The following is a 1153433-nucleotide window of genomic DNA, read 5'->3' on the forward strand; positions in this document are numbered from 1 at the left end:
GATTTTAATGCAGTCTGAAATACACTCAGAGACATTATCTGGTATAGTGTGAAAATTCTCTAAACCTTTTCTATAACATATCAGTTCCTGCCTGAGAGGCGACTTGGATCCACTTCAATTTGCCTACCAGAGGAGTAAGTCCACAGCAGATGCCACCTCATTGGCTCTTCACTCAATCCTGGAACATCTGGATAGCAAAGATACAAACATCAGGATGCTCTCTATCGACTACAGCACAGTATTCAACACTATCATCCCCTCAAAGCTAATCAATAAGTTCCAAGACCTCGGCCTCAATACCTCCTTGTGCAATTGGATCCCGGATTTCGTTACTTGTAAACATCAGTCAGTTCAGATTGACAACAACATCTCCTCCACAATTTCCATCAGAACAGGTGCACCACAGGGCCGTGTGCTTAGCGCCCTATTCTGCTCACTTCGCACTTATAACTGTCTGGTTAAGCACAGCTCCAATGCCATATTCAAGTTTGCTGATGGCACCACTGTTGTGGGAGGAACCAAAGGTGATGATGAATCAAACATGAGGAAATCTGCAGACGCTGGAAATTCAAGCAACACACATCAAAGTTGCTGGTGAATGCAGCAGGCCAGGCAACATCTCTAGGAAGAGGTACAGTTGACATTTCGGGCCGACACCCTTCGTCAGGACTAACTGAAAGAAGAGCTACTAAGAGATTTGAAAGTGGGAGGGGGAGGGGGAGATCCAAAATGATAGGAGAAGACAGGAGGGGGAGGGATGGAGCCAAGAGCTGGACAGTTGATTGGCAAACGGGATATGAGAGGATCATGGGACAGGAGGCCCAGGGAGAAAGAAAAGGGGGAGGGGGGAAAGAAACAGAGGATGGGCAAGGGGTATAGTGAGGGAGCCAGAGGGAGAGAAAGGAGAGAGAGAGAAAAAAAACGTGTGTATATAAATAAATAACGGATGTGGTACGAGGGGGAGGTGGGGCATTAGCGGAAGTTAGAGAAGTCAATGTTCATGCTATCAGATTGGAGGCTACCCAGACAGAATATAAGGTGTTGCTCCTCCAACCTGAGTGTGGCTTCATCTTTACAGTAGAGGAAGCCGTGGATAGACATATCAGAATGGTAATGGGACATGGAATTAAAATGTGTGGCCACTGGAAGATCCTGCTTTCTCTGGTGGACAGAGCGTAGGTGTTCAGCGAAACGATCTCCCAGTCTGCGTTGGGTCTCGCCAATATATAGAAGGCCACATCGGGAGCACCGGACACAGTATATCACACCAGCCGACTCACAGGTGAAGTGTCGCCTCACCTGGAAGGACTGTCTAGGGCCCTGAATGGTGGTGAGGGAGGAAGTGTAAGGGCATGTGCAACACGTGTTCTGCTTACAGGGATAAGTGCCAGGAGGGAGATCGGTGGGGAGGACGAATGGACAAGGGAGTTGCGTAGGGAGCGATCCCTGTGGAAAGCAGAGGGGGGGAGAGAGGGAAAGATGTGCTTAGTGGTGAGATCCCATTGGAGGTAGCAGAAGTTACGGAGAACTATATGTTGGACCCGGACGCTGGTGGGGTGGTAGGTGAGTTCAAGAGGAACCCTATTCCTAGTGGGGTTACGGGAGGATGGAGTGAGAGCAGATGTGCGTAAAACGGGGGAGATGCGTTTGAGAGCAGAGTTGATGGTGGAGGAAGGGAAGCCCCTTTCTTTAAAAAAGGAGGACATCTCCTTCGTCCTGGAATGAAAAGCCTCATCCTGAGAGCAGATGCGGCCGAGACAGAGGAATTGCGAGAAGGGGATCGCATTTTTGCAAGAGACAGGATGAGAAGAGGAATAGTCTAGATAGCTGTGAGAGCCAGTAGGTTTATAGTAGAGATCAGTAGATAAGCTGTCTCCAGAGATAGAGACAGAAAGATGTAGACAGGGGAGGGAGTTGTCGGAAATGGACCAGGTAAACTTGAGGGCAGGGTGAAAGTTGGAGGCAAAGTTAATGAAGTCAACGAGTTCAGCATGCGTACAGGAAGCAGCGCCAATGCAGCCGTCGATGTAGCGAAGGAAAAGTGGGGAACAGATACCAGAATAGGTTTGGAACATAGATTGTTTCACAAAGCCAACAGAAAGGCAGGCATAGCTAGGACCCATACAGGTGCCCATGGCTACACCTTTAGTTTGGAGGAAGTGGGAGGAGCCAAAGGAGAAATTATTAAGAGTAAGGACCAATTCCGCTAGACAGAGCAGAGTGGTGGTAGAGGGGAACTGGTTAGGTCTGGAATCCAAAAAGAAGCGGAGAGCTTTGAGACCTTCCTGATGGGGGATGGAAGTATATAGGGACTGGACATCCATGGTGAAAATAAAGCGGTGGGGGCCAGGGAACTTCAAATCATTGAAAAGTTTCACAGCGTGAGAAGTGTCACGAACATAGGTAGGAAGGGATTGAACAAGGGGGGATAAAACAGTGTCGAGGTATGCAGAAATGAGTTCGGTGGGGCAGGAGCAAGCTGAGACAATAGATCTACCAGGACAGGCAGGTTTGTGGATCTTGGGTAGGAGGTAGAAACGGGAAGTGCGAGGTGTGGGAACTATAAGGTTGGTAGCAGTGGATGGGAGATCCCCTGAGCGGATAAAGTCGGTGATGGTGTGGAAGACAATGGCCTGGTGCTCCTTAGTGGGGTCACGATTGAGGGGTAAGTACGAGGAGGTATCCGTGAGTTGTCGCTGTGCCTCGGCAAGGTAGAGGTCAGTACGCCAGACTACAACAGCACCCCCCTTATCGGCGGGTTTTATAGTAAGGTTAGGATTAGTGCGGAGGGAGTGGAGAGCACAGCGTTCGGAAGGAGTGAGGTTGGAATGGGAACAAGGTGCGGTAAAGTCGAGATGGTTGATGTCCCGTCGGCAGTTAGCAATGAATCAGCATACAGGAGGGAGATTGAAAATTTGGCTGAGTGGTGTCAACCTCTCACTCAATGTCAGCAAGACAAAGGAACTGATCATAGACTTCAACAGAGGGAAATCAGAGGTCCATCAGCCAACACTCATCGGAGGATCAGAGATGGAGAGGGTCAGCAACTTTAAATTCTTGGGTGAAACTACTTCCGAGGAACTGTCCTGGATCCAACACATAAGTGCAATTGCAAAGAAAGCACGGCAGCATCTCTTCTTCCTTAGGAGTCTGTGGAGATTCGGCTAGACATCTAAAACTTTGACAAACTTCTACAGATGTTTAGTTGAGAGTATATTGACTGGCTGTATCACAGCCTGGTATGGAAACACCGATGACTTTGAATGGAAAATTCTACAAAAGGTAGAGGATTTGACACAGTACATCACAGGTAAAGCCCTCCCAACCACTGAGCACATCTACATGGAACACTGTCATAGGAAAGCAGCATCCATTATCAGAGATCCCCACCACCCAGGCCATACTCTCCTCTCACTGCTGCCATCAGGTAGAAAGTACAAGAGCCCCGGGACACACACCATCAGGTTCAAGAACAGTTACTACCACACAACCATCAGGGATAAAAAGGGAATAACTATACTCGCTTGCCCCAACACTGAAATGTTCCCACAACCAATGATCTCACTTTAAGGACTCATCTCATTATCTCACATTCTCATTATTTATTGCTATTTGCAAAGTTTACTGTCTTCTGCGCCCTGATTGAACTTTCATTGACCTTGTTACATTTACTATTCTATAAATTTGCTGAGTATGCTCACAATAAAATGAATCTCAGGATTATATATGGTGACATATATGTACTTTGATAATAAAATTTACTTTGAAGGTTGAGATTTACTTTGAACATATTGTTATTGTGACTGTTGTACAATAACTGACACAGGACTGATGGGTTTATGTGTTGGAAATTCCATCCCTACGAATGTCTCTCTCACTTCCATACCACTGTATTTTCCCTCATAATAATGTTTATATATGCTGAATGTATCTACATCCATTCATGGACACATTCACCAGTGAAAGTGGATAGCAAACTTATGTTTTCATATTGGTAACAGCAATGACCACAAAGTTTGCTTAAAAATGTGAAGTGCAAATCATTGAATAGGCAGATGCAAATTTTTTTTCTTGAGGACTAGTGAAACAGCCCTTTAAATTGGTGGAGAGGGTTAAAAAGCCAGTGAGTTGTAATCTGGGGGTGGTATACAACAACTCATTTTTGATTCACAGGAACTCAGCGAGCTGAAACTCTCCCGTGCAGCTGCTCGGTAGCCTTCCTCTCCTTTCTGGTAACTACAACCAGAGCTGTAAGTGCTCTTCCAACTGAGAGGCTCTGGTAATCCCAACTCTTTGTTTCTCCATGCTGCTTTCAAACTGCAAAAACAAATCAAATTGTTACTGATGAAAAATACATGAAGTAGTAGCAAAAGATACCAAATTCCTCATGTCTGCATGAAACTGTTTCAATGAAAATACAAAAGAACATTATTCCCAAGTTCTGGTTAATGCTCAATATTCAGTAGATGTTTACAGAGTACAATACTCAACTTGCTACCCTGCTGCAAATATTAAGTAGTGTAAAAAATTTGGTGGAGCCCTTTAGCTGCCTTTTCTGATAAATCGCTCTTTCCTGTAACCATAGTTTCATACAGCATAGAAACAACAGGTCATTTTGGCCCACCTACTCCAAAGTTCCTGATGCCTATGTTAATACCATTTGCAAATTTAGGCCTGTATTCCTCAGTACGTTTCCTATCTAATAGACCTGTCCGAGTGCTTTTGAATGTACTAGTATCTGCCTCCACTAGCACTTCATTACAAATATTGCAAAACTTACCCCTCAGATCTCCTTTTAATTTCTCCTCATTTACCTTTAACGTGAGTTCTCCAGTTTTAGGTTCCGCTGCCCTGGAAAAAGAAATTCTGTCTATCTATCTTACTGTCCCTTATAACTTTGTAAAATTTCTCTAAGGACATCCCTCAGCCCCGATGTTCCAGTGAGAATAAAACCAGCTTAACCAATCTCTCTTTATAACTCCAGTTCTCTTTTCCAGGCAGCTTCCTGGTACATTCCTTTTACACATTCTTTGTTGCTATCACATCTTCCCTGTAGTGTGTCAGCCAGATCTGTACATGGTAAGAATAACTGTACCTAACTGGGAATGCTCTGTCAGAAATTAATACCCTCAGTAATGATGGAAGGAGGCAGAATGGAACGCTGATAATTCAGAAAGTTTGAATCTTGAATTTCTAGTATGCATGTTGGTCTTGCTAAAATTACTGGGCTCATTAGTTTCCCAGTTGGTTAAGGTGTAAACGTCCTTCTACAGCTTCCAAATTGGACATAAAGAGCACATACAAAAATGAGAGGAAATTAGCAAGTCAGGCAGCACTCCCTTCTGTTTTACTTACCCCTCCACTTTTTCCCTCATTCCTGTTATCCCCTTACCCCTTCTATCCCTTCTCCTGCCCTTATGATCAGCTCACCATTTCCTTCTGGTTCCCCACCTCCTTCCCTTTATGCCACAGTCCTCTGTTTTCTCCTATCAGGTTCCTTCTTCTTCACCACCCACCCATCTACCTCTTAGTTTTTTGTGTCATCCCCTTTCATAAGACCATAAGACATAGGAGCAGAATTAGGCCATCTGACCTATCAGGTCTGCTCCGCCATTCAATCATGGCTCCTCCTCAACCCCAGTTCCCGGCCTTCTTCCCGTAACCTTTGATGCTGTGTCTAATCAAGAACCTATTAATCTCTGCCTTAAATGCACCCAACAACCTGGCCTCCACACTGCATGAGGCAACAAATTCCACAAATTCACCACCCTTTGGCTAAAGAAATTTCTCCACATCTCTGTTTTGAAAGGGCGTCCCTCTATCCTGAGGCTGTGCCCTCTTGTCCTGGACTCTCCCACCATAGGAAACATCCTTTCCACATCTACTCTGTCTAGGCCTTTCAATATTCAAAATGTTTCAATGAGATCCCCCCCTCATCTTTCTGAACTCCAGCGAGTACAGACCCAGAGCCATCGAACGTTCCTCGTATGATAACCCTTTTATTCCAGGAATCATCCTTGTGAACTCCTCTGGACCCTCTCCAATGCCAGCACATCTTTTCTAAGATGAGGTTCACAATACTCAAGGTGAGGCCTCACCAGTGCCTTATAAAGCCTCAGCCTCAGAGGGGAGGAGAAGATGGCGGCGCGACGCAGCGCGTGTGGCCGCTCCAGAATGATATCGGTATTTGTTAAGTAGGTACCGTGCACAATTCTGATTTGATGGAGACAGACGTGAGAAGCACAGAGGAACATCTGGAGAAACTTCTGAAATGCCTGCTTCGGTGCCGCTGCTACTGTGCGGTTGAGAATCTCCAGAGGGGAAGGCCCCAAATCTTCGGCTTTGCCTATTGCTTGGTGGCCGGGGCCGGGGTCGAAGCGCTCGGCAGAGATGGTGCTCGCTGCTCGGTGTCGGAGGGCTGGTCGGAGGCTCAAATTTTTCGGACGGACTCAAGAGTCGGCTGTGGTTGGGTGCTTCTAGGATGCTGCATCGGCAAGTTTGCGGCACTGGAGGTTCATGGCAGGGAGCGTTTTTCTTCCTTCTACCGTCTGCGTGAGATGATGGGACTTTCGAGAGACTTTGAGACTTTTTTTTACCGTGTCCATGGTCTGTTCTTTATCAAATTACGGTATTGCTTTGCACTATTGTAACTGTATGTTATAATTATGTGGTTTTTGTCAGTTTTTCAGTCTTGGTTTCTCTTGTGTTTCTGTGATATCATACTGGAGGAATATTGTATCATTTCTTAATGCATGCATTACTAAATGACAATAAAAGAGGACTGCGTGTCCTCATAATCTAATCTAATCTAATCACATCTTTGCTCTGTATTCAGCATTTGGGTTTACTTTTTGTGGTGAAAGCATAGGGTTATTTCAAGATTCACATTTCATTTGGGGCCCAACAAAATCCCTTGTATCACAGTCATATGAGATTTTTTTGTATATTCTGTATGGCTTAATTTAGCTACAGGAACTTCAAAACACCATCACCCACCATACAAGGGGTGATTGATAAGTTCGTGGCCTAAGGTAGAAGGAGATGAGTTATACAGCTCTTGTTACATGCACGTGCAGTTCAACTCTGAGTGAAAATGCAGAAAGTTTGAAGTTAATAACTCATCTCCTTCTACCTTAGGCCACAAACTTATCAATCACCCCTGCTGTGGGCCACTTCTGGAGGTCCAAGACGCTGACTTCTACAAAGAAGGGCTCCGTATGCTCCATGATCGCTGGACTAAGTGTGTAAATGTAGGAAAAATAAATGTGCTAGGTTTTCTAAAATCGACTCCTTCTACCTTAGGCCATGAACTTATCAATCACCCCTCGTAAAACAGAAGAATTATATAAGTACCAAACTTCTTTAAAATAGAAACAATTAACATATCAGCTAAAGGTAATATATTATTATTAATAGGACAGGTTGGAGCGCATTCGGACATGTTTCACGTTATCTCTTACTATAGTAGTTTGGGCTCATTGGTGCAAGATTATTGTTGAAGGCGATTTTTCTTAAGACAATGGTTGGTCTTAAATTTCTTCAATATATCTTCACAGAGGCATAGGAAAGTGTAATTAAACTCCTTTATTCTGTGGTGTGAAGCATATTCCAAGTCAAAACTTGGAGTATTGAGTTCTGTTGCAGAAAAAATGTACTTCTTGGTTCAAGAAGCCAAGGAAAAAGGGAAGTTCACGGGACGTTTTCACACATGAAGATATCTGGAAATGCCATTGAAGTGAATATTGTAAATGAGGTCATGTATTTCTAGACAAAGAACAGACTGCAGGATATCATCGGGATATTAGATATGGTTAAAATGATCCGTCAGGTGCAGGTCTCTAAACAGAACCCTGGATTTTCTGTAAAGTTCCTATATAAATTTAACACTTTTGGGTTTTTACGTCATTTCATTTGATGGTCCTGTCAGAAATTATAGACACATGAATGCAATCTCATACATAACACTATAAACTTGGATTGTTTTGGGTCGGTTGTACGATGACCAAGAGCATGCAATGAACACTATAAGTCATTTTAGTAAAGAATAAGGATAATATTCCTGAGGATTCGTATGTCTTTCAGATGATACATTGGACTGGATCAAGCTCGCTGCCACTGTGCTAGACTCACAGCCACATTAACCCCTAGTAGTTCCCAATGACCTGGAGTCTTGGCTCCATGGCTCTCCTGTAGGAGGAGCAGACAGCAAGCAGTGATCAGGTTGGGTCACTGGAACACGAGTTGGTGGCAGTGAGATCTGCGGTCTGGAGCCGCCTGGGGTCATTGGAGTCGGAGATACTCTTTGTTTTATCCATCCCTTCTCCACTTTTACGGCTACTGAGAATTAACTTGCTTCCTCTCTTTCCAAGGTTCTAACAAATGGGCCTGGACCTGAATTGTTAAATATGTTCCATTTTTCACAAAGGCTGCCTGCCCTGCTGAGTGTGTTCAGATCTTCTGCATCTGCAGTTTAAAAAAAATTCACATTACTGAACACCAGCCACCCTCCCAACCCAGTGGGGAGTCTGGGGGCAGAACAAGGATTCAAATGTTGTTGCAGATGCACTTCCAATGCACTTCCAATGCATTCCTGTTCCAATGCACTTCCCTCAAACAGCACCACAAAAACTACTCAGCTTTCATTTCTGCTTTTGTGTCTGTTATTTTGTTATTAAAAGTTCATTTGTAGTTACAGCTATTAAACAACTCAGTGAGCTGGATCAATTCTTGTTTTGCGAATAAAGTAAGAAAAAATTCTTAGGAAACAGGAAAGTACAGGAAGGATTTCAAATTAAAAAACGTGCCAGCACTTTTATTCCAAATTTTGCAACCTAATTAAATGAGAGTGAATGACAAAGACACTAGGTAATTACCATGTAGTTGGGAAAAGGCTGAAATTTACTTTGGAATTAAGCTGCCGCAGCACATTTGCCTGGCTCTCACAGCTTGAAATAGTGTTTATGCAGCACAAATTTACTCAGTTTAAAAAAAACATTCTTCTGCAAAAAGGACTTCCTACTCAATCATTCTCCTGCATATCTGGAAAGGATAAACACAAAGTGCTAAACCGCATGTAGCCCCTGCTCAGCTGTTTCATTTTTTAAGCCATGTCTTATTTGTTACATTGGTTTCATTTCCTAAAATAATTATTACTGCTTTTAACAAATATATTATATTAGACAACGGGTTGACCCGTTGAGGCACCCTTTGAGAGAAGGGTAGTGCAGTCTGATGTGACCAGAATGAACATTAAATTTTCCTAAATGCTATTAGTACCACTTTGTTTTGGAAACTGAAGTAGAAAACCTCAGTTTATTAAAGAACGACACGTAGCAAAGCAAATATAGCAGTTCCTCATTTAATGAAGGACACTTTTGATGGCATCATTTCTGGTTTATCTGCCACCCTTGTGGCTCTCGTTGTCATTCTGGAGACATGCAGCCCTTTCATCCCTCATCTCTTCATCTCTTCTGCTGTTTGTTGTTTGTCTCTGATCCTGGAGGCGTGCATGCCTCTCCGCCTCTGTCTCTTTTCTCTCATCTTTTTTTTGTCCTGACTCTTTAATCTTGGAGTCGTGCGGCCCTGACCTCATCTGGTTCTTGTCCTCTCCCTCTCTTTGCTGCTCCCCAACGACGTTTAGCGTCATCTCTTGACCATAATGTCCCCCTTCCCTTTCCACACGGCATAATTAGGCTGACCATTTTTTTTACCCTAATGCTGGATAGAAGATATGAAGCAGTAACACCAAAGGATGCTGATTATTCTTGATGATGTGGTTGGCGCTCTCCTAAATGGACGTGATAGAGTCACCGCTGTCCTTTGACTGCAGCAAAGGGTTTTACGGGTGTCTCCAAGTACATCATTACAATAAGATTTAATTATCTCTTATTGATGGGTGGCAGTTAGATCTGTCCCAATCCTGCACATGCTGATGGTAATTAGCAGAATGTGATCCCTTGAAAGAGAGCTGCCTTGCCCTTTTGTTCTGGTAGGTGTCGCTGCTGAGGCTGGCCGTGCGCATGAGTTAGGCTGTCGCGTCCCAATTTCCATGATGGCGGATCGGCTCTCGGGTTAAAAGGGAGCCTGTTGATTTTTACGAATGAGCAATTTTATACGAATATATAACCCTGAACTTTGCCTGCATTCTGTAAGTTAGTGCATTTTAATTCGATTTAGCCAAAAGAAGTGCCGCTGTAATGCACCGTTTGCACTAATTGGAGATCACAAACAGACAAATAGACAGACAGAGCATGGGAGTTTTAGTAGTATATAGATAGACTGTGTTGGCTTACCCAAAATACTGTGGATGTATTGGCTTGTTGTCCATTGGCAACGAACATTTTAATTCTTCTGGGGCCAAAACCATTCCACTATCAGTCTGATAATCCTAAGAAAGACAGGAGCAAATTAATAGAACCTATTTTTAATTTTGTTATCATATCTATAAACCACTTAGCAATTTGGAATATGATTTAATTTGTGCATTGATGACAATAGCTCATATTCAAGCTTTATGTTTTTGTATAAACGTAGAATTATAAGTGTGGTGCATTGTGTTCTTTGTCCTTCTGATCAATGTCCCTATGTTATTTCAACAGTTACTTAAGATGTTATCAAGTAAAACATTATTCATGCATCTACTCAAAGGCAAACTGTGAGACGTACATAATGAATATGTACACAGCTTGTATACTGTACCTTATATAATGTAATTAATTAACTTATTAATATTAGAAGGATCATTTTAATTATCTAGAATGATCCAATGCTTTCCCATCTATGTATTAATTTTCAAAATTATTTACAGTATGATTTTTTTCCATCAGTTAGCAAAAAATTGTTCTTTAACTGTTGATCATCTTCTATGGGGAGTTTCCTGATATGAATTTTGAAATTACTTTCTATAGTTTGAACTTTATAGCTGTAGCTACTCTTTTGCTTTATTCTGTGATAGCAATTCAACTTAATCTTTATACCATTTAGTATCTTTCTCAGATGGCTTCTTTAAGGGCTGGAAAGTCCATTCTTTGCAATGTTTCCTCACTTTGCTAAGTTTGACACCAGGGATCAGTCTCATGGCTCTTGTCTGTACAGTTTTTGATGGTTAGATGTTTCCTTGGCTTCTTGGCAACCCAAACCAGGTAGAGTGTTCAAATATGGTCTGACCAGAACATTGCACAATTTCAACACAGCTTTTTTCTGATTTTAGACATCTCAAGATCATTTGGCCACTTATCCAAACCATCAATTCTTAAATTTGGGTTTTAGAAACTAAATGGGTTTCCATGGTGCTACAGAGAGAAGTTGCATCTGCTAGAGTTTGCTGAATCTTTATTAAAATCAGACTATTGTTAAAAGAGAAGAGAAAGATTGAGCAGAAAAGGAAGAGATTACTAGAAACTTAAAAGGATAATGTCTTACTCACTTCTTTGAATGATTAAGTTTTGGGATATGGGTAGTTCAGGTATTTTTCTGGACTTCAGTTTTGAAAAACCCATTGACCTGATGTCATACACAGTCCATTTATGGTAACATTTGGTAGGATTGGTGGATGGATTTGGTTTGGATAAGAAAGTAGTTAGTGCAGATTTATAGGAGTATTATGAAATAAGAGGGTCTTGTCTTAGAGCCAGCACTATACATGATCTGGAAGAGGATGCAAAAGATTGTGCATTGGTTTACAAGTAATGCAGATGTTCGGACTATAGAGAAACAAAAGAATGTAGGCAAGTGTAAGTGGAGTGCCGGTGTGGGTCTGCAACTATCAGTTCACATCTCATATAGCTAGATGTAAACATCTAGAAGCTGAGTGGGCTAAGCCAGCGTGCGGGATGACTTTGAAGGTATATGTACAATCTCTCACTGCTGAAGTTGGAGGCTCCCATCTGCTTCAAAAGGAGATAATCATACCAGTGCCCAAGCAGAGCAAGGTGAGCTGCCTCAATGACGAATCATCAGGTGGCACGCATATTTACTATGATGAAGTACTTTGGGAGGCTGGACATCAACTTCTGCTAAGCAAGAACCTGGACCTGCTGCAATTTGCCTATCGCCACAATAGGGCTGCAGTGGATGCAATCTCACTGCTCTCTCCTTGGCCTTAGATCTTGTAGACAACAGTAATACCTACATCAGGCTGATGATTATTGACTGCAGCTCAGTGTTCAACACAATCATACCCTCAGTTCTCATCAATAAGCTCCAGTACCGGGGTCTCTGTACCACCCTCTGCAACCAGATTGTTGATTTCCTCACCGGGAAATCACAGTCTGTGCAGATCTGAAACTCCTCGCTGACAATCAACAATGGCACAGCTCAATACATGCTGAGCCCACAGCTCTACTCTCTTTACACGTACTATTGTGTGGCTAGGCACAGCTCAAACAGCATCTGTAAATTTTCTGACAACACATTTTGTCGGCAGAATTTCATATGGTGACAAGGGGGCGTACAGGAGAGAGATAGATCAGCTGGTTGAGTGGTGTTACAGCAACAACCTTAAATTCAACTTTGGTAAGACCAAGGAAATGATTATGGACCAGGAAAGGAAGTCCAAACTGAGGGATCAGAAGTGGAAAGGGTGAACAGTTTCATGTTCCTGGGTTTCAGTATCTCTGAGGATCTATCCTGGGCCCCACATATTGATGCATTTACAAAGAAGGCACAACATCAGTGATATTTCATTAGTAGTTTTTGGAGAACAGGTATGTCACCAAAGACACACACAGATTTCTACAGATGTATTGTGGAGAGCATTCTAACTGGTTGCATCACCATCTGGTATGGAGAGGCCACTGCACAGGATCAGAAAAAGCTGCAGAAAGTTGTGAACTCTGCCAGCTCCATCGTGGGCACGAGCCTCCCCAGCATCCAGGACACCTTCAAAAACCAATGCCTCAAAAAGATGGCCCCATCACCCAGGAATATGCTCTCTCCTTATTGCTACCAACAAGAAGGAGGTACAGGAGCCTAAAGATTTCAGGAACAGCATCTTTTCCTCTGCCATCATATTTCTGAATGCACCAGGAAAACTTCCTGAATATTGTTTTTACTCTCTTTCTGCACTACTTATCTATAAACTTTTTATTTAATAGATTTTATTATTATGTTGTGTAATGTACAGCTGATGCAGAACAATACATTTCACAACAAATAGCTGGGACGACTGCTTAAACAAATTGACAGCTAAAATATATTGTAAAGATGATGAAATACAAACTCTAAAAAAACATACATATGGTCATTGTTTCCAACCTTGATTTGAAATCATTTTGAATGCTAGTGTAAATTTTCAAATAAGATTAAAATTGCTATTATGCTTTAGTAGAGCTGGTTTCAAAAGAGGTACTCGGATAGAGAGGATAATAAAACTGATGTATCAAAGAAGGAAGAAAGAAGCTATAACCAGAGTGAGATAACCATATGAAGTAGGATAACACTGCGTAATGAAGTTTGTTATTTGTGGCAGCAATACAGTGCAAGACAAAAAAATTACTATAAATTCCAAGAAACAACAAAATAAATAAATAATGCAAAAGAGGAATAGTGAGGCAGTGTTCATGAGATGCTCAGAAATGAATGGTTTCTGACAATATAGTAATTCAATAAAAGGACTCCAAATAACAACTATTTAAATAAAACAGTGATGTAAGATTAGGTGATGTTGTTTTGTAGCTGCATGATGTGAGAGCCAGTGGAACCATTATTCTTCCTGGTGACAACATCTGTATCAAGTGTTGGCTGCTCAAAGAACTCAGGCTCAAAGTTGATGACCTGGAAACCCTGATTATGCAATTTACCAGGACTGTGGTTCCAGCATGATTTAGGTGGAGCCCATCCCATTAGAACAGCTCCCCTTTCCCCCAATAAAGGTGCCATCATTCCATGAATTCAAACTCTCTTCTCCCTCTCTAATTTTATTGATCTCATGCTTATTTGCACATGGCTCAGGTAGCAATCCAATCCTTTTTGGTTCTGCTTTTTAGTTTAATCCCTAGTTTCCTAATCTAATCCAAATTTCCTCAGCATGGAACAAAACATCTGGATCTTGCCCTTCCCTTTCCAAATTCCTTTGCAGATTAGAGATCAGATTCAGATTCAAATTCAAATGCAGATTTATCTATTTATCACCGATAAATTGAAACATACAGAGAAATGTGTCATTTGTGCTAACAACAAACACAGCCTAAGGATGTCACCACACATTCATCGGGGTTGGGGGAATCTCATTGAAACCTACTGAATATTGAAAGGCCTGGAAAGAGTGAACATTGGAAAAGATGTTTCCAGTAGTGGGAGACATCTCAGAGAGTACAATCTCAAAGTGAAAGGATGTCCTTTTAGAATAAAGATGAGGATGAATTAATTTAGTTAGAGGAATTCATTGCTCCAGAGGTCAAGTCTTTGGGTATACTTAAAGTGGAGTTTGACACACTCTTGAAGAGTAAAGGTGTCAAAGGTTACAGGGAGAAGGCAGGAGAATGGCTCTGACAGGGAAAAACAAATCAGCCATGATTGAATGGCAGAGCAGAATCATGGGCCAAATGGGCTTATGCTGTTCCTATGCCTTGTGATCTCATGGTCAATTAATCTTCTAGCACTCTAATTTACCTGCTGCCAAAGATTCTTTAAGGAACCACTGGCTATTAGTTGTTAGCACTTCCTTACGCACACATTAAATTGAAAGTCTGGAACAGTATGAAAATCATACACCCAACTTTTTACTCACACTGGACTCACTACTGTGCACCAATGCGCTTTGCATTGGCCATCAATATTATTTTGGGTAAAGATGCCAATTATCAGTGATCGCATTCATTGGTTCATTGGCACTGTAGAAAAAGGTAAGTGCTTGAATTATTTTACTATATTTTAAGGCTTGTAATATTTTAATATGTTTTTAATTGATGTTATCTTTTCAGAAAATTTAGTTTTTAAATTTTAACTTTTATAAAATGTCTTTGACAATGACATATAGACGTGTTGAAAGGTCTTTGTTAGCAGTGATGAGTCAAAGGCCATTAAGTAATGCAGAGATGGGCTTCAGCTGTTTCAGGCCCACTTGTCACTTGGGGCTTGCTCCACCTCACACAACCTTCCTGTGTACATTCTGTCTTCCACTTCTGGAAAAAGTAAGCACAGGTGAGGAAGGGCTTATTTTTCTGGAGGTGGAGGACAGAATTATTAACTATGCACATTTAAAAGATCCATTAAGAATTTACCAGAGAACTATACAGCATCACCATGAAGGAAAATATTTAATATTAGATGTTGCAGTCATGATTAATATTTTCAAAGCTTTATACCTGAATATCGTCCTTGTTACAATTTGTCTACATCCATCTTTATTCTTATTTTTTTCTTGAAACAATATTATTCAGACTATTAATTGGGTTGCAGGAGGTTAGTGAGCTAAATTAAAAGTTCATGACTTGCAGTAGTTTTCCTCCCATTCCCCTTCCTTTCTTTGCTTTTCCACTGTGCAGATCCTTTGATTACCATTTCTATCACTGACCTGCTGTCCCGGATCATTGTTATGTCTGATTCAGTTCCTTGTCTTTGCCGTTTTACATGTTTCAATTCTTTGTACCTTGTTTTGAAAATTTTGACTGCAGACTCCATTTGGTGCAGTTTTGATTAACAGATTAAATTTAGCGAGGCAAACTTCACCTTTTTATTATGAATTTGTTTGGTTTTATAGGTCATATTTTGTTCTATTTATTTTTTCTTTATCATGAAGCACAAGGTGTTCAAAATTCGTAGGAAAAAGGGAAATTTTTAATATCCTCAAAATGTTCCGAGGGAAGCTAGAAGTGATTTTATAGAGTTTGTCATAACACAGCAGATAACATCTATCCATTGTAATATGGGGAAGGATGCTTGCAAAACTATATTGTAAGTCTTACATATTGAAACAGAGCCAAGGCTATTGAACAATACACAAGTCATAAGAAAACTTACATCTGTTAATGTTGTAAGCTCATGTGGTAGCTCTTCGAATGTCTCCAAATCCTGTGGTTGTTTGTTCAGACAAGTGTTAATATATCTGCAGTAATAAAAATATATCGCACATTCAAATGGGGTTGCACGTCAGTTTTTCAGTTAAAAAAAATTTTAGTGCTGAGCTGTTTATAGTTCTCATAAGATTTCAGTTTCAACAAGAATTTCAAAAATACAGGATTGTTTTCCTCTCTCCCTACATTGTCCCAGAATTCAAGCAGATTTTTTTTTCATTCAAACCTCTTGGGACCTCTTCTGGGGTAGGTGGGACCTGTAAAAAAGGGATGGATTGCACTTGAATCTGAGGTGGACCAACATTCTTGTGGGCAGGTTTACTAGAGCTGCTGGGAGTGGTTTAAACTAGTATGACAGAGCTGTGGATGAGACAGCAGGTTTACAAGTAGATGACGGATGTAATATGAATGTAAGGAAGGACGAGCCAATGATTGGGCTCAAATGTAAACAGTGCGGAGAGTTAAATTGTACCACAGATGGAAAATTTAACAAGTGCAAACAATGCAGGACTGATAGGGCTGCATTTAAATGCACGTAGTATTCAGAAAAAGGTGGATGAATTCGTGGCGCAGTTAGAGGTTGGTCGGTATGACGCTGTGGGCATTACTGAGTCGTGGCTGAAAGATGGTCATTAGTTGGGAGTTTAATATCAAAGGATATACTTTGTATTGAAAGGACAAGCAGGAAGGCATAGGCAGTGGCGTGGCTCTGTTTGTAGGAGATGGAATTACATCTTTAGAAAGAGGCGACATAGGGTCAGAGAATGTCGAATCTTTGTGGGTGAAGTTAAGAAACTGCAAGGGTAAAACACATTATGCAAATCGTATATAGGCCTTCAATTAGTAGCCAAGAGGTGGGGTTGAGATTGCAAAGGAAGCTGGAAAGGGCATGTAATAAGGGTAACAACACAAATGTAATGGGGGATTTCAATATGCAAGGGGATTGGGGAAATCAGGTTGGTGTCGGATCGCAAGAGAGGGAATTTGTTGAATGCTGTGGGATGGCTTTTTAGAGCAGCTTGTGCTTAAGCCTACTCAAGGAAAGGCTATTTTAGATTGGGTGTTGTGTAATAATCCAGATTTTATTAGAGAGATTAAGGTAAAGGAACACTTAGGAGGCACTGATCATAATATGATTGAGTTCATACTACAATTTGAGAGGGAGAAGCATAACTCACAAGTAGACGGCAGAGCAGAGATGGCAGAAGTTTCTGGGAATAGTTCACAAGGCACAGGATAGATATGTCCCACAGAAGAAGTTGTTCTCAGATGGCAGGGGTAGGCATCCCTAGTTGGCAAGGGAAGTTAAGGACCACATAAAAGCCAAGAAAAGGGCATATAATGTAGCAAAAGTGATTGGGAAGTTGGATGATTGGGAAGCTTTTAAAATCCCACAAAAGGCAACTAGAAAAAGCTATAAGAAGGGAAAAGATGAACTATGAGGGCAAACTAGCCAATACTATAAAGCAGGATACCAAACATTTTTTTCAGTTATATAAAGAGTGAAAAGGAGGTGAGAGTTGATACTGGACCACTGGAAAATTATGCCGGTGAGGTAGTACTGGGGGACAAAGAAATGGGTACTTTGCATCTGTCTTCAGAAGTGAGCCAGAGGTCTGTGAGTGTCAGGGAGCAGGAGTGAGTGCCATTGCTATTACAAAGAAAAAAGTGCCAGGCAAACTCAAAAGTCTTAAGGTGGATAAGTCACCTGGACCAGATGGACTACATCCCAGAGTCTCGAGAGAGGTTGCTGAAGAGATAATGGATGCATTGGTCATGATCTTTCAGGAATCACTTGATTTTGGCATGGTCCCAGAGGACTGGAAGATTGAAAATGTCACTCCACTCCTTAAGAAGGGAGGATAGCAAAATAAAGGAAATTATAGGCCAGTTAGCCTAATCTCAGTGGTTGGGAAAGTGTTGGAGTCTGTTATTAAGGATGAGGTTTTGGGGTACTTGGAGACCAATGATAAAATAAGTCAAAGTCAGCATGGTTTTTGTAAAGGGAAATTGTGCCTGATAAATCTGTTAGAGTTCTTTGGGGAAGTAACAAGCAGGGTAGACAAAGGAGAGCAGTGGATGTCATTTACTTGGATTGTCAGAAAGCATTTGATAAGATGCCACACGTGAGGCAGCTTAACAAGATAAAATCCCATGGCATTACAGGAAAAGATACTGGCGTGGATAGAGGAATGTCTGACAGACAGGAGGCAGCAAGTAGGAATAAAGAAGGCTTTTTTCTGGTTGCCTGCCAGTGACTAGTGGTGTTCCTTAGGGGTTAGCATCAGTTTGTTAATGATTTAGATAATGGAATTGATGGATTTGTGGCAAAATTTGCAGATGATACAAAGATAGGTGGAGGGGTAGGTAGTGCTTAGGAAGCAATGCGATTGCAGAAGGACAGTCGAATTGGAAGAATGGACAGAAAAGTGGCAGATGGAGTACAGTGTTGTGAAATGTATGATAATGCATTTTCATAAAAGGAACAAAAGTGCAGGCTATTAACTAAATGGGAAGAAAATTCAAACATCAGAAGTGGAAGGGGCCCTAGGAGTCATCATGCAAGACTCCCAAAAGGTTAATTTACAGGTGGAGTCTGTGGTAAAGAAGGCAAATGCAATGCTGTCATTCATTTCAAGGGACGAAAATCTTAAACAACAAGGAGATAATGCTGAGGTTTTATAGGACACTGGTCTGGCTGCACCCAGAGTACTGTCAAAAGGTTTGGGCCCAATATCTCAGAATGGGTGTGTACCAAAGGTGGTGCATGAGGATGATTCCAGGAATGAAGGGGTTAATATGAGGAGCTTTTAGCAGCTTTGGTCTTGTACTCACTGGAATTTAGAAGAATGATGGGGGATCTCATCGAAACCTACCAAATGTTGAAAGGTCTAAATAGGGCGGATGTGAGAGGGTATTTCCTATGGTGGAGTTATCGAGAACTAGAGGGTAGAGGCTCAAAATTGAGGGGCGATCTTTCAGAACAGAGGCAAGGAGGAATTCTTTTAGCCAGAGAGTAGTGAATCCATGGAATGCTCTGGCACAGACAGCTGTGGAGGCCAAGCCCGTGGGTATATTTAAAGCGAAAATTGATAGTTTCCAGACTGGTCAGGACATTAAAGGTTATAGCAAGAAGGCAGGTGTATGGGGTTGAGTGGGATCTGGAATCAACCATGATGGAATGGTGGAGCAGACTTGATGGGCTGAATGGCCTAATTCTGCTCCTATGTCTGATGATCTTATGGTCTAAAATGGTGGGCTCATCTACTGTAAACACGAGGAATTCTGCAGATGCTGGAAATTCAAGCAACACACATCAAAGTTGCTGGTGAACGCAGCAGGCCAGGCAGCATCTCTAGGAAGCGGTACAGTCGATGTTTCGGGCCAAGACCCTTCGTCAGGACTAACTGAAGGAAGAGCTAGTAAGAGATTTGAAAGTGGGAGGGGGAGGGGGAGATCCAAGATGATAGGAGAAGACAGGAGGAGGAGGGATGGAGCCAAGAGCTGGACAGGTGATTGGCAAAAGGGATATGAGAGGATCATGGGACAGGAGGCCCAGGGAGAAGGAAAAGGGGGAGGGGTGGAAAAAACCCAGAGGATGGGCAAGGGGTATAGTCAGAGGGACAGAGGGAGAAAAAGGAGAGCGAGAGAAAGAATGTGTGTAAATAAATAAATAACTGATGGGGTACGAGGGGGAGGTGGGGCATTAACAGAAGTTAGAGAAGTCAATATTCATGCCATCAGGTTGGAGGCTACCCATATGGAATATAAGGTGTTGTTCCTCCAACCTGAGTGTGGCTTCATCTTTAGAGTAGAGGAGGCCGTGGATTGACATATCAGAATAGGAATGGGACGTGGAATTAAAATGTGTGGCCACTGGGAGATCCTGCTACTGATCATCTACTGAGTCAATTTGGGAGGAACTGATGAATATGAAAGGGATTTCCATGTTCATTAGATTATATTATGGACTCCTAATTGTCAGCAAGATTTAGAAGAGAAAAATGATAGAGATATAGAGATATATGGTGAATCAAGTTGGTTGAGACAATCTTGAGGAGGACTTCAGGAATGCATCCATGATGATTTTCTTAAACAGCACATCACAGAACCTACAAGGGAACGTGCTATCGTAGATCTGGTCCTGTGCAAAGAGACAGGTAAAAATTGTGATCTTGTAGCTAGAGATCCTCTTGGAAAGAGTGGTCAGAGTATGACTGAATTTCTCATACAAATGGAGGGTGCAATAGTTCAATCTGAAACCAGTGTATTATTCCTAAACAATGGAGACTACAATGGGATAAGGGAGGATCTGGCCAATGTAGACTGGTAACACAGACTATATGGCAGGACAGTTGAGGAACAGTGGAAGACTTTCAAAGAGATTTTTCATGGAGCTCAACAAAAGTATATTCCAGTTAGAAGAAAGGACAGTAAGTGTGGGGACAGCCAGCCTTGTATAACTAAGGAAATAAAAGAAGGCATCAAACTAAAAGCTTGTGCATATAAAGTAGCCAAGAGTAGTAGGAAACTGGAAGACTGGGAAAACTTTAAAAAGCAACGAAGTACCACTAAGTGAGCAATAAAGAAAGGGAAGATAGATTATGAAAATAAACTAGCACAAAATACAAAAACAGATAGTAAAAGCTTTTATAATTACATAAAGTGGAAAAGGGTGGCTAAAGTGAAAGTAGGTCCCTTAGAGGACAAGAAGGGGAAATTGAAATTGGGTAATGAGGAAATGGCTGAGGCTTTGAATGACTATTTTGAGTCGGTCTTCATGGTGGTGGACGCATCTAATATGCCAAAGAAAAATGTTATGGATGCAATGGGAGATGAGGACCTCGATGCAATAGCTATCACTGAAGTGGTAGTGCTGAGCAAACTTGTGGGCTTGAAGCCAGATAAGTCTTCTGGTCCTGATGGAATGCATCCCAGGGTACTGGAAGAAATGGCAGAGGTTATAGTTGAGGCTTTGGTGATAACTTATCAAAATTCTCTGGACTCTGGGCAGGTCCGAGTGGCTTGGAAGACAGTGAATGTCATGCCACAGTTCAAAAAAGGATGAAGGCAAAAGGCAGTTAACTATAGGCCAGTTAGTAGTTGGGAAAATGCTTGAAGATATCATGAAAGAAGAAATAGCAGGACATCTGGAAAGAAATGGATCCATCAGGCAGATACTGCATGGATTCAGCGAAGGCAGGTCCTGTTTGACAAACTTACTGAGGTTCTTTGAGGATATAATGAGTGCAGTGGATAGAGCAGAACAGATGGACGTTATGTACTTGGATTTCCAGAAGGTATTCGATAAGGTACTGCACAGAACACTTATCCATAAGATAAGGATGCGTACAGTTGGGGGTGATGTATTAGCATGAATAGGGGATTGGTTAGCCATTAGAAAGCAGAGAGCTGTGATACATGGGTGTTTTTCCGGTTGGCAATCAGTGATGAGTGGTGTGCCGTAGTGGTCGGTGCTGGGCCGGCAACTGTTCACCATATACATTAATGATCTGGAAGAGGGGACCGAGTGTAGTGTATCTAAATTTGCTGATGGTACAAAATTCAGCGGAAAAGTAAATTGTGCAGAAGATACAGATAGTCTGCAGAGATATAGATAGGTTAAGTGAGTGGGAAAGAGTCTGGCAGATGGAGTACAACATTGGTAAATGTGAGGTCATCCACTTTGGAGGGAAAAATGGAAGAGCAGGTTATTATTTAAATGGTAAAAAATTGCAGCATGCTGCTGTGTAGAAGGACTTGGGAGTGTTTGTGCTTGAATCACAAAAGGTTGGTTTGCAGGTCCAGCAGGCTATCAAGAAGGCAAATGGAATGTTGGCCTTCATTGCTAAAGGGATTGAATTTAAGAGCAGGGAGGTTTTGCTACAACTGTATAGGGTACTGGTGAGACTGTACCTGGAGTACTGCGTGCAGTTCTGGTCTTCTTATTTGAGGAAGGATATACTGGCTTTGGAGGCGGGGCAGAGGCGATTCACCAGGTCGATTCCAGAGATGAGGGGATTAGACTATAAGGAGAGATTGAGTCACCTGGAACTGTACCCGCCAGAATTCGGAAGAATGAGAGGAGATCTTATAGAAACATATAAAATTATGAAAGGAAGAGATAAGATAGAGGCAGAAAAGTTGCTTCCATTGGTAAGTGAGACTAGAACTACGGGACATAGCTTCAAGATTCGGGAGTAGTTTTAGGATGGAGATGAGGAGGAACTGCTTTTCCCGGGAGGTTGGTGAATCTGTGGAATTCTCTGCCCAATGAAACAGTGGAGGCTACCTTGGAAAATATATTTAAGATAAGGTTGGATAGATTTTTGCAGAGTAGAGGAATTAAGGGTTATGTGGAAAAGGCAGATAGGTGGAGATGAATCCATGGCCAGATCAGTCATGATCTTATTGAATGGCAGAGCAGGACCGACAGGCCAGGTGGCCTACTCCTGCTCCTATTTCTTATGTTCTTTTGTTCCTAGGTACTTGTAACAATTACAGGAAATATAAAGTTGTGATAGTAGGTGAGTTTGACTTTCCACACATTGACTGGGACTCCCTTACTTTAAAAGGACTCAGGGGATAGAATTTGTCAAATGTGTAAAGGACAATTTCCTTAATTAATATGTACCAACTAGAGAGAGCATGACACTGGATCTCCTCTTTGGGAACGAGACAGGGCAGGTGAGAGAAGTGAGTGTAGGGGAGCACTTTCAACCTGGTGATCATAATTCTATTAGTTTCAAGATAATTATGGAGAAGGATAGGATTGGTCCTTGAGTTGAGATTCTAATTTGGAGAAAAGCCAATTCTGATGGCATCAGAAGGGATCTGGCAAGGCAAATGTGGATTGGGATAGGCTATTTTCTGGCAAAAAAAAAATGCTTGGTAAGTGGGGGGTCTTTAAAAGTGAAATATTGAAAACACAGAATCTTTATGTTTCTGACAGAATAAAAGGCAAGGCTAACAGGTTTAGGGAACCTTAATTACTGATAGATTAATGAGGCTCTGGCAAAGAAAAAGGGCAGGGGGCGCATATCAGGTAAAGGCAGCAAAGTGCAAATGAAGAACCTAAAGAATATAAGAACTGCAAGAGAACACTTGAGAGGAAATCAAGAGGGCTAAAAGATGTCATGAGGTTGCTCTGACAGACAAGTGGAAAGGAATCCTAAGAGCAAAAAGACAGCAAGGGATAAACTTGGTTCTCTTGAAGATTGGTGTGGTAATCTATGCATGGAGCAGAAAGAGATGTTGGAGATCTTATAATTAATTTTTTGGCACATGTATTTACTCGGGAGACAGACGCAGTGTCTATAGAACTAAACCAAAAGAGTAGTGAGGTTATTGACTGTATCTGGATTATGGAAGAAGGGGTGCTTGCTGACTTGAGGAAAATTATGGTGGATAAGTCCTCAGAGACTGACAAGGCATCTCCTAGGATCTTGTGGGGGGCTATTAGAGAAATTGCAGGTAGGCTGGCAGATATATAAAATATCCTTACCCACAGGTGAGGTGCCAGAGGAGTGACTAATGATGTCATGACCTTGATCTATTGTTTAAGAAATAAAAACAAGACAGGAAATTATAGGCTGTTGATACCGACATCAGTCATGAGTAAGTTATTCGAAGGTATTCTAAAGAATTACAGGAAAAATACGTGCATGGTAGCAGGTATTACAGGAAGGAAACTAGAATGGATAGAAGATTGGTTGACTGGCAGGGGACATAGAGGTGGAATAAAGGAGACTTTTTCTGGTTGCCTGCCAGTGAAATGAACTAGTGATGTTCCACTGGTATTAGGGCCTCTTCTTCTTACGTCATACAGTATGTCAATCATTTGGATAATCAAAATGATAGCTTTGTGGCCAAGTTTGCTGACAATATAAAGATAGGTGGAGGGACAGATAGTGTGAGGAAGCAGGAGTCAGTAGAAGGACATATAGTTCAGGAGAATGGGCAAAGAGACTGGAAAGGGCAAGATACTTAACAGCATTGATGAACAGAGGGATCTTGGGGTCCAAATTCATAGCTCCAATTGAGTTCAAAACCGGGAAATTATATTGCAGCTTTATAAAACACTAGTTAGGCCACATCTGGAAGTGTTGCATATAGTTCTAGTCACCCCATTATAGGAAGGTTGAGGCTTTGGAGAGGGTGCAGGAGAAGTTTACCAAGAATTTGCCTGGATTAGAGGGCAAGGGCTTATAATGAGAGGCTGGACAAACTTGGCCCGTTTTCTCGAGTGGTAGAGACTGAGGAGAGATCTGATAGAGGTTTATTAGATTATGAAAGGCTTGGATAGAGAAGACAGACAGTATCTTTTTCCCATGATTGAAAGGCCTGGTACCAGAGGGTATGCATTTAAGGTGAGGTGGGTAATTTCAAAAGAGATGTGAGGAGCAACTTCTTACACAGAGAGTGGTAGGTGCCTGAAATGTGCTCCCTGGGGTGCTGGTAGAGGCAGAAACTTTAGGGAATTGGGAATTTTAAGAGATGTTTAGATAGGCACATAAAAGTAAGGAAAGTGGAAAGACATGGACATTGTGTAGGCAGAAGATATTCATTTAGTTGGCTACTTGATTACTAATTTAATTGGTTCTGCACAATATTGTGGGCCAAAGGGCCTGTTTCTGTGCTGATGTTCAGATGGAATACAGTGTAGGGAAGTGTATGGTTATGCACTTTCTTTGAAAGAATAAAGGTGTAGACTATTTTCTAAAAAGGGAGAAAATTCAGAAATCAGAGGTGTAAAGGGACGTGGGAGTCCTCATGCAGGATTCCCTAAAGGTTAACTGGCAGGATGAGTCGGTGGTAAGGAAAGCCAATGCAATGTCAGCGTTCTTTTTGATGAGACTAGCATATGAAAGCAAGGTTTTATAAGGCATTGGTAAGACCACACTTGCAGTATTTTGAGTTGTTTTGGGAGGACCAATCAGGGTAAGACAAGGAACAGTTTGGCACTGAGATATGTGGAAGAACAAAGGGACCTGGGAACATGGATTGTTATTTCCTTGAAAGTAACATCACAGGTAGGGATGGTTTAGGCACATTAGCCTTCATAAGTCAGAGCATTTAGTACAGGGGTTGTGAAGCTATGTTTAAGTTGTATTAGACCTAGGTGGGGCCAAATTTGACAGAGTGATCAGCAGCACTGGGGCTCCACAGGGGACTGTCTTGTCTCCCTTTCTCTTCACCATTTACACCTCAGACTTCAACTACTGCACAGAGTCTTGTCATCTTCAGAAGTTTTCTGATGACTCTGCCATAGCTGGATGCATCAGCAAGGGAGATGAGGTTGAGTACAGGGCTACGGTAGGAAACTTTGTCACATGGTGTGAGCAGAATTATCTGCAGCTTAATGTGAAAAAGACTAAGGAGCTGGTAGCAGACCTGAGGAGAGCTAAGGTACCGGTGACCCCTGTTTCCATCCAGGGGGTCAGTGTGGACATGGTGGAGGATTACAAATACCTGGGGATACGAATTGACAATAAACTGGACTGGTCAAAGAACACTGAGGCTGTCTACAAGAAGGGTCAGAGCCGTCTCTATTTCCTGAGGAGACTGAGGTCCTTTAACATCTGCCGGACGATGCTGAGGATGTTCTATGAGTCTGTGGTGGCCAGTGCTATCATGTTTGCTGTTGTGTGCTGGGGCAGCAGGCTGAGGGTAGCAGACACCTACAGAATCAACAAACTCATTCATAAGGCCAGTGATGTTGTGGGGATGGATCTGGACTCTCTCACGGTGGTGTCTGAAAAGAGGATGTTGTCTAAGTTACATGCCATCTTGGTCAATGCCTCCCATCCACTACATAATGTAGTGGTTGGGCACAGGAGTACATTCAGCCAGAGACTCATTCCACTGAGATGCAGCACAGAACGTCATAGGAAGTCATTCCTGCCTGTGGCCATCAAACTTTACAACTCCTCCCTTGGAGGGTCAGACACCCTGAGCCAATAGGCTGGTCCTGGACTTATTTCATAATTTACTGGCATAATTTACATATTACTATTTAACTATTTATGGTTCTATTACTATTTATTATTTATGGTGCAACTGTAACAAAAATCAATGTCCCGCCGGGATCATAAAGTATGACTATGACTAATTTGGAGTCTTGTGTCTCCTACCTACAGGAAAGTTGGTCTATAAGCTTGAAAGAGAACAGAGAAAATGTTTATGAATGTTGCCAGGACTGTAGGACCTGAGCTGCATGGAAAGGTTGAATAGGTTAGGAAGTTATTCCCTCGATCGTAGGAGGATGAGGGCAGAGTTGATGGAGGTATACAAAATTACAAGGGGTATAGATAGGGTGAATGCTTACAAGCTCTTTCCCCCTCAGGTTGAATGAGACTAGAACTAGAGGGCATTGGTTTAGGGTGAAAGGTGACATATTTAACAAGAATATGGGTAGAAACTTCTTCATTCAGAGTGTGGTGTGAGTGTGGAGTGAGCTGTCAGCACACATGGTAAATGTGGGTTTGACTGTAACATTTAAGAGAAATTTTGACTCGATAACTTTCAATGGATGAATCCAGGACCTTGCCAACACTTTTTTCTGGTAACTAAGATGCACAAAGAGATAATGTTTCCTTTCAATACTATTTCTTCAACCTTGCTTTCCATCAGCAACACAACTGACGACTCAAGAAGTTTGCAGATGTTCCCAGTAGGTTCTTCTTGTCTTGTGCATATATTCAATATTTTAAGTGAAAAAAATAATAGTACAGATTCAAAGCAGCTGCTTATTCCATTTACAATGTGCATATTTCTTATCAGTTAATATTTTATATTTGCTGTAATCAATTATAGGTACAAAAATTTGTTAATCTTATTTTTGCCTCAATCAAAAGAATTTAGAGTGGAGTTAACTTATCATAGTTTGTCTGATTTTAAAAAAGTCCTGAAATTAAATTGATCTCGGACAAGAGCAGAAAATAGAAGAGAGAAAATCAGCAAGAGTTTTATACTGATATCTGCCTTATTTATAAACAGATGTGGGAGACGTTGCAAGATTATAGACATAATAAAACTGAGTAGAAAATAAACTCAAATCCTGGATACTGGTTGTCTTAGTGAATTATCTCAGTTTAATTCATTGTCTATCCCTTGTTTCAGCATTTTCAGTAAAGACTTTAATTTTCTTGATAAAATGGTAATATATCTTACCCTGTATTTTTATAATTAAATTTTGAATTCTCCATTTCTTCTCCCAAGCAAGAGTCTGGCAATGTTGGCACTGAAAAATTAAAGCTATTTGATACGAGCATGCCTCTCAGGGGGATGTAGTCCTTTCCATCCTGCCAATCACAACATGTTTTGTTATAAATATTAAAAATAATGATGATGTTAACTAATGTTTATGATGTTTATGAGGATGTTAACTAATAGCAGTAAAAGCAAAAAGCTGTAGATGCTGGAAATCTGAAGTGAAAATCTGGAAATACTTAGCAGTCAGCCAGCGTTCTTCTTAACTTTTTAGTACCTGCTGAACATTTGCTTGTAATAAATCTCCAAGTCTCTCCACAAGCTTTGTGAATGTAGGCCGCTGTTTGGGTTCATTATGCCAGCAGTCGAGTAATATTTGATAGCTGGAATGAATACCCAATGAATACTTAGCTTCTTTGAGTTTTAAATATACAATTGTTTCATTAGGTTAATTTTACATTTAGTCAATGTAAAATATAATTTTAAGTAACACTTATAAACATCACATTAAAATCAAATTAGTTTTATACAATCTATTTCTTTCAGGTTTCTCAGAGAGGGAGTTGATATTAAGTTGGTTATAGTCTTAACTGAAATCCACAATGTTGGTTGTAAAACATATGGCAAACCACAAGAAAATAGATAGAAACAGGAGTCACCCAGTTAGCCTCTATAAAGCTTGTCTAAACTTCAAATAAATCATAGCTACTTAGCCACTTCAGATTCACATTCTTTAGTGCCCCAGTCCAACAAAAATCCAGGCTCAAATGTAGCAGAGGACAAGATACATGAAGCACAAATTTAAATGTGAGACAGGCAAGAAATATGTTGCAATGTTCAAGCTGAAACATGCCACATTCCAGCAGTTGTTCACGTAGAAGTCCAAATGAAAATAGAAGCCTGCAGAAGAAGACTGAACATTTGATAGATGGGCCTTTGAAACAATTTTAATAGTCCTTGCCTGATTTCCACCTAGCAGGCCAGAATAATATCATCACTGTCAACGAATTAAGGCAGCATATTCCACAGACCCTGAAACGTTTATCTTGTCCCATTCCTAAATGTATTATACTGAATCTATACCTCTCAAAAACAGCCTGTCTTGCACCCGTTATATTCTTTCATTATTAAAAGTATGCCTAGAAAAGTAGTCCATAGAGACCATACGACTGTAGGAAAGAATTCAGCCATTCGGCCCATCAAGGCTGATTTATTTTTCTTCGTATTTCTGCCTTCTCCCCTTAACTTTCGACACCATTACTAATCAAGAATCTACCAACTTCTGCTTTAAATATACCTAATGACTGCCTCCGTAGCTCTCTGTGACAATGAATTCCATAGATTCACCATCCCCTGGCTAAAGAAATTCCTCCTCATCTCTGTCCTAAAGAGATATCCTTCTACTCTGAGGATGCACCCACTGGTCCTAGAGCCTCCCACTATTGGAAACATCCTCTCCGTGTCCACTCTGTCAGTAGGGTTCAATGAGATCCCCCTTCATTCTTCTAAATTCTAGTGAGTACAGGCCCAGAGCTATCAAACACTCCTCTGTTTTCATGAAAAAGGCTGTAATTATTGTAATCACAGAGGTAACGCAGACTGCTCTTACCTTGTTTCAGACACTTTTTTAGAATGGTACTAACAACCTTTTTCCATATTCACTGCTGAGGAAATCCATTACATCAAGTGAGTTATAAGATGACCTGGTGTTTTTTTTGCACTCTCTCACACACATAAATGCTTACAATATGTATACTGTAAATTAATTTCTACTTTTTAAGTATAAATATGAAATGTGTTAGTTTAATTCATTTTAAAATCTAATTAGTCACTTATTTTGGATCAATTTCAGAGAGGGTCAAGGTTTTATTTTAAACAAAGGTTATACTTTATAGCTTCCAGCATAATAGAAGGCAAAGTATGTGGGCCTTGAATATTTTTAAGCTAGCAATTATTTGTTGCTTACATTTCTGGGGTTGAATAGTCAGGAGCTCGCATCCTTGTGCCCTCTTTTAATCTTCGACAAAATTCCTCATCGATTTGGACTCCTGGGTATGGTGATGCACCTGAATCAGGTATGTAAATAAGACCATGTTTTAAGAGTAACTGCAAGGATAGAAATTGCAGATGATAACAAAACTATGTCAATAACAATCTAACTATAACAAATCTGCGTCAGAGTCAGATCTGACAAAACCTATAAACTGATATTGGCAAGTTAGTGGATGAAGAGGTAGAAGTATTAACAAACATTCATCTTATCATTATTTCCCATTAGGAAAATGTTCAGATTTAAGTACAACAATCACTGCTTTAAAACTGATGGATTCAACAAAAGTAAATGTCAAGAAATAACCCTTTTTCTGCATTAATACACATATATAGAAACCAGTATTATTCTGAACTAACATATTACTGGCTATTTATAAACCCCAGAGAAGCTGACAAGAAGCTTGAGAAACAGGTAATTGAGATACGAGTATAAAGTCAAAGATGATTGATATTGGTTTATTATTATCACATGTATCATGATACAATGAAACGCTCGTCTTGCATACTGTTTGCAACAGTAGCTGCTTGAGTGATGTAACTTCAGCCCACTCAGTCTGTGCTGGCCATAAAGTATCCATTCACACTAATCCTACATTAGTTCTAACCTTATGCTGGCCACATTACCATCAATTCTTCAGATTCTGTGACTCATCCATTCACAATGGGCAGTTTACAGGACCAATTCACCTACCAACCTACACACCTTCTGGATGGAGGAGGAAACTAGAGCACCCGGTGCATGTGGGTGGGACATGAATTCTTCACATGTTAAACTAGAGCCATGTCCAAGACTCACCCAGTCCTACTCCAGTATACAGAGGTGTGTAGTGCTTAGTCAGTTACTTTTGAAAGGAATACCCAGAGATTTTTGCCCTCATACCCTCTCTCCACTTCCTTTTGAATCTCTTTAAGCAGCTCATGATGTCATTTGTCTGGCTCTGGATGATTCTGAAGAACAGTACTATGAATGCTATACACATGACTGCTGTATATTATGCAGTAAAATACCAAACACTGGCAGGCAGCTAGTGTATTATAGCCTGGTAATGTAGGAGCAAGCATTTGATCCTTTTCACAATTATACACTAATGATTAATGGACAATAAAATAAAGAAGAGTGGGACAAATGAAGGCCCTAAGATGTCCATAGGAATGACTGAATAAACTAGGCTTTGAGAAATAGTTAGAAACAAGATGGAATATCACAATAATTATAGTTGGTCCCAGGACACACAGACCAAGATAAATTACTATTTGTTCTGCGTCTGAAAGTTCCATAAATATCTTGATAACTTCCACCAGCATATTCCCTTCCTTCACTGAATGGTGCTGATCATCCATGATCCAAGTCAAACAGCCAACTCAAATGACAGGCCTGGTTAATATCAGCTCCATTCTCAGTTTATATGGAGAAGAACAGAGGCACAGGCAGCACACCATTCCCCTCCTATCCAGAAGCTAACCTATCTAAGAACTTGAACATAGAGTCATAAAGTCGTAGATCACCACAACACAAAAACAGGCCCTTTAGCCCATCTAGTCCATGCTGAACTATTATTCTGCCTAGTCCCATCAATCAAAAGACCTCCAAAGACCTCCATTCCCCTTATCCAAACTTCTCTTAAATAGTGAAATCAAACTCACATCCACCACTTCCACTGGCAGCTCATTCCACATACTCACCACCCTCTGAGTGAAGAAATTCCCCTCATGTTCCCCTTAAACATTTCAACGTTCACCCTTAACCCATGACCTCTAGTTTTAGTCTCTCCTAACCTCAGAGGAAAAAGCCTGCTTGCATTTACCCTACCTACTCTCCTCATAATTTTGTACACCACTATAAAATACTCCCTCATTCTCCTATGCTCCAGGGAATAAAGTCCTAACCTGTTCATCCTTTTCTCTATAACCCAGGTCCTCAAGTCTCAGCAACATCCTTGTCAATTTTCTCTGTACTCTTTCAATCTTGTTGATAACTTTAAATGCACACAATACTTCAGAATAAGGCCTCAGCAATGTCTTACACAACTCCTGTACTTAATACCTTGATTTACTGCTCGAAATTCTCTTTAGAACCTATCTACATGTGATGCCACTTTCAAGGAAGTATGGATATATAATCTTCGATCCCTCCATTCTACTGCACTCAGTGCCCTCCCATTCACTTCAAGTTCCACCCTGATTTGTCCTGCAACATCTCACACTTATCTGCATTCACTTCATTTGCTTTTCTTCAGCCCATTTTTTCAGCTGGTCCAGATCCTTCTGTAAGTATCGCTAGCATTCCTCACTGTCCCCTACACCCCCAGTCTTGGTGTGCTCCACAAATTTGCTAATTTAGTTTACCACAACAAAAGACCCCACACCAATCCCTGCAGCACACCACTAGCTGCAGACCTGCAGTCAGTGAGGCAACCATCTACTAACACTCTCTGGCTTCTACCTCAAGAACAAAGTTGAATCCAATTTACTATCTCATCCTGAATGTCAAGTGACTGAACCTTCTAACCTACCTCCCATTTTCTTGTCAAAGGTCTTCCTAAATTCCATGTAGGCAACATCCATTGCCTTTCATTCATCAACTTTCCTAGTAACTTCCTTGAAAAACTCTTTAAGATTGGTAGACATGGCCTACCACACACAAAGCCATGCTGACAATCTCTTCCAATAACATTACCTACTACTGATGTCAGGCTCACCAGCCTTTAGTTTCCCAATTTATTTCCCATTAGAGCCTTTGTTTGAAGAACAGAACAACATTAGCTATCTCCATTACTCCAGCACCTCACTTATGGCTAAGGAGCTTTAAGTACCTCTGCTGGCTCCTGCAATAACTGCACTAGCCTCACATCAGGTCCAAGGGAACACCTTGTCAGGCCCTGGGGATTTACCCACTCTAATTTGCCTCAAGAAAGCAAGCATAAACTATTTTAGAACATTTATTTTAGATGTATAAAGCCGACATAAGAAGCTAGCTGCAAAAAAAGGAGATGGATTGGAACTATGCTGAACCATGTGGCAGAGTCAGCTTGAATTAATACATTATGGCCTAGTAAATTTTATTTGGTTCTAAGCACTCTTCACTTACACTCAATTGCTCTTAGATAATGTGTTATTTCTCAGCCAGTCTCATGATGACTCATGGCTTGTATTCACAAAATATTCTTAAGTTGAGGGATGAAATTTGCAGGTTATTAATCATTTTAAAGTGATGGGATTAGTTTGAAAGCTCCAGAGACCCATATTCCATACTGACCTCAGGAAATTACCTTGTAGATTTTGCTCATTCTCTCCATAGCTACATAGGTTTCTTTTGGGTGCTCCTCCCAAAGATACATTAATAGTTTATATGGTAAATATAAGCTGCCCCCCTCAAAGAAATCACAAGGGAAATTGAAGGCTTATATGAAACTGAATACACTGCAGAGTTGGAGGGGATAAGGAAAGAGGTATGGTTCTAATGAGGTTTTTCCTTTGAGTTCTAATGGAGTCAGAACTAAATGGCCTCATTGTGCATTGTTAGAAGGTAAGAAATGAAGGGTCTATTTCTATGCTTTATTTTTCTTGACTCAATGACTATCCCAGTGAAGACTGGCAGAGCTGCATAGAATGCAGCTTATGTCAGATCTCTTCACAGAGCTCACTTCACTGCTGATCACAATTGAGGAAGCCCAGAAAGCTCAGACCATTGTGGGGCTGAAAGGATATGGTTAGGGTGAGATTGAGAAGCAAGAAAGAGAATTTCAGAATCAGAAGACTGCTAAACTGTGAGTCAATTTGGTTGAGCAAGTGAAGCTGCATGTGTCATTGTGCAGAATCATTTTAAGATAAGAACTATTCATATTTCATATACCAAACCAAATGTCAGAGTCATAGAGACAAGAAATACAAATACAGGCCCTTCAGTCCAACTTCATGTTGACTGTGCTGCCCAGCAAGCTAAACCCATCTGCCTACATTTGACCTATCATCCTCTAAACCTCTTTTATCCATGGACTTCCCTAAATGGCTTTTAAATGGCAGTTCATTCCAAACATTCACCATCCCTTTTGTGAAGAAGCTCTCTCCAATGTCCACTTTAAGTCTCTTGCTTCTGAAGTTAAACCTATGTTCTCTTGTTTTTAGTACACTCTTCCTTGGAAAAAGACTACGTGCTTTCACCCTCTCTATGCTTCTCGTGAACATATATATATATATATACACACACACACATCTCTATCAGTTCTCCCATCAATATCCGATATTCAAAGGAATAGTCTATGCATCTTGCAGCTTCCTAGGCCCTTAAGTCTTGGCAACATCCTGGTAAATCTTTTCTAGTTTAATAGCATTTTTCCAATAATAGGTGAACAAAACTGTACAGAATTCTCCAGGTGTAGCCTCATCAACATCTTACACAATTGCAAGATAACTTCCCAACTCTTATACTCAGTGCTCTGACAAACAAAGGCCAGCATGCTAAACCCTTCTTTATCATCCTATCTATTTGTGATGCCACTTTCAGTTAACTATGTACTTACATTTATAGGATTCCCCTGCAATGATACAACGCAAGGCCTTACTATTCACTGTACATGTTCTACCCTGGTTTGATCTTCCAAAATGAAATACATTTATCTGGATAGAAAGCCAATTGCCAATCCTAAGCCCACATACCAGCTGAACAAAATATTCCTGTTATTTTTCATAACTTTCTGCACTATCTACAACACCAACTATTTTAGTATGATCTCACACTTACTAACCAAGCCATGTACATTCACAACGAAAATGTTTATATAAATTACAAACAACAAAGGTTCCAGAACCAACCCCTGTATCGCACCATTTGACACAGGCCTCCAGTCTGATAAACAACCCTTGACCATTACCCAGTGCTTCCTACCACTGAACCAATTATGAATTCAGTCTGCTATTTCCCTCTGGATCCTATGTGCTCTAATCTTCCAGACTAGCCCGCCATGAGAGACAATAAGGTCCATATAAACAACATCTTCTGTCCTACCTTCATCTATTCTTTTGGTTACCTCCTCAAAGAATTCCAAAAGATTTGTCAGACCTGACTTCCCACACACAAAGCCATGCTGACAGTCCTGAATCAGACCCTGTTTCTCCAAATGTTGGTAGGTCCTGTTCCTCAGAATCCCCTTCCATCAATTTACCCACCACCAATGTCAGACACTCGAGGATATAGTTTATTGGCTTGTTTTTGTTAATTTGCTATAAATAATTTTGTAGGACATTTAGTATAAATTGGCATTAAAATCAACATGACATTATGAGCAAAATGGTCTATTCAGCACTGTACTGTCTCTATTCAATGTTCTAACGGTACCACATTAGCCACTCTGTACAAATGTTTGTACATGTCTGTATGAATATTCAAATTCATGTTTTTATTAATATTGTGTACAATTTATGCATGCCAACTGTAGCCATAAAGAATCCTTTATCTGAGTATAATACATAGATGTAGATATTATGACATACCTAAGGAAAATATTTCCCACAATAAAACTCCGTAAGACCAGACATCACTTTGAGTATTGTAAACTTTGTCAAATATAGATTCAGGGGCCATCCATTTGAGAGGGAGCCTTGCCTGCAAATATTGATGATCAAGATTATTGACATGACTAGCTCCTTAAGCAAGTAATCCTTAAATTTTACTTGTCAAGTTATTTGCATCTTTTCAAATAATCCTTTCAAATGAACTTACGTCTCCCTTTCGTACATAATCGGGATCTTTATAAATATCTCGTGCAAGTCCAAAGTCACAGATCTTTACTACATTGTTCTCAGATAAAAGGATGTTTCTTGCTGCCAGGTCTCGATGGATGCACTGCAATAAAAGAGTTGCATTCTCAAAACCCATTTCCTCAATCATTGCCATGAGTTTCCTGATATCATTATTTATAAGGAAACTTACTTAGTAAAACCTCTTTGCCGAATGATACAAAATATATATTTTAACATTTTTCCTGGGGAAGTAGACAGAGGTAAGTAGGATGTCTGCTTGAGTTCCTCAGAACTTGCGTAACAAATGTATTTGTTTTCTGATATCACAATTTGAAAGTAAGTCATTAAATGTAATAATTGTTCATTGCAGTTCTGGATGGGAGGAAGAGCTGGGCGTCACAAATCCAGCCACATACTGTGCCTCTACAAATGCTTCAGCATAGCTTACGTGAACATTTCAACTTGGCAACAGATAACAGGTAAGAAAACATTCCTCTGTGATTTTTCCATGACATTTTCACAGTGCTACAGAACAAAGCATAAGATCCTCTGTATGTTATGCAAAGCAAAGGACAGAGGAAGATGTGCCAAATAATGAATGGGGAATAACACTCATTCCATTGACTATTGGCTCCCTGCCATAACTCTACCAATTACACTAGTTTAACCAAAATAACAGTTCAGATTTGTTCCAAACTATTTGTGATAATAGATTATATACAGTATTATATGTAACAATTCTAATACTTCAAAGGAGATGGTTACAAATGCTAGATATGTCAGAATTCTCATGTTTGAACTGGAATTTTTATTGAACTATTTACAGTTTTCTAATTTGAAATGTGATTCAATTTAAAATGTTGCTTAAATTTTGGGATGTTTAACAAAACATATAGAGATAATTAATATACAATAGACTGCTGCTGATGTTGATACTCATAAGCATGTAGTCTATAAACATAGTAACATAAGATAAAGGAGGTGTAGATCATTCACTCCCTTATACCTATCCAATTATTCAATAAGATCGTGACTGACCTTTCACTCATCTCTATCATAAAACACTGCTCTCAGATCCCTCTTTTCCCAGAATTTACAAACCTTCTACATAGTCACAACTTAATGGATAATTTCAAAGAATCGCAAATCTTTTTCTTCATTTCAGTTTTAACCAGCTGACTTTTATTCTCATTGTCTAGATTCCCCAGGCAGGTAAACATCCATCCACCATTTATGCTATCAATGCCCTTCGGAGCTTTGTATCATTTAATGTTCATTAAAGTTAAAAGTTCAAATTTAGTTTATTATCAAAGTACATAAATGTTACCAAATATTATCCTGAGATGCATTTCTCGCTGTCATTCACACCAGAATGATGAAATACAATAGAATCTATGAAAAACTACACACAAAGACTGACAAGCAACCAATGCGCAAAAGAAAGCAAACTGCAAATACAATTAAAACAAACAATAATAATAATTATTATTATTAAATAATACTGAGAACATGAGTGGCAGAGTCCCTGAAGGTGCAGCTCATGAGTTGTGTTCAAATGCATTTTCATCAGTGGCTCTTGAAATTCATATACATAGTTTTTAACTAACTGATTAATCATGTAAACCATATATGTTTTGGTAAATAATAGCAGATCTTTCAGCATTTTTACCTTACTTCTTGATCAGGGTGTAGTAAATGGATTTGCTCATTCTGGTGGTTAAATGAGTTCCTGAATTGCCAGCACTTTGCTAACACAACTTCGTAGTGTTGAAATTATATCACCTTTCTCTCTGTACTAAACACTTGGTGAATATAATGCTAATGCCACTCTATTCCAGCAAAATAATCTGCAAATTTTGCCAAAAATACATTGAATACAGTTCATTCTTTCGCACAACCTAAAAGGACGTTGGAACCTCTGTGCAGATTTCACAGCTACTGCTTCGTTGCCAAGATGAATGCTGGGAACCAAGATAGCATGTAAAACAATTTCTCTGTGGTAACCATAGCATAACAACAGAAATGATTGCCATGACGATGAGAGAAGACATAGGGAAGGTCACATGATGTCCTCCAGCCTGCTCATGGCTTACTCTCCACTTCCTCCAATATGATGAACTGGCCTGATTAACTCTTGTATAAAGAAACAATATACAAAATGCTGGAGGAACCCAGCAGGCCAGGCAGCATCCATGGAAAGGAGTAAACAGTCAACATACCGGGCCGAGACCCTTCATCAGGACTGGAAAAAAAGATAAGAAGTTAGAGGAAGAAGAGTGGGGAGGGGTGGAAGAAGTACAAGGTGGCAGGCGATAGGTGAAACTGGAAGATGGGAGAGAGTAAAGTATAAAGCTGGGAAGCTGATAGGTGAAAGAGATAAAGGACTGCAGAAGGGAGAATCTGATAGGAGAGGGTAGAAAGGGAAGGAGGAGGAGCACCAGAGGGAGGTAATGGGCAGGTAAGGAGATGAACTGAGAGAGGGTAAAGGGAATGTGAACAGTGAAAGGGGGTGGGCCAATTACCAGAGTCTGAGAAATCAATGTTCATGCCATCATGTTGGAGGCTACCCAGATGGGATATAATGTGTTGCTCCTCCAATCCGAATGCGGCCTCATTGCAGCAGTAGAGGAGGTCCTGGACTGACATGTTGAAATGGGAGTAGGAAATAGAATTGAAGTTGGTGGCAACCAGGAGATCCTGCTTTTTCTGGCAGACAGAGCATAGGTATTCAGTGAAGCAGTCGCCCAATTTATATAGAGTCTTATCAATGTACAGGAACCACACCAGGAGCACCGAATACAGTGATGGCCCCAACAGACTCACAAGTGAAGTGTTGCCTCAGCTGGAAGTTCTGTTTGGGGCCCTGAATGTAGTGACCCCTCACCCTCCTCTGGTTTCACTTATCATCTACCACCTTGTACATCTACCTCCCCTTCTCCCCACTTTCTTGCTCTAACTTCTCCTTTTTTTCCAGTCTTGATGAAGAGTCTCAGCCCAAAACATCGACTGTGTACTTTTGTCCATGGTTACTCCTGGCCAGCTGAGTTCCTCCAGTGTATGTGTTACATAGATTTCCAGCATCTTGTATAATGAGATGTCCAACAGCAGTGAGCAAACTACCTCCTGATCCATGATTAGTGCCTGTAAGTCATACTATTGTTTAATAAGAGCTGAAAACAGCAAAGAGAATGTCAATGACCCAGAGCTTCATAATTTTTATTTCGGTTACATTCAAACCTTTCTTGATGCTAAGAATTCCATGCCTCGAGCCACCTGAAAACTGTAACTGATCAGGTCCTCCATAGTAATTGGTTGCTTGTGTAAGTCATCACCATCTATCAATTATTCGAAAAGAAAGGAAATAATTGTTAATTTTGAATTGCTATTGTTGTTATCAGTTCAGTAATAAAGTTATCACTGCCTAGAGAACCATAAGATATAATTCTGTAATTTTAATGCAAATTATCTCTATATTCTTCAATCCCAGTGCAGCTTGAAAAGAAACAATCACATTCACGAATCCCAAAGAAACAGCTCATTCTAGATTCAATGCAGAACATCTCTGAGTTTGATCTTCCCTGAGCCTCATGAGCAACTCTAAACTGCATTCACTCAAGCTATCTGAGGCACAAACAGAAAACTAAAAGCTCTCCAGTGTGTAACCTGGCTCACATGGAGCAAACCTTGAAAGGATATAACAATTTAATGCCCAATCCACAAATATGAAAGAAATATCTGAGTGATACTTCTGTTATTTGCAATGCAATTGCATGACTTAACCGTCTAAACATACAATTATTTTTGTAGCACTATTTCCACATTGGTTATCAAAAGAAGATCTCTATGTATTAAGGTAATTCTTTAATAAGAAATCCCTACCAATTCCATTATATCCATTTATGCCTTGTATCAACAAAAAAGATTGAATATCAATAAAGGTTTCAGCCAAAGAATATTATTTGATGCACTTTCACCATGGATGCTACCTGACCTGCTGTGTATTTACATTGCCTCCATTCATTGTTTCAGACATCAAACAGGTGCAATATTTTATTTTATGCCAAAAATAATGTTCTTTGGACTAATCTAGCAGGAACCATGGGATCAGTATTGCCACAATCAACTCAAACATACTTTTGCTGTATCCTCCTAAACCTACTCAACATAATGATCCCAAATAACAAGCAATTACATCCTTCCTAGCCATTCATTATAGTTCACAATTGGCATTGTTTCTTATGATAGTCCATTCTCCCCCACATTCCTAGAGGTCATTAATCTTTCCTTTTTCCATAAAATCATTTTCCAGCAATCCTTCCTCAAATCTGCTGCATCACTGCTACATTTCTGTACTAAGTAACATGTAAATCGGTGTCCAAAACTGTTTTTTTTTCCATTTGTTATGCAACCATTTGCCTTCAACAAGTGAAATTACAAACCAGGAAATTATTCTGATTAAAAACACATCATGCACAAAAATTTAGTAGTGAGGTATAGGATAATATAAACTACTTGATTATGAAACTTCAAAGGTGAAAAATTACTATCTTGCAATGAATGAGTCATTCCAAATGAGTCCTTTCCTACAAGCTTTAATTTGCCTTCTCTTTCCATAGTCAAATTTGATTGCAACATTCCAATTTTCTTCTTTATTCTACACAAGCCACAAAATAATGTGATTTTACCAATTGCTCTTTGATACCTTACCGAAGTGATTACTTGTATGCAAAATATCAAAGATATTTCCAATACAAAATAAAAACAAAAAGTGCTGGAAGCATTTTGGAGATTAGACAACACCTGCAGAGAAAGTGGAACAACCAACTCGTTGAGATAGCTCCAGGTGGAACCACAAGTATGTTAGCAATGAACAAGAGTAGAGTCCGGGAAAAGTGGTGCAAGTAATTTACGGAAGAGAAAGGAAAAAGACCTACTCCTGGGGTAAGTGACAAAATCAGCAATAATGCAAAGCAAAAAGAGCTGACAGTGGAGCAAACATGGTTGAAGGGTTCAAAGGTTCGTTTATTATCAAAGTATGTATGCTGTATACAACTCTGAGATTTGTCTTTTCCATATATCCATGAAACAAAGAAAACCATGAAAGTCAGTTTAAAGAGAAAAAGTAAACCCACCCCACACAAAAAAGAACAGCAATAAGATTATCAACCCCCCCAACCCCCTCACCCACACAAAACACAGCAAGAACATCAGCCTCCAAATCCTCCTTCCCTGCACAGAAAAACTAACAAAAGCAACAAGAACATTGACCCCCTCCCCAAGCCCCCTCCCCCAACAAAAAACACAACAAGAACATCAACCCATAAACTCCGCTTTTGATGGAAATCAAGAATGGAAGTAGCAGATGTGTCATTACCATAATACTTTTTTAAAATGTTGGATTACTAACATCCTGATTGGTCTAAGAGAAAATGAGCAATTAAGATTTAATTACATTCATTGTTAAATTTAAAGGATGTAAAATGCCTGGCTCAAAGGTTAAGTTGAGCTTTTTTGGAACTTTGTATGCAGCAAATGAAATGAAAATTAAATAATAAATGATTGAATGGTAAAACGTCCATGAAAGATCCTTAGCAATGAGCGTCATACTTGAACTAATTAGACCAGAGCTATTCGCTGGCTAGCACACATAAGAAAACAAGTAGCTAACTGCAATGTTTGGCAAACAAAACTTTGTATTTCATTACATGAATCTTTGTGATACCTAATATCACTTAAATTTGAACACTCATTAGCTTTGTGGAATCTCTTGAAACAAAGTATACTTAAAGTATTAATTATTGTGTTTGTTTTGGTGGACTCCATTGATTTTCACCAATTGGAGTGCTGAGCAAGGTTGAAGTCCACAAGGATGGCATGTGTTCGGTGCCTTCTGCATGTGTCTGAGCGGTCTTCCTCTCCCTATCACTAACTGCTGTCGGATGAAAGTTCTTGAGATCGACATTGCAAGGATTGACCGGAGAGTATGAGGACTAGTTGTGGGGGACTTTGGGTTCATGTTGCATGTTTTCCTTGATTCTGGTAACTTTTCTTTTGCTGTTTTTGAGTGGTTTGATCAGGGCAATTGGTGTGGTCTGAGACACTTCAGCAAAGAATGCCTTCCCCTATGGTCTGCCATGGGCTAGAGGCACAACGCTGAACTGAACTAAACTGAATACAACTGGACTCCTGGTTTGAGGTTTGATATTTTGTGTGTTGTTCGCTTGCTTTTTGCCATTAGCACAATTTGCTCTTTTTAGACGTACTGGGTGTTTGATGTTTTCTTCATTGGGTTCCATAATATTTCTTTGTTTCATGGCTGCTTGCAGGAGGACAAATCTCAGAGTTGTTTTCTGTATACATACTTTGATAATAAGTCTACTTTGAATCCAAATGAGGAGCGGAAAGCTCTATCATCCATTCCTGATCTTTTCTCAGCATTGTCTCACTAATAAGCTGTTGGCTCTGTCGGAGGCTACAGTAACATTTCAGACCATTAGTTAATCACTGGTCAAAACATGGTAATAGTAAATCTGTAACATCTGCTAATATATGCTTTTTAATCCTGCCATGTTTGCTAACTCTGCTACACCCTTTCACCTCCCACAGAACAGTGGCAAAATAATGAAGTGAGGTTTCCTCCCTGCATTTCTGGAAAACTACATGCTGATAAGAACATTTTTTTCTACACATGGTACACATGTATTTTTTTTTCCTTTCCAAACTTGAAAGGTGTGTCTCCTCTTATTAAGAATATCCCACGGATGTTTATTAGATAGATAATCAGCAAGGACATCAAAGATACACATTCTGATGTAAAAATAACTTTGAAGGCTGTAAATCAGGAAGAAATCAGGAAGGAATCAGGTCTTACCCTCCTCTTCCTCTTCAACCTCACTTAGAGTTTTATCTTCATCAAACCCTGAGCTGCTGGAGCTCTCAGAGCTTGTGACACTAGCCAGCCTTCTCTTTTTCCCCTCCATGGGGATCTTTTCTTGAATTTGATTTGCCTGTAGTGTGGTTTCCTAGATGCACAATAGAGGACAAGAGCTTTAAAAATCGGTTGATATATTGAAAAATTAATAGCAAAGGTGCATCTAACACCAGTTAAAACCTGCAGCACCATTGATATCAACACAGTTCTATATTGTACAGCTAGTTCACGAAGAATTAAATGGGTTTCTACTGCATTTATGTTTTGTAAAAAGACAGAAATCATTTGCTGACATGAACATCTTAAATATTAATTTTTCTTCACCCTTTTTTCCCCACACACCACCAGCTCCCACCCTTATCACTCACTCTCCTCTGATATGGCAAGTAATGAAGCAGGCAGAGCATGCAGTCAGATAGGAGAATAACTCCTACAGAAATGTCATTGATCAACTGGAAAGAGGGTAGGAGGAAACAGATCATTTTTAAGTTTGGAGGCTGTGATAATTAAAGTAGCTGCATGGACAGAGCTGGATCTCTAGCCATTCACAGTCTGTATAACTGATTTTCCATGTTGGCTGAAAACACAGATCTGAGTGGGGATGTGTTAATGGAGGAGGATGTACAAAGACTTTAGGGTGCTGCTGAATGGGAGCGACATAGCAGAGAGAACATAATGCAAAATATGAGGAGTGATCTACACTGGTAGAAATAAAATAAAAAGGCAAAGTTTTTTTTGTTGATAGTGTGAAAGCTATTGGAATCCAGATCCAATACCTGTTCTTGCTCATGAATCACAGCTAAAGTAGGCAATTAGAAGGGCAAACTGATGTGATTTTTAAATTTCTTGACTTAAATTGATGTGAAGCCAGAGGAGTCTCGGATCTCCTTTGGCTACCAAACACAAACAACATCTGTAACCAACAATGATAGCGTTCTCCAGCAATGATAGGAGTTCTTCAAACTATCTCCCTGACAACTACCCCCATCCTCACAAAAGAACACTCTAAACAAGATGGTATTTCTGTCAAGGTCTAACAAGATAATCACATTCTGTGCCATCTTATCTAATGTGCAGATATTTATGAGACAACATTTTTTTTTGTAAGCTCCCATGCCTATTTTGTTCAGTGCAGGCAATATTTATGTCTATTTGATGCTTGAAAACAGCTTCACTGGATTTTGAGGCCTATTCTTCAAAACAGTAGAATGCAGATCCTTGCATGTAACTTGCAACATAATGAATTCCTACTTCTAATTGCAAATAAGGCAGAGTCTGAAAAGGGGACAGATCTTAGTACGTTAGTTTTGAATATTTAATCGTATCACTCAGTTGAGTCTTGCTTTAAGAAGAAAGAAAGGGCATAATATGTAGAATTTTCCAACTGTGAGTGAAAATACTCCATAGGTTGTAAACCCAGGAAGTTTTTTAAAAAATAAATGGTTATGTCTGTTCACCTTGTGCAACATGAAGTTATTCCTCTTGGTCTGAAGATAGTTGGAGAGGTTTCCATATTTGCAGTATTCAACAATCACCATCAAAGGACCTGTATATAGAAAAGTAATACACAATCTGGATCAAATACTCTGGGATAAGACGTGGACTAATTACCTAAATGTATATTTCCATCAAGAACACTGTCTGTCACTTCTGCACATCAGGAAATCAATAATGTGCTCCTAATGATTTTGACTTATGCAGAAACTGGTTATGGAGCATCTCAGATTGCATTGCCAAAGTTGAATTGCAGCTTAAGATTTAAAAAATGTTTCTCCATAAGACAGCACTTTTGAAACTTCCAATTCATCTGGTGTCTGATGGTGTTGTTCCCACCAAATGAAATTTCTGAGAATTGGTACCAATGTATAACACTTCCTCCCTGTGCTCTGCTCTCAATATCTTCAGCTGCATGTTTTTTACAATCAGAATGCAAGAATTCTAGTCTCCAGCACTAAATCTCAGCATCTGATACATGTACGACAAGGTTCTAAGTCTGCAAGTGAGAGCACTGTATGTTATGATGTACGTGTGGTAAATAAATTAATCTGACGTGAATCTGAACAATTTGCTTTGGAGTGGTGTTGCATTTTTTTTTGCAGGGAGGGACAGATTGACAATCCAAAGCACATTTGAGTCCTTTATGAGTTAAACAGTGGAGGTTCAACCTCCTGTGATTTCCCTGAAGTTACACTGGGAAATCTACCTGCTGAGCAAGCACCAGGTTAGATTGATTGCATATGTTTCATTCCAGAGGAACAGCTCCAGGGAAGATTGTTGAGTGACAGATAATTTCATTTGTTTTGAAATTAATTGGGTTAACTTCTAAGAATCTAATTGCTTTCAGTACGTTGTGGAGTTTTATGTGTTTTATATTGTAAAACATTCAAATATGATTATTTCTGATAGCCCTTAGTGGTTTCTGAATATTTATGAATATTGGAGACAAACGAATTTTTTGGCAGTTTTGACAGATGGTAAACTTAGTGTCATAATTTAGTCAGCCAGCAAGGTATTTCTGGCAACACACACAAAATGCTGTTGGAACTCAGCAGGCCAGGTAGCATCTATGGAAAAGAGGATGAAGGGTCTCGGCCCAAAACATCGACTGTTTACTCTTTTCCACTGATGTTGCCTGACCTGCTGAGTTCCTCCAGCACTTTGTGTGTGTTGTTTTGGATTTCCAGCATTTGCAGATTTTTTCATCTTTAAGGTATTCCTGGCAGTAGGTGTTGCTGTTTTTCAAGGATGATCATGTGATATACAGTAGCAAGAACCGGCTTACTATCAAATAGCTTTAGAGTTGTTATTGTATGCCCTCCATGCCTTTGAATACTATGATGGTATCTAAATATTGTGGATGATTGCAGCAATTACTAACAATAACCCTAATCATTGTTTCCATACATCCTTTCATTTTCTTCATCTAATTATCCTCATACTCTTACTAGAAAGGATTTTTCGGGTCATTGACCTGATAGAAATTGTTCATGTGAAAGGTCATCACATTAAATGTTAACTCTTCATCTTTCCACAGACATTTCCTGGCCTTATGAATATCTAGCATTTTCTGTTTTTATTTCTGGTTTCCCGCATCTGAGTTTTCCTTGCTTTTTTTAGATCTTCACAATCACATAGTTATTTTAAGTCATAAGTAACCTAATTTTTTAGAACAAATGTATTGCTTTGTGCTATTAAATCCCATTATACTGGCATGGGAGTCGTAAGGTTACAAACCTCCATGGCTGGTGCATGCTCCCAACAAATTCACCACATTTAGGTGATTTCCGATATGAATCAAGATCTTTAGTTCGGACATTAGAGCCTTATGTTCACTGGCTGTGGCCCCCTCTAAAAAGAAATTATTATTAAACAACTTAGAATAGTAATCTGAAATTACTTAATTTTCAATATCTATTTAATGAAAACATAGACAAGCAAAGGCTTTATTATTGTACACAAGCACATTAAATACAAATACAAAATATGTACAGAAGGATTTAGAATAATTCCATAATGTTCCAGTTGTTTATTGACAGAACTAACATTTATTATTTTACAGACTCGCTTATCTGTTCTATTCCCTTTTACTACAGCATGCATAATTCAACAGGGTTTCAACAATTTCTTTTACTATGACTGTTGTGGAAGATGGACAGGATCCCCAAGAAAACCTTGGGGAACCAAATGAAAACTTCCTGGACATCTTGTAAGTATACAAAGTCAGTGTACCCCAAAGGGATAAGTGGTGGTTAGGGAGAGGAGAGAAGTGAAGCAAAGGCACTTGAAAACTGGAAGTTCCTACATTTGAAATGGGCATGGCCCTGTGGTGTCTAATATGCCATGTGCATAACAACATACTACCATTGACAGTACTGATGTAACTCCCTAAAAAGTGTTTTTTTTTTCATAAATAAGGAGAGATGTTTTGTTAAGCATCACTGCTGCCACACCATCCACCACACTCTTCTGGTGGATACCTGGATGTCTCACAGAGACAGGCATACTCAATGAGTGCCGATTGGTTGTCGTCTGCATCCATAAAGTCTGTAGTAATTAGGTGATAAGACAAACCCAGCAGGATCAATGCTAAAGTCATCATTTTTTTTGTCAATTCAACCATGGGAATTTTGGGGCTAAAATACTGGACAACAAAATTTCTGCTTTTTAATTTTAAAATCTACCCAATAGTGGCCTGATGGTATTTATATGAGACAATAGGTCAGTACAGTGGCATTACTTTTAGAGGTGCTGCCTTACATCTCTAGCAGCCCACATTCTGGCACTGTCTGTGTGGAGTTTGCATGCTGCCCCGGTGATTGTGTGAATTTCTTCCAGGTACTCCTGCTTTCTGCCATTCCCCAAAGACACACATGATGGTAGGTTAATTGATTGCTGTAAATTGTCCTTCGTGCACAGGTGGGTAGTAGAATCTCAGTGTGGAAGTTGAAAGGAATGAGAGAAGAATCAACAAAAAGGCTTAGTGTAAATGGTTGTTTGATGGTCAGCAGAGACGCGGTATGCCAAAGGCCTATTTCTGTACTGTATGGTTCTATGATTCTATGACTATGAATGTCAAGGATATATTATAAAATCAGCTGGGATCATAAACTGTGGCACTCACTATGACAGTTTTGAAATATTAAAGACAAAATACCTTTCAGCATTTTAATAGCAACTGTTTTACATGTGGCTGATTTATTGATTCCAAAAGCAGAAGCTTCCACTACCTTCCCAAAAGCCCCACGGCCAAGTATTTTACCTACAGATCAAGAAAAGCAGTGTAGTTAATAACAAGATTATTTCCATTCTCTTTAAAATCCACAATGAAATAACCATTGTTGGACATATACATCACAGTAATTCAAATGAACTTAATTTTTATCAAGTTTCATCCAGTACTGTCACAGCGATATGGAAATGTAAGTAATGAAATATTGTTTTCAACAGAACACAGTATGTACCTTGAACATCATTACAAAAACAAATGGAATTTAAATATCATGGTATACACTGTTAAATATTTGTGGTATTTTGTTTTTAACCCTAAGTTCCATTGGCAAAAAGCCAAATTAAAAGCCAGTTTTATAAAGACTGGTGAGTTTGGAACTTGATGTGTGTACAGAAAAGTTCAAAATTTAAATTGACGTAGCTGGAGGTTTCATTTTGTTTTGGCCAGAGACTGAGTTCATTTCCAACCTACGAGTAACAAATGTTTAATAAAAAGAAAATCATTATAGATGACTACTGCAGTTGAGTTAATAATTATCATACAAGGAAATCAGTAAGTCTCATTTGAAGAGTGCCATTTTATTGTTTCTGGAACAAATCTCCTTTTCCAGCCCTTTCAGAAAAATCAGATGGACGACAGAGTTGTAAATTATCTTTGAATTCACATGACGTCTACTTCAAAAAACTTTGGGACATCTTCAGAGGCAAAGTTTGCTCTACGAATAGAGGTGGATTTCTGGTCATGAAGAAGTGATTACTTGGCATCAAGAGCACCAGATCAGTGCTCTTGGTGCCAATAAAACAGAATGAAGCTGGAGCAAACATTGCTTCCACAATCCAGTTTGCTTCTCTGAAGGATTTTATTTAAATGCTTTTGTGGCTCGTAAATTCATAAATTGCAGAGAGCAATTTATCAGTCTCAAACAATAAACGGCGTTGGAATTCTCTGTTCTAATATTAGTTTAACTTGTATTTTGAGCTTTGTGTCTAAAACAGCATCAGAAACTAAGTGAAGCATTTGTTTGAGAAAAATAGCTCAAAATACAGTCAATTCCACATAAACAGATATCTGATCACATTTAGAGCATTGGCTGATTGGTAGGAGGCAACGGATGGGAATAAAAGGATCCTTTTCTGGTTGGCTGCCAGTGACTAGTGGTGTTCCACAGGAGTCGGTGTTGGGACCACTTCTATTTATGCTGTATATAAATGATTTAGATGATGGAATAGATGGCTTTGTTGCCAAGTTTGCAGGTGATATGAAGATTGGTGGAGGGGCAGGTAGTGTTGAGAAAACAGGTGGGATGTAGAAGGACTTAGACAGATTAGGAGAATGGACAAGAAAGTGGCAAATGAAATAAAATGTTGGTAATAAAATGTTCTCATTTTTCTATTTTCTACTTATGATAGATAATTTAATTTTTTAATAATTACTAAATTAACTATTTTTAATATTTTTAATATTTAATATTTGTAATCCAGGGAGTGTGAAGCACAGAATCAAGTATCGCTGTGATGATTGTATATTCTAGTACCAATTGTTTGGCAACAATAAAGTATAAAGTAAGTAAAATGTTGGAAAGTGCATGGTCATGCACTTTGGTAGTAGAAATAAATGTACGGCCTGTTTTCTAAACAGGGAGAAAATCCAAAAATCTGAGATGCAAAGGGACTTGGGAGTCCTTGTGCAGAACACCCTAAAGGTTAACTTGCAGGTTGAGTTGGTGATGAGGAAAGCCATTTAGCATTCATTTCAAGAGGTCTAGAATACTAGAGCAAGGATGTGATGCTGAGGCACTGGTGAGGCCTCACTTTGAGTATTGTGAACAGTTTTGGACCCCACACCTAAGAAAAGATGTGTTAGCATTGGAGACGGTCCAGAGGAGGTTCACAAGGATGATTCCAGGAATGGAAGGGTTATCATATGAGGAATATTTGATGGCTTTGGGTCTGTACTCGCTGGAATTCAGAAGGATGAGGGGGGATCTCATTGAAACCTTTCGTATGTTGAAAAACATTGACAGAGTAGATGTGGAAAGGACGATTCCATGGTGGGAGAGTCTAGGACAGGAGGGCACAACCTCAGGATACAGGGGCACCCTTTCAAAACAGAGTTATGGAAAAATTCCTATAGCCAAAGGGTGGTGAATCTGTGGAATTTGTTGCCACATGTAGCTGTGGAGGCCAGGTTGTTGGGAGTATTTAAGGCAGAGTTTGATAGGTTCTTGATTGGACATAGCATTGCATCAAAGCTTACAAGGAGAAGGCCAGGATCTAGGGTTGAGGAGGAGGAAAAAAAAAAGGATCAGTCATGATTGAATGACGAAGCAGACTGGATAGGCCAGATGGCCTAATTCTGCTCCTATGTCTTATGGTCTTATGTTATGCCAACAGATCAGAACAGTCCCAGCCTCAGTCAATATTTTTACTGAGTTAAGACACCATCCAAAGCAGCCACCACCGATCCACAAAGGCCGAAATCAGTTAGGACATAGAACATAGAACAGTACAGCACAGAAATAGGCCCTTCAGCCCACAAGGTTGTGCCAAACCAATTAAATGGCTAAACAAAGTAATCTTTTCTGCCTACACAATTTCCGCATTCTTCCATTTCCCTCGTATTCATATGCCTATCTAAATGTCTCTTAAAAATCCCTAATGTATTTGCCTCTACCACAACACCAGGCAGGTCATTCCATGCACCCACCACTCTCTGCGTAAAAATCTTGTCTCTCATATCACCTCTGAAATGACCCCCTCTCATCTTAAATACATGCCCTCTGGTATGAGATAGACATTTCAACCTTGGGAAAAGATACTGTCTGTCCACTCTATCTGTGCCTCTCATGTTGTTATGAACCTCCTCCAGATCTCCCCTCAGCCTCCACCGTTCCAGAGAAAACTGGATTTCTCACTCCCGTTCTTTATTCAAGAAACACCGTGACTATGGCAACACTCCATCCAGTGGTCTATGCACCATAAGATCTAACCGTCCAAGAAAGATGTGGAGCCAATTTCTTTTCGGATGCAGACAGACATCAAAATCTGCCCGTCCTCTCCAATTCAGCACCTAGATTAGCACCGATCACGAATGAGTATGCATGTCTCAGATGCTATTTTTGAACCAGTTAACCACCATCAGCATCCAAATTGTCGATTATCAAACTGAGTTTTGCAGGTGCATAATTTGCATCACACTAAGGCCTATTCTGCCCAGTGGAGTAAACTGAAAAGTAAAATTGGAAAGAAAACTTGATATTTGGACTTCAGGTACAGATAATCCAAGAATGTGGTTTTCGTGGTTTATCCTGTACCTATGTAGATTACTTAGTGTGAATGTAGAGAGGGATTTTGCTATTATTATTTAAGATTTATTAAGAAAAAATGTTGTCAGTTGAGAATTATGAAGGTCTAGTTTGTGTAACCATGTACTCCAAAGCAAGCAAAATGAGCAAGTTTGTGCTCATACCTAGCTTCAGTCTGTCTCGAGGAAATTCCCATTTATTGTCATCATAGGGGAGACATTGCTCATCGAGTGTCACTTCATCAGGATCCATTATGATTGACAGGTAGTCAGTTTTTATTTCTGCAGATCTAGGCTGGAAAACCAAAGCATGAGAAAACAGTTATAAGGCCATCCACATTTGTCTGCGAGTCTTGTATAGTCTTTGTGCCAGCACACATCATCTTAATGGTTAGCAGTTGGAAAGAAAAACATTGTATCATTAAGCATTTCAGCTGAAGTAACCTTCAAGGTTCAATAGCCTGCAACAAAACTGCCAGTGTGATCCAGTCAAAATTAAATGGGCATCTTTCATGGGACTAATTAATGCTAATTTATGTACCATGTCAGACTGTCCTGATTAAACAGCAGGCATGGATAAAACAATCATTCAGTGTTAAGCTTTATTTAACAAGAACAATTATTTGTTTAGAAAGTGAAAGGATATTCAGCAACAAATTAATCAGAAATCTGTAAAGAATTCTATTTAAGCAATTCTTAATGCAAAGCAGTGTTCACAACTATTTTACATAATTTTTAAAAAATAATTTGAATAAAAAGTACTTTATAAAAACTGTTAACAAGAGAATATTCCAAAACTTTCCTCTTTAAAAATATATGAACCTTTCTTCTGATTTCCATTCATATTGCTAAATATAAAAACAGGTGAATTTTCATGGGAGTTGCCCCAGTCTCTGTTTAATTTTGACTCCCATACATCATATTATTAGTGCTTCCTTTTCGGATGGCATCCATTTCCATTTCCTCTGAAGGGAGCTTAAAACTCATCCTAAACATGAGGGATTCTACAGATACTGGAAATCTTGAGCAAGATCACAGTATTGTTTCTTTGTGTGGGTTGCTCAAAACCCATCTTGCCTTTCACATGAGCATTGTTCCCAGAGCCTTAGAATAAATTGTAGTTTTGCACCAATGTATCCACCTCTTGGGTCCTTTAATTTAACTTTTATCCTATCCGTAATACTGAATTTTGCTCTCTCAATATCACAAGTGACATCACATATGACTGTGAAGCTGGTCCTCGATGTTCTGAATTTTTAAACTCCTTTATTATTTTCAAACAATTATTTTTAATGCATGTACCTGTTCATATACGGTTTTTAACATTGTAATTGTACCTGCCTCTACCACTTACTACAGCAGTTCATTCCGTATACCCACCACCCTCTATGTGTAAAATCTGCCCTCAGATCTCCCTTAAATCATTCCACTTTTACCTTAAGCCTACACCCTCTTGTTTTAGACTCACCTTATCCAGGGAAAATTGCTATGACAGGTGACCCTATCTATGATCCTCAACTTCTATAAGGTCATCCCCTCAACCTTCTTCACTCTAGGGAAAACAGTTTCAATCTTTCCAGTTTCTCATTATATCTTAAGCTTTCCAGTTCAGTGGTGTCCTTATGAATCTTTTCTGCCATCCTTGTAGGTTAATCACATCTTTCTTATTGTGAGGTAACCAAAACTACACACAATACTCCAATTGTAATCTAACTAATGTTTTATACAAATGCAATACAGCATGTCAACTCTTGGTACTTAACACCACGGTTGATGAAGGCGAATATGCCACATGCCTTTTTCACCACCCTTTCAGTAAACCATATTTATATCCCTAGGTCTCTCTGTTCTGCTGTTCACTGTGAATATATCTCTCGTTGAAATTTAGCAATTTCAAGTACACCTTCATTATTATTCACCTACTCCCCAATCTGACCTAACACAATCACCTATTTCATCTGCACTACACCAAAACCAGTTACTTTCCTAGGTACAGCAGGAGCTCATTTATTCTTCAGAAATGTTCCATCGTTAATGAGGCCTTTCTTGACCACTTTCAAGAGGGTCATTCTCCCATAATTTCATTATTTGTCTCTGTTGCCCTTCTTAAACCAAGGAGCAAATTGGCTATCCTCCAGTCTTGATGGGCCTCACCTTTGTGGCTAAAGAGAATACAGAGATCTCTGTCGATGCTTCCACAATCTCCTTCCTTGCCTCCCTGAATATCCTGGGATAGATTCCATCAGGTAATGGGGACTTCTGTACCTTATTATTTTTTCAAGACACCTAATGCCTCTTTTTTCTTAATAACAAAGTCTTCTTGATCTCACCATCGTCTATGTCCTAGTTCTTGATGAATACAATACCAAACTACTCATTTAAGACCTCAACCACATCCTCTGGCTCCACACATAAATTCTATCCTTGGTCCTTGAGTGGACCTACTTTTTCCCAGACTTGCCCCTAATATACATATGTATAACAAGCCTTGGGCCTCTCCTTAATCCTGTTTGCCAAGGACATTTCGTAGCACCTTTTAGCCCACATAATCCCCTGTTTAAGTTATTTCCTGCCTCCTTTATATTCCTCAATGATATTCTGATTTCAACTTCTTACAACTAGCATATACTTCCTTGTTCTTTTTGACAAAACTTACAAATATCTCATTATCCGGTTCTTGGACCTTGCCATCCTTACCTATCATCCTCACGGGAATATGCTTTTCCTGAATCTTGACCAAATGGCCTTTAATAAATTCCCACTGGATGTGGATTTATCTCCAAACAGCCACTTTAAGCTATTTTCTCCAGTTCCTGCCTTCCCCCAATTCAGCGCTTTCACCTGAGGACCAATCTTATCCAAAACTACGTGAGAACTTACAGAAATCTAATCGCTGTTCCCAGAATGGTCTCCCACTGAAACTTCCACCACCTGACCAGGATCATTCTCCAATACAAGCTCTATTACAGCTTACTTCCAGCTGTGTTGACTTCAGCTTCAGAAAGGAAATATAGACAAAGGTACACACTTATCTGATGCCATGGAGTAACATCTCTGGAGATGTTTACTTTTCTATTGTCATCATGCTGCCAGTCACAAAGGGAAGGTGCTACTCCCATAGAGGAAACAGGTCATAAACCACTTTTTTGAGCTATTGGAAGCTAGACATAGTCCATCCATATATTTTTATGGCTATCTGCTGGCTTATGCACTCTAACACCAAATGATGGGCCAAATTTTGTGCCATAAACTTCTATGATTCCATGAGGATTTTGTCCATTCTCCTGCCTTCTCCCTGTAGCCTTTGACACCCATCCTAATTATTAAGCTGTTAACTGCAGCTTTAAATATACACAAATACTTCACCTCCACGGCCTCTATAGCAATAAATTCCACAGATTCACCACTTTCTGGCTAAAGAACTTCCTCATTTCTGTTCTAAAGGGACATCCTTCTTTTCTGATGCTGTGCCATCAGGTGCTAAATACACACACTAGAGGAAATATCCTCTTCACATCCACTCTGTCTATGCCTTTCAACATTCAGTAGATTTCAATGAGACCACCTTCCCTCATTCTACTAAACACCAGAGCCATCGAACTATCCTCTTCATAAAAAATAAAATTAAAAATCTGGTCTCATTATCATGTCACTGCAATATTTAACGTGATTAATTTCAAAGCACTAAAGCCACTCCCACAGACCCATGTGCAAGACAACAAGCAGCCGTTTGGCTTACCTATTAATTTGCTGATGGATATATATGTTAAGACCATAAGACATAGGAGCAGAATTAGGCCATTCAGCCCATCAAGTCTACTCCACCATTCCATCATGGCTGATCCTGGATCCCACTCAACCCCATACACCTGCCTTCTCACCATATCCTTTGATGTCTTAATCAATCAAGAAACTATCAACTTCCACCTTAAATATAACCATCGACTTGGCCTCCACCACAGTCTGTGGCAGAACATTCCACAGATTCACTACTCTCTAGCTAAAAAAGTTCCTCCTTACCTCTGTTCTAAAAGATCGCCCCTCAGTTTCCAGGCTGTGCCCTCTAGTTCTGGATACCCCCACCATAGGAAACATCCTCTCCACATCCACTCTATCTAGTCCTTTCAACGTTTGGTAGGTTTCAATGAAATCTCCTCGCATTTATCTAAATTCTAGTGAGTACCAGCCCAAAGCTGCCAAATGCTCCTCATATGTTAACCCCTTTATTCCCAGAATCATCATTGTGAACCTCCTCTGGATTCTCTCCAACGACAACACATCCTTTCTGAGATATGGGCCCAAAACTGTTAACGATACTCCAAGTGCAGCCTAGCTAGTATCTTATAAAGCCTCAGCATTATTTCCTTGCTTTTATATTCTACTCCTCTTAAATAAATGCCAGCATTACATTTGCCTTCTTTATCACAGACTCAACCTGTCAATTAATCTTCTGGGATTGCATGAGAATCCTAAGTCCCTCTGCACCTCTGATGTTTGAACCTTCTCCCCATTTATATAATAGTCTGCACTATTGTTCCCTTTACCAAAATGCATTATCATATATTTCCCAACACTGTATTCCATCTGCCACTCTTTTGCCCATTCTTCCAATTTGTCTAAGCCCTGCTGCAATCGCATTGCTTCCTCAGCATTACCGACCCCTTTCACCTATCTTCATATCATCCACAAACTTTGCCACAAAGCCATCAACTCCATTATCCAAATCAATGATAAACAATGTGAAAAGTAGCGGTCCCAATACTGACTCCTGAGGATCACCATTAGTCACTGGCAGCCAACCAGAAAAGGCCCTCTTTATTCGCACTCACTGCCTCCTGCCTGTCAGCCATTCCTCTATTTATGCCAGTATCTTTCCTGTAATGCCAATGGAATTTATCTTTTTCACCTGATAACATTCAGGAAATTTGCTAATATGCATACAAAAGCCCTGCCTGTGCTGTGATGCAGCTCAAAGATGTAAACCGTACCAGATGTATTTAAAAACAACAACAAAATCATCTGGCTTTTGAAACAGGAGGTCAAGCATCATAAATGGTCATATAAATCTTGTCCAAGAAAACAACTGGGCCATACCTTTTTGAGTTTACGAATGAAGAGAGTCAGGAGGAGCCAGAAAAGTGCAGCAGCCACACAGGTACACGTCAAGGTTATCAACTCCATGTTTGAATTCTCTGTTGTCCCTAGAATCATGCAATAAAGATTGGAGAAAACAGAAACCACTTTCTTCTGAAGCCTTGGAAAGCATAAATGTGATATTCTCTTTTGTAAAATGTTAAAAGCAATATCAATGGAGAATCAATCTATGACAAGCTCAAAATGTATATAGAGTATTCTGATTGGGAACATGATTTCTTGTGCAACAGGTGGAGCACCATATATGACAGGTCGCCATGCTGGATGAAAAGAGAAATTCCAAGTTTGTTTACAATCCATTGAGTAATTCATTGTCAATATCTCGCAGCCAAAAACCTTAGCCAGCAACTTTTTTTCAAGCATGACTCTTGTAATATCTTCTATCAACAAAATTGAAGCTCATCCATTAAATAGCAGAGTATTTTGCCAGTTATGACAAGATAACGATGAAGATTTTGAATGCTTGCTTCTTCACACTGGAGGTCATTGGCTGTCAAAAGACTGCTGCTTAAACGTTCCTTTGATCTTTTTGACACTGTGGTTGAATTATTGCTCAAAATCAACAAGAACTTGGGAAAAATGAGTGAATTTCTACATGGAGATGTGGCATACCTAGCTGATCTGTATGACAAAATGAGTATTCTAAATATGAAACTGTAGGCTGAGCATTTCAATTTAATCCAGGCAAAAAGTGCTGTGTCCATTTTTATTAGAAAATTGGAAATATATAAGTAAAACTTTGGGAGGAGAATGTTCTCACAGTTTCCCTGCATGGAAAGTATGGCACTCTCTTTCACAGACAGTGATTTGCAAGAGTACTGCTTAGACTTGCAGTCTCTGATAAGGATTTTCAGAATCGATTCAAGGATTTGACCAATCTGGAAATTCTGAACTGGATAAATTATCAAAATTCAGAATGATGAAGAAGCAGAAATGCTTTTCAAAACTGTCGGCTTTTGTGATACATGGCGACACTGTCATACGAAGTTTCCTGGTCTTGACAGAAGAGCCAAACAGCTCTTCGTTGTATTTCCATCCTGCTACCTTGTTGAAAGAGGCTTCAGTGCAGTGAACCACACACTCACAAAAAACAGAAACCACTTGGGCATTGTTACACATGGGGACTTAAGGCTTTTGCTGTCACAACTTGAACCAGATATTTCAACTCTTGCTAAAAACCATCATGATATCAAAGCTGCTTATAGTGCAAAGGTACTGTGTAAACTAGATTTAAAGACAAATAAAAATTTAAAGCAGAATCACTTTTCTCATGTTAGCATATGGTGGACATGTTTTTACACTACTGGGGGCGCTGGAAAGTATATTGTGCCCAGGAGGGGCTTTGGCAAGTATGAAGATGCTTTAGAGGGCATTGACAAGTATAACAGTGCTTTAGAGGGGCATTGAGCTAAAAAAAAAGTTGCAAAACAATGGTGTAGCACTTGTTCCACTTGCAAGGATAAGTGCCAGAAGGGAGATCAGTGGGAGGGACAAGTGGACAAGGGAGTCGCATAGGGAGTGATCTGTGGGGAAAGTAGAAAGTGGAAGGGATGGAAAAATGTGTTTGGTGGTGGGACCCTGTTGGAGATGGTGGAAGTTACACAGAACTATATGCTGGAGGCTTGTGGGTTGGTATGTGAGGACAAGAGGAACCCTATCCTGGTAGGGTGGTGGGAGGATGGGGTGAAATGGAAGAGATGCAGGAGAGGGCATCATTGATGGTGGAGGGAGGGTTGCCTCTACCTTTGAAGAAGGAGCACATCCAGAGGGCAGATGCGAGACAGAGGAATTGAGAGAAGGTGATGGCATTTTTACAACTAACAAGGTAGGAAGAGGTATAGTCCATGTAGCTATGAGAATCAGTGGGTTTATAAAAGATACCAGTAAATAAGCTGCTCCAGCGATAGAGACACAGAGATCAAGAAAGGGGAGGGAGGTGTCGGAAAAATACCAGGTTTAGATTTATTTTCCAGAATTAGCCTTTGTATGAGAAATGATATTAAGTGCAGAGTGAACTTTGCCACTTCCATGTGGTGAAGATCCTTAAGCAGAAATTTGTAACAATCAAACACTAAAAAGACTTTCTATATCAATGTCCAGTTAAAAGCACTGTTGCATAGAAATTAAGGTGAAATAATCCATTCAGTCTGTGTTGGTGTCAATGTTCAATTTGAATCTTCAAAAAAAAATTGAGTAATTGAATAAATCAAAAAACAATTAAATTAACGCAACATACATCAAAGTTGCTGGTGAACGCAGCAGGCCAAGCAGCATCTATAGGAAGAGGCGCAGTCGACGTTTCAGGCCGAGACCCTTCGTCAGAAAAATTAAATTTCAACCTTTTCCAGTAACCAATAGCAGAATAATTCAATCTTAAACTCCTCTTGGGCTTCCACCCAGGTACAGGCATTGATTCTAACCAACGTTTCAATGACAAACTCTGCCATCTTCATCAGGGATGATGCCGAGGCATGTCTAGTCTGGTGGTCTATATACCCCCATCGTCTATCTCTCATGATTGGTTAGTCCTCAACCAATCTGTTTTCCTCAGTCCCACCTTCTTTACAATTGAATTCCAGTTTTGAACAATTCCAGTTCCTGACAATTCAGTGTTTTGCTCACTGTGGTTTAAACCATTCAGGCTTGGAGATGCCAGAAACAGCCGGGAGTGACAATTAAACAATTTCACTACTTCAACAGGTTAGAAACTACGCAGAATTTTAAGGTATTGACAATCATATTGAATGTTGCAATGAAAATGAAGATTTGGGGTATGCAATGTCAAAAGCATTGTATCAAAACACCTAGGTGGGGGATGGAATATGAAGACAAGGAAAGTGATGAGGATGACACGACTGAACCTGAGCTAGTGACTACATAGGGTGCCAGGAAATTTATTGTTGGAATACAACATTACTTAGTCTGTTATAGCCGTGGGTGGTAGTGGGAATAAGCTTTCACTACCTATTAAATGCTCCCATTGGCATGCGTCTCAAACAGCCTCTGATATCCAAGCGCAGTTCCTGGCATTCAAGTGTGGCTTAGCTACTAAGCCTGATGGACCTGTTTCTGCTGCTAGAAGAAGGAGCAAAGCCTGGTTACTGGCTCCTTAAAGCCAGTCACTTTGGGCAGATGGGTGTATCATCCATAGTTGGCAGCTCATCTTGGAGAAGGAAAACTGATCTTAATAGCTTTCTGTTCATGTCATACTGCCCTGGCTTGCGTATCATGTAGACAGCTGGGACATAACATCCATGGCTGACCCCTAACCAACAGAGGGCCTTACTTTCATGCCATAAGGCAAGGAAGGCAAACAAGAGAAAATCTGCAGATGCTGGAAATCCAAGCAACACACACAAAATGCTGGAGGAACTCAGCAGGCCAACTCAGCAGCAGGTCTGCCGATTTCCTCCAGCATTTTATGTGTGTTGCAAGGAAGGCAGTCCATTATCTACACTCGGTGTCTGTGCTGTTTTTGTTTATTTACAGTCAATCAAAAGAACACGCCAGCATACGCCAGATGTATTCCTCTGTCGATAACCATGATGAACGAATACGCAGTTTTATAGTACAGTACTGTGGTAATATTGGTAGTGTTCTCAATTGATTTGTATTTTGTTTAAATAAATAATTTGTAACTCAGTTAAACAATAGTTTGTCTTTTTTATACCTTGAATTTCAAGAAAATTTTCAAGAAACCAGATAATTGGAGCAGCCAAAATGTACTTGATCCAATTTGTTCCAATTAACTGGAATCCACTGTATTTCCATGACTAGTAACAAAATTTAAAATTAAGAATCCTAACTTTCAATTACTTCTTTGTGCATCATAAAATGATTTTAATATCCTTCTTCAATTTTCTGTAAGTTACCTCGAACAGTGATGTAAGCTGAAGTCTGTACAAAGCCTTTCCTGTTTGACGCTTGGCATTGATATAGACCTTCATCCTCTTCTTTGACTCTTTCAATAATTAATATTCTACTTCCTTGTCCCAGATTAATACCTTTGTACAAAATATGTGAGAAGGAATTAGAACTATGCATTCCACACACATCCTTATCTTGTTTATAGTCAGATCCCATTTACTACAGCAATAAGTTGAACACCCAGACAACAAACGAATATTACGACACCTTGCATGATACAGATACACTGTGATAAAAGCCTAATCTTCACTGGGAAAATAGACGACTTCCTGTTTAGTCTATACTTAACAAAATCGGGCAAATTATACTGAAATTAAATATAGCACTAGATTCAATTTGTTTTACTCATATATTGGTGAAAATTAAATTTATAGTCTATCAAATTTTAGGCTGCTCTTTTTATTGAGGTTGCAGGTCAATATAATTAAAACAAAAACTTGTTTATTATACTTATGTAAAAGAACATTATAATAGAAAGCCATTAAAATAGTTTCAATAAAATATCAGAAGTTATGGCTCATTCAGAGAAGGTTTGAATTTCTGGACCTATTCAAAATATTTAAATATGTTAGTTAAAATATTTTTTCCAATCCACTCCTCTCTCTTGATTCTCAACCCAATTCTTTCAAATGCAAGAATAAGATATGTAAAAAACTTCAGCTGGTCAACGGAAATTTTGGAAATCAGAGGTGACCCAGTAACCAATTTCCTCTCACTTGTGGGAAAATATCAAATGTTTACTTAATGCCTTCCCCTGATGGCAGAGCTGACACCAGGAGCTGCAGTATGGGAACCAAAGGGAGAAGTTCTCTTCCTAAAGTGTTTTGCATTTTTGTATACGAATGATTCTTCTATTATTCTAACTTAATTAGAAATAAAATCATAAAGTAATCTCCATAGTATGTGGAAATAAAATTATCATTGTAAAATTACACAATACGGTCTACATCTCTATGTTGCTAAATGTTAGTAATGTCTCAGAAAGCTAGTTTTTCTACATACGTAGACCTCTTTAAGTTCAGCACAACATCATGGGCCAAAGGATCTGTTTCTGGGCTTACTGTTCTATGTTCTATAGCAACAAATACCAAGTTTGCTACTTAAATAATAGAGCCGTAAGATAATCTTCAGAGTAATGTTCAGATAAATTCACTTTAACAGATCAAAGTAATTGCACAAAACATTGAGACTCTATTGACCAGGTGTAATTTTAAGCTCATTTTATGGATAAGTTCATTTCTTGTCAAAGTCGCACCTGATTCCATGTGTAACCTCTGATGGTTTTTGTACCACGTGATATGTGGCATCGGCCTTCCCTCTGCCCGACATTCCAATGTAATTGAACTACTGATGTTCACATCCTGGTTACTTAAGTTTTGAAGCAAGTACGGGGCTTGCGGAGCTGAAATCAAAGAAATTCTAATCTCAGAATCAAAATTACAAATTAGAGATCATCATATAATACAGTATACAGTAGTTTTTCTACAAAATTATAACATACATGTCATAGTAATACAAGGAAAGTAGGATATTGTGTCTTGCATCCTGACTTCTTTGGGCTACGTGTGATAAAATGCAACACTTGGAATTAAAATAAGAGCAGACAAGTCTTTCAATTATAAACTCAGGAGATTCTGCAGATGCTGGAAATCCAGAAAAACACGGAGAAACTCAGCAGGTCAGGCAGTATCTATGGAGAGAAATATAAAGCTGACATTTCGGGCCAAGACCCTTCATCAGGACTGAGAAGTGGTTTCAGCTTGAGAAGTCTTTCGATTAGACACATAAGTAATAAATGTTCACCATATAAATTTAATGAGAAAGAGTAGATGAAATTTTATAGTTTCTGAACTAAAAAAACTGTTCTTTGGCACAATAGTCTATGTACAATTTTTTACTTTGAATGAGTACGCAAGGAAGAGCAAGAACCAATGTTTTTAAATAAATAAATTTTATCAAGCAACAGAATGCAATGACAATAATCAGAATATGTGTTTACTTAGGCAAGGTACCAGAGGCTGATATCCCCTGTAGAAATATGCTGAGAGCTAACATAACTAAATAAGAAGAAAAATAAGGCACAGAAGTTTCATCTTTCTATTACTATCATTTGCAGTATTTGTAATGCAGCATTTGGACCCATTTACTTGGAAGCATTTACCCTAAAATAGTCACACTGGGAACACAACTAAAAAATGTCCTATTCTTAGTTGAGAAACTCCCATAATTACTATCCACTGGTTTCTCCTTAAATGAACAGATTCCCTGTGAACCTGGTATCCAGCAGGGGTGGAAGTGCCATTGTTTACTTTTCTACCCTCAACAAAAGCAATTCCCATGTGAAAGATAAGTTCAGTTTCAGGGCATTGTGCCACTTTTTCAAAGAGGAAGTCCGCTCAGGAGTTCACAAGCACGAGAAACCATTTGGATTTCGTCAGTTCAGTTCCACAAATGAGTAGCTATATTTTACGGGATGTGCTTTACTACGTGCCTTGAAGGCTTTCATTCACAACACTGCTCAAATCATGGAAAGTTTGTTTTTCTTCTCCACATTTTAAACATTGTGGTTCAGATATGGCCAATGAAAGAGATAAGTGAGACGTGATTTCTTGCATGTAATAATAAAAAATCATGCAGAACTGAACATGGGCCAACTAATTGCCAATCTGTTAATTAATCTCCCCTCCTTTAATTGATGCAAAATAGAATAACATACTAATCATCTTGTCGTGAAGCCAGCTGGCATAGTGCTACTCCACACACACATATGAAACAGCTATTCAAATCCTTTTCTGCTGAAGACTGCAGGCATTGTTTCATTAATAAAACAAACACACACTGACCAATGCTTGAATCATTTTTCAGAAGACATCCTTAACAGCGGATGCAATGCCTGCATTCGTTAGCAAAATAACAAAAATTCACAGGAGGAAACAAATGCAGACAATGCAGAAACCAAGAGTTGTAGATGGGGGAATCTATTTAGCAGCAAGTAAATTTGAAAGAGTAAGTTGTTCTAAATTAGTTCTTAATATCTAACATCATCTGCATGAAACGCTCTTCAAGCAATGTTTCACTGTGTGCTGGGTTGCTGACTTGGAGAAGCAAAGGGGGAACCGGACTACACTTCGTTCCATCGCCTTGATAATGGAGGAACCATTAATGCTTCATATAAAGTACTCCACACTGATGCTCTCAGTGATGCCATCTAATAACACACCCCTCTACAAATGAATCTTGCTTTTTTGGCAACCATAGCATCAGAACAAGAAAATAAGGGGAATTCCAAGGTCAAACAACTTTGAAGGAAATATGTAGCGATGCATCCTGCAGCATTATGTCCCAGGCTTCACAAAAAGCTTGCATTATATTTGGAGACTCTGTTTTACTAAAAAGACAAGCTGGAACCTCATACAAAAACCCAATCCACACACTGACACCCACTAAATCATTTTATTAGAGTGAGGGATCATAAAACTCAGAACTTGAGGCTGAACAATCATGACTGAGATAAGAAAAAGCCTCTTTATCCAACAGGTTTTGAATCCCTGGAATTCTCCATTTAAAAGGACTGTGGAGGTTCTGTTGTTTCATTTTCAAAATGATAAGCAATTGTTTTTAAATATTCAAGGAATTAAGGGGCATTTTTGCAGGAAAGTGGTGCTGAGATAAAATATCACCCATTTTCTTATTGACTACTGGAAAAAGTGCTCAAGCCTGAATGTCCACTGGAAAAGTGCTCAGGGCTGAATGTCCACTGGAAAAATTACTCAGAGCTGAATGTCCACTGGAAAAAGTACTCAGAGCTGAATGTCCACTGGAAAAAGTACTCTGGGCTGAATGTCCACTGGAAAAAGTACTCAGAGCTGAATGTCCACTGGAAAAAGTACTCAAGCCTGAATGTCCACTGGAAAAGTGCTCAGGGCTGAATGTCCACTGGAAAAAGTACTCAGAGCTGAAAGTCCACTGGAAAAAGTGCTCAAGCCTGAATGTCCACTGGAAAAGTGCTCAGGGCTGAATGTCCACTGGAAAAGTGCTCAGGGCTGAATGTCCACTGGAAAAAATACTCGGGGCTGAGTGTCCTATTCATATTTTTGTTCGTCTTGTTCCTATCATACATTTGCTGGTTCAAAAATAATAACAGACTTACCATTTATGTATCACATGGATGGAAATCATGAATTTAAAACTTCTGTTAGGATCACCAAGCAAACAAATAAATCCTAAATCAGTATACCATATGTGATCTTTCTTAATCATAAAACAAAGGCATTAGTACCACCTTCATGGTACTCATTTCATTTATAATAAGCAAGTTCTCCAATTTTTAAAAAAATTAAACTTTTGTATTAAGGTACAGCTATTGTCCAATTAACATACTGTCTTTTGTATTTTGATAACCATTTCCAGTCATTGCTAGGCAAAATCTTTGCTAAGGCCATTATTCAGTTAGAGCCTTCATGAATTTGACACTGTTCTCAGTTACATTAGGTACATTCCAAATTATCTGAACCATGAGGTGTGCATATATAACTTAATGTACTGACTCTTTTACCATTTCCATGATGCAATAGATTTGTGGATAACTGAAGACAGGCCATTTGCAGCAATAGTATTGTGCAGTAAGTAATCCACTGAAGTGTAGTCATAGGTTCAGACTTAGAACTAAATTGTGTTGTACAAAAATACAAGAAAGTTTCCAGAATATTCTTGCATAATGTTTAAGTTTTTTGGGTTCAAGAATCATTTTCAGTAAAAAACATGGAAAAGGCATGCAACCAATGCTTATAATCACTCTATAACTGTATTTAACTTCTGATATAGTTTATATCCCACTTACAGTAAAGGCATTACATAATCTAATACTCACCTCTAATATAAATCTCCTGCTTCTGAGTTGCCTCCTCCTGAGTGATAATGTTTCTGGCTGTGCATTCATAAGTTCCGGACTGATTCTGAGACACATTTTTAATGGTAAAGTTCAGAGCAATTGAATACTCCTTGGTGGTAATGTCACTTATACTGCCGATATTATATGTGGTCTGATTGTCCTTACTCAGAAGACGGCAAGCAATGTTTGAATATAGAAACTTATTGGCTCGGCAGTAAAATGTGAGGTCATCACCTTCGGTTGGTAGCATGTTATGTCCTATGCCAATCTCAAATCCAAATTGGTTGTGTACATCTAATAAGACAATAAAAGTATGATCATTTATATTTTCAATTTCAACGTGACTGAAAGCAATTCAAAGTCATAAGGCCGTTGCCTTGCTAACTAATGGATTAATTCATCTTGTAGTGCACCAGCGAATTATAGCAATCAGAAGATCCCTGAAGATCCTCAGTTTGACCTTAACTAACAAATATCAGTCAATGTAGCAACTGGACTAATGACAAATGGCCTTAGTGCCCTGAGCAATCAGTGTCTTTCATTTAATTGGTAACATAAGAACATTAGAAATAGGAGCAGGAGTAGGTCATCTGGCCTGTTCAGCCTGTTTCACCATTCATTAAGATCATGACTGATCTGGATTCAGCTCCACCTACCTGTATTTGCCCCATAATCCTTAATACCCTGTTATGAAAAAGTCTATTTAACTCAGGGGTTCCCAGCCTGACCCCTTGCATAATGGTACTGGTCTGTGGCATAAAAAAGGTTGGGAACTCTTGATCTAACTGCATCTTAAATATATTTAATCAGGTAGCCTCCAGTGCTACATATGATATTATTACAAAGTACACAGATGTCAGGTGTGTAAATCAAGGGAAAGAGGCAGAGATGGGAACAAGTTGAGCTGTTTCCCTTTCTATAATATTCTAATGATCTTTACATAAACTCATGCAAAAGCATTGAGAATCAGATTCCAGTTTATTATCATTAATATACAATATCTCGGTGAAATCTCTTGTTTTGTGGCAACAGGACAGTATCAGATATAAAATTGTCTCTTTGGCAGATATCACAGGATTTAATTCAGCATTGAAAGACCAAAAAATTGATAAAGAAAGTGAAAATTAAACACAAGAGTGGGCTAGCAAGAAACAAAGACAGACTAAAAGATTCATTTAGATGTGGAAAAAAAAGACAAAAATTAACAAGGATCCCTCACAGGCTAAGAAGGAAATATCACATCAGAGCTTAAGGAAATGACAGAGAAATCACAAATATTTTAGGCTTGTCTTCCCAGAAGAAGGCACAAAATGCTTTCAGAAATAGTGCAGAAGTTAGCAGTAGTGTAAAAAAAATGTCTTGGAGAAATTATTGAAGAATTTTAAAGATGAGCTTTATTAATCGAATGTCCATCAAAACATTGCAACACACAACAACATGTGCTGTTTTGCATCAATGGTCAACACATTCCAAGGATGTGTTGGGGGCAGTCTGCACGTGTCGCATGCTTCCATCACTAACGTAGCATGCCCACAACTTACTAACCTGTACGTCTTTGGAAACAGGGGCACCTGGATGAAACCCATGCAGTCGCAGGGAGAACACACAAACTCCTTAGAGACAGTGGTGGGAATTGAACCCCATTCGCTAGTGCTGTAAAGTGTTATGCTAACCACTACTCTGCTGTGCCACTTATTTGGACCAAATGCTGATAAACAGTATATTAGATTCTACTGTAAGAAGGTTTGAGTATGTGTGAAGATGTCTGATTAAAATTGTAAAAGGTCGTGCAGAGTGTGTGCCTGGAATGCTGTGTACAGATCTGGCATCCATACCTGAAAAAGAATAAACTTGTAATGGAGAGAAGCAAGAAAGATTTACCAAATTGGCTTCCAGAGTAGGGAGTTTGTCCTGTCAGAAGGGATTAATGAGAATGGATGTATACCCTCTTGAGTTTAGAAGGATGAGTAACATTTCAGACTCGACGGATATGATGCAGGGTTGGTATTTCTTTGCTTGGGGTGTTCAAAATAAGGGATCGATCTTGAGACACAAAAATAGTGTATCAACTAGAAAATAGTTAATCTTTGGATTCTTTTATTTAAAGTATGTTGTGAAGCTCAGTTGCTGATAGAGTTCACCAAAATCGTGAATGTTAAGGAAATTAAGAGATGAGTGTTTAGTGCAAGAAAGTGATACTGAGGTAAAAGATCTGCCATGATTTTCAGAATGGTAGAACAGTTAGAAGATATCAAAATGGCAATTCTGTTTTTCTTTGTCTTTGTCCATGTATAGAATTATATCACAAGAAATAAAGAACATTCAGGAAGTTAGAGTAAATGAGGGTTAGGAGAGGTGGTGCTGGTTGTAGTTGAGGAGTGGAGAGTGGGTAGAGTCTGTCTGTTTTTCATTTCACATCAATCACAGGATCCTGTAATAAGAATTCATTGAAAAAAAGTGTTCTTGATTGAAGATCTGATCATTAAATTCTACGTGTCTATGTATGCATGTTTGTTCATGTGCATTCATGTGTGTGTGCTTGTGTGTGTGTGTGCGTGCGTGTGAGTACGTGTGTATTTGTGTGTACACGCATGTATGTCTGGAGTGGAGAAAGAGAGATGAAGCAGGTTGTTGATACATGCTAGAGTAATATAATACAGCTACAACTGAGTCTTGATTTTTTTTTACTGGTTTCCCAAGAAATGCTATGACTGGATCAGAATTGTGCTTACTTGGGAGTTTTGTAACCAGTAGCCAAAAATGACTAACATTTGAGCAACTGCTGCCATTTAATTGCTTAAACAGCAATTCATCTTAAACAGAAAATATATAACGTAATCAAATGAATTTGTGCAGAAATGATCAATTAACTGAAACTTGCAATATATTCTTTGCAGAATATGGCTGTATTATAACTCTAACTATATAAAACTTAATCATTTTTTGTAAAAATTGGGAGTTTGTATTGGTACAATCTGTTTAGGAGTGAAAGGATTTAAGGTCAAGTGCAAAGTCTTCTAATTCTGAACCAAAAATGCTTTTATTGGGGTTAGTTGCAATTTGGAATAGCTATATAAACAGGAGTTGCACAATGTACACATCATTCTAGTAGCAGACATGATAGGAGTTCAAGCACACGGTTACTCATTTCCTATAGGTGTTCACTCCAATACATTTTCACAAGCTGCCCATCCATCAGCATATAATGAAAAATTGCAAGAACTGGATAGATTTTTAGACGATGTCAACTTATCATGAAATGATGATGCTACTGAAGGCACGTATGTACATAAAAAGTACAGGTATGTACTTAAGTAATGAGAATCAAGTTGAGTCAAACAAAGTACTCTGGACCAAATTATCTGGATTTTTAATCATGATCAGTATATATAGGCTACAATCCAAACTATTTTCAGGATAATCAGAAATGCAATTTAAACCTCTCAGAAGATAATCCTAAATTAATCAGTTTGCTCAAAATTTTGAATAAAGCTGATATAAATGGCACATCTACTATTCACTCAGTGTAGGATATCAAAAACAATTTGATGAAAAGCACATCCCTTACTACTTTTACACTCTTCCCCCAAACTAACCAATGCACTTTGAAATAATTTAAAGGGGATTTATTTACTTAAGTGATTTGAAACTTCCTCTGAAAATAGCTCACAGGTTTCCTGATGGAAGATATTGTTTATCTTTGCTGAGCACCATCAGGAATCTGAAAACAAAATGCATTTAGTGACACTGGGAAATCTCAGAGATAAGGCAGTCCTGTTCCTGTCTCACCCATAGTCATTACTAACACACCCATGGTCATGCTGTATGCCAGCAGAGACAGAGGATTGTAAACCAGAAAATACAAATTTCTTCTTGTGTGCAACTCTCACTTTGAAACTGAATGATCAACAGCAGACATTGAGGACATAGTTGCAGGATTTGGAATCTTTCCTATATCTCAGCCAATATGTATTGTTTTTTTTTCAAATGCCCTGCAAATTGTAGGTCACACCCGACTACAAGCTTCAAAGCACTGTAAAGGAGAGATACATGCAACCCACATGTTTTTTTCTGATATTTTTCTCCTCCCTTCCCAAAAGTCCTGACTTTTTTTTTGAGTTATGATGCTTTAGACATCAAGAGGTCTTTACAACTAGACCATTCTCCTGGAATCTGAACGGTGGATTGGGTGGGGTGAACTTCCACTTCTCTGATCTTGGCACATACTGGAACACATATTGGGAAATTGCATAAGCCAAGCTTATGATTTTCCACCCATAAATTTTAATGAAGGAAAACTGACATGCATCATTTCCTGCTATTTGCTTCCACCACGAGCCAGAAGCGGAAAATTCTACCTGTATGTCCTCATGCTACAACTGAGTTTGCAGCTGAACTTGAATCAACCCTCAAACCCTGCTCAGAGGAAATCCAGGGAGAATGATCAAAAGCAACAATGAACTTTTACTGATTTTTTTACTACACTGTCCGAAATACAAACATGTAAGGAAAATAAGAACTGAACTAGATCACAATATTGCTTAAACCTAATCTACTATTCAGTAGGATCAAGATTTGATCTCTGCTTCAAGTCTATATCTAGCCAATCTTCAAATGCCCCGTTTTCAAAAATCTATCAATTAATCGATTAATACTCTCAACCACTAAGCATCTTATAAAAGAAAATTCCAACCTATCTTCCAAGTAAAACAAAATTCTCCTCATCACAGTGCTAACTGGCTGATTCTTACCCTGAGGTGATACACCCTTATCCAGAACCACTTCTGGAGTAACACCAACTAATTAGGATATGAAAGTCCTCTGCTCCATAAGGCCTCGTCAAATGGGAAAAGGCTCTAAGGAACAAGTTGCTGTAACAGGTAATTATGAATTTTAAAAAGTGGCATGCAAATCCCCTCAGACAGTTTTGCATACATGCTCCAAATCTTCCAGTCAGAAGTAGCTTTACATCATCTATTCCCTCAATCTACATCTGAATTTTGTACATTTCAATAACATTACTTATTTGTTTTAATTTCTAGTGGGTTAAAAAAATCTTAGCCTACTTAATAGAGAGAAGACCACTCAGCCTTATAAATTCAATCTTAGATAAATCTTTGCTACCCTATTTCCAAGGCACTTAATCCAAACTAGATGAAGAGTCTCAGCCTGAAACTTTGAAACAACCTTCAGCAGACGCTGCCTGAGCCGTCAAATTCCTCCGGCAATTTGTTTTGTGCTCCAGGTTCTAGCCACTGCAGTCTGTTGTGTCTGCACTTATATCCTTCCTCGCTTAGAAAAAACAAACCTCTACTAGGAATTTTTATGTGGTTTTCAAGTCCACTGCAATAAACGAAAATAAAGAAACTAAGATGGAGATCTGAAATAGAAACAGAAAACGCTGGAGACACTCAGAAATTCATGTGGCAACTGTGGAGACAAAAACAGATTTTACTTTTTGGGTTGATGACCTTATATCAGATCTTGGAAAAGTGAGGTAAAGAATAAGGTTCAACATATTGTTTACCCTCCTAACTGCTTGTATTTCCTGCACATTATCATAAACAGATTCTTCTGCACACCAACACTTACTTGCTTCACACCATTTCAAAATATCACATTTCTAATCCTCTTACCAAAAATAGAAATCATACTTTAGATGTGCTCCAGCTGACACTTCCTTGCTCATTAATTTAAATGTCATTTGAAGGGAATCTTGTTCACCAGAGAATAATGAGTACACTATTGGAGATGGTGGAGATAGAATCATGACAGCATTTAAGAGCTGTCTAAACAAGCACTTGAATCATCAGGACACAGAAGACTACTGGCCAAGTGCTGGAAGTAGGAAGTATACGATGGATGACCACTGGTCAGCATGGGCATAGTTGAATGGTTTGTTCGTTAAAACAAAAGGCATAATTTTCTTCGGCTTATTGGAGCAAATATGACTATTTTCTACTTGATAGACTAACATTTCTGATTACTGAAACCACCATTTACTCTCTATATATATATACTGATGAAAGTGAGAGAACAAAATATTATTCTAAAATCACACTGAAAAGATCTAACATACAGAGTGTTTGTGCCTGTTAATACATTTTAACTACATTGTCTGAGTGATCTAAGTATTATTAGTGATTCATGAGTCACTTCTTAACCATATTATCCATATTTTTGTTATTCTACTACTAAGTACCCATGGCATTTCTCCTAACCTGTGATACCAAGATGTACTTAACAAGGATGTCATTTATTACTCTATTCAAAAGCTCGCTGGAACAGGAACAACAGAACTATACCTGCAGTGGCTATTAGTTAATTTATTTGTAATTAGAGATTGAAACTCAATGGTTGTGAAAAGGAAAATTTAAAGTATCTCAGCTTAACTGCCCGTAAACATACTTTTTCTTTTAATTTATGATAATCATAATCATGTTCTCTACTATTCATTGTATATAGGGATGTGCAAAGGATTGTACATTGGAAACCACAGGTCAAATTCCAGCTTTCCTTTACCAGGTCTCTACAAATTTATCTCTTGTAGTATTTTCAAACATCCAGAAATAAATGCTTCCCATATAAAATTATACATTCATCTCTGACCCCCAAACTGATCTCCAGGCTAAGAAAAGATTTTTGTTTATTCCAGGAGTCTCACCCAAACAGAGGCATTCTGCCAAAGTCCAGACTAGGTTCACCAGAAAATTTTGGTTGTATGTAAACAGAGCCAGTTAGCACACACAGAAACTGGCAATGCAGAGAAGGACTTGCTTGGTCAGCATATTGAGACATCAGAAGATCAGAGCTTTGGCAACCCTCTGTCCAGAAAACAGGCCCTGACAGCTTACACTGGAATTTGTTTTGGGACTAGTTTCAAGTCTTAACTCAGTCTTCTGTTAGAGGAAGAAAAACCTCACAGTGTGGAGTCCAGTCCAACGTCACTCCAGCATATCCTCTGGCCAGATCAATCAAGCACCAGTTAATAAAAATTGAGTAAGTATTATCTTCATAAAGAAGGAAAGTGCATATGGAGCAGATTAATTTTAAGAGAACAGCAAATAATATTAAGAAGATAACTAATGGGTGACCTTATTTAAATTCAATTTAGTAACACTTTTTCATGAATCCTTTCACCCTGCTGACTGTCACCCAGTTACCTGTCTATCACTGCCTCAGCCTCCCGAATGATCTGGAGTTCATCCAGCTCCTTAACACAGAGGGTTTGACAATGCACTTTTTGTTGTTAAGACCCCAGACAAGTCGGGAAGCAAAAAAGTTGAGCATGGTGGGCCTAATGTTCTGTGTTGCATATATTTCAATGTTAAGAAGTATTGTAGGAAAAGGCAGATGAGCGCAGGTCATCGATCAACACATAGAATTATGATATTGTAGCCATTAATAAGACATGGTTGCAGGAAGGGCAGGAATTTGACTTGAAATTTGATAGGGAGAAAGTCTGACATAGCAGTATTTCAGTGGAGGAAAGGAAATTACAGTGGCATGAGAGGAGTAGGCCAAAGTAAATTGGAAGGAGAGGCTGGCAGGAGTGACAACAGAGCAGCAATGGCGTGGGTTTCTGGGGAAAATGAGGAAGGTGCAGAACAGATGTATTCCAAACATAAAGAAATGCTCAAATGGCAAAATAGTACAACCATGACTGGCAAAGGAAGTCAAAGCTAATGTAAAATCAAAAGAAAGGGCATATAACAAAGCAAAAATTAGTGGGAAGACAGAGGATTAGGAAGCTTTTAAAACCTTACAGAGAGCAACTAAAAGAATCATTAGGAGGGAAAAGATGAAATATGAAAGCAAGCCAGCAAACAGTATCAAAATGAATAGTAAAAGCTTTTTCAAGTATGTAAAAGATAAAAGAGAGCTGAAACTGGATATAAGACCACTAGAAAAGGAGGCTGAAGAAATAATAATGGGGGACAAAGAAATGGCAGGCAAACTAGGTGAGTATTTTGCATCAGTCTTCACTTTGGAAGACGCTAGCAGTGTGCCAGATGTTGAAGGGTGTGAGGGAAGAGAAGTGAGTGCAGTCACTATTGTAAGGGAGAAAGTGCTCAAAAAGCTGAAAGACCTAAGGGTACATAAGTCACTCAGACCAGATGAACTGCACCCTAGGGTTCTGAAAGAGTCAACAATAGAAATTGTGGAGGAAGGCAGCAGAAAGGAAATTATAGATCAGTTAGCCTGACTTCAGTGGTTGGGAAGATGTTGGAGTCAATTGTTAAGGATGAGATTATGGAGTGTGATGCTGAGGCTTTATCAGGAACTGGTGAGGATTCACCTTGAGTATTGTGAACAGTTTTGGGCTCCTCATCAAAGAAAAGATTTGCTGGCATTGGAGAGGGTTCAGAGGAGGTTCACAAGAATGATTCCAGGAATGAAAGGGTTATCATATGAGAACGTTTGATAGCTCTGGGTCTGTACTAGCCAGAATTCAGAAGGATGAGGGAGAACTTCATTGAAACCTTTTGAATGTTGAAAGGCCTAGACAGAGGAGATGTGGAAAGGATGTTTCCCATGATGGGGGAGTCTGGGACAAGAGGGCACAGCCTCCGGATAGAGAGGTGTCCATTTAAAACATAGCTGTGAAGAAATTTCTTTAGCCAGAGGGTGGCGAATTTGTAGAATTTATTACCACAGGCAGCTATGGAGGCGAGGTAACTGGGTGTATTTAAAGCAGAGTTTGACAGGTTCTTGATTGGACACCACATCAGAGGTTATGGGGAGAAGTCTGAGGAGTGGGGCTGAGGAGGGGAAGAAAGGATCAGCCAAGATTGAATAACGGAGCAGACTCGATGGGCCAAATGGCCTAATTCTGCTCCTGTTTTATGGTCTTATGGACTGGCAGCTCAATATTTCAGGATTCCACTGTTCTGGATGTGATAGAGCAGGGGAATGAAAGGGGAGAGGTGATGTTACTAGTCAGGAAATATCTCACAGCAGTTCTCAGTCAGGACAGACTGGAGAACTTGTCTACTGATGCTTCATGGGTGGAACTGAGGAATAGGAAATGTATGACCCTGTTAATGGGCCTATATTATAGACCACCCAATGGTCTGTGGGATTTAGGGGAACAAACTTGTAGAGAGATCACAGACTGTTGCAAGAGACATAAAGTTTTGATAGTAGGTGATTTTTTTACTTTCTACATATTGACTGGGATTCCCATACTGTAAAGGTACTAGATGGGATAGAATTTGTCAAATATGTTCAGTAAAGTTTCTTTAACCAGTACGTAGAAGTTCCAATGAGAGAGTGTGGGATACTTGATCTCATATTGGAGAATGAGACAGAGCAGTTGACAGAAGTTTGTGTAGAGAAACACTTTGCATCTAGTTATTATAATGCCACTTGTTTCAAGGCAATTCTGGAAAAGGATAGTTCTGGTCCTCGGGTAGAGATTCTAAGTTGGAGAAAGGTCAATTTTGATAGTATCGGAAAGGATCTGGCAAGTGTGGATTGGGACAGTCTGTTTTCTGTCAAAGATGTACTTGCTAAGTGCCTGTAAGAATAAAAATGTAAGGATAACAGCTTTAGAGTACCTTGGTTTTTGAGAGATATTGATGCCCTGGTTAAGAAAAAAAGGGGATGCACAGCAGGTATAAGCAGGTAGGAACAAATGAGGTACTTGAGGAATATAAGAAATGCAGCAGAATACTTAAGAAAGAAATCGGGAGGACTAAAATAAGGCATGAGGTTGCTCTAGCAGATAAGGTGAAGGAGAATCTTAAGGGCTTCTTTAAGGAGAATGTTAAGAGCAAAAGAATTGCAAGGGACAAAATTGGTCCTCTTAAAGATCAGAATGGTAACCTGTGTGTGGAGCTAAAGGAGATGGGGAAATCTTAAATGTATTATTTGCATTGTATTTTATTTACTTAGGAGACGGACACAGAATCTACTGAAGTGAGACAAAGCAGCAGTGAGGTCATGGAGATGAGGCAGTGTTGCTGTTTTGTGACAAATCAGGGTGGACAAATCCCTAGGGCCTGACAAGGTATTCCCTTGGACCCTGTGGGAGACAAGTGCAGAAACTGCACTGGCCATAGCAGAGATATTTAAATAATCTTAGGGACAGGTGAGATACCGGAGGATTGGACGATAGCTAATGTTGTTTTTCTGTTTCAGAAAGGCTCTAAAAATAAACCAGGAAATTGTAGGCTGATGAGCTTAACATCAGTAGTGGGGAAGATTCTGGAAGGTATTTTAAGGGTATAAGTGGATATTATAAGTGGATATAGTATGAATATTTGGATAGACAGAGACTGATTAGGGTTAGTAAGCACGGTTTTCTGCTTGATAGGTCACGTTTAACCAATCTTATAGAGTTTTTTGAGGATATTACCAGGAAAGATGATGAAGGCAAGACAGTGGATGTTGTCTACATGGACTTCAGTAAGGCATTTGACAAGATCCCGCATGGGAGGTTGGTCAAGAAGGTTCAGCCACTTGGATTCAAGATGAGGTAGTAAATTGGACTGGACATTAGTTTTGTGAGAGAAGCCAGTCAGTGGTGGTAAATGGTTGCCTCTCTAGAGACTGGAGACCTGTGACTAGCAGAGTGCTGTAGGGATCGGTGCTGGGTCTGTTGTTGCTTGTCATCTATGTCAACAATCTGGATGATAATGTGGTTAATTGGGTCAGCAAATTTGCAAATTACACCAAGATTGGGAGTTAGTGGACAGCGAGGAAGACCATTAAAGCTTGCAGCAGGATTGGGACCAGCTGGAAAAATGGGCTGAAAAATGGCAGATGGAATTTAATGCAGACAAGGGTGAGGTGTTGCACTTTGGGAGGACTAACCAGGGTAGGTCTCACACAGTGACCGGTAGGGTACTGAGGATAGCAGTAGAACAAAGGGATCTGGGAATACAGGTCCATAATTCTTTGAAAGTGGCATCACAGCTAGAATGAGTTATTAAAAAAACTTCTGTAAATTTGCCTTCATAGATCAAAGTATTGAGTACAGGAGTTAGGATGTTATGCTGAAGTTGTATAAGATGTTGTTGAGGCCTAATTTGGAGTATTGTGTGTTGTTTTGGTCACCTACCTACAGGAAAGATGTAAATAAGATTGAAAGAGTACAGAGAAAATCTATAAGGATGTTGCCGGTACTGAAAGACCTGAGTTGTAAGGAAAGATTAATTAGGTCAGAATTTTATTCCCTAGAACATAGAAGATTGAGCGGAGATTTGATAGAGGTATACAAAATTATGGGGTGTATGGATCGGGTAAATGCAGACTGGCTTTTTCCGCTGAGGTTGTGTGAGACTACTATGAGAGGTCATGGGTTTAGGGTGAAAGGAGAAATGTTTAAGGGGAACATGAGGGGAAGCTTCTTCACTCAGACAGTGGTTAGGGTGTGATATGATCCTTCAGCGCAAGCAATGGATGTGATAATGATTTCCGCATTCAAAAGAAGCTCGGATAGGTGCATGAATGAGAGGGGAATGTAGGGCTATTTTCCAGATGCAGGTCAATGGGACTGGGCATCTTAAATGGTTCAGCATGGACTGGATAGGCCAAAGGGCCTGGTTCTGTGCTGTAGTTTTCTATGACTCTACAATTATGTTAAATTCTAATAAAATCCTGTCAATATACAGCAAAAAGTAAATGCTTTGTGAGCTTAGATTAGATTAGATTAGATTCAACTTTATTGTTATTGTGCCGAGTACAGATACAAAGCCAATGAAATGCAGTTAGCATCTGACCAGAAATGCAAAGAATAGTATTATTTACAAAATAACTGCGATTAAAAAGTAAGTGCTACAGCACACAAATATAAAAGTACTGAGACAGTACAATATGGGTGCAATACTGCTTAGTGCTGTGATGTGAGGTTCAGCAGGGTCACATCCTCAGGGAAGAAGCTCTTCCTGTGCCTGCTGGTGTGGAGAGGAGGAATAATTTCTGAATATTTTGAAAAATAAGGAGAAATAATGCTTGAAGTAAAAAACAGTTATAGATTGCAATCCCATTTCCTTCTTGTGGCTATATGCAATAGCTATAACTTGAAACAAACCATCATATTTACTATTTTCATTGAAAAGTGAATAATTATTTTCATCAATGAGCATTGGTAAGAATTGTACATGAGTTAGATGCAAGATCTGTCTTGCAGTCTGGGCAGCAAAATTGGTAAGTACCCAATTTCTTTGTTGTTCTCTTTGCCAACTAAATTCCTAAACAAGTTCAAAGACAGATTTTCATCTGAATTTGACAGTCATACACAATGCATCCTCTGATGCCAAACCAAATACATTCTCTCCTGCAAATTCACATGTAACTTTGCTTGTACTGTAACCTTCCTTTCTTTCCAACCAGGCTCTACCTATGTCAGTACAAGTAGCAGAGGATTCAGATATTCTGTCTTTTCTTCCCCATATACCATCACCTCCATATCCATGTTTATAAACATTTATAAACCTATATTTTTGACCATTTTTGTCTACAACTTTTGTTCAGTTCTCATTACTTCATCCCTTCCATTAAATTCCCAAGAGATGGTAACTCTATGAAGTCTTTAAATATTATTTAAATGCAAGCAATGCGAGTTTCAAGCTTATCAAATATACGGTTCATATTGCTGTTTGAATTTCTTACCTGAAATATAAAAATGAATACTTTTTTCATCTTTACCAACTTTGTTAGAAGCCAAGCAATGATAAATTCCTGAAATGTTAGATTCGGCTACTACCAGAACGCTGACAGTCTAAAAGAAAACAAAATGGAAAAAAGAACAATAATGAATATCCTATTCATTTTCTCATCAAATGGAACATTTCCTTTTGCAGTGTAACAGGTACAATTATTCAATGGTCCGAGTTACTCACTGACATATAATTGTGAAATTGTTACATTTCAGTTCTTTGAAAATACTTTATTCCAAAACAATGATATTGGTAGAATAACAGGAAAACTCTCCCGATGGGGCTGTTTAACATCTTTATAGTTCTGTTCCTGGCTTTGAATATGAAGACATATTTTGTTTGGTGGTATACCCAGCTGAAGTAAAGACTGATTTTCATAGAGTTAGTTTCAGTTAAGAAGCAATTGTGATTTTTAGCAATGGTCCAAATTCTTATTATTCTGTAACTCTTGACCATTTATGACAACTCCAGATAGTTTCAAAGAATGCTTATCTAAAGCATCCTACAAGTGACTTGATACTGTCTCATCTAATGATACTCATAATGGAACCTCTATAGTCACATTTGAACAACTTAATAGGTACCCTGAAAATCATGGCAAATTTGCAGCATAAATAAGCCATCAAATGACTTTAATAAAAAAATGTTCTTGAAATGAAATAACTAATGATTATAAACTTGAGAACATCTGCAGGTACTGGAAGTCCAAAGCAAAACACACAAAATGCTGGAGGAAATCAGCAGGTCAGGCAGCATCTTTGAGAAAGAGTGAACAGTTGATGTTTCGAGCCAAGACTCTTCTTCCGAATGATTATAAGCTGATCTTTGTTGTTTCAGTATAAACTGTTAATTTCAAAGTATCCTCTTGGACCTTGTTTTGTGTCTTTTTTAAAACATCATTAGCTGTTCCAGGCACTCCCCCTCCCCATTACTCACCCCCCACTCCCCACCACAAATTCTCCTGCTTCACAATTATCAATCAATCACAGAACAATTTTGTTGTCAGCTTTATCATAATGTTAAAGATTGTTGAAAACTGGCTATCTTCCCCTGCTTCTATCATCAAAATGAAGAAAGTACAGAAAGAAAGAAAGTACTAATTGAATGAGTATTAAAATCTCAAGCTGCCCCTAGCACCTTACAGACAATGTACTTTTGGAATATGATCCCTGTAAAATTCTGGTCATTCATTTGTCTGCAGCAAGATTCCATCATAAACAATGAAATAGGTGCTCTGATTCTCTTTTATAGGTGTTGTTTGTGGGGTGCCTGCAGACTTAGACATCAAAAGAACTTCCTTACTCTTCTAATAATTGTATGGGATCTGTTGATCAGTCTAAATGGGTTTTTGGGACTTTGATTTAAAGTCACATGGTACTTCAACAGCATCGCACTCCCCCATTGCAGTGACCCTGCTAGATGATTCTCTCAAAGTTTTAGGAGTTAGCATTGTAGCCATGACTTTCATATTCTGAGACGAAAGTACTAAACTGAACCAGGCTTGACATAAGATGATTCAATGCCAATTGAGCTAGGATTTCACATATTTATGGTATGACAGAGTTTAAATGAAATTAAAGAATCATAGCTTCCCTCCTCCATCCTACTGCCTCCACAATAGGTTCCATTTCTTTCCCATAATACTAAGAATAAACTAATGTTATAGAGCCCTTAATCCAGAAAACCAGAATAATAATGCAGAGAAACATTGCAAAATATCTGGAAACTTTCTGGAATGTGATTATGAAGTTAGATTACATTACAATGCCATTTAGGTAAAGACATCTACCATCCTTAGTCAATTTAGTTCGTCCACAATTCCATGCCCAAACAAATAATGTTGGAAACATAGAAGGTTAGCAGGTTACCAACATTTTTTCAGAACAATGAGGGATAGGCATCTCAAGAATGAATTTAAAAATATTAATTTATTAAGAACTATGGCACTATCCAGAATGTTGGCTGTTGCCTACCTCTGCATGAAATAAGTATCAGATAATCAAGTGAGGGCATGTGTATGATGACAGAGGCTAGATAATAATTACTTATGTCTCCTCTTACAACGTTTCCAGGAAAAAGCTCCTGAAAGTCCTATCATCTATTATGGATCAGTCTGAGTGACAGAAAGACCTGGACCTTGAACCAGAAGGTGTTCAATCACAATTTACAATGACAACCAGATTGGGAGTTCTGGTAATTAAGTGATCCACAACTTTAAAAAGCTTTAAATGCACAATACTGTAAGTATTTCTAACAAAATGGCATGAACTTTGAGATGTAGGGCAAGGAAACCTTATCTCTCCGGAAAACAGTGATAGAGCTTGTTTAATTCGAGTGTAATTATTTAATGGCATTAGCTTTGCTATGTTATAATTACTTTGTTCGGCTTTGCTCATTTATAAAGTTGTTTGGGCTGAGATGTTGCACAACATTATGGTCATCATTCTAGTTTAATCAGAGTTTATTTGTATTCATTTCCTCCGTCTTCATTCAACTCCATATATAACAATTTTAAATGTTAAGGGTCATATTAAGGAGATCATTAATTACATTACGACCATTATATTGTCTATTCTGGTAAAACCTTTGACCTACCATTCCTTGTTTCCAGGGACTTGGCTTCATCATGTGTTTACAGGTTTGAATTTAAAACTGTTCATAGACAGTGTACAGAATTGAACTACTCAAAACATATTGTTTGTGAAATCCATATTTCAGTTACTTCAAAAAAAATCTGCTATGTACAAAGAGGTATCCAAAAAGAAAGCAACATTCATTTTGCTTTGGAATTATGTCATTTACCATAATTTATGGATTGATAACATGATGAAAATAAATTCACATTATTTTTCATTACTCAGTATTACTCAACAAGTTTTTTTTATTTGCAGTGGAAGTTTGATTTTACATTTTCAAGAAATTTCAGTTTAAGATATAAGGTAGAGCCTGCTAATTCCAAAGGACATGAGATATCCAGGACATTCTATAATAAGATACTCTGAGATTCTGGAACAATCTATTTAATTCTCTAGATAGTGTAACTCAGTCATCCTTAACGTTCAGAAAAAATGCTTACTTCACTGCCTAATTTGGTAAATTAAACCCACTTTTGCCTTTGTTCCTCATAACAAATTCATATCTATTCCCCTCCCAGAAAACTGAAGCTGATTAACTGTTGTTAGTGCATTTGGCCAATGCAGTATTCCTGACAATGTAAATATTAGATTTCTAAGATTGTTTATTTCTATATCTGTTGCATTTAAGTTCACAGCTTCCATCATGTGTTTGATCACATAAAGTCAGATCTTTGAATACTTGTTGAGGAAATTAACCACTTTGCTATTGTACCCAAGATGCTAAACCAATAGGGAATTCACCATTTCTAGCCAACAACCTGTACATAAACAACATGCATTCAATTACTGTTTATACTTTGCTATTTACACCAATGTCCTTTATTAACCATTTGATTGGAACATTAAATCATTTATTAACAGTATGTTTGATTGCTAATTGGCATTTAAAATTTTATGACAGCAAGTACTGACCCAAACACAACTACTGGTATATATTGGATTAATCTGAACAACAGTCCACTGAATAGTTTGAGAATTATATTAAAAGAGTAACTATTTATACACTGACTTCACTTTTGATGTAGTTTACACCCAATTAAGTACTTTTGAAGGTACTTGTAATATAGAAAATGCAGAAAATAATTTGTAGACGTTAGATTACCTAAACTTGAATAGAAATATGACCTGCAGTTTCTAATACAACTGATCAAGTCCCTGGCTGAGGTGAAAATTTCACTACAAATAAGATATACAAATCAATGTTTACACAATCTCCAGAAAAAGCTTGGATCACCAAATCTTTTTCTCTAGATTAAACTAGATTTTCACTTTCGCTGAAGACTACCTGGATGCAGAAAGTAAGTGAGGTGGAACAATTAATACTAAGGTAGCACAATCACTTAGCTATTGTCTTCACAAGCAAATTTGGAACAACATGCCTTTTAAATGCTGTCAATTAACTAAATATGTAAGTATGTATTTTCATGTTTTGTATTATATTCACGCACCCACTGAAAAAGGATTTAGATTTATATCTACATATCTAATGTCAGTGGAAATTTTAGTAGTTTTCAAATCAAGAGCCAAGTGGGCAGAAGTTAAGGAGGAGACTAATATTTATCTTCTGAAAAACAGACTCTGACTTTATTATCCACTAATTAATAAATTTTAAGCCCAACAAATTTATAAACATTTGTAAGTCAGATTATTTATCATGCTAAAGGTAAGATTGTCTATGTATATTGGTATCAGGAAATTAAAGGCCAGATAGCATGACTTCAGTGGTTGCCAAGATGTTAAGAGCCCATAATTAAGGATGAGGTTTCACAGTAACTGAAGGCACACTGTAAAACAGGCTGAAGTCATCATGGTTTTCGGAAGTAGAAATCTTTCCTGACAAATCCATTAGAATGCTTTGAAAAAATAATAGTAGGATAGGAAAAGGAGATTCAGGGGATGTTGTTTATTTAGCTTTTTGAAAGACCTTTGACAAAGCACATGAGGCTGCTTAACAAGGTAAGACCCCATGGCATGGACAGAAGATTGGCTGACTGGCAGGAGGCAAAGAGTGAGAATAAAGTGGGTCTTTTCTGGTTGGCTACCAGTGACTAATGGTGTTCTGCAGGGGTTGGAATTTGTCCACGACTTTTCACATTATAGGTTAATGATCCAGATGACAAAATTGATGGCTTTGCAGTCATACCTTTGGATTGCTGGAGGAAGCAGGGAGTCTGCAGAAGGACTTAAACAGATTAGGAGAATGGGCAAAGAAATGGCAGCTGGAATACAGTGTAGAAAAGTGAATTGCACTTTGGTAGAAGGAATAAAGGTGTAGAATATTTTCTAAATAGAAAGCAAGTTCAGAAATTTGATGTGCAAAAGGACTTGGGAGTCCCTGCGCAGGATTTCCTAAGTTTTATCTTGTGGGTTGAGTCAGTAGCATGGAAGGCAAATGTAACATTAGCAATCATTTCAAGAGCACTAGAAATAAAAGCAAGGATATAATGCTGAGGCTTTATAAGGCATTGCTCAGACCATACATGGAGTACTGTGAGCAGTTTTGGGGCCCATATCTGAGAAAGGATGCACTGACATTGAAGATGGTCCAGAGGGGGTTCACAAGAACAATCCCAGCAATGAAAGGGTTAACTCTAGTGGCTCTGGGCCTGTACTCACTGGAGTTTAGAAGACTGCAGGGGAGATCTCATTGAAACCTACTGCATATTTAAAGGCTTGATAAAGTGAACGTGGAGAGGATGTTTCCAATAGTGGGAGAGTCTAGGTGCAAAAACCACAGTCTCAGAATAGAAGGGTTTGCCTTCATGACAGAGATGTGAAGGAACTTCTTTAGTCAGAGGGTGATGAGTCTGTGGAATTCACAGCCATAGACAACTGTGGAGGTCAAGTCATTGGGTGTATTTAAAGTGGAGTTGATAGGTACTTGATTAGTAAGGACATCAAAGGTTACAAGGAAAAGGCAGGAAAATCGACCATGAATGATTAGCAGAGCATACTCAATCTGCCAGAAGACCTAATTCTGCTCCTATGATTATGGTCTTATGATCTTATGATTCTGATTTGGCTTAAATACGATGCTTCTGTTAGGCATCTAGCCATGTTAAGGAAGAAAAGAAATGGACAAAGAATACCACAGAAAAAAACTTAAGACAGTTAAATACATCTAACCAAATAAAACATGTTACATTTTCAAAGTATTTAAAACAATATTCATTAGAAAGAATACGTACATAATTGTAAATGCATTTAATTGTTTAAATACCTTATTTTTCCCTTCCAGTAGTTCTACTCTTTCGTTAATGCCGTGTATCTTATTTCCAATAATGTTGATGTTACTGCCAAGTCTATCCATAGAAACAATGCTGCCTTTGGTCTCTGCATATGCTTCACATCTGGAAACATCATGTAAGAGTCATTACAGAATGATAAACTGCATACAAGGCTTTTCCTATCTAAAAAATTAATGCGACAGATTCTAAAATGGAAGTTTATTAAGAAACCACTCTGGTGATGGTACTGAGCAAATAACAAAATCCAGACGTTTCTCGATATTATCAGATTATTTTTGAAAAGTTTGGTTTAAAAAATTGCATTATATGCCCTCTGGAAAGCTTTGTTAAAGATTTAAGATGAAGATTCAAAATAGTTTATGGACAATCTTCAGTACACATGTGTAAAGGAGAACAAAATGATTATTACTCCAGATCCAATGCTGCATAAAAGGACACAAAACGTAAGTAACACAATAAAAAAGAAAAGAGATGTATAAATATAAAAACAATCCTATAAAACTCTATGTACTGTTAATATACATTGACTGATTGCGTGTATATTAAGTGACCCTGGGTGATGTGTATGTAGTGGAGGTGAGGGGTGATGGGGTGGGTTAATGGGTGAAGGTGTTGCTCAGCCTGGGGAAGCAACTGTTTCTGAGTCTATCAGGCCTGGTATGGAAGCTACGTAGTCTCTTCCCCGATGGGGCTGGGACAAGCAGTCCATAAGCAGGGTGAGTGGAATCCTTCATGATATTGCTGGCCTTTATCCAGCACTCTTCTGTACACATGATGTTAACTTTGCAATATTCCTCAAAGCCAAGTTAAAAAGAGTTCTAAATTGAATTAAAATATTATAGTCTCTTCTTCAATAGGCAAGGCTTCACTCCTCATTCAAGTGAACACCTCCTCCACCTGACATATCAAAGTGCTTGTCTTGACCAAATACATCTTCATCAACTATATTTCGAGTCTCATTGTTTTGTTCTTGTGTTCTGCTATGTGAGGTGCTACAACCAATGACCTGACTGCTCAAGTGAAGTCTTTTTGAGTTTGCACTACCATATTTTGTATATTAAGTAGGTTCAGTAGAATAGCTTTTGAAGAGGAGCCATGGGCCACCTCACATCTGGACAAAATGTATTAATGAATCCCATAGTTCCATGTGAAAGACGATACGACACGGGCCTGTTAGGCAGACTTCTGCTTTAATTATGAGGGAGAATCAGAATCAGGTTTATTATCACCAGCACATGACATGAAATCTGTTAACTTAGCAGCAGCAGTTCAATGCAATACATAATATAGAAGAGAAAAATAATAATAATACTAAATAAATCAATTACAGTATACGTATATTGTATCGTCAGAAGCCCTCAGTAGAATGGTTATTTCAATTCAATGTGATCTACAATCAAACCAACTCATTATTATGAGGGTTCAGCTCTAATTACTTTGTCACACAGGAAGAGGAAGTGGAAAATGACATGGAAAAGTAAGGTCGGGTTAAACTTAGATAATCCTTTCTGTCCATGCTGACCTTGAACAGCTCCTACGACTGTGCTACCAGTAAAGATGATCTTAATTTCCCATTCAGCAACAACTCTATCCTCATTGCATCCCCTCTGGCAATGTTCTCTTTTCCATAATGCAAAAAAAAAGAAAATATTTCAAAGCAAATTTACAAATCAAAGCATGAGAATCATGGAATCATCACTTAATGACTGTTTACCATCATGCTAACACTCCTGTACAGAGTTAATTCCGAAGAACATAGAACATAGAACATAGAATAGTACAGCACAGTACAGGCCCTTCAGCCCACAATGTTGTGCCGACCCTCAAACCCTGCCTCCCATATAAGCCCCCACCTTAGATTCCTCTATATACCTGTCTAGTAGTCTCTTAAACTTCACTAGTGTATCTGCCTCCACCACTGACTCAGGCAGTGCATTCCACGCACCAACCACTCTCTGAGTAAAAAACCTTCCTCTAATATCCCCCTTTAACTTCCCACCCCTTACCTTAAAGCCATGTCCTCTTGTATTGAGCAGTGGTGCCCTGGGGAAGAGGCGCTGGCTATCCACTCTATCTATTCCTCTTATTATCTTGTACACCTCTATCATGTCCCCTCTCATCCTCCTTCTCTCCAAAGAGTAAAGCCCTAGCTCCCTTAATCTCTGATCATAATGCATACTTTCTAAATCAGGCAGCATCCTGGTAAATCTCCTCTGTACCCTTTCCAATGCTTCCACATCCTTCCTATAGTGAGGTGACCAGAAATGGACACAATACTCCAAGTGTGGCCTAACCAGAGTTTTATAGAGCTGCATCATTACATCGCGACTCTTAAACTCTATCCCTCGACTTATGAAAGCTAACACCCCATAAGCTTTCTTAACTACCCTATCCACCTGTGAGGCAACTTTCAGGGATCTGTGGACATGTACCCCGAGATCCCTCTGCTCCTCCACACTACCAAGTATCCTGCCATTTACTTTGTACTCTGCCTTGGAGTTTGTCCTTCCAAAGTGTACCACCTCACACTTCTCCAGGTTGAACTCCATCTGCCACTTCTCAGCCCACTTCTGCATCCTACCAATGTCTCTCTACAATCTTTGACAATCCTCTACATTATCTACAACACCACCAACCTTTGTGTCGTCTGCAAACTTGCCATCCCACCCTTCTACCCCCACGTCCAGGTCGTTAATAAAAATCACGAGAAATAGAGGTCCCAGAACAGATCCTTGTGGGACACCACTAGTCACAATCCTCCAATATGAATGTACTCCCTCCACCACCACCCTCTGCCTTCTGCAGGCAAGCCAATTCTGAATCCACCTGGCAAAACTTCCCTGGATCCCATGCCTTCTAACTTTCTGAATAAGCCTACCATATGGAACCCTGTCAAATGCCTTACTAAAATCCATACAGATCACATCCACTGCACTACCCTCATCTATATGCCTGGTCACCTCCTCAAAGAACTCTATCAGGCTTGTTAGACACGACCTGCCCTTCACAAAGCCATGCTGACTGTCCCTGATCAGACCATGATTCTCTAAATGCCTATAGATCCTATCTCTAAGAATCTTTTCCAACAGCTTTCCCACCACAGACATAAGGCTCACTGGTCTATAATTACCCAGACTATCCCTACTACCTTTTTTGAACAAGGGAACAACATTCGCCTCCCTCCAATCCTCCGGTACTATTCCTGTGGACAATGAGGACATAAAGATCCTAGCCAGAGCCTCAGCAATCTCTTCTCTCGCCTCATGGAACAGCCTGGGGAATATTCCGTCAGGCCCCGGGGACTTATCTGTCCTAATGTATTTTAACAACTCCAACACCTCCTCTCCCTTAATATCAACGTGCTCCAGAACATCAACCTCACTCATATTGTCCTCACCATCATCAAGTTCCCTCTCATTGGTGAATACCGAAGAGAAGTATTCATTGAGGACCTCGCTCACTTTCACAGCCTCCAGGCACATCTTCCCACCTTTATCTCTAATCAGTCCTACCTTCACTCCTGTCATCCTTTTTTTCTTCACATAATTGAAGAATGCCTTGGGGTTTTCCTTTACCCTACTTGCCAAGGCCTTCTCATGCCCCCTTCTTAAGCTCCTTTCTTGCTTCCCTATATTCCTCAATAGACCCACCTGATCCTTGCTTCCTAAACCTCATGTATGCTGCCTTGTTCCACCTGACTAGATTTTCCACCTCACTTGTCACCCATGGTTCCTTCACCCTACCATTCTTTATCTTCCTCACCGGGACAAATTTATCCCTTACATCCCACAAGAGATCTCTAAACATCGACCACATGTCCATAGTACATTTCCCTGCAAAAACATCATCCCAATTCACACCCGCAAGTTCTAGCCTTATAGCCTCATAATTTGCCTTTCCCCAATTAAAAATTTTCCTGTCCTCTTTGATTCTGTCCTTTTCCATGATAATTATAAAGGCCAGATGCTCACCCACTGAGAGATCTGTGACCTGACCCGGTTCATTACCTAGTACTAGATCTAGTATGGCATTCCCCCTGGTCGGCCTGTCCACATACTGTGACAGGAATCCATCCTGGACACACTTAACAAATTCTGCCCCATCTAAGCCCTTGGAACTAATCAGGTGCCAATCAATATTAGGGAAGTTAAAGTCACCCATGATGACCACCCTTTTATTTTTGCACCTTTCCAATATCTGCCTCCCAATCTGCTCCTCTGTATCTCTGCTGCCACCAGGAAGCAGCAATGGTGGAAGGCTATGGAGGCTGCAGCTTGCTTTGTAGCTAGTGAGTGGCCCTAGAAGCAATGGATCCTGAAGACCCACCATCTTCTTGACCTAACCAGCAATATGCTAGCCTGACTGGCTGATTAGCAAAAACAATGCTGTTGAGGAATGGCTTAGAAATTCTGTCAGATCTATCACTCTTCCACAGAATCCTACCACTCTTCTTCCATGCTAACTTCTGATTAAGAGCAGTGTCAAAGTCTGTGACTAGGAGTTAGGATCAGTGTTATTTTCACTTTCCCTCTGTCCTTATTACATCTCTTGTGTATGTGGAAAGGGTAAAGTGTAGACTACAATTGTGGTGAGGGGTGTAGTGCAAAGTAAGAGCTGAAATCTTGTGCCATCTGCTGGTAAATTTGAATCAATCATGGGATGAGAGGGAAGTGAGAGACAAAGTGGAGCATTAGGTATGTGGGTTCCATCACCTTGTAATTTTTGGGTCTGTTGCTGGTGACATTTTCAGTCATTTCCATTGTGGTGGTTGGTATAGCCATGGGGGTGCCCCTCTGCACTGATTTGTCCTACAAGAGAGGATGAGTGCACAAGTGAATGTGTTTGGATAATGTGCCTAAGTGATTAGTAGTGTGTTCAGTCACTGAGATATCATTGGGAAACTTAGACCGATGAAGGTGTGATGAGCCTACAAATGATAGAGATTGCCGGTTGTGAAAATACTATTCTGTATGTAGTGCCAATGGTCTAGTTATGGGATGTGGCATTTAAAGATGTATTCACTGATCTTGGATACAAATGTGAGATTCCTGAACAAACTGATATGCTGTATGACTGAGGCCTGATTCCCAGTGTGAACCTTCACAGTAATCTCCTTTGCTTTACATGTACAGGGGGTCTGCTGGCTTCTTGCTTCTCCTTGAAGAAATCTGCCATCCTGTGCATCATATTTTAAGGCATTATAGAAAAGACAGCAATTAGTTTTGATATTCAGGATTTCTTAGATATTTGAATAGTGGTAAATGCAAATTTGCTCTTAAATAAAAAGGAAAGAGTTCACAGAGAACTGAAGGGCCAGTTAGCCCAAAATGAGCTGTAGGTAAAATGATATAATCTCATATTAGATAAGTAGTATCCAGAAAATCCTCTGATACAGCAGTGTTAGCACAAACTATTGGGAGTGAAGCTATGTTGGCCACATCTAACATAGTGAATAAATGGCAGTAGTGCATATAACTTGATAATATATGTGTTTGTGTGTGCATGCCTGTGTTTTTATTCCTATACTATATATGTTTAAAAAGTTTGCAAGAAAAGCTCTTTAGGCTTACTCTCTCCATTTCCTAGATACGGGCTGGGAAGCAAATAGGGAGAGCTGTTGATAAGAATTTCTTATTTCTATTACAGAATTGAGTTTACTGCCTTACCTCACCATGCTGAGGTGCAATCCAGAAAAAGACCAAGTGTGAATGGCCAGCAGAAACTACCTCAGGGTGATAGCACATTATTCTCACCAATGGCACACAAGAAAGTGGACGGAGGCAACTATTCCAAACCCTGGTACTGCATACAATAGATTAAGTCGAAGAGCACATCAATCACAAACTATCAACAATAGGAAACATCAAGGTAACAAACACTGGCAAGACACATAAATTACATCTGAAGAAAGAAAATTTGGCTGCACTCAAGTTGTCCAGGGAGTATTCTTGTTATAATGTTGGACACAGTATCATCAGGAAACAGAAGCACAGAATTTTGAAAAAAAGGTTTAAGGACATGGCAAAGAGGCAGGGAGTACAAGTTATGCAAAGGGTGGATGGATATCTACGTGGCAGTCTACTCAAGGAGAGCCAGCTGATTGATATGTTAGTTTCCTGTAAGTCATTTCCCACTAAATGCACAATGCCCTCCTTAAGCAGGTGTTTTATGCTGACTTCTCATTCTGCTGGATTCTCTGCAGTAAGAAACAATTTGATGATAATATGTAGCATTTGGGCAAACATGCAATTTTGATGTTCCTTGGCATATTAAGGTATCACAATATTTCATCTCATGATTTTTATGGCCTATTTCATGAAGACATTTGTAAACGCTAATTCCGTTTTATATCTTTATTTCTCTTCTTCTGATTCTCTTTTATTTATATTTATTCCTGCCCTCCTCAGATTTCACCCAACACCTACCAACTGCTCATGTCTCTGTAATTTTCCTTTATTCTCAGTTCTATAATTTTTTTTGCCTCCATCACCAAATTTCCCACCCTTACTTTCTGATTTCTTCAATGAGGGTTTTGAGCAATGCAGACTCACACTCCAGAAATGTCTCACATTTACATTCTTGCCTATATCTTCAAATGACTCCATAGTTTCCACTTCCTGTGGTCTTATTATCTCCCTACATGGACTTTGCATCCCTTATTCTGACCTATTGCACATTACTATGCTATCAGCCGCTCCCTCCTGTTCACTCTCTATTCCCTAATTTCCATTTCCCTAACATGGTGGTTGTGCCTTCAGTGATCCAAAGCTCTTGAATTTCCTCCCAAAATCTTTCTGCCCTTTTCCCTTGCTATCTTTTATTTTCTTTACCATGGTCACTTTTGACCAGGCTTTACTTCAAAAGGCCTAAATTCATCTTACTATTTTTTTCTCATTATTATACACCATGAGATGTTTTCTTTAAAATAAATTGTTATCTCTGTAAATCAAATAATGGTAACACTATTGATTATAGGTTAACCTCAATCTCCCTTTGCTCCTTTTTATAGCTTGAAGTGAAATAATAAGACCAAAAGGAACATGAGAAAGTCTAATCTTTTTAATAGATTCATTGAGCAGATGACTGTTGGCACTGCATTTCAAATCTATGTCTCTTCCAGTTCATAAAGTAAAAAAATCAAATTGCTGGATGAGCCCATCAACGATTTCATGTGCTTCATGTCTGCGAGCTCTCGGCACTTTTCCCACTTAGATGATGAATGAGACTGAGGCTTTGGGCCTACTCCGGGAATTTGAATCTAAGGACTCGATTTGGTTCGGAATGCTGTTGCTCACTCCCGTTATTTGCATGATTTGTGCTTTTTCCTTTTTCTTTGTGCATTGGGTGTTGGTCTTTTTTTTAATTGATTCTTTCAGATTTCTTGCTTTGTGGCTGCCTGTAAGCAGGCAAACCTCATGATTGTGTAATTTATACGTACTTGGATAATAAATGTACTTTGAATGTTTGAATCCTTCTGTTGCCCCTTCTCCAGCCTTCCTTCCATGGTCCTCGATCCCTCCCATCTGGTTCCTTCTTCTTCAGCCCTTCATTTCTTCCACCTATCATCTCCTAACTTCTTACTTTTCCCCTCGCCTGGTTTCACCTATTACCTGTCAACTTGTTGTCCCACACTCCCGTTTCCAGTCCTGTTGAAGGTATCAGCCTAAAACATTGACTATTTATTCGCCTCCATGGATGCTGCCTGACTTGCTGAGTTCCTCCAGCACTTACTGTGTGTTTACCTGAAATGTCAACTATCCCTTTGCCTCCACAAATACTGCCTGACCCATTAAGCGCCTTCATCAGTTTGTATTTTTTTTGCTCCAGATTATAGCACCTGCACTGCCTTGTGTCTCCAGTTTGTGAGCTTGTCATCCTCATATCCACAGTACAGGAATCCCAGAAGAAACTGTACTAGATACCAAAAGAAAGATCAGTACCTAAGGATTCGGTTGTAGACAATAGTTAGTTACTTTCCCATAACAAAACGGTAATCTTTTAATCAAAAGAATCATCTTTTCCATAATGAAATATGCCGATGTCTATTTACGGATCAGGTTGAGTCATTCCAGAAACTCAGCTAAGAACTCCTCGGTGTGAGTCAGCCTTATACCATCAATGAAATTGCCACATCAGGGAAGCATGGGGGTAACATTATTCATCCACTTGTATAGAGTGCTGGCCAAACCACATCTAGAGATCTGGAGTGCTGTGTATGGGATAATCTTCTTATTTAAGGATTTTAATATGTTTGAAGCAAATCACAGTTTTACTAGTTTCAGACCAGGGTTGATTTATGAGGAGAGATTTGACAAACTGGGCTTGTTTTAGAAGAATGAGTGAGAGGTGACTTAAACTAACTATACAATATAAGAATCAAAATCCAGTTTATTATCAATGACAGAGTGGATCCAGAGAAGATGTTTCCACTTGTGGGAGGATCTATCAGAGGGTGTGGTGGGGGGGTTACAGTTGGAAAATAAGGAGTCATCCATTTCTGGTAAGGATAGGATATTCCTTATCTTAAAGACTCAGGAACTTTTGGAATGCTCTTCCTTAAATGGCAGTGGAAGCAGAGTCCTGAATATTTTTAATACAAATTTGGATTGATTCTTGATAAACCAGGAAGTAAGAGGTTACCGGGAGTGAGCAGGAATGCCAAGTTCAGCTGATAAGTAGGTAGGGTGTCATCAAATTGAATGCTGGAGTAGGTCAGAACTGCTGTGTGACTTATTTCTACAAATTTCAATGTTTGTGATGGTTTTATGCAACAGCCATGTAAGAGTTTGACAGACCTGGATGTTATTCTCAAAATAGCCAGCGTAGGCTACACTTGTGGCTAGATGGTTATTTCAGCACAGTGCCAGACTTGATCACTAGACAGATAAGTGAATCACTTATATTTACCCTTCAAGAACCCATTGACACATTGCACCAAGCCATCAGCCATCTACTGGCTTGTGGTCTCCAACTCATTTCCTCTTCTTAAGATTTGCCATTCTGCCCCCCAATGACAACTTCCAAGTCACCTCCACTAAAGATCCTCATTTTCTAATTCCCTCCTCTATCCCCAACTATAATCTATCCCTCTTCCCCAAACAACCCTTCCCTTAACTTTCTATCTTCAATCCAGTCCCATGACAATTAACACACATGAAAATTGCTGGTGAACACAGCAGGCCAGGCAGCATCTATAGGAAGAGGTACAGTCGACGTTTCGGGCCAAGACCCTTCGTCAGGACTAACTGAAAGAAGAGACAGTAAGAGATTTGAAAGTGGGAGGGGAGGGGGAGGTCCGAAATGATAGGAGAAGACAGGAGGGGGAGGGACCGAGCTAAGAGCTGGAAAGTTGATTGGCAAAAGGGATATGAGAGGATCAGAGGACAGGAGGCCTAGGGAGAAAGAAATGGGGAAGGGAGCTCAGAAGATGGGCAAGGAGTTATAGTGAAAGGGACAGAGGGAGAAAAAAAAGAGAGAAAAATAATAAATAAATAAGGGATGGGGTACAAAGGGGAGGTGGGGCATTAACAGACGTTAGAGAAGTCAATGTTCATGCCATCAGGTTGGAGGCTACCTAGACGGAATATAAGGTGTTGTTCCTCTAACCTGAATGTGGCTTCATCTTGACAGTAGAGGAGGCCTGGATAGACATATCAGATTGGGAATGGGGCGTGGAATTAAAATGTGTGGCCACTGGGAGATCCTGCTTACTCTGGTGGACAGACCGTAGGTGTTCAATGAAACGGTCTCCCAGCCTGCATTGGGTCTCGCCAATATATAGGAGGCCACATCGGGAGCACTGGATGCAGTATTTCACCCCAGCCGACTTACAGGTGAAGTGTCGCCTCACCTGGAAGGACTGTCTGGGGCCCTGAATGGTGGTGAGGGAGGAAGTGTGAGGGTATGTGTAGCACTTGTTCCACTTACAAGGATAAGTGCCAGGAGTGAGATCAGTGGGAAGGGATGGGGGGGACAAATGGACAAGGGAGTTGCATAGGGAGTGATTCCTGCGGAAAGCAGAGAGAGAGGGGGAGAGAGAAAGATGTGCATAGTGGTGGGATCCCGTTGGAGGTGGCGGAAGTTACGGAGAATTATATGTTAGACCTGGGAGCTGGTGGGGTGGTAGGTGAGGACAAAGGGAACCCTATTCCTAGTGGGGTGGCAGGAGGATGGGGTGAGAGCAGATGTGCGTGAAATGGGAGAGATACATTTGAGAGAAGAGTTGATGGTGGAGGAAGGGAAGCCCCTTTCTTTAAAAAAGGAGGACGTCTCCTTCATCGTGGAATGAAAAGCCTCATCCTGAGAGCAGATGCTGCCGAGACAGAGGAATTGCGAGAAGGGGATGGCATTTTTGCAAGAAACAGGGTGAGAAGAGGAATAGTCCAGGTAGCTGTGAGCATCAGTAGGCTTATAGTAGACATCAGTAGATAAGCTGTCTCCGGAGATAGAGGCAGAAAGATCAAGAAAGGGGAGGGAGGTGTCGGAAATGGACAAGGTAAACTTGAGGGCAGGGTGAAAGTTGGAGGCAAAGTTAATGAAGTCAACAACCTCAGTGTGTGTGCAGGAAGCAGCGCCAATGCAGTCATCGTTGTAGCGAAGGAAAAGTGGGGGACAGATACCAGTATAGGCTTGGAACGTGGATTGTTCCACAAAGCCAACAAAAAGGCAGGCATAACTGGGACCCATATGGGTGCCCTTGGTTCAAGCTCTATAACATCTGGTCTTTTATCCATCCTGCAACAAAATGTTCCTGATCAATTCCCCACCCTCTGCCCCTCTCCAAACAACTGGGTGTCCATCCCTCCCACACTAATTTGTCCCTGTTCCATCCCCTATAAGCAATTCCTGATCCATCCTGCACAGCTGGTCCCTAAGCTATTCCTCCCAACTTTCAGTCACAAATGCGCACAAACATTAACATAATCAAATTATGTTAAAAGTTTAGCAAGAATATTATTTAAGTTCACAATTAATTTTCAATATCGTAATTGTATTCTGACACAATATAAATTTTTCTAACATTGATAAAAATAATTAAATTATAAACCTTTCAGATGATTTCTCAAGAAGTATGGAAAAGTGTGCAGGTTTGGATGACATATACTGGTGACCGGTCACTGCCCTCACCCAAACCTACAACCTTCTTTCTCTGATTATCTCAATTTGGCTCAATTTGGGTCAAAAGTTGTGCAGCTCTTGCTACTTGTGCCCAGGCCTTGGGATACACCAACATTTTTAGGGAAAGAATGGTTGCCGAGTATTTGAGTCCTTCTGTCACTTACAAAATCATTGCTTTCCTTGTGCAGTCACTTCATGAGAAATCAAATGAAAGGTTCATAATTTAAGTATTTTTATCAATGTTGGAAAAAATGGATATTGAACAGAATGCAGTCATGAAACTGAAAGTTAATTGTGAAATTACACTAATATTTCTACTAAACTTTTAACATAATTTATTTCACTGCCAGCTTCTCATGGCATTGTTAACGGGCATGGCTGTTGTAGCAACTTAAACCTTGAAAAAATATTTGTCACAATTGTGGTTGTGATGGAATGTTTAGGATTGATTGAGTCTCAAGCATTAATCAGGCACTTAAGGGAAGTGCATTGCACCACATTCGAAGAGTGAGAGACAATTGTGCTGCTGGGAATGGTCTTGCTTGGGGGAGGAAACTAAAACAACAAGAGGAAAGCCGCATATACTGTGATTTTGCACAGGAAGCTTGTAGCACCTTCTGCTAAAGTAAGATAAGAAAACTCCCATGGTTCATGCAGGAGAAGGCCATTGCTATCTGCCTGCCAATGTGTTTAATAACTGCCTTGTGGCATTGGAACTCGCACAAAAGCTGTTAATTCAAAAAATTCTAAATTAGGATATGAGTCACAATCTCTGAACAGTAAAGAGTCGATCCGAATTCAAAATTAATCCTGTGGAGTATTTATTCTCCTTCTACTGTCTTCCGATTTGATTCAGATTAAGTATGTTTCAATATTTTATCAGAAGTCAGTGATTCCTGTTATACTAATGACTGCAACTTGCCTTCAATATGTCCTGAAATAAAAACAGTAGAGATTTGAATTCCAATAAGGGCTCGTACAAGAATGTTTCGATCACACTTCTGTTTAAAAGCCCAGGTGTCACTCAATTTGCTCCAATGATAGACAATGACTTCAGTTGCAGAAAGTGTATGGTTTATTTATAAATACAGTACAATAACAGGCACTTACAGCCCAACAAGCCCAAACTGCCCAATTAACCTTTCAACCAGTACGTCTATGGAATGCAAGAGGAAACCAGAGCACCCAGAGGAAACCCACACGGTCAGAGGCAGAACATACAAACTCTCTAGAGACACTGGAGGAACTGAACTCAAGTTGCTGGCACTGCAATAGTGCTACGCTAACTGCTACACTGCCATTTTTGTGGTAGATAGTAGCAGACTTGCAATTACAGGGAACTTTGGTCAAATACTAAGTGGACTGACTAAAAGAGACCAGTGAAAAGACTGAAATAAATTCATTGATGGGATTCATTAGAGTTTGTCTCCCAAACAACAAATGATCAATATGTGCAGACAGAATGTTCTCCAATGGAGTGGGGATTTTGTTGGAGGGAATCCAGCATTTTGTTCATTGAGCCCAATCAGAAATTAATCCTTAAAGGAGTAAGTTAGTAGTATTGAGGGTTGGGGGTGAGGGGATAGTTGTTGGGATTAAAATTTTGAAGACTATCCTTGTGAGAGAGGTAAATGAAAAATCTGGAAGTAGTTATTCCGTTCCTGGTTCCTACAAACACCAGAAGGCACAGTAGTAAATCCGATTAACTTGTCAGAGTCTACTGTCATCATATCAGCAGTGTTTAGCATAAGTGTTACTGTTATTATTAGGATCCTACACTGTCAAAGGAACAAAGTGAGAATATTTGTGTGCTTCTCCATCCGTTTCAGGATTGACTTCATTTCAACTATAGTTCTAAAATGTAGGACTTTGGCATAACCTCACTCACACCTCTACTTCCACAAGAGGCGAAGGAAATATAGGATGTCCCTATTGACCCTTATCAATTTTTATCAATGCACCATAGAAACCATCCAATCTGGTTGCATAACTGTTCTGCCTAAGACCGCAAGAAATTCATTCCATATACCTGTCACCCTCTGTGTGGAAAAGCTCTCGGATCTCCGTTAAATTTCTTCCCTCTCACTTTAAACATATGACCTCTAGACTCTAAGTATCTACCCCTTTTCTGCACTTAATATTTTATAAACCGTCACAGCTTCCTAAATTCCAGTGAGAATAAACTCAGCCTCTCCAATCTCTCCTTTCCAGGCAGCATCTTTTGCACTCTTTGTCATGTTACCACGGCTGTACACAGTATTCCAAGTGCAGTTTGACCTTCATTTTATACAGCAGTTTCTAGTTTCAGCCTGTCATCTAAAGGTCTCAGATTTTAAGTACGTCATGTGATGTCTTATAAATAAATCCCATATCCCTTTGGATATGTATGCTTAATATATGCATTGAGATATTACTAATTTTGATGAAGATGTTGAAATACATTTTTGAACATTCTCGTGATTGTCACATGGTATGTTTTAGACGAGGTACAGCAATAGAACTGATTGGAAAATAATTTGTCAAAAACCTCTGTATGCACAGGTAAATAGGTACAGTAGAGTAAACCACAATGGCAAGTATCAGCAAGGTTGACCTGTTACTGGACTATAGCGCACTGTACTATGAAGGTAAGCTAAATTTAGCAGTGACATGATTGAATATGGGTGTGATAGAAAAGACTTAAAAGGAACGTGAAGAGCAAATGTTTCATTCAGAGGAAGGAGGGTTTATAACAAGCCACCAAAGTAATAGAGCAGGTACAATTAAAATGTTTAAAAGACATTTAAGCATTCACGGATTGGAAAAGTTTAGAAAGAATTGTTCAAATTCAAGAAAAATTGGGACTAGCTCAAGTAGACAACTTGTTCTGCCTGGATCAGTCAGGCTATTGGGCCTGTTTCCATGCTGTATAACTCCTATGACTCTTATGACTATGGAGTCTAGGCATACGAGTGAGACGAGTTCCGTTATTATAACTAGAATGGCCATTGTGCAGTTCTGTCTGTTTATAATGGTCAAGTATAACAAAGCTTGAGAATTAAATCACATTTCAAAAGTTTGCAAAATTAACAGTAAAAGTAGTTTTGGCGGCAATTGGGATGAAGGATTTTGAAGTTCATATAGTGAGGAATAGATATTTATGGTTTTTGCAACAAACAGAAACTATTGACTTTCAAATAAAGATGTTGGTTAGCAAACATGCAAATTAATACTGTTGCAGATTGTTTGATGACGAGTTACACTTCTTTTTGTAAATTCAACCAAATACCATTATGAAAAGCAATAATCATGCTGGAAAACTACTCTGAATAAGGTTTAACAGACCTAAAGTTAAACAGACAGCAAGTAAAAGCACCAGACATTGTAATGAACAACAACAGGTCAACTTTAATGGGAAAGGACTGGCTGAAATTGTATCGGTATTTACATATATTCCAAAGTCATACATTTAAAAAATTGTTGAAAATGTATGACCATCTGCTCATAGACGACCCCTCTGGAATAACACAGTACAATGAGCGAAGATGAAGATCATAGCACACAAGGAGCAACATATTCAAAGGACTTAACTAATACATAGATTAAATGGAATCAAATCATTATCAAAGATTTTCCAAGCCATGATGAATAAAATCTTGCAAGCTGTAGATTATTGCTCATGTAACCAAGACTATCTGAGAAAGAAAATCTTTCAGTTTTGGAGGAATTGTTCAGGAGATAAAAGGAGCACAATATGAAGTTGAAGTGAAACATACTGCCTTTTTTCAATGATCAGTACCTCATTTCAAATGTACTTCATTTGAAAGTTGATGCTAATGGCTTACAAAGTGAAGGAAAATGTAGAAACTAACACCAATACGTCAAAGCCTAAAAATATCACATAATATTAAGGTTGTTCCTAGCAATGGTCCAATATTAAACTCAATTCCTTCCAGATTTTGGCAGGTACCCATGCCATTGCAACACATGGTGAAAAAAGATGTGAAGTGGATGTAGGACAATGTCAAGAACCACCGAGCAAAAAAAAAGACAAGTACATGAAATTTGATCCATTCACATATTTTGCTTGATCTTTCCTAACAGAGAAGGGCATTCCTTGGAGAATAGATTTACATGCAGGATAAAACTTCCAAATCTTGTGATGTCTTGTAAATAAACCCCATATCCCTTTGCATATACATGCTTAATACATACATTAAGATATTACGAATTGTTGATGAAGATGTTGAAATAAATTTTTGAACATTATTCATGATTGTCACATGGTATGTTTTAGATGAGGTTTCAAGTTTCTGCTAGTTAAGGGATTACCCATCTGCTCAAAAGGACCCAGCTTTATATAAACATTATTGGCAAGTGTTGTGTCTTACAGCCGTTGCTGTATCTAGTGCTTTCAGCTGTTGTTTGAAACTATGAAAGGAATTGAATTGGCCAAAGTCTTCCTTGCATTTGAAGCTCATTAAGGGTGGAAAGAATGTAATTGCTGTTCGATACATCCTGACTTATTCAAGTAGCAATGTACATTTGCAAAAAAAAATTCATACATTAGTATTTTTCCAAACTGAAAATTAGGCAGAAATTGTCTTCCTCTATTTTTAGTGCTGCAGAGAGTAGAACTGGTACCTTAGAGGCACCAAGAATAATTTTCTGAAACATCAGCTGACCATGAGAAATATTCATTGAATCAGACTTTGAAAAATACCAATTTGAAGAAAGCCATTAAATAATCAAGAACTATGCCCAAATAATTGTTGAATGACCCTGTTTACTAAAAACCTGCTTGGTATCACCAAATCCAAGAGGTTTACAGGTCAATGAACAATTTTATTAATCTAGCTATATTCAATTCCAGGTTACTAGGACTGTATGTTAGTCAGTTCCACCTCATTCCCCATCCCACATAAAGTGAAAAAGCATCTGTTTATGTAGTCATATGTAATGATGTAAATCATCAGTCTCATTCTGTCATCATGTTCACAAACTTCAATACAATAAAGTTCACCATCAGACATGCAATAGCTAATTTTAATGGTATAGAGGCAGCTACCTCTGTTAAAACTAAAAATACTGAAATTAACAATACACATTGGCATGGAGTGGATTACAAGACACTTTATTAAATTAAGTAATTAAAAAGCATATAAAGTGTAAAACAGCAGAAAGCAAAAAACTTTTTATCATTGAACATTAGACTGTAAAATCATTATTAAAAACCATGGGGAGAATAAGCATATTAAGAAGGGAGAAGTTTGTGGAATTAATTTTCCTTAAATATGCCTTAACCTGCCTACAAAGTCTACACATAGAGCATTTTTGTAGCTTTGAAAATAGGTACGCCATATTTGCAGAAGGGTACTTCTGAGATTTTTGAGTCATAAATGGATATGGATGAAATACCAATTCTCACAAAGATTGTTGAAAAAACTAGTAATTTGAATGTTTCTATAAATCAATCATACATACTCTGTCACAATCATTTAACCATTGCCTTTTGCTTTACCTATGGTCTCATTAGGGACAACACAAAAACCTCTCATGAATACGTCAATAACACTTTTTTCTATTGTATACCTGTAGTCTGTGTGAACTCAATGATACTGTGTAAAATTTGTATTTAAGTACACAGGCAGAAAAAGGAATCCTGCAAATTGAATTTTACTGTTTATATCTGTACATAGTCTAATCAAACAAGTAATAACAAACAAAAACTAGGATATGTTGCATCAGTGATAAAGCATGAAGTCAAAGTAAACAGACAAAATGAAAATTTAAAAATTATAGATGTTTAACCATGATTAACTTTACATAAAGGAGATTCACATTAATCTTTGGTCCTTTTAAATATTTGCCTCCTGAAAATACCACAAGTGCAAACAGAAAGTGCTTACCATAGGCTGCAGCTTCTTAGAGCGAAGCTTTGTCTGTTAGAAATTCCAATCAAACACACTTCTTTCCAATAATCTTTTTGTATTGATATGTATCAGGCAATAGACTAAAGTATGAGTAAGTGGGGAAGGGATTTAAAGAAAGGAGAACCAGCCTCTAAAAAGTTTTAAATATAATTTGTACATGATCTTTAAAAGGTATTCAATGGAAGTTTCTGATTAAAATGATATTTTCTAGAGGAGATAATGTGAATTTCTTTTCTGATAATTTAAAATTGTGAGAAAGCCTATTTAGATAAACAAAAATATCTAGCCCTTTTTAACACCAACCGCCCTGAGGATTTTATAATAGCTAAAACTGTTTCATTTATTTTTGTGTTTGGCATATATGCATTTATAAAAATATTATTTTGGCACAATTTGTGGCTACCTACATTCATAAGGCATAAGAAATTACAATAATGAAATATATATTAAACACTGACTTTTTAATTAAATAAATGTAAGTAAACCCATAACCTGCACTTAACTCATATTGTTAATAAAACTTTACATTGTAAATAAATGTTAAAAAAACAAATTTACTTACTGTGCTTTTGAACTATTTTGGGCACAAGGTTGCCATACCCATAGAATTCTAGGAATGGGGATGCCATAGGCAGTGCATGACAGAGTCTGTTTGCTGCCCAGAGGATAGAGATCATGGTTCTGAGTGGGCAGTGCCTTTTCACATATATGTGGTTTTACTGTAAAAACAAATTAATTAGAAAACCAAAAGCCAAAAATGCCATAAAATCTAAATTATGCACTTTGATAAATTATATACTAAGGCCTTATTCACATGCTCAGAGCCTAAGGGAAGACAGTACCATTGCCGCAGTTTAGTATATCCATGTTCCAACCTGTTTGTCTCATTATAATTGATCTTTGAGAAAAATGGATCTTTTTATTCTGCGAAGATATCTACTATAATCTCTATAAAAGAATGCTGCCCTACAAAAAGTCTTTGAACAATCCTCAGCATAGATGTTACAGCATTAAAACAAAAGACTGAATGAACAACAAACAACAGTTCTTTGAAAAGTCCATCAGTTGTGTGTGAATCTTCAGTTTTTAAACGTTCCTCCTCCTTTTAGAGTTCTCTGCATGTGATCATATTGTTAGCAAATTCAAGGATCGTAGATACAGAGCAAACATAAGGCGTATCAGATCTGCGTTCAGGCTTGTGTCAGAGTGGTTATTGGATTTATTTCTGCCCTTCTGCGGTACCCACTTCAGCAAATGTATGCACCTTCCTTGTTTTTATTTCAAAATACAACTTCACAGTTTTAGCAGTGTTACAAGTGGCAGATTGGCTGCTATGTTGCACATGCTAGCACAGTGGTTTGCATTTAGATGTCCTTGCTGAACTTTAATGTGCTTTCACGGTTGCCTTTCCAATTTTGTTTGACCTTTTTCCTCGAGGAATGACGGGCTTCATCATAGACCTTCTTTGTTCTTTCTGGGCAGGATTTATTATCTACTGTACGTCTTCTCCTGTACTCGTTGATAATGAGCTTCACAGATGATCTTGGTATTCCAGTCTTTCTGGATATTTCATGGATGGACTTTTGACACAAGTGATATTCAATAATGACACTTTTTTGAAATTCTGAGAGCTGCTTCAGTTTTTCCATTTTGGGTAAAGTTGAGACACCTAGGATAGCAAGAATGTGTTTTTTTATAGTGTCCACAGTTGTTCTAGAGCATTCCCTAACACTGGATCTTAACTGTACAGGGATTGTCCAAATATATTTTGTAGGGCAGTATATAGTTTTACAATTAAACCATGCAATAATATATTACAAAATTAACATGCAAAACAATTAATTAATGTTAATACAATTTGGAATATTCTAGAGAGATTTATGAACTGCTCACAACCCTGTCTCCCCAAGGATTCTAAGTAGATTATAATCCTGTTGCTATATTGTACTTTGCTTCACCCACATTCAATTTAATTCAGTGAAATTTGTCAACATTAGATTTGTGTCACTCATAGTATGCTCCTGTACAAATGTCACTATATTGTTGATGCAATTTACTCAACACAGCATCACTCTCTAATTTTTCCAAAAGAACATGTTTTTCTATTAATTTTTCCTACATTCCACTTTTAAGAGAAGCTGTTTATCATCAGCGATTCAAGCACTCATAATAACAGCCTATTTTGAAAGGAGATATGTTCCACACCATGCCTCATTAGGATTATTTTAAAGGGCTTTAAAGTCAATAATATGTTTTCAAATATGTAGTCACTCAAGATCTTTAGATTCAAAACTTTGAGGGTTTAATTTAAACTGGTTCTCAGATTCTTACTAACAATTTCACAATAAGGAGTAAAATTATCATTTGGCTTGAGTAATTTATCTATTATATGCAGTAAATTTAAAGAATGCAAGCAATATCCAAGACTAAATTTCTGTTTCAAAACTGTCAAAAATTAGGCTGCATATTGTCTAAACCAAGATTTTTATGTCAATGAGCCTGTGTGGGGAAATTAAATTGCAAAAAAGGCATAAGAAGCTGCAAGGGGATATAGATAAATCTGTGGGTGAAGTTCAAGCAAATCGAATATCATGTGGCTAAATGTCAAATAAAGCATAATATCAAGATGGTGAGAGATGTACTCTAAGAAGCAGAGGCATCTAAGTGACCTAATGAGGATGAAGCAACTGTAATGACAAGGGAAGTCAAAGACAGCAAAAAAGCAAAAAAAAGAGGGCAAACAATATAGCAAAATTAGTGGGAAGCTAGAGGATTGGGAGGTTTTTAAAAACCAACAGAAGACAGCTAAAATAGCAATAAGGGGAGAAAATATGAAAGTATTAAGGCAAGCTAGCAATAATATGTTTTTTTCAGCATACAAAGAGTAAATAGAGGCAAGATTGGATATTGGACCTCTAGAAAATGATGCTGGAGATGGGCAACAAGAAGTGGTGGAAAAACTGAATACATTTTGCAGTAGTCTTCATGTGGAAGACACTAACAACGTGCTAGAAATTCAAGAAAGCCAAGGGGTAAAAGTGAGCAAAGTTACTATAACTACGGAGGTGGTGTTTGGAAAGCTGAAAAATCTGAAGGTGGGTGTCACCTGGACTGGTTGTACTGTACCCCAGGGTTCTGAAGGAGGTAGCAGAAGAGATTGCAGAGACATTGGTAGGGATTTTGCAAGAATCACTAGAATCAGGAATGGTTTCAGAGAAATGGAAAATAGCAAATGTCACTCCACTCTTTAAGTAGTGAAGGAGACAAATGATGGGAAATTATAGGCTAGTTAGTCTGACTTCCGTGGTGGGAGAAATTTTAGAGTCCATTATTAAGAGCACAAAATAGACTGAAATCAGCCAGATTTCCTTAAAGAGAGATTTGTTGGAATTATTTAAGTAAGTAACAGACAGGATGGACAATTAGGCAGAGAATGCTGTTTACTTCAGTTTTCAGAAGGCCTTTGACACTATGCCACACAAGAGACTGCTAAAAAGATGTGAGCCTAAAATTGGCTGACTGGCAGAAAGCAAAGAGTGGGAATAAAGGGAGCCTTTACTTGTTGGCTGCCAGTGACTATGTTGTTCCACAGGGTTTGGTGTCGGATCTACTACTTTTCACATTATATTAATAATCTGGATGATGGCTCTGTATTCAAATTTGCATATGATACAGAGATAGGTGGAGGGGCAGGTGGTGTTGAGAAAGCAGGGTATCTGTAGAAGGACATGGACAGATTGGAAGAATGGGCAAAGAAGTGGCAGATGGAATACGGTGTAGATAAGTGTATAGTCGTATACTTCGGTAGAAGGAGTAAAAGTGAAGACCATTTTCTAAATGCGGAGAGAATTCAGAAATTAGAGTTGAATTGGTGGTACGGAAGTCAAATGCAATGTTAGCATTCATTTCAAGAGAACTAGGATATAAAAACAAAGATGTAATGCTGGGGTTTATAAGGAATTGGTCAGATCACATTTCGAGTATTGGAACTAATTTAGCACCCCTATCCAAGGAAGGATGTGCAGACTTTAGAAAATTCCAGAGGAAATTTAAAAGAATGATCCCAGAGATTTAAGGGCTAATGCTTGAGGAGTATTTGGTGAGTCTGGGCATACACCCGCTGTAGTTTAGAAGGAGTGGATGGATGGGAGGTTCTCATTAAAACTACCAAATATGGAAACGCCTGGATAGAGTGGACATGGAGAGGATGTTTCTATTAGAGTACTATTTGGAATGAGTGGATTGTCATTTGAGGAAGTGTCAGACAAGCTAGGTTTGTACTGTATCTGCTGGCGTTTAGAAGAATAGGGATTTTATTTGATTGTAGTACAAGATCTTAAGAGCTCGTGACAGAGTGGGTGTGGAGATGGTATCTGCTGTTATGACAGAATTTTGAATTAATGATGACTTTAGAAATAAGAGGCTGTCCATCTAAGACAGGGATGAAGTGATTGTTTTTCCCCACAGAATTGCTGGTCTCTGGAACTTCCTTCCTCAAAAAATGAAAGCAGAATCTGAATCTTTGTAAAGCTGAGGCTGGAGGAGATAGATCCTTGATCAGCAAGAAGAGTTGAGAAATTATTGTGAGTAGTTGGGAGTGCAGAACTGAGGTTATAGTCAGATCAGCCATGATATTATTAAATGGCAGAGCAAATTTATAGGCTATGTGGCCTCCCGCTCATTCAGCTCCTAGTTTGTACACTATCCAAGTATCCTTCAACTTGTGATGAAATATTCCTCAACTATAACTTTGTTCACAAACACCTCTTACTTTCCTAGTCTATGTTAATGAAATTGCAAGTTTTGTGTGATTCAACACCTCACACAGAGCCTCCCTTAATCCAAAACTGCTGAGAGGATCAAGCACATAGTTTGTCAGATCCTGACTTTCCACCAGGCTTCTGGGTTACACAATCACTGTGTCACCATGTACACATTTGCAATTACCTAAGATGTTTAGTGTCATTTCTTCTGGAAATTGAATTCATTTTGGAATTAGCTATGAATGCTACTGGACCCAATGAATAGGAAGGAAAAGGGCTACTTGGTGACTTGTTGGAGAGATGGGATTATTTACCTAGATTAATTTTTGTCATGAGATTTCTAGAATGACAGTCAGCCAAATGAATATTCACAAAAGTGTCTGGATTGCCTAGGTGGTATATTCTTAATATACAATACTGAAGTTGAAAATTGATCATTATGATAACTAGCATATTGCTTGTTCACTACTTAAGTTCCTCTAACATATTAAGAACATTCAATCACAGGTCTTGAGATTAAAACTGGCAGGAAGATGTAACTTGGTGTATAGTCCAAAAGTTTATATTCACCATATATAGTTAGAATTCAATGTGTTTTCAACCTGAAATTTAACTTAGTTTCCATTTCCCAAGATGTTGCCTGATTTGCTGAGTGTTTCCAGGCCTTCTTATTTTCATTTCAGATTCCTAACATCTGCAGTTTTCTGATTCTCATTTACTTGACAATAGTTCTCTTTGGAGGACTATGGTTCTGCATGCTTCAAATATCGAACTGACCAAAGAAAAGGACATATGAGGAACAGTGAAGGAATCTGCATAACATTCAGAAACACAAGAGACTGCAGATGCTGGAATCTGGAGCATAAAACAAACTGCTGGAAGAACTCAGTGGGTCAAACAGCATTTATGGAGACAGAAGGATGGTTAACATTTCAGGTCAAGACCCTGTGCAATTTCTAAGTCATTCTAATTAGTCTCTAGTTACTTTGCCTGGTAATTCTTTGTCCAGTTACATTTTTGTTAAGATTCCTGCAGGAATCTTTTTTTCATATTATGATAATTAAACAGTAGCAGCAAATGTTATGACGGGAGAGAGACCAGGAGTCTGGATTATTTTTTGTGTATCTGTTATATATTCAGATTTCAAAAGTCTATCAGTATTTTATATAAAATGTGTGTGTGCCTTTATTAAGACAACACCAAAATGTTTAATTGCATTAGAATGCCTTTACAGCCAATTTAGTTTTATTCTGTATTTGAAGGAAACACGAATTTAAGTATCACTAATAAGGCAAAATTAAGTATAAAGAGGCAGAATACAATGGATTCTAGAATCCTGAACATTATACTAGTTTAATGACAGCCAGTCCATATTGAACCAACTAGTGTTGTTTTCCAACTGCTGAAAAAGATTGATACTAGCTCTCAAAGGCAGCTGATAACCAAAGATAAATATTAGGTAACTATGGTGTGAGCAGTCTGCTAAGATACCCATTAAATTTCAAGAGAAATGTGCAATGAAATGACCCTAATGAATTGAACCACTTCAAAGGGGCATTCATTGAGATGTGCATGTGAAAAACGAAAGGACTTTTTCAGAATAGCTATAAATTCTTTGCCATCTTTCTATAACTGACCAGACTAGAAGCGTTTGATTCCAATGAAGGATGATGAGGACTCAGAAAAACAAGGCATCCAAATCCACAAAGTCAGATCTAGTTCTGTTTTATATTTAATTTGAGTACTTCTGGTTAAATAATTACTGTACATTCCCAACGTGGGAAATGAAAAAGGAATAAGTAATTCCTCCAACCTTATTGCAGTTTCACTAACTTGTTGGACTTACAATGAATAACCACAGTTCTTAATGTATTCATTTCACTCTCTGACTTCACTTTGGGCCAGAAATTACCTGCGGTGACAATCCACTCAAGCTCACTAATGATCTGTATGGCAAATAACTTTGCCACCTAAAATAAACAGAGACTGTCCTCCCTGGCTTGGCCCAATGTTGAACACACTATGGATATTGACTTGTTTTGAATCTCCCTGATATTTGGAAACATTCAGAAGCTACCATTAAAACTATCATTGAAATTCATGATAGTTCATTGAAACTATCTTTTTGGACTGTAAGCCTGCTCCATCACTTCAATGCTCAAAAATATCGCTAAAAATTTTAAACAATTAATTCAAAATACATAAGTTACCAAATACATTTATTTGTCCCTCCTAACCCATTCCCCTTCATTGAAATAAGCGGAGCAGGTTCATCCTAAATGCTGGGGAAATTTAACTTACATTCAACTTTTGGATTCTGTTTGGAGCCAGTGTCAGTGTGAAATTTGGCCAAATCTTAATGAAGAGTACTGCTTAAACTCCATTAGTTTGGCATACTCTAAAATTCAGTGGCACCAGACTGACAAATTATGTGGACTTCTGAATATTATTTCAACTAACGTTGCAACACACTTTAAATTCTCTATTTCTTTTAAGGATGTTACACGAAATAAATTTTCCAAACTCGGCAAGTTAAGATGGAAACCATGGCCCCAGTGTGTTAAAGGGAGCACAGGAACTATACACCCCACCCCCCCATGTGTCAAGGGGAAAGGTTGAATCAGCACCCAAACAAAAGAATTGCCAAACAATTCACTGTGGCCAGAAAGTTCAGCACTTATTGCAAAGTTGATAGCATTCACAAGAAAAAATGCAGTAGTTCTGCACAGAACTACTAATATTGCCTAGCAAGTTCTTTGCCATTTAGTTTCTATGAACTTTCTCAACATCCTAACTTATACTTATCAATCTCCAACAACTGTGGTACACTTATACTTCCCTGTATTGTGCAATACAGACATTAACAAATATTGAATAAAAGGCAGTGGATCGTTTATCTCATTTGAACTCACTGGGTCCAGTAAATGTGATTGTATAGAGGGGCACTAGGTACTTAGAATGACTATAAAGCAGCCCAGCATTTCTTTTTCATAGATTTAGATTTGGAGAGGAAAAAAGTGGGTGTGTTTCTTGTAAAAGTGCAGCCCTCCTCAAACTGTTTCCACTATATATTGTGTCCTTATGATAGATCCCTGTGTTGAAAATATCAATTAGTTCTTAGGTACCTAGTACATTTGATTGATTATCTGTTTAACCATGTTATATTTTATTTTCTGATAAATTATTGGCACCACCTGCCTTGAGAGACAGTTGGCATTAAATATTACTGACTTAAATGTTGAGTAAGGTCTATGTTTGCAGAGCTCTATGAAGGTGCCATAGGTATAATGTATGTGCTAACATTTCCAACTATAGGAATGGTTTCCACTTAAAGAAATGTATTAGAATTCCATTTAAGTTTTCAGGCTAATAAAAGGGCCCTGTTGCCATTTTAAGAATGTTGTTTAGTGAATGAAACACCAATATATGTCCTGATCTAAACTGTTGCTTTCATTGTCTGATACAGACTACAGTGATATTTCAGCCTTCAGCAGAACAATGGTCTGACTGCATCACAAGAAGAAAAAGTGTAATATTTAATACATTCAAAAAAGATCCTTTTTCCTCTGGAATGTCTAGTACCTAAGGCTACTTTGGGTAGTTTACCTGATTCATAAATTTGCAGACAAGATTTACTCACCATTTACATTGAGAAAGAATGTGAGGTTTTTGGAAAGCTTCCATTGTTTAAGTTCCAGTATAATACTATAAAAACCAACATCCTCTTCTGAAACATCCCTTATAGTCAGTTTATAGCCAGTGATGTTATATCGGACTGATCTTTCAGTAATAGGCTGCCCATTCTTTAACCTGGAGAAAACAATGATTACACTGTACATTACACAACAGCCAGGTAATTACATTACATAATCGTGTGACTGTATCTAGAAAAGTTTACTGTTGAGTGAAGTTCAAAATTCAATTTGTACACAATAACAGAATTTAAATTTCATTAAGACATTTGTATTTAATACCTTCACAATCTACACTACCATCCAGTTTATATGAACAAAACTTGGATATATTAAGATTAATCCCTGTTCCAATGACATTATAGACTATGAATAGCTTGCTTGCCACAACACTCCGTGAAGTACCCACTAATCGCAACCTCCCAAGCTGATAAGTCTTATTTGTTTATTTATTTACTTAGAGATGCAGCAACGAACAGGCCCTTCAGCAACATTCTTCACTATACACAACTCTGCTATTTTCCTATTTAGATTTGTATCATCAGCAAAGCTTAATTTGTTATACTCTGTTTTTTCAAATAAAGCATGAATATAAATTTTAAATATGATATACTATACTACCATACCTGCTGCCCAACTAACAATTATTAAACGACATTGGCTGCTCAAAATGAATTCCTAATCTTTTTTTATCTTTTCCCAAATTTTCTTCCACTGCTTCACTTTCCTAGCTGCTTAAACCTCAGATCACCATCTTCTATGCCATTGCTACACCTTCAAAATTTTTCATTTGAAATAGACCCTTAAAAGTAACAGGGTAATTCCAGATTAGGAAAATTACTCAGTCTTTTCTTAAATTATTTAGTGTGTCAGAAAATTATTTTATATATTAACAACTCTTTATGTGAAGAATTTGTTCTTTACATCATTCATTTTCGTTACATTAGGTACCATTTTCTCGTATGAACTTCCAATTACTAGTGTCACTTCTTCAGCTTCAACTCAAACATAGATCATCAGTTGTTACTCAGAACCATCTGTCTTACTCACATGTCCTGACTTAATGGGGAAGTTACGTAAAGACAAATATCTATCTTTAAGCAATACTTGCAATATTTCCTACAGTCATGTTTTTGATCTGAGTTATAGTTTCACTCTTACCATAAAACATTTGGAGGTGGAAAAGCTTTGACTTTTATTGGGAAACGGTAGACTGCCTGACCAGCAAGCACTTCAGCAACGCATGATTTCCGGCATCTGGCATTGATAAATGGTTTTTCTGTTCAGGATAGATTAAAAAAACAAGAAAACTGGTTTTAATGATTAAAAATAGTTACTTTATGGACAGTTTACTTGAAATTCGTAATATACAATGATAATTTTCCCATCTTCACATGCTGTAAAATGCAAATACCAGAGGTAGATAACAAATTCCTGATGTAACTTGAAACAAAAGCATGCAAAAGAATTGATGATTATATAAATTATCAGTACAACACATATCTATAAAGCCTCAAGGTACACCTAAAATCTGTTCTGTTTTTAATTTATCAATTCTATAAAACTGCTTTCTTAAAAAGTGTGGTATATAATCAATGACAGACACCTACAGTAGCTACTATGGATTCCAAGGTTGCTTTTAAACCAAAACATTGGAACAAGTAAATCAGGTGGAGCAAAGTAAATATACTGAAATACTCCATAATATGATCCATGTGTGATATCACAACAATTATATTAAACCAAAGCTTCACTGTGGTTTTCAAGAACCCAGAACTGCTTTAAAAGCATAGTTGAACTAACAAGTGCTATTTTGAAAGTAACGCTTCTTGTCCAGGTAACATTACCAAGTTTTCCTGTTACACAAAAAAAGAGGTGGGTGCATTCTCTGATGAACTGTCTGCCCTAATTAACTGGCCAACATTTATTCTCAACCAGTAGTAAATAAAATAAATTAAACAATCATATTTTCTAACACTATTGTGTGACGTACAGTATGCAAATTGGCCACAGTATTTTTCTACAAAAACAGAAGTAATTCTACTTTAAGCCAGAAGTAATACATTGGTTGAAAAGTATTGTGATTGTATCCTGAGGACACAAATAGCATTGTACAGTTGTTTAAGATCAGTATTATTTATCATATGTACATTGAAAAATTAAGTGAATGCATCGTTTGTGTTAACAACCGGCACAGTCCGAGGGGCAGCCTGCAAGTGTCACTATGCTTCTGGCACCAGTGTAGAATGCCAACAACTTACTAACCTGAATGTCTTTGAATTGTGGGAGGAAACTGAAGCACCCAGAGGAAACACATGCAGTCACAGGGAGAATGTACAAACTCTTTACAGTCAGCAATGGGAATTGGACATCAATCGTTGACTGCTATGCTACCATGCCGTCCTGTACTTTAATCCTCCATCCCTTTCTGAGTAACCTGTGTGTGGCCTTCTCTACTTTTATAATGAAGTCCAATACATGCTTAAGGAACAGCAACTTCCATCATTGCATAGTGCTGTCTTCCAGGCTCGATATCAAAATTTTAAAATTCTACATCTTGCTTTCTCTGTCCGAATTGATTATTTTTGCTGTGATTTTGACTCAGTTTCCCCTTTCCATTTGCACATCCTGACTTGCTAATTGAAACATGCCATATTTTTTGCCTATTTCGTTAACACCCATCCAGAAATCAACGCTAGCCACAAGCCATCATAGATAGTCACTTTGTTCTATCCACCCTCCCGTTATTTATCACTTATTTTTATTTAGAGATACAGCATGGTAACAGGTCCTTCGGGGACAATGAACCTGTGCTGCCCAATTACATCTGTGAACATTAACCTACTAGCCTATACATCTTTGGAATGTGGGGAGAAACCAGAGCACTTGGAGGAAACCCACACAGTCATGGGGAGAACATACAAACTCCTCACTGGCAGGGTGGGAATTGAACCCCGGTCACTGGTGCTGTAAAGCAATGCACTAACCCTTACGCTACCATAATTTGACTGCAACTTAAAACTTTTTGCTTTCATTGTTCTGACAGAAAGACTTCATCCTGAAATGTTAACTCTGTTTCTTTTATCATCTATGTTGCATGACCTGCTGAGAATTTATGTTTGCCTTATATAAATCTATTAACTTTGAAGATAAACTGATAAATGAGATACATTAGTGCTTTGCTGAAAATGGTTCTTTTATATTTCATTACTTAGAGCAGATTTTACAGATTCATACTTGATGGAAGCAGATCTCTCTAATTCCTGGGCACAAGGTATATTTTATCCAGTCACCTTGATTCCTCATTTTATTTTCCTTGTTTAATTACGTTAAAAATTGTTCTATAATATTAGGAGAAAAGAAGATCTATTATAATGGAAAAATATTGAAAGACCAGAGCAAATTTAGTCAGGATAAAATGCAGAATTCATCTGATACAAAAATATACATTGCATACAAAATAACCTCCATACTGAAGTTACATATTTTTTCAGATAAATTCTGCCAATGTTCAAGTGTAAATGCTGGCATTAAGTTCTCAGACCTGCCTGATCCTTTCAGGTCAGTATGCTATATGGAGTGGAAGAATAAACAATAAGGATTTCTAGGACTTGGGTGTAAATGTATATTTTGATTTTGGGAATATTGTTATTTCTTACCATAAACATGGACGGTCGCTTTTCTTTTTTTTATGGTTTCTCCACTCCTTACTTGGCATATATAGTTCCCTTTGTCTGATGTGACCACTTTGTCAATAACAAGGATGCTGTAGAATGTATTTATCATACGATCTGTCTGGTCAATTCTTTTTGTTATAGAATTGTTTCTATTTCCCTGAAAAAAACAATTAGAAATAATTAGCTTTGCCTATAACAAGCTGCGACTTCAGCCAGTAGAGGATTATTGTTTAAGTTTTGTTACAATAACATCAATTACATAAATGAACAAAATGTAGAAATCCAGTTCTGCTAGTTGATGCAAATTAGACATTAGGTTCTTGATAATGACATATTATCATAATTAAACACAAACGTACCCATAAGCAATTGGGTAGATTGTGTACTGGTAGCAGTGGGACATAAAGAAGCTGGCTGAGGAACTCAGTGGGTTGAGCAGTATCCGAGGGGAGGAGAGGAATTGTCACCATTTTGGGTCGAGACCCTGCATAAGGACTGAGAGTGGAAAGGGAACGTAGCCTGTATATAGAGGAGAGGGGGAAGAGTGAAACAGTAGATTCACAAAGATGTCCCTGCAACAAGGCAGAAATGGGTCAAAACAGGTGGGATCTGAGAGGGAGCCAGGCACAGGGACCTTTGGGGAGAGAGATAGAGGGGTGGGGATGGGGACCAGCTATACTGGGTATGGATGAATGACCAGGTCATCGTGAAGGAAGGAGTTAGGTGCAAGAATCAGGCTGTCAGTGGGAAAGCTCAAAAGATAAACAGCCCTGGGAGGGAAAAACAAGTACTTGAAAGTGGACTGATTCCCCATGATCAATTCCCTATCAGCAGTAGTGAGGTCCTCCCCCTTCCTCCTTCTCTGCAACTAAACTTTTCCTAGTTCTAATAAACAGTGATCAACCTGAAATACCAATGTTGTTTCTCTTTTCACAGATGCTATCTTATCTGCTAAATAATTCCGGGTAATCCTGTTTTCATTTATACTCTATTTTAATTGCAGATCAGGTATAAATCAGAATAACTAATACATCAATATTTTGTTTCACAACCTTCCTTGTAATTTAAATAATTTCTTTTATTTCTAAATTTGGTTAATATTTTGTTCCAGTATTGGTTTTACTTCTTTAAATAAAATCTATTTCATTTTGTACTTATTTTTTCTTTGCAAGTGAAAAGCAATTTGTCACACTTTGCAGGTATAACACGCATAACAACCTTTTCCTGTGTTGCAATTCATTATGTTCTTCTCATTAATTTCAACAGGAAGGGAGAGGGGAAATATGAATTTCAGATTAGGTTGCTTCTGTAATGATTCATACACAACTATGTTCCAAAAATAAAAACAATGTTAGAAAATTGTTACTCGTATCACGTTTTCAAAGCAGTAAATCAGACAAGTTGTTTGTGTGATCATAACATAACTTTTTACTTCAGAAACATGGTGAAAATAAATCTTCCCTTTTCATTATGTTAAAGTATTCCTCTGATATTCCTTAGAAACAATTTTATTATAAATTACACGAAAAATTGTATGCATTCTGGGGAGTGCCTTTAACTGACCGTATTTTACATAAATATGCAAAAAGACTTGTAGATTTACCTATCAAGCATTACAAAATCACAGCATGATAAAATTCAAAGAAGTGGCTAAAATTCTACAGCAAATAGTGAGCCATAAAAACAATTTCAAAAGTCTTCTTTTTCTTTTTTTACGATTTTAGCACCATTGGAAAAAGTAGTATTTATTGCCCCTACTGCCCAATAACAAGGCAGTAGTAAATAAGTTTCTTAAACCACTGTAGTCTTTCTAGGGCTGGCACTCCATGTTTCTGTAGGGTAAGAAGTTCAAGGTCTTAAACCCAAGAACAACTTAGGAAGGGCAAAATACTTCCAAATCAAAATGGCTTGGACCTAGAGTGAAACCTGTAGCTATTGGTGTTTCCATACCAGCTGCTTTTTTTTGTTGGTGGTAGAGGTCATGGGTTTGGGAGATCTTGTGACAAAAGGTTGAAGGAGCAGCAAAATGTATTTTGTAGATAGTACACAAAGCACTGTGTGTAGGTTGTGGTGAGAATTAATGTTCAAGATTGTGGATGAGCACCACAATGGATTACTTTGTCTTAGGTGGTGTTAAGTTTCTTGAGCTGTACTCGTCAAGCAAGCCTAAACATTTCCTTTTGAGGATGATGCAGGATGTTACAGGACGGTAAGTGGTTGGCGGGGGAGGGGCGGGGTGGATGGCAGAGGTTGTAGCTGTGGTGAACAAATTCACTTAAAAATTGCATTAAATTGCATTGAAATTATTTTCGATGCTTTTTCTTATAGCATGCGTTATCAGAGTTACATTCCTAGCTTAATAGGTGAACAGAATATGATAAAGTGTTTAGTTTAAACGTTCTTATTATTTTGTATTAATTCAGCAATAGAACCATAGAATCTGATAGTTTTATATGGAATTTCAGTTTGGAGGGATATCATAATGTAAAATGTGTCATTAAAGGCTGCAATTTTTTTGTCACTTTCCAGACTCTCTGCCAATCTATTTGTTCATAGATTTGAACTTGTAGTGTAATGTATACCAGCATTTCTTGGTAACTCTGAAGGGCAAGAGAAAGAGGCCCATAAGTAAAAGCTGAGTTATCAAATAAACTTTGTTTTTAATGGCTTTGAAGTATGTATCCTGCTTTAAGACACCTACTTTACCAGGGAAATCCCAGGAAATCTCAACTCTTGCATTCAGTTCTGTGGTCACTGTGCACTTTATAGCAAATGATCTTCCACTCAGCATTTTCACTGGACTGGTCACGTTCAGCTCTACACTTCTGATGCTGCTGACTAAATTTTAAACATCAAAATAAAATTAATACTCTAGAAAACCCAGACATTTCAATACCATTTCATATTTATCTAAAATGCTGTATAAACAGATTTTCTTTCCTGGAATAAAATATGAATTAGCCAAATAATGTATAATAAAGTATATTTGCACATGAGCTATGATATGCAATAGCTTTAATTATTTAAAAGAAAGATATAAAACAGAACATAGAGCAGTACAGCACAAGAACAGACCTTTCAGCCCATTATATTGCGCCAAATTGTAAGTACCTGCAAAAAAAATTAATCTCAGGCTAGTATTTGGTGACATATATTTACTTAGACAATAAATTAACTTAGAAATATGATCTTTGAAACTAATTAAATTAGTATCAAATGCCTAGCTAAACTAATCCCTTCTGCCTACAGAATGTCCATATCCATCCATTTCCTTCACATTCATATGCCTATCACAGAGTCTTTCGAGCACCTCTATTATACTTGCCTCAACTACCACCCCAGGCAGTGCATTCTGTATGTGCACCTCTGTCTGTATAAAACGCTTGCCCCACACATCTCCTCGAAACTATGCCCTCTCAACTTAAAGACATGCCCTTTAGCATTAAACATTCCCATCCTGGGATAAAGATGCTGACTGTCTACTCTATCTATGCCTTTCCATAAATTTATAAACCTCTGTCAGATCTCCTCTCAGTCTCTGCTGCTCCCGAAACAACTACTCAGGTTTTTCCAACTGCTCCATATAGCAAGTGCCTTCTAATCTGGGCAGCATCCTGGTAAACCTCTTCTGCACCCACTTCAAAGTCTTGACATCACCAAAGCTGAATGCAGTACTCAAGAAGCAGTGTAGGTAGAGCTTTATCAAGCGGCAACATAACATCACAACCCTTGAACTACATTTCTCAACTAGCAAAGGCAAGTTATGCCATATGTCTTCTTTACCACCTTATCAGCCTGTGCAGCCACATTCAGGAAGCTATAGACATCAATACTGTTAGGGGTTTTACCATTAACTGTGTACTTTATATTTGATTCCCCAAAGATCGGCAGCACTTTTTTGTCCATTGCTGTTTATGCTTTCTCTTCTGTTGCTTTTATATCTGTTTTCTGATCTAAAGAACATGCAGTTTATTGAACCATATAGATGGAACAACTCTGTGTATAATGTAGAATAACTATGTTTCCTTCGTACTGGGATGCTCAATCTAGTATGCCCAACTAATCACTACATTCATAAAACTAATTTTTACATAATATTTTACATTTTGAGTGGAGTAGTTTCTTCAGTCAAGTTAATTCACTCAATTCGGCCAGGAATTATCAATCTGCATTGGGCCCGCAATTTATTGCATTTGATGACAGCGCTCAAGTGGAAGTGCTCTGCATGGACCTCAAAGATGTCTGCTACTAATATCCAGTGATTTCTTTGCATGATCTTTCACTTTTTTGGCAGTAAAAATAGCATTCAGTCATCACATGAAAGGAGTTGGTAAGTCCTGCGACAGTGATCTCATCCAACTGGCTAAATAGCCAATCAAACTGGGGCATTCTCAGAATCAACAAAATCAGGAAGGAAAAATAGGACAGCTTTAGATGTATTTTTCAGTATGGAGGACTAAAGCAGACAGTTTAGAAGGTAAGAACTGAAATATCAAATGAACCTTAAAAAATATTTATTTTAAGATAAATCAAAGTTCATAAATCAAAGTAATGAGTACAGGAGATGGGATGTTACGTTGACGTTGTACAAGATGTTGGTGAGGTCAAATCTGGAGTACTATGTGCAATTCTGGTCACCTATCTACAGGAAAGATATCAATAAAATTAAAAAAGTACAAAGAAAATTTACAAGAATGTTGGGAATTGAGGACTTGAGTTATAGGCAAAAGTTTAATAGGTTGGGATTTTTTTCCTTGGTGTAGTAAAATGAGGGAATCTTTTAAAGGTATATACAATTTTGAAGGTTATAGATAGAGTAAATGCAAGCAGGCTTTTCCCACTGAAGTTTGGAGCGACTATAACTAGAGGTCAAAGGATAAGGGTGAAAGGTGAAATACTTCAGGGGAACCCAAGAAGGATTCTTTTCCACTCAGGGGTAGGTATGAGTGTGAAATAAACTGCTGGCATAAGTAGTGGATGCGGATTCAATTGCAACATTTATTAGAAGTTTGGGGAAGTATGTGGATGGGAGGGTATAGAGGGCTATGGCTCGGGTAAGGTTCAACGGGACGAGGCAGAATAACAGTTTAGCATGGACTGTTTAGCATGGAATAACAGTTTAGCATAGATGGGCCAAAGGGGCTGCTTTAGATCTGTAGTATTTTGTGATGCTAAGATTCAATGTTATTAGTTAAAGGGATTAAAATCCATAATAATTGTTTGTTTTTACTAGGAAATTTGCTAAGCAACAACAATGAAAATGCAAATAAATATAATATAACTAAGTGTAACATTTTCAGGGTACTTCAAATTAAATAGTTCATAAGCAGGTGATATTTTCATCAATGCACTGTTTACACTTGATTCCAAGAAAGAAGTTTACAGAACAGTGCAAATGATGGAGTAGTATTGAATCACTGACAGCAGCTTCAGGATTTCTGGATCGTGCAATATGCGTATAGAAATCTCAAAGTCGTTGCCTAATTCAGACTCCAATATTGGCAAATACTGATAGTTTTGTAGCTGCAAATTCGTGCTTATAATATTTGAACCAATATATACCAAAGACTATATGGTCAAGAAAATAAAAACATGGACTGGCTATTCAGAAATTGCTCTTTTAGGGAGCCATTCTAGTAATGAAAGTAGGTTAAGAGGTAACAAACAACTAACAACTATGAAGATGTTACTGCAAAGAGATAAATTTTCTGATGCAGAGAGATAATTATTTGTGACTCAATCATTAGGTTCTTTCTTTCTTTTTAAATCTTTTTATTGAATTAGTACACAAAAGGTAAACCATATAGGCGCCGATACACGGTTGCAATATAAATTTACAAGAGATATTAATACAAAAAAAATTAGTACAAACAGTGCAGTTTAAATATAAAATAACCAGGTAATAAAATAGTATACTAATTTTCAAACATGTCAATGAGGAAAAAAAAAACCCCAAAAAATCCACCGTGCAACTAAACTAAAAAGCAAAGCAAAGCAATGGGTTAACTAGGTATCAAGTAGAGTTAAAACAACTTAAAACAATCACGTCCTCAAACCCGACCTCCATCAAAAACAGTTAAAAAGCAAGAAGGGAATGTAGATATGGCCAGAGAAAGAAAAAAAAAGTTACATTAAATGAAAATGTTGAATAAAAGATCTCCAAGTCTGATCAAATTTAACTGAAGAATCATAAAGATTACTTCTGATTTTCTCCAAATTTAAGCATAGTATCATCTGGGAAAACCAAAAGAATGTAGTTGGAGCATTAATCTCCTTCCAAATGTTGTAAAATACATCTTTTCGCCATTAAAGTAAGAAATGCAATCAATCTACGGGCTGAAGGGGAAAGATTTACTGGAAATTTTAGGTAATCCAAAGATAGCAGTAATAGGATGGGAAGAAATATCTATGTTCAATACCTTTGAAATAATATTAAAAATATCTTTCCAAAAAGTTTCCAGAGTAGGACAGGCCCAAAACATATGAGTTAAGGAAGCTATCTCCCCATGACATCTGTCACACAAAGGGTTAATATGAGAATAAAAAACTAGCTAATTCATCTTTAGACATGTGTGCTCTATGGACAACTTTAAATTGAATTAGGGAGTGTTTAGAACAGATAGAGGAAGTATTAACTAGTTGTAAAATATGCGCCCAGTCATCCACCGGAATAGTAAGACCCAATTCCTTTTCCCAATCTGACCTAATCTTATCAAATGAAGCTTCCCTAAGTTTCATAATAGTATTATAAATAATAGCCGTTACACCTTTCTGACATGGATTAAGGTTAATTATAGTGTCTAAAATATATGTAGAAGATAGCGTCGGAAAGGAAGAAAGTATAGTACTTAGGAAATTTCTAACTTGGAGATATCTAAAAAAATGTATTCTTGGTAAGTTATATTTATTAGATAATTGCTCAAAAGACATAAGGGAACCATCTAAAAATGAATCCAAAAACCGTGAAATACCATTAGTCTTCCAAATTTGAAAGGCACGGTCAGTGGAAGTGGGAGGGAAGAATATGTTACCTAAAATAGGAATTGCAAGCCCAAATTTATTGAGATCGAAAAATTTTTGGAATTGAAACCAAATACGTAAGGTATATTTAACTATCGGGTTACAAACCAGTTTACAGCGTTACAAATCAAAAGGAAGAGAAGAACCTAAAATGGAGCCAAGTGCATAACATTGAGCAGATTGTAATTCCAATACTACCCATTTAGGAATGGATAGTGTACCTTGATCAAGTAACCATAATTTCATATGTCGAATATTAATTGCCCAATAATAGAATCTAAAGTTAGGTAATGCAAAACCTCCATCTCTCTTAGCTTTCTGTAGATGTATTTTACCCAATCTCGGGTTTTTATTTTGCCAAATAAATGAAGAAATTTTAGAGTCAACTTTATCAAAAAAGGATTTGGGAACAAAAATCGGTAGTGCCTGAAATACATATAAGAATTTTGGAAGAATAAACATCTTAACAGCATTAATACGACCAATCAAAGTTAAATAAAATGGAGACTATTTAAATGAAAGTTGAGTAATGTGATCGATTAAAGGTAGGAAATTAGTCTTAAATAAATCTTTATGTTTTCAGGTAACTTTAATCCCAAGATATGAAAAATGATTATTAACCAATTTAAACAGAAGATTCTGATATAAGGGAACTTGCTTATTAATCGGAAAAAGTTCACTCTTACCGAGATTTAACTTATAACCTGAAAAAAGACTAAATGGTGCTAATAAAGCTAAAGTGGCAGGAATAGATTTTTGAGGATTAGAAATATATAAAAGTAAATCATCAGCATAAAGTGATACTTTGTGGGACTTTAAACCCCGAGTTATCCCAATAATATTTAGAGATTCTCGGATAGCAATTGCAAGAGGTTCTAATGCAATATCAAATAATAAAGGACTAAGAGGACAACCTTGTCTGGTAACTCGGAAAAGAGGAAAAAAAGGTGAGCTTAAAGAGTTAGTACGAACCGAGGCCATAGGAGAATGATATAACAATTTGGTCCAGGATATGAATTTCGGGCTGAAATTGAACATTTCAAGCACCTTAAATAAGTAAGGCCATTCGACTCTGTCGAAGGCTTTTTCAGCGTCTAAGGAAATGACACATTCAGGATCATTTTGCGAGGGGGTATAAACAATGTTTAACAGTGTACGAATATTATAAAAAGAGTAACGACCTTTAATAAAACCCGTTCGGTCTTCGGAAATAATATAAGGAAGTGCTTTTTCTAATCTGTTTGCTAATAATTTAGAAAAAATTTTAGAATCAACATTTAATAAGGATATCGGTCTATAAGATGCACATTGAGTAGGAACTTTATCCTTCTTTAATATTAAAGAGATCGAAGCTCTATAGAAAGATTCAGGAAGTTTATCAAGTTTTAATGAGGCCTCCAGAACCCTGAATAACCAAGGAATTAATGAAGATGCAAAATATTTATAAAATTCCACAGTAAACCCATCAGGACCAGGGGCTTTCCCAAATCATCAGGTTATGAAAATAAAATTTAACAAGTATGAAAGCACAATATGATGAAAATGATACACACCATTTACTACAATAGTAAATAAGTGTTGCTACAAACCTCTCCTATGTGTTAAGTAGTATGAATAAAATGTCTTTCCATTCACAGTGGTTTCACATGATAGCAGGCCAATAAACTTGTAAGTGGGTCTGGGAATAACAAAGCCTTGTTTACTATCCCACATGACTTCCTTTCCATCAATGGTAAAGGGTAAAGAATTCTGAAAACACAGGCAGAAGTTATATCAATACAGCGGTTTATTTAAAGGTGGGAATAAATTATTCTAGCTATTTTTAGTTTTAAAATGTGGATTAAAATACTGCTCATTGTTTTGAAATTTAAAGCAAATGCTGCATCAAACTATTAGTACATTTATTCAAATTTACCACCATAGTTTACTATTCCATTTATTCACACTCTGAAAAAAGTGAGTCACCATTCAGAGGTTCCAAATATGTCAAAGATTATCTGAAGAGGTCTTTTCTTTAACCCTTCTTCCGTCACCATGCCTTCAAATTTATTCTTCCAAATATAAAATTAAACCAATGTGACCATGTCATATTGACATTAGAGCATACATCTGAAGTTTGATTCAACAATTTAAAAATATATACAGTTTTTAATCTATCTTTCTGACTTACAAAATGTACTTCAAGTAGTCAAAGTGTTTGAAACTTTCATAGAACATAGAACAGTATGGCACAGTAAAGGCCATTTGGCCCACAATGTTGTGCCAACCTTCTAACTTACTCCCAGATCAATCTTACCCTTCCTTCCCACATAGCCTTCCATTTTTTTCTTACATTTATGTACCTATCTAAGAGCCTCTTACATCTTCTTAATGTGCCTGTTTCTATCATCACCGTTCATGGTGCATTCCATGCAAGTACCACTCTGTGTATAAAAATCTATCTCTACCAACCTCCCTCCCCCATACTTCCCTCTAATCGCCTTAAAAATATATTCTCTCGTATTAGCCATTGTCACTCTGGGAAAAAGGTGCTGGCCGTCCATGCATATTGAGTGATCAAAACTTGGATACCATCAACCAGACCAATGCGAGTTGGTAACGCTAGCACTTTGTGAATTTATCATTTACTTTATTTTCATCAGGAATTTGCTTTACTTTAATAATGTTAAAAGTTCTGATGTATTTGAATATGAATCAAAGGACATTAAAGGCAAACCTAAAATTTTATAATTAATTTTATTGACTTTTTTCTAGCACTTCATGGAAAAAAAATGGTGTTTCATTCAACATTTCTGATCTATACAAAGAACACACAATACAAAGACAATTTATTGTAAAATTAACTAGTCTGAGTCATAGAATGATGCAGACAGTCAAAAAACACAGAAACAGGCCTTGCTACCCATCTATGGTAACTAATTTTGCCCATCAACACTAAATCCCATTTGCCAGCATTCAGACTGTATTCCTTCTACCTTGTCTACTTAAGGGTCTATTTAAACATCTTTTGAAAGATCAATGGAGAGGTGCATGGTCAGAAACACACTGGGGCTTTCACTGAACACATTTACTTTTGGCTAATAAGCAGATGAATTATCTGCACATACTGACAAACCTCATATTATAGTTTCAGTTGTAACTGATCATGCATTCAGCATTTCATCTCATAATAAAACCAATACATCTGTACTGAATACATCTAACCTACCTCCATTCAAAACCAATACATCTGTACTGAATACATCTAACCTACCTCCATTCAAATACATACTTAAAGGCTTTCTGATCATAGGGTTGGAGTTCTAGAGATATCATGTATGGAAAGATATCAACAATATGAAAAATATGCATCTCACTAAAGTGAAATGGATACACAGTAAAAAAAAACTACCAATTCCAGACATGGAATTGAGTTCCTTAACTTCTGCATTAACTTCCTCCTGGTCGTAAATTAGAATTGTATACAGCAGTACAACTAGAGTACTATGCACAGTTCTGAACCACTTACCATAAGAAAGGGTACAATAGGATTGGAAATAGTCCAAAAAAATTCACCATCTATTTCATGGAATAAGAAGATTGGCATCTCAACAGAGACTTAACAGACTGAGTCTTATTCTTTCGAGTTTAGAAGAATGAGGGGTGATCTATTGAAATACTATATATACTATAAATACTATAGTAAATACTATATAGAGCAGGACAAGGGACAGGCTTGAAACAAGGTGGCCTATTCCTGTTCCTATTTTCTTATCCTGTGAAAGAAAGTAGTAGAGATACTCTTGTTGGTCAGATCAATATTTGTGATTTCTGCTTTTATTACAAATATTCTGTATGTTTAGCATCTCGTTCTGCACATACTAAAAGAGGGCACATACTAAAAGAGGTATTACTAAACAAAATGTGAAAGTGTAGGACTACATGACAATAGATTAAGTGAAGGTTACCTCATTTTGTTAATGCCAAAACTGTTACAACCTGCTTCAGGCTGAGTGGTAAGTGATATTTTAGAACACATTTACATAAAAAGAATTTTGTGCAGATAATACCAAAGCATTTGTTTGAATATCGCTTGATGCTACTCTGCATACAATTATTGGATATAATTTGAATCTATGGAAGACAACAAAGTGTGAGAATAAACATTTTAGTGACCCAATCTAATCTGAATCACATAATGCAAAAACTTTGCATAATTTTGAAAGAATTTCTAGCCCTCACTTGTTCAAATTCTAATGGCTGAGCTGGAACTGGCTTTAAAAATTAGCTATTGCGAAGTTACACAGTATTATACCCTCTTGGCAGAAGTCATTTACATTTGAGTGAGTTCTTCTCATAGGAAGAGAGTAGCAAACAAATACAAGGATAAAAATAAAGCCAGCCATTTAGAGTAAACATTAAGTGCTTTGATGCAAAAGGAAAAAAATTACAAAACAAATGCAAAAACTTCTCTCATGTTTTCTCAGTAAGATGTTGTACAAGGGTGGGTCAGAAGGATGCCTCAAAGGATGTAGTAAACATGACATGGGCCTATCTCACAAATTTCCTGTCAACACAGGATACAGACCTTCTGTCTCTGTTCTCTGCTGCCAGCTTTGCTGCTGTATAGAAATTTCTGCTTGTGGGTTATATTGCTTTTTGAGAACTATTTTCTCCATATATGGAATTATATATTAAGAGTTTGTTTAATGCCTCTAGGACTGAATATTGAATCATGAAACATCTTGTTTTTGCTATATGTGAATGACTTTCTACCATTTAGTCATTTACTTTTCTCATTATATAGGGATCTGCTCTGAAACAGCAGTAGTATATTTAAAATCTCCTTACTATATGCAAAACCTTTTCACATATTTCTGGAACAAAATAAGATTTTTTTAAAATTCAATCTCCCGGTCAATGGTTCTGACTTCTTCCTGTTCTTTAAAATGTTTCTCTGTGCTTTCCTTGGTTTTGTTGAATAGTGGCAGATGGTATGATTAAACTGAGGAACAGTACTGACATGTCCGTGGCTAGAGTCTTGCTTAAGATGTAATATTTCATATCAAATCCCATAGTTTTCCTTTGAAAATCCTGACTGACAACATTATATACCGTTAATCCCTGATTGTAACTCTCTCTGCATAAAAATTATTTTCCTCACTTTGCCAGAAGTTCATTTCTGTGCTTCCTTGTCCATGTCATCAGGTTCAGAAATAGTGATTACTCCTCAACCATCAGGTTCTTGAATCAAAAGGGATAACTTCACTCAATTTCACTCACCCCATTACTGAACTGTTCCCACAACCTATGGACTCACTTTCAAAGACTCCTCATCTCATGTTCTTGATACTTATTGTTTATTTACTATTATTATTTTTTGTATTTGCATAGTTTATTTTCACATCAGTTGTTTGCCCATCCTGTTGGTTGCAGACTTTCATCAATTCAATTGTGTTTCTTATATTTTCTGTGAATGCCTACAAGAAAACGGATCTCAGAGTTGTATATGGTGACATATATGTACTTTGATAATAAATTGACTTAGAACTTTGATTCATCCATTATTTGGAACAATATTTCTTTATTTAACCTATCTAAATCAATCACCTTGGTACACTTACCAAATCTTCTAATCTTCTTTACTTCAGGAAGAGTAACTGCAGTTTAATATCTTAGGAATCCTAGTAAATCATATACTTTACTGATTACTCTCTCAACAATTAGTATCTTCTTCACTATTTGGATACCTGTTTCATATTTGGTAAAACACAGCAGGCCATTCAGCCCTTCAAGTCATTGTCAGTTCTCAGAAAAATTTAATTTCATTTTCTGAAGTTCTTTTCTCTCAAATGCCCATGAACTCACTTCTGATTCTCCTACCACTACTTACACTCAAGATAAAATATGGTAACCAATTAATCTACCAATGAGCAAACTTCAGAGTTGCTAAAGGTGTGAAGGAGCAACACTACCTACTGTACCACTGTCCTATCCACTTATCACCTTTCTAAGACTGGTGTCATCCAAAAATTTGATGATTTTATCCTGCACATTCTGTCGTTAAAATATTATGCAAATGCAGTGACCTCAGCACTGACTCCGAGGGAACTTATTACCTGCTACCCTCCAGAATGAAAAAGTGCTTACCACTCGCAACTTTCTGTTCACAAGGCAACTTGTTGCACTGCTACTTATAGCTCTTTCATTCCATGTGCTTCCATTTTGTTATCCCATTTTTTTGTGTGAGACTTTATCAAATGACTTCTGAAAATCAACATCTACCACATGTCTTTCATCAATCTTCTGTTACCTCATTAAAGGTATCAATGAAGTTTGTTAAGTCTGAGTAGCTTTAATCAACTCTGGTTTCTCCAGAACAGTGGTTCCTACACTCCTTTTTTGAACAAGGATGTTACATTTACCATTTTTCATTTTCTGGCATTTACCCTGTATCTAGGTAGGAATGGAAGACTGGGAGATTAAGACATCTACATTCCTTGTACACTTGCTCGTCACCAGAACATGTATTTATTTCTATATGTTTTTGAAAGAGAATGAGAATGCATGTTCAAAGTGGTAAAACCTCAATTTTCTAAACAAAATTTAATAAGCATTTTGAATACTGCATATGCTTGAATTGAACAGGATTTGGTAGAGCAGCATAACTGCTGAATAAAGCTTAATCAAGAAGAAACAAAAAGTGTGAAGTTTTCTTCCATTTTCAGAACTACTGCCTATATATTTGCATACAGCCACACATATATTGCGATTACAAGCAGTTTAATCAATCTGATGAATAAGCAATCATCTTTAGCACGAACTATCATGAATGGAAAGATCTCTTAGTAGAGTTTTGAAGCACTGTATGATAATACGTATTAACAATATTCAGTTGTTATCACATCCTACCTACCATTTTCAAAGTGACAGAGAAATGTGGGCTTGTCATCCTACATGGAATAAGTAGACTTTCTCCTTCCGTGAAGTACACAACTTTCGGAACTTCTGTGTATTGCTCCACAAATGGACTACGTTTGTCTAGAAAAGAATCAACGTTTATGTTCAGTTGAAACGTACCAAAGAATTTGATTTCTTTTGTGGCACAGACAGATGTCAACTTAGAGTTCACATAAAGCTATCTACCTCAATAAAAGAAATTCACCAGAATCTGCTACATAACCAGTCATAAACAATGCAGACATTTGATTCCAATTTTTCAGCAAAAAAGGTTACTGTCTTTAAAACAGTAAATTTTAAAAAACATAAACCATCAAGCATATAAAAAGACTCAAGGTATTTTCCTCATCTGTACCAGGTAGTGTGAGAATTCACAAAACTTTATACTTGCCTGGTTATGATTCTGCTATTACATATCCATGTCCATTATTAGTGCTGCATTTCCAAATGAGATAAATGCCAGGAACATAACAGAATGTGGTGTGATATCATATATGCAAACTGCAGTTCTAAATGCCTTTTCTTTTTAAATGTAAAGTCTGTCAACTCGAGCTTACCAGTAACAGGGTTTAATTTGAATCTCATCAAATTGAGAAGGTGAATACTATGCTAAGGTATTCAGATAAGCAGTCTAAATGTACCATTTATAACGTCTGACTTTTTAGGGATGTTGTTAATTAAAGTGAGTGAAGAGTGTCATCTTGCATTATATTGTTGAATCTAAACTGCTACAAGAAAAAATTAAAATTATGCATGCATGCTTAGAATACAACTGAGAAGGTGCTCGGGAAGCTTAATGGCCTGAGGTTGGATAAATCTCCTCGACTTGATGGAATACACCCTCGGGTTCTGAAGGAAGTAGCTGGAGAGATTGCAGAGGCATTAACGATGATCTTTCAAGAATCAATAGATTCTGGCATTGTACCGGATGACTGGAAAATTGCAAATCTTACTCCACTATTTAAGAGGGGTGGGAGGCAGCAGAAACTATAGACCTGTTAGCCTGACATCAGTGGTTTGGAAGTTGGAATCAATTGTTAGGGATGAAATTATGGAGTACTTGGAGGCACATAACAAGATAGGCCAAAGCCAGTATGATTTCCTGATAGGAAAATCCTGCCTGACAAACCTACTGCAATTCTTTGAGGAAATTACAAATAGGGTAGACAAAGCAGATGCAGTAGATGTGGTGTACTTGGATTTTCAGAAGGTCTTTGACAAGGTGCCATACATGAGGCTGCTTAGCAAGATAAGAGCCCATGGAATTACAGGGAAGTTACTAACATAGGTGGAGCATCGACTGGTCGGCAGAAAACAGAGAGTGGGAATAAAGGGATCCTATTCTGGCTGACTGCCGTTACCAGTGGAGTTCCACAGGAGTCGGTGTTGGGACCGCTGCTTTTACGATGCATGTCAATGATTTGGACTACAGTATTAATAGATTTGTGGCTAAGTTTGCCAATGATACAAAGATTGGTGGAGGAGTGGGTAGTGTTGAGGAAACAGAGAGCCTGCAGAGAGACTTAGATAGTTTAGGGGAATGGGCAAAGAAGTGGCAAATGAAAAGTATGGTCTCCATACCTGAGGAAGGATATACTGGCTTTGGAGGCAGTGCAGAGGAGGTTCACCAGATTGATTCCAGGGATGAAGGGGTTAAACTATGAGGAGAGATTGAGTCACCTGGGACTATACTCTCTGAAGTTCAGAAGAATGAAAGGGGATCTTATAGAAACATACAAAATTTTGAAAGGTATAGATAAGATAGAAGTAGGAAAGTTGTTTCCATTAGTAGGTGAGACTAGAACTAGGGGACATTGCCTCAAGATTCAGGGGAGAGATTTAGGATGGAGATGAGGAGAAACTGTTTTTCCCAGAGAGTGGTGAATCTGTGGAATTCTCTGCCCAGGGAAGCAGTTGAGGCTTCCTCACTAAATATATTTAAGAAACAGTTAGATAGGTTTTTACATAGTAAGGGAATTAAAGGTTATGGGGAAAAGGCAGGTAGATGGAGCTGAGTTTATGGACAGATCAGCCATGATCTTATTGAATGACGGGGCAGGCTCGATGGGCCAGATAGCTTACTCCTGCTCCTATTTCTTATGTTTATGTTTCTTATGTTTATGAAATACAATGTTGGGAAGTGTATGGTCATGCACTTTGGTGGAAGAAATAAACAGGCAGACTATTATTTAGATGGGGAGAGAATTCAAAATGCAGAGATACAAAGGGACTTGGGAATCTTTGTGCAAGATAACCTAAAGGTTAAACTCCAGGTTGAGTCGGTTGTGAAGAAGGAGAATGCTATGTTAGCATTCTTTTCTAGAGGTATAGAATATAAGAGAAGGGATGTGATGTTGAGATTCTAAAAGGCACTCGTGAGACCACACTTGGAGTATTGTGTGCAGTTTTGGGCTCCTTATTTTAGAAAGGATATACTGACATTGGAGAGGGTTCAGAGAAGATTCACAAGAATGATTCCAGGAATGAAGGGGTTACCATATGAGGAACGTCTGGCAGCTCTTGGGCTGTATTCCCTGGAGTTCAGGAGAATAAGGGGGATCTCAGAGGAACATTCCAAATGTTAAAAGGCCTGAACAGATTAGGGGATTCTAGGACAAGGCGGCACGACTTCGATTGAAGGACCTCCTTTTAGAACTGAGATGCGGAGAAATTACTTTAGTCAGAGGGTGATAAATCTGTGAAATTTGTTGCCGTGAGCAGCTGTGGAGGCCAAGTCATTGGGTGTATTCAGGGCAGAGATAGATAGGTTCTTGATTAGCCAGGGCATCAAAGGGTATGGGATGAAAGCGGGGAGTGGGGATGACTGGAAGAATTGGATCAGCCCATGATTGAATGGCAGAGCATACTCAATGGGCCGAATAGCTTACTTCTGCTTTTATGTCTTATGGTCTTATGGTCTAATAATGACCAGACCTTAGCTTACGACCACAAATTTATTACAAGTTGTCTTTATACTGTTTTATTTAGTAGTTTCACACACAATTATGAATTCATATAAAAATATATTTTATTACTGCAAAAATGCAGTTTAATTGAATCATGTCTAAATATGTAATTATTAACCCAACTTCAAACTCTTTGTCCCACAATAAAGGAAATTTAAACCAAGGAAAGGTAATACCGTTCAAAGTTACATTGGAGCCCAACCTTTTACTCTCAGTGGATTTAATAACATACCAACTGAATATTCCCAACTTTGTCTTACAGATTTATTCCCTAGCTGTATCAGCGTATTTTAAGTAAAGCGATTCTATTGTCTGATTCCACACAAAGTAAAATACCAGAAGGAAAAAAATACCCCGAGGACCACTTAATCAGATGAAAGCTTGGATTTGTTTTCTTTACGTTGAAGGAAAATTGCGTTCTTAAGTTTTAAAAAAGTGTTATTTTGTTACATAACACACACCCTTAAAGTCATTACCAGGGAGCAAAAGTAATTACTCCCCGGTGAACTATTCAAAATTGGCACAAAATGATTGAAGATTATTACTGTGTGGCTTCCTGAGACTCACCATCTCATTGTGGAGATCATGCAAAGTGTTAGGAAGAGGTGCTGGGCATTTCTACATGCAGACATACTGTCACCAGCTATTGAAGCCAAAACTATACCTTTGGGACTGGCCCTTTAACCTCATCACAATCACTGCCGAGAAGTGACAGACAGACATGGCAACGGGCATGGTTAGGGTATTGTAATTCTGCATTGAGCTGATGATTTTTGAAATTAAAGATATTAAATTGAATAGAAACTATCCAGAGTTAAAAAAATAGTATGGAGACAAAATAATTTACAACAGGAAGTAATTTGTCCTTTTTTAATTTGAGCTAGCTTTCAGATAATATTGTTATGACTATATCCCTAATTTGCAAAGTATTGTTTTGGATCCAGTATTTCAAACAGTGGGTTTTTGATCTGCTATTTCAGAGCAGTAGATGTATTGCAATTGGCCTCAATGACCCAAGTAAAACAATGGATAAGAAAAATCTCACCTATGTTTGAAATTAAATCAAGATTGATAATATATTACAATCAACATAATCTGTCTGGGAAATTGTCTCAATCCAGATAACAATTACTTGTATTTAGAACCAATAATAAATTATATTTACATTGCAATATAAGTCACGACACAGGAGAATGTTATGAGAAGAGTTCAGATGAGCCAAAGGAGATACTAAGTCTGAAACAAGAGACTGCAGATGCTGGAATCTTAAGTAACAAACAAGTAGTTACAGGAACTCCATGGATCGGGCAGTATCTGTGGAGGAAAATGGACGTCTAGATTTCAGGTATTCAACTGATGAAGGGTCTCAACCCGAAACATCTACTGAAAACTTCCCTCTATAGATGCTGCCTGGCCCACTGATTTCCTCCAGCTACTTGTTTAAGATATTAAGGCAAGTGCCTGAAAACTTGATTAAAGCTGCAAGTTTTGAGGATAGGCTTGAAGTTGGAGAGACAGTAGGAGAGGTGGAGAAGTTTCATAATGTAATCCAAAGATTTATGGTTGAACTCATATCTAAAAATATATGAATCTGGAAAAGCACAAGGAATGCAGAAAACAATACATTGTATGGGAGAAGAAATTGCAAAAATAAAGAGGGACTAAGTAATGGAAGGATTTGAACAAAGGAATGAGAAATTGATGTAAGAGTCTGCAGATGCTTAAATCTGGAGCTAAAACAAACTGATGGAGAAACTCGAAGCAACATCTGTGGGGAAAGAAATTGTCAACATTTTGGGTCAAGGCCTTTCATTAGGACTTAAGAATGGAAAGGAAAGAAAGCCAACATAGAGAGGAGAGGGAGAAGGGGCAGGAGGTGAAAAGTAGATTGAAAAAAGTGAATGGATAACAGGCAGATGGAGGCAGGTGGGGGAGAGGAGGAGGAGAGAATGAAAATATTGATGCTGCTGGAGAGTGATAAGTGGGGGCACAACAGCTACCAGTGATAATGTGATAAGTATGGAAGGTAACAATTGGAACTATTAAGGAACAGATGAAGGCAGATTGAACCAGATGAGAGAAGATGCCTCAGAGGGTTACATGTGAGCATCAAAAGCTAAGAGACAATATAGGTCAGTATGATTAGGTGTGATAAGGTGAATCAAAAAGTAATCAGACAATAGAGTTCTGAAGGAGTTCATGTTTATTGAAAGTGGAAATATAAGAAATGGTCACAGATCACTGGATTTATTGAATCAAAGTTGTGAATGAGAGTTTCAGTACCCACTGAGTTGAAGGCAGGTGTAAAGGAGAGAAGCGCTGAATGAATACAATTATAATACAATTATGATACAATTCAAGATTATTTTTCTTAAAAGTTTCTGCTGTCAAATAAAGTCTATTGTAAGTTGTAAAATTCTGCAAAAGGATTTGTAATATTTTTAAAAATATATCGTAATTGATATGAACAGCATGATGCACTTAATACGCAACACACCTGCAATTAGCTACAAAATTATTTATTTTCATATTAGTAGATTTGTTGATTTCATAGCAAGAGTTTTCAATCAAAGCAGTGTTCGGGAAAGCAACTAAGAAACTAAGAAAACCTTAAGGAAGATTCATAGATGGTTCAGATCTGAACTCAATATTACAAAGAAGAAAATTAGTTAACTATGTTGATAATTAGAATATGTTATTTTTCCAATTTTGTGGAGGGAATATCCAGAACTGCTGAAATATCAACAAAAAAATGGTGGTAATTTATAGAGCATGTTATTCTTATTGCCTCACTCGGCAACTGTCTAATGAAAAAATAAATTATTTATAAAATTATGTGGCAAACAAGAAAAGTGATTTTTAACAGCACAAGTACATATACACATGTAGAACAAAGTTAACTTTTCACATTAAACCTGAGAAAAAGGCAAAATAGTGGCCCTCATGGAGCTAATTTGGGAAATTGACTAAAGACAATGTCCTGCCACAGGAAACAATACAGAACCATTCTGCTTCTGATTCTTTTGCAATCTGTTTCCTAAGTACCGAGTCACACTGAAAACACTGGGGGATTTTTTTTTAAGTTTAAGGTAACATTCAGTATACTAATGTTTGACAAACTCAGGCATGTTGGGCTACTTTGTAACATACAGCAATTAGGTGCCAGACAAGAGACTCATTAGAAGTACTCAGCATTTTTTTCAAATTTCATTCATTCACAGTATGAACTATCAATAGCAGACTTTTGTATTTGTTGTCCAACTGGTTTTGCCCTCCTACTTTATAAATGTTAGGTCACCTTCTTTAATGCAACAATCTAACAGTGCTGATTTTAACAGAGGCTAATCCAGGTTAAAGCACCACACTTGAATGACCCCTTCCAATAGCCTAAACATTCATTCCCTCCACCACTGGTGTCCAGAGTCTGCAATGCATGCTATCGAGTCCAACAGTATTACCAAATTCACAATCTCTACCATCAAAGGACAGTAGGCACATGAGAACACCACCACCTGCAGATTCCCCAACACAATGGCACATCAGAATTATGTTCACCAGAAGGATTGCAGCAATTCAAAATAGTGGTTCACCACTGCCTTTTCAAGGTTATTAAGACAAAAGGCTATAAATGCTGGCTTTGCCAGCCACACCCAGATTCTGTAAATGAGTTAAACATAGAGAGAAACAATGAAAAGTTACAATACACTGAATGTTTAAATAAAGGTAGTAGCATGGGCAGAATGATGAGTGGAAACTAACAAACAAGCATGAACAAGGTTACGTTCAAACCAGAAAAGAGTTGTGCAATTGGATCTTTGATTTCCTCACTTGCATACCCCAGTCAATTCAGATTGGCAAAATCTTCACAATCTCCATCAGCACAAGTGCACCACAGGGCTGTGTGCTTAGCCCCTGCTCTACTCCCTTTACACTTATGACTGTGTGGCTAAGCAAAACTCCAATGCCAAATTTAAAGTTGTTGATGATACCACTGTCATTGGAAAAAATCAAAGGTGATGACAAATCAGCATATAAGAGGGAGACTGAAAATCCAGCTGAGTGGTGCCACAACAACAAGCTCTTACTCAAAGTCAGCAAGACCAAGGAGATGATTATTGATCCCAGGAGGAGGAAACAAGAAGTCAATGAGCCAGTCCTCATCGGGGGATCAAAGGTATAGAGGGTCAACAACATTAAATTTCTCAGGGGACCTGTTCTGGACTCACCATGTAAGTGCAGCTACAAAGAAAGCATAGCAGCACCCTTAGGAGTTTGAGAAGATTCAGCATGACACCTAAAACTTTGACTAACTTCTACAGATGTTCTTGCTGAAGGGTCTCGGCCTGAAATGTCAACTGTACTCTTTCCCAAAGATGCTCCAGCATTTTGTATGTGTTGCTTGGATTTCCAGCATCTGCAGATTGTTTTTTTGCTATAGATGTGTGGTGTTGAGCATATTGACTTGCTGTATCATGGCCTGATATGGAAACCCCAATGCCTTTGAACAGAAAATCTTACAAAAAGCAGCGGATACTGCAATATCTATCATGGGTAAAGACCTCCTCACCATTGAGTACATCTACATGGAGCACTGTCACAGGAAAGCAGCATCCATCATGAAGAACTCCCACCACCCAGGTCATGCTCTCTTCTTGCTGCTGCCATCAAGAAAAAGGTACAGAAGCCCCAGGACTCACATCACCATGTTCCAGAACAGTTATTACCCCTCAATCATCAGGCTCCTGAACCAAAGGGAATAACTTCACTCAACTTCACTTGCCCTATCACTGAACCGTTCCCACAACCTATGGACTTACTTTCAGGGACTCTTCATCTCGTGTTCTCAATATTTATTGTTTATTTGTTACTATTACTACTATTTCTTTTCCCTTTTGTATTTGAAGTTTGTTGTCCACCTTGTTGGCGGGGTCTTTCATTGATTCTATTATGGCTATTGGATTTACTGAGTAATCCTGCAAGAAAATGAATGTCAGGGTTGTATATGCTTTGATAATAAACTTACTTTGAACTTTGAGTTAAAAAGTTGATTACCCACTGTTTAAGAAACAGTGCTGGAACCACCACATATACTTAATTTGTCAATGGGTTCTAATAACAGTTATAAATTAGGAGGCTTAGCAAACAGCGGAATATGAATCCATGACTGAAAAGGTAATGAGGGACAAAGAGGTTGCAAGTCATGAAACCGTGACATCAATTGACAGAAAAGCAAGGTACTGTTGGGATTCCTTTATGATCCAAAAAGAAGCCCAAGAGAACAAACGCTACCAATGCCAGCAACAGAAAATTTTTGAGAATAGCAACCTGAGTATAATGCTTAAGTTAATGATTAAGAAATATTGAAAGTACAAAGATCAAGGTGCTGGAGACAATTACAAGAAGTGATTATGAAGGACTGAATATAAGCAAGAAATGTAAAATGAGGAAAAATATTACATGAAGGCATAAAATAGAAGCAAATTAACATGGCAATACAATGTAAATTAACATGACAATAACAACTATGGAGAAAATTGTGAATATTGAGCCTCTTACAATGCAGCAAAGAAGGACTTAATAGAATCTTTAAAATTGTGAATAAGGCTAACTGAAGAGTAGTTACCAATTCAAAATTGTCACTAAAGTGAACACAAAAATTAATATGTCCATGTAAAAGAATGCAACATATTTGATATTGTTGTTGCAGAAGGTGTTTATGGAATAGACTACTGCAGGGTTCAAGGAGAAGTGGAGGGGGTGGGGGGGGGGGAGAGAGAGAGAGAGAGAGAGAGAGAGAGAGAGAGAGAGAGAGAGAGAGAGATTTATATTTTGTTTTTACAGCTTCTCCAATTGCTGACATTAACATGTAGTCCCAGCAGCCTTTGGCACAATAAACTTCAATGGTAGCAAACCATAATTATATTGAATATTAATAAAAAGTCTGTTTCCCACTTCCTAATGTGTACTTAATCGTTATTTTGTTAATATTTCTAACAACATCAATAAATAATTCAATGAAAAAAAATCCTGTACTTCACAGAAACAAAAATTATGTTTGTAAATTAATAACTAATGTTTGCCTTACCCTTTACAAATATATAGAGAGCAGTCTTTATGTGTTGAGTATTTGAAGATGAGGTATTACAATAGTAGTAGCCTGTGTCTTTAGGCTGAGTGTTGCTCAAAGTCAGGTTACTACAATACGGTTTCTTGAGGTCCTCACTTTTAAAGTTAATTATACTTATTCTTTCAGTTGCATTCATTACATAGTCTGGCCAGGACCACAATATAGGTGATGATCCCCTACGAAATAAAAAAAGGAAACGTTACACTGTTCAGTTTTCCATTTGAAACAAAAACCAGGCTGCTTTATCTTCTATGATATAATTGAAACTTCAGTCTTCCTATTTTATAGGACTGTATATGTAATCACAAAATCAAGCCGAAGCTTAAATACAGCAAAACTATTAATATAGAGATTTTAGATCAAGATTGGAAATTTGCAATAGAATATAGATAGTACAGCATCTATAAATAGAAACATCAATTGGCTAAATTGGCTAATCAGTTTGAACTCCACCCCTGTCCCTATCACCATGTTCAATCTGCAGTCAATTAGAACTGGGATTGAATTAAAGACCTCCTGATACTTCTTCCAGTCAAAGATGCAATCACAGCAGACAAACTGAACATGGCAGTTTTGGAGGTCAATTCATCACCCAGTGAAATTCAAAGCCGGGATCTTCTGACAACGTTTTGTCATCGCATTAAGTAAGACATTTTGATTTTCTATTTAACACCTAGCTTAAGGCAATCTTTTGAAAAATATATTTAAAATGTCTTCCATGTATAAATAGTATTACAAAATTACCTGCATGTCAGATGTAGCGTCTGATTGACTTTAATGACTTGTTGCTTAGCTCTTAGGCTATGGTGCTTAGCTCTTAGGCTAAGTTCAGGGCTAAGGAGATCAGGTGATCCTGCAAAACAAAAGATAAGACTGCATTTTACACCTCAGTTTCCAAACTAAAGTTTTTTAATTCCATCTCTGAGTGTCTAGTTCCTGATTAGTCTAAAACAGTAGAACCCAACCTCTGGGCTGCAGACCGATACCGGGCCACGAAGCATGCAGGGGCACCTAATTAATTAGCTTGTTTATTGCCATTTTTTCTTAAAAATGTGCTGGGTGCGTTCCAGCTACTGCTGCACCCCTGCATGCTTTGCGGCCCGGAGGTTGGGGACCACTGGTCTAAAACAATTATAACTATGGATATTTTAAATATAGAACTGAATGTGGAGCTGATGTACACTCTCAAGAAAGGTTGTGAGGACAATTTACTAGTTTCAGAAAAAACAGTAAATGGATGGTGATTTTTAAATTAGTTTCACAATTGCGGCAATATGGAAACAATGCCAGCAACTTGAAATATCAGGGTTCTCTGAGAGTTATAGTGGGTAAATATGAAAACAATGAATGTTTGCAATTCACAATAGATTCATTCAGGAAGTCTTATTATACTGAATTTCCTTAAGCCTAAAATGACTACTAAAAGCTACAAATATAAATTCAATAGAGGGTTGCCCCCGTATCCTTTTCAATTTAATATGTTTATTATGTATAACAAAATGAAAGCTTAATTTATTGTTTGATACATTCAAGGTCTTTAGTCAGACAAATTGTCTTTTTTTTTGCATTACTTTGCCCTTGAACTAACAGACTCAAGAATCATCTTGATGTATAATTAACCTAGGTACAGGTGCAATAGTCAAAAGATAAAGCTCCTGTTATAATTTATTCAGGTTTCATTACAATTTAAAGCTGATTCGAATAAAACAAATCTGTTTGTTTGTATGTATGTACATAGCACTGTTTGTTATTAACACACTTCGAAGTTCACAAGTATTCAAGAATCTTATTTGTAAAAGACATAATGTATTTCAATCAGTAGTTGAAAAATGATCTACAGCACCAATAACTGAAAAAATCTACACTACTAATAATAAATTAACATTATTTATCACTTATCAGTATAAAACTAATCATTATCCAGGTATTAGGAAGCCAAAATAAACTCAGCAACTACATAACAGAGAATTCAACCTTGATGATATGGGAACATTTTAGAAACAATAATCAAGAGTGTGGAGTGTTACTTGTTGAGAGGAAGTGTGGGAAGGGGTCATATAAACTGTAAAGCACTGTTCTATCAGCTATAGAAAAAGTTTGCTTATATATGCATAATTTATAGAACATGGCAGGCAATGGTTAAAAGTACAGGCTTTATAATTCTATGCCTTATACTTTGAGACATGGAGCAGAAAAGCAAGGCGATCTTGATAGTACTTTGTAAATCTCTGGCTGAGTCACAATTGTAGTACTGTGCCCTATGCTAGGGAAGCTGACAATCAATTTCAGGGATGAGTTGTGTAAGGAGACTGGCAAAATTGGAGTTGATATTCTGGTAACACAATAGGTTGCGGAGGGATCTGATTGAATTATTTAAAATCCTGAGTAGTAAACTAAAGAGAAATGTCCCACTGGGGAAAGGGCTAAGAACTGGGGGATAAAGAAGGATGGTCTTTGGGAAAGAAACCAAAAGCAACACAGGATTTTTTTTGGCTCAGTGAGTAGTTAGCATCAAGTGCCAAACATCCTCCTTCTATACCATTCTAAGACACTGCCTTGAGTAACTCCTACAGTAATATACTACAAGTGAGATGATTGGCTTTCATCTCTCTTTGTACCAAGTTGGAATTAAACTTTCTCCTCTGAACCCCACTGATTTCAATGAGAATCACTTCACAATCCCATCCAGTTTAATGCTGTTTTAGTCCATTCTTCATCTACATTATATGTTATGAATAACTGAGGTCAAAACATCAATTCCTGCAGTATCCTTCAGTTACCACCAGCCACCCATAAAAAACGTTTATCCTTACTCTCCATTTCCAGTCAGTACCAATATACTAGACCCAACATCATACATTTGCATTTTTATCCACAAAGCATTCTGAAAATCCAATTATCCTATGTCCCCTGTCTTTTCTACCAGTTACATCCTCACAAAAATCCAATAGTTATGTCTTGCAAAAATCTGTGTTGGTTTTATTTAATCCCAGGTGCTCAGATCTCCTTTTTACATGATAGTGTAAAGCATTTCTCCGTTGCTGATGTAGGAGACATGCATTTGTTCTCTATCTGCATTGTTTTGATTTTGGTTTGATTTGAGTTGGCTGCTACACTAATTATTCTGTTGCTTCCCAATTATCTCTCCCTGCTTCTCAAATGGCTGGCATGCCACCCACTTAATCTTCTCATAATCTTTAGAATACCAGGACATATAACTACTGCAACCATCCTCCAGTTCACTAGGATGCAAACTGACACTTGGGTGTTTATTAGCTCTCAGTGCCATTAATATCCCCAGTGCTATTTCTCAACTAATACTAATGTCTTTGAATTTTGTGCCTTCCTTAGATTTTTGGTACCCTAGTATTTCATGAAAATAACTTGAGTCCTCATCTGTCAAGACAGAATCAAACATGGCATTTTGCAGCTTTTACTTTCCTTAGTTCTCTCTCTTACTGCCTTCATTAACCTGCCTCCAAGATTATTCCATCTGTAGTTTATCCACATGGCAACCCTAATGGGTATTTGCTTTGTTCTGTCCATTCATCCTTAACTTTCTCTGCAATTTAATTAGTTTTCATTCTATCCTATCTCTGGCATAGGGTGTGGTACCTGAAATGTTAATTCTGTTTTTATCTTTTCACAGATGCTGCCTAACCTGATGAATGTCTCCAGATTTTTTGGTCCCCCAATCTGTGGCTTGCATTCACATTCTCCCCACCCCAGCATACACCATCTCATTCAGAAGTATATCATTATCATGATCTCCAGATTAAAAATTAAATTAACCTAGATATCTTTGGTATTTTAATTATATATGCATGTTATTACAAGTTAACTGAAACAGTATTATGCACTTCATAAGAATGTGAATATTCTTGGCAATCGATGAACATAATTGTATAAAGAAAGAGTTGACATGGCTATAAACTATATTTTCTTCTGAAACTTGAAGTTCAATTATTAGATTATAAAATCACCTTAAGCAAAAATAAAAAAAAATAATGTTTCCAATTTAATGTTTCCAACTATATAAAGTGAACTATGTTTTGTTCATAAAATAATCATATTAAAAGACTAATGAATTCAATGGATGTGCTTTATAAGTACTGCATTCAAGCACAAAGAAAACATTTTTGTACATTGAACTGTATGATTATACTTGAAATTATATATAGGCTATCATCGGTCCTTGTAAGGAAAGTCCTAAAATAGCAAATTCTCAGTGTCAAACATGTCTAACCTCCAGGTTCTGGACATTCCATTTATAATTTCTAGAGAACAATCCATACAAAAATAGATTAACCTACTTCATTCAACTATAACACAAAATCGCTGTTATCTGTTTGCTCTTGCTTCCCCCTGCAGCCTCCATTTCTAAACTGAAGCATTTTTTCTGTACCACAGATAACAAAAGTATCAAAGCTATATGGTTGCAGAAATACATTTGCTAAAATATCCAATAAAGTTATTTGGGTGAAATTCACCATCATGTGTCGTAATCTGATAGAATGCATTAGCTGACTTGAACCCACATGATACTCGCAACGTCGGAATTATTCAGTACAGAAACAGGCCCTTTGGCCCAAATCCACACTGATAATCACATGTTTACTTAATTGAATGCCATTTTATTCATGATACATTGAAAGGTTTCATAAGAGCATTCTATATACTTTATAAATTGACCACTAGTTGTACTATTGAATCAACAACTCTTCCTCAAACCAGCTTCATTTGTCTGTGAAGAAATTCATCCCAACGTTTATCCTTAACTTGCCTTTCGTTGGAAGGCAATGGAAAACTAAAAAGGTTGCAAGATTTTAAATAATGAACAATTTATAAGTGTGAATAATGGAAGACTATTATCATGTATTTGCTTAGTTAATAAAGAAATGTCATTGATTTAAAAAGTTATTGACATCAAGGACAGAAATATTTTCACCATACAGAAAATTTTAAGCATATGAAATGTATTGATAGAAAGAATAGTTGTAAAAGATAAATAATGAAATCAAAGAAAGGCACAAGAATGTTGGAAAGGAAGAAAGGCAATTTAATAATTTTTGGATTGCATTAGTAACCCAAAATTTGCAAATATTTAATGAGCCATGAAAATTAAAAATAGAAACTGCAGATGTTGGAGATCTGAACAAATCCAGAAAATGATGGAAACATTCAACAAATCAAGCAGCACTTGTGGAAAAAGAAAGCATTAACATTCCAGGGAAAAGGCCTTTTGTCAGAATTGGGAAAGAAAAATTTACCTGACCTCATTTTGAAGTTTTAAACCAAACATACAAAAGTAAGCTAGCCAATAATATTAAAGAGGATACCAAAAGTTTCTTCAGATACAATAAAATGTAAAACAGAGGCTAGAGTGGATATCAGACAGGTGGAAAATGATGCTGCAGAGGTAGTAATGGGGAACAATTAAATAGCAGACGTTAAGTGTCAGGGGGCATGAAGTGAATGAAGTTACCATATCTAGAGAGAAGGTTCTTGGGAAACTGAAAAATCTAAAGGTAATTAAGTCACCTATGACTTAATGGCAGATGGTGTACAACCCAGAGTTCTGAAATAGGTGGCTGAAGAGATTGTAAAGGCATTAGTAATGATCTTTCAAGAATAAAAGGATTCTGGCATGGTTCTGGAAGACTGCTAATGTCACTCCACTCTTCAAAATGGGATAAAGGAAGAAGAAAGGAAACTATAGACCAATTAATCTGGCCTCAGTGGTTGGGAAGATGTTGGAGACGATTATCAAGGATGAGATCTCAGGGTACTTGGAGACACATGATAAAATAAGTCATAGTCAGCATTCATTTTTTAATGCATGCATTTCTAAATGACAATAAACGAGGACTGAGTGTCCTCATAATCTAATCTAATCAATGGTGTCCTCAAGGGAAAATCTTGCCTGATAAATCTGTTGGAATTCTTTGAAGAATTAACAAGCAGAATAGACAAAGGAATTGGTTGATGTTGTGTACCTTTATTTCAGAATGCCTTTGACAAGGTACCACACATGAAGATACCTACCAAGTTAAGAACCCATGGTATTAGAGGAAAGATTCTAGCATGGATAAAGCAGTGCCTGATTGGCAGGAGCCAAAGAGTGGGAATAAAGTGAGTCTTTTCTGCCTGGCTGCCGGTGACTAGAGTTGGTCCACAGGAGTCTGTGTTAGGACCGATTCTTTTTACGTTATATGTCAATGATTTGAATGATGGAATTGATGGCTTTGTTGCAAAGTTTGTGGACTACACAAAGATAGGTGGAGGTAGATTCGAGGAAATAGAGAGACTACAGAGGGACTTAGACAGATTAGGAGAATGGGCAAAGTAATGGCAGATGGAATAGAGTGTCAGGATTTGTATGTTTATGCACTTTGATAGAAGGAATGAAAGAGCTGACTTTTTTCTAAATGGAGAGAAAATTCAAAAATCTGAGGAGCAAAGGGACTTGGGAGTCCTTGTGCACAATTCCCTAAGGATTAATTTGCAGGTTGAGTCTGTGGTGAGGAAGGCAAATGTGATGTTAGCATTCATTTCAAGAGGACTGGAATATAAAAGAAAGGATGTAATGCTGAGCTTTTATAAGGAACTGGTGAGACCGCACTTAAGTATTGTGAGCAGGTTTGAGCCCCTCATCTTAGAAAGGATGTGTTGAAACCGGTGAGGGTTCAAAGGCGCTTCACAAAAATGATTCCAGGATTAAATGGCTTGTCATTTGGAAAGTGTCTGATTGCTCTAGGCCTGTATTCACGAGAATTCAGAAGAATAAGGGGTGACCTCATTGAAACCTATCAAATGGTGAAAGGCCTGGATAGAGTAGATATGGAGAGGATGTTTCCTATGGTGGGAGAGTCTAAGACTACAGGACCCAGCCTCAAAATAAAAATTTTGTCCATTTAGAATGGAGATGAGGAGGAATTTCTTTAGGCAGTGAGCGGTGAATCTGTGCAATTCTTTGCTACAGGCAGCTGTGGAGGCCAAGTTTTTATGTATATTTAAGGAAGAGGTTGATAGATCTTGACTGACCAGGACATGAAGGGATACAGGGAGAAGGCAGGAGATTGGGGCTAAGCGGAAAATTGGATCAGCCATGATGAAATGGTGGATCAGACTCAATGGGCCAAATGGCCTAATTCTGCTCCTATATTTTATGGTCTTATGACCTACACTTTTAAAAGTTATACTGTATGCTAACTATTTTAATAGAAACTATTAAAAATAGATAATTGCATGGTTTTATTTCTCATTATACCTGTAGCAATCAATGTGAAATTATAGAAACATCCCTTTATGAACTAAGAAAATTACAACTGAGCAGCTTCTTTTCAACAATCTGTTATTTAAAATGCCCCCTAAATATGATGCTTCTCAACTGATAAGTGCTAGCAACCAGCAGTTGAAAGCTTCCTAGGTTGATGGATGGATCTTCTGTCTTCAATGAATCCAACATTCCTTCAGAAAGTTGCCCCAGCAACAGTGGCCCCACTCATCAAATAATTAGTTGCTCCATAGTTTGTTCCAGCTGATAAAATGATCATTCATTACCTGATCATTTCAATTTCCTCCAACTAAAGATGCTCCAATTTGTGTTTAAAGAACATTAACATAGCATTAATCAGAAACTGCAGTTGTTCGAAAAAAGATATATGATACCTATTTTTGGTAGTAGAAATAATGGAAAGAAAAGTTACAGATGGTGTTAATCAGTTTCAATACATAGAAATTATTTGGCAATACATTTCATTAAAACTTTGCTAGTATGATATTCTTTTAGTATATTATTACTAATCATTTCTCCCAATAGGTAAAGTATCCACTGCAATCTGGAGAGTGCTGTTATAACCCGATATCTAACAATCTGAGGATTGTAACATTTATAGTTAGGTTAGCTATGTTTATATTGTACAATATGTCACGAAGAATATATTTTCTATCTTACAGAAGCTAGCTCAAAATCATTATCGTGAGACAAAGCTATCAGTAAACAAAGAAACAAAGTCATTTTATTTCTTTAACATAGAAACAACCAAAATGTGCTTTAACATAAATTTATCTATTCTCATAGCCTTTGAACGTAAAATCAGTAAAAGATGGGATTATTTAAATGAGGAGTCTTCAGCCTTAAAAAAACACATTTTTTTTCACAAAAGCTGGCTGATTTGCTGAGTATTTCTTGCATTTTATTATTAATGGCTTACCTTTCATGTACAATCACTAGTATTATGTAGGGAAACAAATTGTTTATCTCTTGTTATACCTACAGTAAATATTACTTCAAAAAAAACAAGTGTTTCAACAAATCATATACCCATTATAGAATATGTGGGACAAACACACAATGTAGAAAATGTTCTGAAAATACAGTACCCATTGCACAGGTAAAATCTAATCATATAACATACTCCAAATTTAAATATTACTAATACAACTATAGTAAGGGTTTAGTACATGGTCAAAATAATAAATAAACTTGCTGAATAACTGCCTTCTTTCAAGCACTCCTATCTCCAGCATTTTCTAAAGGGTTAAAACTTAATCCCTTTATTTTGACACATATTTGTTAAAGGGTCACTGCCTGAAAATACATTGCAATTTATCAACTTGTCTGTCCAAGTAACCATTAGGAGCCTACTCTGTGGTGATCTACACGAGATTGAGATTACTTATTTGTAATTCCAACATGAAGAAATCGGAGGAGAACACAGAAATGCAAGACCCACGTAAAATAAATTCCAATATTACTTACCTTGTTCAATAATCTATATGGATGTATGAACCCTTCAATTCTCAAGAAAACTTTTCAACCTATGCTCAAGCATTACAAGAGTCTTCTGTAAATTAAAATGGTGGGAAATACTAATGCAGGAATTTACAAGTTAGTTGTCCCCACAAACAATTCTAAGTTTGCGATATGAATTATGTATAGAAGTGCATTTCTGTATTTCAGACAGTTAGTTTTACTAAGTAAAACAGTACCTGAACAACAAAAACAATTATTGTCACTAATGCTCATGAACAGTTTAGGTTTATCCCTGTCACTTCCAGTCATAATCAATATAATTGACAAAAGTAAATTACAGGTTTTGATTAGACTGAATCTGTAAATTTGAGGAAAAGTTATAGTGACAGATACTAAATTGAAGTGAACGTAAGTAAACTGAATTAGAAGTTAGTCAAATGCACATCCGACAGTAGTTCAAAAACTGAATAGTTCTAAGAATCTGAACAGGTAAATTCCTAATTTTGCAATACGATTTTGTTGTTTGAATTTATATTGTAGTGCGTTTTAGACAACATAGCTATAAAGGTTTCTTTCAGTTGAAGATGATTGAATATATCCAGATTAGTTTTCATTTAGAAATTAATCAATTTGTGGAATATATTACTGTTGGTTTTCCTATCATTATGGGAATTGATTGTAATTAAACAATAATGAAATTAAATAATATTAATTACAGAAATTGCTGTGAAGCCTGAACATACTTTTCTTAAACACTGACTTACTTATAATATGCATCAGTAATTTTATATAGGCAAACATATTCTAATTCAATGACCTTTGTGTGAAACTAATATTAAGTCAATTGATTTATTTTAAATCAGATTACATTTATTTTAATAGAATATAAATGCAATTCACTTTAACAGATCATGATGTGTTCAGAACCCTGACTGCTGAAACCTAAATAGCTATCAGCTTGTAACAAGGTTATCAATCATGCAGCACTGGTTTTGTCCAGTGGCCATTCTGCATATTTTTCAAGCCTCATTAGCCATTAACTCATGCATTGTTACTTATATTGTCAAATATAAATTCTGCTGTAACCATAAAGGTGAAAAGCAGAACAAATATGTTTTTCTATCTTAATTATGCATAAATCTGAAGTTCATAGGTAAGTATTCATTATCAGCTGTGGTAACAAAAAGCTGGAAGCTTTTGGAAGGATTACCACTGCTCCCTCTTTCTCTGAATATCCCTGTAACTTAGCTGGAAGCTGGGCAATAGAGTAAAATAAATCCTTCTGAACTCCAGAGGTGGTGTAAAGGATAGTTCTAAGGTCTAAGACCAGAACAATCAGCAGTGAAAAGCAATGACATACTTTGGCACAATAGAAAGCCCTTTCATGATAATGTTCAGTGACCTCTAATTTAGAATAAATGTTTATAGATCCCAACAAAACGTTGCATTCCTATATCCTACAAAGAAAAAAAACTATTATATTCTTGCAGTCACACAGCTTTAATGTTGCTTCCTACAGTAAGATGCTGAAAGGAAGATAAACTCTGGATAATGATTGAGAATTTCAATTTTAAATTGGCTTATTTATTGTTTGAGTCAAGTTGTTTTGTCTGGATTCAGTTGGTTATTCCAATGGTAATGAGAAGGAAGAAAAGTGCATTTATTTTCTGTTGTGAATTCACTGATTAGTCACTCATTAAGTTACCAAATTTCAATTTGGACTAACAAACAATACTTGTGCTACTTCATAAAGATCACTTTAGATCCACGTTTTCTGGTTTCCAAAGAAAACTTTCTTGTTTTGTTAAGATTCATTAATACACTGAATGCTGACATGCTATCCTATCAAAGGTGACTCAGAAATTAACCAACGTGTTATGGCTAAGTAGTCCAGACTCTCTGAAATGCTGTAAATTAGTAAGTAATGAAGAGCGCAAACACGAGGAACTCTGCAGATGCTGGAAATTCAAGCAACACACACAAAATGCTGGTGGAATGCAGCAGGCCAGACAGCATCCATAGGAAGGAGCACAGTCAATGTTTCAGGCAGAGACCCCTTGTCAGTCCTGTAATGAAGAGCTCTTATCAAAGCCAGGATTCCAAATGACTTGAGAATAAAAATATCAAACTATTTCACTATTTCCACAGGGAAGGTCTCAATACATTTTTTTAAAAAACTTCTGATCAGTAGGATAAGTCTATACCAAAGTAAAACTGTTACATAAAAGACATCTAGTTTAACCTTATAAAAATGCTGGAGGAACTCAGCAGGCCAGGTAGCATCTATGGAAAGGAGTACAGTCGACATTTTGGGCCCAGATCCTTCAGCAGGAAGGTCCCGAAACGTCTGTTGTACTCTTTTCCGTAGATGCTGCCTGACCAGTTGAGTTCCTCCGGCATTTTGTGTGTGTTGGTTGGATTTCCAGCATCTGCGGATTTTCTCTTGTTTGTGATTAATTAACGTGCAATATTTTGCTGTATGGTTATACGAAACAACGATTTGTTTTAAATGTACAGTGTATAGTATCCAATTAGACTTCACTTCTAGGTGCACTTACTAAACGACTTCGCATTTTTGCCGGGATAGTTACGGAGCCTCTAAAATAATCATCTGCGGAATAGTTCAGAGCACAAAAAGATTTAGTTTACATTTCAGATGCAAATCTGAAATTGTTGAATATCTTTCGATACCATACTACTAGAAGTCATTCTGGCGCTTTCGTCTCTTTGATGTGGAAGATAACACCTCCAACCGAAGAAAACAGACGCACTATGAAATTGGCTTAAATTTCTACCGTCAATGTTGGAGAATGAATGTTCTATATATAGAGAATTACACAATTAGTTTGAATAATTCCTGACCTTTGGAATTTGAGCTTGAGCAAAGAAATTGTGCCTTGTTCTGTACTAACATATTACGCGCATGCTTCCTTGAAATTATCACCAATACAAAGTTCCATTTATTTAGTTTTTTTTGTTTGAGTTAAATAATTTAGCTCAGCTCTGTTTTATAAACTAAACAAAAACTAAAAGTGGATTTAATCGATTTGTTCATTTAGTATCCCAGTCCAGGGCTGGAAAGGATCAGTCGGATGGATGGTAGTCATGGTACGGCGTTCAACTCTGCCGATTCTATAACCTATTGCATTTTATTTGCTTACGAATGCAAAACTTCACATTTTATTGGTGAATGTTTATAAATGATGAAATGTTGTTTTAGTACTAAATTACTATTGAAATTTGCGCAAATCATATTATATGTGTCATTACTAGACGATATTTAAATCGCAACAGCAATCATTTAAGACCGAAGTGGGGAAAAAAATGAGGCAATTTGTATTTTTGAAGCCATTCATTTACTGCTTTAATGCACCGATTCTCTCTCAGAGCACCTGAATTGGGGCCGAACCCGGGACTGGCATAAAATGAACTGCAAAACACACACACGCACACACTCAAAAAAATGCTGGTGAACGCAGCAGGCCAGGCAGCATCTATAGGAAGAGAGACAGCCGACGTTTCGGGCCGGAACCCTCCCTCTCCCTTAACACTGCCGTGAGTTATCATTGTGTGTGTTAAACTGTTTGAGATCCTGCCTTTGTAGTGTGTATAAATTAGCCGACTATCCACCCCACTCCCAGAACTGCAAAAACTGTTTGGTATTTCTCCGACGGATCACCTGCCCTTACCCCTGTCTGCGAATCTCATTTATTAACAAGCTAAAAGCTACACAAGGGTCGCATTATTATATCGTTTAGTAGCTTAGTTACGTTACAGAAAAAAAGAGAACGAGAAACTGTTCACGAGGTCAAAAAGCGTTCAGGAATATTTCAACTTTTCCTGGTTTGATATCAAATTTCCGGTAGTGGACATGTTTTGTCTTCGTTGTTAGACACGTTGGAAAGCAGAAACTTCTGTTTGTTAAATTTTAAACATAAATGCAATTACTTTTATAAAATTTACTATAGATGGATTATTAATAAAACTGGCATAAATTATAAAATTGCTAGAATAGATACCGCCCATTCTTTCACTAATGCATAGGAATTACACCTACTATTGGACCAAATGAGTAAAAGGGTCAGGGGCGTGAACTTCATATACAGCTCGGAGCTCAAAGTCTACTGAGGACGTATAATCGTCGCCCTCTTGTATGCCGGACATCTCCAATCACTGGAGAGATACTACCAATAAGGTCTCTAGCACTTACGTCTACCGTAATGAAGTGCTTTATTACAGTTAGTAATGGATGGAATTAATTGCTACTGGACCCGCTCCAGTTCGCAAAAGGTCCGCAGAGACACAATCTCATTGGCTCTCCACTCTGCTTTGGAGCACCTAGTCAACAAAATCACAGGCGCACCTCAAGGATACGCGTTTCGCCCACTGCTTTATTCTCTACATCTACACTGATGACTGTGTGGGTAAGCACAACTCAAAGTCATTTATAAATATGCAGGTGACACAGGTAGCAAAGAGGAGAGGTACAGGAGTGAGGTAGATGGGCTGGTTGAGTAATGTCGCAACAACAACATCGCAGTCAATGCCAGTAACACGTAAAGAATTGATTGTGGGCTTCAGGATAGGAAAGTCAGGAAAACACCCACCAGTCTTCATTGAGGGTCAGCGATGAAAAGGATTTTTATAGCATTAAGTTCCTGGGTGTCAACATCTCGGAGGATCTGTTCTCGGCCCAACAAATCCGATTTCTAAATGGCGCATGAACTCATGAACACTACCTCGTTATTCTTTTTTGTACTCTTTATTTACTTTATAGCTTATAGTAATTTTATGTTTTTGCACTGTTGCTGCCACAAAACAACAAATTTCAGGTAATTTAAACAGTGATAATAAACCGAATTCTGACAGGATAAGACAGCCAGCTCAGGTGGGCAGATTACGTTCTTCGCATGCCTGATGCTCGACTCTTGAAACATACTCCATTCAGACCCGTTAGGCAAAAACAAAACGAGGTGCCAAAGCGAAAGATTTAAAGTTATTCCGAATGGTGACAATCTCTGACCTATGACTGCTTTAAGTGGAAAAAAAATTCAAGTGTTATCGAGAAAGTCGAGACCGTTGAGCGGGAACGCAGCATAAATACCCGAGGGTCTCAGTCCGAAACGTCGACTGCTTGTTCATTTCCATAGATGCTGCCTGACCTGCTGAGTTCCTCCAGCATTTGGTGTGTCTTGCTTTGGATTTCCAGCATCTGCAGGATTTCTCGTGTTTATAAATGCCTGAGGGAGTGTACTACCACTCATTTTACCCTGTCAAGCAGCTCAGGTCAGACCCGAGGCAATGCGCGGGTCGCTCATTAGCCTCATCAGCGAGTTGAGAATCCATCGTTACAATAGAAACCCCGTAAAAAGAAAAGTAGCCCATGGTGTTCCTAAAACGATAGAAGTATCTATTTAACGCAGGATTACGCAGGGAAAAAAACAACTAGAAGGAAATCTGAATGCATCTGAATCTTTGAGATCGCAATGCACACCACTGCTTTCAAGTTCCGGGCTAGAAATCAGAGTTAACGCTGAGAAGTGATAAATCAGTAGATTTGAAGGAGCTTCGATATATCTACGTCAGTTCCGAAAACAGCAACTATACAGATACCACGGAATGCACCCCATATTTCACATCCTTTCGTTCCGAAATCTTGAAAAGTACCGGCTTCCAAAATACTACACTCTGAAATTACTTTCAAAATACCGTAATACATACTGTTCACTTAATGAAGTTCCATAGCAACTACTAACGTGAAAAAAATAACTAAACAGCGTGTAAACGGGGGCGGGGGGTGGAATTTCTCTAGTTTCGTATTTCTACACCCAAAAAGGCGGCATTTTTCAAGAATTCAGAACAGAGTGTATGAGGTGTACTTTGCCACTGTGATCATTACGTAATTATACTCTGTTACTTTTAAATGATTCTTAATAGTTAATTAACTACTGCATTAAGAAATATCTCCACCCACCCTCTAAACGCCTCCAACATCTTACTGGCTACTTTTAAAGCACTTGGAGCGTGTTGCAGCATCAAGTCACTGCCGCTGGTCAGCTGATTGATGTATTACTAGAACTATTATTTTTAAGATTAAGAGTTCCAGTCCCTGCAGTTTCAATAACAATATACATTTGCAATAAATTAGCAATGTATTAAAACAGTTAATATCCGGAACATTAATTAGTGATACATATTCCACTTTCTAGAATTTTAGGTTTTTTCCCTTTCTCTTAGATATTGCATATCCCGTGATTACTAAAAGATGAAAGTATTACTTACGCGTTGTAACTATATTTCCAATTTGACTATAAAGTACAATCGATATTAAAACATAAGAAATCTTGAGGTGAAATAAGTGCATTGCAGCGCAATTTCCAAGCTGAAGGTTTCCTTGAATGAAGATTGCTTTCTCCAAAAGCTATTTATCGGTCCTCTATGTCAGCGCGTTGAAGTTCTGACGTGAAATAGCCACGGTATGATATGTTTTAGATGCCCAGTGCGAACGTCCCAGGACTATTCTAAAACTCTGCTTCGCAGTTAGTTGACTCTGTCTTATCTGAACAATATACAGAAACAACTACATATGAATAGCAAAGCTAAAGAAGTAAAAGGTATCCAAAGCGAAAATTTAAGATCGCCGATGCTCTGGAAATACTACTCCTGATCAGCTTCGTGTGTTTATATACCCTTCCTCCACGCTCGCTGCGGAAACGTTCCACCCTAGTGACGTTGCGGCATTCTTACAGAGCGGGTCGCTTTGCATACTGCTATTTTACATATTCTTCTCTGCATATCGATTCCCGATTAGACAGAGACATAACAAACTGTGCACAGCTTTAATATATCCGAAGGACTTGAAGATATTAATTGATTACAAGGCAGTTTTATTCACAGCCACCACTGCAGCAAGATACAGTGGTAAAATGTTATCTTAAGATAAATTAAAATACTGTATAATCATTTGAGAAATACTGCCGAAATAGGTTTGTTTTTCTTGGTTGCACTTCCACAAAGTGAAGGCGAAATAACTGCAATAAGATCTAAAAACTTTTATACCCTAAGGAAGTATTAAATATATTAAAATATAACATGGAGTACCTCGTTATAGTAGGAGTATACGCTAATCCGTTATGGATCGCAATGGACATGCTGTCTTGCGTGTTTCCTCGTGTTTTGATTTTTTTACTCTAAGTTTTCCATTCTCACGGTTGGCAGGAAGGAAACCACCTTATTTGCGTGTTGATTAACATTTAAACATAAGAGAAATGGGATGGGAGGTGTTTGAGGAAGTTACTGAGAATACCGGAGATCGAAACCAAGTCATCAAACGGTGAAACAGATTTGCTGTCTATTCTGGCCAAGTAAATGGCGCATTTCATATCCATAATTAGCCTTCCCGCTTTTTAGTGCTCTTGTTATGCAAGGTACAATAGAAAATATACTTTTAAATAAGTGCCTAAACAGAAAGACGGACCAGTGTTATTTTTGAGATGCTGTTTATTGTGCGCTATTGAAATGATGCGCGCCCAAACCTTCATCGGAAATTGAAGGTTCCCTGTTTTTGGCGTGGCAGCAGGGATGGGGTTGTTAGTCAATACTAGGCATGTTAGCAGAATTCGAGCCATTGTCCAAACTGGGGTTAAGAGATCCAATTGACCCAGCTTTTGATCGGAAGTTCTGGTATTTCTATTACCACTCGAAGTTTAACCTGTTATATAAATTATCTTGTAATCTGAAAGATCATTATATATTTTGAAGCAGTGGAAAAGAAAATTTTAAAAAGTCAGATTCTGAAAACCTTAAATATAAGATAGTAAACGTTGGAAACACTTAGCAGGTGAAATAGTTTACCATTCTACACAGTAGCTAGTGGCCTCACACCAATGGAGGGTAGTCAGACGAAAATTTCATAATAGATTGAGCTTTTTGTTTGCATTAATGAATGTGGAATCAAAGACCATTTTTTAAAATTGAGTACTTTTGTGATCATAGTTCTGGTTAATTCAAAATAATTTGCTGAAATTAAAGCAGTAATATGGTGATTTCATCTGCTAGACTGCTTAACAGTTTCTTCCCTCCAGCTGTGATACTAATGCCATCACCAAGGTCATGTTACCAGCACAGCCAGCTGTTTACTGTTTACCTGTGCTGCACTTTTTTAGGTTTATGTGCTGTGTAGGATGCATGGTGAGTGGGTGCACTGTGGTCCAGAGGTATGTTGTTTCATTTGGTTATATATATGAACAGTCAGATGACAATAAACTTGAACTTCAAATGAAAAAAAACATGTTCAAAATCCCTGTTAAAGAGAAAGTCACAAGAATTTTCCTCAATAATTTCCTCCCAGGTGCTGAAGAACTCCTCCCACAATTGTAGTATATTTTTATTCATCATCTTTATTCTACAGGGGATTTTGTTACCTTGACTGTATGACAAATCCATAAAAAATGCAGGGAGCAACACCAGCCTATGGCCTATAGCAATCTCTGAAAGCCTTTCACGTCATTAACAAAGAGGGGTTAAAGAGGATCCTTCTCAAATTTGGCAGTCCTCAGTAATTACTACTCGCATACATTATATACAATGATGTGTAAGCTGCAATTTTGATCAATCCATCCACCTAAGTTCCATTGCACCAACTCTGTTCTCAAATTCCCTCATTGCACTTCTGTACCCCATCTCCAAAAAACTTTCCACTTGAGTGGAGTTAACCTACAAGGTAGTTAAGAAACTTCAATCCTCATCGCCTCCACTCCAGATCCAAGATCACTCAAGCATAGTTGTTAAATTATAGTACACTAACAATGCTTGGATGCATGCACATTTCGAAATCAGAAGTTCCATTCTTATCGCCTCTACCAAATGCATAATACCATACCATGACAATCAAGAATTACAGTGAGATCTTGGAAAGTAAACTGGATCACTTTTCAGTGAAGTCATACATTGGTATTGATATTCACTGTCACCTCGTGTGTCAAGACAGCCTTCAGTGACTGAGGAAAAGGGTGTTGAAAGGCCAACTAAAACAATTTTTTAGTACAGGGAGTGCACCCTACAATGTTGTATGCTTCGGAGACAAGGGAAAACTTAAGCAGGCAACCCAAAACATTAGCAAGGTATCATCATGACTGTCTGCAAAATCCTCCAAATCCTTTGGTAAGATTGGTGTCCCCTCCAAAGCCAACATCCCCATCAGGGACTCAGCTAGTTTGAGTACTAGGGTCACATCAACAACATGCACTCTACTCTGAGCTCCACCACAGGCAATGGTTTAGAGGGCACAGAGAATGTTTTAGAACATCCTTAAAGTCTTCTTGAAAAATAGGACCATAAGACCATAAAATGTAGTGTCCTCTCAACTTACGGGAATACCTGGTTTCTGGCCATTCAAATCAGGGAGACACAGAACACCTTAGCTCTCAGAAATCACACAGAGGTCATCCCAAAGCAACAGATAGTATATAAACTATTTTACCTATTATTTCCCTCGTTCATCAAGCATCACTTAGCCCACCTGTGTTCGACCCTTGAGCCATCTCAGCACCTCCAGCACTGAATGGAAGCAAGTCATTCTCAACCCTGTAGAAATATAAAGTATAACAAGTTGCTAAATTGTTCCTATTGACTGCAATTATGTGCTTCCTAATACTAAATGTAAGAAAATTAGAACATTACTCCAGGATAAACCTTTATTCCATAAAGTTCCAATGACTGAACTTGAACATCTTTTTATAATTCCATTTTTCCATCATCTTCACTACTAGATATGCAGATGTATAGTTGTACAGCATGCAATTGGATTGGATTGCAACTTGAATTAAACACGATCTCAGGAATAATTTCAGTGTCAGAATTACTGGATAAAGGGTGAATGGCAACTGCAAATGTAATGTGCAACTCGAATGAAGTGAGAAACCTGGAAATATGTTCAGTGGGACAATTCAGTAGAGGAAATGAGACACTGTTCAGTGACTCAAACAAACTTACCTGAGTGTAGCAACAGCAGAAGCAAGATTATATTGTAGAGAACACAAGTAACAAACAGTGACATCGGTAGTCAACAGGAAGTCTATTGATTGGTATCACAGCTGTTTTTTTTTCCTGCCTGTTGGATTTTTTGATCTTATTTTAGTAAAGAGATGCATGGCAGGACTCCTTAAACCTAATGAATGAATATCCTATGTCTTGTGCAATATCCAGGATATTTCCCACTTCCTGAGCAATCTATACAGGAAAGACCATCAAATAGAAGAGCTCAAGATGCGGATTTGACCAAAGGGATTGGATTGAAAATTGGATCAGTGGGAAAAAGGAAAAGGTGATTATCAATGTGAGTTTGTGACTAGCTGTAGTTCTGCAGGAAAATCTCAAGTAGATAACATGAAAACAGTGGTCCTGAACAGCACCAGGTCCATTGCCTTTCATGTTATATACTTGAAATTTGATTTTAAGGAAAGTGGCAATGATTTGAAGTACACTGATGACACAAGTTTGGCTAGATTGTTAATGCTACAGGGAAGTTTCAATGGACTGGGTTTAATGGAGGCAATGGATATTAATCTGGTGAACCAACAGTTAATGCTTTTGGGGACAGAATTTAATTAAACTCACCAACGTAAAGGGATAAGGATAGCATCCTGAGAAATTCATCACCAATTTTTTGCAAATATTTATACATTAACTGTATACCAATATACACGCTAGTTTTACCCAATTTTTTCTTGACCAGTGTTCCCCGTAACCACTTCAAAGGGCAGAAAAGAACTCCACATATCCTATACATAAATATATAAAATAGTACGTTTAACCCTTATTAATGGTTGTTCCAATAATAACCATACAACAGAAAATGCAATGGATTGTACATGAGTGACTCTCTTTTAATAGCTCTATGTATCTGAATAATTTATTGCCCCTCCAAGATGCGGTTAAAACCTAAACCTTTGACAAAGCTTTTGATCATTTTCTTTGGCATGGTGTCAATTTTTGCCTCATTACTTCTTAGGCTTTTACCATGTAGAAGTACCATGCAAATGCATGTAACAGAACATTTGCACAGAGTCAGAAATAGTAAGAACAAGTCCCACTATTCTATCCTTTCACCATAGATCTGAAACATTTTTCCTTACAAGTACTTGTTATATTTATTTGAAGTCATAGAATGAATGTGTCCTCCTATGCACTATCTAAATCTAGGATCTAACCACTTGTTGCAAAATAATTTATCTTTAAATTATTTTAATAGGTTGCTGCAAATAAGCTTTTAATTGCATCTGTATATTCAAGTACTTGTGCATATGACAATTTGAATTTGATTTTAAACCTCTGTGTCCCCTGATTCTTAACACATATGCTAAAAGAAGTTTCTCTCCAACAGAATCAGGTTTAATATCACCAGCATATGCCATGAAATTTATTAACTTTGTGGCAGCAGTACAGTGCAATACATGACAAATATAGAAAAAAACTGAATTACAGTAAATATATATGTATATTAAATAGTTAAATTAAAATAAGTAGTGCAAAAACATAAATTTTAAAAAAGTAGTGAGATAATTCAATGTTCATTTAGAAATCGGATGCTGGGTGTGCACCTTCAGGCTTCTGTACCTCTTTCCCGATGGTAACAATGAGAAGAGGGCATGTCCTGCGAGGTGGGGCTCCTTGCTGATGGAAACCGCTTTTCTGAGGCACCGCTCCTTAAAGCTGTCTTGGATACTACGGAGGCTAGTACCCATGATGGAGCTGACTAATTTTACATCTCTGCAGCTTACTTTGTTCCTGCGCAGTAGTCTCCCCCCCGCCACCTCCCCTGCCCCCCATACCACCTAAGTTAGTGGGTGGAGGTGTTGATCAGCCTTGCTCCTTAGGAAAAGTAACTACTTTTGAGTCTGGTGATCCTGGCGTGGATGCCATGTAGTTGAAAGACAATTATTCACTACTATAAACAACAGGAATTCTGCAGATGCTGGAAATTCAAGCAACACACATCAAAGTTGCTGGTGAACGCAGCAGGCCAGGCAGCATCTATTGGAAGAGGTACAGTCGATGTTTCAGGCCGAGACCCTTCGTCAGGACTGCTGACCAAGGGTCTCGGCCTGAAACGTCGACTGTACCTCTTCCTAGAGATGCTGCCTGGCCTGCTGCGTTCACCAGCAACTTTGATGTGTGTTGCTTGATTCACTACTATGCTATGTTAACTGTTTGTTCACCATTTTTTAATCAATGCTTCTGAAGTCCCTTTTATTATGTGAGCTCCAGTCCTCTGACAAGCCCATTATCCAGTGCTTTATCAAATGCCCTTTGAAAGGCTTCATACATAATGTCAATTGCATTGTTCTCACCAACATTCAGTTACTCATCAAACCACATCAGCCTATTTAAATACGTCACAATTTGCTTGTCTTCTCTAATGAACCCATTCTTCTTCAACACGCACAAAATGCTGAGAAACTCGGCAGGCCTGGCAGCATCTATGGAAAAAAGTACAGTGGACATTTCAGGCCAAAAACCTTCAGCAGGACTGGAGAAAAAAAAGCTGAGTAGATTTAAAAGGTGAGGGGAGGGGACAGAGAACCACCAGGTGATAGGTGAAACCTGGAGGGGGAGGGTTGAAGTAAAGAGCTGGGAGGTTGATTGGTGAAAGTGACATAAGGCCTGGAAGAAAGAAAAAGGGGGAAGGAGCACTAGAGGGAGATGATGGGTGGGCAAGGAGATGGGGTGAGAGTGGGAAAAGGGGATGGGAAATGGAGAATGGGGAGGGGGTTGGGGGACATTACCGAAAGTTTGAGAAATCGATGTTCATGCCATCAGGTTGGAGGCTACCCAAGCGGAATATAAGCTGTTATTCCTCCAACCTAAGTGTGGCCTCATCAGTGTGGTAGAGGAGGCCATGGATGGACATATTGGAATGGGAAGAGGAATTAAAATGGGTGGCCATTCTTCTTCAATTGACTGCCATCACTAATTTATTTCTCAAAATTTCCACATCACAGAGGTTAAACTAACTGGTTGTTACTGTAAACCCTTACAGCCTTTTTTGAATAGAGTATAACATCTGTTTTGATCCATTCTTCAAGTATACTTCAGCAGATACTTGGAAAATTATGGCTAACACCCTCGTATTTCCACCCTTTTTTCCATCAACAATATAGGATCTAGAGTAGATAATTTATCCCCTTGAAGTACAGTTATTTTTGAGTAACAGTTCAAAATGAACCATTTTTGAACCAGAATTGGAACCTGAGAAATGGAAGTGGTCCACCATTCCATAAGAATATTGGTGAACTGATCTTGGCATCAACTCTATTTATTTCCATGTCCAATCCCTATATTTCTCAATTTAGAATCCCAAAGCCTTTCTATTACAATCTAAAATATATTTAATGGGATGGAGAATTTCAAAATATTTCATCCTTCTGAAAAAAGAAATTCATTTCAACTCACCTTCAATTGCTATTCCTTTATTCTGAAACGATGTCCCATGTATCTATATTACCCATAAATTTTGATAGCACCTCAGCACCTAGTCTGTCAATTCTCCATAAAACCTTGCACATTTCAATAATCTTTTTTTCTAAATTACAGTAAACAGAGGCTCAATCTGCTTAATTTTTCCTCATCTCTCAATCAAAACAAAAATTGCTGGAAGTACTCAGTAGGTCAGGCAGCATCTGTGGAATGAAAAAGAGTTAATGATTGAGGACTCAGGTCCTTTCACAATGAAGGGACCCATTTGGGAACTGAAAGATTAACTGCTTGTTTTTCACAGATGTTGCCTGACCTGCTGAGTGCTTTCAAGATCTTTTGCTTTACTTCATCTGCAGTTTTTCCCTTCCCCAGAATGAAGTTGTTGAATATACCTCCCTTAAATAAACTAACCAAAAGTGTACACAGTATCTTAGCACAAACAAGAGAAAACCTGCAGATGCTCAGATGCAGGAAGTCCAAGTAACACACAAAATGCTGGAGGAACTCAGCAAGCCAGGCAGCATCTATGGAAAAGAGTACAGTCGACGCTCAAGCCAAGAAACTCAGCAGGAGTGGAAAAAAAAAGATGAGGAATGAGAGTTGGGGGGGGGGGAGGAAGAAACAAACACAAAAGGTAATAGGTGAAACCGGGAGGGGGGAAGTAAAGAGTTGGGTAATTGATTGGTGAAAGTTGTACAGTACTGGAGAAGGGGGAATCTAATAGGAGAGGACAGACAGGCCATGGAAGAAAGAAAAAAGGGGGAAGGAGCACCAGTGGGATGTGATTGTCAGGTAAGGAGTCGAGGTGAAAGGGGGAAAAGGGGATGGGGGATAGAGAGGGGGGCATTACCAGAAGTATCTCGGGTTTGGTCTTCTCCATGTACCCGTTTTTATTTACTAAAACTCTTAACATACTTTTTTAAAAAATATTCTAACTTGTCTTTCCTGGAAAGAAGAGATGAAGTAAAAGCCATCGCGCCAATCAACCTGCAACTCGACTGCAGGACCGACCGACCGTCCGCCGGCGAGCTGAGCCGGAAGTCGCTCGAGCCGCCGTCACGAGGCCGGACGTTGTCGGCGAGGGTGAAGCGGAGCCGCGGCGCGGGACGGGAAGGACGTGTTCGAAATGGTGAGGCCGAAACTTGGGGGAAATTGACCAAAGTCAGGTCGGATCGGACTGTGCAGTATGGCACAGGGGTGGGCGTGGGAAATTATCCGCCGCTGGCGGAAGAGACGGCGCCTAGTGTACGTGGGCTACATGTTGCTTTTCATTCTGATTAGTCACCGAGCCGGATGCAGGCTCTGGGCCTGGGCCTTATCTCGGCGCCGTGTTCCGGTATCCCGGGAACCAACGCTCAGCAGGCACCGACTCCCACAGAGACAAGGTGTTCGTGACCCATTGAAACAGCCCAGAGTTCCCCGCCAAGGCCAGGAGGGATTTCTGTGACAGTCTTGATTCAGTTTAGCATTTCTTGAATCATTGGAGCACCTCTGAAAGCAAAAAGTATCAATCAAACGTTCAGCTATGTTATATAGTGACAGGCACATTAAAGTGAATAGCCTCATATTTGGCAAACAACAGGAATTCTGCAGATGCTGGAAATTCAAGCAACACACATCAAAGTTGCTGGTGAACGCAGCAGGCCAGGCAGCATCTATAGGAAGAGGCGCAGTCGACGTTTCAGGCCGAGATCCTTCGTCAGGACTCATATTTGGTCTATTTTACTCCGTTATATCTCCACTCTTATGGCATTTCTGCGCTTTTAGAGGGGGTGTGTGAGATGGCCCATATTCCCCTTGCATTTATAGGAACCATTGCTCATGAAAGAAAAGGTACTTTCAAGCAGCGCTCATCAGGACTTGCGGAAGGCCATGCGATTCTGCATTCAAATCTACTTTTGAAATATGGGCATTTGATATTTGATTCAAGGAAAGAAACATTGAGTCACGAGGAATTAAATAGATGCTGCTGAGTTCCTCGAGTATTTGTGTGCGTGTGTGTGTGTGTGTGTGTGTGTGTTTTACGTTGTTGGTCTGTTCAGATGTTTTTGGAGGAATAAGTTATTCAAGATTGTTTAATGTCATTTCCAGTACAGAAGTATAAAGGAGAATGAAATAATTGTTACTCCAGATCTGTGCAGCACAAAAAAAACAAGATAAAGAACACAATAATAAAAACTAAATACTTAAGAAAACTTGTATACATAAATTTATTCTATACTAGACTACGGGGTGACCCATTGGGGCACCCTTTGAGAGAAGGGTAGTGCAGTCTGATGTGACCAGACTGAACATTAAATTTTCCTGAATGCTATTGCTATCATTTTGCTTTGGAAACTGAAGTAAAAAACCTCAGTTTATTAAAGAAGACATGTAGCAAAGCAAATATAGCTCCTCCTCAAAATTGATGGCATCATTTCTGATTTATCTGCCACCCTCGTGCCTCTTGTTGTCATTCTGGAGATGTGCTGTCCTTTCATCCCCCGTCTCTTCATCTCTTCTGCTGTTTGTTCTTTGTCTCTAATCCTGGATACATGAATTTCTCAGCTCCTTTGTCTCTTCCTCTCTCCTCCTTCTGTGCCTGTTTTTGTCATTCTGGAGATGTGCAACCCTTTCATCCTTTGCTTCTTCATCTCTTCTGCTGTTTGTTGTTTGTCTCTGATCCTGGGGACGTGCATGCCTCTCCTCCTCTGTCTCTTCTCATCTTTTTTTTGTCTTGACTCTTTGATGCTGGAGTCGTGCGGCCCTGGCCTCATCCGATTCTTGTTCTCTCCTTCGCCTTGCTGCTTCCCAATGACGTTTGGCGCCATCTCTTGACCTTAATGTCCCCCTTCCCTTTCCACGCGGCATAATAAGGCTGACCTTTTTTTTACCTTAATGCTGGATAGAAGATGTGAAGCACTAACACCAAAGGATGCTGATTATTCTTGATGATGTTGTTGGCGCTCTCCTAAATGGACGTGATATAGTCATCGCTGTCCTTTGACTGCAGCAAAGTGTTTATGAGTGTCTCAAAGTACGTCATTACAATAAGATTGAATTATCTCTTATTGATAGATGGCAGTTAGATCTGTCCCAATCCTGCACATGCTGGTGGTGATTAGCAGAATGTGACCCCTCGAAATAGAGCTGCCCTGCCCTTTTGCTCTGGTAGGTGTTGCTGCTGAGGCTGGCCGTGCGCATGCGTCAGGCTGTCATGTCCCGATTTCCATGATGGCGGATCGGCTCTCGGGTTAAAAGGGAGCCTGTTGATTTTTGGCAAAGGAGCAATTTTATATGAATATATAACCCTGAACTTTGCCTGCATTCTGTAAGTTAGCACATTTTAATTCGATTTAGCCAAAAAAAGTGCCACTGTAATGCACCGTTTGCACTAATTGGAGGTCACAAACAGACTGAGCATGAGAGTTTTAGTAGTGTATAGATACATAAAGTGACACTAGGTACAGGAGTGTCTATACGTGAGGTTACTGACAGGAAATGATAAAATCGTGGTGTGTTAGTGGGTGAAGGTGTTGATCAGCCTTACTGCTTGAGGAAAGTAGCTTTTTGAGTATGGTAGTCATGGCATGGATGCCTGTTCCTGATGAGAGTGGGACAAACAGCCCACGAGCAGGATGGATGGGATCACTTGCCTCTGCTATCCCCCATATACTTGCCCTCAATCACATTAAAATTATGTCCCTGGCATTAACCATTTCTGTCCTGGATAAAGTCTCTGGCTGACAGATAAAGAAGCTGACAGCGATGCAGGTGGATGCTTCCCTGGTATCATGGATTCTTGATTACCTGACTGGCAGACCACAGTACGTGTGCTTGCAACACTGTGTGTCCGACAGAGTGATCAGCAGCACTGGGGCTCCACAGGGGACTGTCTTGTCTTCCTTTCTCTTCACTATTTACACCTCGGACTTCAACTACTGCACAGAGTCTTGTCATCTTTAGAAGTTTTCGGATGACTCTGCCATAGTTGGATGCATCAGCAAGGGAGATGAGATTGAGTACAGGGCTACGGTAGGAAACATTGTCACATGGTGTGAGCAGAATTATCTGCAGCTTAATGTGAAAAAGACTAAGGAGCTGGTGGTAGACCTGAGGAGAGCTAAGGTACCGGTGACCCCTGTTTCCATCCAGGGGGTCAGTGTGGACATGGCGGAGGGTTACAAATACCTGGGGATACAAATTGACAATAAACTGGACTGGTCTAAGAACACTGAGGCTGTCTACAAGAAGGGTCAGAGCCGTCTCTATTTCCTGAGGAGACTGAGGTCCTTTAACATCTGCCGGACGATGCTGAGGATATTCTATGAGTCTGTGGTGGCCAGTGCTATCATGTTTGCTGTTGTGTGCTGGGGCAGCAGGCTGAGAGTAGCAGATACCAACAGAATCAACAAACTTATTTGTAAGGCCAGTGATGTTGGGATGGAACTGGACTCTCTCACGGTGGTGTCTGAAAAGAGGATGCTGTCTAAGTTGCATGCCATCTTGGTCAATGTCTCCCATCCACTACATAATGCACTGGTTGGGCACAGGAGTACATTCAGCCAGAGGCTTATTCCTCCGAGATGCAGCACAGAGCGTCATAGGAAGTCATTCCTGCCTTTGGCCATCAAACTTCACAACTCCTCCCTTGGAGGGTCAGACACCGTGTGCCGATAGGCTGGTCCTGGACTTATTTCATAATTTACTGGCATAATTTACATATTACTATTTAACTATTTATGGTTCTCTTACTATTTATTATTTATGGTGCAACTGTAACGAAAACCAATTTCCCCCGCGATCAATAAAGTATGACTATGACTATCCACTCGATCTATGCCTCCTATCATCTTGTTCACCTCCATCAAGTCACCTCACTCCTTTGCTCCAAAGAAAAAAGCCCTGGCTTGCTCAACCTATCCTAATAGACAAGCTCTTTAATCCAGACAGCACGCTGGTAAATTTCCTCTGCATCCTCTCATTCTACTTCCTTGCCATAACGAGGTGACCGGAACTGAATGCACTACTCCAAGCATGGTCTAACTATGGTTTTAGAGAGCTGCAACATTACCTCGCAGCTCTTGAGCCCCGACTAATGAAGGCTAACACATTATCTGCCTTCCTTCTTAACAACCCTATCAACTTGCGTGGCAACTTTGAGTGATCTAATGATGTGGACCTCAAGATCTGTCTGTTCCTCCACTCTGCGGAGAATCCTGCCATTAATCTTGTGTTCTGCTTTCAAATTTGATCTTCCAAAGTGAATCACTTCACACTTTCCCATGTTGAACTCCATCTGCTAATTCTCAATTCAGTTCTGCATCCCATCGCTGTGCCATTATAACATATGACCTACACCATCTACAACTCCACAACCTTCATGTCATCTGCATCCTTCGTGTCATCCAACCTTCTATCTAAACTCCACCAATCTTGGTGTCATCTTATCCTACATTTGTCACACTTTATTCTCCCTACACTTCAATTAATTTCCCCAAGATTTTTTACTCACCTACACATGAGGGGCAATTTACAGTTGCCAGTTATCCTGCCAACCTACACATATTTGGGATATTAGGCGAAACAGGAGTCATTAGAAACCCATTCAGTCAAATGGTGCCAATCACAAACGAGAAAATCTGCAGATGCTGGAAATCTGAGCAACACACACAAAGTGGTGGAGGAATTCAGCAGGCCAGGCAGCAATTTGTGTGTGTTGTTCAGTTAAAGTGTGACCATGCAAACTTCACATATTTTCTCTTGATGTTAGGATTAAAGCAGCGTTGCCCCAGCTATTGGGGAGTGGCATTAGTAGCTGGCCACTGATTTAAAATGATATAAATCTGCTAATAACTAGTTTTAAGTTATTGACGTTATGATACTATCTCCAGTGTTATTTATAAGAAGCTAAGATCTCCAGCTAGGTGTTAGTGTACTAGAATGATGGAAGTTGATGGCACAGCAGTTACTTTTACTTTTTATACAGAGCCTTGCTCATACAGAATGTTAGCTAGAATTTCATTTAACACCCAAGCACTCGAAATGTTTGTAGGGTCTCTGGGTATAAAAGCTCCCCCTTAAATCCACTCTAAATCTTTTACTCCTTTCCCTAAATCTATATCCTTTAGCTTTAGTCACTGCTGACAAGGGAAAATCTTACAGAATATCCTACCTATGTCCCTAATTTATATACGTCAGTGATGTTCACTGTTAAGCTCCTCTGCTCCAGGAAAACAGACCTCTAGTCTCCCCTCATGAGTAAAACACTCCATTCAGGCAACATCCTGGTGAATCTCCTTTGCCCCCACTGTCACATCTTTCTTACAGCAAGGTGACCAGAACAATGCACGGTATTACAGTATTCCACCAGAGGCCTAATCAGTGTTTTATAAAGTTGGAATATGAACTCCCCCCCCCCCTGCCCCGTATTAACTCCAGATTGCCCCTGTGAATTGAGCACTGTTGCTGCAAGATGTAGTGCTTAGACAGATGTTCCAAGATGCCGTTCGTGCATTGGTTTCCCTACAGTAGAGATGGTCACATTATGAACACTGATTACAGTACAGTAGTTTGGAAGAAAGGTAAGCAAAGAAGGTGATCATTCAGCAGAGTGTTGTAGGAACACTCAATCCTCTCAGTATTTAGATTGAGGAACTTTGTGCTAATGTACAATGCTGAATGTTGGAAAGTCAGCATGACAAAATAAGGAATGAGAACATCTGCAGATGCTGGAAATCCAAGCAACACATACAAAATGCTGGTGGAACTCAGCAGGCCAGGCAGCATCTATGGAAAAGAGTATAGTCGACATTTTGCACAGAGACCCTTAAGCAGGACTCAAAAAATTAAGGGTTGAGTCTGATGGTGAAGTAGAGTAAAATGCAAGGAAAGCGTGAGGAAATTGAGGTAATGTGGGTGACAAATATGTTATCAAATATAAATGCTTGGGGAGCACTGAGGATAATTGTAGAAGCTTGAGAAATGAGGCCATAGCAGATGGTTTTTCAGGCCATATTTGACATATAAGAAACCAATCAGGTAATCATGGTTTCATTTAAATCAAAGTTCAAAGTACATAGACATTACGATATACAGTACTACCTTGAAATTAATTTTCTTGTAGACATTTACAAGAAAAAAAGAAATAACATTTTACAAAAATCTATACATAAACTGACAAAGGTCGACAAACAACCAATGTGCAAAAGAAGACAAACCACAAATAAAAATACCAAGAGCATACATAAAGAGTCCTTGAAAGTGAGTCACTAGGTTGTAGAATCAGTTCAGAATAGTGGTGAATGAAGTTATCCTGTTCAGGAACTTGACGGTTTTAGGGTAATACATAGCTAACATGAGGGGGAACTTCTTTACTCAGAGAGTGGTAGCTGTGTGGAATGAGCTTCCAGCAGAAATGGTTGAGGCTGGTTCGATGTTGTTGTTTAAAGTTAAATTGGATAGATATATGGACAGGAAAGGAATGGAGGGTTATGGGCTGAGTGCAGGTCGGTGGGACTCGGAGAGAGTAAGAGTTCGGCACGGACTAGAAGGGCCGCGATGGCCTGTTTCAGTGCTGTAATTGTTATATGGTTATATAGCTGTTCCTGAATCTGGTAGGGTGGACCTTAGGCTTATGCCCAGTGGTAGTAGCGATGAGAAGGCATGGCCTGGATGGTACGGGTGTTTGATGGGTGCTGCTTTCTTGCGACAGTGCTCTGTAAATATACTCAATGGTGGGGAGGGCTTTGCCTGTGCGTACAGGACTGTACCACCACTTTTCATAGCGTTTTCCATTACTGAGCTTTGCTGTTTCCATACTAGGCTGTGATGCAAGCAATTTAGGATGCTTTCCACTGTGCATCTATAGAAGTTTGTATAAGTTTTTGGTGACATGCAGGATGTATAGCTACGCAAACTTCTGAAAATGTAGAGACACCATTATGCCTTGTTTGTGATAACACATGGGCCCGTGCCAGGACAGATCCTCTGATACGTTAATGCTGCCAAGGAATTTAAAGTTACTGACCCTCTCCACCTCCGTTTCTCAAATGAGGGTTGGTCCATCGACCTTCCTCCTGAAGTAGATAATCAACTGTTTGGATTTGCTGACGTTGAGTTTAGATGGGCGATAATTAAAGTGTACTGGTGGAGATGAAGTTGAGGGAATATATGGTGAACAAGATGAGATCATAGAACAACAGGGGGATTAGATAGACAATTATGTATCGAATTAAGACTAAAGAGGGAAGATAATAATGGGAACATTTGTTAGAGGTTCAAACTTAGGAGAGAATTAATATTGCATTTGAAGAAAGAAGGCAGCCATTATCTTTGAACTCGTGGAATAGTAAATTCGACAGGCAAGAGCAGGATTGAATCATGCTTTATGTAATCAAACTAAGTTTAGAAGGTTCTGGTTAATCCAATTGTCTATCATATACATTCATATTTTCATCCTTTGGATTTAAGTCAGTGAATAGGGACAGAATTGAGGCTGGTCAGAATGACAGTTAATGATTTTAATGGTGGCCAGAACATCACAGGTGATTTAAAGAATCTCTAGCTTCAGAATTGTTGTGGAAAGTGGATAGTAAAGTCTGGACATTTTAAAATTTGGGGAGGAAGGAACTATGACAGTGAAATCAGAAGATAGCATTGATTTGTTAAGAACATAACGTAACGTGGGCTCGGTTGTATGCCACTCAGCCCTGCAAGTCCGCCCTGCATTGCATATGATTGAAGCTGATCTGCCCTAAGCCTCAACTTCAGTCCTGTACCTGTTCCTAGAGCCCACAGTGCCTTAAATTTTCAAAAAAAAATTCTACTTTCTCTTCAAGTACTCAATGATTTAGCTTCCAGGACAGAGAATGCCAGAATTTCACAAACCTCCATAATTTCTGGAACTTTTTCTCTAGAGAAGTATTGCTGCCATCTAGAACCAAATGCAATAGCACAGGTGCAGTAATCAATCATGTATCTGTTAAAACTAACATAACCCGATTTGACACTAAAGTGCGGCATTCCTGTTTATTATTGTTGCCTGATCTACTGTGGAATTAATATCACCTTTGAAATTCTATATGTTGGAAGATGAATAACTGGAATTTAGCTTGCACTGTGGTAATTAGTGTTAATGTTGCTTTGTGCATTTGGGGCATCAGGCACCATTTTTCATGTATTTCTACCTCAAGGTACAAATATATCATATGTAAGTGAATGATCTAGGGTCTACTTTTCAGACAGTTGTCGTATTGTTCATTACAGAATACCAGAGGCCTTAAATCCCAACTGAAGGACAGTGTTCCTATTGGAGAATTTGGCCTTCATGCAGGACCCTATGGCGTGCATGATACCATGCGTGGAGGGTATGTATTGTATACCTTGTATGTTTGCTGAATGGTACGTGCTGAAGTTGTTCAAAATTATGGAGCCACATATTTTTAAGAGCTAAGTAAATTGGGAAAAATATCCTATTCATCAGCTGTCTGGGCTGGGTTTGTGCAAGCTCTCACCATGTTGACTTTGATTATGTGATCCAAGGGCAGTCTGCTCAATATGCAGCGTTCATAGGTATTTGATTTAGTTTGTGAAATATCTCTAAAGAAATGTTTAAACTGGTGAAGATATTGGTTTCTGTACCTGAGAATCAGAATCAGGTTTAATATCACTGGCATATGTCGTGAAATTTGTTGTTATGTGGCAACAATACAGAATAAAAACTGTAAATTACTGTAAGAAGTGTGTGTGTGTGTATCTTTTTCTTTAAAGTTAAATTAGTGCAAAAAGAAAAAAAAGTAGCGAGAAAGTGGGTTTAATGTCCACTCATAAATCTGATGAGAGGGGCGAAGTAGCTATTCCTGAATCATTGAGTGTGTGCCTTTAGGCTCAAGTGCTGTGTTATTTTAGTCATCTTCATTTATACAGCTTTGATCTTGTGCGTTGGCATACAATATTTTCAACAACGGAATCAGATTTTGAAGGAGTATTTTGTATTTGACTTTGAGAGCAACTGAGAATTGATTGATGTGATACTTAACAAAGTGTATTGCCTGTTACTTAAATGTTGCAACCAATCTTTTTGGAATGGGGGTGGGAGGGAGGTTATTGCCTATTCCTAGTGGCATCAAGCTTTAGAAACCATTGTAGTGCATGTTGTCTTGATGCTGTTAGACATAATGCTCCAAGATTTTAATGCATTAGAAATGAAGAAGTGATCCTACGTTGGTCCAGTTGTTAAAGGAGGCAATGAATAAGTGTTAGTCGAGTGAATTGTTTTGTCCTGGTGACACTAAGTACCTTAAGAGTATTGCAGCTGCACACGTTCAAGCAATCATTCACATCTGACATCCCATAAGTGTGGCTACCCTTGCCAGCCCACGAACTTTGAAAGGAGGAAGCAAGCTATGGATGAAAACTGTATTGACCATGAGATCTGAATGTTCTGGATGGTGAAGTGGTAGCAATGTTAATGGTTCTCATTATCACATTGTTGACTAACAGCTTCCCGATAGGTTAGTTTTGGGAGGAAGTGAAGAAAATGAGACACCTCATATTTAAGTTGGGCATTTTTCATATTGTGTATGTCAATACTGTAGACAGAGCTATTGTTACAGATGTAGTAAATTCTGAAGCACATCTTTGGTATCACAGCCAAGATCCAAGATTTTGAGTACACAACAGTAAAGAAGAACAAAATAATTGTTACTCTGGATCTGATGTATCACAAAAAAAATCAGGCAAAGAACACAATAATAAAAAAACACAATAAATAAAATGCATAAGATGGCTTATATACATTGAATATATGTCCATAAATTGATGCTAGGCACAGGAGTGTCTGTACATCAAGTGACAGGAAATGATAAAATACTCGTGGTAGGGTGGTTGGAAAGCGGCAAAATCATCGGACAAAGTCAGCATGAATTTGTGAAAGGAAAATCATGTCTGACGAATCTCATAGAATTTTTTGAGGATGTAACTAGTAGAGTGGATAGGTGGGACCCGTACAAGAGAGACGGGTTACACTTGAACTACAGGGGGACTAATATCCTTTCAGGGAGGTTTGTTAATGCTATTGGGGAGGCTTTAAACTGGATTTGCAGGGGGATGGGAACCAGAGTGCCAGAGCTGACAGTGTGGCTGGGGTGAAAATAAATGATGCTAAAAGTTCAAGCAAATCCGCTAATAGAAAGGTTGTGAGTGGTGGTAAAAATCTTCTGAGGTGTATATATTTCAATGCTAGGAGTATTGTGGGGAAGGTGGATGAGTTGAGGGCGTGGATTGACACGCGGAGTTATGACGTTATAGCAATTAGTGAAACTTGGCTACAGGAGGGGCACGACTGGCAGCTTAATATTCCAGGGTTCCGATGTTTCAGATGTGATCGAGGCAGAGGAATGAAAGGTGGGGGAGTAACATTGCTTGTTAGGGAAAATATTACAGCAGTGCTCAGGCAGGACAGATTAGAGGGCTTGTCTACTGAGTCCTTATGGGTGGAGCTGAGAAACAGGAAAGGTATGGCCACATCAGTGGGATTGTATTACAGACCACCCAATAGTCAACGAGACTTGGAAGAGCAAATCTGCAGAGAGATAGCAGGCAACTGCAGGAAACATAAAGTTGTGGTGGTGGGGGATTTTAATTTTCCATATATTGATTGGGTCTCCCATACTGTTAGGGGTCTAGATGGTTTAGAGTTTGTAAAATGTGTTCAGGAAAGTTTTCTAAATCAGTATATAGAGGGACCAACTTGAGGGGATGCAATATTGGATCTCCTGTTAGGAAACGAGTTAGGACAAGTGACAGAAGTCTGTGTAGGGGAGCACTTTGGTTCCAGTGATCATAACACCATTAGTTTCAACTTGATCATGGGCAAGGATAGATCTGGTCCAAGGGTTGAGGTTCTTAACTGGAAGAAGGCCAAATTTGAAGAAATGAGAAAGGATCTAAAAAGCGTGGATTGGGACAGGTTGTTCTCTGGCAAGGATGTGATCGGTAGGTGGGAAGCCTTCAAAGGAGAAATTTTGAGAGTGCAGAATTTGTATGTTCCTGTCAGGATTAAAGGCAAAGTGAATAGGAATAAGGAACCTTGGTTCTCAAGGGATATTGCAACTCTGATAAAGAAGAAGAGGGAGTTGTATGAAATGTATAGGAAACAGGAGGTAAATCAGGTGCTTGAGGAGTATAAGAAGTGCAAGAAAATACTTAAAGAAATCAGGAGGGCTAAAAGAAGACACGAGGTTGCCTTGGCAGTCAAAGTGAAGGATAATCCAAAGAGCTTTTACAAGTATATTAAGAGCAAAAGGATTGTAAGGGATAAAATTGGTCCTCTTGAAGATCAGAGTGGTCGGCTTTGTGCGGAACCAAAGGAAATGGGGGAGATCTTAAATAGGTTTTGTGCGTCTGTATTTACTAAGGAAGCTGGCATGAAATCTATGGAATTGAGGGAATCAAGTAGTGAGACCATGGAAACTGTACAGATCGAAAAGGAGGAGGTCCTTGCTGTCTTGAGGAAAATTAAAGTGGATAAATCCCCGGGACCTGACAGGGTGTTCCCTCAGACCTTGAAGGAGACTAGTGTTAAAATTGCAGGGGCCCTGGCAGAAATATTTAAAATGTCGCTGTCTACATGTGAGGTGCCGGAGGATTGGAGAGTGGCTCATGTTGTTCCGTTGTTGAAAAAAGTATCGAAAAGTAATCCGGGAAATTATAGGCCAGTAAGTTTAACGTCGGTAGTAGGTAAGTTATTGGAGGGAGTACTAAGAGACAGAATCTACAAGCATTTGGATAGACAGGGACTTATTAGGGAGAGTCAGCATGGCTTTGTGCGTGGTAGGTCATGTTTGACCAATCTAATGGAGTTTTTCGAGGAGGTTACCAGGAAAGTGGATGAAGAGAAGGCAGTGGATATTGTCTACATGGACTTCAGTAAGGCCTTTGACAAGGTCCCGCATGGGAGGTTAGTTAGGAAAATTCAGTCGCTAGGTATACATGGAGAGGTGGTAAATTGGATTAGACATTGGCTCAATGGAAGAAGCCAAAGAGTGGTGGTAGAGAATTGCTTCTCCGAGTGGAGGCCTGTGACTAGTGGTGTGCCACAGGGATCGGTGCTGGGTCCATTGTTATTTGTCATCTATATCAATGATCTGGATGATAATGTAGTAAATTGGATCAGCAAATTTGCTGATGATACAAAGATTGGAGGTGTAGTAGACAGTGAGGAAGGTTTTCAGAGCCTGCAGAGGGACTTGGACCAGCTGGAAAAATGGGCTGAAAAATGGCAGATGGAGTTTAATACAGACAAGTGTGAGGTATTGCATGTTGGAAGGACAAACCAACGTAGAACATACAGGGTTAATGGTAAGGCACTGAGGAGTGCAGTGGAACAGAGGGATCTGGGAATACAGATACAAAATTCCCTAAAAGTGGCATCACAGGTAGATGGGGTCATAAAGAGAGCTTTTGGTACATTGGCCTTTATTAATCAAAGTATTGAGTATAAGAGCTGGTATGTTATGATGAGGTTGTATAAGGCATTGGTGAGGCCGAATCTGGAGTATTGTGTTCAGTTTTGGTCACCAAATTACAGGAAGGATATAAATAAGCTTGAAAGAGTGCAGAGAAGGTTTACAAGGATGTTGCCGGGACTTGAGAAACTCAGTTACAGAGAAAGATTGAATAGGTTAGGACTTTATTCCCTGGAGCGTAGAAGAATGAGGGGAGATTTGATAGAGGTATATAAAATTATGATGGGTATTGATAGAGTGAATGCAAGCAGGCTTTTTCCACTGAGGCAAGGGGAGAAAAAAACCAGAGGACATGGGTTAAGGGTGAGGGGGGGAAAGTTTAAAGGGAACATTGGAGGGGCTTCTTCATGCAGAGAGTGGTGGGAGTATGGAATGAGCTGCCAGACGAGGTGGTAAATGCGGGTTTGTTTTTAACATTTAAGAATAAATTGGACAGATACATGGATGGGAGGTGTATGGAGGGATATGGTCCGTGTGCAGGTCAGTGGGACTAGGCAGAAAATGGTTCAGCACAGCCAAGAAGGGCCAAAAGGCCTGTTTCTGTGCTGTAGTTTCTATGGTTTCTATGGGAGAACCAGTGGATGTGGTATATTTGGATTTTCAAAAGGCTTTTGACAAGGTTCCACACAGGAGATTAGTGTGCAACTTAAAGCACACGGTATCGGGGGTAAGGTATTGATGTGGATAAAGAATTGGTTGGCAGACAGGAAGCAAAGAGTGGGAATAAACGGGACCTTTTCAGAATGGCAGGCAGTGACTAGTGGGGTACCGCAAGGCTCAGTGCTGGGACCCCAGTTGTTTACAATATATATTAATGACTTAGATGAGGGAATTAAATGCAGCGCCTCCAAGTTTGCGGATGACACGGAGCTGGGCGGCAGTGTTAGCTGTGAGGAGGATGCTCAGAGGATGCAGGGTGACTTGGATAGGTTAGGTGAGTGGGCAAATTCATGGCAGATGCAATTTAATGTGGATAAATGTGAGGTTATCCACTTTCGTGGCAAAAACAGGAAAACAGATTATTATCTGAATGGTGGTCGATTAGGAAAAGGGGAGGTGCAACTAGACCTGGGTGTCATTATACACCAGACATTGAAAGTGGGCATGCAGGTACAGCAGGTGGTGAAAAAGGCGAATGGTATGCTGGCATTCATAGCAAGAGGATTCGAGTACAGGAGCAGGGAGGTACTACTGCAGTTGTACATGGCCTTGGTGAGACCACACCTGGAGTATTGTGTGCAGTTTTGGTCCCCTAATCTGAGGAAAGACATTCTTACCATAGAAGGTACAAAAAAGGTTCACCAGATTGATTCCCGGGATGGCAGGACTTTCATATGATGAAAGACTGGATTGGCTAGGCTTATACTCGTTGGAATTTAGAAGATTGAGGGGGGATCTTATTGAAACGTATAAAATCCTAAATGGATTGGACAGGCTAGATGCAGGAAGATTGTTCCCGATGTTGAGGAAGTCCAGAACGAGGGGTCATAGTTTGAGGATAAAGGGGAAGCCTTTTAGGACCGAGATTAGGAAAAACTTCTTCACACAGAGAGTGGTGAATCTGTGGAATTCTCTGCCACAGGAAACAGTTGAGGCCAGTTCATTGGCTGTATTTAAGAGGGAGTTAGATATGACCGTTATGGCTAAAGGGATCAGGGGGTATGGAGAGAAGGCAGGTACAGGGTTCTGAGTTGGATGATCAGCCATGATCATACTGAATGGCAGTGCAGGCTCGAAGGGCCGAATGGCCTACTCCTGCACCTATTTTCTATGTTTCTATGTTAGTGGGTGGAGGTGTTGATCAGCCTTAATGCTTGAGGAAAGTATCTTTTTGTGTCTGGTGGATCAGGCAGAGATGCTATGTAGCCGCCTCTGATGAGAATGGGACAAACAGTCCATGAGCAGGGTGGGTGCATCCTTCAAGAGGTTATTGGTCCTTATCTAGACACTTTTTATATATGTCCTTGATGGTGGGTAGGCTGGTGCTGGAGATGCGTTGGACAATTTGACTACCTGTTATAAAGCCTTCCGGTTCACTACACTGCAGTTTCTGTACCATGCAATGATGCAGTATGTTGGGATGCTCTCTACTGCGCATCTGTCGAAGGTTATGAGTACTGATGTGCATAATCCAGCTCTCTTCAGTGCCCTTAGAAAGCTTCCTTGATGGTGGTGTGGGACCATTAGAGGTTGTGCGAGATATGCACTCCCAGGGTTTGAAACTGCTCAGTTTCCACTTCCGGGGTGTGAGTAGTGCTAGTTCTCCTGAAGTTGATAACATCTCCTTTGTCTTGTTGACATTGAGGAAAAAGTTATTTGTCTGTAATCAAGTCTCATGCTCTAACATCTCCTCTCTGTAGGCCATCTTGTCACTGGTGATGAACTCCACCACTCATTAGTTTCATCACTTTGTCGTCTTGCATGCCTTTAACATCTGTGAAGTCACTGACTCCCACAGCTACTTCAAATATACTTTCTCCTCCTCTGCTTCCTATAAGGATGCCATCACTTTTTTTTTCAATTTCTCAGTCCGTTCTCAAGATGCAGCCTTCCACTTTAGAGCTTCAGTAATGTGCTCCTTTTTCCTTTGCCGTAGTTGATGAAGCCCTCATACACATTGCCTCATATGCCAAGATGTTGTTTGATGTCGACTTTAACTCAGCGTTTAACGTGTTCATCCCTCAGAGGCTGGTGGGTAAACTGCCTTCCTTGAGTTTCAGCACCCCACTCTGTAACTTGATCTTGGATTTATTGACAGAAGACTCCAGTCGGTCTGAGTCTGAGCAGCATCTCAACCTCCATCATGCCGAGCACTGGTGCCCCAGGGCTGTGCGCTCAGTCCACTGCTGACTCACAACTGCACTGCCAGATGCAGCTCAAACCACATCATCAATTTCGCTGATGATACAATAGTGGTTGGCCTCATCAGCAACAATGATGTATCAATATACAGAGGGACCATGATAAGACCTTAAGATACAGGAGCAGAATTAGGCCTTTTGGCCCATTGAGTCTTCTCTGTCTTTTCATCATGGCTGATCCAATTTGCCTCTCAGTCCCAATCTCCTGTCTTCTCCCCATATCCGTTTATCTCCTGACCACTTAAGAATCTATCAATCTTCTCCCTTAAATATGCATAAAGACTTGGCCTCCACAGCTGCCTGTGTCAAAGAATTCCACAGATTCACCACTCTCTGGCTAAAGAAATTCCTCCTCATCTCTGTTCTAGAAGGATGCCTTTCTATTTTGAGGCTCTGTCCTCTATTTTTGGACACTCCCACCTTAGGAAACAGCCTCTCCACTTCCACTTGTTGTCAAGGCTTTTCACCATTCGATAGGTTTCAATTAGGTCAACTCGCATTTTTCTATATCCCAGTACATACAGGCCCAGAGCCATCAAATGTTCTTCATATGACAAGTTGTTTAATCTTGGAATCATTTTTGTGAACCTCCTTTGAACCCTCTCTAGGTGCAGCACATCCTTTCTCTTTCAATATTTTTATTAGTTTCTGCAAAGAAGAATACAGGGTACAAAAAGATATATGTCAAAAGAAAAAATAAAATAGGACCAAATACATTGTATTAAAAATATAGTTACAATCACAAAACCCTGTATTCATAAAAAATTAATTAAATCGTAATATTGAAATATAATAATTTTGTTATACAGTAAAGAAAATCTAAACCCACTATCAATCCTTTCTACGGTAAGGGACCTAAACCTGCAAGTGAGGCCTCACTGCCTTAAAGCCTGAGCATTACATCCTTGCTTTGATACTGTAGTCCTCCTGAAATGAATGCTAACATTGGAGTTGCCTTCCTCACTATAGACTCAACTTGCAAATTAGCCTTTAGAGAATCTTGCTCAAGGACTTTCAAATCCCTTTGCACCTCAGATTTTTGTATTTTCTCTCCATTTAGAAAATAGTCAACTTTCATTTCTTCTGCCAAATTGCATGACCATACACTTCCCGACACTCTATTCCATCTGCCACTTCTTTGCCCATTCTGCTAATCTAAGTGCTTCTATAGCCTCACTATTTCCTCAAAATTACCTGCCGCTCCACTTACCTTTGTACCTTCTGCAAATTTTGCAACAAAGCCATCAATTCTGTCATCTACATCATTGACATATAACATAAAAAGAATCAGTCCCAACCCAGAATTCTGTGGAACACCAGTAGTCACTGGTAGCCAAGCAGAAAAGGCTCCCTTTATTCCCACTCTTTACCTCTTGCCAATCACCCACTGCTTTATCCATGCTGGAATCTTTCCTGTAATACCATGGGCTCGTAGCTTGTTAAGCAGCCTCATGTGTGGCACCTTGTCAAAGGCCTTCTAAAAATCCAAAAACACAACGTTAACTGATTCTCCTTTGTCTATCCTGCTTGTTATTTTTTTCAAAGAATTCCAACAGATTTGTCAGACAAGATTTTCCCTTGAGAAGCCATGCTGACTATGGTCTATTTTATCATGAGCCTCCAAATTCCTCAAAACCACATCCTTTAACAATCAACTCCAACATCTTCCCAACCACGAGGTCAGACTAACTGGCTATAATTTCCTTTCTTCTGCCTCTCTCCCTTCTTGAAGAGTAGAATGACATTTGCAGTTTTTCAGTCTTTTGGAATCGTGTCAGAATCCTTTTCTTCTTGAAAGATCTTTACTAATGCCTCTACAGTCTCTTCAGCCACCTTTTTCAGAACCCTTGGCATACACGATCTGGTCTAGGTGACTTAGCTACCTTCAGACCTTTCATTTTCCTAAGAACCTTCTCCCTAGTTATGGTAACTTCACACACTTCATGACCCCTGATCCCTGACACCTGGAACTTCCACCATACTGCTAGTGTCTTCCACAGTGGAGACTGATGCAAAATATTTATTCAGTTTGTCCACCATTTCCTTGTCCCCTGTTACTGCCTCTCCAGCATCATTTTCCAATGGGTCATTTATTTACTCTTGCCTCTCTTTTACACTTTGTGTATGAAGAAACTTTTGGTACACTTTAATATTAGTGGCTAGCTTACTTTTGTATTCCATCTTTACCTTCGTAATGACTTTTTTATTTGCCTTCTTTTGGTATTTGAAAGCTTTGCACTCCTCTAACTTCCCTCTAATTTTTGTTCTATTATATGTGTCCTATTTAGCTTTTATGTTGGCTCTTAGCCATGGTTGTGTCATCTTTCGAATATTTCTTCCTCTTTGGGATGTAAATATCCTGCGCCTTCCAAATTGCTTCCAGAAATTCCAGCCATTGCTGCTCTGCCATCATCTGTCCTAATGTTCTTTTCCAAAATCAATTCTGGCTGAATCCTCTCTCATGCCTCTGTAATTTCCTTTACTCCGCTATAATACTGATATATTTGACTTTAGCTTCTCCTTCTCAAGTTTCAGGGTGAACTTGATCATATTATTACTTGCCCCCAAGGGTGCTTTTACTTAAGCTTTTTGATCAATTCCAGTTCATTACACAACACCCGATCTAGAATAGCTGATTCCCTAGTGGGCTTAACCATGAGTTGCTCTAAAAAGCTGTCTTGTAGACAATCTAAAAATTCCCCCTCTTGGTATCCTGCACCAACCTGATTTTCCCAATCTACCTGCATATTGAAATCCCCCATGACTTTTGTAACATTGCCCTTTTGGCATGCATTTTTTATCTCCAGTTGTAACTTGCAGATCACATCCTCACTACTATTTGTGGGTCTGTATATAACTTCCATCAGGGTCTTTTTACCCTTGCAGATCCTTAGCTCTATCCACAACGATTCAACATCTTCCTCTGTCGCTTATTTCTAATGATTTAGTTTCATTTTTTCAAAACAGTGCCATGCCACCTCCTCTGCCTTCTGGCCTATCTCTCAATACAATGTGTATCATTGGACATTAAGCTCCCAGTTATAATCTTCTTTCAGCAATGATTCAGTGGTGCCTACACATCAAACTTGCCAATCTGTATCTGCTACAAATTCATCGACCTTATTCCGTATATTGCACGCATTCAAATATAATACCTTCAGTCCTGTATTTACCTTTTTCGATTTTTGTCTGTCTTTTACATTGCAACTCACCCTGCTGACTGCAATTTTGCCCTATCATCAACCTCTTCTCGCTAGGAGTATCACTACACATTGCCTATTTGTGAACCAACTATCTCACGCCTATTTGTGAACCAACTATCTCATCTTCAGCACTATCACTTTGGTTCCTATCCCCCTGCCAAATTAGTTTAAACCCATCTGAACAACTGTAACCAACCTGCCTGCAAGAATATTAGACCTCTTCAGGTTCAGGCGTAATCTGTCCCTTTTGTACAGGTCACAGCTACCCCAGAAGAGATCGCAGTGATCCATAAATATGGCCCCCTGTTTCAGAGGAGGTAAAGAGGCTTGTCAAGTGATGCAAGAACAACAACCTGAGTTTCAACATGGATAATGCAAACGTGGACTTCTGAAGGCACAGGTCGTGCACCCTCCATTGCACATCAATGTCTCTGCAGTGGAGAGAGTGAAGAGCTCAGAATTCTTCGGTGTGCACATTATAGATGATCTAACCCAGACCCACAACATCTCCTTGTTAGTCAAGAAGACACAGCAGCATGTGTACTTTCTGAGGAGATTGCGGCGTGCAAGGTTCCCCGCCTCCATTTTGACAACTTTTAACAGGAGCACCATTGAGAGTCTCCTGTTGGGCTGCATCATTGTGTGGCATGGAATCTGCAAGGTACTGGATCGCAAGACATACAGAGGGCAGTAACTACTGCCGAGAGTATCTTTGGGATCTCCCTCCCCCCTATTTGTGACATTTACTGGGAGTGTTACAGATGAGGGGGGTCAAAGCATTTTTGAGGATTCCTACCACCCATCCCACAATGTCTGATCTACTGCTATCAGGAAACAGGTACAAAAGCACCAGGACTAAGATTGCCAGATTGGATAACAGCTTTTTCCCTCAGACTGTGAAACTAATGAATCTCCTGCCACCACCAAGGTCCTGCCAATCAGATAACAAGCTGATTACCTGTGCTGCACTTTACTACATAGATTTTGAATTCATTTTATTAACTTACCTTATAATAGTTTGGTTTATGTGCTGTGTGTGATACACGTTGCATGGGTACACTGTGGTCCGGAGGAATGTTGTTTCATTTGGTTGTACAAGCAGATGACAATACGGTGGCATGCAAAAGTTTGGGCACCCCTGGTAAAAGTTTCTGTTACTGCGAATAGTTAAGTGAGTAGAAGATGAACTGATCTCTAAAAGTCATAAAGTTAAAGATGAAACATTCTTTTCAACATTTTCAGCAAGATTAGTGTATTATTTTTGTTTTGTACAGTTTTGGAGTAGAAAAAAAGGAAAGGAGCACCAGACAAAAGTTTGGGCACTCCAAGAGATTTGAGCTCTCAGATAATTTTTACCAAGGTCTCAGACCTTAATTAGCTTGCTCGGGCTTTGGCTTGTTCACAGTCATTGTTAGGAAAGGCCAGGTGATGCAAATTTAAAAGCTTCATAAATACCTTGACTCCTCAAACCTCGTCCCAACAATCAGCAGCCATGGGCTCCTCTAAGCAGCTGCCTATCACTCTGAAAATTAAAATAAATGATGCCCACAAAGCAGGAGAAGGCTATAAGAAGATAGGAAAGCGTCTTCAGGTAGCCGCTTCCTCAGTTCGTAATGTAATTAAGAAATGGCAGTTAACAGGAACGGTGGAGGTCAAGTTGAGGTTGGAAGACCAAGAAAACTTTCCAAGAGAACTACTCAAACAACAGGAATTCTGCAGATGCTGGAAATTCAAGCAACACACATCAAAGTTGCTGGTGAACGCAGCAGGCCAGGCAGCATCTCTAGGAAGAGGTACAGTCGACGTTTCAGGCCGAGACCCCTTCAAGGCTTGTGTTGCAGCCAGTGGCACGGGGAACATTTACTGGTAGAGGGAAGAATGAATTCAATTAAATACCAGCAAATTCTGGAAGCAAACATCACACCATCTGTAAAAAAAGGCTGAAGATGAAATGAGGATGGCTTCTACCACAGGATAATGATCCTAAACACAGCCCAAAATCCATAATGGACTACCTCAAGAGGCGTAAGCTGAAGGTTTTGCCATGACCCTCACAGTCCCCCAACCTAAACATCATTGAAAATCTGTGGATAGACCTCAAAAGAGCAGTGCATGCAAGACAGCCCAAGAATCTCACAGAACTAGAAGCCTTTTGCAAGGAAGAATGGGCGAAAATCCCCCAAACAAGAATTGAAAGACTCTTAGCTGGTTACAGAAAGCGTTTACAAGCTGTGATACTTGCCAAAGGGGGTGTTACTAAGTACTGACCATGCAGGGTGCCCAGAGTTTTGCTTCAGGCCCTTTTCCTTTTTTGTTATTTTGAAATTGTAAAAAGGGGAAATAAAAAAGTAATCTAGCTTAAAATATTAAAGAAATGTGTCATCTTTAACTTTATGCCTTTTGGAAATCAGGTCATCTTTTACTCGCTTAGCTATTTAGAGTAACAGAAATTTTGACCGGGGTGCCCAAACTTTTGCATGCCACTGTATGTACAGTCAGATAACAATAAAATCAAATTTAAATTGAATTATCCATATTATCTTCACTTTCTACACATTTACTCTGACACCTTCATTCCATTAAGCTGAACAGCAGTAGAGTTCCCCTAGTCCTCTTCCATCCCATCAGCCTCAGCATCCAATACATCATCTTTTACCATTTCCACCAACTCCAACACAATACTACCACCAGTAATATCTTCCCCTCTCTCCCCTACTCCTTTTTGCAGGAACAGTTCTCTTTGTGTCCCTGGTCTGTGCATCTTTCCTTAGCTGTAACAGTCAGGGTAACAACTGTTCCTTCACCTTCCTCTTCACCACTATTCAGAGACCTACCATGCAAGTGAGGCAGAAGTTCACCTGTACTTCCAGTTGTCTACTACATTTAGTGCCTGCACTGTGGCATCCACTGCATTGAAGAAACGAAACATAGGCTGAGCAACTGTTTTGCAGAGCACCAATGCTCTGTCTACAACATCCAGCTTGAGATTCTGATTGTTTTTTAACTTTCCTTCCTGCTCCCATAGTGACCTAGCTGTCATCGGCTATCTTCATTGCTACTGAGAGGCCAAATGCAGTTTGGAAGTACAATGTCTTATATTCCAGTTGGGTGGTTTACAAATTAACAGTATGAATATTGAATGTTCCATTTCAAGTAACCCACAGCTCCCACTGCTCTCCTACAACACACTCGCCCCTCCACTTAGTTTTCTTTTCTCTATATTCATCCCTTTCATCCCCTTTCCAACTGGTTCCATTATCCCCTTCCAATCTCATTCTATTTATCAGCTTCTATCCCATTCTCGTACATAGTCTTTCCTGTTTCCCCTCAATTCTGATGCAGAGACTTGACCCAAAATAGCAGCTTATATCTTTTGCTTTCACAAATGCTGTTTGACCTGCTGAGATCTTCCAGAGTTCTGTTTTTTTTAAACTAGATTCCAGCATCTGCAGGGGTTTTATTTTTGTGTTCAAACAGGTGATATGTACTGTTCTTTATACCAGCATTACTAATTACTGCATCTCTGCTTCGGATGCAAGATTCAAAAACTTTCATTTGGAGCAATTTATAGCTGTTACTTTAGATACAACATTAGTAAAATATTAGTTGTATTTCCCCCATTTTTTGGTAATATTTTGTATACTTCTCAGTTAGAAAAAACTATTTGTGTACTGAATACACTACATTAATTGATAAGGAGCTTATAAAGTCATGTATGGTTTTGTACTCCATATTTTGCTGATCTTCGTGTTTCAGCCAAATGCATTATAAATTTTCTTTAAAGAAACGTGCTTCATTTTCTACAGAACAGGAAGTAGCTTGTGTTTTTTAATGTGAAATCACTATGTTATTTTAAGAAGCATAATATTTCAGTACCTTGAATTTCCTGGTCATGGAGCCAAAAATATCAATTCTGCGGAAAATAAACAATACAAGTTATTTTGGAAATTTTAATCAGCCGTTCCTGTTGAGGCCAATGTCTACCAGTGTCTTCCTATGTTACCTGGTGATGGGTTAGAAATGAAATAGGTGTATAAGAATCGCTGGTTTTAAACTTTTGGCATAGCTTAATTGGTTCTCTAATAAGTTTGTTCTTATAAGTTATGAGATAAAGGAATAGATATGGACTATTCATTGTTTTGGCTGATCTGTCCAAATTCAGAGCTTAAGATAATGAAAGGAACATTTATCCAAATTGTTCTTATCATTTACTCTCAATGTTCCTCCCCACCGCCAAGTCTCACTGCATTTCTTTTATGGCCAGCATTTTGTTGTATGACTGCAGTGGACACAGTATCCAGCTGCATTAGGGATAGAAACTGGGTTGCAGGGCTACAAGACAGTGTGTCCTGCACGCTGCTACACTGTGCCATCAAATCCAGTACACTCATACTGCAACTGAGAATTCTGCTCCTGAACTATCAGGGCAGCACAGTGGCATAGCAGGTAGTGTTAATCTCTTAGCTCCAGCATGCTAGATTTTGACCTCTGCTGTTACATATATAGAGTTTGCACTTTCTCTCCGCGACTGTGTGCTTTCTCGGATGCACTTGTTTCCTCTGATATCCCAAGGATGTGCTGATTGGCAGATTAATGAACTACTTTGGATTGCCCCTAGTGTAAGTTGGTGGTAGGAAAGTCAGGGGAGGGTTGGTGGGCATTGCTTTGAGAACCAGCTGAGCCTCATTTGGCTGAATTATTTTACTCTGTGTAATGACTTTTTTAAATGAAGGGTCTATATAACTTTTAATAAGAGTTTGAATTCCTTACAGTTTAATTGATCAAAGAAGCCATTAATATTTTATTAACTGGGGAGCTATACAAAGGATATACAGTTAGAAGAAAAAGTTTGTGAACGCTTTGCAATTACCTTGTTTTCTGCATTAGTTACTCGTAAGATGTGGTCTGATCCTCATATATCACAATAACAGACAAACACAATCTGTCTGAATTAATAATGCCCAAACAATTGTACAACTTCTCGTCATTACTGAGTACACCATTTAAACAATCACAAACCAGGTTGAAAAAAAGTATGTAAACCTCTGGGGTAATGCCTTTTACAAAAGCTATTTGGAGTCAGGTGTCCCAGTCAATGAGATGTGGGTTGTAGAGGTGCCCTGCCTTATAAAAAAGACACAGTCAAGTTACTGCCAGAGTCTGCTCTTCTCAAGAAAGATCTGTTTATCTGCACCATGCCTCGATCAAAACAACTTTCAAGGGACCTTAGAAGAATGTAGAGATGCATGAAACTGGAAAAGACTACAAAAACAGTTATAAGGACCTGAAGGACCAGTCCACAGTAGGAGAAATTGTCTACAAATGGAAAAATTCAGTACTGTTGCTACTGTCCCTGGAAGCTGGCGTCCTGCAAAGATCACACTAAGAGCACAACATGCAATGCTGAAGAAGATGAAAAAGACCTAAAGCGTAACAGCAAATCCTGGACGCAATGGTGGAGGAATTCAGCAGGCCAAGCAGCATCTATGGAAAAAAGAACAGTCGATGTTGCGTTTTGGAAAATGGATCAGCCATGATAAAATGGCATAGCAGACTTAATGGGCCAAATGGCCTAATTCTGCCCCTATATCTTATGGTCTTATTTATAGTTTGGATAATCAGGAATTTGTCTCAATAAGGTACTAAAGAATATTTTGAATGTTCTGCAGAACTTTCAGATAAATATAGAATAGAATTCTATTGATTGGATGGTTTGAGGTAGAAACAGGGGATTCTTGTATACTTCAGTGTCAGTCGCTGTTTGGTTTTACCATTCAAAGCTAAACTTGTATTTATAATTCATTATTCATTATTCATTCTTCTTGAAGCCTGTCTAGGTGTGTAGTTTGGCTGGCAATCTTTGGTTTCCTGAAGATTGGAGACTGGGGCAAATCTACTGTTTTTTTTTAAAATAGCGTCATATATACCTTATGAAAGGTATTCCTAACGCAGTAGTGTTGAGTTATGAAATGTGTTCAAGGAGGGTAAGTAAGTAAATTGTTCTGGATTAGAAACAGGAAAACAAATACTGGCAACACTCAGCAGAGCAGGTAGCACCAGTGGAACAGTCATTGCTCATGGATAGGGGCCCTTTGTTGGGACTGGGAAAGAAAACAAGTTTGTAAGCACCGGAGGATATAAATAAGGCAGGTGGAATATCTTGGTAGGGAGATATCAAGGATATTGTGATGGATCAATTTATCTGGTTGGTAATTCAAGGAGAACTGTTACTGGAGAAAGAAAACAAAAGACTAAATAAAATCTGAGAAATGCAGGTCAGAGTCATAGAAAGTGCCCGATAGATAAGACGATGTAATTGGAAAGAGGAAAAATTGATTTTGTGTGGGAGATGGACATGTATAGCAGAACTTTTTGGATTTTGATACAAATAGAGTGAGTTTTGACGAAGGGTCTCAGCTCAAAACGTCGACTGTACCTCTTCCTAGAGATGCTGCCTGGCCTGCTGCGTTCACCAGCAATTTTGATGTGTGTTGCTTGAGTTTTTTATTGTATGTTTTGTCATAGTTCAACTTTTAAAGAATTCTTAATACACCCAAATAGTGTTGTTTTGTTTAAAAGTCACAATGAAGCGAGAAGGCTAATCTCCTCCAAGAGGACAACAACCTTGCTGTGCCTCAATGACCCAGAGGTTTGTAAAGTGTATAGACACATCTATCATTTCAAATTAGAGGAATTCAGATAGTGAGGTACCTTGGTTATCTATAATTGGGATCTGTTTTTCCATTTATATAAATAACTTGGACATAAGTGTGCCACTGAAGGGATGATGTTGAGATTTTTGATTAAGATGCCAGGTATAGTTGACTAAGGAGAAGTGGAGGACAGATGAAGATTTGTACAATTCTTCTTCTTTTGCCCGTTACGCAGTTGGCATTCAGGGCAGCAGTGAAGATCCCTTGGCTGTGGTGGCATTCACGGCTTCCTTCATTGTGTCAGTAACTTTCCCTCGGTGTACCGTCAGTCATGCAAGTCCTGGGTAGAGACTCGGGAATACTGTCACACAGAGATGTGGAAGGATTCTTCATTGCTGTTCCTGTAACTGTTTTGTTTGCCTAGTCAGGGTTGTAAACCCTGACCCGAACTCCTGAATCTGGAGGATTGGTGAACCACTCTTAGTTTGGCTTTTTCCCTCTGAAGCATAAAGCCCTGACTCCATCCAATATAACTCTCCGGGTCATTGAGGCACAACAAGGTTGTCGTCCTCTTGGAGGAGATTAGTATTATAATAGAGGTGAAAAGTATACTTTCTAAGGAGAAAAATGAATATACCTTGGGACAATTGAAATAAATGTCTTAAAGAGAGTGGGTAAAAAAGCATGAGGGCAAGGAAAAATGTGAACTTTTAAAATGGTTTACACCTTGTTAGTCTCTTTTAAACAAATTACATGTCTTCCTGTCTTTAAAGATTCTCCAGTGTGAAGTCGGAGCTTTTGCCAAGTCATCCCCTGGAAGTTTCAGAAAGCAATGTAAGCCTGGAATTTTGAAACTGAGATATACATTATTTTATGTTTTGTTTGCCACTCTTGATTATGTTATGTTTAGGGTACTTGATTTGGATTTGGGGGGGAGGATTTTTATTACCCGGTCATGTTGATAAGCATGTAGAAGTGCAACTCCTAATGAATGGACAAATAATAGAATAAGAAGAAACACAAGCAATGACTTCTCACTCATTGCTTAGGTCCAAAAAAATTGAATCTTAAGGAATCATAAGACCATAAGATATAGGAGCAGAATCAGGCGATTTGACCCATTGAGTCTGCTCCACCATTTCGTCATGGCCGATACAAATTTCCCCTCAGCCCCAATCTCCTGCCTTCTCCCCACATCCCTTCCTGCCCTTACCAATCAAGAATCTATCAACCTCTGCTTTAAATATACACAAAAACTTGGCTTCCACAGCTGCCTGTAACAAAGAATTCTACAGATTCACCATTCCGACTAAAGAAATTCCTCCTCACCTCCGTTCTAAAAAGACTTCACTCTATTCTGAGGCTGTAGCCTCTGGTCTTAAACTCTCCCACCATAGGAGCATGCTCTTCTCATCCATTCTATCAAGGTCTTTCACCATTCGATAGGTTTCAGTGAGGTCACCTCTCAGTCTTCTGAATTCTAGTGAATACAGACCCAGAGTCATTGAACACTCTTCACATGACAAGCTGTTTAATCCTGGACTCATTTTCGTGAACCTCCTTTGAACCCTTTCCAGTTTCAGTAGATTCTTTCTCAGATAAGGGGGCAAATATGCTCTCAACACTCTTAAGTGAGGCCAGACCAGTGCTTTATAAAGTCTCAACATTACACCCTTGCTTTTATATTCTAGTCCCCTTGTAATGAATACTAACATTGCATTTGCCTTCCTCACCACAGACTCAACCTGCAAATTAACCTTTATGGAATCCTGCACAAGGACTCCCAAGTCCCTTAGCACCTCAGATTTTTGTATTTTCTCTCCATTTAGAAAATAGTCAACTTTTCATTTCTTGTACCAAGTGCATGACCGTACACTTCCTAACACTGTATTCCATCTGCCATTTCTTTGCCCATTCTCCTAACCTAAGTCCTTCTGTAACCTCTCTACTTCCTCAAAACTACCTTCTACTCTACCTATCTGCATATTGTCTGCGAACTTTGCAACAAAGCCATCAATTCTATCATCCAAATAACTGACATATAATGTAAAAAGAATTGGTCCCGACACAGTCCCATGTGGAACACCAGTAGTCACCGGCAGCCAACCTGCAAATCAGCCACTGTTTTATCCATGCTAGAATCCTTGGCCTCGTAGCTTGTTAAGCGCTTGTGTGGCACCTGGTCAAGGACTTCTGAAAATCCAGATACACAACATCAACTGATACTCTTTTGTCTATCCTGTTTGTTATTTCTTCAAAGAATTCCAACAGATTTGTCATGCAAGATTTTCCCTTGAGGAAACCATGCTGACTATGGCCTATTTTATTATATACCTCCAAGTACCCTGAGACCTCATTGACTCCAACATCTTCTCAACTACTGAGGTTAGACTAACTGGCCTATAATTTCCTTTCTTCTGCTTGTCTCCCTTCTTGAAGAGTGGAGTGACATTTACAATTTTCCAGTCTTTGGGAACCATTCCAGAATCTAGTGATTTTTGAAAGATCATGACTAACGCCTTCACAATCTCCTTAGCCACCTCTTTCAGAACTCTGGGGACTTATCTACCTTCAAACCTTTCAAATTCCCAAGAACCTTTTCTCTAGTAATGGTAACTTCATACACTTCATGACCCCGATATGCACTCTTGTCTCTTTTTTTTACACTTTATGTGTCTGAAGAAACTTTTGGCATCCTCTTTAACATTACTTAATGGCTAGCTTGCTTTCATATTCCATCTTTACCTTAATGACTTTTTTTTAGTTGCCTTCTGTTGGTTTTTAAAAGCTTCCCAATTCTTAAAAATTCCAATTTTTAGCCACAGTTATGTCGTCTTTTCTTTAGAATACTTCTTCCTCTTTAGGATGTGTATATCCTGTGCCTTCTGAATTGCTATCATAAATTCCAGACATTGCTGCCCTGATGCCATCCCTACCAGTGTTCTTTTTCAGTCAGTTCTGGCCAACTTCTCCTCTCACATGCCTCTTTAATTCCCTTTACTCACTGTAATACTGATACATCTGACTTTAGCTTCTCCTTCTCATATTTCAGGGTGAATTCGATATTATGTGCACATTCAAATATAACACCTTCAGTCCCGTATTCACCCTTTTCAATTTTGTCTGCCTTTGCCTTTTACGTTGCAACTCATCCTGTTGACTATAATTTTACCCTAGCAACTGCCTCTCTTCACTACACATTGGCTCTGTTTATAAACCAGATCCCTCATCTTCAGCACTATCATCCATCTTTCCTATGATACTTCTTGCATCGAAATATATGCAACTCAGGACACTAGTCGCACCATGCTCAATGCTTTGATTCCTAACTTTGTCTGAGATCTTCCCAACATCTGCCTCCACAACCTCTCCATTAACTGTTCTGGCACTTTGGTTCCCAACCCCCTGCAACTCTAGTTTAAACCCTACTGTGCAGCATTAACAAATCTTCCCACTAGAATATTAGTCCCTCTCCATTTCAGGTGCAAACTGTCCCTTCTGTACAGGACCCACCTTCCCTGGAAGAGAGCCCAATGATCCAAAAATCTTGCTCTCCCTCCTACACCAACTTCTTAGCCATGTATTAAACTGTATAATCTTCCTCATTCTTGTCTCACCAATACATGGCACAGGTAGCAATCCTGAGAACATAACGCTGGAGGTCCTGCCCTTTAACTTGGCACCTAAATAACTCCCTGAACTCCCTATACAGAACCTCATCACTCCTCCTACGCAGGTCATGGTACTCACGTGGGTCATGATTTCTGGCTGTTCCCACTTAAGAATGCTGAGGACTCAGTCTGAGATATCCCGGACCCTGGCATCTGGGAGGAATAAGGAATCATACTTCCTTATTAAATAACCAAGGCTCACTAATGCAAAATAGGCATTTTGTTCTGGTACCTCTAGATTTTTACATTGTTACATTTTTAAAAATTGATAAATAGATTTCAGGTGTTATACAATCTTATAAAATACAGGTATTTGAACTAGATACTTCAACAACCACGTTTGCTGCAAATAGGGAGGAAATTATTATGAATCAGTTAATTTCATTTTACATCAGTATTCAAGAAATTAATATTTTCTGTATTCAGTTTCAGCTCAATCAAAATAAAATGAATTTTGCTATGTTGAGAAATATTCAAGGATTATATGCACCACTAAAGTTACAAATGGAATACAAAGCAGTAAAGCAGGTATGCCAATATGTGTTTGTTAGTTTAAGTAATGAATCTACTTTTTTTTTGTTTATGTAAATTCAAAGGAAGTGTGGCTAATGTACACTTTCTGAAAGGTTCTGTATTGAATGTATTTTATATTGAACATTTGCGAACTCAGCTGTAGTTTTGAGTATACAAGGTTGCATATAGATATTGAGATCATCTGCCAAGGATTTTTACAATTAGCATTTCTCTGCAAATTGCACTTGTAAGATAAGAGATTTAACCAATTACATATTGTAATTATTTTTTGATAAAAGAGAAAAGATTTTCTCCCAATGTATATCTGGCCAATACACTCCCTGCAATTAATAGTTACAAAATTTTTAAATGATTTGCTATGTTTACTAAGCATTCCTACTTCAAGGCCATTGTAAGTGATGTGGTAAGGTTTTTATTATTTTGTCATTTATGAGATATGGGCATCACCGGCTAAGCTAGCATTTATTGCCCATCCCTAGTTGCCCTTGAGAAGGTGGTGATGAGCTGCCTTCTTGAACTGCTGCAGTCCCTGAGGTGTAGGTACACCCACACTGCTGTTAGGGAGGGAATTCCATGATTTTGACCCAGCGACAGTTAAGGAACAGCGATATGTTTCCAAGTCAGGATGCTGAGTGACTTGGAGGGGGATTTCCGAGTGGTGGTGTTCCCAGGTATCTGCTGTTCTTGTCCTTCTAGATGGTAGTGGTTGTGGGTCTGGAAGGTGCTGCCTTAGGAACTTTGGTGTGTTGTTGCAGTGCATCTTGTAGATGGTACACACTGCTGCAACTGTTTGTCAACGATGGAGGGATTAGATGCTTGTGGAAGGGTACCAATCAAGTGGGCTGCCTTGTACTGGATGGTGTCAAGCCTCTTGAGTGTTGATGGAGCTGCATCCATCCAGGTGTGTGGCGAGTATTCCATTATACTCTTGACCTGAGCTTTGTAGATGGTGGACAGGCTCTGGGGAGTCAGGAGGTGTGTTAAATGCCGCAGGATTCCTAGCCATGATGTTTATATGGCTAGACCAGTTCAGTTTCCTGTCAGTGGTAACCCCCAGGATGTTGATAGTAGGGGATTCAGTGATGGTGATGCCATTGAATGTCAAGGGATAATGGTTAGAGCCTGTCTTGTTGGAAATTGTTAGAGATGATCATTGCTGGCACTTGCGTGGCTGGAATGTTACTTGTCTAGGCCCTGCTGCATTTGGGTGTGAACTGCTTCACTATCTGAGGAATCACGAATGATGCAGAACATTGTGCAGTCATCTGTGAACATCCCCACTTCTGACTTTATGACGGAAGGAAGGTCATTGATGAAGCAGCTGAAGATGGTTGGTCCTAGGACACTTCCCTGAGGAACTCCTTCAGTGATGCCCTGAGGATGAGTTGACTGACCTCCAACCACCACAACCATCTTTCTTTGTATCAGGTATGATTCCAACCAGTGGAGGGTTTTCCCCCTAATTCCCATTGAGTCCATTTTAGCTAGGGCATCTTTGCCATACTCGGTCATGTCTTTTCTGGTATTTAGATGAATTCCAACTTTTAGTATTATTCTCGATAATCTAATCTATTAGAATGTTTACAAAAATACTATTGCTATATTTTAAATTAGGTACAGCGCTTACCATTCCTCATGAGTTCCAACATTGCACTCGATACACTTCAAGGAAATGATGAATGCATTGGATTTGAAGACATATTGAATGGTAATAATTTTATTGTTCTTGATTTTGATCATTTTAACAGAATAACTGAATTCAAAACTTTGCTTCATGTAAAACCTGAAACCAGTGCTCAGATTTAAGGCTAATTCTTGTGTTTAAATTTCTTGTTTTACTTTTAAGGTAAAATATAGCATTTGATGTAAGTCTGTTTAGATCATGACAGAAAAGTAAATTAGATATCTGAATTTTAATATTTTAGTAAATTGTTCTGGTAAAATGTCCGTAACAATTTTAAGATTCTGTGAAAACTTGCCACTTAATTTTCTTTTCTTTATAGATCCAGCACAAAGTGAAATAATGGGAGAACCACATCTAATGATGGAGTACAAACTTGGCTTGCTGTAATTAATGGAAATTTTTAAGGATTTTAAAGAGACACGTGTTGCTTCCTGTTGCTCTGTAAAGGTTGTTCTGAATGTAACCAGAACATCCAAAATATTGACACTTCAACAACTAGCCCAGAATGTATAATTTAAAACTTTCTCATAGAATTCAAGTTTGTAAGAAGGAACAAATGATAAATTAATGCCTAAAAGAATTCATCTACCGGAAGTCCAAGTCGTATGTCTGTATTAGCTGTTAAGAATGCTTTAAGTCTCAATTGCACATATGTAACAAAATTATAGCAGTATGTTAAGTTGTACTCTATTTAATGCTATTTATAGCATCACTAAAATATGACAAGTGTACATTTACTATCATATCACACTATCTGACTTGTCATTTAACAGCAATTAGGGTTGCAGCAACATTATTAACTCTTACATTTCTTTGTGTATCAAATCAAATGTTGGGGTATTTTAGAATGGGCAGCTGGGGCAAGTATTCATTGAACAGCTATAAGTTTTAACATTTAGTATCCAAACATATTTGAACCATTATTGTTCAAGAAAATACGTTACGATTTCTCGGTCATATTGAAGGAATACTGTCTCTTTAAAACAGACACGTACTATATAGTGGAAGTTATTGATTATCATTATATTCAATATTTATCATCCAGTTCTTGCAGATTAAAAAAGCATATCAGGGGGCTCTGTAATCCACTATATTTTCAGTATACAAAATACATACACCTTGAAATTATCAAAGAGCAAGATCTTTAACATCAGCGACGAACTTGAAGAGAAATGTCAGGCTTAGCACATCACAAGAAATAAACTGATGACTTAAAGTTTATTTCACCAATAATGGAAATTATTAGGTTTGCAAACTTGTAACTTTGAACAGAAATGTAGTTGATTCTGTATTTTTTTTTAATTCCATATAATAAATTAATATTTCAGTTTTATTATTGCTTGCTTATCCTATTTGATAGTTAATATTTACAGGAATTGTGGTATGAATAGGGCTTGATATTTTCCAGTTTTGTTTGGTTCAACTTGGTCTGGGAGTTAATGGTTTTAATTAGCATTCTGAAAAATTTGGGTGGCTTTGCTTATTTAAAAAAAACTCAAGAATCAGGTCACAAACCCTACAAGCGACAACAGTGACAATTATGGTCTAGTTTTAAATATGTTCTTAATTCTTCAAAAATGGCAAATGGCAGGTTTAAGCAATTAGTTTCTGCCTATACTGTTCTTATTTAACACTTCCACATCAATAAAGCATATTATGAACAAGTGGTCAGTAGTCTGGACAAACATCTTGAAAGTCAGATGTTGGTAGGTTAATTAGCCACTGTGAATAGCTTAGTTGAAGATGAACGGTTGCATTTGGAGAGAATTGATGGGAATATTGGGAGAATAACTGGAATTAGTATGAATGGGTATTATTTGATTATCAGCATGATTTATTTCAATGGACTAAACCTTCTGTGTTGACTCTGTGGTATGCCAAAAGCTAAAAGAATGAAAAGATAAACTTTTCATGGTTGACATTAATTGCCAGAATGGAGTTTTTAATTAAAAGAAAAAATAATTATTTATGAGTCTGGCCTATGGGATATTTTTCAGTTTTTCTTTGATCACTTAAAACTGGAAAAGTCAACTCACGAGTATATTTTGTAGATAGAAGCTGGATTGTGTATGGGTTAAACTTTTTATTATAAATTTGCTGAAAATAAAAAAAAACTTTAAATTGCAAATGTAAAGAGATCCTTCTTTTAAAATGCTTCTCTGGAATTAAATGCCAGTAATAAGCAGCTGTGGCAATTTGTCATGCAATTATTTTGCTTTCAGAATTCAAAATGAAGAGTGTGTTCAAAGACTTAAGAATCCATTGTTGGTCAGTTACAGCAGGGCATTAGATAATGCACAGATTAAGTAGTATGGTATATTGCTTTTATAGAATATAAGGTTTAAATTTTGTTATGTAGAGGAAAGAGGTGGCATGTTTGTATTCTAAAAGTGTAGTCGGTGATTGGTTGATAAGCATGAATGTCTTTAAATTAAGGACTGCAAAGGTATAATTTTTACAACTGTTTTAAATTTATATGGTGGGACAGGTTGTGTCTGATCTATGGTAAGTGGAAGATGAGACTATCTTGAGCAAGTGCATCTTCAGGTGATGCTGAACTACAATCTCACCAGATTGAAGTTATTTATCTGGAGTATGATTTAAAGTCACTGCAGTTTGTAAGGGTTGAGTAAAAACTTACTGACAGTTTTATTCTAGAAATATAAGTACACCCCACAAGAAAATCCTAGACGAAAGTGGCAAGTGGAAATTTACGAGAGGTTATTGGTTCTCCCCAATAGTTATGATTTCGCTGCTTAGGAAGGCAAGAAGAAAGACTGCAGAGTGAACAGTCACAATGCAGAGCCAAGTCACTGTTCCTTAAAAGGATGTGGAAGTCAGGGAGTGTGCAAAATAGAATTGTGATTGTGATTAGATTAGATTAAATTATGAGGACACTCAGTCCTCGTTTATTGTCATTTAGAAATGCATGCATTAAAAAATGATACTATGTTCCTCCAGAACGATACAACAGAAACACAGGACAAACCAAGACTAACTGACAAAACCACATAATTATAACATATAGTTACAACAGTGCAAAGCAATACCATAATTTGATAAAGAGCAGACCATGGGCACGGTAAAGAAAAGTTTCAAGTCCCGATAGCCCCATCATCTCACGCAGACGGAAGCACTGCAAACTTGCCAATGCGTTAGAGCACCCGACCGCAGCCAACTCTGAGTCCGTCCGAAAACTTCGGGCCTCGGACACTGAGTACCATCTCTGACGAGTGCTTCAACCCCACCCCAGCCACCAAGCAACAAGCAAAGCCGAGGACTCGGGGCCTTCCCCTCTGGAGATTCTGGATCTGATGTAATAATGAGATGCAGTATGTAGTGCCGTCTTTAAGCAAAAACAGGAATCTCTCTGTCTCTGTTGCTAATCAGTGCTGGGAAAGGAATTACTTACAGTAGCTGAAGATGAACTTGGAATGTGTGAAATTAAATGCAAATGTCATTGTCTATGTTGGAGTAAAAGACACAGATAGTAACAGGAATCCTCCTGGAATTATATCAGAAAATAGGTTCTAAAAACACAGGACCTTGATGATGAATCCTGGATTATGACCTGAATCCTGTGTAAATTAGTAAATAGGTAGAGCAAGATGATTGAAATGTGGAGGAAGAGTGATTACATTTCATGGAACAGTAGCATCAGTTTTGGACAGGATGAAGCTGTTTCTGGACTAGGATACCTCCTGTGTCTTTTTTAACCTATTAAAAAGGGGTGTGGTCTAAAATATGTGGGCAGTCTAAGTACAATCAGAACAGGAAATGGAATAGGAAACAATTAAGGAAGAGAGGATATTGATAAAATAAAATTGTAGGGTTAAAAAGGTAGTTGGTCATAGAGTGAAGAGACATTCTATGCAAAATGAGTTAAACTGTCCATGAACACCATGTCCATAAGAATTTGAACAAATTGGACAACAGATCTTGACCCTTTGAAGTATCAGTGCTGAGATATGACACTCCTGTAGCATTGTCACGATGTTGGTATTATCGTGAAAGTTACTGGAGCAAGTGGATTAATGCACAACCAGCTTATTACTGATTCACTGAAACCAAGGCCAATTTGAAATAGTCACAGGTGCTCATCAATCTATGGACCATCAGTGGACTCCAGAAGACTTGTGACATTTTCTAAGTATGTGATTGGATCACGATGGGTGATTGGTGATGTTCACTTGTAGGACCTTGAAGTTTTCCACCCTCTTGACCTCAGTACCTTTGATGTAAATAGGAGTTTGTGCACCACACCTCTTCCTGAAGTTAATGACCAGCTCTTGTTTTGCTGACATTAGGAGAAAGGTTGTTCTAATGACACCATGTCACTTGGCTCTGTATCTTCTTTCTGTATTCGGATTCTTCATCATTTGAGATTCGGCCCATTGAGATGGTCTTATCTACAAACTCGTAGATGGAGTTTGAGCAGAATCTGGCCATGCAGCCGTGAGTATATAGGAAGCAAAGTAGGGGATTCAGAAAGCAGCCTCATGGGACACCAGTGTTCAGTAGTCATGGTGGTGTTGCTGCCTATCCTTACTAATTATGGTCTGTTGGGCAGGAAATCAAGGATCCAGTTAAAGAGGGAGGTATTTCCCAGTGTAGGAAATCAGGGATGAGTTTGCTTGGAAATATAGTATTGAGAGTGGAGTATTATTCAATAAATAATCGTCTAATATAGGTGTTTTTACTGTCCAGATGTGCTAGAGATGAGGTTAGGGAGATGGTGTCTGCCATAGACCTGTATTGGCAGTATGCGAATTGCATTGGGTCAAGGTTGTTTGGGAGGCTGGAGCTGACATATTTGTCTATTTCAGCTTGTGTTTTAGTCATGAATAATGAATCAACCCTTCACTGTTTCTCTGTGGTTGTTGGGATCATCCTCAATCACACTGACCTTGCTCACAGTGTTTAAGAATTTTTAACTGGACTAAACAGTACTTTCAGAGGAAGAGCAATAAGTGATCCCCAGTTCTCTTTGGTCTAAGTACAAGAAAATCCCCCCTCAAATGTCAAAAGCATACATTTTTAATTGCATAATTTCTCAGTGATAGCTGTACACATTTGCCTTTATATCTAACTTGCTAAATGATTTTAGGTACAAACTGAACAGTTTATATTCTGCAGTGCCATCCTCTGGTTATGATCAGTACATCAATTATTGTTAATACTCTGTACTAACTTGCTGTTTGTGAAAGCAAAATAAATCCAATAAAATTGAGTAAAAAAAAAGCTGAAACTACGCAAAGGGAACAAATGTTTACAATTAGAAATATTTGGCTTGAGTTGGCAGATTGTTTTGGAGGGATAATTGAATAAATAAGGAACTAACCTTAACAAGTGAATGGAGAACTGGAACACAACTTCATTTTCCAACCAGAGAAGCTTTTGTTGTTTTATCTTTTCTAATCCTTAGACTTTCATAAGATGCCAGCCAGAATTATTTATGATTTAAAGATCACCTCCTAAATTTGAGACATGGGCCAATTCAGAGCAATCTTCCATAGTTAAGAATAACCCTCCCAACCCAGGAATCAGTCTTCAGGTCCAACATTTGCATATAGAAATTTGATCGTGTAGCTTTATCTCTGCATTACATATTTGTAAGGGAACATATCCCTGAGGGATAATTAATGCAATAATTAATGCTACCTGGTTGTTAGCATCACTTAATGCGTAGACAAGCAGGATTGGTGTGGATCCAAGTGCTTGCTGCCTTGGTTGCCACATTGCAGGGTTGGAAAGTGCTGCAGATATTTGCTCCCTCAACCAAGCTACCAAGCCTATGCTTATGAAAGATCTTGGCATAGTGACTAAGGAGTAATCATTTCTACTTGTGTAGGAGTCTACATTAATTGGACACACACTGTATAGGGTGGAATCTGGAATGATACAGCACTGAAGAAGGCCACATGTCCATCATATCTCTACTGATTCTTTGAAAAAGCTATGCAGCTATGTCCCTCTACCTGACTGTCCTGCAAATTCTACATTCTGACTTTTCTCCATTTTGAAAATCACCAAGAAATTTCCTTACATTATACTTTTAGGTAGTATATTTCATATTACAACGATTGGCTGTGCCAAAAAAATTCCTTGCATCCTTTGTTTTATTCTAATCATCTTAATACTTCGTACTTTGGTTAGTGATCCTTCTGTCCCCTTGGAACATTTACTCCATTTTCAGAATTATGATTTTTGAATCTTTTTCAAATCACTGCAGCTTCTTGTGCTCTTGGAACTATCCCAGCTTTTAAGTTCTATCTAATGTTCTTTATTATGGCAAATCACTTTTGTATCCTCTCTAAGGCCCGGGTATTCTTTGAAAATGAGTTGTCAGAATGGAATAAAAATTAAGCTAATCAATAAATGTGTAAATTTGCTGTTGTTATTATCTGTATCTCTATTAACACAAACTTTACAAATTCTTTACACAATATGTGTTAAGAATATGGAAGCCATTGATGAAAAGTTTGGAGCAAATAAGGTTAGGATCGGATGACCATCAGATGGGCAGGAGGCTCATGAGGTACAGAAATCAGTTTATATGGCTTTAGGTAGAATGGTCTACAGTGGCATGCAAAACTTTGGGCACCCCGGTCAAAATTTCTGTTACTGTGAATAGTTAAGCGAGTAGAAGATAAACTGATCTCCAAAAGTCATACAGTTAAAGATGAAACATTCTTTTCAACATTTTAAGCAAAATTAGTGTATTATTTTTGTTTTGTACAATTTTAGAGTGCGAAAAAGGAAAGGAGCACCATGCAAAGGGGCACCCCAAGAAATTTGAGCTCTCAGATTTTTACCAAGGTCTCAGACCTTAATTAGTTTGTTAGGGCTATGGCTTGTTCAGTTTCAAAATAACAAAAAAGGAAAAGGGCCCGAAGCGAAAGTTTGGGCACCCTGCATAGCAGTACTTAGTAACACCCACTTTGGCAAGTATCACAGCTTGCAAAAGCTTTTTGTAGCCAGCTAAGATTCCCTCAATTCTTGTTTGGGGGATTTTCGCCCATTCTTCCTTGCAAAAGGCTTCTTGTTCTGTGAGATTCTTGGGCCATCTTGCATGCACTGCTCTTTTGAGGTCTATCCACAGATTCTCGATGATGCTTAGGTCAGGGGACTGTGAGGGCCATGGCAAAACCTTCAGCTTGCGGCTCTTGAGGTAGTCCATTGTGCCAAAAAGTTCTATCCAAAAGGTTCAAAGGAACATCTAAACAAGCCTGATGCATTTTGGAAACAAGTCCTGTGGACTGATGAAATTAAAATAGAACTTTTTGGCCACAATGAGCAAAGGTATGTTTGGAGAAAAAAAGGGTGCAGAATTTCATGAAAAGAACTCCTTTCCAACTGTTAAGCACAGGGGTGGATCGATCATGCTTTGGGCTTGTGTTGCAGCCAGTGGCACGGGGAACATTTACTGGTAGAGGGAAGAATGAATTCAATTAAATACTGGCAGATTCTGGAAGCAAACATCACACTGTCTGTAAAAAAAAGCCAAGGATGAAAAGAGGATAGCGTCTACAACAGGATAAGGAACCTAAACACACCTCAAAATCCACAATGGACTACCTCAAGAGGTGCAAGCTGAAGGTTTTGCCATGGCCCTCACAGTCCCCTGACATAAACATCATCGAAAATCTGTGGATAGACCTCAAAAGGGCAGTGCATGCAAGACGGCCCAAGAATCTCACAGAACTAGAAGCCTTTTTGCAAGGAAGAATGGGCGAAAATCCCCCAATCAAGAATTACGGGAATCTTAGCTGGCTACAAAAAGCGTTTACAAGCTGTGATACTTGCCAAAGGGGGTGTTACTAAGTACTGACCATGCAGGGTGCCCAAACTTTTGCTTCAGGCCCCTTTCCTTTTATGTTATTTTGAAACTGTAAAAGATGGAAATGAAAAAGTTTTCTTGCTTAAAATATTAAAGAAATGTGTCATCTTTAACGTTATGCCTTTTGGAAATCAGTTCATCTTTTACTCGCTTAGCTATTCACAGTAACAGAAATTTTGACCACAGGTGCTCAAACTTTTGCATGCCACTGTATGTTTGAAGAAAAAAGGGTGCAGAATTTCTTGAAAAGAACACCTTTCCAACTGTTAAGCATGGGGGTGGATTGATCATGCTTTGGGCTTGTGTTGCAGCCAGTGGCATAGGGAACATTTCACTGGTAGAGGGAAGAATTAATTCAATTAAATACCAGCAAATTCTGGAAACAAACATCACACCGTCTGTAAAAAAAAGCTGTAGATGAAAAGAGGATGGCTTCTACAACAGGATAATGATCCGAAACACACCTCAAAATCCACAATGGACTACCTCAAGAGGTGCAATTTGCCATGGCCCTCACAGTCTACCGACCTAAACATCATTGAAAATCTGTGGATAGACCTCAAAAGAGCAGTGCATACAAGACGGTCCAAGAATCTCACAGAACTAGAAGCCTTTTGCAAGGGAGAATAGGTGATAATCCCCCAAACAATAATTGAAAGACTTAGCTGGCTACAGAAAGCGTTTGCAAGCTGTGATACTTGCTAAAGGGGGTGTTAGTAAGTACTGACCATGCAGGGTGCCCAAACTTTTGCTTCGGGCCCTTTTCCTTTTTTGTTATTTTGAACTGTAAAAGACGGAAATAAAAAAGTAATCTTGCTTAAAATATTAAAGAAATGTGTCATCTTTAACGTTATGCCTTTTGGAAATCAGTTCATCATTTAGTTGCTTAGCTATTCACAGGAACAGAAATTTTGACCAGGGGTGCCCAAACTTTTGCATGCCACTGTACGTCTGCATTTTTACATTTCCTATGATTCTGTTTTCTTATTCAGGTACAATTTTGAGCTGTGAGATATAGGGTGTTATAGGTATAGTAATTGGATCCTACAGCTACAACATTTTATCGATCAAAATTGTTTATACAAATAGGAACCTTAACTATGTTATCAGACAATACTATCATGGATGTAGCACAGCTGAATTGATACCATACTTATTAATTCAACGCATGCATTTGTTTTGCCATGTTTCAAGATTTGTTCCTCATCCACAAACACAAGGTAACTACTCTAGGCCAAATAAGAATAATCACTACACTTTAGACAAAAGTACTCAATCCACTTATTGAATAAACAAAGTGGATTTAAGTTAAGAAACAGCCACAAGCACCCATCGAGTGTGATAAAATTGTGGCTGTAGTGAACAGCAGAATCTTAAATATCGTTCCTTCAAAAAGTATACCCAGTTTCTTGGTTTTAAATTATATTTTGGTCCTGTGACCTCAACAAGAAAGCTTATCTAAAGAATAATATTATAAAGCAACAGGTAAGGTCATACTCAAAATGCTTTATCGAGTTTGATAAACACAAATAATCATGATTAGGGAATTTTGTCTGCAATACGATTTTAATGCTGCCAGAATAATTGGCTGTATCCAAATTGGTAACTGTCGAAGAGAAATCCCCAGAGACAGAGACATTATTTATGCAATGTGTGTGGCACTGTTGGTACTTCTTTAAAAAAAATCCGTATACCTCCCTCGAGTGTAGGAGATTGAGGGAAGATTTAATGGAGGTATACAAAATTGTGAGGGGGTAGAGGTGGGGTAAATGCAAACAGGCTTTTTCCACTGAGGTTGGTTGAAGCTAGAACTGGAGGCTATAGGTCAAAGGTGAAAGGTGGCACATTTAAGGGGATCCTGAGGGGGAATTTCTTCACTCGGAGGGTGGTGTGAGTGTGGAATGAGGTATCAACAGAAGTGGATTTGGTTTCGATTGAAATATAAGAGAAATTTGGTTAAGTACAATGATGGGAGGGATATGGAGAGCTCTGGTCTAGGTAAGGATCATGAGGACGAAACAGAATTACAGTTCGGCATTCACTAGATGGGCAGTAGGACCTGTTTCTGTGTTGTAGTTCTCTGACTAATTAATTTCAGGCACAGAAGCAACAGTTCAAAGCTACTTTCTGCAACATGTTAAAATAACATACCAGCCTCTGCTAATTGAATAATCCAACATCAATTAGCATAACTTTTATCATCCCGAAATAAGGGAATTAAATTAGCTAAATTATTCAGGATACAGCATAAGAAAAATAAAACACATATTCTGAATTACATTTGCTTAGTGGTGAAATGAGATTCCATAGGATGCTTTTAAAATTATGCCGTTTATATGACAATTCAAAGGGAATTGCTTTTAAGTGTCACTGATCACTAGTACATGCATTCAAATTAAAAATGTTTTATGGTTTGATAAGTATAGTTTATTATTATAATCATGATTTCGTTGCTGTAACATCCATTTTAGAAATAGCAATTTGAAGGAATTTCAAATTTGAGCAACAAGTTTTAGTGTACTGCTGATAAATACTGTATTTTAATTTGTAAACTACTTAAAATGAGCAAAACTGAAACCAATTTACTCAAACTTGATAAAAATTTGTAATCAAGCAAATTTTGTGGAAATAACATTGTTTTTTAAAACAGTATTGCATTTTTGTAAAATGTCTCCTACAACTATCAAAATAAAAATAATCAAAGGTGTTGAAACATATTAGAACAACAGCACTGCTATAGACAAAGACAGGAGCAGAAACTTAACCCAAACTCAAACTCTTAACTTGTTTAAAAGAGATGAGTTTTACATATATCCAGTCAAAATGACTTAACTAGTGATATGTAGACAACCAGGTGATCAGTAAAACATGGATTTAACACCTGATGACATCGTACGCATTTCTGACACTTTGCAACTTCATTGCAAAGTTGTTGTGGTGAGTTAAATCCACAAAAATATCATACATTAAATTAAAAAAATTGGGAGATGTTGGTTCACGCATATACTTTACCCCAGCTTTCAATTATTCTGTTTTTGTAGCACAAGTTGGGGAAGGACTTCATCTATAATAAAGGAATATAGACAAAATTTACAATATGGTGCTGCAGGATCTTATATAATTCAGCTGACTATAATTGAGATCTCAAACAAGAGAAAATCTGCAGATGCTGGAAATCCAAGCAACACACACAAAATGCTGGTGGAACTCAGCAGGCCAGGCTGCATCTGTAGAAAAAAGTACAGTTGACGTTTTGGCCCAAAACCCTTCGGTAGGATTGGGGGAAAAAGCTGAGGAGAAGCCCACCTTTAAATCTACTCAGCATTTTTCCCCAGTCCTGCCGAAGGGTTTCGGCCCGAAATGTCAACTGTACTTCTCTAAATAGATGCTGTCCAGCATTTGCGTGTGTTGCTAAAACTAAGATCTATCTGCTCAGTGAGTGACCCAATGCTGCAATATCAACCTAGTTTGTGCCTGCAGTCTTGAAATTGGAAATGAATCTGCAACTGTGGAATTAAGTCAAAGAATGGTTATACTTGAGGTTTTTTAGATTACTAATTTTGTGCCAATCTTCATTACAGTAATCATTAATACTCAGAACTTATTTCAGATTATTATTGTATTATGACCAATCTTTAATTCAACAATAGTTTTTCCCCTATTTCCTTTGCTATTCAGGTTAGTTTTGGTCAATTGAAATTGATCCAGTGTCTATACACTTTTGGGTGACTGCTGCAGGTTTCCACTAGAGCCTTTGGTTTTGGGGCATCTACCACTGCTTGAATTTTCTCAGCACACTTGTGCAAGTCTTGTGCATCAATGGTGTGTGAGCACAGTAAGTGGAGCTTGATTTAAAGAATTCACACTTGATGTATTGTGCTCTGAACCCATAACCTTCTAATTTTTTTTAAATAACACACAAAATGCTGGTGGAACGCAGCAGGCCAGGCAGCATCTACAGGAAGAGGTACAGTTAACTTTTCGGGCCGCGACTTTTTAAAACTGTCTTGAGATTTTAGAGATGCTTCTTCTCATTCTCAGTGGCAATAATAATGTCATCCAGGTAACACTGAGTGCCTGGGCAGCTTTGCAGAACCTAGTCCACAGCTTTCTGCTAGAGTGCAGGTACAGATGGTACTCCTAATAAGCCTATTATAGTGATAAAGCCCTTTGTGAGTGTTTATGGTGAGAAAAACTTAAGACACTTCCTCCATCTCCAAGTGTAGGGAGGCCTCAGCTAAGTCCACTTTGCTAAAGTGTTTTCCTTGAGAAATGTTTGCAAAGATATCCTGTATTCTGGACCGAAGATATTGATCTATTTTTAGGACTGGGTTGATGGTGACCTTAAAATCCCCACAGTCTCTGATAGACCCATTCTTCTTGGCTACTGGGACCACTGGTGTTGCACATGTGCTCCACTCAATCTTGGATAGAATTTCTTCAGCCTCTATGCCATCTATTTCACTGGCTATTTTAACAGGGATGGTATAAGTAATTGGATAGACTTTGTAAAAGTTGGGTGAGCATTTTCATTTAACACTATTTTATCATTGATATGTTTGAGTTTTCCATTGCTATCCTTGAACACTGCTGTGGAAACATCAAGTACCATTCTTAATTCATTTTCAGTTGACTCTGTTGCAGAAGATCTGGCATGCAAGTGGTGGGTGGATCTCCTGTCAAGTTGTAGTTGCCTCAACCAAAAAACTACCTCATCATTATCAGATTTTTCATCAAAGCCATGCAGATTAGAGCCCTTTCTGAAACTACTTGACTTATCTTTTTCTCTTCACTGCGCAGTGCATTTCTTGTCTGCCCAGCATGCTATGTGTATGTATCCTACTTGGTTGCATTTTCTGCGAGTTTTGCCTTTAAACCTGCATTGGTCCTGCCACAATGGTAACACAATTTGTTCGGCAAGACAGGTTTCTATTTAGACATTATAATTTTGTTCATGGTCACCTTCATACCTGACTGCAACTCAATTGTGTCTCTGGCTGTTGTTTCCATTAATACAGGAATTTCAACTGCTCTTTTAAATGTGAGTTGTACTTCAGTTAGGAGCCATTTTTGAATGCTTTCTTGTAAGATTCCACAAACTAAATGATCTTTCCGTGCAGTAGTAAGTCCATCACTGAACTAGCAATACTCAGGCAATTTCTTCAGTTCAGCCATGCAAGATGAAATTGACTCCCCTTCTTCATGATTCCACTCATGAAGTCTAAAGCATTCTTCAATCTACAATGGTTTTGGTTCTAAACGTTCCTTCATTACTTTCACAATATCGGCAAAGCTCATTTTGGCTGGTCTGGTTGGAGCAGATAAACTTCTAAGCAAACTGTATGCTCTTCCACCTATTGCATGCAGCAAAACAGGCACTCGTTTCTCATTAGCTATTTCATTTGCTTTAAAATACTGCTCAGTTCACTTAGTACACATCAGGCAGTTAAGCATTGTGCAAACACATCTATCTTTCCAATGTAGCCCGCCATTTCTGCTTTTTTCCAAACTTAGTTTCACCTAGCTTTTCTGTTTCTGAACCAGTGAATTTTGTCTGTTTTCTGCCTTATTTAAAAACTCGGTGTCTTTCTCCCCTTTCTGAAGAAAAATACATGCTGCGCTATTTGTTTTAAATTTGAATGCCATGTTGTGCTTCAACAGGTAGGTAGTTAGCTCAGGTTTGTTTTAATATTTACTTGTCACCATTGTTACATTTTTATAATTCTGAAAACTAATTGAAAGATAAAACACAGGACTGGGAATAAACGTGTCTACTTTGCTTTTACTTTATTGAGGTGTGCACATATGTGGTGGCATAATGACATATGCCATTCATGCACTTTTACATATAATCCATAATGAATTCAGTAATCAATAAAGAATGATTAATCAAACAATGTATTTACAATATTACTGAAATATTAAATACACAAAATGTAGTTCTGGATTAAGTTACCCCTTAATCTTCATTATTTGGCAGATGTCTTATTTCAAGAAATAGCTCAGGGCTGATAAAGATCAAATACCCACACTCAGCACTAATTGTCTGCATGACAATTACATCTCATAATGAGAACCTAATGCCAAACATTTATACAGAGCCATTTTTAATTCTTCTATAAATTAGAAGTTTTTGCTTCCAAGCTAAACAATTCCATTTTATGCAGAGAATCTAGGAAGTTTATTATTTCAAAACAAGTTGGTTGGTTAATCTTTAGTGTATCTTCCATCTTTCAGAGGATAGTTTTAGGCAAGATATCATATTTTTAAAAACAGGTAGACATCCAGAATTGTAATGATACTCTAAAAGTGGCAAATCATCATATGGTAATTTTGTAATTTACATGAAAGAGTACACTTGAACTAACTGCAATCTTCTTCTGTAATCAGTGGAGTACACTCTTCCTCTTGAGGTTTCCACCAGAACAAGACACTTAAGGAATATACAGAAAATTAGATGATTTCACAATCATACATCAGAAATGTGGTAGGTTACACATGAGAAATACAATTGAGGTTACACATTCTGCTTGTAAAATTCATTTCTACCATTTTCAATGAAACAGATCGTGTAGAAGTGAATCAATATGGGCAGCCTCTATTTCACTTTACATTTAGCACATGCAACCAAGGACAAGGAGATGATGATAGACTGGGAAGCCATCCATAGCAGAGATGAAGCAGCAGAGGGAGCAAGAGAACACAGAGATGTTTTAATGAACATGTCTCAGTGTAGAACAAGATTTAATGACTTTGTATGCATGTTCAAGTTTGGTGAAAACAGCAATAATCCTAATTCATTTGGTTTAGCTGATTACCCAATTTATCAATGGATGGCATGAAAATGTAACCCAAGATCCAGGGGCAACAGTCAAAATATACTCTCCAAAAGAGAACTGAAGATTACAACTTGTAAACATTCCAAGAATGGCTAGGAAGTTTCCATACCATGCAAGCAATACCAATACCAATATATGGTTAGCGGATTTATCACTACAAGCAACCACTGGGGAGAATTTTACTAGGATTAGACCTGTTGGATGTATTTTTTTAAATATAGTATTTGCACCCATGGATCTTTAAAAAAGGCTAAAATACACTTCATTTCACGAAGAACTCCACTTTTTCCTGAGCCAAAGCTAAAATCTATTTCGCTACTGGTTTGCTAACTCCAGCGCTGCTAACTTGATTCCTGTGATTACTATCTCAACTGCTCCGCAGTAATTTTCTGCCCATACCCCACCACTATCTAGACCTCCTTCAAGCTAATGTTTCTGACTGTGTATGCTTCTCAGTCCCTTTAGAAGAACTTTCCAATCTGCACTGTTCCTTTGAGCATTCAGTAAAGAAAATAAACTGCAGATGTTGGAAATCTGGAGTAAAAGCAGAAAATGTCAATGGAGTTCACTGCTTTCAGATCTTGGTTTTCATTGCCTCTAGCACACACTTCTTAACTTGTATGCATTTCTCCTAGACCTCTGGAGCAGTTAGTACTGGTCCATGGTTAAGTTTCTGTATCATTGCATCACCCCCAGTCTTCCCAGTAGCCATACATTTTCTATTGTAAACATAGAGGAAGGAATTTATCATGGAATCAGTTGACATAAAACGTGAATGCCATTTCTAATTGGGAACTTTCCACTAAAAGCAGGTTGGTATTTCTTTAAAATAATTAATAAAAGAGTAGGAGGGCAACAGAGATTTTATTAATGCTGAAAATTATAATAACGTGATGTGCACTACCTAAATGTCTGATAGAGGAAATTTCAATTGTAATTTGGGTGACTAGGGAGAAAATCTGCAGAAAGTGGAAAGCAGCAAGGAGCAAAGGTTGGGACTAATGGGTCACTCCTCATACGCCCCGCCCCCACCAAAATGACATGACGCTGACACAGTATTCCCTTGTCCTTCTCATATGTTATCTCCTTGCCCACCCATCGCCTCCCTCTGGTGCTCCTCCACCCCCCCCCCCATTTTTTCTTTCTTCCATGGCCTTCTGTCTAATTCACCAATCAACTTCCCAGCTCTTTGCTTCATCCCTCTCCCCCCTCCAAGTTTTACCTATCGCCTGGCATTTCTCTCTCCTCTCCCCCCATCTTTCAAGTCTACTCAGCTTGTTTTTCTCCAGTCCTGCTGAAGGGTTTCAGCCCAAACCATCGACTCTACTTTTTTTCCCCATAGGTGCTGCCTGGCCTGCTGAGTTCCTCCAGCATTTTGTGTGTGTTGCTCAGATTTCCAGCATCTGCAGATTTTCACTTGTTTGTGATTGCCTACCAGTATTGTGTGCAGGTCAAAGAATCTTAAAATATACCATAACTTACCACAAAGTTCCAATGGGAATGATGCATAAGCAAGCTGCCAGCAAAAAGCTAAACCCAGCAAACTGCTTAACAGTGGCAGCATAAACATTATTGAAAATTGTGCTGGAAATGGTACCACTTAGATTTTCAAGGCAAGCAACCAAGGCAAAAAGAGCACCTACAAAAAGAACAAAGAAGATCGAAATAAATTCATCCACAAAGCTCCAATTTCTTAAACATAACTTTCTTCAATATTTTTACATTAAAATATCAAAGGAGATAATAGGAAATATAAAAAGGTAGACACAAAACTAAAGTCCAAATGGCCTACTTCTGCACTACAAAGTCAAGAAAGTGAGAAAGTTACCAACAAGCAATGTGCTTTTAAGCTAATAATAGCTACAAACATAAACTTGGAATAGATGCAAAATTGAAGGACTAGTAGAAGGACCAACTTAGAACATACACTCAGTAGCCACTTTATTAGCTATACCTGCTTGTTAATGCAAATTTCTAATCAGCCAATTATATGGCAGCAACTCAATGCACAAAAGCATAGTCAAGAAGTTCAGTTGTTTAGACCAAACATCAGAATGGGGAAGAAGCGTGACTTAAGTGACTTCGACCGTGGAATGATTGTTGGTGCCAGACAGGGTAGTTTGAGTATTTCAGAAACTGCTGATCTCCTGGGATTTTCACACACAACAGTCTCCAGAGTTTTTAAGAGAATGATGCAAAGACCAAAAATAAACATCCAGTGAATGGCAGTTCTGTAGGTGAAAGTACCTTGTTAATAAGACACATCAGTGGGGCATAGCCAGACTGACTCAAGCTGACAGGAGGGTGGTGGTAGCTTAAGTAACCATGGGTTACACAGTGCTGGGTATCTCTGAACATCTCTGGATGCATAGCATGTCAAACCTTGAAGCGGATAGGCTACAGCAGCAGAAGACCATGAACAAGGACTCAGTGGCCACTTTATTAGGTACTGAAGGTACCGAGTATAGAACAGTGCAGCACTGTACAGACCTTCAGCCCACAATGTTTGCACACATTGAATACACTCCAAGATAAATCTAACCCTACCCACCTATATAGCCCTCTGTTTTTCTTTCACCCATGTGTCTATCTAAGATTCTCTTAAATGCCCCAAATTTATCAGCCTCTTCCGTGTGTTCCATGCACTTATCACTCTCTGTAAAAAAAAAACTGATGTTCCCCCTATACTTTCCCCAATCACCTAAAAACTATGCCCTCTCATAATACCCAATGCCACCCTAGGAATAAGGTGCTGGCTGTCCACTCTATATATTCCACTTATCATCTTGTACACCCCTATCAAGTCCCTCCCATCCTCCTGCACTCTAAAGAGAAAAAAACCTTTTCTCATAAAACCTGCTTTCTAATCCAGACATTATCCCCTTCTGCAACCTCTCTAAAGCTTCCACATTTTTCCTATAATGAGGTGAGGCAACCAGAACTAAACACAATACTCCAAGCATGGTCTAACCAGTTTTATAGAACTACATTATCTCATGGCCCTTGAACTCAATCCCCCATGTAATGAAGGCCAACACACTGTACACCTTCATCACCAACCTATAAAATTTACACAGCAACTTTAAGGGATCTGTGGATGTGGACCCAACGCTCTATTCCTCCACATTGCTAAGAATCCTGCCGTTAGACCTTGATTTGACTTGAGAACTTTGATATGAAATGTATCACTTTACTGGATCAAATTCCACCTGCCACTTCTCAGCCCAGCTCTACACCCTATGAATGTCCCATTGTAACCTACTACAATTGCTACACTCTCCACACCACAAGCCTCATGCCATCTCAAAACTTAATGCCGTACCCTTCTACTTCCTCATCCAAATCACTTATAAAAATCACAGAGCAGGGTGTCCCAGAATAGATCACTAGTCACTGACCTCCACGCAGAACACGCACCATCTACTACCACTCTCTGCCTTCTGAGGGGAAGCTAATTCTGAATCCACACAGCCAAATTTCCACGGATCCCATGTCTCGTGACTTTCTGAATAAGCCTACCATGGGGAAACTTGTCGAACACCTTACTAAAATTCATATAAACCCCAACGACTGCTCTACCTTCATCAATTTTGTTTTGTCACTTCCTCGAAGAATTCAATCAGGTTTATGAGGCATGACCTGCTCCTCACAAAGCCATGTTGACCATCTGTAAGCAAACTTCTCCAAATGCTCTTAACTCTCCAACAGTTTGCCCACCACTGATTTAAAATTTACTAGTCTATAATTCTCAGGATTATCCCCATTACCTTTCTTGAACAAAGGAATAACATTTGCCACCTTCTAATCTTCTTGTAGTATTCCTGTGGCCATTGAAGATGCAAAGATAGTCGCCAAACATGCAAGTTCAAGGCTGAAGGAACCTCTTTCATTGCTTCCCATAGTGACCTGGAGTATATTCCACCTGGTCCTGGAAACGTTCTATCTTAATGTTTTTCAAAAGTCGCAGCACATCTTCTTTATTGATGTTGACACATTTCAGCACATTAGTCTTTTCTGCTCAGAACTCACATTCCTAAAGGTTACTCTCACTGGTGAATACTTTAGCAAAGTTTTCATTAACGACCTCCTCTAAATCCTCTGACTCCAGGCACAAGTCTACTCTTTTATCCATGATTGGTCCTACCCTCACTCTAGTCATCCTCCTGTTCATGTACATGCAAAATGCCTTAAGATTTTCCTTTATCCTACTCATCAAGGCACTCTCATATGTCTCCCAAGTCCTTTCTTAAGCTCCTTCTTGGATCCTTGCTTCCTAAACCTTAAGTATGCTTCCTTCTGCCTCTTGACTAGATATTCCACATCTTTAGTCAACCATGGTTCCTACATCCTACCATCCTTTTCCTGTCTTAATGGGACAAATTTGTTCAAAATCCCAAGCAAGCACTCCCTAAACAACCTCCACATTTTCATTGTTCATTTCCCCCAGTATATCTGTTCACAATTTACACTTCCAAGTTCCTGCCTAATACCATTGTAATTAGCCCTCCTCTAATTAAATGTCTTCCCATACATCTGTCCAAGACTAGGTTAAAGATCAGGGAATTGTGGTCACTGTTTTCAAAATGCTCACCTATTGAGATATCTGCCGCCTGACCAGGTTCTTTGCTTAGTACTAGATCCACTATGGCCTCTCCTCATATTGCATCAGGAATTCTTCCTGGGCACACCTAACAAATTCCGTCCCATCTACATCTTTAGCAAAGTCACCCTTGACAACAACCCTGTTAATTTTATACCTTTTCAAAATTTGCCTCCCAATCTGCTCCCAACTTCCTGAATGGAAAAGGTGACCCAAATACTAGAATTAAATAGAATTTACAAGGATAGCCAATGCAGAAAAATACTTTAAAATTCACTTACCTTGATCACTGGGTAATACTGACTTTGACAGCATTGATCGTAGGACAGGGTATGGCATAAAAGCAAACAGAGAAACCAATCTCACTATATTAAAAAAAGCAAAATTAATCAAACATTAATAGAGAACGGTCAGCTTACATTTGTTGTGGAGGTTCAACTTTCACTTCTCTTTAATAATATACATCTGCTGTGATATCATTAAAGTGAATTACAAAGATTAATTTAAAGGGGAGTCAAAAAAATTGTATGTGCCTCACACATTAATAATAGAGTAACTATTCAATTCAGCCTATCTTGTTTCTCAATTTTTCTGCCAAAATGTTTCACTTGTTTTTTTGCATTAAATTTCACCTCCAATCTGTAATGTTATCTATATCTTCTTACAATCAAATGTTATCCATTTGGTGTCACATGATACACACAATAGCACACTGATAGGTATGACTTGGTTATATAAGAAGTAAAGCACTCACCTGCACGGACCCCTGATAAACAAAATCGAGTAGTTTTCATCCAGAGATGAAAGACGGGTTATTAAGTCAATTTCTCACCAACACTGCCAATAATTTCAAATCTCAGCTCGCCTGCTCCCCCAACCCCGTCCTTGCACACACCCTCTCCTTTCCACAACTTTCCCACATCCACCACCACTCTGATCACCCAGTATTTTTCCCTCCCCCACATAATACATCACACATTCGCCTCCCATTGGGTCCCTTAAACCCTCCCCCCACTGTATCCGTCACTCCAACATCACTTCCTTATTTGGTTCCATTCTTCAACTTCCTTTCTTATCAGATTCCATAATCTGCAGTCGCTTGTTATCTCCCCTTTTCTCCTCCTAGTCTCTGTAGCTAACACTATCCATTCCCTCTCTCACGTGTCTCTATCTGGCAATCAGCCCTCCTCACCCAAAGTTACTTACTGGTTGTTATCCTCTTTATACTGGCCACCTCCTCACTATTCGTTCAGTCCAGACTTTCTCCCCTGAAAATGTTGACTCTCCATTTCCTTCCACAGATGCTGCCTGACTTGCTCAGTTCCTCCTCGAGCTTGATTTTACTTGTCTATTTCCCTTGGCTTTAGTTCTAACAACCACCTTTGGAAAACTTTGTCAAATGCCTTCTGAAAATCTATGACACGATTATGACATTCCCTTCAGTAACCTGGGTTACAGTGGCATGCAAAAGTTTGGGCACCCCTGATCAAAATTTCTGTTACTGTTACCTCAGCTGGGGCTCAAACTCACGACCTTCAGGTTGCTAGTCCAATGTCTTAACCACTTGGCCACATGCCCACACTGAATTTAAACTATAATACAATGCTTACAGAAGATTTGAAATTATCCTAAAAATACCCCAGCTTGTTTTTTAGAACTGGGTAAAACAGTATCAAAACAAAGTGAAAAATTTTCAATTTTTAGAAAATGGAAGTCATCCTGTAAACTTTAATAATAGCATATTGATATCAGTGTAGATCAGATGAATCTGGAAATACTCCAAAAATTACTGAACTTGGGGAAATTTTTATATGCTTGTCACCCATTTTCCATTGGAAAGTGAATAAATGATAGACAAGGCTGGTGGGGTGTTGGTTCACTTGTTCACCCATTTGAGTAAACTTCGAGGTAGATGAGATATGGTTCATGAAAATCAAAAAGAAACAGCAGATGCTGAAAATCTGATAAAAATAAAAATGCTGGCAAAATTCAGCAGGTCAGGCAGAATCTGTAGAAAGAGAACCTGTACAAAAGTAAGTGTGAGGGTGACGCAAAGTGAGTGGAATGGATTAGGTGTTAAATTAAGGGAAAGACCTATAGGATTGTGATCTCATGGTTGCTACTAGTGTCACGTGCTAAGGAGGCCAGAAATAGGAGGATATTGCAGTTTAAAACATGGTTATGGAGGTGGTGCAGGAAAGGAGGGCTTCATATTTTTGGATCATTGGTTTCTCTTCCAGGGAAGGTAGGACCTGTACAGGGTGGACAGCTTGCACCTGAACACTAGGGAGACTAATATCATTGCAGGAAAGTTTGCCAATGCTGCACAGGAGGGGTGTTGGTGTTAAATTAGATTTGTAGGGGGATGGAACCAGAGCAGATAATGGATTGGTCATAGGGAGAAGTGTTGTTAAGCCTACATTCAAAGTCAGGAATCAAAAGGTTGAGTGTGGCGGGACATATTCTGAGGCATGTATACTTCAATGTAAGAAGCATTGCAGGAAAGGGAGATGAGTTTACGGCATGCATCAGCACATGGAATTATGATATCGTAGTCATTGGTGAAACTTGGTTGCAGGAGGGGCAGGACTGGCACCTCAATATACGAGTTCCATTGTTTTAGATATAATAGAACGGCAGGAATTAAAGGGAGAAGAGATAGCATTATGAGTCAGGGAAAATATCAGGGTAGTGCTCTGACAGGACAGACTGGAGAGCCTGTATACCGAGGCTATATGGATGTAACTGAGGAATAAAAGGGAATAGACCACCTAAAGTCAGCAGGACTTTAGAGGAGCAAATTTGTAGAGAGATCACAGACCGTTGCAAGGAAAATAAGATTGTGATAGTAGGTGATTTTGACTTTCCACATATTGACTGGCACTCCCACACTGTAAAATGGCTGGATGGGAAAGTGTTTGTCAAATGTATTCAGGAAAGTTTCCTTTATCATTTCCAACTAGAGAGAGTGTGATACTAGATCTTCTATTAGGGAATGAGAGAGGGTAAGTGACAGAAGTTTCTATAAGGAATCACTTAGTTTATAGGTAACACAATGCCATTAGTTTCAAAGTAAATATGTAAAAAGATTGGTGTGGTCTGCCAGCCGAGATACTAAATTGGAGAAAGGACTACTTTTATGATATCAGAAAGGATCTGGCAAATGTGAATTGGGATAATTAGGGAAAAGAATAGCTCTGGTCCTCAGGTTGTGATTCACAATTGAAGAAAGGCCTACTTTGATGGTATCAGAAAGGATCTGGCAAGTGTGGATTAGAAAAGGTTGTTTTCTGGAAAGGTACGTCTGGCAGGTGGGAAGCATTCAAAGGTGAAATTTTGACAGAGCAGAGTTAGTATTTTTCTGTCAGAATAAAGGGGAAGGACAACAGGTTTATAGAACCTTGAATTCAAGCCATATTATGGCTTGGTTAAGAAGAAAAAGAAAGAGGAGGTACCTAGCAGGTATAGGCAGTAAGGATCATATAAGATACTTAAGGATTATAACAAATGCAAGAGCACACTTGAGAAGGAAATTAGGAGAAAGAAGGCATGAGGTTGCCCTAGCAAAAAAGGTGAAGGAGAATCCCAAGGTTTTACAGATTAAGAGCAAAAGGATTGCAAGGGACAAAATTGGTCCACTTGAAGATCGGAGTGGCCATCTATGCATGGAGCTGAGAGAGTTGGGGGAGATCTTAAATGGAATTTTTGCATCTGTATTTACTCGGGAGATGGATACAGAGTCTATAGAAGGGAGGCAAACCAGCAGCAAGGTCATGGACTGCATACAGATTACAGAGGAGGAGGTGTTGTCTATCTTGAGGCAAATTAGGGTGAATAAATCCCCAGAGCCTGACAAGGTGTTCCCTCAGACTTTGTGGAGGCTGGTGTAAAAATTAGCAGATGTATTCAAAATGTCCTTAGCATCAGCTGAGGTGCTGAAGGATTGAAGGTTAGCTAAAGTCGTTCCATTGTTTAAGAAAGGCTCTTAAAATAAGATGGGAAATTATAGGCCGGTGAACCTGACATTAGTGGTGGGTAAGTTATTGGAAGATGTTCTAAGAGACTGGATATACTGTATAAGTATTTGGATAGATAAGGACTGAGTAGGAATAGTCAACATCGCTTTGTGCATGGTAGGTTGTATCTAACAAATCCTTTTAAAGTTTTTAAGAGGAAGTTGCCAGGAAAGTTGATGAAAGCAAGGCAGTGAATGTTGTTTACATGGACTTCAGCAATGTCCCACATGGGAGGTTGGTCAAGAAGGTTCAGTTGTTTGACATTCAGGATGAGGTAGTAAATTGGATTAGTGATTGACTTCACAGAAGAAGCCAGAGAATGGTATTGGATGGTTACCTCCCTGACTGGAGACCTGTGACAGGTGGTGTACTATGGGGATTGGTTCTGGGTCTATTGTTGTTTGTCATCTAGATCTATGATCTGGATGATAATAGGGTAAACTGGATCAGCAAATTGTGGATGACAATGAGGAAGGCCATCAAAGTTTGCAGTGGGATCTGGACCAGGTGGAAAATTGGTCTGAAAAAAGGCAGGTTGAATTTAATGCAAACAAGTGTGAGGTGTTGCATTTCAGGAGGACAAATTAGGACTTACATGGTGAGCGGCAGCACACTGAGGAATGCAATAGAATAGACAGATCTGGGAATACAGATCCTTTAATTCCTTGAAGGTGGCATCACAAGGAGATAGAGTAGTAAAGAGAGCTTTTGCCTCACTCTCCTTCAAATATCAAAGTATTGAGTTTAGGAGTTGGGATGTTATGTTGAAGTTGTACAAGACATTGGTGAGGTTTAATCTAGAGTACTGTGTGCATTTCTGGTCTCCTACCTACAGGAAAGATACAAGATTGAAAGAGTGCAGAGAAATTTTACAAGGATATTTGCAGGACTTGAGTTATAGGAAACTGAAAAGTTAGTGTTCTGAAACATTAACTCCATTTGCAGCCTGCAAGTGTTGCCACGCTTCTGGCACTAACATTACATACCCACAACTCACAAACCCTAACCGTATGTCACTGGAATATGGGAGGAAACCAGAGAACCCGAAGGAAACTCACGTAGTCACATGGAGAACATACAAATGCCTTACAGACAGTGGTGGGAAGTGAGCTCTAATCTTACAGCTATGCTTCCATTCCACCCTGTGCTGCCCGATCTGTTACGTGTTTCTAGCATTTTCTGCTTTTACTTAAATAGGAATTCAACATTCAAATTCAAAATGAAAAGTAGGTGTTTTATACTCGAATGGGATTTTTGGCTGGAAGGAATTTTATCACATAGAAATAATCACATCCTATGTCCTTTTCTTAATTATGTTCAGTCACTTGTTCCATGGCAAATGTAGTAGCCAACCATACATACAAGGAATTCTGCAGATGCTGGAAATTCAAGCAACACACATCAAAATTGCTGGTGAACACAGCAGGCCAGGCAGCATCTCTAGGAAGAGGTACAGTCGACGTTTCGGGCCGAGACCCTTCGTCAGGACTAACTGAAGGAAGAGCTAGTAAGAGATTTGAAAGTGGGAGGGGGAGGGGGAGGGATGGAGCCAAGAGCTGGACAGGTGATTGGCAAAAGGGATATGAGAGGATCATGGGACAGGAGGCCTAGGGAGAAGGAAAAGGGGGAGGGCGAGAAAAAAACCCAGAGGATGGGCAAGGGGTATAGTCAGAGGGACAAAGGGAGAAAAAGGAGAGAGAGAGAGAGAGAGAGAAAGAATGTGTGTATATAAATAAATAACAGATGGGGTACGAGGGGGAGGTTAGAGAAGTCAATGTTCATGTCATCAGGTTGGAGGGTACCCAGACGGAATATAAGCCAACTGTACATGGCCAGTTTCTACAAAAGTTCAATAGTCACTGTCTGTTGACTAACTGGGATACCAAGAGAATTCCCTGTTCTCTTTAAAAAAATATGAAGAAATAGTTTATTTTTATCTCAACAGATGCAAGGAGACCTCAGTTTCTATTCTCACATAAAAGACAATACCTCCAAAAAATGTAGAACTCTCATGGTATAACACTGAAATTATGAAATCTAGGTGGAGGCAGGAAAGATCTCCCAATTTTACAACACTGAGATGAAAATGCTGTGAACCAAGCAAACCCAACAGATACTGCTTAGGGCAACAGAATAACTGCTTTTGCAATTAAATATTGTACCATCTACAGTAGCTAAGTTATTATTCCAATTTTGGTACATTTGTGCTTCATTTTCTCAAGCTAAAATTAGAAACACTTTGAATCAGGAAATGCAACATTTGGTTTTACCATCAAATTTTAATTAATTCATTGCAAACTGCATCATTGCAAAATGTTTAATGGAAACTATTTTCCCTAATTCAATTTTCCTTGCCCTTTATTTTCAAACACCTAATATGTTGTTTCAATCACCTAAGAAAAACTAAGCTTGGTTAAAACTAATCAGGCATTTTCCCTAATGTAATCAGTGGATCAAAATAACAATTTATCATCTGAAAACTTAAGATTTTCAGCTTAGGTGTTGAAAATTTCAATGAGATCTGTATGTATTTTCTGCACAATGAGTGAAGGCAGCTGCATTTTGCCAATCTACTGATGAATCTGCATGACTAACATCCTTCTAATGGTTTTATTCCAGTTGTGCCTTAGGTACTGAAATTTTTTTTAAAATTGCAGATGCTGGAAGTCTTCAATAAAAAGTATGGTGGAAACACTCAACAGATCAAGCATCATCTGTGGACAGGCAAACAGTTACAGTTTCTGGTTGAAGACCCCTATGCCTTAGACAATGTGTACAGCATTCCATTCTGGAATATAATAATGTTATTTATAAAAACTTGCTTCCTAGTTATGCTACCAATGCTAAACTTTGATGGAGTAAAATCGGTATTTGACAAAAATACAACATAGAAATGAAGTAAATCCATATGCCACTTAAAAGTTCATTTTTGCTGATTTGTTTATGACAAGTATTTAGTACCAAAAACACATCATGTGTATCTTTTTATTCCCTCTATACATCTTACAAATCATTTCATTATTATTTTATCCTAACGTGTACTAATCACAGTTCTCTCCAATGTTATATGTTGGCAAAGCAGAGCTGATGGGCCCAATAGCCTAATTATGCTCCTATGTTTTATGGTCTTAGCATCTCCATGAATTTTCCTGACCTATGTTCATCTGCAACAGCCCTGTTGCTCCTTCTCCTCACAGGTTACTCAGTATCAATTTTTCCCTTTCAATTATAATGTGAAATTTGGTGTCTCATCCACCCCATCAACTTGGCATCACTAGTATTTCTATGTTTGAACTGCATAGCCTTGGAGAATTTAATTAAACAAAACTTGGGTTGTCTTCTCACTGTTCATTAGTGATGTTGTGGAAACTGCATTTGATAGTAAAAGAACAGATCTTTACAAAAGAATATCAAGAGAGTAATTTTTCCACCAAGTGCACATTATATATAAAGTCAGTGGCCACTTGACAGGAAGGTGACAGCAGCTCAAGTAACCACTATTACAACAGTGGTGTACAAAACAGCATCTAAATGCACAACAGTCGAACCTGCAAGTGGATAGGCTACAGCAGCAGAAAACCACACCAGGTTCCACTCCTGTTCCTAATAGATTGGCCTCTGAGTGTGTATATGTGTGTTCCATGGCAAAATTTGGAAGTTGCATAGTACGTTGGTTCATTTTTACCCAAGTGAAAGGCAGCAGCTGTCAGTTATCTTTAGGTTTCCTGGTGATTTACACGGGGTGATTGATAAGTTTGTGGCCTAAGGTAGAAGGAGTCAATTTTAGAAAACCTAGCACATTTATTTTTCCTACATTTACACACTTAGTCCAGCGGTCATTGAGCATATGGATCCCTTCTTTGTAGAGGTCGGCATCTTGGACCTCCAGCAAGTGGTCCACAGCAGGGGTGATTGAGAAGTTTGTGGCCTAAGATAGAAGGAGATTAAGTTATTAACTTCAAGCTTTCTGCATAATCACTCAAAGAGTTGAACTGCACGTGCATGTAACTTATCAATCACCCCTGCTGTGGACCACTTTCTGGAGGTCTAAGGTGCCGACTTCTACAAAGAAGGGTTCCGTATGCTCCATGACCGCTGGACTAAGTGTGTAAATGTAGGAAGGGACTATGTTGAAAAATAAATGTGCTAGGTTTTCTAAAATTGACCCCTTCTACCTAAGGCCATGAACTTATCAATCACCCCTTGTACTTAAATTTCAGTGTTCTGTTTAATTAAAAAATTAACTTGTGGTTTTCATTAGCTCTAAAAATCGTTTTGGTTTGTATTAAATGCTGTAACACTTACACAATTAATTTGCAATTTATAAGTTCTGGAGTTGCAACTGCAGTTATACGAGCACAGGCTATTTTAGAAATTGTACAGTCAAAACAATAGGAATCCTATGAAGGAACTAGGGGGCAGCTTAAATACAGTTTTGAAAAGTAACCCTTTTAATGTTTTATTCTTATGTAAATTCTTTGTAGCCACCATATTTAATTCCATAAATAATAAAAAAATGTTTAACATACCCAAAAACATGAGCAGAGTAGTTGTGGCAAAGGAAGCCAAGATCATTCCTCCAACAAAGGAAAATATTCCAATAGAGACTATAAAGATATCCCGAAGATGATAGGAGAATATCGTCACTCCACAAAAACTCAGCAAGAAGATGCCTAGGTCAGTTGCAGAACCAGCTCCAATCAGGATTTCATTCCAACAAAGAGGTACATTTAATTCATAGAGAGTATAAAGTCCTAAAGCGCCAAATTCAGCAAGAGCAAAAGTTGAAAGAGCAAGAAGCAACAGACCAATATGGATACGTTTTCTAAAATCAGAACTGGTAAAAATAATTAAGATTCTAGATAATATTTCTTTGAATTTGTCACAGAATGATATCTGGTTTTGCTCATTTCTTGACATCTGAGTATGTTCTTCAAAGAAAAAAATAATATAAATAATATTGGCCAGATTAATCAAGGCAACAGTCAGGAATGGCCAAATAAAGCCTGCTGCCTTCAAAAAGTATCCAGATGACAGTGCCCCTATGCCACCCATTACTCCTAAAACCATATCAAGCAATGCCATGCGCATATTCTTCTGCTTATTTGAAGAAACATCTGCCACGTAAGCAAATGCTGCAGCAAATAAAGCTGGGAAACCACCAAAACAGGAAGCAAGAATTGCTGATGGAAAAAGGACATAAATAGACCAAGAAAAATAGGCCATTGCTAAATCAGCTAGGCTGTTAATCAGAGCACCAATTGAAGGGAGGAGGACAAATAGTTTGCGTCCATAGTGATCGCTGAATCCACCCAATATCAAGGTAACTATTAGGCCAGGAAAAAACACACTTAAATTCAGATACATAAAATAGCGAGAAGATTTTTCCTGGACCACCTAGAAAAAAAACACAAAGAATCAAAATAGGCACAATGCAAACTGTTTCGCAAAAAAAAAGCATTTCAATTAAATTGAGAAACTATGTCTGTTCACTATCTATGGCATTAAGTTATAATTTCAAAAATAGTACCATGAAATAGCCAATATAACAGCATCTGTGCATTCTCTTTCATATCTGCAATTCAGTTTCCAATGTCAATGGAACCAAACATAGTGAGCAGAGTATAATGTGCCACTACTACCATACAGTGCTACCAACCAGGGACAAATTTCTAGGCAGAGACTTCCTTCTTTTGGTCACGAACTGAAACGAAGTTACTAGAAAGAAATCAATGTTTCCACCATTGCAGACATCTGTCTCATTATCTAGCCTATATCAAATTCACACTTAAAGAAAGATTCCACTGACATATAATTTTGCCCTTATTATATAATAAACTGAAAATAAGTCTTCTGTTGGGTTCAGTTTAATTTTACTTAATGTAATTTTGGACTGGAAGTACATAGTTTATCCTAATGTTATATGTCAGACAGAGTGATATGGAATTCGCATTGACAACACATATATTTGGCAAGTATAGAAATAAAAGTAACTTAGTGGTTCCTAAGCTTTTTTGAGTTACTACCCCCTTGGCTCCCAGACCATTCTCTCTTTCTAGCCATTATATAGAACTATAAAGAACCTTGACTTACAATGCACAGTGAAAGAAAATAGGAACTGCAGGTTTAAGGAAATGACAAATATAATGGATTCCTGTTAATTGGTCCATCAGCTAATCAGGACAGCGGTTATTCGGGACAATTCTTAAAGAACAAGAAACCATAGAAAGGGTGCAGAGGAGATTTACAAGGATGTTGCCTGGATTGGGGAGCATGCCTCATGAGAATAGGTTGAGTGAACTCGGCCCTTTCTCCTTGGAGCGACAGAGGATGAGAGGTGACCTGATAGAGGTGTATAAGATGATGAGAGGCATTGATCATGTGGATAGTCAGAGGCTTTTTCCCAGGGCTGAATTGGCTAGCACGAGAAGACACAGTTTTAAGGTTCTTGGAAGTAGGTACAGGGGAGATGTCAGGGCTAAGTTGTTGTTGTTGATGTTTTTTTTTACGGAGGGTGGTGAGTGTGTAGAATGGGCTGCCGGTGATGGTGGTGGAGGCTGATATGATAGGGTCTTTTAAGAGACTCCTGGATAAGTACATGGAGCTTAGAAAAATAGAGGGCTATGGGTAACCCTAGGCAATTTCTAAGGTAAGGACATGTTTGGCATAGCTTTGAGGGACGAAGGGCCTGTATTGTGCTGTAGGTTTTCTATGTTTCTAACAAAAACTAATAGAGAAAATTGTCAGGATTCCATTCATTTATTTGGGACATTACGTTGCTTAATTGGGGCGGAAGACTGTTGCTGAAGGGTTTCTAGCTAGCATTAGACGTATGCATCTGTGTGGCTGTTAGACACTGCACCATGCTTAGAGCAAACAGGTTTTATGTAGTGTCAGTTGTGCATCCTTTTATTCAAAAAGCAGTGGTTTTTGCCCTTCTCTCCGCTATATTTCCACTAAGGCTATAACATCCCAGTCCCCACAGCCGATCTACGCTCTGAGTTCACCTACCTTATCTGTTAAGCTTCATAATTTGAATAAATGCAGTATAACTAGGTATTCCTTTCACTCCATTTCCTGTGCCCCTGGCTTTCCTGGTCTCACCGGCTACTGCTTTATCCCACGACTTGATCCTACTCAGAATCCCACCCCACTGCCAATCTAGTTTAAACCTCTCGTATAGCGCTGCCAACTTTTCCTGCTGGGGTATTGCTCCCTCTCTGGTTTCAGTGCAGCTTGACCCTCTCATACCGGTTGCCTCTGCCCCAGAAGAAATTCCAATGATCTGAGAATCTGTGTGACCGGTTCCCACACCATTCTGCAGCCATGCACCTTCATTTGTAAATTATCCATTTTCTATTCTAAAATGGCTCACTTAGTCTTAAACAAATTCAAGTGCAGGAAATTGTTTAACAAAAATAATCACAAGTTAATGTCATATTTGTAATCATAGCTAACTGTGATATTATTACAGGATGTGATTTACAATTCCACTTCACTTGCAACTTGATAGAATAATATTTGTACACACTGACCTGTTGTTTCGGGTTGATACTGTCATTTTGGTAGCAGTTTGATCTATTTCCATTCTCAATGTAGCTACTGTTGGTTTCATTCTCCCATATATTACGATAAATATACTGCTGAATTATGATAGCACCTGCCATATTGGCCAAAATATAAAGAGCAACAATGGGTTCCACTGTGGCAAGCTTTTTCATTGTTCTTGGAGAAACAGGCACCTGCAGACAAGACCAAAACACAAAGAAAATGCTTGTTAACAAAAATCTGGAGAAGGAAAAGTAAAACACAAGGGAATCTGTATGGCAATGTGCACTTAAATCATTACATAAAGCTGATTATAATGCAAGCAAATTGCATAATAAAATAACAGTTTTCTTTTGCAAAATAGAGCTACAGTGCAATGCTGAATTCAGAACAATTATCCATTATATTTTATTACGCCTAATTAATATGTTTCATAAGAAAATGGAAGTTGGTGATTTTGGAAAGTAAGAGAATATGGCAAACAAACAGAAAGCTGATTATTTTATGATTTTAAAAAAAAACCAACATGAGAATATTATAAACTGGGGAACTGTTCTTTGAGTCGCAAGTCTTTTCAGAAGATTATAGAAAGAAGGAGATCTGCAACATAATATGGAGTTGTAAGGAATATAGATTTATATTACTTTTTGGTGGATTGCGGAAGTCAAACCAGAATGAAACACAGATTGTGCAGGTGCAGAGGATATAGGAAAATCTCAGATACTACACACAGCCACATATAGTATTACGTAAATTTGGTGACAATTAGTACTTTACATTCTACTGATTCACAAATTAAAATATAATTAATCATAAAGGGCCGAGATGGCCTGTTTCCATGCTGTAATTGTTATATGGTTATTCATTCCATCACATCCTAATTCTCTAGCTTCTCCGTGGATTGTCACCTTGTCATGGTGGAGGAGCTTGAGCGGTCCTGAGATCCCGAGAGCGATGCTGTCTGGAGCTCTGCTCCTGGTAGGGTCACCCATGGTGGTAAGGTCAAGGGTGAGGTCTCTGACAATCCAACCAAGACCTCAATGGTGGAACAGGCGAACGAAGTTACTTCGAACTCAACAGCTGTGAAGGCGGATGAAGGCTGCAATAAATCCACCAGCTCCAATCGTCATGGTTTCCATGCCATTGAAATCAGATAGTTGATTTTTGAAGAATCGTGTGCTTCTTGGAGTGCAACATCAAGTACACGTTAAACAAATACACATACAGGCCTCTTCGCTCTGTGGGCCACTTCTTCAGAACAAAGACCATCATCCTCGACCTCAAGGGATAGCCACGACGACGACGACGAATTCTCTAGGTTCCATTAACCAGGTTTGCTTCATTCTAATCTGTTGCTGCTTCACTTTCCTCAAATGACCATCCAAGCCATAGCTCTTGTAAAATAGAACAAAATAAACTATAGGTGCTGCCTGCTGCAATTTCACTATAAATACTCATACTCACAGAATTCCTGTTCTTCAGCGAGTCACAACACTACTGGAATCCCCTTACAATACCCAGTTCCTTAAGTATTCTTCTGACTAAATATACAACTTTTACCTCTGCTTTCTATTATCACTTTTTGCAAATTGCTCATTATATATCTCAAATATCAGTTGCCCAAATCATTCCCACATATTAAATTCTACTTTGCTTACTTTCCGATCACAGCGCAGATTTCTGTAGAAGTTACACCTTCTGGTGGCTCCATTTGTATTGAATCAGATTTTTAAACAGAGGCTAATATATTGATTTATTTACTTTCTCTTGAGCATTTATTACAGTAATAAATGGTGTTCCTTTAGAATCCAGAGACAGTTACACTCGATACTTTCCTATCTCTCAAACTTCACCACAAAGAAAATTCACTTCCTTCAGACACAGACTGCAGGTAGTAATAATTGTTCTGCAATTGCATGTTCTACTTCCTCTTACAGTAAAACAGTTTTTGTTCTAATAGACAAAAATAATATTTTTCTTCAACAAAAGGAGATATATTTATTCCTAATGTATAACAAATTGAAAAATATCAGAGGATAAAAATAATCTTGAAGCCATTCAGCGTAGTCGAAATTAAAACCCTTTAAAATCCTAGCATTATTTCCAATGCCAGGTAATACTTAACTAAGAAAATAAGAACACAGGATATAGAAGAAGTGAGTCACTTGGTCCCATGCACCATCATTCAGAAGGACAAAATTGATCTTTTGCCAGTTTGCTGCAGGAACCCCCTTGATATTATTTCATATCCCAAATTCTATTAATCTGTTTTAAGCACACTCAGCTACTAAACCTCCACAGCTTTTGGAAGAGAATTCTAAAGACTCACCAGGTTCCAATAAAGAAATTCTAAGCTTTTAGTTAAATATAGTAAGTTTAATATTTCTAACAAGCTTTTTTTTTAAAATTTCAAAGCAATCATTCTTCTTACAATTCTAGTGTTTCTAATATCCTAAAATAAATGCAGACCTTTACTTTTCTTAATGATAAATTAGTTGCTTTCACCCCTTATTTCACTAGATTTGCAAGGAATAGAAGTTTGGTAAAGTGGCTCCATCATGGGAAATACATGCAACACAGTTACATTCTCAATACAGTGGGGAGATTAGAACCCTGAAGTAGAAACACTAATTCACTCATAATGGTCAACTAACAGAAGACCAAAACATTCACCTCCTTTCCTTTTATTTAAGCACTGAAATTACAGAACTAAAAATTAATAACTTCTGTGGAGGCCATAAATTGGAATTAGTTTATTATTGTCACAAGGTACAGTGAAAAAAGCTTGACTGGCTTACTGTTTGTACAGTTCAGATCATTACACAGCGCATTGAGGTGGAATAAGGTAAAACAATAACAATGCAGAATAAAGTGTAAGAGTGTGAATAAAGCGTAGCACAGGTAAACAATAAGGTGAAAGATCATAATGAGATAGGATGTGAAATTAAGAGTCCAATTTATCATACTATTTAATACCCTTAGAACTTCAAGGTAGAAGCTGTTCTTGACCCTGCTTGTAAACATTTCAGACTTCTGTATCTTCTGCAAGATGGGAGACAGAGAAAAGAGAAAAGAGAATGTCTAGGCTAGGTAGTTCTTTGGTTATGCTGGCTGCTTTAATAATGAAATGAAAATTAAAGACAGAGGCCATAGAAGGGAGGCTGGTTTTTGAGATGGGCTGAGCTGTGTTTATAACCTGCTGCAGTCATGTACAGTCACACGCAGAGCAGTTGCCATACCAAACTGCAATGCATCTAGATTGGACGGTTTCTTTAGTGCATCAATAAAAATTGGCAAGTGCTGATGGGGGCATGCCAAATTTCATTAGCCTTCTGATGAAGTAGAGTTGATGGTGAGTTTTTGGCTATGCTGTCTAAGTGGTTGAACCAATGCACACTACTGGTAACGTTCACTCCTAGGAACTTGAAGCTCTCAACCTTCCCAACCTTTATACCATTGACGTAGACAGGAGCACGTGCACTATCTCCCTTCCTGAATTCGAAGACTTGCTCTTTTATTTCCCTCCTCCCTCACTACCACTCAAGGCCACAGACAGTCCTTCGAGGTTAGGCGACACTTCACCTGTGAGTCTGTTAGGGGTCATCTACTCTGTCCAGTGTGGCCTCCTGTACATCGGTGAGACCTATTTAGATTGGGAGACTGCTTTGCCAATCACCTATGCTCCCTCTGCCAGAAAAAATGGGATCTCCCAGTGGCCACCCATTTTAATTCCACTTCCCATTTCGATATGTCAATCCATGGCCTCCTCTACAGTTGCAATGAGCCACACTCAGGTTGGAGGACCACCACCATCTGGGTAGCCCCCAACCTGATGGTATGAACATTGATTTATCGAACTTTCCCTCACCCCCTCACCATTCCACATCTGCTTTGCCCTCTCTCATCTTACCTCCTTGCCTACCTTCCCTCTGGTGCTCCTCCCCCTTTTCTTTCTTCCATGGCCTTCTGTCCTCTCTTATGAGATTCCCCTTCTCCAGTGCTGTATCTCTTTCACCAACTTCCCAGATCTTCACTTCACCCCTCCCAGTTTCATCTATCACCTTGTGTTTCTCCCTCGCCCCAGCTTTTAAAACTATTCTTCATCTTTTTTTTTCTCCAGTCCTGATGAAGGGTCTCAGCCTAAAATGTCAACTCTGCTCTTTTCCATAGATGCTGCCCGGCCTGCTGAGTTCCTCCAGTATTTTGTGGGTGTAGCTCTTTTATTTTGATGACACTGAGGGAAAAGTTATGGTCATAAGACCATGTTACTAAGCTCTTTATCTCTATCCTGTGCTATGACTCATCGATGTTTGGGGGTATCATTTGTAAACTTGTAGATAGAGCCAGAGCAGAACCTGGCCACCCAGTCATGAGTGTACAGGGAGCAGAGAATAGGGCTGACAGTGCAACCTTGTGGAGCCCCAGTGTTCAGGATAATTGTGGGAGAGGTTCAAGGTCAAGTTTATTGTCATACAACCACACACATGTGTACAGCTAACCAAAATAATGTTTCCCAGGGACTCAGGTGCAAAACACTGTGGTGTGTCACATACAGCACATAAAATATTAACAGATAATAAACATATATTCTGTAAATGTCCATATACAACATATAGTTAAATATACAACAATATAATGCGACTGGCACTGTCATAAGTACTGCGTTGTGGGTGGTAGCAGAGTGTTCTGAAGTCTCACAGCCTAGCTGAAGAAGCTGTTACCCAGCCTAACATATATTGCTGCCGATCTTTACTAATTACAGTCTGTGGTCAGGAAGTCAGAGATCCAGTTGCAGGAGGAGGCAATGACTCCCAGAGTTTGGCATTTGGTAATGAGTTTGCTTGGAATTATAATGCTGAAGCCGGAGCTGTAGTCACGTTCACACTAGACCAGATAATTTTGAAATCGCCGGTTTCAAGTAAAAACGACAGGCGTCCACACTAGGTGTTTTTCAAAATATCTCTGTCCACATTAAAACGGATACGGGCAAATCTACTCCTACTGGGTATGCGCAGACACAACTACAGAAAACAAGCAAAGAGGAAATGGTATAATATTTATGTTTCCGTGGCAGCGTTGTGCTATTTCCATTGGTCAAAAACTAGAGTACTAACAACAACAGCGAAAGAAAGTTTTCAACAATGTCTTTGAGGAATACAAAGAAAACCTCCACTGGAAAAAGCAGACTGGACTTCTGTGTTTGGACAGGCAATGAAGTCAAGCTGTTTCTGCGAGTTACAAACGACTACAAAGTCAGCAAAGCAGTGGAGAACATGGAGAAGCTTAACTCCAAACAAGCTATTAATGTAGACAATAAAGTAAACAACACACGCATGAAGCCGTCCTCTACCCAAGATCAACTAGAGCAGCATTCCCCAGGTACCGGGCTGCAAAGCATGTGCTACTGGGCTGCGAGGAAACGATATGATTTGGCGATATGAAATGATACGAGTCAGCTGCACCTTTCCTCATTCCCTGTCATGCCCACTGTTGAACTTTAACGCACGCGAGGTCATCAGTGACCCAAGATGTGCAAAGGAATGGGTCCGTGACCCATTTGTGAATGTTTCCGGTGAATCTTCCATGTCAGCGCGAGAAAAAGATCAACTCCTTGAGCTTGCAAATGACGATGGGCTGAAAAGTATGTTTGACATAACATGTCTGCCGGCATTCTAGATCAAAGTCAAGGCTGAATATCCTGAGATAGCCACGAAAGCACTGAAAACGTTACTTCCATTTCTAACATCATATCACCGCGAAGCGGAGTTTTCTGCAATGAATGCAACGAAAACTAAATTGCGGAATAGACTGGACACAAGGAACCCCCTTCGAGTATCGCTGTGATGATGTGATTAAAATGTGATGATGCTATTGACTTATAAGTGACTTATAATTCAGTGGTCCCCAAACTCCGGGCTGCGAAGAATGCAGCAGTACAGCGGTGGCCGGAACGCACCCAGCACATCTTTAAGAAAAAAAGCCGAAATAAACAAGCTAATTGATTAGGTGCCGCCTGGCACGTAAATGTCGTCCCAAATCAGAGGCGATTGCCGATTGCGTCGCCTCTGATCTGAGCCAACATTTATGTGCCGGGCAGCACCTAATCAATTAGCTTGTTTATTTCTGCTTTTTTCTTAAAGATGTGCTGGGTGCGTTCCGGCCACCGCTGTACCACTACATTCTTCACGGCAATGTATTGGTCCGCAGCCCGGAGGTTTGGGGACCACTGTTATAATTGACTTATCACTATGTTCAGGCGAAGAAAATATGCGCTGTGTGTTTAATATTAAATTCATTAGATAAACCCCTTTAGGAATGAAATTGAGTGTATTAGCCACTTATAAGTGACTTATCACCTATATTCCGGTCGTGATTAACACCCCCACCTCCCCTCCCCACCAAGTTGGCCGGTCCGCAAGAATACTGTCAATATCAAACCGGTTCGCGGTGCAAAACAGGTTGGGGACCCCTGAACGAGACAGCGGAATCTTCTGCCGCCAGACCTGCACAGTATTTCTGACATTAATATTTTTAAAGATAGACTCAATCAAATCAATTTAGGGGATATAGTCAAAAAAAACTCACTTTACAATTTATCTCTCACGCCATTCACACCGACTGCATGTTATAACAGCTGTCCGGCAGTGCTTGCGCAGTACCAAGCTGAAGCAGAAAAAGCATTGTTGTTGTGGTGTTGTCACGACTGCGTTTTTAAATATCTCCGTTTACCCCATCCACATTACAATGCGCAACAATTGTTTTCAAATTTACACACTCTGAAGAGTGTTATAGAAAAGCTCCATTTTCGGGGGATGAAAACGCCATTTCAATGTGGACGGAGGGTCAAAACGAAGAGAAAAAGCTTCGTTTTCAAAATTATCTAGCATACTGTGGACGTAGCCTTACTCTGCTGTAGGTGCCCAGATGCTCCAGAGATGAGTGTAAGGCCTGGAAGATGGTGTCTGCTGTACACCTGTTCTGACAGCAGGCAAAATGCAGTGTGTGTGGTTGTCAGGAAGGCTAGAGTTAATACAGGCCATGGCCAACTCTCCAAGTAGTTAATGATGACAGACGTCAAAGCCGATATGTGATAGTCAGGCAGTTCTCTACCCCTTATCACTTACTGCTCTTACGAAAGACCTCTAGCTGATCACTCAGCAACTTTCGTCCAACCACTTTGTTTACACATGTAAACTAGCATCCAGGAAGAAATTCTGGCATTGAAATTTAATATCCATTGTTAGACTGCAATTAAATTACCTCCAGACAACCTTCAAAAACAGAAACAAAGCTGTTTGTCTATGAAAATCCCACCGCCCTAATCCTTGGAAATACATTTCTCTGCTTAAAACTCCCTCTTGATTGATTTTAGCTGACCAGCTGTTTATTTCCTGTATTTTGAGTAGTCATCAATTGACACCTTTGTGCAATGGATTCCTATTATTTGAACAGATAGGTGCAGTAATCATAAGTCCTTCAAAATGTTCTATGTTCTAAAATCACAATTAAATTGTTATGCTTTCAAAGTAAGAAATTACACATCCACCAGAAGTGTCTGATTCAGCTTTTCTATATACTGGAAAACCTTACTTAACAACTAATGATATTTTACTTATGGCCTTTATTTATACAGGATACCAAAAGAACCAAAGAAGTAAAAAGGTTGAAGCTAAGTATTGTAAATTATGTTTAATTCCCACAGGCCACAAGGAAGGATTTCTAGTTAAGAGCTGTTATGCACTATTTTCTCTTATTTGATTTTTTCATATTATTCCAAGCTAATTTGATGGTGTTATTGCTCTTTCCACCTACTTTGTATAGTCTTCCAAAATTCAAATACAGTCAAGTTAAAAAGTAGAGTTCTTTTCCAGAAGTATGAAAGGCTACGTAAACTAAATGATACAATTTGAAAAGGATACAGAAACTGTTTATACTTTGTTGGGAGTGATGTTGAATTTAGCATGATAAATTGGGAATATTGTTAACAAGGCACAAAGAAAGCTATTAAACATCCCTAAAGCATTAGTTAGGGCTGGAGTCTTAAAGGAGAATCAGCATAATATCAATTCCATGGAGTGACTGAAGAAGTTAAACTTATTGCTCTTAGAAGAGAGAATATTAATGAAGTTTTTGATTGAAATGATAACTTGTAACGTTTTAGTCAAGGAAATGTGGAGAAACAGTTTCCCTCTGAGGAAATGTTTCCCCATATTTACTTGACTTAAACTTTCATAGAACTTCACAAGCTATAAGCAACTGAAAACCAGGATGACACAAGCCAAATAGCGTTTATATAATAGACTATGGTAATATATAATGCACCCCTTTTGTGTCTGAACCAGATTCGATCGAAACACCAAAAAGGAAATGATCAATATTACAACAGGCAAAGTACAATATAATGGGACTCATCACCGTAGCTCATTCCTCTGATGACCACTTCCGTGGTAACAAAATGATAAGATTTTTAGTATAAACACACCAGTAAACACTTGAAATACTTTTAAAATCTGTTTAAAATTAACCGTAGACGCCAACAATTGCAACAAAATATTCAAAGCAGCTAGATCACACAAATAGCTCAAGGGAATTGGATAGCTTGTCCTTTTATCAGAATTTAAATGCATCTGCATTTTATTATCAGACTAAATAAAGCGTCACGACCTCTTCATGTTTACCTCCAGACAACTGTGACTGGCTACTTCAATGGCGATCTTCGAAAGACATACGCCACGCCAAAATTTCACTCTCCTTTCGCATTACACGGGCGACAGCCACCACCAAAGGCTCCCCTGAGCAGATAAACTTCCCGGAGCTGCAGCAACTGGAAGCGGCTCACCGAAGGTCCCCGGTATCCATTAGAACATCAACCTGACATTTCCCCACCACCACCGTCGCGCCTACAAGTCACCGCCCACCGAGCCGCGATTGGGTGGCTTGCACGTCAATCCAGTGGAGAGCGAGAAATTCAGTGGACTGGGCGTGTAATCGGGTTCGGCTTCAAAGACACGCCATAGTAACGAGTTAAAGGCGTATAGAATAGGACGAATAAACAGGAATAGAATAGTCAAAGATGGGAGGGTGAAGTGTAAGTTTGTGTGTGTGTGAGAGATTGGGTGAAGGGATTTAGAATGTATGTCTAGTGCACATTCTGGAGCGGAGGGTGGCGGTAATGCACCATTAAGCTGGATGCCAACCGCCGTAAAACAAGATGAGGGAGGGAGAGAGAGAGAGAGATAGAGAGAGATAGATAGATAGATAGATAGATAGATAGTGTTAAAGGCGTTACTGACCAATGCCCCGGTTTAAACTTGCGGCGAGTGGTGCATGGGGCTGTGAGGGCCGTCTTTACATTGAGACGGAAGTTGATCGTTAGTATTGGCGATCGTTGAATGCTGACCTTGCGTCCACGATCACCCCGAAATCCCCTTTCCTACGTTGTAAAGATTACCGAACATTTATTTGGAGTTTGATTTCTAATCATAACTCCAATTAAATATTACACAGCCGAGCCCGCTAACTTTAGTCTATCTTTCTTCCAGAAACGCAATTGCGTTCCAGAAATTCCAATGTACGAAAGTGGTTGTGGCAGCAGAATCACGTTACCATTTAGGCCGTGGAAGTGGGCCCACTACTACAAATTCTCGCTAATAAAAGGGGGTGCCGCCCTCTTGATGGATGGGTGCATGGGAGGGAAGAAGAGAAGGCTCATGTCTATCATGGAACTGGCTGAGTCTACAACCTTCTGAACACATAATCCCCGGTATTGGCCCCTCTCTGCCAGACAATGATGCAACCTGCCAGAATGCTCCCCATGTAGAAATTTGCTAGAAACTTTGGGGATTCCTAATCCCCAAAGATTACCTGGTGCGATTTCTTCATGATTGCATCAATATGTTGGGCCCAGGATAGATCTTCTGAGATGTTGATGCTTAGGAGCATGAAACTGCTCACCTTTTCAACCACAGACCTCTCAATGAGGATTGGTGTGTGTTCTGACCAGCCTTTTTTCAGTTTCCCATTTCTTTATTCCTTAATATAAATTATGATGTTTCAGTCAGAAAGGGATTTACATTAATTTTAGCTGATATTTTCCTATTTACAAATCTATTGAAGTTCTTACAGTCTGCTTTTGTGTTTCTCGTTAGTCCCCTTTTGTATTCTGCTTTTCCCAATCCTCAGTATTGCAGCTTTTGTTAGCTAGCATTTCAATTTATCTAATACTATTTTTATTTTCTATTGAAGACCATTGGATTTTTTTTAGTTTGTCTTAAAGGGATATACAGAAGCTGAATTATCAAAAAAATTCAAATTTATTACTTTAAAATCCTTGGAACGTTGACAGTTATTCAGAATGACAATCAGTTTCTACAAAATTAGGTTTTCATGGCAAGGGAGCTTGTTCAGTGGGAAATAGACTAACCTCTCGCACTTCATTTATTGGTGCATAATATTTTCAATGTCCCATGTAGTGCAAATAGTGGGACAAAATAGAGCACTTAACAATTGACTGTTTTATTTTCACTCACAACACGCTGGAGGAACTCAGCAGGTCAGGCAGCATCTGTGTTTTATTTTATTTGCCCGGGTGAAAGCTGTAGCCGTGGGGCACAGAAACAGCTGTGAGTAAATTCTAAACTTCCACATTTTAGTATGCACGTATGCAGCACTGAACATGCTGTGAGGTTTCTTCCATTTTTAGTCACAATGCAAATGTAATTGGTGGAAGCGTACAGAATTCACAACCTCTGACATTGGGTTGGGGTTCATTTTAAGAGGCTGGTCTGACGTGATGACGCAATTACATGAAGGACTTTTAGTGCACTATTTGTTCTATAAATGAGTTGCTATGGCTTTTCTGAAACACAAAAGGCCATTTTATTTGTGAAAACCTGCACTGGTGACCCCAATGAGCTAGGATGATTCCAGAGTTATTCAACACGCCGGCCAGCACAGTTGCTTTGGGAGGAAGATGTGGTTCCTTGGTTTCTACAAGCCAAGCCCAGTAGGCGCTGCCAAAAACTTCACTGTCAACACCAAATATTTCTATGTGGTAGCGTCGCTCAGCATCTCCACAGCTGCAAGAGTGGCAAGTCTACTTGAACACCCACCTAATATGACAATTACCGATCTCTGAAAACTCACCTTTCTCTATTCTCTACATACTCTATTCTTGGTTGGTGCAACTGTAACGAAACCCAATTTCCCTAGGGATCAATAAAGTCTGACTATGACTATTTACAGACTTCTGCACCATCGGTGTCTGATCGCACCTCAGTGATGCTAAGTTCTCGGAGGTAATGGATCACATGCTGTCTCTCCTGGGAAATCACCATCCTTGCCTTATCTTTAAAGAACTCTTCCTGCAGAAAAAGCCTGATCAAGTTTGCATAGCCCTTGCTAATGCACCCATGAAGGACTATAGGGAAAAACAGGAGCAAATCTGCAGCACTGGAAATCCAAACAACACACACAAAATGCTGGAGGAACTCAGCAGGCCAGGCAGCATCTATGGAAATGAATAAACAGTCGATGTTTCGGGCCAAACCCTTCAGCAAGATGGGAAAGGAAGGGGGGAGATGCCAGAATAAAAAGGGAGGGGGATGGGAAGGAGCATAGTTAGAAAGTGATAGGTGAAGCCAAGCGGCTAAGAAATAGGGGAGGAGAGTGGAACTTTGGTGAAAGGGAAGGAAGAGGGGCAGTCTGGGTTATCAGTCATTGACGTTCTCGGCTATTGCATCTCCACAGAAGGTGCAAAATCCCTCCCATGAAAGTAGCTGCTATTACAGATTTCTTACTGCCTCACACAACTAAAAAAACTACAAGAGTTTTAAGATATGGTGAATTTCTTTCACCGCTTCATTCCACAAGCTGTTGGACATACGCTTCCCCTGTGTAGTGCACTTAAAGGCAATACCCCTAATCACATGCTTGACTGGGCAGCAGACATGACCAGAGCGTTTGATGACACCAAACAAGTTCTTTCCAACGTGACACTACTGCCGCATCTGCTCCCCACTGCACCTATAGCCATTACTACTGATGCTTCAGGGTATGCGGAGGTGTTGTGCATGGCCAGTTGGTTGAAAGCCTGCGGCTAGCGCTCTTCTTCAGCTGTCAACTCCAATGCCCCGTAAGGAAGTACACCACGTTTGACTGAAGGCTTCTTGGTCTCCGTCTGGCTGTCTGCCACTTTCATTTTTTCCTAGAGGGTCGCCATTTCATAGCATTTATTGACCACAAACCCCTCAAGCATGCAAAGGCCAAAATATCAGACCCTTTGTCTGCAAGGCAGCAACACCAATCGTCCTGTATATTGGAGTTCACAACTGATATACAACATGTGAAGGGAAAAATAATGCCATGGCTGATTGCTCTCAGGGCCAGCCATTGAGGCCATAGACATAGGGGTTGACTATGCTGGCATGGCAGCCAAGCAAGCTACTTATCCAGAGGTCCAGGCTTGTGACTGGCTGACAGTAAGTTTGGGGAAGCTGGAGTTCTCTCTTGTGCTATGTCTCAACCAGCCTCCTTTGCCCCATAGTGCTTGCAAACAGGAGTTGGATTGTTTTTGACCCCATACATGGCCTCTGGCATTCAGGCTGGAAGGCCTCACTGAAACTAGTTGCAGTAAAGTCTATGTGGTTTGGCCTTAGAAAAGACATGCGTGATTGGACATAACCAGTATGGAGTACCAGCAGGGAAAAATTAAGTGTCATGTCCAGAAGCCATTGACGACCCTGAGCAATGGCTTGACCATGTCAACGTGGACCTTGTTGGTCCTCTTGCCCCCCTCCCGCCATTTCACGCACCTCCTTACTATGGTGGACCGTACAACCAGGTGGCCCGAAGTCATCCCTCTAGCTTAAGCGATGGCCATAGATGTGACTCAGGTGTTCATCAGCTCCTGGTTTGGCACCTCATCTGGTATTTCCACTGACCGCAGTCCCCAATTCATATCAGACCACTAGGCTGCAATGACCATGAACCTCTGCGTTAGGCTACACTACAGCACACTGTATCACTCACGGTCCAATGGCCTATGTGAGTGCTTTCACCACTCCTTACTAGCTGCTCTGAGGGCTTGCCTGATGGATAAGTATTGGTATGTCTCCCATGGGTCCTGCTGCGGCTCAGAACAGCTCCAAGAGAGGACCTGCAGTCACCCGCGTCTGAATTGGTAATGGGGCAGCTGTTACGAGTGTCAAGTATTTTGATTCCTGACACCACAACCGCTTGGTCAGTCACTCAGCAGCGTTCCACCCTACTCCCTACATTCAATTCCTTTGCACCTATTCCCAAATCCCATCATAGCATACAGCACTCTTGGGTTCCTGTTGACCTCCATTCCTCCTGGTTTGTTTTCATCTGCCATGATGCACACCAACACCTCCTTAGGCCCCCTTACGACGGCCTGTTCTGTGTTTTGGAATGGAGGGAAAAGACATTTATCATAGATGAGAGGGGTAAACCTGAATATACTTCAGTACATCGCTTTAAACTGGCCCAAGATTTGGAGGATTCTGCTAGTATACCCCTACCATCTCAACATTACCATGAGCATGTCAACACACTTCTGTACGAGCCAGAGGCCTCTGCTGTTCCTCCACCAATGGAACATAGGACCGGAGCCAGGCGGCTTGTCTGAGCTCCGAACAGGCTCACAATGCCAGTTTTAGTGAATTCTGGGGGTAGGGCCTGTGTAGGATAACGTAATTGATGGAAACATACATAATTTACAACCACCGACACTGGGTTGCGGTTCACTTTAAGAGGCAGGTCTGATGTGATGTGTGCCTTGTGTTCAGCTTTTGGTGTTCAATACATGAGTTGTTACAGCTTTCTGGAAACATAAAATGCCTACTCTGCTTTCTACGGGAATGGTACAGGAGGATTGGAGGGAGGCGAATGTTGTCCCCTTGTTCAAAAAAGGTAGTAGGGATAGTCCGGGTAATTATAGACCAGTGAGCCTTACATCTGTGGTGGGAAAGCTGTTGGAAAAGATTCTTAGAGATAGGATCTATGGGCATTTAGAGAATCATGGTCTGATCAGGGACAGTCAGCATGGCTTTGTGAAGGGAAGATTGTGTCTAACAAGCCTGATAGAGTTCTTTGAAGAGGTGACCAGGCATATAGATGAGGGTAGTGCAGTGGATGTGATCTATATGGATTTTAGTAAGGCATTTCACAAGGTTCCACATGGTAGGCTTATTCAGAAAGTCAGAAGGCATGGGATCCAGGGAAGTTTGGCCAGGTGGATTCTGAATTGGCTTACCTGCAGAAGGCAGAGGGTCGTGGTGGAGGGAGTACATTCGGATTGGAGGGTTGTGGCTAGTGGTGTCCCACAAGGATCTGTTCTGGGACCTCTACTTTTCATGATTTTTATTAACAACCTGGATGTGGGGGTAGATGGGTGGGCTGGCAAGTTTGCAGACGACACAAAGGTTGGTGGTGTTGTAGATAGTTTAGAGGATTATTGAAGATTGTAGAGAGACATTGATAGGATGCAGGATTGGGCTGAGAAGTGGCAGATGGAGTTCAACCCGGAGAAGTGTGAGCTGGTACACTTTGGAAGGACAAACTCCAAGGCAGAGTACAAAGTAAATGGCAGGATACTTGGTAGCGTGGAGGAGCAGAGGGATCTGGGGGTACCACAGATCCTTGAAAGTTGCCTCAGAGGTAGATAGGGTAGTTAAGAAAGCTTATGGGATGTTAGCTTTCATAAGTCGAGGGATGGAATTTAAGAGTCACGAGGTAATGATGCAGCTCTATAAAGCTCTAGTTAGGCCACACTTGGAGTACTGTGTCCAGTTCTGGTCGCCTCACTATAGGAAGGATGTGGAAGCGTTGGAAAGGGTACAGAGGAGATTTACCAGGATACTGTCTGGTTTAGAGAGTATGCACTATGATCAGAGATTAAGGGAGCTAGGGCTTTACTCTTTGGAGAGAAGGAGGATGAGAGGAGATAAGATAGAGGCATACAAGATATTAAGAGGAATAGATAGAGTGGATAGCCAGCACCTCTTCCCCAGGGCACCACTGCTTAATACAAGGGGACATGGCTTTAAGGTAAGGGGTGGGAAGTTCAAGGGGGATATTAGAGGAAGGTTTTTTACTCAGAGAGTGGTTGGTGTGTGGAATACACTGCCTGAGTCAGTGGTGGAGGCAGATACACTAGTGAAATTTAAGAGACTACTAGACAGGTATATGGAGGAATTTAAGGTGGGGGTTTATATGGGAGGCAGGGTTTGAGGGTTGGCACAACATTGTGGGCCGAAGGGCCAGTACTGTGCTGTACTATTCTATGTTCTGTGTTCTATGTTCTATGCTTTATTTGTGAAAACATACGTTATCAGTTTCACAATAATTACAAATGAACTAATCTTAGATAGTCCTTCATGACTATGGATGACACTTCCTCTCCTGTTTTTTTTTTGAGTTTGAGATGCCCAGTCTGGGCAATAGAATATAGAACATACAGCAGTACAGCACAGTAGGGGTTCTGCAGCCGTGATGTTGTGCAGACCAGCATAAACCTATTCTATGATCAATTGAATTCCTTCCTTCCTACACAGTCCGTAATCCTCCATTTGTCTTACATTCAGGTGGCTGTCAGAGAGCCCCTTAAACATCATTATTGTGTCAGCCTCTACCACCAACCCCATGCAAACAAAACAGCTGGTTATTGACCTCAGAGCGTGGGCAGCACACAAGCTTCTGTTCACATCAATGGATCAATGGTGCTGTAGTTGAGAGGGTTGAGAGCTTCATGTTCCTAGGAGTGAACATCACCAGTCGCCCTGGGCATAAAAGTACACCAGCACCCCTACTTCCGCAGGAGGTTAAAGAAATTTGGCATGTTCCCCACACTGATTTCTATAGATGCCCACTTTCTGAAGTCAATGATCAGCTTTTTTGTCTCGCTGATCTTAAGGGAAAGATTGTTGTTATAACTCTGTTAGTTAATGAGATCCATGAATAAACTAAGACGTCTTATTATAAATGGTTCTCTTTTGTAAATGCCCTCTTGTTGGCTGCAGAAAAAGTATTCATTAGGTTAAGTCAGTATATTTTTTAATGAAATTGTTTGTTTTGGCTTTAATCCAAATTTTATTAGATTTATTGTATAATTAATGCACTTCCCTGATAATTAATGAACAACTAAACTTTTGTTGAGGTTTCAAGTGATCCACGGTGGAGTTTCCATTGTCTCCATTAATATTTATTATAAAGTTTGAAATCTTGAATGTTTCCATATGAAAGTACAAAACATTAAAGTGGAACATGATTCATGGAGATACTTTGTTTGGGTTGAATTCCCACCTTCCTGTTAGAAAGACAAACGCAGTAAGTGGCGCACCAGCAAATGAATAGAACTGCTGCTTCACAATGCCAGAGACCTGTGTTCATTGCAAATGTTAAGCCCTGTGTGGAGTTTGTACGTTCTCCCTGTAGCAGTGTGGAGGTTTACTGATGGGTTGACAGGTTAAAAGGCCTCAATTGTGGAGGTGAGTTCTACAACCTGGAGTTAGCTGATGATTAAAAAAGTGGGATTGTGTAGAATTAGTGTACATTGGTGATCAGGGCAGATCCAATGCACAGAGGGCCTGTTTCAGTGCTATATCCTTGCATGATTGTAAATTGGGTGGTTGACGGGTGGGGCGGTTGGAATGTGCTGAAGGCCTGTTTCTGTGTTGTTTCTCTGCATGACAGCAAATACAGTTGTTTTCCTGATTCCATATATGTACTTAACTTTCTTGTATCAGATTAATTTCTTTTAGCAGCTGCTTTAAAATAGACCCAAACAAATTTATCCTACTCATTTTCTTTATATAATTAGTCTGCAGATGGAATAAACTTCAGACACCCAAAGGGAGAATGCTCAGGGAGTTGTCAAGGTTAGGCATAGCAGAAATGACTATTGATTACACCTAGGAAGATGCCACCTTTAGTATTAACACTTTAATAGCCATTGAGGAAGAATAATTTTAAAAAGCTGTTAAATATATCACCTTGACAATGAATTACTTGGTAAGATATACAGATCTAGGATGCATAAAGACACTTAATTTCATTAGAAGAACACTATCCCAACAGAATAATTAACCATACTTAATCTAAATCAAAATCTTTCTTTATTGTCTTATGTTAGGTGAGGACAGAAAGTCGATTAACTTCCAAGATAATATCACATCCCATTTTTGACAGTTGCTTAAGAATACCTCCTTTGACAAAATTGATCATTTATTCCTTAGAATATCATGGTCATGGAAAGCTATGATGGATAAATTGTAGACGTTATTGATTTATATCTGTTCATCCAGTAAAAGGTTAAATTGGATTATTACTCTGAGAGCTGAAAACATTTTGATGACATGTAATAATTTGTCACTACTTGCTTACATACTTAATTTAAATGTCTGAATAGATTGTATTTATTAGCTTGGAAACAAAATTAATGACAGGAGAACGGTGAAGGCAGAGAGCAGAACAAGATTAGAAGTTTTGATAAAAGAGTGTAATTGTGGATTAGTCAAACGGCAGACTGACAGTTTGGCAAACTCAAAGGCACTGGGAAAATCTGTGAAAAATAATACATTAATGTGGCCCACAAAATGATGCTGAGGAATACCCAGAATCTAATATTTGATTCTATGGCATCAGGAATAAGCAAATCAAAATGACACATGTCTGAGATTGGAATAAACTCTAATTTAAAATATTTCAATAGAGTGTTGAAATATTGAAAAGGCAACCCTGTAGGAATAACTAATTGAATATTGTCCTTCATGCAGAGCTTTATCCACAGTAAAAATTCATTTCAAAAAATCAAAAACATGCTCTCAATAATTTCACAAGGACTGCCAATGTATTGGTATTTTAATGCTTATTTACTTATAATAGAAATGCTAGAAAGGATTTTAGATTTTAAATTATGTACAAAGATGGTGTAATTTAAATGTGTGTGCTTAGCTTATATATGCTGCATGTTTTGTGAACTTTGGCAAGGCTTACTAACTTGAATATGTAGCTTTCCTTTGTACTTGTTATCTGAGTTTGGCCTGATCCCTTTCTGAAGGGTAAACAGGAGCAATATCTTAGAACTTCTTTTGAAAAAATAAAAAAAGATTAAAACTAGTGAGCATGACAGCTAATGCAGTACAAATCACTACAAATAATAAGATAAAATATTATAGAAAACTGTATGAGAATTATCTGATCTAAAAATTACAAAATACCATTAATCAACAAAGCAATTGTATTCTTCTTACCTTACATGACTTTAATGTTAAATTCCACTTGCACGCATTTCTCCTTTGTAACTCACTGAATGATCATCTAAAGCTGTTTATTTCCTTCTATACAGGCTTTTGGTAGTCTCTTGCAAATTGCTTCCAAGCTTTACCCACTTTCATACCATTCCATGATGTGGTAGTCATACCATGACACTTGATTGATATGCTTCAATCTCAATAGTATCCAAAGAATTCCACAACAATTTTTTTTTATAGATAAGTTGTTTAGAGGGTAAAGAAACCTTACTTGTAAGAAAGTATGCACTGTTTGCATCAACAATCATTTTCATGCTAAATACGCGAATATTGGAAAAAAGTGGCCTTTGACAAGTCTGCAGACTCTTCCAAGTTCACTAATAGGTTTTAGACAGCAGGTAGAGTTCATAACATAAAATGGAGGCAAACAGGTTTCTGTATTCTCTAATCTGAAGCTTCTTTTACACTGTTTTATTCTCCAAATTTGTATCTGCATTGGGGGCAGTACAGAGAAGATTCACTGGGTAATTATTGGGATGAAGTACTTGGCCTCTCAAGGGAATTGAGCAAGGTAAAGCTGTACTTACTGGAGTATAGAAAATGAAAGGTGGTCTTATTTAATAATACAAGTTTCTGAGTGGAATTGTACTTTATTTTTATGGTTTCTTAAAATCCATATATCAGTATTTGTTACCAGCCAATCTCTTTCATTTCAGACCTCTTGTTTGACTCAACTCTCAATCTTTTTTTTGCCAAATCAGTTCTTAGATTTATTTCCTTTTTCTTGGCAAGATGCATACAACCTAGTTTTTTTACATTTTTAATGTGCTAATCCAACTGGGGTCGTATTTATTCGCTTTGAGTTGTTGGATTTGCAAGGGGAGGTACTTTTCTTTCATTCATCAAGTTGTAAATGTAATCCAGTCGGTAAAATAGCGATGCATCATATATAAAGTTGTAGCCATTAAAAAAAAAACAAATCTCCGATGAAACTTCTTTGTTTATCAATTTTATGCCAAGTACTCAATCTTTGATAATGGTTGAAGTTACACTAATTCCCATTATAAACAAGTGCAGGTAGTTGGGGGACTGGCCATTAAAATAAAACGTTGTTGGAGTCCTGGAACGTCAGTAGGAGACGCTGTTGTTTGCAGTCTACATTGAGCTATACGTTTGACGATGGGATTTGGTGGATTGGGAGGCTGCAACAGCTTCAGGTTTAGTGATTACAACGCGAACGCCAGTCCGATGAGTCTAGTCCGGTCTTTCCCCATCGGTTCTACGGCATGCAGGCCAAGCGACTACTGTAATTTACGTGTGGCAACGCGGTACCGGAGCTCAGGTATCTGCGTGGTATTCGCATTGATCTCTGCTCCTCCTCGGGGAAGGTATGCTTTCGCTGGACACGGGTTTGGTAGCCAGAGAAGGGTGTCAAACATTAACGTATAGGAATCGGGTCGAAGAGCGCTGTGTGAGCAGGGTAACATCTGCAGAAACGCCACAACCACTAGCTGGGATGCTTTGTGGACAGATGTGCGAAGTACAACAATAACTGCCCTTTCTCCTGCGTTTCTTGGTGGGGAGCAGCATTTGTCCTCAGCTTAATCTACATTATTAGAACAGTCGGGATGTGTTTAATCTTTCAATCCTGGGTTTCCTGGAGGGATCAACATTTTTTAAATCGCGGTTGAATTTCTCATAATATTGGGATTCGAATGGGTCCAGGAAAAGCATAAAGAACCTTAAGAAAAATCTATAAGTGATTAGCATTTTGGTTCTTCTTATTGATGGAAGGAAATATTAGTAATTGGTTTGCGAATTTCCTTTGGATAACTTTATGAAGTTGTGACCTATTAATTTCCACCCCAATGATGTATTTTCCTGTGTTATAGGAGTATAACACTGTTTTTCGATCTCGAGAGTATCCTTCACCAATTAAACATCCTTCTTACAATTTGTGGTAAGTTACTTTCTGTAAGGGCATATGGAATTATTTGTGCAATAATTACATTTTATAGTTCAGTAAAATGCAATATTTGTGAGTGCTTGAGGTATGTCTGGGCTAATTTATTGAAGGCTTTGAGTAACTTGTGTTTGGTTTGTACAGCTTCCTGTTTCAGAATAGCATACCTTTCATTCTGTTGATGTATGCTGTAACTTTAAGCATAATGAACTGTTTATTTCCATTCGTCCTGCTGTACATAATGGAAGATAACTAACAGGAGTTACTTCTTCAAGATGATGGTTTGAAAAGTGCTAGGACTGAGGTAAATAACAAAACAATTACTGTGAATGTCTGAAGATGTTAATAACAGTAAGGCTAATTCTTATTACTGTATCTAACTGCAGTAAATTTATAAGATATTGGATTAGAATTCCTAATAAGGCTGAAGTACCAGCCACAATCTCAGGAAATAGAGTTCATTGCAGAGCAGTAGCTGCTGTAACTTTTCCAGGTCTCCGATTGCTTTAGTTGAATGTTTGTACTGTACTATCTCAAGATCAGAATTAGATTTATTATCACTGATACATGTCATGAAATTCATTGTTTTATGACTGCAGTATTGTGCATAATATAAAAATAATCACCAGTCACAAAAATAATCGAGAAAGGGAAATAGTGAGGTAGTGTTCATTGACCATTCAGAAATCTGATGGCGGAAGGGAAGAAGCTGCTTCTAAAATATTGAGTGTAAGTCTTTAGGCACCTGTATCTCCTCACTGATGGTAGTAGTGAGAAGAGGGCATGCCAATCAAATCAAATCAAGTTTAAATATCATTCAGTGATCCAAAGATAAAGTGAATGAAACAGTGTTCACCTGGGGCCAAGGTGCAAAACACATACAAAATAACATATTCATAATGGTGAGCAAAGAAGTATATTTACATGAAACAAAAACATAAGTAGTCCAAGACCCTGAGCGACATGCCTTGCTATTGATGGTACAGTCTCCCAGCAGTGCGCAGGTGCGCACATCCAGCTTGTCATTCCACTGCTTGAACATGGGAGGGCAGCACCGGCGGGAGAGGCCAGTTCCCAGCCGAGCATGGACACCACGATGCACTGCCTCGGGCATCTCCTCACCCGGTCTGCAGCAGCAGAGAAGCCCACAGCTTGAGGCCTAGTCCTCGTTACCACTGAGGCTACGTACCTTCCATGTTTTCTGTCGCGCCACCAGACAAGGGTGTCAGGCCTGCAGCAACTTACGTTATCACTGTCCTGGATCATGAGGGTCCTTGAAGCACTAATTTTGTTGTACCCAGGATGGTGCCCGCTTAGTTTACAGTCCTCTGCGGCCTCAGTCCTCGGTCAGAACGCTCCCCATTGTATAGCTGTAAAAATTTGCAAGAGTCTTCGGTGACATACCAAATCTCCTCAAACTTCAAACATAGTACAGCTGCTGGTATGCTTTCTTTGTGATTGTATCAATGTGATTTTTATCAAGGATAGATTCTCTGAGATGTTGATGCCCAGGAGCTTGAAGCTGCTCATCTTTTCCACTGCTGATCTCTCAATTAAGACTGGCGTGTGTTCTCCCAACTTCCTCTTCTGCAAGTCCCCGACCAGTTCCTTGGAATTGCTGACATTCAGTGTCAGGTTATTGTTTGCAACACCATTCAACCAGCCTAGCAGGCAATCTATCTCCCTCCTCATTGCCATCTGAGATTCTGCCAGTCACTGCTGAATTTATAGATGCTCGTTGACCCAGTCACGTGTACAGAGAGTGTAAAACAGTTAGCTAAGAACACATCCTTGAGGTGTGCCTGTGTTGATTGTCAGTGAGGAAGAGGCGCTAGTATTGATCTGCACTGACTTTGGTTTCCTGATGAGAAAGTCAAGGATCTAGCAGAAGGTGACACAGAAGCCCAGATGTTGATTAGTAATGATGTTCCAATATGATGAGAATGCATTTATTCACTTACTACCCTATGAAGAAAGCCACATGTACATTAAAAATGATAGCTATGACCTTTGATTTTTAAGAGAGCAGCATATTGAGTGCTTTTAGATGCTTAATCTTTCACGGCTTTCAGACCCATTTAAACTTGGGGAGGTATGGTGGTTTAAAATGAAGAAGCTCAATAGCCCCATGCAATTGGGTGATAATATTGTTTGTGCCTGGTTGTTTTCCATGGAAATAGCATGAAATCAGAGGGTGTATGATTCTGTAATGCTCATAAATACTTTGGCATCCTGGTACAGAGATTCACTGCTAAGAGCAGATGCTTCATTTAGGATTATTTGGGACATAGGGCACAGAAACAGGCTATTGGTCTCAACTGGTCCATGGTGTGTTTTATATTCCAATCAAGCTTTCTCTTGTCGTTCCTTTTCAAAGTATGTCTACTAGATTTCTGGTTTGTATGCTTGTCTGGCATCATTTATTACTTTGTATCATCCTCTCCCTGTGTTGGCACTTTCACATTTCCATGACTGTTCTATAACAAAGTTTCCTCTGAATATCCCATTGGATTTCTTGGTGACTATCTTGTATCAGTGGCCTCTGTATAAGTTTATTATGTTCACATTTAATAATTTCTTCTAATACAGAAGAAAGAAAGATGGCTTATTGAGTTGTCAAATTGGCAAGCAAAGCATTTTCATCAGTACTATTTTCCCATCTAATTCCCTGCAATATATACACCCATCACCTGGGTGTTTCTCCTGCCCTGAGCTACATATGGTAATTCATGGTAGTCTATTAATCTACAAGTATGTCATTGACATGTGGGAACAAACCAGAGTTCCTGTGGGAAAACCAAGGAGAATGTGTAAACTTCACAGTGATAGCAGTGAGCCCTGATCAAGTCCAAGTCATTGAAGAGGTGTGCCATTGTTTTGGCCATGTCTTATCAAAAATGCTACTTGACCTGCTGAATGTTTCCAGAATTTTCTGTTAGAAGAAGTTAGAGCACACATGGTTGGATAAAATCTTATTGCATGATCTGAGAATTGGTTACCAGATTGATAGTAGAATAAGTAAGTGGGGCATTTCAAAGCCAAGATGAGTGGGGTGTCCTTGGGTTCAGTGCTAGGGCCTCATCTGTTTACTGTCTATTCCACCGATTTGGAAAAGTGGATCAATGTTTGCTAAGGACACAAAGCTGGGTGGCAAAATAACCCGCGAGGAGGATGGAATCAGGGGTTATGGGGTAAGGGCTAAAACGTGGACTTGAGAAAAATGAGATTAGCCATGATTCTGTTGAACAGCAGAGCAGCCTTGAGAGTCTGAACAGCCTACTCCTATTGGACATCCTACTCCTATTCAGCAGCCTACTCCTATTGGCCATCCTACTCCTATTCAGCAGCCTGCTCCTATCGGCCGGCCTACTCCTATCGGCCGGCCTACTCCTATCGGCCATCCTACTCCTATTCAGCAGCCTACTCCTATTGGCCGGCCTACTCCTATTCAGCAGCCTACTCCTATTGGCCGGCCTACTCCTATTCAGCAGCCTACTCCTATTGGCCATCCTACTCCTATTGGCCGGCCTACTCCTGTTGCCACTGTGGTTCTCGGTCTCGTGGAGAGTCTGATTGGGGAAATAGTCAGAATACTGTAAATGAATTGGTGAGGACATGACAAATGGAATATAATGTGGAAATGTGTCAAGTCATCCACTTTGATAGGATAATTGAAAAGAAGATTAAGGAAACATGAGAGGTTGACATGATGTTCAGATGCGCTTTGCTGCCCTTCTACATGAAAACCAATTTCCCCTGGGATTAATAAAGTATGACTATGACTATGACTATGACTACACCAATTATGGTTCAGATACATTAAATGATTAGGAAGGCCTTTAATTTTGAAGGTTAGTGTACAAGGGAAAAGACAAGTTGAGACATCATTCTGGGTTATTGTGTAGAGGTTTGTGCTCCCCACCTAAGGTTATACATTCAATGGATGAAATACATTCTCGTTCATGTACTGGGGGATTACACTATGGGAAGAGGTTGAATAGACTGAGCCTATATGTAAATAACCAGAGTTTATGAGAATGAGAGCTGTTTTCACTAAAACATGTCATCTCTGCTTCCTCAAAGGCTTAATCGTGTTGTTCCTCTCAAAACCCATCTAGCTGTACCCAAGTCTGTGAATCTGTTTAAATAGGCCTGCACTTCTTTTCAGTGTCACACTATGCCAAATCATAGAAGGCTGGAGGCCAAGTGTTAGTTAAGGTGCAGTTTTTGTGTCATTGACACAATATTGTGAGCTTCCCTAATGCAATTTGTGAAAGTCTTACAGTTAAAACTTCAAATGCAAGATTCAGGAAAGAATGCTGTCTAGTTTCTTTATGTAACACCGCACTGAAGCTGAGGCTGTTTGTTCCAGCCCAGTGTTCATTCTTGATACATTACACATTCTTGTAGTTGTCACATTGTAACACATTGTCATGATGTTTCCAGCCAGGTCTTAAGGGAACAGACACAACACAAGCAACACTCCTCCAAGCAACTAGTGAGCATTGCTAATGAATGAATGGATGCTGAATTGATGGGAGGAGGAGAGAGTGTTTCTGAAAATATTGCCCACAGAAGTTATGTTTCTTCTAAAAGGGGCACCGAAACCCTTTAGAGCTACAACCAGTGCAGGCAGTTGTTAATAGGACATGAGCTCAGTCTCTGAATTTGGGAAGCCCTGTGATCCTCAATGATCCTGTCAGCTGAAGGAAAACTAGATGAAGTCTCTTCTGTTTTACTATAGAGTTTGATTCTTGGGATATGCTGATGCCATTTCAGTTATTGTGCCCGCCTTTGAAGATTACTAGCAGCTTCAAGAAAAGTGAGGGGTCTGTGCTTCAATACAGTCTTCAGTCTGAGACAATCTTCAGTTCTGATCAGGTTTCTAATCCAGTACACCAGAATTTTCAGGTTGTAATAGGAACTAGTATCTTGTACCAATGCCACCAGTCTCTGAGCAGACTCTTCTGTATTTTACTTGGTGTATTGTTTCAATCTAAAAAAAGCTTTAAAAAACAGCTTTACTAGATTATTTGCATTTTGTGAAAAGCCTCTTTAAAGTCTTCACAGCACTCTTGGTTTTGTCATTTTTCTGTGGGTCTCTAAGTGAAAGTGCCTTATTTCAAAAGCTCCAAGCCTCATCAACACTGTGCATTTAATGGATTTAAATTGTGTTCCATTATCAGAGCCAGGTTGTCTCATGTTCCAACTCTGTCTGACATTGTTTCAAAGCACTCCCAGCCATAATTGAAATAGGTCTAATTGAAATAAGTCTAACCACTTCAATCAAGTTATTGCACTAAATACAAACAAGAAGAGTATGACAATGCAGCTCACAAAGATCTTTGCCTATCAGCTGACCACAATATTGTGTTGAATTTAAGGTTCCTTACATGGTGAACTGTGGTATTCCAAATAGATAATGCATTTTGATCATTTAAGTTAGATATCATCCTCAGCTAGTAGAGATGATCTAAACCTCCGTGAATACAAGCTACTATGCAATCTGTATCAAATGAGCTTACATTTATAATCACACAGAGGGAGGTTATTTAGTTAGCTATTTAGAGATACAGCATGCAACAGGCCCTATGGGCCCAATGAGCCACACCATCCAGCAAATCACCTATATAACCATAGCCTAATCACAGGACAATTTACTAATCGGTACTCCTTTGGAATATGGGAGGAAACCAGAGCACCTGAAGGAAACCCATGAGGACACGGGAAGAGCATACAAACTTTCTCACAGACAATACTGGAATTGAACTCTGAACTTTGACCCCAAGTAGTAATGGATTAATGCTAACCGCTATGCTGCCATGGTACCCCAAAGTTTTGCCCATCAGTTATGAGGAGCAGCTGTGCTGTGCCTACCATTAGGCTGCTCTATTTATATGCAGTGAAAGTGAGGCCCATGTTTTTATTTATTAGTTTTCTTTGTCAATTGATTTAGTTAAAAATTCTAAGTGTGGAGATATTTAGGTATCAGTGATTGAACCCCATACCTGCAGCAGAGTTATTAAGCTGTTCTCATTACACAGCTCCAATTGAAACTGCTTCACGATGATTGTTTCCTTTGGCTCACTTGTGAATTCATGAATATTTGCTTCTAGTAGCTATGCATTTTACCCTTTTTGTACTCTTTTTCCTTATAAAACTTCTATAATCTCTGCAATATTTTGTGAAGTTCTTCAGGGCATTGTGGTTTAAGAATAAGTGTTTACAATAGATCTGACTCAATTTTTGATGTTTCCTGCACATATCGTAGATATATGGTTCAAATGTGACAGAGCTAAACATAATTGCCTTGAGGCCATATCTGTGTAATACTCAGCTCTATTTCTGTTCATGCCTTTAAACATAGACCACCAATTATGGGCTATGCACAGTTGTTGCTTGGTCTGCAGACTACGATACATCACACTTTTACAATGACCTTTTTTTCCTGAAGATTACCGTATTTAAGAACTGGTGTGATAGTGATGAGTTTTCAACACCACTGCATGGAATTCTCTCTAGAACAGGCCACAGCTTTCCTTTTTAAATCTTAGAGTCTTCACATTAGCTAATGGCAAAGGGAGAAAATTACTCAAATATTGAGCAGGTCTCAAGAAATGTTGAAATGTCCGTATTGGCCTCTTTTAAAATTGCTTTAACTTTGGCCTGTTCTGCACAGTGTTTTGCTGTGCAACATATCAAAAAAAGCTACTTCTCGTCTCTGAAGTTCATCTTTACTCAGCATTACTGTGTACCTTTGAATAAGTTAATATACAGTGGGGTGCCAGGGGTATGGTAGACATGACTTATGAAAATCCCACTTTATGCATTTTCTGTACCAGACTCTGGTCTCAGGTACAGTATTCCAATCCCATCACCTGGAAACAATGTAGAGATTACCCAGAGAAAAACCCAAAGCCTTCTGTAAACTTTTCATAAGGTAAGATCAAGCATTGAAAGCCCTCATTAGCACGCACTTCCATTTGTTAAACAGCGGATAGTTTTCTCATTGAGTAACAGTCCCATTCCCCCAACGCTCCACCTGCAAACAATTATTATGTTTCATAATTCCAAAACATAAAATTAACTTCAAGCAAAAGATGGAGGGTCTGAAATATGAGTCTAACTTAGTTTTTACTTTAAGCGAGCACTTACATATGATGTGGTAACGTAACGCTATATGCAATTCACACATTTCGTATATATAACCATAATGAATTATTTAAAGAATGAAGAATGTTTAATCGAACAATTTAGGTACAATATTACTCAAATACTACAGATTTATAACATTAAATACATAACATTACTCCCTGTTTAGCTATAAACTCCAACTCAATATAGAATGCATCTGAACTATATAGATAGTATACTACGTAATACAGCTACTAAACAGACATCCATTCACAACATGGTAAATTTTAAATGGTCCCATTCAGGCCTAAAGATTTAATCACTGAGGAGGCTCTTTTACTCTTATGGAATAACGTCGTTACCTGACAAGGGGATCACGCTGATTCTTGGATTGGAGGAGTTGACTCTGGAACTGCAGGAAGTGGTTCTGACAGCTCTGGACACTTTCCTTCTCTAACAATTGACTCTGCTCTCCTCAAATGATCGATGTGTCGTCTCCAGATGATATCAGAAGCAATATCCACAGTGTAGGAGAGTGATCTGGTTCTGTCCTTAATCTCTCTGAGTACCCACTTTTGATCACCTATGTAGCCCCTCGTCTGAACTGTTTGTTCAGGAGTGGAACATCGAACCCCCTTGTTTAAGGAGTCCTCTTGTTTTTCTCTGCTGTTTGCCCTGCATACTCCTTCTGAGATTGGGTTTGAGGAGATCCAATTGTGAACGCAAGGGATGAACTAGGAACAGCATAACTGCTGAGTTGTTCTGTAGGGAGGAAATTGGTGAGCTTCTGGTTCAGTGTTTGTGTTGTGTGTTCTGCTGACAATGCTTGCAGAGTGTTCTTTAGTCTCTGCACAAGCCTTCTGCCAAGCCATTCATAACTGGGTGGTATAGTACAGATGCAATATGTTTTACTCCATTCATTTCAGGAATGACTGAAAATGTTCTGTAATAACTGTGCTCCATTGACACTGACTAAGTGTTCTGCTTCACCAGTCCTTGTGAAGATGCTTCTAAGCACATCAACAGTGTTCCAGGCTATAGAAGAGGCTACTGGGAACACTTCTGGGCACTTTGTAGCTGTATCCACTGCTAACAAGAAGTTTGTGCCCAGGATTTGCCTGGTAAGATCCACATCAATCCTCTGCCTGGGCAATGCAGGCTGTTCCCAGAGATGGCGAGGTGCTGTTTACTTCGGTGGAGCAGGTGAATGGGCACAGCAGCCCTCTTGCAGGCTGGGCAGTGAGAGATTTAAATAAAGAACCTTTTGCAGTAGTTCATTTCTTTTAGCAGTGCAGTCGCAATTCATTAGCAAGGGCAAACAGAATGGGGAGGCTTCGGCTCATCAGGCTTGGGCAAGGTACATATCGGGTAAGCAGTGGGAATGACTCCAGGAAATGTGTTGTGCACTTTGTGTACGATAGGGAAATTCAGTGAGACCTCCAGCCTCCCAGATAACCAGATCTGCACGAGGTGCGCCAAGCTCCTCAGAGAACGTGTGAAGGAACTGGAGCTGCAGCTCGTATGGGAAACTAAGGAGATGATAGATAGGAGCTACAGGGGTGGTAGTCACTCCTAAGTCACAGGAGGCGTGAAGATGGTTGACTGTCAGGAGAGGAATGAGAAATGGGAAGCCAGTACAAAATTCCTCTGTGGCCATTCCTCTCAATAATAAGTTTAGTGTTTTGGATACTGTTGAGGGGGGGACCTAGTGAAGGAAAAGCTGTAGCAACTGGGTCTCCGTCACTGGGTCTGGCACTGTGGCTCAGAAGGGAAGCGGGGAGAGGAGAACTGCAGTAGTGATCAAGAATTCCATAGTTAGAGGAATAGAGACGAGATCCTGTGTATGTGATAGAGACACTTTGATGGTATATTGTTTCCCAGGTGCCAGGTCAGGGACATCCCTAAGGGGGAGGGTGAGCAGCCAGAAGTGTTGGTACATATTGTCAGGGCGCTGGAGCAGGGATCCAATCACAGACCTAATACTGTGCACACAGTGATATTAATTGAGTAACAAATCCCGAGGTGCAAACAATGTCGGCGTCAAAGTTCAGGCAGAGATCAAAACATTCAGAGAAATCCAAAAACCAAAATCGGGAAACAGACAGACAGACAGACAGAGTACAGATACGAATGCTGGAAAGGCCCAGGAAAATTCACTGGTACAATCTGGTAATAAATAGGTGAAAACACAGGACTGAAATAGACTGAGCAATAAACAGAGAGGCAGATGATAGGTGGAGCACAATGAGACACAGGTGGCAGCAATACAGGTAATAATGAGAAACAGGTGAGAGACGGAGTACTCAGTAATACAGGGGCCGGAGTAGAGCAGGAGTGAGGACAGGAGCACATGGCAATACAAAACCACAGACTGACAGCTAGGGGGAAAACACACAAAAGGACAGAGTTCAACTGGAGGTACTGACAAGTATTGACAGCAATGACATAGCAAGGAAAAGCGAGGAGGTCCTGAAAAGAGAGTTTAGGGAGCTAGGTAGAAAGCTCAAAAACAGGACCTCCAGAGTTGCAGTCTCTGGATTGCTGCCTTTACCGTGCGCTAGTGAGGGTGAGAATAGGATGATTTAGCAGATGAATGCCTGGCTGAGAAACTGAAGCAGGAGGCAGCATTTCAGATTTCTGGATCATTGAGTCATTTGTTTAGCTAACAAATTTCATGACATGTGCCAGTGATAATAAACCTGATTCTGATTCTGGGATCTCTTTTGGGGAAGGTATTATCTGTATAAAAGGGATGGGTTACCCTTGAACCTGAGGGAGACCAATGTCCTTGAAGGCAGGTTTACTTGAGCTGTTGGGGAGAGTTTAAACTAATTTGGCAGGGGAATGGGAACTGAACTGAGAGGGATGTTGCTTTACAAGCTGAGGCAGTGCGTAGTGAAACTGTCAGGAAGGACAGGTGGTGATAGAGCAAACTTGCAGTCAGTAGAATGAGTAAAAGGGGGACAAAGTTGAAAAGGGTGATCGATACAGCACTGGAGGTGTTATATGTGAATACTGAATAAAGTAGATGGTCTTGTAGTGCAGTTAGAGATTGGCAGATGTGCCATTTTGGGCATCACTGAGTTGCAGCTGAAAGAAGATTATAGTTGGGAGCTTAACATCCAAGGTCAGCATTGTGTTGAAAAGACAGGCAGGTAAGCAGAGAGGGTGGCATGGTTCTGTTGGTAAAAAAATAAAATAAAATCTTTGGAATATGTAGTATCATTGTGGTAGAGTTAAGGAACTGCAAGGGTAAAAAGACCCCGGTGGAAATTGTACTCTGGCCTCCAAACAGTAGCTACAATGTGGGCTGCAAACTGCAATGGAAGGAAGAAAATAAATGTATGTCAAAAGGACAAAGTTACGACAGTCATAGGGGAGGGTTTTAATATGCAGGTAGATTTGGAGAATCAAGTTGGTGCTGATTTTAGATTCCAAGGGAGTGAATTTGTATAATGCCTATAAGATGGCTTTTTAGAGCAGCGTGTGAAACAGTGATCATAATATGACATAATTCACCCTGCAATTTGAGAGGGAGAAGCTCAAGTCAAATGTATCAGTGTTACAGTGGAGTAAAGGGGATTACAGAGGCATGAGAGAGGAGCTGGCCAAAGTTGATTGAAAGGGGATACTAGTAGGGATGATGGCAGAGCAGCAATGGCTGGAGTTTCTGGAAGCAATTCCGAAGGCACAGAATAGGTAAATTCCAAAGAATAAGAATTACTCTGAAGGCAAGATGGTGCAACTATGGCTGATGAGAGAAGTCAAAGCCAACTTAAAAGGAATAGAGAGGGCATATAATAGAGCAAAAATTAGTGGGAAGTTAGTAGATTGGGAAACCTTTAAAAATCAACAGTAGGCAACTAAAAAAAAGCTATAAGGGGGAATAGATGAAATATGAAGGTAAGCTAGCCAACAATATCGAAGAAGATACCAAAAGATTTTTCGAGAGTAAAAAGCAGTTGACAGTAGATATTGGATTGTTGGAAAATGACACTGGAGATGTAGTAATGGGGGAACAAGAAAATGGTGGACAACCTGAATAAGTATTTTGCATTAGTCTTCACTGTGGAAGACATTAGCAATATGCCAGAATTTTGAGAGTGTTAAGTGGGCAGAAGTGAGTGCAGTTGCTATTACTAGAGAGAAGGTGCTTGGGAAGCTGAGAGGTCTGAAGGTAGATAAGTCACCTGGACCAGATGGAGTACATCCCAGCGTTTTGAAATAGGTAGTTGAAGAAATTAGTAATGATCTAGAAGAATCTCTAGATTCTGGAATGCTTTGGGAAGACTGGAAAATTGCAAATGTCACTTCACCCTTCAAGAATGGAGGGAGGCAGAAGCAAGGAAGTTATAGGCCAGTTAGCCTGAGCCCAGTGTTGGGAAGGTGTTGGAGTTGGTTGTTAAGAATGTGGTTTCAGGGTATTTGGAGGCAAATAATAAAATAAGCCATAGTCAGCATGGTTTTCTTAATGAAAAATCTTGCATGATTGATCTGTTGGAATCCTTTGATGAAATATTAAGCAACATTGACAAGGAGCTTCGGTGGATGTTGTGTACTTGGATTTTCAGAGGGCCTTTGAAAAAGTGCTGGACATGAGGCTGCTTAACAAGATAAGAGCCCTTGGTATTACAGGAAAGATACTAGTATTGATGAGCATTGGCAGATTGGCAGGAGACAAAGAGTGGGAATAAAGGGAGCCTTTTCTGATTGGCTGCCAGTGATTAGAGGTGTTGATATTGGGACCACTTCTTTTTATGTGGCAGATCAATGATTTGGATGACGGAATTGATGGCCGTGTGACAAAGTTTGCAGGTGATACAAAGCTAGGTGGAGGGACAGGTAGTGTTGAAGATGCAGGGAGGCTGTAGAAGGACAGACAGATTAGGAGAATGGGCAAAAAAGTGGCAAATGGAATACAGTGACAGGTAGTGTATGGTTTTGTACTTTGGTAGAAGAAATAAAAAAAATAGACTATTCTCTAAATGGGGAGAAAATTCAAAAATCTGAGGTGCAAAGGGGCTTGGGATTTCCTGTGCAGGATTCCCTAAAGGTTAATTTACATGTTGAGTTGGTGGTGAAGAAGGCAAATGCAATGTTAGCATTTATTTCCAGTGGGCTTTATAAGGCACTGGTGAGGCCTCTCTTAGAGTATTGTGAGCAGTTTTAGGCCCCCTATTTAGAAAGGATGTGCCGATATTGGAGAAGGTTCAAAGAAGGTTCCTGAAAATGGTCCTGAAATGAAAGGCTTATCGTAAAAGCGGCGATTGGTGGCTCTGGGCATTTACCCGCTGGAATTCAGAAGAATGAGGAGTGACCTCATTGAAATGTGTCGAATGTTGAAAGGCTTTGATAGAGTTGATATGGAGAGGATGTTTTTTTATGGTGGGGGTGTCTAGGACAAGAGTGCACAGCCTCAGGATAGAGGAACATCCATTTAGAATGGAGATGAGGAATTTACTTAGCCAGGGGCTGATAAATCTGTGGAATTCATTTCCATATGTGGCTGTGGAGGCTGGGTTATTGGGTGTATTTTAGGCAGAAGGTAATAAGCTCTTGATTAGTCAGGGCATGAAAAGTTAAGGGGAGAAGGCAGGAGAATGGAGTTAAGAGGGAGATGGATCCGCTATGATTAAATAGCGAAACCGACTCGATAGGTCGAATGGCCTAATTCTGCTCCTCTGTCTAATGGTCTTATGGCCATATGCTCCTGGATTCTTCTGGATGTGTTGGCATCCTGCATGCTGCACGGCAAGCTGATCGATCTGCTGATCTATCCCAGGCCACCCGGCAAATTTTTGAGCTAATACTTTCATTTTTTAACAACACCGAGATGACCAGCATGTAGCTCCTCTAACTCTTTTGCTCTTAGTTTGGATGGTACAACAACTTTCAAGTCCTACATAAGACAACCTCTGTGAAAGGGAAAGTTCATCCCAGCGCTGGTAAAATTGGGGGAACTGGAGTATCTGCTGTACTCTTCCAGCCATTTTGTGCGCCATGTAGAACTGAGACAGTGTGGGGTCTTTTCTGGTTTCCCTTTGGATCAGCTCTGTCTTAATAGGGAGACTTTCGATTTGCAGGAGGGAGAATATGTCAAGAGGAGTTTCATCTTTTGTAAATATGTCAGGTATTTCCTTTTTCAAAGGTTAATGAGGTCACTCCTCATCCAGTCACATTTCCATGATTAGCTGTCCTCTTGAACTTGATCTTGTAATTGTGTCCTCCAGGGAATAGAGCCCATCTTTGCATTTGTGCTGCTGCTGTTAGTGAAACACCCTTTGTGAATTGAAAGTGGATGATCAGTAACAAGGGTAAACTCTCCCATACAAGTGCTGATTAAAATGTTTTACACCCCAAACCAGACTCAAGGCCTCTTTGTCAACCTGTGTGTAATTTCTCCCTGTAGCGGTAAAGGAATGTGATGCAATAGCTATAGGGTATTCACTGCTTTCACAGCGCCTATACCATAAGGCAAGACATCATTAGATGGTGTGAGTCATACCGTGTGAGTACAGTATCTGAAGTCACGATTTCCTTTGCCTTTTTTTGAAACTTATCTCACAGTGCTTGGTCCATTGTCATTTCTTCCCAATCTGTAGTAATGAGTTCAAGGGGTGGAACACAGTAACCAGGTTTGGCAGGAGTCTGTTGTACAAGTTGACAAATCCTGAAAAAGACTGCCTCTGTGACAGATCCTTTGGCCTTGGGGCATCCACCACTTGTTGAACTTTCTCAACACACCTGTGTAATCCTTGTGCGTCAATGGTGTGACCATAGGAAGTGGTGCTTGGTTTCAAGAATTCACTAGTCGCGTGTTATGCTCTGATCCCATAATCTTCTAATCTTTTCAAAAACTGTCTTGAGGTTTAGGAGAAGTTCCTTGTCATCCTTACTGGTAACAGTGATGTGATCCAGGTAACACAGTGCCTGGGCAGCCTTGCAGCACTTGGGCTATTCCTTTCTGCCAGAGTGCAGGTGCAGAATATTGATAATCGGTTGTAGGTAGTTTGTGATTTTGCTGATATGATGCAATTTTATTGACTCTGTTAAGCTTGTTTCAGTTAAACATTAATCTCAAAGGCAACTTATTTCAACTGGTACTGAACAGATTATGGAAATCAGAACTTAATTTTTGCATTTGGATAGCCTAAAGTATGAAAAGACAGGTCTATTCAAAGTAGTGTTTAGTTTTAAAATACTGTAAATCTATCTTTGTATCTATCAATAATTGGAAACTGAAAAACACTTCTAAGTCTTTATGTGCTGCCTATTAAGATATATTAATTAACTAAAGCAGGTTGATGTGCAAGAAGCATAATCTTTCAGGGCTGCTAGCTGTAGGAATGGAAAGTAAAATACTCTTGAAATCTCACAATTTACAGTATTGATGAAAGGGCATTTCTTAGATTGGTACAGAGAGCTATCTTTTTTTTCATAAACTAGCAACTATATTTTGCTGATAAATGTACGTTGCAAATGTCATTTGGAGCTGTCTTCGAATGAGAATGGCCAAAGGTAACATTAACCCTTTCTTAATGTACTGGCATTTTGTAGGAAACCAGTTTCTGCAAATTAGTTTGGAGCTCTTCATGTTAACTTAAAATGCAGACTTTTTATGTTATTTACATAACCTGTTAGTCATTTTGTATTTGTGTACACTGTCTATGAAATCTTACTTCCTGTTATCTTATTGTCATCCCCAGTATATATTTTCCATTATAAATCCCTGTGTAAACTGGTTATGTTATTATTACATCTATTCAAAGGTGATATCATAACATTTGCTTTCCTTGCCCACGAAGTCTTCCTCTGCTTCCCAAAGCCAATCATTTTGTAATTTTGCCTATGATTTAAGAGATAGTTGCTCGGCTTATAATTTTATCCATCAGTTGTGCTTTCTGACCTCTGGGGTTCCTGTTATCTTGTTTTCATTTCCCATTTTACTTTTGCTTAGTAACCAAAATACCCAATAAGATTTTAAACAAAAAAAACTTCAGATTACATGAAATTCAATTACATTGGAGTACATATTTGCTCACTGAGTTGTCATTTGTGACTTTTACTTGAAGTCTTTAGACTCTCCCAGGAATTGACTTTAGTGCTTTTGTTAACAGTTGTTCGTCAGAATGCATTAGTAATTCCTTTACTGGATTTGATTAAATATATTAGTAGATTTTAAAAATTATTTCTTACGATTACATATTTAAAAAACTGCTGGATTATAATATTTGAGTATGAAAGGAAAGCATATTTATGTTACTTCAGTATTTTTGAGAGTTTGGGAAAAGGTTAAACTGATGGGGAGAAATCTGGCTAGACAGACCAATGCAAGTTTGAGACCAGAATGAAGATTGTGTTTTCCTTCAGCTATTTGGTATGTTTTATTTAATTAGAATATTTTATTTTCTGGGGACTAAGACTTATCAAACTGAAGGCTGAATTTTAAATCCCAAAATTGTGTGGGTTGCAATCACGGGACATATCGGGATGAATGACAACAAATCTGGATCATGTATGAACTTTTTATTTGGGGCAAGGAGGAGAAAACAATCAGTTTACAGGACATTAAACCTTTAATTTGATAAATAAACTGCTTGTCTTTATTCTTCTCATCATTCTATTTTAATTGCAATTACTTTAATTCGGCCTCAGGAAACTTGACTTCTTATAGACAAGGAGGCACAGGCATGTTTGGTCTAGGTTCAAATGGTTTACCATGAACCACCACAACCTGGTTCCTCCATCCCTTCCCCCAACACCACCATCTTTTGCTTCTTCCTATTGCCCCTCCCCCATTAAAAATGCTCCTCTATCAAACTCACTGGTCACCATGTGCCCAGCACCACTTCCCATTTAAGGAAGAGGTTGATAGATTCTTGATTGGTCAGGGCATGAAAGGACATGGAGAGAAGGCAGGAGCCATGATGAAATGGCAGAGCAGACTCAATGGGCCAAATGGCCTAATTCTGCTCCTATATCTTATGGCCTTTACACAACTGAAATCACCCCCAACCCCAACATCAGATCCAAACTATGAGAAGAGGATTTCTAACGTAAGGAAAACATCCCATCCATTCTTTCACTGTCCTCTCCCTACTGTTATGCATTTATCCAGGATACCCAGGATCAGTACTTCCCAATTATCTACCAAGCTATTCAGTTGGCCTTCAATCTTTTGAAATGATCATCTCACTCTTCAGGTTTCATGACTACAAATTAAGTTACCGATGGGCAGGGATATCTATATACTACTAAAACTCTCAGGCTCTGTCTGTCTGTCTGTTTGTGACCTCCAATTAGCACAAACAGTACATTAGAGTGGCACTTTTTTTGGCTAAATCGAATTAAAATGCGCTAACTTACAGAATGCAGGCAAAGTTCAGGGTTATATATTCGTATACAATTGCTCATTCGCCAAAAATCAACGGGCTTGCTTTGACCCGAGACCTGATCGACCATGATGGAAATCGGGACACCACAGCCTGTCGCATGTGCACGGCCAGCCTCAGCAGCGACACCTACCGGAGCAAAAGGGCAGGGCAGCTCTGTTTCGAGGGGTCCACATTCTGCTAATCACCACCAGCATGTGCAGGATTGGGACAGATCTAACTGCCACCCATCATTAAGAGATAATTAAATCTTATTGTAATTACGTACTCCGAGACACCCATAAAACCCTTTGCTGCAGTCAAAGAACAGGGCTGACTATATCACGTCCATTCAGGAGAGCGCCAACCACATCATCAAGAATAATCAGCATCCTTTGGTGTTACTGCTTCACATCTTCTATCCAGCGTTAGGGTAAAAAAAAATGGCCAGCCTAATTATGACGCGTGGAAAGGGAAGGGGGACATTAAGGTCCAAGAGATGACGCCAAATGTCGGGAAGTGGCAAGGAGAGGGAGAGAACAAGAATTGGATGAGGCCAGGGCTGCACGACTCCAGGATCAAAGAGTCAAGACAGAGAAAGATGAGAGGAAAAGAGACAGAGGAGGAGAGGCATGCATGTCTCCAGGATCAGAGACAACAAACAGCAGAAGAGATGAAGAGACAGGGGATGAAAGGGTTGAACGTCTCCAGAATGACAACGAGAGGCACGAGGACGGCAGATAAACCAGAAATGATGCCATCAAAAATGTCCTTCATTAAATGAGGAACAGCTATATTTGCTTTGCTACGCGTCGTTCTTCTTTAATAAACTGAGGTTTTCTACTTCAGTTTCCAAAGCAAAGCGATACCAATAGCATTCAGGAAAATTTAATGTTCATTCTGGTCACATCAGACTGCACTACCCTTCTCTCAAAGGGTGCCCCAACGGGTCATCCCATTGTCTAGTCACTTATAGAATTCCTGCTTTAAAGTTCACCCAAGCATTCTGTGAAACCAGTGCATTAGATCTCCAGGCCTTTAATTTTCCTTGCCATTGGAGAAAAGGAATTAGATGGAAAGAGCTGTAGAATAAAGCTAAAGTATTTGTAAATAAAGTAAGTGGGGCAGGACAGGGGCGGAAGGAGTTTTCAGCTGCAGTTTAACTGAGCATTTTTAAGGAAAAGGGAAGAAGGGATTGGGAGTGATTCCTGAGAAAGTAATGGAATAACTAGCAGGTTTCAAGAAGCTGGAAGAAAGTTGTGTCCAGAAGAAAACTGAGGTTAGTGGAATCGTGGATAGATTGGGAAAGGAACAAAGAGAAACATATAATGAGGCTGTCATAAAGAAGAATTAATAGGAGATAGATTGCAAAATAGTACTAATGCCGGATATCATACTGGGGCAGGTAGGATGGATAGGATGTTGGCCTTGTGTTTACGATACAAACTTTGGGTAGGAGGGTGGGTTAAAGAATGTTAAATACAGGTCTTGAGGAGGTGTGCACATATTGGTTTATTTAAAATAAAATAGAAAATGCTGGAAACAGGTTTTTGACCAGAAATATTAGATCTGGTTCTCACTCTGCAGCGGCTGAACAACTTGCTGATGGCTTCAAGTATTTTTTATTTTTATCTTGGATTTTCAATATCTTCTTTTATTTACTTTCCATTTTCTATTTATTTTAATTTGTTTAAGCTCCACGGAATATCAAAATTTGAAGGAATGAAACTCCATGTTCACAAAAATTCATTTCAGAGTCATGAAAATTGTTTGACAGTAAGGTTAAGATTCGGCATATTTAGAGTTGAAATGTTAATGTTCTTTTGGTGTGTTTAGGTGCCAATTAAAACCACATTAGGCACTTCTGTATCTGTAACTTGATTGGCTGGGAAAGGAACAGTATCTTTACACATCCCATCGTTTGTCTTCTAACATGAAATTCGTGACAACTTTAATTTTTTTCATGGATTTGTTTTAAGCTTATGAGGATATTATGTCAGGTTTGCATTCATAAAATATATCTCCAAAAACAAGCCCAGAGACTATCAAAGTCATGATGGTACTGTCATCATCTTCTGTACAACCTCCAGAGACACAGCAATATTTATGAAGGCCTTGGTATCCTTTCAGTCATATAGATGTCTGCACGTGTTTTGTGTTTATGATTCCACTCCTGTAACTGGCAGGTACACTGTGAAACACACAAATTATGCTGCCTGAATTTAATAGCCCTTTAATTATTATTTATGTGTGAATACATTAATAGCTGTAGTTTACATGTATAATGTCTTTAATGTAGCAAAAATATTTCAAGACACTTGGCAGCAACTTAATCGAACCGCAGCTGCTATTGAGGTGAATGGATATTAGGGCATATGAGGAAAAGGTTGGTCAAAAATGGGTGATTTGAAGGGAAAAAGAACAGGATCAGGGATAGATTATTTGACTTTTAGTGCCAGTTCTGCCACTTATTAGGGATGTGGCTGACCTTCTAACTTAGTGGATTTTTTCTGTAGTATCTCCTTATCCTTTGATTTGGTTTCTTCATACTGGTTTTCAGTTAACTCATTGAATGAAGATAGGGAATTCCATGAAGTGACCACTATTTGAAGATATTTCACTTTCACTCAGTCATAAATTGCCCACACTTTATTCTCAGGTTGTGATGCTTAGTTCTAGAATCATGAAGCCTGTGCAGCCCGACTAAAAATTTGTTGGTTTCAATGAGATCGCTTCTCATTTTTCTAAACTCTAAAGTATATAAGCTTAATCTTCTTAATTACTTCCCAACTGGCAGATCTGGTATCCCTGGAGTTAGTCTGCAGAACTTGTGCTACATTCCCTTTATGTATATCCATGTTTATATAAGGAGATCAAAACTATATACAAGACCCCTTGTGAGCTCTTCATGGCTCTGTGGAATTACACAGGTTAAAGGACGTTGGGTGGGATTCATGAGTCTGGGACCGAGTTGAAAACTGGCATTTCTGCCAAACATCAACAATGAAATCAGAATATTCGAGAGCCCAGAACTGGAGAAGATGGAGGTCATGGATAGACTTGAGTGAAAAGTAGAAACTTTAAAATTCAAGTGGTATCAGGCAGATAGTGAATGTGGACAAATGAGGAGTTAGCTTACTGTAAAATTTGGTATTGGGTGACAAAGGAATTGAAAGTTTTGCGAATTTCATAGATTTCTGCTGAGTGAGAATTGAAACATAGAAATGATTACACAGTATCTGGTGCTTTTAAAACATTGAAGGAAATGAGGAGATGTACCAGGCACTTACTTTGCTGCCTGTTTAATGACACAATGATTCCTGAAAGATACTTATTGTTTAATCTTGCCAACTATGAATGGTTCAATGTAATATCAGAGAATGTATACAGTATACAACCTGAAATTCTTACATCTTCACAGACATCCACAAAACAGAAAAAAACCCAAAGAATGAATGGCAGAAACATCAGAGCCCCAAAACCCCCTTCCTCTCTCACACACAAGCAGCAGAAAAAGCATTGACCCCCCTCCATCTCCCCCCCACTTGCACCAGCAAAAGCTGCAACCCCCTCCCCTCACCATGCAAGCAATAGTAAAGCCCCCAAAGAGACCTTGATCCAGAGTCCATCAAAAACTACTGTCCACCCTGACACTTCAGTATCTCAGACAAGCTGTTTCTCACTCACGAGGGAGAGAGAGAGAGATCCCTTCTGCAGCAAACAAGAGCGGGATACCGGCAGCTTGCTGTTTTGATGTAACAATGTTCCGTGTCACTTCTCCGAGTGGACCGACAGGCTTTCACTCACCATCAAAGAGAGAGTATTGCTTGAGTACAGGGGTCTTCTTCTGACAGCAGCGCACACCGCCTGCTGTCTTGATGCTTCTGTGTCCCGCGACAATGGCGAGGAACGGGGTCGTCACACGGGGTCGCACCCTGAAGCAGCATGTTTTCCAGGCTGCACCTGGAGATATCGAAACACTAGGCCGCATGGCGAGTCAGAGAACCCACTGCTCCTGGAGAACCCTAGTGTGAGCTGCAGCTGTATATCACCGACTCCAACAGGACCCCAGCCACCTTGAAAAGAAAAGAAAGACATGAGAAAAGAAGAATAAGCTGTTTCTCGGACAAACTGGAAGAAGTCACCTGAATCTACAAAAACCTCTGGCACCATCTTTTCTAGCACTTCCCAATATTATAATATAATATAAATGTTGTATTATAATATAAAATAACAAGAAAGATATGTGAGCTTTGGAATTCCAGCATTCCGGAAAATGTGCAACCAGTTTACTCAGGAGCTCTTTGGTGATACCTATTAATTAAACAAAGGCAGTAAACCATCCTCATGCATTTATTTTTATCAGTACTTGACTCTTATTTTGAATTTATTTCCTTTACATTTTTATTTAGAGATAGCGCACAGAATTGGCCCTTTGAGCCATGCTGCCAGTAGCACACTGATTTAATCCTAGCCTAATGGAGGGGTAATTTACAATGGCTAACCGGGAGCTCGTTGGACTGTGGGAGGAAACTCAGACATTCTATGGGGAGGCCGTCCAAGCTCCTTACAGGGGGCGCTGGGAATAAATTTTGAACTGCCACACCCCAAGCTGTAATAGCGTCATGCTAACTGCTAAACTACCGTGGTGCCATCTGATTGTATGGTGCGACAACATAATATGGCAATCACATGAAATGTGCAGTGTCCAAATAACTGTGATATGCAGTTCATAAATTCAAGAGGTACATTTAATGTCAGAGAAATGTATACAATATACATCCTGAAATTCTTCTTCTTGCAAACATCCATGAAAGCAGAGTGCCCCAAAGAATGAATGACAGTTAAATGTTGGAACCCCAAAACACCACCCCAACTCCAGCCACGTTAGCAACGGCCCCCCCCCCCAGCCAGCAAGAAAGCATCGGCACCCCTCACCGAGCACTCAAGCATGCAGCAAAGCATCAATAAAGACACAGACTTGCAGTACCCCAAAGACTACTCGTTCACTCAGTAATTCGACGTATCTCAGGCTCGCTGTCTCCCTAATAAGGGAATAAGAGGTAGTTCTCGTTTTACAGCGAGAGGGTAATTTTATTCAGTGTAAGTATTTTGCACACTTTAATCGGTGATGAAGAAGCGAGAATGATAAATTCTGTTAAAATTATATTAATTAATTTATTTTTTATTTAGAGATATAGATCAGAATAGGCCCATCTGGCCCTTTAAGCCACATTACCCAGCAACTCCTGACAACCCCAATTTAACCCTAAGCTAATCATGGGACAATTTACAATGAAAAATTAACCTAACCGGTACATCTTTGGACTATGGGAGGAAACTGGAGCACCCGGAGAAAGCCCACGTATCTCATGGGGAGGATGTACAGAGACTCCGTACAGAGTATGCCAGGACTGCTCTGAATTCTGATGTCCTGAGCTGTAATAACATCGTGCTAACCACAGTACTACTGTGCCACCTCATACATCTGCCCATGTATCAAATATGTCTATATTTACACCATGGCAGTGCAGCCAGAGCTCACAGTGAAGGATGAGATTGTGATCAATTCCTGTCCTATTACCATTATATAAAGAATGAATTATGTTAACAGGTGGATGGTCATTTTGTGTGCTGAACATAATGAATACAACAGCTGCATGTGTTCATATTTGGCAATTTGATTAATGGATACCTTAAACCACTTTCGTGGCAGCCTTAATGTTTACTCTTTACGCATCCTATGTTAATGTGTCACCAATGATAAATGCTTTGCGAGATTTTCTGCCTTTCAAATCCACCTGCTTAGAAATGGATTGTGGTTTTTTTTTGTTAAAATGGAATGTGGAATGTGTGTTTTTATGCTAATTAAGTTGGATGGAAATTTTAACTTGGCATTTGTGATCCTCTGTTGCATGCTAACTCCCAAGACATAATTCTCTATTAATAACTTCAAGTGATAAAGCTTCAAAGAGGACTATGAATTATGACCATAGTGAGCTTATGGTGTTATCTATGAGAATGGCCAGTGCTAATGCAGATGCATGTAGTGAGAATAAGATGATTGATTGCGAGATTCGGAGATGTCTGAGAAGAAGTTGCCTCTGTGGTCTGCGTTCTAGTCACTTCCCTGTCTGATGAAATAGGAAGTCAAATGGAAGATGAGTGGATAAGAATCTAAGTGCCACAATAGTTGTTCTCCTTGATTTTTGTGTGTTGGGCTTCTTATCTCTGTGTATGGTGTCAGTGGCTTAGAAGGGATAATGATGTTTACAGAGCAAAAGGGCATTTGAATCAATGACTTTCCTCGTTAGATGTGTCTGTGTCTGTGTGTGCTTTGCAGGTGAATGTCGAAGAAGTGAGGTTAAGCTCTAATTGCATTTTGATATGTCCAGTCAGATTGTGGGTTTTATTTTTACAGCACTTCTCTGTATAAATAGCTAGTAATTGGCTCTCTGCTTCCTCCAACAAGCTTTTGATTCAGGCTCTGGAAGGATTCTTATCCTAGTTAATTAAGAGCATTCTCTTTCTCTGTATCTTGGTTATGGTCTCGACTCAAGCATTTTTCCTGTTCTTTAGCTTTTCCTTTTTACTCTTTCCCTTTCCCTCTCCCTCTCTCCCTCCCCCTTGATGCTGTCCAGAATATAGAACTCTTGGTGCTGGGCTGTGGTTCAGCAGAGACTGGTAAGACAGGAACGTTTTTGTAGATGCACGAAATTGACTCTTTATATTCATTCATTTTCTGGATAGAAGCAGCACTGCTGAAGCCAATGGTTATTTCCCATCTTTAATCCTCATTTGTTCTAGTGAAGGCAACCAGTTACTCCTTGTGTTGAACTTGGGGAAATGACGGGACAAAAGTATACTCCAAGTTAGACAGAGTAGGAGGAAAGCTTGCGGGAAGTTGTGCTTGCAGCGCTCGTCCTTTGTGACAGGTGTGATTTGCTGGTGAGTCAGTAAATGGGACACCTGTGAAGCAAGTGCTTGCACCTGGATTGTTTCCAAGTTCCTGAGTGTTGGTACTTCTCTCATCCAGGCAAGTGGAAAATATTCCATGAAATTCCAGACGGTAAAAGGATTTTAGTCATTTTTTGTAGGATGACCTACTTTTAACTTACATTTGTAACGATGTTTTTGTTGTATATCCATTAATGTTTTTGTTGTATATCCATTAATGTTTTTGATCAAGATTGACCGATTTCCCATTATCCCCATCTCACCCCTTCAGGATGCTGGAGGTGGGGATTTGGTGGTGCTAATGGCAAAGGTAAGCAAGCAGACACTCTCATTGTTAGAAACAGTCATTATATTCAGTATTTTTATGATATGACAATTGTTTGCAACTTCTCAACCCGTATGTAGACGTCTGTATTTTGCTGTATGCAGACATGGGCTGCTTTATTTTCTAAGGATCTATGAAAGCAAGGGAATATAATGAAAACATCAGCAAACTCTCCACATGTGGTCTTATGATGGGAAGAAGGTAATGGAAGCATTTTAGATTAATTGGATTTAGGAAGTCCTGTAATTATATTCTTGACTGAAATGATTGACCACCTACAAGCACAATAATCTTCTATTGTCTGAGGTAATATTATTACCAGGGCACCTTGGTGCCATATTTCTTAAAATGTTGTTTCAGTGTCCAGGACAGTATTTTTTTTCCTCATTTTGGAATTCAACTCTTCAGTTCCTGTGTGAACCAGCACTAGCAAAGCCTAACCTGAGGCTTTTGCGAAACTTTTAGAGTAATCACTGCATGATATCACTGTTGATGATATCTTCAGCTGATACTGTGATTATGGAGCAGTAATTTATAGATTGGATATAATGGAAGGCATTAGACACTGCAAATAGGCTTCACTTCACATTGACCTGCACCCAGACCATGGCCCTCCATGTCTCTCCCATCCATGTACTTATCCATATTTCTCATAATGTTGAAATCAAACCCAAATCTACCACTTCTGCTGGCAGCTCTTTCCATACATTCACCAAACCTCTGACTGAAGAAGTTCACCCTCATGTTCCCTTAAGCATTTCACTTTTCACCCTTAACCCATGACCTCTAATTGTAGTCTCACCCACCCAACTTCAGTGGGAAAAGCCTGTTTGCATTTACCCTGTCTATAGCCCTCATAATTCTGTATACCTCCATCAAATCTCCCCTCATTCTCCTACACTGTAGGGAACAAAGTTCTAATCAGTTCAGCCTTCCTTATAACTCAGTTCCTCAAGTCCTGGTAACATCATTGTAAATTTTCTCTGCACTCTTTCAATCTTATTGATGTATTTCCTGTAGGTCGGTGACCAAAACTGCACACTCCAAATTAGGCCTCACCAATGTGCTCTCCAGCTTCAAATCCCAACTTCCGTACTCAATACTTTGATTTATAAAAGGCGACATGCCAAGAGCTCTCTTTACAGCCCAATCTATTTGTGATACCGGTTTGAATGAATTGTAGATCTTTATTCCCAGATCCCTTTGTTCCACCATATTCCTTAGTACCCTATCACGCACTGTGTAATTCCTACCCTGGTTTTTCCTGCCAATATGCAACACCTCACACTTGTCTTCTTGAAATGCCTTCTGCCATTTTTCAGCCTATTTTTCCAGCTCGTTCAGATCCCACTGCAAGATTTGATAGCCATCCTCAGTATCCACTACGCCTCCAGTCTTGGTGACATCTACAAATTTGTTGATCCAGTTTACCACATTATCATCCAGATCATTGATATAGATGACAAACGACGATGGACCCAGCACCGATCCCTGCAGCGCACCAGTGGTCACAGGCCTCCAGTCAGAGAGGCAACCATCTACCAGTCTCTGGCTTCACCCACAAAGCCAATGTCTAATCCAATTTACAACCTCATCCTGGCCAAACTTCTTGACAAACCTCCATGCGTGACCTTATCAAAGTCCATATAGAGAACTTCAACATTCCGGGTAACTTCCCCCAAAAAACTCTATAATATTGGTTAGACAGGATCTACAGTACCATGCACAAAGCCATGTTGACAATCCCTAATCAGTCCCCATCTATCCAAAACTTAAATATCCAGTCCTTAGAATACCTCCCAATAACTTACCCACTGATGATGTCAGGTTCACTGGCCTATAACTTCTTGGCTTAGTTTAGAGCCTTTCTTAAACATTAGCTATCCTCTAATCCTCTGGCACATTGCCCGTTGCTAAGGATGTTTAAAATATCTCTGCTAGGACCCCTGCAATTTCTGCTCTAGCCTTTCACAAAGTTCAAGCAAACACCTCATCAGGCCCTGGGAATTTATCCATCCTAATTTCCCTCAAGACAGCAAATACCTCCTCCTCTATAATCTATACGTGGTTCATGACCTCACTGCATTTTTGCCTCTCTTCCATGGACTCGTCTGTCTCCCAAGTAAATACAGATGCAAAAAAATTCATGTAAAATCTCTCCCATCTCCTTTGGCTCTATGCATGGATGACTAATCTGATCTTCTAGAGGACTGATTTAGTCCCTTGCATTTCTTATACTCCTCAAGTACATCATTTGTTCCTTCCTACCTATACCTGATATGTACCTTCCTATTCTTCTTAACCAGGGCCTATCTCTCGAAAATCAAGGTTTGCTTCATGTGTTATCCTTGCCTTTTATTCTGACAGGAACATACAACCTCTGTACTCACAAAATTTCACTTTTGAAGGCATCTCACTTACCAAGCACACCTTTGCCTGAAAAAAACACAACTGTGCCCTATTCTACATTTGCCAGATCCTTTCTAATACTGTAGGTTTTCGTAAATGAAATGGCAGAGGCATTTTAAATATAGGTGAAACTGTAACAACTCCTTTTTTGTCAACCAAACACAGAACATAAAGCACGGTTAAAAAACTTTTCAACATTATGTCATCATGTCAGACCAGCTTCTTAAAGTGAACCCCAACTCAATGTCGGTGGTTGTGAATTATGCAGATGTTTCCACCTATTACTTTACCCTGCATCAAAATTGCCCTTTAACCCGAGGACCAGACCTATTCTTCTCCATAATTATACTGAAACTAATGGCATTCTGATGCAAAGATTTCCCCCGCAAACTCTTGTCACCTGCCCTGTCTCAGTCCCTAGTCGGATATCTAGTATTGCATTCCCTCTGGTTCAGGTCTGTATGTATTGATTAAGGGAACTCTCCTGAACACATTTGACAAACTCTTTCCCATCCAGCCCTTTTATAGTATGGGAGTCCCAATCAAAATGTGGAAAATTTAAATCATCTACTATCACCCCAAACTTTTGTTTCTTGCAACAGTCTGCAGTCTCTCTATAAATTTGTTCTAAATCCTGCTGACAATTGGGTGGTGATAGCATAATCCCATTAGTTATCCCTTTCTTATTCCTTCGTTCACCCATATAGCCTCAGTAGAACCTGTCTGTCCCGACTGAACACTTCCATAACTTTTTCCCTGACTAGTAATGCCACCCCTCCTTCCTTAACCCCTTCCACCCTATCATGTATAAAGCAACAAAACTACATAACAGCTGCCAGTCTGCCCCTCCTGCAACCAAGTCTCACTAATGGCTACAATTTCATAAATCCATGTGCTGATCCATGCCCTAAGCTCATCCGCTTTTCCTGCAATACTCCTTCCATTGAACTATGCACAACTCAGAACATTAGTCCCAATGTGCTCAACCTGTCAATTCCAGACTTTGTGTGAAAGCTTAACAACATCTTTTCCACAACCACTCCACCATCTGCTCTGGCGCTCCGGCTCCCATCCCCCTGTGTCTCATGTTTAAACCCAAACTTCCAGATGAAAATTCACAAGAGGTTGCTGATGACTTTTTTGCTGGACTCTGTCAGGATGGAAGCAATTGAATGTATAGCAGCCGGTAAAATCCTGAAATTCAATGTGAAGTACAACAGAAGTGTGCCAAATTTCTGTAATCCTCTAGAACCTATCCTTATAAATTTGCTCATTGAACTTGCAGTGAATTAGATTTGGCACCTAAACTACCCCTGTGCCAAAGAAGAGACCAAGTGAGTGCCCCCTCTGACACCCCTAATCCATTCATCAAGGAAAGAGACGATCAGATGGCTTAGATCATCAGACAATCTATCTTGGAAGCAGTTCGATGATGACCTGGATTGCATCTTGTAAGCTACCTTGGCAGGACCTATCTATAGGAAAATCGACTTCCTCATAGCTATTGTGTTCAACTTTACTAAAGAGCGATTCAGCCCAATGGAGAAGAAAAGAGGATCTTAAACATTCATCGCACCCAAACAGGAGGGAAAGGGAGATTCACCACCTGAGACGTGAGATAAAGACCCTGAACAACAATTCAAAGACAGTTCACATGACGAAAAAGAAGAGGTCAAAGATCTAACTGCGGGAACAGCTGTGCAAGCTCAGGAGGGTGGAATTGAGAGATATCATTGGCAACTCATGCCTGGGATGGCAAGGCCTTGGCTCAGCACACTTCCAGTGATGGGGGAGTGCAAATGCAAGGGATAGGCATGACATGGTCCAGGCAGGGTATGGAACCACCAAGATGAAAGGCAAATAGTGGAGTTGGGGTCACAGGGTGCCTGGACGAAATGGGATCTTCCCAAGATCACTTGGGCAGAGCTTTTGAGACTGGAGCCCTTCCACATTTCTTTCCTCCTGCGGTACGTGTATGACACTCTCCCTACACCATCACAGCTGCACACATGGGGGCTGAGGGAGGACCGCAGTTACAAGCTTTGTGTTCAGCAGAGTTTACTGGCACACATACTGCCAGGATGCAAAACAGCTTTAACACAAGGATGGTGTGGGTAGTGCCACGACAAGGTCCTGCTGTCCCTTACTAACATACTGGAGCGGGAGAGGTGTAAAGAGAGACCAGCTGGCAGAGAGGCAAACAAGTCAGTCAGCTTCATCAGGAGAGGGCCATGCCTGTCATATCGAAGAGGCCTAAATCCAATCTGCTGCACACTACCAAAACATGAGAGATAAGGGACAATGTGGGGTGGAAGCTGCAGTTTCCAGAAGTGGTGCAAACCACACTTTGACCAGACATCATTCTGTGGTCCACTGAAGACAAGGAAATCATCCTGGTGGAGCTCACAGTACCACGAGAGGAAGGATGAGAGGGGTTCACGAGAGGAAGGCCCTGAAGTCCCGGTCCGTAGTCCAGGAGTGCTGGAACAAAGGATAGCAGATGTGGCTATAGAGGATTCCCAGCAAGGTCAGTATGGAGGCTGCTGTCTACACTGGGCCTTGTTGAAAATAGCAGGAACCAAGCAGCTGGCAGGATGGGGGAGGAAGCAGAAAAAGCCTCTTGGGCAAGAGGAGTTGAGCTGGAAGTCAGGGGCAGATGGGCAGTGACTTGGCCACCACTGCTGACCCGCCAGCTGGTGAGTGTAGTGTTTAAGGGTCGAAACACTCTATGAATGTTGGGCACCACCTGACGATATCTGCTCCTGGCCAAGTGCTACCATTACCTCATCAGGTAACTGAGGAGAGCACCCCAGTGTATGATGCAAGGCTCAGGTTCATTGAGTTTGTCCATTTCATTGGCAGCTGAGTGAGTGCTGCTAGTTTCAGGCAGATGACATTTTTTTGATTGATTTGAGTTTGCATAAATATTTGTAATGGTTTTAAAAGGACTTCTAAAAAAAATAAACAGTTATGTTTTAAATAATTTGACTAACCTTTGTAAGATTTGGAATATGCTTGAATGAACATTCAGAATATGGTCTTTTCTGCATTGCAGGAAGCCTGATTGGGTATTGCTATTTTGAGCTTGCTTTCAGTCCACTGGAGCAACGCCGTGCTTTCAGTTCCCTGCTAGTTAAATTCCCCATCCCACTTCCTTTCTTTTGTTTCGGCGTGTTGAACTTAATATTGGATTCTGTCAACTTTGATATCTCCTAAGTTCTGAACTGGGCATTTCTATTGGGTCATCATTGGTGATGTTGGCTCAGTTTTTCTCCCTTTATTAGAACAGCCTATCGTCTTGGGGATGGCCCACCACCAGGCTACTGAAAATACCCAACAGAAAGAACCACAATCATCCCCTAACTGCTATTACGCACTTGGCGTGGTCTCACATCATCACAGATATTCCCTGTCTTACTCACTTTCCCCCACCTTCTCTTCAATCCAAGATTACACTTTTTTTAAATGTGCCCCAATTCTGACAAAGAGTTTCTGACCTGAACTGTTAAATATGTTTTTCTTTCTACAACTGCTACTGATCTAAAAGTGTTCTCGATGTTTGCAACTTTTCTTCAGTGTCCATATTAGTGCTAGTAGAAACTGTATAAGCAGACAGGGAGTCGATAATGGGGCTTAAAGATGCCCATATGTACGAGGGAGAAAAGTACCTTGTATTTTTACTCTTCAGTGCACTTGGCTAGTGCTCTAATTTTTATCACCTTCTCCGGGCTTAGTGGCAGCAGCCTAACCACCTTGAATGCCCTTGTTTGGGATTCTGAATGCCGCAAGCACCCTCAAATCAGAATCAAGTTTAATGTCATTGGCATACATCGTGAAATTAGTTGTCTTACGGCAGTAGTACAGTGCAATACGTAATTAAAAAATCCATAATTTACAATAAGAAATTTATATGTAATAAATAGTGTAAAAAGAGAGTGAAAAACAGTGAGGCAGTGTACATGGGTTCATTGTCCATTCAGAAGTCTGGCGGTGGAGGGGAAGGAACCGTTTTAAAACGTTGAACATGTCTTGATTGTAGCAACGAGAAGAGGGTATGTCTCAGGTAACTGGGGTCCTTTATGATGGATGCCGCCTTTTTGAGGCATCACTTTTTGACGATGTCCTTGATGCTGGGGAGGCTCGTGCCCACGATGGAGCTGGCTGAGCTTTCAACTTCCTGCAGCTTCTTCTGGTACTGTGCAGTGGCCCCTCCATACCAGACTGCGAAACAATGCTCTCCATGGTGCATCTGTAGAAACTTGCTAGAGTCTCTGATGACATACTAAATCTTCTCAAGCTTATAAAGAAATATAGCTGCTGTTCTGCCTTCTTTGTAATTGCATCAATATTTTTGACCCACCACAGATCTTCAGAGATGTTGACAACTAGGAAGTTGAAACTGCTCACCCTTTCCTCTGCTGATCTCTCGATGAGGACAGTTGTGTGTTCTCTCGACTTCCCCTTTCTGAAATCCACAATCAATTCTTTTGTTTTACTTGTTAGAGTGAGTTTTTCGGTAGATGATACATTTACACTGAAATGATTCTGGCCACCAGTCTTCTGTTTGACAAAGTACTGTGGATTGAGTTCACAACAATGCATTTCTTAAAAGCTGTGAACCCAGTTCATTTGTAACAATGCTGTTCCTAAAAGCTGTGAAAACTGGAATACTAGCCCAGACGCTGGGGATGGCAGTGTGAAGTTTACAGGTAGTTTCGAAGACAGCATTATCTATAGTTTGTAAATATGAATTGTTCTCTATGTCAGCACGTAAAATTCCAAATAAATGTATTGTGAATTTCACTTGCATTCCTAAAGGCTGTGAATACCAGCCCAGACATGCTTGCGTCAGGAGGAATGGATGAAGTCAGAAGGTGTGATGTTTTGTATGTAACTTCAAAAGAAAACATTGTCTATACTTGTAAGTATGGATTGCCCTTTGTCTTTAGCAAATAAATTTCGAGCCCACTTTGGGCTAGCAGACCTTTCCACCGAAGCGTCTCTGTCCGTATGATGCCTGCTGTACCTTGTTGTGTCGAGTAAAGAAGCTGCTTTGTGTCTACCAGTAACTCTCCGCTGATTTCATCCACCCCACAACATTTGGTGTCAGGAATGGGATGCCTTTGTGACCCATCGTGTGGCCAGTGTTCCGAGCAGTCTAAGTTGGTGAGTATTTTTCTAAAATAACACTCACACTTGGATCTGTTCGGTCGGTGGACACACGGGAACACAAGGTTTCAGGGACGTGGAGAGCTGAACTGGTAGATATAGAAGTAGTGTGTGCGTGTGCATGTGTGTTTATGTAAGTGAGGAAACTTTGCGTGTTAACTTGGTTAACTTGGTGAGATGGAGCTACCAGTTGTGAAAGGTGGTAACCAACGGTACGGTTTGAGACGCCAAAGGAGGGGTGTGTATACTCGTTCAGGGAGCTGCATTTTAGTGTATGCGTGTGCAAGTGTGACGCAAAGGAATACACAGTCATCATGAGTTCGGGTATTCAAAAGTGGCAGATTGTGGAATACATACTCTGCGGTCTTACATTTTGCGTGGTGTGGGAATTCATGTGGGGATATCTCAGGGAGAGGTTTTACCCAGATATATCTGCCAGGATGGCGCCTATTGAGGTCAGGCAACGTCAGGTTGAGAACCGTGATGATCCAAGCCAGCCCTTGACCTTGATTATGAACTATTCATAAGCCCTTCACCCCTGGGGAGAAACAGAGCATTTTGTCTGAATTGCCCTCACTTAAAGTCACCTGGGGGAACTCAGAATTCTTGTGTAGGCTTGAGGAAATAGTTGAAATTCACCAGATGCACCCTAAAGATATACACGTGTTGGTAAAAGTGAAGTGCCCAAGGAATATGTGGGACCGGATGGCCCAGGGGGTGCGGGATGGTACGTGGGCATCTGCCAGTAATATCGCGCTTTTAAAGGGGAAGTTAGGCAGCGGCTGGGGGAAGGTGACAGTAGGTGGGGAACGATAATGGCAGCGATTCAAAAAGCTGACGAGACAGCCATGGGTTATGCAGAACGTAAATACCGAGTGTACGAGGAGTTTTCCGGGTTGGATAATCCAGGGAGGGACAACCCAATCTTCCTAAAAATGCTGAAGGAAGGCCCGAGCTCAGCCCACCAGGAAGTTTTAGATTTAGGCATAACGGTGGGGTCGACCTACTCTGCGACAGTTTCGTGGGCCAGTGAGATAGACCGAAGAAAGTGCAAAGAGAAATCGTAAAGTGGCTATAATGGATGCAGCTGCTGTGATGTCCCAGAGAGTTTGTTTTGCTTGCCAGCAGCCAGGGCATGAAGCGAGGAATTGCTGGAATAGACGTGGAAGGGTAATGGAGTTGATATGCTACAGGTGCGACCTATTGGGAGATGGTTGGAGGCAGTGTCCAAAACAAAGGAAAGAAAAACAGGTGAACGTCACAGCAGACACACAATCTCTCAACCTACCGATGCCCAGTCTGACTGTCGATCAGATCAAAGAGCTGGTAAAGACGGCTCCTAAGTCAGGAAAAGATGTGGCTGCGGGCTTCACTGCCAGCGCAGGTGACCCGCGGATGTACACAACAGCATTGTTAGGGGACCGACAATGCAATATGTTAGTGGACACGGGCATCGGTATCGATAACAGACCTACCCTTACCAACAACCAGACAGGCTATTTATATTACGGGAGTAGGAGGAGTATGTCCAAATAGCGAGGGCACTATCCTTGGAATAGACATCATAAGGGAAGCAGGAGCTGTTATAGATTCAGGAAAGGAAGAATTAATATGGACAGATCAGGGGCAGCGAACGCGTACAACCAATAGAATACACAACTTGGCTAACAAAGTCGCATCTACCCCGATCACCAGAGACTGGAGCCAGGATAGTGTCTATGGGTTACCTTGTCAGCAGTTCCCAGCAGTGTGGGCTAGACGCATGCAAGATTGTGGTCGAGCAAAGATAAACCCAGTTAAAATGGAGGAGGGTCTGTATAAACCCCATAAGCAGTACCCTATAAAAATTGACACACTGACAGCTGTCCAGGGTATAGTGAAGGAACAAAAACACCAGGGGATACTCAGAGAGACTGCGGCCACTATTAACTCGCCTACATGGCCAGTAAAGCCCAGTGGACCATATCCATTAACAACAGGCTATACCACCCGTAAGACCATGCCGAGATTGCATCCCATAATGGCGGGACCTGCAACAATCCCAATGGCACAGATCTTCAGAGATGTTGACAACTAGGAACTTGAAACTGCTCACCTTTTCCTCTGCTGATCCCTCGATGAGGACAGTTGTGTGTTCTCTTGACTTCCCCTTCCTGAAGTCCACAATCAATTCCTTTGTCTTACTGAGGTGCAAGACTGAGGAAAATCCATCATGTTTGTACACCACGATGAGTTCATCATAGAGCTTACTCCACCTCTTCTACCACGAAGAGACCAAGCTGTTCTGTATTTTCAGTGGATGATGAAGCTTTCAGGCTGCAGTGCTGTGTCCAAAATGGTGGAGGTGAGCCATGTTTCCATGAAGCAAAGTACACAGCAGTCCCTGATGTCCCTCTGGTACAGCAATCTTGCTCTGACGCCTTCAATTTTATTTTCCAGAGACTGTACATTCACCAGCAGGATAGTATTCACCATCCTAGAGAGGCAAGAGGGGTTCAGAAATTTTGGAAGATAAGGGATAAACTCTCTTGGAGAATAGTTATTGTTCATTAAAATGGTATCCTTTCTTTTAAATTCTCATCTGCTTCAAAATTCTGAGAAATAATATTAGTTCTGTCCAGAATCATTTGAATTAGAGTCACTGATAAAGTAAATAACTTCAAAGAGTGATAGAGCATGGAAACAGTTCTCCTGACTCCCCATATCCAAACTGACTATCAAATACTTGATTTGACATTAACCCCAGCTTAATCAATTTCCCAGCATTCCCATCAATTCTACCTCTCATCTACACACTAGGGCAATTTAAGTCAATTAATCAATCAGCTGACAGATTGTTGTACTATGCCACAATGCCACCCCAATGAACCTCACTGAAGCACTTTATGTGCAAATTGACAAAATAAACCAGTAATCCCTTGAATATGGAACATCTGTCTGGTTTTATGAGTAGGTTTGAATGTCTGAGATGATGAAAGGGAATATAAAGTTATCCTCTCCTATCCTGACTCATTTTACCCTTGTACTCAAAGTAATTTAGAGACTAGGAAACAAAAATGTAAATAATTTTCACCCAGCACAGCTCTCAAGTGAGATCTGATTTAATGCATTTAGGACTTAAAATTCCACTTTTTGTACCAAGCTCTTGTATCCATTTGTCTTTTAGCTCACAGCAGATATAACGTTTTCTTATCTGCAGAAGCAGTCGCTTCTAGTTTAAACTTTCTAGTAACTGGGCCAAATTTGTAGATCATAAATTAAGACCATAAGACATAGGAGCAGAATTAGGCCAGTCAGCTCATCAAGTCTCTTCCGCCATTCCATCATGGCTGATCCTGGATCCCGCTCAGCTCCATACATCTGCCTTCTCACCATATCCTTTGATGTCCTGACCAATCAGGAAACTATTAACTTCCTCATAAATATACCCATGGACTTGACCTCCCTCGCCGTCTGTGGCAGAGCATTCCACAGATTCACTACACTCTGGCTAAAAAAAATCCTTACCTTTTTTCTAAAGGGTCGCCCCTCAATTTTGAGGCTGTGCCCTCTAGTTCTGGACATCTCACCATGGAAACATCCTTTCCACATCCACCCTATCCGGTCCTTTCAACACGCAGTAGTTTTCAATTAGATCCCCCCGCATTCTTCTAAGTTCCAGTGAGCACAGGCCCAAAGCTGCCAAACACTACTCTATATTCTCCTTTTTTAAAGAAAGGGGCTTCCCTTCCTCCACTATCAACTCTGCTCTTAAACGCATCTCCCCCATTTCATGTACATCTGCTCTCACTCCATCCTCCCACCACCCCACTAGGAATAGGGTTCCCCTGGTCCTCATCTACCACCCCACCAGCCTCCGGGTCCAACATATTATTCTCCGTAACTTCCGCCACCTTCGACGGGATCTCACCACTAAGCACATCTTTCCCTCCCCCCCTCTCTCTGCATTCCGCAGGGATCGCTCCCTACACAACTCCCTTGTCCATTCGTCCCCCCCATCCCTCCCCACTGATCTCCCTCCTGGCACTTATCCGTGTAAGCGGAACAAGTGCTACACATGCCCTTACACTTCCTCCCTTACCACTATTCAGGGCCCCAAACAGTCCTTCCAGGTGAGGCATCACTTCACCTGTGAGTCGACTGGGGTGATATACTGCGTCCGGAGCTCCCGATGTGGCCTTTTATATATTGGTGAGACCCGACGCAGACTGGGAGACCGCTTTGCTGAACATCTACGCTCTGTCCGCCAGAGAAAGCAGGATCTCCCAGTGGCCACACATTTTAATTCCATGTCCCATTCCCATTCTGACATGTCTATCCATGGCCTCCTCTACTGTAAAGATGAAGCCACACTCAAGTTGGAGGAACAACACCTTATATTCCGTCTGGGTAGCCTCCAACCTGATGGCATGAACATCGACTTCTCTAACTTCCGCTAAGGCCCCACCTCCCCCTCGTACCCCATCTGTTACTCATTTTTATGCACACATTCTTTCTTTCACTCTCCTTTTTCTCCCTCTGTCCCTCTGAATATACCTCTTGCCCATCCTCTGGGTCACCTTCCCTCCTTGTTTTTCTTCCCGGACCTCCTGTCCCATGATCCTCTCGTATCCCCTTTTGCCTATCACCTGTCCAGCTCTTGGCTCCATCCCTCCCCCTCCTGTCTTCTCCTATCATTTTGCATCTCCCCCTCCCCCTCCAACTTTCAAATCCTTTACTCAGTCTTCCTTCAGTTAGTCCCGATGAAGGGTCTCGGCCTGAAACGTCGACTGCACCTCTTCTTACAGATGCTGCTTGGCCTGCTGCGTTCACCAGCAACTTTGATGTATGTTGCTTGAATTTCCAGCATCTGCAGAATTCCTGTTGTTTGCGTCTATATTAACCCTTTTATTGCTGGAATCATCCTCATGAGCTTCCTCTGGATTCTCTCCAATGACAAAACATCCTTTCTCAGATATAGGGCCCAGAACTGTTGATAATACTTCAAGTGCGGCCTGACTAGTGTCTTATAAACGTCCAACATTATCTCCTTACTTTTATATTCTATTCCCCTTGAATTAAATGCCAACATTTGCATTTGCCGCCTTTACCACAGACTCAACCTGTAAATTAACCTTCTGGGAGTCTTGCACAAGGATTCCCAAGTTCCTCTGCACCTCTGATATTTGAAACTTTTCCCCAGTAATAGTCCATACTATTGTTTCTTTTACCAAAGTGCATTATCATGCATTTTCCAGCACTGTATTCCATCTGCCACTTTTTTGTCCATTCTTCCAATTTGTCTAACTTCTGCTGCAATCACATCGATTCCTCAACACTACCTACCCCTCCATCTATCTTTGTATCATCCGCAAACTTTGCCACAAAACCATAAATTCTGTTATCTAAATCAATGACAAACAATATGAAAAGAAGAGGTCCCAATACTGACCTTTGAGGAACACCACTAGCCACTGATAACCAACCATAAAAGCTCCTTTTATTCCCACTTTTATATTATTGGCTAGTTTGCCCTCATAGTTCATCTTTTCCCTTCTTATAGCTTGTTTAGTTGCCTTTTGTTTGATTTTAAGAGGTTCCCAATCATTCAACTTCTCACCCACTTTTGCTTCCTTATATGCCCTTATACCTTATATGCTACGTTATAAAGACACAGCCTTGAACAATTTTAACTTCAAACAGATTACTGCTTGCTATTTACATTAAAACTGAATTTTAACCCTGTTTCCTAACTATGAGTAAGGTGCTTACAACCAGTCATTTCATCAAGAGGGAGTTTGTGCCACTTCCATAAACAGGAGATTGCTAGAGCAGTAAAGGCACTAAACTAAAAACTATTATTTGGGTAGATCTATCCTTTAGTAATTTAAATCAATGTCTAACTGACCAAGAATGCACCTCCATCATTGTAGGATGTATAGATTGTCTGGGCGATTATAATTTTAGAGCATTAATCAGTAACTATGATCACTTGAGTCTCATGTCAAAACAGTAACACCTCATCAGAGAAAAATGATCAACAACAGAAGAGTCATAGTCTACAGCTCAGAAACAGACCCTTTGGCCCATCTAGTCCATGCCAAACCATTTAAACTGCCTACTCCCATCGTCGTTGACTCAGCCAGGGTTCAGCTACTCTGGATTGGGTGTTGTGCAATGAACGGGAGTTCATTAGAGAGCTTAAGGTAAAAGGGACTCTTAGGGGCCAGTGATCATAATATGATATAATTCACCCTGCAATTTGAGAAGGAGAAGCTAAAGTCAGATGTATCAGTATTACAGTGGAGTAAAGGCATGAGAGAGGAGCTGGCCAAGTAGATTGGAAAAGAACAGTGGCGGGGATGACAGCAGTGGCTGGAATTTCTGGAAGCAGTTCGGAAGGTGCAAGATATTTATATCCCAAAGATGAAGAAGTATTCTAAAGGCAAGATGATATCACCGTGGCTAACAAGAGAAGTTAAAGCCAACTTAAAAGCCAAAGAGAGAGTATATAATAGAGCAACAATTATTGCGGAGTTAGAGGATTGGGAAGCTTGGGGTACTTGGAGGCACATGATAAAATAGGCCATAGTCAGCATGGTTTTCCCAAGGGAAAATATTGCCTGACAAATCTTTTGGAAATCTTTGAAGAAATAACAAGCAAGATAGACAAAGGAGGATCGGTTGATGTTGTGTACTTGGATATTCAGGAAGCCTTTGACAAGGTGCCACACATGAGGGTGCTTAACAAGCTACGAGCCCATGGTATTACAGGAGAGATTCCAGCATGGATAAAACAGTGGCTGATTGGCAAGAGGTAAAGAGTGGGAATAAAGGGAGCCTTTTCTGGTTGGCTGCCAGTGACTACTGGTGTTCCACAGGAGTCTGTGTTGGGACAACTTCTTTTTACATTATATACTAATGACTTGGGTGACGGAATTGATAGGTTTGTGGCCAAAGTTGCAGGCGATATGAAGGTAGGTGGAGGGGCAGGTAGTTCTGAGGAAGTAGCAAGGATACAGAAGAATTTAAACAGATTAGGAGAATACATTTCTAGTTCAAATCCCACTGTGCAGCACCAGCAAACGTTCCCACTAGCATATTAGTCCCCTTATAATTCAGGTGCAAAAAGTTCTATTCAAAAGGTTCAAAGAAACATCTAAACAAGCCTGATGCATTTTGGAAACAAGTCCTGTGGACTGATGAAGTCAAAATAGAACTTTTTGGCCGCAATGAGCAAAAGTATTTTGGAGAAAAAAGGGTGCAGAATTTCATGAAAAGAACACCTCTTCAACTGTTAAGCACAGGGGTGGATCGATCATGCTTTGGGCTTGTGCTGCAGCCAGTGGCACGGGGAACATTTCACTGGTAGAGGGAAGAATGAATTCAATTAAATACCAGCAAATTCTGGAAGCAAACATCACACCGTCTGTAAAAAAACCGAAGATGAAATGAGGATGGCTCTACAGCAGGATAGTGATCCTAAACACACCTCAAAATCCACAATGCACTACCTCAAGAGGTACAAGCTGAAGGTTTTGCCATGGCCCTCACAGTCCCCTGACCTAACCATCATCGAGCATCTGTGGATAGACCTCAAAATAGCAGTGCATGCAAGACGGCCCAAGAATCTCACAGAACTAGAAGCCTTTTGCAAGGAAGAATGGGCGAAAATCCCCCAAACAAGAATTGAAAGACTCTTAGCTGGCTACAAAAAGCGTTTACAAGCTGTGATACTTGCCAAAGGGGGTGTTACTAAGTACTGCCATGCAGGGTGCCCAAACTTTTCCTTCGGGCCCTTTTCCTTTTTTGTTATTTTGAAACTGTAAAAGACGAAAATAAAAAAAAGTTTTCTTGATTAAAATATTAAATAAATGTGTCATCTTTAACTTTATGCCTTTTAGAAATCAGTTCATCTTTTACTTGCTTAGCTATTCAGAGTAACAGAAATTTTGATCAGGGGTGCCCAAACTTTTGCATGCCACTGTATAGTCAGTCATAGTCATACTTTATTGATCCCGAGGGAAATTGGGTTTCATTACAGTTGCACCAACCAAGAATAGAGTATAAAATAGAGTATAGAGTATATAATGATTCTGCCATGTTCAGACAAGTGATAATACAATCTATAGGATTTAAATGTACATAACCTTATAGTCAAAAAGTATATTCATGGAAGGTAATTACAGTGAGAATCTTAATTTAGTATTCGAAAGAATTCATGTTGTGACTATGATTAAAAATATCTAATCTTCCTTCCAGAATCTCATTTCAGTGTATAATAGATTTTAAGTGTATAAAATGTACTGAATGCTATTTAAATTCATTTGTTCTTTTCAATATATAGATTAACAAATTCTAGAAAAATAGTCCAGTATACGGTATATTAGATGCAGCTGGTGAATTTCTGCTTACACTAGATGAAGCCCTGTAGGCAGAGAGACTTTAATATATGGTGCAATTTTAAAAAAATGTATACACTCATCTAATAAACCTCCATGACTGCATCATGGCCTGGTTCGGAAATTGCACCACCTCAGATCGCAAGACCCTGCAGCGGATAGTGAGGTCAGCTGAGAAGATAATCGGCGTCACTCTTCCTGCCATCACAGACATTTACACCACACGCAGCATCCGCAAAGCAAACAGCATTATGAAGGACCCCACACACCCCTCATCCAAACTCTTCTCCCTCCTGCCATCTGGAAAAAGGCACTGAAGCATTCGGGCTCTCACGACCAGACTATGTAACAGTTTCTTCCCCCAAGCCATCAGACGCCTCAATATCCAGATCTTGGCTTGACACCAACCTACTGCCCTCTACTGTGCCCACTGTCTTGTTTATTATTTATTATTATTGTAGTGCCTGTGCACTATAGTGTTTTGTGCACTATATGCGGTCCTGGATAGGTCTGTAGTCTAGTGTAGTTTTTGTGTTTTTTCTTACATAGTTGTGTAGTTTTTGTATTGTTTCATGTAGCGTTATGGTCCTGGAAAACATTGTCTCATTTTTACTATGTTCTGTACCAGCAGTTATGGTTGAAATCACAATAAAAAGTGACTTGACTTGATGACTCCTATTTGCAATTTCCCCACAATTTCAGAATCTGTTCCTCGGTTTCCTCATTCTTTCCGAATTTCTCCCCAACCCTTTTTCCCTGTTCATGACCGTTCCCTGATCCTCACCTCTAAGCCAATTCCATTTCTACCCTATGCCAGTTTGACATTCCCTTATCTGATTATGCATTTTCCTTACTATCAGTGGTCTTCTTCTTAGTCCTATCAATTTTATGCTTTTCAGAATATTATTCTCCCACTCACCGATCTACTTGCTGCCCACCTTACAATCTCTTTCTCTGGTCATTTTTCCAGCTCCCAAATTTCTCTGTGCTATCCTGCCTTGATCTTCTCATTTAACATTCTTTCTTCGGATGTTGAAGGGAGATGATTTGCAGCTGCTGTCTCTGGACCCTAAAAACGTAGTGGAAATTAATAATGGAGTTCTTGGATATGATTTCTCTATGTGGATCACTGAGTTGTGAACCCTGCAATTCTCTCCAGAGAGTAGTGTGTGTTTCTTCATCCCTGCTACATGTTACACAGTCTTTGTAGACTCAGGGCAGAGCCATGTCTTGTGTGCCGTAGCAGGAGGGAGGAGGTGGAGGGCAGCAGTGAAGTGAACAACACACACACAAAGTGCTTGACGAATCAAGCAAGTCAGGCAACATATATGAGGGGGGATAAGCTTTCAATGTTTTGGGCTGAGGCATTTCTCGAGGACTGGAAAGGGAGGGGGAAGAGGTCAGAATAAGAAGGTGAAGGGGGTGGGAAGAAGGAGAATTAGTTGTCAAGTGATAGGTGAAACCAAGTGAGGGGAAAGGTGGGTGGATGGGTGGGGGGGGGAAGGATTAACATAAGAATCTGGAAGGTGATAGGTGGAGAAGTAAAGGGCTGAAGAAGAGGGAATCTGATAGAGGACAGTGGACCGTGGGAGAAAGGGAAGGAGGAGGGGCAGCAGAGGGAGCTGATGGGCAGAGAAGGGGTGAGAGAGGAGCCAGAATGGGGAATTAAAAAAAAGAGAGAAGCAGGGAGGGGAGGAGTAATTATCAGAAGTTAGAGAAATCTGTGTTCATGCCATCAGGCTGGAAGCTACCCAGGAATATGAATCATTGGTCCTCTGCCCTGGGTGGGGCCTCATCCTTGCATTAGAGGAGGCGATGGACCAACATGTCAGAATAGGAAGACTAATTGAAATAAGTGGGACTGGGAAATCCTGCCTTTTGTGATAGATGGAACAAAGGTGCTTGACAAAGTGGGTCCAGCCCTGACCCACTTCTATGTTTGGGTCTCAGCGGGGTAAAGGAGATGCAGATGAGGCCGCACCTGGTGCACTGGATACAGTAGCTGACCCCAACAGACTCACAGGTGAAGTGTTGCTTCATCTGGAAAGACAGACTGTCTGGGGAGGTTCTCTTTTGATGTACTGTTAGTATGAGCCAATATGGCCTTTGAAGTTCAATTGTCAGCCCAACAGTGTTTGCACCGAAATGCTAAGCACGAGCAAAAGACCTTGCCACTATTTCTACTTGAAATGATATGTAGCAAGTTACCATTTGATCACTCCATTTCAAGTGGAAATTTAGTCATTTCCTTTTGGAATTCAATGGTATATATTCAAGAAACTGAACTCTGAGGATATTAGAAGACACCAGCCTTTAAAATTTGTATTTTAAATTCCTTGATCTTCATTCAACCATAGGTGCTGGAGAATGGCTTAGTATCAAATCACACTATCTTGCCAAAAGTGCATGTAATTTGTGCTAGACAGCTAACAGACAGAAGAGAGGGCACCTTTAGAGAGGGAGCTTGGAGTCATGAATACTAACACTCTGGCAGAGATTGCTGATTTGTACTTAATTATTAACATCACACCCCCTCCAACTACTTTTGCTGGTTCCCACAGTAATCCACAATGACAGCAGTGAAATGACCCCTAGACTTTCTCTTGTGTCAGTGAAGAAAGAACATTGGAGGCCATCTTCCCATCACTCCAAGTTTTTGAATGTGCCAAGCAAACAAGGGATGAACTCTTTTCTCCTTGTCCATTTAACTCAGATGTAAAATACTGAGACTCCATTCTTAGCCCCTGAGTGCTGAGGTTTACATCTACATGGTTCAATATAAAATATGTGATACACTTTTCTTGCAGTCAATCAGGATCATGAGATTATACTAGTTATTCTACTCGTAAAAATAGTTGTTAGAAATAAGCATCTTCAGTTTAGTTTTGATGTTCTTAATCTAATTGAGTTTTGAAAGCGCCAATCTTAACATTGTATCTTAATTTGTGAAACAGATCATCCATCAAGTAAAAGAAAAGGAAGATTTTTATTCAAATTTCTTTGTTTAACATTTGTAACAAGATATTTCAAGCATGGAATTAGATATCTTGTATTTTAATCTCTGCAGCTGAAGTGTGCTTATATGGTATCATGTGGTTGGTAAATGGTCATTAATATGACTTGGCAAACAGAACTGTTATTTCGTTTCTTTAGCAACTCATAGGCATCAGTTGTGGTGTCATAAATAGCCTGAGAGCATGTATCAATTTTCGTATGTTACTGAGGTATAAAATGTTTATAATAATATTGGCTCTTGATAGGGGAGATGCTCCACATAGATTGTCCAATTCTCATGCGGCGATTTTTAAAAAAATTACATTGTATCTATTTTGATAAGGAGGAAAGAAGATAAAAGGCTACCTTAAATGCTACAGTTGATTATAACAACATTATCTTTGATGGTTCTGGGTTTTCATTTCAATATAGAATTGTTAGTTCCTTAGTTCTCCTGCAGTCCACAGGAACTAATTGCTCAGAGATTAATGCTTTAACTAGGGGTGGGGGTGGGGTGGATTCAGTGAGGCATTAAAAAGTATCCGCATCTGGGGGTGGGTCGGAGATTCAGTGAGGCATTAAAATGTGTCTACTTTTCTTCATTTTCCATGACAAAGAACTAGTAAACTAATGTAAGGATGAAAGAAGGGGAAGATCATTGGACTAAACAAAATGTGTATGGATGGGCAGGCCTGCAGGAATATGAGGTCAAATACTGAATTCTTTCAGAACAGTCATTGTTGGACCTTCGCAATAAATATATGAAAGGTTTTAAAGTAAGGCATAAATGTATGACCAGAATTAAAATGTATCTCTTGTTGCACAAAAATTATTGCACAATCAGCAACGAAGCTGGCAACACTTAATAGTAGTACGATATTACTGAAATTGTTATACTATTTTATTACAATTAAATGTTCGTATGTATCACCAGTGTACAGTGAGAAATATAAACGAAGTAATAGCTGGAGTTAATACAACTGAAGATCATCAGTGTTGTGTGATGATTTATGTTCCGCAATGGTGCACTTTACAAAAGCCACTTATTACTGTTTGTGTAAATTTTTGACAAACTTTTATGGATGTGTGGTAGAGAGTATATTGACTAGCTGCATTACTGCCTGGTATGGAAACCTCAATGCCATTGAATGGAAAATCCTACAAAAAAGTAGTGGATACAGCCCAGTCCATCACGAGTAAAGCCCTCCTAATGAGCACATTTAAATGGAGCGTTGTCACAGAAAAGCAGCATCCATAATAAGGGGACCCCAACTCTCGCTGCTGGAGCGGAAGTATCAGTACTCACACTATCAGGTCCAGGAATGGTTACTATCCCTGAACCATCAGGCTCTTGAAGATAACTTCATTTGCCCCTCACTGAAATGTTCCCACAACTTTCAAGGACTTTCAGGGACTCCTGATCTCATGTTCTCGATATTTATTGCTTATTTATTTATTTATTCACTCACCTGTAGCTGGAAAAACCTGAGGTATGGGCATAACCAAGCACATTTACTTCCAATTGCTAGGAACTTTCAGACTGTTCTAGTGGTGTTAAGTATTGTGGCTCTCTGAAGATCTTCATAAATAATTGCTGTGTAGGCCTAATTGTTTAGTGCTCTTGTGTAGTGACGTTGGGGATGATACCACTTGTAGATGTTACTATTGGGAGAATGTATACCCTGCTTATGATCCATAGTCTTGCAATTTTCTCTTTTAACTCAGCAAATTTCTGGTGTTTTTCATTTATTGATTACTGTATGTTGTTTGTGTTTGGAATGGCTATATCTATTAAGTAAGTTGTTCTTGCTTGTTTATCCTGTGATATTATATCTGGATAGTTATTATTATTTCTTTCTCTTTGTATTTACATGGTTTGTTGACTTTTGCACACTAGTTGTATGCCCAGTTGGTGCAGTCTTTCATTGATTCTACTGTGGTTATTGGATTTATTGAGTATGCTTGCAAAAATGAATCTCAGGGTTGTATGTGGTGTTGTATATGCAGTTTGAAGATGAGTTTACTTTGAAATTTGAACTTTGTGGTCTACAATTTTTAAAACAGTCCATTGCTTTCAAGTTAGCGGATTTGCATGGGATGGTAAACTGTATATAATGCTGGGAATTCTAATAATAGATTTGATAGGCTTTTAATGATATGTCTAATATGAAATAGCCAGAGTTTTTTAAATAACGTTTTAGTGCCTGGCAGTGCAGAAATAGTAAGCCAAGCTTTTAAATATGATTGACTTAATTAGCACAGAGATAGGTGCCAACTTGTCTGGCTTACAGCGCAGATCTTTTATTGGGAAGTGGGGCAGTTCTCAGTATTAAGTTGCATTTGGTTACAAAGTAATGTTGTAATTATAGTACCACGCATCTATTTTGGAAGGTAAGTGTGATGTAATAGATGTGAAGGGAACAATACAAAATAAGGCAAAGATACCCAATGACAATGCCTCCACAGCCAGGTTATTTGTGAAATGATTGAAAGGTAATTCCTCGCACAGTTTATGACAGCTAACACAACGGCTCGCGTCTTCAGATAAAAATAATGGGTCTGCCATTCCTCCACGAATGTTAGTGATAAAGCAGACATGAGCAAAGTTCTGTGGAATGCCAGGAGAAGGCATCAAATGAAGTCTGGAATTTCAACTAGGTTTCACTGCTCATTTTAGTGCTACAGATCAAGCAATTTAAACTACAATTATGTCCAGTTAATGAAATCTAATAATCTTTTGTGCATGTTTAGCTACATTGTGCTGAAACTTAAACCTTGGACACAAACCTGGTCATGGCGTATTTGAGTGAATTAATCACCCTGGCAACCATTACCTAATTGCGTTAAAATATGGGGCTTCTGGGAGTTTCTGAAGCAAGTGTATATTTTTAAGTACAAATAAACTCAGAGATGACTTTCAAAATTTATGACATTTATGCAATTTACTAAGAGAGTGACTGCTGAACATCAGAATTCTCTGAATTCAGTTTTCTGGTTCAATCTGGTTTCTCCTAGGTTAAAAATGCTTGTCTTTTGCAAAAGATCAACTCTTGCATTTATTAACAACATCATGTTACCTTTTCTTAGATGTACTTTATTTTTGCATTCAACACAACTACAACAAAAAAGCGATCGAGTTCTATCAATCTGCCCAATTGCACTGCCCATGGAATACTACATTCTGGCATGTTCTAATGGTTGCATAGCAAAGTTTTAAAAATATGCACAATTTTGCAAAAGCATGCCTGTCAAAAAGGAGGCAATTCTTTATCCAGAGAGTGGTGAATCTGTGGAATTCATTGCCATGATGAATGTGGAGGCAAAGTCATTGTGTATACTTAAGGTGGAGGTTGACAGATTCTTGATGAGTACCGGTGTCAAAGGTTACAGGGAGAAGGCGGGAGAATGGGTTGTGGTGATAATAAATCAGCCATAGTGGAATGGCGGAGCAGACTTGAAGGAGTAGAATTAGGCCATTTGGCCCAATGTCATATAGTCTTATGGTTTTATTAAGTCACGCCTATAGCTGTTATTTGTTCATGTTTTGTAGTCTCATAGCTGTAAGATGGAGATCTTACTGAAAATTACAATGCATATTTTAAGATAATAAGCCATGGGGTCAGTATATGGGTCCTATTTGGGGGGAGCATGTAACTGAGGAGAACATTCATGTGAACTTTTGAAAAGGAATGCGCGGCTTCTGGATGGATACGCAGTGTCAAGTGTAGACTGTGGCAACAAGAGAACCATGTGATCACTTGGAGGGATATGAGAATGCTGTTGAAGTATCGCCACCTCCCAAGGGCAAAATGCCGTCAGATCACCATCCCCGCTAATTCACTGTCTTAAAGCAGAGGAGGTAGTCAGGAGCAAGGGGGGATGGGAAGTAATAGTTGACCAAGGGAAATACGAGTGGTAGAAGAAGAGGAGTGGGAAAGGGTCAGGGAGACAATGATGTGCTAAAATTAAAATAAATATTTTGTTGATTTAGGTGATGTCTTGTATTCACGATGAAGAGCAGAATTGATGCTAATGATATAATAATTAAATCTCCAGTCTTCCTGCGGTTTAGCTGATTGAATTTGTAGCATGATTGACATTGAATATTATGAAAATAGTCAAAGAAAGCATGCAGTGCAGAGGACAGGGTAGGTGATGAAAAGTTAGAAATGAATGTCAAAAGATGATTCATGCAAGTTATTTTTCTGTGTGCTGATTCAGAGTAGTTGTGATGTGGGCTGAGATGATGGGGAGGTTAACAATCTGAGCAAGACAGTGAAAGAGTGGGAGGAAATAACATTTATGGAGATGAAAGAAATCCTCTCTGACCGTGGTGTACTGCCGTTTCTTGTGCTGCTTGACTTCAGCTTTCGAAGATAATCTATTACACCACCTTCATTCAAGTATTGTGATTAAAATGTCAGATATGTACAGACAAGTACAAAAAGGCTAATGAGTGGTGGAGAAGATATAAGAGACTGAGTTTTGGGAGGGTAGGAGTTTACCTGCAGGTATACAAAGCCCTGGTTAGACTACACGCTTTGTTTGGACACCATACTTGGAGCATACTGTTCATTTCTGGTCATCTCATTATAGGAAAGATGTGGAAGCTTTAGGGAGATTGCAGAGGAGATCTACCAGGATGCTACCTGGATTTTTTTTATATATAGGCACCCGTTAGCCTCGTGAAACCATGGATTTGCGCCTTGGAAGGTTTCGAGGGCGCAGGCCTGGGCAAAGTTGTGTGGAAGACCAGCAGTTGCCCATGCTGCAAGTCTCCCCTCTCCACGCCACCGATGTTGTCCAAGGGAAGGGCACTAGGGCCGATACAGCTTGGCACCAGTGTTGTCGCAGAGCAATGTGTGGTTAAGTGCCTTGCTCAAGGACACAACACGCTGCCTCAGCTGAAGCTCGACCTAGCGACCTTCAGATCACTAGACGAACATATCAACCACTTGGCCACCTGGATTAGGGAACATATTTTGTTTGTTTGAGTGTGAAAGAGGATGAGAGGCAACTTTGATAGAGTTGTATAAGAGGATAAGAGACATAGATAGAATGGACAGTCAGGCCTTTTTCCCAGGGTAGAAATGGCTAATATAAGAAGGAATGATTTAAAAGTGATTGTAGAAAAGTACGTGGGTATGTTAGAGCTAATGGCAGTGATAGAAAAAATCTCTTTTTTTATACAGAGTGGTGGTTGTGTGGAAGACTCTACCAAGAGTGGTGGTACAGACAGATACATTAAGGACATTTAAGAGACTCCTGGATAGGCACATGCATGAAAGAAAAATGGAGGACTAAGTGCAAGGGAAGGGCGAGATTGATTTTGGAGTAAGTTCAAAGGTCAGCACAACATTGTGGGGTAGAAAGGCCTGTATCTATAGAACATAGAACATAGAATATAGAGTAGTATAGGACAGTACAGGCCCTTTGGCCCACAATGTTGTGCCGACCCTTAAACCCTGCCTCCCATATAACCCCCCACCTTAAATTCCTCCATATACCTGTCTACTAGTCTCTTAACTTTCACTAGTGTATCTGCCTCCACCACTCAAGCAGTGCATTCCACGCACCAACCAGTCTCTGAGTAAAAAACCTTCCTCTAATATTCCCCTTGAACTTCCCACCTCTTACTTTAAAGCCATGTCCTCTTGTACTGAGCACTGGTGCCCTGGGGAAGAGGTGCTGACTGTCCACTCTATCTATTCCTCTTAATACCTTGTATACCTCTATCATGTCTCCTCTCATCCTCCTTCTCTCCAAAGAGTAAAGCCCTAGCTCCCTTGATCTCTCATCATAATACATACTCTCTAAACCAGGCAGCATCCTAGTAAATCTCCTCTGTACCCTTTCCAATGCTTCCACATCCTTCCTATAGTGAGGCGACCAGAACTGGACACAGTACTCCAAGTGTGGCCTAACCAGAGTTTTATAGAGCTGCATCATTACCACGCGACTCTTAAACTCTATCCCTCAACTTATGAAAGCTAACACCTGGTTTGGACTTCCGTCGAGGTACTGGGTTCATTTAGAGAGAACACATCAGAGAAAAAATATGTTGGCCTAACACATTGATATCTGGATAACGGAAGGAATGTGGTCTCAAGATTCGGGGGAGTAGAGTTAGCACATAAATGAGGAGAAACTGCTTCTTCCAGAGAGTAGTGAATCTATGGAATTCCCTAGCCAGGGAAGCAGTAGAGGCTACCTCATTAAATATATTTAAAACACAAGTAGATTTTTGCGTAGCAGGGGAAATAAGGGTTATAGAAAAAAAAACAAGTAGGTGGAGTTAAGTCCACGGCTGGATGAGCCATGATCTTATCGAATGGCAGAGGCCTGCTTGATGGCATACTCCTGTTCCTATTTCTTATGTAAATAAGAAAGAGATGCAAATTAGAGCTCTGTTCCAAGAAATTTAAAAATAATGAAGTAGTTGTACTTTTCAGTACATTACTGTACAGGAATTCAATGGGGTAAGTGATAGAAATTAATTTGATGGCTGCAAATTGTAGTTCTAGGCCTTATAACTGGGAATGTAGTATAGAATAAGAGCTGGCTATTTTAGATGTTAAAATAGGAAATGATTCTACTTGAAGACGCTGGTAGAAATTGAAACCATCTTTCTTAAACTGTCTTCCTGAATCGTAGTGAATTTAATTTATCCAAAACAAAATACAGTAACATGCCATGTGATTGTTTAATGAGCTTGACAACTGTAGCAGAATAGATGGCTTGCTGACATCAAGGCAAAAGACTGTGAGCTGAAAACAAGAATAGCCATTTAGTATGGTCGTATGTTATTTGTTGCATTCCTCTATAATTTGGTTAATAATTTATATTAATGACTTGCATTTTAAAATTAAGAACATAATTGAAAACATTTTACATGTCATTAAATTGGTGTTAAGGTTGAGGAAGAGGTGAGGAGGTTATGCTGCTGAAAGAACAAATAATAAGAAAATGAATTTCAACATTAAATCTGGGTTGCATATTACTTGCAACGTATGGATCACAATCGGCTAGATGAATTGAGAGCTCTGAGAGTAAAAACACACATGACAGAGAGTAACAATGCAAGCTCATGTTAAAACGTACAGAAGTTCATAAGCTGTATTATATTAGGGGTACTCTGTTTCTCTTGTTTCTTTGTGACGAGAAGATGTGAAGGTACCAAAAAATGATGCAAAACTGTCATTGGAAAGATGATGCCAGAAATGTGGGATTATATCCACCGGGTAAAAACTAATAGGCCCAATTTCCTCTTGAAAAGAGATTAACTGGTGAACCAGTATCAATCTTCAGTAAGCAGAGAGAAAGAATGTTTCTACTTGTGTGAAGGAAGTAGATTAGAGTCCAACAATATAAAATAGTCATCAATAATTGAATTAGAAAAATGGAGTGAAACATCTTGACTTAAACTGTGGAGCTGCTATCTGAGAAAGTGTGTTAATAATATAGATCTTTATAGAGGGAATCTGGGTAGAATAGCTGAAGAGGAAAGCTGTATTATAAATTTTAGTGTAGACTATTTGAGCTGAATTGCCCGTTTCTGTCCTGTACATTCCGTATTGGATTTTCACAGACAATATTAAACCAACGTGACTGAAGTGATAATTTTACTAGTTTATTCAAATGTTTATTTAAATGTAAATTAAGCCCTATTTGTTGGCTGCTGTACACTACATTACTGACAATTTTACTTTGGCTATATGGTGCAAGTTATTTTGTTTTCCTAATGTAATTTCTGATATTTATTTCAAACGTGGTACTTTCATAGACTGAATGCAGAGCAGAAGGAGGCACTGATCCATTGAATCCATATCCATTTACTTGTAAGAGCAATCCAGCTAGTCCCATTCCACAAAGTTCCCCCTATAGCCCTTAAGGTTTGTTTCTCTCTCAGATACTTGCCGGACTCCGCAACTGAATCTGCTCTCACTGCTACCCTTGGCAAAGCATTCCATATTTCCTTATGCTTACTTTCTTCAGCTGTCCATCGATTTTCTATGTTGACACAGGCCTGGGCAAGGCTGTATGGAAGACCAGCAGTTGCCCATGCTGCAAGTCTCCCCTCTCCACGCCATCGCTGTTGTCCAAGGGAAGGGCACTAGGGCCGATACAGCTTGGCACTGGTGTCGTCTCAGAGCAATGTGTGGTTAAGTGCCTTGCTCCAGCGCACAACATGCTGCCTCAGCTGATCCTCGAACTAGCGACCTTCAGATCACTAGACCGATGCTTTAACCACTTGGCCACGCGCCACTATATTTCCTTATGATATAGAAAGCAGCCATTCACCTCACTGAGTTAATGCAGGCATAAGAACAATCCCATTTTCCAATTGGTTGAGTGAACTTGGCCTTTTCTCTTTGGAACAACAGAGGATGAGAGGTGACCTGACAGTGGTGTATAAGATGATGGGAGGCATTGACAGTGTGGATAGTCAGAGGCTTTTTCCCAGGGCTGAAATGGCTAACATGAGAGGGCACAGTTTTAAGGTGCTTGGAAGTAGGTACAGAGGAGATGTCAGGGGTAAGTTTTTTTTATGCAGGGAGTGGTGAGTGCATGGAATGGGTTGCCGGTGACGGTTGTGGAGACGGATACGATAAGGTCTTTTAAGAGACTCCTGAACAGGTACATGGAGCCCAGAAAAATAGAGGGCTATGGGTAACCCTAGATAATTTCTAAAATAAGTACATGTTCAGCACAGCATTGTGGGCCGAACGGCCTGTATTGTGCTGTAGGTTTTCTATATTTCTATAATTTTCCCTGTAATACTTCAAAGATTCAAGATTCAAAATTCAAAGTGGATTTATTATCAACGAATGTATAAATTCAAAGCAAGAAATCCAAAAGAACCTATTTAAAAAAAGACCAACCCTTCAACACTCTCTGCACACAGAGAAAGAGAGAAAAGAACAAATCATACAAACAATGGAAATGAGCAACAGCAACAGCATTCTGCACCAAATTGTGTCCTTAGAGCCAAATCCCCAGAGCAGTTCAGAGTAGGCCCAAAGCCTCGATTTTCAGTTCATCACTGCGATGTTTGCAGCCATGAAGCACAGCAGCCAGGGTCAGTCTCACAGCCTTAGCGTTGTGGAGAGAAGAGCTCACAGTCTATCTGGGCCGGCCTTTAAGTTGCCTGAACAAAGGATCGTACCTCATTAGGACCCATGGTCCACTGCAGCAAATCGCCCTGGGCCTTGATTTTGCTGCTGTAGAAGACGTTCTCAGCTGCTCCAAATCAGATCGACACGCAGAGTGATCCAACCTTGCCCATATTCCCTATAGTTGCACTACATTGGTAATTTACAGTGATCAGTTCGGATACTAATCATACTTTGGGTTCATATGCCGCTATATTTTGTACATGAGCATTAATCAGCTATTTTAATTTGTCTGTGCCCTACTGATAACCATCAAAATGAATATAGAAGTACTGAATTATAATTGGTAATCGAACAGTTGGTGACATATTGGCATAACATTCATCTGTTCTTTTGTCTACTGCGACACCAAAGCTATTATTCACCTATTTGTACATAGTCACAACAGGAAAGAAAATCTAAAAGTGAAATGCACCGTAGCATTTCCAGTTGGAGTTTGCAACACAGTAAACGTGCCCCTTTTTTAGGGAGCTTAAAGGTGAAAGTTGATTCCTGTAATTGATATGGTTGTATCAATGAAATATCTACTTAAAAGAGTATGAATTATGTTGATATTGCCACTGCTCTGGAATCAGTAGGGCAGTCCATACCCATAGGAGTTCTGGCAAAGAGACAGCCGTATGTGCAGAATATTGCCGTTCGTGGGGCTACTCATTTTGCTGATGGTGATCTTTGCTGAGTGGCCATCCGAAAACCTGCCGTTCTGAATGATCTTCACACGTATCTCTGTAGGTAAGAAATCTCTCCTGCTTACTTACTCCATTTGGATGGAAAGACAGAATTCTGAGCCTTTGTATTTCAATGTAATGGTGACCCACGATACTGGTTTGCCCTCAGCTTTCACCTTGCGTTTTGAAGTCAGTTCCAGTGCTGTGTAAAAGCAAGCAATGCCCGCATTGAATAAGGCCTTTAATCAAAATAACTCATCTTTATAGTAGATGTAATTTTGTAACTTCAACGCTCTAGTTTGGCTGAACAGGAACAGAGAAAATTGCAGAACGTTTTATGAGGAGATCATTTGGGTAGAAACTGAATTGTACTCTATATAGCTTGACAAGTCAATAATATTATTTCTTATGTAACATACCGAATTTAAGGTTCCTATTTATAACTAATCAGACACGAGAGCCGTACTGAAACCAAATCTAACACAGTTATTGAAAGCAGATTAGAAATGTTTGTAACTCTCCTGCAAATAACAAACTTACGGAAGTGTAGTGCAATTTTTAATGCATATTATCTCACAGTAGGGCATTTTGAATTTCATCCAGAGAGGAGTCTGTTGTAATGCAAGATATTAAATGGTGGTTCATGGTTATCTTGCAGTTATTGAATGAACAATAATGCTGCAATTTTAAGTAGGTTATTCTTATTTGTTTCATCTTGGTTGAACTGTGGTCAAATAAGTTCCTGAAAAGGTATGCTCGCTTATCAATGGACAAATATAAAATTAAAATTCTCAATGTTCTGTCAGATGGGGGCAGGGGTTTAGATTTCTGGATCATTGAGATCTCTTCTGGGGAAGGGATAACTTGTACAAAAGGGATGGTTTACGCCTGAAGCCGAGAGGGACCAATATCCTTGCGGATATGCTTGGTAGAGCTGCTGGGAAGGGTTTCAACTCATTTGGCGGGTGGGGGGGTGGGAGCTGGAGTGATAGGGCTGTGGATGGGAAAATTGGTTTACAAACAGGCAGTGTGTAGTGAGACTGCTAGCAAGGAGAGGCTGATGATAGGGCAACATTGCAGTCAACAGGATGAGTTGCAATGTAAAAGGGAGACAAAATCAAAAAGGGTGATGAATACAAGACTGAAGGTGTTATATTTGAATGCACACAGTATATGAAATAAGGTCGATGAACTTGTAGCACAGTCAGAGATTGGCAGTTATCACATTTCATGCATCACTGAATCGTGGCTGAAAGAAGATTATCGTTGAGAGCTTAACGCTCAGGGATACACATTGTATCAAGAGGACAGCAAAGTAGGCAGAGAGGATGGGGTGGCTGTGTTGGTAAAAAAAAATCAAATCATTCGAAGAGGTGACATAGGATCAGAAGGTATAGAATTGGAGTTATATACAGACCTCCAAACAGTAGCAAAAATGTGGTCTACAAATTACATTGGAAAATAGAAAATGCATGTCAAAAGGGCAATGTTATGATAGTCGAGGGGGATTTTAATATGCAGGTAGATTGGGAAAAAACAAGTTGGTGCCGGATTCCAAGAGGGGATTTGTGAAATGCCCATGAGATAACTTTTTAGAGCAGCTTGTGGTTGAACTCACTAGGAGATCAGGTATTCTGGATTGGTTGTTGTGCAATGAACTGGAATTGATTAGAGAGCTTAAGGTAAAGGAACCCTTAGGGATAAGTGATCATAATATGATAGAGTTCACTATGCAATTTGAGAATGATAAAGTCATATGTATCAGTATTACAGTGGAGTGAAGGGAATTACAGATGCATAAGAGAAGAGTTGGCCAAAATTATGGGAAGGGAACACTAGCAGGGATGATGGTAGAATAGCAATGGCTGGAGTTTCTGGGAGCAATTTGGAACATGCAGGATAGAGTCATCCCAAAGAGAAAGAAGTATTTTAAAGGCAGAATGGTGCAACTGTGGCTGACAAGAGAAGTCAAAGCCAACATAAAAACCAAAGAGAGGGCATATAATAAAACAAAGCATTGTAGGAAGTTAGAGGATTGGGAAGCTTTTAAATACTGACAGAAGACAACTAAAAAAGTAATTAAGAAGGTAGAGATGGAATATAAAAGTAAGCTAGCTAATAATATTAAAGGGCACACAAAAAGTTTCTTCAGATACATAAAGTATAAAGGAAAAGTGAGAGTAGATATCGAAAACTGGAAAATGATGCTGGAGAGATAGTACTGTGGGACAAGGAAATGGCAGATGAACTGAATAAATATTTTGCATCGACCTTCACTGTGGAAGACATTAGCAGTATGCTGGAAATTCGAGAGTGTCGGGAGCAGAAGTGAGCGAAGTTGTTTTACTAGCAAGAAGGTGCTTAGAAACTGAAAGGCTTGAAGATAGCTAAGTCACCTGGACCAAATGGTCTACACCCTAGAGTTCTGACAGAGGTGGCTGAAGAGATTGTGGGAGCTAATAACAATCTTTCAGGAATCAATGGATTCTGGCATAGCTCCAGAAGACTGGAAAATTGAAAATGTCACTCGCTCTTCAAAAAGGGAGAGAGGCAGGAGAAAGGAAGTTATAGGCCAGTTAGCTTGGCCTCAGTGGTTGTGGAGTCAATTGTAGGGTCATGTATTTGGTGGAAATGTACATAATTCACAACCACCGACCCTGAGTTCGGGTTCACTTTAAGAGGCAGGTCTAACATGACGACATAATTACATGAGTTTCTGGTACTGCACTTTGTGTTCAGTGTTTGGAATACAATAAATGAATTGTTGTGGTTTTTCTTAAACATAAAATGCCATAGGCCAGTTTATTTGTGAAACCCTATATTAGTGACCCCGATAATCTAGGATGATTCCAGAGTTATTAAACGTGTTGACCAATGTAGTCGCTTCGAACCTACTGGAGTTTTGGGAGGAAAATGCAGTGGCCTGGTTTGTACAAGCCGAGGCCCAATTCACGCTACGAGACTTCTCCACCGAGGACACCAAATTTTACTATGTGATAGCATCGCTCAGCAGCTCCACGGCTGTATGAGTTGTGAGTCTATTAGAACACCCACCCGAACACAATAAGTACTGATTGCTGAAAACTCACCTCTTACAGACTTTTGGACTATCAGAGTCTGATCACGCCAAACAGTTGCTCTCCTTGCCTGGCCTCGGGGATGCTTAGCCATCAGAGCTAATGAACCACATGCTGTCTCACCCAGGAAATCACCATCCTTGTTTAATTTTTAAAGAACTCTTCATGCAGTAAATGCCTGATTAAGTTTGCAAAGCCCCTCACTAATGCACCAGTGATGGATTATAGGGAGCTTGCTACTGATGAGAAGGGAAAGAACGATGAAACCTCACTGGAGGCTGCCAACGACAGCAGGATCCAGACTTATGGGATACAATGGGTGATGTTCTGCTTCAGAAGGCGATGTTACACATGGGACTTCATCCTGGCTAAAGTCCTGGACTTTGTCCTAGACCTCCGCTCAGTGCAGATTACCAAGTGCCCAAGGACTGTGAGCTGATCTTAAGAACTGCCAGCTTGTGGATGTCAAAGAATTTGGGTCGTTACCTTGCTCCCCCAGTAAGTTCCCCACAAAGACTCTGTCAAGCACATGCACCACTGGATGTGAGTTTACCTGACTGCTGGGTGAATTCCCAAACCTCACCAAGCACCCATTCTCAACTACAGTGTCAAAACATGGGGTCGAGCACCTCATTTGCACAACTGGCCCACGTGCGCAGACTGGACTCAAAAAAGCTGGCAACCACAAAGGCTGAGTTTTCCAACATGGAAGGACTTAGTCGAATAGCCTCTGGGCTTTGCCCCACTATATGGTCCGTAAGTCCGATGGTGGTTGCCGCTCATGTGTGGTGACTGATGACTTAACAATGTCACCACCCCCGATTGTTACCCAATCCAAAAAATCCAAGACCTTTGGAAACGTTTAGTGGGAAAGTTAATTTTTTCTCAAGTCGATTTAGTTAGGGGCTACCGTCAGGTGCCCGTGTTCTCGGAGGACATTCCCGAAAGGGCTGTGACAACCCCAATTGGCCTCTCTGAATTTCTGCGCATGCCGCTAGGGCTGAAGAATGCAGCACAGACTTTCCAATGGCTGATGGACTCTATATTAAAAGACTTAGGCTTTCCTTTCGTTTACCTGGATGACATACTTGTCACCAGTGCATCCAAATCCAAACAAGTATCTCATCTTTGCACACTTTTTGAGCCCTTAAGCCAACACGGGTTGATTATTAACCCTGTTAAATACCAGTTTGGGTTATCAACCATTGACTTTCTTGGCTATCACATCTCCGCAGAAGGTGCAAAACCCCTCCCGTCAAAAGTAGCCACTTTTATGGATTTCCTACTGCCTCACACTACTAAAAAAAACTACAGGAGTGTTTAGGTATGGGGAATTTCTATCACTGCTTCATTCCGTGAACTTCTGAATTTATGCTCCCCCTTACAGTGCGTTTAAAGGCAATGCCCCTAATCGCGTGCTTGTCTGGTCAGCGGACATGACTAGAGCAATTGATGACACCGAACGAGTTCTTTCTAACACGACTCTACTGGCACACCCGCTTCCCAATTCACCCAAAGCCGTTACCGCAGGTGCTTCAGACTATGCTGTGGGTGCTGTGCATGAAAAATTGGTCAGAGGCGTGTGGTAGCTGCTCACCTTTTTCAGTTGGCAGCTCCATCCCCCCCAAAAGGAATTACAGCATGTTTGACCATGAGCTTCTTGGTCTCTATCTGGCTGCCAGCCATTTTAATTTTCTTCTAGAGGGTCAGCATTTCACAGTGTTCGTTGACCACATAAGCTTCCTGCATGCAATGGCCAAAATATTGGACCCATGGTCTGCGCGACAACAGTGTCACCTGGCCTACATATCAGAGTTCACAACTGATATACAACGTATCAAGGGGAAAAATAATGCCGTGGTTGATTGCCTACCACGGTAAGCTGTTGGGGCCATACACATGGGTTGACTATGCCAGCATGGCAGGCAAGCAAGCTCCTGACCAAGAGTAGCGAGATACTGATGAGAGCTCCAGGCTTACCAAAGAGCCGTCACGGGTCTGCGGTTGGCTGATACTAAGTTCAGGGAAGCTGGGTTTTCTCTCCTGTAGCATGTCTCAACTGGTCACCCTCACCCCATACTGGAGGCAGATTGTTTTTAATTCCATACATGGCCTCTCGCATCTGAGCCAGAAGGCCTTACAAAAAACTGGTTTGTGTGGCACAGCCTCAGAAAGGATCTGCCTGATTGGACTGGTTTGGGTGGCACAGCCTCAGAAAGGATGTGCCTGATTGGACTGGTTTGGGTGGCACAGCCTCAGAAAGGATGTGCCTGATTGGACTGGTTTGTGTGGCACAGCCTCAGAAAGGATGTGCCTGATTGGACTGGTTTGTGTGGCACAGCCTCAGAAAGGATGTGCCTGATTGGACTGGTTTGTGTGGCACAGCCTCAGAAAGGATGTGCCTGATTGGACTGGTTTGTGTGGCACAGCCTCAGAAAGGATGTGCCTGATTGGACTGGTTTGTGTGGCACAGCCTCAGAAAGGATGTGCCTGATTGGACTGGTTTGGGTGGCACAGCCTCAGAAAGGATGTGCCTGATTGGACTGGTTTGGGTGGCACAGCCTCAGAAAGGATGTGCCTGATTGGACTGGTTTGGGTGGCACAGCCTCAGAAAGGATCTGCCTGATTGGACTGGTTTGGGTGGCACAGCCTCAGAAAGGATGTGCCTGATTGGACTGGTTTGGGTGGCACAGCCTCAGAAAGGATGTGCCTGATTGGACTGGTTTGTGTGGCACAGCCTCAGAAAGGATGTGTCTGATTGGACTGGTTTGGGTGGCACAGCCTCAGAAAGGATGTGCCTGATTGGACTGGTTTGGGTGGCACAGCCTCAGAAAGGATGTGCCTGATTGGACTGGTTTGGGTGGCACAGCCTCAGAAAGGATGTGCCTGATTGGACTGGTTTGGGTGGCACAGCCTCAGAAAGGATGTGCCTGATTGGACTGCAGCCTGTGTGGAGTGCCAGCAAGCAAAAATTACCTGTCTCATATAGGCGCCATTGGCACCTTTTGAGTCCCTGAGCAATGGTTTGACATGTCAATGTGGACCTTGTGGGTCCTCTTCGCCCTCTCCCGCGGTTTCACACACCTCCTTATCATGGGGGACCGTACAGCCAGGTGGGCAGAGACTATCCCTCTAGCATCAACGACAGCTGCAGACATGGCTTGGATGTTCATCAGCACCTGGGTAGCTTGGTTTGGCACCCCATCTGATATTTCCTCTGACCGCGATCCCCAATTCATTTCAGACCTCTGGGCTGCAATGGCCAGAACCTTGGCATTAGGCTACATCACCCACAGTCCAATGGCCTATGCTCCTTAAAGGCTGCTCTGAGGGATTCCCTGACCGATGAGTGTTGGCGTGATCGGCTCCTGTGGATCCTGCAGGAGTTCAGAACAACTCCAAGAGAGGACCTGCAGTCATCCGCGGCTGAATTGGTAATGGGGCAGCTGTTACGAGTGCCAGGTGGTTTTATTCCTGACACCAGAACGGCTTGGTCAGTCTCTCAGCAGCGTTCCACCCTACTCCCTACATTCAATTCCTTTGCATCTATTCCCAAATCCCATCATAGCATACAGCACTCTTGGGTTCCTGTTGACTTCCATTCCGCCTCGTTTGTTTTCATCTGCCATGATGCACACCAGCATCTCCTTAGGCCCCCTTACGATGGCCTGTTCTGTGTTTTGGAACGGGGGTAAAGGCTTTTATCATTGATGAGAGGGGTAAATCCGAATGTATTTCAGTACATTGCCTTAAACTGGCCCACCAAGACTTGCATGATTCTGCTACCATACCCCTGCCATTACAACATGACCCTGGATATGTCAATACACTACTGTATGAGTCAGAGGCACCTGCTGTCCCTGCACCCATGGAACATAGGTCCGGAGCCAGGTGTCTCCTCCGAGCTCCAGGCAGGCTCACAATGTTGATTTTAGTGAATTCCTGGGGGTGGGGGGGGGGGTGAATGCTGTGTAGGGTAATGTAATTGGTGAAAATATACATACTTCACAACCACTGACAACGAGTTGGAGTTCACTTTAAGAGCTTGGTCGGAAGTGATGACATGATTACGTGAGTTTCTGTTACCGGCTTTGTGTTCAGCGTTTGGAGTACAAAAATGAGTTGTTACAGTTTTTCCTAAACATAAAATGCCTCACGTCATTTTATTAGTGCAAACCTGCACCATCTCTGGAGTTCACCAAGGAAGAGGATGTACATTTGCTGGTTTCCTTTTCCTTGTTTATACACTGCATTAAGGAAATAATGGATTCCATTCATTCAAAGTGAACTGAATACATTTCCATGTCCCTATCCAGACAGAGAGCACCAGGTGCTTTCTATGGTACATGGTGTCTGTCCTACACTCATCTCCTCCCATGGGCACTTAATGTCACGTCAGAAGTTGGAGAGATTCAAAGAGCTGTTGGAGAGGGATGGATCCAGAACATTCACCCACGTTCCAGGATGGTGCAAGGCTTGGAGAGCAGCTACCAGGAGGTGTTCTTGTGCTTTTGCTGTTCTTATCCTTCTAGCTGGTATAAGCCATGGGTTTGGTAAGTGCTGTCTACAGAGTCTTAGTGAGTTGCTGCAGTGCATCCTGTTGATGGTGCAAACTTTAGCAACTGTGTGTTGGTGGTGGAACGGGTGATTAGAAGCAGATGAGTTGTCTACCACCTAGGTTGCATGGTGTTGAGCTGCTTGAGTGTCGTTGAAGTTGCATTCATTCAGGCAAGCAAAGAGTAATCCATCATACTCCTGACTTAAACTCCAAAGATGGTGGATATGCTGCAGAGAGTTAGGAGATAAGTTACTCGCTACAAAATTCCTAGCCCCTGATCTGCCCTGAAGTCACATTTCTATGTTCAATTTGTGGTGGGTGGTAATCGCCAAGATATTGATAGTGAGGATTTCCTTGGTAGTAATACCACTGAATGTCAGTGGGTGACAGCTGAATTTAATAATATTGTATATCATCACTACTCATGACTTGTGTGGCGTGAATGGCAGCAGCTACTCCAGAGAAGCTTTGCAACTAAACTTTCTTAACCGGCTCCGAAAATAAATAGACTTACATGCCTTCCTTGTGATTGCACCTATGTGCCAGGCCCAGTACAGGGCATTCAATATCTTAATGCCCACAAAATTAAATTGTTGGGTGCTTCTTGTGATCAATTTTACTCTCTTGATCCTTCCACTAATTTTCAGGATTGTTATCTGCACACAGTAATGGTGTTGTCTTTGAGTTATGAAGTAGTTTCCTTTTAAAGAAGATAGTGTGTTGTGATTTAATACTCTCAGTGATTTCTCATCATTTAATTTTCTGGAACTGGAAAGACTGACAGCAGGAGTAATCCATTCATTGAATGTTTCCATTCCAAGATCACTGCAGGTACTAGAGACAATGGATGGAAGATCTAATATGGATATGTTAGAAAATGTACAAACCTGTTGCATTGTTCAGAAGTGAAGTAACAAGTGAATAATGAGTGACAAACTTCCTTTGTTTGTTGTTATTGGCAATAAGCAAGAAGGAAGAATACATCTAATGACTTGATATTGTGATTTAAAAATGAAGGGTGATTCCTATTATCATTTATTCTCAGCTCCTGGGGTGAAAGTTAATTGATTTGTCTTATAGCACAGATACAGTGGAATAGATTAGCCGAATGTTGTGATGCATTTACTCACCATGTACGACAAATAAAACCAAGGGTTTTTGCGCATTTCAGAGGAAATATGGTTCATTACAAGTATATTACCACTGGAAGTGTATTATAAACAATCAGAATCAAAATGGCAGTTTTAATGTTATTCTGTTCCTTATCTCTGACATTTAATAAACTCATTTGCAGTGGTGAGTGAAAAGCACTCCAAAAAAAAAATTGTTCAGTGGCTTCAATTCTGGTTTGGATTTCTAATCAAGATTTCATATCACCCTGGTGAGTTCCCCTTTGCTTTCAATAGTCGTTTAGTCAATAAATGGCAATTGTCTTTATCGGGTCCTAGTAAGCTTCAGTGCACAGTAATGAACACTGAACTAATTATCATTTTACATATTCATGTAGGAAAATGAGGCAATTTTATTCCTGTTTCTGTGTATTTAAATATTTCTCACTAAGAGATTACATTTTTGATTTTAAGAACATATATTCTGTCTTACCTTATACCTACTAATCTTACCAATTTCCTTCATTTGACAAAATTTAAACTTTAAATAAAATTAACATTTGATAACTCATGGAGCTCTTTTTACTGTTGCCTAAGATCTGTTTCAACATTTGACTTTTAGGGTTTGAGAGGTAGCATAGCTTTTCCCAGAGTAATCCAAGTTAAAAGTAAATCAGTGAGGCATATTCACGTCTGATTAATTCTTTGTTAAATACTATATGTTCTTTTATATGACCATTTTTATGCTGATGAACTCTGAATGAATAAGAGTAGCAGCAGAATTTCAAGCGTTTACTGTTTCATATTTAGTAGATACGTTTGTACATGGTTTATGCTGAAGGTGTTGGTCCATGGTAATAGTGCAAGTGTTTCCCTCTTCTCAGTAATTGTCCTGCCACCCTCAAACCTTCCATCATCATTTTATTCTGTTCTCTACTTCCATCACTATCATTCCCCATAAAACTACATGACTACATCGACCTTATAAATGACCAATTTACCTTCAACCTTCCTTTTCTATCTGACCCATGTTTATTGTTCCCACACCAGTCCTTCTAAGCAGCTTTCTGATCCTGACAAAATATTGAGTGTCCAAATACTGAACACTCATCAAAGTCACCCATAGTGTTCTCTGCAACCTCAGCTACAGTCTTCTGACCTGTTTGCCTCCTGTGACATTGACCACTCATCCTGCAAAACATTTTTCTTTCAGCAGAGCAGAACAGCTGGTTGTTTTCTGGTTATATTTTTATTTAGCGTATCATATTCGGAGAATCATCTGCATTGACCCCTCTTCCAACTCCACAAGGAAGTCTCTAAATGATTTGCCTTTGGCTCCCTTCTGATTTTCATCGACATGCTACTTCTCAGTGTCATCATTTAAAAATACTTGTCTAGTTCAAGTTGTGTGCTGATAACCCTCAGTCTAGTTTACCAACATCTCTGGGTTATTCCAACATCCCGCATCTGTTATAATTGATAAATTGCATGTGATATTGAGTAAGTTAAAAGTTCAAAGTAAGTTTATTATTGAAGTACATCATCATTACATCACCAAATACAAATCTGAGATTCATTTCCTTGTGGGCATACTCAAAAACAATCTAATAATCATAATAGAATTAATGAAAGACTGCAACAACAGGGTGTACAACTAGTGTGTAAAACAGTGCATATACAAAAAGAAAGAAGAAATAATAATAAATAAACAACAAATATTGAGAACATGAGATGAAGAATCCTTAAAATTGACTACATAGGTAGTGAGAACAGGTCAGTGATGGGGAAAATGAAGCTGAGTGAAATTATCCCCTCTTGTTCAAGAGCCCGATGGTTTGAGGGGTCATTACTGTTCCTGAACCTGGTGGTGTGTGTCCTATGGTTCCTGTACCATCTTCCTGATAGCAGCAGCGAGAAGAGAGCATGACCTGGGTGGTGGGATTCTGAATGATGGATGTTGCTTTTCTGCAACAATGTTCTATGTAAATGTGCTCAACGATGGGGAGGACTTTATCCGCGATGGACTGGGGCATATCCACTACTTTTTGTAGGATATTCTGTTCAAGGGCATTGGTGGTTCCATACCCGGCTGTAATGCAGCCAAACAACATGCTCTCCAACGCACATTTGTAGAAGTTTGTCAAAGTTTTCGATGTTGTGTCGAATCTCCGCACACTCTTAAGAAAGTAGGTAGAGGCGCTGTCATGCTTTCTTTTTAATTACACTTGCATGCTAGGCCGTGGACAGGTCCTGTGAAATTATAACAGAGGAATTTCAAGTTGGTGACCCTCTCCACCTCTGATCCCCCGATGAGGACTAGCTGATGGACCTTTGGTATTCTCCTTCTGGTCAAAACTCAGCTTCTTGGTCTTGCTGACATTGAGTAAGAGGTTGTATTATGAAACATTCAACCAGATTTTCAATCTCTGTCCTATATGCTGATTGATCACCTCCTTTGGTTCAGCCTATGATAGTGGTGTCATCAGCAAACCTGAATATGTCATTGGAGCTGTGCTTAGCCACGCAGTCAAAAGTGTAAAGTGAGCAGAGCAGGGGACTGAGCACACAGCCTTGTGGTGCACCTCTGCTGATGGAAGAGATGTTGTTGCCAATCCAAACTCACTGGGGTCTGCAAGTGAGGAAATTGAGGATTCAATGGCAGAAGGCCAAGGTCTTGAAGCTTATTGATTAGTTTTGAGGGGGATGATGGTATTGAATGCTGAGCTGAGCTGTAGTCAATAAAGAGCATTCTGACGTATGCATCTTTGCTGTCCATATGTTTCAGGGTTGAGGAAAGAGCCAATGAGATGACTTCAGCTGTGGACCTGTTGTGCGGGTAGCCAAATTAGAGCGGGTCCAAATCACTTCTCAGGCAGTAATTGATATGTTTCATCACCAGCCTCTCAAAACACTTAAAACACTTCATCACTGTCGACGTAATTGCTATTGGATAACAGTCACTGAGGCAGGTTACCATATTCTTCTTGGGAACCAGTATGAATGAAACCTGATTGAAGTAGATGCGTACCTCAGACTGCTGAAGCAAGAGGTTAAATATCTCAGTGAACATCCAGCCAGTTGATCAGCACAGATCTTCAGTACTTGGCCAGGTACCCCATTTGGGCTGTATGCTTTCTGTGGGTTCACCCTCATGAAGGACGCTTGCACGTCGGACTCAGACTGAAATCACAGGGTCATCGGGGGCTGTGGCAGCTCGTGAAGGCTCCTCCATGTTTTGACAGTCAAAGCGAGCACAGAAGGCATTGAGTTCATTTGGAAGTGAAACCCTTTATCATCAATGTCGCTCAGTTTTACTTTTATAAGCTCTCAAGGTGATAGCTTTCAAGACCTTCCACAACTGCTGAGCAGTGTTCATTGATTCCAGTTTAGTCTAAACTTGCCACTTTGCCCATGAGATGGCCTTCCAGAGATCATTCCTGGATGTCTTGAAACTTTCTTGGTTGCCAGACTTGAATGCCTCTGACCTGGCCCTCAGCAGATTATGGATCTTATTTTTCATTCAGGACTTCTGGGTGGGAAAGGCTCTGAATAATTTTGTGGTGACACCCTCATCTACTACTGTTCTAATAAAGTCTGGGACAACCATGGTGTATTCATTCAGATCGAAAAGAGAGAAATTTTCTCAAATGAATTCATTATCAATGCCACCGGGCTTCCATCCCCGCAACACAACCAGTCTCCACAAGCTCTTTCGGGCCAGTAAACCCTTAAAGTTCTCTGCATGTCAATTTCTACCTTCTTGGATAGTCTTGAATTTAAATACTCCATTTTGCTATCAACTTCCAACACCCTAGAATTTCATCTTTAAAATCTCTCTTAATCTTGCTGAAGGGCTTCTTAAAACCTTTCTTAAACTAACAATACAGGGTAGTAGCATTTTCTGTGATAGTAATCAAGTTACATTGGAAACTATTGAAAAATATTAAATGCTGTAGAAATAAGAGAAAAAGAAATTGGTTAAAAAACTGACTAGTAGGGAAAAACGAGAAGCAGAATTCAAGGACATTTGATCAGAACAGTTGGAACTGGCTAATGCTCTCCCACACGGAGCTGATCTGACAATGCATCTGTTCTCTCTCTACATAAATAAGCTGGATATATAGTTGGTGGAAATGTTGCCCAAATTTTAAAAATTGTTGACACATGATGCACCTTTGAGGTTGTATATGGCAGTTAAAGAAAAAAACAATGTGATTATTGTATCTTAAATGGAGAAAACAATATGATGGAAGGGTTCAGGTTACTGAAATGTTCAGGATAATGCCATGAATCGAAATCTCATGGAATATTGGGTTTCTCAACATTAAGTGTGAAAATAGGGACAAATGGAAATATAGGTGAATTCGTATAAAATATGGATTTTACACAGAGTGCTTTGCACAGTTTTGGTCTGCATATTATATGACAATGAAATACTATAGAGATTTAGTAGCATACTGCCTAGCATGAAATACAGGTATACCGAAAACTGCAAAGAGAAGGAGCTGCCATTGGTACCATGGAAAAACACAGCATGGGAACAGTCTATTTGACCCAATCAGCCACACTGAGTGGTTGGCCACACTGACCCTCCTGTATCAACTGCATCTCCCAGCACTTAGTCCAAGCCCTTCTATGCCTAAATGATTCATCTAGTCACTCCAATAATCCAGCTTCCGCCACTCTCTGAGGCTGTCCAGGTACTTACTATTCTTTAACACTCTTCTCCCTTATCCTAGATCTATATCCTTTACTTTAATATGGAGAAATGTTGCCTGCAATCTTCCCTATCTCGCCCATTGTAATTTAATATACATTGATCGTATACCCTCTTAGTCTCTTAACCTCAGAAAGAGTAGACAAGGGAACACAAACCAATCCTTATAGAGGGATCAGGAGAGAGGGAGCAATTTCAAGTTCCTGTGTGTCAATATCTCTGAGGATCTAACCTGGTCATAACACATTGTTTTTGCACTACTTATTTTAATGCAACTATTTAATATAAATATATATATTTACTACATTCAGTTTTCTTTTCTATATTTATCGTGTATTGCATTGTACTGCTGCTGTAAAGTTAACAAATTTCACAACATATGCCCGTGATATTAAAACTTGTTCTGATTCTTCCAGACGAGAGAGGACAGACCTAGCTTTTCCAGTCTCTCTTAATAGCTGAACTGCTCCATCCCAGGGGTCTTGGTGAAAACACCTGTACCTCACACAAGTACTGCCACATATGTTCAACAATATTTTCTGCCAGACCAGATACCTTGGGGAACTGGATCGTTCAAATATGCAGTGAATTCCAGTGAACCGGGCCATTGGTTAACCAGGGCAGCCGCTAAAATGGGACAACTCTTAAAGAACAAAAACTAATCAAGAAAACTGCTTGGATTCCCTTTGTTTATTTGGAACACTGTGTTGTTTAGTTGTTATCGAACAGTTTCTCATCAGTGTCAATTGCATGCAAGTGTGCCATTAGACGCCACAGTGTGCTCAGAGTGAACAGATTTTAAATAGCATCAGTTGTGTGTGCTTGAGTTTAAAAAGCAATGATTTTTGTCACTGATAGTTGCTGAGAAATAAGCAATGAGACAATTCAGAACTGTTTTGCTGACTGTGGTTTTAAGTACTCAGGCCTGGAGATGTCAGAAATGGCTGGGAGTGAAAATGAAAGGATTTCACTGCTTCAACAAGTTAGGAAATAAAGAGTAATTTGAAGGTAAAAAAAATAAAAACGCCATCCCCTTTTCGCAATTCCTCCGTCTCCGCCGCATCTGCTCTCAGGATGAGGCTTTTCATTCTAGGACGAGGGAGATGTCTTCCTTTTTTAAAGAAAGGAGCTTCCCTTCCTCCACTATCAACTCTGCTCTTAAACGCATCTCCCCCATTTCACGTACATCTGCTCTCACTCCATCCTCCCGCCACCCCACTAGGAATAGGGTTCCCCTGGTCCTCACCTACCACCCCACCAGCCTCCAGGTCCAACATATTATTCTCCGTAACTTCCGCCACCTCCAACGGGATCCCACCACTAAGCACATCTTTCCCTCCCCGCCTCTCTCTGCATTCCGCAGGGATCGCTCCCTACACAACTCCCTTGTCCATTCGTCCCCCCCATCCCTCCCCACTGATCTCCCTTCTGGCACTTATCCGTGTAAGCGGAACAAGTGCTACACGTGCCCTTACACTTCCTCCCTTACCACCATTCAGGGCCCCAAACAGTCCTTCCAGGTGAGGCAACACTTCACCTGTGAGTTGACTGGGGTGATATACTGCATCCGGTGCTCCCGATGTGGCCTTTTATATATTGGCGAGACCCGATGCAGACTGGAAGACCGCTTTGCTGAACATCTACGCTCTGTCCACCAGAGAAAGCAGGATCTTCCAGTGGCCACACATTTTAATTCCACATCCCATTCCCATTCTGACATGTCTATCCACGGCCTCCTCTACTGTAAAGATGAAGCCACACTCAGGTTGGAGGAACAACACCTTATATTCCATCTGGGTAGCCTCCAACCTGATGGCATGAACATCGACTTCTCTAACTTCCGCTAAGGCCCCACCTCCCCCTCGTACCCCATCTGTTACTCATTTTTATGCACATATTCTTTCTCTCACTCTCCTTTTTCTCCCTCTGTCCCTCTGAATATACCTCTTGCCCATCCTCTGGGTCCCGCCCCCCCCCGTCTTTCTTCCCGGACCTCCTGTCCCATGATCCTCTCGTATCCCCTTTTGCCTATCACCTGTCCAGCTCTTGGCTCTATCCCTCCCCCTCCTGTCTTCTCCTATCATTTTGGATCTCCCCCTCCCCCTCCAACTTTCAAATCCCTTACTCACTCTTCCTTCAGTTAGTCCTGACGAAGGGTCTCGGCCTGAAACGTCGACTGCACCCCTTCTTACAGATGCTGCTCGGCCTGTTGCGTTCACCAGCAACTTTGATGTGTGTTGCTTGAATTTCCAGCATCTGCAGAATTCCTGTTGTTTGTAATTTGAAGGTATTGACAATCCTCTTGAATGTTACAATGGAAATGAAGATTTTGAGGATGCAGTCTTTGAAAGCAATGTATGATAGCAGTCCATTATCTGCACTAGGTGTCTGCATGGATTTTGTTCATTTACAGTTAATCAAAAGAATACAACAGCATACATTGGATGAATTCCTCCATTGATAACCATTAGGAACTACAGGTGTCCCTCGCTTTTCAAGCGTCCGCTTTACGAAACCTCACTGTTACGAAAGACCTACATTAGTTCCCTGTTTTTGCTAACAGAAGGTGTTCTCACTGTCAGAAAGAAAGGCAGCGCGTGAAAAAAAAAATCAGCGCGTGCCCCGAGCAGCTGCTCTCCCCTGGATTCGGAACAGCATTCTCACCAGCATTGCTTAAACACGTGCCTGTGAGCAGCCGTTAGCAAGATGAGTTCTAAGGTATCGGAAAGGCGTGAAAGAGCTTGTAAGGGTGTTACACTTAGCGTAAAACTAGACATAATTAAGCATTTTGATTATGGTGAATGAAGTAAGGACAAAGTGAGTTTGGCTTGTGGAAGTTGACGAAGATGATGTTAAAGAGGTTTTGGCATCCCATGACCAAGAACTGATAGATGAAGAGCTGATGCAATTGGAAGAGGAAAGGATAACAATCGAAACCAAATGAGTAATGATAAAGTACGACTTTAGTTTTGAAAGGGTCCGTCGGTTTAGGGCATATTTGCAAGATGGTTTGAGTCCTTACAAAGAACTGTATGATAGAAAAATGCGCGAGGCTCAGCAGTCAAGCATACTGTACTGTCGTTTTTCAAGCCTTCCACATCAGCCACAGCAGACGATGAACCTTGACCTTCGACATCGAGGCAGGCAGACATAGAAGAAGATGAGCTGCCTGCCCTAATGGAAACAGACGATGATGAGATGACACCCCAGTGTCCCACCACCCCAACCCCCAGGCTGCGGACAGATACCGATTTGCGGAGAATGCAACGGTAGCCGGGAGGCACACAGCACATCTTTAAGAAAAAAGCCGAAATAAACATGCTAATTAATTAGGTGCCGCCCGGCACGTAAATGTCAGCCCAGGTCAGAGGTGATGCAATCGGCAATTGCCCCTGATCTGGGCCGACAATTACGTGCCAGGCGACACCTAATTAATTAGCATATTTGTTTCGGCTTTTTTCTTAAAGATGTGCTGTGTGCCTCCCGGCTACCGCTGTACCCCTGCATGCTTCGCGAATTGGTATCCGGTCGCTGCCCGGAGGGTGGGGGCCACTGCACCACCCCAACCTCCAACAACTCAGCCTAACACACCATCATCAGTGTGCTCGGTGCTGTCTTCCCGATTCCAGTGATACTACACTGTACATACGTTATTTCTACTTTATATAGGCTGTGTATTTTTATGTGTTATTTGGTATGATTTGGCAGCTTCACAGCTTAAAGGCTACTGGAGAGACGAGAGAGTGTTTTTGCTGAAAGCGCTTGCGCCGTGTTTCTGCCGAGAGCGCTTGCGTGAGATTTTCGCTATGGAGAACAGTTCAGGCAACGATTGTGGAAAAGTATTTCTACTTTATATAGGCTGTGTATTTATCATATCATTCCTGCTCTTACTATATGTGACTGTTATTTTAGGTTTTATGTGTTATTTGGCATGATTTGGTAGGTTATTTTTGGGTCTGTGAACGCTCACAAAATTTTTCCATATAAATAAATGGTAATTGCTTCTTTGCTTTATGACATTCTGGCTTACGAACTGTTTCATAGGAACGCTCTACCTTCGGATGGCAGGGGAAACCTGTAATACATAGTTTTATAGTACTGTAATAGTATTGGTAATGTTCTAATTTGTAGTGAATTTCATTTCAGTACATAATTTGTTACTCAGTTTGTCCTTTTTATACCTTTTTAACTATTTCCTTGAAACTTTGGCTAATCAGGGCAGCTGCTTAGTTGGGCCAAATGTATCAGTCCTGATGTGTCCCAGTGAACTGGAATCCACCGTACCGCTGTCTCTTTTTCAGTCAAAAAGAGGCTCAGGTACTTTTGAAAAGTGCATGATAATGTTCAATTCATTGACAATGTAGAACAGAGCACAGATGTTATAGCAGCAAAACAAGCAGCAGCACGACCGTTCGCAAGTGATGAAGGAATGGTGAGGGAGTAGTGAAGGAATGGTGAGGGAGTAGTGAAGGAATGGTGAGGGAGCAGTGAAGGAATGGTGAGAGAGCAGTGAAGGAATGGTGAGAGAGCAGTGAAGGAATGGTGAGAGAGCAGTGAAGGAATGGTGAGGGAGCAGTGAAGGAATGGTGAGGGAGTAGTGAAGGAGTGGTGAGAGAGCAGTGAAGGAATGGTGAGGGAGCAGTGAAGGAATGGTGAGGGAGCAGTGAAGGAATGGTGAGGGAGTAGTGAAGGAGTGGTGAGGGAGCAGTGAAGGGATGGTGAGAGAGCAGTGAAGGGATGGTGAGAGAGCAGTGAAAGAATGGTGAGAGAGCAGTGAAGGAATGGTGAGAGAGCAGTGAAGGAATGGTGAGGGAGCAGTGAAGGAATGGTGAGGGAGTAGTGAAGGAATGGTGAGAGAGCAGTGAAGGGATGGTGAGGGAGCAGTGAAGGAGTGGTGAGGGAGCAGTGAAGGAATGGTGAGGGAGCAGTGAAGGAATGGTGAGGGAGCAGTGATGGAATGGTGAGAGAGCAGTGAAGGAATGGTGAGAGAGTAGTGAAGGAATGGTGAGGGAGCAGTGAAGGAATGGTGAGAGAGTAGTGAAGGAATGGTGAGGGAGCAGTGAAGGAATGGTGAGAGAGTAGTGAAGGAATGGTGAGGGAGTATTGAAGGGTGAGGGAGCAGTGAAGGAATGGTGAAAGAGCAGTGAAGGAATGGTGAGGGAGCAGTGAAGGAATGGTGAGGGAGCAGTGAAGGGATGGTGAGGGAGCAGTGAAGGGATGGTGAGGGAGCAGTGAAGGAATGGTGAGAGAGCAGTGAAGGAATGGTGAGGGAGCAGTGAAGGAATGGTGAGAGAGCAGTGAAGGAATGGTGAGGGAGCAGTGAAGGAATGGTGAGGGAGCAGTGAAGGAATGGTGAGAGAGCAGTGAAGGAATGGTGAGGGAGCAGTGAAGGAGTGGTGAGGGAGCAGTGAAGGAATGGTGAGGCAGCAGTGAAGGAATGGTGAGAGAGCAGTGAAGGAATGGTGAGGGAGTAGTGAAGGAATGGTGAGGGAGCAGTGAAGGAATGGTGAGAGAGTAGTGAAGGAATAGTGAGGGAGCAGTGAAGGAATGGTGAGGGAGTAGTGAAGGAATGGTGAGGGAGTAGTGAAGGAATGGTGAGGGAGCAGTGAAGGAATAGTGAGAGAGCAGTGAAGGAATGGTGAGGGAGCAGTGAAGGAATGGTGAGGGAGTAGTGAAGGAATGGTGAGAGAGCAGTGAAGGAATGGTGAGAGAGTAGTGAAGGAATGGTGAGAGAGCAGTGAAGGAATGGTGAGAGAGTAGTGAAGGAATGGTGTGGGAGCAGTGAAGGAATGGTGAGGGAGTAGTGAAGGAATGGTGAGGGAGCAGTGAAGGAATAGTGAAAGAGCAGTGAAGGAATGGTGAGGGAGCAGTGAAGGAATGGTGAGGGAGCAGTGAAGGAATAGTGAGGGAGCAGTGAAGGAATGGTGAGGGAGTAGTGAAGGAATGGTGAGGGAGCAGTGAAGGAATGGTGAGGGAGCAGTGAAGGAATGGTGAGAGAGTAGTGAAGGAATGGTGAGGGAGTAGTGAAGGAATGGTGTAGGAGCAGTGAAGGGATGGTGAGAGAGCAGTGAAAGAATGGTGAGAGAGCAGTGAAGGAATGGTGAGGGAGCAGTGAAGGAATGGTGTGGGAGCAGTGAAGGAATGGTGAGGGAGCAGTGAAGGAATGGTGAGGGAGCAGTGAAGGAATAGTGACAGAGCAGTGAAGGAATGGTGAGGGAGCAGTGAAGGAATGGTGAGGGAGCAGTGAAGGAATAGTGAGGGAGTAGTGAAGGAATGGTGAGGGAGTAGTGAAGGGTGAGGGAGCAGTGAAGGAATAGTGAGGGAGTACTGAAGGAATGGTGAGGGAGTACTGAATGAATGGTGAGGGAGCAGTGAAGGAATGGTGTGGGAGCAGTGAAGGAATGGTGAGGGAGTAGTGAAGGAATAGTGAGGGAGTAGTGAAGGGTGAGGGAGCAGAGAGGGAGCAGTGAAGGAATGGTGAGGGAGTAGTGAAGGAATAGTGAGGGAGCAGTGAAAGAATGGTGAGAGAGCAGTGAAGGAATAGTGAGGGAGCAGTGAAGGAATGGTGAGAGAGTAGTGAAGGAATGGTGAGAGAGCAGTGAAGGAATGGTGAGAGAGCAGTGAAGGAATGGTGAGGGAGCAGTGAAGGAATAGTGAGGGAGTAGTGAAGGAATGGTGAGGGAGTAGTGAAGGGTGAGGGAGCAGTGAAGGAATAGTGAGGGAGCAGTGAAGGAATGGTGAGGGAGTAGTGAAGGAATAGTGAGGGAGCAGTGAAAGAATGGTGAGAGAGCAGTGAAGGAATGGTGAGGGAGTAGTGAAGGAATGGTGAGGGAGTAGTGAAGGAATGGTGAGGGAGCAGTGAAGGAATGGTGAGAGAGTAGTGAAGGAATGGTGAGGGAGTAGTGAAAGAATGGTGAGAGAGCAGTGAAGGAATGGTGAGGGAGCAGTGAAGGAATGGTGAGGGAGTAGTGAAGGAATGGTGTGGGAGCAGTGAAGGAATGGTGAGGGAGCAGTGAAGGAATGGTGAGGGAGCAGTGAAGGAATAGTGAAAGAGCAGTGAAGGAATGGTGAGGGAGCAGTGAAGGAATGGTGAGGGAGCAGTGAAGGAATAGTGAGGGAGTAGTGAAGGAATGGTGAGGGAGTAGTGAAGGAATGGTGAGGGACTAGTGAAGGAATGGTGAGGGAGTAGTGAAGGGTGAGGGAGCAGTGAAGGAATAGTGAGGGAGCAGTGAAGGAATGGTGAGGGAGTAGTGAAGGAATGGTGAGGGAGCAGTGAAGGAATGGTGTGGGAGCACTGAAGGAATGGTGAGGGAGTAGTGAAGGAATAGTGAGGGAGTAGTGAAGGGTGAGGGAGCAGAGAGGGAGCAGTGAAGGAATGGTGAGGGACTAGTGAAGGAAAAGTGAGGGAGCAGTGAAAGAATGGTGAGAGAGCAGTGAAGGAATAGTGAGGGAGCAGTGAAGGAATGGTGAGAGAGTAGTGAAGGAATGGTGAGAGAGCAGTGAAGGAATGGTGAGAGAGCAGTGAAGGAATGGTGAGGGAGCAGTGAAGGAATAGTGAAAGAGCAGTGAAGGAATAGTGAAAGAGCAGTGAAGGAATGGTGAGGGAGCAGTGAAGGAATGGTGAGGGAGCAGTGAAGGAATAGTGAGGGAGTAGTGAAGGAATGGTGAGGGAGTAGTGAAGGAATGGTGAGGGAGTAGCGAAGGGTGAGGGAACAGTGAAGGAATAGTGAGGGAGCAGTGAAGGAATGGTGAGGGAGTACTGAAGGAATAGTGAGGGAGCAGTGAAGGAATGGTGAGAGAGCAGTGAAGGAATGGTGAGAGAGCAGTGAAGGAATGGTGAGGGAGCAGTGAAGGAATAGTGAAAGAGCAGTGAAGGAATGGTGAGGGAGCAGTGAAGGAATGGTGAGGGAGCAGTGAAGGAATGGTGAGGGAGCAGTGAAGGAATGGTGAGAGAGTAGTGAAGGAATGGTGAGGGAGCAGTGAAGGAATGGTGAGGGAGCAGTGAAGGAATGGTGTGGGAGCAGTGAAGGGATGGTGAGAGAGCAGTGAAAGAATGGTGAGAGAGCAGTGAAGGAATGGTGAGGGAGTAGTGAAGGACTGGTGAGGGAGTAGTGAAGGAATGGTGAGAGAGCAGTGAAGGAATGGTGAGGGAGTAGTGAAGGAATGGTGTGGGAGCAGTGAAGGGATGGTGAGAGAGCAGTGAAGGAATGGTGAGAGAGCAGTGAAGGAATGGTGAGGGAGTAGTGAAGGAATGGTGTGGGAGCAGTGAAGGGATGGTGAGAGAGCAGTGAAAGAATGGTGAGAGAGCAGTGAAGGAATGGTGAGGGAGCAGTGAAGGAATAGTGAGGGAGTAGTGAAGGAATGGTGAGGGAGTAGTGAAGGGTGAGGGAGCAGTGAAGGAATAGTGAGGGAGCAGTGAAGGAATGGTGAGGGAGTAGTGAAGGAATAGTGAGGGAGCAGTGAAGGAATGGTGAGAGAGTAGTGAAGGAATGGTGTGGGAGCAGTGAAGGAATGGTGAGGGAGTAGTGAAGGAATGGTGAGGGAGCAGTGAAGGAATAGTGAAAGAGCAGTGAAGGAATGGTGAGGGAGCAGTGAAGGAATGGTGAGGGAGCAGTGAAGGAATAGTGAGGGAGCAGTGAAGGAATGGTGAGGGAGTAGTGAAGGAATGGTGAGGGAGCAGTGAAGGAATGGTGAGGGAGCAGTGAAGGAATGGTGAGAGAGTAGTGAAGGAATGGTGAGGGAGTAGTGAAGGAATGGTGTAGGAGCAGTGAAGGGATGGTGAGAGAGCAGTGAAAGAATGGTGAGAGAGCAGTGAAGGAATGGTGAGGGAGCAGTGAAGGAATGGTGTGGGAGCAGTGAAGGAATGGTGAGGGAGCAGTGAAGGAATGGTGAGGGAGCAGTGAAGGAATAGTGAAAGAGCAGTGAAGGAATGGTGAGGGAGCAGTGAAGGAATGGTGAGGGAGCAGTGAAGGAATAGTGAGGGAGTAGTGAAGGAATGGTGAGGGAGTAGTGAAGGGTGAGGGAGCAGTGAAGGAATAGTGAGGGAGTACTGAAGGAATGGTGAGGGAGTACTGAATGAATGGTGAGGGAGCAGTGAAGGAATGGTGTGGGAGCAGTGAAGGAATGGTGAGGGAGTAGTGAAGGAATAGTGAGGGAGTAGTGAAGGGTGAGGGAGCAGAGAGGGAGCAGTGAAGGAATGGTGAGGGAGTAGTGAAGGAATAGTGAGGGAGCAGTGAAAGAATGGTGAGAGAGCAGTGAAGGAATAGTGAGGGAGCAGTGAAGGAATGGTGAGAGAGTAGTGAAGGAATGGTGAGAGAGCAGTGAAGGAATGGTGAGAGAGCAGTGAAGGAATGGTGAGGGAGCAGTGAAGGAATAGTGAGGGAGTAGTGAAGGAATGGTGAGGGAGTAGTGAAGGGTGAGGGAGCAGTGAAGGAATAGTGAGGGAGCAGTGAAGGAATGGTGAGGGAGTAGTGAAGGAATAGTGAGGGAGCAGTGAAAGAATGGTGAGAGAGCAGTGAAGGAATGGTGAGGGAGTAGTGAAGGAATGGTGAGGGAGTAGTGAAGGAATGGTGAGGGAGCAGTGAAGGAATGGTGAGAGAGTAGTGAAGGAATGGTGAGGGAGTAGTGAAAGAATGGTGAGAGAGCAGTGAAGGAATGGTGAGGGAGCAGTGAAGGAATGGTGAGGGAGTAGTGAAGGAATGGTGTGGGAGCAGTGAAGGAATGGTGAGGGAGCAGTGAAGGAATGGTGAGGGAGCAGTGAAGGAATAGTGAAAGAGCAGTGAAGGAATGGTGAGGGAGCAGTGAAGGAATGGTGAGGGAGCAGTGAAGGAATAGTGAGGGAGTAGTGAAGGAATGGTGAGGGAGTAGTGAAGGAATGGTGAGGGAGTAGTGAAGGAATGGTGAGGGAGTAGTGAAGGGTGAGGGAGCAGTGAAGGAATAGTGAGGGAGCAGTGAAGGAATGGTGAGGGAGTACTGAAGGAATGGTGAGGGAGCAGTGAAGGAATGGTGTGGGAGCAGTGAAGGAATGGTGAGGGAGTAGTGAAGGAATAGTGAGGGAGTAGTGAAGGGTGAGGGAGCAGAGAGGGAGCAGTGAAGGAATGGTGAGGGAGTAGTGAAGGAATAGTGAGGGAGCAGTGAAAGAATGGTGAGAGAGCAGTGAAGGAATAGTGAGGGAGCAGTGAAGGAATGGTGAGAGAGTAGTGAAGGAATGGTGAGAGAGCAGTGAAGGAATGGTGAGAGAGCAGTGAAGGAATGGTGAGGGAGCAGTGAAGGAATAGTGAAAGAGCAGTGAAGGAATAGTGAAAGAGCAGTGAAGGAATGGTGAGGGAGCAGTGAAGGAATGGTGAGGGAGCAGTGAAGGAATAGTGAGGGAGTAGTGAAGGAATGGTGAGGGAGTAGTGAAGGAATGGTGAGGGAGTAGCGAAGGGTGAGGGAGCAGTGAAGGAATAGTGAGGGAGCAGTGAAGGAATGGTGAGGGAGTACTGAAGGAATAGTGAGGGAGCAGTGAAGGAATGGTGAGAGAGCAGTGAAGGAATGGTGAGAGAGCAGTGAAGGAATGGTGAGGGAGCAGTGAAGGAATAGTGAAAGAGCAGTGAAGGAATGGTGAGGGAGTAGTGAAGGAATGGTGAGGGAGCAGTGAAGGAATGGTGAGGGAGCAGTGAAGGAATGGTGAGAGAGTAGTGAAGGAATGGTGAGGGAGCAGTGAAGGAATGGTGAGGGAGCAGTGAAGGAATGGTGTGGGAGCAGTGAAGGGATGGTGAGAGAGCAGTGAAAGAATGGTGAGAGAGCAGTGAAGGAATGGTGAGGGAGTAGTGAAGGACTGGTGAGGGAGTAGTGAAGGAATGGTGAGAGAGCAGTGAAGGAATGGTGAGGGAGTAGTGAAGGAATGGTGTGGGAGCAGTGAAGGGATGGTGAGAGAGCAGTGAAGGAATGGTGAGAGAGCAGTGAAGGAATGGTGAGGGAGTAGTGAAGGAATGGTGTGGGAGCAGTGAAGGGATGGTGAGAGAGCAGTGAAAGAATGGTGAGAGAGCAGTGAAGGAATGGTGAGGGAGCAGTGAAGGAATGGTGAGGGAGTAGTGAAGGAACGGTGAGGGAGCAGTGAAGGAATGGTGAGGGAGCAGTGAAGGAATGGTGAGAGAGTAGTGAAGGAATGGTATGGGAGCAGTGAGAAGGCAGTGCAAATTTGTCTCTGAAAAAGACTAAAAATATCAGCACCTGCTACATATAGTTAAAATTTACACATTTCTTGTCAGTAATCCAGATGTGTTTTTGATTATAAATCTGTCCCTTCCCTCCTTAAAAAGTTGTTCACTAATAATAGAATCACAGTGTCATACTACCTGGAAACGAGGCCCTTTGGTTCATTTGGCTTTATGACACTGATTAAGATTAAGCTGCTTGTCTAAACTGGTTTCATTTGCCCATGTTTGGCTCATATCCCTATAAAACATCCCTGTCAGTGTACCTGTCCAATTGCCCTTTAAAATGTTATTAATGTACCTACCTCAATCAATTCCTCTGGCAGCTCATTCCATATACAGCCCACCCTCAGCGAAAATGTCGCCTCTCAGATTCTATTGAATCTCTCACCTGTTCAACCTATCTCCATAACTTTCTTCTTTGAGTCCTGGCAACATCCTCATCAATCTCCTTCGCACTCTCTTCAACTTTAATGGAATCTTTTCCATAGTAGGAGTGACAAAAACTGAACACAGTATTCCAAAGTAACTTCACCAACATCTTGCAATTGCAAGGTAACGTCCCAATTTCTATACTCAATGTCTTAACTGATGAAGACCAGCATGCCAAAAGCCTTCTTCGCCACCCATCTCCCTGGGACACCACTTTCAGGGAACCATGTACTTGTACACCCACGTCTGTTTTATAATATGTCCCATTCATTGTTCACCATGGAAGTCCTACCTTTATTTTCCTTCCCAAAGTGCAACGCCTTGCCCTTATCCCAATTAAACTACATTTGCCATTCCTTGGCCCACTTACCCAGTTGATCTAGATCCTCTGTAATTCATGATAAACATCTTTACTGTCGATGTCACCACCTATTTTAGTGACACTTGCAAACTTGTACATTCTCATCCAAAGCATTGATACAGATGACAAATAACAATATGCCAGCACTGACCCCTGGGGTGCACCATTTATCATGAGCCTCCAGTCTGAAAAGCAACCTTCCACCATCACGCTCTGTTCCTACCATCAAGCAAATTATGTATCCAATTAGTATCTCTCCCTAGATCCCATGCAATCTCACTTCCCATTGCAGCCTACATGCAGAACTTTATCAAAGGTCTTACTGAAGTCCATATAGTCCACATCTACCACTCTGCCCTCAGTGACTGTCTTGGTGACTGCAAAAAGATCAATCAAGTTTGTGAGACATATTCTTCTTTTCATAAGGCAGTGCTGATGATCCTAATCAACCCCCATATTTCCAAGTGCATGCATATCTTATCCCTCTCTAAATAATTACTGCCACAGAGATTAGGCTCACTGGTCTGTAGTTTCCCAATGCAAATATCTCAGCCAGTGTCACACAATTTCCTCTCCAGCTTCCCACAGTGTTCCTGAATATATCTGATCAGGCCCTGGAGATTTGCTTCCCTTCATACATTTTAAGACATCCAGCATCCCCTCTGCTCTAATCTAATGGAGAATAAAATCAGAATCTGTCCAAATTCACACACTGAAGCAGTCCCTGCTTTGAAAGTAAACATCTAAGGATGGCAACTAGCTTTAGGGAAAAAAAAATCAATATCCAATCTATATTCAACAGAGAGAAAAAAGTTCCTTCTATTTCCACCCCACCCCCCACCAGCACCAAGACAAAATCGTTCAGAGAGACTGTCTGTTTGGGGATTATTAATAACCTCATTTTGGGATTATTCAACCAGGAAGTAAGATGAGAAAAGCAAGGTTTATATTTTATAGTCCCTTCATAACCCAGAAACAGCACTATTAAGAACCTCAAGATGGACCACATAATCTTTTTGGTGGTGGTGGTTGAGAGATGTATGTTGGTGATAAACATTTCTCCTGTTCTTCTTTGTCTGATATTATAGTTACTTAAGAGAGCTATCAGGCTAGTAGTTTACTAAATCACCAGAGAAATAGTACTCAGATGTTGTGGGTCATCAGCACTATAACATAGTGTCAGTGTGAATTATGTATTTATTTTTGGTATAGGGATGGAACCTTTGATTTCCTCACTTAGAAGCAAATGTATTTAAGTTAAGAAAAGGCTGATAGCAGGCAAAGGATACTCTTTCCTCCTTTACATTTTGAGTCAAAATGATGAAGTAAGTGTTGTATAGTGGGGTCACAGATCTGACGTATCAGTTTTCAAATTTCCCAGGGTTCAGTTCAGGGCTCTCATGCCTACCGACTCAGAAACTGGTCCCATGAAAAATTACAGATTAAGAAAATACAGATACGTAATGCTGTCAGATAAGGGCAGAATGCCAGAATGAAAGCAAATTGCCCAAGAAAGTGAGGAGCACTTCTGAAAAAATTCAAGGATAAAATTTCCCAATTTTTTTTGGGAAGATATTACATGTAGCATTATGGGGTAAATGAAGCAAAGTGTTTGTACCTGGAAGTGGACCATCCTTAATCAAGAGATTACGATCCCATTGGACCAGGCAAAATCAAAAAAGAATTACAAGGATTGCAATGTTGTGAAAAGGGCCAGCTTCACTGGTTTGAGGACAAATCTGGTCCAGGTAATTTGGAATCAAATTGTAGTGTACTGGTCAGCACAACACTTTGCAATACCAGTGATGGAGGTTCAATTCCTACCGCTGCCTTTAAAGAGTTCGTATGTTCTCCCTGGGACCACAAGGGAATTCTCCGGATGCTCTTGTTTCCTCCCACATTCCAAAGACGTACATTAGGCTAGGATTAAACCAAGGGATTGCTGGGTAGTGTGGCTCAAAGGGATGGAAGGGCCTATTCCACACTATATTTCAATAAAGAAATAAATATAAGTTAACAAGCAAAACAGGTTATGAAAAGTGGCAAGCTTTGAAAGTAGAAATGTTTCATCCACAGTCTAGGTTTATTCTCAGGAGGAAGATGTGAAGTTAAAGCCAAACCTCTGCTGATGATCAAAAAGATAGAAAGTAAAACAACAGTAAGAATAAAAGAATGACACATGTTTTTAACATGTGAGAACAAGGATGATTACAGGAAATTCAGAGTGGAAGTAAACACAGCAGAGTAGTAAAGAAAACCCAGAATTTGAATTATTTTTTTCTGGAGCACTGGATGCTAAGGATAGACATGATAGAAGTTTATAAAATTATAAGAGGCACAGATATAGTTTATAGTCATTTATTTCCTGGAATAGAAAAGACAAATTCTGGAGTACATTCCTTTAAGGTGAGAGGGAGAAAGTTTAAAATAGATTTGTTGGCAATTTTTTTTTACACTAAGTGGTTGGTTCCAGCAATGCACTGTCAGTAGCAGTAAGGGAAGCTGACAAGATAGTGGCATTCATGAGGCACTTAGACAGACATGAACAAGAAACGAATAGAGGAACATGACTCATGTGTAGGTAGATGGTGTTAGTTTCATTTGGCTTCATGGGTGACCTTCGAGGGCCAGAGGATCTGTTACTTTACTGTACCGTTCTATGTTCAGTTTAAGGAACGTAAGGGAAAAAAAACTCAACAAACCTGAAAGGGAGCCTAAAATATATATGTAATGGGCATGTGAGCAGGAAAAATGTCATGAGGGGAGAGGTGGGGCTAATCATAGACCTAAAATGAAATCTAATTATAGATGAGGGCATGGCTGAGCATCACCCTTCACCAAGGAAGATGATGCTGTTGGAATTTTGACACAGAAAGGTGCAATTGAGATTTTGGATGGACTAAAATTGATAATGAGGAAGTAAGGCTTGGAGTAAGGAGCAAAGTAAGATGAGAAAGGCTAGCTGTTCTTAAAGTTGGATGCAATCTAGATTTCTAAAGGAAGTAAAAGAAGGAATTGAGGAAGCCCTGGGCGTAGTCTTTCCGACCATTATATGTAGGGATAATATCCAAGGACTGACAACTGAAAACTGAATTATGCGAAGAAATGTGTGGGAATAAACTGCAGGCTAATCAGTTTAATCGCAGTGGTAAGGAAAGTTCTTGAAACAGTAATCAGGAACTGAATTAGTTGCAGCTTAAGCAAGTGTAGATTGATTAGAGCAGGTAGCTATGAATTTATTAAAAACAAATTGTTATCTAGCCAACTCATTAAAGGTTGTCAATAAATTAACAGAGAGGGCTGATGAGGGGAATACCTTTGGTATGGTATAAGGAGATTTCCCAAAGGAACCTGATTAAGGTGCTATTGTAACAGCTTGTACTAAGATTGAAAGAAACAAAAAGAAGTGTAAGATTGTTTTTCTTTCCTCCGGTTTGGAGCTCTCTGACATTGGAAATATCGCTTTAGTTAAAATATGGTAATGTACTGTACCAGGTAGAATTTCCAAAATGAAGGTGGCATGAGCTGTGTAGCAGATGGTTATGGGCTTCAGTGAGAGGGTAATGAAGGGAGGGAATAGGTGATGAGGTATAGCTGGGAAACAGAAAGCCTTACATATCCATAAACAGAATGAGAAGAGGCAATGTAAATTACAGGATACAAATACAATAGGGATACAGGAACTGAGATCTTGGGCTATATGGGCATTATTAATTGAAAATGCCAGGACATGTTAAGACAAGAGTTTAAAAAAAACCTAGGGGATTCTGGGCTTTATTACCGAGGCAAAAAGTGCAGCAGTAAGGAAAACCATTATATAACACTACAAGTGGAACTGTTCTGGGTAACACAGTTTAGGACAGGTGTGAAGGACTTGGAGAGCCTGCAGAACAGATGGACCAGAATGACTCCTGGGGTAAAGAATTTTATTTAGGTGGATAGATTTGAGAAAATTAGATTATTGTCCTTGGATCAGAGAGGTTTGTGGGAGAATCTAATATTTAAAATCATGTTACATAAAGACAAAGCAGTAAGTGAGAAATGATTTCCATTAGTAAAGGGGCCAAGAACTAGGAAAGATGGAAGATCAAAAAGAGCCAAATTTGACATGAGGAAAAAAATCACAGGTGAGTGGTTCGGGTCTGGAATGCACTGCTACTGAGAGTAATGGAGGGAGAATGAGTAGTGGTGTTCAAAGTGGAGCTGGGTAAGAATTTGTAAGGAAAAGATTTGCAAGGACCTAAAGAGAAGGCCTAGCAGGAGAAAGCTAGTAAAGAACCGATAGCCTGAGAGGCCTCTTTCCATGATGTAACCCTTTTTTGATATGGTGGATAACTGTATCACTGAGAGGAACATTGGAGTTTCGTTGGAAAACTATTAAATAATGCACACCAGGGTATTACATGACATTTTATATCTTACTCAAGAAACTAAATAATTTCTCGACCCATACCTACATTACACTGAAGGAGGTATTTGGTCCATCATGTCCATGACGATTTCCAGCAAACAATCCTGTTAGTACAATTTTCTCTTTACTTATTTCTTTATACCTTTACAACTTAATTTCTCTCATATATTCTCTTCATTTCTCCTTTCATTCATTTTGCTTTAATGTGCACTATGAGCTGTTATACAATGGCCAACTAACCTACCAGGCCAACTTTGGGAAAGAAAGTCGAGTCCCTGAACGAAACCTATTTGGGTCAGAGTCATTGTTCAACTTCTGTCTAGGCAGTATCGAAGATCATTATGGAATCCAGGCCTCAGGACCTGTGACATAGCAACATTAACTGCTGTGTCACTCTGTTTCCCATGTAATATTTTACTAGGAAAATGAAGCCTTATAATCTAGACACATACTATTGTTATCTTTCATTCCACGAACCGTAAATGATTTGATTCCATGTTTTGGAAGTTGGAGTAGCAAAATTAGTACAATAAATCTCTTACTCAATAGAGAAGTTTCTGGAAATAGGCATCTTAAAAAAAAATCATTTGACAGCATGTAAAGAAAAAAAACAATGGCTAGAAGAATGCATGGCCAAGGTTATTGACCTGGAATGTATCCTCTGTATCTCTCACCATGGTTACTGCCCACTCTGCTACTTCCAGCACTTCCTGTTTTAGTTTCTCTTCTCATTCAGGATACTGGTAACCAGATTACATAGTGCAGAGTAGTAGGTGGCACGCGCACACTGCGTTACAGCCAATGTAGCATGGTTATGTAAGGAAAACACACATTTTGTGCACAAGTATTTCCAAAAAAACAGTATCATCAGCATTTTGTGATACTGACTAAGATAAGCATTGGTCTGGTTTTCTTAAAGATGTTTATGCCCAGATGAGACCTCTGTCTGATATGTCAACCAAAATTGAAAAAAAGTTTTATTGTGTGCGGTGGTGGGGTAGGGGAGTTGAAGTTGAAAATTAAAGCACTAGATTCTCTTTGGAAGGTGAAGCTAGATATTGGCATTGTACATGTGAAAAATGTTGCTGTGTTTCCGGATGATTTTGTGGACAGAGTATGTATAGTAGGTGAGTAAAAGATAGGGAGTGAGGAGATAGACACAAGAGATGCTGGAAATCTACAGCAACACAGGCACAATGCTGGAGGGACTCAGAAGGTCAGGTAGCATCTATGGAGAGGAATAAACAGTTGATGTTTTAGGCTGAGACCCTTCATGAGGACAGATCCTTAATTTTCAGATTCAGAGAGAAAGGGAAGAAAAGCCATTGCATGTAGTACTGTTGCTAATAAAGGGTGGATAAAAATGGAAGCAAGTGAGTTTGGTGATGAGATGAAGGCATGGTGGGGTGGGATAGAGTTGGTGGAATATAAAGGACTACAACTGGATTAAGAAGGAAAAAGATAGGATTTTTTTTAAGGGACTTGCACATTTTCACATTGATGAATTGGTTGTGTTGCATCCCTGCAGGCACACTGTTTTAGGGTCTTGAAGAGTTTAAATTATCTGCATACCTTTCATATGTAGTTCTATATACACACATAATACACTATGGCACTTAGGATTTTGCCCATGGTTTACTTTTACTCTGTAAATATTCCTTTGCAAGTTAAAATAATTTGTTAAGAATGCTTTTCCTACATCTCCATATGAATACTTGTAGAAGTGATGTGATAACTTGTAAGTGACAGGTGAACTTACAGCCAGCATTACCCCAAATTCTTCACCTCTGAGTTCTTTCTTACGTTATTTATGAATCTGTTGTATGCTAATTATAATGGGTCTTTGCTTTGATTAGTTAAAAACACTTCCTTATCATATGACTAGGAAGAAAACTTGTAGTCAAGAATCCTGGATTCTACAAATCTTTTTTAATGTTCATAATTCATATGGAAAATTAATGCCATATTTCTCAAGTGAATTAGCATTATGGTAAATTTTATAAGTAGTGTATTTCATTAGTAAATTGGCAACACTTTGTAATTACATTGCACACAAATGAAGAACGCCATATCACAACACTCCATGGATGTGAAACAGATAGCAGGGAGTAATGGAAGGATTGAAGAAGAGATTTTCAGTGTATCGAAGTAAGACATGGTCAAATGCATTTGCCAGAGAAGTGATCATTTTACATGTGTTTTGGAGATGAAACAGGAATGAGAAATTTTTACTTTATGCTATTTGTTGGGACAAAGAACTTTTGACAAGCAGTAAACGTTTTTCAGCTTTGGTTGACACATTAAATGGTCATCTGTCCTCTCATCTCGCCTAATACACCACGTTACACTTTTTTAACAAAAGCAGACCAATATTTATCTTAGCCTGGGTTCTGATAGTCCCAACATATATTGTTTCTAGCCGGCAGATGGTAAATAGGTTCATACAGTACTGTGTAAAAGTCTCAAGCACATATATATAATTAGGGTACCTAAGACCCTTGGACAGTACTGCAATGATTTTATGTATTGCACTGTACTACTGCTGCAGCAAAAAAAACAGACATTTCATGACATATGTGAGTGATGATAAACTTGATTCTGATATGGTCTCTGTTGTGGACTGACAATGGGAAGGGGCCAGGGAGAGGGGAATCATGGTTGGGAAAAGGAGAAGGGAGAGGGGAGTGGTGGGAAACACCAAAGAGACATTCTGTAATGATCAATAAACCAATTGTTTGGATTCAAATGACCTTGCCTGGTGTCTCAGGGCTGGGAGTGTCTGTACCCGGCCCAGCCCCCACTCCTAGCACTCTTCCTCTGCCTTCTGCCCCACACCCATCCAACGGCAGCCCACCCTCACCATTCCCAAAACCCTCTGCACTCTTCCGATTTAAAAAATCTCTCTCCCCTCCAGTACTGTGCAAAAGTCTTGGGCATCCTAGCTATGTATTTGTGCCTGAGACTTTTGCACACCTTCTTAGAATTGATCTTTTTCTGAGAAATAATTGTAGAGAGCATGCTTGCATGATCTGAGAAGCACTTTATTTGTTCTATCTGGGTGAATTTGATGGCAATGCATTTGTGCTGTGCATTTGAATGTTATGTGTTTAAAGGCCCACTCAGTGATTTGAGCACATTAATAATTGATTTCAGTGTCAAGAGATATCGCTGCCTTTCTGATTACATATTTAAGTCTTATTCTGCTGGTTCTAAAGAATATTTGATCAAGGGCAAGGAGTACTTTTCATACCATACTTTTCACTTGATGTGCATTGGATTTGCAGGAAGTGTGTGACTGGTTTAGAAGAGGTTAATGTTTTTGTTATTTTAACAATAACTACATCTATAAGATATTGCATGTTTATGATTTGAGAGTCCCTTAGCAGATGATGAGGTGATTATTTCCTACTTTCTATAGCTAACAATGACATTGTCTATTGATTTGGTCAATGTAGCCCCAATCACATGATGAATCAAAATATTAGGTCTTGGTTCTCAGTGGTCTAAAAGCAGGAAATGAATTTTGATCTGAAGACCTGGGACATCCAGTAAAAAAAATCCCTCCTCTCTTCTTTTGTTCCCCATTCTGCCCTCTTACCTCTTCTCACCTACCTGTCACCTCCTTCCCTTGGTGTCCTTCCACCTTCTCTTTTTCCTATGGCCCACTCTTTTCTCCTATCAGAATCCTTCCTCTCCAGCCCTTTCCCTTTCCCACCCACCTGGCTTCACCTGTCACCCCTAGCTATCCTTCTTCCCCTACCCCTACCTTTTTATTCTGGCACTTTCCTCCTTCCTTTTCAATTCTGGAGAAGGGTCTCGGCCTGAAACGGCAACTACCTGTTCATTTCCATGGTTGCTGCCTGACCTGCTGAGTTCCTCCAGCATTTTGTGTGTGTTGCTTTGGATTTCCAGTAGAATTTCTTGTGTTTACAATAAAGCTTCTGTTATCCCATCATGTTGCTGATTCTTTCTGTACGGTATTAATATAAATGTAGCATACTTGAATGTATGTAAAAGTTGTCTCTAGAATTGGGAGATTTTGTTTATACAGCAGAGAACTCTTACATCTTTAAAGCAGAGACATTTATCTTTGTTCTGCCCCAAGCAGAAAAAGAATTTAACTACTCTCAATGAGCTTACATTATTAGAACTGTATTATTTCCTGGGCTTCTACCCACTTGAATTTGAATTGAAACTATACCTATTGATTTTAACTTAGCTGAGCATTCATCAGAAGACGACTATTTTAACCAATTCGTATGAACTGGATTTCAATCAAGAGGCAGGAAATCCAGAGGGCAAAACCCTAGTGCTCAGCTGCATTTTGACCAAAAATTGCAATTCTTTTTATCTATTATAAAAGATAAGCTTCAGCCATCACTAGTCTTAGAAGTACACTTGAATATGAATGGATGCTTATGTTAGGAGTAAATTGTAATTCAAACCATAATCAATCAGAGAACAGCACAATGTTAACAATTATGTACTACTTTGTGCTTATGGTTTTAAACCACTTCCGGTGCAGCATAAATACATCAATCAATGCCTTTGCACTTAAACTAATACTATAATGGGCACATAATAAGATTGTGTTACTTATTTCTGAAACACAGTAAGACTTCAGTAATCATCTGACTATAAAGAAATCCTAATGGTCTCCCATCATTGTAATCCTATGTGATATTTGCAGTTTCCTCTCATAGGGCCGTGGTTCCTGAGTTTTACAACTTCTTTCTGGGGCTCTGGATGCCATGCTCCCGCACCTAGGTCCCGTTTCTATACTCCTGAATTATTCACTGGATTCCCAATTCCCTTGCTTCCTGATCGTTCATCAGGGCCCATGAACAGTGTGGTCTCTGACCACTCATTGGGCTCCAATGAGTGGTCAGAGAACTCACCTGGGTTAGTCAGTTCTCATATCTTGCTTTCTGATCTGGCTGGGAGCCCGCATTCTGCAATTCCCTTGAAAATGATCGGGATTTGTTCTCCCCCTCCATTGAAATTTGTTTCTGTTTCCCACAGGTCACCCAGTTACCTGTGTCCTGCACCTTCAGCATAACCACCTCTCTATAGGTCCTGTGCATCAAACCCTCAGCTATTCGAATGATCCAGAGTTCAACCTTTATTGGCTAACTAAAATGTCACTGTGTAACGATGTTTAAAAAGGTGAATTAAAAGTGTATTAGAGTAACATCAAAAATCTAGAAATTCTGCTAGTTCAGCACCAATAAAGCACCCACCGTGCCTGATTGAAGGAGTTGTGCTGTATTTCTTTGTTCTATTCATGTGATTGAAATTGATCTACTTCATTATCGTAAACAGTGTTCCTGATCTACTTACTTCATTGTCCTGATGAAGGGTCTCAGCCTGAAACATCAACTGTTTACTCATTTCTATAGATGCTGCCTGACCTGCTGAGTTTCTCCAGCATTTTGTGTGTGTTGCTCTGGATTTGCAGCATCTGCAGGATCTCTTGTGTTTATCACTCTTGTAAACCCTGGTGCTCTGTTAAGACAATTTGAAAGAATGTAATTTAAACAGGTGTTGCATTGGCGTAACTATTACCACAAACATCAAAAGTTATCTTCTGGAAGTTCAAGGGCACGGTCAAGAATGAGTATTCTGATCCAGGTGTGTTTTAAATCAGGACATGAGATGGCAGATGATAGAGTCTGGAGTGAAAAGCAGAATCTGTGCTAGGAAAATATTTGTTGATGGAGATTGAGAGTGGAGAGAGAAGTTGTTCAAAGTAAAATTATTATCAATGTACACATATGTTATGTATATGTTACCTTGAGATTCATTTTCTAGCAGGCATTTGCGAAAAATGAATACAATAGAATTTAAAACAAACCATAGATAAACAAAGACTGACAACCAAACAATGTGCGAAACAAGACAAACTATGCAAATACAAAAACATGACTGAGAACATAAGTCGTAAAGAATTCTTGAAAGTGAGTCTGTAGGTGGTAAAATCTGTTCAGAGTAGTGGTAATTGAAGTTATCCACACTGGTTCAGGAGCCTGATGGCTGTAGGGTTATAACTGTTCCTCAACCTGGTGACGTGGGACCTAAGCCTTCTGTGCCTCCTGCCCAATAGTAGTAGTGAGAAGAAAGCATGGCCTGGTTGGTAGAGGTCACTGACGGATGCTGCTTTCTCGTGACAGCGCTCCGTGTAAGTGTATGCAGTAGTGGGGAGGTACCAGTAAAAGTTTGCTCCAAGTAGCCAATGAAAAGTGAGATGCAGCTGGGACGAGGGGTCATGCTTGATTTGTAGGAAGTGAAAACAATCAAAAGAGAAGTTGTTCAGGTAAAGAAGTAGTTCTGCCAGATGGTTGGGACTGTAGGTAATAAAGTTATACAGCACTGACACAGATCCTTCAGCCTGTGCTGACCAAAGTTGCCTATCAGAGTTAATCCCATTTGCTTGCATTTGGTCAATATTGCTCTGAATCTTTCCTGTCAACATGTTTTTTAAATATTGTAAATGTGCCCAGCTCTGCCACTTCCTCTTGGAGCCTGTTTCATTTCCTCACCTCCCTCTGTATGGAAAGCACTGCCCATCAGGTCCCTCTCAGGTTAAACCCACATCCTCTAGTTTTGAACTCTCCTACCCTGGCAAAAAGACTGTGAGTGTTTACCTTATTTATACCCTTCCTGGTTTTGTATTCTCTTAACACATACAAAATGCTGGTGAACGCAGCAGGCCAGGCAGCATGTCTAGGAAGAGGTACAGTCGACGTTTTGGGCCGAGACCCTTCGTCAGGACTAACTGAAGGAAGAGTTAGTAAGAGATTTGAAAGTGGGAGGGGGAGAGGGAGATCCAAAATGATAGGAGAAGACAGGAGGGGGAGGGATGGAGCCAAGAGCTGGACAGGTGATTGGCAAAAGGGATACAAAGCTGGAGAAGGGACAGGATCATGGGATGGGAGGCCTAGGGAGAAAGAAAGGGAGAAGGGAGCACCAGAGGAAGATGGAGAGTAGGCAAGGAGTTGTAGTGAGAGGGAAAGAGAGAGGGGAAAAAGGGAATAAATAAATAAATAAGGGATGGGGTAAGGAGGGGCATTAACGGAAGTTAGAGAAGCCAATATTCATGCCATCAGGTTGGAGGCTACCCAGATGGAATATGAGGTGTTGTTCCTCCAACCTGAGTGTGGCTTCATCTTGACAGTAGAGGAGGCCATGGATAGACAAATCAGAATGGGAATGGGATGTGGAATTAAAATGTGTGGCCACTGGGAGATCCTGCTTTCTCTGGCGGACAGAGCGTAGGTGTTCAGTGAAACGGTCTTCCAGCCTGCGTCAAGTCTCGCCAATATATAGAAGGCCGCATCAGGAGCACCGGACGCAGTATATCACCGCAGCCGACTCACAGGCGAAGTGTCGCCTCACCTGGAAGGACTATCTAGGGCCCTGAATGGTGGTGAGGGAGAAAGTGTAAGGGCATGTGTAGCACTTGTTCTGCTCACAAGGATAAGTGCTGGGAGGGAGATTGGTGGGAAGGGATGGAGGGGATGAATGGACAAGGGAGTCGCATAGGGAGTGACCCCTGCGGAAAGCAGGGGAGGGGGGAGGGAAAGATGTGCTTGGTGGTGCCTCCTCTACTGTCAAGATGAAGCCACACTCAGGTTGAAGGAACAATACTTTATATTCTGTCTGGGTAGCCTCCAGCCTGATAGCATGAACATTGACTTCTCAACTTTCGTTAATGCCCCTCCTCCTCTTCTTACCCCATCACTTATTTATTTATTTATTTATTTATTTTAAAATTCCCCTTTTTTCTCTCTCTCTCTTTTTTCTCCCTCTGTCCCTCTCACTACAACTCCTTGCCTGCTCTCCATCTTCCTCTGGTGCGCCCCTCCCCCTTTCTTTCTCCCTAGGCCTCCCGTCCCGTGATCCTCTCCCTTCTCTAGCCTTGTATCCCTTTTGCCAATCTACTTTCCAGCTCTTGGCTCCATCCCTCCCCCTCCTGGCTTCTCCTATCATTTCAGATCTCCCCCTCCCCCTCCCACTTTCAAATCTCTTACTATCTCTTCTTTCAGTTAGTCCTGACGAAGGGTCTCGGCCCGAAACATCGACTGTACCTCTTCCTAGAGATGCTGCCTGGCCTGCTGCATTCCGCCAGCATTTTCTGTGTGTTGCTTGAATTTCCAGCATCTGCTGATTTCCTCGTGTTTTTGTTTGTATTCTTTTATAAGATTACCTTTCAGCTTCCTGTGCTCCAGTGGAAAAAAGATCCAGCCTATCTCAAACCTTACAGCCTGATAACAATCTTGTAAAATTTGTCATCATTCTTCCCAGATTAATAACATCCTTCCTATAGCTAGGCACCAAACACATAATATTCTAAATGTTGTCCCATCAATGTCTTTTATAGCTGTAATGTGACATCCCAAATCCTGTACTCCATGCCATGACTGATGAAGGCAAATGTTCCGAACACTTCCTTCATCACATTTATTGCTACTTTCAGGGGAAGATGTGTTTATACCCCTAGATCTCACTATTCTACAGCAACCCCCAGGATCCTGCCATTTACTGTGTAAGCCCTGCTGATTTATCTTCTTAAATTGTAACTCTTTGCATTTGTTCAAGTTAAATTTTTTGTTTTTTTTTTTGGCCACTTTCCCAGTTGATCTATTTTAACCTTAGTTAACCTTCTTTACGATCCACTACACCACCAATTTTGGTGTCACCCACTGACTTGCTAGTATTGCCATCTGCATTCTCATCCAAATCATTAATATGGGTGACAAGCACCAGTGGACCCACAACTGATTTTGGTGGTTTATTACTGTGCCTCCAATCTGAAAACTAACAGCCCTCCACTACCATCTTCTGATTCCTACCAACAAGCCAATTTGGTATCCAGTTGTCTGCCTCACACTGGATTGCATATGATCAAACCTTTTGCACCAGTCTACCATGCTAGATGTTGTCAAAGGCTTTGTCCTTGTAGACAACATCTCCCACCTTGCCCTCATCATTCCTGCAGGTCACCTCGCCAAAAACTCTGTCAAATATTTGCAACATAATTTCCCACACAAACAGCTATAAAGAATATCCCTAATCAACCCTTTCCTTTCCAAGGTGGAGTGGAATTGCTTGTACCTTTTTTGTAGTAAAAAGCAGGGGACATTAAGACCCTGTTGATGAGGGATGGAAGTGTAAAAGGACTGGACATCCACATTAAAGATGAGATGCTGAGGTCCAGGGAATCAGAATTTGTCAAAAATGGTGGCGAGCATGGTTATGTCCCATATATGGTTGGGAAGGGACTAGACAAGGGACAACAGGTGGAATGAATACATGAATTAAGTTCAGTGGGGCAAGAACATTGGGCCTACCAAAACCATAATTTTTGCAACTCTTGGGTAAGAAATAGCAACAGGAAGTGTAGGGCTGGGCAATTATCAAGTTGGAGACCATAGAAGAGTGGTCACTTGATGTGATGAGATCTATGACAGTGTGGAAGACAATGGGCAGGCAGGATTATGGTCTGGGGTAGGTATGAGAAAGTGTCCTCTGCAGAGTAGGGTTAGTCTGCCAAACTACAGAGACAACTGCCCTTGTCTTTGGGACTGGTCCAAATTAGGTGGAGTGCTGTGTGTTCACTGGGTGGGAGTCAGGAACATTCATAACGTGACCCGGTTAATCCTGACACCACGTGCCAGACGAGAGTGGCTGAATGTCTGGTACGACACGCTTTAAAAAAAAAATGGGTGGGGGGTGGAAATAGGTGAGGGGAGTGGAGAAATTGAGACAGTTGATGTCATGTGGGCAATTGGAAATGAAAAGGTCAAGAGAAGGCAGAAGGCCCAAAGAGGGTCTCCAAGAGGAAGCAGAGTGGTGGAGTATGAGAAGGTTATCAGCGGTGGGAAAGGATTCCTTGCCAAAGAAAAAGGTAATATGTTTTAAGTCAATTGAAATCAAATGATCTAATTCAACATAAAATGCAAAACAATATTTGTAGTTGATTATGCCCAGAAAACACAGTTCCCTGATGAATAATCTTTTATATTTCTATTTTAGCATTATTTTCACATTTCACTGAAAATGTAGGAAACAAGTTTTCACCTGTAGGTCTTGGTTGTCTAGTGATAAGACATACAATTTTTGGTGAGAGCCTAGCTTTAGAACTATGATTTTGTACTTGTTATTTTGTGATCTTCACACCCAACTCATGGCGTTCTGTGTCACAAGCTGTAAAGAACTTTTTTAACAGATAGTTTTAAAAAGCTAAGCTATTTTGTTGCCCAAATATTTAATTCTAGTTGAATTAGGTTAATGGATATTTACAGTTTTTCAAGATCTACTGACTGCAACTTAGGAGTGCTGATTCCATTTACAAATCACCCACATTCTCAGCAGACTACAATTTGTTTTTATCTGTAAAATTACATATTGACTCTGTGCTTTTTCACCAGTAGCAGATTTAATTAAGGCCACAGGGAATGATATTCCTGAACATATGGTGCTTAATAGATTGTGCACAAGCCGCATGGAAGATCCAAATATATACATAAAACATCACAGGAGTGACCACCGTTTCAACTAATGAGGTTACCTGGACAGGGACTGGTGATGGTAGGTTACACCTAGGGAAAAAGAACCCACCTTGAAGGCCAGTCTAATGATCACCTTGGTGCAGGTACGTTGACAATCCACTGAGAACTATTTGACCAAGACACTAACAGGCTTGCTGGAAGGGCCTGCTTTCAAAATTGTGTGTGGCCCTGTCTACTAGTATTAGAAAATTGCAATTGTGATGTCTGTTATGAACCAGCAACAACAGATATGAAACTGAGACAGGGTTATGAACAAACAATGAGATTTATTAACCTTTGCTCAAAGCATCAAAAAATAAACAAACGACTAACTTAACTGGAAGTTAACAGTTAGGCGACTATATCGAACAGTCAAACTTCTAAACTGTTATTAACAAGTTCTCATCCAAGCTCAGACTTAAAGTGGTAAATTCAAAACTCCATGTAATTTATACAGTCATTAAGGAGAGACTTGCCCGAAATAACGATTCCTTCAAAGTAATGACGAATCTGCCGATCACGGCCGAGAGGTGCCTTGTCCGAAGGAATCACGAAGAAATAAAGGAGCTGATGTTTTGGCTGGAGGGTGGTCACTGGACAAACCTTCCCAACCTTGCAGGGGTTTAACTCAAATGTGCAAGCCACAATTCCCGAACAAAGATACAAAAAGGTCGATCATTCCCAAGATGCTGAACGACATTAACTTTACCCAATCCTTTGCTCGGATAACTCTGATAATGTCTTCACTCTCTGATACTGGACTGTAAGGGAAAAATAAGTGAGCAACAAACAAAGCTGGTGGTGTCTCCAAACATCCGACCAGCAACAACAATGTTGCACCAAAAATAAAAACGAGAACTCTCTCTCCTTAATGACTGTATAAATTACGTGGACTTTTGAATTTACCACTTTAAGTCTCAGATGCTCAGAGTTTACTGGTCTGCCTTGAGGTCTGAATTATTTTAAATCAGGTGTGTAAGCTTACTGCAAGGATGGATTTCTCAGCTTAGAGATGGACTTTTGTAGCTAAATTGATTTGTGCATTTCTGGTTTCATGTTGAACAGTCATTGGTTGAAATGCACAACTTGTTTAATTATTTTCACTCGGCAATATTGAAAGGGGATATGGTGTTTAAGTACGTACACTCAGTGAATATTTTATTAGGTATGCCTGTATACCTGCTTGTTAATGTAAATATCTAATCATGTGCCAGCAACTCATTGTGTAAAAGAGGTCAAGAGGTTCAGTTGTTCAGACCAAACATCAGAATGAGGGAAGACCATGATAATGGAATAATTGTCGGTACCAGACAGTTGGTTTGAGTATCTCAGAAACTGCTGATCTCCTCGGATTTTTACGCACAACTGTCTCTAGAGTTTAAAGAGAATGGTACGAAAAAAAGCAAAAAAAAAATCCCGTGAGCAACAGTTCTGTGGGGGAAAACACCTTGTTAATGGGAGAGGTCAGAGGAGAATGGCCAGACTGCTTCAAGCTGACAGGAAGGTGATAGTAACTCAATCACATGTTATATAACTACATTAAATAACAGTGGTGTGTAAAAGAGTATCTTTGAATGTGCAACACATCAAACCTTGAAGTGGATGGCAGCAGCAACAGAGACCAGGGACATACACTTAGCGGCCATTTTATTAGGTACAGGAGCTACCTAATAAAGTGGCCACTAAGTGTATATTGTAGATGTTGTGCTTTTGCAATTGAAAGAAAATAAAATGAAGCAAAAGTTGATGAATTGCATTCCTATTATTAGTACATATCCGAACCTTAATATAATACTCCTTTGATGCTGTGCCACTTGCTGCTACCACTGGTTTGTAGTCACTAGGGAGGAGTTAGCATGAAATTTGAATGTCACAATACTTAAAAGTGCTGATTTGCTCATTCAGCCTGGTAACCGCACAAATATCAATGGAGCCGGGTTTCCAGCTTCAATTTATTGTGGATGATAAGCATGAAGAGAGGCAATGTTCCAGAACATTCAAGGTGATTCAAAGGATAAGTTGGGTTTGGCTTTTATGGGAGATCACAAATATAAAATCTTGTTTGCAGCATTTGACAAACAGCATCAAAGAGAATATGACTTCACTGCGGCCTCTTTTAATTTGGTCGAGAAAACCAATATCATCTTTAAAGGGAGGAAGGGAATATCTTTTTATATCCTGTTGTATATTAAGCAACATATGTCGTGCTGCTAAATTATTCTAGGAGCAATGTAACTGAAGTAGAATTCTGCTTAGAGTTCCCGTTTATTCTGATTATCAAGGTTAGTGTTTATATTATCATTTATATTCCTTTAATTTGACAGGTACACTTCAGGATAAAACTATTCTGTGTTCAGAAATCAATGAATAAATTAATTGATATGCTGAACTGGAAGAAAGTGTGTAACATTAAACCTCTAAAGAATCTTCGGCAATTACAGTTGAGATGTACATGCTGTAAAATATTAGTTATGTATTTAGCATAAGTATTACAACAAGTAATAAGAATGACAGTTAAATACTCAGTAGAACTTATTTATATAAATGTTAGAAAAGATCCTTGTTTATTGGAATAAGCTCCTTCATTTTTGTTTGTCAGCAAAATTTACTTGTGAGTAATGACAACTTCCCATCATTTATAATGCCGTTTTCTATTTGATTGTGAGATGTTATAATTTCAGAATTCCTCACTATTTCCTACTGTCATTCCTTGTTTTGTATCTGGGGATACTTGAAATCAGATTAGTGATCAAGAAATGTTAGTGTTAATAGTGGTGTCAGAAGACTTTGATATTATTTGTTCAACAATCCTCACAAATATCTGTCCCTGACAAATTGAACATCAGGAGGTATGGATGCAGTTTCTCAGGGAGTGTCTTTCATCAAAGAGACTGTGTTTTGGGAGTGTGTATTTTCAACCTGCCTTTGTTGTGGCCGTATTAAATAATGCAATATATTAAATAGGTGTATAAGCATCCAGCAGAGGGAGCTATATTTATGGTCCTACCTAAATTGTGGGATGAACCTTAAAAAAAATTGTGACTAAGATGCAACCTACACAAACAAATTTAGGGAAAAATAGTATTTTATTACTTGCCATAATTTGCACAGGTAGGTAGAGGGGGAGGCCAGACAGCTGAGAAGAAAGGCAGAGACCAGGACACGGGCCAAGAGAGAGGCTAAAGAGCCTGGAGGTGAAGCCTGTTGTAAAGTTGGGAATCAGACCATCACACCAACACTGTGGAGGGCTGGTATGTGTGATCCACAGTTTCTGCTGTCTTATTAAGAAATAGATATGTGCTAGAAGTGAAAAATGACTGTTGGAGCTTGGAGTAAAGGGATGAACTGATCATTGGAATTATTCTTGATTTGGTCTAGACTTGGGAACAAATAATTTTAATACTTACATGATAGTGTGGAGTAACAGGTGTGGTGTTTCTGTGTGCTCCCTTGCAGTGAAAATACTTGGTTCTACAGCATTGCATGACAAGAAGCAGAAGATGTTCTGTGGGAGATTGGTGCAAAATTCCACTCTCGAGTAAACTCAAATCATAACATTAACATGAAGCAACATACACAAAATGCTGGAGGGACTCAGCAGGCCAGGAAACATCTATGGAAAAAAGTAGTTGACGTTTCAGGTTGACACCCTTTGGCAGGACTCCCGAAACATCGACTGTACTCTTTTCCATAGATGCTGCCCGCCCTGCTGAGTTCCTCCAGCATATTGTGTGTGCTGCTTGGATTTCCAGCATCTGCAGATTTTCTCTTGTTTGCTATTAACACTATGTTCATTTCTTTTGTGGCTTGTGAAACTTTACTGTCTTTTAATTGGCTAAAACACTTTTCCATGAAATGTTCTGGTTTAATTTTGCTCATATGCAATCTCGCATGTGAGAAGAAAAGATAAATTTGGTGAATAAATAGTAGAGAACTGATTTGTTTTTGTGCGGTAAGACCAACCTGTGCTTCATGTACATCTAGATCTCAAGTCATTATGCTGTATGATAGTAACAAGATGCTGGAACACCTTCAGGCATCCTATGTAGAGAGAAGTGGATAGTCAATGTTTCTGATGAGTCCAGAGCCCAGATGAAGGGACTTGATCCAAATTGTCAATGATCTATTTCCCTCCATAGATGCTGCTTGACAGCTGAGTTCCTCCAATACCTTGAATGTTGTTCCACAGTCTAGCATCTGTAGTGTCTAGTGCGTTCATGCTGCTGTGTACATTGAGATGTAAACATTGAAGGAGATGATAAGGTGTCACCAATTGTGAGTCTGTAATACACTGGTGCTTCCAATTGCTAGGTTCTGCATCAGATGGTTGTGTCATAATTATGTCATTGGATTCAGTGGTGGAGCCCAGCAGCTGACATCTGGCAAATGGTATGAAATTTCAGGCATTACTATATCCAGACAACACCCACTTTCATGCAGAACAGTGAAGAACAAAGAATGAATTATACTTCATATCAAAAGCAATCTGATTGCAACAAACATATCAACAAGCAAATAACAACCATTTGGCAGGAATGGAAGGAAACTGTCTTTACAGGCTGATTCAGCAGGGAAGCATGAAAGAAGATTACCATCTGTTGTGCCTAGTTAATCTCTGTCATAAGGACATAACTGCCAGTAACAAGTGATTTTGGCCTTCAGATGTTATGCTCCTTCCCTAAAAGAGGATTAAATTATTGTTTTTGTAATAACATGCATAATTTTCAATATTTCTACTCCCTCTTCCCCTGAACAGTAGCTGCTGTATACTGATGTTGCCCTATTTTATGATACATTTCCCAAATTGGTGTAGTAAAATTCCAATAACTTAAGGAGATGCACATACATATTTAAAGAGAAACATGATCACAGGAAATCATAAAGTAGTTTACAATGAAGTGCAGCAAGCTATTGACATAGCACTTTCAATGTAATATAATATCTCAAGGAACTTCATGGAAAAGTGATAAAGGAAAATGTTCATACCAATTCATGTAAAGCCATGTCAGGGCAGGTTAGAAGCTTCATTAAAGTTGTAGGTTTACTAAATGTCTTAAAGGAAGAAGGAGTGTCAGAGAGAGAGAGAGAAAAGAGAATGGTACTGTGAAGGGATCCGTTCTGGGACCCCTGCTCTTTATGATTTATAAAAATTACTTAGATTAGGAAATGGAAGAGTGGGTTAGTATGTATGCAGATGGCACAAAGGTTGGTAGCATTGTGAGTGTAAAAAGTTGCAATAGATTACAATGGGACATAGACAGGATGCAGAGCTGGGCTGAGAAGTGGCAGATGGAGTTCAATCTGGAAAAGTATGAAGTGATTCACTTTGGAAGGTCAAAGTCTTGGCAGAACATCAATATCATGGCTAATTCTCCACCATACTTCAATTTACTACCTGATCACCATAGTCTCTGATTCCCTTAGTTATTGAAACGATCTGATAGAAAAGTTAAAGAAGGGGTAAAAGTAGAAGGGGAGCTCCACAGGGACCCTTTCACAGTTGCACTCAGAGGGAACATAATGAGGGGCTTGTCCACTGACTCTGTATGGATAGAACTCGAAAATAAGAAAAATGCAATCACTCTGTTGCGATTGTATTACATGTCTCCCAATAGCAGGACATTGAGGAACAGATGTGCAGACAGATGAAAGAAAGTTGTAAAACTGACAGGAATGTTTTTTGGATGACTTCAACTTCCCTAATATAGATTGGGACTTCTTTAGTGCAAGAGGATTAGACAGGACAGGATTTGTTAGGTGCATTCTGGAGTGTTTCTGAAACCAATACGTTGGTAGTCTGACAAGAGGAGCAGACGTACTAGCCTGGTGTTAGGAAATGAGCCTAGCAGACCTTTCACTGAGGGAACAGTGAACAACATCTCACTATTATCCCCTCAAACCTAATCAATAAGCTCCAAGACCTAGATGCTCCAATGTCTTCTTATGCAACTGGATCCTCATTTCCTCACTTTCAGACCCCAGTCAGTCTGGACTGGCAGCGACATCTCCTCCACAGTCTCCGTTAGCAGAAGTGCACCATGAGGCTGTGTGCTTAGCCCCCACCCCCCAGTCTGCTTGTTTTATACTTATGACTGTGAGTCTAAGTACAGCTCCGATGCCATATTTAAGTTTTCTGATGACACCACTTTTGTGGGCCGAATCAGAGGTGGTGTTGGACCAGCATACAGCAGGGAGGTTGAAAATCTGACTGAATGGTGCCTCAACTCAATGTCAGCAAAACTAAAGAGCTGATTATTGACGACAGGAGGAGGGAACTGGAGGTCCATGAGCCAGGCCTCCTCAGGGGATCAGAGGTGGAGTGAGTCAGCAACTTTAATTTCCTTGGCGTTATCATTACAGGATCTTTCCTGGTTCCACCATGTCAGTGTCATTACAAAGAACGCACGGCAGCACCTCTACTTTCTTCGAAGTTTGCTCAGGTTTGGCATGTTATACAAAAGTTTGACAAACCCTATAGACATGTGGCGGAGAGTAGATTGACTGGTTGCGTCATGGCCTGGTACAGAAACAACAGTGCCCTTCAATTGAAAAACCTACAGAAAGTAGTGGACACAGCCCAGTCCATCTCAGATAAAGCCCTCCCATCACTGAGCACATCTGCAAAGAGTGCTGCCTCAGGAAAGCAGCATACATTATCAGGATCCCCCACCATCCAGGCCATGCTGTCTTCTTGCTGCTGCCATCAGGAAGGAGGTACATGAGCCTCAGGTCCAACACCACCAAGTTCAGGTACCGTTATTAGCCCCCGACTGTCAAGCTCTTGAACCAGAGGGGATAACTTCGTTCACCCGAGCACTGAGATGATTCCACAGTCTATGGATTCACTTTTAAGGCCTCTACAACTCATGTTCTCTATACTTATGGTTTATTTTTCATTATTATTACTTTTCTGTAGGTACTTGCATAGTTTATTGTCTTTCTCATATGGTTATTTGTCTGTCTTTGTTGCGTGCAGTTTTTCATCAATTCTATTTACTGTGAATGCCCACAAGTAAATGCATCTTTGAGTAGTATTTGGTGACATATATTTATGTGAGCTTTGAAGTTAAGTTTTAAGATAGCCATAGACAATGATAAGTCTGGATCTTGTGGGAGAATATTGAACTAGAGCAAGGAAGATTATGAGGGCATTAGGCAGGAACTAGAGAGAGTTCATTTGCAGCAGTTGTTTTTGAGCAAGTCCTCACCTGACATGTGGATGTGCTTTAAAGACCAATTGCAGAGAGTACAGGAAAGTTAAGTTTCAGTAAGAGGGAACGACAAGAATGGGAATGAAAAACAGATCTCAGTATCTTTTAAGCTCACTTTGACCTGTAGAACACTGAGACACCCTCAAAACCCCAACAACTCCTGATGACCCTGAAGTCTCAGTCTCTGAGTATGATGTAAGATCATCCTTCAGGAAGGTGAATTTATGTAAAGCATCTGGCCCAGAAGGCATGTCTGGCTGATTACTGAAGACCTGTACTAATCAACTGTCTGAAATATTTATGGACATGAACTTCTCACTTTGGCAATTTGAAGTACCCATCTGCTTCAAGCAGACTTCAATCATACTGGTATATAAGAAAAACATGGTAGCCTACCTCAGTGACTATTATCCAGCAGCACTTACATCTACTGTGATGAAGTGCTTCAAGAAGCTGGTCATGAAGCATGTCAACTCTTGCCTGAGGAATGACCTAGATCTGCTCCAGTTTGTCTGCTGTAACAACAGGCTATCAGCAGATGCCACGTCATTGGCTCTTCCCTCAGCTCTGGAACACCTGGACAGAGAAGGTGCATACATCTGGATGCTCTTCACTGACTACATCTCAGCATTCAACACCATTGTCACCTCAAAACTCATCATTAAGCTCCAAGGCCTGGGCCTTGGTACCTCTCTGTACAATTTGATCCTTGATTTTTTGACTGGCAAGCTCCTGTAAGATTGGGAATACATCATAGGAAGGATGTTTTATTATAACAAAACATAATGCAGTACTTTTCCTCATTCCTCAAAGCACTAGCTCATGTTTTCCTTCTGCATGTATGAGTGCGTAATGTTTAGGATGCATCATTTCATAGTAGTCATTCTCCTTTCAGCTACCCAAGATTTGCCAGTCCACGAAAACATAGCTGCATAGTTGGCCGCTAAATCTTTTAACAGCATTTAGCCTGCTCAGACAGCTAGTCTGTTGTAGTGGGTAGAAAGCTCACCTTGATTCAGTGATTAACGTCAGACCTGGCAATACTGGAAGAACTTTCTATTCTTGAAATTTGGCAAGTTCTCCCATTAAAAGCAGCAATTGTGCACATTTTCATTAAACGTTGCATTTTCAGCAGAAATTCTCACTCTGCTGAAAAATAATGTCTAACCAATAATATTTAAACAGGGTTTTGTTCTTGAATCTGCCAAGGGATTTGTGAATGTATTAATAAATGCGCAGTGTTATATTAAACACTTTTGCTTTTCATTTCTGTTAAGAATCACACAGAAAAAGTGAAAAGCTGACAGAAAAAAATTGAAGCCATTGAATATAGATACATAAATAAAATGTAAATAAATCAGTAGAACGTCATTAAATAAATGTCCTCTTTCAATGCTAAAGTGGCTCAGCATATTCCTTTCAAAAATCTTAAGGCAGGTGGAGTGAGAAGTCTGAAATATATTACGAGGTTAAGTGGTTGATGTGATAAACCATAAATGTAAAGTGAAGGCAGCTTGTAAACATCATTTCCTCGTTTGTATCTTTATTTAACAGCATGAGTAAAATTTTCACAAATTCCTAATATCGTGTGTGTTTGATCCTGTAAGTAGGCACTTATATGACTGCTTAACTCTACATTTATCCCTTTTACCCATATTAGGACTGTATTGTTCTATGTTTTGCCTATTAAAGTGTGTGTTTAATGTCGGTTCACAAAGTCAAAGTAGATGGTTGAGCCAGGATTTGGTGTAGCCCAGGGTGCATGCAGCAGGATTATAGATGAGCTCACGTTTGCGTACCATGGAGTTGAAAGAAAAGGCTATTAAAATTGGACTGAGAATGCTTGTAGTAGATGGGCTGAGGCAAGGATAGCCAAGGCCAGTATCATGCATGGGAAGTGGGTGACTATTGTGAAGCGAGGAAAAAGGGGTTGGACCTAAGTTCAGGGCAAAAATTGGAAGCTGAGGCTCAGTTAGATTTTCGTTTTTCAGATTATTATTGAGGTAGAAGTTGAATCAATTGGAAGACCATGTTATTGGCGTTGTTTCTATGTCATGTGCTAGGTCTGAATTGTAAACAAGCCACTCTGGCAATATTAGGGAAATGGATGGAGTGAGAGAGCAGGTGGTAAGGTGAGTTGTATGTCATGACGGAACATTACAACTGAGCAACGTGTCTTTAGAGGAAGTTGCCAAATGGCAGCAGAAATTAGAAGTAGTAAACAGCTAGAAGTTCTGCCCAGAATCAGCAAGGAAAGCCGCTGCACAATATTCTGTGACTATAGTAAGAACTTGTTTAACTCTGGAGCAGCAGGATTGGAAGCAAGTTGAAGGAGCTTGCCCAACTAAGATAAGAAAAATGTTGTAAACTCCTTCAGCCACAAAATTTTTCCAATTGAATAAATGATAGAAATAATCAGCAGACCTGTAGAGAAAGAAGCAGAGTTAATATTTCATATTATTGATCAGCTGATTGGTAGTTGACTAAAACATTAACTCTAATTCTGTCTTCACAGGCATGATCTGATCTGCTGCGTATTTCCCCAATTACATTTTCTTTTTTACTTCTCCGATTTCCAATGTTTGTATCTTTTTGGCTATCCTCTGTTGCTTCACTTCTGCCTTAAGCATTTCCCTGATTTTAATTGCAACACCATCATTTTTTCAATTCTTTGGCCCCAGTTCCTGGAATTTCCTTTAAAAATCTATCCTCATCTTTACACTTCATTCCTTTGAAACATTTGTTAATTTTTTTTGTATTTAAACCTGTGAATCTTCTATGGCTATCTCCTCGAATAGCTTTGTGTATTTGTTTGCCTTTGATATCTTAGTGAGTGTATTGGGATGCCTTACTGCCTTAGTGGTATTATACAAAAGGAAATTCAAACTGTTGCTTAGAGGTATGAAGAGGATAATGTGCTGAATTCTGTTGCAGAGGGTGAATTCAAAGCCTTTAGAAAGGCAATGGAGATTTGGTCCTAATAGAGATATTCAAAATTGTAGAGGGCTTTTTCTTATTCTGCAAGTATTCTGTAAAACTTATTACACCTGTTACAGAGGGTGATCACACTTAGGTTCAAATTAATTATAGCAGTCAAAAATAGAAAACAAAAAGAGATCAACCTATTTTATTTGTAGGGCTCTCAGAACATCATTTGCTTCGCCGAACGCTGAAGTGGCACTTTCAGTGGTAGTTCTTAAATGGATGCAAATAAACATTGGAAGAAAACTTAAGAGAATGAAACTTTTTTAGAATAGACAATGATCTCTCGGATGGAGAAATTTTAGAACTGCTTAATAACATCATGCCTGTATATTTTAACTGATCCATTGGTAATCTGTGTCATACATGTTTCCATTATCCATTCAGTTCTTTGGTATTCGAGTTTATAGTATTTAATTTTATCTAATGTAATTTGCAGCTTAACCTCATGCTAAACCCTTTAACTTATGACTTAATTCCGCTTCTCACCTATTTGTGCCATTGGGTTTTAATATTGCATTTCAATGTATTTGAAGTAATTGCTTCACTATCCTTATAGAGTAGATAGAGTACAGGAACTTCAGAAGAAATCCTTACAGAATGCCACTTACTGCAGTCAGACCCATCTTCATTTATAACTGATGGGCATTGGAATGTAGCATTGAAAAAAAGAAAGAAAATGCCAAAGGGAATGAGAACAGTGGATAGAACCAGACCAAGAGAGAATGCAATGAAACCCAAATCAAATGAATGTAAAATGCAACATTTATTAAATTAGTCTGGAGAGGTGCCTGTGAACGTAGCCACATGGAATTAAATACTGTGGTATTATCATAAACCTGGATTTAAAAAGAGGTGTAATTGATGGTGAGGATCTCCTGATGGTAGGATACAACGCAGGCTGATGGTAGACCTTTCCTTCTTCTCCCGTTCCCTATCATCAGCAGAGCACACACATTTTCTGTTGGAGTGTGTGTATGGAAGCTGTATAGATTTCTCCATAAAAATTATTCCTGCTTAGTGCTGATGTGTTAATTGTTCAGGTTTCTGTTATAGGTCTTCCTGATACATGGAAATCCAAGTGATTAACAATTAGACTTCCGTGAATACTGGCTAAAACTGGATATCTAAACGTCTGTTCTGTTAGCATCTCGTTTCACCTTTTCCTCTAAATAATACTCTTTCCCTTTCAATATGATGTTAAATATGAATCAATTAAACATTACATCTTATATATTTAACCTAAATAAAGAGAGTCATAGACTCACGGAACACCATGACACAGAAACAGGCCTTTCAGCCGAACCATTAATCTCCCTAGTCCCATCAACTTGCACCAGACCATGGGCCCTCCATACCCCTCTCATCAATGTACCTATCCAATTTCCTCTTAAATGTGGAAATCAACCATATATCCACCATTTCTGCTGGCATCTCATCCCACACTCTCACCAGCCTCTGAATGAAGAAGCTCCCCCTCGTGTTCCTCTTAAACTTTTCACCTTTCACCCTTAACCTGTAACCTCTAGTTGTAGTCTCACCCAACCTTAGTGAAAAAGCCTGCCTGCATTTACCCAATCTATATCGCTCACGATTTTGTATACCTCTATCAAATTTCTCTAAATGTATATAATCTATATAGGGTCCATGATCTTGCTGCTGTATTTCCTCACATCTATAGACTCTGTGTCCATCTCTCAAGGAAATAGAGATGCCAAAAATTGATTTAAGATTTTCCCCAATTCTTTGAGCTATACACATAGATACCACTCTGATTTTCCAGATGACCAATTTTGTCCCATACTATCCTTTTGCCCCTAATATATCTGTAAAAGCCTTTGGTATTCTCCTTCACCTTGTCTGCTAGAACAACTTTATGTCTTCTTTTAGCCCTCATGATTGCCTCCTTAAGTGTTTTCTTACATTTCTTATACTCCTCAAGCACCTCATTTGTTCCTGCCTGCCTATACCTGCAATGCAGCTCTTTCTTTTTCTTGACCAGAGCCTCAATATATCTCGAAAACCAAGGTTCCATAAACCTGTTATCCAATCATTTTATTCTGACAGAAATATATAAAGTCTGTACTCTCAGAATTTCTCTTTTGAAGTTTTTGTGCGGAGAGAGGGGGATTTGGGGGCCAATGTTCTTGTTGTGTTGTGTGCAGGGGAGGGGTTGGAGATGATCGTGTTGCCGTTCTTTTTTTGTGCATGGGAGGTGGGTAGGATACCTTCCTGCTAGGATATTAGTACTCCTCCAATCACTTCTGTAGAAGTTGTACCTCCCTGTATGAGAGCCCAGTAATCCAAAAATCTGAAGCACTCCCTCCTGTACCATCTCCTTAGCCATGTATTAAACTGTGTGATCTTCCTATTTGTGGCCTCACTATCTTGTGGTGCAGATCACAATTCTGGAGATCTTGTCATTTAACTTAGCACCTAACTCCCTGGACTCACTTTGCAGGACCTCGTCACCCATCCTACCCATATCATTGGGACTGACGTGGACCACACCACTAGCTGCGTACTCTCTCTCCTAAGAATGCCGTGGACTCAATCTGAGATGTCCTTGACCCTGGCGCCTGGGAGGCAACAAACCATTCAGGAATCTCGTTCATGTCTGCAGGAAATTCTTTTTGTTCTCCTAACCAATGAATCTCAAAAGATCATCAAATATAGGAGCAGAATTAGGCCATTTCGTCCATCATGTCTGTTCTGGCATTTCGTCATGGCCGATTCATAGGCGGGAGGAGAAGATGGCAGCGTGATGCGTGCGCGCAGCTCTCCGGTGAAAATTATATCGTTTCTGTTAAATAGGGGTCGTGGACAATTCTGATTTGATGGAGACAGACGTGAAAGCACAGAGGAACATCTGGAGAATTTCTGAAACGCTGGTTTGCTGCCGCTGTTACTGGGCGATCGAGAATCTTCCGGAGGGAAGGCCCCAAAATCCCTGGCTTTGCCTGCTGCTGGCGACCGAGGCTGAGGTCGAATTATTCGGATAGAGATGGTGCTCGGTACTCGGTGTCAGAGGGCTGAGCAGAGACTCAAAGTTTTCGGACGACTCAGAGTCGGACTGTGGTCGGGCATGGCAGGGAGAGTTTTCCTCCTTCTCCCGTCTGCGTGAGATGTGGGATATTCGAGTGACTTTGAACTTTTTTTACTGTGCCATGGCCTGTTCTTCATCAAGTTATGGTATTGTTGCACTGTTGTAACTATATATTATAATTATGTGCTTTTGGTAGTTTTTCAGTCTTGGTCTGTCCTGTGTTTTTGTGATATCACACCGGAGGAATATTGTATCATTTCTTAATGCATGCATTACTAAATGACAATAAAAGAGGACTGCGTGTCCTCATAATCTAATCTAATCCCTTAGCCCCAATCTTCTGCCTTCTCCCTGTATCCCTTCGTACCCTGACTAATCAAGAATCTATCAATCTTTGCCTTAAATATACCTAAAAACTTGGCCTTCACAGCCACATGAGGCAAGAAATTCTTTCTGACTAAAGAAATTCCTCCTCTTCTATGTTCTAAATGGATGTCTCTCTCTATTCTGAGGCTGTGTCCTATGCTTTTAGACTCCCACACCATAGGAAACATCCTTTCCATATTCACTCTACTGAGGCCTTTCAACATTCGAGAGTGTTCACTGAGAACCCCCCGCCCCCGCCACTGGAACTCATACTTCTGAATTCTAGTGAGTACAGGCCCAGACCAATCAAGTGCTCCTCATATGATAAGCCTTTCAATCGTAGAATCATTTTCCTGAACCTCCTTCGACCCCTCACCAGTGTTACCACATCCTTGCTTAGATAAGGGGCCCAAAACTGCTCACAATACTCCCAAGTGAGGCCTCATCAGCACCCTATAAAGCTTCAGCATTACATTCTTGCTTTTATATTCTAGTCCTCTTGAAATGAATGTGAACATTACATTTGACTTCCTCACCACTAACTCAACCTGCAAAATAACCTTTAGGCAATCCTGCATGAAGATTCCCAAATCTCTTTGCAGCTCAGATTTTAGTATTTTCTCTCCATGTAGAAAATAGTCTATACTTTTATTTCCTCTGCCAAAGTGCATGACCGTACACTTCCTGATACTATTCCATCCGCCGCTTCTTTAGCCATTCTCCTAATCTGCCAAAGTCCTTCTGTAGCCTGTCTGCTTCATCACACTGGCTGCCCCTCCACCAATCTTTGTATCACCCACAAACCTTGCCACAAAGCCATCAATTCCGTCATTCAAATCATTGACATATAATGTAAAAAGAATCGGTCCCAACACAGACCACTGTGGAACACCACTAGTTACTGGCAGCCAACCAGAAAAGGCTCCCTGTATTCCCACTCTTTGCCTCCTGCCAATCAGCCTCTGCTTTATCCATGCTAGAATCTATCCTGGAATACCATGGGCTCATAGCTTGTTAAGCAGCCTCATGTGTGGCACCTTGTCAAAGGCCTTCTGAAAATCCAAGTACGTAATACACACAGATTATTCTTCGAGACCATGAGACATAGGAGCAGAAATAGGCTATTCAGCCCATCGGGTCTGCTCCACCATGGCTGATCCCAGATCCCATTCAACCCCTTACACCTACCCGCTCACCATGCTCTTAATGCCCCAACCAATCAGGAATCTATCAACTTCCGCTGTAAATGTATCCACTGACTTGGCTTCCGCCACAGTCTGTGACAGAACATTCCACAGATTCACCACTCTTTGGCTAAGAAGATTACTTCTCACTTCTGTTCTAAAAGGTCACCCCTCAATTTTGAGACTGTGCCTTCTAGTTCTGGATACCCTCTCCATTGAAAGCATCCTCTCCACATTCACCTTATCTGCTCCTTTTAACATTCAGTAGGTTTCAATGAGATCTCCCGCATTCTATTAAGTTCCAATGAGTACAGGCCAAAAGCTGCCAAATGCTTCTCATATGTTAACCCTTTCATTCCAAGAATCATCCTTGTGAACCTCCTCTGGGCTCTTTCCAATGACAACACATCCTTTCTGAGATAAGGTGCCTGAAACTGTTGACAATACTCCAAGTGCAACCTGACTAGTGTCTTATAAAGGCTCAGCATTATCTCCTTGCTTTTATATTCTATTCCTCTTGAAATAAGTGGCAACATTGCATTTGCCTTCTTTACCATAGACTCAACCTGTCACAGTCTATCTTGCTTGTTATTTCTTCGAGGAATTCCAACAGATTTGTCAGCCAAGATTTTCCTTTAAGAAAACCATGCTGACTTCGACCTATTTTATCATGTTGCTCCATGTACCCTGAAACCACATCCTTAACAGTGGACGACAGCATCTTCTCAACCACTGAGGTCAGACTAACTGGTCTAAAATTTCCTATTTCTGACTCTCTCCCTCCTGGAAGAGTGGAGTGACATTTGCTATTTCCCAGTCCTCCGGAACCATTCCAGAATCTAGTGATTCTTGAAAGATTATTACTAATGCCTCCACAATCTCTTCAGCCACCTCTTTCAGAACCCTGGACTGTACGCTAGCTGGTCCAAGTGACTTATCTACCTTCAGATGTTTCAGTTTTCCAAGCACCTCCTCCCTAGATATGGCAACTTCACTCACTTCTGTCCCCTGACAATCTCAAACCTCCAGCATACTGCTGTTGTTTTCCACAGTGAAGACTGATGTAAAATACTTATTCAGTTTACCAACATTTCCTTATCCCCCATTACTACCACTCCAGCATCATTTTCCAGTGGTCTATTATCTACTCTCACCTCTCTTTTACACTTGATATATCGAAAGAAACTTTTAGTATCCTCTTTAAAATTATTGGTTAGCTTACCTTCATATTCCATCTTTTCCTTTTTTATGACTGTTTTAGTTGCCTTCTGTTGATTTTTAAAAGCTTCCCAATCCGTGAACTTCCCACTAAATTTTGCTTTGTTATATGTCCTCTCTTTGGATTTTATGTTGGCTTTGACTTCTCTTGTCAGCCACAGTTGCATCATTCTGCCTTCAGAACACTTGTTTTCTTCTTCTGGATGTATCTATCCTGTGCCTTCCGAATTGCTCCCAGAAACTCCAGCCATTGCTGCTATGCCATCATCCCTGCTAGTGTTCCCTTTCAATGAATTTTGACCAGCTTCTTTCTCATGCATCTGTAATTCCCTTTACTTCAATGTAATACTGATACAGCTGAATTTAGCTTCTTGTTCTCAAATTACATAGCGAATTCTATCATATTATGATCACTTGTCCCTAAGGGTTCCTTTACCTTCAGGTGTCTAATCAATTCTGGTTCACTGCACAACACCTAACCAAGAATAGCTGATCCTCTAATGAGCTCAACTATGAACTGCTCCAAAAAGCCATCATGTAGGCATTCTACATATTCCTCCTCTTGGAATCCAGTGCCAACCAGATTTTCCCAATCTACCAGCATGTTGAAATCACCTGTGATTATCATAACGTTGCCCATTTTAATATGCATATTCTATCTCCTATTATAATTTGTAGACCACATTTTTGCTACTATTCAAAGATCTGTATCTAACTCCCATATACATCTTTTTCCCTAGCAGTTTCTTAACTCTATCCACAATGATCCTATACCTTCCAATCCTATGTCACCTCTTTCTAAAGATTTGATTTCATTTTTCCCACCCCCTTTGCCTACCTGCCTGTCCTTCTGATGCAATGTGTATCCTTGAATGTTAAGCTCCCAGCTATAATCTTTTTTCAGCAACGATTCAGTTGTGCCCACAATGTCATACATGCCAATCTCTAACTGTGCTACAAGTTCATCTACTTTATTCCGTATACTTTATGCATTCAGTCCTGTATTCATCACCCTTTTCAATTTTGTCTGCCTTTCACATTGTAACTCATCCTGTTGACTGCAATTTTGCCCTATCATCAGCCTCTCCTTGCTGGCAGCCTCACTACACACTGCCTCTTTTTGTAAACCAACTACCCTACCCTTAGCCCTATCATTCTGTCTCCCATCCCCCTGTCAAGTTAGTTTAAACCCTCCCAAGCAACTCTAGTGAACCTGCCTGCAAGGATATTGGTTCCTCTCAGATTCAGGTGTAACCTATTCCTTTTGTACAGCCATACCTTCCCCAGATGAGATCCTACTTGTTCCTGCTTCCAGCACCAGTTCATCAGCCATGCATTCACCTGCCAGGTTATCCTATTCTTACCCTCACTGCTGTGTGGCACAGGCAGCAATCCAGAGATTACGACCCCGGAGGATCTGCTTTTCAGCTTTCTACCAAGCGCTCTAAGATCACTCTTCAGGACCTCCTCACCTTTCCTACCTATATCATTGGTGCAATGTAGTGAACAGACAGAAGACTTCTGTCTGTTCACTCTCCCCCTTTAGTATGCCACTGACCCAATCTGAGACATCCCTGATTCTGGCACCTGGGTGTCTCTATCACGTCAACAGAATCTCATCTCTATTCTTCTAACTATGGAATCTCCTATCAGTACCACAGTCCTCGTCACCTCTTTCCTCTTCAGAGCCACTGAACGAGACTCAGTGCCAGAGAGCTGATCACTGCGGCTCCCCTGAAGGTCAATCCCCCTCAACAGTATCCAAATTGGTATATTTATTATTCAGGGTAACGGCCACAGCCGAACTCTGCACTGGCTGCCCATTTCCCTTCCTTCTCCTGACGGTCACACAGTTACTTGCTTCCTGCATTTGCAACCTAGGGGTGACTATCTTCCTGTAGCTCCTATCTATCACCTTCTCAGTTTCCCGTATGAGCCAATGGTCAGTTAGTATGTTCTCCAGTTCATTAACATGTTCTCTGAGGAACTGCAGCTTGGTGCACCTGGTGCAGATGTGGTTATCCAGGAGGCTGGAGATCTCCCAGAATTCCCACATCTCACACACAGATCAGAGCACAGTCCCTGGAGCCATTCTCACTGCACTAGCTGTGCCCTAGCAGATGAGGAATGAAGAATGAAGAAGAAACTTACCAGATACTTACCTCGCCCAAGCCTTGTGAGCCAAAGCCACTCCAGCACTGTTCCACTCACACAATGGCCACTCTGCTTGCCCCTGCCTTATTTTTATTCACTATTTTTACTTAGTCCTGTTCACAGTTTGGGTGCAGTCCAACTCTGAAAACTGCCATGGAGCACTGCCTTTTTTGATCTTCAGTTGCATACCTAAGTAAAATCACCACTTCTGGTGCTCCCACATTGACTGGGCACTATCCAACTCCCCTATCACTACAGTTCACCTGTTCTCCCCCCTTCCCTTTTGAGCTGTAGACGCAGTGCTAGAGACCTGCTTGCAGCAGCTTCACCCTGCTAGGCCCCCCCCAACAGTATCCAAAATGGTAAGTTATTTTTGAGGAGAATGGCCACAGGGGTACTCTGCACTGGCTGCCTGTTCCCCTTCCCTCTCCTGACAATCATACAAGTACCTGCCTCCAGCAACTACCTCCCTGTAGCTCTTATCTATCACCTCCTCATTCTCCCATATGAGTTGAAGGTCATCGAGCTGCAGCTCCCTTTCTTTAATACAGTCTCTAAAGAGCTGCAGCTCAGTGCACTTTGTCAGAATGTAGTTATCGGTGAGATGGAGTTCTCCCAAAGTTCCCATATGTCACACAGGGAACATGCCACGAAGTCTGGACCCATTCTCAGTACACCAGCTATGTACTAACTTCAAAAAAACTTACTAGAAACTTACTTAGAACCTCTGCCTGTGCTTGCCTAAGCTTGTTCTCATCCAAGCCTGTTCAGTCAAAGCTGTGCCACTCTGACACTGCCCCACTCACTAAATGGTCACTCTACTTATAGCTCCTCTCTTTTTATTGGCTCAAACAGTGATGCACTCCTGATAAGACTTGAAGTTTCCAAATGGCTTTTGCCCTTGATGCAGGAGTATGCTCATAACTGAACAGAATGAATTATAGACATACCAATAATTGTTGTCTTTTCAAATTCGTTCATGAGGTATGATGTTGCTAATAAGGCTTGTATATTACTCTAAAATGTTGGTGGTGAAGACTTGAATCAAGAGATCTTACAGCTCATCTGTTTCAAGGGACCAACCACATTGCAATTAAACTGGGGTTAAGTACAATCCAGATTGTGCAAAGATTACAAGTGACAGATCAGGTATTACCACAGTCTAACTTCAAAATAACTTTTACTAGTTTTACATATTTCCATATTATTCTGTCTGAATTTGAATTCCCAAAGTGGTATGGTGAGATTTACACTTGGACTTTTTCAACTTGTAATATTTTAAATTATTCATTCACTTATAAATGTGCTAAAGTAAATTATTAAACATTTAATGAATAACTTAACTGGGGTTTTGTTTTATTTGCCTGATGTTTTCTAGCATATACAGTATCAGATGATATAAGGGCACAGGGATTTTGTTCCTTATGCCAGCAGTCTGCAGTGTAACCAATTTTGACTGCAGATGTCCAGTGAAAACAGTATCAGTACAGTTCCTTGGTCTATCAGTGAGGCATATACTGTATTTAATCCACCAGGCAAGTGTGAAGGAGAGAGCTTTTTGTCTCGGACCATTACTGCTAATTGCTCAGAAAATGTCTTCCCAGAAAGCTGATAGCAATGATCTCTGACTGCTTGTTACACACACAAATAGTCTGAGGCCAAGGGATGACATGTAACTGGAAAAGTGAGATACTATTCTACAGTTCAGTAAATCATCATTGCAAGCTTTGCTGTTTTATTAAATGTGTTTTACAATGGCAATTCAAAACAAAATTGGATAGTATTGCAATCATATCCTTTATATTTTATCTCTATGTCTGAGCATTGAGGTGTAGTCAAGCAGGGTGATAGTGACGGGTAGCTTGATTGTGAGGGGAAGCAACAGGAGTTTTGGTGGCCATAGAAGAGATGGCAGGATGGTGTGTTGCCTCCCGGATGCCAGGGTCAAGGATGCCTCCGAGTGGCTGCAGAAAATTCTCGAGGGGGAGGGGGAGCAGCCAGAGGTCATTGTACACGTTGGTACAAGTAACATAGGTAGAACAATGGATGAGGTCCTGTAGAACGAATATAGGGAGTCAGGTAGTGCTCAGGATTACTCCCAGGGCATGGGGTTAGGTTCTTAGATCATTGGCATCTCTACCAGAGTAGAGGTGTCCTGTAGAGGAGGGACAGGTTACACTTAAACCAGAAGGGGACCAATATGGTTTAAACTTGAACAGAAGAGGGTTTAAACTATTTGGAGGGAACTGAGGCCTGAGAGAACAAAGTCAGTGAGTAGACAAGGGGTTTGTGCAGCAACCCAAGTGTGTAAGTCTGGCAATTAGGAAGCCGTGTTTACAGTAAAAGGGCAGATAGGACCGCTGCTTTAAATTGCATCTATTTCAACACACATAGCTTAACAGCTAAGGCAGATGAACTGATGGCATGGACTGCCTCTAGAGACTGGGATATTGTGACCATAAAAGAAACACGGCTGAAAGAAAGGCAGGACTAGCAGCTACAGTATTCCAGAATACTAATGCTTTGGGCAAAAGGAGACAGAGGAACATTTTAGAGCGGAGGGTGTTGCCTTTTTGATAAGGGAGGACATAACTGTGGTGCTCGGGGGGGATATTCTTGATGGATCATCTAATGAAGACATTTGGGTAGGAATTAGAAGTATGAAGAAGATGGTAACCTTGGTTAAACTATCCTATAGACCCTCCAGTAGTCAGTTGCAACCTGAGGAGCGGCTGTTTGGAGAGATTGCACCTAGTTGTGAGAATAGTAGGGTAGTGCTAATGGGAGATTGGATTTGGCCACACAAAGTGCAAATAATCAGAATGGGGCAGAATTTTTGTGGTGCATCCAAGACAGTTTCTTTCTGCAATACATAGAGGAACTTACTCTGGAAGAAGCAGTACTGGACCTCCACTTAAGGAATAAGAAGTGGCAGTTGGGGAGCTTTTGGATCCAGTGACCATAATTCTATTACTTTTCAACTAGTTATAGACAATCTCTTCACATTTTAAAGGGACATTAGCTTTATTTGTCACTGTACATCTACACATGTAGTCAATGACCAATACAGTCAAACTATGTGCTGGGGGAGACACATGTTGTTATGCTTCTGACACCAATAGAGCATGCCCACAAACTAGAGCAGAGCTAAGTTGAGTTCATCGGGCAGCATCTAGCTGGGGTCAAGTGGACTCTTTTTAAAACCATATAGAAAGTGGAAGGCTTTAAAAAGGTTGATATCAAAAGTTCAGGAGCATCTTATTCCTGTTAGGGTAAAGAGTAGACATACCAAGTTAAGGGAGCCCTGTCTGACGAGAGATATTGAGGGTCTGGTAAGGAAAAAGGAGGAAGCATAAAATCGTGTTTAGGAAGCTGGGTATGAATGAATCCCTTGACAAATATAAGAAATGTGATTAGGCTGAAAAGGGAAATCAGGAGGGAAGAGAGGGCATTAAATGGAAGTGGCAGGCAGGGTTAGAAGTAATCTCAAGAGGTTCTTCTGTTATAATAACATAAAAAGGTGACTAACGGTACACTTAAAGATGATCTTGGATGCCTTATTTGTGGAGCCACAAGAAATGGCTATTTCTCCTCTGTATTTACTAAAGAAAATATCATAGATACCAAAGGTAATAAGTGGTGAGGTATTGGGTCATACACAGGTTATAAGGAAGGAGTATTTGCAGCCTTGAAGTGTATTAAGGTAGGAAAATCCCCAAGACCTGACCAAACACACCCTCAGACCTTGTGGGAAGCCAGGGAAGAAATTGTGGAGATCCTTGCAGAGATATTTGCTTCATTGTTAGCCACTAGTGAAGTTCCAGAAGACTGGATGGTGGATAATGTTCCATTGTTCAAGTGAATTACAGGCTGGTGTGCCTGACTTCATTTGTACGGAAGTTACTGGAGGGAATTCTGAGGGTCAAGATCTACCATCACTTGGAGATTGATGGTCTGATCCAGAATAGTCAGCATGGTTTTGTGCCTGGGAGATCATGTCTGAAGAATCTTTTGGAGTTTTTGAAGAGAGAACTAAAGGGTTAGATGAAGTGGATGTTGTCTATATGGGCTTCAGTAAGATATTTGAATGGAAGGCTGAGCTGGATGGTTAGGTTGCAAGGGACTCAGGAATAGCTGACGAGCTGGATTCAGAATTGGCTCAATGATAGAAAACAGGGTGATGATTGAAGGTCAGTTCTCTGCCTGGAGGCCTATGACTAATGAGATTTCTGAGGAGTCAGTGTTAGGAAACCTGCCTATTCATTATTTACATAAATGACTTAGATATGAACATACATGGAATGATTACCAAGTATGCTGATGATACTAAATTAAGGAGTCTTGTTGAAAGTGAAGCAGATTACAATGAATTGCAAATATCACTTAGAGAATGACAAATGGACTTCAACTTAGATAAGCGTGAGGTGATGCATTTTGGGCATTCAAACCAGGGTAGGATTTTTACAGTGAATGGTAGGGCACTGAGGAGTGTTGTGGAACAAAAGGACCTGGAAGTGCAAATGCACATTGACTGAAAGTGACAGCGCAAGTAGACAGTGTGGTAAAGAAGGCAATTAGCATGGTGGCTTTTATTAGTCAGGAAATGAGTTCAGGAATAGGGATGTTATGTTACAGTTATGTAAGTTATTATGTACAGATTTTGTCACCTTGTTATAGGAAAGACATTGTTAAGCTGGAGTGGGTGCAGAAGAGATTTATGTGAATGATGCCTAGGCTAGTGTCCCTGAGTTATGCCGGATCTATATTCCCCGGATCACAGGAGATTGAGGGCGTGACCTCACCGAAGTTTATAAATCCTTGATGGGTATCGATAAGGCGGACAGTCATCGCCTTTTCCCCAGGGATGGGGAGTCGAAAACTAGAGAGCACGGATAGAAGATAAGGTGGGGGGGGAGCTTTAACGTAGACCCAAAGGGTAACTTCTTTATATAGTGTAGTGAGATCCTGGAACGAGCTCCAGAGGAAGTGGTTGAGGTGGGTGCAGTTGCCAAATTTAAGAGACATTTGGAAAGGTAAGTTGAAGGAGGGGCGTGGAGGGTTATGGGCTGGACATGGGCAACTGGGACGAGCAAGGAGAATGCTGTGATCAGCGTGGACCTGGTGTTTCCATGCTGAATTATTCTACTCTATGACTCCATTGGAAAAGCGATCACATCAGAATATTCTCTGTAACACACATCAAAGTTGCTGGTGAACGCAGCAGGCCAAGCAGCATCTATAGGAAGAGGCGCAGTCGACGTTTCAGGCCGAGACCCTTCGTCAGGACTAACTGAAGGAAGAGTGAGTAAGGGATTTGAAAGCTGGAGGGGGAGGGGGAGATGCAAAATGATAGGAGAAGACAGGAGGGGGAGGGATAGAGCCGAGAGCTGGACAGGTGATAGGCAAAAGGGGATACGAGAGGATCATGGGACAGGAGGTCCGGGAAGAAAGACGGGGGGGGGGTGACCCAGAGGATGGGCAAGGGGTATATTCAGAGGGACAGAGGGAGAAAAAGGAGAGTGAAAGAAAGAATGTGTGCATAAAAATGAGTAACAGATGGGGTACGAGGGGGAGGTGGGGCCTTAGCGGAAGTTAGAGAAGTCAATGTTCATGCCATCAGGTTGGAGGCTACCCAGACGGAATATAAGGTGTTGTTCCTCCAACCTGAGTGTGGCTTCATCTTTACAGTAGAGGAGGCCTTTTTCTCCCTCTGTCCCTCTGAATATACCCCTTGCCCATCCTCTGGGTCACCCCCCCCCTTGTCTTTCTTCCCGGACCTCCTGTCCCATGATCCTCTCGTATCCCCTTTTGCCTATCACCTGTCCAGCTCTCGGCTCTATCCCTCCCCCTCCTGTCTTCTCCTATCATTTTGCATCTCCCCCTCCTCCTCCAGCTTTCAAATCCCTTACTCACTCTTCCTTCAGTTAGTCCTGACGAAGGGTCTCGGCCTGAAACGTCGACTGCGCCTCTTCCTATAGATGCTGCTTGGCCTGCTGCGTTCACCAGCAACTTTGATGTGTGTTGCTTGAATTTCCAGCATCTGCAGAATTCCTGTTGTTTGCGAGAATATTCTTTGTGTATGATTTAAATAGTTTGTAATGCCCATGAGGAAGAAGGTACGTATGGGATGTCGAGTTAGGGTTTTGTGGATGCGTCAATCTCATCCCCTCTGTGGTATTATTTCCAAAAATAAAGCTGCTCTGATACAGTGTAGTCACTAAGTTCCTATGTGGAGTTCATTCATCTCGATGGCTGGGTCACTATATTGGGGGTTTGGGGGTAAATTTTGGTGGGATATAACCCATTAAAGTGAGCTCCTATGACCAGTGGAGAGTTAGATCCTATTAGGAAAAGAAGTCTGCCTCAACAGAGAGTTATGTAGTGTCAGAAAGATACAGTTACCCAGAAAGAGGAAGGAAGACAGCCAAGATCAAGAGAGGGAGAGGGAGAGATGTCAAAACAAAGACAGACCACAACACAAAGTTAAACCCCAACTGTAAAGAAAGAGCTAAACACTGACTAGGATTTAAACAGCAACTGTAAAATAAGGCTTATTTAAGATAACTAAATGAATTTTGGGCACCTAATTTGTTCGGTGAGATAGTTAATTCAGGAGATTTTATCACAGGCTAAGAGTTATAAAGGCACTGTACAGTAATTTCTTAATATATCATTAAGGCTCTGGGTTGTGTCACTGTGGTTCAGGGAATTGTCTTCCCATTGTTGAAAGGGATGGTGTTGGTTTCAATTCCCAATCCAGAGATTTGAGCATAAAATGTAGACTGATTTCAGTCGTTCAATACTGAATGAGTGCCTCAGGGCTGGAAGGGCTAACTATTCAATAAACTGTTCAACAGAGGTCTTGTCGGTTGTCTCATGAGATGTGAAAGATCATATATATTAATTCAAAGAAGGACAGGGAGTTAATCCCATGTCCTGGCCAGTATTTATTCCATTATTTGATCACTATTACAATGCTGTTTTTGGGATATTGCACTGCACATTTTGCTCTGTCATTTTTTTTCAATATTCTGACTACAACAGACCCAGAGTAATTTATTGGCTGTAAAATATGTGTTGGAACATCCTGAAAGGAGTGCAAAAGAGGCAACTAAATACATTTTACAAATGTAACAATTTTTAGCCATCTATTATAAAGTGGGAAAGTACCACCGTCTGCAGTCAGGCACTTTATCATGTAACATTCCAAATGTAACATTCTGGCCTGACAGATCTAACAATTGAACGCGATCAACCCTGACATCATCAAACCTCACTAGATCGAACCTGCTCAACCCTGGGATCATTGTCCCTGATCGGCCCTGATGCCATCAAACCTTCAAACCTCACTGGATCAAATCTGACCCACTCAAATCTAACCCGATTGAACCTGATCAAAACCGGTCAAAGGCGACCAGATTGAAACTGATGGAAAGTGACATCATCGACCATGAAGCATTTAATCTCTGAACTGCCTCTATTCTGTCAAAGCTCTTCCAGCCACCTGCTAGTCAACCACTATTCCACTTATAGCTGTATTAGTAACTACCTTCCATGCATTACTAAACTATTTCTTTTTTTTGATTTTTTTAAAATTTTATTTTTATATTCACAAATATCATGTACTTTTTTCACACATATAACCTTTTCCATTTTTTTATATGTATAAAACTACAATTATTTATACATTCTTAAGTACACATTGAGATGATATAAAAGGAAAATAAACACTTAAATAGATAATTATGTACTGTGGTAAATCTAACCTATTAGGCTAAGTAATGGTATTAGTTGTTAAGAAAAATGGTAGTAATAGTTTCCATATAACCCTTCTGGACCATTTCCACTGGTCCAAAATGTTGTATACAAGCCTATATAACAACCATTGTAGGTGTTTATATCCCAATTTGTTCGTGCTTGTTCCTGCCCGCAGACATAATTATCCAATCCCTATGTACTTATTTACTTAATTTTTTCATTTTTTTATCCCTTTCCCAAATCTTTCCCTTTACTTGTGTTAATTCTCTATTTTCCAGAAGATAACAAAAAAAAAGACCTTTAGACTAGGGGTACTTACGTTAGCAATATTACTGTGTTGATGAGAAGAGCAGTATAAATCATTAGGAGAGTCATCTAAGGTCTGCTCGCATTGGGGTTATATATTCAATCCATTTATTCCAGATTTGATAAAATTCTTCTTTTTGAATTCTCAGGGAGTAAGTCAACTTTTCCATTTTAAATATTTCCAAGATAATTTCGTGCCAATCTTCTAATGTAGGTGGGATTGGATTTAGCCATTTTCTAGTGATTGATTTCTTACTTGCCGCTAAGAGGGCCTGCAGCAACTTTATATCTTCCTTCTGTTCAAGGAACAATACATGCGCCAAAAATAGAGCGTCTCAAAGTTCAGAGGTATCTGGGACCTAAGTACCTTAACTAATGTTCTATGAAAACCTTCCCAATATAGACTTAATTTAGGGCAATCCAGAAAATATGAAAATGATTTGCCTCCTTGGAGCCACACCTTCTCCAACACATCACATTTGTATCTTTATATTTTTCCTGATATGGGGTCTTGAAGTATCATAATATTTTTCCAACAATGTTCTCTCCAAGTCAAAGAATTAGTCGAGGACCATTGAAAGCTGCAGATTTTCCCCCAAGCCTCCTCTGAAAGTACCAACCCCGCTTCTTTCTCCCACTTCTCTTTAATATACAGTGTATTTACATTTTTAGCATGGGAGAGTGCATTATATAATCGAGAAACTGATTTACTAGGTATTGAACTGCAAGCCGAATTCAGAATCTTGAAAAATTCTAATTCTACTGTTGATAGATCTGTATATCTACAACTCTGGTTAACATAGTTTCGTACTTGAAGGTACCTAAAAAAGTCATTATGTTCTAGGCCATGTTTGTCCTGCAGGATTTGGAAACTTTGTAATACTCTTTTATCTATAAATGAGAGGTAGGTTGTAAGACCTTTCTTTATCCATAGCTCAAATCTTTTATCTCCTCTATTGGGAAGGAATTCGGTATCATATGCACACCATCTAAAGAGTTTTAACATGTTATTAATTCCACATGAATTAACCACCTTCTGCCATACTTTTAATGTAAAATTTATCCAACTGTTTTTAAATTTTCCAACTGGGCCATCAATCCTTTGTCAGCTATTGAGGCCTGTAGAGGAAAACTGTCAACTAATCCAAATTCTATTTCCTTCCATCTAGCCTTATATTCCCTATTACACCAACATAACAGAGGGGTTATCTGTGAGGCATAAAAATAATTTCTCAGGCAAGGAAGAACCATACCTCCTCCTTCCTTCCCTAACTGTAAGGTGTTATATCGAATTCTAGGTTTCTTTCCTTGCCAAATGAAGCGGGAAATCCATTTGTCCCATTCCCTGAATTGATTATCATCCACCTCCACCGGTAAAGTATGGAAAAGATACAATAACCGAGGAAGAATATTCATTTTTATAGTATTTATCCTTGAATTTAAACTTAAAAAGGGGATAAGATTCCATCTATGCATATCTGCTTTTATCTCTGAGATTAATGGCCCATAATTTACCTGTGACAGTGTTGAAAGATCCTTCGGCAGGGTTATTCCTAAATATTTTAATGATTTAGCTTCCCACTTAAGATCGTATGTATCCTGCAATTTTTTTGGATGGTGTATAATTTAGGGACATAACCTGCGTTTTCTTTACATTTATTTTATAACCTGATATTTTCCCAAAGTCATCCAACAGTGTAAACAATCCTATAAATGATTTTTCTGGTTCACTCAGATAGACCAAAACATCATCTGCGAATAACGCCACTTTCTGTTCAATCCCTGCCACCTTGATACCTTTTACGATTTTGCTCTGTCTTATTAGTTGGGCAAGCGGTTCAATATATAGCGCAAAAAGGAGAGGAGAAATTGGGCATCCCTGTCTAGTGCCTCTCTCTAAGATGAAGGAGTCAGAGAGGTCCCCATTTATCTTAATTCGGGCTGTAGGGCTGTCATATAGAGTCTGAATTACTTTAATAAACTTTTCTTGAAGGCCGAATCTTCCTAACACTCTGTATAGGAATGCCCAACTAACCGAATCAAAAGCTTTCTCAGCGTCCAATCCTACTACCATTGTCTCTGTCTCGTTCTTATTAACCTGTTCTAATATGTGCAGAGTTCTCCTTATGTTGTCCTGTGTTTGTCTTTGTTGAATAAATCCAGTCTGGTCTAAATGAATTAGGCCGGGTAAAAGCTTTTCCAATCTGCGCGCTAATATAGATGTAAATAGTTTGTAATCTAAATTAAGAACACTAATTGGCCGATAATTACCACATTCTAGTTTATCTTTACCCTCTTTAGGAATAACTGAAATAATCGCTTCTCTCCAGGAAGGTGGAGTTTCTCCTCTCTGCAAGATCCAATTAAAGGTGTTAAGTAGTAATGGGGCTAACTGTGTCTTCAGGGACTTGTACCACTCTAAGGTAAACCCATCAGAACCCGGGGACTTTCCAGCCTTTAACCTAGAGATGGCCACGTTCAGTTCTTTGACAGTTACTGGTTCTAATAAGCTTCTGTTTTGTAAATCTGTAAGTTTAGGTAGATCTAAAAAATTCAATACACTGTCTATATAGGGCTCATTGGGGGCCCGGGGTTGGGAGTACAGCTCTTGATAACATGTTTCAAAACTCTCTTGAATTTTCCCTATTGTACTCTCCACAAGCTTTGTCTTTGGATTCTTTATTTTATGAATTGTATTGTCTGCTTGTTGTTTTCGTAATTTATATGCTAATAATCTAGCTGATTTACCTCCTACTTCATAATTCTTTTGTCTCAGGTAAAGAAAATTTCTTTGAGTTTTCAACATATAAATATCGTCAATTTCACTTTGCAATTTCCTAATTTCCTGTTTTCAATTTGAATTACTTTTGTTGCTATCTACAACTTGAAGTTGTTTTAATTTTCCTTGAAGGTCTGCTAATTTTTGTGCATTGATTTTTTTCATGTGAGTAGTAATGGAAATAATTTTCCCTCTCAGTACAGCTTTCAATGTATCCCATAAGATCACTGGTGATGTTTCTCCCGTGTCATTAAGGTCTAGATATTCTTTGATTTCTCCCCTTAATCTCTCCATTACTTTCGGGTTATTGAGTATATGTGAGTTTAGCCTCCATAGTGTTTTCCTCATTTTCCTTTCCAGGATTAGAGACAAAGAGACTGGGCTATGATCTGACAGATCAATTGTTGCAATATTACAGTTTTTTATCCTGAGTCTATCTGTATTAAAGATAAAGAAATAGTCTATCCTTGAATAGGCTGAATGAGGGAAAGAGTAATATGTATAATCTTTACTGCATTACTAAACTATTTCTAAAGAGCCAGTGAGAAGCAGCCCATACCACTGAGTATTCCATTTTTGTGAGAATGGTACATCCACCATTCCTAGAGAATCTTAATTTCACCCTCCCTCCTGTTGCTGGGTCATTATTGTCTATTGACCCTGCCAGAGGATCAACAGTCATTAGATTCTTGTCATCTAATGACTAAGTTATCAACCAGGTTTTGTCTGAAACCTGTCTTATAGAGTCACATAGCAGGGAAGTAAGTTCTTTGGTCCAGTTTGTCCATGTCAACCATGTTGCCCAGTGAGCTAGTTCCACCTGCCTGCATTTGGCCAATAGTTTCTAAACTTCTAACCATATACTTATCTAAATGGCTTTTAAATGTCATTAATGTGCATGGCTCAACCACTATTTCTGGCGGCTCATTCCAAATGCTCCCCACTCTTTGATATCCTTTCCAAATTTATCACCTCTGATCTTAAGCCATCTTGATTTTGGCATCCTCTCTGTTTCCCCGATAATCTTAAATATCTCTATCAGGTCACCCCTCAATCTCCTAGGTCGGGGGTCCCCAACCTTTTTTGCACCGCGGACCAATTTAATATTGACAATATTCTTGCGGACTGGCCGAGGGGGTGGGGGAGGGGTGCGTGTTCAAGTAGGGTTGCCAAATTTCTCACTCCCAAATACAGGACAAAAGTAGCAGTCAAATACGGGACACTTGTGTTTACCCCGAGAAAGACTGCGTGACGTGCGCATGCGTGTAGATCTTTTTTTCTACATATCGGTTTTGGCTTAATCTTCCCGATTCTGTTAATTGAAACTATGCTGTACATACATTATTTTTACTTTATATAGGCTGTGTATTTATCATATCATTCCTGCTTTTACTATATGTTAGTGTTATTTTTGGTTTTATGTGTTATTTGGTATGATTTGGTAGGTTATTTTTTGGGTCTGGGAACGCTCAAAAATTTTTCCCATATAAATGAATGGTAATTGCTTCTTCGCTTCACGCCATTTCGGCATGAAAGCTTTCATAGGAATGCTCTATCTTAGCGGGGGAAATACAGGACAAGGGCGGTCCCGTATGGGACAAACCAATTTAGCCCAATATACGGGATGTCCCGGCTAATACGGGACAGTTGGCAATCCCATGTTCAAGTTCAACAGTGTGTGATAGGGACTGAGGAAAGGTGCAGCTGACTCATATCGTTTCCTATCGCCAAATCATATTGTTTCCTCGCGGCCTGGTAGCACATGCTTTGCGGCCCGGTACTGGTCCACGACCTGATGGTTGGGGACCACTGTTCTGGGTTCTATGGAATAGTGTCCTTGTATACACAACCTCTCCTTGTAACTCAGGGCTCCTAGTATATTTTTTCTAGTTTAATAAGATCTTCCCTATAATAGGATGATCAAAAGGAGTGGCAGTAACATCTTGTCTTTGTTGAAATATCCTGATCTCATTGCGCTTTCTTTAACTCCCCTCCCCCCTAACACCAACTAGCACCCCATACTTCACTTGAAGATCCTTTTTGCCAGCAGGGCCCTTAAAGTTGTAGCTTGGATTTCACACCTTGCTTTCCTTCTTCCTTCCCTCCTTCAATACTCAGACATCGGTATCTTTGCGTTTTCTTCTTAGCTCAGTGATCTTTTATTCTTCCTAATTGCCCCCTTCATATGAACTGTTCATTGTAAGTAATAACTGAGCCTCAAGCATTAGTCCTCTCCCTTTGGGACATAATACCATCAGGTCCCTTATATTCAGACCCACTTCTGAGTCCTCTGTGAAGATGGTCACCCCATCTGCCAGCCTCCCTTTCTTCTCCAAAATTCTCAAAGTTTTTCTGCCTTTGTACTGCCTTTGCTTACCACTGCATAGTTCAGTTCTTTCAAATAAGTTCCTGCTCTGCCCTAGCATAAGAGTGCCTAACTAAAATCTCAGATTACATCTCCTTTGATATTGACATTGGTACCTTACCGCTTATTCTAGACATCGCTGAAGTATCAGCAACAGTTAGCCATATTATTTTCTTCCTACACCTTTCATCTGTTCTTTGAGTTCAATAGCCCCTCTTGGTTACAAGTTTCCCTACCTAATCATGGCCACCAGTCAGACTGATTCTCAGTGTCTTTTATTTCCAGAGTCTGTCAAGGGTAATCTGCAATTAAACCTAATTATTGCTGGTACATCTGGGACTAATGCTATGAGTCTACAAACCTCACAATACACAGGGTCTTAGCTATGCAATCTTTTGAGGGTAGTCTTCATTCCAATCAAGAGTAGTCTGGAACTCGTTCACATGGCATTCATTAAATTACCAAGCTTCCAAGCAGAGACATAGCACTCGTGTAGTGATGCCAGGACATCCCACAGATTTTCAGTTATGTCCCCGTGCAATAGCAGGTGCAGTCGGAATATTGGACCAGATTCCCCAGTGCTGGTTTATTTGTGAGGCTTCATAAAAATAAGAAATTAATCCAAACATAAATGTGAGGTAAGAATTTGTTTTGAAATGAAGCACCCATTGCTACTAGCTTTTTGCTGCCTTATTTATGAGCTTACAGATCCAGCACTGTGTTCTGTGTGGCTGCTGGAAGGTGATCCCTGTCGATCAGAATCCTTACAGCTCTTGCTCTGGATTTCTGTCTGGGACCAAAGCTTGGGGTATGGTTGAGGGCACTGCCTTAGAGTTAGCAATGCCGGTCGACCTGGAAGTGTAGTAAACCTGAATACTGTACTAGGCAATGGGTATGGAGTGATGCAACAATCAGGTGGCACCGAGTTCAATCCAACATTGTATCAACCTGTGGAGACAGCAGATCCGTCTGATAAATTCCTGAAACATTGCTGCTGTCTTTATCCCTCGGTACAGTCAAAGCAGGACCCTACCGACAATGAGGACGGGTGTGATTTGAAGGCGTGCATGCATATCTGCTCCTGCATACAAGATAAGGTATTCCGCAAGCCACTTCTCACCTTCTGGAGTGGGGTGAGTTTAATTTGCTCATGCGTGGCATCTCTTAGCTCATGCTGGAGAGTCATTTGTTGCTTTGTGCAGCATAGCAAGCTGCTTCCAGCTGGATGCTCCGAAGTAGGCAGGCTGTCGCGGGTGGCATCCCTGTTCAGTCTGAGAGCAGCAATCTGTTCAAGAATGGTCATGGGAACATTAATCTGCTAATGTTAGACCATAAGACATAGGTGAGCAGAATTAGGCCACTCAGCCCATCGAGTCTGCTCTGCCATTCTATCACGGCTGTCTTATTAACCCCCTCAACCCCATATTCCTGCCTTCTCCCTGCAATCTTTGATACCCATACTAATCAAGGACCTATCAACCTCCACTTTAAATATACTCAGTGTGCTGTGTGTGATTATATGTGTTGTGGGTGCAACGTGGTCTGGAGGAACAGTCAGATGGCAATAAACTTGAACTTGATTTTGCCTCCACAGCCGTCCTTGACAATCTACTGGTTCACAACCCTCTGGCTAAAGACATTCTTTCCTACCTCTGTACATTTTTGTATTCTGAGGCTGGGCTTCAACATATCTACTCTATCTAGGTCTTTCAATATTCGATAAGTTTCAGTGAGATACCCCTCATTCTTCTAAACTGAGTGTAGGCCCAGTGCTATTAAATGATTGTCATGCATGAACCCTTTTATTCCTAAGTTTCCCTGGACCTTCTCCAAAGCCAGCACATCCTTTCTTAGAAAAGGAGCCTAAAACTGCTCACAGATTCCAAGTGCAGTCTGACAATCAATGCCTTATAAATTTATGCATATATGTATACTATGAATATACATACCCTCACTTTTATATTCTGGTCCTCTCGAAATGAATGCCTTCCTTAATGCTGACTCAACCTGCAAGTTAACCATTAGGGAATCCTGCACTAAGGTGGGGAATGTATGCTTCAACAGGACATGAAACTGCATTCAGATGGCATGTCATTGTTCCCTGCTCTGGAGTGACACAAACCTGGACAGGAACACGTCGATGTTCTTGTGGCCTCCTCATCTGCTTCCATTACAGTTACCACTTGCCTAGGTGGCTACAATTTGACAGGGTTGATTCTAAGTCTTTGTGTAGTAGTATTCCCAGGAGTTTATATGGAACCTTCTACTGTTATCTTCTGCATTCAGACAAGTAAACATGGCAATTAATACAAAAGGAAGGTAGATAAATGGTGAGAATTACTTTTCACCCTCACCAGTTCTGCTGTTGCATCTATTTCTGTTGGAAATCTGTAAGTGCGATTAGAAAGCTGAATTTGCTTTTGGACGAATTTTAAATGAAGTCAAATTCATCTGCTCTAAACTGACCACTACCTTGCAAGAAGTAGCTCCTGCCATAATAGTAGTTTGTCAACAGAATAAAAACAAAGACCGTAAGGCCATAAGACATGGGAGCAGAATTAGGCCATTCAATCCATCGAGTCCGCTCTGCCATTTCATCATGGCTGATCCCGGATCTCATTCAACCTCATACACCTGCCTTCTTGCCATATCCCTCAGTGACCCGACCAGTCAGAAATCTATCAACTTCCACTTTGAATATATAAACGGACTTGGCCTCTATGCAGTCTGCGGCAGAGCATTCCACAGATTCACCACTCTTTGACTAAAAAAAATTCCTCCTTACTTCTGTTCTAAAAGGTCGCCCCTCAGTTTTGAGGCTGTGCCCTCTAGTTGTAGATACCCCCACTAGAGGAAACATCTCTCCACATCCACCTTATGTGGCCCTTTCAATATTCAGTAGGTGTCAATGAGATCCCCATGTATATTTCTAAATTCTAGTGAGAGGATAAGAGGCGTCACCGCATATGTCGGGTTCATCATGCAGAAATGTTGTTCTGATTGGTGCTGTGAGTTCTGAAGCTAATGGTCTTTCTGAAGTCCAGGGGGAAACAATCTCCCAGCTAGCATTTGTGGAAACTTAGGAGATGTACATCTATCTTTGTAATAGTTTGCATGGCTTGATAGTGAAAAAGGTAGTAGAGGGTGAAAAGAAGTGAGTTGTTTTCCTGTAAATCTGAAAATATATACACCGAATGCAAAGCAGGCTCAATGCTTTTTATTTTGTTCTTAATGAGAAATGGCTACATCTGTTCAATATTAAAAGAGAACTTATTACAGCACCTAGATTTAAGCTGCACAGCGAGATCCCTTTCTTTTTGTATTTATTAGGTTTTGGAATGATCAACACTTATCTCCCTTGCATTCATTTTCTGATACCACTTCAATCCACTGTAGGTTTTTGATGCGACTGATAGGTCCTTTTTCTGGGGCATAACATTGACCTGAGAACAGATATAAAAGCCAAGCTGGGTTAAGTACAGCAGTTTCGCTTTGCTCAAGAAAACACATTAACTAGCTGTGTTTTTTTTAAATGATAAAATAGCAGTTTTATGATCAATCTTTACGAAAACCAGATTTTTTTTACAGGTTAATTCAATTTTTCAGTCTGGCATGGTGGGAATTGAGCGTTGTTCTCCATGATCAGCCCATTGCTCTGGATTACTGCTATTACCCTGTATACCATAGAGCTATGATGTAGTATTTCAATAAAAGAAAATCAAATAAATTTCCAGAATGAGTGATGATTGAGATTGATGTTGGTGATATGCACTCAACAGACAACAACTGAGGACATAACTGCTCAAACCATGCATAAAATGAATTAGGAAAGAAATCCATAAGCAGTACTTCCTCTTTTTTAATGATCTAATGACAATTAATTCCATATGACATCAATAAGGCAGCTGAGTTAACTTGTGTCTAAATCAAGTAGCCACTAGGAATGTTGTGGGAACATTATATCAAATATGGAATCCTTAGGTAATTAACTGCAGGGTTTTCCTCATAAGTAGTTAACTTACTTATTTTTGAACACCATTCATCTTGGATATGGAATGCACACAAACAGTCAATCCCTATGCCATCTGCTGCTGAAAGAATTGACCAAGGCAGTCTACACACGACAATTAAAACCATATATATTCTGTACTTCAGAATGATGACAAAACTGTAATTATAATCCAAGTGATTAGCTGACATTTCTAAGCACTTTAACTTTCTTTTGGTTTATGATCTCATATGGAGCCCTCACGTACCTTTGTAATCATGCCCTCTTCCCCAGATATCTATTTTAACTTTATTACTCTTGAGTTATGAGTCCTCCTTGGAAGCCTGGAATGAACTTGGCACACTTGGTTGGTATCAGCAGGCAGTCAGGGAATATGCTGATCGGACAGATGGTCGTATCACATAACAGAGAAAGACACAGATCAAATGTAACTCTCACATTTTTCCTGTTGGCGGATAATAAAAGATGATTAAACTAAGCTTTGAGAGAAGATTGAAAAACTAATCTCTGTAAAGGTGTGTGCCTAGAAAGGAACCCAAGAGAACTAAAAGCATCATAAAATGGGTGAAATAAAATTTGCGGTGTGCATTGTGTGCTCCAATAACTTCTCTATTGTGTGTCTTCATGATTGATGATTCCTATATAATACTGAGAATCAAAGTAACTGCTTGTACCGCTGTGTTTTACTATTTAAGTTTTTTCATATTTGTCTATTGTATTTCAGAAACACATGCAATTTCTGTCTTTCAAAATGTATGAAGACTATAATTTTCTGCTGATCATTTCAATCTACAGATTCATCATTTAATTAATTACCTTAAAATTAATTTCAGATATTTTCAATCACAGCAATCAAACTGTACCCATTAATTGGATGGGCTGGGTTGAAAGGTAATGGAAAAGTAAAACACCACTGGAAATCTGAAATTATAAAAACATAAACTACTCGGAGATACAATACATCAGCTTTTTAGTAAGATTATATGCTTAATACTAATTGTGTGAGCACAATGTTTCTATAAAATAAGATCAATGTTAAGGGTCTCGGCCCGAAACGTCGACTGTACCTCTTCCTATAGATGCTGCCTGGCCTGCTGCGTTCACCAGCAGATTTTCTCTGTGTGTTGCTTTTTATTTCAAAGTTCACTGGTTTAATCAAGCAACTGGTTGAACTTGCTGGATGCTTAGCAAGCGTTATTTTATCTGAAATAAAAACAGGATGCTGAGACGACTCAGCACATTAGGTAGCATCTGTGGAACTACAGAGGATTTGGAGAGAATATTGTCAATAATAAACTGGTCCGCGGTGAAAAGAGGTTGGGGACCTCTGCATTAATGTATAATGTGAACAGCTGCAGGCTCAGCACCAACCCATGCAGCACCCTGCATGCTATTGACCGAAATAAGGCTGCTCAAGATAAAATAAACACAATAACATATGCCATGATCTTATTGAATAGTGTGTTATTAATCAGACTTGATTAGGGAGCTTAAGGTAAAGGAACAATTCAGAGGCGGTGATCATAATATGATAAAATTATATCATATATATTCTCCTTGTAGAATATTATATATTCTCCCTGCAGTTTGAGAGGGAGCAGATAAAGTCAGATGTATCAGTATTACAGTAGAGTAAAGGTAGTTATAGAGGCATGAGAGAAGAGCTGGCCAAAGCTGATTGGATGAGGACAGTAGCAGGGATGACAACAGAACGAGAATGGCTGGAGTTTCTGGGGGCAGTTCAGAAGGTGTAGAATAGAAATATTCCAAAGAGGAAGAAGTATTCAAAAGGGACCATTAGGCAACTGTGACTGACAAGGGAAGTCAAAGATACCATAAAAGAAAAGAGAGGCCATAGTAAAAGTCAGTAGGAAGTTAGAGGATTGGGAAGCTTCTAAGAAACCAACAGAAGCCAACTAAAAAACAGAAGAAGAGAATAGATGGAAGATGAAGGAAAGCTAGCCAATAAAATGAGGAGGATACAAAAAAGATTTCTCAGATATATAAATAGTAAAAGGGAGGCGAGAGTGAGATATAATGGATGACAAAGAAATGGACGAACTTAATAAGTATTTTACATCAGTCTTCACTATGGAAGACACTAAAAGTATGCCAGAAATGCATGAGTATCAGAGGGCAGAAGTGAGTGTCATTGCTATTACCAAGGAGAAGGTGCTTGGGAAGCTGTAAAGTCTGAAAGTAGTAAATCACCTGGACCAGATGGACAACACCACAGTGTTCTGAAGTAGGTGGCTGAAGAGATTGTGGAGGCATTAGTTAAGATCTTTTAAGAATCACTAGATTCTGGAATGGTTCTGGAGGACTGAAAAATTGCACATGTCACTGTATTCATGAAGAAGGGAGGGAGGCAGAAGAAAGGAAATTTTAAGCCAGATTCAGTGATTGGGAAGATACTGGAATCTATTATTAGGAATCAGGTTTTGGGGCACTTAAGGGAAATTATAAAATAGGAAAAAGTCAGCATAGTTTGCTTAAGGGGAAATCTTGTCTGACAAATCCATGGCTTTTCTTTGAGGAAATAATAATCAGGATAGACAAAGGAGAGTCACTGAATGTTGAAAACTTGGATTTTCTGAAGACCTTTGACAAAGTCTGCACATCAGGTTATTTAATAAGACAAGAGCCCATGGTATTACAGGAGAGATAATAGTATTGATGTACGATTACCTGACTGGTAGGAGGAAAAGTGAGGGAATAAAGGAGTTCTAGTTGGCCACTGGTGACTAGTGGTATTCTACAGGGGTTGGTGTTAGGACTGCTTCTTTTCATGTTATATGTCAATGATTTGGATGGCTTTGTGGGCAAGTTTGTGAATGACATGCACACTTGGTGGAGGGGCAGGCACTGTGGAGGAAGCAGGGAGCTTACAGAGGGACTTAGACTGGGTTAATTGGCAAAGGAGTGGCAAATGGGATATAGTGTATGGACGTGTATGGTCATTCACATTGGTAGAAGGAATAAAGGCATAGGCTATTTTCTAATAGGGGAGAAAATTAAGGTAACAGATTTGCAAAGGGACTTGGGAATTGTCATGTAGGAATCTCTAATGGTTAACTTGCAGGCTGAGTCGGTGGTAAGGAAGGCAAATGCAATGTTAGCATTCATTTAGAGAGGACTAGAATATAGGAGCAAAGATGTCATGCTGAGGCTTTACAAGACTTTGGTCAGTATTGTGAGCAGTTTTGGGCCCCTTACCTAAGAAAAGGCATGCTGGCATCGGAGAGGGTCCAGAGGAGGTTCATGAGAATGATTTTGGGAATGAAAGGGTTAGCATATGAAGAGCATTAGATGGCACTGGGCCTGTACTTACTGGAATTTAGAAGAATGAGGGCAAGATCTCCTTGAAACCTGTCGATTATTGAAAGAACTAGATAGAGCCAATGTGGAGAGGATGTTTCCGATAGTGCGTGAGTCTAGGACCAGTGGACACAGCTTCAGAATAGAGGGATGTCCAATTAGAACAGAGATGAGGAGGTATTCCTTGAGCTAGAGGACGGTGAATCTGTGGAGTCATTGCCACAGGTGCCCGTGGAGGCCAGGTCATTAAGTAAATTTAAAGGGGAAATTGACAGGTTCTTGATTAATCAGGGTATCAAAGGGTATGGGGAGAAGGCAAGAGAATGGGGTTGAGAGGGATAGATATCAGTCATGATGGAATGGTGGAGCAGATTCGATTGGCCGAATGGAATAATTCTGCTCCTGTGTCCAATGGCCTTAGGGTCCAATAACAAAGCAGACACTCGAGGTCAAATAACTTACCCCTGCATCTGTGTTTATGCTCTTATAGTGGGTGTTTGCATGCGTCTATGAAGAAATGTTGCAAGATAGAGTGATTTAAATTCCTGGGGTGTTGGGACAAATTTTAGGGCAATGGGATATGTTAAATGGATTATACCCCAACTCTGCAGAAACCAGGGTTCCTTGAAGGCATTTGTTAGTGCTTGGGAGCAATTTAAACTAATTTGGTATGTGGCTAAGATGGCAGATGAGTTCAAATTGGGATATAGATTTTGCCCTTGGGGGGGGGCACATTGGAAATAAGTGCCATAATCCTTTGGAAACTTTTGAACCAAGTGAAGTCATTAAGGATGATGAGAGTCCTTCCAGGACATGCCCTCCTCTCATTCTGACCAGCAGGGAGGAGGTAGAGGAGCCTGAAGACACACACTCATTGTTCTGGAAGCAGCTTTTTCCTCTCTGCCATTCAGATTTCTCACCACATCGTTTTGCACTGTTTGTACTATTCATTTAGTTTGTTTTATATTTATTGTTGTAAATTATAGTAATTCTTTATGAATTGCACTCTACTGCTTCCACAAAACAGCGCGCTTCATGATATACATCAGTGACAATCAACCTGTTTTTGATTCTGAAATAAATTTCTTGGCCTTCATATGTGCCTTTTGAGGAATGCAGTACCCTGTGTTCAGCAGAACAAATAAGTAGCAAGTAAGTATAGTTCATGTTGTTCAAACCAGGATGTTAGAAAGATGGATTTGTCAGTCTAGAATGTAATTGTACCAAATTGTTCTGTCAAAGCATTGATAGATACTGGTTTATGCACATCATTCAACCCAAGGCTGTTGATGACAGACGATAAGCCCAAGATTGACCTATGACTCAGTCTGAGACATCCTTATTTACTTCCCGCAGTCCAGATGATAAATAGGTTAACAAAAAGATCTTGTCCATTCATTCAAAACAGATAAAAAAATTGAGAAATTAATTTCTCATGGATTTTAATATAAAATATTATAAATTGTGAAGGAATGCACTCTTTGCAACAACATATGCTTTTAAAGGCTTAAATCAATATGATGTAGTTCCTCAGAATTGAAGATAGCTTATCTCCAGCCTGGTTTTGTGGGTTCCGGGTTGACTATTGAGGCCTATGTGGGAACTGCAAACTCTCATAGTCATAGTCATACTTTATTGATTCCAGGGGGAAATTGATTTTTGTTACAGTTGCACCATAAATAATAGATAGTAATAGAACCATGAATAGTTAAATAGTAATATGTAAATTATGCCAGTAAATTATGAAATAAGTCCAGGACCAGCCTATCGGCACAGGGTGTCTGACCCTCCAAGGGAGGAGTTGTAAAGTTTGATGGCCACAGGCAGGAATGACTTCCTATGATGCTCTGTGCTGCATCTTGGAGGAATGAGTCTCTGGCTGAATGTACTCCTGTGCCCACCCAGTACATTATGTAGTGGATGGGAGACCTTGACCAAGATGGCATGCAACTTAGACAGCATCCTCTTTTCAGATACCACCGTCAGAGAGTCCAGTTCCATCCCCACAACATCACTAGCCTTACGAATGAGTTTGTTGATTCTGTTGGTGTCTGCTACCCTCAGCCTGCTGCCCCAGCACACAACAGCAAACATGATCGCACTGGCCACCACAGACTCGTAGAACATCCTCAGCATCGTCCGGCAGATGTTAAAGGACCTCAGTCTCCTCAGGATATAGAGATTGGGCAAGAGAATGGGTGGTTAGTTTGTGAGATGTTGCTTCTGTGGGATTTCTGTGTGTCTCCAATGCATGGTCTTGAGGTTATCAAAACCAACTCAACTACACTATCTCCACTTTGAGTGTCATAGCCTAGGGCATTTCAAGAATCAGTTGGGATGTTGTGTTTGAGTGCATCCCTGAATCTTTCTTTCTTTGGAGTCTAGTATCAGGAATGAAAAATCAGGGTCTGCCCTATGTATCCAGCTGTAGCCAACTTGACTAAAGTTGGCTCCCCAGATATTTCCTTATTTTCCCATAATACCTTGCAACATGAACACATCCATTTTTATCCATTAAGTCTATGATGGCTCACAGAATGATCTTATTCCCCAACGATTTTTCCTGCAACCTCCCTAAATTCCCGCCAGCTCGCCCCAGTTTCCACCAACCACCTATAAAGTTGGAACATTTTACAGTGGCCAGTAGATCTACCAACCCCCATGTTTGTGGGATATGGGAGCAAACCAGGGTACACTGGTGAAATGCACCCTATCGCAGGATGAAGAAGCAAACTTCAGATGAGTTGTTTTATACTATCATGCCACCTTGCTGCTCCCAGTGGTCCCAGTTTTCCCGAGTCCTGAGGCTATTTCCTGTTGCTCAGTTATACTGTTTGCTTTATATTGTTGCAAGGTGAATGGACAGAAAATGCTACTAATTGATGTAAAAAACATATGTTTAAACTGTAGTCCTCTACCTATAGAGAGCAGAATTTGATTGTACCCAACTTTTGGCGAAGTGAAAAGCGATAAAGAAAGATTAAAACACCAACAGCTGGAGGAATTCAGGGTCAGGCAGCATCTATAGAAAGGAATATAAGAGTCTACGTTTGGGACAGAGATCCTTTCTCAGCTCGATCAGGAAGAAAAAAATAAAGATTACCTTTATTTGTCACGTGTGCATTGAAAGATACAGTGAACTGTGTCGTTCGCATCAATGACCGATGCAATCCGAGGATGTGCCGTGGGCAGCGGACAAGTGCCAACATAGCATGTCCACAACTTACCCGCTCTTACTAACCTGTACATCTTTTGAATGTAGAAGGAAATCAGAACACGGGGAAACTTATGTGGTCATGGGGAGAATATCCATCATGGATAAAGAACTCCCCACCATTGAGCCCATCTGCACAAAGCGCTATCGCTGGAAAGCAATATCCATCATCAGGACCCTGCCACCCAGGACATGCTCCCCTCTTGTTGCTGCCATCAGGAGGAAGGTACAAGAGCCTCAGGACTCACTCCACCAGGTTCAGGAACATTTACTACCCAGCAGGCTCTTGAACCTAACTTCATTTATCCCATCATTGAAATGTTCCCATAACCAATGGACTCACTTTCAAGGACTTTTCATCTCATGTTCATTATTTATTATTATTATTAATAATTCTTTCATTTTGTATTTGCACAGTTTGTTGTCTTTTGCACATTGATTGAATACCCATGTTGGTATAGTCTTTCATTGATTAGGGTTGTATATGGTGAAATAAATGTACCTTGATATTAAATTTACTTTGAACTTTGAATGTACAAACTCCTTACAGGCAGTGGTGGAAGTGAACCCTGATCACTAGTGTGGTAAAGTGCTATACTACTAGGCAAGTGACTAGGCAAGTCACAAATGTGTGCATGCATTTGTGACATGACTGCCCAAAATGTACTCAACTTTGTGAAATTTGGAAAGTATCTCTTCTCGCCCTTACCCCACTCTTTTGCATAGAGTATACATAGAAGTATTATCTCAAACTCAATTATTAGAGGCACAAATCATGGGCAGGTGGTTAGCACGCTGTCTGGAGAAGAGTGGGACGGTATGCCACTGGCTGCATACATGTTTTCTTAGACCTTGGGAAGCCCTGAGATGAAAAGCAACATTAACACTCTGACCCATCACTACTTATGGAACAGTTGAAGCAGAAATGTTTCCACATACCCTGCCAAATAACTGTATACCAGCCTTTGCCTGGCAGCTTCCCATAATGCCCAACTCCAGCAATAGTGATTGGCTGCCAACTTCTCATCCCCCCCACTTTCCCCAACTCGGTCATGAGGATTTTGCAGCATTTGGCTCTTGCCCCCTGTACTGGACTTCGTTCTGCCAAGTGTCTTGCTTTCCCACTGACTTATGAATCTGCGTAGCTGCAGCTGAGAAGCCAGTTGAAAAGATCCTACCATTAAATTTCTTATATAGGGAAATTTAGGATTAGATTTTCTGGCCTATTTGCACTCCTTTCTTGCTTATTATCAGGCCATCATTTTTCTTCTTTCATCTTGTCTTATCCCTAAATGTATTAATTCATACAGACTCCCTGCTTTGCAGTTGTACCTTTGTCTTAATTCCTTTTACTTCCAAGCTCTCAACTTTTAAAGTATCAGAGGTCACACTTACTTGTGGTTGGTTCATTATTGTTCCATGTACTGAGATACAGTGATAACCTTTGTTCGCATGACGTCCAGACCAGTCTTTCCTTACAGAAGTACACAGAGGCACTGCAAAAGGAAATCTAAAGCAGAATGCAGAGTGTAGTGTTACAGTTACAGAGAAAATGCAGAGCAGAGCAGATAGACAAAGTGTAAAGGCAATGACAAGGTAGACTGGGAGTTCAAGAATTCCTTTTTATCTTATAAGTTATCTATTCAAGAACCTTATAATGGGACAGAACTTTTTCTTGAGCCTGTTGGTATGTGGATTCATTTGCACAGGAAAGATTGCTGAAATGCAAAACAGAAAGCATCAGAGTGTATAAACTGGGCACCAAACTTTTGGCTTTGAGTGTGAGGTACCACCATCACACACTTCATGTTAGCAGCTAGCACCTCAATTGTCAACACCGTATGCAGTTTACAGGACAGTATAGCGGTGGAATTTGCATGTGCTGATTTGCCAGGCATGAGTAGCTTGCAGTTAGGACGGGGTTAATGACTCAGACAGCAGAAGAAGTCAATAATTATGCTCAATGAAATGCTGGTGTATTTGGAAGCATTTCAGGAGCAGACCATCACCAGTTTGTTCCAATAATTTGTGCGGGACTTCAAGCCTTATCTGTCCAGCTTGGAAGGAGTGGACAGTTTGGGACACATGGACTCACTCTTGATGCCATCTCTGCTGGGCAGTGTCACGGCTTCCATTGGAGCTTAAGTAAAACCCACTCAATGCTCTAGTGCTCCACTGGAAGCATGAACAGCTGCCAGAAAGAGTGAGTTCTTTTCACTTAGGCTGAGAGTGGAGGTAACAGTGTATGAGGTGTCCTTGCATTTTTTGCGGCTTTCCAGATATTGCCACCTACCAGAATATTAAGGTTGTTGATATCTCTGCTCCCCTGTAGTCTGCTGCAGGACTGGTTTCAGCTTCATGGCACTCATCTGCATTCCCCTCTCTTATCATCCCACCTTTCTCCTCCACCACCTCGCTGATGTTGTCACTGTTGGTTGTATACCAGCCAGCCCAAATTGCTTTTGGCTCCTCAGAAGACTGGCAGTTCATTGGAATGTTTGTGACATTTGTTATTTTTGTTTCCAATTTCCAGCACCTTCAGCACTGTGCTTCAGTTTGTTCACTGGGATCATTGGCCCCATCATTAACAAGAAGTCTTTGGTGGCCAGTTCCAATAGTAGCTTGAATGTATCTGGTGCAGTACGCTGTCACAAGTTCCCAGAATGCTGGGCACTGAGCTTAGCAGAAACACTAGCTGAATGCTGGGAAATCCTTTTGTGCTTATTGAGAAATCCTATGTGGTGCTTGCCAAGTGATTTGCAGACAGTGAATGCACCATGAGAAGCCTTCAATCCTATAAAACTGTGTGCTCTTTCTCTTTGTTGGTTTCTGTCAAAAAGTATGAAATATGGTTAGTTCTGTTTGAGCAGATACTCTCTGTGGCCTCTGAACAAGAAAAATTGCAATGAATTGCAAATGCCTCAAGCCATAGCACAGAAGAGCTAGACACAGACAAGATCCTTGCCACACTTAACTTGATGCCAGTGCAGTTGGAAATGTCTGTTTAGGCTGCAGAAGGTGCAGATTACCAGAAGGAGGCCCTTTTAAAAAATGTTGATATTCAGGTAGAAAAACTGGGCCTTGAATACTATTTAAGTAAATTTAAATATAAATATTGCTCAACTTTTGTTACAAGCTGACATGTGCATTTATTACTCAGGAATTCTAGGAAACTTTGAGATAAAATAGTTATTCTGGATTTTTCAATTCTTAGGATGTCAGTACAAAGTTATAAATGATAAGTTAACGAAAGGTCATGAACATATGCTGAAGCTGGTTATATTTATATGGCATTATGCATTATCATTTTGCTCTTCAAAGTTGCTTTTAAAACTTGTTTGGAAAAGGCAATGCCCTTCAAAGAATTCAAAATATAAAGAACTAACATTGAAAGATTGCTAAACTGGGGGCTGATGTGGGTCAGAGAATAGATAATGTTGGGTGAACAGGGTTTAGTGCGAGTTTGTCATTGGGCCACAGAATGGTGGATGGGAAGATTCACGAGGGAGAAATGAAATAAGCAGATGAAGATTTCATTTGTTGATAGGAAGTTAGGTTTAGAGATGTGGAACATTGTAAACTTGGAAGTGGGTAGGCTCGATGATAGAGAATATTTATTGTTAGCAAAGGGTTACCAGGATAACAAAGCTGCTCACAGCTTCAAACCAATGGATTAAATAGTACAATGAATGGAGAAGAGAGTTTGTAATATGATTTCCAGCAAATAATGTACATTAAAGATATCAAATGACAGATCAGATCAAATAACTCTTCAGCCTTTCTACCCACTGTTAATAATGGAGTAATTTTTATGCCACATTCATTTAGTTTACATTTAAATAATTATAAATAGAAAAGAATCAAACACTCCAGAACAATTTTCAAGGCCAAGGAATGTCTGAGTAGCCACAGGTGTCCCAGTTGCATAGCATCCTAACCTTAATCATGTTGACAATGGAAAAGCTGTAATGAAGAATTGGCCAGGTGACATACTCACTTATTTAAGGCTTCCAAAGTCACTAGATTGTGAACATTTTAAGGAAGAGTTGTTGCTAGGAATTGTTTGATTAGACAAGTTGAAAGTCAAATCACTGACATACTTGAATAAATTAAATAGCTTTCCAGATATGATTTTTGGTACATACAGTGACTTCCATCATAATGGACCAAGATTTTCTATTGACATAAAGGTGTTTGGTGCATATAATGATAAATTATAATTGCCTTTGTCCTAATAACTATAGCCTGGGAAGTTATACACAATAAGCTTTTAAACAGCACCTGAAACTCGGTTTTTTCAAGAACCTAATGTGATTGCAATGATATCTGAGTTATTTTATGTCCTTCTTTAAATTCAACTGGACTGTTTTAGCTCTGAACAAAATGCTGGAGGAACTAAAGTCAGGCAGCATCTTTGGAGTAAAACGGACAGTCAGTGTTTCAGGTTGAGATCCTTCATCTGGATCTCAAATGTTGGCTGTCCATTTTTCCCCGCAGCTACTGCCTAATCTGTCGTGCTCCTGCAGTATCTGCACTCTTACGTTGTCTCCTCTTTTAGTTCTGCATCACACTGTAGATTCTACAATGTAGAGTGTAACCTGGAAACTACATAATTTTGCTTTTAAGTCTGGATATCACTTGGCTCTTAGATCAATCATATTTTAAGACCCTGCTCAGAGTTAAGGACCCCATTCATGTCGATTTCCTCACTTACCTTCTGTCTTTTGGTATCCTGCTGCCCATCCTGAACCTCACTCACTTACCATTGGATTGCCAGTGCTAATTAAGTTTACAGTGACAGACCTGAGACAAATGCAATCTTTGGGCACTGTGCAGGGGCCCTTTAGCAGGCCTGCCCATTGCCAATGAATTCCAAGCTCAGAATCCGTAATGTTTGTGAATGCCAGTTCTGTTAATTTTCATGTATTGAAGAGTCACAAACAAGTGAGAATAAAACCATTTCAAAGGCAAGCAATTACAACCAAGTTGTTGCGTGCTAAAGTTTTCCTCACAGAATTGTCACTGTGAACTACTGTCTGCTTGGATCCCATCCTTTTCTGATTGACTCCGTAATCCACTAAGATGAGTCCAGTCAATATCATTAAATGTTCACTCACCGCTGGGATACCATTCATTTTTGTGCACACTTCACCATTTCGGCTTTAGACCATTCCACAAGACTACTTGTAAAGTTGACCCCTCAGAGCCAATTTTCCAGGTGTAATTAATTATTTGACCACATAAGAAGGTGGCTGCAAAATGACTTGGCTTGTAATTTTATCATTCATCTAGGCATTTTTAATGTTTCAGACGTCGGAACAGGAATGCTTGCAGAACAAAACAATCGGAGTATATTTATCAAAATTGAAAGAAAAACTGCCCTTATCTTGTAGAAATGAACAAGCAGAGTTCTCCGAACATGGAAAAACAAGCCATTTTTGATTTTTTAAAATATCTCTGTTCTTATTCACTTGTACCATGCCAGGCCATACAATTTGATTATATGTTATATCTGAGGAGGTGCTTTCTGGTGTTTGCTTCTATATCTCAGTTGTTGCCATAGAAGAAACTTCACACTGAGTGACTTTCACAGATCTAGTGTCTCACACCAGCCAATGTCAATCACGATCTCAGTGAGAAACCCATCAGATTTCAATGGCCTCTTTGATTTCGATAGACCGTGTGAAAGGGAAATGTGCGAGCAGCAGCAGGTGGCGGAAGCACCAGAGAAATCTGCTCACATCCTCAGCTTAGGGACCCCAGGATCTGGATGTCATGGGAACAACATTTAAGAATTTCTTTTGGCTGAACAATGGTCTTTCTCCTGTCCAGTTATTAAACATCTTTCAAACTAGTAATAAACGTGGCAGAATCGGCTAACCATATCCACACAAAAGTGCAGCATGGAAGTATGCTGTTCAGTTAGTCAGTTAGACTGTGTTTGTGATCATCCTTCCCACATACAGTGACCCAAATTCATAAATCTGTTCTCTTTGCATATCTTTTTATTTCACTTCCCTTTCGCTGTTTATAAAATGTAGTTTTAAAATAGTTATGTAGTCTCAACTTAAATCAACCGTTCCAGTTATTCGTCCCACAGCTTCACATTCCTGTGTGAAAATGCCTCCCCTTCTTTAAAAGACAGAACATAGAAAAGTACAGTGCTGCTCAGGCCATTCACCCCATGAGTTCTGTCAATCTAGCGGCCAATATATACTACATGTCATACTCTTGTATATCATCCATATCCTTCCATTCTCTTCCTATACATGCGTCTATCCAAAAGCTGCTTAAATTCTACCAAACTGCGTGATTCCACAACTACCCCTGGTAACCTTTTCCAGGAGCCTACCCCTCTCTGTGTATAAAAAAAGCTTGCCTCTTACTTTGCCTTTAAACTTCTCCCCTCTAACCTTAAAAGCATGTCCTCTGGCATTTGACATTTCTACCTTGGGGAAAAGATTATGACTGTCCACTCTTTCTACGTTACTCATAATATACAAAATATCCATTGGCTGTGAGGTCTCCCTACAGCCTTCAACAATTTAGGGAGAGAGCAACCCAAGTTGGTCCAACTTTTCCTTTATAGTTTAACCCAGGCAGCATTCTGGTAAGCCTTTTCTGCACCCTCTCCGCAGTTTCCACATCCGTCCTAAAATGGGGCAAACAGAACTGCATGCAGTGACTCAAAGACTGAAGTTTTATAGCATGACTTCCTTTCGCTTATGTTCAGCATTCTCATCAATGAAGGCAAACATGCCATAAGCCTCTTTGCCCCATTATCCACTTGTGTAGCCCCTCAGAGTGAACTGTGGATCAAATACATCTCTACCTCAGTGCCGTTAAGGAGTCGACAATTAACTGTACACTTTCTTCTTTCATTTGACTGCCCATAGCGCAGCACCTCACACTTGCCCGGATTAAACTCCACCTGACACTTTTCTGCCCCTATTTACCCAATATCATGGTGTATTTTTACAGTCCTTTTCACTGCCCAGAGCTCCTTGTGTCATCTGCAAACTTACTAAACAACCCCACATTCAAATGATTGATATACATCACAAACAATGGAGGTCCAAGCGCCAAACCTTGCAAAACACAAATCTCCAGAAAGAAGATGTGCATTCCACATATTTTCTGCCTTCTATGGGCAAGCCAGTTCCAAATCCAAATTTGCAATTCCGTTAGATCCAGTGTGTCATTATCTTATGAATGAACATACTATGAAGGACCTTGTCAAATGCCTTACTAAAGTATATGTAGATAACATCCATTCTCTTACTCCTATCACCCTCTGAGAATGATCCTTCCAGTATGTTCTCTCTGAGCACTGCTGTGGAATTCTCCCTTATTATTCCCTCCATCTCTTTTAACTCCTCTCTATCACATCTAAATCCAACAAAACCCAAGAATATTGAGCTACCAGTCTTGTCCCTCATGGAACCAGGTCTTGGCAATATCATAAATAATTCCTGCCCTGAATTTCCCATTTGTAATCACATTTCTGCCCTAACTTTTTAATATTTAATCTTATCTATATCCCCTTGTTATAAGCACATCACTGAATGGAAGCAATTTGTTTACATATGCGCTCATCCATCCCTTAGTATTTTTCACTGCATTCTTTCTCCTGGTGAAGGTATAGCTAACAGAGAACATGCACAGCACAGGAACGCTACCCACAATGTTCTGCCGAACCAATTAAATTAGTAATCAAGTGGGCAATTAAACTAATCCCCTCTCCCTACACGATGTCCATATCCAGACATTTTTCTCACACTCATGTGCCAATTCAAATATCTCTTAAATGTTCCTAATGCATCTGCCTCCACCACCACCCCAGACCGTGCATTCCAGGCACCCACTGCCCTGTGTAACAAAATTGCCCCTCACATCTCCTTTGAAATTGCCCCCTCTCACCTGAAATGCGTGCTCTCAGGTATTAGACATTTCAACCCTGGGAAAAAGATACTCCCTGTCTGTTCCATGTGTGCCTCTCAGAATCTTATAGCCCTCCATCTGTTTTCCCCACAGCCTCTGCTGCTCCAGAGAAAATAACCCAAGGTTGTCCAACACACCCTCTAATCCAGTCAGCATCTTAGCAAATCTCTTCGGCACCCTCTGCAAAGCCTCAGCATCCTTCCTATAATAGGGTGACCAGAACTGTTTGAATTTTTGTTCCCTGTTAAGAGTTATATTTTTAATGAATCTGTACTGTACTGTAACATATTCTCTATTGCCTTAACATTTTTGTTAATGAACCCTAAGATGGGACAGTAGTCATGAAGTCACAAAGAACAAGGTTAACTTCTTCCGTACCAGATGCAGCGATTCAGATCAACAGGTTTACTATACACTGTCAGGATAGATCTATAGAGTCTCTCAAAAGCAGAGGTGGAGGAGCATGCCTCCTGTTCGACTCTTCTTGGTGCACAAATATATCAGTGCTGTCCTAATTCTGCTCACCAGACCTGGAATATTTGGCAGTAAAGTGTCATCCTTTTTACCTACCACGGGAGTTCTCTGGGGTCATTCTGGTAGCAGTTTACATTCCACCTCAGGCCAATGTCACGCAGGGTTTAGATGATCTAAGCAATGGGACCAACGTGCACGAAACAGCATATCCTAATGCCTTCACCATCGTTTTGGGAGATTTTAACAAGGCCAGTCTGAAAAAATCACAAGCAATTACCATCAACAGGTAACTTGCAATTCCAGAGGAAACAACACACTGGACCATTGTTACACCACCATCAAGAATGCCTACCGTGCTATTCCATGTCCTCACTGCAGGAAGTCTGATCACGGCTGTACTTCTACTCCCCGACTATAGGCAGAGACTGAAGATCACAGCACCAGTAGTGAGGACCAAGAAGGTTTGGACAAGGGAAGCAGAGAAGCACCTACAGGACTGCTTTGAATCAGTGGACTGGACTGTATTCGGGGATTCATCTTTGAATCTGGATGAGTATACTGCAGTTGTTACTGACCATGAAAACCTGAGTGGATGAGTGTGTGCCTACAAAGACTTACTGTACATTCCCAAACCAAAAACCGTGCATGAACCAGGAAGTACATCATCTGCTGAAGGCTAGATCTGTGGCATTCAAGTCTGGCAACCCAGACCTGTACCAGAAAACCAGGTATGATTTGCGGAGGGCTATTTCAAAGGCAAAGGGACAATTTTGAACGAGGTTGGAGGTGACATCAGATGCACAGCAACTCTGGCAGGGTCTGCAAGACATTACTTCCTACAAAGCAAAACCCAATAGCATGAATGTCAGCGATGCTTCACTACCAGATGAACTCAACGCCTTCTATGCATACTTTGAAAGGGAGAACACAACTACAGCAGTGAAGATCCCTGCTGCATCTGATGACCTTGTGATCTTCGTCTCAGAGGCCGACGTTCGGCTGTCTTTAAAGAGAGTGAACCCTCGCAAGGCAGTAGGTCCCGATGGAGTACCTGGTAAGGCTCTGAAAACCTGTGCCAACTAACTAGCAGGAGTACTCAAGGACATTTTCAACCTCTCATTGCTACGGGCAGAAGTTCCCACTTGCTTCAAAAAGGCAACAATTATACCAGTGCCAAAGAAGAATAATGTGGGCTGCCTTAACGATTATCACCTGGTAGCACTCATATCGACAGTGATGAAATGCTTTGAGAGGCTGGTTATGACTAGATTGAGCTCCTGCCTCAGCAAGGACCTGGACCCATTGCAGTTTGCCTCTCGTCACAATAGGTCAACAGCAGATGCAATCTCCATGGCTCTTCACACGGCTTTAGACCACCTGGACAACACAAACACCTACATCAGGATGCTGTTCATCGACTATAGCTCAGCATTTAATACCATCATTCCCACAATCCTGATTGAGAAGCTGCAGAACCTGGGCCTCTGTACCTCCCTCTGTAATGGGATCCTTGACTTCCTAACCGGAAGACCACAATCTGTGCGGATTGGTGATAACACGTCCTCCTCGCTGACGATCAACACTGGTGAACCTCAGGGGTGTGTGCATAGCCCACTGCTCTACTCTCTCTATACACATGACTGTGTGGCTAGGCATAGCTCAAATACCATCTACAAATTTGCTGATGATACAACCATTGTTTGTAGAATCTCAGGTGGTGACGAGAGGCCGTACAGGAGTGAGATATGCCAACTAGTGGAGTGGTGCCGCAATAACAACCTGGCACTCAATGTCAGTAAGACGAAAGAGCTGATTGTGGACTTCAGGAAGGGTAATATGAAGGAACACATACCAATCCACATCAAGGAATCAGAAGTGGAGAAAGTGAGCAATTTCAAGTTCCTGGGTCTCAAGATCTCTGAGGATCTAACCTGGCCCCAACACATTAATGTACTTATAAAGAAGGCAAGACAGTGGCTATACTTTATTAGGAGTTTGAAGCGATTTGGCATGTCAACAAATACACTCAAAAACTTCTATAGTTGTAACGTGGAGAGCTTTCTGACAGGCTGCATCACTGTCTGTTATGGAGGGGCTACTGCACAGGACAGAAAGAAGCTGCAGAAGGTTGTAAATCTAGTCAGCTCCAACTTGGGCACCAGCCTACAAAGTACCCAGGACATCTTTAGGGCATGGTGTCTCAGAAAGGCAGCGTCCATTATTAATGGCCCAGCCAGGACATGCCCTTTTCTCACTGTTCCCATCAGGTAGGAGGTACAGAAGCCTGAAGGCACACACTCAGTGATTCAGGAACAGCTTCTTCCCCTCTGCCATTTGATTCTTAAATGGACATTGAACCATGAACATTACCTCACTTTTAAAACATATTATTTCTGTTCTTGCACTATTTTTAATCTATTCAATGCACACCCACCCACCCCCAGAGTTATTTATTTATTTATTTATTTATTTCTATATTATCATGTATTGCATTGTACTGCTGCCGCTAAGTTAACAGATTTCACCACACATTCCGGTGATAATAAATCTAGTTCTGATTCTGATTCTAAATCATGACTAGAATAGGCATGGACATGCTGTGGTCTCTCTGGAGAAGATCATGAGTTTAAGTTAACCTTCAGCCACAGAAGGACACTTGAGGTGTTAAAGGACAGGACTAGCCACCCAACAGGATGATGTAAGAGCTGCTGAAATATGAAAAAAACACTAGAGAGATATTAGAATTTCATGGATCTCTGACTGACACACACCAGTTATTTTACTTACTTACTCCAAAGGGGCACTTTTTAAAATAAGTTTAGTTTCTGTAATAATTTAAAAACAGGCACAGTGGCCATTTCAAGGCTTTGGAACAAGCATTATGCAAATGATCATTTATCCAAGCTTTGATTGCATGTTATCTTAATTTCCCTCTGAGTTTTCTTGCAATGTAATGGAGAAGGATAATATCAATCTAAAAGGAAGGTAGAGTGATCTTCTGTGGCTCATAAATGTTATGTCTAGACTTGATAAGTGCAGGATTGATGCTCTTTGCGATCTGATGTTTGGTAAATTTGTTGAGTCTTATTAGATTGAAGCAAAAGATGAACATATTTATTTCACTGAAATTTAAAGACATCTTGATGAATTTGTAAACTGAAGCTTGTTTGATTCTTTGAGAGTTGTAGAGTCATAGCTCTGTGGCAGCTTGGTATGATGTGTGCTTAAATCTCGAGGTTATGGTGACATTAATAGCACTATTTACCTTCAAAAATATAATTCCTGATCCAGTACTGCATGACTGAAAAAGGTAGTGTTTTTCTCACAATGACTGGATCTGAGAAGTGTTTCTCTCCAGGGACTACCTGAAGAAGATAGGGCAGGGAGAGAGGAATGGCACCAATAACTATTTAGATTAGACTGTAGGATATTAAAGGATACAGAGAGTTGTATTGGTCTCAGTGGTGCATTGAAAGACATAGATTTAGAGGAGACTGAAATTAGATTGGATCGAATGTTGGTATGAGGGGAGAGTCCAATTAAACTGAATATTATGATTAAACTAGGGAATTCTTTACTGAGACAAGTAAAGAACCAGTATATTATTGTAGTGAACAACTATGGAGAACATCCTCACTACAGTTTTTAAAACTCTTTAGGGTAGGGTTTAATGTTCGGAAAGGCAGTGGAGTGACCAACTGTCCATATTTGCCCAGTCTATAAAGACCCATTCCTTGCCCAGTGGTATTTGAATGCAGGGTAGTATTTCTGCAGAGGCAGCAAGCTGAGGGGCCAGGCCAAGTAAAAGCCGTATTCTCTCTGACCATCCTATAGAGATCAGCTCACCACCAACATCAGGAACCTGGGCATGGCGTGGCACAAATATCTGACCCATTACTAAAGATTTTAATGTCGCTGAAAGAACTTGATAAAAATAGCTTTATGCAAAAATTAATCATAGCAGTGCAAGGCAGATGAGCTGGTAGAGCCACTATCTCATAACAGCAGAGTTTGGGGTTTAGCCCCGCTTTCGGGTTCTGTCCGCGCGGAGTTTGCAGGTTCTCCCTGTGACTCTGTGTGTTTCCCTTGGGGGTTGCAATTTCCTCACACTCCCAAAGGCCTATGAGAAGAACAAAACATAATTTTAATGTCAGATTAGTGAAAATGGATGTTTCCCTTGTCTTCATTTTGAAAAGCTGGTAACCCTAGGGTACAGTGTAAATGATAGCACTATCTATTCTGCTTCCTTAGTGAAATGAAGTCTGCAGAGGTAGGATTTCCACTCTTCACAGGGCTGTGGTAAGAGCTAAAGCATGCCTACTCTGCTGGGAAGCAGTTAAGCACAGATTACTGTTTGTGTTGCCATGGTGACTTGGAACAGATCACTGCAGCTGGACTGGTTTATACGGAATATGTGAAATTTGTTTTTCACTGCCTGAGATGTGTTCAGAGCTGATTCATGATATCCTTCAATACTAGTTATATACACAAAAGTTACCTTAGTCCACATTTGTAATATTCATGTTTGCTTTGGCAGAAATGCTTATTTGTTTTGGCATTTTTGAGAGAACGAATCAAAACAATTTGATACTGTAGTTAAATTTATGGCTACTTTTTCGATTTTATTGAACCTTTAATCCCTTGCAGATTGCAGGAACTTTAGTGGATCTGTATTTTAAACTCATTATGTTAGAATAGAATAAGCATCCGTTAGTCTCGTGAGACCACGGATTTGTGCCTTGGAAGGTTTTCAGGGCGCAGGCTTGGGCAAGGTTGTATGGAAGACCGGCAATTGCCCATGCTGCTTGTCTCCCCTCTCCACGCCAATGATGTTGTCCAAGGGAAGGGCATTAGGACCCATACAGCTTGGCACCGGTGTAGTCACAGAGCAATGTGTGGTTAAGTGCCTTGCTCAAGGATACAACACGTTGCCTCAGCTGAGGCTCGAACCAGCGACCTTCAGATCACTAGACGAGCGCCTTAACCACTTGGCCACGTGCCAACACTCATTATGTTAACAGATCGTTTTTTAACCAAAAACTTTAGATGTTAAATTAACTTTATAGTTCTGAGATGATTCATGATTTTACTCCCAATGGACCCAAAGCAGAAAGGCCCTTACAAATGGAGCCGATTAAATTGCTTGTATTAATGGAGTATTATGGTTATATTTTGATGCAGTTATTTCTCCCTTAACACTAGATAGATAAATAAATAAATAAATATTGAGAACATGAGTTGTAGAGTCCTTGAAAGCGAGTTCACTGGCTGTGGAATCTGTTCAGTGTTGGAGTGAGTGAAGTTATCCAATCTGGTTCAGGAGCCTGATGGTTGAGGAGTAATTACTGTTCCTGAACATGGTGGTGTGAGTCCTGAGGCTCCTGTACCTGCCTCCTGAAGGCAGCAGTGAGAAGAGAGCATGACCTGGATGGTGGGAGTCCTTGATGATGAATGCTGCTTTCCTGCGATAGCACTGCTTGTAAATGTGCTCGGGGTGAGGGGGTGTGGCTTTACCCGTGATGGGCTGGGCTGTATCCAATACTTTTTTTTTCTATACTTGATGCTACCAGTCACTATATTCTCCGCCATGCATCAAGAGAAGTTTGTCAAAGTTTTAGATTACATGCCGAATTTTTGCAAACTTCTAACAAACTAAATGTGCTGTCGCACTTTCAGTGTAATGGTACTTAAGTGCTAGAGCCAGGACAAGTCCTTTGAAATGATAGTGCCAAGGAGGTTAAAGTTACTGACCCCCTCCACTCTGATCCCCTGATGAGGACTGACTCATGGACCTCTGGTTTCCTCCTCCTGCAGTCAATTATCAGCTCTTTGGTTTTGCTGACACTGAGTGAGAGGTTGTTGTTGTGGCATCACTCAGCCAGATTCCCAGTCTCCCTCCCATATGCAGATTCATCAACACCTTTGATTTGGCCAATGCCAATGGTGTCTTCAGCAAATTTAAATACGGCATTGGAGCTGTGCTTAGATGTAAAGCGAGAAGAGCAGGGGGCTAAGCACACAGCCTTGTGGTTCACCTGTGCTGACGTTGATTGTGGAGAAGATGTTGTGCCAATCTGAACAGATTGTGGTCTGCAAGTGAAGAAGTTGAGGATCCGGTTGCACAAAGAGATATCGAGGTGTGGGTCTTGGGGCTTATTGATTAGCTTTGAGGGGAATGCAAAGCTGTAATGAATGAAGAGCATCTGGACACATACATCTTCACTGCCTATATGTTTCAGCATTGAGTGAAGAACCAAAGTTCAAAGTAAAATTTATTATCAGAGTACATACATGTCACCACATACATGAGGGTATACTTAGCAAATCTATAGAATAGTAACCAAACAGGATCAATGAAGAACAAACTGTGCAGATATAAATAAATAATAATAAAGAGCAAGATGAAGAGTCCTTAAAGTGAGGCCATCAGTTGTGGGAACACCAGAAATAGAATGAGTTATCCTCTTTTGTTCAAGAGCCTGTTGGTTGAAGGGTAGTAACTGTTCTTGAACCTGATGTTTTGAGTTCTGAGGCACCTGTACCTTCTACATGATGGCAGCAGCGAGAAAAGAGCATGGCCTGGGTGGTGAGGATCTTTGATGATGAATGCTGCTTTTCTATGGCAATGTTTCATGTAGATGTGCTCAATGGTTGGGAGTTCTTTACCTGCAATGTACTGGGCCGAATCCATTACCTTTTATAGGATTTTCTGCTCAAGGGGATTGGGGGTGTGTACTTTTTATGGGCATTGTAAAGTCACTGACCTTCTCTCCCTCTGATCCTCCGATGAGTACTGGCTCATGGACTTCTGGTTTCCTACTCATGAAGTCTACAGTCAGTTCCTTGATCTTGCTGGCCTTGAATGAGAGGTTGTTATTATTACACCATTCAGCCAACTTTTTAATCTCCCTCCTCTATGCTGATTCATCACCACCTTCGATAAGGCCCACAACAGTGGTGTCATCAGCAAACTTTAAATGTGTTGGGGCTGTACTTAGCCACACAGCCATAGGTAGCAATGAAACAGCATCTGCTGCTGGCCAGTTGACAGTAGTATAACAGAGTAAATCAGAGTAAGTCTTGGCAAAATGGACTGACATTTCACTAAATCCTTCTCAGGCAGGTTTCTACCGGATAGCATCAGGGATGCTAGATTAGGCGGTAATGATATATTTTTTAAAAATCAAGTGACTAGCATGGAAAAGTCAAGCAGATGTTAATGTTTTTTTTAAAATCAGTGTTGAAAGGAAGTGGTGCAGCTGCAGCTGTGGTTAATCTCATTCATGAAATTTGAAGGCCAAGTGATGACTGCACTGTATGCAATGAGCATTATGTGGTCTATAATTTATGTCCACTCAGTAGTTTGCACAAGTTCTTCAATATGTTATTTTTTTGCTCTCTGTGAAACAGCAAACACTAAACACCTGATTAAAAATAAATATTTGATAAGTATCTAATACCTGGCAGATTTCCAGGTTGCCAAATAATAAAAGGTTGAAAATAATGACTAATGAAAGACCCTCCATTTTTCAAAGGCACCAACTGATAAGTGATAAGCAAAAGAGAGGTATAAAAGGAAATCAATTTTTCTGCAGTGCTTTCCAGCTGTAGAAATTTATTTAAATACTTTTGGGCATGCCTATCAAAGAAAAATTACACTGGTGGTAACTGATTTTTCCTGTCCCTGTTCTCCTCCTTCACTGCGCACATACACACCAATATACACCCAGCCATGCACGTTCTCTTTAGAGTTTGCTCAGCATTCAGTTAGAACTCATCACAATAGGAAGAGGGCAGAGTTATTCTACTACTTTAATTTTCTTCTGGCAGTGGCATTACAACATGCTTATTCTTAAAGTAAGGAAGTTAGGTCAGCCTAAAGCAAAATAAGAAATATTGAAGAAGAATTATTTCATTTTTTAATAGAAAGAAATGATTTTAGATCTGTTCAGAAGCTTTTGGGTTGCTTTATTATCCTGGCAATGATTTTGAATTTATGAAGTAAAGAATGAAAATATGTATTGCAATGCAAAGATATTTTGTGAATAAGTAGACATTGTGCATTTAGTATGGCTTTTGGTTTCACTCTGTAAGTCTACATGACACAATAGAAAATACACCTCTGTGCTGCGTTATTATTTAAATCATTAATTTGTCTCACTGTTTTGAATGTGATGCTCACTGTGAAAAATGAATTAATTACCATGTTGCTGGATGAAAAACATTACTTTTATGTTTATAGATAACAATATGGGTTTTGCTATTTTTGTCCATTAATTATTTCAATTGCAGTTAGCTTTGAAAGTTATGTCTTGTTCCAGAGCATTATAGTGGTAAAAATTAATTGCATTGGGAAATTTTAGAATCAGGCAGGTTTCTCGCACAACATCTCCAGCAAGAAGCAACATCATTTTATTCATTGGTGGAATATAGGTTGCTGCTGGCAAAATCAGCATTTATTGGCTATCTGGTCAACACCCTCGAAAGGTTTGTGATTAACTACCTATTGAATTGCTGCAATCCACTTTGTAAAGATATGCGCAAAGTATTTATATATATGGAACTTCAATGACAAAGGAGACGCACAGTATTTACAAGTGAGGATAGTTTCTAAATAGTAATGTCCTCATGTTTTTTGGTGGTAAAGCTTGCCGTTTTGGGTGGTACTGTCAAGATGGCAGCATACTTTGTAGATGTTGCAACCACGGTGTGCCAAAGACAGAAGGAATAAATATTTAGGAAAGTGAATAACATGTTAGTTAATTCGGATAGGATACTCTGGTTGGTGTTAAGCTTCTTCAGTGCTTTATAGAGCTGAACTCATTCATCCAAGTGAAGGTCATTTCATTACATTTCTGACTTGCGCCTCGTTGACAAAGGGAATACTTTTGGGAGACAGGAGGTGAGTTATTCATCACAAAACACAGCTCCTGACGTGCTCTTGTACCAGTAGTATTCAGGTAGCCAATCCAATTGATTTTCTGGTCAATGGTGATCTCACAGTGCCACTCAGCAATCACTGACAATCAAGTCTAGATAGCTCAGTTCTCACTTGCTGGAGGTGGCCACTCTTCAGGCAAGATTTTTACTTGCTATTATTATCAGTCCGTGTTTACATTTTGTCTAGACCTTCCTGGATACAGTGATGACTTCCTCAGTGTGTGAGGAATGGTGAATGGATCTGGCATTATGCAATTATCGTTGAACATCCCCAACTTCTGATTTTATGATGAGGGCAAATTACCGAATCAAACAAACGGAGCTATGTCTTGTAACTGTGTGATAGGCAGCCCACAGATAACTTTCCTTGATTCCCTTTGGTTAATTTTTACCAAAACTCTTTGACAACTTCTATCCCACTGTTACAAAAATATGGAATGGTCCCCTACTATGATAAGGTGGAATTTTGATCTCACAGTCTACCTTGTTATGGTCTCCCTGCACTGCATTTTCTCTGTAATCATAACACTTTATTTATTGTTTTTCCCTTGTACTACTGCTTTGCGCTGATGTGAAGACATGATCTGGATGGGTGGCATGCAATACAAAGTTTTCCACTGTACAATAATAAACCAACCTACCAATTTAATTTTATTCATCATTACATCCTGTCTCATGCAATCGGGAATTCTGCTGTTTTGCCCATATGCAAACCAAGGCTGTATTGTGGTGTGAAGGAAGTGTTCTGATTAAATCTAGGTTCGGCTCTGGTGAGCAGGTTATTGGCCAGTGCCCTGAATAGCACTGTTGAAGACACTTTACATTTTTGTGACATTTCACAGTAGAGTGATGGGTTAGTAATCAGCAGGAATGGAATTGTGCTGCTTTTTGTGGAAAGCTGACGTAAGCTGTAGCCACTTAGTTTTTAATAGTTCAGCATAGTAGCTGATGGGCTTTCGTGCTCTGTGATCCCATACAACAGCAGCTTGGACTGAGGATCACTATGATTTGTCCTTAGCACTGTAGTTGTGATGTTATTGACTCCCCAATCCAGGGCTCTCAGTTGTTTCTTGCTATCACCTGGAGTGGAGACTGGTTTATGCAACAAAGGGAATTACAGGAAGAAACCAAGACAGATCATGCACTCACTCTAACTGGATAGAAGTAATTGAAAATACCTCATCCTTGTCTTTTTCATTCACTCCCTTGGCTCAGTCAATGTTGAGAGTGTGATTATTCTTAGTACCTTTCCTTATTTGCTGTTAATAGTTCACTTTCTTTCCTGATAAGCTGTGAGAGGTCTCTAGAGTTTTCATGTAATGTGATCATTGTGGTGGATTAACTCTGAATTTCAGGTCATTGTGTTGTAGTTTCACCAGATGGTTGCCCAGTTTTTATATTTGTGTGGTGCTTCTCCCAGCATGTCATTCTGCACTTCCCCTTGAAACGGGTTTGGTCGCCTAGCTTGATATGACAAACTGCTTCTGATGATGCCCAGCATCTCTTGTGTCCAGTTTTGAAATGCCAGGGATGTGTGCAGTGAGCGAGAGTGAATGGGTGGTGTCGGAAGGGATTAGAAAGAATGGAAGTTGGGAAGGGATGAAGAGAGAGGGTGTAAGGAAGAGAAATGAGGGAATGTGGACTGAGAAACATGCAAAGAGAGGCAGAATGCAGCACTGAGTCAAAATTAGACACTTGGAGTTAGCTCCTTTCGGGGCCTGGTTTTGTTCTCTGCCTGGCCCTCAGTCCATCTGCTTTAGGTAGCAACAGATTAGTACAAATGCTACAGTTTTGGGATTAGTGGAAATTGCTTTCATTTTGGATGTGCAACTGCCTACCCTATCAATCAATGTAATCATAGGTGTTTTATGTTGATCTCAGTTCTTCTTCTCTGCATATTCATCATAGGCCCCAATTCCTGGACTTTTCAATATATACCTATCTTCAAATTGTTCTGAGACGTGACCTTAGAGAGAGGTATAAAATCATGAGGGCATAAATAGGCTGAATACAGTCTTTTTTCAAAGGGTTGGAGAACAGAGGGCATAGGTTTAGGGTGAGTGGGGAAAGATTTAATTGGACTTGTGTTGCAACTCTTCTACACATAGAGCAGTATTTACGTGGACTGCCAGAGGAAGTGATGAGGCAGGTACAATAACAACTTATAATAGATAAATAAACAGATATCTGACAGGAAAGGTTTAGAACATCGAGCCAAATTTCATCAAATGAGATTAGTATAGACCAGATGAATAAACCTTGTAGCTCGAGGACTCTGAAATACAGTATATTTGAATGATCGATTCTCCGCAACCATTTGAGTCAGAGAAAGCCAGAGGTTCACTATCCTCTGAGAGAAGAAATTTCCACCAACCAACCCATTACTTTGTAGCTGTGACTCTCCATGTATGTGACTCTCTTACTTGGGCAAGCATCTCAACAACTATCCTGTCAAGACTCCGTAGGATCTTATATAAGACCATAAGATATGGAACTGAATTAGGCCATTCAGCCCATTGAGTCTCCTCCGCCATTTCATCACGGCTGATCTATTTACCTCTCAACCCCATTCTTCTGCCTTCTCCTTGTAACATTTCACACCCTGACTAATCAGGAACCTGTCACTCTTTGCTTTAGACATACCCAACGACCTGGCCTCCATAGCCGCCTCTGGCAACAGGTTCCACAAATTCACCACCCACTGGCTGAAGGAATTCCTCCTCATCATTCTAAATGGTTGAACCTCTATTCTGAGGCTGTTCCCTTTAGTCCTAGACTCCCCCACCGTGGGAAACATCCTCTCCACATCCACTCTGTCGAAGCTATTCAACATTCGATAGGTTTCAATGAGATCCCTAAATTCCAGTGATGATAGGCCCAGAGCCATCAATCGCTCCTCATATGATTGCCTTTCATTCCCAGAATCATTCTCATAAACCTCCTCTGAACCCTCTCCAATGTCAAGACATCCTTTCTTAAATGAGGGGTCCAAAACTGCTCCAAGTGTGGCTTCACCAATGCCAGGAAGCCTCAGCATTACATCAACAAAGCTGCCCCTCAGGCCTCCTTTACTCTCTATATACCCATGACTGTGTCGCCACCCACAGCTCCAATCTGCTGACAACACTACACTGATTGGCCTAATCTCAAATAATAATGAGGCGGCCTACAGAGAGGAAGTCATCACCCTGACACAGTGGTGTGAAGAAAATAACCTCTCCCTCAACGTCCGCAAAAACAAAGGAGCTGGTTGTGGGCTACAGGAGCAATGGAGACAGGCTCACCCCTATTGACATCAATGGATCTGGGGTTGAGAGGGTAAACAGCTTTAAGTTCCTCGGCATAAACATCACTAAGGATCTCACGTGGTCTGTACATACCGGCTGTGTGGTGAAAAAGGCACAACAGTGCCTCTTTCACCTCAGACGGTTGAGGAAGTTTGGTATGGCTCCCCATATTCTAAGAACTTTCTATAGTGGCACAATTGAGAGCACCTGACTGGTTGCATCACTGCCTGGTATGGGAACTGTACCTCCCTTAATTGCAGGACTCTGCAGAGAATGGTGTGGACAGCCCAGTACATCAGTAGATGTGAACTTCCCACTATTCAGAACATTTACAAAGACAAGTGTGTAAAAAGGGCCTGAAGACTGCTTAATTCATGCTGATGCAACTGTATTTCTACATAATATTTATTATAAACGACTATAATTGCACATTGCACATTTGAACAGAGACGTAACGTAAAGATTTTTATTCCTCTTGTATATGAAGGATGTAAGTACTTTGTAATAAAAGTGGAGTGACATTTGCAATTTTCCATTCCTCCAGAATCATTCCAGAATCTAGTGATTCTTGAAAGATAATTGCTAATACATCCACAATCTCCTCAGACACCTCCTTTTGAATCTTGTGACGTGGTCCATCTGAACTAGGTGACTTATCTTTCTTCAGACCTTACAGTTTCCAAACACCTTCTCCCTAGTAATAACAGCTGTACTCACTTCTGCCCCCTGAACTCTGGCATACTACTAATGTCTTCCACAGTGAAGACTCATGCAAAATACTTATTCAGTTTGCCCATAATTTCTTTGTCCACCATTACTACCTTTCCATGTCATTTTCCAGCGGTGCTGCAGCTCCAGTTCCTTAACACAGCTTGGTGCACCTGGTGCAGATATGGTTATCTGGGAGGCTGAAGATCTCCCAGAATTCCCTCATCTCACACAATGAACAAAACACAACCCCTGGAGCCATTCTAACTATGCACTTACAGACGAAGAATGAAGAAGAACTTACCAGCTACTTACCTCACCCAAGCCTGATGAGCTATAGCCTCCCCACTCTAACTCTGCTCCACTCCAACAGTGGCCACTCCACTTGTATTTGTCTTTGCTAATACTTGAGGCCTCCTGTGCTGATTCGACTTAGACTGCATCAAATATGTTTGATTAAACATAATACAAACTCAAACTGTCTAGCCTCTCTTAAAAGGAGATGATGACTGACAAATTCATGAGGAGAAATAAAAGTAAAGATTAACTTTATTTGTCTCATGTAGATTGAAATATTGAAATATACAGTAAAATGCATCTATTGTGTCCAATCAAATCAGTGAGAATTGTGCTGAGGATAATCTGCAAGTTTTGGCACGCTTCCGGTGCCAACATAGCACGGCTACAACTCCCTAACCCTAACCCACTCATCTTTGGAGTGTTGGTGGAAACTAGAGTACCTGGAGGTAATCCATGCGGTCACAGGGAGAACGTACAAACTCCTTACAGACTGTGGCGGGAATCGAAGTCTGATCTTAACATTTGGTAATGTAAAGCATTATGCTAACCACTACACTACTGTGCTAAACGTTTTTTCAACTGAGAAAAACAAGATGAGAATTTTAAACTATATCATTCGAGGTTGAAAAGGCAAAAGACTATGATGATTTTGTTTATTGTTAACAGAATTGAGTGTATTTCTCACCATTGATTTAATTTTCACCCTTGTCAGAAGTTCAGTGGATGTTTATTTGCTGAGCATTTTGACATTACCCAAAAGTTAAACATTTTCTGGAAATGGGAGAATGTAAATATAGATTTTTAAGTGTTTAATAAACACATTGTTAGTTTGATCTGAGGCAATGTCACTTTTAAGGCCTTCAACTACTCAGAAATTGTAACTACATTTAAATATTTATCCACCGTGGCACCTCGTAACGTTTTGCAATGCATCTGCTCTTTGATATTCTAGTGCTGTTTCACTGTGTTCAGAAGTATCTTACATTACAAAAACAAAGGCAACCGTGGGGATTATCCTAATACCACAATGGAAATAGCTTAAAAGATATGGAGTGACATTTGAATGTTGCTGGCGGTTTCATACCATCAATGTTTTGTGAACAAGAATGAATTTTTGATCTTGCTGTGATCAGATGTGAGCATGTTCCACAATTATTTTTTATTACAAAACCGGATAAAAGCTTGTTTTTCTGTCCGTTTGGGCCTTTAGACTGAATTTTAGAATGTAGAAATAATGCTAGCGCTGTATTTGGAATGGTAAATTCCACAGAATACATCAGCTGTTGTGTTGCATGTTATTATATTTTATATACTTGGAGGGACTCACAGTGTGCTTCTGTGTCTAATTTTTGCAGGTTCAACTGAGAATTGCATCAAGGAATAGAAAGAAAGAAAGAAGAATAAAGAAGCTAATCTGTTCATTTTTTTTCAAGAGTGGTAACATTAATAGATTAATATGAAAAAGGAATAATACATGAAGAGTACTGGAATGAGAAGAAGTCAAAAGTACTCATGATCCTCCAAACTGGCTGAGGAAAGAATAATTGTCAATATGTTCTGTTTCATGAGATCTTTTATTAACAAGTTATCAAAGAAATGAATACAATGTTGATGTGATGTTCTTATCTTCCTTTCTGTTCTAAAAATACAAAAACATATTTGCCATTTATCATTGACAAATTATTAAATGGCCTATTATTAAAATTAAAGTGACAAAGAAAGACAGAAAATGACTTCTTCGGTTATTGACAGCACATTCTGCACTGACAAAGAGGGCAATAAACAGGAAAGAAAAAATAACAATGAGCAGCCAATCAGAACAGATGGTGACACCAATGCAAATGAGATAGTATCCCAAATTCCTTTAACAGAAGGAAAAGAAGAGAGACATAAAAGAGCTGACAATGTGAAGGAGCTATGCCAGATGCAACAGAATATAATGCTGCAAGGTGAACTTCTGGATGTTCCTTTGAGTCAAGACAGGGCTTCTCAGCCAGTAGATATAAGAGTTAATTTGTGCAAAAGTGCCAGTTTGGAATTTTCAGAACATCATCTCCCTAATATAATTGAAAGTACAGAACTCAAACACACAGAAGAAACGGTTCACCATGAGAAAGTTTGTAGTTCACAGTGTCTTAACAAGGAAAATTGGAATTGTGTCACAGGTGAATCTAGCAGAGTTCCTCACATTCAACAGGAACGTTCTTCTAGGGGAAACAGTAGTTGTGCTACTGAAGCTGTCAAGGAACTACAGTGTTTGAAAACAGAGGCTACAGATGAAAATAAGAAAATACATTTCAATCATCTATATTTTAAGGACTCCTCATTTTCCAGTCCTGTGGAGAAACCTAATAAAAAAGAGACTTTGCCAGAGAACACTGCATCTGAAGAAAGTTGTGGTGGGTGTTTATCTCAGGACGTCGCAATGATTGCTGAATTCAGCACAGATGCCAGTGGTGCTCATAATTCCCAGCATGCACCAACCAGTCTGGTCAGAGCCATTTCTCCATTTGATCCATTCAGCTTGACCTCAGCTTCGTGTAATTCTAACTTAACTACCTCAGAAAATACGAAGTCAGTCTCAGAGAAACAGACAAATGTAGAAAGGCAACCTGACATAAAAAGCACAACTCAGAGTGAAAGAATAGAATATGCTGCGTGTTCAGATGGTGAATTGCTGGTGTCCATCAATAAACCTGAAGTTCAGGTAAACCTAAATGCATTATCTAATCAATGTGAAGTAAATACTGCATGTGATTGCCCCTCTGTGAGTGACTGGCAAGAATCAGCTGAATTTTTGCCTGAACTTCAAAATAAGATAAATATTTTTAAGGGAGTGGAGAATTTTGAGTCTGGTGATGCTGGTAAACAACCAGCTCCATCTGAAACAGAAGAGAAAGCAGAGCAGAAACGTCTACTAGGCAGCACAAAAGAGCATCATATCGAGAACCTCAATTTTGAAGACCCACAAATGGAAAATTCTGCCGATGGCAATGAAATCAGTGGGATTGGAAGAGTAGATGCAAAGGAGTCGTTTGATACTGACAACAGTCAATTAGGCCATAAAATAGGTCAAGTGAAAACCGTGGCTAAAATGACAGAAAAGGAAGAGTCTGTTGAGCTGGGAATCACCAAGTCAGACAAAACAGTGCAACACATTTCTGAGTCAGGTTCAGTTACGGATGAGGAAGTACCGTTGGCATCAGAAAATGGCCTTGTTCAGCAGAGCAAAGAATGTTCTACCAGAAAGACACAAAGTCTGATACAACAGAAAGTGAATGAAATAAACACTAATTTAATCCTAGCTGAGGAAAATCAGTCGGCAACTGTTTCTGAGAATCCTCAACAGTCTAAAAGCCCAGTAATCTCAATGGCTTCAAATCCTGCTCTTGGGAATTGCCCACAGGTTCAGCAGATTCAGCAGAACATGCAAGTTACTGATTGCAACTCAGATTCTGCTTTTGAGGAGCCCTTATTACTACATGATGGGAAATTGAAATTGCCCGAACCTGTTTCTGTCCCTCCATTGGGGAACTCATTCTCCAAAGTACCAGATACAACTGTTTATAACAGTGGAATCCCAAAGCCAATACTACAGTATCCCAGGACTGTTCTGACTGAAAAAGGAGAAGCAACAACAAATGATCAGACCAAGCTTGAGGGGACAACTGAAGCGAAACTCATTCCAAAGCCCAAATATGTAAGACCTAGAATTATAACGTATATCCGAAAGCCAGTTCAGGTGAAACCACTTGATACTGTGCACAATGACATGGGACTGTCTTCGAAACTTTCAACTTGGACTGAATCAATTGCTAAACCCTCTGTTTCAAAAGAAATCAAGACATATCAAAGTAAGCCTCTCTCAGTGTTCAATGTTCCTAGTTTTTCCCATGATAGATATAAACCAGAATTACAAAAGACTAAGATATATACAACTACTTTGATGGCATCTGGAATCAAACCACCTGGTCAGAAGACTTTTCCCAGGATGATGGGGAAGTTATTTCCTACTCCTAATGATATCACATTAAAGGAATCTATGGAAACATGTGTGCAGGGGAACATTACTGAGGTAAGAGCAGTGTTTAACCATATTGTACAGAGGTAGTTGTTACAGAATAAGAATTAGAAGTGGTTAGTATGCTTTCTTCCTCTGCAGGTTGTCATGTTAAGGACAAACAATGGATGTTACTTCAAGGGCAGCGGGACCTGTATAAAATCTCATCAGAACTGCATCTGAACAGTATCCTCACTGAGAAGTTTGCTAGTGCTATTCAGGAAGATTTAAACTAGAGTGTCAGGGGGGGATGGGAACCGCAATAGTACGGCAACAGATGACAGGGCCGAGAGCAAGTAAGATGTGCATGATAATTAAGACTGAAAGGCAAAACAGCCAAGAGCAGCAAAGGGGGCTCCTGAAGCAGAATGTGGAGCATCCAACTCAGGGAGAGAACATACTGGGCCTGTTTTGGGAAATGAGTCAAGCCAGGTGATAAGACAAGGTAGCGGATGAATATTCTGGTGTCACAGTTGTCACTAAGAATAAAATTAGATCTCGCAGGAAGGTACTAAATTGGGGAAGGACAAATTATGACAAGGTAAGACAGGAGCTATGAAGCAACTGCTTTCAGACAAGATCATGTCTGACGTTTGGGAGTTGTTAAAAAACCAGCAGGTCAGAGTTCAGGATCAGCATGTTCTGGTAAGGAGTAGGGACAGGGATGGTCAGGTAAGGGTACCTTGGGTGACCTGAGGAATTGTATATTTAGTCAGGAAGGAAAAGGGGGCATACGTAAGTTAAGATCAGACAGGGACTTTGTGAAATATAAAGATAGCAGGAAGTGCTAAAGCAGATGATTAGGAAGGCTAAATGGATCTATGGTGAGTAGGGTTAAGTAGAATCCCAAGCACTTTACAATAAGGAAAGTAAGGTAACTAAGGAGAGGGAGAACAACTCAGGGATATGGAGGGCATTTGCACTTGGAGACAGAGCAAGTGGCTAAGGTATTAAGTGAGTATTTTGTGTCAGCATTTACTGAGGAGAAGGATTTGGGGGACAGAGAAAGCAGAGAGGTATACACATTTTGAGATTAACCTGTATACTGCCAAATGAAACAATGTTCCTCTGGGCCAAAGCCAAAGTTATGTTACCACAAATAAATTAACAAATAATAAAGTATATTCCAGAAGACTGACACTTAGCACAAGGAACATTTACAACACAAGTTAAAAAGTAAGCAATATAAAGCTATTGGCATTTCATATGTCACGAGACTTGTGGGGTGCCAGAGTGTTCTGTAGTCTCACAACTTTGGGAATGAAGCAGTTTCCCATCCTAACAGTCCTTGTCCTAATGCTGTGGTACCTCGTGCCTAATGGTAAGAGGTCAGATAGATTGTTGGATGGATGCAAAGGATCACTGACAATGCTAAAGGCCCCATGTTCCTGATAAATATCTCTGACGGGTGTGAGAGAGACCCCGACGATCCTCTCAGCTGTCCTCACAATCTTTTGTAGGGACTTGTGGTCAGATACCTTGCAATTCCTGTACCAGACGGTGATGCAACTGGTCAGGACACTCTTGATGGTGCTGCTGTAAAAAATGATTGGAATGAGCCTTGCTCACCTCCGTTTCCTCAGAAAGTGATGTGTACCAGCGTCGATGAAAAACTTTGTCCTGTATGCCACCCGTAATGATTATTTCATTACAACAGTGCACTGAATTGGTACAAGGAAAGGCATCAACACAGTGGAGTGCTCCAGTTACACAGAAAGTGCAGTGCAGGCGGACAATAACATGCAAGGCCAAAACACCGAAGATTGTGAGATGAAGAGTCCATTTTATCACACTAGGGGGCAATTCAGTAAACTGTAACAGCAGTATAGAAACTGTCCTTTAGCCTGGTGCTCAATAAGAGGTTGAAGAAGAGAAACTATCCAGGGTACATATCTTTGTCCACAGTTGATAGGTCTTTGTTTACACTTCTCACTGCCTCAGTAAAGCAGCCAAGGTAATCAAAGTCCATGGAGGTGAGGCTGGTTTCTGTGATATGTAGTTGGTTGTGGTCTCAGGCAGAACAGTGATCCATCCTTAAAGGATGGCACATTAATAAAAATTGGCAAGGGTCAAAGGCAGTGTGCCAAGTTTCTTTTGCAACTTGAGGGAGTAGAGTTGCCGGTGTGCTTTCTTGGTAGTGACGTTCACATGGTTGGGCCAGAACAGAATATTGGTGATGTTTACTCTGAAAGGACTTGAAGTTTTCCACCCTCTCGACTTCAGCACTGCTGATGTAAACAAGAGCATGTGCATTGCCTTCCTCCCTGAAGTCAACAACCAGCTTTGTTTTGTTGACATTGTTTCTCTTTGATATCAATGACTTCATCATTTCTCCTTTCTATTAAGTCTGATAAAAATTATTAAGAACTATACCCACATCTTCCAACTTCTCACACAAATGACTGTCTAGCTTCCAGTGGGATCTCTTTTTTCTTTTGATCTGTCTTTCCTTTCATGTATTAAAATCATATATTAGTTTTTCTTGATCTTACCCTGTCAATTTATTTCAGAGCTCACGAAGAAATTCCTACATTCTGGATCCTAATTTGCCTCTCATCCTCCTGAAACTGTGGGCAGTTTCTCATGTCCTTACCAATCGTCCAAAGTACCCTGGTCCTAACTTACAAGATTCTGTATAGTTCCGGTTTTACTTGACAAAAGTAAGCTATATAAATGGATCAATAAACTTGCTGAGAATACAACAAAAACTTGGTTGTGTTTAATAACATACAGGAATCTAATTAGGACAGCCACACTCCCTGCCTTGTCATTTATCAAAGTTATTGGAATACTTTTGGATGCCTGATGTTCAGAAACTTCCAAAAACTACTGAAAGTGAAATTAGACCATGAGACCATAAGACATAGGAGCAGAATTAGCCATCTGGCCCATCAAGTCTGCTCTGCCATTCAATAATGGTTAACATGGCAATTGCCTTCCTCACCACTGACTCGACCTGCAAGTTAACCTTTAGGGTGTTCTGCGCAAGGACTCCCAAGTCCCTTTGCATCTCAGATTTTTGGATTTTCTCCCCGTTTAGAAAATAGTCTGCACATTTATTTCTACTGCATTTTCCAATATTGTATTTCATTTGCCACTTTCTTGCCTATTCTCGAAATCTGACCGAGTCCTTCTGCATCCTGCCTGTTTCCTCAACACTACCTGTCCCTCTACCAATCTTTGAATCATCTGCAAACTTGGCAACAAATCCATCTATTCCATCATCTAAATCATTTATATACAGCATAAAAAGAAGTGGTCCCAACATCGACCCCTGAAGAACGCCACTAGTCACTGGCAGCCAATCAGAAAAGGATCCTTTTATTCCCACTTGTTGCCTCCTACCAATCAGCCAATGCTCTAACCATGTTACTAACTTTTCTGTAATACCATGGGCTCTTAACTTGGTAAGCAGCCTCATATGTAGCACCTTGTCAAAGGCCTTCTGAAAGTCCAAATATACAAAATCCACTACATCCCCTTTATCTATCCTACTTGTATCTCCTCAAAGAATTCCAACAGGTTTGTCAGGCAGGATTTTCCTTGAAGGAAACCATGCTGACTTTGTACTTTCTTGCCCTGTGTCACCAAGTGCTCCATCACTTCATCCTTAACAATTAATTGACTCTAACATCTTCCCAACCACTGAGGTTAGGCTAACTGGTCTATAATTTCCTTTCTGTTGCCTTCCTCCTTCCTTAAAGAGTGTAGTGACATTTGCAATTTTCCAGTCCTCTGGTCATTTTCCAGTCCATTAGCCAGAGTCCAATGATTTTTGAAAGATCATTTCTAATTCCACCACGATCTCTACCGCTACCTCTTTCAGAACCCAAGGGTGCAGTTCATCTGGTGCGGGTGACTTATGTACCTTTAGGTCCTCTAGCTTTTTGAGCACCTTCTCTCTTGTAATAGTAACTGTACCCAGTAAAATTAATTAACAATTTAAAATATTAAAAAAGAGTAAGAAAAGAAATGAGCTAAGAGAATGCAAAAACTTACAAATAAATTTTACAAAATATAACACATACAATAAAAATAGTAATCTGACTTGCTTTCATGTGCAAAGGAAGCTGAGTTGAAATGAACTGGTTTGAACATCCACTTCCAGGTCTAACTTGGCACTGAGTCAATGAGCAGAATCTTCACACAAGGGCTGGGGAATCTCAGCAAGTTCGCACCCTCAGTGATAGACTTACTGACAGATTTGCCACAGGAACTTGTCAGCAAGATTAGGAATTCTGCATTTGGTGAAATTATGCTGGCCCCTGACTTGCTGGTGTTCGTGATTATAAATGGGAGCAGTTTGGCATGAAGCTACTGAAGTTTCCTAGTAAGAATCAGTTGAATGTTTTCTTACAGGAGGAATTATGGCTGCACAATATTAAATGTACAAGAAATTCAAATATATTAAAATAGTAAAAGAGGAACAAAGAATAAAATTCTGCATCTGCTGGAAAGCTGGAATGAGTTAACAGATCCTTCCACATTAGAACTATCAAAACTACTAGACTTTCTTTTCCTGCTGTAGATGCTGCTCAGTTTACAAGTATTTTCAGGATTTTCTGTATGCTTTTTAAATTATGTGGATTTAGTAATTATTAATTTCCAGACATTATCTTGTGTTTTTGCCATGGTTTTGAAATAATGTTCTGAATTTTTGGATGGGAGAAAGCGCGCCTATCCTTACAGAAGCCAATGAAGAAATCCTAAGATAGAATAAAAAGAAAAAGACAGCACAAAAATCTGAAATTTGTAATTAAAAACCATATTATGGATGTACAAGTTATACATTTTCAGTCTGCCTGCCTCTTATGCATTTCCCAGGGTGGAAGAACAATGGCCATTGGAAGTTTAGTGCAACTGCCTCCTGATGTGCACTGATATTCAAAAAGACTTAACTTTATGTGGCATTAAGGCCCCACAAATTAGTGCATGTAATTGATTCAATATAAATTCCTATCGCATTTGGTGTATAGAGTTACTTCCCCCATTACAGAGGCTAGAAGTTCTTCATAATCTCTATGAGTGCTGCAGTAATAATTCAGACTGAGTTTTTGTGTGATTAGTATGAGCATCTTATTTATTTTTTACTTTCTACTTTCTATTTTATATTATTTATTTACTTTTCAGTGACAAAATAGAAGGCTTTGTTTGCTGTTGTGTTGAAGAAACTATGCGCTTGAGAAATGCCACAGATATAACACTTACATGATGTTAGTCAATTAGTGTAATATTTGACTCAGAAATAGTAAGCTTTGCCTGCATAATTGGGAAAAGTTTATTGAGCCAAAGTCAGAAGGAGATTTCTGTGTACCTATATAATAAAATTTATGGTTTAGTTGTGATTTGAGTAATTGTTTTTTCTGATCCTTTTTTGATGACTAACAATAGTCCAAAATTGTACGTTGCAAGATGAAACATTCCTTCCACACAGAATATATTATTAAGTAATATAGTATAAAACTATTAAAATCCTTGGTTGAAAATTACATTTGATCAATTCAAAATACTGGCAAAATAACCAACTTTAAAAAAGGTCAAAAGCGCAATGGATTCTCCAGATGCTGGAAATCTTAAGCAACACGCACAAAAATGCTGGAGGAACTCAGTAAGTCAAGCAGCATCTATGGTGGGGAACAAATAGTCGACAGTTTGGGCTGAGCCCCTTCATCGGGACCGGAATGGAAGCCAGAATAAGAAAGTTCAAGTTTTTTTCCCTCCCAACTCATCCTAGAGCAGGGGTTCCCAACCTGGGGCTTCATAGACCTCTCAGTTAATGGTAGGAGTCCGTGGCACAAAAAGGGTTGGGAACTCCTCTTAGTTGTGTGGTAATATTCAGCTAGAGATTACAGGCATGATTACACAGTGAAGAATGCCTTACTAATCTTTTTGAAGGCTGGATGAAATGGCACTTAAGAAGATACGATCATGTACAAATCACTTCAGTGGTTTTACTTTTACAGCAAATGTACAATACATGGAACACCAGTCAGCTTTTGCATACTTACATTGTGCAAGTTATAGATAGATACATTTAGTATAGATGATGAAAATTGGAGTTAATAAGAAATGAACATGCCATACTTCTTCAGGATGAAATAGAGCAACACTCACAACACGCTGGAGGAACTCAGCAGATCGGACAGCATCCGTGGAAACGATCAGTCAACATTTCCACGGATGCTGCCCGACCTGCTGAGTTCCTCCAGCGTGTTGTGAGTTTTGCTTTGACCCCAGCATCTGCAGAGTATTTTGTGTTTATGAAATAGAGCAATATTGGTGATAGTCCTACCTAGAAGTGTGGAGTGTTTTCTGTTATGCACCTGGCTTTGCCTTGTGGATGATGGAATTGCTTTAGGGAGCAAAGAGATGTGTTACTTGCCACAGGATATACATGTTCTATCATAGGACCATAAGACAATGAAACAGAATTGGACTGTACAGCCCATCGAATCTACTCCACCATTTCATCATGGCTGATCTATTTCCCTCTCCACACCATTCTCCTGCCTTCTCCTCATAACTGTCGATGCCCTGACTATTAAGAGTCTCTCAACCTCCTTCTTAAGTACACTGAATAGCCCGACCTCCATACCCATATGTAGCAATAAATTCCACAGATTCACAACCCTCTGGTGAAAGGAATTTCTCCTCATTTCCGCTCTAAATGGACATTCCTCTATTCTGAGGCAGTGGCCTCTGGTGCTAGACTCCTCCACGATAGAAACATTCTCTCCAAATCTACTCTATCTAAGCCTTTCGAAATTTGATAGGTTTCAACGAGTTCCCACTTCATTCTTCTAAATCCTAGTAAGAACAGGCCTAGAGCCATCAAGCACTGCTCCTATGATAAGCCTTTCAAAACTGGAATCATGTTGATAACCTCCTTTGAACTCTCTCCATCCTTTCTTAGATAAGGAGTCCAAAACTGCTCACAATACTCCAAGTGAAGACTCACCAGTGCTTTATAAAGCCTCAGCATTACATCCTTGCTTTTATATTCTAGTCATCTTGAAATGAATGCTAACATTGCATTTGCCTTCTTCACCACTGACTCAACCTACAAGTTAACCTTTAGGGAATCCTGCACGAGGACTCCCAAATCCCCTTGCACTTCAGGTTTTCAAATCTCCTCTCCATTCAGAAAGTAATCTACACTTTTATTCCTTATAGCAAAGTGCATGACCGTACACTTCCCGACACTGTACAGTCACTGCTTCCTGCTCTCTGCTTCTTCAAAACCACTAGCTCCTCCATCTATCTGTGTTACATCCACAATCTTGGACACAAGGCTATCAATTCCGTCATCCAAATCATTGAAATACAATGTAAAAAGAAACAGTCTCGACTCAGACTGTGGAACACCACTTGCCACTAGCAGCCAATCAGAAAAGGTGCCCTTTATTCCCTCTCTTTGTCTCCAATGAGCTAGTACATCTATGCTAGTATCTTTCTTGGAATATCATGGGTCTTATCTTGCTAAGCAGCCTCCAGTGTGACACCTTATCAAAGGCTTTTTGAAAATCCAAGTACATAACATCCATTGATTCTGCTTTGTCTATCCTGCTTGTTATTTCCTCAAAGACTTCTAACAGATTTGTCATGCAAGATTTTCTCTTGAGGAAACCATGCTGACTTTGGCCTGTTTTACAATGTGCCTCCAAGTACCCTGAAACCTCATTCTTAACAATCAACTCCAACATCTTCTCCAGCACTGAGATTAGGCTAAATGGCTTTTAATTTCCTTCCTTCTATTGGAGTAACATTTGCAATTTTCCAGTCCTTGGGAACATGCCAGAATATAGTAATACTTAAAGATCGTTACTAATGCCTGCACAGTATCTTCAGTTACCTCTTTCAGAACCTTGGGGTGTAATCCATCCGTTCCAGTTGACTTATTTAACTTCAGACCTTTCAGTTTCCCAAGCACCGGCTCCCTAGTAATAGCAACTGCACTAACTTCTGCCCCCGACCCTCTCAAACTTCTGGCATACTGTTAATGTCTTTCACAGTGAAGACTGATTTATTCAGTTCACCCACTATTTCCTTGTCCACAATTACTACCTCTCCAGCATCATTTTCCAGCAGTCTGCTATCTACTCTCTCCTCTCTTATACTCCATATATCTGAAAAAACTTTTGGTATCTTCTATGATATTATTGTTTGGCTTGCCTTCATATTTCATCTTCTCTCTCCTTATGACTTTTTTAGTTGCCTTCTGCTGGTTTTTAAAAGCTTCCCAATCCTCAAAGTTCCCACTAATTTTTGCTCTAATATATTGCTTTTGCTCTTACGTTGGCTTTGACATTCCTTATCAGCCTTGGTTGTGTCATCCTGCTTTTAGAATACTTCATCTTCTTTGGGGTGTATCTATCCTGCACCTTCTGAATTGCTCCAAGAAACTCCAGCCATTGCTGCTCTGCCATCATCCCTACTAGTATGCCAATTCAGTCAACTTTGGACAGCTCCTTTCTCATGCTTCTGTAATTCCCTTAACTCCACTGTAACTCCATCTAACTTCAGCTTCTCCCTTTCAAATTGCAGGGTGAATTCTGTCATATTGTGATAACTGCCTCCTCAGGGTTCCTATACCTTAACCTTCCTAATCATATCCAGTTCATTAAAACATTACCAATCCAGAATACCTGACCCCCAGCGGGCTCAACCACATGCTGCTCTAACAAATCATCTCATAGGCATTCTACAGATTCTCTCTCTTGGCATCCAAAATCAGCACCAACCTGTGTTTCCCAATCTACCTGCATATTAAATCCCTCATTTGTTATGAGATGCTCGCAACCGTACCAGCTTCTGGTGTTTAGACGCTCGAACTCTCCAGAGCGTGGCTAGCTGGCATGGCCCCTTTAAGCAGCCATCCCACTAATTGGCAATCGTTTTTTGGGTGACAAGAATTGAGTATTTAAAGAGCACCTGAACTGAGATTTGATGCACATTGGTAAGCCCTACTAGTGATATCGTCTAGCTTTTTTTTGTGCTCAATTCTTGATTCAGTTTGGTACCGTGTTGTGATCCTTGCTTCAGGTACTCCAGCATTTGGGTCCAAGCCATCCTCACCAAGGACTCTCGTCACAGTATGATAGAGGCAGCATGGACCCAGTGGGATATCAGAACCTTTCATCCACTGTGGCCTACCACAGCGAGAGGATTTCCATGCAGATCCTGGAGATACATGACCTCCAGGTAGCCATTTGTCAACTTTTGCAAGAAGGAAGTCGGAGTTGTTCAGGAGAGCCAGTCAGCCACTCTGCGGTGCCAGTGCATCTTTCAACCCTGGAGAGATTCGACGGTTACCCAGGTTCTTGCCACAGCTTCCTTATCCAATGCTCATTAGTGTTTGAGCTCCAGCCATTTCTGTTCCCTTCAGAGCACAGAAAGGTTGCCTTCATTATCTCTCTTCTGAGTGGAGGAGCCCTGGCCTGGGCCACCATGCATTAGGAATGCAGGTCAGAGGTTTGCTTGGATTAGAAGGAATTCTTGGCTGCCATGAGGAAGGTATTCCGTCACTCCACCTGAGCCAGCCGAGCCTCAGACCGCCTGATAAATATTCAACAGGGTGGGCAGTCAGCGCCAACTATGCGATCGAATTCTGGAACTTGGCCAAAGAGAGTTGTTAGAATGGGGATGCCTTGGCCACTCTACACCGCCACGTACTCTGAGGTGAACTGATGGATGCCCTCACCTTTGGAGAGTCAGCAGAGAACTTAGAGGTTCTGGTCATCCAGTCCATTTGTCTCGATAATCGCCTGGCAGAGCGAAAGTGGGGCTACTTCAGGAGGTCAAAGAGAGCCTGTCTGAGCCCAGTCCCAATGCATCACAGTTCCAGTCCCCAACCTTGGACCATGACCAGCCCATCTCCTGCTCAAGATGCTGTTGAGCCCATCCAGGTTGGCTGTACGAGACTCTCCAACGATGAGAGGTCCTGGTCGCTGCTATTACTGCAGGGAAGCAGGTCACCTGCAGGCTGAATGTCTCTGGCTGCTACTATCAGGAGAACTGCTCGGTCATTGTAAGAGGGTATGTTTGTGGTGTGATGTTCTGACCCCCAGACTCTCCTGAGACCAATGACTGATAAGGGAGTGGCCTTCAGTGCAAGGTAACCTGAGGCCTTCTGGAGACTAGTCCTGCCCTCAAGTATAGACAAACCTGTCCAGCCAATCGGATTGTGTGTGTCCCAATTCTGTCTAGTTGGGACCACACAGCAACTGGAGGGAGGAAATCTGTGGTTCAGGAGCAGACCAAGGAGATGCCCTAGCAGTCTGGAAGATTTGCAGCTAAGCCTAAAGGATCCAACCACCAGGACTCGAGGAAGAGAAAGAGTCCTAAATGCAGATTGTTGAAGCCTATTCCCAGGGGGAACAGTCTGTGATTTATGCTTCCCTATTTGTAATTACTCAGTGGACTTTCGGTAATTTCTAGTGGAGTATAGCTGGCTCTTCTGTACTTACTTTATCTGAACACATAAATCACAGACTGTTCTTACTAGAGAAGACTCCCTTATCTGTTCAGGTTGAACTAGTTTTCAATATAAAGGAAGTCCATGAGGCAGATTCTTTGTTGGAGTTGTTAGACTGAGTTGCTTATGGTTATAGTTAGTTACCTGACACTGAGTTACTTACTCACAATGCTTTACTGTCATTTTATTATGAACAACTAATAAATGGCTGTAGCCACAGGATATGCACCTCATTCTCGACTTCTGAAGATAGAGCTGCACCTAAAGTCAAAAGTTGTCTGGTCCATATAGCCTCTTGTTCAGTATTTTCATGTTTTTTCTTTAACATAGTGTGGTCTAAATTAAACTGGCAGTTTTTGTGATTGTGAAGTTGAGGGCCCTGTCATCACAGAAGCTAGCAGAATTGGTCAGAATGGAAGGTGGATAATTTGCTTGTTTCTTGCTGACAATAGTTGCTATTATCTTATCTTGTCTCTGGAACTCCTGTGTTCCATCATTGTGCAGTAGTGTCAGGCTGAAGGCTATTGTCACATCCATTGTCTGTATTGGTCACTTATTGCATTTACTTTTTACCATGACTAGAGCTTCACCTGGTTGGTACATTGCTTTCAGATTTGCCTGTCGCATCTCCAGCCATGCCCCTAAACACTCACTGGTACTGGCGAAACTGCTCACCTCATCAGGACCGGGCAAGCTCTCTTCAGTCCTCCTTCCTCATTTCCCTGTAGACCTGTAATATTTTCACTTCTATATGCCTTCAATTCCCTTTTGTACCTTTTGCCATTTCATAGGAACATAGAAAACCTACAGCACAATACAGACCCTTTGGCCCACAATGCTGTGCCGAACATGTACTTACTTTAGAAATTACCTAGGGTTACCCATAGCCCTCTATTTTTCTAAGCTCCATGTACCTATCCAGGAGTCTCTTAAAAGACCCTATCATATCCGCCTCCACCAATCGCCAGCAACCCATTCCACGCTCTCACCATTCTTTGTGTAAAAACTCACCCCTGACATCTCCTCTGTACCTACTTCCTAGCACCTTAAAACTGTGCCCTCTTGCGCTAGCCACTTCAGCCCTGGGAAAAAGCCTCTGACTATCCACACGATCAATGCCTCTCCTCATCTTATACACCTCTATCAGGTCACCACTCATTCTCCATCGCTCCAAGGAGAAAAGGCCAAGTTCACTCAACCTATTCTCATAAGGCATGCTCCCCAATCCAGGCACCATCTTTGTAAATCTCCTCTGCACCTTTTCTATGGTTTCCACAACCTTCCTGTAGTGAGGCGACCAGAACTGAGCACAGTATTCCAAGTGGGCTCTGACCCGGGTCGTATACAGCTGCAACATTACCTCTCGGCTCCTAAACTCAGTCCCATGATTGATGAAGGCCAATGCACCATTTGCCTTCTTAACCACAGAGTCAACCTGCGCAGCAGCTTTGAGTGTCCTATGGACTCGGACCCCAAGATCCCTCTGATCCTCCACACTGCCAAGAGTTTTACCATTAATACTATATTCTGCCATCATATTTGACCTACCAAAATGAACCACCTCACACTTCTCTGCATTGAACTCCATCTGCCACTTCTTAACCCAGTTTTGCATCCTATCAATGTCCCGCTGTAACCTCTGACAGCCCTCTACACTGTCCACAACACCCCCAATCTTTATGTCATCAGCAAATTTACTAACCCATCCCTCCACTTCTTCATCCAGGTCAGTTATAAAAATCACGAAGAGAAGGGGTCCCAGAACAGATCCCTGAGGCACACCACTGGTCACCGACCTCCATGCAGAATATGACCCATCTACAACCACTCTTTGCCTCCTGTGAGCAAACCAATTCTGGATCCACAAAACAATGTCTCCTTGGATCCCATGCCTCCTTACTTTCTCAATAAGCCTTGCATGGGGTACCTTATCAAATGCCTTGCTGAAATCCATATATACTACATCGACTGCTCTACCTTCATCAATCTGTTTAGTCACATCCTCAAAAAATTCAGTCAGGCTTGTAAGACATGACCTGTCTTTGACAAAGCCATGCTGACTATTCCTAATCATATTATGCCTCTCCAAATGTTCATAAATCCTGCCTCTCAAGATCTTTTCCACCAACTTACCAACCACTGAAGTAAGACTCACTGGTCTATAATTTCCTGGGCTATCTCTACTCCCTTCCTTGAATAAGGGAACAACATCTGCCACCTTCCAATCCTCTGGAACCATTGATGATGCAAAGATCATCACCAGAGGCTCAGCAATCTCCTCCCTCGCCTCCCACAGTAGCCTGGGGTACATCTCATCCGGTCCCGATGACATATCCAACTTGATGCTTTCCAAAAGCTCCAGCACATCCTCTTTCTTAATGTCTACATGCTCAAGCTTTTCAGTCCTCTGCAAGTCATCCCTACAATCTCCAAGATCCTTTTCTGTAGTGAATACTGAAGCATTTCCTACCCTTGAAATGAATCACAGTAGCCTTTTAATGTTGTTAGTATGTCTTTAGGCTGTGGGTAGAAACTGAAGCAGCTGGCAAAATCACATAGTCTTGTGGAGAACATCCAAAGAGCACTCAAGGTGAAGATCATACCTGGTGTTAGGAGGCAGCAGCACTAATTGCCATGCCACTGTGCCACCCTTAAAACAGGGTTGGTTTGCTGATGGAGGGATATGCCAGGCCAAGCACTGCTCACAATACTCCAGGTGAGGCCTCCCCAGTGCTTTATAAAGCCTCAACATTACATTCTTGTCGTCTCGAAATGAATGCCAGCGTTGCATCTGCCTTCCTCAACCTGCAAATTGACCTTTAGGGAATCTTGCACGAGGACTCCCAAGTCCCTTTGCACCTCATATTTTTGAATTTTCTCTCCATTTAGAAAATATTGGTGCTTTTATTTTTTCTCACAAACTACATGACCATATACTCCCTGACACTGTATTCCATCTGCCACTTCTTTGCCCATTCTCCTAACCTGTCCATCTGCAGCCTCTCTGCTTCCTCAACACTACTTGACCCTCCACCTACCTTCATATTGTCCGCAAACGAGGCCACAAAGCCCTCAATTTCATTACCCGCGTTATTGACGTAAGATATAAAAAGAAGTAGTCCCAGCACCGACCCCTGTGGAACACCACTAGTAACTAGCAGCCAACCTGAAAAGGCTCCATTTATTCCCACTATACACCTCCTGGGGAGCCAATCAGCAAATGCTCCAGATCAATACTGGTATCCTTCCTGTAGTACCATGGGCTCGTAACTTGTTGAACAGCCTTGTGTATGGCACCTTGTCTAACACCTTCTAGAAACATCTATCGATTCTCCTTTGTCTATCCTGCTTGTTATTTCTTCAAAGAATTCCAACAGATTTGTCAGGCCAGATTTTCCCTTGAGGAAACCATACTGACTATGCCCTATTTTATCGTGTGCCTCCAAGAACCCTTAAACCACATCATTTATAATCAACTCCAGCATCTTACCAGCCACTGAGGTCAGACTAATTGGCCTAAAATTTCCTTTCTTCTGCCTCTCTCCCTACTTGAAGAGTAGAATAATATTTGTCATTTTCCAGTCCTCCAGAACCATGCCAGAATATATTGAACCTTGAAAGATCATTACTAATGCCTCCACAATCTCTGCAGCCATCTCTTTCAGAACCCTGGGTATAGATCATCTGGTTCAAAATGATTTATCTACCTTTAGACCTTTCAGTTTCCTAAGCACCTTCTCCCCAGTAATAGCAACTTCACAGACACTTCTGAAATTATGGCATACTGCTTTTGTGTTCCATAGTGAAGAATAGTGCAAAATACTTATTCAGTTTATCTGCTATTTCTTTGTCCCCCATTACCACTCTCCAGCATCATTTTCCAGTGGTCTGATATCTACTCTCACTTCTCTTTTACTCTTTATATATCTGAAGAAACTTTTGGTACCCTTTTTAATATTATTGACTAACTTACCTTTACATTCCATCTTTTCCCTCTTTATGACTCTTTTAGTTGTCTTCTGTTGGTTTTTAAAAGCTTCCCAATCCTCTAACTTCCCACTAATTTTTCCTCTATTATATGCTTTCTTTGGCTTTTATGTTGGCTTTGACTTCCCTTGTTAGCCACGGTTGTGTCATCTTGGCTTTAGAATACTTCTTCCTCTTTGGGATGTATCTGTCCTGATCCTTCCGAATTTCTCCCAGAAACTTCCGCCATTGCTGCTCTGCTGTCATCCCTGCTAGTGTCCCCTTCCGATGGTCTCTGTCTCCTAAGTGTTCCTTTATCTTACACTCTCTAATCGATTCTGGTTCACTGCACAACACCCAGTCCAGAATAGTTGGTCCTGTAGTGAGCTCAGCCACAAGCTGCCCTAAAAAGGCATCTTATAGGCATTCTACAAATTCCTCCTCTTGGGATCCTGCACCAATCTGTTTCTCCCAAGCTACTTGCTTATTGAATTACCCCATGACTATCATAACATTGCCCTTTTGACATGCATTTTCTATTGCCCATTGTAATTTGTAGCCTACATCTTTGCTACTGTTCGGAGGTTTGTATATAACTCCTATCAAAGTCTTTTTACCCTTGCTGTACCCGCGATTCTACACCTTCTAATCTTATCTCACCTCTTTCTAATGATTTGATTTCATTTTTTACCAACAAAGTCACACCACCCCCTCTACCTACCTGGCTGTCCTTTCGATACAATGTGTATCCTTTGATGTTAATCTCCCACTATAATCTTTTAGCCACAATTCAGTGATGCCTATGACATCATACATGCCAATCTCTAACTGCACTACATGTCCATCTACCTTATTCTATATACTGTGTGGATTCAAATATAACACCTTCAGTCCTGTATTCATCACCCTTTCCAATTTTGTCCCCTTTTTTCATTGCAGCTCATTCACTTACTGTAATTTTGCGCTATCATCAGTCTGTCTTTGCTAGCAGTCTCACTGCACACTGCCTCTGGTTGTAAACTAACTGCCCTATCCTCAGCCCTATCACTCTGCCAATTAGTTTAAACCCTCCTGAATAGCCGTAGCAAACCTACCTGCAAGGATATTGGTTCCCCTCAGGTTCAGGTGTAACCCATCCCTTTTGTACAGGTCATAGCTTCCCCAGGTCCTAATGATCCAGAAATCTGATCGACTGCCCCCTGCACCAGTTCCTCAGTCACACATTTATCTGGCAAATGCTGCTATTCTTACTCCTACTGGTGCTTGGCACAGGCAGCAATCCAGTGATTACTACCTTGGCAGTCCTGCTTTTCAGCTTTCTACCTAGCTCCCTAAGATCTTTCTTTCGGACCACCTTGTCTTTCCTACTTTTGTCATTGGTGCCATTATATACCAAGACATCTGGCTGCTCACCCTTCTGATTTAGATTGCCGAGTCATCCCTGACCCTGGTGCCCAGGCGGTAACATACCATCTGGGTGTCTTTACTGTGTCCACAGAATCTCATCTCTGTTCCTCTAACTCTAGAACCTCCTATTACCTCTCTTCTCTTCTGAGCTAAAGCAACAGACTCAGTGCCAAAGACCGGGTCTCTCCAGCTCTCCTCTGGTAGCTTGTCCCTTTCAATAGAATTGCGAATGGTACAGTTGTTGTTGAGGGGTATGGCCACAGGGGTACTCTGTACCCACTGTCCATTTCCCTTTCTTCTTATGACAGTCACCTAGTTACCCCAGTCCACCTTGGGGCAACTACCTCAAAGTAGCTCCTATCTATCAGTTCTTCAGTCTCCCGTATGAGCCAAAGGACATTGAGCTGTAGCTCCAATTCCTTAACACGTTCTCTGAGGTATCTGCAGTTTGATGCACCTGGTGCTGATGTAGTCATTGGGGAGGCTGGAGATCCCCCAGAATTTCCATATCTTACACAAAGAACACAAGGATGTGATTTGTCAATTAACACACTTGAAAACTACAAATGTGCTGTGGAGAGCATTCTGACTGGCTGCATCACCATCTGGTATGGGGGAGCTACTGCACAGGATTGGAGTAAGTTTCAGAGAGCTGTAAAATTAGTCATCTCTGTCATGGGTACTAGCCTCAGTAATATCAAAGACATCTTAGAGGAATGGTGCCTTAGGAAATTAGTCCATCGTTAAGGACTCCAGCACCCAGGACATGTCCTCTTCTCATTGTCATCATCAGGAAGGAGGTACAGGAGCCTGAAGGCACACACTCAGCAATTCAGCAACAGCTTCTTCCCCTCTGCCGTCTGATTCCTAAACGGACATTGAACCCATGAACACAACCCGACTAATTTTTTATTTCTGGTTTTATTGCATGACTTATTTTAACTTAACCATTTAATAGACATGCATTTATACTTACTGTAATTCAGTTCTTTTCTCTATATTTATTTATCATGTATTTCATTGTGCTGCTGCCGTAAAGTTACCGAATTTCACAACATATGCCAGTGATATTAAACCTGACTGATTCTGATTATTCCTATTGAGGTCACACACATGGTTTTCATGAGGACTTGATTCTGAAGAGAGCCAGATCTGGAAATATGAAACCTGGAAGTGTTATTTCATGGAATGCGAGTATTCTCATTCTGAAGACCCAGAGAATGTTCACTAGGTGAACAGCTGCTGATTGAGAGTTGATTTTGCACCTGCTGATTCGACGATTACTCACGGCGTAAATGCTGACTCAACAAGAAATGAATGGACTAGTATCATTAGCAGCTGGCCCAGCTGATGTAGTCAACATGTATGGTGATTCATTAACTACTGAGCCATTAAATGCATAGTCAATTGTTGCTGACAGAAAACACTGGCTCTTTTGTGTTCAACTATGGAAGTCAACAGCACAAAAATAAGTCCTTTCAGACCATCTGGACACTTAATCAAATAGATGGTACCTCATATTGAACTTTGCAGAACCTCACTGTGGCCACTAAAGCTTATTAACCTTTGCATTCTGCGACTAAGCCAGTTACTTCCCTGATCAAGTTATCATATTGGACTTGTGAAATGCCCGGCTTCGATTCCTACAGACTACATTAAATGCTCTATATTTATCATCCCTCCTGTAACAAACTTAGTCAGGTTTGTGAGAACCAATTGTACATCAAATACATGATGATCATTGTAAGTTTTCCCCTCTAAATACTGATTTGTGCTGACCTTCAAGTCTTTTCTCAACAATTTCTTTCCAGTACTGTTGGTGAGGGCTGTCCAGGCGGGCTTTTCTTATTTTAGAAAACGTGTCCATATGAGGAGTCCTTGATTCCTCTGGAGGTGAGAAAAATAGAAAATGAAAATAAAGCTTGAATTAATTCCTCCTCTGTTTTTCTGTGTCTCTCCACTCATGTCTATGTTAATTGGTTTTCTATTGTCACAGGTACCGAGATACAAAGAAAAACTTTGTTTTGCATACCATCCTTGTATATCGTTTCAAAACATAAGTACATTGACGTAGTGCAATAGGGAAAGCAATAACAGAATGCAGAATATAGTGTTACAGTACAGTCACAGAATTAGTGCAGTGTAGGTAGACAACGAGGTGCAAAGACTATAATGAGGAAGATTGTGAAGTCAAATGAATCTTTATTGTATAAAAGGTCCATTCAGGAACGTTATAAAAGCAGGATAGAAACTCTCTTTGAGCCTGGTGGTGCATGTTATCAATCTGTTTAAAAAATCCTGCCTGATGAAAGGGGATGGGAGGAGAAGCGAAAATGACTGGGGTGAGAGGGAGCTTTGATTATGATTCCCAAGGCAGCTGGAAGTGTACATAGAGTTTAGGGAGTAGAGGCTAACTTTTGTAAAGGACTGAGCTGTGTCCACAACTCTCTATTAATCTTGCAGTCAGTTCTATACTGAGCTAGGATTCATCTCGTGATGTATCAATAAAGGTCAACAGGGACGTGCTAACTTTTCTTCATCTTGTGAGGAAGTAGAAATGCTGATGTAATTTCTTGGCTAATTATTAATTTCAACATATCCCAGCCTGGTAAAGTTGACCTTGTTCTAATCTAAAACTTGCATTCCTGTCATATGTCACCTATTCTATAATAATACTAAATCTACTTGAGTTGTCAGACGGGTTGGTGACAATTACAATGTTCAAAAGGTGTTTGGAAAGGAAAGGCATGGAGGAATACTAACCTCATGTGGGCAATTACGTTTAGTGAAATAAGCATCATGGTGAGCAGACAAGGAAGGACATGGGGCCTGTTTCTACACTGTAAACATTTATAATTCTCTAAATAATGATCTCTCCCTCCAGTAACAACAACATAGCAACATTAGAAAGAGAAGTGGGTGTAGACCATTCACTTTGTGGGCTTTCTTTGCTATTTAGATTAGATTAGATTAGATTCAGCTTTATTGTCATTGTGCCGAGTACAGATACAAAGCCAATGAAATGCATTTAGCATCTGACCAGAAATGCAAAGAATAGTGTTATTTACAAAATAATTGCGAATAAAAAAAGTGCTACAGCATACAATATAAAAGTACTGAGATAGTACAATATGGGTGCAATACTGCTTAGTGCTGTGATGTGAGGTACAGCAGTGTCACAGCCTCAGGAAAGAAGCTCTTCCTGTGCCTGCTGGTGTGGGAGCAGAGGCTCCTGTAGTGCCTACTGGGTGGGAGGGGAGTAAAAAGTCCATGGTTAGGGTGAGATGCATCCTTGATAATGCTTTTCGCCCTGCCCAGGCAGTGTTTATGGTAGATGTTCTCAATGGTGGGCAATTGGGTGCCGATGATCCACTGGGCTGTTTTCACCACACGCTGGAATGCTTTGCGGTCTGATACGGGACAATTGCCATACCACACTGAGGTGCAGTTGGTGAGTATGCTCTCAGTGGTACAGTGGTAAAAGTCCGTCAGTATCCTGGGACAGAGGTGAGATTTCTCGATGCTCCGCAGGAAATAAAGGTGCTGTTGCGCCATTTTGATCAGGATGGAGGAGTTCAGGGACCAGGTGAGATCCTCGGAAATGTGGACACCAAGGAACTTGAAGCTCGATACACGCTCCACTACAGTTCCGCTGTTGTAGATGGGGACATGAGTGTGACTCCTGGCATGCCTGAAGTCTACAATGATCTCCTTGGTCTTCTGGGTGTTAAGAGCAGATTGTTGTCGGCCCACCACACAGCCAGGTGCTGGACTTCATCCCTGTAGGCCGTCTCATCATCTCTTAATCTTATTTAATAAGATTATGAGAGAAGACTGGTGATGTTGCATGTTCTGGATCTATAGAAAGGGTCTAAGGTTTGAAGATCAGTTGACAGGGCTGAGATTTAAGACTTGGGTACCTTTCTGGGTTAGCAAGGAGATTAGGAAGTGAGGAGAGATCAGTACTTTGGAATAGGAGCAACACACATCAAAGTTGCTGGTGAACGCAGCAGGCCAGGCAGCATCTTTAGGAAGAGGTATAGGCGATGTTTCGGGCCGAGACCCTTCGTCAGGACTAACTGAAGGAAGAGCTAGTAAGAGATTTGAAAGTGGGAGGGGGAAGGGGAGATCCAAAATGATAGGAGAAGACAGGAGGGGGAGGGATGGAGCCAAGAGCTGGACAGGTGATTGGCAAAAGGGATATGAGAGGATCATGGGACAGGAGGCCCAGGGAGAAGGAAAAGGGGAAGGGGGGGAAAAAACCCAGAGGATGGGCAAGGGGTATAGTCAGAGGGACAGAGGGAGAAAAAGGAGAGTGAGAGAAAGAATGTGTGTATAAATAACGGATGGGGTACGAGGGGGAAGTGGGGCATTGGCGGAAGTTAGAGAAGTCAATGTTCATGCCATCAGGTTGCAGGCTACCCAGACGGAATATAAGATGTTGTTCCTCCAACCTGAGTGTGGCTTCATCTTTACAGTAGAGGAGGCCGTGGATAGACATGTCAGAATGGGAATGGGATGTGGAATTAAAATGTGTGGCCACTGGGAGATCCTGTTTAGTACAGGCCCTTTGGTCCACAATGTTGTGCCAACCCTTTAACTTACTCAAAGATCAATCTAATCCTTCCTTCCTACACACCATTCATACACCATCTTGCTATCATCCATGTACCTGTCTAAGAGTTTCTAGAATTCTAATGTATCTGCCTCTCCCACCACCCCTGGCAGGGCGTTCCCTGCATTCACCACTCTCTGTGTAAAAATCTTACCTCTGACATCGCACCCATACTCTCCTTCAATCACCTTAAAATTATGTCCCCTTGTGATGAGGCCATTTTAAACAAAGTTTTCATGAAAAATAAGAAAACATGAGGCATAAAAAAGTGTATTTAATATTATTTGGAAAGGCAACTTTAGTTTAGATTCATCATCATTATTTTGGATATTGTAATTTGAATTAATGAGGAAAGAACAGAGACTTGAGACTGGTAAAAAAAAATAAGAAAGGGCATGAGAGAGTGCCAAACAAGGAAGCTGAATTATTCAGTCAGAATTGTGAGGTTACATGATGTCACGAGGACAAAGACAATTATAATGGAAAGTCATCATGAATCTTGTGACCACAGGCTTGCATTGTTCAGTTTATATTTTGTCCATAAAGTCATTGAGAAATACAGCACAGAAACAGGCCATTTAGCCCATCTAGTCCATGCTGAACCATTTAAACGGCTGGCTCTCATTGACCCGATTCAAGTTGTTGGGCCAGATGATTGGCTGTGTCATGGCTGACCCACTGGATGAGCCAATCAGCGGCACTGTGCTGTTAAAGTCGAATCTGAATAAAACTCGGGAGACCAGCTTCTTATGGTTACCACAGTTTATTGCGCATTGTCCTGCAGAAGTTTGAGACCCGGCTGTCAAAGGGAAGGCACGTAAGTACTGCCACCATCTGACAAGTGGACCCGCTCCCTCAGGTTACAGCCTTATATTTATACATAGTAAGTCCCATACATCTATGATAACTAAGCAGTAGCTATAGCAATGTACTCTCGGCAATTCAGTAAAATCAACTTGTAGACACGAGAAAAGTCCACCTGGCAAGGGAGTCGTACCCGGTGTGCAGGGTACAAGTTACCAACCATTCCCTCCTTTCCCAGGTGTTTACAATTATGTATATAATCAACCAATATTGGTAAAAACTGTGTAGGAACACAAACCTTTGCCACCGCCCATAAGATTTCCTGCCTTTCTGAGAAATTTTAGACTTGATCAAAATTAATGTAGTATTGCTGAAATCAAAATATGAAAAGAAAACAACTTCAAAAACAAGTAGAAAGAGATCTGAAGCAGTGATAATGTTATTTAATTCATCTTCTGATGTAGTGTATTGCTCATACTGGAGAAAAATCAGACATTTGTGAAATGTCTTACTGATGATCTTAAAAATTTCATGGAATTATGTTATTTTCTGCAGATATCAGGTCTTGAAGTTCAGAGTTAGTCCATTTTCCAAACAATAACAGTTCCCAGATAAGTAATTTGTAAATCATCTGTTTGGTATTGGAATGGCTGTCAACTATTGAATCCTTACTGCTTATAAAATTAAGATATCTGATAAAATGGTAATATTTATTAGTTCTGGACCTGAACCATTGACTATTTCTCTTTCCGCAAATTCTACCTGAGCTCCCAGTGTTTCCAGCATTTTTGGTTTTTATTTCAGATTTCCAGCATCTGCTGCTTTTTTGTGATTTTCAAGATTTATTAATGCAGAAACACTGACCTACTTATTGAGTTGGCTAACATGTTAAGTTAGTCAGCCATATATACTCTGTTGTATAACAAACAGGAACAAAAGCCTGGATTTTAATTATCAATTGCTTATTTTCCCATCTGCCAATGGCAGAATGAACCGGGTCAATTTTACAAGCTCTGTCTCATAAAAATGACTTCTCAGTCATCCAGCATAAAGCATAAAGAAGTGGAAGAAGTTTGCATGACCTGGAGGTTGCTTGGTGAGACTATCTGAGTGGCAACTTGGGCTGATGGGATTGTTCTTTGGGGGTTCGGTCAAAATGAAAAGAGATGAATCCTTGGTAAGAATTATAACATTTCTTTGTAAGGCCCAGAAGAGAATTCTTATTTATGTGACATAGGGTTAGCAACAGCCTCGACCTATCGTAGAGTCATCCAGCTGGAAACAGGCCTTGCAGCCCAGTGGGTCTTTGCCGACTACCAAGCACTATTTACCTTACTCCTACGATAGTCCCATTTTATTCTCCCTGCATTCCCATCAACGTCCTGCAGATTTTACCACACAGCAACACAATGAGGGCGATTTGTGGTGGCCAATTAATCTACCAATTAACGTGTTTGGGATGTGGATGCTGATGTACCTGGGTGAAACACATGAAGTCACAGGATTGAATCCAGGTCACTAAAAGGACTCAACTTTCCCCATAATTCCCAAAGCCGCCATGGAAAAATCCATAAAAGGAGTTGCTGATGACATCTTCACCCAGTTTATCCTAATGTTGGGAGAGTGTCCTGTGGAGGCTGCAGCTAAAGACTCAAGTAAGGACTCAATTCTACCTGGAGCAGACCAGATGCCAGAGCTGGTTCCTTGGATCCCATGTGATGCTGAACCCAGGGTGTCCTTGATATCAAGCCTGGACACCAAGGGACCAGTCAGTGCTTGGACTGGTATGAGGGAGCAGTTTGGGTCTGAGTGTCTGTGATCAACCTGGTCTGGAAAGATCTTTAGCTGCCAATAATCATGTTTAAGATTAAAGACCAAATAAATAAAGTCATAATGGGTCACACATATGGTTCTTTGAATTAATATCCCTGCCCTGGACCTATTCTTAGGGAGAGGCCCATGAACATGTCCATGAAGGATTCCCAATTAAGCTAATACTGCAAATGAAAGTAGTGCTGAACTGAGCTATGCCTTAAGTATAAAACTTCATCGTTAAAGTTATTTTTTTCTGAAAGTTGTGGACTGCTGCCTTCAGAGGTTAATAATCAACCTTTAGATCAGTTAGCTACTGTTAAAATTTACATTGCGTGTCTCAGTATTTGTACTAAATGTTGATATAATCTGATGTGTTGGTTGTTAAGTAAATACCAACAATATCTTGCTTTTTACTTACACTAATTTACTTACTATATGACAATAGATGAGATAATTTATTTTTGCTGATTTTCAGGGTGAATCCCCAGCTCCTGCTCTGACTGGTTCTGAACAAGATATGGCTGCAGTTACTGAAGAGTGCTTGAATCCTGTACCGAATATCTGTCGGTTACCCATGACAATCAAGCCTCCACTAGGACTGGGAGCTACCTCGAGACTTCCAGCAGCCAAAAGTAGGCTTGCATTGCAGAGCCAGAGGACACCGATAAATTCCATGGCACTTCAAATTCAAGCGCAAACTGGCCAAGAAATTGCAGGTAATTACCCAGTAACTGGAATACTATATAATGAATAATTTGGGCATGTACATTCATGAATGCACTACTTTTGACCATTTCTTGTCATTACATGTGAAATCAGTGGTTGTAACAAAGTGAACTGGATGGAATTGCATTGAGTTCTATCTTCCACCGTGCATAAACTTCTTTGAGCTGATTTATGATGAGGTAACTAGAGAGCTGATGAAAATAGTGACTGTATCTGGACTTTCAAAAAATGTTTAACAAAGGGGACATGATTTTGTTTTAAAAAATGAAAGTTTATGGTACTGGAGGAGCAGTGCCCAATGAAATAAAACCAGAAAATATTGTGGACAGTAGGGAAGATGACTCATGAATTCAGAAGACATGCATAGATACAGCAGAAAAATAGTAAGACAGATTTGCTTGAGGTGATTCATTCTGGTAGGAAGGATCAGGATGGGCAACATACACTAAATAGTCCACTAAGACAGTTGGATGTTTATGTACACAAATCTTTTCTGAATGCAGATCAATTTGATAAAGCTCTTTAAAAAAAAAGCACAGATGAGAGTCTTGACTTCATAGCTAGAGGCAAAAAAGTACAATGGCATTAATGTGAAGGTTAGCGTGAATGGCCTTGGTGCCTGTACTGTGTGTCATTTCAAGCACCGCAATTAGGAAAGGTGTTCATTGTGCTAGAGGATTCAGCTCTTGAGTGTTGTAAGAAATATGGGAAATAATTGCATATAGGATTAAATTCAAACTGTATTCTCTCTTTGGTGAAGCAAAACCTATGGGAAGATTTAGTATAATTGTTCAAAAATGCCAGGAGATTCAATGGAGTACATGTGGAAGAACTGCTTTCACAGGCCAGAGGGTTGGTAAGACCATAAGACATAGGAGCAGAATTAGGCCATTCAGCCCATTGAGTCTGCTCCACCATTTCATCATGGCTCTTTCCGGATCTCATTCAACCCCATACACCTACCCTCTCACCATATTCCTTGAAGAAGAAGAAAGTCCTTAACTGCAAGTGGAGTCATCAGGACGCCGTCATGACAGCGTTTTTTTAGCAGGCTTTCTTATTTTTACGAGGCCGAGTTGCTAGCTCGACGCTCAACCCAGCACGATGGAAAGTGTGCAAGGGAGCCGGCTCGATTCAAACTCGGGAGCCTTCACTCCGAAGTCCGGCACTGATGCCACTACACCACCAGCCGGCGAATATCATTTGAAGCCCTGACCAATAAGGAATCTATCACTTCCACTTTGAATATACCCACGGACTTGGCCTCCACCGCAGTCTGTGGCAAGGCATTCCGCATTCACCACTCTAAGGCTAAAAAAAAATCCTCCTTACTTCTGTTCTAAAAATCACCCCACAATTTTGAGGCTGTGCCCTCTTCTTCTGGATACCCCTACCAGAGGAAACAACTTCTCCAAGTCCATTTTATCTAGTCCTTTCAACATTCAGTAGGTTTCAATGAGATCCCCAGGCATTCTTCTAAATTCTAGTGAGTTGAGGCCCAAAGCTGCCAAACTCTCCTCCTATGTTAACCCCATTCATTCCTAGAATCATCCTCATGAACCTCCTCTGCACTCTCTCCAATGACAATACCTCCTTTCTGAGCTAGGCTGCCCAAAACTGTTGACAATACTCCAAGAACAGCCTGACTAGTGTCTTATAAAGCTTAAGCATTATATCATTGCTTTTATATTCTATTCCCCTTGAAATAAATGCTAGCATTGCATTTGCCTTCTTTACCACAGAAATAGCAAATGAAATCTATGATCATGGGGAGATACCTGATGATTTAAGTAACTCAGTGTTCATCACACTTCCAAAGAAAGAGGAAGCAACAGAATGTGAGTTACATCGTACAATAAGCCTGATGAGCCACATGGCAAAAATTATTCTCAGAGTAATCATGATGAGAGCAAGATGCTGTATAAAATCAGAAATCAGTAAAGAACAATGTGGCTTTGTGGAAAACACTGGAACCAGAAATGCAATTTTCATGCTACGGATGATCTGTGAATGAGCCATCCAGGTACAAAAAGACATCTACCTACATTTCATCAACTATACAAAAGCTTTTGACACTGTCAGACACCAAGATCTTCTGGAAATACTTCAAGATCTTGACATAGATGGGAAAGATATACATTTCTTAAGAAACTTATACTGGGACCAGACAGCATCCATCAGAATAGAAGGAAAAGTGAGTGAATACTGTATGTGAATATCATGAGAGGAGTCAGGCAAGGTTCTGTCTTTTCACCAGACTTATTCAACCTGTATAGTGAAAATATCTTGAGAAGTATCAAAGACATCAAAGGATTCACAATTGGAGGTCCTAATATTGTTGTTGTTCGTCCACCGTTGACGTCGGTGAGGACCTCGACACCATTATGATGCTGTTGAGACTAGCGTGTGATTTGGATTTAAGTGAGGGAGAGTTGCGCAGCGTCAGCCTCACTCTCTCTTCCCAATTCCCATCTGGATCCAGTGGCAAGACAGAGTCTAGCTGGAGATAGGACTAGGTGCAGTAGATGACCAGGACGTCTTCTGTTTCTTGTCCTGCTCTACACGTTCCACGACGCTTGCAGAGACCACCTTCTTGACCATTGGACCTTCCATTGGTCTGGTCCGCTCAATCCGCCGGAGTCTGTCTTCACATGCTGGGATAGACAACTCCCTATCTCACCAAGGGTTTGAGACCCGTCGGCTACCCTCACCTGGTTTAGCCGGCTTGTCGAAGCCATTGCCCGGGGTGTGGCCTCTGTCGCATGCAAACAGCTACGGGGAGCCACAGGTGAGAGCTGAGTGCCAGGTGGGGACCAAAGGTGGACTAACCGCCCTAAAAAAGGACGCGACATGTTCCCCCACCAGAGGTGCTACCCCTCCCTGACACCCCATGCACCCCATACAGGTCCTAATATAAATAACATCAGATATGCTGATGATATCGTACTAATAGCTGACTCAGAAACAAAACTTCAAGAACTACTTACTATAGTGGCAGCAGAAAGTAATCGCAGAGGCCTCTCAATCAACACCAAGAAGACAGAAAGCATGGTCACCTCTAGAAAGACAAACGTCCCACAATGTGTGATCAAGTTCAGAAATACAGACATCAAACAAGTCAACAAATTCAGATATCTTGGCAGCCTAATAACAAGTGATGGCAGGTGTGACACAGATATCAAATACAGAATAACAATGGCAAAAGAAGCTTTCCAAAACATGAAGACCATATTAACAGACAGAAGGATGAGGATGTACACTAAAAACAGAATACCGCAGTGCTACATTTATTCTATCCTGACTTATGGAAGTGAATGCTGGACCATTTCCCCAGCAATGGAAAAGAGACTAGAAGCAGCTGAATTATGGTTCTATAGGAGAATGTTAAAAATATCATGGACCACACACACATTAAATGAAGAAGTTCTCAGAAGAGCCCAAGCAGTTCGATCACTCATACCAACAATAGGAGAAAGACAACTCAGATTCCTAGGACACATCATGCGGAAAGATGAACTAGAAAAACTCATGCTCTCTGGAAAGATTGAGGGGAGCAAACCTAGCAGAAGACCTCGGCTTATGTACATCAAAAGCATAGCCAGGTGGCTACACATGGAGGAAATGGAAGTCATCCAAAGAACGAGGGATAGATCTATATGGAAAACCATGGTCACCAATGCCTGCATCGGAAATGGTACCTAGACAGACAGACCACAAACTCAACCTGTGAATTAACCTTCTGGGAGTCTTATACGAAAGTCCCTTTGCACCTCTGATGTTTGAATTTTCTCCCCATTTAGATAATGTCTAATAGAGATTTTAGGCCGTTGGCAAAAGAACCAGCAGTATGATAAAGAGCAACACACATCAAAGTTGCTGGTGAACGCAGCAGGCCAGGCAGCATCTATAGGAAGAGGCGCAGTCGACGTTTCAGGACGAAGGGTCTCGGCCTGAAACGTCAACTGCGCCTCTTCCTATAGATGCTGCCTGGCCTGCTGCGTTCACCAGCAACTTTGATGTGTGTTGCTTGAATTTCCAGCATCTGCAGAATTCCTGTTGTATGATAAAGAGTATAATTTTACACAATTTGTTATAAACTACAGTATATAATCTGAAAGGTCTGAGGAAATAGACCCAATATATCTTTTCAAAGAAAGTTGAACAAATATATATTTGACACACTTTTGTGAAAAAGCAGAAATAATCTTTTAATTAGATAACTGAAATTTTACAAAGGAAAACAATATTATAGTACTTTCCCTGTCTTCCGTTAAAATGAATGGGAGAGATATTGGTTAGAAGGAGAGTGGAGGGAGTAGATAATGGTTTGGACAAGGAGAGGAATGGAGGACATGGGTGAGAGGGGAGGGAATGGATAGTGGTAGGGTTTAGGGAGGGACTAATGGTGTGAGGGCCTGTGCAAGAAAGTTGAGACATCCTCTCCTTCCTGTCCAGATATGGCTAAATACAAATGCAGAATGTGAGAATGTCCCTCACAAGTTCTGGGACTTCTTTAAGTGTGGAAGTTGGCTGGAGTAATGTGATTACAATTTGAACTTAGAGTTTATTTTGAGATCTGAGGATGGATGCATTAATATTTTCCAGGATAGGCTTTATCTGGCCCCTGGTGACTATCTATGACTAGCAAAAATTTAAAGACTGTTAACTGCTTCTTGTTAATTTTTCTGACATTTATATCTAGAAATTGGCAAGCAGCAAGCATTTATAATTGGCTATTAAAATCAGTCAAACCTGCTTGCAGCCATTTCCAACCGGCATTAAGTTCCCCTTTGTCCAATCCCATCTAAACATGAGGATGTTGTGCAAAATATCTGATTAGTATTCCTGCTGTGCAGTAATATATCCTGTAATTTAACCGTTTTATTCTTTATCGGTCCTCTCTTTGGATAAACTTTTGCTACCGTTGTTGGCGCTGAGCTGCCATGCCCATGCTCGGACTTAGTTTTTTAGGCTCCTAGGAATTATTTTGGGACAGCAGGTTGAGTTAGGTGGTCAGGTTAGGGTTTAAAGACAGGGATGAGGGAACAAGTGTTTGGAGTCCAGTTTGGAACACTCTGCAATTGAAGGTCAGCAATTCTGCAGGTTTGGTTGGCAGGTGCTGAGGACACAGCAATCCCCAGGTCAATGAGTCCCGGGTCACAGGTTTGTATTGGCGGGAGTCATGAAGGCTGGTAACTCCTCAGGCTGCCGAATTTGGAGATCCATGCAGGTCTGCATATTGAGGCCCAAAGGGTAAACCCGTGATGGGCGAGTCCTGGCGTTGATACCCAGAAGTGGCAAAGTATGAAGGACAAAGCCAAAAGGTTGTTGAATCTGGGGGTAGAGGCCTGAAGAATGAAGCCTCTGGGTTATCTTGTCCTGAGGTCTCAGGCCCATTGTCCGCGAGTCAGGGCCAGGGACTGGAAGCTCAGAAATAGCCTGTCCTGGGCTTGGAGGCCTGTGTGTGCCAGTGGGTGGGAGGGTGGGAAAGGGGTTTGTTTTTCTGTTGATTTGTTTTGTTGTCATTGTCACTGCTTGTGTTCTGCTGAACATCGTGGGCATACTATGTTGGCGCCAGAATGTGTGGTGACACTTGTGGGCTACCCCCATCACATCCTTAGGTATGTGGGTTGTTAACACAAATCGTGCATTTCACTGTATGTTTCTATGTACATATGACCAATACATCTGAATCACAATCTAATTCTTATATTCTGGTATTTTTACATTTTGTATGTCCTTATATTTCATGTTAATTTGTATCACTTCAATATTTTTCACTTCCTCTTCTCTTCCCAGTTTTTTCTGCGCCCTCTCTGTTAAAGGATTTGACTCTTTATTGTGGTAAGGTTCTGTGGCACCAAGCACCCTCTGGTTTCTTGACCTAATCTAATTAACATATGATCATGTTCATGTGAATTTTAATTGGCATTACAACCAAGCGTTTTGCTGTTACTTTATCATTAGGCATACACTGAGGGAAACAGACAAGCAAACACTGAAATACCCTCACAGGTATAGCCACAAATATCAATACACACACACAGAGTTCCTTAATGCCATCCTTACCCCACACTCCACAGCCCAGCCCCAAAATTGGTACATATTATATAGTAGTCTTGTCTTACCAGTCAGAAGCATGTCAATTTAATAAAAGACTTAAGCACTTGTGAACAAAAGGATGACTCTACAGTACTGTCAGAGGTACTTCTGGATGAGTTATTTACCAGAGCCTCATTCAGGTAGATGTAGAAGACCCCATGCCATTATTTCAGAAAAGGTCCTGGTCAATAGCTACCTCACAATTATCATTACCAAAATAGGTTATCAGTTTAATATCAGAGAACATGCTATGCTCACATTATTTACTGCATATTTGCATTACAGCAGAATCTACATTTAAAAGTCATTTATCAGCTGTAAAGCACTTTAGAGCCTCTTAGGAGAAAGGCACTATTTAAACAACAGCTTAATTTACTTTAACAGTAGCCCCACTAAACTCGACTAACTCAGCTTAAATCTTGAAATTCTGTTTTGGGTGGCTGAGAAAATCTTTGAATTAATTTGCTTAACTAACAGCTTTCTGATGTACTTTTCTAAAATTATATCAAACTTGTTGTTTCAATTTCTTGTGAATGACCATCAACTGCTTGGTGTGAAAAATGTAGGTGCATATAACTGGTGGCTAGCTGATTAAGTTGTATGAAGTATCTACTTACAGGTAATCATAGTTTTGTTCCAGTTCCATCTCTGTCTTCAAAATAGTTTGTGCATATAATTAATCCTTTAAATTTCAGAATTCTGGACTGTACTTTATGCTTTATTAAGTACTTTATACTTTATTGTTGCCAAACAATTGATACTAGAACGTACAATCATCACAGCGATATTTGATTCTGCGCTTCGCGCTCCCTGGAGTACAAATCGATAGTAAATATTAAAAATTTAAATTATAAATCATATCTAGAAAATGGAAAGTAAGGTAGTGCAAAAAAACCAAGAGGCAGGTCCGGATATTTGGAGGGTACGGCCCAGATCTGGGTCAGGATCCGTTCAGCAGTCTTATCACAGTTGGGAAGAAGCTGTTCCCAAATCTGGCCGTAGGAGTCTTCAAGCTCCTGAGCCTTCTCCTGGAGGGAAGAGGGACAAAAAGTGTGTTGACTGGGTGGGTCGTGTCCTTGATCATCCTGACAGCACTGCTCCGACAGCATGCGGTGTGGAGTGAGTCCAAGGACGAAAGATTGGTTTGTGTGATGTGCTGGGCTGTGTTCACGATCTGCTGCAACTTCTTCCGGTCTTGGACAGGACAACTTCCATACCAGGTTGTGATGCACCCTAGAAGAATGCTTTCTATGGTGCATCTATATAACTGTATGAGGTTAGCGTGGTATTTTAGCTGTTTCTCACACTTGTCAGTTTTGTTGCCTGCATGTGACAATGAAGGCCTTGATATGTTATCAGTTAAGAGCAACACATTACAGGACAGTTTGGGATTATAAAATAATATAATCTCTGATTTTTCTGTGACAGGACTTGGTTGAAGCTATTGAAGGGAATGGGCAGGTTTGAAGTATATTCCACACGTTGATGAAGTAGTACAAGTTAAATGAGTTGAAGTAGTTAGTATAATTATCATAAAATGATGATGTTGTGGAGGGAGAAGTAACTTATTGTGACTCATAATGAAATTGTAAATAATGGCTGTAAAATTGTACTGTTTTATACTAGGTTATCGGTGCAACAGGTGTCATTTTGCTTCCAACATTGCTTGTCAATCACAAGCTCAAATTTTTGGTGCATCTCTCGATGCATGGAAAATTGGACAATCTATCTTTTAACTTCAGATTTCCAATATCTGAAGTTGTTTAAAAATCATTTTCTGTAACATTCTGACTGATTCCATCTTCTAGTCTTTCACATACTCATAGATGCGTTCCACTTGCCCCCTTCAGGTAAAGGTCATAATGAAAAGCTGGCTCAGTAGTAGGAGATTACCATTTCTTCTGCTTGCCTTCTTAGACCATAAGATCATAAGATATAGGAGCAGAATTAGGCCATTTGATCCATCAAGTCTGCTCCACCATTTCATCATGGCTGATCCATTTGTCCTCTCAGCCCCAATCTCCTGCCTTCTCCCCATATCCCGTCATGCCCTGACCAATCAAGAATCTATCAACCTCTGCCTTAAATATACATAAAGACTTGACCTTCACAGCTGCCTATGGCAAAGAATTCCTCAGATTCACCACTCACTGGCTAAAGAAATTCCTCCTCATTTCCGTTCTAAAAGGATACCACTCTATTTTGAGGCTATGTCTTCTGGTCCTAGCCCATAGGAAATATCCTCTCCACATCCACTCTATCAGGACCTTTCACCATTCAATAGACTTCAATTAAGGCAGCCCCAATTCTTCTGAATACTATTGAATGCAGGCCCAGAGCCATCAAATGCTCTTCATATGACAAGCCATTCAATCTTGGGATCATTTTCCTGAACCTTCTTTGAATCATCTCCAGTGTGAGCACATCCTTTCTAAAATAAGGGGCCTAAAAATGCTCACAATACTCCAAGTGCGGCCTCACCAGTGCCTCATAAAGCCTCACAATTACATCCTTGTTTTTATATTGTATTTCTTTTGAAATAAATGGTAACATCGCATTTGCTTTACTCACCTCTGACTCAACCTGCAAATTAACCTTAAGGGAATCCTGCAGAAGGACTCCCAAATTCCTTTGCATCTCAGGTTTTAAAATTTTTTGTCCATTTAGAAAAGAGTCTCCCCTTTTATTTCTTCTACCAAAGTGCCCAACCATACACTTTCTGACAATGTGTTCCATTTGCCACTTCTTTGCCCATTCTCTTAATCTGCCTAGATCCTCCTGTAGCCTTTCTACTTCCTCACAACTTACTGCCTCTCCACATGTCTTCGTATCATCCACAAATTTTGCACCAAAGCCATCAATTCCATCATCCAAGTCATTGACATATAGTAAAAAGAGTCAGTCTCAGCACAGACCCCTATGGAACACCACTAGTCACTGGCAGCCAGCCAGAAAAGGCTCCCTCTATTCCCACTCTTTGCCTCCTGCCAATCAGCCACTGCTTTATCCATGCTAGAATCTTTCCCGTAATACCATTGGCTCTTAACTTCTTAAGGAGTCTCATGTGCTGCACCTTGTCAAAGGTCTTCTGGAAATCCAAACGCACAACATCAACTGGTTCTCTTTTATCTGTCCTACTTGTTATTTCTTCAAAGAATTCAAACAAATTTGATAGGCAAGATTATCCCTTGAGGAAACCATGCTGACTACGGCCTGTGTTATCATGTGCCTCCAAGTACTGTGAAATCACATCCTTAACATCGATTCCAACATCTTCCCAAACACTGAGGTCAGATTAACTGGCCTATAATTTCATTTCTACTGGAGTGAAGTGACATTTTCAATTTCCTAGTCTTGCAGAACCATTCCAGAATCTAGTGATTCTTGAAAGATCACTACTAATGCCTCCACAATCTCTTCAGCCACATCTTTGAGAACCCTAGGGTATACACCATCTGGTCCAGATGACTTATCTAACTTCTGACCTTTCATTTTCCCAAGAACCTTCTCCCTAATAATGGTAACTTCACACACTTCTGACCTCTGGCCTTCTGGAACTTCCACCATATTGCTAGTGTCTTCCACAGTGAAGGCTGATGCAAAATACCTATTCAGTTCATTTGCCATTTCTTTGTTCCCCCATTACTACCTCTCTAGTATCGTTTTCCAATGGTCTGAAGTCCACTCTTGCTTTATGTATTGGAAGGTACTTTTGTATTTTCTTTAATATTATTGGCTAGCTTACTTTTGTATTCCATCTTTTCCTTCTTACTGACTTTTTAGTTGCCTTCTGTTGGTTTTTAAAAGCTTCCTAAATCCTCTACCTTCCAACTAATTTTTCTCTGTTTTATGCCCTCTCTTTTGGCATTTATATTGATTTTGACTTCTCTTGCCAACCACGGTTGTATCAATCTGCCTTTAGAATACTTCTTGTTCTTTGAGCTGTATCTATCTTGTGCCTGTCGAATTGCTCCCAGAAACTCCAGCCATTGCTGCTCCGCCATCATCCCTGCCAGTGTTCTTTTCTAATCAATTTTGGTCAACTCCTCTCTCATGCCTCTGTAATTCCCTCCATTCCACTGTGATACTGATCCATATGACTTTAGCTTCTGTTCCTCAAATTTCAGTGTGACTTTTATCATATTATAATAACTGGCCCCTCAGGGTTCTTTTACCATAACCATTTCGTTGCACAACACTCAATCCAGAATAGTTTATCACCTAGTTGGCTCAACCATGAGCTGCTCTAAAAAAAGATCTCGTAGGAATTCTAGAAACTCCCCTTCTTGGGATCCAACACCAACCTGATTTTCCAAATCTACCTGCATATTGAATTCCCACATGACTATTGTAACATTTCCCTTTCGGCATGCATTTTGTATCTCCCGTTGTAATTTGTAGACCGCATCATTTCTACTGTTTGGGAGTCTGTGTATATCTCCCATCAGGGTCTTTTTACCCTTGCAGTTCCTTAGCTCTATCCACAATGATTCGTTACCTTCCGACCCAATGTCACCTTTTTCTAATAATTTGATTTCATTTTTTACTAACAGAGCCATGCCATCCCCTCTGCCTTCCTGCCTGTCCTTTCAATATAATGTGTATCCTTGCACATTAAGCTCCCAGCTATAATCTTCTTTCTGCCATGATTCATGGATACCTACAACATCATACATGCCAATCTGTAACTGTAGTTTTTCTACCTTGTAACTGTGCTACAAGTTTATCTATCAATGACACTTCTCTGCAACTTTTTGTGGATTGTGTTGTCATTGGATACTAGGAAGTTCCCACTTGCTTCAAAAAGGCAACAATTATACCAGTGCCTAAGAAGAATAATGTGAGCTGCCTTAATGACTATCACACGGTAGCATCCACATCTACAGTGATGAAATGCTTTGAGAGGTTGGCCATGACTAGACTGAACTCTTGCCTCAGTAAGGATCCGGACCCATTGAAATTTGCCTTTTGCCACAATAGGTCAATGGCAAGTATAATCTCAATGGCTCCTCACATGGCTTTAGACCACAAGGACAACACAAACACCTACGTCAGGATGCTGTTCATTAACTATAGCTCAGCATTTAATACCATCATTCCCACAATCCTGATTGAGAAGTTACTTCGTACCTCCCCCTGCAACTGGATCCTCAACTTCCTAACCGGAAGACCACAGTCTGTACGGATTGGTGATAACACATCCTCCTCGCTGACGATCAACACTGGTGCACCTCAGGGGTGTGTGCATAGCCCACTGCTCTACTCTCTCTATACACATGACTGTGTGGCTAGGCATAACTCAAATACCATCTATAAATTTGCTGATGATACAACCATTGTTGGTAGAATCTCAGGTGGTGATGAGAGGCCGTACAGGAGTGAGATATGCCAACTAGTGGAGTGGTGTCGCAGCAACAACCTGGCACTCAACATCAGTAAGACAAAAGAGCTGATTGTGGACTTCAGGAAGGGTAAGATGAAGGAACACATACCAATCCTCATAGAGGGATCAGAAGTGGAGAGAGTGAGCAGCTTCAAGTTCCTGGGTGTCAAGATCTCTGAGGATCTTACCTGGTCCCAACATATCAATGCAGCTATAAAGAGGGCAAGACAGCGGCTATACTTCATTAGGAGTTTGAAGAGATTTGGTATGTCAACAAATACACTCAAAAACTTCTATAGATGTACCATGGAGAGCATTCTGACAGGCTGCATCACTGTCTGGTATGGGGGGGGGCTACTACACAGGACCAAAAGAAACTTCAGAGGGTTGTAAATTTAGTCGGCTCCATCTTGGGTATTAGCCTACAAGGTACCCAGGACATCTTCAAGGAGTGGTGTCTCAGAAAGGCAGCATCCATTATTAAGGACCTCCAGCACCCAGGGCATGCCCTTTTGTCACTGTTACCATCAGGTAGGAGGTACAGAAGCCTGAAGGCACACACTCAGCAATTCAGGAACAGCTTCTTCCCCTCTGCCATCCGATTCCTAAATGGACATTGAACCCTTGAACACTACCTCACTTTTTTAATGTATATTATTTCTGTTTTTTGCATGATTTTACTCTATTCAATGTACATATACTGCAATTGATTTACTTATTTACTTATTATTGTTTTCTTCTACATTATGTATTGCATTGAACTGCTGCTGCTAAGTTAACAAATTTCATGACACAAGCTGGTGAGAATACACCTGATTCTGATTCTGAATTATTGATCTTGCTTTTAAATAAGTTCACTGATTGAGCAGCCACAGCCCTCTAATAACTGCCCCAGATTTACACATAGCATCTGGTCCTAGATGTTTGTGTTTGGAGGGTATTATCTTGCCGTGTTAAACAACAGACTGTTTGAGACACAATGGCAGAAGCATAAATATAGTCATTCTGAGAGAGTCCAGTAGATTCATAATGTGTAGAGGACTGACATTCATCTGGGCTGGTCTATTTGATGGCTTTGAATTCTGTTAAACTTGGGATTCTTATGGACCCCTTTAGCTGTCCAAGCCAGGCTGAGAGGCAGAGAAATGAAACTCCCTCTACCCAGCATCTTGTGAGCAAATCTATAGTAGCTGGAGAACAATATTGAGCACCTAAGAGTAAGATTGTTGTATCAGCAGGAATTGAGGAATTGCTATATTTTATGTTCCATGGAGACATGGCTCTCTCTGGGCACACTGGATACGTCAGTAAGACCCGAGGGCTTCTTAATACAGAGACTAGATGGGACTGCTGATTCAGAGAAGATAAAAGGTGGGGAGTGTTTCATAATAAACTCTTTGTGATACCGGACACTGCGGTCTTGTCACACTTCTGTTCCTCTGCCTTGGAATTTTGGATGATTAAGTGCTGAGTGTACTCCATGATCCTGACTGCAGTTAACATACTGGCAAAAGCAGATGTTAAATAAACACTTGTTTTTTCTGCCACAATGAGCAAACAAGAATTATCCTTCCTTAACACCTTTCAAATCATTGTTGAGGACTTTAATCAAGCTTGTTTGAAGAACAGTTTGCCCAATTATCATCAACATATCACCTGCAGCATCAGGGGTCCTCAACCACTGTTACACTACAATTATCCATGGTAATCCATGTGTGGAGCCAAAACAGATGGGGGAGATCTTAACTGAATTCTTTGCATCAGTATTTACTCAGGAGATGGACAGAGTCTATAGAAGTGAGGCAAGGAGGCATCAACTTCATGGACCCTGTACAAATTACAGAGGAGTAGGTAACACTCACAACACGCTGGAGGAACTCTACAGGTCGGGCAGCGTGTTGTGAGTGTTGCTTTGACCCCAGCATCTGCAGATTATTTTGTGTTTACAGAGGAGGAAGTGTTTGCTGACCTGAGGCAAATCAGGATTAATAAATCCCCAGGGCCTGACAAGGTGTTCCCTCGGACCCTACTGGAGGCAAGTGCAGAAATTGCCGGGGCCCTAGCAGAAATATTTAAATCATCCTTAGCAACAGGAGAAGTATCAGAGGATTGGAGTTTAGCCAATGTTGTACCGCTGTTTCAAAAAGGCTGTGAACAGAAACGAGGAAATTATATGCCAGTGAGTCTGACATCAGTTGTGGGTAAGTTATTGGAAGTTAATCTAAGGGACTGGTTATTAAAGTATTCGGATGGACATGGACTGATTAAGGATTGTCAGCATGGTAAGTCATGTGTAATGAATCTAACAGAATTTTTTGAGCATGGACTAGATGGGCTGAAGAGCCTGTTTCTGTGCTGTACTTCTCCATGGCTCTGTGATTAGGAATGCCTATCATTCCAAGCCTAGACCGCATTTCAGGAAATCTGATCACTTAGCTGTCCTCCTCCTACCTGCATACAGACAGAGGCTAATGAGCAAAGCTCCAGCGATAAGGACAACGAAACTGCTGTCGTAGAAGGCTGCAGGATCGCTTCGAGTTGGTAGACTTGGCATATTGAAGGATTCATCAGAGAATCTGAACTAATACATCGCAGACTTTGTCATGAACTTTATAAGCACAGTTATAGATGAGTGTGTCCCCATATATCATTCAGGGTTTTGCCTAAACTGAAACCCCGGATGAACCATGAGATCCATAATCTGCTGAAAGTCAGGTCAGTGACATTCAGGTCTGGCAACCAGGAGGTCTAAGTATGATCTCCAGAAAGCCATCATTTGTGCAAAGTGGCAATTCCGGACCAAACCTGAATCACTGAAGAATGCTTGACAGGTGGGGCGCGGTGTGAAAGCTGTCAGCTCCTACAAAGTGAAACCAACCAACATAGGTGACAACAAGGCCTTGTCCCCTGGTGAGCTCAATGCCTTTTATGTTCACTTTGAACATCAAAACATGGAGGCACCTTCACGAACTCTCACGGCCCCCAGTGACCCTGTGTTTCCAGTTCTCTGAGGCCAACGTGAGAACTTCCTGCAGAAGGATGAAACCACGGAAAGCCTTCAGCCCGGATGGGGTACCTGGCCGAATACTAAAGACCTGTGCTGATCAGCTGGCTGGAGTGTTCACCGATATCTTTATCCTCGCTTCAGCAGTCTGAGGTACCCAGCTGGCTCAAGCAGGTTTCAATTATACTGGTGCTTCAAGAAGAATGTGATTTCTTTCCCCAATGACTATCATCCAGTCGCACTTACATCCACTGTTTTGAGAGGCTGGTGATGAAACACCTCAACTCCTGACTGAGAAGTGACTTGGATCCACTCCAGTTTGCCTACAGGAGTAATAGTTCCGCAGCAGATGTCATTTCATTAGCTCTTCACTCAACCCTGGAACATCTGGACAGCAAAAGTACTACATCAGGATGCTCTTCATTGCCTACAGCTCAGCACTCAATGGTACCATCCCCTCAAAAGTAGTCAATAAGTTTCAAGTCCTAGGCGTCAATTCCTCCTTGTGGAACTAGATCCTTGATTTCCTTACTTGCAGACCCCAGTCAGTTCAGATTGGCAACAACCTCTCCTCCACAATCTCCCTCAGCACAGCTGCACCACATGGCTGTGTACTTCGCTCCCTGCTTTACTTCCTTTACTGTGACTGCGACTGTGATGCTAAGCACAACTCCATTGCCATATTTAGGTTTGCCGATGGCACCCCTGTCGTTGGCGGAGTCAAGGGTGGGGAGGAATCAGCATGTAGGAGAGAGATTGAAAATCTGGCCGAGTGGTGCCACAACAACCTCTCATTCACTGTCAGCAAGTCCACTGAGATGATTATTGACTTCAGGAGGAGAAAACCGGAGGTCCATGAGGCAGTCATCATTAGGGGATCAGAGGTGGAGAGGGTCCACAACTTTAAATTCCTCTGTGTTATCATTTCAGAGGATCTGTCCTGGGTCCAGGATGTTATGTGCCATTACAAAGAAAGCACAGCAGCACCTCTAGTTCCTTAGAAGTTTACAAAGATTCGGCATGTCATCTAAAACTTTGGCAAACTTCTGCCTGTAGATGTGTGGTGGAGAGTATATTGGTTGTATCACAGCCTGGTATGGAAACACCAATGCCCTTCTTTGGAAAACCTACAAAAAGTAGTACATTTGGCTCAGTCCATTACGGGTAAAGCTCTCCCCACCATTGAGCACATCTACACAGAGCATTGTCGTAGGAAAGCAGCATCCGTCATCAAGGGTCCCAACCATCCAGGCCATGCTCTTTCTCACTGCTGCCATCAGGAAGAAGATACGGGAGCCTCAGGATCCACACCACCAGGTTAAGGAGCAGTCATTAGCCCTCAACCAACAGGACCTTAAACCAGAGGGGATAACTTCACTGAGCTTCACCCATCACTGAATTGTTCCCACTAAACTGAACTCACTTTCAAGGACTCTTCATCTCACGTTCTCCATATTTATCACTTATTTATTATTATTATTAGTAATAGTTATTTTTTTCTCTTTCTTTTCGTATTTGAACAGTTTGTTGGTTTTTTTTACAAATTAGTTGTTGTCCGCCCTTTTCAGTGTGGTCTTTCACAGATTCTATTGTGTTTCTTATATTTACTGTGATTACACGCAAGTAAATGAATCTCAGGGCTATATATGATGGTATATATTTTTCTTTGATAATAAATTTACTTTGAACTTTGATGTTTGAAGTTGGAATAGTGTGGACATGATGGTGGACCTGCAGGTGGCAGCGTTTTCAAGTTCTTGCTTTGCTGGTCCTTTTGAGGTCATGGGTTTGAGGCTTCAGTTGGAGAAGGCTGGGCGAGAAACTGCAGTGATTTCGTAGCTGGTACACACAACAACCAGTGTGTGCAAGTGGTGTAGAAAATAATTTTTCCAGAGTGCCTCATCTGGTATCAAGCAACCAGGCTACTTGGTGCCAAATGAGGACAAGCCTTTTCAAAGTTATTGGAAGTACTCTCATCCAGGTATCTGGAGAGTATTCCATCTTTTTCTGACTTGTGGTTTGTAGATTGCAGAATGGCCATGGGGTATTAACATGTGATTATACATTCGCAGTGATTAACATTTACTGTGGGATATTCAGCGTCTGACCTGCTTTTCTAGCCAGAGTGTTTATGTGTCTGGTCCACTTGCAGTGCAGGGTGCTGTTGGTGGGAGAGCCCTGTGCAACAATACTCTCTCAGGTGTTTCTCTCTGGAATACTCATTCCCTCTTCCCAGAATATAGGCCACTTGCATGTGGTGACTGTACTTGGTATCTATGTTACTGGCAGTGAGTCACAGTGTACCACCTACTGCATTCTCCCCTGTTCAATTGCTTCCTCCTGCTTATCCCTAATTATGTGAAAGGAGAAGAAACAATGATATAGAGGTTGTATGGGAGGTATGAAGCTTTTAAATCAGAATAGCTGGTGGGTTGAGGGAGAGGTGGAAAGGAAGGAGGATAAGGTATAAGAATTTTCAATGATCTTTACACCATCCCTGTCCTTGAGATTTGATGGTCACCACACCAATAATTGCCAGTGCTTTATTTTCTAAGTCGTAGGAATAATGCACACTGCTGGTGCCAGCTACATGCTGATTTCTGCAAGACAGAAGGAAATATTTATTGGTTGTGGTGCAGTGTGCCATATTTTTGCCATAGTTGGTATTAAGTTTAACTGTGAGGTTTTGTCTTTATGTGTTGGGAAATATGAATATAACATGGGAATCCAGATTGATAAAGGTTGCTGCAGGTGAACTTTGGATAGTAATGCATGAAGTGTGTGTAAGTCAAGTGCTGAGCTGACTGGAATTTGATGGAATGTGTGGACCTTGTCCACACATATGAAGTTATTAAATTTCTTGCTGCACAGCATCCATCCAGGAAACTTCATTCCTGCATTCACCTTGTTAGCCACATCTTTCCACTCGTGCTTGAAGATCGGGACCTTGGGTCCTTGCATACATAGGAACTTGTTTCTTTCAACCTTAAGCTACTAGTCACACATAGCTGCAAGTCAAAATAGGAAGATCTATCACTTTGGTGCTGCGAGATGATTTCCATCAACCTTTCCAAATCTGTGCAATGACATCCTTCAGCAATTGTGATGCATAATATAAACCTCTTGATATAAGTATATAAAATTATGATTGAGGCAGATAGGGTAGATAATCAGAATAATTTTCCTGAGGGGAGTGTCAAATACTAAAGGTTATTGGTTTAAGGCGAGAGGGGAAAGTGTAAAGAAGATGTGCGAGACAAATTTTTGCACAGAAAGTGGTCAGTGCCTTGAACATGCTACCAGGAGAGGTGGTTGAACTGATAGCAATACAAACTGCATTTAGACAGGCACATGAATAGACAGGGAATAGAAGGATATAAACAGGCGGATGGAATCAGTTAGATTTCATCATAGGTAGACCCAAGTATGGTGAGCTGAAGTTGGTTCCTTTGCAGTACTGTTCTATATTCTTTGATCTCAATGTGTGCTGTGAGCATTTACACTTTGATAGATGCAAATGTATCTCACATCAGCTTCAGCTGCTGCCAGCCACACACAAGATTTGACCTGTGGAAATGCTGTAAGCATTTGCCATGGCTGGAAAGGTTGAGATACTAAAATCATGATAATGACTTGAGAGCAAATATTTTTGTGGTTATTTGTTAATTTTGCATCACAACTTCACTGCACGTTTTCTGAAGGTATTCAATTTACCTCCCAGTCTATTAACAATTGACCTGTAAATAAAATATTTCTCCAAAGTTATCCATACCACATTCAGGTCTTGCAGGCTTCTTTACTGAATAAAACGGGATGTAGATTGCAAAGTGGCTCAGACAAATGATATTGTCATTGTTAGCAGCTGTAAAATGTTAATAGATGTGGATTCTATTAATTTCATTTCTTTCAAACACAAAACCTTGAATCACATCTTTTTAAATTACTGTATCTGACTGAGACCATGGTGAATAACAGATGAAAGTGAGGGTTGCTGAAGGCGTGCTACTTTATTGCCTTTGAAGACTCTGAAGTTCTAATGCATGATTTAAAGGTTTATATAAATCATAAGCACAAATAAGAAAAACATTCATATCAAAGTCAGTTTGTTATCATATGCAGAAGTACACGTATGTGATGAAGAACTTACTTGGAACAGCAATACGTGCACATTGCATCACATAATTAGCATTCACGAGAAAAAAACGTGAATTAAAAATAAACTACAGTACATACTTTTTTTTATGAGAAAATTCAATTAGGATACAAAAACGAAGTCCAGTTTAGTGCAAAATGTTCCAAGAGTTTATAGTGCCACTGAGCTGTAGTGATGGTGTTCTGACAGCTGGTTCAAGAATCGAATCGTTGTAAGAAAGTAGCTTGAACGTGATGGTGTGGGAGAGATAAACCTTCTGCCTGACGCTAGCGGCAAAAAGTGCAATGGACTGAATGGGGGATATTTGATGATAGATGATGTCCTGTGTCTGATAAGGATGCTGTTAAGGTGGGGAAGGATGTGCCTGTGACGTAGTGGGCAGAGGAGCAATAGACTATAGGAGTGATAGAAACTTGCATTTATAGAAACTATAACCTCTTCTTCGTTTGAATCTTGGGCCAGCTTTCAGGGCACTAGGTGCAATTGAGACAATCAGCACTAAGCTTGCACTATATTACAGATTTAACTATGAAAAGATGCATACATTGTAATGACAAAAATAAAGCAAAATTTACATCACCTACAAATCCACACTGTTCTTTCCTACATCATAATCTCCCTTAATTTATCACCATGAGACATCGGAGCAATTACTTATTTGTTGCTGTGCTATTTTACAGGCATTAACAGCTGCACTTAACCTACTAACATATTTGTAATTGGCAGTAAGCGAGGTTTACAGAGACTCAGCTTTTGTGTATGCTGGTCTGTCTATCTGTCTAGGCACCATATCCGATGCGGAATTTGGTGACCATGGTTTTCCATATAGATCTATCCTTCGTTTTTTGGATGACTTCCATTTCCTCGATGTGTAGCCACCTGGCTATGCTTTTGATGTACATAAGCCGAGGTCTTCCTCTAGGTTTGCTCCCCTCAATCTTTCCAGAGAGTATGACTTTTTCTAGTTCATCTTTCCACATGATGTGTCCTAGGAATCTGAGTTGTCTTTCTCTTATTGTTGGTATGAGTGATCGAACTGCTTGGGCTCTTCTGAGAACTTCTTCATTTAATGTGTGTGTGGTCCATGATATCTTTAATATTCTCCTGTAGAACCATAATTCAGCTGCTTCTAGTCTCTTTTCCATTACTGGAGAAATGGTCCAGCATTCAATTCAATAAGTCAGGATAGAATAAATGTAGCACTGCGGTATTCTGTTTTTAGTGTATGTGCTCATCTTTCTGTCTGTTAATATGGTCTTCATTTTTTGGAAAGCTTCTTTCGCCATTGCTATTCTGTATTTGATATCTGTGTCGCACCTGCCATTACTTGTTATTAGGCTGCCAAGATATTTGAATTTGTTGACTTGTTTGATGTTTGTATTTCTGATCTTGATCACACATTGTGGGATGTTTGTCTTTCTGGAGACGACCATGCTTTCTGTCTTCTTGGTGTTGATTGAGAGGCCTCTGTGATTACTTTCTGCTGCCACTATAGTGAGTAGTTCTTGAAGTTTTGTTTCTGAGTCAGCTGTTAGTACGATGTCATCAGCATATCTGATGTTATTTATACTATGGCCTCCAATTGTGAATCCTTTGATGTCTTTGATACTTCTCAAGATATTTTCACTATACAGGTTGAATAAGTCTGGCAAAAAGACACAACCTTGCCTGACTCCTCTCATGGTATTCATATACTCACTCACTTTTCCTAATATTCTGATGGATGCTGTCTGGTCCCAGTATAAGTTTCTTAAGAAACGTGTATCTTTCCCATCTATGTCAAGATCTTGAAGCATTTCCAGAAGATTTTGCTGTCTGACAGTGTCAAAAGCTTTTGTATAATCAATGAAACATAGGTAGATGTCTTTTTGTACCTGGATGGTTCGTTCACAGATCATCCGTAGCATGAAAATTGCATTTCTGGTTCCAGTGTTTTCCACAAAGCTGCATTGTTCTTTACTGATTTCTGGTTTTATACAGCATCTTGCTCTCATCATGATTACTCTGAGAATAATTTTTGCCATGTGGCTCATCAGGCTTATTGTACGAAGTAACTCACATTCTGTTGCTTCCTCTTTCTTTGGAAGTGTGATGAACACTGATTTACTTAAATCATCAGGTATCTCCCCATGATCATAGATTTCATTTGCTATTTCTGTTATTTTCTCTATTCCAGAATCTTCTAAGGCCAGTATCATTTCAACAGCGATGTTGTCTGGACCAGTTGCTCTGTTATGTTTTGTTTTATTTACAGCTGCTCGAATTTCTGATTTTAGAATGCTAGGTCCTTCAAGATTCTTCTTTATGTTCGGTTTTTCTCCTCTTTGGTCTTCAAAAAGTTCTTTTATATATTCTGTCCATCTGTTCCATTTGTTCATAATTAAGCTGCCCTCTTTTGCCTTGATGCATCCACTTGCTGAGCAAGGTAATTTCCCCATTAGTTCTTTAATCTTATTGTGCATCAACTTTGTTCCAGGTTTATGGGTTTGTAGCATTTCTATCCCTGAGCATTTCTCATTTAGCCATCTGTCTTTAGCTTCTCTGTATTTTCTTTTTATTGTCTTATCAAGTTGTTTGTATTCTTTGCTGTCTCTTAGTTTGATGGTCTGTTTTTGTTGCATCAATTGTATTATATCTTCAGTTATCCATTTCTTCTTACTTTTCCGTTCTTTTCGTGGGATGGTTTCTTTTCCAGCTACAACCATGGATTCCTTCAGTACGTCCCAGGAAGATTTGCCTCCTTCATCCTGCAGCAATTGAAAATGGTTTTTCACCTTGATTGGGTATTCTGTTTTCAGATGAGGGTTGTTTTGTAGTTGTTGATAAGCCAGTGGTTCTGATATTTTTCGTTTCCTTTATTTTCTATTTTCATTTTGCAAATGACTGGTATGTAGTCGCTTCCACCGTCTGCTCCAGGGTAGCTTTTAGATTGAGTTATCGGGTTGTTGAATCTGTTATTGATTGTTATGTGGTCAATTTGATTTTTGTTTTTCCCATCTGGGCTTCTCCATGTCCATTTCCTTCTTGGACCTTGTTCAAACCAAATGTTTATGATTATCTGATTGTTTGTTTTACACCATGATATAAGCTTTTCTCTTCTTTCATTTCTTTCTCCCAATCCCTGGTCTCCAACAATATGGTCTTCCCTTCCCTCACCAACTTTTGCATTGAAGTCGCCCATGACTATGATGGCTTCTTGTGATTTGCATTCTTCTAGTGCTTTGTCTAGGGAGTGATAGAAGGCATCAGTTTCTTCCTCTGAGCTTTCCATTGTGGGTGCATATACTTGGATGATAGAGATGTTGTTTTGTTGTCCTTTTAGTTTGATTAGCATCATTCTGTCTGAGATATGCCAGTATCCTAGCAGGCTCTTGGATGTTTCTTTGTCTGAGATGATTACAACACCCTTTTCATGTTTATCTCCACCAGAGTATCTCATCCTGTAGTCGTTTGATTGGAATACTCCAGTGCCTTTCCATTTTATTTCACTTAGGCTGAGGATGCTGACTTCTAGTCTCTTCATTTCTAATTTTACGTTTTCTAGCTTACCAGCTTGGTGCAGGGTTTGAATATTCCAAGTGGCAATTCGCAGTCTCTTGTTCTTGCAGACAGTAGTGGTGTGACGATCCGGGTACACCTGTCTGTTTACGTGATATCTCGTACCAAGCGAGGTGTCCGCACTATTTGGAAGTGGGCTGTCATTTACGCTGTTGCCTTTTACATTTGTGTGTGTATGAACCATGGTTGTACTAGGGATAAAATACAAGAAGTAGCTTCCCCTTGCTTGCTTCCGATGCAGTGTCTTTACAAGATGGGTGACCCTGAACATTGTCCTACTAAAAGGATCTACTGCTCAGCGTCTGAGAAGCAGGAACCATCGATTGTGTTACTCACAACTTGCCTTCTGCTTCATCCACCACCTGCATTCCGTGGCTTCACTGTAACCCAAGCAGGGAGGCTAACCGGCGCTACACCTTTCCTAAGGGTCACCTGGAGGTAGCTGTCGTTAATGGTAACCTCATTATCCAAAGCAAATGCTCCAAAGCCGGATGTAGTTTATCTTCATACCCAGGAGAGATGGTGGTGGTAGGAAGACCAAAGCCAGTTTGTGCACTCCGTCCAGTCTTCTCTAGTCAAAGCAGATCTCCATGACGTGGATGGCAAATTACGCACAGCTTTCATAGATCTCCACAAGAACTTGCTCCAATTGCCAACAACTTCTTATCTGTACTAGTAATTTACTGTTATCTTTTACAGTCCTTTTTGAGGATTTTCTTCTGTTTAGATAAATTTTGCATTTATTTCTGCTCTTATGATACTCCCTTAGTGAGAGGGTGCAAACTGAGATTGGGTTGAAAGATAACTGAGGCTCGACTTGGAGGTCTACTGTCTTTGCCTCAGGCTTCATTGTCCTTTGAGGTTAATGATTGGTCATTCAGCACTTTTGTATAGATCTTAGGCATAGATTAAAATTCTCAGATGACTGCACAGAGTTTTTGCTGATCAATGAACACAGCTTGTTAGAGTATACACTATGTTTCTGCAGGACTTTAACCCTTCTTTGTTGCTTGCTTCTTTGCTGTTACATCCGCTTGCAGGCTGCTTTGCAGATGTCACACCTCTGTCAGCGGAGTACTAACTGTGTGCTTACTTGAGCATCTCTTTGCTTCTAGTGGGCATCTATCATTGTCTCCTTAAATAGCATTCTTTCTTTCTGGAGAACTTCCTTCTCATCTCTTCCCCTGAGCAATGTGCTGTAGAGATGGCATTAATCCGAACATCTGCCATGATTTCTAAACTCTACCTGGGGGATTTCATCATAAACATTCTTCATTGCCACCTTCTCCAGTAAAAGCTCCAGGCTGCTTTTAACAAGAACAGTTCTAGGAGCTGTGCTAGGTGTTCAATCCGAGTGTTCATTTTTTTTATTCTGTTTGGGATCAGGGATGTATTCCATCCCTGACTGATCTTGTGAGGAGATAATGGTGAGCCACTGCAGTATTTCCTGAAGTACTCCTTTAGTACTGTTGAGGGGAGTGTTCCAGGGATTAGACTCAGTGTTGACGAAGGAAACACGTATATTTGCAAGTCAGAATAGTGTGCGACTTAGAGAGTGTCGGAGTTCTGAATTCAATTCCGGTGTCCTCCGGAAGGAGTTTGTACATCCTACACTGTGGAATGTGTGCATTTTCCCCAGGTGCTCTGGTTTCCTCCCACAATCCAAAGACGTACCGGTTAGTAGTAAATTGGTCATTGTAAATTGTTTTGTGAATAGGCCAGGGTTAAGTTGGGGGTTGCTGGGTGGCATGGGTCAAAGGGATCAAAGAGTCACAGGGGCCTCTTCCACACTGTATCTCTACATAAATAAGTACACACTGTTCTATTTATAGAGATTGCTATGGGAGTTTTCTAGCCGAGTAAAAGAAGTGCATTTTGTTGATGGCACACATAGATATCATGCTGTGCTGTTAATGGAGAAAATGAATGTTTAGGATGGTGAATGTACAACAAATCACATGACATTCTCTATATGGATAGTGTCAATTAGCTTGAGAATTGGAGTTTCACCCTTCCAGGCAATTGGAAAGTATTCTATGATACCCTTGACAGTGGTGGGCAAGACTTTAGGGTGTTACAATGTGATTGACTCACATAGCGTGCTCATCCTTTCATCTGCTATCACGGTATTTATCTGGTTGGAGTAATTAAGTCTATATTCCTGTAAATGTAAAAAAACCCTTTAACAACCACTACACTCTCAATGCTACACTTAATGATGCACTTAATTTTGCCTGCAAACTTGAAAACAATAAGGGATTAATTAGTTTTTTATTATTATCAATCAACTTAACAGAATTTGGTGAACAATGGGTTGGTCTTTAATTTGCCTGGAATGTACTGGAAAAGCAGAAGGGAACTGGATAACTAAACTGGTAAATTGCTTTATTATTGTCACATGTACTAAAGTAGAGAGGCAAAACTAGTCTCGCACGCCATTCATGCAGCTCATTTCATTACAAAAGTGCATTGAGACAGTACAAGGTAAAACAACAGCAGAGCGCAGAAAAAAGAGTTACAGGTTATAGAGAAAGTGTGGTGCAGGTAGACGATAAGGAACAAAGTCACAACGGGGTAGGTTGTGAGGTCCATCATATCAGACTAGGAAACCATTCAATAGTCTTACAACAGCAGGAGAGAAGCCGTCCTTGAGCCTGATGGTATGTGTTTTATATCTTCTGCCATCTGGGGGGAAGGGAGAAGAGTTGATGTGCATGGTGAGTGGGGTCTTTAATTATGCTGCCTGCTTTATCGAGGCAGTGAGAAGTGTAGGCTGAATCCACGGAGGCTAATTTCTGTGATACGCTGAACTGTCACCATAATTCTCTGTGCTTCAAGGCCTCGTGCAGAGCAGTTTCCCTACCAGGCTGATACGTATCCAGATAGGATGCTTTCGGTGGTGTATTGATAAACATTAGTAAGGCACAAAGAGGACATACCAAATTTCTTTAGCCTCCTGAAGAAGTAGAGGCGCTGGTGAGCTTTCTTGGCTGTGGCATGGATGTGGCTAGTCAGACTACTGATGATATTCACTCCTGAGAAAGTGAAGCTCTCAACCCTCTTGACCTCAGCACCGTTGATGTAAGCAGGATCATGTGTGCTAGCCACTTACCTGCAGTCAAAGATCTGCTCTTTCCTTTTGCTGACATTGAGGAAAAGGTTGTTGTCATGATACCATGTCACTAGGTGCTCTATCTCCTTCTGATACTACATCATTATTCGAGATATGCCATCTATAGATTTGCTTTGACACAACTATTGTTGACAAAATTTCAGAGGCTGACGAGGAGCTGTACAGCTGAGAGACAAGTCAGCTGGTTGAGTGCTGTCACAACAACAACCTTGCACTCAACATCAGTAAGACCAAGGAATTGATTGTGAACTTCAGGAAGGGGTTGTGGAGGGAACACACACCAGTCCTCAGTGAGGGATCAGCAGTGGACAGGGTGAGCAGATTTGAGTTCCTGGGTATCAACATCTAAGTGTATGTTCATGGTCTTCTGCTGCTGTAGCCCATGCACTTCAAGATTCTGCGTGTTGTGCGTTCAGAGATGCTCTTCTGTACACCAGTGGTTACTGAGTTAGTCTAATGTACAGAGATAGGTGTATCTGAAGTAAGAATAATTTGATGGTCATTGGGGAGGGTTGGACGATGGGACTTACTGGAATAGTCTTGATAGGAACTGGTATGGACTCAAATGAGGAATTGTCCATGCTGCAGCTTTCCTGTGACTCTGTGAGTTTATGGTTTAATTGTAGAGTTGCCCATGAAGTTGTGTGCCACTGAATATTCATGCAGCAGATATTTATCAAAAAGCAAGCAAAATTTATCAGAAACCTGAATAGAAGTTTACTTTTGGACACAATAGTCCATTAATTTAAAAAAAGAATGTTATTTTTAATTGAAAAATAGCACTGCTCTCTAAATTAAAGGACTATTTTTAGAAAATGAACAGATGATTCCCGGGATAAGGGCAGAAGTAACCAGCTGCTCTGCCAGAAACTCCAGATAATGACTTAAACTTTTAGTCACAGCTAGAGCAGTTTGAGAGGTCAAATAACCAAACCAGTCATAACCCCTGATATAATATTTTCAAGCTTTTTGTTATCTTACACAGCTTGTTTTTCTTGTTTCCCTCAGGGTTTTGCACCATATCCCAACTGGAAGAGGTGTTCATCCACATCTGTAGTCTTCTCCTGAATCTAACTGAATTGACTGTAATGAGATTTAGAACAGCCCCCAGTGAATAATTATGTAGTTTCTCCTTCAAGTGCAAAACGCCTGGTCTCCACTTTATGCTTTCTGCTGACAACGCAGCTCAAATCAAGCATTCGTGACATGTGGATTTGCGGCTAGTGCCTCATTCTCCATTATTTTGTAGCAAACTGTGGTTAAGCAGCAATGGATTTGTTTTTTGCAATATTTAAATTGCTTGCTTATAAAAATATGTAAAAGTCACAGCTAAGACTAAGAATTCTGAATAATGAAACAAAAAGACTACAGATGCAGGTGCATTTGCTTGATGTTATACGTTTGTTTTACTAATATAATTTGAAACTACACTCAGTGGCCACTTTATTAGGTACACACACTACATATCAGATGTATGTTCCTGGTCTTCTGCTGCTGTAGCCCATCCACTTCAGGATTTGATGTATTGTGTGTTCAGGGATGCTCTTCTGCACACCACTGTAGTAATGGTGGTTACTAAAGTTATGTCCAGCCCAATTCACTTCTATCCCCCATCAGGAGAGCTTTAAAACAGACCCAACCAGCTACCCTCCACCATCACACTCAACGGTCTGGCAGAACTGACCGTTCCCCTCAACAATTTCTCATTTGGCTCCTCCCGCTTCTTTCAGAACCAAAATGTAGCCGCGGGCACTCACATGGGTTCCAGCTGCGCTTGCCTTTTCGTCAGCAATGTGGAACAGTCCATGTTCCAAGCCCACACTGGCATTGCTCCCCAATTCTTCCTACACTACATTAACGACTGCACTGGTGCTGTTTCCTGCAACCGTGCTCATCAATTTAATCGACTTTGCCTCCAGCTTCCACCCTGCCCTCAAATTTACCTGGTTCATTTCTGACACCTGTCTCTCTTTTCTCAATCTCTCTGTCTCCATCTCTGGAGATAGTCTATCTGCTGATATCTTTTATAAACCCACTGACTCTCACAGCTATCTTGACAATTCCTCTTCCCACCGTAAAAATACCATTCCCTTTTCTCAGTTTCTCTGTCTCTGCTGTGTCTGTTCTCAGAATGAGACAATTCATTCTAGATCAACTGAGATGTCCTCCTTCTTCAAAGAAAGGGGATTCTCTTCCTTCACCATCTACGCTGCCCTCACCCACAGCTCTTCTATTTCATACACATCTGCCTTCACCCATCCTCCCACTGCCACACCAGGGATAGGGTTCCTCTTGTCCTCACCTACCACCCCGCAAGTAATTGCCCCTCCTCCTCTCCTTCACCATTTCCCATTCTTGTTTCCCTTTCACTCTTTCTCTTCTTATCTATCAATCACCTCCTTTTGGTGCTCCTCCCCTTCCCTTTCTTCCATTGTCTTCAGTCCTCTCCTATCAGATTCCCCCTTCCTCAGCCCTTTATCTCTTCCACCAATCGCCTTCCCAGCTCCTTACTTCACCCCTTCCCCCATCCCGGTTTCACCTATCACCTGCCACCTTGTACTTCTTCCTCCCCTCCCCCTACCTTCTTATTCAGACTTCTTTGCCCTTCCTTTCTAGTCCTGATGAAGGGTCTCGGTCCAAAACATTCTCTGACCTGCTTAGCTCCTCCATCACATTGTGTGTATTAGTCTAGATTTCCAGCATTTGCAGTACCTCTTGTGTCTGTACTTGTGTTAATATTGCCTTCCTGTCAGCTTGAACTAGTCTGGCTATTCTCTTCTGAACTCTCTCATTAACAAAGCATTTTCACTGCTGCTGACTGGGTGTTTCTTGTTTTTCACATCGTTCTCTGTAAACTCAAGAGACTATTGTGAGTGAAAGTCTCAAGAGATCAGCACTTTCTGAGATACTCAAACCACCCTGTCTGGCACCAACAATCATTCCAAGGTCTAAGTCACTTAGATCACTTTTCTTCCTCATTCTGATGTTTGGTTTGAACAACAACTTAACCTCTTGACCATGTCTGCAGGCTTTTATGCATCAAATTGCTGCCATATGATTGGCTGATTAGATATTTACATAAAATAAAATAGCCACTGAATGTATTTATCCATTGAGTGCTTAAAATGGGGAATTCCTAAATATTTGGTGTGTTGTACACAGTACTTGCAGCAAAGCGAATCAGCAAATCAAGTTAATATATGAAAGACAATGAGCTTTTTCATTGAAATCCATACCAGCATTTATTTATCAACCAGTCACCTTACCATGCTGAGCTCGTTGACTTCATTAACTTTGCCTCCAACTTTCACCCTGCTGTCAAGTTTACTGACTCTCACAGCTAACTGGACTATTCCTATTCTCACCCTGTCTCTTGCAAATAATGCCATCCCCTTCTCGCAATTCCTCCGTCTCCGCCGCATCTGCTCTCAGGATGAGGCTTTTCATTCCAGGATGATGGAGATGTCCTTTTTTTAAAGAAAGGGGCTTCCCTTCCTCCACCATCAACTCTGCTCTCAAACGCATCTCCCCCATTTCACGCACATCTGCTCTCACTCCATCCTCCTGCCACCCCACTTGTCCTCACCTACCACCCCACCAGCCTCCGGGTCCAACATATTATTCCCCGTAACTTCCGCCACCTCCAATGGGATCCCACCACTAAGCACATCTTTCCCTCTCGCCCCCCCCCCCGCTTTCCGCAGGGATCGCTCCCTACGCGACTCCCTTGTCCATTCGTTCCCCACCATCCCTCCCCACCGATCTCCTTCCTGGGACTTATCCTTGTAAGCGGAACAAGTGCTACACATGACCTTACACTTCCTCCTTTACCACCATTCAGGGCCCCAGACAGTCCTTCCAGGTGAGGTGACACTTCATCTGTGAGTCAGCTGGGGTGATATACTGTGTCCGGTGCTCCCGATGTGGCCTTCTATATATTGGCGAGACCCAACGCAGACTGGGAGACCGCTTTGCTGAACACCTACACTCTGTCCACCAGAGAAAGCAGGATCTCCCAGTGGCCACACATTTTAATTCCACATCCCATTCTCATTCTGATATGTCTATCCATGGCCTCCTCTACTGTAAAGATGAAGCCACACTCAGGTTGGAGGAACAACACCTTATATTCCGTCTGGGTAGCCTCCAACCTGATGGCATGAACATTGACTTCTCTGACTTCCGTTAATGCCACACCTCCCCCTTGTACCCCATCCGTTATTTATTTATATACACACATTCTTTTTCTCTCTCTCCTTTTTCTCCCTCTGTCCCTCTCACTATACCCCTTGCCCATCCTCTAAGTTTTTCCCCCCTCCCCCTTTTCCTTCTCCCTGGGCCTTCTGTCCCATGATCCTCTCATATCCCTTTTGCCAATCAACTGTCCAGCTCTTGGCTCCATCACTCCCCCTCCTGTCTTCTCCTATCATTTCAGATCTCCACTCCCCCTCCCACTTTCAAATCTCTTACTAGCTCTTCCTTCAGTTAGTCCTGACGAAGGGTCTCGGCCTGAAACGTCGACTGTACCTCTTCCTAGGGATGCTGCCTGGCCTGCTGCGTTCACCAGCAACTTTGATGTGTGTTGCTTGAATTTCCAGCGTCTGCAGATTTCCTCGTGTTTGCACCTTGCCATTACTTCATAGCATTTGCAAGACTTTGAAATACGCCCTAGGTAATTTCTAAGGTAAGGACATGCTCGACTCAGCTTTGTGGGCCGAAGGGCCTGTACTGTGCTGTAGGTTTTCTATGTTTCTATGCATTTTGACATACTCTCCACATAACAAACAATATATCAAAACTCATTAATGGCTTTAACACTGAGATGTTTGAATTAGTTGGGGGTGCCAACATCAGTAGCTTTGTCGCCCTCTTCCAGTGGTTTAGTTATATATCAAGCTAGATTTTTTTTGGCTGGATCATTAGAATTAATTAAGGTGGGAATAGATCAACACTTGAAATACTAAGTGATTGTGGGTTATGGGTATGACACAGAAGAGGAATTGAGAAAAGCATAAACTATGATTATTTGAAAGGTGGGGCAGGCCTGTGGAGCCTGATTGCCTAATCCTGCTCCTGTTTTCTGTGCTGTTCTGTTCCAATTCCACCCCTTCTGACTTTGAAAGTCTGAAGGGAGTTGAGCTCTGGCTTATTGAAATGACTGCATTCATGACAGACCAAGAAAATTGACACGGGAGGGAATTGAGTGCATTAAAAAAAACACTTGCTACATCCTTTGGGAATTGAGAATAAAGCAAACTTTTCTCCTTTGTTCAGAGATCATGTAGACCATATGTTCAATTTATTGTGAAAAACAAGCTTATAATTAGAATGCTATGATTATGGTGCTACATCCCTGCTTATTCTCCTTTCATGTCCTAGCAGTACTTGAAAAAATTAATTTGCCATCTTTCTCCAAAATTGACTTTATCAGACTTCAGAAATGACCATTTTCAGCACCAGATTCTCAAGATGACGTGGTCCGAATTTCCCTGCTGTACTCCAAAAGAACAATTACATGTGGAATGACATCATGTTGCATGTGACTGATGTGGGAATTCTACCAGCCAGGCATGGATAACTCGGGTCAATTAATTTTCTGAAACAATGCAAAATGACCCAGAAATTATTGTTATATCATTTCACTCAAGGGAAGTTGTTCGTAATGCTGAAAATTGCATTGTTGTGCAAATGAATGTTTCAGTTTGACTTTGTACTGGTATCATCCAGAACCACCATGCCAATCTTCTGATGTCAATCTTCTCTGTCAAATCCTCTACTGCTCACATGCAGATGCAGGGCTGACGTCTAATGATGATCAGTTATAATATTGCTGGGAAAATAGCACCCACCACAGTTTTGCTAGTGATTCCTACTATGCCTGATGTTCAGTCAAACTCTTTGCTGTTTTCAATTGCAAAATTTGCTCAGACTGTACAGTATCTTATCTAAGGTTATACGTGAAGGTTCTTTGGCTGGAATTTCAACCTATAAACTTTGACTTGGAAACAAAGAGCACCATGACTTAACTCAGGATGACACAGCCGATCTTCAGTTTTATATTTCTGTAGTTGGGCATTTTATGTAGTTAGGCACCTTCAGTGGTTGGAAAATGTTGGAGTCAGTAATTAAGGATGTGGTCTCAGCGTACTTGGAGGCATGTGATAAAATAGGCCGTAGTCAGTATGGTTTCCTCAAGGGAAAATCTTGCCTGACAAATCTGTTGGAATTCTTTGAAGAAATAACAAGCAGGATAGACAAAGGAGAATCGTTTGATGTTGTGTACTTGGATTTTCAGAAGGCCTTTGACAAGATGTCACAGATGAGGCTGCTTAACAAGCTACGATCCCATGGTATGACAGGAAAGATCCCAGCATGGGTAAAACTGTGGCTGATTGGCAGGAGACAAAGAGTGGGAATAAAGGGAGCTTTTCTGACTGGCTGCTGGTGACTAGTAATGTTCTAGCATGTTGGGACTGATTCTTTTTACTATATGTCAATGATTTGGATGATGGAATTGATGGCTTTGTTGCAAAGTTTTTGCAGATGATATGCAGACAGGTGGAATGGCAGGTAGTTTTGAGGAACCAGAGAGGCTACAGAAGGACTTAGACAGATTAGGAAAATGGGCAAAGAAATGACAGATTGAATACAATGTCGGGAAGTGTATGGTCATGCACTTAGGTAGAAGAAATCAAAGGGTTGACTATTTTCTAAATGGAGATAAAATACAAAAAACTGAGATGCAAAGGGACTTGGGAGTCCTTGTGCAGAATTCCCTAGAAGTTAATCTGCAGGTTGATGCTGTGGTGAGGAAGGCAAATGCAATGTTAGTATTCATTACAAGAGGACTAGAATATAAAAGCAAGGATGTAATGTTGAAACTTTATAAAGCACTGGTGAGGCCTCACTTAGAGTATTGAGAGCAGGTGTGGGCCCCTTATCTTAGAAAGGATGTGCCAAAACTGGAGAGGATTCAAAGGAGATTTGCAAAAATCATTCCAGAATTGAATGACTTCTGATATGAAGAGTGTTTGATGGCTCTGGTCCTGTATTCACTAGATTTCAGAAGAATGAGGGGTGACCTCATTGAAATGTATCAAATGGTGAAATGCCTTGAATAGAGTGGATGTGGAGAGGATGTTTCCTGTGGTAGGACAGTCTTAAAGCCAACGGACAGAGCCTCAGAATAGTGGAGCATCCGTTTAGAATGGAGATGATGAGGAATTTCTTTAGCCAGAGTGTGGTGAATCTGTGAAATACTTTGCCACAGGCAGGTATGAAAGTCAAGTCTGTATGTATATCTAAGGTAGAAGTTAATAGATTCTTGATTGTCAGGGCATGAAGAGATACGGGGAGAAGGCTGGAAGTTGGGGCTGAGAGAAAAATTGGATCTGCCATGACAAAATGGTGGAGCAGACTTGATGGGCCAAATGGCCTAATTCTGCTCCTATATCTTATGGTCTTATGAAAGAAAGAGTGCAGAAGAGATTTAATTGCGTCGAATCAGGCTACAATAATATCAGCTGATAGGCCAGTTGTAAATGAGAGTGAGTTGATTGAGGCTCTAATTCTGTAGCATTGTAAAATGCTGCAGACAAGATCATGCTAATGGAGCAACACACACAGGAACTCAGGTAGTATCTTGTTGTGGGTAATGAACAGTCAACGTTTCTGCCATCAGGACTACAAAGGAAGAGGGTAAAAGCGAGAATAGCTGGCATTTATTTTCGCATTGATAGTTATATAACCATTATTAATTTGTGACTAATAATCAAAATATTACTATTGTTGGGCAAATGATAATCACTTATAAGAAATAATGTGCCGCTTTTATTTTGTAAATTCTAAATAAAACTGCTCATAGGAAATACACACTATGTATTTTTTCTAACGGATTGTAATTGAAATTTTGATAATTCAAGGGACATTTTAGGACCGTCAGATAATCAAAAACATTGAAATCAGTGGCTAATAAAATTACTTAATGATTTTGAGTGAGTTACATGTGCTTTATCTGGCTTCCCTTCAGGCCAGTGAGACCTCCTTCATGTGCAGGCCAGTCGCAGGCACATGATAAAATAGGCCAAAGTCAGCATGGTTTCCTTAAGGGCAAAGCTTCTCTGACAAATATGTTGAATTATTTAAGGAAATAACAATCAGGATAGACAAAGGAGAGTCAGTGGATGTTTTCAGAAGCCCTTTGACAAGGTGCCACACATGAAGCTCCTTAACAAGATAAGAGCTTTTGTATTACAGGATAGAAACTAGCATGGATGGAAGATTGACTGGAGGCAAAGAGAAATAAAGGGGGCTTTTTCTGGTTGGCTGCCAGTGACTAGTGGTATTTTACAGGGGTCAGTGTTGGGACCACTTATTTTCACATTATAAACCAATGATTTGGATGATGGAATTGATGACTTTGTGGCCAAGTTTGCAGATGATATGAGGGGCATGTAGTTGAGGAAGCAGGGAGTCTGCAGAAGGACTTAGATTAGGAGAATGGCAAACGAAATGGCAGATGGAATATAGCTGTAGGGAAGTGTATGGTCATGTTTTTTCATACCAGGAATGAAGGAGTGGACTATTTTCTAACTGGGGAGGAAATTCAAAAATCTGAGGTACGAAGGACTTGGGAGTCCCCGGGCAGGGCTCCCTAAATGTTACCTTGCAGGTTGAGTCAGTGGTAAGGCAGGCAAAGGCAATGTTAGCATTTATTTCAAGAGGACTAGAATATAAAAGCAAGGATGTGATGCTAGGAGTTTATAAGCCATTGATCAAACACACTTAGTGTATTGTGGTCCGTTTTGGGCCCCTTATGTACGAATGGATGTACTGGCATTGGAGAGGGTCCAGAGGAGTTTCACAAGAATGATCTCAGGAATGAAAGCGTTAACATATGTGGAGTGTTTGATGGCTCTGGGCCTGTTCTTGCTGGAGTTTAGAAGAATGAGGAGGGATCTCATTGAAACCTGTTGAATATTGAAAGGAGTGGATGTGAAGAGGATATTTCCTATACTGTAGGAATCTAGATCCAGAAAGCCCAGCATCAGAATGGAGGAGTATCCTTTTAGAACGGAGATGAGGAGTATTTTCTTTAGCCATAGGGTGATGAATCTGTGGAATTCAATGCCACAGGTGGTTGTGGGGGCCAAGTCATTGAGTATATTTAAAGTTGGAGGTTGATAGATTCTTGATTAGTCAGGGCATTAAAGATTATGTGGAGAAGGCATGTGAATGAAGTTAAGAAGGATAATAAATCAGCCATGATGAAATGGTAGAGCAGACAAGATGACTGAATGGCCTAATTCTGCTGCTATGTCTTATGGTCTAATTAACATTCTAAAGTGTGTAATTATATTGACAGCACAGTAGTCATGTACGAAATAAGTATAGATCATTGAAGTATCCGAATATGTGTCTATTGGTTCATGAACTTGGCAGTTTCATTGAAAACATGAATTCTTGCTGTTTTCTCATTCTTGTCTTCATTTATACTTCTTGGATAAATTTTCTGTCACTCATATTTTAATCATATTTGCATTCAATTATCTTTACATTCCCATGGAGAATCACCTTTTGAATCTTGTGTCAGGTCTAAAGTGAACCAACTTTCCACCTCTGAAACACCATTCCAATCTGAAGCCAGTGTTTTAGTCCGAAAGCTGGCCTAGTTTCCTTCCAGAGCTCTGCAGTGAAAGTCCATGCTGCAACCATTAAATTGAATCATAATTAACATGCGGAAGATGAGCAGAATGACTTTGTATGGAATATTGTGTGATTTCATTTACAAAATTGGAATCGAATGTTTATTTTGTGCTCTATTTTGTTTTTGCACATGGACTGAGCAGAAGCAATATGAATGGTGGAGGGAGGGTGTGAGTCTGTTTGTGAAGGGAGAACTCATGTTGTAATACTTGGAATTAGACTCAAAATACATCTTAAAGGTAGTCTGAACAGAAAGACACTTTCTAGAATGACCTAATTTTCCTCATCTAGAGCTCTCTGTTTTCCTTTCTCTCTTCTTGCTGGGCCCTTATGACTCAAGATTGCGCAACAAGCACCAGACACCATAGACCACAGAAACCGCCCTTTCAAGTATTGTAGAATTCCTTAGTAGTTTAAGGCAATGAACATATTTTTCATCATGTGAATTAACTTCTCTGTTACATTTGGTGTGGCAGTCTAGTTCTCTACAATGATTCAGATGTTGCCATGGAACAAAGGTGTGCCTATTTCAGCCAGCTTACTGCGCTCTGATTTGCATTACCACCGGATGTTGAATGCACAGAATCAGTGAGGCACAGTTGCAGTGTGGAATGGTATTGACATGTAATACCTGCAAACCAACATCTGTGCAATCATTACCAAATTGCACTGCAGGGAAGGCTATAATCGTGGCAAAACTCCAAATTCCTCCAGGTCTCCTGGCCCTCAGCCCAGGGATTATGAAATTCGCTGTCTTTGAAGAGGGAATGTTTTCCCTTAGCAGTTGAAAGATGCTACAAATATTTTCATCTTGGAAGGAAATTCATTACCACAATTACCTTGACAACCACAGGGAATGTTGTTCTCCTCATGCTAAGAGGTTGTGTTTATGGCCACAGCAGGAGGGCAGTTTGGGTAACGACACCATCATGGATGTGCCACTGACTTGCATATTACTCGTTGCTGAGGTTCAGAGAGAAATTTGCTCCTGGAATCCATTGACTGAAATCCTATCTTGCTGGGGGTTCTTCTACATTCCTTTCTCTTCCAGGAACCTGTTCTCTGCTGCACAGCTTTAGCTCGTTCTCCCAAACATGTCATCTGACAAAAGAAGTCCCTACTGATGCATCCAACTCATTAGTGCAGAGAGCCTGAAGTGAAGATGATGCCCAACAGTGCCTGGCACCACTCTCTGTAGACTGTCAGTGTGACTCAACACTCGAAGGCAGCAAACAATTGTAGACTTGTAACAATACGGGGGAAGTTGATGACATCCTTAAACAGTACCTTTGATCACTGGTGGCAGAGTGGCCCAGCTAATAAAGCTGCTGCTTCATGGCAAACCTGGATTCAATCCTGACATCTGACGTTGCCTGTGTGGAGTTTGCACATTCTCATTGTGACTACGTGGGGTTCATCCAGTCATTGTAATTTCCTCCCACATCCCAAGGACGTGATAGTTGGTGGCTTAATTGGCCACTGTAAGTCATCCCTAGTGCATAAGTCACTGGAAGAATTGTGGGGAGAGATGATCTGAGTGTGGTGATTGTGTGAATGGTACTTAAAAATGTTTATTTGTTGGGCTCTCTGAGCACTGATGTCAGATGCTGTGGTGCAGTGTGGTTGGGAGCGGAGACTGAGGGGCAAAGGGTGCCCCTTCCTGCTGAATAATATTCTGACGTCCTTCTTTAAGTGAAGATGTAAACTAGAGCACTGAGCTCCAAAGTTACCGTGCTGGCATCAAATTAGTGTTGAACCATGGTGATGTGCTATTAATAGAATGATCTGACTACTCTGCATAGATCTGTGGGGCATTCAGGGCTCTGCAACCTGGCACACTGTTACCTCAAGTATGCTCACACTGTTAATCTCATTGGAATCTCTACGGCTTTGAAAAGAGTGAGTGCAACAGAGATCAGTCTTATCCCCACGAGTTTATAATCGAAGCAACTCACTTCAGGCCTTTGATTCAGCACTAGTTTACTTTAATGAGCTGTGGTGCTTGCAGCTAATTTGTGAGCTCTCCTCATTAATGGCTTAAGACTGAATCAGAGACAATAGCAATGCAGGAAAGTACGTATTCAGAAAATTCCCTGCAATCTGACTTTCCAATTCCAAAGATTAAATACCCTGCAAACTGGCTTTCCAATTCCATTGATTGGTATTTATCAGTTATTCATTCCCTCTGTTTTAATTCCAGTGCTTAAAATGAGAGTCAGCTCTGGCTCATTCCTGAGTCTCCAAGCTTGTGGATGTGAGTTCTATTCCGGAAACAAAGAACGTAGGTTGATATTCACAGAGCAAATCTGAGGGAGTGCTTGATTTTCAACTGAAACATTAAACCAAGCTCAGTCTGTTTCCTCAGATGAACATAAATACCCTGAAGTTATTTTGTAGAAGTGTGTTGTAGTTGAATTTCAGTGTCATGGTCAATATTTGGCTCTCATTAAACACACCTTAAAATTAATTATTTGGTCATTTTCTTACCGGTGTTTGTGGGACATTACATTGTAGAAGTTGACTACTAGACTACCTATATTAAACTATGACAGCATTTTAATAGTGCTTCATTGATTGTTAATCATTTTGTGATTTTGGAAAGCCACAGAAGGTGCTATAAAATGTCTTTTTAATCACTTATTCCACAATTCTGTTGAACTTATTTTCACTGCCCTCCTGAGTAGTACACTTCACACAAGGATGTGATTAAGCTAGAGAGGTGCAGAAAAGATTGAGCAAGTAGAGGAATTAAGTTCTAAAGAGAGACTGAATAGGCTGGGATTGTTTTCTCTGGAGCACTGAGGGGTGATCTGATGAGGGGCACAAAGTGGATAGTCATTGTCCTTTCCCCAGGGTAGATGGGTTTAAAACAAGATGTAGCTTAAGCCAATGCATAGGTATAAGGAATGAGCTGCCAGTGGAAGTGGTAGAGGTGGGTACAGTATATGGAATGAGCTGCCAGTGGAAGTGGTAGAGGTGGGTACAGTATATGGAATGAGCTGCCAGTGGAAGTGGTAGAGGTGGGTACAGTATATGGAATGAGCTGCCAGTGGAAGTGGTAGAGGTGGGTACAGTATATGGAATGAGCTGCCAGTGGAAGCAGTAGAGGTGGGTACAGTGACATCATTGGTACAGGTTAATGGATAGGAAGTGTGTAAAGGTTCAAATGTGGACAAATGGGGCTGGCTGAGAAGGCATCTGGGTCAGCATGGAAGAGTAGGGGCAAAGGGTCTCTTTCCAGTCTATATGATTCTTTGACTTAATTTGCTACTTGCTATATAAAGCAGTTGGATTAGAAATCTGTCCTTTGTTCCGGATGCAAAACATTTAGGTTTATTAGACTCCGTTTCAGAAACTTGATTAAAAAAGGAAGCACAATGTAGAATAGAACTTTTAGTTGTCAATATCTGTTGTTTCTTGCATTACTGCCAGTAGAATTGTTTGTCAAGACATTGTTTTCATGTGGAAATAATAAGAAAAATGCTATTAAAACTCAGCAATTTCGGCTGCAGCTTGGAGAGAGAAAGTTGACTCTTCCTACTGCTGATCTGTCAGTTTTCCAGCATCTTTAGCTATTTCTACTTTTGTGTATGCTATATATACATACTTGTGATATAAAGGGATCAGAAATGCTTCAGGAATACATTTTTAACCTTTCATTGTGGTTGTTTTTAAGCACCTTTATGACAGTATGCTTGGGATAAATCAGTAGTAAGTAATAGGCAGCCTGCATACAAATCAATCAGCTTAATGATCATGGCTCAAACCAATAGAACTCAAAGACTGGCTAGCAAAACAATGCTGGACTATTTACCATATTGTAGGTACACCTATGCAGGCTTATGTCTAACATAAAACATACCTATGGTGTTGTTAATTGATTCATGGTTGTCATATTAAAAAAGCCTTTGCAGAATGCTACAATATAAGCCTATGTCAACTGTGCATTGCAAATCAGTACTCATGGCATGCAACAGGATTCTGTATTGGGACCTAAACAATTTAAAATCAATATCAATACCTTGGATGAAGGGATTGAATGTTGTTAGGTGTGCTGATGATAGAAATATATTTTGAGGAGTTTACATTGAATCTGATTGAAAGGTCACGTGAGGGAAAACAAGCCAGTGTATCCAATCTCTCCTCATAACTAAAGTCCTCACATCTTAGCGCTATCCTGGTAAATCTTCTCTGGAATCTCTCCAGTGCAATGATTTCCTGTAGTGTGGTGAACAGAACTGCATGCATTATTCCTCTTATTTTTTTTTGCTGAAAACAGCCACTCTTTCCTATTCTTTAGTTCTATGCAAAATCTTGAATCAATATTTATGCTTTACTTTCCGAGGTATACAAACTCTTCCATTTCTGGCAGCGTTAGCATTCCAGAATGTAATTCCAGCTGCCAAGTAATGTAATTTTCTGTCATTCTGATGGCGGATCTTCAACCTGAAACAATGCCTCTGTTTCTCTGTCCACAGATCCTGCCTGACCTGTTGGGCATTCCATAAAATTTTGTTCTCATCTCAGATTTCCAGCATCTGCAGTTTAAAAAAAAATTCAGTCGAATTCCCTTTATAAGCCTTTCTATTTTTCTTAAAACTTAGTTCCCTTAATATGGCTTGGTATAATATTTTTTGGAAAAGCAAGCAGGGTTGCTCCTTTGAGTTTCGGATATCCCTAATGTCTATATTTTTTGGCAGACCCTGTTTAGGATTTATTAATCTTTGTTTTCCCAGGTACAATAAAGTTTATTTCAGACCTCTGCAAGTAGAAATTGAAGTCTGTACAAACTACCAAGGGGGCTTGCAAATGAACTCTAGATCTTGGGATACTTTTTCCTCCTCTATCTCGTGAGCAGAAAGGTGCCCAAAGCAGTAATTATTTTTTAAATTAATTTTTAGAACAAGTATGTGGTCTGTAGCAAATGTACTAGTCTCCATTTAATGAGATCCCCTAACAAAAGGGGGAGAGAGAGGATAGAAAATATTTAATCCAATTTGACAGTTACTCTGTGAGCGATTCATTGTCAAGTGACCATTACTGGATTTCCTTTCGATGGTAACTCAAATCAAGTGTGCTTCTATGATGTTCAAGAGTTGTCAGAAGACTTGAGAACCAAGAAGATAAATTCTCTGCATATTCTAGCCACATTTAAACCTTACTCAAAACGTCAGAGGGAAGTTGATTATTTATTCAATAACTTTATGTGGGACTTTACCAAGTCAAACTGGCTGTTGTATTTTGCTGTATTATTTTCTCTTATTGGCTCTGAAGTGTTTTGGGATTTACTTTACAGATGTTAGGAAACAAAGTGTGCATGGAATTATGCTATATTTAGAATGATACATTATTTGTGTACTCATCTCTATATCTGTTTTATGACCGAGGAAAACTAACTTCTCATTACATAAATCATGAATATATAGTAAGTTTGAATTATTGGCATGCAATTATTAGCATTATGAATGGATAGTAGAACTCAGTTTTATTATATTTTCATATAGAATTGATATATTCTGAGAATATTCTAATAACTTCTAATGAAATAACTGACAAACATTCACATGACCATGATTGACACTCATATTTCAGAAATCTCCAACAAATTTCTTTTACCTGATGCTTTGCTGTTTTTATGAGTTATGTTAGTTCCTATTTCAAAGTAAAATTCTTCTTTTCTGTATTTCAGTGGACCAGAAGAAAAACACCATACCAATCGTCCAAAGATCAAGTCTGCCCAAACCTGGGCACTCTGGACTTCGTCCTCCTGGTTACTCTCGATTGCCAGCAGCTAAGCTTATGGCTTTTGGATTTGTCAGAAGTTCAAGTCTGTCATCGGTATCAAGTAACCAGTCCAATGACAGTGTGCATAGTGACCACGGCAAGGCTACAAATCGTAAGCTACAATTTAAACGTTTTTCATATTCTTGAACATGTCTCTGAATTTATTCCTCTTGAAATCTTAAAGGAATCAGAATGGCCACCCTGAGTTTTGATTGAAATGACAAAACATTTAGACTTCTGAAACAGGTAAAGTCAGAAAACATGAGAGTTATTGAAATTAAGCTTAAGTATTTATTGGTATATAAATCTAAAATTTGATTTCCTAGTATCTTATCCCATTCCATATGTTACATTATGTTAGTATTTTGGAGACAGGCATATTTCAGTTAAATATTGTGCAGAATGTTGTAAGTCATTGAAGGTGTTACAAACAGGTTTTGAATGACCCTGCCAGCGACACATCCTTGGAATTCAGACTTGGGCTGAAATTATATTGAATTCCAGCTCCAGTTTCAGGCTGTTACCTATGAAGTGCATTGCTTAACCAAGAAAATAAAATTATGCTGCTAACTGTGCATTACTGAAGGCTTGCAGTTTTCAAATTTATGCACATGCATTCAAGTCTTGAAATCAGAAATATGCCCTTAGATGTCTTGGCAAAAAAAGATAAAATTAAATATAATGTTATAATGTCCAAATTATATTACATCTATTCTGAACTCAAATCAAAAGGAGACAGCTGCAAAAGATAAGCTGACTTTCTGGCATCAATGCAAAGTCAGAAATGCTCTGAATTGATGTAGAAATGGCCATTTAGCTACATTCTAGGAGAAATGCAAACTTAACAAGTGTAAGCAAAGGAATAAATAGTGATAGTGTAGTATTCACACAGCCTTGTTCACAGTGGACATTGTGTCAGTATATTTTTATCTCAAATTTATTAGCGGGAAGAATTAAGTATAATGTTCACAGCTGAGAAATATTGCTGGTAATCAACACACCCATCTAGTCTCAACTTCAACCTTGCTCTCATCACATTGTTAAAGTGCATGAATCACAGATTCACAAGCATCGGCTGCCCAAATATTAATTTCTGGAAATAGTGAGAAACAGAAACAAAGAACTGGTAGTGCCTCCAGTTGAACCTTGTCTTTTCGTATGTTTTCTCCCTAGCCATCAGTCTGTGGTTTTGTATTGCCATGTGCTCTTGTTTGTTTTCATGCCCCATGTGCTCCTGTCCCCGCTCCTGCTCTACTCTGGCCCCTGTATTACTGAGTACTCTGCCTCTCACCCGTTTCTCATTATTACCTGTTTTGCTGCCACTTGTCTCATTGTGCTCCATCTATCATCTGCCTCTGTTTATTGCTCAGTTTATTTTAGTCCTGTGTTTTCATCTGTTTGTTGCCAGATTGTGCCAGTGAATTTTCCTGAGCCTTTCCAGCATTCGTATCTGTACTCTGTCCGTCTGAATATCGACTCTGCCTGTTTCCTTGATTCTGGTTTTTGGATTTCTCTGGATGTTTTGACCTCTGCCTGAACTTTGATGCCAACTTTATTTGCACCTCGGGATTTGTTACTCAATTAATATCACTGTGTGCACAGTACTGGGTCTGTGATTGGATCCCTGCTCCAGCAACCTGACAATACAATCTGGCCGGAATGGATGCAGCAGACCCCGGTCGTTTGAGAGCTGCCCTGGAACAACAGGGAGTGATGCTGTGGAGACACCAGAAACAGCTGGACTCCGTATTTGGGGTAGTGGAGTCGCTTTCTGCAATCTTGTGGCCCAAACTCAGTCACTCCAGCTGTCCCAGAGTGCCCATCAACATTCTGTGCCTGCATCTTCTGCTCTGCTCTCCACGTTCTTGCTTACTCCTCCTGTCCAAGAGCACCATCTGCCCCCTCCAGAAAAGTACTCGGGTGAGCCTGGTACCTGCCACTCTTTTCTTTCCCAGTGCACCCTCATTTTTTGAATTACAACCAACAACCTTTCCAACTGATCGAACCAAGGTGGCCTACATCATCACTCAACTGTCTGATCGGGCAACAGAAGGGGGAACAGCCATTTGGGAGGCAGGCTCATCTTTCTGCATCAGTTTTCAGTTATTTTCTGAGGAGATGAGAGAAGTGTTCAATCACTCCAAACATGGGAGGGAGACTGCCCATGAAATGCTGCGCATGGTGTCAGATTATGCCATAGAGTTCCGGACCCTAGCCACCACCAGTGGCTGGAACTTGGAGGCACAGTACAACACCTGCCTGAATAGCCTCTCTGAAGACATCAAGGATAAGCTGGTCACCCAGGACCTTCCTGCCACCTTTGAAGCCCTGGTAGATTTGGCCATCTGTGTTGATGTTCGCTTTCAGCAGCGCCACAGAGGGAGGGGTAGTAGAGGGTCCCTGGGGGCACGGGGTGAGTTCCAAGCTCCTCGTCAGTCTACATTGCCCTGCCATTTGCCTCCATCTACAATTCCCGTTCCAGACCCTGAAGCTATGAAGGTTGACTGTACCTGCCTGACGCCAACTGAAAGACAAAGGAGAATCAGCACCCATTCCTGTCTGTACTGTGACCAACCAGGACATTTCACCTCCACCTGTCCAGTAAAAGCCAAGCGCTCACCAGTAGAACGAGGAGTACTGGTGAGCGTGACCCCTGCCCGGCCCTCCTCAACACCACTCAATCTCATACCTGCTTCTCCGGAGTGGGGCGTCCAACGGTAGCAGTCTCCATCTTGGTCGGTTCTGGTGCGGAGGGGTGTTTTATCGATTACCCACGCATGTTTTCCAGTCACCATTGATGGCCAACGCCTTGAATGGTCGGAGACTGGCCAACATCACGGCCCTGGTGAGTCTCAGTTTATCTGGCAACCATCATGAACAGTTAGCCCTTTATGTTATTGACTCTCAAGCTCCCATTATCCTGGGCCATCCCTGGTTAGTTAAACACAACCCCATACTGACTGGCTCAGTCACAAGATTGTAAGCTGGAGCCCATTCTGTCACTCCCACTGCCTCCGCTATGCTCAGATCCCCTTGTCTGGAAGCCCAGATCTCCCCCAAGGAATTTCCAGACCTTAGTGCCATCCCTCCTGAATACATGGACCTCAAAGCTGTGTTTAGCAAGTCCCGGGCCACTTCCCTACCGCCCCATCGTCCTATGATTGCACCATTGACCTCTTGCCTGGCACATCTCCAAGGGGCCACCAGTATTCCCTGACCAGAACAAAAAGCCATACATCTTCATGCAGCTTGTTCACCATTCAATAAGATCATAGTTGATCATTCACTTCCGTGCCGTATTCCTGTACACACATATTCCTCCAGTAAATTTCTATCCAACGATCAATCACTATCTGAGCAACTGAGTCTTAACAGGGAGGAGATGGCGGTGCGACGCAGTGCGTGCAGCTGTTCCGAATTGATATCTGTGAAGTAGGATGCTGGACACAATCCTGATTTGATAGAGACAGATGTGAAGCAGCACGGAACATCTGGAGAAACTTCTGAAATGCCTGCTTCACTGCCGCTGCTACTGTGAGATCGAGAACCTCCACAGGGAAGGCCCCAAATCCTCGGCCTTGCCTATTGCCAGGGCCGGGGTCAAAGTGCTCGGCAGAGATGGTGCTCATTGCATTGGTGTCAGAGAGCTGGTCGGAGGCTCGGAGTTTTCAGACTGACTCGGAATCGGACTGTGGTCGGATGCTTCATCGGCAAGTTTGCGGTGCTGGAGGTTCACCGTCTGGGTTAGATGTTGGGAATTTCGAGAGACTTTTACCATGCCCATGGTCTGTTCTTATCAAATTACAGTATTGCTTTGCACTGTTGTAACTATATGTTATAATTATGTGGGTTTTGTCAGTTTTTCAGTCTTGGTTTGTCATGTGTTTCTGTGATATCATTCTGGAAAAACATTGTATGATTTCTTAATGCATGCATTACTAAATGACAATAAAAGAGGACTGTCCTCATAACCTAATCTAACAGACCTCTTGGGTATACAATTCCAATGATTCACCTCCCTCTGGAGGTGACTTCTGGTCTTGACATTTTAGGTAAGAGAAGCATCATTCATGTTTCTACCCTGTCAACCTCAAAAATCTTGTAGGTGTCATTGAGATCATCTCTTATTCTTAAGGTTGTTATAGCTGGGGTGGTAATGGCGACAAGCTCCCACTACCTGTTAAATACCCTGTGGCGTGCGCCTCACGTAGCCTCTGACAACCCAGTTCAGCTCCTCAACTTCATATGTTACCTAGAAAGCCCAGCAGAACTATTTCTACTGGCAGGAGAAGGGGCAAAGGGAGATTACTGGCACCTTAAAACCAGTTGCTTTGGGCAGATGGGGCTCGTCAGCTGTGGGTGGCAGCTCATCTTGGAGAAGGAAAGCTCTGATCTCAAACCTCCACTGCCTTGTGGCTATACCCACTCATGGGGAAGGCTTCAGGAGTAAACCCTGAGGGAAAATTCCAGGGCCAGAAGCTCTTGTTACCATCTGTATTTTTAAATAAATAAATATTTTGCTTTGTATTTGAAATTTAAAAAGAAAAGAAAATGTTGGTACAAGGGATAATATAGTATTCGAGTACCTGTATGTTCTCCTGGAGGTGAAACTGGGGAATGTAGGCTTTTTACTTGAAATTGTTAAATTCAGTTCTGACTTGCAAGTCTATAAGTGCACTAAATTTCTGTTTATCGAGCTTGATTTAAGTGAGCATTTACCACATATTGCTTTTGTAAGAGTTTAAAGATCTTAATTTGTTTATTCCGTAATCACTTTGTGACCAAGTATATAATGCATATTTTCTCTAAGCCAGTATAAACTTCCTAAAAGGATCATCAAAGACTGAACACCATACTCCAAATAAAATCAAATTATAATTGCACTGGCATTTGTTTTAAAGGTGACCCTTGAAGTTCTATCACAGATCTAATAATAAGCAGTGCAGAAGAACTATACATCTATTATGCTGAAGCCAGCACCCATTAGCCCTCCTGATCCCTTTTCCCACCTACTTGCTAGCAGTTAATCTCTTATTTTCTCTGACCCTAAACCGTAGTTCAGCAGCTCCCTGGAGTATATTGAACACCAGGTTTACTGTCCTTAGAATGCACTGCTTCAGGTTTAGTTAGATTAAATTACATCTGCTGGTGTCTGGCTGTTCAGTTAATCTTTAATATTCTTTTACAGTTCATTTTGTGCTGTAGGCAGAAAGCAGGTTAGGTTTACAGAAAGAGACATGAATAAAAAACACATGTGAAACAAATGCTAAATATCTAGAGCAAAATAATAGAAATATAGTATTCAATCATTTTGATAAAAACACTTCTTTCCATTGCAGGGGATCCCAACCTTTTTAATGCCATGAACCAATACTATCAAGCAAGGGGTCTGGTGACCCCAGGTTGGGAAACCCTGCTCTAGGGGATAGCATTTCCCACACTTTTTCATTACTTCTGTGATTATCATGAAATGGTAATCTTACCTTAATGTCATAAGATGGGTGGTTTTAAAATTTTCCAAGTTGCTTACTGACCAGAAATATGATAATCAATCCCAAACCCAATTCTACATGGAGGTAAGTGGGTAAACTGCCAACCCAAAGCCAGCAGGTCCTTTATTCACAAGTTAATCAGGATCCAATAAGACCATCAGACCTCACCTACTTCAATATGGCTGGATGAGAAAGCAGTTTCTACTTAAGCTGATGTGCAGAGTATCATTTGACTGATATGACTCTTCTTGTGACTGATATGTTTTCTTCTCGGCTTTTAAGAAGGGCTATAGAATTCTCTCTAGTCCCACAAAGGAAGGTACCAGCATCCTTCTCTAGTGCCTTCATAACCATATGAGAGCATTTCTGTATCTGCGTTTCTGTAAGGGTTTAGAACAAACGCAAGTGTTCTCTTCTCCTTTAGGCTCCTGTCCACCGTGAAGTTTCTTGTTAAAATATAAATGTGAAAAGAGCACTATGTGCAGCCAAAAGAGACACCTATCACCTCTGCAATTTATCCATGAAACAGATTGTTTAGTTGCTCAAACACTTCAGGAGGTAAGTACGCAATTAGAAATGGATTGGGTGAATCCAGTGCTGCATATTATTTCTATAAAGCTGAAAATGGTTCCCTTCTTAGCCAGCAGGGTGTTTTTAGGGGCTATCCTTTGTCACCCTTTTGATCTTTGGTGGATGCCATTTTTGCTGATCTTTGTGAGGATTGTGTTCATACTGAACAAGCTTGAAACAGAAGATGAAACTCAGCATCCATCTTAATTTTGTATGTTAAGGCTCAACATTTTGGTAATGAGGTAATGAGGAAAAGAGGAAAATGTTCCTGAAGTTAGCTAGGACCAAAGTGAAACTGAGTCAGGTACTAATTGCTTTGTTTCTTGTCACTTTCACTTTTCCAAGGAGCCAGAAGCCGAGAGTTAGAGAGGGAGCTTGTAAAAACAAAGGTCTGATTGATTAGCTTATGGAGGGCACCTTAACTACTAAAAGAAAGGCGAGGTTCAGAGGATTGGCCACTTTGAAGCAGGTACTGGGAGATTAAGCCTGCATAAGAGTGGGGAACTGAGGTTTTGGCTCAAGAGGATTCAATGAGGAGAAGGTAGTTTTTAAACTTTCCTGTTAATCTGAGACCTTTGATTCAGTGTAGATAAAACAGCAGTCAGGATGGTGGAATACTCCTCCTGCAAGATGTAGCAAGTTAGAGAATGTCACCATCTCCCTGATGACTACATCTGTGGGAAGTGCACCCAGCTACAGCTCCCAACGGACCGGGTCAAGGAACTGGAACTGGATATACTCAGGATAATCCAGGGATCTGAGTATCTCATGGATGAGAGTTTTAGTGAGGTGGGAGAGGAATGTTGTGATTATACTATAGGGCCCCCAATAGTCATGGAGAAGAGGAAGAACAGATATGTAGACGGAGTATGGATAAGTGCAGAAAGAATAGAATTGCCATAGTGGGGGATGTTAACTTCCCTAATATTGATTGCAACTTCTGTAATCCAAGCAGCTTAGTGGGACAGCATTTTTTTTTCAGTGCATCTAACAAGAGTTCATGAAACAGTATGTGGAGAGTCCAACTAGGGGAGAGAACATACTGGATCTGTTTTCAGAAATGAGCCAGGTCAGGTTGTGGACTTGACAGTAGGTGAACTTTATTAGAGAATAGTGACTACAACTCATTATAAGATAGTTGAGAGTAAGAACAAAACCAAATCTTGGGGGAAGTTACTAAACTAGGTGAGGGAAATTACGAAGAGATGACTTGGGAGATAAGGGATGTTGATTAGGAGCTGCTGCTATCAGACAGTCCACATCTGACATGTGGGAGATGTTTAAAGACCAGCTGAGCAAAGCTCAGGATCTGCATATGTTCTGGTAAGGAGTATGGATAAGGATGGGAAGGTAAGGAAACCTTGGATGAACCAAGAGGTCCTAAATTTATCCAGAAAGAACTAAAAATCAGACTGGGCCGTGGTGGAATATAAAGATACCAGGAAAGTACTCAAGCAGGTGATTAGGAAGCCCAGAAGGGGCCATGAATTGTCCTTTTGCCAGCCAGGTCAAGGATAATCCAAAAGCATCTTATTCATTTATTAAGAAAAAGTGCATAAATGAGAAGGGAGGATAAATTAGGCAGACTGTGCTTGGAGTCACAGCAAGTAGCTGAAGTACTTTATTTTGGTATTTACTGAAGAGAAGGAATTGGAGGTTGGCTAATGTGCTGGGGAATTTTGAGATGGAGGAGATTGTGTTGAGTCTTAAAAGCAGTAAGGTGGATGCCCAGAGGGCCTGATGGCATGGTAGCTTAGTGGTTAGTGCAATGTTTTATAGCATCAGCGATTGGGGTTCAATTCCCACCACTGAGGAATTTGTATCTTCTCCCCTTGACCGTGTCTTTCCTCTGGGTGCTCCGGTTTCCTCTCGCATTCTGTAAGATGTAGAGGTTGGGGTTAGTAAGGTGGGGGCACGCTGTGGAAGCAGACTGTCCCCAGCACAGTAGCAGCAGTTTGTATCAGCTGCAATATGCACTGCATCAACTCACCAGGACTCCTTAGTCTGCATCTTCCAAACTCAGCCTCTATCAGCGATGGCTGGGCTAGGCCAGGACAAGGGACATAAAAGCTTGGGAATTGTTCTGCCTGGAAGTTGTCTTCCAAGTCACACCACATTCTTACTGGAAATGCGTTGTTGTACCACACCATCACTAGGTCAAGATCCCAGAACCCCTTCCCTGACAGCATTGTGGGTACACCCCTATCTTGAGGATTACAGCAGTTCAAGGCAGCTGCTCAGCATCACCTTCTCGAGGGCAATAGTAGATGGGCCAGTAACTGCAAGCCCACTTCCTTTAAATGAACAAGAAAAAGTTTTTTAAAAAACCTCATGAAACATTACCAAGTATGTAGTTGAACTGATGAAATTATCACAAGACAGTAATTCTGCCAACTCATGTTCTCAGATGCCCAGGAACACATTAGTGTCCATGATGAGTAATGAGATGTGATTATTATCAGAGGTGATTCTGACCTTTGAGAGTTCACTGCAAATTGCCTGGGCAGTCAAATTAGCAAGCAAAACTATGCTGGACATGCAAGTCACACTAGCTCTTTCGAATAACAGTGTACAGGTGGGACAAGTGGAACAATACACTGTCCCAAAGCAAACTAAATACCTTTTTAAAAAGGTAACCTAGGCTTTTGCAGATACAGAGTGAAACATGCAACAGTAGGATGTATTGTAGAGTTATCATTCCACCACAAGGCTGGACATTGTTTTTGCAATAGGAATCCCTGGGAAATACTAGACTGAAGGGATTGGCTAATGAGTACAGATGGTATCCTGAAATAGACTGATAATGAGTAAAAGTTGAAGTTTTGCACCAATTCTCAAGGAAACAAATGTGTCTGCATCTGCACCACTGCATCTTGGGGAATGTGGCTTAGCCACTAAGCCTGACAAAGCAGTTTCTACTGACAGGAGAAGGGGCAAAGGTGGGTTACTAGTGCCTCAAAACCAGTCGCTTGGTGCAGACCGGATTCATCAGCCATGGTTGGCAGCTCATCTAGGAGAAGGAAGACTCTCATCTCAAACCTCAGCTATCTTGTGGCTATACCCACTCATGGGGAAGGCTTCAGGAATAAAGCCCGAGGGGAAAATCCGGAGCTGGAGTCCCTAAAGTAGTCCTATGTTGAATTCAACACTGACTGGCAACTCCAGCAATGCTACTAGTGACAAACTGTATCGGTCTCTGCCACTCCTTTAGGTTCATCAGATGAACCCAAAGTATCCAGGACATCTTCAGGGAGCAGCATCTCAATAAGGCAGCATCCATTATCAAGGACCTCCAGCACCCAAGGCATGTCCTTTTCTCACTGTTACCATCAGGTAGGAGGTACAGGAGCCTGAAGGCACACACTCAGATTCAGGAACAGCTTCTTCCCCTCTGCCATCTGTTACGAGAATACACATAAAATTAAGATGTTTGCTGGCCTGGGTTAGCATCAGTGACATCAGCAGTTGGTCTGCCACCTGCCCTCAGGGGAAGGAGAGATAAGGAACAATGGAGCAGCGTCTGGAGATGTGTAATGAAGGGACGTGGGAGAGAGAGAGAGCTGTCTGGAGCGGCTCCCCCTTTGAAGCCTGAACTGTTTGAAGTGATGGACAGGCAATACCCCAGCAGGGGGATAAAAAGGGACAGGTTCGCTAAGACAGACACACGCCACCCGAGGTAACGAGACCCTGGAAGCGGTGCGCCTCTCGAGTGGGTGAGAAGTACCAGACAACGACCAGGGTGGAAAGGTACGATCAGCGGGAACCCGGTGTATGTCCGCCCTTGCCTGGGTGCCGGGTTCACTGCAGAGGATCGACTGCATCTGGAGGAGGGGTCACAGTCGGTGACCTCAGGTGACATCACCAAGGACCCGCCCAAAAGCTGCTTGTGAACCATCTTGCCGGTCTGTGAGTGAAGCCGTTCTGAATGATCAGTTATTCCTGTTCTATCGCTCTCTTCCCCCACCTTGTCCATCGCCATGGCAACGATTACTGCGAACTGAACTATTAACTGGACTGAACTTCGAGTCATTTTGAAATTTGGTCATTTACCCCTAGACAACGATAGAGCTTGATTGATGCTGTTATCTTAATTCTGTGCACATGTGTGGTTATCATTGTTGAACTGTTGCATTTATTATCCTTTCGATTACTGTGTTGCTTGTTTCTTTAAAAAAACTTTTAGTTCTAGTAATCCAGACTCCAACTGAGTGATCCATTTCTGCTGGTTTGGCAACCCAGTTACAGGGTACGTAACACATCCGATTCCTAAATGGACATTGAATCCTTTGACACTACCTCACATTTTTACTATACAGTATTTCTGTTTTTTGTATGTTTTTTAATCTATTCAATATATGTATACTGTAATTATATTTATTATTAATCATTTTAAATTTATTTTTTCTCTTCTATATTATGTATTGCATTGAACTGCTGCTGCTAAGTTAACAAATTTCAGTCACATGCTGGTGAAAATAAACCTGATTCTGATTCTAATTCTGAATGGAGAAGGGGAGCTTGCTACATGGGCAACAGCTTGCTGTCCATACCGTACTGCCCAGGCATAAGCATCTATTCAGCTAGGATGCAATATCCACGGTCGAACCTGACCGACGGAGGCCCTCACCTTAGGGGATAGCTCAAGCAGCAATGGAGCAGTCTCCATGTTGCTAATGTTAGACCCTTCTGTGGGAAGGTGCTCCTACTGATAAGCGATGCTCATTTGAAATGGATGGACATACAGTATCAAATGAATATTTCAACATACTACAGTTGTAAAGTTCAGAGAGACATTCAGTGATCAAAGACTATCTTACATGTTAGTATTGGATAATAGAAGTTGCTTCTCAAATATTGAATTTGAAGATATCATGGAATGAAATGGCTCAACAATGTGATACATGTCTCCAGCCCCCTGGTATGAACATAGAATTCTCCAACTTCTGGTAATTCCCTCCCCCCCCCTTCCCCTATCCCTATCCCTATTTCACTCTGCCCCCTCCCCTAATTGCCTATCACCTCCCTCATAGTTCCACCTCCTACTACCCATTGTGTTTTCCCCTATTCCTTCTTCACCTTTCCTGCCCATCACCTCCCTGCTTCCCCTCCCTCACCCCTTTATCTTCCCCCTTACTGGTTTTTCACCTGGAACCTACCATCCTTCTCCTTCCCACCCTCCCCCCCCACCTTCTTTATAGGGCCTCTGCCCCTTCCCTCTTCAGTCCTGATGAAGGGTTCCAGCCCGAAACATTGACTGATCGTTTCCACAGATGCTGCCCAACCTGCTGAGTTCCTCCAGCATGTTGTGAGTGTTGCTTTGACCCCAGCATCTGCAGAGTATTTTGTGTTTACAACGTGATATATGCCTGGCTTATTCTTTCTGTAATGGAGTAGCATAGAAAGCTGTCAGGATTCAAAGACAGAATCCTAACAATGCGGGGTGACAGAATTAAAATCAATAGTTTCGATTCCTATGGAGTTACTATGCTTATGTACAATGGACAGTCTCTTGCAGAGTTGTTCATGGCAAGGCAATTGAGGTTAACTCCATTGGAAACCAGAGAACTAAAATTGAGAAAGAATAATTATAAATGAAAGAATAATGAGGGGAAGTATTAATTAATTTAGCAGCACAGGTAGTGCAGCTATATAACAGCTCCAGTCACCCAGATTCAGTCCACCCTCTGGTGCTGTCTGTGTGGAGTTTGCATGTTCTCGATGTGATTGTGTCAGTTTACTTCAGGTGCTCCAATTATCTCTCACACCCCAGAAGATTTGCTGGTTGCTAACTTAATTGTTGCCTGTAAATTATCCCTCATGCAAGTGACTGATATGAGAATTGGCAAGTGTTCATGGGCATGCAAGAGACAATTGAAAATACAGTAAATGGGGGAATAACATTGAGATTGCTCTGGAAGCTTGCATGGAGTCAAAGGGTTGAATGGCCTCCTACATTGAAAGGAAATACAATATATTAAAATGGACAAATCATCAGGTCCAGATGAAATGCATCTCAAACTGTTTATAAACAAGCAAGAGAGGAAAGCACGAAGGATCAAAGTAAATCTCTCATTTTCCCCTGGCTACAGCACTGGTGCCAGAGGATTGGAGGATAGCTGATATACCATCTATTTATCAAAGTGAGAAAGGGATAAACCAAGTAAGTGCAGACTGGATATTTTGAGTAAATTATTGAACTCAGTTCTAAGAGAGTGTGTTAATGAAGGCACTGATGAATCAAGATCATTCAGCATGCATTTGTTAGGGGATAGATGTGATTGAATTTTTGGTTTCAGAAGATGGCATTGATGGGAGCAATATGTTTGATGTAGACTATGTATATTTCATCAAAGATTTTGTAGATATCTCATATGGCAAGCAGATCAAAAGGGATAAAACCCCAAGGGATCTAAGGAAGAGCGACAATTTAAATCTAAAATTCTCTGTGGCAGGAAGTAATGGTTGGTGGTGTATTTTTGTTACTGCAGAGCAGTTACCAGTAGAATTTCACAACATTCATTACTTATTCCTTGCTCTTGTAATATATTTTTAGTGATTTAGACAAATACAAAGGATGTGATAAAGTTTTCAAATGATACAGAAAAACACTGAATATGAGAGGAGAGGAAAGCTTTAATCTGGTTGGTAGGACAGAAATGTGCCAAGTGAAGTAATTTCATTGAGTCATACAGAAAGGGAAGTGATTATATAATAAATGAGAGGGAGGACAACAAATGGTGAGGAGAAACAGGTTAACTTAGTTTATTCATCAGTTAATAATGATAGCAGGGCAGATGAGTAAGGGTGTTACAAAGGTAGTCAGGATATTTTTGTTAACCAAATCATAGCATACAAGAGTATGCTAGTATTGTATATACTATAGGTATGGCATGCAGTTTAGTAAAGAATTGATTGCATTAGAGAAGTGCAGAAGGCACTTGTTGCCAAGACTGGAACATTTTAGTATTGAGGGAAGCTTGTACAAGCTAGGGTTGTTTTCTTTGGAATGAGTGTTTGAAAACTTTGGATTTGCACCTAATTCCAACATCTTTTCTGGAATACAATTCTTAAAAAGTAATAATCATTCAGTGAGCATGTAAAGTTGTATATTCAGAGATTGAACAGATGCTTAGAATGGGGCCTGAAGGTTGTGTTGTCAAACAACCTTTTTGAATCACAGAGATAAAAGTAACTGCAGATGCTAGAATTCTGAAGTAAAACACAATACTAGAAGCTCCTAATAGGTCAGGCAGCATCCATGGAAAGAGAAATAGAGGTTATGTCCATCAGTTCTGAGGTGTCTCCTACTTAAAATGTTACTTTCATTTTTCTATCCATAGATGCTATCTGACCTGGTGTTTCCAGCACTGTTTTTACTTCCTGAATCATTATTCTAAAAGTTTGGAAGTTGGAAATATAGATGGTTGACACTTGCATTCTATTTCACTTCAAGATAACTTGTAAGGTCATCTAGTGGATTTGGGTTAATTGGCACATATCAGGACCAGTACCTTTTGGCCCAATTAGCTGAAGTTTCATGGAAATAGTTAAGTTAATTTATCAGGTTTCAGTGGGACTCAAGTGCAGACCAATGAATACTTTTTCACCAGGATTTATTAGGGAGCACCAAGGCAATAGTCTTTCAAAAACATCAGGCAGGCACAAATCCAAAACGGCAGGCAGAGGTCTTACCAGGAAAGGCAGTCAGGCGAGGGCAGACAATCCAGAATGCACAGGCAAAAATCAGGTCCAAGAATGGGCAAAATCCAAAACACAAAATCAGGCAAAATCAGTTGGCAGAAGTCACAATAACAGACTAGAACAACACAGGTCAGAACTGGGACAAACTGGCAGAGAATACCTGTCTGTCTGCATCTTGTTTTACAGCAGTTGGCATCCAGCTTAATGGTGCATTACCACCACCCTCTGCTCCAGAATGTGCACTAGACATACATTCTAAATACACACACACTTACTTCACCCTCCCATCTTTGACCATCCTAGTATCCTATTCCTGTTATTCGTCATATTCTATAAAAAACCCCTGTACCCCTTAAAAACGCTAAAATTACCTAGACTTGTGCTCTCTCACCCATGCCCAGCAACCCTTTTAATGTGAATTCCTGCATCCCCAACTCCCTTAATTTATTTCTCATCATCTCTCTGTATCCCATACTTCCTGCAACACAAAACTACATGTTCTACTGACTCCTCTTCCTGACATTCCTCACACAATCCTGTCTGGTGTTTCCCTATCATTTTCAATGTTTTGTTTAATGCACAATGCCCCAGCCTTAACCTAGTCCACACAAATTCCTCTCTTCTGTTTCCATTACCTACCCTAGTAACTGCAACACTCTTTTGTATTTGATATAAATGCCTCCCTTTCCCACCTTTGCCACATTTGGTTGACTTTTTCCCCAGATTACACACTTAACCTCTGCTTTACTGATACTAATGTGCATTTCCACATTTTCTTTCTTTAACGCCCTCTTTGCCAACTCATCCACCCTCTCATTCCCCTTCTCATTCCCCTTCACCCCTACATGTGCTGGAACCCCTAGAAATTTTACCTGACCTCCCTGATTTGCAATTCTTGTAACTAACTGAAGGACTTCATAAAGTACATCTTGCCAACTGTTTGTGTGAAAAGACCTTAAACTTGCTAGGACTGAGGATGAATCTGAACATATCAATGCTTTGGCTTGTCTGGCTTTCTGCACCCATTGCAATGCAACCAACACCGCCAGCATCTCCACTGTAAACACCCCTAACTTATTAGATGTTCTTCTGCTGATTCCAATTTCTTTTGCTGCTATTACCACCCCAAACCCTGTCACTCCTGTTTCAGGTTCTTTCGCACCATCCGCATAAATGTGAGTATAATCACTATACTTTTCCATCACATGACAGTTAAATGCATTTACCAAATCTGTTTTATATCTTTTTTTCCTTTTTACCTCCAACAAATGCCAGTCTATGTCAGGCCATACAAGCTTCCATGGAGCTACAACCAGATAAACTACTGAAGGACTTATCCTCAGATCAAATACTCCACATTCTTTCACGATATCATTCCCTACCCGACTAAAGGTATCCCTCTGAAACCTCCCATTTTCCCAGCACTCCTGCAACACTCCTTTTGCAGGGTGAGAATCATTGTGCCCCTGCAAGTTAGCCCAGTAGTTTGCCATCAGTTGTATCCTTCTTAGTTCCAAAGGCATTATTCCCATTTCTACCTGTAGGGCTGACACTGGTGACGTTTTAAAAGCCCCACTGCACACTCTCAAGGCCTGAGCCTGAATCACATCCAGTTTCCTTATAAGAGACCTAGCTGCTGATCCATATACTATATTTCCATAATCCAATACAGATCTTACTAAAGCCACATACATTCTCTTCAAAGCTGAACAACTTGCTCCTCATTCCCTACCAGTCAAACATCTCATCACATTTATTACTTTCTTACATTTCTCAACTTTCCTGATATGGTCTGCCCATGTTAATCGTGAATCAAATATAACTCCCAGAAATTTAAATGATGCAACCCTTTCTAATTCAACCCCATACATCCTTAACTTCTTCCCTACCTCAACCCTTTTCCTGGTAAAAAAAAAATAGTGAGTTTTGTCTACTGAAAATCTACATCCCCAATCATAACCCCACTCCACCACTTCATCAATTGCTTCTTGTAGTTTCCTGATTATATGGTCCATGTTCCTGCCTCTTTTCCACAAGGCCCCATTGTCCGCAAACAGTGACCTACCTATATCCACTGGTACCTTTGTGAAGACATCATTGATCATAATGATGAAAAGTAACAGGCTAATCACACTACCTGGAGGTGTGCCATTTTCCACTATGTACTGTTTTGATAATTCTGATCCAATCCAAACTTGAATTTTTCTACCAAACAAAAAAATCTTTAATCCAATTAAAAACTCTCCCACCAACCCCCATCTTGTGCAGTTTAATTAATAATCCTTCCTTCCACATCATATCATAGGCTTTTTCAATGTCAAAGAACACTGCCACTACTGATTCTCTATTTGCCTGGGCCTTCCTTATTTCAGTCTCTAACATAATCACTGAGTCCATGGAATTCCTTCCCTTTCTAAAACCACTCTGATAACTTGCCAGCATTCCCCTTTTCTCAAGCTCATATGATAACATTTCTGTTATCATCCTTTCCATTATCTTACATATACTTGATGTTAATGCAATTGGTCTGTAGCTAGTGGGTTTTGACAGATCCTTGCCAGGCTTCCTTATTGGAATTACTACTGCTTCTTTCCATGCACTTGGTAATCTTCCCTCCTCCCACACTGTTATAAAAATGCAGCAACTTCAAGAGCACTCCTTCTCCTAGATTTTTTAGCATCACAGAGCATATCAGATCTTTCCCTGGGGAGGTTGGTCTCAATCTCTTTATTGCTCTCACCATCTCTGCTAATGTAAATGGATCATCAATTATATCATCTGTTCCTTCCCTCCTGCTTAACACACCTGGGTGTTGGCTCATTATTCTTTCCCTTCTTCTTCAGACAAATTTTCTGAACTGTGTATCAGTACAAATGACTTGGCCATGACCTCAGCCTTATCCCTACTGGAGACTGCAGTTTCCTCCTCAGATATCATTACTGCATATTCCTATTCCCTTCTATCTCCTCCCATCCTCTTAATCATTCCCCATATCTCTCCCACAGGTGTTGTTCTTCCTACCTTGTCAGAAAAACTCCTCCAACTGGCAGAGAATGCTAGTCAAGGCAGGGTTTAAATGAACAGGGTAATGAGTGAAAATTAGAAACAGGTGGGTGCAAATGAGGAGACAAGCAGGTAATTGGAGGAAGTCCAAAAAAGAAAGGGGCTGGGCCAGGACCCACATGGCCAGGTGAAAGAAAACAGAAATTAAAGACTGTTGTGATCCAGAGCTACCAACAGAGACCCTTCGACCCAGTGTTCAGGCCGGATCCTTAACATAACAGTTAAAAAGGTTAAAAAATTACAAGCTACCATTTATCTGAGTAGTAAATTATGTATATAAATGAAATACAGAACAAATTAAAACACCACCAATACTACTAGAGTACTATAAAACTGTATTAGTTCCTAATAGTTATTGACAGAGGACTTCATTAAGTGTACGCTGCCCTGCTCTTTTGATTGACTATAAATGAACAAAATCAGCGCAGACACCTGGTGCAGATAATGGATTTCCTTCATACACTGCTTTCAATGATTTCATCATCCAAATCTTTATTTTCATTGTAACGTTCAAGATGATTGTCGATGACTTCATATTCTTCATAGTTCCTACCTAACTGTTGAAGTAGTGAAATCATTTCATTTCATTCCCAGTCATTTCTAGCATCTCTAAGCCTGACTGCCTGAAACTGCAGTCAGCAAAACAGTTCGGAATTGCCTTACTGCTTATTCCTCATCAACAATCAGTGACAAAAGTCACTTTTTTTTTAACAAGAACACATGCAACTGATGCTATTTAAAAAATATTCACTCTTAAGCACGGTATAGTGTCTAACAGCCACCCAAATGAATGCAACTGATGCTAGTTAGAAACTGTTCAACAGTCTCTTGTCCCAATTAAGTGGAATAGTGTCCAAAATAAATAAAGTAAATCCTGGCAATTTTCTGGATTAGATTTTGTTCTTTAAAAGTTATTGCCCCAAAGAAGTGGCTACCCCATTAACCAATAGTCTAATTAACCAGAACCCATCATATATATTTTCAGCTCAAGTATATGTTGTATAACGTTTTATCTTGTAATTTTAAGTTTATGACTTCATCTGAATTCATAATCTTAGATAACCTCGATTATACTTCTACATATACGTATATCCTAAATGTAATGTTGGTAGAAGTTAAATATTAAGACTTGAACTGGGAATAGAAAATAGTGAATGCTGTTTATCAGATTTGGCAGTTGATAACAGAATCCACATATCACAGATGTAAGGACATAAAACTAATGGAACTCACTATTTTACAGCATGTTCTGGATGTAGGGACTTTGTTTAATTTCTACAGATTCCTCAGTCCCCTAGTTTGCATATTCATAGTTCCATAAAACATTTGTTTACATGATTTGCCACAAGGTCTGCTTAGCTTTCGAGTTTTGAGATTCTAGCTCCACTAACAATAATTATAGTTTTGAAGCATTCCAATGGTGAATTGAAATGAAATGCAGAAGTATATTATTTATATTACTATCTCAAGAAGTCTAATTTTAATTTACTTTATTCATTTGCATTAGTTGCAGGTTGGGTTGAATGGTTTAAACACAAGAACAACTTTGCAATTACTGTATATAACACATACTATATAGAAAAATATCCCAGAGTACATCACAAGTCTATGGTCAGAGATAAAGGGATGTTGTTCAAAATATTAGATGGTGTGGTCAATGAGTTGAGTTTATGGAGAAGCAGGTGAAGATATAGAGATGTTCAGTGGAGACACTCCAGAATTTAGAGAAACCAAGCATGAGAGAGTGAGTGAAGACAGAGAATGGTGAGCTCCTAGTGCAATAATTTTCAATAGCCTCCTAATCTGGAAGGTATATCTGCAGGGTTTACCTAATATTGTTTCTTTTCAACTTATTTAGCACAACCAGCACTTATTGTACAAAGTCCAACAAGTTTTCTATTGCGAACATTTTTCAAGGTCAGTTAAGGAAGAAATTCACATTACAAATTAAACATTCCTCTTGGTGGAAAAGTGAACACTATGATTTTTGTTTTCACATCAGTCACTGCATAAATATAATGCACCAGAACTGGAAACAACTTGTAGTTGCATTTGATGCTTTCCAGCTTAGTGAGACAAATGACCATTCCTTTAAATTACCCACTAGTTGTTTTAATGAGCTTACTGCTAATGTGTTGCAAATAAATGTCTCAGATTTTGAACTTTCTGATTGATTAAGTTTTTAACCAACTGCGATGGACATTGACTAAATCCTAAATTTTGTCTTTAGCACTTTGAGTGGTCACCCATCTCTCACGTGAGCACAATTTTTTCAATGAGTTGTAAACTTAACTTGTTCAGCACCCATGTCTTCCTTTCTTCAAAGGTGCTGAGATTTATCACTTCCACCGTCCTGAAATGAAAACATTTCCTGTTCTTATTTTTGCTTGGAATGAAATTAGATGCTGGAAATCTGAAGTAAAAATAGGAGATGTGACAAACATTGATCGGCAGAAACAGAGTTAGTATCTGTTGAAGGGTCTTTAACCTGAAATGTTAACTCTGTTTCTCTTCCCACAGATGCTGCCCAGAATTGCTGAGAGTTTCCAGTATTGTCTGTTTTTATACTTATTATTCTATTGTTATTAGCAGCTGACATTGTTTCCTTAATAATTAGGTTCTTCTTTTGTTAAAAAACCTGGAAAGCTCTGTGACATGTCTGCAGGGTAGCAATGTCCTTTACCTAGCATGGTGGAAGTTGCTTGTGTATGCTTTCTTTAACGTGGGATAGTGGTTGCACAACATGAGATACTTCACTTTGAGTATTCGTTCCCACTTCTGCTCTTTGTCCTCTTCCTGCCTTCCCTATGGTTCCTTTCTTTCAGCCCTTATGTCCCACTCTCTCCCCACGTTCCTGGTTGTGGTCCACCTGCTCACATTCACCTGAGCCTGATTCTGCTTGTCTTTATTCCATCCAAGCACCATCTGCACTCCTGGCCACAGTCCAAACATGACCAGCTGCACATTTGATCCTGAGTATGCCTGTGGTACATTCTGGATCAGACAGTATCTGTGGAAAGAGAAACAGAATTAACATGTAAAGTAGAAGACAACATTTTCTGGTTTTGTTTCTTCTTGGAAGAAACTTGAACTCTTGATCAAACCTTGATGGCCCTCTGGGGTAAAGAATTTTCAAAAATTCATTACACTCTGAACTATCTCCTCATTTCTTCTGAGGAAGCATCAAGCAGGTTAGGCAAAGTACATCAGTGGATGCTGTGTACTTGGATTTTCTGAAGGCCTGTGACAAAGTGCCGCTCATGAGACTGCTTAGCAAGATTATTACAGGAATTGTACTACAGGAAAGATACTAGCATGGAAGGAGCATTGGCTAATTGACAGGCAAAGAGTGGGAATAAAGGGAGCATTTACTGATTGGCTGCCGATGACAATTGGTGTTCCGCGGGGGTTGGTGTTGGGATTGCTTCTTTTTACATTGTATGTCAGTGATTTGGGTGATGGAGCTGATGACTTTGTGGTCAAATTTGCAGACAATATGAAGATAGGTGGAGGAGCAGCTGGTGTCCATGAATCAAGAAGGCTGCAGAAGGACTTAAACAGATTAGAAGATGGTATTCCATCTGCCATATCATTGTCCAGAGTCAGGAAGTATATGGTCATGTACTTTGGTAGAAAGAATAAAAGTGTAGATTGTTTTCTAAACGGAGAGAAAACTCAAAAAACTAAGGTGCAAAGCAACTTGGGAATCCTTGTGCAGAATTCCCTGAAGGTTAACTTGCAGGTTGAGTTTGTGGTGAGGAAGGAAATTACAATATTAGCATTCATTTTGAAAGGACTAGGATATGAAAACAAGGGTGTAATGCTGAGGCTTTACAAGGCACTGGCGAGGCCTTACTTGGAGTATTGTGAACAGTTTTGGGCTTCTTATCTAAGAAAGTGCCAAGAACAACCATGGTCATAGAAGGACCATGATCGTCTATATCGTACGGCACATTACAAAATGAACAAACTAAGGAAAGATATGCTGACATTGGAGACATTTCAAAGGAGGTTCACAGAAATAACTCTGGAACTGAAAGGCTTATGATCTGAGGAGTGTTTGATAGCTCTGAGCCTGTACTCTGGAATTCAGAAGAATGAGCGGGGGATCTCATTGAAACCTATTGAATGCTGAAAGACCTCAATAGAGTGGAAGTCGAGAGGATATTTCCTATAGTTGGGGAGTCTAAGAGCAGAGGTCACAACCTCAGAATAGAGGGACGCCCATTTAGAATGGAGAGGAAGACGAATTTCTTTAGCCAGAGGGTGGTGAATATGTGGAATTTGTTGACACAGGCCGCTGTGGAGGCCAGGTCATTGGGTGTATTTAAGGTGGAGGTTGATAAGTTATTGATTAGTCAAGGCATGAAAGGTTACAGGGAAAAGGCAGGACAATGAAGTTGGGAAGGAAATGGATCAGCGATGGGCTGAATGGCCTAATTCTGTTCCTATGTGTTATGGTCTTACACCACCTTCCCCTTGCATGCCACACTGACCTCTGGTTCTGGGCTCATCAGTGAGGGAATCATCCTCCCTCGACCCAACCTATAAAGCTCTGAAGGAATTCTGTGAGTTTCGATGAGACTTCCTCTCGTTCTTCTACAATCTGGATAATATAGGCTTGATCTGTTCAGTGTATTCCTATTTAGCAATACTGACATCCCTGGAACCAGTCCACGGAATCTTCACTGCACTCTCTCCTTTCCCTTGTTAATAGAAGCAAACTGTACTCAGTCCCTCAAGTAACACACATAAAAGTTGCTGGTGAACGCAGCAGGCCAGGCAGCATCTGTAGGAAGAGGTGCAGTCGACGTTTCAGGCCAAGACCCTTCGTCAGGAGTCCCTCAAGTATTGTTTGTTCTTGCTAAGGCCCTATCCAATGTAGTAAGACTTTCTACTTCATCTGCCATATTCAAATCCTCCAGTAATAAACCTGCTCTATGTCTTCCTGCTCACTTATTTACTTGCATCTAGGCGTCCAGCGACTTGTAGTTGCACTCAGCTTCCCTGGGACATTGGAGAGTGGTGGAAGCTGAATTGCTGATAGCATTTAAGAGGTGTCCAGCTGAGCACTTGAATCACCTAGTCATTGAAGACAATAGACTATGTTCTAGAAGATGGGATTAATACAGATGGGTGCCCAGTGATTAATATGGATTTATTGGGTCAATTTCAGGCAGTCCTTGTGGTCCTTTTTCTTTAGCTGTTTTAATTTCATCCTCATCTATCAATCAGGTCAAAAAAAAGACAGAAACCAGACGCCTTGTCCTGTCAGTTCAACTAACCGAAACATGAGGAGCACTCTACCACTATTTTGCCGCAACCAAGGTGATAATGCCAATTCATTGGGAATTGACACTCTTGTTCGCAAGGCCCAGGCACAAGGGGAGACTCTGAAGAACAGTCCTCTGGGTCGGCTGTTCATTCCAAGTTCTGTCCAGTTTCAGGTACTTCAGTGGGGAAATGCATTGAGAATGACTGCTCACCCAGAATCGCCAGGACCCTCAAGTTCATCCAGAGAAGACACTGGTGGCCTGGAAAGGTGAGAGAGGTCTGACAATACATGCAGGCATGCGAGGTGTGCGCCCAGAACAAGGAGCCCTGTACCCAACCTCAAGGGCTCCTCCGCCCTGCTTGTTCCAGACAGACCATCGGCGCTCATCTCCATGGACTTTGTCACGGGTCTTCCTCCTTCCAAGAGGAAGACCATCATCGTGGTAATTGTTGATTGTTTTTTTTTTAAGGCCTGCTCTGGGATTCTCAATGATCAGTCCACTACAGAGGCCTCAGCTTCATTCTTCTGTATCCCCATCTTAACTAAAATGAACTTGTTTTTGCTCTGGCTCAGTTCTGATGAGAGGTCCTGGACCTGAAATGTGACCTTATTCTCTTTCTACAGATATTGTTTCCAGCATCTGCAGTTTTTGATTTTCAGACTTTCCTGTTTCTTTAGTAAATAAAACAGCAAACTTAGATTCAACACAGTTTTAGAACCTGTATCCTCTTGTTTCAAACCAATCAGTGACCTCTTTATTAGATAACTCCTGTACTTCGTAAAGTGGCCATTGAGTGTATGTTCCGCTGCTGTAGTCCATCCACTTCAAAGTCTGACATGTTCTACATTCAGAGAGACTTCCCTGAATGTCACTGTTGTAACCCTTGGCTACTTGAGTTACTATCACCTTCCCATTATCTTGAATCAGTATGGCCCTTTTCTTCTGGCCCCTTTCATTAACAATGCATTTTCACCTACAGAACTGCCGCTCACTGAATGAGTTCTGTTTCTCGCACCGTTCTCTGTAAACTCTAGACTTTTGTGCGTGAAAATCCCAGGAGATGAGTAGTTTCAGAGATACACAAACCACCCCATCTGGCACCAACAGTCATTCCATTGTCACATTAGATCACATTTAATTTCCCATTCTGAAGTTTGGTCTGAACAACAGCTGAACCTCTTGACCATGTCTGTATGCTTTTATGCATTGAATTACTACCACCTAATTAGCTGATTAGATATTTGTGTTCACGAAGAGGTGTACAGGTTTACGAACAAAGTGCCATGTTAGCAGCTGCAGAATTTTAGACATCCGAAAATATTACTTTTTTTAATGGCTTTGGCATCTAAGTTCTATAATGCTATTAAATAATACTGAATAAATTCTCTGTGGCCATTAGTGCATGTCTTGATTAAGGTAATTCTTCAATTGATGAGGAATAAAAGTCTTACAAGGCTGTTAATCCAATAGAAGGACTTTGTTGAAGTAATGAACCAAAAGAAATAAACTTAAGTGAACATGTCTGAAATTCATTCTGAAATTACTCTTTAACTCAGAATGCCACGCGTTTAATTGGTTTACTTTAGAATCAGGGAGCAAGGTTGTTACTGAAAATTTAATTTTCATAACTTCATGATGAGAGATATGGGGACCTACCTTGTATTTTTACTTGGTTCAATTTTAAGCTGAAGTATCACAACAAATGACTAATTCTGGATATTAGCAGAGAGCTGGGTAGGTGGGTGGGGATTGTACATTGGTTATGGAGATTTTTCTCGTGAATGATGGATAAAAGAAACCTTTCCCCAAGCAAATACACTGAATTCCTCTCAGAAATAAAATCTGATATCACTGCTTCTCAGAACAGATGCTTTACAAAAAGGAAAAGTCAATTATGAATGCAGAGTTTGGAGAGATATTGTTATCCCTTCTTATAAACCAGGACAATCTGTTTGAAGCAATTGTGTCATCTCAGGTCTCAAATGACTTTGATAAACCAAGCTCCGACAGCTTCTGAGCTCGTTACTGTACTGGTGTCACGTTACAGATCTCCATGAAAGCTCTGTAATATTGCCTAGAAATTTATCACCAGTCAACATGAGGAAATGCTTTATATTGGCTCAGCAGTTCTCTGTTCTGTCTCTCTGAATTTCTTAACATTGATGAAATTACATAACACATCTCATTAGGCAAAAATTAAAATGAATTACATAATTCTTAATTACATTCTGATACAATTGTTGGACATGGATGCTTCAGTCTTGCTACAAGACGGGGTATAAGGGCTCAGCCTGAAAAATCAACTGTTTATTCCCCTCCATAGATGCTGCCTGACTTGCTGAATTCCTCCAGCATTTTGTTGTGCGTTCAAGATTTCCAGCACCTGCAGAATTTCTTGTGTTTACACATCCTTGTTTACTACATCAATTCTCAGGTAAACACCAGCATGATTGGTAGGACTGAATTTCCCGTTTCCAAGTTGAAATTCCATAAATCCCTTTACGAGCTGCTGCATTCAGTACTGTATGTCTGCTACTCTATGGAGTGCCCTAATGTAGAAACAAAGAAACTAGGAGCAAAAGACCATTCAGTGCTTTGAGCCTACCCTGCTATTTGATATGATCATGGCTGATTATCTGCATCTATACCATATTCTCCCTTTCTCGCACAGTCATTGATGCCTTTTGTATCTAGAAATGAATCTTTCTCCTTCTTAAATATAGTTAGTGTTATTTGCTTCCACAGTCCTTCACTTTTATTCATGTTATCCTGCTTTTCTATGTTTTGCCCAGTTGTATGATCCATCTGTCTCCCTGAAGCCTCTTTGCGTCCTCCTCATAATTCACAATCGAACAATCTCGGCAAACTTTGAAATATTACATTCTGCTTCCTCATCTGAGTCATTTTGTATGTATTTTTTAATACCTGAAGCTGATCCCTGTGGTACCCTGCCCTGCTCTTCTCTATTTCTTGCCTGTCAACCAATTTTTCATTACCCCCCCAATGCCATGTGCTTTAATTTAATATATTAAATTTCTTCATGGAAGTTTATCAAAGGTTTTCTGAAAATCCTGTCACACACTATCCACTGTTTTCCCTTATTCACTTATTCTACAAAAAGTCTAGTAGGTTTGCCAAACATGATTTCCCTTCCAGAAATCCATGATGATTATGTCTAATCCCATTGATATTCTCAGCATCCTATTATCTCATCCTTTCTAATAATCTCCATCTTTTTCCACACTATAATCCAGTCTGTAATTTCCTGTTTCATCCCCCCCTCCTTTTTTGAAATAGTGCATTTTAAAAACTACCTTCATATTCACAGGAATGATCCATAATCTGTCGAATTCTGTAATATGATAACCCATGCATTCACATTTTCACGACTATCCTCTTTGATGCATGTTATCTCACCCCGGGGATTTATTGGCTTTCAGTGCCATTACTTTCTCCAGCATTGATTTGCTTTAGTTCATTAACTGTGTTGATATTTCATTGAGCTGAGATATGGTGTGAGGTAAAATATCATCATACTGTCATATAGCATCGCATCTGAAAATCAGTATTTCAACCACCAATGTCTCATACTTAGAAGAGGTTGTATGCTTTGTGCCTTAACTTTTCCAATGCTTATGATAAAAAAGTAAAGCTCAGTTCTGTATTTTCTATAAATAATTAATGCACCACATTTCCAAAACAGAATTGTGGGTCAGTATATTAGAAGCAGACTGTGGAATTTGAAGTTATTGAGAGACTAGATTATTTAATTTATGCATTTTTACATTATAAAAGATCTCTTCTATGTATCTAGAACCACTTGATCTTAACTCTTCACGGTTGCTTTTTCACAGTGGCATAGTGATTAGCACAACGGTTTACAGTACCAGCAACTCAGTTCAATTCCCACTGCTGTCTGTATGGAGTTTGTACATTCTCCCTGTGACCACAGGGGTTTCCTCTGGGTGCTCTGGTTCCCTCCCACAGTCCAAAAATGTACCGGTGGTCAGGTTAATCAGTCGTTTGAGTATTTCTTCATTTTTGGAATACACATGTCCTGCACCTTCCTCATTCTTCCCAGAAATGCACGCCATTGCTGCTGTGCTGACATCCTGCCAGCAGCTCCTTCCAATTTACTTTGGCCAGCTCCTCTCTCATACTGCTGTAATTTCCCTTACTCCACTGAAATACTGCTACATCAGACTTTACTTTCTCCCTATCAAATTTTAAATTGAACTCAATCATATTGTGATCACTGTCTCTTAAGGGTTCTTTTACCTTAAGCTCCGTAATCACTCACAGTTCATTACATAACACCCAATCCAGTATAGCTGATCCCCTAGTAGGCTCAAAGACAAATTGCTCTAAAAACCATCTCATAGGCATTCACCAAATTCACTTTCTTGAGACTTAATTCCAACTCGATTTTCCCAATTGACCTGCATGTTGAAATCTCGCAATACTATTATCATATTGCCCTTTTGATACACCTTTTCTATTTCCCGTTGTAATCTGTGGTCCACATTCCAGCCACTGTTGGGAGGTCTGTATATAACTACCATCAGGGTCCTTTTACCCTTGCAGTTTCTTAACTCAATCTACAAGGATTCAACATCTTATGATCCTATGTCACATCTTTCTATTGATTTGATCCTATTCTTCACCAGCAGAGCCACACCACCCCCTCTGCCTAATTTCCTATCCCCCAATACAACTTGTAACCTTGGACATTCAGCTCCCAACTGCAAACATCCTTCAGCCATGGTTCAGTGATGGCCACAACATCATACCTGACCATCTGTAGTAATGCAACAAGATCATTTAGCCTCCAATCTAATTGCATGAACATTGGCTTCTCAAACTTCCGCTAATACCCCACCTCCCCCTCGTACCCCATCCGTTATTTATTTATATACACACATTCTTTCTCTCTCTCTCTTTTTTCTCCCTCTGCCCCTCTCATTATACCCCTTGCCCATCCTCTGGGTCCCCCCCACTCTTCTTTCTCCCTAGGCCTCCTGTCCCATGATCCTCTCATATCCCTTTTGCCAATCAACTGTCCAGCTCTTGGCTCCATCCCTCCCCCTCCTGTCTTCTCCTATCATTTCAGATCTCCCCCTCCCCCTCCCACTTTCAAATCTCTTACTAGCTCTTCTTTCAGTTAGTCCTGACGAAGGGTCTTGGCCCGAAATATCGACTGTACCTCAACCTAGAGATGCTGCCTGGCCTGCGTTCACCAGCAACTTTGATGTGTGTTGCTTGAAGATCATTTACCTGATTTCTTGTACCCCATGCATTGAGATATAACACTTTGAGCAACACACATCAAAGTTGCTGGTGAACGCAGCAGGCCAGGCAGCATCTCTAGGAAGAGGTACAGTCGACGTTTCGGGCTGAGACCCTTCGTCAGGACTAACTGAAAGAAGAGCTAGTAAGAGATTTAAAAGTGGGGGGGGAGGGGGAGGGGGAGGGGGAGGGGGAGATCCAAAATGATAGGAGAAGACAGGGGGGGGAGGGATGGAGCCAAGAGCTGGACAGTTGAGTACTATATTTGCTGCCCTTTGTGATTCTGCATCCCTAATGCACTGATACTCACCCTGCTGGTTGCAGTTTTGTCCTATCATCTGCCTGCTCTTTCTGAAGGTTTGACTGCATACTACCTTTGCTTTTTTTTACCACCCGTCCTATCCTGAGTCTCTTCACTCCAGTTACCACCCCCTTGTCAAATTAGTTTAAATCCTCCCCAACAGCCCTAATGAACCGGTCTGTGAGAATATTAGTCCCCCTTGGGTTCAGTGCAACCCGTCACCTTTAACTCATGTTACTAACCTATATGTGTGTGAGAAAAATGGAGCACCCAAAGGAAACTCAGACAGTCACAGGAAAGATGTACAAACTCATACAGACAGTGGCGGACTGAACCTGGTTTGCTGGCCCTGTAATAGCATTATGCCAACCGCTTAATCTGTTTCCTCTAACCTAGAATAAAGTGCATTCCAGATCATAGCGATTGCTTATGGTAAGTCTGCCAATGTACTTGTCCCTGTGTCCTCTGGTTTACTAGCCCTCGGGACTGAAAACAATCTTAAACTAACTGATCTAAAGAAAGGGATAGGAGCTGGCAATTTGTTATTGCCTGTTCACTCAATCTCATAAAGGGTCATACACAGTAAAATGTGGAGTCAATTGAAAGACAGGTCTGCTCAGGTATAAAATTAAACCTAATCTGACCATAGCCTCTGAGCCTGAGAGCATGATTATTTTGTTGTAAAATTTGTCTTCGGTAGTCTTGAATAATTGGCTGTATACCCACTGAGAGAGTCTATGAGAGAGTTCCATCAAACTTTACAACTCCTCCCTTGGAGGGTCAGACACCCTGAGCCAATAGGCTGGTCCTGGACTTATTTCCTGGCATAATTTACATACTATTATTTAATTATTTATAGTTTTATATTGCTATATCTAAACTCTATTCTTGGTTGGTGCAACTGTAACGAAATCCAATTTCCCTCGGGATCAATAAAGTATGACTATGACTATGACTATGTCCCACTTTGGGCTAACTTGTATGTTTTCTCAGTACTTTAGCTTTAAAGCCTGTTACTCAAACATCCAAGCAAAAAAAATTGGTTACGTACTTCACATTTAGACACAATTTGATATATATATCAGGCTGTATCATGTTGGTGGCTGATTATTGCACATCAACAAGTTCCAGACTTCTGTCTCTGCGTGCGAAGTACAGAAGTAAAAAATGAACTGGGGATCAGATGTGGAAACATCTGATCAATCTCCCTATCCCCCTTCTCCAGGACTCAGCACTGTAAACTACTGTGCATAGTATCTGGTCCCTCAGCTTGACAACAGCTGAAACTGGTACACCTGGAATGGCCCCATCCATTTCAGTATGGTTGCTGAACAGAATGGAAGAGTTAAGTGAGGGTAAGATGTTTATATTTATTTACTATCTATCTTTCAGTCTATCTTTGTATCTATCTATTTATTTATTTTCTTATTATTATTCTCTTTTATTAGCAGATTAAATATGTTTTAATGAAACACAATATGTATGTTCCATCATTTCAATTATTTATTCAGTATTAATAATTTGCATTTATTTTAAATTATTCAGATAGCTGCTAATTGTTTCTAATTGTCTGTGATTATTTAAGACATTCAGAAAAGCTGAAAGGGTTTAGTTTCTGCTGCTTACAGCTTGACTTTGCTCAGGGAGCATTCCACCTTATGCTAAAACCACAGCAGTGATGGCAGGAGGAGCCAAGTGTAAGTTTTGAATAGCCATGAGCCATCTATGAAGGCCAGGTCAAGCACAGCTAGGTCCATTAAAAGTATTCACAATTTTTTTTCTTTCCTGAGTGTAATAGTAATACAGAATTGTTGGATTTCTTATGAGTGCTGCGCAGAGCCATGAGCTTGTTGGAATTTATCATCATTCATTCTTACGGAGACGGTGTTATAGTACAAGGATAATCTTGTTTAATTTTCAAGCGTTCCAGGATCAGCACCCGCTTTGAACTGTCATTTAGATTTCATCTTTTTAAATACTTGTGATAATCCAACAGATTCAATTCTGTGATGGTGTCGACTCAATTATATGTGGAAAATTAATTTAGTCAGTCACAATGGAGCTATAGAGGAAATTCCAATTTTTCTATCCACAATTTAAAGCTTCAATTTAAGTTTGAAATATACAATTATTTATCTGCTTATCTAAAAGTCTTGATTCCTGGCTGAAAAACTGCTTGCCATCATGGTCGCAAAATAATAATCTTAAAAACTTTGTAAATATATACTTTCTTGTGCAGTTAGATTAATTTCATTATATCTAGCTCAATGACATTGTTGATAAACTACGTCTGATGACTGTGCAGTGCACTGGGGCAGAGGAATATTTACTTTCAAATTGTGTGATCTATTTTCATATTTTTAATTTGAAGCTTTCAAATACATTTGTATCTTTTTTCCCCAGTGATAATAAACACCAAAAATCAAAGGCATAGGAGTGAAGTGAACTATCTGTTGTAATATTATTTTTGTTATGAGGCAATGTGGGTTTACCTCCTTCCATAGTAATTCAGAAACAGGAGTAAACCATGTAGACACTTGTGGTAAACCATATATATGTTGTAACTGGGTTAACTGTCTGGACACGCCCCTCTGCTGACTGCCCCTGTGGCTCCTTCCACAGAATCCTGTATAAAGGTGTTTCGCCTTGCCCCTCCTCCTCAGTCCGGGGGCAGACACTCACCATGGAGGTCATATTGTACAGCGAATAAAAGCCTTTCAGTATTTTACCCAACCTCAGTCTTTTGGAGTTATTGAAGGTGCTTCAATTTTATTCGCTGTACATTTTAAAGCATGGAACATGTACTGAGACCTGACAAATTAGACATCGATCTGCAAACGCCAGAAGCTGGAAACGCTTTCGAACTCTGGCTGGCCTGCTTCAAAGCGTACCTAGAGGAGATTAAAGCGACCGACCCCATAGCGAAGCTCAGAGTTCTACTCTCCAGGGTCAGTCCACGGGTCTATTCGCTGATCAGAGACCAGCTGAGCTACGACGGTGCAATGAGCGCCCTCAAAAACCAACACCTGTAGCCAATAAACAGCGTCTATGCTTGGCACCGCTTAGCGACACGGCAACAACGGCCCGGGGAATCGAGTGCTGAGTTCGTCCAGGCCCTACAGACACTCGTGCGGGCCTGCAATTGCCAGGAGCTGACGGCGGCGCAGCATGCAGAACTCCTAGTGACAGACGCCTTCGTCACGGGGACCAGGTCAGTGTATGTGCGCCAGAGGCTGTTGGAAAAAGCCGATCTTACCTTAAGTTCGGCGATCGAGCTGGCCAACATACTGGAGGCCGCTCTGCATAACTTTGAGGCTCTCCAGGCACGCAATCCCCCGATGGCCTCGTGGGCACCGCAGACCCCACAACCCGCCGGTGAATCGACCTCGGCTGCCGCCAGTCGCAAGTCCCCGCAACCCGCCAGTGAATCGACCTCACTGCCGCCAGTCGCGAGTCTGCGAAGTGCTACTTCTGCGGACTGGAGAAGCACCCCCAGAAACACTGCCCGGGAGCTCGGGGTGGGGGGGGGTGGTCATTGAGTCAAGCACAAGTCCTTGGAGCGTGCAGGTGGTCGTTGTTCGGAATGGGGAGAAGAATAGGATGGTCATGGACCTTCAATAGGTTCATGCAGCTCGATGCGTACCCTGTACCCCACATCGCGGATATGGTCAATCAGATAGCACAATACAAGGTGTACTCAATCATAGACCTAAAATCCGTTTACCATCAGCTCCCCATCCGCCGGGAGAACCGCCCTTATACCGCCTTTGAGGTGGACGGCAGGCTTTTTCACTTCCTGCGCGTCCCCTTCGGTGTCACGAATGGTGTATCTGTCTTCCAGAGGGCGATGGACCGGATGGTGGACCAGTGCCAACTGAAGGCCACATTCCCATATCTGGATAACATCAGCATCTGCGGTCACGACCGGCAGGATCATGACAACAACTTCCAAAAATTTCTCCAAGCGGCCAAATCTTTCAACCTCACCTATAACAAGGACAAGTGTGTATTCGGGACCACCCAACTTGCTATCCTTGGGTGTGTTATGGAGAATGGACTCATTGGCCCTAACTCCGACCGTATGCGCCCCCTGTTGGAACTCCCTCTTCCCAACACCCTCAGAGCCCTCAAAAGGTGCCTGGGCTTCTTTTCATATTACGCCCAATGGGTCTCTAACTACGCAGACAAGGCCCGCCCCTGGTCAAGTCCACCACATTCCCCCTCTCAGCCGAGGCCCGTGCGGCCTTCAGCCGCATAAAAGGGGACATTGCCAAAGCAGCAATGCATGCGGTGGATGAGGCCGTTCCCTTCCAAGTGGAGAGTGACGCCTCCGACTTTGCACTGGCTGCTACCCTCAACCAGGCGGGAAGATCAGTGGCATTCTTCTCCCGTACTCTTCAAGGCCCTGAACTTCGGCCCTCCGCCGTGGAGAAAGAGGCCCAGGCCATAGTGGAAGCTATTAGGCACTGGAGGCACTATCTCGCCGGCAAAAGGTTCACCCTGCTAACTGACCAGCGCTCAGTCGCATTCATGTTGAATAACCAACAGCGGGGCAAAATCAAAAACGATAAAATTCTGAGGTGGAGAATCGAACTCTCCACCTTCAACTATGACATCATGTACAGGCCTGGGAAGTTCAACGAGCCCTCCGATGCCCTATCCCGGGGAACATGTGCCAGATCGACTGGCTATACGTCCTACATGTAGATCTTTGCCAACCGGGGGTCACCCGGCTTTTCCACTTCGTGAAAGCCCGGAACCTGCCTTACTCCCTTGAGTAGATTAGAACGATGACCAGGGACTGCCAAGTCTGCGCAGAGTGCAAACCGCACTTCTACTGACCCAAAAAGGAACCACTCATCAAGGCCACCCGCCCCTCTGAGCGACTGAGTGTTGACTTCAAGAGCCCCCTTCCCTCCACCGACCGCAATGTGTACTTTCTTAACATTATCGACAAGTACTCGCAGTTCCCCTTCGCCATCCCCTGCCCCGACACCACTACCACGTCAGTTATAAAAGCCCTGCGCAAGCTCTTCACTCTGTTCGGATACCCATGCTATATCCACAGTGACAGAGGGTCCTCGTTTATGAGTGACGAGCTGTGCCAATACCTGCTGGCTAGGGGAATTGCAACTAGTAGGACCACGAGCTATAATCCCCGGGGGAATGGACAGGTAGAGAAGGAGAATGCCACGGTGTGGAAAGCCACACTCTTAGCCCTCAGGTCAAAGGGACTGCCGGTCTCCCGCTGGCAGGAGGTCCTTCCCGAGGCACTCCACTCCATCCGCTCCCTGTTATGCACGGCCACCAATGCCACCCCTCATAAGCGTCTCTTTTCATTTCCCAGAAGGTCGACCACTGGGACCACCCTACCAACTTGGCTGACGTCCCCGGGGCCAGTGCTGCTCTGGAAACATGCGAGGAGCAATAAATACTCTCCGATGGTCGAGAGGGTTCACTTACTTCATGCGAATCCTCAGTATGCCTATGTGGTTTTACCTGATGGATGTGAGGACATGGTCTCCATCTGTGACCTGGTGCCCGAAGGAGCATCGGGCCCCTACCCTGAACACTCCGTGGTGACTATTGACCCCCGTACCCACTGATGTATGTACCCATGAGACACTGCGCACTCCAAACCCTACACAGACACCACACGACACTCCCATACCGGGCGCGACGCACATGCACGAGGGATTAGTCAGGCCGGAGCCAGCACAACCGCCATCGCTGGTGCAATCACCACCGGTGCTATGTAGATCACAGCGACGGACTCGACTGCCTGATAGACTTGACCTGTAAATATACTTGTTTTAAATATTGTCAGTCACTTCACCCCGTGGGACTCTTTTTTAAAAAAAGGAGGGGTGAATGTGATAAACCATATATATATGTTGTAACTGGGTTACCTGTCTGGACACGCCCCTCTGCTGACTGCCCCTGTGGCTCCTCCCACAGATTCCTGTATAAAGGTGATTTTGCCTTGCCCCTCCCCCTCAGTCCGGGGGCAGACACTCACCATGGAGGTCGTATTGTACAGCGAATAAAAGCCTTTCAGTATTTACCCAACCTCAGTCTTTTGGAGTTATTGAAGGTGCTTCAACATTCAAGCCTTTGAGCCTCCAAAATATTCCATTTCTGAATTGATCCTTAATGAGTTCTGATGAGTCTTGTAATGGCTAATTATAGATCTGCTGGATAGGAACAAGAATAGATCTTGTTTAGGTCATTGATTTGAATTAGATCATGGCTAACCTACCTCTTCCTTGTGCTTTGATTCCCTCACCTAAAGCAAAAACTGTCAATTTCAGTTCTGAATATTATAATGGCAATTTGTATGACAGATTACCACTATTCTTTATCAGAGGCATTCTTTCCTGATTTACTAAATGGCCTAGTTCTAATTCCGAATAGATTATAAAGAGCATCTCTCAATCCTCTGAGCTCTGTGGAATATATATCAAATTTATTCAACCTGTCCTCAAAACTTAACTCACTTTAGGTCCGAATATAAATCTTATGCACTACTGCTCCAAAATGTAAGGTGCCAGGTCCAAAATTGAGGTCGATTTAGTGGATTTTACCCAGAGTCTGTAGAGATGAAGGATCGTTTCTTTATGTTTCGAGGTAAAGGCCTACATCTGCTAACATTTTTGATGACTATTTAAAGCTATGTATTTGCTCTAAGTACTTCAAGCACAAGGGCATCAAAATCCTTTGAAATAAAAAAAAGCTGTAGATGCTGGAAATCTGAAATTAAAAAAACAGAAATACTTAGCAGATCAGGCCATATCCATAGGAAGAGAAGCATAGCTAACATTAATGTTTGAAATATTGCTAGAATTTTTCAGTTTTAATTTCTTCTAAATGTCTTTTCTTCTTAGCAATGTAATTTCCCTCACTGTTATGAAAATATTCTGTACTGGCTTTCTTACTATCAAAGTCAATGACCTTGCACTTCTCCACATTGGACTTCATCTGCCACGGTCTGTCTATCTTCTGAGCCTGGTCTGTTGGCATAGCATTTTATTCACTGAAGAAATTAAATTGCCATCAGAAATAGTTTTCATTGTTTGAGAGAAGTTGTGTAGAATTTACTAGTTCTCAGCAAGTTCATTCTAAATAGTCAATGGCAGTTTTCCCAATGTAAGTTAAAAGTTAGTCAATTATGAATACTGGCAAATGAAAACGAGAGGAATTAATTTTAAAGAGAAGTGTTCTAGTCAGGTTTTATCATTAAACTGCCACAGTATTAGTTCAACACCTCTCATTTAAGTTTTTGGTAGATTTATTTAAAAAAAGTACTAATCCAAGTATAGAGTTTTGTCCTCAAAAACTATTGGTTCAGTTTATTACATAGTAACATATGCAGCAAAATTATGAACTCAGCAGAAAATAGTTTAGCATCAAGGTTGTAAGCAACTTCCTATTTAGGGCTACAGAAGACTTTTGGGATCCCACAAAAGTGAGGAATAGTTACTGTATCTGTGGGAAAGAAGCTGTAACAACTTCTCTAGGCTATGGAGCCAGGAGATGCTCCCCTGAGATTCACAAAAGGCTTTCCTGCACAACTTTTATTCATGCCTGATATGAAAGCTGCAGAGATGTACTCAATCTACTCTAATTAGCATTAAGTCATGAGGCTTTCATCTTTTTTAAACCAAAGGCCTCATTCCCTTCTGATATCTCTGATTGTCGGGAAACTCATATTCCGAGTAAGTAAATAATCTGAGATAGAAACAGAAATTGTTGAAATATGTGGCAGGTACAATTTTGAACAACTTATTTTTACTTCAGATTACTAGCATGCACAGTACTTTGCTGTGGAAATAATTTAATTAACCTCAAATATTACTTGTTACCCATAAAAATATTTATTTCCTCTTACATGGTAAGCATTATGCTCTAGTGTCAAATACTGTATGGAAAAAATGATAGCATGGACTGTTATAATGGTCCTCAAAAACAACGTTTCCTAATGAAGGAAGACATTTTTATTGCCTAACTTGGCAGTTTTCCAAGAGAATCTTGTTTGTATCCTCAGTAGATTGCCTTATAAAAGGTACAAGAAATACCAGCGTTCAGTGATAATTTGGTTCAGATGTTACTCATTCTGCTTTAGAACTCAGTGGCCTTCAAGCCCAAAGTCAAAAAGAAAATCAAAATTGCTTTCATACATAATGTAGGAATTCTATCATCAATAACACATAAATTATTATGAATATGTATTAAAAGGCTCAAATTTTGCATATTAAGGAAGGAAAACAGCATGACTTGTCCCCATTTCAGGCTCATTATCTTGGTCCTAAGCCAATAAAGTTAATGCAAATTCTCTGCAGTGTGACCCAGTTTCCCTAGCAACACAAATTTGGATAGATTGATACACTAACCATAGACTTATATTTTTTAACACTTTCTTTCATTTTCATGAAGCTATCAGGCATCAGGGTTTATTTCCCAATTAGATACATCCAATAGAAGAGCATGAATTATATTTTCCCAGCTGAAATATTAATGTCAATGCTTAATGTTCTTGTAGTTTGTGTCTAAAACTGACCTGAATCTTACTTTACTATTTAAATGAATTTAGGCAACCTATTTTAATATCTCACCAATTCCCCTAAGTTCCATTGCATTGTATTGTAATGTTCCATTATTCCCCACCTCTGTGAATAATAATCCAAAGATAATGAGATAAGGAGCCTTGCATGTTAGCACCTGAGACATTTATAGTCCACTTTTCCTTCGCCCCTTCAGTACAGAGTTGAAGTTCCTGTGAAAGACTGTAACTAATCTGATGGCACAAGTCTAATACAGTGGATTCCTGGATATAGTTAAGAAGCTTAAAAAATACAACCTACCATTTAACCGAGTAACAAACTATGGATTTAAATGAAATACAGAACAAATTAGAACACTACCTGTACTACTTACTGTTGGTTGTCCATCATATTTCCTTTGTAATTCTTTTGGATCAATAAAGTATCTTTCTATCTATATCCAACGAAGACAGGAAACCTGTGCAGGAGACTTTTTAAAGAGGAAAAGCCATTACACTGGGGCAGTTCCACTCTCTCAACTTTGGAAGTCCGGGTCCAGTGGGACGAGTAGACATCACAAATGGGATCTTCCCTGGTTGCAGTGGATGGCCATGGCTCCTTCTGTGCCTCAGCATGCACTTTGCTCTCTGCGTAGCATTCCAGAACCATCTTCTTAGCTGTTGGATCTCACTGTAGATCTCATCCAACCAGTTCGCCAGACCTGGCTTTGCGTACTAGGACGTGCCTGTCGCTATCTCACCAGGGCCTGAGATCCGACGGCTGCCCTCACCTGGTTATTTAGCCAACCTGTCAAAGTGGTGTACGAGGGTGTGGCCAATGTCGCATGCTAGCAGATACTTGGAGCCACAAGTGAGCTGAGTGTACAATGAGGACCAAAGTTAACATTCAAGATGATTGTCGAAACCTTCAAATCCTTCATAGTTCCTAATTGTTGAAGTCGTGAAACCATTTCATTTTCACACCCAGCTGTGTCTGGCATTTCCAAGCCTGAATGCTTGAAACTACATTGAGCAAAGCACTTCAAAATTGTCTTATAGCTTATTTCTCATTAACTATCAGTGACAAAATTCACTGCATTTGAACACAAACACGCGCGACTGACACTATTTAAAAACTATTTGCTTTAAGCATGTAGTGTCTAACAGCCACTCAAGTGCATGCAACTGACGCTGGTTAGAAACTGTTCAGCAACAGTCTCTTGTCCCAATTAAGCAACATAGTGTCACAAATAAACAATGGATATCCCAGCTATTTTCTTGATTAGTTTTTGTTGTTTAAGAATTGTTTCAGATAAGTGTCTGCTCTGATTAACCAATGGCCCAATGAACCAAAATCTACTATATTTGAAAGCTTGGTTAACTCTATTCTGAGTGGAGAGTTGCAGTAGGTAGCCCATTATATACTTTCATAAGGCAGCATGAATTGTGGTTCCACGATAGCATTAAGGTATTAGATGGGTTTTCTCCACATGCTCTGGTTTCATCTCATGTTCTAAAGCCATACAGTTAGAATTAGTAAGGAGTAGGCATGTTGGTGCAAGAAACATTTTGACACTAGGGGGTTGCCAAGCACAATCCTCGCTGATTTAAGTTTATGCAAATGATGTACTTCACTGCATGTTTTAATGTACATATGACAAATAAAGTTAATCTTTAAATATATCGACTAATGCTGTATGCAATACTCCATCTTTAAATGAACAAGAGCCAGCGAAGTTTGATTGATAGCCTCACCATAATGAAACGAGCCATAACTGATACAATTAGTCCAATGAGCTATCACTGGCTCCAACTACAGAGGCACGGGACCTGTTGAGAGAATAACACAGCAAGAATGCAACACAGAGCTGGTGAATCTTGAAGAAAGCTCCCCTCAAAAATCTAGTAATCACTCTGGCACAGGTTTCTTTCAACAATGATTACTGCTTGGCATCAGTTCAAGAAGTCCTTGGCATCCCGCAGCTGTGTTGTCATCAAATGGGCTGACTAGCCAGCCAGATTCGTGAATTCTCAGCCACAGTAAGGAAAGAATAAACCACAACTTTTAAATAACTTCATAACTTCACTGAATAAATATTGAGCATTTATATCATTAATATAGATGTTGAAATGCCATGAAAACATTACTTTATAAAAGAAATAATGTTTAGAAATATTTAAGAGGGAGTTACAACTAGACAATATAAACTGAAGTTTATAGGGCCAAAGAGTTTACTTAGCAGTAATTTTAGATTACATCACCATTAAAAATTCTCTTATAATTCATGAAATAAAAAATATTATTTTACACTTATCTTACTATGAGACTAGTTTGCAAATATTTAAATGATACATAACTGATTTGATTTTATTGACAAAAGAATCGCAACAATGAGATTTTCATTTTATGCTGTACATACAGGGAAACCATTCATCATCATCATCATCATCATCATCAGGGGCCGTGCCCAGTTTGACTGCCATGGCCCACACACTCCTGTTTCGGGTCAAGTGGATAAATTCATTGGTATTCATTTCCAGTTCTCCGGCTGCCGGGGAAACCATTAATTTTTTTTTATTGGGGCTCAAAACGTGCAAATATTAGTATCGCAACCATGAGAAAATCTGCAGATGCTGGAAATTCAAGCAACACACGCAAAATGCTGGTGGAACGCAGCAGGCCAGGCAGCATCTATAGGAAGAAATATAGTCAACGTTTCGGGCCGAGAACCTTCGTCAGGACTAACGGAAAAAAGAGATAGTGAGAGATTTGAAAATGGGAGGGGGAGGGGGAGATCCAAAATGATAGGAGAGGTCAGGAGGGGGAGGGATGAAGCCAGGAACTGGGAAGTAGATTGGCAAAAAGGATACAAGGCTGGAGAAGGGAGAGGATCATGGGATGGGAGGCCTAGGGAGAAAGAAAGGGGGAGGGGAGCGCCAGAGGAAGATGGAGAACAGGCAAGGAGTTATTGTGAGAGGGACAGAGAGAGAAAATAATAATAAATTAAAAGTAAATACATAAATAAAATTAGGGATGGGGTAAGAAGGGGAGGAGGGGCATTAATGGAAGTTAGAGAAATCAATGTTCATGCCATCAGGTTGGAGGCTACCCAGACGGGATATAAGGTGCTGTTCCTCCAACCTGAGTGTGGCTTCATCTCGACAGTAGAGGAGACCGTGGATTGACATATCGGAATGGGAATGGGACGTGGAATTAAAATGTGTAGCCACTGGGAGATCCTGCATTCTCTGGCGGACAGAGTGTAGGTGTTCAGCAAAGCAGTCTCCCAATCTGCGTCGGGTCTCACCAATATATAGAAGGCCACGTCGGGAGCACCGGACGCAGTATATCACCCCAGCTGACTCACAGGTGAAGTGTCGCCTCACCTGGAAGGACTGTCTGGGGCCCTGAATGGTAGTGAGGGAGGAAGTGTAAGGGAAGGTGTAGCACTTGTTCCACTTACAAGGATAAATGCCAGGAGGGAGATCAGTAGGAAGGGATGGGGGGGAAACGAATGGACAAGGGAGTCGTGGAGGGAGCGATCCCTGGGGAAAGCAGAAAGTGGGGGGGGGGGAGGGAAAGATGTGCTTGGTGGTGGGATCCCATTGGAGATGGCGGAAGTTACGGAGAATTATATGTTGGACCTGGAGGCTGGTGGGGTGGTAGGTGAGGACAAGAGGAACCCTATCCCTAGTGGGGTGGCGGGAGGATGGGGTGAGAGCAGATGTGCGTGAAATGGGAGAGATGCGTTTGAGGACAGAGTTGATGGTGGAGGAAGGGAAGCCCCTTTCTTTAAAAAAGGAGGACGACATTTTCGTCCTGGAATGAAAAGCCTCATTCTGAGAGCAGATGCGGGGATGGCATTTTTGCAAGGAACAGGGTGAGAAGAGGAATTGTCCAGGTAGCTGTGAGAGTCCGTAGGCTTATAGTAGACATCAGTAGACAAGCTGTCTCCAGAGATCGAGACAGAGAGATCAAGGAAGGGGAGGGAGGTGTTGGAAATGGACCAGGTAAATTTGAGGGGAGGGTGGAAGTTAGAGGCAAAGTTGATGAAGTCAATGAGCTCAGCATGCATTCAGGAAGCAGCGCCAATGTAGTCGTCGATGTAATATTAGTATGTGAGGGGTAATCAGAGCCTGGACAGATGAGACTGGTTGGGGTTGGGAGGGGTCAGCAATAAATGTTCAGAGGATTAGGGCTAGGGAGGGCTGTAGTTTGATTTTCCATTAGGTGTATTAGGGTCAGACATTTGGAACATCAAGTTATTAGAAGACAAGTTATCCACAGAATGGAGTGGGGTCAAGGCTATGATTGGTGTAAAGATGAGTGGAGGTAGAGTAGTTGCACTGTTGTGGTTAGGGAGCTGAAAGGTAGATGCTGAGTAAGGACTTTACCTTGAAACACAGGCTGAGTTCATACAGGAGGAATGTGTAGTGACAATCGGCTCCTAATCATATATTGGAAGTTTGAGTGTGGATTGAAAAGAAGTTTTTAATGGGCAAGATGTGGCTTTTTGACATAACATTAAGTATTAAGGCACTGCTTTCCCTTTGTATCAGTTATTTTTCCTCCTGCTATTTTATATTGTAGAACATACATTCAGATTAAAATCCTCACTGTTTGACACAAATGGTCCTCTGGACTTGCATGCATCTTTGAGTTGGGCCTTGAGAATAACTGCATTTCTTTTTCCATGTTCATGTTAGGTCTGCTTGATAACTGCTCAGTAATATGACATTGTTTAGAGAATTAAAGTAATGATAAATGGGCTATTCTTTGTACAATTATGTTGTGACTACGGAACAATTTAAATTCCTGAAATAGCTCGGCTATGTGAAATGATCTGAAGAATGTGTGAGTCAGTGAATTAATAAACATAATGTGAGTAAATATTATGTAAGGAGAGATTGTTTATTGCCATTAATACTCTGCAGCATCAAGTGTGAAATTCATCAATAAAAGCATTACAGTAAAATATTACAGAATCTTAAAATGACACTCACTATGTAGATTTAAATTCTAGTGAAATCTTTGTATTGCCATAGTTCCTTAATATGTGCATAGTCATGTTTTCCAGGCACCATGAATTGCCACACATTGAAGAAAACTCCTATCTTAGTAATCTGTCTAAACTGATACTGGTGGTGTTAAACATTTTTACCAGTAACAACCAGACAATCATTAAGGCTTATTTTTTTCACTAAACTGCTGTAAAAACAAATTCACGTACATTGATGTATAGCTCAGAGGAAATTAGAAACATAGAAAACGTACAGTACAATACAGGCCCTTCGGCCACAAAGCTGTGCCAAACGTGTCCTTACCCTAGACATTACCTAAGATTACCAATAGCCCTCTATATTTCTGAGCTCCATGTATCTGTCCAAGAGTCTCTTAAAAGACCCTATCGTATCTTCCTCCATCACCGTTGCCAGCAGCCCATTCCACGCACTCACCACTCTCTGCGTAAAAAAACTTACACCTGACAGTGCCCTCTCGTGCTAGCCATTTCAGCCCTGGGAAAAAGCCTCTGACCATCCACTTGATCAATGTCTCTCATCATCTTATACACCTCTATCAGATCACCTCTGTCGCTCCAAGGAAAAAAGGCCAAGTTCACTCAACTTATACTCATAAGGCATGCTCCCCAATCCAGGCGACATCCTTGTAAATCTCCTCTGCACCCTTTCTATGGTTTCCACATCCTTCCTATAGTGAGGCGACCAGAACTGAGCACAGTACTCCAAGTGGGGTCTGACCAGGGTCCTATATAGCTGTAACATTACCTCACGGCTCCTAAATTCAATCCCATGATCGATGAAGGCCAATGCACCGAATGCTTTCTTTACCACAGAGTCAACCTATGCAGCAGGCAGATAATTTTGAAATGTACTCTCATAGAGAAGTGGGATAAAATCTCTTTCTAATAGTTTTTCTGTGCAACACTGGCAAATGCTCGTGTTAGTAACAGAACATGTCAGGATTTTGTTTAAAGGACCAGTCCAGCATAGATGTTATTATCCACAGGCAGTTGCATGCTGTGTTTGTGATGTTTGATTATTGACAGTTGAGACCCTCACCTCATGTGCTGAAGTATGATTTTACGCCCTGAGGGGTTTTCAATTGATTTCATTGACATGGTTTTATGTGCCAGGCAATGCAACATGACTTTATAAAGTGCAATATCAATGTCAAGAAAATTACCAAGGCCATGTCTGCTTGGTTGATAACTACATTTCTTTCATATGCATAGATCTACTGTATAGTGGGGTAATATGTAAGTAAGGATTATGGTAGAGAAATTTATGGTGTTGTATAAAGCTGTGATCCAAAATTAATGCTTGATTATTCTTTGGAACAGCTCTCTCAACTGGGAGCTAATTTCTGGATGTTGGTGAGGAAATTCCCTACGTTAGGCAGAGCTGGAATTTCTGATTGCTTCTGAACTGATACCTAGAATGTTGAAATTACACGTGTTTGATATTCTCTCCTGGTTTTCTATTTTGTAGTGGTCATTCTACAATTGAGTGGCTTGCTAAGCAAATCCCAGTTGCATTATTGAGAGACAAAAGTATAAAACTGCTCTCAGATTGAAATATTATTGAATCTAAAAATATGCAGTTGAAATAAAAAGGATAAAATAGGAAAATATAAAAAAAGTATAATGCAATCGTTGTAAGTACATACCTCCTTAAATCAGGAATTGATCTTTTTGTGCAGTGATATAACACCAGCAATATCTTGTGTTTTATCAATAGAATAAAATAGTAGTAATAGACAGAGGCTCACGTATGGTGATACGGAGCTCAATTATGATTTCCTATTAATATTCAATCTTGTATTGCATCTTTTATCAGTGCGAGAGAGGTCTGTCATTTTCAGACTGGGGAAACCTTAAACGATTTGATGTATAAACAAAAAAAAGCTCTTTGCTTTTACGATCATGAATGTATATCATTTACTTGATTTTATCCCTGAGATGAATGTTGTCATAAGATACTTCCCAAACTTCTGCTCTTGAATGAAACAAGAAATATGATATGAAAATAGTTACATTTAGGATCTAAAACAGTAAAAATGTCCTTTCACGAAGGTGCTTTGCCGCATCCTAGAATTAGCCAGGCTGTATCTACATTTGGATTTGAATATCTAACTTGATAATGCAGTTTTGTTTCTGGGCATGTGATTGCCAGTCTAATGATGGGCAGTCTTTTCAAATCCAATCTTTGTGCCTCGTTCCAATGTATGATTCCCAGAGTTCTTCGTAGCAACTCCTGACCTGCACAGTATTCCTATCCTGCCACACATGTTGTCTAACAGCTGCTTGAAGGGTTTTAAATTGGCTTGCCTTGTCATTAGCTCTCAGTGTTTCCCTATTTATAATTATGGTATTTGAAAATACAGATAACTTACTAGGTTACTAGAGAAATAACCTCCTGCAGGGGAGTTTGTTTAGAAGCTTGTTCTCCTCATTGGTCAATTTGTACTGGTTGTTACGCTCCTACTTCCTGGCTTCACCATGTACATTCAATGAATGTGACCAAAAGACAGGACAAGGAACAAGCCACTTCAAATTTTATGGGGAGGAAGTTAAGAAGGATTGGAGTATGATTGGAACTAATGTCTCCACCAGTTCCTTTTCACATGAAGTACTGGGCATTCTCATTTATTTTTTGTGCTGGTATAGTGTGAGCTTCCTTCCCGCATTTTATAACAGAGTTTTTTATGGCAGTGAAAAGCTTCAGAGAGGAAAATGTAAGTGTCAAACAGTGGAAATGCCAATGGGTGCCAAAGGAATTGTTTTGTGATTAAGATTAATGCTTTGTTTTGTTGTGCATTTGATGTTGGTCGCCCTTTGTGTATTTTGGTTACTTTTAATTGTTAGCTTATTCATTGTTTAAGTTGTTTAAACTGTAGTTTGTTCATTTATCATGATCGTACTACAGATCTGGGTTGTTTATGTTTGCTTTTCTGAAACATTACTGTTGGAAATCAGGTAATGGTTAAAGGCATATGTAAAAACGGTTGTTTTACACAGCACAGATGCATAGCTGAAACCTCAATAGTCATATATATTTAAAACAACAATTTGTGACACTTAAGAATCCTCAGTGGAGGTACAATACATGTTCATTTTTCATTACTGTTTTCCTTCCCCCTTATCTCTCATTGTTGAAGATAGAAATGCAGACCAAAGCTTTAGAACTGGGTCCAGAGACTCTACGAGTCCACATTATCAAATCGATTCTGCCTTTGTCTGTTTGATCTTGCTTCTGTTTTCAACCACTTAGGCAATTTAGACCATAACCAGGAGCACAGAATTAGGCCATTCAGCCTGTCAAGTCTGTTCCACCAATTGATCATGGCTGATTTATTACTTCACTCATTTATTACTCCCCGTTCTCCTGCCTTCTCTCCATAACCTTTGACACCTTTACTAATCAAGAACTATCGGCTTCCACTTTATATATACCCAAAAACTTGGCCTCCACTGCTGTCTGTGGCAGATGTACCAGCCTCTGGCTAAATAAATTCCTCCTGACCTCTGTTCTAAAGGGATATCCTACTATTCAGAGACAGTCCCCTCTGGTCCTAGACTCTCCCACTAACAGAAACATCATGTCTACATCTGCTCTGTCCAGGCCTTTCAATATTCAGTAGATGTCAATGAAACCTTCCCTCATTCGTCTGAACTCCGCAAGTACAGGTCCAGGGCCATCAAACACTCCTCATTGATTAACTTTTTAATTCCCAGGATTATTCTTGTGAACCTCCTCTGAATCCTCTCCAGTGCCAGTCCATCCTTTCTTACATATTATTCATACATACTCTCAGATTAACATTAATTTTATACCAACTCTGTCCTTGAGCACATCAACAAGTGTGTAGATAGAGGGACATGACAAAAACAAATAAAAGTTTTCCCCAATCAGAAACCAAGGATGAACAGGGAAGTTCGCCTCCTGCTCAAAGCCAGAGATTCAGCCTTCAGGTCTGGAGACCGGGAGGCTTACAGCTGAGCCAGGGCCAACCTGAGGAGGGGAATCTCTCAGGCTAAGCACATATACAAACAGAGAATCGAGGAGCATTTCAACTCCTCGGACCTCCGGTGCATGTGGCATGGTATACAGGTCATTATAGACTTCAAACCTCCTAGTACTGTGCCCCCTTCCAGCTCTACTACCCACCCTGATGAGCTCAATTACTTCTACACTCACTTTGACCGAGAGAACAAGGAGGTCACCCTCAAAGCGGATCTCCCACCTGGTGAACTGCCTCTCTCACTTTCCACCTCCGATGTATGCGCCACCCCGAGCAGGGTGAATGTACGGAAGGCAGCTGGTTCGGATGGAATACCTGGTCATGTGCTCAGAGTCTGTGCAGGGCAGTTGGCCGGGGTCTTCACGGACATTCTTAACCTGTCCCTGGCCCAGGAAGTTGTCCCCACAAGCTTCAATGTGCCAGTGCCAAAGCATTCTACTGCCATGGGCCTGAATGACTTCCGTCCAGTTCTACTCACCCCCATCATTGCAAAGTGCTTTGAGAGACTGGTTCTATCACATCTGAAATCCTGTCTGCCCACTACCCTGGACCCCCATCAATTTGCCTATCACAATAACAGGTCAACAGAGGATGCCATCTCCACGGCACTTCGCTCTGCCCTGACCCACCTGGACAGCCCCAACTCTTACGTCAGAATGCTGTTCATTGACTTTAGTTCGGCATTCAATACTGTGATCCCCTCCAAGCTGATCGTCAAACTTCGCCAGCTTGTCCCTTTGCAATTGGACCTTGGACTTCCCCAGCGGATTATTGGCACCCATTTGCCCACCATTGAGAACATCTACCATAAACGCTGCCTGGGCAGGGCGAAAAGCATTATCAAGGATGCATCTCAACCTAACCATGGACTTTTTACTCCCCTCCCATCCGGTAGGCGCTACAGGACCCTCCGCTCCCGCACCAGCAGGCACAGGAAGAGCTTCTTCCCTGAGGCTGTGACACTGCTGTACCTCACATCACAGCGCTAAGCAGTATTGCACCCACATCGTACTGTCTCAGTACTTTTATATTTGTGTGCTATAGCACTTACTTTTTATTCACAGTTATTTTGTAAATAACGCTATTCTTTGCATTTCTGGTCCGATGCAAACTGCATTTCATTGGCTTTGTATCTGTACTCAGCACAATGACAATAAAGTTGAATCTAATCTAATCTAATCTAATATTTAGCCCAAACCTGCCCTCAGTAGACCAAATGTGGTCTGATCAATTGCTATGCTCCTTTGTGTTGACAACGCTGCATTTTGGTGGTTGGTATTTTTCTGGAGTGTGTCATTGTAATAGTTTTCTGTGCAAAAAAAATAAGCTGGAATAATTCAGTTCAGAATGTGATTCTATTTTCAGTATTTTTAGGACTGAAAACATAAATTTATCGCTCTTTTCTATCACCTAAGGACATGTAAAATGCATCAAAAGCCGTGTTGAATACACAAGTTTCCCAGGCATCGACCTAAAATGGGAAACAGGCTTCTTGTATTATGTTAATCGGAACCCAACTCTTGTTTTAACATCTCCTGATGGAATTTTTGTAGGGCAGACTGATCATTCACCTCGCTCAGCAGTTTAGTTCTTCAGTGGGTCTAAGCAGTTCTAAAGGAAGAGCTGGAGGTCATGACAGATCAAATAGAGTGCAGTCTCAACATAATGCACCGTGTTGTATCGCATGTTCGGATAAACTATGCATATTACCATATCCCTAGGGCAGTGCCTGTTTTCATTGCAAGGTCACATGGAGGCAATAACGTTTCCAATAGAGTATAAGAGATCTTTGTTTTTGACTCCCTCTGATAGCTGGTGCTGAGGAGGGAGCAATAGATTCTGGGAAAGGCTCAGCATGCCATCATTGGGGTCTGTTCTATAAACTGGTGCTATAGGAAAGAGCAATGAAGTGTGAATGGAAGTCTGTTCAATCTCTCCGATGGAAGGTCTCATACCTGAAAATATTGATTGCTTCTCTTTCCATGGATACTGCCTGACCACTCAAGTATTTTAGCATTTTCTATTATTATTATTTTATATATCTAGCATCTACAATAATTTTTTTTGACTTGCACAGGATATCCTACACTGACCTCTTCGGATAAACACAAAATTCTAATAGCTCATCCAGTTAATTTTACACACAGTCATGACACATGGATGTTGACTTCAGTAATGCTGATGCTAATGAGGAGAAGGCAGTGTTAGGATTTCTTTGTTGGAGATAGACTTTCCTTTGGTTCTTATTATTTCCAGTTGGGCAAGACCTCTATGGAACTCAGCAATGGACAGTCCCAAGCCTGATTGTGAAAGGAGGAGGATTGGCCTGGGACTAGCAACTCATGCTGTAAAAACCCGGTGCTACAGAAACGTCAATAAGACCTCATCCCTGGGAGAGGAGGGACCTTTGCCTAGAAGATGTATGAAGTCATGTGTGAAAGCAGAAACCACAGGGCAGACCAACCTTCTATAGAACCAGGACAGAGGACTCTGGTGATCTTCTGTCATTGGCCTCTGTTCCAGTAGGGGTGATGGGCCTATTTAGGAGAAGTCCTTTATGGAGTTAACTAACACCATTTGGGCTTCCAAAAAAACCCTGTCCACATGTCACAAAAATCAAACTATTTTGTTCATGAGTCAAATAAATGTCTTTGAGCTGTATCTAGCCTCCTGGTACTTTTGCCTGGTTTTGGAATACATGCAAATATGAAACAAAATTGATTGGTTTGGTGTGCATGAATGTTACTTTCCCACTTACCAGCACATCCCTGAATGTTGTAGTGTTGTGGCGTGTAGGCATGACCTATTTTATTTTATAAGCAGTTGTGAACAGACTTAAGCATTGCAAACATCAGCAAACATCTCCTGGCCTTGTCTTGGGTGAAGGCTTTGGAGAAGAAAAGGAAGTCTGAAGTGGAAGAATAGAATGAAAGGCAGTAAAGTCTTTTTAGATAAGCCTGATAACTGGACATTTGACCTGGAGAAAGTGCAGATTTTAGGCCCTAAGTAGTGTCAAACATACAGTGTGTACCTTTGGGTATGTAGAGTATCTTCAAAAAAATTAGCTTTACTGATGTAAAAGAAGTATAGTACTTGAAGAGAGGGAACCATTAACAGTATGTGCTAATGTGAGGCAGGGAAAAGAAAGTGGGTGGTCAGTATTTTGTTTAGAACTGGTTGAAGGGATCAGAAGCTAGATCTTATCAGCAAAAATATAAGAACATAATAATTACAGTGTGCATGAACTTGTATTTAATGGGTTGCCTGAGCCAGTCCTAGCTTCAAACCCACTTTTCCACTCTCTGCCCATACACCTTGTAGTATACTACAAGTATAGACTCAACCTCTCCAGTGGTTCTTCACACATCAATCCCTTCATCCGAAGATTCAAATTAGTGAACATTTTTTTCAATGTGAGTATTTCTTTTACAAAATTTGAGGATCAAAATTGAACACAATACTCCAGCTGCTCCTTTGCTAATGCCAGTAAAGTTGAATCAACACTGCCCTACTCTTGTATTCCATTCTCCTTGAAATAAAAACCAACATTCTACTGGCTTTCCTGACTACTTGCTTACCTGTAGGTCAATGTTTTGTGCTTCATTCAAAAAGCCTGCCCAAGTCACTTTGTACCACGGTGTTTTATAGTCTCAATCCAAACGGCATAATGAATTTATTTTCAGAACATTGAACACGTTCTGCGCAACTGCCCACTCTCACCTGATTTAGCTGACACTGACCTGCTCAACATCAATCAAACAACACTGGAGTGGCTGGCTGTCTTGTGTGACAAGCTATGATGATGAATTTACTCTCTTATCCTTCCTTCTGAAATGGAGAGTCTTATATTTTCCCACATTGTACTCTGTCTAATATCTTCTTGCTCACTTACTTATCTATATCTTTTTGCATGCTCTTTACTCCCTCGTCACTATTTGAGGTGACGAACAGGTGAGATGGAAGAAAACGGAGAGAAAGAAACTGCAGGAGGAAACTTTAAATTAAGTTGGGATAAGAGTGCTAAGGCAAGGAAGGAACAGAGGCATCCTGTGGGTTAGTCTTATGTGGTCAGTCTACGAGTTTCTACCATTGAATGAATAGAGGAGATAGAGGACAGAGTTCAAGAAAATAATTTGCAGTGAATAGAAGAAACCAGTGGTTATATTTACATTCTGGAATAATCTTGGAAAAACTCTCTGTTTGCCTGAGTAGACCTGGTGGTAAGTGACAGAATCAGTTGGATACCATAAGCATTCAAGTTTCTATCAGCAAAAGTGAGAGTCATATTAAAAGTAATGATCAGGTCAAGAGGGGAAGAGAATGAATGAAGGAAATTTATTTCGGTCAGTACAAACATAACAAAAAGCATCATTTTCAACGATGATTTCATAGGACAAAATTACAACAAAAAAAACATAGATATTCTTGAAAACAGACCGAAAGGGTGTAGGCTGAAGCTATAGCTTATTACGCCTACCCCTCTTACTTATACAACAACATATTTGGCGTCAATCATCACATCAAAACAAAAAAATTTCATAATCTTTTAACACAAAATCCAATTCCAAGTATTATTTATTTACATTACTCCCATTCATTTTAAATCATGTATTTTATACTTGTTCATTAAATTATTTTTAAATAATTTTTTAAAACTTATTAAGTGTGGTGCATGTTTTTAAATTTTCACTAGAACTGTTCCATAGATTCACCCCTCTGACTGAAATACAATTGAGAAAATGGGAGTAGTGAAACCACATGAGAAAGAAAAGACTGGCAATACCCAGGGGCGTATATGTAGAGAAAGAATAATAAGGGGCTGGAGAGCAGTGAGCTCAGGGCTAAAACCAACAGCAGAAAGATGTTCAAAGGCAAAGTCAAAGCCAAAGTAAATTTATTATCAAAGTACACAGAGCAATACGTTACCTTGCCTTTGCAATACTTTGCAATACACTACTTTGCAATTTATTTTCTTGCAGGCAGTTACAGGCAAGTAAAGAAATACAATAGAATTTATGAAAAACTATACATAAAGTCTGGCAAACAACTCGTGCAAAAGATGACAATTTGTGCAAATGAGAACATGAGTTGTAGAGTCCTTTAAAGTGAGTCTGTTGGTTGTGAAATCACTTCGGTGTTAAAGGTGAGTTATCTACGCCAGTTCAGGAGCCTGATTGTTGTAGGGTAATAACTGCTCCTGAATTCACTGGTGTGGGACCTAAGGCTTCTGTACCTCCTACCCATGTGAGAAGAGAGGGTGGTCTGGATGGTGGAGGGTCCCTGATAATGATTTTTTGTGGCAGTGCTCTTTGTAAATATGCTGAGTGGTAGGGAGGCTTTGTCTGTGAAGAACTGGGTTGTATCCGTCACACTCTATAGACTTTGGTTTTACTGATGTTAAGTGAGCTGTTGGTCAAGTTGAAGTTCCTCTGCACCAGTACAATGAGGTACAAGTTCAGTGAAAACTTGCCTGGAGAAGCATCACAGGTATGTTAGAGTATTTGGTGGCATGTTGACTCTTCTTAAACTTCTCAGAACATAGAGGTGCTGGTGCACTTTTGTGATTCTTGTCAAGGAGGTCAAGACATTTTTCTGCATTACTGAGCAATGTTAATGCATGAGAAACAGCTGTACTTCCTCTCAAATGTTAAAAATTTCTAATGCGGAAAATACTGGAAGCAGTAGGGTCAGAAAGCATCTTTTGAAAGAGAAAAAAGGATAACATTCCAAGTTGAAAAGTGTTCATTAGAACATTATTATTTATTTTGTTCTTGAGATTCCTTATTTCAGATATTTTTCTTCATTTTTTTGGCCATTATCCAGCTAATGTTCCAAGGCCACTGTTAATAGTTGAGAGTAGTTGATGAAACAGCCATGATTTCTTCTTTAACCTGGTTATGTTAGGTGAAGTGCTTGGATTTTGTTAGTTATCCCCCATGGAGGGATTACATCCTCTCATGGACAAGAACCCACCTGTTACCACTGCGTAATGCAATTTGTCTCTGTGCTTTTCAGAACTCTGAAACCTGGTCTTTAATAATAATATTAAATCCACAGATAAAGGAATTCAGATCATCCATATGTGAAACAAATAATGATCCAAGTTGTATTTCATCTATTTTTACCTCCATAATGCCTCAACAAATGTCAGTGTTTTGATAAGACTGATTCTTCACCATTCAGTGTTTGTATAATTTTCACCTTTCTAATCTCGTAGTAATGATATATACTTCACATGCTGATGCTACATATTTCGGGACATGAAGTGCATCAGATTGCTTCATAAATATCTGTTCTTTTCTGCATCTTTTGCTTAAATAAAATAGATGAAGTGTTACTAATCTACATCATAAATACGTTCAGGAATATATTTTGTACACTCTACCATTTTTCATGGCTTGAAAAGTGTCACCAAAATGTGTGGATTATGCGGTGCTGTGGTTATTTTTAAACTGTAATGAAATAGTTATTGTTTACTCTCTGCAGACCTGTCTGTTCTAAAGGATTTTGGCCCTGAAAATCCACTGGGGTTTAGTCTCACCAGCTAAACCATAATCAGTATCAATGCCCTCGAGCATGACTTTGTTGGTATTTCTGTGATTAGGTGGGAAGGCACCTCATTTGTGTGGGACCAATAAGTACCTCAGGCATTACGGGAATATTTCATCAGGGAGAGAGGATGTGCAGGCTTCAACTCCAGCCCTCCCCTCCCCCATCAATCATGCAGCATATCAGTCAAAAATATCATTCATCCCTCTCCCTTTAAAGTTGCTGCGTGACCAGCCGGTTTCCTACAGCGGTTTGCTTTTCACCCTAGGTTCCCGCATCTGCTGTACTCTTTCTCTGATCTAGATGCTCATGTAAGGGCATTGGTATAAATCTGTCCTCCTGTTACAGTTTCTGTGTTAGTGTTGAACTAAAATTTTAGTTATGCCTGTACCAAAACAACAATACACAATTTTTTTTAGCACTAGCAATACAAATCTCAAGAGTGTCACCAAAAATACTCGAACACTCGCCAAGTTCTATGGGTGTACCATGGAGAGCATTCTAACTGACTGCATCACTGTCTGGTATTGGGGGGGCGGTGTGGCTACTGCACAGGAACAAAGTAAGCTGCAGAAAGTGGTAGAATTAGTCAGCTCCATCATGGCTACTAGCCTCCATAGTATCCAAGACATCTTCAAAGAGCGGTGCCTCAGAAAGGCAGCATCCATCATTAAGGGGCCCCATCACCCAAGACATGCTCTCTTTTCATTGCTACCATCAGAAAGGAGATACAGAAGCCTGAAGGCACACGCTCAACGATTCAGGAACAGCTTCTTCCCCTCCGCCATTTGATTTCTGAATGGACATTGAACCGATCAACACTACCTCATTACTTTTTTATTTCTTTTTTTATACCCTACTTATTTAATTTAAATGTTCGCGATATATATATATACACATACTGAAATTCACAAGTTTTTTCTCTATTATTATGTATTGCTTTGTACTGTTGCTGCAAAGTTAGCAAATTTCACGATATATGCTGGTGATATTAATCCTGATTCTGAAGTATTATTTAACCCTCATGAGAAATCTGATATTCTCCCTTCTCTTCCCCACCTGAAACTTCTCCATTTCTTTACCTCCCTGTTTTTCTTCTGGAATCCTGTATTTTTGACCATGATTAGGCTCATGTGTCCAAATATCTCTTTAGGTTTAGTGTCAAAATATATTTGATTCTGCTTTGGTGAAGTATTTTGGATTATTTTAGTTCGTTAAAGCCATTGTCATTGCAAAAAAAAAGCCCAACAAGCTAGGTTTTACTTATATTTATGCTAGGTTGGCTATTCTTGGTAATACTCCCGTCTTAAGTAAAGGATAAATATAGTATGGTTCTTGCGGTTGTTCGTAGAGCACCACAGCGCAGAAACAGGCTCTTTGGCCCATTTGATCTATGCCAACCTGATCTGCCCCTTCCGTCCATGTAACTATCCCAGCTTCTCTTATATGCTACAATTGATTCCATATCAACCACTTCCACTGACTTCCCCCTCAGATACCCCTTAAATATTCACCCTAAAACTATGGGCTCTAGTTCTATTTGAACTACACCTCAAATCAAGATCAGGAAATGTCAAGATACTTTCATGGTATTGGTGTTCTTGCAATTTTATTCCAAAAGATCTGTTTATTATCTGAAATGTCATTGCTTGGGGAGATATGTCAACAACCCATCTACCAAGTGGTTATAGTAAACACAGGACTTAGAAACGGTCCTCCTGCCCATGATCACAATGCTGAATTAGAACACAAGAATGAAGTTTTGCTGTAGGTGGAAACATTAAAGGGTTGACTGCCATAATAGCCACATTGATTCTAACAAATCATCACACTGTTGAAAAGTTAAGATGTTCTAAAGAACAATTTGTTCACATTTAAAGTTGAAATAATTATTTCTTCAATCTGTGCATAACAATATCTGACCTCAAAATGCCTTCTTTGAACAGAGCCATGTACTAAAATCCGTCATGAAAGCGGACTTGTAATCATTCTAGGGTTTTCACTTACAACACACACTGTTTTATTGAACAGATGACAGGATGGGTATCCATAGCAATCATGGGAAAGACAGCTCAGGTATTACATGTACCTCTGCCTGATTAATGCCAACCCCCTGTGTTACATTTGCTAACTACAGCAGGGCCTTTCTGTGCCCTGACACCTGCACTGTTGTTTAGCCTTTGGCTGAAAAGTCCTGAGACTGCAAACAGATACTGTTCAAAATTGTGGAGAGGCTATATTTTGAAGACTCTGCATGAAATGCTAAGAGATTTCAAGCATTTCCTCCTGAATCCTGCAGGGTTTTTTTGTGTTTTAGCTGCTATCTCAATGTGTGTGTTTTTTTTCAAGGTTGTCTCAATAATGACATGTGCTACAGCTGATAAATGATAGCTTTGCTTTTCCGAAAGTTTGGCTTCTTATTCAAAATATCAGAACCGACTTCCACTGAAGGTGGATAAAACTCTAAGAAATAAAACAAATAAGTCCTTAAATAATAATATATTCTTCCAGATTTGGGCTGAGAGATTTGGAAAATATTTAACATTATCAGTTCATTCTTTTGGGTATCTTGTGGTACTGTTTCACAAAGTTTTTTTTATTTGATGGAATTCGATAAAGCAATTGTGGCAGCATATTTTCACTCCAACTTGCAGGGTCAATGAGATTTTCCAGTGAGTGACAGCGTACATGGGACCTAAAAATTTGCTTTTCTTAGTAATCAATAGTTGATGCAGTCAAAATTGCTCAATTACTTGTGTTTTAGAACTTTCTGCTTTCTTTGAAAAGAGTAAGAATTTAACACTTAACTGTAGTAAATGCAACTATTGTGACATCATACACCTGGTTCTGTTGATATAATTTGCAAGAATGCCTTTTCATTTGCCAATCGCTTTCAGGCTACGTCCACACTACGCTGGATAATTTTGAAAATGAAGCTTTTTCTCTTCGTTTTGACCTTCCGTCCACACTGAAACGGCGTTTTCAGCCCCTGAAAACGGAGATTTTCAGAAACGGTCTCCAGAGTGAATAAATCTGAAAACGCCTAATATCCGTTGTAGTGTGTACGGGGTAAACGGAGAGATTTAAAAACACTGTCATGACAACACCACAACAACAATGCTTTTTCTGTTTCTGCTTGGTACTACGCAAGCACTGCCGGACAGCTGTTATAATGCGCAGTCGGTGTGAACGGCGTGAGAGTTAAATTGTAAAGTGACCTTTTTTGACTATTTTAAAACGGTCATGACGTGCCGGAACAGATGGCCGCAGCGCGGCATTTCATTGTTTTCTTGAACGCAACCCCCCACACAACCTAACAATTTCAGAACAGATGGCAACGAGACTGAAGCCAGAAGAGTTAGAAATGTACTCACCAAATACTTTGACCCATAGCTTACTGAATAAATAGGTACACTCACTTTGCCCTGTTTTCTGTCCTTGCTTGTATGAAGGTGGTTTACCTATTTATGCAAGTACTTCTCTGACAATAGATGTGTAACAGCCTAATGTAACATTGTATGGAAATACAAGATAACACTGATGCAGACGTGTTTTATACATTTAACAAGGTGCTTTATTAATGCAACAGAGTCAGTCAGTTTTTCAATGTTCATCGTCAGCCGGGTCATACTGTCCATGAACTCCCTGTTGGTTGCATCCATACGCTCCAGTATTTGTTTTTTTTAGTTTTAAGTCCTCCTGCACGAGAGCCAAGAGCAATTCCTTTTAAGTTTCAATTCCTCTGTAACTGGACAAACACGCACTAAGTATACCGTTTCCTCTTCGCTTGTTCTCTGTGTGTCCTGCACATGCCCAGTAGAGGAGATTCGCCCAAATATCCATGTTAGTGTGGACAGAGATATTTTGAAAAACGCTTAGTGTGTACGCCTGTTGTTTTTACTCGAAACCGGTGTTTTCAAAATTATCCGGCGGATAATTTTGCCAGAGCTGAATTATGAAAAAAGATTGAATAAGTTAGGACTTTATTCCTTGGAACATAGAAGATTGAGGGGAGATTTGATAGAGGTATACAAAATTATGAGGGGTGTAGATAGGGTAAATGCAAGCAGGCTTTTTCCACTAAGGTTAGGCGGGTCTACAACTAGGGGTCACGGGTTAAGGGTGAAAGTTGAAAAGTTTAAGGGGAAACTTCTTCACTCAAAGGGTGATGAGTGTGTGGGATGAACTGCCAGTGCAAGTGGTCCATGAAAGCTTGATTTTAAGAGAAGTTTGAATAGGTATATGGATGGTAGGGGTATGGAGGGCTATGGTCCAGGTCCAGGTGCAAGTCAATGGGAGTAGGCAGTTTAAATTGTTCAGCATGGACTAGATGGGCGGTAGGCCCTGTGTCTGCGCTATAATTTTCTACAATTCCTTGACTCTAATAAATCTCTCACAGGGGAGATGAAGGGTGTTTCTTTCGAGTTGTAAAAAGTTATGATGGATTTTAATAGAGTAAATAGAAAATAGATAGTATCATTAACCACAGGAAATAATATTCGAAAAGGCCGAGGAAAATTTAAACGATTTTTGTTTAAGAGTGAGATATAACCTGGAATGGATAGTAGAGAAATTGGATTTGTATTATGGGTTGTTTTCCTGATTGTATACATTGATTCAAAGAACATTTAATACTATTTAATAAATATTTTCTTTGGTTGGCCTTTCCAAAGTAGTCAATGCTCTTACTGTTCAGAGAAGTATAGATTAATCTATCTCTTCTGGGTTAGCTGATCTCAGCTGGATAGGCAGTAAATCTGCTATAGTATGCTAAACTCTGCTTGACCAGAAAGAAGAGAACCAGCTGGGGATTATGCTCAGGATAATGATTGATGAGCTGTGGAAGCCGAGACAACTGCTTTGCAATGCTAATCTGCCAATTATTATTTTGCATTTCAGTGTACAAATTGATCTCGTTTTCTCAGCTCAGATCTCTTACAACCATTGATGACTGGAGATGGAATAAATAGAACCTTTTCAGTCTGGAAGGATGGACCTGGTGGGGAACTGTAGTGACCAATTCTTGGTAGACAGTTGCTCATTATTTACGTTCGAGGGAGAAATCTCCCAAATTTGCCAGTGATTCAAAAATAGGTGGAAGGACATTTGTTGTTTAGGGTACCGTGACTCTGCATCAGGTTATAGGTAGATTGCGTAAGTGGATGACGGAGAGCACTCAGTAAACGTACCCCTTACACACGTGCATTCACTAACACGCAAACACTGCTGTCATTGCGGTGAGTGTACGCACTTCAATGTCTTCCCAGATAGTTGACCCGCTGGTTTCCCTTCTCGTTGCCGTGTGCGTTCACAGACAGACACCAGGGCTTGGTTTGGTCTCATCCTTTATTTGGACTTGAACACAAGAGTGCGATTGTGTTGAGGGTTCTGCTCCCTCATGCTGTTGTTTCCCAGCAGACACGTGGCGTCCGCTGGGTCCTAAACAGAGCTGATGCTCTTGGATTGGCTTTAGTCATAGTCATAGTCATAGTCATACTTTATTGATCCTGAGGGAAATTGGTTTTCGTTACAGTTGCACCATAAATAATTAAACAGTAATAAAACCATAAATAGTTAAATAGTAATATGTAAATTATGCCAGGAAATAAGTCCAGGAGCAGCCTATTGGCTCAGGGTGTCTGACCCTCCAAGGGAGGAGTTGTAAAGTTTGATGGCCACAGGCAGGAATGACTTCCTATGATGCTCTGTGTTGCATCTCGGTGGAATGAGTCTCTGGCTGAATGTACTCCTGTGCCCAACCAATACATTATGTAGTGGATGGGAGACATTGTCCAAGATGGCATGCAACTTGGACAACATCCTCTTTTCAGACACCACCGTGAGAGAGTCCAGTTCCATTCCCACAACATCACTGGCCTTACAAATAAGTTTGTTGATTCTGTTGGTGTCTGCTACCCTCAGCCTGCTGCCCCAGCACACAACAGCAAACATGATAGCACTGGCTCGTAGAACATCCTCAGCATCGTCCGGCAGATGTTAAAGGACCTCAGCCTCCTCAGGAAATAGAGACGGCTCTGACCCTTCTTGTAGACAGCCTCAGTGTTCTTTGACCAGTCCAGTTTATTGTCAATTCGTATCCCCAGGTATTTGTAATCCTCCACCATGTCCACACTGACCCCCTGGATGGAAACAGGGGTCACCGGTACCTTAGCTCTCCTCAGGTCTACCACCAGCTCCTTAGTCTTTTTCACATTAAGCTGCAGATAATTCTGCTCACACCATGTGACAAAGTTTCCTACCGTAGCCCTGTACTCAGCCTCATCTCCCTTGCTGATGCATCCAACTATGGCAGAATCATCCGAAAACTTCTGAGATGTCGAGACTCTGCGCAGTAGTTGAAGTCGGAGGTGTAAATGGTGAAGAGAAAGGGAGACAAGACAGTCCCCTGTGGAGCCCCAGTGCTGCTGATCACTCTGTCGGACACAGTGTTGCAAGCACACGTACTGTGGTCTGCCAGTCACACACGGCAGAATATTCCATTCCATTCGTTAGTAACGGGAATGTGGAAATGTGTATATGTTGTTTGCATACTGTATTTAAGGTAGATACTTCTGTTTATTTTGTAATATGATTGTAACTACGTTGTGGGGTGCATCATATTCTGGTTCATGTGTAGTCGTAAGTTAACTTCGACAATACTTACAGATGGTATGTCTTAGTGCGTCAGTATGAGAGAGAGATAGGGGCTGTCCGGAGTTCACACTGGACTAGAATAAGTACGGGGCTATTATTGTCTTTTCTTGTAGGTATCATTTTGTAAAATATTTGCAACTTTCTTTTCACTATTTTCACTGATTTTTATGAGTTTTGATTTTTGACGTACCTAATAAACACCCTTGCATTAAAGTGCTAAGTGACTCCAGCCATCTTTTCTTTGGTCATAATCCACATTTTTAATATGGAATTTAATGTGGAGGACTGTGAGGCCACTTCAAAAGGCAAATAATAAAGGGAGAGAGACTGCAAGTGTATGACATGCAGAGGGGTCCAGCTCTTCCAGGGCCTGAATCACAAAGGGCTAGCAGGCAGATCCAACAAGTAGTTAAGAAGGTAAAGAGCATTTTAGCCTTCACTGCAGAGTTTAAAAATAGGGAGATTTTGCTGCAATTGTACAGCATGATAGTGAAGTCTCAATGGGAATACTGTGCACAGTTCTGTTCCCCGTGCTTAAGAGATGTTACAAAGGAGATTCACCATCTTAATTCCATGGATGAGAGTTTTACCAAGAGAACTAAAAGTTGTGGGCCTGTAAGGGCTGATCTTATTCAGACATATGAGATCCTAAGAAAGGGTAGATGTTGGGATCTTTTCATTAGTGGGGAAATCTCGAACAAGGCGATATAAACACAAAGTAAGGAGCCAGTCGTGTAAAGCTGTGGTACATACAAATCCCTTCTCACAGAGGCTGGTGAATCTCTGTCCCAACTAGTGGTGGAAGCTAAATCCTTAGAAGTACTTAAAGTGGAGATGGCTGTGGTAAACCATATATATGTTGTAACTTGGTTAACTGTCTGGACACGCCCCTCTGCTGACTGCCCCTGTGGCTCCTCCCACAGTTTCCTGTATAAAGGTGTTTCACCTTGCCCCTCCCCCTCAGTCCGGGGGCAGACACTCAGCATGGAGGTCGTATTGTACAGCGAATAAAAGCCTTTCAGTATTTACCCTACTTCAGTCTTTTGGAGTTATTGAAGGTGCTTCAATGGTTAAATATTTGATAGATCAAGGAATAGAGAGGTCTGGAGAAACAACACAAAAGGAGTTGAAGTCAGCACAGATCAACTGAAGGTCTAATAGACTATTCCTGCTCCTTTTTTTGTGTTTTCCTATACTTGGATTGGGGAGATTAAGATAAATTCATTCATTAATACTGAATTTGGGTGCATGAAGCTAAACTTTCCAACTATTAAAGGTACTGCTGAAAAACCAATGTCAGAGTGAAAGATCCTTCATTAGCTTCTCGCCATTTCTATGCAAGTCACCCCTTGGATGACTTGTTCTCATTTCTTTTATTAATGATGCCTGGATTAGGTGAATGTGTCTGGAAGTGACTGTCTCAGCAAATTTTGCATGCCTTCCACCCCAGTTTCTTCCTCACTGACAGATAATTACAACCCTGTGTGATATGACGCATTGTGATGCACCTTAGTATGTTAAATATAATAAAGTGACACTTCACATTTTAGTAAAATATTTCAAAGGAAAATGCATGAACATATCCTACCTGACAAAGGTGAAATAGAGACTAAAAGTAACTGAAGCTCCTTAATTTCTGCAATATTTCCACATATTGTAAATGACAAGTAGCCTTAATATGACACCATTTTATCCTCCTGCCTAAAGCATTTGTCATTTGAAAAATCTTTATTGCTAATTATACTAATTCTTGAGCTACTTTCAATGATGGAAGTAATAAAAAGACTCCCTTACAGTTCTTACAGTGATAGAAACAACAAAATAGTTTCCATGGGAATTGATCTTAAAATTAAAATGAGTAAGTTCCTACAATGTTTGAAGTCAAATATCAGCAATTGGGAGTCCATGCTAATTCAAATATAAAATATTTAATTTATCGAATGTAAACAGGAAACATTAAGATGATTATAGAAGCTCTAGGTGTTGTCATGGCAAATCTTTGTGTTATTTCAAGAAGGAAAGTACTAAGAAAGAGGGAAAGAATTTGGCATTTCTTATTCAGAGTAATTCTATTATTTTTCACCCCCCACCCCCACTAACATTAGTAGCTTGCAGCTGTAAGACATAAATACTTCTGGAGACACGCTTTCAATCATTAGTTGATGGATGGTAATGCTCATAACAGGTGGAACTAAAAGATCTTCCTGGATAACATGCAGATGGACAGCAGAGACCGGATATCACATACAGCACTGCTCTACCTTGATTCTCTTCATTTTGCCCAGCACAAGCCCCAAATCATTGGAATTCAGACACACTAAAAACCTAATAATCCATCTTCCCTATTCTTGCCAGTGTAAAATGAGGACAGGAGAATGAATACAGGGCCCTGGTGGAGGACTTTGTCAAATCGTACAAGCTGAATCATCTGCAGCTCAACAACAGGAAGACAAAGGAGATGGTGATGGACTTTAGAAGACTAAGCCTGCTCTGCTCCCTGTTACTGTTAACGGTGAGGACGTAGAAATGGTGAGGACCGACAAGTACCTGGGGGTGCACCTGGATGACAGATTTGAGTGGAGCACCAACACAGAGGCTGTGTACAAGAAGGGCCAGAATCGCCTCTACTTCCCGAGGACCTCCCTCCTTCACATGTTCTGCCAGTCTGTTTTTGCCAGTATAATCTATGCGGTGGTGTGCTGGGGCAATGGCATCAACACAGGTGATGCCAACAGACTCAATAAACTGGCTCGGTTATAGGAGTCAAACTGGACACACACTGGAGGCTGTGGTAGAACAAAGGAGCCTATAGAAAATCCTGGCAATTCTTGGCAATGTTTCTCACCCCCAGAATACCACCATGGCTGAACACAGGAACATTTTCAGTCATAGACTAAGACAACTGCATTGCTCCAAAGAGCGCTATATGAGGTCATTCTTACCTTCGGCCATTAGTCCGTATAATGAGTCAAACTGTAGCTGGGGACGTGATGACCCCCTCCTGTTAGACTGTTTGAGGTAACTTATTTTTTATGCTTTCTTACTTCCCTTCTAGTATTTACATATTTTTGCACTTGTAATGCTACTGTGACACTGTAATTTCCTTTGGGATCAATGAAGTATCTATCTGTCTATAGCCATAAAATGATTGCTTGTATCTTTAAGTGATAAAATGATTGCTTGTATCTATAAAACTGTGGCATTAAAGCATAAAGAAATGGGAATATTTAAAGAAAATGCAAAATAATGGCAGTTTTATGCATATGATTATGAAAGGTGGTTTTTAATCCAAGCCGTTTTTAAATTGAGTAGAAAATGTGAATGGTGATTACCAAATAATGATAGAATATACAGCTTGAGAATTACAGCTACAGTAATTCAAACAGACGTGAGGATCAGTGTAGCAGTAATAATGGGAAAAATAAATTGTCCAAAGATAGACTGGAATATTACTATCAAAAGCACTCAAAATGGGAGAATTCACAGAAAGCAGGGCCTTCCTGAAGATAAATCCAAGGAAGGCGATGGGCCCAGATGGCGTCCCAGAATGGGTTCTCCGGGCCTGTGCAAGCAAGCTAGCTGGAGTGTTTGCTGACATCTTCAGCTGCTCCTTGCTTCAGTCTAAGATCCCTTTGTGTTTTAAGAAGGCAACGATAATCTCGGTGCCGAAGAAGAGCAAGGTGGCATGCCTGAATGACTATCGACCTGTGGCTCTGACATCAATTGCTATGAAGTGCTTCGAGAGATTGGTTATGGCACACATCAACCACAGCCTACCGGTCAACCTCGACGCTTTGCAATTCGCCTACCGGAGCAACAGGTCAACGGCAGATGCCATCTCTCTGGTCCTACATTCCTCCTTGGAACTCCTGGAGAATAAAGACGCATATGTAAGGCTCCTTTTCATTGACTACAGCTCTGCCTTTAATACCATTATTCCAAATAAACTGATTCCTAAGCTCTGGAACCTGGACCTTGGCACTCAGATCAGCAGCTGGATCTTCAACTTCCTCACAGACAGGACCCAGGCTGTAAAAATAGGGGACAAGCTCTTCTCTACAATCACTCTCAGCACCGGTGCCCCACAAGGCTGTGTACTCGGCCCCCTGCTGTACTCACTGTACACCCATGATTGTGTAGCCAAGTTTCCATCGAACTCAATATGTAAGTTTGCTGATGACACAACAATTGTAGGCCGTATCTTGGGTAGTGATGAGTTTGAGTACAGAGGGGAAATTAAGAACCTGGTGGCATGGTGCGAAGACAATAACCTATTCCTCAACGTCAGCAAGACGAAGGAATAAGTTGTTGACTTCAGTAGGAGTAGCAGACCGCACAACCCAATTTACATCAGTGGTGCGCAAGTGGAACAGGTCAAAAGCTTTAAGTTCCTCGGGGTCAATATCACAAATGACCTGACTTGGTCCAACCAAGCAGAGTCCACTGCCAAGAAGGCCCACCAGTGCCTTTACTTCCTGAGAAAACTAAAGATCACAACCTGATATGGAAGTTCTCCTGTCCAAGACCGGAAGAAACTGCAGAAGATCGTGAACACAGCGCAGCACATCACACAAACCAATCTTCCGTCCTTGGACTCACTTTACACTGCACGCTGTCGGAGCAGTGCTGCCAGGATAATCAAGGACATGACCCACCCAGCCAACACACTTTTAGTCTCTCTTCCCTCCGGGAGAAGACTCAGGAGCTTGAAGACTCATACGGCCAGATTTGGGAACAGCTTCTTTCCAACTGTGATAAGACTGCTGAACGGATCCTGACCCGGATCTGGGCCGTACCCTCCAAATATCCGGACCTGCCTCTTGGTTTTTTTGCCCTACCTTACTTTCCATTTTTCTATTTTCTATTTATGATTTATAATTTCAATTTTTAATATTCACTATCGATTTGTAATCCAGGGAGCGGGAAGCACAGAATCAAATATCGCTGTGATGATTGTACGTTCTAGTATCAATTGTTTGGTGACAATGAAGTATAAAGTATAAAGCATTCAGGAGAATTTTCCAACTACATTGCATTAGATGACCAATGTTGAACTTGTAGACAAGCGAGGAAAATAAAAGAAAGTTTGGAGTACATTTTTGAACCAAGAATCAGAGTAGCCTAATTTTCCACCTGATGCCTGCATACTCTGTTCGCATTTCTCACTTTCCTGAACTTAACTGTTCAAAAAATCATAAGCCCATCTTGCCAGGCAAGATGCCCTGGAGCCAGTCATTTCAGAACTAAGTGTGAGACAACCAAGGGAAAGAAAAGGCAACTCTGAGGCAAGGAACAGCAGCGACTTTTGGATGTGATGTAGTGTATATTGGCCTTTGATGCCCATACTTACATCAACTAATGGGAAGAGATTTCCTGCTGCTGTGAAGGTGGTCAATGCCACCGGTCTGTAGTCATTGAGGCCGCTGGGGCGCGGCGTCTTCAGCACAGGGATGAGGCAGGATGTCTTCCACAGCACAGGAACCCTCCGGAGCCTCAGGCTCAGGTTGAATACATGGCGAAGTACTCCACATAGCTGAGGGGCACAGGCTTTGAGCACCCTGGTACTGACACCATCCGGTCCTGCAGCCTTGCTTGGGTTGAGACGTTTCAGCTGTCTTCTCACCTGTAGAGCTGTGAAGCCCACCGTGGTGGTTTCGTGTGGGGAAGGGGTATAGTCATGAGAGCAGGGTGGGGGACTGTGAGGAGGGGTAGGAGGGGAGAGTGGAATATGTGTTGGTTGGGGGCCGACAACAGATGGCTCATGTGTGGGATGGGCAGGGGTCACAATGTCAAATCTGTTAAAGAACAGGTTAAGTTCATTGGCCCTGTCCACACTGCCTTCAGCTCCTCTGTTGCTAGTTTGCCCCAGTGATGGTCCTCATCCTCCTCTAGACCTCTCTCATGTTGTTCTGCTGGAGTTTCCACTCAAGCTTCCTCCTGTACCTGTCTTTAGCCTCCCTGATCCTGGCTTTCAGGTCACTCTGTATTGCCCTCAGGTCCTCCCTATTTCCATCTCTAAACACCCTCTTTTTAGCGTTCAGGATGTCCTTAATGTCCTTTGTCACCCCTGGCTTGATATTTGAATAACAAAGGACAGTTCTTGTCAGAACATTGCAGTCCACACAGAAGTGATGCACTCTGTGAGCCCATCAATATCCTCTCCATGTGGCTCACAGAGTGCCTGCCAGTCTATCACCTCAAAACAACTCTGGAGCACCTCATAAGCCTCTCCGACCATTTTCTCACTGTCCTCGAGGTTGCAGGTTTACTCTTCACCAGAGGCACGTAGCATGGTTTTAGGTGCACCAGGTTGTGATCTGACCTTTCCAGTGGGGGGAGGGGAGAGGAGCTGTATGCATCCTTAACGTTAGTGTACATCATATCCAGAGTCCTCTCCCCTCTGGTTGTACAGCTCACATACTGCGTGAAGTTGGGCAGTGTCCTAGCCATGGTAACCTGGTTGAAGTCACCCGAGATGGTAATGAGGGCACTTGGGTGCTGGGTTTGTAGTTTGGCTATGACGGTGGCATTGACCTCCCACATCATGAAGACCCTGGAGAGACTTGTTCTGGAGCTGCTCCGGCCTATGGTCAGGCCACACTTAGATCCCCTCCAGTTTGCCTACCAGCCCCGACTAGGAGTTGAGGATGCCATCGTCTACCTGCTGAACCATGTCTACGCCCACCTGGACAAGCCAGCGAGCACTGTGAGGGTCATGTTTTTTGACTTCTGTAGTGTGTTCAACACCATCCGCCCTGCTCTGCAGGGGGAGAAGCTGACAGCGATGCAGGTGGATGCTTCCCTGATATCATGGATTCTTGATTAGCTGACTGGCAGACCACAGTACGTGTGCTTGCAACACTGTGTGTCCAACAGAGTGATCAGCAGCACTGGGGCTCCACAGGGGACTGTCTTGTCTCCCTTTCTCTTCACCATTTACACCTCGGACTTCAACTACTGCACAGAGTCTTGTCATCTTCAGAAGTTGTCGGATGACTCTGCCACAGTTGGATGCATCAGCAAGAGAGATGAGGCTGAGTACAGGGCTACGGTGGGAAACTTTGTCACATGGTGTGAGCAGAATTATCTGCAGCTTAATGTGAAAAAGACTAAGGAGCTGGTGGTAGACCTGAGGAGAGCTAAGGTACCGGTGACCCCTGTTTCCATCCAGGGGGCCAGTGTGGGCATAGTGGAGGATTACAAATACCTGGGGATACGAATTGACAATAAACTGGACTGGTCAAAGAACACTGAGGCTGTCTACAAGAAGGGTCAGAGCCGTCTCTATTTCCTGAGGAGACTGAGGTCCTTTAACATCTGCCAGACGATGCTGAGGATGTTCTAGGAGTCTGTGGTGGCCAGTGCTATCATGTTTGCTGTTGTGTGCTGGGGCAGCAGGCTGAGGATGGCAGACACCAACAGAATCAACAAACTCGTAAGGCCAGTGATGTTGTGGGGATGGAACTGGACTCTCTCACATTGGTGTCTGAAAAGAGGATGCTGTCTAAGTTGCATGCCATCTTGGTCAATGTCTCCCATCCACTACATAATGTACTGGGTGGGCACAGGAGTACATTCAGCCAGAGACTCATTCTACCGAGAAGCAGCACTGAGCGTCATAGGAAGTCATTCCTGCCTGTGGCCATCAAACTTTACAACTCCTCCCTTGGAAGGTCAGACATCCTGAGCCAATAGGCTGGTCCTAATTTCATAATTTACTGGTGTAATTTACATATTACTATTTAACTATTTATGGTTCTATTACTATTTATTATTTATGGAGCAACTGTAACGAAAACCAATTTCCCCCGGGATCAATAAAGTATGACTGCTACTACCACTACTACTACTATGCAATGAATGTGAGTAATATCAGTATAGTTCTCAGAGACCATTTTTAGAACACTCAATGTTAAACTTGTATAGTTAGAAAGCTGAATATCTTGTTAGGAGAGAAACAAAACTGTCACATTAGGTGGTTGGGGACCTTGACACATGGCTATCAAAAATTGGGGTGCTATCCCTATTCCTTTGTATAAATTCTGATTTACAGACTAGAGAATTTGTTATCATATTTACAGTAGGTGGTGTGGGTTTGCTTAAAATAGGTGGTCTGAAACAAAAGAGGTTTGAAAAGCACTGTCACGAGGAATTTTCTTCCAAAAGCTGTAGTTTGCATTTTGAATCAATGTTATCCCTCATTGAGGGTGACATACCTGATTTACCCTGATTTGTAAAGTATCCAAGTTGTAAAGTATTTCAGGACCCAACAAAAGCAAATGAAAAACAATATTTACTGTACATGGACTCCAGAATATCAGCAACAAACAGATGTGCCGGTATTTTACAACAGGGAAGATTGTACCAAAGGGATATTTCTGAATGGGAGGAAGAGATGGGGCTGAGCTATTGAAAGAGTGCTAGATTGAGAAAGGATGTCTAGGGTATTCATCAATGGTGAAATGGCGATTGCGGCTGGAGAAAATTGCTGGTTATAGGACTGGCAACCAGTGAGAAAGCTCAGTGAGCCATGGCCACGGTTTCCAATTCTCCAGACCCAAGAGCAATGCTGTCAAGCTCTAAATGACTAGAGTTCTGTTGCCTTGATTGAAAATGTTACTGGCTAATTTGCCTTCTAGTGGTAATCCATAATCTGCCTCATAATATGTTTTATTTAATTATTCTTAATTTACTGAGATGCATCACAAAATAGACCTTTCCAGCTCTTCGAGCTGTGCTGCCCAGCAATCCCCCAATTTAATCATAGCCTAATCACAGGACAATTTACAATGACCAATTAGCCTACCAACTGGTACGCCTTTGGAATGTGGAAGGAAAACAGAGCACCCAGAGGAGACCCCCACAGTCACAGGGAGAACGTACAAACTCCTTACAGGCGGCTGCGGGAATTGAACCCAGGTCACCAGTATTGTAAAGCATTGTGCTAACCACTATGCTACCATGCTATATTTTCAGTATATATTACATAGGAAATAATAGTCGTAATTGTAACCTGGATCTCTACTATAGTACTGTGCGGTTTAGATGAAGCACAGATACTGAGATTGAACCCAGTAACCACATTAAGTAACTGATTCACATAATAATGAACAGACTCTAACACCTTTGTGGGCAGGAGTTTAAATCTTGTGGAGAGCACACTCCACATACATATGCTGTATCAGTGTATATTATGCTGCATGACATTTACTCAGCTCAGCGTTGAACTGCGGCTGATTCTTTGGCCTGCTCTTGCTGCTGCAGACTCCATGTCTGAGGCTCCGTGATGTTTACTTGGCTGTGTGCTGAATTGAGGCTGAATTCCCCAGTAAAAAGAGTTATTTATGCCTTTGAATTTAAATGAACAGAATTGTGAAACATTATACAATTTTCTTACCAAATTGGTATCCTTGAAGGCTACTATTTTTTATCTGAGTAAATTAATCTATTAGCTTTTCTAAAGGACGTGGTCTTATGTAATTTGATCTTCGAAACCCCACATTAACAGCAGAACAAATGTCACTAGTTAATCATGATTAATTTGGTTGTGCCAGTAAAAGAAAGCCCACTGAAGCCTGCTCTATATGCTAGGTACCCACACAACAGAGGCTTTAGAGACCTGTCCGTCAAACTTACTTGTGCTGACACCTTACCAGCAAAGTGCCCTTTTTAAACATCAATCTGCTGTTTGAAGGAAAGAGTTAATGATAGTCAATAACAAAACAAATGATGGAGAGTGAAGATAGATTGCCCCTTTTTTTCCATTCACTGACACGTTAGAATGTTTTGGAGCTGCCATGCAGCTTTGGTTTGTAATTTTATCCCTGTAAGCTTCCAGTTGCTAAAACGGTCTGCATATGATCGTCACGCTACAGAAAAGCTTTCCACAGCATATTAGACCTATTTATAAAATAGGCTTCTGTCAGACCAATGCAAGGATAGTAGAAGTTTTCCTGAGCCCTAAAGTCAAGTGCTCAGGCCCATTAATGTGAATATTGAAGGCTTTTTTGCAGCAAAGAGGTCACTTCCTGTTCTTTCTAAAGTTAGCATAAAGCATTGCTACAACACACATCAAAGTTGCTGGTGAACGCAGCAGGCCAGGCAGCATCTCTGGGAAGAGGTACAGTCGACGTTTCAGGCCGAGACCCTTCAGGAGACCTGTGTGAGAGAGTTTTTAAAGTGGAAGTGCTTTTGCACTAGGTCAGTTGCACTCTCTCGACCTCAGAAGTCTGTGTCCAGAGGTATGAAGTAGTTGTCACAAAACTGGTGTCTTTCTTGTTTGCAGTAGACGACCATGACTCTTTCTGTGCCGTGTCATGCTCTTCGCTCTCCATGAACCGTCACAGACCCCCTTCCTGGTAGTTGGATCTCACCGTTTATCTCATCCACCCAGTCCACCGGCACCAGAGCTGACTGCACATGCTATGGCAGGCATGTCACTGTTTCCCTGTCTCTGGGAAAAAGTCTCTGGCTATCCATTTGATCTAAGACTGTTAGCACCTTGTACACCTCTGTCAAATCACCTCTAGTCTTCATTCACTCCAGAGAGAAAAGCCCTAGCTCACCCAACCTATCCCCGCATGACATGTTTTCTAATCCTCGTACAACTGGTGTGATAATTGCCTAGGCATAAATAAAGGGGCTGAAAATTTGATGGATATGATAAATCTCAATTTGTTAAACTTAATCTCAATTTAGCTATCTGGAAGAACCTGCGTATTTGTGTAATATCACATGGGATTGATTGAAAATTGAAGCTGGTATGTTTAGTTTCTGCTAAGTCAGTGGGAGCTATAAAGTGTGTAACCAGGCAATAATACCTGTTTTGTCGTACAGTATTTAAAATTAACTTTGCAATGAGTAATGTCTTTCAATTAGCCAGCAGAAGCTGCAGTGTACTAACTGCTGAGTTTGGAATTGAAATTCCTTCCACAGTACTGATTCTACTTAAACCTGTGTACCGAGTTTCAACTTGATTCTCAAGAAAAATTTTTGATTTATTTGGGATCTGTTTGCACATTTTTTCAAAATTATAAAACGCGATACAGAAACAGGCTTTTCAGCTTACCTTGCCCATACTGACTGTGATGACTACCTGTGCTGCATAATTCTGTATCTCCCAATGCCTTTTCTGTATAAGTAAGTACCTGTCCAAAAGCCTTTTAAAAGTTATAATTGCATATTAACTCCTCTGGCAGCTCATTCCAGATATTTACAACCCTCCTTCTGGAAAAACTTAATCTTCAAATCTCATATCAATTTCTTTCTTCTTGCCTTAAACCTGTGCCTACATAGACTCCTCTTCCCTGGGAAAGAGATTCTGACCATCTGTCCTATCTACGTCCCTCATAATTTTATAGACATCTACATGGTCACCCTCACAGCAGGGTTTATTCTCCCATTCCAGCTTCATCAATATCTCCCAACTACAGCCCTCCATTTCAGGCAGCATCCTAGTGAATCTCTTCTGCATTCTCTACCTCCACGTCCTTCCTGTAATGCGGCGACTGCTGTGCTTCGTGTCTGCAAGCTGTGGGGTGACTTGCCCTGCTAATATGATGAACTGAATACTGAGGTTTTGGGCCTACGCCAAGGGTTTGGATCTTAGGACTCAATTTGGTTCGGAATGCTGTTATTGTTGCTCGTGTCTATTGTTTGCAAGATTTGTTTTGTGTTTTTTTTCTCTTTCTCTGTGGGCACTGGGGGTTGGTCTTATTTTTTAAATTGGGTTCTTTCAGGTTCCTTGCTTTGAACTGCCTGTAAACAAACATCGCAGGATTGTGTAATTTATAATAAATGCACTTTGAATCGAATTTGAACTACACAGAATACCAGCTGCAACATGATGCCCTAAATGGTATACACAATATCCCAGCCTATGAAAGCAAGCATACCACATGCCTTTTTCACCGCCCTGACAATCTGTGTTGACGCAGTCAGGGAACTATGGATTTGCACACCAGGACCTCTCTGTAGATCAACGTTCCTAAGATACCTGGTAGTTACAAGTCTGAATCTTGACGTCAGCATTGTTTCTGCTCTCATAATGAGCCTAGGAAGTGATAATCTTGTTTTCATTCAGATTTTACTCTTCCTGAAGGTTTCTTGACAGGGTACTCAATTATTTGGTTGATCGCCACAGAACAAAATAATTGCCAGTAAAACATAAAATTGTTTTATTTGTTCTTTGAGGTGGGAGAATGCTGCACTTTGTGGCCATAAAGTGGCATTGAAATCCCCAATGCAGAGATCAGATACATTTTTGCATTCCAAACTTTTGATGAGTGAGTGACAACCTTTGAGGAAAGCTGAAACAATCCGTCCAGTTTGGTCACAATGTTTTGCCAGGTACAGGATACAATTCATGATGCCCACCTGTAACCTATTCAACTTCCTTATTCATTCACAGTCCTCCTTGATAAATAGCTAGCTTGGCTTGTAGTTAAAATCTAAAAAACAGAAAACACCATAAGCATTCTCTCTGGTGACTTTAATGTGGATTGTTATATATTCATGAAGATTGCAACAAGCAGAATATATACACTTAGTGAGCACTGTGTTAGATACGTCCTGTAGCTAATAAAGTGAGCACTGAGTGTACTTTGTGATCTTCTGCTACTGTACCCCATCCACTACAAGGTTTGATATGTTGTGCATTCAAAGAGGCTCTTCTGCGCACCACTGTTGTAACAGGTAGTTATTTGAGTTACTGTCACCTTCCTGTCAGCCTGAACCAGTCTGGCCATTCTCCTCTGACCTCTCTCATTGACAAGGTGTTTTTGCCCACAGAACAGCCACTGACTGGATGTTTCTTGTTACTCGCACCATTCTCTGTAAACTTTAGAGACTTAACATAGAACATAGAACATAGAATAGTACAGCACAGTACAGGCCCTTTGGCCCACAATGTTGTGCTGACCCTCAAACCCTGCCTCCCATATAAGGCCCCACCTTAAATTCCTCCATATACTTGTCTAGTAGTCTCTTAAATTTCACTAGTGTATCTGTCTCCACCACTGACTCAGGCAGTGCATTCCATGCACCAACCACTCTCTGAGTAAAAAACCTTCCTCTAATATCCCTCTTGAACTTCCCACCCCTTACCTTAAAGCCATGTCCCCTTGTATTGAGCAGTGGTGCCCTGGGGAAGAGGTGCTGGCTATCCACTCTATCTATTCCTCTTATTATCTTGTACACTTCTATCATGTCTCCTCTCATCCTCCTTCTCTCCAAAGAGTAAAGCCCTAGCTCCCTTAATCTCTGATCATAATGCATACTCTCCAAACCAGGCAGCATCCTGGTAAATCTCCTCTGTACCCTTTCCAATGCTTCCACATCCTTCCTGTAGTGAGGCGACCAGAATTGTCACAGTACTCCAAGTGTGGCCTAACCAGATTTTTATAGAGCTGCATCATTACATCACAACTCTTAAACTCTATCTCTCGACTTATGAAAGCCAACACCCCATAAGCTTTCTTAACTACCCTATCCACCTGTGAGGCAACTTTCAGGGATCTCTGGACATATACCCCGAGATCCCTCTGCTCCTCCACACTACCAAATATCCTGCCATTTGTGCATGAAAATCCCAGGAGATCCGCATTTTCTTAGGTGCTCAAACCACCCCATGGTCAAAGTGACCATAATATGATAAGTTTTTATCTGCAAGTTGAGAGGGATAAGGGCAGATCAGAAGTGTCAGTATTGCAGTTGAACAAAGGAGACTATGGAGCCATGAGGGAGGAGCTGGCCAAAGTTGACTGGTCGGATATCCTAGCAGAAAAGACAGTGGAACAGCAATGGCAGGTATTCTTGGGAATAATGCACAAGGTGCACAATCAGTTCATCCCCCGGAGAAGGAAGGATTCAAAGGGGGGAAAGTGGCCACAGTGGTTGACAAAGGAAGTCAGAGATAGCATAGCATTAAAAAAAAAGAAGTATAACAGAGCTAAGGTGAGTGGGAAGACGGATGATTGGGAAATTTTTAAGGAGCAACAGAACTTAACTAAAAAGGCAATACAGGGAGAAAAAATGAGGTATGAACGCAAGCTAGCTAGGAATATAAAGGAGGATAGCAAAAGTTTTTTTAGGTATGTGAAGAGAAGGAAGATAGTTTTAAGAACAATGTTGGGCCCTTGAAGAATGAATTGGGAGAAATTGTTATGGGAAACAGAGAAATAGCAGACGAATTTAATAAGTACTTTGGATCTGTCTTCACTAGGGAAGACACAAGCAATCTCTCAGATGTATGGATGGGCCAAGGACATAGGGTAACAGAGGAACTGAAACAGATTGACATTAGGAAGGAAACGGTGATGAGTAGACTGATGGGACTGAAGGCTAACAAATCCCCAGGTCCAGATGGTCTGCATCCTAGGGTACTAAAGGAGGTGGCTCTGGAAATTGCGGATGCATTGGTGATCATTTTCCAATGTGCCTTAGATTCAGGATCAGTTCCTGAGGATTGGCGAATGGCTAATGTTATCCCACTTTTTAAGAAAGGAGGGAGGGAGAAAACAGAGAACTATCGCCCTGTTAGCCTAACATCAGTAGTGGGGAAGATGCTAGAGTCCATTATTAAAGATGAAATAGTGGCATATCTTGATAGCAGTGGTAGGATTGGGCCGAACCAGCATGGATTTACCAAGGGCAAATCATGCTTGACTAATCTATTGGAGTTTTTCAAGGATGTAACCAGGAAGATAGACGTGGGAGATCCAGTGGATGTGGTGTACCTTGACTTTCAGAAGGCACTTGATAAGGTAACACATAGGAGATTGGTGGGTAAAATCAGAGCTCATGGCATTGCGGGGAGGATATTGACATGGATAGAAAACTGGTTGGCAGATAGAAAGCAAAGGGTAGCAGTGAATGGGTGTTTCTCAGAATGGCAGGTGGTAACTACTGGGGTGCCACAGGGCTCGGTATTGGGACCACAGCTGTTTACAATTTACGTCAATGATTTAGAGGAAGGCATTGTGAATAACATCAGCAAGTTTGCTGATGATACTAAGCTGGGTGGCAGTGTGACATGTGATGAGAATGTTAGGGGAATTCAAGGTGACTTGGATAGGCTGGGTGAGTGGGCAGAATCTTGGCAGATGGCGTTTAATGTGAATAAGTGTGAGGTTATTCACTTTGGGAGCAAGAACAGGAAGGCAGATTATTATCTGAATGGTGTGGAGTTAGGTAAAGGAGAAATACAAAGAGATCTCGGAGTACTTGTTCATCAGTCTCTGAAGGTGAATGAGCAAGTGCAGCAGGCAGTGAAGAAGGCTAATGGAATGTTGGTCTTTATTACAAAGGGAACTGAGTACAAGAGCAAGGAAGTCCTTTTGCATTTGTACAGGGCCCTGGTGAGACCACACCTGGAGTATTGTGTGCAGTTTTGGTCTCCAGGGTTAAGGAAGGACATCCTGGCTGTGGAGGAGGTGCAGCGTAGGTTCACTAGGTTAATTCCTGGGATGTCCGGACTGTCTTACGCAGAGAGGTTAGAGAGGCTTGGCTTGTACATGCTGGAATTAAGGAGATTGAGGGGGGATCTGACTGAGACATATAAGATTATTAAGGGATTGGACAAGATAGAGGCAGGAAATATGTTCCAGATGCTGGGAGAGTCCAGTACCAGAGGGCATAGTTTAAGAATAAGGGGTAGGTCATCTAGGACAGAGTTGAGGAGGAACTTCTTCTCCCAGAGAGTCGTGGAAGTGTGGAACGCGCTGCCTCAGAAGGCAGTGGAGGCCAATTCTCTGGATGCTTTCAAGAAGGAGCTAGATAGGTATTTTATGGATAGGGGAATCAAGGGTTATGGGGACAAGGCAGGAACCGGGTATTGATAGTAGATGATCAGCCATGATCTCAGAATGGCGGTGCAGGCTCGAAGGGCCGAATGGTCTACTTCTGCTCCTATTGTCTATTGTCTATTGTCTATTGTCACTTAAATAACATTTCTTCATTCTGAGGATTGAACAACAACTGAACCTCTTGACCATGTCTGCAAGCTTTCGCGTATCAAGTTGCTACCACATGATTGGCTGATTAGATATTTACATTAACGAGCAGATATACCTAATAAAATGGCCACTGACTGTATGAAAAGAGTGAACTTTTGCAATTTGTTCTGCAATAGTTATTGCAACAAAATGTCCTGGAATCAATAAGAGGGTAGATCACTTTAGATTTGGCAGCAACATTTTTCCAAATGTGAGATAATTCAGAAGCTGGAAATCAAAAATAAATGCAGAAAATACTGGAAGTACTTTGCTGGTCAGGCAGCAGTTTAATTTTATCAGGCTTGGGATAAATTAAAATTAAGCAAGTGTTAAAATTCAGACAAAGGGGCAAACAGATGAGAGGGAAAAAAGAGGGAATGTTTGTAATAGGATGGACAACATGAGTATGTTGTAAAGAGGATGAAGTAAAAGATAGGGTTAAAGGAAATACACTTGAAAATATGTGAATTATTTTTTACAGTTTCACTTTACAATTACTTCATAAGTTCTGAGGTATGGTACCCTATGAAACAGGTAATACTGACTGTAAATAAAAGTAAGGAAACAGCAGGTACATTGACTGCTGGTAGCGTGTCAGTATTTCCATTAGACGAAGAAGATAGCATCTCAAACATTCTGAGGAAATTAACATTGAATCATGAGTGAAATAACAGTAACGAAGAAAATGACAGCAAACGAGTAGGTATAAATAGATTTCAGGTTTTAAAGTATGTAAAACCTACATATACCACAGGACCATCAGATACAGGAGCAGAATTAGACCATTTGGCCCATTGAGTCTGCTCCACCATTTTGTCATGGCTGATCCAATTTTCCTCTCAGCCCCAATCTCCTGCCTTCTCCTGTATCCCTTCATGCCCTGACCAATCAAGAATCTATCAACCTCTGCCTTAAATATACCTAAATACTTGGCCTCCACAGCTGCCCGTGGCAATGAATTCCACAGTTTCACCACTCTCTGGCTAGAGAAACTCCTCCTCATCTCCATTCTAAAGGGATGATCCTCTATTTTGAGGCTGTGTCCCCTGGTCTTGGACTTTCCCACCATAGGAAACATCCTTTCCTCATCCACTCTCTCAAGACCTTTCACCATTTGATAGGTTCCAATGAGGTCACCACACTCTTCATATGCCAAGCCATTCAATCATCAATCCTACCAGTGTTTTATCTAGTTCCAACATTACATCTTTGATTATATATTCTAGTCCCCTTGAAATGAATGCTAACAGTACATTTGCCTTCCTCACCACTGACTCAACCTGCAAATTAACCTTGAGGGAATCCTGCACGAGGACTCCCAAGCAGCACACACAAAATGCTGGAGGAACACAGCAGGCCAAGCAGCATCTGTGGAAAAGAGTACAGTCGACGTTGTGGGCCATTACTCCCAAGTCCTTTTGCACCTCAGTTTTTGTATTTTCTCTCCATTTAGAAAGTAGTCAATCCTTTCAGTTCTTCTACCAAAGTGCATGACCATACACTTCCATGGACTGTATTCCATCTGCCATTTCTTTGCCCATTCTCCTAATCTGTCTAAGTCCTTCTGTAGCCTCTCTACTTCCTCAAAACTACCTGCCCCTCCACCTATCTTCCTATCAACAAACTTTTCAACAAAGCCATCAAGTCCATCATCCTTGACATATAACATAAAGAGAATTGGTCGCAACCAGACCCCTGTGGAACACCATAGCCACTGGCAGCCAGCCAGAAAGGGCTCCCTTTTTTCCTACTCTTTACCTCCTGCCAATCAGCCACTGCTTCATACATGTAGCACACTCCAGATATCCTAACTCTAACCTTTCAAAATGTTTATGAAACGTGCCCCCCCCCCCAGTTTCCTTGGCTGTGCAAGTCTGGGGAATACACACTCCGGTCCCACCAATTCTGTGAGATTGGGACAGCTCTCCCACCCTAAAACCTCAGTTTTTGTGAATGCTGTGTAATTTGCTACCCTGTTCCAACTCGGTGCCAAGAAATAATAGACAACACACTGTATACAATGAAAGGACTTATATTTATGAATCTTAACAACTAAAAGGTTAGTAAAGAAAAGAAAGGGGAAAAAAAAACAAAAAGGGTCCTTTAGAATTAAACAGTGAAATGTACACAAGGTGGAGCTTAACCCTTTCACCGATTCTCAGTCGACCTTGGCACCGTGCTCCATTGAATCACAGTCCCCCAACGGGTCGAATCCTACGACTGGTTCTCTCCAGCATCTTCTCTCTTCATCTCCCACTGAACAGAGACCCCAGCTCACACCGGTGTCAGACACACAAAAGAAAACCCGCTCCCCGATTGGACGGCTCACATTCCAAAGCACCAGTTATCTCTAACCATAACCCAAACACTGCTTCCACAGAAAGACCATTACGTTAGCACTGAAACCTTTACCAGGGCGTTACACTTATCATTCCATTTACTTTCATTTTTAAATCAGTGATAGTGCAGATTTTTCAAGAACTGCTTCACTTTTATTGTTTGTGTTATTTGTTATCTATATGATTTTTTAATCCCATATATTTAACAATGTGACACAATTCAACACTTTGTTGCATTTCTGGATGCTGTTCTTTTCAAGCTTGTTCTCCATAAAATTGAAAATGTTATTTCCTTAATTTGTGTCTCACTGTTTATGAATAGTGTGTTACTGCCTGTTACGCCACAGGGGTGTTTAGGGCAGCAATGAAGGTCCTCCATCTATGGTGATGTACACGGTTTCCATCGTCATGTCAGTAGCTTCCTCTCGGTTTGTCAGTCATGCAAGTCCTGGGTGGAGATTCAGGAATACCGTCGCACACAGATGTGGAAGGATTCTTCATTGCTGTTTCCATAACAAAATGTCGTTTTACCAGTCAGTGTTGTTAGCCCTGAGCACAGCCTCAAACCTAGAGGGCTTATCATCAGTTCGCCAAAAATAATACAGAATTTTCAAGGGATTATCCCCAGATTTTTTATTTGATTATAAACTTAAAGTTCATAAAACATACTAATTGTTCAACAAGTAAGTGAACTACAGTTAGAATGCCAAAGAGACACGAAGTTTCCGGCAGGCTGCACATGAAGGAGTGAACCAGGAGAGCATACTTCTAGATCACCTGATGAGAACCTACTAAGCACTAGTGTAGTAATTTCCAAAAAACTGTGAAGTACCAGAAGCTCAGAAAAGCAGCTCTTGAAATCTGGCAGCTGGCATGTGGGACTCTTTACATAACAATTAATGAGTTAGAAAGCATAGGTTATTGGTAGCAGAAGCTAGTTTTAGCTCTGAAGCTTAGGAAACAAATCAGCAAAAAAAAAGTTTAAATCAGCATTCTCTATATCTATTAGGATTATTAAACTTTGACCTGCAATTTAAAGAGAAATAATTGTGTTGCTATCGTTATTTAATGTAGTGCAGAGAAATCTGATCACAACTTCTCGAGTATGCACGTGATCAATCAAACACAGAATCGAAGTGTTGTTTTTCTGCTCCTCCACTTGAGTATGGATATGGAGCATACAGTTTTCCCGTGCTAGAGGGCATGTGCTGGCATCTGTTCTATCAATGCTTCATGATGCTCTGATCTGATGGTCTTACCTCATTTCAGCTCCTTTGAGCTGGAATGTCTCTTCGCAAAATGCCATCTGTTTTATCAAAGGAATTTACCTCTACCATCTTGTTCGTGGTCTACATGCCACTTCAAACGAACATCGTTTGGGTGATCATCTCCTTTAAGACAGCAAACTCCGATGTCCTGTCCATCAACACTTGGAATTCATCAAATAGGACTGTGCCCCCCAAATACCACCAGCAGGAGTGACAGAACCTGCAGCGTGCTCAACTACTCAATCCATCACAGGCTTGTCACTTCCTTCTATCAGGAAGGCTAATAATATCATCAAACATACTGCGACCCCAGCCATTCCCTTTTCTCTCTTCTACCTTCCAGAAGATACAGAGGCTAAAAAACCTGAATGAACAGCTTTTTCTCCTCTGAACTAATCACCTCAATTTCACCTATCCTGATTACCCTGTTATTGTCACTTTAGCACTGCTTGCATACACATTCTCTGTTTTATGCTCTTGACTGGATTTATTGTTGTAGTTATTATTAATTACCATGTACACTATTCACTCTGTGGATACACACAAACAAGGAACTTCATTGCACCTTGGTGTATATGACAGTAAATAATCTGAATCTGAATAGTGAGCTGAGGAAAAACTCTTTCAGACAGAGGGTTGTGGTTCTGTGGAATGCTCTGCCTCAGAAGGCAGTGGAGGCCAATTCTATGGAGGTGCTTTCAAGAAAGAGTTAGATAGAGCTCTTAAAGATAGCGGAGTCAAGGGATATGGGGAGAAGGCAGGAAAAGGGTACTGATTGTGGATGATCATCCATGATCACAGTGAATGGTGGTGATGGCTCGGAGGGCTGAATGGCCTACTCCTGCACCTGTTGTCTATTGTCTATTGTTTTGCAGCTGCTCCTAGTGAAATAGAAAAATAGAAAATAGTAGCAGAAGTCATCTGCCCTTCAGACCTGTTTTTCCTCTCAATATAATCATGGCCTATCCTCATTCTCATTATTTCCCCTTCTCTTCCTGTATCCCTTGATGGCTTCTGTCTCAAAATCTATCTACCTCCTTCTTAAATATATTCTGAATTGTAAGATGTTTCCAATATGTATGAGAAAGTATTACTGCTAAAAAGTGGAAGTGATACATATTGCGGCATATGTTTTAATAATATATCAAACCATCCAAGTTTGAACACCCAATGTGGTGCAGCCTTACATTGATCCCATTATGGTTATTATTCTGTTATAGATTTATTGAATATGCCTGCAAGAAAATGAATCTCAGGGTTGTATATAGTGACATATAGGTACTTTGATAATAAATTCACTTTGAACTTTGAAAGCATAACTAACTGTTTAACAACCCCTATGGTTCTACAAAGGTGTTTTTTTTTTGCTAAGAAATTATATTAAAATTTTATAACTATTTCCAATCATAAATTTCTTATTTTACAAGGTTCTTAATGTTCCTTAAGTTTCTTCTTACAGTCTTTATGCTGTATAATGTGTAAAGCATCTATATAAAAAATTGCATATACTTCCTTATTTGCTTTTAACTTGCTCGATAACTTCATTATCATGCACTGGAGGTCCCCCACAAAGATTATTTTTTTTTGTGCAGCATTCTTCAAAGCTGGGGAGTGAATATTATTGCTTCACTGCTGACTGCAAAGTCCTGGCCATTTTGTGTAACGAATGTCACTGCATCTGGTATCTGGTGTTATGACTGTAATTTGGGTTTGACTCCACCACCATGGGCTCGTATAGCGAAGAGGAGCTCTTTAAAATCTAAATATCATTGCAGTACCCATTTAGTAGCAAACTCCAATTTCAGGACTTGTTCTTACAGGTGCTTGAACACAAAGAATAAATATTTCTCATAGTTATCAATGAACAGCACATTTGATGAGTTAGACCTGCTGTTTGCATGTTAAATGTCTACATTTGTACTGGTGTATTAGCAGAATATCTTGGAAGTACAATGGAAGAATGTGAAGCAGAATGTGAACTTTTTGCCTTTAGCAACAAATGCATCAATGTTGATTGCAATAATATATTTGAGATGAATCTGAAAATGACAGATACTGCTGTTTTTGGAAATGCAACTCTGGAAACTTCACAGCTTTATGTATGTAAGAATTTGGAGAATCTGTAAATGCTCCCTTAGTAGAGAATTTTGCATTAAGTTTGAAAGTGATGTAATTCAAGGATATTCATTCTGAACAACCTAAGCCCATCGCCCAGGTCCTCCGTCCGGGGCCAGAAAGTTGTTAAGCCCAGTGGTTTCCAAGGACTTGTGGCTTTCACCACATAACATCATACATCATCTAGGTGAAGATGCTTCCTCTCCCAGGTGTAAGGTCTTTGGAGCTTCTGTTGGCATTTCTGTAGCTCTGGGTTTTTACAGAATGGGGTTGCTATCCCCATACCCAACCCTGTCCTTTCACAGCCAGGCTTGCAAACATAGAACATAGAATAGTACAGCACAGTACAGGCCCTTCGGCCCACAATGTTGTGCCGACCCTCAAACCCTGCCTCCCATATAAGCCCCCACCTTAAATTCCTCCATATACCTGTCTAGTAGTCTCTTAAACTTCACTAGTGTATCTGCCTCCACCACTGACTCAGGCAGTGCATTCCACGCACCAACCACTCTCTGAGTAAAAACCTTCCTCTAATATCCCCCTTGAACTTCCCACCCCTTACCTTAAAGCCATGTCCTCTTGTATTGAGCAGTTGTGCCCTGGGGAAGAGGCGCTGGCTATCCACTCTATCTATTCCTCTTATTATTTTGTACACCTCTATCATGTCTCCTGTCATCCTCTTTCTCTCCAAAGAGTAAAGCCCTAGCTCCCTTAATCTCTGATCATAATGCATACTTTCTAAACCAGGCAGCATCCTGGTAAATCTCCTCTGTACCCTTTCCAATGCTTCCACATCCTTCCTATAGTGAGGTGACCAGAACTGGACACAGTACTCCAAGTGTGGCCTAACCAGAGTTTTATAGAGCTGCATCATTACATCACGACTCTTAAACTCTATCCCTCGACTTATGAAAGCTAACACCCCATAAGCTTTCTTAACTACCCTATCCACCTGTGAGGCAACTTTCAGGGATCTGTGGACATGTACCCCGAGATTCCTCTGCTCCTCCACACAACCAAGTATCCTGCCATTTACTTTGTACTCTGCCTTGGAGTTTGTCCTTCCAAAGTGTACCACCTCACACTTCTCTGGGTTGAACTCCATCTGCCACTTCTTAGCCCACTTCTGCATCCTATCAATGTCTCTCTGCAATCTTTGACAATCCTCTACACTATCTACAACACCACCAACCTTTGTGTCGTCTGCAAACTTGCCAACCCACCCTTCTACCCCCACATCCAGGTCATTAATAAAAATCACGAAAAGTAGAGGTCCCAGAACAGATTCTTGTGGGACACCACTAGTCACAATCCTCCAATCTGAATGTACTCCCTCCACCACCACCCTCTGCCTTCTGCAGGCAAGCAAATTCATGGCTGAGTTCAGTCTAAGCAAAGGAAACTATAAGGGTGTCAGGTACAGGTTAGTGATAGATTGAGAAACTACATTAAAATATGGTAGTGAACAGGTAGCAATTTAAAAACATACATATTTTGAAAAATATACATTAATTTAAGGTACAAAAATACAATAGTAGTAGTAGTACAGCCTTGAATTTTAGGTGAAGTTCAAGATAATATTAAGTTTAAGGAAAAGGGTTATAAAATTAACAGAGAAATGGCAAATATTTGTCCCCTATAGGGAGATTGGTAATGTAGAATAAGGAAATGGCAGACGAATTAGGTAAATAGATCAAGTCTTTCCTGAGTGAAAAATGTCTCCCAGAAGTATTGACGAACCAAATGTCCAGTACAATTGAAGATGTAACAGAAGAAGTCCCAGGAATGAAAAGCAACACCAACAAAATGAACAGTCAATGCTTCAGGCTGAGACCCTTCTTCAGAACCAGGAGGGAAGGGGGAAGACGCCAGAATAAAAAGGGTGAGGGAGAAGAGGGAGGATGAGCTCAAAGGTGATAGGTGAAGCCAAGTGGGTGGGAAATTAAAGGGCTGGAGAGGAAGAAAGCTGACAGGAAAGGAAAGTGGACGGTGGGAGAAAAGGAAGGCAGAGGGACACCGGGGAGAGTTAGGTGGGAGTGGAGAATAGAGGAAGTGATGGAGGGGTGGGATTTATTCTCCTGGAAGGAGAAGTCGATATTCATGCCATCAGGTTGGAGGCTACCACAGAGAGAATATAAGGTGTTGGTCCTCCACCATGATCGAGGCCTGATCTTGACACAAGAGGAGGCCTAAGGACCGACATGTCAGAATGGGAATAGGAATTAAAATGTTTGGTCACTGGGAAGTTCGACCTGTGGCGGATGGAGTGGAAGTACTAAGGAAGTGGTGCCACAGCTTAGACGGGTCTCGCCAATGTAGATGAGGACACAACTAGAGCACTGGACACAACAGACAGTCCCAGCAGATTATTCCCAAGAATGATCCGGACTCCAGGTATATGAAAGGTGGCATCCTCTGGGTGTTATTTTCCGAAAGTCCGTAGATCCTGGAGGTTTCTGAAGATTTAAGGATTCTAATGTGATCTCACTCTTTACTAAAGAAGTGAAAGGAGGAGATGAAATTGCTTACTTTTAGCCCGATATTCAGAATTGGACTTCTTATCCGTAACTTATGTGACATGAAATTTGTCATCTTGTGGCTGCAGTACAGTGCAAAGACTTAAAATTTACTATAAATTACAGAATAAATAATGCAAGAAAAATATTAATGAGGTAGCGTTCATTAATAATGAGGTAGTGATCATAGACCATTCAGAATACTGATGGCATATGGAAGATGTTCCTGAATCACTGAGTGTGGGTCTTCAGGCTCCTGTACCTTCTCCCTGATGATAGTAATGAAAAGAAGGCACGTTTGGGATGACGAGGGTACTTAGTGGTGGAAGTTGCCTTCTTCAGGCACTGCCTTTTCGAGATGTCCTCAGTGGTGGGAGAGGTTGTGCCTGTTTATAACTCTTTGCAGCTCCTTGTGATCTTATGCATTGGAGGCTCCGTACCAGACTGTGGTGCAGTAGTCAGAATGGCCTTCACCATGCGTCTATGGAAATCTGGAAGTGTATTTGGTGATGTGCCAACTCTTCTTAAACACCAAACAAAGCAGAAGTGCTGTCATGCCTTCTTCATGATTGTTTAGAAGTGTTGACGGCCGTGAACTTGAAGCTGCTCATAGCTGGGAAAATATTGTAATCTATGATAAATAAGTGTTGTAAATCTATAAAAAAAAACACTGAAAATGATGGTCAGATTTAACAGACAACATATTTATGCAAGCAAAATAATAACTGATTCACTTGCTGGAGTCCTGTAAGATTTTTTCTAATAGAAAAGATTAAGGGACTCCATAGATTTGGTGTATTTGAAATTTGCGAATATTTTTGATACCACATGGATGACTGGGAGCATAGAGCATATAGATCCAAGTGTAGTATACTAGTGTAGGTTGAGAGTTAATTAATGTATAGACCATAAGTTTTAGGAGCAGAAGTAGGCCATTCGGCCCATAGTGTCTGCTCCACCATTCAATCATGAGCTGATACAATTCTTGCAGTCATCCGCATATCCCTGCCTTCTTCCGATACGCTGTGATGCCCTGGCTAATCAAGAACCTATCTATCTCTGTCTTAAATACACCCAATGACTTGGCCGCCACAGCCACTCGTGGCAACAAATTCCACAGATTTACCACCTTCTGACTAAAGTAATTTCTCCACATCTCTGTTCTAAAGCACGTCCTTCAATCCTGAAGTCGTGCCCTCTTGTCCTAGATTCTCCTACCGTGGGAAGTAACTTTGCCATATCTAATCTGTTCAGGCGTTTTAACATTCGGAATGTTTCTATGAGATCCCCCCTCATTCTTCTGAACTCCAGGGAATACAGCCCAAGAGCTGCAGGCATTCCTCATATGTTAACCCTTTCATTCCTGGAATCATTCTCGTAAATCTTCTCTGAAACCTCTCCAATGTCAGTATATCCTTCCTAAAATAAGGAGCCCAAAACTGCACACAATACTCCAAGTGTGGTATCATGAGTGCCTTATAGAGCCTCAACATGACATTCCTGCTCTTATATTCTCCCAAGTACCTTTGCATTTAATTTTTTTGTATTTTTTCTCCATTTAGAAAATAGACAAATCTTTCATTTCTTCTAACAAAGTGCATGACCCTATACTTCCTGACTCTGTATTCAATCTTCCATTTCTTTGCCCATTCTCCTAATCTGTCTAAGTCCTTCTGTAGCCTCTCTACTTCCTCAAAACTACCTGCCCCTCCACCTATCTTCATATTGGCTGCAAACCTTTCAACAAAGCTATCGATTCCATCATCCAGATCATTGCCATATAACTTAAAAAAGAATTGATCCCAACACAGACCCCTGTGGAACACCACTAGTCATCAGCAGCCAGCCAGAAAAGGCTTCCTTTATTCCCACTCTTTGTCTTCTGCCAATCAGCCACTGCTTTATCCATGCTAGAAGCCTTCCAGTAATACCATGGCCTCTTAACTTGTTAAACAGCCTCATGTGTGGCATCTTGTCAAAGGCCTTCTGAAAATCCAAATACACAACATCAACCGATTCTCCTTTGTCTATCTTGCTTGTTATTTCTTCAAAGAATTCCAACAGATTTGTCAGGCAAGGTTTTCCCTTGAGGATATCATACTGACTACGGTCTATTTTATCATGAGCCTCCAAGTACCCCGAGAACTCATCCTTAATAATTGACTCACACTTCTTCTCAACCACTGAGGTCAGACTAATTGGCCTTTAGTTTCCTTTTTTCTGCCTCTCCTTTCTTGAAGAGTGGAGTGACAGTTGCAATTTTCTAGTCTTCCAGATCCAGTCCAGAATCTAGTGATTCTTGAAAGATCATTAGTAATACCACCACGATCTCTTCAGCCACCTCTTTCAGAACTGGTGTACACTATCTGGTCCAGGTGACTTATCTACCTTCATACCTTTCAGTTTCCCAAGAACATTCTCTGTAGTTATGGTAACTTCACACACTTCATACCCCCTAACACCTGGAACTTCCGTCATACTGCTAGTGTCTTACACAGTGAAGACTGAAGCAAAATACTTATTCAGTTCATCCGCCATTTCTTCGTCCCCCATTACTACCTCTCTAGCATCGTTTTCCAGCAGTCCAATATTCACTCTCACCTCTGCTTTACACTTTATGTATCTGAAGAAACATTTTGTATCATCTTTAATATTATTGGTTAGCTTACTTTTGTATTTCATCTTTACCTTCTTAATGACTTTTTGTTGCCTTCTTTTGGTATTTGAAAGCTACCCAATCCCCTAACTTCCCATTAATTTTTGCTCTATTGTATGCCCTGTCTTTGGCTTTTATGTTGGCTTTGACTTCTCATGTTAACCACAGTTGTGCCATCTTTACTTTAGAATACTTATTCCTCTTTTAGGATGTATACATCCTATGCCTTCTGAATTGCTTCCAGATATTCCAGTCATTGCTGCTCTGTCGTCATCCTTGACAGTGTTTTTTTTCCCAGTCAATTCTGGCCAGCCCCTCTCTCATGCCTCTGTAATTCCCTTTACTCCACTGTAATACTAGGTACATCTGACTTCAGCTTCTCCTTCTAAAATTGCAGGGTGTATTCCATCATATTATAATCACTTGCCCTCATATTTCTTTTACCTAAAGCTCTCTGATCAATTCCGGTTCATTGCACAACAGCCAGTCCAGAATAGCTGATCCCCTAGTGGGCTCAACCACAAAGCTGCTTTAAAAAAGCACGTCGTAGGCACATTGCCCCCCACCCAGTAACCCAGTACCAACCTGATTTTCCCAATCTACCTGCATATTGAAGTCCCCCATAACTATTATAACATTGTCCTTTCAGCATGCATTTTCTATCTCCCATTGTAATTTGTAGCCACACCCCTCCTATTGTTTGGGGGTCTGTATACAACTCCCATCAGGGTCTTTTTCACCCTTGCAGTTCCTTAGCTCTATCCACAATGATTCAACACCTTCGGACCCTCTGTTACTTCTTTCTAATTTTTTTACCCACAGAGCAACACCGCCTACTCTCCCTTTCTACGTCTGCAACTGTGCTACAGATTCATCAACCTTATTCCATATACTATACACATTCAGATACAATACCTCCAGTCCTGTATTCACCCATTTCAATTTTGTCTATCTTTTACGTTGCAACTCATCCTGTTGACTGCAATTTTGCCCTAGCAGTAACCTCTCCTCAGTACACATTGCCTCTGTTTGTAAACCAGCTACCTCATCTTCAGCACTATTATCCGTCTTTCCTACAATACTTCTTTTTGCATTGAAATAAATGCAGCTCAGGGCACTAGTCGCACCATGCTCAACCTTTTGATTCTTAACTTCATCTGAGGTCTTACCAACATCTGTCTCCACAACATCTCCACTAATTCCTCTGGCACTCTGGTTCCCATCCCCCTACACAGTATAGTATATTAAGAAACCTTCCTGCTAGGATATTAGTCTCCCTCCAGTTCAGGTGAAAATTTTTCCTTCTGTACAGGTCCCACCTTGAAAGAGAGCCCAATGATCCAAAAAGCTTATGTTCTTCCTCCTATGTGACATGGGGAGCAATCCTGAGTCACAGCCCTGGAGGCAGGAGTCCTGCCCTTTAACTTAGCACCTACCTCCCTGAACTGCCTATGCAGAGCCTCGTCACTCATCCTACCCATGTCATTGGTACCTACATGGACCACGACTTCTGGCTGTTCACCTTCCCGCTTAAGAATGATGAGGACTTGGTCCGAGATATCCTGGACCCCGGCACCCGGGAGGTAACATACCATCCGGGAATCTCGTTCTCACCTATGGAACCTCCTGTCTGTTCACCTAGCTAATGAATCCCCTTTCACCACAGTGTGCCTTCACCCCCCTCCTTCCCTTCTGAGCCACAGAAGAAGACTCAGTGCCAGAGACTCGCCCACTGCGACTTTCCTCTTTTAGGTCAACCCCCTGCATCCCCTCCCCCCGACAGTGTCTGAAATGATATACCTGTTAAGGAGGATGGCCACAGGGGTACTCTACACAGCTCCTTCACCCCTTTCCCCTTCCTGACTGTCACCCAGTTTCCTGTGTCCTGGACCTGGAGTGTCCAGTATGTCCTATCTATCACCCATTCAGCCTCCCGAATGATCCAGAGTTTATCCAGTTCCAGCTCCGACTCAACGCGGAGAGTTTGAAGCTGCAGCTGGATACCCTTCTTGCAGTTGTAGTCGTCAGGGACACTGGAGGCCTCCCTGCCTTCCGTATCCCATAAAAAGATCATTTCACTATTGTGCCTGGCAACTCTACTGTCCTAGCTGAGCAGATACAAAGAAGAGAAGGAAAAAAAAATCTTGTGCTTTTCTTTACTTTGCTTTCTCTGACCAAAGTGCCTCTTTGCTGAAGCCGTGAAGAGCTAAAGCCTGAATATCATCAGTCTGACTATGTCCACTCAGATGACGGCCACTGTGCTTGCCCCTGCCTTCATTAAATTTGCACTTGTTAATCAATCCCAAATGCCGATCGGTCACTGGTCAAAGCTCTATTACGCTGCCATAACCTGCTGCTGCCTTTCATCCTTGGGCAGTGATTGAAGTCCCCTCCTCTCCAAACTTCCGGTGTCCTATTGGCCACTGGTCAAAGCTTGATTATAAAATGATTTAGTGCTATCTTCACAAAGGGATATTTTTGTCAATGGTTTTTAATGGTGAAACAACAATGTGTTCCACCTTGTTCTATAAGTGAGGGGTGGAGCAAAGGCCCTGGAATTCTGGGGCTATATTGTAACAACATTTTTAAAAATCCTGGAATGTCAAGTGTAGTTTAGCATTAGCTGATCCAAATAAAGCTGTTTCAAGAGCCATGAATGATCCATTGTGTTGTTTAAAATTGGAAAACTTATTCCTAAAGGATTCTTGAATAGGATTTTTATATTATAGCTGTTTTCAGGAAGTGACTGTGTGTATTCACTTTGCATTTTGAAACTTTTGAAACTAGGATTAAGCTTAATACAGCATTAAACATTTATGTACTACAGATGAAGTTACTGGATCAATATATTTTATCATCGTTCCAACAAACTTATGCAAGCTTAGTGTTTCACAGACTCTATTAAATAAAATGTAGTAATGAACGTTGCAGTGCTGAGCAGAAAATATGCCCATGAATGTCAAACTTCGAGAATGTTAACACGATTCAATGGAGTTCTTTTACACAAAATAATCTGCAGATGCTGGGGTCAAAGCAACACTCACAACACACTAGAGGAACTCAGCAGGTCGGGCAGCATCTGTGGAAACGATGAGTCAACGTTTTGGGCCGGAACTCTTCGTCAGGACTGTAGAGGGAAGGGGCAGAGGCCCTATAAAGAAGGTGGGGGGAGGGTGGGAAGGAGAAGGCTGGTAGGTTCCAGGTGAAAAACCAGTAAGGGGAAAGATAAAGGAGTGGGGGAAGGGAGGCAGGGAGGTGATAGGCAGGAAAGGTGAAGAAGGAATAGGGGAAAACACAATGGGTAGTAGGAGGAGGCGGAACCATGAGGGAGGTGGTAGGCAGCTGGGGGAGGGGACAGAATGGCATAGCGATAGGGGAAGGGAGGGGGGGGAATTACCGGAAGTTGGAGAATTCTATGTTCATACCAGAGGACTGGAGACTACCTAGACGGTATATGAGGTGTTGCTCCTCCAACCTGAGTTTGGCCTCATCATGGCAGTAGAGGAGGCCATGTATGGACATATCTGAATGGGAGTGGGAAGCAGAGTTGGAGTGGGAGGCTACAGTCCCGACGAAGGGTTCTAGTCCAAAACGTCGACTGATCATTTCCACGGATTCTGCCCGACCTGCTGAGTTCGTCCAGCGTGTTGTGAATGGAGTTCTTCTAATGTTTAATTTCATGAATTGCTTTGATTGTTATTTAGCTTTTCAGAATGAAAATTAGGGTGCATCTTTGTTTGTTAATGATTTACCTGTCTATTAATTTAGCAACTTGTTATTAACTAAATGTAGAATTCATAGTGCTATCTTTAATTGTGAAATTATAGTAAGTAAACAATGGAATTTTTGCAGGTTCCAACAGTGAAGAAAAAATTATCTCAAAAGCAACAACTTCCATAACCGACGCCTTGAGTGGAAAGAGTGGTCTGCAGCCTCCAGGCAATACAACAGCGAATCGGTGGGATTTGCTTTCAGGACCTAAAACCATCAAAGCAGGCAGTGAGTATCAGCAAAAAGCAGCACATGGCACAAATAGCCTTACATCATCTGCATAATTTATGTTCTTAAATATTTCAGTCCTTAAATTGAGCCTAAGGGAATTTCAGCCTCCCTCAGAGTTCATTTTGAGCACCAAAAGTTAAATACATAAAATTTTTGTAACAGGCAAGTATTTCAGAGAAGTATGTATTTAGTAAATATAGTGTACTTGAAATATTTAGTAGTAAATAAATAAGCTTCACAAAATCTTATTTCATATGCACATACTAAATAAAATATAAACATCAGTTTGACTTTAGATCAGATAGTCCAACAGACAAGACATCTTAGTGTTGTCCTGGTATTGATAGCAGGTAGCTCCCTGCCAATGGTCAGCACAAACACAAAGGGATACCTTTTCAAACCTTTTTTTAATGGTAAAACATTTCATTGAATGCACTTTGCCTGGTGCCACAATTGAAAACTGAATCATAACAATGATGAGGGTGGAACTGAACAGCTTCATCTTATGCAGACATGAGGAAATCTGAAGATGCTGGAAATTCAAGCAACACACACAAAAAATGCTGGTGGAACACAGCAGGCCAGGCAGCATCTATAGGAAGAAGAGCACTGGAGAAATAATGTTACCTTTGAAACAAATTATAGATTTAAGTGACATTGACATTTCTGTGGTAAAAATGTACAGAGAAAATATCAATCCGTGACAATGAAGGTGTTTACAATATCTAGTGTTCTGCAGACAGCTCTTTCTTGTATGGAGAGTAATAACAGAGTTCTGCAACGTCTATTTTTAATGGTCTAGAAATTCTTTGTGTATGTTTTCGTAAGCTGAATACAACACAGTGATAAGAGTGTGTATCTGTTTGCTATGAGGCTGCAGTTGTCTGATATTCCAAGGCATATAACATGCTAATTTGTTGTATGCAAGGAAACTATTGCTTTGGTTACATATTCACATATAATCTAGGGCAAGGATTTGTTTCCACAAGCTCCTACTATGGTTGAAGAGGAGATCAAGGCAAGGACAGTGAGAAGAAGATTGTAGTGAGATGTAGTGGTGATTGGGAGATGAGAGAAATGGGTATAAATCACCACAGGCAGCAGATGAGAGAGATGAGGATGATTCGGACAAGAGCTGAAGGGTGGCCAATGAAAAGATTTGCTATGGGAGATCTGAGTAGTCAGTGATAATCCCATGGAGTTCTGGAGAGTTAACCAAATGGACTGTGAAAAAGATTAGTGGTGTGGAAAACAAGATCATCAGAGAGACAAGAAATGGTGACCATTTATCCCACTCCTGACTTGCTGAGTTCCTCCATCACTTTGTGTGTGTTGTTCAAGTTTCCAGCCTCTGAATCTGCAGAATCTCTTGTGTTTAGGTTTGGAGAGAGACTTTTGAAGGAGATTAGGGAGAAGGGACGGAAGATTGGAAGTGCCAGAAAGAAGATTGTAGCAAGGCAGTGAGGATGCTAGAATGGAGGTAGGCAGAAGATTGAATGGCATCCAAAGGTGATTTCAGCAGCTGTGGACAAATTATAATGGAGTGGGTTGGTATATATTGGCCAATGATTGTTGATCATTAGGGCAAAAGCTCATCTGAAAGGTTACTCCATACCCGTATCTGCTTCATTCCAGAAACAGGGTAGCGCATGATTAGGGGCAAAAGCTTTAGAGGACAGGCTTTAACCTTTCTGTCGTCATCACTTATGAATTTTTTTAAAAACGCACCTGTGATAAAGATTTTTCAGGCTACTATGCATTGTACAGCAGGTGACATTGCACAGAGTGAACTATGCTTCTTAATGGATTCTCTGCCTGTGCACATAATATATAAGGATCATTAACCAATGCACTATACAATAGAATTTCTAGGCCGGTTATTCTTTACGTTAACCTCCCAGGAAAAATATTTTGTACAAGCAAGATGAGCTGGGACACTTTAAAATACTTCCTATTGCATTAAGCGAATTCATATATCACGAGCTTTCAGTAGGGCCCTATAGAAGTACTGTGAGATAATTCTGCATCCCATATATTGTCCTACCCATTTCACAAAGAATATACCCCAGGCCCAGAGGCCACTCTCTGTCATTGAGAAACTTAATTCTTTAGGGTTACTTCCTTCCAGATAATCCAGGTCAGAAATAAACGCAGCCGACAAGAATAAAGAAATCCACTTACCTTTGCTATGCAAGTTCACCTAAAATGGATGAAACAATAGTCACACTTTGAGTAATAGAGTCATGGAGTCTTGAAACTGGCCTTCGGTCCACCATGCCCATGTGACATCATGCATCTATCTACACTAATTTTATTATCCAGCAACTTTGATGCTTTACGATTCAAGTGCTTGTCGTTATAATTCTTAAATATGATAAGAATATCTGCCTCCAGTGGGCACGTGGCCAAGTGGTTAAGGCATTCGACTAGTGATCTGAAGCTTGTGAGTTCGAGCCCCAGCCGAGGTAGCATGCTGTGTCCTTGAGCAAGGCACTTAACCACACAGTGCTCTGCAACAACACCAGTCCCGAGCTGTATCGGACCTTGCCCTTCCCTTGGACAACATCGGTGTTGTGGAGAGGAAAGACTTGCAGCATGGGCAACTGCCGGTCTTCCATACAACCTTGCCCAGGCCTGCGCCCTGGAGAGTGAAGATTTTCCAGGTACAGATCTATGGTCTCGTAAAACTAACGGATGCCTTAACTATTAACTAATCTGCCTCCACTACCCACTCAGACAGTGCGTTCCATTTTCTAACCAATGGTGAAAAATTCTTTGATCTTCTACAAATCTCTTTCCTCTTCCCCTGACCCCGTGACTGTACAGAATTGAAGTTTAAGTAGAAACCAATTCTCCTTTAAGAAATACATTAAAAGAGTCTGTAGACACTTGGAAATGGAAAAGGGAAAATACATATTATGTATTTATATTACTTACTATGGATATAATTTTAGGTGTCTATGTTTAATGTAGATAAGCAGAAAAGTTAGTCAACCTAAAAAGCCAAGTAATAAAAACCCTGCAGTAAAAATATGCTCTACATTGGCAGTTAACTAACTATTAATACTATTAACTCTCCAGTGTCCTACATAACCTCTTTTTTCTTCACTTGTACTTCCAGTAATTTTAGCTCCAGCTCTCTTGACCCTGTGGTTGCCAGTCCAGTTGGCCAATATTAAACCGTATGTAAGCTAGAGGCGCTCAACAGGTCTGGCAACGTCTATGGAGGGAAATGACCAGTTGACGTTTTGGGCCGAGTTCCTTTGTCATGAGCCTTCATGAAGGGTCCCGGCCATAAACATTGACTACTTATCCTGCTCCATTGATGCTCCCTGACTATCACATGTGTTGGTCAAGATTTCAAACATCTGCAGAATCTCTTATATAATTAAGCTTGCTCTAACTAAACACTGGGAAAACCAAAACCATTGTTTTATCCCCATCATGAATTCAACCGCTACTGACCCTGCACCCAAAATCAGGCACTTGAGCAGTAAAATGGGCTCTTCTGGAGTCCTCTTCAGCACCAGATTCCACATCCCATTCATTCCCTGAACAAAGTATTTCCATCTGGACAGTAGGTGTCCATCTGCTTCTCTGGCACAGCTTTGTGTTACTTAATCCTGTACTTTTCTTATCTTCATTGATGGTCATTCCAGTAGTCTGCATGGTATCTCTTCTTCCACAAAGTTCAACTGATCCCACACCACCAAATTCAGGAACAGTTATTACCTTACAACCATTTGGCTCTTGAACCAAAGGGCTTCAACTTCAGTCACCCCATCACTGAACTGTTCCCACGACCTGTGGACTCACTTTCAAGGACTCTTTATCTCATATTCTTAACATTTATTGCATATGTATTTATTTATTTTTCTTTTGTAATCACACATTGTTGTCTTTTGCACACTGCTTGTTTGTCTGTCCTGCTGGGTGTGGTCTTTCATTGATTCCATTGTGTTTCATGGATTTACTGTGTGTGCCTGCAAGAAAATACATCTCAGGGTTGTATAGGGTGACATATCTGTGCTTTGATAATAAATTTATTTTGAACTTTGAACTTTGGTTCAATGAGCACCAACTCATATCCAGCATGGTCTTATTTATCACTTGCTGTTACTAATCCAAATTCTCTTCTTGTTCTGAAAATTCAAAATATTACCTCGTCCTAATTTTGCAATATCTTCAAGTTCTCAATCTATTCGAAAACAAAAACATTGCTTTGTATATTCCCAGTTATATAAGAAAAGATCCAAGATTTCCACAAAGCCGTAATTGGATGTGAAAGAAGATCTTACAAATGGAAAGAGGTGGAGGTTGTGTGATGGAGAGATGGGAAGATGGGCATAGGGATGGGTAGATTTAACCTTTATGTACTTAGCCTTGATAAGTACTTGTTCATTGTTCCATGATATGAACTCTCAGGAACTCAGTGCACCTAACTCTTTCTAAGGAGGACTGACTGTAGCCTTACTATTAAGAAGTTAGTACCCAGTTGCAGAGGGAGGTGTTGAGACCTCGTGAGGACAGTTTCCACACCAGTTTCTGTGATATGATAGTGTTGAATGCTAAGTTGGTCTATAAACAGCAGACTGGCATAGGAGACCCCATTTTCCAGGTGGGACAGGACAGAGTGAAAGGTAGAGTCTACTGCAGTGGTCCCCAACCTTTTTAGCGCTGTGGACCGGTTTAATATTGACAATATTCTTGCGGACCGGCCGACTGGGGGTGTTCAAGTAGGTTTAAACTCACCTCAACATGTTTTTTACCGTTAGGGTTGCCAACTTTCTCACTCCCAAATAAGGGACAAAAGTAGCAGTCAAATCCCGGGACACTTTACCGCAGAAAAGACTACCATGACCATGAAGCTTTGCGCGGGCACCTGTGTGCACATGCGTGACGTGCGCATGTGATGGGCACATGCGCGTGCGTGCCGATTTTTCCCCACAAATCGGTTTTGCCTTGATCTTCCGGACTATACTGCACATACATTATTTCTACTTTATATAGGTTGTGCTTTTATCATATCATTCCTGCTTTTACTATATGTTAGTGTTATTTATTTTCGGTTTTATGTATTATTTGGTATGATTTGGTGGGTTATTTTGTGGGTCTGGGAACGCTCAAAAATTGTTCCCATATAAATTAATGGTAATTGCTTCTTCACTTTACGCCATTTCGGCATGAAAGGTTTCATAGGAACGCTCTACCTTAGCGGGGGAAATATGGGACAAGCCAATTTAGCCCAATATACGGGATGTCCCGGCAAATACGGGAAAGTTGGCAACCCTATGTTCAAGTTCAACAGTGCGTGACAGGGAATGAGGAAAGGTGCAACGGACTCATGTCGTTTCCTCACCGCCCGGTAGCACATGCTTTGCGGCCCAGTACTGGTCCGCGGCCCGGTGTTTGGGGACCGCTGGTCTATTGCATTGTCAGTGTGTCAATTTGAGTGATAAGCAAACTGGTAAGGGTGCAAGGTAGCCAGAGGAAAGGCTTTAATGTGCTCCATGACCAGCTGCTCAAAGCATTTCATAATAGTTGATGTTAATGCCACCAGGCAATAGTCATTTAGGCAGATTAATGTCGCCTTCCTTGGCAATGGAATGATGCTTGCTGCCTTGAAAACCGAGGGGACAATTGATTGTTCCAGAGAGATGTTGAATATATCTGTCAGCACCTCCATCTGCTGGGCTGTGCAGTCTTTCAGAACCCAACCTGGTGTATTATTGGGTCCCACAGCTTTGCATGGGTTGACTCTGGCCAGGGTCTTCCTCACCTCAGCTTCAGCCAGGCAGTGTGTCTGCTCCCCTGGGGTAGGGGTGCCTTCCTCACCAGCACTTTGTTCTGTGCATCAAATCAGACGTATAAAACATTCAGTCTCTCAGAGAGTAAAGCGTCCTTGTCACTTACGCACAGGCTAGACTAGTACTCTGTAATCCTCTGAATTCCCTGCCACATGCATCTCGTGTCTCTGGTATCACAGCTGGCTGTAGATTCTCTGAGAATGCTCATAGAATGCTTTATGAAATATAACTACATGAATTGTGTGGGATGAATAATAGATGATGTGGAAGTTTAGAAATACTACGATTACAAAGAGCTGATGAAAAAGAGGTTTATTGTCCCAAAATTGATTTGCATTTATAATTTATCCAAACGTGTCAATTGGTATAAATGCCTTGTGTTTGTCTGGGGTTAAGAAAATCTGCTGTGAAATGTATCTATATATCCCAGAACACTTTCTGAAAAATCACATCAAAGCCAGCAGTTCTACAGGAATTGCTAAACCCATCTCTCCTTGAAGTGCTAAATTAATTATATATGACTTGTGGATGCAATTAGCTGCTTCATTATTTACCACAGACTTTATATTTGTCTCTATGGAAGGAATAACCACCAAGTATTAGCTTTGTTCACTAACAATATCAAGGGACATCTCAAAGGTTAGGGTAAATGTTTCACTGACCACTTTAGTGCTGATGGCATGATTCTGTAAATTACTTAAGAGGATATGACTTTTCAGACCCAAGCGTTCTGTTGTGGATCAAAGTAATTCCAGTAAGACAAGTTAATTCAAAAGTGTCATCAGGCTGTTTGATTATAGAGGCCGCTGGAGCTGAACACAGATTTTCTCCTAACCTAGTGCCCATGGCCTGGCTGTGTGGATCATGGTCAGGAGTACAAACCCCATTATTGCCAGGTCCCAGAGTAGCAAGCCCCATTATTGCCAGATCCCAGAGTAGCAAGCCCCATTATTGCCAGATCCCAGAGCAGCAAAACCCATTATTGCCAGATCCCAGAGTAGCAAGCCCCAATATTGACTGATCCCAGAGAAGCAAGCCCCATTATTGACTGATCCCAGAGAAGCAAGCCCCATTATTGCCAGATCCCAGAGCAGCAAAACCCATTATTGCCAGATCCCAGAGTAGCAAGGCCCAATATTGACTGATCCCAGAGTAGCAAGCCCCATTATTGTCAGATCCCAGAGCAACAAAACCCATTATTGCCAGATCCCAGAGTAGCCAGCCTCATTATTGCCAGATCCCAGAGTAGCCAGCCTCATTATTGCCAGATCCCAGAGTAGCAAGCCCCATTATTGCCAGATCCCAGATTAGCAAGCCCTATCATTGCTAGATCCCAGAGTAGCAAGCCCCATTATTGACTGATCCCAGAGTAGAAAGCCCCATTATTGCCTGATCCCAGAGTAGCAAGCCCCATTATTGCCAGATCCCAGAGTAGCAAGCCCCATTATTGCCAGATCCCAGAGTAGCAAGCCCCATTTATTGCCAGATCCCGGAGCAGCAAAACCCATTATTGCCAGATCCCAGAGTAGCAAGCCCCAATATTGACTGATCCCAGAGTAGCAAGCCCCATTACTGCCAGATCCCAGAGTAGCAAGCCCCATTATTGCCAGATCCCAGAGTAGCAAGCCCCATTATTGCCAGATCCCAGAGTGGCAAGCCCCATTATTGCCAGATCCCAGAGTAGCAAGCCCCATTATTGACTGATCCCAAAGTGGCAAGCCCCATTATTGACAGATCCCAGAGTAGCAAGCCCCATTATTGCCAGATCCCAGAGTAGCAAGCCCCATTATTGCCAGATCCCAGAGTGGCAAGCCCCATTATTGCTAGATCCCAGAGTAGCAAGCCCCATTATTGACTGATCCCAAAGTGGCAAGCCCCATTATTGACAGATCCCAGAGTAGCAAGCCCCATTATTGCCAGATCCCAGAGTAGTAAACCCCATTATTGACTGATCCCAGCCGATTATGTCACCCCTATTGATGCCTTTTGTTAGAGTTGCTCACTCACACTTGGGACTCAACATGGTGAAGGTCACTATTTGACTAAGAGATTAATCAGCTTACAGAACATGGCAAAAGTTCTTTTGGCCCAATTCATTCATACTGACCTATGCTAACCATATTTTGCAATTTTGATTTTATGCTTCTAAACTTTTCCAACTCACGTACCTTCCCAATTTTCTTTTAAATATCGTATGTTACCTGCCTTTACCATATTCTCTGGCAGCTCGTTCCACATACCTACCTTCCTCTATGTGAAAAACCTGCCCCTAAGGTCCCTTTTAAATCTTCCCCCTTTCATCTTTAATCTGTGCCCCCTAGTTTGAGACTCCCCTACACTGGTAAAAAATTGTGATGACATGTCCTATCTCTGCCCTTCGTCATCTTATAAGCTCCTCAGCCTTCTTTGCTCCAGATATAATCAGTTCCAGTGTTTCTGTGCAGTACAACTCAAGCCTTCCAGTCCAGGAAGATTTGTGTGAATCTTTTCTGCTCTCTCTGATTTAATCACATCCTTCCTGTGGTATGCACAGTATTCCAAGTGCAGTCTAAGCAAAGACTTGTACAACCGTAACATGATATCTCAATCGTACTCATTGCTTCAGCCAATGAAGGTAAACGTACTTCCGCATTCTGTCCACCAATGTTGTTGCCACTTTAAGAGAGCTGTGTACTTACTGTATATCCCAAGGCCTTGCTGTTCAATTACACTCCCTACGGCCCTGCTATTCTCATATAATCTGAGATGAATACATCTTCATAAGTTATTTCCTGCGTACTGAAAATCTAATTCCACTGACAAAAATTGAATCATTAAGCAAGTAAACCAGACTGAATAGATTAATTCTATACTCCTTCACGTTGTTTCTATCTTGGGTGGTAATAGATATATAAAATATGTAGGCCCAGGAATTCTATCACTGAGTGTAGATCATACACTTCACCCAGAGTGAAATGAGATGATTGAAAGTCATTGACATGGTGGTTTGCATTGCTTTGGAAATTTGACAGAGCACATCCTAGATTGATTTATCCTCATGTGCCTGACATGACACTCAGAAAGCTTCACCATTCCCTGTGGAACACTCCTAATGGATAATTGCAGGGGGAATTAGGAAAGGTTGTCTGAGAGCAGTCATTACACATTCCCAGAACAGTTATATGACCTTTCCACCATGACCCCAGGCTCCAGTTCTCGGATTCTTATCTCTCCACCCAAAGCACAGGCACCAATCCTTGTATCATTTATCTCCTCATCCCTGACCCCTTGTCCCAGTCCTTTTTTTTTCAGAACTCTTTGCCCCACCCCCAACTCCCCCTGTCACTGACCCAACTCCGATTCTAATGACAGATACTTCTTACTTTGACTTACCCAATGATCTAGTATGTGAGTCTCAGTGGGAAATTAAACAAGGACTTCGGACTCTGCTGAAGTTTGCCATGCACAACTGAAACATCACTGCAATCCTTCCATGCATAATGCAGTTGCAAGGGAATTCTTAAGAAATTCAGAGATGCTTTGATGATGAGATGAACCTTTGACTTTTGAATCAAAGTAAATTTATTATTAAAGTAAGTATGCAGTGTACAACACTAAGATTCATCTTCGCACAGTTAGCCACAAAACAAAGAAATTCGGTACAGTTTTGAATTGTCTTCTGAATAGCATGTGCAAAACCTTAAGATAACTTCGCTCTTGGCCAGAATTCCGTTTTGAGCTCAAGAACTGGTCTGAGCCCAAATTGTGCCCAAAACTATGCCTTTATTGAGAAGTTTCCTTCCTCTCAAGATTCAAACACAAGCTTAATTATATTTTGTCTATTTCATATCTGTTTTGCATCAGCACAGTTCAAAGTTTCAAAATACATTTATTATCAAAGTATGTATGCAGTATACATCGCTGAGATTTGTCTTCCCACAGACAGCCACAAAACAAAGAAACACCATGGAATCCATGAATCTATTCAAAGAAAACAAACACACACACACACACACTCACTCATAACTCACACACACACACACACTCACTCACAACTCACACACACACACACACACTCACACAAACACACACACACACAAACACACACACATACACACTCGCACACTCTCACACACACACATACACACTCACACTCACACACACACACAAACTCACACACTCACATACACACTCACACACACACACACACTCACACACACATACACACTCGCACACTCTCACACACACACATACACACACACTCACACACACACACAAACTCACACTCACATACACACTCACACACACACACTCACACACACACACACACTCACACAGACACACTCTCACACTCACACACTCACACACACACACACACACACTCACACACACTTACACACACACACACACACACACACACACACAGCAAGTGAAAAACACAGAATATAAAACATGAAATTGAAAGAGTCCAGACATAGTTCAGTTCAGTTCAATCTAGCTCTGTGCCTTCATGATCTGCAGGCTGTCCCGATCAAAATCACCCAAAATAGCAACAAAAAGAAAGAATAACCAGAAACATATCAGCATTTTCAAATTAAGTTTCATTTTGAAAGCTAAAAGCTTCCAAAAAAGACCTTGTTCTACACTCGGTGGCCACATTATTAGGTACATCTGTACACCTGCTCATTATTGCAGTTATCTAATCTGCCAACCGGGTGGCAGCAACTCAATGCATAAAATCGTGCAGACATGGTGAAGGGGTTCTGTTGTTGTTCAGACCAAACATCAGAATGGGGAAGAAATGTGATCTAAGTGACTTTGATGTGGAATGATTGTTGGTGCCAGACAGGGTGGTTTGAATATCTCAGAAACTCCTGAGATTTTTTTTTTACGCACAACATTCTCTAGAGTTTACAGAGAATGGTGCAAAAAAAACAAGAAAACATCCAGTAAGTGGCAGTTCTGCCTGTGAAAAAGTGATAATGAGAGAGGTCAGGGAGAATGACCAGACCGGTCAGAAAACCACATGTGTAGAAGAGCATCTCTGAATGCACAACACGTTGAACTTTGAAGTGTATAGGCTACAGCAGCAAAAGATCACAAACAGGAGGCACCTAATAAAGTGGCCATTGAGTATTTAAGAACAGTAATGTAGTTGAACTAGCTGAGGGTTTGTAGGCAGTTTTACACACTGACATCAACAAAAATAGTTACTTTTCATTATTATTTTGAGGCACTGAAGTGATTTTCTTGGAAAATTAAAGAAAAATAGCAATTCAAAACAAACAACTTGTTTCAAACATTCAAAGATTCAAGTATTTTAAGGCTATCTGGAGAAGGCAGATCTCAGAGTTGTGTTCTGCGTACACACTTTGGTAATAAGATGAACCTTTGAACCTTTGACCTTTGACCTTTGAATCAAAGTACATTTATTAACAAGGTATGTATGCAGTATACAGATTTCCCCCGCCATCCGAAGGTAGAGCATTCCTATGAAACGGTTCGTAAGCCGAAATGTTGTAAAGCGAAGAAGCAATTACCATTTATTTATATGGGAAAATTTTGTGAGCGTTTGTGGACCCAAAAATAACCTACCAAATCATGACAACTAACACATAAAACCTAAAATAACAGTAACATATAGCAAAAGCAGGAATGATATGATAAATACACAGCCTATAAAAAGTAGAAATACTTTTCCACAATCATTACTGAACTGTTCTCTGTAGCGAAAATCTCACGCAAGCGCTCTCGGCAAAAACACGGCACAAGCGCTCCCCAGTAACCTTTAAGCTACGAAGCTGCCAAATCCTACCAAATTACACGTAAAAATACACAACCTATATAAAGTAGAAATAATGTATGTACAGTGTAGTATCACTTACCGGAATCAGGAAGACAGCGCCGAACACACTGATGATGGTGTGTTAGGCTGAGTCGGAGTTTGGGTGGTGCAGTGGCCCCCACCCTCCAGGCCGCCGAGCGATACATTGCCACGAAGCATGCAGGAATGCAGTGGTAGCTGGGAGGCACACAGCACATCTTTAAGAAAAAGGCTGAAACAAACATGCTAATTAATTAGGTGCCGCCCGGCACGTAATTGGCGGCCCAGATCAGTGCCGATTTCCGATTGCGTTGTCTCTGATCTGGGCCGACAATTATGTGTCGGCGGCACCTAATTAATTAGCATGTTTATTTCAGCTTTTTTCTTAAAGATGTGCTGTGTGCCTCCTGGCTACCGTTGCATTCTCCGTGAATCGGTATCTGCTGTGGCCTGGGGGTTGGGGTGGTGGGACACTAGGGTGTCATCTCGTCATCGTCTGTTTCCATTAGAGCAGGCAGGTCATCTTCTATCTCTGCCCGCCTCGATGTCAAAGGTTGAGGTTTGTCAGCTGCTGTGGCTGATGTGGAAGGCTTGCTTGACTGCTGAGTCTCGTGCATTTTTCTGTCACACAGTTCTTTGTAAGGACTCAAACCATCCTGCAAATATCCCCTAAACCGACGTACCCTTTCAAAATTAAAGTTGTACTTTATCATTACTCATTCCATTTCGATTGTTGTCCTTTTTTCTTCCAATTGCATCAGCTCTTCATCTGTCAGTTCTTGGTGATGGGATGCCAAAAACTCTTCAACATCATGTTCATCAGTTTCTACAAGCCAAACTCACGTTGTCCTTACTTCGTTCACCACGATCAAAACGCTTATTATTGTCTAGTTTTACGCTAAGTGTAACACCCTTACGAGTTCTTTTAGGCTTTTCTGATACCATAGAACTCATCTTGCAAACGGCTGCTCACAGGCGTGTGTTTAAGCAATGCCAGCGAGAATCCGGGGGAGAGCGGCTGCTCGGGGTACGCGCTACCTTTTATCGCACGCTGATTTTTTTATCATGCGCTGATTTTTTTATCATGCGCTGCTTTTTTTCGTAACAGTGAAAACACTGAGGTGTCATAAAGCGAACATTCGAAAACCGGGGGACACCTGTACAACCCTGTGATTCGTCTTCGCACAGATAGCCACGAAACAAAGAAAGCCATGGAAATCATTCAAAGAAAAACATCAAGCCCACCCTCTAACACACAAAAAAAACATGCAAATGGCAAAAACAGTGAGTGCAGAACACAGAATATAAAACAACAACCCACAAAGTCATTGAAAGTGTCCAGGCATACTCAGTTCAGATCAATCTAGTGCTGTGTCGTTTGTTATTTGAAAGCTGCCTTGATCAAAATCGCACAAAATAGCAATGAGAAAGCGAGCAACCAGAAACCAGAAACACATCATAATGTGAACTGCGGAGTCCAATCTACAAACCACGTTACATTTTGCCCAAGACCTAGGACTCTGGCACCATACCCTGAGAGCATCATAGAAGAGAGAGAGAGAGACCATTCGAATGCAGGGACCTTCCTGTGGCAACAGCGAGTGAGAGGCTGGTATTAGGCGCTGAACACCCACTTGCCTTCTGCTCTCACCTCGATGATTTCAGTCTTCTTTGATGCTTTATTCGGTGAGATCAGTGAGAAATGGAGTTGATCATGGGCTCACGCCCCATTTCCAGTCACCTCACCAATGTCCCTCGGAGACAGCAAAGCGTCAGATGGCTCAATCAGTCCAAAAACACACCACAAAAATGTAGATCACAGGCTCTAACAGTGGCAGATCTATATTTGAAAGAAAAAGAAAATGTGGAAGAAGTAGTTTTGTGAACCGTCTGAAGGATGTTGTCCTTGGTCACATTGCTCACTGGTGCCATATTTTTTACATTCCTATAAACATGAACACTCAGAGAACAGTTTTACAAGCTGGATCAGCTTCTTATGTAAAATCTTTCCAGTGGTTATATATTATACTTTCAATTTTAAGGTTTTTAGAGTTGATTCTACCAATTTCAGGTTTATTTCTCCAAAGGAAACCACAAAAGCTGACTGACCAAAAACTTCACTTCATCATGTTCATTTACTAGAACATTGCAACTTTAATGACATGGAGTATGAATGTTTTTTCTTTATCTATGTCAAAAATGCAGTGAGTAGAAATTGTAGAATGTGGGTGGAGGTGGGAAGTACTATCCTGATAAACCTGTGATGAAGTTTATCTGCCAAAACCAGCAGCAGGTTTAATCTCAGTTTAGTGTGGGTTCCTCTCATGGATCTGTTTGATGCATTATCATTTGAGTGGCTCTTTTGTTCCTTTATAACAGAACCAAGAAATGTGAGCTATTTGATCTGCTACAAATCTTTGACTTCCCCATCAAAACGAGTGACTACTGACCTGAATCTGTGGCAATTTTTTGGGTTGTTTGCTGTTCTGCTACAGACATGGACAATAATTCTATGATGCCTGCCAGTGACTCTTAATGTCTGACAACCATTAATTAAAAAAATTATCAAATGTGCAATCTGTGACTGTAAGTATATGGTTAGTGAGTTGTAGAGGCAAATATAAATTGTACATTCAAAACGTCAAGTGCTGGTTCATTCCAATAGAATTGCAATTGCAGAACTATAAAGAGAAAATAAAAAGGAAAATTGCAGGAGAAGAACTCTGCAGTGAGCACTAAATTCCACTGTAATTTTCATACCATGAAACTGCAGTGCCATGATACTTTATTGAAAGTGGATTGTGATGACATTTGATTTGGTTATAGAAGCACGGTTACTACTGGTGCAATTGCAATGTGAGTAACTGAGAATTCATGCTTTGAGGCCAAGTGTGTACATTAAATATTAGTGCAGCTATCCTTTCTTCTAAAATCTCTAATAAACACTGCAGAATATCCCAACGTTTAGTGGAAATCTATGCTTCAATCATGGAAATTCAAACCTAGAATAATGTTCATTGCTTCAATGAAAATATGAATGCAAGAATATTAAATTCTGCTACAGTTTCTGGCAAAGAAATATGACACAGCCAAGCTTTTCATTTGCTTATGTTTAGCAAAGCTTCCAACCTTTATTACTATAAATGTGTGTGCTGATTATCTAACTTTCACCTATATTTTGGTCTGTCTAGATACTGTCCTCTGTATCAAGAGGCTTCATGATGATCAGCCTCTAGGTACCTACTGTGAGCCTGTTGGTACAAAATACAAAACCTGGTATTTAATCAGATTTGCATTTCTTCCAGCAATAGTGAAGTTCTGATTAGAAATGCAACTGAACAGGAAGCTGGGGACTTGACTACATATTTTTCAAACTCCTCATCATTAGAAATTGTAAATGGCAGATCTTGTGATCCCAATCATTTTAACTTGTACATCTTCTTTCAAATAAGGACAACATCTCTATGAAGCATAGAATACAGTCCTTTGGATAATTGAGTTTAATCAATTTTTGAACCAATTGCAAGTGTGTTGTAGGGGGTTGGGGGGACTGTTGTCACCAGTTTTCTCAATCCCAGGTCCATTGCATATCAATTAAAAATGAAGATAATATGAGAGGTGGAAAGTTTAAAAAAGGTGTGCAGAGTAAGTAATGCATACACACACACATACACACACACACACACAATGTATTAGAGGAGCCCAATGGGTCAGGTAGCATCTATGGATGGAAATAAACAGTTGACGCTTTGGGCCAAGACCCTTCATCAGGACATCAGGACTCAAGCCATCAACTGTTCATTCCCACCCATTGTCATGGTCCGGTCCATGAAGTCCGCATTCCGGTTCATGGTCCGGTCCATCAACCCTTGCTCCAGGTTTTCCTGTCTACCCTGTTTCTGTTCCTGTTGAGCACTGATTGAGGCAGCTGATGCTCGTTGGGGCTGGCTGCATAAATACCTCCAGAGACCAGGGCATGGTGGCTGGATTGTTCTTGTCCTTACTCATTGTATCCCTTCCTCTGCTTTCTGTTTCCTCGCCTGAAGCCCTGCCTTGTCTTGCCAGTAACTCTCACCTCGCCTGAAGTTCTTGTCTCGCCTTGCATTGCCTGAAGCCTTGCCTTGTCTTGCTGATAACTCTCGCCTCGTCTCGCCTGAAGTCTTGTCCTGGAGCCACCCTGTACCTGGCTCCCTTCCTGTCCCTTGCCTCTGCCAGGTAAGTCAGGCCATCTTGCTGTTACCCTGCAGTTGGTTCTGTCCCTTCCTGTCCCTTGCCTCTGTCGGGTAAGCCAGGCCATCTCGCCATTACCCTACGGTTGGTTCTGTCCCTTCCTGTCCCTTGCCTCCGTCAGGTAAGTCAGGCCGTCTTGCCGTTACCCTGCGGTTGGTTCTGTCCCTTCCTGTCCCTTGCCTCCGTCGGGTAAGCCAGGCCGTCTTGCTGTTACCCTATGGTTGGTTCTGTCCCTTTGTTCCCCTTGCCTCCGTCGGGTAAGCCAGGCCCTATTGCCGTTACCCTGCAGTTGGTTCTGTCCCTTCCTGTCACTTGCCTCCGTCGGGTGGAGATCCGCGCCCTGCCCAGGAGGAGCTTCAAGACCCCAAGCCTCGAGCCTCACCTCAAGTCTCTGGTCTCCAGCCTCGCCTCAAGTCTGAAGACTGCAGCCTCGTCCTGCCTGCCAGCCAAGTCACGTCCTTGTCTAGTTCTGGGGTCCAAGCCAGAGGCAAGACCCAGGTTCTGGCTCCTTGTCCAGTCTCTGGCTCAGAGTCCAAGCCCCGGCTCCTAGCTCTCTTGTCCAGTCCTGTTCCAGGTTCCCGGTCTTCGTGTCCATGTCCTAGCCCTCACCCTGCATTCTAGTCCTGTCCCTAATACTTCAGTCTCTGTGTCCTGCACTTGGGTCCATTCCCTGCCACCACCTTATGACACCCATAGATGCTGCCTGACCTGCTAGGCTCCTCCAGCACATTAGGGTATTGCTCTAGATTTCCAGCATCTACAGTACTTCTTGTGTGCAAAGTAAGTATTTTTACACAAAAAGTGGTAGGTGCTTGGAATGTGCTGGCAGAGATGGGGTTGGAAGGAGATACAATAGTGGCATTTGAAAGGCATTGACATGCAGGAGATCGAGTGATTTAGATCATATTCAGGTAGATATGTTTACTTTATCAAGCAATAGTAAGTCAACACAACTGGACTTGTTGTGTTGTCTCGAAGAGGTTTCACCACTCATCCAGGAGGTTTCTTCAGTTCTGATCCACGTTGGGTAGTTTTCCAGCTTATAAACTCTGAGTTTCTAAAAGGTATAGCAATGACGTGAGGGTTGTTAAGAGTCGTAGAGGTCATGAGAGGATGGCTAACACCTCAGGTCAAGACCCAGCTGTATATCTACACCTAAAGGACAAGGGACACTCCTTTAATGATAACAATGTGCATATTTTGGACAGGGAGGACGAATGGTTTGAAAGAGGGGATAAAGAAGCCATCTTTGTCAAACAGAAAAACCCACCCCTGAACTGAGGGGGTGGGGTATGACACTACCTATCAGCTACGTACAACACAGTCCTAACATCTCCACCCCGGAGTCTCCACAACAGTTCACACATCCATTCATGCAAGGATGAGACTAATGACCCTCTCATTACCTCTACAACTTTTAATGATCCTCATCCTTATCTTTAAACAACTCACAGAGTTTATAAGGTGGAAAACTACCCACCATGAATCTTGGATGAGTGGCTAAACGTCTCCAGACAACACAGCAAATCACAGCCTTGATTTACCAATGCTTGACATACAATGACCCGGATGACTGGGAACCTTCATAGTTCAAGGTTAATTCAGTAAACACCATAGGCTGAAGGGGCTTTTCCTATACCGTACTGTCCTTTGTTCTGTAAGTCATTGTATATCAAACAAACTTTTTATCTCTTCTTCCTAAATTTTCTGCTGTGGTCTCCTTGTAAGAAGATGATGCCTATATTCTGCTAGAGCACAAAAATGTAGGAAGTGGATTAAACCACCAGGCTCCTCAAGGCTGCCCAACCATCTAATAAGAACATTGCTGATGTATCCCATGCCTCAACTCCTTTTCTATACCTCTTCCCTGTAGCCACAATTCTCCAATATTTCAAAAGATTTCACTTCTCTCACTAAATGCATTCAAAAATCTGGCCTCTGCATCCATCCAGGTGTCCAGGAGTTTCACCACTGTCTTCGAGTGTGAGTTTTCAATTTCCATCCCCTTAGGGTGAACAAATTACTTGCAAAAAATTCTAATAACAATAAAGATAGGAATTGATTTTTCTGATTCTCCAGACAGTTCTGTGGTTTTCTGGAAGCAAGAGCTATTAAGGTGTTCTACTTCTGAATGCAACCATTTGTAAATGTCTCTATTTAGGAGGTAGGAAATCTATGGAATTCATTGCTACAAACATTGGCAGAGACCAACTCGCTGGGTGTACTTAAAGCAGAGGTTGATTAGTAAGGTCATCAAAGGTTAAGGGAAGAAGGCAAATAAATGGAATTGAGAAGGAATGATCAAATGAAACAGCAGACCCGATGGGCTGGATGACGTAATTCTGCTCCTGTATTTTATAGTCTCATGGTCATTAGCACTTTCTGCAGGAACTAACATTTCAACCATTTGAAATTAATCAGGTTCTGCACTTCTGAGCATGCAATGAGATTTGGGAATCAAACGTAGAAAATGCTACCTGAGCTAGTTTCACACTTGGCTTGATTTTAGAAACATAGAAACATAGAAAACCTACAGTACAATACAGGCCCTAGGCACACAATGCTGTGCCAGACATATACTTACTTTAGAAATTACCTAGAGCTACACAGAGCCCTCTATTTTTCTAAGCTCCATGTACCTCTCCAAGAGTCTCTTAAAAGACTCTATTGTATCTGCCTCCACCACCATCGCCGGCAGCCCATTCCATTCACTCACCTCTCTCTGCGTAAAAAAAACTTACCTATGACATCTCCACTGTACCTACTTCCAAGCACCTTAAAACTATGCCCTCTCGTGTTAGCCATTTCAGCCCCGCGAGAAAACCTTTAACTAGCCCCATGATCAATGCTTCTCAACATTGTATACACCTCTATCAGGTCACCTCTCATCCTCCGTCACTCCAAGGAGAAAAGGCCAAGTTCACTCAACCTATTCTCATAAGGCGTGCTCCACAATCCAGGCAACATCCTTGTAAATCTCCTCTGCACCCTTTCTATAGTTTCCACATCCTTCCTGTAGTGAGGTGACCAGAACTGAGCACAGTACTCCAAGTGGGGTCTGACCAGGGTCCTATATAGCTGTAACATCACCTTCCGGCTCTTGAACTCAATCCCATGATTGATGAAGGCCAATACACCATATGCCTTCTTAACCACACAGTCAACGTGCACAACAGCTTTGAGTGTCCTATGGACTCGGACCCCAAGATCCCTCTGATCCTCCACACTGCCAAGAGTCTTACCATTAATACTATTTTCTGCCATCATATTTGACCTACCAAAATGAACCACCTCACACTTATCTGGGTTGAACTCCATCTGCCACTTCTCAGCCCAGTTTTGCATCCTATCAATGTTCCGCTGTAACCCCTGACAGCCCTCCACACTATCCACAACACCTGCAACCTTTGTGTTATCAGCAAATTTACTAACCTATCCCTCCACTTCCTCATCCAGGTCATTTATAAAAAATCACGAAGCACAGGGGTCCCAGAACAGATCCCTGAGGCACACCACTGGTCACAGACCTCCATGCAGAATATGACCTGTATAACCACTATTTGCCTTCTGCGGGCAAGCGAATTCTGGATCCACAAAGCAATGTCCCCTTGGATCCCATGCCTCCTTACTTTCTCAATAAGCCTTGCATGGGGTAGCTAATGAAATGTCTTGCTGAAATCCATATACACTACATCTGCTGCTCTACCTTCATCAATGTGTTTAGTCACATCCTCAAAAAATTCAATCAGGCTTGTTAGGCACGACCTGCCTTTGACAAAGCCATGCTGACTATTACTAATCATATTATAGTATGGCTCTCCAAATGTTCATAACTTACCAACCACTGAAGTAAGACTCACTGGTCTATAATTTCCTAGGCTGACTCTATTCCCTTTCCTGAATAAGGGAACAACATCTGCAACCCTCCATTTCACTGGAACCTCTCCCATTCCCATTGATCATTGCCAGAGGCTCAGCATTCTCCTCCCTTGCCTACCACAGTAGCCTGGGGTATGTCTCGTCTGCTCCCAATGACTTATCCAACTTGATACTTTCCAAAAGCTCCAGCACATCCTCCTTCTTAATGTCTGTATGCTCAAGTTTTTCAGACCGCTGTAAGTCATCCTTTCAATCGCCAATGTCCCTTTCCTTAGTGAATACTGAACCAAAGTATTCATTAAGTACCTCTGCTACCTCCTGTGGTTCATTACACACTTTTCCACTGTCACACTTGGTTGGTCCTATTCTCTCGTATCTTATCCTCTTGCTCTTCACATACTTGTAGAATGCCTTGGGGTTTTCCTTAATCCTGCTCGCCAAGGCCTTCTCATGTCCCCTTCTGGCTCTCCTAATTTCATTCTTAAGCTCTTTCCTGCTAGCCTTATAATTTTCTAGATCTCTATCATTACCTAGCTTTTTGAACCTTTTGTAAGCTTTTCTTCTTGACTAGATTTTCAACGGCTTTGTACACCATGATTCCTGTACCCTACCATCGTTTCCCTGTCTCATTGGAACATACCTATACAGAACACCACGCAAATATCCCCTGAACATTTGTCACATTTCTGCCGTATATTTCCTAAGAACTTCTGCTCCCAATTTCTGCTTCCAATTTCCTGCCTGATAGCTTCATATTTCCCCTTACTCCAATTAAACTTTTTCCTAACTTGTCTGTTCCTATCCCTCTCCAACGCTATGGTAAAGGAGGTAGAATTGTGATCACCATCTTCATAATGCTCTCCCACTGAGAGACCTGACACCTCTTTTGCCTCCCTCCGTCTCCTTTCTGAAACATCCAAAGTCTGCACTCTACATAGCCATTCCTGCCCCTGAGCCATCCAAGTCTCTGTAATGGCCACAACATCATAGCTCCAAGTACTGATCCACACTCTAAGCTCATCCGCTTTATTCATGATACTCCTTGCATTAAAATAGACACATCTCAAACTATCGGTCTGAGCGCATCCTTTCTCTATCACCTGCCTATCCTCCCTCTCGCACTGTCTCCAAGCTTTCTCTATTTGTGAGCCAACCACCCCTTCCTCCTTCTCTTCAGTTGGGTTCCCACCCCCCAGCAATTCTAGTTTAAACTCTCCCCAACAGCCCTAGCAAACTTTCCTGCCGGGATATTGGTCCCCCTCGGATTCAAGTGCAACCCATCCTTATTGTACAGGTCACTCCTGCCCCTAAAGAGGTCCCAATGATCCAGAAATTTTCTGATCTTTAACATGGTATTCTAGATGCAAAACGACAATGCCTAAAGGCAATGATTTATTCTACTCTTACTGATAACTCCCTACAACTTACTGTAGATTTTATTTATTTATTAACTGCCACCATTACCTCTTAGATCACAATGCTGTTTTGACTTCTTTAAAAGGAACAAAGAACCTGCATAACTTATCAGGAAGTATTGAAACCCCTCCGTGTTTTAGGTGCATAAACCCCTGAAGATGTCGACACAAGTAGATATGATGGTGAAAAAACATATGGGATACTTTCATTAATTGGAGCAGGGTGGGGCGTGATACAAAACATTAGCTAAACCACAGCTGGAGTATTCTGTACAGTTCTGGTGACCACACTATAGGATTATACTGGAGGAAGTGCAGAGCAAATTCACAAAGATGTTGCCTAGGATGCAGTGTTTCATTTATGAGGTAAGATTTGTTTTCCTTGAAGGAAAGAAGGTTCGGTGGCGGGGGTTGGTCAGGTGAAGGGGTTGGAGGGGTACACAAAATTATGAAGGGCATAGATAATATAGATAATAGGGGCCGAAAGGCTCTAGGACTCTCTGAAAGCATAATAGAATCTATTAGTTCTTCTAAATTCTCCATCAATTTCATATATGAAATTTTATTTTCTTTTTGCAATGTTCTATGAGTCTGAAGTGACTAAGTGTTGAGTGCCTTCCATATGAACATAGGTTTGCTCACAGGGCCATTACTGAGACTTAATTGGCTGCCTTGTGTTTTGTCAGTCTCAGCCAAACTGCCAAACGTAGAGCAATGTAATAATGGAACACTCCGGTATGAGGATGAAGAGACTACAATGATAACAAAATCCATTTGATAGCCTGTAATGGAGCATAATTGGCCAAAAGTGCAAAGATGTATGATGTAATCACTATCCCTGCTGACTGGAAAAGGTTTAAGTTACTATAAAAAACAGTCCTATCTGTGGTAATAAAAGGGCCTGTTATAGAGAATCCATCACTACCTGAAGATTGCCTGATAAGTTACACTTTTAAGCAATTTTGATAACTAATATAGTATAAATTATATATTTGAAAATTTTGTAACATTGCCAAATATTTTGAAGCAATGTCTGTAATTGTGTTTATCACCTATGAATGGAGAAAATATTTATCCTTAATGAACTATTTTGATGGTCGGTGCATTTAATTTTAACTGTTTTTGTAGACAGTTCTGGCTTTATCCGTGACTCTTGAGTTATGTATGTATCCCGTGTGGAAAAAGCTGAGGAGTTATTATATAATAAATTGTTTGTTAATTTCCTAAAACAGCAATGAAGAAGGAGGTTCAAAAAGATCGTGATGTTCCAAAATCAATTAATTCATCACCAAAAAGATTAGTCATTCCTGCTAGCAAGCTTCACTCGCCAGGTATGTAAATAATCTATAAAACATATTCCTCCCATGATCCTCTCGTATCCCTTTTGCCAATCACCTGTCCAGCTCTTGGCTCCATCCCTCCCCCTCCTGTCTTCTCCTATCATTTTGGATCTCCCCCTCCCCCTCCCACTTTCAAATCTCTTACTAGCTCTTCCTTCAGTTAGTCCTGATGAAGGGTCTCGGCCCGAAACATCGACTGCACCTCTTCCTAGAGATGCTGCCTGGCCTGCTGCGTTCATCAGCAACTTTGATGTGTGTTGCTTGAATTCCCAGCATCTGGAGATCCTTGTGTTTGTGTTCCTTAAATCAGCTTCAATCCCATGTTCTAAGACTATTGAATTGTTCCCTAGTATGATAAGATGGACTGTTGACCTCATAACCTACCTCATTGTAAGCTTACAACTTGCTGTCTACCTGCACTGCACTCTCTCTATACTGTAAAACTTTATTCTGCACTCTTATTGGGTTACCATGCAATATTTCAATGCACCATTGTAATGAATTGATCCGTACGAACAGTATGCAAGCAAGTTTATCACTGTACCTCAGTACATGAGGCAATAATAAATCTATTTAATTTAAAAGTTTTAAAACATTGCAAGGAATGCAGAACTGTTATGTTATCATTACTACCTGATTTCAGCATAACCCTATTTCTAAGTTCAAAATGAAATGCAATTTGTCAGGTTGATATCTGCTAATGTAATTACATGCCCAGCAGGCACATTCACTTTGAGATGAAGCAAAAGCTGCTGAATGTGAAAATCTAAAATAAAAACAGGAAGTGTTACAGACACTCAGCATGTGAGATGGCAGCTGTATAGAGAAGCAAGGGTTAATGTTTCAGATTGTGAAACCTTCATCATAATTTAATAGCAGAAGGAGGAGGGGAGGGACGGATAGAACAAGGGGAATATTTCTGATAGGATGAAGGAAGATTCCCAAGAGCATTTTTTTTTAGCGTGTCGCGTCAGACAGTCAGCCATTCTTGTCTGGTGCGTGGAGTCAGGATTGGCCTCCTTTCGAATTAACTAGGTCACGATATGGACATTCCTAACTCGACCCCTTTTTTTTTACGAGGCCAAGTGGCTAGCTCGACGCTCAACCTGGCACAGATGGAAAGCGTGCTCGGGGGGGGTGGCCTGACTTGGACTTGAACTCGGGAGCCTTCGCTCCAGAGTCCGGCACTGATGCCATTGTGCCACCAGCCGGCCCCAAGAATATGATTCCAATATTTATGGAGTTATCTAGTTAATGGGTTACTGCGGGCGGTGGGGCGGGGGGGTGCGGCATGGAGGGAGGGAGGGAGGGAGAGGGACAGAGGGTAAAAAAGGACATATTAAAGCTCTAGATGGGACCTGATACTGAAACCAAAACCAAAAGGAGATTGCTGGAAGTACCCAGCAAAGCACACAGAGGCAGTGGACAGAGAAAGCTGAGTTAATGTAATGGAGGGCTAATCTTAAAATATAACTGGAAAGTTCTCATAAATAGAAAAAGATAGTTAGCAGAAATTGTAAAAATCCTAGTAGACAATCTTACATTGGAGCCATGCTAGACAATGCAGGAGCCCACAGGTGGTTAGGTTAAATAAGAGCGGAATGGAGAATTAAAGTGGCAGACAACTGACAGCTCTGGGTTGTACTTGTGTACTAAATGATAGAATTTTGCAAAATGGACACAGAATCTGCTTCTAGCTTGTCCAAAATAGAGAAACTGTATCGTAAGCTACAAATGTGGAATCGTATATTGTAAGGACTACTTCATTTTGATGTACTCTTTAGGTCCCTAAATGGATTGGAATCCTGTCCTTTCCCATGATCCATGGATCTGAACAATCTTTCCATGTGAAATCATGGTTCACTTGTACTTCAATCACTGCTAACAATGTGGTCTCCTCTACACTGGAGAAACTAACAGAAGATCATGTGACCACTTTGCGGGCCACCCCTATTCAGTCTGCAGAGTAATCCTATGCTTCCAGTTCCACGGCTTTAATTCTCCAAACTGCTGCTGCTCTGACTGTTTGTCTGCATCCTCCTATGGTGTTTCAGTGAAGTCTGATGAAAACTTCAGGAGCATCATCACATTTTCCGTCCAGAGAAATTTAGCTTTGGGGTGTTAATATTAGACTCTCTCTGATGTTCTGGGCACTTCCAGCTCTTTCCTTTTGGATAGCAATAGTTCTGACCTGGATCTCTCACAGCTTAAAAAAACATGTCTCCTCTAATCGCCTGAAGTATCTGTTAATCCGAGAACTCTGAAAACACTGGTATCTTTTTTGGTAAGGTTAATGTCATCCTATCAGAGATATTCCCCTGGCCCCAGCCATCCCACCCCCACCATCTCTGCAATGTAACATTATCTTGTTTCCCCTCTTTTTCAGTTCCAGACAGTACTTTGAGCTTAGCTGCTGCTTAGTCTCAGGAGGGCTTCCAGCAATTTCTGTTAATTCAGCTTGTTTTGTTACAATTGACTGGAGAAGCAAATTACTTCTTGTAAGAAGTGAATTAGCCACATTCACTGTAATTTTCTCATGTAATTTTTTTAGGTTTCATTAAATTAACATTTAAATTCTTCAACCTCAGTCCATTTTCACTGGCATAGTGACAACTTAATCTGATCCTGATCACATCTCATTGAACACTATTCATTTTAAATGTGATTCTCTCTTCATTGATTATCCATTTAGAGCTTTCATCTTAGATGGTTTGCTGGAGAACAATTGCAGCATTCACTGAATACTCTACCAATAGCCTGAATGACCAACTAACTTGGACAAATATTGGTGTTACTAGAAAAAAATAGACCACAAAGTATATCTCTTGTTTGCCAGCTTTTCTGTCATCTTATCAGATTAATAACATTGGAAGTACTGATATTCTGCACTTTCGAAAGAATAATTAGCAAAACACCAAAGCTGGCAGGTAAGAACTTATGAAAGAAACTCTTCAAATAAATTGGTCAATGACGTAAATCATCTTTGTAACCCAACAACAGTAAAAAAAATTGTATTCCAAAAACATAATTTAATTCTAGATAATCATTTTAACCACAACCCTGATCTCAATTTCCAGAGATAAGTAGCAAAAATGTTTGTTAAACTATGTTGGCATAGCCAAGCTATACAAGACTTCAGCTATTCCCACTTAGATGGGGTGGTACTTCGTATCCTTTCTTAATCTTTCCAGCAAAACCAGAATAATACAGTATTAAAGCATTGCAAGGAACCTTGAGATCCCAGGATGTATTTGATGGCAATTCATGTACGTTTTTCAAATCAGTGGCAGTTTGAGTTTCAGGTTTAAAGTTCACGAATCATTTTTGTAATCTCAATGACATTAATAATTAATTGTATAGTACTTTCATGATATTGCTCATTCAAATACTCATCAGCTGCTGAGATTACAAAAAGCTGGCACACGCAATAGATATACTGTACTTTGTGGTTCAAAATCACCCTGTTTCTCTGCCGATTTTTTCTAATCATGTTGAACTTTTGCCCCAGGTTAGTAGGTCATTACAGTAATGTATATCTAAATGGTAGAGAATTTAGTGAGTGCTCACATAGCAAAATGTTTCTCATTTTCCACAATAAGAGAATATTAGATAAAAACAGTAAATGGACAACCAGTGAAGAGTCATCTTTTAGAAGTGAGAGCTATTTTTTTAGAAATTATTTGCATCAAGTTCCTCAGGAAAACAATAATTAGTTCTTTTCATATTGAATATTCAATCAAGGTAAAGGTAATATTGATCAAGGAACATAGACTGAAAGTAGAAAATTTATTACCAAAATTCAAATACAATGGATTCCAGTTAACTGGGACACATTTGGGACCTGTACACTTTGGCCAATTAAATAGGTGCTGAAGTTTCATGGAAAATGTTTTGAAAAGAAAAGCTACCATTTAGCTGAGTAATAAATTGAGTATTTAAATGAAATACAGAACAAATTAGAACACTACCAATATTACTACAGTACAACTGTGTATTAGTTCCTAATAGTTATTGACAAGGAATTAATCCAGTGTACACTGCCATGTTCTTTTGAGTCTGTAAATGAACAAAATCAGTGCAGATACCTAGTGCAGATAATGGCAAGTTCTGTCAAAAATCATTGCTTTTTAATTCCACCCAGATGAATAACATAACACAAGCTTATGCAACAGATGCCATTTATAAACTGTTCACTCTAGTCACAGTGCAGTGTCTAACAGCCAGACAAGTACACATGCTGAAGCGAGTTAGAAATTGTTACATCCCTCAAATCTTCATTCTCATTGTAACATTCAAGATGATCGTCAATACTTTCAAATTCTTCGTAGTTCCCAGCTTGCTGAACTAGTGAAATCATTTCATTTTCACTCTCAACTGTTTCTGGCATCTCCAAGCCTGAAAGCTTGAAACCATAGTGGGCAAAATAGTTCTGAATGATTTTATTGCTTGATTCTCACCCACTATCAGAGACTGCTTTTTGAGCACAAACACACACAACTGACACTATTTAAAAATTGCTCGCTCCAAGCACGGTGTAACAGCCACACAAATGGACACGACTGACACAAGATATAAAATATTCAGCAGCAATCTCTGTCCCAATTAAACGGAATGGTGTCCCAAATAAATGAAGGAATTCTGGGATTTTTTTGTTGATTAATTGTTTGGTCTTTAAGAGTTGTCCCAAATCCACGGTGTAGCCTATCGAAGAGTAACATTAGTAAGGTTATGATGGTAGAGCATCATATTAGAATGTGTAGTTAATTCAGAATAAGATTACCACAAAATACAGGAAGCTTATAAATTAACATATAGAATTAGCACATAATTGGGAAATGAATTTTAACATGGATATGCGAAGTAGCACATTTTAGCATGAAGAAAAAGGAAGTCATATAGTCCTTGCATGTTTTCTGATGTACCAAACCAACTACCTTGATCCCAAAAGTAAAATTCACAGTGAATAAGATCATGGGTACTTCTTGGATACACGAGCTCCCCAGGTTTCATAGGAACTGGCTTGCAGAAATTTAACTTCATGTGAATTTTCTTATAAATTCTTAGAAAATTTTTCAGGATAGGAAAATTAGTTATAGAAATACAAGTTTCATCAGGAGTTATGGAATAGCATCTATTTATTTGATGTGGCTACCAATCTTAAAAAGAAGTTTGTATGTAGCTTTCCCATTTAAAAAAATATATATTTGTCTTAGAAAATTGTGGGTTCCAGTTCACAGTTGGAGGCCATCTGAGAAATTTGCTCTGGAAACTGACATGGTATTTTCTATTGCTGATACTCTATCAGGCAATCTAACATTCATTGATAGCAATATTTTGGCTGTTTTAAGGTTGTCTAAAGTCCCACTGGATATGAGACATTCTGATTCAGTATCTTAGCAACTATGGGCGGGAGTGGGAGTGGGGAAGACAATAAATAAATGTTCATGTTAATCAACACTCAGTGAAATTATTCATTTATGACTTACGGAAGAAATTTGTTCACAAATAGTTCTCAAGAATGGAACCCTTACTGCCTGTACTGCCCAGGTCTGCCCATTCATTTTTACCTCTTGCATCTAGCAGGAGTTTATGAAAATAAAGCAGAACAGAGATGCTGGAAATCTGAAATAAAAAATACAGAAAAAGCCTAAAACACAAATGGATCAAACAACATCTGGGCAATGAGAGATGGAATTAGTGTTTCATGTTAAGGAACCTTTGACCTGAAACATGAACACTTTTCCTGACCTGCTGAACCATTGGAGAAGGTTCCAAAGAGATTCACTAGACTGATATGAGAGGTTGTAGGAATATGAATAGATTGGACAGTCTAGAGTGCCAGTCAACAAATTAGACAGATGTCTTTCAAATTCTGAAACATTTGAAAAGCCAAAAAAAGCAAGGTGGGAGCAATAAAACTAATGACCATAAATGTAAAGTCCGTAGGAATAATTGTATTAATAGTACAATTGTACCAATAAACTCCATAGGAAGTCTACTCAGGAAGGGAAACCCACTACCTCAAAAAATAAGAATTAAGGCAAAAAAAATGGCTGTATTTGAAGAGTCTGTAGATAAACACGTGATAATAATGCAGAGTTTGTTGGTGATCTTAATTAAACAGAAGTGAAATAGGACATTTGGAAAATAAACACCTTTTGGGATGAATGGCAGCTTCTGTGCCACAAACACGTTATAACACTGGGATGACAACTGTGATTAACAATGGATACAGGAAATACTGTCGTTTAAAACAGCTTTAATGTGCTGTGAAACTGTTCTTACGATACCTTTCCTAACTACTTGCTTGTAGCCTCTGAGGAAGTAGGGCAGTAATAACATGATTAGATGGTTTTGAAAGGGAGCACTTGTTTACGTACTCTTAGCAGAAACATTGTTTATGAGATTTTGTAAATGGCAACAATAATATTGGACAGTGAATTCAATGGGTGAAAGTTGACAAGTTATCTCTCTGTTCAGAAATTGACAAATGAGCATGCCAGTGTCCATTGTAACTCAATAAAACAGAAGACTATTACTGCAAAGAGTTGGCTCATAAACTTATAAGAAAAATTGTTTGGAATTCCTTGCCTGTGTTTAGAAATTAAAACCATAATTGTTGTTCGTGCACCAACAGTGAAGTCAAAATTGTTTGTGAAGTTTTCAATCCATAATAGAACATGAAACAGTAGGACACAGGAAAAGGCCATTCAGCCCACAATGTTGTGCCGAACCAGCTAAAAAGCAAATCAAAATCACACAAACACTGATCTCTCCTACCTTCACTATATCCATATCCCTCCATCTTCCTTACATTCATGTGCCTATCCAAGCTGCTAATGTATTTGCCTCTAACACTATACTAGGCAGCACACTCCTGGCATCCACGGCTTTGAGTCAAAAGGGTTACCCTCACGTCCCCTTTGAACCTACCCCTCTCACCATCAATTCATGTCCTTTAGTATTAGACATTGCAACCTTGGGAAACTGATACTCTGTCCACTCTATCTATGCCTCAAATAATCTTGTAAACCTCTATCAGATCTCCTCTCAGCCTCCGACACTCCAGAGAAAACCCAAGTTTATTCAGCCTCTCGAGATAGCATATGCATTCTAAACCAGGCAGCATCCTGGTAAACGCCTTCTACACCCTCTCCAAAGCCTCAACATCCTTCTTATAGTGGGGTGACCAGAACAGTACACAATACTCCAGATGTGGCCTAACCAGAGTTTTATAAAGTTTCAATATAACCTCTTGACTTTTGAACTCAATGCCTTGACTAATAAAAGTAAGCGTTCCTTAAGCCTTCTTAACCACCCTATTGACCTGCGTAGCTACTTTCAAGGAGCTACGAACTTGAACTACAAGATCTCTCTGCTCAGCAACACTATGAAGGATCTTGCCATTAACAGGGTACTGTCTCCTTGCATTTGCCCTACTAAGATGCAAACCTCACATTCATCTGGATTAAACTCCATATGCCATTTCTCTGTCCCTATCTGCAACTGATCTATATTGTGCTGTGTTCTTTTTCAGTCAACTCCATCAATCACGGGATCATCCACAAACTTACCGTCTACATTTTTATCCAGGTCATGTATATACATCACAAACTGCAGAGGTCCCAGCACAGATCCCTGCGGAACACCACTAATTACAGAGTTCCAGCTACCGACTACCCTCGGTCTTCTATGCTGAAGCCAGTTCTGTACCCAAACAGCCAATTCGCCGTGGATCCCATGCATCTTAATCTTCTGGATTAGCCTCCTATGAGGGACCTTGTCAAACGCCTGACTAAACTCCACATAGACAACATCCAGTTGACTGTTGCCCTCATTCTCCAATGCATAATGTCAGGAATTAGTCTTATTACTTCTTGACAAGCAATACATGAGAGAGTTCAATGGGAGCTTTCACAGAAATATGCTCCGTAGAAATTAGATTAACGTTTGAATCAGATTTGGAAGTGTGTAAAGGGAAACTAAAAAGATTCAACTGCCGAAGTATTAAATTGTATAAGAGCCCAAACTGAAACTTACAATGCAAAATTACCTGGTTTGTGGACTTCTATTTTCGTACTCTAAATTGATTCAGGAGTTACAATGTTCATATAAAATTTGTACTTTTGCAGTTCTACAAGCAAACCAATGAGCATCAGCCGCTATTGAGCAGAGGATACTTAGCGTAGTAGGGCTTCCGCTTTCCTAACCACCAGGTTTTCAAGGTTCAGATTTATAAAACATTGATAACAGCCCTTTAGATCACCTACTTCAATGTAATTGTGTTGAAGTGGAGTTCAATTGGTGGTAATATGCTCTTGTCAATAAAGGATGTTAATTTGAAATGAGTAGTAAATGTTGACTTTTTGTAACTCTGTAAATTAACAAGAAATAAAGCAGTTACCAAAAGTAATTAAACAGCGGGCAACTCTAATGATTCAGGAGATGGGAATCAGAAGGTTATTCAGCATAGAGATCAGTCTCCAGTAATGTCCACAGAGATCATAGAAACATAGAAACATAGAAAATAGGTGCAGGAGTAGGCCTTTCGGCCCTTCGAGCCTGCACCACCATTCAGTATGATCATGGCTGATCATCCAACTCAGAACCCTATACCTGCCTTCTCTCCATACCCTCTGATCCCTTTAGCCACAAGGGCCATATCTAACTCCCTCTTAAATATAGCCAAAGAACTGGCCTCAACTGTTTCCTGTGGCAGAGAATTCCACAAATTCACCACTCTCTGTGTGAAGAAGTTTTTCCTAATCTCGATCCTAAAAGGCTTCCCCTTTTTCCTCAAATTGTGACCCCTCGTTCTGGACTTCCCCAACATCGGGAACAATCTTCCTGCCTCTAGCCTGTCCAATCCCTTTAGGATTTTATACGTTTCAATAAGATCCCCCCTCAATCTTCTAAATTCCAGAGAGTATAAGCCTAGTCGATCCAGTCTTTCATCATATGAAAGTCCTGCCATCCCAGGAATCAATCTGGTGAACCTTCTTTGTACTCCCTCTATGGCAAGAATGTCTTTCCTCAGATTAGGGGACCAAAACTGCACACAATACTCCAGGTGTGCTCTCACCAAGGCCTTGTACAACTGCAGTAGGACCTCCCTGCTCCTGTACTCGAATCCTCTTGCTATGAATGCCAGCATACCATTTGCCTTTTTCATCGCCTATTGTACCTGCATACCCACTTTCAATGACTGGTGTATAATGACACCCAGGTCTCGTTGCACCTCCCCTTTTCCTAATCGGCCACCATTCAGATAATAATCTGTTTTCCTGTTTTTGCCACCAGTGGATAACCTCACATTTATCCACATTAAATTGCATCTGCCATGAATTTGCCCACTCACCTAACCTATCCAAGTCACCCTGCATCCTCTTAGCCTCCTCCTCACAGCTAACACTGCTGCCCAGCTCCGTGTCATCCGCAAACTTGGAGATGCTGCATTTAATTCCCTCATCTAAGTCATTAATATATATTGTAAACAACTGGTGTCCCAGCACTGAGCCTTGCAGTACCCCACTAGTTACTGCCTGCCATTCTGAAAAGGTCCCGTTTATTCCCACTCTTTGCTTCCTGTCTGCCAACCAGTTCTCTATCCACATCAATACCTTACCCCCAATACCATGTGCTTTAAGTTTGCACACTAATCTCCTGTGATAGATCAATATTAAGCTAGTTACTGCTCTCTACATTTTTCAATGATTTGGATCAAGAAACCTCAAAAAGTTCTTAAATGACAAAAGTATGCAAGTATTAGACGCTACGGAGAGACAGACTATAGGCTGATCTAAATGGTTTGAACAAATTGGACAGCATTTACTTGCAATCCTAGGGATCCAATGTCTTGTTCAAATTATTGTATAAATTAAATCCTACTGAAGATAATTCACTCCATTAAGAAAACTAACAAAGAACGACAATGACATTTTAGCCTTCCTCTACATGTAATATTGTTATTGGAGGAATTATGGGAAGCATTGTTCTGTTGACGTCATCTGAGCAAGTATATTCACAAATTCTTGCATGAACTTATTTTTTGAAGATTTATTTAACAATGTGAAACAATGGTTGGAAGGAAGCCGATGAGAGACAGATAGTTGTGTTATAGATGACAGAATATAGGGAGAGTGGTGGTGTGAGCTGAAGGAAAGAGATGTGTTATATGTTTTATTTCGTGAGGACACATTAAGTACTGAATCTGTGGAATGCTCTTCCAGAGGCTGTGGTGGAGGCCAAGTCCGTGGCTATATTTAAGATGGAAACTGATAGTTTCCTGATTGGTCAAGGTATCAAAGGATATGGCAAAAAGGCAGGTTGAGTAGGATCCAGGATTAGCCATGATAGAATGACAGAGCAGACTAGATGGGCTGAATGGCCTAATTCTGTTCCTATGTCTGATTGACACTAAAAGAGTGAATCATGATTAACTTATTTTAAGATTTAATGCTTAGTAGGAGGATGTTTTATTATTTTAGAAACTTAATGTAGTTTTAAGTGTTTAGGTGTTCTCGATACAACACAATCAAGTTCTTTACATTGGAAAATCTTTCAGTTTACATGTTTCTGCTTCAAAACTATGTTTTCCCACAACATGCCCTTTCGTAAATCAAAGGATACCTATATTAAGACTTTTGGTCAAAGAAGTCTGCAGCTTATTCTTGAAGCTAAAGGCAAGAAATCTCAGTCAAATTTTCACGCCATAAAGGGGAATATTTAAGTGAATTCTCCAGTCAGGAATAATGATCATACAGCAGACTGTTCTTGTTTTTTTTTTATCTCTCCCCCCCCCCCACTCCCGGCTTACTTTTTGGGCAAGAGAGGGGACAAGTTGACCTTTGGAATAATTTGCTGTGGTCTGGTGATTTTTATTCAATTTATGAGTAAGATCACAAATCTCTCATTCCCATGATCAGCTCTTGTTTCCACAAGTATTTAAAACACACAGACCACTATTCTACAAGGTGATTTAAGATTTCAAATCTTGATTCTGTATATTAAAAACTATGGAAGTTAGTACTCAACAAGCAGAAAATCTTAAGCAATAGTCTATTACCATCATAGTTCAATAACGTGATGGCTAACAGTGATAATGAGTACTAATTTATATATATATATATAAAGAGCTTTATATAGCTACCTTATGACTTTAGCATTAGCACATTGTAAAATCCATATGGAATTGTTTAGGCCAGGGATAGAAAATCCTACTGTATACTAACATGACAATAGAAGATGCTGCAGTCATTTCTAAAAATATATCCATTTAACGATGTAGGCATTGCTGCCAAAGCCAGCAACACTGATTTCCCTTGAGAATGAGGTGGTGAGCATACTCCTTGAACTGTTGAACAGGGAGGGTTGTACTTACCAATCAAACTTCAGTGTTTTTTTGCATTCTCAAAATTTGTATTGGGCTTTCTCATCAAAAGGTGCAACCTAGCAAAGGACTGACTGTGTAAATCTAAGAGCAAATTTCTTAACAATTAATGCCAGCGGCGATAATCTGATACAAATTGAATTAAGTCTCTGAGGATAAATGCACCTATTTAAGCGTTAACCCTCATTCAAAGCGTGAGTACGATTCCTTCAGGTAACTTAATGCAAATTTATGATATGCAAACAAATTCTGAATGTGAAGAATTCACAGAGGGCACAGTTACACTGTAAGAGATCTGAAGTACATTGACCCTTATTTCCACTTTGTAATATTAGCTTTGATGATGAGTCTGCCTATTCATGAGCTTAATCTACCCTGAATAACTAATCTAGTGAGTACTGCATTTAAATCACATTTTTTCCTCTGTTCTTTCAATGGCCCTATCTTACTCAGCCGAATACTTGTATGTTGTACACTTTAAACAGACCATGACCAATGAAATTAATTACATCCTCTATTAAAGTGAGTTCAGTTTTAATTATCACTGGCATTTAATCTTTTTAAATAGATGCAACTATTTATGAAGTTTTGTCCATGCAATCAATACTGGATGTACAGAATTTTAAAGAAGTGATTTTGCTTACAAACATTATGCACAGGTCTGGTTTTTAAACGTGATGAATGTCTTTGTCTCGAATCTCTAATGCTGGTTTCACCTCTCCCCAAGGACTCAGCAAACTGAGGACAGCTCCAGCTGTTACAAGAAATGGACTTTCAGCAAAATCTGACCACCAGTCACGAGAATGTGAGCGGCAAACCATCCAGAGACTGAAGGAAAGATGTAGGGAACAGACCAGACAGCTCCAGTCTCTCCATGAACAATTGAAACACGCTAGTCTTGGTATCGAGGTTCTTGCGATAACAACACAATATTTCCACCATAAAGTGAGTATGTCATATGTATAAAAGGCTTCCTGTCATCCTTCTTGTAGAAATTTCCCAAGCATCAGAAATTATTTTCATAAAAAGAATTCTGGAGTTTAGAATATTTTGTTAAATCTATACACATATTAAGGCTGTCCTACTTGAGTTCAATGCTGACTGGTATCTCCGGTGATGCTGCTGGTGCCAAACTGTATTTGTCTCTGCTGTCCCTTTCACCAGCTGTTTGGAGGCAGGGAGCCTGCTGCATAGCCAGCAGCTTGCTCTCCAAATCGTACCATCCCAGCTTGCGTATCACGTAGACAGATATTGCTCAACATCGATGGTCTACCCCGACCCATGGAGGGCCTAAAAGGCATGAATTTAAGGGCAAAGTCTTACTAAAGATTTATGCCAATTTCGGCTTAAAGAATTTATTTTAACCGTAAATGATTAGTTAGAAATAATGTTTATTACTAATTGAATTCAATATTACCTCCATTCCATAAAATTAAGAGTTAAGTGCCTTTAATACTGTTTGTTGTAAGTTTACAATTGATTTTCAATAAAATCACCAGAGCAAAAATAAAATTGCTGATGTTATAGCTTCAAGGTGAAAATACTCAACTGCCAATGAAGTTGCATCAAGTTGGATAAGTCACCGGGACCGGACCAGATGTACCCCAGGCTACTGTGGGAGGCGAGGGAGGAGATTGTTGAGCCTCTGGCGATGATCTTTGCATCATCAATGGGGACGGAAGAGGTTCCGAAGGATTGGAGGGTTGCGGATGTTGTTCCATTATTAAAGAAAGGGAGTAGGAGTAGCTCAGGAAATTATAGACCAGTGAGCCTTACTTCAGTGGTCGGTAAGTTGATGGAGAAGATCCTGAGAGGCAGGATTTATGAATATTTGGAGAGGCATAATATGATTAGGAATAGTCAGCATGGCTTTGTCAAAGGCAGGTCATGCCTTACGAGTCTGATTGAATTTCTTGAGGATGCGACTAAACACATTGATGAAGGTAGAGCAGCAGATGTAGTATATATGGATTTCAGCAAGGCATTTGATAAGGTTCCCCATGCAAGGCTTATTGAGAAAGTAAGGAGGCATGGGATCCAAGGGGACATTCCTTTATGGATCCAGAACTGGCTTGCCCACAGAAGGCAAAGAGTGGTTGTAGATGGGTCATATTCTGCATGGAGGTAGGTGACCAGTGGTGTGCCTCAGAGATCTGTTCTGGGACCCCTACTCTTTGTGATTTTTATAAATGACCTGGATGAGGAAGTGGAGGGATGGATTAGTAAATTTGCTGATAACACAAAGGTTACGGGTGTTGTGGGTAGTGTGGAGGGCTGTCAGAGGTTATAGCGGGACATTGATAGGATGCAAAACTAGGCTGAGAAGTGGCAGATGGAGTTCAACCGAGATAAGTGTGAGGTGGTTCATTTTGGTTGGTCAAATATGATGGCAGAATATAGTATTAATGGTAAGACTCTTGGCAGTGTGGAGGATCAGAGGGATCTTGGGGTCCAAGTCCATAGGACACTCAAAACTGCTGTACAGGTTGACTCTGTGGTTTAAAAAGCATACAGTGCATTGGCCTTCATCAATCATGGGATTGAGTTTAAGAGCCAAGAGGTAATGTTGCAGCTCTATAGGACCCTGGTCAGACCCCACTTATGCTCAGTTCTGGTCACCTCACTACAGGAAGGATGTGGAAACCATAGAAAGGGTGCAGAAGAGATTTACAAGGATGTTGCCCGGATTGGGGAACATGCCTTTTTCAATCTTTTTATTAGTTTCATAAAATATGAACATAACATAGCAATAATACAAATAGTAGGAGATACATTGTTGTACTTAAAATGAGTAATTGTAAGACCAAATAGTATAAATTGACAAAACTCCCAATCATGTAGGATAACAATGAATAATACAGGACAAAAAAAAACTGGAGAAAAATCATGAAAAAGAAAAAAATATAGGAAAAAAAACAAACCCCACCCCAAAAAAAACACTAAACTAAACAGAATTAGTCAACTAAACTAAAAAGGCTTGGGTAATTCTAACAACGTAAAAATGGAAGAGAAGAAAACCTTAGTGTCGACGACTCCATTCCTCTCAACCAACAGTACAGAGAAATAAAATAAGTTTGGAAATGGTCAAATTACATCATATGAAAATGCTGAATGAATGACCTCTAAGTTTTTTCAAATTTAATGGAAGGGTCATAAACCACACTTCTAATTTTTTCCAAATTCAAACACAACATAGTTTGTGAAAACCAGTGAAATGCAGTAGGGGGGTTAATCTCTTTCCAATTCAGCAAAATGGATCTTCTAGCCATTAAAGTAAGAAATCCAATCATCCGGCGTGCTGAAGAGGTTAAATGATTTGAGTCTATCATTGGTAATCCAAAAATAGCAGTAATTGGATGAGGTTGTAAGTCTGTATTCAAAACCGTTGAAATAATATCAAAAATATCTTTCCAATATTTTTCCAACAAAGGACATGACCAAAACATGTGAGTTAAAGAAACTATCTCGGAATGACATCTGTCACGTATAGGATTAATATAAGGGTAATAACGAGATAGTTTATCTTTGGACATGTGAGCCCTGTGCACTGCTTTAAACTGTATCAACACATGTTTAGCCATATAGAGGATGAATTAACCAATTGAAGAATTTTTCCCCATTTTTCAATCGGTATAATAATCTTAAGTTCTCTTTCCCAATCAGCTTTAATTTTATTGGAAATATCAGGACATAAATTCATAATTATGTTATAAATTGCTACAACACTTTTCTGAGAGAGATTTAGATCTAAATTTTTTTCCGAAGTATCCATTGGATATGAGTGTGGAAAATTAGGAGAAGCAGTAATTAAAAAGTTCTAATCTGTGGAATCTAAAAAAGTGAGATCTAGGTAAGTTATATTTATTAGAAAGTTGATCAAAAGGCATGAAACAATTATCCAAAAATAAATCACGAAAATGTACTATACCTTTGGTTTTCCAATCAAAGTAAGCTTGATCCATAGTAGAAGGTTGAAAAAGGAAATTAGATATTATAGAACTTGCTAAAATAAATTGATTGAACCCAGAAAATCTTTGGAATTGAAACCATATACGTAAAGTATGCTTAACTATTGGATTATTCATTTGTTTATACAATTTAGAAGAAATAAAAGGAAGCGAAGTTCCTAAAACCGAACCCAAAGAAGACCCTTGTAATGAATTACATTCAAGATTTACCCAATGTGGATTTAAAGGTACATCCAAATCTCGTAACCAAAATTTTAAGTATCGAATATTAATTGCCCAATAACAAAATCTAAAATTCGGGAGGGCTAACCCCGCCCCCCCCCTTTTTTAGATTTCTGTAAATACCTTTTACCTAGCCTAGGATTTTTGTTCTGCCATATATACGAGGAAATTTTTGAATCAACATTATCGAAAAAAGATTTTGGGATAAAAATTGGAACCGATTGAAAGACATATAGAAATTTGGGCAAAATAATCATCTTAATAGCATTAATCTGACCAATCAAAGACAAAGAAATTGGTGACCATTTAGTAAACAAAAGTTTAATCTGATCAATTAAAGGTAAAAAATTAGCTTTAAATAAGTCTTTATACTTTTTCGTAATTATTATCCCTAAATATATAAATGAGTCAGTAACCAATTTAAATGGTAAACATCCGTAAATAGGTACCTGCTTATTTAGGGGAAATAATTCACTCTTATTAAGATTCAATTTGTAGCCAGAAAAATTACTAAATTGAGCCAACAAAGCTGGAATAGCAGGAATTGACTTCTCCGGATTAGAGATATATAATAACAAATCATCTGCATATAATGATAATTTATATATTTCGTTTCCGCGGGTAATACCAAAAATATTGGGCGAATCACGGTTAGCAATTGCTAAAGGTTCAAGGGCGATATTAAATAGTAAAGGACTAAGAGGGCATCCTTGCCTAGTACCACGAAAAAGACGAGAAAAGGGAGATCTTTGATTATTAGTACAAACCGAGGCTACCGGGGAATAATATAACAATTTAATCCAAGATATAAATGTCAAACTAAAATTAAATTTCTCGAGCACACTAAATAAATAAGGCTATTCAACTCTGTCAAAGGCTTTCTCAGCATCTAATGAGACAATACATTCCAGGGTAGTAAGTGAGGGAGTATAACAATATTCATTAACCTCCTAATATTAAAGGATGAATAACAATTTTTAATAAATCTTGTTTGATCCATAGATATAATTTGAGGTAATACCTTCTCTAACCTAGTTGCTAAAATTTTTGAAAAAATTTTTGAATCTACATTCAAAAGAGATATCAGTCTGTATGATGCACAATCAGTAGGATCTTAATTCTTTTTAAGAATTAAGGAAATAGAGGCTTCATAAAACGATTGTGGTAATTTACCTAAACTGATTGCTTCTTTGAATATTCTAGACAACCACGAAGAGAGAATAGAGGAAAAGGATTTTAAAAATTCCACTGTAAACCCATCCGGACCAGGTGCTTTTCCAGAATTCAATGATGAGATTGCAGTTATTATTTCTTCCTCTGTAATAGGAGCTTCTAATGATAAGCAATCTTCGGGTGATAATTTCGGAAAATTCAGTTTACTTAAAAAATCATGCATGGTATTAAAATCATGAGGAAAATCAGAGTGATATAAAGAGGTATAAAATTCTTGAAAGGTTTTGTTTATCCCATCATGATCAACTGTCAAAGTATCATCGTGTTTGCGAATCTTAGTAATTTGACATTTAACCGAGGCAAATTTCAATTGATTAGCCAATAATTTACCCAATTTATCACTATGAATATAATAATCACTTCTAGTTCTCATTAATTGATTTTCAATTGAGGATGTTAATAGTAAGCTATGTTCCAATTGAAGTTCAAATCTGTGTTTGTACAGCTCCTTACTGGGAGAAATAGCATATTTTTTTATCAATTTCTTTAATTTTATCAACCAACAAGCGTATTTCATTCTTAGCACATTTTTTCAAACTAGCCAAATAGGAAATAATCTGACCACGGATATAAGCTTTAAAAGCGTCCCAAACTGCTCCATTGGAAACTTCTTCTGTAGTATTAATTGAAAAAAAGAAATCAATCTGTTCCTTTATAAACTTGACAAAGTCCAAGTCTTGAAGCTAAATAAGGTTAAATCGCCATTGTCTAATAGTACAAGAAGTATCCATTATCTTGATAGAAAGTTTCATTGGAGCATGATCTGAAATGGCGATAATGTCATAATTACAGTCAATTACAGATGGGATTAATCGAGAGTCAATAAAAAAAATAATCAATTCGAGAATAAGAACCATAAACATGTGAAAAGAATGAGAACTCTTTCTCGTTTGGGTGTAGAAATCTCCAAATTTCTGAAATCCCAGAGTCAAACATAAAAGAGTTAATAAGAGTAGCCGACTTATTCAGTAAAGCCAGACTACCCATGGATCTGTCCAACATGGGATTCAAACATAAATTAAAGTCACCAGCTATTATCAACATATACTCGTGTAAGTTAGGAAAGGAAGTGAATATGTGTTTAAAAAATTCAGGATAATCCACATTCGGAGCATAAACATTAACCATAGCAACCTTTTTATTAAAAGGTAACCCAAGTGATTAACAAAAATCTGCCATTAAGATCTGAAATAATGTCTTGATGAATAAATGTAATTGAGGGATCTATAAAAATTGAGACGCCTTTAATTTTGGCTTGGGAGTTTGAGTGGTATTGTTGTTTTTTCCAGAACTTAAAGAAGCGTTGATTATCCTCTTTCCTTACGTGAGTCTCTTGTGCAAAAATAATATGAGCATTCAGTCTTTGGAATACTTTGAAAATCGTTTTCCGTTTTATTGGGTGGTTTAAACCATTTGTATTCCAAGAGACAAAATTAATAATGTGATCCATAATTTAAGATTAGCCCTTTGGTGAGTAAGGGGTTAACCATAATGTGAACTCATGAAATCGGAAGAGGAATACATGATCAGAGAGGAACCAGAAATCCTGACACTGCAGACATCTTTGTAGTCCTAAATCAGCCCAATAGAAAAAATTAAAAAAGAAAAAGACTACCCCACCCACCATCCCCAAGAGCCCCAAACTAAGCCAGAAAAGGCTGAAGAAAGAACTAACTAATACTAAATCTAACCCCATTTCTGCAGGAGGCAACTCCAAAGATATATGTTATATAGATGACCCCCCCGGAAACTGATATATGTATAAAAACAATTAAACACTATACTAAAATAATCTACATAGTATAATTACTAAAATACATAAATAAGAAAAAGTTAGTATCAATATGTATGATTAGTTAATTATAAATGAGAGTAAATAAAATATTGCTTCCAAAAAAAGGGGATTATGGGAAGAAGAAACATAAGAATATGGCGTCCCAAAAAGAACAAAGGAGATTATGCAAAAAGAAAAACAAATCGCCATTTTAATTGTACAGAAACAAAAATAAAGAACATATAACTGAAAATGATCATCAGATCAAATTGTTAGTAATAATATCGGAAAACAAAAAGTTAAGGAAAAATTAACTAAAAGAAAGTAACGTTATTTGCAAAAAGTAACTACTTTATATAAGTTGTAAAGTAATAACTATAGTAGTAAGCACAAAACAAAAATCTTGAGCTTATAAAAAACCTTCATCGTACGGTAGTAGAAAGTTCATTTTTCTAAAAAAAACACCAGGGAAAAAAGCTGATACTGAGGGCACAGAACATTAATTAAAGGACAGTGTCCGCATCAGATGGGTAGTTATCATCCAAAGAGCTTCGAGCGGCGTTTATGGAATGGAAGATGCGATGAGATCCATCAGGAAGAGAAATTCTTAGACGTGTAGAATACAATAATGCCGGTTTGAGATTTTTTTGATAACATTCCGACATCAGAGGTTTAAAAGTCGGTCGCTCCTTCTTCACTTCGGGACTGTAATCTTGAACTATCCTGAAGGAATGCTGACGATACTTGATCATGCCTTGTCGACGAGCAGTCTGGAGAAGCTGTTCTTTAACATTAACATAATGGAAACGAAGAATAATTGGTCTGGGTTTGGATACAGCCGATGTTGACTTTGGCCGCGGTAAATGATGGACACAGTCAAGTAATGGAGGCTCGTTGGGAAAAACTGAACTGAACGTATCCTTTAAAAGTTGAGCAAAGAATATTGAAGGGTCTCCATCCTCAACATCCTCGGGTAGACCAATTATACGTAAGTTTTGTCTTCTCGATCGATTTTCAAGATCGATGACTTTGGATTTAAAATGTTGCAGTTATTTAATAGTCGAAGCTAAATTCTGCTCTTAAGTTCTCGACTTTTGAATCCGTCTTCTGAGATTTCCAGTTCAGAGATCTTACTTCGATGTTTTTGAACTTCACAATCCAAGGATTTCGGAGATTCCGTGATTGATTTTAAATCTTCATTAAGGCTTTGACATTGTTGTTCAAATTTATCAGATAAACTTTCAGATAAATTTTGCCGTTGTTCCTCGAACTTTTCCTCTAGAAACTTCATCATAACCTCATAAGATAGCTCTGTTTGTTTAGAGTCACCTTTCTTTTTCCCTGCGTTCCCGTCAGAATCTTTCCCATCTTTGGCTTTAGATCTTGTACTCATGTGTTTAAATTCCAGAGTTGCAATTTAAGAAAAAGTCAGTAAGATAGAATAAATCTTCTGGTGTGGATAAAATTGATTAGATCAAGGAGAACATAGGTTAAAAAAGATAACGGGAATGGAGCGAAGCGAGAAGCAACTTGACTCCATGAGCGCTCCCTGCAGAATCCCCATGCCTTATGAGAATAGGTTGAGTGAACTGGGCCTTTTCTTCTTTGAAGCGACAGAGGATGAGAGGTGACCTGATAGAGGTGTACAAGATAATGAGAGCCGTTGATCGTGTGGATAGTCAAAGGCTTTTTCCCAGGGCTGAAATGGCGAGCATGAGAGGGCACCATTTTAAGGTGCTTGGAAGTAGGTACAGAGATGTCAGGGGTCAGTTTTTTACGCAGAGAGTGGTGAGTGCGTGGAATGGGCTGCCAGTGGTGGTGGTGGAGGCGGATACGATAGGGTCTTTTAAGAGACTCCTGGATAAGTACATGGAGCTTAGAAAAATAGAGAGCTATGGTTAACCCTAGGTAATTACTAAGGTAAGGACATGTTTGGCACAGCTTTGTGAGCCAAAGAGCCTGTATTGTGCTGTAGGTTTTCTATGTTTCTCTGAAGAAAATACATTTTCAGTATTTCAATTTTCTATCATTTGAACTGTTGTAGTTAGCTTTGGTCCAAATTGCCAAAGACCAAAATATAATTAAACAAAATAGATTTGAAATTTAGTTGCAGACAAATTAGGAGGTGATTTGGATCCAAACTATGACTAGTAAAGCTGGAGGCAGAACTATGCCAAATTAGTTGCTCTTATTTAGTTTTGAACAGCTGTAGGCGCCAAGTCTAAGCCAAGAAAAAGATCAAATGTCCTGCAGAGAAAAGATTCTGGATATTGAGGGAGTAAAGTTAAGAATAGAGTACTGAGTGGCAAACAGTAAAGGAACATTGGCAGGATTTGATGAGTGGGTGACAGTCCCAGGCTTCAAGATACACAATAGGGAATCAAACAAATAAAAACTTACCACTCAGGTAGCTGACTCCACTGTGTCTCGGAAGAACACTAGTGTTGTTGCTGAATTCAGAAAGTACTGACCTCAAATGATTTAATCATACAGTAGATGAGTTTTGTACAAAAAAAGATGCTAATCATCTTACCGGGACCTCTGGAAAGATGACGGCATGCTCAGACTCAGCAGCTTCTATTGGGCCAGCCAAAGGTGTCATTGTCTTTTTATATATATTTGTTATGATTGCAAGGGTCCTGCTGGACATTCAGAACTTCAAGAACTGCCAGTCTACCGCATCAGCAGGTTGGCAATTGGCAGAGAAAACGAAGGAGCTGGACTTGACGTGGTTGTGCCTGCGTGAGAGAGGCAGTGGTGAGCAAAGGCAGTTGCAGTCTAACAGCGAGTGATTGTCTTAGTCGCTTTTCTTGAGGTCACAAGACTTTGTTGGATATTGGTAATGTGAAATGCTGCGATTCTGATTCAGTGTCTTATTGATGAATGGCTGGGGTAGTGGAGTGGCTCAGTTGTAGTGAGGACTAGACCTCAAACCGCAGTCACCTAAGAAGGAGACGTCAGAGTCGGTGCCTTCCACCAGAGGTGGTGTGATGTGGCATCCGTGCTGGAGTCGATGCTGCCCTCCTGTATTTGCTCGGCAGAAGATAAGGTGTATCGTGTTTGGCTGCAGACTGCTGCAACATTCATGGAATCAGGGACTTGGTTTTCTTGTGTGTAACTGTCTTTTACTGCTGTCTTATCTGTGCTAGGTGCTCCCTGTGCCAAGTATGACTGTAGGTACTGTGGATTGCACCTTGGCCTTGGAGTAACAGTGTTTCGTGGGTATTCGTGGATGGATGAATGACAGCTAAACTTGAACTTGAACTTGAATTCATGCTACCTTCAGGTCTACTCCCCAGTAGTTTTAAATGGATGATGTTATGCTCTTCCACTGCAAAATGTGTTCATACATGCACATTCTCACTAAATTGTTTAGGCACTGATTTCACACCTCTAAAATCAATGCAGTTCCAACTAATTCCCAAGGGAAAAAAACACTTTTATTTGATGTGAGAAGATGAAATATTTATCTTTCATACCAGGGGTTTTCTCACCTTCATTCACAGTAGATTAGACTGACCCGAAAGTACAAGATGTTGTCATATCTGCAGTATTTGCCTTTTTAATAAGATAGATTCTATTATTATGTTTAATAGAATCTATTATTTTTGTTTAGTGGAATTCGTTATAAATAAAACTTATAAATATAAATTGTTATTTCTTCAGATAAAATAATGGTTTCAAATTTTATTCTTTATTATTGATTGTTAATTACTTAAAAACTAACAACATTTAGAAATATTTAGCCAGCCTAATTTATTATCTTTCTCAATCTGATATCCCAATCTTTATTTTGCTCAATAATGTGTTTACAATAGCAGGTGAAATTAATGCTTTTCTGCTTCTTGGTATGTTGTCTGTTAAAACGTCTTCATTGTGATTGGCTGTTTGTTATGCTTGGTGATATTACTATTGTTGAAAGCTAGAACCCTCATTTAGCTGGCAACTGACAGCAACTGACATTGGGAAAGGTGTCATTTTGAATTCAGTGACCAAGCTCCTCAGATTTAATCCTGACTGCAAAACCAACGTCTTTGCGGATTGCAAGTTCCAACATGATGAGAGATTCACTGCTTCTGGACTCCCAGCTGATTCCTATTCTTTTTTTTATATGTTAACATGAGGTTTAAAAATGTGCCTTTTTAAAACTACTTTAACAGATCAGGTTGTTGTGTGATTTAAAAGAGAAGTAATAATTGTAAACTTAAGGACAATGGGTTTATTCTAACTTGCAATTAAATTGTCTTAAGGTGAAGCATTTCTTAAATATTCAAGGTAAGTTATTTCATAAGTCATAAATTATTCACTTTTTAAAGATTATTCTTTGTGTCTATGGGTCTTATTTTGTCGTCATCAATTTACAGAAATACACCATACAATTTCAGTGTTCTAAATATGTCTGGTTTTCATTTGGAGTGTTTTATTCTGCCAAATAATCATGATATTCTCCATTATTTTAGGCAGATTCTAAATGAGAGGTAAGCTATTTACAAGAAAGCCAAGCCTCAAGTGTTTCCTGCTCCTCAGAAGGAGCTTGTCTGGAGTCCTGTACTAACCGAACACGACACATAATGGTCAGGTTCCAGGGTTATCTCCCCAACGCTTTCTAAAATAACATCATAGTAGCTTTAGTGTCCACCTGAGAGAACAGATAGGGTCTTGTTTTAATGAATCATTTGAAGGATGGGGCCTCTGTGAGAAGAGCAGTGCAGTTGTCTGTCAGTACTGCACTGAATAATTGATTTTGCACTTGAATCTGTGGAGTTACATCATGGCTTTCAGAACTGGAGGCAGAGGTGCCACCAGCTGATCCAAGACTGGCACACAACACAAACATAATACAATTATCCTTGTAATTAGGGATAAATATATTTAAAATCCTTGTAGGGCCAAACAATTATAAACTTCATCAGGTTTTGAATGCCTATTGTGCCACCTGCTGTCTTTTGACATAATTACACACAAATTGTTTTGTTTTACTGAATGGTGATTTATTTATATTCTGTTGTATAATTACACTGCAAGATAATTAATAAAAATATGATCAGAATAAACAGAATTCTGTTGATGGGCTATTTGGAAAAGAAGTAATATTTTATAGTGGGAATATTGACTAATTTACTTAATTCCCACTGTAAAACATATCTTCTTTTCCTAATAGCCCATCAACAGAATTAATCTGCTACCAAGATTTGCAAAAATCCCTAATTTCTTCTCAGAATTTCTTCCCTCAATACTAGATTCTGATCTAGACAGTATGTACTTTGTTTGATCTCCCTGTGCCATTTGTAATTTTGGAAGGGCACACTTCCACTTTGATCTTTACTCTTCACTGATAAAATCAACCAGAAAAGCTGACCCTGATAAGAATCTCTTCAGCAATGGTGAGGTGGTGTTGCAGTAAAGCAAGAGAAATCTTTACAAGATTAGTCACCAAAGATTTCTTCAGTGTCTTTAACAGTGTGCTTCCTTTTCCTAGTCAGGTTGGAAGAAATCTTCAATAAATCACATCTAATCACGTCATGTTGTTCTGTTGTCTGTTGGGTCCTTCACCACCTTGATTAAATGCAATTACTGAGGAGGCACTGTTGCTAGAGAATATTTTTTAGATAATTTTAATCATCTTACTTTATTAAATTCTTTAGTTCATTCTCTAGTACTTTTATTTGATTTTTGAATGTCATAGGCTCTTAACACCCTGACCACTTTGATGACTGACAAAACTGGACTGGTATATGCCAGCCAGGATATGTCTACCACATGCAGGTAAATTTGTCAGGGTGCTGATGATAGGTGGTCAGCTCCCGTGAACAAAATGCATACATTTTATTCATGCTTTTTATTGTAAAGTTGAAATATGTTTTATTTTGCAAATGCAATATGCTAGATTTGGAACATGTTTCACCTGTTCTGATATTTTCCCTGGGTGCAGATGGGCATATCATGGGAGGTGATGGCCTCTTGTCTCCAGTAAAAGTACCCCCCCCCCCCAAGCACGTGGTGCAGGAAGGCACCGAGTAAAAAGTCAGTGAATATGGTCTAATAAAGTGACCTTTGGGTGGAACCTGTACTCTTATTAACGACTGCTCCTCATATGACTAAAAATTCTGAAGTAAGCAGACTCTTAGTAACTAAACACTGAAACAAAATTATTTTCAAGTACAACATGTTAACAATTTTTAGAGAAAAATTCACACTAATTTCATTAATATCAGCATTGCATCTCACATGCAAAACCCATGACGGTATACCTTTATGTAGTTTTATACATATTAAAAAAATATAGGAAACTGACATTTGAATTTTTGAGATAATACATCATTTAAATAAGTTTAAAAAGTAATTGTAGGAAGTGTTAGATTTTGAAAATACTCTGCACATTATTTCCATGACAATGACATCAAATTAATCATGTATAAACTGAATACTTTCACAGATGAATTGAAGTCCACTATCAGTAAAATTTCTGGTACATGAATTTCAATGACATAATTCACCTTTGTTGCCTGCCCTGGTATGCTTTCCCAATGGCCAATATACCCTTCTACTACCTGGACCCAGTTTATTCTGCTTAACCATTTTCCCTGTGATGTGATTTAAACTGCTGTTACTTATTAACTGCCCTTCTGCCACAGCCCTGCTGTGTTTTCACCGATCATCACTCACTGGAATCGACTGCAGCTACATAAATGTTAGCTCCCCTTTCACCTTCTCTCTCTGTTGTCTCTTGTCAATTCATGCTGTGGATGTGGATATGTCTAGCCTGGTATTCTTTGCCCAGCCTAATTGCCCTGGAGAAGGGATGATTATGGTGAGCCACATTCGTGGGTTTCACATGGTAAATTTACTTCTACAATGCTATTGGGAGGAAATTCTGGGACGTTGACCCAGCAACAGAGAAGAGCAGATTGAATAAATAGTTTCAAGTCATAATAGAATGTAATTTGGATAGGAGTATGGAGATGATTGTGTAATCATACATCAATTCCTTCTGTGTTTGTGTGACTGCACTTTTGGGAAATGCTATCAAAGGAGTTTTTCCACAAGCTTCAACAGAACATGAAGTAGCTGGTAAATATTGCAATGGCATTGAGTCAGTGTAGAGGGATTGAATGTGTAAGGATAACCAGTCAAACAGAGTGTTCTGTCCTGGGTAGTGAGAGTTGCTGGTGTTATAATCACCTAGACAAGTGGAATGTAGTCTATCACACTCTAAACCTGAGCTTCATAAATACTGAAAGGCTTTACAAAGTCAGAAGTGTAAAACTCGCTACAGATCATTCAGCGTGTGGTGAATTGCTGATGAGCAAGTGACCACAAAATATCAACAAACTTTCATTGCTTTTGTTGATAATTACAAGTAGACTTTCTGGAAAGTGCAATGCCTATAAAAATATTCACCTCCCTCGGAAGTTTTCATGTCTTATTATTTTACAGCATTGAACCCCAGTGGATTTAATCTGACCTTTTTTTGACATTGGTCAACGGAAAAAGACTCTTTTGTGTTAAAGTGAAAACAGATCTCTACAAAGTGATCTAAATTAATTACCAATATAAAACACAAAAGAATTGATTGCGTTAAGTATTCACCCCCTTCTAGTCAGTATTTAGTAGGTGCACCTTTGGCAGCAATTACAGCCTCGAGTCTGTGTGGATAGGGCTCTATCAGCTTTACACATATGGAATTTTTCCCCATTCTTCTTTACAAAACTGCTCGAGCTCTGTTAGATTGCACAGGAATTGTGAGTGAACAGACCTTTTCAAGTCCAGCAACAAATTCTCAATTGGTTTGAGGTCTGGGCTCTGACTTGGCCACTCCAGGACATCAGCTTTGTTGTCTTTAGGCCATTCCCATGTAGCTTTGGCTTTATGCTTGGGGTCATTGTCTTGATGGAAAACAAATCTTCTCCCAAGTTGCAGTTCTCTTGCAGACTGCATCAGGTTTTCCTCCAGGATTTCCCTGTATTTTGCTGCATTCATTTTACCTTCTACCTTCACAAGCCTTTCAGGGCCTGCTGCAGTGAAGCATCCCCACAGCATAATGCAGCCACCACCATGCTTCACGCTAGGGACGGTGTGTTTTGATAATGTGTGGTGTTCGGCTTATGCCAAACATAGCATTTAGTCTGATGGCCACAAAGCTCAATCTGGGTTTCATCAGACCATAGAACCTTCTTATAGCTAACTTCAGAGTCTCCTACATGCCTTCTAGCAAACTTTAGCAGAGATTTCATACAAGTTATTTTTTCCCCAAGAGTGCCTTTCTCTTTGCCACTCTCCTATAAAGCTGCGATTGGTGAAGCACCTGGGGAACAGTTGTTCTGTGTGCAGTCTCTCCCATCTCAGACACTGAAGCTTGTAACTCCTCCAGAGTTACCATAGGTCTCTTGGTGGTCTCCCTCACTAGATCCCTTCTTGCACAGTCAGTCTCCTTCTTGCACGGTTACTCAGTTTGAGGACAGCTGCTCTAGGCAGATTTACAGCTGTGCCATATTCTTTCCAATTTCTTGATGATTGACTTAACTGTACTCCAAGGGAGAGTGAGGTAGACCTGAAGACAGTCCACCAGTTCAGCTACCTGGGGTGCACCATCTTGTCAGATGCCAAGACCGACAAAGAGATTGACAACAGACTGGCAAAGGCAAACAGAGCGTTCGGCAGGCTGTACGAAGGAGCCTGGAGCAACAAACATTTGAAGAAAGGCACAAAGATCAGCGTGTACAGAGCCGTTGTACTAACCACCCTCCTCAACATCCACTGGAGTGACTTCGTCACCAACATCAAAGTCCTCGAACAGGCAGAGGTCACCAGCATTGAGGCTATGCTGTTGAAGACGCAGCTGTGCTGGGCAGGGTATGTCTCCAGGATGGAGGATCATTGCCTGCCCAAGATTGTGCTGTGTGGTGAACTCTTCACTGGCCACCATGACAGAGGGGCACCGAAGAAGAGGTATAAGGACTCTCTGAAGAAATCCCTTGGTGCCTGTCACATTGACCATCAGCAGTGGTCTACTCTAGCCTCTGATCGCGAGGCCTGGCGACACACTATTCACCAGTCTGTTGCTTCCTTCAAGAACGCACACAGGGCTGGCATTGAGGACAAAAGGAGAAGGAGGAAGAACCGTGACACAGCAGGACCAAGCCCGGAACAGAATTTCCCTTGCGGCCGCTGTGGCCGGACCTGCCTGTCCTGTATTGGACTCGTCAGCCACCAGCAAGCCTGCTGCAGACGTGGGCAGCCCCTTTCCTAAATTTTCATTTGCGAAACCAAGCCAGGACTCCAAGGGATATACAGTGACTTGAAAATTTTCTTGTATCCATCTCCTGGCTTCTGCTTTTCAATAACCTTTCCCCAGAGTTGCTTGGAGTGTTATTTTGTCTTCATGGTGTCATTTTTGCTAGGATACTAACTCACCAGCAATTGGACCTTCCAGATACAAGTGTATTTTTACTACAATCAATTGAAGCACCTTGACTGCACACAGGTGATCTCCTTTTAACTAATGATGTGACTTCTAAAACCAATTGGCTGCACCAGCAATGATTGGTGTGTCACATTAAAGAGGGTGAATACTTATGCAATCAATTACTTTGTGTTTTATATTTGTAATTAATTAGATCACTTTGTACAGATCTGTTCTCACTTTGACACGAAAGAGTCTTCTTCTCTTGATCAGTGTCAAAAAGAGCCAACTTAAATCCACTACGATTCAATGTTGTAAAACAATAAAACATGAAAACTTCCGGGGGCAAGGGGGTGAATACTTTTTCTAAGCACTGTAACTGGTCAGATTGGTTTCTCTTGCTTTTAATTTGCAGGCTATAACCTGGGAAATGTATTGTTTTGTTGACTAGATGACTGCATTATACAGTATTGCATGTGTACTGAAATACTTGGTTAGAGTTAATGCTCGTTCTAAATCATCTGTCTTCAGTAGCACTATCCATTTTGCAGCTGATCCAAATGCCTTTCTGCTGCCAGCTATGGCTTTAATATGGACAACATCGGACAGCTAGAATAATCAACTTCATGGTGGTGTTCACTCCCACAATCTAAAACATCTAAAACATATTCAGAACAAAATGACCATTTACTCAAAAAATAAATCCCGTGCCATTCACTAGCTTGCTGTAAGTTGGGTAGAGTTAATAGGGCAGGTCAGGGTTGCTGCAGCAGATGATCTGATATACCCTTGGGCTACTGCCAAGTGATGATATTTCATGAACTCAGTCAAGGCTGGAGTCATCTCCGAGATGATAGAAAGTTGAGACAGGATTGTAGTTAACATACTTGGTTCCAGATTGGAACTTCATTACATGAATTTTTCCCCTTATATACCCTTGCCTCTGACTATTGCTTTAAATCTGTGTGGCCATTTGTTGAACCATTTGATAATGAGAACAGCCTTCCTTTGTTTAGCTGACCTAAATCTGTCATAATCTTGACATGTCGACAAAATTTTCTCTCAGTCGGCATAGCTAGAAGAAGAAAATACCAGTTCCTCTGGTCCAGCTGTTTAGCCAGTTGCTTTGCCTCATGAAACACATCTGAAATAACAACCAACATGCATTCTTTAGGATATGAAAGAATATGACTGAGTAAAGGAAGTAGGGTTTAATTAAATGATTAATTTGTGTGATTGCTTCAGTCTGAGACATAGAAGAGTTTAATTATTTAGATCAATCTTCAGAACATTAGAATGTAGGCCGATTTAGACATAGAAACATAGAAACATAGAAAATAGGTGCAGGAGTAGGCCATTCGGCCCTTCGAGCCTGCACCGCCATTTATTATGATCATGGCTGATCATCCAACTCAGAACCCAGCCTTCCCTCCATACCCCCTGACCCCTGTAGCCACAAGGGCCATATCTAACTTCCTTTTAAACATAGCTAATGAACTGGCCTCAACAGTTTGCTGTGGCAGAGAATTCCACAGATTCACCACTCTCTGTGTGAAGAAGATTTTCCTAACCTCGGTCCTAAAAGGCTTCCCCTCTATCCTCAAACTGTGACCCCTCGTTCTAGACCTCCCCAACATCGGGAACAATCTTCCCGCATCTAGTCTGTCCAATCCCTTTAGGATCTTATACGTTTCAATCAGATCCCCCCTCAATCTTCTAAATTCCAACGAGTACAAGCCCAGTTCATCCAGTCTTTCTTCATATGAAAGTCCTGCCATCCCAGGAATCAATCTGGTGAACCTTCTTTGTACTCCCTCTATGGCAAAGATGTCTTTCCTCAGATTAGGGGACCAAAACTGCACACAATACTCCAGGTGTGGTCTCACCAAGGCCTTGTACAACTGCAGTAGTACCTCCCTGCTCCTGTACTCGAATCCTCTCGCTATAAATGCCAGCATACCGTTCGCCTTTTTCACCGCCTGCTGTACCTGCATGCCCACTTTCAATGACTGGTGTATAATGACACCCAGGTCTCGTTGCACCTCCCCTTTTCCTAATCGGCCACCATTCAGATAATAATCTGTTTTCCTATTTTTGCCACCAAAGTGGATAACTTCACATTTATCCTCATTAAATTGCATCTGCCATGAGTTTGCCCACTCACCCAACCTATCCAAGTCACCCTGCATCCTCTTAGCATCCTCCTCACTGCTAACACTGCCACCCAGCTTTGTGTCATCCGCAAACTTGGAGATGCTGCATTTAATTCCCTCATCCAAGTCATTAATATATATTGTAAACAACTGGGGTCCCAGCACTGAGCCTTGCGGTACCCCACTAGTCACCGCCTGCCATTCTGAAAAGGTCCCGTTTATTCCCACTCTTTGCTTCCTGTCTGCTAACCAATTCTCCACCCACACCAATACCTTACCCCCAATACCGTGTGCTTTAAGTTTGCACACTAATCTCCTGTGTGGGACCTTGTCAAAAGCCTTTTGAAAATCCAAATATACCACATCCACTGGTTCTCCCCTATCCACTCTACTAGTTACATCCTCAAAAAATTCTATGAGATTCGTCAGACATGATTTTCCTTTCACAAATCCATGCTGACTTTGTCCGATCATTTCACCGCTTTCCAAATGTGATGTTATCACATCCTTGATAACTGACTCCAGCAGTTTCCCCACCACCGACGATTTGTAAAAAAATTGTTGAAGATTAAAAATGTAGCACTGAAGAATAAGCCACATCTTGATAGAGACATTCACTGGCTTATAGCAATGTTATTGTAGCCAGTGTTTTAACAAAAATATAACTTGTAATAACTTTTTACCATAGTTTACTTATAATATTTTGGTTGATTTTTATCTCTGCACTTCAAAATAATCATTAGTAGGAGCAATGTCAGAGAAAAGACTTGCACTGACTTTAGCCTTTCCAGTCTGGGGATGTCTTCATTTAGAGTGGTTTCACTTCTGCTTTTTCCTGCTGTACCCATGTTGTTAGCACTGAGGGCCATTGTCATGGATCATACAATTCAGAAGGCAGCCTTTTCAAGGTTCAAGATCATTTAATGTCATTTCCAGTGTAAAGGAGAACAAAATAGTTGTGACGATTAGTATTTGACATGTTCTGAAGCTCCTTTGTTGGTAACGTCTTCGTGCAGATATTATCGTCTTGAGATCTGACTTTTCTAGTCCACAGCTGCCCAGATTTTCTTCTTCCACTCCCCATGAGCTTGAGATTGTCACATTTTCATACGGTTGATGTGCCGTAATATCTTCCAATTTGGTTTGGAGTCACAATGTGTTTGATGGAGTTGTGAAGGACATTGCAGTTCTTACAGAAGTGTAACCTGTGTTATGGTGGGGTTTTGGGGGAGGGGAATGGGTGAAAACGAGAATCCAATCTAACTTGCATCTTTTCTGTGTTCAGAGCCAAAAAAAAATGAGTACAAAACAAATGAAGCAACGGTATTCCTTTCAATATCTGAGTTTCCAACGCCCTCCTGCATAGAAAATTCCAAAGTTTCATCTCCTTGTGGATGAAGATGTTCCTTCTCATCTCAGTAATGAATGGTCAGATATTGCTTTCAGACTTAGCCCCTGGTCCTAGACCCCCAGCCAAGGACATCACCATCCCTTCATTTATTTTAAGTGCCATAAGAAATAGAACATAGAATAGTACAGCACAGTACAAGCCCTTCAGCCCACATTGTTCTGCTGACCCTCAAACCCTGCCTCCCAATATAACCCCCCATCTTAAATTCCTCCATATACCTGTCAAGTGGTCTCTTAAACTTCACTAGTGTATCTGCCTCCACCACTGACTCAGGCAGTGCATTCCACGCACCAACCACTCTCTGAGTGAAAAATCTTCCTCTAATATCCCCCTTGAATTCCCACCCCTTACCTTAAAGCCATGTCCCCTTGTATTGAGCAGTGGTGCCCTGGGGAAGAGGTGCTGGCTATCCACTCTATCTATTCCTCTTAATATCTTGTATACCTCTATCATGTCTCCTCTCATCCTCCTTCTCTCCAAAGAGTAAAGCCCTAGCTCCCTTAATCTCTGATCATAAACCATACTCTCTAAACCAGGCTGCATCCTGGTAAATCTCCTCTGTACCCTTTCCAATGCTTCCACATCCTTCCTATAGTGAGGCAACCAGAACTTTACACGGTACTCCAAATGTGGCCTAACCAGAGTTTTACAGAGCTGCATCATTACCTCGCGACTCTTAAACTCTATCCCTCGACTTATGAAAGCTAACACCCCATAAGCTTTCTTAACTACCCTATCTACCTCTGAGGCAACTTTCAGGGATCTGTGGACATGTACCCCCAGATCCCTCTGCTCCTCCACACTACCAAGTATCCTGCCATTTACTTTGTACTCTGCCTTGGAGTTTGTCCTTCCAAAGTGTACCACCTCACACTTCTCTGGGTTGAACTCCATCTGCCACTTCTCAGCCCACTTCTTAACCTATCAATGTCTCTCTGTAATCTTTGACAATCGTCTACATTATCTACAACACCATCAACCTTTGTGTCATCTGCAAACTTGCCAACCCACCCTTCTACCCCCACATCCAGGTCGTTAATAAAAATCACGAAAAGTAAAGGTCCCAGAACAGATCCTTCTGGGACACCACTAGTCACAACCCTCCAATCCAAATGTACTCCCTTCACCATAACCCTCTGCCTTCTGCAGGCAAGCCAATTCTGAATCCACCTGGCCAAACTTCCCTGGATCCCATGTCTTCTGACTTTCTGAATAAGCCTACCGTGTGGAACCTTGTCAAATGCCTTACTAAAATCAATGTAGATCACATCCACTGCACTACCCTCATCTATATGCCTGGTCACCTCCTCAAAGAATTCTATCAGTCTTGTTAGACACGATCTGCCCTTCACAAAGCCATGCTGACTTTCCCTGATCAGACCATGATTCTCTAAATGCCCATAGATCATATGTCTAAGAATCTTTCCCAGCAGCTTTCCCACCACAGACATAAATCTAAAGAGTATAGTCCTGACCTGCTTGATATCTCCCTGTACGACAATTATCCTTCTCCAGGAACTAGTCCAGCTGCCTTTGCACACAATCACTCAGTCATGTAGCTTTCCTTAGTGTCAGGAAAAGCAGACATGTACACAGTGTTCCAGCTACAGTCTCACCAGGATCCCTGCATAATTTCATCAAGATGCCTTTATTCCTGTATTCCAATCGCCTTAAAAGAAAGACCAGCATGTTATATTTTTCTATTTCTTCCTAATTGCTTGCCACATCTGTGCTCTAACATTTCAATGAGTTGTCTACAAGAACAACTACCTCTCTGATCATAAGGATTTTTAAACCTTTCAAAGTTTAAAGGATACTCTGCTTTTTGATTTTTTTTTAGTCAGATACTTCAGTTGTTTCTTCTTCTGGGTGCTGGGGTGTTCCAGAAAGTTCCCTGTTGGTGAAATCTGTCATTTCATCTAACATTTGATTTCTTTCAAGTTACTGTGTTAGGTCCTTCAGGATTAGATGTTCTTCTAAATTAGTAACTTGGCTTATTATTGTCATGTACTGAGATGCAGTGAAAATCTTTGTTTTGCATTCCACCCATTAAGATACTTCCATTATATCACTACATGAAGATAGTACAAGGGAATAGCGATAACACAGAACAGAATATAGTGTTACAGACAGAGTGCAGTGCAGGCAGACAATAAGGTGGAAGGCCGTGACAATGTTGATTGAGTCAAGAGTCCATTTTGTCAGACAGGAGATCCATTTAGTAGCGGTATAACAGATGGATGGAAGCTGTCCTTGAGCCTATTGGTATGTGCTTTCAGGACCAATGGAAGAAGAGAGAATGACTGGGGTGGGAGGTGCCAGCCAGCCTTCTTGACCATGAGGATAGCTTACTGGTGATATTTACTCCTAGGAACTTGAAGCTCTCAACTTCAGTACATTGATGTAAGCAGAGGTGTGTGCATAATTACAAGTTCCTTTGTTTTGCTGGCATTACTTACTGAGGGAGTTCACTGCCAATGTGATTGTTGTTGTTTACATCTCCCCCCCCCCACCCCCATGCTGGTGCTGGGAAGTGTTACAGAAGCTCCACGACACTATCTGCAACCTCCAAGCCTCTCACATCAATGGTTTCTTTATTGTTGCTGCTGACTTCAATCATGCCAGCTTGAAGGTAGTCCTTCCAAAGTTCTACCAGCATGTCAATTTCACAACCAGAGGAGAGAATATACCATCAGGAACGAGGTATAGGAGCATACTAGGACTGCCAGATAGGGTAACAGCTTCCTCCCCCAGGCTGTGAGTAATGAATACTCTGCCACCGCCAAGGTCTCGTCACTAGGACAGCAAGCTACTTACTGTTCATTGTACTGTTTACTGTTTACCTGTGCTAAGCACTTCACATGCATATTGAATTATATTTTATTATTTGTGGTAGTATTTTGTTGTATGTGTTGAGTCTAATATATGTATTGTAGATACACCATGGTCCAGAGCAACATTGCTTTGTCTGGTTGTGTATATGAACAGTCAGATGACAATAAAGTTGAACTTGAACTTGCCATTACACCATGCCACTAGGCTCTCTGTGCCCTTCTAGTGCTAAGGCTCATCAGTTGTCGGTCCACTCTGGTGGCATCGTCTGCAAACAGTTAGAGTGGAAACTTGCCACACAGTTGTGAGTGGGATGGGAGTAGAATAGGGGGCTGTGGATGCAGTTCTGTGGAGCACCGAGAATAATCATGGCAGAGATATTGCTGCCTATCCTGACCTGTTGCACTGTTAGTCAGTTGCAAACGGAGATGTTAAGTCCCAGGTCTAGGAGTTTGGAGAAGAGTGTGTTTGAAATTATGGTATTGAAAACAGAGCTGCAACTGATAAGTAGTTCTCTCTCAAATAGTGGTCTTCCTAACAGTTGGATGATTAGCATTATCAGCTCACCCTTGTGGTGAAATGAGAAATGATCAGAACACCCATCCCTCCCACCAACATTATGAAGCAGATATTTACCAGTAGTTCTCAAGTTTTCTTTGCTGCATTCTATTTAATTGACTTTTTCCCTATTTTATTCCCTATCTGTTCTCTGCTCCATGATAATTGTAAATATTGAATAAATAATAGTTTTATAATTGAGACATGCCAGCATGTTTCTTCTTAAATTATCAATGTGGTTCAGTCAACATTTAAGGTGCACATGAAGCTTTATTAGTTTGGTTGATGATAAGTTGGAAAAGCCTACAAAAGATCAAAGTTCAAGTTTCATTATCATGAAATAGGCTAACGAAACAACATTTCTCCAATACGTAAAGCACATTACCAACTGCACGCAGTACACTGTACATAACACATAGTATATAGAATGCACGCAGTACACTGTACCTAACACATAGTATATAGAATGCACGCAGTACACTGTACCTAACACATAGTATATAGAATGCACGCAGTACACTGTACCTAACACATAGTATAAAGACTGCACACAGTACACTGTACATAACACATAGTATATAGACTGCACACAGTACACTGTACATAACACATTGTATATAGACTGCACACAGTACACTGTACCTAACACATAGTATATAGACTGCATGCAGTACACTGTACATAACACATTGTATAAAGACTGCACACAGTACACTGTACATAACACATTGTATATAGACTGCACACAGTACACTGTACATAACACATTATATATAGACTGCACACAGTGCAGTGTACGTAACACATAGTATATAGACTGTACACCATACATAACACATAGTATATAGACTGCACACAGTACACCGTACATAACACATAGTATATAGACTGCACACAATACACTGTACATAACACATAGTATATAGACTGCACACAGTACAGTGTATGTAACACATAGTATATAGACTGCACACAGTACACCGTACATAACACATAGTATATAGACTGCACGCTTTACACTGTACATATCACATAGTATATAGCACAAATGGTTGTGATAACCAAAAAACATACAGTTACAAAGAGAAAAAAAAAATAGCTGAGGCTCTTGAATGGCATGGGCTGTACATTGATAGTAAGCTGTCAGGTCCAGCTCGTTCTTCCATTGGGCAAACACCAGAGGGCAGCACTGATGGGAGGAGCCAGCCCCCAACCCAATATGGATTCCAGTGCACCCACAGAAGCTCTGCTGTCTCTCACACTCCTCCAGCATCTCCTGCCCTGAGCAGCTGCAATAAATGACCTCACGGCACAACCGAGGCAAGAGTTCCCCTACTGTCGGTTTCACCAATGAACTAGTGAACCAGACTCACAGAATTCTACATTACCAATGTCCAACAGGGGCCCTCATTAGTTTAGCTCTGTCCATATGAGAAAATTTAATTATTCACCAACTAATATGGTTTTAAGCCTTGCTTCCCCTGAAGCAACCTGTGATTATGCCATAAACCCATCACTTATGTATGAATATTCAACTACAGTCATGAAATATTGAAAATACAGCAGATTATAATAATGTTCAATTGTGAGCAATGCTGTTCAGCTACAGAAATGATTATGTAAATATTAAATAATTTTACCGTTAAATGTTTTAGAGGGTTTTGCAATACAGTATATGAAAACATCAGATTTAATTTTCATTTGTAATTCAGATCGCATTAATTTTAGCAGAAGTTGGTTAAAAATAGGCTTAGTATTGCTGACACCTACTGGAGCTAGCTGGATCTGCAACCCTCTGCACCCGTTATTGATCCTGCACCTTGTCTGGGATTCTTTAACTACTCAGTCAACATTCAGGGTGCAAGTTCTGTTAGCCTGGTTGAAGATTTTATTAAGTTGGGTCATTGCATTAACGAAACCACACTTGCTGCATGGATCAACAGAATTTTTGTTTGATTCTCAGGGACAATATTTATGTACATTTGTTCAAACTAATGCAAAAATCAAAAACTTTAAGTAGTAGCAGGATAAGTAAGCCATCAAAATGTGATAAATCTTAAATCGTGGTACATTATTTTTAGCAACACTATATTCAAATTTTGAAATGTGATGCTCCCTAACTTTTACTTAACGGACATCAACTTAGACAAAAGTAATCAGTCTTGATGTAATGCAAATTAAATGCTTCCAACATACAATGATCATAACAGAAAATAACCCGTGTTAAAACAATTCCTCTTTACATCAGATGTGAATGCAATAGAGATCACTTATATGCACAATTTTAAATCTTCAGAATCAGGTTTACGTTCGTGAACTGTGTTGTTTTGTAGCAGAAGTAGAATGAAGGACAACAAAATTACTACAAAAATATAAATAAATAATGCAAAATAGTGGTGTTCACAGGTTCATGCACCATTCAGTAATCTGATGATGGAGGGAAGGAGCTGTTCATAAAGCACTGATTTTGGGTCTTCAGACTCCTGTACCTCCGCCCGATAGTAATTGCAGGAAGAGGGCATGTCCCAGGTGGTGATGGTCCTTACTGATAGATGCCACGATCCTGAGGCACCACCACCATTTTGGAGATGGTTTCACTGGTGGAGAAGGGCCAGACTATGATGAGCTGCCTGTGGTGCAACCAGTCAAAATGGTGTACATCTGCAGAAATTTTCAGGAGTCTTGGGTAACATTCCAGATCTCCTCAAACTGAGCCGCTGTAGTGCCTTCTTTGTAATTGCATCAATGTGTTGGGCCCAGGATATATCCTCTGAAATCCTAAAGCCCAGGAACTTGAATCTTCCAATAGAATAGAACATCAAATGAAGTGTGGTGTGAAAGGAAAAAAACATGGTGTAATTTTTGATTTTCCAATATCTTCTGACCTTTACCATAATGACAATCCAAATCCAAATTCAATAAATTGTGGGAATAAACGGGACCTTTTCAGAATGGCAGGCGGTGACTAGTGGGGTACCGCAAGGCTCAGTGCTGGGACCCCAGTTGTTTACAATATATATTAATGACTTGGATGAGGGAATTAAATGCAGCATCTCCAAGTTTGCGGATGACACGAAGCTGGGTGGCAGTGTTAGCTGTGAGGAGGATGCCAAGAGGATGCAGGGTGACTTGGATAGGTTGGGTGAGTGGGCAAATTCATGGCAGATGCAATTTAATTGGATAAATGTGAAGTTATCCACTTTGGTGGCAAAAATAGGAAAACAGATTATTATCTGAATGGTGGCCGATTAGGAAAAGGGGAGGTGCAATGAGACCTGGGTGTCATTATACACCAGTCATTGAAAGTGGGCATGCAGGTACGGCAGGCGGTGAAAAAGGCGAATGGTATGCTGACATTTATAGCGAGAGGATTCGAGTACAGGAGCAGGGAGGTACTACTGCAGTTGTACAAGGCCTTGGTGAGACCACACCTGGAGTATTGTGTGCAGTTTTGGTCCCCTAATCTGAGGAAAGACATCTTTGCCATAGAGGGAGTACAAAGAAGGTTCACCAGATTGATTCCTGGGATGGCAGGACTTTCATATGAAGAAAGACTGGATGAACTGGGCTTGTACTCGTTGGAATTTAGAAGATTGAGGGGGGATCTGATTGAAACGTATAAGATCCTAAAGGGATTGGACAGGCTAGATGCGGGAAGATTGTTCCCGATGTTGGGGAAGTCCAGAACAAGGGGTCACAGTTTGAGGATAGAGGGGAAGCCTTTTAGGACCAAGATTAGGAAAAACTTCTTCACACAGAGAGTGGTGAATCTGTGGAATTCTCTGCCACAGCAAACTGTTGAGGCCAGTTCATTGGCTATGTTTAAGAGGGAGTTAGATATGGCCCTTGTGGCTACAGGGGTCAGGGGGTATGGAGGGAAGGCTGGGGCGGGGTTCTGAGTTGGATGATCAGCCATGATCATAATAAATGGCGGTGCAGGCTCGAAGGGCCAAATGGCCTACTCCTGCACCTATTTTCTATGTTTCTATGTTTCTAATAACGTAAGGGTCCTGACGAAGGGTCTCGGCCTGAAACGTCGACTGTACCTCTTCCTAGAGATGCTGCCTGGCCTGCTGCGTTCGCCAGCAACATTGATGTGTGTTGCTTCAATAACGTAAGATTGTGTTTGAGTGCTGAAAGTTCAGCATGGCCTTTGTTGAAGGGCCAATTTCCTTTCTGCACAACCTCTTATGATCTCTTTATTCATCTAAGAATATATTACACATGTAAGATGCTGTACATAGAGAGATCTGAGAATAAATCGTTAATATTTATTTGCTTTAAAAAATCTTAGGCTGTCTGGAATTGATTTGTAGCAAATGTGTCAATGAAGTTATCACAAAAATTCAAGAAATAGGGAATGAGATGTGTGGTTAATATTCATAAAATAATTAATGAATTTATTTAAATATTCTTGTTAGCATTGCTAATGTCAAGATGATTTTTTTCTATTCATATTTCTTTCAAATTTTATAGCTTTTCAAAATGTGTTGATGATTCTCTCAAAGTGCTGAACAAAAAAGGTGATTTTAAATCATATAATTAATGTACTTAAGTTTACACTTCCCATTGCAATTACCTTATCATGTGCTATTGATGAATCATAGCCTTCAAATAACAGCGATAGGAAAAACAAGGTTACTGAAATCAAAGCCACATCCCTATATTTGTGTCACCTGTTGTCAAAAAATGGATTCAGGATCTGAGAATTGAATGAAAATATTTTAAAGTTTTAAAAAATCAGCTCTTTACTTACATATGCAGTTTAAAGTTGCACAGGGGGAAACATGTATTTGGAACGCCAAACCCTATGTTTATTGTCAATGTCATTTAATTGGTGATATCAAATGGCGCTGTATTCTAATTATTGTTGTCCTGATTATTCAATATTTCATTTATTGTTTTACTACTCTCTGTACAGTGAGCTCCCATGCGATCTACTGAAGACCAGTTTTGTTTTGTACATCTGTTTATCACATATAAAGCTATGTGTTACTTAGCTAGCATTGAGAGGGAAAGCTTGTGATTGATTATTGGCAATGATATTAGTATTCGTTCATCATTGTCACATGTACCAAGGTACAGTGAAAAGCTTGTCCTGCATATTGATCATACAGATCAGATCATTACACAGTGCATTGACTAGAATAAAGTAAAACAATAACAATGCAAAATAAAGTGCAATGCAGGTAAGTGATGAAGCGCAAGATCATAACAAGGCAGATTGTGAGATCAAGGGTCTACCTTATCATAAAAGTGGTCCTTTTAAGAGTCTGATAACAGTGAGATAGATGTTGTCCTAGATCTTGCTGTTATGTGCTTTCAGGCATTAGTATTTTCTGCTCAATGGCAGGGGAAGGAGAGAGAACATCTGGGCTGGCTGGGGTCTTTGATTATGCTGGATGCTTTACTGAGGCAGCAAGAAGTATAGGCAGAGTCTATAGAGGGGAGGCTGGTTCCTGTGATGCATTGAGCTGGGCCAAAAATTCTCTGCAGTTTCTTGCGGTCACATGCAAAGCAGTTGCCATACCAAGCCGTTATGCATCCAGGCAAAAGGCTTTCTGTGGTGCATCGGGTTAACTTGGTAAGAGTCAATGGGGACGTGTTGAATTTCTTTAGCCTCCTGAGGAAGTAAAGGCATAGGTGAGCTTTCTTATCTGTGATATCAACGTGGTTGGACAAACATCACCGTGGAACATGATTGTGAGCTTCAGATTTCATGGTGATGTTCATGCCTAGGACCATGAAGCTCTCAATCCTCACAACCTCAACACCATTGATGTAGACGGGAACACGCACACCAGCCCTCCTTCCTGAAGCCAATGACCAGATGTTTTGTTTTGTTGACATTGAGAGAAAGGTTGTTGTTATGACACCATGTAACTGAGCTCTCTATCTCCTTCCTGTGCTCTGACTCATCAACATTTGAGATGTGTCCTACTACAGTGGTATCATCTGCCAAGTAATAGATGGAGTAAGAGCAGAATTTGGCTACGCAGTCATGACTGTGCAGACATAGAGAAGGGGGCTGAGGATGCAATCTTGTCGAGCAACAGTGTTTGGAATAATTGTGGCAGAGTTGTTGCAGCCTGTCTTTAATGGGACACCACGCTGTTGTTGTAGTTAGTCCTACACTATTGCAGTTTAGACTGTCGCAATAAGTAGTTCATTTCCGGCATTGGCTGTAAAGAGTTCACATGTTCTTCCCCGTGACCACGTAGGTTTCCTCCGGGTGCTCCAGTTTCCTCCCATGGTCCAAAGACATAATGGTTAGTAGATTAATTGATCATTGTAAATAGTCCTGTGATTAGGCTAGTGTTAAATAGGTGGGTTGCTGGGTGATTTGGCTTGTGGGGCCGGAAGATCCTGTTCTGACCTGCATCTCTAAATAAATAATGATTGCGGTCAGTTGGTCAGAAAGTCAAAGATAGAGTTGCAGAGGGAGGAATTAACTCTCATGGTTCGGACCTTGGTGGTGATTTTGCTTAGAATAATAGCTTTTAATGCAGAACTGTAGTCAATAAGCAATAGTCTGAAGTAGATGTTTTTATTGTTCAGATGCTCCAGAGACGAATGTAGAGGCAGGGAGATGGCGGCATGCCATAGACCTGATTTGGCAGTGAGCAAATAGCACTGGGATATGGTTGTCTGAAACTCTGGAGTTAATGCATGCCATGACCAACCAGTTGAAGCACTTCATGATGGTAGATGTTTAGAGCCACTGGGTGGTAGTTGTTACGACATGTTACCTCGTTTTGTCATGGGTATCAGGATGATAGTGATCTTCTTACAGCAGGTGGAAACCTCAGACTGAAGTCGGGAGATGTTAAAAATGTCTGCAAATACCCCTTCATTGAAGGACACAACCAGAAACACAATCTGAGCTCAATGCCTTCTGCACATTCATCCTCCAAAATCCTAACGGTGACTGTAGATGCAGGTGCACTGGAGGGTGGGTGTGACATACCCGTTCCATTCTGTTCAAAACTTGCATTGAATGTGTTTAGCTGATCGAGAATAGATGTGCTGTGTTGATAATGCTGCCCGACTTCATTTTGTAACACATTGACAGCTGGACTGAGACTTAGTTTTGGACTGATACTGTCTCTTAGCATCTCTGACAGATTTCTGGAGATCGTATCCTGATTTCTTATAGAAGTCAAAGTCACTTGATTTGAATGTGTGCATTGTGCTAATATTTTTGTATGTGCTATCATTAATATTTGTGCTGTGTGTGACTGTATGTACTTTGTTTTGCACCATGGCCCCAAAGAAACACTTCTTGTTGTTTGGCTGTATGCATGTGTCTGGTTGAAAGACAATTAACTTGGACTTGAACTTGAAGGCAGTAGAGTCAATGGAGAGTGGATCTCATGGTTTACCCATGGTTTCTGGTTTGGAAACATATTGTCCTCTTTGGTACGCAGTCCTCAACGCACTGGCTGATAGTCATAGTCATAGTCATACTTTATTGATCCAGAGGGAAATTGGTTTTCGTTACAGTTGCACCATAAATAAATAGTAATAAAATCATAAATAATTAAATAGTAATATGTAAATTATGCCAGGACCAGCCTATTGGCTCAGGGTGTCTGACCCTCCAAGGGAGGAGTTGTAAAGTTTGATGGCCACAGGCAGGAATGACTTCCTATGATGCTCTGTGTTGCATCTCGGTGGAATGAGTCTCTGGCTGAACGTACTCCTGTGCCCAACCAGTACATTATGTAGTGGATGGGAGACATTGTCCAAGATGGCATGCAACTTGGACAGCATCCTCTTTTCGGACACCGCCGTCAGAGAGTCCAGTTCCATCCCCACAACATCACTGGCCTTACGAATGAGTTTGTTGATTCTGTTGGTGTCTGCTACCCTCAGCCTGCTGCCCCAGCACACAACAGCAAACATGATCGCACTGGCCACCATGGACTCGTAGAACATCCTCAGCATCGTCCGGCAGATGTTAAAGGACCTCAGTCTCCTCAGGAAATAGAGACGGCTCTGACCCTTCTTGTAGACAGCCTCAGTGTTCTTTGGCCAGTCCAGTTTATTGTCAATTTGTATCCCCAGGTATTTGTAATCCTCCACCATGTCCACACTGACCCCCTGGATGGAAGCAATCTACAATGATAAAGTCTGAGATGATGGTGGCATACTCATCTAGGCTGGCTGCTGAGTTGTTGAACATGAACTAGTCTATCAATTCAAAGCAGTCACATAGAATCTTATGTGTTTTCTCAGACCACATGGCACGTTAGTATATTGTGCAAGTGTAGACTCCAAGCCATGCATCCATTTTCTCTCATATATACTGGAAATTCATCCTTCCAGTTAACAAAAAAAAGTTAAGTATCTTACCATGATCAGGCACTGCTTTATAATAACTGCTTGTAGTTACAGAAAAGGATGAAGTACATCCCACATCTATTTAATATGTTATCAGTTAGCAAGTTTCATAACGTTTCTCATTATTTCCTGAGGGTGCCACTCCAAGAAAGATTAAAATTGAGGTAGTAAATTGAATTCTCTGTGATAAAAATTTGGTACCAATAAATATTAATTGAAAATATTATCTTGCTTTATTGCATGTTAGATGAAAATGCCAAAAAAATCACTGGAATTATACAAATAGATTTTTATGTTTCATATTTTATATCATTTTAATATTTCTAGCAACAGTTGCATGCCATGTAGAAAACTAAAAGTAATGTTTACAAGGCTTTAATTTTTACTTTGGGTAGAATGTAAATGCACAGATGTTACACTTGGAGAACTGGGGAAAGTCAAAGAATTCTGATTTATTCTGCATCTGAAAATAATAAATTCTGAAATGAAAAGTCAAAGAAATCATCTACTTGCTATCTAAACATTGGGTGGATTAGATTTCTTTCAACTTAGAGTCATAGAAAAGCACAGCACAGAAACAGGTCCTTCAGCCCATTTAGTCTATGCCAAATCGTTTAAACTGTGCAGTCCATGTACCTATCCAAACTCCTCTTAAATGTTGAAATTGAGCTTGCATGCACAATTTGTGCTAGCAGCTCGTTCCACACTCTCATGACCCTCTAAGTGAAGAAGTTTCCCCTCATGTTTCCTTTAAATTTTTCACCTTTCACCTTTAGCCTATGACCTCTGGTTGTAGTCCCAACCAACCTCAGCGGAAAAGATGGCTTGCATTAATTTTGCATACCTTTATCAAATCTCTCAATCTTCCATATTCCAAGGAATAAAGTCCCAACCTATTCAATCTTTCCATAAAACTTTGATCCTCCAGACCCGGCAACATCCTTGTAAATTTTCTGTGTACTCTTTCAACCTAATTTACAATTTTTCTGTAGGTAGGTGACAAGAACTGCACAAAATACTCCAAGTTAGACTTCACCAATGTCTTATACAACTTCAACATAACATCCCATCTCCAGTACTCAATACATTGATTTATGAAGGCCAATATGCCAAAAGCTTTCTTTACAACCCTATCGACCTGTGATGCTACTTTCAAGGAATGATGGACCTGTGTTCTCAGACCCCTTTGTTCAGCTGCACTCCTCAGTGCTCTGCCATTCACTGGTTGGTCCTACTGAAGTGCAACATCTCACATTTGTCTGCATTCAATTTCACCTGCCACTTTTCAGCCCATTTTTCCAGCTGGTCTAGATCCCACTGCAAGCTCTGATAGTCTTCGTCGCTGTCTACTACACTCCCAATCTTGGTGTCATCCGCAAATTTGCTGATCCATTTAATCACATTACTGTCCAGATCTTTGATATAGATAACCAACAACAATGGATCCAGCACTGATCCCTGCAGCACTCCACTAGTCACTGGCCTCCAGTCAGCAAGGCAACTATCTGCTCCCACAAAGCCAATGTCTAATGCAGTTTACTACCCCATCTTGAATGCCAAGTGACTGAAACTTCCTGACCAACCTCCCATGTGGGACCCTGTCAAATGCCTTGCTAAAGTCCATGTGGACCGCCTTCACGGTCTTGCCTTCAACTTTCCTAGTAACTTCCTCGAAAAATTCTATAAGATTGGGTAGGTGCAACCTACCACGCACAAAGCCATGTTGATTATATCCAATCAGTCACTGTCTATCCAAGTACTCATATATCCAGTCCTTTAGAATACCCTCCAATAACTTCCCCCACTATTTATGTTAGGCTCACAGGCCTATAATTTCCTGGTTTATTTTTAGAGCCTTTCTTAAATAGTAGAACAACATTAGCTATCCTCCAATCCTCTGGTACCTCACCTTCACCAATGGTGATTTAAATATATCTGCTAGGAGCCCCTGCACTTTCTGCACTCACCTTCCACAGGGTCCAAGGAAACACCTTGTCAGGCTCTGTGGATTTATCCACCCTAGTTTGCCTCAGGACAGCAAACACCTCCTCCTCTATTATCTCTATATAGTCCATGAAGTTGCTGCCGTTTGCCTCACTCCTATAGTCTCTGCTTCCAACTCCTGAGTAAATACAGATGCAAAAACACCTATCTAACATCTCCCCATCACTTTTGGTTCCACATATAGATTACAATTCTGATATTCCAGGACCAACTTTGTCCCTTGCAATCCTTGTGTTCTTAACATGCAGTCTCTGTATCTCCTTTACATTTGCCAGGGCAACCTCATACCTTCTTTTAGCCCTCCTGATTTCTTTAAACGTTTGCTTGCATTTCTTAGTTAATGCAGTAGTAAAAGCCAGTTTTTTCCAGCTTCGTACTATTGCCAAGATCAAGTTGTTTCTCTCTTTCAAAGATCTCGAGAAAGTCATCCACGCCCTTATATCCTCCCTCTTGGACTACTCCAGTTCCCTGTATACTGGGATTAGTCAGTCGTCCCTCTCCCACCTGCGACTGGTCCAGAATGCCGCAGCCAGGCTCCTGACAGGTGCCCGGAAGAGGAACCATATTACTTCTATCCTGGCCTCCCTCCACTGGCTACCAGTACAGTTTAGAATTGACTTTAAGGTTCTCCTGTTTGTTTATAAAGCCTTAAATGGGCTGCCCCCCCCCCCATATCACAGACCTTCTAACCCCTTATTCTACTTCCATGTCCCTCAGGTCGGCTGACTTGGGGCTCCTGGCTGTCCTGCAATCTAAATTTAAGTTCAGGAGTGCGCTTGTAGCCCCTAGACTGTGGAACAGCATTCCCCTCCCTATCAGATCTGACCTCTCCATTGACTCTGTTAAGTCCAGGCTCAAAGCTTACCTTCATTTACTAGTGATTGAATCTTCCTGATGTAGCTGATTTTTGGCTTGTGCCTAGGCTCATGTGTGGTTTATTTTGTGCCTATAAGCTGTGTGCCTTGTTGTTTATACCTGTGTTTCTTGTACTTGTGATTTTAGCGACCTATTATGGTTTGTACAACTCTTTGGTCAACATGGGTTGTTTTTAAATGTGCTTTATAAATAAATCTGACTTGACTTGACTTATATTCCATAAGTACCTCATCTGTTCCTACCTGCTATGCAGCTCCTTTTTTTTCTTAACCAGGCATCAATATCTCTTGAAAACTAAGGTACCCTAAACCTGTTATTCCTTCTGTCAAAGTGCATGGTCATACACTTCCCTCTGCCACTTCTTTGCCCCATTCTCCCAATTTGTCTAAGTCCTTCTGCAACTCCCTGCTTCCTCAACACTACTTGCTCCCATCCCCCGCCTATCTTTGTATCATCAGAAAACTTGGCCACAAATCCATCAATTCTATCCATATCATTGATATAATGAGAAAAGATGTGGCCCCAACACCAACTCCTATGGAACACTACTGGTCACTCACAGCCAACCAGAAAAGGCCCCCTTTATTCCTAATCTTTTCCTCCTGTCAGTCAGTCAATCTTTTATCCATGCTAGAATCTTTCCTGTAATGCCATGGGCTCTTATCTTGTTTAGCAGCCTCATGTGTGGCACCTTGTCAAAGGCCTTCAGAAAATCCAAGTAAACAACATCCACTGACTCTCCTTTGTCTATCTTTTTTGTTATTTCCTCAAAGAATTCCAACAGATTTATCCAGCAAGATTTTCCCTTAACGTAACCATGCTGACTTTGGCTTATTTTTTCATGTGTCTCCAAGTACTCCAAAAGCCCATTCTTAATGATGGACTTCAACACCTTCCCAGCCCTGGGGTGTAATCCATCTGGTCCAGGTGACTTATCTAACTTCAACCCTTTAACCTTCCCAAGCACCTTATCATTGGTTTTAGCAACTACACTCACTTCTGCCCCCTGACACTTGAATTGATGGCTTGGTCCTAATGTCTTCCACGGCGAAGTCTGATGAAAAAACTTAATTATGTTTGTCCACCACTTCTTTGTCCCCCATTACTACTTCTCCAGCGTCATTTTCTAGTGGTCTGATATCCATTCTCGCCTCTTTTTCACTCTTTATATATTTGAAAATCTTTTAGTATCCTCTTATATATCATCGGGTAGCTTACCTTTATATTTCATCTTTTCTCCCCTTCTGGTTTTTTTAGTTGCCTTCTGTTGGCTTTCAAAAGCTTCTCAATCTTTTAACTTCTAACTTTTGCTGCATCATGCTCTTTTCCTTTTATGCAGTTCTTGACTTGTCAGCCACAGTTGTCTCAGTCTCCCTTTAGAATACCTCTTCATTTCTGGAATGTATTTATCCTGTGTCTTCTGACTTGCCTCCAGAAACTCCAGCCATTGCTGCTCTGCCATCATCCCTGCTAGTGTCCCCTTCCAATCAACTTTGGCCAGCTCCTTTCTCATGCTTCTGTAATTCCTTTTACTCTGCTGTAGTGATGATACATCTGGCTTTATGTTCTCCCTGTCAAACTGCAGGGTAAGTTCTAATATATATGATCCTTCCCTTCTAAAAGTTCCTTTACCTTAAGCTCCCTAAATAAATCAAATCAAAGCCACCCCTGAGTTCACAAAAGGGGAATAAAAAGAATTCCCCAGGAAACCAGTTCAGGTCTCTGGCATGGAAACAAGAGACTGGAAAACCTGGAAACCTTATTAATGAGGGTAATTGATGAACATGTCTCCTAATTATGTTGTGAAGCAGTTTCTTGGGAGATTGTAGTAAGATAATACCTGTAGGCTCAAATATGACCACAGGGTTGAATCAGAACTGTCTTTCCAATTAAAGAACTTGTGGCTGTAAGCTTCTTTTTCACAGGACCCTGCAGCTTTCATCTCCTGGTCCTTTAGGGAATTTTCCATGGCTCTCTTCATCAAGTGAGTCCAGTTCATTCCCTCCTTTCAAAGGAAGGAACACGCAAGACTCACGATGGGCTATAAGAAGATTGCAGGATTCTCCAAGGTCAAGGATGCAAAAATCTGTACCACATTTTAATGAAGTCATCTCATTGGAACATAGATGCTTATATTAACAATAAATCCTACAACAAGTAGTGGATATGGCCCAGTCCATCGCAGGTAAAGCCCTCCCCACCAATGAGCAGATCTACATGGAGCGCTGTTGCAGGAAAGCAGCATCCATGAAGGACCCCCACCATCCAGGCCATGCTCTTGTTCCACTGGCACCATCAGGGAAAAGGTACAGGAGCATCAGGGCCTGCACCACCAAGTTCAGGAACAGTTATCACCCCTCCACCATCAGGCTTATGAACCAGAGGAAATAATTTCACTCAACTTCACTCACCTCAACACGGAACTGTTCCCACAACCTATGGACTCACCTTCAAGGACTCTTCATCTCATGTTCTCGATATTTATTTATTGTTATTATTATTCCTCTTTTTCTTCTCTTTCATTTAGTATTTGCAGAGTTTGTTGTTTTTTTCACACTGATCATTTGTCCATCCCGTTGGGTGCAGTCTTACATTGATTCTATTGTGTTTCTTGTACTTACGGTGATCAGCTGCAAGAAAATGAATCTCAGGGTTGCATATAGTGACATATATGTACTTTGGTAATAAATTTAGTTTGAACTTTGAGAAGGTTTTAATTCATTATCAGTTGGTCTACAGCTATTCTGAGGATCACGATAGTTAATTTAATAAACTCTAGAGAGCAATTATATTATTCTGCTGGTCCTCAATATTTGCAACCATAAGATAGCTGGTTGGTGTCAAGGGCTAAATAATCAATAATCATTACCTCACTAATAAGATAAGATGTTGGAGGTAATGTATTGGATTGGCATTGGGAGTGAATAACTAATAAAAACAGAGAGCTGGGATAAATGAGTCATTTTTTGATTGGGGTGCCACAAGGATCAGTACTGGAGTCTTATCCATTTACAGTCCATATTTGTGACTTGGATGAAGTGACTGAATCCAAATTTGCTGATGTTACAAAGATGGGTGGGTCAGCAGGTTGCAATGAAGACACAGCAATCTTGCAAAAGGATAAAGATAAGCTACATGATTGGCCACAAAATTGGAAGATGGATGCAAAAGGAGGAAAAGTGTGAGGTTAGCCACTTTCAAAGAAAGAACAAAAAAAGCAAATCATATTTGAGTGAAGAGCTACAAAATATTGAATGAAAATCAGAATCAGACATCATTGATGTGAAATGTGTTACTTTGTGGCTGTATTACAATGTAAAGACATAAAATTACTATGCTACTAAAATAAATAATGCAGTAAACAGGAAGAGCAAGGTAATGTTCATGATTCATGGGCCATTCGGATATCAGATGACAGAGGGGAAATGGCCAATCCTGAATTGTTGAGTGTGGGACTTCAGGTTCCTGAACCTTCTCCCTGATGGTATTAAGAAGAAAAGGGAATGACCTGGATGATGAGGGACGGATGCCACTTTCTTGAGAATATCCTCAATGTTGGGGAGCGTTGTGACCACAATGCAACTGGTTGAGCCTGTGACCAGCTGCAGCCTCTTGCAGCCTTGTGCATTGTAGTCTGCATGCCAGGCTGTGATGCAATCAGTCTGAATGGCCTTCACTGTACATCTGGAGAAATTTGTAAGAGTCTTTGATGACACCTCAAACTCCACATGAAGTAGAGCCACTGGTGCAGCTTCTTCCCAGTTGCATCCGTGTTTTTTACTCAAGATAGATCCTCCAAGATGTTGATGTCCAGGACCATGAAGCTGTTCACCCTTTCCACTGCTGTCCCCTCAATGTGGACTCTGTTGAAGTTCAAAGGGATCCAGGAATTCTGGTGTATGAAAGAGAAAAAGTCAAATGCAGGGTATTGCAATTACTTAGAAAGGCTAATAAAATGCTGGTCTTTATTGCAAGAAGTGTGGAATTTAATGTAAAAGTAGGGAAGTTCTGATGCATGGATGCACCTTGATAGGGACCTGGTGAGTCTACAGTTGGAGTAATTGTACAATTTAGTATCCATATTTAAGGAATGAAATACTTAGAGAAGTTTCATTGGGGTGATTTCTGAAAGTCTCTTGAACTTTGAAATTAGTAAGGCTGTCAAAGGTTACAGGGAGAAGGCAGGAAAATGGGGTTGAGAGAGATAATAAATATGATGGAATGCAGAATGGACTCGATAGATCGAATAGCCTAACTCTGCTCCTATGTGTTTTGGTCTTAACTTTTGACAGATGGCAGATTTGCTAATTCAGAGAACAGAAGTAAGTCATTCATCCTCTCAGCCCATATGATCACAGTCGTTAGCTGCTCTCCATGGTTTTATAACCTTTAACACCCTTGCCCATCAGAATTTGGAAGATTGTGACTGAAGTTTCAACTCAGCTATTTGTTGAATACTTCTGGGTGGAAACTACTGCAGATCTTTAATACCATAGGGTATAAGCCATCGGATTCTGGAGTTTGACCATCTTTTGCTCCTTCGTTTTAAATTTACTCTTCTGGATCAGAGTGTCACGGGCCTACGTTTATTAGGTGGTGGTGAACGCTCATTTTGAACCACTTAGAATGTAGTGATGATGGCACCAGCAGTGACGGCATAGTTCTTCCTCAGAAACAGATTACTGAACTAGAAAGATTGTTGCAACAACCCAGTATTTTCATTTTTGTAGTTATCATTATTATGACCAGTTTTTGTTGTACAGATTCCAAATGATTAATTTAAATTCCACAGCAGCTGTGTTGGGATCTGTACTTTGGTCTCTGGGGTGTTTAGTCCAGACTTTTGAATTGCCGGTCTGGTATTTTGAGCATTGCTGTTGCAAGGCAATATTCATCACAATATATTTTAATTCCATTTATTGTAATTCCTTTCTTTCTAAGTTCTTTGTAGTTTATTTTTCCTCTTGCTGCACGGTACAGGCTGCAGTGTAAATAGCTATTTTGTAAATGATTTTCAATTACATCATAACTCATCTTTCAGAAAAGCACCACATTTTCCAAAGCCACCCTCTCTTTCTTCAGTATTACAACCTCTCACAACCTTTTCCTTGCATTCCCTTTGCTGTTCTTACCAGTGCTATCCCTTTGCTGTGTTTTTTTTTGCATCTCTAACTTAAGTATTTCACTGGAGAATCAGCCTATATAATGTCTTTGGAGAAGAGATTGAATCCTGACTTAATGGTAACTTGAAACTACCACTGAGACACTTTGACACTATATTGCACTGTGACAGGAGAATGACTAATCAATCATTTATGGAAGATATTAGGACAATGCTTTTATGAATCTTGAATTTCAAATCCCGCAAGAGCCCAAGCCCCCATTTTTGTTGTTGTCAAAGCTGTTACGGTTTTAAAAATTGAAAAATAAACAATTGAAACATAAGAAAATATAAAAAATGAAATAAGCAATTAAAACAAAGGGGAATGTTTTGAAAAGTTAAATTAAATAAAAGCATTTTAAGGCAATAATTATTTAAAAGTATCAGACATACCACCCTTCCCTTACCCACCTTCCCTGCAGCCATAAAACTTCTTTCAAAATCAGTGAGCTGGTGGATTCTGGCACCAAATCTGTCAGCCAGTTAAACCGAGTAAGTGCTGCGGAATTCAACAAGAATTCCAACTCCATGGATGTCCTATAACAGTAGGTATTGAAAGATAAGGAACCAATCATAGTTTGAGACTAGCAACATACATCAAAGTTGCTGGTGAACGCAGCAGGCCAAGCAGCATATATGCAGGTGCCCCAGACTTGCAGCCATTTACCAACAAAATCTGGATCAATATTTCAGGTTCAAAGGTGTGGTTGCAAACTGTGTCAGTCCGTTTCAACTCCACTATTTAAAGAGTTATAGAATTGCAGGGGGAAAGAAACAAATAAATGTTCAAAGGCAGCCCTTTGTTCCGATGGTATCAACATAACAGAGAAGTATTGTTCCCGACCGACAGGGAAGTAGGCTACCTGTGTAGCTGTGAAGATTTGGCTAGAGACTTACAGAAGTCTACTACTGGCTACAGTGCCTAATGAAGTTCAAAACTCTTAATAGATCAGGAAATGATCCAGCTTGGGGGCAGGGATGTATAATCATGACACAGAAACACACTTATCTATATCCTGCTTACACTTCACTTCAATCCCCTCATTTTGATTATACAAGCCTAGACCAGTATAGAAACATAGAAACATAGAAACATAGAAAATAGGTGCAGGAGTAGGCCATTCGGCCCTTCGAGCCTGCACCGCCATTTATTATGATCATGGCTGATCATCCAACTCAGAACCCAGCCTTCCCTCCATACCCCCTGACCCCTGTAGCCACAAGGGCCATATCTAACTTCCTTTTAAACATAGCTAATGAACTGGCCTCAACAGTTTGCTGTGGCAGAGAATTCCACAGATTCACCACTCTCTGTGTGAAGAAGTTTTTCCTAACCTCGGTCCTAAAAGGCTTCCCCTCTATCCTCAAACTGTGACCCCTCGTTCTAGACCTCCCCAACATCGGGAACAATCTTCCCACATCTAGCCTGTCCAATCCCTTTAGGATCTTATACGTTTCAATCAGATCCCCCCTCAATCTTCTAAATTCCAACGAGTACAAGCCCAGTTCATCCAGTCTTTCTTCATATGAAAGACCTGCCATCCCAGGAATCAATCTGGTGAACCTTCTTTGTACTCCCTCTATGGTAAGGATGTCTTTCCTCAGATTAGGGGACCAAAACTGCACACAATACTCCAGGTGTGGTCTCACCAAGGCCTTGTACAACTGCAGTAGTACCTCCCTGCTCCTGTACTCGAATCCTCTCGCTATAAATGCCAGCATACCGTTCGCCTTTTTCACCGCCTGCTGTACCTGCATGCCCACTTTCAATGACTGGTGTATAATGACACCCAGGTCTCGTTGCACCTCCCCTTTTCCTAATCGGCCACCATTCAGATAATATATCACACTTCACAAAAAATTCACAAGCTCTGTGTATGTACTTGAGGACAGTCCTGTCTGTCCAGCCAGCTCCAACCGTCAGCCTCTTGTTCACTGAATGTTACGTCACTCCTTTGTAAGCCGCTTTAATAAGGGAAAATTATAGGAATGTGTGAAGAATAACATCAAACAGTATAAAACAGAAACACACTCTTCAGCCCAAGATGTTGAGTCAGACTAATTACACTGGCATTTAAACGCCTAACTAAACTATCCCCTTCTACATACACTTTATTCTCTGCTCTTTCATATGCCTATCCAATAGCCTCTTGGATGCCTCTTTGGCATTTGCCTACACCGTCTCCATCCCAGGCACCCATCACTCCTTGTATAAAATAAAACTCTCCCCACACCTCTCCTTTGAATTTACCACTTTCACCTCAGCGTACGTTAGAGCAGGGTTAGTGAATAATGAGTGTGTGTTGAACAGCATGCACCTGGTAGGCCATAGGGCCTGGTTTTATGCTCTGTCTCTAAATGATTCTGTGATAATGATTGAAAGTATAAGTACTCTGATAGCAATAGTTCATTACTCACCTGGCAGAGGTGGCAAACCTCTGGCACATGTGCCCAAGATAGAGTATGAATAACTTCTGTTGGCACACAGCATGCAGTGCTATCCTTCGATTCTTAAAACCACACCCATAATAGAAAGATACGTAATGATTACTCTTACTGTCAAATAAAGCAGTGCATGATCTTTTTGCGACCCATGACCAGTGAGGTGTTTTCACAGGAAACATCTCACCTTGGCTTCTTTCCAGACAGATGATTGTGAAAATATGTGATAATTGGATAGTAAACAGTTACAATAACAATAATATTGACTACAGCTGGGCATGCAATACTGTCATCTCCTCAAAATTAATCAATAAGCTCCATGTCTTAGGCCTAAATACCTTCTTGTGCAACTGGATCCTTGATTTCCTCACTTTCCTCCAGTCAGTGGAGATGGACAACGTCGTCTCCACAATCTCCATCAGTACGGGTGTACCACAAGGCTGAGAGCTTGGCTACCTTCTCTATTCATTTTGTACTTATGACAGTGAGGGTAAGCACAGCTCCAATGCCAGATTTAAGTTTGCTGGTGACACCACTGTCACTGGTCGAAGCAAAGGTGGTGATGAATTAGCGTATAGGAGACAGATTGAAAATCTGGACATATGTGCTCTATGAACCACTTTAAATTGAATTAGGGAATGTTTAGCACAAATAGAGGAAGTATTAACTAATTGTAAAATCTGCCCCCAATCATCCACAGAAATGGTAAGCCCCAATTCCTGTTCCCAATCTACCCTAATCTTATCAAATGGAGCTTTCCTAAGTTTCATAATAATATTATAAATCGTAGCCGATGCACCTTTCTGACATGGATTGAGGTTAATTATCGAATCTAAAATATATGTAGGAGGAAGCATTGGAAAGGAAGAAAGTATAGTACTTAGGAAATTTCTAACTTGTAAATATCTAAAAAAATGTATTCTTGATAAATTATATTTATTAGATAATTGTTCAAAAGACATAAGGGAACCATCTAAAAATAAATCCAAAAACCGTAAAATACCCTTAGTCTTCCAAGTTTGAAAAGCGCGATCCGTAAAAGAGGGAGGAAAAAATATGTTACCTAAAATAGGAATCGCTAACCCGAATTGATTAAGATCAAAAAATTTTCTGAATTGAAACCAAATGCGCAAAGCATATTTAACTATCGGGTTAGAGACCTGCTTAAGGCATTTCGAATCAAAAGGGAGAGAGGAGCCTAAAATAGAGCCAAGTGTATAACCCTGAACAGATTGTAATTCCAATGCTACCCATTTAGGAATAGATAGTATATCCTGGTCAAGTAACCAAAATTTCATATGTCGAATATTAATAGCCCAATAATAGAATCTAAAATTAGGTAATGCTAAACCTCCATCTCTCTTAGCTTTCTGTAAATGTATTTTACCCAGTCTCGGATTCTTATTCTGCCAAATAAATGAAGAAATTTTAGAGTCAACTTTATCAAAGAAAGATTTTGGAACGAAAATTGGTAATGCCTGAAACACATATAAAAATTTTGGCAAAAAAAACATCTTAACTGCATTAATACGACCAATCAAAGTTAAATATAAAGGAAACCATTTAGATGAAAGTTGAGTAATATGGTCTATTAATGGTAAAAAGTTAATCTTAAATAAATCTTTATATTTACAAGTAATTTTAATCCCAAGATATGAAAAATAATTATTAATCAATTTAAATGGAAATTTATAATATAAGGGAAGATGTTTATTAATCGGAAAAAGTTCACTCTTACTAAGATTTAATTTATAACCTAAGAAAAAACCAAATTGTGTTAATAACTCTAAAACAGCAGGAATGGATTTCTCAGGATTAGAAATATATAAAAGTAAATCATCAGCATAGAGTGATAATTTATGGGACTTTAATCCCCGAGTTATCCCAGTAATATTTGAAGATTCTCGAATAGCAATTGCAAGAGGTTCTAATGCAATATCAAATAATAGGGGACTAAGAGGACAGCCTTGTCGAGTACCACGAAAGAGAGGAAAAAAAGGTGAGTTTAAAGAGTTAGTACGAACCGAGGCTACAGGGGAATGATATAACAGTTTAATCCAGGATATAAATTTCAAGCTAAAATTAAACATTTCAAGCACCTTAAATAAATAAGGCCATTCTACTCTATCAAAAGCTTTCTCGGCATCTAAAGAAATAACACACTCAGGAACATTTTGTGAGGGAGTATAAACGATATTTAACATATGTCCAAAGATAAGTTAGCGCGTTTTTACTCGCATATTAATCCTTTCTGTGATAGATGTTCGGGGCAGATAGCCTCTTTAACTCATATGTTTTGGTCTTGCCCTACTTTGGAAACTTTTTGGAGAGATATTTTCAATATTATTTCTAAGGTATTAAATATAGATATCTCTCCTCACCCTATTACTGCTATCTTTGGACTACCTAAAATTTCTAGTAATCTTTCCCCTTCAGCCCGTAGAATGATTGCATTTCTTACTTTAATGGCGAAAAGATGTATTTTACAACATTGGAAAGAGCTTAATGCTCCAACTACCTTTTTTTGGTTTTCTCAGACGATTTTATGTTTGAATTTGGAGAAAATTAGAAGTAACCTTTATGATTCTTCATTTAAATTTGAACAGATTTGGGGACCTTTTATTCGATATTTTCATTTAATGTAATATTTACCCTTCTTGTTTTTTTTTCACTGTTTTTAATGGAGGTCGGGATTGAGGACGTGATTTTAAGTTTAACTCTGTTTGGTTTCAAGTTAGCCCATTGCTTTGCCTTGCTTTTAGTTAGTTGCACGGTGGGTTTTTTTTTGGGGGTTTTTTTTTCTTTTTTTTCCATTGATATATATAAAATTTAGTATGCTATTATGTTATCTTGGTTTCTTATGTTTAAATTACATTGTCTGTAGTATTTTTTTGGTATTGATACCTTTTGGAATTTTATTATACTTTAACATTGTATTAATGTTTATATGGCTTACCTTTTTTGTATACTTACTCAATAAAAAGATTTAAAAAGAAAGAAAGAAAATCTGGCTGAGTGGTGCCACAACAATGTCAGCAAAACCAAAGAGCTGATTATTGACTGCAGGAGGAGGAAACCAGAGGACCATGAGCCTGTACTCATCAGGGGGTCAGAGGTACAGAGGGTCAGAAACTTTAAATTCCTCAATGTTATAATTTCAGAGGATCTGTCTGCGTCCAGCACACAAATGCCTCTACTTTCTTAGATGTTTGGGAAAATTCGGCATGTCATCTAAAACTTTCTCAAACCTCTATAGATACGCTGTACAGAGTACGCTGACTGGTTGCATCACTGACTGACTCGCTGGAATTCAGAAGAATGAGAGGGATCTTATAGAAACATATAGAATTATGAAAGGGATAGATAAGATAGAGGCAGGCAAGTTGTTTCCACTGATAGGTGAGTCTAGGACTAAGGACATAGACTCAAGATTCGGGGGAGTAAATTTAGGACGCAGATAAGGAGGAACTGCTTCTCCCAGAAAGTGGTGAATCTGTGGAATTCTCTGCCCAATGAAGCAGTGGAGCACATCAGTAAATATATTTAAGAGAAGGTTGGATAGATTTTTGCATAGTAGGGGAATTAAGGGTTATGGGGAAAAGGCAGGTAGGTGGGGATGAGTCCATGGCCAGATCAGCCGTGATCTTTTCGAATGGCGGAGCAGGCTCAATGGGCCAGATGGACCACTCCTGCTGCTATTTCTTATGTTATTATGTTGATCACAGCTTGGTATGGAAACATCATTGCCGTTGAACAGAAAAGCCTACCAAAAGTAGTGAATACTGCTCAGTCCATCACAGGTAAAGCCCTCCCCATTGCTGAGCACATCCACAAGGAGCACGGTCACAAGAAAGCAGCATTCATCATCAAGAAACCCCCACCACCCAGTCCATGCTCTCTTCTCGCTGCTGCCATCAGGAAGGAGGTACAGGAGCCTTAGGTCCCACACCACCAGCTTGAGGAACAACCATCAGGCTCTTGAACCAGAGGAGAATAACTTCACTCAGCTTCACTCACCCCATTACCAAACTGTTCCCACAACCCATAGGCTCACGTTCAAGGATTCTTCATCCTATGTTCTCGATATTTATTGCTTATTTATTTATTTATTAATTAATATTATCTCTTTTTTATTTGCACAATTTGTTATCTCTTGCACATTGGTCATTTCTATGTCTTTGTTGTGTGCAATTTTTCATTGATTTTATTGTGTTTTTGTATTTACTGTCCATTGCATTTTTAAAAGATTAATATTAATATTTTAACACTTTTTCTAAATGCTTCATTTATTTTAGTCTGTCTCTGGTATAATTTTATTAATTCTAAAACAATAGATGCAGATTAAAAAGCAACAGGACTCATCCTTCTTCCTTAATAAAGTCCATATTTATTGTTACTGATTCTTTTATTAATGATCATCTCTGCTCAAAATTACCATGGTGCATAAGGGAAGATTATTACCGATTTTTGAACACCCTTTCAAAAAACTTGACCGCACTTGATTACAGTCTTGCTGCAGATAAGACCATAAGGCATAGGAGCAGAATTAGGCCTTGTGGCTCATCAGATCTGTTCCACCATTCCACCATGGCTAATTTATTATCCCTCTCAACCCCATCCTCCTGCCTTCTCCCACAACCTTTGACACTCTGACTATAATTAAGAACCTATCAGCCCCCACCTGAAATATATCCAATGACTTAGTCTGAGAGTGTGGATCCTGCACCGACACTGAGAACCTGTGCAATGTGGCTGCCAAGTCAGAAAGTTAGACCTTCAGCTGGTAACAGAAATCTCATTAGTGAACCAATGTAGATGGAAGAATTGGGAAGGAAATATAGTTCACAGCTGTGACCAGCAAAATGTTCATTCTCTGGGCAACAAACTGGTAAATTCAGAGACTAATTTCATCTGCTCAGTGATGGAGCGGGGGCCCTTGGGTCATCTTGGACTGCCTAATCACTACATGCACGTATGCACCTGTTGAAGGCCACCTAGAGCTACAATTCCAAGTACCTGCTCATTCTGACGTGACCTTGCTGCATGGGTCCCGTTATCAAACCTGGCAACCAGGTATCAATCACTTGCTTCCACTTTCGTATGCAGTTGTCTCTGATAGAGCTGTAATGCATCACAGGTTTTGGGAAGCCACCTTCAGCCCATGGACTGCAGTAGAGATTGGTTTTGTCGCATGTACATCGAAACGTGCAGTGATAATGCGTCGTTTGCGTCAATGGTTCGAGATGTGCTGGGGTCCTATGTGAAAAATGGTCATGGAAACCTACCAGGTGTTTTGATAGGAGGAGGCCAGAGAGGTCAGCGTTTTTATCTTTCGATGCTTCATGGACTGAAACAATCAGAGAATCATGGACAGAGTCAGAGTCATACAGCACAGAAGCAGGCCTGTTGGCTCACGGTTTCCATGACAACAATCAAGGTATTATCTATGTTAATTCTATATATCAACACTTAATTCATAATTTTTTAGATCTTGACAGTTAAAGTGCTCATCTAAATGCTTCTTAAATAGAAGAGAACTTGCTTCAACTGCCCCCTCAAACAATGTATTCAGATTTCAACCACACTCTGGATGAAAGAAAAATATCTTTTCACTCAGCCTAACCCTTTGCCTTTAGTTTGAAACAGTTGCTATGGGGAGATGTTTCCTACTTTCCTTACCTCACCTCACCATTCTGTATATCCTATCAGGTCCCCTTAGCCTTCCCTGCTCCAAGGAAAACAAAGCCTGCCTGTCATTCTCTTGCCATAACTGAGGTGTTCCTTCCTGACAATGTTAGAGCATAAAACAATACAGTTGAGAAATAGGCCCTTCACTCCACAATGTTGTGCCAAACTTATTCAATTGGTAATCAAATGCCCAACTAAACCAATCCTTTCTGTCTACAAAATGCCCATATTTTTCCATATCATGCACATTCAAATGCCTATCATAGAATCTTTTGAACGTCTCTATTGTGTTTTCCTCAGCCACCACCACAAGCAGTACTTTTTAAGTATCCACCATTCTCTGTGTAAAAATACCTGCATTTTCCATCTCATTTGAACTTACCCCCTTTCACCTTAACTGCATGCCTTCTAGTTTTAGACATTTCAAATCAGGGAAATAGATACTATGCTTCTGATAATCATATAAATTATCATATTTCGCCTCGACCTTCACCACTCCAGAAACACCAATCCAAGTTTGTCCAATATCTTCTCTAATCTAAACAGCATCCTAGTAAACCGCATCTGCACCATCTCCAAGCCCTCGGCATCCTTCCCATAATGGAGCAACTAGATGCAAATCTGGTGAATCTTCTCTGTGCCCTCTCCAGTGGGATAACTTCCATCCAGTGGTGTGGCAACCAGAGCAGTAGAATGAATGAAAATGAGAAAACGTAACACACAGCAGCACATTCCATACAGAAATTTCACCAAGGCTTACAACAGAGGTCTTTTGCAATTTAACAACAGTAACTTATAATTTTTGTAAAATCACTCCAACATTAATTTAATTTAGATTTTTGCCTTGTTTGAATAACTGGTGGCACACACACAATGTCTATCATTTGATAAGACAGATTTTCACTCATTTTTTTATAAAGGAAAAATAAATGATAAAGACTTGGATTGATAAGATTTTTGTTTGCAAATCATTAGTTCCAAAGAAGTGATTGCCTATTATTCTGAACTACGTGTAGGAAGATCTTGTTTTCCTTGATCAGGTGGGAAGATGGTGAAGTTAAAGCTCTTCACTAGGACTTGACTGCAAAATCCAGGCTGAACCCTCAAGTACTACTGAGGAAATGGCACATTGTCAGAGCTCCTAAATTTTAAACAGAACTATAAAAATGGTACTGACTGCTCAGGTGGTTGTGAAAAATCCCATGGTACAACTTAAGACCGGGTACATCTCTGGTAGCATTCCTTTCTTAAATGAAGGTTGTCATTTTTTTCTTAGTTGCTTTACTACAGATAAATCAGCTACTTGTACTCAACAACAGGAGGCTAATATACAAATGTAAACCTTGCTTAGCACCACACATTAAGCCAAATTATGCTAGCTGTGACTGCAATTGCAAAGAGAACAACCAGCAATCAGATTGCAAATTTAGCAATCTGTCACTCTGTGCTATTGCTGAAAATTCACTGGGGATTCCTTATCTGCAGGTTACATTCAACAGAGCAATTAGTTATCTAATTCTTTTACTAATTTACTGATATTTTAATATTTTCATCTATGTTTTAGCATTTTAATGTAGTTTCAACCAATTTTATGTGAGGCCACACTTGGAATACCCAGTACAGTTGTGATAGGATAAACTGGCATTGGGAGCAGTTCAGACAAGAATCACTGGGTTAATTCCTGGGTTGAGAAAGTTGTCCTATCATGAACTGTTAAAGAAGGTAAATCTATACTTAGAGTTTAGAAGAGAAATTGAATCATTTATGATCCTAAGGGAGCCTGATAAGGTAGATATTGAGATGTTTCCAATATTGGGAGAGTACAAAACCAGGGAATGTTGTCACAGGATAAGGAGACAACCACTAAAAACTAAATGTATAGACACTCTTTTTTATAGGGGGGGGGATTCCTATGGAATTCTTACCTTGGAGAGAATTGTGGAGAACAGATTACTGAAGAATTTAATATGGAATTATACTTTCAAAAGATTAGGAAACAGAGGATTATAGGGAACTGGTTCAGGAGTTAAGTGCTAAGGCAGATCAACTATGATCCTACAGAACAAAAGAACTGTTCTGTGAGGCCATGTGGCCTAGGTAGAGTCAGTGGCCTACTCCTGCTCCTATTTTGTTGTGCTCCAGTGTTTACTTTAATTGTTCACGGCATTCTTAATAGCTTTTAATGCCAGCTGATTAGATATAGGCCCAGATTCTCAAAATTAATCTTTGAAAATGGAGCAGGTGTACTCCTAAATTTGCCTCCTGTCAAATGCTATCAGAGCATTACAACATTGGGCCCTCAGGTGTATATTAACTGAGGCCTCACCATGTCTCACTGCCCATCCCCTAGGAGTAGAGAGTCACATGTTCAGCTCTTCACTTCTGGTGACAGCGGATGCCTTAAAGAATGCACCTCCATTCCGCCTATTATCTTCCTGATTTCCTCTTTCATTGTGCTGTAGCTTTGAAGTTAATTCTCGTTATCATGCTGAATGTTTCTTTCAGTTCGACTTAGCTGGAGATGAACAAAAATAAAGTATGAATGTGTTGGATCTGAAGGAATAGATCAGCAACTGTAAAATGAAAAGACAGCCTCACATTTTAGTAAGAGATTAATTATAAGAAAAGGATTCTCTAAGATATTAACCTGTATTTTCATTTCTCTGATACTGATGTATTCTGCTTTATATTTCCACTGTTTTCTTTTTTATAACCCTAAAAAGGACACAAAGTGAGAGAACAGAACTGAATTGATTTACTTACTCTGCAGCCCGGCTTTATTTCTTATTTACAATCTAAATAGAGATATCTAGAGCCTATCTGTGTTTGAATTATTGCAATCCCACCCATTACCATAATAAAGCTAGAGGCTGCACAACAAAATGTGGCTTAAAATAAGATCTCTTTTCAACAGCTGGATAGCAGCTTCAACCCGTAAGCAGGAGTGTGGATTTATGCCACTGTTATGACGGCAATGAATCATTCCATGATGTACTTAATCATTTTTACACTTCAGTGGATTTTGGTCATTTTTTATATGTTACCTTAACAAATTACAGTACCATAATGTAGTCAGCTTTAAGAATGATGGAATCAGCATCATACCCACAGTGTGAGTATTGATCAGCCTCATTCTGACGCAGCTAACACTGGCACAGTAACTTCCCCTTCAGCAGGATGTTGATAATCTGCCTGTATCCTCCTCTCACTCTCTGTGTTTCTGGAAATATTAAGAAGAATAAGGTAGTTCTTAGTGTCACATACAGGTAGGGGTAGCTGTTGCCAGTGTGCAGCATTTACTAAAAAATCATTGCAGCAAAGGACCTGTGAGCAGATCGTTTGAATGAAGCAGGCTTGTGTATCACCAAGCCTGCTAGGATGGGCCACTGCTGTTGCAAATTGCATTACTGCTTTGGTTGTCCGGACAAGAGGGTAATTTAACTTCTATTCTTGCTTTCTGTGCAACTGTCACAGGGTGGCGATTAAAGTCCTGTGTTTCTTTCAGTTAGAATTTTTTAGGAACTGCTGTTATGATTTTCAAAGTGCTTAATAGTAAGAAAGTGTATTTATTTTCTATCGGTCTTGTAATTTAACATGATTATATTGTAAATATTAAAGATAGAGAAGATATCACAAAGATACAGGCGAGTTCACAACTCTGACCATGGTAATAACTTAAAATGGCCATTTTCTGTCTTAAAGAGATGACGTTACAATGATGGGTGACCCCAATTCTTTTTTGTTCATTCACAGTTTTTAGTTAATATGTTAGAAATGTTACACTGCCACAGATGTTTTAGACTGGAATGAGAGGGGAAAGTAAGTGAGGTAGCTTTTTAATACCACTTGAAGTTAGTTTCTCAAGCTCACGTCCCTGGCTTTTCATGGTAACACGCATCATTTTTGTTAACTTATTAATCTCTTGCAGTCATTAAATGTTTCACAGTACTGCGAAATTTTGCATGCATATTTTTCAGAAAAGATGCCTTCAAATAATATAAACAGTGACGCCTTATTCCTTTCCCTTATTTTGAAAATTTCAGTCACCAAAACCTTTGTAGCTAATGCATTAAATAAAATCATCAAGAAATCATGTTTATAATTAGTTCCATGTCTAACTAAGAATAGAATGCAAAGGACAAACGTTCATCCCTGCTAGCCTGTGGATGCTTGTCTGTTATAGAATGTACCATTGTTTTCACTGAACAGACTGGATTAAATTGATCTCTTGTGGCATTGCCTTACTGTTTTTACATTTTATTATCTCTATTTGCAGAGTGAAAGTGCCCTTATCAAAGAGAAAGAACTCTCCATTGAGCTTGCTCATATCAGGGATGAAGTAGGTAAGCTGAACGTTAAATTAGTGTTACTGCCTGTCTTCTAACTGGTTATTTTATATGGAGAAATCCTACAAAAGCAAACTTACAGAAATAGTTTTAATTGCATGGGAACAGTTTTGGTTCCAGTGACTGTAAGGACTAATAATTTCTCCAACTATCTATTCCTGTTCTTGTTTTTACATGTTTTTAGAACTTGTTGATATGATGATAAAACAACATCTAGGTTCTGTCATAACTGAGTGTCATCAGTCAAATGCATTCTCTCCTATTACAGTTTCTAAGAGTAGTAGCAGTGCGATCACTCGAGTCGAGTACGATGTTCTCCTAAGCGGTTGTATATTGGTGGGTCCTCAGGCAGCTGTAGAGTCTGACCTGAGGTCCACATCTTTTGGTGCACGAGGAAGTTGTAGTTGTGGTTCTTAAGGATAATTAATATTGTGTCATAAATAGATACTGGCTTGTTCCAATTCCCTCATCTTATTACTACCATCAGAGAGGAGGTACAGAAGCCGGGTAAAAAAAGCTTCAAAGGTTCATTTTATTGTCAAAGTATGCGTGGACAATGCAACTCTGATATTCGTCTTCTCTAGATAGTCATGAAATATAGAAAGGAGAAAAGACATCAAACTCCCCCCCCCACACACAAAATGGAAAAAGAAACAAAGCTCACAAACCCCAAATCCACCCCCCCATCCCCTCCCCCACACAAAAACTAACAGATCGCCCACAAGGAAAATGGTGGCTGGAACATTGAACCCCTGAGCCCCCAGCAACCTCCCTGACAAAGAAAAGCAACAACAATAACATGAAACCCCCAACCCCTTCCTCACAGAAAAGAACAGTGACAATCACATCAAACCCCCAACCCCCTCTCTCACTCACAAAAACTAACAGATTGTCCACACAGAAACACCAACAAGAACACCAGACCCCAAATCCCCAACCCCTCCCTTGCACAAAATCATATCGCCCACCCGGAACCCCAAACTGCCAATCGGCAACAAGAAGAAGACACCAAAAACTGAAGGAAAATGCACATTCAACATTTTAGGAACAGCTACTTCCCCACCACCATTAGATTTTTGAATGGTTTGTGGACTTATGAACACTACCTCAATATTTTGCTCTCTTTTTGCACTATTTTCTTTTGAAAATTTCTTATTGCAACCTAACATAATTTTTTTACGTATTGCACTGTACTGCTGCAGCAAAACAGCCAATTTCATGACATACATGAATTAAAGAAATATTTTGGCACATCTGAAAGTTATGTATCTAAAATTTCCTTGCAGCAAGGGATCAAAAGCACTTAGATAAATTGGTAATTATTTATCTATGTGGTTTGGTGGAAAATAGCAGTCAAAGCTTTACTAACGAAGATTAAGGATTGGTTATTGTATCAAGTTCATGTCTAATTGTCATTCAACCATAAATGATTACCTATGAATACAACCAAATGAAACAGTGTTACTGGAGGCCCGAGGTGAAAAGCACATTACCGACAGTCATACACGCAACAAGGCACATATAGTATATAGAAGATGGCAGTAAAATACAGCCACACAAGAAATACTGTTCTGTCCAAGTCCCTGCATCCATGACTGTTGCAGCAGTCTGGAGCAGAACACAATTCAGTTTATCTTCTGCTGAGTGAACATTGGGGGGGCAGCATCGAGTCCAGTATAGACACCATGACACACCGCTTCCAGTACTCTGGTGGAGCGCCCATCTCCGATGCCTCCCCCTGGACGGCTGCAAACAGGTGACACCATGGCTTAGGCCTAGTCATCACTACGACCGAGGCCACACAACTCCCCCACCATCCAACCCCGTCTTTCGTCAATAAACCAATAAATTCAGCTTGCAGCATTCCACACCACCAACGTCCAATAGGGTCTTGTGATCACAGGATAAGTGACTAAGATGATCACTCACTGTTAGACTGCTTGCCTCCTTCACTCACCGATGCCTCTCTGTCACAGACAGTGTCATAGTCTACACCAAGTCCGGCTCCTTCAGTTTCTTCGCCAACAAGCAACTCACTGATTGGGTAGACCTGTTAAGACCTGTTAATGGGACATTAGGAACATTAAGTACTTAATGTCCAGCAGGCTTTTGTGATCATAAAAAGTACATTTAAAAAAGACAATAACACCTTTGGTTGACCCCATAGAAGTCGGTGCATTCAAGTGCCGCCACCATCGCACCGGAAGTATGATCCAATTTAATTTGGGATTTGGGAACCAGAGTGCCAGAGCTGACAGTGTGGCTGGGGTGAAAATAAATGATATTGAAAGTTTAAGCAAATCCGCTGATAGAAAGGTTGTGAGTGGTGGTAAAAATCTTCTGAGGTGTATATATTTCAATGCTAGGAGTATTGCGGGGAAGGCGGATGAGTTGAGGGCGTGGATTGACACGTGGAATTATGATGTTGTAGCAATTAGTGAAACTTGGCTACAGGAGGGGCAGGACTGGCAGCTTAATATTCCAGGGTTCCGATGTTTCAGATGTGATCGAGGCAGAGGAATGAAAGGTGGGGGAATAGCATTGCTTGTTAGGGAAAATATTACAGCAGTGCTCAGGCAGGACAGATTAGAGGGCTTGTTTACTGAGTCCTTATGGGTGGAGCTGAGAAACAGGAAAGGTATGGCCACATTAGTGGGATTGTATTACAGACCACCCAATAGTCAACGAGACTTGGAAGAGGAAATCTGCAGAGAGATAGCAGGCAACTGCAGGAAACATAAATTTGTGGTGGTAGGGGATTTTAATTTTCCATATATTGACTGGGACTCCCATACTGTTAGGGGTCTAGATGGTTTAGAGTTTGTAAAATGTGTTCAGGAAAGTTTTCTAAATCAATATATAGAGGGACCAACTAGAGGGGATGCAATATTGGAACTCCTGTTAGGAAACGAATTAGGGCAAGTGACAGAAGTCTGTGTAGGGGAGCACTTTGGTTCCAGTGATCATAACACCATTAGTTTCAATTTGATCATGGACAAGGATAGATCTGGTCCTAAGGTTGAGGTTCTGAACTGGAAGAAGGCCAAATTTGAAGAAATGAGAAAGGATCTAAAAAGGGTGGATTGGGACAGGTTGTTCTCTGGCAAAGATGTGATTGATAGGTGGGAAGCCTTCAAAGGGGAAATTTTTGAGAGTGCGGAGTTTGTATGTTCCTGTCAGGATTAAAGGCAAATTGAATAGGAATAGGGAACCTTGGTTCTCAAGGGATATTGCAACTCTGATAAAGAAGAAGAGGGAGTTGTATGAAATGTATAGGAAACAGGAGGTAAATCAGGTGCTTGAGGAGTATAAGAAGTGCAAGAAAATACTTAAGAAAGAAATCAGGAGGGCTAAAAGAAGACATGAGGTTGCCTTGGCAGTCAAAGTGAAGGATAATCCAAAAAGCTTTTACAAGTATATTAAGAGCAAAAGGATTGTAAGGGATAAAATTGGTCCTCTTGAAGATCAGAGTGGTCGGCTTTGTGCGGAACCAAAGGAAATGGGGGAGATCTTAAATAGGTTTTGTGCGTCTGTACTTACTAAGGAAGCTGGCATGAATTCTGTGGAATTGAGGGAATCAAGTAGTGAGACCATGGAAACTGTACAGATTGAAAAGGAGGAGGTGCTTACTGTCTTGAGGAAAATTAAAGTGGTAAATCCCCTGGACCTGACAGAGTGTTCCCTCGAACCTTGAAGGAGACTAGTGTTGAAATTGCGGGGTCCCTGGCAGAAATATTTAAAATGTCGCTGTCTACGGGTGAAGTGCCGGAGGATTGGAGAGTGGCTCATGTTGTTCCGTTGTTTAAAAAAGGATCGAAAAGTAATCCAGGAAATTATAGGCCAGTGAGTTTAACGTCAGTAGTAGGTAAGTTATTGGAGGGAGTACTAAGAGACAGAATCTACAAGCATTTGGATAGACAGGGACTTATTAGGGAGAGTCAACATGGTTTTGTGCGTGGTAGGTCATGTTTGAGTTTTTCGAGGAGGATACCAGGAAAGTGGATGAAGGGAAGGCAGTGGATATTGTCTACATGGACTTCAGTAAGGCCTTTGACAAGGTCCCGCATGAGAGGTTAGTTAGGAAAATTCAGTCGCTAGGTATACATGGAGAGGTGGTAAATTGGATTAGACATTGGCTCGATGGAAGAAGCCAGAGAGTGGAGGCAGAGAATTGCTTCTCTGAGTGGAGGCCTGTGACTAGTGGTGTGCCACATGGATCAGTGCTGGGTCCATTGTTATTTGTCATCTATATCAATGATCTGGATGATAATGTGGTAAATTGGATCAGCAAGTTTGCTGATGATACAAAGATTGGAGGTGTAGTAGACAGTGAGGAAGGTTTTCAGAGCCTGCAGAGGGACTTGGACCAGCTGGAAAAATGGGCTGAAAAATGGCAGATGGAGTTTAATACTGACAAGTGTGAGGTATTGCACGTTGGAAGGACAAACCAAGGTAGAACATACAGGGTTAATGGTAAGACACTGAGGAGTGCAGTGGAACAGAGGGATCTGGGAATACAGATACAAAATTCCCTAAAAGTGTCGTCACTGGTAGATAGGGTCGTAAAGAGAGCTTTTGGTACATTGACCTTTATTAATCGAAGTATTGAGTATAAGAGCTGGAATGTTATGATGAGGTTGTATAAGGCATTGGTGAGGCCGAATCTGGAGCATTGTGTTCAGTTTTGGTCACCAAATTACAGGAAGGATATAAATAAGGTTGAAAGAGTGCAGAGAAGGTTTACGAGGATGTTGCCGGGACTTGAGAAACTCAGTTACAGAGAAAGGTTGAAAAGGTTAGGACTTTATTCCCTGGAGCGTAGAAGAATGAGGGGAGATTTGATAGAGGTATATAAAATTATGATGGGTATAGATAGAGTGAATGCAAGCAGGCTTTTTCCACTGAGGCAAGGGGAGAAAAAAACCAGAGGACATGGGTTAAGGGTGAGGGGGGAAAAGTTTAAAGGGAACATTAGGGGGGGCTTCTTCACACAGAGAGTGGTGGGAGTATGGAATGAATTGCCAGATGAGGTGGTAAATGTGGGTTCTTTTTTAACATTTAAGAATAAATTGGACAGATACATGGATGGGAGGTGTATGGAGGGATATGGTCCGTGTGCAGGTCAGTGGGACTAGGCAGAAAATGGTTCGGCACAGCCAAGAAGGGCCAAAGGGCCTGTTTCTGTGCTGTAGTTTCTATGGTTCTATACAAAATAACATTTATAACATGATAAATCATTTAGTTCCATAGTATTTACTCAATGAGCTTTAACATTTTTGTTTCTGTGTACAGTGGCCTGTACACTAAATATAACACCTTATCAGGGAGGAGGGAGAAAGTCAATCAGTTGATAGGGATCAGAATTAACATAGATTGCAGATTCGGCTACAATAATCATGTTCTCTCCTCTCAAATGGTGGAAATTGCAGTCCTTGGCAATATAACTGACAATAACATGCAAAGATAAAAATATCTTCACATAATTAGTTTACATAATCTTAAATATCATTTAATTTGATTTCTATACAAATGCACATGAAACCATTATAAACTTGTTGCCTTTGTTTTAAACACCATGGAAGTTATTACAGAGCAGAGCCATAGAGTTTTACGGCACAGAAACAGGTCCTTCTACCCAACTTGTCCATGCCAACCAAGTTGCCTACCTGAGCTAGTCCTACAAGAGGTTCTGCAGATGCTGGAAATCCAGAGTAACATACACAAAATGCTGGAGGAACTCAGCAGGTCAGACAGCATCTATGGAAAAGAATAAGCAGTCAACGCTTCTGGCCAAGACCATTCGTCAGTGCTCATTATTAGACAAGAATCCTGATGAAGGACATAAAACATCGACTCTATTTCTCACTGTAGATGCTGCCTGACCTGCTGAGTTCCTCCAGCGTTTTGCGTGTGTTCCTGTAATGGCATTGCCTGTGTTCAGCTCATACCCCTCTAATTACTCTAAACGTAACAAGTACGGTCCAGTCCATCACTGGTGAAGCCCTCCCCACCATTGAGCACATTTACATGGAACACTGTCACAGGAAAGCTGCATCCGTCATCAAGGATCTCCACCACTCGGGCCATGCTCTCTTCTCGCTGCTGCCGTTAGGAAGAAGGTATGGGATACGGGAGCCTCAGGACCCACACCACGAGGTTCAGGAATAGTTATTACCCCTCAACCATCAGGCTCTTGAACCAGTGGGGATAACTTCACTCACCCCATCACCAAAGCCATGGGCTCACTTTCAAGGACTCTTCATCCTATGTTCTCGATGTTTATTGCTTATTTACTTATTTATTATTGTTGTTTCTTCTGTATTTGCGCAGTTTGTTGTCTTTTGCACATTGGTTGTTTGACTGAACTATTGGATGTGGTCTTTCATTGATTCGATTGTGTTTCTTGGATGTACTGCGTATGCCCACAGGAAAACGAAACTCAGGGTCGTTTTTGGTGACATATATGTACTTTGATAATAAATTTACTTTGAACTTTGAAACTCTTCCTCTCTATGTACCTGTTCAAATGTCTTCCAAATGTTGTAATTGTACTTGCCTCTACCACTTCCTCCGGCAACTGGTTCCACATACCCACCACCCACAGTATCAAAAAAAATTACCCTTTAAGTCTCTCTGCTCTCACCTTAAACCTATGTCCTCTGGTTTTAGCCTCCCTGTCCTTGGGAAAATCACCGGATATTCACCTTATCTATGCCCCTCATGATTTTATATACCCCTGTAAGGTCAGTCTTACATACTTCTTGGAATAAAACCCCAGCCTACATATTCACATTATCACTCAAGCCCTTCAGTTTCAGTAATATCCTTGTAAACCTTTACTGCAGCCTAATCACAGCTGAACAACTAGAAATGCACACAGTACTCCAAGCGTGGTCTCACCAATGTCCTGTACAGTTGTAAGATAACATCCCATCTCATGTACTCAGTGCCCCGTCCAATGAAGAGAAATGTGCCTGCCACTTAGTGTCTAAGTCCTGCCCTGTTTTATTTTATTTTCCATTTGTCTGAGTTAAATTCCATCTGGTATTGTTTGACCCACTTTCCCAGATCCTGTTATAATCTCAGATAACCTTCTTCACCGTCCTCTGAATAAACAATTTTGGTGTCATCCACAAACTCAGTGTCGATACATTTTCATTCTAAATCATTAATATAGATAACAAGCAATGATGGACCCAGCATCAACTCATGATTTCCAATCTGTAAAACAACCCTCCACTACCACCTTCTGACTCCTGCCAACAAGTCAATTTTGTATCCAGTTGCTTAGCTCACCCTAGATCCCATATGATCTAGCCTTCCAGGTAAGTCCACCATTCAGGACCTTGTTAAGCACCTTGCATACACACAATGTGTGATGCTCTGATCTTGCCTATTCTCTTCATCAAAATTCAATCAATTTCCTGGGACACTATTTCCCAATGCTGACTATCCCTAAAGAGTTAACAGTCGACATTTTGGGCCGAGACCCTTCATTAGGATTGGCTGAAGGGTTTTGGCCCGAAATTTTGACTTTTTACACTTTTCCAGAGATGTTGCCTGGCCTACTGAGTTCCTCCAGCATTTTGTGTATGCTGCTTGGATTTCAAGCGTCTGCAGATTTTCTCTTGTTTGAGCTGAAAGAGTATGAGCTGTTGTAGTGAAATTGATTTCTGCCTGTGTACTTAAACACAACCAGCATCTCAAGAGACAAGGGCATTTTGGCTGCTGATGGCAGTTGATTTTTTTTCAGTGGGCTGCAATCAGCGCAAGAGTTCATTTGTTGGTGCTACAGTGTGAGGTATACAAGGAGCTCAGTTGCTTTCAGGACTTTTTGGTGGGTTGCAATCATTATGATCTGTTAGGTATTTGGCAGCAGCCAATAAAAAGAAGTGAGGTATAGCAGAGCGGCCATTGTTGGAGTGGACAGTGTTAGAGTGGTCAGGCTTGGGCAAGGACAGGTGGAGATTCTAAGTAAGGTTCTAGTAAGTTCTTTTTCCAATTAGTACATACTGTAGCCAGTGCACTGAGAATGGGTCCAGAGTTAGTAGTATGTTCTTTGTGTGAGATGTGGGAATTTTGGGAGACCTCCAGTCTCCCTGATAACTATATCTGCACAGAGCGCACCAAGCTGCAGCTGCTTGGAGAATGTGTTAAGGAACTAGAGCTCAGCTGGATGAGCTTCAACACATACAAGAAAATGAGAAGGTGATAGACAGGAGCTACAGTGAGATAGTTACCCCTAAGTTGCAGGAAGCAGGTACCTTGGTGACTGTCAGGAGAGGGGAAGGAAATAAATGGAATAGCAAGCAATGCAGGGCACCCCTATGGCTGTTCCCCTCAATAATGTTTTCCGCTTTGGGTACTGTGGGGAAGTGGGGGAGGGGGAAATGACCTACCAGGGAGAAGCTGCAGTGGCTTGATCTCTGAAACTGAATCTGTCTCTGTGGCTCAGAAGGCAGGGGATTGAAGAGGAGTGCAGTAGTGACAGGGGATTCCGTAGAAGAGCAAACAGCAGATTCTGTGGACGTGAAAGAGACACCCAGATAGTATGTTGCCTCCCAGATGCCAGGGTCAGGAATGTCTCAGATCAGGTCTACATCATTCTTATGGTGAAGTGTGAACAGCCAGAAGTCGTGGTGCATATTGGTACCAACGACATAGGTAGGAAAAGGGAGGAAGTCCTGAAGAGAGAATATAGGGAGCTAGGTAGAAATCTGAAAAGCAGGACCTCTGGATTTCTGCCTGTGCCACACACAAGTGAGGGTAAGATTAGGATGATTTAACAGATGAATGAGTTGCTGCGGGGTGCGGGGAGAGGACGTTTCAAATTTCTAGATCATTGGGATCTTTTCTGGGGAAGGATGGGTTACACCCGAACCCAAGAGGGACTAATATTCTTGCGGGCAGGTCTGCAGAGCTGATAGAGTGACAAGGCTGAGGCTGGGACAGTTGGTATACAAATAAGTGCAGTGTATAGTGAGACTGAAGAAGTTCAGGCAGATGATAGGGCAAAATTGCAGTCAGTGGGATGAGTTAAAATGTAACATGGGGCCAGAATTGAAAAGGGTGATGAATACAGGACAGAAGGTGTTATATTTTAATGTACAGAGTAAACAGAATAAGGTAGATGATCTTGTAGTGCAGTTAGAGATTGTCAGGCATGTTGTCGTGGTTATCACTGAGTTGTGGCTGAAAGAAGAACGTAGTTGGGAGATTAACATCCAAGGATACATATTGTAATGAAAGGCCAGGCAGGTAGGCAGAGGGGGTGGTGTGGCTCTGTTGGTAAAAAATGAAATCAAATCCTTGGGAAGAAGTGACATAGGACAAGAAGACGTAGAATCCTTGTCGGTAGAGTTAAGAATCTGCAAGGGTAAAAAGACCCTGCTGCATGTATTTACAAGCCTCTGAACAGTAACTAGGATGAGGGCTAAAAATTACAATGGGAGTTAGAAAAATCATGTAAAAATGACAATGTTGAGATAGTCATGGGAGATTTCTATATGCAGGTAGATTGGGAAAATCTGGGTGATGCTGGATCCCAAGAGAGGGAATTTGTAGGATGCCTAAGAGATAGATTTTTAGAGCAGTTTGTGGTCGAGCCTCCAGGGCAGGGTTGTCAAACTCATTTTAGGTCACAGGCCGGATTGGGCAAAATACGACTTCATGCGGGCTGGATCAGTTGTGCATGTGCGAACGCAAGCGCATGTTGCCTTCATTTTTTCAACCTGCTCTCATGTTTCTCAGTCTCTGCTATAACTACAAAGTGTTTCACTTGATGAATTTTGTTTCTTATGAAGAAGATTGTCTAGCAAGCACTATTTTTATGATTAGTGTTAACTTACAGTCGTAGGCTACAAGAAAGTTGTGATGACAGAGAGAAAAAACGATGCTATTTTGGCTGATTGTTTTGGGAGCCACACCTTTTCCATTAATAAACCATTTGAAATTGAACATTAGTAGACACAAATGTAGACCTAACGAAACAAATTATAAATGTAGGCTACACAACTGCACCTAATTTTTATTAGCCTGCTTCCAGCAATCAAACTCAGACAATGAACACAGTTAGCCTCTAATTTTTAATTTAAGTGATCACACTTACAATAATAGAATAGTCAGAAAATGAATGAATCACAATATTATTGCACTCAATATTTCATAATGCATTTTACTTACATGTTGCAGTGCATCAAACAGTGTCATTTATTTTTCACTTGCTGCTTCCAAACACCTGACATCTCTTGGCTTTAACCAGCCTGTCAACATCAGGGACCAGTTTCTGGGCAGTTGTGACTTTCATAATGTCATTTAGATGTCTGTGTGTCAGCTGCGAGCGCACTTTGGATTTGTTACAATCTCTTCTTTCAGTTAGTTCTGACGAAGGGTCTCGGCCCAAAACGTCACCTGTACCTCTTCCTATAGATGCTGTCTGGCCTGTTGCATTCCACCAGCACTTTTTGTGTGTGTTGCTTGAATTTCCAGCATCTGCAGATTACCTCATGTTTGGATTTGTTAATGTTCATTATGGAGAATGCCTGCTCACAGAGATATGTTGTCCCGAACATGCAAAGGATCTTTGAGGCAAAGTCTGCCATCTTGGGATACATCGGTTCCAGGTATTGATAGAAGGAGTCCAGACCCACAGTCTCAAATTTATATTTCAAAGCCGAGTTACACTGAACTTCAATTAGTTCCATTTGCAGTTCCTCTGGCACATCTGATGCAGCGTTGATGGCAAACTGCGAGCAGAATAGTGAGAATTCCTTCTCGAGCTGAGTGAAGACTTGGAAATGATTCTGAAACTCACTTTTTGGCTGTGATATTTTGTCCTTGTACCTGTCCACGTTGTCATTATTCCCATGAGTGACATGCACTGACTGCAAAGGAGGGGAAATGAGCTGGGTTGCTCTGGCCTAATTTAATTTGAAAGGCGCGAATGCTCTCCTAGTATTCCGTAACAAGTTTATTGCAGCCTTGCATGTTAACATTAAGCACATTTAAGTGCTCTGTTATATCCACCAAAAATGCAAGAGCATGAAGCCAGTCTGGGTCATCCAACTCTGCCATTGGCTTCCCTTTCTCATTCATGAATAGTCCAATTTCCGCACGTAATTGAAAAGAAAACGTTTGAGCACAACCCCTCCACTCAACCAGTGGACTTCAGTGTGGTAGGGTTGGCCGTGTCCAATATTACTTTTGGACAAAAGGGTGTAAAATTGCCAATGGTTGAGTCCCATGGCTCTAATAAAATTAACCGTTTTGATTACTACATCCATGACATTGTCCATTTTCAGGCTCCTGCTACATCACGCCTCTTGGTGTATAATACAATGAAAATTCCAGAATTCCTGCTGTGGGTTCTCTGTCTGAACTTTCTCTCTGAGCTTCGCAACAACACCTGCCTTTTTCCCAACCATGGACGGTGCGCCATCTGTGGCCACGCTGACAGCGTGACTCCAGTCAACCCCCAGTCTGTCCAAAGCCTTGACGAGGCTGGAGGAAACGTCGTTTGCCATTGTGGTGTTTGTCATGGGCACCATCTCCACAAACTCCTCAGTGACGGTCAAAGATGCATCAACACCACGAATAAATATTACCAATTGAGCTACATCAGTCACGTCGGTGCTCTCATCAATTGCAATAGAGAAGGCAATAAGTAACTTCCCTTTGTCTTTTAGTTGACTGTTCAAATCTCCTGCAAGGTTCCTGATTCTCTCTGCCACAGTATTTCTTGACAAGCTGATATTACCAAAAGCCTGTCTCTTCTCAGGGCACACCAGCTCAGCAGCCATCAGCATGCATGCTCTGATGAATTCCCCCTCTCAGTGTGGCTTCAACACAGCAGCTACTTTGTTGGCACTAATATAGCTGGCCTTGACAGCTCCATCATGAGTCTTTCGACTTTTGGTGAACGCTGACTGCTGTTTTTTCAGAGCTGCTTCAAGCTCGTTTACCTTTTGCATTCTGAGTCATACTGCGTACTTGTCATATTTTTCTCCGTGTGGCGTCTCATAGTGTCGTTTGATATTGCACTCTTTTGCCGTATGGCCCTTGTAGCTAAAGGGATCAGGGGTATGGAGGGAAGGCTGGTACAGGGTTCTGAGTTGGATGATCAGCCATGATCATACTGAATGGCGGTGCAGGCTCGAAGGGCCGAATGGCCTACTCCTGCACCTATTTTCTAAGTTTCTATGTTTCTATGTTTCTTTAGATCCTGGTGAACGCAGCAGGCCAGGCAGCATCTCTAGGAAGAGGTACAGTCGGCGTTTCAGGCCAAGACCCTTCATTAGTCCTGACAAAGGGTCTCGGCCTGAAACGTCGACTGTACCTCTTCCTAGAGATGCTGCCTGGCCTGCTGTGTTCACCAGCAACTTTGATGTGTGTTGCTTGAATTTCCAGTATCTGCAGAATTCCTCGTGTTTGTCTTCTTTAGATCCTGTCCTTTGTGGAAAAGCTGAGGGGCAAGCTGAGGCCATGATAAGAAGCATTGCTGGAAAAGGATTATTTGGAATATCTTCATGGAATTTTTCAGTATTTATTATACAGGGGTTCCCTGGGGGTAACAAATGATCTGACATACAGAAACTAACTTTACACAAAGTTTCTGATGCTTTTAAAAAGCATTTTTCAAGCTAATAATTGCAATAATAAAATGTTTCATGGTATTCATTAATAACTTGATACAATATATTAGTTTGATTGTGGATGGTGTTGGGGTGATTATTCAATGAAATGAAGAATTATAGTTAGTGAACGTAGAGCGATTTGACATAATTACATAATTGAACAATTCTGATCTATGGAGAACGTCTTACAAAAGGTTCTGTCAGAATCAGAACCCTTACATAATCTGAGACTGCCAGTACTGTTTTCCTTTTAGTTCTGTCTCACTTTGCATCCTCTGCATGACTAACGAAAGTTTCTTTTCCCAGCCACTAATCTCTTTCCTACTTCTGTCACCCTAACCCTTATCAATCTCTCTCAATTCACTTCCTCAAAATGTAGGTTTTTCATAGCTTTCTCTATTTGATAATGTCTCATAACTATCCTGAATAAATGTCCTATAATTCTTATCTACTTATCTAGTATAATATAATGCTTTTTTAAAAATAATGAGCTATTTTAATAAAAATAAGTTGGTTTCATTTTTCAGGTACTTTGAAATGTGCTCAATGGTCGTTTTACAGTAATATTGTGGCATCACAATATTATACAGTTGTGATTATTATTTTGTTCTTAATGATGGTTACAAACTGAGAAGAGTACATTTGTTAAATGATGTATCCATCTTACACTGTAATTAGGAATGTGCTCGTAGGCAATACTGAACTTTAAAAGACTCTATCACTAGTTCATCTTTTACAAGTATTTATTTTTGGTCCGCCACTATCAAACAGCATCACTGCATTTAGTCCAGACATGACTGGAAGTAATTTTCAACTTTGTGGAAGTGGGGAAAATGAAATAAACAGATTAGAAAAGAGAGTTGGTGTAGAACATAAGAGTAGGTGACAATGCCAGTTTTAAAATTTACATCCATGGTTTCAAATCCCTCCTTGCTTTGTCCTTCCTATTTCTGTTATCACATCTAGCCTTTTACATAGGATCAAAGACCCAACGTTGCTCAAGTCTCTCACCATAACTCAAACCCAACTCTAGGGAATAAAGCTATTTAAGTCTAAATTGCCAAGTGAGAAACCGACAGGATCACTATGAGTAAACCTAGACTCATAGAATACTACAGTGCCAACACAGAAACAGTCCCTTTGGCCCATCTTGTCCTTGCTGGCCTGGTCTTCTACTTAATCCCATCTACTTGCACCTGCACTGTCGTCCTCGATACCGCTTTGATGTGTGTACTGATCCAAGCTTCTCTTAAGTACTACAATTGAACTCACATCTATCACTTCACTGGCAGCTCATTCCACCTTTGCACCGTGCTCTGTGTCAAGATCCCCCATTAGATTCCCCTTAAATATTTCACCTTTCATCCTAAACCAATTGCCTCTAGTCTAGTCTCACCCAACCTGAGGGGGAGAAACCTGCAAGCATTCACTCTATCTATACCCCTCACAATTTTGTATACCTATGGGAGCTAGGGCTTTACTCTTTGGAGAGAAGGAGGATGAGAGGAGACATGATAGAGGTGTACAAGGTAATAAGAGGAATAGATAGAGTGGATAGCCAGCGCCTCTTCCCCAGGGCACCGCTGCTCAATACAAGAGGACATGGCTTTAAGGTAAGGGGTGGGAAGTTCAAGGGGGATATTAGAGGAAGGTTTTTTACTCAGAGAGTGGTTGGTGTGTGGAATGCGCTGCCTGAGTCAGTGGTGGAGGCAAACACACTAGTGAAGTTTAAGAGACTACTAGACAGGCATATGGAGGAATTTAAGGTGGGGGCTTATATGGGAGGCAGGGTTTGAGGGTCGGCACAACATTGTGGGCCGAAGGGCCAGTACTGTGCTGTACTATTCCATGTTCTATGTTCTATACCTCAAGATCTTTCCTCATTCTCCAGTGTTCCAGTGACTAAAGACCTATCTATCCTATTTAACTTTTCCTTATAACTCAGGTCCTCAAGTTCCAGAAACATTCTCATAAATTTTCTCTGCACTCTTTCAAGATTATGGAAACCATTTCTACTCTACTAGGTACAGGGTAGTTGTATCACAACAGTAGTAAAGGTCAAATTTTTTTCTAAACTTCCATCAACCCTTGTAGACTTATTGATTATTGATACAAAGGGAAAAAAGGGGTATTGGATGCAGAGTGAAAGGATTATAGGTTGCTAAAGTTGATGTATGGCTGAAGGAGTTGGTAAAGATTGGATAGAGTGAGTCTGTGGCAACTGCTGGAGGATGTGGATTTGAGATTTGCTCTGTTGGAGGACAAGAAGTCGCATAGAATGGGAATGCTGCAGATATCTAAGCTGAGTATGAACAAAGATGCAAGGAAGATTTACTGGCAAAGACTGAGATTGAGGTGAATGCCGGTGCATACAAGAGCTGCCTTAGTGATGTACAGTAGGTTTCTGGAGTTTGAAGCTTATCTCTAAGTTGAGGAGATGACAAATTTTCCATGGTATGGTTTTCAGGGAGACACAAGGAAACAGTGAAAAGAAGCGGAGTTTATAGCTGGTAACAATTGTATCTTGGCTTACTTTTAATGTTGTTTCAGGGTTCTGATACATGTATAAAAGCCCTGTGTGTGTAGAAGTAGATTTTAGGGCATTCATCTCATTGCACTAACATATTCTTTCATGTGTTCCCCAGCTAGTTAAGTTCAAAATGTATGAAGACAATATACCTGACTCATTTTCATTTCCAATTTGAAAAAAAGCATTGCAAATACAATAATTAATGAAATCTGCTTTGGCTAGTCAGCAGTAGTCCAAAGAAAGTGCCTCTTTGGCAAGACAAAGTAGTTCCTCACTGGATTTCACACTATAGGCTCTGACAAATTGCAGACACGGGGATGAAGCATAACTAGAGGTAGCCCTGAAAGTCAACAACATGAATGAAGTAGCTCATCAGAAAAAGAATGGTGAAAAGATTCACACATTCACCTGATCCTGATAATGAATTATTAGGTAGTTATGTAATTCCTCCGGTCTGCCATTATAAACCCACTTTCTATCCTTCACATACCAACTCACTTTTCATATACACCCATTGCTTGTCAATCCTTCTCCAGATTTGTTTTGAACAAAGCATTTGTAAGATTCCATGAGGAAGCAGTTACATTCAGTGGCCACTTTATTAGGTGCACCTGTACAACTGTTTGTTAATGCAAATATCTAATTAGCCAATCATGTGGCAGGGACTCAATGCATAAAGCATGCAGACATGGTCAAGAAGTTCAATTGATACTCAGAATGGGGAAGAAATGTAATCTAAATGACTTTCACTGTGGAATGATTGTTGGTGCCAGATGGGGTGGTTTGAGTATCTCAGAAACTGCTGTTTTCCTGGGATTTTTACACACAACAGTCTCTAGATAGATGAATGGAAGGATGGATGTTTAGGGGACTCAAAATAATGTTGTAGGAGTTGAAGAACACAGCTACCTCACTATGATTCAATAAATAAGAACAAAACTAAGAAAGAGAAGTTCCAGCCAGCTGTACATTTCAGAGAGAGATTTTGAATCTGGATAGAATAGATAACTGGGTCAAGAGCTGCAGGTAGATTGAGAACATCCAGTGAGAATAGTTTACAAAAGTTATCAGAAATATTTTAAAAACAATGAAATGGAAATCAAAATAAATTTTAAAATAAATTTTCCAATAATTTTTAAAGCATTTTTAAAATAAAGAAAAAAATTTAACTTATTTTACCTTTCGCATCTCAGGATGGGACACAGTAGATACACAAATTCTTGCAAGTGCATAGCTATAAAGCCAAATATGAGATGTATCTGGCCGCTCAGTTCAAGGTGACTTGGACGCCAAGGCTCGCTGGGGAGTCGGGGATGGAGTGAAGTGTCAGCAGTGCTGTCTCTGGATCTCCAGTAAGGTCCTGATCTCCACATCGCAATGCACAGGCAGGAAAGCAGGAGTAGGCTGTGGCTAGTCAGTGGTATGTGAATACAAGGTGCAATTTAATTCTATCTTTTTGTAATATATAATAATTATTATAATACATTAATAAAACATTATCATACTAGTAGCTTATGTGAAATGGCCAATAATTAAATTAGTCTGTAAGCTGTTCCTAAAACATTAGAAATTAGATACAGGTTTTATAGATGGCCTCCTTCGATCTCCCGTCCTTCCTAAATGTTATAATCAATGGAAAATAAATTCTAGATTCTCAGATGTACATTCTCATAAAATCTTTTAAACCATAAGATCAACATCAGTTTTGATTTGAGATGAAGATGCATGCTGGTGGCATTTTACCAAAGAATCTACAGAAAGTAATGAGCTTTTGATCATAGTTAATAAATCTCAAGGCACATTTAGAAAGGTGCAATGATTTCTAATTTTAAGAAATCAAATTTGACAAGCTACTGAAGAATCATTGAAGAAGATATGAGACAACTGCAGATGTGCAATTAGTCATTAATGCAGCATTAATAAACTTATCTTCACAAAGCAAGAGATGACCTTTCCTTCGGTGTGCTTTATAACATTTAAATTTGTAGTCTTGGAATATGATGGTGACTGGAATCTGGATGTTGCAATGCATTTGTACAGCATGTTAACTGCTTGTTCAGCTTCCTCATGCAGCCACCAAGTCATTTATATTAAACAAAAATGTGCTAATGAAATTTTGCAGTAAACGGCAATCAAACTGGCTGAATTAGTCAACATTGAGAAACCTCTATTTTAGTAACCAGGTCCATTACAAACTGGAAGTACTGTAATGGAAAATTTTAATGTTCGGGAAGCTGAATGGAAGATTGATGACTTAATATAAAAAGTAAAAGACACTACTTCTGATGCAGCAAAGAAAGCACTGATTAAGGTCTGAGTTTTTTTTTAATGCTGCGAAACAAATAGTGAGAGCAATATGAAAATTTTGTAAGCCCAGAAAGGAGTAATAATGAGTCAAAAGTAAGGGAATGTGAAAATGGTGCTGCATTGGTTGAGAGGGAATATGTCCTAAACTAACAGATCAGAAAAGTTAGCAAATGAGTCAATAAATCAACAGTACAAAATAATACTTCCTGATTAAGGGAAGTGAAGATGCATTAAAGTGTTGAATTTGATAAAATGATGAAGTGAAGCAGATAAGTAGGAAGATGAGTGTTGTTCTCAAACTTGCCTTGCACCTCATCGTGACCATGCAGGCAGAAAAATGAAAATGGGAATGGGACAGTGAACTGAAGTGACAGGCAACTGGAAGCTCACGGCTGCTTAAACAGTGGATTGAATGTAGGTGCAGTGCAAAGCAGTCAGCCAATTGCATTACAATTCTCTGATGTAGAGATCACATTGTGAACAGTAAATGCACAGCACCAAGTCTGGAAAAACAGACCTGAATAGATTTCTGGGGTCTGTGTAGGGTAGGGAAGGAAGAGGTGATATAATAAGTGTTGCATCGTCTGCAATTATATAGGGGAGTTCCAACAGACAGGCAGTGAGTGGCCTAGGGTTACAGACATGATGGTGGACTAGGGGAGTTGTGAAGTGTACAGTCCTTTTCAAAATGCTGAAAGAGGAGAGAAGGGGAATATGGAAGAGTGGTGAAATTTTGTTGGAGATGGTGGTACTTGTGAAGAATGATCCATTGAATAAAGAGGCTGTTGCAGTGGAAATTAAGGACCAGAGCAGCTTGATTCTTGCTCTATTCGTGAAAACAAGCTGAGATATTGAGATGAGGTCAATGGATCTAGCACCATGGTGGAAAGGAAGCCACAATTCAGGAAGGAGAGGGATATTGCAGAGACAGTGATTAACTGGTTGGCAGTGACAAATCCCAAGACAAATAGTGAGTTCACTTTTATTTTGATGTCATGTTTTTGCTCAGTTGAAGGCGTGGACAGGTTTAGCAACTTTAAATTCTGAGGTGTTCTTACTTTGGAGGACCTGTCCTGGGCCCAGCAGGTAAGGTCAACTACAAAGAAAGCATGCCAGCACATCTACGTCCTTAGGAGTTTGGGAAAATTCAGCATGACATCTAAAACTTTCATAAACTTCTATACATGTGTAGTAACACGCACAACATGCATGAGGGACTCAGCAGGCCGGGCAGCATCTGTGGAAACTAACAGTCAACGTTTCGGGCCGAGACCCTTTGTCAGGACTGAAGAGGGAAGGGGCAGAGACCCTATAAAGAAGGTGGGGGGAGGGTGGGAAGGAGAAGGCAGGTAGGTTCCAGGTGAAAAACCAGTAAGGGGAAAGATAAAAGGGGTGGGGGAGGGGAAGCAGGGAGGGGATAGGCAGGAAAGGTGAGGAAGGAATAGGGGATAGGCAGCTGGAGGAGGGGGCAGAGTGAAATAGGGATAAAGGAAGGGAGGGGGAGGGAATTACCGGAAGTTGGAGATTTCAATGTTCATATCAAGGGGCTGGAGACTACCTAGACGGTATATGAGGTGTTGCTCCTCCAACCTGAGTTTGGCCTCATCATGGCAGTAGAGGAGGCCATGTATGGACATATCCGAATGGAAATGTGAAGCACAGTCGAAGTGGATGGCAACCGGGAGATCCTGTCTATTGTGGTGGATGGAGCGGAGGTGCTCGACAAAGCGGTCCCCCAATCTGCGTCAGATCTCACCGATGTAGAGGAGGCTGCACCAGGAGCACCGGATGCAATAGATGATTTCAACAGACTCACGTGAAGTGTTACCTCACCTGTAAGGACTGTTTGAGCCCCTGAATGGTGGTGAGAGAGGAGGTGTAGGGACTTATGCTTGCAGGGATAAGTGCCGGGTGGGAGATCCATGCAGAGGGATGTGTGGACCAGGGAGTCACGGAGGGAACAATCCCTGCGGAAAGTGGAGAGGGGTAGAGAGGGAACGACGTGCTTAGTGGTGGGGTCCTGTTGAAGGTGGCGGAAGTTGCGGAGGATAATGTGCTGGATCCGGAGGCTGGTGGGGTGGTAGGTGAGAACAAGGGGAACTCTGTCCCTGTTAGGGTGACGGGAGGATGGGGTGAGGGCCGAAGTGCGGGAAATGGAGGAGATGCAGGTGAGGGCATCATTGATGATGGCAGAAGGGAAACCATGATCCTTAAAGAAAGAGAACATTTGAGATGTCCTGGAATGGAAAGCCTCATCCTGGGAGCAGATGTAGCAGATGGAGGAACTGGGAATAGGGAATAGTATTTTTGCATGTGGCAGGGTGGGAAGAGGTATAGTCGAGGTAGTTACGAGAGTCAGTGGGCTTATAGAAGATGTCAGTGAACAGTCTGTCTCCAGAGATGGAGACCGAGAGATCGGGAAAGGGAAGAGAAGTGTCTGAGATGGACCAAGTGAATTTGAGGGCTGGGTGGAAGTTAGAAGCAAAGTTGATGAAATTGACGAGCTCAGCATGGGTGCAGGAAGCAGCACCAATGTAAGCATCAATGTACCGAAGGAAAAGTTGGGGAGCAGTACCAGAATAGGTTTGGAGCATACACTGTTCCACATAACCAACAAAGAGGTAGGCATAGCTAGGGCCCATGCGAGTTCCCATAGCTACATCCTTGGTCTGAAGAAAGTGGGAAGAGCCAAAAGAGAAGTTATTAAGTGTGAGTACCAGTTCCGCCAACCGGAGGAGGGTGGTGGTGGTGGGGAACTGGTGAGGTCAATTGTCCAGAAAGTAGCAGAGGGCTTTGAGACCTTCTTGATGGGGAATGGAGGTGTATAAGGATTGGACATCCATCGTGAAAATGAAGCGGTCAGGACCAGGGAACTGTAAGTTATTGAAGAGGTGGAGGCCATGCGATGTATCCCGGATGTAGGTGGGGAGGGACCGAACTATGGGTGATTAAAAAGTCCAGGTAGGCAGATACCAGTTCGGTGGGGTAGGAGCAGTCAGAAACTATGGATCTACTGGGACAGTCAGGCTTGTGGATCTTGGGGAGGAGGAAGTAACTGGCTGCATCACAGCTTGGAACAGAAGACCCACAAAAAGCGGAGGAATACAGCCCTGTCCATCACAGGTAAAGCTCTCCCAACCATTGAGCACATCTACATAAAACACTGCAGGAATGCAGCATTCATTATGAGGAGCCCCCAGCACCCAGGACATGTCCTCTTCTTGCTGCTGCCATCAGGAAGAAGGTACAAGACCTCAGGACCCACACCACCAGGTTCAGGAGCAGTTACTACCCCTCAACCATCAGGCTCTTGAACCAAAGGGGATAATTTCACTCATCTTCACTTGCCCCATCATTGAAGTGTTCCCACAACCAATAGACTCACTTTCATGGACTCTTCATCTCATGTTCTTGATAGTTACTGCTTGCTTGCTTGTTTGTTTGTTTGTTTGTTTATTTATTTATTTATGTATTATGTCTTCCTTTTGAATTTGCACAGTTTGTTGTCTTCTCCATTCTGGTTGAATGCCCAAGTTGGGCAGTCTTCCATTGATTCTATTATGGTTATTATTCTAAAGATTTACTGAGTGTGCCCACTAGGAAATGAATCCCAGAGTTGTATATGGTGACATAGTTATGCTTTAACAATAAAATTTACTGTGAACTTTGTTATACAGATTTCAATTCTTGCTCAATTCATAATTATTTTGTCTTTCTTTTGTAACTGATGTAATGCTTTCAGAACTTTAAGAATGTATGTAAAAATCCAGCATGATATTTTTTCTAGGAATTATCTAGATTCTGTGAGGTTTTCAGATTTCCTTTATTTGCTTCATTTTCCTTTCATTGGTTGCAATCTGTTTGCATTTACTGTGAGCCTGAAATCACCCATATCGTTCTTATTTTCAGTTTTACATTGTGGTCATGTGTCTGTGTGAACACTTGCTATCACCTTTGCAGGAACTACATGTCTAATCCATTGCGTAGATTGTATAGACAATGATCTATATCTTGTTGTATGTTAACTTGTTGCTTGGAATATCTTTAGTGACAATTTCACATTCATTTTTGCATTTTTGAGTAGGAGTTACGTGTATGGATTGTCATATTTTGCTGACTCCCAATCCACATTCATATGAATTTCCATGTGATGAATCTACTTAGGTAAAAACTTTATTTCCTGCTAGGTTTTGCATATAGGGTCCGTAATGAACACTACCTATTATTGATGGCTTGTTCAATGTTACCTTGTAACCTTCTTAAATGGTTCTTCTGAATCGAGGATGACTTGCTTCCACTCTGGGTTTTGTGGTTTCTGAGGATACTATGGGAACCAGATAATCTTCTCCAGATGGAACCAGAGCTGGTGACTAGGCAGACGGGTGCATATTCCATGAGCAACAAATAAGGAACTCAGCGGGTAGGGTAGCATCTGTGGAGGAAAATGGAGAGTCAACATTTCAGGTCAGGATTTTCATCTGAACTGAGAAGGTTATTATTAGGCTGTATTGAAACCAAGCTCTTGTCAATATGAAGTTGAAGGGTCTTATTGCTAATTGCACAGCCACGTTCTGGAGACTAAGCATGGCTAAATTTAGATATAGCCTGAGATTAAAGGCTAAAATTAACTATAACATTTAAAACAGGAGTGTTTAATTCAGCTGCTGCATGGTTGTGTACAATGGCAGAAAGTAAAATTCCATTAATTTTCACATTCTTCCAAAATACTGCAAATACTACTCTTATTAATAAACCAGTTAGCAGTACTTCTGTGATATGACAAAGCTGGTTTTCAGATTTTAAACTAGTTATTGTTAAATTGTTTTAAATATTCTAAGAAAATTGACAAAATCCTCAACACCTCCTTGCCTATAAATAATATATTGTAGCACCATTTTGTCTCTGACTTCAAATATTTTTACTAAAGTTCTATAGTGCTTGAGGAACAGCCAAGGCAAAATCATTCATGTTCTTGGGAAAATACACCACACAGGGTCTTTAATGAACGTTCATATAGATCAGTTTTTGAAAGACCACTAAGTAAATTGCTTTTGTTGGAGTAGTGCTTAAAGATCTCAACCGTGTGCTATATTAACCTCACGCTGAAATCATTTATGTAGCTTTTTTTTTACTTTTCTGACATCACCTCTCCTCATTCATTATTTCACTTTTTCTGTTGTGGACTTACTAAGTGGATTCTGCCCTTTCCCACAGTGGTGATAGTGCTGGACAGAGCAGCCATATTGGATTATGGGTCAGAGGTCAGAGAACAAGTGATTCTGTCTTGCCATACACCAAGGAAATAGGCCATTTGGCCCATTTGTTTCATGCTGACAAAGATTCCCGTCTGACCAAGTTGCACTTCCATCGAAACCTTTCCTATCCATGTACACGTTGAATTGCCTTTTTAATGTTGTTAAATCACCGGCCTCAAGCTGCTGATTCCATTTACGCAGCACTCTCTGGGTGAAAACATTGCCCTTCAGCTTCCTATTAAATCTCGCCCTCTTGTTCATGATTCCAGAAGCCTGGGAGAAAGACTGCGTGCATTGGCCCTATCTACACTCCTATTATACAGCTCCATAAGATCACCACACACTCTCTTGTGCTCCTGTGAAAAAAAGTCCCAACTCAACCTGTCTCCATATAACAGTCCTAGCTCTGGCAACATCTTCGTAAATCACCCCTGCACATATGCATGGTGGTTCTGACATTGAACATATGAACATATTATTAATTAACACACTTCAATTAAATCAATGAATTTATCTTTGTTTTGTTAGTATCAGATCAGTAACCATCAGTTGTTATTTACCTAAAAAAAAATGCATGCTCCAGACAGAAGCCATGCTTGGAAATATCCTTTAATTTCACCGTTTCATTTTCTAAGTATTGCCATATTCAGGATTATTTTCGTGTTTTGTGCCCACAGGTGGTTTTAATACATTTTCTTATCATTATGTGTGATCCCAATGTCGAACTAATCTGCAGTGGTTTCATCATGTTTGTTTCAGCCCTTAATACAACACGATGTGAAAAGCTGCAAAAGGAGAAGGAAGAGTTGGAAAAGAGGTTTGAGATCGAGGTACAGAGGCTCCAAAAGCAACAGCAAGCAGAGATCCGGGACCTTGAAGAGAGGTTGAAGGCTCATTATGCTACAGAGAAAGAGCACCTCATTGAGGAACATTCAGAGTCCCTCAAGAAAATCAAATCTCAGCACAAGGCACAGGTTCATATCAACATTTTAATTAATAATTGATTTAGGGGTTGTGGGAGGAACGTCGACTCAGACCATGAGAGGTCTGCGTCGGGCATTTTCATGCCTTACAAGGGGCAGATTGGAAGTCTGTGTGGGGCGCCACTCCTCGCACAGACTAGAACAATGTGTGATTAAGTGCCACACGCTGCCACAGCTGAGGCTCGAACTAGCGATCTTGAGGTAACTAGACAAACGCCTTAACCACTTGGCCACATGTAGAGGTTAAGTAGATAGAAATTCACAGTCATTCCAGCTCATAAATCTGGCCGATGTGGCCGATGAGTCACCAACTTAAATAGGACTTCATATGCAAAGGATCCATTTTGTGCTGGTAAAGGAAGTTGCAAGATCAAGTATTTTTCTGCTGAGCCTCCTACTACAGGAATGGACAAGTATGATATGGCATGACTGAGTTGCAGCTTGGATCTTGGAAGATGAAGAAGTCTGTCAAACATTTACATTTTATTTTATTTCACTGTCAGGGCCACCACAAAATCTTTTTTTCTCAGAGCTTCTGATTAACTTCTCCCCTCTAACTTTTCACCCCATAATCAAGAACAGCAGAATTGCTAATCTAACCCTTGGTCGCCATCCCGTTTACTTTTAATGAATTGATTTCACCTGAGGACCTGCTGATCAGGAGGCTGAGCATTTTCAGCCCTGTTGTCAGAAAGGCAACATGGCTTATGTCAATGTGCTTTCACAGAAGATACTTGGATATAATCTCCACTTCCCTTTTACCTGTTAACTTGTCAAAGTAAATTTACTTCATTATCACCTCGCATAAGGGTTCATGTTTCAGTATTAACCATAATTTGACAGCAATTGAGCAAATGTAATGATTGCTACCAAGAGAACATAAAATTGGTATATAAAAAGCAATTCCTTTTAAGATGGAGCAAAGCACAGGGCCAGAGAGAAGAGTGGAAATGGAAACAACACAGAACAATGCTTCAGCAAATACTATTTTACCCTTTGTATTACAGGCAAGATGGTATCTGAATACTCTTCTGAAAAATTAATTAGAACCTGAAAAAATTTTATTGTTTTGGAATTCTTTTGGCTACAAAAACATCCATTTATGACATGGCTTTATTGTTCCTCATTGAGAGCAACACTTCCCTGCCATACAAAATATCTTAGAGAGCGAGAGGACAGATTTAAAAACTCAGTGACTTCAATCCCAACAATTGGTTTTAGCTTTAAATATAAGCATTTGAAATATTATTTTAATTACCTCACAAGTTTTTTGCTGTCTCCTGTCTGACTTTGTCATATAATACTGCTACAGGAATGCCGTCCAAATGCTCATTATGATTATTGTAATCATATTGAAATATTTTCAATTATTCTTTTGCAATTTCAAATCTTTTGCAGATTTTATAGGAAAATTTGGTGAGATAATGATAATATTGACAGCTGTTGTATGTATATTGCAAATCGATTTAGAAACTTTTACAGATAGAAGGTTGTACTTGAAGGAAGAATTGTCTGTGGCTGTCACCAGTTGACTTGTACTTTTCTTTTATCAGATGGAAGACATGACAACTATCCATACCAGTACCATTACAGAACTAGAGAACAATCAGAGTGCTGCAATAACTATTCTTCAAAATAAGCATGAAAAGAAACTTGAAGGTACTACTTAGAATTGATATAAAGAGAACTACCTTGTAATACATTGCTGTATATTGATAGAAAGGATGGTAGTACAAGGAAAATCTCTGGGAAATGGACAAGTAAATAATTGCAAAGGAAGCCGTAATGAAAAGAATGCATTGATATCCATATTCTGCAGGTATAGTTTATATCAATATGACAAGTATGTTTGTATTCATTCTTTTTGTAGATTCTTTGAGTGATTGTGTAGGTTTCTGAACCACTTACTGTTCATTCATCCACATGCCTCTGCCCCAACTCCAGCATTTTCTCTCTCCCATACTTCTCTCCATCTGCCCATTGTTCTTTATGAATCCTTGTTCCACCAACCACCTGCTGGCTCCTGTCTCACCTCTCTTTATACTGGCTATCTTCCCTCTATACCCAATCCTGATGCATGGCTTCAACCCAATAGTCACAATTTCCTCACCCCCTGCGGCTTCTGAGTTCCTTCAGCAGATAGTTTGTTGACCTCTCCTACAAACTGCTTCTCACTGGTATTAGTAGGAAATTGCATCAATACCACTTGCAGCATCTGCTCCAGCTGACCGCTGAAATAATTTTAATTGAGCAGCAAATCACACATTTTCAATTGTTCCCAAGTCATAAACAGTAGAGAACTATTTTTGAACCAATGACCTTAATCTGCCAAAATGTACTGACATATTCTGGAAAGAGCAGAAAAAAATTACCCAGAGACTTCAAACAAAATTTATGAAGATTCACCGACTGAGTTTATTATAATTCAAATACAGAAGACTGAAAAAATCCTAGTTTTCAACTGTTGAAATATATGTAAATGTTAATTTTGTCAAGCTAGTTTCCATCTACAATTTGTTTCATATTTCTCCTTCTAGGGTATTTGACTTTCTCAATGGTATTTACAGTAAAATTTCATACAGAATTTTCTTTTTCAGAACTAAAAGCCATCCATGAAGTTGAGAGGATGACTTTAGAAGAAGAATTTGAAAAACTAAGACTTTCCCTTCAGGTTAGTAGCGCTTCAGAACATGGAGTTAAGGCAAAGGCTTATTTGGGACCAGTCATCATGAAAATCAATAATTTTTGTTTTCAAATATGTAATTGCTGATGAATTCCATTTCTTTATTTTGCATGTGATATTGAGACAAATGTCATTTTTAGCTTAACTGCACTTTCCCACCAAAAGCATGAGATGCAAAAGACAGATAAAAAGAACGTGTGAAACTAGGAGTGCACCACTGGCCCCTTCAAGCCTTCTGCACTACTCAATGTATTTATGACCAGGAGTTGACTTCTTCTCAGTGCCTGAATCCCAGATGCACCAATTCCCTGAACTTTCAAAAATGTATCTATCTCTTGTATAAATACGACCAGAAGCCTCCAAGATGGAGAATTCCAGGGATTAATCACCCTGTGTTAACACTCCTCTGAAGAAATTTGGAATGTGTCATTATATTAAGTGTACTATATACAGTAACTCAACGCCTTGTCACTATTGGAAGCAGGGGTAAAAATTCTTTAAAATAACAATTAAAAAGTTTAATGTTGAATATGAAGGTTTGGAGTTCAATGTTTTAGTGGATTGGACAATGTACACTAGTCTAAGTGAAAAATTTACAGTACTGTGCAAAGGTCTTGGGCACATATATATAGCCATGGTGCCTAAGACTTTTGCACAGCACTCTATTTGTCAACATGGAGTGGAGAGTGAGTTTGTTGGGAATGAGCATGCAGTGCTGTTGGAGGGGTGTGGGACAGGTGGCAGAGAAGGAGTGCCAGGAGCGGAAGGAGGTGTGGGTGCAGCCTCACCCAGCCCTGATACACCAGGCAAGGTCATTTGATTCCAAACAATTGGTTTATTGATCATTATGGAATGTCTGTCTGGTGATTTCCACTTCCTCCCTCCCCTCTCCTTTACCCACTTTCAGTCTGCAGTAGAGACCCATAGCAGAATCCAATTTATCATCTCTCACATACTATATGTCATGATTTTTTTCTTTTTGCAGCCGCAGTACAATGCAATACATAAACATTGTTACAGTACTGTCCAAAGGCCTTGGACACCCTTGCGTACTCGCTCTCTATCTTCCTCTTGAAGCTAGTAAGTCTCTCTCTTTTAGACCCATCCATATGGCATAAACTACGACAAGAAATGTGTTGATGTAAGGAGGAAGATAATAATAAATTCACTTTTGCAAATGTTCTGTTTTTCCTCAAGATGCAGTTTAGAGAAGGAAAGGAAATGTAGGATCTGGATCATCAATAGTTGAACATCCAGATGTTAATGGTCAAAGCCTACAAGACATACTTCAGAATTGGGGATCATTATTTCCCTCTGATAACAAAACAACACCGTTTCCACAATTTATTGTTTTCTGTTTCTGTATTCCAGGATCAAGTTGACACGTTAACATTTCAGAATCGTTCACTGAAGGACAAAGCAAAACGATTTGAAGAGGCCTTAAAAAAAAACATAGATGAGCAAGTTGAGGTAGAGTATTCCTGGAGTTTGTGTGTCATAATTAAGGAATGCTTGAAATGATCAATATTGCTTAATTAAATTTTTCATTTCTCTCTGAAGATCACATAGAAGTATTGTAATATTCACAAGAACAGATATGTAATGTTATGTCAGTTTTTCATAATTGGAGTCAATTCATCTCCGTGTAATCTATCAGCAAGCCAAAAGCTGGCTCTACAGGTGATAAGTGGTGAGAGTTCAGTACATCATACCTTATGTAGATTATGGAGATAGAAGATGAATGATTAATATAGGTCATTTTGTGAAATTAGATTGCTGTTAGATTGCGAAATTAGACTGTTGAGGCTGTCACTAGCATTTTGTACTTGAACGTGGAACTAGGTGTTCTCATCAAAACTGAGAATCACTTTTGATTTCCACTCTTACTTTGCTTTCCCCATAACTCATTCAGGCTTTTCCTGTCACACTTTGTCTGGTGAGCCACTTGGGGAAAGTGTGGTTGATGCACTGTCATTTGATAGTAATGTACAATATATAAAAAGACAGTGGGGAAACGCTATATGTAGATTAAAGTTCTAGAAGTTGGCTTTCATCACAGAAAACAGAAATAATATTTCCCCAGAGTGCCTGTTTATATACATTACTGTCAAACCACAATTTGGAAGATACATGATGGTTTGCAGGATATTATATGCGGATTGAAGTTCTGGAATTTGGATTTCATTATAGCAAATGGATCCATTTTCTATGATGCAATCCAATTTCCAGAACTTTCCCCATTGTGTCTTTTGAGGACTCAACAGACACAAGTGAAGTTGTTACTTTTTACTTAGTGACACTGCACGGTACAAATGAATGGTTCCTGATTGGGTAAAGATATACGTAGGTAATGAAAAGCAAAGAAACTGCAGATGCTGGCAGTACTCAGCAGATTAGGTGGAAAGACAGAGTTAACATCCAGGTGCAAAGTTTTAAAAGTTATCTCTATTAGGTGCAGCCCGTCCTGCTGAGTGTTTTCGGGATTTACTATACATAGGTTAACCATTAGGTATTGATGGACAAGAAATATTCTGCTGCAAAATCATTTTAGTATGAACTGTCAGTTTATTTATTCATGATTTCAGAGGCGTAACACTTTGGTTGCACTTTATCTCCTTTTCCCATAGTTTAAGCAACCAGTGTCATTTGATAGTAAAATGGACATAGAACATTGCAGATTTTAATTTTGGTTCATTTAGATGATTTTTTCAGTCCTTCTTGCTGTTTGGAAAAATTGGAAATTTTTTGTTTCTATTAATCACAACTAAATCCAAATCAGTTCAGGTTGAGCACCCCTTATCTGAAATGCTTGGGGCAGGAAGTGATTTGTATTTTGGAACATATGATGAGATGGCTCGGGATCGCCATCATTTCTGACGCTGAATTTATGTGCTACTGGTAAAGTGTCTTTGTCTTACACTTGTTCATCACTGATACGTACTTAACAACAACAGTAAATACATACCATTAATATAATGGAAATAGAATGTGTGCAGGCTAACAAAAGCAGCATCGCAGCATCGGGAGAAAACCTCAATCAGCTGCTGAACAACCAGTTTTCAGACTCCACCTTCAATGGCAAGTTTTAATTAAAAGGTTACAGTAACCTGTATTTGAATTTTACTTTTATTAGGTTTTATATCAGGTATAAAAACAATCAAAACTGTAGACTTGTTCTGATGTTAGATTTTCATAAGTGACAATCTTGGCAAACTCATTAATGAATTTCCCTATTGCGTCATGATCAGCAGGCACTTTAAAAATTTAACGCCATGCCGGTTCCTAAATTTCTGCCACCAGCCTGCTGACTATTCAAAATTACCCTCAATTTTCAGTTTATCATGGTAGATCTTTGCTCGTTTCATGATCAGCATACCATTAATTGGCATATGTTCACACTGACACTGATGAATCTGCTCTTTCAATACATAATCGATATCTTCATTTTTTGCTCTATGCAGTGTTTTTGTATTTTTCATTAGCTTCTGTTCATTACATATGTGAGGTCACTTCTCAGAAATGTCTGTGCTGCGCAGAAACCTGCCCATCACCTGGGAACCTTCCCAGTGCTTTGTGAAATTTTCCAATTGTGACGTAGTTTACTGCTCAAAAAACTTCTGGATTTCGGAAGTTTTCAGATTTTGGATAAGGGGTACTCAACCTGTAATAGCAATGGATAATTTGGAATGCTTTGTTGGTTTAGACTGGAAAATTCAGCCTTACTTGCATTGATCAGAATTACACCAGAGGAGGTTCTACCTATACAGGAACATGGGATGAAATGGCATAATTTGAAAAGGGACAAGTAGTTCTCAGTAAGTCTTTCTTTCCTTAAGTAGAGTTGCTAAAAAAAAACAACTCCTCAAGCACTTTATTTCTCATTGTACATTTTGATCTAATCCAAATGAAAAATTATTTTCTGACTTGCCAGCAATTTACAGAGTCTTAATATGTGAAGTGATGTAGAAATGCCTCTGAGAAACGTGATGTTAATATATTCTGAGACACAAAGTTGTGTTGTGAATAAACTGGAGGTTTTCATCTGATTATTATGTAGCTGGACACTATCCCCTACCCAATCAATAATCATAATCCTTTGAATAAAATGTATTTATGTCAATATTACCGGAGTGTAAGGATGGCACTATCAAACTCAAAACTGCCTGCTTGAGAGGTGATGCTGAATACAATATTGCTGGATAGGGATTTATTCTGTATGTCCAGTGGAGAGTGGAGTTGCTGATCAAGCAGTTTGAGCAAGGTGCAAGAGCCAGACGGGATGGATTTCGGCTGCCTTCAGATAATAATAAACCAATTTCAATAATAACACACAAAATGCTGAAGAACGCAGCAGATCAGGCAGTATCAATGGAGAAGAATAAACAGTGCTTTGGACTCAGATCTTTCATCAACTCTGCAGCATCTGCAGAATCTCTTGTGTTTACAGTACCAATATTCCTGCATTATGATAAATACAAAGGAAAATATTAGCTTTATTTCTCACAAGGACATTAAAGCATCAGAACACACAGTGAAATGTGTTGTTTGCATCAAAGGCCAACACTGTCTGAGGAGATGCTTGGACAACCCGCGACTGTCGCCTTGCTTCCAGTGCCCTCACTCTGTAGCGTGTCTTTATGTCTTTGGAACGTGGAAGGGAATTGGAGCACCCAGAAGAAGCCCATGTGGTCAAGGAGAGAATGTATAAACAGCTCACAGACAGCAGCTGGAAATGAACCCTGATTGTGGGTTCTGAAAAGCGTTACATTAGCCACTACACTAACTTGCCGTGAGGCTCCATACATGTGGCTACTAAGATGGCTGTTGACACTACCTCTGATTTTCAGAACCATAGTGCTGTTTGTTACAGCAAGCCATGGTAACTAACAGTGAATGTTTGTGTGTGGGAGTGAGTGAGTGAGATAGAACCTAACTTTGTAATATATGGCATAGTAGCATAGCAATAAGCATAATGCTTTACTGCGGCAACTGTAAGATAGGGGTTCAATTGCTGACGCTGTCTGTTACGAGTTTTTTCATTCTCACTGTGACTGCATGGGTTTCCTCTAGGTGCTCCAGTTTCCTCCCACATTCCAAAGCCATAGGAGTTGGGGTTGGTAAGTTGTGGGCCACGTTCTGTTGGCAACACTTGCAGGCTGAGCCCTGCACATTGTGGTCAGTTGGTCTTTGATGCAAACAACACATTTCACTATATGTTCTGATGTTTCAATATACATACTTCTTGACAAATAAAGCTCTTCTTTCTTGCTTATATTTATACTTGGGCTCTGTATAGTTGCATTTTACCAATGAGACAGGAAGTCACTTCAAATAATAACATTTCAAGTACCATAATGTATGGTTTAATGGACGAAAGTCAAAATTGAGCCAATCTTAAATTTAAACATTTTTACCTTGTTTTTTTATATATTTGACAGATTGCCTTGGCACCTTACCAGCACTTAGAGGAAGATATGAACAGTTTAAAACATGTTCTTGAAATGAAAAATCAACAAATTCACAACCAAGAAAAGAAAATTATGCAACTGGAAAAACTGGTTAGAAAAATAGATAGATTTCTATTCATTAAACTTGCAAGGTTTAGAACCAGATTTATAAATTTGTTATATCCATGTAGTTTTAATGGAAATGCCATTAAGATTGTGCTTTTGTATTAGATTGAAAAAGTAGCTCCTTTAAATGGAAATTACTCCAATTTCATTTGTCTAGTTCCATTTTTCAGTATTACATGATAAAAACTGATGTTTCTTTAGATTCAGTCTGGAAATCCAACTGAGCGGTTCCAATTGCTAATAACTATGTGCAACCAGCTTTGTTTTGCATGGAGAAAACCACAATTATGTAATTCCCACTGTAACATTTGTTTTAGTGTTATTGAATGAAATTAGACATCCCACTTGTAGTCTAAGTTACAATACAATCTGTTGCTCTCAGTTCTCACTCTGAACTGTTCTTCTTCAGTGTTCCCAATCCTACACTTCCCTCACATTTTCTTAGATCCCTCACTCTAATATTTACAACCATCCTTCGCTCCTCCAACCTACAGTGGAAGAACTCAACAGAACTCTGTGGAACTCTTTGGAGCCACTGCCTCTCTGCCCTAATGATCTGGGTTCAATCTTAACCTCCAGTGTCATCTATATGGAGTTTGCATGTTTCCCTGGTGACTGTGTGGGTTTCCCCTGGGTGCTCCAGTTTCCTCCCAAATCCCAAATACATGTAGGCTAATTGGCCATAATGGGTAGTAGAAGGATAGAATCTAGGGAGGAAGACGGAATTTGTGTAGGATTAAAGTAAATGGGTGATTGATTGCTATCACCACACATCTAATCCAGTAGACAATTAGGAAGCACTATCAAACACCAAAACATAGTTTTGCTATCATCTCATACAATCTTTGATGCCATCAAATGGGAGAAATTGCAGAGAAATTGTTGTAAATCTAGTCAAGAAAAAAAGAAGAGCTTACGAAAAGTTCAAAAAGCTAGGTAATGATAGAGATCTAGAAGATTATAAGGCTAGCAGGCAGGAGCTTAAGAGAGAAATTAGGAGAGCCAGAAGGGGCCATGAGAAGGCCTTGGCAGACAGGATTAAGGAAAACCCCAAGACATTCTACAAGTATGTGAAGAGCAAGAGGATAAGACGTGAGAGGATAGGACCAATCAAGTGTGACAGTGGAAAACTGTGTATGGAACCAGAACAGATAGCAAAGGTACTTAATGAGTACTTTGCTTCAGTATTCACTACGGAGAAGGATCTTGACGATTGTAAGGATGACTTACAGCAGACTGAAAAGCTTGAGCATGTGGGTATTAAGAAAGAGGATGTGCTGGAGTTTTTGGAAAGCATCAAGTTGGATAAGACACCAGAACCGGACGAGATGTACCCCAGGCTACTGTGGGAGGTGAGGGAGGAGATTGCTGACCCTCTGGTGATGATCTTTGCATCATCAATGGAGATGGGAGAGGTTCTGGAGGATTGGAGGGTTGCGGATGTTGTTCCATTATTCAAGAAAGGGAGTAGAGATAGCCCAGGAAATTATAGACCAGTGAGTCTTACTTCAGTGGTTGGTAAGTTGATGGAGAAGATCCTGAGAGGCAGGATTTATGAACATTTGGAGAGGCATAATATGATTAGGAATAATCAGCATGGCTTTGTCAAAGGCAGGTCATGCCTTACGAGTCTGATTGATTTTTTTTGAGGATGTGACTAAACACATTGATGAAGGTAGAGCAGTAGATGTAGTGTACATGGATTTTAGCAAGGCATTTGATAAGGTACCCTATGCAAGGCTTATTGAGAAAGTAAGGAGGCATGGGATCCAAGGGGACTGTGCTTTGTGGATCCAGAATTGGCTTGCCCACAGAAGGCAAGAAGTGGTTGTAGACGAGTCATATTCTTCATGGAGGTAAGTGACCAGTGGTGTGCCTCAGGGATTTGTTGTGGGACCCCTTCTCTTTGTGATTTTTATAAATGACCTAGATGAGGAAGTGGAGGGATGGGTTAGTAAATTTGCTGATGATACAAAGGTTGGGGGTTTTGTGGATAGTGTGGAGGGCTGTCAGAGGTTACTGTGAAACATTGATAGGATGCAAAACTAGGCTGAGAAGTGGCAGATGGATTTCAACCCAGATAAGTGTGAGGTGGTTCATTTTGGTAGGTCAAATATGATGACAGAATATAGTAGAGACATTTGTATTAATGGTAAGACTCTTGGTAGTGTAGATCTTGGGGTCTGAATCCATAGGACACTCAAAGCTGCTGCGCAGGTTGACTCTGTGGTTGAGAAAGCGTACGGTGCATTGGCCTTCAATCGTGGGATTGAGTTTAGGAATTGAGAGGTAATGTTGCAGCTATATAGGACCCTGGTCTGACCCCACTTGTCCCACTGTGCTCATTTCTGGTCGCCTCACTGTAGGAAGGATGTGGAAACCATAGAAAGGGTGCAGAGGAAATTCACTATAGGAAGGATGTTGCCAGAATGAGGGGGGGGATGCCCCCTTATGAGAATAGGTTAAGTGAACTTGGCCTTTTTTCCTTGGAGTGATGGAGGATGAGTGGTGACCTGATAGAGGTGTATAAGATGATGAGAGGCATTGATCGTGTGGATAGTCAGAGGCTTTTCCCCAGGGCTTTAATGGCTAGCATGAGAGGGCATAGTTTTAAGGTGCTTGGAAGTAGATATAGAGGAGTTGTCAGGGGTAAGTTTTTTTTTTTACGCAGAGAGTGGTGAGTGCATGGAATGGGCTGCCAGTGACAGTGGTGGAAACTCCTGGACAGGTATATGGAGCTCAGAAAAATAGAGGGCTATAGGTAACCCTAGGTAATTTCTAAGGTAAGGACATGTTCGGCATAGCTTTGTGGGCCTAAGGGCCTGTATTGTGCTGTAGGTTTTCTATGTTTCTATCCTTCTCACGTTTGACTAACTTCAGAAATGCAGCTCCAGTTTGTCTCTATCATGATGACACGCATGCCATGACTATAACTAACAGGTCCACAACCATCTTAATGCCGAGGCATCATTTCCCCAATACTTTCTCACCTAAGTGGCACGCCTCTCCAACAAGCTTTCTGCAGGATTGGAGCTGATCTATAGAACAAATAGGAAACTGTTCAACCTGTATCGCCTGCACTTCAGAACCAAGGGCACCCCACCTTCAGCCACTGAAATGCAACAGAGACATGTCCACATTTGGAGGTATTGTTGATTCAGTCATATGAAAAAAGTGCCCTTATACTTATCATCCACAAGATAAAGATCCAATGTCAACCACTCCTCACTCTCCAACACAAGGTCTAAAATAAGTCCCTAGGAAATTTGGACTACTTTCAATAGCTAAGGAGCTGTCTTCTCGAAATCAAGACTGACAGATAATGAAATTTGCTGTCATTTTTGGTGTGCCTTTACAGCCTTTGGCCATCTGAGGAAGAGAGTGTTTGATAGTGAAGACCTCAAACCCAACACAAAGCACAGAGTCTAATGGCAAGCAGCAACCCTTGTCTTCATGTACACTTCTGAGACTCAGAGAATTAGAGAGGCCACTAATGTTGCCTCTGCAATGTTCACTAGCAAGATAGACACCAATATCCATATCCTTTTCCTGCCAGTGTGCATAATGTTGAGGCCCCAATTACAGGCAGTCACCTTCAATGGGCAAGCCATTTTCACCGCATGCCCAGCACTGAACTCTCAAAATAGACCCTCTGTTCTATGCTCTTATACAGGAAGAGATCATTAACTGGATTAAGGAAGATAATCAGAAATATCCTCAGAGCCCCTGAGAAAGTGCGGTGACCCCACCGAATCATGGGAATTCGCAACCCGTGATCTTTGAAAATGGAGACAGAGCATCATAATCAAGTCTACTATTGGCAGCACACAGAAGCCCAGTGTAAATGTACAAGTAGTGTACTACTTCCCCAGTTGTCCAGTTACCAAGCTTGGCCCGCATGTGGCAAAGTGTGCAAATCCCAAATTGGCCTAATCAGCCATCTTCAGACTCTGACGACAGGAGTGGAAGACATCCTTGATCCAGAGAGAGGGACTAAAAGGAAGTGAAGGGTATTTCAGCATATGCACACCAATAATCTGTCAGCCAGGGTTCACATTCAAATCTTCCATTGTATTTCCATGTTGTTGCAAACCTCAAACCCCCATGTTCACAGCTGTGCATTTTAAGCCCAAGGGTACCAGTGGTTTAGCTCACAGACCACTGGCTATCTCCTCTTGCCAGTGAATAGCCTCCCACCAGATTTGCTGTAGGCACTGTATAGGAGCAATCAGGCAGCAAGGGCACAATGAAGATGGGCACTGAGAAGATTACAAACAAGAGATTCAACAGATGCTGTAAACCTTGAGCAACACACAAAATGCCGGAGGAACTCAGTAGGTCAGGCAGCACCTATGGAGGGGAAACAGTCAACATTTTGGGCTGAGATCTGCTTAAGGAGAGGGTGCTGAAGAGAATTAGCAACAGGATAGAGGCATACAAGATGATAAGAGGCATAGTTAGAGACTTCCAGGGAGGAAATGGCTAATGCAAGGGGTTTGGAGGAAAGTAAAGGGAAGGTGTCAGAGGTAGGTTTGTACATAGAGAGTGGTGGATGCATGGGACACGCTGCAGGGGTGGTGGTAGAGACAGATGCATTAGGGGCTTACACAGGTACATGGGTGGAAGAGGAATGGAGGCGTATGTGGGAGGGAAGGGTTAGATTAATCTTGGAGTGGGTGAAAGGGTTGGTACAACATCGTGTGTCGAAGTGCCTTTACTGCGCTCTACTGTTCTATGATCCACTTGCTCTGCTTCTCTCTCTCCTCTTATTCTTTTGTTTTCTCTGAAGGAGTGATCCTTTTAATTCCAGCATGTAACAAAGTTGATTATACCTAAAGTGATGGAGTTATTGCCCCTGGAATCACAGCAAATAAACATACATATAACATAGAATAGTACAGCACAGTACAGGCCCTTCGGTACACAATGTTGTGCCGACCCTCAAACCCTGCCTCCCATATAAGCCCCCACCTTAAATTCCTCCATATACCTGTCTAGTAGTCTCTTAAACTTCACTAGTGTATCTGTCTCCACCACTGACTCAGGCCGTGCATTCCACACACCAACCACTCTCTGAGTAAAAAACCTTCCTCTAATAACCCCCTTGAACTTCCCATCCCTTATCTTAAAGCCACGTCCTCTTGTATTGAGCAGTGGTGCCCTGGGGAAGAGGTGCTGGCTATCCACTCTATCTATTCCTCTTATTATCTTGTACACCTCTATCATGTCTCCTCTCATCCTCCTTCTCTCCAAAGAGTAAAGCCCTAGCTCCCTTAATCTCTGATCATAATGCATACTCTCTAAACCAGGCAGCATCCTGGTAAATCTCCTCTGTACCCTTTCCAATGCTTCCACATCCTTCCTATAGTGAGGTGACCAGAACTGGACACAGTACTCCAAGTGTGGCCTAACTAGAGTTTTATGGAGCTGCATCACTACATCGCGACTCTTAAACTCTATCCCTCGACTTATGAAAGCTAACACCCCATAAGCTTTCTTAACTACCCTATCTACCTGTGAGGCAACTTTCAAGGATTTGTGGACATGTACCCTCAGATTCCTCTGCTCTTCCACACTACCAAGTATCCTGCCATTTACTTTGTACTCTGCCTTGGAGTTTGTCCTTCCAAAGTGTACCACCTCACACTTCTCCGGGTTGAACTCCATCTGCCACTTCTCAGCCCACTTCTGCATCCTATCAATGTCTCTCTGCAATCTTTGACAATCCTCTACACTATCTACAACACCACCAACCTTTGTGTTGTCTGCAAACTTGCCAACCCACCCTTCTACCCCCACATCCAGATCGTTAATAAAAATCACGAAAAGTAGAGGTCCCAGAACAGATCCTTGTGGAACACCACTAGTTACGATCCTCCAATCTGAATGTACTCCCTCCACCACCACCCTCTGCCTTCTGCAGGCAAGCCAATTCTGAATCCACCTGGCCAAACTTCCCTGGATTCCATGCCTTCTGAATTTCTGAATAAGCCTACCGTGTGGAACCTTGTCAAGTGCCTTACTAAAATCCATATAGATCACATCCACTGCACTACCCTCATCTATATGCCTGGTCATCTCCTCAAAGAACTCTATCAGGCTTGTTAGACACAATCTGCCCTTCACAAAGCCATGCTGACTGTCCCTGATCTGACCATGATTCTCTAAATGCCCAGAGATCCTATCTCTAAGAATCTTTTCCAACAGCTTTCCCACCACAGACGTAAGGCTCACTGGTCTATAATTACCCGGACTATCCCTACTACCTTTTTTGAACAAGGGGACAAATTCGCCTCCCTCCAATCCCGTACCATTCCCGTGGACAACAAGGACATAAAGATCCTAGTCAGAGGCTCAGCAATCTCTTCCCTCGCCTTGTGGAGCAGCCTGGGGAATATTCCGTCAGGCCCCGAGGACTTATCCGTCCTAATGTATTTTAACAACTCCAACACCTCCTCTCCCTTAATATCAACATGCTCCAGAACATCAGCCTCACTCATATTGTCCTCACCATCATCAAGTTCCCTCTCATTGGTGAATACCGAAGAGAAGTATTCATTGAGGACCTTGCTCACTTCCACAGCCTCCAGGCACATCTTCCCACATTTATCTCTAATCGGTCCTACCTTCACTCCTGTCATCCTTTTGTTCTTCACATAACTGAAGAATGCCTTGAGGTTTTCCTTTACCCTACTCGCCAAGGCCTTCTCATGTCCCCTCCTTGCTCTTCTCAGCCCCTTACTAAGCTCAACAAAAACAGTGTTGAGCGACGAAGCCAATAGTTATATTACTTTCAACACAGAGCACTCAGAGCTAATTAAGCAGAAATTACATCTTTTACAGGAGTTTACTTATTGGAATAAAACTGGAACATGCAATGGCAGCATGGATTTTGTCTCACACTGTTAATTTCTAAGTTTGACCTCCCAGTGCAGTGGACCAATATTGGAAATTTGTTGGCAGTTTCCATTATTTACCAACATAATGGATAGAAAACCATACCACACACAAATTCCCATGATGAGGTACCAGTCTGTGACAGTTTCGAAAGTTAATACTCAACACAAAATGCTGGAGGAACTCAGCAGATCAGGCAGCATCTATGGAAAAAGAGTACAGTGGACATTTCAGGCCAAAATCTTTCAGTAGAACTAATCTACTGTTGTGTATTTAGTATTTCAGTAATATTTGAGTAATATTGTAAATATATTGTTTAAGCATTCTTTGTTGTTTACATAATTCATTACAGGTTATATGTAAAAGCACACTAAAGTCATATGTCATTATGCTACTACGTCATTTGTGCAAGCCTCATTAACAGTAAAACTAAATGTACACAAGTTATTCCCAGATCCCGTGTTTTCCTTTCAATCAGTTTTATGTTTTGGAGCAACAAAACATAACATCTACATCCTCAGTCTTGTTACTAAGGCAGTGCCTGCACACTTCCAGTGCATATTAAGAGTTAGAACATGTTTCCTTGTAATACTGTTTAACTGCAGGACTTTGGTAGCCATTACAGCTAAGAAATATTCACAATGGCGCATTAATTTTCTTGAAGCAAGGTCATTTTTCTGTCATCTCTGCAGGCTGAGAAGAATGTGGTATTGGAAGAAAAAGTTCAAGTACTTCAACAGCAGAATGAAGATCTGAAAGTCAGGATTGATAACAATGCTGCCTTAACAAGGTTAGTGGTCAAATGCAACACACTTGCATCAAAAGCAGTTATACAAACCCTAAACTGAACCGGCAGAACATTCACTTAATGTTAGCTTGAAGTTCCAAACGCTTTCATGAGAGAATTTGGGTATGTAAGCTTTCCAATATCTCAAGGAAAAGAAAACCATAGGCCCTGTAATTTACCTGGATGGGTCATTCAAGAGAATTACTTCCCATTACGAGTGTGTGGAATCTAGACAATAGCTAATTTTGAAAATCCTATTGTTTTTTGCACCTATTGTTTTCTACAGGATGTGGTCTTTCGTGTAATTTTACTGGTTCAGGAGTCTGGGCTGACACTAAGCCAAGCCCGAAAGGAAAGACGACCGTAAGCCAGCAGCAGAATTAAGCCATTTAGCCCACTGAGTCTGCTCACCTGTGGCCTCATCCCTGTCAGCCCCATTCTCCTGCTTTCTCCCTGTCACCTTTGGTGCCCTAACTCTCTGGCTATCCATCCCATAGGATGATGGTGGTTCCTTTCAGTCAGTTAGTGGGGTTTGAGGATACCCCACTCCTCAGAAAGGAACAGCGTATGTGTGAGTGGACTTTAGTTGAGTAGGAGGTTGCACAGGTCTGGACCCACCCTCTCGACATGACCTCCCGGATCCAGCGGCATGGTGGGGTCCAAGACGGCTGGGGGAAGTTCTGTTGCAGCGAATGGCCAGACCAAACTTCGATGCAAGGGATGCCCTTTCCGCACTTCACGGCACGTGTTTGCTAGATGGCCGTTGACCCTACGACAGGGTTCATCCACCCTTTGACAGGTCTTGTTTTTGTCCTGCAGGGTGTCTAGCCACCCTCCTCACCAGGCAAGCCTGTTGGGGGAGCTGGTTTAGTCGCCGACCACCCGACCATGCGACAGGTAGTACTGGGTTACATGGTACCAGTAGCACTCAGACGAGTGACCTGACTAATCAAGAACCTATCAAACTATACTCAGCGGCTTGGCCTCCACAGCCGTTTGTAGCAATGAATTCCATAGATTCACTACCCTCTGGCTAGAGAAATTCTCCGGCTGTTCTGAATGAACATCCCCCTAGTCTGAAACTTTCCTCGTACATTAACTCTTTCATTCTGGGAGTCATTCTCATGAACCTCCTCAGGACCCTCTCCAATGCAAGCACATCTTTTTTTAGATAAGGGGCCCAAAAGTGCTCACAGTACTCCCAAGTGCAGTCTGACTAATTCCTTATAAAGCTTCAGTGTTATATCCTTGCTTTTGTATTCTAGTCCTCTCGAAATGAATGCTAACATTGGACTCTTTACCACCAACTCAACCTACAAATTAACCTTTAGGGAATCCCACCCCAAGGACTCCCAAGTCCTTTTGCATCCACGATTTTTGAATTTTCTCCCCATTTAGAAAAGTTTTTTTTTGTTTCTTCTCCCAAAGTGCATGACCACACATTTCCTGACACTATATTCCATCTGCCACTTCTTTGCCCATTCTCCCAATCTAAGTCCTTCTGCAGACTCCCTGCTTGCTCAACACTACTTGCCCCTCCACCTATCTTCATATCGTCCATAAACATGGCCACAAACCCATCAATTCCATCATCTAAATCATTCACATATAATGTGAAAAGAAGTGATCCTGACATCAACTCCTGAGGAACACCGGTAATCACCGGCAGCCAACCAGAAAAGGCCCCTTTATTCCCACTCTTTGCCTCCTGCCAGCCAGCCAATCTTCTATCTATGCTAATACCTTTCCTGTAATACCATGGGCTCTTGTCTTGTTCAGCAGCTTCATGTGCAACACTTTGTCAAAGGCCTAATGAAAATCCAAGTAAACAACGTTCACCGACTCTCCTTTGTCTATCTTGCCTGTTATTTCCTCAAAGAATCCCGTCAGATTTATCAGGCAAGATTTCCCCTTAAGGTAACCATGCTGACTTTGGCCTACTTTATCATGTGCCTCCAAGTACCTTAAAACCTCATCCTTATAATAGACTCCAAAATCTTCCCAACCACTGACATCAGGCTAACTGGCCAATAATTTCCTCTCTTTTGCCTCCCTCCCTTTTTAAAAGAGTGGAATGACATTTGCAGTTTTCCGGTTCTCCAGAGCCATTCTAGAATCTATGCCTTCACAATCTCTTCAGCAACATCCTTCAGAACCTTCAGGTGTAGTCCATCCAGTCCAGGTGACTTACCTACCTTCAGAACTTTCATCCTCCCATGCGTCTTCTCCTTAGTAATAACATTCACTTCTGCCTCTGACACTCTTAAATTTCTGGCATAATGCTTTTGCTTTCCAAAGTCACTCTGCCACTCCTTGTGCCCCATTACCGCCTCTCCAGTGGTCTGATATTCACTCTCACCTCTCTTTTACTCTTTACATATTTGAAAACACTTTTGGTATCCTCTTTTATATTATTGACTAGCTTTTCTTCATATTTTATCTTTTCTCTCCTTTTGGCCTTTAGAGGTGTCTTCTGTTGTTTGTCAAGATCTTCTCTATCTTCTACCCACTAACTTTTGTTATATGCCCTCTCCTTTGTTTTCTGCTGTCTTTGACTTCCCTTGTCAGCCATGGTTGCCTCATCCTCCCTCTAGAATACTTCTTCATCTTTGGGGTGTATCAATCCTGTGCCTTTTGAATTGTCCCCAGGAACTCCGCGATTGCTGTTCTGCTGTCATTCCTGCTAATGTCACTTCCAATCAACTTTGGTCAGCTCCTCTCTCCATATAACCATATAACAATTACAGCACGGAAACAGGCCAACTTGGCCCTTCTAGTCCATGCTGAATTCTTACTCTCACCTAGTCCCACCGACCTGCACTCAGCCCATAACCCTCCATTCCTTTCCTGTCCATATATCGATCCAATTTAACTTTAAATGACAACATCGAACCTGCCTCAACCACTTCTGCTGGAAGCTCGTTCCACACAGCTACCACTCTCTGAGTAAAGAAGTTCCCCCTCATGTTACCCCTAAACTTGTGTCCTCTAATTCTCAACCCATGCCCTCTTGTTTGAATCTTCCCCACTCTCAATGGAAAAAGCCTATCCACATCAACTCTATCTATCCCCCGCATAATTTTAAATACCTCTATCAAATCCCCCCTCAACCTTCTACGCTCCAAAGAATAAAGACCCAGCTTGTTCAACCTTTCTCTGTAACTTAGGAGATGAAACCCAGGTAACATTTTAGTAAATCTCCTCTGTACTCTCTCAATTTTATTGACATCTTTCCTACAATAATATCTCGTGCCTCAATAATTCCCTTTACTCCACTGTAATACTAATGCATCTTATCTTTTCTCTCTCAAGCAGCAGGGTGAATTCAATCATATTATGATCACTGCCTAAGAGTTACTTTATCTTAAACTCCCTAATCAAATTTGATTCATTACACAACACCCAATCCAGAATTGCCTTTCCTCTAATGGACTCAATCACAACCTGCTCTAAAAAACTATCTTGTAGGCATTCTACAGATCCAGAACCAATCTAATTTTCCCCATCTACCTGCATATTGACATCCCCCATGACTATCGTAACATTGCCCTTTCACATGCCTATTCTATCTCCCATTGTAATTTGTATCCCACCTGGCTACAAATTTGGAGGTTTTCATAACACCCATCAGCTTTTTTACCCTTGCAGTTCCTTAACTCTACCCACAAGGATTCTACATCTTCCAAACCTATGTCACCTCCAAGAATTTGATTTCATTTTTTAACCAGCAGAGCCGCCCCCCACTGCCTATTTGCCTGTCCTTTCGATACAATGTGTACTATGATTTTCTTTCAGCTTCAACTCAGTGATGCCCACAATATCGTACTTGCCAATCTCTAATTACGCTACGAGATCATCTACCTTATTCTGTATTCTGTGTGCACTCAAACTTAACACTTCCTGCCCTGTATTCATCACCCTTTTCGATTCTGCCCCCATGTTACACTTCCCAATGACTGTAATTTTTCCCTATCATCTGCCTGTCCTTCCTCACATCTCACTACACACAGTAACTACTTATATACCAACTACCCCATCCTCAGCCTTCCCAACCTTACCAAATTAGCTCAAACCCTCCTCAACAGCTCTCTAATTTATGAAGTACCCTTTAATTTCTAATGAAACTATTTTCAAATTTAGTTTAACAGAGAAAGAAGAGCTAAAAGCACTTTGGCAGTAAAAATGTTTGTAGTCAATTACCTAATTCGTGGCCTTTGAAGTAATTTGCACAATTTTCTGAGAATTTAGAAGGAAAGTACTTTTTGCTTATTTTTGCAGACAACTCTCAGAGGAAAATGCAACACTTCACGAATACGTTGAGAAGGAAAGCAAGGAGAAGAAAAGACTCAGTAGAACCAATGAGGAGCTAGTCTGGAGGCTCCAAACGGCTGAACCTGTTAGTCCAATCAAAATATCCTCCTCATCTTCAAACTTCCAGTGCCCTCAGGGCACACCCCCACCTCCAGCAGTCAGCACTAACCCGAGATGATGAAAAGGTATCAGAATGAAAATACATGGGCTACCTTGATGTTATTCATGTTATCTCTGGTGCTCAGCTGTAACTGCTGAATATCATGCTTGGTTTTGCTCAAAGTAAAAGTCACCATTTGTGCTTTGAGCACACTTACTGGCATATAACAATAAGCAAACCAAGTTGCTTTTCAATCTCCAGTAGGTCTTGCTGTCGAAGTCACTGTCAGTAATGCACTTTTGAGTGCATTGTTTCCAAATAAAGTTGTATGCTATGAAGTTTGATGTGGGGAAGCTCTTCCAAAACTCTTCCAGGTCTACTGTTTATGCCTCTTATTGAACAGGTATGCAAAAGTCAGATTTTTTTCTGATCAAATGGGCTTTTAAAATATTTGTACCTACGTCCAAATTTATCTTGTAGTGTTCCCTTGAGTAACATTTTTAAAAGTTCAGGATTTTTGCTTTTTGCTTTTAGTATTGGACGAATGTGCAAAATTATATATTTTTTACACAATTGTCGAAGTATTTTGGCTTGTTGCCTCTTTTAAAATATGTCCCAAACAGACTGGTTATCTGAGTAAATCATCCACCATAAAATCACTGGATGGAGGAGGAAAAGAAAGAAGTCATGCAGTCTACTCTAAGTGATGCTGCTATCATTGGGGTTGATACCAGCAGCTTGAGGTGGAACGCTCTGATCTTCAATACTGCGGCAGCTTTTAAAGTACACTTCAAAGCTGCTGATTTATTTTGCAATGTGTGCAAGAATTCAGAGAATCCGTTGCTGTACAGAAAAATGTTTGTATGTAGTAACCGAAGACCTGCTTCTGCTGTTGATGTTTTCCTCCTCTCCAGGAACATTGGTCAAGGAAGTGCATGCGCAGCGAGTTGCAAGTTGCGATTATGTAATTCAATGAAAACTCTGAGGATACTGAAAAGAAAGCTGAGTAATTTCTAATTAATTAACACCTCAAATATTCATCTAATGATCCTAACATTCATAAACACATTAATAAACAGATTGCTAAGAGACAATTCTCCCTCAAAGATTACCCAAGGATCACCAAAGCAAAACCAGCGAACCAGTCTGAAAATTACTTCATCTTGCGTATCCAGCTTGCATTACAGACCCAGTTCTAGGTCACCCTTCTGTGTGAGCTGATGTCCTGAAAGTGCCATAATGTACCAAATAAATCATAAAGTACTACAGCACAGTAACAGGCCCTTCAGCCCATCTAGTCCATGCCAATCAGACATTCTGCCTATCCCTATTTACTTGTGCCAGGACCACGTCCTCCCAAACCTCTCTTAAATGTTAGAATTGAACGTACATCTACCATTTCCACTGGCAGTTTGTTCCACACTAGCAACAGGCTCTGAGTGAAGAAGTTTCCCTTCAGATCCCCCTTGCATATTTCACTTGAACCAATGACCTCTGGTTCTAATCTCACCCAACCTGAAGTGAAAAAGCCTGCATGCATTCACCCTATTAATACCCCTCTATCAAATCTCCACTACATTCTGGGGAATAAAATCCTAACCTATTCATTTAACTCAAGTCCCAGCAACAGGCTTGTAAGTTTTCTGTGCACTTTTTCAAGGTTATTGGTGACTTTTCTGGTAGGTGACCAGAACTGCACACAATAATCCAAATTTAGTCTCCCCAATGCTTTGGATAACCTTAACATAACAACTTCTGCACTCCCTGCCATAATTTACAAAGACCAATGTGCTAAAAGCTCTCTTTACTACCTATCTATCTGTTTGCTATTTTTAAGGAATTATTGATCAGTATTCTCGGCTAAAGAGAAAATGACAATACTTTAACAAAATGGTAGCATGTTTTTATAAAGGTCAAGAACGAAATCAGTAACATTCAACACAGCAGCTGGGGCTGAATTAAAGTGAATCGGATATCGATATGGATGAGAGAGAAATGCTGAAAAGGAGCCTCAGATATAAAAAATAGCAGCATGCACTCTTTTTTTATCAATCCAATGCATTAAAATCCTAAAAGTCAGAATTTAGTCACATTACACATTTGGGAAACAGCAACAGATGAAAATAAAAATAAATACATTTGAAATACAAATGAAACAGAAAATAAAAAGAACGCTTAATTAAAATTGAAACTAGTTTAGATGATTGCTGTCCAGTCCTTGCAAATTGGGAAATAGTACCAAAATATATTAAGAAACATACATTTACATCAAGTCCCATTTTGTGAAGCATTTCACAGAATTATTATTGATACAAGTTTCAGTCAAATGGATAGCTTGATCATTATTCTAGAATACTGCACTGTTCTGCAAATTCAAAACTGAACTTGGGCTGTGTAAGGACAGAGACAGCAGTGCTTGAGGTGAAAACTGCAATTCAAATGTTGTATTTGTCAAATATGAATGCTTAATGAAAAGTTTAAATTGGAGCCACTGCAATTCAGTTGCAGTCAGTTATGTATTCATTTCCACTTTCCTCATTAATTGAATCCATAGAACAAATGACCATTAGTTGTTCTTAAATCCAGAATAAGCCTCAATGAGACTGTAGCATTCTATTAATGCTTTTGGTGTATTCCACCATTTTCACCCTTACCTGAACTGACATTGGTGATCTTCACCAGTACAGTTACATAGTCACAGTGCTAAGTAGATCCTTTCAATGGCATGCTGACATACTGTGTAGTTGTGGGGGATTATACATGGAGACTGTGTGACATGAGGATGTATAATACAGGTAAGTCAGTTCCTGAAGCACCACCACAAACTTGCATTCAGTGCACCCCATTTATGTGATTCATTTTGCACCTTTACTGAGACTTTGTCCCAATCACAATTATCATTAACCCTTCAATTCTTATGAACCCACTTCAAAGGGGGGAAAGGGGCTACATAGACAATTTGAGTTTAGGATATTGATTCATTATTGGTGAACACTGCAGCCAAAAGTACATAAATGCTCATTTGACGTTGGTAAAAAAAAATGTCTTGGGTATAATGATATGGAAGAATTATTTTGTATGTAAGCATACTATACTTGACCGAGGTGTGTGCAGTCTATTCAGTAAATCATTATGAAAAACCAGTTTATTACAACCATCTGCAAATTTCCATCTACCCAAGTCTTTTTAATTATAAAACAAAATAAATACATCTTAGAAACCCAATGCTGTTTTTTTTCCTCCGGAAAGAAGCAAATGTGCACTACTGCTCTCCATTTTATCCTCTAACATGTTTTACACATGCTGTCATGTCCTTTTGGAAAGCCCATAAACGTTATCTATAACGCTTCATTAAAATTCTGCTATTTCTTTGAAGAGGTCATTCAGTATTTTTAACAATGCTTTGTTAACCCATAGTTTTCCAAATAACAGTTAGGTTTATTATAGATTGTACTATCCACAACCATTGTTAAGACTCTCGGTTCCCTGCCTTACTTGAAGAAATGTGTTATAACTACAGCTTTGCGTCTATTTGCTATAGCCACGTTGATTTAGCTTGATGTTAATATATTTTATTATTCAGCTATCCAAGTGTTATTACTTTGCTGAAATGAATTACAAACCTTTAAAACGTTTGCGTCCCAGAGCCAAAAATGGATATTTCTTTTCATCTTAAAATGGAAAGATTTTAACCTAAAGAACTTTTCTTTCCATTCAGAAATGTAGTCGAAGCAAATGGCAGCATTAGAGACATTTACATTTAAGTTTAAAATTCTTATTGGCTTACCTTCTGAGAAAAGAGAAACCTCCTTAAAATACAACATTCTTTGAAACCCATTCACTCTGGCTGCCAGTCATCCTGTACCTCGCCAGAAACGACTATCTCACAAATCCTATTGAAGCTGTTCATCACAACTGAGGCGTAATCTTTTCACTTGATAGCAGTGCCCTCACTGAGTGAAGTGCTTGTGGGAAGTCCTCTCAGTGTAGCAGGAGTTCCGAACCTGTGGTCCACAGGCTTCTTGCTTAATGGCATTGCTCCATGACATTAAAAAAGGTTGAGAACCCTACAGGTCGATTGACAGTTTCAAAACAGTAATTGCTTATTTAAAAACATTATACATTTAAGACTAACTCAGGTTTACTAAAGTTTACTGATGAAGGTGGCAGTAATAGCAAATCTACTGTACACCTCACACTTGAACTACATAATGCCATCTCTGGCTCCTCGATCGTCCCACATCATGGAGACTCAATGAGGGTCAACTATCGAATGGATGTTGCCAAGTAAACAGGTATCACCGTTGTTCTCCCCCACCACCAGCGCACTACTTCCACGCACCCCCGTCTAGCCCTCGTTACTGGCAGCTTTTTATGTGTTTGATCTGTAGCTTCCATGAGGTAGAGTTCCTTCAAGGTCACGGTCTCCTGTAATCAGCACAGCCATGACACAGCAGCTGTGAGCACACAGGTCTGACTTTAATATGTCATTCTATGTGCAAACTGATGGACCTCGCTTTAAACACATTTTTGCTAAGCTGTACAAATATCTGTGGAGGATCCAGTTGGATGTTAGCACTAGGTCTGATAGGAGTATAGAGTCTTTAAAGCAGATGAAATCTGGGCATTTCTTCCTTTAATTCATCACTTCCAGTCTTGTACAAAACATCCACAAAAACTAAAAAACGTCACCGTTTTCCTGAAACAATGGGCTTCTGCAGTGTGGAAGGCAGATGGTCGAGATGTTCAATTTCTTTGATGAAGTGAGGGACCCATCATAGATTACTCCAGCGTCACATGCAGAGGCCAGTTCAGCTGTAGGGTTACAAGTCAGCATGTGGGAAGCTGAGAAGGGTTACCAGTGAGAGAAAATGCTTTAAGTCGGAGCTCTCTGTACTCATCATCCCTCCTGCACTGCCTTACGTGCAGGCTAGCAGCCAAGGAAGGACATTCATATCAGATACCAGGCATCCTATTCCACACTGCATTCAGAGCACAGAGAACGATCTCCATACTCTCGCGTCATCCCCACCACTGATGCCTCATGTAGGTGGCCACTCTTACCAGAGCTAACATTAACATTGTAAACACTCTACTACTCAAACTCTGGACTGAATTCTCCTGTCTCTGTACGTACATTGCTGCTGGGGTACTTGGCCGTACATCACATCTTGCAGTAGCTCCACAGATACCCTGTTTGTCAATAGCCTTGTGGTGCAGGACCCTTATGCCCTTCTACATGAACATCATTTATGTTCTGTTCCACCAAACGGGTCACCTCGGATTTCTACCTCACCACTGTATGCGGAGGATCCTCTTCTGCATGGAGGAGACTCAAGTGAGAATAATGACACGTTGAAACATGGGCGATGGGAAACAACTGCTAGCAGTGCTAATGAGGGAAGGGAATAGCAGTGCAGCAACTTGACAATGAATGTTTGAGGTAACTGGATTTCTGGAAACATGAGGAAATGCAGAGACTGGCCAGGAGGGATGATATTTTGGAGTAGACTTAAGACTGCAGATTCACAGATGGGACTAATATAGTGATCAGAATGGGTGAACCTTCCTGCAGTCAAGGTAGGAACAAAGGACTACCCTTGCCCATTTCAACAGCAACTTCCAGCCATGTTTTCCTTCTGTTGGTATTCCTTTAGGACCACACAGCTCTCAACATTAGCATACCAATGCTATCCACATTTAGAACCTATTAAACAACGGAGGCTAGGTAGTGCACAGTGCCATCAGATGATTGACAGGAGAGGCCCATGTTAAAACTTGGCCCTAGAAGTGGTGACTCTGACCAAATTTAATCCCTTCTCAAATCATGAATTGCTAAAACCAAGTAGAGGGCTACAGCAAAAGTTCAAGGCACGATCCATTATTTCAATCCAGCCTGGTGCTTTAAGTCATTTGTGGACATGAGGCTCTCCAACACTGGAAATGTTGTCAGCTATCAAGGCACCAGAGACCAGAAAAGTGCTTTAATTACAAACTGTTTCTGTTCTGTGACAGGGTTTATCGATGCAGCAACTTGGAATCAGCAGTGAATTGTTTATTTGTTAACCACTGGGAACTAGGTAATCATATGCAAGTTAAACTGATATTTCTCAGCAATTTCAATACAGAGTCCTTTCTATTTTACAGGAGTGTAAATCTAATGACTATCCAAAAAATGTGTAATGTAACAAAAAAAATGAGTTATTTATAAAATCTACACTGGGTCTGTGTCCCATGGACACACAAAACACGAGTTTGATATGTAGAATAATTAGTGTCATTTAGTTCTAGTGTTTAACTATCTGTGAATAATTTGTATTTATTTCTGACAGATTGTATGAGAATCGAGAGTGATACAGCACTGTAATGTGTATGTATACATGTTCCTACACAATAAAAGATGAAAGCATGCTAACTCCAGTCCTGAGGGTGGTGCTGTTTATGTTTGATGTGTTAAATGACAAACATCACGTAACTGAATGATTTGTAACTCATAAATCGGAGACCTCTGCTAAAATTACATTGGAAAATAAGTGATGGCATTCAGCTTTAAAACAAATCCTGTGAATAACTCATTCTCCAAACCCATTAACTGCCATTAAGATGGTCAGCTGCAAGTTAAAGATATCTTATATGTGAGTAGACCCATAATATCCTTATAGCCAGTCCAGTATAAAGTCATCCACGTGACAATCTCAAACCAAACATTCATACTGCAGCCTTGGGGTCTCTCACCACATCTCCCTTTCTTCTCCACAGCAAAAGCACTGCATATACAGTGAAACTCTAATAATCTGCTATCTGCAGATGTATCTCTCCTACTGCCAAGCACGTCTACAGCAGACGCCATCTCCTTGGCCCTACTATCATTTGTGGAGCATCTGGACAGAAAACCCATTAACTATTGTTTATTGAGCTCAGTTCTGCCTTCAGCCCTGTAATTCCAAACAAACTCATCTTCCAACATGACTCTGACCAACAAACTGCAATCAGCAACATCTCTGGCACTATTTATCCTCAAATCTGATGCCCCATAAAGCTACATCCTCATCCCCCTACTTCCTATGCAAACACTTCTGTGTGGCCAGATTCTGCTTTAACTCCAGCTACAAGTTTGCAAATGATACCACCCTAGTGGGCCATATCTCAAATAACGGTGAGTCAAGAGTACAGGATGGAGATAGAGGACTTGGTGAAATGGTGCCACAATGACAATCTTCCCCCTCAATGTCGACAGAACCAAAGAACTAGCCATCGACTTGAGGGTGTGGTAGTTCACATGCTCGTTTGTATCAATGGCACTGAGATCAATTGTTGAGAGCTTCACTTTCTGAGGCTTAAACATCTTTAACAGCCTGTGCTAGTCCAATCACATAGATGCTACGGCCAAGAAAGCCCACCAGTACTTCTATTTCCTGGGAGGCTAAAGAAATTTGGCATTTCTCCTTTGACCCACATCAAATTATATCGATGGACTATGGAAAGCATCCTACCTGCATGCATCACAGCTTGGCAAAGCAACAGCTCTGGCCAAGACTGCAAAAAAAAGTTGCGAACACAGATCAACACATCAAGGAAACCAGCCTCCCCTCCATGGACTCTTGTCTACACTTCTAGCTACCTCAATAAAGCAGCCAGATCACACCTATCCTGCACATTCTCTCTCCTATCTCCCATCAGGCGGGAAGTGCCAAAAATCTGAAAGCACTCACCGCCAGGCTCAAGGTAGCTTCTATCCCACTACTCATTAGTATGATAAAATGGATTCTTAACCTCACAATCTACCATGCTATGACCTTGCACCTCGTCTATCCGCACTAAAACAGTTACGCTTTATTCTGCATTCTGTTATTGTTTTACCTTGTACTACCTCAATGCATTGTTGTAATAGATTGATCTGTATGAACAGTATGCAAGTTTTCATTGTACCTCAGTTCATATAGTGATAATAAATCAGTCTACCAATTGTTTGGAAACCCTCATGATTTCAGTATCTGGCTGACTAGGCTCCAGTTCCCACACCCCTACTAACACACTGTAGTCCCAGTTCCTACATTCCTTTTGAAATTACTAGGTTTGTTGAAAATTTTATTATATACACCATTATTGGCAATCATCACCCAACAGTCCAGAAAACCTACCAGTCCAGCAAAGGCCCACAGTGTACCAGATTAAGGGAGTTTTATTTTACAATTCATAAAACAACATAGAAATGTGTTCAGAGAAAACAGACCTAACCAGCATAGTAATAAGCACAATGATAGGATTCGTATCATATAGTTACCTTGCAGTAAATTCAAAGAAACATGACATTTTATGGTTGTTTTGATATTTGTCATCAATTGGATGATGCTTACCAGTTTAGGTCAGTAAGACGAAAAAGCTGATTGTGGACTTCAGGCAGGGAAAGGTGAAGGAATACATAACAATCCTCATAGAGGGATCAGAAGTGGAGAGAGTGAGCAGTTTCAAGTTCCTGGGTCTCAAGATCTCTGAGGACCTAACCTGGTCCCAACATATTGATGCAGTTATAAAGGCAAGACAGCAACTACATTTCATTAGGAGTTTGAAGAGATTTGGTAGGTCAAAAATACACTCAAAAACTTCTGTGGATGTAGTGTGTACAGCATTCTGACAGGTTGCATCAGTGTCTGGTACAGGGAGGCTACTGCACAGGACCGGAACAAGCCATAGAGGGTTGTAAATTTACAAAGTACCCAGGACATCTTCAAGGAGCGGTGTCTCAGAAAGGCAGTATCGATTATTAAGGACCTCCAGCACCCAGGGCATGCCCTTTTCTCACTGTTACCATCAGGTAGGAGATACAGAAGCCTGAAGGCACACACTCAGTGATTCAGGAACAGCTTCTTCCCCTCTGCTATCTGATTTCTAAATGGACAGTGAACCAGTGAACACTAATGTATATTTTTAACATACATTATTTCTGTTTTTTTGCACGATTTTTAATCTATTCAATATACTTATACTGTATTTATTTTTTTTTCTTCTTCATCTATATTATGTATTGCATTGAACTGTTGCTGCTAAGTTAACAAATTTCACAACACATGTCGGTGATAATAAACCTGATTCTGATTCTTATGTTCAGCATGTGAATAATGTAAGCCAAAAAAAATCATATGGCCAAGTTAGTTAAATTGCCATTTATTTACAATATGCAAGAACACAAAAGTCAGTAACAAATCTCCCAAACAATCCATTTGTTACAGATAAATGATGTATTTACTACGAGGCGAGTGGTCCTGGATTCGAGTCCAGCTGACTCCTTGCACGCTTTCCATCTGTGCTGGGTCGAGCATTCAGCAAACAACTCAGCCTCGTTTAAAAAAAAGACAAAAATGCTAAAGAAATTAGCAAGGCTGCCACCCAATGCACCACAAGGCACAGAGAGGAACAACAGTATTTACTATATGATGCTGAGGTTACTGAAAAAAGTTTAAATTTATGCATTTAACATATGGGAACTAAAGCAAATTGTGCCAACCAATAATTTACTGAAAGGCAAAACAAAACGTATAGTCAAGTATTTTTTTTACATAAATACAACTCCTGAATTGTAACTATGTACAGAAGACCCTCCCATTTTCCACTGAAATCACTAGGCTATTTACATGAAGTCACTAAACAATCAATGTTAAAAGTACAGTACCACATATTTAATCTTTGTTAGCCCGTGGATTAAAAACAAAAATCTTCGCGTAATAAATGTAAAGATGGAATTAGATGAAATATGGAAAATAAACTAAGAATGATTACCTTGTTAAGATATTTGTAACAATTAATCCAGTAACAATTGTTATACTACAACAGTAAACTCCTTTGCACTCTGTGGTGAAGAGTGTTATTTGCAAATTATTTATCTGGTCCTAGAATTATCATAACACCAATATTACCTCAGAATTCATGACATAAAACATCTATGAACAGTGATTTCAGGTAAATAGCCTGGTACAGCCAACCTCAATTATTCAGAGGGCATTTGAAAAGAAGTATGATTTTGTGAACACTGGTCAAACAGTTACCGTTAAGAGAAAAGCTACTGTATTGCTGTATACGGAAACAGCCAAGTTGGTACTATCAGATGTTCCAGCTAATTATCAAAATATCTTGGGAGTGCAACATGAGAATAGACCTGAGACAGCCAAAGACCGATTATTTTCATGGCAGGGCACATAATCTAAAATTTGCACAAGCCCATTGGTTCTCATCATTTTAAGAGACCTGATAATCATCAGTGACATGTTGTCAATCCTTACTCAAACCAGCAGTCACAGCTTATTTTCCTCTTCCTTTTCAAGATTTGTTTTGAATTAGAGGAACTAAGCCTCGAAGATAACTATGCACAGCCTGATGAGTGGATGTACAGAAAACATTAAAACCTGATTCTTGAGTCAATTTCTCTTCCTGGCTGACCCACTGAATAGTTCCAGCATATTCCGTTTTTATTCCAGCTTTTAATATTTTTTAAAATATATTTTCATCTAATGTGAACAGACAGCAATTTGCACCTCTGTGATGTGTGCACACTAGGATAAATGGGGCAGGATAGGATCAGGATATTTCCTGTTCATTTGTGTAGCTTTACCAAAGCAGCCCTTCCTATTCTCCTGCAACATTACGCAGGGAATGAAAGGGAAAACAATGCTGACACTATGACTTCCCACACCTTCTCCTCAACTCTATCCTACTTTGCAAACGGAAATACGCCTTTAATGCAAAATTGTTTCCATAAAATCAATAGTGACTCTTTCTATTGGGGAGGGGGTGGAATTGGGAGGAATATTTTCAACAAAGCACTTACTCCCTAAGCATCTCATTAAATTTGCAATGATATATCAGTGCACTGCTCTCCATTTATATATTTGGACTAATGGTACACTAGGATAAAGGAAGCTGATAAACCATGACATTCCCAGCTCATTTGGATGTTAATCATACTTCCGTATATGCTAGAAAAACATATTTTCATTTTTGATCTCAAAATTATATTCTCACTGAAACAAAAACTTTCTTGCCAAGTTTAATGGTGATTGAACAAGAAATCCTTCCACAGTATCTAGAAGTCAGTATCATTTTCTCCCTTTTAGTAGCTTCCCAGTAAAACCATAAAGCTGTACTGTGTTATATGTGGTGCCACTCAGAATACGTTAATGCTCAAGGCAAAACACAGCAACAATTTCAGGCTCTTCTAATGTAAATGTAGGGTTCAGCATCAAGCATAGCACTGCACCCTTTAGCTACATTAGGGATATCTTCAAATAATATTACATCACACTTGGGTTCTATTTTCCTGCCCTTTGAAGAATCTTATGCAAAGATTTTGTGCATTTAAACCCATCCCTGGGGAGATACCAGATATATCCTGACATAAATGTGCGCAAAAAGCTGACGATAATTGTTACCTGTGTTATTCACCCGTGACTTACATCAGTTTTTGAAGATAAAATAACAAAAATACAAATAATGTGTGGGTCAAGTTGACTTGGCACCAATGACTCACCCTGCATGCAAGACCCAACAGCTGTGATATCATAGTTTAATGTTTGATGTCATTTGTCTATTTTTAAAGCTTCAAAAATTCTAAAGGTATCTATTAAATCTGAGCCAAAGTGATGTAAACTGGACATAAATGCCAAATATGTTATCCAAGGCATTACGGTAATTCCCTGCACATTTTACATTTTAGTTGAGAAATCACATCCAGCTTATATAGTAAAAGAGAAAACATAACTCTCCTTGCAAACAATTAAGCTTGAGTTCACTAATTTTGTGCACTAGAGAAATTGCTCACACCTTCTCTGGATGTACCACAGTGACTGACAATTACCACGGTGTCGTGGCATAGGAAACCCAAAGTGTGGATAGCAATCTGGCACCAACATGCACCCACTAGCTCTAGTATTGTTGATTGCCACCTCTCCTGATATCAAATACTTTCCCTTTTTTCAAATACATATCCAGTTACCCAGCAGATGATGCTGTTATGTAAACCCTATGGAAATTATGTATACCTTATGGAAAAGAATTTCATGCTCCAATAGCTCGCTATCAATGTAATTTCTCCCAAGCAATTTAAAACAATGGTCAGAGTTCTGACACCTTTGTCAACATCTTCCTCTACAGAAATAACTTAGTTTTTCTTCACTTCAGGATTCCAATACATTTCTTCTTTTCCATTTCTGCTGCAGTGCAAATAAATCTGATAGTCTAACATCCGCAATTATAGTTTCCTATAGGTTCGCTAGATGAATCTACATTTAAGCTGTAAACGCTTTCTAGTAACAGGCTGCAAAATCTTGCACACTACTGCACGTGGCCTCACCATCACCTTGTTAAAAGAGGGAAAAAAAATCATGTACTTACTATTTTAAACCCCATGTATAAAATATAAAATGCTAATTTAAAGATTTCATTGTCATTTCCTCTTTAACCTAACAAACCCTTCCTCCTGGTTCTTTGCCTCACTTTTAGCCACCCATATTTCACATTATCAAAATACTTGTTTAAAAAGATTGGTCAATGTCGTATGGTGAAGTACAGTGAGGCATTTCTCCACTTGGGAGTGAAAACATCACCAGCTACATCATCACTTAAAACTAGTTTTTCCCAGATAATAGGGAAATCTCAGTGACCTTATACATCTCAATCATTTTATAATAATGGGGAATTAACTACCAGAGGTCTATCAATTTCATTATTTAAAACCTAGCTCCACTTGTCTTTATGAATTTTCACAATTGATTCCACCAAAGCAGCTGCAAATTCCCTTTAATCATGCTTATATGACACAATTATAGGTTTAGAACCTGTAGTCTAGTTTTATATTCTATATTTACAGAAAACAACCCACGGGTTACAGCTGAAAGTCTCAATAAGAATTTGACAAACCTTTAGGCGCGTAACATAGTCGCCATGCTGTCACTTTCGAAGTCCATTTAATTCACTAATGCTTTTCAGAGAATGGAATCTAAAATCCTTGTGTGACTCTGGTATCAAATGAAGAAACAAGTTTTCAATACTCCTAATAAATTCACCCCAGTGCAACCCGACCCGAGAATATGATGCATCTCACACTGCAGCAGACACGTCAATGATTAAAATCATTCTAATACTCAGTGATGAGGAAATGGGATTTTATTAATGGCCATCCTTTGGGAGATTGCAACTCAAACTTCCCAGTATGCCGTGATGCTGAAAATTTCCTCTTTACCTTTCACTGCTATAGAGCCCAGTTTTCATTAGGAGTTTAGTAGCTTGGCTTGTCAATGCCAACTAGTATACAATGTCTAATGTGGTGTCCATGAAACCCAAATGACGTGGGTGGTAATTTTATCAAGTTCTAAAATGTACAATAATCTGCCTTAATTCTGCTGCCATCAGATACTTTCAATAGTCAACTAACTACATGACCTGTTGTCTAGAGAAAGTGTATATGATATAGTATTGTGTGCATATTCTTTCCTTGTACTTTGATTGCATTCACACAAATACAAATCTGCAGCACCAGTGTGTACAAAGTAAAATTCCATTTCTTTCTGTATGCAGAAAGGCCGCATCTTCACTTTCAAAGCCTACACCACTAATAGGAAGAATATTCATGCAAATGATGCTTTAGCTTCATTTAAACGTAAAAGCCCAAGCTTCCCATTAACAGTGCCCACAGTTGTCCCTTCACTTCAAGACTTAGTCTGGTATATTTTGATATCACAAATGGTTAGTTACATTTTTGATAACACACATCATTCCAATAACTTTTTCGAAAGGAATGCAAGCCAGCAAAATAAACGAGAAGACCTTTGTTCTAGATCTTTTTTTAAATTTCTATTTGCTTGGTGAAAGCACTGTTCCTCACTGCATCACTGATTTGGTCGTAAACTTGTGAAACAATGCTTAAGAAACTATCAACCTTGAGATGCCTTTTCCATAATTTAGGTAAAATCAAAGGATACTCTACTCAATCCCCTTGAACTCTGTGAGAATTGCTCACACTTTCAATCTATCCAACAGGAACTCAAGCATACTGATTAACTGAGTTGTCAATATTGGATCAGATAATTATCCAGCTGATTTTAAAACTTTTTTACTATTAAAACTGCTAGTGCTTTTATTGAAATATGTTCTACAGAAGCTGCTCCTCTCTGGAGGAGAAATAATTGACGAGGCAGATCTGGAACCTGATTAGCTACATATAAAAACAAAACCTGCCTCTCTGTTAAACATATATACAAATGATTGGTACAATTAACGCACTGTAGGAAGAACAGTAATGGGATGACTTTATCCATCTGAACTTTGTTCCTACAGAAGAACATATAAAGACAATATAACATTCCCCACTGGAAATATTATCTATACCTCAACTACAAAATCAGAATCAATTATAGGGTTGACAAATGAAATTTTTAAAATCATAGCAAAAGTCTCACTTAGCAAAAGCACTGGCATCAGAACAATTCTCAGTACTGTCTCCACACAATAGATCCTTTGCTTGATTACAATGTTTTTTTAAGTATTTAATTTAAAATAAAAATCAAAGGAATTAAAATTAAAGCAAAGGGCCAGGAGGTAAGAGTGACACATTATGTCACTCAGTACCCTGTATTATAGTTCAAGGAAATTTGTGCAACAGAGATTTTAAGCCTAGGGTAAAAATAGATACTATATTAGGTACTAACAATTTTATTCTACAAGTGCTTACTTGACCAAGGAAAGCATTTCTTTTGGAAAAATATATATCCCTTACATTTTGTGTGCATAACCATGAGCTAAAAGTTCAGCATTCCCAGCAATACACATTGCTAATACCCAATAAATAGTTCTAAAACAAGTTATTTCTTTATGTGAATAATGCTTTCATTGTTTTGGAGATTCTAGGAAAATAGGGAATTGAAACAAATAGCAGCAATGCCACTTCAGCTCAACAGCACTCAAAACCCTCACCGACATGTGCGAATAAAAAAACATACTCCCTCCCTACATGATGCAAATAGCAGTCGTTCAGCTGTGCTTTTAAAAAAAAACAGTAACATTCAAGTTAGATGCCAGACACGTATTTGGAAGAAAGTGAACTCGTATTGGTTTATACGTCATCCTCTCCGTTCCGAGAATCGGCAGCATACTCGTCGATATCGGGCAGGAAGGCTTCCTTCTCAGCAGGTACTGCTTCCCCATTCGGTGCACTCACTGTCTCCTTATAGACCCTTGAAGTTCTATCACCAGGGAGACTGGAAGAACTGGACTCTGAGCTGTTTCGTATTCCATAAGCAAAATAAATAACACACCCTGTCAGGAAAAAAAAAAGGTAAAAAGGCTCTTATTTCAAATTTAACTTCATCCTGAAAATTGAACCATACAAGCAATAAGTCTCCCCTAACAATTTTAAAAAATCCGACAATTTCATTATCACAGCATTCCCAATGTTACAATTGGAAGATTTAAAATAAAAACCTGTTTGATAGACCTATAATCATACAAGACAGAAACAGGCCATTCAGCCCAATGTGTCTATGCTGGCAATCAAGTACCAGTCTATATGAATCTCATTTACAAACTCTTCCTCCACAGCCCTACCTGCAACTCACAACAGCATTCATAACACTGACTCATCCTTACACTTATTACAAAAATTACTTTTCCCAATAAATAGTTCTAAAACTATTGCCATGACGATGTTGGAACTAGTTATTTTTGTGTGAGTAATGTAACAAGCTGCACTGGTTTTAAAACTTAGTCTTGCTGGCGACCTACTTCTGCCCAGTGCCAAGTTCAAACAATTTATCTGGCAACATCCTGATGCATATCATTATAACATACAATATCGGAGTTTAGGCTTGCTACAGGTTTTGCGATTTTAGTTCTACCAACTGTGGATCTTACTACACTATAAAATTAATTCCGAGTACACGGATGTTATGAACAAGCCCAGCACTGATTGCCCAGTCACCAACTACCCTGAAGTGATGGATCTCGCTCATAATGGCTAGATACAAATAACACAATTTTGGAGTAGCCAAAAGTAGTACATGCAGAGTAGCATACAAAACTGGGTAAGAATAGACTTTCTTCCTACAAAGATGAGTGAGCCAGCCATATTTTTGTGCAACATTGCCAGTTTCATGATCATTATGTACATTGGCTTTCCAATTACAGATCTATTTAACTAGATTCAAGTTCAGTAGTTTAACATCTCCAGATCCATGTGTCCAGAATTATTAATTCAGCAGGTATAACAAATGGCACAATACGAAGATAGATGTGCACACCAGGAAGAAAGAAATGGAAGAGGAGAGTTAGATCAATCAAGATGGAGGATGCCAAGAGCAAGTATTAGTAGAAGCCTTTGGATATGTAAACTGTTCCTGTTCTATTTTATGATCACAGTGCAAATAAATAACTCTTGTTACTCGATTCTATAAGGAACCGAGCAGCGCTCACAACACGCTGGAGGAACTCAGCAGGTCGTGCAGCATCCATGGAAACGATGAGTCGACGTTTCGGGCCAGAACTCTTTGTCAGGACTGTAGAGGGAGGGGGCAGAGGCCCTATAAAGAAGGTGGAGGGAGGGTGGGAAGGAGAAGGCTGGTAGGTTCCAGGTGGAAAACCAGTAAGGGGAAAGATAAAGGGGTGGGGGAAGGGAGGTGATAGGCAGGAAAGGTGAAGAAGGAATAGGGGAAAACACAATGGGTAGTAGAAGGAGGCGGAACCATGAGGGAGGGGGTAGGCAGCTGGGGGAGGGGGCAGAGTGACATAGGGATAGGGGAAGGGGGGTGGAATTACTGGAAGTTGGAAAATTCTATGTTCATACCAAGGGGCTGGAGACTACCTAGACAGTATATGAGGTGTTGCTCCTCCAATCTGCGTTTAGCCTCATCATGGCAGTAGAGGAGGCCATGTCTGGACATATCCAAATGGGAAAGGGAAGCAGAGCTGAAGTGGGTGGCAACCGGGAGATCCTGTCTGTTATGGCAGACAGAGTGGAGGTACTCAACGAAGCGGTCCCCCAATCTGCGTCGGGTTTCACCGATGTAGAGGAGGCCGCACCGGGAGCACCGGATGCAATAGATGACCCCAAAAGACTCACAAGTGAAGTGTTGCCTCACCTGGAAGGACTGTTTGGGGCCCTGAATGGTGGCAAGAGAGGGGGTGTAGAGACAGGTGTAGCACTTGCTCTTACAGGGATAAGTACCGGGTGGGAGATCCGTGGGGAGGGACATGTGGACCAGGGAGTCGCGGTGGGACCGATCCCTGCAGAAGGCAGAGAGAGGTGGAGAGGGAAACACCAAAGGAAAAGTTGGGGAGCAGTACCAGAATAGGTTTGTAGCACAGACTGTTCCACATAACCAACGAAGAGGCAGGCATAGCTTGGGCCCATGCGAGTGCTCCCGGTGCGGCCTCCTCTACATCAGTGAAACCCAATGCAGATTGGGGGACCGCTTCGTGGAGCATCTCCACTCCGTCCGCCAAAACAGACAGGATCTCCCAGTAGCCACCCACTTCAACTCTGCTTCCCACTCCCATTCAGATATGTCCATACATGGCCTCCTCTACTGCCATGATGAGGCTAAACTCAGGTTGAAGGAGCAACACCTCATATACCATCTAGGTAGTCTCCAGCCCCTTGGTATGAACATAGAATTCTCCTAACTTCCAGTAATTCCCTCCCCCTCCCTTCCTCTATCCCTATGTCACCCTGCCCCCTCCCCCAGCTGCCTACCACCTCCCTCTTGGTTCCGCCTCCTTCTACTACCCATTGTGTTTTTCCCTATTCCTTTTTCACCTTTCCTGCCTATCCCCTCCCCCACCTCTTTATCTTTCCCCTTACTGGTTTTTCACCTGGAACCTACCAGCCTTCTCCTTCCCACCCTCCCCCCACCTTCTTTATAGGGCCTCCGCCCCTTCCCTCTTCAGTCCTGACGAAGGGTTCCGGCCCGAAACGTCAACTCATCGTTTCCACGGATGCTGCCCGACCTGCTGAGTTCCTCCAGCGTGTTGTGAGTGTTGCTTTGACCCCAGCATCTGCAGATTATTTTGTGTGTATAAGGAACCGAGAGCACTTACACTTGGAAATCAGATTGATGTAGTACAAATTACAAATAAAGGTTCTGAATCCTACAGGGCCACTGGTTGACTTTATTCACAGTGCTTTTGGACAGGGAGTGCCACGATGAAGTAATGGCAATACCATTAACAGTCAGGATGATGACTGGTTTGGATGGGAACCTGGTCCCCAATACCTGCTGTCCGTTTCCTTCAGGATGGTACAGCATCCAGGTTTGGGACAAGCTGTAGAGTAAATCTCGAAGTGCACCAATATTTTTTTTAAAGATGATATATATTCAGGTCATGGTGCAGCAGGAGGAGGAGTGAATATTTACAGTGGTCCTAGAAAGTTTGTGAACCCTGTAGAATTTTCTCTATATATGACCTAAAATGTGATCAGCTCTTCACACAAGTCCTAAAACTAGATAAAGAGAACCCAATTAAATAAATAACACAAAAAACATTATACCTGTTCATTTAGTTGAGAAAAATGTTCCAATATGACATGTGTTTGTTGAAAAAAGTATGTGAACCTTTGCTTTCAGTAACTGATGTGACCCATTTGTACAGCAATAACTTCAGCCAAAGTTTTCCAGTAACTGTTGATCAGTCCTGCACATCAGCTTGGAGGAATTTCAGGCCTTTTCCCCTTACAAAACTGCTTCAACTCTGGGATGTTGGTGGGCTTCCTTGCATGAACTGCTTGCTTCCACAACATTTCTACAGGATTAAGGTCAGGACTTTGACTTGGCCATTTCAAAACACAAATGTTCTTCTTAAACCATTCTGTTGTTGATTTACTCTTGTTTTCTAGAACAGTGTCTTGTTGCATCATCCAACTTCTATTAAGGACTGCTACCCTGACATTCTCCTGTAAAATGTCTTGACACAACTTTGAATTCATTGTTCCCTCACAATTGCAAGCTGTCCAGGCCTCGAGGCAGTGAACCATGATGCTCCTTCCACCATGCGTCACAGTTGGGATGAGGTTTTTGTGTTGGTGTGCAGTGCCCTTTTTCCTTCAAACACATCAATGTGCATTTCTGCCAAAAAGTTCAAGTTTTGCTTCATCTGTCCACAGAACATTGTCCCAGAAACATTGTAGAACATCCAGGTGTGAGACGTGTTCTTTTTTAAAAAGAGAGCAGTGGTTTCCTCCGTGGTGTCCTTCCATAAACACCATTCTAGTTCAGTGTTTTTGTTATAGAGAATAACATGAATAGAGTTTAGCAAGTTCTGGAAACTTCTGCAGGTCTTTTGGCTGTTACCCTTGGGAGAATAGCAACAGTACTGAGTTTCCTCCATTTGCAGACAGTTTCTTTTACTACGGACTGATGAACACTTAGGCCTTCAGAAATGCTTTTCCGCGGGGACTTACAGGTCATCAAGGGAATGGCGGCGTAAGGAAAAGGTCTCTCGACAAAAAAGAAGGTAAACTGCCCCAAAATCGAATTTAGACAAATACTTAATATTGCATAACTATATTAATAAAAGGGGCAAGGATGATGTCTAAGAACAAGAATAAAAAGTCCGCTTCGAAGGCTGATAAACATAAAGAGACGCAGCAAGGCGAAGGGCCTAGCTCCCCCACGGCAAGCCAGGACGGAGATAATGAGGGGGAATCGGTGACTTTGTCTTTGATTCTCGGAGAGATTCGCGAGTTCCGACAAGATATCAGCAAACAGCTGGAAGATATTAAAGGAGAAATAGTAAAAACTAACTCGCGGATAGATGAAGCCGAAGCGAAGATTGTTGGAATTGAAGAGAAGCTACAAAATGCAGAGGAGGTGATAGCAGAAATGCTGAAGCTACAAGACCAACTCCAGTGGAAACTAATAGATCAAGAAGGCCGCTCGAGAAGGGAAAATGTGAGGATCTACGGAGTTCCCGAAAGAACCGAAGGTAAACCCGGATTGATGATTCCCTTCGTGGAGAAGCTGCTTAGAGAGAACCTTGATATACCGGCCGCAAAAGACCTACAGATAGAAAGGGCTCACCGTGCGTTGGCACCACAGCCTCCGGCAGGCACCCAGCCCAGATCGATTCTGATCAGATTTCTCAGTTACAGAACGAAGGAAGAGGTGCTTAAAAGAGCATGGCAAAAGAAAGGTTTCATGTGGAACAACTGTAAAATCAGTTTAGACCACGACTACGCACCGGGGATTCTTGCCGGACGGAAGGAATATACGGAAACACGGAGAGTCCTGAAGGAAAACAAAATCAGATTCCAGACTCTGTATCCAGCTCGGCCGAGAGTCTTTTACGACAAAGGGACAAAAACTTACGCTACGGTGGAGGAGGCAATGTCGGACCTGGCGGACCGGGGACTACCTATTAAAGTTATCACCCAACCGGAGTCGCTACTGGAGAGGATTCGGCAGAAGTCGTGGCAGTTAGTGGGGCGAGGACGCTCCACACGAAGCAGAGTGTCAAACTACAAGGAAAAGCTGCAAATATTCAGACGCGAATGTACAGAGAATACAGATTAATTAAGAGAAATGACTGAAAAGAGTAAATCGGACTTAAAAGTAAAATGAAAACTGGTAACTGAAAATAAACTAGGCAGAATAACTTGAATGATAGCAATATGGTCGAGACATAAATAGGAGAAAATTCTCTATGATTATTCAAACTGCTGAGGGCCCTCTAACACAGGGTGAAGATAGAGGTTATCCCTCTGAACTGAGGCGGGTCGGTGCTCAGGCCTCACTGTGGGAAGTCGGGGAAAATTTTCAAATGTTATACGTTCAGAAATGTCTAGGGTGTGGTTATATGTCTTGGTTTACTGTTGAGAAGGGATTGCTTACTGTTTGGTTAGAAAAGGAGAGTGCTTTTTTTCTACTAGAGAAAAATGCAAACTGAACTGGTAAAAATAATTTCCTATAATGTTAATGGGGTTTTGAATCCAATTAAAAGAAATAAGATTATGTCTAAATTGAAAAAAGAGAGGGCACAAATAGCTTTCCTCCAGGAAACACATATGAGCCAATCTGAACATGGAAAATTAAAAAGAATGGGCTTTAAGCATGTATTTTATTCATCATATAAATTGAGTCACAAAAGAGGGGTAGCTACTTTAATATCAAGTACTCTTAATTATGAACATATTTCAGAGACTAGAGACAAAGAAGGACGGTTTGTAAGAATCACAGGAAGAATAGAAGGTACAGAAATAACATTGCTGAGTGTTTATGCTCCTCCAGGTAGTGAATGGTCATTTTATAGACACATTTTTGACCTAATGGTCAGTTCTCGAGGGGTAGTAATTTGTGGAGGGGATTTTAATATTAGATTAAATCCTATATTAGATTCTTCAAGAATAGTTACTCAGAATAAACCTCTGACTCGGAAAGTGAATTCATTGATGGAGGAGTTGGGAATTATAGATGTCTGGAGGGTATTACACCCTACTAGTAAAGATTATACATATTACTCTTTCCCTCATTCAGCCTATTCAAGGATAGACTATTTCTTTATCTTTAATACAGATAGACTCAGGATAAAAAACTGTAATATTGCAACAATTGATCTGTCGGATCATAGCCCAGTCTCTATGTCTCTAATCCTGGAAAGAAAAATGAGGAAAACACTATGGAGGCTAAACTCACATATACTTAATAACCCAAAAGTAATGGAGAGATTAAGGGGAGAAATCAAAGAATATCTAGACCTTAATGACACGGGAGAAACATCACCAGTGATTTTATGGGATACATTGGAAGCTGTACTGAGAGGGAAAATTATTTCCATTACTACTCACATGAAAAAAATCAATGCACAAAAATTAGCAGACCTTCAAGGAAAATTAAAACAACTTCAAGTTGTAGATAGCAACAAAAGTAATTCAAATCGAAAACAGGAAATTAGGAAATTGCAAAGTGAAATTGATGATATTTATACGTTGGAAACTCAAAAGAAATTTTCTTTACCTGAGACAAAAGAATTATGAAGTAGGAGGTAAATCAGCTAGATTATTAGCATATAAATTACGAAAACAACAAGCAGACAATACAATTCATAAAATAAAGAATCCAAAGACAAAGCTTGTGGAGAGTACAATAGGGAAAATTCAAGAGAGTTTTGAAACGTATTATCGAGAGCTGTACTCCCAACCCCGGGCCCCCAGTGAGCCCTATATAGACAGTGTATTGAATTTTTTAGATCTACCTAAACTTAGATTTACAAAATGAAAGTTTATTAGAACCAGTAACTGTCAAAGAACTGAACGTGGCCATCTCTAGGTTAAAGGCTGGAAAGTCCCCGGGTTCTGATGGGTTTACCTCAGAGTGGTACAAGTCCCTGAAGACACAGTTAGCCCCATTACTACTTAACACCTTTAATTGGATCTTGCAGAGAGGAGAAACTCCACCTTCCTGGAGAGAAGCGATTATTTCAGTTATTCCTAAAGAGGGTAAAGATAAACTAGAATGTGGCAATTATCGGCCAATTAGTGTTCTTAATTTAGATTACAAACTATTTACATCTATATTAGCGCGCAGATTGGAAAAGCTTTTACCTGGCCTAATCCATTTAGACCAGACTGGATTTATTCAACAAAGACAAACACAGGACAACATAAGGAGAACTCTGCACATATTAGAACAGGTTAATAAGAACGAGACAGAGACAATGGTAGTAGGATTGGACGCTGAGAAAGCTTTTGATTCGGTTAGTTGGGCATTCCTATACAGAGTGTTAGGAAGATTCGGCTTTCAAGAAAGGTTTATTAAAGTAATTCAGACTCTGTATGACAGCCCAACAGCCCGAATTAAGATAAATGGGGACCTCTCTGACTCCTTCATTTTAGAGAGAGGCACTAGACAGGGATGCCCAATTTCTCCTCTCCTTTTTGCGCTATATATTGAACCACTTGCCCAACTAATAAGACAGAGCGAAATCGTAAAAGGTATCAAGGTGGCAGGGATTGAACAGAAAGTGGCATTATTCGCAGATGATGTTTTGGTCTATCTGAGTGAACCAGAAAAATCATTTACAGGATTGTTTACACTGTTGGATGACTTTGGGAAAATATCAGGTTATAAAATAAATGTAAAGAAAACGCAGGTTATGTCCCTAAATTATACACCATCCAAAAAATTGCAGGATACACACGATCTTAAGTGGGAAGCTAAATCATTAAAATATTTAGGAATAACCCTGCCGAAGGATCTTTCAACACTGTCACAGGTAAATTATGGGCCATTAATCTCAGAGATAAAAGCAGATATGCATAGATGGAATCTTATCCCCTTTTTAAGTTTAAATTCAAGGATAAATACTATAAAAATGAATATTCTTCCTCGGTTATTATATCTTTTCCGTACTTTACCAGTGGAGGTGGATGATAATCAATTCAGGGAACGGGACAAATGGATTTCCCGCTTCATTTGGCAAGGAAGGAAACCTAGAATTCGATATAACACCTTACAGTTAGGGAAGGAAAGAGGAGGTATGGTTCTTCCTTGCCTGAGAAATTATTTTTATGCCTCACAGATAACCCCTCTGTTATATTGGTGTAATAGGGAATATAAGGCTAGATGGAAGGAAATAGAATTTGGATTAGTTGACAGTTTTCCTCTTCAGGCCTCAATAGCTGACAAAGGATTGATGGCCCAGTTGGAAAAATTTAATAATGCTTGGATAAATCTTACATTAAAAGTATGGCAGAAGGTGGTTAATTCATGTGGAATTAATAACATGCTAAAACTCTTTAGATGGTGTGCATATGATACCGAATTCCTTCCCAACAGAGGAGATAAAAGATTTGAGCTATGGATAAAGAAAGGTCTTACAACCTACCTCTCATTTATAGATAAAAGAGTATTACAAAGTTTCCAAATCCTGCAGGACAAACATGGCCTAGAACATAATGACTTTTTTAGGTACCTTCAAATACAAAGGTATGTTAACCAGAGTTGTAGATATACAGACCTATCAACAGTAGAATTAGAATTTTTCAAGATTCTGAATTCGGCTTGCAGTTTAATACCTAGTAAATCAGTTTCTCGCCTATATAATGCACTCTCCCATGCTAAAAATGTAAATACACTGTATATTAAAGAGAAGTGGGAGAAAGAAGCGGGGTTGGTACTTTCAGAGGAGGCCTGGGGGAAAATCTGCAGCTTTCAATGGTCCTCGACTAATTCTTTGACTTGGAGAGAACATTGTTGGAAAAACATTATAAGATACTTCAAGACCCCATATCAGGAAAAATATAAAGATACAAATGTGATGTGTTGGAGAAGGTGCGGCTCCAAGGAGGCAAATCATTTTCATATTTTCTGGGATTGCCCTAAATTAAGTCTATTTTGGGAAGGTATTCATAGAACATTAGTTAAGGTACTTAGGTCCCAGATACCTCTGAACTTTGAGACGCTCTATTTGGGGCATGTATTGTTCCTTGAACAGAAGGAAGATATAAAGTTGCTGCAGAACTTCTTAGCGGCAAGTAAGAAATCAATCACTAGAAAATGGCTAAATCCAATACCACCTACATTAGAAGATTGGTACGAAATTATCTTGGAAATATTTAAAATGGAAAAGTTGACCTACTCCCTGAGAACTCAAAAAGAAACATTTTATCAAATCTGGAATAAATGGATTGAATATATAACCCCAATGCGAGCAGACTTTAGATGACTCTCCTAATGATTTATATTGCTCTTCTCATCAACACAGTAATATTGCTAACGTAAGCACTCCTAGTCTAAATGTTTGTTGTTTTTTTTTGGAAAATAGAGAATTATCACAAGTAAAGGGAAAGATTTGGGAAAGGGATAAAAAAAAATGAAAAAATTAAGTAAATAAGTACATAGGGATTGGATAATTATGTCTGCGGGCAGGAACAAGCACGAACAAATTGGGATATAAACACCTACAATGGTTGGTATATAGGCTTGTATGCAACATTTTGGACCAGTGGAAATGGTCCAGAAGGGTTGTATGGAAACTATTATTACCATTTTTCTTAACAACTAATTTCATTACTTAGCCTAATAGGTTAGATTTACCACAGTACATAATTATCTATTTAAATGTTTATTTTGCTTTTATATCATCTCAATGTGTACTTAAGAATGTATAAACAATTGTAGTTTTATACATATAAAAAAATGGAAAAGGTTATATGTGTGAAAAAAGTACATGATAATTGTGAACTCCTTATCCAAATAAAAATAAAATTAAAAAAAAAGAAATGCTTTTCCAGTCTTCTCCAGTTTCATGTATCTCTAAAATTCTTCTAAGGTTGCCTGAAAGTTGATTTGATCGAGGCATGGTGCACATGAACGGATCTTTCTTGAGAAGAGCAGACTCTGTCAGTAACCTGACTATGTGTCTTTTTTTTTAAAAAAAGAGGGCAGGGCACCTCTATAACCCAAACTTCCAAACTCATCTCATTGACTGGAACACCTGACTCTAAATAGCTTTTGTAGAAGGCATTACCCCAGAGGTTCACATACTTTTCCCTAACAAATACATGTAATATTGGACATTTTTCTCAATAAATAAATAAATCAAGTAAAATGTTTGTGTTGTTTATTTAATTGGGTTCTCTTCATCTAGCTTTAGGACTTGCGTGAAGATCTGATCATATTTTAGGTCATATTTATGCAGAAATAGAATAAAACCCTAGGAAATGGCCATCAATTAAACAGGCTGCTCTGTCCTGGAGGTGGCAGAGCATGCTGTGTGATGTTGGAGCTGAACTCATTCAAGGAAATGGAGAGTATTCTGACACGCTCCTGACTTGTGCATTGAAGCAGGCGAGGAGCTCACTGCTAGTCACCCTGCCTCTGAACTGCTGCTGCAGAGGGAATCCGTAACCCTGTCTACCATGGCAAGGTGGAGCAGGACAATTGGCGAATATGCAGAATGAAATATGTGGGGCAAACTCAGGCCTACCAGAGGCAAAGTCAATGTGGGCAAGGCTTAACACAAGAGATTCTGCAGATGCCTGAACTCCAGAGTAACACAAACAAAATGCTGGAGGAACTCAGCAGGTCAATCAGCATGTACTGAAAGGAATAGAGTGGATGTTTCAGGCCGAGACCCTTCATCAGGACGCTTCGTGCCCATACCTCCCATCACCGAGTTGGTGGGCAACAACTTTAACCCACTTGCAGACCCATAAATGGCTCAGTGCTGCAGAGCTTTTGACAATCAGTGTAGCCCCCGCCCTGCTGAGGGTGCAAGTGCAAAACATTTTGGCATTGGAATCTGTTCATGCAAGTGATTGGGTGTGACTTTAACTTAGTTAGGTGGACACAACTGATCCAAATGCACTCCTTAAAGAAAAGCAAGGCTAGTGGCTGAACAAATGTTTATCCCTCAATCAATGTTACCAAAGCAAGAGCAACTTCTCATTTTCCTGTCTTCTTCCTGACATAACCACAAAACAAAATGAAGAAACTTCACAAAATATTTAATTGTTTACATAGGTGACCCCATTTGATAACAAAAATTTGCCCTTATAGAATTCACTAATTACTATCAAAATTTTTGAAATATGGAATACTCTGCCATTGAACCAGAGAAAAAAAAACTTGCCCCCAACTCACATTTCCTGATGCATGCACAGATGACATGACTTCATATAAGGAGAATCACGTCAACAGACCATTTTATATGAATGCAACCACCACCTCTCAATAGCACAAGGGTTATCTGCAAAATAGTGAGAAAAGCAATCTAAAGGTACAAATCTTTTCTTCCTCACCTATTACCATCCAGATAGCAAAGCGTATCCAAGTGCCCCTGTCCAGCTGCATCATTAGGTACACGTTCACAAGAATGCTCACAACAGGTAAACAGGGCAACAGAGGAACCTGAAGATCCCAATGAAATACACACAAAGTTAATTCAGAGAAGTCAGTCATGTGACTCAAAGCTGTAACAGAAGAAAATCAGGAAGCTCACCTTAAATGAGAGTACTGCTTTACTTTCAGGTTGTCTCCAAATTATGGCAGTGAAAAACACGCAGAGCAGAATCACTGCAAGCAACAAGCATATGGACCAGGATTTCCTCTCCAACAAAGCATCTTTTGTATAAACAGTCAACAAGCAAAATATCAGGATGAACAACCCTGTAACAGAAAACACTGAGTATTATTGTGTGATGGATTTTGGGGTTTAAGTCCAAGATTATTTTAGAAGTCATTAAAGAGGCATAAAACCTACTGCCTCACACTCCTTTTATTGAAGGTTGACGGAACAGTACCAGAGATCTACTCCCTGAAGAAAAGAGGAAACCCAAGGTGGCGCTCGGTACAGCTACTTTTATACCCAAAGATGAGAAATGTTTCATTTACATCCACAGATAACAATAAATCAATCAGAAAATATTCATTTCATACCAGAGTAAAAATTAACCAATGAGAAAACATCTATTAATTTAATGAAGAAATTATACTTTGTATGCCCACTAGAGGTTTAGTAAACTGCCATGCATATTACAGCCACTAGGAATTATAGTGAACAGTTACTTGTATGCAAAATTATATAAAATACAAGCAGATAACTGTTAAACTAAAAAGATGACAATTAAACAATCAGATACATCAATCCCCCCTTTGATTCATGTTTAGAATCATTCAAAGGCAGAAAAAACTAGTATGTCACATCTGAAGTAATCAAAAAATTACTTAGGTTATGAAGTATCAAAGAGAATATATATTCTTCGAAGTATAGTCATAAGATTATGTCATTATTAGGCAGATTACTAGGCACACGTGTGAATTCTAACTATTTTATTAATGATTGTCTTTAGACAAGTAAAAAAGATGTAAATTGTGAAGAGACACATTAGTATGAATATTATGACTCATGATATTGAGTAACCCCAGCCTCTGTGACTTGAATGAATCAAATCAAAGAAATCCCATCCATCAGATTGATGTACTTCAGCTGTTTCCTTACAAATATTATGATCAGCCACATCAGTTATGCCTTCAGAGTCATCAGGAGTGTATGTACAAGCTCCTTGCCTATAAATGCACATTTCCAACAGCTAAGATCTAATGCCACACAGTTTTGAAGAGGCATCTAACACATGGCAATCATTTCTGTTGTTGCCTTTCCCAAGGCTTCTGCAGTGTCACTGCTCACCCTTTTTAAGACTGCAGCAATATTTTAAATCTCTCTTATACTCCCTCCAACATCATAAAATGGGAATGAAATTGATGCAAAATGATCTCCTTTTGAAACGTCTTGTTTACTTCTAGAATCTGGAAGTAAAGGTGTATGTATATGTTTCATGGCAGGAAAGACATAACCTAAATAACAAGAACTTGGAAGGGAGGAGTAGGCTCCATTTCCACACATAAAGTATAGGTACATATTCCATGAACATAGACCATCTCTTATTACTTTGTTGGACTGTAATAATTTTCTGATCGTCAATAATACAAGTATACATTATTAGTCATCTCAAACTGGCACAAAATGAATTAGGACAATTGGCAAAAACCTAACAACAGATATTAAAATAAACTTCATAATGTCCAGTAGTTGTCAACTTTGCTCCAAGTCTTCTGGCTGGTTAGTGATTTGTTCACTGTAGCCCAACAATGTAGGTACTGTAGCTAAGATGTTACTAGCACAATAACCACAGTACTTACTGCCCTCGTCAGATACCACTTTAGCTCGTTGGTAGTTAACAGCACTTGATAAGGACCTTCCCATCAGCTCACAGTGGTTTCTTAATCAGGACCCACTTGCCAGGAATCAGGGTGTGCCCTCCTTCTGCTGGATCACTCGAAATGGCTGAAACCCAGACTGTACAGCTTGGGTTAATTTCACACAATGTTTAACCAAACAGTCTGCCATAATGTGTATATTAGCTTCCCTGAGATCGCAGACGTCTGGCAGAGACATAGGACATCCTGTTACCACCTCGAATGGACTTAGTTCAGCTGTTTTATTTGAGGTTGCTCCAATGCTACAAGACCATAGGAAGAGCCGTAGGTCATGATACACCTTCCTCTTCATACTTAGTCAATCGTTGTTTGATGATTCCATTTGACCTGTCCTGATGACTCTGGGTGATGTGGACAATGAAAAGACAGTTCAATGTTCATCAGTCAACATAATTCCTGACAAATACTCTCAGTGAAATATGTTCCTTGGTCAGAAACAATGTGACATATAGTCCTTGATCAGAGTTTTTGCTGTGTGTGTATGGCAGTGACTATCCTTGCTGGAAAGCTTTCACCCATCTTGAAAACTTGTATACTATCACCACTACTTCTGAGTATCCTTTGCACTTTGTAAATGTACTAAATGGACCTGGTGGGGTAGGAGCACTCAAGTCTGATAGCTTTTCCACTGCTCCACAATTTGTTTTCTAGCATGTCACGCATCTTTCAAAGATTTGTCAAGCTTGGGCCTTGAACTTTGGATTCCATCACCACTGGGATAATCTGTCCATCATCTTTTGCATTCCAATGTGTCCCGGGGAGTGTAGTTGCTGTGCCAGATAAAGGAAGCAGCTCAGTTGGAGCTACTAGTCTATGTACAGTGCCAAATCTCCATGCACCATCATTGTTTAACCTCTCACCATTCTCCATCCAGAACCACTTTTCCTATCTGGGGCATCTCTCGGATATCTTGTATGTTCATCTGCGATACACAGTTTAACTTTTGTTTTTATAGTTCCAGCTGTAGGGTTCACTGCAGATGTTCTTGATGCTCCCTTTATTCCTTCCCATACTGCCTTTCTTACAATTTCATCCACGAATGTACTTCCACAGCTTTCCACTGCAGTAATTTTGGAGTAGCTTTTACATTTTAATACTGATGGCAGTTGTATGGCATCCTTAAGTTCTTGTATTAGTTGGCCGTTCCTCATTGGATTTCGTATGGCCATTAGAAATCCTCTCTGTCTCCACAAGTTTCCAAAGTCATGAACAACTCCAAAAGCACATGGAGAATCAGTGTAGATATTAGTTGATCTTCCCTCTACCAATGCACGGGCTTCACTCAAAGCTTTTACTTCTCCCTTGACGCCAGTACTTCAGTTTCAGAAATCGCCATTCGAATTCCTGCCTCAGTCACTGAGGAACCATCAGAGTACAGAATCAGATCTTTCGTTCAGTAATAACCAGCAGGATTTTGTCTGTCTCCAAGTTCTTGAATTAAAACTGCCATCATGTGTTTCTCATTGACATACAAGGTAAATGATTTAACTGTATCAGGGATCATCAGCAGGTGCAGGACACAATGTCACCTTTAAAGTTTGAAATGCTTCCAGTTGTTCACTAAGAGTTATGGTCTCAGCACTTATTCCTTCAGTAGATTGCTGAGTGATTGATGAATAGTTGATGGATCTGCCACTAGTCTGTCAATACAGTGACTAGCAATGGTTTCATATCCACTCCTGTGTGTCTTCACTATTGGAGCAAGCACTGACATAACTTTTCTATTGTTTCATCACTACCGTTCTCACTTGAGTCGCAAGGGGCCGCTGTAGAGTTCATGTCACGTCCATCCTGTAATTCCTTGGAGTTCAGGTGGTGTCCTTGTTCCCAAGTCTGCCCGACGTGGGCTGTAATTCTTCAGGCAGAGCTACAGAAGCAGGTGTTGCCCTGGGTAGAGCGCCAGCAGTAGAGTCACTAGCAGGACTGCCTACCTGAAGGCACAGCTGCACTTTCCACTTCTTTCAGTTTGCTTTGAAACTCCACACAATGCACATTGTCTTGTTCTTTCGCTCATTCGCTTAATGCAAAGATTTACTCTTTAGACTTTTACTGTCTCTACCATGCTGTTTTTGAAGTTTATCGCAAGTTTTCCATTTCTTTCGATTAGTAAAAGACTATACCTCCTTTCGTTAACTCTTTCAATTGCTCACACATTTGATAAAACTGACCATTCGGTCGTATCACCGTATCAGCAGCAGGTATTTTCCGTCTCTTATCACATACTTGCACAATATCATCTAGGAGCCAGGTTTTATTAGATTCAACACTGATTTATTTCATTGGGATTCTTTCCAATAATTTTATCAAACTTAAATGCTTCACTTAGGGAAGTTTCACGACTTTGCCATTGCTATGATTCAACCTTAATTGGTATGTACTTTTTATTAATTTGACAATCTCAAAATTTTAATAGTTTTCAGCCAGAAATTTTAACAGGTTGGCCTGCAACCCGAATTTAATTATTTTCCCAGGCTCTGCTAGCTTGCACCTATTTGAAAGTTCTCTCACGCACTCCACTGGCTCATATGAATGTATTATCTTTTTATCTGTGCTCCATTGCTTCTGCGTATTTAATAACTGACCCTCTACCAGCTTGCATATTTAGTCCACACTCTCCTGGTTTTGCACTTGAAGAAGAGAGAAACTAAAGACATCGCCCAGCATAAAACAGCTACTTTTATACGCAAAGATAAGAAAAATTCCATTCAAATTCAGATAATAACCCAATTAGAAAATACTCATTCAATACTGCAGTAAAAATTAACCAATTTAAAAACACTTATTCACTTAATGAAGAACAAAGAAGCTAAGAAGCTTCCCGAATTATACTTCATATAACCAGATTAAATTTAATAACAGTTATTAAACTGTTATGCACACTAAAGCCACTAGGAATCATGGTAAGTAGTTATTTGTATATAAAATAATTATATAAAATACCAGCAGATAATTCATTATTAAACTGCAAAGAAAATGACAATTAAACAGTTGGATCCAACATGTTATTCCTTCTGTGAAGTTGTTCGCAGAAAACTTGTGCAAGTCTTCTTTCCTGATTTGGCAGGCAAGAGGTTTTAAAAATGTAAACACGGGAAAATCTGCAGACGCTGGAAATTCAAGCCACACACACAAAATACTGGTGGAACGCAGCAGGCCAGGCAGCATCTGTAGGAAGAAGTACAGTCAACATTTCGGGTCCAGACCCTTCGTCAGGACTAACGGAAAGAAGAGATAGTAACAGATTTTAAAGTAGGGGGGAGGGGGAGATCCGAAATGATAGGTGAAGACAGGAGGGGGAGGGATGGAGCCAAGAGCTGGAAAGTTGATTGGCAAAAGGATACAAGGCTGGAAAAGGGAGAGGATCATGGGACGGAAGGCCTTGTAAGAAAGAAAGGGGGAGGGGAGCACCAGTGGAAGATGGAGAACAGGCAAGGAGTTATTGTGAGAAGGAAAGAGAGAAAAAAATAATAATAATAAATAATAAATTAGGGATGGGGTAGGAAGGGGAGGAGGGGTGTTGACTGAAGTTAGAGAAATCAATGTCCATGCCATCAGGTTGGAGGCTACCCAGACGGAATATAAGGTGTTGTTCCTCCAACCTGAGTGTGGCTTCATCTCAACAGTAGAGGAGGCCATGGATTGACATATCGGAATGGGAATGGGACATGGAATTAAAATATGTGGCCACTGGGAGATCCTGCTTTCCCTGGCGGACAGAGTGTAGGTGTTCAGCGAAATGGTCTCCCAATCTGCATCGGGTCTCACCAATATACAGAAGGCCACACCGGGAGCACCGGATACAGTATATCACCCCAGCAGACTCACAGGTGAAGTGTCGCCTCACCTGGAAGGACTGTCAGGGGCCCTGAATGGTGGTGAGGGAGGAAGTGTAAGGGCATGTGTAGCACTTGTTCCGCTTACACGGATAAGTGCCAGGAGGGAGATCGGTGGGAAGGGATGGGGGGGACGAATGAACGAGGGAGTCGCGTAGAGCGATCTCTGCAGAAAGCAGAAAGTGTGGAGGGGAGGGAAGGGTGTGCTAGGTGGTGGGATCCTGTTGGAGATTGTTTGCTACTTTGGAAGCTATAACAGCTTCGTTTAAAAAAAATCACAATTAGTGTCTTATTGTTACAGTCTTACTGTTAATTCCCAAGCATTTGTCCCTCTCAAAGTTAACAAATTAGCATTTTGGAGCCACCCAAAACATTTCCCACAAAATAGATTAAGTCCTAATTTGTAGATGTGTCACCCTGTTCTCGATTCCATTGAGTGGCAGCAACTGACCGCCATTTTACATTCACTTTGAACAACTTGGTAACTCACTCCTTGATCTAATTTTCATTAAAAATAAACAAAGGCTTTCCTAGCTTCTCATCAAAGATTTCACAACTGTCTTCCTGACTTGACTTCCCCTAAAACCAGTAACCTTCCACAAAACAGAAAATTGATATCAAAAACGTGCTTCAAAAGGGGATGTGACCAGCTCTTTCAAAGATAGAGCTATAGGCCTCTGTATGTTACTTGAAATAATGACAACCTATTATCTTTATCTGTAAACAAACTTTTGATGACTTGCATACTGGTATTCAGATATTATGTTTCCCCCTCACAATCACTGACTCTATTTGCCTTTCTTGGGTAATGTTTATAAAATCATAGTTTACAAATGTATCCTATAAATTTCAGCATATTTTCAGTTATTAAAGAGTCTACTTTATACCACAGAACTCACACACACGTCCCTTCAATGAAAATCAGATCAGCATTTCCATTTTGCTTATTCACTGACACACGCGGTGTACACACAGTGCTGTCAATTTCATGAAAGCATGAATTTCAAGAATCAATTTTCAAAGCAAAATACATCAAGTGAAAGCAAGAGTTTGGTTTTCAGAGCTTCAACTGTAAACTGGACTGTCCTTTTTGCATTTCCTTTACTTTCTCCACTATAAACAGCTTGCAAAACTCATTTTTTTTAAAAATCAAAGCTCCTCTGATCACTTCATAAAATTTATTGCCATTTCTTAAAGAAGTTAAATCATTTTAAAAATTGAATTGCTTAAACTAATTCCCGACTTAAATAACTGTAAGCATTTATTTTAAAAAATCAAAATGAATGTTGACTTTCTTTCTCACAAAACTATCTGCTCCAAAATTTACTCACGATCCTTGGGCTCCAATGTTAACTCAAAAAATTAATGACAATAAGGAATATCCAACCTTTTTAAATCTAGAATTAAAAGCCAATTTCAGCATATCTTAAGAACAGCTCTCTTCCTCTTCTGCTTCCTTCTTAACATATGTACAAGACTTTTTTTTTTCTCTTTTTCACAACCAATTCATTGAGAACATATTTTTCCCAGGAGTGCTGGATTGCATGATTTTATCAGCTAAACATGAACCCAAAGCCACTTAGATTAAGGGAGCTAGGGCTTTGCTCTTTGGAGAGAAGGAGGATGAGAGGAGACATGATAGAGGTGTACAAGATAATAAGAGGAACAGATAGAGTGGATAGCCAGCGCCTCTTCCCCAGGGCACCACTGCTCAATACAAGAGGACATGGCTTTAAGGTAAGGGCTGGGAAGTTCAAGGGGGATATTAGAGGAAGGTTTTTTACTCAGAGAGTGGTTGGTGTGTGGAATGCACGGCCTGAGTCAGTGGTGGAGGCAGATACACTAGTGAAGTTTAAGAGACTACTAGACAGGTATATGGAGGAATTTAAGGTGGGGGCTTATATGGGAGGCAGCGTTTGAGGGTTGGCACAACACTGTGGGCCGAAGGGCCTGTACTGTGCTGTAGTATTCCATGTTAAACATTTGAATATTAAGAACTTCCTGCCTGGAATGAGTCTGGTGCTAAGAGCTTGCAGTCCGCACAGGTAGCACTTCCTGCACAGCAACAGCTAATAAACAACTGGTACAATGTAAATGAAGAGCGGCTTAGAATTCTGCACAACAGAATCTTATGAGAATAACAGCTTTTGTTCTCTTATTGAATAAACTGTAAAACAAATGATTGTTTCCAGACTCGTATTTTCAAATACTGTTTCAAAGTCAAATCGCCTTTGGGGGGAAGCAGCTACCTACTTTGTGCTGGATGTGGAGGATGAAAGATATCGTACACTGTTTCTGAAGAGTAAAGGAATAGATTGACTGGAAGTTGGCAGCTTCAAGTAAATTTGAGCCCATGCCACAGGACATTTACTCTTGGGAGAAGGGACAATGAATACTGTGTTCAGAAGTATCATAAATACCTTAAATTACAGCCTGGTATGGGAACACCCATGCCTTGGAGTGGAAAATGGATTCAGCTCAGTACATCTCAGGTAACACATTGTGAAACACTGTTGTAGAAAAGCATCATCAAAGCTCCTCAGCACCCAGGCCATGCTCTTTTCTCACTATTGCCACCCGGTAGAAGGTACAAGTGCCTCGGGGTCTCGCACAACAACACTCATTCTATTTCTGGTGTTCCCATCAACAAATGATCTCACTTTAATGACTCTCTATTTCATGCTCCTGTTATTCATTGCTATTTATATTTGCATTTGCACAGTTTGTTGTTTACTACGCTCTTGCTCTTTCATTGATCCTGTTTACAGTTCCTGCTCTATAGATTTGCTGAGCATGCTTGCAGGAAAAAGAATTATATGCAGTGATATATATGTACTCTGATAATAAATTTTTCTTTGAAACAGCTGCTCCAGAGATACTTTATCCCTTATGCCAATCTGTAATAATGAAGTTACAAAAACCATACAATACAGGAACAGGCTCTTCAGCCCGCATAGCTAACCCCACCACAATGCTCATCCAAACTTATCCATCTGTTCTATATCCATGTGACTAAATGCCTCAAACATTGCTATCAATCTGCTTCTACCATCTCACATGGCAGTGCATTCCAGACACCTACCACTGTATCAAAAATAAAACAGCCTCACCAATCTCCTTTAAAGTTTCTCCTCCTCACCTTAAGCCAACAACCTTTCAGTATTTGACATTTCTACCCTGAGAAAAGAATCTTGTGTACTTCTATTAGGTCACCCCTCAGCCTCCAACACTCCAACGAAAACAAAGTCTGCCCAACTTCTCCTTGTAGCTAGCTAATACACTCTGTTCATGCAAAGATCCCAGTGAACCACTTTTACACGCTCTGCAGAGCCTTAACATCTTTCCTACAATGTAGTAACTGGAAACACACACAATACTCCAAAAGCAGCCCAATCAACATTTTAAAACAGCTGCATCATGACTTGCCAAGTTTTATACTCACTGTCCTGAGCTATGAAGTAAAGCAGGCCAAATACTTTCTTTACCATCCTATCCCACTTGTGTTGCCATTTTTAGGAAGCTATAGTCTTGCACAAGATCCCTCTGTACACTGACACTCCAAGGTCCTGTCAGTTGCTATACAACTTCTTTTTGACTTGACCACCAAAAATGCATTACTTCACACTTGTTCCAATTATACTCAATCTGTGATTTCTCTGCCCAAATTTCCAAATGATTTACATCCAGCTGTACCCTTTGAAAAGCCTTCTCTATCCACAACTCCAACTGTCAAGTCATCTGCAAGATTGCTATTTAGACCACCTACATTTTCATCCAAATCAATATGACGAAGAACTGATCCAATGCCACTGGTCATTGACTTCCAGTCAGAAAAAACATCTCTCCATTTGTGCCTTATATCTTTTGCGACCAAACCAATTTTGCATCCAACTTATCTGCTAGCTCTGGCTCCCATGTCCCTTAATCTTCTGGATCTGCCTACTATGAGGGAACTTGTCAACTGCTCAAGTCTATGCACACAACATCCATTGTCCTACCCTCAATCATCTTCGTCACTTCTGCAAAGAACTCAATCAAATTTGTAAAACAAGACCTCTCCACACCAAGCCATGCTGACTATCCCCAGGAAGTCCACAGTTTTCTTAATACAAAAAAATTCTGCCCTTAAGAATCTTCTCCAACAATTTCCCTTCCAAGTTTCCACAAAAGAAATACACATCCTTCAATTCCATCTGTAGATAGGTAGATAGAATATACAGAATCTAGTGTGAAGGGTGAAAACTTGGGTACAAACTACAAGAGCTTGCATTTTAGGAGGAAAACAGCACTAAATTATGTACATTTTTGATGATTTTCAATAATGGAAGAATGTATCAAGAACTATCTACCCACCACTTGCTGGAAATATTGGACCACATTAACTTAGCTTTGGAGCACTGAAATTGGGCATGATGACTGCCTTAGTGTTACTGGGCAGTCACTTAGTGTTACTGAACACAGCCAACTACAGAAATCAAAACTGCAGACACTAATTTGAAGTAAAAATACAAAGAAAAGTGGAAACACTCAGCAGTTTAAGAAGCATCTTCAGAAAAAGGAGTTAATGTTTCAAGCCAAAGACATTTCATGTGATGGCCCTGGCTGTATTTAAGCAGCAAGGACAGATTTCCTTCGTCAATCCCAAGAAAATCATTGTTGTTTACAGACAAGCTCTTTTTGGCAAAGGGAAATAAAGAGGCTTTTTGGGGTAAGCTAATCTACCCTTGACTGTTCCAAAGGTATAACTCTTTATACAGCAAAGGACCCTGCAATTAATGAAGGTCTAGATAAAAATGGCAAATTTTAAGTGAAGGAAAAATATGATAAACTTACCAATTAAACCCACACAAATATTAACTATAGATCCTGATCGCTGCGTAGGGAGTGAATTTTCAGGAAAAAGCAATGCATTCAATGAGAATTCTTCATCACTTCCTGATAAAACATCTGCCTGCGAGTCACTTGTGCTGGCTGATTCAGTCATATCTGCATCCTCGGATGTGTTTGCCATTTGATACGTTGCGTTAGAAAATTGGTCCGGCTGGTATCTGCAATGGGGAATCGGTCACGTTATTTAGCTCAAAATTCTTTTTAAGCCACCTTCTTACACAAGAGTCTACTCTGTTGCATTTGTAGAAAATACACTGATTTGTCTTGGCATTAAGACTGTCAACATTCCTTTCAGGCCAGATTCCTTCGGCTGGGATAGCAACGAGGTGATGCACAGATTTTAAGTATCTCCAGGAAGCAGGAAAAAAAGGTTTACTGTAATCTCTCGACAGAAAGTATGCACGCCTGGATGCATCAGCAGACTGTAACCTTGTCACATCCCTCCTCCTCCCAACCCAAACAGCACTGCCCTCAGGTCTCAGGTAGTGGACTTGCTCATGTAAAGTAACCAATTACTTAGAGGGCCAGAGGTTGAGTGGCATTATGTTCAGACTTGGGTACAAATTTACTTTCAGGACAGCACAGGAGAGCATCGATCCAAAGACAACTGATCATTTGACCTGAAGAGAAAGACTTTTAAATTACCTGAGCACCAGGACACAAGCAGCCACCAGAGAGTAGGCAAGAAGGGTTCCAATTGACATCAAATCCACAAGATCTTTGAGGTCAAACAAGAACGCCATGATAGCTGCAGCAAAAGAGTAATACAATTCTAAAGTTTCAGCAGACAAAGCAATAACCTCAAAACAGCAGAATTAGTCCATGGTTTTTAGGACATCACAAGCAGCCCCCCCCCCCCCCACCACACTGCAGGTTAATTTTATCTTTTGTGTTTACACAAAGAGTAATAGCAATTGTGTAAGTTGCCTGCATCTTAGACACACCACAAACAAGCCCTTTAGGAATTCTGAATTGGGAAACCAGGCAAACAAGTGACATTATATATGATCAAAATGAAGGATGTTTGATTCTCATAATCAAGAGTTTATAGCATACAACATTAAATAAGTAGCAATTATATTTTAACAGTAGTTTGAATATTTATATCATGAATTCTTATGCCAAATACTACTGGGAGATGTGAACTCAACAACCACAGCAGGAATTCAGCCTTACTAAAAATGGTAGCAAGAATACTTGTGTCTATATATAAGCATTCTGTCTTACTGAGACTTCTCATGCTTTTGCATAATTATTCTTTTTTAAATTTTATTTTCAGTTTATCAACCAAAAAGACATTATGCAATGTCACCATCTGAAAAAGAGCAAGGGTATTTTTGGTTATGGAACTGGTTGAACATTGGCCTACTGTCAAATGAGTCACTTGCTCTTCAGCAGACAGCAGTTTTTACAAGTGACATCCAACTGAAGCAGCAACTGCAACCTAGATTTAACATCTCACGAAAAGTATGAAGTCACATTTTCCACAGAGATTCAGGTTCAATCATCAACTACTACTGTGAGGAAAATATTCACTACATCCATGTGTATTGGAAAAAAATAAACACCGATCCCAAAAGCTAACCATAAGCAACGCATAACCAACCTACAAAAGATTACAATATGCAAACTTAACAAAGGACAAATACTTACTATCAACATACATAAAAGTAACTGTTAATCAGTCAGAACAAAAGCCCAAACAAGTACTTAAAAATTAAGAATCCCTGATATTTTAAACTATCACTGCTTGAAGGGAAATCGAGCTTGCCAGACTAGATTTTCCCACCCATTCTGGAGGGAGGGTTCACCAATTGTAAGTGTCCTTACTGATACCAGCTAAAGGCACTGGCTGTATCTGTGAAATCAAAGGGCAGACTTTTCTGCTTTCTATGAAAGAAGTCTACCTACAATGAAGCTAATCTCAAGGGAAAATACAACAGGGATTTTTTATCTTTAACATGAGTAAAGTCAAAAGCTATCATGCACAAATTCTGGTTATAAGCTTTATCTGCATACTCACATGGGTTAGTTACGCAGTCACAATGCAATGTTATTCACTCAAAAATCCACTGCAGTCCAGACTTGGAACTTAATTCAATGCTTACCAGAAAGTACCCCAGCTGCAATGGTTGAAACTATTGGGGCTTTTCTTTCACTTACATGCGACAAAAATCTGAAGAGCAGACCATCCCGCCCCATTGCAAACAAGATCCGTGGCAAAGGAAACATTGAACCTAATAAGCTGCAAGGGAGATGGTGATTGTGAGAGAGTATGATTTGAATTTACAGGGAAAGTAAACACATGGATACCAAATTGCTTCAGGACTCCGATAGAATAGAACCACTTGACATTTCTCCAGTTTTTGCAATGATTCTAATATTAGCTTTTAAGACTGATATCCAGGCAATCCAAATTAGAGTATGTACTTATGACGGGTGTGACACCCTGGCTAAGTGGCAAAAATGTGAACGTGTGCATGCTGACAACTGCTCCGATACAGCTGTAAAGAAATACCAAAGCAGACATTTTTTCACAGTGAGTTAAGGGAGAACTTAGAGAACAAATGCTTCACTCACTCGCCAAGTGACTCTGAGAGATGGGGGAGAAGCCACGTACACAATGACGGGGAAATGTTCCTAGCTGTTCCACTGAACCAGAGACCATGAAATCACACATTTGGCACAACACGTTCACTTCCCCTGACATTTGTGTTTGTGATAAATCCTTACCTGCTACCACCCCTGACACCACTGTGGCAATCAGTGGCGTTTTGGTCCTGTCGTTGATTCGGGCCAACACCCTGAACAGCAGTCCATCCTCTGCCATTGCATAAATTACACGCGGCATTGGAAATATGGAGCCAAGAAGACTAACAGAGAAACACAGTCCACCCTATGTTAGTATTGTGTTATCACTTCCAAGCAAATAATTACAAACAACATCCCTGAAACAGCCACAGGAATGTTAAAATACATTACTGAGTTCAAAATAAATATTCTCAAATGTGCTGAAAATTGTCATCTTGCTGGTCAGACGGCACGAAATGCTCTGGTACTTTAAATGAACATACAGCGGCAATTAGGGGGTGCTCTTTTATTTCATACTGTTACACTGAAACTAGACACTGATTTTCCCTAAGTTAAGTGTCTCATTTAGGAAACTACAAATTATTTCTTCACTTTGTGGAAAATAAATCATCCACAAGCTACTCAGTGATAGGAAACCTGATCAAATATAGTAACAGCTTTCATCTTACGCGGTACCAAAGAAAAGTGACCAAACTTGTAAACAGACTTTACATATAAAGAATGGATTGCTCTTCAGGAGCTTTGTACAAATGTTGGAGTACAGCAATTGATGAAAGCTCAGGACCTCAGTACTGCAGAGGTTTCAGAGATTTGGATAACAAAACTGAGCAGAAAAAGAATGTGCTTTAAATTTTAAATCTCATAAATTTTAAATAATTCAATTTACAATGGTCACAACCCGGACAATAAATAGTGGTCCTCCTCCTTTTAGTGAAACAATATGTTATATGCCCCAATCTCAGTCCCAGAACAGGAATTGCTGAAGTTACAAAAATATCAGCACTCCTGCCACACTGGGGTCACCACTGTCCACACTGTGCCCGGGCCACACTGGGGTCACCACTGTCCACACTGGGGTCACCATTGTCCACACTGTGCCCAGGCAACACTGGGGTCACCACTGTCCACACTGGGGTCACCACAGTCCACACTGACCTAGGCTGCACTGGGGTCACCACTGTCCACACTGACCCAGGCCGCACTGGGGTCACCATTGTCCACACTGACCCAGGCCGCACTGTGGTCACCATTGTCCACACTATGCCCAGACCACACTGGGGTCACCTTTGTCCACACTGGGGTCACCATTGTCCACACTGTGCCCAGGCCACATTGGGGTCACCACTGTCCACACTGTGCCCAGGCCGCACTGAGGACACCTTTGTCCACACTGAGGACACCATTGTCCACACTATGCCCAGACCACACTGGGGTCACCTTTGTCCACACTGGGGTCACCATTGTCCACACTGTGCCCAGGCCACATTGGGGTCACCACTGTCCACACTGTGCCCAGGCCACATTGGGGTCACCATTGTCCACACTGTGCCCAGGCCACACTGGGGGCACCATTGTCCACACTGTGTCCAGGCCACATTGGGGTCACCATTGTCCACACTGTGTCCAGGCCACACTGGGGGGGGGGGTGCATCATTTGCTTGCTGCTACAAATCTTAAAACAGAGTTGAGACTTTAAAGCTGCTTTTTCACCTTTCACGAGGGCCATATTAAACTACGCTTCCATTCAGGCTGCAGTTTAAAACAAGACTGACACACTGATATTCAATCCTGCAGTCCATCTGTGACTCTAGACCGATCACGTACAGAATAAGCAGCACATTTTTTCTTGCACTATCCCTCCATAATCATACAGGAATCATACTGTTCCAAAACAGGGTACGGATTTTCCAGGAAGCTATGCACTGAGGAGAGCTGTCTACACTAGACCAGAATTTCAAGATGACACGACACTGGTTATTTAAAACTAAGAAGATGTGACAGATTGGATAAGCACTGACCACTTCTAGAGGTATAAATTGGAAGGCAGAAGATGAAATCTGCAAGTGCGAGGGAAACGCAAATGAATCTTCTATGCATAGGAAATTGAGCCCATGCCAGAGTTAGAGTGAGTAATTACAGAAAAGACGATAGCAACATTTGAGAATAGTTCAATCTATAATTGAAAACAGTGGCTTTTCAACAACTTCAAGCATAGCATTGTAGTAAATTGTAAAAAAAAACAGCGAGGTGTTAATGAATATATAACCACACATATCAGTTGGGGGATAAAACTGGACATCAGACAGGAGACCAGGGATATTTTCCCTGCTCTACTACTAAAGATGCAGGAGAGGGGCCAGAAGACTCACTTCAGTAGCACACCCTGCAGGACTACCCTGCAAAGTCAGTCCAGAAATTTATACTCGGCAAGTTTCTCATTCAAGAAAAATCGATTTAAAGGGGAAAGAAAATTGCAGATACTGATAATTTGCAAAGAAAGAACAAAAACAGGCCGGTCTGCAGCTGTGGAGAGAGTCAAATGTTTCGTGCTCTAGTCCCTTGATGTCACTCTGATGGCCTTGATTTTGTACATGGAGCAAGGACAGATTTTCCGCAACATACTTAAAGTAAACTACACCCACTTGTTTACAGACAGATTTTTTTAAAAACTTTCTCTTTCCACAAACACCACCTGACCTGATAATCTTTTCTAGCATTTGTTTTTATAAAGGATTATATAGGGAAAAAAACTGCAAGTACCTGAAATCTGATACAAGAGTGAGTTAGGGATAGGGATTGTGGGGCTGTGGTATTAGAATCACTGAGACTAAAGACACATTATTCCGAACTAAAGGTCACTTTCCATGTTGTGGTGCTGCAAGATTTGAAATGGACTTTCTGAATGCAGTACATTGCAGTATATAATAATAAAGAACTATAAGTATAGTTAATTTTTTTAATACAAGTTGCATCCAGGACACTTTCAAAAGGTGATACCTCAAAAGGGCAGCATCCTTCATTAGGGATGCCCGTCACGTAGGACATGCCACCTTCTCACTGCTGCCATCAAGGAGGAGGTACAAAAGCCTGAAGACGCACACTCAATGTTTCAAGAACAGCTTTTACCCCTCCACTATCAGATTTCTGAATGGACAATGAACCCATGAACACTACCTCAGTATTTTTCCCTCTCTTTTTGTACTAATTAATTAATTAGATTTTTAAAATATATATATTTCATGTAATTTATAGTTTTATTATTGTATATTGCAATGTAGTGCTACTGCAAAATGAAAAAAAAAATTCACGACATATGCCAATGATATTAAACCTGATTCTGAAATATATATAGCAAGGGCTTATGTTACACAATGAATCAGCATAATCTTACACAAGAGTTTACTAAGCACTATAAGCCGAATGCTGAAAGTCCAGGCCTAGCTGTGTAGTAAGTCGTGGTCTGTTACAGATCTGCCATGCTGAGCAACTGCTCAACAGAAAGGCAAAGATGACTGCACTGTCAATCGATGCCACCTATCTATGACTACAAATATCCTACACAAATGAATACAGGTATAGTAGGGAAGACATGCAGTAGGTAACTCTTGGTATTTACTACTGCCCAATTACCTGCAGACTCATTATGAGAGGAGAGAGAAATTGTCTCCGTTCATAGAAGCACCCAACAACGTGCAGCATGTCAAACACACTGAGACCCGTGTTTTAATTCCTGATGCGCACTCAACCGCTACAAAGCTCTATGCAACAGATCTTCAGAAGGAAGCTGCAAAATTTACCTTCAACGGCAAGTCGCAACATTTCATACGAGCACTGTGCTGAAAAAAAGCCCAAACTTAAGAACTTGACTGCAATTTGTACTTGTCAATTCTCTGTCACTTGGGTAACTCCAAACATACAAGAACACGTACTAAAAATACAATTATACTCGATGTCCTAAACACAAAAAAAGAAACTAAATTACAAATGCATTGCCAACTTGGCCAAATGGTTCAACTGGGTTTCAAAGTCTTTTAACCACGTGAACATTTGTTTAAATAGAGAAAGTCCAATCTGTAACAAAGCAAATGAGTGACAGTGAACTCAAGAGTCAAGTACAAATTACCCAGCTGTTTCTTTGTGAATTGTCCATGCCCACAATGATTACTTAAGTTATTCATGCAGACTAAATGTCAATATTTCTAAAAAGAAAACATCTGTATCCTTTTGCATCCACGCAAGAAATGACCGGTTTAGAAAACAAGATTGTACAAATACCTGGTGGAGAGAGCACAGAGTGAGCCAACTGCGACAGCGTACTTTGCCCCATCCCATCCCACATATTTGAAAGCAACTGGCAATGGGCTGTTCTTGTCCAGTAAGTAATAAGGCATCATCAAAGTAAGGGCAGCCGACACTCCAAAATAAGCAACAAAGCAGATCAGAAGGGAAGCAACAATTCCGAAAGGAATGGCTCGCTGGGGATTTTTTACTTCCTCACCTAAAATAAAAAGTGAAGGGAGAAATGAGATTCATAATATCTTGGAATATTATTTCTGTGCAATGTCTCTTACAAAAAGTGCTACCTTAATTTCTGAACAGTCTTTCTAAAATACTTCATTATTTCAATCTGTTATACTTTTATTAATACAAATAAATAAGCAACAGGGCTCATACTTTTTTCCCTTAAGAAATCCATAATTTTTATAACTAATTTATTAATCAATGATAATCTCAGCTCACAATTACCACGGGATGCGAAAGATTTTTTTTTAATAGATAACTAAGATCGTCAATTTGGACACACACTTACAAAAATGTTTGCCACCCCTGATCCACGGAGTCAACATTTCAGGGTGAGGCACCTGCAGTTTCTTGTGTTTCCATGTTCTCAAAAGATGTGCGTATCATTGATTAATTTAAGAAACTGAAAAATTATTGAAGCAATTGCTGAAGTAAAGTTTCATAGATCCAAATCTTAAGATGATAGCTTTGTCAGAAAAAAAAGAGGAGAATCTAAAGAGTTTAAGGGAAATAGAGTAACTGGTAAGACAATAAACCGAATTGAAAATTCAGGTATGGAGCCACAGGAGATGAGCAAGGTACTCCATGAACATTGGAGTAGAAGGCACAAGCTAAAGATGAGAGAGGAACCATTTATTATTAACTCCAGGGGCAGCATTTTTGTTCCAAATAAACACACCAGGTGGTATGGGCTGTCAGAGGAAGTGTTTGTGACACATACCATAAGCACTTTTAACATAGGGTTGGACAGGTACATGGGTAGGGAAGGGTTAGAAGGATATGGGCCAAATGCAGGCAAATAGGACACGCTTGGAATGGACATCTTGGTTGGCATGGATCAACTGGGCTGATATTGTGCTACGTGATTCTATAATAACATGCCAGAAAGAAATAAGAGGCTAACTGGGAAAGGCTTAAGGTTGGTTTTTAAGAACAAATGTTTTGGAATTTGAAAGAACACAACAAAGTGAGTGGATAAAGGTGTACAAGATGATCACAGGCAAAGATTGAGTGGACAGCCAGAGACGTTTTCCATAGGATGGAAATAACTAAGGGGGCATAATTTGCTCCAAAGAGATTGGAGGCAAGTATAGAGAAGGTGTCAGAGGCAAGTTTATTTTTTCACACAGACAGGTGAGTGCATGGAACATGCTGCCGGGGTGTTGGGAGGAGGGCCAGATACATTAGGGTTATTTAAGAGACTCTTAAGCAGGCACATGGACAACAGAAAAATGGAGAGCTATGTAGGAGGGGAGGGTTAAAATGGTCTTAATTTTATTTATTTATTTGAGATAACACTGTGGAACAGGACCCTCCCGTCCTTTGAGCCGCACCACCCAGCAAACCCCAATTTTAAACTCTTGCCAATTTACAATGACTAATTAACCTACCGGCTGGTACACCTTTGGACTGTGGGGGAAAACCAGACCACCTGGAGAAACCCCACACATTCCACAGGGACAACCCGACTCCTTACAAATTATATCGGAATCGAACTCTGATGACGCTAACCCCCTACGCTACCAAGGCGAGTAGGTTAGAAGGTCAGCACAACATCATCGTGGGCCAAATAGCCTGTACTGTTCTATGTTCAAACATGCCTGTGTTACTACTTTGCACATTAGGTCATATGATGAGGAGAAATTTCTACTCCAAGGTGCAACTAACCGCTCATGAATTCTGCACAGCCAGTAAGACAGGATATTCACTAATGCCTATAACTTGAGTGTTTACAGCATATATGTGCCTTACTGACAGTACATCACACAGCAGTGAATGATTCTTAACAAGGGCAGTTTTTGTTCTGATAGCAGTCAGAAACTTGCAGCCAGTTAATGATCACCCGAAGTGGAATGGTTTGGTTCATCAAGATATGGAAGTTTCAGAACATTTCATCTCACCTGTAGTGGCTATACAATCAAATCCTACAAAGGCATAGAAGCAGGTGGCTGCACCCGAAAGCACACCTGAAATGCCATAAGGCATAAATCCCCCAGCACCATATTTCCATTCATTTTCTTCTTTAGTCACACTATAAGGGAAAAACAAGGAATTTAATTTAGTGAATCAGTAGTCTGGAATCCTGAGTAACGTAATAGCTGTGCAGAGCATTTAACGGTTAAACAAAATTCTGAATTCTGCCATCCTATTGCTCAGAAATTCGAATGGTTCAGTACCTGCTCAAAAGTTGCTGTTTGCCTTGCTCCCATTACACCAAACAGAGCTCCATTTCCCCACTCCTTCAAAACCATCAGAAACTGCACATGCCTCTAGTCATGTAAACTCTTGTGCTCAATTCAAGCCAACAAGAAGAACATTACACAGAGGTACCAAGAAAGTCACGAGTGAACTGTGATCAAAGCTCAGAAATCTTTGATCCTGTAGTCCTGAAAAGAGATCTCCAAACTGGCAGGAGTAGCGGTGGGCCTATACCACAGACAAATATATAAGCTTGTTTAAACATAACAGCCTTCTGCTTAAGGTGGTAAATGCAAAACTGGGTATAGGATGCTGGGAACTATAAGGTGGTCAGTGAATGGCTGAACTAGTGGGTAGAACAAACAGCTGTGTTTATTCAGTCATTTCTGAACCTAATGACTGATAAATTGGCACGATACTTCTGTTCAATCAACTATATAAATAAAATGTAATTGTTTGTAATGCCCTGGTTAATATTTTTACTGCTATGCTGTATGTATTTCATTTCAGTAGTTACGTAAGAGCAGTCTGTTTTGCTTTCAGCATATTTGGGTTTGAGCTAAAGATACGGAGCTATGTTGTTCAACTTAGGAATATTGCGTCAGCCAATCAGGATGGTGCAATTGGGGGGGTGTTCTAGAGCATGCTGGGCAGAGATGTTTGTGTGATGGACACTGGCGTGGGTCGAGGTCTATTTGGCGGAAGCTAGAAGACAGGAGGGAAGGTGGTTGAGGATGCCATCCACAAAATGCTTGATGCAGATGAATGGCCTTGAGGGGGAAGGACCAATATTCCTCTGGGGGAGTTCACTTATTCAAGATGGATTTTGAGCAACATTTCGAAGGTGGGGTGTACTTTCACACAGTGCGTGGGTCCACCGTGCAAGTTAAAAACAAATTCAAGATGAGCTCCAACTTGTGTGCATATTTAGACTGGGTTAACTGTAATGGACCCTTTTTTATTTTTTCCTAATAATTGTTCGATAAAACTGACGTGTAAATATACTTTCTTTGTAACTGTACATAGTGTACAATCTGTTAATTCTTGCTGATGGCTAATTGCACAGGTAGACTACCTGTCAACCACAAAGACCATTCCAGTGTTCAGTTAAATCTAACCCCAGCCAACACACTTACCCTGCGCTCACATTGCCATGTCAACAACACTCTCTTTCAACTCCTTTCCCATTCAGGTATCACTGATAGACCACCGTCATACAGACCCCCATCAGACCCCCCCCCCCAATAGACCACTGTCAGAACCCACCCTCCCGATAGACCACCGTCAGACTCCCCCCCCAGACAGATCACCGTCAGACCCCCCCCCAGACAGACCACCATCAGACCACCCCCCCAGACAGACCACTCAGAACTGCCCCCCAGACCACTGTCAGACCCCCCCCGATAGACCACCGTCAGACCCCCACCCAGACAGATCACCGTCAGACCTCCCACCCAGGCAGATCACCGTCAGACCCCCCCCAGACAGATCACCATCAGACCACCCTGCCAGACAGACCACTCAGAACCCCCCACCCCCCAGATAGACCACTGATAGGTCACCCTCCCAGATAGACCACTGTCATCCAACTCACTGAACTTTTTCTCTGCAATCTCAGAGCTTGCCCTATCAGATGTCCTTTGCAAGATTTACAATGGTAACATGAATAAAGGAAAGTGTTCCCCCTCCCTCACACATTCACTTATGCAAGGCCTGTTCAGTACAGTACTAGGTACTGTGGCGTCTTGTCACACAAAATTTCCCAGCTGCATGTCTCTGAACAAGGCACTGACTGGCCCAGTGAAACCTGCCCAACAGATCTTTTAGAGTTGCTATCAATTTCTGCCCAATGAACTTAGTCAACAGATTACCTAATGCAACACATTTTATTTTATTCATTTATTACTTAGCAATAGTGTGGAATTATCCCTTCCTGCCGCACTGCCCAGCAAACTCCGATATAACTCCTCGCCTTATCACGGGACAATTTAGTGACCAATTAACCTACTGATATGCCTTTGGACTGTGAGAAGAAACCGCAGTCCTCCGTTCTGCAGGGAGGACACACGCACTCTTTACAGATGTCACTGAAAATGACCTCTAAGGCCTTGAGCTTTAATGGCGTTGCACGAACTGCAACACTACTGTGAAGCCAACACGAGCTAATTTATTCAGGTTTCCTGATGTCATCTTCTTTGGTCTTTCACTAGCTTGCAGTAGTATCCTCACTTGTGGGTTCTATATACTGTAATTCATATTTCCTCTCCCCCTCTCCCTCCAACTTATTGCTAACAGGTTGCTTCACCCGGCACATTGGTTATAATTTTCCCTGTTGGCATCTGTCGTATTCGGTCCCTCGTTCTGCAATTTGTCACGCTTGTTGCTCCTCGACATCTCCCATTTGTACATTACTGCTCATCAGTGTCATGACATGACAGACCAGAACACTCCACCACTTCCAAGTTAATCATAATGAAAATGGCTACTTCTGCACTCACTTTTCCAAGTCAGTACCATTTGTCCCATTCATCAGAGTGTCCTCGCTGAGCTGCCAGTTCTTCAGTGAGCCTTTTACAAAGCCAGACAGCATGACAAAACACAGCACAAGTATGTTGATGCAAGTGAAGATTTTGTTCACCATTGCAGACTCTTTCACACCAAAGGATAATAACCCTGAACAAAGAAGACAGGCAGCATAAGTATGGGCTTTTATATAAAAATATTGCATTGCTTAAAAAATATCTTCTGAGAAAGCTTTAAGTTTCAGGCTGTTCAATTCAAGCTATCTGATAGCAAATCATTTGTCAAAAGGTCAGATACAAATATAAAAATTCTGAATGTTAAACCTAAGTATGACTATGAAAAGTGCTACAAGCTTGAAAATTAACCAATCCAATTAACCAAAAATGCACTTCTCATATCCTTCTGAACACCTACATATAAATGAAATGTATATCCAAAAAAAAGTCCACAACTAATGCAATTTCTGAAAGCTTTAAATTGTGATATTGTTGACATGGAAACTTTGGAAAACAAAATTGCAGTTGCAGGAATTGAAAACAAGAACACAAATGCTGGGAGAGCTCGGCCAGTCAAGCAGGACCTGTGGGAGGAGAAAAGTCCGTTCGTGTTTGATGCCAAAGGTTATTCCTCAGATCTGAAAAAAGAGGGAAAAGGAGTTCATCTGAATTGCTGAGAAGGTGGGGGAGCAATGAGTGCAACGAAAGGAATATCAGCATCAGGGTGAAATTACATAATCATCAAATTATTCCGTGGTTTCCTATTCTACAGATCCTGCTTGACTGGCTGAGTCCATACACCTTGTTCTGTTTTTAATGGAAATTAAGGATACTGTTGATTCTTGAACCAGGTACCAAAAATGCCCATTCCATTCTCATATTGATTTCAGTCCAGTGGAACCAGCACAACGGCAAGTTTCATGGCATAATATATAAACAGGAAACTCACTGGACGTATCCAACTGCAGCTTCACCCAGAGCCTTTTTAAAGCTGGGGAGGGAATGAAGTATAAAGCCAAAGGCACTTTTCTTTCTTCGCATTAGTGGCTTTGAAAAGGTCAAGTAGAGTTACACAGAGTCAAACTCCTGGAACTCCACCTTTAACAGAATCATGCCATGGAAGCAACTTCACCAAGAGGAAACAGGCTCCTCAGCACCCTAAAGGCAATTACAGGTGAACTGCCTGCAGCACACGCTATAAATGCATGGTAGCTGGTGCCAGGGTAGCATAGCTGTGAGCGCAATGCTTTTACAGCTTGGGACGTCAGAGCCTGGAGCTTATCTCCAACTTCATCTGTAAGGAGTCTGAACGTTCCAACCTATAGAATGTGTGGGGGAGGGAGGGGAGGGGAGGAGAGGGAAGGGAGGAAGGGAGGAAGGGAGGAAGGGAGGAAGGGAGGAAGGGAGGAAGGGAGGAAGGGAGGAAGGGAGGAAGGGAGGGAGGGAGGGAGGGAGGGAGGGAGGAAGGGAGGAAGGGAGGAAGGGAGGAAGGGGGAAGGAGGAAGGAGGAAGGAGGAAGGGAGGAAGGGAGGAAGGGAGGAAGGAGGAAGGGAGGAAGGAGGAAGGAGGAAGGAGGAAGGAGGAAGGAGGAAGGAGGAAGGAGGAAGGAGGGAAGGAGGGAAGGAGGGAAGGACAGAATGAAAACAAGCTTCCACTGCATGAACAACTAAGTAAATTAGTCTCGTTTAGTTCAATCAAAGCCTGCAGTGATAATACAGCAGGGTCTACAATACAAACAGATACATGGATGCAATGTTTGCAAATGTAAAAAATCTTTGCTTAATTTCCATACAACATCAATAGTTAACAGAATCCTGAACATCTGGTCAGGCCCCTTCAGTTGTATTTGTAATTACAGACGGATAGATTGCTTAAATCCAGTCTCTCCATCATTGAAGTAGCTAACTCAATAAGACTATACAAAAAGGATACATGCCTGTTAGCAATAATATTATAAATACAGCGAAGATATCTGGATACTCCGCCAATATTCTAGGGGCTTTCATGGTCATATGTTGACGGCAGAACATTTCGATGTGTTTACCGATGAGCTCATCAAATGTCGCACTCCATGCTCTCGCAACACTCGAAGTACCTGCACGGACAGAAACAAACACTGGCAAACGTCACATCAGAAACTTCAATTAACATCCTCTTATGGGTAACAAATGGAAGTATGTCAAGGAATTCAGGTATTTCAATTAAGCTGCTTTTCTCTCTAATTCAACATATTCACATGCAGGCTACGATAATTAAGGTAATATTTCAGAGGAAGTACACAAGCTGACCTTTGGAAATATATTTCTGCTGTTTCCATTTTTTTAAAAAAGAAAACTACTGTTATTTGCAACATTCATTAAGGTAAAATTGTGTGACATTAGACTAATACCAAGAATAAACTGAAACAATCATTCAGAACTCAACAGCAGCCTCTATGTTATATCAATATAACGCACACTAGCAAACGTAAGACACTAGAATTTCTGGTTAAGTAAATGGGTTGAATGTAAATATATTGCAAATTACTCACAAAAATAAATTCAAGATGCCTCAACTTTGGGGAAAAAAATAGAAATTACAATTCTAACTTTTGACGTATAAGCCTAGTTGACAGAACAACATCTCAGAGCTACAAGACAGCCTGGACTTGGATACAATAGTACAAGTTATATCAATATTAGTAACATTTCCTATTGTACAATTTTACCTTCCAACAGTATTACCACTATTGGCTGATAGCTTCTGGTTAAAATAAACAACTACCATTTACCTACACCGGTACCCTGCCTAATACAGCTGCCGTCACATCCAACTGATTGAGTGAGGCTTCGAGTAGTTTCTCAAAACCGTACAGCAGGTCCTCAACACCTAGGGTGAAGAACACAGCTCTGCACACGAGTGCAGAGCCAACAATCTGCTTGCCCTAGATCCACCACCTCACCGCCAACTCCCAGCCACCCCACATTACCAGTCATCAGAGGCAACCTCAACACACTGAACCATGATGATTCATTGCATGCCATTAGTACTCTCAACCTTAGTAACATGTTGAGCACCAAGCGAGCTACCAGTGAGCCGTTATAGTCAGCAACCAATTAACCCCATGTTTCTTTTGAGAAGTGTTTGGGATTCCCAACTTCACATAGTACAGCTATCCAGTTCTCCAAGGTTAACAGGCTCTTCCTAAAACCAATGCACACGCTCCAATTACCCACTTAATGAACAAAAGTCTTGATAGATAGTAAGACAATAGATGTTGCACCAATGTTAAAAAAGGGATTAGGGAAAAGAGGGGTAACTAAGGACAGGTAACCTGCTCATTCACCACTGTCCTCACCTCCATTCAGGGCCCCAAAGGCAACACTTCACCTGCGAATCTGTTCGGGTTGCCTATTGTATCCGGTGCTCCTGATGCAGCCTCCTCTACACTCGTGAGACCAGTCATAAATTGGGACCCCTTCGTTGAGCACCTCCTCTCTATCTGCCAAAAGCAGAACTTCCTGATGGGCAAACATTTTAATTCTGATTCCCATTCATGTCCTTGGCTTCCTCTTGTGCCGTGATGACTCCACCCTCAGTGTGGAGAAGCAAAACCTTGTATTCCGTCTGGGTAGCCTCCAACCTGACGGTATGAGTATCAATTTCTCCTTCTGGTAAAAAAAAAATCCCCCCCTCCCATCTTCTATTCCCCACTCTGGCCTCTTACCTCTTCTCACTCGCCTATCACCTCTCTTCAGGTCCCCTCCTCCTTCCCTTTCTCCTGTGGTCCACTCTCTTCTCCTATTAGATTCTTCCTCTCTAGTCCGTTGCTTTTCTTACCCACCTTCTAGCCATCCTCCTTCCCCTCACCCCCACCTTTTCTATTCTGGGGTTTTCCCCCTTATTTTCCAGCCCTGAAGAAGGCTCTTGGCCTGGAACCGACTGTTTATTCATTTCCATAGATGCTGCCTGTTCTGCTTGAGTTCCTCCAGCATTTTGTGCGTTGCTTTGGACTTCCAGCATCTACAGAATTTCTCATGTTTAGAGGTGAACATAGGCCAGGCAGCTCAACATTTGTAGTCAATGCTTGAAGCCATCATTAAGAAATAGCGAGACACCTTGACAGAAATGGTTCCATCAAGCAGGCACAGCATGGATTCATGAAGGGCAGCTCCTGTTTGACAAACTTATTGGAGTTCTTTAGTGATATAATGAGCACAGTGTATAGAAGGGAACAGATGGGATGTTCTACACTTGGATTTCCAGAATGTGTTCGGTAAAGTGCTGCACAGAAGACTTACCCATAAGATAAGGATGCATGGAGTTGGAGGTTAATAAATTTGTATGGATAGAGGATTGCTTAACCAATAGAAGACAGAGCTGGGATAAATGGGTATTTCTCTGGTTGGCATCTGTAGTCTGCAGCAGTGAGTGCCGTGCCACAGGGATCAATGCTGGGCTTGCTACTGTTCAGGATGTACTGCACATTATAACTGTTCACGATATTCTGTGCTGGAGCCAATTCTTTTTAAGTTATATGTCAATGATTTGGATGATGGAATTGACGGCATTGTTGCAAAGTTTGCAGATGATATGAAGATAGGTGGAGGGGCAGGTAATTTTGAGGAAGTAGGGAGGCAACAGAAAGACTTAGATTAGGATAATGGGCAAAGAAACAGCAGATGGAATGCAGTGTTGGGAAGTATAAGGTCATGCAATTTGGGAAAAGAAATTAAATGGCTGACTATTTTCTAAATGGAGAGAAAATACAAAAAGCTGAGACACAATGGGATTTGGGAGTTCTTGTGCAGGATTCCCTAAAGGTTAATGTGCAGGTTGAGTCAGTGGTGAGGAAGGCAAATGCAATGTTAGCATTCATTTCAAGAAGACTAGAACATAAAAGCAAGGATGTAATGATGAAACTTTATAAAGCACTGGTGAGGCCTCACTTGGGAGTATTGTGAGCAGGTTTGGGCCCCTTATCTTAGAAAGGATGTGCTGAAACTGGACAGGGTTCAAAGGAGGTTCACAAAAATTATTTGAGGATTGAATGGCTTGTCAAGTGAAGAGCATCTGATGGCTCTATAGAATTCAGAAGAATGAGGGGTGACCTCATTGAAACCTATGGAATGGTGAAAGGCCTTGATAGTGGAGAGGATGTGGAGAGTTGAGGTGTGATAGAGTGGATGTGGAGAGGATGTTTCCTATGGTGGGAGAGTCTAAGACCAGAGGACACAGTCTCAGAACAGAGGGACATCCTTTTAGAACGGAGATGAGGAGGAAGTTCTTCAGCCAGAAGGTGGTCAATCTGTGGAATTCTTTGCCACAGGCTACTGTGTAGGCCAAGTCTTAATGTCTATTTAAGGCAGAGGGTGACAGATTCTTGACTGGTCAGGGCATGAAGGGATACAGGAAGGAGATCGGGGCTGAGGGGAAAATTGGATCACCCATTATGAAGTGGTGGAGCAGATTCAGTGGACCAAATGACTTAATTCTGCTCCAATATCTTATGGTCTTATGGTACATTAACAATTTGGAAGAGGGGACCAAATGTCGTGTATCTAAGTTTGCTGATGACATTAAATTAAATGGAAAAGCAAATTGTGGAGAGGATGTACAGGGTTTGCAGAGAACTACAGATAGATTAACTAAGTGGGCAAAGATCTGGCAGATGGAATACAACATTGGTAAATGCAAAGACATCCACTTTGGAAGGAAAATTCAGAGTACTGAAAGCCCAAGATGGGAGTGGGCATGCAGAGGATGTTTCTAACAGTAGGAGAGCCGTGAAATAGCGAGCACAGCCTCAGAAATCCTTTTCAAACAGAAGTGAGGAGGAATTTCTTTAGCCAATGGATGATAAATTTGTGGAATTCACCGCCATCAGTGGCAATGGAAGCCAAGTCATTGGCTACATTTAAAGGAGATTGATAGGTTCTTGATTAGTAAGGGCATCAAAGATTACAGAGATAAGACAGAAGAATTGGGTTAAGAGGAAAAATAAATCAACCAGGATCGAATGGCGCAACAGACTCAATGGGCTGAATGGGCCAATTCTGTTCCTATGTTCTATGATCTAAAAATAAAAGATATTATTTAAATGGTGAACGACTGCAGCTTGCTGTTGTGCAGAGGGACTTGGGGGTGCTTGTGCATAAATCACAAATGGAATGTTGGCCTCCATTGCTAGAGACTACTAGTGAGGCCACAGCTTGGGTACTGTATACAGTTTCGGTCTCCTTACTTGAGGAAGACATAATGGCTTTGGAGACAGTGCACAGGAAGTTCATGAGGTTGATTCCAAAGGATAGTGGGTTAAGCTATAAGGAGCAACTGAGTCACCTGGGACTATACTCATTGGAATTCAGAAGAATGAGAGAGCATCTTACAGAAACATAAAATTATGAAAGTGATAGAAAAGACAAAGGCAGGAAAGTTGTTCTGTAGAAACATAAAATTATGAAAGTGATAGAAAAGACAAAGGCAGGAAAGTTGTTCTGTAGAAATAAAATTATGAAAGTGAAAGAAAAGACAAAGGCAGGAAAGTTGTTCTGTAGAAACATAAAATTATGAAAGTGAAAGAAAAGACAAAGGCAGAAAAGTTGTTTCCACTGAGAAGCGTGTCTAGAATTTGGGGACATAGCCTCAAAATTTAGGGGAACAGATTTAAGGCAGAGATGAGGAGAAATTGCTTTTCCCAGAGAGTAGTGAATCTGTGGAATTCTCTGCCCAAGGAAGCAGTAGTGGCTACCTCATTAAATACATTTAAGACATAATTAGACTTTTGCACAGTAGGGAATTAAGGGTTTTGGGGAAAAAGTGAGTAGGTAGACAGTCGTGTTCTTACTGAATGGCAGAGCAGGCTCAACCAGCCAGATAGCCAACTCCTGCTCCTATTTCTTATGTTCTAATGTTCTTAAAGCCTAACAAGCACGAAAAATAACACAATGGTGACCTGCTATGTCCGGCAGTAGTAAAATAAAAGTTTGAATTTATCGATTAACTTAACCATCTGGTCCCAAGTATTAGTTATTCCCAATGTTATACTGAAAGCCCCAGTCAGACAGTTTACAAAGATTCAGAAATTCAACAGCTGAGGCCTTCATCGCTTCACTTCCATGTATTACTGGATTTCCTGAGATTACATCTAGACAAAAAGCCTTGCAGCCTTCATTTACAGTGAGCTAATCCCACATAAACAATCCCTGAAGTATTAGCACTGCTCTACCTCCAACTACATTAAGTAAAGTATAGTAAAAGCAGAAATGGCACAGGTATACTAAACCCAATTTCTATTTTGGTGAACAGACAGTAAATTCCAATTTGCGGAAAAACAAGTGTTGAAACACCTCTTCTTCTCTCTAAGCCACTTAGGCCTAAGAGTTGCCTAAAAAGATGCAAATTCCAAATAAATAACCTAATAGCCGGGTACAAAAACTTCAGTTCCCACCTCCTTCACCCACTCTACATGATCCATGTGGAAATACTGGGATTAGATCAATGGCTTTATTTAAACACAGAGCCAAGCAGGGAGACAGAATACATATCCTGTGCAGCCACTCTGCAGGGCAAGAATTACCTTTGAGCAAACCGGAAACAGAGGATGAAGCAAAGAGAGGAAGGAGGAAAGCAAAAAGGGGAGCAAACAAAGGGTAACAGAAGGGCATACTGAAACACAGGGAAAGCAGTAGAACCGCAAAAGGACAACAGAAGAATAAGGGACACCAGAACAACAGGAAACAATGATATTAGCAAGCTCCTTATGTGGAAAACACCAGTCACGTTGAATGTACTTATTTCAGATTCACTCACATATACTCGTTTCTATCCTCAGTCACAGAACTGCCTCAAATATCAACTTTATTCACCATATACGTTTATATGTAGGAATTTACTGTGGCATGTGGTGCAACATTCAACTAAACACAATCAACAATTACAAAGAATAAAGAATTATACAAATTAAATTAGAGGTTAATGCAATAAAATGTGTATAAGTATGTAAATATCAGCATGTATTTACAATGTACAGAACATTATGAAAAGTGGTTTAAGGTGTTTATAGTGCACTGCAGTAACTGAGGTGATAGACAAGGTGAGACTGAGGGTTGATCAGATTAACTGACAGGGGAAGAGATCTTCAAGATGGCGTGGTTTTTGTTTCAGTAGCCCTACAGCTCTTTCCAGAAGGGAGTTTTTGGAGAAGCGAGTTTGCAGGGTCAGCCAGTACCACTCCACAGCTGAGACCGTTAACTGGCCCAAGTACAGCACTGGCACCGAAGCCTTTGTCTACCCGAAAGGATTGCCAAGTCACTGTTCCTCTTCTTTCACGTAGGCATCCGAACACCACCCTTGAACGTCAACACTGAAGGTTACTGTACTTACCAATTACATAAGCAAGGATTAGATTCCAGCCAGTAATGAAAGCACAAAGTTCTCCAACTGTAACATAACTGTAGAGGTAAGCAGAACCTGTTCTTGGGACTCTAGCACCAAACTCAGCGTAACAGAGTCCCGCAAGTACAGATGCCAGAGCTGCAATTAAGAATGAGATGACAATGGCAGGCCCAGAATTTTCACGAGCTACTGCTCCAGCCAACACGTAGACACCTGCTCCAAGGGTACTGCCAACACCAAGTGCAACTAAGTCCAGTGTGGTTAAGCATCTGGCAAGCCTGGTTTCTTCAGTACTGCAGTCCACATATTTACGGCGGAAGAGCCGACGTCCAAAATAAGCAAGTGGTTTACAACTCATCTTCGAATTTCCAGGTCTGCCAAACAATCCAAATCTAAAATATAAGAAAACACATTGATAAGAGTAAGAAAATTCTCATTGGTGTTCAAAATATTACAGAAAAGCCAACAAAATAGGTCAACACAATCGGCACAGTAACATTGTATATTTTTAAAAATGAATCATTCTTAATAGGTTACACCAGTGTTATGCTGTCACATGCTGACCAAAATATTTATTTTCCTCCTTTGAACTTCATCCATAAACCATTCCTGACAAACCTGTGCAGAAATTCGAACAAAGATGTTGTAAAATATACACATTTAAATCCGTGGCAATATCCTTGCAAGAAAGTTTACCTATCCTGCTTGGGAGAATTTTAGCGAGTATGACAGTGGGATGACAACCTGAGTACGTCAGCAGGTAAAGCAATTGGGAAGGAAAAGGTTAAATCAGGTGACTCTCTAATATGAAAAAAACAGGCAGCGACATGATAATGAACCCAACAGGAGTGATGGTATGAGGTGTATTTATTCTAATGCAAGGAGAAAGACAGATGATCTTCGAGCCTGGAGTAGTACATGGAACTATGGCATTGTAGCCATTTCAGAAACTTGGTTGACAGAAACAAAGAACTGCAGTTCAGTTTTTCAGATACAACAGATGGATGTAAAAAGGGGGAGTTATATTACTGATCAGAGAGAACATCACATCTGCCCTGAGAGAGGACATATTGGAAGTGTCATCTAGCAAGGCCAAATGGATAGAACTCAGCAATAAGAAAGATACAATCACTTTGATGACGTTAAGCTGACAGCAAATGAGTATAGACATGCAGACAAATCATTAAAAGATACAAACCAGGGATACTGCAATGGGTGATTTTAACTTCCTGAACTCCCTTAGTGCCCGAGGCTTAGATGGAGCAGACTTTATTAGGTATATCCAGGAAGGCTTCTTCAAACAATATATTGATTAGTCCAATTAGGGAGGGGACTATACTAAACATTGCACTGGGGGAATGAGCATGGCCAGGTGATTGAAGTTCCAGTGAAGGAGCATGTGGGGAACAATGACCATAATTCCATGTTATAGGACGGTTATGATAAGGATAAGACTTGCCCTTGGGTGAAATTGCTAAGTTGGGAGAAGGCCAATTAGAACAGTATCGCGCAGGAACCGGGGGAATGTAGGCCCAGAGCAGCTGTTTGGCGGATGGATAACATATCAGAAGTCTAGTAACAAAGATAAGGAAGCAGATGCAAGAGCTGCCAAACCGAAATCAAATGGGAAATAAAGGAATTACGAGGACTAAGAGGGGCCATGGGTCATAGCAAATAGTAGACAGGGAAAGAGTAGATCCACTCAAAAATCATGAAGAGAATGTGTGGGTGGAACTAGGAGGAAGTAGGGTGCAGTCCTTATTATTGTTATTCACCAAGGAGGACATGGATGACAGTAAGATTAGAAGGGGGAGGTATGTTGATACACTGGACCATGAGTTCCCAACCTGGGGTCCACGACCCTTTGCCTAGGGGTATTGGTCCACGGCATTAAGGTGGTTGAAAGCCCCTGCTCTAGACTCCAGAGCATGTTGATATTAAAGGAGGTGGTATTAGATGCCTTGGAAAAAAAATAACATTATGGCAGACAAGTCCCCCGGCCCAGATGGGATCCATCCCAGGGCACTTAGTGAAACAAAGAAGGAGATTTCTGGGACAAAGATCTTCACAGTCTCTTTAGCCATGGGTGAGGTGCTGGAGTACTGAAGAATAGCCAGTGTCATTCCTTTGCTCAAATGCAACACAGATAAACCAGAAAAGTTAATAAATACTCTGAAAGTGAACTTTATTCTGTCTCAAAATTTTGGGTAGTGATTTGTTACTTTGGTCATTTGAACAGCTAACACAGGGGTTGTTTATAATAATACATACCTATACACATCTGACTTCAGCAAACGTCTTAAACAGTTATCAGAAATTTGCTAGAAGATAAAGCAACACAAATCTAAATCCCATCATCCAGCTGTGAGCAGTCCTCACTGGTAGCTAGATAAGTTGAAACATCTCAGGAAGAGCCTTGTTGGCACTTCACTGCACCACCAGCAACACCTTCAGTTAATCAGCACCTTTTACACACAAAAATTAAGATTCTGCTTAGTGTAAGAAAATGAAACAACAAGGCAGAGCAAGATTGAAAGAGACCAAACTGAAGGGGTATATTTTACAAATGATAAAAAATTCATTTGGACAAATTCCAGAGAATAATACAATCTAAGCAAGTGAAGCCATAGCAGCCAACCAAAATACACATTATAGAATTACGATGCTGGAAATATTCAACACTTCACCTGTATCAAAGCGGGTAATTCTGCTGCAACTTGTTCTATTTTCAAAATCCATGAATATACACACACATGGGTCAGTTGTCCCTTTCTCTACAATACAGCCCGGCTTGCAAAGCATGTTCCATGGCTCAAATTCCTTCAGTATTTTGTGTGTGTTGCTTCGGAGCTCCCCAGCCAGCATCTGCAGATCTGCCCGTGTTTGCGACATCACACTCGCCTTAAAATAAAATCACCTAATAACTATGCCGTTAAGCTACCTGACCGGATGGCACAATCCCACAGCAACCATGGTCTCACTCTACTGCAGATAAACCCCATGTCCCATCTACCATTACCACCATCTTATCTTATAAAATTATTTCCCCGCCCCCATTTCTGAGCAAGGGTCTTTCACCTGAAACAGTAACCCTATTGTGCTTTTGTTTCTGGTTTCCCGCATTTACTTTTTGATCATCATTTTAGAACATTCCACACTCTGAATGCCATAATCTTAGATAACCATTCATTGCAGTCTTTGCTTCTCATATTCTCTGCACCTGTAGTTGGTTTTTGCCAAGCCTCAAAAAAGCGCAGCATCTAACATTAAGGACCCCATGACCCAGGACATGCCCTCTTCTCATTGCTACTATCAAGGAGGTGGTACAGGAGGTTGAAAACACACATCCAATGTTTCAAGAACAGTTTCTTCCCTTCCACCATCAGATTTCCGTCTGGACAATGAACCCAAGTACACCACCTCACTATTTTTTTGCTTTTTGTAGTATACTATGCATACTATAGTATACATACTATTTATATACTATTTTTTAAAATTACATATTGCAGTGTACTACTGCTGCAAACCAACACATTTCATGACATATGCCAGTATTATTAAACTTGATTCTGATTCTGTCCTGTCAGAAATTTTAGACGTGCGACATTAATATCTCCCCTAGATGAACCTTGTCATTCACAGCCTTACCCGCCTTTCATGTTCCTTTCTGTTCTCTCCCCTCCACCCTTCATTCTCTGCAACTTAAGAAATTGACTAACCTCCAACTTCCACCAACCCTGATGGAAGGTCATTGACCAGAAATATCAATTCTGTTTCCGACACCACCTGACTTGCTGAGTTTTCCATTTGCTGACTTTGCATAGTAGCCAAATGTTGGGCAAAGGACAGTGTTGCTGGGTTAGAACACTGGTTTCCATGTTTGTATCTCCATACCTGACCTGGCAGTATTCAACTAGTCAATGCTAATAAAATTGCATAGATGTGGCTAGGGAGAAAAGTCACTACATATGAACTAGCAATCCCAATCAACTGGTCAATGTTGGCAGGAACCTGCAGTCATGAGGTAAAACTGCCCCAAATAGGCAAATTCACCTCATTTCCCCACTTATCTGGTAATCAATTCTTAAATAAAAAGACAGAGTGGAGAGCACACATTCAAAACTGGTCTAATTTAAACTCAGGTCATAAATCAGGTCTGAAACAGAAGCTTCACCTTCCATCTCATCATGATTTATATGTCCTCAGCTGCTGCAAACTCTTAGCTTCCCAACACCACAGCAGTGACCGTACTTCAAAACAGTAAATTGCACTGAAGTGCTTTGAAATACACATGCCATGGAAGTTTCAACTTAAACGCAAGATTTTCTTTCTTTACTTAGCCTCTGTATCATTATTTCAGACTTTTATATATTGCAAAATCTACATTAATCTTCCAAAAAGTTCCTCAGCATAAGCATTTGCCAAAATAGTGTGTTTCATTTTCAGGCCTTAAACCAAAACTGATCGACCATTCATGATCTATCCACTTGCCCAATACAATCCTAGATGACATGAGGATTTAATCTTTTCTTCCTTAAATTTCAATTTTCACTTCACCTTTTAACTGATCTTGATCTTGCACCAGACATACTGAATTTTACTTCCCAATTTAGAGAGAATTAAAAAAAAACAAATTAAGATACTTTAAAGCAATTTCCATTTTTATTCAGTTACCCACTGGCAATTTACCGTGGCAGGCAAGAAAATAATCAGGTGAATCATCACAAATTATTGATGCGCTCCTCCCAGTTTACAGTAGCACTTACAAGATTAACTGGCTGGAGAACTAATCATTCAAAAACAAAGATAAAGCTTACCCTAAATTGTTCTCAAGCAGCCTGCTTCTGATAGCATACATGCGTTTTATCTGGCTGGCCTTGAGGCCAACTGTGAGAAATCTAAAGCATAAGAGCACATAATGTGCTTTCACATCAGATGAGGATAAAGAGCAACACATGGGGCAAACACAGGACTTAGATTTGCTCAGTTTCCGAGAAGGAACAATAATGGGTAGAGACATCAGAGGCACTGCACTTGCCCTGGAGTTTTTCCACAGCTGGAAGCATTTACTTTAGGTAAAATTTACCAAGGTCTAAAAACACCTCAAGAAGTTTGCTTCTTGTTGAATTCCCCTCAACAATAATCACTGGGTAAGATTTCCATTGCTCCTTGAAATGAATGGCTAATTATAGTTAAAAATTAACTAAAATGAAGCTGTTTAAACACACCAAAACAAACACTTTACTACAAGCACACCAGTTAAGCATGCCAGTTAGTTTATGGATGGCTGGGATTAAGCAGTAGTAGACAGACTGGAAGAATTTGAAAGCACAGAGTAACATGGCAAAAGAAAATCCCAAATATTTCCTGCACCCACTTCTGGCAGATGAACTGCAGACCTGCAATCATTCAAAACTAAATTCCACAAAATCTGGCACAAGCATAGATTGACTCTAAGAACTTCTATCCCAAAAATCCTGGACAAACTCAAAATCAGCATCCTTAGCTTAAAGGATAAAAAGAGGATTCACTGTACCACTCTAATGGGCTGGATAGCATCCCTTAGATTAGAATACAAGGGTATCCCTTTAAAACAAAAATGAGGAGGAATTTCTTAGCCAGAGGGTGGTGAAACTGTGGAATTCATTGTCACAGATGGCTGTGGAGGAAAGGTCATTGGATACATTTGCGGAGATTAATTGGCTCTTGATTAATAAGGACGTCAAATGTTATGGGGAGAAGGCAGGAGACTGCGGTAGGGAGAGAAAATAAATCAGTCATGGTGGAATGGCAAAGCAGGCTTGATGGTCCAAATGGCATATAGTATTAGAGCTCCTGTACTGCCCAAGTTTCTCTCACAACTATTACAGAGAAACGTCTCAGTCCATTGCACATTTCTACTTGACAAAGGGTTGAGACAAAACACCACCCTAAATTGCAACTTGCTCCTGCAATCTTTTTTAGATAAGGAATTCCAGGAGTTTGACCCAATGATAGTACAGCGAAGCCTTTATGGGTCAAGACAAAATGGCAGATGATACGAAGGATATAAGGCTACTGACTACATGGTGAGCATCACAGATCAATGGCCTCTAGTTATAATCAAAGACATGAAAGCATTTTGCGTCCATCCTATTTAAATACTTCTCCAGAGAAGAGACACACTTATCTGCTCCTCACACACACTATGATATTTTCTTTGTAATCTTGCCTTCATCTATTCCATTGCTTCTAAATGCTTTATATACAGTGGATTCTGGTTAATTGGGAAACATCAGTACATTTTGACCCAATTAAGCAGCTACTCCAAGTACCGAAAGTTTCAAAGAAAATTAAAAATCTATGAAAATGCCAAACTACCATTTAACTGAGTAACAAATTATGTATTTAGATGAAATAAACAACAAATTAGAAAACTATCAATACTATTATGGTAGTATAAAACAGGATTACTTCCTATGAGTTATCAACAGAGGAATTCATCCAATGTATGCATTTTTTGATTGAATGTAAATGAAGAAATTCAGTACAGACACCTAGTGTAGATAATGTATTGCCTTCATACAATGCTATTGATTGCTTCCTCCAAATCTTCATTTTATTTCTAACATCCAAAATGATAGTCACTACCTTCAAATTCTTTGTACTGTAGTTCCTAACTTATTGAAGTAGAGAAATCATGCCATTTTCACTCCTGGCTGTTTTTGGCATCCCCAAGCCTGAATGCTTGAAACTGCAGTGAACAAAATGGTTTTAATTGTCTTACTGCTCATTTCTCAACAACTATCAATGACAAACATCAATATTTATTTTGAACACAAGCATGTGCAACAGACTCTATTTAAAAACCGTTCATTCTAAGCACGGTGTAATATCTAATGTCCACACAAATGCAAGTATCAGGCGCTAGTTAGAAACTGTTCGGCAGCAGACTCCTTCCCCAATCAAGTGGCATCGTATCCCAAATAAACGAAGAGAATCCCAGCTTTTTTTGATTAGTTTTTGTCCTTTAAGAGTTGTCCCAAATAAGCGGTGCCCCAACTAAGCAATGGCCTAATTAACCGGAATCCAGTGTCTTACAACAGCACACTAACAGCACTCTCTCTAACCAAGGTTCAATAGAGACTTCCCTACTTTGCTATCTTATCACTCCAGTAATAAAACCAGTAATGTTCCATATCCCTTTAAACCTTCTCTATGCATGTACCTATCCAATTTCTTTTAAACATGGTAATCACACCCTCCTCTACCCCTTCTGCCAGCTTGTTCCATATACTTACCATCTTCTGTGTGAAAATTTCCCCTTCAGATCTTCCTCCTCTCACCTTCAACCTCTGGGTTTTAGACCCCCTTCACCTTCTTGATGCCACTCATAAGATTACGAACTTCTATAAAAGGTTACTCCACAGCTTCCTATGCTCGAAGGAAAACACTCCCAGTCTACCCAGTCTTTCCTTATAACTCAAGTCTCCCAGTTTCAGCAACATCCTTGTGAATCTTTTCTACATCTTTGTTCCCAACTAAATAACATCCTTCCTTTATAAAGCTAGATGGCCAGAAATGCACACAATAATAACGGGTCCCTTTCGGAATGGCAGGCGGTGACCAGTGGGGTACCGCAGGGTTCAGTGCTGGGGCCGCAGCTATTTACAATAGACATTAATGATTTAGATGAGGGAATTAAAAGTAACATTAGCAAATTTGCCGATGACACAAAGCTGGGTGGCAGTGTGAAATGTGAGGAGGATGTTATGAGAATGCATAGGCTTGGACAGGCTGGGTGAGTGGGCAGATGCATGGCAGATGCAGTTTAATGTGGATAAATGTCAGGTTATCCACTTTGGTGGTAAGAACGGGAAGGCAGATTATTATCTAAATGGAGAAAAGTTAGGAAAAGGGGAAGCACAACGAGATCTAGGTGTTCTTGTACATCAGTCACTGAAAGCAAGCATGCAAGTACAGCAGGCAATGAAGAAAGCTAATGGCATGCTGGCCTTCATAACAAGGGGAATTGAGTACAAGAGCAAAGAGGACCTTCTACAGCTGTACAGGGCCCTGGTGAGACCACACCTGGAGTACTGTGTGCAGTTTTGGTCTCCAAATTTGAGGAAGGACATTCTTGCTATTGAGGGAGTGCAGCGTAGGTTCACAAGGTTAATTCCCGGGATGGCGGGACTGTCATATGTTGAAAGATTGGAGCGGCTGGGCTTGTATACTCTGGAATTTAGAAGGCTGAGAGGGGACCTTATTGAAACATATAAGATTATTAAGGGATTGGACACGCTGGAGGCAGGAAGCATGTTCCCGCTGATGAGTGAGTCCAGAACCAGTGGCCACAGTTTGAATTAGGGGTAGGCCATTTAGAACGGATTTGAGGAAAAACTTTTTCCACCCAGAGAGTGGTGGATATACGGAATGCTCTGCCCCAGAAGGCTGTGGAGGCCAAGTCTCTGGATGCTTTCAAAAAAGAGATGGATCGAGCTCTTAAAGATAGCGGAATCAAAGGTTATGGGGATAAGGCAGGAACTGGATACTGATTGTGGATGATCAGCCATGATCACAGTGAATGGCGGCGCTGGCTTGAAGGGCCACATGGCCTACTCCTGCACCTATTGTCTATAATATGCCAAATACAGTCTCAGCAATGATTTTATCAGGTGATCTTCCCAGTCTTCCAAAATACTAACCTATTCCAATCTTCCTTTATTTGAATTTCATTCTGTATTATTTGACCATTTAGTTTCACAGTTCCTAAGAAATTTTACTCATAACTTTGTGTTTTTACTTTATCATGGACACACCTGCTGCTTAACCACTTGACTGATGTCTTTCCTCTTACCTTCAAACGTCCCCTTATACTTTCATCATTATTCTTATCAGCACCTAGTTTGTGCCTTCCTTCCAGCAGAACATATTCCCCTATTTAAATACTTCTCATTGTTATTCTACATTGTCATTTGCCAACATTGTTGCCCATGTTATCTTCCCTAGTTTTACTGCCAGAACTTCAAAAATCTGGAGTGAAGCTGACTTTGTCATGGCTTCGTCCATCTTAATTACCTTAAAACAGGCATTTTTACTTGCAGCATTATTACCTGATGCTTCCTTACTGGTCCCATTTACTTTGGACCTAATAATGTGGAATAAGCCAAGTTTGTACAACTTAATAATTCAAAAGTTTAGAAAGGAGCCCTGTACACTCAGCGACTTCAGTACCTTACCACACAACTTATCAATATGACCCATTTAAAATTTACTGCATTTCCAAACTGGAATAATAATGATAGGATAGGGAAAATTACCAAACACTTACCAAGACACTTCCCAATATCCTCCCATTAGAACACAGTTCACGAAGAGATAAACGACCCTCTCAATACAAATGTCTTGCTTTCAATCAAGGTAGATTATGATCACCTAGATCAGTGTTTCTCAAATCTCAATTCTTGTATGCAGGCACACATAAATTTAAATATCATGGAATTATGCAAGCAAAGACATTACTTGCCATTAAATCCTGATACAATTAAGTATGGCCTGATGCCATTTGCCAAATTACCGCAACAGTTCCAAAACACAATTATATCAAAGACAAACCTCTCCTTATTCCTCCCAACTTTTAAAACCTTCATCAATACCTTTCTCCAGCACTGAGAGGAACACTCACTTGCTTCCATTCTTATCTATCCAGACATTTACAGCATAAGTATTTGCAACAGCTTATCTGCCTTCTCCCAATTGCCTAGGCTTTCTCCGTAAGACCGCAAAACATAGAGGAGCAGAATGAGGCCACTCAGCCCATCAAGTCTGCTCCACATTGCATCATGGCTGATATACCATCCCCCTTAACCCCATTTTCCTTCCTTCCCCCCATAACCTTTGACACCCTGATTAATCAAGAATTTATCAACCTCTGCTTTAAATGTATGCAATGTCTTTGCTTGCATAATCCATCCATCCTTGGCAATGGATTCAAGATTCAATACCCACTGGCTAAAGAAATTCCTCATCTCTGTTCTAAATGGATGTCTTGTGGCGACCCACTTTCCAGCACACTCGAACCGGCTCATGAAACAGAGCGCGCCAGCAGAGGCCAGCCCCAAAAAGGGCGCCAGGCCATCTTCACCAGCAGGGGGAAAATCCCGCGCGCAGCAACAGTCTGCGAATATGCATTCCCCGCAGCAGTCCCGCCCAGGGAGGGCGGGAACAGGAAGGCTTGAAAGGAGGCCGCGAAGTTTGAATAAATCTCTTTTATTGCAACTCCAACTCACCGACTACGTGTCGTTATTCTAGTGCTGTGTGTAGCACACCGCTACAGTCTCTCTATTCCAAGGCTGTACCATCTGGTCCTAGACTCACCTACTATAGGAAACATCCTCCCCACATCGACACTACCTAGGCCTTTCAATATTCAGTAGGCTTCAATGCGATTCTTCTCCCAATGCCCCCACCATTCTGAAATGCTTGTTAGTTAACCCTTTCATTCCTGGAATCATTCTCATGAACCTCCTCTGGATGCTCTCCAATGCCAGCACATCTTTTCTTAGAAAAGGGGCCCAAAACTGCTCATAAATGTGGTCTGGTCAATGCCTTAAAGTGTCAGTATTATATCCTTACTTTTATATTCTGGAACGCCTGAAACAAATGCTAAGATTGCATTTGCCTTCTGTACCACTAACTCAACCTGCAAGATAACCTTTAAGGAATCATGCACAAGGACTCATATGTCCCTTTGCATCTCTGATAGTTTAATTTTCTTCCCATTTAGAAAACAGTCTGCACTTTTTTCTAAAACCAAAGTACATAACCATACACTTGTCTACAGTAAATTTCATCTGCCACTTCTTTGCCCATTCTCAAACATCTGTCTGCCCTTTTGCAGACTTCCTGCTTCCTCACACTACCTACCCCTCTACCCATCTTTGCAAACTTGCCCTCAAAGCCAACAATTCCATCATCCAAATCATTGACATATAATGTGAAAAGAAGCTGTCCCAATACCAACTCCTGCAGAACACCACTAGTCATTGGCAGCCAACTAGAATCAAGAACTCACACTCTTTGCTTCCTGCCAATCAGCCAATCTTCTATCCATGCTAGTATCTTTCCTGTAATACCATAGGCTCTTATATTGTTAAGCAGCCTCACGTGTGGCACCTTGTCAAAGGTCTTTTGAAAATCCAAAACTACAACATCCACCGACTCTCCTTTGTCTATCCTGCTTGGTTATTTCCTCAAAGAATTCCAAGATGTCAGCAAGAATTCTCCTTAAGGAAATTACGCTGACTTTGGCCTATTTTATCATATACCTCAAAGTACCCCAAAACTTCATCCTTAATAATGGATTTCAGCATTGTCCCAACTGAAGTCAGGTTAACTGGCCTATAATTTCTTCTCTTTTGACCCCCTCCTTTCTTTAAGGGAGGACTGACATTTTCCAGTCCTCCAGAACCATGCCAGAATCTAGTGATTCTTGAAAGATAATTACTAATGCCTCCTCAATCTCTTCAACTACTTCTTTCAGAACCCCGGGGTGTTGTCAATCAGGACCAGGTGGCTTACCTACCTTCAGACCTTTCAGCTTCCCAAACACCTTCTCCTTAGTAACTACACTCACGTCTGCCCCCACACTCTTGAATTTCTGGCATATTGATAGTGTTTTCCACAGTGAAGACTGACATAAAATACCTAAGTTCATCCGCCATTTCTTTGTCCCTCCCATTCCTACCTTTCCAGCTTCATTTTCTAGCAGTCTGATAGCTAGTCTCGCCTTTCCTTTAGTCTTTATGTATCTGGAAAAAAATATGCATCCTCTTCTATATTATTGGTTAGTTTACCTTAGTATTTCATCTTTTCTTTCATGACTTTTTCTAGTTGCCTTTTGCTGGTTTCCCAATCCTCCAACTTCCTACTAATTTTTGCTCTATTTTGCTTTTAAGCTGCCCCTGACTTCCCTTGTTAGCCATGGTTGCCTCGTCCTCCCTTTAGAATACTTCTTCAGCTTTGTAATACATATATCTTACTCCTTCCGAATTGCTCCCAGAAACTCCAGCCACTGCTGCTCAGCCATTATCCCCTCTAGTTAACTCCATCCACAAGGATGCTACATCTTCTGATCCTATGTCTAAGGATTTAATTCAATTTCCCTTTTTTTAAAAAAAACAAAAGAGCCACCCCCCCCCACCTACCTGCCTACATTTTTGATATGTATATGTTAAGCTTCCACCTATGGTATTCTTTCAGCTACGACTCAGTGATGCCCATAACGTCGTACCTGCCAATCTCTAACTGCTCTAAGATCATCTACCTTGTTCTGTATACTGTGTACATTCAAATATAACACCTTCAGTCCTGTATTCATCATCCTTTTTGATTTTGCTCAAATGTTAAACTTCAACTCATCCCACTGACCCGCAATTTTGCCCTATTATCTTCTGACCTTCTTCAAAGTCTTACTATACACTGCATCTTCTGGTATATCAACTGCCGCTCCTCAGCTCTGTCACTGCGAATCCTGCCAAGTTAGTTTAAATCCTCCCCAGTGACTCCAGCAAACCTTCCAGGATCATTGGCATCTCCATTTTTCTCATACACCACCCAACAACATCTGAAAATGTGAATTGTTCTCACAAGTACACTGGCAACACCCAGCTCCAGCTCACCAGCTCCTCCACAACCTCTCCAGCATCAAATGGAAGCTTCCTATAAATGAATATTAGGAACACTGAAGCTAATATCTTCAACCAATTGCCGTCAATTCTACCCTTGGGCTACTAACTAGCCCACTTCCAAGCACAGGCCATCTTGGTGTCATATCCAACTCGAGAGTTTATGCTGTTGGTTTGTGTCACAAGGTGACCATCCATAAACAGGAGTCGGCATCCATGGGTACAGCATGGAGAATAGAAGGGTTAAAATCAACTAAGTTCTCTATGGTCAGCAGTGTAGGCTGAAAAGCCCCATTCCATGATTTTAATGTTGCTTAACTCCATCTCTGCTGAAACATTCATTTAAAATCTGTAGACTTTACCAAGCTAGTGTACTTCTGGCTGCCCACTCTGGCCTTCCATCGCAAACAATGGCAACCAAAACCCTACTACCTCCCTTCCTGGTCACTCTTAAGTTTCACCTTCCAGTAACAGTGGATGTACCTTTAGTCATCAAACCAATTCTGCAACTGCATTGTTAAATATCTCCACCTTTGCATGCCTTTATTCCTTCAGATGCTCTCCAAATCTAACCCATAAAGCTCTGGTTTGTCACCTGCCCTCTTTATTCCTATGCTTCAGAGAGAAACTATTTATACAATACATTCACAGGGGTAGTATCAAACACAAGCTGTCACTGCGTTGATTGCCCACTGCAAGCTGCAGGCACCAACTAAACAGCCAGACGTCAACATTTATTTGCGAGGGGAGAAGGGTGCCACTGAAAGCAACGTCACTGTGACACAGCAGTTAACGGTGCTGCCTCACAGTCCAGAGACTTGGGCCCACTCTCATGCAGTCTCTTTGGAGACTTCATGGTCTCCCCAGGACTGCGCAGGTATCTAATAGACATCCAGATTCCTCCCAGATCCTTAAGATGTACTGCTGGGTTAACTGGTTGCTCTATTTTATTTGCACGAGACATAAGAGCTCAGAGGAGCACAGGTGCACACAAGTGAGATGAGAGGTTTCAGGGGTAAAGGGAAGGCAAATGGGGTTGCTCTTCTGTTTTCAAGTGGCTGAATGGCCCCCTTCTGTACTGCAAGTAGGAAGCGAACATCTTACATTTCTGCAATTTGCTGTTACCACAGGTTGGAAACAGGAAGATATTCAGTCAGACAGTCAGTCAGTCTGCATGACTCAAACATTGATTCACTAAGACCAGAAATTAATTTGGTACATTATCAGCACCAAATTTCACTCCTTTATTACAAGTCATTCAGCAAACCAATTCTATGTGGGCTAAGGCAGCTTATTAACTCCAATTTAAAGAAAAATATGAAACGTCCGATTCCAATAACTGAGGTGAAAAGCATTCACGATAAAGTTTTTCAACCACTGATTTAGTACGACATTGAACACAGAATATACCAGCAAACGCCACAGTAGAGTAGCGGTTAGTGCGATGCCATTCCAGCTCGGGGCGTCCCGGAGTTTGGAGTCCAATTCCGGTGTCGTTCTGTAAGGAGTCTCTGTACGTCCTCCCCGTGGAACGCATGGGTTATCCCCAGGTGCCCCAGTTTCCTCCCACCGTCCAAAGGGCCAGAACGGCCTTCTCCACGCTATGTTGCGAAATAAATTAATTTTGCTTACATTCTTTCTGACTATAGTTCCATGGGTGCCAGTTGTAACTTTACTACCATATCCAAATGGCTATTATTCACTGGTACCTCAATGTCAAATCAGTTTATTTAACTGCCAGTTAAACAGAGAGTAAATCCATGCCAGGTAATGGGTCACTTGATACAGACTAGCATATTGCCTAATAACTGTTTCCCATTCCCTTCCCCCAAAAGACAAACAACAAGCAGGTCCTTGGGGCAATTTATGGTTTTCTGTCAGATTAAAGGTGAGATACAAACTGCTGATTTACTCATCGTACATTAGTTGTGGGGCACAGTGAGACAGTTGAGATAAATAGACGTTAAAACTTCCTATCATAGAGAGTTGGCTTTATCGCAAACTGTACTGGAATTCACTCCCATAAAGCACAAAAGATACCAGCAAGGATGCCGGAAGGGTCCCCCTAAATCAGTGGAAGGATTTTTTTTAAAAAAACATCTAAATCAAGAAGACAGGGTCTCAATTGCTGCCTCATTTGATTGAGGGCATCAACAATGCACCAACATGGTAAAGCGAACTGTTAGTCCAAATCAAGTGCTCAGAGCTCTGGCGTTAGATTAAACCCCTGGCTCTCTGACTGCGAGTCTGTCTTCACCAGTTCTGGAAGTACATTTCTGTGCAAAAGTCTTCGCCACCCTTGATGTTTTATATGATTTCAGATGGTATGGACACCACAGCATTGAGGCTGTCTGGGATTACCTGGAGAGATAGAATTGAGACAGCCAAAGTCTGAAGAAGAACTGTGGCAAGTTCTCCTAGATACCTGGAACAACCTACCAGCCGATTTTTTTAATATAAAGCTGCATGACAGAGTACCAAAATGATGCAGTTTTAAAGGCAAAAGGTGGTCACACCAAATCTTGATTTGATTTAGTTTTTTTTAAACTTTTTATTGCTCTTTATAGTAATTTTAAAAAATACTTGGACCTTCAATATTCTTCTTAATTTCTGGTTTTTCGCCTCGATTGTCTTCAAACAATTCCTGAATATACTCAGTCCATCTGTTCATAATCTCATGTTTTTCCATGATAATGGTACCGTCTTTTGCTTTCAAACATCCACCTGAAGAACAGAGGAGCTTTTTACCAGTGATACTCTTCTGAAGTTCGTGATGCAATAAATAAGATGAAGAAAGGAAAAGCAGCAGATCCTGATGAATTAGTAATAGAACAAATTATCGCCCTTGAAGATTATGGAATTGGAAAAACTTACTGACTTAATCAATGACATTTATGAGACAGGAATAACACCAGAAGAGATGGGAAAAAAAATCAGTATTTATCACTCTTCCTAAGTAATCTGTTGCAACAAAATGTGAATTACATATGACCATAAGTTTAATGAGTTGTATCACCAAGATACTTCTAAGAATTTTGATGACAAGAGCTAGAAGTAGGATACAAGCTGAAATAGGCAAAGAACAATGGGGTTTTGTGAAAGACAAGGGTACAAGAAACGCAATATTGATGTTAAGGATACTATCAGAACGAGCTATTCAAGTGCAAAAAGATGTTTGTTTTATCGACTACACGAAAGCATTTGATAAAGTGAAGCACAATAAGTTATTTGAAATATTACAGGAAACTCTAGATCTAGATTTGAAAGACCTCCGCCTAATCAGAAATCTGTACTGGGAACAAACTGCTGCTGTAAGAATAGATGGAGAAGTGAGTCAGTTTACAAAAATCAAGAGAGGCATTAGACAAGGGTGTGTTTTCTCCCTTGATTTGCTTAATGTATACAGTGAAAAAATATCTCAAAAAATAAGACATCTTGGGAATCAAAGTTGGAGGTGAAAACATCAATAATTTCAGATCTGCCGATGACACTGTGTTAATTGCAAGTACGGAGGAAGAACTACAAAACTTAATTGATATAGTTGTTGAAGAAAGTGCAAAAATGGGTCTATAAATTGCAAAAAGACAGAATGTATGGTGATATCCAAAAAGAAGGAGAATCCTATCTGCAGGCTGAGAATAAACAGGGAAGACATAAAACAAGTACAGAACTTTTGCTACTTAGGAAGTTGGGTGACATCAGATAGCAGGTGCGACATGGACATCAAAAGAAGAATAGGGATGGCAAAAGACACCTTTGCGAGAATGAAGAATATACTGAGCAACACTAAACTAAGCATGATAACCTGCTTCGGGAGTACTGAAATGTTACGTTTATCCAGTTATGTTATATGGTTCAGAATATTGGACAATATCTAGTAACATGAGGAAACGAATTGAAGCAGCAGAGATATGGCTTTTGAGGAGGATGCAAAGAATATCATGAACGAAATGAATATCTAACGAGGATGTCATGAACAGAGCAAGCACAAAAAGAGAAGTAATGTATGAAATCATGAAACAGCAACGTAACTTCATTGGACACTTCACTGGATTAGGAAAGAGGAGTTAGAATAACTATGGAAAAGATTGAAGGGAAGAAAGCAAGAGGAAGGCAAAGACAAATGATGACGGAGACAGCAGCCAGAGAACTGGAAATGAATACCAATGAATTGATCCACTTGACCCGAAACAGGAGTGTGTGGGCCATGACAGTCAAAGCTCAAACTGGGCATGGCACCTGATGATGATGATGATGATGATGATAGTAATTTTTAAATATTGATTTAAAAACTTTTCATTTCGTTATTTTTCAAAGCATCATTACTTCACCGATTTCTTTTTACATGTGCCTAAGAGTTTTGCACAGTACTGCATGTTTGTTTCATTGTTACCTTCTCAGTACAAAGTTTCCATACACAGGTAAATGTCATCGACATTAGTGATCATCTTTTACTACCTGAAGCAAGTCTTAATGCAATAACTCAGGCAAGATCTCCTTCCTCTACCCAATTTAACTCTGAAGTTGCAGAAGTGAATCTTCTTAATAATTTTAATTTCTAATTCCTCATTTCATGTGGTGCCACTTAAATTTACCAGGCCTCTGCAATTCATGTCCACGTGGTAAACACCATCACTCTCAGACATGAAAATGAGATTGATGTTTTAATGAAGCTACAAGTGATAGAACCATGCTGAAGGTCAGCCACATGTTGGATGCCAGAGTGGAAAAACAGCAGCGCAAGAGTGGAAACAAATATCTTCCAGTAGCATGTTGTGATAAAAAGCATTTTCTTATAGAAGGTTATTCAGTAAAGAATCTGTCACAATTTTCAGACATTCAGGAGTAGGAACTGTGGAACTAAATATACTCCTGATATTAATTCATTCGGAAATTTAAAACATGGAAAATTCAGTAAATAACTTTACAATTAACAATAGCTCAACTACATGTATGACAATGCAGATGGAGCAGATCTAACAGACAAAAATTGTAAGTTGATTTATTGGCTATTTAATGTTTTCAGATCCTTATTTAGCAGCAAACCAGTAGACTGGATTCCACTGCAAGCCACCAATGAGCAAAATTCTGTTTGTATGCACAAATAGGTGGAAAACATGCAAGCTTGTTTTAATGCAATATGGCACAGTATAATGCTTTAAAAACATGTCCTGCCCATTACATATGGCTCATGGAGCATAAGACTGCAGGATTTGGAGCACTAACCCAAACATTCTGGTTAGTGCTGTTTGTATATGTCCAAGCCTTTTGGTCTGGAATTGGGAATTTTGCCATTCTCTTTGTTACCCTTCCTTTAATAAACAAAAGTTTTATGATGGGGAGTTTGATCATTACACCTTATGAACGGGGGAAAGAGAAGCATCCACTTCACTAACCTGTAACCCAATTCCTGTTAGTGCATCATATTTCCCGATCAACCCTGGTAACTTACTTGTAACCCAATTGCGGGTGCACCAGGCTTTAGTTGAACATCAGGTACCCAACTGCCGTAGTCCATAGAAATTCTCATTACATAACTCAATCTTATTAATGATTTGATTGCTGGAACAAGATGTACTGGGCATTGATAAAGACTGGGTACACTAATCCACATGAAAAGAAATTCAGAAAAAAGAATACAATGTGTCTATGCGTAAAAGCTTCAATTATTGACATACAAAAATGCTAACTCCAAACTCACTCCATTCAAATTGTATAAAACTTTACGAAACTTACAGAGATCCAATGAAAATTTATAGACAAACATGCATTTCATATAAATTTATTCATGACGTTACACCAACCTTCACAAAGTTGAAGAAATTTAAAATAAACAGAAGCTTAATCCAATTTTCACCGCACAGCTCTATGTTCCTCAAAGTTTCTACAATGCAATAATTTGTTTGTTTACTTGTGATACAGGTTTGACTGTTTCCAAAAAGTGGGATAGACAGGGGTGTTGAAGCCTGTGCCAATCAGAACACTGCCAGGTACAGACATAAAGCATTGGCACAAGACGGTAAAAACATGTCAAATGACCACTACAAATAGCTGGACTGGGACAGCGGCATGGAAAAAGAAATTATTCAAGTGTTGTCATCAGGTCATCATTTAAAGCTCTTCGATCTTCAAATCAATTATAAACTGCAATACCACGTCAACATTACCATCCAATGAGGCCCCAGGACTTGGAAGGCGTGGGCAGTGTGGCATTTGCTTGAGGGAGGCTTGGCTAATTTTAAGATAGATATTCCATGCTGGGGCAAATTGAAACCTTGCTCGGGCACAAAGCCAAAAGTTTATCTCTCCTGCACAATTCCAGACGCTAACTCCATAGCAACACATTTAAAGGGTAACTGCCCCACTGAAGTTCGACACTTCACCTCCTGCTGACGTACATGAAAGTAGGAGAGACATTACCAGATTTTCTGCTGTTTCCCCAGAAGGGCTGCTATTGATTCAGACCAGGAAGGAAGCATTTTTTTTTAACATGAGTCTCATGTTGACAAGACAGAGACAGATCACTGCAGGGCAATTCCATTTTTTTTCCCACCATAGAGTCATAAAGAACACAGCAAAGATACAAGCCCTACAGCCCAAGTACTTCCATGTCGACCACAGAAGTCTACAATGACCTTCAACTATCAACAGAAGCTCCTAATCCATGTCTTCTGGCAACTTACTGATCAAGCCACTTGCATCCAAGTTACTTATATAAATAACAAATAACAAGGATCCCAACACCATCCTCTGCAGCAGACTAGCCAGCAGCTTCCATTCTGAGAAGAGCCTTCAACCACAGCACCTGTTTTCTACCCCTGTGCCAGTTTTGAATCCAAATTAGCTCTCCCTGGATTCCATGGAACCTTGCCTTCCATACCAGCCTACAATGCAGAAACTTGGCAAAGACTTTGCTAAAGTCCAAATATAAACATCCACTACCCTACTCTCATCCACTTTTTGGTTAGTTGTTCAAAAAAAAACTCAAAAATATTCATCGAACTCAACTCCCCACACACAAAGCCATGGTGACTCCTCCCCTCCTCCCCTCCATGGTGACTCTGCCTATCCAAAGAAAGTAGATCCTGTCCCTCAGAATTTCCTCCAGTGATCTTCCCACTACTTGTGTCAAGATGACTTGCTTGCAGTTCCTGATTTGTCCTTGCTACTCTTCGGAACATCAGCCATGTTCCAGTCTCTAGGAACTTCACCAGTGACTAACAAAGTAAACATCTGTGCAAAACCCTCCACAATTTCTTCTCTAAACTCCCACAAAGCCCAAGGAGGTACTCAGTCAAGCCCTGATGATTTATCCATCTTAGTGCACTGTAAGACTGCAAATACCCCCTCCCTGATCATATGAACGCTTCCCAAAACACCTACACTTGTTTCTCTTGTCTCTCGAGCAACCATGATCTCCTCAATAAATACTAAAGGTCAGAGAAATGCAGCAGCTTCCCTCCATCTTGTCCATGTAGAATTTTGGTCACCCTGTTACAGGAAAGATGAGATTAAAATGGAGAGAGTGAAGAGGAAGTTGTCGTGACTAGAGGGCCAGAGTTATAAGGAGAGGTTGGCCGGATTAGGTCTACTTCTTGTAAACAGAACAAAGGGATGACCTTATAGAAATGCTTAAACATGGGAGAGGCATAGATAAGACAGTAACATTCTTTTCTGCAGGACAGCAAAGTCCAAAACCAGGGGGCAAGAGATTAGGGTAAAAGGGAAAGATTCAAAAGGGATCTGAGGGGCAAGCTTTCTCTATGCAAACGGTGGTGAGTACACTGAATGAGCGGTCAGAAAAAGTGGTTGAGCTCAGTACAATAGAATCATTTAAGCAGCACTTGGATAGGTACATGTAGAGACAGAGCTTCGAGAGAAATTGGGACGAGATGGGTGGGCAATATGGCTTGCATAGACTGATTGGGCCAAAGGGCCCATATCCATGTTGTATTGGTGTATGACTTTATGTCTGACAATGCAGCAGACCACAGACCTTCCTCTTCCTTGCACTCCCCTTCCAAACTTGAGCACAACAGCAACAACCACCTTCATATCACGAGGGCACTGCACCAACTCATGTTTTCCACTAAAGCAAAACGCTCAGACAACGAAATACAAAATTAAACCCCCTTGCAACTATTTAACTCAGAGGAAGGATCAGACTACATATCCCAAATCACGCCCATTTTAGTAGATTCCACCATCCGTATGTATCAGTCTAATCTGACCAACAAAGCATACAGCAGCTGCTGGACATATGTATTGACCACCAGCCTATTATCTGCCTTGACAAGTAGGATGCTGTAATGTAGAGGCATTGCTAACAAAGGACTAGATTTGCCCAAGATTCACATGGCTTTCACCAATCTATCCATAATTAGAGAACTTCTCTATTGTCCCACACAAAACTCATTGCAGCCTGCAGTACCACCCAAAACTTCAAAATTAAAATAATTCATTTATTTGAATTTAATTAGACTCATCTCTACCTGGTCTCTCTACATTCTCCAGACTATGTAGAAGAGTGCTTCTCAGACCATCTCTGGACACCATGCACTCCACAGATAACAATGTCACTGGTTGCTGAAGACCTACATCCCAAAATTCCCTCTCTCCACTATCGTTAAAGACTTACCTCATAAACCATTTCTGATCTTTGTGTTATATAAATACCAAATGCCTTAACTCAATGTCACTTGACAGATGTTCCCAGAAAGCACTCAGGAAGTTATTAAAACTACTTATAAATGCAAGCAGCTACTGATCAAGGCAGAAATCTGGAGGGGAAGTGCGTGTAAATTAACTGTAACAACAGGGTACTTCCTGAAAATCAATGGATCCAAAGCTCAGAGTGGAGGGCATCCTGGAAGTGGCTCACACTGCAATGAAGGTCCCGCATTAGAAAAGCAAGTAAGCACAATAGAGAAGAGTGTGCCCTTGAAGAAGGACATTTCATAGTCATTTACACATAGTGAGCCAACTTTGGAGATTCTTTGTGAGTGACTTGGCACCAGACTATCAATCCATGCAAACTCTTCACAGCAACTATGCTGCAGTCAGAGTTGCCATCTTTCAAACAAGTTGTTAAAATAGTTTTTGCTCTCAGCCGTAAACAATCCAGTAGCTTTCCCTCAACCAACAGCACTCAAACAGACCCCTCTGGAGGTTCATGAAAACTTGTTATACAACTCCTTCCATTCCCTAGTGACATCAGGAAACAAAACTCTTGCTTTCCCCAACTACCCTTCCAAGTACAGTTTTATCTTACAGATCTGACAAACACATTACAAAATTACGAATAATCAGTCAGAGATCACGATGTGGGTCCATTTTAAATGAAAAAATACTAGCTCCATCCTCTGGAATCCCTATAATGAAATAATCTTTCAGCATGCATTGTATAAGCACAAAAAACTCTTCAATTACAGTTTACATAAGAACATCCAAATACAGTTCACACCAAAATATAAACCAGCGACACTGCAACGGTTATACCTGTGCTGGTCACTTATCAGCGTCACATCCCTTTTTTAAAGGAGCAATTTCAGTGCTCCACAATACAGCATGTCAAACTAAAAGCAACAGGGAACCATGGCAGGTATGGAAATAAGGAGACATATCAAGAGTACAAAAAGTGTGAGGTAATGTTTACAAAGGTTATTAGAAAGGCAAATGAGGATTGCAAAATATCACTAGCAGACAGGATTAATTAAGGGAAGTCTGAAAGATGTTTTTAATAAGGAGAAAAGAAAACAACCAGGAAAACATTAAAGTCCATTAAGAACGAAGGGGGCAATCTATGCATAAAGCAAGAAGTTATAGGAGACGTCGGGAAAAATTCTGATTAATGATCACTTCAGAGATAGTCTGCATGGCCATTATGTCTGATCAAGCTGACTGAATCTTGGCCGGTTAACAAAATATATTGATGTGGTTTACATGGACTTTAGCAAACCTTTCAACAAGGTCCCACATGGGAGACTAGCCCAAAAGATTAAGGTCCATGAGATCCAGGGCAAGCTGTCAAAATGGATCCAAAAATGGAGATCAAGAGTGAGACAAGAGGGCCATTGTTGTGATTGATATCTGTGACTGGGGGTGTTCCACTGGGGTCAGTGCTAAAAACCCTGCTGTTTGTCATATACGCAAATAAAAGATTGTCTTCTTCCAATCACCTTATAATCATGCCCACTCATTTAACTATTTATACACTGAGGAAAAAGGCACTGGCTGTCCACTCTATCGATGTCTCTTATCATCTTAAACACCACTATCAATTCACCTTTCATCCTCCTCTGATCCAAACTACTCATCCTTTCCCGTGCTGACCCCTTGATAAGAACTGGTGTGTGTTCCCTCAACTCCCACTTCCTGACGCCCACAAGCAGTTCCTTGTTCTGAGTGATGTTGACTGCAAGGTTGTTGTTGTGACCCCACTCAACCAGCTGATCTGTCTCACTCCTGTACGCCTCCTCCTAGGCCCAACATATAGATGCAATTACAAGAAGGTGAGCCAGTGGCAATATGTCATTAGGAGTTTGAGGAAACTTGGAACGTCACCAAAGACCTTGGGCCTCTCCACCTCCCTCTGCAAATGGATCCTTAACTCCCTCCTCAGGAGACCACAGTCGGTGCAGATCAGAAATAACATCTCCTCTTCACTGATAATAAACACTGGTGCACCTCACAGATGTAGGCTTAGCCCACTGCTCTACTCTCTCTACATCCACAACTGTGCAGCTAGACACAGCACAAACATCATCTATAAATTCCCCAATGACACCACCGGTGACTGCACAAATCTCAGATGGTGACAAGGAGGCGTACAGGAGTGAGACAGATCAGCCGGTTGAGTGGTGTTGCAGCAACAACAACCTTAAACTCAACCTCAGTATGGCCAAGGAATTGACATAACAGGCTGTTCCTATTCAGTTCACTGCAGTCAAAAATTACTTGAATGTAACGTCATTTCACTGTTTCTACATCAGTATTGTTTAAAGAAAAATTCTCTCTTAATACTCCATATTAAAATAGCTGCGCATAGACAACATCCAATTACCATCATTTACCTCAGAGCGGCATGCCTTGCTTCCAGGAACATTCCTTTCCTGGCCTATCATTCAAGGCTCCATGGGTGGGCCAGGTGACAAACATTTAGGGATGCTCTGATGGAGTGGTGTGAGGCAACAGCTCCTGCCCAGATCAGAATAACTGGGGCTATCACACTCCACAGAGTGCAAGGTGAAGCACGTCAGCAAAAAATAGAGACAATTTTGGCAAACAATGTGCAAGATTCACCTCAAGATAATTCCTCCCCCTTAAGCATCTACTTTAAAAATTCTTGCTTGCAGCTGAGCACCAAGCTTGTGAGTAAAACTTTATCAACCACTTTCACAACCCAAACTGAAAATCAACCCAAACCAAAAGAATGAAAGAGTCTATTAGCTCTTGGGTGTGAACATCAGTCATCACATCCTGAAAGTTCACATTTAAGTTTAGTTGTCATTCAGCTGAACATGAATACCCATGAATATAGCCAAACGAAACAGCGTTCCTCTGGGACCAAGCTGTTTCTACACTATGAACAATCATACACAGCACAAGACACGTATAGCACATAATTACAATAGCAGTAAGCATACAGTCATACCACCTGTTGATTACCACGTACCGTCCTCCCTCAGCTGATGAATAGTCATAGTCATAGTTATAGTCATACTTTATTGATCCTGAGGGAAATTGGGTTATCAATACTTCTCCCATGTTGAGCAGCACTTGGAGGAAGCATTGAGGCTGGCAAGGGCACAGAATGTACTCTGGGTGGGGGACTTCAATGCCAGCACCAAGAGTGGCTTGGAAGCACCACCACAGACCAAGCTGGTTGGGTCCTACTGGACATAGATACTAGACTGGGACTGCAGCAGGTGGTGAGGGAACCAACAAGAGGGAAAAACACACGACCTCATTCTCACCAGCTTGCCTGCCGCGGAAGCACCTGTCCATGACAGCACTGGTAGAACTGACCACCGCACAGAATTTGTGGAGACTAAATCCCATCTCCACATTGTGTGGCACTACCACGGTGCTAAATGGGATAGACTTGCAGCCCAGTGGTCCCACAACTAACGGATCAGATCTAATCTCTGCAGTCCTGCCGCATCCAGCCGTGAATGGCGGTGGACAATCAAACTACTCACTGGAGGAGGAGTCTCCACAAATATCCCCATCCTCAATGATAGAGGAGCCCAGCACACCTGTGCAAAAGATAAGGCTGAGGCATCTGCAACTATCTTCAGTCAGAAATGCCAAGTAGATGATCCAGCTCAGCCTCCTCCAGAAGTCCCCAGCATCCCAGATTATGTAGCCCATCCGATTCACTCCATGTGATATAACAAATTGCTGAAAGCACTGGATACTGCGAAGGCTACGGGCCCAGACAAAATCCCAGCAATAGTCCTGAAGACTTGTGCTCCAGAACTTGCCACGTCACTAGCCAAGCTGTTCCAGTACAGCTACAACACCGGCATCTACCCGGCAGTGTGGAAAATTGACCAGGTACGTCCTGTACACAAGAAACAGGACAAGTCCAACCCAGCCAATTGCCACCCTATCAGCCTGCTCAATCATCAGCAAAGTAATGGAAGGATCATCAACAGTGCTGTCAGGCAGCACCTACTCAGCAATAACCTGCTTACAGATGCCCGTTTCAGGTTTGGTCAAGGCCACTCAGCTCCTGACCTTATCAACTCCTTGATCCAAACATGGACCAAAGAGCTAAATACCAGAGGTGAGGTGAGAGTGACAGCCCTCGAAGGCAGCACTTGATTGAGTATGGCATCAAGGTGCCCTAGCTAAAATGGAGTCAATGGGAATTAGGGGGAAAACCCTCCACTGGTTGGAATCATACCTGACACAAAGGAAGATGGCTGTGGTGGTTGGAGGTCAATCATCTCACCTTCAGGACATCACTGCAGGAGTTCCTCAGGGAAGTGTCCGAGGACCAACCATCTTCAGCTGGTTCATCAATGACCCTCCTTCCATCATAAGGTCAGAAGTGGGGATATTCGCAGACGACTGCACAATATTCTGCACCGTTTGTAACTCCTCAGATAGTGAAGCAGTTCATACCCAAATGCAGCAGGACCTGGACAATATCCAGGCTTGGGCTGACAAGTGGTAAGTAACATTCGAGCCATGCAAGTGACAGGCAATGACCATCTCCAACAAGAGAGGCTCTAACCATCGTCCCTTGACATTCAGTGGCATCATCACTGAATCCCCTACTATCAACATCCTGGGGGTTACCATTTAAGGAAACTGAACTGGTCTGGCCATATAAACACCGTGTCTACCACAGCAGGTCAAAGGCGAGGAATCCTGCAGTGTGTATCTCATCTCCTGACTCCCCAAAGCCTGTCCACCATCTACAAAGCTCAGGTCAGGAGTGTAATGGAATACTCACCACTCGCCTGGATGAGCGCAGCTCCATCAACACTCAAGAACCCTGACACCATCCAGTACAAGGCAGCCCACTTGATTGGTACAGCTTTCACAAGTATCCCATCCCTCCACCATCGACGAACAGTTGCAGCAGTGTGTATTATCTACAAGATGCACTGCAACAACACAAAGTTCGTAAGGCAGCACCTTCCAGACCCACGACCACTACCATCTAGAAGAACAGCAGACACCTGGGAACACCACAACTTGGAAATCACCATCCTGTCTTGGAAACACATCACCGTTCCTTCATTATCACCGGGTCAAAATCATGGCATTCTCTCCCTAACAGCACTGTGGGTGTACCTACACCTCAGGGACTGCAGCAGTTCAAGACGGCAGCTCATTACCACCTTCACAAGGGCAACTAAGGATGGGCAATAAGTGCCGGCTTAGCTGGCAACGCCCACATTCCGTAAAGGAATAAAAAAAATAATAAGATAGCCCAAGTCCCTGAGTGTTATGTCCTGTAGATAGATGGTGCATGGGATGTGGTCGACAAGAACAAGCCGCCATCAGCCTGATCGTCACATGCTAACACAGCCGCAGATGAAAGCAATCCAGTTTGTTTTCCACTGAGTGAACACTGGAGAGCTGCACCACTGGGAGGAGCCAGATCCCAACTCAAGACAGAGGCACGCCATGCCACACGGCCTCCAGCATCTCTTCCCTGGGGGGGGGGGGCTACAACTGGCAACCCAGCGGCACAAGGGCTTGGTGTGTGCTACACAGAGGCCACACAGCTTCCCTGCGGTTGGTCTCGCCAACGAACAAGTGAACTTGGATTTTTAGTATTCTACATTGCCAATGTCCAACAGAGTCTTGCGATCACAAGCAAAAGAAAGTAACACGAGTAACAGGAAGCAGAAAGCATCAAGGGGAACCACTGGACATAGGAAGTGAATGTAGACTTCCAAAAGACGTCCGAAGAGATGCCACATAAAGTGCTCGAACGCAAGATAAAGGCTCAAGGGAAGAGGAATACTTATTATTATGGATAAAGGATTGGTTAACAGGAAATAAATTCTTCTTCAGCCCTTTACCTTTCCACCTATCACCTCAAAGTTTCTCACTTCATTCCACCTTCCCTCACACATCTACCTTCCACCTCACGTAGCTTCACCTATCACGAGTGAGCTTGAGCTCCTTACTAGGAGCTCCCCTTATTCTAGCTCCTCCTCCTTCTTTTCCAGTCCTAAATATCAACACTTTATTCCCTTCCACAGATGCTGCCTGACCTGCTGAGTTCTTCCAGCACTTTGTGTGTTGCTCCAGACCTCAAGCATTGCAGAATCTCTTGTGCTTAGGAAATAAAGGAGATAGGTGGATTGTTATATTAGTAGCCTTTATCCAATGGACGAGATCAGTGCAAGGCCTCAGCTATTTACAATCTCCATTAATGCAGTAGATGAAAGGACGAAACAGGCAGTTAGGAGGAGGGTAACAGACGGGTTAAGAAGGGAACAAAATTATTAAGTTATCCTCTGATGAGACCACACATTACACCTTGTGTTCTTATTTTTAAAAACAAAGCATATACAATCCCAGCATTACATCACAGAAAGGAGGGGTTGCATTCTTAGGAAAGAGTCTACATTGCAATTGTCATTAATAATACAAAGCAGCATCAACCAAGTATGCACCAAGAAAAATGCATTAAAAATGTTTATCTCCCCCACCACCCAGTTAAATTTTGTAAGAGCAGATCTTACACTACATCTCAAATTATTGGATAGCGATTGTGAAATTTGTAACGGCTAAGTTACAACACCTAAATATTATACATGTAACACAGGGGTCATCGACACTTGCTTACAAGCATTGAAGAGAAATTCTAACAGGTCCTGGGAATGAAGGGGTAGGGGACAGGGTGCCTTATGAAGAAAGATTTACTAGATTGGGCCTAAAGTCTCTGGAGTTTAGAAGAATGAAAACTAATTTCTGAAAAAGAAAAATAAGATTTTGAGGAAGCTTAGGAAAACAGACACCAAAAAGGTGCTTCCTTTAATGGAAAAGTTTACAACTAGGAACAACAGTCTTAACATTTTTAACCTGTTACCCAAAGATTGATAAGGAGAAGAAATTCTCAGAGTCAGATCCACAAAGGATGTTCACACCAGCGGCAAGTTAAAGTAACAATTAAACCTACCAACCTCCACATTTCAAGATGAGGTCAAAGGGGCAAATTTTACACAGACAAGTGGAAGCCAGGATTAAACCCAACTAGAGCTGGAACTGAAGGCAGCAACTCTACTAACTGCACCAATGTGCCCCCCCCCCCAGAGGATTATGAATTGTTAGCATTCTCATGTAAAAAGCTGTGGATGCAAAGTCATAAAAACACTCAGGCCTGGCTAATGCTGAGTGTGTATTCATCAGAGGTGGAGCACTATGTGGGGTCATTATAACACTATGTAAATAGACATGTGTGTCTGATACAAAAAAAATCAAACCTGAGATAGATGCTATATTATTTTATGTATACATAGTAATTAGTGAAGTAACAAACATGCAAATAGGCCTAAACTATGGAGCAGCAACACACTGCAGAAGTAGCAGAGGGAAGCGGGTGGTGGTTACGTCCTGGAGGAGGGACCAGGCTGTGGGTCCTCCTCTAATTTCGGCTTCTTCTTCAAGTAGGCATTGAGATTTGACTATCTTTTCTTAAATTTCCTCTCAAGAAGCAGCTCTCAGTAGCAGGAAATCATGTCAGGAACATCTCAATCTGCCTTACCACTTCCCTCTCAGTCAGGGTCACTATCAATGAACTGGTCCATGATTTGTGTGATCGTGGTGATGCTCGTGCTGAGGAATGTTGTGCTGAGGTTTCTTGTTGGTGTTTCCTCTTCTCCATCTGTGTCCTCAGATTCACCCAGGATGCATTGCTCTGCCAATTCTCGAAGCTCTTCGTTATGAAGACTCTCACCATGAGAATGCAGGAACTCTTCAACATCACCGTCATTAACATCCGCACACCATATCACTTGAAGTTTCACATCCATGCCAATGCTTTTCCTAACATCTTAGATGTACAACCTTCAGTGGAAGTTGCAGGGCATTATCCAGACATTATGGTGAAAAAAATAGAATAAATTGGTGAGGGAGCAAAAACGTTTACACTCGCGAGGGAAGCAGAGCATGAAATAACACGTGATTGGCTGTGAGTAGCTGACAGTGTATATAAAACACTCTCATTGGCTGATTGTTTACTGTTATGGTGGCCACTTGAGAAGTACAAGTATTGTCTAGAATGTTTTTTTTCCCCTCATTTTTTCCTAATTTCAAAAGAATTGAATAATTATGTTGTAATGAACCAGCACTCTGCGGGGTAACGTTATGTGGGGTTTGAATGCACATTCAAGACTGAGACAAATAGTTTTAAGTGACAGGATAAATCAAAGATCATGGGAATGGAGCTCAGGACAAACAGCAGATCAACCGTTGACAGTGCAAGCTTGGGAAGATGTATGATCTACTCTTGATCCTTTTTCTTATGTTTCTGATGACACAGGTGTACAGCGCAAAACTGTCCCAATTCAGCACTCTCAACTGTATGGGAATTTAAAAAATCTTCAATACTAGTAGCAACACCAGGTTATTGTATAAAGAGCGAGCATTATTCTGCACTCACTATATCTGATCTAACAGCACAATGTTTATAATAGAAGTCTTTCCAACTCAAGTCCTCATTCTGATGCTCATATAAAAAGCAATTACTTCCCCGAGCCATTTACCTGAAGCTCAGGTGAAACATTCCTGATGGTCAGGATCACCACCTGTACGAGTTTTCAGAAATGCCAACATATACCATGCATGCAGCAGTTCTGCGAGCTTCCTTTAGTTAGCTGGCATGCTTTCAAAGTTCCTCACGACTGCTGAGTGTGCATCAGTTTGAGTAGTGCACAAAGGCTGCCATCTGGCCATCAACTGAGATGAAAGAATATTGTCAATCAAGCCACACCTTGCTACTAACAAATATGGCCCAAGTCCTGTTACTTAAGAATAATTGCTGCAGAAAATTATAGCTCTGACCAATATAGATTTATATCATTTATATCATCTCGGAAGCACCTCACACAGATATGACACATGATAAAGCATCTTGATAGGGGAGTCTAGTACGACAGGGCATGACTTAAGGATTGAAGGGTGCCCATTCAGAACAGAGATGCGAAGAAATTTTTTTAGTCAGAGGGTGGTGAATCTATGGAATTTGTTGCCACAGGCGGCAGTGGAGGCCAAGTCATTGGGTGTATTTAAGGCAGAGATTGACAGGTATCTGAGTAGCCAGGGCATCAAAGGTTATGGTGAGAAGGTGGGGGAGTGGGACTAAATGGGAGAATGGATCAGCTCATGATAAAATGGCAGAGCACTCGATGGGCAGAAAGGCCAACTTCTGCTCCTTTGTCTTATGGTTTTATGGAATACGTGTGGGTGCTGAGGGGTGTGAATAAATGTAACCCCGTGTACCTCCTAACTGAAGCTCACTTGAAATTTTAATATCACATTCGAACCTTGCCTTGCAAGCTTTAATAATTGATGCTTAGAATCAATAAGTTATAACCTATTATGAGTCCAACTTGTCCATACTGCCTGTGTTGCCTTGTAGGATTCAACTTCTGATTCCTAATCTGACATGTCTGTCCATGGCCTCCTCTACTGCCAGGATGAAGTCAAACCCAGAATGGACAGGCAACACCTCACATCCTGTCTGAATAGCCTCCAATCTGATGACATGAATTTACAAATCCCCAATGTCTGGTAATTTCTCCCCCCTCCATCCTCCTCTCTTTTTCTATTCGTCTTTCCAGTTCCCCTCTCACCTTCTCCTCTTCCTTCTATGGTCCACTGTCCTCTTCCATTAGATTTCTTCTTATTCAGCCTTTGACCCCTTCCACACATATCCTCCCAGTTTCTTACTTCATTCCTTCTCCCTCACCCACTCACCTTGTCTCACCTATCACCTTCAGCTTGTGTGCCTTTCCCTACACCCCACTTCCTTGTTTTGGCTTCTGCCCCTTCCTTTCCTGCCTTGATGAAATGTCTAAAACTTCGACTGTTTGCTCCCCTCCATAAATACAGCCTGGCTTGCAGAATCTTGTGTTTGTTAAACTTTGGGACTGTCTGTGGCCGAGTTCTACTCCATCTATCCCTCTCATAACCTTACGAACCTCTATCAGATCTCCCCTCAGCCTCTACCACTACAGAACAACAACTCAAGCTTGTCCAACCTCTCATTATACCACATGCTCTCTAATCAAGGCACCATCTTGGTAGCCTTTCAGAAGATTTGACATCCCTCCTGTTATGGGGGCAACCACAACTGTATGCAATACTTCAGATGCAGCTTAACTAGTTTTATATAAAGCTGCAACATAACTTCCTGACTCCATACCTCAACTAACAAATCAAGCCTGGCATCAGCCTTCTTAACCACCCTATTAGCCTGTGTACCCACTTTACACGAGCTATGAACTTGAAACCCAAAATCCCTCTACTCAACAAACTGTTAAGGGCCTTGCCCTTAAGTGTATCGTCTTTTTACATGGGATCAACCAAGGTGCAATAATTCACAATTGGCAAGGTTAAACTCCATCTACCCTTTCTCCGCCCATATCTGTAAGTGATCTTGGAATCAGAATCAGGTTTATTATCACCGACATGTGACGTAAAATTTGTTAACTTGTCAGCAGCAGTTCAATGGAATACATAATCAAGCAGAGAAAAGAATAAAAAAAATAAGTAAACAAGTAAATCAATTACGCATGTTGAATAGATTAAAACGTGCAAAAACAGAAATACTGTATATTTTTTTTCAAAAGCGAGGTAGTGTCCAAAGATTCAATGTCCATTTAGGAATCCGATGGCACATGAAAGAAGCTGTTCCTGAATCGCTGAGTGTGTGTCTTCAGGCTTCTGTATTCTACCTACCTGATGGTAACAGTGAGAAAAGGGCATGCCCTGAGTGCTGGAGGTCCTTAATAACAGACACTGCCTTTCTGAGACACCGCTCCCTAAAGATGTTCTGGGTACTTTGTAGGCTAGTACCCAAGATGGAACTGACTAGATTTACAACCTTCTGCAGCTTCTTTCGGTCCTGTGCAGTAACCCCTCCATACCAGACAGTGATGCAGCCTGTCAGAATGCTCCCCATAGTACAATCTATATCTCACTGTATTCATTGCCAGTCTTCTACACTATCCACAACACCACCAATCGTCATTTCATCTATAAACTTACTAACCCTCCCATCTACATTTTCATCCAGGTCATTTATATACATCACAATCTGCAGTGGTCCCAGCAGATATCCCTGTGGAAACCACTAATCACAGACCTCCAGCTCGAATAAGTCCCTTTGACTACTACCCTGTCTTCTCTGGGCAAGCCAGTTCTGAATCCAAACCACCAATTCACCATAGATCCCATGCACCTCTTCTGGATAAGTCTGCATAAGGGAGCATCACAACAGTTTATCCAGGGTAGAACTGTCAAGTACTGAAGGGCATGCATTTAAAGTGACACTTCAAGGAACTGTGTGAGGCAAGTTTTCCTTATACACAGTAAGTACCTGGATTGCACTGCCAAGGGTAGTGGCAAGTAAAGAGGCTGTTAGACACATGAATATTGTATTCAGGAATTAGAAAATATATATCAAGTACAGGCAGAGAAATTAGTTTAATTCATCACCATGTTTGGGGACAGACATCATGGGCCAACAAATAGTAGCCAGGCTTTTGTTTTGCAGAGATTAAATGTGAATGTCCGCACCATATCCAACACCTTAAAAAAATCCATAATTTTGACTTCCGTTTACAGTGATGGCGTTTGCCTACATTCAAGTCATGATTTAGAAAGAAAAAGTGCTGGAAATCTGACCTCACGGGGTCTTCAAACTGCAAAATTCCTCTTCCAAAGATGCTGCCCGACCTGCAGGGTATTTTCAGCATTGTTGTTTTTAAACTGAAATGCCTCGTGGAAACTTGCACCCGATATGCGAATGCAAATCTCACAACCCATTCCATTTAGAATGGAAGCCAGCGGCAAAAAGGGTTACTAATCCCAAAAAAGAGGAATAACTACAGCTCAAATTACTTTTTAAAATCAGATGATTAAAATCATATTTTTTTTAAATCACCATCCAAATACCCCGACGCCAACAATATTCGGAATTGGGGGGTAGTGCTGGAGAAGTGTACGCTTCTGTTTACATCGAGTCATTCTTGCATCATCCTTCACAGGAGCACAAGCAGCCATGTGGCCCCTGCAACTCCTCCACTCCAGATCACAACAGCGCGTTAACCGCACAAACCACCCGGCCCCACGATTATTTTTAAAACTCCCCCCGATCATTCACCAAGTCTTCACCCGCCCCTGGCTCTTCGCCAAACCCAACGAAAAGCGCGCACATCTGGCGCAACATAAAGACCAGGTCTAGTTAAAACGTGGCGCTCACCTCGGAAGACAGCGGGGATTCGGGCGGCGGGCGCTTCGGATGCGGCAGCTGCTGGTTCCGGGAGGGGAGCAGAGCGGAGCGGGCGGGCGTGCGGCTGTGCTGCGGGGGCGAGGAGATCCCGGTACCGTGGCTCAGGGACACGCCATTGCATTAGGAAGGACACTGCCTACCGCTAACGCCGCCCACCAGCTCAATGGGGAGAGAGAGGCGGTGTTCTCCCCACCCACCCCCCGGCTCTCGGCATGACATAAATGGCAACGTGACCTCATCGTAACGTATCGCATCGAGAGGAATGCTTCTAGCTGCCGGTGCCTGTCTATGTTTGGGCACCTGAGCCGAGCGCTCAGCTCAACACGGATTGCGAGGGAGGCAAGAGGAGAAACGAGGGCGTGCATTTCTGTAGCGCCCGCCAGCTCGTTTCCGAGCGCGTAAAGCGCTGGTAAAATACGCCGCCGTCCGTATGATCAGAAACGGGGTTAACAACTCTTACGCGGTCAACACTCATGACAGCTTAATCTATATTTATGGTTTTGGCCGAGGGATAACTGTCGACTAGGCCACAAGGGCGAACCCCATTCTCTCGTAAGGTGTGTTGGAGAAGGCAAACCCCACCTCTGTTTCATGTCTCGACCAAGTGGTTTTAGCTCTGACGGCTTGGCCTTCACGGCACTGCATTGAGAATTGGAGTTAAACCTAAAGTCAATCTGTGGCCAGTATTGTCATGGATGTCCATAAGGTTCTCTTGCTTCTCTACTGCTTCAGGGTGGAATTCAACCATCTAATTTCTGAGAAAAGCCAACTGAAATGCTGCTGACTGGTACAGATGAATAGCTAGTGTTCTGATATTAAAAAAATAAATATATAAATACTTGTCTCCATGACTCAGTGACTTTACCATCAATACATTTTTTTTAATTGAGCTATTGCTTTGGCCAAACACAACACTTGAAAAATCAATAGAAAGTTTCCACTCCAAATGGAGTTAAATAACCAGATAATCCCAATAGCCAGTATAATTAGATAATTAGGGTAAATATTGAAATAGAGAATGGGATCCTTAACATCTCATCTGAAAGAGAACATTCCCTACTATGCAATATCCCCTCAGTGTTGTACTGAAGAATCATCTTAGGTGATCCTCTGGAGTGGCCAATGAAGTTCTGATTCTTCATTGATCATTTTTCCTAGATCAAGTGAAGAGGTGCTGCATTTAGCTTATGCAGAACTTCTAATCAAAATCAGTTTGTATGTTTGATACACCTGTAAAATATTCATGGAGTAGAAAGTCGAATGAGATGAGCCTACTTGGGGCTGACATGAACATGATTCTGTAAGATTTCCCACATTATTTACCTTCAATCTGTTTCCCCTTTCTCTACAAGAGAAAGTGGTTCATTTTACTACCACACAGTGACTCTGTAGCATTTTAAAGCAGTCACCATTGGCAGAAATCTGATGATTGTTGGTAATCAAAATGGGCATAACAATGGGAAGAGTCAGACTGTATTTGACTGGTCCATCTAACAGCTCAGAATTTATATTTTTCCCCCATAAAGCAGGAGGGTTAGAACTGAGATGAGAAAATCAAATAAAGGTCCTTAGCTCAGAAAATCAATCAGTGGAATATCAGTTTTAGTGGATCTAAGATACAGCATGGAGCAGAAAACATCAATGAGAGTTGTCTGTGGTCCTCCTTACCATAGTAGTGATATGGTACTAATTAGTAATAGTCTCTGTCAGGAACTCCAAAGAGCAAGTACCAAGGGTATTACAAGAATCACGAGTGATTTTAATTTGCCTTTAGACTAGGCAAACCAAATTAGCAGTAATAATGTGGAACATAAATTGCTATCAGGCATTTTAAATCTAGTATTATGCAGTGAGAAAGGATTACTTTGTGAACAATAAGAGGACTCATATTATAAAATGTCAGTAAAGTGCTGGAGTTTTAATTCAACCTGAAAACAAGCTAATTAATTAAGCAAAGCTAAGAATGAGGGCATGAAAAAAAGGTCTTCAACCTGAAATGTTAACTGGTTCTTTTTGCACAGATACTGTTTGGGATCTTCCAGTATTTCTGTTTGTGATTAAGGCATGAAGCATGAAATGACAATGAAATATCATAATCCACATTGAAGTCCAAGTTCAAGTTTATTATTGTCATTGCCATAGATACATGGGGTATAAGTATCACAAAAATTAGCTTTGGCAGCAGCAGCACCATACATTGCAAGCATTGTTATATTATAGAAGTTATGAGGGTAAATAAGCAATAGCCAACTTTTTTTAAAAAAATTATATAAATTACAGAAAAACTATATTCCTTACATACACCCAAATTCCTGGGAAAATGGTCCAACTGTGAGGAGCAAGAGGAGATAAAGATATTATTAGATCAAAGGAAAAGTATTTTACAATAGTAAATAAGAGGATTAGGAAAACTTCACCAATTTCAGGAAAAAAATGTTGATAAGGAAAGGCAAAACAGATCACCATAGTTTTCTGGTGACAAACGTAAAACAGATTGTAAAATTTCAGTATAGTGTAAAAAGAGAGGATTGGCAAAGCTTTCATTTCTTGCTTACCAACTGAGATGAAAAAAAATTATCTCAAAGAATAAACAAATAACAGAGAACCAAATATTTTGTATTTGCTTTCTCAGAAGATAATCCCCCAAAAAATCCAGAAATAATGAAGCCCAACAGGTCTAGAGTGAATAAGGAGCTTATAGAAATTATTACTTTAAAATATACTGTAAAATTAAAGAGACTCACAGCTGATAAATTGCCTTGACATGACAGCTAATTCCAATAAATCATGACAGGATTTTAAAAGAGCTAGTAATCATCTTCGGTAATTCACACAGCTTTTAGACCGGTTCCGTTAGCAATGCAGTACTTTTAAGGACAGAAAGAAAATTGGGAACTATACACCACTTCAGCTGACATCAGTAGCATTGTACTGTTGCGACTGATTGTACTGGTGTTGTGTATCCCTTATCCGAAATGCGTGGTACTGCAAGTGTTTGAATTTTGGATATTTTGGGGGGGGGGGGGGGATTTTGGAATACATAATGAGATAACTTGGGATCGTTATCATTTCCGATTCTGAATTTATGTGCTACCGGTAGGTAAGCAGTCTTTGTCTTATACTTGTTCATCACACATATGTACTTAACAGTAAAAATTACTACATTCTATTAATATAATGAAAATATAATGTGTGCAGGGTAACAAAAGCAGCATCGGGAGAATACCCGAATCAGCTGTTAAACAACAACAAACAACGGCAGGCTTTCAGTCTCTACCTACGATGCCTTGTCTTAATGAAAAGGTTACAGTACACTATATTTGTATTTTTTAAGGTTTTATGTAAGGAACAAAAACAATCTGCATTGTGTTCTGGTGTTAGATTTTCGTGATCAGCGGACACTTCAAAAATTTAATGCCGTGCCTTTTCTTAAATTTCTGCAACCAGTTTGCAGAATGGTCAAAATTACCTTCAATTTTCAGTTCGTCGTGATGGATCTCTGCTTGTTTCATGATCAGCATACAGTTAAGCGGCATGTGTTCACTCCGACGCTGGCGATACACGATCACTGTCTTCATTTTTAAATTCATGCAGTATTTTTCTATTCTTCATTAATTTCTGTTGATTACAAATGTGGCAAATCTTCTCACAACTGCCTGTGGTGCACAAAGAACAGCGCATCGCCTGGGAACCTTCCCAACGTCTGATGGAATTGTCCAATACTGACGTCATGTCAGCACGCAAAAAAAAGTTTGTATTTTGGAGGATTTCGGGTAAGGTACTCAACCTGTACCAGAATCTATTATTATAGAAGCATTTGAAGAGCACATAGAAAATAATAGTTTTGGATAGAATCAACATGGGGATGTCATGGTTTGACAATTTATTTACAAGTTTCAGGTGTTTTAATTACCATTATAAATAAGAACCGGGAAATTTATTATAGGAAGACTTTCAGAGTCTTTCTACGAATAATCACACAAGAGATCATCAAACAAAATTAGGCAATCAGGGGTCGGGATGATTTTCAAAATATATAGTTATTCCATATTCACCATGCTAATGATCTCAAAAAGTTCAGCTGGATTAATAAGACATGATTAGACTGAATATTGGATACCATGCATCTTATTATTTGTTAATTTATTTGTGGTAATATTCCTTCATGTGTTGTGTTGATGGCAGTATAGATTGTGGTTGAATGACAATAAACTGAATTTGAATTTGAAAGATGCATCAACTTAGTTCATCCTTGTTCATTGAGTTCATTAATATTAATTGAGTAACAAATCCTGAGGTGTAAACAAAGTCAGTGTCAAAGTTCAGGCAGACATCAAAACATACAGAGAAATCCAAAAACCAGAATCAGGAAACAGGCAGAGTCGATATTCAGACGGACAGGGTACAGATACAAATGCTGGAAAGGCTCAGGAAAATTTACTGGCACAATCTGGCAACAAACAGGTGAAAGCACAGGACTAAAATACACTGAGCAATAAACAGAGAGGCAGATGATAGGTGGAGCACAATGAGACAGAAGTGGCAGCAAAACAGGTAATAATGAGAAACAGGCAAGAGGCAGAGTACTCAGTAATACAGGGGCTGGAGTAGAGCAGGAGCGGGGACAGGAGCACATAGGGCATGAAAACAAACAAGAGCACATGGCGATACAAAACCACAGACTGACAGCTAGGGAGAAAACATATGAAAAGACAAAGTCCAACTGGAGGTACAAACGCTAATTTATAAAGACTGCAAAATAGAAGCCGTTGTGTCATAGATATTTCTTTTTCATGTTCCAACATATTCCATTATTGCATTACGTTTGTTTTTGCTGGTCAGGTTACTGTCTGCTTCTGTTTTCACAAGCACCACATATCACATTCATTCCCTTCATATATCTATTAAAATAATTTGGTGTCAGCCTTAATACTACTTCCAACTTTCTGACTAGTCACAATCTAGCTTCCTTCCAGATGCCTTTGATATCTGTAGATTTAATTATTCTGAACACTCCCTGTTGACATCCAATCAGATAATTCATATAAAACTGCTTTATCCTAAAATGCAATTTCCTTTATGTCCTTATGCCCTCAATGGGGACAATATCCTGGCAGGGAGTTTTGCTAAGGCTACTGGGAGAGTTTAAAATAGAATTGCTGTGCAGTGGGAACTGAACTGAAGAGACAGAGGCAGGGGTGGTTGGCTCACAAATAGAGAAAGCTTGTAGGCAGTGTGAGAGAGAGGGTAGGCAGGTGATAGAAAAAGGACGCACCAGCATTTTTTGTGTGTGTTGCTTGAATTTCCAGCATCTGCAGATTTCCTCGTGTTTGCGCTCAGACTGATGGTTTGAGATATATCTATTTTAATGCAAGAAGCATCATGAACAAAGCGGATGAGCTTAAGAGCGCGGATCAGTACTGGGAGCTATGATGTTGTGGCCATTACAGAGACTTGGCAGGAATAGTTACTTTGAGTGCCAGGCTTTAGATGTTTCAGAAAGAATAGGGAGGGAGGCAAAAGAGGTGGGGCGTAGCACTGCTGATCAGAGATAGTGTCACGGCTGCAGAAAAGGAGTAAGTCATGGAGGGATTGTCTACTGAGTCTTTTAGGGTGGAGGTTAGAAACAGAAAAGGGTCAATAACTCTACTGGGAGTTTTTATAGACCACCCAATTGTAACAGGGTCATCAAGGAGCAGATAGGAAGACAGATTCTGGAAAGGTGTAATAATAACACTGTTGTCGTGATGGGAAATTTTAATTTCCCAAATATTGATTGGCATCTCCCTAGCGCAAGGGGTTTAGATGCAGTAGAGTTTGTTAGGTGTGTTCAGGGAGGTTTCCTGACACAATATGTAGATAAGCCTACAAGAGGAGAGGCTATACTTGATCTGGTATTGAGAAATTAACCTGGTCATGTGTCAGGTCTCTCAGTGGGAGACCATTTTGGAGACAGTGATCATAATTCTATCTCCTTTACCATAGCATTGGAGAGGGATAGGAACCGACTAGTTAGAAAAGGGGAATTAGAGTAAGGGGAAATATGAAGCCATTAGGTGGGAACTTAGAAGCATAAATTGGGAACAGATGATCTCAGGGAAATGTAAGGCAAAAGTTCAGGGGATATTTGTGTGGAGTTCTGTATAGGTACATTCCAATGATACAGGGAAAGGATGGTAGGGTATAGGAACCATGGTGTATAAAGGCTGTTGAAAATCTAGTCAAGAAGAAAAGAAAAACTTATGAAAAGTTTAAACAACTAGGTAATGATAGAGATCTAGAAAATTGTACAGCAAGCAGGAAGCAGCATAAGCATGAAATTAAGAGAGCCAGAAGGGGCCATGAGAAGGCCTTGGTGAGCAGGATTAAAGAAAACCCCAAGGCATTCTAGAAGAGCAAGAGGGTAAGACGTGAGAGAATAGGACCAATCAAGTGTGACAGTGGAAAAGTGTGTATGGAACCAGAGGAGATAACAGAGGTACTTAATGAATACTTTGCTTTGGTATTCACTATGGAAAAGGACCTTGACGATTGTAGGGATGACTTACAGTGGACTGAAAAGCTTGAACATATAGACATTATGAAAGATGATGTTCTAGAGCTTTTCAGAAGCATCAAGTTGAATAAGTCACTGGGACTGGATGGGATATACCCCAAGCTAATGTGGGAGATGAGGGAGGAGATTGCTGAGCCTCTGGTGATTATCTTTGCATCATCAATGGGGATGGGAGAGGTTCCGGAGGATTGGAGGGTTGCTGATGTTGTTCCCTTATTCAAGAAAGGGAGTAGAGATAGCCCAGGAAATTATAGACCAGTGAGTCTTACTTCAGTGGTTAGTAAGTTGATGTAGAAGATCCTGAGAGGCAGGATTTATGAACATTTGGAGAGGCATAATATGATTAGGAATAATCAGCATGGCTTTGTCAAAGACAGGTCATGCCTTACGAGCCTGATTTAATTTTTTTGAGAATGTATCTGAACACATTGATGAAGGTAGAGCAGTAGATGTTGTGTATATGGATTTCAGCAAGGCATTTGATAAGGTACCCCATGCAAGGCTTATTTAGAAAGTAAGAAGGCAAGGGATCCGAGGGGACCTTGCTTTGTGGATCCAGAACTGGCCTGCCCACAGAAGGCAAAGAGTGGTTGTAGACAGGTCATGTTGTGCATGGAGGCCAGTGGTCAGTGGTGTGCCTCAGGGATCTGTTCTGGAACCCCTTCTCTTCGTGATTTTTATAAATAACCTGGATGAGGAAGTTGGTTTTGTAAATTTGCTGATGACACAAGGGTTGCGGGTGTTGTGGATAGTGTGCCTGTCAGAGGTTACAGCAGGACATTGATAGGATACAAAACTGGGCTGAGAAGTGGCAGATGGAGTTCAACCCAGATAAGTGTGAGGTGGTTCATTTTGGTAGGTCCCGGAATCGTGTCACAATTCACTGTATAGAAACATAGAAAACCTATGGCACAATACAGATCCTGAGGACCACAAAGCTGTGCCAAACATGATGGCAGAATATAGTATTAATGGTAAGAATCTTGGCAGCGTGGAGGATCAGAAGGATCTTGGGGTCCGAATCCATAGGACACTCAAAGCTTCTGCGCAGGTTGACAGTGTGGTTAAGAAAGCATACGGTGCATTGGCCTTCATCAACTGTGGGATTGAGTTTAAGAGCCAAGAGGTAATGTTGCAGCTATATAGGACTCTAGTCAGACCCCACTTGGAGTACTGTGCTCAGTTCTGGTCAGCTCACTACAGGAAGGATGTGGAAATTATAGAAAGGGTGCAGAGGAGACTTACAAGGATGTTGCCTGGTTGGGGAGCATGCCTTATGAGAATAGGTAGAGTGAACTTGATCTTTTTTCCTTGGAGCGATGAAGGATGAGAGGTGACCTGATAGAGGTGTATACGATGTTGAGAGGCATTGATCGTATGGATCTCAGAGGCTTTTTCCCAGAGCTGAAGTGGCTAGCATGAGAGGGCACGGTTTTAAGCTGCTTGGAAGTAGGAACAGAGGAGATGTCAGGGGTAAGTTTTTACGCAGAGAGTGGTGAGTGCGTGGAATGGGCTGCCGGCGATGGTGGTGGAGGCGGATATGATAGGGTCTTTTAAGAGACTCCTGGATAGGTATATGGAGCTTAGGAAAATAGAGAGCTATGGGTAACACTAGGTAATTCCTAAAGTTAGTACATGCTTGGCACAGCATCGTGGTCTGAAGGGCCTGTATTGTGCTGTAGGTTTTCTATGTTTCTAAAGTTGGCTCCCAGTCTCATTTATTTACATTGGGAACCCCCCCCCCCCCACCCCGGCCTAATCCCCTTCATTCCTCTGATGATGTTCTTTTTTATTTGCGTTCCTCCACATCATCATTGGTAACCATGACTTCAAACACTTCAGTCCTCCTTGCAATCCCCCTACCACCCTACCCCTCCTATTTCAGGGAAACAAAATCAGAAATGCTGGAAGAACTTGGACAGCCAAGCAGCATCTGTGGAAGGAGAAACCAATCAGTGATTCTTCCTCAAAACCAGGAGTAGACTGGAGGGTTTACCATTTTCAAAGCAGAGCTGGGGGTAAGGGAGAGGACTAAAGACTAAACAGAGATAGGTTAAGACAGATAAGGTGAAATTTGGGAGAAACATTTTCGCAAAGAGTGGATAAAATTTGGAATTTGCCATCATATGATTTAGTTTCGGGATATGTTTAAATAAAAGCTGGATAAGTACAAATGGAAGAAAGAATGAAGGGTCAGGTGATGGGCTGAATGAAGTAGAGCATGGGGGTTGCAAGGAGTGGGAAGGGGTGCCTATGGAATCTGTTGGGTTAAATGAAAAACAAATAAAAATGCAGATGCAGGAAATCCATAAGAGCAGAATTAGGCCAGTTAGCCCATCAAGTCAGCTCCACCATTTCATCATGGCTGATCCAATTTTCCTCTTAGCCCCAAACTTCTGCCTTCTCACCGTATCTCTCCATGCTCTGACCAATCAAGAATCTATCAACCCCTGCCTTAAATTTACATAAAGACTTGGCCTCCACAGCCGCCTGTGGCAAAGAATTCCACAGATTCTCCACTCTCTGGCTAAAGAAATTCCTCCTCATCTCCATTCTAAAAGGACGTCCCTCAAAGGCTGTGTCTTCTGGTCTCAGACTCTCCCACCATAGGAAACATCCTCTCCACATACACTATCAAGTCCTTTCACCATTCAATAGGTTCCAATGAGGTCATCCCGCACTCTTCTGAATTCTAGTGAATACAGGCTCAGAGCCATCAAACGCTCTTCATCTGACAAGTAATTCAATCCTGAAATCATTTTTGTGAACCTCTTTTGAACCGTCTCCAGTTTCAGCACATCCCTTCTTAGGTAAGAGGCCCAAATCTCAAAATAAAAACAGACAATTCTGGAAATTCTCCACAAATCAGGTGGAAATGAAGACAGTCAATGTTTTAGGGCTATGAAAGAGAGAAATGCAAATACATTGTCAGTAGAAAGGACGTTGGGAAAGAGATTAGTAGGAGCATCTATGATAGGATGTAGTAAAAATGAACAGGGACATCAAACTCTGGGCCCATGTATTGAGGTGTCAATGGTTAGATGGTTGGATTGACTTGTGCATTTAAGATATGAAAATAGAAACAGATAATGGAAAATACAAATCTTGAAAGCTTTTCCTTCCTTAAATGCTTCCTGACCTGAGCTTTTCCACCATTTTCTGCTTTTTTTTGTTTCTGTTGGACTGAATGATTTGATTGCTGTGTTGTCAAAAAATAGTTGAGGGAATGGCAGATGCATTAGTCATAATTGTTCAACGAGCCATCTGTACTTTATATTTAGTGCTACCAGTCAGGGTTGGACTTCTGTGCATTTCACCTTCCTTTGATTTGTCTGTCTTTGATCTAGTTGGTATTTTCTTAATTCAATATGAGGTAGCTTTTAGACACATCTAAGTTAAAGCATGTAATAAACATGCAGCTGTGGTAGTCATCGATTGTTAAATGGGTTATTTGCATTTTCCGGTTGTCATTTTTATTTAGATTCACTAGGATGTATCTAAAAATAATTCAAAGTGCACTAATTATTCGTGTAGAGCTACTTGATCTGCAGGCACCTAGCATGTAGCAAGCTTTCTCAGATAACAATGATATCAGTAAACAGTGAGTAAGGTGTCTGGGCTGAAAACATGAAAAGCTGTAAAACACACAGCAGATCGGGTAGTATTTCTTTCCACAAATGCTACTTGGCCTACTGAGTATTTCCAGTATTTTCTGTTTTAAACCCAGAACCTACTGACTGCACCTGCAAGTTTTGTTTTTGATTTTCTCTATATTTTGGTTGTTAATAGTCAAATTTATTGTCATACGCACAAGTACACGTATTCACAGTTACAATGAAACACATACTTGCAACAACTTCGCAGACACAGAGCATATGATAAACAACATTCACAAGAAATAAATAAATTATACACAATTTTTTACAAGAAAACACCATATAGAACAAAAAACACGGTCTATTTTAGCACAAAGTGTTACAAACCTGCAGCTATTAAGGTTTTCCCTGTTGTTTCAAGAACTGAATAGTTGAAGGAAAGTAGTTGTACATGAAACCTCGTCATGTGGAACTTCAGGCTTCTGTACCTCCTATCCTGTGATAGCTGCAAAAAGATGGATGTTGGGGATCATTGATGATAGATGTTGTCTTCTTGAGCAGAACCCCTGTACTTACTGCCAATGGTGGGGCGGGAGACACCTGCGGTGTATTGTAGGGAGTCCGCTACTCTTTGCAGCTTCCAGGTTCCCGTGCATTTGAACTGCCATACCAGACCATTGTGTCTCATTGGGTGTTTTTATTTCTGCTATGATCAATTTTATAAATTCAATATTCTTTAGTTCTTTTACATGGAAGGATTGAATAGATTAAGACTTTATTCCTTGGAACGTAGAAGACTGAGGGGAGATTTGACAGAGGAATACAAAATTATGAGGGGTATAAATAAGTTAAATGCAAGCAGACTTTTCCCACTGATGTCGGGTGAGACTATAACCAGAGGTCATGGGTTAAGGGTGAAATGTAAAAAGTTTGAGCGGAACATGAGGGAGAACTTCTTCACTCAAGTCGTGAGAGTGTGGAAACAAACTGCCAGTGGAAGTGGTGCATTCCAGCTCGATATCAATTGCTTAAGAGAAGTTCGGATGGGTACATGGATGGTGTAGGTTAGGAGGGCTATGGTCCCAGTGTAGTTCTATGGGTGTAGGCAGTTTAAAAGGTTTGGCATGGACTAGATGGGCCAAAGGGCCTGTTTCTGTGCTGTACTTTTCTATTACTCTATGACTAAAATATCTTTATGAGTAATATATTTATAGAATTACTTCTCATGGATTTTGTTTCATTTGTAGAATTAAACATGGTTTCCAATAGTTTTTCTGACCAAAAAAAACATATTACTCTTTTGAACTTAGAAAACCTATACTATATTCTGATAACTGTAAATTATACAGTAAAACAAGTCATTTGATAAGCGATTATGGTTCAATTTGAAGTTATGTGGTAGTATTTTTTAAACCCTGTAATATATGTTCTTATTTTATAATAATACTATCTTATTACCTTACAATATGAAAAATTAAGTTTGCACTACAATATCTAAATACTGACAAATAGATCCTAATGGATGAATACTGCCTGTGTCAGGCATCACCTTTTGAAGATGTCCTTGGCGTTTGGAAGGCTAGTGCCCATGCATTAATAATTTGATGGAAGATGTTACTTTATAATAACTGGAGATTTTTGACAAACACTACCGTTAATTCCATGAGTTTCTAAAGCAGATAAATTGTTGGCCTGGTATTATAGCATTGTATATTTGGGAAAAGGTTATGGAATTACATTACAAAACCAATATTCCAGCACATTTCACAGGCCAGATATCTGCAAAAGAATTTTCTTTGAATTTACTCAGATTATAAACTGGGGAAATTAAGCATGAGGCTTCAATAGGAATTAGTTTATAACAAACTTCGGCTGAATTATTACCTCACCTTAGGGTCTGATGCAAGCTGTTTTCTCTAATGTCACTCAAAATTATTATGAATGCTTTGTCGAAAAAGCAACTAAAACACCAAAAACTAATGCAGTGCATCAGTAAAATATATCAGTTATCAGTATATTGAGTGGACATCCTGTAAAATATAGATCAATTGACTCTATGACATTTTCCTGTTGAATTTTCATACTCTCTGTTACCATTTGCTGTCCCACCATATAATCTTGAACCAAAGGAAGGAGTTCCAATCGCATTACTCAGAAACTTGGGTCTATCAATACTATGCAACAAGCAAGATTGCCAGTTCAAAGTTTACTACCACATGTAACTGAGGTGATAGAAATAACAGGCAATGCCCTTGGGGAAATGTCTTCAATTCCTCAGATAGCAGTCTCGGATCCAGATCTAATCTAACAACTTCAGTTTCCCGTTCAACTTAGTTTTGTCATGAACTTTGAGGATAATCACAAAAAGTTGTTTTCCTTTATCTCAAAACTTAAGCATTTTTCCATAGTCAGCTATAAATTGATTGCCCCAGAGATGAATTGAATTGACTGTATTTCTTACATCCTTCACATACATGAGGAGTAACAATCTTTATGTTACATCTCCATCTAAATGTGCAATGTGCAACCATAGAAATTTATAATAAATAGAACAGTCAATGTAATACAGAGTACACTCAAATCAGCATGAGTTCATCAGTCCGATGGCCTGGTGGAGGAAGCTGTCCTGGAGCCTGTTGGTTCTGACTTTTATTGTATTCTGAAGCACTTTAACATTGAAATCAAGCAAATTCATACATTGTACAGTTGAGAGATCAATTGTACATTAAAGATAACTATTTTTAAAACCAATTTTATATACATACTTATTTTCAGTATGTTTGATTTTATTGGTAATTTTAGTTAACCTGTGTAATTTTACCTCCTAATTATTCATGGAGTAAATATGTATTTAATTCAAATTTTATTTAATTTAGAGGAATTGTTATAGAACATAGAACATAGAATAGTACAGCACAGTACAGGCCCTTCAGCCCACAATGTTGTGCCGACCCTCAAACCCTGCCTCCCATATAAGCCCCCACCTTAAATTCCTCCATATACCTGTCTAGTAGTCTCTTAAACTTCACTAGTGTATCTGCCTCCACCACTGACTCAGGCAGTGCATTCCACGCACCAACCACTCTCTGAGTAAAAAACCTTCCTCTAATATCCCCCTTGAACTTCCTACCCCTTACCTTAAAGCTATGTCCTCCTGTATTGAGCAGTGGTGCCCTGGGGAGGAGGTGCTGGCTATCCACTCTATCTATTCCTCTTATTATCTTGTACACCTCTATCATGTCTCCTCTCATCCTCCTTCTCTCCAAAGAGTAAAGCCCTAGCTCCCTTAATCTATGATCATAATGCATGCTTTCTAAACCAAGCAGCATCCTGGTAAATCTCCTCTGTACCCTTTCCAATGCTGCTACATCCTTCCTATAGTGAGGTGACCAGAACTGGACACAGTACTCCAAGTGTGGGCTAACCAGAGTTTTATAGAGCTGCATCATTACATTGCGACTCTTAAACTCTATCCCTCGACTTATGAAAGCTAACACCCCATAAGCTTTCTTAACTACCCTATCCACCTGTGAGGCAACTTTCAGGGATCTGTGGACATGTACCCCGAGATCCTTCTGCTCCTCCACACTACCAAGTAATCTGCCATTTACTTTGTACTCTGCCTTGGAGTTTGTCCTTCCAAAGTGTACAACCTCACACTTCTCCGGGTTGAACTCCATCTGCCACTTCTCAGCCCACTTCTGCATCCTATCAATGTCTCTCTGCAATCTTTGACAATTCTCTACACTATCTAAACACCACCAACCTTTGTGTCGTCTGCAAACTTGCCAACCCACCCTTCTACCCCCACATCCAGGTCGTTAGTAAAAATCACGAAAAGTAGAGGTCCCAGAACAGATCCTTGTGGGACACCACTAGTCACAATCCTCCAATCTGAATGTACTCCCTCCACCACCCTCTGCCTTCTGCAGGCAAGCCAATTCTGAATCCACCTGGCAAAACTTCCCTGGATCCCATGCCTTCTAACTTTCTGAATAAGCCTACCATATGGAACCCTGTCAAATGCCTTACTAAAATCCATACAGATCACATCCACTGCACTACCCTCATCTATATGCCTGGTCACCTCCTCAAAGAACTCTAACAGGCTTGTTAGACACGATCTGCCCTTCACAAAGCCATGCTGACCGTCCCTGATCAGACCATGATTCTCTAAATGCCTATAGATCCTATCTCTAAGAATCTTTTCCAACAGCTTTCCCACCACAGACGTAAGGCTCACTGGTCTATAATTACCCGGACTATCCCTACTACCTTTTTTGAACAAGGGGACAACACTCGCCTCCCTCCAATCCTCTGGTACCATTCCCATGGATAACGAGAACATAAAGATCCTAGCCAGAGTCTCAGCAATCTCTTCCCTCGCCTCATGGAGCAGCCTAGGGAATATTCCATCAGGATCTGGGGACTTATCTGTCCTAATGTAGTTTAACAACTCCAACACCTCCTCTCCCTTAATATCAACAAGCTCCAAAACATCAACCTCACTCATATTGTCCTCACCATCATCAAGTTCCCTCTCATTGGTGAATACTGAAGAGAAGTATTCATTGAGGACCTCGCTCACTTCCACAGCCTCCAGGCACATTTTCCCACCTTTATCTCTAATCAGTCCTACCTTCACTCCTGTCATCCTTTTGTTCTTCACATAATTGAAGAATGCCTTGGGGTTTTCCTTTACCCTACTCGCCAAGGCCTTCTCATGCCCCCTTCTTGCTCTTCTCAGCCCCTTCTTAAGCTCCTTTCTTGCTTCCCTATATTCCTCAATAGACCCATCTGATCCTTGCTTCCTAAATCTCATGTATGCTGCCTTCTTCCACCTGACTAGATTTTCCACCTCACTTGTCACCCATGGTTCCTTCACCCTACCATTCTTTATCTTAGTCACCGGGACAAACTTATCCCTAACATCCCGCAAGAGATCTCTAAACATCGACCACATGTCCATAGTACATTTCCCTGCAAAAACGTCATCCCAATTCACACCCGCAAGTTCTAGCCTTATAGCCTCATAATTTGCCTTTCCCCAATTAAAAATTTTCCTGTCCTCTCTGATTCTATCCTTTTCCGTGATAATGCTAAAGGCCAGGGAGCGGTGGTCACTGTCCCCCAGATGCTCACCCATTGAGAGATCTGTGACTGACCCAGTTCATTACCTAGTACTAGATCTAGTATGGGATTCCCCCTGGTCGGCCTGTCCACATACTGTGACAGGAAACCGTCCTGGACACACTTAACAAACTCTGCCCCATCTAAACCCTTGGAACTAATCAGGTGCCAATCAATATTAGGGAAGTTAAAGTCACCCATGATAACAACCCTGTTATTTTTGCACCTTTCCAAAATCTGCCTCTCAATCTGCTCCTCTGTATCTCTGCTGCTACCAGGGGGCCTATAGAATACCCCCAATAGAGTAACTGCTTCCCTCCTGTTCCTGACTTCCACCCGTATTGACTCAAAAGAGGATCCTGCTACATTACCCACCCTTTCTGTAGCTGTAATAGTATCCCTGACCAGTAATGCCACCCCTCCTCCCCTTTTTCCACCCTCTCTATCCCTTTTAAAGCACTGAAATCCAGGAATATTGAGAATTCATTCCTGCCCTGGTGCCAGCCAAGTCTCTGTAATGGCCACTACATCATAATTCCATGTATGTATCCAAGCTCTCAGTTCATCACCTTTGTTCCTGATGCTTCTTGCATTGAGGCACACACATTTCAGCCCTTCTACCTTACTGTCTTTACACTGTTTATTCTGCTTCTCTTTCCTCAAAGCCTCTCTCTATGTTAGATCTGGCTTTACTCCATGCACTTCTTTCACTGCTCTATCGCTCTGAGTCCCATCCCCCTCGCAAATTAGTTTAAACCCTCCCGAACCATGCTAGCAAACCTACCTGCAAGGATATTGCTCCCCCTCGAGTTCAAGTGCAACTCATCCAATCTGTACAGGTCCCACCTTCCCCAGAAGAGATCCCAATGATCTAAAAATCTAAAACCCTGCTCCCTGCACTAACTCCTCAGCCACGCATTCAACTGCCATCGCCTCCAATTCTTACCATCACTGTCACGTAGCACTGGCAGCAATCCTGAGAACTTAAACTTTGATAGCATAAATATAAATGCAGACAACATGATTGTCAGCACAATAACGCTGAGTAGAGCAGCTGATATTTAATATAAATAATATTTTGCTGACTTCAAGACTTGCACAAACCGGTTGATTCCAGATTTGGGTGTATATTGTGCTAAGCATAACTTCTGTAATTACGACTTTCTTTTCATTTCTTTCATGCGATCTATTGCCCATCCCTAATCTGAGGTGATTATAATCATATAACCATGTAACAATTACAGCATGGAAACAGGCCATCTCGGCCCTTCTCGTCTGTGCTGAACTCTTACCCTGTCCTATCCTCACCGACCTGCACTCAGCCCATAACCCTCCATTCCTTTCCTGTCCATATATCTATCCAATTTAACTTTAAACGACAACATAGAACCTGCCTCAACCACTTCTGCTGGAAGCTCGTTCCACACAGCTACCACTCTCTGAGTAAAGAAGTTCCCCCTCATGTTACCCCTAAACTTGTGTCCTCTAATTCTCAACCCATGCCCTCTTGTTTGAATCTTCCCCACTCTCAATGGAAAAAGTCTAACCAACTCTAACCACGTCAATTCTATCAATCCCCCTCATAATTTAAAACACCTCTATCAAGTCTCCACTCAACCTTCTACGCTCCAAAGAATAAAGACCTAACTTGTTCAACTTTTCTCTGTAATTTAGGAGATGAAACCCAGGCAACATTTTAGTAAACCTCACAGCTTTCCAAGTAAATGTCAACATCACCTAGTTCCATCACGCCAGCAGCTCTCTTGATCAATCCATTCTATTGCCCAGAATTCGAAAGCTAATTGATCGGCGATCTATACTAAATGTGCAGAAATTTCTTCCTACTGAATTTTGGGAAGCTTTTGGTCCCACCATGAACTCCCATTACTTGTACTCTGACACCATCCCTGTCAGGGGAACTATCTGCTGAACCAGACTATCTTAGATTCTTTTCCCTAGATGAGCTTTGAATGGAGTAACTAAGCCATCACAAAATTCTTCCTGTCTAACTGCCAAACTACATTTGCCCAATCACACTCCTGGAACCCACGTCCACACTGTTGTTACCTTCAGCATTGTCTATTTCAATACACATTTGACCTTCCAGCCATGTTCTACCTGTTGTAAAATTGAATCATTATCATGATCTTTGCTGCTTCTGTCCTAACTTACTCCATGCCCCACTCACCTATCACCCATATGATTGCCAGGAACTTTGTCTCCCAGTTAAGCAGTGCCTATTTTTAAATGCTTATACTGTTTCCACATCCACTCCCCCCTAGCTCTGTAACCTCATCCAGATCCATTACATTAGAAGATACATGCACATCAACGGTTCTCTCCCGAATTCCCATCTCTTCAATTTAAACCTCCCTCTTTAACCAATCTATCAGTTGTCCACTCTGATTTCTCTGCCATGTAACTGTGCTAACCTTAACTTGTATTATTCCTTTGACATGCTTTGGCACATTCTAATGCCATTTGATTTACTTTCAAGATAGGATCTATTGGACTTTAAATATGTAACTCTATGCATGAAATCTATTTCTAATAGAGTTAATGGAAGGATGTTTGGTCTTCAGAGTAAAATAGATTTGGGAGTTAGTACTCCAGAGTGGTAGGATAGAGTTGAATCTGGAAGATAGACAGTGCATGGGAAAGCTGTTACTAGTTTCTGGGTTTTTACTGCAATGTGACGAATGGAGCTGACAGCTGGAAGGATTCCAAGAGGCATATGTTATAAATCTGATTAAGCCTGCTTTATGAGTTCCACCTTGGCTGCCAGGTCTCACAGACTATGAAAAACCTAAACTATGAGTGAACACTCAGGCAGAGAGCATAAGAATGTTTCCTCCCTGTATCCAAAGTTAATTCAACATTCCATCTTTCTTCGAGTTGGGATCAGACTCCTGAAAAGGCTGACATTTCGGAAAGGGAATAGAAATCTCCCTCGGGACGCCTAGATTGAAGAATAGATTTCTGAAGGTGGGAATCTTCTTACTCTGGGATTAGAGATTTTAGCCTTCCTCCTGTGTTCATATCCATTGGATTTTGCCTCATTCTGGGACTAGGGTTGGACATCCCTGTATACAGGATCTCAATGCCTGGGTCTGGAACTGAGAGGTTAACATTGTAACCCAAGAGCTGGGTCCAGTTTTTGGGCGGTGAGTTGTGAATTCTGTAAGGGAAATCATCCCTTACAAAATTCCCAAACCACTGCACAAAAAAAAATGATATACAGAATAAAATTCATTCTCACTGAGTTTGTATGCTTCGTGTCAATCACAATATGGGCCATTATTTAAGTATGCAAACTCTGTAATGCGGGAATCACCTGTATTAGAACTTTCCCTCAACAATCCCTACCCTAGAATCATGCTGCTCCCAAAGCCTGTGTCAGGAATCAGATTAACCTGCTGCAGGGCCTTTCCATCCAATTACAGCCAACCTAGTAACTTCCAGATGGGGAAACCAGTCGACACTAAAAGGCACAAGCTGTGGAAGTAATACACCATGGCAATTGGAAAACAACAAATTCCAGGTTTCTCATATGGCCCAGTAAATATTAAACCAATATTTTGGAGCTTATATTGCCAGAGATGTTAGGTTGATATCAAATAAGATGCATTCAAGTTTTTTTCCTGCTCTGATCTCATCCAACTGATGTTTTCCTTTCTGACAATATTATCAAGTCTGTCTAAAAAGTTGACAAAACCAAAGACGCCACATTCTTGCTAGATTATAACTGTTGAGGCATTGGCATTGTGTGCAGAAGGGTTGCTTGAACAAAACAATTTGTAAACTGATAGAACCTAAAGTCTATGGATTGAGAGCTGGGAAGTGGGATGAATAAAGTAGGCTGAATGGACGTGGAAGGTTTTGAGGTGGATTTGTTTCTATTTTTGAAATTTGACCTCTGATAAAATCCTATCTCATCTTATTTTAAGAGTTAATTTTCTGCCTTTTATCTTAATAAAGCAACTTATTATATAGCAGCTGTTACACTTACATATAAAGATCAGTAAAAATAGATTAACGTACACTGTAAATCAGCTTTGGGAATTAATGAATGGGCTGAAAATGTGCTAACAATATTGTGATACATTCTTTTTTTTCCCACCCAATCATCCTTAAAAGTAAATATAGGTGGTTTTTGGGTGAATACGTTCCTATGTTTGAATTCTGACCTCCAATAAAACCCTAACATATATTAAAAGTTAACTTTCTTAAGAATTAAATTCCTCCATTGATGCTTTACTAAGCTAAACCTTGCAGGCATCATATGAAACTCAAAAATTAATAAAGCAGTATATGGTCATTGCAGCCTTTATTTGTTTCTATTTGACAAACCATGGTTAATCTAAAACATGGAGTCTGGATGGCTAGTTGTCTTTATAAATGTTATGCTTTGTACAAAAGACAGCTTTACTCAGTGGTCACTTTATTAGGTACACCTGTACGTCTGCTCAGTACTGCAAATATCTAATCAATCATGTGGCAGCAACTCAGTGCATAAAAGCATGCAGATGTGGTCAAGAGGTTTTCAGTTGTTACTCAGACCAAACATGAGGGTAGGGAAGAAATGTGATGTAAGTGACTTTGACTGTGGAATGATTGTTGGTGCCAGATGGCGGTTTGAGTATTGTTGATCTCCTGGGATTTTCACACACTACGGTCTCTAGAGTTTACAGAGAATGGTGTGAAAACCAAAAAAACACCCAGTGAGCTGCGGCTCTGTGGGCAAATACGCCCTGTTAATCAGATGAGTCAGAGGAGAATGGCCATACTGATTCAAGCTGACAGGAAGGTGATAGTAATGCAAATAACTAAGCCTTACAACAGTGGTGTGCAGAAGAGCATCGCAGAATGCACCACACGTTGAATCTACAGCAGCAGAAGACCACAGACAGACACTCAGAGGCCACTTTATTAGGTACAGGAGGCACCTAATAAAGAAGCGACTGAGTGTATATAAAAGTAAGGGCAACAGTAATTATTTTAATACCTTTAATCTACTTCTTCACTTGGAAAAGCAGGGATCAAAGTAAAAGAAAAATCAGAGATTATAGTATTATAGTTGTGTAATGCATCCAGTTTAAGTGAGTTCATGATTTGTTGATACCACCAATAGGTATAGCATGTTTACTAAGGTACTACTCTGACTCTGCACCACATTGGGTGCTCATCTGCTGTGTTTATGTAAATGAGCTTATACTTACATTTACAAAAGGCTGTGATTCTCCTGAACACTGTGTAAACTGCAACCCTTTTAATACCTGTTATGTTACTTCTATTTAAACGTACCATGGGTTAACAGTAAAGAATCATATTCTGGAAGAATTAGAGAACTTTTATTTACGGTAATAAACAAACACGTCTTAACCCAGCCACGTGCTGGAACATTCTGGCAACTCTGTGCATGCTCAGTGCTCTGTTCAGTCATGTACTGGCACATCATTGCACCTGATATCACCACAGTACCACCCTGCAAAACACTAATTATAGTTTGTAATCTTATCCTCCAGTTTGAACATATGCATATATACCTGCACTCGAGAAGGGCTCCGCTCAGGCTGGGAGCTGCTACACTGGGAACCTGATAAGAATATCTTTGTTGACATGCAGAGAGGCTGCCTATGAGGTCTAGTGTTGGGAGCCAGGGAGAACATGGAGGGAGGGGCTGGTCATTTCTGAGATGAGGGTTTCATATCTGGCACAGTGAGTGCAGCTTTTGCTGGGAGCTGGCAGCATCTGCTCCACGTTTGGTTGGACTGCTGAGGTCATACAATATCCCTTGTCGTTTCTTGCTGTAGGTGATGAAAGGAAGCTCCTTGCTTGTCTGCTCTGCTCACCCAGACCCAGAGATTGCTCTGTAGTAACAAACTTAGTGGTGGTTTGGGTTTTGAGCTTGTTACCATGGAGAAATTTTTCAGGGTGGGGAGGGTGATGCAGGCACACTGCGCTGGGAATGTGATCCATTGGTCACAAGGATTTGTGACAAGTTCCCAGCACATGGTATTGCAGAGGACTGAGTACAGTAGTGTTGCCATTAGTTTTAATAACCCACTTTGGTTCTAATTCCACCAGTACATCTATTTCCTGGGAACATATCCTGAGTGCTAAGTTTACTATATCTGCACTAAAAAGAAGATTTTGACACTGGCATGCATCTCAGCAGTTTCATCTATGCAGCCCCTTGAATCCTGAGAGTGTAAATCATTGAATTTTTCTGTCGTCCACAGGACCATATGACATAGGAGCAGAATTAGGGCATTCAGCCTATCTAGTCTGCTTCGCCATTCCATCATGGCCAATCCCGGATCCCACTCAACCCCATACACCTGCCCTCTCGCCATATCCTCTAATGCCCTGACCAATCAGGACACTATCAACTTCCACTTTGAATATACCTACAGTCTTGGCCTCTGCTTAGTCTTGTGTTGAGGCTGGAGTTGAGAGGCACATCCTTGGCTTAATATTGAAACTTAATGTTTTACTACCTAATGTGAAGCACCATGGTAGGATAGGGTAAGGGGCTTCACTCCTGTTGTTCCTGATGACTGCTCGAGTTTCCAGCCTGACCACTAACCCCAGCCCAAAAAGATTCTACCATATGTGTGTTCAGTTCAGATAGTTGGACCCAAGTTACACCAAAATATTAGATTAGGTCAGGCCATGAAAGTTCATGTCAAGAAAAAATGACTGAATACTTCTAACACAGGAATAACTAAAAACATTAAAAAGGGACAGGCTAGGAAGAGACTGAATATATGAACATAGAAAATAGCAGGAGAAGGTCTGAAAAGGAATAGATAGAGTGGATAGCCAGCGCCTCTTCCCCAGGGCACCACTGCTCAATACAAGAGGACATGGCTTTAAGGTAAGGGGTAGGAAGTTCAAGGGGGATATTAGAGGAAGGTTTTTTACTCAGAGAGTGGTTGGTGCGTGGAATGCACTGCCTGAATCACTGGTGGAGGCAGATACACTAGTGAAGTTTAAGAAACTACTAGATAGGTATATGGAGGAATTTAAGGTGGGGGCTTATATGGGAGGCAGGGTTTGAGGGTCGGCACAACATTGTGGGTCGAAGGGCCTGTACTGTGCTGTACTATTCTATGTTCTATAAAGAGTACTACCTTTTTTGAAACTGTGATATCTGGTGTTAGACTCTTAATCTGGAGGAAACATCTTCCCTCCATTCAGTCTGTGGAGCCCAGAAAGAATCTAGTAAGTTTCAATGAGATCTCTCAATCATCTGAAACCTAGAGAATGAGTGCCAGTCTCTGCTCGTACAGTAAACCAGCCACATATAGAACCACCATTCTGGTGAATCTTTGCTGCATTCTCTCTATGGCAATATCCTTTTTATCAATGAGGATACCAAAACTATTTGTAATACTATTGATGGGGTCTCTTCAAGAATAGAATGATCACCTTCGAGAAGAAAAGTTTATAACATGGAGCAATGGAGAGAATATTACTGTATTGGGAAAAGAAACTAAATTATAAAATGCTGACCATCAAACTACCAGGGAACTTCCAGGACACATGAAATACTGCAGATGCTGGAAATCTTGAACAACTGACACAAAATGCTGGAGGAATTCAGCAAGTCAAACAGCATCTATGGAGGGAAATAAACATTTAACATTCCAGACTGAGACCCTTCACCAGAACTTCATCAGGGAAAATCCTGATTGTTTTTATTTTGTTAAAATTCGTTGGTGAGATACATACACCAATTACTCTTCTCAATGAAATCATGACCTGATGCTCTTTGTGTTTTATTTAGCAATTTAATAATTGTAATCCTGGTAGGACATTATATATGAAAAGGAATATTTAAACAATTCTTAGCTAATTGAAGATTCTTAATGTTATTTTGAGTCTTGCCATATTACTGTAATCACACAGAATTTAGTAAAGTGAAACACAGCTTGCTGATTAAGACTGGCAATAACAGCCTCCTTGAACCTTGGGGAATGAAGAATTTGGGAACTGACTGGGAAGCTGGATGACGTACAGAGTCATTTATGATTTATTGACCAGCACTAGGATCTCAAGAGTCCTCAACTGCACACTAGCTCCAATTTACACATTCTAAGCCAAAACTGTAGCGTGCTAAGTGGGCGCTAGTACAGGTCAGGAACATTCCATTTTTTAAAAAATCTGTGTTCAGATAAACAAGCATAAATGAAAAGTCAATAAGATTGATAAAATTGGATTCAATAACCCTGGATAAAGGGGTTTTTCTGTTCCTAATTGTTATCAATTCCTACTAGAAGGTTTTATGTATATTGAATCAGGCTCAGAATATGATTCTTGAACAGAATACCAGTCATTTTGTGTATTAGTTTATCAAGAAAATGTTTATAATTCATTCATTTTTAAATGGTTTATGTAATTCAGATTTTTCTGGCTTTCACCTCAAAACAGATGCAATAATATACAAGTAAACATAAGCTGTTGTTGGCCATTTGTCCCCTCATGCCAGCTCCAACATTTGATATAATCGTGACTGTCTTTTGTCCCCGAGCCAGTTCCTTGCACTAGCCCCACATCCTCCAATTTCCTTAATATAAGAACATTAAAAAAAATAGTACCGGGGGTAGGACATTTGGCTTCTTGAGCCCACACCTCCATTCCCTGAGATTATAGTTTATCGTATATCCCAGCACCATTTTCCCACACATTCTCATATTCCTTCAGTCCCTCAATGTTCAGAAATCAACCAATCTCTGATTGGAGTTCAAGGCACCTCAACAATCCCGGATAAAGAATTCCAAAGACTCACCCCTTTTCTCTCTCATCTTAGTTCTAGCAGATGCCCCTTATTTTCAAAACGGTCCATGTTTAATTTATTTCTAGATTGGCTATTTTATATTCAACTATAAATGCATTTTATTATTATAATACTTAATCCCAGTTAAATGATGCCCTTTAATATATAATAACACTTCATTTTTAAGCTGTGGATAGTTTTGATCCATTAACACATCGTATAATAGATACCATGTGCAAATATTCTCATTTCTCTAGCTGGTACATGTGGGACTGGAGGTCATAGTGTCAAGTGCACAAGAGCTCTCTGACAGCAGAATGAAATCAGTGAATCTGTGGTAAATGTATGTTTGTGTTAATTGTAAATGTTGTTTTAAAGTTCACGAAGTTGCTGCTCACTTAAGGTACTATGTCATGTGGCTAATTATTGCAGGATGTATATATCATGCTTCAGGTAGCTGAATATCAACTGCTGCTATAAGAGTTGTGCTTCCTTTATAATCTTAATGTACAGTATGTGGGTGCTGTAATACTCCAGAGTGCAAGTACAGGTAGAACCCAATTTACCACACTAGAAATGAGAAAAGATACCTGCTGTGAGAATATGAATAGTGAGTCCGACTTACAGGAAGCCCAGAAAACTTCAAGTGTGGTTCCCTCAATGGTGAGGTAAGAAGTAACATTAAAAAAAGCATTTTAAGTACATTGAGAAACCTGCTAAATATGACAGGATGTAAGAAGCGTTTAGCATTTGCCCTGAATAATTGGATATGTCTTTCAAAGCCAGTAACATTGTAGAAGTTATAGGTGAGAATTCTGAAGAACGCCAGACCATGGTGGAATACCGTGCAGCACCATTTGCTATCCGACTTAGGCTGGAGTTCAGCTACTGAGGATTCATTTTAATACAAGTCCATCAGAAATATTACAAAACTTTATATTTGATGTGTAATCAAACGCCAAGGCCAGTAGCTAGAGATTACATTGTGAGTTTGAAAAAGCTAGCAAAACTGTAATTTTGCAATATTTCTTGGCAAAGCACTGAGCGAGACAATAGGGTAGAACTTCTGGGTAAGTCAAGGCTGATTTTCACCAAAACACTTGGTTCGCCGCTACAGTGGAGATGGCACTGAATAACGTAAGTATGAGTTGACCTTGGATTCTAGGACACCGGTTATTGAAAACACAGTGGAATCATCTTAATCTTCTTCTTGGTTCTTTCAGTTCTGATGATAATGGTAAGAAACCTGCAGTTTCTTAGATGTATGGACAGACTTATGAGAGAATTTAGGTGACACTTTATGGCATAGAATTTAATATTTGAAGTACCATGTGGAAAGGCTGCTAGTTTAGAAATGCCATGTAAGAATATTGCTTTGATGTGATTCTAGAGCACATGATTCAGGTAAGCGGAAGGAAAAACTAATGACACCCCTTCTTTTTCAACAGTTTTGTGCCACATGATCACAAGCAGTGGCTTCAGCAAGAAAGCCTTGGCCACAAGGATCAAAAAGAAGGAAATAATGTCCATGGGGGTGGATGAAAAGATTGCCAGAGCCACTTGTACATGCTTCTTTGAGGTGAATGATGGAATGAAATATTTCTGCAGAACACCATGCAAACAGTTGGGGAATAATGGTAGCCTGGAGTGGAGCCATGGAATAGTGAATCCAAAGATACTACTGGTACAGACAGGTACAATGTCTGTACTCAGGATTTTGGAATTGTTCACATGAAAGTCCTGAGCTGAAGCCGAACGTCTGGGATTTATCAGATCTATGTCAAGACTGCAGGTGCTCATAGCCTAACTGAAACATAATAAAATTTCTCATTATCAGGACTTTGAACTTTAATTACAGATAAGCAGTATGTTACTTGTTTTTCCAAAAAGAACAACTTCAGCAACGTTCCCTGGATCTCTCAAAATTCCTAATCGTCGTGGCAATCCCTTGAGGTCGAGGATGATGGTCTTCGCTCTGAAGAAGTGGCCCACAGAGCAAAGACGCCTGTGGGTGTATTTGTTTAATGTGTACTTGATGTTGCACTCCAAGAAGCGCACGATGCTTCACAAATCAACCAACTGATTCAAGTGGTATGGAAACCATGATGATTGGAGCTGATGGATTTGTTGCAGCCTTCATCCGCCTTCACAGCCGTTGTAATGGTGACATGCCAATGACACAGATTATAAACACAGGAGATTCTGTAGATGTGGACAGACTCAGCAAGTCAGGCAGCATCTGTGGAGGGAAATAAACAGTTGATGTTTATAAGAGGTAGTGACCCTTCATCAGGACTGAAGAGGAAGGGAGCACAAGCCAGAATAAGGTCATGTGTGGTTGGCAGGAGGAGGAAAGAGCCTCAGCCCAAAACATCAACTGTTTATTTCCCTCCATAGATGCTGCCTGGCTGAGTTGTGCATGTTGCACAGATCATATTGTTGATTTATAAAACAAATTAGGTAACGATTTATTAACAACACAGATTTCAAATTTCAGCTCCAAGTGCAGTTTGTTTGAGAGTATAGCAGCAGTCTGAACTTCCACTGCATCACCCAGGTACTGAGATCTCACTCATTGCAGAATCAGGCATAAGCCTTTATCAATGACAATATTACTCCAAAGGCCTCATAGGATTAACTATCTTAGCCCCTGCCCAGTCGGGGGGTAACCATATCAAATCTTGACTTTTGGCAAATCACAAAATAGATCATAGGTAGTAACTTTTTACATAACTGGTATTAAACACGACAAGAAATAAAAAACTTACTGTGGAATTATTTTTTAATTATCATTTGCCTGTGTAATTGAATATAATCAACAGTTTGAAATGATTGGAGTGTCATGGAGATTCATCATGTATGTCTCCCATGGTAACCAGAAAAAAAACTATTTTCTTCTGTGTTTACATATCAAATCAGACTTTATTGGTTTTGTTTCATACAGACTGCAAAAATGCACATTTCCCGGCCTCTGTGCAGCTGAGTTTGAAGTTTGGGTGTTTGATTAGAGGTTTAATTCATCTATAATTTATCATCAGCACACAATGCAGTATATCATCCAATATCTCAAGATGTCGGAGATCAATATTCAAGGAATATTGATCAAATTGGGCAATATAAATGAAGTCTAGAAGGATGGAGTGTGCATGAAGCTACATGTACTGTCCGCTTGCAAGGCAAAACCCTTAAGGTTGCTGTCTACATTAAGACAGGGAGTAATAGTAGATGATAGTGAATATGTGATTGAAAAGCAACTGCATCAATGTTGTACAGAGATCTAGAGAAGAAATCCAGGCCATATAACCACATAGATATAATTGGTGGCTTTGGTGACAATGGGTAGATGAAAATCAGGCTGAAAATACACATATTGGGAGTGACGGGTAAAGCAGCTATAGTCAAAATCTCAGAGTTAAGAGCAGTTGGAATTGAAGTAGTTTTGGAACTTGAAGAGGCTGTAACATCTATTAACTAATGTTCAAGTTTTGTTCTGAGGTCTTTAATTTCTACCGAACCTGATGAGTGGTGAGGATTTCAATGTGCAATCCTGGATCTAGGGAAATTGACTGCCATAGGTGAATGTATAGCTCCTCATAATTTAAGCACAACACACAAAAAGCTGAAGGAACTCAACAGCATGAAGGAAGGGGAAAAAAACAGTCGATATTTTGGGTTGAGAACCTTAATCAGGACTGAAAGAGGGGAAGGGGTGGATCTAGGTGAGGGGGCATGATAGGTGGGGGAGGGGAAGAGGAAGAGTAATAATTATGTAAGAAGCTGGGAACTGGTAGGTAGAAGTAACAAAGGGCTGGAGAAGTTGTAATTGACAGATCACAGAAGACTCCACCCTCGATCTGCCCATCACCTACCTACACATTTCTCTCTCTGTTTCCCCTCCTCATTCCCTTCCCTTTATTCCATGGTCCTTTGTCATTAATGGACAGTAAATATTATTCTCTCCAAACAGATCATATCAAGAACATTTTGATCACTGTAGATTGCAAAGGCAGTAATGTCTGGCAAGTGTTTGCAGCAAAAATTATTGCAGTCCAGAGAAGTCCTAAAGTATTATTCAGTGGGGCTGTCTCAAAACTTTTTCCAGAAATAGATGTCTTACATTATGATGATGGCAGTTGTAATTAATCCTCAACCTCATATATTACAGATCTTAGCATTGGAGTATTTTAAGTTTGTTTGCCTGTAAAATTTTCAAATTTTTTTTTGTAAACCATAGCTAATTGAATCCCTGTCTGGAACTGCACAGATATTGTTCACAACTTCCCTGGAAGCTGTTTACTCAGATTAATCTTATATTTTGTTCAATAATGTCACCCTGGTATGAATTATTAACAGACAATAGAAATATCTGTTATCATCCAAGAAAATTCCCTTTCTTTGTTCTACTAACTATATGTATTTGCCTCTAGGAGTCTGAATTAATTCAACCCAAACTGCTGGGATGAAAGGCTGTTCTTAAAGTTTAAGCTTTCAACAAGTTTTCTTAGGGTCATGTTAATACATGACTTTGCTTTATTCGGTAGAAATCTCATCACAATACTTAACCTATTTTCAAAGTGCTCGATGCTAAGATCTGTGTGCAAAATGTTAAGAATGTGGATTTTTCGGACTAACATTCAACATCTTGCCAGATACAGAAACTGCGCAAAAACATCAGCATATTCTGTGGTGATTTGTAAACGATGTATTGACAGGCTCAGAGGATTTTTTTTTCAATACAATGACTGTAATGAGGTAAGAACATTCCAAGGCACTTTACCAGAGCGTTATCAAACAAAAGAACTGATGACAAGCAACACAGATATTAGGGTAGATAGACAAAAGATTGGTCAAAGTAATACTATAAGGAAGACCAAGAGGGGTAGATAGATGGATGGGTTTAGGGAGGAATTCCAGAATTTAGGGCTTAAGGTACAGTTGCCAGTTGTACAATGAATATAGGTATTGCATATTGTACCAGCTATTCAGCTGCAGGAAATTGCATACCTAGGGAAGGGTAGGGAAAAAAATGAAAATAACTATAAATGCTTTAGAATTATCTGAGTAAAGCAGTTAAAAGTACATCACCTATTCAGAATATACTGTAATTAGATGCCATAGATGACACTTGATATAAATACTGGTGGGCTATGTTTCAAGCGACATATAGTGTAAGGCTTCTCGTTTGGTGAATCTGTGGAACTCTTTGCCACGGGTGGCTGTTGAAGTCATGTCTTTATGTACATTTAAGGCAAAAGCTGATAGATTCTTCATTGGTCAGGGCATGAAGGGATATGGGGAGACGGCAGGAAATTGAGGCCGAGAGGAAAAATGATGAAATAGTGTAACAGCTTCGATGGTCCAAATAGCCTAATTTTACTCCTGTATCTTATGGCCTTATTTATCGAATGACTACAACTGCTGATTTGGAAAAGGCAAAAGGTGGAGGTGTGTGTTTCATGATGAACTCTCAGTGGTGTTCTGATAAGGCAAATACCATTTCTTCTATTTACCCAGGGAGTTCTCAATAATCTTGACCACAGTTTGCATACCACCAACAGCCAACTATAATCAAACACTTGAGATTCTGCATGACGAGAAACAGTCCATCCAGACACATTTCAAATCATAGTCAGGGACTTCAGCCACGTTTATTTGAAGAAATCCAAGCCCAATTACCATCAGCATATAAGCTGTAGCACCAGAAGTCCAAACACACTAGACCACTGTTATACTAAGATAAGGAATGCCTATCGTTCCATGCTCAGACCATATTTTGGTAAATTGGATCACTTGTCAGTCCTTCTCCTACCTGCATACAGGCAGAGGCTAAAGAGCAGAGAGGTGGTATTGGGAGGCAGAGGAATGGTTATGGGATTGCTTCCAGTCAGTGGACTGGGCTGTGTTCAAGGTCTCATCTGTGGGTCTGTATGAATACACCATGGTTTAATGGACTTTATTAAAACAGTTATAGATGAGTGTGTCCCCACAAAATCATTCAGAGTCTTCCCCAATCAGAAGCCCTGGAAGAACAATGAGATCTGCAATCTGCTGACAGCTTGAGGCATTCAAATCTGGTGACCAAGAAACTTGCAAGAGGTCCAAGTACAATCTCTGGAAAGCCATCTCACAGGTGACTTGGCAATTCTGAATTAAACTTAAATCAACGAAGGATGCTCAACCGTTGTGGAAGGGCTTGAATATTATCACCTCTTACAAAGTTAAATCAAGCGACGTAGGCACAGCAGGGCTTCATTTCCAGATGAGCTCAATGCCTTCTATGCTTGCTTTGACCATGGAGGAACCATTATAAACTCCCACAGCTCCCAATGATCCTATGATTTTGGTCTCGAGTCCGATATGCAAGCAGCCTTCAAAAAGGTGAGCCCACAGGGTACTTGGCCAAGTATTAAAGACCTGTGCTGAACAACTGGCTGGAATGTTCACTAAGACCTTTAACCTCTTGTCTCAGCAGTGTGTGGTACCCACCTGCTTCAATTATACTGGTGCCCACGAAGAGCATAGTGACCTGCCTCAATGACTATTGCCCAGTAACATTTACAACCACAGTGAAGTGCTGGTGATGAAACATATCAACTCCTGGCTGAGAAGCAACTAAGATCCGCTCCAATTTGCCTACCGGAGCAACAGGTCCACAGCAGATGCCATCTCATTGGTTCCTCAATCAACCCTGAAACATCCGGACAGCAAAGATGCATACATCAAGATGCTCTTCATCGACTATAGCAAACAACATCTCCAATACAATCTCCATCAGAACGGGTGCACCACAAGGCTGTGTTCTTAGGTCCTTGCTCTACTCGCTTCATATTTATGACTGTATGGCTAAGACCAGCTCCAATGCAATACTCAAGATTGCTTACCACACCACTGTGAATCAAAGGTGGTGATGAATCAGCACATAGGAGGGAGATTGAAAATCTGGCTGAGTGGTGACATAACAACAAACTCTTACTCGATGTCAGCAAATCCACGGAGCTATTTATTGGCTTCAGAAGGAAACCAAAGGTCCACGAAACAGTCAGTCCTCATTGGAGGATCAGAGGTAGAGAGGTGAGGGTCAGTAACTTTAAATTCCTCAGTCTTATTATTTTAGAGGGCCTGTCCTGAGCCAAGCACGTAACTACAATTATGAAGAAAGAACAGCAGCACCTCTGCTTCCTTAGGAAGTTGATGAGATTTAGCATGATACATAAAACTTTGACAATCTTCTATGGATGTGTAGTGGACAGTTTATTGACTGGCTACATCATAGCCTGTTATGGAAACACCAATGCCTTTGAACAGAAAATCCTACAAGAATTAGTGGATACGGCCCAGTCCATTACGGGTAAAGCCCTCGCCACCATTGAGAACGTCTACATGGAATGCTGTCGTAGGAAAGCAGCATACATCACCAGGCACACCCACCACCCAGGACTTGCTCTCTTCTTGCTGCAGCCATCAGGAAGATGATACAGGAGTGTCAGGCCTCACACCACCAGGTTCAGAAAGAGTTACTACCCCTCAACAATCAGGCTCTTCAACCAAAGGGGACAACTTCACTCAACTTTATTTGCCTCATCATCGAAATGTTCCCATAACCAATGGACTCTTCATCTCATATGCTCAATATTTATTGCTTATTCATTATTATTTCTTTTTTTAAAATTTGCAGTTTTTTTTCTCTTCTGTATTCTGGTTGAGCACCCAGGTTGGGCAGTCTTTCATTGAGTCCATTATTGTTATTATTCTATAGATATATTGAGTATGCCCATAAGAAAGTGACATGGTTGTATATGGTGACAAGTACTGTATGTACTTTGATAATGAATTTACTTTGAACTTCGAACTATTTGTACTCCTTCAAATCAAAGGGTGAACTAGATACAGCTGAATCAAATTAAGCAATACTTGATCCATCCTCTATAAAAAAAAGAAAATCTGCTAATTATTCTGCCTGGATAATAAAATAGCCTAGGCTTCTATTCTGCATTACCAAACAATTCCTGAAACCACTTGTCCCATATATAACTTTAGCACATAGGTTAGGACCTGCATCTGTAGATTTCTAGAGATGTACTGTGGGGAGTACTTTGAGGGGTTGCATCAAAACCTGCTATGGAGGCTCCAATATGCAGAACTGAAAGAGCCAGCTCCTCCACCGGTACAACTCTCCCCATTATCAAGAACATTTTCAAAAGGCAGTGCCCCACAAAGGTAGCATCTATCTCCTTGCTGTCTTCTCATTGCTACCACCAGGGAGGAGGTACAGGACCCTGAAGACCCACAGTCAACTATTCAAGAATGGCTTGAAAATGATGCTTGAATAGCTTCCTCAGTGTCATCAGATTTCTGAATGGTCCATGAAAACCACCTCACTATTCCTCTTTCGCACTATTTACTTATTTATTACAGCTTGCAGTAGTTTATGTCTTGTCCCGTACAGTTGATGCAAAATAAGTTTCACCACAGAAGTCCATGACAATAAATCTGATCCTTATTCTGTATATTCTACACTGATCTACTATACATTCAAAATCATCCATTTGCAAGCAATAAAGGAAAGACAACAGCTATACTTCATTAGGAGTTTGAGATTTGGTGTGTCAACTAAAACACTCGAAAACTTCTACAAGCATACCCTTGGCGAGCATTCTGACTGGTTGCATCTCCATCTGAAATTGGGGAGGGGCTACTGCAAAAGTTCAAAACAAATTGTAGAAACTTGTAAAATCAGTCAGCTCCATCATGGTCACCAGCCTCTGCAGCATCCAAGACCTCTTCAAGGAGCAGAAGACAGCATCCATCATTAAGGATCCCCACCACCCAGGACATGCCCTCTTCACACTTTTACCATCGGAAGAAGATACAGAAGCCTGAATGTATGCACTCAGCGATTCAGGAACAGCTTCTTCTCCTCTGCCATCCAATTTCAAAATGGGCCATCAAATCCATGAACACTATCTCACTACTTTTTTATTTCTGTTATTTTGCACCTACTTATTTTAACTTAACTATTTAATAGACATATATTTATTATGTACTTAATATAACTCAAGTTTCTTCTCTATATTTATCAAGTATTTCATTGTACTGCTGCCATAAAGTTAACAAATTTCAAGACATACTGTATACCAGTGATACTAAATCCGATTCTGATTCTGTAAAATGTTATCTTTGGCCACACGATGGTGCTGTTTCCTCAGAAGTGTTATAATATGCCAAATGTTCATCTCATTAGAGACTTTTGCATAATCAAAGTTCAAAATAAATTTATTATCAAACTACATATATCACTGCATACAACCTTGAGATTCATTTTCTTGCAGGCAGTCACAGTAAGTACAAAGAAACACTATATAATTAATAAAAAACTGCACACAAGATGGACAACCAATGTGCAAAATATAACAAGCTATGCAACTACAAAACTAAACAAACTAATAGTAGGAAATAAGCATCAAGAACAAGAGATGAAGAGCACTTGAAATAAGTACATAGGCTGTGGGAACAGTTCAGTGTTGGGGTGAGTGAAGTTATCCCCTCTGGTTTAAAAGCCTACCCAGAAATACCTTAATTTTACCCTGATGTAATGGCATTATAATAGATGTGTCCTTGACGTCACACTCTACCTCATTATGATCTTGTACATTATTGTCTACCTGCACCGCATTTTCACAAAAGCTGTTGCACGTTATTCTGCATCTTGTTATTGTTTATCTTGCACTACCTCAATGCACTGTGTAATGATTTGATCTGTATGAAAGTATGCAATTCAAGCTTTTCACTCGATCTCAGCACACGTGACAATCAGAAACCAATTCCAGTGCCAAAATTCCACTGAACTTGTGGGCATCCACTTCTCTGACATTGTTTACAGTCAAGCGACAGCTCAAAGTTCTTGAGATCTAGATCCTGTAATGTCATCAAACTGTAAAACATTTTAAAATTATTTTAAAGCAATCACAATTATAACAAAGCAGGAAGAAAGCAGAAACTTATCATCTATTTAAACATACAATGGGGTGTTTAAGATCGGAATATAAAGTAGAAGCTGAAATACAAATAATTTTTTAAAATGCCCAATGGAATAGCTAGATGCAAATGGATTATACTGATAACTATAAAGTGTTACATTTTGGTAGTGGAAAAAAATGAGAAGATGAACTGAAGGGCACAAATTTTCAAGAGGCGCAAGAGCAGAATGATGAAAATGGATTTGATTGAAAATGGATGGTAAAAATACAGGCTCAAGATGGTAAAAAAATTTGATGGGGAAAAGGAGCAGCAATGCACAAGTGAAAGCAAATATGGTAAGGTTATCAAATATATTCACGTCTGGATTTCATTAAATTTTCGCTTAAATTATGAGGTAGCCGTATATGTAGAGAAGAGTCAAATTGATTGTTGAATTGATTATTGTGGGAGTCACATAAAATGGTTTTAGTTTACCTGATGTTCTAGACCCATTTACCAGAAAGTGTTTATAGTCTTATTCAAAGATCTAGCTCAATTACTAGAACAATTATTCCTACCTTGTAAAAATAAGTTAATATTATTAATAACCAACAATCATATTCTTATAAATTGCATATTCAAAGCCCCTTTTCCTTGGGCCTTACCTTAAGGGACCGGAACTATACATAAGCAAATTGATTTTGAATGACCTGCTCAAGATACATATGCTTATCCGGAACTCACCCTGTGATGAGCTTGGCTGGCTTGCTACAAAAGGTAATGTAGGCTCTCAGTTAAGAAACCATTTTTGCCAATCCAGGAAGAAACAGATGTACTGATAATTAAAAATCAAAGCAGATGGACCCAATTTTCATTCTTGAGTTTCACAGTGGTACTATTTAATACTACAGAAGCAATAATGATACATTTATTCAGTGTCATTGGGTCTGAAAAAAATGACCATAATTCTATCATATTAAAAACAAGTATTTATTAGCATTGAATGAATTGTGTTGGAGCAGCTATTGGCTAACTAAACCACTGCCAAATCTAACAAACAATAAGCATGAAATAAGACATTCTGTCTGGTTGCATCATACCCCGGAGGCTCCAATGCACAGATTCACAAGAGGTTGTAGAAGGTAACACACATAAAAGTTGCTGGTGAACGCAGCAGGCCAGGCAGCAACTGTAGGAAGAGGTACAGTCGACGTTTCAGGCTGAGACCCTTCGTCAGGACTAACTGAAGGAAGAGTGAGTAAGGAATTTGAAAGTTGGAGTGGGAGGGGGAGATCCAAAATGGTAGGAGAAGACAGGAGGGGGAGGGATGGAGCCAAGAGCTGGACAGGTGCTGGGCAAAAGGGATACGAGAGGATCATGGGACAGGAGGTCCGGGAAGAAAGACAAGGGGGGGGGACCCAGAGGATGGGCAAGGGGTATATTCAGAGAGACAGAGGGAGAAAAAGGAGAGTGAGAGAAAGAATGTGTGTATAAAAATAAGTAACAGATGGGGTACGAGGGGGAGGTGGGGCATTAGCGGAAGTTAGAGAAGTCGATGTTCATGCCATCAGGTTGGAGGCTACCCAGGCGGAATATAAGGTGTTGTTCCTCCAACCTGAGTGTGGCTTCATCTTTACAGTAGAGGAGGCCGTGGATAGACATGTCAGAATGGGAATGGGATGTGGAATTAAAATGTGTGGCCACTGGGAGGCTGTAGAAGGTGATCCTTTTCAGGAACTCAGTTTTTTTAAAATCACTGACATACAGGATACTTGTTGTTTTGTGGCAGCAGTGCAGTGCAAAGACAAAAACTATAAATTACATAAATAATGCAAACTAAAAGAATAATGAGATTGAGCTCATGAACGGTTCGGAAATCTGATGGTGAAAGGGAACATGCTGTTCCTAAATCACTGAGTGTGTATCTTCAGGCTCCTGTAACCTCCTCCCTGATAGCAATAATAAGAAGAGGGCATGTCATGGATAGTGATGGTGTTGCCTTCTTGAGGCATCACATCTTGAAGGCGTCCTTAATGGTGGGGAGGGTTATGCCCTTAATGGAGCTGCCTAAGCCTATCACCTTCTACAGTCTCTTGTGAATCTGTGCATTGGCGCCTCCATACCAGGATATGATGCAACCAGTCAGAATGCTCTCTGTAGACATCTATGGAAATTTGGTAGTCTTTGATGACATACCAAATCTCCTCAAACTCCTGACGAAGTAGAGCCACTGGTGTGTCTTCTCATGAATGCATCAATGCGTTGGGCCAAGGATAGATCCTTTGAATTGCTGATATCCAGGAATTTGAAGCTGCTCACCCATAACACGGCTGACCTTTCAATGAGGACTGGTGTGTGTTTCCCCAACTTCCCCTTCCTTAAGTCCACAATCAGTTCTTGTGTCTTGCTGATGTTGAGTGTGAGGTTGGTGTGACACCTAACACCCAGCTGATCTATCTCACTCCTGGAAGCCTCTTTGCCATCTTAGATTCTATGAACAATAGTGTCATCACTCTATTTATAGATGATGTTTGAGCAGTGTCATGAGTATAAAGAGAATAGAGCAGTGGGCTAAACTTGCATCCTTGAAGTATGCCTGTCAGCGATAGTCAGCGAGGAGATTTTACTACAGATCCACACTGACTGTGGTTTCCCAGTAAGGAAATGGAGGATCCAATTGCAGAGTGAGATACAGCAGACCAGGTTTTGAAGCCTGGTTATTAGTACTGAGGGAATGATGCTATTGAATGACAAGCTGTAAGCAATAAACAATAGCCCAATATAGTTTAGCAAGTAATTGATAAACCATAGCCCAATGTATGTCTTGTGGTTATCTCAAGATGTCCTTTAGTATTTTACAACCAATAAAGTAGATTTTCAAATTCAGTCACAGTAGCAATGCAAAAATGCCAATTGAGTTGAAGTATTGGGAAGAGGGAGGAATGGAAACAATGGTACCATATCAATGATACCTACCCAAGAAAGGACCTGTGATTAGAAGGGAAAAGATTGGCATTAGAAATAATCTTATCGGAGGACTTCCGGGTCATCAAGGGAATGGCGGCGTAAGGAAAAGGTCTCTCGACAACAAAGAAGGTAAACTGCCCCAAAATCGAATTTAGACAAATACTTAATATTGCATAACTATATTAATAAAAGGGGCAAGGATGATGTCTAAGAATAAGAATAAAAAGTCCGCTTCGAAGGCTGATAAACATAAAGAGACGCAGCAAGGCGACAGGCCTAGCTCCCCCACGGCAAGCCAGGACGGAGATAATGAGGGGGAATCGGTGACTTTGTCTTTGATTCTCGGAGAGATTCGCGAGTTCCGACAAGATAACAGCAAACAGCTGGAAGATATTAAAGGAGAAATAGTAAAAGCTAACTCGCGGATAGATGAAGCCGAAGCGAGGATTGTTGGAATTGAAGAGAAGCTACAAAACGCCGAGGAAGTGATAGCAGAAATGCTGAAGCTACAAGACCAGCTCCAGTGGAAACTAATAGATCAAGAAGGCCGCTCGAGAAGGGAAAATGTGAGGATCTACGGAGTTCCCGAAGGTAAACCCGAATTGATGATTCCCTTCGTGGAGAAGCTGCTTAGAGAGAACCTTGATATACCGGCCGCAAAAGACCTACAGATAGAAAGGGCTCACCGCGCGTTGGCACCACAGCCTCCGGCAGGCGCCCAGCCCAGATCGATTCTGATCAGATTTCTCAGTTACAGAACGAAGGAAGAGGTGCTTAAAAGAGCATGGCAAAAGAAAGGTTTCATGTGGAACAACTGCAAAATCAGTTTAGACCACGACTACGCACCGGGGATACTTGCCAGATGGAAGGAATATACGGAAACACGGAGAGTCCTGAAGGAAAACAACATCAGATTCCAGACTCTGTATCCAGCTCGGCTGAGAGTCTTTTACGACGAAGGGACAAAAACTTACGCTACGGTGGAGGAGGCAACGTTGCACCTGGCGGACCGGGGACTACCTATTAAAGTTATCACCCAACCGGAGTCGCTACTGGAGAGGATTCGGCAGAAGTCGTGGCAGTTAGTGGGGCGAGGACGCTCCACACGAAGCAGAGTGTCAAACTACAAGGAAAAGCTGCAAATATTCAGATGCGAATGTACAGAGAATACAGATTAATTAAGAGAAATGACTGAAAAGAGTAAATCGGACTTAAAAGTAAAATGAAAACTGGTAACTGAAAATAAACTAGGCAGAATAACTTGAATGATAGCAATATGGTCGAGACATAAATAGGAGAAAATTCTCTATCATTATTCAAACTGCTGAGGGCCCTCTAACACAGGGTGAAGATAGAGGTTATCCCTCTGAACTGAGGCGGGTCGGTGCTCAGGCCTCACTGTGGGAAGTCGGGGAAAATTTTCAAATGTTATACGTTCAGAAATGTCTAGGGTGTGGTTATATGTCTTGGTTTACTGTTGAGAAGGGATTGCTTACTGTTTCGTTAGAAAAGGAGAGTGCTTTTTTTCTACTAGAGAAAAATGCAAACTGAATTGGTAAAAATAATTTCCTATAATGTTAATGGGGTTTTGAATCCAATTAAAAGAAATAAGATTATGTCTAAATTGAAAAAAGAGGGCACAAATAGCTTTCCTCCAGGAAATACATATGAGCCAATCTGAACATGGAAAATTAAAAAGAATGGGCTTTAAGCATGTATTTTATTCATCATATAATTTGAGTCACAAAAGAGGGGTAGCTACTTTAATATCAAGTACTCTTAATTATGAACATATTTCAGAGACTAGAGACAAAGAAGGACGGTTTGTAAAAATCACAGGAAGAATAGAAGGTACAGAAATAACATTGCTGAATGTTTATGCTCCTCCAGGTAGTGAATGGTCATTTTATAGACACATTTTTGACCTAATGGTCAGTTCTCGAGGGGTAGTAATTTGTGGAGGGGATTTTAATATTAGATTAAATCCTATATTAGATTCTTCAAGAATAGTTACTCAGAATAAACCTCTGACTCGGAAAGTGAATTCATTGATGGAGGAGTTGGGAATTATAGATGTCTGGAGGGAATTACACCCTACTAGTAAAGATTATACATATTACTCTTTCCCTCATTCAGCCTACTCAAGGATAGACTATTTCTTTATCTTTAATACAGATAGACTCAGGATAAAAAACTGTAATATTGCAACAATTGATCTGTCGGATCATAGCCGAGTCTCTATGTCTCTAATCCTGGAAAGGAAAATGAGGAAAACACTATGGAGGCTAAACTCACATATACTCAATAACCCGAAAGTAATGGAGAGATTAAGGGGAGAAATCAAAGAATATCTAGACCTTAATGACACGGGAGAAACATCACCAGTGATTTTATGGGATACATTGAAAGCTGTACTGAGAGGGAAATTTATTTCCATTACTACTCACATGAAAAAAATCAATGCACAAAAATTAGCAGACCTTCAAGGAAAATTAAAACAACTTCAAGTTGTAGATAGCAACAAAAGTAATTCAAATCGAAAACAGGAAATTAGGAAATTGCAAAGTGAAATTGATGATATTTATACGTTGGAAACTCAAAGAAATTTTCTTTACCTGAGACAAAAGAATTATGAAGTAGGAGGTAAATCAGTTAGATTATTAGCATATAAATTACGAAAACAACAAGCAGACAATACAATTCATAAAATAAAGAATCCAAAGACAAAGCTTGTGGAGAGTACAATAGGGAAAATTCAAGAGAGTTTTGAAACGTATTATCGAGAGCTGTACTCCCAACCCCGGGCCCCCAGTGAGCCCTATATAGACAGTGTATTGAATTTTTTAGATCTACCTAAACTTACAGATTTACAAAATGAAAGTTTATTAGAACCAGTAACTGTCAAAGAACTGAACGTGGCCATCTCTAGGTTAAAGGCTGGAAAGTCCCCGGGTTCTGATGGGTTTACCTCAGAGTGGTACAAGTCCCTGAAGACACAGTTAGCCCCATTACTACTTAACACCTTTAATTGGATCTTGCAGAGAGGAGAAACTCCACCTTCCTGGAGAGAAGCGATTATTTCAGTTATTCCTAAAGAGGGTAAAGATAAACTAGAATGTGGCAATTATCAGCCAATTAGTGTTCTTAATTTAGATTACAAACTATTTACATCTATATTAGCGCGCAGATTGGAAAAGCTTTTACCTGGCCTAATCCATTTAGACCAGACTGGATTTATTCAACAAAGGCAAACACAGGACAACATAAGGAGAACTCTGCACATATTAGAACAGGTTAATAAGAAAGAGACAGAGACAATGGTAGTAGGATTGGACGCTGAGAAAGCTTTTGATTCGGTTAGTTGGGCATTCCTATACAGAGTGTTAGGAAGATTCGGCTTTCAAGAAAGGTTTAATAAAGTAATTCAGACTCTATATGACAGCCCTACAGTCCGAATTAAGATAAATGGGGACCTCTCTGACTCCTTCATTTTAGAGAGAGGCACTAGACAGGGATGCCCAATTTCTCCTCTCCTTTTTGCGCTATATATTGAACCACTTGCCCAACTAATAAGACAGAGCGAAATCGTAAAAGGTATCAAGGTGGCAGGGATTGAACAGAAAGTGGCGTTATTCGCAGATAATGTTTTGGTCTATCTGAGTGAACCAGAAAAATTATTTATAGGATTGTTTACATTGTTGGATGACTTTGGGAAAATATCAGGTTTATAAAATAAATGTAAAGAAAACGCAGGTTATGTCCCTAAATTATACACCATCCAAAAAATTGCAGGATACATACGATCTTAAATGGGAAGCTAAATCATTAAAATATTTAGGAATAACCCTGCCGAAGGATCTATCAACACTGTCACAGGTAAATTATGGGCCATTAATCTCAGAGATAAAAGCAGATATGCATAGATGGAATCTTATCCCCTTTTTAAGTTTAAATTCAAGGATAAATACTATAAAAATGAATATTCTTCCTCGGTTATTATATCTTTTCCGTACTTTACCAGTGGAGGTGGATGATAATCAATTCAGGGAATGGGACAAATGGATTTCCCGCTTCATTTGGCAAGGAAGGAAACCTAGAATTCGATATAACACCTTACAGTTAGGGAAGGAAGGAGGAGGTATGGTTCTTCCTTGCCTGAGAAATTATTTTTATGCCTCACAGATAACCCCTCTGTTATATTGGTGTAATAGGGAATATAAGGCTAGATGGAAGGAAATAGAATTTGGATTAGTTGACAGTTTTCCTCTTCAGGCCTCAATAGCTGACAAAGGATTGATGGCCCAGTTGGAAAAATTTAATAATGCTTGGATAAATCTTACATTAAAAGTATGGCAGAAGGTGGTTAATTCATGTGGAATTAATAACATGTTAAAACTCTTTAGATGGTGTGCATATGATACCGAATTCCTTCCCAACAGAGGAGATAAAAGATTTGAGCTATGGATAAAGAAAGGTCTTACAACCTACCTCTTATTTATAGATAAAAGAGTATTACAAAGTTTCCAAATCCTGCAGGACAAACATGGCCTAGAACATAATGACTTTTTTAGGTACCTTCAAATACGAAACTATGTTAACCAGAGTTGTAGATATACAGACCTATCAACAGTAGAATTAGAATTTTTCAAGATTCTGAATTCGGCTTGCAGTTCAATACCTAGTAAATCAGTTTCTCGCCTATATAATGCACTCTCCCATGCTAAAAATGTAAATACACTGTATATTAAAGAGAAGTGGGAGAAAGAAGCGGGGTTGGTACTTTCAGAGGAGGCTTGGGGGAAAATCTGCAGCTTTCAATGGTCCTCGACTAATTCTTTGACTTGGAGAGAACATTGTTGGAAAAACATTATAAGATACTTCAAGACCCCATATCAGGAAAAATATAAAGATACAAATGTGATGTGTTGGAGAAGGTGCGGCTCCAAGGAGGCAATCATTTTCATATTTTCTGGGATTGCCCTAAATTAAGTCTATTTTGGGAAGGTATTCATAGAACATTAGTTAAGGTACTTAGGTCCCAGATACCTCTGAACTTTGAGACGCTCTATTTGGGGCATGTATTGTTCCTTGAACAGAAGGAAGATATAAAGTTGCTGCAGGCCCTCTTAGCGGCAAGTAAGAAATCAATCACTAGAAAATGGCTAAATCCAATACCACCTACATTAGAAGACTGGTACAAAATTATGTTGGAAATATTTAAAATGGAAAAGTTGACTTACTCCCTGAGAACTCAAAAAGAAACATTTTATCAAATCTGGAATAAATGGATTGAATATATAACCCCAATGTGAGCAGACTTTAGATGACTCTCCTAATGATTTATATTGCTCTTCTCATCAACACAGTAATATTGCTAACGTAAGCACCCCTAGTCTAAATGTTTGTTTTTTTTTGGAAAATAGAGAATTAACACAAGTAAAGGGAAAGATTTGGGAAAGGGATAAAAAAAATGAAAAAATTAAGTAAATAAGTACATAGGGATTGGATAATTATGTCTGCAGGCAGGAACAAGCACGAACAAATTGGGATATAAACACCTACAATGGTTGGTATATAGGCTTGTATGCAACATTTTGGACCAGTGGAAATGGTCCAGAAGGGTTGTATGGACCAACCTTTTTTCTTAACAACTAATTTCATTACTTAGCCTAATAGGTTAGATTTACCACAGTACATAATTATCTATTTAAATGTTTATTTTCCTTTTATATCATCTCAATGTGTACTTAAGAATGTATAAATAATTGTAGTTTTATACATATAAAAAAATGGAAAAGGTTATATGTGTGAAAAAAGTACATAATTGTGAATTCCTTATCCAAATAAAAATAAAATTAAAAAAAAAGAAATAATCTTATTAAAAAGTTAGTTTTTTTTAATACACGTGTTCTGTCTCATTTGATCAGAACAATTGCATCATCTGGTAGTTAAAGCAGAATATGAACTAAATTCAAATGTTTATAAGAACGAATATACAAACTTCGTTGATTCCTGATTCTCCAAAAGCACAACACATATAAGAATTTTTTCAGTGCATCATTGGTTCAAATTTCCTCAATCCTTTTCATCTTAAAGTTGCCCATCACCATCAACAAGCTTCTCTTAATTGTCAACTAATGGGAACGTGTACACTCTGTGGCAACTAAATGCCAGAACTAAGCTGACCACCTTCCACAATGAGACCCTCAAAAACATGGACCACTTGCTTCACTGTGGGGACGAAACAGACAATATCTCTTGAGCTCTTTCTTGAGAGGAGACTACCAGGTGGACAGAGAAGATGAATCAAGGATGTGCTTTGAATAAATGCACATCCTCACAGGCTCCTGGGGACCTCCTGTTTCCGAGATTGTATTGCAAACCATGAGGTCATGTATCAGAAAGCACCTGAAGTACTGTGTCGCTGGCAGAAAGAGCAAACTGCCTTCAAAGTACTCACCCATTTGCCCTGACAGCTGTCTTCTGCTGTGTGTGTGTGTGGAATCTGCATTTGGCACATTAACCTCTTTAGCCACCTCAGAACCCACAAAGCCTGTGTGAAAGCAAATCATGCTTGATCTCAATTCTACACACCTAGTAGTAAGAAGGATGTTAGAGCAAAGGTGTGGAGAATGAAGAGCACAGTAGTGACGCGGGGGGGCGGGGGGCTGTCTGATCATTTCAATATTCCTTTATAAAAGGATTAGTAGAACCTAAATTACTTGTTTAGGTGAAAGTGTTTCTGGAATAACATAATATACAATAAGATGAGAAATTTAAATATTCTAATTTAGCGTTGATGTTCTAACATATTTCAGGCAAGATAAGCATTGTGAATTTACAAAGATTTGGATGTATACGAGTCTAATAGGGGAACACTGAGAAAAGAAATCATTCTACTCAAGAACAAATACAAGTACAAATACAATAATGCATGAAGTTACTCCATCACTGCAGTCAATCACTGACTGATGATAGGTGTTTCATTAGCATTCGACGGCATTAATTTAATTTTGTTCATCCAGGACTTTCAAAGACACTTTTTTTGTATATTTAGAACATCCTGACCAAAGATTGTATAGCTCAAATATAGGAATACTGTCAAAAATATTTGGAGTAGATATCTTAAAGCTTAATTCATAAATCAAAAGAGCTAAAGAACAGATACCATCGCCTAAGTGAGAGGTCTCTACAGATCACAGTCCTTCGCAGAGAATATTTAACCACAGTTCAAAAAAATTATTAATGTTGGAAACATAATGCTGTTGGTAGCTCCAAATCCACTGGGACTGCTAAACGTGGTCTTCTATGAAATCACGTGGCTCATTGCATGAACAATGGAGCATCCTTAATAATATTGGCTTGCCATCCGCCTTATGGCTCTGCTACCATCCAGTGTAGAAATATTAATTATAAAGCAGACTACATTCCAAGAAAAAGGTTCCTACTGTTATTTTACATAACATGAAGCCATATAAATTGCATGCATCAAGAACTGGAAGTTCTAAAAAAATAAATTTTATGTTGATTTATTTACTGTTTTTTTCCCCCACATAAATTCAATGAGACCAAATTTATTTCATATCCCAAATTTTTGGTTGGTTATTTGTGAATTCTGTAAAGATGAAGTTCCATAACCTGAATGTCATAATGTGAATAATGTGAGTGTCACCTGTACTAGAAGTGACATGCCTGGCTTACTGTTTGAAGGGACTATGTTGATTTATAGCAGACAGGGTTCAAGTATTACTTCAAGGCTTTAGATTTATATTCCATCTGGCCGAGCAGATTAAATTTGCCTAGATACTGATTTGGATCACACCAGAAGATTTTCTGGGAACCAGGGCTCACATCTGTGTGGGGAATTCCTGGTGTGTTGGGTTGATCGCCATTAACTGCAGAAATGTTGCCTGTTCCTTCTTTTATTAGTTTGCATTTCAGTTGTCACAGTGATAAACTTACAAATTTTATAGCTAGTATTTACTACCCATGTCACCAGGCTACAATTCTGATGTTTTTTTCCAAACAGACCACATGCATTCCAAATTAGAAAATTAACAAAAGGTAACAATTTAACAACTGTGCTCTTGGCCTTGAGGAAACAAATAATTACATTGAAAGGTGTGTGACATTGACTTACAACTTAAACTGCAACATTTGCAATCTGATGTAAGCTTATTGGAAGGAAAATAAAAGTGCAGTTTGAAACACGTATAGACTTTTGAGTTTTTGAAAGAGATCCAAGAACTAAAAGCATGGGATATTTTACCAAGGAGATCCAGTATCAGTCATCATCTCCCTTCTGCACTCATCCTCACTCCAAACAATTTTTAGCATTTATTTGGTCCATTTTACAATAAGTTAATGCCTGATTTATTACAGTCTTCAAAGTTAGAAATAATTTGTGCCACTAAGGTTAGATGCTACAGTTGTAATGTTAATCCAGGTTCCAGTTCTTTATTCTGGAAGTTTAATGCAAACATTTTTTCTTGTGCCAACAGTGAAACTTCTGCAGCACATTTTATATCAATCTAATTTAACCTAATCAATCTAATCAATCTATAAACACCTCCCTGTAGCTCCTTGCAAATAGGAAGCAAAATTAATTTTAAGGTACAAAAAAATCAATTTAGCAAATGCCAAGTTTTAATAAATCTATACAAAGGATAAACAAGTCAATTAAATCTACAATCAACCTTCCAAATTAGACATGACATATATTCTGTTTTAGAAGTTGTTCAGATTTTGGTGCTTTTCAAATAGTTTCTGAAATCTCAGAATATAGACCTTTGATTTTGTCATAAAAGAATCTTCGAAATTTTAGGAGTAAACCCCATGGTATACATTTTTAGAGCTTTATTAGATACTGAGTTGGCATGCAAACAGAGTCAATTGATCTGACAACCATTCAATCAGATCAAAGCTATGAAGTCCATGTGAATGGTAATAGAGAATTAAGCTACTCACTGGAGAAGGCTACAAGAATATGTTCATCTTTAATGATCAAAACAGTCTAGTATTACACCAATCTCCAGAACTATGTAGGGCTCTAGCCCAGTTGTTGCAATACAGCTTCAACACTTGCAACTAAGCATGCGAAAAATCACCCATAATACATCTTAATTACAAAACAGGACAAATCTACTTTTAATTATCAGGAAAATTATAGACCATGTTGTTGACACAGGTTCAATAGACTGAACAAATATGCTCAATTTACGTTTTGCAATGATTACTCAGCTGCAGATCTCTTTCATAATCTTAGTCCAAATGTGGACTGGATATGAATTCCACGTGAGATGGTGTTGACATCAAGGATCCCTGGTAAAAGCCGTAATAATAAGGAGATAACACTTCTATGATAGGAGTAATAACAAGCACAAAGAAACATAGATGTGCTTTATGAAGATCAACCAGCCTTCGGGATCATTGCAAGCGTTCCCCAGTAAAGTATTCCAACCCCAAACTTCTTGAGCATCCCATCAATGAATTGTTTTCTACTATAAGGTTGGGAGAGGTAGGGTTCAGTAGTGGTTTCACAAGGAGCAAATGAACCAGCCCATTCAGGCCCGAACCATTAAGTGGCAGATGACATTCATATCACGGAAGTGCCCAGCAATGACCTTATCCAACAAAAGAGTCTTAATGAGTTTCAATGAAATTGCCTTTGCCAACTTTATCACCATACTGTGGGTTAGTACTAACCAGAAGTTCAACTGAACCACCTACATAAAAATTGTGAACATAAGAGCAGCTCAGAGGCTGAGAATCATGCACGGAGTGACTCACTTCCTGATACCCCTAACCCTTTCCAAAACAAGCACAAATCAGGAGTGTAATGGAATACTTTCCACTTGCATAAATGAGTGCAGTGCCTTTAACTCTCAAGAAGCCTGGCACCATTAGGATAGCCTGCTAAGCCACCCTAAATATTAATTCCTCCACCAACAGTAAACAGTTGATATTGAATAATCTACAAATGCACTGTTGGCTGCTCCACCAGCACTTCCCAAACTTGCAACTTCCATCACAAAGGATCAAGGCCATTAGGAGCATGGGAACACCATTATGTTTCCCTCTAAGACACACATTATGACTTGAAAATATATCGCCACTCCTTCATTGTCACTGGATCCAAAATCTGGAACTCCGTCCCAACAGGAATACCTTCATGAGAGAACTACAAATGGTTAACAAGGAAGCCCAACCACCACCCCTATGGGCAAATAGTCTTATAACGTGCTAGCCTTGCTAGATCCTGCAAGATGAAGAAATAAAACAAGAACTCTAAAGCGCGATATTTACTAAACATTAATAATGATTAATTTGGAGCCAATCTATTTTGATTGTATTTGACGCCTCTCTTCCTGGTCACCGTCCAGCAGAAAAAGAATCACAATAAATGAAAATGAAGAATTTTTCAACTTACCAAATACAGTTGGCTACTGCAACTTTCCCAAATGGCAAAATAATGCACATCACTTATCCAATGACCCTTTGTAGTCAAGGAAGAACATTTACCCTGAAATTCATATGTGGCTTGGATATGATATTGCCTGTTATTGCAAGGATATCTGTCAGGTGTTTTATGAAAATAAATCAGTGCAATATACTACCCTTATTATTTATCAATCCAAATAAATTTCCTTGAAAACCTTTGACTGCAAGACCTCAATAGGAAACAATGAAAAAACACCAGCCAGTGGGTCTGGAAATGGTGGATGAGAAATGACCAAAGTCCATCTGGTTTACCTTTAACTTTTCTAGCAGTCACATGATACTATACTGACTGTCAACCAGTTTCTATCAACAAGTCTACAACAGACGTAGATATGAGCAAGGAATTCTACGTGGAAAATTACTGGCCCGAGATAGATCAAGTCTCTATTTGAAATTTCTAAGACCTGATGTCTCTCTTAACATGTTGGTGAAAAGGTTAAAAAAAAATACTCGGGGCGGCAGGTGGTGCTGTTGCCTTTAGCTCCAGGGACCCATGTTCAACCCTGACCTCTGATGCTGTGTGGAGTTTGCCCTGACCCACGAGTTTCTCCACGATAATTTGGTTTCCTTGCACACCTGAGAGATATATTGGTTAGTAAGTAAATTAGCATAGGTGGCTGGTAAGAGAATCAGAGTGTATTAACAAGCATGCAGGATTGATCACGTTACGGAGAAGATAATTGGGAAATTGATTATTCCCAGAGCACAGAACTTGTTACTGCTGGCCTTATTAATATGTAAACAAAATATTACTGTTATGTAACATTTAAAAACCGTTGAAATGTAACAAATTATACATGTAAAGAACTATATTTTTTAAACTCCAGGAAAATTCTTAAAAGATGAATTAATTCCACAGCATTTATTTCCATCCAGAGAACAGTAAAAGATTGTAAACTGAAGGTCTTTTCAATTAAAGGCACTGTCATTAGTAAGAAAGTAATAATAAAACAAAAGAAGACTGGTTTCCATTAACTGATACACACCATTTTAATGCATATGTGACAATCTCCTTTAAATTTTACACTTGTAAGTAAAGCTCAGAATTTCATATTTAAATGTGATTAATAAAGATTAGCGTCTTCTGCATGGCTCCATTCAGTGCATCCATTTCACACATTGCTTATCCATGTCTTACATCTTGTCTGATTATTTCAGTATCTATTCAGCCTTGATGAAAGGATAATGCTTCCATGGAACAATTCTGTCTTACTTTGCAATTTTATTCATCTTGATGGTCATTTTAGTTAATTTTCACTTAAAAGGTTGACCTTAATTCATTTTTTTACACAAAGAATTTAGATCAGGTACGATCTTAAACGGTACTGCAGGGTTGAGAAGCCAAATATTCTTTACCAGTTTTTAATTCATGTTTGTAAATTTCAGATCAATGTGTTCCATGATTTTATCATCTAGATCTTATTTAAAATAGTAACTTTTTAATTGACCATTCTCCAGCATTTCACAGAAAGCAAGTCTTATATTTAAAATGAGGCTTTATTCTCAATACATTTCTAACTGCTTTTTCCTTTGTCAAGAGTGTGTTTTTCGAAAGGCACAGCTTTAAGGTGAGTGAGATATGGGGGGCGGAGTTTGAGGAAATTCGAAGCATTTTTAAAAAATACTCACAGAATGTTAGGTGCCTGGAATGCAAAAAGCCAATGGTGAAAACAGATAAAGCAGCAATATTTAAGAGACATTTGGACAGGTAGGGAATAGAGGAATACTAGCCTCATGCAGGCAGATAGGACAAGTTGAATTGCCATGGTTCGTACAGACATCATGAGCCAAAGGGCCTGTTTCTCTGCTGCACTGTTCTCTGTTCTATGAAAACATAGTCATTGTTGTCACACACTATGTAATAATCAGCATGATCCTACAAAGAGACACAAAAAAATGCTGGAAATAATCAGTAGGTCAAGCAATATCTTCTGATAAGAAAAACAGTCAACCATATATCTGAAACTTTTCAAAATGCTCTAGGTGCCTAGAGATACTACTGTAATGATGTTGGCTTATGAATGAATATCGGTGAGGACAGAAGTAATTCACTAACATTTCTGCCTGCCAAATCTTCTTGAGTGATAGCTCCAAGTTCTTCGCTGACAATGGCACCTCTGATGGTGCACCAATTTCTCTGAAATAGTCAGCCTGGACTTAGTAATTAAATCTGGAATGACAGGAACTATTAGAAACATACAAAACCTACAGCACTATACAGGCCCTTCGGCCCACAATGCTGTGCAAAACATGTACTTACTTTAGAAATTACTGAGGAATACCCATACATAGCCCTCTATTTTTCTAAGCTCCATGTACCTATCCAGGAGTCTCTTAAAAGAACCTATCATATCCCCCTCCACCACCATCGCCAGCAGCCCATTCCACACACTCACCATTCTGTGTAAAAAAAACTTACCCCTGACACCTCCTCTGTACCTGCTTCCAAGCACCTTAAAAACTGTGCCCTCTCTCTTGATAGCTATTTCAGACCTGGGAAAAAGCCTCTGACTATCCACGTGATTAATGCCACTCTTCATCTTATACACCTCTATCAGGTCACCTCTCATCTTCCGTCGCTTCAAGGAGAAAAAGCCAAGTTCACTCAACCTATTCACATAAGGCATGCTCCCCAATCTAGGCAACATCCTCATAAATCTCCTCCGCACCCTTTCTATAGTTTCCACATCCTTCCTGTAGTGAGGTGACCAGAAATGAGCACGTAACTCCAAGTGGGGTCTGACCAGGGTCCTATATAGCTGTAACATTACCTCTCGGCTCTTAAACTCAATCCCACAATTGATGAAGGCCAATGCATAGTATGCCTTTTTCCGTACTGTATACTGAAGCAAAGTATTGATCAAGTACCTCAACTATCTCCTCCAGTTCCAGACACACTTTTCCACTGCCATACTTGATTGGTCCTATTCTCTTGCGTCTTATCCTCTTGCTCTTCACATACTTGTAGAATGCCTTGGGGTTTTCTTTAATCCTGCTCACCAAGGCCTTCTCATGGCCCCTTCTGGCTCTCCTAGTTTCATTCTTAAACTCCTTCTTGCTAGCTTTATAATCTTCTAGATCTCTCTAATTACCTAGTTTTTTTGTACCTTTCGTAAGCTTTTTTCTTTTCCTCTTGACTAGATTTTCCAACTGCCTTACACCACGGGTCCTGTACCCTACCATCCTTTCCCAGTCTCATTGGAATGTACCTATGCAGAACGCCACACAAATATCCCCTGAACTTTTGCCACATTTCTTCTGTACATTTCCCTGAGAATATCTGTTCCCAATTTATGCTTCTAAGTTCCAGCCTGATAGCTTCACATTTCCCTTTACTCCAATTAAATGCTTTCCTAACTTGTCTGTTCCTATCCCTCTCCAATACTATGGTAAAGGAGATAGAATTATGATCACTATCTTCAAAATGCTCTCCCACTGAGAGACCTGACATCTGCCCAGGTTCATTTCCCAATACCAGATCAAGTACAGCCTCTCCTCTTGTAGGCTTATCTACATATTGTGTCTGAAAACCTTCCTGAACACACCTAACAAACTCCACCCCATCTAAACCCCTTTCTCTAGGGAGATGCCAATCAATATTTGGGAAATTAAAATTTCCCACCACGACAACCTCATTATTATTACACCTTTCCAGAATCTGTCTCCCTATCTGCTCCTTGATGTCCCTGTTACTATTGAGTGGTTTATTAAAAGTTATTGACCCCTTCCTGTTTTTAACTTCCACCCACAGAGACTCCATAGATAATCCCTCCATGACTTCCTCCTTTTCTGCAGCCGTGACACTATCTCTGATCAGCAGTGCCACGCCCCCACCTCTTTTGCCTCCCTCCATCCTTCCTGAAACATCTAAAGTCTGGCACTCGAAGTAACCATTCCTGCCCCTGAGCCATCCAAGTCTCTGTAATGGCCACAACATCATAGCTCCAAATACTGATCCATGCCCTAAACTCATCCACTTTGTTATTTGTAAAGTGCGTACTTATGGCAACTGCACATGTTGAGTGACAATAGCAGCTCAGTAGTATGCTTCTGCTCTCACACCTGCAGGATGCTTCCTTTAAACATTACCCATTACTTCTTTGTAGAACACCAGGTGAATGAGATCTGCAAATAGCCCAGGAGAGATCTTGGGTTAAGCCACATGCTTTAGGCAACAGACATTGGAATGTAGCATTGGGGATGGGATGAAGGAGAGCCAGGAGTTGTGGAACAAAATTAAGTGGCTGAAGGGGAAGAAAAGATATTCACTTATGATTGTAAGTTTATAAGAATTAAAAATCACACTGTTGAACATAAAACCCATCTAGTTTTAGTAACATTTAACAGCAGAAATAAAATTCAAATTAATTCAAATCTAATATTTGAAAGACCAAGAATAGAACAAAAACATGTTCAGTAAGTGATCGAGATCAAGTGATCACAGTGAAAGGATATCAGAATGTGTCAGTAACATATTGATTAAGTTTATACATGGGATGGATTGTGCCCTCTGTGGTTCATGGAGAGTGACATTATTTGATTATTAATCAAGCTCTAGTTAGGCCTTGCAAAAGAAAACTCTGTAAATTTTGCATCTATGGTTCAAAGGGGACCTAGAATCACTGTAGAATGAACGAAGATCATTTCTTACAATGGTAGGAAAGAATGTACTATTTAAAAAAAAAATGAACAACCCATGATGTATTTGAGATATTTCCACTTAGAGAGCAATCCAAAACTGGATACCATAAGCCTAACACCATAAAGACAAAGAATCATAAGACGACTACAGCAAACCTGTTCTACCATTCAACAATATCATGGCAGATGTACACTTAGGCCCAGTTCAACTTTCCTGTCTAACCCCTACAATCGTTGAAAGTAATATTCAACAAAATTTGGCACAGAATTAAAGTATTAGCCCAGATAACTGAACAGACTAATGGAACAAAATAGATATGCTCATGAAGAGAATTCTATAGCACAGGTCACAAGATGTCAAAGCCAAGTAAAGGGAATGCAGAGACCAGAGAGTTTTATGGCTGGAGACAGAGAGAGGAAGGGGGCAAGACAAAGGATAGAATTAAAAAAGAAAATTTCAAAAACAAGTAATTTTGTCTGTTCTGCACAATGGACATTTAATGTATGCCTCTTTGCAATTACTGTTGTAACAATAATTGGCATAAAAAATCTTAAATTGTAAGTGTGTGAATGAGATAGCAAGAAACCAACTTATTGACAATAAATTTGGAAGTATATCCATGCAAATAATACCCAATAGAATCAATGCATGAACTGCAATATTTTATTTTAGTTTACAGGAGTAATCTATCATTACAGGTTGCAGAAAGAAAATGTTCAGTGATATTTACAATCATTGCAAAACATAGCTCTATACAAATTTTATCCTGATCAATATGAACAATATTTTGTAAGAACTATTGCATGTAAAGCATACTAAAAATAATAAACACAGATAAAAGGAGAAAAAAGCAATTAAGATATGACTATCATCTGAAAAACTATTACATATACCATCGAGTTCAACCTGGGAAGATTCTATTAGATATAGAACACAGTCAACCTGCAACATTTTAAAGCTGCTAATATTACTTACATTGGTATATTCTGTTATACTACAAGGAAATCTATACTTGTTAACAAGTTCTATTCTCAGTTCTGTATAAGATTCATATTAAATATATTCTACACATTTGTAATTCAGATGGGAGGACACAACCTCCCCCACTGAAAAATATAAAAACTTTATTTTTTTTTACAGATTCGGACGAAAGTAGCTCATGCTTCAGTGCTGTGCAAAATTCTCTAGGTTTAATTAGCATATCATTTATAATTTTATACAAAAGGAAGGGGAAGGCTGACACAAAACAAATTTGGGCCAACCAATACTACAGTTTCCCCATCTTTTGCACAACTGCAAGCACTAGATACAGAAATGCAAATTATACAACTACTAAAATAGTTATGGTAAAGAAAAACAAAATAAGGTACTCAGCTTGATGAGTGACTTCCCTACGATATTTTAATTCCGTAATAGGTTAGAAACTATCCAGTCAACAGTGAGGTTATAAGACAAAAACATTACTGATAGAGACATGATTAATAGAACTTTCTACCACAAATATACTAAATGATATTCAGCAGTAAGAAAGAGAAAAGCTTCAAAGCTTCTCTCTCTCCCTCTCTCTCATTAAGGCTACAAAATGCTTTGTGCAACAAATTAAGCCTTTGTAGGCAATGCTAAGATATTGCAGTGCACAAAGAGAGAGAGAATCTTTGTAATAAAATCTACAAGCTCATCAAAATATAGGCACATACACTTCCATGACCTAATACTTAACAGTAGACTTACCCATATTTTAATAATTATGAAATTTGCATGAAATTCATTTTGTGGGATAAAAATTATTTCACAATTAACTGCTAAGTCTTTACTGTAATTTAAACTTTAAAGCAAGTCTGGCTTCATCATCTGGTTAACAAGGCAACATTAACACTACAATCAGCAGTGCGTATTTCCTCCAAGAAATGCTTGGATTAAGAAAAATAACCTAATCTTTTTCAAAAAAGCACTGATGTACATTTGTTTAAATTCAGCAGAGCGTGGTTATAGCAAAATGGGATCAGTGGTGTAAGTATTCTTCAGTTTAACTTTGCTTGTCCACATGTAGAAATAAATACAGAAACTATAGAAGGCATTATAGGAAGTAACAAAAAAAAACTGAACAAAAATGACCATTACAACAGAAGAGCTTTAAAATAAACCAAACAGAAATGCTCCAGTTTTTAAATATTGATCTCATGAACAGATTTGTTTTAAAAAGAGTTCTTGAAGCAATGTTACTTCGTTTTTATATCAGCAGCATGAAAGACAAGGACTATATTACATCACGGTTAGCAGAAATAAGTGGAAGTATTTACAGAATGACACAACAATTGCTCTCTCCAGTCTTTTCACGGTTCCTTTGACCTAGAGACATTAAATAAAAATTTTGGTGAGAAACAACCTTGTGACAATGTAGTTTTCTTGTTTCACTTTTCCCCTGAAAGATTTTCATTTCCACATAGCCCCCACTGAGTAAAGAACAGAAACAATTCTCATGCTGCTGGAAGAGGCTCAATGGATTACTCAGATTTCTTTTTTCTTTAACCATGCAACTGCTCTCTATTAAAATACTTAAGTTTTAGTCAATTTCACATCTAACTATAAATGAAATTGAGGCAGAGTAACTGGAAATGAATCAATGGCTTACTGCAGGAAACATACAGATATTTTGTACAGAGTTGACAATGTCAAGTAAATGATGAACCAACTATCAAAATAATAATGAGCCTCATTTTTTATTTGTATATAAATTAAATTGCAATCACTTTCAAAAAGAAAAATCTATAGTATTGACAAAATATAGATGCAAATTTATGCACTACAAGTAAGCATGATCACAGATAATAGCCATATTAAATGACCAGATGTCAGCTAAGGGATCAGAGGGCCCTCTCAGATCTACCAATAAAAGTACATTCAAATTAAACAATTCCAGTAAATTATGAATTGTTTTCCTTTTTTAAAAAAGTGCAACTGAGTCGGTCCTTACCCTGGGAATTTGGCTCTGGCAATGTTTCTCTTGCAACCAAGTGCATTACAGTAGTTTTACCAAGTGGAAGCTTTAAAGCTGTAAATGGCACATGATAATTAATCTCAAATAATTTATTCAACTAAATCTCCAGCAAAATATAACTTTAAAAAGGCAAAAGAGAATCAACCTATTCAAACTATGCAAGTTTTAAATGAGCAATGACTTCCATTGCACAACATTGTTCTTCTGAACCGATGATCCCTCATTGCAACTCTGAATCACGCTTTGAAATCAATTCATATCATTCAAATTTCAATTGACTAGAGACAGTTATCATATCACAATGTGTAACTACATTGAACAATAAATACCAAGCAAATTCCCCATGATCTTCAGTGTTACGGCATTCACTGAATTCTGCATCACCAATATACTGGATGTTATCACTGTCCAGAAGGCATAGTGTACCAGCCTTCTCTCATCCAGAAAGTTGATGTGGAATTCAATGATGGTGGTACCAATGAAGGTTAATGTAAAAGCTAAATGCTGTCAACATTAGGATGGATGAAATACAGCTTTGACTTCCAAGTATGAGTTACAATGATGTTTTTCCAATGCAAGTTCTGTATGCCATGATGACTGTCATTAACCCCAAGGGTGGCTTTCACAGGAGTGGAGGATGAGAATGGCTGATTAGTGGGGCAGATCCCTAAACAACACATGGCCATACACAGGATCAAGACTAGGATGAAGTATGGTTGGTAACTGTGAAAAGTAGAGGGAGCATAATGGGAATGGGACAGGTATCCAGATGGAAATCTTGAGGAGAAAGTGATGAGATAGAGCATGATGAGGAACAGAAGGGACTGAGGGGCTGAAGAAAGGGCAGGAATTCAGAGAATAGGGGACCGAGGTTGGAAAACAGTTTACAAGAACTTCTATTGCTTTACTCTCAGTTTATTTCCTTTCTTCAATTCCTTTCATACTTCACACATCTCCAAAATTAACTTGTTACCAAGATTATCAGCATATTTTGCCAATATTATCAAATTCTACATTCAGTCTACTTTTTCCTTTTTCTTTAGCCATGGTTACACAACATGCCCTTCAGTATTTCATTCTAAAATGTGTTTATTATGAGGTTTTGGTGATGTTTATCCAGAAAATCTGTGTGAATGAGTGAGAGTGAGAGAGAGCATATGTAAGAGTACATCAGAAACAAAGAAAATAAGTGTGGAAGAAAAAGTGAAGCAAAGGGAAAGAGCAGCAGTGGTAGGTGTGAGGACAACATTGATGCAGCAAAAGTTAGAGAGGAAAAACAGTCACAGAGATAGAGTTGAAAGATGAGGGCAAACATAAAATGTTATATAGCAAAAAAGATGGTGAGAGAGACAGTACCTAGAAACAGTTACACACATGCCCCTTACATACTGTACACTGAAGAACAAAGACAGAGAGAGAAACATCTTCAGAGCAAGAGAAAAAGATGGAGCAAAAAATTAGAGGCAAAGAAAATATTAGACAAGCAAAAATTCAGAGAGCACCACACAGATGCTCACAATGGGAAGACAGAAGTGATATGAAGTGAGAAATCAGATGGAGATTAAAGCAAAATAAAAAGAAAACTAAAGAAAGAAAAACAAATTAAAAATTGGGAGTGTGAGACCAAGCAAGGGAAAAGTGAGAGAATGGAAGAGTCTGAGAGGGAGAAAGACGTTAAGAGGAGAGAGTGGGGGTAGATCTGCATGAGGCAGATAATTCAGAAAATGCCAGAAAAAAAGAGAAGGGAAAGGAAAATATACTGCATGCAAACAGATAAAGGGAGAGAGAGCAATAGGAAGGGAGATAAGGAGTGACCAAGGATTATCTGCAGAAATGAAAAAGGGTAGAAGAGAGGTATAGTAGTTAGTGCCACCACCTCACAGCTCCATGGATTCTGGTAAATTCTGACCACTGATGCTGTCTGTAGTATGCATGCTCTCTCCTTGACACTAATTTTTCACCAGATGCTCCAGATTCCTCTGACATCCTAAATACATTGGTAGGTTAACCAACTAGCATACATATGGTTAACTGGTAAATCACAGCAGAACTGACAGCTAAGTGAGAGAAAATGTTGCAAGTATACAAGGATACAAGGAGGGACAGTACTGGACTGATAGGCATACTCTGCTAGGAAATGTCATACAATCAATATGCAAGCATGAATCTGGAAAGACAGACAAAATTATTGGGGAGATAGAAGCAATGACTTAATTTGGCAGTTAATGTAACTTTAACATAAAAGAATATCCCAAATGACCCTGATTGAAAAATAGCAATGGTAACTGGGGTGAAATGTGATATGGAAGCGAAGAAACATGGGAAAGCAGGATGGAGGGAGATCAAAGAAATCTGAAGTAAAAGAACTGAGATTAATTGACTGGCATGGCGGGTGGCAAGGAGAGAGGTAAAATGTAGGTAGGTGTTCTGATTTGGTTTACGTAGGATAGAGATAATGAGTGCGGATATATCACAAAAACAAACCTGGACAAAGGAAGAATAGCAAGCTATTCTGTTGATATAGAAATAAATTTCTCCTGGTGATGAACTGAATGTAGGGTTTGAAGTGAAGACGAGAGATGAATAAGATGCATGTTTAACTTCAGTGAATGGCTGGGGAAATGAACAGAAGCAAAAACTATGCTGAATATTGTCTACCTAGAAAGATGATTGAATTAGCATGATAATATTCATTAGAACCAAGTTCTAGGTGACAATGCCAGATAGTCATTCAGGTAGCATACTACATTTGTTTAGTTGAAGATACTGGGTGAATCTAGATATGTTAAGACACAAATTAATCCCACTGTTACCTCTGCAGTGTGGCATATGTATAGCAACTGGAAACAAATACCAGAGGAAACAGAATTAGATGGTAGCAGTATTTAGTTTTGTTTATCATACTTCCCATAGGACTGATTGGGGGGGGGGGCAGAGGTGGCTGTTTCATTACACTGGAGGTGGTACATGCATGCTTGTGTTGTTATTGGACATATGGGAGAAAGCAACATTTCAAACTTCAGCAAGGAAGAAAAATAATAGTTATTGCAGTCAACAGACTATCACAAAGCAGATAAATTAATTAATAAAAATGTTTAACCTTAGAAACATTTACTTCAATACTGGATAACATTTATGCTGACTACTAGTATTGATATTACTGAACTGTTTTCAATGAAAATGTGACCTTTGCTACTCTTATAACATTCTTACATGCTATTGATTAGATTTCTTACCTCCAAGAGTGACATTTCCATGTAGAAATCGCCCTTGATAGATGAGCCGAAGAATACTTGGACTGCTGACAAATTCATCTTCCCAATCTTAAAGACAAATAAATAGCAATATTAAATGTAGATTTAAAATGTTCCACCTCTACCATGGTACTGAAACAGGCTAAGTCCTTTTCTGTCCTTTTCAACCAGTTTGCTGCTATTGATATGACAAACCATATTATTCTCTTCATATAAATCTTCACAGACAAGGGCGATTCGACATAGGACAGTATAGCAGTGGGCCTATTGGGCACGATGTTGTGCTGACCTATATAAACCTTCTCCACGATAAATTTAACCTTCCCTACTACACAATCCATAATCCATTTTATTTACATCAATTTGCCTATGGTCTTATTGTATTAGCCTGAAATGCATTCCAGGCATCTATTACACTGCAAAAAAAAAAGATCTCCCCAAGACTTTCCTCCACTCAACTTAAACAGATGTCCTCTGACATTGGCTTTTGCCACGCTGGGAAAAAGGCACTGGCTGTACACTGTATCTATACCTCTCAATCTTTATTCACCTTTATCATGTCACCTCTCATCCTCCCTCACTCCAAAGAGAAGAGCGTTAGCTCACTATCTTTGCTCATAAGGCATGCTCTTGAATCCAGACAGAATCCTGGTATACCCTTCTCTGCATCCACTCTAAACCTTCCACATCCTTCCTATAATGAGACAACCCAGATTGAACACAATACTTCAACTGTGGTATAATCCAAGTTTTATCGAGCTGTACCATTTCCTTGACGTTCTTGATCAATTTCCTGACTAATGAAGGACAACACATTCTAAATCTGTGCCCTATTAGATTTTGTAAAACAATGAATGTCTGTCAAGTCGAAAGACTGCTTAACCCTCTCTGAACTCTAAACATGTAGGGTCTGTATGTCTGTTAGTGAGCAAACACTGTTAATGTCTGTAGAATGTTTGCTGATAGTAGCTGGATTCTTTCTTAGTCTCAGGCATCGTTAAATTATAAATGTCTGTAAAGTAGTTAGATAGCTGGTTTGATAGATTTTTGCATTCAGGCTTATTACCTATTTGTAAAGATTAATGCCCTTTTGTAAATCCAAGGGAATGCTGTGTGTCTTGACATAAGTGAATGAGGAAAATGTCTAATTGATTTATGACGGCTGTGTCAATGTACATAGGGTACGTTTGAAAAGAAAACAACTTTTGTCTCAACACAACATCATAGAGTCTATCTCTGTACTTGTGAAACTTGCATTTATGGGGGTGGTTTCATAGGACTTCAACTGGGACCAGAGACTGTGATTGGTGCCTGGGACCCAGGAGTGGTCTCGGGAGCAAGTTGGAATTTGGAGTTTCCCCCAATCAAGTGGTGACTAAGAATCTGAGCCCAAAATCCTTTGTGCCTTGCAGAATCTTTGTGGAAATCTTTGACTTGATGCATAGTATTTTGTGTGGTTTATCTGTTTTCTATTTTATGATAGAACCATAGAACACTACAGCACAGAAAACAGGCCATTCGGCCCTTCTAGTCTGTGCCAAAACTTTATTCCGCTAGTCCCATTGACCTGCACCCAGTCCATAACCCTCCAGACCTCTCCCATCCACGTACCTATCCAATTTATTCTTAAAACTTGAGTGAGCCCACATTTACCACATCAGATGGCAGCTCATTCCACACTCTCACCACTCTGAGTGAAGCAGTTCCCCCTAAACCTTTCCCCTTTATCCCTAAAGCCATGTTCTCTCGTATTTATCTCTCCTAATCTAAGGCTACGTCCACACTAGACCAGATAATTTTGAAAACGCCGGTTTCGAGTAAAAACGACAGGCACCCACACCAAGCGTTTTTCAAAATATCTCTGTCCACACTAGAATGGATATTTGGGCGAATCTCCCCCTACTGGGCATGCACAGGACACACAGAAAACAAGCGAAGAGGAAACGGTATACTCGGTGCACGTTTGTCCAGTTACAGACTAGAAAAACTTTAAAGGAATTACTGTTGGCTCTCGCGCAGGAGGACTTAAAACTAAAAAACAACAAATACTGGAGCGTATGGAGGCAACCGAAAGGGAGTTCAAGGACAGTATGACCCAGCTGACAACGAACATTGAAAAACTAACTCTGTTGCATTAATAAAGCACCTTGTTAAATGTATAAAACATATTTGCATCAGTGTTATCTTGTATTTCCATACAACGTTACATTAGGCTGTTACCCATCTATTGTCAGAGATAAATAAATAAAGCCATCCGTTAGTCTTGCGAGACCATGGATCTGCGCCTGGAAAGTCTTCACTCTCCAGGGCGCAGGCCTGGGCAAGGTTGTATGGAAGGCCAGCAGTTGCCCAAGCTGCAAGTCTCCCCTCTCCACGACATCAATGTTGTCCAAGGGAAGGGCATTAGGACCCATACAGCTTGGCACCAGTGTCGTCGCAGAGCAATGTGTGATTAAGTGCCTTGCTCAAGGACACAACATGTTGCCTCGGCTGGGGCTCGAACTCATGACCTTCAGGTCACTAGTCCAATGCCTTAACCACTTGCCCACATGCCCACACATTGTCAGAGAAGTACTTGCATAAATAGGTAAACCACCTTCATACAAGCAAGGACAGAAAACAGGGCAAAATGAGTGTACTTATTTATTCAGTAAGCTATGGGTCAAAGTATTTGGTGAGTACATTTCTAACTCTTCTGGCTTCAGTCTCGTTGTCATCTGTTCTGAAATTGTTAGGTTGTGTGGGGGATTGCGTTCAAGAAAACAATGAAATGCCGCGCTGCGGCCATCTGTTCCGGCACGTCATGACCGTTTTAAAATAGTCAAAAAAGCTTACTTTACAATTTAACTCTCACGCCATTCACACCGACTGCGCATTATAACAGCTGTCCGGCAGTGCTTGCGTAGTACCAAGCAGAAACAGAAAAGGCATTCTTGTTGTGGTGTTGTCATGACAGCGTTTTAAAATACCTCTCTTTACCCTGTCCACACTATAATGCGCAACAATTGTTTTCAAATTTACACACTCTGGAGAATGTTTTAGAAAAGCTCCGTTTTAGGGGATGAAAATGCCGTTTCAATGTGGACAGAGGGTCAAAACGAAGAGAAAAAGCTTTGTTTTCAAAATTATCCAGCGTAGTTTGGACGTAGCCTAAGTGGAAAGAGCCTATTCACATTTACTCTGTCTATACCCCTCATAATTTTGTAAACCTCTATCAAATCCCCCCCTCAATTCTTCTACGCTCCAAGGAATAAAGTCGTAACCTGTTCAATCTTTCCCTGTAACTCAACTCCTAAAGACCCGGCAACATCCTAGTAAATCTTCTCTGCACTCTTTCAATCTTACTGATATCCTTCCTATAGTTAGGTGACCAGAACTGCACACAATACTCCAAATTTGGCCTCACCAATGTCTTATACAACTTCACCATAACATCCCAACTCCTATACTCAATACTTTGATTTATGAATGCCAGGATGCCAAAAGCCTTCTTTACAACCCTGTCTACCCGTGACGCCACTTTCAGGGAATTATGTATCTGAACTCCCAAATCCCTTTGTTCCTCCGCACTCTTCAGTGCCTTACCATTTACTGTGCATGTCCTACCTTGATTTGTCCTTCCAAAACGCAACACCTCACACTTGTCTGCATTAAATTCCACCTGCCATTTTCTGGCTTATTCTTCCAGTTGGTCCAGATCCCTCTGCAAGCTTTGAAAGCCATCCTCACTGTCCACAACGCCTCCAATCTCGGTGTCATCAGCAAACTTGCTGATCCAATTTACTACATTATCACCATCATGATAATAAATTAGGCAGGCTTCAGTTATTTTGTTATGCTTATGCACTTATTGTCATATCACCTGGACACTCAAATAGCCTGGGTCCGATTAATCCAGCCCACTATACTTTAGCATTGCAAGCAGGGTCCAGGACTATGTGCAAGTGGACAAGCAAGTTGAGCAATACCCAAGACTTATCTCAGGTCTCCAGATGGACAAATAACTTGAACTTTTTGGATTGCTGGCTAATGTTCTAAGTAAATGGGGTTATCCCAGATGTCTGAGAGGTACTTGCTGAATTGTCTGACTTAAGCTTCTGTGTGTAGTACCACAATGCCATAAGCATACAGCTTTTCCTTCTAAGAAGGATACTCTATCTGTCTTAAGTAGGGTGGATTTTTATGACTGCATTGTGGCAGTTGAGTATTGAAAAAGCTGAGCTCTCTGAGGAAATCAGGCAACTGTAGCATGAGATGGCCTCTGGGTACTCAGAACACTGTTTTAAGTGAAACAGCACACAGGGCACCAGAATGTGTTGAGCACTCTGAAGTTGAGCAAATTGCCATGGTAGGTAGATTGGCTACTGTAATGCAAAAGCACTGCATTCACAGAGTTACATGATGGTCGATTCTGTAAAGATATGATCTATGGTCTTGCAGGCAGACTGGGACCCAGATACTTGGGATGCGGATATTTGGTACGATGATGATGATTCGATGGGGATGGAAATAATGTAATCAAGGAACATACCCTCAAACATGCAAAAGTTAGAAGAATGCTGATGAACAAAATCAAGCTGCAATGGCCACTTTCCACAACTACAGTATCACTGAGTTCCAAGATTTAAGCCAAACGCTGTCTCAGCACCCAGGGGATCCTTGACCAGCTGGCTCACCTGAAAATGGGATTTAGGAGCTTCTCAACTGTGTTTTTTTAAAAAATGTGCATGAATTGATTCAGTTAGGGTCATTAATGACAGACCCACTGGCCCTGGCTGAGTTGCAGGCTGGTCAGGCTAATGGAGTTGAACAATAGTTGAATTGTCATACAAAGCAACACACATAAGATGCTGGAGGAACTCAGCAGATGAAGCCATCTATGGAAAAGTGTAAACAATTGATATTTTGGGCCGAGGCACTTCATCCGGAACATCAACTGTTTACTCTTTTCCATAGATTTTACCTGCCTGCTGAGTTCCTCCAGTATTTTGTGTTTGTTGCTTTGGATTTCCAGCATCTGCTGATTTGCTCATGTTAGTGGTCATACAAGCTGTCCGTGCTTGTTACCCTGCCCCTTTGGATTGGGATGCTGTCCTCGGAGACTAGCAGTCTATTTGCCCAACATGAAGTGTCAGAAGTAGATCGGGAAAAAGTGCAGGTAAGGCTGCTTTTAAATCCCGGCAACAGCAAGAGGCATTCTGAGTGCATGATGAATGGAACTAGGAATGCCCCAAAACAGCCAATAATTGTGGCTCAACAGTCGGTATTCAAAGAGCTCCTCTTCCCATCTTAGTAGAAACGAAATGTTTCTGTTCCTGCTGAAAACAGGGCTGGATAAGGAAAAAACTGACTAACTACTGGTGTTTTTAGTGTGTTAAACTGTGAGCATTGTGACCCAGGTGGGTTGCATTTGATAGCTTAGACCAGGAGTTCCCAACCTTTATTACGTTATGGACCCTTACCATTACCTGAAGGGTCTATGGACCCCAGGTTAAGAACCCCTTGAGAACAATGTACTGGTCATCCTTCCAGTCTCTACACTGGAATGTCATGTTAATCTGAAAAAGGAGGAGATTGCCCGGTTATTTCCAGTCTTGGCTGGATTGCACTCTGGATGACAGGTTAATCAGCGCATCGCATAGGGCTCCAGGACTGCCACTATTGCTATAACTGCAACTCATATTCCCATCATCCCAGAGGGAGACCTGAGGCCTTACATAACTATTACCCTTTGGTGGTCACAGCGTAATAAGCAATAGCAAATCGCTTTGGTGGACACTCTGGCTAAGGTTACCTTATTATATGGGAATCCAGATCTATATACAGGGGAGTACATGTGTATTCAGGGATTTGAGGGATCAGATACAGATGCTGTACTAACAATGGTCTGCCTCGCTGTTGGCAAGGGACCTCCTTGATCTGTCCACATGTTTACCTCCCAGGTACCTGAACACAGTTTGGGAAATGATCTGTCAACCGGAATCTCTATCTCAACACCCTTTGGCAAATTTGCTTTTGGTATTAGGAACTGTCCATTCTGGTTGGAAAGGCAAAATGAGAACCTGTCTTTATACCCTTGCCATCACAAACAGTAGTTGTCATGCAAAGTAGTCTCCCTGGAGTGCATAAGCAAATTGATGAGACAGTTAAGTCTCTCCTAAACCTGGGGATTCTTCTTCCTTCCCTATCTCCTTACAATAGCCCTGTTTGGCCAGATCAGAAGGCTGATGGTTCATGGCACATGATCATTGATTATCGCCAGTTAAATTGGTTTGTCCCTCTGCTGGCCACAGCTGTTCCAGATGTTGTGACCCTTACTGAGGACCTTTCCAGCAGGATTAAGAGTTATAATGCTATTTCTGATTTGGCTAAAGCTTTCTTCTCCATCCGTATTGCTGAACAGTCCCAAGATCAATTTGCTTTTACATAGAATAGCCTTCAGTACATCTTTACACTGCTTCCACAGGGTATGTCCATAGTCCTAATACACACAGGAAGACAGTATGAGGAAAAATCTATCCTGAGTTTGTGGATAAGAGTAAGCTGACTAAGCAAGAATGAAAACATTTCTAACTACCTCTCCACTTTTGTTTTCAAAGTTTCGTGCCAGAATGTTGCTTTGCTCTATTTTAATGTTTGTCTTGTGTGTTATGGGATGTCTAACATCTATTGAGACCTAACGTTGTCTGATCGAAACGTTGACTGATCATTTCCATGGATGCTGCCCAACCTGCTGAGTTCTTCCAGTGTGTTGTGAGTGTTGCTTAAACCTAGAGTGACTGGCCTCAGACAATTTTTTTTCTATGAAACAAGGTAAAGTGCCAAATTGATTGTAATTTGTCTCTTGCATCCCTGTAGTGTTTGAAGCTCTTACTCATTCTGTTTGAGTTGCAAATAGTTATTGTTAACATCTTCTTGATGTGTTCTTCCCCCACCCACCCCCCTCCCCTTAGGGATTAGGACATTTTAATATGAATGTTGAGGTTAATCCTTGGATCTGTATAATTTTCTCATTTTAATAATCATGATGATTAGTTTTAATCATTCAACTGATATTAATACGTACTCACACAACACACACAAAATGCTGGTGGAACGCAGAAGGCCAGGCAGCATCTATAGGAAGAGGTACAGTAGACGTCTTGGCCCAAAACATCCACTGTACCTCTTCCTATAGATGCTGCCTGGCCTGCTGCGTTCCACCAGCATTTTGTGTGTGTTGCTTGAATTTTCAGCATCTGTAGATTTCCTCGTGTTTGTATTAATATGTACTCTTTGCTTTAAGCAGAAGGAAGAGTTCTATATATCAGAATCAGGTTTATTATCACCGGCATGTGACATGAAATTTGTTAACGCAGCAGCAGTTCAATGTAATACATAATCTAGCAGAGAGAGAAAAAAAATAAATAAAATAAAACATAATAAACAAGTAAATCAATTACATATATTGACTAGATTTAAAAGAATGTGCAAAAACAGAAATACTGTATATTAAATAAAAGTGAAGTAGTGTCCAAAGCTTCAATGTTCACTTAGAAATCGGATGGCAGAGGGGAAGTTCAGACATTCAAAGGGCAGCATGCGTCATATTAGATTTTGTAAAACAATGATAGTCTATCAGATTGAAAGACCACTTAAATCTTTCAGAGTTCTTAGCATAAGGGGTCTACCTGTCTGTTAGTGAGTAAAATTTGCAAGTGAGTAAACAGTGTTCATATCTGTAGAATGTTTGCTGATAGTAACTGGATTCTTTCTTAGTCTCAGGCACCATTAAATGCAAATGACTGTCAAGTGATTTGATAGTTGGCTTGATACATCCTTTTTGGATTTGGGCTCATCACTTGTATGTAAACATCAATGCCCTTTCTTTTAAGTCCAAGGGAATATTGTATGTCTAGACATGAGTGAATGACGAAATGCCTATTTGATTTATAAAGACTGTTTCAATGGTCACAGGATGTTTTTGAAAAAAAACAAGCTGTGTTGAGACAAAAAGTTATAGTGTTTCTCTCTCTCTGCACTTGTGAAATCTGTATTTATGGGGTGCCTTTCCCAGCTTTGTAAGACTTCAACTGGGATTGGAGATTGCGATCGGTGCCTAGGACCCAGGGGTAGACTGATGAGTAAGTTAGAATTTGAAGTTCCCCTGACAACAGCAACAATCAAGTGGTGACTAAGAATCATTAGCCTTGCAGAAATCTTTGTGACTTGCTATGTAGATTTTTGGGGGTTCATTTGTGCTTTTTATTTTATGATAATAAATTAGGCTTCAGTTATATTGTTGTGTTTGTACCACATCTCATGGATACTCAAGTAGCTTAGGACTGATTAATCTAGCCCATTACAAAAATCTCTCTCATTTTCAAGTTGCTACTTAAAACTTACCCATTTAACCAAGTTTTACTAATCAGACCTAATAGCCCATAATGTAGCTTAGCTTTAATATTTTACTGGTGAACATTCTTGCTGATTTTAAAGGCAAAGGAATGTAGTAATCCCTGTAAAGGAAGTAGTGGTTCTTGTATTTAATGAACAAACAGACTGTGTAGAAGAAATAAAGACACTAACTAGAATTTTTGATCTGCAAAATATAATATGCATCATGGGAATGTGATCAAACAAAATAAGATGGATCTACACAGGAAGGTATTAGAGTAGATAATCAAAAGCTTAAGAACGGCTTGGAGGAGATCAAATATAGAAGACTTTCTTTGGAGAGTTAAGGGAAGGAAATTCCAAGGCATGTGGCCATAGCAACAGAAGGCAAAGCTGTTAACAATGCAGTAATTAAGGGTGGATTTTCAACTGGCAAACTGGCATGGGTCTGTTCAGAATGTAAGAGTTAAAGTGAGGCAGAGTTAAAGTATCTTAAATTAAGAAAACTTTAACATAGTAATGAAAATAAAAATTAAAACCACAGATGTTGGAAGTCTGAAATGAAAAGGGAAAATGCTGGGAACAATTAGAAAATCAGGCAGCATCTGTGACCATAAAATAGGTACAGAAGTAGGCCATCGAGTCTGCTCTGCCATTCGATCATGGCTGATCTATTTTCCTTCAATTCCACTTTCCAATGTTGGGGGAGTCCAGAACCAGAGGCCACAGTTTAAGAATAAGGGGTAGGCCATTTAGAACGGAGATGAGGAAAAACTTTTTCACCCGGACAGTTGTGGATCTGTGGAATGCTCTGCCTCAGAAGGCAGGAGGCCAATTCTCTGGATTCTTTCAAGAGTTAGATAGAGCTCTTAAACATAGCGGAGTCAAGGAAAATGGGGAGAAGGCAGGAACAGGGTACTGATTGTGGATGATCAGCCATGATCACAGCGAATGGCGGTGCTGGCTCAAAGGGCTGAATGGCCTACTCCTGCATCTACTGTCTATTGCCTATCCTCTCCCCGTAAACTTTGACACCCTTTCTAAAGAAACCATCAAACTCTGCACTAAATATATCAAATGACAAGGCCTCTATGTCCATCTGTGGCAATAAATTCTGCAGATTTACCAACGTCTGGCAAAATAAATTTCTCGTCTCTGTTCAGAAAGGACATCCTTGTAATTTTAAGTGGTGCCCTCAGGTCTTAGACTCCTTCACCGTTGGAAACATTCTTTGCATGTATTCTCTATCCAAGCCTCTCAATATTCAGTAAGTTTCAATGAGATTCCCCTTATTTTTCTAAACTCCAGTGAATGCAGGCTGAGAACTAAACTCTCCTCGTGTGTTGACCCTTCTATTCCTGGGATTTTTGGATCCCCTCTCATGCCAGCAGATACCTTCTTAGATCAGAGACAAAAGCTGCTCTCAATACTCCAAATGCAGTCTGACCAATGCCTTAAAAAGTCTCAGCATAATATCCTCAATACTTCATGCTCTTCCACCTATCTTTGTATTGTCTGCAAATGTGGCCACTAATCCATCAATTCCATCATCAAGTATTAACATATAACATAAAAAGTAGTGGACCCAACACAGGCAGCATCTGTGGAAAGAGAAACAATTAACATTTTAAGTTACCACCTCACTTCTCCTTCCACAGATGCTACCTCACCTGCTTATTGCTTCTATCATTTTCTGTTTTCATTTTAGTAGCAGGGTGTTGCTAAATGAGGTGCTATCGTGTGGGCACGTGCCCAAGTGGTTAAGGCATTGGACTAGCGACCTGAAGGTCGTGAGTTCGAGCCCCAGCTGAGGCAACGTGTTGTGTCCTTGAGCAAGGCACTTAATCACTCATTGCTCTGCGTTGACACTGGTGCCAAGCTGTATGGGTCCTAATGCCCTTCCCTTGGACAACATTGATGTCGTGGAGAGGGGAGACTTGCAGCTTGGGCAACTGCTGGTCTTCCATACAACCTTGCCCAGGCCTGCGCCCTGGAGAGTGAAGACTTTCCGGGTGCAGATCCATGGTTTCGCAAGACTAATGGATGCCTTTACTTATGTGCTAAAGTGCTGAGGAAGGAATAAGATTTAGGGAGCATCTCAGGTTTAAAAAGGTAAAATAAGCGTGTTCAGAAGTGCCTTGAAATGACCATTTGTAGAGACATCAAAGGGATGGGCAATTGTTTTGGTAGAGGAGTTGAGGTAGAGGCTACATAGCACAATGGCAGAGGTCAGAATAGGTGGGTCTAAGTGATTATCTCAGTCATGGACCAAATGTCATGCAAATGCATAGATTTTGGATATCAACACTGTTAATGGAACAGGTAAGCTAATTCAAAGAACACTTTGCATGTTCTCCCCCGGAGCCTGTGGGTTTCCTCCAAGTAATTTAGTTTCCACCCAAATCCCAATGAAGTGTGAGTTGTTAGGTTCGTTGATTGTTATGAATTTCCAATAGAACAGGAGGCAGAATCTTAGCAGGCATGTGAGAGAAACCAGGTTACAAGGAAACAAGTGGTGGAATGAGATTGTTGGAAGCATCAACACAGATTCGCTGTGGCAAGTAATCCCCAATGTCTGAGGGAAATATGATGCATTGCTCTCCCAAATCTGGATGCAGTTGAATGTTTTTCAAAAAATGTTATTTCACAATAGTTAGGGATACCCTAAAACAACTAAAGCATTGTAGCTGAAAGAGTTATACTGTAAATCAAACCCAGATTAAAATCTCGAATCAAAAATAACTACTTACCCATCGGCCAATTTTCATATACATGTTTGGCAATGTCGGCTGCTGAGTCATTGGGTGAAAATAGAAATTCTTTTGTTTTTCCACTGACCAAGATGAGTCGTAAATTAATCTGTTTTAAAAAAGGGAACATTCATTGTACTCCAGTGAAAAATCTAAATACTTGTATATATTTGTATTTATGCTCAACATTAATACTGCCATTCAAAACAGAAACAGCAGTCAATAAATTACATCCACACTATGCCAAACTAACAAAACAAAATTAGGGTTAACAGACTACAAGTTTCCTTTAGCATGAAAAAGCAAATTAAAATACTTTTATGGCCACAATTAACTTTGGATGCCATTATTTACAATGGCATATAGTAAAGTCTAATAACAACATGGCAACAGCACTTAAAGCCTTGTGAATTGTCAATGCTAGTGGATGATACATTTTGGCTCCTACTCAAGACTTGCACCATGACAAAAGTCTGTCTTCAGCCACTTCAACTCACTCCATGATATCAAGAAATAGTTGAATACTGAATGTAGCAATGACCATGGGGAAAAAAAATAATCTTGTCTGTCATAATGATGTCTTATAACCCAGAATTAGTCATTCCTTCAGCCAAGCTGCTGCCACAAAATTAGAAGACCAGTACACTGGCTTGGAAAATTGCCACACATGCCCGCCCACAAAAATAAATCTAATCTGGAAGATAACTTTCTAATCAGACTACTCCTAATCATCAAACTGACGCAAGTTGTTGTTGATATTGCTATCAACAAACTATTCAATTGATGTAGCTTGGGTTTCACTATGCTAACTCAGTTTCAGATTTCCTCACAATCTTGGTCTAAACAAGAAGCTGAGTACCAGGGATGAGGTGAAGTAAAAGCGAGTGACCTGCAACATTTGACTAACATTAAAATCGAGGAGCACTGATAAAACTGAACATCTAAGGACAAAGTTGAAATTAATTCTTTCATAAATCAGAAAACTTTAGAGTGTGGTCAATCGCTCTAACCATAAGAGGCTGCACAAGTTTCTCAAGGTAATGTTCTAGGCTGCTTCATCAACAAACTTTCTTTCATTACACAGTGAGAAATAATGTTGTTTGTCTAATTCCATTCACAACTCCTTTAAAAAAGCAGTTTCTGCCCTAATAGCATACAGAGCTTGGATTTAACTTAGCACCCAAGAGAAGGAAAATTTGACAATGCAGAACTCCATCAGCACAGACTAAAATGTTAGCCTGGGCTAGTGTTCAAATCTTTGCAGTGACCTGACTCACAGGTGACAGGGTCATTAATAATCCAGGACTTTGACACCTCAGCTAGGACACTACAGTTCTCAGTGCCCTGATCCAAAAAGCTGTCAATAATTCAGAGTACGGATTGAGCTTTGATATAAATATGTTCAAATGGAGACATGTTAATACCCAGTGTAATTTCCTTTGGGATCAATAAAGTATTTATCTATCTAACATTAAGTATTTTATACTGCCCCCTTGGATTTGATTACCTAAATTCAAAAACCACAAATTTGCCACATTAAACTTCATCTACCATTTCTCCACAAATATCTGCAACTGATCTATAGTACTGTGCAAAAGTCTTAGGCATACAGATATAGCTAGGACGCCTAAGACTTTTGTACTGTACTGTATTTGTCAACGTGGAGTCGAGATGAGTTTGTAAGTCAGGCGGAAGCAAAGGATTTGGTAATGCAGAGACTGGAGCACCACAGAGGGGTGGGAGACAGGTGGCAGAGGAGTATCAGGGGTGAAGGTGGTGCAATGCAGACATACCCACCCCTAGGACACCAGACAAGGTGATTTGATTCTAAACAATTGATTTATTGATCATTACAGAATGACTCTGGTTCCCACTCCCTCCTCTCTCCCTAGCCCTTTTCCCAACCCAACCCGCCCACTTCCCACTCTCAGTCCACAATAGAGACCCATATCAGAATCAGGGTTATCATCACTCACATCATGAAATTAGTTTTTTTTTGCAGCAGTAGTACATTGCAATACATAAAATTATGACAATACTATGCGATAGTTTTAGGCACCCTAGCTATATATATGTGCCTAAGATTTTTGCACAGTACTGTATATCCTGCAGTATCCTTTGGCAAACTTCTCGTCAGTGAACTTACCAACCTCCCACACATCCACATTTTCACCCGCATTTATTGTAACAAATCTCAGATGTCCCAGTACGGACCCCTGTGGAACACCACCGGTCATGGACCTCAAGCCAAAATAAGTCTCATCAACCACTACCCTCTGTCTTTTACAGGCAAGCCAATTCTGAATCCAAATAGTCAAGTGGTGCCCATGCATCTTAATCTTCTGGATGAGCTTACCATGAGAAACTTTGTCAAACACTTTACTAAAATCTATTTGGACATGCCCTTTCTGTGCAAGGCCTTAGAGATCGTGCAGCCATGAACTTCATCGTCAGTTGCAGTCACTGACTTGTGCAACTCACTCAGAGTGACTGTCGGTGTCACAGTAGCCTCCCTTACAATTGCCATTCCTCTCCAGTGACTATGTTTAGAGAGATGGCTAGGCCTAGGCAGTGTGACTGTGGTTTCATTTTTACCCCAACTTTTTTTTTTACGATGGACTGCACAGAGCACTGAGGCATGTTCAGTGCCTTTGAAATGGCCGTCATTTCCCCGACTTGTCCTGAATGCTCTTTTGGTCTGTTGAAAATCTATCATCCTGTTGGACCTTACAGAGACAGGGATAATTTAGTCTTATGAATTCATTGAAAACAGCCGATCTTCCAATTTTCAACAAATTGGGTGGATTGGCAAGGTAATACTACAAACTACACTTGAGGAAAGTTAGCCTAGTAATTACAAAGAGGAGGAATACATTTTCAGCCTCACTATTTTGGTTTTTAATTTTTACTTTACTTTATTGTCGTCAAACAATTGATACTAGAGTGTACAATCATCACAGCGATATATGATTCTGCGCTTCATGCTCCCTGGATTACAAATCGATAGTAAATATTAAAAATTTAAATTATAGATCATAAGTAGAAAATAGAAAAGGGAAAGTAAGGTAGTGCAAAAAAAAACTGAGAGGAAGGTCCGGATATTTGGAGGGTGCGGCCCAGATCCGGGTCAGGATCCATTCAGCAATCTTATCACAGTTGGAAAGAAGCTGTTCCCAAATCTGGCCGTACGAGTCTTCAAGCTCCTGAGCCTTCTCCCCAAGGGAAGAGGGACGAAAAATGTGTTGGCTGGGTGGGTCGTGTCCTTGATTATCCTGGCAGCACTGCTCCGACAGCGTGCAGTGTAAAGTGAGTCCAAGGACGGAAGATTGGTTTGTGTGATGTGCTGTGACGTGTTCATGATCTTCTGCAGTTTCTTCCGGTCTTGGACAGGACAATTTTCATACCAGGTTGTGATGCATCCTAGAAGAATGCTTTCTACAGTGCATCTATAAAAATTAGTGACGGTTTTAGGGGACAGGCCATATTTCTTTAGCTTTCTCAGGAAGTAAAGACACCAGTGGGCCTTCTTGGCAGTGGACTCTGCTTGCTTGGACTAAGTCAGGTCATTTGTGATATTGACCCTGAGGAACTTAAAAGCTTTTGACCTGTTCCACTTGCGCACCACCGATGTAAATGGGGTTGTGCAGTCCGCTACTCCTTCTGAAGTCAACAACCAGTTCCTTCATCTTGCTGACGTTGAGGGATAGGTTATTGTCTTCACACCATGCCACCAGGTTCTTAATTTCCTCTCTGTACTCAAACTCATCATTACCTGAGATACGGCCTACAATTTTAGTAAAGTGTTGACAGGTTTTAGAACCTTTAATTTGATTTAACACACTGCACAATGTTTTGTAGATTAGATCAAAAATCCTACTTCAATATATTTTAGAAAATAAGACAGTAAAATATGAAAATAGTTTAGTGGCAAAAATACTTTTACAAGACATTGTAACTACCTAAAAATTTAAGGAGATCTGTTACTGAATGTTCTCCCATTGAAAGGCCATACACCTGCTCAGGCTCATTTACCAACACCACGTCTAGTATGACCCTCCTCTCATTTGACCATCTACAAACTGATTTAAGATACCTAGGTGCACCTGGATTTGCCAAGAACAACCATGGTCACGGAAAGACCATGATCGCTCACGCCATAAAACACTGCAAATAACGAATGAACAAACGGATGCACCTAACAAATTTTGCCCCATCTAGACCTCTTGCACTGAGGAGGTCCCAATATTGTGGAAGTTCAAGTCATCCTTAACAACAAACCTTTTGATCTTACTGCTTTCCCTTGTCTGCCTGTTATGCAATGTCCTGGTAGGTATTTGGAGTTTGGGGGGGGGGGGGGAGAGGAGGGGAAGAGAGTCTGTAGTGTAATCCTAGAGTTTGTACTTCATTTTTTTATTTTTGAGTTCTACCCATATAGACTCAGTCAAACAAGTCCCCTCTTACTGCAGCTGTGAATATTATCTTCAATTAATAGTGCAAATCCCTCCCTCTCTACCTTTTCTAAATCACTGAAAATCTAGAACACTAAGCATCTTGTTCTGTCCTTCTCTCAACCAAGTCTCTAATGGCCCCAGCATTATAATTTTGTATATTGATCCAGGCTCCAAGTTCACCTTAATAATCCAATCATTAAAATAAACACATTTCAATCCATCTATTCCACCGTCTACTGCCGTACTCCTGCCTGCCTTTCTGTACATTCTTACTGGTTTACCCTCATCTTAATCCTTCTACTTTTTGACAATGGTGCCTGCCAAACCAATTTAAGCACTCCCAAGTTGCAGTGGCAAACCTCCAAACAGTATATGGTTCTCCTCCAGTCAAGACGCAACCCACCCCTCCCCAGAAATGGTTCCAATGATCTTAAAACCTGAAACCCTTTCCTCCTGTATCAGCCCCTTGGCCACACATTCATCTGTTCTATTTCTATACCTGCCTTGACTAGAACATGGGTCCGGGAGTAATCCAGAAATTAGTACCTTTAAGGTACTAATTTACTCGTCCTTACTGCCACCCCATTAGCCTCTGCATCCAACAAATCATCCTCTGCAACTTCCATCATCTCCAAAGGGATCCTACCACTAAACACATCTTTACCTCCCACCTCCCCGGCTTTCTGCTATTCCCTTGACCGTTTGTCCCCCCTCACTAAGCTCCTTCCCGGCGTGCTACACCTGTCCATATACCTCCTCCCTCACCTCCATTCAAGGCCCAGGGAGTCTTTCCAGGTGAGGCAACACTTCACCTGTGAACCTGCTAGGATTGTCTATTGTGTCTGGTGCTCCTGATGCAGCCTCCTCTACATTGCTGAGACTGGTCGTAAACTGGAGGAGCAACATCTGCCACAGGCGGATCTTCCTGGTGGCAAACATTTTAATTCTGATTCCCATTCTAACATGTCAGCCCATGGCCGCCTCTTGTGCCAAGGTAAGGGCACCCTCTGAGTTGAAAAGCAACACCTTATATTCTGGCAGCATCTCTAGGAAGAGGTGCAGTCGACGTTTCAGGCTGAGACCCTTTGTCAGGACTAACTGAAGGAAGAGTGAGTAAGGGATTTGAAAGTGGGAGGGGGAGGGGGAGATCCAAAATGATAGGAGAAGACAGGAGGGGGAGGGATAGAGCCGAGAGCTGGACAGGTGCTGGGCAAAAGGGGATACGAGAGGATCATGGGACAGGAGGTCCGGGAAGAAAGACGGGGGGGGGTGACCCAGAGGATGGGCAAGAGGTATATTCAGAGGGACAGAGGGAGAAAAAGGAGAGTGAGAGAAAGAATGTGTGTATAAAAATAAGTAACAGATGGGGTACGAGGGGGAGGTGGGGCATTAGCGGAAGTTAGAGAAGTTGATGTTCATGCCATCAGGTTGGAGGCTACCCAGACGGAATATAAGGTGTTGTTCCTCCAACCTGAGTGTGGCTTCATCTTTACAGTAGAGGAGGCCGTGGATAGACATGTCAGAATGGGAATGGGATGTGGAATTAAAATATGTGGCCACTGGGAGATCCTGCTTTCTCTGGCGGACAGAGCGTAGGTGTTCAGTAAAACAGTCTCCCAGTCTGCGTTGGGTCTCGCCAATATATAAAAGGCCACATCGGGAGCACCGGACGCAGTATATCACCCCAGCCGACTCACAGGTGAAGTGTTGCCTCACCTGGAAGGACTGTTTGGGGCCCTGAATGGTGGCCAAGGAGGAAGTGTAAGGGCATGTGTAGCACTTGTTCCGCTTACATGGATAAGTGCCAGGAGGGAGATCAGTGGGGAGGGATGGGGGGGACGAATGGACAAGGGAGTCGCGTAGGGAGTGATCCTGCCGAATGCAGGGGGGGGGAGGGAAAGATGTGCTTAGTGGTGGGATCCCGTTGGAGGTGGCGGAAGTTACGGAGAATAATATGTTGGACCCAGAGGCTGGTGGGGTGGTAGGTGAGGACCAGGGGAACCCTATTCCTAGTGGGGTGGTGGGAGGATGGAGTGAGAGCAGATGTATGTGAAATGGGGGAGATGTGTTTAAGAGCAGAGTTGATAGTGGAGGAAGGGAAGCCCTTTTCTTTAAAAAAGGAAGAGATCTCCCTCGTCCTAGAATGAAAAGCTTCATCCTGAGAGCAGATGCGGCGGAGACGAAGGAATTGCGAGAAGGGGATGGCGTTTTTGCAAGAGACAGGATGAGAAGAGGAATAGTCCAGATAGCTGTGAGAGTCAGTAGGCTTATAGTAGACATCAGTGGATAAGCTGTCTCCAGAGACAGAGACAGAAAGATCTAGAAAGGGGAGGGAGGTGTCGGAAATGGACCACCACTAAGCACATCTTTCCCTCCCCCCCCCTGCATTCCGCAGGGATCGCTCCCTACGCAACTCCCTTGTCCATTCGTCCCCCCCACCCCTCCCTACTGATCTCCCTCCTGGCACTTATCCGTGTAAGCGGAACAAGTGCTACACATGCCTTTACACTTCCTCCCTTGCCACCATTCAGGGCCCCAAACAGTCCTTCCAGGTGAGACAACACTTCACCTGTGAGTCGGCTGGGGTGATATACTGCGTCCGGTGCTCCCGATGTGGCCTTTTATATATTGGCGAGACCCGACGCAGACTGGGAGACCGCTTTACTGAACACCTACGCTCTGTCTGCCAGAGAAAGCAGGATCTCCCAGTGGCCACACATTTTAATTCCACATCCCATTCCCATTCTGACATGTCTATCCACGGCCTCCTCTACTGTAAAGATGAAGCCACACTCAGGTTGGAGGAACAACACCTTATATTCCGTCTGGGTAGCCTCCAACCTGATGGCATGAACATCGACTTCTCTAACTTCCGCTAATGCCCCACCTCCCCCTCGTACCCCATCTGTTACTTATTTTTATACACACATTCTTTCTCTCACTCTCCTTTTTCTCCCTCTGTCCCTCTGAATATACCTCTTGCCCATCCTCTGGGTCCCCCCCACCGCTTGTCTTTCTTCCCGGACCTCCTGTCCCATGATCCTCTCGTATCCCTTTTGCCTATCACCTGTCCAGCTCTTGGCTCCATCCCTCCCCCTCCTGTCTTCTCCTATCATTTTGGATCTCCCCCTCCCCCTCCAACTTTCAAATCCCTTACTCACTCTTCCTTCAGTTAGTCCTGACGAAGGGTCTCGGCCTGAAACGTCAACTGCACCTCTTCCTAGAGACGCTGCCTGGCCTGCTGTGTTAACCAGCCAACTTTGATGTGTGTTGCTTGAATTTCCAGCATCTGCAGAATTCCTGTTGTTTACCTTATATTCTGCCTCGGTAGCCTCCAACATGATGGCATGGATATCAACTTCTTTCCAGTAAACAAATTCTTTCTCCCCTCCCTCCCCATTCCCCTCTGACCTTTTATCTCTTTTCTTCTTCTGACTTTTAATGGTAGTTGGCAATCCAACTTAAAAGTTCATTACCGCCACCAAATGGACTGGAGTGTGTTGTAGAGAAATGGGAAATAAAACTCCTACTAGTTCTTTATCAAATGAAAACTACGTTATCCAAAAAACAGTATCAATTGCAAATAATGAAAAACAATATTGTGAATTAAAGTCACTTCCATTACTTAAAGTTTTTAAATGAAAAACTATCAACCCCCAAAGATAGTAGTGCAGCCTGCATTTGCTTTCTTTCCGCCTTATATGCTTCACACAGTAAAAGAATGTATTCAACTGTTTCATAATGACAATACCTACACACCACAGAGTGATGTTTTCCATCAAGACACAAGGAATAATTAAGCATGGTATGCTCAATTCTGTTGAGTCAACATAATTCCTTCCCTTCTTGTTTTACCCCTTCCTCCCATCAATCCAACTGTTTTGTGTGTTCTGTAAAGGTGTCTCTCCTTACGCCCATTATCCCACAAGTCTTGCCATAATCTCCAAATTCTTAGCCTTCTTTACCTCTTCTCCCTGCATATTACTTCCTCTCCTCCTCCTCCTCCTATCAGACCTATCCCAACCAACTGGCTTCAACTAACACCTTCCAGCTCACCTTCTTCCCCTCTCTTCACCTTTTTATCCCCCATCCTTCTCAATCCTGAAGAAGGTCTCAGCCTGAAACGTTGACTACCTGATGCTGCCTGAACTGCTAAGTTCCTCCAGAATTTTGTGTGTGTTGCTTTGGATTTCCAGCATCTACAGACTTTCTCATGTTTATGAAAAAAGGACCTCAAAGGTAGCAAATCAACCTCTTTCTTAACTCCCTATACTTGCTATGTAGAACCTCTTCCTCCTTTCAACCTATATCATTAGTGCTAATGCTCACTTGCCCCCTTCAGAATGATCTGCAACTGCTCCAAGATATCCTCAACCCTGACACCGCGGAGGAAACACACCATTCTGTCTGTCCCTTCTGTAGCCACTGAGAAGCGTGGGAGAAGAGGAGAAAGAAAAAGTCTCTTGAGAGGTGTAAGGCAAAAGAACTAAAAGGGATACAGTGCAAAGTAATAAAATACTAGAGGAGTTTTAAATACAGAACAATTAACTATGATCACTAAAACAATGTGCAATTATTAGTGGAAAGCTGAAATAAAAATCTAGAAACATTGATTACACAACTGTTAAAGTTAAAAGTGGTACCTAGGAACTTGCAGCACTTACGTATTTGGTTTTATTTCGAAATACAGCAGAGAACAGGCCCTTCCAGCCCAATGAGCCGGGTCATCCACAGCTCACCTATTTAACCATCGCCTAATCACAGGACAACTTACAATGACTAATTAACCTTCTAACCAATACGTCTTTGCACTGTGGGAAGAAACTGGAGCGCCTGACAGAAACCCACATGGTTCATGGGGAGAATTACAAACTCTGAACTCCAGAATGCCCCAACCTGTAATAGTGTTGCACTAACTGCTACGCTACCATGTCTAGGTTAGGAATCAGTTGACTACAAGCAGAACTCTCACATCTACATTAATTATACTTCCTACCACCCTGCCGCCTGTAAGCCATGAATGTTTCCAGTTTCTCGGCCTGTTTTATCAGCGCCCTTTTTCTGTACTAATTTTCCTTCATTATAAACTGCAGCCTTCCATTCACCACAGCTGACCAAGATGATGTTCTACAAGATCATATGGAGCTTGTTGGAAAACGGAAAGGTTGAAAACAGAAGAGTCAAAATAGGAGATGAGATGAGATGGATGATTAAAAGATAGGCAATTAAAAGTTTAGACTCATGCATGTGGAATACATGCAGGTATTCTAAAAAGCGATCATTTAAATAGTATGACCACCACAATATAGAAGAGAACAAGCTCAAGTTTAGTTACTTGACTGAACACAAATACAGGAAAACGAAACCTCGTTCCTCTAGAGACACAGTTCAACACACATGACTAACAGGTTTTGATTTCAGAAAAACAGTCACAAAGAGAAAAAATAAAGCCCAAGTCTGAGCAGCATGATTGCAGACTGTTCTGTTTTAGCTTGTTCCCCCACTAAGCAAATAGCTGAAATAGTGCACTACACTAAAAGGAATAAAGCATATCACTGCCTCATGGGGAGTAGAAGGTGACCTTGATGGTGGAAAGGGGAGGAGTGAAAAAGAGCAGTTGTGGTATCATCTGTGGCTGCAAGGAGAAAATCCCTGTGGTGTTGTAAATGTGCACTGGTGGAAATGGAAGAGTAAGCCAGAACATCTCGAAGGACTGATTCCTTCAAAATACTGATGGGGGAAAAGAGGACAGGATGTGACAAGTGGCTCCTCAGATGGGATATGCCAGAAAATAAGAAGGATAATTACCTGAAAGATTGATGGAATAGAAAGCGATGAGTAGAAAGAACAATTCTAGCCTTGCTCTGGGAATGGGAATGGAAAGAAAAGACTTAAGTAGAAGTGTGAGAAATGGAACGGACATAGTTGAGAGTCTCATCAACTGTGATGAAAGGGAACCTGCCGCTTACAATAAAGAAAAACATGAAAGGGATACCAAGTAAGCAGGCTGAGAAACTGGGAAATTGCAGTGCTTACAAACAACAGGGTGGAAGGAAATGCAGTTTGGGTAGCTGTGGGAATCCTTGTAGTCAGAGCTGATTGTCAGATTATCTGCAGAAATGGAATTAGGTTAACAAAGGGAGGGAAGAGTCAGAAATAGATCACAAAAGCAAGGACAAGGTAGAAATTAGCAGAAATGTTTATAAAAATGCTATCAGGGTAAGGGCAGGAAGCAGCACTGATACAGTCATCATTGTACTGGATAAGCAAGAGGAAGAATGGATCACGTCAATTTAAAATAGAAAATATACTTACCTCAGAGAGATAAGACATACCTTCGACTCATGAATTCCACAAAACCTTTTATTTGGAAGAAATGAATGTGCTCTAATTGGACAGTAAGATGTTAGAAGGATGAAGTTAGAGGTGGACCAGCCCCATCATCTTTTAGCTCAGGTGAACACTTTCTACCCAAAATTCATCTTTACAGGTGTTGTCTAGCCTGTTGAATTTCTCCAGCAATGTTTTGTCCCAGCTTGCTCATAAACATCTGATCAGGAATTTGGATTATTGTTAAATAATTTAAGAATAGAAAGTATACACTAAAATATAACTTCCCCATCTTCTTGCATGAACTTGCTTCTGAGCGAGAGGACCTGAGTTATAAGGAAAGAATGAATACGTTAGGACTCTTCTCCTTGGAACATAGAAGATTGAGGGGAGATTTGATTTAGGTATATAAAATTATGAGGGGTATAGATAGGGTAATGAAAGCAGGCTTTCTCCACTGAGGTTGGGTAAGAATACAACCACAGGTCATGGATTAAGGGTGAAAGGTAAAAAGTTTAGGAGGAACATAAGGGGATTTCTTCACTCAGAGCATGGTGAGAGTGTGGAACAAGCTGCCAGCACAAGTGGTGCATGTGAGATCGATTTCAACGTTTAAAAGCAGTTTGGATAGTTATATTGGCAGTAGGCATATGGTTGGCTATGGTCTGGGTACAGGTCAATGGGACTAAGCAGTTTAAATAGCTCAGCATAGATTAGATGGGCCAAAGGGCCTGTTTCTGTGACACTGCACATTTCCATGACACTCTGACTTTAAGCCCATGCCAGCCAATTACACCCATGTGCCCAAATAAACCTACTAACCCACAAGTCTTTGATGGGAGAAAACCAAAGCACCCAAAGGAAATCCACATGGTTATGGGGAGAACATACAAACTCCATACAGACAGCAGTGGGAATTGAATTCATGGCCAAATTTGAGGAACACCTCAAATTTTACTTGGACATTCAAAAACCTGGTGGCATGAGGCCAAGTTCTCAAACTTGCAGTAACTACTTTCCCTCTGTCACTTTTCCTTACTTTTCTTTTCTTTAAACCTCTTTCCTGATCCAACTGGCCCCCACCACCATCTTCTCCCTCCCCACCTTCTCCATTTCTCTATCAACCATACATTCCTCCCGCAATTCTCTTCTCAACCTTCCTTTACTCCACAACCCACAGTCTTCACTTCCCAGCTTCTGAAATCATTCCCACCCTCATTTGCCTATCACCCTCTTACCTGGATTCCCTTATCACCTACCAGCTCTTACTTCCTCTCTTCCCTCCATATTTTTTAAAACTTTCTCCCCTTTCGCTCTAGATTAAGGGTTTCAACCCAAAACACTGCCTGTCCATTTCTCCCCATAGATGCTGCCTGACACACTAAGTTCTTCCAGCACTTTTTGTATTAGATTAGTTTCACCGAGCCACTCATTCAGAATTATCCACAAAAGATGCTAGTTTTGCCCATATATTGAATGTTTTTGCCTTCTCTGCAAATTTCTTAAAATGTGGATTCAACCACAGTCAATTTCAAATATACCGAGAAAGTAACCCTAGTATAGTGCTGTAATTTGTCATGCACAGGTAACATGGTTCAGCCAGAATAAAGTCCTGAAGAGGTTTGTTTCACTGCTTCCAGAGATCATAAGACCATAAGACATAGGAACAGAATTAGGTCATTCAATCCATCGAGTCTGCTCAGCCATTCCATCATGGCAGATTTATTATTCCACTCAACCTCCATTCTCCTGCCTTTGACACTCTGGATATATTTAAGGCAGAGGTTGATAGGTTCTTAATTCGTCAAAGAATTAACCTCCACAGCAGTTTGTGGCAATGAATTCCACAGATTTACTACCTTTGGCTAAAGAAATTCCTCATCTGTTCTAAATGGGCATCCCTCTATTCTGAGGCTGTGCCTTCTGGTCCTAGACACCATCACTATCAGAAACACCCTCATCCACTTCCAGATCAAAGGATGTATTGATGGCAAAAGGAAAGCCTATTATCCTATTATGTGCTGGATGCAGAGGTTGGTGGGGTGGTAGGGGAGGACAAGGGGAATCGAACTGGTGGGTTAGCAGGAGGATGGGGTGAGGGCAGACGTGCACAAAATGGAACAGATGCAGTTTAGGAGAGTGTTGATGGTGGAGGAAGGGAAGCTCCTTTCTTTTGTCATCTCTCATTCTCAAGAACCTTAAGTTTTATTTCAGGAGCACAAACAAAATGCCTGACTGACCTGGACATCAAATAATGATTTTACAAAGTAGTAACAGTTTCATACAGCATGGCACTCACATGGGTGCCAATATCAATGTGACCAATGTTTTGCAGACATTTTTAAATGGAAAAACAAATTATTTACTGACCCAACATCAGCTAAGCCAAAAGCAGTGGAATCAAGCATCCAGTTCGAACTTTTTCACTTTTAATATTCCAACCTATTTTGCAATATAAATGAGGAAGAAAATGTGCTCAATTTCTACAGCTGTCTGTATTTAAATTTATCTACAATAAAATGATGCAGAGAGTAGTGGATCCTGCTTAGTTATGATGGCGCTAAACAGCAACTCCTTTGCTTGCATCTTTGGAAACAGTTCTATTTCTATCTTTGATATCTCTCCTTTTCCCTTTCAAGGTACTTTTGAAGATCCTGACCTGGAGTTACACTCTGACTTTGGTTCTTTGTGGGAATGGGATGTGCTCTCAGGGCCTCAGGACCGGCCATTTTTCGATATCCCAAGGACGTGGCCTGGAAGGTGAGTGCGCCTTCGGGGTTCCGGATTTTTGTGGCTCTGGAGACGGGCTGATTCAAGGTTGGTGTCAGTGCCTGATCAGTCGCGGGCGAACACGGAAGATCGGAAGCAGCGGGCCTGCTGCTGGCTATGTTCCCAGAGACCTGAGCCTTTCTGGGGCAGACTCTCTAGGCGCAGAGCTCAGAAAAAGCGACACAACAGACTTTTAACAAACAACCTGCTCTCACTGTGAAATGGGGACACTTATTTTTTCCCCTGATTAGGGAGAGAGAAAGACTGTGGTATGCCGAATTACTGGGTGAATGAGTAGCATTTGGGATACTGCAAGTCTGTGTCTTACTGACGCTTTGCTGCATGCTTGAGTGTGAGGTGGAGGGCGCTGATGCCTTTATTGCTGGTGGAGTAGGGGAGGGTTGTTGCCTTGCTGCTGCTTGTGTGTGGGAGGGGGGAGATGGGAGGACTTTGGGGTTCTAACATTTAACTGTCATTCATTCTTTGGGGCACTCCTCTGTTTTTGTGGATGTTTGCAAAGAATTTTAGGATGTATATTGCATACACTTCTGACATTAAGTGTACCTATTGAAACCTTTTGAACATCATGGTCAGTGAAGCAGCCCGAAGCTAGAAAATAGAAAGGATGGCTTCTCAGATTTTCAAAGTATCCAATGCAATTCAAGATAAAAGCTGTTGGCTTCAGTATACCCAACTAATTCAAGATGCCAGGATCACAAAACCACTAAACTTCATGCTTGCTTCCTAATTCTGAGACTACTCTAAATATTTCAAGACCTCAATCCATTCTTCTCTGTGTCCCCAGAGTGTAGAAATGACTTTAATATGTTCAACTCTGGCAACTTTCTCATTTTTCCAAGATCTGGGATTTCCTACAAAGTTCATAAATTATGAATTTATTCAAATACACAATTCAAAGCACATGTCATTATGCATGCTCTTCTACTCAAAACAGACTTTTTTTTACTCATGTTTGGAAGGCATTTAATTAACTTCTATGGAAGTAAATAAACAGTCGACTTGTCAGGTCGAGACCCTTCCTCAGGTCTGGGAAGGAAGGAGTAAGATCCAGAATAAAAACATGGGGGGAGGGGAAGGAGGATAGCTGGAAGGTGATGGTAGGAGTGGTCAATAGCTGGAGAAGAAGGAATCTGATAGGAGAGGAGAGTGAACCATAGGAGAAAGGGAAGGAGGAGAGAGCCCAGGTACAGGTGATATGCAGGTGAGAAAAGGTAAATGGCTAGAGTGGGGAATAGAAGAGGGGAGGGGAACCATCAGGTTGGAGGTTACCCAGATGGAATATGGTTCTGCTCCTCTACTCTGAGGGTGGTCTCATCGTGGCACAAGAGGCAGCCATGGCTCGACATGTCAGATCAGAAATGGGAATCAGAATTAAAATGTTTGACCATCAGGAAGTTCTACTTTTGATGGATGGAGTAGAGGTGCTCCACAAAGCAGTCTCCAATGTAGAGGAGGCCACATCAGGAGCACTGGACACAACTGATGACTCCAACAGATTAGCAGTTGACTTGTTACCTCACCTGGAAGGACTGTTTGGGGCCCTGAATGGAGGTGAGGGAGGAGGTGAATAATAGGCATGGCACTTTGTCTCTTTGCAGACACAACTGTCAAAAAGGAAATTAGTGGGAAGAGATGAATAGACAAGGGAATCACTGAGGGAGCAATCGCTTCGGTAAGCCGGGTGGTGGTGGGGGGGGTTAATGGAGTGGTAGGTAAGGACAAGAGGAACCCTTATCACTGTTAAGGCAGCGGGAAGATGAGATGAACGTGAATGTTCGGGGAATGGAGGAGATGCGGCTGTCGGCAGCATCAATGGTGGAGGAAGAGAAACCCCGTTCTTTGAAGAAGGCCATCTCTGATGTTCTCGTAAGGAAAGCCACATCATAGGAACAGCTGCGGTGGAGAGAAAGAAACTGATAAAAATGAACAAAAGTTTTACAGGAGACAGTATGGGAAGAGGTATAGTCAAGAGAGCCATGTGAATTGTTGGTTTATAAAAGATGTTGGTGAACAGTTTCTCTCCAAAGATGGAGACAGATTGAGAAAGAGGAGAGGTGTCAGAAATGGACCATGTGAACTTAAGGGCAGGGTGGAAATTAAAGGCAAAGCTGATGAAATTGACGAGCTCAGCATAGGTGCATGAAGCAGCACCAATGTAGTTACCAATTACACTTGCCCATTCACCTCCTCCCTTCACTGCTATTCAGGGCTCCAAACAGTCCTTCCAGGTGAGGAAACATTTGACCTGTGAATCTTTTGGGGTTGTTTATTGTGTCTGGTACTCCCGATGCAGCCTCCTCTACATTGGTGAGTCCCGTCATAATTTGGGGGAACCACTTCGTTGAGCACCCCTGCTCCATCTGTCAAAAGCACAACCTCCCAGTGGCCAAACATTTTAATTCTAATTCTCATTCCGACATGTCGGTCCGTAGCCACTTCTTGTTCCACGATGAGGGCACCCTCAGGGTAGAGAAGTAGCAGCTTGTATTCTGCCTGGATAGCCTCCAACCTGATGGCATGAATATCGATCTCTTCTTCCAGTAAAAAAATCCCTCGCCTCTCCTCTTCTATTCCCCACTCTGGCCTTTTATCTCTTCTTGCCCTGGGTCATCCCCTCCTTCCCTTTTTTCTCTGGTCCATTCTCTTCTCCTATCAGACGCCATCCTCTCCAGCCCTCTACCTTTCCTACCCACCTGGCTTCACCTACCACGTTGTAGCTATCCTCCTTTCCCTTACCCCACATTTTTATTCTGGCGTCTTCCCCCTTCCTTTCCAGTCCTGAAGAAGGGTCTCAGCCCAAAACAACAACTGTTTATTCATTTCCATAGATGCTGCTTAACCTGCTGAGTTTCTCCAGCATTTTGTGTATTGCTTTGGATTTCCAGCATTTGCAGAATTTCTCATGTTTATGATTGAATTAACTCTCACAACAGGAGTGTTTCCAATGATGGATCATATTAAAATACAGTGGCCTTTCAGAGGTTGAAGCAGAAGAGTCGGATGGGATTACACGGATGGTGGGTAAGCTGAAGAGACAGCGATATAGAAGAGAGTTAGGTTTAGTGGAACGAGGAAGGGATGAGGGTGTAAGAAGACCGGAGTGCTCCTCAGGTGGTGAATGAGTCTCCTTGACAAAATGTAACTATAGATTATAACTCTACAAAGATTCATGATCATTCATAAACGGGAGTAAGCCATTTGTCTCCTCATGCCTACTTTGCCCCTCAACAATTGCTGTATCTGAAAAGTCTTTCCTTCCTGTACTTCATAAACCAATGCAAAATCTCTCTGTATAAACATTTTCTACTTTTCCACCATTTAAAAAGGTATTACTATATTTTCCAAACATACTATATCCACTATTTTCTCTCATTATACTCCATATGCCAGCTACCTTTCCCTCTTCTTTAACCTATCAATATTTGTTACAAGCACTTAAGTTCCACCTGCAAAAAAAAAATCTGAATTTCCCAGTGGTCAACCATTTTGTTTCTATCCCAAGCCTAGCTGGCTATATTTCTGACTGTGAATCACAGGTTCTCATCACCACAAACAGGATACCGTCAGCACCTGCAGCCCCCTCTCCCATTCTTGGAAATGACTTACTCAGCTGATACAGAGAACTACCAGATCAGGTAAGCATTGAGTAAGCTTCCTTCATTTGTAAAAAAAAAATCACTGAATCGGGTGGGGCTTTATAACTGCTGGTCTTAATCACTTGTAATACCAACTCCTTACTCCCTCTTCTACTGCACAATTTCATTTGCATATACTACATGTAAAAACTCCAGTCACTCATTAAGTCTATTAGCTGGAAATGCAATGGAATGATCTTTAAATGATCACAATCATATAAACTTGTGAAGTTAGCAATGATGTCAGACCCCAGGGTCAGCACAGAAAACTGAGGAAACTAATATTTCCAACCTTCGTCCAATAGCCATGAAAAGATCAGCTAGCAGCACAAAGCCCATCTAATCTGGTTCAAATACATATTCAGAGATAATTGTTGGACTGTTGAAACCTAACATCAGCAAAACCAAAATGCTGATTATTGACGAGAGGAGGAGGAAACCAGAGGTCCCTGAGCCAGTCCTCATCAAGGGATCAGATGTGGGGAGGTCAGCAACTTTAAATTCCTTGGCATTATCATTTCAGAGGGTCTGTCCTGGGTCCATCACGTATGTAGCATTACAAAGAAGGCACAGCAGCTTAGAAATTGCTTAGAAGTTTGCACAGATTTGGCATGTCATGTAAAACTTTGACAAACTTCTATAGATGGGTGGTGGAGAGTATACTGATCGAGTGCATCTCAGCCTGCTATGGGAACACCAATGCCCTTGAACAGAAAGTCCTACAAAAAGTAGTGGATACAACCAAGTGCAGGTAAAGTCCTCCCACCACTCAACACATTTACAAGAAATGCTGTCACAGGAAAGCAGCATCTATCAAAGACTCGCACCATCCAGACCATACTGTCTTCTTGCTGGGCCATCAGGAAGGAAGTACAGAAGCCTCAAGTCCTACATCGCAGGTTCAGGAACAGTTATTACCCCTCAAACTTCAGGCTCTTGAACCAGGAAGGATAACTTCACTCACCGCAACAGTGAATTGATTCCACAACTAATGGCATCACTTTTAAGGACTCTACAACATGTGTTGTCAATATTTATTAGTTATTATTTTTCTTTTTTCATATTTGCACAGTATGTTCTCTTTTGCACATTGGCTGCTGGTCCATCTTTGTCATGCATGTTTTTTCATTAGTTCTACTGTTCTTTGTACTTATTGTGAATACCTGCAAGAAAATGAATCTTATGTAATCTCAGGTAATTCCTAAGGCAAGGACATCTTCATAGAAATGTAGAAAACCTACAGCACAATACAGGCCCTTCAGCTCATAATGCTGTGCTGAACATGTACCTACTTTAGAAATTACCTAGGGTTACCCACAGCCCTCTATTTTTCAAAGCTTCATGTACCTACCCATGAATCTCTTAAAAGACCCTGTCATATCCATCTCCACCACTGCTGCCAGCAGCTCATTCCATGCACTCACCACACTCTGCATAAAAAACTTACCCTGACATCTCCTCTGTACCTACTTCCAAGAACCTTAAAACTGTGCCCTCCCATGTTAGCCATTTCAGCCCTGGGAACAAACCTCTGATTATCCACACGATTAATGCTTCTCATCATCTTATACACCTCTATCAGGTCACCTTTCATCCTCCGCTGCTCCAAGGAGAAAAGGCCAAATTCAATCAACCTATTCTCATAAGGCATGCTCCCCAATCCAGACAATATCCTGGTAAATCTCCTCTGTACCCTTTCTGTAGTTTCCACATCTTCCTGAAGTGAGGTGACCAGAAATGAACACAGTACTCCAAGTGGGGTCTCACCAGGGTCCTTTATAGCTGTAACATTACCTCTCGTTGTAAAGCGCTGTGCTAACTGCTGCTCCACCATGCCATCCCAAAAGTGCCAGGTGTTCCATGCATACATGCCAACAAATTTAGTTTTTCCATGTATACATGATGAAAGTCATGTCCTGACTGATTAAAAGCTCATGGAATCCAAAGAACCTGCAAAGTTGTAAGAACTTCACAACATTGATGCAGTGGATTCTGGTTAATGGAGACACTTTGAGACAAATAAGCAGCTGCCCCAATTAACCGACGTTTCATACAAATAGTTAAAAAGGTATACTTACTGATTAACTGAGTAAAAATTATTTAAATAAAATACAAAATAAGTCAGAACACAACTACTACAGCACCATAAAAAGAAAGTTACTGAAAGGAAAATTCAGTGTACGTTAACATGTTCTTGACTGTAAATGAACAAAAGCAGCGCAAACACCTAATGCAGATAGTGGACTTCCTTCAAACACTGCTTTTGATGACTGCATCCTCCAATCTTCATTTTAATTGTAGCATTCAAGATGACTGTCGATAAATTCAAATTCATCGTAGTTCTTAACTTCACTGAAGTAGTGAAGTAGTTTGATTTTTACTCCCAAATGTTTCTGGCATCTCCAAGCCTGAATGCTTGAAACAGTGGTGAGTAAAACAGTTCTGAATTGTCTTACTGTTTATTATTCACCAACTATCAGTGACAAACATCACTGCTTTTTGAACACAAGCACGCAAGTGACACTATTTAAAAACTGTTCGTCCAAGCACATTGTAGTGTCTATCGGCCACATGACATGCATGCAACTGACACCAGCTACAAAATGTTTGGCAACAGTAGCCTGTCCCAATTAAGCAGCATTGTGTCCCAAATAAATGAAGGGAATCCTGGCCATTTTTGATTTGTTTTTACTCTTTAAGCATTATCCTAAATAATCAGCTGCCCTGATCAACCGGTGGTTCAGTAAACCAGAATCCACTGTATTAGCGATTCTGCTCAAATAATAGTCCTCTTCTATTGATTTTAATTTACCAGTGATTAAAATGATAGCATTAGGAATTTTTAAAACCTTAAAGTGAGCATTTGAAGTATTTTAGTCTTCCATCAAGATTTTTCATAATGTTATTAAAGTCTGTTATTTTATTTCTCAGCCAATGAAAACAATTTACAAAAGTTGTCTGGGGCTTACAAAATTAAACCTTTTAAGATCTTATTCAAGAGTCAAGCAAGTTTTCAGCTTTCTGATCAAGTCTTCATTAGATCTAGAGAATAATAAATGCCACATTCAAATTTTACACAACATTGATAGAACTGTTTTTTTTCTTTTGGTGGTTTCATATTGTTAGCTGCGCCACTTCTGGAACTGGTATTGTTTTTTGCAAAAATGACAGATGTCCCCATTTAAATAACATGATTACAAAAGTACCTGGAGTGAAAACTGTACAATAATCCATATTCCTTTCTCCAAAGAATATAGCATTTCACCAATTTCTTTAATCTCTAAGATTATCAGTCATTAACAAAAATATCAAAAAGATAAAAGGTACTGAAATGTGGGCACAATCATAATTTGGTGACTGGAATCTGGGTATGGTTGCGAAACGGGCTAGCAATCCAGAAACTTCAACCAGGCAGACATTCCCCAGCTGCTGGCATGGAATTTAAATGTAAGTAAGTTAATAGAAATAAAAGAGCCATTATCAGAGGAATATGTTACAAAAATCTGTCTGGATCACTGACATTCAGGGAAAATCCTTCATTCCCTACCAGCATTGCCAATGGCACTAACCCACAGGAAATAACGAACTCAATTAAATTGACCTATCACACTACTCAGATTTATCAAAACTGCTATGAAAAACGACATGAAACAAATTGAATGGATTAACTGGCATTCACCCAAACATATAAACAGTCAAATCCTGCCTCGTCAATGCTCATAAACATCTGGGGAAAATCATGGTAAGCCTTGCATATGTAATAGTAAAAACTACATGCTAAGTGCTAAGCAATTTCATTATCAATGAATCACATTAAAACTATGACAACGCGAAATGCAAAAAAAAAATTACTGGAAAAATACACCCAGGAGCATCAATCATCAATGATGGTGATGGACAGCATATGAAGACTTACATATAGTTAAGTTGTTCAAAGTCATCTACAGCATATGCACTGAGAAAATGATAAGTTGACAAACACAAAGCAAAATAAATTCCACACTATTATCAACCATTAATAAGGCATTTGACAGGAGGAGGCCTCAAGGAGTCAGTCTAAATTTTGAATACAGAAACAATCTTTCTATTGATTGGAATCATGCATGGAGACCATTAATCTCAACACTTAGGCATTAATGCAACTCTTCCCAGGAATGCCTTATAGACGAGTTTCTTCAGCAGCTTGATCAACGACCTTTTTCCATCCTAGTGACAGAAATGGAGCTGATCACTGATGTTTGCAACATTCAATTCCATTTGCAATTGCTCAGATAATGAAAAAAAACTTGTGCTTGCAAACAGCAAGACCTGAGCAAGATTCAGACATGGGAAGACAACAGGCAAGTAACATTTATATTGAGTGCACGTCAGACAATAATAACACTCAATTTAATGTAATTTAACAATCTTCAACTAATTTTTGAAAGGCTTTTAACCATTGTCATATCAAAACCAAATCACCAAGTGGAAACATAACTACACCAGCCAATAAGCAATCTGGCTAGAAGGGATGATTATACTTAGGGTTACTACAAGCAGGTGATTGGCATCATAACTTTCAAAACCTATCCACCACCCACTGAATACTCTCCACCTATCTAAATAAAAGCAATTCTTACAACACTCAAGACACTCAAACAACATTCAGAATAGAACAAGCAGTTTTCGTGGCATCTCATTCAATACTCGCCACCATTTGCAACCTCTGGCTCAGACCTAAAGATGCACTGGAGCAATTCATTAAGACTTCATTAATTGCAACCTCCAAAGCAGTGCCTATCATCACTCAGGACAAGAACAGGAATTAAACAGGAACATTACCACCTTCAAGTTATCTTCATGTGCCACATTCACCTGGAAATTTATTGTCATTCACTAACTATTGCTAAATAAAAGCAGGCCTGGACTTTACATTCTTACAGTGCTGTGAAAATATCTTAAAGTCTGTGGCAGTTCAAGGCAACAGTTAACACCCATCTTTACACAAAGATTAAAGATTTATTGCCTGTGTCCAATTCTATCAACAAAACCCACATCTTCTGCAGGTGTGGGTATCATTAGTATATTCATGAGAAAAAATGTGCAGATTATGCAGATAAAAGTACAGTCGGCCCTCCTTATCCGTGAGTTCCGCATGCGCGAATTCAACCAACCGCGAATCGAGAAAACCCCGAAGTGTTCTTCCAGTACTTGTCGTTTGAACATGTACTGACTTTTTTTTCATGTCATTATTCCCTAAACAATGCAGTATTACAACTATTTTACATAGCATTTACATTGTATTAGGCAGTATAAGTAATCTAGAGATGATTTAAAGTATATGGGAGGATGTGCATAGGTTATCGTGGATCGAAAAAAAACTGGAAGTTCTCTTACTAAGTAAGTCTGAACAGGTACATCCGGTATTAATTAGTGTCAGTTAGTCAAATGTTTGTCTTAGTATATAGTATATATTTTACCTTTCTATGCATTTAAAATACTAAGAAACGTATGTTTAAGCGCCGGGCTTGGGAAGTTCCCGAGTTTGATCCAGTGACAGATTGCTCCTAAGCGCGCTGTCCATCCCTGCTGGGTTGATGTGAAGGATCAAAAACCCAAAACCCCAAAACCCAATAATTAAACCACTGCGTTGCTGCGTAATAATTGTTGCTTTAATCAGGCAGGGCCTTTCTCATTATATCCTTTAAAATTGTTCCAATCATTGACCGACTGTAGCCTAAAGCTTTTCCAATGACTGATGGTGTTTTCACCTCTTTCTGATCACTTTATTATTTCCACTTTATTTTAAATCGCGCTTGTGATTATTTTCATGAACAGAAACACTACGGATTCAGAGCTCCGCCGCCGGGTCCTAATGCCCACTGCACTGAGATAGGTTAAATAAGGTCCGGGGTTCCGATGGGGCCTAAGGTCCACAGCATTGAGACAGGTCGAATAAGGGACTTGAGCATCTGTGTTTTGTGGTATCCGCAACGGGTCCCGGAACCAATCCCTCACAGATAAGGAGGGCCAACTGTATGTGAAAAATATTGTTGAGCTTTCATCTGAAATAAAATTAATGTAGTTTTCTGATGTCCACAACTGAAGTTGAAATTACAAAGTTGATGCAAACATTAAACTTATTATCTAGCCCAAAGAGACCATTATATTTGCATATAACCAATGTTATTAGATTGATTTTTTAAAGGTTAACTTCATTATTTACTTTGCTGTAAATACTATTTTACCTCAATAATAAAAGAACATAAAAATACCCCACATACAAGTGTGAGAGAGAGCCCCTTTCATATTGCTTGCATGTTTTTTTCTTGTAAAAGGAAATTTTGGAACCTTAATCAGCTTATAAAGGGTCAAAATAGAATTTTAACAATAGAAATACATAATACATTAGTTTTCCCAATTAACTGTGTTTCATTCAAGTACTCTATATTATGAACAGATGGACTAAGTATAACTCTGGAATTGTTCGAAGATGATCGAGGTGAGAAACCAGAAATTAAGAAAACATTGGAGGCCCAAGTAGTTTAAAATCTGAAGTTCGTGATGCAATAAATAAGATGAGGAAAGGAAAGGCAGCAGGTCCTGATGAATTAGTAATAGAACAAATTATCGCCCTTGAAGATTATGGAATTGAAAAACTTACTGATTTAATCAATGACATTTACGAAACCAGAAATCAGAAGAGATGAAAAAAAAATCAGTATTTATCACTCTTCCTAAGAAAGCTGAAGCAATAGAATGTGAATTACATAGGACCATAAGTTTAATGAGTCATATCACCAAAATACTTCTAAGAATTTTGATGACAAGAGCTAGAAGTAAGATACAAGCTGAAATAGGCAAAGAACAATGTAGTTTTGTGAAAGACAAAGGTACAAGAAACACAAAATTGATGTTAAGGACACTATCAGTACGAGCTATTCAAGTGCAAAATGATTTGTTTCTTCGTTTTACCGACTATACAAAAGCATTTGATAAATTGAAGCACAATAAGTTATTTGAAATATTACAGAAAATTCTAGTATCTAGATTCGAAAGACCTCCGCCTAATCAGAAATCTGTACTGGGAACAAACTGCCGCTGTAAGAATAGATGGAGAAGTGAGTCAGTTTATGAAAATCAAGAGAGGCGTTAGACAAGGGTGTGTTTTCTCCCCTGATTTATTTAATGTGCACAGTGAAACAATATTACAAAGAATAAGAGGCATCTTGGGAATCAAAGTTGGCGGTGAAAACATCAATAATTTCAGATATGCAGATGACACTTAATTGCAAGTACGGAGGAAGAACTACAAAACTTAATTGATATAATTGTTGGAGAAAGTGCAAAAATGGGTCTATCTATCAATTGTAAAAAGGCAGAATGTATAGTGATATCCAAAAAGAAGGAGAATCCTATCTGCAGGCTGAGAATAAATGGGGAAGACATTGAATTGAATGATCTGTATTATCATTATACATAGGTACAATGAAACTCTGTTTGGCTTCCTCTCAGGCAATTAAATAAAGCGGTAGATAAAAACAAGACAGCAATAGAAAAACAGTATTAAATAGATAAGTAGCAGAAAATAAGTTGCAGCAGCACCAGAATATCACAGTAATGCACCAAGTGCCGGTAGTGCAAGTATTTGAGTCCTTGTGTATGCGTGTGTATGCTCACAGTTTCAGTCATTGTTCTGTGGGAGTGGTGTGATGGAGGCCACAGCTCTGCGATAGAAGCTGTTCCTCAGTCTATTTGTTCTGGCTTTCAGTGTCCTGAACCTTTTGCTGGACGGCAGCGGGTCAAACAGGGAGTGGCCGGGGTGTGTGGTGTCTCTGGTTATGCTGACTGCTTTCCTCCTGAGTCTGGAATAGATGGTGTCCAGTCCTGGGAGCTCCATCCTGACAATTCGCTGGGCTGCCTTCACCACATGATGCAGGTCTTGGCGCTCAGCGGCTGTGCAGCTGGCACACCATACTGTGGCACTGTTGGTCAGGATGGTTTCAATTGTGCTTCTGTAGAAGTTAAGCAACAGCTTTTGTGGGAGTTTGGCCTGTTTCAGCTTTCTGAGGAAGAAGAGTCTTTGTTGAGCCTTTTTTTTTTACAAGCAGCGAGGTGTTTTTTCGCTACCTAGGAAGCTGGGTGACATCAGATCGCAGGTGCGACTTGGACATCAAATGAATAGAGATGGCAAAAGACACCTTTATGAGAAGGAAGAGTATACTGACCAATACTAAACTAGGCATGGCAACGCGCCTCAGAGTACTGAAATGTTATGTTTATCCAGTTATGTTATATGGCTCAGAATGTTGAACAATATCTAGTGACACGAGGAAACGAATTGTATCAGCAGAAATATAGTTTTTGAGGAGGATGCAAAGAATATCATGGACGAAACGAATATCTAACGAGGATGTCATGAACACAGCAAACACAAAAAGAGAAATAACGTATGAAATAATGAAAAGGCAACATAACTTCATTGGACATGTGATTAGGAAAGAGGAGTTAGAATGCACTGTAATTATGGGAAAGATTGAAGGGAAGACAAAGACAAATGACGATGGAGACAGCAGAGAGAATTGGAAATGAATACCAATGAAATGATTCACTTGACCCGAAACAGGAGTGTGTGGGCCATGGCAGTCAAAGGTCAAACTGGGCATGGCACCTGATGACGACGATGACTCTATAAAGCAGGATCTGAATTTGCTAATAAACACTAAACTACCTTAGATCTAGTTGTAATTAAAGACTGAAATATAAGAAACTTTTTAAACACTCACCCTGCAATTCTGATTGAAGATAGGTCTACAAATCATCATGAGATTAATCTAAATGCTGTCAACTGAAATAATAGTGCTTTCTTGCTCTTGACCGCAAAGGAATCAGTTATTTTTTTAAGGAATGAAATTAAACATAACAAAAACTATATGACCAAAAAGGCAATAAATACAATCTCCAAAAGGTTATAAAGTCACTAGAATCATGCTTCAAACAATGTCTTGCAGTTCTATTTTATTTCAACTTGGAAAAAGTTATTTACTATATGCACATGATAATTAGTATATATTGTGATTAGAATTTATGCACCTGTAAAAATATCCATTTTGAAACCTTAATTTATAATCAGTCTGTGTCTGCAGATTAGATTTGCAGTAGTTCATAATGGGAATACTTGATTCCCTTGAGAGCTGCATACAAAAAGTTGTCACTCTCTAGGACCATCTATAAAGTTGCCAAAGCCATTAGAATCGCAGGTGGCAACAAGGAGATATACAGGAGTGAGATAGATTGGTTCTTTGAGTGGTGTCTCAACAACAACCTTGCACTCAAGGTCAGCAAGATAAAGGAATTGATGGCTGACTTCATCAAGGGGAAGTCAGGAGAACCCACACCAGTCGATACTGAGGGGTTAGCAGTGGAAAGGGTAAGCAGTTTCAAGTTCCTGGGTATCACCTCAGAGCATCTACCCTGTGCAAACACATTGATGCAGTTATGAAGAAAGCATACCATCAGCTCTACTTCATTAGATGTGATGTCACGAAAGACTCAAACCACAAGAGATGTACAGCGGAGAGCACTCGGATTGGTTGTATCACTGCCTCGTATGGAGGCTCCAATGCACAGAATCACAAGAGACTGCAGAGGGTTGGAGATTCAGTCTGCTCCGTCACAGACTCAAGCCTCTCCCCCATCGAGTATGCCTTCAAAAGATGGAGCTGCAAGAAGGCAGCATCCATAAATAAGGATTATTGTCTGGAACATGCTGTTATCAGGGAAGAGGCACAACAAGCATGAAGATGCACACTTAACGTTTGAGGAACAGCTTTTTGCCCTCCACCATCAGATTTCTGAATGGTCTACGAAGCCACAAACACTGCCTCACTACTCTTATACCAGTTATTTTACATTTTTTGTTACTGTAGTTTATGTCTTGCACTATACTGCTGCCACAAAAACAAAAAAAATCACAATGTATGTCAATGATAATAAACCTCATTCTGATTAAATATGCTTGACTTTAAATATATTGATATAAACATAATAGTTTCACAGTCAAGAGATACATGTGTGTCATCATAATCATACATGCTGTGTGATCTAGATGTGGGGTTTGAGAGAAAATGTGATCACTACTTAAATCTAAAATGTCACTAATGTTTTCTGAGTGCTGGAGTTAGTGTTTTGTTTAAGCTATATTCCCCACCAGTCTCAAAGGGCAACATCCATCATTAAATACAATAGTTCAAATATATTTGTTACGAAATATATTCTAATCATAAACACACAAAAGTCCTGAAGGGTCTCAGCCTGAAGTGTCAAGTGTCCACTTTTCCATAGATGCTGCCTGATTTGCTGAGTTCCTCCAGCATTTTGTGTGTGATGCTTTAGAATTCTAGTATCTGCAGATATTCTTGTGTTTACTATCCTAGAGCAGTGTTGAAAATTTAAAATTGTAATACAGCACTGCTTTTAAAGCTGATATTCCCAAAATGAATTATGAAGACATACTTAAGAATTTACACATTTTGATCATTTTTCATAACCTGTTATTTTTCCAAAAAATGTTAATTTAAAGTACGATCACTGCTGTATGGAAATTTTTATAGCTAATTAGCACATGTCAAGACTCCAAAAAAAAAGGCAGCAAGATGATCTAATTTATGGTCATGTTGACTGAAGAATAAGTATTGTAGGGACAATTCTCACTTGCTTTGAAAAGTATCTTGAGATTTTCAAGTGCGTCTGAGAAGGCAGTTAACATAGTTCAACATATCATCCAAAAGATGGCACCATTTACAAAGCTATGCTTCAGTTGTACTACATTCTGAAATGGGGCTCAAAAGACCTTCTGTTCATCATGAAAAGCAGAATAAAGTCGTATCACACCAATATCATGAAAATAAATCAAAGGGAAAAGTTACAGCAGGCATCTCCCCCCTTCTCACTAAATCTTAATAAAGTCCTTATACTAGGATTACATCTACATGAAGTTATTAACATTCGAACTTCATTAAAAAATTCTGAACTAAATCCAACACATAGCAACAGAATGGTTCAGTTCTAATGATTTACCCCTGAATTCTGGTGCTGCCCGTAGGGATTCAACATACTCTTCCCTTTCTTCAGAGTGCTCCCACACCCCAAAAACATGCAGGCCATTAGATAAGTTACTCATTATAAATTTTCCCTGGTACGAATCTGCATAGTAAAATATCTAGGGGTGAGAGTTTTTGGGGGCGGGGAGGAGATAGAGGTGATGGGAATATAGGGAGAATAGAAACATAGAAACATAGAAAATAGGTGCAGGAGTAGGCCATTCAGCCCTTCGAGCCTGCAGCACCATTCAGTACGATCCTGGCTGATCATCCAACTCAGAGCCCTGTACCAGCCTTCCCCCCATACCCCCTGATCCCTTTAGCCACAAGGGTCAGTTACAGAGAAAGGTTGAGTAGGTTAGGACTTTATTCCCTGGAGCGTAGAAGAATGACGGGAGATTTGATAGAGGTATATAAAATTATGAATGGTATAGATAGAGTGAATGCAAGCAGGCTTTTTCCACTGAGGCTAGGGGAGAAAAAAAAACAGAGGACATGGGTTAAGGGTGAAGGGGAAAAGGTTAAAGGGAACATTAGGGGGGGCTTCTTCACACGGAGAGTGGTGGGAGTGTGGAATGAGCTGGCAGATGAAGTGGTAAATGCGGGCTCACTTTTAACATTTAAGAAAAACTTGGACAGGTATGTGGATGAGAGGTGTATAGAGGAATATAGTCCAGGTGCAGGTCAGTGGGACTAGGCAGAAAAATGGTTCGGCACAGCCAAGGAGGGCCAAGAGGCCTGTTTCTGTGCTGTAATGTCCTATGGTTCTATGGTCCTAACATGCTAGCTGGCGAGGCCAAGACTCCATCTTATTGTATAAGAGGTTCAAAGTTCAAAATATATATATTATTAAAGTATGGATTAGGGTAGAATTCATGTCATAATGGGTACTTGGTCAGCATGAACTCAATGGGTTAGAAACATAGAAAAACATAGAAAACCTACAGCACAATACAGGCCCTTCGGCCCACAAAGCTGTGCCGAACATGTCCTTACCATAGAAATTACCTAGCCTTCCATTTTTCTGAGCTGCATGTACCTATCCAGGAGTCCCTTAAAAGTTCCTATCGAACCTACCTCGACCACCGTCACCAGCAGCCCATTCCATGCACTCACCACTCTCTTGTACAAAAAACTTACCCCTGACATCTCCTCCGTACCTACTTCTAAATACCTTAAAACTGTGCCCTCTCATGCTAGCCATCTCAGACCTGGGAGCTTATTTCCATTTTGTTTCTCTCTAGGAATTTACATCCATAAATACTTAAATTTTTTATGTAGCTACTTCTAAATTACAAGAAGGCTGGGGCAAAATAAAAAGGCTGGTATTATTTAGCTAAACTCTCAAGTGATAATACAGATCCAAGTCACAATTTAATTATTCCTACATACAATACAAAAGCAGCAAGCAAATGTAACAAAATGTGGTATATTTGTGGACGATTTAGTTTCAAATAATAAATTTAGATGCTTCTATTCTAATGTTTAAATGAGTTGAAATAGTTCTTCAAATGAACATAGTTTAAGCATTGCTTCCTCAGAGAGCACTATCCAAGATGTGTGCTCTGACAGACAGAAGAACTTGGGGAGGCACAGCAACTGCAAGAATACATTGCTATATTTAAAATAAATATTTTAAGACAGGTATGAGAAGGCAGATGACCTGAAATGTTAACTCTGGATCTCTTCTGACCTACTAATTAATCCAAGTATTTTGTGATTTTATTATCTGGGTAAGTGTTATCTTTTCAGCTGCAAGGCCGGCGATGCATCATGCCCATACCAGGATCAAGTCCTAGTTCATCCCCTCAGAATCAGAAAGAAAACTAGAGAGGAAATAGCAGCCGGGGGGGGGGGGGGAGAGGAGGAGAAAGTAAATCAGCAGGTGGGAGATCTAGTCATCATGATCCACGAAGGAGACAATGCCAGACAGGACGAAGGACATTCTAATGAAGGGATACAAATAGCTAAAATCCAAATTTTAAAGTACAGCTACAAGAATGATAGTCTTTGAATTACTGAGCCAAGTATGTTGAAATTGACATGGGATAAATACAAACCTCATTCTCAGAAAAGTTGGGATATTTTCCAAAATGCAATAAAAACAAAAATCTGTGATATGTTAATTCACGTGAACCTTTATTTAACTGACAAAAGTACAAAGAAAAGATATTCAATAGTTTTACTGACCAACTTAATTGTATTTTGTAAACATACACAAATTTACAATTTGATGGCTGCAGCACACTCAACAAAAGTTGGGACAGCAGCATGTTTACCACTGTGTTACATCACCTTTCTTTTTAATAACACTTTTTAATCGTTTTGGAACTGAGGATACTAATTGTAGTAGATTTGCAATTGGAAATTTTGTCCATTCTTGCTTGATATAAGACTTCAGCTGCTCAACAGTCCGTGGTCTCCGTTGTCTGATTCTCCTCTTCATGATGCGCCACACATTTTCAACAGGAGATAGATCTGGACTTGCAGCAGGCCAGTCAAGCACATGCACTCTGTGTCTACAAAGCCACGCTGTTGTAGCCCGTGCAGTATGTGGTCTGGCATTGTCCTGCTGAAATAAGCATGGACGTCCTGGGAAGAGACGTCACCTTGATGGCAACATATGTCTCTCTAAAATCCTATTATACGCCTCAGAGTCAATGGTACCTTCACATACATGCAACTCACCCATGCCGTGGGCACTGATGCACCCCCATACCATCACAGATGCTGACTTTTGCACCTTTTGCTGATAACAATCTGGATGGTCGTTTTCATCTTTGGCACGGAGAACTTGACGTCCGTTTTTTCCGAAAACCAGCTGAAATGTGGACTCATCTGACCACAGCACACGGTTCCACAGTCTTTCGGTCCATCTGAGATGAGCTCGGGCTCAGAGAACTTGCCGGCGTTTCTGCATAGAGTTGATGTATGGCTTCCTCCTTGCGTAATACAGTTTCAAGTTGCATTTCTGGATGCAGCGACGGGCTGTGTTGAGTGACAATGGTTTTCCAAAGTACTCTCCAGCCCAGGTGGCTATAATTGTCACAGTACCATGACGGTTTCTTAGGCAGTGTCGCCCGAGGGCTCGAAGATCACGTGCATTCAACAGTGGTTTCCGACCTTGCTCTTTACGCACTGAGATGTCGCTGAATTCTCCAAATCTTTTCACAATATTATGTACTGTAGATGTTGAAAGACCTAAATTCTCTGCAATCTTGCATTGAGAAATGTTCCTTTTGAACTGACTAACAATTCTCTCACGCATTTTGGCACAAAGGGGTGAGCCACGACCCATCCTTGCTTGCAAAGACTGAGCCTTTGATGGATGCTACTTTTATACCCAGTCATGATACCTCACCTTCTACCAATTAGCCTGCTTAATGTGGAGTCTTCCAAACCGGTGTTACTTGAATATTCTGCGCACTTTTCAATCTTATTTTAACTCTGTCCCAACTTTTATTGAGTGTGTTGCAGCCATCAAATTCTAAATTTGTGTATATTTACAAAATATAATTAAGTTGGTCAGTAAAACTATTGAAAATCTTTTCTTTGTACTTCTGTCAGTTAACTAAAGGTTCACGTGAATTAACATATCACAGATTTTTCTTTTTATTGCATTTTGGAAAATATCCCAACTTTTCTGGAAATGGGGTTTGTAAGATTAGAGAACTGAATTGCAGTAAAGCAGAAGAATTTGAGCTCAGAAAATCAAATGGAGTCGGTTTGGGTAGATTTAAGAAATGGCAAGAGGCTAAAAATTGTTAACACAGGGCAACATTTAAAATTACTAATGGATCTAACAAAGATAATGAAATAATCATGGGGGCCTCTTCATTTGTATACAAATTGAGTAAAGCACATAAGCAGTATTTTTCATTAAGTGTATAAGAGATGGTTATCTAGATTAGTATGTTGAGAAACCAATAAAGGAACAGGCTAATTTGGATATGGTATTACATAATATTAATAGGCATTCTGGTAGTTAAGGGAGCTTTAAGGAAGACTGAACACAATACGAAGTTCTATATAAAAAATAAAATTTAATATTATGCCGGGTTTTAAATCTAAAATAGATCAAGTTTTGTGCATTAAACATAAGCTACAGCAGAATGGGAAACTGAAAATAGTTGTAACAGTAAACTAGACTGGCTAATATTTAAAGAATTAATATGTCCCGTTTACTAGATATATTTAAAGTGGCTGGGTATGGCTCTCAAAAGAGGTTAAAGATAATATTAAAGAAAATGCACAAAATATTATCAAAAAAGAAATAAGCCTGAGGAGTGGCAAAATTTTAGAATTTGGCACAGAGTAACTAAGGCACTGATGAGCAAAGAGAAAGTGCAAAACTGGAATCGATTAGCAAGGGTAGCACATATGGAAAAATATAGATATACTTACGTGGGTCCTTTACAGAGTAAACTAGAGATATTATATTGAGGAATAATGAAATGTCAGAATTTATATAAACTTTCTGTTATCAAATATTTGTAGCAAATCTAACTCTTCAGTTTAAGGAACAAAAACAAGGAACAAAGATGATCAGTCTGACACAAGTAGTAAGAAAAGTTCTGGAACTATTGTTATAGGATAACAGAAAAAAATTTAGGATTGGACAGAGTTAATATGATTTATTATAGGAAAATCCTATTTCACAAATCTCAGTTTTGGGATGTAGCTAGCAGAATACAGGTTACAGTCCATTTGCACCTCGAGAAAGCTTCCAGTAAGTTGCTGCACAAAAGACTTGACAAAAAGTGTGATAGAAATGAGTAAAATCTGACATTAACTGAGTTGATTATTAGGCAATAAACAATTATAGGGAGGTGACTTTTGAGTTGGAAAGGATATGAAAAGTGAGTTGCTGTAGATGGAGTTGACAATATTGAGCAGTTCTGGTTACTGAATGCCATTGCAATTACTACAAATTATAAAAAGGATATGGAGCTTTGGAGTGGGCACAGAAGTAGTTCACTGGGATGTTGCCTGGATAGAAAGAGGTTGGACAAACTCTCTGTAGTGGAGGCTGAAGGGCAATATGTATATAAAATTGAGATGTATTGGAAGGGTATTTAGTCAGAATGTTTTTCCCCCAGGGAAGAAATGCCAATTATATAAAGTATAGCTTCAAAGTGAGAGAGGGCAAGTTTAATGGAGATTTGCATGAATAATAGGTGCCTGGAACACGTTGCCCGGATAAGTGGTTGAAATAGATACATTAGTAATGGTTAGATGACATTTAAACATAACTTAGGTTTATCACTGCTGTGCCTTTAAATTACATCATAGTCATTACAGACTCCATGGGCTGAAGGGCATGTTCCAGTGCTGTTCTATATCCACAGGTTGGCGTAAGAATAAGAAGGTGGCATTTAAAATCCTGAGGCATTGAAACTGTTCCTAGGGATGGTAGGACTTCTACAAACTGATCAGTTAACACACAGATAATACTGCATCCTTTGGGGGGGCAATTGCTAGTGTTGTTAAGAAGGGTGAAAACCAGCAGGGTGAAAACCAGCATGGTGGATACCCAGGCTGGGAAGCAGGACAAGAAACAAAACTGTAAATGAAAGAAAGCAAAAGATAAAGACTAGAAAGAGCATAAGCAAATAGAGGCACAGCAGACTACCCATCAATTTGAGAAAAGGTAGTTAAAAAGATGAAATACAGAATTCTATAGCTAAATGCATATACTAACCAAAACATTAAATGAACTGGCAACACAAGTAAAGACATTATGAAGACACACAAACAAGATGATCAAAATAGGGAATGTAATATTTAGAGATGTTTGACCTATAACCTTAGAGGACAGGCAGGAAATAAAGTGTGGATATGTATCACTATTAATATGTGGTAAAATAAGAGGCGATTTAGCCTTAGAAGATAAAATCCATTTATGAATTTACTGGTTGGGGGGAAAAGATAACAATGGTAGGGGCAATGTATAAACCCCTCCCCCTTCCTATTCACACTGCAGGAAGTACAAAAGTCTAAAAGACAAAATAATGGGTTGGATTAAAAATAGGACATTATTTTAATTTTCATGTAAATTGGATTAATCAAATTGGAAACAATAGAAACGTGCATGAATTCAGAGTGCACTTCAGATGCATTATGGAGGAATACATTATGGAGCCAAACAAAGAGGCTATTTGACTCCGGTTACACATAAAGGGCAAGATTAATAAAGGATTTCAGAACAGAAGATCCCTGATAAAACAGTAATTATATAGAATTTAGCATTCATCTTAAAAGTAAAAAAAAATTAAGATTTGAAGCAATTGGGTTAAACTTCAGTAAGTAAAATTATAAAAGAATGAAAACAGAATAGACAGATTAGCTAGTAAGAAAATAGATGAGCAGGTGGAAATATTGAAGGAGACAATTCATGGCTCAAAAGTACGTTGAGGAGAGGGGATAGGAGAAATGAACCAACTGTGAAAAATAGAAGATATTGAAGGATATATAGTGGTAAAATTTGACTTTAGGACCAAAAAGTGGGATATTTAGAATCGAGTGGAGGACTAAAAATAGAAGAGAAAATAAAAAGAGGAAAGGCGACAGAAAAATATAAAAGCTGACAAACCAGTTTCTTTAAGTACACAGAAAGTTAGGTTGAAAGTGAACAGACGGGGTGTAGACCGCTAAGTTACACAGGAGTTAAACAAATGTTTTGTATCAATTTTTACGTTAAAAGATACCACAAACATCCAAATAATACTAAACTATAGAAGAATTAATACCTTCACCATAACAATTGGTGTCAAACAAACTGAGAATGTTAAAGGCTAATGTCCTCTAATTCTAAGAGTGGCCAGAGATAGTGGATGCAATGGTTGTGAACTTGGTTATTGGAAAAACATTGAATTCAATTAAGTAACAGAACATAGAACACAGAATAGTACAGCACAATACAAGCCGTTTGGCCCACAATGTTGTGCCGACCCTCAAACCCTGCCTCCCATATAAGTCCCCACCTTAAATTCCTCCATATACCTGTCTAGTAGTCTCTTAAACTTCACTAGTGTATCTGCCTCCACCACTGACTCAGGCAGTGCATTCCATGTACCAACCACTCTCTGAGTAAAAAACCTTCCTCTAATATCCCCCTTGAACTTCCCACCCCTTACCTTAAAGCCATGTCCTCTTGTATTGAGCAGTGGAGCCCTGGGGAAGAGACACTGGCTATCCACTCTATCTATTCCTCTTATTATCTTGTACACCTCTATCATGTCTCCTCTCATCCTCCTTCTCTCCAAAGAGTAAAGCCCTAGCTCCCTTAATCTCTCATCATAATGCATACTCTCTAAACCAGGTAGCATCCTGGTAAATCTCCTCTGTACCCTTTCCAATGCTTCCACATCCTTCCTATAGTGAGGCGACCAGAACTGGACACAGTACTCCAATTACTATAGAAGAACATTTTGTAAGTTATAATCTCATCAAGCATCATCACATGACCCTTGAAAGGCAATCATGGCTGAGAAGCTTATTAGAGTTCTTTAAAATGGTATCAGCCATGAGAACCAAAAAATGTAAAGTGAAACAAGTGGGGAAAAAAGTCAGTAAGTGGAGTGCAATGTCGGAGAACATGGAGTGGTTCACTTTTGAAGAAGGATAAACATCAGCATAAAGGCAAGGGTGGTGGTGAGGGTTCATATAAATGAAACAGAAGTGAAAACTGTTGCAGCAATCAGGATGCTGATTTTTATTGCAAGGACACTGGGAAAGTACCAAAGTTTCACTACAAGGCATTAATGAGGCCACATCTAGAGAAAACTGGTAACTTGCCCCTACTACAAGAGGATTTTTGTTCAAAAGTAGAGATGTCTTGCTCCAATTGTATAGAGCAAGGCAGCATCTAGAATTGTGGGTACAGGTCAACTGTCCACAGGCAAGGATGGATGTACATGCAACATGTGAAAAGGTTCAAACGATTAATTAATGGGAATGTGGATGTGTCGCTTGAGGATAGATTTTATATGAACTCCAGCCAATACTCTTTAGTGATTAATAGAATAAAAACATTAAAAATCCTTAGTGATTTACAATGTAAATACAGAAACAATGCCCTCTGGCAGTAATGTCCAGGACTAGGGATCACTATGTTAAATAAAGGAAAGGCCAATCAGGAGAGAGATTATTAGAAATCTCTTCATCCAGATGGCAACAATTCTTCCAATTTTCAACTCAACGAGGCTCTAAGGTAGAGAGGTAGTATAATTTAATTACCTTAATATTGAAAACCTGAATTCCAGGAAAGAGATGACCAGAATCTCGAACCAGATACAACGGTCTGTCTGGCCTCTTTCTTATATTTCATACGCTTTTATGACTAAAGCACTGTGGTACAACCTTATATTGAAGCTTTTTTTTTAAAAATAATAAACTATAAATATACGCACACAATAAAAATACTGGGAATCTGAAATACAAAACAGGAAACACCAGGAACACTCAGCTTCTATTTGTGAGGGAAAAAAAATGGAGCTTGTGTATCAGAATGCTACAAAACAGAATAACCTGAAATTTTGATTGTTCTTTCTTTTCACAAAAATTTAAAGCCTAGTCATATGACTAGATATACTGTGGTAAATAACTCAGCTAACTCACAGAAGCCCATCTACCATCTTCAAAACAATTTCCCCTTGGATCAATAAAGTATGACTATGACTATTAAGCCTGTGAAGGAATATTCTTCATTTACCTGAATGGCTGCAAAAGCAAAAATATTCAAGCAACTTAGCACCTCACTCAAAATTTTCTGCAGTTAGTCAACTCAACTACTCCCACAACACTGCTTAAACCATTATATCTGCCAGGGGCAGCTGGCCCATAGAATATCACCACCCTAGTTTGGAATTATAAAGCCATCACTTTATTGAGTTGAATCCTTGGAATTCACCATCCAATAACCACGTTGTAGCATCACAGAGGATTATAGTAGTTCTCAACATAACATCTCTGCACCACTTTCTCATAGGCAAGTATAGAGAGCAAACGCTGATGCTATACACATGCTGGAGAAACTCAGTGAGGCAGGCAGCATCTATGGACAGTCAATATTTTGACTCAACCCTTCATCTGGACTAAAAGATAGAGGGTAGATAACCAATATAAAACAATGAAAAGAAGGAGTGGAGTACAAGCCAGTAAGTGATAGGTGGGTTCAGCTGAGGAAAGGTTAGAGGCAGATGCAGAGGGAGAGTAGAAATAGCAAAAGAAACTGGGAGGTGATCGATATGCTGCCAGTGATGCCCACATGCTATACATGAAAAGGATTAAGTAGCAATACATTCTCTTCTTGATCATAATCAAAATAGAAGTTGATCAGAGCAAGAGTAATATGCTTCATAAAATAAGCAAATAAAATATCAGAGGGGTATTTATCCCAGGTCACTCCTGCTAAAGTCTAAATTTTATATACCTAAATGTGGTGCACGATTAGCCTCTACAAACTCAACTCCACTGAAAAGTATTACATCAAGATAAACCCCACTTAGCCAAGATTCATCCTGAACTCGCCAATCTTAAATCAGGTTAAGTCACATTGCTTTCTAATCACTTTTCCAAATCTGGCCCTTTCTTCATCAGTCCTGACGAAGGGTCTCGGCCTGAAACGTCGACTGCACCTCTTCCTATAGATGCTGCTTGGCCTGCTGCGTTCACCAGCAACTTTGATGTGTGTTGCTTGAATTTCCAGCATCTGCAGAATTCCTGTTGTTTCCATTCTTCATCGTCTCCTTTCACTCCTTCGTTAATAGCAAAACCATGAATCTTATTTTTGAAAACTTTGAGGGAATCTCCAAATCTGGTCTCCCTTCCTGGTAGTTTGGTGTCAATTTTGTTATTCTGCACAAAAATTCACTGCTAGTTATGCCATCTTTCAGATCAGATATAGAATTTAAGCCCTGATACCTATGGAGGTTAAAAAATACATCAAATCTATACCAACAATGAGCAGGAAAGTTATTCCCCATACCTTGGTCAATAGCTATCCATTAATGAATATTTTCAATTATTATGACAATTGTTCTTTATGGGAGCTTCTTGCATATAAACCACTATCTTCAACATTACAACAGTTTACTGGCTGTAAAAAAGAACTTGTGAACATTTCAAAACTATCTGAAGATATTTTGACTCTTTTCTATCAAAATGAACTATGAAAGGGTAAACGCAAAAATCTTCAATAAAGAGTTCAATGTTTTAAAAATAAGATACAGACAAGATAAAACTCTTTTCCTCTGGAAGGTCATAAGCCAATGAAACAGTTTACATCATCTTTCCAGGAAGTATTTGGAACATTTTTAAGGTAAGAGGGAAGAATTTTTATAAACAAGGGGATGAAAGGTTATGTGGGCAGATGGCAATGCACATCAGAAGGTACACTGAGATTACCCAAGACAGTTGAGGATGCTTGAGGGGTCAGAATCAGAACTATTATCACTAAATTATATGACGTGAAATTTGCTCTTACGCGGTTGCAATACAGTGCAAAGCCAAAATTACTATAAATTACAAAAATAAATATTGTAAAAGAAGGAACAATAAGTTAACTTAAGTTGACTGTGCAAATACTTGTCTAAGAAAATACATTTTGTACATTGCACACCCTCCTCCTTGTGATTTTGGCTGAGAGAAATATAGGTCCACATGCAAACTACTTCCTCTTTAACAAGGTCACAGCATCTTTGATATCCACAAGAACTAAGATTTCATTCAATTTCTCACTGGAAGGTTAGCAATTCCAATAACATCCCTGATCTTGAATATCATAGCAGATTGGATTACAATGCTGGTTTTCTTGCATGCAACTCAAGAGTGATATTATCTCTTAACAGTTAAGCAAAGGACATTAATGGAGAGACCTTTCATTGTCTCAAAACTGAACACCCTTGAACCATGTTATTTGCTCCAGCTTGGGCTTCCAACAGAAACCTAGCTTCCAGTTAGAGTTGTCATAGTTATATTTGTAGTTAGGGGTCTTCAGTTCTTCTAAGAACAATGTTAAAAATTTTTTAAATATACAAAAAGGTACAAAAGCACACCCACGATCAATATAAACATAATGACTTACAAAAGCCATTGCATCACTCTTAACCCCCCCCCCCCACGCACCTCAACATTCAATTAGGGACTGTCGTGCTTACACCACACTTAAAGCAGCACAGGCTCCAGGGCAAATTCCCCAGCCTGATGATAAAACCATCAGAGCAGCAAAAGGTTAGCCAACAATGCAAGATGGAAGATAAAATTTATTTGACCAAATATGTTAACATTCCACAAATGCCACCTAACACTGAGTGGTTCCCACAGTGCTGGAAAATGGAACAAATGAAATTAAAATTATGCTAATTTGAAATGTTAACATGATTGTGAAATAACTTGTAATTATTTTAATGAATATAATCCATGTTTCTAAATAATAAACATACCGTCTTTACTTTGAAAGATTTCAGAGCTCAATGTACTAATGTCGTCGTGTCTCAAGTTACAACACTGTTACAAATTGTAACACTAAACACAGAACAACTGATGAACAATCTACAGTCAAAAAATTTTGCTTTTGCCATTGTGCCTGTCAGTTGTTTATTGTGTTGTGAACTGTGGTTTATGTTAGTTCAAAAAAATGTTATTTTTCAATTTTCATTCTAAACATTCATAGTATGCATATTACAAAGAAAAACATTTAGAGCACCACACAGTCTTCAGGCCCTGTAAAAATTTGCTGTTCAGAGCAATGGTTGGTCCGTGCAGTTGTAAAAAAAAGTAGAGGGAATGTTGCAAGCAACCATTCACATAATTCTTAAAATGTCAGTTTCACATTCCCTCCTCCTTTGCCTTGTTCTTCATATCCAAACACAAGAGCACAACTAGGCCATCCAGCCCATTGAGTCTGCTGTGCCATTCCATCATGGTTGATATCTTATTCCTCTCAATCCCATTCTCCTGCCTTCTCCCCATAACCTTTGCCACCCTTACTAATCAAGAATCTATCAACCTCTGCTTTAAGTATACCCAATGATTTGGCCTCCACAGCCGTCTGTGGCAATGAATTCCACAGATTAACCACCCTCTGGCTAAATAAAGTCTTCATCTGTTCTAAAGGGGCATCCTTCTATTGAGGCCGTGCCTTCCAGTTGGAGACTCTCCCTCTATACGAAATATTCTCTCCATGTCCACTCTACTTTGGACCTTCAATATTTGGTTGGTTTCAATGAAATTACCTCCTCATTCTTCTAAAGAACAGCGAGTACAGGCCCAGAGTCATCAAATTCTCTTCATACATTAACCCTTTGCTTCCCAGAACCATTCTCGTGAACTTCCTCTGAACCCTCTCCATAGTGATAGTCATACTTTATTGATCCCGGGGGAAATTGGTTTTCGTTACAGTTGCACCATAAATAATTAAATAGTAATAAAACCATAAATAGTTAAATAGTAATATGTAAATTATGCCAGGAAATAAGTCCAGGACCAGCCTATTGGCTCAGGGTGTCTGACCCTCCAAGGGAGGAGTTGTAAAGTTTGATGGCCACAGGCAGGAATGACTTCCTATGACGCTCTGCGTTGCATCTCGGTGGAATGAGTCTCTGGCTGAATGTACTCCTGTGCCCAACCAGTACATTATGTAGTGGATGGGAGACATTGTCCAAGATGGCATGCAACTTGGACGGCATCCTCTTTTCAGACACCACCGTCAGAGAGTCCAGTTCCATCCCCACAACATCACTGGCCTTACGAATCAGTTTGTTTATTCTGTTGGTGTCTGCTACCCTCAGCCTGCTGCCTCAGCACACAACAGCAAACATGATCGCACTGGCCACCACAGACTCGTAGAACATCCTCAGCATCGTCCGGCAGATGTTAAAAGACCTCAGTCTCCTCAGGAAATAGAGACGGCTCTGACCCTTCTTGTAGACAGCCTCAGTGTTCTTTGACCAGTCCAGTTTATTGTCAATTCGTATCCCCAGGTATTTGTAATCGTCCACACTGACCCCCTGGATGGAAACAGGGGTCGCCGGTACTTTAGCTCTCCTCAGGTCTACCACCAGCTCCTTAGTCTTTTTCACATTAAGCTGCAGATAATTCTGCTCACACCATGTGACAAAGTTCCCTACTGTAGCCCTGTACTCAGCCTCATCTCCCTTGCTGATGCATCCAACTATGGCAGAGTCATCAGAAAACTTCTGAAGATGACAAGACTCTGTGCAGTAGTTGAAATCCGAGGTGTAAATGGTGAAGAGAAAGGGAGACAAGACAGTCCCCTGTGGAGCCCCAGTGCTGCTGATCACTCTGTCGGACACACAGTGTTGCAAGCACACGTACTATGGTCTGCCAGTCAGGTAATCAAGAATCCATGACACTTCCTCTGAACCCTCTCCAATGGTAGCACATCCTTTCTTAGATGCTTACAATACTTCAAGTGCTTTCTGACCAACGCATTATAAAGCCTCAGCATTACATCCTCATCATGAAATATAACTTTCAATAACTGTCAGGGAAAGTAAAATATTAATGCTCAAATAAAAAAATTCAAGTTGTCCTTTGAACAATGTTCACCACAAATTGCTCATAATAACTGACACTTGACAAAGTTATGTACTGGGATACTTTACCCCCTTAACCTTATTGATTAAACCACTTAAAAGACCATATATTTAGAAATGAATTTGACTATTATCATTTCAGATAGGTTCTTCTCGCTCTTCTGTCCTACCTTAATAACAAAAACTGAAGTAAGCACATCTCATGGAAGCTGCCTTTTCTCTGTATAACTAACATGGCCTTAAATGGAGTAAGAAATGCTCAAATTACTTGTGCCATAAGGATATCTCTAAACACTACAGACAGACCTGAAGATTAAACATTTAGCATCAGCTAAGAACACAAAATTCAATTCCAATCCCTTGATCTTTATTAATATAGGATCTTTACAGAAATCAAAAATAGACTTTAATCTCTCTACACACACTGCATTCATTCTTGCTTCTGAAGTTAAAAAAAATCAGAGCGTTCTAGCCCATATTATTTCTTCTTCGTCATCCTGCTAAAGAAATGTATCATAATTTTATATTTACAATTTAAAATTCTGATACATTTACAATGAATTGCAATAACTACAATTTGAAAATAATCACTTATTCTAGCAATAATCTTTACATTATAAATCTTTAAGCATTCAATATTTGAAATTTATTTCCTGAGTTTTGAGACTTAAAATACATTGTTAGAAGTGATTATTTTCAAATTGTACCTTTATTGCTAGTAAAATAACTCTGAAGGAAGTATGTGAACTATAATTAACTACCTGAATTCCTTTTACATCAGGAGTAAGGAGCAAGCCTTGAAACAATTGATTTTTCAGGCATGTCTCTTGGCAAATAAATACTAACAGTAACTTGAAAATATCTGCAGTGATTTTAATTCACATCTGGCTTCTGCAGAAATCACCTTGTAATAGTGTGGACAGTTCCTACATCAACGTGAGAATGATAAAATCCCACTCCATAGACTTTTAGCAGATAATGTAGAATTTTCAGGACCCGAAAGAGCCCGCACTGAAGCCAAGATTTTGTCTACTCCATCAGGAATATGCAAAAAAAATTTTGGATATAGTAAAGGAGCTATCCCCTGGTTCCCTGGACAATTATCTCCCAACATTAATAAAGGAGATTGTCATCATCTCAGCTTCATTTGAGAGATCTTGTTCTGGTATTTTTTATAAATCAACAAATGCTTCAAAACACAACTTAATTGAATGCAAGATGCCCAAGACATCCTGAGAGAGTGAAAAATGCAATTTGCCTGGAAGTTATTTACAACATGAAATAAACATGGTTTTTTGCCTCCATTTGGAAACTGAATGCAGTCCCTTACAAGATGCAATACACCTTAGCAACCAGAAATTGTATGCTTTCTGTTAGCAGCAAATTTCCAAAATGAGATTGGTTAGATCATAAAAATCTCTGCATACTGATAATGCACACTTATTCACATTACAATGTACATCTTTTCAGCCTTGTACAGAACACAGCTTGATTTGTGAAATAACCTAACAGCAGTTACATCTGGCATTATACTAAATAACAGCTTATTCTCCACTGATTTAAAAACTTAAAAACAATGCAAATGATGTGGCAATCTGTCAAAATGCTTTCTTTGAAATATACAGAAAAAGTTAACTTTTCAGGCTGAACACTGTTGATCAGAACTGTTTCAGTAGCTGTTCCTTCTTCCACAGATGCTGCCTGACTAGTATTTCCAATCATTTCTGATTCTATTACAGATTTTAAGTAGTTTTTTATTACCTGCTCTGCATCACAAGTCACTTTTTAAAAAATTTAGACTAATATATCTTTACCTATTTACACTACCCAGGTAATCTGTCATGAGTTAAAGGTGGCTCTATTGCTGCCATTTCTGTTGTAAATACAACTACTCAGTAAATATGAACACTACCAAACATATTACTGTGATCTTATACTTGATATTAAAGTACTGCTATGGATTAGTCACACATTGATAGGTTTGATCACATAGTTCTCAGAAATACAATGCAACAAAGAAATATGTTTGGCATCTGAGCTTCTTGCGAAATAGAACATATTGGTTATTTGTCATTACTGATAATACCTTTGGCTATTATTATAAATATGTTGGGTTTATAATTGTGTATCCTTAGTTCAGCCTCAAAAGCAAATAGTGAAAGACACTTAATTGACATTGGTTCCATGTCTGCTGCAGTTACGGATACACTCAAAGCAGCTTCAATTTTCCCTTCCTGTGCCTAACGATGAAGAATGAGCACCAAACGGTAACCAAAACAAAGCTTCAGCAGAAAACGAACAGAACAATTTCCTACCAAGAGGTAATTAACGGCCACTACATTTTAAATATGAAGAAAATACGTTCATGTTTCATTCATATATTTACCTTGAAATAGTGAATTTATGGATCGAAAGGAAAGAAACAGATTAGCCGGAACTGTTAAACTTCAATAATCCCTTAACTAAACAGGAGCTACCCCGCCTCCCCAAAATCTTTTGCACACAAATTTCATTAAATTTTGAAGCTAAGAATAATTCGACAGAATACGCTTCATCAAAACCCTATTAGCCAGTTTTCGACGCATAAGAAACTGCAGCGCAAATAAATACATCTTCGCGCCACCCAGTTCTCAGCTGATCTACTCTCGGGTTCAATCGATACTTCAAAATAAGGACTTTTTTTTATAAAAGCAATTTTACAACATGCAACGCATAATTAAATTACATGATTTGCCAGTTTAAAAAAACTGTCAGTTACAAATGGAAACTAAAAAGAGTTTCCTTATTACGAAGTTGAACTAAATCTTCTCTTTGAAGAGGAGACGCTGCCACCACCATTTAGCAAGTGCGTTTCTGTTTATTCTAATCCCCACTACTGAGGTGTTGGGGCGTAAAGATTCGGTTAGTGAACTATGAGCGAGTGAGACCGGTATGAAATTGAGATCCGTGTAATGTCTCTTACCATGTCCGCCGGTATACAGCTTGACATTTTTAATTATATCCGTCTATCAACAATCACTGCCTCTTTTATCCGCAGAACTCTCTGCTCAATCTGCCAACTCCTTCCAAACAATCCGGATTGAAATCAAAGAAAGCAAAACAAAATGAAATTCAGAACCAACCACACGAGTTCTGTCTCAAATCTTTCCAAATTAATGCAGCTCGAGTTGAGGTTTCGCGCAGAAGGAAAAGACCAGAATTTTTTTTTTAAATTTATGGCCGGTGGTCTCCGCAAGACAAACGAATGGAAGGCGAGAGAGCCACTTGGAGAGGTGGAGAATCGTCAAGTTCAAAATCGGCAGCGGACCCGAACTTGCTCCGCCGTAAGTTGGATACTGAAAACAGACAGCTGCACCGTCCGTACTCAACAATTCAAGGGCCGACAGAAAAAGAAGCGCGAAGTTGCCCCTTTCATATTCCAGTAGCAGAGCTTTTCAAACGCTCATTCTGCCTTCCCTCTCCTCAGGACAATCCCTCTGCAGCAGCCCGTCCTGTCATTTTCTTCGCTCTCTCAAACAAACATGGCGCAGGGGGAGAAGGCTGATCACCCAGCGGCTGGGAGCTGCGTCCTTTCCGGTATGACCTGCGCGAGAGCCTGCCGGGAATTGTAGTCAATGAGCAGGAACTTTACGTCGCTCAAAATCAAAGGGGCAGATTGTTCACTACATCTCCCGCGAAGCAACGCGGACAGCCTGCCGCATTCCGAAAGCACGATGGATGCGCTCTATACGTCACGCATACGTTGCGCATGGAATGACGTAAGTGGACATTTAAAGGGGGAGCCTAAAAGCTAAGTACTGTACTGTACCACTGGAGTGTTCAAGCAGAAAATGCTGGAAGCATTCCGCAGATATCAAACTGTACAAAACTGACATTTCAAAACGATGACTGTTTTTGATCCTTTCTGATATATGCTCCCTCAACCAACTCAGCGTTTCCTACATCTCTAATTTGTATTTAAAGGGCACTGAATTTCACGGTAAATTCAGTGTCAATGCCTCCTAGCATTGAATCCGAGTGCCCTAGATGTCTCCATAATACTTGCTTTTCAAGTATGGTAAATCAATATGATCCTGCTCAGAGTGAATATATTTCCACTTTGACACGTTAGGTGTTGGCAACACTAGGCATTCCAGAAGGGCAAACAAAACCAGTGGTGTCATCTTTAATCCATGTGCTTCATTACAACAGGAACCTCAGCAGTGGTTTAATTGCAACAGTGTCTAATTCTGATGGAAAGTCATCAATCTTTTTTTCCACACATCAGCCAACAATTCCTGTTGTTACTGCCAGATTTGCGCTGTTCAAACCAAGCTAATTAATGCTTTTGAATGGGCAGTTCTGCTTAAAGCACCATACAAAACTTTTTTTAATGCCAATGAGCCTTAACATTAACTGGGGGTTCTGTGAACCCCTGATATAGAGTAATACAGCACAGAAAGAGACCTTTCTGATCATCAAGTCAATGCTGGCCATGAAACAAAACAGATTCTAGATAATTCAATTTTATTCTCTTAAGATTACATAGAACTTAGAAATCTACAGCACATTACAGGCCCTTCAGCCCACAATGTTGTGCTGACCATGTGCTATACAAATAACCAGCAGGTTTCAATGAGACCCTCACCCATTCATGTGATTATTTTGAGTACAGAAGCGGAGATATCAAATGCTCAAATATAAACTTTTCACTCTGGAAATCTCTGGCTGTTCTCCAGGGCCATTACATCTTTTCTTACGTAGTAATATTGCACACAATAATCTAAATGCAGTCCAACCAGCTCCATACAAAGCCACAATACATCCTGGCTTTGATACCCTTGAAATAAATGCAAACATTCCACTTGCCTTCTTTCATCTCACTTGCAAGTTAACCCACAGGAAGACCTGAACTTGTCCCAAAGTCCCATTGAACCTCAATTTTCAAATTTTCTCCATTTTCTTTTTCTCCTTTTCTAGAAACATAGAAAACCTACAGCACAATACAAGTCCTTCGGCCCACAAAGCTGTGCCAAACATGTCCTTACCTTAGAAATTACCTAGGGTTACCCATAGCCTTCTATTTTTCTCTTACTATTAATTAGGGATCCCATTGATAGTGAAGCAGATCATAATTGATAGGTATCTAATTAGTCAGGGTATCAAGGGATATGGCAAAAAAGCCAGAAATTGGAACTAGATGGGAGAATAGTATAGCTCATGGTGGAGTGGCGGAACAGACTCGATGGGCCGAATGGCCTACTTCTGCTCCTTTGTCTTGTGATAATGAATTTCAAAAAGATCTGAATAGTTAAGAACTGGGGCAAGGAATAGCAAGTAGTGTGATGTATTTTGCACTGTCAAGCCAGTGCAGGTCACATACAGTCAATGCAAGGCAGTGATGCTGCAGAGTTTACTAAAGTTCTCTGCACAAGTACACAGGGTAGTGAAAAAGGTATTTCCTTAAGACTCAGAATGGAATTAGGCCTTCGGGCCTTCTCCACTTGATCATGACTGACTCATTTTCCACCTCAACCTATTCTTGTGTCTTCTCCCCATCATCTAATACAGTCTTATTATCTAAGTATATATCATAAGAAATAGGAGCAGGAGTAGGCCATCTGGCCTGTCGAGCCTGCTCCACCATTCGATAAGATCATGGCTGATCTGGCCAGGGGCTCATCATCACTAATCTGCATTTTCCCCATAACCCTTATTCCCCTGCTATGCAAAAATCTATCCAATCTTGTCTTAAATATATTTACTGAGAAGCCTCCACTGCTTCATTGGGCAGAGAACTCCACAGATTCACCACTCTCTAGGAAATACAGTTACTCCTTATCTCCTTCCTAAATCAACTCGTTCTGAATGTGAGGATATGTTCTAGTCTCACCTACCAGTAGAAACAACTTTCCTGCCTCTATCATATCTATCCCTTTCATAATTTTATGTTTCTACAAGATCTCCTCTCGTTCTTCTGAATTCCAGCGAGTACAGCCCCAAGTGACTCAATCTGTCCTCAGTCTAACCCCCTCATCTCTGGAATCGACCTGGTGAACCTCCTCTGCCCCGCCTCCAAAGCCAGTATATCCTTCCTCAAATAAGGAGACCAGAACTGCACGCAGTACTCCAGGTGCAGCCTCACCAGTACCCTGTACAGTTGCAGCATAACCTCCCTGCTCTTAAATTCAATCCCTCTAGCAATGAAGGTCAATATTCCATTGGCCATCTTGATAGTCTTCTGCACCTGCAAACCAAAATTTTGTGATTCACACACAAGCACTCCCAATCCCTCTGCACAGCAGCATGCTGCAATTTTTTACCATTTAAATAATAATCTGCTCTTTCATTTATCCTTCCAAAGTGGATGACCTCGCGTTTAACAACATTGTACTCCATCTGTCAGACCCTTGCCCACTCACTTAACCCATCTAGCTCTCTGCAGTCTCTCCACATCCTCCACACAGCTTGCTTTTCCATTCAATTCAGTATCATCAGCAAACTTTGATACACTACACTTGGCACCCTCCTCCAGATTGTTAATATCATGAACAGTTGCGGGCCCAACACCGACCCCTATGGCACACCACTCACCACTGATTGCCAACCAGAGTAACACCCATGTATCCCAACTTTCTGCTTTCTATTAGTTAACCAATCCCCTATCCATGTTAATACATCACCCCCAACTCTCTGCATCCTTACTTTGTGGATAAGTCTTTTGTGCGGCACCTTATCGAATGCCTTCTGAAAATCCAACTAAATAACGTCCATCTGTTCCCCTCTATCCACTGCGTTCATTATATCCTCAAAGAACTCCAGTAAATTTGTCAAACAAGACCAGCCTTTGTTGAATCCATGCTGCATCTGCCTGATGGATCCATTTCTTTCCAGATGCCTTGCTCTTTCTTCTTTAATGATAACTTTGAGCACTATACCAACTACAGATGTGAAACTAAATGGCCTATAGTTACCTGCCTTTTGCCTGCATCTTTTTTTTGAACAGTGACGTGACATTTCCCGTGCTCACCAGGAACTCAATGGGGACCACCAGCTCTCATGTCATGCAGCTACAGCCCATCACCTGATCCTGCATCATCCATTTATATAATTAGCTGTAATTTAGTGACTTTTTATTCAACCACTACAAAAGCCTTACCTGCTACTTGCATGTGCCTCCTCGCCAAAGCTTCAAGTTCGCACTCCCACACTGGTCCCCTCAAAAAATGGTCGCTTTGGTTTGACCCTGCTTTACTTTTATTTGCTCCTGCTAATGAATTGCGAATCGATTGGTCTGCCGCTAATGTGCTGAGCTCTGCAAAATGCTCCTTTTTTAAAAAACTCTTTTCCCCTAACTTGTGCGAAGCTCTCTCTCTCCCCAATTCAACTGGTCTGCTACTAATGATTCTGCTTTAAGTATATTGGAAATATGCTCTGAATGTCCATCCTATCTACTCCTTTCAATATTGGGTTGGCTTCAATGATATCCCACACATTCTTCTAAACTGCAGTGGATACAGGCCCAGAGCCATCAAACGAATCACATGTTAGTCCTTTCATTCCTGGGTTCATTTTTGTAAGCCTTCTCTGGGCCCTCTACAATGGCTCCCTGACATCCTTTCTTAGATATGGGGCTCAAAGCTACTCAATATTCCAGCTTGTCGTCTGATAAGTGCCTTAGTACACCTCAGCATTACATTCTTGTCTTTATACTCCAGTCCTCTTTCAAATGAATAGTAACATTTTACCTTTGACTCTTTCTATATTCTACCACTCACATCCACTTGAGGGGCAAAGTTACAGAAGCAAATTAACCTATTGGCACTGGAAAGCTCATGTTTTGATGAGAAACTGGATAAGCTGTGACTGTTTTCCAGAGAGCAAATGAGGCTGAGGGATAACCTCATAGAAGTTTCATGAGGGACATAGATAAGGTGCATGATAATGATCTTCTAACCCCAGAGAGAGGGGCCTAAGGCTAAGGTTAGAGGAGAATGATGTAAGGGGATCTGAGGGACAAGTTTGTCAACAAGCTGCCAGAAGAAATAGTAGAGACAAGTATAATTACAATGTTCAACAGATACTGTATTGGGATAGATTTATGAATAAGAAAGGTTTAGAGGGATATGGGCCATTGCAAGCAGGTACCTTCATCAGTGTGGATGAGTTAAACTGAAAGGATAGTTCCATTCCATATAACTTTGTGATTATAAGCCCATGCATCTTTGAGTTGTGAGAAAAAAAAAACAAAGCATCTGGAGGAGATGTGCACAGTCACAAGGAGGATGTGCAAGCTCCACGCGGACAGAACTGAATGTCAGGGTTGAACCGAGCTGTAAGGCAACAGTTGTAATGGTTACATATGCGCATGCCTCTACTAATATTATAATTTCAAATTACTCCAGAAGACCATTTTGTAAAATATCATGCTCAAAAGATCATATGGTTTGGCTTTGTACCAACTGCAGTTGGTGCCATTATATTTTTTCGGTAAAGCAATCCATTTCAGTTTGTTGTGTTTTCTGAGGAACATTTTACACTTTGCTGTTACATGCGTAATTCAAATAATTTCATCCAGTAACTAGCCCTTGCAATCTGTAGTAATAAATATGAACAACATCAACTCGATATCTGTATTACTGTCAAGAGGTTAAGATATTGCAGACAATCATGACTATTCATAGAGAACTGCTCAGTGTAATTCATACATTTAAATCATTTTGCCATGGATGCCACAATCCGTGTCAAATTGATTAGACTTCTCTCAAAATAGATTATTTGAGGAATAGTGGGCCTTAGTTGTCTAACTTTCTGGTCTGAGAATATGGTTACTTAGGCAGGAACCCAGAGATAAATATTCCCTTATACTATTTCCACCTTTCAGATTGTTCATTTCATCTTTTGCGACCATGCTCTTGGCCCTCTTCAATGGACAACCTGCACATTTGGCCATTCTGTAAGTTGACACTGGATATTATTTTCATCATGAAACAAAGCCGAGATTTGCTTGTTGCATTTTTAATTAATGAAGTAAACCTTTTTGTCTATTTAGTTTCCATGCTACATCAACATAACAAGCATTGGATTCTTACAATATGAAATAAGATTTACCTGTTCATTTTGATTCTTGCTTACAAGCCAATATCTCTGTAAACTTGTAAAGTTTCATGGATACAAATGTATATTTCTTGCTGATTAAATAGTGCGAATTCCATCTGGTTCAGTTCACAAAAGAAAGTATTTTATTCTTTTTGGTGAATAAAATACAAGGCTTTTGGTGAGGTAAATGAAGATATTATCAGAAATTTATCACTGTAATCAATATTAAGAGCATATAAGTACATTAACAACAATTATTTATGATATCACAGAGAACAGTTCTGTGTGTGCTGTTTAACTGTGAAAAATACTGAGATTTAAATTGTTACTAACCTTTGTAACTGATACCAGCAATATCCAGCCTTTTCAGAGCTGTCAAGAAAAGCAATTTGCACTTTTTTATAAAGTTAACCTCCATGCCATTAATCAATCAACTTTCACTGCATCTGTGTTGAAACTAGAGCTGACCGTGTCAGCCACAATGCAAGCTGCTAAATGAATTATACTATTGAAGAAAAAATATAGATTGTGTAGGAGAGAATCTAAGAAAGAAATCAGGAAGACAAAAAATGGGGCCACAAACTATCCTTGGCTAATAAGATTAAGGAGAAATACAAGATATTATGTAAGTTTATCAGGAGCAAGAGGGTGACCACGGAAAGAGTAAATCTCCTTATGGACCAAAAGAGTAATCCACATGTGGAGCCAAGTGCTACAGGTGAGCTCCTATATGAATACTGTTCATCTGTATTCACGAAGGAGAAGGGTATGGGAGATATCAGGCTCATGGAAGAGTTTATGGATAATTTGGAGGAGGCCACTCACTATTAAGAATGAACTGTTAGATATCATGGGATACATAAGGGTTGATGATATGGGAAGCCTACGAAGAGATAGCAGGAGACCTGATGAAGAATTTTGTATTTTCATTGACCAAGGTTGTGCAAAAAGACTGCAGAATAGCTAATATTTTCCTTTATTTAAGGAAGGCAGCATGAATAAACTAGGTATTACAGACTAATGAGCCTTATATCAGTGGTGGGGCAACTACTGGAGAAGAGTAGGAGATTGGATCTATGCACATTAGGAAGGACAAGGCTTGATCAGAGATAGTCAGCATGGCTTTGTCTGGGGAAAATAATACCTCATGAATTTGACTGTGTTTTGTGAGGAGATATCTAAGAAAAATGATGAAGGCAACATGATGCCTATCTTGACTAGAGGTAACACATTTCACAAAGTCCTGCTTGAAAGGCTAGTCTAGAACATTATGGCACATGGGCTCTGAGACAAGCTGGTTAATTGAATCAGGGTTGGCATAGTGACAAGCAATGATAGATTGTTTTTCTAACTGAAAGTTGTGACCAGTGGTGTATTACAGGTTTAGGGCCGGAACTTCTGTTCTTTGTAATATACTATTAACTTGAATATGAATGGAGGAGGTATGACTGGCAAGTTTGAGGATGACAAAAGTTGATGAGATTGTGAATAGTAAGGAAGGCTGTCTAAGGTCTCAGCATGATATGGATCAGAATGAAAGTTGGACAGAATCTAAACGGAGGGAATTTAGTCCCAACAAGTGTAAGATGATATATTTTAGGAAGTCAATAAGGGGTAGGACATGTGCAATAAACTGTCTACCATTAACTGTTTGTGGTCACACATGGCAATATGGTGGTGTGGAAAGGATGCTTGTCTTAATGGGTCAGAGCATGCAATATATATATTGTGAGATTATGTTGCAGCTTTGTAAAAGCACTGGTTGGACCACATTCAGAGTACTATGTGGAATTCTGGTTGTCACACTGTCGTAAGGATGTAGTTGTACTGGCAAGATCGTAGAAGAGATCCATCATACTGTTGCCTGATTTGGGAACTTTACTTATGGGAAGGGGAAAGAAATTGGATAGGCTGCATTTTGTTTTCCCTTGAGGGAATGAGACAAAGAGGTAAGGAAAATTATAAGAGGCAAAGATAGAGTAAACTGGACATTTTCCACATTGTAAAGCTATGAAAAACGAAAGGGCTTAGTTTTAAGATAAGAGGAATGGGTTTTAAAGGGAATTTGAGGGTTGAAAGAGTCCTGATGAAGAGTCTCAGCCTGAAGTGTCGACTGTTTATTTCTCTCCATAGATGCTGTCAGACGTACTGAGTTACTCCAAAATTTTGTGTGTATGCTGCTTAAAATTTCCAGCATCTGCTGAATCTCTTGTGTCTTTGCACTGAGCAGGATTGCTATATGGAACTTGCTGCCGTAGGAGGTATTTAGATGAGCACTTAAATAGGAAACGCATAGAAGATAACGGACATAATGTGGGAAAATGGAATTAACATGAATGGACAAAAATTGTTGGCATAAATGTGGTGGCCAACAGGCCTTCTTTGTTGTAGGACTCTGTGACCTTGTGGCCAAAAGGTTGATGCAATAATCTTTTAAAAGTGAAAAATGACATGTTGGAGAATGGAATAGCTCTATATTTTGCATCTGAAAAACATTCCCACATAGAGCATGATACAAAGTGAAGCTTCTTTAACACTACTTAAAAAATGTACTTCAGATTTCTTACCCTGTAGTGTAATATTATGTAATCCAGAGGATATCCAGTATCACTGAGAAAGTTATAAAGCATGATTACTCAGCTATGGCTTGTATCTTTTTGTTGTTCTAAACTTAAGCGATTATGTAGGGAACTGTTTAGAAGTATACCTGATGTAGTATTAAATTTGCATAAAGCTGTATTGACATTTTAATCTCTTTTATGCAGTAAATGGAGAGCATAAGAAGATGGGAAGGAGGATTACAATCAGATCAACAATGATTTTACTGAATGATTGAGCAGGCTTGAAGTGACCTACGCTTGCTCCATATGGGTTTATTTATACTATATTAGGAGGGCAAGGATCGGGAAATTCTAACTCAAATTCCTTTTCAACTATCCTCTAATTTGCTTCTACAAATTGAAAAATAAACATCATGTGAATATACGCATTACCCAATTAGAATGATACTCAGATTTTACCAGAGTCATAGAGACACACAACATGGAAACAGGTCCTTGGGCCCAGCTTGTCCATGTTGAACAAGAATCCCATCTTAGCTTGTCCCATTTGTCCAAGAGCCTTTAAGCCCATCCTCTTCATCTACCCATCTGAATATCTTTTTAATGTTGTTAATATACCTAATTCAACCATTCTCATTCCATATATGTACATACCATGCTCTGGGTGAAAAAGTAGCTCCTCAGGCTCCTGTTAAATCTCTCCCATCTTACCCTAAACCTACGTCCTCTGGTTCTTGATTCCCCAACCCCAGGAAAAAGACTGTGTTCATTCACTCAGTCAATGCCCCTCATGATTTCACACAGCTCTATAAATCAATCTCATTCTCCGACATTCCACTGAATAAAGTTCCGATCTGCTTAACCACTTCCCTTAATTTAGTCCCTCCAGTCCAGACAATATTTTTCTAAATATCTGATGTACCTTTTACAGTTTTGTGTTATCTTTAATGGCATAGTACGGAGCCATTAAACAAAGTTCCAAATGTGGGATAACCAACTTCTTGTACAAAAGCAGAAAAAAGGTTGTAAATGGATAGAAGATTTAACATACCCATGCTCATATTTTGTATTTGTATTACTGGTAGTTTGAGATATGTAACTATTCATTTATGTAACTTTTGAGTACCATTTTCCCTTGTTCTTTTGGGCCTTTCCTGACATTGCACATATCTACTACATGTCAAGTAGGCAACCTATTCAGATGCTTCACCGATAAGAAGTGTGCTAAAAAATTAATTAATGCCAATCAAGACAGTTTAACCTCTGAATTTCATGCACCCATAGTAACGTGATCTTCTGTAGTTCTTCCTGCACATTACTATGTGATGGTGATCTTTTTGCCAGGCCACCTACATACAGTTTTCACCTCAGTGTAACTCCATACTGTTTTATTTTAACATCCACGGTATGAACACAGATTTCTGATCTTAGTTATCAGATCTAGGAGCTCCTAATTTATGAAATCCCTTCTGTGCCATCCCAACACAAGGTCCAGCTCAAATAACACTGTCAAATCACTGAAATAGCAGTTCTCACTCTTGGAGTTCCTGTGCAACTTTTTATCCTTGTGAAATTTGCCAGGATAGGAATGTTGAATTGTTTAAATTAAATTGCATTTTATCAATTTTAATTTTTGAAAGATCTTACACTTTTAAAAGAAAACTGACATTTTCTTTTTATTTCTCCGTAGCTTATTCCCGCACATTTTAATTTTAATTAGTGGATGTTATGCAAAAGATGGTTTCTTGTCGATCTCATTCAATGTTGTGTTAAATCACTATGTTCTCTTACATTCTGCTATGAAGAATATTTCATCAATATAATTGATGGTCTCTTCCTTCTTCTTAGGTGGTCCTCTGTCCCTCCACTCTAGTCTGTGGGTTTTAAGATGGATGAAAATTCTGGACACACTCATTAAGTTAAGCAGCATTTCTGAAAAGGTCTAGGAAAAATAGTGTGGCTGCCTTGAAGCAAAGCACTGGCTTCAACCCTAGGTGCTGTCTGTGTTGAGAGTTTACAAATTCTCACTTTGACGAAATGGAATTGATCAATATCCTCTGGTTTCCTACCACTTCCAAAGACATCTGGATTGAAAGGTATCCCTGGATTGAAAAGTTATTGGTAACTATAAATTGGCTGTAGTGTAGGTTGATAGCTATATGAGGGACAGGAAAGTCAATAGTTGATCAGCATATGAGAGAGAAAAGGTTGCAGGATAATGTGGTGAAATGAAAAAGATTGGATTGCCTGGAGAGCCAGTATAGATCTGATGGGCCAAATGCTAGCCTCCAATATTGTTGTGAAATAACAGCTGCATTGAAGCGCCAGTGCTCTTGTCCTGGAGAGGTGAAAATCAGTCACAATTCATTCCCCATTGTAAATAGATATTTCAGTAGCACACCTCACATGCAGAACTCAGATACATTGACATTTACTGTTGTGTGTCAACCTGACACTACTATCCCATGGTATACTCTGTTCACTGTCTCCCACTCTGTATCACATTTCCAAGAATCGGAAAACTAAGATTGTTTAATCTAAGCAAAAGGGTTTTCTGCTGGAATCATTCTTGGTGTCTTCCTGATCAACTGTAAGTTCAGTGAAGGCTGATGGAAAACCCATTTATTCAGTTTATTTGGTGATTCTGCCAACCATTCACTGAAACTGAAGTAATCAGACAGTAAAATCTTGAAGGAAATTAACAGCATTTGTCTTGCTTTTAAAACATTTGGAAAGAATAGGTGAGGTTGAAAACAAAGCTGCTCTGTCTTCTAAGTTTCAAAACAGAATCAGGAAATGGCCGAAGTGTTAACAATGGTTCAGTATTCTGGAATAACTAAGACACTGGTGATGGGCATAGACTGGCTGAAATTCTGGTGTGTGTTGTTTGACAAAGAGTTCTGATGTGAATCTCAGTCTGGAATTAGTATGTGTAGAAGAGCAACAACAGCAACTGATTACCCCCGATTACTTCCAAATAAATGAATTTAAATAAATTCTGTAGCTAAAATCATACTTCCAATCCTTAGTTTTAAAATTAACAGAATATTTCTAGGCCTCAATATTCTGTGCATAAGTGAAATATTTCCAAAGGCAGGGAAAATAATCCATTTGTCTTACTCTAAGCAACTGCTGCTTGCCAATGACTATTAAAAGTAGTTATCAGAGGAAGAGTATAGTAACTTAAGATCTAGTTTTCATTCATAGAAGTAAATAAACCTTGACAAATGGTTGTATCCTGTAGTCCGTGCTGTGACTGTTCTCTTCTGCCTTCTTCGGGGATGGGAAAAACTGGTGGACATTCTGCGTGATTCCAGCAAGCAATTTTTCTATTAGACACAATTTATGCCTTTCGGTACACAGCAAGGAACTATAAATGTCAGAAGGTACAATGTAGCTTTCATAAGAAACAAAGGGAGCTGAATCTTATTGCCTTTGAAAATGGGAGCACTGATTGTGTTGCCAGTGCACTTTAACCCATTCTTGTTAAGTGGAGAACAGTGACATGTCAATTTCAAATTTGCACCGTTACAGGGTCTTGTCAGCAATAATTATTTCAGGAATTGACTGGATTTATGGGCAAGAATAGAGATTAGGCGCGAGTGGCAAGGGCAGAAGGATTTAGGTTACAATTTTGCAAATGCTTTCTGGTTAAAGTTAGCGTGTACTTAAAGCAGAAGGTCATTGTGGATGGAGGAGATCATCTTCATCTTAGTGTTACCTGGAAAACCATTGGAGAATGACTCAACATGCAACAAAACAGGGCCCCACAGTGGTGCTTATTGGGTGGGTGGGGGGGGGGAATGTAATAAATGTTTGATATCAGCAGATAGGCTTCCAAATGTATGTTCAAAGGGGGAAGAAGCAGATGCCCCAGGGAGACAATGCTGAGAGCTACGGTCCAAAAACTTGGTTGAACCGGCACAAGAAGTGGATTTCACTCAAATCAAAGTAAATTTATTATCAAATTATCTACATGTCATGTACACTATCTTGAAATTTATTTCCTTGCAGGCTTTTACAGGAAAGTAAAGAAATAGAATAGAATTTATGAAAAACTCTTAATAAACAAGGACTGACAATCAATGTGCCAAATAAGACAAACTGTGCGAATAAAAACATAAGTAAATAATATTGAGAACATTAGTTGTAGAATCCTTGAAAGTGAGTCTGTAGGTTATGGAATCAGTTCAGAGTTGAGGTGAATGAAGTTATCCAAGCAGAATCAGGAGCCTGATGGTTGTAGGGTAATAACTCTTCCTGAACTTTGTGGTGCGTAACCTAAGGTTCCTATACCTCCTACTTGACGGCGGTAATGAGAAGAGAGCATGGTGTCCTTGAAGGTGGATGATGCTTACTTAAGGTAGCACTTCTTGCAAATGTACTCAGTGGTGGGGAAGGCTTGGCCTGTGATGGTCAAAGTCATACAATTCAACTTCAAATGCTGCATTTATCAGCTGAATACATTTTAAATTCTTATTTCCTTTGTATGTGTGGCAGGATTTCAGTCAAGATGTTTTCAGATTCAAATGATTCTATTTTCTCCCATCATTTGTCAACTCTAAAAACAATAATTTATTGTAAAGTATAGTTTCAGAATTCTAAAGATCTCATGCAAGTACCTACCTTTATGTACAAAAGTGTGGTCATTAGATGCCAGTAATGTTCTTGGCCCTGAGCATTGAGTAGTCCCTAATTTGCCCTTCTCACAAAATGACCTAATCAACCCTAAAGCTGGCATGGTTCAAAATGAATTAAAATGTCTGTTAAGCTTTTTTTCTTTATTTTCTTTCTAATTCTTTATCTACTTCTTGATTTCCTTTTAAAACTTCCCAAGGACTGAGGATCATAGAGAACTGGCTCAAATGAGGAGTTGAACTCGTTTTAAACACCAGAGGACATAGTGATTGCTTCCTCATGTACATCTGAGGAGCAGAGAGAGACAAAGCTCAGAGGAATATCCAATTCCCTAATGCAGGGGACATGCACAAGGATGTTAGTGAAGATCACACAACTAAGTTCTGATTAACTCCAAGATTTTATTTTGTAATATCACTTACTATTTACATCTTATTATGTTCAGTAAATACTCTGGTTAAAATAGTTGAAGTGGGTGAGAATACTAGATAGTCATTCATCCAGGTGCCTTGCCGTTCGGTGTGGGCGATCATGCCTCTCCATCTATCACAGTCCCTGACCCTCCGAATTGTAGTTGTTGCCTCCCCTGTTTCTAACCATGATGTTATTCCATCTATCATTTTCATTCTCTGTCTGCCTCTGCTTCTTTTTCCTTCCAGCTTTCCAGTTGTAACTAAATGTTCTAATGTCTCTCTTCACATGATGTGTCCAAAGAATTTTGATTGCTGTTTCCTGATTTTTTTACATAATGTATGTTTTATTTTCATTCTCTGTAGAACTTCTTCGTTGGTTATCCCGTCCGTATATGATATGCATGGCATTCTTCTGAGGAACCACATCTCTGCTGCATTGATTCTTCTTTCCATTGCATTTGTGATGGTCCATGACTCGCAGCCTTACAGCAGTATAGGAAGAATGTAGCAGCTGAGAGTTCTAAGGTGGATGTCAATTGCTATTTTCTTGTTTGTTAGGATGTTTCTGTAACTGCTGTTCTTGCCATTGTTATTCTTGCTTTTATGTCTGTTTCACATTTGCCATCAGATGTTACTCATGATCCAAGGTACTTGAAGTTGTGAACTTGTTTCAGGATTTCATTTCCCAATACGATCGTACAGTTTGGGATATCAGGTTTCTGTGATATTACCATTACTTCGGTTTTCTTTTTGTTTCAGGTTAGGCCAAGTCTTTCGCTCTCTGTGTTGATGGTAGATACTAGTTTCTGTAAACTTACTTCACTGTTTACTATCAGTACTCTATCATCCGCATCGCGAAGGTTGTTGATATTGTATCCTCCTATACTTATTCCAGGTAGGTCATGTATGGTTCTCATGATGTTTTCACTGCACAGGGAGAACAGGTCTGGTGATAGAACACAACCCTGTCTGACTTCTTGCTTTATTGACTGATATTCACCAATCTCGTTGTCTATCCGTATGGCTGCACTTTGCTGCCAGTAGAGATTCCTGATTATTCTTAGATCTTTTCCGTCAATATTAATATCTTTAAGCATTTTCATGATGACTTGGTGTTTCACTGTGTCAAAGGCGTTTGTGTAGTCAATGAAACAGAAGTATAGGTCATGTTGTACTTCTATCGACCTTCCAATAATATTCCTGAGAATATAAGTGGCGTTTGATGTTCCCTTGCCTTCGACAAAGCCGCACTGTTCACTGATCTCTGGTTTAATTTTGTTTCTTATTCTGATCATGATGATTCTAAGTAGAATTTTTGTGAGGTGGCTCATTAAACTAAGTGTTCTGTGTTGTTCACACTCTGTTGCACCTGGATTCTTTGGCAATGCAATGAATACTGTCTTTAAAACATCTTCTGGTACTTTGCCGCTATTGTATATTCTATTCAATAAGATTGTTAATTTCTCTACACCAAAATCTTCCAGCGCTTTATACAGTTCAACCAGAATGTTATCTGGTCCTGATTATTTCCCCTTTCACATTTTCTTCATAGCATGTTCCACTTCTTCTTTCAGTATTGTTGGGCCCTCGTTGTTGTTGCCAATATTAAAGTTGTCCTCTTGGTCTTTGTCGTCGTATGGGTCTTTGATGTATTCTGACCATCTTTGCACTACTTTTCCTTTTTCCATAATTGTAGAGCCGTCTTTTGCTCTTATACATCCTGTGTTGCCCCGCTTTTCTTCCAATTTCTGCCCTCTTTGATCTCCTCGTGCATACGTTTGCTGTTGTTGGTCTTCTGCAATTGTTCTATTAACTCACATTTGTCCTTAAGTCACTCTTCTTTTGCTTCCTTGCACTTGGTTGTTATCTGTGCATGCAAGGATACGTAGGCTTTTTCGTTTTCCTTACATTTTCTTCTTTGTTCCATAAGATTCGGAATTTCTTTTGTCATCCATTTCTTTTTAGCTTTTTTCTGTTGTTTGGGAATCACCTCCTGTGCTGCTTGTGTTGTACTGTCTCTGAGGTTTTCCCACTGCTGTTCTATAATAGTGATGTTTTGTAGAGCCTCGAATTTGTTCTTCACTGTTATTTGGAACTCATTTTTGATGTCACTGTTTTTTCTCAAAAGTGCCAAATTTAGCTTTGGCTCTACTCTTAGTCCTTTAAGCTTTCTGAGTCTCAGGTACATCACGCTGATTATTGGTACGTGATCACTGTAGCAGTCTGCACCCGGATATGTTTTGCATGATTTCAGAGCATTTCTATACCTTATCCTTATAAGCACGTAATCAATCTGGTTTCTGGCGTTATCCCCTGGGATCTTCCATGTCCATAGTTTTCTCGGGTGTTGCTTGAAGACGGTATTACCAATTATATAAACTTTTTCTGTGACCCACGTAGCTAGTCGTTCACCTCTCTCATTTCTCTCACCTATGCTGTAATGCCCAATATTGTCCTCGTCCCTGGTCTTGCCTACTTTTGCATTGAAGTCACCTTGAATAATGGTATTTTCTGAGCTCTTACATTGTCTTAATGCTGTTTTTAGTTCGTCATAAAATTGATCGATGCTTTCTTCACTGCTGTCTGCTGTTGGGGCATAAACTTGAACGATGTTAATGTCAAAAGGTTTTGCATGTAGTTTCACAAGTAACATTCAATCTGATATTGTCCAATAGCCTTTTACTGATTTTGCATGTTCTTCATCTAACATAATTCCAACACCTTTTTCATGTATTTCTCCTCCTGAGTAAATGATGGTATATCTCTCTGAGCTTGTTTTACCAGCTCCTTTCCACCTCATCTTGCACGTTTCCAAGATGTTGATTTTTAATCTTTCCATTTCCTGTTTGATGTTGTCTAGTTTACCAGGTTGGTTAAGGGTTCTTACATTCTAGGTTGCTTGTCTTATCTTCTTTGCTTTTAATCTGCTGACAGTTGCTGGATAGCAGTCAAGGTTCACCTGTGGCGCACGAGATCCTCTACCGGATGAGGCTCCTTCGGGAAGGCTCTATTCACATCTTTGAGCTGAGACCGTAGTTGATTTGAGTTCATGATTGTACAAGGGAGGAATACTGAAGTGGTTTCCCGTTGCCTTCTTCAGTTGCAGTGTCCATACTGGACGGTGTGACGAAAAACCAAGTTATCAGAAGATTGATGCTGATGAGAGAGATAAGAGAGACAAAAGGGAGAAGCGTTCAAAATGTTAATGAGAGAGGAGAGAGATTAACAAAAAGAGACACAGTTCCGAGTATTGACAGACCGGTTGCTTTGAACCTGAACTGTTTGAAGTTTGATGGACAGGTGATACCCCAGCAGGAGGATAAAAGGAACAGGTTTGCTAAGGCAAGAGACACCACGAGATCATGAGATAACGAGACCCTGGAAGTGCGGTGTGCCCCCACAAGTTGGTGGGAGTTTGGAGGTCTGGTCGCGGGACCGACCATAGACGCACAGGGTGAAAAGGTACGATCGGCGGGAACCTGGTGTGTGTGTCCGCCCTTGCCTGGGTACCGGGTTCACCGCGGAAGAACGATCGTATCCGGAACAGAGGGGTCACAGTCGGTGACCTCCAAAGACATTTAAAGGGCTCGCCCGAAAGCCAACTGCGAGGAACATCAGAGGTCTGTCTGAATCCAATTTGCATATTCGCTCTCTCTCTCTCTCTCTCTCTCCAATGGTACAACAGCGATTGCTGCGAACTGTACTCAGCTGAACTGAGCTCTGCATCACTTGAGACTGATCATTTTACCCCTAGACTGCGATAGAGCTTGATTGATTCCCATTTATCCTAGTTCTGTGTACATGTGTGTTTTATCATTGCTAACCTGTTGCATTTATATCCTTACGATTAGAGTACTGTGTTACTTATTTCTTTAATAAAACTTTCTTAGTTCCAGTAATCCAGACTCCAACTAAGTGGTCCATTTCTGCTGGTTTGGCAACCCAGTTACGGGGTACGTAACAACGGGTAACCCTGGCCATTGAACAGCAGATTCATCTGCCCAGCGTTTTTAGTTTTACAACCATAAATTGCAATTGTAGAATCTGCTTGTAAAACCATCCACCACCTACAAACCATGGCTTCACGTGACCCTGATTGGGTGGCTAAACAGGTACTACACCTTTCTCCAGGGTGACCTGTAGGCTATCGGACGGAAAGAGCGCCTTACACCTCCTTTTGCTGAGCAATTGCACAGCACTGACACCAGTATAGATAATATGTAAAAGTATTTTGGAAATTTTTTTATAATGAATGGGAACTTTATGGGAATTAGAGAAGCACACAAATTTGGGGACTCAGAGAGATGGTGTTAATACAAATACCTAATCAGCTAATCACGTGGTAAAAACTCAAAGCATTCGTGATCAAGAGGTTCAGTTGTTGTTCAGACCGAACATCAGAATGGGGAAGAAATGTGATCGAAGTGACTTTGCCCACCGAAAGATCGTTGGCGGCAGATGGGGTGGTTTGAGTATTTCAGAAGCTGCTGATCTGCTGGGACTTTCATTCACACAGTCTCTAGAGCTTACAGAAAATTGTGCAAAAAACTAAAAGAAACATCCAGTGAGCAGCTGGTCTATGGGTGAAAACATCTTATTAATGAAAGAGGTCAGAGGAAAATAGCCTGACTAATTAACCTGACAGGAAAGTGACCGTAACTCAAGTAATCCAGCATTACAGCAGTGGTGTGCAGAAGAGCTTCTCTGAATGTACCACACATCGAACCTTGAAGTCAATGGGGTATGCAGCAGAAGATCACGAACACACACTCCGTGGCCACTTTATTAGGTACGGGAGGTACCGTACCTAATAAAGTGGCCACTGAGTGTATGTGTCATGTGTTGCTAATTGTACTGCATATTGAAATTCAGGGATATTTGTTATGCTTTTAGTAAACAGGCAATTGCTGTTGTGGTGCTTGCAGAATCCAGTATGACCTTATTTCCTATATTTCCAGACCAAGACAGCAGTTCATCCCTCATGCTTCCACAAGAAATCGAGCTTTCACAAGGATATAAAAATATCTGGATAACTTCCTGTTATGTTGCTTGCATGTACCTGAGCCACAACATTTTATTATTTTTTTGAGTCAAGTGGCCTTCGGTAACTTCAAAGTCATTCTTGAGTGGGTTTGTTGGTGGTAACTGTTATTAATTCTTCATTTGGTTGAATAAACAGGATAATTTTTGTTAGCTAAAAGTAGAATTTACCTTTGTTGACATCCAAAACTTATCCAGTTGCGAAAGTAATAAAAGGAAAAACATCAAATGGTGGAAATCTGAAATTAAAACAGAAAATGCTGGAAGCACTAAGCAGATTAAAAGAGTCTCAGATCTGAGACACTTTCTAGAGATGCTGCCTGACCTACTGAGCATTCCTGGCCTTTTCTGTGCTTATCAAAGTTGAACTGTTTCATTACTTGTTTGTATATTAGGAAAATTGAAGCTGAATGGTATAACACCAGTAATATGGCTTGCAGAGTATCTATGGCTTTCAAAGTTTTCAGGCATTTTTCAAAAGTATTATTCATGAAGAGATAGGTGTGCTTTTGGTGGATCTAATCTTTGTTGAACCAAATTATACAAAATAGATACATACTTAAGCAAAACTAGTGTAAAATAAACAAACTGATGTGCAATTCAGTGAGGTTCCTCCAGTCTTCCAATATGCCTTTGGCAGGAAAATGTGGAACCAGAGAGGAATGGAGAAATAATTGATGGGTCTCTTGTCAAAGGTAAGATGGGAAACCACGAGAAATGCTGAGGAACATCAGAACAACAATTCATAACATGATGCTTTAGAGCTTTAGATGGGATTCAATGAAGAAGAATACACCATAAAGATAAAACAAATATCTGGATGTTTTGAAACACTGCAATGAATGAATTACTTAGAAAAGCAGTCACTGTTCTCATGCAGACCATTTTGCTACAACAAGGTTCTTTAGACAGCAAACTGTTGGTGGCCAGGGTATCTTTGGTTAACAAGAAAATCTCCACTGATTCTCCCATCATGTCACAGGAGATTTTATGTTTTACTGACAAAACAGAGACAACCTCAGTTTAAAGCCTCCTCAGGGATAAAAGGGCAACAACTCTGAGCGGACGTTTCTGAAATTGGTTATCAAATATACTAACAGGCCCAAGGGAAAAACATAGCAAAATATACTTTAGCATAATACTAAAATGCCCTTCTGTTTCACTAAATAATTTAAACATTGGATTTCCGCTAGTTTGAAATAAAATATGTAGAGCAACATGCAAGATGCTGGAACTCAGCTGGGCAGGCAGCATCCATGGAGGAGAGTAGACAGCCAACATTTTAGGTCGAGTCTCTTCATCTGGACTGAAGGATAGAGGGCAGGTAGCTAGTATGAAAATGTGAAGCTAAGTGGGATTGGGGGGAAGCAGCATCTTACAGGTGATAGGAGGATCCAAAAGAGGAGGGATGATAGGCAGTTGGGGAAAGGGAGAGTGGAAGTAGGTTCAGAAACAGGCAAGCGGTAGGTGGAAGTGCTGAAGGACTGCATGTGGTGCAATTTGATAGAAGAGGAAGGTGGAGCAGGAAATCAAGGGAGGGCAAATGGAAATGGGGCAGAGGGGAACAAGTGGGAGGAATGTGTGGGTAATGGACAGATGGATGGGTGGAGTGGGAAAGAAATAGTATAATGGGTGCTGGGGGAAGTGTAGGAAGAAGTGGGTAGGTCAGGAGGAAAGAGAAAAGGGAGACACAAGAAAACCTGCAGGTGTTGGAAATCTGGAACAATAAGCAGTGTTAACAGTGAGCTGACTCACTAACTCCAGAGCGCCTACTAGGAGAATCAGAACATAACGGCTTTCCACTAATTCATTGCCCCTTGGCAGAGTAGATGTTTCTGGGCTGTCAAGTGCTTTTGAAGTAAACTCCTGTCTCAGAATCAATGTCTGCAGATCTCACACGTCAGTGTTTGCCTGGACCGGATATAGAGGGCTGATATCACCAGGTTTTCACACCTTCGAGACATTCCACCTCTGGAACGCCATGACAGGTTTTGACATTTCAGACAACGTAGGGGCAGCTTTCAAAGCAGTCAAGAATGTTAACAAATTAGTATTCAAAAAGCTTAAAATAACCTATTTTCTTACTTAGTGATACAGTGCGGGGTGGCCCTTCGGATTCTTCGAGCCGTGCTGCCTCAGTCACCCCGCCATCCCAATTAACACTAACCTAATAACGGCACAACTTACAATTACCAAATAACCTACTCAGTACATCTTTGGACTGTGGGAAGAAACTGGAGCACCATGCATTCCACGGGGAGGATGTACAGAGATTTCTTACAGAACAGCGCCAGAATTGAACACTGGAATGCTCTGAGCTCTAATGGTGTCACAATAATTGCCCATTGCAATGAATAATAACAAAAAAAATTAAAACAATAAAACACTGATATAATAAAAAAAATCATTTTAAAAGTAAGTTAAAAACTTATTTGTTTCTTCCTAAATTCAGGTTGGAAATCCCCATTTAAATGGATGTGATCTCTGATCCCACCTAAGGTGTGGCTGGCACCAGATCAGGAGGGTGGAGTTTCCAGTGCAGCTCTGGGGAGGCTCAACAGGACCAAGCTCCACCATTAGAGAACATGCCAAGTCCAGCAGCAGAGATGCAACTCGCACCTGGGAATCCCAGAACACTGATGATTCCGTTTAGAAATATCGGCCCATTTTGGATGAATTGGTTGGTGGTGATGCCATAAAAGGTCACGGAGTTTAGATTTCCATATCAGAAACTTACATGTTTTGATTGCTACTTTCTTCTATTTTGTTCCTGATTTGATATTATGCCCATTCTTCTGACTCAAGAACTGTTTTAATCTAACCCATCCCATCAAACAATAACAGTGGATCAATTGACATATTACATTGGGAATACATAATTAATTCTGTTAATTTCCCATTGGAAAGATTATTTTAAAATGATCCTCATATGGTACTTTGCTAATTCTCATAAAATTTGATTCATTTTATAAAAATTACTTCAATATTATTTCAGCAATACACATCAAAGTTGCTGGTGAATGCAGCAGGCCAGGCAGCATCTCTAGGAAGAGGTACAGTCGACGTTTCAGGCCGAGACCCTTCGTCAGGACACTATTTCATCCATATTATCGCACTCTCATCTATGTCAATGACTTTAACAAGAATATTTACGTTAAGTGATGTTGAAAAAGAAAATCTCAAACTTAATCAGAATTTAGTTGTCTGAATTTTCACTGTCTCTCTTGTATTTGTTCCTTCCTAAATTCAGGTTGGAAATCTCCATTTCAATGAATAGGATCTCTGATCTCACCTAAGGTGTGGCTATATTAGGGAGCTGAATTGATTGCATATGTCCCTCACTGTTCCTCAGTGAAACATGAATAGCCAGTCATAATGTCTTCTGCTGTTTACTTTAACACTAGCAGTGTAAATTTAAAATGAATGAAAACAATGATTGATGGTAGAAGGAAGCAGAGCGAAAAAATATTCACACAAGAACAAAAGAAATAGGTGCAGGAGCAGGCCAGCAGGCCCCTCAAGCCAGCCCCACCATCACAGCAGATCAATACTGGCCTCAACCCGTCATTTGCACTGGCTTTTCATGACCCTCAATTCTTTGGGACGTTTAAAAAGGAAATCAGAAAGATAAAGAAGTAGAAATTTGTGTCTAACCAATCTTATAGAGTTTTTTGAGGAAGTTAGTTACCAGGAAAGTTGAAGAAGGCAAGGCAGTGTATGTTATCTACATCGGCAAGGTCCCACATGGGAAGTTGGTCAAGAAGGTTCAGTCGCTTGGTATTCAAGATGAGGTAGTAAATTGGATTAGACATTGGCTTCCCAGAAGAAGCCAGAGAGTGGTAGTAGGTGGTTGTTCTCTGACTGGAGATCTGTGACTAGTGGTGTGCTGCAGGGATCGGTGCAGGATCCATTGTTATCTGTCATCTATATCACTGATATAGATGATAATGTGGTTAACTAGATCAATAAATTTGTGGATAGCATCAAGATTAGGAGTGTAGTGGACAGCGAGGAAGACTATCATAGCTTGCAGCGGAATCTGGACTAGCTGTAAAATGGCAGATGGAAAGCAATGCAGAGAAGTGTGAGGTATTGCACTTTGGGAGAACCAACCAGATAAGTCTTAAACGGTGAATGGTAGGACAGAGGGATCTGGAAACGCAGATTGGTAATTCCTTGAAAGTGGCTTCGCAGGTTGTTTGAGTCATAAAGAAAGCTTTTGGCATGTTGTCCTTCATAAGTCAATGTAATGAGTAAAGGAGATGGGATGTTATGTTGAAATTGTATATGGCATTGATGTGGCCTACTTTGGAATATTGTTTTTGTCACCTACCTACAGGAAAGATGTAAATAAGGTTGAAAGAGTACAGAGAAAATTTACAAAGATTTTGCCAGAACTTGAAGACCTGAGTTATAGGGAAAGGTAGATTGGATTAGATTAGATTCAACCTTATTGCCATTGTGCCGAGTACAGATACAAAGCCAATGAAATGCAGTTAGCATCTAACCAGAAATGCAAAGAATAGTGTTATTTTCAAAATAACTGTGAATAAAATGTAAGTGCTACAGCACACAGATATAAAAGTACTGAGACAGTACGATATGGGTGCAATACTGCTTAGCGCTGTGATGTGAGGTTCAGCAGGGTCACAGCCTCAGGGAAGAAGCTCTTCCTGTGCCTGCTGGTGCGGGAGTGGAGGCTCCTGTAGTGCCTACCGGATGGGAGGAGAGTAAAAAGTCCATGGTTAGGGTGAGATGCATCCTTGATAATGCTTTTCGCCCTGCCCAGGCAGTGTTTATGGTAGATGTTCTCAATGGTGGGCAACTGGGTGCCGATAATCCGCTGGGCAGTTTTCACCACACACTGGAGTGCTTTGCGGTCCGATACGGGACAATTGCTATACCACACTGAGATGCAGTTGGTGAGTATGCTCTCAATGGTACAGCGGTAAAAGTCCATCAGTATCCTGGGACAGATGTGAGCTTTCTTGATGCTCCGCAGGAAATAAAGAATCAGAATGGAGGAATTCAGGGACCAGGTGAGATCCTCGGAAATGTGGACACCAAGAAATTTGAAGCTTGATATACGCTCCACTACAGCTCTGTTGATGTAGATGGGGATGTGAGAATGGCTCCTAGCATGCCTGAAGTCCATAATGATCTCCTTGGTCTTCTTGTCTTCTGGGTGTTAAGGGCCAGGTTGTTGCTGGCACACCACGCAGCCAGGTACTGGACCTCGTCTCTGTAGGCTGTCTTGTCATCCCCTCTGATCAGGCCAACTGCCGTGGTGTCGTCTGTGAACTTGATTATGGAGTTAAAACCATGTACTGGAACGCAGTCATAGGTGAAAAGGGAGTACAGAAGAGGGCTCATTACATTAGGACTTTATTTTTTAGAAAATAGAAGATTGAGAGAAGATTTGATATAGGTATTCAAAATTAAGAGGGGAATAGATAGATAAATACAAGCAGACTTTTCCCACTGATGTCGGGTGAGATTGCAACTAGAGGTCATGGGTTAAGTGTGAAAGCTGAAAGGTGAAAGGGGAACATGGGGGGAACTTCTTTATTCAGAGAGTGGTGAGAATGTGGCCAGCACAAGTGGTGGATGCAGGGCTGATTTCAACATTTAAGAGAAATTTGGATAGTTACATGGATAAAAGGGGTGTAGAAGGCTGTGGTCTTGGTGCAGGCCAATGGGATTAGGCAGATTAATGGTTCGGCACAGACTAGATGGGCTAAAATCCTTGTTTCTGTGCTGTCATGTTCTATGACACTAAATAGAACAAATGAAAAAAAGACATTTTTCAATTCTGCTTGTCTGTTTTGATCTCAGCTGCTCCAGCTCTAGAGTTGTTAAAGTTATTTTATGAGAGAGGTGAATTAGGTACTGCTCAATGACCCTGGTGGGAATGACCAATGCTCAGGAACAAATACTTTACTGTTAACTAATGATCATGCTCTTGTACACGACAAGTAGGTACTTGCATGAGATCTTTGGAATTCTGAAGCTATGTTTTACAATCAATCATTGCCCTTAGAGATGACAATTAAGGGAAGAACGTTAAACCATCCGAATCAAGACCAAAAACCATTCACGTCGAGCAGGAAGGTTAGATTTTAAAATGTGAATGTTACAGTTTAGATTGCTGTACGTTACAACTGAAGTAGATTGACATATTTTGCTTATTGTATTCAAGAAATAGAAATGCTGTTTCATTGAGTGGATGAATGTTAACCCACAATAAATTTTAAATTAGAACTACTGAACTTTTTAAAAACATTAAGGAGGAAATGGCCTCATGCAGTTCACCATAAGAATCCGGAGTAATCTCCTCTTTATCATTAAAAACAATTTTCTGTTAAAAATATAAGTTATTTTTTTAACATTGGTTCTCCAGTCCATTAAACTACATTCAACATAATTGATAACCCTTCAACATTAATAGGGAACTTCCAAAAGAGATGTATCATATCAAGTTCATTAAAGTCTATAATAAATCAATTTATGTTATGATGAAGAATATTTGAAAGCTGAATGTTGAACAATGTAAGATTATGATTTAATGTAAATGAATAGATGTATCATCATCATCTTGTTCTGGTTATTAAATTTAGTTTATGAGCTCTGCATCAGTTCTCATTTATGCAGTGTACATGAAGAAAATGCAAGAAATTACCCACCACAAATGGTATACAAGAAATCAAAATATTCAAATTATTCGTGTTCACCTGTTGCTGCGATATTGGTTTGCATCCAGAACTGTCTGTCTCTGGGCCTCACTGTTCTTTCCAGTTCAGCTCACAGGGTGCAGACCTCCTTTGGGAATCTGTCCTCATACTCCAGTGCAGCCCAGTGCGACAAAGGTGGGCTGATGTTACACACCCAGCTGAATACATAACATGTCATTCACTGTTAGTGATGTCCTTTCCCCAGCCAGCGTAAGGTGTCAATGTTACTTATCGTTTGACTTGCACAGTCAATAGTAAATATACCTCATTAAAAATGTTTTTAAAAAATTCAAAATGCTAACTTGAATAAAAAAGGACACCTGATCTATTGACTGATTTCTCACACTGATTTAAGAGCAACTGCTGAACCAAAGCCAAGCTTAACTTAGCCGTCAGGTTTCCCAAAGATGGACTTGTCCCATTGGACTTTCTGATGCGTTCCCCACCGTGACTAATGGCAGAAGGGCAGAAGATGCTGCCATTTGCTTAGCTTCGCTCAGTGCTAAACTCTGGGAGTTAGTACAAGTGCTACGGTAGGAGATCTGCCCCAATGTAATGGGATTTATTGAGTTAGGATGAATTTGAGCCTATGTATATTTCATCTGCCACAGAGGGGGGTGCACTTCCATTCAGTAAAAAAGGGGCAAATAATTTTTCAATGGTTCAATGGGGGCCAGCGTTAAATGTGGGCAGATTTGTCTTTATTGTTTCTACTACCATGCAATCATAAAGTTAAATGTTGGTCTGTGCAGCCAATCATTTTCACTCTATTAAAATTAATTGATGCCTTTTAATGCCAGTTTATAATTATTCTTTGATATGCCTATGCCAAGTCAAAGCTCCCCTGCGGCAGAAGAAGCAGCCTCTCACATCGGCCGCACGAGAGAAGGGAGCTCCGCTGACGTCTGATTGTAGCACTGGGGAGTGGGAACGGGAGGCGTGGGGAGGAGAATGCTCTGCCTGCTCTGACTGAAACTAAACCGGTGGGCCAGCGAGAGTTCGTAATCTTCACGTTGCACTGGAGTTGGCCAGATCTCTTGAGGGTATGGAGTAAGGAACTGCATCCCTACACCAGGGGCAGCTTTCTTTCCTCCTTTTCAAAGCAGATTCGATGAGCTGAATAGCCTACTTCTGCTACTATCTCTTATGTATTCAAGAGAAGTAACACTCCTGAAAAGCATATTGACAGTGGCTTGGCAGATAGTTTGCAATAAAATGTTTACCTAAATTACATTTTGCCCAACAGCACATAACAGACAATCACTGGTGCTTACAATTTCTAATTATTTGTAAATTTCACAGATTCAATAATTCCCAAATGTAGAGGCAGCATCAGGTTTTAAAGATTAATAGAAAGCTTAATGGAGGTAGAAGCTATGGACTAACAATGAGGGCAGGTTAATGAGAGGATGGTTCCACAGTAGCAGATATGAAAAGGAGAACAGGAAAGGGAATGGTGAAAGGACATAAGGTAAGCTATGCTGATGAACAAGCAATGACCTCAGCAAATAAAAGGATGGCAGAAACCCAGAGATTCAGGTGGTTGAACAAGAATAAAATTTTGGAAAAGGTGTAGAAGAGGATATAACATTGAGGGCTGGCTGTTAGGAAAGAGCCAAGATGGGTCCAAGATCGGTAGTTGGGTGCTGTTGTGCTCTCGCTGTGTGGTCAGGCTCCATTGTACACTCCACTTCCTAGACACCTCTTTCCATTGTTGCTGTGTAATACAGCAGCCACCAATCCGTCAACTGAAAGCCAGCCTATAGAGCAGGTGCTGACTGAATTACCCTTCTCAGAAGGGGAGAGGGGTGTGGAGGAGAGTGTTGAGGAGCAGGGATTGTGGAGGAGAGATTGTGCAGGAGGAGGGGTTGTGGGGGAGAAGATGAGGGGGAAGAGGAGGGGAAAGCGGAGGGGAAGAAGAGGAGTGGGTGAGAGGAGTGAGGGAGGGGTGGAGGAGGGGTGGGGAGGGGTGGGGGGGTGGAGGAGAGGGGGAGGAGGGGTGGAGGAGAAGGGGTTAAGAGAGGGGGTTAAGAGATAGGGAGAGGAGAGAGAGAGAGGGGAAGAGAAGAAGAGAAGGAGAGAGAGGTAGGGAGGGGGAGGGGAAAGGGAGAGGGAGAGGGGGAGAAAGAGAGGTAGAGAGAGGTGAGAGAGGGAGAAAGGGGGAGAGAGAGTGAGTGAGGGAGAGAGAGAGAGAGAGAGAGAGTGCGAGGGAGAGAGAGAGAGAGAGAGAGAGAGAGAGAGAGGGGGGGACGTGCAACAGAAAGCAATAAAAAGTGACCAAGAAGGTATGAAATGCATTCATTTAAAATACATATCTTAACTGTAATACCTTTATCTTGCAAGGAATGCCATTCTTTTCACCCAAAATTTTGATTTGTGAATTTCACTGTGTCTAAAAAGATGCATTCTTTGCAGCCAAATCTATAAACCATTATACATAGTGTTAATTTCAATTTAGTTCATGATTTATGCTTCCACTTTATTCATTTAAGAGCTCAGTACAAAGTGTTGCTTATGATTGATTACAAATGATTCTGTTTGCTGAGCTGTGAAAGTGAGGTTATAGTTCAGAAATCATAGTGAAGAAGATAGCCAAGAGTAATATTTGTAAAGGCAATATATTTATTTGACTATTTCTGCACAATATAATTTGAATTAAATACAAAAAACAGTATTTTATGCATTGAATATATACTCTCGGTAAAAGGAATCTTATCCTGCTAACAGAAATTAACATGGGGTATTTTAATAATAGAACTGTTCATTCATGATTTTTATGAAAATGACCTTGTGGTATCTCCACATAAATATGTATTTTGCTGAGATAATCTCTTACTTAACAACATAAGAGGGGAGTACTCTTGTTTGTTGCATGAGTAGATATTGTTGGAGTCAAGTTTGTGAGGTTTTCTTCCTCAGAGAAAGAACAGGTTCATGACTTTTTTGGCTATGTAAAAACAATCCAGTCACCATTTCCTGGAAGCAGTGCAGGTTCAGTCTGTTCTTCAGGGTTCTGTTTCATATCTAGCAATTTAAGTTGTTTCCTGTTTTCAATCTATTAAATCTCAAAGGATGGCCTTGTTAGGTTCTTTTCATGGACAGAGCTCCCAATGCAATCATTTTGCCACTAAGATCAGCACTACTAAGGAAGCAGCATATTTAAACTGTTTAATGGATTTCCCTTGGGGATATTTCTCTGCACTCTATTTCTACATAACAGCTAGGAATTTCTTTATTGCTATGAGGTAATCCTTAAATCACTGAAAGGGTAACATTTCATGTTACTCTGAAGCATATTTTATGGACGTGAATACTGTCCTGTGGAGATTCTAATGGGTTGGAAACTGATTAATTTGAGAAACATTAAACTTTTTGTGGACCTTGGTATGATAATTTTTAAGGAATGGAATGAAAGACATTAGCACTGATCAGTGGTTTACTTCAGTTTTATATCTTCTGACAACAGATGTAATATCTTGTATACAAAAGATACTGTAACGTTTTGGCAATATTCTAGAGTTGAGTTTGTGTTTGAAAGAGCAAATGTTAAGAGTCTAATACTGAAAGTTTTCCTGACGAACAATATTAAAACTGTCAGCATAGCAATTCACTTTTCTGAACTCTGGCCAAACATTTTCTAAGTTATTTTCATTGCAAAAGAAACAAACAAAAAGCATTGGGCAGAAACTTCATAATGGTTAAATCTTTTAGCTATTAAGCAGAATATAAGTATAAAAATCCATACAGTATTCAGGCTGGGCTACTAAGTTACAATTACATCTTGAACAAAAGATCACCTCCACGTAACATTCGTTGGCATTATTGTCAGTGTATACGTAACAATCATTCTTGATCAGAAGTTTAATTAAGCCTGTTGAATAAACATTTTGGCTACACAATCAAGCTGGAATCTGAATATTCTGCAGCATTTTATTTGGCCCCCCAAAGTATTTCTACGACCTAAAGATCTCAAGTGGTGGGTGTGATTAAGTACCCTCCAATTGCCTTGATGTGTTCAATTTTAACAACACTCAAGAAGCTCTGAACCATCCTGAACAAGCTATCGCACTTGACTATCACCCTGTTCTCCACCCTATGCATTCTTTCCTCCACCACAGGCACAATGAGGCTGTGGTGTACAAATTGAGAATCACTGCAGAAACTCACCAAAGTTCCCTTGACACAATTTCTCTGCACATGAAAGTCAAACACGTAAGGATACCATCACCTGAAACTCACTCTCCAAGTTATACATTATCCTGACTTGAACATGTAATATTACTTCTTCATCTATGCTCGTTAAATCCTAAAATTCCCACCTCGGAGTGTATTCGATTATGAGAACACGAGTCCTACATGCATTAAGAAATGATTAGCATGCCACCATCATGCAGAATGCAGTCATTTAAGAAGTCAGCTCAACATTACCTTCTTAAGATCATATAAGGATCAGCAAGAAATGTTGACGTGAAAAGACCACTTCCTGTAAATAAATATACAAAAAAATATACAAAAGAAATCTTAACCAAACACTTCAGTAGTTTCAACGCTTTCCTTCATATAAATTAACATCCACACAATCTAACTGTGAAGCTTTCTGACTCAGTTCCAAGCAAAGTTTAAAACAACCTTAAGGATTTGGGCTTTTGGTGGTTCCTCAAAAAAGTTGGGGACCCTTTATTCATTTTCATTATGTCGAACATCTTAGTAAATCAATTTTTCTATTTTCTTTTCTCTTTTTCTTACAAGTCTGTCTTATTTCTATCATTCTGATCAGCATATAAGCAACAAACAAACCAGTATTAATCAACTTAACATCCTATGCAACACAGCTTGTAACTTTCTGACAACTGCTGAATTCGTCTCTGAAGGAGCAAAGTTAATGAGTTAAGGCTGAATCCTGGACAATTCAAAATAAGGAAATGGGGACTCAACTATTGAACAAAAATCAATGTTGTGAACACAATGATGAAAATGCACAACGAAAGGAAGATATACATTACACTGAGTGCACTGAAGTCATGAAAGCTTCCTCGATCAAAGAGTAGAGAAAAGCTATTGGATGAATCACTTGTGGAAGATAATGTGGTTCAATGATTACTGCCAAGACATTTGATGTAGTTTTACTTTTCACTTATTACCTTGCAGAGGTAAATCCTCAATCTGAAGCTGTTTATAAAATAGGGGGAATATCAGGTTAAGTGTCTAATTAAGTACAGATCTGAAATCTATTCTACTACAAATTAAATAAAAGTGGAATGTGCTGAGAATACTTAGCATTTTAGGCCATATCTGTGGACAGGCAAAGAGGATTATCATTTCGGGTGAAAATCTGTTTTCACAACTAGAATAATAAGACAATGTGAGTTTAAAGTTTCATTAGGAGTGGAGATGACAAAGAGTATTACTGTGCTAGAGTCCAGTGTTGTTGAGATTATCCAATGCTTTTGGAGCTGTTGAGTTAATGGATAAAGGAAGGCAGTTAAGTAGAGAAAGAGAAATAAAATGCTAAAGAACATGCTGGAAGTGTGAGAGATAGGACTTAGCAGCTGGTAGAATCAGAGATACAAGACAGTGATGGAAATATCCAATAGAACAGGCAGCTTCCATGGAGAGAGAAAAACTGGTTAAAGTGGCTATTCAAACCTTGGAATGAGCCAGTCAATATAGGCAATCATCTGGTTAACATGGCTGTTTCTCTGGGGCTTTGTTTGAAATCAGCCCACATTATTTTCAAAAAAAAAATCAATATTGTAGCCAGCAGGAATTAAGCCATGTGAATGGGGGCCAGCTATAGCTTTGTTAGTAACCAGTCTGCATTTCCAAATGCTAATGTGGCTATCCTAAATATTATCACCATTTGCCATGCTACAGTTCAGCACCTTGTAAACTAAAAAAAAATCATGATCCTCCAAGTCAAAAGGAAATTGAGATGTCACCCTGGTCTCAAATATGACTAAGGGCAGCTCTGTATTTCAGTCAAGTTGGTCAGCAACCTAGGCAGCAGCAGAATCACTTTCCTGACAGAAGCCAAAGCCATGATTCAGAGTCATGGTTACAAATCAATAGAAGCCATGGACTGGATGGAAGGCTGCATAATGTGGTAAAAAAAAGAATTGGATTCCCTGCTTCAGTTAGAGGATAAGCAATGACCTAATCTTTCAGGCTGAGTTCGCAAATATGGAATAAAGCTTACTCACTGAACCTTTTCTTCCCAGTAAATATCTGTAGCAGGCTGAATATGCAGTTATTGAAAATACATTACAATATAATTCATGTGTAATAAGTGATAAATTTAACCCACTGCAAGCAAGAGTAAAGAGAGGCTAACTGGAGGATGTCTTAGAGCCTTAGAGTCATAGAATACTGCAGCACAGAAATAGGCTCTTCAGCCCATCTAGTGCATGCCAAACTATTCATCTGCCTAGTCTCATCAACTTGCACACAGACCCTAGCCTTCCATACTTCCATACACATCCCATGCACGTACCTATCCAGATTTATCTTAAATGTTGAAATCAAACCTGAACCCACTACTTCTACTGGCAGCTCATTCCACACTCTCACCACCATCTGAGTGAATAGTTTCCCTTCATGTTCCCCTTAAACAGATCACCTTTTATCTTAAACCCATGACCTCAAATTGGAATGTCACCCTACCTCTATGGGAAAAACCTGTTTGCATTTCCCCTATCTATACCCCTCATGATTATATACTACCTATCAAGTCTCCCCTCATTCTCCTGCACTCCAGGGAATGAAGTTCTAACCTATTCAACCTTTCCCTAAAACTCAAGTCCTCAAATCCTGGCAACATCTTTGTAAGTTTTTTCTGCACTCTTTCAATTTTATTGATATCTTTTTTGTAGGTAGGTGACCTGAACTGCTAGAATACTCCAAACTAGGCCTCAGCAATGTCTTATACAATGCACCAAGAGCTCTCTTTGCAACCCTATCTATGTGTGATTCCACTTTCAAGGAATTATAGATCTGTATTCCCAGATCTCTCTGTTCTACTGCACTCCTCAGTGCCCTGCTGCTCACCATACAAGTCCTACCTGGTTTGACCTTTCAAAGTGTAACACCTCATGCCCGTCTGCATTAAATACCATCTGCCACTTTCAGCCTATTTTTCCAGCTGGTCCAGATCCCGCTGCAAACTTTGATAGTCTTCCTCGCTGTCTACTATGTCATAATTTTGGTGTCATCCGCAAATTTACTGATCCAGATTACTACATTATCATCCAGATGGTTGATATAGATGACAAACAACAAAGGACCCAGCACCGATCCCTGTGGCACTTCACTAGTCACAGGCCTCCAGTTAGAGAGGCAACCCTCTACTACCACTCTTTGGCTTCTCTCACAAAGCCAATGTCTAATCCAATTTACACTCTCATCCTGAAAGCCAAGTGAATGAACCTTCCTGACCAACCCCTTATGTAGGATTTTGTTAAAGACCTTGCTAAAGTCTATGTAGACAACATCCATTGCCTTGCCTTCATCAGCTTTCCTAGTAATTTCCTCAAAAAACTCTAAGATTCGTTGGACACAACCTGCCACGCACAAAATAATGTTGACTGTCCCTAATCAGTCCTTGTCGATAGAAATAGTTATTCACCTAGGTCCTTAGAATACCTTCCAGTAATTTACCCACTGCTGATGCTAGGCTCTCTGCCCTGTAATTGACCCACTTATTTTTAGAGCCTTCCTTAACCAACAGAACAACATTAGCTATCCTCCAATCCTCCGGCACCTCGCCCGTTGTAAAGAATGTTTGAAATAACTCTGCTAGGCCCCTGCAGAAAATTTGCCTGCAATAGTTATTGTTTCATGATCTATTTTTTTTAATATAATTTTTAGTGAGTTTTCAAAAAGGATCTATTGAGTATCTCCAGCACTTTGTACTTGGTTATTAGTTGAGAGGGATGGTAGGTCAGTTCAATGTAAGTGATACTGCATCCAGGAATTGACTGTGAAATTCAGTGATCTTATCTGAACTGCTTCTGTGAATGTCCCACTCACTTTGCAATACGTTTTCCCATCTTACCTTGTTTTCTCTTCTCATTAAGATCTCTGCCTCAGCACGTTCTTCATGATAGTGGTGTTTTTGCCTACACTTGAGACTTCTCCATTTGGAGATCAGTCAGAAGTCAAAGGTCCTACGTGGCTATAAGACATTCAATTTTCTAATCTGAAATACTAAGGTAAGAATTCTACTTACTTCTTCTCATTCTTGTGGTAATTCTACACCAACTGTGTCCCAGTGCTCACAAGCTCTCCCTCCCACACTTCCCTCTTCTCTCATTATTCTCTACAAAACACTTCATTACAGTTACTTCCACTCTTATAGATGCTAGTAGCACACTCTGAGCCTGTTATTGAAATTGCAATGACACAATCTTTCATTTCCTTATCCATTATTTTCCAGATGCATTTTGCAATCAAATTTCTTACACTAGTAAGATAGTAATTTGAGAAGAGGTGCATTTTGTATGTGGAAGAGCCATAGACTCAGTGGCCACTTTATTAGGCATGGAAGAATCAGCCACTCTGTGGCTGTAGTTTACTGAGTGTATGTTTGTGGTATGTTTTTTTCCCCAGATATAGAAAGAGTAAAAGAGAGGCAAGAGTGAATCTTGGACCAGCAGAAAATGAAGCTGGAGAAGCAGAAATGGGGGACAAATAAATGGTGGACAAATTTAAGTATTTTGCATCAGTCTTCACTGTGGAAGACATTGTGTCAGAAATTTGAGAGCGTCAGAAGGTAAAACTGAGCGTAGTTGCTATTACTGAGGAGAAGTTGCTTGGAAAGCTGAAAGATTTGAAGGTAGGTAAGTCACCAGAGTCAGATGGACTACACCCCAGGGTTCTGAAAGAGATAGCTGAAGAGATTGGGGTGATATTACTAATCATCTTTCAAGAATCACTAAATTCTGGAATGATTTTGGAGGACCGGAAAATTGCAAATGTTATGCCACTCTTTAATAAGAGAGGGAGGCAGAAGAAACAAAATTATAGGCCACTTAGCCTTACTTCAGTGGTTGAGAAGATATTGGCATCCATTAATACGGAAGAGGTTTCGAAGAACTTGGAGGTACATGGGACCACTTTTTTTCAGCATTATAAACAAGTAATTTGGAAAACAGAAATTGATAGCTTTGTAGCCAAGTTTGCTGATAGGTGGAGGGGCAGGTGGGGTTGAGGAAGCAGGGAGTCTGCAGAAAGTCTTAAACAGATTGGGAACATGGGAGAGAAGTAGAAGATGGAATATAGTGTGGGGAAGAGTATGGTCATGCACATTGTTAGAAGGAATAAAGGCATAGATTATTTTCTAAACAGGGAGAAAATTCAAAACACAGATGTGCAAAGAGACATGGAAATCCTTGTGCAGGATTCCCTGAATGTTAACTTGCAGGATGAGTCAGTGGTAAGGCAGGCAAATACAATGTTAGCTTTCATTTCAAGAGGACTTGAACATAAAAACAAGGGTGTAATGCTGACGCTTTATAAGGCATTGGTCAGATCACACTGAGTATTGTGAGCAGTTTTGGGCAACTTATCTAAGAAGAGATGTGCTAACATTGGAGAGGGCCCAGAGGAGGTTTGCAACAATGATTCTGAGAACTAAATGGTTAACATATGAGGAACATTTAATGGCTCTGGATTGGTTCTGGCGGGAGTTTAGAAGAATGAGGTGGGGGTGGGAAATATCATTGAGACCTGTTGTATATTGAAAGGCCAAGGTAGAGTGGATGTGGAGGCAATGTTTTCTATAGAGAGAGTGTCTTGGACCAGGGCACATAACCTCAGAATAGAGGGATATCCATTTAGAACAGATATGAGGAAGAATATCTTTAGCCAGCTGGTCGTGAATTAGATGGGAATTCATTGCTATAGATGGTTGTGGAGGGCAAGTCATTGGGTATATTTAAAGTGGAGATTGATAGGTTCTTGATTAGTCAGTATATGATAGGTTACAGGAAGAAGGCAGGAGAATGGGGTTGAGATGAATAATAAGTCATCAATGATGGAATGGCAGAGCAGACTTGATGGGCTGAATGGCCTAATTCTACTTTTATGTCTAATGGTCCTCTGCTGCTGTAGCCCATTCACTTCAAGTTTCAACATATTGCACATTCAGAGATGCTCTTCTGCTGTTGTAGCATGTGTTTATTTGAGTTACTCTCACCTTCCCGTGAGCTTGAACGAATATGGCTACTTTCCTCTGACTTCTCTCATTAACAAGGCATTCTTGCACGCAGGAATGCTGCTCACTGGATTTTGTTTGGGTTTTTTTTGTACCATTCTCTGTAAACACTAGAGACTGTTGTGCATAAAAATTCCAGGAAATCAGCGCTTTCTGAGATATTCAAACCACCCAGTCTGGCACCAACAGTCATTCCATGGTCAAAGTTACTAGATCACATTTCTTCCCCATTCTGTGGTTTGGTCTAAATCACAACCAGGTCTGCATACATTTATGCATTGAGTGGCTGATTAGATAATGCATTAACGTGCCGGTGTACAAGTATACCTAATAAGGCTGCCACTGAGTGTACTTGAATACCTTAACAATGTTAGTTTTCCTTGTAGGTGGTCACCAGAGCTGTTGAACAGTTGTGAATAATCATAGAGGGAAGATTGTACACATTCCACTGAGGTCCAGTGTTGACCACCATCAATCTTCCAACAATCCTCAGTGCTAATTTATTTTGGAAAGAAAAATTACTTCCGCAATCTGATATGAATGCAATTGAATATTTAAGCTGAAGATGCTCAATTCTGGAACATTTAAGGAGAGCACTGGAGGAACCCACTGGGTCATACTGTATCTGTTGAGGCAAACACTTTTTTAATGTTCACTGTTTGCTTCCACAGATGGTTCCCGACCCACTGAGTTGTTCTGTTTTTGAGCTGTTATAACCATATAACAATTACAGCACGGAAACAGGCCATCTTGGCCCTTCTAGTCCGTGCCGAACTCTTACTCTCACCTAGTCTCACCGACCTGCACTCAGCCCATAACCCTCCATTCCTTTCCTGTCCATATAGCTGTCCAATTTAACTTTAAACGACAACATCGAACCTGCTGCTACCACTTCTGCTGGAAGCTCGTTCCACACAGCTATGTTTATCACTTTCAAGGGTTAAGCTCCACAATGCAAATTTCTGATGTGTTATTAAGTGCATACTGTGCATTCCTTCTTTAAAGTTAGGATCACTGGTTGTGTCTTTTCTTCCATGGCTTGGTGCAGTCCTTTCTGCCTCAATGACATAGAGTCAATATGATATCAAAGGGTGCTGACAAACACTCAATATGTCATTCAAGAGGACTGACCAGCATGAATTGAGGTTAGAGACTGATATGGCCCTCTGGTTTCATTCACAAAAAAAAAATTCCCACAGTAAACAGCTGACAACATAGAACAAAATTAAAACTACAGAGATTTATAAAGTGGAAGAGCAAATAGATGGCACAGGAACCTGAACTTAGAGCTACATCGGGGACAGCAAATGACTGTCAGTGGAGAAAAAGACTCATGGCACCTTCTGTCAAAGCAAAATGCACACCGTATGTTGTTAAAAGTGTTAGCCTTGACAGATGCAACATGACACGCATTAGGTTCTTCTAGAGCTCTGTAAAAAATTGACAATTTTTAAAATGTTTAACGTCTTGAAGATAAGACACCCCACAATTATGGCAGCAACTTTTTATTTTTATCCAGCACCTTTAATGTAACAAAACTGCCAGTGAATAAGCTGTCTGCCATAACTATTCTGAGGATCAGGCATGGCGGAACTGAGAGAATGTGAAAGAATTATGATTTTCGTAGGGATGAGGGCATTAATGGTGTTGATACCAATGTGGTTGTGCTGATCATTAACTGCAAAATGCTGTATTAAATGGGATTTTTCCTAAGTGCAATTGAAAGCATTTGGGGAGGGTTTTTTTTCTCTGCCATGGAAAAAAGTGGGGTTGTGAGGGATAGTGGGTAAAGGCAGAAAAAAGATGGTGGTCTCACCAGAGCTTGTGATGCTGTGAACAGAAGGAGGGAAACACTGGAAGATAAGGTGAGACAGGTTGGAGAAAATCAATTCTCCAAAACTGCAGAAAAGTCTAAATGGAATTAATAGAAATTTTGAACAGTAAATATTTATATAGATATACCAATTTAATATTCAACTTAGACCATAAGACCATAAGATACAGGAGCAGAATTAGGCCTTTTGGTCCATTGCGTCTGCTCCATTTCATCATGCTGATCCAAAATTCCTCTCAACCCCAATCTCCTGCCTTCTCCCCGTATCCCTTCATGCCCTGATCAGTCAAGAATCTATCAACCTCTGCCTTAAATATACATAAAGACTTGGCCTCCACAGCTACCTGTGGCAAAGATTTCTACAGATTCACTACTCTCTGACTAAAGAAACTGTTCCTCATCTCTGTCCGAAAAAAACATCCGTCTATTCTGAGGCTGTGTGCTCTGATCTTAGACTCTCCACATACACTCTATCAAGGCCTTTCACCATTTACAGTAATAGGTTTCAATGAGGTCATCCCTCATTCTTCAGAATTCTAGTGAATACAAGCCTAGGGCTATCAGATGCTCTTCATATGACAAGCCATTCAACCCTGGAATCAAGAGTTTACCGTGAGAAAATTTGATGGAAAAAGTGTGGCAAGAGGAAGTCAAATTAAGTTAAATTAAGCTGCAAAGAAATGCAAGGATTTGTAATATATTGCAGCAAACTCAAATGTACGTGACTGCATGTATAGTACATAACATACTTCCTCCACCTCAGAACTCTTCAATTCAGCACTTAGAAAAAGCAGGTCAATTATTTATTGTCTGTTTTCTGGATAAAGTAAAGAGTTTTCCATAAACCACTACCAATTACTCTTTGGATATGCCAATTGGAATTAAATATTATGCTCATAGGACCAGGTGTATGCAGAATCACTTTAAAAATCAAATAATATTAATAGACTTCATGAAAATATGGTTCTATAAAATAACATGTCCTCTAGTTTACCTTGAACAATGTCACTAAAGGTTCATACGCAAATATAAAATAACTGTAAATTAGAAATAAAAATCAATAAAATGGAAATAGCTTTTGCAGTTTTAGTTTTAATGCTCATGTCACTCAGATCTCCTTCTCTATTTATATATGACCATGGATGTTGGTTTGCCTTGTCTTTGCACACAGAATAGATTAGATTAATAGATTAGATTAGGAGGACACACAGTCCTCTTTTATTGTCATTTAGTAATGCATGCATTAAGAAATGATACAATGTTTCTCCAGAATGATATCACAGAAACACGAGACTGAAAAACTGACAAAAACCACATAACTATAACATATAGTTATAACAGTGCAAAGCAATACCGTAATTTGATAAGAACAGACCATGGCACCGTAAAAAGTCTCAAAGTCTCTCAAAAGTCCCATCATCTCATGCAGACGGTGAACCTCCAGCGCTGCAAACTTGCCGATGCAGCATCCTGGAATCACCCGACCACAGCTGACTCCGAGTCCACCCGAAAACTCCGAGCCTCCGACCAACTCTCCGACACCGAGCACTGAGCACCATCTCTGCCGAGCGCTTTGTCTCTGGCCCCGGCAACAGGCAATAGGCAAAGCTGAGGATTTGGGGCCTTCCCCTCCGGAGATTCTCGATCGCACAGTAGCAGCAGCAGCGAAGTGGGCATTTCAGAAGTTTCTCCAGGTGTTCCTTCGTGCTTTTCACGGCTGTCTCCATCAAATCAGGCTTTTGCATGGCCCCTAGTTAACACAGATTTGCTACAACACAGAATATATTAATGTTTTCACTACTGTATCAATTAATAGGTCAATGTTTTACAAGTGTTGTATTACCTCTTGCAGAATGTTTAAGAAGATGAATGAGTGGCAACAGTGTCATTTCCTCTGTCAGGCTTTGTCAATGGGAAAACCCAGTTTTAAAGGTGTCACCTTTTGGATGCAGGGGAGGGTCTGTTATGCATGTACTGTAGATGATCTGCCAATGCCAGTAAAATGTGATAAAGACCTGAGGAGTTAGATGCCTGTATCTGTAGCACTGTAGCTGTGTGCAAAACTTCATTATTTATTGTACAATCCTTCTGCAGGAACAAAACTTATCCTGAAAAAGTTTTCCCTTCTGTAATCATTTACCCACGATGCTCCTCAATGAGAAAATAAGCAGGCCTGGGAAAGTGTAGCTTTCCAATCTCACCAATCTGCCAAATATGATTTTTGAAAGCAAAGCTTGCTAAACATATCTGAAAAGATAGTTAGGCTTGGGAAAATGTAATCAAGTCAACATCATCACCTGCCACTGGGCTCTTAGTAAGGCCTATGGCAAAGTAACATGTTAATCACCTCCAACATAATATGCAATTAACTATTTTAATAGGAATGCAGACTGGCAACATGTATTCATCAAAAAGTTGGGGCTAAGAGGCAGCTAACATAAGTACTACCGTCTCTCACCTCTGACTGTATAATCAGGTGCTATGCAAACACCTGCTGAGATTGACCGATGTTTACCCTCATGTCTTCTTGTCCACTTTCATCCTCAGAACGGGTCCTAACATTATTTCATTCTGTCTCCTTCTCTGAACTGACCTCTGCTGGAGTTCAGTTATTCTTAGCCACACTCAATCTAAAACTTCCTTTGGTCCTTAAATCGCTGTGTGCACCAAGATGTGAGAGTAACCAATTACATGAAAGTGAAACGGTGAGTCACACATCATAATTTAAAATATTAATTGCCTTTCGCTCCTTTTTAAAGCATTTTTAAACTTGTTCTTTATTTTACCGGTAACACAATGCGTATACTGTGGGTCAATACTGACAAGAATCAAAATTGTTTTGTTTGAGTTGATGATTAATGTTAATACTCCTTTAAGGTCAAAGTCGAGGGGAAAAAGCAACCAGGAACAGGCTCAAAAAATGAGGCGTTAACTACCTGCGCAGTATTTAACATGTCAAAACACCCGAGGAGTTCCAGAGGAATGTTATCATGCAAAGATAAAAAGTGAGAGCAAATTAATACATTTTGTCATCTATATGATTGATTAATATTTGGAACTCATCAAAACATTAGAAACTAATTTATCTGATTTTTGAAAACTCATATTGTTCTTGAGAAATCGGAGCCTATTTTTAAAATCAAGGTTTCATTCTTCCTTCATCCTTTAATCTTTATTCTGTTTTCTCCTTCTTTCTTCTCATGTGATAGTCTCCCTTCTTTCTGGTAGCCCTCCTCAGTAACTTCTGCTCCTCCTATTCTTCCTTCCCTCTTTCTTTGTCTTTCCCACCTCTCTGATTCATTTGATATTCTTTCAACTTTTCTTGTTTCTACTCCTGCATTTCATTGAATTCTCATCATTTCTTCATATCATTTTGGCATTCTTCAGTTTTTGCTCCACTATAAATTCTTTCCCTCACCCTGTCCTGTGAATTCACCTTCTTTTTCTTTGCTTTGATTCAAATGCCTTTTCTCTCCATCTGTTTCCTAGTCACGCTACTCTTTCTGTTCTCCTCCTTCCCTTTATCTCTCAGGTCATGTTTCTTCCATCATTCTTATTCTTTTCCTCTGTCATAGCTCCCAACCTTTTTCATCTTTCTGCATATGTTCCTTCTTTTATCAGCTCAGCACCCCCCCACTGGCTCTCTCACCCTGCTTGACCTCGAATCAGCACTTAATGTTTCAAATACCAAATGTGACGCCATGGGCACTGATTAACAAGAAAAGATAATAGCCCGTGGTTCAAAAACACGATATTTTATGTCAATCCTAATTAGAGTATAATGGATGGTAATAAATTTTACTTGTGCATAGATCACATCAGATTTATATCCAATATTAAGTACATAAAGGATTTCTCTTTAATCACTACTCATTAGAAATATTTTGCATACACATATATAATGTTTTTCACATCTCAGAGCACTTAACAACCATTGGAGAGCTTCTGCAGTATATTTCATTGCTGCATGGCAGAAAAAAAACAATTTATTGGTGGAAAGCCGGATCCTGTAATCAGCAAACAGGTAAATAAGTAGTTTTTTTTTCTAATAGACTTGAAAGTAGTGCAGATATATTCCATATCTTCAATTTACGACCACTTGAGAGTTGACACAGTCTCTCATTTTAACCTCCTCTAAAAGATGGTATCTTCAACATATAGTATTCCCTTTAATGCGAAGTTAGCTCAGATTACATACAAAATTACTCTTTAATTCAGAATGTTCTGACTCAAGAATAATGCTAGAGCCCATGATGTTTAAGATCCTAGTGTTATTTGAAGCATATATCTCTACTTAGTTCCGTGAACCTACTTCTTTATGATTCCAATCATCAATGGTAAGCCAGCTCTCCAAGCATTCATATCAGCCCCATTCTCCTGCTTGTTTTTCCTCTAAAGTGTTCTGCACAGCCTTGGCTTTGAGTTGAAGTCATGTATTGCATTGTACTGCGGCTACTAAGGTAACAAATTCAATAACATAGGCCAGTGACATTAAACCTGATTCTGATTGTGAAGATGGAAACAAGCAATGGGCTAGCTTGCTTTAGACCCTCACCACCAAAGGAAGAAGACCTTTTCTGCACCATCAGTAACACTGAAGACATGACAAAAGATTCGATTGCTGTCTGCTAGTGAATTTCCTATCAGCCGTGTGAGTAAGTACAGAAGGGCAGGAACTGTTCTTCCATTTCAAAACCATCATTTCGAGCATAAAATCTAGGCTCCTAGGGATGGAATTTCAAACTCAACCTTGCAACACAATTGGCTGTTCTTGAGGCAGAAATTTTACTTGAAGCATCAATCTATCATTTTGCTTTTGAAATGATCGTGAATTTACAGTGCAATGCTTATATTCTTTATTTTTGTTTCAGATTACCAGCTTCTGTGTAATGTTCTTTTGTTTTTAAATTACTGCATACAGTGTATTTCACTGTGGCTAAAAACAACAGTGGAGATTGAACAAACAATACTGAATTTCAATCCACCAACCTGTTTTTAATTGGATTTAAAAAAAAGAAAAGGGACATATTGATTTTTTAATCTCAGTAAGACAGAAGTCCAGAATGATTAATTTGGGCCTGTAAAATATTTGGAAAGGATCTAAAAGAAAACTAATGCTTGGCGGCTCCAATTACCCCTACAGATCAATTTGCACATGAAAAAAATAGTCACAAGTCAGGAACATTCACAAATGCTCATTTATAATTCATCTAAACATTAATGTTTAATTGTGTAGTGTCTGAAGGAAATGTACTGTTCTTACAGACTAATAGAAAGTATAGCCTTAAAGTTCAGATTTGTTATCTGTGCCAAGTTCCTTCCTTTCATTTGCTTCTGGAATTTGGAATGAAGGGAAAAGCTACAATTGATACGTATCCCTAGTTGCAGCGATAAAATTGCATTGGTCTTTTTGTTGGCGGTGGCAGTATTTGTGATGATGTCAGGCTCGCATTTGCATTAGGCAATTGTTAGACATATTTTACCATCAGCATACTCTATGAGACACCCAAACAGAAAATGCTGGAAATGTTTAGGAGGTCAGGCGACACTTGTGAGAAGAGCAACAGAGTTATCATTTCAGGACAAGTACTCTTTATCAGAACTTAATTCTGACCTGATTCTCTCGCTCTGTTTTCTTCCTACGATGTGACTGACCTGCTGAATATTTCCAGGATTTTCTGTCTTTTATTTCAAACACTCTCGGTGGCATTCGGTACAGGTGCCTCAGGACTCGCACCACCAGGTTCAAGAACAGTTACGACCCTCAATCAGCAGGCTCTTCAGCAAAAGGGGATAACTACACACGTTCTGTTTCTGGTGCTCCCACAACCAATGGTCTCACTTTAACGACTATTTATCTGGTTATTTAATGCTCTTTCATTTCATGCAATTTCATACTCGTTATTCATTGCTGTTTATTTATAACTGTGTTTTGTTGTTCATTGATCCCGTTTACAGTTACTGTTCTAAGTATGCCTGCAGGAAAAAGAATCCCAGGGTTTCATGTGATGACATGTATGTACTCTGATAATAAATTTTACTTCGAACTTTGAACTTTTGAAGCACAAAGTTAGAATTAAATCATACTGTTTCTATAAATAAAATGAATGGACTTAACCTGTAGTTTCTCATTGTAATCTCATTAAAACCAATTAAGTATTGGAAAGCCTATGTTATACTTTGTAACAAAACATTAAATAAATTCAAGGAAAACACGGGAGTCTGGGTATGCAGGCTTGGTTTTGTCTTTCTTTAAGCAAGGCACGCAGCTATCACGATGCATGATGAAGTATGCAATTAACATATTTTTACATATAACCCATAATTAATTATTTAAATAAACAAGAATGCTTAATCAAACAATATATACAGGATTACTCAAATATTATTGAAATATCAGATACACAACAGCTTAGATAGAGTGGATGTGGAGGAAGTTTCTTATAGTGGGGGAGTCTAGGAACAGAGACACAACCTTAGAATAGAAGGAAGTTCCTTTAGAACAGAGATGAGGAGTAACTTCTTTGGTGAGAGGGTGGTAAATCTGTGGAATTCATTGCCACAGACAGCTGTGGAAGCCAAGTCATTGGGTATATTTAAAGCAGAGTTTGATTGGTTCGTGTTTAGTAAGGGTGTTAAAGGTTACGGGGAGAAGGCAGGAGAATAGGGTTGAGAGGGATAATAAATCAACCATGATGGAATAGCAGAGCAGAGTCTGTGGGCAGAGTGGCCTATTTCTGCTCCTACCTTATGGTCTCATGGTCTAACAAGACATACTTTGAAATTAAGAAGTATTTGCACCATATTGTTAGAATATGGGAACATACAAATCTGGAACAGAAGTTAAACTTTCAGCCATTCAGCCTGTTAAACTTCTTCTACAATTTACTAAGATCCAAATGTAACCTTTCACATTTCTCAGAGCATACGTGATCAACTATGTTCCAACTATTTAGCTGAAGGTTAACCATTCATATTGGTGGCCATAGATACTAATCTATTGTAGTGCAAACAAAGAAATAAATTTGGCATCCAACCATTTCATTACAGTTGTCAGCTGATATGTTTGGTAAAGCATATCAGAAATCTCTGACCAAACTACCTTAGTCTGTTTAATCAATTCAATACTTAACTAGGTATTTCAAAAGCTTCCTTATCTATCCTTGTAGTTGATTATATTAAAAGTTCAAGGTGATAAATTTGACACGAGGCGTCATGTTTTCTGAAAGTAGATGCATTTATACAGGCACTCAGATTGTACAAATTAAAATGTCAAACAACAAGGTTGAAATATCACAAGAAAAGCTTGAGACTATTTATTAGTAAATGTTTTTATTACGTTCGGTCAGACAAAAAAGCTGTTGAGATCTCTGCAAATCTCAGTAGCTGCTGATTTACAGAAAAGAAGAAGTAGATTCTTTGCTTCATATTTCCTGATCCACTTGCTAATGGTTTTTATTACAGAGGCGATCAGAAAGATAATAACAGAAGAGTATTTTCAAAAACTTCATGGAATCATGGTTCTTTCTAAAAGGGCAAGCAATTTGCCTTCTTTTCTCCAGGATACAGAAAGGGGCTCGTCCAGATGCCAGGGGCAGATATCTAGCCTTCCAACAAAGTGAAGATCTTTATATACATATTGAGAAAGCTTTTTCTTACCAGACAGCTACATGTACCCATTTTCTGTGAGAGATGACCAATAGCAAACAAATAGATCAGAATCGGAAACAGGTTAATTATCACTGGTGTGTGCCGTGAAATTTGTTAACTTAGCAGCAGCAGTTCAATGCAATACATAATATAGAATAATAATAAATAAAGTAAATCAATTACAATATACATACGAGGGCTGATTGGTAAGTTCGTGGCCCAAGGTAGAAGGAGTCAATTTTAGAAAACCTAGCACCTTTATTTTCCCTACATCTACACACGTAGTCCAGTGGTCGTGGAACATACGGATCTCCTCTTTGTAGAAGTCGGCGTCTTGGACCTCCAGGGGTGGTCCACAGCAGGGGTGATTGATAAGTTCGTGGCCTAAGGTAGAAGGAGATGAGTTATTAACTTCAAACTTTTTGCATTATCACTCAAAGAGTTGAACTGCACGTGCATGTAATAAAAGCTGTATAACTCATCTCCTTCTACCTTAGGCCACAAATTTATCAATCATTCCTGCTGTGGACCACTTCTGGAGGTCCAAGACGCTGACTTCTACAAAGAAGGGATCCGTATGCTCCATGACCGCTGGACTAAGTGTGTAAATGTAGGAGGGTCTATGTTGAAAAATAAATGTGCTTGGTTTTCTAAAATTGACTCCTTCTATCTTAGGCCACTAACTTATCAATCACTATGTGTGTGTGCGTGTGTGTGTGTCTGTGTGTGTGTGTGTGTGTGTGTGTGTGTGTGTGTGTGTGTGTGTGTGTGTGTGTGTGTGTGTGTGTGTGTGTGTGTGTGTGTTGTGCGTGCGCGTGCATGTGTGTGTGTGTGTGTGTGTGTGTGTGTGTTTACCACAGGAAGCATCCTATCTGGATACACAATGGCTTAGAATGAATCAGAATCAGGTTTAATATCTCTGATATATTTTATGAAATATGTTGTTTTGCAGCTCTATTACATTGCAATACTCACTAAAAATGATAAATTACAATAAGAAATATATATTAAAATTTTTAAAAATAAGTAGTGTAAAAAGGGAGCAAAATAGAAAAAATCGTGAGATAGCGTACAAGGATTCATTGTCCATTCAGAAATCTGATGGTGATGGAGAAGAAGCTATTCGTAAGACAATTGAATGTCTGTCTTCAGGCTCCTGTACCTCCCCCCTGATGGTAGCAATGAGAAGAGGGCATGTCCTGGGTGATGGGGAGCGCTTAATGACTGAAGCCACTTTTTGAGGCATCGCCTTTTGAAAATGTTCTTGATGCTGGGGGGCTAATGCCTACGATGGAGTTGGGCGAGTTTGCAACTTGCTGCAGCTTTTTCCAGTTCTGTGTAGTGGTCCCTCCATAGCAGATGGTGATGCAACCAGTTAGAATGCTCCCTATGGTACATCTGTAGAAATTTGCAAGAGTCTTTGGTGACACAGCAAGTTTCCTCAAACTCTGAATGAAATGTAGTTGCTCTGTGCCTTGTTTTCATTGCCTCATTAAGTTGGGTCCAGGATATTGACACCCGGGAACTGCTGACCCCTTGGTGAGGATTGGTGTGTATTCCCTGAACTTCCCCTTCCTGGTCCACACTCAATCTCTTGGTCTCACTGCCGTTGAGTGCAAAGTTGCTGTTGTGACACCACTCAACCAGCTGATCTACGTCAATCCTGTACACCTCCTCTTCACCATCTGAAATAGTTGTGTCATCTGTAAATTTATAGATGGCGTTTGCGCTGTGCCTAGCCACACAGTCTTGGGTGTAGGGGGAGTAGAGCAGTGGGCTAAGCATGCGTCTTTTTTTTTGAGGTGCACCAGTGTTGATTATCAGCGAGGAGGAGATGTTATTTCCTGGACACTCTGACTGGTGTCTCCTGGTGAATAGGTCAAGGAGCCAGTCGCAGAGGTACAGAGGCCTAGGTTTCAGAGCGTGTTAGTTAGTACTGAGAGTATGATGGTGTTGAAAGCTGAGCTGTAGTCAATTAATAGCAGCCTGATGTAGGTATTGCTATTGTCCAGGTGAATCAAGGCTGAACAGAGAGCCAGTGAGATTGCATCTGCTGTAGATGTATTGTGGTGATAGGCAAATTGCAGTGGGTCCAAGTCCTTGCTTAGGCAGGAGTTGATTCTGGCCATTACTAACCTCTCAAAGCACTTCATCACAGTAAATATGAGTGCAACGGGGATATAGTTATCGAGGCTGCTCACCCTGCTCTTCTTGGGCACTGGTATGATCATCGTCCTTGAAGCAGGTGGGAAACTTTGACTGCAGCAGTGAGAGATTGAAGATGTCCTTGAACACTCCTGCAAGTTAATTGGTACAGGTTTTCAGTGTCCTACCAATTAGACTATCAGAACCTGAAGCCTTGCAAGGATTCATTCCCTTAAAAGGTGTTCCGACATCAGCCTTCAAAACGGAAATTTACAGGGTCCCCAGATGCTGCAGGGATTTGTACAGGCATAGTTTTATTCTCCCTTTCAAAGTGTGCATAAAAATGTTGAGTCCATCTGGGAGTGAAGCATCACAGAAGTTCATGTTAGGTTTTGCCTTGCAGGAAGTAATAAACTGCCAACCCTTCTAGAGCTGCCATGCATCCGATTTCATCTCTAACTTCAATCAGAATCGTCTTTATGCTCTTAAACTAACCTTTCATAGGCTGCACCTGTACCTCTTGTATAGTTCTGGATCACCGGTCCTTAATGCTGAAGAACTGGCCTTCAGCAGACTCCTGGTTCATTTACAGCTTTTGGTTTGGGTATGTCTGGTATGTTCTCAAAGGTGTACACTCATTCACACAGGTCTTGATGAAGTCTATGACAACTGTGGCATATTCAGTCTACCAACTCAAAACAGTCCAGTAAGTGTTCTTCCACCTCCTTCCACCATACCTTCTTGGTCCGCACCACTGGTGCTGCAGTCTTTAGTCTTTGCCTGTACACCAAGAGCAGAGGCACAGGCAGATGATCGGACTTCCCAAAGTGCATGCGTGCGATGGCACAGTGAGCGTTCTTGATGGTGGTATGACAGTGGATTGGCTCCTCTGGTTCAACAGGTGATATGTTGGTGGCAGTGGTTCAGAGACTTCCTCAAGCTGGCCTGGTTGAAATCCCCCACAACCAGAAACAACACTTTATTCCCATTCTGTGAAACACACCAGAATTGATTATAGCTTGGTGCCAAGCATAAAACACAGGACAAGACCATAACAGACAACACAATAGCAACCAACAATTTACAAGGCAGTAATGCAAACAGCCATGAGCAATAAACAATTAGCAGAATGGTCACATGCACAAACGTTAATATTCAAACTTAAATAAATGTGAACAGACTCTATTAACAGACTAAATAATTATCAACAAATCGAGGAGAGTAGGAAAGAACATTTAACGGATGTTGTGCAGGGACAGTGAGGGTATTACGTCTGAGTGAGTTTTGCTGAGAAGGTGGGGAGTTACAGGAAAGAAGCTTCAGAGATGATGTATAGTCCTGGTGGTGATGGATTTGTCGCGTCTCCCTGATGGCAATTTGGTGAGTAGGTGACTAATAGGGTGGATGGAGTCAGCAGTGATTCTTTTCTGCTCTTTTCTTTGCTCTGGCGATAAGCAGGTTTTTTTAATGTCAGGAGAACGATGATTGGGATGGCATTAGGGTGAGCTGTTCTGTGACTGCTAATCATGGTGCTCAGCTCCTCCAGTGGCTGCCCAACATCGACCTGAGTCGGAATGTACACCACCACCAGGAAAGCACCCTCAGGGCAGAGAATGGGCGACACTTGACTGCTAGATGTTCCAGATGAGGTGAGACGGACTGAGACCGAACCGTCACGTCTGTGCATCACGATGAGTTAATCATGAAGAATACTCCCTCTCCTCTACCTTTAAAAGACTCAACTGGCAACTGCTCTGCCCATAGCTGCAAAAACTGCAGTTATGGACACAAATCAGCACGTCATGGACATCAGCCTCCCGCCTCATCTCTCCTTGGATTCAATCTACACTTCTTGCTGCCTCAGTAAAGCAGCCAGCATATTCAAAGAGCCTACAACTGTTACGTTTTGTAACAAAACATAAAAACTAATTGAAAGGAAAACAGGGGAGCTGGGAATGCTAGTCCTTTCGTGAGGCATGCACATATGATGTGGTAGTGTTATAATATCTGCAACTCACTTATTTTTACATATAATCCACAATGAATATTTAAAAGAACAAGAATGCTTAAACAATATAATTACAATATTACTCAAATACTACTGAAATATTAGACACACAACACTCCTCCCTGCTTAGCTATAAACTCCAACTCAATATATAGTGCATCTCAACTATGCACACAGTATACTATGTATTATGATACTCAACACAGTATTACAATACAACTTCTGTATTGACATCCACAGTACGGTAAATTTTAAATTGTCCCTTTCAGGCCTAAAAATCTGATTGCTGTAGAGTTTTTCTTACTTAAGTTGGATAATGATTTTCCTCATGGAGTGGAGGGTCACTCTGCTTGGTAGGAGGGACTTGTGGCTGTGAAACAATCGCAAGTTCTGGGGCCTCCACCGTGGGGGTTAGAGGAGTTGAATCTGGACTACAGGAAGCAGTTCTGACAGCTCTGGGCACCTTTTTTTGGGATGTGTTGGCATTCCAAACAGTGCATGGCAAGCCTCAGTAGATGATATGGATCATAAAATGTGAGTACAGTGTCTGATGTCACCATTTCCTTCACCTTTTGGAAAGCCACCTCACACTGCCTTGTCCATCGCCATTTCTTCCTGATCTGTAGTAATGAGCCAAACTTCTCAGCGATCTGTATACTTTCCCCCAATGCACCAGCAAATTTGGCACTTGTTTCTCATTGGCTATTCCATTTGCTTTAAAATACTGCTCAATTTGTTCACTATACAAAATCCAGTTATCTTTTATGCAGTCAAACACATCTACCTTTCCAACGTAGCTAGCCATTTCTGATTTTCAAAAATGTATGATTATTACTGTTTATTACTCACTGTTTATGAACCTGTGAATTTGTCTGTTTTTCTGTCTTTTTTAAAACTCAACCTTTCTGTCCCTTTTGTAGAACACATGCTGCGATTTTTAAAAACTCGGATGTCTTGCTGCACTTCTATAGGTAGGTTGATGCTTAAAACTTTCTCATCGCCACAGTTATATTTTGTAACTCCAAAAACAGAAAAACTAATAGAAAGGAAAACAAGGGAGCCAGGAATGTCAGTCTAACTTCATTTTTACTTTAACGAGGCACACATGTATGATGTTGTAGTGTCCTGACATATGCAATTCACTTATTTTTACATATAACCCATAATAAATTATTTAAATGAATAAGAATGCTTAATCAAACAACATATTTACAATATTACTCAAATACTACTGAAATTTTAAATACACACAACTGCCTCAGACATTCTCTCTTCTTCCACTTCCAAGTGAACAAAAGATAGAAAAGTTTCAAAGCACACATCACTACGCTCAAGGACATCTTCACCCGCTGTTATAAGACTATTGACTAGTTCCCTAGTACAATAAAATGAACTCTTGTCCTCACAATCTACCTTATTATGATCTTGCACTTTATTGTTTACCTGCACTCAACTCCAGAATATGTATAGATACCATCAGACTAGACAGGCCTAGGCATAAACCCTGATGAACGTGGCAGAGTTTGGCATTGAAACGTCGGTTAAAATCAATGCCTTTACCCGGCTGGAAGTCTGAGAAGAGTTTAGGCATCATATACTCCGGGAAAGCACTATATATCTTTCAGTATGCAAGACAGTTTTTCACTGTATTTTGGTACATGTGACAACAATAAACCAATTTACCAATGGGTGTCTGAGAAACAGGTCAGCCTTTCAGTCTGGGAACAATGCTGTACACCATTAGCACTAAGAAGAAGAAGGAATAGCATTGGGAGAGAATTAGGGACCACATTCACATTTTGTCATTATATAGTTTGATGTCTGGCTTACAGGAAGCTCTTGTTAGGAAAATCAGGAAAGGTTATTTTGTGATAAAATTGGTAAAATTGACTTCCGTTCTATATTGATCTTGAGAGGAAATAGTTGCAGAATGATTGGTAATTTTGAAGCTTACAACTTTAATATTGCTGGGTGTGAGTTGTTAGATGTCTGGGAATGCTTTTTTGAGAAAAGGAACATTCAGTGTAGAATCAACACACATCAAAGTTGCTGGTGAACGCAGCAGGCCAAGCAGCATCTGTAGGAAGAGGTGCAGTCGACGTTTCAGGCCGAGACCCTTCGTCAGGACTAACTGAAGGAAGAGTGAGTAAGGGATTTGAAAGTTGGAGGGGGAGGGGGAGATCCAAAATGATAGGAGAAGACAGGAGGGGGAGGGATGGAGCCAAGAGCTGGACAGGTGATTGGCAAAAGGGGATACGAGAGGATCATGGGACAGGAGGTCCGGGAAGAAAGACGGGGGGGGGGACCCAGAGGATGGGCAAGAGGTATATTCAGAGGGACAGAGGGAGAAAAAGGAGAGTGAGAGAAAGAATGTGTGTATAAAAATAAGTAACAGATGGGGTACGAGGGGGAGGTGGGGCCTTAGCGGAAGTTAGAGAAGTCAATGTTCATGCCATCAGGTTGGAGGCTACCCAGACGGAATATAAGGTGTTGTTCCTCCAACCTGAGTGTGGCTTCATCTTTACAGTAGAGGAGGCTGTGGATAGACATGTCAGAATGGGAATGGGTTGTAGAATTAAAATGTGTGGCCACTGGGAGATCCTGCTTTCTCTGGCGGACAGAGCGTAGATGTTCAGCAAAGCGGTCTCCCAGTCTGCGTCAGGTCTCGCCAATATATAAAAGGCCACATCGAAAGCACCGGACGCAGTATATCACCCCAGTCAACTCACAGGTGAAGTGTTGCCTCACCTGGAAGGACTGTTTGGGGCCCTGAATGGTGGTAAGGGAGGAAGTGTAAGGGCATGTGTAGCACTTGTTCCGCTTACACGGATAAGTGCCAGGAGGGAGAATTCAGTGTAGAATCTCGGTATTTGATAGACACAAGATCTGTCCTCTTGGCATCCAGTCATTTGTGATGAAAGGAACTCAGGCTGATGCAATTTGCTCCTTTGGTCATGTCTCAAAATAATTTGCTGTGTCAAGCAGTAAATACCCATAGATTCTGTGTGTATTTCCTACTCTGCTGGTTAAAAGTTACAAAACAAGCATCTATTCTACTGAAAATCAGTAATGACAGTAACTTATTTAAATTTGGAAATTGTGTAATATATTGGGTTATTTCTTGACTCAAAGCCACACAATATCACAAAAGTTTAATACCTATAACATTACTCACTATTTGATTATTTTTAGTATACATTCGTATAGAACACTAAAATGTTTGGATGTTGTTACGAAATCTGTCACAAAATTTCTTCACAGCAGTACACTACCTTTAACAGTACAAAATTGATTTTCAATTCCTGGTTCACTTGGGAGTTCAGAAAGGTCCTTGAAAATGTCAAGCTACATTTCAAAAGTTGGTCCCCAGTTTAAAAATGTTTCCCAATTGTTTACTCTGTGGACAGAATAATGAGCAGTAGGTTGCATGTTGTTATCTGAATCCTCATTAGTGAAAATTTCACTGTCCATTAAGAGCGAATTAGATGCATATTCTTTTACATGTATTTGTAATCTCATCTCCCATTCATTCAGTATCTTATCCTCAGCAATACTTCTTTCCGGATCTCGTTGTGTATATTTGTCGACGGAAGAGTGATTATATGCACTTGGTTCCCTTTCATAGTCATACTCGGAACAAGTGAAAGAACCATGGAAATCACTGTCAGATGAAGGCTCGGAGCAAGGGATGAAGACTGAGGTGCAATCTTGAGCTGAAGTTCTTGGTGAAAATTGTGACAGTGAATTTCTTTGAGTGGTGCTTTTGACAGATTTTTGTATTATTGTAGCATTCAGTTGTTTCATCTCTTCAGCAGATAGTCCCAGGGCAAATCCCCTCAGCACCTGTGTTCCTTTGCTGTTAGCTGTGATACCAGATGTAAATGTTGATCTATTAGACTGCACATCTCCAGTAAAAGACAAGTGCTTCCTTGACTTGACTGGTTGCTGTCAAAGTGGGGGAAAACTCTGCTTCATCGCCTGTTGAATGAAGTTCATTCATTAAATGTTTGCACTCTGTAAATAAAAGTGATGAAGGGAACCATTTAGATGTCAGTGTAAAAGGGCAGCGTTGGTTTTCAAAATTAATTTTTGTTACATTTTGTTGGCTTGGAATCATCTGTGCAATAGAATGGGTGCTCCTTTGATTCAATGTTGACATAAAAAGTTGGAACTTTTCAGGCATATTTCTGGAGAGAATTTTAATCTTGTAATGATCATAGCTGATTTGTGTCTGATGCTGAATGACATCAATTTCAGATGAAGCTGTACTACTAATGTTATCGGTGGCGTATTTCTTGAAGACATAGTCCGAGTCCATAATATTTCATTCCCCGCACTGTGGCATCAATATATCTTTCATCCATGATATGATAACCTTTTTCTGCTTTGTGGATGTCTGGTTGCTTTTCGTTATTGTCAGAAGTGCAAGCTTTTGTGTCTTCAACATGATCACTGTCATCGTCAAAAGCTTTGTTCTCAGCACCTGCTTGAAATGATGGTATCATTTTTGTTCTCTTGTTTTTTAAGGCAGCGTACTCATAACCAACAAAGAGGTTACAGCAAGAGTAACTAGAATGATCACTGCTATTCCCCACTGTGGAAACTGAATATGGCCTTTCCAATGGGGCAACTCACAGTAAGATCCAGTAAAGTCTGGTTTGCAAATACAGTGAAGTAAGTCTTCTGAGGAAAGGATACATGTACCACCATGCTTACAAGGGTTAGGAAAACAGGAACCTGGAAGGCATTGATATGCTAACCATAAATTAATGCATTTCATTCCATTTGGACATGGGCTGCTTAGATAGGCATCAGACTCACTGCATCCGACTTGTACTGAGGCATTACTCGGCTGAACTTTAACTGGGTCACTTGATCCAGTAAATGGCATCACTTGATCATTATATTTTAATACTTTGATACATCCTTTAAACCCTAAAATTAAAGGAAAAAGAAATCAATAGATTGTCCACCCAGCAGCAAAAATATCCTGAAGTTTAGTTTGATTACATGATTAAACGATTTCAGAAATAGCTCCACATCTAATTGAGGGTTAGCACCATAAACAGAGCACATTATGCATACCAAAAGAGGTGAAATCTAGTTTATAGACAGATCTTTTCTATCTGTTGTTATTCACTCAGTATAAAGTGCAGCATGTTAAAAAGATCTGCCTTTGACCCAACCACTTAGCCAATGAGTAAATCACGCAAGTTAATCAGAATGCACCACCAGGCACAAATCTCATTTATGAAAATTTGCATTTATGAAGAAAGCACAGACTTAACAAAAGAATAGGATCACAGTAAAAGCTAGCAGGAGTACATTATAATCTGGATGATCACATATTAACTGTTACTACACAGATTGTTTGAAGGTTAAAAAGGAGAATGATTGCAAATATGTGCAAATCATGCAGAAAGACAATTAAGATTATCTGATGAGGTAGACTTTAAGAGAGAGACTGCATTGACAACCTCTGAAATTTAAAAAAAAATTCAGATTTTCTTTATATCATCCCTGGGTTTTGTTTAAACAGAGCACTGCATTGTGCACTTCACTAACTACAAAGCCAGGAAAGGTATATTTATGGAAAATAAATTAAACTACAGATGCTGGAATCGAAAACAAAAACAAAATGCTGGAGGAACTCAGCCAGTCAAGCAGCACCTGTGGAAAGAGAAACCAGGTAACATTTGGGATCGGGGACCCTTCCTCACAAGGAGAAGTAATGATGTCAAACAGCATCACCACAGCAGTAGGCCTTGTGTCTTCCCTGTTCAAAGGATCTGCTACACTACCATGACTAATCACTCATGACAGAGGAAAGCCTAAGGAAATGTTCGTCGATGAGGAAACCATCAAAGAGTTCATTTCAGCAGTTTATCAAGTAAGCTCTCAGCTGCTATGTACTATCTCCCTTCAGAGTCTTGCATAGGACCATGCAGGAAACTGGAAGACCCTGGTTTTAATTATCAGTTGCAGGTAAACATGGTTCCCATTTGCTGTAGTTCAAAACTCATCTTTTTTAGCCAAAAAATTGACATGCTTTAATATAAATACTGGACTTCATAAAAATTTTTTCCAGTGATCTTCCCTCAGAATTGGTCGAACCAATCAGGAATCAAACTACTACCGTGGGCTGTTTTCCAACATATCAGCTGGTAGCCCTTTTAAGAAGGAAATGCATTAGCACGACTAACTGCTCATGACAGAGGGAAGTCTAAGGAAGCGTTGGTATAAAAGGAAACCACCAAAGAGTTTGTCACAACAGTTCAACATTGTTGATACAGGCTCTCAGATGTTATATATCATCTCCCTTCAGAGCCTGTTCTAAGGGTTGGAATTTCCTTTGGTTAGTTTGCTGTTTGCACCGCCACTATTTTCATCACACTCTGTGTTGGCCTCCACTCTATCAAATTCATTTCCCTACGTTCTCCCAACCCCTCCCCACTCTGTGCAACAGAAAACCTGTCCCTTTCATCAGCTTTCCTATTTCAGGCGAAGAATAATTGGTCTCAGAGATTGATTGGGTTTCTCCCTCTACAATTGTTGTTTGACTTTCTGAGTAGTACCAATATTTTCTATCTTCTGTTCATTCCCTTTTGTTGATTCTTTCACATCTCGATTTAATATCATTCCCCTCTCACTCTCCTGTCATTATGTTGTGAAAACCAAAAGTAGCAGTCCAGAGGGGAAAAAGTGCAAGGCAATCATGCTTCACCTGGAAAGGCTACCTTGGGTGCCTGTATGGTCAAAAGGGAAGAGTTGAAAGGTCACGTATTGCATCTCCTGCAGTTTTATGGGAACTCTGGGAGCTGTGAGCAGCAATCCCTAGACGCTGCAGAAAACAAACTCAGATTGGGTGATTGCTTTGCAGAAGAACTGCTTTCTGTCTGTACAAGTGACCCTGAGGTTCCTATTGCCTGCCAGTCTAATTCACCGTGCCACTCCGACCTGTCTGCCTGTGGTCTCCTGCACTACCAGAATGAAACCCAACACGAGCTCAAGGAACAGCACCTTATCTTCTGTCTGGGCATGTTGCTGTCAGCAAGGCTCAATATCAAATTCTCCCACTTATTTTACTCAATGGATCAGAAATGCCCATTTCTGCCTAACATCGTTAATTTGGCTGAGTTTTTCTTGTTTTTGTTTTGTATAGTATACCCTGCAGGGCATGCCACCTGGCATTATCATTAGCAATATATTAATGACAATGAAGCTTAACTGCCACATTATGGTCTCACCCTATTGGAGATATCCCTTTCTTCTACCCATCCCTCCTCCTCCTTCTCCGCTACCTAAAGCTAACTAGTTTTAGTTTCCTCCTTTCTTAGTACTGAAATTTTAAATAGACATAACTACCTCAGACATTCTCTCTTCTCCCACTTCCCAGTGAACATAAGATAGAAAAGTTTCACAGCATACATCATCAGGCTCAAAGACATCTTCTACCCTGCTGTTATAAGACTACTGAATAGTTCCCTAGTAATATAAAATTAACTCTTGTCCTCACAATCTATCTTATTATGATCTTGCACTTTATTGTTTAGTTCCACTGAAGGTTCCTAACCATGAAAAATTAACCGTTTTTCTTTCTACAAGTTTTGTCCGTCCTCTTTCCAGTGTTTTCTATTTTTGATTTCATTTAATACAACATAATATTATCAACATCTTTAATATTAGAGCATTATAATTTGGGTCATCAAGGGATTAAAAAAAGTAATCAAAATAAGTGGTGTAATTATAGAAAGTGTGAGTTAATTGCAATTTTAATATAGTTGTAAATGATCTCAATGCCTCAATTTTGAGAAGCACTTTATCTTTGAGAGGTCAAAGGTAAGAGAAGTGTGGGGTGGAGAGGAGGGTCCAGAGTAGGGTCACAAGAGTAATTTTAGATATGAAAGGCTTAACATATGAGGAGTGTTTGATGGAGGGTGATTTGAGCACCTCATGAAACCTACTAACTACAACGTTAGAACCGTACAGGCCTTTCAGCTAACACTTTAACCTACTCTAAGAACACTCTAAGCTTTCCATCCCAGATAGGCCTCCATTTTTTCTTTCATCCATGTGCCTACTGTAGAGTTTCTTAAATGTCACTGATATATCTGCCTCTATCACCTCCCCAGGCACCACGTTCCATGCACCTACTTACTCCCTGTGTAAAAACACTGCTTGGACATCCACCCTCTACATTCCATCATGGCTGATTTATTATCGCTCCTATCCCCATTCTCTTGCTTTTTCTCTGTAACAGTTGACGCCCTGACTAATCAAGAACATATCAACTTCCACTATAAAAGTACCCAATAACTTGACCTCCATTATGAATTCCACAGATTCACTACCCTCTGGCTAAAGAAATTCCTCATCATCTCTGTTCTAAATGGAATTCCCTCTACTCCGAGGCTTTGCCCTGTGGTCCTAGACTCTTCCACTATATGAAATATCCTCTCCACATCCATTCTATCTAGACCTTTCAACATTTGATAGGATTCAATGAGATTCCCCTCTCATTCTTCAAAACTCTGGTGAGTACGGGCCCAGAGCCATCAAGTGTTCCTCATATGTTAATCCTTTCATTTCAGAAATCATTTTCATGAACCTCCTCTCGAACTTGTCCTGTGCCAGCACACCCTTTCTTACACGAGGCCTAAAACTGTTCACAATACTCCAGATGTGGTCTGACCAATGCTTCATAAAGCTTCAATAGTTTCAACAGGTACACTTAATGTCAGAGAAATGTATACAATATCCTGAAATTCTTTTTCTTCGCAAACATCCATGAAAACAGAGGAGTACCCCAAAGAATGAATGACAATTAAATGTTAGAACCACAAAGCCCCCCCCACATCTCCCCCTCCCACGCCCACAGCAGCAAGGCAATGACCCCCCCCAGCAAAAAAACCATCGGCGCCCCCACCAAGCACTCAACCGTGCAGCAAAGCATCAATAAAGACACAGACTTGCAGTATCCCAAAGGCTACTCGTTCACACGGGATTCGACATACCTCAGGCTCTCTCTCTCCCTGATAAGGGAAAAAGAGTCGTCCCCGTTTCACAGCGAGATGGGAGGCATAACAAAACAACTTGCTGATTTATGGCGTTAGAAGCATTACATCCTTGCTTTTATATTTTACTCCTATCGAAATGAATGCTAACATTGCCTTCCTTACCACTGACTCAACCTGCAAGTTAACCTTTTGGGAATCCTGCACAAGGACTCCCAAATCCCTTTACACCTCTGATTTTTAAATTATCTCCCCATTTAGAAAATACTCTAGGCCTTAATTCCTTTTAACAAAGTGCATGACCATACACTTCCCTTCACTATATTACATCTTACACTTCTTTGCCCATTCTCCCAATCCAAGTCCTTCTGCAGTCTCCCTGCTTCCTCAGATCTACTTGCCCCTCCACCTATCTTTGTATTATCCACAAACTTGGCCAAAGAGCCATCAATTCTGTCATTCAAATCATTCACATATAACATGAAAAGAAGTGGTCCCAACACTGACCGCTGTTGAACACCACTAGACACCGGCAGCCAACCAGAAAAGGCTCCCATTATTCCCACTCTGTGCCTTCTGACAGTCAGTCAATCTTCCATCCATGCTTTCCTTATAGTACTGTGGGCTCCTATCTTGTTAAGCAGCCTCATGTATAACACCTTGTCAAAAGCCTTCTGAAAATCCAAGTATACAGCATCCACCTACTCTCCTTTGTTTATCCTGCTTGTTATTTCCTCAAAAAATTCCAACAGATTTGCCAGGCAAGGTTTTACCTTAAGGAAACCATACTGACTTTGGCTTATTTTATCATGTGCTTCCAAGTACCCAGAAACCACATCCTTAATAATAGGCTCCAACGTCTTCCCAACCATTAAAGTCAGGTTATTTGGCCTATAATTTCTATTCTTCTGCCTCACTCCCTTTTTAAAAGGTGGAGTCACATTTGCAATTTCCAAGTCCTCCAGAACCATTCCAGAATCTGGTGATTCTTGAAAGATCATTACTAATGCTTCCACAATCTCTTCAGCTACCTCTTTCAGAACCCAGGGGTGTAGTCTATCTGGTCCAGATGACTTATCTACCTTTAAGCCTTTCAGTTTCCCAAGCACCTTCTCCTTAGTAATTGCAACTACACTCACTTTTGCCCTTGACACTCTAGAATTTATGGCATACTGCTAGTGTCTTCCATAGTGAAACTGATGCAAAATACTGATTAAGTTCGTCCACCATTTCTTTGCCTCCGTTACTACCCCTCCAGTGTCATTTTCCAGTAGTCTGACATCCATTTTTGCCTCTCATTTACTCTTTATATATCTGAAAATAACTTTGGGTATTCTCTTTTATATTATTGGCTGGCCTAACATTTCTCTTCTTATAGCTTTTTTAGTTGCCTACTGTTGGTTTTTAAATGCTGCCCAATTCTCAACCTTTCCATTAATTTTTGCTATAGTATATGCCCTCTCTTTTGCTTTTTTGCAGTCTTTGACTTCCCTTGCCAGCCACAGTTGCCTCATCACTCCCTTTAGAATGATTGTACATCTCGTACACTCTATCAAGTCACCTCTCATCCTCCTTCTCTTCAAACAGAAAAGCTCCAGCTCACTCAACCTACCCTCGTATTACTGAAAGGCCTGTAGTAGATTAGACATAGAGAGGATATTTCCATTTGTAGGGGAGTCTAGGATCCTTTAAAACTGAGACGAAGAGGAATTTCTTCATGCCGGAGTATCACAAATCAGTGGAATTTGTTTGCACAGAAAGCAGTAGATACCAAGTGATCAGGGGCATTTAAGGCAGAGATTGATAGTTTGTTGATTTCTAAGGGGGCGAAGTGTTATTACAGGGAGAAGGCAAGAGAATGGGGTTGAGAAAGAAAAACAGCCATGATTGAATTGCAGAGCAAATTGAATGGGCAAAATGCCCTGATTCTGTCACCATATCTCATGGTCTAATGGAATGATGCATACTGGCTTGATTTGACATTATGTGCAGACTCAGGGATAGATGGAGAGGTTTTCAACTTTAATGTTTTCTCCTGGTAGCAAGCTGACTCGGAAGTGTTGGCAAAGATGGGTGTGTTTTGAAGAGAAGGGAAGGGACTATGCAGCTGGTGTCCCAACTAAAGGTGGGCATCCCATTGCACTTGGCCCACTGTATATGTGCCACAACAACATCTGAGAATTATTGTGAATGAGGATCATCTTTGGGACATTGTTTGACAACCTCATCCTGGGGCTGTCCCAGGAAGGCAGGTAGACAGTACAAAACAATTTTGATAGTCATCATTATCCATGTGCTGTCAAATAAATTAATCTCATATGAATTGGGTACCATCTCCTCTCATTGCCCATGCTACAGAGGTTATAATTATCAGCTTGTCCTGATCAGTGCAGTTGCTACAAAATAATTTTACTGAGTGGGCATTTGGCTTTGCCTTTCTAACCTATTGCAGATGTTTAACTATCACACTGAACTGAAGGATGAATATTGTTCCTCTGTTGTTGGCAGCCATTTCAATAGGAAAAGAAGGATGAGAATTGGTAGATGGACTAAAAATAACTATATTTGTGGAGAGCATTACAGATAAATTCTGTTAATAACCAGAGCTTAATATCTAAATAGCTCATCAGCAGTAATTACTTTAATGTTTTTATTTTTAGTCTTTTAAAAGTGTTAATATTTTAAACAATTATGTCGCTTCCTTCTTGTTACATCTCAGTTATTTTCTCAACTTTATATTTCTGTAAATAGAAATCTAAATAAGTGAGAATGTTTCACACCAGATAAGTTACACTTCCTTGAGTTATTGTTGACTCTCTGCAGTTATTTTGGAGAACATTGTTTCTCCTTTAGAAGTAAAATCACAGAATCTCCAGCATCTTGTTTGTAGCTCCAAGAATCCCACCATCTCTGCTTTTACCCAGGCCTCAAGTTCTCAATCACCCCTTGACTGATGGAATGATCCCAACCCCACCACAGCCTCAAACTCAGTCTTCACTCTCAAGAAACCTAAAGCCACTTTGACCTGCAAAGTTGGCACATATCCCCCGTTTCCAGTCCTGTTGTCCACGAAAATGGTTTCACCCATTTTTGGTGCACTCATCCATTGCTGCATTTGGTGCCGGCCGCAAACCAAGAAACTTTCAATAAATAATCACAAACCTTTTAGCAAGATGTTTGAATGACTCAGACCAAGACAGAATCTCTAAAACAGCATCAGCTCAATTTGCACAAGATTCATACTGCATCCAGTGAGAAGCAGAGAGCCTCAGAGCTACACGCCCCACGACTGATAGATGGGTAGCAGCTGCCAAGGAAGGAGAGAAGGTTCGGAGTAGTATTGATCTGTGAATAGATACTTTGTTTCACTTGACTTGTAAAGGCACATTATGCCATTCAGATATTATCAGAATCAGCATTCCACAACACTCAGTATTCAAATGAGAACTCGGCACATCTGGTGAAAAGACAAACAGCCTGAAACATTAGCATTGTTTCTCTCTCTCTGCACACATGGTGTTTGATTTGCTAAATCTTCTAGCGTTCTCTGTTTTCACCTCAAATCTCTGACATCTGCTTATTTATTTACTTATTTGGAGATACAGTGCGGAGCTAGCCTTTGCAGACCACCGAGAGGCACTGCCTGGCAACCCACCAATTTAGCCCTAGCCTAATCACAGGACAATTTACAATACTATAGCATACTATTTTTGCTTTTGGAGTCAATAACCTTTGTAGGTACTAAGAATTATTTGGTGCACGAAGAATTAGCTTAATTTAATTTGGCTTGACAGGGCTATCATAGGTTCCTTTAAGGAGTCAACTTATGCAGACTTCCTTAATAATGAGATTCAAATCTTTACACAATTGAAGTGGGAAAAGGCCTTTCCTTTCTCATGCCTCTGTCAACACAAAAGGAAACGGGGGATACATGAGAACTTAAGGCCTGAGTCAAAGCAGAGATGGTGGGTTTCTTGGAGTTACAAGCAAGATGCTGGGGGAATTCAGTGGCCAGGCAGAATCTATGAACAGAAATACACAGTCAACTTTCCAGGCCAAGGCCATTCATCTTGAGGCGAGATGAAGGGTTTCTGCTTGAAATGTCAATTGTCCATTTCCCTCCATAGTTGCCACCTGACCTGCTGAGTTCTCCAACATCCTGTGCGCCGGCCCAGATTCCACCGTCAACTGTCTCTTAGATCTCCATGGCGAGTTTCATTATCGCTACTAGTAGGCGAGGGCATCTGTGATTATCATTGAGTTGGTAATGGACAGTAAAGCTATAATTTTTGGGAGTGTTTGAGAGAGGGCATAGACAATAGACAATAGGTGCAGGAGTAGGCCATTCGGCCCTTCGAGCCAGCACCACCATTCACTGTGATCATGGCTGATCATCCACAATCAGTACTCTGTTCCTACCTTCTCCCCATATCCCTTGACTCGGCTATCTTTAAGAGCTCTATCTAACTCTTTCTTGAAAGCATCCAGAGAATTGGCCTCCACTGCCTTCTGAGGCAGAGCATTCCACAAATCCACAACTCACTGTGTGAAAAAGTTTTTCCTCAACTCCATTCTAAATGGCCTACCCCTTATTCTTAAACTGTGGCCGCAGGTTCTGGACTCCCCCAACATCGGGGACATGTTTCCTGCCTCTAGCATGTCCAATCTCTTAATAATCTTATATGTTTCAATCAGATCCCCTCTCATCCTTCTAAATTCCAATGTATACAAACCCAGTCACTCCAATCTTTCAACATATGACAGTCCCACCATCCTGGGAATTAACCTCGTGAACCTACGCTGCACTCCCTCAATAGCAAGAATGTCCTTCCTTAAATTTGGAGACCAAAACTGCACACAATGCTCCAGGTGTGGTCTCACCAGGGCTCTGTACAACTGCAGAAGGACCTCTTTGCTCCTATACTCAACTCCCCTTGTTATGAAGGCCAACATGCTTTCTTCACTGCCTGCTGTACCTGTATGCTTACTTTCAGTGACTGCTGAACAAGGACACCTGGATCTCATTGTACTTCCCCTTTTCCTAACTTGACACCATTCAGATAGTAATCTGCCTTCCTGTTCTTGCCACCAAAGTAGGTAACCTCACATTTATCCACAATAAACTGCATCTGCCATGCATCTGCCCACTCACCCAACCTGTCCAAGTCACCCTGCATTCTCATAACATTCTCCTCACATTTCACACTGCCACTCAGCTTTGTGTTATCTGCAAATTTGCTAATGTTACTTTTAATCCCTTCATTGAAATCATTAATGTATATTGTAAATAGCTGTGGTCCCAGCACCGAGCCTTGCGGTATCCCACTAGTCACTGCCTGCCATTCAGAAAGGGACCTGTTAATCCCTACTCTTTGTTTCCTGTCTGCCAACCAATTTTCTGTCCATGTCAGTACCCTACTTCCGATACCATGTGCTCTAACTTTGCCCTCTAACTCCTATGTGGAACCTTATCAAAGACTTTCTGAAAGTCCAGGCACACTACATCCACTGGCTCTCCCTTGTCCATTTTCATAGTTACATCCTCAAAAAATTCCAGAAGATTAATCAAGCATGATTTCCCCTTCGTAAATCCATGCTGACTCAGACCGATCCTGTTACTGCTATCCAAATGTGCTGCTATTTCATCTTTTATAATTGACTCCAGCATCTTCCCCACCACTGATGTCAGGCTAACTGATCTATAATTTGGATGGTTTGGAGTTTGTAAAATGTGTGCAGGATAGTTTTTTGCAGCAATACATAGAGGTACCAACTAGAGAAGGGGCAGTGTTGGATCTCCTGTTAGGGAATGAGACAGGGCAGGTGACGGAGGTATGTGTTGGGGAGAACTTCGGGTCCAGTGATCACAATGCCATTAGTTTCAATATAATTATGGAGAAGGATAGGACTGGACCCACGGTTGAGATTTTTGATTGGCTAACTTTGAGGAGATGCGAAAGAATTTAGGAGTGGATTGGGACAAATTGTTTTATGGGAAGGATGTAATAGAGAAATGGAGGTCATTTTAAAGGTGAAATTTTGAGGGTACAGAATCTTTATGTTCCTGTTAGGTTTGAAAGAAAAGTTAAAAGTTTGAGAGAGCCATTGTTTTCAAGGGATATTGGAAACTTGGTTCGGAAAAAGAGATATCTACAATAAATATAGGCAGCATGGAGTAAATGAAGTGCTCGAGGAATATAAAGAATGTAAAAAGAATCTTAAGAAAGAAATTAGAAAAGCTAAAAGAAGATATGAGGTTGCTTTGGCAAGTAAGTGAAAATAAATCCAAAGGGTTTTTACAGTTATATTAATAGCAAAAGGATAGTAAGGGATTAAAATTGGTCCCTTAGAGAATCAGAGTGGATGGCTATGTGCGGAGCCAAAAGAGATGGGGGAGATTTTGAACAATTTCTTTTCTTCGGTATTCACTAAGGAGAAGGATATCGAATTGTGTAAGGTAAGGGAAACAAGTAGGGTAGTTATGGAAACTGTGATGATTAAAGAAGAGGAAGTACTGGCGTTTTTAAGGAATATAAAAATGGATAAGTTTCCAGGTCCTGACAGGATATTCCCTAGGACCTTGGGGGAAGTTAGTGTGGAAATAGCTGGGGCTCTGACAGTAATATTTCAAACGTCATTAGAAACGGGGATGGTGCCGGAGGATTGGCATATTAGTCATTTTGTTCCATTGTTTAAAAGGGGTTCTAAGAGTAAACCTAGCAATTATCGGCCTGTGAGTTTGATGTCAGTGGTGGGTAAATTGATGGAAAGTATTCTTAGGGATGGTATATATAATTATCTGGATAGACAGGGTCTGTTTAGGAACAGTCAACATGGATTTGTGCATGGAAGGTCATGTTTAACAAATCTTATTGAATTTTTTGAACAGGTTACTAGGAAAGTTGACGAGGGTAAAGCGGTGGATGTTGTCTATATGGATTTCAGTAAGGCCTTTGACAAGGTTCCACATGGAAGGTTAGTTAGGAAGGATCAATCGTTAGGTATTAATATTGAAGTAGTAAAATGGATTCAGCGTGGCTGGATGGGAGACACCGGAGAGTAGTGGTGGATAACCGTTTGTCAGATTGGAGGCCGGTGTCTAGTGGTGTGCCTCAGGGATCTGTACTGGGTCCAATATTGTTTGTCATATATATTAATGATCTGGATAATGGGGTGGTAAATTGGATTAGTAAGCATGTACAAACGTTTGTAGATGATACTAAGATAGGTGGAGTTGTGGATAATGAAGTAGGTTTTCAAAGCTTGCAGAGAGATTTAGGCCAGTTAGAAGAGTGGGCTGAAAGATGGCAGATGGAGTTTAATGCTGATAAATGTGAGGTGCTACATTTTGGTAGGACTAATCAAAATAGGACATATATGGTAAATGGTACGGCATTGAAGAATGCAGTTGAACAGAGGGATCTAGGAATAATGGTGCATAGTTCCCTGAAGGTGGAATCTCATGTGGATAGGGTGGTGAAGAAAGCTTTTGGTATGCTGGCCTTTATAAATCAGAGCACTGAGTATAGGAATTGGGATGTAATGTTGAAATTGTACAAGGCATTGGTAAGGCCAAATTTGGAGTATTGTGTACAGTTCTGGTCACCGAATTATAGGAAAGATGTCAACAAAATTGAGAGAGTACAGTGAAGATTTACTAGAATGTTACCTGGATTTCATCTCCTAAGTTACAGAGAAAGGTTGAACAAGTTAGGTCTTTATTCTTTGGAGCGTAGAAGGTTGAGGGGGGACTTGATAGAGGTATTTAAAATTATGAAGGGGATAGATAGAGTTGACGTGGATAGGCTTTTTCCATTGAGAGTGGGGGAGATTCAAACGAAGACATGAGTTGAGAGTTAAAGGGCAAAAGTTTAGGGGCAACATGAGAGGCAACTTCTTTACTCAGAGAGTGGTAAAAATGGCGCTGGTAACTGGCGACTTTGCGCATGCTCTCCCGAGCAAACTGCCCTCTCCACTATCCTATACCCAAGAAACCCTTCTAAACCTCCAATTTAGCAAGATCAAGATCAACAACACCCTGGCGAAGCTACTGACCCAGCTGGAGACCACCTCACCAGAACTGCTTCTTAAACTCCAGACTGCACATGGACCCAACCAACGAGGCCCACTACATTCCCGGAGACCCGTGGTCTGCCACCCTGCCGGAGCTATTGGAGACACGGCCCATTCCGACCAGCACCTCTCCGGAGCAGACGACCACACAGAAGTGACGGCGGAGACCTCAAGATGCCCAGACGCTTCCCCGGAGCGACCACGGTAAAGCCCCGTTGGTGGCCATCCACAGCTGCCGGAAGTGAGGCCTCCACCGCCAACCTCAGAAATCGAGCCCGAGGCTCGGCTGGAGTGGAGGCCTCCGCAACCATGACTCAGCTCATGGACTTGTTTCAGCCAGGAGCCCGGCCCTCCGGGATTAAGTGTCGGCTTCGGGGCCCGACCCAATCGACAACCCGGGCCCCCGGCAGCTGGAAGTGGCAGCGGAGCCTCCCCCGTCACTCGGCCCGACCTGATAGATTGTACGTTCTAGTACCAATTGTTTGGCGACAATTAAGTATAAAGTATAAAGTAGCTATGTGGAATGAGCTTCCAGCAGAAGTGGTTGAGGCAGGTTCGATGTTGTCGTTTAAAGTTAAATTGGACAGCTATATGGACAGGAAAGGAATGAAGGGTTATGGGCTGAGTGCAGGTCGGTGGGACTAGGTGAGAGTAAGAGTTCGGCACGGACTAGAAGGGCCGAGATGGCCTGTTTCCATGCTGTAATTGTCATATGGTTATATGGTTATATATGTTTATATGGTTATAATTCCCTGCTTTCTCTCTCCCTCCTTTCTTAAAAAGTGGGATAGCATTAGCTACCCTCCAATCCGCAGGAACTGATCCTGAATCTATAGAACATTGGAAAATAATTACCAATGCGTCCACGATTTCTAGAGCCACCTCCTTAAGTACCCTGGGATGCAGACCATCAGGCCCTGAGGATGTATCAGTCTTCAGTCCCATCAGTCTACCCAACACCATTTTCTGCCTAATGTGAATTTTCTTCAGTTCCTCCGTTATCCTAGGTCCTCTTGCCACTATTACATCTGGGAGATTGGTTGTGTCTTCCCTAGTGAAGACAGATCCAAAGTACCTGTTCAACTCATCTGCCATTTCCTTGTTCCCATAATAATTTCACCCGTTTCTGTCTTCAAGGGCCCAATTTTGGTCTTAACTAATTTTTTCCTTTTCACAAAGAAGCTTTTACTATCCTCCTTTATATTCTTGGCTAGCTTACCTTCGTACCTCATCTTTTCTCCCCGTATTGCCTTTTTAGTTATCTTCTGTTGCTCTTCTAAAAGTTTCCCAATCCTCTGGCTTCCTGCTCATCTTTGCTATGTTATACTTCTTCTCTTCTATTTTTATACTGCCCTTGACTTCCTTTGTCAGCCACGGTCACCCCTTACTCCTCTCAGAATCTTTCTTCCTCTTTGGAATGAACTGATCCTGCACCTTCTGTATTATTCCCAGAAATACCTGCCATTTTTGCTCCACTGTCATCCCTGGTAGGGTATCTTTCCAGTCAACTTTGGCCAGCTCCTCCCTCATAGCTCCATAGTCCCCTTTGTTCAAATGTATTACTGACACTTCTGATTTTCCCTTCTCCCTCTCAAATTGTAGATTAAAACCTATCATATTATGGTCACTACCTCCTAATGGCTCCTTTACCTCGTTCCCTTATCAAATCCGGTTCATTACACAACACTAAATCCAGCATTGCCTTCTCCCTGGTAGGCTCCAGTACAAGCTGTTCTAATAATCCATCTCAGAGGCACTCCACAATCTTCCTTTCTTGGGGTCCAGTAGCAACCTGATTCCTCCAGTCTTCCTTCATGTTGAAATTCCCCCATAACAACTGTAGCATTACCTTTGTGACATGCCAATTTTAACTCTTGATTCAACTTGCACCCTATATCCAGGCTACTGTTTGGGGACCTGTAGATAACTCCCATCAGGGTCTTTCTGCCCTTACCGTTTCTCAGTTCTATCCATACTGATCCATGAGCTTGCAGAGCCTGGAAGTTCTCCTTGTTGGGCTTTATTGTCTGTGACATGCTGAAGCTGGTCTGTTTGGAGTGCTGTCTGCTGTGAAAGCCAGCTTTTGGATGGGTGGTCAGTCCAACAAAACTGCTTTGTAGTTATTGGATGCACTTCCCATCTCTGGTACCTCTTTGTGTTTGTGCATCAACTGCTAGGAGGACCTGGAATGAAAGTATCAGATTTCAAGTTCTGCATGATAAGCAGAAGACTGTTTATTCATAATAGCTTTCACTTACCCCGAGTAAGTGATGTACCTTTCCGTGTTCTAAAATTGAATCACATGAAGCACATTGTTAAACACAATTTTTCAGCCATGTCATGGAATGTCTCTGCCATATTCTCTGCCCTTTTATATCAGTATAAAACTCACCAGTGTGTGCTCAGCCAATGGCTCTACTCTCACCACACTCATGACTGTGTGGCCAAGCACAGCTCACACACCATCTATAAATTTGCTTGTGGCACCACTGTTGTTTGTAGAATCTCAGATGGCGATAAGGAGGGTTACAGGAGTGAACTGATCAGCTGGTTGAGTGATGCCACAACAACTTTGCACTCAGCATCAGTAAGAGCAAGGAACTGACTGTGGACTTCACGAAGAGGAAGCAGGGAGAACACGTTGAGAGTCTGCAGTGGAAAGGGTGAGCAGCTTCCTGGGTTCCAGGATCTCAGAGGATCTATTCTGGGCCCAGCACTCATGAGCAAGGCACACTAGCAGCTGTACTTCATTAGGAGTTTGAGGAGATTCAGAATGTCACCAAAGGACCTTGCTAATTTCTATAGATGTACCATGGAGACCATGCTGACAGGTAGCGGCACTGCCTAGTATGAAGGCTCTAATGCACAAGATTGCAAGTGGATGCAGAGGCTTGTGAACACAGCCAGATCTGTCACTGGCACAATTCTTCACACACCGAGGACATCCTCAAGGCAGTGCCTCAAGAAGGCAGCATCCATGACTAAAGTCAGAATCAGAATCAGGTTTAATATCACCAGCATATGTTGTGAAATTTGTTAAATCCTTCAGATTACCACCATCGGGGAGGAGGGACAGGAGCCTGAAGAATCACACTCAATGATTCAGAAAAAAACTTCTTTCCTTTGATCACCAGATTTCTGTAAAGTTCTTGAACCCATGAACATTACCTCATTATCCTTCTGTTACACTATATATTTATTTTTGTAATTTATAGTAATTTTATGTCTTCACACTGCACTACTGCTACAAAACAACAAATTTCATACATTCTAAGTCAGTAATATTAAATCTGATTCTGATTCTGAAATATAAAGAGCTAGGGTAATAAATGTTTTCACAGTGTCATCATCAAGCCAATGGGTGCTTTACACATTTATTTAATTCCAAGTCAATTTTAAAGTAATGTAAAGTTTAAACAGTATCATTGTGTGGAGCTATGAGGCTACTTCATGCTGACCCATATGAAATGCAAGACATAATCTATTGTATTTTTTGACTGTTCAGCTGAATATTTTCCAAGATTTTCTGTGTTGATTCAAATTTGCAGCATGTGCATTTTCTGTTCCTTCTTTTGCAGTCTGTTTTATCCACATCCTTATTTAATAATTAAAATGGTAAAAAGTTACATGTTAACATTAAGTGGTGGTGGCATTGTTTCGGAGATGGCATAACTGTGCAGCAGGTAGTCCTGCTACCTCACAACTCTATTGATCTGGATTCAATCCTGACCCGTGTGCAGTATAAACATTCTCCCTGTGAATGCAAGGGTTTTCCTTGGATATTCCTGGTTTCCTTCAGTACTCGAAAATATGTGCTAGTGGGTAGGTAAATTGGCTTCTGTAATTAGTTGGTGAGCCAGTAGGAAGAGAAGGGTTCAATTAATGGATATCTGAGAAATCACAAAGAAGTAAATGGAATGATGGGAATGCTCTGAGATCAAAGATTTGAATAGTCTCTTTCTATATCACATGAAAAATATGAATTAAGGAAGCCAGTGTATTTTTTTTCTTTGTCTTGTCCCTACAGATTCTGGAAAGTATCATTTGTCATTCAGTGTAAAATGAAGAATGCTTTTCGTCACCAGAAAACACCTTAACATTGCTCTACTATTTAAAAACCACTAATATGTTCCTTTCATCTTATTATGATATTATGTGTTGACCTCAATTGGATTCCTTCCTTCAAATCTTTTCAATATATTTTACTCTAATTCTTCTTCCTAGGCAATCCCTCAGGATCAAAATTACTTGTTCTCACTCTCCCACCTTGACCCAGTTCCACATCCCCTCATTTCTCCCCTTCAGACTGTATCTTTCCTCCTAGTCCATTTCTCTTACTACAGGTTTATCTTTATCCAAAACTCCAAAATCCCAAAACCTTGAAAATCTGAAATCTTTTGAGTGCTGACATGATGACACAAGTGGAAAATTCCAGCAGGCACTGGGAAGGTTCCCAGGTCACGAACAGGTCTCTGTACGCCACAGGCAACAGCCAGACGATAGTCAGCGTTGGAGTGAACATATGTGGCTTAATGATATACTACACGAAACAAGCAAAAATCAAAGATCTATCACTGCCAGCTGAAAATTCAAGGTAAATGTGAATATTCAGCAGACTGGTTGAAGAAAGTTAAGAAAAGATATGGCATTACATTTTTAAAGATTTGTGGTGATAAAGCATCTGCTGATCATGTAGCAGCAGAGAAATTAATTGATGTGTTTGCCAAGATCATCACTGATGAAAATCACTCTCAGTACATACATGTGATGAACAAGTGTTAGACAAAAACTGCTTACTGGTGGGACAGAAATTTAGAGTTAGGAATAATGGTAATGCCAAACAGCCACTGACTGTCCACCTGTGTGGCTGAGGTAGTGATAGCTTACCTTTCTGATGGGTCAATGTATGCATTATTGTTTCAAGCACAAAATTATTAGAAGTATCATATAAAACTTCCTTCAGGGTATATTTATAAGCTGAATATGGAATGTAAGTGGATTTTGTGTTTAGACTTGGGTTCCATCCCCGAAGTATCTTATTAAATAGATGCAAGTATTCTAAAGTGTGAAAAAAATCTGAAGTCCGCAACACTTCCAGCCCAACCATTTTGGATAAATGGTGATCAGCCTGCATTGTTACTTAATTTCTCTACTATTTCTCCTACTACCTAAGCCATAATGGAATTGGCTAAGAAGACAACCAAAAGCTCATTGTAACACACACAAATTGCTGGAAGAACGCAGCAAGCCAGGCAGATTCTATGGAAAAGAGGAAACATTCGATATTTCAGGTCGAGACCTTTCATCAGTCCTGAGGACTGTTTACTCTTTTCCACAGATGCTGCCTGGCCCGCTGAGTTCCTCCAGTGTTTTGTGTATGTTGCTCAGATTCCCTGCGTCTACAGATTTTCTCTTGTTTGTCATAAGCACATTGTATCTGTTCCACTAGTGTACTACAGATCACCAGATTATCATAAAATCACAAAGCCTATATTAACCTAATTGCTTTGAACAGGTCCTTGAGTATTGTTTGTCATGAAGGCATCGTTATATACCATCTTCTGTAAATATCTATTTATTCGTTATATACCATCTTCTGTAAATATCTTGGGGGGGGGGCGGTAAGTGGCACCCTAACTTGAGACACGAGACCTGACCAACCGTTAGTAGAGCAGGTAGTTCCAAAGAAAAAGGATGAGGCACTGGAACACAGGAAGAACCACAGCTCTGCAGGTGGTGAGCACACATCGTCACAACGTGTCTGAAACTTAGCAATCTCATCCGACCTTGCCAACTGAACAGACGTTATTGGGGATGCATAAATTAGTAACCAGGTGCCCAACAGTTCCCTTTGACTCGCGGCACGGAACGAGTTCATGCAATTTAACAGTTGGTACGTCAAGTACACCCTCTCAACTTTCTCAACAGAGCTACTGAAAACAGGTCACACAATGATACAGCGCTGGCCAGAACCAAATGGTGAAATAGAGCCAATCAGTGAACTGCCCACCCCAAGGATCCCGAGGTGTTCAAAGTGACCTCGGCTTCATATGTGCGGTCAAGATCCATCTTTGTGGATTATGAGACCTTACGTGATTGGTCAATCATGCTAACTGGAATAGTACAAGAAGAAATAGTTGCAAGAAGAAGTTACTGAAATTCAGAATGATGAAGAAGCAAAAATGCTTTTCAAAAATACGGGCATTTGTGGTACGTGGCTACACTGTCAAACAAAGTTTCCTGGTCTTTGGAGAAGAGCCAAACTGCTCTTCATTGCATTTCCATCCTCCTACCTTGTCGAAAGAGGCTTCAGTGCAGTGAACCACATACTCACAAAAAACAGAAACTGCTTGGACATTGTTACAACTGGGGACTTAAGGCTTTCGCTGTCTCAACTTGAATCAGATATTTCAACTCTTGGGACAGACAGTGTGGAAATTAGGTCCTTGATTGTTTTTCCAGATTCCTCCTTACATCTGCTACGTCACACATAAAGGGCCCCAGATGACCCAGGTGTTGGATCAGACTGGATTCCTCTGCAGAGGCAGGCTCCATAGTGCCTGTGGGGCCTGTGAGGCCTGATTCTGTGTGATTTCTGAGGGTCTCCTGGACTGATTCTAGAGACATGACTGAAGTAGCCTCCTTTACTTACTGGAATCCTTGAGACCAACCCCACCTCGCCATGGGACCGACCCTTTACATCCGCAATACAAGTTCAGGAGACTGATCCTCCAAAGACTCTTCACCCTACAAGGCACACTACAGCCCTTCTCTGACACCAGTGAGTGGTGGATATACAGCTATTGTCCTGACAGTACCCCACTTGCCACAAGCCTCTCTCCCTTGCAGATCACTGCGCCTGACTACAACACAAGACCAAACTCTAAAACAATGAGCAAAAAGTAAAAGCCTTCTCTTCTAGAAGGCAGATTGAGTCATGCAATGGGTACTTAGAACATAGAATAGTACAGCACAGTACAGGCCCTTCGGCCCACAATGTTGTGCCGACCCTTAAACCCTGCCTCCCATATAACCCCCACCTTAAATTCCTCCATATACCTGTCCAGAAGTCTCTTAAATTTCACTAGTGTATCTGCCTCCACCAATGACTCAGGCAGTGCATTCCACGCACCAACCACTCTCTGAGTAAAAAACCCTCCTCTAATATCCCCCTTGAACTTCCCACCCCTTACCTTAAAGCCATGTCCTCTTGTATTGAGCAGTGGTGCCCTGGGGAAGAGGCGCTGGCTATCCACTCTATTCCTCTTATTATCTTGTACACTCTATCATGTCTCTCCAAAGAGTAAAGCCCTAGCTCCCTTAATCTCTGATCATAATGCATACTCTTTAAACCAGGCAGCATCCTGGTAAATCTCCTCTGTACCCTTCCCAATACTTCCACATCCTTCCTACTGCTCAATTTCTGATGGTAATTCCTCACATGCATGAGACACACAGTTCAGCAACCAATTAATGCAGCTGAAATTGAACTGTTTGCTTTTGTGAGTACCGAGTGTTAATTTATATATGTTGATGAAGTGTCTTGGTGGCAAAAAACATAATTCGTAGCTTTATATAAAAAATATTTTACCTGATTGACTGAGGTTGTCAATCTGTACTACTGGTGACCACCCCAATGAAAAGAAGGACACTTCAGTTCCTCTGACTTCACATGTGGGAATGGTGATGTTTTCACGGTGCTTCCAATCAAGAACCAGTCTAGCGATCAAGTTATTGATCTCCACTTTGGAAGTACGCCGGGTGCCGTCAGAAAAGGAGATATCCGACAAACAATGCTCAATATAGCTTGCCAAGCCAATGTCAGCAATGAAGATGATCCTTCCTTCCAAAATCTGAAAATAAACAATAAATCTTATTAATTTCAAGTCACATTTTTGCTTCTGATTTTAAATCTCACTTCATGCCTCTATGTTCCGACAGGAAGTAATTTACGTTAATGACTCTTCTCCATGCTTGGGATCATATAGTACCAAATATGCCAGACGCTTTTTGACTAAAGATAATCCCAGGATTAAAGTCATTGACATTTGCTTTGTAGATCCATATGCCACAGAGAGGTAGCTTCATATTCACTACATCTGTCTTTGTTTTCAGATTGATTTGGTTTTGCTTGAATTTTGCACAGTGACCTAATATTTTTGGTCAGAGATAACTCGTTGTTCTTAATCATTTCATCCTCTCCAGGGGAGATCTTCATCCATGTTACATCTCTAGATTGTTAGAGAATGGACGCACCTCCTCTAACAGTACCTGCATTAGCAGATATCTTGCAGCGAGTCTTGTAAAAGTCTTATAAAAATTAGAACGGCAGGGTGTAACCAAATGGAAGAAAACAACTTTTAAAATATTAAGCCAAAACATAAATAATATGTATTGAAATATAACAGTGTGGGCACGTGGCCAAGTGGTTAAGGCATTGGACCAGCTACCTGAAGGTTGTGAGTTCGAGCCCCAACCAAGGGAACGTGTTATGTCGTTGAGCAAGGCACTTAATCGCACATCGCTCTGCGATGACACTGGTGCGGAGTTGTATGGGTCATAATGCATATTGTATGTTGCCCTTGGACAACATTGGTGTCGTGGAGAGGGGAGACTTGCAGCTTGGGCACCTGCTGGTCTTCCATACAACCTTGTCCAGGCCTGCGCCCTGGAGAGTGAAGACTTTCCGGGCGCAGATCCATGGTTTCGCAAGACTAACGGATGCCTTTATAACAGAGCTCTATTGTGTAGGTTGCTTGCTAACTTGATGTCAAAATGTGAAACTCTTTTACGGCTACAGTAATGCCAGATCAATATTCTTGCAACATTTTTTTCCAATTTTCATTTCAATCTCACATCAAATAGATCAACAGTGTTTTTATTTTGCTGCGCTTACATTTAAACCCAAATTCAAATTACACAAAACATCGCAACAGACACGGAGGGGAAACGTCTACTTCCTTGGGTTAGGTTATATTCAAGCAAACGATCCACAAGCTCCCAAACAGCTGAGTTACAGTTATACAATAGGACAACAGCAACTTTCATTCATAAGGCACAAGGGGGCATAGTTTTAAGGTGCTTGGAAATAGGACCCGAGGGGAAATCAGGGGTAAGATTTCACACAGAGAGTGGTGGGTGTGTGGAATGAACTGCCGGCAGCACTGGTGGAAGCGGATACAATAGGGTCTTTTAGGAGCCTCTTAGATAGGTACATGGAGCTTAGAAAAATAGAGGGCTATGTGCTAGGGAAATTCTAGGCAGTCTAGAGTAGGTTACGTTGTCAGCACAACATTGTGGACTGAAGGGCCTGTAATGTGCTGTAAATTTCTATGTTCTAACTTGCTCCCCTCCTGGGAGGGGAGGAGAAGATGGTGGCGTGATACAGCGTGCGTGGCCGCTCCAAATTGATATCATACTTGTTAAATGGGGCCGTGCACAATCCTGATTTGATGGAGACGGATGTGAGAAGCATGGAGGAACATCTGGAGAAACTTCTGAAATGCCTGCTTCGCTGCTGCTGTTACTGTGCGATCGAGAATCTCCAGAGGGGAAGGCCCCAAATCCTCGGCTTTGCCTATTGCTGGGGCTGGGGTCGAAGCACTCGGCAGAGATGGTGCTCAGTGCTCGGTGTCGGAGGGCAGGTCGGAGGCTCGAAGTTTTCGGACGGACTCAGAGTCGGACTGTGGTCGGGTGCTTCCAGGATGCTGCATCGGCAAGTTTGCGGCGCTGGAAGCTCATGGCAGGGAGAGTTTCTCCCTTCTACCGTCTGCGTGAGATGTTGGGACTTTCGAGAGACTTTGATACTTTTGTTTTACCATGCCCATGGTCTGTTCTTCATCAAATTATGGTATTGCTTTGCACTGTTGTAACTATATGTTATAATTGTGTTTTTGCCAGTTTTTTTTAGTCTTGGTTTGTCTTGTGCTTCTGTGATATCATTCTGGAGGAACAAATTGTATCATTTCTTAAAGCATGCATTACTAAATGACAATAAAAGAGGACTGCGTGTCTTCATAATCTAATCTAGCACTCTTAATGTAGTGGATATTCCAAAGTGATCCACTGGGGCAGATTCAATCAAAAAAAGTCAGAGCTACATTGAGTAATGTCAGGGCAGATCAAAGAATGTGGTGGTCAGGAGCATTTTAAAGAAGGGCAGGGTGTTAGAGGGTAGAGGGGCTTGGCAATGAGGAAGGAGGTTCGGAATCCCGAAGCTTAAACTGGTGAAAACATGCCACTAGTGGTAAAGTGATTACACTGGGGAAAGTGAAGAGGCCAAGACTGGAGAAGCATGTTTGCTTTGTAGATGACAGGGTCAGAGGATATTACAGAGAGAGGCGAAGGCAGGGCTATGTATACCAGGTGTCATCAGGAAGTCAGATATCTGATAAACAATGCTTATTGTACGAAAGCGGAAAGGGGCTGAGTGGATTTGAACCTGCTGCATGTTGGGGCACAGGCAGCAGAGCTTTGAATGACTTCACATACAAAGAGCGGAGGGTGTCATGAAATTTGAATATGCTTCTTTTGGCCTATTATACTTTTGAATCATGATTCAACCAGCATGGAAACAGGTCCTTTGGCCCAAGCTCATCCCATTTGCCCTTGTTAAACCCATAACTTCTAAATCTTTCCTTTCTGTTTGCCCCGTCTGACTGTCTTTTAAAAGTTGTTATTATTCCTGCCTGAAGCACTTCCTCTGTCAGCTCATTCCATATCTATGGGTGTAAAAGTTGGCCCTCACATTGCTGTTAAGTTTATTTCCTCTCAACTTAAACCTCTGCCATCTAGTTTAAATGATTGCCCTTAAAGTTGCAGAAAGTTAATCAGACTTAGTTCAATAATCCACAGAATCATACATGAACATTTTTTTTCATATTCTTTATATTTGAAGCTGCTTGGAACCTGCAGGATTTAAATCAGCCTATCCTAATTACCATTGTTTGAGGGAAATAGACAAGAAACACAGTTCATGTGGAATGAAAATGCTTAGCTGTAAATGTATTTATGATAAATAACACAAATTAGAGCTTCTGGGCTGCTTCCTTAATATCCATGTTGATTACTGGTGCATTAAATGAACAATATACCATGGATGTGGTTTTGGATGCAGGCGCAAATATAAGCAATTTTATGGAGGTCAATTAAGGGGTCGAGGTGATGGATGGGGTACGGAGTCAGCAGTTTGATTTAGACTCAGATGGGATGCCTAGGTTGCAAATGGTTTGATTCATTCTGAGGAATTGTCTAGAATGGGGATGTAAATGATGACTATTGAGTGTTGTCAGTGACGGGGATGGAAGCAGACTTTTGATTATTTAATTTTGACTTATCTATGGCTGGGTGATGGCCGATCAGCCCGTTCAGCCGAAGGCAGTATGGGGGGAAGGAGGGCTGGCAATGAGGTAGATACAGTATGTGCCAGTACACACATGATATTGTGGATGTAAACGGTTTGACCGAGGAGCAGCCTATAGATGACAAATATGGAGAGAAGGATCACTGCAGAAGATGAAAGGTCATGAAAGGAAAAGACCATAATAAGAATAGAGGCAGGCAAGGGCAGTCCCTCAGTTACCTCTACCTCACTACCTCATTTTTTATATTATTTCTGTTTTGCTCTGTTTTTAATCTATTTAATATACATATATATATTTACTGTAATTGATTTACTTATTTATCTTTTTCTTTCTATACTATCATGTATTGCATTCAACTGCTGCTGCCCAGTTAACAAATTTCACGACACAGGCCGGTGATAATAAACCAGATTCTGATTCTGATCTTTAATAACCTTCAAAGCTCTGTTCCCTGAGTTCAATAGAACATAGAACATAGAATAGTACAGCACAGTACAGGCCCTTCGGCCCACAATGTTGTGCTGACCCTCAAACCCTGCCTCCCATATAAGCCCCCAACTTAAATTCCTCCATATACCTGTCCAGTAGTCCCTTAAACTTCACTAGTGTATCTGCCTCCACCACTGACTCAGGCAGTGCATTCCACGCACCAACCACTCTCTGAGTAAAAAACCTTCCTCTAATATCCCCCTTGAACTTCCCACCCCTTACCTTAAAGCCATGTCCTCTTGTATTGAGCAGTGGTGCCCTGGGGAAGAGGCACTGGCTATCCACTCTATCTATTCCTCTTATTATCTTGTACACCTCTATCATGTCTCCTCTCATCCTCCTTCTCTCCAAAGAGTAAAGCCCTAGCTCCCTTAATCTCTGATCCTACAGAAGTGCCTGCTTCCCATCTAGTATCTCAATGCTGTCCTAAATTGCCCTTCTGTAACAAATTCCTTGGTGTTTATAACCTCTTCAACATGTGATGCTTCTTAACTCTGTGACTCCACAGGCACCTTCTCTGGCCTCCGCTGTATTCTGTGTTAATCTGACTCAGCCCCGTTACGTGCCCCTCACTCATGACATCTCACCACTTCCGGTGATATCTTCTGCAATCTTGGCCTCGTGTTCAAATCCTGTCAATCTCTCTCCCTTTCTCTCCGAAGAACTTCCTATAAAATGATGGGTTCTTGCTGTGATTTATTTACATTTGATTATGCTCAAATCATTGTGTTAAATGATTAACATAGAACGTAGAAGAGTACAGCAGAAAACATGCACTTCAACCCATGATATCGAGCCAACCTTTTAACCTACTCAATGATCAATCTAACCCTTCCCTCCCACACAGCTTTCCATGCTTCTTTCATCCTTTTGCCTATTTAAGAGTCACTTAAATATCCCTAATTAATCTGCCCTTACATCTCAAGGCAGCACGTTCCACGTGCTTGCCACACTCTGTGTGAAAACCTACCTCTGACATCCCCCTGTACTTTCCCCCAATCACCTTAAAATAATGAACGAATGACACCCGTTAAACTCACCTCAACATGTCTTTTACAGTCTTAACCCACCATGGGCAATAGAAAAGTCACTGTTGCAAACAGTGCAGCGAGCAACACTGTCATTATTTTTGACCCCTATTAGGCAGGGGTACACTTTAGTGTAGTCTGGGGTGACGTACATTTTATATTTTCTTTTTTTCTGGAACACTCTGCCACGGAGTGCTCTTGCTCTCTCTCTCTCTCTCTCTCTCTCTCTCGTGGTCACTCTCTCGCTCTCGCACTTGCTTGCTCTCGCGCTCTCTCTCTCTCGTTTGCTTGCCCTTGTGTTCTCCCTGTCTTCTCTCCATACCCTTTGATACCCTGGCTATCTCTGCCTTAAATGCACCCAATGACTTGGTCTCCACAGCTGCTCGTGGCAACAAATTCCACAGATTTACCACCCGCTGACTAAAGTAATTTCTCTGCATCTCTGTTCTAAATGGACGTCCTTCAATCCTAAAGTTGTGCCCTCTTGTCCTAGACTCCCCTACCATGGGAAGTAACTTTGCCATATGTAATCTGTTCAGGCATTTTAACATTTGGAATGTTTCTATGAGATCCCTCCTCATTCTCCTAAACCCCAGGGAATACAGCCCAAGAGCTGCCAGATGTTCCTCATAGGGTAACCCTTTCATTCCTGGAATCATTCTCATGAATCTTCTCTAAAACCTTTTCCAATGTCAATATATCCTTTCTAAAATAAGGAGCCCAAAACTGCACACAATACTCTAAGTGTGGTCTCAGGAGTGCCTTATAGAGCCTCAACATCACATCCCTGCTCTTATACTCTATACCTCTAGAAATGAATGTCAACATTGCATTTGCCTTCTTCACCATTGACTCAACCTAGAAGTTAACTTTTAGGGTATCATGCACAAGGACTCCCAAGTCCTTTTGCATCTCTGCATTTTGAATTCTCTCCCCATCTAAATAATAGTCTACCCGTTTATTTCTTCCATTAAAGTGCATGACCATACACTTTCCAACATTGTATTTCATTTGCCACTTCTTTGCCCATTCCCCTAAACTATCTAAGTCTCTCTGTGGACTCTCTGTTTCCTCTACGCTACCTGTTCCTCCACCTACCTTTGTATCATCAGCAAATTTAGCCACAAATCCATTAATCCCATAGTCCAAATCATTCACATGCATCATAAAAAGCAGCGGTCCCAACACCGACCCCTGTGGAAGTCCACTGGTAACCGGCAGCCAGCCAGAATAGGATCCCTTTATTCCCACTACCTGTTTTCTGCCAACCAGCCAATGCTCCACCCGTGCTAGTAACTTCGCTGTAATTCCAGGGGCTCTTATCTTGCTAAGCAGCCTCATGTGCGGCACGTTGTCAAAGGCCTTCTGAAAATCCAAGTACACCACATGCACTGCATCTCCTTTGTCTACCCTGTTTGTAATTTCCTCAAAAAATTGCAGTAGGTTAGTCAGGTAGTATTTTTCTTTCAGGAAACCATGCTGGCTTTGGCCTATCTTGTCATGTGCCTCCAGGTACTCTGTAGTGTCATCCCAACAATCGATTCCAACAACTTCCCAACCACTGATGTCAGGCTAACAGGTCTATAGTTTCCTTTTCACTGCTTCCCACCCTTCTTAAATAGCAGAGTAACATTTGCAATTTTCCAGTCATTCGGTACAACGTACGGGGGGGGCAGGGGGGTGAGGAGGGTGGGCTAATGGACAAGACTGAGAGAAGCTACAGAAAGTTGTAAAAGTAGTCAGCTCCATCTTAGGTACTAGCCTCCGTAGTATCCAAAACACCTTCAAGGAGTGGTGCCTCACCCAGGACATGTCCTTTTCTCACTGTTCCCATCAGGTAGGAGGTACAGAAGCCTGAAGGCACACACTCAGCGATTCGGGAACAGCTTCTTCCCCTCTGCCACTCGATTCCTAAATGGACACTGAACCCATGAAGACTGGCTCACTTTTATTATTTCTGTTTTTGCATTGTTTTTAATTTAACTATTTGATACACATACTGTATATATACTTACTGTAAATCATTTATTTATTTGTCCTATATTTATCATGTGTTGCATTGTACTGCTGCTGCTAAGTTAACAAACTTCTCGACATATGCCAGTGATATTGAACCTGATTTTGATTCTGAAATGAATTGCTCTTAAATACCGTTAATCACTTAGCCTCCACAGACCTCTGGGGTAGAATATTCCAGAATCAGAATATGACTGGTATAAGACCAATCTGATTCTGATGTTTCACTAAAATCACCACCCAAAATCCAAAGAACAGAGATCTAACTTTCTTATTTGCTCAGATCAGTCAATCTTTTTGTCCTAAGAATTAGCCCAGTGGACTGCCTTCAATGGCAGTGCATGGTTTCTAAGGTTAAAGTAGGAGAAGATGGCGGCGTGACGCAGCTCACAGCGGCCACTCTGGTGGTGATGTCTGTTATCTGTCAAGTAGGATGCCGTGCACAATCCTGATTTGATGGAGACGGACGTGAGAGCACGGAGGAACATCTGGAGAAACTTCTGAAATGCCTGCTTCGCTGCTGCTGCTACTGTGTGGTCCAGAATCTCTGGAGGAGAAGGCCCCAAGTCCTCGGCTTTGCTTGTTGCTCGGCAGCTGGGGTGGGGACGAGGCGCTTGGTGGAGGATGGTGCTCGGGAGGCTGTATCAGAGGGGCTGGTGGGAAGCTCGAAGTTTTTGGACTGACTTAGAGTCAGCTGTGGTCGGTTGCTTCCAATGCATCGGCAAATTGTCGGCGCTTGGAGGTTCATGGCAGGGAGTGTTTCTCCCTTCTGCCACCTGCGTTAGGTGATGGGTCGAACGGGATTTTGAGACTTTTTTTTACTGTGCCCATGGTCTGCTTTTTATCAAATTATGGTATTGCTTTGCATTGTTGTAACTATATGTTATAGTTATGAGTTTTTGTCAGTTTTAGTCTTGGTTTGTCCTGGTTTTTTTTGTGATATCATTCTGGAGGAATGTTGTATCAGTTTTTAATGCATGCATTTCTACATGACAATAAACGAGGACTGAGTGTCCTCATAATCTAAATCTAACAAAACTGTGCCAGTACTCCAGGCGATCCTTACCAATACCCTGTACAATTGGAGCAATACTTTGCTATTTCTCATCCAAGAGGACCACAACCTTGTCATGGTTTGGAGGCTTGTGGGCCTCAATGACCTGGAGAGCTATGTTGGCTGGAAGCCAGGGCTTAATGCTTTGGCTCTTGGTTGGTAGGGTCAGTCATGCCGAACAGGTCAAAGGGTAGTCCACCGATCCTCCTGGTTCAGGGGTCGAAGTTCAGGGCCAACAACATTGACTGGTAAGACAAATTTGTTACTGAAACAGCAATGAAGAATTCTTCTACATCTGAGTGTGGCGGTATTCCTGAGTCTCCACCCAGGACCTACATGACTGACAGCAGTGAAAACTGAGAAGGAGCTAGTGGCACGATGGAGGAAGCCTGGAACTCATTGGAGATGGAGGACCTGCATCGCTGCCCTAAATGCCAGTGGCATAACGAGCAGTAAGAGTAATAAGTTCCCTATTTCTAAACTTCAATCTGCTTGCATTCAAGGCTGGTAATGTCATTTGCCTTCCTAACCTGCACTTGTCTGCTTAATCTTTGGAATATGTGTAACTCACACTGAGCCCAGCTCAGTTCTCTGATCTTGTGCTTACTAGCCTGTCTGGCTCACAGACCAGCAAACATCTCAAATCTAAAATTCTCATCCTTCTCATCAAGTGTCTCCAATGCTTCATCAACACCTATTTCTGTAGCCTTTTATTAAGCCCTACAACCTTCAAGGAAATCTGTACTCTCAAAATCAGCTTCTCTCACAACACAGTCTCCACTGGTGGCTATGTCTTCAGCTAACTTATCCAAAACCTTTGCTGTTCCTATTTAAGCCTCTCACTATTCATCTCTCTGTCCTTCTTTAACCACCTTCAGTATGTCTCTATCTTAGTTTTGGTCACCACAGTAATACTTCTTCATGTGGTTCAGTGTCAAACACTACCTGGTAATATTTCTGAAAGGCTTTTTACAACCTCCTATCAGAGTAAGGCTCTATCTAAATGCAAGATATTGCTGATGCTGTGAGAATAATAGCACTGGAACAGGCCCTGTGATATCCCCTCGTCAACTCATTTGGAAAATACACTTTAGCACCAACCAAAACAGTGGGATCTCTGTAGTCTTTGATTGACAGATAGATAGATAGATAGATAGATAGATAGATAGATAGATAGATAGATATACTTCATTGATCCCGAGGGAAATTGGGTTTCGTTACAGCCACACCAACTAAGAATAGAGCATAAATATAGCAAATCAAAAACCACAAACAATCAAACAACAAAATGCAAACTATGCCAGATGGAAAATAAGTCCAGGACCAGTCTATTGGCTCAGGGTGTCTGACCCTCCACGGGAGGAGCTGCAAGTTCGATGGCCACAGGCAGGAATGACCTCTCGTGCCGCCCAGTGTTGAATCTCGGTGGAATGTGGCCGAAGTCCAACAGTAAAAAGTTCAATATCTGGTCTACAAACACGTCCCTCAATCGTAATATGACCCGGATTGCACCATCTGTTGTTAATCAGAACAGTAAGCACCCAACTCCTTTACGCTTACCGCTCTCAGTGCACTTCCGGTCAGCTGGAACGGTCTGGAAGCCGTCCATGGAGAATTTTTGATCGGGTATGTCCTCGTGCAGCCCCTTTCCAGTGAAACACATAACACTGCACTCCCGAAATGTTCTCTGATGCCTGGCTAGCGCCGTGAACTCGTCCATTTTATTACCCACCGAACTCCTCTTCTCCATACGTCTCAGTTGTCTCGACCCGGTCCTCTTTCCTCGACTTTGCGATCCCCCTCTGCATCCTCTGTGTGTTTTCCTCCAGATTTCAGCAGGGGTGTCCGCCACTCTGCTCGCTAAACCGGCCGGCATTAGCATAAGCAGCTGGTCCCTGGAATGAGCAATGCGACCTTGCTTCTGTCCCGCGTGTCATGATGTAACTATTTTCAGTGCTAAAAACCCAAATAAAACTCTCTCTACCAGCATGTTAGAGAGGGTGCAGCTTCGACGTGTTACCGTGAAAAAAAAATACAAAAAATAACGTAAGTTAAAAAGTAAGAATACTGATCGGAGTGGGACACAGTTAAACTCACTCATCACTCCTAAATCAGTAAAGCAATGAGCTCAGCATTATGTTTCTCACTGGGCCTTTGCTGAAATTAACATCAAGAGTACTACACAGCTACTTGCATGTTAGTCAAGTCAAGGAGGGCTCTTGCCCATGAGTGTTATCCAGCAGCATGAGTCAGTGTGGATATTACATTCACCTGTAAAGAGAGCCTGTGGAAAGATGGCGTACGATAATCAGTCCTTCTGTTTTTTCCTATCATGTTATCAAATAATGGTCTTTTAGTATCTCACCCTCTTTTGTTTGTCCCTCCTATATCCTAGATACTACCTGAGCTATAAAAATCTGTTACTTTTAGTCTCAAGTATTTTGATTAGTCCAGATTTTTGACCCTATCTCTTGGAATGTAACTCTCCTCTTCCACTTGTGGTATCCATCTAATGTTGTAAGTAATTATGCCGTGGCTTAGAGTGTAAAATAATGATTCAGACAGGTCTTAGGGAGTTAACTCAGTTAAAATTGATTTAAATACCTGAAGGTAAAAAAATGGCCCTGGCTGACATTTTTCTGTGAAGCTTTCTAAAGCAGCAATATCCTTTTAGAGCTAACTTGCCAAGGCTATAAACAACATTCCAAATGCTTTGTGAAAGGATAGGACAATTTGCTTCAACATCCAGCCAGGATGTACGCCAGCACTGGGCTAGCCTTTTTGTGAGAGCTTCTTGTGGACAGGAAATATCAGTGAATGATCAATCACCCCACCCAAATCCTTTTCCTGTTCAACAGACAGTACTTCATGCAATCTTTTCCCATGTTTGTTATTTCACATTTATTTCCTAAACATCAGTTTGTCACGTTTCAGTCCATTGACCTAATTAGTCTGAATCATTCCCTAAATTCTCCCTGTCATTGTCCTCGTCAAGCTAGTTACATAGCTAAACCATAGATAAGTAATAATCTGAAGGAAAGTAAGTTATTATATAAGCAATGCTGGGTAAGGAACCTGAAAAGAGGAAAATGCTGCAAAAATGGAGCCTATTGTTTCTGATCCACATAAATAAATTTAACACTGAACTGAAAAGTGACATTAAAGTGATAATAAATTGTGAGCAGGTGGGGGATTGCAAAGCACCTTTAGCCGAGTGAAGCAATTAAGTTTCATATGTCAGAATACAACGATGTCCAATGAGAGAGATGAAAAATGGTACATAGCGTGCAAAAAAAGATTAAATAGACTGGAATTCACTTGCATCAATGCCAGAATTTCTAAATTGCCCTCTTGGTACCTAATGTTCTTCAACAAGCATAATGTGTGATCGTGTGATCAGTAGATTTTTAAAACAGGTTAGCCATTGTGATGAAATAGTGTTGTGTTTTTGTCCATCTGATAGTTGGAAGCAGTTCCAGTCCCAGGTGCATACGGAAACATTAATGTAGGTCATTAGTGACAAACAGAATCCGATGAGCTGAGGTTAATAAAGGAGAGAGAGTGTTAAGTGATACTTGACTCTGGCCCTGGAAGGACACGCTCAGAACTTTAAAGCTAAGTATGGTCTCAAGTTAAAATAATACCTTACAATTGGGGCATGGTACAAACTGATGGAAGATTTCAGATCTGTTAGGGAATATTTCTTCAGGCAGAGTACTAAGCATCAGAATTGATTGTTGCATGGTATATTGAAATCAAAAACCCTTTAACATTTTAATGCACCACTTTTTTAGGCAAATACTTGGGATTTTTCTTCCTGTTATCCACCTATTCATTGTTTCCTTACCTGTTGTACAGAATACTTAAATAAAATATTTTCAGTGTTATACAATACTGTACACTTGTTCTAGTCAGTTGACATGCAGCTCCTGGAATGGGTAGAAAGGCACATACCCTTTTCACAGCATTGTCCAGTAAAACCTTCAGGGCACTGGCACAGGTAGAAGGGCCAACGGTCACGGCAGACTCCATTGTTGGCGCATACTTTATTTTGACAAGCTCCATCCAAACGAGGACACCTTTAGGTACATGGAAATATTAAAATTCTTGAGCTTGGAATAATCTGAAAATCCTGGTCATTAGCTTTTTACTGCCTGGGCAATAACAGAATTGCAGAAAGTATACAACAAACAGACCCAGCATTTGAACATCCCTTGGTTTCTTAGTCCCATATTAGTTGTTACTTTTTGAATCACTTATGATCTTGCTTTACCTCTTATCAAAATAAACACCCTCAATGGTCTAAGCTGAAAATGGTATGCTAAACCGTTTCAGCTGGAGTTTTAGTGTGCACCAGCCTCCTCAGTATAGACCAATGCCCTTACCCAATCAGGGCTTTTGCGAATTTAGATATTTGTGTTTGAATCAAAAAGCAAAAGTATAAATGTAAATTATGATCCCAGAAATAATCCATATGGAATCCCACATTCCAGCTTCTGACACTGAGTAATTTGACACGTCTGCGTCCGTCTATCCACTATCCATGCATCCATTTTGCTAGGAGGCCGATTTCTACACGCTCCGACCTTGTCCATGACTCTGTTATACCACCCAAGCTGACGGTGACTGCAGATAAACGCACTCCAGCATGAGCTGCACTGCCACAAATCCAGGACAAGCTGTGAGTCAAATCCCAGCACACCTGTCACTCAGCTTCTCCACTGGACTCCACTCAGCTGAAATCCACAATAATGGGGAATCCTCACCCGCAATCGCACACAAGTTAGATGTGGTACAGGAATAGAATCCCCATCCATTTGAAAAAGGAGATTAGGAAGTAGAACTCATCAGCTTGAAATCAAAATTCCTCTACATCGATTCTACATGACCTATTGAATATCTCCAGAATTTTATGTTTTTAATTTACAACATCAAAAAAATCAAATCCTTAGAAAGAAATGACCTATTTCAGGATCAGAAGATGTAGACTCCTTGTGGGTATGGTTAAGAAACAGCAAGAGTAAAAAGACCCCAATGGGAGTTATAGACAGGCTTCCAACAGTAACCAGGATGTGGGGTGCAAATTACAATGGGAGATATAAACAAAGCAATAATATCATGGTCAAGAGGGATTTTTATATGCAATTAAATTGTAAAAATCAGGCTGGTGCTAAATCCCAGGAGAAGGAATTTGTAGAATGCCTATAGGATTTTTTTTTAGAGCAGCTTGTGGTCAAGCCACTAGGAAAAAGGTAACTCTGGATTGGATGTTGTGCAATGAACCAGATTTGATTAGGGACCTTAAGGTAAGGGAACCCTTAGGAGGCAGTGATCATAATATGGTAGAACTTACCCTGCAATTTGGAAGGGAGAAGCTAAAATCAGGTGTATCAGTATTATAGCATAGAGGTGTGAAAGAACAGCTGGACAAAGCTGATTGGAAGAGGAAACTAGCATGGATTTCCGTAATGCAGCAATGGCTGGAGTTTCCGGAAGTAATTTAGAAGATGCAAGAGGAGTTCATCCCAAAGAGGAAGAAGCATTCTAAAGGAACGATGAAGCAATTATGGTTAATGAGGGAAGTCAAAGGCTGCATTAAAAGAAAAGAGAAGGCATACAATACAACAAAAACTAATAGGAAGTTAGAGGATTGGGAAGCTTTAAAATCAACAGGTTAACTAAAAACAATAAAGAGTTCAAAGACAAAATATGAAGGTACACTTGTCAATATAAAAGAGGGTACACAAAGTTTTTTCAAAACAAAGGGTAAAAGAGGAGTGAGAGTGCATATTGGACCGCTGGAAAATGATGCTGGAGAGGTAGGGTCTATGAAATGTGGATGAATTGAATACGTATTTTGCATCAATCTTCACTGTGGAAGACACCAGAAGCATGCGAGAAATTCAGTTGTGTCAGAAGGCAGGAGAGAGCATAGTCACTATTACTAAGGAGAAAGAGTATGGGAAGCTGAAGGGTCTGAAGGTAGATAAGTCACCTGGACCAGATGGACTACAAACCAAGGTTCTGAATGAGCTTGCTGAAGAGATTATCGAGGCATTTATAATGATGTTTCATGAATCACTATATTCTGGAATGGCTCCTGAGGATTTGAATATTGCAAAAGCCATTCCACTCTTTAAGAAGGATGGGAGGCAAAAGACAGAAAATTATAGTCAATTAGCCTGACTTCAGTGTTCAGCAACATGTTAGAGTTTGTTACTAAGGATGAAGTTTTGGGGTTACTTGGAGGCACGTGATAAAATAGACCCAAGTCAGCATGGGTACTTTAAGGAAAAATCTTGCCTGACAAATCTGCTGGAATTCTTTGAGGAAATAACAGACAGGATAGAAAGGAGAGTCAGTGGATGTTGGTTGCTTGGATTTTCACAAGGCCTTTGACAAGGTGCTGAGGCTTCTAAACAATATAAGAGTCATAGTATTATAAGAAACATACTAGCATGAAGAAGCGAGCGGAAGAATTCGGGTCGGAAAATGTTGTGTTTTTTTTAAAAAACTGCTCGGAGAGAAGGGTCTGCACTGCGCAGGTGCGTGACATAGCACGCCAAGGTTTAAAAAGCAGACCACCATATACAGCGGCCATCGTTGTACTGGCCATCGTCGGAGTGGACTGAGTCAGAGTGGGACGGCTTTGGCTCAAACAGGTTTCGGCGAGAACAGGCAGAGGCCAGGGTAGGTTCCGGTAAGTTTTTGTTCAGATTGTCTAGCGCAGAGAGAATGCCAGGCAGGATGTTGGAATGCTCCTCTTGCAGGATGTGGGAAGTCAGGGAGCCCTCCGGTGTCCCTGCCAACGACACCTGCAAGAAGTGCATCCAGCTGCAGCTCCTGACAAACCGCGTTAGGGAACTGGAGCAGGAGCTGGATGACCTGCGGATTATTCGGGAGAATGAGGAGATTATAGATCGTAGCTACAGGGAGGTAGTTACACCAAAGGAGCAGAGGACAGGAAATTGGGTCACTGTCAGGCGAGGGAAGAGGAAAGGGCAGGCAGAGCAGGGTTCCCCTGTGGCCATTCCCCTCAACAACAAGTATACTGCATTGGATACTGTTGGGGGGGATGACTTACCTGGGACTAGCTGCAGTAGCTGGATCTCTGGCACTGAGTCTGGCTCTGCAGTGCAGAAGGGAGGGGGGAAAAGAGGAGAGCGGTAGTGATAGGGGACTCGATAGTTAGAGATGCAGATAGAAGGTTCTGTGGTCATGACAGAGAATCCAGGATGGTTTGTTGCCTCCCAGGTGCCAGGGTCAAAGATGTCTCTGATCGCTTGCATGACATTCTGAAGTGGGAGGGTGATCAGCCAGATGTCGTGGTGCACATTGGTACCAATGACATAACAAGGAAGAGTGAGGAGGTCCTGGACAGTGAGTATAGAGAGCTTGGCAGGAAGTTGAAAAGCAGGACCTCAAGGGTGGTAATCTCAGGATTGCTACCTGTGCTAGGTGCCAGTGAGGGTAGGAATAGGATGCTCTGGAGGAGGAACAAGTGGCTGAGGAACTAGTGTAGGGGGCAGGGTTTCAGATTTCAGGATCATTGGGACCTCTTCTGGGGCAGGTGGGACCTGTACAAGAGAGACGGGTTACACTTGAACCACAGGGGGACCAATATCCTTTCAGGGAGGTTTGTTAGTGCTATTGGGGAGGCTTTAAACTAGATTTGCAGGGGGATGGGAACCAGAGTGCCAGAGCTGACAGTGTGGCTGGGGTGAAAATAAATGATATTGAAAGTTTAAGCAAATCCGCTGATAGAAAGGTTGTGAGTGGTGGTAAAAATCTTCTGAGGTGTATATATTTCAATGCTAGGAGTATTGCGGGGAAGGCGGATGAGTTGAGGGCATGGATTGACACGTGGAATTATGATGTTGTAGCAATTAGTGAAACTTGGCTACAGGAGGGGCAGGACTGGTGGCTTAATATTCCAGGGTACCGATGTTTCAGATGTGATCGAGGCAGAGGAATGAAAGGTGGGGGAGTAGCATTGCTTGTTAGGGAAAATATTACAGCAGTGCTCAGGCAGGACAGATTAGAGGGCTTGTCTACTGAGTCCTTATGGGTGGAGCTGAGAAATAGGAAAGGTATGGCCACATTAGTGGGATTGTATTACAGATCACCCAATAGTCAACGAGACTTGGAAGAGCAAATCTGCAGAGAGATAGCAGGCAACTGCAGGAAGCATAAAGTTGTGGTGGTAGGAGATTTTAATTTTCCATACATTGATTGGGACTCCCATACTGTTAGGGGTCTAGATGGTTTAGAGTTTGTAAAATGTGTTCAGGAAAGTTTTCTAAATCAGTATATAGAGGGACCAACTAGAGGGGATGCAATATTGGATCTCCTGTTAGGAAACGAATTAGGGCAAGTGACAGAAGTCTGTGTAGGGGAGCACTTTGGTTCCAGTGATCATAACACCATTAGTTTCAATTTGATCATGGACAAGGATAGATCTGGTCCTAGGGTTGAGGTTCTGAACTGGAAGAAGGCCAAATTTGAAGAAATGAGAAAGGATCTAAAAACAAAAACAACAGGAATTCTGCAGATGCTGGAAATTCAAGCTTACATCAAAGTTGCTGGTGAACGCAGCAGGCCAGGCAGCATCTATAGGAAGAGGCGCAGTCGACGTTTCAGGCCGAGACCCTTCGTCAGGACTAACTGAAGGATCTAAAAAGCGTGGATTGGAACAGGTTGTTCTCTGGCAAAGATGTGATTGGTAGGTGGGAAGCCTTCAAAGGGGAAATTTTGAGAGTGCAGAGTTTGTATGTTCCTGTCAGGATTAAAGGCAAATTGAATAGGAATAAGGAACATACATCAAAGTTGCTGGTGAATGCAGCAGGCCAAGCAGCATCTGTAGGAAGAGGTGCAGTCTATGTTTCAGGCCGAGACCCTTCGTCAGGACTAAGGAACTTCGTCAGGAATAAGGAACCTTGGTTCTCAAGGGATATTGCAACTCTGATAAAGAAGAAGAGGGAGTTGTATGAAATGTATAGGAAACAGAGGGTAAATCAGGTGCTTGAGGAGTATAAGAAGTGCAAGAAAATACTTAAGAAAGAAATCAGGAGGGCAAAAAGAAGACATGAGGTTGCCTTGGCAGTCAAAGTGAAGGATAATCCAAAGAGCTTTTACAAGTATATTAAGAGCAAAAGGATTGTAAGGGATAAAATTGGTCCTCTTGAAGATCAGAGTGGTCGGCTTTGTGTGGAACCAAAGGAAATGGGGGAGATCTTAAATAGGTTTTTTGCGTCTGTATTTACTAAGGAAGCTGGCATGAAATCTATGGAATTGAGGGAATCAAGTAGTGAGACCATGGAAACTGTACAGTTTGAAAAGGAGGAGGTGCTTGCTGTCTTGAGGAAAATTAAAGTGGATAAATCCCCGGGACCTGACAGAGTGTTCCCTCGAACCTTGAAGGAGACTAGTGTTGAAATTGAGGGGGCCCTGGCAGAAATATTTAAAATGTCGCTGTCTACGGGTGAAGTGCCGGAGGATTGGAGAGTGGCTCATGTTGTTCCGTTGTTTAAAAAAGGATCGAAAAGTAATCCGGGAAATTATAGGCCGGTGAGTTTAACATCAGTAGTAGGTAAGTTATTGGAGGGAGTACTAAGAGACAGAATCTACAAGCATTTGGATAGACAGGGGATATACATGGCTTTGTGCGTGGTAGGTCATGTTTGACCAATCTGTTGGAGTTTTTCGAGGAGGTTACCAGGAAAGTGGATGAAGGGAAGGCAGTGGATATTGTCTACATGGACTTCAGTAAGGCCTTTGACAAGGTCCCGCATGGGAGGTTAGGTAGGAAAATTCAGTCGCTAGGTATACATGGAGAGGTGGTAAATTGGATTAGACATTGGCTCGATAGAAGAAGCCAGAGAGTGGTGGTAGAGAATTGCTTACATAGAAACATAGAAAATAGAAAATAGGTGCAGGAGTAGGCCATTCGGCCCTTCGAGCCTGCACCGCCATTATTATGATCATGACTGATCATCCAACTCAGAACCCTGCCCCAGCCTTCCCTCCATACCCCCTGATCCCCGTAGCCACAAGGGCCATATCTAACTCCCTCTTAAATATAGCCAATGAACTGGCCTCAACTGTTTCCTGTGGCAGAGAATTCCACAGATTCACCACTCTCTGTGTGAAGTTTTTCCTAATCTCGGTCCTAAAAGGCTTCCCCTTTATCCTCAAACTGTGACCCCTCGTTCTGGACTTCCCCAACATCGGGAACAATCTTCCTGCATCTAGCCTGTCCAATCCTTTTAGGATTTTTTACGTTTCAATCAGATCCCCCCTCAATCTTCTAAATTCCAACGAGTACAAGCCCAGTTCATCCAGTCTTTCTTCATATGAAAGTCCTGCCATCCCAGGAATCAATCTGGTGAACCTTCTTTGTACTCTCTGAGTGGAGGCCTGTGACTAGTGGTGTGCCACAGGGATCAGTGCTGGGTCCATTGTTATTTGTCATCTATATCAATGATCTGGATGATAATGTGGTAAATTGGATCAGCAAGTTTTCTGATGATACAAAGATTGGAGGTGTAGTAGACAGTGAGGAAGGTTTTCAGAGCCTGCAGAGGGACTTGGACCAGCTGGAAAAATGGGCTGAAAAATGGCAGATGGAGTTTAATACTGACAAGTGTGAGGTATTGCACGTTGGAAGGACAAACCAAGGTAGAACATACAGGGTTAATGGTAAGGCACTGAGGAGTGCAGTGGAACAGAGGGATCTGGGAATACAGATACAAAATTCCCTAAAAGTGTCGTCACAGGTAGATAGGGTCGTAAAGAGAGCTTTTGGTACATTGGCCTTTATTAATCGAAGTATTGAGTATAAGAGCTGGAATGTTATGATGAGATTGTATAAGGCATTGGTGAGGTGAATCTGGAGTATTGTGTTCAGTTTTGGTCACCAAATTACAGGAAGGATATAAATAAGGTTGAAAGAGTGCAGAGAAGGTTTACAAGGATGTTGCCGGGACTTGAGAAACTCAGTTACAGAGAAAGGTTGAATAGGTTAGGACTTTATTCCCTGGAGCGTAGAAGAATGAGGGGAGATTTGATAGAGGCATATAAAATTATGATGGGTATAGATAGAGTGAATGCAAGCAGGCTTTTTCCACTGAGGCAAGGGGAGAAAAAAACCAGAGGACATAGGTTAAGGGTGAGGGGGGGAAAGTTTAAAGGGAACATTAGGGGGGGCTTCTTCACACAGAGAGTGGTGGGAGTATGGAATGAGCTGCCAGACGAGGTGGTAAATGCGGGTTCTTTTTTAACATTTAAGAATAAATTGGACAGATACATGGATGGGAGGTGTATGGAGGGATATGGTCCGTGTGCAGGTCAGTGGGACTAGGCATAAAATAGTTCAGCACAGCCAAGAAGGGCCAAAGGGCCTGTTTCTGTGCTGTAGTTTCTATGATTCTATGGTTTCTATGGACAGAAGATTGGCTGATTGGTAGAAAGCAAAGAGGGGAAATAAAGCTGGCATCTTCTGATTAGTGACTCGTGGTATCCCGTAGAGGTTGGTGTTGGGTCCGTGACTTTTTATGTTATATGTTAATGATATGATTGATGGAATTGATGGCTTTGTCACCAAGTTTGCAGATGATACAATGATAGGTGAAGAGGCAGATGGTGTAAAGGAAGCAGGGAGTCTGCAAATAGACTTGAACAATTTGAGAATGGGCAAAGAAGTTGCAGGTGGAATTGTATGATCAGGTACCTTGGCAGAAGGAATAAAGATTTAGACTATTTTCTAAATAGGGAGTGAATTCAAAAATCAGAGGTGCAAAGTCTAGTCCAGGGAGTCCAAGTCCAGGATTCCCTAAAGGTTAATTTGCAGGTTGTGTTGGTAGTAAAGAAGACAAATGCAATATTAGCATTCATTTCAAGAGGACTAGAATATAAAAGTAAGAATCTAATGCTGAGGCTTTATAAGGTGACTGTTTATTCCTTTCCAATGACGCTGCCTATCCTGCTGAATTCTTCCAGCATGTTGTGTGTGTTACACTGGATTTCCAACATCTTCAGAATCGCTTGTTTTTTGAAGTAGAAGACTCCATGCAGGAGGAATGCCTGTAACAGCCTGCGATTGCAAAGTAACCCGATCAGACGCAGAAATCAGCACCCTACCCAATCTCTTGCCTCGGGAATTTGCCGGTTATGTAGTGCAGAATTTGATCTTGAAAGACGGTTTAGACTAATTCCTATCTTAGCAGCCACACAACTCCAGCTAAGAAGAAAGCAATTCTGAAACTGCATTGTTGAAAAAGGCAATGTTTCCAACAAATTTCAATCTGTATCGCACAATAATCACATGAAAGATAATACCTGTAGTTGTATAATTTATGTATAATTACATCTTTTTCACAATGACTGCATGTTGCAGTTAGTAATTTTTCCAATGTAAACACTATTGCATTTCAAGGACTGTCTGTTCTGACTTTTTTAGCACAAAATCACACTGCAGCTGTTCCCACCCCCACATATAAAATGATGAGCCCACATTATAGACAATTATACATGAAGTTGCAACTCCACAGTCAGTGCTGGAATATAGATGGGAAGCTGCCTGTGTATTTCTTCAGTTTCATTTCCCTGCTCTCAAAATGTTTATAAGATCTGATATTCTTGTTTGTCATAATTCGCAACTCAGAAAACAATTAAACAGACAGTGAACATTGGCTGCCAATGAACATCAGTTTCTGGTGGATAAAAATCATTTTGGTTGAGGTGGTCTGTCAGATGGGGTTTAGGACAGAATGGCTGGTTGGTAGACAGGATGGTACTGGATCAGATCAGACCATTCGATGAGGTTGGGTGGACTCTGACAGAGATCAGTGGGGTGAGGGGTTGCCAGTGCAGGGGAGAGCATGTTTCTAATGGGAGCCAGAAATATGATGATGAAGAAAGCCTCGCAGCTTCTGGCAGACATGCTTCTGTATGAATGACAAATGGATGGTATGGGTTATGCATGCACAAAAAACAACTACAGAAGTGACAGGGTATGTTGTGGAACACTAATTTGCCAGTCTGGGCTCCTCTGTCCCACAGCAGATCAGAGCTTTGAATGGCCTGGGAGTAATTATCAATGCATGATAATTTACTGTAGTATATGATCATTATGAACTATATGGCATGTCCCTGTTTCTGAGTTACCTTTTGTTTTTCATTGATATTGATATTGAAAGATGCTGATTAGTGCTAGCTTTGTGTCACTAATGTGGTCTTTAGGATAGGTGAGGCAATAAACTCAGAGGGCAATTCTCAGAGACAGAACATCAGACAAATTTAAGCAATGTTTCTTCCTCTACAATCTAACTGTGATATTGTTTGTCATAAACACAAAGTCATGGTAATATGTCACAGGATGACAATTTTGCATTGCTGGCAGTCTTCAAAATGAGAAAGAAAATATAAGACCACTGTTTGTTTCTCAAAAACAGAGTTGACAAGCAGAAGTTTCAACAGACATGACCAACAGCTGTATGTGGCAGATTCAGCAACCTCCCCAATCTGTCACCGTTTAAAAATACTCTTCTTCTATTTTGTGCACCAATGTGGATGACCGCACAATTTTCCACGTGATGTTCTATCTGCTTTGTTCTTGCCAATTCACTCTGGTTGTTTATATCTCCTCTGCATTTACGGTTTAATTTTTTGTTTCATGTCATCAGTAAATGTGGAACAGTAATAATTGTGAATATTCTACATACAAAGGATTATGCTTGTATAATGAGTGGGGTGGAAATGGAGCTGGAAGTTTTGTGGAAGGCTTACTAAATATAATAACCTTAAAGTTAATTGAACCATTACTAACACTTAAGTACTTTTGCATCTAAAAATTTCCACGAGAACTTCATTAATTTTAAATACCAGAATAGATAAACAATTAAGAAATTATGTCATCTTGTGGTTCTCCCTAATTAGGTAGTAGAAAGCTATTATCAAATTGCTGCTTATCAATAACGTGGTGTAACTTGGACATACCAGACAACTTTGCTCAAATGCCAGGATACCAGCTAATCAGAGGGGATCATAATAGCACACTATGTGGCAAGTCACATGGTGATAGCTTATGCATGTTTATAAATAACAGATGGTGCAGGGACGTGTCCATCATTCTTTCTTTCCTCTCTGCTGACTTACAGGCTCTTTTCATTCATTGAAATCATCCTTCCTCCCCAGGGAATTTCACTCTGTTATCCTGGCTGGTATCTACACTCCCCCCTCACGCAAACACTCAATCTGCACAATTGCTGTTAGCTCCCTGATAACAATTATGATTTGGAAAATAAACATCCCAATACTGTGAGTTTCATTATGGGGATATTAACCATTGTAATATGAAACAAGATTTGTCCAAGTGCCACCATAGTGACATTATTCACATTTATTTGAATGCAGAGTCAAGAAACGCATACCGCTAACTAACAACTTGATTATCGAGGGACACCTAGGAAAGTGTGGATTGATTTGTCTGGAGGATTTGACAGGTGAGATATACACAGTTGGAAAATACTTCAAGGAGGCCAGGAATTTTCTCCATCCCTTCAGATTGTCGGTAGCCTGACATGCAGGAATGAATAAAATGGGATTTGTCAATGAATTCGGAGAGACTGGACACCGTGGAAAAGAAATCAATCAGCTCATTCTTCAGCTCAATTAAAGGTCCTTTGCAGATCAATGCGAGTATGGGACAGTGTCTCCCATCCACTACATAAGGGACTGGGTGGGCACAGGAGTACATTCAGCCAGAGACTCATTCCACCGAGATGCAACACTAAGCGTCATAGGAAGTCAATCCTGCCTGTGGCCATCAAACTTCACAACTCCTCCCTTGGAGGGTCAGACACCCTGAGCCAATAGGCTAGTCCTGGACTTATTTCCTGGCATAATTTACATATTGCTATTTAATTATTTATGGTTTTATTATTATTTAATGATTTATGGTGCAACTGTAACGAAAACCAATTTCCCTCAGGATCAATAAAGTATGACTATGACTATGACTATTTAAGTTTTACTACTGACATTTGCACAAATGACAGCTCTGCTAATTGTCGATTGCTACTGGCTGTTTGCACTATTGTCTTGTAAATTGCTGGTTGCTGTTATGGTATTGTCCTGTATTTTATGCTTGGTACCGAACCACAATCAATTCTGGTATGTTTCACATTTTGGCAATAAAATGATTTTGATTCTGATTCTGAAAATATCATTCCACATCATCTGAGTTTCTGTATTTTGCATGCTGAAGGCCATCAGGTTGCTAGGGGCTCTATTCCTCCACTCATGGTGAAGTGGAAGAGGACAGGATTTGTGCTCACGTCTTTAACTCTGCCGCAAAGACTGAGTTCCATGCGTCGGGGAAGAACAATTTTTGCAAAGCATGAGTTTGGTCATTAATTTGGGAGTGTAGGGGAGAATAAGGTGGTGGGACATTTGTAATGGCAGGGAAACACATGAAGGAATTTAGATTTTGTAGATCTTGATAAAAGCTGGACTCTGCATTGGCGAGCGTGAAGGGTTCACACACATATCCCCATATGCTCTTTGTTGAACTGTACCCAAATATGGACATCCAGATCTTCTTCCTGAGTCAGGATTCTGTACATTGAATGCTCACCCCTGCAAATTCATGGAAATAGTCCTTGACCATAAAGGAAGTCACTCAAAACAAATCAATTACTGGCAAACAACTAGAGAGTGGAACTTTTTAGTTTCCAAACATTCTCTCTCCTCCTCTCTTCCATTGGGTAGAAGATACAGAAGTCTGAAAGCATGTATCACCAGGCTCAAGGACAGCTTCTACCCCACTGTTATAAGACTATTGAATAGTTCCCTATTGCAAGAAGATGGACTCTTGACCTCACAATCTACCTTGTTTTGATATTGCAGCTCAATTTTTTTTTTACCTGCTCTGCACTTTCTCAATAGCTTTTACATTTTATTCTGCACTGTGGAATGATGTGATCTTTACAAACAGTATGCAAGATAAGCTTTTCATTATACGTTGGTACATATGACAATAATAAACCAGTTTCAAGTCCAATCCCAATTCAAAATTTTTCCTTTTCTTCTGAATTTTTTGGAGACAGGTGCTTATTCTGCAGGTTCTCCTTTACTGTCTGCAGGAATTGAAAGGGCAGGAACAGCAGCAATAGTTGGGGACTACTGCCAAGAATAACATACGGGCCAGCGAAGAGTGCATGGGAGATAAATAATAAAACTATCCCATCTACCCTTGAAACGACCTTCTTCCTTCCATTACTAATACTGCTACCACATCTATTGAAATGGCAATCCTGAAAAGTGATGGCAAACTGAGCTGAATGGAAAGGAGGAAGTTTTGGATGCCAGGTGATTGTGAGAAAACAATAGCCAGTCAATGCATGATCTCGAGTCAGTCTGCACTGCTGTATCTTAGATTGAATCATAGAAGAGTTTTCGATTTCACAAGGTGTATAAATTATTCTTAGAAAAGCATTATAAAGTTCAGCATTATTTTGTGCACATTTAGTAGAGTAGTTGTGAATAAATCTATGATCATTCAATATGGGCAATGCTGTAATGATAGTATTTTCCACCCCAACTTTGAAAAGCTGTTCAAAATTATCTCAGAGATAATGTATCTCACATGTTCTATTAACTACCCAGGCTATTTCTGACACTGTGCCAAATAATTTATTGCACAGGACTGCAAAAATCTAGTATGGAGCACACAAAAAATATACATATCAATGAGGAAAAATTACAATTATTTTCCAACTGAATATCACATTCTCTTCACTGCTTCAGACACATAACACTAATAAAACCACTTTGATTGAACATGAGCCAGTTTCCCTGTGACAAGACATTTCACAGTTAAAATCTACAGCTGAAATAAGTGCAATATAAAGCATTGCCCTTTATCACTGTAAAATTAATTTGTTATTGATGAACAATTAATATTTATCTAATTATCAACAAATCTTCCTGCCTAAAGGCTGGCATGAAATGAATGGATCATTTCATTTCACTGAAACAGGTTCATTGCCTCAGTCTCTAGAAATTGATAGGGCGATATTAATTTGTACTTTATACAATAAAAACATGAGACTGGAAACAGAGAGGAAGTACTCTGCGCATTGAATAGAAAGTCAGATATTAAAAAATAACATTGGAGATTAAGAAAGCAATTTAATTTTATTATTAGATTTAATCTTCAGCAGAGTAAATTTTTTGAATTTTAAATGTACTGATTTATAGTTAGATAAAAGTCATTTAAGGAGAACATCTGACCTCCAATGTCAAGAGGTGCTAATGATTATCCATCTTCTTTGAATGCTGGTATGGCAAAAGACCCAATAATTGTAATTAATCAGTGGTATCTCATTTTTTGATCTGTTCTAGGCTGCAGATAATTCTAATTGTACAAGGATGAAATGGGAACTTTACCCAAAGTGTTAATGCTGTATCTGGACAAGAGGATGAAGGGAGCTGACATTCAGAGCTAGACCTTACACACTGATTGTCAAGAAGGAGCCCCTGTATCACAGACAGTCTTGAACTGCTCTGAGTTGGAGCAGATATTACAAAACAAAGGAATTTTGTCTTCAGACAATGGAGAGAGGATCAAAAAGGTAACATGGGTGATTTATTGCTGAGGAAGTAAGAGCAGTTGTCAAGATTCACAGATTTGGGAAAGGGATCAATGCTTGAGAAAAGACAGAATCAGATCATAAAGCAAAGGGGAGAGTCTCACATGAGAGACCCAGAGGATTACCCCAAATCATTTAAAACAGTAAGAGTTGAGAAGCTGCTTGGAAGAACTGGCAGCTGGTGCTGAGGGCTTAAAGCATTTTATCAGTGCTGATTCTGTTGAGTGATGTAAATTCTCACAATGTCATACTTCAATACACTTTGGAACCAGTTTTCCACAACTGGTGTAAATTAGGTTTAAACTGGTACAAGCTAGTGAAATCCCATCCAGACTAAAATGCTCACTTATTTGGGACTTATTTCATCATTATTTACTGTTCTAGGTGCATGTGGGAGAATAGTGGTTGGATTACTAAATTTAAAGGAATGAGTAAAATCAAAGCCTGGAAACTACATTGGAAATCAGCATCAGGTTTATTATCAACGGCATGTGATGTGAAATTTGTTAATTTAGCAGCAGCAGTTCAGTGCAATACATAATAGAAAGGTATGTCGCATCCAGAGTTTCTCCAGTTAGTGGACGATTTCCCTCCACGCCTCTCTGACGGTCCTTAATAATGGACGCTGCCTTTCTGAGACATACCTGAAAGATATGGTTATTTCAGTGCATGGATGGGATCTTTAGGACTGTAGGCAGACATCTTGATTGGAAAAAAAATCAGCAGAGACATTCCATCCTACTTGGCTTTTTCTGGTGAACACCATACTGGCAGGCTTATATTTTCCAGTATTATCATCACTGTTACATGGATGGAGGAAAATACCAGTCATTTTTTCAAGCTTGAGCTGCCTTCTCTATGAAGGAGATCAAGGTCATATTAGCCAAGGTTCATCACATAGGATCATTAGAATTGGCTGCAAAAGATTTTCACCATGCCTCCCAATCTGCTGCTCACCACTACATTAGAGAGGCCACCCAGGTACACTGCACAAGGAGAGATCATTTCATTTATATTAATATCAGGGAAGGGCATGTAACCAGTATTGTTGGCTTCCTACAAATGCAGGCAACCATTGACCACCATCCTGAACACATGAGGGCTATTCTTAATAACCCAGAACTTATTATGAACAGGTAATGTTTCCACCCATTCAATGTTTTGGTCACACACACACAACTTTGGGGTGGTGAATGTCATAGTTCTGGTAAATACACATGGTTCCTTCACCTTGAAGGAACCCGCATTGCCAGACACTTTCAATGGCTGGTGTGCCTTGGATTCAAGGGCCACCATTTACTTGTCTGGCTGACCACACCAGTGTGACCTTCAGGCACTGCAGCTGATCGCAGTTACAAACGAAAGCCATCAAAGTACCGTATCTCCTGAAGACGAGGTGTGGCTTCTTGCTGTGATCCGACCCCTGCCTCTGCTGGAGAAGGAGAGGCTGAGAGATGAGACGTGGAACCTGGAGTTGTGTGAGGTAGAGGAGCACAAGGATGAAGGAGAACACCAGGACTGCATCTACTCCAATCCACAGCCTCCTCCACTGCTTAGTGGAGAAGACAGGCAGTGAGTGAAGGGGTACAAGGAAACTTATCAGAAAGATTATTTTCATTATAATAAGTATTTCAAATTCAAACCAATTTCCCACCCTTACACCATAAGCCTCAACACCAACACAGTTCACTGATCAACAGCTGGGAGAGACCAAGTAATGCACAGAGTGCCTGGCTCCTTGGCGTGTAGGTTCACCCACACTGGTCATAATATGTAAATGAATGTCTCCTTGATCCTGTTACAAGAATGGATTGTTGTAATATCTCCACATATAGGTTAAGTTAGAATGATCTGTGCACAAAATACACTTTCCTCTGATCAACTCAGGGGAGTGTAACAGAACAGAGCGACCACGGATTGCAATACATAGTTCATTGAAAGCTGTGTCAAGGGTAGACAGGGTGGTGGAGACGGTATTTAACATGCTGGCTATCATTAGTCAGAAGGCTGACTATAGGAGTTGTAGTTGTATAACTCTTTGGTGAGGCTGTACTTGAGGGACTGTTTATTGTTTTAGTCACCCTTTTACAAGACAGGTGTAGTTAAACTGGAACGAGTGCAGGAAAGATTTGAGGATATCGTCAGGACTAGTGGAACCAAGTTATAAAGAGAAGTTGGCCTGGCTGAATCGTTATTCCTTAGAAAGCGGGAGAATGAAGCGGGAGCATATAGAAATGCTTAAAATGATGAAAGGCATAGATACAGTGGATGGTAAAGGTCTTTTCCATAGTGTAGGGGTTTCCAAAACTAGGGTGCATAGATTTAGGCTGAGAGGGGAAAGATTTAAACATGACCTGTGTGGCAACTTTTTCATCCAGGTGGTCATGTATATGGAATGAGCTCCGGAAGAAGTGGTTGAGATGGACACAATAGTCTCATTTAAGAAGCACTTGGATAGGTATATAGATGGGCAGGGCTTAGAGGGATATGGGCTGATGTAGGAAAATGGTAAAGCACATATAACATGCTGGAGAAACTCAGCAGGTCCGGCAGCATCTACGGAGGGAAACAGTTGACGTATCTGGGCTGAGACATGACATCAGGTCCGAATGAAGGGTCTTGGCCCATAACTTTGACTCGTTATTTCCCTCCATAGACTTCAATATCTGCAGAGCCTCTTGTGCCTTGGAAATTGGCACTAACGGAGTTGTCACGTGGTTGCCATGGATGCGTTGAGCCGAATGGCCTGTACCACTCTGTGTTTCTCATTCAACTGTACAGATCTCAATATTGGTAGAGATTTGAATCCTTTGGTCTACTGCTCAATATCAAGAATGGCCAGTCCACCCTGTCATCACAATAACAACATACTGATCAATTTACCATTCAATTGGAAAGAGACGTACAGAGAAGCTAATCCTTCCAGCCAATGAAATCAACAATCAAAACCAGGAAAGCACTAAATATGCCATTTTTAGTAAGTATACTCCCAAGGTTTTCTTACATTTAGTACAATCTTTGATGTGCTACTACACAAATCTGTTCCATATATCTACATTACAATATTTTCTATTAAGATATCATGTTTACATATGTACTCTATATGGTTAGATGGTCCTAGCTGTTAACATTTCCATGGCAACCATGAGCTGTAACATTCAGCAGAAGATATCAAGCAGTGGCAGTTAGGTTCCACACATCTTCATCTATTTATAATTGATCATTAGACCTTCCAGCTGAAATTAGAAGTTTCAAGCTGATCCAAGTGGTGACTTAAGAATGGAAAGACTGACAGTGTGGATTTAATATGTTGGAGTCATGTTTCTGCTTAACCAATAGAGGAGGGAGTTCAGTTTATACACGGTACCCTTAATGAGTTGCAGGTCAAATAATGATACACATGACATAAAATAGGACAATTTGCAGAACATACACAAAATACCAGAGGAATGTCAGCTAGTCATGCAGTTTCTATGGAAGGGAATAAACAGTTGGCCTTTCGGGGTGAGACCTTTCATCACTTCTGGCGATGAAGGGTCTCAGCCTAAAACGCCACCTATTTATGCTCCTCCATAGATACTGCTTGCCTTGCTGACATTCTTCTGACATTTTTTGTGTGTTTCTCATGATTTCCAGCATCTGCAGAACCTCTTGTGTTTAATAGAGCTTATAGCTTGCTTTTCCTGCACTTAAGATCTTTGGCACTCTGACTATCCCACAATTATAGCCCAGACAAACTAAAGAATGCCCTAATTCTGCTCCTATGTCATATGGTGTTATGGTCTAAGTTCAGCTTTTCCAATCAGTTATCTTGTATACCTTTATGGTTTTCCTTTTCTCTTCTTGACAAATGTCTGACCTGCTAAACCTCTTCAGCAATTTTTATTTGCATTACTGACTTACGAAGTGTTTTTGAACACAAGAACTTTATACTAGTATAGTCTTAAACACGAGGAATTCTGCAGATGCTGGAAATTCAAGCAACACACATCAAAGTTGCTGGTGAATATAGTCTCATTGCTCCTGCAGTTATTTTCCTCTGGTTTGTTGTGGGAGTTGTCTGGTTTCCCTTGGCAACTGTCTATATTGGAATCAATTGGTTCAGGAAGTCACCTATGGTACAAGCTCACACACCCTCTTACAGTGTTTCACATCTCGATGTTGTATGGATGAGTGTAGTGGGAATTATTAAAATGCCACATTATTTAAAATGTCTTCAGATTTGAAAAAAAGGATATGTATCATGTTCTTTAAAAGCCCCACTGTTAAATACTGACAAGGAGTGCTCGAAAGAAAACTGATCAAATAACGTTGAAAACCTAGCTATGATAAAGTGCTGTAAATAGACTTTGCTAGTTATACAATTAATACAATGACACAGCAGTATTACGTGAAACCTGGTACCTGGTCAGGATGTTGCTTGAAGACAGGGCCTCAGCAATTTTCACAGGAACACTGTTCAATTTAACTTCCTTAATGCAACCAATAAAGTTGTTGGTTTTTACTTGACCTGGGCGAAGGAGTATTGGGTCAATCGATTTGACACCTCCAAAGACCATGCTATTGTTATCTAAATCCAGAGTTCTTAGAGTAAGACAAAAGAAGTATGTGTGAGTTTTTTTAAAAAATGCTTTGAATCTAGGCAATAAGGCATTATTTTCTTCGGCCAGTTTGTCAGAATAAGATTTTTTGAAAAGAGTAAAGTTGGGTATTGACTGAGACTTTTCTATTCCTGTGCCTGGACTGCTAACAAAGCAGAATTCAGCTGGCTGATTGGTGATGCAATTATCCAGAGTCAGGGATCCAACCGGCAAATACAGCAAAAAAAATGAAACAAACTGGTTACTGCTCACTTCAACAATTCAAGTGCAATAAATGGCACCTCAACATGACTCCAAACCCCGTACACAGAAACACACCCATGCGCTTTACCGATCTGTTTGCTCTTTCCGATGAACGTTCAGGAGCTCAAAAGAGAAATGGTTCATCCAACGTAAAATGCCTCTGTTAATTTAAAAAAACAACCTAAGTTCAAGCATTAGAAACCAAACATGAGCAAAACATTGAAAAATTGCATTTATGAAATGGCATTGTTTTTAATTTCTTATTCTTGGCTTTTCTGAGAGACTAGGAATGTTGTGCATTTTTTGTACAATGTCCATTGCTGTTATAATTGTACTACAATATCAGGATGGGATAGGACGGGGTCCCATGCCCTCAGGTTTGCTGTGAGCTGGCCCAATCGCAAATGCCCAGCGTACCAAACTAGCCAGTTCGTCTGCAACGACATTGACTTATTCTTTAGTTTTAAAGATTGGGCTTAACTAATGATGTCAACCATAGGAAGTCATGCAAAAATACCAAGAAAGCCCCTCTCCAACATCCCCAACACAATTCTGATGAAGCATTCTGCATTGGAACATCATTCATGTTGTGCATTTCCTGTTCAGGTCAAGACTGATGAAAAGATATTTTTCTCATTATTTCAACGGTTTTGAATATAGACTTATTACCTCACCCAATTACTGCTATCTTTGGATCACCAATGATAGATTCAAGTTATCTAACCTCTTCAGCACGTAGGATGATTGCATTTCTTATTCTAATGGCTAGAAGATCTATTTTGCTGAATTGGAAAGAGATTAACCTTCCTACTGTATTCCATTGGTTTTCACAAACTATGGTGTGTTTGAATTTGGAAAAAATTAGAAATGCGGTTTATGACCCTTCCAATAAATTTGAAAAAACTTGGAGGCCATTTATTCAGCATTTTCATTTGATGTAAGTTGACCATTTCCAAACTTGTTTTATCTCTCTGTACTGCTGGTTGAGAGGAGCGGAGTTGTCGACACTAAGGTTTTCTTCTTTCCCATTTTTAAGTTGTTAGTACTGCCCAAGTCTTTAGCTTAGTTGACTAATTCTGTTTAGTTTAGTTTTTTTTGGGATAGGGTTTTCTTTTCTTTTTCATGTTTTTTTTCCAGTATTTTTTGCTTTGTATTATTCATTCCTATTCTACATGATTGGGAGTTTTGTTAATTATACTATTTGGTCTTATAATTATTTATTTTAACTGCAACAATGCATCTCCTACTATTTGTAATATTATGTTATGCTTTCATTCTATGAAATTAATAATAAGATTGAAAAAGAAAGAAAGACTAATGAAAAGAGCAAAACATGCCCAGCATAAAAAACACACTTTTCAAATAATGTCAATTTAGAGCTGTTTTTGAATAGTCATTTTAAAATTTGTCCCTTTGTTTTGATTTAATACTTTATGGTTGTTCGAAATACAGTTATCACTCTTAGCATTACATGCACTTACGTCTTACTGATCTCCGTTAATCGTGAAGTGGCTCAGCTGGGAAGAGCACAAGAGTCCTCTTCAGCACTTAAAGAACTGGCTTTATTATTCATCTGTGTCATTATGTATAAATTACATTTGTACCATCTTACTGGGTATACAGTCTTCTCTGAATTAAATGGCATCCTAAGTTTTGAGGAAGTGAGAGTAACAGTATCACACAGTGAGTCACTGTGATGCCCTTTTAAATGTCCCTCAGGGAAGGGTTGAAAACTTGCATTTAAACATAGGGATACGTAACGATCCTTATAAAATAAAAGGAGAATTTTCTCAGTAGACATGTGATTTCATAGAAAGCACAGATGTAATATATAGAACACATAAATTTACAGCACATTACAGGCCCTTCAGCCCACAATGTTGTGCTGACCATGCAACCTACTCTAGAAACTGCCTAGAATTTCCCTAGCACATAGCCCTCTATTTTTCTAAGCTCCATGTACATATCTAAGAGGCTCTTAAAAGACCCTATTGTATCTGCTTCAACCACTGCCACCAGCAGTGCATTCCACGCACCCACCACTGTCTGTGTGGAAAACTTACCCTGACATCCCCTCGGTACCTATTTCCAAGCACCTTAAAACTATGCCTCCTCATGTTAGCCACTTCAGCCCTGGGAAAAAGCCTCTGGTTATCCACACGACCAATGCCTCTCATCATCTTGTCTATCTCTCTATCATAGTCATCTCTATCAGGTCACCTCTCATCCTCCATCGCTCCAAGGAGGAAAAAGTCAAGTACACTCAACCTATTCTCATAAGGTACGCCCTCCAATCCAGGCAACACCCTTGTAATGGCTTTTGTTGTTTAGTTTGAATAGTCTAGAAGCATTTCACACTGATTGCCAAAATCCCTTCGTTACATATTGTTGTACAAGCTGTAATCTTATTCAAAATTCAATTTTAAAATATGTATTAGATTAGGTGTTATAGTTTAAGAGGAATTACTTTGTCCTATGAGTTAATTTTATTTCTTTATTACAACCCTCTTTTAGTTCAGACCTCCACCATCCACCTGATAAGATTGCAAGGACTTGTGCTCCTCCAAAGTGATTCAAATACCCTTCACGATGAAGTGTACCTGAGTGCCTTTCCCTGAATCAGCTCAAATACCAGTTGCTTCTTCACTGGCCTTCTGTAATTTTTCCCTAAGTGACGTAAGCTATAATTCTCCCCTAAGCAGTGAGAAGGCAGGTGTACGGAGTTGAATGGGATCCGGGATCAGACATGATGAAATTGGGAAGCAGACTTAATTCTGTTCATACGTCTTATGGTCTTGTGTATGAAACTCCATCAGGGTGACTCACCTTCTGATTTTTTCTCCCACTTCCTCAATCCATGAGCTGCTCTGTTATTGCAGAAAGATGATCCGAGATGGCTTGCTTTAATTTCTGCCTCCCTTTCTGCATAATTATGAAATGTGTGGCCTCTTCTCAGCACTCTCCTAAAAGACTGGGGAGTTGCAGAAATGAACTATCGCTCCAACACGTTGCAAATAATGAGTTTCAATTCTTTGCATCATCATGCTGTCGTATAACTTATTTTAATGCTGAGCTGGGGCATATTGTTCTCTTTTATGATATTTATAAATGTATTTACTTCTGTCCTGAGCTGCAGAGCTAGAAAGCAAAGCAGGAATATTTCCAGTGTAACTGTGATTACAATCACAGTTAATACAAATACATCTCAAGCAGGAATATTTCCAGTGTGAAAACCATAGTACAGTTAACACGAATACGTCTCAAGATTAAAGGTTGTTTAATGTCATTTGCAATACACAGTCATAAAGGAGAACAAAATAATTGTTACTCCAGATCCAATGCAGCACAAAAAAACACAGTAAGATAAAGAACACAACAATTTAAAAAACACAGTAGATAGTAAACACATAAGATAGCTTATCTACATAGATTGATTGTATGTCCATAAAATGAAGCTATGCAAAAGAGTGTCTGACAGGAAATGATAAAATTGGCGAGGGGTGGGGTGCGGTAATGGGTGAAGGGGTTGCTCAGCCTTACTGCTTGGGAAGAGTAACTGTTTTTGTGTCAGGAGGTCCTGACTTGGTTGTTAAGTAGTCTGCTCCACGATGGGAGTGGGTCCTTCATGAGCAGGGTGATGTTACTTGCCCCTTCCGGCACCTTCTTGTAGATATGTTCTTCATGGCGGGTAGGCTGGTGCTGGTGATGCTTTGGGCAGATTTACCACCCGTCCGCCACACTGGCGATGCCTTTCACACTGATTTGATCAGTGTCACGCCATTAAGAATGCTGCTTATTTGTAAAACATGATCATTTCAAAAGAGAAAACCTCATGAGATTGTGTCAGTTAAACCTTGTGATCTTGTAGGGGAATGCACAGACTGTGATTGCAAAACCGAAGTACTATCATAATGTCCTGCAAATTGCAGTAATGCTACGAGGCTGTGTCCACATGAACTCAAGCCCAAGAATCGATGCAATTTATTCCAGTTTAATCACACTTCACATGTGCAGCAGCAGTAAAGATGAAGGTTTAATTCATGCTGGACCTCACTTGCTGTCAATAAACAATAGCTAGGTGTTGAGGAATTCTATTCCTCTACCAATCCTCAGACAATAATAAATTCACTTTCAGAGCTGTGATGATAATAATCCAGTTTTAATTAAGCTTATTTTTACATAATTATCTCAGTGAGAACTGAAGACACCTTCTCCTCTCTCTCTCTCTCTCTCAGTTATTTTTATAAAAATTACATGGCATTACATACACCGTTGATTACAAATGTTTTTTTTGTGTGGAACATGTGGCACTATGACTTCTCCTTTGAAAGTGAAATGTCAACACCAGAGGATATGCTTTTAAGGGTGAGAAGGGGGACGTTTAAGGGCAACATCAGGCACAAGGTCCTTTTACACATGGAGAGGTTAGCAGGGGTGGTAGTGGAAGCAGGAAGGTCAGTGGAGTTCAAGAGGCTTTGAGATAAACAGACAAATATGAAGGGAATGGAGGGATATGGATGATACACAGGAGGAGGACATTCAGTATAAATTGTCACCAAATCCAGTACAACATCATGAGCCGAATGGTGTGCCCATATTGTCCTATGTTCTGAGAAGCATTTAATTTATCACCAGGGCAAGGGGATAACATTAATAGTCTGAGTGGAAGCGGTAATTAGCGTTGTAAGCTACCATTGTCAGCAGGTATGTCAGCTGTCAGCAGCCACATTCTTCTCTGGTTCTTGTCCATTTTCTAGCTGGAATCACATAACGTAATATCTAAAGTTTATGCATCCCTTTGAGTAGTAGGAAAGTACAGCACAGAAACAGGCCCTTCGGCCCAAGTAGTCCATGCTGAGCCATTTAAACTGTCTACTCCCATCAGCCTGCATCCAGACCATAGCTCTCCATAGCCCTGCATTCCAGGTACCTATCCAAGCTTCTCTTAAACATTAAAATCGAGATCGCATGCACCACTAGTGCTGGCAGCTCATTCCACACTCTCACGACCCTCTGAGTGAAAAAGTTTCGCATCATATTTCCTTAAATTTTCACTTTTCGCCCTTAAACCATGACTTCCAGTTGTAGTCCCACATAGCTGCCGTGGAAAAAGCCAGCCTGAACTTGTCCTATCTATACCCCTTCATAATTTTTTATACCTCTATCAAATCCTCTCTCCCCGCCCCCCAATCTTTCCTTATAACTCAGGTCCTCCAGTCCTGGCAACACCTCTGTATTCTTTCAACCTTATTTACATCTTCCCTGTAGGTAAGTGACCAAAACTGCACGCAATACTCCAAGATAGGCCTCACCAACATTTTATAAAACTTCAACATAGCATCCCATCTCCTGTAAGCAGTTCAATTTATGAAGGCCAATGTGGCAAAAGCTTTCTTTATAACCCTATGTCCTGTGATAGCACTTTCAATGAGTTATGAACCTGTATTCCCAGATCCCTTTGTTCTTCTGCATTCCTTAGTGCCCTACTGTTCACTGTGTAAGAGCGACCCTGGTTGGCAACACCTCGCACTTGTCTGCATTAAATTCCATCTGCCATTTTTCAGTTCATCTTTCCAGCTGGTCCAGATCCTGCTGCAAGTTCTGATAGTCTTCCTTGCTGTCCATTACACCCCCAAATTTGCTGATCCAGTTATCATCCAGATCATTGACATAGATGACAAACAGCAATGGACCCAGCACTGACCCCTGTGGCACACCACTAGTCACAGGCCTCCAGTCAGAGAGGCAACCATCTACTGCCACTCTCTGGCCTCTCCTGCAAAGCCAGTGTCTTATCCAATTTACCATCTCATCCTGAATGCCGACGTATTGAACCTTCTTGACCAACCTCTTGTGCGAGACTTTGTCCATGTAGCCAACATCCACTGCCTTGCCTTCATAACCTTTCCTGGTAACTGCCTCAAAAACCTTTATAAGATTGGTTAGACATGACCTAACATGCACAAGGCCAAAATCTTTAATCAGTCCCTGTCTATCCAAATACTCATATATCCGGTCCCTTAGAATACCTTCCAATAACTTTCCCACTCCTGATGTCAGGCTCACCAGTCTATAATTTCCTGGTTTATTTTTAGAGCCTTTCTGAAATAGAGGAACAACATTAGATATCCTCCAATCCTCCGGTCCCTCACCTGTTGCTAAGGACGATTTAAATATCTCTTCTAGCCTCCCTGCGATTTCTGCACTTGGCTCTCCCAGGGTCCAAGGGAGCACCTTGTCAAGCTGTGGGGATTTGTTCACCCTAATTTGCCTCAAGACAGCAAACACTTTCTCCCCTATGGATCTGTATATGGTCCATGAACTTGCTGCTGTTTGTTTCACTTCGATAGACTCTGTGTCCATCTCTTGAGTAAATGGAGATGCAAAAAATCCAGTTAAGATCTTCTCCATCTCTTTTGACTGCATGTATAGATTACTATTCTGATCTTCAGGAGGACCAGTTTTTTTCTCTTGCAATCCTTTTGCTCTTAACAAATCTGTAGAATCCCCTGAGATTCTCCTTCACCTTGTCTGCTAGGGCAGCCTCATTTATCAGGAGTGCTACATACAGAGGGCTCTTAGTATTATCAAGGATCCCATGCATCCATCCAGCATCCTCTTTGACTTTCTACCATCAGGCAGGAGAATACAACGTATAAAAACAAGAGCGGTCAGGATCAGAATCAGCTTCTTACCCCGGGTCATTAGGCTTCTGAACTGTCTGCTGCATCATATTCAAAGTGTCACTGGTTAATCGGCTCCATACCTTACAATATTTAATATTAATGCATTTTGGTTTGTTATTTATGTGTGATTCATCTGTAGATTTTATCCTTACCTTCGTAAGTAATCGTGAGTTATGTGCTTTACACTCTGGTTCGGAGAAACACTATCTCATTTCTATTTACATTATATGGTTATATATGTCATATACATGTATACAGTTAAGTGACAACAAACTTGACTTGACTCATGCATTGGTTTAACTCTCCTGATTTCTATCTTAAGTGTTCTCTTGCATTTCTTATACTGTACACCTCAGCTACCACATTTGTTCCTACCTGTCTATACCTGCTGTGCATCTCCTTCTTCTTCTTAACCATGGTTTCAATATTTCTTGAAAGCCAAGGTTAACTAAACCTGTTATCTTTACCTTTTATTCTGACAGGAACATACAAACACTGTATTCTCAAAATTTCATTGTTGAAGGCTTTCTGCTTACCAAGCACACCTTTGCCAGAAAACAGGCTGTCCCAATCCACACTTTCCAGATCTTTTCTGATATCAAAATTTACCTTTCTCCAATTTAGAATTTCATCCCATAGACCAGACCTACCTTTTTGTGTATTTAATTTAAAACTAATGGCATTATGATCACTAGATGCAAAGTGTTTCCCCACACAAACTTTTGTTACCCGTTTCATTGCCTAATAGCAGATCCAGTATTGCACGCTGTCTCACTGGGACTTCTAAGTACTGATTAGGGAAACCTTCCTGAACATATTTGACAAATTCTATCCCATCTAATCTTTTTACAGTATGGGAATTCTAGTCAATATGTGGAAAGTTAAAATCTCTTACTATCACAACCTTATGCTCCTTGCAAAAGTCTGTGATCTCTCTACAAATGTTTTCCTCTAAATCCTGTGGACTGTTGGGTGGTCTATAATATAGCCCCATGAACATGGTCATACCTTTCTTATTCCTACAATACCTCACTAGATGAGTTCTCCTGTCTGTCCTGACTGAGACTGCATTTTCTCTGATGAGCAACACCATCCCTCTCCCTTTAATCCTGTTGCGTCTAAAATAACAGAACCCCGGAATACTGAGCTGCCAGTCCTTCCCTTCCTGCAACCATCCCACTACTGGCTGCAGTATCATAACTCCAGGTGTTGATCCATGCCCTGAGTTCATCTGCCTTTCCTACAATACTCCTCGCATTGAAATATACATAGCTCACAGACAACCTTTTGTCTGAGGTCTTAACAGCATCTGTCTTCACAATCTCTCCACTGACTACTCTGGTTCCCAACTCCCTGCAACTCTAGTTTGATCCCCTCACCCCGGGCAGCATATTGGTCCCCCTCCAGTTCTAGTGAAAACCATCTCTTCTGTACAGGTCCCACCTTCACTGGAAGAGAGCCAGATGATCCAAAAATCTGATGTCCTCCCTCTTACTCCTTAGCCAGATGTTAAACTGTGTGAACTTCCTATTTCTGGCCACACTAGCACATGACATGGGTAGCAAACGTCTTATCACAACCCCTTGAAGTCCTGTGTTTTAACTTAGGACCTAACTCCCTAACCTCAGTTTGCACAACCTCATCACTCTCCCTCCCTGTGTTAGTGGAACCTACATGGACCACAGCCTCTGGCTGCTCACCGTCCCACTTAAGAATGCTGAGGACTCGATCTGAGATGTCCCGGACTCTGGCACCCAGCAGGCAACATACCATCTGGGAATCTCATTTTTGTCCATAAACCTTCCTGTCCATTCCCCTATCTAACGAATCCCCTATCAACATCTATTGGACGATGCTGAGGATGTTCTACGAGTCTGTGGTGGCCAGTGCTATCATGTTTGCTTTTGTGTGCTGGGGCAGCAGGCTGAGGGTAGCAGACACCAACAGAATCAACAAACTCATTCGTAAGGCCAGTGATGTTGTAGGGATGGAACTGGACTCTCTCATGGTGGTGTCTGAAAAGAGGATGCTGTCTAAGTTGCATGCCATCTTGGACAATGTCTCCCATCCACTACATAATGTACTGGGTGGGCACAGGAGTACATTCAGCCAGAGACTCATTCCACCGAGATGCAAAACAGAGCGTCATAGGAAGTCATTCCTGCCTGTGGCCATCAAACTTTACAACTCCTCCCTTGGAAGGTCAGACACCCTGAGCCAATAGGCTGGTCCTGGACTTATTTCCTGGCATCATTTACATATTACTATTTAATTATTTATGGTTTTATTACTATTTAATTATTTATTGTGCAACTGTAACGAAAACCAATTTCCCGCAGGATCAATAAAGTATGACTATGACTATCAACATAGCGTGCCTCTTTCTCCCCACTTCCCTTCTGAGTCTTAGAGTCAGACTCAGTGCCAGAGACCTGATCACTGTGACTTTCCTCGGCTATCCAAGGCTGCTGTTGAGGGGGATGGCCACAGGGGTACTCTGCACTGGCAACTTAACACCTTTCCCCTTCCTGACTGTCACCCAGATTTCTGTGTCCTGCACCTTGGGTGTAACTACCTCTCTATATGTCCTGTCTATCACTCCTTCAGCCTCCCGAATGACCCGGAGTTCATCCTGTTGCAGCTCCAACTCCTCGACGCGGAGTGTTTGAAGCTACAGCTGGATGCGGGTGAAGTTGTCAGGGACACTGGAGGTCTCCCTGCCTTCCCACCTTCCGTAAGAGGAGCATTCTGCCTGGCATCCCTACTGCCCTGATTGTGAAAATATAATGAAGGAAAACAATAAATAAACTGGGAGGAGAAAGATCTGCCTCCAGCTTTTCCACCTTCTCTCACACAAGCCTCTCCTCTCCATTCAATGATTAATGTAAAAACATAGAAATACTTACGACTCACTCATCTCAGCTGAATAGCTCATGTCATAACTTGTTAACAAAAGAGAAAGACGTAAAATGAATTGGAAAGAAAATGTTATGATGCTTAATATCAAGGTTAACAATCAGTAAAGCTGGTAATATAGACACTAGGGGGCAGCAGTCATTCATTTGTTTTGTATATGATATCAAAAAATTAATAACTTTATTAAAGGTTAATTTTACTTGGCTAAAATCAGGAAGGCATTCAATTAAAATCATTGGGAGATTTACAAAGCAGCATTGCATTCTCTTTCTCCAGTCTTTCATTTTAACTTGTTTACTTGAGGAGGAAGGTCACCTGCTACTGTATGAACAGATGATCTTCATCAAATAATACACAACAAATGTTGGAGAAACTCGACAGGTCAGGCAGCATCTATGGAAGGAAATGAATAGTTGACATTTCGAGCAGAGACCCTTCATGAGGACTGGAACGAAAGATGGCAGAAGCCAGATGAAAGGGTGGTGGGAGGGAGAGGAGTAGGAGCTGGTGGGTGATAGGTGAATAAATCTGAGAGGGGGAAGAGGGGTAGGTGTGAATAATGTGAGGACCTTGGAGGAGCTAGCTGGAAGAGACAAAGGGCTGAAAATGATGGTATCTGAGAGGAGAACAGTGGACCATGGAATAGAGGGAAGGAAGCGGGGAACCAGAGGGAGGAAGGTGGACCTATCACCTGCCCCAACATGACTGACCTGCCCATTGCCCACACATTCCACCATCAACCCTTTATTCTGGATTCTGCCCTTTTTCTTTCCAGTCCTGGTGAAGGGTCTCAATTTGAAGTGCCAATCGTTCATTTCTCTTCACAGATCTGCCTAACCTGCTTGAGTTCCTCCAGCATTTTTGTGCATTGTTCCCTTCCAGCATCTACAGTCTTTCTTGTGTCATCATTAAATGCACTTGAATAGAAAACCCTACAAGAAGTAATGGATCCAGCCCAGTCCATCACGGTTGAGCCCTCCCCATCATTGAGCACATCTACACGAAACATTGTCGCAGGAAAGCAGGATCCATCGTCAGGGACCCCTACCATCCAGGGCATGCTCTCTTCTCACTGTGCCACCAGGAAGAAAGTACAAAAGCCTCAGGACTCACACCACTAGGTTCAGGAACAGTTCTTACCCCTCAACCATCAAGTTCCTGAACCAGAGGGGCTTCTTGTTAGATGAATTGGCAAGAAGAAATGTTGGGCCCAGAAAGTCTGGACCGGCATGGTCCAATCACTTGTCTAGTTGGGGATTACACAATGAGGTCCTGTAGCATATGCTAGGGTACATGGTGGGAGCAAAAGCACACATTCGAGTTCTGTGACACACATTAAGCTCCATTTCCTTTCTAGGGCAGAAAGGGACTAACTATTTGTCAAGCACATTCCATCCAGTTTAATCTGTCCCGCATTTGAGGAAATGTCAGTCAACGGGGAACACCTTAACTAATGTCTGTGATATATGAGAATTGTGTCAGTAGACCTGAATAATAACTGCACTTCATTAGATTATATGAATAACGCAGCATAAAATAATTCGGCTTCTCCCTACTGGAATAATTAGGAGGTTTACTCTTCTATTCAGCTGCCCCAGAGCGCAAATCAATTTCTTTCTCTTTGCTACTGTCTCTCCAGAGAGTTAATCATTCCAGAAAAGCCTCCAGTGATACAATTGTACTAAATTGGCACATAGATAAGAGCCAGTTTTATTTTTATTTTCAATGATTTAGTATAAAGTTCATTCCTGAGTACAAACAATTCCTTTTTACTTGGCTCAGGAGTTCTAATTTGCAGCCTACAGTACCAATTCTATTCTGTCTGTCTGAAAAAGGAACTTAATCACTTGGCCTTTCAAAATGCCGTGTTTTCCAAGTGAGGACATGGCTGAAATTTACACTGTGATGCACACCGGTGCATGATCAAATAATCCCCCAGTAATTACTAGTTGTGTTATTCTGAGTGTTTTATATTTGCATAGGATAGCATGAGATCCTCACCCATTCTGAGCTAAATTGTGTGAAGTCAGTCAGTGAAAGGTATGGATTATTGGGCTAGCGCAGATGCTCACCAGGATGAAGAGCCTTGAGCCCAAAGTTTTAATCGCATAGATGCTGCCTGACCCACTGAATTCCTCCAGCTGCTTGTGGGCTACTTGGGATAAAAGGATCATTTTTCTAATTGACGTTCAGTAACCAGTGGGATGCCTCCAGATTCTAGTCTGTACTAGGGACCTCAATAAAGAGCCCTAGTGAACTGCAGTTAAATTTGCCAATGATACACGGAGAATGTGGTTAGCACATTATGAGGAAGACAACTGGTTATGTGAGTGTGTGAGAATGTTGCAAATTAAACGTAACATGAGAAAATGTGAGGTTATAAAGTTTGGAAAGAAATAGGAAAATATCATTTATTATTTCATTGGAGTGAAACTACAAAACGTTACAGAGCAAATGATTTGCAGGCCTGAATGCATGAAGCGTGAAGCGTAAACAGTTTGCATTGCAGCTCCAGGAAGTGAGGCTAATGGAACGCCGGTGCAAGGGAAATCTGTATAGTAGGAGAGAAAAGATTGATGCAACTTGATTGAATCCTAATGAGAATACATCTGGAGTGTGATGTACATTTCTGGTCTCCATGGTTATGAAATAATGTACTTGCATTGGAGCCAGTGTGGAGACGGTTCACCGTGATGACTCCTGAGATGGGGGGACTGAAATGATGCGGACCATGTTGGGCCAATGAAGATTAGAGTTTAGTGGATGAGAGGTGAGCTTATTGACATATGGAAGATCTTGAGGGGATTAACTGGGTTGATGCTGAGAGGATGTTTCCCTTAATGGGATCTCAAGAGGTAGGAGACAATGTTTTAGAATAAAAAGCCACCCATTTCAGACAGCAAAGAGGAGACATTTCCTCTCTCAGGCTTTGATGACACTTGGAATTCTCTACCTCAGAGAGCTGAGACACCAGAGCCATTGAATATGTTCAGTGCAACAATATTGAATATTGGGGAAAGAGCAGGAAAGCAGCTATGGACCAACCAATTGACCTGCTCCTGTTGTCATATTCTTACACTTTTCTTTTCTTAATCCTGGTCTCCACCTTACCAAAGATATTCCTTTCGTTCTCTCCACTCCTGCGGTTTTGTTTTTCCTTTGCCTCTCATCCCGGTTTGGAATAATTTGAGTAAGTGAAAGATATAAAGCAAAAACATGTGGAACACACCTTGTTCTGCAATGATGGTTTGTTAGTTTGCAGTGAAAGTTGTACTGGTGTCATTGCATTGACATTTATATTTGGCCATTGGGAGCTAATGGGAACATGAGGTTCCAGGATCAGAGATCAGGAGCAACATCAACAGGGTGGTGTTGTAATTTTAAACATTGTAGGATAGCTGAAAATAGTCTACAAATGAGAAAACAAATAATTCAATTGTCAACAATTTAAAATAGAAAAGTAATAGTTTAATTTGCAATTTTAAAATATTCATATAAGAATATGATATTGGGATGAATGGGTCTTCAAAGCATGAGAAATGCTGGACGCAACAGATTAATTTACGAAACACCTGAAGAGATAAGATATGTTTTAACAGTGGATACATATAATATGTATTATATTTTGAAATGTTCTTACCTTCCCTTTTCTAGTTGCAAGGATTTTGTGAAACTGCCCACCTGCGACTTTTTGGTTACTTTTCAGTCTAACAGTTCCATTTCCGAGATTGCAAGAAAATTCCATTTTACCATTCACTATTTCCAGTGCAAGGAATTCACCCTCTGGACTTTCTTTGTTATCATAATTATATAGGAGGAGAGAGTTTTCTTTGATTGTGGCAAATTCGATATAGGTCGTATTGCTTTGAGGATCAAGGCAAGGGAGTTCCATATAAGAGAGTTCTTCAAATCCAAGGTTGGTCACATCACATGCATTCCCACTAGTACCTATATAGGAATAGATGAACTAAAATGCTTATTCTTAAGACAACAAAAATTTTAGGCTATTTGTGTTTGTTACTTTAAAATGATATTGATTGCTATATAAATCACTCTGTAAACTGAGTGATCTATATAGCAATAAAGTGGAAATTGGTAATATAAATGGTTTGTAATATAATATATTGATCTCCTGGTGTGCAGCAGAGGTTTTGGTGAATGGTGCACCGACATCAGGCAGTTGTATTAAAAATTACTTCCAATTGAATTATTTCTCAAAACATCAATCAGATATCTCACAAAAATGCTCACGAAGTATTTGCTTTACATCACCAAAACTTTAACAGAGCAGATTGGGTACTGAACTTGTTCAGCGATCATACATTTGTTCCAGAGTCAAGGGTTCAATCTGAAGGGATAATGGGCTGCGCTATCTGCAGTACGTCTAATGAGAGTTGGTGGATATGTTGCAGAACTAGAGAGCCAGATATTGTAAATTGAAATGCTCTCATTAGTAGCTAATGAAATTAAATTGAATAGCTTTTGGGCTTACATCAGTGATCGTGAAGATGGACCATAGTTATGAAGGTTAATCATAATTACCTTATCTGGATTTATCTATGTATGACCCCAATATCATTCTATATGCCCCATGGGCTCTTCAAATAAACTCCAGGAGATTAGAATTGGCCAGTAGTTGTTCCTTTACTAGTGTCATTATTTTCCCACTATAGCGAGTTAGATAGAAATCACATCGTCACCTCACTCAGACAGATGTCTTCTGGAGTTCATTCTGACCTATAGCACAGATATTGATGGCTCAGGTTGTTTTTACTGATGCTGCTTGTTTATATACCACTTTTGACTATACAGTCAATGGCCATTTTACCTAATAAAGGTACCTAATAAAGTGGCCACTGAGTGTAGTTCTGTATCTTCCCGGTCTTCTGCTGCTGTAACCCATCTACTTCAAGATTTGACATGTTGTGCATTCAGAGATGCTCTTCTGCAAACCACTGTTGTAAAATGTGGTTATCTGAGTTACTGTCACCTTCCTGTCAGCTTGAACTGTTCTGGCCATTCTCCTCTGACCTCTCGCGTTAACACCGTGTTGTTGCTGCTGCTGACTGGGTGCTTTATTGTATCTCGCACCGTTCCCTGTAAACTCTAGAGACTGCTGTGCGTGGAAATCCCAGGGGATCAGCACTTTATGAGATAGTCAGATAGAAAGTCACTCAGATCACATCTCTTCCTCATGTTTGACCTGAACAACAACCGAACCTCTTGACCATGTCTGCGTGATTTTATGCATTGACTTGCTGCCACATGATTGGCTGATTAGATGTTTGCATCGATGAACAGGCGTACCTAATAAAGTAGCCACTAAGTTTATTAACACAACATCACAGCACGTATTCAAATGGCAGTGATGGCGATATTCAAGAGTACCTACCCAATGGGCACTTGCAACTGTAGGAACCGTGATGGTTCAGACAAGGTGATATCATGTATTAATCTATATTATCTTGGTACAACTTTAAGATATAATTTTTAATGCTCTTCACTAAATACATTTTCTTTAATAACTTGAATATGTTCATCTTAATAGTGCAAACTAATTATCATGAAGCTATGAAACTATGTGGGCCCACTAATGTGAGTCGTGAGGGAGAGTTAACATTGATGTTTATGCCATTGTACATTATACAGAGAAGTTCTAGTCAAAATAAGATGAAAATATATGAAGGAGGAGGAAAGATATGTGGACAATAAGCCATTCCCGGATGAGAGGTCAAACTAGTCAAGTGCCACCTGTAGGTCAACTTAATATTGACAACAAAGGAACTCAATACTGCGTCCGGTGCTCCCGATGTGGCCTTCTATATATTGGCGAGACCCAATCATTCGCAGAGTGGATAAAGTACCAGCTGGAGATAATGTGACAAAACTACTGCTGTTGCTATCAGCTAGTTGGTAATAAAATGGTCCTTGGCTGGGAGGCAAATCCAGATCTGTAGCATTAAGGGAAATAAATTGTGTGCCTGCTGGTGGATTCTCCAGTACAGATCCTTCAGTCATCACAAGAATGGGACCATTATCATTGACATCGTCAACTGTGATCACCAGTTGAGTTCTACCTACTTTTTGGTTGGCCTCTATATCATATACAACAATAGACATGTTATAAACTGACACAGTCTCCCTGTCAAGGGAAGATGCAACAAATACTTCACCTGTACTGGAATTTATTGAAAATGAATTAGTCATGTTTTCATCTGTAATTTTAAACTTGAACTGATTCTTTGGGATGGTATCAGAATGCTCCACTGTCAGGCTAATGACAGACGTACTACCCAGAGCATCTTTGCTGACGTGGGCTTGATAGACAGCACACTTAAACACTGGGAAGTCACTTAGGTCCAGAATAGTACTATTAATTAGTGCCTCTCAACATTAAAGCCACGTATCCTTCTAGCATTCTTGGCAAGCACTCTAAGGAGAACATGGTTATGACTGTGCATTGTTATGTTACTTGAGACAACAACCTCCCCATTGTTGTCAAAAATCTGAAAACCTTTATTTTTGCTTTCTACTACGAGTAAGTGGTTAACCACACCACCAAGACTGAGATCATGATCAGTTGCAGTCACATGGCCAACAATAGTTCCTTCAACTGCTTTCTCTAAAATGGCAAAATTATATTGTGATTTACTAAACTGAGGAACATATTCATTCTCTCCTGTGACATCAACATAAACTTTACCCAAACTGAATCGATCACTGTCATGCCTGCTAAATGGTCTGACGTTTATTTTGTAGATCTGATCTGACTCAAAATTTAAAAATTTCTTGCAAGGTTATTATTCCAGTCTGTGGACATATAAAGAATAGTTCAGTGTTGCCATCTTCAATAGCATAATTTATCTCAGCATGAACTCCAGTGTCATTGTCTGTTGCATTTAGCTTAAGGACTGTAGTGCCCCATGCTGAGTTTTCTGCTATTGATGCAAAACATGCATTCTCACAAAATTCTGGTGGATTGTCATTGGCATCCTGAACACGAATAACAACTTTAACAGAACCAGTCTTTGAAATCCATCCACCATCTTGGCCATTAGTTTGCAGACTGTAAACAGAATCCATCTCATAATCTAAAGTTCTAGCTAAAGTTAGCAAGCCAGTAACGTTTCCAATAGTAAAATATCCACCATTATTTCCAGCTATTATTGAGTATGTTACATGGCCATTCATCCCCTGATCAACATCAGAAGCAGTAACGTTACCAATTACAGAACCAATGGGCTTGTCTTCAGGAATATAAAAACTCACCTCTGGAGTGTAAAATTGTGGAGTAAAACTATTCTCTTCCGTAATCTCAAAGTCAATTGTAGTATTAGAGGAAAGAGCTGGTGTACCTTCATCAGTTGCAGTTACTGTTATCGTGAATACTTTATTCAGACTTGAAGCTCGACCGTTAGTCACAAAAATCCAACCACTGTACCGTTCGATGCCAAAAGTAAATGAGTCGTTATTAGAAGTAATAAAATACTTTACACTTCCATTTGTATCATTATCAATGGTAGTTAGTTTAGTCACCTTGGTGCCTAAAGCTAAGTTCATAGGAACTAAAATCATCTGAAAATGTGGCAAAAATATGGGTGAATATCCATTGCCAGTAACAACAGTAATTACCACAGTGGTCTCATTTAGATTTGATTGCTCACCAAAGTCTCAGGCAATCACAGTAAACTTAATTTTGTTGTGGTTAGTGCTGTTTTCATCTGAGTTTTGTAATGAAATAAACTCCTTTGTGAAGATTTCACCAGTGGTGGCATTAATTCAGAGGAATTCATTTTGTTGCTCAAGAAAATAGAAAATGTTTCTGTTATAGTCCAGATCAGGGTCAGTGGCAGACACTTTTAGAACAAACATTTCTTTTACTGTAGGCTCTGGAATTGTTATGCTGTAAAATGGCTCAATAAATTGTGGTGTATTGTCATTGATATCAGTAGCAAATATAATAACGTCAGTGTTGACATCCAATGCTGAATCATCGGCATGCACTCTTAAAATGTACCTATCTGTTGTCTCTCTGTCCAATGGCTTTGTCACAATTAAATCTCCAGTACTTTGATTAATGTCAAATGGTAGACTTGCTGCCTGATTTGAAGTACTGCAGATACTTTTAGCATTCACATCAATATCGTCATCTGTGCTGGTAACTCATGTAATTGTAAAACCAACTGGAGCATTTCCTATGACATATGTGATGAAAATTTGGGAAAACCGAGGTGCATTGTCATTCTTGTCCAGAACTGAAATAATAACTGTTGCTGTACCTCTTTTGGGGTTGTTTCCTCTGTCTTTTGCTTCAACTACCAAGGTATATAATGCCACTTGTTCCCTATCTAACATCAAAGTACTCCAGTGGAACTATCGACATAAAATGCATCATTAACATTGCCATCATAAATACTATATTCAAACAATCCATTCAGAATTGAATCTAGATCAACTACAGACACATTGCAGGTATTGCTGGGTGGGATATCCTCATATATTTCACATTTGTAGACACTCTGCTTAAAAGTAGGAAAATTGTCATTAACATCTGTAACATTGACATCTACTCTAATGTAAGAAGAAAATGGTGGCAAACCTGAATTCTTGGCTTCAATCCAAAGCTGATAGTAGTTTATAAACTCAAAATCCTTTTTATAATCACTTCTCCTATCAGTTGGTTGACTTGAAATACATCGCCAAAGCTGCCTGCTGCAAGATAAAAGAAAATAGACCTAACTTCTCCTTTCTCTTTGCTTGAGGAATTGACTTTAGCAATCACAGTGTTTACTGCTTGATCATCTGGGTAGACACAAGCTGCTTTATCCATGGGTATTTGGGGAAAGTTACTGGTGTTTTGAAATCGGACAGTGCTAGTTGTACAGTCCATTTTTAGATCTTCTCCATTATCTGATACATTAACGTTTATTGTAATATCCATTGAACCGGTCCAGGTGTATCGTGCAAACACACCACTGAGTGGGTTGATTTCAAATTTGTCTGTGTTTGGACCAAAAGAGAGAAACGTAGGTCAGCATTTCTTCTAACATCTCCATCGTTTGCTGTTCAATTGAACCTGTTGGGAAAGTTAAATGAAAATATCTGGTGAAAGTATATCCACAATATTAATTGCTTTACAATTAAACCTAATAAGGCCTTATTAATAAGTATTAATCAGTTTAGTTTTCTACCTTCATTTTATTTTTGCAAATAAATTTGTTAAGTCCTCAACAACTGTCTCTTTGCCAATGATTCAATGTCAGATTTTCATTTGACCAAATAGGCTTCATGGTTTTGCTGATGGATTTTTTTCAATAATTTTGGTGGATCCAGGTGCCCTATAAAAGTAGTTTGCTCATGCCCATTATAATGCCATTGATATAGGAGGGGGTTGAACTCTGAATGTTACTGTTTCTCTCACTCTGTCCTCTTGGGAATCAGATTAGGTTCACTGGCTGACTCACTGGCAGTTGTGGTGTTTGTCAGGAGGGTGGGGTTTACACAATTGATCTGAAAAGGGTGGATAGGAACATTCATGTATTAACTTTTGTTCCAGAAGTTTTTGAGGTGGCCTTCCTTCATGAGTTGTTTATCTTTTGTAATAACTCAGCAATTTCCTTCTCCAAGATTGTTCAGTTTAAATCTCTGCTCGAGCTGATTGAATGAGGTAGATTCTGTAACTCATAAAGTGGCCATTGAGTGTACATTCCTGGTCTTCTGCTGCTGTAGACCATCTGTTTCAAGGTTCAACATGTTGTTCAGAGATGCTCTTCTGCACACTACTGTTCTAACACTTGATTATTTGGTCATATTACAATCGAGGAACGTGTTTGTAGACCGGATATTGAACTTTTTGCTGTTGGACTCCGGCCATATTCCACCGAGATGCAACACTGGGTGTCATGGGAGGTTGTTCCTGCCTGTGGCCATCGAACTTTGCAGCTCCTCCCGTGGAGGGTTGGACACCCTGAGCCAATAGGCTGGTCCTGGACTTATTTCCATCTGGCATAGTTTGCATATTGTTGTTTGTTTCTGGTTTTTGTATTTATATATTTATGCTCTATTCTTGGTTGGTGCAGCTGTAACGAAACCCAATTTCCTTCGTGATCAATAAAGTATATCTATCTATGTATCGTTGCTTCCCTGTCAGCTTGAACCAGTTTGGCCATTCTCCTCTGATCTTTCTCATTAACAAGGCACTTTTACCCAAAAAACCTGCTTAATAGTTGTGGGTTTTTTTCTACACCATCCTCTTTGACCTCTAGAGACTGTTGTGCATGAAAACCCCAGGAGATCAGCAGTTTCTGAGATACTCAAATCACACCGTCTGACACCAACAGTCATTCTACCGTCCAATTTATTTAGATCACAGTTCTTCTCCATTCTGATGTTTGGTCTGAACAACAAGAAAACCTCTTGACCATGTTTTGCATACTTTTATGCATTGAGCTGCTGCCACATGATTGGCTGATTAGATATTTGCATTAACAAGCAGGTGTACAGGAGTATCTAATAAAGTGGCTACTGAGTGTTTTTTGGCACATATACTTCTAATCTATCTACTCAGTACCCTCTGGCATTGCAAACCAGCAGATCAGCAACGGGGTCATATTTTGCTATTGTTACTGAACAAAAGATATTTTAATTATACTGTAACTTTGGCAGTATTTACAGTGATCTAAACTATGTATTGTTCAAAGTTCAAAGTGATGTAGATATTGATGCAGATAACAATGGTAACATCAAATCCTGTCCTACGACGTTCTTTTTTGCAAAGCTAAGAATCTTGGTGCCTGTTTCTTCTACAAATTAATGTTTTGTCAACCTGAAATATTCACTCCTCCTCTTCAGGTCCAGCTTGATTCTTTGATATCATTCCCTGTTAATTATTTCAGATTTCTAATATTTTGCTTTTAGAAATCACAATGTTCACTATTTGTCTTTTATTCTTCCTTTTGCACTGAAAGTTTTGAATCGCATTGTCTATACCAGTGAAACTTGTTAACATCCACACACACAAGTCCTTTCTCTCTTTTGATGCCACTGTTAGTTATAGAATCTTCTCCCCACCACCCCAGGCCCCTCTCTTTATCTCTTCTTCAACCACATGCTGTCCCTGGATGACTTTTTCTAAAAGTCATAACGGTCCAGTTCTACATATCAAGAATGCACTTTATTCACCGTATACATTTACATGTGAAACCCCTGGTTTCCTTGGCTTTGTAATCTAGGGAAAACACTCTCCAGTCCCACCAAACCTGTAAGATTGAGACAGCTGTCCCACCCCAAACCCCGGTTTGTGTGGATGCTGTATAATTTGCTACCCTGTTACAAATTAATGCCACGAAATAACAGACAGTACACTGCATAGGATTAAAGGAATTATATTTATGAATCTTAACTTATCTAAAGGATTAGTAAAGAAAAACAAAACGCAAACGGCCCATTTTAATTAAACAGTCAAATGTCTACCAGTTGGAGTTCATCTTGAACTTCTCTGTCACTCACTCACTGGGCTCTCAGTCGGCGTGAAAGCACATACCACCTTCCGAACGTTGCTCGCAATCCATCTCGAACAAACGGGTCTCCCACCAGGTCATATCCTACGACCGGTTCTACCCTGCGTCTTCTCTCTTCATCTCCCACCGAACCAGGAAAAAAAAACCCAAGACCAACCTTAGTGTTCCTCACCAAGAAAACTTCCCCCTAACTCTACCATCCTAACCGGATGGCACGCATTCCTCATCATCCCTTATCTTCAACAATAACTCAAACAGGCTGACAGCAGAACAGACTGCTCTTTCAGAACCGCTAAATGAAATGCACTCAGCATAACAGTAAAAATATAAACCAGGGCATTACACTCTTCCCCCCACCAAAATAGTCGTCCTTATGACTTGTAAATAATTTGTCATCCCATCATTAATAACATCGTTTTGAAAGGAATTTCGTGATGTCAGAACCTCCAATCTGTTTGTAAATGGTAGTGACATATCTCACTGGGGGATAGTTGCAACACTCTGTTCCCCCAGTACTACATAGGCCAGCCTATCTGGGAGTGTCCTGACTTTGAGACCTCTGTATCGCATCATCTACATCTTCATTTTCAGACACTCCCTGGGATACTTCTGGTCTACGTGGTTGGCCTCCCCGGTCTATCACTCGTGACTTCCGGCAGCTCAGGCCCCTCCGCCACTTGGCAGAGCTCAGCTTCATTCCCAGTTACTTTAGAGGCCGGCACCCGCCCCCCTCCCCGCGGTCCAACTGCATGCCTGCCTGTCCACAGATAGTCCTCCCGATCTCACCTGCCTCAGCGTGAGAAAGTTGGGAATCTCTTCCTCAGTCAGTGGGAAGTTAGCAAAAGGCAGCATATACCACACCACTATTTCCTCATCTTCTGAGTCTCTATCACATTCAGGGGTGGGGCTGGTCTAATCTCTCCTGCTGCTGGTCCTTCAGTCTCCCCACATCACCGAAGAGACCTCTTACTAGGTGTAGGGTCCAGCATGCACCTCTTGTCCCAGAGGTAGGAGGTCGTTCCGATGGAGAATCTCGATAGGTCTATTCCTATCCTCTGGTTTCACCGGGAAAACCGTTTGGCATCTGACTCTCCGCTGTACAGGGCATAGCCACCCAGTGGTCAACCATCTTATGCTTCACAGGTAGCTCCAAATTCTTTATGAGGACTCGGTCTCCAGGCATGAGTTGGGAAAACCAAACCTTTTGATCATACCTCCTCTTATTTCCTTGCTTCTGCTTGGTAGCCGAGACCTTTGCTAATGCACAAGCCTTTTTCAGCTCCCTTCTCATACCAGACACATACTTCAGATAAGTCCCAAAAGAGAGGTCAACCAGCCACCTCGCCTCACGCCCAAACATCAGATAATACAGCAAGTACCCAGTAGCTTCATTCTGTGTACAGCTGTGGCAGTGGAGCAGATGTCCAATATGTCGACTCCACTTGTTCTTTTTGCTGATCTCCAAGGTTCCGAGCATGTCTAGCAAGGTCCGATTGAACCTCTCAGGCTGGAGATCACCCTGTGGGTGATAAGGCATAGTCCTTGACTTCTCGACTCCAAGCATGTTCAGTAACTCACGTATGAGCCTAATCTCAAAATTCCAACTCTGATCGCTATGTATCCATCTGGGGAGGAATAGTAAAAGAAATACTTCTCCCATAACACCTTGGCCACCGTGGATGCCCTCTGGTCCTTGGTAGGGAAAACTTTCACATATCTGGTGTCGTGATCCATGATGATTAAGGACATTCGCCATGTTGCTGGCATCTGACTCTATTGATAGGAAATCCATACACACCAGGTCAAGGGGCCCCGCACTCTGCAAGTGGGACAAGAGAGCAGCTCTTGTCGGCAGCATCTTCCTCCGTATGCATCGAATGCACAACTTGCAGTACTCTTTGACCTCTGGCTTCATTAGGGGCCAGTAGAACCAATATCCGAGCAATCCATAGGCCTTGTCAACCCCCAAATGGCCAGAATCATCATGGAATGACTTCCACACAATCCTCCGACACTTCTCAGGCAGAACCAGGTGGGAGCGCCGAGCCTGGTCCAGAGGTGATGTGACCTGGAACAGGATCTGGTTCCTCAACTCCATTCTGGGCCAATCCCTCAGCAGTAGAGACACTGCCGAGTGTTTCATCTTGTCTGCGTGGGCCACGTCCCCTTTTGCAGCCGCTGACCAAACAGTACCAATACACGGGTCATCTCGCTAATCGGCTGCCACTTCCCCAGGGCTCACTTCCGGCAACTGCTTTGTCTTCAGAGCGGTCAGGGTGCAGTAAGCTTGTGAAATGGCACCATCAGCAGCTCCCAAATGATCTCCCGCTCGATTCTGCCCTTGCCTTTCCTCTGCCTTCCCCATGATGGAAAACTGGCACATGACTTTCACTCCAGGGGCAGGAACGCTCTCCCACTCTCTGTTCCTGTCAAGCCCTTCATGTGCACGCTAGGACAATGCATCAGCATCAATATTCCGACTCCCCAGCCAGTACTTCAGGTTGAAGCCATAGGCAGACAATGCCACCAACCACCAAAGCTTGTGGCATCCAATTTTGCCTAGGTTTGGATATAAGTTAATGGGTCATTGTCTGTCCTGACCTCGAACTTGGCACCTTATAGTCACTTAACTTATCCACCAAAGACCATTTCAATGCCAGAAAATCCAATTTGCGCATGGAGTAGTTTCACTCTGAGGGTGACAGATTCCAGCTGACAAACACAACACTTTTTAACCCTTTGCCCTGATTCTGATACAAAACACCCCCTAAGCCCTCTCTGCTGGATCTGTATGCAATACATGCGGCAACAGGGGGTCTGTAAAATGTAGCACAGGCACTTTCGTCAGCAGCTCCTTCAGCAACTGAAAGGCCTCTTCACATTTTACATCCCATTTCACTTCAAAAGGCTCTGAAGGGGTAAGATGATCATTATCATCCTCCCCCTTCGTCCTCCTTTTTTTCCCAAGGGAGAGTAACCACACAGAAGCTGATTGAAAGGGTGACTCACTTTAGAGTAGGCCTTCGTGAACCTCTGATAGTACCCACAGGAACGAGTGCAAAGCGCTCACAGTCTGGGGCCCTGGCCATGTGGTCACCGCCTCTATCTTAGACAGATCTGTAACTATTCCATTCAATGAGACTATACGCCCAACATAGTTGACAGACGTCTTGCAAAACTGGCACTTGTCCAGGGAAAATTTTAACCCTTCAGCTTTCAGGTGGCCCAGCACCTTCAGCAGCCTCGCTTCATGTTCATCCAGGGTTGTCCCAAATACTATGAGGTCATCCGGATACACCAATACCTCAAGCAATTTCATATCTCCCATCGTTTTCTCCATAACATGCTGGAAGATCGCAGGGGCTCCCAATATGCCCTGGGGCATCTTTTCGAACTGGAAGAATCCCAGTGGACATATGAATGCCATCTTCTCTTTGTCAGCCTCACTCATGGGATCTGGTAATACCCACTCCTCAGGTCCAGCACACTGAACCACTTCGCATCTCTCAGGCAGGCCAGCACATCTTCGATTCTTGGGACCATATACTGGTCAGGGGATGTACCTCTGTTCGGAGTCCTATAGTCTACACACATCCGTACCGTCCCATTCTTCTTCCTGGCCAACACTATTGGAGACACATAGGGGCTTCTGGACTCGGTGATGATCCCAGCTTTCTTCAACTTCCATAGATGCTGCCAAATGTTTTCCAGCTCTGCAGGTGCCAGTCGCCATGACCTTTCTCTGAACAGAGTGTCCTCTGTCACCCAGATGCTGTGGCAAGTGCTCTTGGAGCAACCCACATCAAACTTGTCAGTAGAAAAGACATCTTCCAGCTTCAACATCTTCTCTATCAGCCTCGTCTTCCCACCTCCAGGTACCGAGGAGTCCCCAGTTGAATGGCTCGGCAGATTTTGTGGGGGAGATCGGGAGTCTCAGATGGTATGTTGCCTCCCTGGAGCCGGGGTCCAGGACATCTCAGATCGGGTGCAGGTTATTCTCGAGAGGGAAGGCAAGAATCCAGATGTTGTGGTCCATGTAGGGACCAACGACGTGCGTAGGAAGAGTGAGGGGGTCCTGCATAGTGAGTTCAGGGAGTTAGGTGCGAAGCTGAAGGGCAGGGCCTCCAGGGTAACAATCTCAGGATTGCTACCTGTGCCACGTGCGAGTGAGGCGAGGAACAGAAGGATTATACAGATCAATACGTGGCTGAGAGGATGGTGCAGGAGGGAGGGCTTCAGGTTTTTAGATAATTGGGCTTTGTCCAGGGAAGGTGGGATCTGTTCCGACGGGACGGTTTACACCTGAACTGGAGGGGTACTAACATTCTTGCAGGAAAGTTTGCTAGTGCTGCTTGCGGGGGGCGGGGGGAGTGGTTTAAACTAAATTTGCAGGGGGCAGGGATCCAGAATGTGAGAGAGGATAGCGAGATGAAGTATAAAGGACAGGTGGGGACTACACGGTTCCGGAATATTAAGTGTGAAGTAGAGAAAGGTGAGGCGGAACAAGTGATAAGGAGGATACATGTGCAGAAGGATGGTCTGACGGAACATCGAGTTAAATGTGCAGAAAGAGTAAGTAAATTTAAGAAGGACAACAAAATCCAAGGGGCGTATAGCCCGGTGAGAGTTCGGGGAGCTGGGTTATGCACAATAGGCAACGATTTAAAGAGAGAGAGGAGAAATGGGTTAAAAATTCTATATCTGAATGCACGAAGTGTCAGAAATAAGGCGGATGAGCTTGAAGCTCAGGTGCAAATGGGTAACTATGATGTTGTTGAGATAGCGGAGACATGGCTGCAGGGGGATCCGACCTGGGAATTGAATGTACAAGGGTATACGTGCTATCGAAGGGACAGAAACGTGGGCAGAGGGGGTGGGGTGGCCCTGTTGGTGAAGAATAAGGTTCAGTCCCTTGCAAGGTGGGGAGATAGAATCAGGTGAAATAGAGTCAGTGTGGATAGAACTGAGGAACAGTAAGGGCAAAAAGACCCTAATAGGTGTTATCTACAGGCCTCCAAACAGCAGCATGGATATTGGGTGCAAGTTGAATAGGGAGTTAACAATGGCATGTGGCAAAGGAAATGTCGCAGTAGTTATGGGGGATTTCAACATGCAGGTGAACTGGGAAAATCAAGTTGGTACTGGACCCTAGGATAGGGAGTTTGTAGAGTGCCTATGGGATGCATTTTTGGAGCAGCTTGTATGAGAGCCGACCGGGGATAAGGCTATTTTGGATTTAGCGTTGTGCAATCAACAGGATTTGATAAGTGATCTTGAAGTAAAGGAGCTATTAGGAGGTAGCGACCATAATATGATAAGTTTTTATCTGCAAGTTGAGAGGGATAAGGGCAGATCAGAAGTGTCAATATTGCAGTTGAACAAAGGAGACTATGGAGCCATGAGGGAGGAGCTGGCCAAAGTTGACTGGTCGGATATCCTAGCAGAAAAGACAGTGGAACAGCAATGGCAGGTATTCTTGGGAATAATGCACAAGGTGCAAAATCAGTTCATCCCCCGGAGAAGGAAGGATTCAAAGGGGGGAAAGTGGCCACAGTGGTTGACAAAGGAAGTCAGAGATAGCATAGCATTAAAAAAAAGGAAGTATAACAGAGCTAAGGTGAGTGGGAAGACGGATGATTGGGAAATTTTTAAGGAGCAACAGAACTTAACTAAAAAGGCAATACAGGGAGAAGAAATGAGGTATGAACGCAAGCTAGCTAGGAATATAAAGGAGGATAGCAAAAGTTTTTTTAGGTATGTGAAGAGAAGAAAGATAGTTTTAAGAACAATGTTGGGCCCATGAAGAATGAATTGGGAGAAATTGTTATGGGAAACAGAGAAATGGCAGACGAATTTAATAAGTACTTTGGATCTGTCTTCACTAGGGAAGAAGCAAGCAATCTCCCAGATGTATGGATGGGCCAAGGACATAGGGTAACGGAGGAACTGAAACAGATTGACATTAGGAAGGAAACAGTGATGAGTAGACTGATGGGACTGAAGGCTAGCAAATCCCAGGTCCAGATGGTCTGCATCCTAGGGTACTAAAGGAGGTGGCTCTGGAAATTGCGGATGCATTGGTGATCATTTTCCAATGTGCCTTAGATTCAGGATCAGTTCCTGAGGATTGACAAATGGCTAATGTTATCCCACTTTTTAAGAAAGGAGGGAGGGAGAAAACAGAGAACTATCGCCCTGTTAGCCTAACATCAGTAGTGGGGAAGATGCTAGAGTCCATTATTAAAGATGAAATAGCGGCATATCTTGATAGCAGTGATAGGATTGGGCCGAGCCAGCATGGATTTACCAAGGGTAAATCATGCTTGACTAATCTATTGGAGTTTTTCGAGGATGTAACCAGGAAGATAGACGTGGGAGATCCAGTGGATGTGGTGTACCTTGACTTTCAGAAGGCACTTGATAAGGTACCACATAGGAGATTGGTGGATAAAATCAGAGCTCATGGCATTGGGGGGAGGATATTGACATGGATAGAAAACTGGTTGGCAGATAGAAAGCAAAGGGTAGCAGTGAATAGGTGTTTCTCGGAATGGCAGGTGATGACTAGTGGGGTGCCACAGGGCTTGGTATTGGGACCACAGCTGTTTACGATTTACGTCAATGATTTAGAGGAAGGCATTGTGAATAACATCAGCAAGTTTGCTGATGATACTAAGCTGGGTGGCAGTGTGACATGTGATGAAGATGTTAGGAGAATTCAAGGTGACTTGGATAGGCTGGGTGAGTGGGCAGAAACTTGACAGATGGAGTTTAATGTGAATAGATGTGAGGTTATTCACTTTGGGAGCAAGAACAGAAAGGCGGATTATTATCTGAACGGTGTGGAGTTAGGTAAGGGAGAAATACAAAGAGATCTAGGAGTACTTGTACATCAGTCTCTGAAGGTGAATGAGCAAGTGCAGCAGGCAGTGAAGAAGGCTAATGGAATGTTGACCTTTATTACAAAGGGAATTGAGTACAAGAGCAAGGAAATCCTTTTGCATTTGTACAGGGCCCTGGTGAGACCACACCTGGAGTATTGTGTGCAGTTTTGGTCTCCAGGGTTAAGGAAGGACATCCTGGCTGTGGAGGAGGTGCAGCGTAGGTTCACTAGGTTAATTCCTGGGATGTCCGGACTGTCTTACGCAGAAAGGTTAGAGAGACTGGGCTTGTACATGCTGGAATTAAGGAGATTGAGGGGGGATCTGATTGAGACATATAAGATAATTAAGGGATTGGACAAGATAGAGGCAGGAAATATGTTCCAGATGCTGGGAGGGTCCAGTACCAGAGGGCATGGTTTAAGAATAAGGGGTAGGTCATTTAGGACAGAGTTGAGGAGGAACTCTGAGAGTTGTGGAGGTGTGGAACGCGCTGCCTCAGAAGGCAGTGGAGGCCAATTCTCTGGATGCTTTCAAGAAGGAGCTAGATAGGTATCTTATGGATAGGGGAATCAAGGGTTATGGGGACAAGGCAGGAACTGGGTTTTGATAGTAGATGATCAGCCATGATCTCAGAATGGCGGTGCAGACTCGAAGGGCCGAATGGTCTACTTCTGCACCTATTATCTATTGTCAACTTTCCCCTTTTCAGAGAGAGTTTCTCCCTGGCTTGTCTCACAGGGACACTAGACATTACCGTTACCAGGATAAGGTGCGCCAGGGGTAACCCCACCTGAGGGTGACCCCCTCACTCCAAAGTGTCCCTGACACTCACTGTCATCCTGCTCACCTGTACAACTGAAGGCTTCTGCAGCTTGGGCCTCACCAGCACCCCAGCAGGCAAGCAGGATTCCTCTTCATGGTCTTCTGGAGCATCCACCAAGAAGGCCTCAGCCTTAGGCGTTCTGGGAAATTTGGGGTTTCCCATCACTCTTGCTACTTCCCCAGGCCGTAACACGACCAGTTTGGACAGGGTGAACTACACAGTCCCTCATTTAAGCTCATCATTCAGCCCAGTGCGGTCAAGAACTTCCTCAAAAGCAACTTGGAACACAGGGTGAGTGGACATTGTTTTCAGAAAGCTCTCTCCAACTTCCTCCTTGTGGGCTACCACTAGCCTCCTCACAATAGGAGTATTTGTCTCCACAAGAACTGAAACTTCGTCCTTCTCGACCGGGTCCAGACAAACCAACACTAATGTATCAGGGACCTCAGCTACACCCACCCCTGCCTCCGAAAACTCCAGCTTGAATGACAAGTAACGATCGCATGGATAGTCATCTGTACTAAGACCCCAGGTCTCTATGCACTGAGTAGCGTCAATGGTAAATGCATCAAATATCGGCCTAAAACGAATGGTACAGCAGAGTAACCTGAGGGCCGTTGTCAAGTATGGCTCTTGCATAAGTACCCTCGATCCGTAGCGATACACTGGAGCTTGTCCCCACTAAGCCTTCAGGAACAGGGTTTTTGCTTTAGGGTGTTCCTTGTTATGTTGGTGGGAACGTGTTCCCTCCGAGATGCCAGGCCATTCCCTCACTGGGTCTCCCCACTTAGGTACACGGGGGCTCACTCTCTGAGGACTTTCCAACCCTTCACACTCCCGCCTGACATGTCCCTCTTCACCACAGTTATAACAGACAACACTGGCCACTCCACTTCTCGTGGGACCCCATTCACTTGCAGCTGTCTGCTTAGTCCATCCCCTATGGCTTTTTGTGCCGGTGGGGGGGGGGGCCACACCCACCGATAACAACCAGAACATCTCAGTCCTAAACTCTGCCACGAGCTTCTTTTCCACACCGTGGGGTGGGTTATCAGTGGCCACTTCAGCCAAGGGGGCTACTACCAAGGACTATACCCTGCTGACAGAGATCTCCCGCGCCTCCATCGCATTCTCCTCCTCTCCTACTTCTCTGATCAGCTCAACAAACGAGGGAGGGGGGCATGCCTTTTGCCTGGTGACCTGGTGCCTTTTGCCACTTGGTCCATTCTTAACTGATTCACCTCAGCCATTTGAATGACATCCCCCCTCCCCCACAACGCAAGCATCTCAGCTGCCACTCTAGCCGGAAAATGTAGGCGAAAGTGTCTTCCCCTTCTCCTGAAATACGTTCTGAAACCCCGTCATGAGCTCCATTGGGTTTCCTGTCACGCCAAACACATTTTCTGGTGCTTGCAAGTAGCCTGCAGAGGCAGCAAAGCGGTTCTGTGTCTTTACGGATCTCACTACGTCAGCAGCTGGCCCCTTCAAACTTTCAACCAGTTGCTGTCTTTTTTCATCATCAGAGCACTGCCACTCATCCAGCAACAGAGAGGTCTGCTCCGCCCAGTTCTCCTACTCCTCTTCCCCCTTCGGGGTGGGATTCACTCCTGAGAGGATTCTTAGCTTTCCATAACTAGGACCCTCCACCTGTGTCTAGCCCATTTATTCGCCAGAGATGTAAGGGCTGATACTGATTCAGAATTTTCTCTCCTCGCTGGGGGACTCTTTAGACCTTTCCAGACATCCCACCCAGCAAAAACTCATTTCAGGGAGGAAGCACCATCAATTTGCAGGAGACACCCGGAACTTCCCGGAGAGGTGGGATATAGGCAATAGAGTAGCTCCTTAGCAGCTGGCCAGCTAGTTTAAATAGCGTTAGCTATGCTAATGAACAAATGACACCTGTTAAACTCACCACAACAGGTCTTTTACAGTCTTAACCCACCATGGGCAATAGAAAAGTCACTGTTGCAAACAGTGCAGCGAGCAACACTGTCATTATTTTTGACCCCTATTCAGCAGGGGTACACTTTAGGGTAGTCTGGGGTGATGTACATTTTATATTTTCTTTTTTTGGAACACTCTGCTATAGCACGGTCTCTCTCTCTCTCTCACGTGTTCGCTCTCTCGCTCTCTCTCACACTCTCTTGCTCTCTCTCACGCGCTCTCAAAAACATTGATTTCCAGGATATTGTATATAATTTGTGGGCATCAGGGAGCCACTATTAATATGCGGGAGACTCCCAGAACTTTTGGGAGAGGTGGGATGTCTACATTTCAAATCAGACCACTCCTTCCCTTCGCTCCACAGAAACGAGAGCAATCTGTCTGAAGTCTCTGCCCCCAGATACGGACTCAGCTTGCAATTCAGCCGCTCGCCTACACTCGCCTCCTCCCGGAAGATATGGACAGCCCATGGCCCCCCACCCTCCCGGGGCCCCAATAGTACCAGGCAGTTCCACTGCCGTTACGTCAGCGGTAGTCTGAACTAAAACAAAGTCTGTGCCTGCCATTTTATCAAACCTCCACTCCACAATCGTAACTGCTCCTACTGCTTTAACAGTATTTAAAGTTCAAATTAAGAATTCATCGGGAAGACGAATGTCTACTCGACTCAATACAGACACATTCATTACCGGTAACTCCATGGATTCGCACCACTGCTCAGCCCTTGCAGCAACCATAACCACGTACCTTCATCACTTTACTGGACAAAGGTTTGACACAGACTTAAACACACAACTCACTGGATCAATGCTCAGGGCAATCACACAGCATCCAACAAAATCCAACCCAGACGATACACCAGCAATGAAATCCCCGGTTTCCTTGGCTACGTTAAATCTAGGGAAAACACTCTACGGTCCCGCCAAATTCGTGAGACTGAATCGACTCTCCCACCCCAAACCCCGGTTTGTCTGGATGCTGTGTAATTTGCTACCCTTACAAGTTAGTGCCACAGGATAACAGACAGTACACTGCACACGATTAAAGGAATTATATTTACGAATCTTAGCTTAACTAAGGGGTTAGTAAAGAAAAACTAAAGAAGGGCCCATTTTAATTAAACAGTCAAATATGCACCGGGTGGAGTTCATCTTGAACCTCTCTGTCACTCAGGCGCTGGGCCCTCGGTCAACGTGAAAGCATACACCACCTTCCGAACGTTACTCGCAATCCAGCTTGAACAAACGGGTCTCCCACCGGGTCCTAGCCTACGACCGGCTCTCCCCAGCGTTTCTCTCTTCATCTCTCACTGAACCAGAAAAAAAAACAAAACCAACCTTAGTGTTCCTCACCAAGAAAACTTCCCCCTAACTCTACCATCCTACCCGGATGGCACGCATTCCTCATCACCCCTTATCTTCAACAATAACCCAAACAGGCTGACAGCAGAACAGACTGCTCTTTCAGAACCGCTAAATGAAATGCACTCAGCATAACAGTAAAAATATAAACCAGGGCATTACACATTTATTAGCAATTTGCTGTGGTGTGTTAGTGTGACATGCAACAAAAATCATCATTCAACAATTATAAAGAATAAATCACAAAATAGTTAAGGCTTAAAGTATGAAAACGGAATCAAATGTACATAAATTGCATAAATACATAAATACTGGCATGTGTTTACAATGTAAACAGCATTATAAAAAGTGTTTTAAAGTGTTTACAGTAAAGTGCAGTGACTAAGATAATAGATGGGGTGGGGAGGGGGCTGAGTAGAATGGTTGATCAGATTAACTGCCTGGATGTTTTAGTTTTCCAATGATGACCAATTCTATCTCTTCATCAGCACTCTGGACTCTTACATTATCTCTTTAATCTCAAGCAACACACATCAAGGTTGCTGGTGAACGCAGCAGGCCAGGCAGCATCTCTAGGAAGAGGTACAGTCGACGTTTCAGGCCGAGACCCTTCGTCAGGACTAACTGAAGGAAGAGTTACTAACAGATTTGAAAGTGGGAGGGAGAGGGGGAGATCCAAAATGATAGGAGAAGACAGGAGGGGGAGGGATGGAGCCAAGAGTTGGACAGGTGATAGGCAAAAGGGGATACGAGAGGATCATGGGACAGGAGATCCGGGGAGAAAGACGGGGGGGGGGAGGAAAACAGAGGATGGGCAAGGGGTATAGTCAGAGGGAGAAAAAGGAGAGTGAGAGAAAGAATGTATGTATAAAAATAAATAATGGATGGGGTACTAGGGGGAGGTGGGGCACTAGCAGAAGTTAGAGAAGTCGATGCTCATGCCATCAGGTTGGAGGCTACCCAGACAGAATATAAGATGTTCCTCCAACCTGAGTGTGGCTTCATCTTTACAGTAGAGGAGGCCGTGGATAGACATGTCAGAATGGGAATAGGACGTGGAATTAAAATGTGTGGCCACTGGGAGATCCTGCTTTCTCTGGCGGACAGAGCGTAGGTGTTCAGCAAAGCGGTCTCCCAGTCTGCGTCGGGTCTCGCCAATATATAAAAGGCCACATCGGGAGCACCGGACGCAGTATATCACCCCAGCCGACTCACAGGTGAAGTGTCGCCTCACCTGGAAGGACTGTCTGGGGCCCTGAATGGTGGTAAGGGAGGAAGTGTAAGGGCATGTGTAGCACTTGTTCCGCTTACAAGGATAAGTGCCAGGAGGGAGATCAGTGGGGAGGGATGGGGGGGACGAATGGACAGGGGAGTCACGTAGGGAGCTATCCCTGCGGAAAGCAGAGAGGGGGGCAGGGAAAGATGTGCTTAGTGGTGGGATCCCGTTGGAGGTGGTGGAAGTTGCGGAGAATAATATGTTGGACCCGGAGGCTGGTGGGGTGGTAGGTGAGGACCAGGGGAATCCTATTGTTAGTGGGGCGGCGAGAGGATGGAGTGAGAGCAGATGTGATGTTGTTACGTTTTTTAAAAATTTTCACTACTGCGAAGCCTCTTCTGGTGATGCCTACACCGAAGAAGTTTAGATCCTCTCTTTGACGGGAGTTCAGTGAAACCATCTCTCACTGCTTCCCATCTGTAATTTCTTCGGTTCTTCAACTTTTCGACCACATTTTGACCAACTCTTGGCTCTATCCCTCCCCCTCCTGTCTTCTCCTATCATTTTGGATCTCCCCCTCCCCCTCTCGCTTTCAAATCTCTTACGAACTCTTCCTTCAGTTAGTCCTGACACAGGGTCTCGGCCTGAAACGTTGACTGAAACTCTTCCTAGAGATGCTGCCTGGCCTGATGCGTTCACCAGCAACTTTGATGTGTGTTACTTGAATTTCCAGCATCTGCAGAATTCCTGTTGTTACGTTTCCTTAATCTCAACCTCTTTTCCTCAGACTTTGTGGGTGAAATACGAAAATAAAAGCATAGAACTGAAAGAGGCCAATATGAACTGCAGTATGAAGCCAATATGAATCTCAGAATTTCAATGACATCTCCGAGAGCTCCGGGTAGAGCAACCACTGGAACCCAGCTGCCTTTCTGAGGGGAGCAGCTCAAAGCTAGTGGCCTTTCCAAGGAGCCAAGAAGAGCAACTCGAACACAGCAGCCTGCCCAAGACGAGCGGCTCGGATGTGTGATCCAGGCCATTCCAATTTAATCCTGATCAGACTGACAGAGCTGGTGCTGCTGCTGCCTGCTGGAGCATGCAGAATCTATAAAGTCAATAAACAGGCAGCTCTGATCTGATGCCAGTGCGTCCATTTGGAATTCAGCTGCCCTGTCGGCAGTTTCTCTTCAGCACATGGTGGTGGCATCCGTTAGTCTCGCGAGACCGTGGATCTGCGCATGGAAAGTCTAGCTTCAGTCTGCGTTAGAGCAGCGTCTGTTGTGGCTGTAGAGGCCCACACAGGAGTGACAGTCTCGACTACACTTGAAGGCACTGTCCTCCAGTGTTGTCTTGGTGCTGTTTTTCCGACAAGTGCGCTTTTCTTCAGCAGCAAGCCTCAGCTTCTCTTCTCCTCTTTTTAGACCTCTGCGTAGTTCCAGCCTCCAGTGAGAGCGATCGCTTGTGATGTCCTCCCACCTCTCGACGTTCATTTTCAGTGACTCCATTGCAAACGTCTTTGAAACGAAGATGGGGCCATACAGGTGCACCTATTCAGCAGTTGGGGTCGGGGCGGGGGAGACCCAGCCTTATTTAAAGGAACCATCAGCTACTTAAAAGTTTAGGACTGATGACTGCTGTGTTTTTTTTTTACTTCTATCAGCAATTAGTACTTACTGAAAAGATTGACGTCAACAATAGATGGTGGGACATGTGTTGTTGACCTGTCCTTGACTTCAATGTTGCTTCACAAGCCCAGGGCAGAACAATTGGGAAAATGAGCAAAGACAAAAAGGAGCTGAGAAGTAGATAAAGGAAAGAGAAGCAGGAGGTCTTCTCACAGAGGGTTATGAATCTTTGGAATTCTCTGCTCCAGAGAGACATGGAGGCTTGCACATTAGAAGAATTGAAAGCAAAGACAGATAAATTTCTGAAAGATCATGGAATTGAGGGCTATGGGGAATCAGCATGGTAGAGGAGTTGAGGGTTGTGGTAGATCTGATTGATTGGCGGAGCAGGCCTGAGGGACGACGTGACTAAAACATTGTTTTCTTGTGCGGTTGATAAAGACCCTTGTGTGACATGAATCTCAGGCTACAGCTGGTTAGGGTGACAGGGAGATTACTGATAACCTCTTTTCAAAGATGACACTGACCTCTCTAATTATAAGTCTGAAGCTGGCTTTGAAGGATTTCACCTGCTGTTGACTGTATGCTCAGATTCAGAATGCCACATGTTAACTCCAACTGCAACTGCAGCTGTAAAGGGATTTTATTCTTCAGTATGTTGTGCATTACATTTTTTATCCTAACAGTACTTGCACACCTTCCTGCTGCTGTAATCCACTTTGACCATCTCCAGGTGAGGTACCATGGCAACTGAAATACGGCTATCGGATAACAGCAGACAGATTCTGGCATGGATAAAGCAGTGGCTGATTGACAGGAGGCGAAAAGTGGGAATAAAGGGAATGTTTTCTGGTTGGCTGCTGGCAACCAGAGGGTTCCACGAGGGCCTGTGTTGGGACTGATTCTTTTTACGCTATGTATATGTCAATGATTTGGATGATGGAATTGATGGCTTTGTTGCAAAGTTTGCAGACAATACAAAGACAGGTGGAGGGGCAGGGAGTTTTGAGGAAGTGGAGAGGCTTTTGAAGGATTTGGATAGATTAGCAGACTGGGCAAAGAAGTATCAGATTGAATCTTCGTCCTGACAAAGGGTCTCGGCCCAAAACGTCGACTGCACCTCTTCCTAGAGATGCTGCCTGGCCTGCTGCGTTCACCAGCAACTTTTATGTGTGTTGCTTGAAATTCCAGCATCTGCAGATTTCCTCGTGTTCAGATTGAATAGTGTTGGGAAGTGTATGGTCATGCACTTTTGTAGAAGAAATAAAGGGTTGACTATTTTCTAAATGGAGAGAAAATATAAAAAATTGAGGCACAAATGGACTTGAGAGCATGTTTCCTATGATGGAAGAGTCTAAGACTAGAGGACACAGCCTCAGAATAGAGGGGCGTTCTCTTAGAACAGAGGTGAGGAGGAATTTCTTTAGCCAGAGAGTGAATCCATGGAATTTGTTGCCACAGGCAGCTGTGGAGGCCAAGTCTATGTTTATTTAAGGCAGAGGCTGATAGATTCTTGATTAGTCGGGTCATGAAGGGATATGGGGTTGGGGGGTGAGGCAGGAGATTTTGGCTGAGAGGGAAAATGGATCAGCCATGATGAAATGGCGGAGCAGACTCATTGGGCCAAATGGCCTAATTCTGCGCCCGTATCTTATGTTGCTATTTCTTTATCGACCTGCCACTTCCAACACTACAGAACTGTGGGAGTAACTGTGGCTGTAGACGACCAATACGGAAAACCCTTCCACCAATTAAAAAAGACAAATGGCCTAGTTGCTGGCCTTACCAGTGATGTTCATATTCTAGAAAATAAAAAATCAGAGTCAGCTAGACTAGTTTCTGATTTTAAACCTGTGAACAAAATTCCATCCTGCAGCTAAATACTGAAACATTCAACACCACCTCTGGCCCTCTCCCTGAGATCCAATGTCTTGTTACCACCATCAGCATCTTTTGCATTGCTTTAACCGGTCTCTGCTATAGTTAATTTCTATTTGCCCTTGGGTTCAGGTACTGGCTTTATCTAATCCAGGACAAGGAAAGCTAAGCTTCAATACCTCTTCTCTTACCTCTTCCACTACTTCTGTCCACCCATTTGTTTTGTGATCTCCAACTATTTCATAGCCTTCCTTTTAACTCCCTGATCTTTCACGTATTGAATTTCTCTGGCTCCCGTCCTCAGTACCCATCTATAGTTCAGACCTAAAATTGGTTCCCTTTCAGTAAGTCTCTCCATGGTCCCACCTCTTTGGGCAATTTCTTCAGGCTTAGAATAACTCTCAGATTCTCCAGTCTTACAACCAGCACAAACCCTTTCCAACCCCTGTGATTTCCGTGCTGCAAGTCAAACAAGTCCCACTGTTTGAGTTTCGCCCCCTTAAGTCCTCAGCCTCGTCATGTCGCCATCACTTAGACGTTCCTTTTGTGTTTGGTCTTCCACCTTAATCTGTCACTTTTCAGATCAGCAGGTATTGCTGTTCTTAAATTCCTTTTGGGAAAGTATCTAGATCACATTTAAGAAAAATTGCTGACCGCTGTAATAATGAAAATGTAGTTTTTCTTCTGGATTGGTGATGAAATTCAGGAGCTTACCTCTGTGCACAATGGCAGGGATATTGGCAACATACGGGCCATCTAGGAATTGAGGTGGGTGATTATTAGCATCTTCTATCATGACAATCACAGTTGCTGAACTGGACACGTGGTGTGTATAACTTCTGCCATTAGCTATGACAGTCAGTGTATAGGTTCCCTGAAGTCCTCTGTCCAAAGTGGAAATGGTGATAATTTCCCCACTAATTGGGTCAGTATAGAATGCAGAATTCTCTTCTTCCACAGAGTAACTAGAAATGAAATGAAAACCATGTCAATATTTACAATATTCAGTAGTTTCTCTACTCTTGATACAATCTTCTATAGGATTAAGATACAGTTTTAGTTATAAAGCATTACAGCACAGAAAAACGTCCTTCAGCCCATCTAGTCTGTACCAGCCTATTTCTCTGAATAGTCTCACCTACCTGCACTTGGACCATAAATCTCCAAACCCTTCCCATCCACACTTCTCTTAAATGTTGCAATTGAACCTGCATCTCTATCTTTCACGGGCAGCTCTTTCACACTCATGTCACCTTTTGGATGAAGAAGATTCCCCTCAGATTCTCCTGAAATCTTTTTACCTTAGACCTATGACATCTAGTTCTAGTCTCACTCAACTGAGGGAAAAATGCCTGCATGCACTTATCCTATCTACAGTATATCCCTCATAATTTTGTATACCTGTATAAGATCTCTCCTCATTCTCCTGAACTCCAGGGAATAAAGTCCTCACTTATTCGACCTAACCTTATAACACAGATCCTCAAGTCCCAGCAACATGCGTTTTCCTGCATCTGTGAAATCTGGAAATATACAGCTGGAATTCTCCATAGGGATGTTTGTGTAGAACGCACCCTTGTGGTCACATTGGTGTATAGCCTGGTGAGGTCTAGATACATCTGGATTAGCTGCCCACATTGCAAATGTCTCTTAATGAGAGCACAGTCACTGCTGGGGAAAGCAGAACTAAAGGCCTGCAGCAACATAAAAGGCATTCAAGTTCAAATTTTTTTCCCTTCTTGGAACTCATTGACTTGCCACTACTTCTCATTTGGTCTATTTGAAACCAGGCTGAGGATGGGAGGGTTAAAGGCTGATTTATACTTGTGTGTACTAGCCTACGACGTAGCCTACGCAAGTGGGCTATGCCGTTGTGAGCATTTATACTTGTGCGTAGTTGTGTCTGCGTCGCTCTGCAATTCAGCGTCAAAACTCTAGTTAGCAGTGGGGTTTCTATGCCACTGTGTTGAGTTTCTGTGTGTTGAAACTCAACATGGAGAAACTAAAACTTCAAACAATGGCGACTGAAACTGAAGGAGGGTGGATTTTCTATGCTTGTCTGGCCACTGAGAGACATGAACAAGGAAATGCATTTCAAATATTTTCGGATGTCAGCAGGTAGATTTGACGATTTGGTTCATCGTCTCCAACCATTTGTTTCACATTAGTGTAGGCACAGTATACTCAGAGACTGGCAATCACCATTCGAGTTTTAGCTTCAGGTGGAAGTCAACGGGCTGTAGCAGCTAGCTACAAACTGGCGTCAAGCACAGGGTCACCCATAATTTCAGAGGTCTGTAAAGCTTTATGGAAAGTATTGCAGCCAGAGTTCCTTCCCTGTCCTTCAGTCGTCCAATGGGAAGCTATTGCAGAGTAGGAGGAAATGCGATGCTACCAAGCGGACCAATCACAGTTGTTGCCGTCTGCGTTGCTGCGATGCGCAGTTACATTTTTGGGGAGGTGCGCGTCAGGCTACGGCGTAGGGTACGGTGTAGGATACGCGGCTATGCTGTACCTACAGTGTCGATTTGACGCACAAGTATAAATTGGCCTTAAGGGATTGGCCATCTCAAAACTATGGTTAGAAATGCAGATGACAGAAGTTGTTAATAGTCCACACCCAATGACATAGAAGGGGCACAGAAACAGACCAGCTTGTCCTTGTCAGTGTTTACACTCCCCATTTACTTCCCCTCCCTTCTTTATCAAACCATATCAAGGTGACATTACTTTACTTTATTGTCGCCAAACAATTGATACTAGAACGTACAATCATCACGGCGATATTTGATTCTGCGCTTCGCGCTCCCTGGATTACAAATGGATAGTAAATATTAAAAATTTAAATTATAAATCATAAATAGAAAATAGAAAAGGGAAAGTAAGGTCGTGCAAAAAAAACCGAGAGGCAGGTCCGGATATTTGGCAGATTTAGCCCAGATCCGGGTCGGGATCCGTTCAGCAGTCTTATCACAATTGGAAAGAAGCTGTTCCCAAATCTGGCCGTACGAGTCTTCAAGTTCCTGAGCCTTCTCCCGGAGGGAAGAGGGACGAAAAGTGTGTTGGCTGGGTGGGTCGCGTCCTTGATTATCCTGGCAGCACCGCTCCGACAGCGTGCAGTGTAAAGTGAGTCCAAGGATGGAAGATTGGTTTGTGTGATGTGCTGGTTCTTCCGGCAGCTTCTGCAGCTTCTTCCAGTCTCGTACAGGACAACTTCCATACCAGGTTGTGATGCACCCTAGAAGAATGCTTTCTAAGGTGCATCTATAAAAATTAGTGAGGGTTTTAGGTGACAGGCCAAATTTCTTTAGCTTTCTCAGCAAGTCCCTTCCTTCCACATTATATCCCTTTCTTCCACACGTGCTCGCAACGTAAGTTTTTCAAATGTGAAATATTTCAAATTCATTGTAAATTTATTATCAAAGTACACACATGTCACAATATACAACCCTGAGATTCGTTTTCTTACGGGCAGACTCAGTAAATCCAATAACCACAATAGAAACAATGGAAGGCCAGACAATGCAATTCTTCTTTTAACATGCCCATGTTTTTTTCTCAAGTCACTTTGAACAGATTGGTGAAGAAGATAGAAAGATGAATACAGATTAAATCTGAGTCAAAGATGCAGATGAGATTAGGAAATTTCCCTTGCATTGGTGTAAAGCTATTGGTGATTCAATATTATGAAGGTGGTAGAATGGTTCTTGCAAACACACAAACATTAACAAACAAGTTTTAAGCAGAAAATCCAGAAAAAGTACAATATTTAAAATTAATGAGTGAATCAAATTATATTCACAGACAAATAAGATAAGATGGACTCTTGACATCACAATCTACCTCATCATGATCTTGCACATTATTGTTTACCCTGTACTGCACTTTCTGTATCATTTTTACACTTTATTCTACATTGTTATTGTTTTACTTTGGTCTACCTCAATGCACTGAGTCTTGATTTGATCTGTATGAACAGTATGCAAGACAAGCTTTTCACTGTATTTTGATACATGCAGCAATAATAAACCAAAACCAATACCAAATGTTTGGACAGAAGGATGTCAAGAAGATACATCAGATGGCATACGTGACATGCCCATTCTCATCAGCATCGGAATCAACAGCGTTTACCCGCAAAACTATTGAACCAATGGAAGCCGCTTCACTGATTGTAACCGTATATAGACTTTGTTCAAGTGGAGAAGCATTATCATTGAGGTCGTTCACAATTATTATGATTGTTCCAGACCCAGTCAATGGTGGATCACTTGAAAATTCATAGAATTTGAGCAAAATATTACCTCAGTACAAAAAATTGGAATTAAAATCTGTCATTTTCAATTATGTTTTCAATAAGACCATTTATAGCAATACTGCATTTTATTGATGTAAGGGTTTAATCTGAAGACTCTGCTGTTGAAGATAACAAAGAGATAACATTACACCAGATTCGATTTGAATAGATTATCATCCAGGACATACCCTCTTCCCATTACTACCATCAGGGAAAGGGTATGGGATCCTAAAAATACTTGTTGAGTGCCTAAAAATGCGCACTCAACATTTTAAGAACAGCTTTTTCCCCTCTCTCATCAGATTTGTGAATGGTCCACAAACCCCCTAACACAATCACAATACTTTGCTCTTTTTTTTTGCTCCATTTAATTATATAATTTTTATATTTCTTATTGTAACCTATAGTAATTTTTTTATCTATTGCACTGTACTGCTGTTACAAAGCAACAAATTTCATGATCTATGTCAGTGATAATACACATATTCTGATTTATTTTTTTCTTTTAATCAATGGGACATATCTGGTCTATCTTCTCTATTATGTAGACAGTGATATCCTTCAAAGTTACTGCTTGACCAGAGAAACAGGTAGCTGTGGGACACAAGTGCTTGCTGTCACAGATTGGAGCTTGTCACAGTCTTCTGCCTTTTTATGACCAACTCGCTCAGCTTTTCCCAATACTGTATGAAGTGTGCTGAACCAATTAAGCTGTAATATCATCTGATCAATTGGGAATTAAAGTCTAAATCCTTATCCTTGTTTATAAATGCATGACCTCCCTCAATTTTTTTCTAAATACTCCCTCAAAGTGAAAAGGTCTCAAAAATAAGATTTACTAGAGTGGTAAAAAATGAAGAAGTTAAAATACTTCTCTCGAGTAAAAGGAATGAAGAGGATATTGATGTTGTCAAACCCTGAAATTTCCTTATGGTGGCAATATCAACCAATCAGATTCATAAGTGTAAAGTTGTGTTAAAATAACAAGGAAAATGGACCATGTTTGTTTTCTTACAAGTGAAGAAAGATAGGCGTCTTGTACATATTGTAAAAAAAATTATTCCCTGGCCACTTCTTAAATTGTTAATTAAAAGTTCTTTTAACAACTAAACAATGAAAGTGTGATTATTTATGTAGTCAGAGCCAACAATGGATTTTGAAGTTCTGGAATTATCCAGCTAACATTGTTATAGGAGCACCAACAAAACAAAGATTTCAGGTTGAATGCGAAGGGTCCCCAGAGTTCACCACTGGGCTTTACAATATCTTTCAACTTTTGAGAGCAAGTGGAAACAAAATCTCTTACAGTAAATCTCAAAGGGAAACTTAAAAGTTTACAGAAAGGTCAGCACTATAAGTGGTCACTGGTTTGGAACTCCTTGAGTAGTACTTTACAGGAGAAGAGTCTACTTTTGATGGGGTGGAGTTGTGGGGGGGGGGGGTTCACATCTGGACCAAGAACCTTGTCTGCTTCCTATGGTCTCTTTTACCAGCAGATACTTCTCTGTCTACCATTTCATTTCTCAATTCATTGCTTTTCCAAAGGAACATTCTATCCAGTAGATTTTGTCTTCTTTCTTGCAAGATCATTTTCCATCTTTCATGCAAACCACGGTGTAAATTTCTATTGACAACAACCAACGAGAACCTAAAAATTAAGACACTGTGTAGAGTTTTGTTGAGCAATACATGTCTGAAAGTTGAAATTTTTTCTCTCTCATGTGTGGAGTGTCTTCTAAGTCAAGCTCTACCTCTCTGGGAATTCTAACAGAAGCATCCGATTGGTGATTTTCTCATCAGTCGCACGTTAGATGTGGTGAATATAATGTTGGTGGCTTTTCTCTGTATGCTGCTACAATGTTTCAATAACTGACCAAAACACTTCCCTTTCTTGACAGAAGGGATTTTAAGAAAAGTTACTTTGAATAATGGGGGAGGGAGAGAGGGAGAGAGGGAGAGAGGGAGAGAGGGAGAGAGGGAGAGAGGGAGAGAGGGAGAGAGGGAGAGAGGGAGAGAGGGAGAGAGGGAGAGAGGGAGAGAGGGAGAGAGAAAAAAAAAAGAAAATTACAACTAACACGATATACAACGGAACAAATGAAGGCACCAGGGCAACTGGGTTTCCAGCCCAGCAGCCCATGTAAAGAATGGACAATGGAGGAGCAATTTCCATCTCCATAATGAGGTAGTTTCAGCACATTGGCCAAGCTGACAGGTTATTATGTTGTATTGATCACAAAATGAGAGAATTGTACCATAAATCTCTGAAATCAGACTGTGAGAACTCTTTAGTTGTTTTACAAACACTTTACAATCTGCCTAGAAATGAAACAACTAACCACTGGAATTTGGGAGTCTAGCCTGAGGAAATAACTCTGCATGATGCAGAGTTATGTTTAGAAAGTAACTTTTCTAAGCCAAGCTGGAACTATTGCATAGCTAAAGAAGTCTGATGAAGTTTGAAGCAAGAGGTGAAATAAGTAACATAGAACCTAGTACTGTGGACAACTGCATGAATGCCTGACAAGGAAATGGCCAGGACATGGAATTGGAAAATCATTTCTAAACAGAATGGAAAATGAAATGGGCATTAAATGTCCATGGAATGGACAAGCAACACACATCAAAGTTGCTGGTGAACGCAGCAGGCCAGGCAGCATCTGTAGGAAGAGGTGCAGTTGACGTTTCAGGCCGAGACCGTCCTGACGAAGGGTCTCGGCCTGAAACGTCGACTGCACCTCTTCCTACAGATGCTGCCTGGCCTGCTGCATTCACCAGCAACTTTGATGTGTGTTGCTTGAATTTCCAGCATCTGCAGAATTCCTGTTGTTTGCATGGAATGGACAAGGTGGGTTACATAGGGACAAAGCTAGGGTGAGATTCAGAGTGCCAGTTGAACACAATGTACCTTGTTATAAACAAGACCATTCCTATTGAAGGAACTCCTACATATATGAGCCCAGATGTTGGTGAAAGAGCAGCCAGTTTCAATTCAACTTGACCAAGGATCATCATAAATCTCAAAGCAAAAGATTTATTACCAACATGTCCCGTGCTGACAATGTACACTGGATCTCCCGGTTCTTCACCCTTCTGTGAATAGGAACAGTTTCTCCTCTTCTACACCCAAACAAGAAGTGTCTTCCTAAGTTTTGCAAAACCATTGTGCCTTGGATGAAAGGGCAAATGCAAAGCCAATGATCTCCTGATTGAAGTCTGACTGAAACACACAGGAAGGTCCGGTATCTGAGAGGTGGCACATTGAATCTGAATCAAGTTTATTATCACTGACATAGGTCATGAAATGTGTTGTTTTTTGGTAGCAGTACAGTGCCATGCATCGTAAAAATAATATAAATTACAAAAAGAAATATAAAATAATGTGTTCAAGTCCATTCAGAAGAAGTTCCTAAAACACTGAGTGTGTGTCTTCAGGTTTCTGTATCTCCTCCATGATGGTTGTAATGAGAAGAGGGCATGTCCTGGGTGGTGAGGAGCCTTAGTGATAGACGCCACCTTCTTGAGGCCTTGCCTTTTGAAGATGTCCTCAATGATGAGGAGGTTAGTGCCCATGATGGAGCTGGCTGAGTTTATAACTCTTGACTTTACAACTTATTCTGATCCTGAGCTTTGGCACCTCCATAGCAGGTGGTAATGCAACCAGTCAGAAAGCTCCTCACAGTACATCTGTAGAAATTTATTAGAATCTTTGGTGATGTACCAAATTCCCTCAGACTCCTATTGAAATATAGCCACTGGCATAATAGCATCAATCTTCAAGGGCACCTTCAAGGAGCAGTGCCTTAGGAAAGCAACCTCCATTATTGAAGACCTCCACCACCCAGGACATGCCATCTACTCATTGTTACTGGCAGGAGGGAGGTACAGAAGCCTGAAGGCACACACTTGGTGATTCAGGAACAGCTTCTTCCCCTCTGCCATCTGATTTCTAAATGAACATTGAACCCATAAACACTACCTCACTACTTTATTTCTGTTTTTTTGCACGACTTATTTTAAATTAACTATTCAATAGACAAACATACTTACTGTAATTCACTTTTTCTCTCTATATTCATTTATCATGTATTTCATTGTACTGCTACCATAAAGTTAATGAATTTCATGACATATGCCAGTGATATTAATCCTGATTCTGAATATGTTGGGCCCAGGATAGATCTTCAGCGATGTTAATCCCCAGGAAGGGAAATTGCTCAGCCTCTCCTCTGGTAGCTGCTCGATGAGGGACGGTGTGTGTTCCCTCGACTTCCCCTTCCTAAAGTCCACCGTCAACTTCTTGGACTTAAACTGACGTTGAGTGCAAGGTTGTTTTGTGATACCAATCAACCAGCCAATCTATCTCAGTTCCGTGTTCCCCTTCGTCACCTTATGAAATTCTGCCAACAACAGCTTTTTCATCGGCAAATTTATTGATGTTATTTGTGCTGTGCTTAGCCATTCAGTCATGACTGTAGAGAGAGTAGAGCAGCAGGCTCAGTACACAATCTTGAGGTGCGTCTGTGTTGATCGTCAGTGAAGAGATCCTGTTGTTCAGGAGATGGTCAGAAGTGCAGTGGAATACTCAGATCTGGTAAAGCAATCGTTCGTATTATGTCAACATGACAACACAGCCCTGAGTCTTTGCAAAAGTGCATGTAGTCTGCTCACTTGAAAAGTCACGTTTCAGTGAGGAGGCAATGAAGAGTGTTTTTGCAGGATTAGTTTTGACTTTGATCGTGCAGCCTTTGATAAACTGGTGAAAGACAAACAGATCTGAGAAAAGAAGAGTCTAACCTTCAGGAAGCATTACAATGAAAGGCAGCCCATCTAAAGATTGCAATTTTTTTTAAATGCTGTTTTAAAGTTGTTGTACTTTGTTATACTTATTGTATATTACAAGTAATTTTGTAATTTTTTTGAGCTTTTTGTTGCAATGTTTCATTTGTGTTTTCAACGATTTCAAAACACAAACGGGACATTCAATTGTAATTCAGCATTCCAACTTGAGACAATGAAAATGTAGTTACTCTACCTTTACGAAGTGCAGATCTCCTTAATGTTTCAAGGCAATGACCCTTCACTGGAACTCAGTTTTGAGCCTGATTTAGGATTTTCTGTCACTACACATTGAGGAGCAACTCCTTTGTAACAGACTCAAAATGCTAGAATTTTTGTATTTTTCAAAGGAAGAGCATAGGCAACAGAATGTGCTCCTACTACACATGTATAGAACCAATGACTCTATGCATACGAATATTTAGATTGAACAACACTATGAGCAGAAAAATGCCATGCATATCTGTTGTATTTCTTGTAAATATTTTAATGAGTATAATTTACTTTTGAAATAAAACAAGTTTAATTTTAAGAGCTACCAGCTGGGTTATCAAGGACCTGGGAATTTGTAGCTCCAGAGGTTAGAGAACTTTCTCACAACCCTCCCAGGCATTAATGATCTCCAACATTTATTCCTGCTAGATTTTAAGCACGTGCAGGGCCTCCTTCACCGCCCATCCAATCATTTAAGCACATTGTTCTTGTTCTATCTCTTCCATTCTTTCTATCGTATGATGAGAAAGTATTGATTTGCACTCTCTAACGTGTCATTTGCTCTCATTTTTTCATAGCTCAGCTTGGCTTTTGAAACAATTCTCAATTAAAACCACATAGTAATACTCCTTTAAAAGGAGCAGAATGACTTTTATCAATGCTAAGTGCTTCTAGATTGGATCCTTGCTGATGTCTGGGAAAGAATTGTGCCAAGCTGAAAACAGAATATAGCATGAATTTGATGTAACTGTGTGTAGAACTATTCACTAGCACGAGATAATTAGTATATACCACGTCTCCCAAGCCTGTTTCCAGGGGTTATCAAATTTTAATTCCATGTAGAATAAGGAAATAAAAGACAACGATAACAAAGAGCTGAAAGCTTCTGAGATTGAGGTTTCAGGGCTAGTTCTTCATTGAAAAATGATGAAAATGCAGAAATGGACCATTAAGTGCTGGTATTTTTTGTGATAGCAAATGTAGAGTATAGGTCCATTATTGCAGCATCTTCTTAATGTAATGTGCTTAAGATCCTGCTATTTAGATCTGTTCTCTGGATGAAGTTATATTTTATGTGAATTTTAATGTGTTTGGCTGTGGGTGAGATGGCTTTCAGCACATTAAATTTTTCCTCATGATAGCCTGCAGGATTCTTTCCAGTTGCTTTGATTAATTACTCAGCAAGAATGTACACTTTTGCTGATTAGGGGTTTCAGAGTTCTCCTGGTTAACTGGGTAATTAATTATTATGGTTTTGACTGTTTAGGTCACTGAAGCTAATCAAATTCATGTTGAATCAATTTTGTTCCAGAAGCTACTCAAAGATATTTGTGGACAGAATGCCGTTGTTGAAATCACCGGGGGCTTTTCCGTTTTTCAATTAGCACAGCTGCTCAGGAATACAAATGATTTTGAATTTAAAAGAGAAGGAAATTAACCCCATTCCTCTGATCAATTCAACAGTCTATAATCATAGAATAAACTTACATGCAAAGAAATATTAACTGAGGAAAGGAGAGCTGGCTGATTGAGAGTGGAAATGGTACCAAAAGGCAGGAATAGTATTGCAGGGGAGAAAGTCACAATAGAAGACAATTAGTACCAGGGAATCAGAGAGGGCAGGTGTACTGGCACTGAAGCATGTGCCTTGTGGGTCGGGTAATATCAGCCCCGTGTTCCATGTTGCCTGCCTGATTGATAAAGAGGAAGTGCCGAGATATCTAATTACACTTCAAGACAATAAATTACTTCGTTCAGAGGAGAGTAAGGTAGGTAATTGCAGAATCCCTGTCTATGATCTTCCAAATATCAATAGGTTCAGAGACGATGCTTGAGAAATGGAGAACTGCAAGTACTGCATAGAAATGTATTTGGGGTAAATCCAGTAACAATGGACCTGTCAGCTTACACTCGGGGGTGGGGATGGTTCATGGAACAATAATCAATGATAGAATTAGTGATCACTTGTAGATACATGGTTTACTTTCCACTGCTTCCACAGAGAGCTATGGAGTCCAGGTCATTTGGTATATTTAAAACAAAGCTTGATAGATTCTTGATCAGTGAGGGTGTCAAAGGACAACAAAGGTTAATGCGAGGAGGCAGGAGAATGGGTTTGAGAGAGAAAATAAATCAGTCATGATCGATTGGCAGAAGGATCCAATGCCAGAGTGATGTAATTCTGGTCCTTTGTCATAATAAAAATTGAGAGTGGTTGTTGAGGGAAATGTATTTGAAGCAACAAAAGGTGTTAAAGTGAGGTGAAACATAATAGATGTGTCACCAAGACTGAAGCCCATTGCAAAGCAGAGACTATAACAATATGTTTACAAAACTGTTAACCAGTTAACAAAACTGGTTAACGGCAAACCCAGTGAAATGTGGAAAAAGGAAAGTGTGCACTGGAGTTCCCCTAGGGTTACTACTATATTTGATCTTAAGTGTGCAGGGCACACATTCACAAAACTTTGAGACCTAGTGAACTGCAAGATAATGAACTTTAAATATATATGATGGGATGGGTTGCGATGAAACCTAATGCTGAGAAATATGAAGTGTGAGAGAATGAGAGTGACTATGTAAAATCAAGGGGACAATACCAATAACTGATACCAGAAAATAAAATAAGGTTATAAGTGCATAGTTTATTGAAAGTGGGAGGTTGAAGAAGTAGTTTAAAAAGCAGGTGATCTAAGTTATATAAGTAGGGACAGAAGTTTGAAAAAAAACACAAAAGAAACAGCTGATTGAAGTACTGTATATTGTACAAAAGGCTACAGAGGGTTAAATGGGAGTAGATAGTCAAATCATTTTTCCTTTTAGACATACCAAAAACAAGAGGGCAGAGGTTTAAGGTGAGTGTGATGTGCTTTAAGAGGGTTTGAAGTAAGTATTTTTTCACGCAGAGAACATCTGATATCTAGAATATGCCTCTAATGGAGGAGTCAGATATAATTACAATGTTTACAAGGCACCTAGACAGACAATTAAATAGGCAAGGCATAGCTGGATGTGGTCCTACTGTGTGCCAATGGGATTAATGTACATGGACAAAAAGGCTAGCATTAACATGATGGGCCTAAGGGCCTGTTTCTGTGATGTACAACTCTACGACTAAGCCATAATGAATGTTAATAAATCACTATTTTAGGGTATTTGTGTCCATTTCTGAGGAACATACATTAAGAGAGATGTAAGGTCTTTAGAGAAGAAGTTGCAGAGAAGTTAACAGAATTGATTCTAAGGATGAGGGACTATGATTAAGTGGATTGACAAAGGAACCTGAGATTGTTCTCCTTGAAACACTTGAGATTTCAAGGGGATTGGATGAAGGTATCTAAAATCAAGACAGGTATAGGCAGAGTATATACTGTAGATAGAAATTCTTTCCTTTGACAGAGGGGTCAAGAACAAAAGGATATAGAAAGAATGTGATTTGCCAAGAACTAAAAGTGACAAGGGAAACTATATTTTTACAGAGCAAGTGAGTAAGGTGTAGAATGGGCAGGGAGAGGCAATTCAATTGTAACATTTCAAAACATATCTGAAAGGATTTGCAAGGTTCTGGTGAGAGGGCAGAGGAGTGGGACCTCTCACTTGGAACCAAAACAGATCTGATGGTTTGAGTGTTCTCGTTCTTCCATTTTGTGATTCTGTCAAATCCTCTTACCCAAAATTATGCCAGAAAAAAATCAGACAGGATCTTGACAGGAAACATGAATATTGAGGACTTTCATCCCCCATTTACCCTCTAGCTTTCCCTCCTTCTGTCCTATCTCTCTCCTTGGGAGAACTGGCTAAATTCGTTGCCGATTGCCACAACTCCCACTGTTATCATTGGTATCCACATGGACAACGGAGTAACTCCTGGGAAACAGCAGTACCTGCTTTGTCATACACTCATCAACTCCTCTTATTCATCCAGCAGGCACCAATCTTGACCTCAGTCACCACACACGTCAATCAAATGGTGATGCTCTCCCCAGCTCTGTTGTAACACTGCCGAAGTTTCCTGATATGGCCTTGCTGACTCTCAGGTTTTGTGCCTTCTGATAAACCCTAAAAAGAATGTGAGTAAAGGACTAGGCTTTGGGTAGAAGGATATCACCTACTCAAAAGGAAAATCCAGATCGGTGAATTATGGATCTTAAACATTTAGTCTGCCAAGTTGGCAACTTGATTTTTATGTATGTCTCCTAAATTGCATGAGATTAACTTGTACAATTAATAATGAAACAAAAGAAAAAGCCCAAGCTGTGTACTCGATGTTGAGTTAGCCCTCTCTGGAAAAGTAAGCAATAAAGTACACTACAGAAATACATTCTTGGAAGATTATGGAATGAATTTTACAGACATTATTTTAGTTTGGGTGTAAAAATCATGCTTCAATACTGCGTGGGTATCAAAATAATCTCTCCAGAATGAAAGGGCTGTTCTATGAGAAGAGATTGTGTAAAATCAACTCTGAAATTCAGAATAGAGATGAAGCATATGAGCTTCATAATCAGAATAAGGTATATTACCGCTGATCTATGTCGTGAAATTTTCTGTTATAACTAAAAGTTACAAAAATAAATGGTGCAAAAGAAGGATAACGAGTTAATGTTCATGGGTTCATAGACTGTTCAGTAATCTAGTGGCAGAGGGGAAGAAGCTGTTGCTAAATGTTGAACACAAGAGTTTATGTGGCTGCTGAAAATCCAGAGCAACACACACAGAACGCTAAGTCCTAATGAAGGGTCTCAGCCCAAAAAGTCAACTGCTTATTTCTTGCCATTGATGCTGCCTGACCTGCTCCTAAAATGTTGATTGTGTGTCTTCTGGCTCCTCTACTTCCTCCCCAGTGGAAGTAATGAGAAGAGGTTACGTTCCGTATAGTGAGGGATCTTAATGATGGATGCTACTTCATGAAGATGTCCTTGACAGTCGGAGGGTAGTGCCTATGATGGAGCTGGCTGAGTATACAATCCTCTGCGGTCTCTCGTGATCCTGGGCATTGAAGCCGCCACACCAGACGGTGATACGAGCAGTCAGAATGCTCTCTACCACATATCTACACAAATTTACAAGAGCCTTTAGTGACACACCAACTTTCCTCAAACTCCTAATGAAGTAGAGCAGTTGGTGTGGCATCTTCATGATTGGATCAATGTGTTAGGCCCAAGATAGACCTTCTGAGATATTTATACCTGTTATGTTTGTTCTTGACAAACAGCATGGATAAAAACACTAGAATTATTTTATTTATAGATTTACAGCAATGGCCTTTACCCCAGCCCAAGCATGTGAGATAAGCTCACCCGTATTGTTTCCAGTTCCGGGTGAACCTCCCACATGGAACTGAATTTCTTCATTATGTACACACATAATAACACATAATAACTCATAATAACACATAATCCCAAATACACATTGGACAGTCATTCTTAGTTGCTGGCCATCCTTTCTGTATTGTCTCTTTGAATAGTTTCATTGTTTCTTCTGTCCCTGCTGCTGTCCTAATCTTCTCAGTTCTATCGGGAGATACAGGAATGGAGGTGACAATCATGTCAACATAGCCTGTGTATCAGCGTTAATCTCTTGGCCACTCATTTCTTTCTTATTGACTACTTGAGACAGTGCATCAGCAGCAAACATACATTTGTCCGGTGTATAAATCATCTTTATATCATATTTCTGCAGTCTTATCAACGTGCACTGAATCCTCATGGGACAGTCATTCAGTGGCTTGGATGTACTTGAGACCAATGGTTTATGGTCTGTCTGCACTTCAAAAGCTTGTCCATGGGTGTACTGATGGAACCTTTCGCATGCGTACGTACTGGTGAGAAGCTCTTTCTCTGTTTGTGCATAGTTGCAGCTCTTGATACATAGGCCACAGGTTGCTATGTATCAACATGCTCTTGCAGTAGTACTGCTCCAAGGCCATATCAGCTGAGATCCTAGTCCACCTTTCCAGAAAAATTCAGCATGGACTCTTCTGTTAGGACTCTTTTCAGCATCTGGAAACACTCTTCATGCTCTTGAGACAAAATCCATTTATTTTGCTGCTGAAGGAATGACCTAAGTGGTGCTGATACGGTTGACAGTCGAGAGAAAAACATAGCCAGGTAAGTTACCATCCCCAAGAAACACCTCACTTCTTCCTTCCTTTGGGACTTCTCCATGTTTTCAACGGCTGACATCTTTCTTGGGTCAGGTGTCACTCCCTCTTCCGATATGACATCTCCTATGAAAGTCAGCATCTTAACACAAATCTCTTTACTCATCTTCAAATTGACATTCTGTGTCACGTCAAGTACCAGTCTCAGCTGTGTGTCATCTTCATCCTTGGTGGACCCCCACGCAATGACATCATCCATCAAGGTCTCAACACCAGGTATTCCCTCAAAGATCATGTGGATAGTTTTATGGTAGACTTCTGGTGCAGACAGGATCCCATATGGTAACTGAAGAAAGCGATACATTCCCTGTGGTGCGTTAAAAGTACACAGTCTCATTGAGCTTCATCTGTCAAAACCCAGATGATATGTCGGGTTTGCTAAACCACTTGGCACCTGCAAACTGGGATATAATCTCCTTCCATATTGGCAATTTAAAATGCTCTCTCGATGGTTTTATTGAGATCTCTTGGGTCTAGACATTTCCGTAATGTTCTACTTTTCATTTGCACAGTGAATCTGTTGGCTCTTCAATTTTCTGTATCCATTCCAGTGCGTCAGTTCTTGTTTAAGTTTGTCTCTAAGTGCAAACTGAACTTTACTGCATACATGGACAACAGGAGCTACTGTCTCATCTACACGGATTTTGTGTACACCTGCTAAGCATCCAAACCCCTCGAAGGCATTTATGTACTATTCCATGAGTGAAGCATAGTCATCTTTGATCTGTGAAGCCACTATGAGAACTGTTTTCAACAGACTGAGCTTTTCACATGCACTCAGACCTAATATTAGCTGTATCCTCTTTTCTACAGCCAGTAGCTGTGCCTTTAGGTGCTGCCCCTTTGCTTGAAGGTCACTATACAGCCCCCTTTTACTGGAACGTTCTCTCCAGCATAGCCTGTCACTTTTAACTTCATTAGGTAAATCTTGCTCTTTACTTTGAGAGTCCTGTAATCATCCACGAATAACAGATTCACCTGGGCTCCAGTATCGAGTTTAAATGGAATTACTGTCTCATTCACGGTCACTGGAACAATCCATTCTGTTTTACCAGCTCTGCAGAGAATCTAAAAAGACTTCCTCCATTTCCTCAGCAACCATGTGCACCTCTCTCTTGGTAGCCCCAGGTTTGCAGCACTTTGCAAAATGATTCTTCTTCCCACAATTATTGTAGGACTTTCCATAAGCAGGACATGACTTTGGAATGTGCCTACCTCCACATTTGCTGCATTTGCTGTTTGAATCTACCTCTTTACTTTGTTGTTGCTTTGGGGAATTGCCTTGTGCTCTGCCCCTCTGTTTTCACAGCATGCACTGTTATTTCTGCTCTGGGTAGCTCCTTGGCTTGTGCTTGTGTGGTCTCCACTGCCCTTCAAATAGTCATAGCCTTTTCTAGCGTCAAATCTTTTTCTCGGTGCAATCTTTCTCTGAGCCCATTATTTGAAGTTCAGCAAAATATTTTGTCTCCAACTAGTGAGTCTCTAAAATCTCCAAACGCACAGGACTTACTTAGTTTGTGAAGCTCAGCTAAGTATTAGTCAAAGCTAACAACTTGTTTCTGGTTACAGGAAAAGACCTGATATCTGTCAAACATGAAGTCTTTACTTGGGACAAAATACTCCTCAAATTTTGTCATCAGAGTGTCCAATATAAAGTCTATCTCATCAGTTCAAAAGCTGTTATAGATGTCCAAAACACCTTCACCAATGATGTATAGAAAGGTGGATGTTTTCAATTTTTCCTCCACTGCTCTGGCTCTGCTTGTTGTTAAATATATATTGAATTGCTGTTTGAAACATTTTCCAGTGTGCCTGTAAACTGCATAAGTATGGGAGGACTTAGGTTATCCATGATGGGAATTTTAAGTGTCTCTCACCTTAATCCCTTGGTGAACTCCTGGAACAATGAGCTATGTCACCACACTGGCTGCCGACCTCACTTCCTTCTACTCAGCCTTTTATTTCCCTTTTGGAGCTAGCACCTCGTTTCTAATTGCTCACGGCATTCATTTATGCTCAGTCTTTAGCCATCAAGCCGACTTCTAACTCCACATTATGTTTGTTCTTTGTAAAGACAAACAGCATGGGAAAAATTGGTAGAACTATTTGGTTTGCAGATTTACAGCAATGGCCTTTGTTCTAGCCCAAGCACGTGCGACAAGCTCACTTGCATCATTTCCAGTTAGGTGAACACCGCATTGCCCACTGGGAACTGAAGTTCTTTATTATGTACACACATAATAACACAACACCCTGGAACTTGAAGCTGCTCAATATTTCCACCACTGACCCCTCAGTGAGTACTGGTGCGTGTTCTTCTGCCGCCTTCTTCCTGAAGTCCACAATCAATTCCTTGATCTTGCTGACATTGACTTTCTCACAGGATTTGAGGGAGTAGATGCTGAAAGGTTCTTTCCTCTGCTTGGAGAGTCAAGGAGGATATTCTCTGGCTTAGAGATTTAACATGTGGAACTCAGGGGAAGATAAATTCCTTTATTAGAAACATGGTGAATCTTGAGAATATCATCTCCCAAAGTTGGGGGGGGGGGGTATACTTAGGACTGAGCCTGGTGGATCTTTGGATGGAAAAGTGGATGTGAGGTTTAGAATCTTAATGACAAAGCAGCTTTGAAGGGGTTTACAGTTTATTCCTGCTTGATTCCTTACGTTTGTAATATAAAATTCCTCTAAAAATTTACAGTATTTTATATCAGTCTTTCTGAGCAATTTTATCAGCTTCACATTAATGAATGCTGAGTGTTCTCATGATATTTGGCCTCTGCAGCGGAGGTGCCATGGCAGCAGACTTAGTGAACCTGACCAAGTTACTAAAGATAGAATAGTCTTTTACCTTTATTGCACCTCCAGTCCTTTTCTCTACTCTGATGCTGGACTATTGGCCTGAAATTAAACCTACTTCTGTTCCCACAGATGTCACCTGGCTTGTTGAATATTACCAGAAGTTTTGATTTTACTTTCTTAATTTCTACATCTGCTTTCAACAGAGAAACAACTTACATTTTAACTTGTCTACAGGCCCTCAAGATACTCTTAACCAGTGAGCTCGTTACCTGAGGCCACTACTGGGCCTCAACCAAATCTTAATGAACAAACATGAAATGCTATGGTTTATTTTAAGTAGAAAATGCATGGTCCTGGTGGCTGCTGTGCATGCACATAATGTGCATACTCCCAATGAAAACCAGGAATGTGGAGATTTTATGATTACAACTGTAGTCAAAAACAGGCAAAAATTCTAATGACCATTGGTGCAATCCTGATTCCCTGCATCCTGCTTTTTCTTTAAGAGTCTGGGCATTATCTGTACTTATGGAGTTACAGAAAGCAGATTTCAGGGCTACTTCCTGAATCCATTGGGATTGTGAACAATTTGATGTTCAAAAGTTACAAGCGAATGAGGATAGAGTCTTAATTCAACTTTGCTTACACCAAATTTATGCAGGCTCTTCAGTCGCCATCTACAACATTGCTCTACGACATTGGGGGGGGGGGCGGAAGAAAGATGGAGGGGGAATCTATTCATGTAGATGCAAACATGAATCTTTACCTTTGGCTAAGAGTCCGTACATTACCTGCATCTGTGGCAGTCACCAACAACTGGTATTCTCCCTGAACTTCTCGGTCTAGGCTCTGTAGTAAGCAGAGTTCTCCATCCATTGAGAGGGAAAACTTGCCATCTTCATTTCCTTACTTAATCTAGTAAATCAGTTTCCTGTTGGAATCCAAGTCATCATCACGGCCCAGCAGCTAGGAAACACAGCAGGATATTAACTTTGGTTAGTCTCAATGTATCTAGAGTTAGTAAGTAATCCTGTTGAATTCCCAATACTTTGGTAAGTCCAGGAGCTCTTTTAAAAAGGTTCCTTCTTTTTAACAAAGTATTTTGCAGATTTATTTTCAAGATAATAGGTACACAACATGTGTGTAATCATAGATAACATATCACTGATGAATTGTGATAAAATGATTTATCTTTGACTTTTTCCTGTACCCTATCAAAACTGCATTTTAAGCACAAGAACATTCTTTTAAAAATCAGACTCAAATTTCTTTCATCAGTTTTTAATAATGAGTTTAAGCTTTTACATTTTCTTCTTAAGAAAAAGATGGTAAATACCATAATTGTATGATACCAAGGGTTCTCGATTGCCAATACTGCAGATCTACCTTTCACAGTTCCCATAAACAGCACACCCAGATGCTTGCTGTAAAAATGAACCACAGCATTGTAACAAACTCTTCCTGACTGTGTTTCCAAAACCATCTCTGGCTTTGGTAAAACAACATACGATTGGGCTGACAGGAATGCTCTACAAACAATTGGAATAGAGACTGTCAGTACCTCCAGTTGAACTCTGTCTTTTTGTGTGTTTTCCCCTTAGCCGTCAGTCTGTGGTTTTGTATTGCCATAGGCTCCTGTCCCCACTCCTGCTCTATTCCAGCCCCTGTATTACTGAGTACTTCATCTCTCACCTGTTTCTCAGTATTACCTGTATTGCTGCCACCTGTGTCTCATTGTGCTCCACCTACCATCTGCCTCTCTGTTATATTGCTCAGTGTAGTTCAGTCCTGTGTTTTCACCTGTTTGTTACCAGATTGTGCCAGTGAGATTTCCTGAGCCTTTCCAGCATTTGTATCTGTACTCTGTCTGTCTGAATATTAACTCTGCCTCTTTCCTGATCCTGGTTTTTGGATTTCTCTGGCTGTTTTGATTTCTGCCTGAACTTTGATGCTGACTTTGCTTGCACCTTGGAATTTGTTACTCAATTAACATCACTGTGTGCACAGTACTGGCTCTGCGATTGGATCCCTGCTCTAGTGTCCCGGCAGGAGACAATGTGCCAGTGGTATCTCGTGGTGTTGTAACAATTCTATGATTTCATTCAAGGCTCTTTTTGTGAGTGTGGTAAGGAGTTTGATACACAGACTTGATGCTGGTCTGTTGATAATAAATCCACCTTCATGTCAATATGTTTTGTGTCCTACTTTTTCTTTGTTGACACTTAGAACCTAGTAACCAGTATGATACAACTGTCAACTGAGAGTCATTATGGTATAAATTCTGCTGCCCACAAAACTTTATCACCAACATCTCTCTGCTCCACGATAACATCTATACCTCACCAATGGATTCACAACACCCTGGTCCCACTGCAGACTGTGAATAAGAAAAACTGTGCCGTGGAACCAACCCTCCTTTAAATTTTTGTTACCTCACTTCCAACAACATCCCCACTGGAGTGGGATTAATCTAAAGAGGGAAACTTCACTGGAGGAGTGAGAGCAACATTGAGCTCTGTGTCAATGGGAACCATGGAAAAGAGGAAATCTCATTACGTGTGATTTTTCACTTGGGCCAATAAAAAGAAGTTAGGTTTAACTGGAGTGGCATTTGCATGGACAACGTTAGAGTGGGGAACTGAGGCTTCCACAAGAAGAAGCAGAGGCTAAGGTGAGTTTCTGGCAAGTTTCTTTATTGTACAGGTAGATCAGTAAGACTAGAAGCCAGGGCAGTGCTGTGTTCCTCGTGCATAATGTGGGAAGGCAGGGAGATCGTCACTACACCTGGGAGAAGTGCATCTGGCAGTAGCTTGCAGATGCATTAGGGAACTGAAGCTGAGTGAACCTTGGATCATTGAAGAGAATGAAGAGCTGTTAGACAAGAGCTACAGAGAGATGGTCACACCTGTGGCCATACCCCTCAATAACATGTATACAGACTGATGAGGGGGAATGACCTACCTGGAGAAAGCCACAGCGACCAGATCTCTGGTGCTAAGTCTGGCTCTGTGGCTCAGAAAGGAAGGGAGGACAAAGGAGAGTGGTAGTGATAGGGGATTCAATAGTTAGAGGACAGATGAAAGATTCTGTGGCTGTGACAAAGACTCAAGGAATGCATATTGCCTTGCAGGTGCCAGGGTCAGGTATCTCCCAGATCAAGTCCATAGCATTCTCAGGGGGAGGAAGGACAGTCATGTTGGCATCAATGACATGGGTTAGAAAAGGAATAAGGTCCTGAAGAGTATGTAGGGAACTAGATAGGAAGTTAAACAGTGTAATCTCTGGATTGCTGTCTGTGCCGTGTGCCAGTGAGGGTAAGAATAGGATGACACGGTAAATGAATGTGTGGCTGAAGAATGGTGCAGGGGGCAAGTTTCAGATTTGTGGATCACTGAGATCTGTTCTGGGGAAGGTATGACCTGTACTAAAGGGGTGGGTTACACCTGAACTCAAGAGAGACAAATATCTTTGCAGGCAGTTTTGCTATAGCTGCTTGAGAGGGATAAACTAGGTTAGCAGAGGGTTTGGAACCAGAGTGTTGGGTCAGATGAAGGAACAGCTGGCGTAAAGTAGATAGAATGTATAAAGAAAGAGTAACGTAGGATTGGCAGTGGGAAAAGCACAAGTACAGTCAGTTGATCACTTTATTTGGAATATTCTATAGACCACTTCTCTTCTCTTCCACCCCCCCCCCCCCCCACACACACACACAATATTAACAGAGACTGAGGAACAGATTGGTAGGCAGATTTTGGAAAGGTGTTGTCATGAGTGATTTCAACTTCCCTAATACTGACTAGCATCTCCTGAGAAAAAGGGGTGGAATTTGTTATGTGTATCCAGGAAGGATTCCAGACACAACGTGTGTACAATCCAACTGGAGAAGAGACCATACTGGATCTTGTACTGGGCAATGGACCTGGTTAGTTGACAGATCTCTTGAGGGGTGAACATTGGAGACAGTGCCCTCAGCTCCGTGCCATTTAGCATAGCTTTGGGCAAGGATATGGGCAGATGGCAAGGAGAAATACTCTACGAGAGAAAGCTAATTATGACGTTATTGGGCAGAAACTTGGGAGCAGATGTTCTCTGAAATGAACAAAGGAAATGTGGAGAAGGAAACATTCTTAAGATTTAGGGAACAGAGAGGCAACAGCACTCTTGAAAGTTGTGATGTACCCTGGAGCTTATGGAGGAACTTACGAGAGTTGGAAGGGGACATGAGAAGGCCTTGGCGAGTAGGATCAAGAACCCCCAATCTGTTCTACATGTACGTGAGGAACAGGAAGATGATGAGAGTGAGGGTAGGACTGATCAGGGATAAAGAGGAAACATGTGCTTAGAGTTAGAAGAGATGGTTAATGAATACTTTGATTTAATATTCACCAGTGAGAGAGACCTTAACAATTGGAGGTCAGTGTAGAACAAGCTAATGTGCTGGAACTTTTGAGGTCAAGAAAGTAGATGTGTTCGAACTTCTGAAAAATATTAGGATGGATAAGTTACTGGGGCCAGATAGGATATACCCCAGATTACTACAGAAGGTGAGGGAAGAGATTGCTGTGCCATTAGTGATGATGTCTGTGTCCTTACTGGCTAAAGGTGTAGTACCAGAAAACTGGCGGATGCAAATGTTATTTCTTTGTTCCAGAAAGATAATGGGAATAATCCTGGGAATGTAGACCTGTGAGTCTTACGTCAGTGGTGGACAAGTTAATGGAGAGGATTCCTAGAGACAGAATTTACGAGCATTTGCAGAAGCCTTGCCTGATTAGGAATGGTTACCATGGTTTTGTGAGGGGCAGGTCATGCTGCAGGAGCCTGATTGACTATTTTGAGGAAGTGATAAAACAATCTGATGAAGGTAGACTGGTGGATGTGGTGTTTATGGAATTTAGTAATTTTTTTGACAAGGTTCCCTGTGGTAGACTCAAACAGAATGTGAGGACGTATGGAATTTAGGGGAAACTGGCTGCATGGATTTGAAAATGGCTTGCTCACGGATGTAAGAGGATGGTTCTGAATGGAGCATATGCTGCCTGGACTGCTGATATTCTGCAGGGATCTGTTCTGGGACCCCGACACTGTGTGATTTCAATACATTACTTAGATGAGAAAATAGAAGGGTAAGTTAGTAAGTTTGCAGAAGGTTGGTGGAGCTATGGGTAGCACAGAAGGCTGCCGTAGTTACAAAAGCATATTGACAGGATACAGAGCTGGTCTGAGAAGTGGCTGATGGATTTCAGTCTGGAAGAGTTTGAAGTGATGCACTTTGGAAGGTCAGATTTGATGGCAGAATACAATGTTAATGGCAGGATTCTTAGCAGTGTGGAGAAACAGAGGGATCTTGGAGCCCAAGTCCATAAATCCCCCAAAACTACTGTGCAAGTTGATAGGGTTGTTACAAAAGCATATGTTGTGTTGGTCTTCATTAGTCAGGGGTTCAAATTCAAGAGCCGTGAGGTAATGCTGCAACTTCTTAAAACTCTGATTAGGCCATGTGTGAACTGTGTTTAGTTTTGGTCACCTCATAAGATGGATGAGGAAGCTTTAGGGATAGTACAGAGGAGATTGACCAGGATGCTGTCTGAATTGGGGATCATGACTTATGAGGAAAGGTAGAGCGAGCTGGGCTTTTCTCTGGAGCAGAGGAGGATTAGAGAAGACTTGATAGATGTATATGGGATGATAAGAGGCATAGATAGAGTGGGCAGCCAACGTCTTTCTCCCAGGATGGCAATAGCTCATGTGAGAGGACATACTTTTAAGATGATTAGAGGAAAGTGTAGGGGGGGGTGGATATCGGAGGTAATTTCTTTACATAGTGTTATGTGCATGGAACACTCTCATGGTGATGGTTTGCTGGGTGGATATTGTCTGCAATGATTCTTCCTGCCTTTGGCCTTGACATACACAAGTCCTGCAGTGATGGTAGAACACAGCCAATGCACTTTCTGGCTGCCCTGACAGTTTGCTGTAGTTTTTATATCATTTGCTCATCAAATCCCACTCTCCCACCCTTCAATTCCATGACCCACTTACACACTAGGGCCAATGTGCAATGGCCAATTAACATTCCAGCCAGTACTTCTCTAGAATGTGGGAGGAAGGCTGGCCATCCCAGAAAATCCACGTGGTCACGGAGACCGTTCAAACTCTACACTGACTGTGCCAGAGACTGGGATTGAACCTGGCTTACTGGAGCGGTGAGACAGCGGCTTGGGGTGGCTTTAAGGGAATAAAGATCATAAAATGACAGAATTTTATATAAAGATTTAAAATAATTTAGTTCAATCTGAAACTAAGATTTTAAGTGCGAACAAATGAATTATGAAAGCATGAGTAAATTGGATTTCAAAGAGTAGGTAATTGAATTAAAAGCCATGACACTAAGCTAGAAATGACTAACATTTAAATAGTGAATAAGTAGCATATAAACAAATATGTATCACTTTAATACAAACATATCCAGCAATAGTTCAATTGTGATTAACAGGAGAAGTTCACGACATTATTGAATCACAGTAAAAGATGATGATGTTACCAAACACAGCACTGAGCCTGGAATGTGTCAAAGAATGCAAAGGATGACAAGATGCCCAGAGACTAGCTTGAGTTTAGAGTTAACAGTACAAGTGAATGGGGTGCCAGGCTATTTTAAAGATAGTTTACAATTCAACAAGTGACATCACTGAGTAAAATGGCTACAGATCCAGCAGAGAAGGGAATGGAACTTACAGGAACAGGCATGGACAAACATAATCAAGTACTCCATGGGACATAATTAATCCCTGCCATTAGAAGGGAGAGAGACGGGGAAATGTTTTCAACAGGAAAAGCAAACCAGGTCACCACTTAACCTAATGCAGGTGCATTCTTGTAATCGATTATTTGAGATTAAATTAGAGATCTTTTAGAAGTGAACTGGATAATTAAGGACAGCTAGGCTGAATTATTAAACAACATTGTTTTTGATCTATATAATAGATTTTAAGGCAGTGACTGATAGTGTCAATAAAAGATGCTCATCAGATGCTGAGAACAAAATTCCTTGAACATGTTTGTAGAGTTGAAAATGTCATAGTGTAGGATTTTTGGTCGCTTTTGCAGTTTACGTAGCCCCCCCTCCCCCCCCCATCCCAACAAGGAAGGGCACCAATGGTGCAGGTTTTGTTTGCCGCACACCCGCCAGGCAGGAGCCCAGGGAAACTGCATTTTCATGGGAGGGTCTGTTTGGTCGTATAATTAAATTTTAAAGCCAGCAATTTCTTTGCAGCCATTTGCTAATAGTGATTGATTGCTCTTTCATTGGGAAGCTGTTACTGGATCACAATGATTGATTGCAGTTAGTAGACCAGTGTGAGGTCTTCATTTCCATCTTGGTATATAGTCAGTACTCCTGCATCATGCAGAGGTATTTTATCTACCAGTAAAAGAGAACTGGAAGTAATTAGGCCTAGAATCAGATTTATTAGCATTGTCATATGTCATGAATTTGGTTTGATTTGTCACATGTGCATTGAAATATCAAAACATGCAATGAACTGCAGCGTGTTTGTGTCAGAAACCAACCGTCTGAGAATGTGCTGGGGGCAGCCCGCAAGTGTCACCATACTTCCATCGCCAACGCAGCATGCCCACAATTTATTAACACTAACCCATCTTTGGAATGTGCGACCATTCAGAAACCTGATGATAGAGGAGAAGAAATGGTTCTTAAAATTTTGAGTGTGGCCTTCAGGCTTTTGTACCTCCTTCCTGATAGTAGTAACGAGAAGAAGGTATGCCCTGGATGATAAGGGTCTTTAGACCACAAGACCCATAAGATCTTAAGACCATACAACAGAGGAGCAGAATTAGGTCATTTTGGCCTAATGAGTCTGCTCCATCATTCCATCATGGCTGATTTATTATCTCTCTCAAACCCATTCTCCTGCATTCTCCGAGTGAGAGTGATTTTTGGGTTTAGCACATTTACATTTAGCAAATGACTTTGGCTACAGTCTTCACATCTGAATATGGATTGTGGATTTGATTTGGAGTGCAGCTCTGAACAATGGATTCCTGAAAGCCGTGAATCCCAGACCAGATAATACTGATTAAAGTTCATTTAGATGTCTGTGGTGTGAATTGGGAGGTGTGAAGTTTGTGTGTAGTTTCAAAAATAAAGCATTGTGGATGCATTGTAAATATGGAATTGTCCTTTGATGTTCAGCACAAACGGTGTAGCACGTTGGGCCACCCAGACCTTTTGACTGAAAGGACCTCAATAGGAAGCCTGCTGTATCTTGCTTTGCTGAATAAAGAAGCTGCTTCATACCTACCAGTAATTTTCTCCAGTGACTTCATTCATGCAACACTCCCCAGAACCTTTGACACCTTTACTAATCAACATGATGGATGCTGCCTTCTTGAGGCGCTGCCTCGTGAAATGTCCTCGATGGTCCAGAGAGTGGTGACCGTGGTGGAACTGGCTGCATCTGCAGCCTCTTGAGATCCTGAGCATTGGAGCCTCCATACCAGACGGTGATGCAACCAGTCAGAATGCTCTTCACCGTACATCTGTTGAAACTTCCAAGAGTCTTTGGTGACGTACCAAATCTCCTCAAACTCGTAATCGGGCACAGCTGCTGGCGTGCCTTCATGATTCGAGCAATGTGTAAATCCTCTGGGATGTTGATGCCCAGGAGCACGAAGCTGCTCACCTTTTCCACAGTTGTTCCTTCAATAAGGACTGGCCTGTGTTCTCCCAATTTCGCCTTCTTGAAGTTCACAATCAATTCCTTGGTCTTGCTAAGTTTCAGCACGAGCTTTCATTGTGACACCACTCGACCAGTCTATCTATCTCACTCCTATCTATCGATCAATCCTCATTGCCATCTGAGGTTCTGGCAACAGCAGACGGGGCATTAAGAATTTATAGATGGCATTTAAACTGTGCCTAACCACATAGTCATGAGTGTGGGGAGAGTAGAACAATGGTCTAATTCCCCATTGGCAAAGAAGCAGTGTAGCAAGAGTTGAAGGGACCTTTGCCAAATGTTTATATGCTCCCAGCTGCAATTTTTTTTTTGCATGTGAATAGAAAAGCATCATGTAGGTAGGCTGGGCTTTGCACACTTAAAAGCATTTAAAGGTCTTTCCTTTGCCTGGTCAAAGAGGGATAGAATTAAACAACATGGAAACATGCCCTTTGGCCCAACTCATCCATGCTGATCAGTTTGTCTAGCTGAGCTAGTGCCATTTGCCTGAATTTAGGCCATATTCCTCTAACTCGATCCTATCCGTGCATCTGTCAATATGTCTTTGAAATGCTGTCATCATACCTGCTTCCAGCACTTCCTCTGAATGCTCCTTCCATATACCCAGAACCCTCGACATGAAAAAATTACTCCCTCTGATCCATTTCATATCTTTTCTTTGCATGTTTAACAGATGTATGTCCTCTTATTTTTGACTCTCTGGGGGAAAGAAATGCCTTTATAAGTTTATCTTCAGCCTCTTACACTCCAGGATAAAAAGACACTGACTATTGAGTATCTCATTATTGTTGGAGGCCTCCTGTCCTGGTAGCATCCTCATGAATCTTTTCTACAGCCTTTCCAGTTTAATGACATCCTTCCCATGGCTAATCAACCAAAACTGCGCACAATCCTCCAACGACTTGTACAGTTGTTGTATGACATCCCAACTCCTGTTCTCGTTGCTCTGACTAATGAAGGCAAGCATGCCAAGTGCTTCCTTCACCATCCTGTCTACCAGTGAAAACAATATCTGTAGGAGCCATGTCTTGTGGGTTTATTATGTGTATTATGGTAACTAGTCACATTAGTGGTGGCGTGGTAAAGTGAAGGGAATAAATTACGTATTCGTGCTTATTTTGTGGCAGTTTGTAGCTTGGGACCGCAGAGGCTATATCTTTGCTGACCACTGAGACAACACTCAATAATGTTTAACTGCATGTGCACTAATTGCTACTAAAGGATCGGAATAGGGAATTTGACTCTTTTGGAGTTGTGGGTGTGTCGTGCAGTATGACAACTCTGTGGGGTCACAGGTTGGCAGCAATCGTTTTGTTTTAATTTTGGATCAATTTTACTGTTGCAGTATCTTCAACTGGCAAATCAATTATTTGCTCTTTCCAAATACAAGCTGTAACAATGTAATTGAGGTGAAGCTTGTTAATTTAGAAGACATTGGAGTGGTGCACCAGCATATTAACTGGGAGTTTGTGTAAATTACAACCTATTTCACTACCTTGCGTTCACATTTTTATCTTCTTAAATTTCCCGTCACTAGAATCCGCCCTCCCACAATTCTGAATATATTGTGAAATTGGCTAATTGCTTATTAGCAGATTAGTGATTGTCCAGCCTTCCTCTCATCAAGTTCATACTGAGAATAGTTTGCTTCCACTGCATGTTCGTCAGTTCTGAGTTCTCTGTGGGATGATCTGGAGCGTGATGGAGGGGTGGGTGGCAGATTGGGTTATTGTCCGTTCCTTATGTTACTTGTATGATCTCTATATGCTTCTGCCGAGGTTTTTGATGGATTCCTGGATGTTTCTCCATCAGTTTGAATGACCTTGGATCAGAGATTCCCATGAGTCAGCAAGGATGCTGAATTTTTTCAGGGATGCTTTGGCAATATCATTGAATTGTTCTCTTTGTCCTAAGTCTACCTATCTGAAATTCCCATTGATGTAGCCTTAGACCATAGTGCTGGGCTGGGAGTTCAGTATCAAGCAAGCTGATAATGTTAACATATTTTCTTTTACCTCAAAAGCTGCCTGATCTCTGAGTGTTTCCAACACCTTCTGTCTGAGCCAGAGAGCAGGAGGGTTAGAAGCAATTAACGTGGAGCACTGGGTCAGTGGTGAGCACTGAACACACAAATCAGACCGGGCTTCTGGATTGTGGAGCAGGGAAAAGTGATGACATTGGGATAGATTGAGGTCTCGGGATAGGGTATTGGCCAGATTATCATTAATGGTGCAGGGGTGCATGTGCTTGCCGCAGTGAACCTCAAAGAACATTTTTAAGGTGAACAGCATGAAGACCATGGATACTTTGAAGTCTCCAGGAGTGGAGAGATCCCTTGATCACCTTTAGCTGACATTAAAGTTGGCTTCAGCTCTCCAATTAAGATCTGACTCAGTGTCGGTGGCTGACATCATTCAAAGGCCTCAGATGCACTGATGTATTTCATACAAGTGTTGTCAAAACACATATTACACATTGATGGATATTACAGTAACCAAGGGATAGGGGGTTAGTTCAGGAAAGGAAGACAGGTATAAATGCAAGATTTCACCTCCTCCTTCACCTCTATTTGGGGCCACAAGCAGTCCTTCTAGATGAGGCAACCTTCACCCTTGAATCTATTGGTGTCATCTACTGTATCCGAATGCTCCCAATATGGCTTCCTCTACATTTGGTTGTGCATGTTTCTCCACACTGTCAAACTGCTTGTTAAAAGAATTTCCCCCAGACTTGAGTCGTGTGATATTCCTGTGGGATGGGTCTCCTTTCAGAGGGACTGCAGCTTCGGGGGCTGCTAAGTAACTTCTGTTGCACAGGTGCAGGGCATTAGGGAGGGGAAATGGACCCCAGATCTTAAAGTGACTGCGGCCCAATTGATGTTTTGGGAAGGGCCTGTTAGGTTGTTGAAGGTAAATTGACAATTCCTGCATTAACAATTCCTCTCTCCATAATCACAATTGCCTGCTAAAAGACCATTTTCAAATAGATATACCTTCTGAACACAGCACCCAGTTAGTCCCTGTTTAAATAAAATAAAATAGTTGAAATTCCTTCCTAGCAGGCATAGCCTTATTTAAGCAACTCATCCCAACCTCTCAAAATACAATATTCAGTATTGTACAAAGAAGGTGACCTAAATTTGCACTCCATATCTGTAAATGGAAACTAGAATCCATAAACAACAGTGTTACCATTGGGATAGGCTGCAGCTCTTTTTACCTTTATTAGGGAGGGAGTGCCTGCGTATGTTGAATTGTCGGGTGAATGATTAGTGTTTTTTGTACTACAGATCATGGTCTTTATCGGGGGTTTGCTATTGCATGCTTGGTGAGTGGAGGGTGCTGATACTTTTTTGTGGAAGTAGGTGGAGAGGGGGAGAGTCGTTGCTTTGCTGCTGTTTGTGCGTAGGGGCGCTTTGGGGTTCTAACGTTTTAACCATCACTCATTATTTGGGGCGCTCTTCTGTTTTCGTGGATGTTTGCGAAGAACAAGAATTTCAGGATGTATATTGCATTCTTTCTCTGATGGACTGAACAGGATACGGTTACATTCTCCAGTTGGGAAGTTAGGTTCACGAAGGGTTACCAAGGTAGGAAAAATTTGTTAGGGGAGTATCAGCACAGCTTGTAGTACTTCACCACAAGGAAGAGTTAAGGCATTTCTAGAGATGATCAGTGTCATCTGAAAATGTAAAGTATAAGGTGATGCAATGTCCATTCTGGTTGTTCCCTGAGAATTCTTGAGGAAGTCCATCATATCTGAATCAACGAGATAAATATCATTTTTTACTTTCACACTCTGTTCTTTGCTTTGACTAGATTAAGAACTAAAATAATTGAAAGAGGTGTAAAAACCCATCTACTTGATATACAACTTGTGGAACTGGGTTTATATTCTCCAAGAAGTGTAGAGTCACTTTTGTGGGCTGGATGAATGGTATGAAATCATTGATATCTCTGAGCACAATCCTGACTGTGGCTGTTCCAGATCTTGGAATGAGCCCACCATCCATTGCAATAACCTGAAAAGAATAAACTGGTATTTGTTCACAATCCAATTTCCTGGACAATGAGATTAATCCAGTCACCACATCAACATCAAATTCCTTGTTGCTTGTAGCATCTCCAACCTGCCCATTTCTGCCTTCATCAAGGTCAACTGTTGAAACTGTTAGTAAATCCGAGACACGTGATATTTCCATCCACTGTGACTGTATAAGTGGTTTGAGTGAAGACAGGACTGTTACCATTCACATCAGTGATAATTGCTTGAATGCCTAAGGAGGAAGACAGTGACGGTTGGCCTTTGTCTGAAGCATTCACTTCTATTGTAACCCATTCTACTAATTCTCTGTCAAGGTCCCCAATCACACCCAGTTCACCACTTGTGGAATTGATGCTGAACTTGCACTCTGTTAATTGCAGCAGGGAGAACTCAATGAGGCCACTCATTCACATCCAGGAGCTTCACTATAATCGATGCTGTACTTCTGAAACACACTGAATAACATTGAGCTTGATCAGTTGCTTGACCAATTAATTTATAAGTAGACTGGTGTTCTCTATCTAATGTCTGTTGGGCCCAGAGTACTGCATTTTGATCAAAGGTAAAATCTCCATTGGGATCCCCAGAGATTATGTTTAATGTCAAAGCAGCAGTCAGTTCAGTTATACAACATTCATACTGGCTTTATATTAATCTATTATAGGTCCATTTTCAATTAGATGAGCTGCTGCCAAATTTCCTGTCTGAAGTACTAGCGAGGGTAATATACAAATGACAGAATATTCAATTTTATGAGGTAAAGCAGAAATTTGCCACTTCTCAACAATAAAATGTTGAACGACAACCACATTTTTGTTTCATTGACCATTATTCCTGTAGGAGTTTCTTCAGGTGATAGATTATATTTACAGTAGAAAGCCTACTATGCCAAGCTGAGTGATAATGGGACAACATAAGAAAGCCCCAAATGCCACATAAACTGACTCTCCAGCATATATCAACAGATGAATCACAACATAAATCTCCACAAAATAAAGTGTTGGTGTCAATATGTCAATCCATGGCCTCCTCTACTGTAGCAATGAGGCCACACTCTGGTTGGATGAGCAACATCTTGTATTCTGTCTGGGTAGCCTCCAACCTGATGGCATGAACGTCGATTTTTTGAGCTTCTGGTAATGCCTCCCCTCTTCACCATTCCCCATTCCCTTTTCCCTCTCTCACTTAATCTCCTTGCCTGTTCATCACCTTCCTCTGGTGCTCCCTCCCCTTTTCTTTCTTCCATAGCCTTCTGTCCTCTCCTATCAGATTCCCCCTTCTCCAGACCAATCACCACTAATCAACTTCCCAGCTTTTTAGTTCACTCTCGTCCCCAGTTTCACCTATCACCTTGTGTTTCTTCCTCCCCTCCCCCCACCTTCAAATCCTGACTCCTCATCCTTTTTCTCTCCAGTCCTGCTGAAGGGTCTCAGCCCGAAACGTCAACTGTACTTTTTTCCATGGATGCCGCCTGGCCTGTGTTCCTCCAGCATTTTGTGAGTGTTACTTGGATTTCCAGCATCTGAGCATCTGCAGATTTTCTCTTGTAAGTGTTGGTGCAAGCAATTTTGGAAAGTGTAAAATATTGAGTGGTTTAAATATTCTAAAAGGAAATGCAGGTACTAAAATATTAAAGGGAAGAACATTTTTGAAAATATATGAATCACTGGGCCCATATGAAATTAATTCCTGGCCATTCAGAGAAGAGAACAAAGAGCAGCAGCCCAATCATCATTTTCAAACTTCCTTTGGCTATAGATGTGATGTCGTGTTACTAGGAAGCTCCTTAACGATGTAACATTGCTTATAAGGATGAAAGGGACAAAACCCAGAAGGCCAAATAATTATTCAATTGCAGAAAATTATTGCAAAGGAATCAGAATGACAATATCATTCATCAGTTGGAAAGAGCTATATGTAAATTAAGTCACAGAGGTGGTCATACAATAAGGAAACATGTTCTTTGGCTCATTCAGTCTGCACCTATTTGTATCCAAACATGAATCTAGGTACAGATTAATCTGTAATGTAACTTGAGTACAAGAGATGGGATGTTATGTGGAAGTTGTATAAATGTAGGTGAGACCAAATTTGGAGAGTTGTGTGCATTTCTGGTCACTGTCTGCAGGAAAGATATCAATAAGATTGAAAGAGGACAGAGAAAATTTAAAAGGATATTCCTGGGACTTGAGGACCTGAATTATAGAGAAAGGTTGAAAATGTTAGAACTTTATTCCCTAGAATGTAGAAGACTGAGAGGAGATTTGATAGAACATTGAACGTAGAAATTTACAGCACATTACAGGCCCTTTGGCCCACAATGTTATGCTGACCATGTAACCTACTCTAAAGACTGCTGAGAATTTCCCTAGCACATAGCCCTCTATTGTTCTAAGCTCCATGTACCTATTTAAGAGGCTCTTAAAAAACCCTATTGTATTCACCTCCACCACTGCCATTGGCAATGCATTCCACACACCCACCACTCTCTGTGTGAAAAACTTACCCCTGACATCCCCTCCGTACCTATTTCCAAATGCCCCCTTGTGTTAGTCATTTCAGCCCTGGAAAAAAGCCTCCGGCTATCTACACGATCAATGCCTCTCATCATCTTAGACACCTCTGTCAAGTCACCTCACATCTTCCATTGCTCCAAGGAGAAAAGGCCAAGTACATTCAACCTATTCTCATAAGGTACACCTTCTAATCCAGGCAACATCCTTGTAAATCTCCTCTGCACTCTCTCTATAGTATCCACATCCTTCCTGTAGTGAGGTGACCAGAACTGAACACAGTACTCCAGGTGGGGTCTGACCAAGGCCTTATATAGCTGTAATGTTACCTCATGGCTCTTGAACTCAATCCCACGGCTGATGAATGCCAACACACCATACGCCTCTTAACAACGCTGTCAATCTGTGCAGTAGCTTTGAGTGTCCTATCCACATGGACCCAAAGATCTCTCAGATCCTCCACGCTGCCAAGAGTCTTACCATTTATATTATATTCTGTCTTTAAATTAGACCTACAAAAATGAACCACTTCACACCTATCTGGGTTGAACTCCATCTGCCACTTCTCAGTCCAGTTCTGCACCCTATCGATGTCCCGCTGTAACCTCTGACAATCCTCCAGACAATCCACAACACCCCCAACCTTTGTGTCATCAGCAAACTTACGAACCTACCCTTCTACTTCTTCATCCAGGTCATTTGTAAAAATCACAAAGAGGAGGGGTCCCAGAACAGATCCCTGCGGAACACCACTAGTCACTGATCTCCATGCAGAATACGAATCATCTACAACTACCTTTTGCCTTCTGTGGAAAAGCCAGTCTGGATCCACAAAGCAAGGTCTCCTTGGATCCCATGCCTCTGAGGGAGCCTTCCATTGGGAACCTTATCAAATGCCTTATTGAAATCCATATACACTATATCCACTGCTCTACCTTCATCAATGTGTTTAGTCACATTCTCAAAGAATTCAGTCAGGCTCTTAAGGCACAACCTGCCTTTGACAAAGCCATGTTGACTATCCCTAATCAGATTATGATAGAGGTATACAAAATTATGATGGTATAGATAGAGTTAATGCAAGCAGGCTTTTTCCACTGAGGCTGGGTGAAACTAGAATTAGAGGTCATAAGTTAAAGGTGAAAGGTGAAACATTCAAGGGAACCCTGAGGGGGAACTTCTTTACTCAGAAAGTGGTACAAGTGGAATGAGTTGCTGGTGAAAATTTAAGACAAGTTTGGAAAAGTACATAAACCCCCATCTCCCAGGACATTCCTTGTTCTCATTACTGCCATCAGAAAGGAAGTACAGAAGCCTAAAGGTACACACTCAACAATTCAGGAACACCTTCTTCCCCTCTTCCGATTTCTGAATGGACATTGAACCCATGAACGCTACCTCACTACTTTTAAATTTTTATTTCTGCCCTACCTGTTTAATTGTTTCCCTATTATTATGTATTGCACTGTCATGCTGCTTTAAAGCCAACAAATTTCATGAAATATGCCGGTGATATTAAACCCGATTCTGATTCAAGATGTATGGGTCATCAGGTGTGGGTCAATCAAATGAGGCTGGGTGACAGTTTTGGTATGGACTTGATGGGCTGAAGGGCCTGTTTCTGTAGTGCGTTGTGACTTTATCACTCTGTAAGTTAAGGTACTGATTAATCTTGCAAGGTCAGCATAGATTTGTAAAAGGAAGATAGTGTTTGACTGATGTGACTGACATTTTAAAGAGAAATTAAACATATATGTAGATTTTCACATAGTTGGTAGCCAAAAAAAAAGGACAAGAGATACAAAGGAACCTTGCAGGTTGGATTCAAAATCAGTTCCATGGCTGGAAGCAAAATTTATTTATCAAAAGGCATTTTGTGATTGGAGTGTTTAAACTGAACCCTGGGATACAAATGCATGAACACCATTTGAACAAGCTCCCATAATACTATTAAATTCAAACATCCAACATACACCACACACAAAATGCTGATGGAATGCAGCAGGCCAGGCAGCATCTATAGGAAGAAGTACAGTCGACGTTTCTGGCCGAGACCCTTCGTCAGGACATGACAAAGGGTCTCGGCCCCAAACGTCAACTGTACTTCTTCCTATAGATGCTGCCTGGCCTGCTGCGTTCTTCCAGCATTTTGTGTATGTTGCTTAAATTTCCAGTATCTGCAGATTTTCTCGTGTTTGCATTTTTAAATCCAACATACATATTAGTTTCCACTCTCTCTCCACTTTAAGTACCAGTAATTTTTCTTTCTTGTTAGTCTTGTGTGCTTATGATGCCATTTATTATAATACTGAGGAAGTATAATTACCATACTGAGTAAATTTTTTTTGTATTTTTTGATCTACTGATAAAATCAGCTATTAACATCTGTAAAAACAGAACCTGTACACTACCCGGGGGGCAGCCTGGTAATAAGTTAATAACAGAATCTGGTAAAAACAGAACCTGTTCATTACCCAGGGGTAACCTGTAGACTCTGTTGCATATTGTGAAATAAAGCAGCGACCTGTGCTCACAAGTAGGGGGTCAGGCAAAGCCTGTGAGGAAAGGAACTGAGCTGATATTTCAAGTCAATGACCTCCAATAAGAATAAATCCATCTGGTTATTGCCGTGAAAAGTTAAATCTCCTTCTCTTTTGCTCGATGCTGCCAAATATATTGAGTGTCTCTGGCATTTTCTATTTTTATTTCAGTTTTCTAGTATCTGAAGTTTACTGGCTCGAGAAATGATTCAGGAGATTTGGGGTCATGGAAATAATGATCATCAAGTTGATAGTGAGAAAGAATGCTGGAAGCTGCAAGATGACGTCAATGACCTGGTCAGGTGAACAGAAAGGTGGCAAAGGGGCTTCAATCCAAAGAGTTGGGTGGTAACCTAGATTACCATCCATTTCTCTGGTAGGGAGGGAAGATAAGGAATACATAGTAAACATCAGGATGCTGGGAAGAATGGAGGAGTATAGGGAGTGCAATCAGAGATTGTAGATGGATTGTTAGGACATTGGTCGAGTGCAAAACATTTACTTCACTCCAGCAGGGATCAGTGTTATGCTTTGCACTCCAAAACATAAAACTAATCGAAATAAAAACACAGAGCTGGAAGTAAAGTGTCTAACTTCGTTTTTACTATAGCAAGGCATGTACGCATGATGTGGTGGTGTGATGACTTATACCATTCACTTACTTTTATATATAACCCATAATGAACTGTTTAAGTAAACAAAATTGTATATATACAGTATACTATATAATACAACTACTATATAGACATCAACAGCATAGTAATTTTTTTAATTGACCCATTCAGGCCTGAAGATTTAATTGCTGTAAAGGATTTCTTACTCTTTTGGGCTATCGTCTTTCTGGACAAGGAGGTCACCCGCTTGGCAGGTAAGACTTGTGGCTCTGAAACAATCTGAAGTTTTGAGGCCTCCTCCATGGTTGTTGTAGGAGTTGTCTCTGGGACTGCAGGAAGTGGTTCTGATAGTTCTGCATGGCAAGCTGCTGGATCTGTTGATCTATCCCAGGCCACCAGACGAAGCTTCAAATCAACAATTTCATTTTGACCACACCTAGGTGACCAACATGTAGCTCCTCCAACACTCTCAGCTTGGATGGTGCAACTACTCTCAATCCCCAGGTAAAGCAATCATGGTCAAGGGCAAGTTCATCCTGGCACTGCTAAAAAGAGGGAAACAGGGATTTTTACTGCACATCTCAGCCGTTTGGGTTGCAATGTAGACCTGAGACAGTGTGGGGACTTTTGTGGTTTCCCTTTGGATCAGGTCTGCCATAATAGGGAGACTTCCGATTTGCTTTAGGGAGAATCTGTCCAGAGGAGTTTACGCTTTTGAAAACTTTTCGGGTATTTCCTTTTCCAAAGATAAATGGGACAATCTATCAGCATTTCTATAATTAGTCATCCTCTTGAATTCAATCTTGTAATTGTGTCCTCCAAGAAAAAGAGCCCATCTCGGCAAATGCACTGCTGCTGTTGTTATTAGAACACACATTGAAAATGGGCACTAGTGGTTGATGATCAGTAATAAGGGTAAACTATCTCCCATTCAAGTACTGGTTCGAAACGTTTGACACCCCAAACCAGACTCAAGGTCTCTCTGTCAATCTGTGTGCAATTTTTCTGTGCAGCAGTTAGGGAACATGATGCAAAGGCTATGGGACGTTCACTTCCATCACTCATTACATGTGACATGACTGCACCTATACCACAAGATGAGACGTCACAGGCAAGCTGCACTGGGTGATGTGGATCATAATGTGTGAGTATAGTGTTTGACATCACCATTTCCTGTACCTTTTTGAAAGCCGCCTCACACTGCTTTGTCCACTGCCATTTCTTCCCAGTTTGTAGTAATGTTTTCACGGGATGGAGCACAGCAGCCAGGTTATGGTAACTGACAAATCTGAAAAAGCACCACATCTGTGACACCTCCTTTGGCCTTGGGGCATCCACATCTGCTTGAATTTTCTCAGCGCTCTTATGTAAAACTTGTGCATCAATACTGTGACCACAGTAAGTGACGCTTGGTTTAAAGGATTCACACTTGTTGAGTTGTGCTCTGAGCCCCAATCTACTAATCTCTTTAACACTCTGAGATTTTGGAGATATTCCTAGTCATCAATAATGACATCATCAGATAGCACTGAGTGCCTGGACAGCCTTGCCTGGTCCATGGCTTTCTGCTAGAATACAGGTGCAGATGTTACTCCAGAAATAAGCCTATTATAACAATAAAACCTTTTATGAGTGTTAAGGTGAGAAACATCACCTGTAATAGAGTCAACTAAAAGCAAATTACAAAAGATACTGGATGATGCCACAATTGTCTCCATGATGTACACCGTGAATGTGTTGGTGCCTCTGGGCCTCTGGTTGGGAGGCACATTGGACCAAGGAAGGGCCATACTCAGAGGGATTGTGAAAGTGATGAAAGCACTGGTCGGGCTATAACAGTTTTTGTAGGCAACGTATCTGAGAAAGCTTGTGATATGTTAATTAGGCAGTTACTTGCAAAATGTGGCTTGGTTGTAAGCTGGAAGAGAGTTCAAGGAGCTTCTGGAAAGTTACAAGCACTTGGCTTTTGAGAGTCTAGAGAACCAGAATTTACTCTACGCGCATTAAGGCTATTGGATGAACTTCAAGTGGGAGCTTGTAAAAGTAGATGGAAAGACCAAAGCCCAGCCAGATGAATGGAAGGCCAAAAAGAAAGGAGTCAATGGAGATATGAAAACAGAGGATTCCTCAGAAGAGGTAACTAATCAGGTTGTAAAGGGACCAAAAAGTAAAAGTTTACTCCAGTGAACGACTGTGAATGCTCCTTCTCAAGATAAAGACGCACAAACTAGAAGAAAAAAGGAGAAGAAAGGTGTCCAGAGCTGTCAGAGCCACTTCCTGCCATTTCAGAGACATCTATAGCCACCGTGGAGGTGGCCCAGAACCTGATTGTTTCACAGCCACAAGTCTCAGCTGCCGAGCAGAGTGACTCTCCCTCTCCTTTCAGTCTGGAAGGACACTATCCCACAAGAGTAAGAAAGCCTCCACAGCTATTAAATCTGTAGGGCCAAATGGGATCATTTTAAATTTGTTATGCTGTGAATGTCTATATATAGTAGTTGTATTATATACTATACTGTGTATATAAGCAACACACATCAAAGTTGCTGGTGAACGCAGCAGGCCAGGCAGCATCTGTAGGAAGAGGTGCAGTCGACGTTTCAGGCCGAGACCCTTCGTCAGGACTAACTGAAGGAAGAGTGAGTAAGGAATTTGAAAGTTGGAGGGGGAGGGGGAGATCCAAAATGATAGGAGAAGACAGGAGGGGGAGGGATAGAGCCAAGAGCTGGACAGGTGATTGGCAAAAGGGATATGAGAGGATCATGGGACAGGAGGTCTGGGAAGAAAGACAACGGGGGGGGACCCAGAGGATGGGCAAGGGGTATATTCAGAGGGACAGAGGGAGAAAAAGGAGAGTGAGAGAAAGAATGTGTGTATAAAAATAAGTAACAGATGGGGTACAAGGGGGAGGTGGGGCATTAGCGGAAGTTAGAGAAGTCGATGTTCATGCCATCAGGTTGGAGGCTACCCAGACGGAATATAAGGTGTTGTTCCTCCAACCTGAGTGTGGCTTCATCTTTACAGTAGAGGAGGCCGTGGATAGACATGTCAGAATGGGAATGGGATGTGGAATTAAAATGTGTGGCCACTGGGAGATCCTGCTTTCTCTGGCGGACAGAGCGTAGATGTTCAGCAAAGCGGTCTCCCAGTTTGCGTTGGGTCTCGCCAATATATAAAAGGCCACATCGGGAGCACCGGACACAGTATATCACCCCAGTCGACTCACAGGTGAAGTGTTGCCTCACCTGGAAGGACTGTTTGGGGCCCTGAATGGTGGTAAGGGAGGAAGTGTAAGGGCATGGGTAGCCTCCAACCTGATGGCATGAACATCGACTTCTCTAACTTCCGCTAATGCCCCACCTCCCCCTCGTACCCCATCTGTTACTTATTTTTATACACACATTCTTTCTCTCACTCTCCTTTTTCTCCCTTTGTCCCTCTGAATATACCCCTTGCCCATCCTCTGGGTCCCCCCCCCCTTGTCTTTCTCCCCGGACCTCCTGTCCCATGATCCTCTCGTATCCCCTTTTGCCTATCACCTGTCCAGCTCTTGGCTCCATCCCTCCCCCTCCTGTCTTCTCCTATCATTTTGGATCTCCCCCTCCCCCTCCAACTTTCAAATCCCTTACTCACTCTTCCTTCAGTTAGTCCTGACAAAGGGTCTTGGCCTGAAACGTCGACTGCACCTCTTCCTAGAGATGCTGCCTGGCCTGCTGCGTTCACCAGCAACTTTTATGTGTGTTGCTTGAATTTCCAGCTTCTGCAGAATTCCTGTTGTTATACTGTATATATAGTTGAGATGCTTTCTATATTGAGTTGGAGTTTATAGCTAAGCAGGAAAGACTGCAGGGTTTTTTATATAACTGTTAAGACAATCAAAGGTTATTTAATCTGCATTGCTAAAATGGCTTACACTGAATCATGTTTACCCATCTTGGATAACTATATATGCACAGTTTTTTTTATTCTGAGGCTCAGACATATTTCCAAGTCAATAATCCTTCAGTAAAATTGAGACATGCTAAAATGAAGAGGCTTCTCTGATTTCATCTTTTTAAAACATCTTTTTTATGATCGTAAGACATTAAGAAATTGAAATACTGCTGGTCTCCCCCTCAGCTCATTGCTTGTTGGCAGAGGTGCTGGAGGAGTCGGACTTGGTGCGGGCCATGTTGCTGCCTGTTACTGAAGGGCATCGAAGTCCGTGTGCAAAAGCGATGTGCAGTCTAACAGCAAGTGATTGTCTGAGACATTTTTCTCGTGATCACAAGGCCCTGTTGGACATTGGTAAAGTAAAATACTGCAGGAGGACTGCATGGACTCAGTTGCAGTGAAAACTAGGCCGCAGGCTGCGGGTCTGACTGTTACAGCAGTCGAGGAGGCAATGCGTTGCGGCGTCCATGGTGGATTGAGAGCTGGCCCCTTCTGTTGGTGCTATATATATATATATATATTTGTATGTCTATGTTTACTGCTATCTAATATGTACTATATGTGCCTTGTGCTGTGTATGACTGTGGTACTATGATTTGCCCCTTGGCGCCAGAGTAACGCTGTTTCATTTGGCCGTATTCATGGTTGAATGACAGTTAAACTTGAACTTCAACTTAATAATGTGGGATATGATTTCTTGTTCTTTTACCCTCTCATTATGAATGATTTCCTAAACATCAGCCATGCTCAAGACCCCTGCTCAGTCTATTTGAATGAATGAAATTGGAGTTGTGAAGTGACTTATATGAGGCCAGCAGATTTGACGTTAGCATGAAAGACATTTGTAACTAAGCTTCTCGTATAGTAAAGTGTTACAGAAATCACCATGGTGAAGGCCAGTAAAATATGAAAGACCGATCAGACTTGCTGGGGTCGGATCTCAGTCAGAAATCAACTGCTCTTCTCAAGTTTACGTGCGACTACACCAGTATCATGTACATCAACTGATTTTTGTTAGTTTTATTAAATGATGGGAAACAGGCATTTCCCTTATTATTTCTCCAGTTCAAGGAGGTAATCATTAGGTTTAGTAATCATAGTGGAATCACTCTTCTGATCCCAGTATAATTACATTTTGGCTGATTTACTTCCTCTCAATGGGGATGTCATTCTTTTTCCTCCAGGACATTGCAAATCCTTATGATGGACTGCTATAGACTAGTAAGCAATTTCACTGTTATGTGGAAAATATGTAATTACATGAGCCAAATGAAAATCAGAAATATTGGTCGCAGATGTTTGCATTGTTGACGCTTTTATATTGATAGTAAAATTTATCACTGAATTATCTCCAGTATGAAAACAGTACAGTTTAATATACGTAGTGATCTCCACATGTGTTTTTAAGTAAAATGATTGCATTGACTTCTGCCTGGCTGAAGGAACATAGTAGCAGAAATCAGCACTATCAGATTTAATTACTTCCATGCACAAATGGTGATGGTTATGATGTCAGAAGGAACGTCTGGATCAGCACAAGGTGCGGTAAAAATAACACAGGGAGAAGAATGAGTCAGACCAGCAGCTGTCAGACAAGCCAAATTCCCTCTTAACTTTGAATAGAGTTACTCATACTTGAGTCCCAGTAAGAACAAAGTGAAGTTAATAACTCAATGGACAGTTGAAGTTTGTTTTTCTCTCTCTGCACAAATCACATTAACGACATTCAGCATTTGAAGGAAAAGCATGAAATGAGTTGGAAACATTGACTCTGGTGTCTATGCAAACGAATTCAGGATTGGTGTGAGTGGAACACATTATTTCTAAATCGTTTTAGTTTCTCATTGTCTTATTTTATAAGGCTAGGGATTTTACTCTTACCCATGACTTGGAAAGCGAGTGGGATTGGAAATGGCCAAACTGTCAGGCTGTATAATGTCAGATTCTGCCCAATATCTAATCTAACCTGCAACACAACACGAGGAAGAAAGGGGAAGAGGCAGGGATAGAGTCCTTCCCAACGTGTTCACCTGTCTGTCGAAATGCCTCTGAACTATTCCTATTGTAGCTACTTCCACCATTTCCTTTGACGGCATGTTCCAAGCATGTTCTGTGTTAAAATCACTTGTCCTTTCTCACCTTAATCACTAGAATGATTCCGGGAATGAGAGGGTTAACATATGAGGAATGTTTGTCCACTCTTGGACTGTATTCCTTGGGGTTTAGAGGAATGAGGGGGGACCAATAGAAACATTTCGAATGTTGAAAGGCATGGACAGAGTGGATGCGGCAAAGTTGTTTCCCATGGTGGGGGAGTCTAGTACAAGAGGGCATGGATTAAGGATTGAAGGGGGCCCATTCAGAACAGAGATGCGAAGAATTTTTTTTAGCCAGAGGGTGGTGAATCTATGGAATTTGTTGCCACGGGCAGCAGTGGAGACTAAGTCATTGGGTGTATTTAAGGCAGAGTTTGATAGGTATCTGAGTAGCCAGGGCATCAAAGGTTATGGTGAGAAGGTGGGGGAGTGGGACTAAATGGGAGAATGGATCAGCTCATGATAAAATGGTGGAGCAGACTCGATGGTCTGAATGGCTGTCTTCTGCTCCTTTGTCTTATGTTCTTAAAGCTTTACCCTCTAGTACCTGAGAATCCCACCCTGGGAAATGGACTTTGATTATTTACTCCATCTTTCAGAAACCTGTGGGCTGAATCTCCAAGGACCCTCTAGTCATCAACACTCCCTAGGGCCCTGCCTGTTATTGTATACCTTTGTTTGCCTTCCCAAAATGCATCACTTTACACTTACAAACAAGAGAAAATCTGCAGGTGCTGGAAATCCAAACAACACACACAAAATGCTGGAGGAACTCAGCAGGCCAGGCAGCATCTATGGAAAAGAGTACAGTCGACGTTTTGGGCCGAAATCCTTCAGCAGGACTGGAGAAAAGAGGATGAGGAGTAGATTTAAAAGATGGGGGGGATGGGAGAGAGAAACACCCCTAGGGGAAGGGATGAAGTAAAAAGCTGGGAAATTGTTTGGTGAAAGAGATACAGGGCTGCAGAAAGGGGGGATCTGGTTGGAAGCTACCCAGACGGAATATAAGGTGTTGTTCTTCCAACCTAAGTGTGGCGTCATCACAACAGTAGAGGAGGCCATGGATAGACATATTGGAATGGGAATGGGAAGTGGAATTAAAATGAGTGACCACTGGGAGATCCCATTTTTTCTGGCGGATGAAGCATAGGAGCTCAGCGAAGCGGTCTCCCAGTCTCAACGATATACAGGAGTACCAGGCACAGTAGAAGACCTCAACAGACTCACAGATGAAGTGTCGCCTCATCTGGAAGGACTGTTTGGGGCCCTGAGTGTGTGCCTTCAGGCTTCTGTACCTCCTTCCTGATGGTAACAATGAGAAGAGGGCATGTCCTGGGTGATGGGCATCAACTTTCTGAGGCCCTGCTTCTTGAAGATGTTTTGGATACTACGGAGTAGCCGACTAATTTTACAACTTTCTGTAGTTTCTTTCGGTCCCATGCGGATGCCCCCCACCAAACTAGACAGTGATGCAGCCTGTCAGAATGCTCTCCACAATACCTCTCTAGAAGTTTTTGAGTGCTTTAGGTGATAAATCAAACCTCCTCAAACTTCTAATGAAATATAGCTGCTGTATATTACTCTGCATACCTCCAGCTCATGCACTTCATGCATGTAATGTTGTACCATATAATTCACCCAGTAACATGAATTGTACAGAGTATACATGCTTACAACTAAAACTAAAGCAAATCAGCACCCTTGGTCCTGGGAAATAGAATACTGGAGGGTTCAGTTTAACATTAACATATCTTCAAACAAAGTCCCATTGACAGGGCCGAAACAGTTTCAACAAAAGCTCTCTGAATGCTGAATGCTGAATGCTGAATGTTGATTATTCACAAAATATATGATACCAATATAAAATAGTGCAGTGTCACAAAGAATAAGGTAATTAATCTCCAACAGATTAAGTAATCAATTGGGGCTTTGTGTTACAACCGCCTGGATTTCCATGTGATTTCCTACAGATAAATTGGAGAAAGGTTACATTGCTTCATTGGCTTTTTTCCAGATTTCCTCAAATCCCTAGGTTTACTATTGCCATATTGTCTAACTTGTCTCGTTTGAAAACTAGAACCTGGAGCATCGCTTTGGAGCGTGAAATAGAATTCACTTTGTACAACATTGAGGAAAGATAGTACATTAATTTGTTTTATGAATCAAGTTCTATCTTTATAAACTGTGTATTTCATCAATTGTATTTTCTTGCCTTCCCTCAGAGTTTTGCTGCTACTTGTCCTTGCACTGCTGTAAATAAACTTCTCAGGTGCTTTTGGAAGACACAGGGCATGATGGTAGGCCAATCGCATTACAGTGCCAGCAATTATTCCTGCTGCTGTGTATAAGGAGTTTGTAAGTTCTCTCTGTGACTGTGTGGGATTCCTCTGTATGCTCCGGTTCCTTCCCACATTCCTGCCGGCATGCTATGTTGGCGCCACAAGTGTGGCTAGCCTCAGCACATCGCAAATGATGATGCAAGATGATGCATTTGGAGTCTGCGCGGTAGCATAATGGTTAACATAACACTACTCCAGCGCCAGCGACTCAGGTTCAAAACCTGCTGCTGTCTGTAAGGAGTATGTACATTCTAGAGTCATATGGGTTAGTAGATTACTTGGTCACATGGGTGTAATTGGGCTGTGCAGTCTCATTGGGTCGGAAGGGATTGTTATCATGCTGAATCTCTAAATTAAAAATGAATAAACAAGCAAACTTGAGAAAGCAACATCTACAGCTCACCTTCATCAACATCAGCCACATTCGGATTTAAAACTCTTGTGTCAACATCTTCCACCATAGAAACGTTGTAGAAATCAGGGGTAAACACTAGAAGTATACCCAGATCGCACTGAACTGCCTCTCTGTATTCTCTGCCTTCACAGAGAGAAAGTAATATTTTGCCGACTCAGAGGGCGAGTGAGGGTAAAGTTTCTAGTGGTTGGGTTAATTACAAAGAGTCCATCCCCATCATCTTCTTGTATTGCATACACATTATCATTGACTCCCTGATCTGGAGTAGTGGCTGTTATTACACCTACTGTGGTGCCTGGATTGAATGAAGAAAACAGTATTTTTTATGTATATTCTTATCCAATGCAAACCCAAACACCTACTTCAGACTTTTTGAGAAAAAGCTGCATTTGGAAAGATTCAATTTTATTATTGATCTTATTTAAAAGCTTTAATCCGGTGCAAAAGGAAATCTGAGCTGATTTTTATTTCTTTTCTGTAATTATAGTACCTTGAATAGGTTGTAACCTGAACACAGTTATTTCCAAATATTGAAGTAAAATATCATACGGCAATAGCTTGTTCTTGTTGGGTGGTTCAAGATCATCCGTGGAGAATACGTAATGTGTTAGCTTGGAGAAATTCACACAGCGTATGGAAAGAAACGTAGTGTTCATTCTATCAAACAGTTTTCTTCACTTAAGTTTTTAAGAGAAGCTTTCTTGAGCATCAGAGGCTAAGCGGTGACCTAATAGAAGAATATACAAATATGAGAGGTATGAGCAGGGTAGATAGTCATGTGACAGTCTTTTTCTCAAGACTGGAAGTGCCAAATACTAGGGAGCATTGCTTTAAGATGAGAGGGGTAATGAGGGGGAAGTGGGCTAAAGGGCCTGTAATGTGCTGTAGATTTTCTATGTTACTATGTTTAAGGAAAATGGAAGAGGTAATGTTATTTTTTTTACACCATGAGAGGTAGGTGCCTGGAACACACAGGGAATGGAATGCATCAGCAGGCAGAGATATAGGACATGTACTGCTGGATGGGATTAGTTTGGATTGGCATAATGATTGGCACAGACATTGTGGGCAAAAAGGCTGTACTGTTCTCTATATTCCATTTTTTAGTGCGCTATGTTCTATGTTCTAATCTTGTGCAAAATATTTGTCTGATTTTGCACTTTGTTACGTACCCCGTAACTGGGTTGCCAAACCAGCAGAAATGGATCACTCAGTTGGAGTCTGGATTACTAGAACTAAGAAAGTTTTATTAAAGAAACAAGCAACACAGTAATCGAAAGGATAATAAATGCAACAGTTCAGCAATGATAAACACACATGTGCACAGAATTAAGATAACAGCATCAATCAAGCTCTATCGTTGTCTAGGGGTAAATGACCAAATTTCAAAGTGACACAAAAGTTCAGTCCAATTTAGTTCAGTTCGCAGTAATCGTTGCCATGGCGATGGACAACGTGGGGGGAGAGAGAGAGAGAATGGGAACGACTGATCATTCAGACACGGCTTCCACTCACAGACCAGCGATATGGCTCACAAGCAGCTTTTGGGCAGGTCCTTGGTGATGTCACCTGAGGACACCGACTGTGACCCCTCCTCCAGATGCGGTCGATCCTCTGCAGTGAACCCGGCACCCAAGCAAGGGCGGACACACACTGGGTTCCCGCTGATCGTACCTTTCCACCCTGTGCGTTGTCCGATACTTCCCACCGACTCGTGAGAGGCGCACCACTTCCAGGGTCTCGTTACCTCGGGTGTCGTGTGTGTCCCTTAGCGAACCGGTCCCTTTTTATCCCCCTGCTGGGGTATCGCCTGTCCATCACTTCAAACAGTTCAGGGTTCAAAGGGGGAGCCGCTCCAGACAGCTCGCTACACATCTCCAGGTGCTGTTTCATTGTGTCCCTTATCTCTCTCTTGAAGACAGGTGGCAGACCAACTGCTGATCACACAGGACAGCTAACATCTTATCTATGTGTATTCTCGTCACAACTTCTAAACTTCCAACTCCAAAGATAGTCAAGAGAAAAATTCATAATATCTAAAGATCACTTTAATTATTCCAAATTAGCTAAATCCTCCTCACATTGCATATTTCTGGCCTCAACATGCTTTGGCGTATTACATATTCACTGGCTCTATTTATTCTCAAAAGCTGTATTGCCACCTGAGCTGATTTACAACTCATTTTGAAGCAGGCATGATTAGGTCATCAGATCACTTCCATTATCTGAATAAATATAAGTTTTCTTATATTAATTCTTATTTGAAGCTTTCTAATTTTATACTGTTAATTGTTGAGTGCAATTAGCTTCCATTTGTTTATATGGTCCATACATCTCAGCTACTTAAAGAACTGTTCTTGGTCATCTTTTGCATATGAAAAAAAGTGTAGTTTTGGAATGTGTTTTCATGTCTTAAAAGTCTGAGTTTCACAATCATCTTCATCATTCTTCTCAACAATATATTGCATCACTCCTGTAGTTTCACATTACAAAAGAACAATATATAATAATAGTGGGTACAGAGAATTGCCACTATTTGGCCGGGAAACAATGAACCCAAATCTAGAAGTCTCTATCAGAACCTGCTTGCACTTTCTGCAAATGCATAGATCCAGATCTGCATCTTGTAGAAAAGGAGATAGGAGCCAGAATTAGTGATGGAAAAGCTAGAAGCAATTGTTACTATGGTACCACTGGGTAAAGACATCATGAGCCAAATAAATAAATCAACCTGGGCTAATTTGTCAGGTTTATGCCCAACAAGAATTATTACATCCACATTTTGTTGTGCAGATTTCCTAATAATACAAAATTAAATCACAACACCTGAAGCTACATCCTCCTGGACGTCGAAACAGTAAACCTTTGAGAAGAACGGCCTGTTGTTGTGAATGATTCTGGGGTTCTTGCTCGATGCTTTTTGTGAAGATTCAATATTATTCTTGGCAGAATGAGACTCTTGGTTCAGATCTGCAATTGCCTAATATTACTTACTGGTGAAATCAGTGTACGGGTCACAAGCTGTATCACCTGTCATATCTGCATTCATGCACTGCTTAAAAAAAATAATTGTACAGATCTTTAAGTCCATTATGTAATTTGAAATGTGTTTTCATGTCTGCAGGACTAAAGCACATTATCAGCCATGTGTGAAATGAGTAGACTAACTCGTATGTCTGTGAAATATGGAGGGAAACCGGAGCATCTGACAGCCATATTAGCAGCTTTATGATAGGGATGGTAACCCATCCATTTATGCAGATATTTATCAACCTTTCATGTGAGTCATTTTATTTTCATGAAATGTTTATCATTGTTTATGAGTGAAAATTAAAGTGGAATATACAAGGTCAAGTTCCTGTTTTGTGCAAAATATACTCTGCATTATTTTTAGAGTAAAACACTTGGCTGTAAATTCTCATTGCCATGATTTTTTTGTTTGAAGACATCACTCATGAAAAGAAATTAGAGAAATTCGTTGTTTCTCTTCTTTCAACAATAACTGGCTTGGATGTGAATGTTTTTAACAAGTTACAATCTGGGAAGCTTGAGCTAATGAGATCCATTTGTTGTCAATAATTTGAATATAATCACACTGTTGTCACCCAGCACTCAGAGCATCCACCTCAATGACCTGTCATCAGTACAAACCACTAAGCTGGAAATGCATGATGCATGTTAACAGCTATTGGGAGGGGTCACAGGAGTTTGTTGTGAGGCCTTTGGAGTGCTACACACAGATAGCCAAACCTCAAAAGTTTAGAACTGCCAGTTCTGGACCTGGAATCTGTGTTAACACAAAAACGTTGGAAGCGACGGCTTACCGGCTGAGTTGTACTCGGCTCTGTGGAACTGGTTGCGCCCAGACCTGCTGGAAGTGTATAACGCTATGCTTCTGGCCGGCAGTATGTCTGAGTCCATGAGGAAGGGCATCATCACCCTCGTCTACAAGCAGAAGGGGGAAAGGGAGGACATTAGAAATTGGAGACCCATCTCTCTCCTGAATGTGGATTACAAGATCCTGTCCAAGGCTATCGCCAACAGGGTCAAGTCTGCTCTGGGACAGGTGATTCACCCAGACCAAACCTGTGCTGTACCAGGCAGGAAGATCTCAGACAGCTTTGCGCTGCTGAGGGACACCATCGCCTACGTGCAAGACAGGGGGGTGGACGCCTGCCTGGTCAGCTTGGACCAGGAGAAAGTCTTCGACAGGATATCGCACACGTACATGGCGGACGTGCTCTCCAAAATCGGATTTGGGGAGGGAATCCGGAATTGGATTAGACTGCTCTACACAGACATCCGTAGTGCAGTCCAGGTCAACGGGTGGGAAACAGACAGCTTCCCCATCAGGTCTGGAGTCAGGCAGGGCTGTCCCCTCTCCCCTGTCTTGTTTGTCTGCTGCATAGAACCCTTTGCAGAAGCCATCAGGAGGGATGAAGGCATAAGAGGAGTGATGCTGCCAGGCAGTGGAGGGACCCAAGTGAAAACCTCCCTGTACATGGACGACATCACCGTCTTCTGCTCTGATCCAAGGTCAGTTCGCAGGTTGATTGGCACCTGAGAACAGTTTGAGCTAGCGTCGGCGGCCAGGGTCAACCACACGAAGAGCGAAGCCATGCTCTTCAGCAACTGGCCCGACCGATCCAGTGTCCCCTTCACCATCAGGTCTGACCACGTGAAGGTGTTGGGGTTCTGGTTCGGAGGGGCTGAGGCGTGCAACAAGAACTGGCAGGAGCGGACTGCCAAGGTGAAACAGAAACTGGGACTGTGGGGAGGGCGCTCCCTGTCAATAACGGGCAAGAACCTGGTCATCAGGTGTGAGGTGCTCTCAGGGCTGCTGTACTTGGCGCAGGTCTGGCCTGTCCCCCGCTCCTACAGCTCGGAAATCACCCGAGCTGTCTTCAGATTCGTCTGGGGATCCAAGATGGAGCAGGTGAGATGGACCATCATGCACAAGTCCCTGGCCAACGGGGGCAAGAACATCCCCAATGTCGCCCTCACCCTGATGGCCAGCTTCATATGTGGCTGCATCAGGTTGTGTGTAGAACCCAGGTATGTGGGCACCAAGTACCACTATGTGCCCAGGTTCTACCTGTCGCCCTGGCTATGAAGGATGGGTCTGGCCCCACTCCCGCGCAACGCCCCAGTCAGTTGGTCATTGCCAGCATACCTGTCCTACGTAGCAAAGTTCTTCCAGGACAACGCCTTTGACCACAGGGCCATCAGGCAGTGGTCGGCACGTAATGTCCTGCAGACACTGCAGGAGAAGAACATGATGGACACAGTGGGGTGGTTCCCTGAGCAGACTGTCCGGTTCATCTGGCAAAATGCCTCATCGCCAGATCTCACCAACAGGCACCAAGACCTCGCCTGGCTGGCGGTGAGAGGGGCCCTCCCAGTCAGATCCCTCCTGTACGCCCGGAATGTCGTCTCCGCACCCCACTGCCCACGGGAGGACTGCAGTGAGGAGGAGTCTTTGACCCACCTCTTTGCACACTGTCAGTTCGCAAAGAGGGTGTGGAGGAGGATGGACGGGCTGGCGTCACGTTTCATCCCCAGCAGCTGTGTAACAGAGGACTCTCTGATCTACGGGCTGTTCCTGGGGACGCACACGGAGACCAACATCCGGTGCTGCTGGCATATTATCAACTCGGTGAAAGACGCTCTTTGGTCAGCCCGAAACTTGATGATCTACCAGCACATGGAGATGTCCGTGGGAGAATGCTGCTGACTGGCACATTCTCGGTTGCAGGAGTACGTGCTGAGGGACGCACTGAAACTTGGTGCAGCCACCGCAAGGGCCCGGTGGGGAAGGACCACGGTATAGGTTTCTCCACCCGTGGGAGTGGGAGGGGTCGGGGAGCGGGGAGTATACATCTCAACAATGACGTGGTAAGCTGAACTACTGGAGTGCCACATGGGTGACTATAAATACGGATATGTACTGACTATAATGGAAACGTATGTAAAGGATGAAAAGTTATTGAATGGTTTATTGTATATATTTATTTTTGAATAAAGTATATTTTGAAATAAAAAAAACATTCTATGGGCCTTACCTCCATGATCTCCCATCTGGGTGGAGTGCTAAGAGCTTGTGTAGGCTTGGGAGGAGGTTGCAAGAGGGAATGGTGAATCACAGGGATGATAGGGATAGGGAAAGTTAAATATTTGGGAGAAGATCAGGGGAGTTGTGTAGTGAATTGTGGTGGGGAAGGGGAGAGAAGATTGTGGGAGTATGGATAGAGTAAACTAGTGTACTAGTGATGAGGGAATGGGGACTTTATTGAAAAGGCAGAGGCAGGTAAAGCTCAAAAGGGTGGGATGGTGCAGGGAGAGATCTGGGGATCCATGGAGGACATCAGAATTGGGATCCAAATGCAGTGGTAGTGAAGTGGGACAATTACTGGGCACATTAATAAAGCAGAAGCTTGATGAACCATGCTTCAAATACAGTTTGCAGTTCTAATCACTTGGCTATAAGAATGATGTCATTAGAACATAGGGTAATACAACAGAATACTGATCCTTTGGCCCACAACGTTTTCCCAAAAATTCAACCTACTCCAAGATCAATCTAACCCTTCCCTTCCACATAGCCCTACATTTTTTTCATCTATGCACCTACTTAAGAGTCTCAAACATGTCCCTAATATATCGGCCTCTACCACCATTCCTGGCAGCATGTTCCACGATCCTACCATTCTCAGTGTAAAAAATCTGCTTCTGACATCTTCCCTAAACTTTCTCCCGAATGCCTTAATGTTATGCCTCCTTGTTTTAGCCACTTCTACCCTGGGATAAAGTCTCTGGCTGTCTAATCGATCTATGCTTCTTATCTTGTACACCTCGATCAAGTCACATCTCATCCTCCTTCACTTCAAAGAAAAAACCTGAGGTCACTCAACCTATCTTCATAGGACAAGCTTCCTAATCCAGGCATCACCCTGGTAAATCTCCTCTGCACCTTCTAGAAGGCTTCTAAATCCTTCCTACAATGAGGCAAGTTTTATAGAGCTGCAACATTATCTCAAGGCTCTTGAACTCAATTCCTAGAATAATGAAAGCTAACACACCATACACCTTCTTAATCAATCTATCAATTATGCTGTATCTTTGAGGTTGTAACTATGCTGTAACTATGAATGTGAACTCCAATATCCTTCTTTTCCTTCATACTGTTAAGAATCCTGCCATTAACCCTGTGCTCTGCTTAGAATTAGACCTTCTAAAGTAAATCACTTCACACTCCTTGGGGTTGAACTCCATCTGCCTCTTCTCAGCCCAGCTCTGCATCCTCCATATGTCCATATTGCATTTCAACCTACACCAACGCTCCACGCTATCCACAACTCCACCAACCTTCATGTCATCTGCAAACTTACTAGCCCCCATTTCCATTTCCTGATCCAAGTCATTTCTAAAAATCACAAAGGGCAGGGGTTCCAGAAGAAATCCCTGAAGAACACCACTGGTCACTGATCTCCAGACCTTTTGAATGAGCCTACCACAGGGAACCTTGTCAAATGCTTTATTAAAGTCCCTACCTACCACATCTACTACGCTGCCTTCATTGATACGTTTTGACTCTTCCTCAAAGAATTCAGTCAGGCTTGTGAGGCACAATCTGCCACTCACAAAGAAATGTTGACTATACTTAATCAATCTATGCTTCTCCAAATGCCCATAAGTTTTGTCTTTAAGAATCCTCTCTGATCCCAAAGTAGGATGGAAAATTGATTGACTGGGTCTGGAGGCTTGAGTTATGGGGAGAGTCAGTACAGGCTGGGACACTTTTCCTTGGAACATTTGGAGGGTAGATGGTGACCTTAAAGAGCCTTATAATATCATAGTAACATAGAAAAAGTGAATTGCCACATTTCCAGAGCGGGAGATACAAAACTTAGAGGCATAGGTTTCAGGAGAGAGGGGAAAGATTTTAAAGGGGTCTGAGCAGAAATATTTTTACAGAAAGGATGGTAGGTATACTGAAGGAACTGCCAGACTAAGTGGTAAAGATGGGTACAATTACAATGTTTAAAAGATATTTGGACAAGTATATGGATGGGAAATATTTACAACAGGGTTTTCCAATCTTTTTTTATGCCATGAACCAATACCATTAAAGAAAGAGTCCATGAACTCTGGGTTGTGGACTCCTGATTTAGAGGGATATGGACCAAATGTAGGGAAATGAAAGAATTGGACCAATTATATGATTCTGTATGAAGATTCTTCAGAGAACTGAGCATTCTAGTAACACAGAAACAGGTCTTAATCCTTGAGTTATGATATGCTTAAGCAGTTGAGCAGCATATATTTCGAAATGCAATGTAGAAAATCACCTTGTTTGCCATTTGATATCACTGAACAACATCAGTGGGCTCCTCAGGAGCTACTGTAGGGTAATGTAATTGGTGGAAACAGAGAGAATTCACAGCCACTGACTTTGTGTTGGGGTTCACTTTCAGAGGCTGGTCTGACATAATGAGGTAATTACATAAAGGAATTCAAGCCCACTTTGTGTTCAGCTTTTGGTGTGCAATAAATTAATTGCTACGGCTTTTCTGAAACACAAAGTGCCTCTGTCGTTTTATTTGTAAGAACTTACACTACGACTTATACAGACCCTGTGCACTCACAAAGTATCCAAGTGTCTTTACTGATCGGTTTTCTGATGAATAACATAGTGTATAAAAATAAGACCATAAGACAGAGTCACAGAGAAATACAGCACAGAAGCATGCCCTTTGGCCCATCTAGTCCATGCTAAACCATTTAAGCTACCTGCTCCCATCGACCTGCATCAGGATCATAGCCCACCATATCCTTACCATCCATGTATCTATTCAAACTTCTCTTAAATGTTGAAATTGAACTTCCATGCACCACTTACACTGGCAGCTCATTCCACACTCATGACCCTCTGAGTGAAGAAGTTTCCCCTCAGGTTTCCCTTAAACTTTTCACCTTTCACCCTTAACCCATGACCTCTGGTTGTAGTCCCATCCAAACCCAGTGGAAAAAGCCTGCTTGCAATTACCCTATCTATACCCTCATAATTTTGTATACCTCTATCAAATCTCTTCTGATTCTCCTACATTCCAAGGAATAAAGCCCTAACCTGTTCAATCTTTCCTTATAGCTCAGGTCCTCCAGACCTGGCAACATTAAATTTCCTCTTTCATCCTTGTTTACATCTTTCTTGTAGCTAGGTGACCAGAACTGCACACAATATTCAAAATTAGGATTCAACAACGTCTTATACAACTTCATCATAACATCCCATCTTCTGTACTCAAGACATTGATTTATGAAGGTCAATATACCAAAAGATTTCTTTACGACACCATCTACCAGTGATGCCACGTTCAATGAATTATGTACCTGTATTCCTAGATAGCTCTTTACAAGTTTGTTCTTCTAAATCACTAGGACTGTTGGGCAGTCTGTAATATAGCCCAATTAACATGGTCATACCTTTCTTATTTCTCAGTTCCACCCATAACACCTTACTGGATGAGTTCTCCAGTCTGTCCTGATTGAGCTCTGAGATGACATTTTCCCTGGTGAGTAACACCAGCCTTCCTCCTTTAATCCCTCCCGCTTTATCATGTTTAAAACAATGTAACCCTGGAATATTGAGCTGCTAGTCCTGCCCCTCCTGCAACCATGTGCCCCTAATATCTACAACGTCACAATTCCAGGTGTTGATCTGTGCCCTGAGCTCATCCACATTTCCTATGATACTTCTTGCATTGAAGTATACACAGCTCAAGACAATAGTCATACCATGCTCAACCTTTTGATTCCTGACTTTGTATGAGTTCTTACCAATATCTGTCTCCACCACCTCTCTGCTAGCACTCTGGTTTCCATCCCTCTGAAACTCTAGTTTAAACCCCACCGTGCAGAATTAGCAAACCTTCCTGCTAGAATATTCGTCCCCTTCCAGTTCAGGTGCAAATGGTCCCTTCTGTACAGGTCCCACTAGCAAGTGGCATGGGTAGCAACCTTGAGATCATAGCACTGAAGGGTTTTAATTGGCACCCAACTCTATGAACTCGCTGTGAGGAACCTTGTCACTCGTCCTACCCATGTATTGGTCCCTATAGGGACCACAATCTCTAACTGTTCATCCTCACACTGGAGAAGGTTGAGGACTTGATCTGAGATGTCCTGGACCCTGGCCCCTGGGAGGCAACATACCATCTGGGACTCTTGTTCTTGCCCATAGGAGAAGAATCAGGCCATTTGGCCCATCCAGTTACCTCCACCATTCTATCTCAACATCATTCTCCTGCCTTCTCTCCGAAACCTTTGATGCCCCGAGTAATCAAGAACCTATCAATCTCCGCTTTAAATATACTTAATGTCTTGGCTCCTCAACCACCTGTGGTAATGAACTCCACAGATTCACTACCCTCTGTCTAAGGAAACTCCTCCTCATCTCTGCTCTAAAAGGATTACTGCCATTAATACCTCTCTAGTCTGAGGCTGTGTCTTCTGATCCTAGACTCACCCACTATAGCAAACATCCTCCCAACATTCACTCTATCCAAACCTTTCAATATTCAATAGGTCTCAATGAGATCTCCCTCTGATTCTAATAAACTCTAGTGGGTACAGGCCCACAGCCATCAAATGCTCCTCATACATTAACCCTTTCATTCCTGGAATCATTCCTGTGAACTTCCTCTGGACCCTCTTTATTTCCACTCATCTTTTCTGAGATAAGAGGCCTAAAAGTGCTCACAATACTTCAAGAGCAGTCTGACCAATGTCTTATAATACCTCAGCATTACACCCTTGGTCTCATATTCTAGTCCTCTCGATATAAATGCTAACATTATATTTGTCTTCCTTATTACCAACTCAAGCTGCAAGTTAACCACAAAGGAATCCTACACAAGGAATCCCAAATTCCTTTGCGCCTCTTTTTTTTAAATTTTCTCCCCATTTAGAAAATATTTTATGCCTTCATTTCTTCTACCAAACTGCATGACACTTTCCTGCCATTTCTTTGCCCATTCTCCCAATCTGTCTAAATCCTTCTGCAGACTCCCAGCTTACTTAACGCTATATCCTCCCTCAACTATCTTCGTATCGTCTGCAAATCTGGCCACAAAGCCATCAATTCCGTCATCCAAATCCTTCACATATAGCATGAAAAGAAGCGGTCCCAACACCAATCACTGTGGAATACCACTAGTCACCAGCAGCCAACCAGAATAGGCCCCTTTATCCCCACTTTTGCCTCCTGCCAGTCAACAATCTTCTATCCTTGTAATATCATGGGCCCTTTTCTTATTAAGCAGTCTTATGTGCATACCTTGTCAAAGACCTTCTGAAAATCTAAGTAAACAACACCCTCTATCTTGACTGTCTATCTTGACTGTTATTTTCTCAAAGAACTCCAACAGATTTGTCGGGGAAAATTTCCCCTGAAGGAAACCACGCTGACTTTGGCCTATTTTATCATTTGCCTCCAAGTATCCCAATATTGCATACTTAATAATGGTCTCTAACATCTGCCCAGCCACTGAAGTCAGCCTAACTGGCCTATAATTTCCTCTCTTTTGCCTCTCTCCCTTCTAAAAGTGACATTTGCAATATTCCAGTTCTCCAGAACCACTCCAGAATCTAGTAATTCTTGAAAGCTTATTACTAATACCTTCACAATCTCTTCAGCTATCTCCTTCAAAACTTTCAGGTCTAGTCCATCTGATCCAGGTGTTTTATTTACCTTCAGGCCTATCATCTTTCCAAGCAACTTCTCCTAGAAATGACAACTTCACTCACTTCTGCCCCTGACATTGTCAAACTTCTGGTATACTATTTGTGCCTTTCACAATGAAGACTGATGCAAAGACTTATGAAGTTCCTCCACCATTTCTTTATCCGACGTTACTACCACTACAGCATCATTTTCTAGCAGTCTGATATTCATTCTCACCTCTCTTTTACTCTTCATACGTATATTTGAAAAAACATTTGATCTCCTCTTTTACGTTATTGGCTAGCTTCCATTCATATTTCATCTTTTCTCTCCTTATGACTTTTTAGTTGACTTCTGTTGGTTTATAAAAGCTTCACAAATCTTCTACCTTCCCACTAATTTGTGGTATATTGTATGCCCTCTCCTTTGCTTTTATGCTGTCTTTGACTTTGCCTTCCAAATTGTCCTCAGAAACTCCAGCCATTGCTGATCTGCCATAATCCCTGCTACTGCCCCCTTTCAATCAACATTGGCCAGCTCTTCTCTCATGCCTCTGTAATTTCCTTTACTCCACGGTGATACTAATACATTTGATTTTAACTTCTCTCTCTCAAACTGCAGAATGAATTCTATCATATTATGATCACTGCTTCCTAAGTGTTCCTTTACCTTAAGCTCCCTAATCAAATTTTGTTCCTTACACAACACCCTATCTAGCATAGTCTAGTAAGTTCAAACACAATCTGCTCTAAAAAACTATCTCGTAGGCATTCTACAAATTCCCTCTGTTGGGATCCAGCACCAACCAGATTTTTCCAATCTACCTGCAAATTGAAATCCCCCACTAATATTGTAAGGTTTCCCTTTTTACATGCTTTTTCGATGTCCTGTTGTAATTCATATCCCACATCCTGGCTACTGTACAACAGCCCGAATACAACTCTTATTAGGGTTTTTTTACCCTTGCCATTTCTTAACTATCCACAAGGATTCTACACCTTCCAATCTTATGTTATTTCTTTTTAAGGATTTGATTTCATTTCTTACTGACAGAGCCACCCCGCCCCCTCTGCCTACCTGCCTGTCCTTCCAATACAAGGTGAATTCTTGGACGCTAAGCTCCCAACTATGATCTTCTTTCAGCCATGTCTCAGCTTTGTGCATAGCGTCATACCTGCCAATCTCCAACTGTGTTATAAGATTAACTACCTTATTCTGTATACTGTGAAATAACTACTCCATACTGTTGTATAAAATGTTACACTACAGTATAGAATATGTAGTCACATACATTTAAGACACATTAACTCAATGAACACATTTAGAACGCAAACACGAGGAAATCTGCAGATGCTGGAATTTCAAGCAACACATGAAAGTTGCTGGTGAAGGCAGCAGGCCAGGCAGCATCTCTAGGAAGATGTACAGTCGACGTTTTGGGCCGAGACCCTTCGTCAGGACTAACTGAAAGAAGAGCTAGTAAGAGATTTGAAAGTGGGAGGGGGAGGGGGAGATCCAAAATGATAGGAGAAGACAGGAGGGGGAGGGATGGAGCCAAGAGCTGGACAGTTGATTGGCAAAAGGGATATGAGACGATCATGGGACAAGAGGCCTAGGGAGAAAGGAAAGGGGGAGGGGGGAAGCCCAGAGGATGGGCAAGGGGTATAGTGAGAGGGACAGAGGGAGAATAAGGAGAGAGAGAAAAAGAATGCGTGTTAAAAATAAATAAATAAATAAATAAATAACGGATGGTGTACCCCACCTCCCCCTCGTACCCTATCCGTTATTTATTTATATATCCCACCTCCCCCTCGTACCCCATCCATTATTTATTTATATACATACACATTCTTTTTCTCTCTCTCCTTTTTCTCCCTCTGTCCCTCTCATGATACCCCTTGCCCATCCTCTGGGCTTCTCCCTCCCCTTTTCTTTCTCCCCGGGCCTCCTGTCCCATGATCCTCTCGTATCCCTTTTGCCAATCAACTGTCCAGCTCTTGGCTCCATTCCTCCCCCTCCTGTCTTCTCCTATCATTACAGATCTTCCCCTCCCCCTCCCACTTTCAAATCTCTTACTAGCTCTTTTTTCAGTTAGTCCTGACGAAGGTTCTCGGTCCAAAACGTCGACTGTACCTCTTCCTAGAGATGCTGCCTGGCCTGCTGCATTCACCAGCAACTTTTATGAGTATTGCTTGAAATTCCAGCATCTGCAGATTTCCTCGTGTTTGCATATTTTGATGAAGTATCATTTGCAGTGTTATAAACAAATATTTAAATCAATACTACTCTGCCAAGAACCATAAAAGACTAACAGCTCACAATGAATTGCAGCTAGATTGAATTAGTGCACTATTAAAACAGGTCAGAATTTAGTGAACAGTTTAGGAACACATCAACACTTGAAATAAAGCTAACTCTGTTATCACATTCAAACTGCCAATTACTTGATCCAAAGTGAAAAGAATATATGTTAAAAACATGCATACATCCAAAATAGTCACATTCTAAAGGCCATCACACAAGCTGTGTTAAAGCAAAGCTTAACTTTTAATCTTAAAGCTATGTAAGATTTGCTGGTTTTTTTCAGCAACACAAAACAAGATTGTGCCAAGCATGATGAATAACTTATTGGTGCATTCAGATAAATCATTAAAGCTAAGCAAACAAAACACAAAAGGAAATGCTGGATCCTCTTGACTGGGTTTGCATGCAAAGGTAGATGTTGTACTAGCAAGGTGGTTCACGCAGAACAGAACAGAATTTAGTTTAGGCATTGATTTTTTATTCAATGAAGAAAACAAACACACTCACCTTGTGCAGTATTAGACTAAGAATTAGCAGAGTTTGGTTACAGCATTGCCAGTTCGCCATTAGATCTGCTATAGAACGGACACTGGACTGAGTTCAAAGCTTCCAGCTAACCACACATCTATGTTATGCTCTGCAATTAACTTTAGTATTTCTGTCTGCCATGAGTCAGAAATACTAAAGAGGTTGCCATTTCCTCTATACTGAGTTGATCCCACGAAACAGTCTGGTTCCAAATAAGCATGTGTTAAAGCTGAGCGAATATGGCACAAGGCACAGAGAATCCAAGGCAAATAATCTGCTTGCTCTGGCCAGTCCGTCTTCGGCAGCTCTGTGAACTGCACTGGGATTTCAGCTTCCATGGGTCCAGTGCTGTTCTCTCAGCGAATGGGACACCTCCCATGAATGCAAGCAGACAATTTACATATCCAGGAGTCCACAACACAACAGATGTGTGATTACCAGGCCTAGTTAATGCAGTTTTGAGCATGAAATTTACCGGGTTTAAAAAAGAAACACCAAAATTATGCACTTGGGTAAGTTGTTACTCCACACAAAACAAGATAAACTCTGATTCATTGGTTTCTGTTTAAAAAAGTAATAAGCAATTTATTTCTCATTTGGTTGATCTGTATTTATAATTGCTGATCAGCTCAGACCATGGGAACTTTCTTTGATTAATTCTCTGTCCATAATCTGATGCAGATTATACATTTCAAATTCTGATCAGGTTGCAAAATGCAGTTTGAATCCCTCCCACTTTTTAAACTTGACATACATATATTTACTCAAAATTGAGGAAGTATTCAACTGGCTCTTCAATTCTGTTGTAAACTATTACAAATGGGCAATTAGATGAGTCACATAGTTATTATGTGTAATAAAGGTGAAAGGTAATTGAATTAAAGGATAAATTCATATTCTTCTGATAACTTTTTTGAATAAAATTGTCGTTAAACATCATCACTTCGTAAGAAAAAAAATTAAATGAGTCTACATATACCTACGCTTTCAGACTTTAAAAACCACAAAAGAATGAATGGTGAAAGAGTATTTTTGTTTCTCTACTAAAAAGTAATAAAGTTGTGCTGTATCAGCGTACTAATGAAGAGTTAATTACAGTTTGAATTTAAATTCATTGATTGCAAACTAGATTTATGTTTTTTTCTGAACCATGACTTTAATGGTATAAGCTTTGGTCATGAATTTCAATCCAACCCAGACTTCTTTTGGAGTAAAGTTATTTCTTGTCATACTTTAGTTTTGAAGATGTCTTCTTTCTACTCTAATTTTGTAGGTTTTGGGGTGGCTAGTGGGGGAATTATGGACTTTTGCAGAGATGGAAAAGTGGGTGGGTAGTTTGTGAGGTCGTGTGCTTCTTCCACCACTTATCTAAAGCTCCTATGTGCTGTCAATCCATGGCCTAGAGGTTCTCAATGCAATATTGAATGCTCCTTCTTCATTTTACGTGGTCATGAGCCAGAGGTTCCAAGGAATCAGTGGTAATGTTTCATTTCCTTGAATCTTTTCTTCTATGCATCTGGTAATATCCCACAACTGAGCGAGGAGCAGAGTCTGTTTTTCAAATTGATATTGGGCAATTAAACCAAGTGAACTAACCAGCAAAGCTGAGTGAAAGTAACTAGGACCTCAGTGCTGGGGATATGGGAATGGGAGAGGAAATTGACTTCGGTTCATTCATCCTGACAGTGAAATTGGAAGATTTTGCAGCAACAATCTTTAACTAAAGCCTGGCCATGTCTGCAAAAGATAGTCCAGATCTCACAAGCATACAAGGGCAGAGACAGAATAGTACAGTGCAGGAACAGGCCCTTCGCTCCACAATGTTGCGCTGAACTAAATTAGTAATCAAATGGCTAACTAAACTAATCTCTTCTACCTATACAATGTCCATATCCTTCCATTTTCCTCACATTCATGTGCCTATCTAAATGTCGCTTAAAATTCCCTACCATGTCTGCCTCTACCACCACCCCAGACGGTGCATTCTAGGCACCCACCACTCTGTAAAAAAAACTTGCCCCTCACATCTCCTTTGAAATTACCCCCTCTCAATTTAAATGCATGCCCTCTGGTGTTAGACATTTCAACCCTGGGAAAAAGATACTGTCTGCCTACTCTATTTGTGCCTCTCATAACCTTACAAACATTCTTCAGATCTCCCCTCAGACTCTTCCGTTCCAGAGAAAACAACCAAAGTTTTTTCAACCTCTCATTCTAACACATGCCCTCCAATCCAGACGACATCCTGGTAAACCTCTTCTTCACACTCTCCAAGGCCTGGACATCCGTTCTATAATGGGGTAGCCAGAAATGTACGCAATACTCCAGATGCAGCCTAACGAGAGTTGTATAAAGCTGTAACATAACTGACTTTTGAACTTAGTGCCTCGGCTAATACAGGCAAGCATGCCGTATGCCTTCGTAATGACCCCATCAACCTGATTAGCCACTTTCAGGGAGTTATGAACTTAGAACATAGAACATAAAAGACAATGTTGTGCTGAACCAGCTAAAAAACAAATCAAAAGCGGCTAAACACTAATCCCTCCTACCTACACCACGTCCATCCCCCTCCATCGTCCTTATGTCCATGTGCCTATCCAAACGTCTCTTAAAAGCCTCGAGCATATTTGCTTTACCACCATACCAGGCAGTGCGTTCCACGTATCTATGACTCTTTGAGTAAAATAAACTTACTGCTCATATCCTCCTTGAACCTACCTCCTCTCATCTTCAGTGCACGCCCTCTGGTAATTCAACCCTGGGAAACAGATACTCTCTTTTCACTCTATCTATGCCTCTCATTATCTTGTAAACCTCTACCAGATCTCCCCTCGGCCCCCAACACTCCAGAGAAAACAACCCAAGTTTATCCATCTTCTCGTGATAGCACATGCCCTCTAAACCAGGCAGCATCCTGGTAAACCTTTTCTGCACCCTCTCCACAGCCTCAACATCCTTCCTACAGTGGGGCAATCAGCACTATATGCAGTACTCCAGATCTGGCCTAACCAGAGTCTTGTAAGGTTGCAGCATAACCTCCTGTCTTTTGAACTCAATGCCTGAAGCAAGCATTCCATAAGCCTTCTTAACCACCTTATCGACCCATGTATCCACTTTCAAGGAGCAGTGAACTTGGATCCCAAGATTTCTCTGCTCAACAACACTGTACTGTTGCCTTACTTTGCCCTTAATACTTTACTGTCTCCTTGCATTTTGACCAGCTAAGGTGCAACACCTCACATTTGATGGGGTTAGATTCCATTTACTATTTCTCCCAACTGATCTACATATATCCTGTTGTATTCTTTGTCAGTCTTCTACATTATCCACAACACCACCAATCTTCATTACATCTGCAAGCCCACATATCTATATTTTCATCTGGGTTGTTTATGTACATAACAAACAACAGAGTTCCCAGTACAGATCCCTGCAGAACACCACTAATCACAGACTTCCAGCTAGAATAAGTCCCTCCAACCATGACCCTCTGTCTTCTGTGTTCAAGCCAGTTCTCAATCAAAATGGCCAATTCACCACTGATTGCACGCGTCTTAATCTTCTGGATGAGCCTCCCACAGGGGGCCTTGTCAAACACCTTAGTAAAATCCATACAGACAACATCCTCAGCTATACCTTCATCAAGGGATCTCTCTATGTGTCTCCTCTATATCAGACAAACCAAATGCAGAACACCTTTTTTCTGCTCACAACTTTTTTTTTTTGAGTTCTACCCATGATGGATGAACCCCTCCATTATGTCTCCGAGGTCAGCTGTGACATTGTCCCTGATTAGTAGTGTAACTCTCTCTCTTCTTTTGCCTCCCTCTCTGTCTTTTCTAAAGCATCAAAACCCTGGGCCATTAAGCATCCGTCTCAACCACGTCTCTGTAATGGCCAAAACATCATAGTTCCATGTACTGATCCACGCCCTAAGGTCATCACCTTTACCCACAATGTTATGTTTTGTAATTCCAAAACACAAAACTAATTGAACAAAAATCACGGGGACACCATGAGAGTGTGTAAACTTAATTTTTTTTACTTTAACCGAGTCACACACTTATGATGGCATAATGCCATATGCCAGTCATGTTCTTTTACATATAACTCAAAATGTATTAAGTAAACAAACAATGCTTAATCAACAATATACTTACAATATTACTGAAATATTAAATACATGACATATAATACTTCTAGTATAAAAATACACACATGTCAGACTACCCATTCCTTCATCGTTATTACTTTGCTCCTGACTGTTTTTATTGGCCCTGACATCTACCTTCCTCTCCCTCCCTCTACTTTCTGACTTGATGCTCTGGTTCCCATCCCCCTGCCAAATTATTTAACCCCTCCTGAGCAGCATGAGCAAACTTTCCAGCCAGGGTATTGTCTCCTTTCCGGTTTAGGTGCAAACTGTCCCTCTTGGACAGGTCACCCCTGCCCCAGAAAAGTTTCCAATGATCCAAAACATTGAAATCTTGCCCCCTGCACTGGTTCGTCAGGCAATCCTTCATCTGTACATTCATCCTGTTCCTGCCCTAAATAGCACGAGGCACTGGCAGGAATCCGGAGATTACTGTCTTGGAGGTCCTGCTCTACAGGCTCTTTTCTAACTCCCTGTACTCACCACACAACCACACAGGACCTCTTCCTGCTTTCTAACTGTGTCATTGGTGCCGATGTGCACCATGACCTCTGGCAGCTCACCCTTCCTCTTGAGAAATCCTGAACGCTAGAACCTGAAAAGCAACACACCACCCTGGTGTCTCTTTCACGGCCACAGAATCTGCTGCCTGTCCTCTTAACTCCTATCACTATTGCTCTGCCTAACTTTATCCTTCCCTGCTGAATCTCAGTCGACCAAAGTGCTGCTGGCCTGGACAGGGGCGGTGCTGAGGTGGTGCTAGCTGGTGCTATAGCCCCAGCAGAAATTACAATAGCACCACCAAGAAATTAACTGAAATTTTACATACAAATTGCGGCTGCTTTGCTTTCTCTGTATAGTTTTGAATAGAGCTTGTTTCTCCAGTTGATCTAGTGAAACAGCACCTCCAATTACCATAGCATCCACGCAGCCATAAAGTTATAAACTCTGTCAGATCCACTCTACACTTCTGCTTATTCGTTCGTTGTCAATGTCTTGCCATTGCTGTCCTCAGATGAGTTAAGCTGATCTAAGATCACTTAAGGTGGTGATGTCACTCACTCTCACTCACGCGAGAGATTGATAGTATACATCCAGGCGCAGATCCATGGTCTCATGAGACTAATAGATGCCATACACACACACACATTGTGCTTTTACAAGCTAGCATGAGCCTGGCACATGCATTATTTTGGCCGGAGTGAAAAATGGATCGATTTTTAGTAGAAAATGACCTCATCCAGAGAAATCAGTGGTGTCTCAGCCTGAGCCTGTCTTAATTGAAAGTGACATGCAGAAAGAAGTAAGTGGGGATGAGGATGACAGCAGTTCATCGAAGGAGTGTGAGGGCGAAGTAGAGGAACAAGAAATGGAGCAGGATTCGGAAGAGAACATGGATGAAACTGCTCTTAGTGCGAGTGGGAATACTGTTAGCGATGTTAGCCAGCAACCTGAGGAAGGACCCCGTCGGCCAGCATTGAAAAAGTACCCTTCGCTGCTCGCAACAGTTTGGCAATCAGCAAAGGAGTTTTATTCGTGGCTGGTTTGACTGACTGGAATATTCGATCACGAAAGATACTACGTTCTGCTTCGCATGCAGGCACTTCCTGTCTGGAGGACATGGGTTCCATTCTGATTCTACCTTCACTGTCACCGGTTACCGCAACTGGCAGAAAGCTACAACAGCTTTCAAAACCCACCACGTAAGTGCAGCTCATAAGTTTCCTGTGGAGGCATGGGCCGAATTCAGATTGAGAAACCAAGATGGTTCAAGTTCGGGAAATATGCTTGGCAAAGGACATGCAAAGATTGTCCAAGAAAATCGCGAGTGTGTGAGTGCATTAGTTAATTCTCTATGCTATACTGAGTGCCAAGGCACTGCCCAGCGAGGACACTGGGAGGTTGATGGATCTGGCAATAGGGGAAACTTTGTTGAGTTGCTCAGTGTAATTGGACAGTTTGATAAGACTGTAGCTAAAAAAATAGAGGACACTCTTGGAAATGCAAAAAACACCCATCACAATATCCAAAATGAAATTATGGGTATTATGGCAGATATGGTCAGACGTCAAATAAGTGCAGAAATCAAGGAGGCTGGATATTTTGCCATCATGGTGGATGAAAGTAAAGACTTGAGTAAAAAGGAGCAAATATCAGTGGTGGTGCCGTATTTGAATAACGAAACAGTGCTTGAAGAATTCTTGCACTTCACTCCAGCAGAAGGGTTAGACGTAGAGTCGCTTCTTAAAAAGCATTGAACAGACACTTGCCCAGTGTGTTATTGATAAGAACACGTGTCAGTGTTATGACCGGGCGGCAGCAATGTCCGGGTGCAATAACAGGGTACAAGAGAGGTTCAGGAAAGAGGTCCTGCAGGCATTATATATACACTGCCATGCTCACAGACTTAACCTGGTTTTAGTGGATGTTGTGAGCAATGTACAACAAGCAGGCAGGTGAGTTTTTTGAAAATGTGCGCTGCTTTTCAACTTTTTTTCAAACCCTGTTGCCCACAATCTTTTCATGAAGAAACAGAGAGAATTGGAATCAACTGCACAGCCCACAGAGTTGAAGAAATTGTCAGATATTTGTTGGGCATGGCAGTATACAGCTTTGTGGGCTATAAGGAAATCATTCCCTGACATTCTAGCTACACTACAGGATATTATGGGTCAACCAAATGCACGGAGGAAAACGGAGGCCAGAGCTGTAAATGGACTGATTGACGAGCAGTTTGCTTTACTTCTCACTCTGTTTGAGGATTTATTCCGAGTCTCCAAGTTCATGTCAGACCAGCTAGAATCTCCCAGTTTGGAGCTTTCATCCGCTGTGGACTTGGCCCAGTCTATTATCGATGTACTCTCAGCAAAACGGGGAGAGGAACCATGGAGTGAAATTCAGGCAAGAGCTAGGGACCTGTGCGTCAAGGCCGGTATACAGAGCAGACCACATGAAAGGAGACAGGCCCAGCCACCCCGCCGCCTACATGATTTTGTTGTTGAGGCCCAAACTGAACACACACCTGTCACATCCTCTGAGGACCTTCGCAAGCACTGTTTCTATCCAGTTATAGACAGACTTCTGACTGAAATGAAAAGATGGTTCTCAATTGAGACTGGGGGTGATCTGACTGGAGTCTCAGCATTGAGTCCCAAACATAAGTTCTTCCTAGACAAGAATTGTCTTTGGCCAACGGCCCAATACTATGGAGTGACTGAAGTGAACCTGACTGCAGAGCTACATCAGGTTCGGCGTCTGCTGGAAACAAAACAAAAGCAAAGACAGACAGTGAATGACACAGTGGAATTTCTAGCTCTAATGATACCCGACCATGATGCATTTATAGATTTATACAAACTAATCTGCATTATCACTGACAACCTGTGACATCTGCCTCATGCAAATGGAGTTTCTCTTGCCTCAGACGCCTCAAAAACTACCTAAGGAATAGCACTGGCGATGCTCGGAACAGCAACTTGGCTCTGTTGGCCATAAACAGCTGGAGGACCAAAGCACTTGACATCCAGAAAATCATTGATGCTTTCGCCACCAATCACAGCAAGAGACGGATTGTGCTTCTCTGAAAACATCAATGGTGAGTGCAGTTGATTTTTTTAAAATTTGGGCCAAGACTAATACTGATTATTGTTATTATTATTTTGTGGTGGATACCCCATAGTCCTTATGTCTCCTGCAAATCCTAAAATATTACATTTACTGCTATTAAGCCTACTGGTTTTGTTTAGACTTCCAAGCGGTGATTCTGTTGATTTTTGTTTTAAATTCAGTAGCCAAATTAATTGAGGTATTGCATGGTCAGAGTACGATTTGTCCAACTCCTGGTAAAGCCTTGCATCTGTTGTCTGCCTTATTTGATATTAATAACGGTGTATCTTTTGGCATTGTCTGTCTACGTAATGCGAATAGCAGTGGACATTGTGCGTTAGTGTTGTGTCTTTCAGTTGAAAAGCACGCATTTGACACTGATTGCGGGATTGGTGCGTGATTCACGTTGTGCGCTGTGGGTCGGGTGCTCTGTTGGTTTGTTTGTTTATGCTCTGTGTAGCCCGGGTTGTCTCCGATACTGTTGACACTGTCACAGTTCACTTCTATATTGTATCTATCAATTGCTGTGGCTTGTGAATCAACAAAGGCATTTATAGTAGGCACATAATGCTTGAAACTGACTTTTGAATGCCACGCATCTGGCCTTGCGAATACATATTACCATACAGTACATCCCTCAGCACCATCACTGAATAATTCAGCCCCACTGTAGCACCAGCAAGAAAAAAAATCTCTGGTGCCGTCACTGGGCCTGGCTACTGCTGCTGAACCTTGATAGGTCATTTCCACCCCCAGCAGTATCCAAAGGGGTATACTCTCTGCTGAGGGGAATGGATCACTGCAGTCATTAACTTTCTGTCAGGTCCAAGTACTTGATCTTCAAATATTATTTCCCTCAATTGATACAAGCTTGTGCTACTGAATTGAAGGCAGTGAATTTTTTCATTGATGTCTGTCTTCACTGAGTGCGGTTCCCAAAATATGGGAAATGATCCAGGTTTTCTGGGTCTCGTTGTGAACATTCTCGGTGTCTCTATAAAATAAATTTGAGAAGCTCTGCCTAGTTTCCATTTAATAGGTACAGACTCTCAACACAATCCTGCCCGTGATTTAGCCTAGCTGACAGGCTCACTTAAAAAGGCTTCAAGCAAAGATGTACAGAGAATGAAACTGCCACAGTAATAAAGAAAGAAGAAAGATTTGTCTTTACACAGCACCAGTTCACATCTCTCTGAAATGTCTCAAAGCATTTCACATAAAGTGAATTACTTTGAAATAAAACATTGGTAGTTATGCAGTGAGCATTTGTACACAGTTGGATTCTACAAAGACCAATAAGATAGATGGTTCACTATTCTATTTTTATGTTATTGCTTGAGGGAAGTGCAATTAAATCTTTCATGCTAACTAGTTAATCATTCAAAAAGAGTGTCCTTGGTTCACTTTTCTCAGACACAAGACAGGACCAGAGGCTATGCTGGAGACCTCGGCCAGGACAGTTATACAGTGAATGTGGAGCCTCCTTGCTTGTAGAAACTAACTTTTCTTTCATTAGAGAGACTCAAGAGACTGCAGGTGCTGGACACAGTCCTGATGCAGGGTCTCAACCATCAATATAATACAATCACCTCTGGTGATAGACCAGCAGTCCATCAGTCAGCTGCTGATTGAACAACTAAGTTCTTCCAGTAGTTAATATTTTGCTTTTGTTTCATTAGCTTTTTAATTTGTCCCATAATCTAGGACATCTTGTTCTGATCATCTCAAACTATTTTCAGCAGAAGCAAAATGACTGTTTCATTTTTAGGAGAGGTGTTGAAATTTTCATAGATGTCCATTACAAGGTAAAAATTATTTTGTAATTATCACCCAGTGTGGTTGAGTCCTACTTTGAACCTATTCTTTTGGCTCTTATCCAGTCTCTTCCTACCCATGTCCACAGCACCTCTGATCCTTTATGTCATTTTGATGGCTTCTGCTTCCTAGACTTCATCCAGTCGCTTCACACCATCATCCCACCCAAGGTAGTCTCAGTGCCCTTTGATTCTTACTTGAGGAGAGGCCCATCCTGTCCCTCTCCACCACTATCCTCCTTCACCTGACTATAGCACCACTCACATTTTACACCTGCAAGTTTCAGTCATGCTACTCTGCAATGGGCCAGCTATGCCTGTGTCTTTTGTAGGATTCATGAAATAGTCTTTGTTTCAGTTCTACATGGACCCCTCCCTCTCTCGTTGTTTATTGATGACAGATTTGGTGACATTCCTACTCTCCCGAAGGTTTCTTGGCTGCCAACCCACTCTGCTGTCCCTCTTACATTGTCCTTCTCTTCCCTCTCTCTCAACTTCTACATCTTGGTGGAATCCTCCTCTCCTGCAACACACCACCTCCCTTCCCCACCATCGTTGACAGGGCTCTTAACTATGTTTCCTCCATTTCCCATAGCTCTGCTCTTATCAAGCCTCCTCTCACCCCAAGCTAAGGTAAGAGACCCATTCACCATCATTTTGTCACCTCCTGCGCCACAGTTAGCTGTCTGTAACTGTGGTCAGGTGAGCTGAGTATGAACCACAGCCTTGATATTCCAAACAAAGAAAAAGCAGCAATATGGACTACTGACTGTATACAAGGTCATCTCGACTGACCCAGAGATATTCTTCTTGTTCTACTTGTCCCTCCACCAGCTTTCCTCATTTTGAAAACTAATTTATTTTTAGTCATTCCTGGTTCTGATAAAAAGTCAAAGACCTGAAGAGTCTAAAACATTAACTGTCTTTCTTTCTAAATGTAGCTGCTGACTGACCTGCTGAGTGTATCCAGCACTCTTGGTTTTATTTCAGATTTTCAGCATCCGCTGCTTTTAATATTTCTGAACTGTTTTTGTGACATACGACTTTATGAATTGCTCTTTTTCCTCTTCCCTTCACACTCTTCAGTGAAACAAAACACATTGACCACAGGAGCAGTGAATTACTTGAACTTTTCCCCTTTTTGTATGCTGTATTTGGTAGTCATGATGTGATCACCTCTCCACTGGAGAGCAATAACTTTACAAAATATTTCCATTCAGTACTCAAGTATGTTTCTGAATTTCTAGTTGCCTTTTTACTTTAAGCCTGTCTTTCACCTTTTACACTGTTTCATTGAAGCTTAAGGAAGATATCGGATTTTCAAAGATTCAAGATTCAAAGATTCAAAAAACTTTATTGTCATTCTAACCATACATCAGCTCTGCAGGGCAGAATGAGACAGCATTCCTCAGGGGCAGTGCAATCATAACACAACAAACGCAACACTAAATAATAAGCATAACAATAAATAGTAAAACACAACAGCCACATGTCCATTAAAATCAAGTTATAAGTGTCCAGTGCAAGTTAAAAGTGTCCAAAACAGAGTCAGGTGGAGCAGCTATTTAGCAATCTGACTGCCTGTGGGAGGCAGCTGTTTAGTAGCCTTGTGGTTTTAGTTTTGATGCTCCTGTAACATTTGCCTGATGGCAGAAGAACGAACAGTTCATGGAGAGGGTGTGAGGGGTCTTTAATGATGTACTGTGTCTTCTGGAGGCATCGACTCTGAAAGAGGTCTTGGACAGAAGGTAGGGAGACCCCAATAACCTTCTCTGCTCCCCTAACCACCCTCTACAAGGCTTTTTTGTCGACAGCACTGCAGCTGGAGTACCAGGTTGTGATGCAAAAGGTCAGCACACTCTCAACCACGCCTCTGTAGAATGTAGTTAAGACGTTAGTGGGGAGTGATGCTTGTTTAAGCTTCCTCAGAAAGTGCAATCTCTGCTGGTCCCGTTTCACAATCCCAGTGGTGTTCCTGGACCAGGTGAGATTGTCCGAGGTCTGCACCCCAAGGAACTTGATGTTTTCCACTCTCTCCACTGTGGAGCCGCTGACGCTGAGGGGTGTGTGTTCAGCATCTAGATCTTCCACTTAGACACATTACAACAATTAGGGTTCAAAACTGAAACTAAAATTTCAGCCAATCCTATTTCCAGTTTTTAAATCAAAACTAAATAGTTCTGGTAACATAAAAAAATAAGAATTAGGAGCAGGAACCTGCCATCTGTCCCTTTGAGCTGCTCAATTAATCATCAAAATTAAAGACAATCTGCTTCCTCAGAATATTTCATCTTCCACGTTCTCCCATTTGCTTAGTTTGTCCATATCATCTTGTAGCCTCTTTCCACCCTCACACTCTGCTCAGTCCTATCCAGTCTGGTATGTTCAACTAACCTAGGAACACAACATTGGTCTCTTCATTTAAATCACTGTTTTGAAGATAAGGCGGTGTAGTGTTTTCCTTTCCACGGATGCTGTCTGATCTACAAATCGTTTGGAGAACTCCTGTTTATTTGAGATGGCAGGGTTTGGGTGAGGAAAATGCAGGGAAATGTTTATGTGATGGAAGACTGTCCCCAGCCTGCAAACTTCCACAGTAAACCACGCACACAGAATCTCAATTTCAGAAAGTCAGTCATTTAGCTAGAGTGATATTAATATGTGTCTCATGTTGGCTCCATGCATTTCCCTATAATTCACCAGCCAAAGCACAAAGGATTAGGGGATTCCACTTCACCAATGTGCAGATGAAATGCAAAGGTGAAAAGGCTTTATGCAGGGTGTGAGTGCGCGCGATTTGCCCAGGGTACTGCTATATTCAGGGATGTTTGATCTGCATGTGGGGTACTGACGAAGGTGATGCAGAACGCACAAACTGGAATCATTCTGAGCCAAGTCTCCTTCTTTATGTCTCCTTTCACCATTATCCCCCTCATAACCCTTGCTGGTTTTCCTGCTGGTACAGAGCTGGAGAACACTTCATTGAAGAGCAATAAAGCCAAAAGACATAGAAGCAGATTTAGTCCATTTGACCTATTAAGTCTGCTCTGCCGTTCCATCATGGCTGATTTATGAACCCTGTAAAACCCATTCTCCTTCCTTCTCCTGGTAATCTTTGATACCCTGTCAAATTAAGAACCTATCAACCTCTACTTTAAATATACCAAATGATTTGGCCTCCACAGCCATCTGTGGCAATGAACTCCACAGATTCACCACCCTCTGGCTAAAGAAATTCTTTCTCATCTCTGTTTTAAAAGGTGGTCCTTCTATTCAGAGGCTGTGCCCACCTTCTTATTCTGCCTTCTTCCCCCACCCTTTATAGTCCTGATAAAGGGTCTTGGACCAGAACCCGACTCTTTATTCCTTTCCACAAGTGCTGCCTGATCTGCTGAGTTCCTCCAGTATTTAGTGTGTGTTACTTTGTAATTGTGCTATCGTGATTGTACTGAAATCAAAATAAAATTCAGGTTTGGACAGGATAACTTGAATTCCTCTACTCATAATTTTTTTCATTGATATTTTCATATCCATAACATTTGCTATTGCTTTAGTCATGATTTATTTCAGTGGAAACAGCAACAGAACTTATCACAGTACGAGGGTTTTAAAGATATAGATAAAAGTCGATGACAGCATATTTACAAAATGTTATGCATAAAATAAATGCTAGTTTCACAGAAGTCTAGCCCTTTGTTGGAAATGTTAGTTCTACTACATACATGCAATTTGGTTTTATCTACCCAGTTCTATTCACTTGATTATTATTTTACTTTTTTCTATTTTCTTTGCGAAGTGCTGCAGTGAAATGCAGCATACAAGACTAGAAATAAAACACAACACAAGAAAATGGGAGCAGAAGTCTGTCTGCTATTCAATCTGAATGTGACCCAAGCCTCGTCTCCTTCTCTGTGCCAGTTCAAACCCTTGATCTTTCAAAAATCTTCTGTCTCATCATTAAATACTCCCTATGACCTGGTCTCCACAGTATTTTGGGGTAGAGAATTCCAGCAATTCACTACACTCTGCAAGGAGAAATTCCTATGCACCACAATTTTAGAGGTCTATATATTTATCTTGGAAGCATATCCCCTTCTCAGAATGTGCCACTGCACTGTTAGGTTTACAGAAAAGACATTCCACTGAACCTTTCACCAGTAACAAACACTGAATGTTCTGAGTGTATGAACTCAACAGCTACAGAATGTTGACATTCCATGTGGAAGTCTCCTTTTAGCAAAATGGGAAGTGTAAGTGTCTACCAATCATCTTAAATGGTTGAAAATTAACTGCTAGTGTTGGATTGCCTTCTTTCAGATAATAATTCTTGTTGGAGATATGACTAAGTACCAGTTTTCAAGAATTAAAATAAATCCTTATCATCTCTTTTTCTCTCATTATATTTTTCCTTTTTCTGAATTTATTTTCTGCAACTAATGTAGCCACTCTTCTTCATCATCAGGGATCTTTATTTCTCAGTTCTTTCTTTTGACTGGTTATGTATTCAGTGGCCACTTTATTAGGTACTTCCTGTTAGAGGTGCTCTTCTGCACACCACTGTTGTAACGTGTGGTTATTTGAGTTACTGGCACCTTCCTGTCTGACCAGTTTTCTCTGACATCTCTCATTAGCAGACTCTTGTGCATGAAAATCCCAGGAGATCAGCAGTTTCTGAGATACTCAAACCACCCCATCTGGCACCAATAATCATTCTATGGTCAAAGTCACTTATGTCACATTCCCTTCCCCATTCTGATGTTTGGTCTGAACAACAATTGAACCTCTGAACCATGCTTTTGTCAATTGAGTTGCTGCCACATGATCAGCTGATTAGATTGCATTAATGAACAAGTGTACAAATATACCTAATCAAGTGACCACTGAGGATAGACGTGTTAACATACGTTCTAGAAATAGCTGAAACGGGCCACGTTCTCTGGTAGAAAAGCAAGCAATCCCGTGCATCTGATTATTTAATTAAGCATTGCACCTCTGTTCTTGATTAACAAGGGACCTGCATTTGCAAAATAAACAGGAAGTCTTTGCCTTGGAAATTAATTCCTACTTAGAATTTTACTGTGCAACTATGAATTCTCTTTCAAGAGGTTAGCTGATATCTTTATCTTGTAACTGCCACCCAAAAGCAATCTCTCCAACTACAAATTGATAGTGGTACAATGTAACAAGAATGCAGAGCAGCCATCACCTAAGACAGATAAAACAGGTATTTAATTTTTTTCAGAATGGAACAGCATCATAACAAGCAAAATAGACTCAAAAAATCAAATGCCATTAGCAAGACACAAGGTTAAACTGCATCCTTCTGATTTTAAGCCCATTGAAAATGAATATAGACATCATGAAATCATATAAAATTCTGCCCCTTTGTTGCTTCAGACAGAAATCAAATTTCACTGCGACAGGTGGTGTGTCAAACCTATATTTCAAATACTGAGGATGAACTCCATGTCAGAACTTCTTACATGAATCTATGGTACTTGAGTTCTTGTCAGACCTTTACAATGAAGAAGGCTCAGTCTGAATGAATGTTTAACAAGATATAACTCATTTGCTTCTCTGCAACCCTCTGTTTGTTTAGATCTGTTAGGAAAGTGTAGCAAGGTTAATCAGTGAGCCAACCAGAAGGGTATTTCTTTTAATTCCCAGAGATGTCAAAGTACTAATTATTCAATTAGAGCAATTGGGACAGATTTCACACTGCTTCCTCAGCTGAAATCAGGGCCATTCCATTCATTCAATCAATCACTGTCAGCAAACTGAAAAGCAACCAGATTGTGTTCTCCACCTTCCCGCATGTTTAAACAATCAAATCAATGAAAAGAAACCCTAAAAATCAAACACTGCTGCCAAAGAAGGTCAGAAAATGTCTCCTAGTTCACAAGAAGGCTTATTTTGTCTATCCACTCTGTCACTTGTACACAATTGCCTAATGGACAATATACAAACCTTGTGACATACACAAAATGCTGAAGGAACTCAGCAGGCCAGGCAGCATCTGGGAAAAGAGTACAGTCGACGTTTCAGTCCGAGACCCTTCAGCTGGACTGGAGAAAAAAGCTGAGGAATAGATTTATAAGGTGGGGGTAGGGAAGAGAGAAATACCAGGTGATAGGTGAAACCTGGAGGGGGAGGGATGAAGTGAAGAGCTGGGAAGTTGATTGGTGAAAGAGACAGAAGGCCTTTGAAGAAAGAAAAGAGTGGAGGAATACCAGAGGGAGGTGATGGACAGGCGAGGAGATAAGACGAGAGAGGGAAAAGGGGATCGGAAATGGTGGGGGGTGGTGGGTGCAATACCGGAAGCTTGAGAAATCAAAATCGATGTTCTTACCATCAGGTTGGAGGCTACCCAAATGGAATATAAGGTGTTGTTTCTCCAAGCTAAGTGGGGCCCCTTCACGGATAGACATATTGGAATGGGAATGGAAATGGGAAGTGGAATTAAAATGAGTGGCTACTGGGAGATCCTGCTTGTTCTGGCATATGGCACATAGATGCTCAGCGATGCGGTCTCCCAATCTATGTCAGGTCTCACCGACGTACAGGAGGCCACACTGGGAGCACTGTATACAGTAAATGTCTCCAACAGACTCACAGGTGAAGTTTTGCCTCACCTGGAAGGACTGTTTAGGGTCCTGAATGGTGGTGAGGGAGGAGGTGTAGGGGCAGGTGTAGCGCTCGTTCCGCTTGCAAGGGTAAGTGCCAGGAGGGAGATCAGTGGGGGGGGGGAGCAAATGGCCTCTTGTTTCTCTCTGGAAAATGTGATTAGTATGTCAGCTACTGCAGGAGGCTGGGGAGGAATTAAAATTGTCTGCATAATAACATAATTGACTATGTGAAATTAAGGAACTTGTTAGAAAATCAATTCTCAAAGTATTGATATGTGAAAAGTAACAGGAAATTTCCAACAAAATCTGATACTGTAATAAAGTGGATTCTGGTTAATCAGGGTAGCTGCTTAATTATGACAACTCTTAAAGAACAAAAACTAATTGAGAAAATCGGTGGGATTCCTTTTGTTTATTTGGGACATTGTGCCGCTTAATTGGTTCAGGAGACTGTTGCCAAATAGTTTCAAGCTATCCTTAGTCGCATTAGATGTGTACACTTGCTTTGCCATCAGATGTGACACCTTGCTTTGAGTGAACAGTTCTTAAATAGTGTCAGTTGCATGTGCTTGCGTTCAAAAGTAGTAGTTTGGTAAGAAATAAGCAGTAAGACAATTAGGAAATGTTTTGCTCACTGTGGTTTCAAGCATTCAGGCTTGGAGATACAGTACCAAAAATGGCCAGGAGTGAAAATGAAACAATTTCACTACTTCAATAAGTTAGAAGGTATGAAAAATTGGAATGTATCAGATTCTTTGTAGTTTCTACTTTGAAGGTAACATTTTGTTCCCATAACCTATGGACTCACTTTCAAGGACTCTTCATCTCATGTTCTCAATATTTTTTCTAATTTTTTTTCTCAGCTGAGAAAATCCTGAGGTATGGGGATAGCCAAGCACACTCAGTTCTCATTTGCTGGGAAATTTCAAACTATTCTCGTGGTGTTTAGTATTGTGCCTTCCTGGAGATTTACTGCTAATGTGTAGTGACTTTGGGATGATACCAGTGGTAGATATTACTATTGGGAAAATGTATACCCTGTTCATGTTCCATAGTTTTTCAATTTCCTCTTTCAATTCAGCATATTTCTGGTGTTTTTCACTTGTTGACATCTGTATGTTATGTGTGTTTGGAATTGCTTTTTCTATCAAGTAAGTTGTTCTTGCTTGTTTATCCTGTAGCGTTATATCCAGACAGTTATCAAGGATTGCCCTATCACTAATAATTGATCGGTTGTAATATAATTTGTAGGACTCTAAAACCCCATCAGGCGTGTATTTATATTAAAGTATGGTGTCTTTTATGGGTTTGTACTTTAAAGCAAGAGTTTGGTGAATGATGGTTGCCACTTGATTGTGCCTGTGTAAGTAACCAGATTGAGTTAAACTGCTGCAGGATTTTGTAATATGTTGAATTGTTTATGGTATTTTTTGCATGTATCATCTTGAATTTGATGGTCTTTTATTATGTATTTTTGATAATATTTTTGTGTTAACCACCTGGCCCTGTATTGCTACAAGGAACCCCTCTGTTTCTGAAAATAGGTCTCCAACTCTGAGTCAGGTGTTTGACGTTTTCTTGTTGACATTTAGTCTGCTCAGATCATGGGGATGTCTTTCATGGAGGGTCATGCTCTTCCGTTGGTTAACTTTTTCTTCAATAGTGATAATGGCTTCATTTTTTGTGTTGTGCTTTCACTTAAGTTTAGTGGTATGTACTTCTAACAGAATTGCATATGTTTGCATAGAGTGCTGAATCCTGTTTTCATTAAAAATATATCCTTAGGAGTTTTATCTGACCGTTGTGTAATTTTTTTTCTGTCTGTTATTGCTCTTCCTCCTTCTGTCCTAGGTAGTGTTAATCTAAATCCATTGAGTATACATAGTATTTTCTAAAATTTGTCAATTCAGTTCTTATTTTTATTTGTAAATTTTCCAGATCAGTTTTGGACCAAGATATTATGACAAAAGAATAAAGTAATATGGGTATTGTGAAAGTGTTCACACGAGGAAATCTGCAGATGCTGGAATTTCAAGCAATACTCATTAAAGTTGCTGGTGAACACAGTAGGCCAGGCAGCATCTCTAGGAAGAGGTACAGTTGACGTTTCGGGCCGAGACCCTTCATCAGGACTAACTGAAAGAAGAGCTAATAAGAGATTTGGAAGTGGGAGGGGGGAGGGGGAGATCCGAAATGATAGAAGACAGTGGGGGAAGGGATGGAGCCAGGAGCTGGACAGGTGATTGGCAAAGGGGATATGAGAGGATCATGGGACAGGAGGCCCAGGGAGAAAGACAAGGGGGGGAGCGGGACCCAGAGGATGGGCAAGGGGTATAGTCAGAGGGACAGAGGGAGAAAAAGGAGAGTGAGAGAAAGAATGTGTGTATATAAATAAATAACGGATGGGGTACGAGGAGGAGGTGGGGCATTAGCAGAAGTTAGAGAAGTCAATGTTCATGCCATCAGGTTGGAGGCTACCCAGACAGAATATAAGGTGTTGTTCCTCCAACCTGAGTGTGGCTTCATCTTGATAGTAAAGGAGGCCATGGATAGACATATCAGAATGGGAATGGGGCGTGGAATTAAAAGCGTTTATTGCTTTTCTTATATTTTTACTACTGAACTCTGTATGGCAAATACTCTTGAAGTAAATTCTGCAGGAAATTTTCCTGTTATCACACTATGATCTATTTCCTTTGCTTGTTGATATACCAGATATTTCTTGTATATTTCGTGTTCATTGATCAGTTGTTTTGTATCCTGCTGGTCTGTTTTATGTTCTACTAGCTCTATTGCACCTTTCTTTATGTTTAACGTTCTGCACGTATCCAGTCCAAAGTCATATTTATATCTTCAGAAAATAGTTCTACTATTTGAATTACTTGCTTTAGCTTTACCGTTGAAGGAGCATATAGTTTCAAATCATTCATGTATAGAAGGTTGTCAAGGTATGATTCGTTTCATTGTCTCTGATTGATGCTGATTCAGTAAATTAGAGAATTGGTTTGAAACTAGACAAAACCATAATGGGCTTAGAGAGTAATGGGCCCTGAAATGATGCCTTGGTTTATTTTGACTACGGTGGTTGTTCTTTAGTTGTTAATCGATAGGGTGATTATAGGTCCCAATGCTTCATCAGATGTTATAGAAGTTTCACAAGTTATTGGGTGCAGGTTATGTATATATATAAACAGCTTCTATTAACCATGAATGTGGGACAGAAGCAAAAATGTTTTGGTACTCAATATAACGACATGAAAGATTTCTGCTTTTCCACCGGTCTTGATTTAGAATTACAGAATCTATTATCAGTTGTTCTTTACATTGTTTCATACCCTTATGGCATCCTTTCTACTCTTCTGTAAGTATATTGTGGTTATTTATGTGAGTGAAGATTATTTGTAAGATCCCTGAAATTGCAGTTTTATATATAGTTTGTAAACAAGTAATAGAACAATGCTTTGATGGATCTTTTGTGGTTTCCCCTTTAAGTAAAATGTATATTTTACCTTCTGTCAAAAATTTAAGCATTTTTTCATGATTTTTAAGAAAATTGTTGATATGTATTAATAGGTATAGATGAAAGCAAGTAAGTTTTTACACCAATAATTACAATTATTATCGCTGCCAGTACTTTTCCAGCTGTGGGTGTTTTTTATAACTGCTTTGAGCAAGTCCATAGTAACTTCAGGTGTGGCATGTCTTCAATTGTGTGAGTGAACTCTTTTTTCTCCCCAATCCAGCTTGCTTTCTGATTGTGCATCATCCTGTTTGACCAGATATTAGACTAAAGGTTCATTATCTCTGCATTTGCTGGTAATTCTGTACTAGCATTGTTTGCATTGAACTTAGTTTCAATGTCTTGTATAAACCTTGGTATTATTATTTGATTTTTTTTGAATTTCCACAGTTTGTTGTCCTTTGCTCATAGATGGTTTGTCCGTTCTGCTGGGGGTGGTCTTTCATTGATTCTATTGTGTTTCCTGTATTTACTGAAAATGCCCGCAAGAAAATGAATCTCAGGGTTGTATATGGTGACATATATGTACTTTGATAATAAATTTGCTTTGAGCTTTGAACGTTGCAATGAACATGAAGATTTGGAAGATGCGATCATGGATAATGCCAGTCGGTGCTGCCAAACCGTCAGCACCAGACTTCAAGTCAAATGGTCTCAAGTTTGAATCTGATCAGCCCTTTGCATGCATTCCATTTGTGCTTGGTTGAGCATCGAGCTAGCAACTAAGCCTTGTAAAAACAGCCAAATGTCTCCCGATGCGCCACAAGGCATGAAAAGGAATAGCAATCGTATGAAGGCAATCCATTATCCGCAATAAGTGTCCACACTGATTTTGTTCATTTACAGCCAAAAACACACAACACAGGAGAAGTCCTCTGTTAATAAATATTAGGAGCTAATTCACAGTTCTATTGTACTGTAGTAGTATTGGTAAAGTTCTAATTTGTTCTGCATTTCATTTAAATACATAACTTGTTACTCAGCTTGTCTTTTTTATAACTTTTCAACTATTTCTATGTAACTTTGGCTAATTGGGGCAGCCACTTGATTGGACCAAAATATACTGGTCCCAATGTGTCCCAATTAAGCAGAATTCACTGTATTTAATCTGCAATAATGTGTAAGTTATAGCAAATACACTTCAGAAGATCTGATTATCATTTTAAGGATTGGAATCACTTTGTCCTCCGTATCAAAAAGAATTTAAAGGTCAAAATTGAAATGTAGAAGACAAGGTTTTCGGAAAATGCCGATCTATTGCCTGTGGCATGCAATATTGATTTCAAAGTTCACATAAATTTACTCTCAGAGTATATGTATATGTGATCATCTACAATCCTGTGGTTCAATTTTGTGGGCATTCACAGTAAGTACAAAGAATCACAATAGGATCAATGAATGACTGTACACAGCAAGTGTCAAACAACCAATGTGCAAAAGACAACTCAATGTGCAAATACAAAAATTAAAAAAAAAAGAAGAAATAAACAATAAACATTGAGAACATGAGATGAAAAGTCCTTGAAAGTGAGTCCATAGCTCACTGTTGGGGTGATTGAAGTTAAGTGAAATTATTGCCTCTGGTTCAAAAGCCGAATGATTGAGGGGTATTAACTGTTCCTGAACCTGGTAGTGTCAGTCCTGAGATTCCTGTACCTCCTTTTTGATGGCAGCAGCAAGAAGAGAGCATGGTCTAGATGGAGGGGTTCCTTGACAATGGACGCTGCTTTCCTGCAACAGTACTCATGTAGATGTCCAACTCTGCTAAACTTGGCCACAACGGTGCATTTCCTGCTTAATAAAGAGTTCGGAATCCTCGGCTATTTGAAAGAAAGAACAAAGTGATGAAGAGATGGACGATTTAACTGTGTGGTGCTCGTAAATTAAAGAAGGTTGTAGGATTTCATGAGATTGACCTGTGGCAAGAAAGATCAGGCATGAGCATATGATCACCTGTAATCACTGTCTATGTACTTTGGTGCTGGCTGGAAGCACTGTGATGATCTTTCCCATTATATATAGCAGTCTCTCCTCTGGGTTAGTAGAACAGCTGGAACCAGATTTATTCTTGAATGGTTTTGCTGAAAATGCTGGTTGGCCTGCAAGAGAGAGTGATGAAATACCCTGTTCCTCATGAATAGAGTTTACTTGAACACTCTACTACCATGATTGAAAAACTGACCATGCATGTGAGCTGAGAAGTGAGACTATCAGATGTAAAGCACTGATGTAAGGTCTAATGGGACTATTGATTGACATTTGTGAGTTTTGATCAATAGAGGTTCTTGGTAAGCATGAGAGGTGTAGACATTGCATGAAGCAGTGCTGATTGGGATTTGATGATGTTTTCAGTAAGTTTGACCATGTATCTGAGGTTACAACTTCATGAAGGAAAACTTCTCTGTCTCTGGCATTTGATACTTCGTGTTGACTTTAATTGACACCTACTTCCAATCAATTTGACTCTACACCTGGATGAAAATTGGAAAAGAGGTTCTCTACATCTCTTCAATGAATGGCTTCAGAGCCATGTTTGCAAATTTGGTACCCACTCTCACTTCTAATCAGACTTCTAGTGACCTCCTGAACCTATGATATGATTTTCCTTCTGGACTTTTAAAATGAGAGCCTGTCATTAATTGGCACAAGTTACCTTGACTGAGAGCATCGGTCACAAAATAGATCCTGTCAGAAACAGTGTTTGTCTCATTGTCCAGATGTAAGAATTTCCATACTGAGTTTGCAACATAAATATTGTATGTGGACTACACTGGTTAATTGGGCTTCAGATTCCTCTGTACCTGATGTCCAGCATTTTCTCATGTAGCTCTCCCATATTTTATGTGACAGTACCTTGCACAGAGATTGCAGGCTACTTCGGATCAGACGAATGTAGAGCTGGAGCACAATGACATGGAAGGTGGCTTTGAACTTGTACAGTTTTAATTATGTGCTAATGGTGGAAAGGAGAATGAAAATTACATATGGAACTATTTATGCTAAATGTGCTGATTTTAATAAATCAATTCATAAGAGGTAAATCAGCTTTGATTGAAATGATATTTGTAAAATGCATTCGAGGATTTGTGAATTAATATAGAGTGTCATATGAAGGAGTTTTCTATTGTTGAATCTCAGGTGTGAAGATGTGGTTGTGGAGAAACCCTTTAGCAACAACATTTATAATACCATTTTGGAAGGTGGATTTCAATAGTTTAAGATTTTAAAAAACTTGGGAGAAGAAGACTGGGAGCTGCTGATAGAGAAGGGGAAACAGTCCAATTAAGTGCGAAGTACTGTGCTGGGAACTCTGCTGTTTGTAATATACATAAATTATCTGGATGAAAATGTAGATAGGTTGGTTCGAAAATTTACAGAACTTTGGTGGAGTTGTGGATACTGTAGAAGACTGGTATAGATAAAGATCAGTTGCAGATAGGGGCTGAGAAATGGCAGATAGAGTTTAAATGTGAAGTGTTCTACCTTGTTTGGACAAATGCAAAGAGACAGTACATTGTTAAAGGCAAGGTCTGAGCAGAGAGATCTTGGAATCCAAATTCATAGCTCCTTGAAAGTGGCTACACAGGTCAATAAGGTGGCTAAGAAGGTTTATGGAATGCTTGCTTTTATTGGTCAAGGCATAGAGTTCAAAAGACAGGAGGTTGAGTTGCAACTTTATAAAACTCTGGTTAGGCCGATCTGGAGTATTGTGTACAGTTCTGGTCACCCCACAACAGGAAGGATGCTGAGGCTTTGGACTGGATGCAGAAGAGGTTTACCAGGATGCTGCCTGGTTTAGAGAGCATGTGCTATCACAAGAGGCTGGATAAACTTAGGTTGTTTTCTCCGGAGCGCTGGAAGCTGAGCGGAGATCTGATCGAGGTTTACAAGATTATGAGTGGCATAGATAGAGAGGACGGAGAGTATCTGTTTCCCAGGATTGAAATGTCTACTACCAGAGGGCATGCATTGAAGGTGAGAGGGGGTACGTTCAAGGGGGATGTGAGGGGTAAGTTTTTTTTACTCGGAGTAGTGGATGTATGGAATGTGCTGCCTAGTGTGGTGGTGTAGGGAAAAACATTAGAGGCTTTTAAAAGATGTTTGGATAGGCACAAGGATGTATGGAAGATGGAGGGATAGGGATATGGTGTAAGTAGGCAGGATTAGTGTTTGAGTGTTTTTGATTTGCTTTTTACGTGGTTCAGCACAACACTGTGGGAACCGAACTGAAGAGACAGAGGAAGGGGTGGTTGGCTCGCAAATACAGAAGGCTTATAGGCAGTGTGAGAGGGAGAATAGGCAGGTGATAGAGAAGGGATGTGCTCAGACTAATGGTTTGAGATATGTCTACTTTAATGCAAGGAGTATCATGAGCTTAGATCGTGGATCAGTACTTGGAGCTATGGTGTTGTGGCCATTACAGAGACTTGGATGGCTCAGGGGCAGGAATGGCTACTTAAGAGTGCCAGGCTATAGATATTTCAGAAAGAACAGGGAGTGAGGCAAAAGAGGTGGGGTGTGGCACTGCTGATCAGAGATAGTGTCACGGCTGCAGAAAAGGAGGAAGTCATGCACGGATTGTCTATGGAGTATCAGTAGGTGGAAGTTAGAAACAGGAAGGGGTCAATAACTCTACTGGGTGTTTTTTATAGACCATCCAATAGTAACAGGGACATCGAGGAGTAGATAGGAAGACATATTCTGGAATAACAGTATAATAGCAGTAATAACAGGATTGTCATGTTGGGGGATTTTAATTTCCCTAGAGTGAGGGGTTTAGATGGGGAGGAGTTTGTTCGGTCTGTTTAGGAAGGTTTCCTGACACAATATAAACCTACAAGAGGAGAGGCTATACTTGTTCTGGTATTGGGAAATGAACCTGGTCAGGTGTCAGGTCTCTCAGTGGGAGAGCATTTTGGAGACAGTGATCACAATTCTATCCCCTTTACCATAGCATTGGAGAGGGATAGGAACAGACAAGTTAGGAAAGTGTTCAATTGGAGTAAGGGGAAACGTGAAGCTATCATGCAGGAACATGGAAGCATAAATTGGGAACAGATGTTCTCAAGGAAATGTACAGCAGAAATGTGGCAAATATTCAGGGGATATTTGCCTGGCGTTCTGCATAGGTATGTTCCAATGAGGCAGGGAAAGGATGATAGAGTGCAGGAACCGTGGTGTACAAAGGCAGTTGAAAATCTAGTCAAGAAGAAAAGACCAGCTTATGAAAGGGTCAAAAAACTAGGTAATGATAGAGATCTAGAAAATTATAAGGCTAGCAAGAAGGAGCTTAAGAATGAAACTAGGAGAGCCAGAAGGGGCCATGAGAAAGCCTTGGTGAGCAGGATTAAGGAAAATCCCAAGACATTCTACAAGTATGTGAAGAGCAAGAGGATAAGATGTGAGAGAATAGGACCAATCAAGTGTGACAGTGAAAAAGTATGTATGGAACCGGAGGAGGTAGCTGTCATGGTCCCATCTGGCAATCCCCCACCTTGCCATTTGCCTCAAGATTTGGGCCTCGATCACCTCATTTAGATTCCAATCATTCCCAGGTATCACTAACTACACGCACCTGCTTCCCATCAAATGGCAGGATAAGAACCCTGTGACCACAGCAAGAAGCTGCCAGGGATGGAGTGTGGGTTGCTGCTGGAAGCTGGCTGTGTTTTGCTTGATGTGTGAGTGTGTTTTGGAACCTGTTGAGGGAAAGAGAGTGGGGAAGGAATGGAAATTGCTGGGAGGGTGTTGTGTGGGTCTGGTAATGGTGGACAAGATAAGAGGTGGGGTTGAGGGAAAGAAAGTGGAGAAGGAGAGGGATAGAGACTTGGGACCAGAGGTAGGCAGCTGGGGAGAGGTGGATTATTGTGAAGGGAGAAATAAAGGGAATGAGGAGTTAGTGAGGGGTTGGATGAATAAAAACCAAGACAAAGGGAATAAAAGAATAAGAAATGATAGTGGAGAAAGCTCTGAAAGTGAGGAAGATGAACAAGCTCAGAGAGGAGGTGTTGGCATAATTAGGTTTAATGAGAAGGCTCAGGGACATATGAAGAAAATTAACCTGTTTATGCTAACAACAACTCTGACAAATAAGATAGGGGAAATAGTATTTGCAAAAGTCCTTAATGATGGCAACTTATTGGTAAGATGTGTGAATGAGGAACAACTTGAGAAAGCACTCAAGCTAAAAGAGATAGGAAAATGCAAGGTGGAATACACTGGGAGGGTGGGAGCACAAAATAGTGGTTGTAAAGGAGTGATCATGGGGGTACCAATGAGTATAAATATGGAGGAGATAAAGAGGAATATCAAAGGAGGGAAAGTAATGAATTTCAAAGACTGACAACAACAAAGGAGGGAGTGAAAAAGGAAAGTGAATCAGTATTGATTGAATTTGAAGAAGAAAGAGTGCCAAGGAAGGTGTTCCTGGGTTTCATGAGTTACCCAGTAAGGGTGTATGTGCCAAAGCCATTGAGGTGCTATAATTGTCAAAGGTTTGGACACGTGGCTAAAAACTGTAAAAGGCAGAGGAGATGTGCCAGATGTGGGGGTGATCATGAATATGGAAAGTGCGGAACAGGAGTTCAACCAAAATGCTGCAATTGTGGAGGAGCTCATAATGTTGCATATAGTGGGTGTGAGGTTGTGAGACGGGAGACTAAAATTCAAGAAATAAGAGTGAAAAGAAAGATCACTTATGCAGAAGCTGTAAGAATGTCAAGAGAACAGAATAATGCTCCTAATGAACAGGGAGCAATAGGGATACGAGAGATGCAACAAAGAACAAATGACAGGATTTATGTAGACAAAAAGGCTCTAGTAACATTCATTGCAGGAGTGATTAATAGTACGGCTGAGGTAAAGTCAAAAAGTGACAAAATTCAGCCAGTGGTAAAAGCAGCAGTAAACCATTTAGGGTTAGTAGGACTGACATGGGAGGAAGTGAGGGAGAACCTCAGTAATCAGTCAAGCCAGGAAGTGCCATGTGTTGGTTAATACTAATTATGGTGATTCTTTTACAATGGAATGCAAGGAGCTTACTGGCCAATAGCCAGGAATTCAAGCACTTTATTAAAGAAATGGTTGTAAAACCGGATGTAGTGTGTCTTCAGGAAACTTGGTTGAAACCAACTTTAGACTTTGTGGTATATGGGTATACAATGATAAGGAAAGATAGAAGTCTAGGGGGAGGAGGAGGTTGTGCTATGTTAATCAAGCAAGGTATACCATATAGGGTACTGGAGAAAGGAGATGATCAGGAATACATAGCAGTGGAAGTGTGGGAGAGAGGGGAGGGAGTGGTTATAATTAACTACTACAATCCATGTAAAAGGTTGGATTTGGACGGCCTATTAAAGATACAAGGACAAAACAGACATAAAGTAGTGTGGTGTGCAGATTTCAATGCTCATAGCACAATATGGGGGGATCAGATTACAGATCCAAATGGAAAGGTAATTGAAGATTTGATGGAAGAAAGGGATTTGGTGTGTATGAATGATGGTAGTGGCACAAGGATAGATATAACAACAGGAACGGAGTCAGGGTTAGATATTACGTTAGTGTCTAATACCTTGGCTGGCATTAGTGACTGGGGAGTTTGGACTGCTTCAACAGTAGGCAGTGATTACTACCCAGTTTTGTGTTCAGTGGGTGAAAGAGTTGAAGTACGACCAGGTGGCGGAACCCCAAAGTGGGTGTTTGAAAAAGCTGATTGGGGTAAGTTCCAGAAGTTGAGTGAAGAAGGGTTGACAAAGATTGATATTTCTGGAAATGTAGATGAATTAAACAGTCAGGTGACTTCAGCAATTATCATGGCAGCAGAAGGATCTATACCTAGGAGTAAAAATAGGATGAATAGAAAACTGGTACCATGGTGGACAGAGGAATGTTGTCAGGCTGTAAAAAAACAAATAGAGCATTCAGGCTAGTTAAAAGAACCCATAATATGCAGCATTTGGTTCAATATCAGAAAGCACAGGCAGTGGTGAGAAGAACTATACGTCAAGCTAAAAGGGCAAGTTGGAGGAGTTTTTGTGACAAGGTAGGAAGAACAACACCTGTGGGAGAGATATGGGGAATGATTAAGAGGATGGGAGGAGATAGAAGGGAATGGGAATATCCAGTAATGATATCTGAGGAGGAAACTGCAGTCTCCAGTAGGGATAAGGCTGAGGTCATGGCTAAGTCATTTGTACTGATACACTGTTCAGAAAATTTGTCTGAAGAAGGGAGAAGAAGAAGGGAAAGAATAATGAGCCAACACCCAGGTGTGTTAAGCAGGAGGGAAGGAACAGATGATATAATTGATGATCCATTTACATTAGCAGAAATGGTGAGAGCAATAAAGAGATCGAGACCAACCTCCCCAGGGAAAGATCTGATATGCTCTGTGATGCTAAAAAATCTAGGAGAAGGAGTGCTCTTGAAGTTGCTGCATTTTTATAACAGTGTGGGAGGAGGGAAGATTACCAAGTGCATGGAAAGAAGCAGTAGTAATTCCAATAAGGAAGCCTGGCAAGGATCTGTCAAAACCCACAAGCTACAGACCAATTGCATTAACATCAAGTATATGTAAGATAATGGAAAAGATGATAACAGAAAGGTTATCATATGAGCTTGAGAAAAGGGGAATGCTGGCAAGTTATCAGAGTGGTTTTAGAAAGAGAAGGAATTCCATGGACTCAGTGATTATGTTAGAGACTGAAATAAGGAAGGCCCAGGCAAATAGAGAGTCAGTAGTGGCAGTGTTCTTTGACATTGAAAAAGCCTATGATATGATGTGGAAGGAAGGATTATTAATTAAACTGCACAAGATGGGGGTTGGTGGGAGAGTTTTTAATTGGATTAAAGATTTTTTTGTTTGGTAGAAAAATTCAAGTTCGGATTGGATCAGAATTATCAAAACAGTACATAGTGGAAAATGGCACACCTCAAGGTAGTGTGATTAGCCTGTTACTTTTCATGATTATGATCAATGATGTCTTCACAAAGGTACCAGTGGATATAGGTAGGTCACTGTTTGCGGATGATGGGGCCTTGTGGAAAAGAGGCAGGAACATGGACTATATAATCAGGAAACTACAAGAAGCAATTGATGAAGTGGTGGAGTGGGGTTATGATTGGGGATGTAGATTTTCAGTAGATAAAACTCAAACTGTATTTTTTTTACCAGGAAAAGGGTTGAGGTAGGGAAGAAGTTAAGGATGTATGGGGTTGAATTAGAAAGGGTTGCATCATTTAAATTTCTGGGAGTTATATTTGATTCATGATTAACATGGGCAGACCATATCAGGAAAGTTGAGGAGAAATGTAAAAAAGTAATAAATGTGATGAGATGTTTGACTGGTAGGGAATGGGGAGCAAGTTGTTCAGCTTTGAAGAGAATGTATGTGGCTTTAGTAAGATCTGTATTGGATTATGGAAATATAGTATATGGATCAGCAGCTAGGTCTCTTATAAGGAAACTGGATGTGATTCAGGCTCAGGCCTTGAGATTGTGCAGTGGGGCTTTTAAAACGTCACCAGTGTCAGCCCTACAGGTAGAAATGGGAATAATGCCTTTGGAACTAAGAAGGATGCAACTGATGGCAAACTACTGGGCTAACTTGCAGGGGCACAATGATTCTCACCCTACTAAAGGAGTGTTGCAGGAGTGCTGGGAAAATGGGAGGTTTCAGAGGGATAGCTTTAGTTGGGTAGGGAATGATATCGCGAAAGAATGTGGAGTGTTTGATCTGAGGATAAGTCCTTCAGTAGTTTATCCGGTTGTAGCTCCATGGAAACTTGTATGGCCTGACATAGACTGGCATTTGTTAGAGGTAAAAAGGAAAGAAAGATATAAAACAGATTTGGTAAATGCATTTAACTGTCATGTGATGGAAAAGTATAGTGATTATACTCACATTTATACAGATGGTGCAAAGGAACCTGAAACAGGAGTGACAGGGTTTGGGGTGGTAATACCAGCAAAAGAAATTGGAATCAGCAGAAGAACATTTAATAAGTTAGGGGTGTTTACAGTGGAGATGCTGGCAGTGTTGGTTGCGTTGCAATGGGTGCGGAAAGCCAGACCATCCAAAGCATTGATATGTTCAGATTCATCCTCAGTTCTAGCAAGTTTAAGGTCTTTTCACACAAACAGTTGGCAAGATGTACTTTATGAAGTCCTTCAGTTACAAGAATTGCAAATCAGGGAGGTGAGGTAAAATTTCTATGGGTTCCAGCACATGTAGGGGTGAAGGGGAATGAGAGGGTGGATGAGTTGGCAAAGAGGGCGTTAAAGAAAGAAAATGTGGAAATGCACATTAGTATCAGTAAAGCAGAGGTTAAGTGTGTAATCTGGGGAAAAAGTCAACCGAATGTGGCAAGAAAGATGGGACAGGGAAGGGAAAGGGAGGCATCTATACCAAATACAAAAGAGTGTTGCAGTTACTAGGGTAAGTAATGGAAACAGAAGAGAGGAGACTGTGTGGACTAGGTTAAGGCTGGGACACTGTGCATTAAACAAAACATTGAAAATGATAGGGAAACACCAGACAGGATTGTGTGAGGAATGTCAGGAAGAGGAGTCAGTAGAACATGTAGTTTTGTGTTGCAGGAAGTATGGGATACAGAGAGAGATGATGAGAAATAAACTAAGGGAGTTGGGGATGCAGGAATTCACATTCAAAGGGTTGCTGGGCATGGGTGAGAGAGCACAAGTCTGGGTATTTTTAGCGTTTTTAAGGGGTACAGGAGTTTTTTATAGAATATGACAAATAAACAGGAATAGGATACTAGGATGGTCAAAGATGGGAGGGTGAAGTGTAGGTTTGTGTGTGTGTGTGTGTGTGTGTGTGTGTGGATTTAGAATGTATGTCTAGTGCACATTCTGGAGCAGAGGGTGGCGGTAATGCACCATTAAGCTGGATGCCAACCGCCGTAAAACAAGATACAGACAGACAGAAGAAGCTGCCAGTTTGTTGGTTGACTCTTGTGAGAGTAAACCCTGTTTCTTATCCCTGAGAACTGTTGGTTCTAAGCTTCGCATCGTCTCCTGGATATCGGCTCCCCATTCGCGGAGGTGCTACACCTAACGACTCTGCCTCAGCATCTGTGTCCTGCACTTGGGTTCGTCCCCAGCCACGTCCTTGCAACAGTAGCAGAGGTACTTAATGAATACTTTGCTTCAGTATTCACTACGGAAAAGGATCTTGGTGATTGTAGGGATGACTTGCAGTGGACTGAAAAGCTTGGGAATGTAGATATTAAGAAAGAGGATATGCTGGAGCTTTTGGAAAGCATCAAGTTGGATAAGATACCGGGACCAGATGAGATATACCCCAGGCTACTGTGGGAGGCAAGGGAGGAGATTGCTGAGCCTCTGGCAATGATCTTGCATCATCAAGAGGGACAGGAGATGTTTTAGAGGATTGAAGGATTGCAGATGTTGTTCCCTTTTTCAAGAAAGGGAGTAGAAATAGCCCAGGAAATTATAGACCAGTGAGTCTTACTTCATTGGTTGGTAATTTGATGGAGAAGATCCTGAGAGGCAGTTATGAACATTTGGAGAGGCATAATATGATTAGGAATAGTCAGCATAGCTTTGTCAAAGGCAAGTTGTGCCTTAGAGCCTGACTGAATTTTCTGAGGATATGACCAAACATATTGATGAAAGTAGAGCAGTAGATGTAGTGTATATGGATTTCAGCAAGGCATTTGACAAGGTACCCCATGCAAGGCTTATTGAGAAAGTAAGGAGGAATGGGATCCAAGGGGACATTGCTTTGTGGATCCAGAACTGGCTTGCCCACAGAAGGCAAAGAGTGGTTTTAGATGGGTCATATTCTGTATGGAGGTCAGTGACTGACAGTGTCCCTCAGGGATCTGTTCTGGGACCCCTTCTTTGTGATTTTTATAACTGACCTGGATGAGGAAGTGGAGGGATGAGTTAGTAAATTTGCTGATGACATAAAGATTGGGGGCATTGTGGGTAGTGTGGAGGGCTGTCAGAGGTTACAGCAGAACATTGATAGGATGCAAAACTGGGTTGAGAAGTGGCAGATGGATTTCAAATCAAATGAGTGTGAGGTGGTTCATTTTGGTAGGTCAAATATGATGGCAGAATATAGTATTAATGGTAAGACTCTTGGCAGTGTGGAGGATCAGAGGGATCTTGGGGTCTGATTCCATAGGACACTCAAAGCTGCTGTGCAGGTTGACTCTGTGGTTAAGAACACATACAGTGCATTGGCCTTCATCAACCGTGGGATTGAGTTCAAGAGCTGAGAGGTAATGTTACAGTGTCATAGGACACTGGTCAGACCTCACTTGGAGTATTGCTTGTTCCAGTCACCTTACTACAAGAAGGATGTGGAAACTACAGAAAGGGTTCAGAGGAGATTTGCAAGAATGTTACCTGGGTTGGCAAATATGCCTTATGCGAATAGGTTGAGTGAACATGGAGCTTAGAAAAATAGAGGGCTATGGGTAACCTGAGGTAATTTCTAAAGTAACTACATGTTCAGCACAGCATTGTGGGCAGAAGGGCCTGTATTATTTTGTAGGTTTTTCTATGTTTTATGTTCCTATGAATGGCCTGTTCCTGTGTTGTACTCTTCTATGTTCTATGTTAAAAAGTGAGATTGAAGCAATTTAGAATCAGCAGGCACTGTTAGGTATGAAACGATGGCATTAAGTTTAGGGAACATAGTTAACAAAGGATATTGAAGGTTTGAACAGGGAAAAGATGGAAGCGTGGATCAAGCATGGGAAGTCAAAGTCAAGTGTATTGCCATATGCACAAGCACGTGTATTCACAAGTGCATAGAAAAACTTACTTGCAGCAGTGTCATAGGCACAGAGCATCATACAGCTAGCATTCGCAAGAAAAACATAAAACTATGCACAATTTTTACAAGGAAATACACAATTAGAATAAAAAGTATCAAGTCCTTAGAGCGAAGTGGTCATAGTGTTGCTAAACTGTAGGGGTTAAGATTTTGTCAGATGGTTCAGGAACTGAAAGATCTCAGGGAAGTAACTGAGTCTTTCAGCTTCTGTAACTCCTGCCAGTAGCAGCTGCAAGAAGATGGAATGGCATTACTGGTAACAAGCAAGCTCTCGCAGGCTTACAAGTAATATGAAAGAGAATTTGAGAAAGAAATCAGGAGGACTGAGAAGGGGCATGAAATAACCTTGGCAAATAAGATTAAAAGATTGCTAAAACTCTTCATAAATATATTAAAAGCAAGTGAAAAGCTAAGGAAAGAGAAGGTCCCCTCAAGGACCAAATGGGTGATCTGCACATAAAGCCAGGTGATGTGAGTGAGGTCCTAAATGAATACTTCTGGTTTGTATTTGGCAGGGAGAAGGATAGGAGGTTGGACAGTTAATGGAGGGGTACACTGATATTCTAGAGCATGTCAATGTCCGAAAGAAGGAGGTGTTAAAAGTAATGGCACATATTACAGTGAATAAACCACCAGGGCCTTATGGGAGCTATCTCAGGATGCTAAGATTGCTGAGGCTTTGACAGAAATGTTTGCATCTTCCTTAGTTACAAGTGAGACACCAGAAGAATGGAGGATAACTTGCATTGTACTCCTGCTCAAAGAAAGGCAATAGGGATAAGGCTGGAAAATACAGACAAGTGAGCCTTCCACCAATGGTGAGGTAGTTGTTGGAGAAGATGCTGAGGAATGGGATTTAAGTTCCCTTATAAAAACAAGGACTTTTTAAGAGGAGTCAACATAGTCTCATGAAGGAGAAACCATGTCTTACAAATCTGAGTTTTTCTGAAGGGGTAACTAAAACACAATGAAGGCAGAGCAGTAGGGTGTGGTTTAAGAGGACTTTAGTAAGGTTTTTAACAAGGTCCTGCATGCTAGGTGGTTCAGAAGGATAAGGAACAAAGGACTGAGGCTCATAGACAAACTGGATCCAAAATTGGTTTGGTGATAAGAGGCAGGTGGATGTCTGTAACAAGTGATGTGCCTCAGGGGTTGGTACTGGGACTAGCTGGCAGAAGTTTCAGGTGAGAGGGGAGAAATTTAAAGGAGATATGACTCAAGGGTGATTTTTTTTTCACCAAGAGAGTGGTTTTGTGGAATGAGCTGCCAGAAGAGGTGGTAGAGTAGATACAATTACAATGTTTTAAAGGCAAAGATATGTACTTGGATATAAAAGGTGCATGGGGCAAATGGGATGAGCATAAATAGGCACCACAGATGGCATAGAAAAGATGGGTTGCAAGGGTCCATTTCTGTGCTGTGCAGTTTGATGATTGTATGATCATTGTATTGTTGTCCAAATCAATTTGTGATACCTATATTTTTAAGGACCTGTTGTCATATCACAAGAAGCACTAAGCAGACAAAAGTGACCCAGCCAAATGTGAAAGGGCAAGAGGGCATGGCATGGATGTAGTGGGGAAAATGGCTTTCTTTTGTGTCATACATTTCTGTGACAATCTATGAAAAGTGATTGATGTAAACAAAACAGTACCAAAGAAATTTCACAATTTGCAAAAAAAGTTTAATCATTTAAAAATAGAAACATGCAGATACCAGAAATCTGAAAAAAAATCCAGAAAAGGATAAAAACATTCAATAAGCCATGTACCACCCATGCAAAGAGAAACAGATTTCACCTTTCAGACCACATACAGTTTATATTAAATTTTCTTCTATTTAACATACTCCGAGAATTTCAAATAACTTTCAAAGAAATGAATGAATATTTTGAGGCATTGATCATCTACGTGAGCTCACAGTACAAAAATTCAGGCAATTGCAATTAAATTTCCATCTCTCTTTAATGGTTGCAATAATTGATGATACAAGGTTAAAAATAAGCAAATGATCTGGAATTTGCATTTGAACCCTGTACCACACTTTTTGCTGAACTGGGAGGCCCACCCAAAAGCCAATGTTCAGACTTGGTGCTGATGGAAGAGACTGGCACCAACTTGAATGACTGCACCAGGGTCATGACAGGTGTGAATTAGTGTGTCCCCATGAAATCACTCAGTTTACCCCAATCAGAAGCCTTAGATGAATCATAAAACCTGGAATTTGCTGAGAGCCAGATCAGAGGCATTCAAGTCTGGAAATCAAGAATACTACAAGAGGTATGATCTCCAGGAAGCTGTCGAAGGGCAAAGTGGAGATCCTGGACTAGACTGGAATCGATGAGGGATGCTGGACAGCTGTGGCAGGGTTTGAATGCCATAACTTCCTACAGAGCTAAATCTTGCGATATAGGGGACAGCAGAGCTTCATCTTTTTTGCTCATTTTGACCTCCAGAACAGGGAGGAACCATCGCGCACCCTCAGGTCACCCGATGATCCTTTTGTCTCAGTATCTGAAGATGATGCCTGGGCTGCCTTCAAAAGAGTGAATCCAAGGAAGGCATTCAGTCCAGATGGAGTATCTGGTTGGGTACTGAGACCTGTGCTGACCAACTGGCTGCTGTGTTCACGGATATCTTCAGCTTCTTGTTCCAGCAGTGTGTAGTACCCACCTGCTTCAAGCAGGCTGCAATCATACCGGTGCCCAAGAACAGCGTGGTAAGCTGTCTCAATGACAGTCACCCAGTGGCACTGACATCCACAGAGATGAAGTGTTTTGAGAGGCTGATGGTTGAAGCATATCAGCTTCTGATTGAGTGGCGACTTTGGTCCACTCCAATTTGCCTGCCGAAGCAACAGGTCTATAGTGGATGTCAACTCATAGACTCTTCACACAACCCTGGAACATCTGAACAGTAAAGATGCATACATCAGGAAGTTCTTTATCAATTGCAGCTCAGCATTTAATACCATCATCCCCTCTGAGTTATTCGGTAAACTCCAAGACCCTTTTGTGTAATTGGATCCTGGATTCCTCAACTGCAGGCCAAAGTGAGTTTGCATTGGCAAAAACCTCCTCCACAACTCCCATTAGCACAGGAGCACCACACGAATGTGTGCTTTGCCCCCTGCTCTCTTCGCGTTACACCTATGACTGAGTGGCTAAGTACAGCTCCAACACTGTATACAAATTTTCTGATGATACCACTGTTGTGGTCTGTATCAAAGATGGTGATGAATCAGCATACAGGAGGGAGAATGAAAATTGACACAGTGGTGTAATAACTACAGCCTCTCACTCAATGTCAATAAGACCAGGAAATGATGTAGACTTCAGGAGAGGGAAACCCTATGTCTATGAGCTAGTAATCATCAACAGATCAGAGGCAGAGAGGGTCAGTAACTTGAAATTCCTGTGTGTCACTATCTCAGAGGACATGTCCTGGACCCATCATATAAATATAATTGCAAAGAAAGCACGACAGTGCCTCTACTTCCTCAGGAGACTGCGGAGGTTTGGCATGTCATCACAAACCTTAGCAAACTTCTGCAGATGTGTTGTGGAAAGTGTGCTGACCGGCTGCATTACAGCCTGGTGTGGGAATACCAATGCTTTTAAGTGGAAAATCCAACAAAAGGTATTGGATTTGGCCCAGTACATCACAGGTAAAGCCTTCCCAGCGATCGAGCACATCTACATGAAATGTTGCTGTAGAAAAGCAGCATCCATCATCAAAGATCCCCACCACCCAGGCCATGCTCTTTTCTCGCTGCTGCCATCAGGTAGAAGGTACAAATACCTCAGGATTTCACACCACCAGGTTCAAGATCAGTTACTACCCCTCAACCATCAGGCTCTTAAACAAAAGGCGATAACTACACTCATTCTATTTCTGGTGTTCCCACAACCAATGGTCTCACATTAAGGACTCTTTATCTTGTTATTTCATACTTGTTACATACACCTGTTAGGGTGCATTCTCCAGTTGCCTTATAAGATAACCGTAGCCTTCAGCCAAGAGCAGATGTCATCGGGTGGTTCCCAACCTTCAAGTGTTTCGACCCTTAACCATGACACTCTCCAGTTGGTGGGCCGGCAGTGGTGGCCAAATCACTGCCCATCTGCTCCTGGCTTCCAGCTCCTCTCTTCTCGCCTACTCCAAATCCAACAAGAGGGTCGTTCTGCCTCTTCCCCCATCCTACGAGCTGCTTGTTTTTCGCTCCTTTCGTCCAGGCCCAGATCTGACAACAACCACCATGCTGATTTGGCTGGGAAACCCCTGCAGCCGATCTCCACAGGGAACAACCATGCCTGCCATCCCTTGTCTTTACACTCCTGCAGTAAGGGCTGGTACTTCAAGGCCTTTCTCTCGTGGGCCTCTTCCCATCCCTGCTCATATGGCACAGTCAGCTCAACCAGAATTATTTTCTTGTCTTCAGTTGACCACAGTACAACGTCTGGGCACAGGGTTGTGTGCACCACATCCGGGAACTGCAGCCTCCTTCCCACATCGACCCTCATCTCCCAGGACCTGGCCGTTAGGAGGAGATTGGGCTTTGGTTATTTGGTTACGAAAGGCCTGGCTCCCTCTTTGATGAAGGTGATGGCCTTCCTCAAATCTGTGCCAGCCGTCCTCTTCTTGTATCTCTCCCGCTCTAGTGTGTCAGTAAGAGCCAGAAGCACCTTATCATGGCGCCACCTATACCGTCCTTGAGTTAGAGCTGTTTTACACCCGGACAGTATATGAGCCAGTGTCCCCTTTTGACCACATAGCCTCTCTCATCCCCCATGTGTACAGATGTATTAAACATAAATAAATAGAAATTATTTATTGCTATTATTTGCATTTGCACAGTTTGTTCATTGATCCTGTTTACAGTTACTGTTCTATAGATTTGCTAAGTATGCCTGCAGGAAAAAGAATCTCAGGGTTGTACATGGTGACCCATATGATAATAAATGTTACTTTGAACTTTGAATTATTGTAGGAAAGGCAGATGAGCTCAGGACATGGATCAACACATGAGATTATGATATTTTAGCCATTAGTAAGACTTGGTTTCAGGAGAAGCCGGATTGGCCGCTCAGTGTTCCAGTGTTCCCTTGTGATCGGATTAAAAAGGGAAGGGGGCGTTACTAGTCAGGGAAAAGGTCACAGCAGTGCTCTGTCAGGGCAGGCTGGAGAACTCATCTGGGGAGGCTTTATGGGTGGAACTGAGGAATAAGAAAGGTATGACCATGTTAATGGAATTCTATTACAAACCACCCAGCAGTCCATGGGATTTAGAAGACCAAATTTGTAGAGAGATCACAGTCTGTTGCAAGAAACATAAAGTTGTGATAGCGGGTGATTTTAACTTTCCACATGTATACTGGGATTGAGTTTGTCACATGGGTTCAGGAAAATTTCCTTAATCAGAATCAGGTTTATTATCACCGGCACGTGTTGGGAAATTTGTTAACTTAGCAGCAGCAGTTCAGTGCAATACATAATATAGAAGAAAAAAGAATTAATAATAAATAAGTCAATTACAGTATACGTATATTGAATATTCATGCAAAAAAAAGAAATAATATATATTAAAAAGTGAGGTAGTGTTTCGGAATCGTTTACTGATGGTAGATAGTAAACCCATCGATCTGAATCGCTGCATCCGGTACGGAAGGAGTTAACCAAGATTCCGTGAACCAAAGATCACACGCGGTCCTAATGTCCCTCTAATTCAGCACCCTAGCTCTGAGATCATCGATTTTATTCACCAGAGACTGCACGTTTGCCAGCAAGATAGTCAGTACTGGGAGTTGAAAACCCCGTTTCCTTAAACGCACTTGTATCCCTGACCTGCAGCCACGCTTCCTGCGTGGAATCCTACAAGGACGTCCATCCACAATCTATTATTTCCGTCAGTGTTAAGCAGTGATGGTTCATTTAAACACATTAAGACATCTTTGTTGACTGTTCTGACCTTGGAAGCAATTGTGCTTTTTAGCTGTATCAGGCTGAAACAATAATATTTAATCGTATCCATTGAGAGTTCTGCTGCTACACAACTCGTACCCTAGGCACTCCGGAAGTAAATCAATACATAGAAGGGATCAGACATATAAGTATTTGGATAGACAGAGAGTGATTAGGGATAGTCAACTCAGTTCCTCCATTTCTGCCACATCTGCTCTCAGGATGAGGCTTTCCATCCCAGAACTACAGAGATGTCGTCCTTCTTCAAAGGGGCTTTCCTTCCTCTACCATCACTGCTGCCCTCATTCGCATCTCTTCCATTTTGCGCACGTCTGCTCTCACCCCATCCTCCCACTGCCAGGGCAGGGATAGGTTCCTCATGTCCTCACCTACCAATCCACCAGCCTTCACGTCCAGCACACAATTCTCTGTAACTTCTGCCATCTCCAATGGGATCCCACCACCAAGCATATCTTTCCCTCCCCCACTCCCCCACTGTTTTGTTACTTCTGTTTAAACGTACCATGGGTTAACGGTAGAGAATCATGTTCTGGAAGAATTAGAGAACTTTTATTTACAGTAATAAACAAACACATTTTAACCCAGCCATGTGCTGGAACTTTCTGGCAATCCCGCGCATGCTCAGTGCTCTGTCCAATCATGTACTGGCACATCATTGCACGTGATATCACCGCATCTTCCTTTCTTTAAAAAGAAAAACAATTAACAACATTAATCAGAGCAAGTACATAATTCAACAAGTCTCTATCAGTCTCTCTGTGGATTTCCGAACACATGTAGACCGCCTAAGTGGTTCACACAGACCTTGTGTTTCCTTGTTTTTATTTACACGTTTTGTCTCGTCTGCATCCGTTAACTGAATCTCTGAAGTTGGCTCTTTCTTGAGGTCTTTGTGATTTCTTCTTACCACTGCTCCCTCCTCTGTTTGGACCATGTATGATCTGGTTTGTACTTCAAGTACTGTAGCTTTCTGTGTCCATGTGATCATTTTGTCTTGTATTCTTACTTCATTTCCCTGATGCAGTTCAGGTAATGGACAAGAACGTCTTTCAAAGTATATTTTCTTTGCTTTGTGTTCATCTTTCCATATTTTCACCTGTTCATCTTCCTCTGTTCTTAGAAGGTTCTTGTCCATTGGCAGATTAGATCTCAAACGTCATCCCATCAAGAGCTGAGCAGGTGAAAATCTACATTCAAGTGGAGCACTTCAGTAGGCTAACAAGGCTTTATAAAAATCACTTCCACTATCTTTTGCTTTGTGCATCAGTTTCTTAGCAATTCCTACTGATTTCTCAACTAATCCATTAGACATAGGGAAAAATGGACTAGGTGTTGTATGAACAAAGCCCCATTCACGAGCAAAATGTTTCATGCATTCGCTACTGAATTGTGGACTATTGTCTGTGAAAACTTCATCAGGTACACCATGTCTTGAGAAAACCGATTTCATGCATGTAATTACATTTTCTGCAGTCGTTCTGCCCAGACAACACACTTCAGGATACAATGAGTAGTAATCTGTTATTAATAGATAGTCTTTGTTAATTATAAAAAGATCAACGCCTACCTTCTGATAAGGTCGATGAGGATTTGAATGTGGATGCAGTGGCTCCTTAGGGTTGCTAGGTTGGTACTTAAGGCATATTTGACAAGAAGACACCAATTCTGCAAGCTCTTGATTCATCCTGGGCCAAAACATCACTTCCCGTGCCCTTCCCTTACATTTTTCAATGCTTAGTTGGCCTTCATGAATTTTATCAAGCATTTCTTTACGGAGACTTTAAGGTATAACAATTCTACTACCTTTGTACAATATCCCATCCACAACAGACAGCTCTGATCTGTAGTTCCAATAATCTTGTACTACTGAGGTACAGTCATGCTTATTATCTGGCCATCCATCCAACACCATTTTTATTACCTGATGGAGAATTTTGTCCTACTCTGTCTCAAGATGCAGCAGGTCCAACTTTTTGGGAGCAACAGGTACAGTTTCTATGACCATATCAATGAATACCTGAACATCAATAACGTTACTGTGACTGTCTTTTGTTGTTGAATCCACAGCTCTGGAAAGTGTGTCCGCTGTGTACATGAATTTTCTAGGTGTGTATGACATATTCAATGCACATCTTTGCAATTTGATCATCATTCGCTGAATTTGCAAAGAACAGTCACTTAAAGGTTTGTTAAACAATGCAATCAACGGCTCAGGATCGGTTTCAACACCAGTAGATTGCCCTGACACAAACTGATGAAATCTCTCAAGTAAACATAACGCTGAGCAATTCTATTTCAATTTGGGCATACCTTGTTTCTGGATCAGATAATGAACGAGATGCATATGCCACTGGTAACCATTCCTGTTCATGTTTCTGGAATGATACTGCCCCTAAGCCTGCACAGATGCATCACATGAGATTTCGATGGGTCTCTCAGCAGCATAAAATTTCAGCACAGGTTCTTTTGTGAGTAATTTGTTTAGAGTTGGCCATGCCTTCTCCTGTTCATGGTTCCAGCTCCATTCATTTCTCTTTTCTGCTAGCTGCCTCAGTGGAGCAAGCCATTCCGAGAGATTGGGTATAAATAGTTAACCATTCCCATAAACCTCTGAACATCCTTTTTACATTGCGGTCTTGGCATGTTCTCAATAGCAGAAACCTGCAATAGATCAGGACGCACACCCTCATTGCTGATGATCACTCCTAGCTGAGATTTGTCTTTATTCAACTTCAGGTTTACCTTGCGTGTTGCCTCAAAGACTTGTCTGAGCCTGGCGTCATGCTCTTGTTTAGTCAATCCCCAAATAATAATATCATCCATGGATGTACCTATGCCCTCAATGTGCTCATATAGCATGTGAATGGTTTTATGGTACACTTCAGGAGCTGATGCAATTCCAAATGGAAGCCTAGGAAAACAGTGTCTGGCAATAGGATTGTTAAACGTACACAATTTTGAACTCGGTTCATCTAATTTGAGTTGCTAGAATCCGGAGGATGCATCTAATTTACTAAAATACTTTGCATTAGCAAATTGTGACATAATTTCTTCACGAGTGGGCAATTTGAAATGTTTTCTTTAAATGGCCCAATTCAAGTCTCTTGGATCTAAACGTATCCTCAGTTTTCCATTTTTCTTATCAACAAGTGAATTGACCCTTTCAGTTGGTTCATCAATTTTTTTTATGACTCCTAGCCTTTCCATTCTGTCTAGCTCTGTTTTCAGTTGATGACATAATGCAAAAGGTACTTCATACTCTTTCATCAAGTTACTGTATTCTGACTGTGTCACTATCCAGGACTAAAATTCTTTTCACCAAATTAAGTCTTTCACAGGGAGATAAACCCAGAAATGTACTTATCAGTGATCGATCATGAAGAAAAATCAGAAAAAAGCAAAGCTGCGCTTTTGCTCAGCAGGAGGAGAAGATGGCGACGCACTCCGGTGGTGATGTCTGTTGTTTGTCAAGTAGGATGCCGTGCACAATCCTGATTTGATGGAGACAGACGTGAGAGCACGGAGGAACATCTGGTGAAACTTCTGAAATGCCTGCTCACTGCTGCTGCTACTGTGTGGTCCAGAATCTCTGGAGGAGAAGGCCCCGAGTCCTCGGCTTTGCTTGTTGCTCGGCGGCCAGGGCAAGGTCGAAGCGCTCGGAAGAGGATGGTGCTCAGAGAGGCTGTGTCAGAGGGGCTGGTGGGAGGCTCGAAGTTTTTGGACGGACTCAGAGTCCGCTGCGGTCGGGTGCTTCCAATGGTGCTGCATCGGCAAGTTGGCGGCGCTTGGAGGTTCATGGAAGGGAGAGTTCCTCCCTTCTGCCGCCTGCGTGAGATGATGAGTCTATCGGGACTTTGAGACTTTTTTTTTACTGTGCCCATGGTCTGCTCTTTGCATTGTTGTAACTATATGTTATAATTATGTGGTTTTGTCATTTTTAGTCTTAGTTTGTCCTGTGTTTTCTTGTGATATCATTCTGGAGGAACGTTGTATCATTTTTTAATGCATGCATTTCTAAATGACAATAAACGAGGACTGAGTGTCCTCATAATCTAAAAAAAAAACTGTTGCTTGAATACTCTCCAATTCTCAGCTACATTGCCAGTCAGCTGAAGTTTTGGTGGGGGTTGTAAAACCTTCCATTTTACCATTTACAGTTCGAACTTTTTTTTCTTTTTTTTTGATTATCTTCGATTCTTCATTCCCCCGTATTATTCTTCCAGAACCACTGCTGACACCATGTTATGTTACTTCTGTTTAAACGTACCGTGGGTTAACAGTAAAGAGTCATACTCGGGAAGAATTAGAGAACTTTTATTTACAGTAATAAACAAACACGTCTTAACCCAGCCACGTACTGGAACATTCTGGCAACTCTGCGCATGCTCAGCGCTCTGTCCAGTCATGTACTGGCACATCATTGCAATTGATATCACCACACTCTTTCCACAGGGATCACGACTCCCTTTTCCACTTGTCCCTCCCCACTGATCTCCCTCCTGGCACTTATCCTTGTAAGCACAACAAGTTCCACAACTGCCCCTACACCTCCTCCCTCACTACCATTCAGGGCCTCAAGCAGTCCTTTCAGGTGAGGTGACACTTCACCTGTGAATCAGTTGGGGTCAAATACTGTGTCTGGTGTTCCTGGTTTGGCCTCCTGTATATCGGTGAGACCCAACGTAGATTGGGAGACCACTTCACTGAGCACCTATGCTCCCAGTGCCAGAAATAGCCACGCATTTCAATTCCATTTCCCATTCCCATTCCCTTTCTTTTTAAATCTTTTTATTGAGTAAGTATACAAAAAAGGTAAGCCATATAAACATTAATACAATGTTAAAGTATAATAAAATTCCAAAAGATAACAATACCAAAAAGAAAATACTACAAACAATGTAATTTAAGCATAAGAAACCAAGATAACATAATAGTATACTAGATTTTATATATATCAATGGAAAAAAAGAAAAAAAAAACCCCCAAAAAAAAACCCACCGTGCAACTAACTAAAAGCAAAGCAAAGCAATGGGCTAACTTGAAACCAAACAGAGTTAAACTTAAAATCACGTCCTCAATCCCGACCTCCATTAAAACAGTGAAAAAAAAAACAAGAAGGGTAAATATTACATTAAATGAAAATATCGAATAAAAGGTCCCCAAATCTGTTCAAATTTAAATGAAGAATCATAAAGGTTACTTCTAATTTTCTCCAGATTCAAACATAAAATCGTCTGAGAAAACCAAAAAAAGGTAGTTGGAGCATTAAGCTCTTTCCAATGTTGTAAAATACATCTTTTCGCCATCAAAGTAAGAAATGCAATCATTCTACGGGCTGAAGGGGAAAGATTACTAGAAATTTTAGGTAGTCCAAAGATAGCAGTAATAGGGTGAGGAGAGATATCTATATTTAATACCTTAGAAATAATATTGAAAATATCTCTCCAAAAAGTTTCCAAAGTAGGGCAAGACCAAAACATATGAGTTAAAGAGGCTATCTGCCCCGAACATCTATCACAGAAAGGATTAATATGCGTGTAAAAACGCGCTAACTTATCTTTGGACATATGTGCTCTATGAACCACTTTAAATTGAATTAGGGAATGTTTAGCACAAATAGAGGAAGTATTAACTAATTGTAAAATCTGCCCCCAATCATCCACAGAAATGGTAAGCCCCAATTCCTGTTCCCAATCTACCCTAATCTTATCAAATGGAGCTTTCCTAAGTTTCATAATAATATTATAAATCATAGCCGATGCACCTTTCTGACATGGATTAAGGTTAATTATCGAATCTAAAATATATATAGGAGGAAGCATTGGAAAGGAAGAAAGTATAGTACTTAGGAAATTTCTAACTTGTAAATATCTAAAAAAATGTATTCTTGATAAGTTATATTTATTAGATAATTGTTCAAAAGACATAAGGGAACCATCTAAAAATAAATCCAAAAACCGTAAAATACCCTTAGTCTTCCAAGTTTGAAAAGCGCGATCCGTAAAAGAGGGAGGAAAAAATATGTTACCTAAAATAGGAATCGCTAACCCGAATTGATTAAGATCAAAAAATTTTCTGAATTGAAACCAAATACGCAAAGCATATTTAACGATCGGGTTAGAGACCTGCTTAAGGCGTTTCGAATCAAAAGGAAGAGATGAACCTAAAATAGAACCAAGTGTATAACCCTGAACAGATTGTAATTCCAATGCTACCCATTTAGGAATAGATAGTATGTCCCGGTCAAGTAACCAAAATTTCATATGTCGAATATTAATAGCCCAATAATAAAATCTAAAGTTAGGTAATGCTAAACCTCCATCTCTCTTAGCTTTCTGTAAATGTATTTTACCCAGTCTCGGATTCTTATTCTGCCAAATAAATGAAGAAATTTTAGAGTCGACTTTATCAAAAAAAGATTTAGGAACAAAAATTGGTAATGCCTGAAACACATATAAAAATTTTGGCAAAAAAAACATCTTAACTGCATTAATACGACCAATCAAAGTTAAATATAAGGGAAACCATTTAGATGAAAGTTGAGTAATATGGTCTATTAATGGTAAAAAGTTAGTCTTAAATAAATCTTTATGTTTACAAGTAATTTTAATCCCAAGATATGAAAGGTAATTATTAATCAATTTAAATGGAAATTTATAATATAAGGGAGAATGTTTATTAATCGGAAAAAGTTCACTCTTACTAAGATTTAATTTATAACCTGAGAAAAGACCAAATTGTGCTAATAACTCTAAAACAGCAGGAATAGATCTCTCAGGATTAGAAATATATAAAAGTAAATCATCAGCATAGAGTGATAATTTATGGGACTTTAATCCCCGAGTTATCCCAGTAATATTTGAAGATTCTCGAATAGCAATTGCAAGAGGTTCTAATGCAATATCAAATAATAGGGGACTAAGAGGACAGCCTTGTCGAGTACCACGAAAGAGAGGAAAAAAAGGTGAGTTTAAAGAGTTAGTACGAACCGAGGCTACAGGGGAGTGATATAACAGTTTAATCCAGGATATAAATTTCAAGCTAAAATTAAACATTTCAAGCACCTTAAATAAATAAGGCCATTCTACTCTATCAAAAGCTTTCTCGGCATCTAAAGAAATAACACACTCAGGAACATTTTGTGAGGGAGTATAAACGATATTTAACAATGTACGAATATTATAAAAAGAGTAACGACCTTTAATAAAACCCGTTTGGTCTTCCGAAATAATAGAAGGAAGTACTTTTTCTAGTCTATTTGCTAATAACTTAGAAAAAACTTTAGAATCAACATTTAATAAAGATATTGGTCTATAAGATGCACATTGAGCAGGGTCTTTATCCTTCTTTAGTATTAAAGAAATTGATGCTCTATTAAAAGATTCCGGAAGTTTACCAAGTTTCAAAGAAGCCTCAAAAACCTTATAGAGCCAAGGAATCAATAAAGAAGCAAAACATTTATAAAATTCAATGGTAAACCCATCAGGGCCAGGAGCTTTCCCCAGATTCATAGAAAAAATAACATTCTTAATCTCATCCATTGTAATGGAAGTATCTAATAAAGAAGACATATCCTGTGAAATCTGAGGGAAGTCTAACTTATCTAAAAAATCATTCATATATTTAGAATCTCGATGAGACTCTGATTGATATAAAGAAGAATAAAAATCACAAAAGGTTTGATTAATCCCCACATGATCCAATATCAATCGATCATTTTGGTTATAAATCTGATTGATTTGAGATTTAACATAATTAGATTTCAATTGATTAGCCAGCAGCTTGCCAATTTTATCACTGTGAACATAAAAATCACTTCTTGTTTTCTTTAATTGGTTTACAATCGAGGACGAGAGTAGTAAACTGTGTTCCATTTGAAGTTCAGTTCTTTGTTTGTATAGCTCCTCAGAAGGAGCCATAACATATTTCTTATCAATTTCTTTAATCTTGTCCACAATTGCCATCTCCTCCTGCTTCTGTTTCTTCCTCAAAGCAACGGAATACGAAATAATCTGACCCCGAATATAGGCTTTAAAAGTGTCCCAAAGAGTGTTAACCGAAATATCTTCTGTATGGTTAATTGTAAAAAAAAGCTCAATCTGTTCATTCATAAAATTAACAAAGTCCGAGTCCTGAAGCAACAGCGAATTAAAACGCCATTGTCTATTGTTTGGTATATTGGCCATAATTTTAATAGAAAGCTTAAGTGGAGCATGATCCGAAATGGTTATAGAATCATAATCACATTTAATCACTGAAGGAATGAGACGAGAATCAATAAAAAAATAATCAATTCTTGAATAGGAATGATGAACATGTGAAAAAAAGGAAAAATCTTTTTCCTGAGGATGCAGAAAACGCCAAATGTCCGTCGACCCAGAATCAGAAAGGAAAAAATTAATCAAATTTGCAGATTTATTAGGTAAAGTCCGTAAAGGAGCCGAACGGTCCAAAGCTGGAGATAAACAGGTATTAAGATCTCCGCCCCAAATCAATGAAAACTCGTTCAAATTCGGAAACTGATCAAACAATGATTTATAAAATTCCGGACAATCCATATTAGGAGCATAAACATTAACCAAAACTACTTTTTTATTAAATAGTAAACCACTAACCAATAAAAATCTACCATTCGGATCAGAGATAATATCCTGTTGTATAAAAGTAACTGAGGAATCTATAAAAATAGAGACTCCTCGAATCTTAGCATTGGAGTTCGAATGAAATTGTTGTTCCTTCCAGAATTTGAAAAAACATAGTCTGTCCCCCCTCCGTACATGGGTCTCTTGTAAAAATAAAATTTGTGCTTTAAGTCTCCGGAACACTTTAAAAACTTTTTTTCTTTTAATAGGATGATTAAGACCATTAGTATTCCAGGAGACAAAATTAATAATAGACTCCATAAATCCTAAAGTCAACCCACAACAAGGAGGATTGACAATAGGCGCGACCCACAAACCCGGAGAGGAAACAGAACATACAAAAGATACCGGGGAAAAGGACGCAACCAGTACTTCAATAATGTATATAGCCCAAAGAAAAACAAACTAAAACGTGAAGCCCCTCCCACCACCCCCCACCCCAAGACCCCAAGGCAAAATCTAAAGCAGACCCGCCAGAAAGAAGCAAGCGCTAAAACTACCCCCATGACTTCCGGTATACGCTCCCTAAAAAAAAGGTATAAATATGAAAAGGATCAGCTAATTGTAAAACAGTAAAAAAATAAGTAAAGAAAAGTTAGCTCAATTAGAATACACACAGAACAGAACAAAAGCCGGAAAATATATATTAAAAAAAACCACAATAAACCTCAAACTCATGAATAGACACAGCAACAAAAAAAAATAGGATTATTAACATAAAGTGATTATAAAAAGCAAAACAGAATAAAATTTTTTTAAAAACTACAAAATTTAAGGCCGCACAGGAAATACGTAAGATGACAAAAGGGAAGTAACCACCCAGAATCCCCTGGGAAAAGAAAGAAATGACGCAGTTAAAAAGAAAGTTTAGCAGCCATATTAAGAAATCAAAAGTAAACTTTTCTGCCCAAATAGGGCACAGAAAAGTTAAAACCAACCAATTCACAGCCTCCGATCAACGGAGAAAATTAAAAAAAAAGGCAATTAAGATGTTGAAGATGAAAGTTGATCCAGATAACTCTGGGCATCCGATGGAGAATCAAAAAAACGAAGGGCTCCATCTAACATGCGAATCCTTAGACGTGCAGGGTACAGCAGCGCTGGTCTTAAATCCATCTTATAGAATTCCGACATCACGGATCTGTAACGGACCCGTTGGTCCCAGATTGGTTTACTGAAATCTTCCACGAATCGGAACTTAAGATCCGAAAAATCAATGAAACCTTTAGATCGAGCGAATCGAAACAGTCTCTCCTTGTCTTGAAAGTAATGAAAACGTAAAATAACATGCCTAGGTCTATCTGACCTAGACGAGTATGATGGGATTCTGTGAACACGATCCAGTAGCGGCGGTTGGTCAGGAAATACAGTAGGGAATGCATCTTTTAAAAGTTGAGAGAAATATTTCATGGGGTTGTTAGCTTCAACGGCTTCTCTCACGCCGATCATTCATAAATTCTGCCGTCGCATTCTAGGTTCCAAGTCAGAGTTTTTACCCATTCCCATTCCCATTCCGACATGTCAATCCATGGCCTCCTCTACTGCCACAATGAGGCCACACTTAGGTTGCAGGATCAATACCAAAAGGCGGGAGGAGAAGATGGCAGCGCGCCGCACGTGCGCAGCTATCCGGTGAAAATGATATTGTATCCGTTAAATAGGGGCCGTGGACAATTCTGATTCGATGGAGAATGGAAGTGAAAGCACAGAGGAACATCTGGAGAAATTTCTGAAATGCCCATTTGCTGCTGTCGTTACTGTGTGGCCGTGAATCTTTTGGAGGGTAGGCCTCAAAATCCCCGGCCTTGCCTGCTTTTGGCGACCGAGGAGGAGGTCAAATCGTTCAGACAGAGATGGCACTCAGTACTCGGTGTCGGAGAGCTGATCAGAGCTCGTAGTTTTCAGGTGACTCAGAGTCGGATTGTGGTCGGCATGGCAGGGAGAGTTTTTCTTCCTTCTCCCGTCTGCGTGAGATGTGGGACATTTGAGAAACTTTGAACTTTACTGTGCTCACGGACTTCTTCATCAAGTTATGGTATTGTTACACTGTTTGTACTATATGTTATAATTATGTGGTTTTGTCAGTTTTTTCAGTCTTGGTTTGTCCTGTGTTTTGTGATATCACATCGAAGGAAATAACATATCATTTCTTAATGCATGCATTACTAAATGACAATAAAAGAGGACTACGTGTCTTCATAATCATAGCAACTTATTTTCCATCTGGGTAGCCTTCAACCTGACAACATAAGCATCAACTTCTCAAACTTCCAGTAATTGCCCTCCCCACACTTCACCATTCCCCATTCCCATCTCCCTCTCACCTTATCTCCTTACCTACCCCATCACTGCCTTCTGGTTCTCCTCACCTTCCATGGTCTTTTGCCCTCTCCTATCAGGTTCCCCCTTCTCCAGCACCTTTAAGTCTTTCAATAATCAACATCCCAGCTCTTTACTTCACCCTCCTCCCCCTCTCCCAGTTTCACCTATCACCTACTGCCTTGTATTTCTTACTCCCCTCCCCCCATCTTCCTACTCTGACTTCTCATCTATTTTTGCAGTCGCAATGAAGGGTCTCGGCCTGAAATGTTAACTGTTTATTCATTTCCATCGATGCTGCCTGGTCTCCTGAGTTCCTCCAGCATTTTGTGTGTTTTACCTTGGATTTCCAACATCTGCAGACTTTCTTGTTTTCATGGCTTTGTGCCTAACCAATCTTATAGAGTTGCTTGAGGAAGTTACCAGGAAAGTTGATGAAGGCGGGGCAGTGGATGTTGTCTACATGGACCTCAGCAAAGCATTTGTCAAGGTCCCACATGGGAGGTTGGTTGAGAAGGTTCAATCACTTGGCATTCTAGATAAGGTAGTAAATTGGAGTAGACATTTGTGTTGTGGGAAAAGCCAGAGAGTGGTAGTAGATGGTTGCCTCTCTGACTGAAGGCCTGGAGTGCCACAGGGACTGGTGCCTGGTCTGTTGCTGTTTATCATCTATATCAGCTAATTGGATGGTAATGTGGTTGACTGGATCAGCCAATTTGCAGATGACACCAAGTTGGAGGGAGTTGTGGACAGCAAGGATATCAAAGCTTGCAGTAGGATCTAGACTAGTTGAAAAAATAGACTGAAAAATGGCAATTGGAATTTAATGCGGATGGGTGTGAGGTGTTGCACTTTAAGAGGACCAACCAGGGTAGGTCTTACATAGTGAACGGTAGGACACTGAGGAGTATGTTGAAACAAAGGGATCTGGGAATACAGGTCCATAACTTATTGAAAGTGGTGTCACAGATAGACGGAGATGAGGCGAAACCTTTTTTCCCAGTGAATGGTGAATCTGTGGAAATCTCTGCCCGGGGAAGCAGTTGAGGTCTCTTCACTAAATATATTTAAGATATAGTTAGATAGATTTTTACATAGGGGAATTAAGGATTATGGGGAAAAGGCAGGTAGATGGAGCTGAGTTTACGGACAGATCAGCCATGATCTTGTTGCATGGCGGGGCAGGCTCGATGGGCCGGATGGCCTACTCCTGCTCCTATTTCTTATGTTTCTATGTTCTTATAGATTGGGTTGTTAAGAAAGCTTTTGGCACATTGGCATTCGTATATCAAACTGTTGACTACTGAAGTTGGGATGTTATGTTGAAGTAGTGTAAGACATCGGTGAGGCCTAATCAGACCACAAGACCATAAAACCTCAAGATAGGAGCAGAATTAGGCCATTTGGAGTATTGTGTGCAGTTCTGGTCACCTGCCTATAGAAAAGATGTAAATAACAATGGAAGAGTATAGAAAATTTACTAGGATATTGCTGGGTCTGGAGGTTCTGAGTTGTAAGGAAAGATCAAATAAGTTAGAATTTTATTTCATAGAACATAAAAGATTGCGGGGAGATTTGATAGAGATATACAAAATTATGAGGGGTATAGATGGGGTAAATGCAAGTAGGCTTTTTCCACTGAGGTCGGGTAAGACTATAACTGGAGGTCATGGGTTAAGGGTGAAAGGTAAAATGTTTAAGGGGAACATGAGGGGAAACTTCTTCACCCAGAGAGTGGTGAGAGTGTGAAGTGAGCTGCCAGTGCAAGTGGTGGATGCAATTTTGATTTCTGCGTTCAAGAGAAGTTCAGATAGGTAGATGGATGGGAGGGAAATGGGCTGGGTGCAGGTCGATGGGACTAGGCAGTTTATATGGTTTGGGCTGGAGGGGCTGTTTCTCTGCTCTAATTTTCTGTAATTACTCTAAAACTCTAATCCTGGAATGCCTGAACAGCAAAGATTCTTACTTTATTGACTACAGCTCAGCATTCAACACTCTCTTCCCTCAAAACTAATCAATAAGCTTCAAGACCTTGGCCTCAATTGCTCCTTTGCATTGGATCCTCGATTTCCTCAGTTGCAGACCCCAGTCTGTTCGGATTGGTAACAACATCTCCTCCACGATCTCCATCAGCACAAGGAGGTGTGCTGAGACCCTGCTCTTCTCACTTTATACTGGTGGCTGTGAGGGTAAGCACAGCTCCAATGCCATATTTAAGTTTGCCAATGACACCACTGTCGCTGGGCGAATCAAAGGTGGTGATGAATCAGCATACAGGAGGGAGATTAAAAATCTGGTTGTGTGGTGCCACAACAACAACCTCTCAGTCAATGTCAGCAAGACTGAGGAGCTGATCATTGACTTCAGGAGGAGGAAACCCAGGTCAGTGAGACAGTCCTCATGAGGGAATCAGAGATGGAGAGCGTCAGCAGCTCGGTGTTATCATTCCAGAGGGCCTGTCCTGGGCACGGCACCTAAGTGCGATTACAAAGAAAGCACGGCAGTGCTGCTACTTCCTTAGGAGTTTGCAAAGATCCGTAAAGACATCTAAAACTCTGACAAACTTCTCTAGACGTGTAGCGGAGAGGATACTGACTGGCTGCATCACTGCCTGATATGGAAAGACCAACGCCCTTCAACAGAAAACCCTACAAAAAGTAGTGGATACTGCCCAGTCCATCACAAGCTAAGCCCTGCCCACCACTGAGCACATCTAACTTACGTGAAGTGTCGTCGTGGGAAAGCAGCATCCGTCATCAAGGGTCCTCGCCATTCGGGCCTTGTTCTCTTCTCACTGCTGCCATCAGGAAGCTGGCACAGGAGCTTCAAGACCCACATCACCAGGTTCAGGAACAGTGATTCACACTCAACCGTCGGGATCTTGAACCAGCGGGGATAACTTCACTTGCCCCATCACTGAACTGCTCCCTCAATCTGTGAACTCACTTTCAAGGACTTTTGATCTCTATTCTCGATATTATTGCCTATTTAGATTTTTTTCTCGATTTCATGTTTGTGCAGTTTGTTGTCCTTTGCACATTGGTTGTTTGTCTGCCTCTTGAATTCAGTCTGTCAATGATTCTATTATACTTCTTGGATTTACCATGTATGCCCACAAGAAAATACATCTCAGGGTTGTATATGTTGACATATATATACTTTGATAATAAACTTACTTTGAACTTTGAATTTAAAATCCATAAACCAGTTACAAAGTGCAATACAAGTATTTTATTAATATTTCTCTATATCACTACAATGGCTCACCAGTAAGCTGAGAGCAATATTGCAGAGGGGTTTTTTGTTTTTTGAAACAATGACAAAATGATTCAATGTAATGATATTTTGGGGCAGGCGTTCAGTTATAAATGCTATGTGGATAACACATTTCACGCAGATCGATCAGAGTTACAACATTTATATAATTGAAAAGGAGATGAGATTTTGTTTAACATTAAAGCTGAAAGCAATGGAATAAAGTTGTAGTTTTGATATGAGGAGAGCAGCTAATAGTAATTAAGAGCACTGTGTAGTCAATGTGAATTTTATTCCCCTACTAAGGTGGCCATTGTAACTGACGCGTTGATTAGTGCTGACCGATAGCTTCACGTTACTCATGGAAATATCAGCTATCATCGTTCAGTGTATCTGAGTATTCACTCTGCTGTTGGATATTGAGGTCAGGATCAGATTTATGATGTACCAATGAGAAGATTTAAATGCACTTGACACTTAGCCCTCAAATTTATGTCAGGAATGGGTGGGATTCTTTTCACTAAGACAGAATTGCCAACATAAGGGAAAAAGTAAATGTTACTCCACTTTGGTGCTCTTTATTTATTTGTAACGTACAATTTTTTTTCTTGACTTACTGGCACAAAACAACAAATTTCATGGCATATGACAGTGATAATAAACCTGATACTGATTATTTTATTTTAATGTTTTAATTATTTGATGCATTTGAATATTTTTGAAGCATGTTTGACTTTCAGAAACATTTAAAAACTGCTAAAAGACAGCTGGCATTGGCAAACTGACAAAGCTATCAGACTCAGACAGTCCAGGGTGCAGTGCCTGAAGACGTCCAACTGCTCCAGATCCATTTATCCTCACTGGACCATCAGCTTCTTCAGTCCTCCACATCCTGCAGGTGAACAGGTGAGTTCAAAGGTTCATTTTATTGCATGTACAGTACAACTCTGATACTTGTCTGCTCCAGATAGCCATTAAATACAGAAAGAGCATGGGTGCGGATGAAAGAAAAGACATCAACTTCCCCCCCCAACCGACACTCAAAGTAAAAGATACAGAATGTGCAAACCCCAAAATCCCCTTTCACGCACAGCAAAAAACAGCTACAATAATGATCAACGAGCCCCTACACATAACAATCTCCGACCCCCTCACTCGCAGAAAAGAATAGTGACAGTAGCACCAAACCCCCAACTCCCCTCTTATACAGAAAAAAATTAACAGATCACCCCCCGTCGATCATTCACAAGGAAGAAAACACCAAAAAACTGAAATAAATCAATATAAAGTACAGTCCAATAATCACGTAAGTCTCAGAATACGGGAAACACGAACTTAGTCCTTCCGTAAAGAGCGACAGCCAACCTGGGTCTGAGCACTGTCAATCCAGGGCCCAACACGTCAATCCGGCTGTTGACCGTCTCTGTTGGGAGCCATTGCTGACCCCTTCGCATTCCCCACCATGCTTCAATCTTCCTCGTTGCTTTGAGATGGAGATGTTTATGACCCCACGGCTCATCTGTGGTCTCTTCCACAAGTGAGCTTGTGTTCTCGGAGTGCAGAGCAATCCAGCCCAATTAATTAATGTGATACATCATCTGCCAGAAGATCGTGTGAATTTCTGTAACTACTGCACGCATTGCAATTTACGTCAGAGCACTGAATGGGGCAGGGCATGGGGAAATAACCATTTTCTGGCTAAATTTGAAGAGTAACAAATAGTTAATGCACTCTACCACATATCCTTTCACAATACTAAAAAAGTTCGACAAGTAGGAAAAACTCTGTTCAAAGTTCAAAGTAAATTTATTATCAAGGTGCATATAAGTCATCATATACAACCCTGGAATTCATTTCACACGTTCTATGCCATGATTTTAAGTTAAGTAGACTAATTTTACACTGTTGAAAGAAAAGGCAGGATTATATGAGAACTTGAAGTGAATTGGCTTTATTGATTTCATTTCTTACATCCTTCATATACATGAGGTTTATATATACATAAAGCTTTACATTACGTCTCCATCTAAATGTGCAATATCAGAATCAGAATCAGGTTTAGTATCACCAGCATGTGCGATGAAATTTGTTAACTTAGCAGCAGCAGTTCAATGCAATACATAATATAAAAGAAAAAAATAAAAATAATAAATAAATCAGTTAAAGTATGTGTATATTGAATAGATTAAAAATCGTGCCAAAAAAAAAAGAAATAACATATACTAAAAAAGTAGGGTAGTGTCCGAGGGTTCAATGTCCATTTAGGAATCGGATGAAAGAGGGGAAGAAGCTGTTCCTGAATCACTGAGTGTGTGCCTTCAGGCTTCTGTACCTCCTACCTGATGGTAACAGTGAGAAAAGGGCATGCCATGGGTGCTGGAGATCCTTAATAATGAACACTGCCTTTCTGAGACACCGCTCCCTGAAGATGTCCTGGGTACTTTGTAGGCTGGTACCCAAGGTGGAGCTGACTAGATTTACAACCTTCTGCAGCTTCTCTTGGTCCTGTGCAGTAGCCCCCCACCCCCACACCATACCAGACAATGATGCGGCCTGTCAGAATGCTCTTCATGATACATCTATAGAAGTTTTTGAGTGTAATTGTTGACCTACCAAATCTCTTCAAACTCCTAATGAAGTATAGTCGCTGTCTTGCCTTATTTATAACTGCATCAATATGTTGAGACAAGGTTAGATCCGCAGAGATCTTGATACCCAGGAACTTGAAACTGCTCACTCTCTCCACTTCTGATCCCTCTATGAGGATTGGTATGTGTTCCTTTGCCTTACCCTTCCTGAAATCCACAATCAGCTCTTTCGTCTTAATGACATTGAGTGCCAGGTTGTTGCTGCGACACCACTCCACTAGTTGGCATATCTCACTCCTGTAACCCTCTCGTCACCACCTGAGATTCTACCAACAATGGTTGTATCGTCAGCAAATTTATAGATGGTATTTGAGCTATGCATAGCCACACAGTCATGGGTATAGAGAGAGTAGAGCAGTGGGCTAAGCACACACCCCTGAGGTGCACCAGTGTTGATCGTCAGCGAGGAGGAGATGTTATCACCAATCCGCACAGATTGTGGTCTTCCGGTTAGGAAGTCGAGGATCCAACTGCAGAGGGAGGTAATGTGTAATTTATAGTGATTTATAATAAATAGTATGTAGAACAGGACAGTCAATATAATAGAAATACAATTGTGTCAGCATGAATTCAATTCAAACAAAATCCTGCAACACTTTGTACAAGTTCTTTACACATACCAAGCATTCATGCAATTAAATAGATTGTAATCTTTCCTGTCCATTGTTCAAGGAACTACACAATGGGAATACAATCTTTGTATGAGATGTTAAGATAAATCTTATTCTGGCAGATAACAATTCTTTGGGAATTTCTGGGAGAAAACTGCTCTCTCGGTGTAGTTAATGATATTTATTCTGCCCCAAACACAAGTAAAACAATTAATTAGATATTTATCTTGTTGATTATTGTGTTCCTTTGAAGCCACTTCACTTCCAGTGTATTTCATTGCCTGGAAATTGCTTTGGAACATCAAAGGGTCCCAAATTCATCTTAGAGGTCAAATTTTTCTCTCCTTTATCCTTGCACTCCTGTGTTATGCAAAAAAATTCGGCAGCATCTCTAGGAAGAGGTACAGGCGACGTTTCAGGCCGAGACCCTTCATCAGGACTAACTGAAGGAAGAGCTAGTAAGAGATTTGAAAGTGGGAGGGGGAGGGGGAGATCCAAAATGATAGGAGAAGACAGGAGGGGGAGGGATGGAGCCAAGAGCTGGACAGTTGATTAGTAAAAGGGATATGAGAGGATCATGGGACAGGAGGTCTGGGGAGAAAGAAAAGGGGGAGGGGGGAAACCAGAGGATGGGCAAGGGGTATAGTCAGAGGGACAGAGGGAGAAAAAGGAGAGTGAGAGAAAGAATATGTGTATAAAAAATAACGGATGGGGTACGAGGGGGAGGTGGGGCATTAGCGGAAGTTAGAGACGTCAATGTTCATGCCATCAGGTTGGAGGCTACCCAGACAGAATATAAGGTGTTGTTCCTCCAACCTGAGTGTGGCTTCATCTTTACGGTAGAGGAGGCCATGGATAGACATGTCAGAATGGGAATGGGATGTGGAATTAAAATGTGTGGCCACTGGGAGATCCTGCTTTCTCTGGCGGACAGAGCGTAGGTGTTCAGCAAAGCGGTCTCCCAGTCTGCGTTGGGTCTCACCAATATATGGAAGGCCACATCGGGAGCACCGGACGCAGTATATCACCCCAGTCGAATCACAGGTGAAGTGTTGCCTCACCTGGAAGGACTGTCTGGGGCCCTGAATGGTGGTAAGGGAGGAAGTGTAAGGGCATGTGTAGCACTTGTTTCACTTGTTTTGAGATAGAGATAGAAAGATCTAGAAAGGGGAGGGAGGTGTCGGAAATGGACCAAGTAAACTTGAGGGCAGGGTGAAAGTTGGAGGCAAAGTTAATGAAGTCAATGAGCTCAGCATGCGTGCAGGAAGCAGCGTCTCTGTCTCTGGAGACTGCTTATCCACTGATGTCTACTATAAGCCCACTGACTCTCACAGCTATCTGGACTATTCCTCTTCTCACCCTGTCTCTTGCAAGAATGCCATCCCCTTCTCGCAATTCCTCCATCTTCGCCGCATCTGCTCTCAAGATGAGGCTTTTCATCCCAGGATGAAGGAGATGTCTTCCTTTTTTAAAGAAAGAGGGTTCCCTTCCTCCACCATCAACTCTGCTCTCAAACACATCTCCCTCATTTCACGCACATCTGCTCTCACTTCATCCTCCCGCCACCCCACTAGGAATAGGGTTCCCCTGGTCCTCACCTACCACCCCACCAGCCTCCGGGTCCAACATATTATTCTCCGTAACTTCTGCCACCTCCAACAGGATCCCACCACAAAGCACATCTTTCCCTCCCCCCCCCCACCCGCTTTCCGCAGGGATCGCTCCCTACGCGACTCCCTTGTCCATTCGTCCCCTCCATTCCTCCCCACCGATCTCCCTCCTGGCACTTATCCTAGTAAGCGGAACAAGTGCTACACATGCCCTTACACTTCCTCCCTCACTACCATTCAGGGCCCCAGACAGTCCTTCCAGGTGAGGCGACACTTCACCTGTGAGTCGGCTGGGGTGATATACTGCATCCGGTGCTCCCGATGTGGCCTTCTATATATTGGCGAGACCCGACGCAGACTGGGAGACCGCTTTGCTGAACACCTGCGCTCTGTCCACCAGAGAAAGCAGGATCTCCCAGTGGCCACACATTTTAATTCCACATCCCATTCCCATTCTGATATGTCTATCCATAGCCTCCTCTACTGTAAAGATGAAGCCACACTCAGGTTGGAGGAACAACACCTTATATTCCGTCTGGGTAGCCTCCAACCTGATGGCATGAACATTGACTTCTCAGACTTCCGCTAATGCCCCACCTCCCCCTCGTACCGCATCCTTTATTTATTTATATACACACTTTCTTTTTCTCTTTTTTCTCCCTCTGTCCCTCTCACTATACCCCTTGCCCATCCTTTGGGTTTCCCCCCTCCCCCTTTTCTTTCTCCCTAGGCCTCCTGTCCCATGATCCTATCGTATCCCTTTTGCCAGTCACCTGTCCAGCTCTTGGCTCCATCCCTCCCCCTCCTGTCTTCTCCTAGCATTTTGGATCTCCCCCTCCCCCTCCCCCTCCCCCTCTCAAATCTCTTACTAGCTCTTCTTTCAGTTAGTCCTGACAAAGGGTCTCGGCCTGAAACATCACCTGTACCTCTTCCTAGAGATGCTGCCTGGCCTGCTGCATTAACCAGCAACTTTGATGTGTGTTAGTTAAATACTTTCCTAGTCACAATACAATGAGAAGTGAGAAGTGCATTGTAATGCACAAAATACAGTCAACCAGAAAATCAGATACAGAAATAATTTGATGCAAATCCTAAATGAGGCCCCCTTAAGCAATTTTCAGTTACCTTGCTTCCTTTCTGTCCCTGCAGAACAACAATCATAACTTTCACTTATGTAGCACAAAGTTAGTTAAAAAAAACTGATGGCAACATACTTAGGGAAGATGATCAAAGTTTAAGGAGCTTTGTTTAAAAGCAAAGATGTAAGGAAGCTGAGAAATTTAGGGTAACAACTCTAGAAATCGAGTCTTGGGCAGCTGAAGCCATGATGTTGAAATAAGGAGTATTTACATTTGGAGACGATCTAAGGGCCAGAATCGGTACACACAGATTTCACAGTGAATTGTGGAACCGGATTACAAAAACTAGCAGTGAAAACCTAGACAGGATCAAAACAAGGTTGGGAGTTTTGAATTTAAAATATTGCCTGACAGTCCCCAATTAGCAGCTAACAAGGACAGTGCTGGTGGGCAGATATAGCTAAGTCATCGGCAGGAGAGTATTATAATAACGGATTCCATCTCGGAGTGTACTGGGAAAATCCAGAGAAAACAAAGGTATATTGTGAGCTTTACAGCAGGAGATGGACTGAAGTGTGAACGATGGTAGAAAAATAGAAATGGGTGATCTTGGTGAAGGCCCAGTGTTGAAAACAGAAACAGCTTTAGAGAGCTGTATATCAGGATGAAAGGAGAAGAGCTGGTATAACTAATAAAATGGGAAAGGTTTAATAACCAGCTGATTTATTCTTGTTCCAATGGAATCTATTTTTACTTTTAATGCTCTTGGCACAAAAGTGGCCAGGAGCACTGCAGCCAGAATAATTACCACCATGCCTGCTTTATCAAAACAGGCATGTGGAAACAAGAAGAAAGTAGATAACTATAAAGTGAAAAGCCAGAGGAAAAAATAGATAACGTGTAAACATAATTAAACATAAATGCTCATACCTTATTTTCCCTATACTTGTTTTCATTTTACTAACCGTTTGACAATAATGTAACTATCACAGATATTCCAATAATGCTTTCATTTGGAACAAGGGAATAGAAAACTGATTAAAACATGAAGCAGGGTTGAGTATGACAATTAATTCAAGGTCTGCTGTAATATCATTTAACATACCGGAACATAGACAGTAGCCATCAGCATACAAAATGTGTTTCCAGTAAATCCTGAGGAAATAGCAATGAACAGAATTGATTGCTTACCAGTCTCCTTACCCAATGTATTTTTTATCCAGTCTATTTAGCGATGTTCAATAAGGCTTGATTAAATTTCTAGTAATAATCGAAAAAAATCAAGTGATGTCAAATAAACATTAAACCAAATATTTATTTCCCTCTTCAGTACCGTCAACATTTGTCAGAGACAGGATAAGAGTGAAAATAACAATGCTGAACCTATGTTACTGGTTCAAAAAAGCTTGTGCTATGCTGGAAGTCTGATATAAAATGGACCACATTTTTCACCACATTTCCTGGCAGGTGATGGAACCATGAAGTTTCATTTACTCTGGGTCAAAGGATAATCAATCATTCTGCTCCCTGTGTGAGAACCAACATTTTTTTTTGGAAGTCTGTGATAAAAATCTGGCCAGTGTACCAATTATCTAACTTTTAGCTCAGAATGCACTCCACAACTGTGGACATACTTTCAGGTACTCTCAGTTCCTATTGCTTGTATTCTTGTTTACTTTTTTTTAAACTATTTGTGCGATTTGATCAAGGTGCTTTGGTGTTGAACTTAACCTGCTTTGTAGCTGTGGACTCACTTTCCAGAACTCTGCTATTTGTTTACTTTTTATTGTTCTTTTCTCACACATTGGCTGCTTGATGGCCTTTGTTGTGTGGGGTTTTCTTTAAATGGGTTCTATTTTGCTTCTTTGTTTTGTGACTGCCTGCAAGAAGACAAACCTCTAGGTTGTATACTGTATTCATACTTCGATAATAAATGTACATTGAATGTTGAACTTTCAGACAATGTCTGTCTTAATGGGATTCTAGTGAGTTTCTAACAATATGGATTTAGCACAATGATGAAAGTTAATGATTGTCCCAATCTGTTGTCATGAAGTCTGGCTAACAATTTGATGTAGCATGGAATCCTTTAGAATAACATTTACTTGCAAAAAGAGGCAAGCACATTTTGGGAGTGATTAAC

At 40.6% G+C, this 1153433-nt stretch overlaps 6 protein-coding genes and 2 long non-coding RNA genes across 19 annotated transcripts; 3 read left to right on the forward strand and 5 right to left on the reverse strand.

Moving 5' to 3' along the window:
* Positions 1–2933: 2933 nt before the first annotated feature.
* flt1 (fms related receptor tyrosine kinase 1) lies at positions 2934–157971 on the reverse strand. Of its 4 annotated transcripts, XM_063054252.1 has the most exons (32): positions 157798–157935; positions 155822–155950; positions 152953–153056; positions 135458–135566; positions 134672–134889; positions 125577–125701; positions 120271–120430; positions 114363–114499; positions 111644–111818; positions 109146–109263; positions 107933–108102; positions 100092–100248; positions 82472–82601; positions 76569–76677; positions 63930–64244; positions 60315–60461; positions 59005–59136; positions 55073–55179; positions 50144–50273; positions 46601–46705; positions 45181–45294; positions 43404–43492; positions 41887–42037; positions 38253–38350; positions 34996–35118; positions 34767–34878; positions 29191–29290; positions 27502–27607; positions 27186–27316; positions 15961–16045; positions 10293–10387; positions 2934–4317 (listed from the first exon to the last, which is right to left on the reverse strand). In XM_063054252.1, exons 5-32 carry the CDS (start codon positions 134847–134849, stop codon positions 4113–4115), a joined length of 3804 nt encoding a protein of 1267 aa, XP_062910322.1. In that variant the 5' UTR covers positions 134850–134889; positions 135458–135566; positions 152953–153056; positions 155822–155950; positions 157798–157935; the 3' UTR covers positions 2934–4112. The 4 variants fall into 4 exon arrangements, 3 of the variants coding, with proteins under 3 accessions (XP_062910322.1, XP_062910324.1, XP_062910321.1); XM_063054254.1 differs by lacking the exon at positions 155822–155950 and having other exon boundaries at positions 157863–157971; XM_063054251.1 differs by lacking the exons at positions 152953–153056; positions 155822–155950; positions 157798–157935 and adding an exon at positions 149754–150257.
* LOC134349643 (uncharacterized) lies at positions 39517–55743 on the forward strand. The gene is made up of 3 exons (XR_010018735.1): positions 39517–39956; positions 45540–45652; positions 55363–55743. It is a non-coding gene; the product is annotated as an uncharacterized LOC134349643 (long non-coding RNA).
* Positions 147869–195707, forward strand: pomp (proteasome maturation protein). Of its 2 annotated transcripts, none has more exons than XM_063054255.1 (6): positions 147869–147895; positions 166194–166294; positions 183946–184006; positions 187270–187371; positions 188992–189085; positions 189381–195707. In XM_063054255.1, exons 1-6 carry the CDS (start codon positions 147884–147886, stop codon positions 189446–189448), a joined length of 438 nt encoding a protein of 145 aa, XP_062910325.1. In that variant the 5' UTR covers positions 147869–147883; the 3' UTR covers positions 189449–195707. The 2 variants fall into 2 exon arrangements, with proteins under 2 accessions (XP_062910325.1, XP_062910326.1); XM_063054256.1 differs by lacking the exon at positions 147869–147895 and adding an exon at positions 157949–158076 and having other exon boundaries at positions 189381–195706.
* Positions 195708–202666: 6959 nt separating this feature from the next.
* Positions 202667–228809, reverse strand: si:dkey-5g14.1 (lysosomal proton-coupled steroid conjugate and bile acid symporter SLC46A3). Its single transcript, XM_063054257.1, has 6 exons — positions 228583–228809; positions 219892–220098; positions 216886–217753; positions 208622–208705; positions 205223–205379; positions 202667–203334 (listed from the first exon to the last, which is right to left on the reverse strand). Exons 2-6 carry the CDS (start codon positions 220075–220077, stop codon positions 203265–203267), a joined length of 1365 nt encoding a protein of 454 aa, XP_062910327.1. The 5' UTR covers positions 220078–220098; positions 228583–228809; the 3' UTR covers positions 202667–203264.
* Positions 228810–239388: 10579 nt separating this feature from the next.
* Positions 239389–691483, forward strand: LOC134349645 (microtubule-associated tumor suppressor candidate 2-like). Of its 5 annotated transcripts, none has more exons than XM_063054258.1 (17): positions 239389–239564; positions 240069–240136; positions 398049–400768; positions 424310–424550; positions 430360–430404; positions 465288–465494; positions 554595–554741; positions 577111–577209; positions 589335–589552; positions 640952–641018; positions 664505–664719; positions 666282–666387; positions 667326–667399; positions 668783–668881; positions 672850–672969; positions 680574–680671; positions 684947–691483. In XM_063054258.1, the coding sequence occupies exons 3-17, from the start codon at positions 398423–398425 to the stop codon at positions 685155–685157; spliced, it is 4293 nt and encodes a 1430-aa protein (XP_062910328.1). In that variant the 5' UTR covers positions 239389–239564; positions 240069–240136; positions 398049–398422; the 3' UTR covers positions 685158–691483. The 5 variants fall into 5 exon arrangements, with proteins under 5 accessions (XP_062910328.1, XP_062910331.1, XP_062910332.1 ...); XM_063054259.1 differs by having other exon boundaries at positions 239410–239518; XM_063054261.1 differs by lacking the exon at positions 430360–430404.
* LOC134349039 (uncharacterized) lies at positions 367750–376517 on the reverse strand. The gene is made up of 4 exons (XR_010018568.1): positions 376439–376517; positions 369328–369432; positions 368759–368956; positions 367750–367945 (listed from the first exon to the last, which is right to left on the reverse strand). It is a non-coding gene; the product is annotated as an uncharacterized LOC134349039 (long non-coding RNA).
* A 2708-nt stretch (positions 691484–694191) lies between the features above and the next one.
* LOC134349647 (high affinity cationic amino acid transporter 1-like) lies at positions 694192–780058 on the reverse strand. Of its 4 annotated transcripts, none has more exons than XM_063054264.1 (12): positions 779890–780058; positions 742752–743155; positions 736324–736482; positions 734367–734541; positions 731571–731701; positions 729424–729646; positions 725290–725429; positions 723202–723304; positions 722500–722714; positions 712056–712222; positions 711856–711964; positions 694192–700382 (listed from the first exon to the last, which is right to left on the reverse strand). In XM_063054264.1, exons 2-12 carry the CDS (start codon positions 743119–743121, stop codon positions 700180–700182), a joined length of 1995 nt encoding a protein of 664 aa, XP_062910334.1. In that variant the 5' UTR covers positions 743122–743155; positions 779890–780058; the 3' UTR covers positions 694192–700179. The 4 variants fall into 4 exon arrangements, with proteins under 4 accessions (XP_062910334.1, XP_062910333.1, XP_062910336.1 ...); XM_063054263.1 differs by lacking the exon at positions 779890–780058 and adding an exon at positions 776391–776464; XM_063054266.1 differs by lacking the exon at positions 779890–780058 and adding an exon at positions 758021–758130.
* Positions 780059–829202: 49144 nt separating this feature from the next.
* Positions 829203–891335, reverse strand: ubl3a (ubiquitin-like 3a). The gene is made up of 5 exons (XM_063052894.1): positions 890737–891335; positions 845929–846037; positions 834785–834871; positions 831525–831602; positions 829203–830899 (listed from the first exon to the last, which is right to left on the reverse strand). The coding sequence occupies exons 1-5, from the start codon at positions 890761–890763 to the stop codon at positions 830847–830849; spliced, it is 354 nt and encodes a 117-aa protein (XP_062908964.1). The 5' UTR covers positions 890764–891335; the 3' UTR covers positions 829203–830846.
* Positions 891336–1153433: the final 262098 nt, after the last annotated feature.

The sequence above is a fragment of the Mobula hypostoma genome, chromosome 7, assembly GCF_963921235.1.
Source record: "Mobula hypostoma chromosome 7, sMobHyp1.1, whole genome shotgun sequence".
Lineage (NCBI taxonomy): Eukaryota > Metazoa > Chordata > Chondrichthyes > Myliobatiformes > Myliobatidae > Mobula > Mobula hypostoma.

Excerpts from the sequence above, each read along its gene's own strand:
- pomp (XM_063054255.1), top strand. Across the intron at positions 166,295-183,945 it reads CATGATACCATGCGTGGAGG|ATTCTCCAGTGTGAAGTCGG; the intron begins GTATGTATTGTA and ends CTGTCTTTAAAG. Across the intron at positions 189,086-189,380 it reads ATTTGAAGACATATTGAATG|ATCCAGCACAAAGTGAAATA; the intron begins GTAATAATTTTA and ends TTTTCTTTATAG.
- flt1 (XM_063054251.1), bottom strand. The coding sequence starts at position 149,835 with ATGCACTTATTTCACCTCAAGATTTCTTATGTTTTAATATCGATTGTA. Across the intron at positions 100,249-107,932 it reads ATTCTTTCTCAATGTAAATG|TAAAACCACATATATGTGAA; the intron begins GTGAGTAAATCT and ends TTGTTTTTACAG. Across the intron at positions 34,879-34,995 it reads ATTATGTACGAAAGGGAGAC|GCAAGGCTCCCTCTCAAATG; the intron begins GTAAGTTCATTT and ends CAATATTTGCAG.
- si:dkey-5g14.1 (XM_063054257.1), bottom strand. The coding sequence starts at position 220,077 with ATGAAAAAGCTTGCCACAGTGGAACCCATTGTTGCTCTTTATATTTTG. Across the intron at positions 205,380-208,621 it reads AGTATTACCCAGTGATCAAG|GTGCTCTTTTTGCCTTGGTT; the intron begins GTAAGTGAATTT and ends TTCTTTTTGTAG. Across the intron at positions 203,335-205,222 it reads ATTCCCATTGGAACTTTGTG|TGTCTTGTTCTGGTGGAAAC; the intron begins GTAAGTTATGGT and ends ATATTCCTTAAG.
- LOC134349645 (XM_063054258.1), top strand. The coding sequence starts at position 398,423 with ATGACTTCTTCGGTTATTGACAGCACATTCTGCACTGACAAAGAGGGC. Across the intron at positions 465,495-554,594 it reads CCACGGCAAGGCTACAAATC|GTTCCAACAGTGAAGAAAAA; the intron begins GTAAGCTACAAT and ends GAATTTTTGCAG. Across the intron at positions 668,882-672,849 it reads ACATAGATGAGCAAGTTGAG|ATTGCCTTGGCACCTTACCA; the intron begins GTAGAGTATTCC and ends TATATTTGACAG.
- LOC134349647 (XM_063054264.1), bottom strand. The coding sequence starts at position 743,121 with ATGAGTTGTAAACCACTTGCTTATTTTGGACGTCGGCTCTTCCGCCGT. Across the intron at positions 734,542-736,323 it reads TATAATATTATTGCTAACAG|GGTTATTATCCTTTGGTGTG; the intron begins GCATGTATCCTT and ends TTCTTTGTTCAG. Across the intron at positions 711,965-712,055 it reads AAGCAGTACTCTCATTTAAG|GTTCCTCTGTTGCCCTGTTT; the intron begins GTGAGCTTCCTG and ends TGGGATCTTCAG.
- ubl3a (XM_063052894.1), bottom strand. The coding sequence starts at position 890,763 with ATGTCAAGCTGTATACCGGCGGACATG. Across the intron at positions 834,872-845,928 it reads ATATGAAAATTGGCCGATGG|ATTGGGAAGATGAATTTGTC; the intron begins GTAAGTAGTTAT and ends TTTGTCTTTAAG. Across the intron at positions 830,900-831,524 it reads GCCAGAGCCAAATTCCCAGG|GTCAAAGGAACCGTGAAAAG; the intron begins GTAAGGACCGAC and ends TAATGTCTCTAG.